The 879,606-nt window shown below is 39.1% G+C and overlaps 13 protein-coding genes and 3 long non-coding RNA genes across 33 annotated transcripts; 7 read left to right on the forward strand and 9 right to left on the reverse strand.

Moving 5' to 3' along the window:
- The first annotated feature begins 26,397 nt into the window (after positions 1–26,397).
- On the forward strand, positions 26,398–618,547 carry LOC103462363 (protein sidekick-1). 2 transcript variants are annotated; one of them, XM_081607811.1, is made up of 46 exons: positions 26,398–27,720; positions 314,812–314,968; positions 318,219–318,325; positions 335,536–335,683; positions 393,439–393,572; positions 443,917–443,943; positions 460,738–460,840; positions 465,847–466,022; positions 471,002–471,085; positions 474,281–474,475; positions 475,242–475,358; positions 475,474–475,641; positions 477,198–477,300; positions 477,380–477,553; positions 494,923–495,059; positions 496,114–496,261; positions 508,601–508,741; positions 517,775–517,956; positions 522,305–522,420; positions 527,433–527,628; positions 537,440–537,538; positions 539,862–540,053; positions 552,402–552,523; positions 552,619–552,731; positions 556,142–556,292; positions 558,883–559,123; positions 559,425–559,540; positions 564,306–564,492; positions 566,414–566,512; positions 570,345–570,539; positions 584,397–584,598; positions 592,435–592,538; positions 592,647–592,717; positions 593,490–593,628; positions 595,028–595,084; positions 595,391–595,492; positions 597,059–597,174; positions 601,741–601,927; positions 602,015–602,152; positions 602,231–602,392; positions 604,611–604,736; positions 605,181–605,345; positions 609,176–609,313; positions 611,008–611,128; positions 611,208–611,337; positions 615,596–618,547. In XM_081607811.1, the coding sequence occupies exons 1-46, from the start codon at positions 27,621–27,623 to the stop codon at positions 615,899–615,901; spliced, it is 6,492 nt and encodes a 2,163-aa protein (XP_081463937.1). In that variant the 5' UTR covers positions 26,398–27,620; the 3' UTR covers positions 615,902–618,547. The 2 variants fall into 2 exon arrangements, with proteins under 2 accessions (XP_081463937.1, XP_017160702.2); XM_017305213.2 differs by lacking the exon at positions 443,917–443,943 and having other exon boundaries at positions 26,399–27,720.
- On the reverse strand, positions 375,321–375,856 carry LOC145551950 (uncharacterized). Of its 2 annotated transcripts, none has more exons than XR_014087846.1 (2): positions 375,622–375,856; positions 375,321–375,516 (listed from the first exon to the last, which is right to left on the reverse strand). It is a non-coding gene; the product is annotated as an uncharacterized LOC145551950 (long non-coding RNA). The 2 variants fall into 2 exon arrangements; XR_014087849.1 differs by having other exon boundaries at positions 375,605–375,856.
- Positions 400,889–450,383, reverse strand: LOC145551956 (uncharacterized). Its single transcript, XR_014087855.1, has 4 exons — positions 449,879–450,383; positions 442,254–442,390; positions 401,051–401,221; positions 400,889–400,976 (listed from the first exon to the last, which is right to left on the reverse strand). It is a non-coding gene; the product is annotated as an uncharacterized LOC145551956 (long non-coding RNA).
- LOC145551945 (uncharacterized) lies at positions 405,352–420,228 on the reverse strand. Of its 2 annotated transcripts, none has more exons than XR_014087836.1 (4): positions 415,218–420,228; positions 415,000–415,085; positions 414,842–414,894; positions 405,352–414,426 (listed from the first exon to the last, which is right to left on the reverse strand). It is a non-coding gene; the product is annotated as an uncharacterized LOC145551945 (long non-coding RNA). The 2 variants fall into 2 exon arrangements; XR_014087840.1 differs by having other exon boundaries at positions 415,179–415,218.
- Positions 618,548–623,299: 4,752 nt separating the features above from the next.
- LOC103462342 (uncharacterized) lies at positions 623,300–635,889 on the forward strand. Of its 2 annotated transcripts, none has more exons than XM_008405045.3 (2): positions 623,300–623,598; positions 631,752–635,889. In XM_008405045.3, the coding sequence occupies exon 2, from the start codon at positions 631,876–631,878 to the stop codon at positions 635,029–635,031; it is 3,156 nt and encodes a 1,051-aa protein (XP_008403267.2). In that variant the 5' UTR covers positions 623,300–623,598; positions 631,752–631,875; the 3' UTR covers positions 635,032–635,889. The 2 variants fall into 2 exon arrangements, with proteins under 2 accessions (XP_008403267.2, XP_008403275.2); XM_008405053.3 differs by having other exon boundaries at positions 623,300–623,562.
- Positions 635,890–640,015: 4,126 nt separating this feature from the next.
- Positions 640,016–645,444, forward strand: gpank1 (G patch domain and ankyrin repeats 1). The gene is made up of 4 exons (XM_008405034.3): positions 640,016–640,942; positions 641,018–641,159; positions 641,256–641,331; positions 643,432–645,444. Exons 1-4 carry the CDS (start codon positions 640,514–640,516, stop codon positions 643,871–643,873), a joined length of 1,089 nt encoding a protein of 362 aa, XP_008403256.2. The 5' UTR covers positions 640,016–640,513; the 3' UTR covers positions 643,874–645,444.
- A 778-nt stretch (positions 645,445–646,222) lies between these two features.
- LOC103462326 (cytochrome P450 3A30-like) lies at positions 646,223–652,145 on the reverse strand. 2 transcript variants are annotated; one of them, XM_081608102.1, is made up of 14 exons: positions 651,824–652,145; positions 651,601–651,694; positions 651,439–651,491; positions 651,172–651,271; positions 650,909–651,022; positions 649,945–650,033; positions 649,265–649,407; positions 649,055–649,182; positions 648,329–648,401; positions 648,056–648,216; positions 647,903–647,970; positions 647,681–647,839; positions 646,518–646,674; positions 646,223–646,409 (listed from the first exon to the last, which is right to left on the reverse strand). In XM_081608102.1, the coding sequence occupies exons 1-14, from the start codon at positions 651,892–651,894 to the stop codon at positions 646,308–646,310; spliced, it is 1,512 nt and encodes a 503-aa protein (XP_081464228.1). In that variant the 5' UTR covers positions 651,895–652,145; the 3' UTR covers positions 646,223–646,307. The 2 variants fall into 2 exon arrangements, with proteins under 2 accessions (XP_081464228.1, XP_008403244.2); XM_008405022.3 differs by having other exon boundaries at positions 646,518–646,680; positions 651,824–651,992.
- Positions 652,146–652,499: 354 nt separating this feature from the next.
- Positions 652,500–663,373, forward strand: LOC103461424 (cytochrome P450 3A30). The gene is made up of 13 exons (XM_081608152.1): positions 652,500–652,607; positions 652,752–652,845; positions 656,829–656,881; positions 656,976–657,075; positions 657,163–657,276; positions 658,193–658,281; positions 658,367–658,515; positions 658,895–659,022; positions 659,117–659,183; positions 659,283–659,443; positions 660,722–660,948; positions 661,101–661,263; positions 661,597–663,373. The coding sequence occupies exons 1-13, from the start codon at positions 652,537–652,539 to the stop codon at positions 661,672–661,674; spliced, it is 1,494 nt and encodes a 497-aa protein (XP_081464278.1). The 5' UTR covers positions 652,500–652,536; the 3' UTR covers positions 661,675–663,373.
- Positions 663,374–669,076: 5,703 nt separating this feature from the next.
- On the forward strand, positions 669,077–682,613 carry LOC103461467 (cytochrome P450 3A56-like). Its single transcript, XM_081608219.1, has 13 exons — positions 669,077–669,191; positions 669,338–669,431; positions 672,803–672,855; positions 672,951–673,050; positions 673,139–673,252; positions 674,631–674,719; positions 674,805–674,953; positions 675,333–675,460; positions 675,555–675,621; positions 675,721–675,881; positions 680,997–681,223; positions 681,376–681,538; positions 681,843–682,613. Exons 1-13 carry the CDS (start codon positions 669,121–669,123, stop codon positions 681,918–681,920), a joined length of 1,494 nt encoding a protein of 497 aa, XP_081464345.1. The 5' UTR covers positions 669,077–669,120; the 3' UTR covers positions 681,921–682,613.
- A 9,843-nt stretch (positions 682,614–692,456) lies between these two features.
- foxk1 (forkhead box K1) lies at positions 692,457–709,155 on the forward strand. The gene is made up of 9 exons (XM_008405006.3): positions 692,457–693,054; positions 695,325–695,540; positions 702,451–702,649; positions 702,785–702,931; positions 703,402–703,595; positions 703,846–704,018; positions 704,099–704,302; positions 705,042–705,215; positions 707,507–709,155. Exons 1-9 carry the CDS (start codon positions 692,609–692,611, stop codon positions 707,737–707,739), a joined length of 1,986 nt encoding a protein of 661 aa, XP_008403228.2. The 5' UTR covers positions 692,457–692,608; the 3' UTR covers positions 707,740–709,155.
- A 30-nt stretch (positions 709,156–709,185) lies between these two features.
- On the reverse strand, positions 709,186–753,639 carry radil (Ras association and DIL domains). 9 transcript variants are annotated; one of them, XM_008404973.3, is made up of 22 exons: positions 753,277–753,637; positions 751,045–751,139; positions 750,773–750,887; positions 749,153–749,642; positions 743,121–743,228; positions 741,010–741,125; positions 740,739–740,921; positions 734,303–734,957; positions 732,983–733,113; positions 731,979–732,016; positions 731,701–731,852; positions 731,426–731,538; positions 731,131–731,247; positions 729,993–730,116; positions 722,680–722,852; positions 722,280–722,430; positions 718,695–718,921; positions 717,907–718,231; positions 716,248–716,262; positions 716,123–716,175; positions 711,017–711,156; positions 709,186–710,826 (listed from the first exon to the last, which is right to left on the reverse strand). In XM_008404973.3, the coding sequence occupies exons 3-22, from the start codon at positions 750,854–750,856 to the stop codon at positions 710,727–710,729; spliced, it is 3,495 nt and encodes a 1,164-aa protein (XP_008403195.2). In that variant the 5' UTR covers positions 750,857–750,887; positions 751,045–751,139; positions 753,277–753,637; the 3' UTR covers positions 709,186–710,726. The 9 variants fall into 9 exon arrangements, with proteins under 9 accessions (XP_008403195.2, XP_008403191.2, XP_008403202.2 ...); XM_008404969.3 differs by having other exon boundaries at positions 716,123–716,262; positions 731,701–731,822; XM_008404980.3 differs by lacking the exon at positions 716,248–716,262.
- A 1,530-nt stretch (positions 753,640–755,169) lies between these two features.
- Positions 755,170–768,274, reverse strand: LOC103462263 (monocyte to macrophage differentiation factor 2). Of its 2 annotated transcripts, XM_081608633.1 has the most exons (8): positions 767,816–768,274; positions 763,474–763,506; positions 762,222–762,303; positions 761,835–761,995; positions 761,238–761,312; positions 761,043–761,144; positions 760,389–760,458; positions 755,170–760,306 (listed from the first exon to the last, which is right to left on the reverse strand). In XM_081608633.1, exons 1-8 carry the CDS (start codon positions 767,827–767,829, stop codon positions 760,103–760,105), a joined length of 741 nt encoding a protein of 246 aa, XP_081464759.1. In that variant the 5' UTR covers positions 767,830–768,274; the 3' UTR covers positions 755,170–760,102. The 2 variants fall into 2 exon arrangements, with proteins under 2 accessions (XP_081464759.1, XP_008403162.1); XM_008404940.3 differs by lacking the exon at positions 763,474–763,506 and having other exon boundaries at positions 767,816–768,266.
- A 2,727-nt stretch (positions 768,275–771,001) lies between these two features.
- Positions 771,002–778,039, reverse strand: LOC103462254 (actin-related protein 2/3 complex subunit 1B-B). Its single transcript, XM_008404929.3, has 10 exons — positions 777,884–778,039; positions 777,273–777,389; positions 774,931–775,035; positions 774,206–774,428; positions 774,018–774,125; positions 773,202–773,438; positions 773,042–773,117; positions 772,532–772,731; positions 772,080–772,170; positions 771,002–771,993 (listed from the first exon to the last, which is right to left on the reverse strand). Exons 2-10 carry the CDS (start codon positions 777,334–777,336, stop codon positions 771,955–771,957), a joined length of 1,143 nt encoding a protein of 380 aa, XP_008403151.1. The 5' UTR covers positions 777,337–777,389; positions 777,884–778,039; the 3' UTR covers positions 771,002–771,954.
- Positions 778,040–784,137: 6,098 nt separating this feature from the next.
- LOC103462249 (actin-related protein 2/3 complex subunit 1A) lies at positions 784,138–795,662 on the reverse strand. 2 transcript variants are annotated; one of them, XM_008404915.3, is made up of 11 exons: positions 794,977–795,662; positions 794,269–794,362; positions 793,893–793,997; positions 792,524–792,746; positions 791,713–791,820; positions 791,480–791,583; positions 791,282–791,390; positions 788,116–788,191; positions 787,843–788,036; positions 784,990–785,080; positions 784,138–784,914 (listed from the first exon to the last, which is right to left on the reverse strand). In XM_008404915.3, the coding sequence occupies exons 2-11, from the start codon at positions 794,330–794,332 to the stop codon at positions 784,876–784,878; spliced, it is 1,113 nt and encodes a 370-aa protein (XP_008403137.1). In that variant the 5' UTR covers positions 794,333–794,362; positions 794,977–795,662; the 3' UTR covers positions 784,138–784,875. The 2 variants fall into 2 exon arrangements, with proteins under 2 accessions (XP_008403137.1, XP_081464884.1); XM_081608758.1 differs by lacking the exon at positions 794,977–795,662 and adding an exon at positions 794,889–794,911.
- An 8,385-nt stretch (positions 795,663–804,047) lies between these two features.
- On the reverse strand, positions 804,048–821,652 carry abcg2b (ATP-binding cassette, sub-family G (WHITE), member 2b). 3 transcript variants are annotated; one of them, XM_008404895.3, is made up of 16 exons: positions 821,548–821,651; positions 814,943–815,103; positions 813,916–813,975; positions 813,711–813,828; positions 813,481–813,636; positions 812,315–812,472; positions 811,974–812,125; positions 811,790–811,879; positions 810,055–810,206; positions 809,664–809,815; positions 809,262–809,351; positions 808,529–808,653; positions 805,815–805,969; positions 805,600–805,689; positions 804,422–804,474; positions 804,048–804,339 (listed from the first exon to the last, which is right to left on the reverse strand). In XM_008404895.3, exons 2-16 carry the CDS (start codon positions 815,092–815,094, stop codon positions 804,192–804,194), a joined length of 1,851 nt encoding a protein of 616 aa, XP_008403117.2. In that variant the 5' UTR covers positions 815,095–815,103; positions 821,548–821,651; the 3' UTR covers positions 804,048–804,191. The 3 variants fall into 3 exon arrangements, with proteins under 3 accessions (XP_008403117.2, XP_081464966.1, XP_081464998.1); XM_081608840.1 differs by lacking the exon at positions 821,548–821,651 and adding an exon at positions 821,179–821,264; XM_081608872.1 differs by lacking the exons at positions 804,048–804,339; positions 804,422–804,474; positions 805,600–805,689 and adding an exon at positions 806,312–806,520 and having other exon boundaries at positions 805,879–805,969; positions 821,548–821,652.
- Positions 821,653–822,239: 587 nt separating this feature from the next.
- hapstr1b (HUWE1 associated protein modifying stress responses b) lies at positions 822,240–828,134 on the forward strand. Its single transcript, XM_081608897.1, has 5 exons — positions 822,240–822,261; positions 822,837–823,144; positions 826,077–826,157; positions 826,248–826,523; positions 826,617–828,134. Coding segments are annotated over exons 1-5 (906 nt in total). The 5' UTR covers positions 822,240–822,259; the 3' UTR covers positions 826,856–828,134.
- Positions 828,135–879,606: the final 51,472 nt, after the last annotated feature.

The following is an 879,606-nucleotide window of genomic DNA, read 5'->3' on the forward strand; positions in this document are numbered from 1 at the left end:
TGTATTTTACATAAATTGCTTTACTTCACATGTATCAGGTTTTTCATTTTACTCACTAGTTTGTCACCACCTTCAGTTCTGTGTCAACTCCGTCAGATGGACTTTTTGTTGTTTTTTGTTTTAAATAATATTTTTGTTTCTTGAGAAGCATTTGTCTGTAAAGTGAGTAAAGATATCTCTAATAGGGTATTTTAAAAATCATTTTAGATTTATTTTTGTCAGATGTTGGCAAAGTTCTGGGTCAGGTCAATTAAAAATTTAATGTTTTAAAAAATGTTGCAACTGGGAGCCTGCACCTTAGCATCTTTACATTTCCAAAACATTATTTGTCATATTTGCATACTGTCGAGAAAAGTCGAGCTCATCCCACTTCCCCATGCTGGAGATTTTAGTTTAATAGTAATAATAAATAAAATTACCTTAAAATTAATTACACAGGTGACATCAGGACCCAACAGTAGAGTCAGACGGTAATAAAATGAATCTGGTTGTGTGTGTTGTTATTGTGTCCTGCAAACTTTGCTTTAATTCTACTTTTTTCTATTTAATCATAAAAAATCAAAGTCAGGCAGAAAGAGAGTCATGAAACAGGAAAAGCTGGTTTCCTGAAGAAAAGAGGAAGTTTCTATCTTGCATCAGGCTAAAAATAGTTCAGACCATTCCTTATTTTAAAGCATTAAAGGTTTTTAAAGAATAAAATCTAAACATTTTGAGAGATTGGATAAAACCCACAGTAAAATACTTAAAATAATGACTTATAATTATGCCAATAATTAATATTGGTTTAACCAGTGGTTGATGCTGGTTTGATTATAAGAATATTTACACTTACTCTCACACTTGTGGAAGTACTTAAAGGTGAAACAAGTAACTGTAATTTGGTATCAGATAATTACAATAATGGATTATTATTGGGTTCTTTTCAGAAATGTCTGTAATAACTCACCCACCTTATGATTATAATAAGAGTAACTAATAAGTTATGGTTATTATAACATTATAAATGAATGTTGAATCAGATAAACTAAAAGGTTATAAATGTGATTTTGACATTGAACTTGAAAAGGTGTAAAATGTTGTAACTGTAATTAAAGGTCACTGATGTTGTGTGGGAGGTAGATGGTAGGTGGAAGGTCAGGGGGAAAGAGGAACTGATAGGAGAGTGGAGGTGACTAAGGCCTTATTGCTAAACTTCAACTTGCCTAAGAAAAGGTTGGGCAGGAAACAGAGGTAGGAGGAACTGTTGAGCAACTTGGGGACATTACAACAGAGATCCGGTCATAAGGTCTCCAAGGTGATGGATATGAGATCATCTGTCCAAGCAGTCAGCCAATGAGACAGGCACAGCAACAAAGCTAGCCAATGCAAACGCACCAAAAGGTGGATAAACCCTTTATAAGGTGGGTGCAAAAGAGGAATCTTTGGTTGGATCCTTCAGGCAGCTTCGAGCCAAGACGGAGATGGACAAAGAACTCTGCAGCTGAAGAAGAGCCGGGGCCACAGAGCCGAAGACTGTTCTGCACATGGGGACCAACCCGTTAGCCCCGCAACATGTGGCTTCAAATAGCACTTCTCTCAACAGCTGGGTTTAGACCCCCAAAGACAAAGACCAAGGCAAAGATGAAGATAAAGACAAAGATAAAGACAAAGGCAAAGAACAAAGGCAAAGAGGAAGAACTGGTGTGTTCCTTCCGTGGGACCAGAAAGATCGTGAGACGAGGAGAAGGGAGCTACAGAGCTGCAAGACAAGAAGCTGAGGACCGCTACGCACATGAGGAAGTCACCCTGATGCCCGAGACCTGCCGCTCTAAGTCAGTACTCTTCCTGTACTGGGAGCCTCCTGCTGCTGCAACACCTTCTTCATCATCAGGCCAGTTCTGGGGTTCAAAATGCCAAACTCTGTCCGTCTCTCTCAAAGTTTCCCTTTTTTAGTTCTCAGTGTCAGCATTAGGGAAAGATAGGCTAGATTATTGATTTTACTTATTTGATTATTTCTGCTACTGAATTAAGCTGTACTGACCCTTGCAAAATTGCCTTACTAATAAAATAATTAGCATTTAAGAAAATCTAAAAGATGTTGTGGACATTCAATTAATGAGTCACCTTAAAGTTCTTTGATGGTTGTAAAATAGCTATGAGGTTTGATTCTGGGAGGAAAAAGTAGAAATGCTTTATAGGTTGCTTTTAGCCAAAACTAAAACAACACCCTTGGGACTCGCCCGAGTCACTAAATCCAACCTGGTTCAGTAACAAGTGCACGTTGTAAAAAAGAGAAAGAGCGACCGTTAACAGGTGTGCTCTGTGAAGCTAGTTGGTTGCAAGCTACTCAATCTGGCTAATTCACAGGGTGAAAAAGGGTGGGACATCTGGATGGAGGTCGTTAGAAACCAGGCTAGTCTTTCTCGACGCCAGCTTAAACAGAGTTTACTCAGTTCTGAACAGGGTAAAATCCCATCAGATTTAGAAAACTCAAATTACCCGTTAGATGGAGAGCTGGCTGCACATCTCCCTCCTCTGAGAAGAGGAAGTAGAGTGAGAGAGAAGGGGGGGGAGGTGTTGCGCAACAACAATACATAAGGTTGAGAAATAAAAAAAAAATTAAAACCCATTTTCTCGCTATTCTCAAGAATCACTGATTTAACAAACAAATGGCTTCTACCACGATAAATATGTGAAATTAAATTAATTGTCTAATATAAAAAAATAAGTTTGGTGCTGTCAAGCTCAGACTCTGAGAGGCTTTTCTTTTATCAAAAATTTTGTTTTTTGCCTCTTATTTAGTGGACACATTGAGGTGTTATATGGGGTGTTCAGCGCCCTCAAACCAGTGTCGCTCCAAAACTAAAACACCTAGACACTTCAAACCTGCACTATATTATTCTGCTCTAATAGCAGAATATTTAAAACCATGTTTGTGATTTGTGAAACCTTTTTCTGATTTGTGAAACTTCAAAAAAGGGCGATTTCACCACTTTTTTTATGTGGGTCACACGAGAACTGCTCTAATTCCAAATCCACAACACCTAGACTCTTCAAAAACCTCAACTGGATTATTCCCAACTAATAACAGAATATTTAGAACCATATATGGAATTTGTGAAACTTTTATCTGATTTGTGAAACTTCAATAAAGGTTGATTTGACCACTTTTTTGCATCTGGGTTGCACTAGAACTGCTCTGGCTCCAAAACTACAACACCTAGACACTTCAAACCTGGATCAGATAATTTTCAATTAATAGCAGAATATTTAAAACCATGTTTGGGATTTGTGAAACCTTTTACTGATTTGTGAAAGTTCACTTCACTTTAACAGACCACTGCAGAAGATCTTTCCTTCCAACAGCCATCACCATCTACAATAACTCTTTGAAGAACTAATGAGTTACACCAGCATTTAATTTCCCATTGGGATTAATAAAGTGGCTTTGAATTAGAATTGAATTTGAAGAAAACTGCATGGAATAAGTGTGAATAGTAATCTGATCTTCAGTGAAGTTTCACAAATCACATAAAGGTTTCACAAATCCCAAACATGGATTAAAATATTCTGCTATTAGAGCAGAATAACCCAGTCCCGGTTTGAAGAGTCCAGGTCTAATTAAAATGTGTGGGTTTTTAATTAGAGCAATTCTAGTGTTATCCAGATGGAAAAAAGTGGTCAAATCAACCTTTGAGTTTTCACAAATCAGAAAAATGTTTCACAAATCCCAGTTTTAAATATCCATCTTGAAGAGGAGAATAATCTAGTCCCGGTTTGAAGTGTCTAGGAGATGTAGATTTTTTTAAATTAGAACAGATCTATGGCGATCCAGATGCAAAAACATGGTGAAAAGCAAACCTCATTGAGTTTTCACAAATCAGGGCAAGGTTTTACAAATCCCAAACATGGTTATAAAGATTCTTCTTGAAGAGGAGAATAATCTAGTCCAGATTTGAAATGTGTCTAGGTGTAGTCAGTTTTTAATTAGAGCAGATCTAGTATAAAAGAGATGCAAAAAAAATGGTTAAAATGGAACTATATTGAGTTTTCACAAATCAGAGAAATGTTTCACAAATCCCAAATTTGGTTTTAATTATTGAATTTGAAGACGAGAATAATCTAGTCCAGGGGTGAAGTGTCTAGGTGTAGTAGTTTTTAAACTAGAGTTGATTAAAGATGCGGAATGTAGTGAAAAGTTAGGTGGAGTTGTGGGGCAACAGTTTCCACTGTAATTCTGAATTAAGTGTTGATAGAAATTTGCGAAACCTAAGAACTGTTGAAGCTGTTTTCGGGTTTGGGGAACTGGCTACTCCAGGACTGCTTTTATTTTCCCTGGGTCTATGCGAACCTGTCCGCCCTCACGAATGTAACAGAGGAATGAGATGGATGTTTTATGAAATTCACATTTTTTGGCATATAGGCGGTTTTAGAGAAGTCCCTGAAGGACCAGACGGACATGTTTCTGATGTTCTACTAGGGACTTAGAATAGATGAATGTCATCTAAATAAACGAAAACAAAGACATTAAGGAAATCACGAAAAACATTGTTTATGAGTGCTTGGAAAAAGGCTGAAGTGTTGCAGAGTCCAAAGGGCATGATCAGTTCTAAGTGGCCAACCAGGGTCTTCAAGGCGGTCTTCCACTCATCTCCCTCTCTGATGCGAACAAGGTGGTAGGCATTGCAGAGATCCAACTTAGTGAAATGGGTGGCTCCATGGACCGGTTCAAGTGCTGATGAGTTGAGAGGCAAAGGATATTTATTTTTAATAGTTATCTGATTTAGCCCTCTGTAATCAAGATATTGACGCAGAGATCCGTCTTTCTGCCAAAAAAGAACCTGGCATCAAGTGGGAACGAAGAATGGCGGATTATTCCTGCAGCTAAGGACTCTCTTAAATATTTCTCCATCACCTTTCTCTCACGGTGAGAAATATTGAAAAGATGGCTGGTGGGTATAGGGGCTCCAAGGAGAAGGTCAATAGCACAGTCATAGGGACGGTGAGGCGGGAGAAGTGCTTTGTTTTTACTGAAAACAGCATGGAGATGATGATATTCTACAGGAATGAGAGAGAGATCCGGAGGGTCTCATCAGGAGCTGCCGTGTGGGGACCTGGTGGGATGGCAGAACAGATACAGGAGGAGAGACAGTTTATGGACCAGAACTCAATGCTCAGGTCTGACCAGTTGAGGTGAGGGTTATGTCTTTTTAAACCAGTGGAAGCCAAGTACTACGGGAGAATCAGAGATGGTAAAGACAAAAAACGAAATTACTTTATGATGATTACCTGAAACGATAAGTTGAAGAGGTTGGGTTTTATGTGTAATTTGAAGCAACTTTCTTCTATCAAGGGTCAAAATGTGGAGGGGAGAAGGTAATGGAATGGTTTCTATATTGAATTGCTTTATAAAAGATGGGTCGATGAGGCTCAGAATTGAAGCAGAGTGTGGCAGGAAGCAGAAATCGGGGAGATGAGTCATTTTTGAGTTGGTCTGACAGTTTCCCCGTTTCTACTGGTGGACCCGGTCTTTTGGCCTTACTGGGCAAGCAGGTCACCTGACATCTTTCTCTCTCTCTATTTCTTTTCTAGTAAACAGTTATCAATTCGGATAGCCAGTGAGATGAGGTCATTCACTGTTCCAGGCTAATCTAACGGAGCTAACTCTTCTTTTAAGGAATTATTCAGGGTATGAAAAAATACACTTTTTAATGAAGATGATTTCCATCCAGCTTTTATTCTAAACTCAATTGTAAATTCGGCTGTGGTATGATTTCCTTGTTTTAGAGTCCATAAATTTCTATATAAGGTGGAATGATCAGATTTATGGTTGAATGTTTGTTTACACTCTAACAAAAAGCCATCAATTGAGCAGTCAAGCAGTATGATCTTGAAAACAGGCATTTCCCCATTCTAAGACCTTGCCAGTAAGAAGTTTGATTATATACAAAATTTTTGATTCATCATGAGGAAAGCTCCAAGGTGCTCAATTGAAAACCAAAGAACACTGTGACAGAAATCCCCCACAGCGACTGACATCATTTGAATATTTATCTGGCGTTGGTGAGCTGAAGGAAGAAGGCGGGAGGCTGAGTGCGACAAGGACTGCGCTGGTTGGAGATTCTGTAAAAGTTGGTTCAGTTGTTAATTAGTATTTTCCTGTTGTTCACAGAGGGACCTTAAAACGGCATCATGGGATTGAATAAATGAGCTCTGTTCAGCAAGCAAACTCCTGAGAGTGTCTGCTGGATCAGTATGACCCGAGTGTTCTGTTATGATTTTAGGTAAGTGCTTTCTCACAGAGTAGGATGAAAAAGATCTTAAAACTTTCAATAAACAAAGTTTGAATGTATCTTTGACCGAGCAATCTGGGAGGCAGAAGGAACGGGAACATTGAAAGGGAGAGAGCGATGAGAATGGTAATTGTGTGAAATTAATGTCCAGGAGCAAAAGGTCTTACTGATGGTGAGTAAGATGAAGGAATCCGAGGGAGAGAGAGATGAGGGAGAAATGGGCTGGATCTTTGTGGGAGTCCTTGAAAATCTGAACCAGAACAGTGACAGTTTGACCAGAGGGAAGCTGCATAAGGGAGGAGATGTTGGAGGCCGGACAGGTTCGCAGAGCTCAGCGTGAGGAAGAGGTGTAGATGCTTGCCAGTCATGGAACTTAAGCCGGGAGTAACTCTGAGACTGTGGGATGAATTCCAGGAATTTGGAGGAACCTTTAAAGCAGACTACAACTGATTAGTCAAGGTAGGTCAGAGAAAATGCAAATATGAAACTTGGGCACCGAAGGACTAGCAACCATCTCCTCTTAACCTCAGCCTGATGAGGCTTGATGCAGCGCAGGTGCGTGATTCAACCTCCAAGGCGGCTCTTGGACTCCCTCTGGTGGAAGCTGAAAAGAGATGCAGAGGCCACACAGGCAGCAACCCAAGCCTCCTGACAGCTTTCCTTTTTGAAATTCTGACCTCCAGGGACCTTGCTGTTTAGAATTCTCTGTTGGACCTTGGAGGTTTCTATTTCAAACATGCACTGGGAATGGACACAAGTCCCCAGAACCTGAACAAATGAGTTTCAAGCCCATCATGTAATGAATTTTAACTAGATTACAAAATCTACACTTTCACAAACTTAGAAACAGAGGACAAGAGATTTGATTAACTAACTTAACTTTTTTCTTTTGAAAAGCCAAGGTTGTTGTCGGAGCTTTGCCACCTCCCCAATTTCTAGTGTTTATCCTCAGCTGCAGAAAGCAGCTGCTCACAGCAGGTGCATGTTCACCATGGGAACACAAGTTGGTTTCAGGCTCAAACTTTTCAGTTTCTCAAACTGCCAACCTATACTCTCAAGTACAACATAAATACATATTTATTTCAAGCTGCTTTATTTAGAAATGTTAAGATCATACAAGGGTTAATATAACACTGATATAATTATTCAAATGTAATAATTAAAATATTGCTACATAAAATGGCCTATTTTCCTTGACAGTATAATAACTGTCAATTTTGTTTTTACAGTTTTTACTGGACTTGTTAATTGGATTGTAAAGTGTTTATGCTATTAATTCGCCCTCTGGTAGATCCAACAAGAGAAGACTTATTGTGATAATAGTCATTGTTACTACTCAATGTTGTCCTTCTCTTTAAATCTTAAACTATTTATATATGTTTAAATTTCAATAAAACACAAAAAGATAACAAAAAGAAATAACAGCCATTCCAGAAGTATTTCTTTTAGCAGATGTGCAAATGAGCTTATTATAGTATATGAATTGTTCTTCCTGCACAGATTGTGCAGTGACAGGCAGAAACAATTGCAAATAGCATTATTTTAAGGCATTTCTATAACTGCAACTGCTGCTCTTATGGAGATGGTTGCTCTTACAATCAATCAATCAATCAATCAATCAATCAATCAATCAATCAATCTTTATTTGTATAGCACATTTCAGCTGCAAGGCATTTCAAAGTGCTTTACATAATTAAAATAAAAACAGCATGTAACATTGAATAAACAGTGAGAAAGAGAGATTTAAAAAAAAGATTAAAACATTTCACTAACAAGGACCACGCCACAAATTATAGATTTAAAGATTTATTGAGGATAAGAGGAAGTGAGGGGAGGAGGGGTGAAAGGAGGGGTGAGGGAGAAAGGAAGGAGGGATCAAGGGATGAATTAGATGAAGTCGGACGATGATGATGATGATGGAGGGCCTGCGGAGTGAAGACTCGAGTGGGGATTGTCTTCAGAGATAAACACGTCTTATGTATATCCCGGCTCACTTAGGATCCCCCCTGGCGGAACCTGTAACATGAAGAAACGAGAAACATGGTGTTAATTTGAGAGTATATATATGAAAAGGCTAAAGGGGGGTGGGGTTGACAAACAATGTAACAGACGTAGAACGGTTCTTGAGCGGGTACAGTCATATGAAAAGTTTGGGCACCCCTATTAATCATAATCATTTTTATTTCTAGATATTTGGGTGTTTGCAACATCTATTTCCGTTTGATATATCTAATAACTGACGGACACAGTAATATTTCAGTATTAAAATGAGGTTTATTGTACTAACAGAAAATACGCATCAAAACAAAATTTGACAGGTGAAAAAATTTGGTTACTCTTATAATTTTATTGATTTGAATACTCCCAACTACTTTTCACTGACTTACTGAAGCACAAAATTGGTTTGGAAACCTCATTAAGCTTTGAACTTCATAGCCAGGTGTAGACAATCATGAGAAACGGTATTTAATGTGGCCAAATCCAAGTTGTTCTTCTATTTGAATCTCCTCTGAAGAGTGGCATCATGGGCACCTCAAAACAGCTCTCAAATGATCTGAAAACAAAGACTTTTCAACATAGTTGTTTAGGGGAAAGATACAAAAAGTTGTCTCAGAGATTTAACCTCAGTTTCCACTGTGAGGAACATAGTAAGGAAATGGAAGACCACTGGGACAGTTCTTGTTAAGCCCAGAAGTAGCAGGCCAAGAAAAATATCAGAGAGGCAGAGAAGAAGAATGGTGAGAACAGTCAAGGACAACCAACAGACCACCTCCAAAGACCTGCAGCATCATCTTGCTGCAGATGGTGTCACTGTCCATCGTTCAACAATTCAGCGCACTTTGCACAAGGAGAAGCTGTATGGGAGAGTGATGCGAAAGAAGCCGTTTCTGCAAGCACGCCACAAACAGAGCCGTTTTGAGATATGCAAAAGCACATTTGGACGAGTCAGCTTCATTTTGGAATAAGGTCCTGTGGACTGATGAAACAAAGGTCGAGTTGTTTGGTCATAAAAAAAGGTGTTATGCATTGCGGGAAAAAAACACAGCTTTCCAAGAAAAACACTTGCTACCCACTGTAAAATTTGGTGGAGGTTCCATCATGCTTTGGGGCTGTGTGGCCAGTGCCGGCACTGGGAATCTTGTTAAAGTTGAAGGTTGCATGGATTCCACTCAATATTAACGGGTTCTTGAGAATAATGTTCAAGAATCAGTTGAAGATGAAGTTATGCCGGGGATGGATATTTCAGCAAGACAATGATCCAAAGCATCGCTCCAAATCTACTCAGGCATTCATACAGAGGAGCAATTACAATGTTCTGGAATGGCCATCCCAGTCCCCAGACCTGAATATCATTGAATATCTGTGGGATGATTTGAAGCGGGCTGTCCATGCTCGGCAACCATCAAACTTAACTGAACTGGAATTGTTTTGTAAAGAGGAATGGTCAAAAATACCTTCATCCAGGATCCAGGAACTCATTAAAAGCTACAGGAAGTGACTAGAGCAGTGGTTCTTAACCTTTTATGAGGTACCTAACTCCCCTGTTTAATATGTGCATTCACCGAACCCTTCTCACCCCGCCCCCTTCCCCTTGCCGATTGAGGTATGTAATTATATTAGTTGAGTTACCACCCCCATGCCACTAGAAGCAGTAGCAACCCCGAAAAGATGCGACTAAGGAGCAGATTTAGACTATAGAATTTGGTAAAAATGGTGAGTTTTACTGAAGTAATTAAAGACACAAGTTCAAATCCATGCTGAGAGTGGAACTCCTTCAATCAGTGCTCCTCCGCAGCACTGATTGGCTAAGCAATGTAACGTGATCCTCTGCAGCAAGTGATGGCAAAGCGGGGCGTCATCACAACTTTACACAAGTGTGTCTTTACCTCCGCGGCAGAGGCTCCGCCGAACCCCTGAGACCAATTCATCAAACCCCTGGAGTTCGATCGAACCCAGGTTAAGAACCACTGGACTAGAGGCTGTTATTTTTTCAAAAGGAGGATCTACTAAATATCAATGTTCCTTTTCTGTTGAGGTGCCCATACTTTTGCACCTGTCAAATTTTGTGTTAATGCGTACTGCACTTTTTTTTAGTCCAATAAACCTAATTTTAATACTGAAATATTACTGTGTCCATAAGTTATTGGTTGTATCAAACTGAAATAGCTGTTGCAAACACCCAAATATTTAGAAATAAAAAATGATCAAGATTAATAGGGGTGCCCAAACTTTTTCATATGACTGTATGGACTGCTTAGGAAATTGGAGGTGTGGTTTGAGGCGTGGTCCTGCTCCCGAACTTAAGTTAACAAGTTAACTCCATTTCTCTAGCAAGGACTGCGCCACAAATGATAGATTTAAAGATATATTGAGGATAAGAGGAAGGGAGGGGAGGAAGGGTGAGGGAGAAAGGAAAAAGGGATGGAGGGATGAATTAGATGAAGTCGGACCATGATGATGATGGAGGGCCTGCGGAGTGAAGACTCGAGTGGGGATTGTCTTCAGAGATAAACACGTCTTATGTATATCCCGGCTCGCTTAGGATCCCCAAAAGAGACAGATATTAAATGCAGCTGAGGAGAGAGTGGGCTTGAAATAGATCTTTAAGGTTATTACGAATATACAAACGGTAGGCTTGCGAGGACCAGCGACCCAGGATTTGGATCGTGTGATCTGGGACGCCCTGACTAGATGCGGACGAGGCTGCTCCGATGTGGAATGAATGAGCAGAGTAATGATTAGGTGATATGCCTGATGACAATAAGACCTGGCGGAAATGATGGGAGAACGAGAAGCGAGAAGCTTGTTTTTCTGGTTCAGAAATAAAGAGAGGATTGTGAGGAGAAGCGTTAGCGGCGAATCGGGACTGGACGTAATTGAAAATGGTCTCGTACGGGCTGAGGAATGAATCAAGGCGAAAAAAATAAATGGGACAAGAGACATCGAGTTGATCGGTCTTACTTCTCCGCAGAGTAAATATCATGGTGTCGTGGCTGAAGATGGAAATATCAGAAAGGCAAGGGTGAATGAGAGGATTATGGATGGAGGAAGTCGGAGCGAATTCGGAACAGCGGAGGAAGCCGAAAAAGCTAGGAGGAACCTGGACTCCAAGGTCCTATCTATGAGATTAGAAGAATAACCAGAACGCAGAATGGAGATGCATTTGCGTAGGAGATCGGACGTGAGGGGGAGACGCAGAATGACGCTGTTTGGTTCTTGCTTCTTCCATCCTTTGATGAGCATGTTCACGTGACAGTGAGAGATGGAGGGGCAGTTGACTCCCGCGTAAAGCTTGAAGAAGAAATTGATGCCGGCTAGATAGGACTGGATAATGGAGGTACGGATCTTAAGGACTAATTGTAATAACCTCCGAAACCGATTGAGGGAGCTGCGTCGGTAAAGAGTTGGATGTCTTCAGGGTAGGTGAGGAAATCGTTGTAGAGGAAAGAAATTCCGTTCCAGGAAGAAAGAAAGTAATGCCACAGGCGCATTTCTAATTTGCAGGAGTGATCGATAACAAGAGAACCGCAAAGATTGCAGGAGATAGATGCACGGGCGGCAAAAATGCGGCAGTATAATTCAGAATCGAGAGAACCCCAGTAAGTAGGTTAAACTGTTGCAAGCGTTCTGCTGCTTGGTTGGCGAAAAGAATGTGATATTGATAGAACCCGGTGCCCCCGAACCGTAGAGCCATGTCAAGAACTATGGAGACATAGTCGTCGAATTTGGATCTGCGATCTGGAAAGATTGCACAAATAGTGTCGCTGTAAAGAGAAAAAGAGAGAGCGAATTTGACCGGTGTGAGGTCTTTGGAGCGGGAACTTAAAGAATTACTAAATTGCATGGGACCTTGGTTTGTATTAATTTCTCTAGGCTGACTAAAACAGATCAGAGAAGGTTGAAGAAGTGCTAGATCGACATAATGAAATTGGAAGAAAGCAAGAAAAGATGTGATTTCAGAGAAAATGGGAAAAGGACTGAAAGAGGGAGAAACTAAGGGAAAGCTTGCCTGATTAAAGATGGAAATATCAGAGTATTTCTTGTTCTCTCAGGTTATGGCATGGTTCTGAATGTCCATCACTCATGGAGAGCTTGGACAAAGCTATTTTAGGAGTCCTTGTTTGTTTGGATCAAATCCTTTTACAGCGTTGTAAATGTAGACTCACATCGAACGAACCGTTGTGAGAGTAAGTGCACTGTACAGTTTGAAGTCTGCTTTGCTTCAATCTTCAGTTTGCTTTTGTTTTATGTGTGCTTCATGAGATTAGATGGCATCTTCCCTTCCTCCTCCTCCACAGTGTGGTTCTGGATAACTGTATCTGATTACAGGTGCAGAGAAAACAGAACCATCCTGAAAGCGCACATTGCAGCTGTGTGAAGCCCACTGCGCCACAGCCGGGCTGGACCCAAAAGGAGCAGCTCCTCCTGGGTCCCATTGCTTGTGGGTCCAGTCTACTCTGGCATGGGAAAAGGTGGCGCTCCATAATAATTGTTTGCTTTATTCCTGAAGGGAGGACACATGGAGCTGGATACATAAGCACATATATGCTGAGAGAGAGTAAAACAGGCAAAACAAATAAAGAAAAAATCCCGGCCAAGCCGACTCATCCACTTGAACACAGCATGAGCCTCCCATTTTGGATTTCTCTCTGAGCTTTCTGCCCAGTCCATGCAAAGACCCTGAAATCACTGGTTATACTTTTCCTTTTCCCACTTCAATAGCCTCCTCCGTTCTGCTTTCTCACTTTCTTTTCTTCATTCTCCTTCAATAAAGGAGTCTTGAAAGCCTAGACTGTGATTTTCACACCCCTTTCTATCTGCTCGACACTATAAAAGGATCCCTCTCCATGGCCATCCTCCCTCTCTCCCTCTGCTGTTACACTTATCCCTGTATCCCTCCCTGTCTCTTTGAGTCCTGATCAGGTGTGACTTAACGCCTTACTATTCCCTTTTCATTTTCTTACTCGATCCCCCTTTTTTCCACATAAAAGACTTTCTGCTTCCCTCAGCTCACCCTCATTCCCACTCTTTCTTCTCCCTCACACTTTCTTTTGACCCCAAGGAGGTAGCTCAGATAACAGGTGGAGCCACCGCTTTTGGCACAGGTATCGGGTTTCCATCTACCTGAAATACAAGAATGCAGTATAACCCTGGGCTAAAATGAAAATTACCAATAATCCACATGTGTAGCCACACATATAGTGAGATTCAGCAACCACCCAGCGTCCCCATTGCAAGGGAGTTTTATTAGAATATATTTCTATGTATTCAAGTTATTTGCTTGAAGGGAATGTTTGTTTTAATATTTTGTCTCAAAGATAATAAAACGGGAGATAAGGTATGCAGTAATGCTCACTGTGTATGTAAATGCATGTGGCGCCTTTCAAAAGTCCATCCATCCATCCATCCATTTTCTAACCCCCTTGATTAACACATGGAAGTGTCTAATGATAAAGTGGAAGGCTTTATAATTTAAAGTAATTTTTTTACTCTAAATCAAAAAATCAAATAAAATAAAATTTTATTTGTATAGGACATTTCAGCAGCAAGAAATTTCAAAGTGCTTTGCATCATTAAACACAAAAACACAGTCATGAAACTTGAATATACAATCAAAAACATTACATTTCCTGCCGAGTCTAAGTCCTTCAAATTGGCAGAAAAAAAAGAAAGAAAAAAAAACAGCGCACCCCTAGTAACACTTCTTTACTAAACCTTTCATATGGAAACGTTAAATGTGTGACCATCTTTCATTCACTTTGATGTTTGTTGAGCTATGTCCCTACCAGATTCTCTCTCACTCACTCACTCACTCACTCACTCACTCACTCACTCACTCACTCACTCACTCACTCACTCACTCACTCACTCACTCACTCACTCAGTCTTCTTTTCAAAACAACTCAGTCTTAGTGGATGGAGAAAACCTTCCCACGGTAAATGAAATTTGATTTGAACTTTGACTATGTCATTCTAACACAATAAATGCCATCTCTGACTATTTGACTTCTAAAAATATGGCTACTAAAGAAATTAATCCCTACAGCACCATGCTGCCACTACCATGTTTCATCATACTCATGGTGTTTAAGATCAGAAACAGGATCTCGGTACTAATCCATTTTAAATCTTCAGATTTTTATGTCAGAGAAGTTTTAAAAACTATCCTTCACCTTCTCAAAGACATACGTTCGTCAGTCAAACACATTATACAGTATCTCACAAAAGTGAGTAAACCCCTCACATTTCTGCAGATATTTAAGTATATATTTTCATGGGACAACACTGACAAAATGACACTTTGACACAATTAAAAGTAGTCTATGTGCAGCTTATATAACAATGTAAATGTATTCTTCCCTCAAAGTAACTATATACAGCCATTAATGTCTAAACTACCTGCAATGAAAGTGAGTACACCCCTTAGTTAAAGTTCCTTAAATGTCAATATTTTGTATGGCCAGCATTATTTACCAAAACTGCCTTAACTTTTGTGGGCAGGGAGTTCACCAGAGCTTCACAGGTTGCCTGGAATGCTTTTCCACTCCTCCATGATGACATCACAGACCTGATAGATATTCAAGACATTGCGCACCTCCGTCTTCCGCTTGAGGATGTCCCAAAGATGTTCTATTGGGTTTAGGTCTGGATACATATTTGGCCAGTCCATCTCCTTCACCTCAGCCTCTTCATTAAAGCAGTGGTTGTCTTAGAGGCGTGTTTGGGGGTCATTATCATGCTGGAACGCTGCCCTGCAACCCAGTTTCCAGAGGAAGGGGATCATGCTCTGCTTCAGTATTTTACAGTACATATTGGAGTTCATGAAATGTAACTCCCCACACCTGCTGCGCTCTACCGAGATGAGCCATGGGGGGAATATTGACCAGCTACACGATACGTCGGCAGCCCGTTTACTGCGCATGTCGCCTTGCAACAAGGCGAGAGTGTCATGAAGCGGTGGTTTCCGGTGAGTGAAAACGCAGGCAGGACCCAGGATGTAGCGAGAAATATAAGTATTTATTGAAAACCAGGAACAGCGGGGAACAACACGAGGGAAACTGGCAGCACGGAGACGGAGGAAATCAACAGACAATCAACAGGGACCATAGACAAACTCTTGACCAGGAATAGACGAGGACTTCAGCAATTGACAACTATCGACAAGGACCCGACGAAGAACACAGACAACAGGTGAGACCAAATACACACGGGGTAATCACGGGAACGAGACACACCTGGGAGACAATCAACGGGGAAAGACACACAGACAGGACTAACAGGGAACAGGATCACACAGAAACTTGAAAATAAACACATAGAAATACGGATCATGACAGTACCCCCTCCTCAAGGGGCGACTACCAGGCGCCCAACAGAAAAAGTCCAACGATCAAAAAACAAAAAACAACCCAACAGGGTGGGCGGAGGGGCGACGGCAGGAGGGCCAGAGTCCAGAAAACAAAACCAGATCCCAACAGGGTGGGCGGAGGGGCGACGGTAGGAGGGCCAGAGTCCAGAAAACAAAACCCAGATCCAAACAGGAATCCAAACACAAAAACCCTTCCGGGGGCCGTCCACGGCACAGGAGGTAGACCTCTCGTGGGAGGTCCGGCGGGCGGCGACGCAGGAGGCGGAGCTTGAGCCGCGGTGGGCGGCGACGCAGGAGGCGGAGCTTGAGCCGCGGTGGGCGGCGACGCAGGAGGCGGAGCTTGAGCCGCGGTGGGCGGCGACGCTGGAGGCGGAGCTTGAGCCGCGGTGGGCGGCGACGCTGGAGGCGGAGTTTGAGCCGCGGGAGAATGACAGATTGGTGTCATCGATCAACCCTATCAAAGAGTCTTCATTGTGTGTTGAATGAAGAGTCCGTGGCCACTGTGTATGTGGTGGGTAGGGAGTTTGTAGGTGAAGGTACAAAGTGAAGAGAATTTACAGAGTGGTTCTAGTTAGATATGGGAGATACATGCCCTTACACTTCTCAGCACAGATATGATCTGATGTAACCTTACAAGATAAACAATGTTTGTGTTCAAATGTCTGTAATTACACTGTCTTGCTCTCAGGGTGAAAAAGTTTCAATAGGATGCTTTGGTTATAGAGAGGAATTGACATATCGGGGGTAGAAAATGGAGTGGTAGTCGTACTGGATACACAGGTAATTGGAAGCTAAATTGGCTTCAGTGTGAGTGTTAAGTCTGTGTATTGGAGCCAGGTAACCTATAATTGTGTGAGTGTGTGGGCACAATTCCACTTATAGGCAGTTCAAGAAATATGTTGGCCTACGCCAGTGCTTCTCAATTCCAGTCCTCAGGGCCCCCTGCTCTACATGTTTTAGATGTGCCTCTATTCCAGAACAGCTGATTCAGATGATTGCATGCCCATCAAGTACTGCAGAAGCCTGTTAATCACCCACAGATTCAATCCAGGTGTGTAGCAGAAGGGAAACACCTAAAACATGCAGGGCAGGGGCGCCTAAGGACCGGAAATGAGAAACACTGGCCTACGCAGATGACAAATTGGAGCAAGGCAACTTACAAAACAAATATGCCATGCAAAAATGCAACTTGAAGGAATCATTGCAAATAGCACCAGGGCTGTTTTAGTTACAGTTACAGTTGACATTTGTTCGAAATCATTTAACATAAAGTCTAAGATGTTGATCTATGTTCTTCTGGGCTCTTTTTAACATGAGTCTTGAAAAGCAGAATCTGAAAGCAAATGGTGATTTTTAATTTATGTATTAGGACACAATGAAAATGAAGATCATCTAGCTTAAATGCATATTTTAAAAAGTATACTCAAAATATTTGTCCAAAATTAAGGAATTAAATACATGTTGTGTTTTATTGTTCCTGCTCACATAGCTATATTTGTTTTTTATTTAAAAATGCACTTAAAGTTGCAAATAAAGTTAAATACAAATTAATTCATTTGTGTAGTGTCAATTTACAAAATGTCTCAAGTGTTGCACGGAAGTAATACTAAAAAAAAGTCAATTCAATCCAAGCATATAAGTCAAGTACATAAATTCCAAATTGATGCTAATTATTAATCAATGCAGTTAAGTTCCATTTATTTTGTAGATTGGTTAAAAAGCTTACACACTAATTGAGGATCATTTCAAAAAGGCTGAATGTATAAAAAAAGAGAGCAATATATTCGAATATAAAATATTCATTGTGTGCGAATATAAAATGGTTAAAAGCTTTTTTTTATAGGCAATGCAGTGATAGATAATGGACATTTGCTTGCATTGTGTTGTTTTTGCAAAAATCCCTCATTTAGCACATACATGCGGTGATAGTGGAAAGAAACTCTTCATGAACAGGAGGAAACCTCCACCTTTCATGATTTGTGCGGTGACGGTGGTTCCCTCTGTTAGCCCTCTGAATCCGGGCCTCGCTGACGTGTTTGGGGCCAGTACGTCAGGATTAGTCCAGCGGCCGATTACCAGATTCTCTGACCGGGCCCTCCAGTGCCCTCCACAGTTGCTGCCGCCTCTTCCGGTTCCACTCCTCCACCCTCCTCCACCTCTCTGCAGTTCTTCTTGGTGTGACAGTCAGCGACTCAGCGTCTTCCCAGAGGACGTCAGCCCAAACCATCCGGACCGGCCAGCCGCAGGGATCACGGAGAAGGCCAACTAGGAAATGACTAGCTGGGAGGAATGCGTGTGATGATGTGAAATGTTTTGAAATAAAACACAAACATATCGCTGAGAGCAAAATCCCTGCAGGTTCCAGCTCTGTCAGATTCGCTGCTCTCACAGCAGCTTCCTTGCACACATTCCCCACACACAGCGTGCCGGTGGCCTCTAGACAGCTGTTTAGGAGGCACTGCAGCTCTGCAGTTTCTACACAGAATTTTTCTGTCTCAGTGGATAAGTCTGCCTCTTCTGAGCAGTCGGAATTCAAGTGCACGTTTGGTGAACAGTCCAAGCCTACTGTGATTCCGGCTGTAGCTTCGCACTCATCTCACTTTGTGAGTGGCGACTGTTTGTCATCTGTCCGGCAGCCTCCATGAGTCCCACGGAGAATCTCCGAATCAGGGGATGGCTGTAGGGGCTCTGACTTGGCTATAGTTCATGCGAACCACAGTACCTCACATGAATACATGCCCGCTTTCAGAACATTATTCAGAGTTGCGGCGCATGCTCCTTGGCCAGGTGGATGTATCGGCTAATCAGCAGGGGTTACATGCTGCAGTTTGGAGGCAGGCCTCCGCCTTTCAAGGGGATTGTGGAGAGGCTTCTACCACCTCCAGAGCAGAACGCCGCTATGATGTCAGAGCTGCAGGAACTGGTGGCGATTCTCGATCTGTCCCTGTTCAACAACTCGATCGTGGAGAGGTCATTCCACATGCTGACATACAGGTGTTGTAAAACGTTTACCAGGACGACTGGTTCACCTCCATAGATTTTAAAGATGCATATTTTCCACATCTCCATCATCCTGAAACACCGGAAGTATCTGCGTTTCTCATTCCAGGGGACCCAGTATCAGTACAACTGTCTGCCATTCCGTTATTCTCTCGCCCAGCGCACGTTTCCAAATGTGTGGAAACAGCGCTGCAGCCGCTGCACATGGCAGGGATGAGAGTCCTCTTCTATCTGGACGACCTGCTTTTACTGGCTCGGTCCAGAGAGGAACAAATCACATCTGCTGAGTCTGGGATTTTCCATCAACTGGGAAAAGAGTTCAGCTATTTCGTCCCAGATGATCGTTTATCTGGGATTGGAGCTGAACTCAGTTATGACGAGAGCCCCATTACAGGGCCGTGCAGAGACCTTAAAGGGGCAGGTGCTCAACAAAAAAAAGGGCACATCTAAAGCCACACAGCTTTCAGAGTTTAATAAACAATGATAAATTACAAAATTGTGACATATACAATCAAAGCTAAGGAAAATTTCTATATACATACAACTCTGCATATTTAAGATATTTTATTAGTAATTTCTTTCTGCAGGTCTATTTTGTTATAGGAAAGTACTGCAATATTCAAACCCGCAATTTAGCAAGATATGTAAATCAGAGCTGGACCACCAGACATATTTTGTCTTTACAGAATTACACAATTAAAAATATAAACAAGGGCACAATGCAACCTTTTAATGTACTATAATCTATAAAACAGAGCTGCCTGTTTGCTACACTTGCAGTTGAGATGAAGATGGTCCATTCAGGAAAGCAGAGCTGCATCAAACTTTAATGTGGAACTGCAGAAAAAAGAAAAAAACAAAAGCAAATATTGAATTGTTAATGCATGTCACCATGAGAAAAGCCTACCGAGTTTTGCTCAAAGCTTTTTTTTAAATTAAAATCACACATTTTTGTCTCATTAAGTGAACAAACTTATTTGTGCATGTGAGAAATCTTTTCTTGCTATTCTAAGATTTTGTTTGTGACTCGTTTTGCTTGTGATTCTCACATGACGTCATGGGCAGGGCCTAAAATTGCAACAAAAGATTTCTGACGTGCGCAAATAAAAGTTTACTTTTTAAGTTCACGAGACAAAAATTAGTTATTTAATTTAAAGTTTTTTTAAACAAAACTTTTTGTTTTAAAAAAAAGGAATCATTAAAATTCCAAAAGTTTTGATTACAATTTTATTTTACTTAACTGAAGTTAGTTTTATTTTATTTTTTTATTGAATAATAGGGGAAAAAATTTAACTTTATACTCTGCGAACCAGACCCTAAACTTACTTAAAGTCTGGATTGGGTTTTTTCCCCTTCATTAATGACACTTTTATTACATACATTATATCTATCTTGGTAATTCAGGGTGAGTTATTTTTAATTCTAAATGAATATCCTTGTTGGACTTTTATTTAAGTGCTATTCTCCTTCAAGATACATTTACCCAACGCTAGAATAAATGCAATGTACATTATGCTGCAAAGGAAATTAGAAGACATATATCCATTATGGAGATGATAGGTTTCGGACCGGCGATGTGCCCCTATTGCATAAGCGATACTGAAGAATGACTGCTATCATTAACAATACAGGGATACAGGGAAGAAGCTTTTTAGTTATCTTCCTTTGCTATCAAAGTCGTTAGCTAACTGCTAGCTAATAGCACAACAACAACAGCCTAATGTCTGTATGATAAAAATACTGAATCGGTAGATAAGAACAGTTTTTTCTCACCTGGCTGTCTCCTCACGCTCAGTAGTTTATCAGAGAAAGGCAGATGCCTGTCAGTGTCTGTTGTACTTCATTACCTCTCTGCTTAAACCGCTACTCTGTGCTGAAGCAGAAGCGATACTTCAACGTTTTCCGTCATCTGACAAGTAGCAAGTCTACTCCACTTTATTCACCAAAAACTTTATTTTTAATTCACCAAAAACTTCTGTAATCTGGAATACCGAAAAAAATAAATAAATAAAAAATTTGACCAAAAAGGCACTTGGGGGCAAGGAGCAAAAGGGGCAGGTGCTCAAGCCCCCCTAGCCCCACCCTCTGCATGTGCCTGCCCCATTAACACAGCCAAGAATTGAGGCTCTGTCAGAGCAGCTCTGCCGTGTCAGGCCTCGCAGCGTAGTGGCAGCTCTGTCAGTCACGCGGCTGCTGGGGATGATGTCAGCGGCTCACATGGTGATTCCGCTGGGTTTGTTACACATGAGACGCCTTCAGAGATGGTTCGCTCGCCTGCGCATAGATTCTGCATGGAAGAAGAGGATCATGATCTCTGTACCTCCTTCAGTGGGAGCCGATCTGACTCAATGGGGAAGCCCCAGCATTCTGGAAGTTAGTTCCCCTCAGCAGACCTACACCACACCTATCGGTGTTAACAGACGCATCCCTGTCAGGATGGGGAGGAACGTGTCTGTCTCAGGTGGTTGGAGCACAGTGGCCAGACGACATGACTCTTCATATAAAACGTACTGGAGCTCCTCACGGTGCTGGAGGTGACTCAGCAGCTCCTCTGCTGAAGGGTCAACATGTTCTGATCCACACGGACAACAGAGTGGTGGCAGCCTACATAAATCGCCAGGGAGGTGTGCACTCCGCTATGCTGTTAAACATTGCCAGACTGCTGCTGTGCTTGGTGCATGTAAACCTGTTCTCGATCAGAGTGCTGTACATCCCCACCGCAGGCCCAGCGGCATTGAGGGACATTGCCCGCCCACACAGTCCCCCTCCTGGACTGGAAGCTGTTTGTTGTTTTTACCTTAGAGTGGTCAACTCTCTGATTCCTATATCAGTTTGATATAGGTCCTTCCACACTTCCCATATCTGTGTTTACATGGCAGCGATGGAGACCTGCTGCTGTGCAGAGCTGCTCAGGAGCGGCTAGACCCATGGCAGAAAACCAGCATAAAATTTGCAGAATTTTTCCCCCAACTAACTACAGAGTTAAGTAATGCTGTTGGATGCAGGTGATGTTAGCTAAAAGATGACTAGCTGGAATCAATACAGGGTGCCTAAGCTTGTGTTCAGCTACGTCGATTAATTTTGCTCCCCAAAATAATTCAATGCCCCATCCTGTTAAACTCATCTGGAGCCGGGACTGCCCCATCGTCTTGAACAGAGGAGTGGACATCATGTCTTTTATGTGTTTCCACCAGTACCATACATTCCACGGCTCCTGGACTGGGTTCAGGAGGAACAGCTGTTGGTAATCCTGGCACCCGAGCACAAGAACGCAGCGTGGTTTTCCAGTCTGGAGCAGCTGGTGTCAGGTCGAACCATGGAAGCTGCCATGGAGAGAAGATGTTCTCTCCCACGCTGGGGAGCGATCAGGAGCCACCCAGAAATAGGCCAGCATCTCTGGATCTGGCGGCTGAACAGTCTCCCAGTGTGCATCAGCCCAGTGGCTCATGCACACCATTCACCATCCAGGCTTTGGGTCTCATTGGCAGCACTTGTTCCTCAATATGAGAATTGACAAAATGCACACAGTTTTAACTTTTCAGCTGATCCTGAAGTTAGCTTCTGATTCATTACTTGTATATCCATCCATCTATCCATTTTCTTCCGCTTATCCGGGGTCGGATCGCAGGGGCAGCAGCTTCAGAAGGGAGGCCCAGGCTTCCCTCTCCCCAGCCACTTCTTCCAGCTCCTCCGGGGGAACCCCAAGGCGTTCCCAGGCCAGCTGAGAGACATAGTCCCTCCAGCGTGTCCTGGGTCTTCCCCGAGGCCTCCTCCCGGTGTGACGTGCCTGGAATACCTCACCGGGTAGGCGTCCAGGAGGTATCCTTATCAGATGCCCGAGCCACCTCAACTGGCTCCTCTCGACGTGGAGGAGCAGCAGCTCTACTCTGAGTCCCTCCCGGATGACCGAGCTTCTCACCCCATCTCTAAGGGAGAGCCCAGCCACCCTGCGGAGGAAACCCATTTCGGCTGCTTGTATCCGTGATCTTGTTCTTTCGGTCATGACCCAAAGCTCATGACCATAGATGAGGGTGGGAACGTAGATCGATCGGTAAATCAAGAGCTTCGTTTTTTGACTCAGCTCTCTCTTCACCACGACGAACCGGTACAGTGCCCATTTCACATCAGACGCTGCCCCAATCCGCCTGTCGATCTCCCACTCCCTTCTTCCCTCATTTGTGAACAAGATCCCCAGATACTTAAACTCCTCCACTTAAGGCAGGACGACCCCCCCTAACCCGGAGAAGGCACTCTAACCTTTTCCGGCTCAAGACCATGGCCTCAGATTTGGAGGCACTGAATCCTCATCCCGGCCGCTTCACACTCGGCCACAAACCGCTCCAGCGACAGCTGCAGATCACGATCTGATGAAGAAAAACGGATCCCCTCAACACCTCGGCTGCGCCTAGAAATTCTGTCCATGAAAGTAATGAACAGAATCGGTGGCAAAGGGCAGCCTTGGCGGAGTCCAACTCTCACCAGAAACGGGCCAGACTTACTGCCGGCAATGCAGACCACACTCCAACACTGGTCATACAGGGACCTGACAGCCCGTATCAAAGGGCCTGGTACCCCATACTCCCGGAGAACCCCAACAAGGCCCCCCTAGGGACACGGTTGAACGCCTTCTCCAAGTCCACAAAACACATGTAGACTGGTTGGGCGAACTCCGATGCACCCTGCAGGACCCTGCTGAGGGTGTAGAGCTGGTCCAGTGTTCCACGACCAGGACGAAAACCACACTGCTCTTCCTGTATGCAAGGTTTGACTATCCGACGGACCCTCCTCTCCAGGACCCCTGAATAGACCTCACCAGGGAGGCTTAAGAGTGTGACCCCCCTGTAATTGGAGCACACCCTCTGGCCCACCTTTTTGAACAGGGGGACCACCACCCCAGTCTGCCAATCCAGGGGAACTGCCCCCGATGTCCATGCAATATTTCAGAATCGCATGAGCCAACACAACCCTACAACAGCCAGAGCTTTAAGGAACTCCGGGCGGATCTCATCCACCCCTGCCACCAGGGCCCTGCCACCGAGGAGCTTTTTAACCACCTCGGCTACCTCATCCCCAGAGATTGGAGAGCCCAACCCAGAGTCCCCAGGTTCAGCTTCCTCAACAGAAGGCATGTTGGTGGGATTGAGGAGGTCTTCGAAGTATTCCACCCACCGGCCCACAACGTCCCGAGTTGAGGTCAGCAGCACACCATCCCCACTATAAACAGGGTTGGTGCTGCACTGCTTCCCCCTCCTGAGACGCCGTATGGTTGACCAGAATCGCCTCGAAGCCGTGCGGAAGTCTTTCTCCATGGCCTCTCCAAACTCCTCCCACGCCCGAGTTTTTGCCTCAGCAACCACCCGAGCCGCATGCCGCTTCATCCGCCGGTATCCATCAGCTGCTTGTGGAGTCCCAAAGACCAAAAAGGCCCGATAGGATTCCTTCTTCAACTTGACAGCATCCCTCACCGAAGGTGTCAACCAACGGTTTCGAGAGTTGCCGCCGAGACAGGCACCAACAACCTTGCAGCCGCAGCGCCGATAAGCCGCCTTGGCATTGGAGGCACAGAACATGGTCCACTCAGACTCAATGTCCCCCACCTCCCCTGGGGCGTGCTCGAAGTTCTGCCGGAGATGAGAGTTGAAGCTCCGTCTCACAGGGGACTCCGCCAGACGTTCCCAGCAGACCCTCACTACACATTTGGGCCTGCCAGGTCTGACCAGCTTCCTCCCCCACCACCGGAACCAACTCACCACCAGGTAGTTGTCAGTGGACAGCTCCGCACCTCTCTTCACCCGAGTGTCCAAGACATACGGCCGCAAATCCGATGAGACGATGACAAAGTCAATCATCGAACTGCGGCCTAGGGCATCCTGGTGCCAAGTGCACATATGGACGCCCTTATGCCTGAACATGGTGTTCGTGATGGACAATCCGTGACGAGCACAGAAGTCCAACAACAGAACACCACTCGAGTTCAGATCGGGGGGGCCGTTCCTCCCAACCACGCCTCTCCAGGTCTCACTGTCATTGCCCACATGAGCGTTGAAGTCCCCCAGTAGAACAAGGGAGTCCCCAGGAGGGGCACTCTCCAGTACCCCCTCTAAGGACTCCAAGAAGGGTGGGTAATCTGAACTGCTGTTCGGCCCGTAAGCACAGACAACAGTCAGAACTGGTCCCCCCACCCGTAGGCGGAAGGAGGCTACCCTCTCGTTCACCGGGGTGAACACCAACGTACAGGTGCCCAGATGGGGGGCAACAAGTATGCCCTCTCCAGCCCGGCGCCTCTCACCGTGAGCAACTCTAGAGTGGAAGTACGTCCAGCCCCTCTCAAGGAGACTGGTTCCAGAACCAGAGCCATGTGTCGAGGTGAGGCCGACCAGCTCTGGTTCTGGTTTAAAAAACTTTTTAATTAAATAACTAATTTTTCTCTTGTGAACATTAAAAGTTATTTACCAAACATAAACGTTTATTTGCACACATCAGACATATTTTATTGTGATTTTAGGCCCTGCCCACGACTCGTGAGAATCACAAGCAAAACTTTGAGTCACAAACAAAACCTTAGAATATTAAGAAAAGATTTCTGACATGCACAAATAGTTGATTCCTCTGATCGGTAATCTGTTCTCTCTCTCCTCGTTGAGCTGTTGAGTTTGTTTTGCAAAAAAAAAAATACTTCATGAGACAAATTAGTGATTTAAATGTTTAAAAAAGTTTTTTAAGCAAAACTCAGTAGGCTTTTCTCATGGTGACATACATTAAAAATTAAATTTTCGCTTTTTTTTTTCTGCAGTTCCACATTAAAGTTTGATGCAGCTCTGCTTTCCTGAATGGACCATCTTCATCTCCACTGCAAGTGTAGCAAACAGGCAGCTCTTTTATAGATTACAGTCCACTAAAAGGTTGCATTGTGCCCTTGTTTACATTTTTAATAGTGTAATTATGTAAAGACAAAATATGTCTGCTGGTCCAGCTCTGATTTACATATCTTGCTAAATTGCGGGTTTGAATATTGCAATACTTTCCTATAACAAAATAGACCTGCAGAAAGAAATTACTAATAAAATATCTTACATATGCATAGTTGTATGCTCTATGTAGAGATTCTACTTAGCTTTGAATGTATATCTCACAATTTTGTAATTTATCATTGTTTATTAAACTTTGAACGGTGAGAAGCTTTGTTAATATTCTGTCCTAAAATATGGTTGGATGAGCCCTTTTTTTGAGCACCTGCCCCTTTAGTGGTCTCTGCATGGCCCTGAGTAAAGTACAGATACACGAAAAGTGTACTGAAGTACAGTAACGAAGTACTTGTACTTCGTTACTTCCCACCACTGCTTAAATAGCAAATTTTTACAAGAACAATGTTCGAGAATATTGTCTACTAGCATAAGCTAAGGTTAATGTTAGCCACAAAGCTTAAGTAAAACTCACCTTCGTGTCAGTGAATGTATAACAAGGCGTACATCTTAAAACCTTTCTCCAGCTTACTTGTTGTGGCTTCGGATCGATGTACAAACCTTGACCAAGTCCTGCAAGCACCTAGTATAAAATTATATTTTTATTGGAACGGAAACAATCGAGCCGCTTTTCCCCGAACGCGGAAGGTGAGGTGCAGAGTCCAGAGTACCTTTCTGCCCCTATGTGGGCTACCCAATCATAGAAACAGATGGAAGAAGGTCGACCAATCAGAGAGGCCGGATTACGAAAGATGAAAGTTTGAATTTGAGAGTTTTGAACTCGCCAAGAAAAAACCGAAAGGAGGAAGAACGGGATAACTTACAACCATGGCAGAAGTACTTTAAAAAGCAATTATTAACGTTGTTACTTGCATTCAAAGACCGGTTGTTAACGTAAAAGCTCTCTTTCTCCCTGTGTCTTTCTCTCCCCTCGCCACCCACCCCCGAAGTCAGCGCAAAGCGGAGCGGAGAAGGGTGGCAGGTGCTCAGTTGTGGGAGACACTTTGGTTCAGACGGTCTCCTCGAAGCTCAAATAAGGGCGCCGACTTCCACCGAGACGGAGGAAAAACCGCCTGAAGCTTGCTTCAGTTAGGAAGAGAATTCCAGTGAGTACAAACTGAATAATTAAGATATATTTGAAGTGGCGTAGTTTTTTCGGAAGCCGCTGAAGACTGGGACGGAAAAAAGCGAAGCAGGCTGAACCGGCGTCGCAGCAGCAGCTTTTACGTTTAGACCTACTAGTTGTATTTACATCTATTTATTTTTTGAAATCAGTGTACCTTTTCAGTGGGACCCCTTTCCCCGACCTAAACAAGTTGCAGTGTTTTTTTTTTAAACCCCCCAGTTCAATGCGAGCTGCTGGCGCATCACGGAGCGACAAGTGAAATACGAGAAGGAGTCCCTCCTCTGGAAGAGCGGATATAATTTACTACTGGTGTTAAAGTTGAGAGGGAAAAGAGCAAAGTGGTACCCGAGATTAAAAGGAGGCACAGAATCAATTTTTTTTCAACCCAAATCCAGAGTTATTCACAGACTCTATTAGTAGATGTATATATATTTTTATGAGGAGATCACAGATGGGTAGTTTTCGTGTTTGATCGCATCGCTGTCAGTTAATGATCCTCAGGACAATAAATCCCCAGCGAAAGGCATTAAAACAAGCGCGGATTGAGGTTTGTTGCAGAGAATAAGCCGATAAACACACTCGAACGCATTCATTTTTCTGCTCATCAATCCAAATAAAAAGGAGGCATCGTGGGTCTCACAAGCTCTCTACATCGCAGTGAGAGATTATGGTTTTGTAAAACCTGCCTTTTTTGATCGCTTGGATCGGGTTACTCGCTGAAAGGCTTGACAGTGGGGTGTCGGGGGGGACTCCTGGATCTTCTCCCCTGATCTGCGCTGCCAGCTTGTGGAGTACCGAAACACCGAGGCTCTTCTACCGCAGCACACCGCGCAGGGCAGTAAGAGCTGCTGGAGCAAACCGGACTTTCTCCACCGCTTTTACGCGTGAGGATGAACCAGGGAGGTACCCGTCAGAGATCCCGGAATGGGAATCTGCCTCTTTTCCTGATGATCCTTCTCGCCTGCAGCTGCCACATGTTGCACGACCAAGGTAAGAGAGCCGTTTTTAATTTATCTGAAATCATTCGAGGGAAAGTAAATACACAACGACTTTTTGTTAAGCAAAAAATATATTAGAAAGCATCTACTGACAAACGCATTACTAACCATGGGTTTGTCAGCATGGTTAGCAATGGGTTTGTTTTTCTAGTTGAGGGATAATGAACCCTCAACTAGAAAAACACAATGATTCATCAAAGCCAGTCTGGCAATTTGGAAAAGTATTTAGAGACTTTGCGTTTCTTTTCTATTTAACTCCAGATATTTGCATAACAGGTGAATGGGTATTAACAGCTATTACTGTAATCCATAGAAGCAAGGGTGTAACTTTGTGCTGCAAGTTGGTGGGAACATGTGTTGAGGAAGATGCCTTTTAGTTCTAAGAATACAACCAGACAGGGGCAGATCTAGAAAAATATTTATGGGGTGGCAAGAGGGGGGCAGGGATTTTTTCAGGGGTGGCAGTATATATTGTTTTTAACTTGCATTGTTTCAAAATGAGCTTCACGTAGCCCGGAGGCTTAAATACAAGTTCTTAATATAGTATAGCTAATTATTTTTACGTCTTTTATACTCCTGCTAATTGATATGCATTACTAGACATTACAGCGCCTATTGGTCGCTATGTGATTCATTATGTCCAGAAAACCATTTTATCCCAATACAGGACAAGGAGAAATCTGTCACGAAAATATTAGTAGCGCCATCATTTGTTATTAGATATACTTAAAATAAAGATTAGAAAGCTGATGTTTGATCAATTTTCCATGATACAAATCTATAAACAGTTTAGTTTCTGTTAGTTCTGTTAAGATGCAAGAAGGGGCGAATTTCTATTTATATTGGTCATTCATTTTATTTTAAATATGCTGTAGGAGCCGTAGTTTGACGACTGTTATAAATATCACCACGTCACGGGATTAGCTCCGTCTTTGTCACTTGTTTTTAGGAATTGCAGCGGCTGCAGTGCGCCACAATAAAGGTACAATAAAGCTGATAAACAGGTGAAGAACCAAACTAGATAGAACCACTTCTGACTGTTTGCCAAGCCAAACATCCAATTCCACCAAGTCACTACTATGGCACTGGGGTCATGTTTCTTGACACAGGTAAAAGAAGGTTCAATGTCCAAACTTATTGATTGTTCTTGGTGATTTATTTTCCTCTTTCACCAAACAATTACAGAGATCAAACTTTCATTTGTTCTCATGCTACCTCTCTTAAAAACCATTGGCCCCAAACCCAAATGCCTGCTGGTCCTTCACCAGGCCCCTGCAGAAAGTGGACTGATCCAGATTACTTCCTGTCTAAATTTAGAAAATAAGAAAATAAATAAAACAAAAAATAAAATCAACAATTATCAATCTACAAATAAACTCTGTAAATAATACAAAAAAATAGAAATTTAAGAATGAAGTAACAAAATTCAAATGGATAAAGAAATAAAGAAAAAATGGCTCCAACAACTTCTATTCCGCCTTTTCTCGCGCTGTATGTCGGTACTACACACGACCCATTGCCATGGCAACCGACAACGGCTCAACGAGGAGAGAGAGCAGAGATTACCGATCAGAGGAATCAACTCCAAAGAGCAAACATTTCCCACACAAAAAAGTAGCAAAAACACTAAAACAGAACATCCAGCCCGTTACATTATGTTGTCAGGCTTACTGTCTATATTGTGATTATTAATGAGTTTTCGCCTGAGCACAGCGGCGTTGATTAGCTGATTTAAACAGCTGCTCTTGGTGGGCGGGTTGACTTGTTTTAGTGCTAACAGAACCAAAACACACCGAACTGCACAGCACATCCTAAGGTTATCAAAGTCAATAGCAGACCAGCAACAGTTAGGCAAGTATAACTGACCCACTGCTCACTTGTTCAATCTTTTCTTTAAATTAAAACGCTTTCCTCACCTGTGAAATCTGAAGCCCTTATTACCATCATCTATGTTTGAATTAACTGCTCAACATTGGTCCATTATTCTGATTCTTTGCATGATTGTAGTAGTTTCCTGACCACCGATATTCCTGACTCAATAGACAACAATAGCGCATGTGTGACTTACGATAAATCACGGAATGTCCAGTCCAGTAATGTATATATCCATCAATGCTGCTGGCGCTCTGTCCTTCTCTCGTACTTCCCGCTACTTAGAGTGGGTGTAAGGTTACATTGTGTTGCATTCAATGCTATCGGAAAAAAGAGTTTCATGCGCTTAATGTCTGATTTGCCATAATTATTTATTGAATTCATTGTCGCTAGCTGGGGTGGCAACAGGGGTGGCAAGGTTCTCGTTTGGGGTGGCAACTGCCACCCCATTCCACCCCAGTAGATCCGGCCCTGCAGCCAGAACTTACCATACAGTGTTATTCAATAAATTAAGATGCATGTCCTGATAAGACTTGTCAGATTAATAGTATCTTTTGAAAATTAAATCTTTTAGCATCTATTAAAACATACTAAGAGATATAAAGATGTTAAAACATTGGTTGTCTACTTATTTTATGTAATTTTCTGTAAGATTCTAATTTATGGAATGAGTCTATATATTTGCTCAATGCTTGCTTACAGTTAAACAATTTCAAAATTCACAAATATTTTCTGTTAAGAATTATCACAACAATATAGTTGCCTTTTACTACCTGATTTTACAGAGTGCTCAAAAAAATTGAGCACTTTATACAAGAAAGGATAGTTGGGTAGTAGAGTGACCGTCGATCGCCCATTAGCAGCTACAGCTAGTGATATGAACCTGCGTACGCCATTACTATGCATTGTTTGATGTCCACTAAACCAGACTGTCCCAATGCAGGATGAACAGGAATCTGTCACAAAAATGGTTGTAGCCCCCATATTTCTTATCCAGTTTCTATACATTTTGGCTTAAATTAAAGTTGAGAAAGGTGTCAATGTTTGGATATGTAAAATATCTATATCTCTCAAGTAGAGATGTGCCGATCAGGTTTTTTCCTGCCGATACCGATCACCCATGAGGGCCGATCACCGATACCGATCACATAATTATTATTATTATTATTTTTAATCATAAACACTACCGGTTACCAGTGGTGTGAAGTAACGAAGTACAAGTACTCGGTAACTTTACTTAAGTAGATTTAATAATGGATACTTTCTGCTTTTACTCCACTACATTTTACAGTAAGTATCTGTACTTTCTACTTCTCTACATTTCTAGAAAACTGTCGCGTTACTCGTTACATCCAAGGCTCGTTGAGATTTTTTTCCGTTAAAATGTGAAGTTCAGGGACGTAAGGAGGTGCTGTAAAATCCGAGCAATAACGTGACTTACGTGTCTGTTGTCACCCATCGCCTCCCCCTTTACTCGCACGCGGAGCTCCAAGAAATGTGCAGTGGTTTTCTCTGAGCGTGAGAAGATGTCTGTCTAATCGATAATAGCTGCATAAATCAATGTGGCAACATGTAAAATCAGCATCGCTTCGCTTTCTCACAGACGGCGGGACTTCGTCCAAGTTTTAGCGTCACTTGGAAGGAAAGCTTAAAGAAAGGTAAGCGCTGTGGACGTGATGCTAGCAAAGCTAGCTGTATAGAGACACATATGTTGCATCCGCGATGAAAAAAAGTTGTCACTGATGCGCTGAATTACTGTGTGTTGACTGAGGTGTCGCATGGGACAACGATGTGACCAAAGTCTGCAATGTAGTGATATGACATTCAGGAACGATCCGATTCTTCTGGACGGATCTTTACTAAGTCCTAAAGGACTGAAGCCTCACTGAGAGCCGCTATTTGTTCTTGTGTACACTGCAGTAGCTATATATATATATATATATATATATATATATATATATATATATATATATATATATATATATATTACCTATAAACAGTTTGGTTTCTGTCAGTTTTGTCAATATACCAGTGGTGGTTGATTAGCCAATTTGAACACCTGCTTTACTGATAATCTGTCAGAAAGTAGATGTTTGGGTTGCCTTATTTGAAACATACTGATCTGCACAGCACGGGTTCATATTATGGTTGTCAAAGTCAAGCTATAGCATTAGACTACTAATCTACTTGACACTTTATATTTTTTTTAAATGAAAACATTTTACTGACCAGTGAAATGTGATTCCCTTAGATATTATCTTGACCATTAATAGAAAAACATTGCGCCCCTGTTTCAGATTCTTGGATTGATTGTGTCATTTTCCCGACCACTTATATTCCAGACTCAATGCAAAGCAACAGCGCATGTGGCGCACTGCCGCGCACTGTAAGTCACATAATAAAGGAAAAAAGGTGGAAATATTGGTGAGGACAGTCCCTGTTAGGCCACGGTTGGTGAGGACATGTCCACACCATTACATTGTCACATTAAATCAAAAAGCTTTAAGCTGTTTTTGGGAAAGTTTATGTGATTGACCAGAACAAAATAGTGCATAATTGTGATTCTTAACCCTCATGATTTTTGTTGTAGTCACAGCTACAGAAATGTGTCTGCTTTGCAAAAATAGAGGCTTAGAATTTTTCTAGTTCTAATGCACAAAATATCTCTGAGTCAGGGTAGGTGAGGGGTGAAAATAATAATTTTTATGTTTTGCCACAGCTTCCTAATTGGATTCAGGACTGGGACATTTCAAACACAACAATATGCTTCGATGGAAACTGTCCCACTGTAGTGCCAACTGCCTGTTCAGGGTTCCTGTTTTGTTGAAAGGAGAATCTCAGCAGCAGGAAATATTTTGAAGCCTCAGACAGGTTTTCTTCCCAACGTCTCTGGATAGCTCTCTGGTTCTTGCTAAAGAAAATCATCCCCATAGCATGATTCTTGCATTACCATGTTTCACAATGGATCGTGTGAGTTCATTGGTTTCTGCCACACAAAAATGTTGGCCAATCTTCTCTCTAATCTAACAATATTTAAATTTAATTTGATTTATTGTGTTTGTTTCTCAAATAAAATTCCCCAAAATTTTACTAATGTTTGTTTAGAATGTGACAAAATCAGAATGAATACTGTTTTAAGACACCCAATATGAGTGGATCTGTGCAAGGGTGCCTCCAAAAGTTGTGTGACAGCTGAAATTTTTGCTAAATTTAGCAATAAAGTTGCTGAGTTGGCAACTTAGAAAAAAAATATCGACTTGGTGATTCATCAATTCAACCCCAGTAAGCTGCTATGTGGAAGACATTTTGGTCAAATGAAGAGAAAATGCATTATCTCTTAAGATTTTTTTAAGAATGGTGCTGAAGAAATTGGCTTTATTGATATATTAGTTCATGTTTTTGAGTTCCAGCAAAATTACCATCATCTTAAAATAGATCCCGACCCAAATAGGCTATATTTCATCATTTGAAAGTAGGGTTACACTGATATTTTCTTAAATTTGAGAGATGGGTAAATGGCTGATACTTGGATGTGAAGTGGCTCTTATCCATTGATCTTTTACCTTGGCAAATATCTAAATATCAGGCACACTTTGCTCTGCTGTGAGAGTCTGACTGACAGATCTGGCCACCATATCCTGTCTGCCCATTCAATGTTAACAATAGTTGCCACACAGTTACCAACCCAGCAATTTTCCTGTTATATTTAGGAAGATTTCAGTAAAAAAAAAAAATTAAACATGGGTAGGGAAACATAAACTAAAGTCTATTAAAAAAAATATTAGATGCAATTCATCAAAGCAAATTTATAGAGGCAGCCAGCGCCCCCACTCACCTATTTGGTGCCCCCTGGGTCTGAAAACAGTGTCTAGACTCTGGCAGGCCTGCTCTTAATCAGCAACCTGCTTAACTACAGCAGCTGATTTGGCAGCAGAGTTTACAAATGCACAAACGATTAAACACATGCAGACACAACATATTAACATAAGCTGCCCTCTATTCTGGTTCAGCTGACCAGAATAGGCAAGTGTTAGTATTAGTATGCGAGGCCTGTGGCTGCAGGTTGTGGCAGCTGTTGAATATGACTACAGAGGAGAAGTCTGATATGATGAGATACTGATTTCTCACCAAAGCTGGAAATACTGAGTTTCCATGCTTCATCGGTGTGCATTCTCTTCTTTTTTTCCTTGTAGCTCTGGTTCAGGGGAAGCTGTGCTGCTGAATGCAGGGCAGCATGTTTCTGTGTATGTGTGCACGCTCCTCACAGGACTGTGTCAAAACAAAAGCACAGAAAAGGTCAGACTGGGTGTCGACACGCAAGCCTTTCTGTGGGTCACAGATGGCACAGTGGGAGGAAAGGGGGAAGCTGAGACTTTTTGGAAAAAGTGGATGGGGGGTTTGGTGGGTCTCAGGAATGTCTGTGTGAAAGAGAAGCGGGGGTGTTCTGTTTTGGGAGATGTGGAAAAAATATGTCCTGCTTAAGTGAGACTGGGGAGGACTAGCAGGGACGGAGTGGTAGTGAAAGGTGGGAATGCGGTGCACCATGGCTGTCACTCAGAAAGCTGTGCCTGCAGTTTAATCGATGATGATGATTATATGACAATTCAGTGTGTGTCAAAACTTGCTCCCTTACCTCTCCTTCTTCCTCTTGTTGCACAGTTTGCTTTTCCCCCATCCCTCACTTCTTTTTCCTGTGGCTGCAGAGTCAGCTCTTTCAATTCTCCCATTAATGTCAAGGTCTCACCACCAGACCCAAATCGACAACCCTCTGGCTCCTCCACACACACTTTCCCACCCTTAAATCCCCCCAGCTCCTCCCAGCTGTCTTGGCTGAAGGGGTTGTGGTTTGGGATGTGGGTGAGGGGGGTTGAACTGAAAATGAGTGAACTAAATTTGGGACAAGGCTGGGCTGATGGGAGGGGAGGAAGTTGGACTATCGATTTGGTAAGCATTGCCAAGTGACCAGTCGAAGCCTGTAGATTTTCCAGGTTCCGACCCCTCCATCTCACATTTATTAGGACATTTGGTTTTAGGAGAGGAAATATAAAATTCATGAGGCAAGGTTGAGCCTCCTGATCCTATCACCTCCCTCTGCCTCCCCCTTTCTCACAATTAATCGATGTCAACACCCCTCCTCAGAAATTCGAAGGATTATATGAGCCAACTCGTCGTCTCTGGGAGCACATTTAAATAAGCTCATCGATCTTTCATTTTAGAGTTAAGTGACGGCAGCATTTTGCTGTCTCTTTGCTGCCTCTTTTCCTAGTCTCTACCACTTATCTGCTCACCTCTCCACCCTCTTCCTTCGTTATTCATAACTTACCCCTCTGCCCCTCTGCCCCCTCCACCTCCAACACTGCCTCTCTGTCACAGAGTGGGTTCTGCTCCACAGCTGTTCAACTTATTCACATCTCCAGAAAAGATTCAGACTGCACCTAAATCTGGTCTTTGGTGTGAGTCGGAGAATAGGTCATTGTTGGTGATATTTTTGACACAAATGACATTGTGCATATTCAACATTACGAAGAGATTTTGTATAAAATCCAGTGACATCTTTAATAGTGCAGATGATGGATGAAAAGCTACAGTGGCTTGGAAAAGTTTCATACACCTTAAAGTCATCCATAGTTTGTTATATTACACCCTTCAGTGTATTTTTATGGAGTTGTACATGATCTACCAACACAAAGTAGTTCATGGTTTTGAAGTTGAGGGATGATATGAAGTTTTACAGTTTTTTGCACATCTAAACGGAATATTTTTCTCATTAATTTTTGCAAAAATAATTCATAGAGATAGCATGAAGCACATAATGTTAACAATAATCTTCAACAATTTCCATAGATACTCAATTGAATTTAGTACTGGGCATTGACTGGTCCATTCTTGCACGTCAGCATACTTCAATGTAAAACAGTGTTTCTCAATCTTTTTTGGGCCAGCGCCCCCTATCCATTATTCAGGTCCCTTACCGCCCCCCGTCAAAGAATTTGCAGGCTACTTTGCACTGAATATATTTTATTATTAATATTACTATCACTGTTGTTGTTTGATTTTTATGGTTGTTTCTGGCGTTATCATCAAAAATAATTTCCCAGAGTACAAAAAAAGCAATGCGAATAGAAATTATTTTTACAGGCGTCTAAGAAAAATGCAATGAATGGACATTCATCTTAAAATTGGTAGGCCTATCAACATTGTGATAGGCCAAGTGTGAAAAAAATATTCTTGTTCTGTGCAATTTTCTAGTTGTTAAATATTACACAAAATTACCAGAAAAAAGATGTACAACAATGACAGTTTAAACTTTGAACTATTTGCAAAAAGATTGAGCTCTGCAACATTAAAACGTGAACAGAACTCCAACTATGTCAATCATAACTCTTCTCTCCAATGTTTCTGTGAGTTTCTGGTGGTGCAGCTCTGTGCTGCCTTCAGGAGAATGGGACATCAGAGTATCATTCATAAATTTTCACCCACATGGCATTTATTGTGTAAAACCAGAGCATTCAGTGGAAAAACAAAAGTTCCAGATCCTTTTAATGCCATACAAATATGGGACAGGAACATGGATTAAATCTTTATAGAGGCCTGCCTATTGATTTATAGATTAATAGTTCGTTGCTCTGTTCTATGTCACGGTTCTCCTGTTACAGAGTTTTGTTCAATGTGGGCATCATTTTTTTTTTTTTTTACCCCATAAGGTGCTGAGCGGTCGGGAAGCGCGTATTGATGGAGAAAAGCAGACTGACGTAAACCTTTTAGCTCTGGTATTCTGATGATTAAAATTTAAAAGTGCTGTGGTGCTACCGTTTCATACCAGATCACCCAGATTCACAATTAATATGATTAATTTTGTAATTGAGAGGGTTCCATTTTTTTGTTTTATAATTTCTATGAAAAAATAATAATAAATTGCGGAGGGCCCCCTGTTGGTCAGGGGCCCTTGGAATTGTCATAACTTTTCTCCCCTAAACGGCGCCCCTGCCAAAGGTGTCAATAAAAATGTATCATTCAATACAGCTCTTACTGTAGATATTTTTCATAATAAAAGTAAATTCAGAGGTACAGGATTCTTATTGAAGTTTTTAATGGTTATTTGGAGTAACCCTGTCTTTCAGAGAAATGCCGACCTTCTCTGTTGATCTTTCACTGTGTGATTAGATTTGATATGAGCCATGCCATTCGCTTGGCTAAGTCTGAGCTTGGTGTTGATATGGCTGGACATACTTAGGTGAATTGAGGTCACCCAAAAGGGCCCTTGGATGGTTGGATCTGAATGCTGAGAAAGTCTTTGTGCTTAATGTCAAGACTAGGGTTGCCACCCGTCCCGTAAAATACGGAATCGTCCCGTATTTGGCTGTTAAATGTTGCATCCCATATTGAACCGATATGGGACGCGTTTTGTTCCATATTTCTTTAAATGTCCGATAGACATGCCTATCACACACATATCAACACAAAGTGTAACAATACTGACCAAAATAAAACACAGGAAATATTAAGGTCAGCTAAATTCTCGTTGCAGGAGCTACACAGAACCCCAAGAACGCTACAGACCGGCGGTGTTGTCACGGTTGCCTAGAGACGGACAATACACAGCTGCAGTGAGCTGCTGTCAACTCGGGTCTTTTTAAAACATCCTCTGCCCGATTCTCCACCGTTCTTAGAAGTAAAACCTCTTGTAAAGATACAGACGTGAGAAGGAAGGCGCAAATCCCAGACTGAATAATGTTAGTGAGGATCAACACAGGCAATTAAAAAAATTAAATGTGGACAACATGGCACAGTGTGATACCAGACAGAATAAATCAGGAGAGGAACACAGCAGACCCTTATATGGTAACATTTTGCTATGATTGAGTTTCTTATTGTGCTTTTAGTAGACTATATTGGTTTGATTATTTGCTTATTTAATGTATAATAATATCAGCCAAAATGATACAAATGATCATTTAAAGAACAAATCATACATTAGATTAACAGTAAATGCATTAATATTTCCTGCTTTAAAAGGTTTTGTTAATGCTTTCTGTATGTTTTATTTTGAAATGTTTATATATTTTATGAATTCATTGTTCAGTGGTCATTCATGCAGCAGACACAGACCTGCAGCCCAGGAGTGGTTCTAGATGGGGGTTAAAGGCATACAAAAGAAATTACTACATAAATGTATTATGTTAATACTCAGTGGTGGATTTTTTTAACCTTCACAATTTTACTTTAACAATGAATTAAAAATTATAGCGCTGCACTTTTAGCTGGTATATAGGATCACGCTTTCCATCTTCCAGGGATCTGCAACTTGTATCTCTGGAGACGCAAGTGACTCTGTGGCTCACTTATTATATCAAATGATGAAATATTGCTCTGTTTTTTTTTTTTTTTGTTTAATTCTTTTTCAAGTGCTGCCATGGAAAAACACTGACTACCCTGGCTCTGGCTTCTAGAACCAGCCTCCAAACCTAACTCCTTATTTATATAAATATTTTGGTAATATTCTGTAAAATACCAGAATGTTCACATAACTTTTATACTTTATACTTTTAGCTGTCTGAGGGTACATTTTGAATATTAAATCAGGTGTTATGATCAGTTACTCAGTACTTTGGTAGTTTACCAAATACTTTTTAAACTTGGGGTCCAGTGGGTAAAGTTTGTGTGGTAACCTTTATGCATGAATAATTGCTCTGTGGATAATTTTTTAAAGACAAAAAACACTTCCATAAAATAATGTCTGTCACTGCAGCGGACGTCCCACTACATGAGAGTAGGCGTCCCTTATTTTGATTTCTGACAGGTGGCAATCCTAGTCAAAATCCAATCAAAGAGACTAGCCCACACTGTTATACGCACACAAACACAAGTCTTCTCTCATCAGTGTCAAACAGTAAAAGCAGTTTAAACTAGCTTAACTGTCCTGTTATGACTACAGGGTAAAATGGAAAGCATACAGCACAACCTTTTCATGAATTCCAGCTTTCTAGGCTTCCAAAAAGTGACACTCAGATGACTCTTATATGTCTGGACCTTGGACTTCTTTTTCTTGCATCTTCTGACATTTTTATTTTCTAGACATGTATGCTACCAGCAGAAAGACTGAAGCATACACCATGATTAACCCCAAATTATTCATGTACCTGGAAGATTTAGATTTAAAGTTTTGTTGACGTAATCAATAAGTATGTTTTTAATGGGAAATGAATAGGTGTCTCCCAAAAGATTGTCTTCATGTTATATAACGCTAATAATGATACGGTATAATTTAAATAATGTTGTAAATACATTTTATTTCATATATATATATATATATATATATATATATATATATATATATATATATATATATAATAGAGATGTGCCGATTAGGTTTTTTCCTGCCGATTCCGATCACTCATGAGGGCCGAACACGGCCGATCACCGATACGCAGCTGAAAGACTTAAATAATTTTGCCGGTTATTTGTTTAGCTTTCTGACCATCATGCTAATCCAGGTGAGTGTTTGTGGCTGTGCGCTACTTTACCTGCTATCTGATCGCTCCATATGTCTTTTTTTTTTATTTTTTTTTTTACTGCTGTGAGCATCGATATAGCCAAACTCTGTCAAGTATGGCATTGTTTTTATGTCGTATTAGATTCGTCATATTGATGCATTTTGACGTGCTTCAACCCCGACCCCGAGGTAATTTTCCGCCACAACAAGCAAACGTCCCCATTCACTCAGTGCGTTATAGTTCCACACGAGATCGCTTGGGATTTGTTGCTGCGCGCTTGTGCAGTGCAAAGGAAAGAGGAGACCAGCTGCACAGGCAGGCTGCGAAATGAGATGCAGGTGATCGGTTTGTGTGATCAGCAACAAGAGACCGTGATCGGTGATCATCGATCATACACTTTTTCGCGGAAATCGGCCGAGTATGATCGGTGGCCGATCGATCGGCACATCTCTAATATATATATATATATTTGCTGCTGGTACACCTGAATTTTGGTGCTTTAGGATATTTCTATTCTAATATCCTTTATGGGAGTATGTACCTTTGAGTCAGTTGTATTTTGTTATATCTGTTTATCTTTCTGTGGTGTGCCACTGAGCACCTCCATTTGCCTGTTAATGGAGGCAAATCTACTACTGTTGAACAGTTTAGGAAATAGTACCACAGGGAGACAAAAAAAGGATTATTCTATACTAAAATACGTTAAGTTTCCAAAGAAACATGGATGTTGTGCATATAAAACATTTTTTACATTGTGAACAATAATCTGGTCCATGCAGATGTATTCAGTTGCAACTCTGTACAATTTATGTCCACAGGGTAATATTTTCAGGCTAATATATATTATTTCCATTATCGATGAACAACAGCACCTGGGTAGGTTGCACTGGTTTGTTTCGTTGTTTCACTATTTAGTATCCAAATAAGCCATCATTTGATTTAACATTTTCCTGCTTAATTTGTACAACAGATTGCTGGTAATTTTGAACTTTGCCACTGAGAAGCATATCTTGACTGAGGAGGCCTATCACTGCCCTCTCAAGGTATAGAAATGTGCAATTTATGAAAATTTTAATTTCTTTTACTACTTTACGAGTCAACCAATGACAACTCCGGCTCTTTTCACTGCACTTTCTATAAAAGACCTGAGTTTTAGGCAGTTTCCCAAGATGGCTGTCACAAAAGCCACATCCATGAGGTAACAAACATCTCAACAAAAGGTGTGTGTGTTACACACTCGAGAAATAAATTTAGAGAAAAAAACATTGCTTCTCAACAGACTGAGTGGAAAATCATCATAATTAACAAAAGTAAAGGCATTCAAACATCCACCTGTGGGTACATTTTGTATACAATATGCTTCACTTAGTGATACATTTCTGAAATAAATTGTCTGTGTTCAGAGTCTATTTTTTGTAAAAAAAAAAAAAACAACAACATTCAAACAAAACAAAACATAAAAAAACAACAACAAATATTCCTTCAAACACCACGCATATTTATAATTTTCTTTAATGCCCTACATATTGCACATAATCAATCTTCTACTGTCTTTTACTTTACACATTTTTACAATTTTAGTCTTGTGTGTATTTGGGTGCTTTTTCTGAATAACTGTTGTGTTTTCAATGATTTACATTGTTGTGCCACAGTGGGGAATTATGGATGAATGCAGCACCGTTTCCACACGCTCCAGGCTAAGTGGGCGTGCCTTCACTTCCCTGCTCCCTGCAGCTTTCTCCATGCTGCGCTCACTGTTTTGGAACAAGGCATATTCACAAAGCAGAAAAGATTATTATTATTTTTTACCCTTTTATTACTGATTGTTAGTGGAGCCAACTGACACCGAAGAGTCAGACCATTAAACATGTTTATGAGTTCCACAAACTGAGAAGAATATGGACAGAACCGGCTTAGCAAAGCATTTTGCACTGGCTTGTATTGAGAATTTCACAGAGACAGGTGAAAAAATGTAATTAATATAATTGACTTTGTTACCTGTTTACTGTGTATACCCTGTAAATGTGAACTAGTTGGAGGCAACTAAGTATATTCAATAATCAGAAGATGACAGATTATATAATTTGACCTAATTTTTTTGGGCTAAATATAGCCTAATTCAAAAGCTTCTGCTAATCAGGTTTTTATAAGGTTGTACATAAAACCCATGAGTTATTCCAGTCTGAATGTTTTTGTATTTCTTGTCAGTTAGGAACTGGGCAAGAAGAGAAATAAACAAATGGACAGTGTGATTACAGAGTCTAACATCTGGTTGCAGACTGAATGGAGAAAAGCTAACACAGCAGGTTTCAGACCCATTGCTGTGTGATGGCGTAGTTACTTTTAAAAAGTAACTTTAATCGGATTACTGATTACTTCTTGAAAAAGTAGCTTAGATCAGTGTTTTTCAACTTTTTTGAGCCAGGGTACATTGTTTTAATTGAAAAAATCACAAGGCACACCACCAACCAAAAATGTAAACAAAGCTCAGTGTTTTTCAACCTTTTTTGAGCTAAGGTACATTGTTTTAATTGAAAAAATCACAAGGCACACCACCAACCAAAAATGTAAACAAAGATACTTTGTTTAGATAGCTGCCTATATTACATATGTAGTCATTCTTATCAAAGTGTCTTGAATAAAAATCAAATAAACACAAAAATGTATTTTTATCACATTTTACATTTCTTATTTCAAATTGCACTTAACATGTCCACTTCAAAAATACACCTGAACAGTGCCATAACACTGTGGTGTTAAATTTAAAAAAGTTGTAGAAAATTTCAAAGTGTTTTACAAACTAATCCACAAGCATTCTTGTAGCCAGAATACAGAAAATAATTTTCATTCTGAAAGAAGCAATATTTGGGAAAGATTTCACTTCATATTCACTGTTACAATATGAAGAGTTGCATGTACAAAATGTCAATATCTGTATATTTTACCCACCTGGTGTGAAACCTGTGCATGTTTGGATGAAAACAGCTGATTTCCTGGCAGAAATTAAAGAAAGACAAAGCTCTTCCTCAAAAGCTCTCAGTCTCTCTCTCTGTGAAGTGAGCTTGAGAAGCTCACTTCACACAGATATGTTGTGGGAAATGGACCCATATTTTTTCCAACTACTGCTGAGCTTCACTGTCTTTTCCATCACTGTCACCACAGTTTTGCTATATACAATGCTCTCACCGCTACCTGTAACATTCATGCATCACTAATTCTCGTTTTAATGTAAAATGCTCTGCACCTACTGCCATCTAGTGGTAAGAACATTACATGATTACGCCGCTAGTCACTGCTACAGCAGAGACACTCGAAGATGGCATCATTTGCAGATAAATCATTTTCAAAAAATCTTTTAAAACCAATTACCGTATTTTTCGGAATATAGAGCGCACCATACTAGCACCTTCAATTTGTTTTGAAAAAAAACAACAAAAAAAACTGGAAGCTGCTCTCGGTTTTCCATAAAGACCCAGCAGAGTGCTGCGCCCTAATAAATCTGCTGGATATATTAAGGATGCAGTTCTCCGTCTCCAAAGCCGAACCATGGTTTCATTCACACCGAGCTTAAGTGTAGCGGCTCCATTTCCCTCCTGTAGTGCCAGATCGACAGCCCTCAACTTAAAACCTGAATGATATGAGTTTGAAAACATTTCTCTGTCGTGCCAGCTGCTAGCATGTGGTTGTTCTAAATGGAAATTAGCGCGTTCTTTGATTTACAATTTTGACTTCTAATGATTCACTTCCTGCTAGAGAGCCCCCTGGTGGTTGAAAAAAAATCCACCGAAAAGCTGCACGGGGCTACAATCCGCATGGTTCGAAGCTTAGGAAAAAAGTAGCAGCTCATAGTCTGGAAAATACGGCACCGTAGGTGAAATTGAATAATTTCCACAGCACACCTGACGATCACTCACGGCACTCACTAGTTACAGCCCTGCATTCAGGGATGGAAATTAAAAATGTTCTGCCACTGTTTTTTTTACTGAGAAGAAGTTTACCATACATATGTATGTATACTGATTAATTTAATATAAAGCATGGATACGTTAACAGAGGTGTAATCAATAAGTTCACTTGAATTAATTATTAACAGCAAGCTTTAACTACACAACTCTAACATTCTTGCAATCATTTCCTATGTTGAACATTTCCACATTTGGCACACTGGACGAAAAGTGGGATTTTTGACCTTGTATTCTGATGCGAACACAGCTAGTCAGCGACAGATATCGACAGCAATCGACAGTCTACATTTTCACTCACGGGAGTCAAAATCTATTGAAAAAATATTGTAGCAAATATATAATTTTCTCAAAAATACATAAGTAAATAAGTTAAAATTATTCTCAACCAACCATTATACAGTCGGGAATCAACGCAGTGACTGTACATAATACATACCAGCTTCATGACTTCGTCCTCATATCCGTCCTCCGTCCGCCATTTTGTAGATCTCTACTGCTTTCCACACTCAGCCTTGCTGTACTGCGTTATAACAAAATAAATAAAATAATGGGAAGATCAGTTTTCCTTACAAATACGTGAGTGCTCACTATTCACTAAATGTGAAATCACAACTTACTGAATTTCTCTTCGTCCTGGTGGACTCCGTAAGAGCTCCTCGGCACCGTGGTCTGAGGTCTGGCTGGTAAGGCTTGGCCATTTTTCAGGTCTGAAAAAATCAAAGAAGATGCGAGTATTTTTAAGAGTCAGATCACGTGTAATAGAGATTACAATGCAAAATTTCACCCTACACTTGTTTCAGCATTAAGAAAACGACAGACCGCTTTCTGTAAGAAACAAACAAAGCAACTCTCCTCGCTCCACGTGCTTGCTATTCATAAAAGCTTTCTTACCGTGAGTTCAGTCTTGTTGGATTGCCGCGGTGTCATCTGTTGTTTTCCGCCGGAACATTGCTTAATATCAAAACGATACTGAAAAGGTAATCAGTGAAATAGGACTTTTTCCACCATTTTACACAACGCACGGGCATTTTCGTTCATGTTGGGTTTTGCAGTAGCACCCGTTAATGTGGGTGCAAATCTTCCTCTGGAGTTTAATGGCGGATGCTTGACCGACTATGAAAGCGCATTACTGCCATCAACTGGACTGGAGTGTTAAATGAAAGTTGACAGAAAAAAATGCATTCTAAAAGTTATTTTTTCAAAAGTTACGTGACAATATATTTTATTTTTGTTATAATTAATTGCCAAAATGTTTTTAAATGTATAGATGTTTATTTACTCAATTCTACTTTGAGCTGTCTCCTTTTTAGTTTATACAGAATATAATGATTCATCATCCGTGAGTTATATTTAGTGCTTAACTAACAAAACTTTACATTTTTATACTCTATCAGAAGGTATCACATACTTTCAACCATTTTGTTCTTCAATTTAAACTTGAGAGTTAAGCAACTGAATACTGAAAAATCTGCATTTTCTTAAGTCCTGTATTGTGATGTGGAATGGTGTCACTACCACTCCAATATGACTCTGGGTCTTTAAAGCAATCAGTGAACATTACCATTAGTTTGAATATTATTCACAAAAATACTTTATGTACAATGAACCACTCTGGAACATGTTTATTATTATTTTTGATTAAATTGTGCAATTGGGGTGCTTGAGCACCTGCCCTTTTTGCCCTCTACGATCACAAGACTGCATCTTCCTCCACCTTCCTCGATCCAGATTAAGGACCATGGGAGATCGGGCATTCGCTGTGGCTGCCCCCCGTCTCTGCAACTCTCTCCCGGATTATTTGAGAGCTCCACAACAACTGGATGACTTCAAAAGAGGCTTAAAGACTTTTTTATTTAAGCAAACCTACTCTGCCTCCACATGATTTTTATGATGTTGATTTTATCTATGATTTTAGTTGCACTGTGTAGCACTTTTTTTCTAATGAAAAGTGCGGTACAAATTAAATTTATTATTATTATTTTGTTCTTTGCCCCAAAGTGCCCTTTTGGTCCATTTTTATTTTATTGTATTTTTTTTGTATTATTTTTTAAGCCCTCTTCTGACACATAACATACAATTATTTTTATAATTTTTTGTACAACATAATAAGCCCTCCGGTCACTTTGTTACCTTTGACCTTTTGCCCGTGACGCATGACGCAGTTGCCTCTTGCGCAGTGCGATAAGGCGGCTAACTGGAGCTAAACGTAGCGAATGTTCCAGATTACAGAACAGTTTTTGGTGAATAAAAAAAAAACGTTTTTGGTGAATAAAGTGGAGTAGACTTGTTACTTGTCAGATGACAGAAAACGTTGAACGTATCGTTTCTGCTTCAGCACGGAGTCGCGGTTTAAGCAGAGAGGTAATGAAATACAACAGACACTGACAGGCATCTGCCTTTCTCTGATGAACTACTGAGCGGGAGGAGACAGCCAGGTGAGGAAAAACTGTTCTTATCTACCGATTCAGTATTTTTATCATACAGACATTAGGCTTTTGTTGGTGTGCTATTAGCTAGCTGCTAGCTAACGACTTTGCTAGCAAAGCTAGATAACTAAAAAGCTTCTTCCCTGTATCTTTAATGATAGCAGTCATTCTTCAGTATCGCTTATGCAATAGGGGCACATCGCCCGTCCAAAACCGATCATCTCCATAATAGATACATGTCCAATCTTCTAATTTCCTTTGCTACATAATGTACATTTCATTTATTCTGGCGTTAGGTAAATGTATCTTGAAGGAGAACACTTAAATAAAAGTCCAACAAGGATATTCATTTAGAATTAAAAATAACTCACCCTGAATTACCATGATAGATACTGTATAATGAATGTAATAAAAGTGACATTAATGAAGGGGAAAAAAAACTCTATCCAGACTTTAAATTTAGGGTCTGGTTCGCAGAGTATGAAGTCAAATTTGTTTTCCCAATTATTCAATGGGGGAGAAAAACTAACCTCAGTTAAGTAAAATAAAATTGTAATTAAAACTTTTGGAATTGTAATGATTTCTTTTTTAAAAAACAAATCGTTATGTTTAAAAAACTTTTTAAAATTAAATAACTAATTTTTGTCTTGTGAACTTAAAGTTATTTGCCCAACAAAACTTTTATTTGCACACATCAGAAATCTTTTGTTGCGATTTTAGGCCCTGCTCAAGACGTCATATGAGAATCACAAGCAAAACTGGCTTAAATATTAATTAAAGAATATTAAGAAAATATTTCTGACATGCAAAATAAGTTTGTTTTGCAAAAAAAATGCACTTCATGAGACGAATGTGATTTAAATGTTTAAAAAAGTTTTTTTAAGCAAAACTCAGTAGGCTTTTCTCATGGTGACATGCATTAACAATTCAATTTTTGCTTTTGTTTTTTTACTTTTTTCTGCAGTTCCATGTTAAAGTTTGATGCAGCTCTGCTTTCCTGAATGGACCGTCTTCATCTCCACTGCAGCAAACAGGCAGCTCTTTTTTTTATAGATTACAGTCCACTAAAAGGTTGCATTGTGCCCTTATTTATATTTTTAATAATGTCATTCTGTAAAGACAAAATATGTCTGGTGGTCTAGCTCTGATTTACATATCTTGCTAAATTGCGGGTTTGAATATTGCAATACTTTCCTATAACAAAATAGACCTGCAGAAAGAAATTACTAATAAAATGTCTTGCATAGGCATAGTGTTATGCTCTATATGGAGATGTTCGTTATCTTAGATTGTATATCTCACATTTTTGTAGTTTATCATTGTTTATTAAACTCTGAAAGCCGAGTGGCTTTGTTAATATTCTGTCCTAGAATGCAGTTAGATGTGCCCTTTTTTTTTAGCACCTGCCCCTTTAGTGGTCTCTGCACGTGTAGTGGTTATAAAACTATAACCACTAAATGCGACGCTTCTGCTCCTCCATTACAACACTGGAAACGAGAGGAGTAACATCGTGTCCGTGTTTTCATTATTCCCCTTTACAGGTAAAGCAACTTACATTTAAGATGTGACTTTAAAGCTACTTAGTATGTTTGTTAAATGAACAGGGAGCGTTGTGGTGGCTGTAATAATTAGTTTTTTTGAAAGAGCTACTGAACTCACCTTAGCTTCCTGGCTAGTAGCGTTCTGTGTGTGCTAGCTGTGTTATGTGTGTGCTAGGTTTCTTTTACTGTGCCAGCATATGTGACAGTGTAATGTCTAAAACTGTTTTGAAACATTACAACACTGGAAACGAGAGCAGTAACATCGTGTCCGTGTTTTCATTATTCCCCTTTACAGGGGCGTAACATTTTGGAGGCACCGCTGGGATTGAGTGAGACGAAGTTTGACTTCTGTTAGGACCAGACGTCTCCAGCTGTCATTCAGCTCCCCTTTAATTTAGTTACCCAGGCAGACAACATCTACTGGACAACTGTCAGGCAGTCTGAGTTTCTACTACCAAGGGCAAAAGCAATCTGAGGTGAACCTAAGGTGCCAGGAGTGCCGCAACCAAGGTTTAGCAAACAAATTACTGCTACAACAGAACACTGATCAGCTATGGAAAAGAAGATGGAGTCAACGGAGGTAGAGGCATTACAGTTGGAGATAATTGGACTTTTGTGCACATTGCCTGCAGAAAGCCTAAAAGAACTGTGTGATTTTCTCACCATTGCCGGGTCAAAATTTGAACATGTGACAGGAAAGAACAGGACATCACTCATCTTAATAATTAGTAATCATCTACAGAGTGATGAGTTCCAGGTGTTGGAGGATTTGGGAATGTCAGAGCTTCTCTGCTTTAAAGACAAAATAACTGAGCTCCAAGCTGAGGCTACAAGATAGCGCAGTAAAGGAATTTAAAGTAGTACGACACGAACAGCAGAATGAATATGATGAAATACTGGGCAGTACGTCCACAGAAACCAGACCTTCTCAGTCTCATGTGCCATCCTAAACTAGACATACTCACGAGGAGGATGTACATAAAGTTCAGACTGCCATGGCCAGCCTTGGAATTCCAGCTTCAGCTCTACGTCAGGCCCCTGCTGTATGGCACAAAGAATTCAAAATATCTGGACAAATTGGAGACCCAGGATAAAAAGATCACCTCACGTTTTCCAGTCTCGCACGACAAATTGAGCATGGTCTCCTCAAAGGCTTTCCAGAGACTGAGATTGTTGATGCTGGCATAAGGGCCATTGTCCCAGGGATGCAGTTGCGGAGTTACCTAGTGGGAAAAAATGACCTTACACTTCCCACCCTGAGAAGAATACTGCACTGCCATTATCAGGAAAAAAGTGCAACAGAATTATATAAACAGCTGTCATCAGAAGCACAGAGCATTAAAGAGACTCCTCAGAGTTTTCTCATCCGCACTCTAGACCTGCGACAGAAGATTCTGTTTGCATCACAAGAGTCAGACTCAGGCTTACGTTATGATCCAGTGCTGGTGCAGAACATGTTTCTCCATACAGTTATGACCGGTTTGCTGAATGATAACATAAAACGTGACCTTCAGCCATCTCTAGAGCAAGCTGGTGTTTCTAATGAACTTTTATTTGAAAAACTAAATATTGCATGTGCCTATGAAAGTGAGAGGCAGGACAAGAAAAAAATTCACGCACCACAGCAATCGGTGACTATTCACTCTGCTCAGTCTGACCACACCACCACTGAGAAGGACAAAATAAGCCAGTCAAGTCACAGTAAGAGTCAAACAAATATTCTTTCAGAACTGCAGGAGATGAAAGCAAACATGACCCTGCTTAAAGATCTGAAAGCTGAAGTGTCTTCTATTAAAGAGTCTATGCAGCAGCCTTCTTATCGGCAGAGGCAGCACCCAAACCCAGCATCAGGACCAGATTGGACACCAGCTCAATCAGTGCCAGCTTACAACAACCCATCACTAACACACAAGCCTGCAGTACAACATGGTTTCCATCAAGCTCCCGTGCAATACAGCTACTTGCAACCCCCTCCAACACATCACAACTATTTATCACCACTCCCAGGACAACATGATCATCTTCCACCCAACCAGAGATATGGAAATCAACGTCCCCTCTCCACAACTTCACCACGGCCCAGGAGGAGGTGCTACGCCTGCCAGCAGAAAAATTTGGAGGACTGCATTCACTGCTTCAGGTGTGGCAGCAGTGAACACTTCTCAGCTGGCTGCAGGATGAGGAGATCAGGCCAATTCAGAGGGAGTGCTTTAAACGAGCAAGGGTTACCCCAGCGGGGCAGGGAGTGACCATGTCATCAGCAGTGCCCCAACGCTGTGCACACTGTGGCGCAAGTGGGTCAGCAATCCAAGGTCAGCAAATTAGAGTATTGTGGGACTCTGGCTCACAAGAGACTGTAGTAAGTGAACAGTGGAAAGCAGAACACCTGCCACATGTGATTTTGAAAGACATTTCTGAGATCATTGAAAACAGTGACACTTTGAATCTCATTGCAGCCAATGGCCAAGACATGCCGTATTTGGGATGGATAGAAGTCGCGTTCAAACTGGCTGCAGATGGAGTCCCAACAACAGAACTTGTTCCCACACTAGTAATTAAAGGCAATAGTCTTGCTCGTCCTATTATTGGTTCAAATGTCATTGGCCTGATAGTGGATACTGAACTGCAGCAAAGCAAAGACACCAATAAACAGCAGTTAATCAAAGCTGTCCAAGCAGCTTTTTCTGACTTTGAAATGGATGACACTGAAGTGTTTGTGGCTAGAGTTGCTGCTGAACAGCAATTCCTGGAGTATAATGTCAAAACCATCAGAGGACAAGTAAATGTCCCAAAACAAACATCAGTAAAAGTAGAATGCCGTGTTATGACACCCCCTTTACAGGAGGAGACAACTCTGATCTTTGAACCTAGTGTCAACCCACAGTGGTCAGAAGGTCTAGAGTTCACTGACACCCTCATAAAACTGAAGAAAGGTACAAAATCATTCATGATTGTGGATGTGCAAAACCCAACAGACCATGACGTAGTACTCTCTGGGAGGACTGTTATTGGGACAGCACAGCTAATCCAAGCAGTTTACCCGACGACAATCTCTGAACAGTCCTGCTCCACGTCCCCTTTAACAGTAGCTAGTGGAGGTGAGGAAACAACAAACCTCTGATTGTGACTGGGACCCCCCAGTTGATTTGGACCATCTCAGTCCCCCTGAAAGAGATCTGGTTAAACAGATGTTAAGAGAGGAGTCAGGCTCCTTTTCCTGTTCCGATGATGATGATATTGGGTGCATCGAGAATCTGCGACTGTCCATCTCACTGAAAGACACAGAACCTGTGGCTAAAACTTACCTTTCAGTTCCAAAACCATTATACTAAGAAATGAAGAGCTACCTACATGATCTGATCACACAAGGTTGGGTGCGCAAATCAAATTCCCCCTATTCTTCCCCAGTGGTGTGTGTTCGAAAAAAAGATGGAAGCTTACGCCTTTGTATCGACTACCGTGAGTTGAACCATAAGACTGTACCAGACCGCCAGCCCATTCCCAGGGTACAGGACATTATGGATGGCCTCGGAGGCAACTCATGGTTTTCGCTGTTGGATCAAGGTAAGGCTTACCATCAAGGGTATATGGCAGAACACAGTCAGCCCCTCACTGCCTTTGTGACCCCCTGGGGTTTATATGAATGGATTTGCATACCATTTGGGTTAATGAACGCACAAGCTGCTTTCCAGCGGTGCATGGAAGAATGTCTCGAGGGGCTCAGAGATGAAATTTGCATTCCATACCTTGATGACATTCTTGTCTTTAGTAAGTCATTCGAAAGCCACGTTGAACATGTCAGAACTGTTCTTAGACGATTGAGAGCGCATGGCATAAAGTTGAAGCCAGCCAAATGTGAAATGTTTCGGCATGAGGTTCGAGCCATTATGGGCCTTCTGAGTTATTATTGTCAGAATATTCGAGACTTTTCTCAAATTGCTGCCCCTCTTTATGATCTCATGAGAGCTCCTGCAGATTCAAAACAAAGTGATAAACATGTTACAAGACAGAGACAGAATAAAAGAAAAACTGGGACCCCTTCCAACTTTCCCATTGTGTGGACAGAAAAACATCAGCACTTGCTTGAGGAACTGTTAGACCACCTGGTGGAACCACCAATCCTCGCCTTTCCTGATTTTAGTAAACCCTTTGTACTACACATGTACTACACACGCTTCCAATCTGGGCCTGGGGGGACAGTTTTGTATCAGGAACAGGAAGGAAAAATGCGTGTTGCCTCGCGAACACTCACCAAATCTGAAAAAAACTACTATTTCCACTCTGGAAAATTGGAATTCCTTGCCTTAAAATGGGCTGTCTGTGAAAAATTTTCAGACTATTTGATTGGCTCGTCATGCACTGTCTATACAGACAACAATCCACTCACTTATGTCTTGTCTACAGCTAAGCTGAATGCAACCGGGTGTCGGTGGGTTGCTGAATTAGCGGATTTTCACCTTACCATCCAATACCGACCAGGGAAAGAAAACATCGATGCCGACTGTCTGTCAAGGCTGCCAGTGGATATTAACACCATGATGGAACATTGTACTGAGGAAATGTCATCTCGTTCAGTTCAAGCAGTTGTACAGTCAGTTGAGGACCCAGGTTCCCATGCAGTATGGTCCATGGCACTCTCTGCTCAGTGCAAAGAAAATCAGCACTTCACACCAATCACCTCTTTCACTGGAAGAGATTTGTCAAGCCCAAAGGGAAGATAAAAATATTGCCCCAGTGATTGAATATTGTCAGTTAAATAAGAAACCTGACAGAAAACAGCTAAAATCCTTCAGCACAGAGAGTAAAAGACTACTATGTGAATGGGAAAAACTAACTTTGGATGATGACGGCATCCTGCGTCGAAAGACAGCCAGACGGACACAACAGACAGACTAACTAATATTGTTACAACCCAGCCTTTTGAGTTGGTTTCTCTCGATTTCCTGCATGTTGACAAGTCAGCTGGCGGATATGAGTACATACTGGTCATCATTGATCATTTTTCAAGATTCGCCCAGGCTTATGCCACAACATCCAAGTCAGCAAAGACTGTGGCTGATAAACTTTTTAATGATTATGCATTAAAATTTGGATTCCCCCTACGTATTCATCATGATCAAGGTGGTGAATTCGAAAACCAACTCATGTCACAACTAAAAAGAACCTCTGGAGTTTTGGGCTCGCGGACAACACCGTACCATCCTGAAGGCAATGGCCAAGTTGAACGTTTCAACCGTACACTCCTACAAATGCTGAGGACCCTTACAGAGAGAGAAGTCCGACTGGAAAGAGTCACTGAACAGATTGGTTTTTGCATACAATTGCACAAAATGTGAAGTCACTGGCTTTTCTCCCTTCTTTCTTCTGTTTGGAAGGACTCCAAGACTGCCGATTGATGTACTCTTCCGCTTGACACCAGAAACAGGTACACCTGATCACAGAGAGTACATGCGAAAATGGCTAGAAGGGATACGACATGACAAGGAACAATGCAAGAAAATCAGCTGAAAGAGGCAAAAGAAACCATGACCGCAAAGTAAAGAGCTCAGAACTGGAACCTGGAGACCGTGTCCTGGTTAGAAACTTGACCCCAAGAGGTGGGACTGGTAAACTTCGCAGCCATTGGGAGGACATCATCCACAAAGTTGTGCGCCGAGTAAATAAGGATGGTCCTGTATATGAGGTGGTACCTGAGGGGAGAGATAGTAGACTACACCGCAACCTCTTACTCACCTGTGACCACCTACCTCTGGAAGTTCCCCTAAAAGTTGCCAGATCTCGGATAAAAGGTTCAAGTCAGACAAGTGACAGTGAACATGACAGTCAACAGAAAGATGACAGTGATAAGGACTCAGAGGATGAATGGTTTTACTACCCATGCCCTGAGCCACACCAACATACAGGTCCCACTGCTGAGGAGCACACTGATGTGTCAGCAGGTCCTGAACCCACAGCAGCAAGGAGAGGAACAGGAGACGGTGTTATACCTGGAGGAAGATCAAGTGATGCCTGACCAGCTAGTGGAAGATGGAGCGCCTGAACAACCAGAAAATTGTGGAGACAGCCCTCTACAACCATGTCATGGTAGTAGAGCCCATGTCACCTCCTTCATGTGAGAACCACAGTGGAGATGAGCGAGTACAAGATAGGCCTAGAAGAGAACGGCGACCACCACAGCGATTCACCTATGATGAACTTGGTTTTCCAACTTGTTACAGTTTGGGACTTCCACCAAGGTCCACATATTGGCTTGACCCAGTGCACTATTATGGACCCCTTCAAGCAAGGTCTATGTAGACAGAGTCAGTCCAGATGTCCACATACGATCCTGTGTTCGTGTATGGCTGACTCACACTTTAAGTACTCAGTATTGGCACTTAAAGACTTTGATTAGGCCAAGTGCATGTGTATGGACTAAGTAGATTTGGATTTTATGGACTATGTTTGTCATCTTACTCCTTCAATTATTGAATGTCGAGGACAACATTTCTGTTGAAGGGGAGTGTGTAGTGGTTATAAAACTATTTTAGATAACTTTAAAGGGAAAACAAGATCTAGTGGTCTGCGATCGATTATTTTGATCTTTCAAGTTCAGAGCTACAGGCCGATACAGTTTAATTAAGTTTAAAATGTATTTTCTTTAATGTTACTTTTCCGGTTATGTTTGTTTATAATCCTTGAAAAGTTTGACCTTTTCAGATTTTAAGTTTTAAGAGTTGGTTAATCGTTTGAATCTCGATTGGTTTTGTCTGATCGGATGTAGCGGAACGCAACGCTTCTGCTTATCCATTACAACACTGGAAACAAGAGCAGTAACGTCGTGTCCGTGTTTTCATTATTCCCCTTTACAGGTAAAGCAACTTACATATAAGATGTGACTTTAAAGCTATTTAGTATGTTTGTTGAATGAACAGGGAGCGTTGTGGTGGCTGTAATAATTATAGTTATAGTTTTCACTCCTTCTTACCGGGCAGAAGCAGATTATCTGAACTCTTCTTCCATCTGTCCCTGGTCACATCTCTCATCCTCCTCCGATATTAATGAATCCCCTGAATCAGTAATTCTTTCTCCTTCTCAGCTACTGAATCTGCTCCAGTGGGTAAAGTTTGTGTGGTAAACTTATCGGTTAGTTTGACACATATTTCTGAAAGGGCTTATGTGGTTTTTAGCTTTTGTTGTTATAGTTTTTCTGACTTGCCCCTTCTTGTATCCGTTCACTTTTCTCAGACTCTGGTTGGCTGCAGTGGCTCTATTTATAACCTTAGAGGGGAGGGGCGAACCAAGGAGGATTGAGAGATTTCATTGGATAAGCCCAAAGTCTGTCAATAAAATCAACCAATGGGCGGTCAATAAAAATTATATTTAATATACGTTTTCTGTGGGGCTGCACAGTGGCGCAGTTGGTAGAGCTGTTGCCTTGCAGCAAGAAGGTTCTGGGTTCGATTCCCAGCCTGGGGTCTCTCTGCATGGAGTTTGCATGTTCTCCCTGTGCATGCGTGGGTTTTCTCCGGGTACTCCGGTTTCTTCCCACAGTCCAAAAACATGACTGTTAGGTTAATTGGCCTCTCTAAATTGTCCCTAGGTGTGAGAGTGTGTGTGCATGGTTGTTTGTCCTGTGTGTCTCTGTGTTGCCCTGCGACAGACTGGCGACCTGTCCAGGGTGAACCCCGCCTCTCGCCCGGAACGTTAGCTGGAGATGGGCACCAGCAACCCTCCCGACCCCACTGAGGGACAAGGGTGAAAGAAAATGGATGGATGGATGGATATGTTTTCTGTTAAATTATGATAGCATAGGGCCACCAGATGTTTATGTTTACGCCGATTTATGTTTTCGCATCCACCTGAATAATGTGTAGTTGCGCCACTGTGTGTAGCATATTTTGGCAGAGAGCATGGTCAGCCTTGTAGGATAAGTAAAATAAAAACATCACTTTGTGTTTCTGATAATTTATCATTTAAGGACTATGGCTTTATAACATAATTTACAAAGGCTGTTATCTTGAATAAATTCAACTAGAAAGACACAAGCCTGATGCTATTAGCATGCAGAAATGCTAGCATAGCTTGGTAGCACAGCTTACACACTAGGGCTCTGTTGATACGCTAATAAAGGAGTTAGGTGTGCTGAAGAACATTAGCTTGTGATGATGATTGCACAATTAAATCACTCATCATTAATAATCACAACATGGGGATAAATCGCTAAATATTAAAATATAATAGATATTTCACTTACCGCTCCTCTGTCGCTTCCATAAGCCAGGCTGAGGTCTTAACTGTCGGCGCTTCGTCATGGCTACAGTGCTGTTGGAATGGGTTAATGTGATTGGCTGAAACATAGGTTACCCCAACGGGTTCGTTCATATGATTGGCTGAAACAAGGAAGCTATCCGATTGGTTGCTGATCGTCCAATCAGATAGACCATTTATTAAAAAAAGATGTTTGTGGATTGAGGGGAGTCTCAAAATTCACACACAAATGCAGTGGAACTCAGAGGTCAGAAGTAACTTGTAAATCAAGATACATTTGTCTGTGCATCAAAAATACAAGTGTGTATCTCATAACTGTGGATGTAGTAAAACTACATCCAAACATATGGATGTTTAACTCTACATCTATAACCGTGTTACTTTTACTAGTGGTTATCATACAGGAGAATATGATATCGGCCCATTCCAACTGGCGACCTGCCCAGAGTTCAGCATGTCTTTGACCCCTCCTGACACTGAGTAGCCCCAAGCTGGTGAGGAGCATGGATTGGTGTTTAGTTTCTGCAGTGATCCACATGCAGGCTCTAAAATAGAGAAAACCAGATTAAGTTTTCCTTGTCTCCACAACAGACTGTCCTATTTCACAAAGTCACACATTGTAGAAATGAGACTGCTAGAATGTTAGATGCTACCTACTGTAGCTCTACCATTGTTGCTGGCTGATTTGTCACTGGAAAGAAATAATACTTAGCTTATGCAGCTGTTGATGTAAGTGTGTGCCCCTCTTTAGGCATTCCAACATCGATGCTGTGGGTAATAAAACATACAGCAGTATCTGCATTGCTTGAGAAGAAAACGGTTTCACTCAGGCAGATGAAGTGTGTTTTCATCATGTATGAAGCTAGCTGCTAGCCTGAACATCAATTGTTTACAACCCTAACCAGAATTTAACCCAGGATGATGATTACTCTGTGTGTGTCTACTTCTGTTGTACAAAAAGTGGCAAAGTAATGGAGGGGAAGGCAGTGTGAATATGTGTGTATCTCAGTGTAATAGGTGGTGCAGTTGTCTGATAGATGTCAGGTTAGTTAGGACCAAAAGGAAGTGAGGTCCCTGGTCGACTCCTTTATTTCCTGTCTGTCAGGAGGAACAAATCACCACATTTCCTTGGCCATCTGACACTCTGCTGTGTGTGCATGTGAGAATGTGTATGACAGACAAGACTTGACCTGTCTTATCTCTATGTAGTCCTAGAATGAGAAAAAGTTCTTGACAGGGCTGGAAACAACATGCAGCACACGTTGCAGGCAGTTTTGTGTTATGTGTGAGTAGGCCTGTCGCGATAAACGATAAATCAATTAATCCATTAATCACACAATAAATTAAACCTATCCACCTCATTTTAATTATCGCCTTTATCGTCTCTTCCGGTCTTTCTTCTTTCTGTTGATGACACTGAATGAAAAAAGGCTAATCTCCGATGCTCCCTTCCTCATTTCCTTAGTGTAATGTCCAGCGCACACGACACGAGTTATCAGCTGACTGTCGGCCCATTTTCAAAACCTGAGATACATTAGCCGACAGAAATCCTAGGTATAACCATTCGATTGGGTTTGATTGTGCCGTGTGGTGTCCAGCCACATGGGCACAAAATAATGGCTACAAGTCCAGTTGACTAATTTTAAAATCAGGCATTAATCAATGCTTTACTAGAATCTACCTGTGACGCATGTGGCTAGATTAGGGCGTAAAGTCCTGACTGAATGAAAATCATTATAACCCATTTGTATCACGTTAACGAAGAACAGCTGAAAACTTACCAGGTTTATTAACTGCAGTAGCAATTTGGCTCCAATTCCTTCCCTTGTCATTTCTGTATTTTTTTGCACGAAATGTTGAATAAACAATGTTGTTTCCACATATCATATCCAATGTCCGCTGGACTTTGGGTTGCGCCATGCTGTTTGGGATTCCCCTCCATAATTTTCCCTCAGAAAGCGCAGAGGAGAATCTGCGCTTTCTGATTGGCTACCTGTTACATTCAGCGTTAAGCTCCCAGTCAGGGAAAACCCCTGATTTAGATCCATTTTATTTTTGGTTGTTTTGTTTATGTAGTTTATCAGTTCCAGTGTTATGTGTTCTTTTGAAAATAAAGTGCATCTATGGCAGACATTATTACGTCATTTCCATTAAATCAGTGTCAGAAGGTCTTGAAACAATATTATCGTTTATCGCAATAATTTTTTTAGACAATTAATCAGCCAGCAAAATTTGTTATCGTGACAGGCCTATGTGTGAGGATCTTCTTCAGACTGGTGCTAACCTTCTATCAGTTTCACACCTGGCACTCCTAGAGATGCAGCAGTCTCTGAGTAGAAGACCTGTGGGTTGGTGTAGGGATGCAACACAGACTGTATATGCATCTAAACCCCTTTCTTGCTCAGACACTAACATTTAACTCTGATTTTTCAATGAATAATGGGTTTCAGATGCTCTGTTTCCTGCTTCATCTGGGTTGCCTCTTTAAGTAACAACCCCTTTGCTTGGCAAAGGTTTTGACACACCTTGAACTTTTTGTGATGTTACAATAGCAAACTTCAGTATATGTCATGAAGGCAGATAGAAAATAGCATGGCTGTTACATGTTGAATAGTTTGTATTCTGCATAGTCTGAATAGTTTGTCTTTCACATAAAACCTGCATCAAAAGACTCTTTGTTGGATGAAAGAGGTCATTTTTGAATGCTATGAAGACTTTTGCTGTAGACTGCAGATTTAATACCCAAAAGCATTTTCTGTAAAATATGCTTCAACCATGTTCCACACGAAATTCTTTGTGCAATAAATGTGTTTTCTATATTTTACTCAAAAGCAGAAACACTTCAGAGATTTGAAATAGGAATAAAGTTGAACACAATTTATTCCTTCACTGCTGTCTTCTTTTGGTGTTTTTGTTCTGACAGTATCTCAGAACAAACACTTCTATTTCAGTTTCTCTATTTTTCTTTTCTCCGTTTTTCTTTTCTTATTTTCCCCTGCATGTATCCCCATAATCCATTGCTGTTGACCACACAGGTGGAATGGAAGTAGATTTGATGTTGGATCTTTTTTTGTTTTTACTATCTTATATGGTGGGTATTGATCCACTTTGTGGAGAACAAAGTGAGGGTTGTATAACACATTTTTTTCTCTTTTTTGCCTACTTTTAGGGTGAAATGTGAACAAGAAAATGACACAATACTGTAGTTGTTAAGGAAACATATTTCCTATAAGACAAAAGTGACAACTGCCATAGATTGTCGGACAGAACAAAACAGTCAATCTGATTTGCTCTCAATCAGTTCCAGGTAAAGAATGGACTGATAACACTAAGTAATATTGTTGTTGCACTTACCTTTTAATAAAAGTCCAAATAAAGATGAAAATAAAGATGAAAATAATCTCCTGTTACAGCCAGCTCAGCCATGACTTAATCTGGACTGCACATGGAGCAAATCACACATTTAAAACTAACTAACCTTTGTCATATGTTGCAGTATGTTTGTACATTTTTTGTTTTTGTACATTTGTAAAAGCAGCCTCTTTCTTGAACTTGTTTAACTTTCTTTATGTGCAGCATGGTTGAGTGCAAGCATGGAGAGTGTTACATGGCCTTGAGTTGGTCTAAATGCAGCATAGATGTGATCAAAATCCATTATCATTATACATTCTGTAAGGACATTTGTAACATGCAATGGTGACTGCATGTACAGGGTTTCCACCAGAAAACTTGCTAAGCCGGTGGTCGGGGCGCTGAGGTGGTCCACCGGCGGCCCACGTGTTTTTGTATTAAATATGCTAAATAGACAGGAAAAATTTAAATATTACTGGGTAATGAAATGCTATGGGGAAACATCTCCAGTGAAATGCTATCTAAACCCACAACTAGTCTTAAAAACAACTAATCAGAAAATACAGTTAAAATGAATATCAATTATTTGCACTTCTGTTTAATCCAAATAAAGTCATAAGGCCCCCCAGGGGTTCAAGGACCCATAAATGCTAATATTTTAACACAGACCACAGAAGCATAAATGTAACATTTGTTTGTTGAGATGATCAAATCTGCTAAATTTTATTTAATGGTTTCAGCATACATAAATAAAAAATATTTTTCAAATGTTTAACATTTAAATGTAAGATTTTAAGGAGCTGGCAAGTTTACTTTGTAAAAGTTCAAACAACAATCTTAATAGTTAGATTATTTTGTTACCATAGCTACAATCGGATTCTGTGAGTTTAATCTTTGAGTTGTAGCTCTGTTTGTTCATAAATACAAATTAATAAACTGCAAGTATAACTTATTGCTTTTTAGGTTAGCCAGTTAAGCTACTTGCTTTCTCCCAGATTTCACTAAATCTAACACAGAAGCTGTTAGAGATGCTGATGTTTTTAGCAACAAAAGGGGCCCCTAAATCAAATTCTGCTCCAGGCCTCATACAGCCTTGGACCGGCCCTGCATGATGAGTTAAGTCCGTTGCACTGCGCAGAGATGAGCAATAAACGGTAGATTTAATTTTACGCTGCTAATGTGGCTTTAGTAGCTCTTCCATTTTGTGTCTTTTGAGTTTTTAATACACAGAAACTGTTCTGGCTGCTCAAGATTGTGGGGCGAGATTCTCAGATCTTGGCGTGGCCTTGTGCATCAACTCTGGCTGACTAAGTGAACAAAGCGTTTGATATTGTTTGGTGCATTGTTTAACCAGAAAAATAATACTAAAAATAATGAAATGATATAAACCTAGTGTGCAACATGACTATGAGGCGAGCGCGAAAACTCCTCACTGGGCTGAACCTGCATGATGAGTGTTTAGTGCTGGTTCGTTAACCACTAAGGCTCTGACCAATCGGAAACGCATACCGTACATAAACTTTACAAGAAAGAGAGCCAGAGATATAAACGCCGTACATCAGTGGTCCCCAAACTACGGCCCACGGGCCGGATCCGGCCCGCCTCCACGTTTGGTCCGGCCCCCCACAATACCAGAGAGCATTTAGATTTCTTTTTCATATACCGTTTTTTCCGGACTACAAGGCGCTACTTTTCTCCTAAGCTTTGAACCTTGCGGCTTATATGTGGATTTTTCTTCAACCACCAGGGGGCTCTTTAGCAGGAAGTGACTCATTGGAAGTCAAAATTGGAAATAAAAGAAGAAAGCGCCCATTAAAACGGAATTAGGTTTTAATAGGGAATTGAAATTTGAGAATGTTGTTGATCAGTTAAATAGCATTGAGGGGAAAAAGAAGATTTTTCGTTGTTTTAAATAATACTGGGATCATTTTGAGAAGTTGAGGTATAGATATTAAGATCCAATAGATGGCAGTAGTGCAACAATAATGGATGCAAGTTGCCGTTGAAATCTGAAGAAGAAGAAAGTGCCCATTTTCATTTAGCACATGATAGTAGCAGACACAAAGTATCAGCACTGTTACTGTTACAGTTACCGTTCAGAAACTAAACGTAATCAGTTCAGTTAAATCTAAACTTAGCAACTTTTTCTTTTTCAACTGTAATAAATGTGATGCTCAATTTACCTATTATGACTCAAATTTTGGGTGTCTGCTGAGGACAATTCACCACAGGAGGTTGATGTAAATATCCTTACAGGTCAGCCTGTGTCCAGTTTGAGTGAAAGGAGGCGCGCGTGACCCCTGCTGAGGTAATCTTAATAAAGCAGTGGCAGCGCATAAGGCAACGAGCAGAGAGCCAGTTGTGTGATTGGTCCGCTCTCTGGCTTTAAATGCATAAACTTATACCTATATTTTAGAAATAAATCTGCTCCGGGAGTGAAATGCTCAGAACAACAGACTCTTGCAATCTGGCTTAAAGATTTATCCAAAGAAAAAAAAAAAGATTCCCCCCCCCAAAATTATTCATTTTTATATAAATAAAAAACAAGCAACGCTTAGCCTGGCAGGGCTAAGTTTATTATTAGCTTGGCAGATCGCCAGGGAAACCCTGATGTATGTTTGTTCCATTAATGTTGCTGCTGCGGGTTTGCACCTTAAGCGGACACAGCTGGTTCCACTCTACCCACTAATGAGCAGAGTATAAAGCTCTGTGTGGAATTGATCTTGGTGCTTCTAGATCAGGGGTGCTCAAGTCCAACTTTACCAGTAACAGCTGGTAAAGTTGTTACTAGTTGTTACCATCTGGTAACAACTTTCAGATGTTACCAGATGGTAACATCTGAAAGTTGCCAGACTTTCAGATGGTAACATCTGAAAGTTACCATCCTGCAACTTTCAGATGTGTCCAACACACCTGAGTCAAAGGAATGGCTCATTATCAGGCCTGATCAGAGCTGATCCCGGTCTGTTGGAGTAGGATGTTGCAGAATGGTAGCTCTCAAGGACGGGACTTGAGCACGCCTGTTCTAGACCATTTGGGCAACATGTGTGTTGCAGCTTTGGGTTGGTTGGTAGGAAACTGTGCTGTAGGAAACTAAATGCTTGGTGTACATTTATCCCCTTGTTACAGGGTGAGTTCTCCACACTTTTATTGAAAGGTGAAATAGTGGTGCTTTAGAGAACTGGTTGTTCCTTTGTGTTCCAGCTTGTGGCTGAGAGAGGCCATGGCTTGAAATTGAGGGGTCCAGTGTAACCCCACCAGCCCAGGTTGGTGCTGAAAGCTCATCTCTAGGTTATTTTACATCTTCAATCGCTGGTCATTTAAGCCCCTTTTGCACTGCACAGCTGGACCCGGGTCAACCCGGGTTGGCCCGACTTCAAAGCCGGGCCGATCGTTTTTGCATAGCACTTCCAGCCCGGTACCACCTCACTCCCTGGAACCCCGAGAGCTGCGGTTCCAATCGGTCCGGCCAGACCGGGCCGGTTTGGAGTTAGCTGTTGATGAACCCAATGAACCCCTGCCGTCCCCTGAAAGGCCCCTGGGGGGGGCAGTACCGCCCCCATTGAGAAACACTACCTTAGGGGCTCTGTAGACTTCCATATCCATCATCCCAATACACATGCAGAATAAAAATGGGGGAGCATTAGAAGTGGCACACATTATAAATGGACATAATAGGACTGTGTTCCAAAAATGCACTTCACTTTTTTATGAAGCAAAAGTTTAGTTTTAGTGATATTCATCTGGATTTATATTTATTTTATTTTAGTGGATTTATTGTCCTTCTGACCAGCTGTTATCCATATTTACATGTACATGTAAAATTAATACTAGTTCTGCACAATGTTATGAAAACCAAAAAAGGGACATTTTTCAAGGGTGCGATGAAAATGATAGTTGCAGTTAAATCAAATTTAAACTAAATTCTGTCACGGTGGTGTCAGCACTAGGCTTGTCACGATAACAAATTTTGCTGGGTGATTAATTGTCTCAAAAATTATTGAGATAAACGATAATATTGTTTTAAGACCATTTTAAACTGATGTAATGGTAATGACACAATAATGCATGTGATATCCTGCCAAAAATAGATACACTTTATTTTCAAAAGAACACTAAACACTGGAACTGGTGAACAAAACACCCAAAACAAAAATAAAATGTACTCTCAGTCTCTGTTAACAAAAAACGCACTTGAATAAAAATTAAACACAACATAAAACCAAAGTGGAAATAAAAACAACATTCATCCAAAAGAGTACAGATTTTGAAGTTTGCATACTATATTGCCCTTCAATAATCATTAGATTTGGATAGAGAAGATGGGCATATCCGACTACCTGATGCAATAGTTCACTCCTCCCTTAAGCCCAGTTCACACTAAACAATTTTTTGCCCCAATTATCCCCTTACGACAATCTTAGAACTTCCAACGATCATCCCGTAGTGTGTGGTGTGTTCCGACTGATCGGGTCCAGTCGGTAGAACGTCGGGACCGCTCCAATCTAAATCAGGCATATTCAACATGTTGGATTGTCTTGGCCAGCGTGTGGGGTTTTCCCCAACTGGGAGCGAGAAGGCAGCCTGTTGAATGTGACAGGCAGCCAATCAGAAAGCATGGATGTTATGAAAACCTGTGACAGCGCAACGAGAGTCCAGCGGACATTGGAATTGATATGTGGAAACATTCATGTTTATTCAACATTTCATGAGAGGAATATCCACAGAAATGACGAGGAGAGGAGTTGGAGCGAAATTGCTACCGCAGTTGATAAACCCGATATCTTTTCAGCTGTTCATTGTTAACATGACATAAATGGGTTATAATGATAAGGCTATGCATTCAGCTGCGTCAGTTTACTTTAAATTCACGTGTGATATTTTTATGGGATTTTCTGCCTGAAAATCTGAATGTCAGTGAGAGTAATGTGTGGTGTGTAGCTCTTGCTGTGTGGCTGGACACCACACCCGGCACGATTGAACCCGATCGAACCCGTTATACTTACAATTTTTTGTCCGCTCGTGTGTCTCTCAGGTTTTGAAAATGGGCAGACGATCGGCCGACAATTCTAAAATTGTGTAGTGCGAGCTGGGCATTACACTGAGAAAATGAGGAAAGTGGAGCCTTTTTTTCATTCAATGTCATTAATAGAGAAAAAGGCTGGAAGAAAGGATAAAGCAGATTAATTAAAATGAGGTCGATAATTTTCATTTATCGTGCGATTAATTGATTTATTGTTTATCGCAACAAGCCTAGTCAGCACCTGTCCGAGCTTCCTCATATCTTGTTACTAAAAGCTGCATCAGGTGTACGCCTTAAAATCAATGCCATTGATTCTAAAAGGTTAGGTACATATAATATTGGAATGCAGGCCTGTGCTAACCATATGTGATCTTCTCTTCATCCACTGACCATTGAGAGCAGTCTACTCATCCACACAGTTTCTCATTGATGTTCAGAGAAAGTTAAGACACTGAGGTGATTAAGCATTGGCTTTGGCAGCGCCAAGACTTTGAAATACCTTACTCCTACATATCCATTCAGCTCAGAGCACAGAATTATTTAAATGCCCTTTAAAAATGCACCATTTTTCTTTGGTCTTTAACTGAAAATAAGACACTAAGTAATCCTTATAAATCTCCACTCTTATGTGTTTTATTTATTATTATGACACTGCAAATGCTGACAGTCCTATGACGATTGCAATGTAGGTTACTATTGTAAGCTCATACCACTTTTCACTGTACAAAAAATATATACACAAGACGTCTTTCCATGTGATGTAATTAAATTCATGTTTTTGGACATGGAAAAATTACATTATTTGTAGGACTAATAATAATGTAAGCTACGTAAAAATATGAACTGTAAACCACAAGCAACAAGTCACTAGTTATTTCTTTATTTCTTTCTTTATTTTTATAATCTGTTAATTGCAGGTTTTTGTTTAATTTAATCATGACTGAGACCTTTGGGTATTTTGTTCACAATGCATCTTGTGAAAATGAAAAATGAATTAAATGAAATTTAAATGTGCCACTTGGAGAAACAAAGCGAAATGAACAAAAACAGTCATGCAACAACTTCTCAATTGAGAAGGGAGTATAGGTTATATATTTAAATGCAAAAACATCAAATGACAATATTTCATACCATGGCTTGTTGTGTGAGAATATCTTTATCTCACAGCACTGCTTTGTTCAATCTTTTTTCAGATAACCTGTGTGTGACAAATAACCTGGTGCTTTTTCTTGGTGTCAAATCTGCAGCTATGAAACAACAAGACAAGGACTAATAAATAAACGTCAGAACCGGTGCAACACTTTCGTCCTATTGGGCTTTTATCCATTTATGGGCTTTCATGTTATTAAGCAGTTTCAACTCTGCGATAGCAGTTATCTGTCAAAATTATGTACAGCTGAATGCCTCCTAAGAGGACCACAGACAGCCACATGAGGATTAGTGTCTAATCAAAGCAGTACTAATTACATGAGTTACACATGGAATTAATGTTTTCGAAACTCACTTTGTATATAAATAGTGCAAGTTGTTTGTTGTGTATTTCAGAACCATATTAAGTCGTACCCTGTGGCATGTCACAGCCGTATTTCAGACTGGCTCACAGGAAGTTAGCAATTTAGTTTCCTTTCCCAAAGCTGTTTTTTATTTCCTCTTTAAATAAAAAAACTGTCAATTATTGGGATTTTTCCATGGAAAATTATATTAAGTATAATTTTCGAATATCTGCATATAGTGTAGCAACCACTGCAATCTTATTCATTATAAATGTTACTGTAATTGTAAAATATTAGATTGTCAGGAGAAAACAATATACAATATGTCAGACTAATACAATAATACAAAATAATTTGTGAATATAATTTTTCTACATTTTAAACTAAAAGCTTTTAAAATATTGAGGACATTTTGGATCACAAAGTTTATTGATGTTAGATTTTTGTGTGATGAACAAAATGGCAATTTAAAAACCAGATTTGTATTAACTGGAACAACTGGTGGAAAAAAAACGTACCAGATGGCTGGAAATTCATTATATAGATGCATTTTCCTGAACACCTGGGAAATGCCTGTAAAACCACATGTTTGTACTGCCAGTCATTTAACACCAGCAACATTAGATGAATGCTTGCAAACTGTCTTGGAGCGCTGTGAAGTGAGTGACTGCCTCATCTGAAATCTTTGAGTGTGCACTGGGAATCAAACTGGCAACTTTGTGGTAGATCAGACCTGAGGCTTGTCTCTTATTTCTGTTTTTGAACCCTTTTGTTGGTTTATCTCTCACCCGATCTTTGTGTCTTATTCACTTGAGTGTCATCTGAATTTTTTTAACTGTGGGATCCAGAGAACAAACTGTTTCTCTTCAGCTAACCTTTGCTTCCAGTGCTTCCTGGGCTAACTACACCTTGTGGAATGTTCTTTACTTGTTTGTGCATATTTTTATTGCACTTGCTATTTGAAAAGCATCTCTGCATAGTGAATGACTAGCAGTGGTGGAGAAAGTACTCAAAAAATGTACTTAAGTAAAAGTACAAATACACAGACAAAAATGTACTTAAGTAAAAGTCAAAGTACCACATTAACATTTTACTTAAGTAAAAGTAAAAAAGTACTGGCTTTTAAAAATACTTAAGTATTAAAAGTAAAAGTACTTGCTGAATGCATTACCTAATCGCTAATATTATTAAGTGTACCAATCGTATTTAATTTTAGTACATCAGTAATGTGCCATTTTAATGAACAATGCCACAGATAAAACATGTTTTTATTGAGTTTACTCTGTAACATAGTTTAGACTTAGATATGTGATTCTATGCGTCATAATTTCAGGGATGGAAACATCTTGTCTCCTGTCCTAACATAACATGAACTTCACTTTTTTTGCCACACATTTATTTTGAAAGAAATCCAACTGGCAGAGGAGGACATGGAACCAAGGAGCCTCGTAGCAGAGTTGTAGTCTAGACCACCGAACCCAAGACCAAATCAAAACCAGCATCCCATGCTACATGACAATAAAATTAAGTGCACCTATCAAAATTGCTTCTCAAATTGATCTGAAAGATTCACTTTTCCATAAAAACACCTAGATATTAAACACTTAGAGCTGAAATAAATTTAACCAGTGACAATTCAAACTCCTCTTCATTCTGTTTTGCTTTCATCTCTGTGCCACAATACACAGAGGTCTCCTGCCATACCTAAAGAAATAACACCCTGGCCGGTTGCCCATATTGCCAATGTCAGAAATAATAATTGTCTGCACCATTAAACATAGCAATTAACAACGCTCAACTATGAACACTGTCCAAGGCCCAATAAGCAAGAAGTAACCAAGCAGGAGGAGCACCGTGACTGTTCTCATCCTCCCTCCTGCTGCAACGTCTGCCACCATGACAGGTGACGAAAACAAAGAGCAATGAGCATGCTCTGCGTTCCTACGTTCTTGTTGTATTTATTCGCCAATTAAATATAAAGATATTTTAATGAAATGAAATAGCTACTGCAGTGTATGCAGAGCATTACAAGAACAAAGAACGGCTCTCAGTGAGGCTTTAGCACTATAAGATCGGACGGATCTTGACCGACCGATTCTTCTGGACGGTCAAGATCCGTCCAGAAGAATCGGATCATCCATGAATGTCATATTACTATAATGCACTTTGGTCACAGCGTTGTCCCATATCTGCGACATGTCAGTCAACACCTCCACATAGTAATTCAGGCATGAGTGACAACTTTTTTTCATCGCAGATGCAACATGTGTTTCAGTCAATACAGCTAGCTTTGCTAGCATCACGTCCACAGATCTTACCTTTCTTTAAGCTTTCCTTCCAAGTGACGTTAAAAATTGGACGAAGTCCCCACCGTCTGTGAAAGCGAAGCGCTGCTGATTTTACATGTCGCCATATATTACGATTTATGCAGCCCTATTATATTACTGACGCTCAGAGGAAACCACTGCGCATGTCTGGAGCTCCGTGAATAAAGGTGGAGCCGATGGGTGGGTGACAACAGACACTAAGTCACGTTATTGAATGGATTTTACGGCGCCACCTTAAATCCCTGAACTTCACATTTTAACGGAGGAAAAGAGGAACGCGACTTGGATGTAACGAGTAACGCAACACTTTTGTAGAAATGTAGTGAAGTAGAAAGTACAGATACTTACTGTAAAATGTAGTGGAGTAAAAGTAGAAAGTACCCATTATTAAATCTACTTAAGTAAAGTACAGATACACGAAAATTCTACTAAAGTACAGTACGTTACTTCCCACCACTGAACTAGTCACAAAGTATTACAGTGGTCATGCTGGGCTCAGTAAAGTGGTGATTATCATTGTGAGCAGCATGATATATTTGTTTGTCCAAGGGCTGTGGTTTGCTGCAGGTGTGTGACCTCTGCTTGTTGCTTTTGATATGCCACAGGTTTCTGAGAGAAGTGTGTGTAGGGTGTGTGTGTGTGACATTTGACTGCATATGATTATTTCTGCTATAAGCTCAGAGCAAAATAAATAAATAAAAACACTTTTTGATCTCCACTAAAAAGACATATGTGGGTGAGAGTAAGTGTGTGTTTGGCCAGGGTTTTTTAGCTTTGATCCTAGGTAAAGGTGGGTTCCTCTGAGGAGCCAGCCAGCTGTAGGGGGACTTGGCTCGCCTTACAGAATTGCGTGTTTGTATGTGACAGTGAGAAGTGGCATGGCATGCTGCCAGAATATAGAGTTGAATGTAGTTTATTGTGTTCAGCCCACATAAAAGCCGAAGCTATCTGGTATATTGGACTAAAGCAAAACACACTTTCAGTTTTTTTAGTTTCCAGGCTCATGTTGTTAAATGTTGTGAAAACTGAAACATCTTGTTTTTTTTATCTTTAACTCTGATACTGCAATATTATGTGAAAACAAATATTACATCAGATATATCATAATCGGCCGATTTCCGTGAAAAAGTGTATGATCGGTGATCGCCGATCACGGTCTCTTGTTGCCGATCACACAAACTGATCAGCATGTCAAAATGCATCAACACAAAGAATCTAATATGGTATAAAAACAATGGCATACTTGACGGAGTTTGGTTACATCGAGGCTCACAGCAGTAAAAAAGACATATGGAGGATCAGATAGCAGGTAAAGCAGCGCACAGCTACAAACACTCACCCGGATTAGCATGACGGTCAGAAAGCTAAACAAATAACCCGCAAAATTATTTAAGTCTTTGAGCTGCGATGTAAGATGCTGGTTCTACTCTCGCTGTTAAACCGCTGCTACGCGCTACAGGTAGTAATATTTCACAGACAGAGTGCTGCTTCTGCTCCACCAAAGGTTTGGTGTGACTCTCACACCAAACCTTTGCTTAAAGCTGCAGCATCTAACTTAAAAAAATACATTTTACATACGTTTTAAAACTTTCGCTGTCCTAACATGAGACAGATAATCTCTAAAAAAATAATCGATCTCCTCCCTGTTCTGCATAATTACTCCGCTCAGTCAGAAATGGCCAATCAACTAGCAGCAATCAGCTAGCCGCCATGCTAACAAGAAGTTTTCATTAAGTAACTCAGGATTGTTTATTGTAATGGAACCTGTATTTGCCTTTATACTTGATTTTTTTTTGGCAATGTTGAGAGGTTTTATTTTGGCTCTTTGCATTATTTAGCCTCTTCAGAGCCTTCGTGTGTTATCAGTCTGTTAAAGATAGTATTATCAATAGCAGTACAATTTGCACAATGCCTGTTTTGTTTAGTTTTCTTATTGGAAAAAGTAATTAAAAAATTTTTTTTGTCTAAATTAAGGTGAATTCATGGTTCCTTTTTCCACATAATGTAACCGGTTTGTTTATGATAACAAAAAAAAAAAATTATGTGATCGGTATCGGTGATCGGCCCTCATGGGTGATCGGAATCGGTATCGGCAGGAAAAAACCTGATCGGCACATCTCTAATATTTATATATAAAACATGACGCCTCCTCACCCTGACTCTCACACTGATAGGAGGAACCACAGAGCTCTGTTAAAAGCACATCTTCTAAAGTTGGGATATTTTCCCCCCAACCGGTTCCAGAGGAATCACCTCAAACCAGATGTTGGACTGGATTTTATTTCAATGTCATTTGTAAATGTTAGAGCCTCATTTTCAACAGTGGAGCTATAAAGGTTCAAAAGGGTTATGATTTTGGAGAAAATCTCAACATTTCCACTAAATAAGAGGCAAAAAAAATAATTGTTTGATAAAGGAAAAGCCTCTCAGAGTCTGAGCCCGGCAGCATCAAACTATTTTTTTATATTAGAAAATGAATTTAATTTCACATAATTATCGCGGTAGAAGACATTTGTTCAATACTTACCGTGTTTGATATTTGTTGTAAATGATGTATACTCGCAGACGAATGAGGTAATTAGTCCAAGTTTGTCGTTTATTGAATGTTCAGAAACTACAGCTGCTGTAATGTGCCACAGCGAAGGTAAACAAAGGTAAAACAACCGAACAGGTGATCAACTCAAAACCATTCGCACCTTTTTACTCTCCGTCTCTTTGTCATTTAAGCACACCCGTTGCCATGGCAACCTCCTGCGCTCCACAAGCCAACCAAAGATTACGTTAAAAACATAACATTTAGTCCGTTACGATATTAGGTTTTCAGACTCGATTTTTATTTTGCGATTATTAATAAGTGCTCCCTGAACACAGCGGTGGTTGATTAGTTAATTTTAAACTCCTGCTCTTCTAGTTATTTTGGTAATGGAACCGAAACGCAGATAATTGCGCAACACCTTGTTGAAACAATATTCACTGAGATTATTATTGTTGGGTCATTAATTTGAACACGTTTTGTTGATTTTTTTTGTTGTTCTTTAATAAAGTTACGAACATTTTAAGCGAGTCACAGGAGGACGTGTTGGTCTCAGCGTCCTGGTGGTGTTCAAGTTTGTCACCTAATGCCGAGATCGACTCAAAACCTTCCGCAATCGACGTATTGCACTACTGCTCTAGAAAAGCACGAACAGTTCAGAAACGATATGAAATGAGGAAAAAAGTTATTTGTTAACTGATTAAGTCGTGTTTAGATTGTTCTTGAAAAACTAATCAGTCACGGCTGATTAGTGGGTGCACTCACAGCTGCACAGTGAACCCACTGATTTTTTACAGCAGACAGCCGCTCCCCTCTCTTGCAGGTACTGCGTATCCCCGCTAAATCTTTTAGGGGTATGCAGTACCCAACCGTACCCTCCTACTTTCACCCCTGGTTATGTATGTTTATAGGTATGTGGCAAGTATATCTGTGCAGTTAACAAAAGGGGAGCAGGTTAAGCCTTCTCTGAGTCAACAGCAGTGTACCCTCATTTCTAAGGGTCATAAAATTACTAATTATATAACATCCATATTTCCATATTTCTGATCTGTGGTTGAAACAATCTTAGAAATACGGAAATCAAGACAAAAGAGTCGAACCAGGTAGCAATGGCACGATTTGAACTTATGAACTTACCTTGTCTTGATTATCAGCAGGATACTTGATTTGATGTTAGTCAAACATTTAAGCATGATTTAGGGAGTTGTTCACTTTATGCATTTAATGACAATCTCTGGACCAGATGTTAATGCTAATGATCAAAGTTGAATTAATGCCACAATATTGATTGTTTTATAACATTGATACTTTTTCCTTAAGCATGGTTTCATGACTTAATTTGTTTTAAATATCTTTGTATGTGAAAGTATTCTGATTCAGGGCAAAATTACCATTCCCATTCCTTTTGATTTATAATACTGTACAGGTGTTATAAATATTACTGCAGCCCATTTCATTTGATTGAATTTATTTAGCTAGGTAAAGCATGTATGCACCAATCAGACTATTCCTGGCTCACTAATTCACGGTTTTCTTTGAAGTCCACACATTCTAATTTTGACAGATTCTGATTGTTATGTTGTTATGAGTATGGCATAAAAATGACGGAAAAAAAATTCACTGTAGGCTCTTTAGTAGAGGTTTTAGGTTTGAATCCAACTGAAAAGAAAGTCATTTTAAAAATATCTTTGACATACCAATAACCAGTCACACCCAATAACTGAAAAATCATTTGATTCTGATCTTTTCAATATTATATTTAGTTTTTGTTTACTTTTAAGTGCAAAGTAAAAAGTAAAATAATTCTTATTGCTTTTGCCAACAGGTTTTTACTTGCTGACTTGTGTTGCACTTGAATTTTGTGGCTAAATATTAAATAAAATGAAATCCCATTTATACCTTCTCAAAAGGGGAGATAGCCTCATAGTTTTCCTTTCTGTAGTAAATTAAGAGGATTGAAGATAACCTGGGTGAACATTGCTTTTTACAAAGCCAAAAGATGGACGTTGACATATCTATCAAAAAGAACCGTGTGCTTCTATAAAAAGGGAGGAGTGATCCAGCAATTCAAAGAGAAAGTAAAAGAAGATATGATTATCTGTTTTGAAGTCACTGTGGTAGATAGATTGATGAGATTCAAAGATATGAAACATTATTAGTCATGACAGATGAAGTAAGTTCTTTTGACTGAGAAGAGAGGAGCTGAAACCTCCCTATGTTCTAATGGATCTGATCTATTTTCTTTATCATTGCGCATCGTTCTTTTCTTCCATCTCTTCTTGGATTACAACTTTCTTTCCTCCATAATACTTGTATCTCTCTTCCACTCACTATAATTGGGAAGAGGAGGGAGGACACATTCATCTCATTAAGTGCACAGGCCAGGCACTTACAAACATGCACAAGTCCCACAGTTTATCCTATGAAAAAATAAATGTGTGCACGTTGAGTCACAATGGTGCCACATAGGATTCCCTTTATCTTGTGAATGTGGAAGTACAGAAAGAGAGAAAGACAAACAAATAAAGATAAAATGAGAGCATTGGACCGAAATGGAGAAATTAATTATCTTGATACAAACCTTCAACCTGTGTAGAGCATCTGGAGATTTCAGTATATGCATACTTACCCACAAACACAAAGGCACAAACATCCTCATACTGCAGTTATCTTGAGTTATATCCCAATCTGGTGGTTCAGCTGTGTTTTCTCCAAAGCTTGTGTTTGACTCAGCAGACTATTCATCACATTCAAAAGTGCTAGTCATTATTCTTTTTGGTTAGCAGCATTTTAAGAATGAACATAAAAGTCTTGGAAAAATGTCAGAAGGTCAGTAAAATTGTGGATATCAAATTTACATTTAGTTTTGTACTTACTTATAGAATCAAACATGGAGAACCAACATTTAGTTTTACACCTCACTAATCTTAGTCAGAGCCAGCATAATACAGCTAACCATTCTGTCAGGTAGTTTTGATTTAGTAACTCAGGGTTGTTAATTTTAATGCAACCTGCGTTTGACTTGGAATGAATGTTTCCTTTTGTACTTGTCTTTATTTGACACAGGCAGTGTTGAGATTCATGTGATTTTGTATAACTTTAGGTTTTTAAGAGCCTTACTGTTAAATGTTGTATTGCTGATTGCAGGTTTTTCTGTTGCTGTTTTCACTGAATACATTGTGTCTGCAAGTATTTTTGCATGTTTTTGTGTAATTGAACTGATTTTATGGTTCCATTTTGCCAGGTCACAAAGTAGCATTTATTCCTAAAGAGAAAAATTACCAATCCATGTGATCGGTATCGGTGATTGGCAGTGATGTATACACTTAGTCGTTTTGATTAGACAATAAAATAGCTAATATATACACTTAAAGCCCGTTTTTCCTTCATTATAAGCCTTATTATTGGCTTTTAATTTTTTGCTGCTCCAGACAGTTTTGTTTTTTTGGCCCAATATGGCTCTCTCAACATTTTGGGTTGCCGACCCCTGCCTTAGAGCTAAATATTAGAAAATCTCGCAATACTAATAATATTGGTAAATATTGTGATTATAATATCAGGTGTGATATATTCCTATTTTCTTTTCTCCTCTGTTTCTGTTCTGTACATTTGGCCAATGCCATTTGCGTTTGGTGTGATCATCTGCTGTCATGAGACTCTGAATTAGTTTACCAAATTATTACTATGGCCAGCTATTGATTATTGTTGAACCTAAATTTTGCCACCATCTTTCGTTATTTACAATGTCCACTAATTTGGATTTAGAATCTCAGTAACTAAATAATATGGTAGCTTGAAGCTACCATATTATAAAAGAAATCCTTTGCAGTTATGATACTGCACATATTTGCAGTATCACAAATTTGAATCGTATTTCTCATCTGTAACAACTTTATACCAATAACCAGGCCATGACTAAAATAGACTTTGGAAATTAGACCTAAAAGCTCATTTAGACTATTAGATATAAAATGTTAACAGTTCTCAGTTTAAGTAATCTTTACCAGGGTATGCTACATCACTAGTTCTCCTCTAAAAACTGGCCTGAAGTTTTCAGACAAATAAATTGTCATCTACCACACCTTCGACTGCTCTGCCACAAGGTTGAGATCCGGCTCTGACTGTAGAAATTATTTGTTGACACATACATGTTTGGTAGATTGGAAGTGAATACATCATGGCTGTTACAGCTCTTGGATATGACTAAATTGATGAGATGAAAGGTGTTTTGATGCAGTAACGCATAACGTGTGTTGAGCAGTTAACCTTCAGTTCATACTTGCATGAAAATATTGTGTTGAACCTTCATTGATTTTTGTCATTATTGTTTTAGCTCCTTAGCAGAAAATTTATCTTCCACATAAAATAGTCTTGCAGATTAAGATAGTCACTAAAATGCATATTTGTGGATTGTCAAAAAAACTCTCAAAATATATATCACTGGCTTTAATTGTTGGCATGACCCTCAGGATAGAAAATCTGATGGATGGTGTTCAGTGTCAGTCTACATTTTGCCCTCAGGATTGGAGAAGTCAGTGGTGATGTACTTACTGGGGCAGCCTAACCTGTCCTGACATACTTCGCTTTCCTGATGTTATTATTTTTAAGTGAAACCAAGCATGTTGTTTACTGCCATTACAGCAGAGGGCTAAGCGCCATGCTTTGTCCTATATTCATGGACAGCAGCTCTCGTTCTGAGTTTAGTAAAGCCAGTTCATACAAATCCTAGACAAATATATTTTCCATGGACTAAACATTGTCTGACATGCGCAGTGAAAAAAAATTAATACTCATTTGGCTAGAGTGCCATAGGTACATGAACATAAAACATTATTTAGTTCTAATAATATGATACTGTTCTCTGAAAGGCGCTTTGTGGATTTTGCTGTAATAATCCACTGCTTTAAAAGTCAGAATACAGCTCAAGGCAAACATTATACTGATTACAGTAACCTTCATTTCTAAAGAGGTCCTGTTGCCCTGCAGAAAGCAACATAACTGGTCTTTGTGTGTTTTGTTTTTGAACTTTAATTTTTTGGGGAAATGCACTATATTAAAGGTTTCCTGAGGCACTTTGCCAAACATAGCAACTAATTATGTCAGTTGCTCATAAAGTTGTGCCTGTGTGTGGAATCTGTGCATCTGAACTGTTATGTGGATGAGATATATAGAAAGAATTGAGCTATTCTGTCCAATCAGGGTGTAAAATGGCTTGTAAATGGGTTGCTTTCAATCCAGTCACCACTAAAACATTTTCTTACAGTTCAAGATCTGAAATCTGAAATTGGTCTGCATGCTGTTTTCCTTATTTCTTTGTTCATGTCTGAAGGCATATATTTCTGACTCTATATCTAATACTTTTAGATCATAAATATCATCAGCATGGGTCATGATCTGCCAAACTCATTCCCTCCTTTAGATGTTCATATTTGGTTTTATAAATACATGAATGTATCTTGTATTGCAATAGCATAAACCCACATTAAGAATGGATAGTTTTGAACTAAATCACAGTTGCCATGATTATTAGAACCACTATTTTCCCAAATTGTAACTGACGCATTGAAATGTATACTTTATTTTTAAAGTAAAACAGTGTGTTAATTAGAAATCAGTTACCTTCAACTTGACTCAGAGTGTAAATGTAACATGACATTGATGCCTATTTCTTTGTGCCACTCTTTAAAAAACGGAAAAGTAAAAGGACCGGCCTTTTCCCGCAAGCCTTAGGTGTATGAATCAGGAGAAGTCTGAACCAAATCCCTTATCTACAGTCAGAAAAAGAAGATACATTTTTCAAGCCATAGTAAGCAGAAAGAAAGTAAGACAAGGGGAAAAAAACTATCTCTGTAGCAACAGTTTGACACTGTACAGTCAACCAGTTGATGTCAGAAAAGTGTGTGTTGAATCACCAAGAAAACATTTAAAATGTGCAGAACACCAACTCTTGAGGACTGGAATTGGCCATAACCTATGGGGCTGCATGATATTTGCAAATATTTTGATTTAATATTTGCAAATACTGTGATGACTATATCAGGTGTGTGGCATGCCTTTTTTTTGCTGGAGATGGGACATTGATGTCATGTTGATGTGATGAGTGACTTCCACCAGACTAGTTTCATCCGGAGGTGACCACTAGGATCTACATTGTCTGACTCGGAGAGAATCGTCGGTGTTTTTGAACGTTAACATTAACAGAAACGATCACATGTATTTTCAGGCAGTTTGTTTTTTTCAGGCAGTTTGTTTTTTTTGTTTGAATTGAAAAAACTAAAATAGACTAGTTTTTTTGTTTTTCGTTTGTTAAACCAAAATCAGACATCGGATAACGACTCAGGTCCGTGTATTTTCAGGCAGTTCGTTTTTTGGTTTGAAATAAAAAATGAAAAAATGAAGTAGATTTGGTGTTTCACTTATGAAACCAAAATCGGGAATCGGATTTGTGGCTCGTTATCCGATTTCCCATTATTGCACAAAACGAAAATGGAAAAAACGGATAATGAGCGCTCAATTTTGATTTTCATGATTTCATTTTTAACAAGCGGAAGTTCTCTCTGTCTGTCTTTAAATGGGGACAGTATCACACTTCAACAAAAATGAGTCAGGCTGCAGACAGGTAATCTTGATCGTTTCACGCCGTAGTATTTTCTGCCAACCGCAAGTCAGTTTAAGTAATGCTCCTGTGAGAAACAAATAATACCGGACTGGTCACAGATAAAAATGGTTGGCCTGAGTTTTTAGTTTAGTTTTTTATTTTTGAAAGGCCAGCCTGCAGCCATACCTATCTCGTCTCTGGATCAACAAGATGGCCTCCATTGCACTGCGCCACCAGCAGTGGTAAATAGAGGTAAGTACACTATTAATTTATCACAAAAAATTGTTTTAACATGTTTTATGCTGAGTGGTGCAGTTGGTAGAGCTGTTGCCTTGCAGCAAGAAGGTTCTGGGTTCGATTCCCGGCCCCGGTCTTTCTGCATGGAGTTTGCATGTTCTCCCTGTGCATGCATGGGTTTTCTCCGTGTACTCCGGTTTCCTCCCACAGTCCAAAAACATGACTATCAGGTTAGATTTTAGACGGTCAGATTTTGATAATTCTGAAGATGTTAGTGTCTTCCAAATCTTTTAAACTCTGCCACAGTGTTTTCTTCCAATACCAATTACTAATATTTGCTTCCTCTGATTTTAGTTTTTAGTTTTTACATTCATATTATTGTGTGTGTGAGTTTGTGGGCGTGGGTGTGCGCGTGCGTGTGTGTGTTTTGTGAAATATACAGTTCCCTTGGTCTGGCTTCTTAATGTGCAGTGTGAACTTTTTTTTAAATTATAAATTTTTTTATTGTTTCAGACAGGTTTGGATGCAGCTTCCCAGAATCTCCCAGTGATCACCTTCCTCCTCCTGACATTGTCTTCTTCACTGTCTCATCTTTTATATACTTAAATTTTTTTCATGACTCTCCAAACATTGGCTGAATATCTGCTTGTATGTTATTGTAATAAATACATTTCAATAAAAACATTTTGTCTCTGTTTTATTTTGTAAGATTTGAGTTTAAAGGTCTGACTACATATAAGTTGATCTGTGTGCCTATCCTTTTAAGAGGATAGCATATTTTTTAAAAATACAACTTTTAAAAGAAACCTCAAACAATATTTGACTAAAAGTAATAAAACTAGAGAAAGGTCTGTCTTAGAGGGCTGACTCTTCAACTTCAGCAGTATTCCAGAGTTTGGCATATAGTTTTCCATGACCCGTTTTTCACATCTTCTGTCTCACCTTCTGGACTGACTCTGTCTTTCCATGTTGTCACTCATTCCATCCCCCTGCTCTCTGTGGTGTCACATTACATTCTGCAGTAACCTTCATTTTTTATTTCTCCCACTCCTCTCTTACTTTGTCACTTTCCTTTCCTTTTCTGTCTCCTGAGACGACTCGCTTCCCTTTAATCTTACCGCTCGTTGCCCCTCTTTTCCCTCTGGTTCCATACAAAGGAAAACGAGTAGCAGCCCATCCCAGAGGGGGGATCCACTAACTGCACCCTTTTGCAGAAGTTGTTTGTCTCAGGCCTGTTGAATGAGTACTACCATATTGCATGGCTGTCTTGCCATGTGTGTAAGAGAGAAGTAGAATGAGCCATAAATGGGGTGGATGATAAATGTGCTCGGTAGCTCTATCTTGGAGAACTTGCAGCTAAAAGCATTAGGTTATAACAACTGTCGAGCCTGACAGCGCTGGAAAGGGCTACGGGCAAAGATAGAAAGACAAATGGGGCGTGGTGTCTTATAGCAGAGTGCGTATGTGTGCGTATGTGTGCGTGTGTGTGCGTTACCCATTCTATCAGCGGAAGTCTCTGTGAAAGTACTTAGTGATTATGGTGGCCCACGATTGTTAATTTGTGTAATCAGTGTTTAATTGGCATTGAGGAAAACACATTAATCAGGCCGGAATAAGTCTCCAGGTCTTTGCACAGTCATTCATTAGTCTACTTCAATCAGCCAGTCAGAGGTAGCTTGGGAGCTGGGGTGCAATCACAGATCCCGCTCCACTAAGACACAAGAACAGTACCTTACTGGTCCCACCACGCTGCTATTAAGTCTATTCATGATCAATTACTGAAGGGCAGCATTTTTATACTTGTTATGACTGACAGCTAAACCATTCGTCACTCAATAGCTATGTAAATATGCACCTTGACTTTATCCTCATGTAGCGAACAGTGTTCCCCTCACCGAGATGAGATATGAAATGCAGTTTTCAAATTATTTCACTTATTAAAACAAATCTGGGTTATATATGTCTGATAAGATTTGCTTGATCTGAAACATCTGAGTAAACAGAAGAAATCTGGAAGATGACAGTACAGTTTTCACTGTACTGTGTTGTGACTGTAGACAGAATAAATACATAAAAAAGAGAAGTCCACATAAACAGCCAGCTCACTCAGTCAGCTGGCAGGAAAAAGTAAAAATGCACAAAATGATTGCATAAACATCGTGATTGGCTGATTGTCAATTTTAAAATCTTGGTATTGGCTCCATTAGAAAAGCTGGGCTGATATTAATGATCAATCTTTACTCTCATTGTGTTGGTATTTCTGTTTCTGAAGGGTAAAAGGTAAGGAACTATATATCAGCAAATACTATTGACCATTTTCCGCAGTGTGGCGAAGAGTTATCATAAAATTCTTTCTATTCTTGTACAACTTTTACTCATATTTAAAACACAGACCAAAAAACGTAGTCCTAGCCTTGCCCTACTCCATCATAAGCAAATAACAGTAGCTCGCAGAAAAGGTCCGGAAATAGACAAGACCTTTTTTTTTTACTTTTAATGCAAAATGTTATGCATGTTTAATATCTGTTGACAAGCTGAAATATAAGCAGTATTGCTCCAACTCTTGCGCAAAAAAATGGTAAAAAAAAAAAAAAAATTGTATACCTTGTGAAAAACAAGCTGAAGAAGCTGACAAGTAACCAATGTTTATAGTTTTAAAAAGTTTTATTGCATCAGCCTAAAAATGCATATCCCAGTGAAGCATTTGCACTTTTTTCCTTCAGACCCAAGTAGTTTGTTGTTACTTGATTAAATGTTACTAAAATTAGTACATTTTGACTTAATAAACTGAACTTGGAAATTGAGACTTAAAACAATAAACAGCTATTTTGCCAACAATAAACAGCTATTTTGCCAATGCTTAAAACACAGACCAAAAAACGTAGTCCTAGCCTTGCCCTACTCCATCATAAGCAAATAACAGTAGCTCGCCAGTGGTTTGTACAGATAAATTATTAAATAATATTGGATTTGCATTTGTATTTCAAATACAAATGCAAAGAACAAAGGAGGAAAGAACACAGGAGCGTGAAAAACTTTATGATCCCTGGGCGGGTGCCATGAGAGAAAATAATTGAGAAACGCTGTATAAGGCTAATAACAAAATGGTTTAAATCATAAATTAACCTTTAGACTTACAAAGCTCTTCCCTGCTAACTCATAGATGTTATTTGTCAGAAAAGAACAAAAGACCGCATGTGGTTTCTCAGTTACATAAGCAGGAGTTTTATGGATCATAATAGTTTATTTGTCATAGTTCTACACAGTTCAATAAAATGTGTTATACCTACAGCCAAAGGATAAAAATCATTATTAGCAATTATGTTACAGTAAGTTCAGACAATATATTCTCTGTCAAGATCATAGGAACTGATTGTCCTTTTTTTCTTACAATTAGTGCTGGCATTTGGAATCTGCTTTGTTGTATGTCATTTAATCTTTCACAAAAATACTTGCAGAATGGGCATCATGTATTCACAATCAGAAATAAAGTTCCATTCATTTTCTTTCTGCCTAAGGAGCTTAAAAAGAGACAGTTTGGATGTTCTTTCATCTTCCCTACAAATACTTCTGACACTGTGTGATAACTCTTCTTCTCTGTGGTAATTGTGGGATTATGGCACACTAGCAGCCTGAAGCAGCCTGGCACACTAGCGGAACAAGTCAGTCGGGCCAGGCCCTTTATACCCAAATAATAAAGCTCATGATAATTTACACTACACTACTTTACACTACAACATAGACATGTCTGCAAAAGCTGAGCTTACAAGTTTCACCACCACAGAGAGAGACTATATCATTCTGAAATTCATCAGATATGAAGTACAGCAAACCAAGAGAACAGAAACATCAGGCTACGTGGTCACTAATGATGAAACAACACAAATTCAAATAAGTTCAGAACCACGAATAGAATCGGATCATTTTGACACTTTATCAATTTCAACTCAGAGCCTGGAGCAGCTAGCAACTGCTAAAGCTAGGTTTATTGTTGACACGTTGAACCGAGCACCCAGCAGCGCATGTTGAAGTGGACACGCAGTGGCACTCACCACATGCGCAGAGTGACGCAGCGCCTTCTGCACCTCTCGATCTTTGTAACTCAGCGCAGATTTATAATAACGGTCAGACCGGAAAAACGTCTCCCTAACAGCCTTTTTCTTCAGCTATTCAGGAACCAGTGAGGCCCACAGCTTAAAGGGTTGTGCCTATACTCATAGAATCTGGGGTTACAATACGTAACTAATGTTCTAGGCTATCGCTAGTGGGTTAACGGCGAAGCAGGATGTAGTCTATGCCTAAAGTGCGTAATTACGCACTCCCGGCCTCCCATACAGCAGAAGACCAGAGAGGAGAATAACATGTGGTCAGAAAGGTTGAGACAAACAGACCTGCTGCTGTTTGTTGTTACAGTTCGTAAAAATGAACAGTGTAACGATGAACAGAACAGGTAGCTTATTATACAGTACTTTGGACAACCATGTTGTTCTCAAATGCTTTGTAAATAAACGTAACAAAAATAATTATTCTGTGAGAACTCTGAGGACAGAATGGGTCATAGAGAACGTGGAAACATCACACAGGTAAAACCGAATAAATGAGCACGGAGATGGACCAGGAAGCTGCCGTGCAAATGTCCTCCACAGACATTCCTCCACGCAGAACTCTGACGCCCACTTTCTGCATTTTGATACAGGTCTGCTTCTGCGCACACCTCTCAGAAGCGGCTTCATCAGCGGGTGGTTGAAGACCGTTCTGTCACCAAAACCTTCATGGCAGGAGGAAATAGCTGCAGCATATGTTTTAATGGTGCTAAAAGCTAAATTTCTGTCTATAAGCTGATGGAGAAATGACAGCATGCAGCCTAAAGGGCATGAAATGGGCTTCACGCCCTCTCCTGCGCACCAGTGTTGAAAGGCTGACCACTTCGAAGCATATAACGCTGTGGTAGAAGCGGCTCGTGCGCCCTGAATGGTATGCACCACATTCTGAGGAAGACCGAGCTTCTCTCGGCACTGACGTTCAGCCGCCAGACCCAGAGACGCTGGCCTATTTCTGGGTGGCTCCTGATCGCTCCCCCGGCTTGGAGGAGTGCATCCTCTCTCCATAGCAGCTACCATGGTCGACCTGATACCAGCTGCTGCAGACTGGGAAACCACGCTTTGTTCTTGCGCTCAGGTGCATTACCGATTACCGACAGCTGTTCCTCCCGAACTCGGCCCCAGAGCTGTGGAATCAATGGAACTGGGGGAGACGCATAAAGGAGCATTTTTAGCCACGAGGTGTGAGCGAAGGTGTCCACCCCTAATGCTGGGTACTCCCGTGGGTTCAGTGAGAACCACAGCTGGCACTGCGCGTTCTCCCACGTGGCCAACAGGTCCACTGCCGCTTTGCTGAATCTGCTCCGTACTTAAGCAACCAGCTCAGGATGGAGACTCCAGTCCCTGTGGTGAGGAATGCCCCTGGACATGATGTCCACTCCTCTGTTCAAGACGCAGGGGATGTTCACCGCTCTGATCGAGAGCAGGTTAACACGCGCCCAGCACAGCTGCTGTCTGGTGATGTTTAAAACCTGAGCGGAGCGCTCGCCTCCCTGACGATTTATGCTGCCACTCTGTTGTCCATGTGGATCAGAGCATGCTGAATCTGCAGCAGAGGAGCATGTGCTGAATCACTTTCAGCACTAAGGAGCTCCAGCACGTTTATAGGAAGAGACATGCAGTCTGGCCACTGTGCTCCAAACACCTGAGGCAGACACGTTCCTCCCCATCCCAACAGGGATGCGTCTGTGAACACCGATACATGTGACGTGGGTCTGCTGGGGGGAAACCCCTCTGAAAGCATGCTGGGGCTCCCCCAGTGGCTCAGATCGGTTCCCACTGAAGGAGGAACAGGGATCTCCTCTTCTGGCGCACTGTCGCGCACAGGATCTATGCGCAGGCGAGCGAACCATCTTTCAAGACGTCTCATGTGCAACAAACCCAGTGGAATCACAGCGTGAGCCACTGACATTCCCAGCAGCCGCATGACTGACAGAGCGGTCACTCGGCTGCGAGGACTGACACGGCGAAGCTGTGCTGAGAGAGCCTCGATTCTCGGCTGTGCCAATTGGGCTCTCATCATAACTGAGTTCAGCTCCACTCCCAGATAAGATCATCTGAGATGGAAAAACCGAACTCTTTTCCCAGTTGATTCTGGGTCTGAATGGGGGTATCATCTCTGGACCGAGCCAGTAAAAGCAGGTCGTCCAGATAGAAGAGGACTCTCATCCCTGCCATGTGCAGTGGCTGCAGTGCTGTTTCCACACATTTGGAAAACGTGTGCAGGGCGAATGGCAGACGGTTGCAATGATACTGGGTCCCCTGGAATGAGAAAGGCAGATACTTCCGGTGTGTCAGGATGATGGGGACGTGGAAGTATGCGTCTTTTAAATCTATAGAGGTGTCCTAGTGAATATTTTCCAGCACTTGTCTGATTGTTAACATGTGGAATGGCCTCTCCACAATCGAGCTGTTGAAGAGGAACAGTTCGAGAAAGAGTCTCACTCCTCTTGTTTTTGGGGACCAGAAAATAGCGGAAATAAAACCCTGCATTTTCCTCTCCCTGGGGAACCTTGGAAATTACACCTTTCGCCACAAGTTCCTGCATCGCTGACATGACAGCGGCGTTCTGCTCCGGAGATGGTAGTAGCGTCTCCAAGGCAGAGGCCTGCCTCCAAACTGCAGCGTGTAATCCCTGCTGATTAGCCGATCCATCCACCTGTCCAGGGAATATGCGCGCTGCCACTCTGAAAAATGTTCTGAAAGAGGGCGTGCATTCATGTAAGGTGCTGTGGTTCGCTTGAACTCCAGCTACGTCAAAGCGCCCCTACCGCCATCCCCTGCCTCGGACATTCTCCGGGGGGGGGACCTATGGGGGCCAGAAAGGGCTGGTTGTTAGCTTTTATGCTGCAGGACGCAACTGCGTCCACGTCATGCCGAGGGCGAACCCGCCCTCGGCATGAGGGTACTGAGGGAGGGTCAGGGTACATAAGACGCCATATCGGCGCAGACCGTTGCCGGACAGATGACAAACCTCCGGCTCGCTGTGTGTGAGGAATGTGTGCAATGAAGCTGCAGTGAGATCAGGTGATCTGACAGAGCTGGAACATGCAGGTATTTTGCTCTCAGCGATATGTTTGTGTTTTATTTCAAAACATTTCACATTATCACACACATTCGCCACAGCTCGTCATTTCCTAGCTTGCCTTCTCCTGGTCCCAGATTGTTCGGGCTGACATCCTCTGGGAAGATGCTGGGTCGCTGGCTGTTGCACCTGGAAGAACTGCCGAGAGGTGGAGGAGGGTGGCGGAACGGGGAGAGGCTGCAGTTTCTGATGTTGACGGCAGCCAAGTTGGTCCCTCCAGCGGCCGGAGGTGCGGGGGACAGTTGCGGCCCTCCCAGGTGGAGGATGGACTCCGAAACCTCCTGGGTCTTCTTAGACTCCGATAGGGAACACTGGAAATTGGCACCTAACTGTACATCAAGGGTGATGGGGCCATAATTAGCAGGTCCTTCTGGAGCTTCTCGAACGTAGATGGCGAGAGGCGGAGCCAGGTGGTCCTCTGGATCAGAGTAGCCCAGGCAGCTATCTGTGAGGAACAAACCGCTGAGGTGGTGCACAGATTGAGTATAACATCAGCCGCCTTACAGAGAGAGCCCTTCAGCACCACTGGTAAGGCAGTTTCCTCAACCCTCTTGGAGATGCCGTATGCCAACAAAGCGGCATTATTGGTGGCAGTCATTATCTGATAGGTGAACTGTTGGGCACGGTCAGAGAACCTGGTTATCAGCTGATTCTGCTTAGAAGGGGGCAGAGGTCGCTGGACTAATCCTGATGTCCCTGGCCCCAAACATGCCAGGGAGGCCTGGATCCAGAGTAGGAACAGAGGGAAAACTCCGCTCCGCAAACCGCTCCACCCTGGTGATAGGCTCATAAGTGGAGACAGGTGCCCTCAGGTTCACAGGCTCAGCAACTGCCTCAGTTATGTAATGACTTACATAACTAAGGCCAGATGGGGTCTGGATGTCGACTCGGGGCAGAGCCAAACTGTCTTGCCAGATCATTCGAACATGGCGGGGGTGGCTGGGGGACAGGAAGCCCCTTAGTGCTAGCTGCCTCCTCGATCAAGCTAAGTAGCTCGAGGAGGAGCGAGCCCACAACTGGGAGCGGGGTTGAGTCGGACATACGGAGCCCGGGGTTGACTTAGCATCTGCTGAGCCGCCTCTCTTCCACCGCGGTGCTTCCCAACTGGGAAGCAAGATCCGAACCGCTGCTGCTCCTGCTGTCATCCTCGTCGTCGTTGTCCTCTCTGCCACCGGAATCATCCGACTCCTGCTCAGCATAGCTAGCATCCCGCTCAACGTAGCCAGCATCTCCCCACAAACAGCGACTGGACTGTGTGGGTCCGGTGCCCCGCCTAGCAACAGCCTTGAAAAAGTCTAGCCTCCGCCTCCTTGAGGTCGGCGTGCTTGGGGCCCAGTCATCCCTCGCAGATCTGGTGCCCGTCAAGGACATGAGATACCCCATCTGACAAGACGGGCGCAAATGGATGTTCGCTCTTAACATAGTGCTGTCTTACGCTGAAGACAAAGAGGGAGCCGTTTGTCCTTACTGACCGTTATTTATACAGCCTGGGGTAGGTGGATGTAGACTAAGCTTTTTTCAGTGCTGCATGCGAGGGATAAACCCACTAGAGATAGCCTTTAAGGGCTGTACCTGTACGAAATAGAGCGAAGGGATGTAAGCTAGGCGGCTGGGCTAATACAATTTACAATCAGTCTACAGTTAACTCACACATTTTGAATAATGCTACAGTTTCTTCTTGTAACTAGTCCGGCTCCTTCGCTGGGCAGGCAGTCGTGGCGGATCTGAATCGCTGAGGTAAGTCTGGCTCATCTCCAAGACAAAATATACGTCCAGAGCCGGACTAGTTACAAGAAGAAACTGTAAATGTGTTTTTAAGGTATGCTACTCTGATTGGAGTACAATTTTGGGGTACTCTAACCAACTATGCATGAATGAATGCTCTACGGATCACTTTTTAAAACAAAAAACACAGCCATAAAATAATGTCTATCACTACAGTGGAAGCCCCACCCCATGAGAGTAGGGCGACGCGCCGTGTGGAACATCCCTTATTTTAATTTCTGAAAGGTGGCAACCCTAATAGCCAGTGTTCCCACATATTTTATAGCCTAAAAGCTTTGACAAAAGCCAGTTAGCAAGTTGCTAACATGTAAACAAACGGTGGTTCCGGTTTGCGGCGGAAGTCGCGCCCATAAATCACGCAAAGTCTCATGGGGGCTAGGATATACATACACCATACTCAACAGTAGAGGGCCCGCCTTCTCCAGCTCTCATCAGACATGATAAAGGCTTGGATCCCAAAAGTTATATTCTGCCTCCCATCCGTGCCCCCTCCAGGCTTGGGCCGGGGGCCCACCGCCTCCCCCAGACCCCCTGAAACCCCACCCCTGGCCTGGCACATACACTCAGGTGCAGCGCAATGAATTTAAGTGGACTTGTAAGAAATGAACATGACTGACATATCCGTTTTTGCTGGTTGTGTTTGCTTATTTATTACTAGCTCACTAGCTAGTGTGGCTGATAATTGCTTGAATGCTAATCATTGTGTGAAAAGAAGCTGGGCTATTGCTGTATCTTTTCTGCCTGTTGTTTTTCCAGGGCTGAATGTTTTCATCAGTGTCAGGCACATTGTGAACTCTCCAAACGGATTTTGTGATTATACATTGCTGGATAATCACATGATAATCTTAAATCATCAAGGGGACAATTATGTAGCAGAAAAGCAATGCCCGTTTTATCTGCTGGTGAATGCAGAGGTTTTACAAGGATTTGTGCTGAAGTACACATTTTCTTCTTAAGCATGACAGTAAATCTTATTTCATAAACAAAAACAGATTAGAGCTGCACTGCCTAGGCATATAAACCAACATTTTCACATTTTATGCACAAACAGCAGAGTACTTCTACCACCTTTTAACAGTTAGAAAATCTGAAATGTGTGGCATGCATTTTTATTCATTTTAAATATTAAATTTAAAATATTGAAGTTCTTCAACTTTCCACATCTAGAACCTGAAATTTATTATTGTTATTGTTTATTGTTCTTTGCAAAGTAGCTGGAACTCCCTCAGATTAGATGAAGAGGACCTGTTGGCATCAGTTTTCAAGCCTTACCACATATTTTCAGTTGGACTTAGGCTGGAGTTTGACTGTGCTGTTGTAAGACTCATTGATCTAAACAAGAACTGTAAAAACTTTGTAGTTCTTGTAAAAAATGGAAAACAATGCATTATGGTAATCAGAGGTTAATAAAAAGAGTTTGGTGAAACTGTATATTGGTCATGAGTTGAATTTTTTCTTTATTTTTTATGGAGCTATTTATTATGGAGAGCCGTTTCAGGCAAAATTAAATAAATAAATAAATGAGTAAAATAAATCAAAAATGAAGAAAATGAGTGAAATAAAAAAAAAAGTTAAATAAGTAACTTAGCTTTTTCATTAACCCAATTTTTCATATTATCAATTTCTCAATTCCTTTTTCATTTATCTATTTTTCATTTACCCATTTTTCATTAATCTATTTTTCATTTAGCAATTTTTTAATTTAGCTTTTTCATTAACCCAATTTTTCATTTATTTTCCATATTATCAATTTCTCAATTTCTCTTTTTCATTATTCTATTTTTCATTTAACCACCTTTCAATTTCCCTATTTTATTAACCCAATTGTTTCATTTATTTATTTTTCAGATTATCCATTTCTCAATTTCTTTTTCATTTATTTGTTTTTCATTTATTTATTTTTCATTTGTCTATTTTTCATTTATCCCTTTATCTATCTTCCTATTTTTCATTAATCTATTTTTTTAATTTAACAATTTTTCAATTTCCTTTTTCCATTAACCTGATTTTCTATTTCCCAGTTTCATTAATCAATTTCTCATATATCCCTTTTTTATTTACCAATTTTTCTTTTATCTATTTTTCAAATTTCCCTTATTCATTTAGTATTTCCTTATTTTCTTATTTATCATATTCTATTTCCCCGCAAAACTTAGAAAAAAATAAATGCAAATGAGGAGAGGCACGTCATCAGGCTACAACTTCCCCAATTGGTTAGTTAGCGTCACACCCATACTTTGCTTCAAGAAAGATGGTGACCTACTAACGGGTTATCAATAAGCTGAAGCTCATTAACTTCATTAGAAAATAGTGTTATTACTCCTGACTTTAGTTTTCGTGTGGCCGTTCAGACAGAACGTGTTTCAGTTGGCGGCTCTCATGGGCTCAGAGCTTCATCGTAGGGAGTTTTTATAGTTTGAATGAAGCGGCCGTTGAAGTTGGCTTATGATTGAAAGTTCAGGACACCTTCGTAGCTACCAGCTGTGATCCAACTATAAGGAGCAGACTTTACTGTACATCTTAAGTGAACTGCGATATCCTGAGGCAGCTCTATGGCGCATCGAGCTGAGAGAATGAGAGTGGCAAGCCTTGGAGATCTGCATCGGAGAGCCGATGCAGATCTAAGCCAACTTCAGCAGCTGCCTCGTCCAAACTATAAAATCTACCGACGGTGAAGCTCTGAGTCCATGAGAGCCGCCAACTGAAACACGTTCTGTCTGAGCGGCCACACGAAAACTAAAGTCAGGAGTAATAACACTATTTTCTAATGAAGTTAATGAGTTTCAGCTTATTGATAACCCGTTAGTAGGTCGCCATCTTTCTCGAAGCAAAGTGTGGGTGTGACGCTAACCAACCAATTGGGGAAGTTGTTGCCTGATGACGTGCCTCTCCTCATTTGCATTTATTTTTTCCAAGTTTTGTGGGGAAATAGAATGTAATAAATAAGAAAATAAGGGAAATTGGAAAATGGGAAAATTAACAACTTTTCAAACAAATGTTAAATATAAAAATAGATAAAAGAAAAATGGGTAACTAAAAAAGGGATATGAGAAATTGATAAATGAAACTGGGAAATAGAAAATCAGGTTAATGGAAATTTTTGCAAAATTAAAAAATAGATTAATGAAAAATGGGTAAATAGATAAAGGGATAAATGAAAAATGGACAAATGAAGAATGGACAAATGAAAAAGAGAAATTGAGAAATTGATCATTTGAAAAATAAATAAATGAAAAAATTGGGTTAATGAAATAGGGAAATTGAAAAGTGGTTAAATGAAAAATAGATAAATGAAAAAGAGTAATTGAGAAATTGATAATATGAAAAATAAATACATGAAAAAAATTGGGTTAATGAAAAAGCTGTTGTTTATTTAACAATTGTTTTATTTATTTCACTCAGTTTCTTCGTTTTTTTATTTATTTCACCCATTTATTTATTTATTTATTTATTTATTTATTTAATTTTGGCTAAAACGGCTCTCCATAATTTATGGCTGTGTTTTGCTGGAAAGGCCTTTTTTATTCGCAACTGGGTTGTCTTTATTTTTCTTTTTTCAGTCTAAAGACTTTTTTATTTATGGAGGTTAAATTAAGAATAAAATTATGAAATGATTTGAAAGGAGATTTAAATCATAGTGATACAATAGTCATTGCATCGGCCAACATATTGACTAATATCGGCTGATACTAACATGGGTATCAGCTGATATTAGTCATTAGACTTCTGTAGGCAGGTGGGTGGACTGGATTTTATTTAGGGGAATCAGAGTAAAGGAGAGTGACTAAAAATGTACATTAAACTTTTCAGTGTTTTATTTAGAATTCTGAAAACCATGTAGATTTTTCCTTCCTATTAACTACCATGGGTACTTTGTCTCAGACTTGTAGTTCTGACATGAGAAAATGTCGAAAAATTTGAGAGTTGTACAGCTTGCACAGTAGGATAATTCTCCATCCATCATCTATCCATCCATCCATCCATCCATCCATCCATCCATCCATCCATCCATCCATCCATCCATCCATCCATCCATCCATCCATCCATCCATCCATCCATCCATCCAACATATGGAAATCAAAATTTCCATATGTTTTTGTTCATATTTCAGTCTGTGCAGCCATCCACCATCTTGTTTATTAGAATAACATCAGCAGGGTGAAGAATTATAACAATTCAACATGTGGCTGTCTTCTGCCACTCGATTTGGCACTGACTCAGATGATTAGTTGAGCTTTAACTATCTTTAATTTAGTCAGGATGTGTGTGTGTTTGTGCACACATTCATTTTGGCCTGCTTGTTAGGAGCCTGCAAGAGCCACAGTGCACTTTTTAATTACAGCTCTCAGATAATTTAGAGAGGAGGGGAATGAGCGCAGGAGGGAAAGACAGAATGTAGTGGAGGAGGGTTAGTTTAATCTCACAGTTCATTTCACCCGTTGCTTTTGGTCTTACACTTCCCTTTAAAGACATGAATCATTGATCATCCAAAAGAAAAGGCTGAGAGAAGGAGAGGGAGTTTGTTAGATTAGCAGCAGTAGTTATATAAGGATATAATCAGATTATAAGTACATTAGCCATAATTGTCTTTTCTGTGATAAGAAGTAAAAACACGATGGAGTTAATGAGGGGCCCTGTAGCTACATTTCTGAAGATATTCCTAAACAAATTGGGTCACGGCACCACAGATGAGTTTGTGTTTGCTTCTGCGTGTGTTAAATATGAAGATATGATTTGGGCTTCCTGTGAATAAATGTTTGTTTTTCTCTTCTAAATGTATGAATAACTCCAGCTTTCCTTTATTTAGTCCCATTTAGTTCACTGCATATATTTTTATGAAAGCCCTGCTGTCTCTTGAATGTTTATACTCCTCTGCTTGAACTTTGATATGTCAAGTGTTTACAGGAAATGGGGAAACTGCTAGTTATTATTTCTCTTCTCCTTTGTTCTAACAAGTCTTTTAAGGAAAATGTGGAGAAAAGTAGAAGCACACAGCAGGAAAGTAATCCATAAAACTTTCCTCTCTCTTTTGAAACAGAAAATATACTTTTTCTTTTCCAGGGCAGGAATTTTTTAATAAGAAGGTAATACTTTCTTGTTTTTTTTCAGTCTAGATGCACAAGTAAATGTACAGAGATGAGTTGTTTACTGAACAGAGTTATTTATGTGCACAGAGATTCACTTTAAACGCCATATTCCAAACCAAGACGTTTGATTTTAAGAAAAAGTTAGATGTTTTAAGAGTTGAAAGGATGTAAAAGGAGAAGGGGTTGCTGCTTTATGCTGTAATCCAGTGTAAGATGCAGGCCTTTATAAATGGATCTGGATGGGTATCGTTGGCATCAGGTGCTATTCTGCTCTTTTCTTGTACTTCTAGTTGTGGTTTTCATTGTCAGAGGGAACTTTTTTCTGAGGTTTTGAATGTGAGTGCATATGCTTCTGTTTATATATTTATAGAAAGGGTGCACGTCTTTGCACCTTCTGGCACAAACAGGAGTGATAAAACCTCTCCTTCTGTATCTACAAACAACTTTTCCACTCCCATCCATCGATATTTATCCTCCTCACTCTGTTCCCAGATATTTTTACATGCTGCCACCTATGGTGCCTCCTTTCCCCACCCTGCAGCTTTTCTTCTAGTTTCCCAACATGCTTTTCGACTGCCTATAGACTCCCTCCACCTCCACCACCAAACGTCTCCAATGCTGCTGATCTCTGTTCCTTCATGAACTAAGATGTGTCTATTCTTTGTGTAAGCCATTAGTACTCCCTTGTTGTTATAATGTCTTGTGTGTGTCTAGAAGCATATGTGAATACAATGCTTCCTCCATTTTATACAGAAAGAATGTGAAAATAAGCTAAGTTAGGAATGGCAGTGGAAAAGGATTCATAGGGGCTCTCTGTTGAGGAACAGAGAGCCCCTGTGAATCTTTTTCCATGCATGATTTGTTAGAGACAACTTTTTTTCAGAACAATTATAGTGCGTACTTTCTCTCACAGGTTTGATATGAATATGATGAAAAAAAGTCAATTTATGTAATTTAGGGCTGTAAAGATTCCTCAAATGATTTGAATACTTCGATTATTAAAATTCCTTGGGGTAAATTACCTGCCTCGAAGCTTCGCTAAAATTATGTTTTATTATTTAGCATACCATGTTGCGCCCAGGTTACTATTTGTGTTGCGCAATGCTCTCACTTCCGCCTATGAGTTGTTGACAAATGCTAAGTGTTAACAGCATGAAATCCAATTTTGAAGTTTGGCCTGGGCAAATTTGATTGATGATAATGTCCTTAAATTGACTGGCACGATGCTTGGAATACGGCAGCTTTTCTCCTTCTGGAGCTGCTGACTGGTGGCTGGTTCAGAGAGAACTGTGGGCGGGAGTATTTATGCAGGTGAACCGGATAGACGGCAGGTGGCTGTTCTGTATTTGATTAATAGCATATGTGTAGCTTTACAGACGAACTGTAATGTAAATTTCATATCTCACAACAAATGGGTGGCGGAGCGCATCGTGGCTGTACATAGCTGGTAAATGTAGTTCTGGTTTTTGTGTGATGAAGGAGCCAAATCCTGTCACTAACAAGGACATAAAAGCTATGAATGGCTGGGCTAAGTGAGAGTTCACCTATTAAATTGACAGAGAATGAAAACATATTCATTCTGTCAAAATGTTTAAACTGGAGTATAAACATATTTTAGAAGTGCCTTTGTGTACCTGGCTCTTTATTGTTAAATTGAATATGATTGTAGATTTTTGTAGATTTTTTGTGAAGGTTAACAAAAACAGTGAGCTATTATTGTTATAGGTTAATTTTCTAAACTACAGAAAAGTAATTAGGGATGCGCAAAAATGAAAATTTGGGCCGATGTTGATATCCAATGTTACCAATATTTTATTTGATCAAATTTTTATTCGCTCACTTGATAATTATATCAGAATAATTGATGGAATACTTGATTACTAAAATAATAGTTTACAACAGCCCGAATGTAAATACATTAATATTCACAAAGATGCATCGTGACTATAAATGCATTTCACATTAAGCTAAACAGAGAAGAGCAGTGACTTTTAAACTTGATTCGTACCTTTGTTGTAGATTCTATCTTTTCCTCTATCTCGTTTAGCCTCTTTTAACAGCTTACACACAACGCTGCAGCTTACATAACCATGTTTATATGTGACTGCCGATCGTCATATGTAAACAGACTGAAACTTACTAGACTACCCTTTAGGGAGGTGTGAGTGGGACACGCTCTCGGATTCATGCTGTGTTCAATTCATCAACTATAAACCCATATTCATCTTCCAAGAATATCGCCAATTGAAGGATTTGAAAGGAATGTACGGTCAGAGGACATATCCATCCATCCATCCATCCATCCATCCATCCATCCATCCATCCATCCATCCATCCATCCATCCATCCATCCATCCATCCATCCATCCATCCATCCATCCATCCATCCATCCATCCATCCATCCATCCATCCATCCATCCATCCATCCATCCATCCATCCATCCATCCATGTCAAGAGGAGTGCTGGTGCCTATCTCCAGCTGTCAATGGGTGAGAGACGCAGTACACCCCGGACAGTTCCCCAGTCCATCACAGAGCAACACAGAGACAGACAGAACAAAAACAACCATGACTGCTGGGGCATGTTGATAGTTTATTATCCTTGAGATTACTAAGAGTGATCATCCTTGAACACTACTTGAAGAAGGAGATGTGCATTACAGGTGCTGGTATTCTGACTATCTGTGCTACTCATCAATCTGATAGACATAGCTATCTAAATAGGAAAATCTGACGATGTAGCATAGATAATTAGAAGACTGGTGCAGCTGGATCTGCTGACGGGTCAAGATAGTCATCCTTCAATTGAACTTTGTGAATACACCTTCATGAATTGAAAGCATCTCCATACAGTATATGCTATTTTATTTTTAGCCTTCCCGGTATTTATACTAATTTACATATGTATTTGTAGGTGGCGACTTAGCAGCTGGGCTCCATTTCCCAGAAATTGGGAAGTACAAAGCAGGGTTTCCCCCAGTGTATTATAAGCCTGGCGGCCCGCCATGCTTAACCCAAACAAGCGTCGCTTGTTTGTTTTTAGAAAAATAATAATTAAAAAAATTGCTTGATTCTTTTTTTTCTCTTTTTTTTTAAGCCGGATTGCAAGCGTCTCTATTGCGGTGAGCATATCACTGACAGAGCAGATTTATTCCTAGAAGATAGATTTATACTTTATGCATTTAAAGCCGGAGAGAGGACAAATCACACAGCTGGTGCCTCTGCGCGTTACCTCCCACGCTACCGCTGCTTGATGAAGTTTACCACGCGCCTCCTTTCACTCGAACTGGAGTGAAAGGATGCCTTACAAGAGGCTCGCTTGTATGGATATTTACATCAACTTCCTGTGAGGAATTATGTTTCTTTGGAGAAATCAAGATAGGAGTCTAAAACCCACCACGTTAGCTCTGGTTGCGCAGCTCTATGTGAGCCGCAGAAATAACTTGTAGTTGCGATTTCAGAGGTGCGCGTTGAGTGGTGAGAATGAGAACAAAGAATTATGTGGGGCGTTTACATCTCAAGACGCTGCCCAGTGAGTGGCTCTGTCTTCCCTGTAAAGTTTTATGTATGTGGTTAGTGGGTAACAAACTAGCACTAACCTCATCATGCAGGTTCAGCCTTAGTCACGCATCACACTGGCTTTACATTATTTTGTTATAATTTGTAGTATTATTTTTCCAGTTACATGATGCAACAAACCATACCAAATGCTTTGTCTACTTAGTCACCCAGAATTAATGCGCACGGTTGCGCAGATATCTGAAAATCTTGTCCCATTAACTCCAGCAACCAAAACATTTTCTGTGACTTTTATTAAAAACTCAACAGACATGACATGGAAGAGATACTAAAGCCACATTAGCAGCAATACATCAAATCAGTGGTGCATAAAGGGGCGAGTTTTGTTTTCTTTTAAATTTGAATGGTAGTAATGCACTCAACAACACAGAGCTAAAGATGGGGAGGCAGAAAAAAAAAAACTCCGGGGTGAAAACAAAATAAGGAAGAGGGGGAGGGATAAAGATGTTGGAGGGATGAAGAAATTATGACATGACATGTTCGCATACACCTCAGAAAGTATGCAGTTGCACCCCTGCATCGAATCTAATGTTTGTTGCGCATCCCTGTGGGCAGTGCAGCAGATTTAACTCATCATGAAGGACCAGTAAAAGGCTGTATGAGTCCTTGAGCAGAATTTGACTTAGGAAAAACTTAGGACAAACTTGCTGCTAAAAAAATCAGCACTTCTATCAGCTTCTGTGTTAGATTTAGTAAAATCTGGGAGAGAGAGAGTAGGTTAATTGGCCAACCTAAAAACAATGTTATAATTGCAGTTTACTAATTTGTATTTGTGAACAAACAGAGCTCAAACTCAAAGATTAAACTCGCAGCATCAGATTGTAACTGTGGTAACAAAACAAACTAACTATGAACATTGCTCTTTGAGGTTTTACAAAGTAAACTTGCAAGCTTAAACACTTTAAAATCTTTTAATTTATGCATGCTGAAACCATTAAATCAAATTTATTACCCAGTAATATTTTTACATTTCCGGTCTACTTAATATCTTTTAATACTAAAACATGGTGGACCACCGATGGACCACCTCGGCGCCTCGACCACCGGGTTTAGCAAGTTTTCTTGGAGAAACCCTGCAAAGGAAAGGTAAACAGGTACAGTGCGAAAGTATTCGACCCCCTTGAACTGTTCAACGTTTTGCCGCTTTTCAGGGTTCAAACACAAAGATCTAAAATTTGTATTATGTTAAGAATCAACAAGTGGGACACAATCGTGAGGTGGAACAAAATTTATTGGATATTTAAAAATTTTTAACGTGTAAAAATCTGCAAAGTGGGGCGTGCAATATTATTTGGCCCCCTTGTGTTAATACTTTGTAGCGCCATCTTTTGCTACGAATACAGTTACAGATGGGATATGTTTCTATCAGTTTTTCACATCGAGAGACTGAAATTCTTGCCCATTCTAACTTGCTATAGAGCTCAAGCTCAGTGATGTTGGATGGAGAGCGCTTGTGAACAGCAGTTTTTAGCTCTTTCCACGGATTCTCGATTGGATTCAGGTCTGTACTTTGACTTGGTCATTCTAACACCTGGATACGTTTATTTGTGAATGATTCCAGATAGATTTTGCTTTATGTTTGGGATCATTGTTTTGTTGGAAAATAAATCTCTGTCCCAGTCTCAGATCTTTTGCAGACTCCAACAGGTTTTCTTCCAGAATGGTCCTGTATTTGGCTCCATCCATTTTCCTATTAATTTTCTCCATCCTCCCTGTCCCTGCTGAAGAATAGCAGGCCCAAACCATGATGCTGCCACCACTATGTTTGACAGTGGTGATGGAGGGTTCAGGGTGATAGGCTGTGTTGCATATCATTTTGCATTGTGGACAAAAAATTTGATTTTGGTTTCATCTGACCAGAGCACCTTCTTCCACATGTTTGGTGCGTCTGCTAGGTGACTTGTGGCAAACCTTAAATGAAACTTTTTATGGATATCACTGAGAAACGACTTTCTTCTTGCCACTTTTCCACAGAGGCCAGATTTGTGCGGAGTATGACTGATTGTTGTCTTATGGACAGACTCTCCCACCTCAGCTGTAGATCTCTGCAGTTCATCCAGAGTGATCATGGGCCTCCTGGCTGCATCTCTGATCAGTCTTCTCCTTGTTTGAGATGAAAGTTTAGAGGGACGGCCGGGTCTTGGTAGATTTGCAGTGGTCTGATACTCCTTCCATTTCAATGTGATCGCTTGCACAGTGCTCCTTGAAATGTTTAAAACTTGGGAAATCTTTCTGTATCCAAATCCGGCTTTAAACTTCTCCACAACAGTATATCGGACCTGCATGTTCCTTGGTCTTCATGACGCTCTCTGCGCTTTAAACACAACCCTGAGACTATCACAGAGCAGGTGCATTTATATGGGGACTTGATTACACACAGGAGGATTATGTTTAATCACCATCAATCATTTAGGACAACATTGGATCATTCAGAGATCCTCACTGAACTTCTGGAGTGAGTTTGCTGCACTGAAACTAAAGGGGCTGAATAATATTCCATACCCCACTTTGCAGTTTTTTATTTGTTTAAGTTTAAAATATCCAATAAATTTCTTCCACCTCTTGATTGTGTCCCACTTGTTGATTCTTGACAAAATAATAAAAAATTTAGATCTTCATGTTTGAAGCCTGAAAAGCGGCAAAAGGTTGAAACGTTCAAGGGGGGTGAATACTTTCCAAGGCACTGTATGTGTGTACGCACGGCTTTATTTGTGCAGAATATTTTTGTGCCCCACGCTTTTCTAAATTTGTCAGTTTTTAGTAAGCTGCGCACTCTTTTATACATGAGGCCTCTGGAGCATTGCTGATCAACTGTGACAACCTTTATGTTGAGACCTTCCAGTCATTAAAATGACCAGTTGATTTGCTGCTTCATAAATTTCCTGCTTGAAATTTAGCTACAAAATTGGGTACATTGATTTTGCAGCTAATTCCTAACTCCCCATGGCTTCTTCATGGGGTGTTAGGACTGGAAAGAAAAGTGAAGTTGTATAAACACAGAATGGCAGCTGAAGTATTCTCAGCTTTTATTATCCAGACATTGTCTTTCTTATGATTATTTGTCTACTTATCCAAGTTTGTGGTAAAGTCATTTAATCTATGAGCCATCTCTTGCTGCCTTTTATAATTCCCCAAATACCCATGTATTAATCTCTCTCCATGCCAGAGTGTAGACGTGTGTGTGTTTGTGAGCTCTGAGGGCCCAGGGCACAGAACAACACCTCCTGTGCTTAACTCTGATCACAGTTCAACTCTGCTGGATTAGCTCCTGTCCTCTCCCAGTCAGCCCCCCTCTCACACCAACCCAACCCAGCACCAATGTATTCTCTTTGCTGAGGTCACATCTGCTTCTGTTCCTGATCTTATGTATTTATTCACATGTACTGCAGCAACCAGATTTTTCTCCCATCCTCTCCACCTCTTCTTCCCTCTTCCCCTCTCCTCCACCCTCCCGCTTTCTCTCTCTGACATATGGTAGTGTGATATCCACAGCCGCAAGGCTCTAATTTATTTAGCTAACGATCTACACCACCTCCCTGAATACAGAACGAAGGTCTAGTCTTTCCCTCCCCAACCCCTCTCTTTATGCAATCTAGAGCCGTCTCCCTTTCTCACCTGTTGTTCCATGCATGTAAACGAGTGCACACACACAACAGGCACTCACTGTTGTTTAATCTAATTAAGCATGACCATGTTTTCTCAACCAGGTTGTAAATACTGAGACTATATTAGTGGAATTAAATTTGACGTTGCTCTATTTGTGTGGCTGTGTGCTTCTAATTTGTAGAAGTACTATGTGTATTCCTTTAGTAATCTCTGGATCAAATATCACTAACTGCCTGGTCTTTGTTCTGGTTGCATGACTCAACTAATGAATCCAACATATTAGACTTAGTGTGTGGGTATTAAAAGTTTGGAGTATTTAAATATGACTCTGTATACACCCATGTATTAATGAGGTTTTTTATCAGTGCTTTATTTAAAATAAAAGGGTTTAGTTTTGTTTCTCTCCTTGACTGTCACAAGCTGACTTTGCAACACACCTTCTTCTTTCAAATGAACACATTTACAAACATTTTGCTGCACCAGTTTTCATTTTGATCTCTTCTATTAAAATATGTATGTGGAGCACAGAGGCATAGGTTGTGAATTAGAAGGTTTACAAACATATAACAAGGGCATTGAAGCACTTTAAGTATGAATTTGGACTATTTTTTCAAGGTGAAATTATTATTAATATTAACAAACAACTTAAATGACTTGAATAAAAGATACACGTTTAACTAAATTTTCATGGGTTTCTCAAATATAATCACACAGCAAATGTCCCCCAGAGAGTTTCCTTTAGACCATGGATTTTGTAGCCATCAACAAACTCCTGGAATAATACTGAATGAATATGTCTTCATTAAGGCCTTTGAATCACTTGAGTACCTAGATTATTAAAATTTCCTGAGGAAAATGATATGCCTCGAAACTTTGTTAAATTGTGTTTTACTATTTATTGCACTGTGCTGCGGCTGGGTGGTTGTATATGTTGCACAACACTCTCACTTCCGCCTATGAATTGTTCACAAATCCTAGAAGCTAGCAGTAAAATTTTAAGTTGGGTCCAGGGGGATTTCAATGATTGATGATAATGTCTGGGGTTTTTTCATTTGTCTGGTGTACAATATGCATTCTTAAAATGCATATTGTACGACAACCTTTCTCCCCCCAATGTCTAAATCCTGGTTTGGAGCAAATAGAAAATTCACAGCGGGTGTAATACACAGATAGAATAGAGATTTGCAGATATATAAGGAACACTTTGGAGCTGCTCTGGCTGATGCTTAGTTTAGCTTTACGGACGAACCGGAAAATAAATTTACCACCATACCCGTCGCAACAAATGGTTGGTGGAGCGCACCGTGTGGCGGTACATACAGAATGTGTTTCTGTGTGTGATGAAGGTGCCAAATCTGGCTGAGCATATGAACACAAAAGCTATAATTGGCTTGGTGAAGTGAGAGTTCATCTATTAAAATTGACTAAGATGAATACATAAACTAAAAACTGGACTCTAGACATTTTTACAAGTGCCTTTGTAAGCCTGGCTCTTCATTAATAAATTTAATATAATTCCAGATATTTGTGTAATTTTTGTCCAGGTTCACTTAAAAAGTGAGCTACTATTGCTAAAGTTACATTTTCTAAACTACAGAAAAGTATTTTTTAGGGATGCTCAAATATGATAATTTGGACCGGTATGATAATTTGGTATATATTAATGCTGCTGTTATGGCAATATTTACCAGTATTTTATTTTTTATTCCATCACTTGAGTAATCATCAGAGTAAACAATACGCTACTGGATTTCTAAAATAATAATTTACAACAGCCCTAGGCCATTTCTCAATGCTCAAGAACGCAAGTACGTTCTTGAGTTCTTGGCAAGTACGTACCCGCAAGAACAGTTGAAAGTCCGTTCTTACCGAATTCACAAGGATGCAGTATGCTAGTTCGCCAATTGGAACAGGGCATTCTTGATGACATCACTCAACTTCCGTAAATTTCAATAAATTGTTCAGTTTAACACAGAATAATTCCTGTGTTAAACTGAACAATTTAACAATTTGGTCTGGACAATTTTATAATTGGGACAAATATTAACAGATATCAAATATACATAATTAAGGAAAAGTAATTTCTAAGTAGAAACACCTTCAAATTAACGGGATTAAGTTTTTTTTATTACTGATTGAAAAAAGCTTAATAGAAAACAATTTATCACCTCAAATTACTTTTTCAGACTTCTGTTACCAGTGAAGCTTGAGTCTTGTTTGCCACCTTCATCAGATTATTTGCTCATAAAATATTTATCTCAAATGACAAATCATAATAGATGATGGCCAGCCTCTTATGCAGTTAACTGATTTCTTCCTTATTCCCCAGGTTTGTCGGGGATTCATAAACAGGGAAAGTTAAAACAATTATTTCATATTTAATGTTTTACCAACCTGCATCTGGCCAGAGTTCCTGTCACACAACTGGATGGTTATTTTATAATAACTACTAAACACTTAACAAACTTATGTTTCCTTTGTTATCATAATCAAGTATACTCTAGTAAGATACCAGCATAGAAAGAGAAACATAATTTTTGTAGGAATGTCTTTATTAGAATAACAAAAAAATAAATAAACAAAAACAAGCAGATAATCAGTCAATAACTCCAGGAAATTCATACTGAGACTAAGACTGTCAAAAGCAAATATTACCATAATTTAATAGTTTTTTTCTAAGATGAGGAGACAGTGAAGAGAACATTGGCAGGACACTGGGATGAAGAGAATCTCCAAGATTTTTTGGGAAGCTGGAAGTAAACCTGGAACTATAGTCTGCTCACCTGAAGAGCTGCCTGCATAAAGCAATGAAAAATAAGAGTTCACTCTCATACATGAAATGCCAAACCTAGGGATATGTTTTTTTTTTATTTACAAAATAAAGTATGATTCTCTGATCATGAAGGGACATTGTATTAAAATATTTTTCTTACTACGAATTTAAATGCCCAAAAACAGTTAATTAGCAAATGAAAGTAATTGGTTTTGAAAGTCTGTGTCATCACAATTTATAAAATACCAATATTAACTAAATAAATATAAAAAATAAGCCAAGAGAAAATATATTTCCTATTCTGCTACTTGCAGCTAACTTCTCACTTTCAGCCGCTACGAACAGATAACAAGCAGCGGAAAACTACAGTGATTTGCTGAAATCAGGCTGCGGTTAGCGGGGAAAACACGTTCCAACCGGCCGTTAAACTGGCAGTTCTTCCGGTCTGTTAGCGGAGCTTTGCTACTCCGAAAAACTCCAGAGCAAATATTAAAGTATGAATATTCTGGATGAACTGAGTGGATAGATGAAGCTATAAGGTCCACTTTCTCGCCTAAAAACAAATTTAAATGAGTTTTTGTGGCAATTAATGGTGGTAAAAATGTAATGCATTTCTGTACTGACCTTCTCTATTTACCACTGCTGGTGGCGCATTGCATTGTGGGATATCTTGCTGCCTCAAGTCCACAGAAGGATGCATTGATGCATCCTTGATAAAATGGGCGGAGCAAGAACACATTCGGGTACTTTGAGTTCTTGCCTGGATGTGTACTTTGAATAGACCCTTTTGACAGTGACGTCAGACAATGGCCACTACAACTCGAAGAGGTGTATCTTTATTTCCGGTGTGATTTTGCCTCGGGAAAACCTGACTGAAAAATTCACGGGTTCTCATTATCTTAAGGATATAACAAAAGGTAAGGTTAATAATAACAGCATTTAAGTGTTAGATAACCGTTATTACTCATTGTCAATCCACCATTCTCTGACTGTATATATAATAAACAGACTCCGATCGGAGAGTAAACCAGCTAGCAGCAGCTTTAGCCACAGTTGGGAAAATATATACTGTCAGTGCCGTAACGTTTAGAGTAGCGGTTCTCAACGTGGGCGGTACCGTCCCCCAGGGGGCGTTCAGAGGACGGCAGGGGGCGCTGGCGGACATTTTTACAAAAGGGGGGCGCTGGGATGCCTTTGGGGGGCGTTTAGTCGAAGGTAAACTTTACACCTTAAATGCACAACAATGCCAGTTTAGACTTTGAGCAACTTGGTAAAACTGTCTTGTGTAACATTAAATCATGCTTGGCTGCAACTGTATCGATGGCAGCTCTTCTTCTATTCAGTGTTTGTTCGCTTCTGTTAGCTTCTTGGCGCAGCTCCCTTCTCCTGCTACTGGTAGCTAAAATCACGATACCCTCACTATGTATCCCTCTGAAAAATTAACCAATTTAAATAAAGAAATCCCTCCATGAGTGATACCACGATAGAGAGCGTTCATTTTATAGCGTTAACACTGTAAGTCAGTGGTCCCCAAACTTTTTCCTGTGATGGCCACATGACTTTTCCCTTCTTTGGTGGGGGGCCGGAGTCAGTTTGTAACAGAAAAAGTGCGACGATTGCAGGAGTGCCTAAATGTAAAAATATATTGTCTTCCAGAAAGCACAATCAAATAACTCTCTCTGGGTTCTTCACAGAAAAAATCCAGGAAGGATTATAGTCCGTATTTTCCGAACTATGAGCCACACCGGACTATAAGCCACAACCCCAAAGTTTTTTGTTTTTTTTTAAACCAGTAAACATACACATATAAGCCGCAGATATCTCTGCCGGTTTTCCACAACGACGCAGCAGCAGCAGAGGGGGGCGGACACCCAAAATCTGAGTCATAACAGGTCAATTGAATATCACATTTATTATGGTTGAAAAAGAAAAAATTGCTAAGATTGGATTTAACAGAACTGATTACGGTAGTTTCTGAACGGTAACTGTAACAGTAAACGTGCTGATCCTTCGTGTCTGTTAGCACGTGCTAAATCAGTCCCCGACCTGTTTATTACTGCGGACCGGTCAAGACTTGGAAATTTTGTTGCGCCCGGGGGAAAGGGGGTGGGAGGACGAACAGTCAGATAAGGCTTCTGCATGTTGGTGTTCTCACTAAATACTGAATGTGCCCTGTTTGGGTTGTCTTGGCCCTTTTATCGCAGCCTGTGGGTTTTTCCCTGACTGGGAACGAGAATACAACCTGCTGAATGTGACAGGTAGTCAATCAAAAAGCACAGTGACGTAAGAACAGAGGGGAATCCCAAACAGCTGACACAGCGCAACTGAGAGTCCGGTGGATATCGGAGATGATATGTGGAAATGTTTATTATTAAATCTAAAAGGTCATTATGTTTATTCAGTTAAAAATGTTAACTATGAAAAAAACATTCACCTCCAAATCATAGAGCGGCTGCTCCGTCGTCTTTCATCCACCGCCTTTTCTTCTTATTACATCTTTTATCTTTTAAAATAACTCCACAAACTATCACTACTGCTACATTGTCATCCGTGTTTGCTTATTCTAAATTCCCGCTATGTTGGGGGATTTTACTGGATTATCCTCTGGAATCGGGATGTTCGTGACTGGAATCGGTTCGTGCCGTGTGGCTGAACACGAACCGATCGAACCTGTTGTACTTTTATCAGCTCTGTGGTCACATAGGTTTGGAGAATCGGCCGACAATTCTTAAATCTTGCCGTCTAAACCAGACTTAAGACTCAAAAGCTCTACTCATCTCCTCTCGACCACTGCCCAAACGCTCGGACTCTGGTCGCTATGGTAACGTTTATATATCCCTTCAAAATAATATACAGAAGCGCCACAAAAACTAACATTTTACTTTCGTGAAAATTTTAACTCACGATAATGACTAACGGGAGCCCTGAGCTTGTTTCTCTGCAACGATACGGTTCCATCTGTGAGTGATGAGAGACAATAACACCTGACGTGTTGCTTGAGCACAGCCCGCTTGGTCTCTACATGAGAAAGCAATTTGAAGCTTCATTGCCTCATTAGCAGCCAGTCACCGCCTGTTACCCAGAGCGGGCTTGTAATGTGGGACTCACCTACCGGTCCAAGATAAATCCATTCTCCTGTCTCTTCTCTGGGCCTTTTCCCCTTTACTTTCCAAAGAAATCTGATCTGTTTCTTACTCATTTTGATGTTTGTGGGCTCAATGTTGGCGCACATGTAACCAGACTTCCAATGATTCACTTCCTGCTAAAGAGCCCCCTGGTGGTTGAAGAAAAATCCACATATAAACGACTTCTAGTCCGGAAAATACGGTAAATGAAAAAAACTCTGAATGCTTTCCGGTATTGTTCAGGGGGGGGGTCCAAATGTGGAGGCGGGCTGGATCCGGCCCGCGGGCCGTAGTTTGGGGACCACTGCTGTAAGTGGTCCTGTAAGTGCTTAAGTGGTCCGGTATGAAACGGGTGTGATGGAACAACACAGCACTTTAAAATTTCAATAATCAGAATACCAAAATTGTTTCCGTTGTTTTAAAAGGTTTATGTCAGTCTGCCTGTTCCCCATCGATACGCTTCCCGGCCGCCCTGCACCTTAGGCGCTTAAAAAAACAAACAAAAAAAACGATGCGCACATTGCGCAAAACTCTAAAACAGGAGAAGCGGGACATAAAACGGAGTGACGAACTAGATGTTAATTATGGCATGACGCTGAACAGTGAAAAATCAACACATGATGTGAAACATGACGATTAGGCGGGACAGCAGGTGATGAGTGAAAATGAACCCATTTAAATAAAGAAATCAAGAAATCCCTCCATGGGTGGTACCACGATAGAGAGCGTTCATTTTATAGCGTTAACACCGGTGCTGTAAGTGGTCCGGTATGAAACAGTGTGATAGAACAACACAGCACTTTTAAATTTCAATAATCAGAGTGCAGAAATTGTTTCCGTTGTTTTAAAAGGTTTATGTCAGTCTGCCTTTTCCCCATCGATACACTTCCCGACCGCCCTGCACCTTAGGGGTTAAAGAAAAAAGACAAGCACATTACGCAAAACTCTGAAACAGGAGAAGTGGGACATAAAACTGAGCGACGAACTAGATGTGAATTATGGCATAAAAACAGAGAATCAGACGCTGAACTGTGAAAAATCAACACATGATGTGAAACACATGACGATTAGGCGGCGCAGCAGGTGATGAGTGAAGATTATTTGTCTTATATTATTCATCTTATAATGGATAAATGTTCAAATAAATCTAGCGACAGGAAAGAAACTAAAGTGGACATAGCAATAAACCAAGACAGGATAATACTGATCAAATGAAACTAAATGGAAATGAATGAAGAACAAAATGCAAGAATAAACTAAGAAACTAAAGTAAGTACAGAGGAATACACTGGTATGGCAAGACCTTTTGAGCAATAATTAATACAGAGGACTGTATGGCAAGAATAAACAGACACACTTTCCAGATAAAATGTAAAATCATATTGTTGAAATGTCATGGGTTTGTTGAGACCACATCTAGTACTGAGAATAAATATATCTTACAGACTGTAACAGTAAATAACTGACCACTCATTTATGTTTTTAATTAGATTTGATATATTTATTTCTTCAATATTATTTTTCATGTCAGTGTTAATGTCATGAGGCTGATGACTCCATGACACTTTCAATTTGACTCATTAGGATTTGATTAAGAACCAGATTTGTTCTTTGTAATTTCTGTCTAGTAAAACTATTAATCTATAATCAATAGACAGGTTTATATAAAGATATAATCCATGTTTCTGTCTCATATTTGTATGGCATTAAAAGGAAACTACACCAGCTGTGATGCGCCAAGACAAAGGTAAACAAAAGTAAAACAACCGAACATTTTACATGACGGGTGGCAACTCCAGTCTATACTATAAAAATCAGATTAAGATTAGAGCCTAAATACGTACTATTTCCAAAACAGAAAGGCTACGTAATGTTAGCCAGCTAACAAATTACTATTGCTGTCCTAGCATATCAACTAACAGCTAGAAAAAAACCAAAACACGTACCTTCGTAGTCAAACTGGTATCAATCAGCGAGGAATTTGTCCAGTTTAGATTATGTTGAAGAAGAAAAATTGTTTGCAAATAGTGATATATCTTCAAATCGTATTTGTGGCAGCTGCTTTAGAGTCCAGAAACAGCTTTAACTACACACACCAGAACTAAACTGCATCGAGTCAAAACGGCTGTTGTCTGACGTCATGTGAAAAGGGTCTATCGGAACGTTTCACGAGGACGCGAGAACACAAGTACAGACAAGAACGCATATTGAGAAACGGCCTATATCTCCATTCTCTTTGACAGAATGCATTTTTTAAATTGGTTTATTTCCTAGCAAGCTGCTAGTTTTCATTCATGATTTATACTTTTTATAATAGGTCAGTTCAGAACTTTGTAAGATTAATGTCAGCCTAGTCTTTATCCATTCTAAGGCAGTCTGGATGCTTGTCTTGTCTTATAAAGCCCTGTAAATCATATTACTTTGACCATGAAAAAGAGTGATTCCAAACCCCAAATTAATATGAGCTTTTCACCAGAACTGCATCTAGTCTACAATTTAAAGAGCCAGACAGCCATTGCTCCAGCCTGTGGAAACACTTTTAGGTTTGTCAAGATGACCGAATAATTAAAGAAGAGATCAGAGGAAAGTTTAGGCTCTGAAAAGTGGGCAGCCTTTCATTTTCACTGTAGCAACAGACCGCCCTCAAACTACCTGCTATGCGTGCTATAGTACAGGGATTGGTTATTAAGTGTCACTTTGGATCACATTGCATAATGGAATGGAAGTTCCGTTAGTTGCTATATTCACAATGTACTCGTAGATTAGTGAAGATGGTCTTCTGGGAGCTCTCTGTGCTTTTCCTGCAGTTTGTGTTTCCATGAGTGTGTAAATGAGTGTTTTGATAAGACATAGAGATCGTTCTCCACCTACCTTATGTGTGCAAACGTCTTAAGCACATCAGCTTAGCTGGAGTCTTGCTCTCCTAAGAGGCAGCCTTAATAAATTGCTTTTTCTCTTCATCAAATCAGTGGAGAGGTGTGTGATTTGGAGCCAATCGTTTACTGTGTGTGAGATGGATTGTGTGAAGTGTTTATGCATTTTTCTCCTTTCTCTGCTGTTTTTTTTTTTCATCAAGTGCTAAAATAAATGGCTGTCAGCCACTTTTATTTCCCAGGCCTAAAAAAACAAAAAGCTTTAGAAGGTAGTCATCTGTCTATAAGTGGTTTCTGTAAAAAGACGAGTGGCTGGTTGGAACTTCCCCTCTGTTGCTGTCTTTCTTTCTCATGAACCCCTGCTAATCAGAGAGAGTTGTATTCTTCGCAGTCGCCTTTAAGGGCTTCTTTTTATTATTTGGCTGTTGCTTTAATGAATTTAAGTGTATCAGTTAGTTTATTTACATGTGTGTTTTTGTTTCAGCGAATGTCTAGCTGAAGTCAGACATTAGCTAAGTGTTATATTGACTCTCTTTCCAGCCTGCAATCATTTTAATTTGTTTATTCAAACGAGGCAGCGTTTGTTTGTTCTATGCTAAAGAGTCCAGTACTTTTCTACAGCCAGTGTGTGTTTAGAGTGTTTGTTCACATCTGTGTGTCAGTTTCCTAGTGTGCAATGCATTCAGTGTGCATCATTTTGTGACTTGCTATGCATGCATCTATACTGACCATCTATAAATGCCCCATGTCAAATTTTATTCCCATATAGAGTTAACAACTGTAAATGAGCATTTACTGACATTTTATTGTACAAAATAATAATTCTCTTGATTTGTGTATGATTTTTAATCCAACTTGCTGTCACTGAGCATTACTTGGTGAGTTGTTTTTTTTAACTCAGTGCATGTTCAGTGGGTGATCAGACAAAATGAACAACAGCTGGACAATCCTTGGGCTGGGGACAATAAAAGGCTACCCCAAAATGTCAAATTTTGTCATAAGTCATAATGCCTCAGATGTCACAAATTATGCAGAGCGTGCCATTGGCATGTTGGAGTAAGGGATGTCCACCAGACCATTAGCTGCACGGCTCAATGTCCATTATCGGACCGTAGGCCGTTTAAGAGTTTGTTTCCAACAGACAGGCACTACTGCAACTCAACCTCATCCTTGTCAGCCACGTGCGACCATTTCAGCACAAGATCGCCTCATCCGGCTTGTCCATCTGCGGACCCTTATCAACTGGTCTTAATAGTCCAGTCTAACTGGACTATCAAGACTGTAGTCTTGATAGGTTAGACTGTAGTCGAACCGCCTACAGTCTAACCTCGTAGGCAGTTAGACTGTCCATAACCACCTACGAGAAGCCAACTTGGTCAAAATCTAATTCCTCAACCTGACCCCTATCATGTTCAAAGGACTGTCGATCTGCTGCAAATGGCCATTAATACCATGTTATCAATGCCAATATGAAGATCATTAATTACTAAAAATATATTTTGAGTTTCTTTATATATTGTGTAACCCAAATGTTCATCAAACATGTTAACTGTACTTTAAAATATCATAATTTTATATGACATGTGGTGTTTATATTTTTTGTTTCTGCATATCTGAGTTGTAAAGTTAATTTGCTTTATCACTTCTTTCTGGTCAGATCCCCAGCTGTGGATGGACTTTTTATACAGGACTAATTGGTAGCATAGATACCAAAGTGGAGTTATTGTTTTTTGCCATATGCGACAGTCTCATGTCTATTGTTACAGGTAACTGTCAGAGCTTTTCAAATTTCATGTGGATGGATGCATGCTGTCCATCCTGTTGGTTTGCTTACCCCCATGTTTGCAGCTTTCTCTCTTATTTAGGATGCAAGCCATGTAATGTGGCATCCAGTAGCAGATGCAGATCAATGCATCTATTAGCAGTTATATTGATCTACAGCTCTGTTAACCCTGCTAAATGTTGGAATATAAAGCATGGTGATGCATTATGAGTCCATAACCTCCACAACCTCCCACCTCAATCCTTTCACTGTTGTCATCCTTCTTCATACTCATTCCTTTGACTTAGGCAGAATTGAACCTTTTAAAAAACTTTTACAAGTGCTGTGCAAAATTTCATTAGCATTTCCTGTAATTCAGACCACTTTAGGGGTTTCCTCATGGTTGGTCTAGTTCATCTCAGCTTAGTAGCTTAGTTCTATTAATGATATCATACCCAAATTGAGACCATTCTATTTACAATTTGTAAAACTTGTGCAATTTGCTGATTCAGTCAATTTTATTTAAGTTGGACCAGTACACAGCAAATGCCTCATTAGCAACAACTGTATTTACACGTCTCGATCCATACTACCTACAACATGGAGCGTAGCTTAGCTATAGTGTCCATGTATGTCAGATACCCATTAAAAATATTAATGCTAGTTAATGTAAACAAACCACAACATAATTAAGGAGTTAGCTAACGGCTACATCAAGAACGCACTAACAGGTGTGTGTTGGCTGCCCTGGTGGAGAAAATACGGGCTTAGGCACCCAACTAGCACACCACACTTACTATAATCCATTCAAATTTTGGGAAATGAAGGAATTTCTCATTAGAAATTTTTAGAATCAGTATGCTTAACTATGCCGGCGTCATGTCAATTGGTGCGAAGAACATCATCTTGTCCAACATCAGCATGTGACCTCACATAAGGGCTTCTGGAAGAATGGTCAAAAATCCCCATAAACACACTCCTAAACCTTGTGGAGCATCTTCCCAGAAGAGTTGAAGCTGTTTGAGCTGCAAAGATGGACCAACATCATTTTGAACCATAAGGATTAGGTATTGGATGTCATTTAAGCTCATATAAGTTATGGCAGGTGAGCGAATACTTATGGCAACATAGCGTATATTTTAAAGGTCCAATTTTATTCAATGAAATAAATTGGTAAAAAAAAAATTAGGATTTTTTTTATTTCTTTGGTTAAGAACTCTGCTCATCTCCACCATTCAGCCTGTTGGGGCTGATGATGACTTGCCAGGTGGCAATGTCAGTCCAGAGCAATTTACGAAACAGCATAGTGATTATTAGCCTCCAGTCATTGTCTATCAGACCTGTTCAAGTTATTACTTTCAAAAACAAAAATACACACAACTGGTCTCTGACAGCAACGGCTAGGTCTGTTACCATAATTGGAGCAGAAGCAATGGAGATGAGAGGTCTATCTGTGTACCTGCAGCTTTGAAGCCTGGTCCTCAGATGGTAGTAGCAGTCAGGGCCGACCCAAGCCTCCATGGGGCCCTCAGCGAAATTTGGTTTTGGGGCCCTCTAGTTCTGCTAACAATGTGGACCGGCTGGAATCAACAGTTGGAATATTAGATCATTCGCACACCTGCTATAAATTTATTGCATCTCTGGCAGTGCTGTTTACATTATAATGTATAATATAGGATACATTTCTTGGCCAACTGATTTATCAACCAGTTGCTTTCTGGGCACTGATTTCCTTAATTTTGGGGGATTGTGATCTGCTGATACTTACGTGTGAAGCCCGTCTTATCCCCTAATCTTATCTTCGTCAGCAAAGGTTTAAAAATCTGTCCCTGTCCTCTTCTGCTCTGTAGTGAGAGGTTTGACTGACAGACCGGCCCACCAGGTCATATTTGCATGTTTGCAGTTAATATTCACCCCACTGTTGCCAACTCAGTGACTTTCTTGCTATATTTAGCAACATTTCAGACAAAAAATTTTATATCAGCCTAAATCAAAATCGGCAGGTGAGGCTTTTTAAAGATTGGTAACCAGGGATCGGCCAGAAAACTGCAATTGATGCAGCCCAACTTAAGATGGAATACAGACACACATATTCATGACATTATTTGATTAAATAAATTTCTCTTAAGCGTAATTCCAATAGCTAAACATTTTATTTACACCAGGTGAGTTTTTCTCCCCTGAGAACCAGTACCGGTACTGGACTGATTCTGAGCCTTGAAATGATATTAACAGAAGTTTCACATAACCTAGAAGTTGATGTAAAAATATTGTTTGTTTTAGCCACAAAAATGATCAGCAGCAAACAACACATCACCAACTACAGCTTAGAATAGCTGTAGTCCGAATGACATCCCAATGTCATTCGGACTACAGCTGTAGATCCTGGTGGTGTAGATCCTGGATCCAGGTGGATCCTGGTGGTGTAGATCCTGGTGGTGTGGATCAGTGAGTCGATGTCTCACTCGCTCTTGGCGTACAGCTTGATGTCATCCATGTAGAGGAGGTGACTGATGGTGGCCCCATTCTTGAGTCGGTATCCGTAGCCAGTCTTGTTGATGATTTGGCTGAGGGGATTCAGGCCTATGCAGAACAACAGTGGGGATAGAGCGTCTCCTTAGTATATGCCACATTTGATGGACACTTGTGCAAGTGGTTTGCAGTTGGCTTTAAGGGTGGTTTTCCACATCCCCATCAGGTTTGCAATGAAGGCTCTTAGAGTCCTGTTGATATGATCCAAGTTTGTGGCACTTGGATCATAGGCTTTCTTGTAATCCAAGCTGTGCACAGCTATGTCAGGTTTTGCAGTCTCGGGTGACTGTGGTCTACAAGTAGTTGGGTGTTTGACTCCTCTGCTATTTATGCCGATACCCTTCTGTGCCGTGCTCATGTATTTTTCCATGTGCCCACTTATCTTAGCCGCTATGGTGCCTGACATGAGCTTCCATGTGGTAGAGAGACAGGTTATTGGCTGATAGTTGGATGGGACTGAATCTTTTGAGGGATCCTTCTGGATCAGGATTGTGCGCCCTTCAGTTAACCATTCAGGGTGAGTCCCATTTTGTAGCAGCTGGTTCATTTGAGCTGCCAGTCGCTCATGGAGGGCAGTGAGTTTCTTCAGCCAGTAGGCATGGATCATGTCAGGTCCTGGTGCTGTCCAGTTTTTCATACTTGAGACTCCTTCTTGGACGTCTGCCATTGTGATAGTTACCGAGGCTTGCTCAGGGAGGCTGCTGTGGTGATCTCGTAGAGAGGTTAGCCACTGTGCATTGCTGTTGTGGGACACCTCCCTTTCCCATATGCCTTTCCAGTATTGTCCAGTCTCCAGCCTTGGTGGGTCTGCTCTGTTGTTATTACCCTGCTATTGAGAGTACACTTTAGCTGGTTGGGTGGAGAAGAGCCGATTAATCCTCCTGGCTTCATTCTCTCTCGTGTATCTCTTTAGGCAGCTGGCCAAGGCTTGGAGCCTTTGTTTGGCAGTTTCGAGTACTTCAGGTATGGGCATCTGGCTGTACTTCTTGGGTACTTATCTTTCCATCGCACCTCTTTGGAGCTCTGACAGTTGAATCAATTCCCTCCTTGTTACATTGATTTTAGCCTCCAACTATCTTTTCCATTGTGGGTTTTGAATCTCATGGTTGCTCTTATAGCCAAGCATCTCCAGGATCACTGATGCTGAGTTGTACATCAGCTCATTGGTTTCCGTTATGGTGTTGGTAGGGATTGTTCTCTATCCCTACCAACCATTATAGCATGAAAGAACACTGCAAGCATAATATATATATATATATATATATATATATATATATATATATATATATATATATATATATATATATATATATAGGTCCTTCTAAAAAAAATTAGCATATTGTGATAAAGTTCAAGGTTGACGTTTTTGGTATTAAAACACTTTTCTTTTATTGGTCGGATGAAATATGCTAATTTTTTGAGATAGGAATTTTGGGTTTTCTTGAGCTGTATGCCAAAATCATCAGTATTAAAACAATAAAATACCTGAAATATTTCAGCTGGTGTGCAATGAATCTAAAATATATGACAGTTTAATTTTTATCATTACATTATGGAAAATAATTAACTTTATTACAATATGCAAATTTTTTGAGAAGGACCTGTGTCTGTGTGTGTGTGTGTGTATATATATATATATATATATATATATATATATATATATATATATATATATATATATATATATATAGTATTGTGGTGATTGTGTTGTAGCTTCGGTCATCAGAACTTTCCTGTCATGTACATGTTCAGTTTTAGAAGTGCTGCCGTAATGTTCCTTCTCCATTAACTCCATTAAAACGTTTATTAATTGCCAAATGTATGAAGCGTTGCTGTTACCTCATCCTGTGTAACCAGTGCTCTCAAATAATGAACAAGTTAATTTGTGCTACAGATGACATTCATAACTGAACACTGTGAAAGGAAGCTGGAGTACCAGAAGAGAACGCACCCATGACATAGGAGAACATTGAAACTCAGTGCATCTTTTATGAGGAAGTTATCTCATTAACCTGTTTCCTTCAGTTCATTGTTGTACTTCAAAACCTTCCCGCAGTAAGGCAGTTTATCTCCCCTTCTCTCATGAATAAGTAAAAAATATTGCTATTTATAATTATTGCATTTAGGATGGAATAATATTCTTTTTATTGCATGTAGTTGTCTGCCACTGTAGGTGCAAAACAAACTTCCAAATGAAATGAGTGTGTGTGTTGAGAGGAGAGCTGACGGATTGCATGCCGGTAGACTTGGGGGAGGTTATTGGGGTCTGAGCCTAATTAAATGTTGGCTGTGAAGAGCTCTGATTTTACTATGCCTCAACATCCTTCTCAGTCACCTGGGGCCAGCTGTTACGGCTCACACTTCCACAGCAGTTTGGTTCTGCGAGGGTTCCTGGTTCAGATAGCATCTGCAAGTTGGACAGGCAAAGAACATTGCCTGCTTTCCATCTTCCTCTGCCTGTTCTGTTCCCCTCTCTGCTCCGCTCTGTGATCGGCACACTGGAGGTCAAAATGGCAGGAAAAGAAGACCCACATACACCAATTCTTGTCTTACCTCTGCAACTGTTTAGGTAAATGTAATATTTTAGAGTGAAATACATTTGTATTAATCCTACTTCAGTTTAATGTGCGTGAGAAATTCTGTCTCTGTGTATTCCCACTCTGCCTTGCTGTCTGCATCTGTGGAAGCTTGCTTGCGTGTGCGTGCGTGCGTGCGTATGTTGGTGCACACACACTCCAGGGAGGCTGCTATCTGATCCATTGAGATGAATGGCCTGTCTGTATCTCCTCCATTCAACTGACACTATCAAATAGCCGCTGCCTTTTCTCTCTTTTAGTCGCCCCCGTTCTGCCTCTCCTCTCCCCTGTTCTTCACTGGTCTCCTCTTACACTGTCACACCCTCATTTGTTGATTACAAGTGGAGCGTAGGATGACTGGCATTTTATCTTGCAGCCAAGAGTGACAACAAAGATAGAGGAGACAGAAAAATAGGATGGGGGAGTGAGATCCAAAGACTGTGAGGTGGAGGAAGTCTCTATGTCTGAAAGCTTTTGTAGCTTCAGGGCGCAGGTGGTGCAGGAGGTGTGGGTGTTCATGTGCGATAAGGGAAAGTTTGATGGTCAAGATTAATTCACCTGGATCATCTGATGCGTGACGGACTATCAGATACCCGTTTCTCCTGCTACTGCTTCATTCCTTCTGATTTTTGCTATCTACTGATCTCTTAATTTTGTGTCCATCCTTCATCCTGATGGTTGCATCATCATCATCAGAATATTTAACTCTTTTTCTTGCAGCCAACGTTTTTCATTTTTAATTCGAGTCAGTTTTTGTACATCAATTTTTATTTATTTAGTTCTTCAGTGAATTTAATAAGTAAAATCTCACTTTGCCTCGACATTTATAGCTTTTGTGTCCATGTTAGCAACAGGATTTGGCTCCTTCCTCATACATAAAAACATCAATTACAGCTGTACCGCTAAGCTGCGCTCTGCCACCCATTTGTTGCGATCTTTTTTTTCTGGTTTGTCCATAAAGCTACACTTGCACATCATCACAGGACCCCATTGTGTTCAGTCTATCCATTTCACCAGTATGGATACACCTGAAATTAAGACAAAAGCAAAAATCTGCTAACTGCTGACACTAGTTGCAAGTAGATAAATGAAAAGCAGGAGTGCAACAGGTCAGAATCGTGCCCCAGTGGAAGAGAGTCTGGACCCCTCTCCACCTTGATGCATCACAATATTAAGCTGATTATTCATGCTGCAACCTGCCTGTTGACCTACTGGCTAGCACTAAATTAATATCACATCACTTCAGTGTGCAATGAATACATAAACATGTAGCTGAATCTCATAGTAGAGACCAGAACATAACATAAACTTCAATTGCGGTTGAAAAGATGAAAAATAGCTTTGCATGAAAAGAAATGTATGTGTAATATTTATATAGCAACTTAACATTTCATAATGTTTTCAGAAATTAAGCTTTGTTTTGATCAAAAAGATTATTACAACCCATAGTTGAAGCTTAAAACTCTGTTCACTGCTGGAGGTAACACAGTTACATTAGCTGCTAATGTAACTGTGTTATGACATCCAGTTGTTATAAATACTAAGCAATAAATATTGGTGAAACACATGGAGGGCTTCTGTAAAGTTTACATACCCCAAATATATTGCAAGATGTAAAAATGAAGATAAATAGTTGTAAAGAATTTAAAACTTTTTCCACCTTTGTAGCTCTGATCCTGCACAATTGAAGTGACAGCACTGTCACTTATAGGCAAATATATAAAATCACACAGTTGCCTTGTTGCATAAATGTGAATATCCTTAAACTCATATTTTCTTGAAGGAACATTTGATTCAGTAGCTTCATCATTCAGTTTTCCTGAGTTCACATCTATCAACTACAGTGAATCAGAATCAATTTATTGCATTATGAGTTAACAAGCAAAGAATAATCTACTTGTTAACTTATAATAATAAATATATGTGCAGAGTTTAAAATATTATAAGCCTTAAGCAGCTGCTTAGTTCATTTAGGTCATGGGCCTGCTCTAAATGTGATCAGCATTACATTGTGTTTTTAGATTCACTGACCGACATAATTTTGATTTTACTGAAGTGCAAATAATTGATATTTATTTTAACTGTATTTTTTTTTTATTTGTTGTCTTAAAGACTCTATAGATGTGTGTTTAGGTATTGTTGGCAATGTCCAGGGGTGAAAGTAGTTTTAAATTTTTGGGGGTACTATGATGAAAATATACATATATATACATTACTTTTTTGCGTGCTTTGGAGTTTCTGTGCTGATAAATTTTTTTGCAAAGCAATAAAAGCTGGGTAGCTCTTGAATTGCTACAAAATAAAGCCATGTTTCCCTCAGCCGACTGGCTGCAATGTTGACACCTTGAGATGCCATGAGACCTGAACATCATGGCATGGAGTGCATCCCAGTTTTCCATGTCTGGCATATAACCATTCATTTAGCTTTTAAACTGGTTCTATTGATCCTGTGTCCAGACAGAGGGATAATCAGTAGCCTAACTTCATGATCTGTTTGTTCTGAAGATCCTGCAGCTTCCACTTCATCTTCCTGACATGGCGTCTCCTCACCTTGACTCTCATACTGATAGAAGGAACCACAGAGCTCTGTTAGGTAAAAAGCTCATCTTCTGAAGTTGGGATATTTTTCCTCCAACAGGTTCCAGAGGAATCACCTCAAACCAGATGTTGGACTGGATTTTATTTCAATGTCATTTGTGAATGTTAGAGCCTCATTTTCAACAGTGGAGCTATAAAGATTGAAAAAGGTTATTATTTTGGAGAAAGTCTCATCAACATCAATATTTCCACTAAATAAGAGGCAAAAAAAATTGTTTGATAAAGGAAAAGCCTCTCAGCCTGACTTCACCAAACAATTTTTTTATATTAGACAATTAATTTAATTTCACATAATTATCGCGGAAGAAGCCATTTGTTTGTTAAATACTTAATGAAAAATATATACCGTGTTTGATGTTTGTTGTAAATGACGTATACTCACAAAGAACGAGGTAATTAGTCCAAGTTTGTCATTTATTCAATGTTCAGAAACTACAGCGGCTGTGATGAGCCACAGCAAAGGTAAAACAACCTGAACAGGTCATTAACTCTAAACCACTCACACCTTTTTACTCTCCGTCTCTCTCGGTCATTAAGCACACCCGTTGCCATGGCAACCTCCTGCGCTCCACAAGCCGACCCGAAATTACATTAAAAATATAACATTAAGTCCGTTACGATATTAGGTTTGCAGGGTTGATATTAATTTTGCGATCATTAATAAACCTCTCATGAACACAGCGGTGGTTGATTAGTTAATTTTAAACTCCTGCTCTGCTCGTTATTTTGATAATGGAACCGAAACACACAGAATTGCGCAACATCTTGTTGAAACAGTAATTACTGAGATTGTTCGTTGGGTCATTAATTTGAACATGTTTTGTTGATTTTGTTGTTGTTCTTTAATAAAGTTACACAGCAAATTCAAAAGTGTTAAATGTTTTGGTGTTAGTAGACTTTCTGCAAAAGCAGAGTTAATTTTACTCTAATTGAGTCACATTCTATTTATGTAAGTCTGGGGTGTATATTATTAGCAGTTAAAATCCAGTGTTAAAACAAAGTGTTTCCATATCAAATCTAAAGAGTTCAGTAAAGAGTTCAGAAGTAACTCTGAACTCCACCAGCGGCTCTAACACTAAAGGAGTTAATTTACTGACTCCGCCCCAGAATCACAGATTCCCACCGAAGCCAAGCGACAGAAGTCAAGTCATTTCAGGACTATTTACTTTCCACCTGTTTGAGGTGTTTACCACGCTTGGTAAGTCATTTTTTTCTGAGATGGTTTATAACTATTATTTTGAGCTCAACTCATACAGCTTGAGTCGAGCTCAAGCTGTATGATGGACGTCACGTTCGCCACAAGGCTCGGTGTTAGCATTTTTAGCTTAGCATGCCGAATGTTAACGGAGTATAAGCGTTGGAAAAATATCGAGCCGGTGAACATTTAATCAAATTATTGGCTAACGTGAACAGATCGGTAATAGTCTGGAGTATGTTTTTTTGTGATGTTGAACGTTTACATGCATATTGGTTAGATTTATTAACCTTTCTGATCAATTTTTTTTCCTTTTAAAAAATGTGAAAGGCTTTTTCACATTGATATCATCCCGCTGTTGTGTCTTCTTATATACGTTTGCAGCATGTTTTAATAATTTTATTGCATTTTTGTATATATTAGAACCAGTTTGTTTGAGGTTGAATCGCCAGTCGTCAGCCTAACCTCCCCCTCCCGACCCTACCATGGATTCTTGGAAGATTCAAGCTCCAAAAATGATTATGTAAGTGTTAATATCTCTGAAATTCTACATTTCTGTAATGGAGGCTTGTTGTTAGAGTTGTAGTAAAAATGTATTCATTCGCTCCATTCCTCATTGTTATGTTTTTGTTTGTTATGATCCAGAGATTGACACTGGCTGTCCTACTCAGAGACTGAAGACTGTCCAATGCAGTAGAGGAGCATGTTGGTGTCTCCGGCCAAACTTCACGAACAGTCCAACAACCTGAAGACAATCTGTTAGTGAATGGACATCTCTTTGGTGGAATGCAGAGAGGAACTGTCTCTTATCAACAGAAACATAAATTGGATAAGAAATGATGGATCTGAATATCAGGTTGGTCTGTTATGTACTGTACATATCTGGCAATCTACCTGTTAAAAGAAAATGTACTCTATCATATTACATGAACTGCATGCATTGATACAGGCTTTACTTTCTCCACCTTGTACTTTGAACAATTTCATGCATATTGTATTGAAGAAAAATGTATTAAGCATACTGCATTTTGTATTGTACAGCTGATATGTTAGACCTTTTAAAAAGCAATATGTGAATGAAAGTTACATGTGAAACATGCACATTATTCCACGTTGTAATATGTTTTGTAATTATAGCGCACGTTTTGAAATAAATGCATTGAGAAAATTATTGCCTCTTTATTAAATGTTTATTTTTCAAATAATTTTTAAAAGTTCAAAACAATTTAGTACCTATTTAATATTAATTACAAATGACTCTTAAGAAGTTAAAGAAGTACTCCGTGAGAGTTAATATTAAGATCTAACACTGAATTAGTGTTGGTAAGTGTTAAATTATTAACTCCAGCAGATTTGATATTTGACACTTTATAAGAGTTAAGGTACCAACTCTCCAAAAAGAGTTAAATTAACACTTTCTGGTGTGGACCCATATAGACACTTTAAAAGTGTTGAAATCAAATCTAACAGTGTTAATCTGGGCCTCCTGGATTTACTGTGCACGAACGTTTTAAGCGAGTCAGAGGAGAACGTGCTGGTCTCAGCGTCCTGGCGGCGTTCAGTTTGTCACCTAATCCCGAGATCGACTCAAAACCTTCCGCGATCGACGTGTTAAACCGCTGCTCTAGCAAAGCATGACCAGTTCAGAGACAATATGAAATGAGATAAAAGGTATTCGTGTTTTAGATTGTTCTTGAAAAACTAATCAGTCACGGCTGATTAGTGGGTGCACTCACGGCTGCACAGTGAACCCATTCATGTTTTACAGCAGACAGCCGCTCCCCTCTCTTGCAGGTACTGCGTACCCCCGCTAAATCTTTTAGGGGTACGCAGTACCCTGCCGTACCCCCTTACTTTCAAACCTGGCAATGTCTTCCAGTAACATACTCATGGAGAGTTCCATATAGCAATCAATTCTGACACAAAACCTTCAGCTATCTACCAGAAATTTGAAGTTTACTTGATACATTTCAGCATCACAGACAATTTTTACTGTTTCATAAATTTGTGGAACCTTTGCAGAGTAGAGTGAGCCTTGTTGTCGAGCTAAGAAACAGGTTGCTAATAGACTGTTACTGAAAATTTCTGAATAGTGAAATTGAATCAAAAAGCTATTTAACAAAGTAATGGGTGCTTACTAAAAAAGCAAGTTCTGTTTTTACTGCAAACAGATTGTTGTGTTTAATTTAATTGTACAGGATAAGTGTCACATTTGATTTTAATGTTTTAAAAATGTAATGACCTCCTGTTTTACCACTCAAAAACCTGGTATTCACTACATATTAATTTTCTCTCTGCAAATTAACACTACAATGACTATCCCAATTGGCCAAACATTTAATAAAGCTGCTATTTTCATCTATAGCAGTGTTTCTCAACCTTTTTTGGGCCACCGCCCCCCTAGCCTTTATCCAGGTCCCTCACCGCCCCCCACCAAAGAATTTGCAGGCTACTTTGCACTGACCATTATTTTATCATTAATATTACTATCACTATAATATATGTTTTTATTTTTATGCTTGTTTCTGTATTTATCATCAAAAATAATTTCCCAGAGAACAAAAAAGTCATGGGAATAGAAATTATTTTCACAGGTGTCTACGAAAAATGCAATGAACATTCAAGTTAAAATTGGTAGGCCTAGCAGCAGCCAATCAGAGTGTAAAAACATATTCTTATTTTGTGCCATTTTCTAGTTGTTAAATTTTGCACAAAATGACCAGATAAAAGATGTACAACATGCCAGTTTAAACTTTGAATTATTTGCAAAACGACTGAGCTCTGCAACAGTAAAACATAGATAGAACTGTAACTACATTAATCATAGCTCTACTTCTCTTCAGTGTTTGTCAGTTTCTGGTGGTGCAGCACTGTGCTGCCTTCAGGAGAATGGGACATCAGAGTATCATCCATAAAATTCCACCCACATGGCATTTATTGTGCAAACCAGAGCTTTCAGTGGAAAAACAAAAGTTCCAGGTCCTTTTAATGCCATACAAATATGAGACAGAAACATGGATTATATCTTTATATCGACCTGTCTGGGCTGCACAGTGGCACAGTTGGTAGAGCTGTTGCCTTGCAGCAAGAAGGTTCTGGGTTCGATTCCCGGCCCCGGTCTTTCTGCATGGAGTTTGCATGTTCTCCCTGTGCATGCATGGGTTTTCTCCGGGTACTCCGGTTTCCTCCCACAGTCCAAAAACATGACCGTCAGGTTAATTGGCCTCTCCAAATTGTCCCTAGGTGTGAGTGTGTGTCTGTGTTGCCCTGCGACAGACTAGCGACCTGTCCAGGGTGTACCCCGCCTCTCGCACAGAGCATTAGCTGGAGATAGGCACCAGCAACCCTCCCAACCCCACTAAGGGATAAGGGTGTAAAGAAAATGGATGGATGGATGGATAGACCTGTCTATTGATTTATAGATTAATAGTTTTACTGGACAGAAATTACAAAGAACAAATCTGGTTCTTAATCAAATCCTAATGAGTCAAATTGAAAGTATCATGGAGTCATCAGCCTCATGACATTTAAATCAGTGATTCTTGAATAGGGACAAAATGGGTTTTAATTTTCCCATATTTTTTTGTTGTTATTTCTCAACCTTATGTATGCAAATATGACAAATAATGTTTTGGAAATGTAAAGATGCTGACGTGCAGGCTCCCAGTTGCAACATTTTTTTTTTAAATTACATTTTTAATCGACCTGACCTAGAATGTTATCACCATCTGACAAAAATAAATAAAAAATATTTTTTAATGACCTTATTAGTGCTATTTTTACTCATTTTACAGAAAAATGCTTCTCAAGAAACAAAATGAATATTACTTAAAACAAAAAACAACAAAAAGTCCAGTTGACACAGAACTGAAGGTGGCGACAAACTAGTGAGTAAAATGAAAAACTTGGTACATGTGAAGTAATGCAATTTATGTAAAATACATTAAAATGAATTAATTGCATATTTAAGTGAGATTTGACAACAATTTCACTGAAAGAGTCAGAAAAACTCTGACGGAGTTGACAAAAAGCCAAACTACCTCAATTTATATGATGTTATTCTGAATGAGGCCATATTGTTGCTCATCAGGTCCATGAAATCTTTACATTATACCAAAATTAAGCTTTTATTTCACAAAATTTCAAAAAAGTTTTGTAAATTGTCAGTTATGGTGTTGACACATCATGGTTGTGACAAACAACTTAGGAATAAAAAGAAGAAAAAACTAAAGAATAACATAAGCTAACCAGAGCTAACTAGCCCTCTTAGCAAAGGAAGAGAAGAGAAGTGGTCATGGGGTCCTCAGAAGTTCTGGTGCCCTCCAATAATGCCTGATTTTTTTTTTTTTTACATTCTTTTCATTTCTGACGGTGTTGACAAAAACTAGGGACCAATTTCAATGGAGTTGGAAAATATATAAAAATGATTTTTAATTCAATTTATTGATACCTTTATAATTATTTATATGACTACTTATACTTAATTGTCATAATATATAATTTTAGTATTTATTTAATTGTTTGAAACTATTATAATGTATTGAGTTCTACTCCTGGACAAGGGCTTTTACAGGCATCATCATCATTTAAAAAAATATTCAACAAATACCTGGAAAATATACATTGTTGTGCTCACATGACCCAGGTTAGTTTAGTCAGATATTTGAAAAAATTATATTTTGTGTATATTTTATTCAAATTTTGTGCTTTATCAATAGGACCTGTTTTGTGCCTATTCTCAAGAATCACTGAAATATATCAAATCTAATTAAAAACATAAATAATTTATTTACTGTTATGGTCTGTAAGATATATTTATTCTCAGTACTAGATGTGGTCTCAACAAACCCATGACATTTCAACAATATTATTTTACCTTTTATGTGGAAATAGTGTCTGTTTATTCTTGCCATACAGTCCTCTGTATTAATTATTGCTCGAAAGGTCTTGCCATACCAGTTTATTTCTCTGTATTTACTTTAGTTTCTTAGTTTATTCTTGCATTTTGTTCTTCATTCATTTCCATTTAGTTTCATTTGATTAGTATTATCCTCTCTTGGTTTATTGGTATGTCCACTTAAGTTTCTTTCCTGTTGCTAGATTTATTTTATTGTTTATTGACGCTCACCATCAGTAATCTCATCGCCTGCTGTGCCGCCTAATCAACACATGATGTGTTTCGCATCATGTGTTGATTTTTTTCACTGTTCAGCGTCGGATACTGTTTTTATGCCATAATTCACATCTAGTTCGTCGCTCCGTTTTATGTCCCACTTCTCCTGTTTCAGAGTTTTGCGTAATGTGCTCGTCTTTTTTTAACCCCTAAGGTGCAGGGCGGTCGGGAAGTGTATCGATGGGGAAAAGGCAGACTGACATAAACCTTTTAAAACAACAGAAACAATTTCTGCACTCTGATTATTGAAATTTAAAAGTGTGTTGTTCTATCACCCCCGTTTCATACCGGACCACTTACAGCACCGTGTTAACGCTATAAAACGAACGCTCTCTATCGTGGTATCACCCATGGAGGGATTTCTTGATTTCTTTATTTAAATGGGTTCATTTTTTTAGGGGGATACATAGAGAGAGTGTCGTGGTTTTAGCTACCAGTAGCAGGAGAACGGAGCTGCGCCAAGAAGCTAACATAGGCTAACAAACGCGGAATAGAAGAGCTGCCATTGATACAGTTGCAGCCAAGCATTTTTTAATGTTACACAAGACAGTTTTACCAGGTTGCTCAAAGTCTAAACTGGCATTGTTGTGCATTTAAGGTGTAAAGCTTACCTTCGACCAAACGCCCCTCAAAGGCATCCCAGCGCCCCCCTTTTGTAAAAATGTCCGCCAGCGTCCTCTGAACGCCCCCTGGGGGGCGGTACCGCCCACGTTGAGAACCGCTAATCTATACTATACTAATACGTAGTTAGGAGAATATGCCTGTTTTCTGTGTGTGAATGCTGTTTGGCTCACTTTCTTGTTTTGCTTCTTGGTGATGCAACATTTGCTGTCTCCAATCTTCTGTGATACAACCCTTTGTGCTGAGTTGGAGGTTGTGCCTCATTAGGGAACATTAGCAGCTCAACTGGGCAGTAATAACAGCTCCATAAATCACACTGTTTCAGCCCATAAGTCTTAGTGGCGGTATGAACTCTTATAATTCATCTATCACAGGTAAAACTGCAGATCAATTGAAGGGTCAGTCTGTTGCTCTTAATAATTGAGGAGTATAGTTATAGATTCAGGTTTTGTTATTCATATTTGATCAGAATATCTGCCTGCAAACTGTTGAAGCTGGAAGCACAGACTTTTCTGGCCAAACTTTGATGTAAGGTTAAACATAATTTTTTATGCTACAGCAGTGGCAGTAAATGTCTTATTTAGTTACTTTGAAAAGTTTGTTGTCATTTATCTTAAAAGTAACATAATGCACTGTAATAGCTGAAAAAATTATGACAAAGCACATGGTATGAGTCTTATTTGATAAATTACAGTACAGAACACCCTCTTCTTCTGTTAGCACCACTGATAAACACAAGAGCTCTAAAATAATATTATATTGAATTTAAAAAAAAGCAAAAAAAAAAAGTTTTTACCTACTCACTGAGTACAGTAATGAAATAAACTTTGGTTTTCAATCAGTCTTGTTTGGCACAGTTTCCGTTCTCTTTCTTATCCACTACTGCATCTCACTGTAGTACCGTATTGCAGAGAAGTTTGTGTTTTGCTAATTCAAATAAAGAAGTGAAACTCATCATATATAGATTTATTACACAGCTATACATGCCAAGAGTTTATTCTGTTAATTTTGTTGATTTGGCTTATAGCTACAAAAAATTCAGATTCAAAATTCTAATTTTATCATCATATAAAACCAACAAACACGATTTGTAATGCAGAAAAGTAAGACAACTGAAACTGTCCAGCATATGCATTCTGTACTTGGTCAGGGCTCCTTTAGAATAACGTACACAGCCTGTGGCTCTGCTGTTGCGGATGTTAAAAGGATCCAGGACTAGTTGAACATGTTAGGCTAAATATGTTGCAATTTTCTTATTATCTCAAAAATTGCTGATTGTAATACGCCAAAACTCATAATTACTTAATTTTTTTTTTTTTACATCTTTTGATATATTTTTCACCCATGGAGGTTGCCATTTTTTCACCGATGGATTGATGACGTGTTTTGGGCCCTGCTGTACTGGAGTCTACAGAGTAAACACAGGAAGGCTAACTTTACTTGTGTAGTTGTTAGTTGAGTTTGACTTGTGTAATATTAGTTAATTACCACACTGTGTCACTATTGGGTTTAATTAAAATAAAATCTAAGTAAAAATGTAGGCGAATCTGGATAAATTCCCATATGAAAGAAAGGAGAGAACAGTGAGAGAGCCGGAGTGGAATTTAACTTCCGAAGGATCATGGACATTTCTCCACAACACTTTGAGCCATTTATACCAGCAGAACTAACAAAGGCTCTAACAAGTGATGTTACAGGTGCTGCTGTGCTGAGACAGGCAGAACCGGATGCTGTTTGAGATGCTAACAGGTACTGACTTCACCGATCCGACCGGGCCCAAGGAGGTCTGGTGTCGCTGTTACCACCGCACCGAACTCTAAAAGCACAGATGTTGCAGAACCGGACATAGCGCTTCAGACAATAGGAAAAATGTCAAAGACAAGCAGCGGTAATGGAGCTATTACTACATATGCTAATGGAGCTAGAAGACCATGTGAAACCACTATCAACACTGAAAGAACAACAACCGGACACAGATCTATACTTAAAGGACCAGACAGTCCGACGAGAGGTAAGTGTCATTCATGGTTTAATTTACGAAGAAAAAGCCCCCTTCATTTGCATTGCTGACATTTGTGTCTCTCTTGACTATTCAATAACAAAGTTCAGTGATACTACGAATATCAAACCAGGTATTGATACTTTAGGCAATGTAGGCACATGCCAAGTATGGCTGAAAAATGAAATCAACATCCTCTGCTGACAACATCTCATCAGAGAAGAGTGGACTTTTAATCACTAAATAACACAATGTCACAGTCCACTCATTTTTCTCTTTGGCCCAGGCTTAGCTTAACACAAACAATGAGAACATTGTATCCCATGTCCTTGATCCGACTGTGTATGTTGGCTTTTGAAGCACTGCCTGTATAGTTGCAGTCTATATAACATTTGAATTTGTCCAAGATTCTACGGTGTGTTAAGCTTCACAACTCTCTCAAGGATAGGGTATCACTGTTTCTTTGTTTAACCTATTTCTGCACTTAAGACTGTATAATATTATTATGCTTTGATGCAGCAGTATGTGAACAGTCTGGTAGGGTTATTTTTTTTAGACATTTTCTGACTTCAAAGACCAACAAATTCCTGTCTGACTTGAGTATCATGTTCTTTGGGCTTTCCTATTTTGAAACTATGAGAAATGAATTTCAAAGTCGCATCATATTTCTATCCCTTAGAACAGTGTTTCTCAACCTTTTTTGGGCCAGCGCCCCCCTAGCCTTTATCCAGGTCCCTCACCGCCCCCAACCAAAGAATTTGCAGGCTACTTTGCACTGACTATTATTTTATTATTAATATTACTATCACTATTGTAGATGTTTAGATTTTTATACTTGTTTCTGTATTTATCATCAAAAATAATACCCCAGAGAACAAAAAAGCCATGTGAATAGAAATTATTTTCACAGGCGTCTATGAAAAGTGCAATGAATATTCAACTTAAAATTGTTAGGCCTAGCAGCAGCCAATCAAAGTGGAATAAATATTCTTGTTCTTTGCTATATTCAAGTTGCTAAATATTCCACAAAATGATCAGATAAAAGATGTACAACATGCCAGTTTAAACTTTGATCTATTTGCAAACGACTGAGCTCTGCAACATTAAAACATGGATAGAACTGTAAGTACATTAATCATAACTCTTCTTCTCTTCGGTGTTTCTGTCAGTTTCTGGTGGTGCAGCTCTGTGCTGCCTTCAGGAGAATGGGACATCAAAGTATCATCCAAAAATTTCACCCACATGGCATTTACTGTGCAAACCAGAGCTTTCAGTGGAAAAACAAAAGTGCCAGATCCTTTTAATGCCGTACAAATATGAGACAGAAACATGGATTATATCTTTATATAGACCTGTCTATTGATTTATAGATTAATAGTTTTACTGGACAGAAATGACAAAGAACATATCTGGTTCTTAATCAAATCCTAATGAGTCAAACTGAAAGTGTCATGGAGTCATCAGCCTCATGACATTAACACTGACATGAAAAATAATATTGAAGAAATAAATATATCAAATCTAATTAAAAACATAAATAAGTGGTCAGTTATTTACTGTTACGGTCTGTAAGATATATTTATTCTCAGTATTAGATGTGATCTCAACAAACCCATGACATTTCAACAATATAATTTTACCTTTTATCTGGAAATAGTGTGTTTATTCTTGCCATACAGTCCTCTGTATTAATTATTGCTTGAAAGGTCTTGCCATACCAGTTTATTCCTCTGTATTTACTTTAGTTTCTTAGTTTATTCTTGCATTTTGTTCTTCATTCATTTCCATTTAGTTTAATTTGATTAGTATTATCCTCTCTTGGTTTATTGCTATGTCCACTTTAGTTTCTTTCGTGTTGCTAGATTTATTTTATAATTTATGGTGGTGAGCGAAAAACATGCCTAATCGTCATGTTTTTCACATCATGTGTTGATTTTTCACTGTTCATCGTCGGATTCTCTGTTTTTATGCCATAATTCACATCTAGTTCGTCGCTCCGTTTTATGTCCCGCTTGTTCTGTTTCAGAGTTTTGCGCAATGTTCTCATCTTTTTTTTTAAGCCCCTAAGGTGTCGGGAGGTCGGGAAGCGCATCGATGGGGAAAAGGCAGACTGGCATAAACCTTTTAAAACAACGGAAACAATTTCTGCATTCTGATTATTGAAATGTAAAAGTGCTGTGGTACCGTTGTTCTATCACCCCCGTTTCATACCGGACCACATACAGCACCGGTGTTAACGCTATAAAATGAACGCTCTCTATCGTGGTATCACTCATGGAGGGATTTCTTTATTTAAATTGGTTCATTTTTCAGAGGGATACATAGTGAGGGTATCGTGATTTTAGCTACCAGTAGCAGGAGAGCGGAGCTGCGCCAAGAAGCTAACAGAAGCTACAAACACTGAATAGAAGAAGAGCTGCCATCGATACAGTTGCAGCCAAGCATGGTTTAATGTTACACAATACAGTTTTACCAAGTAGCTCAAAGTCTAAACTGGTATTGTTGTGCATTTAAGGTGTAAAGTTTACCTTCGACCAAACGCCCCCCAAAGGTATCCCAGCGCCCCCCTTTTGTAAAAATGTCCGCCAGCGCCCCCTGCCGTCCTCTGAACGCCCCCTGAGGGGGGGTACCGCCCACGTTGAAAACCGCTACCTTAGAAAGTGAAAGTAACTGATTACTTACATTTACAACATAAAGTATAGCATGCAGGAAGCATGTTTCAGGTAGGTTTTTCCCTACACTGTAAGTCACTGTAGAATTCACAGTAACTTACTGGCAGCGGGGTTGCCAGCCAGTTACTGTCATTTTTACGGTAAAGAAATTATAGTAACTTTACAGTAACCTTACTGTCATTTTTTTACAGCAGCCTTACTGTAATTCTATTATTTCTATTTTTTACTGTGATTTTATTGCAGGGTTACTGTAATTTTTATTACTATCTTATTGTAATTTGATTAGTGTTTCTGTAGTTTCTTTAAAATAGCACAGTAATTATGTAAAATGGTTATGTGATTTCGGGCTGCACAGTGGCGCAGTTGGTAGAGCTGTTGCCTTGCAGCAAGAAGGTTCTGGGTTTGATTCCCGACCCCACTCTTTTTACATGGAGTTTGCATGTTCTCCCTGTGCATGCGTGGGTTTTCTCCTGGTACTCCGGTTTGCTCCCACAGTCCAAAAACATGATTGTCAGGTTAATTGGCCTCTCCAAATTGCCCCTAGGTGTGACTGTGTGTGTGCATGGTTGTTTGTCCTGTGTGTCTCTGTGTTGCCCTGCGACAGACTGGCGACCTGTCCAGGGTGTACCTCGCCTCTCACCCGGAACGTTAGCTGGAGATGGGCACCAGCAACCCTCCTGACCCCACTAAGGGACAAGGGTGCAAGAAAATGGATGGATGGATGGTTATGTGATTTCGACACATTATCATAATAAAATTACGGTAGTCCTGTAGTAGAATTACAAAAAGTTGTCATTTTACAGTAGTCCATGAAACTGCATACTTTGCTAGCTTTTAAAAGTTTAAATGTGAACTTGCAACTTAATTTACCATACTCTCAAAAAATGTTTTATTTTCCTAATAAAAACAATACATGTATGTTTTAAAATTGCTTTATTTTATTGTCAATTTAAATCTCAAACTGAGGCAACACAAAATAAAGTACTTTGCAACAGCAATATTTCCTTGTTACATAGAAATCAAAGTATTGCAACCAAAGTGAAAAATACTCTGATCTAAAAACATACCTCATACCCTCATGGTAATATTACATTGAATACAATTAATTAAATAATGTCTACTAAAACAAAAGTACCCAAACGTCAAAGTTCCCAAGCAAAGTCATGACATCAATGTTTTACCAGCTTTTCATGAAAACTTGCAGTCAAAATTCTAAATGTCTGTTGTTTTTTTCCTTTGAAGGAAGGAAGGGATCCAGCAATGTCAAATATTGAAGTTACACATTACAAAAATTTCTTGGAACCCCAACAGTACATCTTAAACATGTGGGCAAGTTTAAGACTTTGTGAACAGCCAAACAAAACCAACATGGATGTGTTCTGAGTAGGTCTCGTCCTGAACTTCTCCAGAAATCATCAAAGGGTTGCTAGAAGATAAAGAAGAAAAACATATTTTAATACATGAGATGAACAGCACATTAAACTGCATTTATGTCAGTTAAAGAATGAAAAGGAAAGACTTGGTGGACAGACACTCTCTCTGACCTTTCATTGTAGCTGTCTTCTTGTCTGTCTATTAGAAATGGACAGGACAGATACAGAGAGACAGGCAGAGAAAAATACAGACAGGGAGAGAGATGGAGTAAGAGAACTGATTGTGTGTAAATGTGCAATTTTACCACATCAGAAAAATTATAGGTAGTCCACGAAGGAGGAGAATGGAGACACGGGTTCACTGCTGTCCTAGTGTTTTTCATAAGTCGTCCTGTTGTATTTGATGTAACTTTTCTGTTTGTAGCTTTTGTTCTGCTTTCTGGGTTGAGGCCTATGAATCGCTTAAAAACAGATGGGAAACTGTTTAAAATTACCCTTTTGTTTTTTTAAGTACATATTACATTTTTAGATTAGATTCTTGTGAATTAACAAATTTGTTTCGTAAAGGCATTACTGAAATAGTTCTCACCTATGAAAAAATACTCTCTGTGGCAAAAGGCGCTGCTCGACCCGCTTGTGCCCTTGATGCAGTTTCCTGAAAAATAACAATGTTCAGTGATATTAGTTTTAATTTTAACTTAATACTAAGGTACAGAGACATTTCCATAGACATATACATTCCTCTGTCTCTATCCATATACTGTTTGCAGACAGAGACACCTTCTGTACCTTCTGTGCCTCCATCTGTAGGTTGGCAGATACAGTGAGATGGCAATGTTCCATCTTCTTCCATTCATTAGTCTATGGACAGAAGGATGGAAGTTACAGTGAGATACAGATAATTAAAGTATCTGGGGTGGTGAGAGAGGTGAGGGTTGGTTTTGTCACCCCCACAACATGCCACCCTGGGCGGTTGCCCACGTCGCCCATAGCAGAATCTGGCACTGGCTGATTACCGTATTTTCCAGACTACAGGGGTCACCGGATTATAAGGCGCACTGCTGATATTTGAGAAAATGTAAGGCTTTTAGGTGCGCCTTATAGTCCGGAAAATAGTGTAATCACAATTAATCACCATGTCTAACTTTGTAAGCCTGAAATATAAATATGCACACAGCTGTGCAAACCGCTCTTGCTGCACGCCAACAATTTAAAATCCAAGCAGTTATCTTGCATTTGTAGTCTCCGATACTCAAAAGCAACTAAAAGAAATTTACTCCACTACATATGCATACAAGTGGTACCAAACATGTTCAGAAGCCAACTGATAGATAAGATCTATTTTATTAGATCTGTTTAATTTTCTAGATCTTATATGGCCCACCCTTTTGTGATGACACCCTTGGCGGTATCAAACATGCACATTCTCAAAAAATGTTTTGTTGTGTCAAACCAAACATGTCTGAAGATTCTTAGTTTTCCAGGTTTATAGAAAATCAGTTTGTTTTAAACTTTGGTTTGAAAATGTTCCTCTACACTCATTTCCTGTGATGAGGGTTAGGGGTTCGTGCACGTGAAATTGCAGGCTAATAAACTAGATGTGCACAACGTTGGCTAAAGACCCAAGACAAGAAAGTTTAAACTTTTTAACTCTTGTTGCCGTCTGCTGTCGCTGAAAAAGTATTTTGCTGTTCGTAGCTCCCCTTGTGTAACATGCTGCTGTGAACTAGATAACCCTCTGCGGGAGAGAGGCTGTGATGTCAAAATAGATGGATCATTAATCAGCGTTATGTAATATTAACGCCTTAAAATGTTCAGGTTAATCCCGTGCGCTAACGCGTTAACGTTGACAGTCCTATGTGCTAGAGAAAATAAAAATAAAAAAACAGTTGAGGCATCGTACCCTCAAACAACTTCCGCAAAAAGACCAGAATATAGCCATCTATATATTCTAGGTTTACTGAACCAAAAAGCACTTGTGTTGCACATAATGCTAGCTGAGAAATAACCGAAGTTAGCTTTAGTAAACAAGCGAGAGTAGCTCAATATAACCACATAAAATATATTTTCGTACACAACCACATAACTGCAATACAATGTTTTTTAAAAAGTACTTGTTGGCCCCACCCTCTAGCCCCTGAAAGTTCGCCTCCAGCTGGTAAATATCCCACAATGCAACTATACATTGAAAATTAACCATAGACATAATATAAGGATAGATGCCTCATGGACCGCTCTCGCCTATTGTCGCTGATGAGATTTAGGGCGGCCATCTTGGAGCGATACACCACTCCACTCAGCGTTATGTGTTTAGCAGCACAATGACGTATCAGCGCATTTAATCGATCATAACACGCTTTTTTGTTACTGGAAACCATATTCAAACATCTATCAAAGCTACATTTATAAACAATTGTATTATTTAAGTATGTTTTTAAGTTCAGCATAGTTAAATATGCTTAGTGACTATAACAATAGAATAGGAATGGAATATTATGGTATTGATGTATGATGAGCATATTACAAAGCACACAGCCATTCATAATTTATTTAATAAATTATTTAGTAATATCAATACATATTTATATAACTATACAAACACAATTAAATAATGATTAATAATGGCACAAATAAATCATGATTAATACTGAATAATATATATTGGATACATGTTTATATATATATATATATATATATATATATATATATATATATATATATATATATATATATATATATATATGTGTGTGTGTGTGTGTTTTCCAACCGACGACTTCTAGCTTCAGAGAGATTCAGCAGCTGAGATCGAGTCCAAAATCCGATCCGAGATTCATCCGTGCTGCAGTGAATCTGTCTCTCTTTATAGATATCTCTCTCTTCTTCCTCACATTGTGTCTTTATGAAACTTTCAAAACAAAAACGGAAGATTTAGGATGTATCTTACTAGTGAAAGAATTACATATAAATAATAGTCTTATCCACCTGTGTAAACTTTGCTGGTGAATGTTATAACACATAATATACGTTTTATAATATATGTTACATTGTTTCATTTCTAATATAGGCTCTTGTGTCAGATAATCTAAGTCAATCTTAGAGAATAATTATTTTTTTTTAGATTTACAGAATCTTAGTTAGCCTTCATAGCGGGGCTGAACCCTGTATTACACCAAGCACTGTAGCTAATATTAGCTGGTATCTCGCCAGAGGACATAAATACAGTAAAGTAATATTCCAATCACAATATATACACAATAATATGTCCATCTTACTTGTGAAATGCTGTCTGTGGAGCCCTCACATCAATAGTCCATCGATCAGAACAACAGTGCCCTCAGTGCTGAGGCATCTTCTGCTGTTTTGATTGAGCAAAGTAGGAGGATATACCGCTCCAAGATGGCCACCGTATTTCCTGTGCCGGAGCAGCCAACGCGGGGTCTACTCTTATATTATGTCTATGAAATTAACAGTACAGCTGTAAATTTCCACACGTGATCCAGCGGTCCAATCACGTCCCATATAAATTTACATACGCATTTCAGATCATAAGCAAAAAGCTGTATTTTCAAAACCCAGCCATCTTGCTGTATTTTCATGCTGTAGTTTTTACAGCCATTTGTTACAGCACAGCTTTTTTCTAAATGTTTCAGAATTAGATTATACAGAAGCATATTGCTGTCACAGAGGAAAATAAATTTTCAAGCACTATCAAGCTATAACATGATAATTATATTGTACAATGTGATACTTATATTGCACAAACGTGACAAAATATTGTATAAATGTGATAATTGTATTGCACAAACGTGATAATTTCATCCATCCAGAAGGTAGTGGTAGTATGCTAAGTGCATGCATAAAGAAGGCTAGTACAGGAAGTAGTCAGGTTTTCCTTCATGCTTGGTCTAAAACAGGGGTGTCCAAACTTTTTGCAAAGGGGACCAGATTTGGTGTGTTAAAAATGTAGGGGGGCCGACCTTGGCAGACATTCTTTACATAGAACAGCAATATATTTAAACAAATTCCAGCAAGCCATTTTGTGTTTCACATTTGCTTTTTTATTTTAATTTCAGCAATCTTCAGCATGTCTTTTGGTTCATTTGAAATATGCATGTCATATGCAATTGAATAATCACTTAATTTCACTTTTTTAACACAAACTTTTTTCTAACAGTTAAACAGAAGTAAATGTACTCTTGAGTGCAAATTACATTTGAAACATAAAAAAATATCTCACCATGGCAGTTCAATATTTACAGAATCTTTAAATAAAATAACAGAAATGAGCAAGTAATAGTCATATCAACAAGTGCAGGGCTCATTTGACATTAGTAACTATATGTTGATTACATTTTTAAAAGTTTATTATTCTGGAGTGAAAACTGAAAACTTGTCTGAATTTATGCCTGATTTTGATCTTATAAAACAAAATTTATTCAGAGACTTATTGTAAATGACAAATGACTTGTCTGCATTAATGTGATGGGTGATACTGAGATCTGGACTGCAGGCCAGGTCTGGCTCAAAGGCAGTGGTAGTGATGCGCAAGATGTCTCGTAAGTGAGAGTCCGTTAGCCGTGTCCTCACACGGCTCTTATTTAAGTTCATAACCGAGAATGTCTTCTCACACAAATATGTCGACCCAAACAAGCTTAGCATTTTCTTACCAAATGCTCGAATCTCTCGAAACCCGTCCTTATCCAGCTGTGGGTAAAAGTTGGCAAGAGAATGTAACATAACCACTATGTTTGTTTTTTTCCTGGATAAATACATTGAAAGGTAAATGTATCATATGGTTTGTATAAAAGTTGTTATTTTGTTGAAAAAATATTCCGTATTTCCACTTCTAAAACTGATTTTTGGGCAGGTCATATTGGTTTTTTAGGTGTGGCTGATATTAATGTATAAAAAGGGGCGTGTGCGTCGGAGCGGGGAGTGGCGCAAATCAGAGAGGAAGACGCTCACCGTCAAGTCCGTGCAGCGGGAGACTTGAATTGCCTGAACGTTTAGAATAAGTAACAAATCGAAGAAAAGAGATAAAACAGCAATCAAAGTTCGCCCCAGCACCGCGGATCGAGCGCTTTAGGAGCTGGATTGGAGCTCGCATCCAGGAAACGCCGCCAGGTGCAAGAGGACGCCAATTGGCTAGAGGACGCCGACGGATCGAGAGATCGCTACCGGGGAGGAAAAGAAAAGACATTCCCGGTGAGATCTGGACTTTACGTTTCTTTTTGGGGGATTTTTTGTGGTACCACTCCTTTTTCTAATTTTTTGGGGAGGGGTTTTTTGACGTGTTGGATTTTTCGTTTTGGATTGGGACTTTGGATTAAAAGGGAGAAAGGCTCCCAGGATATGGAACTCTTTTGTGGGCAATATTCGGAGTAATAAGGATCGAGAGTTTTGAACATTTATCTATTTGGGTTTCTTTACTGACATGAACTGAGTGAATTAAATCTATCCTAAACCTATTTTGAGTAAATTTTGGTTACTGATTTATTTATCAAGATAAAGATTATTTTCTTAGTTTGTGGTTTTTTGTAATAAATTATTGTGGCTAAAAGTCAAACAAAATTTTATTCTGAGTGGTTGACTATTTATTTTTGTTGTCAATTTAACTGGTGTAACATATTTTACCTGATGCCTGTGAAGTATCCCCCTTGTGTCTATTTGTGAGTTCCGCTTTAAATAGAAGCGGAATTTTACAAGAAAGCTGCTGGTGCCGACCGCGGCTCTCTGCGTCACACTGTAGCTCAATGAGCTCCAGCTGCAAAGGGTCTGGAATATCATCTGTGTCCATGGAGAAAGGTGATGAAAAAAAGAGCGAACTCCTTCTCGATAGCTGCAAAATCCCGAAAACTCTTCAGCCAGGGATGAAATATCTGATGCGTACCACCTCATTTGCGCACTGACATTGCTTTGTGGGAATCTAGTCATGATTGTGCACTGAAAAGTGTGCAGTATTGGGTCGGCGACAGGTGTCTTTCAAACAGTTGCAGCTTGGTTCCAAAGGCTTTGATGTGCGAATATAGTTGGCTTATGACTGCGTCTGGTCCCTGGAGACAGGTGTTCAGGACATTAAGGTGCTTTGTAATATCAACATTCCACCACACAATCTTGGATGAACTTGACAGACATGCAATGCTTACAATGTATCATCAGATTTACCCTGAAAATTGTACTTGGGATGCACACTTGGTTACTCCCCTAAGGTGAGCTAAGTGTGGCTAAGCTAAGTGTGGATGGTAAATGTCACTCTGTATTTGTTCCATTTGTATGTGTTGCAACATTTAAACATTTTTGGCAATAATGCCTGTTTTATACTTAACCAAATCTAATTATTTCTCAAAGTAATAACACTGAGGGGTTTTGGTCAGACCCCAGAACTGGTAAACGGACCTGGGCAGTGCACAGAAGGGAAAATGGGTGAACTACACCAGAAAAATAGTCGGAAAGGCCAGCACTCAATAGATGATTTGAATTTGCATGGCTTCCAACAACTTCTTTTAAATATGAAAGCTTCTCCTAGGCCCAAGGGCAGAGGGATGATGGGTCAACACGGACACACAGTTTCTGTTAGTTCTTCACAGTTCCCTACCGTTTCCCATTCTGACAAAAAACTCCTGCTGATAGTCTTCTAGGCACACGGCACCAATAGGTGTCAATAGCTATCGAAAATCCCACTTTTCATGCAGTGTGCAGCTACTAGGAAGAGCTGCATCTTGAAGGCAGTGCTACGTCCAATCGGGCGTGTTGAACAGCTGAATGGTTGCCTTGTAGATTAAAGGATTCCTCAAATATGCATGAAATAATAAAGGCGACATTCCAAGTTTGTTTGTGATGAGGGAATAACATCATTAAAGCAAAAAAAAAAGTTGATTCTACATATGTCCCTTTTAATATAGAACTGTACCTCTTTCTTTGACGATAAACAAGCTATATTTGACATCATTCTGAATGAAGTCCAGCTTAAATGTAGTTTTATTCGAGACACACTGCAACCTGAAGTGACCCAATTCCGATTTTTTTGATGTAATGTGACCTGTATCCGATCTTTTGATGGCAGTGTGAACAGCACAGGTCGGATTCTTTTTCGAATGCGACCCATATCCGACACGTATCAGATTCAAATGCGACCTAACGTCTCGGTCTCATTCATCCGAACTTAACGTCACCGATTCTCAACAAAGCTCACTATTCTGAGTCCTGATATTCGCAAGCGGGAAGAAAAACAACTATGACGGACTATAATGAGGATTAAGTTGTTAATATGCTGCTCCGGTTGGACAACAATTTCAAATGTGTAAGCTAAGCTCCACCGTTAGGCTCCATGTTTACTTCCGCAAACACTGAGCACTTCTTTTTATGGCGGTTGGCAGAACACTGAGAACGCTGACGCTATGGTGCCCTCTACTGCGCATGCGGGACACTTTCAGGTCGTTTGCCCGTTCACACTGCAGAACGCATACAGGTCGCATTTACTGGCAGTGTGAACGGCCCCGGCAAAAAAATCGGAATTGGGTCACTTGAGGCTGCAGTGTGAACGCACCCAAAGAAACTCTTGCTATGCTCAATTGTTTACAGTTATTGCAAATTGAAACTATTCTTCCATTAAGTATTGCATAGATACAAAAGTATCCTCTCGTACTTCTATCGACAATGAGTAAGAACCAATTACTTGAAGAGGTGAAAGTTGCCTTGTGTACGGTGCAATGGCATTAAAAATTAGACGTGGAGGGAGAGTTGTGTTTTTCCATCCTTACAATTAAGACATGTTTTTAAGTGTTGTACTTTTAAAAAAAAAACATGCCTGTAAGTCAATGCATCTCTGAATTAAAATCTGACAAGATGACTGAGAGGCAACTTTAGTGGAATTTGGCAAGTTGTTGTATCTTAGTAAATGTGCCAAGCTGAGATAGTCAGGAGTCTGAAAACATTGGCTGCCATTGGATCTTTATTCCACTTAAAATTATTTTAGCTGTTGAAGGCAATAAAGCTTATATCCACCCTGGCATGCATTGCTTTGCTCTTTGTAACTGTGTGCTGATATTGCACAAATGTGGTATAGTAAAACTATTTCTGAATAAAAAAGTCAATGTTGACTGGTTTATAGCACCTTAAGACATATTGCTATACTGCTTGGGCCTTTTGTATATTTATGACTGTTCTTCTATTTTTTCACTGCTGTATTCTTTATGTTCATTTATTTGAGTTTTTCTGTACTTGCATTTTACACTAGCTATGATTAAATTATTATAAGTAATAAAATTTCTTATAATAAATTGATAAAATACTTTTTAAACTGTGCCAGCGGTCTGCTACAGCTGATTGTGGAACGAATGGTAAAAGTTGTTCTGTAAACATTGCAGTAACAATAGTTTTAGCAGAGCTTTTAGTTCTACCTTCAGCATTCATAAACCAGATAATATTTAGCATGTTTTAAAGACTCTTTCATAGTTCTGTGAGAAAAGAAGAAAACTGGTAAAACAAAATAAGCTCACATTGCATGAGTAAAATGACTCTATTAGTCAACAGCCTCATAAAACAAGTTTCAGTGGTTTGTTTGCATCAGTTCAAAAGATTTAATCTTGCAAGCACAACACCTTGGTGTTTCACGCTTTCCATGTGACACACCAAGTATCTTCCTCCCTGCCTCCCTAGTCAACTGTAGATGATCAGCCATCTGGGATCACCTCCTGATCATGAGGAACCTCTCTAAACAGCTGCCTGAAAACCCCACACCACTCTTCTTTTTCCAATTACCACCACCTGGTTTTCTTTTCTGCTTTATTCTCTTCAAATTCCTCACCATCAATTTTATCCTACAGGCCACCATCAAAAGCTCTCTGCTGGTCATGTGTGTATGGGGGAGGAAGGGAATGTCTCCTTCCATTTAAACGGGTTAGCCAATTGGTGGGAGTGTATGGGGTCACACGCAAGACTAATGAAGTTGCTAATAAGCAAGAACACACAGAACAAATGCTATAGCTAACCACTGTAGTGATTGCCACATATAAAAGCTTAATGAACCTGTCCATCTTTTAATTGGCTTTCAAGACAAACTGCATTGTTGTAGTGTTGTTGTTTTTGTTGTTGTAATTTTTTCTTCAGAATAAAGTTACAATGGGAGCCCAAGAAGCTGTTTGTTGTTGGATTGTTTAATTATATATTTTTTTTAGAAAAGGCCAAAATAAAGATGTTGTGAATAGTAAGAATACGAACCACTTAGTCGGTTTCTTCTGACTTGGGGTACACATGTATCAAGCAATCAAATTTTAATTGTATAATACCTGAGTTTTTAGTCTAGATTTAAAAGAACTCGATGTTTCAGCTGTTTAGCATTTTTCTGGAAGTTTGTTCCAGATTTGTGGTGCATAGAAGCTGAATGCTGCTTCTCCATGTTTGGTTCTGGTTCTGGGGATGCAAAGCAGAACCAGAAGACCTGAGAGGTTTGGAAGGTTGATGCAACAACAGCATGGGCCTCATGCGCAGTTTTCACACTAAAACTCGGCGTACATTTAAACAATAAAATATTAAAATCACGAAAAACATCGGTTTAGTGCTTCTTGGTCTAAGTAACACCGAAAGTTGTCAGATTTCATTGTATTTAGATGAGTTTTGACTCTTAGTAGTTTGATATTGTCCACAGAAAAAGTTTGCGTGGCTGCAGCACATTTTCACACCAGCGAAAATGTGTGCGTATATTTATGCAAACTTTGACGCAAAGTTCATTTTTATACATGTTGACTTGTGTGTAAAATATGGAGTCGCACATTTTTTGTGTACACACACGCTTTATGCATGAGACCCATGGTATACTTGTGCTGTTTGTAATGTTCAATAAATGTTTTAGGAACAGAAAGTATGTGATTTAGAAACAGTGTTGAAATGCCCATCTCCATTGACTCTAATGTGTGTCTGCAGGGATGAATTTAATTTGGATCTGCTGTTCTATGTTGGTAATAATCTGTGGCATTATTAAGGCCCCTTATAGTCTGACTTGTATACTGTCTCTGGTCTTTTCACTGTCGAAGACATCAATCCTCTTTCCATCGCAAATGCTCAGCTACTATGTGTTCTGTTTCTCCTGCGTTTCTATTCTGCTCTAACCAGAAGCTGGCCATGATACCCCACCGATATTTCTCCCTTAATAGACTTTATTCTACACCATCAGCTCCCTTTGCTCTGATTAATTCTGTCAGTTCATCATCTTTTTTTTTCTTTTGCACTTTTTCTCAGACAATACAAAAAACATGCAGTTCTATTGGTGTCTAGTTGTACATCAATGATTCCAGGTTTGTGAGTGTGTTTGTATGCAAGGGACCCTCACTGATTTTTTTTTTACTTGTGGTGCTTCAATTAATCATTCATAATGGGATTTGTGTCTTTAATTAAGCCTGCCCTCCTCTGATGCTGTTCTAACAGATGAGTCTCTCTGATGGTTTCAAAAAAGGGAGAAAATCTTTTCTCTCATTCCCTGCCACCTTCCCTCTCTTGGGTTCGATCTATTCTGCAGCTGACAAGTAATTTATGAGTGAGAGTAAAAAAGCGAGTTCTCTAACACAGACCTGGCGTCAGCAGCCATACACAAACAGTCACATGAACATGTACACACATGAGGTAGATCTTCATCTTGTCTGTGTAACTGATGGTAGGGATCAGAAGTCAATGACCAACACTTGACCTTTTTTGATACCCTAGATTATGTGTGTATGTGTGTGTTAAAATGTTTGTTCAGATGTTTGGGTGTATTTCTTGCCCTCTTTCTGGAAAAGAGTAATCCGTTTCCCTGTTGAGGTGATTTAATCTGCAGGTCATGTGTTCATGATGGATTGATCACAGAACAGATAGATCAGTGTCAGCCTCACACACAGTTACAGACTTGGTCGTTTAGGTGGTGTTAAATGGTCAGTCAAATGAAAAAGCTGCAATGCTCACTTTGAGGTCAGCTCGCTCCTTTGTCCTTTCTCTGGAAATTCTCTACCATTTCACACCTGTGTGATTTAAGCAACAGACAAGCCTTTCAAAAGTATTCATGTCTTAAGCCTTTCCATGTTTTATGTCATAAACACAACTTTTAGCGTAGTGTATTTAGATGTTGTATGAGTTTTGAGTTATTTACAAATTCTGTCAGTGTATTCTAAGATCTGAAATGATGGAAATAAAATGGAAAACAAGAGGTTTTTCTTTACTACAAGTGTTGTGTGGATTATCTATTGTATTTAATTGCTGATTAATTTTAAATGTAATACCTGATGACATGTGCAGAGCATAATTAGCAAGCAAAGTCATAAAAAAACAAATAGTTCTCACTGAGACTTTTGTCCTACCGTTTACTTATCCACTTATCTGTTATTATTTTAAACAGTTATTATCCCTCCTATTATGTTGCGGGTCAAATTGACCCGTTTTAAAGTTTAAAAATATTTTTAAAATAGATGCAAGTATTTTTATTGCATGAAACCTTTTCTATTTGTCTTAATAGGTGAACTCTACATATCAATTTGACCCGGCAGTCAAGTTAAAGTGCAAAAAAAGATTAAAAATGTCCAATTCTATTTGTTTCCTTACAGCTATGAACCTTATTTCACCACACAAACACCACACACACGCAGACACACACAAACCCACTTTCTCCCTGCTCTCTTTACTTCACAATGAACTGCGAGAAAGCAGGTGTTCATACAACTTTTGACGGGAACCTATTCTGTTCCCGTGGGCAAATTCCACCCACACTGAGTGGACACTCGGTAGAAGTGGAGGAAAACATAAATACTCTCTGCATGACTCATTTATCTCGATTTTAATTGGCGGGTCAATTTGACCCGGAACAGTATGTGTGTCTCAAGTTCAATTATAAAGATCACCCTTTGAAAAAAAACATTTTATGTAATATAAAAAAATTTACCTAAGATCACTTTCAAGGAAATTATTGTTTTTTTGTGTCTAGGTTTTTTTCAGTGGACATGAAAAATGTAAATCCCATTTTTTATGTCCAAATGAGTAATTGAGTAAGTTGTCGTCATTAATCCTTAATTTTTGAGAAATAAAAAAACATAATTGCACAAATTTTGATTGAGATGGTTAGCATTACAGTTAATAATCAGATAAAAAAATGTTTTGGAGGAATTTTTTGGTTTCTGACACTATTGCATGATAAAACACTCCCCGGGTCAAATTAACCCACGAACATTATTGCTGTACCTCAGAAACGAACATAATAGGAGGGTTAAGCTAACTCATGCCAAATAAACAATTGTTTACCTGCAGTACCCATGTACCAGTAGGGGGTGTCCTTAGATGACAAGTGGTCTGGGACCACAGTTTAAGACTAACCTAAACTGACTGATTGGCAAGAAAAGAATTAACCATAGATTCTCCACAACCCAACTCTGGAGAAGTTTTAGAGAGCAAAAGCCTTTGTTTACATAAGTTATCATTCCTACAAAAAATTGGAAACCTTAGAGTGAGCTAAAGGTTTTTTTTTTTTTTTTTAATGAAAATCAAAAGAAAATCTATATATTGTTCATCACATTATATATGCAGGACACAGCAAGCATTTGTGAAGAAGGTGCTCCGGTCAGAGGACCAAAATTGTACTTTCTGCTCAACATGCAAATGCAATGGAATTAAGGCTGGTGCTGCACAATGCACCATATTGACACCAAGTATCATGATACTAAGTATCATGATACTTGGTATCATGACACCAAGTATCATGTTGGGATGCTTTTCTTCTTCATGCTAGCCAGAGTTGATGAAGAGTAATAGAGCTGAAGACAGGCCAGTTCTGGGAGACAAACTGTTAAGAGACTGCAGAAGACATCTTCCAGCAGATTCCTGTGTTAGAATGGCTCAGTCAAAGTCCAGATCATAAAGCTGCAGTATATAACTGTTACAAATGTATGTTTAATGTAATACATACTTCTTGAAACTATCTCTGTGTCTTGACAACATATGAGACGGATAATTTGTGAAAAAATCTAGGCCCTCTCCCTCCACCCTGTGATACTACAGCAGTCTGCAGAAATGCACCGCTCCTAGTCAGAAACAACCAATCATTGCCAGGAGGAGGGTCTTAGCGCTGTCAATCATGCCATGTGAACTAATCTGCGCATTCATGGCAGGCAGCTTGAGTTTTTCAGAGATTATCTGTTTTGCATTGTACTGTCTGGACTTAAAGACAGTTTCAGTAAATATGAAAAATAATATTTCTTTCAAAAGTTTGCTACTGCAGCTTTGGCAAGATTTAAAAATGGATTTCAACCAATCAATTTACTTTTCTCTTCACAATTATGCATTTTCTTTTGGTCTGGTATGGATAGATAAATAACAAAAGTAGAATGATTTTACAAGGCGCTCTTTGCCAGGTTTGTCTGTTCCAATCTGTTTATTGCAGAGCAGCTTTAAAGCTGCAGCTTTATCTCAGGCTCTCTGTGTTCCTAGATGTGGGAGGATTCCCCACTCTTCAGGGAACGGGATGAGATTGTGGAACTGTGAAGACACAGAAAAACAAAGGAAATAACAGGGCCAGGGGAAGTCTTGTTTGGCATCTGTCTTTTGTAAAAGATTGTAGGACCAGTGTGTGTCTGGTGTATTGGTGTTTTCAACGTCTGCTGTTGTCGCTTTAGGGGCGATGCAGAGCACAGCCGCTGTCTGTGCTGCTCCTTTCTATTCTGTGAATGCACTGTGTTTTAAATATATGCTAATGTATTACTGCATCCAATCTTGGTTTGAAAATCTGGAACCTTGGGAGATGTGTTATGGGCTTTTGGTGTGTGTCTGTGGTAGCTTTCATGTGTATGTCCTTTAAGTGTTTCAGTTAAAAGATCTACCCCTTAAGTCAAAATGATAGTGGAGGACAATACCAACCTCTGTCTCATCAAATGATATGGAAAAACCTCTCCCTCTGCATGTGTTTACTGGTTTCTGTGTGTCACTTTTGCACTCGTCCTTCACTAACAAAATGCATGTGTAAACAAATCCTGACCTGGAAGCTTGGTATAAAAAGTTTGTAAGGAAGCAGAAAGGGTAAACCTTTGTTAAATATGTGGATGCAAGGTGTACTTTTTTCTAGAAGAGGACAATACCAGATTTTTCCTGTTGAAGTGTGGTATGCATTTGCTTGTTTATATCTGCATGATTGCATTACCCTACAGCAGTGAGTGTTTTGTGTTTTTGTATATTTAATAGCAACATGATAGCATAATCAGGCGTAATATCTGTGCATATCTTAATGTACTTCATTTGTATTTCCTTGTTAAATGCTTTCTGTAGTACTTTATGTATACATAATAAAGCATACACTAAATATTTATAGGAGGTTTTGGCATGATGAAAACCAGGCTCCTATTACCATATAAGTTTAAACTTCAACCCTCTTTTCATATCAATCATAGTAAATAGAAGATTAAGAAAGTGAATGAAGATTAGCATGAATTAACTGAGAGGACACGTTTTTTTAATTCAACAGAGACAATAAAAAATTTGGATCAAAATTTGGTTTTAAACCTGTAAATTACAAGTTAACGAAGAAAAAGAAGTGTGTGTGTGTGTGTGTGTGTATATACACTCCTGATCAAAATCTTAAGACCAGTCAAAAAATTGCAAGAATTTGCATTTGGTTACATCGAGGCTCACTGCAGTAAAAAAGACATATGGAGGATCAGATAGCAGGTAAAGCAGCGCACAGCAACAAACACTCACCCGGATTAGCATGACGGTCAGAAAGGTAAACAAATAACCTGCAAAATTATTTAAGTCTTCGAGCTGCGGTGTAAGACGCTGGTTCTGCTCTCGCTGTTGAACCGCTGCTACGCACTACAGGTAGTAATATTTCACAGACGGAGCGCTGCTTCTGCTCCACCTGGTAGTGACTCTCACACCGAACCTCTGTTTAAAGCTGCAGCATCTAACCTAAAAAAAAAAAATTTTTACATACGTATTAAAACTTTCGCTGACCTAACATGAGACAGATAATCTCTGAAAAAGTAATCGATCTCCTCCCTGTTCTGCATAATTACTCTGCTCAGTCAGAAACAGCCACTCAGAACTAGCAGTAATCAGCTAGCCGCCATGCTAACAGGAAGTTTTCATTCAGTAACTCTGGATTGTTTATTGTAATGGATCCTGTATTTGCCTTAGAATGTTATGTTTTATACTTGAATTTTTTGGCAATGTTGAGAGATTTTATTTTGGCTCTTTGCATTATTTAGCCTCTTCAGAACCTAATTATTGCTAGTAATACTATCTTTAACAGACTGCTGTCTGCTGTTAAAGATAGTATTATTGATAGCAGTACAATTTGCACAATGCCTGTTTTGTTTAGTTTTCTTCTAGGAAAAAGTTATTAAAAACAAGTTTTTGTCTAAATTAAGGTGAATTCATGGTTCCTTTTTCCACATAATGTAACCGGTAGTGTTTATGATAAAAAAAACAATTATGTGATCGGTATCGGTGATCGGCCCTCATGGGTGATCGGTATCGGCAGGATAAAACCTGATCGGCACATCTCTAATATATATATATATATATATATATATATATATACACACATACGGTTACCATATCCCTAAATATAGATCATGTTCATTGATTAAAGGAAGTTGGAATTAATCCAATTGACCAAATGATGGCATTGCATGACTTTTAAAATATGTCAACTATGAAATACAGCAACCTGCCAAATATTGTATTCAAGCAGTTCTGATTCAAGAGGCATACTGGACTCATCCTCTGAAATCTCGATGCAACATTAACTTGGACATTTTATTCATTAGTATCTATATTTCACTTTTTCTCAAATATAGGGAAGATGAAATATCTTGATATTTGAAGATGGTAACATCAACTTATTGTGAGGTCTGCATGTGGTGAAGGTTGAAAACGGTACACCCAAGTCACAACATCCAGTCAGCCAGTTTTAACACCCTGTTCTCATACTTATTGGAATTTCTTCAGTCCTAATCACCACTTGCCAAAATACATGCTCTGAAGCACTTACACTATATTTTTAGGCCCGAGCAGCGAAGCGCTTCTTATTATTTTTCCGTCACTTTGTGGGGCTGTTTGGGGGCTTTATCATATTCAAAAACTCACCAAACTTCACCCAAAATTGTCCCCCAACGAAAATTTTCAGATTCTGGTGGAATCCAAAGTGGGGGGGGCAAACGGCTCTACAGCACCCCTTAAAGTGAGTTGGGGGAAACCGTAGGTCATAGAGATCTGACATTTGGTATGTCGGTAGATCTCCCCAAATCAAGAAAATAAGTCTCTTGGAGGTACCCCCTAAAATGCTGAGGGAGGCGGCCATTTTAGGTCAAAGGTCAAATTTTGGACATTTTTCCGTTTTACTCAAGTCGAACTTTAACGAACTCCTCCTAGGGATTTTGACCTATCGGTTTCATTTTTGGTCAGGATGCCAATAAGGGGTGTGGCATTACAAGTTATCAAAACGGTGAGTTTTCGTACATGTTTAGGGGTGCCAAAGTTGGCGTACTCGCCACAGAAAACCAACCGCTACAACTTTCACATAGAAAGGTCAATTGGCACCAAACTTGGTATGAGTGATCCTTGTTGGATGCCTGACAATCCTATGTCATCATAGTCTGACCTCACATAAGCCCCGCCCCCCCAGAACAGGAAATGACTTTTTTTTACTTGGAAAGATACAACTCTGGCTCTCTTGACCTAAATATGATCTGGTGTCAGAGGACTGATAACAAGTTGGTCTCACTTGCTTTAAAGCGCCAAGAGTTTCCAGTGAAGGGCGTGGGCGTGGCCACGACGGCGTGACCTGTGACTTGGCCGTGAGTGTGGCCTAATCCCTCCACAGCGCCCCCTAGAATATTTTAAATAATCAGCCCCCAGCCATGCTTTATCCCACAATTATGAAACTTGGTACACAGGACCTACAAAAAAGTCTCTTGCAGCCATGGTAAAACCCAACAGGAAGTCACCCATTTTGGATCAAAGTCACCATTTTGTCTTTTTTCATTGATGTTGTATCTGGGTGAACTCGTCCTAGAGCTTTCCAGATCCAGGCTTCAAACTCAGTCAGCACAGTCTTGAGGCACTGAGGCTCAAAAGTTATCAAAGGAATTTCCCTATGTCAAAGTATGTGGGCGTGGCCAAGCCTCAAATCTGGCCATTCTCCATAAAACATGAAGGCTGGGGGAACTGCGGCAGAGCGTCAGCGGTGGCGAGAGAGTGGTGGTGCAGGAACCCCGAGGTGGCAAATAGGCCGGAGCGGCGCGGAGCTGCGAGGGCCTCCAACACCGCTTGTGGCTTTAATTCATATTGTATCCTCTTTAAATACATTTGTATTGTGTGTGAACCTAAGGAGGTGCGAAGAGTATGCTGATGAAGTAATGGACTGAGACAATTAAAGTGTTATATCAGACAAATTTGCACTCAACATTCCACTTTCACACAAAGCTCTGCACTGCTTCAGATTTTCAATCAAACTGCTACCTTGTCTGAAACGTCTTCCTTCTAGCAAGCATTCAAGCACACCAACTCATTAGATTTTATCCAGTTCAGAATTTTAATGAAGAGCTTTAAAATGCCCACACTTGAACCCTGTCAGGAATGAGTCAACATCTGACGCACTTCCGAGCGTTTTATTTTAAAAGAACTGTTACAAAGCAGAGGCCTCGTGCAGTGATAATTTTGTAAAAAGCTTTTAATTTTTTTCACTTTTTTTTCCCCACACATTTTTTTTCAACAGTTGAACTAATTAAGTGCTTCAAGATGTGCTTTGTTATGTCAGATCCCAAGAATAGTAAAATGCAGAAATTACACAAATCAAATTGCGCTAAGAATCCTGATGCTCTGTGTGCCAAACTACTTTCATTGTTAAAGGAAACACACAATGGATGTGCAGTTTTGGCAGTTTTGCAAACACTTTCAGTTATGAATCAGGTTCTGGTTCTGCAGGCTCTTCATTCTCCTTCTTTGGGTAAGACTCTGGCTCCAACATGTAAGGCTGGATGGACAAGTCTTTAGTTATTCATATCTTTAATAAACTTTGGAATAAAACATTTAAATGCCAGTAGCTAATTGTATTGTTGCTATCAATGAATGAATGAATATACCGTATTAATCCCAGAGGGAAATTCATATTTCAGCACAACCCATCCAAAGAACAAACACACAAACGAACACACCAGACATGACATGGGTAGACAGGTGCCTGAGGGGAAAAAAATCCACTGTGTCCTACACCGTGTCCAAGTAGACACAGTGTGGGTTTGCAAAAAACCTCTGCACATGACAGCAACATGCAGACAATATAAGGACGGGGGGGGAGGAGGGGGCAGTGAGCTGAGGGCAGAGTGTTTATAGCTATGCAGTGTGCATGTATGCATTTGTAAATAAGTCCATCAACACTGTGCAAGAACTCCAACCCCTACCATGGTTCCTGATGAGTGATGGAGTGGTCATCAGCCAGCCTTGGTAGGGCTCTGATACAGGTCCACTGATGTCATGGAGAAGGATAGGAGAGAGCGCCTTGTTTACAAATCATCCAGGAGAATCTGAGATGGCCAGCCTTCCAAGGCCAACATAGGGGAGCCAGATTCAGGTAATCGCAATTGTTTTGGGTCGGGTCGATGTCATGAATTTTTTGTCTCACTGGTACATCTCATGGCAAAATCCAAAACAGCCAAAATATGTCGTCAGTCCAGCTGAGCCGAGCAAGTAACTTCTCCATGGTCAACTCCATCTCACCAGTGAGTTCCAGGGGCCGCAGCTAACCTGCAAGACTTGGCAATAATCAATTCCAGTTTGCAGTTCAACTCGATTAGTATTTAGTCTGAGCGTTCATCGCTCGGCGTATTCTCTCATGTGACAGCCTCTCAAAGGTCCAAACAGCTGCAGACATTTTCTGAAGTTCACAATATACCAGGTAAACACCAACTTCAAAAACCATAAATCCTGTTATCAAAAACATGCACACATCTTCAACATCATTGACCAACAGAATGGATAGACGCACTATTATGGAGAGCCATTTCAGCCAAAATTAAATAAATAAATAAATGGGTGAAATAAATAAAAAGAGTAAAATAAATCAAAAAATGAAGAAATTGAGTGAAATAAATAATTTGTTAAATAAATAATTTAGCTTTTACATTAACCCATTTTTTCATTTATTTATTTTTCATATTATCAATTTCTCAATTTCCCTTTTTTCATTAATCTATTTTTCATTTACCCACTTTTCATTAATCTATTTTTCATTTAACCATTTTTTAATTTAGCTTTTTCATTAACCCCATTTTTCATTTCTTTATTTTTCACATTATCAATTTCCCAATTTCTCTTTTTCATTTATCTATTTTTTATTTATCCCTTTATCCATTTACCCATTTTTCATTAATTTATTTTTCAATTAACCACTTTTCAATTTCCCTTTTTTATTAACCCAATTTTTTCATTTATTTATTTTTCCGATTATCAATTTCTCTATTTCTCTTTTTCATTGATCTATTTTTCATTAATCTATTTTTCATTTGTCCATTTTTTCATTTATCCCTTTATCTATTTACCCATTTTTCATTAATCTATTTTTTAATTTAAACATTTTTTGATTTCCTTTTTCCATTAACCCGATTTTCTATTTCCCAGTTTCATTAATCAATTTCTCATATATCCCTTTTTTATTTACCCAATTTTCTTTTATCTATTTTTCATTCAACATTTGTTTGAAAAATCTTTACTTTTCCCATTTTCCAATTCCCCTTATTCATTTAGTATTTCCTTATTTTCTTATTTATCACATTCTATTTCCCCGCAAAACTTAGGGAAAAAATAAATGCAAATGAGGAGAGGCACGTCATCAGGCTACAACTTCCCCAATTGGTTGGTTAGCGTCACACCCATACTTTGCTTCAAGAAAGATGGCGACCTATTAACGGGTTATCAATAAGCTGAAGCTCATTAACTTCATTAGAAAATGGTGTTATTACTCCTGACTTTAGTTTTCGTGTGGCCGCTCAGACAGAACGTGTTTCAGTTGGCGGCTCTCATGGACTCAGAGCTTCACCGTCTGGAGTTTTTATAGTTTGAACGAAGCGGCCGCTGAAGTTGGCTTACGATTGAAGGTTCGGGACACCTTCGTAGCTACCAGCTGTGATCCAACTATAAGGAGCAACTTTACTGTACATCGTAAGTGAACTGCAATATCCAGAGGCAGCTCTACGGAGCATCGACCTGAAAGAATGAGAGTGGAGAGCCTTGGAGATCTGCGTCGGAGGCCATCTTTCAGACATGCACCGCTGCTGTCCGTCCAGGATCCTCCGGTTGCCCAGACGTTGCACGGTAAGCTACTAACGTTGATGTTTGTTTTCCAACTACAGTCATATTTAATCAATGGGGCTCAATTACGATCGCGGGAGGTTTTGAGTTGATCTCGGCAGTAGGTGACAAACTGAACGTCTCCAGGATGTTGAGACCAGCACGTCCTCTGATCCAATACATCTTATTAAGGATAAAATCAACAAAACGTGTTCAAATTAATGGCCCAACAGGTTGATTAAAGACAGTAAAAAGGTAGGAGTGGTTTCGAGTCGATCGCCTTGTTTTACCTTTGTAAACAGACAACCGGAATACAGTGACATTTAGTGAGGGTACAGAATGGAGAATGGATAAAAGCTGAACTCCTGCTACAATCTTTGCGTCTCTTGGTTACATCCCTGAGGTGTGCCAAGTGTGGCCCACATGCATATGCACTGTTGAAAATGAGAAGCTGACATTCACAAATGACATTGAAATAAATTCTAGTCCAACTTCTGGTTTGTTGCTATTCCTCTGGATCCTGTTGGAGGAAAAATATCCCAACTTCACAAGATGTGGCTTTAACCCAACTCCTGTCAGTCTGAAGCTTCTCATATTTAGGTCATCAAACCAAAGTTCAGATCTACCATAACTGGTTCCATCGCCACCAGGTCAAAAGTACAGCTTTTTGGCGCAGCACATTTATTAATGTTTCCATCATGTATGTTTTCAGATGCAGACCATCCTGCAGGCCTCTGGTCTCAGTGTTTCCCTTCAGACTCCCAGTGGGCTCACAGCTTCAGGATGACCAGAGACCTTCACCTTTCTGGAGCAGGAACACTCGGCCAAATGCACTGGTGACACATTCATTTAAAAAAATGTGGCTGTTCTTATACCATTGATATGCATGAACCGTCTGTATTTTACTGTTTTGAATAAACAAACTGTTATGAAATCTGTGTTCCTTCTAATATGTGAAGTTCTAATTTAATCAAATCTCATGTTTTCACGTCCCAGAGACAATAAAATGATCGTTTGTTTGTGGCTTAAAATAAAGGAAGCGATCTTAATAGAACAAAGCTACAAAAATAGAATACAGATCGAAAGTTTTGGATCTGTTTTATTTTTTGGTTTCATTACACTGAAGATTCTTCAACATGAAGCTAAACAGTGAGTGGAGTACCTTATATGTACGACAACGTAGAAATGAACAAACATGACATATTGGGTTCTTAATAGCAACCCTAGCAGTTATTTTACACAGCTTGATTTATTGAATAATGATTGTGTTCATTTACGGACGCCTTCAATTGGAAATCTGCAATCTGAAGTATCAGTGAAATAGTTTAACCAGTCAGTCCTCAGGTCGTCTGCCCTGCATGTTTCAGGCCTCAGTAAATGTCTGATGGATGAGCTAATGCTATCGTTTATATCAGGTGCTCTGGAACAAACACTTTAAAATGTTAATGTCCTGTGTAACAGAGTGATACAGACTAATGTTTTCATCTCACTGTCATTTCCACTCTATAGCTGAAGTTCATCACATTTCTGGATGTTCTGTGTTTCAGTTAAATTGAAGTTAGCAGGTTTTTAATCAGGGCCACAACACCCTGTGTGTGTTGGGTTTAAGAAAAGAGGCTGCTCTGTTTGAGCACCAGCATTCATTTTTCCTCTGATGTTTGGGTGAACTCTTCTCTGTGGAGGTCGGCCGTCTCTCTGCTTCTTCCTGAAGGAGACCCATCAGGAGTTCTGGTGCTGCTCACAGTGCAGATGGTTCTCCTCACTGTTCGCCGTGTCAGCCCTGGTCCCTCTCAGCCAGGATCTCCAGTCATTCTGTTCCTTCACCCTTGAATAAACATAACAGAATATGTTCTGGGTGTTATGATTCATTTGTTAATTGAAACAATGTTTAGTATCAAAATAAGATTAATTTATTTCCTTAACAGTTCCTTCTCCTGTTCCCTCAGAAGGGCAGAGTTTAGGAGTGACTAATTACATTTACTTAAATATAGTTGAGTAACTTTTTGAAACTCAAATGAACTTTTAGGAATACTCTTACTATGCTGAACTTTTTACTTTTACTCAAGTCATTTTATTATGAGGCATCACTATTATTTAAACTAATTTTTCATTTTGTCTTTAAAATACCAAAATTTCCACTGAACTTAATATTTTGGGCCTTCTAATTGTGTATTTTTTTTAGATATGAAATAATTGATAACTTGATCAGTTACTCAGTACTGATCAACTTTTTACCAAATGCTTATTTACTCTTGTTTAATTTCTTATTCAGCTACGATTTACTTTGAGTAAAAACATGTTGAAGTGCTACTGTTATTCCTGGAGTATAAATTGTGGGTCCTCTGTCCACCTCTAAGGAACAGTAACCAAATGTTGAGGCACACGTTGACCAAAAACAGGCAAACTAAGGTGGGCAAGTTATACATACAAAGAAATACTTAAATTAATAGTCATATTTACTTTATATGCATGTGGGCCACACTTGGCACACCTCAGGGATGTAACCAAGAGACGCAAAGATTGTAGCAGGAGTTCAGCTTTTATCCATTCTCCATTCTGTACCCTCACTAAATGTCACTGTATTCCGGTTGTCTGTTTACAAAGGTAAAACAAGGCGATCGACTCGAAACCACTCCTACCTTTTTACTGTCTTTAATCAACCTGTTGGGCCATTAATTTGAACACGTTTTGTTGATTTTATCCTTAATAAGATGTATTGGATCAGAGGACGTGCTGGTCTCAACATCCTGGAGACGTTCAGTTTGTCACCTACTGCCGAGATCAACTCAAAACCTCCCGCGATCGTAATTGAGCCCCATTGATTAAATATGACTGTAGTTGGAAAACAAACATCAACGTTAGTAGCTTACCGTGCAACGTCTGGGCAACCGGAGGATCCTGGACGGACAGCAGCGGTGCATGTCTGAAAGATGGCCTCCGACGCAGATCTCCAAGGCTCTCCACTCTCATTCTTTCAGGTCGATGCTCCGTAGAGCTGCCTCTGGATATTGCAGTTCACTTACGATGTACAGTAAAGTTGCTCCTTATAGTTGGATCACAGCTGGTAGCTACGAAGGTGTCCCGAACCTTCAATCGTAAGCCAACTTCAGCGGCCGCTTCGTTCAAACTATAAAAACTCCAGACGGTGAAGCTCTGAGTCCATGAGAGCCGCCAACTGAAACACGTTCTGTCTGAGCGGCCACACGAAAACTAAAGTCAGGAGTAATAACACCATTTTCTAATGAAGTTAATGAGCTTCAGCTTATTGATAACCCGTTAATAGGTCGCCATCTTTCTTGAAGCAAAGTATGGGTGTGACGCTAACCAACCAATTGGGGAAGTTGTAGCCTGATGACGTGCCTCTCCTCATTTGCATTTATTTTTTCCCTAAGTTTTGCGGGGAAATAGAATGTGATAAATAAGAAAATAAGGAAATACTAAATGAATAAGGGAAATTGGAAAATGGGAAAATTAAAACATTTTCAAACAAATGTTGAATGAAAAATAGATAAAAGAAAAATGGGTAAATAAAAGGGGATATATGAGAAATTGATTAATAAAACTGAGAAATAGAAAATCGGGTTAATGGAAAAAGGAAATCAAAAAATGTTTAAATTAAAAAATAGATTAATGAAAAATGGGTAAATAGATAAAGGGATAAATGAAAAAATGGACAAATGAAAAATAGATTAATGAAAAATAGATAAATGAAAAAGAGAAATAGAGAAATTGATAATCGGAAAAATAAATAAATGAAAAAATTGGGTTAATAAAAAAGGGAAATTGAAAAGTGGTTAATTGAAAAATAAATTAATGAAAAATGGGTAAATGGATAAAGGGATAAATAAAAAATAGATAAATGAAAAAGAGAAATTGGGAAATTGATAATGTGAAAAATAAAGAAATGAAAAATGGGGTTAATGAAAAAGCTAAATTAAAAAATGGTTAAATGAAAAATAGATTAATGAAAAGTGGGTAAATGAAAAATAGATTAATGAAAAAAGGGAAATTGAGAAATTGATAATATGAAAAATAAATAAATGAAAAAATGGGTTAATGAAAAAGCTAAATTATTTATTTGACAAATTATTTATTTATTTCACTCAATTTCTTCATTTTTTGATTTATTTTACTCATTTTTTATTTATTTCACCCATTTATTTATTTATTTAATTTTGGCTGAAATGGCTCTCCATACACTATCTTCCACTTCCCCAGTTATGCAGAGTGTATCCAGCAGCATATGTCCTGTCAAGGCAAGATGGCTGTCCTTTGCCCAGTCTTCTCTTCATGGAAATTTGATCCATTGCATTGAGAGACTAGCTGACCAGATCTATATTTTGCAGTTCAGAATAAATGCAGAGAGAGGCTCAAAAAATACATAACCCGATTGGACACAAGAGCAAGAAGCAGAGACAGATGAGGGAGGACAGGAGAAGAGTAAAAAAGCATCCGCCTTCACTGAGAGCCGAAACAAAAGACTACAAAAATGGCAGAACAGGGTAGAATGGAGCATGCTGAGATCTGGGGGGCATTCACATTTAAAAAGACTGCAGCAAAATTAGTTGCTCTAAAATGCACTTCATTGCAAGGATAATCAAGGCCTTTGTGGAGCTACAATAAACAATGCATATAAACTGCATGGTTTATATGCAGTTCTACTTCATATAAACCACAAATAACTGACTTATTTGTGAAAAGGAAGAATTTAAAAGGACGATATGTCCACTTTATGTAGAAATGTAGAAGAATAATGTTTTCAGATGAATAGTATAAGCCAATATAGCTAAAGCATGATATATCCACTTTAACTTAGTTTAGTCTTTATATGAGTTTTGCTTTATCTTTTTCTGCTGGTTTAGTAGAAGGGTGTTAACTTTTTAAGTCAATCCTCTACTCTTATCTCCTTTCCCTTTAAACCTTTTTTCTCCCCACACATCTCTACCTCTTTTCTTTTTCCTGTTTTTATGTTCATTCCATGTGAAATGAACCCCAGACCAGGGGCCTCATGCATAAAGCGTGCGTGCACACAAAAAATGTGCAGCGCCATATTTTACGCACAAGTCGGCATGTATAAAAATTAACTTTACGTCAAAGTAAATACACACACACTTTTTCGCTGGCGTGAAAATGTGCGGCAGCCATGCAAACTTTTTCTGTGGACAATATCATACTGCAAAGTGTCAAAACTCACCTAAATGCACTGAAATCTGACTACATTCGGTGTTATTTAGACCAAGAAGCACCAAACCGATGTTTTTCATGATTTTAATATTTTATTGTTTAAACATAAACGATGAAACTGAACCGCATTTATCCTCAGACAATAAGCTAACATGCACACAAAATAAAGAAAATAATAAAAGTATGTGGAAACCTTGCTCGAATGTAAATAGTACTTTTCCTCAGTTTTTGTCTCATAGCGATGTAACGCATTGGTCCATGCGCCGAAGTGCATGGAATGCAACTGTGGGGTAATTTCATTCTCCCTAAAAGAGGAAAACGGTGTTGGATCAGCAGATTAACTCAAACCTGCTGATTAAAAATAATCAACAGGTTTGATTATTTTTAAGGTGACCAAGGTGTGTATGCAATCACACGTATATAAGTAGCTGCGCAAAGGTGAGCCGCGTAAATGTGGAGCCCTTTGGCACTGATGGAGAACATCGCCAATGGAAGGATTCAGAGGGAGCGATTGATCAGAGATCATATTGATCTGCTGGGAAATGTTGATGATGGTTTATGAGCGTTGAGATTACTCAGACTGATCATCCTAGAGCTCTGAGCAAAATTTAAAGAAGGAGACATGAGGTACTGGTATCGGTCCATCTGCAGTCATTCTCCAGTCGAGCCATGCCCGCTTTGTGAATGTGCCTTATGGACATAAAGCGTCTTTATTCTGTGGATGTACAACTCATGACTCACGATTCTACTATTTAGAATAAACATCCGCATTCCCCACTCAAAGGACTCTCTGACTCTGTCTGTCTTTAAATCCCGGCTGAATGCGCTACTGTTCAAACAGGCATTTTTACGATCTTAATTTGGATTTTATTTTTCTTTAAAAAGTACTTTTATTTTTGTGAGGTGACATAAAATGTTTAATTATTATTATAAGTACTTATAGTGCTTCAAACAAGGACGTTGCCATGGTTATTGCTTCACATGGTGGCAGACGTCCAGATTTTTATACTAATTTACATATGTATTTGTGGGTGGCGACAGGGCGGACCAGCAGCTGCGCTCCATTTCCCGCAAATTAGGATTTATACAGGAAAGGTGCGTGGCCATGTGCGTGCGCATGGTTTTATGCATAAATTTTTTTTGTGCGTCACACTTTTCTAAATTTTTCCGTATGCCAAGTTTTAGTGTGAAAACTGCGCACTCTTTTATACATGAGGCTACAGGCCTTTTATACACAATATATAAATATATAATATAACTTTACAACATAGACATGCCCACAACAGCAGGGCTTACAAGCTTTGGCACTACAGAGAGCTGAAGTCCATCAAACTGACATGAAGTATAACAAACCAAGAGAACAACAAAAACATCAGGGAAGATTTGTAGGGAAACCTTAAAAAAATCACTCTGCAAGAGAGTATAACCTCTGGATCTTTGCAACTGTGTGCAGATCGCGTGCGCTACCGTTCACACAAACTGGACGATCTGGAAGATGCTCTTGCAGGCGGCTCCAACATAAGCCTTAACTATAAACGCCATACTGCTGTCTTGACTCCCGCGTGCTAAACGCGAACTGTCAAAAGCATGACTATAATTGAGCCTTCAGTCCCCGACATCACCGCTGTACCGCCAACAGAGAAAAAAGGAGATGTAAGCTAGGCGGCTGCGCTGCTACAATTTGTAATCAGTCTACAACTAACTCACGCATTCTGAATAGTGATTGTTAGAATTGCTACCTATAACTAGCCTGGCTCCATTGCAATTTTTGCGGACCTGAATTGCTCCCAACAAAGAAGTCCGGTTCATCTCCAATAAGACGAACAAAATATGCGTCCAGTTTTTGACTTTTCCTTGCTCTCTTTCTTACATCCTTTTCACTTTGCTGCTCCATGAAGCTCCACTCATGTTAACTTAGTCCGTAAAAATGCTTTATCTAGTTTGCCATTTGTTTCCAAGTGACTTATGATGAGGTTAGTGGATGGCTGGTGACGAGTTTTGCCCAAAATACACTTGGAGACAATATGGACGATCCACATATGCATGTCATAAAGTTAAATGTAAGACTGAAAATAAAGCCAGTCATGCAGCACATTTTATTCAGTATTTTACACCCATTATATCACTAAAAGCAGTCAGTCTTGTAAAGTTTTTAGAAACCATGAGTCAACCCTAACTGAGGAAACCTATATAACCCTCATATACACCATGCTCATCAGGAGAAGGCCTGCTCTGTTCTGCTCTTGTCAGATGTGACAAGAGGTTAAAATCCTGTGCTGCCTCCCATTCCAAAAGATTGGGAGACACACATTCCAAAGATTTGTAGGGAAACCTTAAAAAAATCACTCTGCAAGAGAGTATAAAAATATCTCAGAACTTAAGGTGAAGGAGTCTGTGGATTTTCCAAGATCAAAAAAGAAAATCCAATGACATTTGCCAAATGTAATAAAAATTACTTCAACCAATTCAACTTCAAATATAAAAAATCTGGTATGATTTACATGTGCCTACTACAGCTATCCAGATCCCTTGGGCAGATATAGTTATATTTAAAATATTATGCCAATATGCTTTACTTTGCAAAACTATTCACCCTTAGAACTTTTTTTGTCATAATGCATGCTATTGTTGTCAAAATAAACCCCAGTAGCTGTAAAACTGTTTACAACTGCTGGGGTTTATTTTGATAACCCTAGTGCGCATTATGACAAAAAAACTGCTTACAGCTATTTGGGGCCAATGTGAAATAGATCAGGGTTTGCTCATGCTATAACATCAACTTCATTCTGGCATAGACAATATTGAGCAATAGACTTAGTCTGTAACAAGGATATCTCTCTCATCCAACGACAACAAAGCTAAAATTCTATAAAATTGCATCGCAAACCTGCTGTTCAGAAAACCTCCCTCACTACCAAGAGCATATTTGTGCCATTGTCAACAGTGCTCTGCTTTTTTCTCTGCAGACACACAAAGGCAAATCACAGAATCCATCACTTCAGCATGGGAAGATGTAATATAATGAGCTTTTTTGGAGGAAAAAGGTTGATGACTGTTCGGTGCTACAGCAAACTAAGTCGTACTGGACAAAAAAAACATCTCTTCACTGTCACGTCTCTGTTTTTCCTATCTGAGTCATAGTGTGCACAGCATGGGCTTGCATTGGGAGATATTGGGGGACATTGAGGACATTTCTTGCACACAGTCAGTCATGCCCTCCCAGGACTGGAAGCTGTTTCTTTTTGTTGTTGTTGTTTTTTACTTGGAGTGGCCAGCCTTCATTATTCCTATCAGGATTTGATTTTTAAATTATGTTTTACTGTTTAGCACACCGTGTTTCAGCTAGGTGATTAATTATGTTGCGCACTGCTCTCACTTCTGGCTATGAGTTGTTGATGCTAAATACTAGCAGTGTAACTTGTGGAGTTTTCAAGTTTGGTTCAGGGGGATTTCATTGACTGATGACGATGTCTGTGTTTTTATAATTTTTGGGGGGATCAATAGGGTTCCTTAAATTGACTGGCAAGATACATGTAATACAGCAAGCGTTCTCTTCCCGGAGCTGCAGCCTAGTGGCTGGTTTGGAGCAGCAGTGCCGGAATGATATCTAAGCTGGTGGTATTTCGCCACCTTTATTGCGCAATGTTAGGTGCATGCACATGTTCAATTGACACTATGGCACCTGTCAATCAATTCAGTGGGTTTGTCGCAATTTATCCCGAAGTAAACGCCCCTTAATTGGATGGCAAAGTTGTCTGGTTAGTCTACCATGCGTTGCTGTCTGCAACGCATGTGTTTTCAGGTTACCCCTTGTTGCCTCCACAGCACCACATTCAGCAGTATTCCTCACACACACTATGAATCTAAACACCACATGAGCACACTTACTAACAAACAAACTGGTTGCATTTCTTTAGGGAATTTCTTCTCTATCCTGGACAAATTAATGTCTTTCCTTGGGATCTGGCAAACTTGTGGTTTTAGCAGTGTTTCTGGACTGGTTGTGTCCAGCCCCCTGGATAAATGTCTGATGCACTGCATAAAATAGATGCCGTAGCGTAGAGACTGTCTAACAACAATTTTCTCTCTGTCTTTGTCTGAACTATCACAGGAAGTGACTAAAGCTCTGGTGCAAACAATGATTGGAAAAGAGGAGGAAGTTCTACAAGACAAGATGTTGTCCAGTTGCAGAGTGTTTTTTCCTCTGCAACTGGAGGAAAAAGTTCAAAATATCTGTTTTCTTCAGTGATAGTAGGAAACATTTTCACTTTATGCATCATTAGAGCTAGAGTAGCGGTTCTCAACGTGGGCGGTACCGCCCACTGGGGGGGCGGACATTTTTACAAAAGGGTGGGGAGGCCGGGATGCCTTTGGTGGGCGTTTAGTCGAAGGTAAACTTTACACCTTAAAGGCACAACAATGCCAGTTTAGACTTTGAGCAACTTGGTAAAACTGTATTGTGCAACATTAAATCATGCTTGGCTGCAACTGTATCGATGGCAGCTCTTCTTCTATTCAGTGTTTGTTAGCTTCTGTTAGCTTCTTGGCGCAGCTCCGTTCTCCTGCTACTGGTAGCTAAAATCACGATACCTTCACTGTGTATCCCTCTAAAAAATGAACCCATTTAAATAAAGAAATAAAGAAATCCCTCCATGGGTGATACCACGATAGAGAGCGTTCATTTTATAGCGTTAACACCGGTGCTGTAAGTGGTCCGGTGTGATAGAACAACACAGCACTTTTAAATTTCAATAATCAGAGTGCAGAAATTCATTTTGGCCCCCCAGTAGCTGTAAAATGTTTTAAAAGACAATGATGGAAACATTTATTCAGTTAGTGTATTTGTATGTTTTGGGAGTTTCTGAACTTGCATCCCCTTGTAAAAGAATTAGGGCTGTTGTAAACTATTATTTTAGTAGTCAAGTTATCTACTGATTATTCTGACAATCAAGTAATTAAATTTTTTTTAAATTGATCAAGTAAAACATTGGTAAATAATGCCATAACAGCAGTATTAAAATGGATATCAACATCAGCTCAAATTGTCATATTTGTGCACCCAATTACTTTTCTGTAGTTGTAAAAATGAACCTGTAGCAATAATAGCTCACTTTTTAAGTTAGCCTGGACAAAAATTATACAAAAATCTGAAATTATAGTCAATTTAATAAGCAGCAGGCTCACAAGGACACTTTAAAAATGTCTGTACACTTGTTTTTAGTTTGTGTATTCATCTTCAGTCAATTTCATAGATGAATCCTCCCTTTGCCCAGCCATTTTTAGGTTTTGTATCCATGTTAGTTGCAGGATCTTTGGCACCTTCATCACACAGAAAAATATCTGCCAGTTATACACACCAACTGCCTCGCAATTGTTGTTGTAGGAAATTTATTTTCTGGTTCATCCGTAAAGCTACACATCAGCTACAGCAACCCACAGAGTTGCTGTAGCTGATTGTAGTCTCTCTGCATGAGTCTCCGCTCCACCTGTATTCATACACCCACCACGAGTGGTGGAGAAAGTACTCAAAAAATTTACTCAAGTAAAAGTACCACATTAACATTTTACTTAAATAAAAGTAAAAAAGTACTGGCTTTTAAAAATACTTAAGTATTAAAAGTAAAAGTACCTGCTGAATAATACCTAATCGCTAATATCATTAATTGTATTTAATACATGTACATCAGTAATGTGCCATTTTAATGAACAATGCCACAGATAAAGCCTGTTTTTATTGTGTTTACTCTGTAACATAGTTTAGACTTAGATATTTGATTCTATGCATCATAATTTCAGGGATGGAAACATCTTGTCTCCTGTCCTAACATAGCATGAACTTCATTTCTTTTGCCACTAGTGGCTTTTATTTTGAAAGAAATCCAACTTGCAGGGGAGGACATGGAACCAAGGAGCCACGCAAGCAGAGTTGTAGAGTAGACCACCGAACCAGAGACGAAGACAAGACCAAGACCAGCACCCCGTGCAACGTGACACAATAAAATTAAGTGCACCTATCAAAATTGCTTCTCAAATTGATCTGAAAGATCCACAATCCCATAAAAACACCTAGATATTAAATACTTAGAGCTGAAATAAATTTAACCAGGATCAATTCAAACTCTTCTTCATTCTGTTTTGCTTGCATCTCTGTGCCACAATCCGCAAAGGTCTCCTGCCATCCCTAAAAATGTGGGTGGTTGCCCATATTGCCAATGTCAGAAACCACAACTGTCTGCATAGCATAGCAATTTAACGGTAAACAGCGCTCAACTATGAACACTGTCCAAGGCGCAATAAGCAAGAAGTAACCAAGCAGAAGGAGCACCGTGACTGTTCTCATCCTCCCTCCTGCTGCAACGTCTGCCACCATGACAGGTGACAAAAACAAAGAGCAATGAGCATGCTCTGCGTCCTTACGTTCTTATTTTATTTATTCGCCAATTAAATAAATATATATATATATATATATATATATATATATATATATATATATATATATATATATATATATGAGATGTGCCGATCAGGTTTTTTTTCCTGCCGATACCGATAACGATAAACCATGAGGGCCGATCACCGATACCAATCACATAATTATTTTTATTTTATTTTTTTATCATAAACACTACCGGTTACATTTTGTGGAAAAAGGACCCATGAATTCACCTTAATTTAGACAAAAACTTGTTTTTAATAACTTTTTCCAAGAAGAAAACTAAACAAAACAGGCATTGTGCAAATTGTACTGCTATCAATAATACTATCTTTAACAGACTGATAACATATGAAGGCTCTGAAGAGGCTAAATAATACAAAGAGCCAAAATAAAACCTCTCAACATTGCCAAAAAAATTCAAGTATAAAACTTAGCATTCAAAGGCAAATACAGGATCCATTACAATAAACAATCCAGAGTTACTGAATGAAAACTTCCTGATGGCATGGTGGCTAGCTGATTACTGCTAGTTCTGAGTGGCTGTTTCTGACTGAGCGAGTAATTATGCAGAGCAGGGAGGAGATCGATTATTTTTTTTAGAGATCATCTGTCTCATGTTAGGACAGCGAAAGTTTTAATACGTCTGTAAAATGTATTTTTTTAAGTTAGATGCTGCAGCATTAAGCAGAGGTTTGGTGTGAGAGTTCACTACCAGGTGGAGCAGAAGCGGCGCTCAGTCTGTGAAATATTACTACCTGTAGTGCGTAGCAGCGGTTCAACAGCGAGAGCAGAACCTGCGTCTTACATTGCAGCTCGAAGACAAATAATTTTGCAGGTTATTTGTTTAGCTTTCTGACCGTCATGCTAATCCGTGTGAGTGTTTGTATCTGTGCGCTGCTTTACCTGCTATCTGATCCTCCGTATGTCTTTTTTACTGCAGTGAGCCTCGATGTAGCCGAACTCCGTCAAGTATGACATTGTTTTTATGTCGTATTAGCTTCGTTGTGTTGATGCATTTTGACGTGCTTCACCCCACGTGCTTCAATTTTCCGCCGCAACACGCAAACTTCCCCATTCACTCAGTGCGTTATAGTTCAACATCGCTTAGGATTTGTTGCTGCGCGTTTGCGCAGTGTCAAGGAAAGAGGAGACCAGCTGCACAGGCAGGCTGCGAAATGAGATGCAGGTGATTGGTATCGGCAACAAGAGCCAATGATCGCCGATCACCGATCATGCACTTTTTCACGAAAATCAGCCCGATTATGATCGGTGACCGATCGATCGGCACACCTCTAATATATATATATATATATATATATATATATATATATATATATATTAATGAAATAAAATAATAGCTACTGCAGTGTACGCAGAGCATTACAACAACAAAGAACGGCTCTCAGTGAGGCTTCAGTCCTATAGGACTTGGTAAAGATCCATCCAGAAGAATCGGATCGTTCCTGAATGTCATATTACTATATTGCCCTTTGGTCACAGCGTTGTCCCATATATGCTACACCTCAGTCAACACCTGCACACAATAATTTAGCGAATGAGTGACAACTTTCTTTCATCGCAGATGCAGCATATGTGTCTCAGTCAGTACAGTTAGCTTTGCTAGCATCACGTCCACGTTCCTTATCGTTCTTTAAGCTTTCCTTCCAAGTAACGCTAAAAGTTGGACGAAGTCCCCACTGTCTGTGAAAGCGAAGCGCTGCTGAATTTGCATGTTGATTTATGCGCTATTATATAACTGACGATTAGACAGACATCTTCTCCCGCTCAGAAGAAACCACTGCGCATGTCTTGGAGCTCCGCGTGCGAGTAAAGGGGGAGGCGATGGGTGACAACGGACATGTGAGTCACGTATTGCTTGGATTTTACGACGCCACCTTAAGTCCCTAAACTTCACATTTTAACGGGAAAAAAGCGCAGTGCGACTTGGATGTAACGAGTAACGCGACAGTTTTGTAGAAATGTAGTGAAGTAGAAAGTACAGATACTTACTGTAAAATGTAGTGGAGTAAAAGTAGAAAGTATCCATTATTAAATCTACTTAAGTACAGTACAGTTACTCCCCACCACTGCCCACCACACTCTTCACTGCTGTTCACTCCAAGCCAGTAGCTCTTCATGAGGTTGGCTGCAGGCATTTATCAAACCTTTACATTTTTCCACACTCTAATTTTGAAAATGGAATAAAGTCTATTCCACCCTCTAAATGCTCTGGGTAAACCGTGTAAAGTAGCGGCTCTCAACGTGGGTGGTACCGCCCCCCAGGGGGCGTTCAGAGGACGGCAGGAGGCGCTGGCGGACATTTTTACAAAAGGGGGGCGCTGGGATGCCTTTGGGGGGCGTTTGGTCGAAGGTAAGCTTTACACCTTAAATGCACAACAATGCCAGTTTAGACTTTGAGCAACCTGGTAAAACTGTCTTGTGTAACATTAAAACATGCTTGGCTGCAACTGTATCGATGGCAGCTCTTCTTCTATTCAGTGTTTGTTAGCTTCTGTTAGCTTCTTGGCGCAGCTCCATTCTCCTGCTACTGGTAGCTAAAACCACGACACCCTCTCTATGTATCCCCCTAAAAAATGAACCCATTTAAATAAAGAAATCAAGAAATCCCTCCATGGGTGGTACCACGATAGAGAGCGTTCATTTTATAGCGTTAACACCGGTGCTGTAAGTGGTCCGGTGTGATAGAACAACACAGCACTTTTAAATTTCAATAATCAGAATGCAGAAATTGTTTCCGTTGTTTTAAAAGGTTTATGTCAGTCTGCCTTTTCCCCATAACAGTACTGAACACTTATTTATGTTTTTAATTAGATTTGATATATTTATTTTTTCAATATTATTTTTCATGTCAGTGTTAATGTCATCAGGCTGATGACTCCATGACACTTTCAATTTGACTCATTAGGATTTGATTAAGAACCAGATTTATTCTTTGTAATTTCTGTCCAGTAAAACTATTAATCTATAAATCAATATAAAGATATAATCCATGTTTCTGTCTCATATTTGTATGGCATTAAAAGGACCTGGAACTTTGGTTTTTCCACTGAAAGATCTGGTTTGCACAATAAATGCCATGTGGGTGAAATTTTACGGATGATACTCTGATGTCCCATTCTCATGAAGGCAGCACAGAGCCGCACCATCAGAAACCGCCAGAAACACTGAAGAGAAGAAGAGTTATGATTAATGTAGTTACAGTTCTATCCATGTTTTAATGTTGCAGAGCTCAGTCATTTTGCAAACAGTTGAAAGTTTAAACTGGCATATTGAACATCTTTTATCTGGTCATTTTGTGCAAGATTTAACAACTAGAAAATGGCACAAAATAATAATTTTTCCACTCTGATTGGCTGCTGTTAGGCCTACCAATTTTAAGTAGAATGTTCATTGCATTTTTTAGACGCCTGTGTAAATAATTTATATTCCCATGGCTTTTTTGTTTTCTGGGAAATTATTTTTGATAATAAATACGGAAACAAGCATAAAAATCAAAACATCAATCAATCAATCAAATTTTATTTGTATAGCACATTTCAGCAGCAAGGCATTTCAAAGTGCTTTACATAATTAAAATAAAAACAGAAATAATCAGTGAGAAAGAGAGAGATTTAAAAAAAAATAAAAAAAACAAAATAAAAATAAAAACAAAAAAAAAACAAAAAACATTACATCATTAAAACGTCGAAAAGAAAGAAGAAAAAATTAAAAACATTAAAGACATAAAAACATGGAAGACATCAAAACCCGCACTCTAATCCTAATTTAGCCATAAGCAACTCTAAACAGGTGGGTTTTAAGTTGAGATTTAAAGGCACCCAGTGTTTCAGCTGTTTTACAGTTTTCTGGAAGTTTGTTCCAAATCTGTGGTGCGTAGAAACTGAATGCTGCTTCTCCTCGTCTGGTTCTGGTTCTGGGGATGCAGAGCAGACCAGAACCAGAAGATCTGAGGGGTCTAGACGGTTGGTACAGTAATAACAGATCTTTAGGGTATTGTGGTGCTAAACCGTTCAGAGATTTATAAACTAACATCAGTATTTTAAAGTCTATTCTCTGAGCTACAGGGAGCCAGTGTAGGGACTTTAAAACTGGTGTTATGTGCTCTATCTTCCTGGTTTTAGTGAGAATGTGAGCAGCAGCATTCTGGATCAGCTGCAGCTGTTTGATTGATTTATTAGTCAGACCTGTGAAGACGCTGTTGCAGTAATCAATGCGGCTAAAGATAAACGCATGGATGAGTTTCTCTAGATCGTGCTGAGACATAAGTCCTCTAATCCTAGAGATGTTCTTCAGGTGATAGAAGGCCGACTTTGTGACTGTCTTAATGTGGCTCTGAAGGTTCAGGTCAGAGTCCATCACTACTCCCAGGTTTCGGGCCTGATCGCTGGTTTTTAGTTGTAATAACTGAAGCTGTGCATTGATTCTAGTTCGCTCCTCTTTAGGTCCAAAGATAATAACTTCAGTTTTGTTTCTGTTCAGCTGGAGAAAGTTTTGGCACATCCACACATTTATCTGTTCTAAGCATCTATTCAGTGATTGGATGGGTTCAGAGTCACCTGGTGACATCGTGATGTAGAGCTGTGTATCATCCGCATAATTGTGGTAGCTAATCCTATGTCCTGTTATAATCTTTGCCAGTGGGAGCATATAAATATTGAAAAGAAGGGGTCCTAGGATTGAACCTTGGGGTACCCCACATGTGACCTTTGACCTCTCTGATGAGAAGTTTCCGATTGAAACAAAGAAATCCCTGTTCTTTATGTAAGATTCAAACCAGTTGAGCACTGGACCGGAGAGTCCGACCCAACTCTCCAGTCGATTCAGTAAAATGTCGTGGTCAACAGTGTCGAAAGCTGCACTGAGGTCCAACAGAACCAGCACTGTGGTTCTCCCACAGTCTATATTTATATGGATGTCATTGAACACTTTTACAAGGGCCGTCTCCGTGCTGTGGTGAGCACGAAAACCAGACTGGAAGGAGTCAAAGCAGTTTGTTATTGTTAGGAAGTTATTTAATTGTTTAAAAACAGCTTTTTCAATAATTTTGCTGATGAATGGGAGGTTGGAGATCGGCCTGTAATTCTGCAGTAGGGATTTGTCTAGATTGTTCTTTTTTATAAGTGGTTTGATAACTGCTGTTTTCAAAGCCTGGGGGAAAACACCTGAAGAGAGCGATGAGTTTACTATTTGGATCAGATCATTAGCAACAACAGGCAGGACTTTCTTAAAGAAATGTGTGGGTAGGACATCCAGACAGCAGGAACTGGAGCTTAATTGACTTATAATTTCTTCTAGGGTTTTATAATTTAGTAGTAGAAATTGGGTCATTTTTCCTGCATTTGTTTTGTTTGGGCACAGCATTGGTACTGTCTTTGGAGTGGATGTGCAGATTAATCCTCTGATCTTTTGAATTTTCTCTGAAAAGAAACTAGAAAACTTGTTGCAGGCGGCAATAGATTGAAGTTCAGGTGGCAACGTCATTGGAGGATTTGTGAGCCTGTCAACAGTGGCAAATAAAGCTCGAGCATTGTTAATGTTTTTGTTTATGACATCTGCAAAGAAAGCTTCTCTGGCATGTTTTAGTGTTGTGTGATAGTTACGTAGTCTTTCCTTGTAGATGTCATAATAAACGTGCAGTTGACCTTTACGCCATTTCCGTTCGGCCCTACGGCAGAGTTGTCTTGCAGATTGAACTACTTGTGCATTTCTCCATGGAGATTTCTTCCTACCAGTCACAACCTTCACTTTAGTGGGGGCAATGTAATCAATGATATCTGAAAGTTTGCACTGAAAATCATCCACCAACTTATCTACGTCACTATAACTTAAGAGTGAGGAAGAAGAGTAGATTTGATTAAATGTTTCTGCTGTGTTTTCTGTGAAAGTACGTTTGTGATAGTAGCTGTTTGTTCAAGTGGGTTAACGGATAAAGAACTGTCAAAGAAAACAGCAAAATGATCCGACAGGGCAATATCAGTTACAGAGACATTGGAAATATTCACACCCTTACTGATAACCAGGTCCAGTGTGTGTCCCTGAGTGTGTGTTGCTTGTTTGACATGTTGTGTTAAACCAAAACTCTCTAATATATTACAGAGCTTTTTAGCCCCTCGGTCTTGGGGGTTGTCAACATGAATGTTGAAATCACCGACAATTATCAAACAATCGTAATCAATACATATGAGAGATAGAAGCTCATTCAAGTCCGCAAAGAAATTTTCCACATATGTTGGTGTTTTGTATAGAGTTAGTGTCAAAGTTCGTTTGTGGCCTTTTACCTCGATTCCAAGATATTCAAAAGACATAAAATTACCCAAAGAGATTTTACTACAGTTTATAGTATTCTTAAATATTGAAGCCACGCCTCCGCCTTTTTTGTGTTTTCTATTTTCACTTAAAAAATTGTACGTAGGAGGCGTTGATTCAATTAGTACGATTGCTTCATTATTGTCATTCAGCCATGTTTCTGTCAGAAATAAAACATCAATATTATGCTCAGTGATGAAATCATTAATTAATAGAGCTTTAGAACAGAGAGATCTGGTATTTAAAAGAGCCAGTTTAAGTGACTCGGAGGCTGAAAGCTCTTCAGTCTGAGGTTCCTTTAGACAGGGGATCAGTCTGAGGTTTGAATTAAGACCACTGTTTTTTGTATTTCTGTTTTTTGTAACTGTTCTTGTAGTGATCCGGACAGGTATTGTCCTGCTACGCAATGTTGGGGGGCCAGACACATTCTGGAGGAAGACGGGTGTAAGGATAATATCTGGACCCCGGTCTCAGACCTCAGAAATGCGGAGTGCTGGATCTTCAGGGAGGTCAGAGGCAGGTGGCTTAGATGAAGTGAGAGTTGTGCCGAGGCGAACCTGTTGATCCATACTATCCAGCTGGGACGAGAAAGAGTTCGTCCGTCTTTCTCTCTGACCTGAATTCTCCACCAGCATTTTCAGGCGGCTCAGGTGAAGCCCGACTCTCTTTAGTGGGTCACTTTCTAATAAACTCTGATCTTGTGAGTGAGTGTAGGAGCAGAGAGGGAGGGTGGAAGGAGAAGGGAGGGGGGAAAGATGTGGGATGGGGGAAGGAGGAGGGGAACCAGTCATTCTGTTCACAGCCGATGTTTTATCAGTTTGTATTGGAATAGTTTGTTCTTGATATGCGGAGGGCTCCATCCTAGTCAGACATCCTTGAGCCTGTTCTTCTGAAGCGATGGTCACATTGTTGTTCTTGTTGATAAAATGAAAAATGTTTGCAGTGAGCAGCCTTATTCCGTGTTTGTTAAGATTGCGTCCTCCTCTTCCAAAGAGGTGAAAGCGCTGCCAGTAGATCCAGAGGTTATCGATGAAGGTCACTGAGCTGGCAGAGCAGGTTTTAATCAGCCATTTGTTTATCATAAGCAGCCTGGAATGTTTTTCGTCTCCCCATTGAGGCGATGGAATTGGACCACTGAGAAATAACTTCGTTTTTAATTTTCCCATAGTGTACAGAAGAATATTAAAGTCCTTTTTCAGAATCTCGGATTTTTGCTTTGCCAGATCGTTGGCTCCAACATGCACAACTAAAGTCTCCATGTTTGGCTGATCAGTGGTTAGAGAGAGCACTTTGCGGGTCAAATCAGATACAGTGTCACCAAGAAAAGAAACCACTCTCGTTTTCTTGGGATTGCAAACATGACTGATTCCATTTACTGCCTCATCTCCAACAATAAGCACTCTTGGCATACCTTTCGTTTTCCTGGTGGTCACTTTGTCCTTCGGAGCTTTGTGCGGTGGATGCGTTGGTTTAGCCTCATTGCTGATGTTTGAAGGTGGGTTTTCACTCAGAGGCTCGTGCTGAAGTGCAGAAAATCTGTTTTTCAGTGGGATTCCCACGGAGTCGGAATGTTTTGAGGCTCGGGCTGGTCGCTTTGTCCTTGGGAGTGGGCTCGGTGTAGTCGTTTTGGTTCCAGCTGCTTGTTTGCTATTCTTTGGCGGAGCAGGTGTTGAGGTTGAAGGTGGGTTTCTGCTCAGAGCTGGCCACGCTGATTCATCCAGGTGAGGGGTTCTCCCCGTTAGTCATCTCATGGGATCTGCAGTGTGAGACTTTTGTTTTGGCTTGGCTCCCTGAGCGATCCAGGGTGAGCTGTTTGGTGCGGGGTGTACGACCTCTCCGCTGATTTGAGGAAGAGTTGTTTCATATCCACAGGTAGCGTTGATCTCAAAGTTTACCTCCAGCCGTTGAATCTTTGTTTCTAAAAACTGAAGTCGTTGTAGAATACTGCTAATGTCCTTGGGGTCGAACGGGGGCATTTTGCCCTAGTTCAACTTGGAGGTGAAGAAAAGTGAGGTAAAAATAAAAGTGAGAAAATCTCCTGGTCTTTAGGTTTGAAGTAATCCAGTTATGATGTCGATAATGTGAATAAAACCATAAAAATTGTGACTTTAAAAATAATCCACAAGCAGAGTTATCAGTAAGGACGGGAGAGAGCAGGATAAGCTGTTCCTCCTTCAGCTGCCAGAAACACATTCACCTCTACAATAGTGATAGTAATATTAATGATAAAATAATGGTCAGTGCAAAGTAGCCTGCAAATTCTTTGGTGGGGGGCAGTGAGGGACCTGTGAGGGACCTGGATAAAGGCTAGGGGAGCGCTGGCCCAAAAAAGGTTGAGAAACACTGGTGTAAAGCATGTTTTGTGCATGTTTCCCACTGACAACTTTTAACCATTTTTTCAGATTATTTTCCACCAAATCTCTTTGTGCATTTTTGCAATCAGCAAATCAGTAGCCAGACAGCAACGCATGCGTTTTCAGGTTACCCTTGTTGCCTCCACAGCACCACATTCAGCAGTATTCCTCACACACACTATGAATCTAAACACCACATGAGCACACTTACTAACAAACAAACTGGTTGCATTTCTTTAGGGAATTTCTTCTCTATCCTGGACAAATTAATTTCTTTCCTTGGGATCTGGCAAATTTGTGGTTTAGCAGTGTTTCTGGACTGGTTGTGTCCAGCCCCCTGGACAAGTGTCTGATGCACTGCATAAAATAGATGCTGTAGCGCAGAGACTGTCTAATAAAATTGTCGGTCTTTGTCTAAACTATCACAGGAAGTGACTAAAGCTCTGGTGCAAACAATGATAGGAAAAGAGTTGGAAGTTCTCCCAAAACAATCATCTCCCAAAACCACCAAAGAAAAAACTCAGGCAATGTGAGAGAGAGAGAGAGAGAGAGAGAGAGAGAGAGACTGTCCCGATAAACATAAATCAGTTAATCGCACGATAAATTAAACTTATCGACCTCATTTTAATTATCGGCTTTATCATCTCTTCCTGCCCTTTTTTCTTTCTGTTGATGACCCTGAATGAAAAAAAAGGTTCAACTCCGGTGCTCTGCACTGACCCTCCCTTCCTCATTTTCTTAGTGTAATGTCCAGCACACACTACAAGAGTTGTCGGCCGACTGTCGGCCCATTTTCAAAACCTGAGACCACACATTAGCCGACAGAAATCCTAGGCATAACGGTTCGATCGGGTTCGAACGAAAAACAGCTGAAAACGTACCGGGTTTATCGACTGCGGTAGCAAATGGGCTCCTTGTCATTTCTATATTCTTTGCATGAAATGTTGAATAAACATTAATGTTGTTTCCACATATCATCTCCAATGTCCGCTGGACTTTGTGTTGCGCCGTGTCAGCTGTTTGGGATTCCCCTCCGTAATTTCCCCTCAGAAAGCACGGGGTAGAATCCGCGCTTTCTGGTTGGCTACCTGTCACATTCAACAAGCTGCGTTAAGCTCCCAGTCGGGGAAAACCCCTGATTTAGATCGGAGCGGCCACGACGATCTAAATCACACTGCAGGATGATCTGTAACAAAATCACCAGCGACAATCTTGGAACCAACGTTCTAAGATTGTCATAAGGGGAAAATAGGGGGAAAAATGGTGTAGTGTGAACTGTTGCATTAGGTAGTCGGATGTGCCCATCTTCTCTATTTAAATCTAGTGATTATTGAAGGGCAATATAGTATACAGACTTCATAATCTGCACTCTTTTGGTTGAATGAGGTATTTATTTACACTTTGGCTTCATGTTGTTTAGTTTTTATTCAAGTACGTTTTTTGTTAATGGAGACTGAGAATCCATTTTATTTTTGGCTGTTTTGTTTAGTTTATTAGTTCCAGTGCTATGTGTTCTTTTGAAAATAAAGTGTATTGTTAAGGAAAAATTATTTTAAATTGGTTAAATTTGGAAAAAAATCTGGCTATCTCTTCCTTTTGGTTCCCAGGTCCTCTCAGCGAGCCACGTGTGGCCACAAGGAACACAACAATGCGTGTTGACGTCACAGAATTGTAGAATTTAATCCAATAGGGACAAAGTATACAACAGAAAACTGGAGAAAAGCAGAGACATACTTTGATTACCTGAGACAAAGAAGATAGAGAAAATAGGGCAAAGACGCGTCTTTGGAGAATGCTGAATGCAGAAGGAAATAAACCAGCAGTCTGAATTGGTCATCCTGCGTACATACTTTTATACTTGTGGGTGTGTTTTCCTCTTTAATATATTCAAATAAGGCGTACCTCTGCTTGGAAGCTATTTTTGAGTGTCTGAGAAAACCTAGAACTTCCTTCTTTTACTGCCAAGATCAAAAGCCATTTGCTCCTTCGTGTTAAACTAAAGGAGTGGAGAGGCTGTCCGGCCTCCTGCGGTTCTAAAGCCATCTGGGCAAAGAGAAACGGAGGCCAGGTAGCTGTGAAATTCTAGCATCTCTACCGCTTTCTCAGGAACAAACTTTTAATTCTATATCTCCACAAACCCAATTTGTTCTTCTGTACCCAGCACCTCCAAGATTTAGTCCTGGTATAAAACCAAAAAGCAATATATACAATCAACGGAAAAGAATGGAGTAAAATTCCTTTTTTTTAACCTAGAATAATATTCAATCCTAAATATAAAAGTTAACACAATCATTTTCCAAAATCCCATTCACCATAAACTTGGGCAATTTTCTAATACTAAACAAAACATTTTCATGTCACACAATTTCCATTTGATTCTGATATAGTTACAGATAATACAATCTCAAATACATTTCTCTTCGACTAAATTAGTAATTCTAAAACTAAATAATACAATTTCTAATCAGAGCATGCTATTAATAACTTAGAAAAATATCTTACAAATTAAATGTTAGTGGTTCAAAACATTTTATGTTCAGTTTTTTTGCATCATCTCAGATGTTAGTTTTGGAAGACTTCTCATCCTGCTTGCATGAACTGACCAAAGTTCTGTTTCCCACAGTAATTAAAGTGATACTGCTTTTGGTCTTCCCGCATATGTTAATTTTATGGCCTCCTGTCCTCTCTGATAGTAAGAACAGGGGTCTCAGTGTGAGTTTGTTGTTTGATCTCTATCTTTCCTTTCCGTTATTTGAATACTTACCCAGCAATAGTTTTCAGGTTTAAATCACTAACACAATCCTGTTCAAAATTAAGAAATTTGTTGAAAAAAGTTTAAACCGTATTAAACACTAAAAATAATAATTTTTCCTCAACAGTATCTATCTATGGCAGGAAATAGCATGCATTATTACGTAATTTCCATTAAATCAGTGCCAAAAGGTCTTCAAACAATATTATTGTTTACTGGAATAATTTTTTTTAGACAATTAGTCGCTCAGCAAAATTTGTTATCGTGACAGGCCTAGGTATGAGACAGAATATGATGGGTGAGGCTTAAGAGGTGGAGGCAAGTGGGGGTATGAAACTATGATTTTTTTTTTTTCATGAGTTTGTAAGAGAGTGCCTTGCTGTCACCGATGCAAATACCATACACACAAATCATGCAATGCAAACCATGAGGAAACAACAGAAAGGTTGTGCATTTAAACTTATGTGTGTGTTTGTGTATGCAGCAGTGTGTTTGCATCAGTGAAAGTGCGACACTGTACACTGCAATAATTTAATGCTTTCCTCTGTGGATATTGCTGACTTGAAGCTATTAAGAAGTTTCACATATTCAAAGCGATGCAGTGGTACATCTACAACTCAATATGTGGTCTATTCCCCCTCACCTCAACTCCCCCCTTTTGTCTGGTCCTCTGCATTTGTGTGGAAGAAATTCATACACTGGGTGTGTAAGTCACAGTGTAGAATGGAAAATAAAGTGCATAGAGGAGTATAATAAAGGACAGCTGTAGTGGTATAGGAAATTATAAGAAAAGAAAAAGTGGTGTAGATAGGTGATGGGGAAGAATAATTGAGTAATTGTGGGGTAATAATAATTGAGTAAAGTAATTAAAACTACCGATTTCTACTGGAAGTCATTAAAGTTGATGCAATGTGATGTGAAAGGAAAATATCCCACAGATGTTGCCCAGCAATGAAACATTCAGAACGATAAGCATAATGCTGATCACCAGACAGACAAATAACATCCATGAACCGATCCAAGATGGCGCCGGTGTGTGTGGCTACTCGTCTGTCGTTCTCTCGTTTGGTTGTGTTTGTACTGTTTCTGACCTGTGTCATCTGCGGAGCCGAGTCCCTGCTGGTGTATGATCGCAACACATTACTAGACCTCCAACCTGTGGCCCAGGATATGCTGTTATTCGATGTTGCTGGCCAACAATCCTTGCCCCCGCTTCTGTTGGAGATTCCGAGTCTCTTGTTCCAGGTTCCTGCGCTGCTTTCACGGAGGAGACGTCATCGTCGTCGCGGTAGACGAAGCGGCCGGCTGGTGAAGCTGAAGTTTTACCTGAAGCACTGTTCTCCTTTTATCCGACAGTCGCATGGATCGTTTCTGGGCTCTCGGGTGCCTCGGCGTTTCTTGGATCCCGTCAACGTCTGCTTGGTGCCAGTGTTCGGCATTCAAGCCACCCCACATCGCCGTCCCTGCCATTCCCGAATCAACATTCGCCGACCGTGTCTCCAAAACCTGAAACCGCTGTGCCGGGTTTCCCGACCTGTCGAAGCCCATGATCCAGTTCCTGTCAGGATTGGCCTGGTAAATGCCAGGTCGCTTGCAAATAAAACTTTTATTCTTCGGGACTTTTTTAGTTACCAAAACCTGGATTTTCTGTGTGTGACTGAGACGTGGCTGAGTGTTGGTGAGTCCAGTGCTCTATCTGAGCTTTTACCGGTGGACTGTTCTTATTTTAATTCACCAGGGGCTTCGGGGAGAGGGGAAGGCACAGCGACTGTTTACAAACAGGACTACCGATGTAAGCAGTGTTTTCTACAGACGTCTTTCTCCAGCTTTGAGTTTACGTCATTTGAAATGAGACACGTAAACTCAGTTTTTTGTGCTGTCGTCTACCGGCCCCCCAAATATAATAAGGATTTTATTAGCGACTTCTCTGACTTTTTATCTGGGATTTTAACTAACTATGAACATGTTCTTATTGTTGGAGACTTCAATATACATGTGTGCTGTCCTGATAAGCCTCTGGTAAAGGACTTTTTAAGTCTTCTGGACTCTTTTAACCTGGTACAGGCTGTATCCGGTCCTACACATGAGCACGGACACACACTGGACCTGGTTATTTCCTGCGGTCTGCTTGTGACTAACCTGGAAATCTGTGACTGTGTTCTCGGATCACCTGCCTGTTTTATTCACTGTTAGTTTGACACCTACTGCAGTTAAAACTCGCGCTGCTGTTCGGCGCTGTCGGATTATTAACCCTTCCACTGCCACTCAGTTCTCTACTGCTTTTCTTCAGCTCTGTGGATCATCTGACTTCCTCCACTCTGATACAGAAGAGCTCTAGTCCTGGTTCTTTTCTTCCTGTCAAACTATCCTGGACTCGGTTGCTCCACTAAAAACCAGGCAGCCAAGGATTAAACCTGAGCCTTGGTTTAATGACAGAACTCGTGCTGCAAGGAAGGAATATCGTCGTGTTGAACGAAGGTGGAAAAAGGATAAACTGCAGGTTACTTTTCAGATCACATGTGTGATCATTTTCTGCATTTCTTTATTGAAAAGGTTGGTAGTACCAGGGCTCTTATCACAGCTCCTGACTCTGACCCCTCTGTTTCGGTACCTTGCTCTGCTGCTTTCAATCAGTTTGAGCCTGTGACTGTTTCACTTTTACAGGACGTGGTTGGCCACATTAAGCCATCAGCATAGTGCAGCCTGTTCTTGCAATTATAAATAGCAGTCTGTCCTCAGGTGTGGTGCCCTCTAGTTTTAAACATGCAATAGTGCAACCATTGCTTAAAAAATCTGGCCTTGATCCTACTGCTCTGGCAAATTATCGGCCTATTTCTAAGCTGCCTTTTCTTTCTAAGGTTTTAGAAAAAATTGTGTACTGCCAGCTGACAGTTTTTAGAAGACAATGGCATTCTGGAGGTTTTCCAGTCAGGTTTTAAAAGTCTTCATAGCACAGAATCTGCTTTAATAAGAGTTTTTAATGACATCCTTCTTGCATGTGATTCTGGTCACCATGTTGTTCTGATCCTACTTGACCTAACTGCTGCCTATTTATTTCACTTGGCTTTTAACACCAGCGGGATCTAGTTTTAAACTGTGTTTTTGTTTTTAAACTGTAAGAGTTTTTTTGTTTTTTTTTTAGTTCTTTTTTAATTTTTTTTTATTATGTTGTGTTTTACTATACAGCACTTTATATCAACTGTGGTTGTTTTAAAGTGCTTTATAAATAAAATTGGATTGGATTGGATGAATGATTACATCCCTATTTGTACCTGTGTGGCTATGTAATTTTAAGATTAATCCCAACTTAGATTGTCAAAGGCGAATTATGCAAGATCCTTAGTTTGAGTGGAGAAACTAAAGAAGACAGTAATGAGCCTTAAGCAATCTTTGGCCTACTGAGAAAAAAGGCAGAATGGTAAAGCCTTCAACAGAATGCACATTCATTGTGTTTCATCCATCATTAAAGATTTCTGATCACACACTCATTACATCATTACTCATGGTGCTTGTAGGACTGCATCAAAATGAAATAAGAGCAGGAGCATGATGAATTTAAATTAAAGCTTGACTAATATTTTTTAATCATCCACTGGCTATCACAGGAAGTGTTCAGGGTGTTTTACCTCATCTTTCAATCTTCTTTTTCCACAGGTCAGAATTCTGCCATGATTTTAAACATCTGTATACATAGTTGGGAAGCTATTTAACATCTGTACCTAAGTAAAAAAAAAAAAAAAGTATGCTTTAGTATACTAAATTTTAACATACTTTAGCATACTTTGATTGATGTACTTAAACTGTACTATTTTGGAACAACTAATTTTGTACTTAGTATACTTAAAGTATACTTTTAAATGTAATATTCAACAACTTCATTTTTATATTGAGTGTACTAATTCTGTCATAGAATTATATTAAAAATATACTTTTAATATATTTTAAATATACTACTAATATATAAGTAATGATCAATGACAACATTCCCATTCACTGGACCACTGCACCTTACAGAAACCTACAAAAAAGAACAATAGAGCAATTAAACAGAGAAAGCATTTCTATTTTAAATAAGACAGAAAAATGGTAAATAAAAAAAATAATACAATTTTAAGACATTGTGGTCTCGCCATGTATGTGACATCATAAGAACTGATGATGATTGGAACCGGATGCCTGGGGTGGAAAAACATTTCTGGGTGTCTTCTTTGCCTGTTTATGTTAGAAGTAGAAAAAAATAGTCAGAAAAATCTTAGAACAAGTTGATGTTGGCATTAACTATGAAGCCGTTTTAAGTGTGGACTTAAGGAGACAAATTACCTTAAAATTTTTCCATCCATGATCTGAACATGCTGATCCTTGCAGGGCGGTGAGGGGGGCTGGTGGTGGCCATCTTCAGCAGCCATCAGATGAGAGGCAGGGTTCACCCTGGACAGGTCACCAGTACATCACAGAGCCCTGAAAGCCAACAACAAATAAAATGTATGAAAGAGAAATGTTAGATTAACAAGGAGAATAAATTCGGTCCAGTTATCTTTAAACCAAACCATGTTTATTAAGCACTAGGTGTTGGTAACACACCAGTTTTTGTTGTTGAAAATGTAGCTAGCTCCTCATTAAAAAAGCAAAACCAAACTTACATCATGAAGACAATGTGAAGGTTCATCCTCAGAGCTGGTAGGTGATCTGGTGGAGCCAGAGCTTCTACTGAGACAGGAAAGTCTTTAGGTTTTCTAACACCTGATTTCTCTGGCTTCCCCTTTCATTTGCTTAGACTGAAAACATATGTTGAAGATAAAAACATTGATGAACGAGTTAGAACAACAACCTCACAATATCAAAGTATCTTTGTCTTATGGAGCTTAATTAAAACCAGGTTAAATTTATGAATTAAAGTATAAGTCGCAACAAACAGCGTCCATGCAGTTATAACATGAAGCTGAATGATTGCTATAGTAATAATCATACAAGTCACAATAAAATTGATAAAATAATTATTTATGAAACCAGTGTAAGTTATATATCTTTACTGCACTGTTTATAATTAAATGAAGATAATTAATAATCAAACTTACCACCAGCTAGCAACACTTAGCAACCTTCATCCCTCTGGGCTCCTTTTGTGACACACATTTCATTTCCATCGGTTGTTGTCCCGTTGTGTTGTCGTCTTAACTCGGACTAGAACGTCACCAGCTTGAATTTACCAAAATTAGTAACTATTGTCAAGGCCCTCTCTGCTTTTAAGGCAATATTATGCGAGTAAAAATAGTAAATTTGAACAGCTTATCTTCCCTGCGTTCAAGTTTTTTCTTCTCTTTGTGGTGTTTTTTAAAGAAATGAAAGTGTGCAATACCGCTACCATCTGGTATTGCGGTATTGAGCTCGGGTCCTCCAACCAGATGCGTGGGAGCTTGAGGGTTCTCGCAGTATCTTGGCTGTGCCTAGAACTGCACATTTCTGGACTGAGATGTCTGATGTTGTTCCTGGAATTTGTTTTAGCCACTGCTCCAGTTTGGGGGTGACTGCCCTGAGGGCCCCGATGACCACAGGCACCACTGTGGTCTTCACCTTCCAGGCCTTTTCTAGTTCCTCTCTGAGACCCTGGTATTTCTCTAGTTTCTCATGCTGCTTTTTCTTGATGTGGCAATCACTTGGCATTGCTACATCCTCCACAACTGCTTTCCTCTGTTGTTTATCCACCACCACAATGTCCGTTCGCCATTACCATTTTGTCTGTCTGGATCTGGAAGTCCCACAGAATCTAGCTCGGTCATTCTCCACCACCTTTGGGGATGTTCCCCACTTTGATCTTGGGGCTTCCATTCCATATTTTGCACAGATGTTTCTGTACACTATGCCTGCCACTTGGTTATGCCGTTCCATGTATGCTTTCTCTGCCAGCATCTTGCACCCTGCTGTTATGTGCTGGAGTGTCTCAGGGGCCTCCTTGCACAATCTACACCTTGGGTCTTGTGTGTGTGTGTGTGTGTGTGTGTGTGTGTGTGTGTGTGTGTGTGTGTGTGTGTGTGTGTGTAGGTGTGTGTGTGTGCGTGTGTGTGTGTGTATATATATATAATCAGCTGTTTCCCCACACAAATATTTGTCTTATCAAAGCACAAAGAGAATGTCCACATGATATTTTCTTTGTCTTGTGGACAAAGAGAATGTCCACATGACATGTGGACAGTTTCTTTATGACATCAAGAGACTTTGTTGGCTGCTGCAGCAGCCAATAAAGTCTCTTTAAGTGTAAATGATTATAAAAGGTGGGAAAAAACACAGGTTGTCAGGGAAAATTCAGAATTGTCAGCTTAGTATAATAACATCAAAGACAGACTGTGATTTAATTTTTTTTATAGAAAAATGGTGAAACTAAGGGCTGCACAGTGGCGCAGTTGGTAGAGCTGTTGCCTTGCAGCAAGAAGGTTCTGGGTTCAATTCCCAGGCTGGGGTCTTTCTGCATGGAGTTTGCATGTTCTCCCTGTGCATGCGTGGGTTTTCTCCGGGTACTCCGGTTTCCTCCCACAATCCAAAAACATGACTGTTAGGTTAATTGGTCTGTCTAAATTGCCCCTAGGTGTGAGTGTGTGTGTGTGCATGGTTGTGTGTCCTGTATGTCGCTGTGTTGCCCTGCGACAGACTGGCGACCTGTCCAGGGTGACCCCGCCTCTCGCCCGGAACGTTAGCTGGAGATGGGCACCAGCAACCCTCCCGACCCCACTGAGGGACAAGGGTGAAAGAAAATGGATGGATGGTGAAACTAAAACCACTGGCTGAGGTAATTTGTATGCTGTTGAATTTGTGTATATCCATTTTTATTTGTGTAGCTCTGCTGCCTCTTGCCTTTGCTACAATAAGAGGTTAAAGATCAACACTGAGAACTGAAAAATATCGCATTAAGTACTAAACTGTCCTCTTGTTCCTTCTCGGTCTCTATCTTTATGAACACTTATTAAATGATTGAGTTTTAAGGATTTGCCCAATGGTCATGATGTGTTAAAATGACTACATTTAATATGAGTTCTACTAAAGTTATACTGCTGACACCATTTGGCTCACAGGTGTGATCCCAGTTTAACAGAGTAACCTTTGCTCACAGTTCAACAAAACTAATAACAAGAAAGCGTAAAAACTGTGGAGTATTTAGAACATGAAGAAAACTTTTAAAAAGCAGTCAAAAAGACGAAGGAATTAATTCACTTTAGCTACATTTGTGAAAATAAGCACATCTCTTTTCTGTGAGGGTGAGCTTCAAATTGATATCTGTGATTTCATGAAATGACAAAGCCTAAGAATGCTTCTCTGAGACCAAATAAAAAACCAGGTAGTGCAGCTGATTGAGCAGCACTGATGATGACCTTTTAAAGATACATATGCATTTTTTTAAGAGCTCTCGAGGAGCAAAAACTTAGCAATGACACTCTGATGCTTCAATTAGGACAAAAGAGGACAGACAAGACTAGTGGGTTGTTTACAATAATTCTGCATGTCTATAGCTCATTATGACTACAAAAAACAATGTAGAACATTGGGCTATATAATGCAGAATAATGTGACGCATCATAATCATATGATGAAGCCTGTGCACATCTTTCTTTCAGGCGTAGTGAAAGTGTCAGCTACTTTTTGCACACTGGTGGAGTCAAATGTCTGTTGTAAAAACCATAGATCTAAACACAGCAGATATGTTGCTGTATCCTTGACCTTATAACACTCTCCACACTTGTTGGCAACCCTGGTAAATGTGTGAAACAAGATTAAAAAACTAGCTAGAAAGTCTGGTGGTTGGGGTGCAACCCCAGCTCCAGGGGGGGGGGGCATCGGCTTATTTTGGGGAGGCAAAATCAATCTACATAGCAATAATAATAATAATAATATTACTCAAGTGAAAGAAAAAGGTACAGTGCAGTAAAACTACTCTGAGTACCTTTTTTTCCAAAAATGTTACTCAAGTGAATGTAACAAGTACTACCCACTTTTGAACATAGACAACACCACCGGTAGCCCATAGGCTACTTAACAAGCTTAAGGAGCAGTATTGGTATTAGCTAGTCATCTCTTAGCTACCTGCATACCTGCATCCAACTCAGTTAGTTTCGTGGGAAAAAAACTGTGCAAAGTTATTTGCGTTTTGCTGGTTTGCTGCCATGATTCTAACAAATCTGAGCAACTTGCACAGCAGCAGCAACTCTCCTTGGCTGCAGCACAAGTGTAAACCCAACTTGACGCCTACCTTGCTGAAGTATTCTCAGTAGAAAAATGATTCCTCACAGAGGGTTAATATAAATCCCGACACAGCTAAAGCTTTTCTACAAGAACACCTTCCAACTTGGCCAGTTTGACTGAAAGGCGAGGAGTCAACCACTCCGATATCAACTTCAGAGATGCAGCCACGAACAGCGCTCTAAGTAGTGAATGCGCAGAGGTACCAGCAGCTGGTGTGATTTAATGTGGACAAGCATGTTCTTAGCGTGTTTTTCCATGTGATAGTCCGGTAGCATTATGGTGCCTATAAACTTGTCTGTCAGGAAACATTCTGCTCTGCTGGTGAAATGCTCAGCAAGGGTGCATGCAGTCGGGGGTTACTGGTTTATAAAAAACTATTTTAAGCATTTTTTTAATATACTTTTTCAAATAAAAGCAAGCAATGCTTAGCCGGGTGGCAGAGTTGAGGAGGGGGGCAAATAAAGCTTGGCAACCCCCCAGGTATATAATACACTTGGCGAAGTATTATACACCACCAGATGTGATTCCCCTCTGAATAACCCTGTAGTTATTCAGTGAGGGGGGGCGGGGTGGGGAGGGGGAATTTATATTTATATACATTTTCAATAAAATCTCCAGTATTATTGTTCTTTCCACTGTAACTTTTAGTTAGTTTTCTACCCTTTTTCTCCATAGGATAAAACTTAGAATTCTCCTCTAACATTTCACAAAACTGGAGCATAGACACCTTTGCACAATATCTTCACTTTATTAAAAAAAAAAATCCTGGGTCTGTAGAATTTACAGCCAACATCTGAGCACAACACATTTCTCACATCTTAGTATCTGTTTCTTCAACAAATCATGGAGGAACAAAGCTCTTAAGCTGGTTTCTTGCTCAGCTTTTGTGATGAAGATTGTTTCACAGATTTTTTTAGTATTATGGTCAGCCTAGGTTGGCTCTATTTTAAAATCTGCAAAAGTTGGATTGATCAATTCTGGACAGCTGGAAATTACATATAGGCTCTTTGAAGCATTTTTGGTGTCTACCTTTGTTTTGTTTTTTTGTAAGATGTGAAACAGGGAAGGAGTGTCTAAAAAAGTACCCAATTTAAGGGTGCATTCTCAACAGTCCTGTTTAGTCTGCTTTAATCAAACTCTAGTTTGTTTGCCTAGAAAGTCTGGTTCGTTTTGTGAGGTGTGAATGCTCAATCAAACATTGATGCGGACAAAAAAAAAACGAACTCTGGTCTGCCTATAAAAGCCAAGGTCATGTTTCGAATTCATATGTGAATGACAAGCGGTAAGGAGACCACTCCAGAAGCAGGAAGCGGACTACAACACAAGGAATTCTGGGCAAATACAACCAAAACAAACACGTTGATCTAACTCCAGTGGGAGAAAGGACTTATCTTTTAGTTTGTTTAGTTATGTTATTCTGAAGGAGGCCATATTGTAACTCATCAGGTCCATGAAATCTTTACAGTACACCAAAATTAAGCATTTATTTCACAAAATTTCATCAAAGTTTTGTAAATTGTCAGTTATGTCATGATGTGACGAACAACTTAGGAATAAAACGGAAGAAAAAACTAAAGAATAACATAAGCTAACCAGAGCTAACTAGCCCTCTTAGCAAAGGAAGAAAAAGGAAGAGCTCATGGGGTCCTCAGAAGTTCTGATGCCCCCACCGATAATGTCTGTTTTTTAAACATTCTTTTTTATGTCTGAGGGTGTTGATAAAAACTTAGGACACATTTCAGTGGAGCTGGAAAATATATAAAAATGATTTTTAATTCAATTAACTGATACTTTTATAATTATTTATTTAAATACTTATACTTAATTATCATAATATATTATCTTAGTATTAATTTAATTGTTTAAAACTATTATAATGTATTGAGTTATGCTCAGGACAAGGGATTTTAAAGACACCGCCCATCTATTACGACGTTTAAAATAAAAAATATTCAGCAAACACCAGGAAAATGTACATTGTTGTGCTCTCATGACCCAAGTTAGTTTAATCAGATATTTGAAAAAAATATATTTTGTGCATATTTTATATACACAAAATATAAGGTCCTATGGATGCAAAGAACCTGTTTTTTCTCTCTTCTCCAGAATCACTGAATTGCATGATTTATTGTATTTCTGTTCTATCTACCAAAAACTGGATGACAAAAGGTGTCAGTCTGGTGCTTTGGTCTCAGACTGAAACCCTTTTTTGAGGGACAATTTTGCTTACAGAGATTTCATATCTCATGTTATTTGTTGTTTGGTGTATTTATTTTGCCTATTTAAGTGTCTTCCAGTTCTAGTGTAAAATGTTTATTAGAATTTAAAGTTTATTGATCTTTGAGAATGTGTTCTTACATTTTTATTCCATTACCATTATATTACTCAAAAATCGTCTGAAAACAGCAAGATTGTCATTTATCACAATCACTTTGGGACAATTTATTGTCCAGCAAAATGTATTATTTACAAGCCTAGTTGTAGATTGTCCATCCATCCATCCATCCATCCATTTTCTAACTTAGTGGGGTCGGGAGGGGTTGCTGGTGCCTATCTCCAGCTAACGTTCTGGGCGAGAGGCGGGGTCACCCTGGACAGATAGCCAGTCTGTTGAAGAAAATCCTTGTGCTCCTGAGTGTTGCACATCAAGGTTTCCAAAGTTCCTGTGGCCTCCAGAACATCTATTGAACTCTTGATCGGTTTGGGCTCCGGGCTCTTTGGATGCTTTATTTTGTGACAAGATGCACTGTCATGCTGGAGGAGGCGGCTGCCACCAGGGTTATTTGTCATCATGGAGGTGGTGATTGATGTATGTCTTTGTTTATATCTTAGATAAGAACAGCAGGAAAGTTCATGTTGATTAGCATTCAGACTATGGCTCTTTTATTGTTTATCAGGATTTTAGCAAACTTACTGATACTGTCTACTCTTTCTTCTTAGGGGTGTTTCTGTTTTATCCGACATTTGACTGGCATGCATGGGAACAAATGTTTTGTCTTTGTAGGCAAGGCTTTGAGTTGTATCTGTTCTCATTACTGTAACCAAAGATTGGTACTTGATAGTCTTAAAAACACGCCCGAGCAAAAACACGCCCAAGTTTTTGCCTCAGTGACCACCCGAGCCGCATCCCGCTTCGCCCGCCAGTACCCATCAGCTGCGTCTTAGGTTTTACATGTTATAAAGTAGGGGTGTAAGACTACACGCATTTATTCAGAACTATTCATTATTAATCCACTTTTTAAGTGCCATCAAGTATTTGTGAGGCTTTAGTTGTATGAGTTGTCTGTGAAGCACAGGGCAATTGTGCTTACTGTAGGTGGGTGCATTTTTAAGTTATCTATTATGCCCTTTAGACACAATCATTGTTAACAATCCATCCATCCATCCATTTTCTGCCGCTTATCCGGGGTCGGGTCGTGGGGGCAGCAGCTTCAGAAGCGAGGCCCAGACTTCCCTCTCCCCAGCCACTTCTTCCAGCTCCTCCGGGGGAACCCCAAGGCGTTCCCAGGCCAGCCGAGAGACATAGTCCCTCCAGCGTGTCCTGGGTCTTCCCCAAGGCCTCCTCTCAGTGGGATGTACACGAAACACCTCACCAGGGAGGCGTCCAGGAGGCATCCTTACCAGATGCCCGAGCCACCTCAACTGGCTCCTCTCGACATGGAGGAGCAGCGGCTCTACTCTGAGTTCCTCCCGGATGACCGAGCTTCTCACCCCATCTCTAAGGGAGAGCCCAGCCACCCTGTGGAGGAATCCCATTTCGGCCGCTTGTATCCGTGATCTCGTTCTTTCGGTCATGACCAAAAGCTCATGACCATAGATGAGGGTGGGAATGTAGATTGACGGGTAAATTGAGAGCCTTGCTTTTTGACTCAGCTCTCTCTTCACCACGACGGACTGGTACAGCGCTCGCTTCACGGCAGACGCTGCCCCAATCCGCCTGTCGATCTCCCGCTCCCTTCTTCCCTCATTCGTGAACAAGATCCCCAGATACTTAAACTCCTCCACTTGAAGCAGGACGACCCCCCTGACCCGGAGAAGGCACTCTACCCTTTTCCGGCTCAAGACCATGGCCTCGGATTTGGAGGCACTGAGCCTCATCCCGGCCACTTCACACTCGGCGGTGAACCGCTCCAGCGAGAGCTGCAGATCACTGTCTGATGAAGCCAACAGGACCACATCAACCGCAAAAAGCAGAGATGTGATCCTAAGGCCACCAAAACGGATCCCCTCAACACCTCGGCTGCGCCTAGAAATTCTATCCATGAAAGTAATGAACAGAATCGGTGACAAAGGGCAACCTTGGCGGAGTCCAACTCTCACCGGAAACGAGCCAGACTTACTGCCGGCAATGTGGACCAGACTCTGACACCGGTCATACAGGGACCTGACAGCCCATATCAAAGGGCCCGGTACCCCATACTCCTGGAGAACCTCCCACAAGGCCCCCTTGGGGACACAGCCGAACGCCTTCTCCAAGTCCACAAAACACACGTAGACTGGTAGGGCGAACTCCCATGCACCCTCCAGGACCCTGCTGAGGGTGTAGATCTGGTCCAGTGTTCCACAACCAGGACAAAAACCACACTGCTCTTCCTGAATCCGAGGTTCGACTATCTGACGGACCCTCCTCTCCAGGACCCCTGAATAGACCTTACCAAGAAGGCTTGAGAGTGTGACCCCTCTGTAATTGGAGCACACCCTCCGGTCCCCCTTTTTGAACAGGGGGACCACCACCCCAGTCTGCCAATCCAGGGGAACTGCCCCCGATGTCCATGCGATATTGCAGAGTCGCGTGAGACAACACAACCCTACAACATCCAGAGCCTTAAGGAACTTTGGGCGGATCTCATCCACCCCCGGCCCTGCCACCGAGGAGCTTTTTGACCACCTCGGCGACCTCGTCCCCAGAGATTTGAGAGCCCAACCCAGAGTCTCCAGGCTCAGCTTCCTCAAAAGAAGGTATGTTGGTGGGATTGAGGAGATCTTCGAAATATTCTGCCCACCGGCCCACAAAGTCCCGAGTTCAGGTCAGCAGCACACAATCCCCACTATAAACAGTGTTGGTGCTGCACTGCTTCCCCTTCCTGAGACGCCGGATGGTGGATGGTGGATATTGTGCAGCCGTACGGAAGTCTTTCTCCATGGCCTCTCCAAACTCCTCCCACGCCAGAGTTTTTGCCTCAGTGACAACCCGAGCCGCATGCCGCTTTGCCCGCCGGTACTCATCACCTGCGTCTGGAGTCCCACAGGCCAAAAAGGCCCAATAGGACTCCTTCTTCAGCTTGACAGCATCCCTCACCAAAGGTGTCCACCAACGGGTTCGAGGGCTGCCGCCGCAACAGGCACCAATAACCTTGCGGCCGCAGCTCCGATAAGCCACCTCGGCAATGGAAGTATGGAACATGGTCCACTCAGACTCAATGTCCCCCACCTACCTCGGAACGTGTTTGAAGTTCTGCCGGAGATGGGAGTTAAAGCTCCGTTTCACAGGGGAATCCGCCGGACGTTCCCAGCAGACCCTCACTACACGTTTGGCCTGCCAGGTCTGACCGGCTTCCTCTCCCACCACCAGAGCCAACTCACCACCACGGTCAGTGGACAGCTCCGCACCTCTCTTCACCCGAGTGTCCAAGATCAGATCAGATGAAACGATGACAAAATTGATCATCGAACTGCGGCCTAGGGTGTCCTGGTGCCAAGTGCACATATGGACACCCTTATGCTTCAACATGGAATTCGTGATGGACAATCCGTGACGAGCACAGAAGTCCAACAACAGAACATCACTCGGGTTCAGATCGGGGGTGAGGGGGCGTTCCTCCCAACCACGCCCCTCCAGGTCTCACCGTCATTGCCCACGTGAGTGTTTAAGTCCCCCAGAGAACAAGGGAGTCCCCAGGAGGAGCACTCTCCAGTACCCCCTCTAAGGACTCCAAGATGGGTGGGTAATCTGAACTGCTGTTCGGCCTGTAAGCACAGACAACAGTCAGAACCCATCCCCCCACCCATAGGCGGAGGGAGGCTACCCTCTTGTTCACCGGGGTAAACCCCAACGTACAGGCACCAAGATGGGGGGCAACAAGTATGCCCACTCCTGCCCGGTGCCTCTCACCGTGGGCAACTCCAGAGGAGACTGGTTCCAGAACCAGAGCCATGCGTTGAGGTGAGGCCGACTATTTCTAGCCGGAACCCCTCAGCCTCGCACACTAACTCCGGTTCCTTCCCCACCAGAGAGGTGACGTTCCACGTCCCAAGAGCCAGCATCTGCAGTCGAGGATCAGACTGCCAGGGTCCCCTCCCTCGGCTGCCGCCCGTAACACAATGCACCCGACCCCTTTGACCCCTTTGACAAAGGGGGCCAAAGGGCCCCCCCTGTCGGAGGGGCCCTTTGAGGGTGAGCCCTGTTGGAGCTCACCCCCTCCGACAGGGGGGCCCATTGGAGCCCATTGGAAGGTGGTGAGCCCATTGGAAGGGGGACCCACGTCTCCTCTTCGGACTGAACCCTGCCGGGCTCCGTGGGTAAAAGCCCGGCCACCAGGCGCTCGCCATCGTGCCCCACCTCCAGGCCTGGCTCCAGAGTGGGGCCCCAGTGACCCGTGTCCGGGTGAGGGAATGCCAGATCCAAAGTTCGTCTCCATCATGAAGGGGTCTTGGGGCTGTGCTTTGTCTGGTTCCTCACCTATGACCTGTCTGCCTTGGGTGACCTTACCAGGGGCATAAAGCCCCAGACAGCATAGCTCCTAGGATCATTGGGACACTCAAACCCCTCCACCACGATAAGGTGGCAGCCCAAGGAGGAGATTGTTAACAATGAGACCAACAAACAGTTGAATTAAACATTACGTGAAAACTGGAATTTAAGTTTACAAAAATATCACTGAGCAACATGGCATATTAAGATACTTGGAGTCTCTGCACATATGTTCATCATGCTTCAAGAAGAAAAGTTTTACATACAAAAAAGTTCACTCATCAAAAAACATGAGTGTTTCACTTCTAAGCTTTTAACTTGATTTTGGATGAGAGGATAAAAAAATAAAAAATTAAGAAAAAGAAACGATGAGTGTGGATTGTCATAGAAAACTTCGATTGCAAAAGAGAACCACAAATGGAGGGTAGGGCAGGGATAGGGCTAAATGTAGTTATCACGTGTATTAAAAAGTAATTAAAAAGTAACTTGTTAGTCTCTAGATGGGCACTAGTTTGCTCCAATTAGGAGTGACAAAAATATTGTACAGCATTTTTTTTCATAGTATAATCAATATAATTTTGACAAAAAAATATTTCCAGCTTTTAAACAATTTTAAATAACTTGTGTGAGGCATAACATGGCTTCAGAAAGTTTTGCTTTAGTACAAAAATTCAGTGTCATTTAAAAAATAATGGAACAACCTGATGTAAAACCTGAGTTTTATGTAACTTTTTAAGGTTTGATAATACCTGTAATGACATGTTTATGACAGATTATTATATATATATATATATATATATATATATATATATATATATATATATATATATAATATATATTTTTACCTTGGTTAATGTCAAGTTCTGATAAAAATATTTTAAACAATGTTGACGTTTCATTAAAAGTATAATTTACTAAATTATACTTAATCAGAACAGTCAAACATTCATCAAGACTCATTCATGTTCATGGCAGTGTCATGTCAGTCTCATGCACACACCTTCAAATAAAGTGTTACCCAAGACTTTCTAATATTGCGCAGCCCTGCTGCCTGGTCAGTACTCCTTGATTTTCAGTCAACAGTGGATAGATTGTTGCATTTCTGATTTTAACAACTGGATTTGCTCGAGAGGGAACATCAACAAGTCCTGTTGCTAATTCCGAGGTGTCTAAGCATTAAGGAGTATGAGGTTTCATCTGCCAGTGAACTCGGCTGAGCATTCGGACTCATGAAAGCTCAACAAATAAAAGAATTTGGAGAGGTTCATTATAGCTATGATAATGTTCTTGAATCATTTTTTTATTTAAAGAATCTAAAGACTGATGGTTTATATTTGCTGAGGTGACGCTCCTCTTCACAGCAGTCCTCCCTCTCTCCTCTTCCTCTGCTTGTTAAGGGTTGTAAAAGTGAGAAGTGGGAGTCTCAGAGGTGATTGTGTTATCCCTGTGGGCCAGGCAGCAGATGGGCCATTCTGCTATATTGTGCCTCCCCCACCCACATGCTGACTCCAGTGTCTTCATTAGCTGCCTCAAAGGCCATGGCCTCATCTTCTACCCCTCCTCACCTTTTACCCTTACTCCAACCCCATGCTCATACTTTATTTTTACTTTTGTTCACTTTTTTCTGTTCACCCGGCTGCACCTCTATCAGTCTCCCAAACCTTAATTTCCCCCCTGGTCCTCTTAAGAATTTATCTCTGTCTTTCTTTACACTTATTGTCCTTCCATTCCTTCTTTCTGCACACAATGCTGTTCCCTTCTCCCTACCTTCTTTACCTGTTATCGCTAACAACTCCTCTGCTTTGACTGTCACTTTCCAGCATCCCTCCTTCTTCTCTGGAAGGAGGGATGCACCATCTTTTTTGTTTGTTCAATTCCAGCCGAGTGACCTGGTGCAGAATATTATGGGGTTTTCCTGTGGGGGTTGTCACTGTTGTCTCTGACTGGAGACAACAGTGAGAATATGTGTGTTTGTGTCTGCTCACAGGCTTTTATTCAACATGAGTGATTAGTAATGAAAGGCACAGCAGTTTAGATAATTTTTTTATCTCCTCAGTGAAGCACAGATCATTTAGTTGATAACTTTAAAATATGCTACTAAGGGACTATAGGTTGAATTTCAGTGAGTTTACATGCGCTTGTCATGGATATGATTGCCATTATTTGTGTATGTTTATATATATTGATAACATGATTCTCTGCGGTAGGGCTTGGTGATAAAACAATAATGTTATCTATCGTGATAGATACACTATCAATGGAAAATATGTCAGATGGAATGTTCAATAATTTCACTGATCTCTGATCCAAAACTGCACAGCTTTCGGGATTGTGTAGGCAGAGGAAAGGCTTTGCTGTTCAACCTCTCACGGCCACCTAAGAAAGGTTGGTGCCTTCAACTAACTCACTCTTACTTTGGTTACTTAGGAATAACTTGTTGTGTAACATGTGCAGAAGCAGTTTCATCTCTCTCCCAACATACTTGAGCATACTTCATGTGAGGATTTGAGTTTTCTGTGTGTTTATTTAAGTTTCTGTGTCAGTTGAGTCTTGGTGTTGTCCCGTCTACCTCGTGATTGATCCCAGCTGTGTCTCGTTCCCCTGATTACCCTCTGTGTATTTAATCCCACCTGTGTCTTTTGTTCCTTGTCGGGCCCTCATATTGTCTTGTCGATTCTGCCATTTGTAATTCCCATTTCCAGTTGCTATCAGTTGCACTTAGCCTTCTGTTCACCTGTGATGCCTGGATAATTGTGCTTCATTCATCATTAAATCATCATTTCATTCTACAACCTGGGTCTACCTCGTCTACCTCATCATCTCCACAACCACACATCATGACACTTAACTCTTCATTGAAGCGGACTCAATGCACACTCAAAGGAGATGTCTGGCTGGAGATCCACCCAATGGTAACTTTTTATGACTGTGGACGTGTAATATGTGTCGGCAGTCGTAAAAATTTATGAGTTTCATGCATCACTCATGCAACTTGTTAGTATCCATTTGGATTCTGGGAAATGAAGGAATTTTTCACAAAAAATATAGCCAATCAGTGCCCTCAACTATGAAATGTGAACCGTATGTAGACAGTGCGCCATCCACAAAATACACACAGTACATTAGAGTATGTGAGAGAAGTTTTATGTTTTACCACCATGGCCTATAACTGCTTAAAAATAAATACTAACTGGGTGAAGTGAGAGGAGAAAATGAGTACAACAGCTCAAGAGAAAATAGTGGATTACAGAGGAAAGGTTATAGCAGTTTGGTAGTATTTTGGATATTGCAAACCAAAAAATTAATCAGTGATCATTGATATTGATTAATGTGAAATGGGTATATTGTGCTATGTTTTTCATACAGCCCTACCGAGTAGTGGCCAGCCTTTTGCCACCAAGGGGGCGCCACTGCCCTAAGTATGCCAATAATTTATCTCACGTCTGAGGGGTCTGGTAGTTGAAACTATGTTCAGAAATGGGTTTTGCAACAGATCCTAGACGTATATCAGAGCTGATTACCAGAAGCTTCTGGATGACTTCCAACGATGGATGGTAAAAGTGCATTTTGCTAAAAGTAATTTAACCAAATAAACGGGCCTCTATATTTTACTTTGACCATATATGGATAAAAAGACAATCAGTCTAAATGTGGGCACCCAAGTATTGGTTTTAAAAATTATTCAGTTCGACATTTCTCCACATTGTAATGGAACAGTTCAAATGAATCATTAAAAGCATCAAACTAATGTAGCATTTCTCCCCTTAATGAGCGCATGTAGCTCATCTGAACTGCATGTGTGTATGGTTGCGTGATAGTTGTGTGAGGACACCACTCTTTGACTGTGCTCATGTGTTACGGAAGAGTACAGAGAATGAGCTGCCATATGTAGTTAGATCTCATTAGAATACGTTTTAAAGTCCACACCACCACAAAATGAGCTATTTTAGCACTGCTGTCCTCACTTAACCTGAGACGAATAGAGTATTACTGCACTGTCACACTCACACATACTATACAGATGTGAACTGAAGGAGTCAAAGGCTCTGGTTCAATTATAGTGATTATGTGTGTGAATGTTTGACTTCCAGGCCTAAAGACAGTATTTAAATCTCTCTGACATCTATAAAGACCATTGTGCTGCAGAATTCATGACAGCCTTCAAGTCCAAACTATCTCTGAGACTACAACAAAGATAGGATTTTTGCTCTTAACACTTCACTTTGGTGTGTTCAGACTCATGGAGGGGAGAGGAGGCGCAGACAGATAGTTATTTAAAAAGACAGAGAGAGGGAAATGGGGGAGAGCTGGAGGTTTGTGTAGGAGAGAAGGAAGGGAAGCTTCATTTCAGCTTTCCTGCATCTCCAGTTATTGATATGTACTTTGTAGTTATTTCTTCTGTCCCAAAAGAAAGATCGAGTTAAGATAAGAAAAAAAAGCTGCAGAGAAAATTGATAGAATTAGACCGACAGTTGGTTGTTTGATCAGCTGTGTTTTCTGTTGATCTCTGATTATAAACACAGGTGCTGCATAAAATGAACAGATTATTGCATTATCGCTGACTGATAGAGGGCTGATTGAAGGGCTGCAAATATTTAATAAGCAACAACAATAAATCTAAGACGGTAAATGAAATGAAACGGCAAATTAACACTGTTTTATTATTTCAATCAAATATCATCAAACTTCTTTTATATTTTAGGAAGAAAAAATTCTGAGGCAAAAAAGCAAAGGACAGGACACCTGTGAAAGACTAATACCCACATAATCAATTCAATAAAACAAACACAATGCACACTGTGCACATAAAGAGGACGCATACATGGCCAAAAGGAGTCTCCCAATGTGATAATTTGTGTAAACATAGAACGTTTTTTATAGATTTGGTCATAACATTGTGAGGTGTAAAGGCTTCAGTATTTGGTTGGTTTGGACATGTTTTGTCTAATATCTCAACGTGTTCAATCAATCAATAAAGTTCAGTGAAGCTTATTTGTATTGCACATTTCAGCAACAAAGCAGTTCAGTGCTTTACTTCCTGAAAACAAAAACACATGTTCAAGCTAAAGGCCTAACTTCCACCACCCTCAGTGTAAGTCGGAGTGGAGTGACGTTAAAAATGTAAAAACTTTACATATTCATTCTGATTAAAGAGTCAGCTGATTACTTTCCAGAAATATAGATTCATCAACACCACCTGGCCCTTGCTTGACTTGTCAAACAAGGGCAAGTCCCTGTTCAGGAAGTGGGGTCCCGATCTAACATCCAGATTTTAGTTTTATACCTTAGAATGACATCAAACAGGATAGACATTGTTCTATAGTTACTTCCTGCACGCACCAATCTGATATTAATGTCTGATATCAATGTATCACTCCCGATATCGTGAAAAATTCTAGATCGGGTGTTGATGACAATGTGATCCATAAGGGCAGATCTATTCAGTGCTTTGTCTTTGTGCACAGAATAGATCTATGCACAAAGCATATATCTATTCAGTCTATGCTTTGTGCTATGACCAATGTCATGCTTTATTATTTATTTTACAATATTTTTGAATTCCTAATTGCACTTTTGAACCATTTGATAGTTTGTCGCCATTTATTTTTACACTTGACTAAAGTAGTCAACCTATTGTTTTTGTCAGTTTCAGTTTCTTTATTATTTATTTATTTTACATTGGCTGTTCTACTCCTAATTGAACTGACTGAAGAAATTAAATGTGCATTGTTTTTACATGTTTGACCAAGCTAGCGGTGTATTGAAGTGTGCTGTACTTGTGCAGAGTTATCACATAAATTTGTAATTCAGTACATTTATGTCTGTACTTTCTGTACTTGAAAAAAACAAACAAACAAAAAAAACCCATTTTAAGTCAATTCAGCTGTTTTCTGACTTGGATTGGTATTGGCTGATACCAATGCAGACATCTGAGGCTATTATTGAAATGATGGGTCCATCCCCAGTACATCACTGATAAACAGTATAGTCCATAATGGGTCACAATTGGGGGCTGCTCTCAAGTTATCCACCGACCCATCTAGTTGTACTAATCTAAACCTCTGCATCACAACTGATTTTTCATATTTCTGTCCTCTTAAACTAACGTTAAGAAAAGTATTCATGTCATTATTATGCATCCCAATCCCCCTTCTTAAAGATGTATTTTCTTCCACAACTGTACCTCAGGGATCAATCCAGTCTTTTTTTTTCAATATTTATTGATTTTATTTAATCAATCAATCAATCAATCAAATTGTATTTGTATAGTACATTTCAGCAGCAAGGCATTTCAAAGTGCTTTACATAATTAAAATAAAAACAGCATGTGAATAAACAGTTACAAAGACAAAGAGATTTTTTTTTTTATTTTTAAAGAAAAAGAAAAAAAAAGTTAAAAAAGATAAAAACATTAAAACCCGCACCCCTTGTAGGACTTCAGTTAAACCTCTCACATCTCAGAGTGTTAGTTAAAATGCCATTTAACAAGGATTCTCACACCTCAGAGTTTTAGTTAAAACGCCATTTAACAAGGATTCTCACACCCCTAGATTTGTTTGACTGGGACGTTTTCCGGGGTGGCTTTACATAGACAGTGTGAAAGAGAAATAAAAATAAGTTAATACCGATGAAAAGTAAATATAAAAACATCAAAGACATCAAAACCCACACTCTAAACCTAATTTAGCCATAAGCAACTCTAAACAGGTGGGTTTTCAGTTGAGATTTAAAGGCACCCAGTGTTTCAGGTGTTTTACAGTTTTCTGGAAGTTTGTTCCAAATCTGTGGTGCGTAGAAGCTGAATGCTGCTTCTGCTTGTTTGGTTCTGGTTCTGGGGATGCAAAGCAGACCAGAACCAGAAGACCTGAGGGGTCTAGACGGTTGGTACAGCAATAACAGATCTTTAAGGTATTGTGGTGCTAAACCGTTCAGTGATTTATAAACTAACAACAGCATTTTAAAGTCTATTCTCTGAGCTATAGGGAGCCAGTGTAGGGACTTTAAAACTGGTGTTACGTGCTCTATCTTCCTGGTTTTAGTGAGAATGCGAGCAGCAGCATTCTGGATCAGCTGCAGCTGTTTGATTGATTTATTAGTCAGACCTGTGAAGACGCTGTTGCAGTAATCAATGTGGCTAAAGATAAACGCATGGATGAGTTTCTCTAGATCTCGCTTAGACATAAGTCCTCTAATCCTGGAGATGTTCTACAGGTGATAGAAGGCCGATTTTGTGACTGTCTTAATGTGGCTCTGAAGGTTCAGGTCAGAGTCCATCACTACTCCCAGGTTTCGGGTCTGATCGCTGGTTTTCAGTTGTAATAATTGAAGCTGTGCATTGATTCTGGTTCGCTCCTCTTTAGGTCCAAAGATAATAACTTCAGTTTTGTTTCTGTTCAGCTGGAGAAAGTTTTGGCACATCCACTCATTGATCTGTTCTAAGCATCTATTCAGTGATTGGATGGGTTCAGAGTCACCTGGTGACATTGTGATGTAGAGCTGTGTGTCATCCGCATAATTGTGGTAGCTAATCCTATGTCCTGTTATAACCTGAGCCAATGGGAGCATATAAATATTGAAAAGAAGGGGTCCTAGGATTGAACCTTGGGGTACCCCACATGTGACCTTTGACCTCTCTGATGAGAAGTTTCTGATTGAAACAAAGAAATCCCTTTGTTTCAAGACAAATTTATTATGTTTTATGCAATATTTCCTCTTAATACTGTTTCTTAATGTGCATTTTTAAAGGCACTGGTTTGTCAATACAAATACAGTTCTCTGGTTTTTAAATTGGACAAGGCTTTATTTCCAGGAATTTGTTAAAAGACAAATTATTACTATTTTTATTATTATTATTATTATTATTTATTTCAGAATGTATTCTTGTCTCTCTTTTGAGAGCTGTTGCTGCATTCATGTCTGGTCTAGATAGCAAATGTTTTACATATGCATGCTCCCTTGAAAGCACCACAGTCACAAGACTGTTTACTATGAAGCTCTACAACATAAATAGTGTATCAAATTTCAAAGGTTTAACTAATCATTGTGTTTTGTGCCCATGTAGGATGGTCCTTCTCATCAATTTCTCAGCTGAATCACTGCAATATTCAAATTTCCAGGCACTTTTGGACATGCACCATCCTTGTTTTCTGTGTGTATCAGAATTCTACCATGGAATATTCACTACGCTCCTAGTTCATCTACCAGAATCCAAACATATATAGTCAAAAAATGATTTGAGTATGCTGTTTTTAATAATTGAAAAGTGATGTGATACTAAAAAAGCTGGTCCTATTGAATGTATACTTCAGCATACAGGATTGTGAGGTGCGGACTGCTGGGAGTAGTTAATGTTTTTAGGCCAGGTTTATGTATTGGACAGCCCAGGTTTTAGATCAGACTGACAAAGTCTTAAATGGTAGCATTAAAAGTTGCAGCGTACAGTTTGTGGACTACTGAAAAGCCCACACACCATCTTCTACCTATTGTACACATTGTACCATAACTCCTCTTTGGTCTATTTCATCTTGTCTTACTTCTTTTTTTGTGTGTATGTGTGTTTATAAAAGAAGCAGGAGATTGAAAGACAACTGCAGCTGAGTGAGCTCAAGGATAATATCTGATGGGCAGTTCTGATAAGTGAGGAACCCAGACTTTGATCGTTCATCTTTGTACTAACTAACTGAAAGAGTCGGCACTGAAATAACTCAGATATACACTCTCATCCTAACAACACAGGAGGGACAAGAAAATTTTGTGAAATTAAGTGTGTTTTTCTGCCTCCTTCTCTGTGCTGCAGTTGAGCAATGAATTCAAACCTTTGCAAGTGTTAACTCGTTTTAATTTGATTTCTGTTTGGTAAATTTTAACTTTGCCTTGCTGCATGACTTCGGGAACCTCTTCTGTGAACAGTGGTTCCTTTTTTGTAGTTGTGCAAAAGGTAAATCCCCACTGTAAGACTAATTCTGTCCTTTTCTCCTCTCTCCTGCCTGTTCTCCTTTATGTTCTGCTGTGGTTCTCTGGTTTGACACATCTGCCACAATAGGTGAGTTTAGGTTTTATTACTGTGCATCTAAAAGCAGAAATTGGGAAATCCTTATTTTTCCTTGGGTCACTCTGGAGAATATACATCATCTTTAAATTTTATGACAAATTTTAATTTTGAATGACCAGCCATAAACATTTACCATCAATGTTTATGGCTTGTATTTTTGTGTCATTAACTCTCATGACTCCTGGGTGTCCTTTTATCAAGTGGAGGGAAGTGTTTTTTTTCTTTCAACTGCCTGAGCTGTTGCTGTCCCATACTTCACTACGAGTCATAAACTTGATTTATAGTGTGGTAAAAACATTAGCGTGGTAATTGTGATTAGGACATTCAGCCATAATTGTGAAGCCCTCTCAAACAAAACAGAAGTCTGGGCAGTTAAAAAAAGTATTTGACTGTTTACTTGCCCAGAAATGTTGAGTTTTAGTAGAAAATATTGTAATTCTAAAGCTTTCATGTATCAAAATAATGATGTTTGTTTCCATTGACACAATTGTATCAAATTAAAGTAGAGGTCATTTCCATTCAGTTGTTCTGCACAATTGAATGTAAACTCACTTCATTACATTAATAAAATCCAGACTTCCCTTTAAAGTTTGACCCTCATATGTTGACCATGTTGTGATCATGGTTCAAACGCCACACAAAGCACACACACACAGAAGTTTGGAGCAACTCTTTCTAAAGTTAAAACCTGGTTATGTTTTTGAACGGATCTGAGAACATTTTTAGTAATTTACACAAGCCCACAATTTTATTATCATTCTTGCCATCAACACACAGAGACTTTTCTGCATTTCATGAATGAATTGGATGAGTAATAGTAAATGTATCATCCATAAGCATAATAGAGACTAGGTGTATTCAAGTGTGAGACCGGTAATTTCCTACCCTATTAGTCTGCAGGATTGTACATCTGCTGAAAATGAAGCAGATAACATGCTAGAGCTGCACCTCTAAAAGCCATTTGGGTTATTTCTTTATTTTTTGTGGAGAATATGAGAATTGATTGGAGTGGGAGGGCTGCACAGTGCGCAGTTGGTAGAGCTGTTGCCTTGCAGCAAGAAGGTTCTGGGTTCGATTCCCGGCCCCGGTCTTTCTGCATGGAGTTTGCATGACTTCCAATGATCCTGCTAAAGAGCCCCCTGGTGGTTGAATAAAAATCCACATATAAACGGCTTATAGTCCGGAAAATACGGTATATGAAAAAAAATTTGAATGCTCTCTGGTATTGTTCAGGGGGCCGGATCCGGCCCGCGGGCCGTAGTTTGGGGACTACTGTCGTAGCAGTTTGTTGTGAGACAGATAATCTGTGAAAACAATCAATCTCCTCCATCTTCTTCCTGATTAAAGTACTGGTTAAAGTAATGCACCGTTCTGACCAAAACAACCAATCAGAACTAGTAGGACGCTCTTAGTGCTGTCAATTAGCCTCATTCACTCACTGCTAAATGTGCTAATGGGGGAGAAATAACTTATCATTTACAAGAAACTGTTTATCTGCCGTCAGTGGTAGCTATGCTAACTAAACTGAGCATTCACAATTTGAATCTGCACAGCTCTGTGCTATGCTAGCTGCAGCACAGCCCAAATCGAGGAGGAGGAAGGATGAGCAGCATCACATGAGATTGTGATTGACAGCACTAAACTCTCCTGCCTCTGACTGGTTGTTTCTAGCACTGTGAGAAAGCAGAGGAAATAGATTTTTCACAGATTACCTCTCATACCTTACTCTCACAACATAATGACAGTTTTAAAAAATATGTGAAAAAATATATTTATATAAAAGTGACATACTGCAGCTTTAATTTCACTCAGGAGAGAAAAGGTCAGGAGGGATGTGGGTTAGAGCTTCTGCTCACTCACTCATCTGTTAAGTAGTAAAAGGCACAGGGAACAAGTTAAATATATGAATTATGTTGGTAAATGGTTTTTCTTAATTCATTAAATGCTAGTGAAAATGAAGCAAACAGTAGTCTGTAGCTAAGCTAATTATGCTAAATGGTTGATAATCTCACGCAGTCTACCCACCTCTCTTGGAGAAAAACTGGGTTATAAATTAAGACTCTTGCCTTTTTCTCTCTCTCCCTCTCTATTTTGTTTTTGAAAACCTGATTTTATAACTTTTCTTAGCAGCATAGTAACTGCCACAGTCGCTGCTGTATTCGGCTGCAGCTTCTACTGACAGTAGCTTCATATGTCACTGTTAAAGCGCTCCAAGCAGGAACGAACCATTTAAAGCAGATAGGGGGTTCAGGGCAAAAACGGATGTGTGTTTTTTGGTCTGGGAGGGGCATCATTAAATTTTTACTGCTAAAAGCAATCTTTGAAAATACATTATGATTAATTTTGTATTTGACAGGACTCCAAATTTTTTATTTTATGTCTATGAACCAAATATAAATAATTAAATTATGGAGGGCCCCCTGCCGGTGAGGCCCTCTAGAATCGTCATCACTTTTCACCCCTTTACCGCGCCCCTGGGTGAGGTGCATTAGAATCTAATTTAATGCATCGTGATATTGGTTGGATAAGAATTGATAAGAATTTGTTAATCTAAGGAAGCCCAGCCAACTCTTCGAGTCATTAGCATGGCAGCAATTCTTCATATTTTGCTTAAATGTCATCACAATGAAGAGGAACGACTCAGTTTTAATAACAAGAATCCTGCTCCATCCAAGAAAAACCTAGCTTGGGTTGAGTAGTCATGTGCCACAACCATGGTTTTAACTTGGAAAAAAACCCACAGCTAAACACAGAAGCACAATCCCTGAGTATACCTACAAAACACACAAAAAAAGTTAATAGGAGAAATAGCTCTATTATTGGTTCCATGCACCAAAGAATCACATGTGAAAGAAAAACAAGCTTACACAAAGTAAATGGCATCAATGGTTCTATAGGTTAAGGGCTAAACACAAAAACAACAACCAACGTTGTGGTCATTTTTTCAACGTGTTAAGAAAGTTATGAAATATACAAATTATTGGATATTGGCCATAACAACAATATTAATATTGGATGTCTATATCAGCTCAGATTTTCATATCAGTAGATCTCTAGTTTCTCATTAAAAAGTTAAAAATGTTGTTTAATGTATGGGTTGTTACTTTTCTTACTTTTTGCACCATTAGTTCTATTATAGTATCAATATGCTTACATTTGAAAATAGAATTGAATGCAATTACTGTCTGCAGTTTGGTGATAAAACACACTTCTGTATTTTCTTGGAGGTCAAATGATGCAAATTATAAACATGGATATGCCTATTTTACAGGTCTTTGAAGTGAGATATCTTCGCAGCCCATTATAATAAAAAAGACTGTAAAGAAGTTATGAGTACTTTATCTTCACCTTTATCATAGTAAATACCACAAAATATTGTGATATCTTAAGTTTATTTTGTCGACCCATAGCAATAGCTAACTAGTTAGTAGCAATAAGTACTTCAGTGTTTCCCCTCGAAAACTTGTTAAGCCCCGTGATCCGGGTGCCGAGGCGGACCACCAGTGTAGTTTTGTATTAAAAAATGCTAATTAACAGGAAATGTAAAAATATTGCTGAGTCACTGGAAAACATTGTTGACGATGCTTATACCAACAACAAACCAAAAAAATACGATTAAAACAAATAAAAAATTTTGCATTTCTATTAAATCTTTGAAGTCATCAGTTAGTGGATCTAAAAACATGATGTAAAGCTGATCACACTCAGAGCCAATCCATAAATAAACTAAGCAGTTTACGGCCCCCCGGATCTTCAGGGACCCCATAAATCCTAACATTTCTATACAGACCACAGATATAGAATTTTAACATTTGTTTATTGAAAATATCAATGCTGTTAAATTTGATTTAAAGGTTTCAGCATAGATAAATTTAAAGATTTTGAATTGTTTAACATTTTAAATTATGATTTTAAGGAGCCGGCGAGCTTACTGTTGTGGCTATTTATGTAAAATTTTGTAAAATGCAACTTATACCAATTTAGTTTTCTTCTTTGGACAGTTAGAATATATTTAAGTTAATTCAGAGCCAAAATCTGTAATTAATGTTTTTATTTGTAACTATTTAGATTAGTTTAGTAACTGTAAGACCCTGTCATTAATTTAAGAAATTTAGAACACAACCAGTGCTTGGTGGAGCTTATTGTTTGGGCAAATGTCTGGCGTGAGGACGGGAGGTTTTGTGAAATGATTTTTTTGACCACTTTTTGAACTTGAAACATCAGATTAAGTCAACTTTCATTTTCAACTAAGTTGTAAGAGATTTTCAGTAATAATTTTCACAATATTTTAACAAGAAATAAAGCACATATATTTTTTCAAACAAGTCGGAAGTGCGTGCAAAAATCAAATCAAACCACGTTTCCCACATTTCCTTTGTTGGAAATGTTTGGTTTTGGAACCTAGAAGGTCACTACACTTTGTGAAAGTGCAAAGAACAATCTACAATTTCATAATTTTCCTAGTTTCATTTTTTGTTACCATAGCAACAATCTTATGCTATGATTATAATCTGTGAGTTTGAACTCTGTTTACAAATAATACATTTCTTAATGCATATTTCTTATCTCTGTAAATTATGATCATCACTGATTGCTTTTACACGTAGCCAATAAACTACCCTCCTTCTATGTTCTTAGCGGCAAGAGGGGCCCCTAAATCAAATTCTGCTCAAGGCCCCATACAACATTGGACCTGCCCTCCATGATGAGCTAAATCTGCTGCACTGCATCTCTCTGCTGGATCCAGAGGGACAAACAGATTTAATTCACGAGGCACGAGTAGACCAAGCTTTTCTGTTTTGTCACTGTTGAGTTTTAGGGCCCTTTCCTTAGCTCTCAGGAATGAGTTTTCCTGATCTTTGCGCGACTGCGCGACCAAGAGCAACAACTCTGCTTGACTGGAGTACAGAAGGCATTTAACATGCCACAGTTTGAAGCATTGTAGAGCCGCAATCCCCGCCCCCAAAATCCAGCATGCTGTATGACTACGTCATACAGCATGGCATACCTGTATGAGTGTGACAGCTCCTTCACGAACTGAACCACCGGCCCACTAACACAACATCCTACTGAGGAACACATACATAAACTCTATCAAGTTTCAGCACAGACACAGGGTCAGGCGTTGGGCCAATGTGTGTGAAATCTAAACGCATACACCACACATAATTCTTTGTTCACAATTATACATATTCTCACAGCACATCACACTCAACACGCACCTCTAAAAGTGCAACTGTAGGTTATACTTGCAGTTTGCTTTGAACTTGCACAAGCAGAGCAAGTGCTGTAGCTTTTAAACTTGATGTCTACCTTTGTGCAGTATTCACAGAAGAAAAGCGATTCCAAAATAGGGAAATTTTAACCTCGCACAAAGACATTAATCATAGATTTAAACAGTTTTATGAATCATTGTACTCCTCCAATGCTGGAAAAGATGACTTACTTATACAGAAGTTTTAAGATAGCTGTAATCTCCCAACCTTAACTCCAGAAGACAAGAGCTCTCTTAATGCAGATCTCTCTTGTATAGATATTCAGGTTGCTATTAAAGCATTAAAAAATGGGAAATCGGCTTGTCCCGATGGATACCCCGGGGAATTCTATAAAGAATTTAGTGACCTTTTATCACCATATTTGTTAAAAATGTATACCCAAGTGTAGCGGTTGATAAAAGGTCGGAAGAATCACACGGGGATCAGGAATCAGGATAATTTTATTTCTGTTCAAAACAAGAACCTTTTTACTCCAGCAGCTCCTGGGCTTCAACTTCCTCACACACACCTTTCCTCAGCGCAGCTTGGCGCGAACTGACAGAAATACATTAAACAAAACCAAAATTCTGAGGTTCATTAACATTAAAATAAATCTATAGTCATACAAAACAATTAAAATAAAACCTAAACAGAAATAATCTATCCTATAATTACAATTGTCCACCATAACATAGAAATATACTACATACATTAATTTAACATCTAAATAACATTTTAAACAACACACATACCTGTTCAAAACAAGAACATTTTTACTCCAGCAGCTCCTGGGCTTCAACTTCCTCACACACACCTTAACCAACCCAAAAAAAACACAAAATAATCACTTTGGCAAGGAAAACTTAATGGACGTTACAAACGTGGGAATTAAATGCCCAGTGAGGTGCTGCTCTAAACAAAAAAAAATTAAACAATAATGTATATATATATATAAACTTATAAGTTTACAACATACTTTAGAACATTTTCAATATTTTAATACGCAAACAGAAAAACGCTTATCTCTCCTCAGCGCAGCTTGGCGCGAACTGAGGAGGGCAGCGGAAACACACAGGATATAACGCAAAAACAGGAAGAAAATAAAAGCTTCCCCACCAAAATAAAATACAATTAAAAAACAAAGGAAAACAAATGTTCATAGATGAGGATGGATTTTTACACACTAGGAACAAAAAAATTAAAGTAATATAAAACAGAAACAATATATAACAGACATGTCAATTCAAAGAAAATTAGTTTTGAGAAGGTTCATAAAGAAAATTAAATAAATGAATAACTCTGCTACACAAGCAAACTTAGATAATATACTATCGCCTACTATGATAGTAGGCACTATACTACTCTCATAGTAGTATATAATACTAATACCAAAAAAAGATAAGGACCCTGAGGAAGTAGGTAATTACAGACAAATATCACTGCTGACCTATGATCAAAAGATACTAGCCAAAATTCTAGCTAATAGGTTGAGTTTATTAATTGACAACTTAATTCATCCCGATCAGATGAGTTTTATACCAAACAGACATTCTTTCTTTAATTTGCGGCTTCTTTATAATGTGATCTAATCTCAGAGGGATGAAACTTCTGATTTACCTGTCCTTTCCCTCAACGCAGAAAAGGTCTTTGACCAAATAGAATGGACCTACCTTTTTGCGACCCTGAGAAGATATGACCTTGGTGATGATTTCGAAAAATGGTTAAAAATCCTTTATCACAAACCTCGTGCTAGAATTGTCACCAATAAGACATTATCTCCTGCATTCCAATTACATAGGGGTACCAGACAGGGCTGCTCATTGTCACCCTTACTTTTTGCCTTAGCCCTAGAACCACTTGCACAATCAATTCGCGCCAACCCCCTTGTACAGGGATACACTACTAACGGGACTTTGAACAACATTTCCTTATATGCAGATGATATCCTTTTGTTCATAACCAACCTTCAGTGTACTGTACCTACTGTCGTAGATACAATCTCTCAGTTTGGCAGGTTTTCTGGTTATAGGATCAACTGGTCTAAAAGTGAACTGATGCCAATTAAGCTCAAAGACTCTTCGATCTTGGAAAGTATGCCTTTTAAAATTGCTAGTAATAAGTTCACCTACCTTGGCATAGAGATTAGTAAGGATTTTAATTCTCTGTATGAAGCTAATTTCTCCCCCCTAATGGTAAAGCTACAAAATAACATTCTGTTTTGGAGATCTCTTCCCATTTCTCTGGTAGGAAGAAATAATGTAATTAAAATGGTTTTTCTCCCTCAGATCCTTTATCTGTTTCAAAATATTCCTATCTTTTTACCTAAGAAATTTTTTAAGAAACTTGACTCTATAATCATTCCATTTCTATGGGACTATAAAATGCACCGAATTAGTAAAGCTCACCTTTGCAAGGCAAAATTGGAGGGCGGACTGGCCCTCCCAAACTTTTTATTTTACCATTACTCTTGTGCGCTTCACACTATTACAATTTGGCTAGATTGCAATTTTACACAATGCAAGGGGATCATAATGGAAAAGGAAGACTGCAGACCTCATGAAATTGGTGCTCTTATTTTGTCACCAACAACTATAGATGCCAGTGTTGTGTTCAAGACCACCTAACCCGAGACCAAGACAAGACCAAGACCAGAGTGTATCGAGACCGAGACAAGACCAAGACTTTTAGGGTCCGAGACCAAGTCAAGACCAAGACCGAGGGAAATCAAGACCGAGTCAAGACCAAGACCAGCGCCCCGCGCTACATGACACAATAAAATGTAAAATATTATCAAAATTGCTTCTCAAAATGATCTGAAAGATCCATATTCCTATAAAAACACCTAGATATTAAATACTTATTACATTTTACCAATATTAAATATTCCATCTCTGTGCTACAATGTGTAATGGTCTCATGCCATCCCTAAAAAGATAACGCCCTGGGCATTAACACATATTGCTCATGTAAGAAACCACCACTGTCTGCACCATTAAACATAGCAATTGAGGCAGTGCCCTGACTGTAAATAACGCTAAACAATGAATACTGACCAAGGAGCAACAAGCAAGAAGTAACCAAACAGAAGGAGCTCATCGTGACTGTTTTCACTCTCTCTCCCGGTACATGAAGCCAGGTAGTCTGACACCATTGCAGACATCACAGCTGCCACTCTGAACAAAAACAATCAAAGAGCAATGTGCATTCTGTGCGTGCTCTGTCATTCTTGTGTTTCAGTTATTTGTCAATTTAAATATCAACGTACATAATTAAATAAAATAATGATGCAGTGTACACAGAGCATTACAAGAACAAAGAACGTCCCTTCCAAGCTCCCTTTTGTCCCTTCTACTTTAGATTCAGGTTACATACAATGGAAAGTGTTAGGCATCAGAACTACTGGTGACCTGTTGGTGGGTGGTAATTTTGTCTCTTTCTCTCAACTTCAGGCCAAATTTGGTCTCCATAAACACAATCATTTCAGATACCTACAGGTCAGAGCGTATGTTAAAAAACACACGCACACTTTAGATAATATAATACCCAATGAATTTGACGAGCTCTTTAAGTTGGGTGGTGGGGAAGGGCATCTAATCTCTCAGTTTTGCAATATGTTATTATTCAGATCCTCGCCGTCCACGCAGGGCCTTAGAACAAGCTGGGAACAGGAATTGGGAACGGAGATAAGTGATGAACTCTGGAAGGCTGCTTTAGAGAATATACATAAGTGCTCTGCTAACTCCAGACACTGTCTTATTCAATTTAAAATCATTCACAGACTTCATTACTGTAAGGTGAAACTACATAAAATTTTTTCCTAACATCCCCATTGTGCGACAAATGTCATATTGAAGAAGCCACGCTTCTCCACTCTTACTCTTTGTGTACTAAATTAACCCCATTTTGGTCTGGCTTATTCAAAACTTTATCAGATATGTTCCATACAGAGCTGAGGCTGGACCCACTTCTGATTGTACTCGGAGTTTCTGTTCAGTTTTTTCAGTTTAATAAATGCCAACAACAATTATTATCTTATGCCTTTATCATAGGAAAAAAACTAGTGTTGATGTTTTGGAAAAAAGCAGAGGTTCCATCCATTAAGTTGTGGCTTGAGGAACTGGTAAGGCTCTCATTTGGAAAGATTACGGTTCTCATTAGCAAATAATTTAAAGCAATTTAATAAAACTTGGCAACCCCTTCGGCAATATATTGATAACTCTATTTGAAGAGGATTTGATCTGAGCCTCGGTGTGATAAGATATAAGTCCTAGGGAAAGGGAGGGGGGTGGGTCATAGCAGTGTTTTTGCTTATGTCATTTCTGTTTTGTTTTTCGTATTGTCTTTCTTATGTTTTATGTTCACATAAGGAAAAACGAGGACAAATTTGTATTGCTGATGTTTCATTGTCCAGGTCTGATCCCTCAATAAAATTGTTGACAACGAAAAGCGATTCCTCACAGGTGGTTAAATATAAACTCTGACACAGGTGAAGCATTTCTACAAGAACACCTTAAAGTGATCCAGTTTGACTGAAAGGCGAGGAGGAGGTGGGGCGTGAACCGAGCCAAGATCAGCTTCAGAGACACAGCCACAGCAGTGCGCTAGGCGGCCATCGTAGAGAGGCGCCTGTGGTGTGATTAGTGTGCGCTTCTAGCTTTGTGCCCTGTTTAGTGCATCAGCTATAAACCTTTCAGGATTCTGCTCTGCTGGTGAAATTCTCAGCACATCAAAGACGCATGCAGTCTGAGGTTACTGGTGTATAATTGTATTTTTAAAAAATCATTTTAAATGATTCATTTTATTAAAAAACATAATAACCAGCACTTCGCCTGGGAGCTCACTGGGCTTATAATAAACTGGGGGAAACCCTGCTCAGTGGTTCCATGTGAAAGACAAACAGCTAAACAAGGAAGCACTGTGCCTTTTATCTACATAAAACAGAGAACACAAAGTTACAATAGCTGCAAGTATTGCATAACTGGAAAGTAGCAGGAGAAAGCTGAGAGAGATGATTTGGTCAGTAAGCATCTTTCAATTCAGAAGTTTTAAACCTTGTCTGAAAAGTAGGCTGGATGTCTATAATTTAGGTGTCTGCAAGCTTTTATCAAAATGTTCTCTCAAAAATATATTAAGTGTGTAATCTAATTATAGAGGATAAGTACAGCACTGATTCTACGTACTGTGCTCACTTAAGACACTTTTACCTAAATTAATCATCTTCCTACACTTTATTTTTGCAAACTTTGTGGCCAAACACTATGTAGTCCTACCTGTCTGTTAAAAAATACTTTGATAGACTGAGGTGCAGCTTCAGCAGTTATTTTGCATTTTCTCAGTAATTTCTGTCTTCTTTATCTGTTATTGAATATTTTTCTCACAATGTGTTTTTAGAATGCATACAGTAATTTCCATTGCTGCCCACCTTTCAACATAAAGTATTGTTTCCACTGTATTTATTTTAGTTTAAAATGTATCTACTTCAATTTAGCATTGTTTTTTTATCAAACTAAATTTCTCAAATAAATTGTTTTTCACATAGTATGACACTTATTTAAATTTATTTTTTTCCCGTCCAATTATTTGAAAAACTCACCATTAATATTGAGTTATTACCCACTTCTAGCATGTCTAGCAATGATTTATCTGATAATAGATTTGTATGCATGTGGGGTTAATAAAACTATTGCTTGAAAAAAATCCAAGACACTAACATATCCAGACGAAATTAACTGTTGAGTCTGAGGCGTGAGTGTAATTTCTGCCACTGCAACTCTTCTGTGGAATTCAGCTTGCACTGATTATTGCATCAAGATTTCATTGTATGACAAAGTGGGTATTGGAGCACTGTATGCCTAGAGTGCCTTCAGAATTGTCACTCTGCTAGCAAAATGGCCCTGGGCTTTGTCTTGTCCATCCAAAATTAGGGCCAGAAGAGTTTTTGAATAATTTTGAGTGGATGCATGGGTGTTGGCTCTCTAATTACGTATTTTAATGGATAATCGAGAAGGGTTTGTGGGAAGGTTTCTCAAGCATTTTGCCTTACTGGCATATTACAGACCAAACACCCAAATGTTCATTTACAGTCATTATGTTAATGCCAGTTAGCATTGACTTTTGCTGCCTGCTTGTGAGTGTGCCAAATGTTTGCAGAAAATTATTACAGCCTTCTCTGAGAGCAGTAAATGTGCTGATGGGATTTTCATATGAACAACAGGGAAAGCCTTGATACATGGACACAGCTTATGTATGTGTATGTGCATGTGCGTGCGTATAGATGTATGTGTGTCATTGTGCACATGGCCATTGTGTACATGGGACTGGATGTGGTTCTGTGGTTATATATGGTAAAAATGTAATTCATTTTTAAGTGAATTACAGGCAGGGGTGAAAGTAAGGGGGTATGACAGGGTACTGCGTACCCCTAAAAGATTTAGCGGGGGTATGCAGTACCTGCAAGAGAGGAGTGGCTGTCTGCTGTAAAAAAAAAAGATGGGTTCACTGTGCAGCTGTTAGTGCACCCACTAATCAGCCGTGACTGATTAGTTTTTCAAGAACAATCTAAAACACGACGTAATCAGTTAATAAATAGCTTTTTTCTCATTTCATATTGTTTCTGAACTGTTCGTGCTTTACGCAGAGGTGCAATACGTCGATTGTGGAAGGTTTTGAGTCGATCTCGGCTTTAGGAGATAAACTGAACGCAGCCAGGACGCTGAGAGCAGCACGTCCTCCTCTATCAAACTTTTTTTTTTTTTGCCTCTTATGTAGTGGAAATATGGATGTTGATGAGACTTTCTCCAAAATGATAAACTTTTTCAACGTTTATAGCTCCACTCCACTCAAATGACATTGACATAAAAATAAAGTCCAACATCTGGTTTGAGGTGATTCCTCTGGAACCTGTTGGAGGGAAAACATCCCAACTTTAGAAGATGAGCTTTAACCTAACAGAGCTCTGTGGTTCCTCCTGTCAGTATGAGAGTCAGGGTGAGGAGGCGCCATGTTAGGAAGAGAAGTGGAAGAGAAGCTGCAGGATCTTCAGAACAAACAGGTCATGATGCTGAGCTACTGATTATCCCTCTGTCTGGACACAGGATAAATAGAACCAGTTTAAAAGCTAAATGAATGGTTATATGCCAGACATGGAAAACTGGGATGCACTCCATGCCATGATGTTCAGGATTTAGGTCTCATGGCATCTCAAGGTGTCAACATTTCAGCCAGTGGGTTGAAGGAAACCCTTTATTTTTTTTACAGCTTTATTTTTTAGCAATTAAAGAGCTACCAGCTTTTATCACTTCGCAAAAAAATTAATCAGCACAGAAACTCCAAAGCACACAAAGAATATATATATATATATATATATATAATTTTTTTTCAGTCATAGTACCCCGAAGAATTTAAAACTACTTTCATCCCTGATTACAAGCCTCTTTGAGAGACGAGTATGTGGGTTTAAAGAAGGTACATTATTGACAGAAAGCCAAAAGAGACAGCTCTGTATTACATTATTGTCTTTCGTATTGCCTGTGGGTGTTAGGATAGAAATGTGTAGTCATTGCACACACTGGAATATGGAGAGCAGAATTTTTTTAATCAATAGCGACTGCACCAAATATTCGATTAGAAACGAATATAAAATTATTTTTCAGGTCATTTTAACAGTCAGCTCAGGATGTATAAGCTGATATGAATGATTTTCACTTTCGATGAAACATTTTCAGGTTTTCTGACAGCATTTAGCAAAAGCCATTACAAACAATATATGCATTCTATCAGGAAAAGCAACACAAACTTGAGAGTAATGTATTTTATATATTAATGAAATGCATTATAATATGTCTGTATTTTGTTCTATTTATTGAGATGATGATGAAGCTATACATAAAAAGTATTTATAAATTTCACCAGTTTTTTCTTTGGCATAAAATCTGTCATTGAACCGAGACTAATAAATCACATTAGATATTAACAGTTAACAGTACATTATTATTATATCCTAGCAAAAATCTTTCTGAAGGATGAATTATGTCAATTTCCATCAAACAATCTTTAGTTCTTTTTTAAATTAAAGATAAAAAGGAAATAGATTCTTGTAAGATTCTCAGGAGATTTATTTAGTATGAGACAAAAATATACTTTGAAATATAGAATTAAATTAATAGTATTATAAAGTAATTTCATCTAGTATTGCACCCAAATAATAAAAAATCTTATTTGATTACACAATGTAGCATAAAATAAATTTTTAGTGTTAAATTGGCATAATCATTAGTTTTTATTTTCTATTTTGATTGAAAGGTTACCACGTGCTATTATATATATATTTTTTTATTCCATTATTGTTTTATTGTTTATTGTTGATGTATTGGCATTTTTTAATAGACTAGTGACTAGAATAGACCTGACAAATGGAGAATCTTGACAGAACCTTTGGGCTCTGCTGGAAGCTCACATGAAGATTGTAAGGCTTTTGGTTCTGGTTAAGGATGCTAAACAGTAGTGCTCAATCAATCCATGGATAACAGACATTTTTTTTCTTTTTTTTTTTTAGATTTTGTAAATATTATAATATGGTGGGATTTTTTTAGATTTAGATTTTGTGCTGAACTTATATGTATGTGTACAAATGTGTATGTGTGTGTATGCAGTACTTTCATTTGGCTGAGGAAATATTACTACAATTATTATTTCATTTTGTCAGGAAGAATATTGGAAACTGAAAATAATGTGATAAATTACAGCTGGAAAAGGGGTATGATTATATAAGTTATACTTCTTCATACTCCTTTTCAGACTCATAATCACCGATGTGATGTGTCTTCAAGAAATGTATTATGTACTTTGTGTTTGTTCTACACTGCCGGTGAAAGGTTTGTCTGAAATAAATTACAAAATTATAAAAAAAATTATAAATTAAATTATAATTATAACTGTAACCTTTCTCTGCAATATATTCAAATTTTGAGTAGTTTTCTTCTATTGTAACCTGACTTTTGCTCATAGTTTGTCAGCATATTTTTTTCCTATTTGTCCATCCTTGTACACTAGTACCTGTTATCTTTGCTCCTCTTCTTCTGTAGCCTTCATTCATTGGCTCCCATCATTCTTATCTTTCTTCACTTACAGTAATTCGCAGAGAAAGCAGCAGATTGAAATAAGGAAGGTTGCTGGAGCTTATGCGTTGTAAGTGTAAGATGGTTTGCATGTACATGAGCAGATTTGTGCTTGCATGCATGCCCACCCATTTTATTTTTGTGTGGAATTGGGATATATTGGTCTGAATATATGAGAATTTAATAGTGTGGTGCTGAATTTTCATTTTGCCCTCTGCAGAGATGACTTGGCTCCAAAACAAAGACAGGAAGACTTGATGTGATATTGCAGTTTTACATTTCTGCCTTTATGAAATACACAATTTAACTAGGCTAAACAATGTATGGATATCTCTTCCACTACAACTTTCATACACATCTCCTTCCTGTTTCTTGTCTTCTCTACCATTAGAGACTTTCTGTGCTTTGTTAGGTCATAGAGGCTGTAAGCAGAGGGACTCCAGGCCCTCCCAGATAACTTAGCACATTCTGTTGAGTCCGTCTCAGTCTTTTCTGTCTCTCATTTGCTCTCTGCATCCATTCCTTCCTCTTTTCATCTCCTGGGCAGTAGAAATTGCGTGTCTCCTTGCAAGGGCGCATCATCAATCCCATGATTCATTGCACATTCCCAGTAGAATGGCAGCTGCTGTGATTGAATCCAGTGGGCACACGCCTTTGTGTCTCTGCTTGGACACAACAGCTTGTGAGTTGGAAATTACTTCAAAATGAAAGGTTTATTTTTTTTGTAGCTTTTAAAAACTTCGTTTGTTTGGCCACCACCTTTAGCATCTGTTCTCTCCTCCGTTTCTTCCAGTGTTCAAAAGAATGGGGTTGTTTGTTTGCCCTCTATATTTGATGTCTTGTTTTCTTTTTTTCTTGCTGTTTATCGGTCAATTTATTACTAAATCTTAATTTTGGAATACTAATTTCTTTGTGTTAGGGTGTGCTGGTAATGGTGAATGTAAGAGACATTAGTCTATCCATCCATCCATCTTCTTTACACCCTTGTCCCTTAGTGGGGTCGGGAGGGTTGCTGGTGCCTATCTCCAGCTAACGTTCCGGCGAGAGTAAGAGACATTCGCTCAATGTTAATTTTATTTTTGGTCAAGGAACATCTTTGTTCTTTGGTAGGTGTTCTTTTGTTCATGTATAGAAATTGAGCTTTGATTTAGGCTATCAAACTCATGTTTCTGTTCATGTTTCATTTAGCAATTTTTTCATCAATAGCAACTGTGTAATTGGGAACAATTATTATTTTTTACTGAGTCAAGTTTGAAACTGCCATACAATCTTACCTGACTCTCATGACTATAACAGAGATTCAAGATTCAATAGTTTGTCATTGTCAAAAAAGGCAACAAAATTGTGTTTGGAGTACAACACTCAGTAGCAGCAGATTTCCAAGTAAAGTGCAATTTCCATGTAAAGTGCAAAGAAGAAGTAAAAGTGACACCAGTGCTTACACACATACAATTTACAGAATATCATAAGTGGACAGTAAACAGTTCCCCTACCCCACTACACCCTAAACGTAATGTAAACGTAATGTAAACGTTAGGCAGTGGTGTTCATCAACAGTCCTGTGAATTCAAAAATCTTATAGCCTGGGGGTATAGGCTGTTGGCCAGTCTTTTTGTCCTGCTTCGAAGGGACCTGTACTTTCTACTTGAGGGCAGTCGTTGGAACAAGTGGTAGGTAGGATGGTGGCAGTCGCGCAGGATGTTCTCCATTCTCCGTGTTCTGGTTCTCCAGTGATTCTCCCCACTGTTTTCACCACACGCTGGAGAGCCTGCTGGTCTGCTTTGGAGGAGCTGGAGAACCACACCAGGAACCCATATGTCAGAACACTACTGATGGCGCAACAGACCACTGTTGTTCACCAGCAGTGGTCTGGGGATGTGGTAGCTCCTCAGCTTCCTCAAGTAGAAAAGGCGTTTCTGGGCCTTTCCAACTGTGGAAGCAATGTGAGTGCCCCAGGACAGGTCCTCTGCCAAGGTTACTCTTAGAAATTTAAAAGTGCTGACTCTCTCCACCGCCTCTGTACCGATGGAGAGGGGTCTGTGATGTTCGGGTTGTTTTTACCTGAAGTACACAATCATTTCCTTGGTCTTTTTAGTGTTTAGAGCCAGGTTGTTGCTTTCACCCCATGAAGCAAGATGTAGCACCTCTGTCCTGTAGTCCTTCTCGTCGCTGTTGTTGATGAGGCCGAGGACGGTGGTGTCGTCTGCAAACTTGACGATCAGGTTGGAGGGAGAAGAGGCAGACCAGTCGTGGGTGAACAGGGTGTAGAGCGGAGGGCTTAACACACACCCCTGAGGCGCAGCAGTGTTAATTGAAAGAGTGGAGAAGATGTAGTTGGCTATGAGCCACACCGGGCTATAAGCTGCTGGTATCTCCACCGCTCTCTGTTTTCCACAAGGATGCAGCAAAGGGCTGCATGCTTAATTTATCTGCTATTAAGGATGCATCCCTGCGTCTAATCAAACCATGGATTTGTTCCCGCCGAGCTTACGTACAGTGGCTTTATTTCCCTCCTGTACTACCAGATCGATAGCCCTCAACTTAAAAGCTGCATCATATGAACTTCTTCGTGTGGTTTCCATAATGAGGGGGTATGAGTTTGAATAAATTTCCATTGTGCCTGCTGCTAGCATGTGCTTGTTTTAAAGGAAAATTAGCACTTTCTTCTTTGATTTTCAATTTTGACTTCCAATGATTCATTTCCTGCTAGCATGGCTCGCTGATTAATGCTGGTTCTGATTGGCTGGTTGTGATTGAGCTGCAGAACACAGGGAGGATTTTTTTTCAGAAATTATCTATCTCATGTTATTACACTGCAAACGTTTTAATACACATGTAAATTCTTTTTTTGTTTAAGTTACATGTTGTAGCTTTAAGCAGATGTTCAGTGTCAGAGTTCATTCGGGTGGAGCAGAAGCGAATTTATGTCTGTGAAATATTACTACCAGTAGCGTGTAGCGACAGTCCAACGAACAGGGGCAGCAGAACCGGCGTCTTACACCACTAGCTCTTTGACTTAAATTATTTTTTGAGTTATTTTGTTTAGCTTTCTGACCATTATGCTCTTCTGGGTGAGTATTGGTAGCTGTGTACTGCTTTACCTGCTATCTGATCGCTCCTGATGTCCCTCGCCTGCAGTGAGCCTTGATGTAGCCTAGCGGTTCTCAACGTGGGCGGTACCGCCCCCCAGTGGGCGTTCAGAGGACGTCAGGGGGCGCTGGCAGACATTTTTACAAAAAGGGGGGCGCTGGGATTCCTTTGGTCGAAGGTAAACTTTACACTTTAAATGCACAACAATGCCAGTTTAGACTTTGAGCTACTTGCTGAAACTGTATTGTGTAACATTAAACCATGCTTGGCTGCAACTGTATCGATGGCAGCTCTTCTTCTATTTAGTGTTAGCTTCTGGCGCAGCTTCGCTCCTGCTACTGGTAGCTGCACTGCATCAGTTCAGCGTTACACCGGCTGATGACGTTGCTGTGATTCACTTTGTCTGGTATTTTTTTTACATGTTTTGGCAGTTCTGTGATCATGTCAAAGCAGCAACTTATATTAAAAAGTGTTTTATTTCCATTTGTAGGCTGCCCGCTTCCATGGAAAGACAGCAGAAAATCGCTCTTATAAACATGTAATTACTAAAATCACGATACCGTGACTTTGTATCCCTCTGAAAAATGAACCCATTTAAATAAAGAAATCCCTCCATGGGTGATACCGCGATAGAGAGCGTTAATTTTATAGCGTTAACACCGGTGCTGTAAGTGGTCCGGTATGAAACGGTTGTGATAGAACAACGGTACCACAACACTTTTAAATTTCAATAATCAGAATGCCGAAATTGTTTCCGATGTTTTAAAAGGTTTATGTGAGTCTGACATTTCCCCATCGATACCTTCTGACCGCTGCGCACCTTAGGGGGTTTAAAAAAAACAACAACAAAAAAAACGACACGCACATTGCGCAAAACTCTGAAACAGGAGAAGCGGGACATAAAACGAAGCGACGAACTAGATATGAATTATGGCATAAAAACAGAGAATCTGACGCTGAAAAATGAAAAATCAACACATCATGTGAAACACATGACGATTAGGCGATTATTTTTGATAAATACAGAAACAAGCATAAAAATCAAAACATCTACAATAGTAGATAGTAACTTTAATAATAAAATAATAGTCCGTGCAAAGTAACCGACAAATTCTTTGGTGGGGGGCGGTGAGGGACCTGGATAAAGGCTAGGGGGGCGCTGGCCCAAAAAAGGTTGAGAAACACTGATGTAGCCTAACTCCGTCAAATGTTTGTTTTGTAAACGTCATATTAGATTAATTGTGTTGATGCATTTTGATGTGCTTCACATATATGTCTTCGGCGGAACATGCAAATGTCCCCATTCACTCTCAGAGTTCCTTACTACATCGCTTAGGATTTGTTGTGAAGGAAAGAGGAGATCAGCTGTACATACAGACTGCGAAATGAGATGCAGGTGATCGGCAACAAGAGACAGTGATCAGCGATCACTGATCATGCACTTTTTCATGGAAATCAGCTGATTATGATTGGTGGCCGATCGATCGATGGTTAATGATTTGTTTATCTACATGTATTTTTTCCCAAACCTGGAAACTCTGTGGGATTTACTTTTATTTCTCTAGGAGGGTGATCAAAATGATCAACATCATAAATAGAAATAGAACATGTAAAATATTTGTTCTTCTAGTCTTTATTTGAAAAGTAATTCTGTATCTTCACTGTAAAGACTGTCCATTTGAAATTGTGAACTTTTGAAAATTTTAAGCATAAAAACTCTATAAACTTTCACAGTTCCATCTAGTTTTTATCTGCTTTTGTATCCACCTCTTCTGCCTCCTATTTCCATCTATTATTATTCTACAATAATAGATGTAGAATATTATCTAGAATAAGAATAATAGTTCTTGTAGATGACCAAGAATTATTATTGCAAATAATAATTTGCAATATTATTTGCAATATTTGCACAGTGGGTGTGTATTTTAACTTTATGTGGCGCAGTTGTCCTAGTTCTTTGAGGGATGAACCTTTGGCTCATGAATGGATCAAGTGAAAATATGGAATATCAACACTTAAATACTGTATGATAGCTTTATCCCTCAGAAATACCCATGAGTCACCGCTGAGCTGATTCTTATTTAAATATGGGTCTTTCAGGTTCATATCAACTAGCAGTGTCATTCCCTCACCGCTGCAGTAATCAGTGTGGTGGCGGTGCTGCTTACACAAACCACCAAGCATTTTCCTAAGTGACAACATTTTGTTAATACAAATATGTGTTTCAAAACAGGAAGAGTTTGATAATCACAGAAGTCCATGTCTTTTGCAGGAGTGTTCCTATGTATAACACTACCCTAACACGCACGCACGCACGCACGCACACGCACATAAAGAGAAGGAGAGAGAAAGAGAGGATGGGTTTCCTGGGTTTGAGAGTAGTTGATAGCTAATCAGCTTGGCGAGTTTGTACCAGTAGTAATTCCCTCCTACATGCTACTCTGCATTCAGTGGGAATTAGGGAGATGCTGTCAGATGTAATAGAAAACTGGAACTCTCAAACACAGACCACTATACACTAAATTGCCAGAAGTATTTGCTCATCCAAAAGATCAAAAGCAGGTGTTCCAATCACTTCCATGACCACTGGTGTATAAAAGGGTTGTACAATTAGGCATGCAAACTGTTTTTGCAAACATATATGAAAGAATGGGTTGCTCTCAGGAGCTTAGTGAATTCCAGCATAGAACTGTGATAGGATGCCACCTGTGCAACAAATCCAGTTGTGAAATTGAATCACTCCTAAATATTCAGCGGTATTATAGGAAAATGGAAGTGTTTGGGAACGAAAACCACCTAACCACAAAGCATCCGCTGATGGAGTCAGAAGATGATGAAGCGCATAGTGCAAAGAATTCACCAACTTTCTGCAGTCAGTCACTGCAGACTTCGAAACTTCATGAGGCCTTTAGATTAGCTCATAGAGCTTCATGGAATGAGTTTCCATGGTGGAGCAGCTGCATCCAAGCCAGACATCACCAAGTGCAATGCAAAGAGTCGGGTGCAGTGGTGTAAAGTACACCCCCACTGGACTCTAGAGCAGTGGAGGCACGTTGTCTGGAGTGATAAATCACCCTTCTCCATCTGGCATGATACAATGGATGGATGGGTCTGGGTTTGGTGGTTGCCAGGAGAACAGTACTAGTCTGACTGCATTGTGCCAAGAGTAAAGTTTGGTGGAAGGGGGATTATGATGTGGGGTTGTTTTTCAGGAGCTGGGCTTGGCCCCTTAGTTCCAGTAAAAGGAACTCTGAATTTTACAGCATACCAAGACATTTTGGACAATTCCATACTCCCAACATTGTGGAAACATTGTGGAAATCACGCACAATCACGTTGATTGTGCACCAGTGCACAAAGCAAAGTTCATAAAGACATTGACGTCAGAGTCTGGGGTGGATGAACTTGATTGGCCTGCACAGAGTCCTAACCTCAACCCGATAGAACACTTTTGGGATGAATTAGAGCTGAGACTGAGAACAAGGCCTTCTCGTCCAACATCAGCATGTAATGTCACAAATGCACTTCTTAAAGAATGGTCAAAAAATCTCAGTAAAAACACTCTTAAACCTTGTGGACAGTCTTCTCAGAAGAGTGAGGGAATACTTTTGGCAATATAGTGTATATGGACCCACAAACTGTTTAAAGAATGACATCAGAGCTGAATGAGATAAATTGCAAATATTCCAAAATACTTTAGCCTCGAGGCTTAACAGCACTTTATAATTTCTTTCTCATTTACTCTCACTCATACAGTGCTTTCTAGAAAATGAATAGAGAGCATTTGCTCCATTTAGAGTGACAAGTCTGTAGCTTGTCACTCTGTTTACTATTACGCCACATATGTTGGTCATTGTGTGTGTTCAGACATCAACAAATGTTGCTCATTTCTCATTTCAGACTGAAGTCCCGTCTTTGAAATTTGTGTGCAGCTTTGATGCTTTATATTATGTCTGTTAATGTATTCATATCAAGGGTGTGAAATTCTGTGCATAACTGTGTTAGGGTGGGGCATTTTACTTTTTCTACAAATTGACTTGTCCTTTTTGTTTATTTTCCCATATTGAAGGGTCAGCTGACAATCTGGGAGCTAAAATTTAGGACTCCGAGTTCCCCTAAGTGGACAAAAATGTAATGAAGAAGTGGGTCATGTTGAACAGTTTGACATATGAAGTTTAGCTAAACTTCATCAGTGCAGACAGTGTCTGCATGATGTGTCTAAAGAGGAGCACACAGGGAGCATGAATATTCTTGACTTCTGACAGTATCCATCAGTAGCATCTGATAGGTGCTACTGAAAGATTCTATACATCTCTCCCTTTGCAGCACACAACCTACTTATTAATTGAATGCAAACAAGTTCTGTCCAGAATATGAGTGAAAAATCTGTAAGAACTCCAACAGAGTTCAGTTATTGTGGACTTTGGTGAGAGAACACATTTCTCTGTTCTTGCAGAATAGTCAGATTTATCTTTGTATGCAAGGGAATCGTTTATTTACAGTATCTTTCAAACAATTAGCAATAAATGGGGAAGAGGCAATGATGAATAACATATAATTCACAAAGCTGAAGATAAAAATGTCACCTTTTTATCAGAACTTTATATAGGAATAATGTCATAGGACATATTAGTGTTTATTTTTGCTTTCTTATTCCTAAATAATAACAGGCTGATGCCTTTTAAGGGATCCAAGATTAGATGAACGTGTTGGCCTAAATATGTTGTAATTTTCCTATTGACTAAGACATAGCTGTTTGTGATGCACCAAAACTCATAATTACTTCAGAAAATATATATCTTTTAAAATATTTTTTACCCATGGAGGTTGTCATTTTTTACCCAACAGGTTGATGACGCATTTTCGTCCATTTTGTACTGGAATCTACAGAGTAAACACAGAAATGCTAACTTTACCTGAGTTGTTGTTTATCATATTGCGTTTGACTGGTGAAATTTTAGATAATGCCACACTGTAACTGTTGGCAAAAAATTAAAAAAACAGTGAGGTAAATGGATCTCTTCCCAGATGACAAAAAAAGAAGAGCACAGTGGAAGACAGTCAAATACAACTTCCAAAGGACCTACATTTGTGCTGAACATTTCTCTTCAGAAGGCTTTGTCATTTGTGCAAGCAAAATTGACAGATACTCGTAACATGTGATCATTACCTTAACAAGCTACACATAAATGCTGTTCCAACAGTTTTTATCCACAAAGCGCTTAAACCCCGCTGTCGTCGCAGCAAAAAATGCTGGGAGGAACATCAGACAACACTGGAAGCTCTTTAAATGCTAAGGGAGCTTTGCAGCAATTGCCGCCCTGTTTACATCTGAACCGGGAGCTTCTTTACTTCATTTTGATAGTCTTTAAATATTTTATGTAAACTTATCTTGTTCAACAAAGTTGAAACAAATAAATTCATAAAATAATGTGTAAAAGCAGTACATTTCTCCATTAAGGATAAAAACAGTTTGACGAGTAACTGGATGAAACATGGTTTTACTGAGTGGCTGCTTTGTACACTCAAACTCTAAGATTAAACATTAAATTACAGAATACATTATAGCACCCTTTTATTTACTGCTCTTCTTTAAATCTATCTGGATTACTGGCTGTTATGAAGGCTTGATATAATGTCTCCTTGATATGCAGCATAACTACCAGTGAAAATATTAACAAATGAATCAATCTTTCTCTAACTGCGTCTGATCGTCTAGCTTTGTATTCAGCCAATGTTCAGCCTTAACAACATGGTAAGGGGTACATAACTACAATATGAGGGAGTTGCTCAAGAGAGCAGCCCCTGCTATACTTGACATGATAGATAAATTGCAAGGAAGCAGTGTGTATGTGTATGCATCACAGTCGGTGTTTGTGTGTTCAATGGTTATTGGGGGGTTAAAATACGGCTAGCGTAACGAGAGGGAAATTGCTTCATGTTGCCGGGCCCTCAGGCTAGAACATCACAGTTATGATGAACAAGCGTGTTACAAAGCTTTCACTTAAGTGGCTGCCACACACACAATGAACACGCACACATTTTTGCAATACAAAGAAGAGGGCTTGCATTAAGGAGAACCTACTTCCAATCATTTTGACTGAATTCTACTTCACTCCTTGGTTCCTCTTTCTACAGTCTCAATCCTGCATTTGTAAGGGATCTCAATCGTCTGAGTAGCGAGAGGGCAAAGGGAATTTGCTTTATGAGGGGCCGTTTAGGACAAAATCTATGTTTAGCTCTCACACACTACAAGAAACTCACGCACACTCAAAAAAACATCACGCACACTCCAAAAAAACATCACGCACACTCTAAAAAACATCACGCACACTCAAAAAAACATCACGCACACTCAAAAAAACATCACGCACACTCCAAAAAAACATCACGCACACTCCAAAAAAACATCACGCACACTCAAAAAAACATCACGCACACTCAAAAAAACATCACGCACACTCAAAAAAACATCATGCACACTCCAAAAAAACATCACGCACACTCTAAAAAACATCACGCAGACTCAAAAAATTCTCAAATTGCATATACATACTACTAAAATGTCTCACGCACACACATTTTATCTTTCTTGCACACATACACTGTACTAACAACTCGCACACGCACACAAATGCTATCTTTGTCGCTCACATACACACTACTAACATGTCGCACACACACACAAAAGCTCTATTTCTCGCACACATACACAAACGCTATCTTTCTCGCACACATACACGGTACTGACTCGCACACACACACACAAACGCTTTCTTTCTCGCACACATACACGGTACTAACTCGCACACACACACAAGTGCTATCTTTCTCGCACACGTACATAAATGCTACCTTTCTCGCACACATACACTGTACTAACAACTCGCACACAAATGTTTCTCTCACATACACAAGACTAAAGTTGCGCGCACACACTCACACACACTCGTTTTATGTATGTGTGAGAGCGAGACTCTTTTTTTGAATGTGAGAGCGAGACTCTTTTTTTGAATGTGAGAGCGAGACTCTTTTTTTGAATGTGAGAGCGAGACTCTTTTTGAATGTGTGAGAGCGAGACTCGTTTTTTGAATGTGAGAGCGAGACTCTTTTTTTGAATGTGTGAGAATTGTCACGGAAGAGGCGGGGCATAATTTTTTGATCAACTGCGCATGCGTTGATCCTAAACTATAAGCTTCGATTGTTGACTCACTGTATGTTCTATTACTTAGTATATTTGTGCTTTTAAATATATATAGAACTTTAAACTTTCTTGTAACTTAAATGTACTATAGAAATAAATAAATCTGATTGATTGATTAGAAATAGCAAAATTGCTGTAGTACAATCTGTCCACTGGGTGCCAGCATTACAGGAATTATTAACCGGCGCCAACTAGTGCCGAAGAAGAAAGAGTAAACCTTGGTGCGCTGCGGCCGGGAGTTGTGGAGAACCCCCGGCCGACATTAGCGTTCATAAATCGGATCAACCTTGTGCTAAACGCCCCTACTCCCCGGAGCTCGAATATCGAATATCCAACTTGAAACTAACTTCACTGCGGTCCAATACCGCCTCGTTTTGAATTAGAGTTAGCCATGTTCGGTATAGCAGACTCTTTCTTCTTCGGCACTAGTTGGCGCCGGTTAATAATTCCTGTAACGCTGGCACCCAGTGGACAGATTGTACTACAGCAATTTTGCTATTTCTAATCAATCAATCAGATTTATTTATTTCTATAGTACATTTAAGTTACAAGAAAGTTTAAAGTTCTATATATATTTAAAAGCACAAATATACTAAGTAATAGAACATACAGTGAGTCAACAATCGAAGCTTATAGTTTAGGATCAACGCATGCGCAGTTGATCAAAAAATTATGCCCCGCCTCTTCCGTGACAATTCTCACACATTCAAAAAAAGAGTCTCGCTCTCACATTCAAAAAACGAGTCTCGCTCTCACATTCAAAAAAAGAGTCTCGCTCTCACATTCAAAAAAAGAGTCTCGCTCTCACACATACATAAAACGAGTGTGTGTGAGTGTGTGCGCGCAACTTTAGTCTTGTGTATGTGAGAGAAACATTTGTGTGCGAGTTGTTAGTACAGTGTATGTGTGCGAGAAAGATAGCATTTGTGTGCGTGTGCAAGTTAGTAGTGTATGTGTGCGAGAGAGCGTTTGTGTGTGTGTGCGAGTTAGTACCGTGTATGTGTGCGAGAAAGATAGCATTTGTGTGCGTGTGCGAGTTGTTAGTACCGTGTATGTGTGCGAGAAAGATAGCATTTGTGTGCGTGTGCGAGTTGTTAGTACAGTGTATGCGTGCGAGAAAGGTAGCATTTATGTACGTGTGCGAGAAAGATAGCATTTGTGTGCGTGTGCAAGTTAGTAGTGTATGTGTGCGAGAAAGACAGCGTTTGTGTATGTGTGCGAGAGAGCGTTTGTGTGTGTGTGCGAGTTAGTACCATGTATGTGTGCGAGAAAGACAGCGTTTGTGTATGTGTGCGAGAGAGCGTTTGTGTGTGTGCGCGAGTTAGTACCGTGTATGTGTGCGAGAAAGACAGCGTTTGTGTGTGTGTGCGAGTTAGTACCATGTATGTGTGCGAGAAAGATAGCGTTTGTGTATGTGTGCGAGAAAGATAGCATTTGTGTGCGTGTGCGAGTTGTTAGTACAGTGTATGTGTGCGAGAAAGATAAAATGTGTGTGCGTGAGACATTTTAGTAGTATGTATACGCAATTTGAGTATTTTTTGAGTGTGCGTGATGTTTTTTAGAGTGTGCGTGATGTTTTTTTGGAGTGTGCGTGATGTTTTTTTGAGTGTGCGTGAGTTTCTTGTAGTGTGTGAGAGACAAAACATAGATTTTGTCCTAAACGGCCCCTCATATTGCTTTGTGGCTCCTAAACAAGATATTTCAATAGTGCTCTTCACTCTAAACTTTGACAAGTTGACTTTATTCAAAACAATCTTGGAAACCGATTGCCTTGAAAAATGTAAGTAAGTTTAACCACTATTCTTGCACACACACACACACACACACACACACACACACACACACACACACACACACACACACACACATAAAAAAAAAAAAAAATTCCCTTCTCACCCTCCGCGGGTGGTCTGTTTCATCCTCTGAGCTCGGGTCCTCTACCAGAGGCCCAGGAACAACATCAGACATATATATATATATATATATATATATATATATATATATATATATATATATATATATATTTGATCAGAAATTATATATATAATTTCATTGTCATAGTACCCCCAAGAATTGAAAACTAAGTGATTCTGACTATCACTGCTGCCTCATCAGATTTTCCTACCGTCGCACAGATAGATAGCCTTGTCTAACTGTCAGTGCTACACTTCCAAAACTCCTACCGTCAAGCAGAAAACTATAGCGGGTTGTATAATATTAAATACATTGGATAACATTATTTGAGTGATGGGACTGAAGTGGAAGCTTAGGAGTTATGCTTAGCATTGGAAAAAGTTATATGCACAACGAAACCACAATATCCTACCCGTTTAAAATGAAAAGCTATAGATGTGTGCACTAATCCTTTTATTAGAATATCCTACCTTTTGAAAATATTTTAAATACAGAGGAGTTTGTAAGATTAAAATAGTATCAGACAGGGGAAACAGGGTTTTATTGGAATTAAATTAAACACAGACAATTACAGATTACCGCAACTCTTTTTTGTGCATTCATACGTTGTATGACAGACTTTATTAAATGCAGCCACAATGTCTCCACCGAACTGTGCAGGTCACTGTGCTCCTGAGATGATAGGATATGATTCATGTACACTAATATTACACGGCTATTACGCAGCTTCAGTCCCGCATAGTATTGCTACTAACATCTATTTAGCAAAGTTGGTAACACTTTATTTGAAGGGGGGTGAATAAGACTGTCATGACACTGTCATAAACATGACATAACACCTGTCATGAACATAAATAAGCCTTCATGAATATTTATAAATCATTACCAATAAATCATTACTGTTTAAACTTTACCTTTAATAACATAAAGTTACCTAATTTTTAAGTGCAATCAGTAATACTTCTATAACAAATTTATATCAGTAATGATTTCTTTGTTAATGTCAAGTTGTCATAACAAAGACATTTTGAATAATGTCAACTTTGTATTAAAAGTGTCATGATTTACCAAGTGATGCTTTATGACAACAGTCAAATATTCATGAAAGCTCATTCATGTTCATGACAGGTGTTTATGACAGTGTCATGTCAGTCTTGTTCACCCCCCTTCAAATAAAGTGTTACCGCAAAGGGTAATAATGAGTGTAATTAAACTAAAATTATTATTTTAGTTTATTAGTAATATCAGAAATTGTGGAGTATGCACTATTTAGATCAACATTATAAAGCCCAGAAGTGGAATCAGAATTAGAATAGCTACAAACTTGGAATTCAGAAATGCTTAACAGGAACAGTCAATGCTTAGTTTATATTACTTTTAACCCAGAAAAGGATTTAGAACAAACTTAGAATTGTGGAGTACTCACTTTAACCCAGAAAAGGAATTAGATTAGTCACTCTTTAGCTTATTTTATCAGAAAGTGTAGCGTACTCACTATTTAGAAATGGAATTAGATACTTAGCAATCCTAAACAGGAGCACTTAGTAGAGAAGCTAAGTACACCCTTTGCTTCAATCAAATTTGACAGGTGGGCAGGACTTCCGGTGGGGGAGGGGCACAGCGGGTGGTCCGGATGTGGGGGAGGAGCTCAGTGGGGGGTTCGAAAGTGGGGGGGGGGTTCATAAATATCAAACAACCAAAACGTTACTGAAGTAATTATGTAACTGAGCAACTATATATGTGCATCAGTAAGTTAAGAGGATAAGTAGATGTTAAATAAATGTAAATATAGTTAAGTTGGGTATGAATTAAATAAGCTGGTAAATTAATAAGCAGATAAAATATATAGAAATTTGAAACTAAATAAGCTCACTCAGAATCCAGGGGCAGACGGCACACTCGGGGATGACGAGGAGACAGCAGGTTCACCTGGTGTGGAAGACAACAAGGGATTAGCACAAAGTAATTCGCAGAGGGCCTTTCTCTGGAACGATGTTTACCAAGGTAAGCAAACACTCAGGCAATGAGAAGTTGTTCAGCCGCTGCTTAAATCCAACCAGTCCACACCCTCCAAACGAGCTGCAGGTGCGTCTACGGGGTCGGCACCTGCCATTCTGTTCTGTATGAACAGAATGATTGAAATATACTATGAAAATATTTAATTTACAGAATTCTGATAATAAACTTCAGTTGTAAACTGAATGATTAGATTGCCTCTAGACACAAAAGAATTGATAATTAACAATCATACTATGGAGATGACTAACAAGAAACTTGACTACCTCAAGGGATTTCTCACAGTGGAGAATGAACCGTCTGACTTTCTTTAGTCGACTAAATTTAACCTCACCAAAGTTTTGCCTTAGAGCAAACAGGTGCTGAGTTTGAAGCGTGGATCAGATGTCTTCAGCCATCTGTTTAAGATGGCCTTCCTCAATGTAAAACAAAGAATTTTGCTTAATGAAAGAATTCCAAGTGGACATCACTTAATTCTCATCGACTTGCTGTTTGTACTCATCTTCAACAAGTGGTAGAAACTTTTGGGTAAAAATAGTAATACTATATAAGGTAATCTATTTAAATCGAGTCCATGCAACAGCTAAAATAAAAAAAGGGAACTATTTGAAAGTGGTGAGGATTTCGGCTGGTAAAAAGTTTAACATGCCCAGACACTACGCCATTTCTACTGAAGCAAACTGAAAAGTTTTGAACAGTACAACTATGTCAAATAATGTTAGTATAGTTAGTATATCGCTGCTGTTGTATGCAGAAAAAAAGAAATTTTGCTGACAATATTTTGGATGAGTTTAGGAATATTGTTTACCGTGGAAAAGTCTTGACCAAATACATTATTCACATATAACTTTTAATGTCAAGATATCTTTTCTTTATAGTTTATGTACAACTAAATGCATTAAAAAACGCATTTAAAAACTAAATCAAGTTATTTTAGGATTGCAATCACACAATGTAACTTCACTGTCTTTTATATGTTGCACTAATTGAATCTTTTGAGAAAATTGTATTTACTTAAATTTGTGCAAACCAATCTATTTATATGCTTAGCTAACTAATTTGCCAGTTAGTTCCCCAGACTGAACTTGTGGACAATGTCTTGATTCAGTCCAATCTTAAATTCTGTTTCTCCTGTACTCCAATATTCTACTACATTCACTCCGCGAATGCTTTGCTTGCTGGTCTTTATCACGCTTTGAAAGCAGTATCTGGTTTTCCTTACTTTAATCCACCCAACTTGCACCTGATTGGTATGGTAGCTTTTTAACGCCCGCCCCTGTAAGGCGATGCTTCACGATCTCCCTCATAGTTGTTTCAGAAAATGAGAAGACATGGTGACTGAGTTTTAGACAGCAGTAGCCAGCTCATGCAGCTTCTACTAGATGACTGTCCTAAAACTCTATACCTTGAAAATATGAATAAATACATGCAAATACATGCACTGCTGGATCATAATTCTTTGATCCAGCAGTGATAGAAGTTTGGTAATAATGCAAATCTTTCATCACATTTGCCCCACATTCCCTCCTAATTCAGTGATTGCGGTTGTTTTTAATGCCTCTTCTTTTTCAAACTATTTACCCAACAATTTATTGTTCAATGTTACCTCAGTATAAATTCTACAAGTATAACCAAAATTATGAAACTATTTTATAAATCTTAAGTAAAAACATTAAACTTTTTTTGTTGTTGTTGCAAATGTGTTTGTTGATATATTTTTCCAGCTCATGACATGACACCAGATTTTTCTGACATCGGTAACATTCTGACTGAGCAGAACAAGAGCAAGTTTCCCTTCACAAACGCTAACTTCACAGAAACAACTCCGCGAGCTGAAGAGCCTATAAGGTTGGCCAAAACTTTAAAAAATTTGGATCTCATTAAAAGGACTTTTCCCTTCTGAATTGTGTAGTACAACTAATAACTTTCCTTAAAGCAAGTGAGACCAACTTGTTATCCGTCATCCAACACAGAATCATCTTGATTAGGTCGAGAGAGCCAGAGATGGAGCTTTCCAAGGAAAAAAAAAGGCACTTCCTGTTCTGAGGGGGAGGGGCTTAGAAGACGTCAGACTATGACGATATAGGATCGTAAGGGATCCAACTAAGATCACTCATGTCAAGTTTGGTGCAGCTCGGCTGAAAATTGTGGAATTCAGAGCCAAACATATGGCAACGGCGCTACAGGTCACTTCGCCATGCCGCCACGCCCACCTACTCCATTGAAAACAAACAGGGTTGGAATCCACATTTACACCAACATGTCTTCTGTCTGTGGATACAGTTTCATGTCGATTAGGTCAAAGGGGTCAGAAAGCGACCGTTCAGAGTAAAACATGACACTTCCTGTTCTCAGGAGGTGTGGCCTAAGTGATGTCATCATTTGACCATTGGGTATTGTAGGGCACCCGATGATGATCAATCACTGAAAGTTTGGTGCCTCTGTGAGTTTTTGTGTAAGAGTTATAACTGTTTTGTGTTTCATGACGAATAGGTGAACTTTGACCCCAGGAAACCCCCCTTTAGCATCCACAAAACTGCAAACCTGTGATAACTTTTAATTGGCCATGCCTTATGAATGATCTGACCAAGTTTGAAGCCGATTGATGAAAATCCCTAGAAGTTCGATCAAATGCGAAGGCTGTAAACCAGTGGTCCCCAAACTACGGCCCGCGGACCGGATCCGGCCCGCCTCCACATTTGGTCCGGCCCCCTGAACAATACCAGAAAGCATTCAGATTTTTTTTCATAAATTGTATTTTCCAGTTTATATGTAGATTTTTCTTCAACCACCAGGGGGCTTTTTAGCAGGAAGTGTGTCCTGTAAACTGAGGGTGTTTTGTTTTGCATGGCGCATTGCTGCCATCTGTTGGACTTTTAGGGAACTGGTTGACTTTTATGTTATTTTATCAGTACGGTTGGTAGCGGTAGAGCAGATGAACACACGTGTCTGTTATGAACGCCGCATTCCAGTCGAGTTCTTTGAAGCAATGCCTGTAAGTAGCAGCTTATACTTCAAAATGAGCCTTTATGTTAACATATGATGAAATAAATAACTTGTTTATTGAATTAGTTTTGGAAATACCTGTGGGCGATTTGATTATATGCTACGTCATTGCTAACTAGCAGGCTGCTAAGATTTCTCAGGTCGTTACATAGCATTGCCGCTCATAGCATTCTGAGGTAGCTGTTGTATCAGTTGTACTTCTAATGTGTGTAACTGAATGTAAAACACTTCTGAGTGTTTTACAAACAACACTCCTGAGTTGTTTGTGTTTTGACAGTTTCACTCCATTCTACATGGAAATAAAGGAAGAACTAATTAATCCTGACTCGTGTGAAAGGAGTTTGGCTAATGGCTAGTTTTGGTACAAGACACCATAGCGAGACCATTACAAAGTGAATCATTGGAAGTCAAAACTGGAAATAAAAGAAGAACGCGCCCATTAAAACGGAATTAGGTTTTAATAGGGAATTGACATTTGAGAATGTTGATCAGTTAAATAGCATTGAGGGGAAATGCTATTTAACAGTTTTTTAAATAATACTGGGATCGTTATGAGAATTTGAGGTATAGATATTAGGATTCAGTAGATGGCAGTAGTGCAACAATAATGGATGCAAGCTGCTGTTGAAATCTAAAGAAGAAGAAGAAGAAAGTGCCCATTTTCTTTTAGCACATGCTAGTAGCAGACACGAAGGATCAGCACTTTTACTGTTACAGTTACTCTCCGGAAACGACCGTAATCAGTTCAGTTAAATCTAAACTTGGCAACTTTTCTTTTTCAACGTAATAAATGTGATATTCGGAGATATCTGTGGTTTATATGTGTATGTTTACTGGTTAAAAAAAAAACTTTGGGGTTGTGGTTGTGGTGCGGCTCATAGTTAGGAAAATGCGGACTATAATACTTTCTGGATTTTTTCTGTGAAGAACCCAGAGAGGTTTATTTGGTTATTATTTATTTCATTAATCGTGTTGTTATTTATTTCCTGACTTTTGTTCTGCGAAGAACCCAGGGAGGGTTATTTGATTGTGCTTTCTGGAAAACAATATATTTTTACATTTAGGCACTCCTGCAATCGTCTCACTTTTTCTGTTACAAACTGACTCCGGCCCCCCACCAGAGAAGGGACAAGTTATGTGGCCCTCACAGGAAAAAGTTTGGGGACCACTGCTCTATAGTGAGTGTTCTAATTAGGTTGCATCAAGCAATACATCCTTCCTTCAGTTTTTCCACATTGTTTCTTTTTGTTTTGTGTAGGTAATTTGGTGTGTATGTGTGTGTTTGCAAGATGCATTTGTGCTATGCCATATATCTCTGTCTTGCCTTGACTAGCATTTGCTGTAACATGGTAGCTTATTACCTGTCCCTGCTGGTCTGTGGAACCAGTTGTAAAGGAGGACGGGGTGACTGGCACTCTCTGTGCACACTGACAGGAGTAGGGTGGCTGTCCTTTTGGAGGAGAAACAAAGCTCATCAGATTGCTAATATCCATTCGACTTGTGGGAAATGAAGGAATTTCTGACTGGCCTCAACAAAATCAGGAACAAGATTTTCAGAGTTTATTCCAACATTTAAAAGTATAAAATCGCATCAACAACACAGACACTTCATACACATGAACACAGACCTTCATTTACCTGAGACAAATAGAATAAGGAAAAAAATGCCAAGGCAGGAAAAAAAAGGCAAAGACGCGTTTTTGGAGAGTGCTCATGCGTTTTTGCAAAAGCAATCTGATTCGTTCCCCTGGTGCACATGGTTTTATCCAAAAGGGGTTTCCTTGTTTTTTTTTAAATTTATGCAATTATTCAATTAAGGCGTGTACCCTCCATGTATGGATATATCCAGTTTTGAGTTACTCAGTTGAAGAGTTCGAAGCAATTTTATCACAACCATTTGTTTCCTTTCAGAACCTTTCAGAACCATTTGTTTCCTTTCAGAACTGATACTTCTTTCTGTAGACAAGTCAGAGCAAAGGTTATTTTGAACAAGAGTTTATCATGCATGTTTTGAATCCTCAAGTTCTCCAATTGAACAAAAGACTCTTGTTTTTAACCAGAGTTCACCAAAAAGTTATCTTGTTTTATTGCCTCGCTGAGCAGCCATCCAAACACAGGTCTTTGCAATAAACTCAACCGTACCATTAGGAGCCTGGGACCAAGTAATTCAGAACTTCTCCATCCTCTTAAATCAAAGTACCGATTTAAAGAATTACAACACTTAAAGACTATTCCTGAGCATTTTTCTATAGAAACACATTTATTCTGAACATTTCTTAATTAATGTTCCCTTAGGTTTGATTATATGTTTAATATTATAGTTTAGCCTAAGTTAGACACTAATAGTAATTGTTAATAGTAAACTACAAATTAAACTATTCCTAATCAACACATGCTGTTAATAACTAAGAAAAATATCCTGCAAATTAGATCCCAATTATAAGTATTGTGTGTTATTATCTTTAACCAGCTTTCAAGCCCTGAATAATGTTTCTTGTGTTACTGTTTGCCTGGGTGACACTGTATAGGAGAGTTAAATTTATAAGTTCAGAAAATACTTACCCATAATTATTTAGATTACATCTTTAACACAAACCTACCTACATTAAAATTAGCTATATTAAACACTATCTATCCATCCATCCATTTTCTTTACACCCTTGTCCCTTAGTGGGATTGGGAGGGGTGCTGGTGCCTATCTCCAACTAACGTTCCGGACGAGAGGCGGGGTCACCCTGTACAGGTCGCCAGTCTGTCACAGGGCAACACAGAGACAGACAGGACAAACAACCACACACCTAGGGACAATTTAGAGAGACCAATTAACCTAAAAGTCATGTTTTTGGACTGTGGGAGGAAGCCGGAGTACACGGAGAAAACCCACACATGCACAGGGAGAACATGCAAACTCCATGCAGAAAGACCGGGGCCGGGAATCGAACCCAGAGCCTTCTTGCTGCAAGCCAACAGCTCTACCAACTGCGCCACTGTGCAGTCCATATTAAACACTAAGAATATAAAATTTTCCTCAACATGGTGTAATTTTGTAGCACACAGTCCTCCAATATTAAATCATATGCCATCAATGCAAGGGTGTTAGATGGATGGATGGATGGATGGATGGATGGATGGATGGATGGATGGATGCTATCAATGCAAGAGTTTAGGAGCTTATTAAGACAATCAAAATGAAGGTGGAAATGTTTTTTTATTTAAATTATATTACCACTATAAAAAAAAAATAAAAAAAAAAAGCATACCAGCACAAATGTATACCTCACAATAGATTATGAATACAATAATTACCTCTTAAGTGTTGGGGATAATGATGCTTTGATACCAAATGATCCCCGAGTTAAATGTAGGGTCATCTGTGTGCCAGCTGAAGCTTGGCTGAAACTGGGTCATGCAACAACACAATGAAGCCAAACACAGCAGTAAATCTGCATCAGAAAAAGCTGTTTTTAAACAATTAAATAACTTCCTAACAATAACAAACTGCTTTGACTCCTTCCAGTCTGGTTTTCGTGCTCACCATAGCACAGAGACGGCCCTTGTCAAAGTGTTCAATGACATCCATATAAATACAGACTGTGAGAGAACCACAGTGCTGGCGCTGTTGGACCTCAGTGCAGCTTTCGACACTATTGACCACAACATTTTACTGAATCGACTGGAGACTTGGGTCGGACTCTCCGGTCCAGTGCTCAACTGGTTTGAATCCTACATAAAGAACAGAGATTTCTTTGTTTCAATCGGAAACTTCTCATCAGAGAGGTCAAAGGTCACATGTTTGGTACCCCAAGGTTCAATCTTAGGACCCCTTCTTTTCAATATTTACATGCTCCCACTGGTTAAGGTTATAACAGGACACAGGATTAGCTACCACAATTGTGCGGATGATACACAGCTCTACATCACGATGTCACCAGGTGACTCTGAACCCATCCAATCACTGAATAGATGCTTAGAACAGATAAATGTGTGGATGTGCCAAAACTTTATCCAGCTGAACAGAAACAAAACTGAAGTTATTATCTTTGGACCTAAAGAGGAGCGAACTAGAATCAACGCACAGCTTCAGTTATTACAACTAAAAACCAGCGATCAGACCCGAAACCTGGGAGTAGTCATGGACTCTGACCTGAACCTTCAGAGCCACATTAAGACAGACACAAAGTCGGCCTTCCATCACCTGTAGAACATCTCCAGGATTAGAGGACTTATGTCTCAGCGCGATCTAGAGAAACTCATCCATGCGTTTATCTTTAGCCACATTGATTACTGCAACAGCGTCTTCACAGGTCTGACTAATAAATCAATCAAACAGCTGCAGCTGATCCAGAATGCTGCTGCTCGCATTCTCACTAAAACCAGGAAGATAGAGCACGTAACACCAGTTTTAAAGTCCCTACACTGGCTCCCTATAGCTCAGAGAATAGACTTTAAAATGCTGTTGTTAGTTTATAAATCACTGAACGGTTTAGCACCACAATACCTTAAAGATCTGTTATTGTTGTACCAACCGTCTAGACCCCTCAGATCTTCTGGTTCTGGTCTGCTTTGCATCCCCAGAACCAGAACCAAACAAGCAGAAGCAGCATTCAGCTTCTACGCACCACAGATTTGGAACAAACTTCCAGAAAACTGTAAAACAGCTGAAACACTGGGTGCCTTTAAATCTCAACTCAAAACCCACCTGTTTAGAGTTGCTTATGGCTAAATTAGGGTTAGAGTGCAGGTTTTGATGTCTTCCATGTTTTTATGTCTTTAATGTTTTTAATTTCTGTTTATTTCTTTTCTATGTTTTAATGATGTAAAGCCCCCCGGAAAACGTCCCAGTTAAACAACGTTTAACTAAAGTTCTACGGGGTTTAGAGTCCCAGTTGACAGCGTTCAACTAAAAACCTAGAGGTTGGGGTCCTTGTCAAACGGTGTTTTTGACTAAAGTCCCTGAGGGTCAGAATCCCAGTTAAATGACGTTTAACTGAAGTCCTAAAGGGGTGTGGGTTTTAATGTTTTTATTTTTAAATCTCTCTTTCTCACTGTTTATTTAATGTCATATGCTGTTTTTATTTTAATTATGTAAAGCACTTTGAAATGCCTTGCTGCTGAAATGTGCTATACAAATACAATTTGATTGATTGATTGATCAGTTGTACATCAACACAAAAGACACAACCCTGTGAAGCCAGCTCTCTTCCCTTTTAGTGAGTGAGTCACACATGCCAAACAGAGGTGGCTCAGAGGCATATCAGTGGTGGATTAATTGAAACCCCTCCACTGCCTTGGTATTTTTATACGCCACACTAAGGGATGCCAGCTTGAGAGGTGATGTGTGAAAGAGGCTAAAGTGTTGCAATGGCCCAGGGAAAGTCCAAACTTTACCCTGTTTGAAATGCAGCAGTGGGACCTTCGGAAAGCTATTTTCGAGTTAATATCTGCAAACCTCAATGAGCCAAAGCAACCAACAATGTAAAAATTTGTTCAAGTTCTACCATCATAGTGTTGGAGACCATACTTCTCTTAAATTGAATATAAAGGTAAATTTCTGAAGCCTAACACAGAAGGTTAAAAATCTGTCATGCTTCTATTTTCCATTTCAAATAAAAAACCCAAGCACCAGACAACTAAGAACGGAGCTAAAAGTTGCTGAAGAGTGATGACTTTACATTTGCATTCAAATTGGACAACAGTGTATATCAGAATGGCCAAACACAAAAAAGTACCATTGGCAAAGTATGCAACCAGAAAGTCAAGATTTATGTGACTATGTATCCCCTGAAAAAGATAAAGACTTAAGAAGCCATTTCATGAAAAACTTTGTGGTGTAACTGGCACCACACCAGTGGTGCTCAGTTTGACTGTAATTCACCACAATATCACAGAACAGCTTCTGAAAAAAACCCAACATAATTTAAATCTAAAAAAAATACCACCATTCAAGTAAGCATTGCAATTTAGCTCTGGTTTTGACCAGCATTGTTACTGTAGAGCCCTCAAGGACTTTGTCACGATGTAGAATTATAAAACAGGGTTTATTCTGATATTGACAACCCATGCGAACTGCTCACAACAGAGAATGACAACAAAATACCATATCAGGACAAATTCTTATACTTTATAGTTTACCATTAAGGTAACACTTTATTTGAAGGGGTGTGAATAAGACTGACATGACACTGTCACAAACATGACAAAACACCTGTCATTTACATGAATAAGTCTTCATGAATATTTATGACTGTCATAAAGTGTCATTCGGTAAATCATAACACAATTAATACAAAGTTGACATTATTCAAAATGTCTTTATCACAAAGACATTTTGAATAACAGCGATTAATATTCCCACTACCTGAAATAAAGCAAAACAAGTAGGACTAACAACAAAGATTTCATTAAGCTTTATTACACTGTCAAATGATTTAATAAGAGTCAATAACAATTTTTTTACATCAAGTGGAACAAGTAGCACCAGTTATGAATATGTCATTAATATTATCTCTTACGTCAAGTAAAGTGAAATGAGTAGCAACAGTTATGAATATGTCATTAAGTGTTATTACAGTGTCATTAAGTAAAGTGAAACAAGTAACAGTTATGAATGTCATTAAGTGTCATTACAGTGCCATTAATAACTTCTACCTCAAGTAAAGTGAAACAAGTAGCAACAGTTATGACGATGTCATTGTTATTACAGTGTCATTAATATTAACTCTTACCTCAAGTAAAGTGAAACAAGTAGCGACAGTTATGAAGATGTTCATTAAGTGTCATTAATATTAACTCTTACCTAAAGTAAAGTGAAACAAGTAGCAATAGTTATGAAGATGTCATTAAGTGTCATTACAATGTCAAATGCTATGCTAACAGAGTCACTGATATTAAGTCTTACCTCAAGTGAAGTGAAACACACTCGACTACTTATAACTACTACCATAGCTGTAGAGCAAGTCCATTGGAATAAAACAAAAGATAACTTGTTCTTCAGAGTTTAACGTCTGGTCAGTATGTTATTACTCTGAAATAATGATTGAAAAACTAAAACATAATTACTTATTCTTCAACTTAAGAAAATAGGTTCTTTCAACAGTAACATGTTTTGATTTGATTGTGTCAGCCATATCCTTCGTTATAGCCTTCCTATAATGCTCTGAAAACAGGAGATCTTCTTCTTGTCTTTGTTTTCTGGCAGCAGCTCTTTAAGGTGTCTAGGAATGCTCAGAAATTACAGCTGTTCTTGCAATAGTTAATCATGGTGAAAGCCTTTTCACGAATTCAAACTTGGTGAATCTCTTCTGGACGTTCTCATAGTCAGTGATGACTCAATTCATTGTGGTCACTTAAAAAAAGAACAAAAACAAAGTCATCATAATTCAGCATTTATTTAAATATCATTCCAAAAATGCTCGTTTCTGCACACTGTCAGAATGGTAGACTGGCAGACAAATGTCTAGTTATGAAGTGTAATACAATTATTTCTTAACACAAGTAGCATAATAACTAAAGCTGAACAAAATTATTCTGATCAAATATTTATTTGGCAGAAGTTCAGAGAGACTGCCACTGTTATTATTCAGATTGCATCATTTAATGTATAGTTTTAGGCACATGAGTGTATCTTTTCACTTAATGAGCATTCTCAATTATTTCCAACCAGATACTCTGGCTTATTGATGTTTGCAAGAAGTTTATTAATAAATAAATAGATTTAACACCAGTTTGTAGTTGTCTAAAACGTATCTTATTAACTCAGCTGGTGAATGTTGATTCCTGCTCCCCATTCCCCTTTTACCTGGATGTCCCACCTCACTTCACCTGGACAAAATAGTAACACAAAAATGACTTACCTAATTTTCTTTTGGAATATTTCATCTGCTTCTTTCTCTTTGGTCAAACAGGGACTTCTTTCTCTGGTGGCTGGTCCTCATTATCATCCTCCACACTCATAGCATGTCTTCATTAGCCAACTTTGTCCCCCCTACCATGTTTCCTAGGCTAACATGGGTCTTCATGTGGCTAAAGTTGCCAAAGCAAAGAACACGAGCATTGTATCACATCAGCCAAACGGGGCCTTAAACTACTGGGTAGTACAAAAGGAATGTATAATACAGTTAAAGTTACATTCGCATTATTTTTGTCACTAGAACGATCAACTTTTTCAGAGTTATTTTGTTTTACTCCAAATTTGAGTACAGTGAACAATGAACTCTACAGGCAGACAAACAGATAGATAGTGTTATAGATAGAACTCTGTTACTTTATGTTACTCTTGACTCTTGTATGCGCAAGCACTGTGTGTCGGATTCTGGGGGAAAACTGCAAGGCCTGCCGACCGCTGGTGTGTGTGTGCGTTTTACCAACCGTCATTAAAGCTGAGATATAAAAGGCAAAACTAAAGCTCATCCATTCCACAGATATATAGATAGATGGATCTTTTGAGAGTTTGACTATGGAGACAAATAATTTTTGGAGGTGCTCAGTTTTCTGTGTGCCTGATGCAGAATGTTAAGGGTCCCTGTCACATAGCTATGCCTTTAGCACTTGCACAGACAGTGATTGCGACGTTCCTGCCATGTGTGGCAGCATCTGCTGAAGAGATCCCAGGAGACAAGGTGGTTTTGCTAAAAGTTTGTGCAGTGCATTGATGCTATGACTCAATATCAGATTTTTTTTAGTCAGGGAAGATAGGACTGCAATGACTTTGCCCTGCATATGTTTTTCACCTTTTCATTTCACATTTCTAACAGGATGTTTCATGTACAAAATGTTTTCCGAGGTCATGCATGACCTCTGTGGAGTGAAAAAAAGTCTACTGCAAAACACATGAAAACTTTTATCCGACAGAGGTTCGGTCCAAGGTTATATAGGTTCCAAGTCTTTCCAATTACAAAGAACGCATAAGTCTATAATTTGTGTCCTTGGTCTACCTGAACTCTGAGAGACAGATTTTTAGGAAAGAAGAAAAAACTATCATGCCTAGAGTGGCTGGATCCAATAACGTTATGTATCAAAGATATGTTTTTGGTTTAAAAATAACCAGTGTTTATTTTGAAAACTGCTAATCAACAGAAATAATCTCTATCAAGAAAATTCCTCTACTGGGTCCAGAGAATTTTTAAATAAACAAATCAAGTATTAGACTTCTTGTAGTGCAAAATGCAAAATATATCAAATATAATTTTAGCCATGTTTTTATTTTCTGAATAACATTTTATTGAATTTTCATTACATTATAATTCATTCTCACAAGTGATTGTCCACCAGCAATTACATTGGCTCAGTAACAGAGCAATGGTGAACAAATACTAAACAGTAGACAACATTGGAAAAAGGAGGGGGAAAGTAAGAAACCCTGTTCACAGGTTGGCCAGCTTTTCTGTATGTGGGGCATAATTCCGTTTTTTCATCGCTGTCAAATCAAACCCCACTGGCGCCTCATGCCCCCACCATCACAACTTTTAATCTGGCCCCTGCAGTCTGAGTAAGTGTGGGTCCCATTTAAGGTGGAAGATTTCCATTTTATTTAGGAATCTTTATGAAAGGTGTTCCGGTGCAGCTAATCTGCATAGTTGATTATACCACAAAGTAATGGCTAGAGAAGAGGTGGCCTTCCACTGAGAAATAATCAGTTTACCCCCCAAAATTAATGCACTGTGGACCCATTCAGCAGTGTTGGATGGCAAATGTTTAAGTGGTGATAGGTCCCCCAAAATGAATAATCTGGGAGAAAACTGAATTTCTTAATGTATAATTGATTTGACGTATTTATAAAATGCATACCAGAAATATTGAACTTCCAGGCAATTCCATATCATTTGGTTCAATGTGGCTGTCTCGGTCTCGCATTGAACCATATGATACAGTATTTTAGGTGACTGTATAAGATTTGCTCTGTGTAAACTAAGTGGTCACCAATAAATTCTATGCCAGTGTTGGCCAAAGTTGATCCTCAAGGGCTATCATCCTGTATGTTTTAGTTCTCTCCTTGCTGGTAGTAACAACCTTCTCAGCATGTCAATGTTCTTCTTAGGCCTTCTAATAAGCGGTCATTTGATCCAGGTGCGTTTAAACCAGGGAGAGTACAAAAACATGCAGGATGATATAACCTTTTGTACTTTTATCAACTCCTGTGTGGTCTCAGAGGTGTAGAAAATCGACCGACAATAACACCACTACCAGCTAATAACCTTATAGACCTGACATAGAACTAGTTAGAGAATTGCCTGCCATCTCTGCCTCAGTGTTGGTTTATAAGACAAAAATGACTCCAAAAATGTCTTGGGTAATAGGGCCGTCATTGAGGTCCATTAGTCTGCCATAACAGTTGGCTTGTTGGAGGATAGCTCTACTTCCACAAGGGGGCAGGGCCGGAGTCATGTCAATTCTTAAATTGTGTCATGTGAACCAGACTCTCGACCACTGCCCTCAAGCTCTACTCCTCTCGTCTTGACCACTGCCCTAACATCTATGACTCTGGTCGCTATGGTAACATTTACACATCCCTTCAAAATAAGATACAGATTCACCACAAAAACAAACATTTTATCTTTATGAAAATTTTAACTCTTGATAACAGCAAATCAATGGAAGCCCTGAACTTATTTGTCTGCAACGAGAAGGTCCCATCTGGGAGTGATGGGAGACAAAAACACCCAAGGTGTTGCTTATGAACAGGGTGCCTGGTCTCTGTGACGAAGCAGTTTGAAGCTTCGCTATCTCATTAGTGAGCCGGTCACCGCATGTCATGTAGAGCAGGCTTAGAATGTGGGAATCACCTACCAGGATAAATCCATTCTCTTGTCTCTTCTCTGGGCCTTTTCCCCTTCGTAAAGAAAACTTCCAAAGACATCTGATCTGTTTCTTACTCATTTTGCTGCTTGTGGGCTCAATGTTGGCGGGCAAGACGTAACCTAGAGAATACGGTTAAAGGATTTTCAAAATAAAAAATTCTCCAGACTCATAATACAAAAAACGGAACAGACCGGTGCCAATTGGTCCAGGGGCCCCGGGTATATGCAGGTACCATATAGTTATTAATATGGTACCTGCATGATTTTTTTTTTATGTCATCTTTGATGCGTTTTTTGACTTTTTGTGTAAAAAGCCTGAAACTGTGGTATTTTTAGTGAAGTTTATCATTTAGTGAAGATCTCATATTGAACCATCTTCCAAAACGGAGCATAGTTACTGCAGTCTAACTGTCTAACATTGGGTGTCAGGACACAACCAGGTTTTTCAAATTCACAGTTGCAGAGTCTTCCTCTGATATCAAAATGAATAAATAAAAGTGAAAGTAAAATTTGTATTATAAATCTTACAAAAGATTAAAGCATAAATGGATGAAATAAATGGATAAAACAGGATCTTGATAGTTGTTGCTGTTTTATTCTGTGGTCTAGAGAATGTTCTGTAGTTACCTTGCGAGTCAGAAGCAGAATCCTTCAGTTCCCCTGCAGTTTAAGACAGCCTCCTAATACTCATGTTGTGTGAGAGCTGACATATTTATCAGAGATACATTACCATGAAAGTGAGCCAAACATGGAAGGTGCAACTGTTGTTGCATGTCATTACCATAATGGTTACATTTGCAAATGGGTTGAATCAATTTTCAATTTGTTGACTACTTTTTTTTTTAAGTTTTGAGGTTTTTTGCTCTTTGCTCTAATTCAAGTTGAAGATTCAGACATTTACCTTTTAGCAACTTCCCAGTGTCTCTCTAAAGGCTTTTTTTAAAGTATTATTCACTGTTCAGACACCAGAGCGGAACATGATTATGGAAAGTAGAAAGCCAGTGTATAAGAATACCTTACAAAGGTTAAAATTTAACCCTTGAAGCATTTAAATGCCAAATATGACATAGGTTGCCAAGGTTGCACTTGAAGCTTTTTAGCATTCAGGTTAGACCTTATCATGTCTTGATTATGATTTTTTTCATTAGCAGACTGTCCTATTTCAGGATCCAGGTCAGATGTTTTCAACATGACACTTTTGTAGTAGAAGCTAAAGACAGAAACGAACACGGTCAAAATGATTTTAGTGAACTTGTTGTTTTAAAAGGCTCTTAAATGTACCAAATATGTAAAGTATTTTTAGTGCATCTTTTTATAATAATTGACTGTTCGAACACAAGAAAACGTAATGGGATGTTTCCTTCTTAAGCGGGTGTACCTGTGACATATTCGTCAGGAATCTGGAGCGCACTGGCTTTTCTACCATCACCTGATGAGATTTTAGTATTTAAGCTGAATTGTGCCAGTTTGAGATATTTCATTCTGACTTTTTATTTTCAGACTTAATGTTAAATAATAACCCCTTAAAAAACTCCATCCTTATAATACCTATCTGAGTGCATGTAACTTTTTGGTTGAGTTAAGGCAGGGGTGTCCAAAGTCGGTCCTCGAGTACGGAAGAGGATTAGGGCCACTGGAAAAATAAAAAAACAGTTCTGACTTTAATCTCAGAATTCTGAGATTACTGAGATTAAAGTCAGAATTCTGACTTTAATCTCAGAAGTCAGAATTCTGAGATTAAAGTCAGAATTCTGAGAAAAAAGTCAGAACTGTTTTATTTTATTTTATTTTCTTCCAGTGGCCCTAATCCTCTTCCGTACTCGAGGGCCGGCATGCTGCATGTTTTAGTTCTCTCCCTGGTGGTAGTTGCAACTTCTTCAGCAAGTCAATGTTCTCCTTAGGCCTCTAATGAGCCATCATTTGACGCAGGTGTGTTAAACCAGGGAGAGAACTAAAACATGCAGGATGCCGGCCCTAGAGGACCGACTTTGGACACCCCTGTCTTAACTCAAACAAAAAGTGTGGATTAAACTTTTTAAAAATAGGCAAAATAAAGAATGACTAGATTTGTTGTCATTTATTTGTTGGCCTTTTCTTCTTGCAAAATTGAAGGCATAAAATAGGTTTCAGAAGTGATAAAGGTAAACACTCACCTCTCAGCCTTGTTAATTGTTAACTGATTAACAATTAAGAAATTGTTATTCACTTGTGAAAGCTTATTTTGTGTTTGGGGGATGCCTTTAAAGGTCTGTTACAATATTCATTTATGTATGGGTGTTATCTGTTGTTGTAAAGTCAATTACAATATGGTTTTCTGTGTATCCACCAGTCACTCTCTGCTACTATTGTGTATACCCCAGAGCAACCTTTTGAGTATTAAAGTGCCTGAATATCGTCAAATACCAATCGTTCCTGCGTTGCTTTGGTGAAGAGTCCTTTTGATATGACCTGCAATTAGTCACTTTATGCTGTCGCACTTAAACAAAAGTGCATGATGAAATTTGTCTGCACATTTATAGTTCAAGATGTACCATTTTTTGGAATATCTGGGGTTGTTTGAGTTTGGTTTTGGATTTTTGTCAATTTTGGTATTGTTTAAGTTATTCTATTTAGTTTGCCCTGTTTTCCACTTCTGTTTTTCCTTAGTAATTCTAGTTATGTTTCTTGTTTCTAATCATTTTCTATTGTTCTAGTTTATCATATTTCTTCAGTTTGTTGTTTTTTAGTGTTAGAACTATTTCCTGTCCCTCACTCTCTTGTGTCACTTTCTCTTTCCCCCTCCTTAGCCTGACTCCTGCTCCAACTACTCACACTTTCAATCAATTAGCTCATCAGCAAAGGTCTTTTGTCAATCTCTCAACCTTCCCAGTATTTAAGCTCCTCGTAGTCAGTACTTGCTGTTCCTTGCTGGTTTGTCCTGTCACCTATCCTTGACGCTTCTGCCTGGCTCCCTCATGTTCATGTCTCTGGTTTGGATTTATTTTTCTTCCTTGGTCTTTGGTGCATATGTAAGTTTGATTTTTCATTTTTCCTGCGTGCTGTATTTGGGTCCACATTTCAACCACACACCATGGCACAATTGGATACATAGTGAAAATGTATTGGGTGAGCTGGCAACCAACTAAATCAGTTTTGATTATAATAACTCAAAAGATGGCTAGGCATGAAAAAAAACACAAAGCATAAACCATTAATGTATATAATGCATTTCACATTAAATACATTTGTGTAATTTTTAATAATTAAGAAAAAAATAAAGTTTGTATGTACCAGTCTGATATAAAACCATGTTCCTTTCCTGAACTTATTTTCATTTGTCAATATATTTGTTGACATTTTTGTTATGTTAAATTAAAACCTCAAAAGGTCTGTTTTCAGAAGGCTGCTACAAGTTGTTTTTGTTCCTTTGTTAGGTCACTGAGATAATTTAACTAATGCGTGTTCTAAATGTGATGGAGAGGTATTTTCACATGTAATGCTCAAGACTTTTTTCTTGTAGAGCAGATATCCACTAAATGTATCTCTCCACTCCTAGTATATTGCTGCAGAGCTCTAGTGACTGAGATAAACTGCAGAGCAGGGAGGACTTGCTGCTAGGCACCCTGCTGCTTAGCTTGATTAATTAGTCTCAGACTTCATCAAAGTGATATTTGGAATTTGTATTCAAAGGAGCCCCCAGTAATAGTAGTAGTATTTTTGCTTTGTATTAGTGTGCCTGTTTACATCACAATCTCTCATGAAGAAACGCATTGAGTTTATTTTTCTCCCCCTCTATTTTATATTACTAACGCAGCCTTTTTTACTACAAAAATACTGCAAAAATCACTGCAGCAGCCATCCCACTCCATGAGAGTAGGGTGACACGTGCCGTGGTGGGCGTCCCTTATTTTTATTTCTGAAAGGTGGCAACCCTAGCTGCAATGGATGGAGGATAAATCATCCTGTGTTTGGATGTACTTGCCACCACTTGGCTTTCAAAGCACCATTTGGAGAGGAGACATTGCAGATTTTTTCTAAACCTGTACCCAGGCTTTAAAATTAACATCCATATTTTGACAGCTCCCTACTTCTTGCTCATCCTGAATGCTCTAGGTTAGACGGTGATTCAGGTTCTGGCGGACGGAGAGCCGCTGTGAGCAAGGCTAACGTTTTGAGAAGGGTACATGTACAATATGACGTTTAAAAAATCCTGTTAGATTGGATATTTTCTTCACGTCTCTATGTTGCGCTCTTCTTTTTCTTGCATACTTTCTATTGTCTGCCATTGTGAGAAATTACTCACTGATGCTCCTCCCCAATGTGTAAGACACGTCAAACTTGACTCAATAATAATCAAGCATTCATGATGGGGCTGGGGGATATGAGAAAAATGTAATACCCTGATATATTTTTGCTATATCACGATATTCTTAAATGAGATACAAAGTTATTTTAAATTATAGACTCCTTGCAGCATGATGTCACCCACGCAAGTTCCCACCCACATTTCCCTGCTAAACTTAAATGTAAGCTCAAATAAAAAGGGATGCAGTGTTTTGCTACGAACTGTCTAAAGTAGCGGTTCTCAACGTGGGCGGTACCGCCCCCCCAGGGGGCGTTCAGAGGACAGCAGGGGGCGCTGGCGGACATTTTTACAAAAGGGGGGCGCTGGGATGCCTTTGGGGGGCGTTTGGTCTAAGGTAAACTTTACACCTTAAATCCACAACAATACCAGTTTAGACTTTGAGCAACTTGGTAAAACTGTATTGTGTAACATTAAATCATGCTTGGCTGCAGCTGTATCAATGGCAGCTCTTCTTCTATTCAGTGTTTGTAGCATCATGGCGCAGCTCCGCTCCGCATCAGTTCAGCGTTACACCGGCTGATGACGCTGCTGAGATTCACTTTGTCTGGTATTTATGTAGGCTACATATGTTTTGGTAGTTCTGTGATCATGTCAAAGCAGCAATTTATATTAAAAAGTGTTTCATTTCCGTTTGAAAGCTGCCCGCTTCCATGGAAGGACAACAGAAAATCGCTCTTATAAACATGTAATTACTAAGATCATTATGCCCTCACTTTGTATCTCTCTGAAAAATGAACCAATTTAAATAAAGAAATCCCTCCATGGGTGATACCACGATAGAGAGCGTTCATGTTATAGCGTTAACACCGGTGCTGCAAGTGGTCCTACATGAAACGGGTTTGATTCAACAACGGTACCACAACACTTTTAAATTTCAATAATCAGAATACCGAAATTGTTTCCGTTGTTTTAAGAGGTTTATGTCAGTCTGCCTTTTCCCCATCGATATGTTTCCCGACCGCCCTGCACCTTAGGGAGTTACAAAAAAAACAACAAAAAAAACACCGCAAAACTTTTTGCGCAAAATTCTGAAACATGAGAAGCGGGCAAAACGGAGTGACGAACTAGATGTGAATTATGGCATAAAAACAGAGAATCCGACGCTGAACAGTGAAAAATCAACACATGATGTGAAACACATGATGATTAGGAGACGCAGCAGGTGATGAGTGAAAATTAATGGTGGTCAATAAATGATAAAATAAATCTAGGAACAGGAAAGAAACTAAAGTGGACATAGCAATAAACCGAGAGAGGATAATACTAATCAAAGGAAACTAAATGGAAATGAATGAAGAACAAAATGCAAGAATAAACTAAGAAACTAAAGTAAATACAGAGGAATAAACTGGTATGGCAAGACTTTTCGAGCAATAATTAATACAGAGGACTGTATGGCAAGAATAAACAGACACTATTTCCAGATAAAAGGTAAAATAATATTGTTGAAATGTCATGGGCAGGGGCGCAACTACACATTATTCATGTGCATGCGAAAACATAAATCGGCGCCCCCCACAAAGGAGCGTAGAAACATACGCTCGCCTCCCCCCCCATCCCTCCTCCTCCAGACGCCGATACATTTAGGGCAAAACTCGCTACATTTACCCAGTTATGTGCGCGAGGTGAAGGAGCTTAAGGCGCGCTGAAATGTACGGGAAAACATAATCGGTGCGCCAATTCAAAACATCTACAATAATGATAGTAACATTAATGATAAAATAATTGTCAGTGCAAAGTAGCCTACAAATTCTTTGGTGGGGGCGGTGAGGGACCTGGATAAAGGCTAGGGGGGCGCTGGCCCGAAAAAGGTTGAGAAACACTGGTCTAAAGTAAGATTAGATAAGGTGAGAAATAAGTTTTAACTAAGAAAAATAGCGAAGGAGAGAGAAGTAGGTCAGTTATGCTTGACGTTGACAAACTTAACAAATAGATGTATTAGCGACTGATCAAACTTAAATCCAAGCTGCAGGGAAGATGGTTTTATTTTCATCAGTATTGTCAATATCCATAGCAGAACATCAGTGTCCAAAGCAGCATAAAAACGGATCCGCTGGTTTAAACGATGATCAAAAACAAAAAAATCATACAAGCTTAAAGTGGTCAGCAAAAAGTAGACTTCCCCCATCACCCACTCACTAAAGTCACCAGGTGAGCAATAGGTGATCTACAATTACTACCAACACCATGTGGTCAGAGCTACGCCTATCCACAACATGATAAATAAATCAAATTACCTAATTTTGTTCCACATCCTCAATATAAAATCGGAACTACCGCCTAATTATTGTTCCAGCGCTGTTTCTTCGGAACTAAACTAGTTCATATGATTTCTCTTCAATTACCATCTTATTCATGGCTGTCTCAAACTCTTGCTGTCACCATGTTGTTTTCTCCACGCAACATGATTGGTAGAAAATGTTCAGGTTGGGAGGGGCAAGGGACTAGTGATAGGGTGTCGGATAAACCATACTCGCAGTGGATTTGATAGCAAAAGTTTATTATTTGAATGACAATTTATACTCAATAGTTGCAATATAGCCATTTTAACCATCGTAAATTGAAAATATCGCGGTACATAGAGTATACTCGATATATCGCCAAGCCCTAATTCATGATGCCAAAACAAATCAGACAGTTTTTCAGCAACACCATCAAAATCCCATTCTGACCTTATTCATTCACAAACATACAAAGCATTGTTCGGGGGTCCTGACCCATAGCGCCAGGACCCTGGGCTGGAGTCTCGGTAAGCCCGTGCTAAAATCCTTGCTTGCCCACCACAGCATTAGGGAAGTGGCTTAGGAAGAGGCTCCTCTGATCTAGCTGATGGGTTTTGGTTGCTCAAGCACCTGCGGCTCCTCTGGGCAGAGCGGTTTACTTCCCAGCTTCCCTTGACCCTCATGGTGAAGTCTGGACTTTATCTGTGCCGTTTGCAATTCTGTTATTTTACTTCAAGTCCTTCCATTGTACATTTGCTTTTGCTTTTTAAATTATTTTGATGACCCAGTTTGATTCGAAATGTCACTGTTAGATGGCTCCACTTTTGAATTTAGAGTACTTTGGTACATAAAATAAACTTAGTTTATATTACTTCTAATCCAGAAAAGGATTTAGAACAAACTTAGAATTGTGGAGTACTCACTTTAAACCAGAAAAGGAATTAGATCAGTCATTCCTTAGCTTATTTTATCAGAAACTGTAGAATACTCACTATTTAGAATGGAATTGGATACTTAGCAACCCTGAACAGGAACTTAGTTTACATACTTTAGAACAACATTAGATTAGTTTTCTTTCCTCTTTTTTTTCTTTCCTTTGGTTTGTTATTTCCTTTTAACTCATGTAAAGCACTTTGACTTGCCTTGTTGCTGAAAATGTGCTATATAAATAAAATTACCTAAAGATCCATGTATCCCTTGCTTGCAAAACTGGCTCAAAGCTTCACCTTTCCAACATCTGTCTGGCAGTTTTATGAAGTGTTGATACTGATGGACTGTTGGGACAATCTGCTCATTGCACAGAGCTGCTTCCACTATTTCCCACTCTCTCTCAGCCCCTCCCATCCTGAATCACTTTCAGACACTGACCTCACCTGAATAGACCCTTTTCACAGCGACGTCACACAACTTCCATTATGGCTCGAAGCGGTGTATCTTTACTTCCGGTGTGATTTTGCCTCTGGAAACCTGACTGAAAAAAAATCACGGATACTCGTTATCTTAAGGATATAATAAAAGGTAAGGTTAATAAAAACAGTTAGATAGCTGTTATTACTCATTGTCAATTCACCATTCTCTATGTGTAAAATAAACAGCTTCCGATCGGAGAGTAAACCAGCTAGCAGCAGCTTTAGCCACAGTTGGGAAAATATATACACCACTCTGTCAGTGTTGTAACGTTAAAAGGTTCACTTTCTGTATTAACTGTAATAAAACAGTATTTACATGTTAGCCTTCATCAGTCATTGTCAGTTTACCATTCTCCAACTGTATTTAAAGAAACCAGCCTCCGATCGTAGAGTAAACCAGCTAGCAGCATCTTTAGCCACAGTTGGGAAACATACACGTACACTGCTGCCTTTCAGTGCTGTGTTGTTAAAAGTTTCACTAAAATCACTTATATCTTCCAACACTGTTGTTTAGAAAAGCATTTTAAATATTGATTTAAGCGTCATCTGCCAAATAATTTACATATTTTGATGTGATTCATAATTTCTCCATTTGTTTTGCTGTCCATCTTTCTCAACAGTAGCCGACCTAACAACCTGCCATATCTGGGATGGTCTTGTTCCTCTGTCCATGGCAGGTTCAGTCAATCAGCTGTTGGACATCTCCTGCCTAGTCAAAGTATCATGGGCCTCTTGATTTAAAAGGAGAAACCAGTACAGAGCCTCCCTGCTCCTGCAAGTCACACTTCTTGGATGGACACTCACTACAGCAAGCAGCTGTTAGAAATGAAATCTTTGTGTATCTATTCTGTAATTAATATCTATATGTATCTATTAAGGGCTGCACAGTGGTGCAGTTGGTAGAGCTGTTGCCTTGCAGCAAGAAGGTTCTGGGTTCGATTCCCGGCCTGGGGTCTCTCTGCATGGAGTTTGCATGTTCTCCCTGTGCATGCGTGGGTTTTCTCCGGGTACTCCGGTTTCCTCCCACAGTCCAAAAACATGACTGTCAGGTTAATTGGCCTTTCCAAATTGCCCCTAGGTGTGAGTGTGTGTGTGCATGGTTGTGTGTCCCGTGTGTCTCTGTGTTGCCCTGCGACAGACTGGCGACCTGTCCAGGGTGTACCCCGCCTCTCGCCCGAAACGTTGGCTGGAAATGGGCACCAGCACCCCTCCCGACCCCACTGAGGGAAAAAAAGGGTGCAAGAAAATGGATGGATGGATGGATGTATCTATTAATAAATGAATTGATGTTGTGTAGAGTTCTGTAAAAAAAAGCTATTAATAACTTCTCTTGAGTAATCTACATATGTGCAACTTTTACATTTAAATTGCTTATTTTTGTAAATTTTACACATCTGGCAACGAAGTATGTGGAGGAGAGGAAATGCTAAAATTAAAGCTGCCATTGTGGACCAAAGACATAAGGTTTGTCGCTGTTTCTTTAAAACATCTATTTAATAATTATATTAAACACTGTACATGGTTACTACATTACACAAACATAATTACCACAATTAATAATTTAAGTCATTGATAGAGAAAATGTAGTTACAAAAGGCATATCAATTTTATTTCAACAGTATGTACTCAGGGTTTACAACTTAAGAAGACATCCATGTAGGGTCCTTGGCGGGTGCCAGTCTGCAGTGAACTGGTGGATGACGGAGACAATGGTATACTGTAGTGACCAGTTTGAAGCAGAAGTCCCACCATGTGACCCACAGGGTTTTCCCAGCTGAGCACAAACTTCATGCACTTTGTTTCCACAGGCACCACAGCAGAATCAAGTGTAACCTGTTAGAAGGGATATGAAGTTGTTATTCCTATGTTATCAATTTTCTACTGCCAAGTCTACAGCCACAGGAAAACAAAGTATAAGAAACTTAACCTTCTAATCATAACATTGGAGAAATGTGAAGTTAATGAGCTAATATAGATAGCTCATCACATTTCTCCAATTAAACGTCTATCTAAAACAGCATCTTCCTCCTCATGTCTTGATCGTAGCAAGAGTTTTACACTATTGCCTCTGTTTCTCAGGACGTGATGGAGTAGCGGGTGTTTGGCATAACTGTCAAGTTTTAGACTTGTGGCTACAGGTAATGTCGCTACTTAGCGGGTGGTGAAACTAGCGTAAGTGAGGAGGGTTTAATACGATCATGCATTTTACATGACGGGTGGCAACCCCAGTCTATACTATAAAAATCTGATTAAGATTAGAGCCTAAATACGTACTATTTCCTAAACAGAAAGGCTACGTAATGTTAGCCAGCTAACAAATTACTATTGCTATCCTAGCATGTCAACCAACAGCTAGAAAAAAACAAAACACGTACCTTCGTAGTCAAACTGGTATCATTCAGCGAGGAATTTGTCCAGTTTAGATTATGTTGATGAAGAAAAATTGTTTGCAAATAGTGATATATCTTTAAATCGTATTTGTGGCAGCAGCTTTAGAGTCCAGAAACAGCGTCAACTACACACACCGGAACTAAAGATACACCGCTTCGAGCCATAACGGAAGTTGTGTGACGTCATGTGAAAAGGGTCTATTGGTCTGCTGTTCAAGCTGGTTCCCTTTCCTGTTCAAAAGATGGCAATTTCTCTCCAGACACTGACATAGCAATAACCGCTGCCACCATTCCACCAGCTTGTTGGAACTATTAAAACTAAATCGGAGGCTGTGAAACCCCTCCAAATCTTATCACTGTCATGCTAATAGTTACAATAATTGTGGACCGAGAAAAAAACAAACCAATAGAATAAATAGATTCCTCAACCTCTCTGACAACTCAAGCCGGAAGCCCTTGGAAGCGTGTGACATCACTAAGTTAAAAATTACTCATAATGGACTCACCACCTGTCCGAGGGGCCAAAGGGGTCGGGTGCATTGTGCTATGGGCGGCAGCCAAGGGAAGGGGACCCTGGCGGTCTGATCCTCGGCTGCAGAAGCTGGCTCTTGGGACGTGGAACGTCACCTCTCTGGTGGGGAAGGAGCCGGAGCTAGTGTGCGAGGCTGAGAGGTTCCGGCTAGAAATAGTCGGCCTCACCTCGACGCATGGCTCTGGTTCTGGAACCAGTCTCCTTGAGAGGGGCTGGACGTACTTCCACTCTGGAGTTGCCCACGGTGAGAGGCGCCAGGCTGGAGTGGGCATACTTGTTGCCCCCCATTTGGGCGCCTGTACGTTGGGGTTCACCCCGGTGAACGAGAGGGTAGCCTCCCTCCGCCTACGGGTGGGGGGACGGGTTCTGACTGTTTGTGCTTACGGGCCGAACGGCAGTTCAGATTACCCACCCTTCTTGGAGTCCTTAGAGGGGGTACTGGAGAGTGCCCCTCCTGGGGACTCCCTTGTTCTACTGGGAGACTTCAACGCTCACGTGGGCAATGACAGTGAGACCTGGAGAGGCGTGGTTGGGAGGAACGGCCCCCCCGATCTGAACCCAAGCGGTGTTCTGTTGTTGGACTTCTGTGCTCGTCACGGATTGTCCATCACGAACACCATGTTCAGGCATAAGGGCGTCCATATGTGCACTTGGCACCAGGACGCCCTAGGCCGCAGTTCGATGATTGACTTTGTCATCGTCTCATCGGATTTGCGGCCGTATGTCTTGGACACTCGGGTGAAGAGAGGTGCGGAGCTGTCCACTGACCACTACCTGGTGACAAGTTGGCTCCGGTGGTGGGGGAGGAAGCCGGTCAGACCTGGCAGGCCCAAACGTGTAGTGAGGGTCTGCTGGGAACGTCTGGCGGAGTCCCCTGTGAGACGGAGCTTCAACTCTCATCTCCGGCAGGACCATGTTCCGTACCTCCATTGCCGAGGCGGCCTATCGGAGCTGCGGCCGCAAGGTTGTTGGTGCCTGTCGCGGCGGCAACCCTCGAACCCGTTGGTGGACACCTTCGGTGAGGGATGCTGTCAAGCTGAAGAAGGAGTCCTACCGGGCCTTTTTGGCCTGTGGGACTCCAGAAGCAGCTGATAGGTACCGGCGGGCGAAACGGCATGCGGCTCGGGTTGTCACTGAGGCAAAAACTCGGGCATGGGAAGAGTTTGGAGAGGCCATGGAGACAGACTTCCATACGGCTTCAAGGCGATTCTGGTCCACCATCCGGCGTCTCAGGAGGGGGAAGCAGTGCAGCACCAACACTGTTTATAGTGGGGATGGTGCGCTGCTGACCTCAACTCGGGACGTTGTGGGCCGGTGGGCGGAATACTTCGAAGACCTCCTCAATCCCACCAACATGCCTTCTGTTGAGGAAGCTGAGCATGGGGACTCTGGGCTGGGCTCTCCAATCTCTGAGGACGAGGTCGCCGAGGTGGTCAAAAAGCTCCTCGGTGGCAGGGCCCTGGGGGTGGATGAGATCCGCCCGGAGTTCCTTAAGGCTCTGGATGTTGCGGGGTTGTGTTGGCTAACACGATTCTGCAATATCGCATGGACATCGGGGGCAGTTCCCCTGGACTGGTAGACTGGGGTGGTGGTCCCCCTGTTTAAAAAGGGGGACCGGAGGGTGTGCTCCAATTACAGGGGGATCACACTCTTAAGCCTCCCTGGTAAGGTCTATTCAGGGGTCCTGGAGAGGAGGGTCCGTCGGATAGTCGAACCTCGGATTCAGGAAGAGCAGTGTGGTTTTCGTCCTGGTCGTGGAACACTGGACCAGCTCTACACCCTCAGTGGGGTCCTGGAGGGTGCATGGGAGTTCGCCCAACCAGTCTACATGTGTTTTGTGGACTTGGAGAAGGCGTTCGACCGTGTCCCTCGGGGGGCCCTGTGGGGGGTACTCCGGGAGTATGGGGTACCGGGCTCTTTGATACGGGCTGTCAGAATTTCTAGGCGCAGCCGAGGTGTTGAGGGGATCCATTTTGGTGGCCTTAGGATCGCATCTCTGCTTTTTGCGGATGATGTGGTCCTGTTGGCTTCATCGGAACGTGATCTGCAGCTCTCACTGGAGCGGTTCGCAGCCGAGTGTGAAGCGGCCGGGATGAGGCTCAGTGCCTCCAAATCCGAGGCCATGGTCTTGAGCCGGAAAAGGGTAGAGTGCCTTCTCCGGGTCAGGGGGGTCGTCCTGCCTCAAGTGGAGAAGTTTAAGTATCTGGGGATCTTGTTCACGAATGAGGGAAGAAGGGAACGGGAGATCGACAGGCGGATTGGGGCAGCGTCTACTGTGAAGCAGGCGCTGTACCGGTCCGTCGTGGTGAAGAGAGAGCTGAGCCAAAAAGCGAAGCTCTCGATTTACCGGTCGATCTACGTTCCCACCCTCATCTATGGTCATGAGCTTTGGGTCATGACCGAAAGAACGAGATCACGGGTACAAGCGGCCGAAATGGGTTTTCTCCGCAGGGTGGCTGGGCTCTCCCTTAGAGATAGGGTGAGAAGCTCGGTCATCCGGGAGGGACTCAGAGTAGAGCCGCTGCTCCTCCACGTCGAGAGGAGCCAGTTGAGGTGGCTCGGGCATCTGGTAAGGATGCCTCCTGGACGCCTCCCTGGTGAGGTGTTCCGGGCACGTCCCACCGGGAGGAGGCCTCGGGGAAGACCCAGGACACGCTGGAGGGATTACGTCTCTCGGCTGGCCTGGGAACGCCTTGGGATTCCCCCGGAGGAGCTGGAAGAAGTGGCTGGGGAGAGGGAAGTCTGGGCCTCCCTTCTGAAGCTGCTGCCCCCGCGACCCGACCCCGGATAAGCGGAAGAAAATGGATGGATGGATGGATGGTGTGAAGAAAAAAAGGATACTTTTTGTCATTCATGGTACTAAAGGATCAAAACCATTAAAGTGCATGGGCCTGGTGTGAATATTTATAAAAGAAAATACAAAAGTAACTTAAATAATCCTCATTGTCAGGAGGGATACCTGGCTGGCACCCCTTAAAAATAAAATAGAAAAAAAACTTGTAAACTGGCACTCTGCTTTTCTTCAGACATGATGCTATGGATGCAAGTCAGTCAGCTCTACTTTGGTCTCATGTATCCAAAGACATTGGTCCAGAGGTGTAGTGTTCCATTCATAATCAGGGTTGAAAACACTCAAACTCTGGTGCGGTTCACTTCTGGTGTGAATGCAGACCGGCATCAATCCTAACAAACTTCACAATGACCCATAAAGTCTTTATGAACTTCACGAGTCCAATCAGTACATACAATACTGAAAGTGTACCTGATTTGCTGTGCTGTTTTCTGCTTAGTGATGCAGCTGCCAGTATGTTGTGATTGAAAACCTGCAGCTTGCAACATTTGCCAAAACATTTCTGAAATTAGAAATATCCCATTGATTTCTCAATGGGATATTTCCATTGCTCCTGAGTTGCTCTTGGCACTCAAAATGGTATAGCAGTTTGTAATAACCACACAAATTTGTTTACAAATTTTAATCCGCTTGTAAAGAAGTACAATGAGAATGCTAACTACACTAAATGAGAAAATAAGTAAAGTCTGCTTTCATTCCAGACCAAACAAGCAGACCAAAGGACTTTTTAGTTGTGAAAACACCCTCAGTTTTGCAAATCTAAGCTATGCAGACAAATTTCTTTTCTAGGCAACAAACTCTTCAAAACAAGCCAGAATTCCTATTATCATGAACTTTGATATTTAACCTGCTAACCAAGGCCTGTAGTGAGATGGACTTCTTAATATTGCATAGTCTAATCTTGGGGAGCTTTATCTCAAAGCTTCCAGGGAACATTGTCAACTATCTTTCTTTTTTTTTTTTGACATGCAGGTGATTTCACCCCCCCCCACCCCCACCCCCCACCCCACTCATAACCCTTCTTCATTCTGTTGGGTAACACCAATTACTTGTCTAAGATCATTACAGATTTTTTTTTATCTAAATGAGCTTTAGTTAGGACACGCTTGCCTGCTCTGGACCTGGAAAATGCCCCAAAGCCCTGCTTGTATAGAGGTCGTCACATCTGATGATTATTAACAATGGCTGCTACAGTGCTTTCCTTAGTTAAAGAAGCAGCAGAAATGTACTTAGTTTTTCAGTTGACTGTAAATTCTTGACACTAAAGAATTTGCTTTCTTGCTCAACTGTTTTCAGCTAATCAGCTGGTACCAGAAAAAAGATGTTTCACAATCTAACAAAAATATTCTTTTTACCTGGAGCAGTCTAGAGACTGTTATGAAGAACATTACCAAGAGCAAAAGTAACACCTTTGAGGTTTTGTGAAATCTCTACATACTTGGTTTCCATCTGTTTTTGTTGCCACAGCTGCTAAAGCTCCATCTATTCCTTACAAGCCAGGAAAGTTTAACTTGCATTAGACACAAACCTGAGAGAGCCTGTGCTTCTTTAAAAGAAAAATTGTGGGGGAACTGTTTGATGTGTTTATCATGCATGCCAATCATCTTTCCAGACAGACTGGAAGATGGGCAGCATGTGAAATTACCTTTTTCTTTTGCTTTCCAATAACTTCATATATGTTCCATTCCTCTTCTGTTTTTCATATACATTCACAGATTCTACTGTTTCTACTTTATGTAAGCATCCGCGCGCGCGCAGAAACACACACACACACACACACACACTCATTTATGCTTTCTCCTAGGCATATATTGGTTTACTCTCTCACCGTTTATGTTCAATAAATCTCCCTGGTCTCTCCACACAAGTAGCTGCTAACAGAGGCAATAGTGTAAAGACCATTTTCTGTGAATCGGAGCATTGTTGTGTCTCTCCTATTAGCTATTCATGAGCTGTCCTGGCTTAGGTTTGTGTACCTGGATCGGTGCATTCAAGCTAAATGTGGATTAACAAGAGTGTCACTTTTAATGCAAGGCGGTGATGTCACAAGGAAAAGGGAGAGAGGGGGTGTGGGAACTAGATGGGATGATTGTTTCTCATCAGTGGCCTGATGGAAAAGCAGGTCTTCACCTGCAGCAATTTGTTCTGGTCAGCTAAAAGAACATATTTTTAGTAAGGTCTGTGAGTAAGAGTTAAACAATGTTCAGTATTTGTTATAATTTTTGTAATAGCAGATATAAATAATACAAGAATCTAGGGAGACTTAAAAATGTAAATGAATGAATGTAGGGAGAGTGAGGGATGATGGGCTGACCCATTGTGGTGTGTGATGCTAAGTGACAGTATATGAGTGAGTGAATGGAGGAGCAGCAGAGGTGGGGGAGGAAGAATGAAATGAGTTTAGTGAGAAAAGGAGGTGTGAGGTGATGTTTGCTCTCCCACCAGAGTTCTTTTCCTTTTTATGTTTACCCAGGGTTTCCCCTGGAAAACTGGCAAAGCCTGATGGTTGGGCGCCGATGCGGTGCACCGGTGGTTCACCGTGTTTGTTTTAAAAGATGTTAAGTTGACAGGAAATGTAAAGATATTACTGGGTATTTATGTTACGGGAAAACATTGCCAGTGAAATGCTATTTAAACACAACAAGTCTTAAAAACAACAAATCGAAAAATACAGTTAAAATGAATATCAATTATTTGCACTTTTGTTTAATCCAAATTAAGTCAGCAGCTCCATCAGTTCTTCAGGGGCCCCATAAATGCTAATATTTTAACACGGACCACAGATACATGAATGTAACACTTTTTTGTTGAGATGATCAATGCTGCTAAATTTGATTCAATTTCAGCATACATAAATTAAAATATTTTAAATTATTTAACATTTAAATTTAAGATTTTAAGGAGCAGGCATGTATACTTTGCAAAAGTTCAGAGACCAATATTCATTAACTTGTTTTTGTTACCACAACCTCAGTCTCATGCTGTGACTATAATCTTTGAGTTTGAGCTCTGTTTATTCAAAAATACAAATTGGTAAACTACAATAATAACTAAGGGGCCCCTAGGTCAAATTCGGCTCCAGGCCTCATACAGCCTTGCATGATGAGTTAAATCTGCTGCACTGTGCGCAGAGATGCGCAACAAATGGTAGATTTAATTTAATGCCGCTAATGTGGTTTTAGTAGCTCTTCCATTTCATGTCTGTTGAGTTTTTAATAAGAGCCACAGAAACTGTTTTGGTTGCAGTTAGGCTGCTCAAGTTTTAAGGGACCAGTTTGTCAGATCTCTGCATGAGTGCGTGCATGAACTCTAAGTAGACAAAGCATTTGGTATGGTTTGATGGATCGTGCAACCTGAAAAATAATACTAAAAATTATAATAAAATAATATAAAACCAGCGTGATGCATGACTATGAGGCAAGCGTGAAAGCTCCTCACTGGGCTGAACCTGCATGAGTGGTTAGTGGTGGTTCGTTAACCACCGCCCAACCAGGAACACATACATAAACTTTACGGGGAAGATGGAGCCACGCGCGGGGCAACATGTTGCACAGTGGTTTCCTCTGAGCCAGAGAAGATGTCCGTCTAATTGTCAGTAATATAATTCCGCTACATAAATCCATAGATATGAATACGTAGACGTCTCAGTCCGTTGCTGCGATACGTCACAGTGTCCGCCATATTGAATGTGGCTTCTCTAACAGTAAGCTAATACAAGTAAATGGACCAAACTTCAGAAAGTGGCGTTCTACAAAGTATTTTAAGTTAATACCTGTCATTGACACATTTTCTCACACACACTAATATATTTGGTAATCAAAGATATGACTAAAGACAGAGTTTGTAACTTTTGATGTGATTATTTAATTGTTTTGGGACATTTCTGAATAAAGAGCACAATGTTTTTGTTTGATAGAAATTATTCTGATAATTTTGACATTGATGAACAGACACTTTTACAGTGTTTTATTAAATAACGTATTTACATAATTCCATAATGTACATTTAACGTTTCAAGACAAATAATTTTCTTGTATTTTTTTATACATTATTGAGAAATGACTTTTGATTTATAAAAGTCATTTTATAAAAGTCATTTATAAAAGTCATTTTATAAATGACTTTTATAAATCAACTAGTTTAATGTAGTTGTCAAACATTAAACTACTTATTTTTCTTTTTTCCAGAGAAAAAAATATTTATTACCATATGTCAACTCTGCTATTGACAGCAAAGAGCAAAAATAATTCTAACAGAGTAAATTATATTTATTTCATTACATAAGCTGTATTAATACACTAATACTTCAGATTGAGATATTTAAAAATACACCAAAAGTGAAAGAATAAAACATATTTATTATACTAGGAACACTGGCCACAGGCAGGGCTTCAGTCTGCTGGTCACACTGGGAGAACTCCAATGACTTCTGACACGTCCTGGTTCACAGGCTAAAGCCAAGGATAAGAGAAATTATTCAAAAGCGTAATGGAAAATGCACATACCTTTCTTTAAATAATACCACACTTTCAGAAGAAAGACATTTTTAGCATGTTGGGGTTCTGACTCGTAGCATCTTTAGAACTTAGTTAAATACTGACATGGTGAAGCTGAACTGGGAAACAGAGACTGAAGAACAGCAGCTCCAACTCTGATCCTGACTGATCTTTCCTCACAAAATCCTGTGGTCTTTAATGAACTTCCCCTCTAACAGCGGTTTTTCCATCAGCTCTCTCTCATTAGAAAATAGTATGACAACGTTAGCTGCTACGCTAACGTAATCAGCGGTTACTTCGGGCCAATTTAGCTACATAGGAAATATTTCTCGGTTGTTTAGAACAGATTTTTCTGGTTTTCTTCTCTACTGTTGCTACATGCATTCTCAGCATGAGGGATTGTTTAAGTCAACGATATAATAGAAGCAATAATCCTCTGTACGGGAGGAGTGAATGCTCATTGTCAGTGTTTTGATGCAATCTGCTGGAATTCTTTAGATGGAAAACTAAACTAAAATGAACTTGATGATGTTGTTTGGGTACGTCTCTCGCCTGAAATGTCTCGCTGGAGATGGGCACCAGCACCGCTCCTGACCCCACGAGGAATAAGGGCGTAAGAAAATGGATGGATGGACATTGATAACTAATATCAGTTGGAATGTATTGTATGTACATGACTTTCAATCTTGCTGTATTATGGGATTTAAATTACAATTTTTGGTTTCATAAAGGATGTGAATTGGGCTAATAAATAAACAAAATATAATGAAATTGGTCCATCCCTTCATCTATCCATCAACCAATCTATACATTCATCTGTCTCCATGTTCCCCTATTTGTCTTTTTGTTTGTTTTTTTCTGATGGACAGGTAAAGTCTTTCTTTCTTTCTTTCTTTCTTTCTTTCTTTCTTTCTTTCTTTCTTTCTTTCTTTCTTTCTTTCTTTCTTTCTTTCTTTCTTTCTTTCTTTCTTTCTTTCTTTCTTTCTTTCTTTCTTTCTTTCTTTCTTTCTTTCTTTCTTTCTTTCTTTCTTTCTTTCTTTCTTTCTTTCTTTCTTTCTTTCTTTCTTCCTTCCTTCCTTCCTTCCTTCCTTCCTTCCTTCCTTGATTTTACATATGTAGGTTATTTTTGAGTTTTTAGTGCTTACAGCACTGTTTGTTCGTGAGGATGGTGTCTTCAGAGGCACCGCCCCTCTATTTGAGGAATGGGATTTGGATTCAGCCTGATCTGACAATCCCAGTTGAAACAGATCTTTTGGAAGTTAGTGATCTTGTTGGTCACATCCATTTAATTTATGCATTGAGAATAAATACTTAAGTGGTGATATTTTTGAAAGAAGTTTTGCGAATCAGCTGATTGTCAGTGGGTTGACGATAGGTGGAGAGTACCTGCAGGTGTCACCACTCACGGTGCCCTCCATCTAGATTATTGTCTTGGGTGTGCTGCCGTTCATTCCTAATTATTAGTTAGAGAAAGAACTCCAGTATTTTGGGAAACTTGTCAGTGGTTTTAAAACTGTTGGTGTAGGATGTAAATATCATATGACCCAGAAGCTGAAACATGTTCAACCTTTCAGGTGGCAAGTGTTTATGCCACACAGACGCTTGAAGATTTTTCAGAGATAAATATGAAGAGACATTTTATATGGTTTTATGCGAGCACTGAGAACATGAAACGTTTTGACTGTGGGGATGTCTGGCTTTAATGGACTGCTTGTCCGCGCAAAAGCAGTGCAGGTTGACGTGAATTGCTTTGAGGCATTGCGGACAGTTGGTGCTCCTCCGATCGCGGAGGAGGGGATGTCTCCCCGTCACATGAAAAACGTACGGAAACAGTTGTTAGGAGAGGACTGGTAGTGCTTCAGGAGTTCACATTGGCACCTTGTCATCATCCTATCGACGAGCCCTACTTCCAAAAACAGGAGACTTGACTCTTGAAGAACTGGATACCCGTTTCTCTCCCATGTGTGGATTAGATGTCATTTTCTAAAGTGCTTTCAAATAGGCTGAAGAACATTCTTGATTTTATTATACATAGAGATCAATCATATTGTGTACCTGAAGGATCTATCAAGGATAATCTTTTTCTTTTAAGAGACTTGTTTGACATTTGTAAATTGAATTCATTGAGTTGATCAAGGTTTAAAATTCTTGGGTGTTTTTTGGAAACGGATACTATTTTGGAAAGAAATTGTAAGGGTGTCATGGAGAGAGTGTGTGCCAAATTGAAAGAAGAAACCTGTACTTCTCTGCCAGATTCCATCAGAGCGTTTGCTGTTAACAGTACTCAGTCTGACCAATGGGGTAATGAGTATAAGTATATGTTTCCTTCCATAATTGTCACTCCTCCAGTGGATCAGTGGCAGGATGAGCCAGAATTGTTGCTGTCTCTCCAAGATGCATCTCTGGACTGTTTTGAAGGCTTGGGGAAGAAAGTTTTGTATTATATATTTATAAAGGTGCTGAATTTATGCTGTCTGGCAGAAGTGAGGGTGTCAAAGTGGCTTGAGTTTTTTGACTCCAGCTCTACTCAGAGAGGTACACAGAAGAAGTCTGGATTTTTGACATAAAAATATGTTAAAACCCTGCTTGAAAATACATCTAATGAACATTTACAGCACAGAAAAATTACTGTTGTCAAAAACAAAAGCTTTACAAGCAGCTTCAGACTTCACCGTTATCTTGCAGAGACATTCAACCCATCTGTAAGGAATGAATATGTTAGATTCCCAGTTAACATCTGATTTGCTGTATCTGGGACAGAGACCTTGTCATTTTTAATGTCATGTTTAATTCTGATTCTGTGAAAGGGGTATCAAATGGGAGTAGGTCACACATCTTGGTGGTGACTCAAAGGTCACAAGCATTCACCATGAGAATGATTAGAAAAGAATAGAATTAATGTTTTGGAGTTACCAAGCTCAAAGATCTGACCCCAATTCAGCAGAAGTGCTGACCTGAAACGGAAGTTCATGTGGACAAACCTGTCAAAGTTTCTCCAAAGTCACTCCAACTATTCCCGTCTGTCAAATTCTACAAGACTGATCAGCACCTTTTACAAGGCTTTTAAGTTTAGTAGTTAATTGTATGTACTCGGTAATCAGATTTTCATGTTATTCATTTTTAATGGTCCATGTATTTTCAGGTAGTTTTTTTCATTTGAAATGAATAAATAAAAATAAATAAAATAGACTCATTCTTTTTTTGCTTTTCGTTTATTAAACCAAAATCGGATAACGGCTCGGTCCATGTATTTTCTGGCAGTTCGGTTTCTTTTTTGTTTGAAAAGAAAAGAACAAAAATAGACTCGTTTTTTATTAAACTGAAATCGGATAACGACTCGGCTCAGCTCGTTATCCAATTTCCCATTTAGTGCACAAAACTGAAATGGAATAAACAAATAAACGCTTAATTTGATTTTCAATTATTTAATTTTTGACAAGTGGTCTGACCCGGAAGTTCTCTCTGCCCTTCACACTGTGTAGAGACCTGTTTTTGTACACTGTGAAAGCGGCATGTAATTAATTTCATCATGATACCTTCACAGAGCTTATATTCCAACTTTGTTTTGTATTCAAAATCAAAGTTGGCTTCTGAATGTAGCTTCCGATTCAGTAAATGGCTAAAGGGCTAGTCCACCCAATTTTTTACAACCTTGAGTCTTTCGTCTACTCTTGTTTAAAAGCTACCATTCAAGACGCTTAAACTGCGAGTAGAATATTCTGCCAGTCATTCAAACTGTCAACGTTTTTCCTTTCTGAATAGCATTAGCATACCAATTGTAAGAGCCATATACATTAAATAAGTAATTATGTACGTGATTATGTAGGTGAGCATGCAGCTTTGACACCCAAGAGTCAAAGCCGTGAGGTGGGCATGACCATCACCATTTAGGCACACTGCCTTCGTGTGTGTCAGGAAGTTGAGTGCGTGGGGTCATCATAATTTCTGTTGTCCATGTTATGTTGCCTTATCAAATTATGTTAGCTCTTATGCATTATTGACCTGGTCAGTCTGTGTCTCAGGTCTTGGCTCAACGTTCAAAGCATGAAAGTCTGTACCAGAGTTAACCAATCACTGATTGAACAAAGAAGTGATCTGGAGTTGGTTTGAAATGCGTTTCGGACAGATAACATTCCCCAAACTTTCCACACCAGCCTGCAGCTCTGGCTTTTCAAAATAAAATCTCAGGCTAACCATTTTTCTCTGTGACCAGATGCCCGGTATTGTTTTTCTCACAGGAGCATTACTTAAACTGACTTGTGGTTGGCAGAAAATACTACAGAGTCAAACGAACAAGCTTGTCTGTCTGCAGCCTGTATAAGGTCTATGTGTGATATGGCCCCTGTGTAAGCCTGGCAGAGAGAACTTCCGAGTCAGACCACTTGTCAAAAATTAAATCATGAAAATTGATTTTCATGATTTCATTTTTGTCCCAGCCTGGGGTCTTTCTGCGTGGAGTTTGCATGTTCTCCCTGTGCATGCGTGGGTTTTCTCCGGGTACTCCGGTTTCCTCCCACAGTCCAAAAACATGACTGTCAGGTTAATTGGCCTCTCCAAATTGCCCCTAGGTGTGAGTGTGTGTGTGCGCATGGTTGTGTGTCTCTGTGTTGCCCTGTGACAGACTGGCGGCCTGTCCAGGGTGTACCCTGCCTCTCGCCCGAAACGATAGCTGGAGATAGGCACCAGCAACCCTCCCGACCCCACTAAGGGAGAAGGGTGCAAGAAAATGGATGGATGGATGGATGGATTTCATTTTTGACAAATGAAATCGATTTTCATGAAAATCTAAATTGAGCGCTCATTATCTATGTTTTCCATTTTCGTTTTATGCGCTAAATTAGAAATAGGATGGAGCCGTTATCCAATTTATGATTTTGACTGAATAAATGAAAAAACAAGTCTATTTCTGTGTTTTTATTTCAAACAAAAAAACAAACTGCCTGAAAATACACACTTTTAATAATAAAACACGGTTAAAAAACAACATTGTACAGTATTAAAACCTGCACTGTGTGCTAAGCTGGCTTAGTCTTTCCACGCACATCCATACCTGAATAATTACACACACCCACAGCACACCACATTGACTTACAAACCACAAGAGATGAAACTCTGAACTCTAAAATCCTGACTTGCTTTGAAGTTTTTAATCATCTCCCTTTGACGACTGCCAGAAAGAGCTGGTGTGGTACCTGTCATTGTCAGTCATGAAAACTTATGTAATTGAACTTTCAGAAAAGAAATCCTCTTCAAAAGCTCTCTTTCTCAGCCCCAATACTGTATTACTGTGGGGGCTATTGCATTAAACTTGGACAAAAACAGGATCCCTAACAAATAAAATACTACCATTGTTGCTTCATTCTACTTAAAATATTGATGAATATTAGGGGTGTAGCAATACAATTATTTCACGATGCGGTTCACGATATTCTGGTCACGATACGATATGTATCACAATATTTGTTGAGCGATACAATTCGATATGATTCAGTGCATTTTATGATTTTCTGAAAGATTTTAGGACATTGATTTTAATGACATTTTGTGTTCCATAGACTTGAATTTAGTTAACTGAAAACTGATTAAAAGCACCAACTACACAATACCTGACTCTGATTGGACAGTACAACAGTCTGCAGCTGGACAAAATGAATCAAAGATGCAGTGAGAGAATTGGTTTCTGTCATTTAATTCATGTGGATTTGACATAAAACTCAAAAGTTTAAATGGTAATCCAGGAGCAGAGTGGGGAGATTATCAGCCTCTGTACTCTCTCTGTAGACTCTCAATATGCAAATGATTGCGCTTATGTTTTTTTCTTTTGGACACTGTGGCTGCATTTTGGAGTAACAATGCAGCCACAAATGCAGTCTTTTGGACTATGGGGAAAAGGCTTTTCTACCTTGGCTCCCGGAGTTAGCCGTGGCTGTAAGCTGCTTTCTTCTAACTGCTAAAGTAGTGGCTCCGCCTCACCCCGTAGTGATCGAATCCCTGCAGCTACACAGCGCCGCTATTCCCCTGCTTGGATCTCTGAGTAGCTGCCTCTCAGACTGCCAGGATCTCATAGTTCTCTCAGTCTCTGATACTCTTTGTCTGTTGCTAATAAGAATGATCGATCAGCCATTGTTATCATGGAAATCCTCACTGCGCCGCGGATTCCGGTTGGGGTTTTTTCCTCTTCGTCTTCCTGCTGAAAACACAGCGCCGTTGCGCGCCCGCTTCGGATGGTATCAACCCATGTTCGTTCTTCAGGTAATCCTTTTATATACAGAACAGAAACCGCTAAGCTAAAAATTAATTACGAAGTGAATGCTACCAGTAGAAATTTGCATTAATTTCGCGATCTCCCTGCTTTTGCAGCTGCTTTGTTCGCACCGCTTCTCCGTTCCCCTTCTCTTTCACGGTTACATGCGCAACTTTACTTCGTTTCTCAGCAACAAAATACAGCCCATCGTTATTTATTGAAGATTTTACATTTCCAAAATCTAATGTTTCGTTTCGTTTTGTACGTTGGGAAGCTCATTCCCTCTCACATAATCGGAAAAGCCGGGGAATGGCGGCGCTTTTGACATTTTTAACATTTCGAAAAATATGGTTTACTAATTTTAGCATAACTCCGGTTATACTTGGCCTATTAACACAATTTAAAAACTGGTGTGTAGTTTATAATGTGCACTTTAAGCTCAAGTTGAAAATGAGACTGAGGGAGGTGGAGTCTTGCTGTTACGCTGTAACAAACTAGACGTTAAAAAGAGCTATAAGGCTATGGACCCCTATGGTATAACGGATCAATACTCGCGGATGAAAAATCGATACTTTCCGAGGGCGTAAAATATCGATATATATTGCCGAATCGATTTATTTATACAGCCCTAATGAATATGCTGCTCTAGTATCAACTGGCATTATGTACTCATTTGAACACAATACAAATGAGTACAGGTGCAAAAGAGCGGCAAACTGAAATGCGCTGCAAACACGTATAAAAAAACCAAACAAAAACAGCCTCAAAGTTTGAGGCTGCCACCCCCATGCTTCACAGTTGGAATGGTACAAGCATCTCCCCTTTTCTCTCAGATGTTAAAATGATAATTATGGCCAAACGGTTCCACTGTAGCGTCATCAGACACATATCTTCAGGTCTCCAGAAATGAATGTTTGTCTCTATGTGCATCTGCAGTAGATGCACACCATGCAACAAATCCATTTTTTTTCTTCTATTAAGAGAGGAAAAATTATTCTAAAACTTTAAAAACCTTTTGACTCGTTATATCCTCTCTATGCCCGGATTCAGAAAATGCTGTGTGCAAGGACTGAGATCACACAGAGATGACAGCGTCACAATAATCAGCATTTATTCAAGACAGATGCATGCTATCACCAGAAAAGCACATCACAAAACATCAGAAACCTCAGAGCACAAACAACACATGAATTTACCTGAGAAAAGGAAAAAGACAAACAGACAGCAAAGACGTCTTTGGAGAATTGCAAGCGCAAATCTGATTTGTTACTCTGTGTGGAAAGTTTTATCTCCCTTTCTTTAATTTATTCAAATAAGGCGTATCTTTGCTCATCCAACCAGGACCTGTCTCTGACCCTCTCTCTACAGCCATTTGCTCCCATTGTCTAAGGAGAGCTTCTCCAAACTCCTGCTGGTTTATGTCTTTCACAGATCAGTGTGAAAAGCTGGAACTTCCTACTGATTGTTTCCCAGACAGACAAAGGGCAGATCAGAGATCTTGGCAAACAATCTGCCTTAACTACAGGTAAAATAAAGATCAATAAGCCAGAATAAGTTATACATTTTAAAACTATAGTTAGGCTATTTCAATCAAGTCGTGTTAAATTTCAAAACTAGCTTATTTTAAATATATTTTCTTAACAAACCCTCTTTTAATCTCTTCAAAGAGATTACACTCTAAAATATTAATTTAAAATATAGTATGAAAACGTATAAGCCCAAATTCAGAAACACCATCTTATAGCTGAAAAATTCCACCCGGTTTTTAGTAGGCAACCTTCTACATAACATTTGTTGTTAAAATGTTGGAATATTCATTGCACATAAAATCAAACCAAGTCAGACAGAAAAATCATATAAAAATTCAAATCCTAAAATAAATGTTCAAAATTGTCTAACCCAGAGTCATGTCTTAATAGAAAGATGATTTAAAATGCACAAATTTATCAATGTTTAACAGAAACTTTACCATAAATCTTAATGTTATGATTTTTTTTAGAAAAGTCAATCCAGTATTCCTGATGTAAATAGGACGATACACAAATATTTGTCCAAGATTATCCATGAAATGAATGAGCAAGTTAGACACACAATATACTGCATATAAAAGACTTACAATCTATGAATAAACCTTGATTAGTTTTGTACACATTTTTTTTTTCAAACATATCTTCATTTTGTGTCTCTGTGTTCCTTGATGCTTCTTGAAGTAAAAATGAATTCGTTGTTACGTCATAGGTGAAAGATGATAATTTTGTAACAGGAGAAACAACAAATATAATCCTCTGGTCTCCAGTAGCTCATTTTCCTCAGTTTTGAACTCAGGCTCATCACCTGAGTAACCGATGCTCCCCATTTTGGTGAGTTTAACAAAGGGGTCATTTCCTTTTCTCCAGTTTTGATGACAGAATTCCTGATGAGCATCTGGGTGTGAGGTCGTCCTCCAGCCAGGGCTGAAGATCCCCAGTTTTTCACCAAGTTGTGGTCCTTTTGATGTTCAATGGGGTCATCAGCTGGTCGAAGTACTGGAGCAGAGTCCATCACCCTATCTAGAGCTCCTTAATGTATTTAAAATAAAATAAGTCATTCCTTCCGATTTGAATTAATGTTTTATTTGTACTGATTTGTTAATTAATATTCTAATCATTCTTTATTGTTTTAAGTCATATATTGTTCTTATCAAATCTTATTTTAATAGTTTATTTTATTATCAGTAAGGGAGAGATTTTGTAGTAACTTTTAGTTTTATTTTTTATAACTTCATTCAGATTATAATTCCATTCCTTATATTAACTCTCCTGTAATTTTCCTTGTATATTATAACTCAGTAAATTTAGCATTTTAAAAAGCTGCTCCTTTAAAGCTGTATTTTGTCAATATTTTGACCATCTTTTTATATAAGGCCTACATGAGGAATTAATGTTTCCCATCGTTTTTAACCCAAAACTTAACTATATTTTAGAAGCAGTTCCATAATTGTCAAATTTAAATTTCCAATTTAGACCAATTTGAATAATATTTTTTGTCTTTTTAAAACCTTAAATAATGATCAGCCTGTTTTACAAAAATAAAGTTAACCACGTCACTAAATATCAAAAATGACTTATGTTATTCTAATCAGTTTTAAATCCCAAAATTTCACCCATTTTTACCTTTGTTCCATTTATTCTTTTGAAAACCTATTCATGAAATATTTGAATAGTAAATTACCCTTTTATATTGTTTATCAGTTATCAATATATTTTCAATTTTTTTGGGGAGAAGATTAATACAACTAAATTTATTAAATGATGTAAATTTTTAGTTTCAGACATTCCTGGATTGGTTAAACAACTTATTTTAAACCATATGAAGAGAGATGCAATAATGTAACAATCACTTTCCCTGTTTTAGGAAACACTGTTTTATATAAACTATTTGACAGGTAATATTAGTAAGTTTAGTGTATTCGATTTATAAATTTTATTTAATATTTCCCTCTTTATTCTATAACAGAACAAATGTTCTGTCATAGAATATTATAAGAGTCCTATACAAGTTAAGTAGGTGGAATCTGCTATCACTGTTAACTTCAGCATTATGTAACACAGCTGGATGCAATTCAAACATGGTGTCCCAGATGCCATAACAGCCATTTGCTCCCATTGTCTAAGGAGAGCTTCTCCAAACTCCTGCTGGTTTATGTCTTTCACATAAACCAGCAGGAGTTAATTAATCAAAAAAAATTTAAATTTGGTGTATAATTTAAGAAAGTAAGACAGAACTTGGTCTTTAGCTCAGTACGTCCAACAGACACCCCTCAGTCCACTTTAGCATTCTAAATTAAAATTTCAAATTTAGTTAAACTCTAGTTTTTACTGAATGATAGTCACTGTTATAGGAACCAAATAAAATTGAAATCATCTACCTTTGTAATTGAAGCGTATGGAATCCAGATATTACTTTAAGAAAAAAACATAAAAGTATAACGGCTATTTCCTTTCCCATTCTTATCAGACTGCAACGGGAAAAACACATCAGGATATTGGGGAGAGACAGAATGAATCGTAAAAAGGTCTGACACCAGGAGATGAGGCGTCGTTAACACTGTAGCGTCAAACCACAGGGATTCAGGACGTGAAGACAGGAGACCGTGGGTGCTATACATAAATTAAGGAGAAAAAAAATAAAAAATGGCATCACACGATACAAAAATTCAAAAAGAACCAATTTACCACGACCAAGTTTTGTTGGCATCCCTCTTGTCTCCAACCTGCAGACTGACGGAAACTTCAGAAGCGGGCATCTGGTACTCGGGTCACATGATCAGAAGTGAGAAATCCGGGATCAATCGTGCGAACACACAACAGAACCACTGCTTAGAGCATGCCCCAGTCCTTTATCTGCCATAAGATATCCAGAGTAGCAGTCAGTTCTGGAGTACAGACACATCTGGACATTGAATGCAGTCTGTTAGATGAACCTAGGTCAGCCTTTCGTGTCGACAGAGCAGGATGTAGCAACACAGCAGATCAGTCATTGACTCCAACCCCCGTCTGGCTTCGGACAGACGAGATTGTCTTTTGTGGAACACGACTCCCTGCTGATTCCTGGCCGTAGAAGACCCTCACAGCTGTTGCCTGAGTCCCTTTTGGTTCCAGCCAGGTGTGAAAGATAACACCGAACGCAGACATCTGTTGCCAGGCCTTGGAAGCAACGCTTTGCCTTGAGATGACTACAGGAAAACAGTTCTTTCTTCACTGACCTTAATTGTTCGACGGCTTTTGGCTTTCATAGAGCAGTCCAACAGAAGATGGGCATTGTTTTAGCAGTGGCCTGATGTGGAACTCAGAAAGATCCCTGATAGTCACGTCCTCCCATGATGTCTGAGTTTCAAAAGACCCAGCCCCCCAAGATTGCCATCAGTCACAGGCAGGAGCTCTGGCAGAGAAAAAATAATACAAAGTAATTTAAAAAATCCACAAAAATGTATGCAACATTTCGCTTACTTTAACTACTATAAATAAAATGTAATTTTATCTTGTGATGCATCTTCCCGTGTGGCTTTTGGATTTGTTGTTGATGTCATAGCAGAAACGGCCAACTGCTTCAAATCCTGAACTTCAAAAAATCAAATGGAAATGTGTTAAATGATACACCATCAGATGTGCCAGAATTAAAGTATTTTATGAATGTAATATCTAATACCAAAACATCCTTATTGTCCTACGCTTCAAGACAAAGTGCAACATTTAGATTTGAATAAAATTATTACTGTTATACTGAGATTTTTCAAAGCAACTTCTATGTTATTTTAAATGTCAGAAGGCATTCACATGTTATTTGAATGTCGTAGCAGTTTTAACCAAAGTTTTCCTCAAAATTAACAATTTACACCCAACTGTAACAGCACAATTAAAGAATCAGCAGTGATGCAGAAATCCATCAACAATATCAAAGAAATAAACATGAAATGGATGTTGTTTGAACCTGTTCAATTTTAGATTATCAATTTTAATTTAGTAAGAAGCTTCTACGTCAGAGACACCATATTGTGTCAAACAGGAAGGCAATATAAAAGCTCTTTACCCAAGTAAACTCATAATTCACTGTTAAGTGAAAAAGTCAAAATTATTGATCAACTAATTCACAATTAGCCATTATCTATAAATTGATCAATTTAATTTAGGGTCTATTTCCCTTCTCCCCTGTTGATATAATAAAACCATAATTTTGAAAACAATTATGAATCTATGTTACCGTTTTATAATTTGCAGAAAAACCAAACCATTGTGAGAAGTTCCACCATTTCTCCAATTATCCGTCTAATGTTCAAAATAGACTGAAATGTTTCAAATTTCAAAGTTCTATCAGTAAGATCTTATCTTTATAAACACCCTTGTGTTTTCCTTATTTCAAAAGAAAAATAATTTATAGGTGGAAAACCAAATTTGAGGAATTGTCCCCATAATACTAAAATTTCAACACGTCCAATTAGTTACCAATGTGTCACCTAAAACAACAGTTAATTCAGTCAATACATGAGTGTGTTAGTAATAAAACACCATAGTAGATGAGACAGTCTGTCAATCACTAAATTTTCAGGTTTAAGCCAAAGCTCAAGTTTTGTTGCTCCTATTGCATTGTATTAATTCTACTGTACAAGCAGAGGATTCCACCTAAATTCAGATTGTGATACCAAAATATGTAATCATTATCAACTTAAAACTGTCCGTAAAGTAGTAGTGAAAGTTAATTTCAGTACAACCTATGCCAGATCTTATTTTTCTAAAATAAGAAAAAATATCACAGCTACTCACTCAAATGACGTCATATTTACACAGCGCTTGTAAAAACCCATGAAAGGCTCCTGACCTCCATTCACTCTCAATCACACGCAAGCAGACTCTTTCACACCTTATTGTCAGAAAATGCAGAATGTAACCCCAGAAACAGTGGGCAAACATATTAAGTTGTCAAATGTCCCACAGCAACTGAAAGAGTCTCATGTTCACCTGTAATTCGTTCGTCACACTCCAACATGTGAAATAAAGATATCTGTTAAACATAAAGTTAGAACTTCCCAATTTGTACTGATTCCATCTTCCAAACACATATTTCCCCAGATTCGAAACCAAAATCCATCCTGTTCAAAGTTTTAAACACAATTTTTATAACATCATACCTGAAAGAAACATAATTATCTGAAATCAAATTAACATACGTCCACACAAAATGCATCATCGTGTGCGGAGAATCGCCTAATAGAAAAATGTATGCATTAGTCAACATTTCCTGATTTATCTGTAGGAAAAGCAGGAAAGAAACACAATTAAGGTTATAGATGATTAGAAGAGGTACTCGCCCCCTGTTATCTTCCTGCGAAGTGAAAAAGAAAAATATACATAGAGAAAGAAAACAAAATGTTATCACACACAGCGGCGCAGAACGGCACACAGAACATGAAACTTACGCAGCGCACGGTAGCAAAGAAACAGCAGCTTCAAAAAGCATGACCAAGATGGGACACACAAAAGCAGCTGCGCACACAAAGAAACACGGAGGCGCCAACACACAGAACGGCCGACATGACGCACAATGATACAAAAACTGCAAACTCATTCAGACGAAAGAAATCCCTACGGACACCGGTGTCAGAAAATAAAAAAAATATGTGGGCCTCACTCCCTGTCCTTTCGTAACGCTACTCGTCACAGGTGGATTTCACACCGAATTTAGTTCCAGTCTTTTCCGAGTCGAGTGCAGAACTCGAGGTGGACTGACCCTTCAATTTAACGTACGCTTCGAACCACAACCCCAAACACAACGAAGCAGTACAACCTGTGCCAGATCCGAATAACACTCAGCCAAGAACATGTCCCTTAAGAGAGGATCAAACTCTCAGGCTGATACAAGCCTGTTCCTACAATAACCGCACCAATCCATGAGAGCTACAGGCCCAGCCTGATCCAGAAGCTGCGCCTCGACAACTGGGGGTTAGGCCAACAATCACAGTGGTACAAAATAAAAGTCCTATATGCTAAGATCCAATAAGAAGAAAAATTACACAATCGTTTCTCTGCAATCAAACCAAAGATCCGGTCGAAGCCACAAACCAGTGCGTCAAAGAGAAATCAAACTCACATCAGGAGACGCACCTGTATCGTGATCCAACACGGAGCTCAAAGTCGCTCACTTGCGGTCCCAGCTCCAATCACACAGCACTGTTCAGAACCGGACGAGTCCCCAATTATTAAGAGAGGAAAAATTATTCTAAAACTTTAAAAACCTTTTGACTCGTTATATCCTCTCTATGCCCGGATTCAGAAAATGCTGTGTGCAAGGACTGAGATCACACAGAGATGACAGCGTCACAATAATCAGCATTTATTCAAGACAGATGCATGCTATCACCAGAAAAGCACATCACAAAACATCAGAAACCTCAGAGCACAAACAACACATGAATTTACCTGAGAAAAGGAAAAAGACAAACAGACAGCAAAGACGTCTTTGGAGAATTGCAAGCGCAAATCTGATTTGTTACTCTGTGTGGAAAGTTTTATCTCCCTTTCTTTAATTTATTCAAATAAGGCGTATCTTTGCTCATCCAACCAGGACCTGTCTCTGACCCTCTCTCTACAGCCATTTGCTCCCATTGTCTAAGGAGAGCTTCTCCAAACTCCTGCTGGTTTATGTCTTTCACAGATCAGTGTGAAAAGCTGGAACTTCCTACTGATTGTTTCCCAGACAGACAAAGGGCAGATCAGAGATCTTGGCAAACAATCTGCCTTAACTACAGGTAAAATAAAGATCAATAGGCCAGAATAAGTTATACATTTTAAAACTATAGTTAGGCTATTTCAATCAAGTCGTGTTAAATTTCAAAACTAGCTTATTTTAAATATATTTTCTTAACACTTCTGGAGTAATGGCTTTCTCCTGGCCGAGTGGCCTCACAGTCCATGTCAGTAAGGACACGCTTCACTGTGGATAATGACGCTGTATTAAAAAAGTCTTATTTTAAGGGAGACCTGGGAATAAGCAGCAGCATAATCTCAATGGTGACTACTTGGTTAGATCAAAATTAAATAAATAAATGTATCTCTACATGGAAACACAATAACTTTAATGGAATGGATCTCCGTCAAATCCTGCTTTTTCTTCCCAATGTTGTGATTGGAACCTGTAGTTAGTTGCATTGCTGGTATTCAAGCACATGCTTCGTTTTCAGGTGGCAATACAAAATGCTTATATTTCCTCTCTTCCACACACTTTGCAGATTAGAACAATTTTCTGTTCCTGGTCTGATATTTAACCCCACATTTATTTTTTTCTCAGTGTGCATTCCTGCGGGGTTGCGCTTTTATTAGTTTTGTGAGTGTGTGTGGTTTTAGAAAGATCAGAAAAGCAGCCCCAGCCCCACTGACCTCCTCCAAGGCGGTTCCTCACTAGGTGGTTCCTCACTGCCTGACTGTGACATCTGCTGTGCTCCTCCTGAGTATCATGCCAAGACTGTGGGAGGATAAACTCGATCCATGTCCAGATTATTGACATTTTGTGAACCTTTCTTTTTAACAAGCTTTTCACTTGCTCTCTCAGCCATGCCGTTTTCTACTTGCTCTGTATTGATGTCAGCCAGTTACATCTAAGAGTTGCAGGACACCGGCCCTCGAGGACCAGAATTGCCCACCCTTGTGTTGGAGGTGTGCCGATTGATCGGCCACTAGGCCTGTCACAATAACAATTTTTGCTGAGCGATTGTCTAAAAAATTATTGCGGTAAACGATAATATTGTTTCAAGACCTTTTGACACTGATCTAATGGAAATTACGTAATAATGCATGCTATTTCCTGCCATAGATAGGTGCACTTTATTTTCAAAACAACAAATAACACTGGAACTGATAAGCTGAATAAACAAAAACAAAAATAAAATGAATTCTAAGTCTCCATTAACAAAAAAACGTACTTGAATAAAAACTAAACAACATAAAGCCAAAGTGGAAATAAATACTGCATTCAACCAAAAGAGTGCAGATTATTAAGTCTGTATACTATATTGCCCTTCAGCAATCACTAGATTTAAATAGAGAAGATGGGCACATCCGACTACCTAATGCAATAGTTCAGACGATTTTTTGCCCTTATTTTTCCCTTACGACAATCTTAAAACGTTGGCCGTTCTAAGATTGTCGATGGTGATTTCGTAACCGATCATCCTGTAGTGTGATTTAGATCATCGTGGCCACTCTAAATCGGGGTTTTTCCCCGACTGGGAGCGTTAACACTGAATGTGACAGGTAGCCAATCGGAAAGCGCGGATTCTCCTCCGTGTTTTCTGAGGGGAAATTACGGAGGGGAATCCCAAACAGTTGAAACGGGCAACCCAAAATCCAGCGGACATTGGAGACAATTGGAAACAACATTAATATTTATTCAACATTTCATGCAAAGAATATAGAAATGACAAGGAGAGGAGTTGGAGCCAAATTGCTACCGCAGTTGATAAACCAAGTACGTTTTCAGCTGCTCTTTGTTATAAATAGGTTATAATGATTTTCATTCAGTCAGGACTTTACGCTGACTCTAGCCACATGATTCATTAATGCCTGATTTTAAAATTGGTTAACTGGACTGTAGCCATTATTTTGTGCCCATGTGGCTGGACACCACACAGCACGATCGAACCCAATCAAACCGCTATACCTAGGATTTCTGTCGGCTAATGTGTCGTCTCTCAGGGTTTGAAAATGGGCCGGCAATCGGCCAACAATTTGTGTAGTGTGCTCTGGACATTACACTAAGGAAATGAGGAAGGGGAGGGTCAGTGGAGAGCACCGGAGTTGAGCCTTTTTTCATTCACTGTCATTAACAGAAAGAAAAAAAGGCAGGAAGAGACGATAACGCCGATGATTAAAATGAAGTTGATAGGTTTAATTTATTGTACGATTAACTGATTTATCATGGATAAATTAATTTATTGTGCGATTAACTGATTTATCATGGATATCGGCCGATATCCATGAAAAAATGAATGATCGTTAATCACCGTCTCTTGTTGCCGATCACCAATACCAATCACATTTATCTTACTTCGCAGTCTGTGTGCAGCTTATCTCTCGTTTCCTTCAGACTGCGCAAGCGCGCGCAATAAATCCTGTCGTGTGGAACTATAATGCTCTGAGAGTGAATGGGGACATTTTGCGTGTTGCGGTGGAAGATTACCTCAAGGCTGAAGCAGGTCAAAATGCATCAACACAACAAATTTAATTTGGCATTTAAAAAACAAGCACTTGTTTTTTTTTTTTAAACTAGTGCTTGTTTTTTAAATATGGCAGGGAAAAAAAGAACACCCAGAGTGGCCTGATAGCAGGTAAAGCAGTGCACAATGAATAACACTCACCCAGATTAGCACCACGGTCAGAAAGCTAAACAAAAAAAACCTAAAAAATAATTCAAGTCTTCGAGCTGGCAGTGCAAGACACTGGTTCTGCTCTTGCTCCTGAACCACTGCTCAACCTCTACCCGGCAGTGAACTCTCACACCAAACATCTGCTTAAAGCTGTATCATGTAACTTAAATTAAAAAAAAGAGATTTTAGATATGCACTATAAATATGTCTATTATGTCTAAATTAGGTGAATTTTTTGTCAGATAATTTTTCCATTTTGCCAGATAACATGGTATCATTTATACCTAAAGCGAAAAATTAATAGCCGTTCCAGGTGATCTGCAGTGATCGTGATCAGCAGAGATTGGCCTCATGGATGATTGGAATCGGCAGCAAAAAAACCTGATCGGAGCATCCCTACTATTCGTTCATATAAATTTGTGCATATGTCTGTATATAAGTAAACGGAAAAGAAAGTCATGTCATATTACAGCAAGGACATATGTCAGAGATTGAATTAAATTGAGGTTAGAAGAGTGTTTTCTTTAACAGTCTGCCCTTCAAGCAATGTCACTGAGCTGCCCTAGTCTTAGAAAGGAAAGGCAGGGAGGAGGGAAGCTGAGAAAACGATAGAGATGTGAAAAACATGGTGTGTGTTAAAACCAGTGGTAGATGTCACCTGTTGGAGATGGTAAGCATCTACATTTGTCCGTCCATCCATCCATCCATCCATCCATTTTCTTCTGCTTATCCGGGGTCGGGTCGCAGGGGCAGCAGCTTCACAAGGGAGGCCCAGACTTCCCTCTCCCCAGCCACTTCTTCCAACTCCTTCGGGTGAACCCCAAGGCGTTCCCAGGCTAGCCGAGAGATATAGTCCCTCCAGCGTGTCCTGGGTCTTCCCCGAGGCCTCCTCCCGGTGGGACGTGCCCAGAACACCTCACCAGGGAGGCGTCCAGGAGGCATCCTGACCAGATGCCCAAGCCACCTCAACTGGCTCCTCTCGATGTGGAGGAGCAGCAGCTCTACTCTGAGTCCCTCCAGGATGACCGAGCTTCCCACCCTATCTCTAAGGGAGAGACCAGCCACCCTGCGGAGGAAACCCATTTCGGCCGCTTGTGTCTGTGATCTCGTTCTTTTGGTCATGACCCAAAGCTCATGACCATAGATGAGGATGGGAACGTAGATTGACCGGTAAATCGAGAGCTTCACTTTTTGACTCAGAGCTGTACCACGACGGACCGGTACAGCGCCTGCTTCACGGCAGACGCTGCCCCAATCCGCCTGTCGATCTTCCGCTCCCTTCTTCCCTCATTCGTGAACAAGATCCCCAGATACTTAAACTCCTCCACTTGAGGCAGGACGACCCCCCTGACCCGGAGAAGGCACTCTACCCTTTTCCGGCTCAAGACCATGGCCTCGGATTTGGAGGCACGGAGCCTCATCCCGGCCGCTTCACACTCGGCCGCGAACCGCTCCAGTGAGAGCTGCAGATCACGATCTGATGAAGCCAACAGGACCACATCATCCGCAAAAAGCAGAGATGCGACCCTAAGGCCGCCAAAACGGATCCCCTCAACACCTCGGTTGCGCCTAGAAATTCTGTCCATGAAGATAATGAATAGAATCTTTGACAAAGGGCAGCCTTGGCGGAGTCCAACTCTCACCGGAAATGAGCCTGACTTACTGCCGGCAATGCGGACCAGACTCTGACACCGGTCATACAGGGACCTGACAGCCCGTATCAAAGGGCCCGGTACCCCATACTCCCAGAGAACCCCCCTTGGGGACACAGTCGAACGCCTTCTCCAAGTCCACAAAACACATGTAGACTGGTTGGGCAAACTCCCATGCACCCTCCAGGACCCTGCTGAGAGTGTACAGCTGGTCCAGTGTTCCACAACCAGGACGCAAACCACACTTCTCTTTCTGAATCCGAGATTCGACTATCCGACGGACCCCCCTCTCCAGGACCCCTGAATAGACCTTACCAGGGAGGCTTAAGAGTGTGACTCCCTTGTAATTGGAGCACACCCTCCGGTCCCCCTTTTTAAACAGGTAGACCACCACCCCAGTCTGCCAATCCAGGGAACTGCCCCCGATGTCCATGCGATATTGCAGAGTCGCGTGAGCCAACACAACCCTACAACATCCAGAGCCTTAAGGAACCCTGGGCGGATCCATCCACCCCCGGGGCCCTGCCACCGAGGAGCTTTTGGACCACCTCGGCGACCTCGTCCCCAGAGACTGGAGAGCCCAACCCAGAGTCAGCTTCCTCAACAGAAGGCATGTTAGTGGGATTGAGGAGGTCTTCGAAGTATTCCGCCCACCGGCCCACAATGTCCCGAGTTGAGGTCAGCAGCACACCATCCCCACTATAAACAGTGTTGGTGCTGCACTGCTTCCCCCTCCTGAGACGCCGGAGGGTGGACCAGAATCGCCTCAAAGCCTTACGGAAGTCTTTCTCCAAACTCCTCCCATGCCCGAGTTTTTGCCTCAGCGACCAACAGGTGGGTACTGGCATGCCGCTTCACCCGCCGGTACCCATCAGCTGCTTCTGGAGTCCCACAGGCCAAAAAGGCCTGATAGGACTCCTTCTTCAGCTTGACAGCATCCCTCACCGAAGGTGTCCACCAACGGGTTCAAGGGTTGCCGCCGCGACAGGCACCAACAACCTTTCAGCCGCAGCTCCGATAAGCCGCCTCGGCAATGGAGGCACGGAACATTGTCCACTCAGACTCAATGTCCCCAACCTTCAAACGTGTTCGAAGTTCTGCTGGAGATGGGAGTTAAAGCTCCGTCTCACAGGGGACTCCGCCAGACGTTCCCAGCAGACCCTCACTACACGTTTGGGCCTGCCAGGTCTGACCGGCTTCCTCCCCTGCCACCGGAGCCAATTCACCACCAGGTGTAGTGGTCAGTGGACAGCTCCGCACCTCTCTTCACCCGATTGTCCAAGACATACGGCCGCAGATCCGATGAAACGATGACGAAATCGATCATCGGACTGCGGCCTAGGGTGTCCTGGTGCCAAGTGCACATATGGACACCCTTATGCTTGAACATGGTGTTCGTGATGGACAATCCGTGTTGAGCACAGAAGTCCAACAACAGAACACCACTCGAGTTCAGATCGGCGGGGCTGTTCCTCCCAACAACGCCCCTCTAGGTCTTACTGTCATTGCCCACGTGAGCGTTGAAATACCCCAGTAGAACAAGGGAGTCCCCAGGAGGGGCACTCTCCAGTACCCCCTCTAAGGACTCCAAAAAGGGTGGGTAATCTGAACTGTTGTTGGGCCCGTAAGCACAGACAACAGTCAGAACCCGTCCCCCCACCTGTAGGCGGAGGGAGGCTACCTTCTCGTTCACCGGGGTAAACCCCAACGTACAGGCGCCAAGATGGGGGGCAACAAGTATGCCCACTCCCGCCCGGCGCCTCTCACCATGGACAACTCCAGAGTGGAGGTCCGTTCAGCCCCTCTCAAGGAGACTGGTTCCAGAACCAGAGCCATGCGTCGAGGTGAGGCCAACTATTTCTAGCCGGAACCACTCAGCCTCGCACACTAGCTCAGGTTCCTTCCCCACCCCAGGTGACGTTCCACGTCCCAAGAGCCAGCTTCTGCAGCCGAGGATCAGACCGCCAGGGTCCCCTCCCTCGGCTGCCGCCCGTTACACACTGCACCCGACCCCTTTGGCCTCTCCATCAGGTGGTGAGCCCATTGGAAGGGGGACCCACGTCTCCTCTTCGGGCTCCGTGGGTAAAAGCCCGGCCACCAGGCGCTCGCCATCGTGCCCCACCTCCAGGCCTGGCTCCAGAGTGGGGCCCCAGTGACCCGCGTCCGGGCGAGGGAACGCTAGATCCAAGGTTGTTATGCATCATAAGGGGTCTTCGTGCTGTGCTTTGTCTGGTTCCTCACCTAGGACCTGCCTGCCTTGTGACCCTACCAGGGGCATAAAGGCCCAGACAGCATAGCTCCTATAGGATCATTGGGACACTCAAACCCCTCCACCACGATAAGGTGGCAGCCCGAGGAGAGGATCTACATTTGTAGAAAAGGAATCATAATCAGAATTTAACTTGGTTAATTTCATTTTCATTGTTTTTGCATAAGTGTTTATGCACACTTTTAACGCTTTACATGTCACATAACCACAATCACAAAATTAAATTGCTTCTATTTGAATATTATGTGAAAAAAACAGAGACTAATATAACATTGAACTCAAAGAAAAATTATGCCTTGGTTTAAAGTCATTTTAAAAAATTAACTCTGAAATGAGCAGTATTCATGAGATTTATGGATGTCTAGTGGGCGAAGAGAACAGAGAAGAAGCTCTGGAGGAGCTGTAGGGATTCACAGCTTAGGATGCAGGATGCTTAGAAGTTGTGCACTCCACAAATCTAACCCTTAAAAGGCTAATCATTAAGAGAAGGAGAAGAGTCTTTGAAGCTTGAGACAAGGGAACACCAACTAACCAGAGCAACAAAGAATTGTGCTCTGGTCAGATGGCACGTGCATGGTGGTGGCAGCATAATTCAGTGGGGATGTTTCTCAGCAGCAGGCTTGAAAAGGTTGTAAGGGGAGAAGGTAAATGAATGCATAAAAAATATAGTCCTGTCCTGGAAGATCATTGGTTTCTCTCTACAAGATGCAAGATTTTTCCAGCAAGACAGCCAGCCAAAGCATCACAGTAATGGTTTGAGGGCAAAAAGATGTATGTTCTATAGTGGTTCAGTCAAAGAGAATATGTAGCAGGACTTAAGTGGATTGTTCATAGTCGATTCTTGGAACAGTTTCAGGGCAATGAACCCTGAAATTGCAGAGTGAAGATGTGGAGCCTGATTGAGACGTATGGATCCACGCAGATGCTGTGCTGTGATCACAAAGCTGCATCTACTAAATTCTGACTTGAAGGGGGACAAAAGTTGATCACTTATTTTATGTTAAATACATTTTTCAATTGTCAGTGTCCTGCAGATATCAGTTTTCATTTTGACAAAAAAATTTTTTCTTGTAATTTCTTTTTTTTTTGTCAAAAAGACACATGTTGCTCTTAACTAATTTTCTTCAAGTAAAAAGGATAGAACATCCAAGGTGGTACTTTTATAGGCACAGAAGAACACTGATTATTGCCTTAGGAAACTTGAATTGCATTCAATTCCAGTTTCCTAAGGCCAATGTTATAAATTGATTATTTTAACTGATTTTAAGGTTTCTTACTAACATGCTTTTTAAATCATTTTTATGGACGACTAGAAGAAATAAACAGGCACAAAATATCAAATGAAATAAATGGACAAACTATTCTGGAGGTCTTTATACCCAGTTAGCAGTTGACTAACTGCTAAACAGTTGACTAACGAGGACATCAGTTTTTTTTTTTTTTGCTAAACTTTGCTTCAATCCAGCTCTGAACCAATGCTCTAAGGCAGTGGTTCTTAACCTTTCTTGAGGTACCGCACCCATCAGATTCATATGCGCATTCACTGAACCCTTCTTTCGTGATAATTTTTTTTTTTTTCTAAATTCAAGACATATGGGTGACCCAACTAGAGTCTAGTTTTGTCACTTTAAGAAGATCACTAAGTCTTCTTAAAAGGTAGAGTCTCTGAGAACAGTTCTTCAAAATATAGTCAGTGTTTTCAGCAAAATTGAGCTGACTGTCCAGGAACGACCAAAGGTAGGCCTATTTGAAATTTGCCAGAGTTTCAACAGGTTAGCCATTGAGAGAAACTGGAACCACTTTAAGGTCTTGTTTAGGTCATTTAATTAGCTCTACATTCTCAAGATAATGAAAAACTAATAATAAATAAGACTTTGCGGTATTCTGATTTAGTAATGTAATTATATTAATTGTGTTACCACCCCCACGCCACTAGAGGCAGTAGCAAGCCCGAAAAGATGCAACTATGGAGCAGATTTGGAAGTACACCAAAGGCTACAGAATGTGGTAAAAACTGTGAGCTTTGCTGAAGTAATTAAAGACACAAGTTCAAATCCATGCTGAGAGTGGAACTCCTTCAATCTGTGCTCCTCCTAAGCACTGATTGGCTAAACAATGTAACGTGATCCTCTGCAGCAAGTGATGGCAAAGCAGGGCGCGTCATCACAACTTTACACAAGTGTCTTTACCTCCGCGGCAGAAGCTCCGCCGAACCCCTGAGACAGACTCATCAAACCCCTGGGGTTCGATCGAACCCAGGTTAAGAACCACTGCTCTAAGGCAAAGATGAAAAAAAATTATAGATGTGAACATATGGTAATAATGTTGAAGTATGATGGACTATATGATGAAATGCTTAAAAAGTATTTAAGACAGGTGTGAATAAGGACCTAAGTTCAGAGTTTGTGGTGAGCATGGACTCTAGAAATGTGATTTTTATTTATTTTTTGTCGTTTCCTCTTCTTTTGCAGCACAAGTATGAAATAAGAACAGATTACTCACCATGAGTTCTGACGTCAGTGTTGGGCTTGAGTTAGTTTTCTGACGTAATGTTTATCTGTTTTTAAAGAAACCTCACAAAGTCTCTAATGATGGAGTTACTGAGATTGACATGATTGTACCTGAAGAAAAAGTCTGTTAAATTTATATAAATGAAACATGTACATTGGTTGACAAGATTACGTTTTGATTTTATAACTTCATTACATAATGCCAACATATTTAAAACATGAGTGTGAGGAGGTGAGGGACATTGAGTCTGAGCAGACCATGTTCCATACCTCCATTATCGAGGTGGCTTAACTGTGGCGGAACTGTGGCCACAAGGTTGTCGGGGCCTGTCGCCCGTTGGTGGACACCTTTGGTGAGGCATGCTGTCAGGCTGAAGAAGGAGTCCTGTCAGGCTTTTTTGGCCTGTGGGACCCCGGAAGCAGCTGATGGGTACCGGAAGTCCAAGCGGCATGTGGCTTGGGTGGTTTCTGAGGCAAAATCTTGGGCGTGCGAGGAGTTCGGAGAGGCCATGGAGAAAGACTTCCGTACAGCTTTGAGGCGATTCTCGTACACTGTCCTGCTCCTTCTTTCTTCTTTGTTTTTATGGCAGTTATCAAACAACTACAGGAAGCATTACCACCACCAACTGTAAGGAGTGTGGACCACAAAATGACAAGAAACAAAAAATCAAAATAGATCATATTACACAATTTACACAGTCTTAAGGAATAAAATATAGCCTGACAGCTTTTGCTTTCAGTCTTTCTGCAATAAAGTATCATCTTAAATAATGGCCCTTCCTATTCAGTAAAAGTTTTTTTTCTGTTCAAAGCAGGGGGAAGTGAAGTTTCCTTTTCATAAAGACTTTGATTTTTTCATGATTGAATCATGCACAGAGATTAAAATCATGACACTTCAACATAGCTCATTTAAAAAAAAGGAACAATCTCACTTCTCCCATTTTTTCAGCATAGTGTTAAAAAGCTTAGGCTTTATATACACCTATCTGCTGTCCAAGACAAATGTGCATCCTGAAAGTCTAATTTAATAAATTTATTATACTTTTAAGTGTTAGAAACTCATTTACACCGTAATACCTCAGTGTTGTGGAAGTAGATTATGATTCATAAACGTAATAAATGTAACCAGGATAACATATTACTTATATGAATTTTAGAATGATTGAGTAAATAATCAAATTAAATCAGAATAATTCTTGGGTTCAACTGCTGGAGGGAGTGGCAATTTGTAAAAGCACACTGACAAAAAAATGGTGCAAATCTAGTGAAATGTATTATTTACAATATATACAGACAAGTTATTCAAAATTGTCCATGAAATCAAAGATATTTTTTCTTTTATCCAAGGAATTTAACCAGTTCAGTTCCTTGATGATGGTGAGAAAGTTGATGAAAAAGGATCCAGTTCAGTTCAGTGCGGTCCAGTCCAGAGTGAAGATGAAGACTTGACTTCATCAAGTGAAGTCTTCTACCAGATGGGAAGGAGTTGACATGATGTGATGTTTTTTTTGATTCGCTGTATGGGTTATCTCGCCAGTCTTACCGCATACTGTCCAGTTTATTTGTTAACATCGTTGTTTTCAGTGGATGCAAAACGCACAGATTAAAATCCAAGCACTAACGTGTTTCTGTTACTCCCTCTCCCCACCTTTCACTCGCACGCAGCTCTGAGACATGCGCAGTGGTTTCCTCTGAGCGGCAGAAGATGTCTGTCTCATCGTCAGTAATAGAATAGCGCTGCATAAATCATAAGAAATCTGATGGCGACAGCTAACTCGGCAGCGCTTCGCTTTCACAGACGGTGGGGACTACGTCTAACTATTTTCGTCACTTAGAAAAGAAACTCAAAGAGAGGTAAGCTCCGTTGACGTGATGTTAGCAAAGCTAGCTGAACAGAGACACATAAGCATTTGTGATGGAAAAAAGTTGTCACTCACTTACTTATTGTGCGGAGGTGTTGACTGACTTGTCGCATATATGGGACAACGCTGTGTCCAAAAGTCTGCAATATAGTGACGTGACATTCAGGAACAGTCCGATTCTTCTGAACGACTATTTACTTAGAAAATAGGACTGGAGTGTCACTGAGAGCCGTTCTTTGTTCTTGTAATGCGTTGCGTACACTGCAGCAGCTATCATTTTATTTAATCATGTACATTGATATTTTTTTAAATAAATAAAACACAAGAACGAAAGAGCACACAGAGCATGCACATTGCTCTATGATTGTTTTTGTTCAAAGTGGCAGTTGTCATGTCTGCCATGGTGTCAGACTACCTGGCTTCATGCGACTTGTGCTTGGTTACTTCTTTGTTGCTCCTTGGTCAGTGTTCATAGTTGAGCGTTATTTACGTCAGGGCATTGCCTCAATTGCTATGTTTAATGGTGCAGACAGGGATGGTTTCTGACATGAGTAATAGGGGCAAACACCCAAAGTGTTATCTTTTTAGGGATGGCACAAGACCACCGCGGATTGTAGCACAAAGATGGAAGCACTTCATTTAAATATTGGTAAAATTTATTAAGTATTTAATATCTAGGTGTTTTTATGGGAATATGGATTTTTCAGATCAATTTGAGAAGCAATTCTGATCATATTTCACATTTTATCGTGTCATTTAGCACGGGCCGCAGGTCTTGACTCGGTCTCGACTTCCCTCGGTCTTGGTCTCGGACCTTAAAAGTCTTGGTCTTGTCTCGATGCGCTCTGGTCTTGGTCTTGTCTTGGTCTCGGGTTAGGTGGTCTTGACCACAACACTGCTCCTGAGAGTTACATTTCTAAAAGTATTCACTCCTTCAACTGAAAGGCTTAAAAATAATGCCTTAAAAAGGCTCTTCAGACATAGCATGGATAAAAAAAAACAAGATGTCACTACTTAGGATGCTCCACGTTTCGCCTACCCAACTCTTTTTGTACTTATCACCTGCACGTCTTTGCTCTGATGACCTTCTCTTACTCCTCCCAGCGCCTCTTCTCCTTAACTCTGTCTGGTCTGTCTGTCTGTCATAGTGATACCCGAGTGCAGCGGTTTTGATCTCTGCTTTCAATAATGAATGAAAGGATACAATTCGTCTATCACTTCATAAGCCAGGTAGCCTACACTGCCCAAGGTCAGGACAGTGGCAGCTGTCAGAGGGGGTTGATGACTTACAGAGACGAGTATCGGTCGTTGCATACAGAGCCTAAAGAAGGCTCCTGGGGTTGGGCTAAGGAGGATTAGGCAAAAACTCAGCTGAGGAAAAAAGCTGAAATAGGTGTCAGAGAGAATGTCAGAAAGAAGAATCGACAAGGTGTCAACGACGGACAAGGACAAAGATTAAGTCATTTTTGTGTGTAGAGTGTTACTTTTTTCGGTGTCTATATGTGCATGTGTGAGGATTGTGGTGAAAAAGATGGAGCCTTAAGTTGTGTTGTCAGAGTAGCACATGTCTGTATGCATTCCTGTTTGTGAAGTCTCTCAGTATCAGTCTGGATGGATTGGGTCGGGTACGTTTGTGTGTGTTTGAAGCTCAGTGGCTTTGATGTGTAGGTGGTTCAGTGATTTTGTCGAACAGCTTTGGGTAGCTGCCAGACGATCATTGATACAAGATGGTGGATTTGACACAACTCGCCATTCTAGCTTGTCCTGTTTTTCACAGATCCATCAATAAATCTGAATATGATAGATTAATAATATTCGACAATAAAGGTTTGTTTTTAACCTGCCATGAGATTTCAATTATTAATGAGCAGATGTAAAGTAAGAAGGGGAAGATGAATGGAGGGAGATCTTTTGGAATAAGAAAAGAGATGGATAATCGTGTCTGCATTTGTTTTTGTCACTCAGAAGTATTATGTTACTGTACTTTCATCTTGGCTGCCGTCTCCGTGGGAGGTATTTATTCCACACCCTCCCAATATTTCCATTCATGTCCTTGCTCCTCCTGCTTGCTTCTCAGCTTATCAGGAGATAGAAGCTGACAGTTGTTTGTGTGTGCATCCCGGCAGATGTGCCCTGCTGTTTGGCCCACCTCTTAAATGTCACTGATCACAGTCTCTTCCACATGATTACCGCACCTTCCCCCCACCATACCACTGCCACACCTCCCACTGAACGGCTCTAATTCTGCCCCATTTGTTACCCTGCCTACTTCCCCAAATACACAGATCTACACATTTATGACATTGTTCATATAGAATGTGCACTTGTGTATCTGTTTGGTAATTTAGTAAAAGGCAGATTAGGTGCAGTCAAATATCTTTATAAAGCACGACATTAACAAAAGATGCATGTGCAATATTGTTGACAATATCAATTACTATTGATCTGCTACTTCTCTTTCAGTCTTCTTTCCTTTCCATCATAATGTTCTGACCATGAGATTCTGGGTCCATGGTCACTAAAATCTATTACAGGTGTATGCACAAAGAACAGTGGAAATCTGATAAGCTGGTCAAATAGCATATTGGCATGCAGATAGTTCCCACATTGACTTGTGAAAATCTCTAGTCTACCAAATATTGGATCCAAGCAGTCATTTCTGTTGTAGTATCAATATTCTGTTGAGACTTGACATTTTACATAATGTGCAGAGCCTATAGTACTTTCAAAACCAAAGACAATCCATCAAAGAACTGTGCAACTTAAAATTGTCATACAATAAAATAAAAACAGCTAAAAAATAACCATCTTAAATAAACATTTAGCTTGGCTAAAGCGAGTGAATCAAAATTGGTGTAATATTAAAGAGGTTCTAATGGGAAGAGAGATTATTTCTGTTTCTGCCCAGAAGCTGCTTCTTCATTGTCAAGTCTCACTCTAACCGGACTGGATTTAAGTAATCCAGTCAAAAGATGTAAACTAATACCCATGACTGAACTTTATTTAAAAGAAAACTCTAAATACTAAATTGCACACCACAAACTAACTAATATGAAGTAGTTCCATAGTTTCATAATAGCTGGCAAAAAACTATTGCTGTGATAGAATATTTACTCAAGCTGCACCGTTCCTTGTTTCTTTGTTGTGTATGTTGTTGTGCAGTTCTCTGAACAACAGTTAAGAGAACTGCTAAATCACAGTCATTCTGCTCCAAATTTTGAGCATGTGTTCCTGGCCCTGCTCAGGATTAAACTCATAATTATGCTCCTCCATATTGGGCAGTTCTCTGATAGCAGTCGGCATGTCTGTGGCCACTGCGCTGGTTGAAATGTTGCTTGGAGTTTTCAGTGACGTAAATCACTGGCCAATCAATGAATGCAATCAAATCGCTTGCTCACAATGTACAGCTTGGTGCAGATTAGGGGTGTACAATAATTTCACGATACCATACAATATGCGATATTCTGGTCACGATATGTATCGCGGTATTTGATAAGCGATGCAATTCTATACGATTCAGTGCTTTTTTTTTCGATTTTCGGAAAGATTTTAGGACAGAGTGATTTTAGTGACATTTTGAGTTCCATAGACTTGAATTTACTTAACTGAAAACTGATTAAAAGCACCAACTACACAATACCAGAATCTGATTGGACAGTCTAACAGTCTGCAGCTGGACAAAATGAATCAAAGATGCAGTGAGAGAATTAGTTTCTGTCATTTAATTCATGTGGATTTGACATAAAACTCAAAAGTTTAAACGGTAATCCAGGAGCAGAGTGGGGAGATTATCAGCCTCTGTAGACTCTCAATATGCAAATGACTGCACTTATGTTTTTTCTTTTGGACTATGGGGGAAAAGGCTTTTCTACCTTGGCTCCCGGAGTTAGCCGTGGCTGTAAGCTGCTTTCTTCTAACTGCTAAAGTAGTGGCTCCGCCTCACCCCGTAGTGATCGACTCCCTGCAGCTACGCAGCGCCGCTATTCCCCTGCTTGGATCTCTGAGTAGCTGCCTCTCAGACTGCCAGGATCTCATAGTTCTCTCAGTCTCTGATACTCTTTGTCTGTTGCTAATAAGAATGATCGATCAGCCATTGTTATCATGGAAATCCTCACTGCGCCGCGGATTCCGGTTGGGGGTTTTTCCTCTTCGTCTTCCTGCTGAAAACAGCGCCGCTGCGCGCCCGCTTCGGATGGTATCAACCCATGTTCATTCTTCAGGTAATCCCTTATATACAGAACAGAAACCGCTAAGCTAAAAACTAATTACGAAGTGAATGCTACTGTAATGTATACAGCGATGTTTATACGTTTATGTTACAGACTGTCAGTGAACGCACCGAGGAAAGACTGACGCAAGCGCGCACGTAGGTAATAGAGAGCGGGTAACATCTAGAGACAGATAGTAAAAACCAGGTATTGCTGTAAGAGAAGGATTTCGTATGATGTGAGTAATAAAGCGACATCGACTCCAAACCAGTCTATCTTATTGAGCGTGCAAACATCACAGCTACCAGTCGAAATTTGCATTAATTTTGCGATCTCACTGCTTTTGCAGCTGCTCCGTTCGCGTCGCTACTTCTTCCGGCTTCTCGGTTCCGCTTCTCTTTCACGGTTATTTGCGCAACTTTACTTCGTTTCTCAGCAACAAAATACAGCCCATCGTTATTTATTGAAGATTTTACATTTCCAAAAACACAGGAATCTAATGTTTCGTTTCGTTTTGTACGTTTGGAAGCTCATTCCCTCTCACATAATCGGGAAAAGCCGGGGAATGGCGGCGCTTTTGACATTTCTCTGACATTCGGAAAAATATGGTTTACTAATTTTAGCATTACTCCGGTTATACTTGGCCTGTTAACACAATTTGAAAACTGGTGTGTAGTTTATAATGTGCACTTTAAGATCAAGTTGAAAGTGAGACTGAGGGAGGCGGAGTCGTAACAAACTAGACGTTAAAAATAGCTATAAGGCTTTGGACCCCTATGGTTTAACGGATCGATACTCGCGGATGAAAAAATCGATACTTTCCGAGGGCGGAAAATATCGATATATATCGCCGAATCGATTTATTTATACGGCCCTAGTCTGCACTAGGGCCGTATAAATAAATCGATTCGGCAAGTACTACCCTTGAAGTGGAAATAAAAAATAGAGAAGAGCCATGCAAAGCTGTGCAGGATCTTCCAATGGAGATGAATCTGACTGGCGCAAACTGGGGCAGAACTGATTAAAGCTGCTCTAGTGGAGAACTCCAATTGGCTCTGTCTTAACCCTGGACCCAGATGTAATGAGGAAATTTGGTTAAGCAGACTTCTGTGAATTAGTGAGAGTGTACAGAATTAAATAGATTAAAAATTTTTTTGCGGAGCAAAAGGATTTATACCCTCTAGCAGTTGTAGGTTGCAACTAAAACTGCTTTTCCTCTGGTAAGTCGCACTGTAACTGTAACCGGTTAATGTGCTGTTCAGTTCTACACCAGGTAGTGAGCTTTTCTATTATACGCTCTGTTTCTCACTATTGTAGGCGGGCCATGAGCAGCAACAACTGTGGTCAACTCTCCTGAGGTTTGCAGGAACATTCATTAATGGAGTACCTTGAGGTTCTGGTTCTGATGCACTAAAATAAACCTAGATATTTAATTTTACTTATAGAAATTAATTTCTGGCCCAAACATTATGATAAAGCCTCAGATCAGCTGATTATTTTGCTATACATAAATAATTACATTCTGGCACTTTATTGTTTTAGATGTGCAACCTTTTGGAGGTAAATTGGGGTTCTTTGCCTAACACTGTATTAAGATGTCTATTGTTATGTGACATAGGAGCATAAAAAGAAATAAAAGAACTAACCCCTGAGAGACATCGCCTTGTTAAAGATTTGAAGATTGTCACCTAGCCTTACTGTAAAGGTTTGTTTGTTCAAATACAATTTAAACCATTGCAATCCAGACCTTCCAATCAATCTAAAGGAAAAAATAATTCCCTTTAGAATTATTTTGAAAGGGAATAATTCTATAAGCCTTAGTGAAATCTAAGGCTTTCAGACCTTAGCTTTCAGTAAGGTCTGAAAGCTAAGATATATTATCTTGCATTCTGGAAATAAAATGCTATTGGGATTTTAAACTAATGTTTTCAGCTAGATATTCTGCAGAGACCAAAAAGTATGTACATGTGCAGTTGTGTGTACTCATATCATTATGCTGACATTATTAAAAGCCAGAGAAGGTGGTAAACTGACATTTTAAATGGTCAATCACAGCTTTGATTAAAATCCGTCTTGCTAATATTAAAGAGAATGTGGCGCTGGCCAATCAGTAGAAGAATAAAGGCCAGACCGGCAGAAGGCCAAAGCCAATACAGTTATCTCAACAAATTTGTTTTTTTACAAGTACTGCTGCACTTTGATCAAGTCCATTGGAATGTTACAGTGAAACAAAACAGAAAAACACTCCACCTGTCTCCTAAATAGGTTGGTCATTGATGATCCTTTGTTTAGGAATCTGCTGTAAATCTTAAAAACAGATGCAAAACTGAAAGGCAAAGTCAAACTGAAAGGCAAAGTCTGAATCCAAATACAGACTTTGGATTCTGTATTCAGGATTTGACTTTTCAGCTTCAGTATATTTTTGTGTGTCTGAGCCTGTTGGCAACATGTCTCCTCGTCTGACATGTGCCAATCAGCACATTAGGATCAGTCAGTCATCTGCCAGCTCCTCACAGACACCCATCAGTCAAAGCTTTAGGTAACCATGATTGGAGCAGGCAGGGGATGAGCTCGGGGGGTCCAGAGCTGTGATTGGATGTCGCAGCAGGAAAGGAGGTCAGGGCTTGTTTAAAACGCAATCAAAACTTTAAAAGTCATGCATTAAACTCCCTGACAAAGTTTAGCATTCACTGTACATTTTGAATACTAGTAACTGATAAAGCAGGGTAAACATGTGGTTCCCCTTGCAGACTAGTCTACTGTTTTATCTCCAAGAGTAATATTTCTACCCTGTGGTAGTTCGAATATCTGCACTCTGACATTCATACAGTTCAGCTAAGACCTCCTGAAAATCAGCAAGGAAGCTGTGTTCACTTTAATTTCATCATTATCATCAAAGGCAGCAGGTTTTCAATGTTGAACTGCTGTCCTCTTTGGAAAGAAGACTCCCTTTTATTCTTCTCCAGTGAACATGTGTGAAAAGTAAAGGAGGGGGGTGGAGGTTGGGAATGGTGGGGATTTTCCTGACCCTGGGGCTGATCCTTGACCTGATTTAGATGCCAAAACTGGTCGAGCCAAGAAAAACTGTGCAGCTGGTTTTGACATTTATGAGATAAAATCCTGTGGTGGTTAATGAGTCTAATGTAGCGGTTCTCAACGTGGGCGGTACCGCCCCCCAGGGGGCGTTCAGAGGACGGCAGGGGGCGCTGGCAGACATTTTTACAAAAAGGGGGCGCTGGGATGCCTTTGGGGGGCGTTTGGTCGAAGGTAAACTTTACACCTTAAAGGCACAACAATGCCAGTTTAGACTTTGAGCAACTTGGTAAAACTGTCTTGTGTAACATTAAATCATGCTTGGCTGCAACTGTATCGATGGCAGCTCTTCTTCTATTCAGTGTTTGTAGCTTCTGTTAGCTTCTTGGCGCAGCTCCCTTCTCCTGCTACTGGTAGCTAAAATCACAATACCCTCACTGTGTATCCCTCTGAAAAATGAACCAATTTAAATAAAGAAATCAAGAAATCCCTCCATGGGTGATACCACGATAGAGAGCGTTCATTTTATAGCGTTAACACTGTAAGTGTTGCTGTAAGTGGTCCGGTATGAAACAGGTGTGATGGAACAACACAGCACTTTAAAATTTCAATAATCAGAATACCGAAATTGTTTCCGTTGTTTTAAAAGGTTTATGTCAGTCTGCCTTTTCCCCCTTCGATACGCTTCCCGACCGCCCTGCACCTTACGGGCTTAAAAAAAAAAAAGGACGTGCACATTGCGCAAAACTATTAAACAGGAGAAGCGGGACATAAAACGGAGCGACGAACTAGATGTGAATTATGGCAGAAAAACAGAGAATCCGATGATGAACAGTGAAAAATCAACACATGATGTGAAACACATGACGATTAGGCGGCGCAGCAGGTGATGAGTGAAAATTACTGATGGTCAATAAATGATCAAATAAATCTAGCAACAGGAAAGAAACTAAAGTGGACATATTAATAAACCAAGAGAGGATAATACTAATCAAAGGAAACAAAATGGAATGAATGAATAACAAAATGCAAGAATAAACTAGGAAACTAAATACAGAGGAATACACTGGTATGACAAGACCTTTTGAGCAATAATTAATACAGAGGACTGTATGGCAAGAATAAATAGACACCATTTCCAGCTAAAAGGTAAAATAATATTGTTGAAATGTCATGGGTTTGTTGAGACCACATCTAATACTGAGAATAAATATATCTTACAAACCACAACAGTAAAGAACTGATCACTTTTTATGTTTTTAATTAGATTTGATATATTTATTTCTTCAATATTATTTTTCATGTCAGTGTTAATGTCATCAGGCTGATGACTCCATGACACTTTCAATTTGACTCATTAGGATTTGATTAAGAACCAGATTTGTTCTTTGTCATTTCTGTCCAGTAAAACTATTAATCTATAAATCAATAGACAGGACTATATAAAGATATAATCCATGTTTCTGTCTCATCTTTGTATGGCATTAAAAGGATCTGGAACTTTTGTTTTTCCACTGAAAGCTCTGGTTTGCACAATAAATGCCATGTGGGTGAAATTTTATGGATGATACTCTGATGTCCCATTTTCCTGAAGGCAGCACAGAGCTGCCCACCAGAAACCGACAGAAACACTGAAGAGAAGAAGAGCTATGATTAATGTACTTACAGTTCTATCCATGTTTTAATGTTGCAGAGCTCAGTCGGTTTGCAAATAGTTCAAAGTTTAAACTGGCATGTTGTACATCTTTTATTTGGTCACTTTGTGCAAGATTTAACAACTAGAAAATGGCACAAAAAAAGAATATTTTTCCACTCTGATTGGCTGCTATTAGCAGTGGCGGAGCCAGAGGGGGGGCCAGGGGGGCCAGTGCCCCCCCTGTCATCTGATTGGCCCCCCCAGTGGCCCCCCCAGATGATTGACGTAACAGCACCAAGTTATTCCTGCACATTATTTGGAATCATAGTCAACCTAATATCTAAAGAAGAAAAACAATAATAAATATATGAAAAGAAAATGTCTAAAACTTTATATAAGTCCATGTGACATAAATAAATAGATTTAGATCAGGCGCGATACCAGCCTCCTTTGTCATAACAACAAGCTGATATTCTCCTGGATGTTTGTTATGCTGCGCTGTGGTTGCAACTCAAAGACTAAAGCACTTCATACCTGGTGGTGATGGTAAAACACCAATAAGTTATTTATTGATCCTCCGCAATAAAGAGAAAAAACCGAAGAGGGGCCGACAATGTTCGTAGTTTGGAGCAGAGGTTGCGCTGGAGTTTTTTCGTTGTCCGTCAAAGAAAAAAATCATTTTATTTCCAATTTAGTCATCAAACAAAACATTTATTATTTCTCTGCGATAACGTTTTTGAAATCAGGTAACATTTCACGAAATGACGTGATTAGAAGACGACAGAACTCTGATCGTTTCCTGATCCCGCATCACTTCCCTCAGCGGGAGAAAAACCAGCAGAAGCGGATCAGCTGCTGGACGCTCCAAGCCTCTGGTCCGTTAAAGCGTCCAGATCAGAGATGATTCTCTGACAGATATTGTTCTTAGTATGATTAATAATGAGCTCCACGATGTTCTCTGTGCGTAAAGTTGAAACTGTCTGCGCACCAAGTGGTCAGCTGATCACATTCTGGACAGAAACCAGCGGACTGCTCTCTGTTCTTATCAAGACGAGGTGAGGAGGGAATCTGACATATTAACTCAGTTACGTTTTTAGTGGTTTTGTTTTTAAAACACCATTAACGTAAGCAGTGTAACTATATATTGTATATTTTGCGTTTGTCGTCTCATGTGTGATTAATTGGAGCGTAACTGTGGAGCATTTATGCGCATTTATTGCCCAGCGCACTGCGCTTGTTTCTGCCTAACGGATCTGCACTTTAATTTCTTTCCTCTCTCAACAGTCAGCTGTTATTCCTCTACATAAACTACAATAAGTAGATCACATTCTCTTTAGGTTTTCTCTGTGTGCTGCAAACTCATTAAATATAAACTCATTAGAAGCCCGAGCCACCATCAGGCAAATAATTCTGGTCCGACCCGGACTATTTTTAGCTGTCAAATTACCTGTCCAAACAGAGCTTCCTAACCAAGGTGTCCATAACTCTTCAACACGCTGTCAGCTCCCGGTGAGAAAGATACATTTAGTTCAGAGTCCATGAGATGATATTCAGAAAGGATTATTTTATTTGATTGATTTTAGTTTCCTCTGCGATGAACTCTTTGCATAAAAGTCTATCATGTCTCCATGTGCGCCAGTCAAAGGTGTTAATTATAACATGTCAAATGACAGAGGGGCTTAAAAAATAACCAAATATTCAGTTTGGTTATTTTTTTAAATAACCAAACTGAATATTTGGTTCAGTTTGGTTAGTTTATATATATATATATATATATATATATATATATATGTGCACACACACATTTTAAATTTTGCCCCCCCAGATGTAGTCCTGGCCCCCCCTTGGCCCCCCCAACTTTAAAAGTCTAGCTCCGCCACTGGCTGTTAGGTCTACCAATTTTAACTTGAATGTTCATTACATTTTTCGTAGACGGCTGTGAAAATAATTTCTATTCCCATGACTTTTTTGTTCTCTGGGAAATTATTTTTGATGATAAATACAGAAACAAGCATAAAAATCAAAACATCTACAATAACGATAGTAACTTTAATAATAAAATAATAGTCAGTGCAAAGTAGCCTACAAATTCTTTGGTGGGGGGCGGTGAGGGACCTGGATAAAGGCTAGGGGGGCGCTGGCCCAAAAGAGGTTGAGAAACACTAGTCTAATGGTTTGATTTTTTTTTTTTTTATCCAGCCGCTACACGCTGCTCTCATTAAAATGACCTTAAACATGTTTGATTTGCATGCACAGAATAAAGGCTGCTGTCAACACATCTCAAATGGATGAATGTAAAGTTACTTTGTAATCATCAGATTTCAGGTCAAAGGCACAGCTATTCACCTCACTCCTTCAAGGTTTGCTTTCTTCCCGGTCTTTGCAACACCTTGGTTGATTCAAATTTTTATGATGCTTTTTTTTGAATAATGAGTTGTATTCTCATGAAAATGGTTCTTTTATTGTGATATTTGTTTTGTTTCCCCAAATTTATCTGCTGGTGCAACTTGTGCTCATTTCTCATGGTCTTGACTAGGGATGGGGATATTGCCAAAAAAATTACGTCACAATATTTTAAATACCCCAAGAACGACATCACAGACAATATATTCTATTTTTTGATTTTTCTTTTTGGTGGAGGGGGTTGATTTTTCTTAGACACACACACAAAAAAAAAATAAAACAAAATTCCCTTCTCACCCTCCGCGGGTGGTCTCTCTCATCCTCTGAGCTCGGGTCCTCTACCAGAGGCCTGGGAGCTTGAGGGTTCTGCGCAGTATCTTGGCTGTGCCTAGAACTGCACATTTGTGGACTGAGATGTCTGATGTTGTTCCTGGGATCTGTTTGAGCTACTGCTCCAGTTTGGGGGTGACTGTCCCGAGGGCCCCGATGACCACAGGCACCACTGTGGTCTTCACCTTCCAGGTCTTTTCCAGTTCCTCCCTGAGGCCCTGGTATTTCTCCAATTTCTCATGCTCCTTTTTCCTGATGTTGTAGTCACTTGGTATTGCTACATCCACCACAACGGTGGATCCACTCTGTTCTTTATCCACCACCACAATGTCCGGTTGGTTCGCCATTACCATCTTGTCTGTCTGGATCTGGAAGTCCCACAGGATCTTAGCTCGGTCGTTCTCCACCACTTTTGGGGGTGTTCCCCACTTTGATCTCGGGGCTTCCAGTCCATATTCTGCACAGATGTTCCTGTACACTATGCCCGCCACTTGGTTATGTCGTTCCATGTACGCTTTCCCTGCCAGCATCTTGCACCCTGCTATTATGTGCTGGACTGTCTCAGGGGCCTCCTTGCACAACCTACACCTTGGGTCTTGTCTGGTGTGGTAGATCTGAGCCTCTATTGCTCTGGTGTTTAGGGCCTGTTCCTGGGCGGCCAGGATGAGAGCCTCTGTGCTGTCCTTGAGTCCAGCTTTCTCCAGCCATTGGTAGGTTTTCCTGACATCAGCCACTTCAGTTATTTGTCGGTGGTACATCCCATGTAGGGGCTTGTCCCCCCATGATGGTACTTCCAGCACCTTGTCTTCTGTTCCCCATTGCCTGAGACATTCGCTGAGCACATCGTCCGTTGAGGCTTTGTCCTTGATGTATTTATGGATCTTGGATGTTTCATCCTGGACAGTGCCTCTCACACTCACTAGTCCGCTGCCTCCTTCCTTACGGCTCGTGTACAGTCTCAGGGTGCTGGATTTGGGGTGGAATCCTCCATGCATGGTTAGTAGCTTCCTAGTCTTAACATCCGTGGCCTTCATCTCTTCCATTGGCCAGCTAATTATTCCGGCAGGGTATCTGATTACTGGTAAGGCATAGCTGTTTATTGCATGGATCTTGTTCTTGCCATTGAGCTGGCTTCTCAGGACTTGCCTTATTCGTTGGAGATATTTGGCTGTGGCTCCTTTCCTTGTGACCTCATCGAGGTTGCCATTTGCTTGTGGTATTCCCAGGTACTTGTAGCTGTGCTCTATGTCTGCTATTGTTCCTTCTGGGAGTGAGACCCCTTCTGTGTGGGCGACCTTCCCTCTCTTTGTAACCATCCGACCACACTTCTCTAGTCCGAATGACATCCCAATGTCAGTGCTGTAGATCCTAGTGGTGTGGATCAGTGAGTCGATGCCTTGCTCGCTCTTGGCGTACAGCTTGATGTCATCCATGTAGAGGAGGTGACTGATCGTGGCCCCATTCTTGAGTCGGTATCCGTAGCCAGTCTTGTTGATGATTTGGCTGAGAGGGTTCAGGCCTATGCAGAACAGCAGTGGGGACAGAGCATCTCCTTGGTATATGCCACATTTGATGGACACTTGTGCAAGTGGTTTGCAGTTGGCTTCAAGGGTGGTTTTCCACAGCCCCATCGAGTTTGCAATGAAGGCTCTTAGCGTCCTATTGATGTTGTACATCTCTAAGCATTCAATGATCCAAGTGTGTGGCATTGAGTCATAGGCTTTCTTGTAATCAATCCAAGCGGTACACAGGTTGGTGTGTCGGGTTTTGCAGTCTCGGGCGACTGTGTGGTCTACAAGGAGTTGGTGTTTGGCTCCTCTGCTATTTATGCCTATGCCCTTCTGTGCCTTGCTCAGGTATTTATCCATGTGCCCGCTTATCTTAGCCGCTATGATGCCTGACATGAGCTTCCATGTTGTAGAGAGACAGGTTATTGGCCGATAGTTGGATGGGACCGAACCCTTCGAGGGTTCCTTCTGTATCAGGATTGTGCGCCCTTCAGTTAACCATTCAGGGTGAGTCCCATTTTGTAGCATTTTGTTCAGTTGAGCTGCCAGTCGCTCATGGAGGGCAGTGAGTTTCTTAAGCCAGTAGGCATGGATCATGTCAGGTCCTGGTGCTGTCCAGTTTTTCATACCCGAGACTCTGTCTTGGACATCTGCCACAGTGATGGTTACCGGGGCTTGTTCAGGGAGGTTACTGTGGTCCTCTCGTCGAGAGGTTAGCCACTGTGCATTGCTGTTGTGGGATGCCTCCCTTTCCCATATGCCTTTCCAGTATTGTTCAGTCTCCAGCCTTGGTGGGTCTGCTCTGTTGTTATTACCCTGCCATTGAGAGTACACTTTAGCTGGTTGGGTGGCGAAGAGCCGGTTAATCCTCCTGGCTTCATTCTCTCACGTGTATCTCTTTAGGCGGCTGGCCAAGGCTTGGAGCCTTTGTTTGGCAGTTTCGAGTGCTTCAGGTATGGGCATCTGGCTGTACTTCTTGGGTACTGATCTTTTCATTGCACCCCTTTGGAGCTCTGACAGTTGACTCACTTCCCTCCTTGTTATCTTGATCTTAGCCTCTAACCGTCTTTTCCATGGTGGGTATTGGGTCTCATGGTTGCTCTTATAACCAAGCATCTCAAGGATCACTGATGCTGAGTTTTATATCAGCTCATTGGTTTCTGTTATGGTGTTGGTAGGGATTGTTCTCAATGCTGCATTCACATCTTCAATGAGACTTTCTGATGGTACTTCACTCAGCCGTTGTAATTGGCGTCGGGGTCGTCTGGTGTTCATTCGGGCCATGATTCTCTCTCTCAGGTCAGTTGCTGCCTCGTTCAGCTCAGATGGTTCGTTCATTACTGGGGCTACATACCCAGTCTCTGGGCGGGGAGTTGTAGTTGACTCCCTTCTGACCTGGCATCCTGGCTCCTTCCCGTAGCACTTGTGTCGTACCTCGTCAATCTCAAGTTGTGACAGCAGTTGCCGTTTGCGGATGTTGGAACACTGAGCTACTAGTTGTTTGGCAGTTAGTGTTGACTGGGGATGTCGAGCTAATCATTCCTCCCACAGCCTTTGCATGTAGCCCCTCTGACTAGGATTGCTTGAGTAGTAGCATTCCAACAGATCCATGTTTTCACCTCTCGCCCATTTCCGTCTTGTTCCAGTAGCCCATTTTTCATCAGGGTGCTCTGGTTCCCCAGCACCTGACGCAGACCTTGTTTGGCCGGGCGACGTCTGAGCCGCCATGTCGTGCTTATTTGTGTCTCTCATGGTATGAGGTAGGCTATATAGCTCCAAGGGTCTTGCCTAAGGACCCACACTGACAGCTCATTTTCTTGAACAAAGGTCTATGAGTTCATTACTTGAAAATGAAGTCATGAACTCAGTCTTTTTCAGTATTTTAATTTGTAGCTTTCGTGTCCCTGAACCTTGCACTAAGCTTCGATTATTTATTTTTTGGGGCAATGTCGGTGTTTCAGAAAGTTTTTTCACTGTGGCTTTCATTCTTTCTGCATTTAGAGGAGAGGCAACCAGATGCAAAGCAGAGCTCCGTGTAACCAAGTAAAATAAGGAAGCTGCAGCAACCAAAACACTACTGAAGCTACTGTGTATCCGTACCTTATTAGCTAATATCAGCTAATTCTGTGAAATTTAGTCCAGTGCAGACGGTAAAACATCTGACCAGCTGCTTCTTTTGTTTTTATGATGGCTCAGCCATGTTTGCCTTCACCTTTACAACTTGAATATCGCTGCATGTGTGATGAGGTGACATATTTGTTCTATGAAATTAGCATATCACATTAAAATGTATATCCCCAGACAAGTTTTATTTATTGGTATTATTGTGAATTATATGATATGGCCCAGCCCTAATCTTGACCTTATATTTGAACCTATATGTAGCTATCTAAGCTTTATGCTCCAGGAACTCATTCTTAGGGTTGGGTGATATAATAAAAATTTTAAAAGTTTGATTACAGGCACTAGGAGGTCTTTATATAAATCTTTAAAGTAAGTAGCTTAGTGTCGGCATGTATTCTACTGCTATATTTGCCATGAGAAGTGGCAGTTTCTGATATGGGAAACCACCCAGGGCAGCATCTGGTGGGGAAGGCATGAATCCATTACAGGAGAATAATTTTATCTTCTTCAAACCAATGGTTAACCAAATGGTTAAAGAACAGTTTGAGAAGAACAACTAATTTATGGTGTTGATTTTGCCTCTAGATCTCTCAGATCTCAATCCAATTATATATACATATAAACATGTATCTAATAAATATTATTCAGTATTAATCATTTATTTGTCATTATTAGTCATTATTTATTTGTGTTTGTATATTTATATAAATATGTACTGATATTACAAAATACTTTTTTTTATAAATTATGAACGGCTATGTGCTTTGTAAAATGCTCATCAGCTCATCATACATCAATATCAAAATATTCTATTCCTACTCTATTGTTATCCCCACTAAGCATATTTAAATATGCTGAACTATGTATCAATGCAATTTAAAAAAATACTTAAAAAATAGAATTATTTATAAATGTAGCTTTGATAGATGTTTATATATGGTTTCCAGCAACAAAAAAGCGTGTTATGATCGATTAAATGTGCTGATACGCCATTGTGCCTGCCAAACATATAACATAGAGTGGAGTGGCCGACCGCTCCAAGATGGCCGCCCTAAATCTAGTCAGCAACAATAGGCGAGAGCGGTCCATGAGGCGTCTATTCTTATGTCTATGTACTGTATGGCTAGCTTGCTGTCACTCTGCAGTTATGGAGTTACAAAACCGATGTCTGGGATCATGGGCGCCCCCTGCCATGAAGCAAGAGAACTGCCTGCCTCCCCTCGAATATGTTCTCTGCCATTTATGATCGCTCCTCAGCACACGGAACATGTTACACATACAGCTGGTGACATATAACACAATACAAGCTAAATTATGGAAAAAAAGTTCAAATGTTGAATGTTTTTTAACCATTTTATTAGCGACGTACATACAGACAGGAGGAACATGCTCTCATCGAATGACAGCCACTGCAGTTAGCGAGAGGTTGCGCAATCCTAGGTGAGGCTCAGCTTGCTGCTGAGCAATAATAAATATATACTAAATAAATACTTTATAGTACAAACCACAGGGTGAATATAGCAATATAAATTATTTTATCATTACATATTATTTTTCCATGATGACAAGGGGCTATATGCCATGAGAGGTGGTGACGTATTTCCATTTGAATTTATGCCACATAGATTGGTTCCGGGTCCTGCTTGCTCCTATTGTTTTTAGCCAAAGCTGCAAGATCTGTACCATAAAAAAGACGCAAAACTTAAAACTTATCTGCGAGCTACTGGTACAACAATCGAGTTTTTTGGTGTGCCGTTGAGTCCAGTAATTAGCCGGCACCATCCAGTGCTTTGGTTTTTCATTTTCCTGCTGATATCAAGGCAACAGCCGACTAGCCAAAACTTAGCCACTACAGCTAACACACGGTTTGTAGCTGCCTGCTATTTCAAACCTTGAGAATATTGAAGATCCAGCGTCAAAAATGGGAAGACGGAGGTTAAAAGTCAGCTGTACGTGCTTCATTCAGTGGATTAATTTGTTGGAGGAAAATAATGCGGGAGAAAATCCACTGCTACGAGAACAGGCTGAGAACAGAGGCAGCGATTCGGCACAAGGTAAGTCAATATGTGTGTGTTGATGTATGTGCTTGTGTTATACGGAGTATGAAATTATTTTTAGGCAACTCCTTAGCTTTTGTTTATATGACAATTATATAAAATACTAGAGGTGTGCCGATCGATCGGTCACCGATCATAATCGGCCGATTTTCGTGAAAAATTGCGTGATCGGCGATCATTGGCTCTTGTTGCCGATACCGATCACCTGCATCTCATTTCGCAGCCTGCCTGTGCAGCTGGTCTCCTCTTTCCTAAGCGATGTGGAACTATAACGCACTGAGTGAATGGGGAAGTTTGCATGTTGCGGCGGAAAATTGAAGCACGTCAAAATGCATCAACACAACAAAGCTTAATACGACATAAAAACAATGCCATACTTGACAGAGTTTGGCTACATCGAGGCTCACTGCACTAAAAAAGACATATGGAGGATCAGATAGCAGGTAAAGCAGCGCACAGCTACAAACACTCACCAGGATTAGCATGACGGTCAGAAAGCTAAACAAATAACACGTAAAATTATTTCGAGCTGCGATGTAAAACGCTGCTTCTGCTCTCGCTGTTGAACAACTGCTACGCGCTACAGGTAATATTTCACAGATGGAGCGCCGCTTCTGCTCCACCTGGTAGTGACTCTCACACTGAACCTCTGTTTAAAGCTGCAGCATCTAACCTAAAAAAAAATAATTTACATACGTATTAAAACTTTCACTGTCCTAACATGAGACAGATGATCTCTAAAAAAATTATCGATCGATCTCCCTGTTCTGCATAATTACTCCGCTCAGTCAGAAACAGCCACTCAGAACTAGCAGTAATCAGTTAGCCGCCATGCTATCAGGAAGTTTTCATTCAGTAACTCTGGATTGTTTATTGTAATGGAACCTGTATTTGCCTTTGAATGTTAAGTTTTATACTTGAATTTTTTTTTGGCAATGTTGAGAGTTTTTATTTTGGCTCTTTGCATTATTTTGCCTCTTCAGAGCCTTTATATGTTATCAGTCTGTTCAAGATAGTATTACTGATAGCAGTACAATTTGCAGAATGCCTGTTTTGTTTAGTTTTCTTCTTGGAAAAAGTTATTAAAAACAAGTTTTTGTCTAAATTAAGGTGAATTCATGGTTACTTTTTCCACATAATGTAACCGGTAGTGTTTATGATAAAATAATAATAATAATAATTATGTGATCGGTATTGGTGATCGGTATCGGTGATCGGCCCTCATGGGTTATCGGTATCGGCATCGACAGGAAAAAACCTCTCTATAAAATACATTTAACATGCAGTCGGAGCGACGAGCCTCTCCGATACTGAGCACGGTAATTTAAGAACAGCCGAGAGCAGCAACGCTTCAGTCCAATCCAAACCACACAGGTAGTCAGTCAGATTAAGGCCCTAAAGTGGCACCAATCCACCAAAAAAACCCCACAGAACAAATGGTACAAATCAAGTATTTCCCGAATCCCCAAAATATGACATCTACCTTTGCTGTTTCAAAATTATAATCCACGTTAGAGTTAATTTTTCCACTTGGCTGCTATAATCTGTTCTTGCGTTGCACAACGTAATTTCTCTTTTTTTTCCCCCTTTGAGATTTTGCTAAGAAAATGAGGTTATGAAGTTGCATCCTCCCGCTGCTTTTTGTTTTTTAAAATGGTATTTAGGTTTGCCGCGACTTTTATAAACTAATGCCTCTTATATGCATTATTTTTTTTATTACTGTTGGTACAGATATTAGGCGAACACTGTGCTTTGCCTGCTAGTAGTTTAAATTAATTTCAGCTGCACACTTTCAAAAGAGTATTCAGATTTTAACATGCATTTTCTAAGTAGTAAATATTTTAGTTCACTCTTACTCAGTAACTTCAGTGATGTTACACCTCCAAAACATTTTTTGCAGTTTCTTTGTGATACCAGAACTATTTAATTGAAACATTTAATTTCCTGAGATTTTGTCAATTTATTTTCAAGCAAAACTCTCAAAAAGAGCTGAGGATTTATTAGTTTTGATTATGTTGTGCAGCTAAATATGGATGCTTATTAGATTTTGTTTTTGTTTTTAATTTGTCAGGTTTGCATTGCAACACCTCGTGATGTGTTTCTGAGCCATGATCGTTGTGCTGATTAACTTTCCACTGGATCCAAGCCCCTGGACCAGCTGACGGCGTCAATCAGTCCATGGTCTGCCAGATCATCACAACGTGGACTAACTTTTTATTTACAATACTTGGTTAAACTATGATCTTGAACCGGAGCACCAGATATGCAAAAATCTACCTGCAGACTTTGTTGGCTATCCTGACACTGCAGTCATCCTGGACAGGGCTGAGCCGGTCTTCCTTTCCTCCAGAGTGGCGAGTTTTCATCACCAGTAAAGTCTGATGTCTGATTAGCTGCTAGGAAGTATATTATATATTCACTGTTCATTTTTCTATCCTGTTTGTACCTACAATAAAATTGAATCTCATTTGTAATACTCTACATTTCACAAACCATTTTTTCCCTATTTCTCGGTGTTCAGTTATATCAAGTATTTGCATGTAGATCAGGAATTCAAGTGAGATGTTAAAATGCAACACTTTTAGGTAATACCAGCAAAGAAATGTGATTATTAAGTAATATGTAGTTAGTCATATAATTTAATATACTGAATAAGGCTGGATGATATGACTTACAAGATTTTTTTTCATATCAGATTTGATTTTAATTGATTCCTCCAGCCCTCAATTTCTGTAATAAAATCACAGAAAATCGTTTTAAAAAATGCCTTTATTTCAATCATCTGTTCTGTGAGTTGTATAAGGGAGCATTACGGTCAGGATACAAGAATTTTTAATTGCAAGAATGCAGTCATCGTTACAGCAGAATAAAGATGCAATTTTATAACAATGTCTTAAAATTACAAGAAGATGTTTTAATGAGAACCAGCTCAGTCCATGTGGTTCTGACATTTGTCAGTAATCAAGAGGATGTACATTTCCACCTCAACTGACCAGGTAAGCATTAAGGTAAAAATAAAAAAATAGAACAAATACTGTGTACAAAATGGAAAAAGAGCAACTGATAGAAATACTTTCTATGTAAAGAAAAGCAAAAAAGTTAATAGCAGGAGAAAGGTTGTTGGCAACATTAGCTCAGCTAATCTCTCCCTCCAGGAAGTCATCAAACAGAACTGTCCAACTCCAACTATAATAAAGATAAAAAAAAGGAAAGAAAACGAAAAGTTAAAATAACAAATAATGCCAATTTAATAATTCAGATCTAATGCGTTCTGGAATCTTATTGACATTTTACAAATTTCACAAATCAGAAGGTTTCACAAATGTTTTATTTATTCTGCTGTTAGTACAGAATAATCTAGTTAGGTTTGAAATGTCTAGGTGTTGTAGTTTTTAAAGTACAACACATTAAAAAAGCTCAAGATAGTGAAAAATTAAGTGCAATCGTCCTTTAGCTATTTTCTGAATTAGATGCTATATTCGGAAGCTAACTTCAGCTTTGACTGATAGCTTGGGCACAATATAGACAGATCTATATATGTTTATATAGATCTATATCTATAGATATGTAGATTGCACACTGCACAGATAATCAAAACACTTACCGTTTACATAGCACCTTTGTAAGCTTGTCCCTGTTAGCTACGTCAGACATATGAGGCATTATGGTGAATACTAATGATTTATTAACTTACCTTCAAAGTTATTGTGAAGTTTTGACACATCCAGCTTAAATTCTTTGTTGTTGTTGGAGCGTGTCAGGACGTCTGAATAATTCTATAGGCATCATTAATAGTCCTGCAGCGACTGAGGAGCCACTGTTAACATACTGTTGCCTGTGCACCGGAACCATTCTATGTGGCAAAAAAATGCGGAAGTGCTAAAACGGAAGTCCGTGGCATATACCCCTCCCCTGACCACACGTCACTGGCCCATACTCACAACTTATAGGACTTTAAGAATCTGCTGCTAAAAACTTTGAGCCAGATACTACATACATCTTCAGGCATCACTTTGGCAGCTAAAGTCATGTCTGAAATACATGCAGGACAAACACTACAAGGCCATTGGTCGTAATGTTTTGCTTGCTGGAACAGACAAAGACTTTGTATTTTTGTTGAGGACTTGACCTGAATGGAACAGATCAAAATGTATTATATTTGGTGTATATTTTAATACAGTGTCTAATGTTTTGATATAAACCATGTACCAGTTCCCAAATGTTCCATCCAACTGTTCATTTATCTTAAAAAATATATTATATAAAACGGTAAATAATGACTCAAGTATTGATGTTTAATATTTCGATACTCAAATGACAGGTTTCAGTGGCGTCAAATATTGGACTCTATGTTGGACAATCTTTCTTAGTACAGAAATTTATGATTTAATTAAATAGCTACTGCAAACAGCTTTTGTCCTTTGCTAATTATGGATATGTTATTAGTGTATCACTGTATTCCACAGTGGTAATTTTGAATCCTTGAAGGGTAAATCAATTCACATTTCTGAGCACATATACCTCACCTTGTTCATTTAATTAGCAATTTATGTTCCCACTCTTCAAATCTGACTGGCAGCAACATGCCAGAAACTAAACTCCTAATTCCTCCTCTGTACTCACACACTGTATGTTCAATTAAGAGATTTTAAATGCCTGGTAAAATAAGTGGAGGCAGACTTATTAGATTAAAAAGGAATAGAACTCATTTGCATCCTGATAATCAACCCTGTTAGCGTGGGGAAAAAATGCTTAGCCACGCAACTTACTCCACTTATTGATAGAAAAATGATTTATGAAAAGAAGCGATTTGGTTCTTTCTTTCTCCTCTTCAACTTCATGTGTCAGTGTGAGTTTAGCAGTTAGACAGCCAACTCCCTCAATCAGTATTCATAGACTATCACTAGTTCTGCCTGTCTCACAGCAGGGGATCAGTTCTATGAAGATAAAGTGATTTTTCTGGAATGAGTGACCCTATTTATGACCTGACACGCGCATACACCAGCGAGCCATACGGCGCCAAAATACACACCGGTGCAATAATTAAACAGGCAGGAGTGAAATCCACAACTCAATCTTTTCTTTCATCCCTGCCACAATTTCTCTTGCTATTATGTTGGTGCTCTGTAATGCATTTACACCACAGGGGTCCTTCTGCATGTTTGAATGCAAACTGGACCACACATACGCATTTTTGACCATGTTTCAGTCTTGCTGCTTTAAAAAAAACACTGAAAAAAAAACAAGTCTTTTATTCATTTTGCTAGCCGGCTCCGTGACCTCATGTTGGGCCCAGAGGAAAAATATTCACACACTCCACCACAGCGCTCCTGTGCACTTTATGATTAATTTTGGGTGTATTCAATGCAGCACAGTGTAAGAATAAGGATTTTTATGTCCCATTAGTAAAAGACATGTCATCTAGAGCCTATTTTTCCACCACTCATCCACTCACCATGAAAGTGGAGAGGGACAAATAGCAGAGTAGGCAGGTTGGATCTGGGTGGACTATCAGCCTTAGAGCAGTAGCTCTACTCCTCTTCCCATCCTTTTATCCCCCCCCTTCCCTCTGCCCTCTATCACAGCGCTCATCTCGCCGGCAAATTGAATTCCTCCCTAGAATCTGCCTAAAAAGCTTCATAAGATCAGTTTGAGAGAGGAGACACACATGTGATGTTGGCAGGAGTAGAAGTGTGTGTTTGAGTAGTGTAATAGTGCATGTTTGCCTCTTGACTCTCCTGTGACATTCTGAAGGCCAAACTGTCCGTTAGGCAACCTTCCTCCCGAGGAAACAGAGTGGGAGCAGACCTTGAACTGCTGCAGACTCTGACAAAGACAGACAGAGGAGCAACAAGTGAAGGCAGGGGGGGGGCTCCTGGTAGACAGACAGGTGGTTGAATACTGCTGCTTGTGAGAAAGCAGAAGGCGACAGCTTTATGCTTGAGTGACTGAATTAAAACAGGCAACATCTGATAGTTGCTATTAGATGACTTTGCCCCTTTTGATTTCAGCTTTTTTCTGTCTGTTGTTACTAACAGACAGTTTTTAAAGCAGACGTCATTGACCTCCCTCATCTTAGGGAGGATGAGACAGTTGTATTTGTTCTGGCAGGTTTATAGGGATGACTGATGTCATGTAAAGAGTCTCTGAGTGACCTGAAAAGTGCTGTAATTTTTTTAAATAATGTGACAAAATCAAAAGTTTCTGTTTACTTAGTTAATTTTAAATAGCCTACAGTGGGCACAAAAATGTGCTAATATTTTGAATAATATAAAAACGTTTCCCTTCATGTTATGCAAAGATGGCTGACCCTCTTGTTACAAGAGAAAACTCTAGTTTTTAAGAGAATGGCTGCTTATCACTTATCCATTAGCTAATTAGCTAAATTGCTAAAGGAAGATCATACTCAATATCTACATCTGATTAGGCCTGTCATGATAAATTTTGCTGGACGATTAATTGTATAAAAAATGATTGCGATAAACGATAATATTGTTTCAAGAACTTAATGGAAATGACTAATAATACATGCGATTTCCTGATAGATACACCTTATTTTCAAAAGAACACGTTACATTGGAACTGATTAACTAAATAAACAAAAACAAAAATAAAATGGATTCTCGGTCTCCATTAACAAAAAACGTACATGAATAAAAACTAAACAACATAAAGCCAAAGTGGAAATAAATACTGCATTCAACCAAAAGAGTGCAGATTATGAAGTCTGTATAATATATTGCGCTTCAGTAATCACTAGATTTAAATAGAGAAAACGGGCACATCCGACTACCTAATGCAGTAGTTCACACTACACCATTTTTTGCCCCTATTTTCCCCTTACGATAATCTTGGATCTAACCGATCATCCTGCAGTGTGCGGTGTGTTACGGTAGATCGTCGGGGCCACTCCGATCTAAATCAGGGCTTTTCCCCGTCTGGGAGCTTAACGCAGCCCGTTGAATGTGACAGGTAGCCAATCAGAAGGCGCGGATTCTCCTCCATGCTTTCTGAGGGGAAATTACAGAGGGGAATCCCAAACAGCTGACACGCACAACATGAAGTCCAGCAGACATCGGAGATTATATGTGGAATATTCAGCATTTCGTGCAAAGAATATAGAAATGACAAGGGGAGGAGTTGGAGCCAAATTGCTACCGCAGTTAATAAACCCGGTAAGTTTTCAGCTGTTCTTGTTAAAGTGACTTAAATAGGTTAAAATGATGTTCATTCAGTCAGGACTTTACGCTGACTCTAGTCACATGCATCACAGGTAGATTCTAGTAAAGCACTGATTAATGCCTGATTTTAAAATGAATTAACTGGACTTGTAGCCCTTATTTTGTGCCCATGTGGCTGGACACCACGGCACAACGAACCCCATCGAACCTTATACCTAGGATTTTTGTCGGCTAAGGTGTGGTCTCACAGGGTTTGAAAATGGGCCGTAATGTGTAATGTGCGCTGGACATTAGACTAAGGAAATGAGGAAGGGAGGGTCAGTGGAGAGCACCGGAGCTGAGCCTTTTTTCATTCAGTGTCATCAACAGAAAGAAGAAAGGCTGGAAGAGACGATAAAGACAATAATTAAAATGAGGTCGATGGGTTTAATTTATCGTCTGATTAATTGATTTATCGTTTATCGCGACAGGCCTACATCTGATGTAATGGTCATGCATCAAGATTTCTTGCCCAGTTTTCACATCACAAACAAATGGCAAAGGCCATTGGCACATGGCACCAAACCCTTACATCTCCAGACATTTAACCCGTGGTCTTATCGCGATGTTAAGGTGAGACAGCAGGAAAGAGGGGTGGAAGGAAGAGTTGACCCATCAAACTGTCAGCTTCAGAAACCACATTACCACAAAACCTCATAAAAGTTCATGTCGGGTCAGTACGATCCGCTGAATCACACACAGGGTAAAGAGCTTGCCAGAGGGAGTTTGGTGCCATCTTTTATTAAGATGGCACCACTTTTTTAAAAAACTTTTTATTTCCATCCTCTCTCATCCTTGGTTGCTTTCTTTCTCACAACACACATAGGCAGGCTGAAGTGAATTATAATTCTGGTCAGCAATATGACATTGCAGTCTGCACAACCAGACACCGTATGTACAAATGATGGAGACATGCACAACCAATGTTCTGTCTCTCCCTTTCAACCATGTACATGCTAACATACACAACCCCACATATGCACCCACAAACACAAAGTCCCATATAAATCTATCTGGGATTGAACATTTCCACCTAACACACAGACCAGGGCATCTGTCAATCTTAAAAAAGAAGGGACGTGGTGAAACAGAGGGAAGGAAAACAGGCTGTCAGAGATCTATTAGGCTGGAAATATAATGAAAAAAGCTGAAGTTGGACAAAAACAGAAATTGTATTATTTTGATAATATAAGAAATATCTTGCAGAATTAAGGAAAGCAATACATTTAACACGATAATTTTATGATTTGGAATGATTTAATCAACATCATTTAATTTGAATAATTTTATGGTCTCCAATAAGAAAGTGAAAAAATAAATTACCTTTTAACTTTCTAGTGTATTTTTTTGGAATAGAAACCAACATGCATTGGTTTAATTTTAAATTTCCTTTCATTAGAAGTTGTTTTCATTTCACTTCTGTGGCAAGTTTCCACTGCATACCAATCATGAGCAACACACACTGAGAGCAAGTGAAAAACATTCCATTTCTCCATTACTCAGTAAAAAATGGGACAACGTTTGAGTTTCTCTTCTCAACATTGCCAGTTCTTTGATGTGACTGCTACAAGAATGCCCTCCTGGCCCTGAAGTAATGGAGTAAGACTCCTGCAAATTCACTTATTTTAATTGGAAAAGGTGGAAAAACTAATATTGTAATGAAATCTAGAGGGTAGGGATTTCATATATATATATATATATATATATATATATATATATATATATATATATATATATATATATATATATATATATATATATATATATATTAGAGGTGTGCCGATCGATCGGCCACCGATCATAATCGGCCGATTTCCGTGAAAAAGCGTATGATCGGTGATTGCCGATCTTGTTGCCGATCACACAAACCGATCACCTGCATCTCATTTCGCAGCTTGCCTGAGCAGCTGGTCTCCTCTTTCCTTCACACTGCGCAAACGCGCAGCAACAAATCCTAAGCGATGTCATGTGGAACTATAACGCACTGAGTGAATGGGGAAGTTTGCGTGTTGCGGCGGAAAATTGAAGCACGTGGGGTGAAGCAGGTCAAAATGCATCAACACGACTAATCTAATATGGCATAAAAACAATGTCATACTTGACAGAGTTTGGCTACATCGAGGCTCACTGCAGTAAAAAAGACATATGGAGGATCAGATAGCAGGTAAAGCAGCGCACAGCTATAAACACTCACCCGGATTATTAGCATGACAAATAACCCGCAAAATTATTTAAGTCTTCGAGCTGCGATGTAAGACGCTGGTTCTGCTCTCGCTGTTGAACAGCTGCTACGCGCTACAGGTAATACTATTTCACAGATGGAGCGCCGCTTCTGCTTCATCTGGTAGTGACTCTCACACCGAATTTCTGTTTAAAGCTGCAGCATCTAACCTAAAAAATACATTTTACATACGTATTAAAACTTTCGCAGTCCTAACATGGGACAGATAATCTCTGAAAAAGTAATCGATCTCCTCCCTGTTCTACATAATTACTCTGTTCAGTCAGAAGCAGTCACTCAGAACTAGCAGTAATCAGCTAGGCATGCTATCAGGAAGTTTTCATTCAGTAACTCAGGGTAGGGTTAGGGTTAGGGTAAGGTGGTTCTTTATTGTAATAGAACCTGTATTTGCCTTTGAATGTTAAGTTTTATACTTGCATTTTTTGGCAATGTTGAGAGGTCTTATTTTGACTTTTTGCATTATTTAGCCTCTTCAGAGCCTTCATACTGTATGTTTTCAGTCTGTTAAAGATAGTATTACCGATAGCAGTACAATTTGCACAATGCCCGTTTTGTTTTTTTCTTGGAAAAAGTTATTAAAATCAAGTTTTTGTCTAAATTAAGGCAAATTCATGGTTCCTTTTTCCACATAATGTAACCGGTAGTGCTCATGATTAAAAAAATAAAAATTATGTGATCGGTATCGGTGATTGGCCGTCATGGATGATCGGAATCGGCAGGAAAAAACCTGATCGGCGCATCTTTTTTAAATTTTTATATATATATATATATTTCTGAATCTCTTCGCAGATATGTTGAGCATGTAGGTATGTTTGAAAACATGTTGCGGACCAAATTTGCCTGGGGGAAATGTATGGCTTAAGGTATAATGAGTAGAAGGATGGGAGAAATTAAACTGAATGAAACTTGAATGAAACATTAAATGAAACATTTAAATCAGTGGTCGCCAAAGTCGGTCCTGGAGAGCCGGCATCCTGCATGTTTTAGGTCTCTCCCTGGTTTAGCGCACCTGGATCAAATGATGGCTCATTAGAGGCATAAGAAGAACATTGACATGCTGAAAAGGTTATTACTACCACCAGGGAGAGAACTAATAATGCAGGATGCCGGCCCTCGAGGACCGACTTTGGCGACCACTGATTTAAAGCCACAACACATTTTTACATGTTGCTGGTTTTCCAGTTGATCCTGGCCTGGCCACGTGTTGAGAGATCCATTACCCTTGCTGCTGTGCACAAGCTCTTTTGCGATAATGCCAGTGTATTGTATGATGTTGAGCCAGCTCTGGGCACCTGAGCCAGAAGTTAAAGACTTGATGGCATTGTTTAGACAGCTGCTGCAGCTGAGCCATTTTGCAGATGTGCCTTGCAAGGCTGGCCAAGTTGATTTCAACAGGCTAATCAGACAATTCTACTCAGGGAGCCAGAGGGGGTTTTAAATTAAATGAATTGTTATAGGGTTTGCATCATTTCATTTTCAGAACATGCATACAACATTTGAACATGTCGGAAGGTGACCCTCCGTCCCAGTTTCAAATCACTGACAAACTGAGACAGATTTTGCTCAATAATATCCCTGTTTTTTAGCATTGACTCAGACTAGTATCCCAGTACCCTCTGCTGAAAGAGATCCACATTATGATGCTGCTACCACTATGTTTTACTGTAAGGATGGTGTTCTTGGTGTGATGAGATGTGTTGATTTTGTGTCAGACCTAGTGGTTTCCTTGGTGACTGAAAAGTTTAGTTTTGGTCACTGTTCCCTCCGTCCATATGGCTTACTGTGGCTGTACGGACAGACAGTCCATTCTCTGCGCGCAACTCTGCAGCTCCTTCGGGGTTTCTTTTGGTCTCTGTGCTGCTTCTGTGATTAATGCCCTCCTTGCTGGTCTGTGAGTTTTGGTGGGCCTGCCTCTTTTGATAAGTTTGTTGTCGTACCATGTTCTATTTGATGAGAATGGATTTGATGATGCTCCAGTGAATCATCAGAGATCTAGATTTTTTTTATATCCCAACCCTGATTTGTATTTCTGAACAACTTTGTCCTGTTCTGATTTGTAGTTCTCCTTGGGGTTCGTGGTGTTTTTTGGTTAGTACTGGTGCTGCAGTCTCTGGGTTTGCATATGCTGACAGATAATGTGATTCCTAAATTGCACACAGATGGAATTTATTTCACTAAGCATGTGACTAATCAAGGTAATTGGTTGAACCTGAACTTTTTAGAGGCTTTGTAACAAAAGGCATGTGCACATGTCAATTTTCATTTTTTGATTACTTATTTGTTTTCTAATTTCACTTCACCATCTTAAAATGTTTTGTGTCGAGGCATCCTATTCCATTTACACACGCACACACACACGCACACACAAAACATTCAAATACAGCTTGTGATGTAATAAAACACAAATGAAAATCATAAAATGCGTAAATACTTTTGCAAGGCACTGTATGTTTCATTTATTTTCAAGAGCAGGCAAAATGGTCGCAGAAACTTAAGTGTCTTTCAAGATTTTCCCAAAATAATCCCTTTAAACTATTCAGGATGCATCTGGAAGCTGTTATAAGTCTGTCAGGTGATCATTTTTGACTCACCCCAACAATGAAGAGCAGGGTAGGACCAAATACAAATTTAGTAATTTAGTAATTTATTTCAGACAAACCTTTCACCGGCAGTGTAGAACAAACACAAAGTACATAATAAATTTCTGGAAGACACATCACATCGGTGATTATGAGTCTGAAAAGGAGTATGAAGAAGTATAACTTATATAATCATACCCATTTTCCAGCTGTAATTTATCACATTATTTTCAGTTTCCAATATCCTTCCTGACAAAATGAAATAATAATTGTAGCAATATTTCCTCAGCCAAATGAAAGTACTGCATACACACACATACACATTTGTACACATACATATATACATATTCACATATACATACACCTATACACATATACATACATACTCCCATATACACACCCATCTGCTTATATACAAAATACACAACTATTTACATACCTTTATACATTTACCCACACCTGCACCCACTTGATGAAATCATACTTAGAGTTTTAATTCCCAGCCAGGATTATCCCCCTTGTTCTTCTTTATACCTTTGAATAATAGCTATTTTGAGACCTTTCTTAAAATATCTCATGCTTGGACTTTGCTTCAGCTCTTTAGAGTTTATTCCAGATCTTCACACCAACACCAGAAATGCACATTATTTTCATTGTTGTTCGAGCCTTCAAAGTTCTGAAGTTGAGGTATTCTCTATAGTCATATCCCCCCACTCTATCAGAAAATAATTTTTGAATATTTTCTGGCAATATGTTGTTTCTGACTTTAAACATAATCTGTGCAGTTTGAAACTCTACCAAGTCAGTGAGTTTCAGTAAATAAGAATCTATGAATAAAGTCACAGATTTTGTTTCATCTCTTTGAAGCCTGAAGTCCTTTTGGAAGTCTGTTAATTAGTTTTATCTAGATTGAAATTAATCGGATATCCAGTAGCAGAACAAGTCAGTGTCGGGCCGGGGGGCGGGGCTACAGACTGGGCCCTTTATACCCAAATAATAAAGCTCATGATAATTTAACTTTACAACATAGACATGCCCACAACAACGGAACTTACAAGTTTCACCACCACAGAGAGCGACTATGTCATTCTGAAATCCATCTGACATGAAGTACAACAAACCAAGAGAACAACAGAAACATCAGACTACTGGTCACTAATGATGAAACGACACAAATTCAAATCAGTTCAGAACCACAAAGAGAGAGATCGGATCATTTTGACACTATCAATTTCAACTCAGAGCCTGGAGCAGCTAGCAACTGCTGAAGCTAGGGTTATTGTTGACACGTTAAAACGAGCACGCAGCAGCAGCAGCGCGTGTTGAAGTGGGTACCAGAGGCATGCGCAGTGTGTCGCAGCACCTCGTGCACCTCTGGATGTTACAAAGATAGAATATTACTGATTAAACTTTAAATCTAAAACATCTCATAGCCTAGTTTATTTTGAATTCTAGATAGCTGATTTGTGAAACTTGTGAAACACCTCAAAATATTTTAGTTTTTGAGCAAATTATCTTATATACAGTAACGGATTCCAAATTGATTTCAAATTGATAATTTAATCATATCTTCAGGGGAAGAAGGAGAAAAGCGCCACTACAAGTTATTCCTGCGGTTCACAGAGCTGCTCAACCAGAGCTAAGGCGCTGGGGATTAAACTCTCAGCTGGTACGGAGTTCTCCATGTAAATATCCTTAAAGGTCAGCCTGTGTCCAGTTTGAGTGAAAGGAGGTGTGCACAAACTTCAGAGATTAATCTGCGGCAGGTGTGAGGTAACGAGCGGAGGCGCCAGCAGTGTGATTAGTCTGTGCTCTGGCTTTAAATGCATCAGCTATAAATGTATCTTTAAGGAATAAATCTGCTCTGCCAGTGAAACGCTGAGAGCAACAGAGACGCTTACAGTCCAGCTGAAAATAAAAAAAGTTATTTTTTTTTTTCTTTGTAAATGATTATTTTTCTAAAAACAAAAACGAGCAACGCTTAGCCTGGCAGGGGGGCTAGTAAAGCATGGTGGGCCACCAGGCTTATGGTACAGTGGGGGATACCCTGGATTCTATTCCGAAACTATATGCAAAAATATGATAAATATGTTAATAACATGGTCAAAAATTAATTATATAGCTGGTTCCTTTTGTCTGCTCATGCATGATTGCATCTTATGTAGTCCTAATGTATGTCTAATGAATTAAACACAATCTAATACCAAAGTGAAGTGTTGCACAACTTGAAATATTTACCTTTTTTGTTTATTTTATTCTGATGAAGAAAAAGTGCTAATAAACAAAGACCAATGTAATAAGAAAAATCTTTATTGACAATTCTGATTTTGTTTAAAAGTCCTATTTGTATCATTTTCTTTATCCAAATGCTTTCAATGTTGATGTTAAATATTTTTATATAGTAGTAGTAATATTTAAATTATAATAGTAATCCAATAATTTGTTTTCTATGAATGCTTGTCCTAGCAATGTCTTAATGACATTATTATTAATAACTATAATAATAGGCAAATCAGAGAACATAAAAGCTTAAAATAATTACATGTTAAGTTACTAATGAACACCAAGTTGTGCGTCGCATTCTGTCTCACTGCCATCAGTTACTCTTATAACGTTTGTTTTGGTTTCTTATTTATTAATGCAGTTTAAATATCCTATTTTATGCTGAATAACCAAATCAGATCTTCACGTAGCTTTCTTTACATGTTTCTCTGTGTTCATCAGAAGTTGCTCCCTACTTGCAAGGAGGAGAACGGGGGCAACAAGTGGTGCTGGAGGGAAACAGACTAGTGCTGACCTGCCCAGCTGGAGGCAGCTGGCCTTTGCAGTACCGCTGGACTCTGAACAACACAAACATCACAGACTGGACACCACAATACAGGTCAGTTTCTGGTTTTCGTGATTCTGGTATTGATTCCTCTCTGATCTTAGAATGCATGTTTCTTTCCAACTATTTTTGTAGTTGTTTAAATATGTTTTTGAAGGTCAGAGCTTTTAAACAGCAGTACCAAATTCTAAAAATTGATTAATAGAGTTGCATTTGCACCATGAGAATATGTATATTATGCATTGGGAAAAGAGGAGTAGCATCAATCGATACTTCTGAGTCATTTCTTTGCTTTTCACTCTCCGCCTCTCTTCCTCAGTCTACGTCTCCATGTCCCAGTGTGAGTTGGAGGTAAAAGTTAAGCAGTGCCTTTTGGCAAAACTGCAGCTGTGAAACAAAATTGTTTTTCTCATCATTCAGAAAGAGGAGGAATCTTCGGAAAGCATACACACTGAGGGAGAAAGAGGTTGAGCCAGCATTTTGTAGGCAGACAATTGTCTAAGCCAGGAGGCATTGTTTAGCACTGGATTGCTCTCCGTGTTCTGACCACTTCAGTTTGGTGAGTCAGGCCTATTCTGAATTGGCATGGCACTGTGAAAATGAGTTGCCAATACTGAAATTATAAGCCTGATTCACCGTTATAACTTATACCTTTATGCTTTTGTGCTACCTCAATGTACATTCAAAGTTAGTGAGTTGTGTTGTGCTTTGTAGCTCAGTTGTTTGTGAGAATTCATTTTGTTGTTCTTGCTTTTCCTGTCTTCATATTGTTTACTCACTTGGATTTTTAACAGTTTTTGCTACATAATAGTTTTTTTCACTGCTCTGCACTTTAATGCTAATTGTGTTAGCTTCAGGTCTGCCAAATGAACTCATTGATATTTTGATGTTTTTTTCATAGAAAGTATTCCTTAGCAGTGCACCAAAGTTTCACTGTGTCGTGTTATTAGAGGTACTTCCGTTGCCAATGAGAATTTATTTCATATTTATGTTTTTTCTTCCCTTTGTGTGGAAAGTACTCCTGAATCGGTAATTCCTTCTGTATTTAGCAGTTTCTCTCAATAGAAAGTACTTGTAGCCCGGTGCTTATGTGTTTAATTTGATTTTTTTCCTGTAGTCATCCCAAATGTTATTTTCTTTATTGCTTTTGTTCCAAAGAAAATACTCCTGCCCTGGTGGTTTAACTGCATCTCTTTAATGGGACATCTGATAGACCAGCTACTGCAGTAATTTTATGAATACATTTTGGTTTTCCTTCCCATTCAAACAATGTGTGCCCCAGTGACTCTGGATCTCCTTCTTGTTAACATGCTTAACCAGGATTTGTGATTTCTGCAGTCCATGATTCAATGCAGTCAGTCAGACAAACTTAAAGATGTTTTTTTGGTATTTTACCATTAGCTGAAATTAAAAGGTATAAAACTGAAATCTTACATAGAATTTGTGGTCTTATTAAATCTGACTGTTTTGGGTCGATATGACTCAGACAAGCCGATGAAGTCTGATGAAGTTCTTTGAGGTGACATTTGCTTTTGGTGCTTTACAACTTTATTAAAATAAGAAAGGTTTCAGGTTTTTTTTAGCAGAAACAAAATCAGTACATGAATAAGAAAAGAAAACTATTTTCAAATGCATGTGTTACAGTGTTACAAGCAAGAATTTAAATTTCAAGCTCTTTAATAAACTACAATATTAAAGTAAAAAAATATCTATTTTGATGTGTATGAGTGCTTCCCCTAGCTGATTCACTTCCATCATTACTCTTGATTACTTCTGACTTTCTGCATCTTATAGGGCATGACTGATTAATAATTGAACATTTGGGGGATTGTGCTTGCAGGTGAAAATCTCCCAGGCCTCCCCAGTTGATAATCAGTGCTGAGGAGTCAAAGTCATTATCAGGCCACCTATTATAACATTGGGATCAAAAATAGTCTCCATGAAGTTAAAGCAAAACAGCTGAACTTATTTTGTCATAGTTCTGACTGACATCTGGCATTTAAATAATATCTCAAAGAACTGGGGAGGAAAGCCTTTGCTTCCCCAGCACTAAAATCTGTGAAATCAAGTCCAGTTTTCAGGATGATGTTCAGTGATAGTTTTCTGCAACACAGAGGCAAAAAAGGTTACATCTACACCAAAAAGTTGACATTCAGGCTCATCCAATCAGAGATCGGCCTCTGGATACTTGGCTTCTACACGTTGCCATTTCTCCAACATATTTTGTGAAAACAAAAATAAAACAGCAGACTCCTTTGCCTTTAATTTAACTTTCTTCTTGTCACACTCACAAAAGTTCATATTTTAGAAAAGTGTGTAACCCAAAAGGATTTACCCAAAACATACGTTTTAAAATGTTGTCCTGGATACTGACCTAACGCATGTAAACTTTTGAATTCAAGGAAAGTAAAAAAAAAAAATCTCTAAAAAATATCCTTGCTAAATTTACTGGCATTTATTAAACACACACATAATTTGGATAACTTCAGCTATACTAAAACATGAGAGGTTTGGTCAGATTTAACTTCAGACAGTGAGAATAAATGTGTTTGTGTCTTTTTATTTGGTGTATGTAAATATCTGGTTTTAACTGTGGGTGTATTTTGTGTCCTAAAAAGCCATTTTACATCTGATTGGAATGTAATGGCAGGCTGACAGAGATGGAAAGATTCAGCATTAGATGGCTTCCAACATGAAAATCTGTTTCTGGATTAGAATTGCTGCGTAATGTGTCATTCCTGATTCAAGCTGTCTCTGCGGCTTTGATGTACATGCGTGCCTGCTTGTCTGTGCGTGCGTTGGTGTTTGTGTACGTTGGCAGCACATTTTGACAGCCTGGGAGTTAAGTACTTGGCTGTCCTGATATTCATAATGAGCCCCAAAGTGGTGTCCAGTTTGACTGTGTCTATCCAGCTTCTGCGTGCATGTGTGTGTGTATATGTCCTCTTGTGTCTGTGCATTTGTCCAGCATGGCAGCAACCTAGATCCGATGCCAGCTCTTCCATTAGTGAGGTGCTGTGCATTAAAACCCCATAAACAACCCTTCTCCGGAAGAAATACATGGGCACAGTAAAAATAACTCAAAATATTCAAGCACCCACATATGTTTGTTCTCATAAAACATAAAGAGAAGCAACCCAGCAACCACAGGGCCAATGTATTTCCTCTATCAAGGTTATGGATGCAAATGCCCAAACAAACCTCCTTCTACTTCCTAGAAGCTTCCTTTTGTTATAATTTTTCCACAATTCTGAGAAATGCACTCAGTCTCAGAGCTATCTTCTTTATCTCTGTTGTCCTTTAGGTTGTCTGTGCCATCTCTGCAGAGGGCTGATGCTGGCTTGTATCAGTGCATGGTGAGGAACAGGATGGGGGCTGTAATACACAGGAGAACAGAGGTACACGTTGCCTGTAAGTATATGAACATGCACACATTAATCTAAACTCTACTCATAATTGCAGCTGTGTATATCGCTCTGCAGTTACACCAGATTCTTAAAAGGCAATTTCTAAATAAGATTTGAATAGAATAATGTTTCCAACTTTTTAACTGTCTAGCTTCACTTGGTGAGGAACGTTTATCCTAGAACCCATTTCTATTATTTCGTCTTAAAAGGGTCCACAGGATAATTTTAATGGAAGTCCGGATTTATTTCCTTCATTTTTCTTTTCATTCATACTTCAGTAGGGAATTATTTTACACATTAAAATAAAATACAATCCCAGCGAGGAGTTGATTTTAGTACAGCAAAAACTGTACAGTAAAAAAGGGGGCTGGAATCAGGACAGTCTGGATGTACAGTGGACTCCTAGCATTCATGCAGGTCAGAGACCACCAGGGGAGGCTGGGTGTTTAGAGACCTTTTATTCTACCACGCATTGGAAGAAAGTGTGGGACCATGATAAAGCATAAGAACTTTAATTGCAGTATGAAAAACTTTTTTTTTATGATAAAAACTATTATTTTGATAATGTATTCAATGACAAAATTAAAAATAAAAATAAGTGAACAAAAGCCTATTAAACATGCAGCTTATAAAAGTCACAGCAAGCTCCAAAGCTAAACGAACCAAATGAATAGGTTTTTAGACCGGTTTCAGGTTTGGATCACTTACTTTTGTCTAAACAGGTTGATATAACACTATACATTCATCTCTTTCTCCTCACTCCTACAGTTTACGACTGATCATCTTGTCCCTCTTTTACAACTCCACAGTCACAGCTGATACTGTCCTTGTCTTCTCCTGAACAGCAACAATGACACATTTTATAGCACTTTTGCAAAAAAACTCATACAATATTTAAAATCAACTTAAGAAAAGTACTAAACACACAGGAAGTGAACTACTGACTTCATTTGTATTTTGAGTTCCTAAAGAAAAGCTATACATTAATGAAAAAGCAGAGCGGGGGCTAGATATGTAGCATGTGTATTCAGTTATTTTTTCACTTCGATCACAGACTTTGTCCTAATTTTTTTTTCTTTTGTAATCAAAAAATGCAAGGCTTTTTCTGACAAAACAGTAAGGATTGGTTGATGTCTGCTCAATATGAGGGATTGCTGTAAAGTCGACGACACAACACAAGCTCTAGGTGCTCGTCCAGGAGGAATGAATGCATTGACATATTTCTATACTTAAATAGAAACTGTACTTAGAATAATTAATCGAGTATGCTATACTGTTTGATGACTAGGACCAATTAAAATGTATGTAAGACTAAATTGAAATAATTTTTTGTAAAGTACCTTGAGATAACATTTGTTGTGAATTGGCACAGGGGCGCCGCCAGAAATCTTGGGCCCCCTGACAAAAAATTTGTTTGGGCCCCCCCGCGCAGCTGCTGTTACAATTTTTTTAGTCTATCTGACCCATAAAAAGCCTCACAATTTTAAAGGCTTGCCTCTGCCTTGCTTTCTTTGGTTCAATACTGATAACTAGTACAATATTTACTGCTCATGAATTTTTAACATCCAACAATCCACATCCAGTATGCAAGTAGGTTGCTTAAATGTTTTCTTAGTTTTAGATTACTGAAATGTCTCTCCCCATGAGCAACAGTCAAAAGCAATGTGCAACTACACATAAAGCAATCCAGACTTCTAAAAATGCTATGTAGTTGTATTTTATTCAAGCTGCAGTACATAACTTTAATACAAAATATGTTTTCTCCATATTTGTTAAAGCTGTCACGATGTCGTAGCAGTTTATGAGACAGATAATCTGTGAAAACAATCAATCGCCTCCACCTGAACTACTATTGTTAGCTAAAGTAATGCACCGTTCTGACAAAAAAAAAAACAATCAGAACCAGGAGGAGGGTTTTAGCACTGTCAATTATCCTCATTCACTCACTGCTAATGTGCTAAAGGTGGAGAAACAACTTATCATTACAAGAAACCATTTATCTGCCGTCACTGTAGCTATGCTATCTAAATTGAGCATTCACAGTTTGAATCTGCACAGCTCTGTGCTATGCTGTGCTATGCAGCACGGCACAAATCGAGGGGGAGGAAGGATGAGCAGCATCACATGAGATTGTGATTGACAGCACTAAAACACTCCTGCCACTGACTGGTTGTTTCTAGCACAGGGAGAACGTAGAGGAAAAAGATTTTTCACAGATGATCTCTCATACCATACTGACACAACATAAACTTTTCTCTCTTGCTCTCTGTGAAGGTGGACGCTTTGTTCCTCTACTCCCTCTCTGCCCATGCCTGCCCTGCTTGCTCTGTTTTTGTTCTGTCTTTTTCTATATTTTTGGAGCCTTTCTTTGCACATCATCCAAATCTACAAATTATGGATCTGGTCAACTGATTGGCTTTTCCCGTGTGGCCTTGGAAGGGTTGCATATTTCCAATCTCCTTGAAGATATGTAAACACAACGTTCTTCCCTCCTTGCCCCCTCCTGTTTCCATGGAGCTGTGGAGCTGTATCATTCCTTGATAATAAAACACCTATATCGGACTATGCCAGGGGTCACAGCCATCTGGCTCTATGGCCCTTTGACGTCACCACCTTCACTCATGTCTTTGTTTTGCCCCTTTGTTTTGTCTGAATGTTGCCATCTGCCCTAGTGTGTACATCCCTCTTTTTTGTTTTGGTTTGATGGAGTACTCCCTATTTAACCCAGAGAAGGATTATTTTAGTTTATTAGTAGTATTAGAAATTGTGGAGTACGCACTACTTAGATCAATATTATACAGCCCAGAAATGGAATCAGAATCAGCTTAGCCGAGAAAAGGATTTGGAATTGTGGAGTACTCACCTTAACTCAGAAAAGGAATTAGATTAGTCGGTCTTTAGCTTATGCGTCTAAACTCGACAGTTTAGATGCAGAGACCAGAAGCCCAGAGGAAACTTCTGGATCAACATTGTTAGACTATTTTTCAGACTCCTGTTCTCCCAACCCAGAAATGGAATTAGACGAGAGGATACTTAGCAACCCTGAACAGGAGCTCCTAGTTTATATACTTTAGATCAACATTTGATTCTCTTCTTTCTTTCTTTCTTTCTTTCTTTCTTTCTTTCTTTCTTTCTTTCTTTCTTTCTTTCTTTCTTTCTTTCTTTCTTTCTTTCTTTCTTTCTTTCTTTCTTTCTTTCTTTCTTTCTTTCTTTCGCACTGCATGCTGGGGGTTGGTAGAGGAGCGTGTGGTGAGTGGACTGAGAGATTGAGAATTTCTAACCTGTTTGCTCTATCTTTGTTGGATTTTCTTTATGTTTTGAATGGGAATTTTCTTCTTAAATAGTGTGGTTGTAGAGTTGGGTTGAGTGAGATTGGTTACATTCCTGTGCGTAACTCCGGCAATTTTGCCTTTTTGGCAAAATGCCAGAAATGGATTTGACCAAACTTACAAGACAACATGGTTTGAAAATCATACCCAATAGTCCCACTATGACGGTAGAGGAATGTAGTTTGGCGGTGGGAGAAGTTGTAGGTTGCAGCAGCATTAAATCTGCTGCTCGGATGAACAGCACTGTGGTCATTTTTGTTGACAGCGTGGAGAAGGCAAACAAAGTGATTAAGAAAGACATTGTGAAGGATGTTTTTTGTCCGTTTCCCCATTGAGTACGCCAGCTAAAAAAGTTACGATTGGAAATATACCTCCGTTCATTAGCGATGAATTGTTGGTGAGAGAATTGTCGCGGCATGGAAAAATTGTTTCCTCGATCAGGAAAATGCCGTCAGGTTGTAAGTCTCTGCAGTTAAAGCACGTTGTTTCTCACAGAAGACAAGTCCTAATGATTCTGAATAAAAAGAATGAAGATCTTAACTTAGTGCTTAATGTGCGAGTGGATGAGTTTGATGACGTTATTTATGTAAACTCGGGCACTTTGGTGTGTTTCGGTTGTGGGGAAGTTGGTCACTTGGTTCGGGCGTGTCCTGGAAAAAAACACTCACCTGAAAATGCGGCGCAAATTCAAGATAACGAAGGTGGAAATCTGCCGAATCAAGCTGAGGCTACAAGTTCAGAGAGCGTAGTGACAAGAGACATAGAAGAGCAGATGTCTGAGAATAATGCTCAAAGTGAAAGAGAAGTGCATGAAAAAGATGTGCCAGAGGATGGAGAACAAATCCTTAAAAATCAAATGGCGAATGATTCACAAGAAAGGCAAGAAGATAACAGTGTAGAACAGGGGTCCCCAAACTTTTTCCTGTGAGGGCCACATAACTTTTTCCTTCTCTGCTGGGGGGCCGGAGTCAGTTTGTAACAGGAAAAGTGTGACGATTACAGGAGTTCGTAAATGTAAAAATGTATTGTTTTCCAGAAAGCACAATCAAATAACCCTCTCTGGGTTCTTCACAGAACAAAAGTCAGGAAATAAATAATAACACTATTAATGGAATAAATAATAACCAAACAACCCTTTCTGGGTTCTTCACAGAAAAAAATCCAGGAAGGATTATAATCCGTATTTTCCTAACTATGAGCCGCACCGGACAATAAACCACAACCCCAAAGTTTATTTTTAAACCAGTAAACATACACATATAAGCCTCAGATATCTCTGTCGCTCCAGGTTTTCCACAGCTATGGAGCAGCAGCAGAGGGGAGCGGACACCCAAAATTTGAGTCATAACAGGTCAATTGAATATCACATTTATTACGTTGAAAAAGAAAAAGTTGCCAAGTTTAGATTTAACTGAACTGATTACGGTAGTTTCCGAACGGTAACTGTAGCAGTAAAAGTGCTGATCCTTCGTGTTGCTACTAGCATGTGCTAAAAGAAAATGCATGTTCTTCTTCTTCTTCTTTAGATTTCAACTGCAGCTTGCATCCATTATTGTTGCACTACCGCCATCTACTGGATCCTAATATCTATACCTCAAATTCTAATAATGATCCCAGTATTATTTAAAAAACTGTTAAATAGCATTTCCCCTCAATGCTATTTAACTGATCCAACAACATTCTCAAATTTCAATTCCCTATTAAAACCTAATTCCGTTTTAATGGGCGCTTTCTTTTATTTTCAATGATTCACTTTGTAATGGTCTCGGTATGGTGTCTTGTACCAAAACTAACCATCAGCCAAACTCCTTTCACATAGGGCCGGATTAATTAGTTCTTCCTTTATTTCCACGTAGAATGGAGTGAAACTGTCAAAACACAAACAACTCAGGATGAGCTCAGAGCAGCTTACAGAAGTGGTTTACATTCAGATACAACAGCTACCTCAGAATGCTATGAGCGGCAATGCTATGTAACGACCTGAGAAATCTTAGCAGCCTGCTAGTTAGCAATGACGTAGCACATAATCAAATCACCCGCAGGTATTTCCAAAACTAATTCAATAAACAAGTTACTTATTTTATCATATGTTAACATAAAGGCTCGTTTTGAAGTATAAGCTGCTACTTACAGGCATTACTCTAAGAACTCGACCTGGAATGCGGCGTTCATAACAGACACGTGTGTTCATCTGCTCTACTGCTATCAAACAACCGCACTGATTAAATAACATAAAAGTCAAGCAGTTCCCTAAAAGTCCAACAGATGGCAGCAATGCGCCATGTAAAACAAAACACCCACAGTTTACAGGACACACTTCCTGCTAAAGAGCCCCCTGGTGGTTGAAGAAAAATGTACATATAAACCGGAAAATACAATATATGAAAAAAAAATCTGAATGCTCTCTGGTATTGTTCAGGGGGCCGGACCAAATGTGGAGGCGGGCCGGATCCGGCCCGCGGGCCGTAGTTTGGGGACCCCTGGTGTAGAAGAACAAAGTCTACTAGAGCCTTTTCAGAGAAAGACAGATGCTGAAGAAATAGAGGTGGAGGGATGCAGTCAAACACCAGAGGAAGAGGGTTTTGAAATGTCTAAAAAAAGAAAAGTTTCTGAAAGTTTTGTTGGTTCCCAAACCGAAATTGATGTAGGAGATACAGATTTCGAATGTTCAGGAAAGGTTTTAGAGTCAAAAAATAATATGGATGAGGAAGAAGAAGAGGAAGGTGATGATGAAAGTTGGACTGAGGATAGTTTGGCCAGTTCTTCACCTGGTCCAAGTCAACACAGGAAAGGTTATAGTGAGCAAAATGTTAAACATTTTTTGAGTTACAAAAAATGTGAAAAACATGAGAGTTGAAGATTTTTTTCCTGACAAGAAACTTTTACTCATGCATGTGAGATCACAGTTGAACAACAAGAGAAAAGGAGGATATAATGACAAAGAAGTTTACCGGTTGAAGAAATTGATCGGGAAACTTAAGCAAGAACTCAACAAAGATGATGGCTTTGAGTTTTAACCGTCTGTATTTTCTTTTAGGTTTTTTTTCTTCCATCTTTGGTAATGAGCGATTTTAGAGTTTCTACTTTAAATCTGAATGGAGCCAGAGATGTGAAGAAAAGAGTTAGTTTGTTTGAATTAATGTTTTTGAAACGTATAAATGTGTTTATGGTACAAGAAACGCACAGTGATTGTTCAAATGAGATAGATTGGAGGAGAGAATGGGGAGGAGAAATTATTTTGAGTCATTTAAATCAGCCCATTGGGGGAGTTGCAATTTTGTTCTCAAAAAATTTTGTACCAGTGTCGTATCAGTTTGAGGAGGTGATCAAGGGCAGATTATTGGTACTGAAAGCAAAATACGAGTGTTTTAATATTGTTTTTATAAATGTATATGCTCCAAATACAAGACGAGAGAGAGTTCTTTTTCTACATAAACTTGAAGATATTTTATGTAAATGTGACATGGATGATTTTCTTTTTTTGGGTGGAGATTTTAATTGTACAGAAAACGATCAGTTGGATAGGAATCATTTTGAACCTCATCCAGCCTCGACAACTTTCTTGAAACATTTGATTTGTTTTCCTTGGTTGATGTTTGGAGAGAAATGCATACTCAAAAGATACAATATACATGGGCTAGAAATACAGGTAATTTTTTTTCTGCAGCGAGGTTGGATAGAATTTATAGTTTTAGACATAATTTTGGAATTTTTAAAAACTGTAACATCCATCCTGTAAGCTTTTCGGATCATGCTTTGGTTTCTTGTAATGTTTTTATTGCCAATATCAAACATAAGTCTGCCTATTGGCATTTTAATGTGGCTTTGTTATTGGACACTAATTTTAAGGAGGCTTTTATGTCTTTTTGGAGAGTGCACAAAACTAGAAAAGAGGATTCGTTCGGAATCGTGGGAAAATTGAAATTAAGGAACTATGTCAACAGTACACTGTCAATGTTTCATCTGGTTTAACCAAGTCTATTAGAGATCTGGAGATTGAAATAGTGTAGTTGCAGGCTTCTGCACAATCCACAGGAAACAGAGGTGTTGTTGAGAACCTTAAGTCAAAAAAAGCTGCTTTGGCTGAATTGCTGGGTTCAAAGACACAGGGAGCTCTAGTTCGATGCCGATTTCAGAAGGTTGCTTTAATGGATGCTCCAACAAAGTTTTTCTTCTCATTGGAAAAAAAGCAAGGAAACTGCAAGTTTATGCATGGTTTGAAATCTACTGTGGATGTTCTTTTGACTACAGACGGTGACATCAGGCGAAGAGCATCAGATTTCTATGCAGATCTGTACAGCTCTGAATACATTGAAGATGAAGACAGTTTCAATGATTTTTGCAATGATCTTCCAAGAATTTCTTTAGACTTTGCCAAGGAGTTGGAGGAACCTATAACTCTGAGGAGATTCATGCTGCACTGCAAAGTATGGAAGGAGGAAAAGCACCTGCCATCGATGGACTTCCAAGTGAATTTTACAAAGCTTTCTGGTCTGACCTTTGCGTTGACCTGCTGGGGGTTTTTTGAGGAGAGTTTTGCTGAAGGATTTCTACCTCAGAGCTGCAGGAGAGCAGTTCTCACTCTGCTACCAAAGAAGGGTGATCTCCAGGAGATTAAAAACCTGTTTATCTGTTGTGTACAGACTATAAACTGTTGTCGAAGGTGCTAGCAAACAGACTGAAAGAGGTGATGGATCAAGTTATTCATCAAACACAAACTTACTGTGTCCCTGGCAGATCGATGTTTGATAATATTTCCTTAATTAGAGACATTTTGGACGTCTCCAGATCATTGGGACGTGATGCTGGGTTAGTTTCTTTGGACCAGGAAAAGGCTTTTGACAGAGTCGAGCACCGTTACCTGTGGAAGGTGCTGGAAAGGTTTGGTCTCGGCTCTGGATTTATTGCCAAGATTATGGTTCTATATGAAAACATTGAGAGTGTTCTGAAAATTAATGGTTGTCTGTGCAAACCTTTTAGAGTCACAAGGGGAGTTCGACAAGGTTGTTCGCTATCTGGAATGTTATATGCTCTTTCTATTGAACCATTGTTAAAGAAAATTAGGTCACATATTGAGGGACTAGTTTTACCAGGGTGCAATATGTCTTTTTCTTTATCAGCTTATGCCGACGATGTCATTGTTATCGTGAAAAATCAAGAAGAAGTGAATAATTTAAGTAGAATTGTTGATCTATTTTCCAATCTATCAGCCGCTCGTGTCAACTGGGCTAAGAGTGAGGCTCTGGCTATAGGAAGATGGTTTTTTGGGCTTCCTCTGCTTCCAGGTAATTTGAAATGGAAAAGAGGGGGGCTGAAATATCTTGGTGTATTTTTGGGGGATGTGAACACAGAAAGAAAGAACTGGGAGGAAGTGATGGAGAAAGTAGAGGGAAGGTTAGAGAAGTGGAGATGGCTGTTACCGCAGTTGTCTTATAGAAGGAGAGTGCTCATTATAAATAATTCAGTCGCGTCGTAATTGTGGCACAAATTGGCATGTTTAGAACCGCCTGTTGGATTACTGAATAGATTTCAATCTTGTATGCTTAAGTTTTTTTGGGATGACAAACATTGGATTTCTCAGGCAGTGCTCTTCTTACCTAAAGAGGAAGGCGGGCAGGGGTTGGTTCATCTAGAGAGCAGGACTGCCACGTTCAGATTACAGTTTATTCAGAAATATCTAATGGGGACGGAGGAGGATGTTTTTTGGAAACCAATAACAAGTTTTGTTTTGAAAAGAATAGGAGATTTTGGTTTAGATGGTTCTTTGTTTTTATTAAACAGTAAACTGCTTTATTTGTATGAAATGTCAATGTTTTATAAAAGTTTGTTTAGGGCTTGGACACTCTTTGAATGGAGAAGACTGGAACCAACTGTGTCTTTGTTTTGGCTTCTAGAAGAACCTTTATTATTTGAGGCACGTTTGGCTTTGAAAGATGAAGTTGGTTTGTCAAGAAGACTGCTTCAGAGTAGAGTTCTGAAAGTAAGACACCTTGTGGAATCGGCTGGACCAGAACTTCAAAACACAGAGGCGACAGCTTCCTTGCTTGGAATAAAATCAATTCGAGTCATGAAGAATATTTTAGACCGGTGGCTCGGAAAATTGATGAAAAACAGATGCTGGTAGACTGGTTTAATGGAGAAGAACTTCCTGATTCTACGGATCCCTTTCCAGAGATGGGACTAAATATAGATTTTTCAGATATGTCTGGTCCTCTTCTGTTCACTCAAAAAAATTGTAATTTTTGCATGTTGAATGGGAATTTTTTTTATAAATTGGCTGTTCAAGGATTGAATAAGAAACAATTAAGTGGAAGAACTGATACTGTTTGGAGAGACAAGTTCCAATTAGGAGATAACCAGAAACCTATATGGAGGGTTTTTTTATAAGCCCCCCTTGAGTAAGAGGATAAGTGACTTACAGTGGAGGATTCTGCATGGTGCTGTGAGTGTTAACAGTTTTGTGTCGAAATTTTAAAAAGACACAAATGAATTCTGTCCCTTCTGTGAAGAAAAAGAAACAATTTTCCACATGTTTCTTGAATGTAAACGACTCTCGCCATTGTTTTTGTTGTTGAAAGATGTTTTTATAAAATGTGGTGTCTATTGGTCTGAAGTAGCTTTTATATTTGGTGCAGGTTATACAAAAAAGGAAGCCAATAAGTGGACTTTGTTAAACTTTCTTATTGGACAGGCAAAATTTTCAATTTATATTAGCAGGAAAAATAAACTAAATGGTGTTATGGGTGAAAAGGTTGACAAGATGTTTATTTTGATGGTGAAAAACAGAGTAAAAGCAGAATTTATGTTTTTTGCAATGATGAATAACTTAACAGATTTTTTATCATTGTGGTGCTTTAATTATATTGTGTGTTCCATGAGTGAAAGAAAGCTGGTTTTTAACTCAATGTTTATGTGAATGTTAAAGTAAACAATGCTGGAATGTATTTTTATTGAAAAATAAATGTGTTCATAAAAATCAAAAATCTTTCTTTCTTTCTTTCTTTCTTTCGCACTGCATGCTGGGAGTTGGTGGAGGAGCGTGTGGTGAGAGGGCCGAGAGATTGGGAATTTCTAGCTTGTTTGTTCTACTTTTGTTTGGTTTTCTATGGGTTTTGTTCTTTAAAATAGTATCGTTGAAAAGTTAGGTCGAGTGTAATTGGTTACATTTCTGAGTGTAACACCGGCATTTTTGCCTTTTGGCAAGATGCCGGAAATGGATTTGACCAAACTTACGAGACAACATGGTTTGAAGATCGTACCCATTAGTCCCACTATGACGGTAGAGGATTGTAGTTTGGCGGTAGGAGAAGTTGTAGGTTATAGCAGCATTAAATCTGCTGCTCGGATGAACAGCGCTGTGGTCATTTTTGTTGACAGCGTGGAAAAGGCAAACAAAGTGATTGAGTTAGGCATTATTGTGAATGATGTTTTTTTGCCAGTTTCCCCATTGAGTACACCGGCTAAAAAAGTTACGATTGGAAATATACCCCCGTTCATTAGTGATGATTTGTTGGTGAGAGAATTGTCGCGTCATGGGAAAATTGTTTCCGCGATCAGGAAAATGCCGTCGGGCTGTAAATCTCCGGAGTTAAAGCACGTTGTTTCTCACAGAAGACAAGTCCTAATGATTCTGAATAAAAAGAATGAAGATCTTAACTGAGTGCTTAATGTGCGAGTAGATGATTTTGATTATGCTATTTATGTAAACTCGGGCACTTTGGTGTGTTTTGGTTGCGGGGAAGTCGGTCACTTGGTTCGGGCGTGTCCTGGGAAAAAACAATCACCAGAAAATAAGGCGCGAAGTCAAAATAAAGAAGGTGAAAATCTGCCGAATCAAGCTGAGGCTGCAAGTTCAGAGAGTGTAGTGAAAAGAGATACAGAAAGGCAGATTCCTGAGAATAATGCTCAAAGTGAAGGAGAAGTGCATAAAAAAGATGTGCCAGAGGATGGGGAAAAAATGGCGAATGATCCACAAGAAAGACGGGAAGATAACGGTGTAGAAGAACAAAGTCAGAGTTTATTAACGCCTTTTCAGAGAAAGACAAATGCTGAAGAAACAGGGATGGAGGGATGTAGTCAAACACCAGAGGAAGGGGGTTCTGAAATGTCTAATAAAAGAAAAGCTTCTGAAAGTTTTGTTGGTTCTCAAACCGAAATTGATGCAGGAGATACAGAGTTGGAATGTTTAGGGAAAGTTTTAGTCAGAAAGTAATATGGATGAGGAAGAGGAAGGTGATGAAGAAAGTTGGACTGAGGATAGTTTAGCCAATCCTTCTTCACCTGGTCTAAGTCAACACAGGAAAGGTTATAGTGTGCAAAATGTTAAACATTTTTTGAGAGTTACAAAAAATATGAAAAATGTGAGAGTTGGAAGATTTTTTTCCTGACAAAAATCTTTTTCTTACGCATGTGAGATCGCAGTTGAACAATAAGAGAAAAGGAGGATACAACGAGAAAGAAGTTTTCCGGTTAAAAAAAATTGATTGGGAAACTTAAGCAAGAATTCAACAAAGATGATGGTTTTGAAGTTTAACTTTCTGTATTTTCTTTTAGTGGCTTTTCTTCCATCTTTGGTAATGAGTGATTTTAGAGTTTCTACTTTAAATCTGAATGGAGCCAGAGATGTGAAGAAAAGAGTTAGTATGTTAGAATTAATGAATTTAAAACATATAGATGTGTTGATGGTACAGGAAACACACAGTGATTGTTTAAATGAGATAGATTGGAGGAGAGAATGGGGAGGAGAAATTATTATGAGTCATTTAAACCAGGCCAGTGGGGGAGTTGCAATTTTGTTTTCAAAAAATTTTCTACCAGTGTCTTATCAGTTTGAGGAGGTGATCAAAGGTAGATTATTAGTAGCGAAAGCAAAATATGAGTGTTTTAATATTGTCTTTATAAATGTGTACGCTCCAAATACAAGACGAGAGAGGGTTCTTTTTCTACGTAAACTTGAAGATGTTTTATGTAAATGTGATACGGATGATTTTCTTTTTTTGGGTGGAGATTTTAACTGTACAGAAAACGATCAGTTGGATAGGAATCATTTCGAACCTCATCCAACCTCAACAACTTTCTTGAAACATTTGATTGATTTATTTTCTTTGGTTAATGTTTGGAGAGAAATGCACACTCAAAAAATACAATATACATGGGCTAGAAATACAGATAATTATTTTTCTGCAGCAAGATTGGATAGAATATATAGTTTTAGACACAATTTTGGAATTTTTAAAAACTGTACCATCCATCCTGTAAGTTTTTCAGATCATGCGTTGGTTTCCTGTAGTGTTTTTGTTGCCAATATCAAACATAAATCTGCCTATTGGCATTTTAATACTGCTTTGTTATTGGATACTAATTTTAAGGAGACTTTTATTTCTTTTTGGAGAGTGCACAAAACGAGAAAAGAGGATTTTGCATCTTTAAGACAGTGGTGGGATCGTGGGAAAACTGAAATTAAGGAACTATGTCAACAGTACACTGTCAATGTTTCATCTGGTTTAACCAAGTCTATTAGAGATCTGGAGATTGAAATAGTGGAGTTGCAGGCTTCTGCACAATCCACAGGAGATCGAGGTTGTTTTGAGAACCTCAAGTCAAAAAAAGCTGCTTTGGCTGATTTGCTGGGCTCAAAGACACAGGGAGCGCTAGTTCGATGTCGATTTCAGAAAGTTGCTTTAATGGATGCTCCAACAAAGTTTTTCTTCTCATTGGAAAAAAAGCAAGGACAGTGCAAGTTTATGCATGGTTTGAAATCTACTGTGGATGTTCTTTTGACTGCAGACGGCGACATCAGGCGGAGAGCAGCAGATTTCTATGCAGATCTGTACAGCTCTGAATACATTGAAGATGAAGACAGTTTCAACGACTTTTGCGATGATCTTCCAAGAGTTTCTTTGGATTTTGCCAAGGAGTTGGAGGAACCTATAACTCTTGAGGAGATTCATGCTGCACTGCAAAGCATGGAAGGAGGAAAAGCACCTGGCATCGATGGACTTCCCAGCGAATTTTACAAAGCTTTCTGGTCTGACCTCTGCGTTGACCTGTTGGAGGTTTTTGAAGAAAGTTTTGCTGAAGGATTTCTACCACAGAGCTGCAGGAGAGCAGTTCTCACTCTGCTGCCAAAGAAAGGTGATCTTCAGGAGATTAAAAACTGGCGACCTGTTTCTCTGTTGTGTACAGACTATAAACTGTTGTCGAAGGTGCTGACAAACAGACTGAAAGAAGTGATGGATCAAGTTATTCATCGAACACAAACTTACTGTGTCCCTGGCAGATCAATGTTTGATAATATTTCTTTAATTAGAGACATTTTGGACGTCTACAGATCATTGGGTTGTGATGCTGGTTTAGTTTCTTTGGACCAGGAAAAGGCTTTTGACAGAGTTGAGCACCGTTACCTGTGGAAGGTGCTTGAGAGGTTTGGTCTCGGCTCTGGATTTATTGCCAAGATTATGGTTCTATATGAAAACATTGAGAGTGTACTGAAAATTAATGGTTGTCTGTGTAAACCTTTTAGAGTTACAAGGGGAGTTCGACAAGGTTGTTCTTTGTCCGGAATGCTATATGCTCTGTCTATTGAACCACTGTTAAAGAAAATTAGGTCACATAATGAAGGACTGGTTTTACCAGGGTGCAATGTATCTCTTTCTTTATCAGCTTATGCCGACGATATTATTGTTATTGTCAAAAATCAAGATGAAGTGAATAATTTAGGTAGAATTGTTGATCTTTTTTCAAAATTATCAGCCGCTCGTGTCAACTGGGCTAAGAGTGAAGCTCTGGCAATAGGAAGTTGGTTTTGTGGGCTTCCTCAACTTCCAGGTAGATTGAAATGGAAAAGAGGGGGTTTGAAATATCTTGGTGTATATTTGGGAGATGAGAACACAGGAAAAAAGAACTGGGAGGGAGTGATGGAGAAAGTAGAGGGAAGGTTAAAGAAATGGAGATGGTTGTTACCACAGATGTCTTATAGAGGGAGAGTGCTCATCATAAATAATTTAATTGGCTCGTTATTGTGGCATAAATTAGCATGTATGGAACCACCTGTTGGATTACTTGATAGAATTCAATCTTGTATGCTTAATTTCTTTTGGGATAACAAACATTGGGTATCTCAGGCAGTGCTCTTCTTACCCAAAGAGGAAGGTGGGCAGGGGTTGGTGCACCTAGAGAGCAGAACTGCCACGTTCAGGTTACAGTTTATTCAAAAATATCTAATGGGGAGGGAGGAGGATGTTTTTTGGAAACCAATAACAAGTATGGTTTTGAAAAGAGTAGGATGGTTCATTGTTTTTACTAAACTGTAAACTGCTGCATTTGTATGAAATGTCAACGTTTTACAAAAGTGTGTTTAGAGCTTGGACACTTTTCGAATGGAAAAGACTGGAACCAACGGTGTCTTTGTTTTGGCTTTTAGAAGAACCTTTATTTTTTGAAGCACGTTTGGCTTTAGAAGGTGAAGTTGGATTATCTAGAAAACTGCTTCAGAATAAAGTTCTGAAATTAAGACACCTTGTGGAAACGGCTGGACCAGAACTTAAAAACGCAGAGGCGACAGCTTCCCTGCTTGGGACAAAATCAATTCGAGTCATGAAAACTATTTTAGACCGGTGGCTCGGAGAATTGACTTTGGATGAAAAACAGATGCTGGTGGACTGGTCTAATGGAGAAGAACTCCCTGATTCTACGGATCCTTTTCCAGAGATGGGTCTAAATATTGATTTCTCAGATTTGACAGGGCCTCTTCTGCTCAATCAAAAAAATTTAGATTTTTGCATATTGAATGGGAAATCTTTTTACAAATTGGTTGTTCAAGGATTAAATAAGAAACAATTAAGTGGAAGAACTGATACTGTTTGGAGAGATAAGTTCAAAGTAGGAGATAACCAGAAACCTATATGGAGGGTTTTTTATAAGCCCCCTTTGAGTAAGAGGGTAAGTGACTTACAGTGGAGGATTCTGCACGGTGCTGTGAGTGTTAACAGTTTTGTGTCAAAATTTAAAAAAGACACAAGTGAACTTTGTCCCTTCTGTGAAGAAATAGAAACTACTTTTCACATGTTTCTTGATTGTAAACGACTCTCTCCATTGTTTTTGTTGTTGAAAGATGTTTTTAAAAAATGTGGTGTCTATTGGTCTGAAATAGCTTTTATATTTGGTGCAGGTTATACAAAAAAGGAAGCCAATAAGTGGAAGTTGTTAAATTTTCTTATTGGACAGGCTAAATTTTCAATTTATATTAGCAGGAAAAATAAATTAAATGGAATTATGGGGGAAAAGGTTGACAAGATGTTTATTTTGATGGTAAAGAACAGAGTAAAAGCAGAATTTATGTTTTTTACAATGATGAATAACTTAACAGACTTTTTGTCATTGTGGTGCTTTAATAATGTTGTGTGCTCCGTGAGTGATGGAAAACTAGTTTTTAATTCAATGTTTATGTGAATGTTTAAAGTAAATAATGCTGGAATGTATTGTTTTTGAAAAATAAATGTGTTGTTAAAAATCAAAAAAAAAAAATCTCTTTCTTTCTTTCTTTCTTTCTTTCTTTCTTTCTTTCTTTCTTTCTTTCTTTCTTTCTTTCTTTCTTTCTTTCTTTCTTTCTTTCTTTCTTTCTTTTTAATTAATGTAAAGCACTTTGAATTGCCTTGTTGCTGAGAATGTGCTATATAAATAAAATTACCTTAATGACAGTTTTAAAAAACATGTGAAAAAAATATTTATATACAAGTTACATACTGCAGCTTTAATTTCACTTAGGAGAGAACAGGTCAGGAGGGACATGGGTTATAACTGCTGCTGACTGACTCAATTATTGTTAAGTGGTAAAAGGTACAAGGGAAAGTTAAATATGTTGGTAATTTTCCTTAATTTGTTAAATGCTAGTGAAAAGGAGGCAAACAGTAGTTTGTAGCTAAGCTAATTATGCTAAATGGTTGATGATCTCGCACAGTCTACCCACCTCTCTTGGAGAAAAACTCGGTTATAAATTGAGTTATAAAACTCTTGCCTTTTTCTCTCTCTTTTTTTTTTGAAAACATGATTTTATAACTTTTCTTAGCAGCATAGTAACTGCCACAATCGTTCTTGTTTCCTACTGACTGTTGCTAACAGCGTCACTCTCAAGCACTCCAAGGGGTTCAGGGCAAATATGGATGTGTGTTTTTTGGTCTGGGAATGGGAACATTAAATTTTAACTGCTAAAAACAATCTTTGAAAATACAATATGATTAATTTTGTAATTGACAGGGCCCCAATTTTTTTATTCTTTTTATTTCTTTGAACAAAAAATAAATAATTAAATTGCGGAGGGCCCCCTGTTGGTCAGGGCCCCTGGAATTGTCATCACTTTTCCCCCCTTATACCGTGCCCCTGAATTGGTACTATAAAAATAAACGGAATTGACTTTAACTGATCAAGCAAATTATTTATATCGATGGGGCTTATTTATGCCACTCTTCTTTCATTTTTTTCTTAACATACAAAATGACAGACAGACTTAGTCTGATGTTTCACTGCCTATGGAGTGCCAAAGTGGCTTTGGCTTTGAGAGCAACTGTGTGGCATTGCTGATGCACTTTGAGTGTGGTAAAAGGAAATTCACATTTTAAAATCCTCCTAAAATAATGATTTTAGAATGTGGATTCTAAATACATTAGACAGTTATGTCTAATGTAATGTAGGCAGTTATGTTTATAACTGCCTATTCTAATTGGTCAAACACAAAATATACCTTAATATGCAATAATACAAACTGGAAAAAATTTTAGCACAACTAACATCTCCAATCATCCTTATCTTCACTCATTGGGATACAGCGAATCAGTGTCAAGTAAAATGAATTGTGATATAACCCTTTCTCTTTTTGTTTTTTTTCAAGTTTTGAGAAATTTCACTTTTGGGGAGCAAAGAAAGACAGCGACTCAGGGCCGAGCCGTCATCATCAGCCCACCTCCGCTGGACTCATTTCCCCAACCCCTGGTAACATGGTACAAAGACGGACATAAAATCATCCCCAACAACCGATTGTAAGTTGTTTTTATCTAACTCCTTCCTTCCTCACTCAGCAGCACATGCTCATACTGCTTTTCAATTCAATTCAAAAATTAAAAACTTCACTTCAAAAAGACTTTATTAATCCCAAATGAAATTAAAACAATTTTACTCTGACATGCATATTTTTGAGTGCTCTTTGCATCTAACAAAACATAGCTTTAGATAAAATCTGAATTTTCTCATCCCTCAGCTCTGTATTAATTACTGTGCTCTGGAAGTTGTTGGATGGCAGTTGTCATGAATAATAAGCTGTTTAGATAACTGACCATTTTCATTACAATTGACTAAGATTAAACCTAATCTAGAAGCTTAGTAAGTGAATTCATTTGCAGGGAAGATGTTATTTTGTATGAATTAGTACAACAGAAACGTGCAGGGTCCTTAGATGTCTCATATAGATTTATTGCAGTCTTTTGTCTGATGCCATTGTCTGGCTCCTTTTGAAATGTCTCCAATTTGCATTTTATTTCTTAGTTGCCGCACATATATATTTTTTCTGAATAATAACCACAGTGTTTTAATAATGAAGGTAATCTTGACAGAGAAAATATCCTGCTGTGAAAGGTTTTTTGGTGAAGTTTTGGAATGTGTGTGTCCATTTTGAAATCACTCTTCAGTGAAAGTGCTGAAACCGAGTCCTTTTCTCATTTTTGTTCTCCTAACTGGGGATAACCAACTTATCACTAAGTGCAATCACTGCTTGCTAAAAGTGAAAAAGTAACTGTCAATACACATTTCATGTGTATAACCTCTTTAGAACAGTCTGAATCGTTTTAACTTTGCTGTTATATATGGATAAAACTGAATAGTTCCCCCTCTGTCACCTTAATGTGTCTTCATAGAACTCACTGATGATGAACTGCAATTGTGTGTCCATTCAAAAAATCTGTATGCATTGAAAAGCTGTTTACTGCCAGACCAGTATATTTACTTAGCCTTGACCTGCTTCACTGCAAAAAATAAAATAAAATAAAACAAACAAAAGAAAACATCTCGTGAGAATGCTAAATTTGTAGACTAGGTTTAAGCCAACAGACTATTTTTATCATTTCTTTCATTTTTAGGTGGCCAAATATTGATAATCAAATGATCACATTTCATGTTAAGGCAATATATCACTCTTGCAACTTATTTTCAGTAGCCTTCAGCCATGTGACTCATGAAAGTTGTATTAATTTTTGTGATCCAAACCAGGAAAAACGTATAAAAATAAATGAGCTCTGGGCAGAGAAAGATGCCAAAGAACTATGAAAATCGGTCAACACATAGTTGAGTTAAGAAAGTGAAGATATGTATGGGGATTTATTGGTCATCAGATCATACTGTATGGATTGTTTTTTCTGTGTTTGTTTAGGTTTCTGTGTCTATTGAGTCTCCATGTCTATTCTTTGATTGCTCCCAGCTGTGTCTCATTTCCTTGATTACCCTCTGTGTATTTAGTGCCACCTGTGTTTCTTGTTCCTTGTCCAGTTGTCTAGTCGAGTCAAGTCTGTCGTCATTGTTCCCATTTTGAGTACCTATTACCAGTTGCCTGCGACAGACTGGCGACCTGTCCAGGGTGTACCCCTCTTCTCGCCCGGAACGTCAGCTGGAGATAGGCACCAGCATCCCTCCTGACCCCACTAAGGCACAAGGGTGTAAAGAAAATGGATGGATGGATTACCAGTTGCTACCAGATTCTGAGCTCCTTGCCTGTGCTGCCTGGATTTTTGTACACCTCATTAAATCTTCATTTCTTTCTCACCATAACCTGGGTCCTCTGCGTCTCCCTCACCACTCTACTACTGCATTTGACGCATACCTGTCAAGTCTCCCGCTTTAGCCAGAAAACTACCGTGTTTACCCTTCTTTTATTAGTATGTTTCCGTAAATTCCCCATATAATAGAATAATTACGTTCTGTGCCCCACCCCACTCTTACAGTAGCACTGGCCATCAAAAACTTTCCTGCATTTTCAAATCCAAAACTTGACAGGTATGCATCAAATCTGTTGTCTGAGCTGGGTAGCAATGTGAAGGAGGTCCAAAAGATATGGAGGGGGTGAGGTTGTGGACAGCTTTGAAGGTGAGGAGTATTTTGTAGTTGTTGCGATATGAGATGGAAGCCAAAGGGGCTGTTGTGGAACAGGTGTGATGTGATGGATTGAGGGGTTGGTGTGATGACATGGACAGCTGAATTTGAATATGTTGTAATTCATGGAAGGTTTTCTGTGGCAGGCCAAAAAGAAGAGAATTACAGTAATCTGAATGGGAAGTGACCAGACAGTGGACCAGAACAGCAGTGGAGTGGAGTGACGGAGACAATTAATATTTCAAAGTTGGAAGTAGGCAGATGAAGTTATACTATTGACATGGAGGTGACAGAGAGGCTGCTGTCAAGGATGACAGCCAGACTCTTGACCTGAGGGGAGGGAAAGATGGAGAAGTTATCAACCAGAACGGAGAAGTTATGTAGTTTACTTAGTATTGATTTAGTGCCAATGAAAAGAAGTTCTATTTTATTGTAAATTAAATTAACTCTTGAATGCCTCATAGTTCTCTGAGATGAGTTTGAGGAAATACAGTAGCAGATCAGAGGGAGGTCTGGGTATCTCTGCTTAAACTGTTGCCTCCAAAACCCGACCTTCAGTAAGTCATAGAAAAAACGGAATTTCTAGTTTTCCATCTGTAGTGTTAATGTGATCAGGATGTAGACATTCATGTAGATGGAAATGAAATATTCTCCTTCTGATTTGCTTGGAGCCACTGACACACCATGATTCATGCTCAACACTTCCTGAAACACTGCACTGAAAAGACTAATTTGCAGTTTTCTTCACAACTCCCCTCTTGTCTCAGCAAGAAATGTGTCAACCAATCTCTTGCTTTTGCTGCGTCTTTTAACTTACTCTTTTCTACCTCTAATTTATTCTTCATATTACTTGGTTCTCTTACTTGCATAGTCTCTTATTTTTGCTGTTTCTTTCTTGCTTCAAATGTGGCTCAAAAACCATGAACTTGTTTTCCTGAATAAACTGCCTAACTTCAGAGGTGTAACATGTAGATGTAACATGTAGATATGCACTTGGACATTTCTGAAGGCCGGTTCAGTTCGGCTTGAGCGTCTCTGAGCACGCTTATGCGTGGTGGAAGACAATGCAGTGAATATTTGATGTCATCTCCAAAGTCACACTCCAACTGATATCAAGACAGGCCAAGAGTTTTCAAAGCTCCTGCTTCCAACCTGCTACAATTTCCCACCGCACTGTTCCTGCAGTCTTAAATCCTTTTATTAGATGCCAGACAAAGAGCTGGAAGGATTAACTTCTGTGTGAGGCTTGCCCCTCCCCCACCTATTTTTGTACTCTGATGGTCAGCTGGCTAAGGTCAGGGAACCTGTTTTGTATTTACTTAATAAATACAAAATCACAGTAAATGATTTCACACTAACACTAGTTTGAAACTTGGCGTACATCAATATAGATTACAATATAATGAAAATGTTCGCTTATTGGAAGAATTCGCTTAAAAAAGTAAAACTCAGAGATTCATTACAAATACTGTATATATTTTATAGAGGTGTGCCAATCGATCACGCACCAATCATAATCGGCCGATTTCCGTGAAAAAGTGTGTGATCGGTGATCACCGATCACGGTCTCTTGTTGCCGATGATACAAACCGATCACCTGCATCTCATTTCGCAGCCTGTCTGTGCAGCTGGTCTCCTCTTTCCTTCACACTGCGCAAACGCGTAGCAACAAATCCTAAGCGATGTGGAACTATATGGGGACGTTTGCGTGTTGCGATGGAAAATTGAAGCACGTGGGGTGAAGCAGGTCAAAATGCATCAACACAACGAATCTAATATGGCATAAAAACAATGCCATACTTGATGGAGTTTGGCTACATCGAGGCTCACTGCAGTAAAAAAGACATATGGAGCGATCAGATAGCAGGTAAAGCAGCGCACAGCTACAAACACTCACCCGGATTATTAGCATGACGGTCAGAAAGCTAAACAAATAACCCGCAAAATTATTTAAGTCTTTGAGCTGCGGTGTAAGATGCTGGTTCTGCTCTCGCTGTTGAACAGCTGCTACGTGCTACAGGTAATACTATTTCACAGACGGAGCCGCTTCTGCTCCACCTGGTAGTGACTCTCACACCGAACCTCTGTTTAAAGCTGCAGCATCTAACCTAAAAAAAAATTAATTTTACATGCGTATTAAAACTTTCGCTGTCCTAACATGAGACAGATAATCTCTGAAAAAGTAATCGATCTCCTCCCTGTTCTGCATAATTACTCTGCTCAGTCAGAAACAGCCACTCAGAACTAGCAGTAATCAGCTAGCTGCCATGCTATCAGGAAGTTTTCATTCAGTAACTCTGGATTGTTTATCGTAATGGATCCTGTATTTGCCTTTGAATGTTAAGTTTTATACTTGAATTTTTTGGCAATGTTGAGAGGTTTTGACACTTTGCATTATTTAACCTCTTCAGAGCCATCATATGTTTTCAGTCTGTTGAAGGTAGCATTACTAATAGCAGTACAATTTGCACAATGCCTGTTTTGTTTTTTTCTTGGAAAAAGTTATTAAAAACAAGTTTTTGTCTAAATTAAGATGAATTCATGGTTCCTTTTTCCACATAATGTAACCGGTAGTGCTTATGATTAAAAAAATTATGTGATCGGTATCGGTGATCGGTATCGGTGATCGACCCTCATGGGTGATCAGAATCGGAATCGGCAGGAAAAAACCTGATCGGCACATCTCTAATATTTTATCTTCCCTCTTATTTTTATTAATTTTCATGAATGACTCGCAAAGTGATTAATATATTGTTATTTTATACCACAATCCAGTAACCGTGTCACCTTCAGTTGTTATGAAAATGCTGTCAAAAAAAGCTTAACCCTTGTATGTAGAAATGCAACCGACCCCACACACGTAAAACATGTATCATTTGCCATAGTCCTCTACGTTTTAACGTTTCTCGCACCCTTGTGCGGCTATCGCACAAGGGTGCGATATCAGTCGCACAAGTCATGACTACGCATGACTATGATGCCTAGTCATCATAGTCATAGCTATGATGACTACGTATCATAGCTATATCTATTGCCTTGAAATTGGTCTCTGCCTCTTAAAGAACATCCTGCCCTTTCCAACTCTCTTCCTTCAGTATGTCATCACAACAAAGTTTCTCCAAGCTGTTTACAACCAGTCTTAGGAGTGTTTTAGAGATTCATTCAATACATCTGACTATTGATGTATTGAATGAATACATACATAAATGGAAAAGTCCATTTATTATTGGAACTGTAAGTGAAACACTTTATAAAAATAATTACACACAGATGGATATTTTAAAGTCTTGATTTTGGTTAATTATAATGATATTCCACTTTCTGCCAGTAAAAAAGACATTTGCAAGTAAAAAAGTAGAAAACATTTTTAAAGAAAGAAATGTGGGCTTCATGAAAAGTACTTTTAAAATTTACTTAAAGGTTATTTTCAAAATTAATCTGACAAACAAGACTCATCGGGACATGTATTTTAATTGACTATTTATGATCGCATTTAGTTTCTATGATCAGGTCAGCAGACACACAGTCCCACCAGGTGTTTGCTAATTGCTGCTAGTCTGAAGGAGCTGATTGGGGAAGGTGAGGGGAAAGGAAGCTCAGCTGAAGACAACATTTTCAGCCTACAGAAAAGTAATATTAATACATTATATTGTTAGGTGCCTTTATTGTATGAAGGTAAGGCAACAGAGATTGTGGGTGTGTGTTAGTCAAAAGAAAAATGTGCTAGAAGAAGATGTAGAAGCAACAGACAGAACTGCAGCCCAGAAAGCATCATGAAGCAAAGCTCCAGAAGTTTGGGGAAGATTCACAAGAAAACTCCTGCTGAAGTCCTCCTGAAGTCAGTACTTCAAAATCACACACTGGTCGCATCCAGAATGTGGGTTTCCCCCCATGGACAGGATTCAGCTTCAGCAGTGTCTTACATGGACTAAGGAGGAATAACTAAAGCCTGAAATTTTGCAAAGAGGCCCAAAGACCTCTTTTCAGGTGAAAATAAGTATTGCTTCTTTTTTGTTTAAATTAAGGTAATAGAATCTGGAGGAAGAGTAGAGAGGCACAGAATAAGTTCCTTGAAGTTCTTTGTAAATTTTCTCCAACCACTGATGACTTTCTAGAGCAGGGGTGCGCAATCCTGATCCTCGAGGGCCGGTGTCCTGCAACTCTTAGATATCTCCCCGGTCCAACACACTTGAATCCAATAGCTCATCACCTCCTAAGTGCAGTCAAGTTCTCCAGAGTCCTGCTAATGACCTCATTATCATTGACTCAGGTGTGTTGAAGTAGAGATGCATCTAAAAGTTGCAGGAGACCGGCCCTCGAGGCCTCGAGTTGCCCACCCCTGTTCTAGATTCATGTCATCCATGTCATTCCCTGGAGACCCTGGAACATGAGCTCCTCTCCCTGCTTTGGTATTTGTTCACTGGCTTTTCTGGAATCCACTGTCACACCAACTGTCTACCAAACATTCTAGAGCACTTCATGCTTCCTTCTGCTGAGAACCCATATGGAGATCCTGGTTTCATTTCCCACCAGGGATGGCACCTGCACACACTGCCAAAGGTAATTAAAGCTACCTCAGTAACCATGGTGGTGCTGTGCTTGGTTAGTCTGATCTGAGCCGTGCTGAGAGTCTGAGAGGTGCTGCTGAGGAAGATGATACACGAGAGCCAATGATGAAGGTGCTGCTGAGGAAGATGATACACGAGAGCCAACGATGAAGGTGACCTGAAGGCAACTATCAAAGCAACCTGGGCTTCTATTCCACCTCAGTAGAACCATAAGCTGACCGCCATGCCATGCTGCACCGATGCAGTAATTCATGAAAAAAGAGCCCCAGCCAACTGTTTGAATGTTTGAATACTGTCCATTATAGGGACATTTCAATATTTTAAATATTATTTATCTAATGTACAAATGTATTTTTCTTACTCAAAATATTTACAATATAAACACTTCAAATTGTGTAATACATCTAAATATTACATTTGACTATTTAATCCTGATGCAAAATAACTTTTTGATGATATTGTAATTTCTGAACCATGCACCTCTAAGTATCTTTAATAGAAACCACAACTAATTTTAAACAAACCAAAAAACTAAATATATATATACAATTAGATCATCCACCCATCTGTTTGTCTTTCTTCTTTTAACCCAAAGCATTCCCAGACGAGAGGGGATGTTTAGTCCCTCCAGAGGGAGGTGAACCTGATCAGATTCCTGATCACCTCAACCGACTCCATTGCCCACTGAACAGCTCCTCTCCCTGCTTTATAAGGATGATTCCAGCCACCCATCTGAACAAGCTCATTTTAGCTAATTAGATCATGGTATAAATACCGTGATATGAGATCTGTGGTATTTGTCTCAAGATTTTCATCCAGTGAGAATCTTCATGTTTGCTGCTCTCTCCCTGCAGCTCTGCCACTCTTCTCCGTCCACTTCTAAAATATTTTTCACGCTTTTCTTAATATTTCCACACGGCCTCTGAAAGTTGAATACGTAGATTCTGTTGGACATCTCAGAGCCGCAGACACTGCTATGTGTTTTGGCTGTGACCCGGAGTCCAGGCTGAGAAGTGCGAGCTGTCATTTTTAATTAGCTCTGCGGCCTGTGACAGATGGACGCGAATCAGCTGTGATAGCCAGCAGCTTTAAGAGGACAGGCAGGATGAGGAGAATTAGAACTCTCCTTTCTTCCACTGTCAGGACCACATGAAGCCCAGATTGATCAAACAGAAGCAGTGATCTGTGCAGAGGAGTGACAAGAGAGACAGTGAATATTTCGGTTTCTTGTTGCTGAGGAGTTGAGTGTTGAGAAGAGCACTGTCAGAGGAGCAGCAAGGCCTTACAGGAAATTCTCTTTTTTTTTTTTTATCAGAGCAACTCTAAGCTTCCATATGTCACAGAGATGTTTGTGTTTCACAATAATCATTTATTTTCATTTGTCAAACAATACTTTAACAGAGGGAATGATTCATTATTTTATCCTCCGCCCATCACACATGCAGTGGAGGTCGGAACAAAAGGAACTTTGTCGGTGTGTGAACTTAACAAGCAGATGTTGTTCGTTTGTGTTAGCGGGTACATGCACATGAAACTTTTGTGTGTTAGCGATGTTAAGAGAAAAAGCAGCATCATTTGGATGCTTAGTCAAAGAATATAGAAGCTTGGTTCCCTTCACTTTCTGAAAATATAAAGATTTTCCATCTCCAGCAGCAGCACAACAGCAGCTCATAATGACTTTGTTTCTCAGAGTAGCCAAAGGGGAGGATCAAAGTGACAGAGCAAGGCAGAAGAAGGCATAAAGGAGAAAAACTAACAGGAAATGAGTATGCTGGAAAGAGTTTAAGCTCATCTCAATTCATTGTGTCTGGAGCTTACTCTGGGAAGCCACAAGAGGCTTAGATACTGTATGTGACTTTTTTCTTAATGATATGATTTAGTTATTTTGAGATTACGAAAAAACATCCCAGACATGTTGGATTAAAAATAAACTTGGCTGCTGTGAGACGATTCATATGCCACTTTAGCTATCTTCTTTTTATGTGTTTTTTCCCCAATATTTTCTTACAGTTCATGGCACAAATGGACCCAGATACAATGTTGACTTTGTGACGTTTAATGTAGATGAAATTGTTTTTATTTTTAATTAAGCAGTTAACTTGATGATGTCAGAACCACGTCTTGAGCTGACTGATAGAAACATGTTGAAATTTCCAAGCTCTGATTCACAGATGTACGAACCAGCAAACATAATTCATAGATCTGATCACATTCAAGGTGCTTCTAAACATGAAATGCTGTAGAATAAATTCCTACCCATTTATTTAGAGGCATACTAGAAAGAAATTGTCAGGTGCAATCAGCACTTTGAGTACAATTCAAAAACCTGCAATATAAAAAAATAGTGAGTAGATATTTTTGATAGACATCTAGTTCAACTAAAAATGAAGATGAAAAACATCACACAAAGAGGAAAATAAACAGTGAATCCAAAATCTCTATAAAGTAATCTTCAACTAAAGCCAAATTAGCTCTGAGTCCCACAGCAGATGGAGCGTGATCAGCAGATGGAGCATGATCAGGATCCGCTAGGCAACATGGACCCGAACTCAATGGATCACATGTTAGAGCTCAGTTACCTGTTGGTGGTCCTGTGTCTTTGTTTTGTTGTTTGTAATGTGTGGAAATCTCTGTCAATTATCTTCAAAGTTGAATTAACATTCAACATTCATTCAACATCCATACCGTGAAATCTCTGGTTTTGACCAGCTCCTTATTGTTGCAAGTCCTTCACAAGTTGCAAAAAACTTTAAAATTAACTTAATCTTTTCTGGTGAAAAGGAAGCTTTGACTTTACAAGTGTGATAAAAAGCCTGATTGTTACTGGCAGGACTACCTTGAACTGTTTCCCCTTCATCTTCAGTGTAACATGTGTCAGGTATTTCCTCATGTTTGTTGTATTTTAGTTTAGTTTTACTCAGCCTGCAAATGGTGTGGCTCTTTTCAACTCATTTTTCCTTTGGAGCCAAAAGACCTGGGTGTGTTGCATCATAACTGTCCACATCTTGGTGGATCATGAAATTGATTTTAGTAGCTCAGGCCACACTCCTAAACTACAATACCTTACACAGTTGATGGTTTGCCTTACAGTATTAACAAAACACATTTTCTGATTGATTTTTTTTTCTTTTTTTTATTAAATGCAAATTTGAGTGCACCCAGATCTGCTTTTGTGTTTTGTCTTTATGGTCCCATATAATACGAAATAATAATAAAAAAGCATGATTTGTAAGGGGGGAGTTACTCGGGTCCCTAACATTTCTCATGTCAATATGTAAGGACATTTGTTTTTCTAGTTATGAAAAAAGTCTCCATCTGCACCAACCACCTGTGTTTGCAGGGCAACTTTGTACCATTCTTTGTTTGTGGTTGGGAGTCTTTCATACTTTGGACACGCCGGTACTGATCTGTTTTGATGAAGCTTAATGATTATAATATGTTAAACATCCTCAGTCTTATGAGGCAATGCTCATGACAAACAGCCTGAAAAACATTTTATTTCTTGTGAAAATGTCCCTGTATTTCCTAACTTGCTGTTTAATTTCAGATTTAATTTGATTTCTATGTATTAGTTCCATTTATCAGAGAGTCAGTGTTCTAGAATTATTATTTCATTTATTGAAGGTGTGTGGTGTAGTTTACCCTTGGGAAACAGTGCTGCAACCTCTCAATAATTAGGTTGGCCTTTGGTCTCATATTTAGAGCTCAATAAGGCTTGTCATGAGTGATCACAGCTGTTTCTTATCTTACATCAACTAGAATTTCCCTTCACCTCAGCTACAGTTTGCTCCTATGATATTTTTGTCCATAATGGCAATAGATATTATGGGTTGAAAGATAAAGGATTATAATATTTAAGGAACTAATTAATCTTTCAACTAGATTTGTTTGCGTTTATTCATTTTAGAGGCATAACATAAAGCAACAGGGATTGCTTTTCTTGTGCCTGCCAGAATTTAATATTGTACAATTTAGCCCTACTGCCCACTCCCTCCTGCTATCCCTTTTCCTCTCATTAAATAATTGAATTAGTCCTTTGGTCCAATGAGGTGGCGGCAAATAGCAGAGCAAAAATTCACCACTGTAGACACTTCCATTTCTTTTTTGTTATCTTGCTTTCCTTTCTTATGAGCTGATACTGGTTTGTTGTTCAGTCTTCAGTTTTCTGTTTTCACTCCCCTTTTTTGTGTTTCTGTGGAAGCAGCTTTAGTGGACCTTGATCCCAGCTCAAAGCTAAAATACTACTACCAATATTCATCCTCTTCAGATCTTAGATATTTAAAAGAAAGGGCTGGAGCAAAGCTGTGTTTTTATGTTTGTGCTAAATGATTGGCAACCTTCCCAGGATTCATGATTATAATATGATTATAATAATCATATTATCGGACAATTTCCTGTCCGATACATATCTGACAGGAAATTGTTGGATTAAATTTGTGGTAATGTGCATATTTTCATTATTTTTTTTTACACAACTGCCTTTCTAAGTTTACGTAAAAAAATGAATGAACCCGCTTCAGTTGGAGTGTAACAGGACATGTATTGGGGCCAGATAGTTTCACTACAGCCCTTTTGGTTCAGTACGCCCATGTAGCAAACAAATGCAGTATATCTGGGCACATGCACAATTTTTATGTGAGGAGCTAAGTGCTCAATGTTATGTTCTGTAGACACCAAAACAAAGTGAAGAGTGGAGAAAGAAAGATTAACCAAATCAGAACTGACAAAGAACCACATGAAGGTTGTAGAATTGTCTGGCCTGTCTCCTGACCTCTGTTCTACAGAAAAACAATGGCGATAGCTGATGCCCCTAGCAGCCCATTTACTAGAAGGGAACCAAGACGACAGAGTTTTTGTTAAGTGAACCAGACTAGAGTCCCTCCTCAGACATCTGAAAGAAATCTTCTACTGCTCTGTTTGCTAATGAAGGTTTTGGTGATTGGTACTATGTCATGTTGGCTGGGTTATACATTCCGGATTCTGACCCCAATCCTTTACTACCTCCAGCTTTAGCTCCACTGTGGCAGGATTTAATATCAACAAAATGCAGGTGCAGTAGTGATATAAATCTTTCCAGCATTTTGTGAATTATTTTGAACTCCCATGGAGGCTAAATACAACCTTCGGTAATAGATAAGAACTTTGAAGATTTAGTCATCTAATTCCCAGTGTATTTTTCTAGAGGTTAAAGTCAGTATTGAAAGTCCAGACAGTCCAGAGGTAAAACAATGGAAGCAAAAGTTCAGAAAGGTGTGGTGTTGTACTCGGTTGTGCAGCTGGTCTGGAGAAGAAATTGAAGTGAACATAAACATGAACAATTTTCTTGCCTCCTGAATCTGCACTTTTCACCATGTTCCCATTTATTTTTGTTATTTCTTTATTACCTCTTTCTGCCTGTGCGCCGAGTTCAATTGTCTTCACACCTCGGTAACAGCCCTGAATCTGAATTTAATTATGGGTCATGTCAGGTTTTATTTTAATGGACTGGTTGAGATCCTGAATTAATTTGAAGATAATTGCACAGAACAGATCAGTTTGTGTCAGCTTTTACCTGTGATCGGCAAGTACCAGCTGAAAAATTGAATCAATGAAAGCATTCTCTCTACAGATTAACCCTCAAATGGTCTGAAGAGATGGGGTCATTTAGACCCCACGTGATTTTTACTCTGTGCGCAATATGGTGACGGGCCGCACTCACTCAGTGTGCGCTTTTACAGGTTTCTTTGTGTGTGTGGTTTCGAAAATTGACGGTCTGATAGCTGATGGCAAACAAATGCAGTATATCTGGTTTGCACAATTTTTATGTGAGGAGCTAAGTGCTCAATGTTATGTTCTGTAGACACCAAAACAAAGTGAAGAGTGGAGAAAAAAAGAGGGGTTTTTTTCGGACAGAAAAGAAACCCCCTGTTTCTTTTCTGTCCGACTGTGATGTTTTTCATTCTCCTCCTGAGTATTGCACTAAAATCATGCGAGGGTTAATGAAAGAAAAAAAACATCTGATTATTGATTTATTTTGGGGGGTCGTGGGAGGATATGCATGACCTGGGAAGTGGAAATAAAATCTAGTGTGTTGTGCATTTGTATCCAACCCCCTCGACTGTTAAAGCACTAACTTAAATCCATCCATCGTCTATACCTGCTTGTCCTTGTCGCACTTGGGTCAGTGGGGCCAAGCATTTCAAAACAAATGCATGGCATTCAGATTTGTATTTGTAATAAAAAATATAAACCATGCAACATTTTTATTCACCTTCTGATTGCTGCAATTTGTGTGGTTTTATGACCAAAAAAAGTATTTAAAATTAAGTCAAATGTTTGATTGTTATTCACTTACGGGATGTGAATAATTTTTCGAGTACTGTGAACATAAATTACTGTAATGACAAGGTGTGTATATATTAGAGGTGTGCCGATCGATCGGTCACCGATCATAATCGGGCCGATTTTCGTGAAAAAGTGCATGATCGGTGATCGGCGGTCATTGGCTCTTGTTGCCGATCACCTGCATCTCATTTCGCAGCCTGCCTGTGCAGCTGGTCTCCTCTTTCCTTTACACTGCGCAAACGCGCAGCAACAAATCCTAAGCGATATGGAACAATAACGCATTGAGTGAATGGGGAAGTTTGCGTGTTGCGGCGGAAAATTGAAGCACGTCAAAATGCATCAACACAACGAATCTAATATGGCATAAAAACAATGCCATACTTGACGGAGTTTGGCTACATCGAGGCTCACTGCAGTAAAAAAGACATATGGAGGATCAGATAGCAGGTAAAGCAGCGCACAGCTACAAACTCTCACCCGGATTATTAGCCTGACGGTCAGAAAGCTAAACAAATAACCCGCAAAATTATTTAAGTCTTCGAGCTGCGATGTAAGACGCAGGTTCTGCTCTTGCTGTTGAACCGCTGCTAAGTACTACAGGTAGTAATATTTCACAGACGGAGCGCCGCTTCTGCTCCACCTGGTAGTGACTCTCACACTGAACCTGTTTAAAGCTGCAGCATCTAACCTAAAGAAATTAATTTTACATACGTATTAAAACTGTCGCTGTCCTAACATGAGACAGATAATCTCTAAAAAAGTAATGGATCTGCTTATTTGCTGCTCTGCATAATTACTCCGCTCAGTCAGAAACAGCCACTCAGAACTAGCAGTAATCAGCTAGCCTCCATGCTATCAGGAAGTTTTCATTCAGTAACTCTGGATTGTTTATTGTAATGGAACCTGTATTTGCCTTTGAATGGTAAGTTTTATACTTGAATTTTTTTTGGCAATGTTGAGAGGTTTTATTTTGGCTCTTTGCATTATTTAGCCTCTTCAGAGCCTTCATATGTTATCTGTCTGTTAAAGATAGTATTACTGATAGCAGTACAATTTGCAGAATGCCTGTTTTGTTTAGTTTTCTTCTTGGAAAAAGTTATTAAAAACACGTTTTGTCTAAATTAATGTGAATTCATGGTTCCTTTTTCCACATAATGTAACCGGTAGCGTTTATGATAAAATAATAATAATAATAATAATAATTATGTGATCAGTATCGGTGATCGGAATCGATGATCGGCCCTCATGGGTGATCACCGATCACCAAAAAATATAAACTTCACTCTAAAAATTGTCAGGAAAAAACCTGATCGGCACATCTCTAGTATGTGCCGATATGTATGTGCGGACATATATATATATATATATATATATATATATATATATATATATATATATATATATATAAACTAGCTTATTGCTAGTTTATACATATATAAACTAGCAATAAGCCAAGTAAAAATTATGAAGTAGCAGTTAATATTTGTGCCCTTGCTTTTGTTGTTCAATTCAGATCCAAGTTTTGCAGGCAAAACTTCATGTTTTGCCTGCAATACAAAAGACTTGATATTTCTTAGAAAATGTCTAGAGGCGAATTGCTCAGCCTCCACATTATTATGCATAAATTTTGCAGTAAAAAAAATCATATCAACCTTTGAATATTTTATCACTGAATTTCACAGGGATTGAAGAGGATCATGTGTGGTCATGGGAAACGAGGAACAAGGGGTTGCTTTAATTGAATAGCTTTTTCTGGTAATATTAGTCATTGTCAAGGTGCAGTCGGAAACAATTGCATTAGGGAGAATAACACTTCAGGGCCTGCTGTCACACCATGAATATTCATTGTTTAATCTGCCAGATGGAATTTGTTGTAGTTTGTTTAAAACAGTTTTGTTATTATCTGTAGGGGCTAAGAAGACCTAAGCATGCCACACACTAAAACATCATGTTTCTAATAATGCACATTTTCTGTCTTCCTTTTACACATATTAAAGTCAATATTGACATCATTTTCTGAATCCAACCAGCTGTCAGATCCAATCATTGATAACCACAATAAAAAGCTCAGTATCTGGGGAATATATTGGAGGAGACTGAAAACCCTATCAACTATCCTTAGGTTGGGGATCTGTTTGTAGCTGCCTCCCAAATTTGCTGTCTTCTTCCTCTTATATTTCTTATACAACAGAGGAAAAAGAAAACTTTTTGACACTGGAAAATAGGGAGGACATTAACTCTGCGGTTGTGCTTAATGATGCCAAAATAACAGAGGCTTACACTCAGAAAACAGAAAGTCAGCAGGAGGTGGAGAACAAGAGCAACAACTTATAAATGTGCTAATGTATGACTGAATATGCTAGCATAAAATATTTACTGCCATCATTTTATATTTCATCTTACAATCTTGCAGTTGCTTTGTCTTCAAATGTTGCTCCGTAGCCACAAAACATGTTGTTAGTACTCTTGAATTAAAAGACCATTTGTATCTTTCAGTGGAATCTGTTTTTCTAGTTTCTATAGTCTTCTGAAAATTACTGCACAGTAGTCACATTTCTGGTATTAATGGCTATAGACTCAGTTCTTAGGTTCTTTCTGAAGAACAAAGTGCTCTGTACCTTGGATGAACAAGGCATGCAAAATAGAACATGAACATCTTCATGGTATTTATTCAGTTTCTAAAAGTTATTCACCAAACATCTTTAATGTGGGAATACTCAAGCGTAGTGGTGAAGTAAGTTTAACATACAGTAAATTAATATGTGAAATCAACAATAACAATTCTAGTTGGTATCTTTTCACAAATATATGTAGTATTGTCTGCGACAGACCGGCGACCTGTCCAGGGTGTACCCCGCCTCTCGCCTGGAACGTTAGCTGTCCCTACTAAGGAACAAGGGTGTAAAGAAAATGGATGGATGGATGTAGTATTGTGGTCAAAAATATTTGTTCGATACAAGACATTGTCATTTTTTTCTGAAAATAATTTAAGTACTAAGAGCCTATCTTTTTAAGTTCATCCACACAACAAAAAACAATCTTATTATCTTTACTGTGTTTCATTTGACATTTAAAAACATTATCCGTAAGCCATCAGAGTTCCCAAGCACAAACAGACCAGCGGTGATTTGAAGTACACTGATAATATTCTGCGACAGACTGGTGACCTGTCCAGGGTGTCCCCTGCCTGCCTCTCGCCCAAAAAGTTCACTGGAGATAGGCACCAGCACCGTTCCCGACCCCACTAGGCACAAGGGTGTACAGAAAATGGAAGGAATGGATTAATGATAATATTCTGCTCTATCTACTTACAAATAAATTCATAAATAAATTTATAAATAAATAAATTAAACCTGCAAACCGAAAAGAAAGTTTTGAACATTAGTACAACTGATTGCTGCATTAAAAAATAAATTATGCTCAGATGATGGCATGTTTTTTTTTTATGTATGTAGGTTAACAAAATAATACTGGTGTTGGTGATCTAGGGAAAACAAAGTAAATTTGATTAGAATAACATTTCATCTTAAGAGTATTGCTTACCATGGAAAAGTCTAGAGCAGATATCTTATTTGCATATAACTTGTAATCTCAGTATGTCTAAACAAAATTTATCAAGTTATTTTAGGTTTGCAATACTTGAATCACACAATGTGGTGTGCTGTGGTGCGCAGGGGTTAAGCACAACCCATGTGCTGAACATGGGTTGTGCACCCAACTAGACTCAACTAGGGGTTGGGTCACCCCTATGTCTTGAGGTGACACCCCTGTGTCACCCCAAGATCACCAAATCTTAAAAGGTAGAGTCTCTGAGAACAGTTCTTCAAAATATAATCAGTGTTTTCAGCAAAGTTGAGCTGACTGTCCAGGAACCACCCAAAGTATTTAAAATTTGCCACAGTTTCAACAGGTTGGCCATCGAGAGAAACTGGAACCACTTTAAGGTTTTGTTTAGGTCATTTAATTAGCTCTACATTCTTAAGAGAATGAAAAATTAATAATAAATAATTAAGACTTTGCGGTATTCTGATTTGGTAATGTAATTATATTAGTTGTGTTACCATCCACACGCCACTACACAATGTGTAGTGGCGTACTCTTTTCGGGCAGTAGAAGGCCCGAAAAGATGCGACTAAGGAGCAGATTTAGAAGTACACCGAAAGCTACAGAATTTGGTAAATACTGTGAGCTTTGCTGAAGTAATTAAAGACACAAGTTCAAATTCATGCTGAGAGTGGAACTCCGTCAATCAGTGCTCCTCTGCAGCAGCACTGATTGACTAAGCCAGTGTTTCTCAACCTTTTTCAGGTCAGCGCCCCCCTAGCCTTTATCCAGGTCCCTCACCGCCCCCACCAAAGAATTTGCAGGCTACTTTGCACTGACCATTATTTTATCATTAATATTACTATCACTATTGTAGATGTTTTGATTTTTATGCTTGTTTCTGTATTTATGATCAAAAATAATTTCCCAGAGAACAAAAAAGTCATGGGAATAGAAATTATTTTCACAGGTGTCTACAAAAAATGCAATGAACATTCAAGTTAAAATCGGTAGGCCTTGCAGCAGCCAATCAGAGTGGAAAAAAATATTCTTATTTTGTGCCAGTTGTTTAATCTTGCACAAAATGACCAGATAAAAGATGTACAGCATGCCAGTTTAAACTTTGAACTATTTGCAAAACGACTGAGCTCTGCAACAGTAAAACATAGATAGAACTGTAATTACATTAATCACACTACAAACGCGCAGCAACAAATCCTAAGCGATATGGAACTATAACGCATTGAATGAATGGGGAAGTTTGCGTGTTGCGGCGGAAAATTGAAGCACGTCAAAATGCATCAACACAACGAAGCTAATACGACATAAAACAATGCCATACTTGACGGAGTTTGGCTACATCGAGGCTCACTGCAGTAAAAAAGACATGCGTAGGATCAGATAGCAGGTAAAGCAGCGCACAGCTACAAACTCTCACCCGGATTATTAGCATGACGGTCAGAAAGCTAAACAAATAACCTGCAAAATTATTTAAGTCTTAAGCTGCGATGTAAGACGCTGGTTCTGCTCTCGCTGTTGAACTGCTGCTACGCGCTACAGGTAGTAATATTTCACAGACGGAGCGCTGCTTCTGCTCCACCTGGTAGTGACTCTCACACCAAACCTCTGTTTAAAGCTGCAGCATCTAACTTAAAAAAAATACATTTTACATACGTATTAAAACTTTCGCTGTCCTAACATGAGACAGATAATCACGGTTGCTATGCAACATAAATCCATGGTAGAGGCTAAGCAGCTAGCTGGAAGCTACAGCTTCTCTCTTCCGGTCGAGGACTCAAGGATGCAAAACCTGACTTTGGACACATCTGTTCGTTGTTCGACTCCCCCTAGTGGTGTGGATCACTTCTGTTTTCAGTATTTTTTGTTTGCATCTTTTTTTTGTTGCATGTGTTTTTCTCGTCTTTGCTGGGTGTTTGTACCTGTTGGCCACCGTAAAATACAGTGGTGGAAGTAAATATACCTTCAAATACTGGCGTTTCAGTATTTTTACTGTAAATTTTGTTTTACTACTGCATTCACTTTATGAGTAAGCTACTGCCAAGAAAACTCGAATGCTTAAAGTACAGTACAGTCATGGTTTTACGATAGAACATTAATACCTAACCCATTGTAGGCTTCTTAGAAGTGCTAGAATTGGTGCGGTTCTAAAATGCATAATCTGCATAATCAGAACTTCACAAAACACTAGTATTAACAGGGTTTTAAAATGTGAACTATTAATGGCTTTCAAGAGTCCAAGTGGCACTTACTATAGATGCAGATGAAAGCACCGTCCAACATGGAAAAAGAAGACAATACAATTTAGATCCTAAATAATATGGAAACAGAAATATTTCAAAGAAAAGAAAAGGACAACTAACCTGAATGAGATGCCACTCAAAGTCCATCAGGTTTTTGATGAGGGTGGAAACCTGAACATTGACTGTTACTTTTTCTTTTGAATGGTCTTTCCTGTCTTTTTGGATACCATCTTCCCATCCCTTTCTGGGTTTATCCCATTGAAGCGACTAAAAAACAAAATCAAAAATGGGAAAATTCCTGAGAATATAAATAGTGTGGCATTCTGAATACAGCTGGTACAATATATAAATAAAGTTGTTTTTAATTACGTAAAGAGTAAACATCACCCCCTTTGTCAAATGTTAATCATAACTTGCTTTAGAACTTTAAAACCATGTCACTGTAAAAAAAATTATAGGAATGGTTTTACCGTTGAATGAACCAAAGTCTTGGCTGCCTCATGTTAATATTGGAGGTTGAAGATGAACAACATTGTCCTGTCTGGAATGTTGGCTGGACCCTCTCAAAGACAATGTGGCCTTCAACAGGCACGTGCAGAGAGGAGAGGAGGGGGGGGGGGGGGGATCGGCTAGGGTGCTTGAGCACCTGCCCCTTTTGCTCCTTGCCCCCAAGTGCCCTTTTGGTCATTTTTATTTTCTTTCTGTATCATTATTTTCTAAGCCCTTTTCTGACACATAACATGTACTAAAATTATTTTTTTTTGTACAACATAATAAGCCTTGTTACCTTTGAACTTTTGCCCGTGACGCATGACGCAATTGCCTTTCGCACATTGAGGTAAGGCAGCTAACTGGAGCTCAACATAGCGAACGTTCCAGATTACAGAACAGTTTTTGGTGAATTAAAAAAAAAAACGTTTTTGGTGAATAAAGTGGAGTAGACTTGCTACTTGTCAGATGACGGAAAACGTTTAAGTATCATTTCTGCTTCAGCTCGGAGTAGCGGTTTAAGCAGAGAGTTAATGAAATACAACAGACTCTTGACAAGCCTCTGCGTCTACCTATCTCTGAAGAACTACTGACCGGGAGGAGACAGCCAGGTGAGGAAAAACTGTTCTTATCTATCGATTCAGTATTTTTATCATGCAGACATTAGGTTGTTGTTGTTGTGCTATTAGTTAGCTGCTAGCTAATGACTCTGCTAGCACAGCTAGATAACTAAAAAGCTTCTCCCCTGTATCTTAAATGATATCAGTCATTCTTCAGTATCGCTTATGCAATAGGGGCACATCGCCCGTCCAAAACCGATCATCTCCATAATGGACATATGTCTTCTAATTTTCTTTGCTGCATAATGTACATTCCATTTATTCTAGCGTTAGGTAAATGTGTCTTGAAGGAAAATAGCACTTAGTTCAACAAGGATATTCATTTAGAATTAAAAATAAGTCACCCTGAATTACCATGATAGATATAATGTATGTAATAAAAGTGTGTCATTAATGAAGGGGAAAAAAACTCAATCCAGACCTGAGACCAGTAGACGCAGAGGTTTGGTTTGGTGGGTGACTTGTGGCAGGCTCCTCCCGTCCAGGGCTGAGACTCGAAGAGGGACCGGTAAGGGTTCAGTTTTGATGGAGAACTGGTGAATTATTTCAGCACTAATGAGGTTCTGCTCACAGCCCGAGTCAATGAGTGCTGACAGGGAAAGTGAATCATGATTAAGAAAAAGGGTGACGGGTATAATGAGGCGGGGTTTGGTTGTGGTCTGTCCCGGCAGTTTCCCTGCTCCTACTGCCAGACCAGTGAGTTTAAACGGACGGAACAATTAGCAATAACATGGTTTGGCTCACCGCAGTAGAGGCAGAGTCGAGAGCGCATCCTCCTTTGACGTTACACGGGCGAGAGTCTGGTGTGTCCCAGTTGCATGGGCTCGGGTTCATGAGCGGGAGGAGGCGATGGTGACTGCTGGACGGCAGAGCGAGCACTAGCTCGAGCCAAACGTGGTGGTGAACCTTGGTGAGTTTGTTCCTTAGCCCTGGCACAGATTCAATTATCTAGTCTTATAGTTAGGTTGATGAAGTCGTCTAGCGATTGTGGTTCATCCAGAGTGGCCAGTTCGTCCTTGATTTGTTCGTTGAGACCATGAAAAAAGGCACTCTTTAGGGCGACGGGGTTCCAGCCTGAAGCGGTAATTTGAAAATCAATGGCAAAGTCAGCTACACTCCTTTTACCCTGCTTTAGCCCATGTAATTCTCTAGAAGTCGCCATCTTTTCGGTCTCTTGACAAAATACTCGCTTAAACTCTGCTAAGAACTCGGGAGTATGTACATCCATAATTGGATGCCGTGGAAATTCTGGCTTCCGCCCACTCTAGGGCTCGGCCCGTCAACAGGGATAACAAGTATGATATTTTGGCATCATCATGGGGGAAGCTGTGAGGTGAATGGTTGAATACTATCGTACATTGGAGAATAAACCCTTGAATTTTCTTTATTTCACCTGAGAACCTTTCAGGAGTAGCCGGGCGGATCTCCGAAAAATCCGGGGCTGCTGGTTGAGCCGACGAGGAGGCAGAGGAGCGGTTAGAGCTCTGTTGAACGGAATTCTGTAGGAAATTAGAGAGTTCAGTTAGTTGGCGGTTTGTCTCAGCTTGGCGATTTCCTAGCTCTCTCAGAGCTGCGTCGTGGGACTGGATTAGAGCGTGTTGGTTGGAAATCGCCCTTCTGATTGTGTCTGCGGAGGTCGTGATTTGGCCTGAGTGTTCTGTCATGATGGGACTTAGCTTTCGAACCCACATGCAAGAATACAATCAGACAGGCGAGTGTATACAATGATGGTTTATTGAAAGAACAGAAAGCAGGTATGAGCGGACCGGTTCGGACTAAGTCGGTGGAGCCGGTCCGCGGCATAGACCCCACCCCCCAGTGGGGGTCTCTGCCCCCACCGGGGGGTGAGCGGACCGGTTCGTCTTACTGTCAACAGGAGACGCAGAGTTAGGAGGGGATCAACGATGATTTCCAGGAAATAACTGATGAGTGCTTACTTGGAATGGAGGTGATGTGGACGAAGCGGAGCGTAGGCAGTGAGCTCGTAGGAGAGCGGTCAGATAGCTCCACTTGAGAGGACGGCCTGGAACTAGGTCCGTCAGAGTTTGTTCTCCGGGGGGTTCGGGCGTGGGTCTCCAGACCCGTGGCGTCCCGAAGGGGAATCCACCGGAGATGGATCAATGAAGGGGGCAAAAACGCACACACACGAGGAGTGGAGTCTGACCGGTAACACCGACAGCGTCGAGGGAGGACACAGGAGGTAGGTACACACGAGGGGTGGCGTCTGACTGGTAACACCGACAGCGTCAGGGAAACACACAGGAGGTTGATGATCCACGAAGGGAAAAAGGCACACTCACTCAGAACCCAGCGACGATGGATCACACCAGAGCAACGAGGAGGCGGCAGGATAATCTGACGAGGAAGACAACAAGGGGTTAGACTGGAGCAGATCACAGAAGGCCTATTTCTGGAACGAATGTTACCGAGGTAAGCAAACACTCAGGCGATGAGACGAAGAGGTGCTGCTGCTTATATCCAAACTCCACACCTCCTAAACGAGCCGCAGGTGTGAGTACGGGTTGAACCCAGCAGCTTCTCAGGGGTTCTGCGTGCAGGTGACATCTAGTGGACGCCAGGCAGAACGACGGTTCCAACCACAATAAAAACCATTCAAAACCAAAAGAAAAGACTAACAAAATAAATGGGGAAGACACAGAACCTGACAAATTGCTGCTTTGACATGATCACAGAACTGCCAAAACGTAGCCTACATAAATACCAGACAAAGTGAATCACAGCAGCGTCATCAGCCGGTGTAACGCTGAACTGATGCGATAGCTTTAGCTGCTAACAAAAATAATAAACCAAGGGTGCTCACGTCCAGTCCTCGAGAGCTACCGTCCTTTAACTTTATGCATCTTTACTCCAACAGACCAGGATCAGCTCTGAACAGACCTGTTAACCAGCCTTTTATTTGATTCAGGTGTGTTAATTGGAACAAGGAAGCATCAAAAAGTTGCAGGATAGCAGCTCTCAAGGACTGGACTTGAGCACCTCTGTACTGAACAGTTGTACCGCAATATCCAAACAAATAAACTTACGTTAAGAATAAGTTGATACTCTTGCGCAAACAGGAAGTTAATGCATTCATAAAAAATAATCAAAATCAAAAACATGATGGTCTTAACATGGAACTTACCTTTTCTTGGTTTTTTGTTTTTTAAAAATAGATCTTTATTGAGATACAGAATACATAACAGTATAAACGCGGCATACATTGTAGTATAATGTCCACCAGGGAGTTAGAAACATTGAGACAATCACCATTACATTACATAAATACATTAAAGAGAGAACATAAAGAGCATGTTTTAATAGCTTTGGGGAACTTACCTTGTTATGATAAGCTCCAGACAAACCAGGGCAAACGCGTGACGTCACAGAGATGTTGCGATTGTGGGAGCAACTCTTTATCAAACACCATCTTTTTAGGGAAACTGAAAACCTATCTTTGAATTTGACTAAACAAGTGTTTAATTAACATTGTATTTTTAACATACAACACCAACACTGGCAATCTAACATTTTTGATTATGCTCTGTAGATTTCGATTCATTCCCTAAAAGATTTATTATGGAAAGTATTTTTTTCTTTCCGTTTAATATTGTCTTTAAATGCTGGCTCTCTAAGATGCAAATACAAGTAAAATATCTTGCCTAGGAAAAAAACTGTATTGTACAATAATTTTGCGGTAGTTTACTGCCAGTCTTCAGTCTTGATTGTGACCACAGAAGAAGACATAAAATTGACAATATCCTACTGTATTTTGGAATAACAGTATGTTACTGCTGGAATTCCGCTGTAAATTTACAGCCATTTCTAAGAGTGTAGAAAAATTTACTTTTTGATGCCTTTGAATTTTTAAAAAGATGCCTTTGAATTTTTAAAACCTGGGCTTAAATAACACCTAAAAAAAGTTCACATTGCGCAGGATGTGAAAAACATGTTTTATTTTCATTTCTTAAAAAGTATGACTAAAACGGACATTTCTATCCAGAATTTTGTATGTCTTTTGCACCTGTCTGCTTCATCCTTCTCCACACAACTACTTCCAAAACAGTTTTTCCGACTGTGTGTACTAACTGCAACAAGATAACTACAATTTAGAAGGTTTCATCAAACAGAAAAACCAGCTTTAGTCCACAATATCTAGAGGAAAAATAAAGGATGAAGGTCCCTTGTTTTGAAGAAACGATGGGTCTGTCACTTCAGGAAAAAAGTATCTACAGACTGCAAAGAGGTACAAACACACACATGCGCACACACATCCATATATATATTTTGTAGCTTTTTACAGTTTTTGAGGAAGAACTGCCTCAGACTCTGAATACTTACTAGATATGGGAACACTGAACCAAAAGAAGATTGGCCTTTTGTCAGCTGATCAAAGAATGATGGTTGGTGGGTTCTGGTCATAGACCCTATATCTCAGTGCAACTTTGATACTTTATTGTTACAAAATATTTGGGTGTTGTGAAAACGGCATTTTCATTTGTCAAGTGGACCTAAAAATAATCTCAAAATGAGTAACTGCTTGTGTCAACATCATCATGGCATGCAGACATGGCTCCAAGTTGTAGTAGTACAACTACTACCACTTAAATGTAATCTGACAGTGCAAATGCCACATTTGACATAAAAAGTAAACAAAGTTTGAATTTATTTTAACATATAATTTTCTGAAATTGTGATGGCCTTTATGATTCGAGTTTAATGACTTTGCTCACCTACTTTTGTTTGCCATTGAGCCTCTGCTTTATTTGAGATTATCATTCAAATACAGAAAGAATGGAAGGAGACAGATTCAGGCACGTTTTCATCTATTGTGGCTCCTGCTAATGATGAATAATTCTCCAGATTTGTATCTTTTAAAGGTGCATTATATTTGGTCCACCTATGTTTTTTTGTCTTTCCCTTCTACTCTTCTTCTTCCACTTTTAATTGTTCTTCCTGTCTACATCCCACGTAATATCAGCAGACGTTATTCCACTCTTTACAGTCAGCATGTGTGTGTGTTCTGTCCAAAGTCATTAAATATTCTAAAGACAGAGGCCTTTTTTAATTATACACTAATCACACTTTTAATTACCTGCCATACACACATCCATCCATTCATCACTAACCACAGTCCCCGTTTACATACACTGACACACTTATACCCACACACTCATCTGCGTCTGCAAAAAGTTCTTAACCTATTGATAAAACGGAGGGAGTGAAAGCAGAGGCAAGAATAAACATTGAGGTGAAAGACAACACACTGCACCAAGGAGTGATTTATAGAGTCTGTTTTGACACTTGGTTAAATGCTTGCAGGTGAATACTACAGGAGGGACAGATGACACTGGAACAAGTCAATAGACAGATTAAGGTTTTGCAAAATGGATTGCAAGTCTTCTCTCCTCCCCTTGAACACATCTTTTTAGAGTTCATCTTATATCATGTTCATTTGTCATTTTCCACATGGGCACTTACAGTATACCGTCATATTTACAGAGCTAAGCCAACAAACCTCCGGAGACGGGGATAAAAAGAACGTAATGTTGATTGACTGGTTAATACCAGAGCCAAATGATTGCATGTGTGCGATCAGAGAGCTAAATCAATAAATAGAAAGTCAGTGGTATACCGTTTCTTCCAGACAAAGGCTGGATCTTTACTCCTGGGAAATGATACTCTTGGCTGTTGTAATGCAGTAACCTGGAAGTTTGGGGGCTTTAATTCAGGAGGTTATGTCAAGCAACAAACATTTTAATAATGTTTAAAATGGTGACCTTAAGCCTTTTGCTTTTGTTCAAGCAATTACCTCTTTTTGTCATTTTGACTGAAAAAAGCTATTTTTTGTGTGCATGGTCATGGTGTAGACTCCCCCTGTGTGTCACATGAGCACAGTATACAATATAAAATGCATAATCAGGTTCACACACATTGTTCACCCTGACAGTGGCTTCTATAGTCATATGGTACTTTTGGAAAAGTAGATTTTTGTTTTTAGATTAGTAGTTCTTGTTTTGTCCTCCACCTCTTGGTTAATATTACATAATGAGTTTTCACTCAGTGCATAAAGATGGAGCTGATCAGGTCGTGTCATTAGAAAGCATTCGCACCTTTCCATGTCTTGTTCTCCTACAGCCTTATTCTAAAACAGATTTTAGTATAAAAGACACACAACAGTGCAAAATGACAAAGTTAAACAGCTATTTTACATTTTATGTAAATTTATAAACATTTAACTTTCAAATATAACAGAAATGAAAGTATTTGCACAAATTAGTTTTGTTAATCAGGTGCTGAAAACAGCGTTCAGATGATTTTGCAAACTTTGGCCACACTTACACGAGACCGCTGACAATATTTTTGGAAGTTGATCAGGGAAAAGTTCTACCTTTAGATGAGACGATTAAGACGGCTCCAATCTGGAATAGTTGTCAAAAGAAAGTAAAAAGAATGTAATAGTATGAATAGTTGTCATGCCCTGACAACTATTCATGCCATGGCATGAAAAGTTGTCAACATGATCTTAGCATGTTGCTAAGACCATAGCATGTCTTAGCAAGTTATAAGACATAAAATGCTAAGTTTTGAGATTTTCCTCAAAATAAGGTTTTGAAATTTTCTCAAAATAAGGTAATATTTTATCTTCCAACAAAACCACGACTCATCATGCAGCCATGGTAATGGAGTGACTTTTGTGAATGTTTAGATCCAGCCAGAGCTGGAACTTAAATGCAAATTTAAATCTTTAGAAAGACCTATAAATGGCTGATGTTACCCAAAATGACTGAGGTTGACAGGATCTAAAGAGAAGAATGGGGGGGAAACACCCCAGAACAGATGCGACACCCAAGAATACTTCAAGCTGTGATCATCACCAACAGTTCTAAATTATAACATTAAGCTAGGGTGTGAATATTTATGAGACACTGGAATAAAAAGCTCATCACTTTACATTTTTTCTTAAAAACTTTTTTTTACTTTGTTATAGGGCACTGCATAAATCTTAATACAGTAACAGAATGTGGAAAAGGGTATACATACTTTCTGATTTCGCTGTAAATGAGAATTATACCAAGAAGATGGCTTTACATTATTTGTGGAAGATCAGTCTTTTCTGGCTTGAAAGTATTCTGTCAGGACAAATACAGGGTCCCTACTTGTTTTTTTTTTCCATTTTGCCCCTTTTTGTCGTTTTAGTCGAGTTTTCATGTGGCACATTGGAAAGAAGTTCTATAGAGGCTTTACACAGCGGTAATATTGGCTACCAGCTGAATATACACTTTCAGCATTGTAGTATTGTGTTCAAAAAGGCTTTCAAAGTTTTTTTTAGCACTGCAGCCTCTTGCTGTTTATAGTTGTAGAGGTATATGGTCAGTGTGAGTGATGCGTTCACTGACCATGTAGCTCCAAGCGTATTGTTTGGCAGTACATCTAAGAGGCCAGGTGTGGGTTTGGTTTCTTACAGGATAATATAAATTAAGATGTTTGGTAACACTTTATTTGAAGGGGTGTGAATAAGACTGACATGATACAGTCATAAACATAACACCTGTCATAAATATCATTAAGTCTTCATGAATATTTATGACTGTTGTCATAAAGTGTCATTCGGTAAATCATGACACTTTTAATACAAAGTTAGCATTATTCAAAATGTCTTTGTTATGACAACTTGACATTAACCTAGACAAAATTATCTTTGACAACTTGACATTAACCTAGACAAAAATGTCTTCGTTATGACAACTTGACATTAACCAAGACTCATATGTCATAATAGTAGTCGTAATGATTTAATTGTTATTACACTATCAAAAGCTTTAACAAAACAGCTATTAATATTCCCACTACCTGAAATAAAGCGAAACAAGTAGGACCAACAATAAAGATTTCATTAAGCTTTATTACACTGTCAAATGATTTAATAAGAGTCAATAACAATTTCTTTTACATCAAGTGGAGCAAGTAGCACCAGTTATGAATATGTCATTAAGTGTTATTACAGTGTCAAATGCTATGCTAACAGAGTCACTGATATTAAGTCTTACCTCAAGTGAAGTGAAACACACTGAACTACTTATAACTACCATCATAGCTGTAGAACAAACCCTTTGTACATTGGAATAAAACAAAAGATAACTTGTTCTTCAGAGGGTTTAACGTCTGGTCAGTATGTTGTTACTCTGAAATACTGATTGAAAAACTAAAACAGAATTACTTATTCTTTAACTTAAGAAAATAGGTTATTTCAACAGTAAAATGTTTTGCTTTGATTGTGTCAGCCATCTCCTTCGTTATAGCCTTCCTATAATGCTCTGAAAACAGGAGATTTTCTTCTTGTCTTTATTTTCTGGCAGCAGCTCTTTAAGGTGTCTAGGAATGCTCAGAAATTACAGCTGTTCTTGCAATAATTAATCATGGTGAAAGCCTTTTTATGAATTCAAATTTGGTGAATCTCTTCTGGAGATTCTCATAGTCAGTGATGACTCAATTCATTGTGGTCACCTAAAAACAGAACAAAAACAAAAAAACAATGTCATCATAATTCAGCATTTATTTAAATACCATTCCAAAAATGCCCCTTTCTGCACACTGTCAGAATGGTAGACTGTCAGACAAATGTCTAATTAACATGACCGGTTGTTATGAAGTGCAATACAATTATTTCTTAACACAAGTATAATAATAACTAAAGCTGAACAAAATTATTCTGCCTTCTTGCCTTGCAGCAAGAAGGTTCTGGGTTTGATTCCCGGCCTGGGGTCTTTCTGCATGGAGTCTCCATGTTCTCCCTGTGCATGCGTGGGTTTTCTCCGGGTACTCCGGTTTCCTCCCACAGTCCAAAAACATGACTGTCAGGTTAATTGGTCTCTCCAAATTGCCCGTAGGTGTGAGTGTGTGTGTGCATGGTTGTGTGTCCTGTGTGTCTCTGTGTTGCCCTACGACAGACTGGCGACCTGTCCAGGGTGTACCCCGCCTCTCGCCCGAAACGTTAGCTGGAGATAGGCACCAGCAACCCTCCCAACCCCATTAAGGGACAAGGGTGCAAGAAAATGGATGGATGGATGGATGGACAGACAGACTTCCACGATTATTCAGATTGCATCATTTTATGTATAGTTTTAGGCACATGAGTGTATCTTTTCACTTAATAAGCATTCTAAATGATTTCCAACCAGATACTTTGGCTTATTAATGTTTGCAAGAAGTTTATTAATAAATAGATTTAACACCAGTTTTTAGTTGTCTAAAACGTAACTTATTAACTCAGCTTGTGAATGTTGATTCCTGCTCCCCCTTCCGCACTTAACCTGGTTGTCCCACCTCACTTCACCTGGAGAAAATAGTAACACAAAAATGACTTACCTAATTTTCTTTTGGAATATTTTATCTGCTTCTTTCTCTTTGGCCAAAAAGGAACTTCTTTCTCTGGTGGCTGGTCCTCATTATCATACTCCACACTAATAGTATGTCTTCATTAGCCAACTTTGTCCCCCACACCATGTGTCCTTAGGCTAACATGGCTCTTCATGTGGCTAAAGTTGCCAAAGCAAAGAACACAAGCACTGTCACATCAGCCAAGTTGCTAAATAATGCACATAAAGGATAACTTTGAATAACATATTAGCTTTCAATTTGCTTGATTAAAATTGGAGGGAAAAAACCTATTTGCCTGTCATGTTTATGACATGACATAAAGCCTGTCATGTCAGTCTTATTAACACCCCTTCAAATAAAGTGTTACCAGATGTTTTTGCCTGCAAGCAGAAACTCTTTTTATTTTAGCATAAATTGATTTTGTGCCACTATGGTAACAAGTGTATCAGTTAAAAATTGTGTTACAGAAGATGCTATTACTGTGAGCTTGTTTCAGTGAGGATAATCCAGAAGGACTATTAGGCTTGTTTATTCGATAATGTTACTATTGACCTTTACAGATACAAAAAGCAATTTGTTTACCTTTCAATACCAATACCGAACTCTGTTTTTAGAACTGTGATCCTGTTAAAGGCTATATACCTGCACACATATACAGTCAATTAGATTTCCAGCATGTTAACAATCTGTTTTTAATTGTATAGAGCTAACACATGTCTTATGTTACACTGAATTACTCCAAATTTATGTTTTCAATTTTTATTTTACTTAACATAAATTATCTTGACCTTTTGTTAAATTATGATTGCAGCTAACCCACAGTTACCTTTGAGTAATGACTTCACTGTAATGAGTCATTTTATGTAGACGACTGAAAGATGAGTCAATGTGAAAAGTGAATCAAAGAAAAAAATTCTTCATAAAATACCTGAGAAGTCCAGATCCATCCATTGTCTTCTGCTGAGCGTACGCCACTGTTCTCAGCCTGACACCAGGAACCCTGTCGATGTTGTGTACAGCTCCAACACACAATGAAGGTCATGGAAGGAAGACACCAACAGAAACGGCAAAAAAATATTAATGAGATTTCCAATCTTGGCACTTTGTTCTCTATCTTTGAGACCTATGACAAAAAGGATCAGACACAGAGGTCAGCCTCCTGGAGTCCAAACCTCACTGGGAACAACTTTTTTTTTTTTTTTTTGCCAACATGTGGACATAGCACTAGGTTTGGTCTACAGATCCCAGATTGCCTTTGAATGCAACCCCTCTGCCTTCTGACACATGTCAACTAGTGAACCAGATGTAGATGATGCAAAATTACCATAAATTATGAAGTGCTGTTGTAAAAACACCCTTTCAAAAAAGAAAGGGTGTTTAGATAAATTCACAAAATAAGGAAAGCTTTTTGAAAACAGAGTAAAAATTCCCATTTGAGCAATTATCTTTATTTTTGGTTCAAAAACCTACAAGAAGCAGAACAACAGAATAATTATTTATAATTTCAAGTGTCAAGATTATCAGATCTCTTCAACTGTGCTGTGTTGCTAAGCATTATGAGGAGGCTGTGTCAGTGAATATTGTAAGTTTTTGTTTCTCAGATGGAGGCAGCAAGAAAGAAAGTGAGATGGAAGGACAAAGAGAGAAGTCACCAGCAGTTGTGTGGTTAATTAGAAGCTGACATAATTAGTGCTAATTAGTATAATAGCCATTTGTCTGGAGATCCATCCACCTAATGTGATTGCAACGCGCAGCTGCACACACAAACACTCGCACAAAGACGAGGTTAGCATCCATCTAAGCTTCTCAAATGTGGTCCTGTAATTAGGCTTTTGCTTGCAACCTGACATTAAAGGAAACTGGTTTTCTATGTTAACTTCTATTTAGAAGTAGAGACAAGGTATAAATTATGTAATTTGTGAAATTGTGATTAAATAAGCAGTAGATTAATCCCTTTCTCCCCTCCTCTCTTTCTACCTTCATTATGCACATTGTGCTTTCCTTTTCTGACCTGTTGCTATCCTTCGTCTACCTTCCTGTTCAAACCACACCAGGGACAGTTAAGTAAACATAGTCTATCCAGCTCTCCCTTTTTAATTTTTCTCCTATGCAAAAAATGCTCATTTCCATGCTGAAAACAATAAACTGAGTGTGTCCAGGGAAAACCATTGTGTTTACCAGTACTGGATAAACACAATGGTGTTTACCAAGTACTGGGTTTTATAGGGACGCCATTGCAGCATCTGGACAGGTAGTGAAAGATCCCCCTCTCTCTGTGTGCTTTTGCTGAAGTGATTGAGGATGCAAGCCTGTGATTTAGGCACTGTGTTAATTACAAGTTACAGAGCTGCAGAGTGTGCTGGGCTGAATGTAGGGAAATGTTTTCTAAGTCAGTGAAGGGGCTTACAAACACATTAGAATTCATTACAGTTAAAACCTCCACCATCTTTCTTTTTTTTCAGCCAGTACCCTTGCCTTTATTGGTCTCGTGTCACATACGCAGGCTGGATTTCTTTGAGTGGAAGAATCATCAAAATTAAGTGAGTGAGACTAAAGGCGCTTTTGCACTGCACGGAACGGAACGGTTCCGAGCATGTTCACATTACAACTTGCGACCGGTTCCAACCGACCCCGTAGAACCACAAGAGCTGTGGTTCCAATCGGGCCGGCCAAGCGGTTCTGCTTAGAACCAGCAGCTGATTGGCTGCTGGTTGTTATGGAGTCAGACGTTGATTTTCCGTTGACAGCTGGCTCTCACTAAACTGTATTTTATTTTGTAAAGAGTGCTCTTTTCAATATTTTTATTATTAGTTTTAATTAGCAATGGATTCGTCTCAATATAATGCAATCACCTGGTCTAATGATGAGGTATTTTTTTTCCTCCGCTTACTCGCTGATGAACGAGTACAGCCGGCCGCTACATCGAAACCATTGTTTAGTTACAAAAAAAACCCGTCCGGTACCGCTTCGATGGCGCCCTCTAATGTAATGCAAACACAACAGGGCTGGAACCGTTCCGTTCCATACCGTACCGTTCCGTGCAGTGCGAAAGCGGCTTAAGGCTACCTTCTTGTCCAGCTCTTATGTTAGATGCAACACTGGGCTTCAGACTAACTTTTTTTGCACTGTTTGGCTGGTGTGCATGATTGTTTCAGTTCTACAAAATGGTGATGTATCCAAATGTCACATCTCTTTTACCACCTCAATATTACATAAAATAAAGTTGCAAGAACAGTGCCTTGCAGCAGTGTTCTACCCCTGGCAGATTAGTATTAGTTTGCTTTTTTTTTGCCACACTTAAGTATTTCAGAGTACATATTTAAAATCGGATAACAAATCAATCTAAAACAGTGTTTTTCAAACTATTTTTTATATTAGACAAGTAATTTAATTTCACATAATTTTCGCGGTGTTAGATACTTAATGAAACATATTTACCGATGTTAGTTGTGAATGACGTATACTCACAAAGAACGAGGTAATTAGTCCAAGTTTGTCGTTTATTGAATGTTCAGAAACTACAGCGGATGTGATGCGCCAAGACAAAGGTAAACAAGGGTAAAGCAACCTAAACAGGTGATCAACTCTAAACCACTTGCACCTTTTTACTTTCTGTCTCTCTCTGTCATTTAAGCACACCCGTTGCCATGGCAACCTCCTGCGTTCCACAAGCCAACCAGAGATTACTGTAAAAACATAAGATTCAGTCCGTTACGATATCAGGTCTTCAGTCTTGATATTTATTTTGTGATCATTAATAAGCGCTCCCTGAACACAGCGGTGGTTGATTAGTTAATTTTAAACTCCTGCTCTGCTGTTATTTTAATGTAGCCTGGTAAAATGAGGAACCCAGACACAAAGTTATCAATGGGGTTTTCTTTATTTCCCGAATACTCTAATAGAATAAGAGTATTGTTAAATTTATTTGGAGTTATACAGAATGATAAATTTTGGTTAAAGATCTTATAGTGACAGCTACTTTAATAGCAGAAATCAAATAAATCTCTTTTTTTTTATTGAGTGCATAAACAACCGAAGCAGGCACGCTTCTACAAAAGAAAAATAAATAAAATCACACAGACTTCTTACAATATGATAAACCTAGTGTAACATTTCAAAATACTCACATAGTAAACTTGGCTTACAACTCGAAATTGTGGAAGGCAACGGGCCATTCACCCTAACTGGCACTGTATAGTAAGGTCAGATAAACATATATTCAGGGAAATAACAGATCACTGTTTAACTAAAACCAGAGATTATTCAACAGAAACTCACAATATCCCAGGACATACCAAGCTCCACAGTTCCTCACAGAGCCCGAACAAGCTCCACAGTTTTTCACAAAAACCTTCCGTTTAGGACCGCAGAAAACCGTTATGAACGTTAGCACACCGTAGCGAGCACAACAAAGCTGCTTCTACCGGTCTAACGGTTTTCACCCCATTCTCTAACGAGCTGGCACACACAGCTCCCTCTGGTGGCCACTGCGAAACAACACCTCACCACTCGGCTACACACTCCCCTGCTAAAAAGTCAACGTCCTCGATGACTTAATACATTTTATTTCATAACACTTCTGGCCTGCCGGAAGCTACATTGTATGCTGATCTAGGGTCATGATGGGGTTTGAATGAAACCCTGTATTTTCTCTCAAAGTCCTACGAGTTTCAGGGGCTGGTAAAGCATTCGTGTTGTCATCTGGATGACCGTAAGTGACTTCAGGTCCAACACAATCATTAGTTGCTTTCCAACTAAATGGTTCAGTTTCTGGTTTTAAATTATGTACTAACTCTGCACCCCGAACCTCTGTGCCCCTGGTCTTTTGAAGTGGTTGCCTCACATTTAAGAAAGGGTGTTCCTCCAAAACAATATACTCAGGATCCCCGTAGCTAGGGATATCCTCAACAGACGGACAGTCAGTTAGTACTGCTGGGTTGCTTCGGCTTTGAGGAGAAGAGATGTGAACAGGGCTTACACATGGCCTAAGGTCAGCCCGATGGACTCTCTTAAAAGGGCCTCCCTCCACTGGTTCCACAGTGTGGGTGGTGCCCTGGATCTCTACTACCCTATGAAGAACAGGTCCCCAAGCATCCTGTATTTTATTTCTGCCCTGTGGCCTGTGCCGGAGATACACTAACTGGCCCACACTTATTGAGGGACAGTAGACATTCGGTTCATCATGCTCCAGCCGTTCAGCAGATTTCTGTTCTGTGTACTCTCTTGCCCTTGCATGGGCTTCCCTAAGACGTTCCTGGTGCACAGCTAGCCAATCAGTTCTTTTTTCTGATTGGTGCCGCTGACCTAGCAGAGCATCAAGAGGTAGATGTGGATGGACCCCAAAGAGCAAGAAATGGGGTGAGTAGCCTGTGGTCGCATGTGGTGTCACATTATATGCGTACACCAACTCTGCTACATGTTCAGTCCAGTGTCGTTTCTTTTCAGGTGGCAGGGTTCGCAAGAGGTCATGGAGAGTCCTATTAAATCTTTCACATTGTGCATTCCCCTGGGGATGGTGAGGGGTAGTACGGGTTTTCTTCACTCCGTACAACTTGCATAACTCTGCAATGACTTCACTCTCAAAGTTTCTGCCCTGGTCTGAATGTAATCTCTCAGGCACCCCATATTTCATAAACCACTCACGAAGGAGAATCTTGGCTGTGGTGCCTGCCTTTTGATCACGGGTGGGGTATGCCTGGGTAAACTTAGTGAACACATCTGTTACTACTAAAACATTCTCACGGCCATCAGAGGCGGGTTCCAAGATGGTAAAATCTATCGCAATTACTTCCAGTGGCCGTGTAGCTAGAAATGACTTCATGGGGGCATGAATCTTTGGCTGGGGCATTTTAGTGAGAACACATCTCTGACATCTTTTAACCCACTGTTCAATATCATCATACATACCCACCCAAAAGCATCTCTGTCTGAGGAGACTTTGTGTCCGTTCAATCCCTTGATGCCCCATGCTATCATGCGCACTAGAAAGAACAGTTTCTTTCAGGCAGGTAGGTAAAAGGAGCTGGTGGCATTCCCCAAGACGAGAATCATCTATTACTCGGTAAAGCAACCCCTTCACCTCCTTGATCCGATGCCATTGACGGAGTAGAGAAACTACAGGCTTAGCCAGCTGTGTTCTGTCTCTGTGAGTAGGCTGTTTTTTTCTGTCCCAAAATCTCCTAAAGGAGCTTATTGTGGGATCTGTACTCTGAAAGTGGCACAACTCTTCTGGGCTGTATCCCGGCAAGGTGGGCGTGTTACCCTCCAAATCACTTCTGCCCGTATCTGACCCAGTCCCTGAAACTCGGACTTCCCGAACATGACAGCATCTGATCCCAGCATAGCAGAGGTCTGGGCCAAGAGGGGTCCCCTTCCTCATGTTGCAAATGGCTATACAGCCATCCATTTCCCTATCATCTGGATTTGGATGAGGCTCCCCTGCTAATGGATGCCTGGAGAGAGCATCTGCAGCAGTGTTACACCGACCCGGTCGATACTTTACCTCAAAGTCAAAAACTGCAAGTTGGGCTACCCAGCGTTGCTCAATAGCTCCTAACTTAGCTGTGTTTAGGTGGCACAGTGGATTGTTATCTGTCAGCACAGTGAACTTTGAACCCAGAAGGTAGCCCCTAAACTTTTCCGAGACTGCCCATTTAAGGGCTAGGAGTTCAAGTTTCATACTGCTGTAGTTCCTGTCATTTCTTTCTGCATTGCGAAGCCTTCTACTAGCATATGCTATAACTCTCTTCTCCCTGCCTTGCTGTTGATAAAGGACTGCTCCTAATCCAGCATTGCTGGCATCTGTTTCAACAATGAAAGGCAGGGAAAAGTCAGCATAACCCAACAGAGGAGCACTGGTCAGCTTCTCTTTTAGTAGGTCAAATGCCTTTTGGCACTCATGGGACCACAATACTTCAAACTGTCTCCTTGAGCCAGATAAACTATTATTTTTGAGACATGCATTTACCACATCGTGGAGTGGACCCGCTATTTGTGAAAACCCATCTATGAACCTTCTGTAGTAACTGCAGAATCCCAAGAATGACCTCAACTCTTTTACTGTGTTGGGGATCTTCCACTGTTCCACTGCTGTTGTTTTCTCAGGGTCTGTCCCAATGCCCTCCGCAGATACCTCATGACCAAGGAAACGCACTTTTGACTGAAGGAAATGGCATTTCTCCACCTTCACTTTAAGCCCAGTATCTCTCAGCCTGCCCAGAATCAGCTCAAGTCGCTTTAAATGGTCCTCAAAAGACTGCGAGTACACTAAAATATCATCTAGGTACACCAGCATGATTTGCATTATTAGATCACTCATAGCCCCTGCATTAGTCTCTGAAAGGTGGCTGGCCCATTACATACCCCAAAAGGCAAACGCAAGTACTCATACAGCCCAAAAGGGGTGGTAAAAGCTGTCTTGTGTTGGTCATTCTCACGGACAGCCACCTGATGGTATCCACTGGCAAGGTCTATGGTAGAAAAAACCTTGCACCATGGAGGGCATCAAAACATTCATCAATGCGAGGTAAAGGAAAAGCATCCCTTCGGGTCTTTGTGTTTAGTTTCCGATAGTCAACGCACAGGCGTAAACTGCCATCTGCCTTCCTGACCAAGACCACCGGGGAAGCATAAGCACTAGTGCTTTCCCTAATGACGCCCTTTTTCACTAACTTGCTGATGTGCTCCCTAACCTCATTATACTGTGTAGGTGGTATACGACGGTACGGCTGTGCCACTGGTTCATCATCCACAAGATGGATCTCATGCTTGACCTGGTCGGTGTAACCTAAATCCTCATCATAAGAAGCAAATACATCTGCATATTTAGCCAGCAGCTCTGTTAGTCTGGCCCGCTCCGCATCTGTACCCCCCATGTCCAGTTGGGCTAACAATGATTGGAGATCATCGTTTTCAGCTTGTTCCTCCTTATGTTCTATCACTACTTCTTCTTGTGAAGCAGAGATACGACGGAACCACACTTCTGTCTGGTTGCCATCCACACATTCCACTTTGGATAATGTGCCCAGTCTAGTTTTGTGGCACAAAAACACATCATCCTGGGAGAAATTCATGACTTGCACAGGGAAGGAGGACTTAGTAGGCTCTACCAATGTGGGCACTACAAAGAAATCCTTGGGCAGATTTGTCACTGCTGGTTCCAGGACCAGATAACCAGCTTCATCTTTTGTTGACATAATTCCCTTAGCATAGACTGTGGCTATTGAAAGGGCAGGCACATGAACTGTTTCCCTGCTGGAAATTTTGGCTGTGGAAGCTTTCTGGAGGACCTTGCTTTTTTGTAGCCTCTGAAAGGCTTCCCTCCAATCTGGGTCAAGTTCTCCTTTGAGTGCATTATCAAACTCAGCCGTAACCAGCTGTTAACATCTCTTTATAATGTTCATCCCCAAGAGACCAGGGACTGATTTTTAGACATTGTTGGCAAGAGATGGCTTGAGTCTGTCTCCTCCTTCAACTGTCCACCAGGGTTTGAATCTTTAACGACTAAAAACCCACACTCTGGTATGCTTAACCCCATAGCCTCCACATCCAGCTCAACATAGCCAATATATGGAATCGGCAAAGCATTTGCTGCTGTCAGTTTGAGCCAGTTGGCAGTAGGGACAACATTCTCCTCTTTTCCTAGCAGATACTTTTTAAAAAAAGACTCAGAGAGGGTACTAACCTGGCTCCCAGTGTCTAAAAGGCAAGAAACTGGGACCCCATTGATGCAAACTGTAACCTCCCTACACTCCCCCACTGCACGCTCCAAAAATATTTCACGGTTTAACGTCTTAGAGCCTTTTGTCCCCCCTCGGATAGCCTGGCTCCCAGCAACCGAGGGAGTTAGTTTTCCTGAAAAGATGTGGAAGGAGTACCCTGTGGTCTACCTGGGTTACGTTGCATGCATTCTTTAGCAATATGCCCAACCCCACTGCATTTGAAACAAATTGGCTTCCCGTCATCTGTAAACTGAGGTTTCAGCCTAATCCTTCCATTTTTTTCTTGGCTAGACTTCTCCTTGCAAGCAAAGCTCTCTTTTAGTGCAAGGGTTAATTCACCCATGGCTTTACTCTGTTCAGAAACCACTCTAACAATATCCTCTAGCGTAGTAGCAGGTTGGTCTTTAGAACCATCAGTTCCCTGATTTACTTGACTGACATTGTCACACATAACCTTTCTGGTTTTAGCGATTCTAGTATGGCTGCTACTTTTTTCAATAGACCAGCCAATGGCTTCTTCGCGAACATCTAGTAGACTGGACTGGGGTTTGTCCCGAACCATCTTGCGCAGCTCTCTTCTAAGAGATGAATCTCGTACACCCTCTACAAACTGGTCTCTGACTGCCATCTTAGCATTGGATACAGCATCTGGTTGTTGTTTAAGGGCTAGACGTAGAATTTGAGAGAGAGCATGGGAATACTCCTGAAAGTCCTCACATTCTCTCTGTTCACGACCATAGAATGCCTGTAAAAGCTGAGTTACACTACGTCTTTCAGAATAGGCTTCACGAAGCAATTGGAACACCTCACTAGGATCTTTTGGTTCTTCATCCATGCATAATCTCACCTCCTCCAGTGCAGGGCCTTTCAGAAGAGACAGAATAAAATCAAGTTTGTCTTCGGTAGTTTGACACCTGGTTCTTATGACACGGTCAACCTCCTCAATAAACTCCTCGACGGAGCGGCCATCTTTTACTGGGTCACCACTAAAAGACTGGATTTGTCGTTCTCTAGGTACATATACATATGACCTGTTACTTAGACTGGCAATGGTTTCCATTGCTTGGTCATGTTTTTCAGTCAGTTCAATAAACCGTGCTTGCAAAGTTTCCATGACATCAGTCTCATCTCCATGGCTACCAGCTTGGGCATCATCGTTTTCTGACATCTTGAATGGTCTAAAACTGACCTCGTTCAGGAACAGTCACTGAAGAAAAAGTACAGTCTGATATCAAGATGTCCACTGTGTTTCCCTCCAGGGGTGTTACTCTCCACACCTCAATGTGGTAAGGATCTACGCAGACACTTCACTGGTCCTCCAACAGGCTTCCAGGCTGTCATCAACACACTGGCTCCTTCCCCACACTGGTGGCTTCAACCTACCACAGTTGTTTATGCACTCCTAAAACTAAGAACCTGCTAATGTATTAAACTCCAAATTAGAGAACCCCACTCCTGGTACCAAAATATGTAGCCTGGTAAAATGAGGAACCCAGACACAAAGTTATCAATGGGGTTTTCTTTATTTCCCGAATACTCTAATAGAATAAGAGTATTGTTAAATTTATTTGGAGTTATACAGAATGATAAATTTTGGTTAAAGATCTTATAGTGACAGCTACTTTAATAGCAGAAATCAAATAAATCTCTTTTTTTTATTGAGTGCATAAACAACCGAAGCAGGCACGCTTCTACAAAAGAAAAATAAATAAAATCACACAGACTTCTTACAATATGATAAACCTAGTGTAACATTTCAAAATACTCACATAGTAAACTTGGCTTACAACTCGAAATTGTGGAAGGCAACGGGCCATTCACCCTAACTGGCACTGTATAGTAAGGTCAGATAAACATATATTCAGGGAAATAACAGATCACTGTTTAACTAAAACCAGAGATTATTCAACAGAAACTCACAATATCCCAGGACATACCAAGCTCCACAGTTCCTCACAGAGCCCGAACAAGCTCCACAGTTTTTCACAAAAACCTTCCGTTTAGGACCGCAGAAAACCGTTATGAACGTTAGCACACCGTAGCGAGCACAACAAAGCTGCTTCTACCGGTCTAACGGTTTTCACCCCATTCTCTAACGAGCTGGCACACACAGCTCCCTCTGGTGGCCACTGCGAAACAACACCTCACCACTCGGCTACATTAATAATGGAACCAAACGAACAGAATTGCGCAACACCTTGTTGAAACAATAATCACTGAGATTATTATTGTTGTTGGGTCATTCATTTGAACACGTTTTGTTGATTTTTTGTTGTTCTTTAATAAAGTTACGAACGTTTTGATAAGGAGTCAGAGGAGGATGTGCTGGTCTCAGCGTCCTGGCGGCGTTCAGTTTGTTACCTAATGCCGAGATCGACTCAAAACCTTCCGCGATCGACATATTGCGCCCCTGCTCCGAACAGTTCAGAAACAATATGAAATGGAAAAAAATTATTAACCGATTAAGTCGTGTTTTAGATTATTCTTGAAAAACTAATCAGTCACCGCTGATTAGTGGGCACACTCACGGCTGCACAGTGAACCCGTTGATCCTTTACTGCTGACAGGCTCTCCCCTCTCTTGCAGGTACTGCGTACCCCACTAAATCTTTTAGGGGTACGCAGTACCCTGCCGTACCCCCTTACTTTCACCCCTGGCTACAACCATAGACATAATATAAGCTTATATTATGTATATAATATAAGCTTATATAGATATAATATATATGTCTATATATATTATAGACATATAATATATATATATATATAGACATATATATATGTCTATACATATATTATGCTTATATTATGTCTATAATATAAGCTTATGTCTATAAGCTTATATGTCTATATGAGCTTATAGACGTATAAGCTTATATGTCTACAAGCTTATAGACATAATATAAGCTTATATGTCTACAAGCTTATAGACATAATATAAGCTTATGTCTACAAGCTTATATGTCTATATAAGCTTATAGACGTATAAGCTTATATGTCTACAAGCTTATAGACATAATATAAGCTTATGTTATGTCTATGGCTACACCTATCGTGCGTTTCTGCAGCGTTGATCTGCTGGCGTTACCGGGGAAACGCGGTTTGACGTAACACCTGCTGCGGCTGGAAGTTTTATGGCAAGCCGTTTTAACATAAATTCGGTTTTACCGCCCTTACATTCCAGATATCTCAAATTGTTTTGTGACTAAACGTTTTAGCGATTTAAGATATCTCTAATTATATTTCGACTACACAAAATAACTATTTGAGATATCTCTAATTACATTCTGACTAGTCCAAATGATGTCAGATTTACCATTGACTTGTATGGAGACTTCAATTCAAGATATCTAAAATGAATTACTGACTATCTGAAATACACATTTCAGATATCTACAATTAAATTATGACTAGTCATAAAGTAAATTCAAGATATCTCGATTTTGGTTTTGACTAGTCATAATTCTAATTAAAGATATCTCAAATTCTCCATAATTCATGATATTTTAAAGGATTTTTGGATAGGAGAAATGTAGTTTTGACTAGTGAAAACTAAATTATAGATATCTTAAAAGCAAATAATGACTAGACAAAACTAAATTAAAGATATCTTGAATTGTAATTTTGACAATCAAAATTTCTTTTAAGATATCTCTAAATGAATTCGAGATATCTTGAATTACACAGCTTTTCTATTTTAGATATCTTAAATTGACATTCCGACTGGTCAGAATAACATTACTGGTGTCTTGAATTAGTATTTTGTCTAGTTAAAATGTCCCTGACTTGCGTAGCATTTTGAAAGTTTAATAAAACAATGAAAAATAGAGAAAACAGAAAAAGATATTTGAAATTGCACAATTTTCTTGTTGAAAATGGATTGACGATAGCAATTTTAGCTTTTAGCTTTCAATGCTGTTTTTAAGTGCATTCGGTTCGTCAGAAGTGAATAAACAGGAAATTCTTTGCAGATATCAGAAGCGGTCTTATAGTTTATGAAGTTTTGCTATCTCCGCATTTCCAACATTGTCATGCTCTTTCTAATTTGTAACTGACAATTTTGTGCAGGAAACATAAGATTCTGCAGGCAACTGTTTGGACACCATAAAGGGGCTTCCACATCATTCTTAATTCAGATATCTAAAATTGTAATTTTGACTAGTCATAATTGTGTTGAAGATTTATTAAATCGTAATTACGGATATTGTCCCGTCAAATGACAAATCCAGTGACATTATTTGAGATATCTTGAAAGGAATTTTGACTAGTCAAAATGTAACTGAAGATATCTTGAATTATTATTCTTAGTAGTCAGAATGTAAATACAGATATCTTAAATTACCATTCCGGATCGTCAAAATGTAGTTTTGTCTAGTCAACATGCATTTTTAGATATCTGGAATGTAATTACAGATACTCAGACGAAACCGAATTTATGTTAAAACGGCTTGCCATAGCGGTTATTGTGGCGTGCGGCTTCCATCTAGTCCTCGCCTGCTGACTCGCTGTGTTTCCACCCTTGGGTAAGCTACTTGCTATTTAACTTTTGATTTATTTTATCTGGATCCACAGTTAATGGGTTTTCAGTTTCAGGCACGTGATTGTGTTTTGGAGCTGCAGCGCTTTGGACACTGCTGTCTTTCTTCCCATTGTTTGTTTGGGCCGCTCTCAACAAAACTTGTTGCTGGTTGGGCAGACTGTGTGGGCGGGGCATTACTCCTCTGGCTCCGTTGAAGGGCATTTGGAACCGGATGACGACAACGACTTGTTTCATTGTTTGAAGTGTTTTTCTTTTACGGTTTGTATTTGTTGTGCGTTATTGAAACTACTAATTTGTTTGCTTCTTTTTTGGTTTGATTTACTAATTTGTACGGAAGAGGATTAGGGCCACTGGAAAAAAAATAAAACAGTTCTGACTTTAATTTCGGAATTCTGAGATTAAAGTCAGAATTCTGAGAAAAACAGTCAGAATTCTGACTTTAATCTCAGAAGTCAGAATTCTGAGATGTATAAGAGTGTGCAGTTTTCACACTAAAACTTGGCATATGGACAAATTCAGAAAAGTGCAGTGAACAAAAAAATCAGGATGTATAAAGCCGTGTGCATGCACGTGGCTGCGCACCTTTCCTTTATACATCTCAATTTGCGGGTAATAGAGCACAGCTGCTGGTCCGCCTGTAGCCACCTATAAATATACAGGTCCTTCTCAAAAAATTAGCATATTGTGATAGTTAATTATTTTCCATAATGTAATGATAAAAATTAAACTCATATATTTTAGATTCATTGCACACCAACTGAAATATTTCAGATCTTTTATTGTTTTAATACTGATGATCTTGGCATGCAGCTCATGAAAACCCAAAACTCCTATCTCAAAAAATTAGCATATTTCATCCGACCAATAAAAGAAAAGTGTTTTAATACCAAAAAAGTCAACCTTCAAATAATTATGTCCAGTTATGCACTCAATACTTGGTCGGGAATCCTTTTGCAGAAATGACTGCTTCAATGCGGCGTGGCATGGAGGCAATTAGCCTGTGGTACTGCTGAGGTTGCTTGAGCACCTGCCCCTTTCGCTCCTTGCCCCCAAGTGCCCTTTTGGTCAAATTTGTTTTTTTTTGGTATTATTGTTTCCTAAGCCCTCTTCTGACACATAAAAGCATGTACAAAAATTATTAGCTTTTTTATTTTTTTTTTGTATAACATAATAAGCCGGTCACCTTGTTACCTTTGACCTTTTGCCCGTGACGCAAGATGCAGTTGCCTCTCGCACAGCGAGATAAAGCGGGTACCTGGAGCTCAACGTAGCGAACATTCCAGTTTAAGAACAGTTTTTGGTGAATAATAAAAAAAACGTTTTTGGTGAATAAAGTGGAGTAGACTTGCTACTTGTCAGATGACGGAAAACGTTGAAGAATCGTTTCTGCTTCAGCTCGGAGTCGCGGTTTAAGCAGAGAGGTAATGAAATGCAACAGACACTGACAGGCCTCTGCGTCTGCCTTTCTCTCAAGAACTACTGAGCGGGAGGAGACAGACAGGTGAGGAAAAACTGTTCTTATCTATTGATTCAGTATTTTTATCATAGACATTAGGCTGTTGTTGTGCTATTAGCTAGCTGCTAGCTAACGACTTTGCTAGCTAAGCAAAATAACTAAAAAGCTTCTTCCCAGTATCGTTAATAACAGCAGTTATTCTTCAGTATCGCTTATGCAATAGGGGCACATCGCCTGTCCAAAACCGATCATCTGGAACAACATGGATATATGTCCGATCTTCTAATTTTCTTTGCTGCATAATGTACATTTCATTTATTCCAGTGTTAGGTAAATGTATCTTGAAAGAGAATAGCGCTTAAATAAAAGTTCAACAAGGATATTCATTTAGAATTAAAATTAACTCACCGTTAATTACCATGATAGATATAATGAATGTAATAAAAGTGTATCATTAATGAAGGGGAAAAACTCAGCCCAGACTTTAAGTACGTTTAGTGTCTGGTTTGCAGAGTATGAAGTTATATTTTTTCCCCAATTATTCAAATTTTTTATTTATTTTTTTACCTCAGTTAAGTAAAATAAAATTGTAATCAAAACTTTTGGAATTGTAATGATTCCTTAAAAAAAAAAAAAAAAAAGTTTTGTTTAAAAGACTTTTTTTTCAATTAAATAACAAATTTTTACCTAACATAAACTTTTATTTGCACACATCAGAAATATTTTGTTGTGATTTTAGGCCCTGCCCACAATGTCATGTGAGAATGACAAGCAAAACTTTGAGTCACAAACAAAAACTTAGAATAGCAAGAAAAGATTTATGACATGCCCAAAAATAATAAGTAATTCACTTCATGAGTCAAAAATGTGTGATTTTAATAAAAAAAAGTTTTTAAACAAAACTCAGTAGGCTTTTCTCATGGTGATATGCATTAACTATTCAATATTTGCTCTTTTTTTCTTCTTTTTTCTGCAGTTCCACGTTAAAGTTTGATTCAGCTCTGCTTTCCTGAGTGGACCATCTTCATCTCCACTGCAAGTGTAGCAAACAGGCAGCTCTTTTTTTCATAGATTACAGTACACTAAAAGGTTGCATTGTGCCCTTGTTTATATTTTTAATTCTGTAAAGACAAAATATGTCTGGTGGTCCAGCTCTAATTTACATATCTTGCTAAATTGCTGGTGTGAATATTGCAATACTTTCCTATAACAAAATAGACCTGCAGAAAGAAATTACTAATACAATGTCTTACATATGCTTAGTTGTATGCTCTATATAAAAATGTTCTTAGCTTTGATTGTATATCTCACAATTTTGTAATTTATCATTGTTTATTAAACGCTGAAAGCTGAGTGGCTTTGTTAATATTCTGTCCTAGAATGCGGTTAGATGTGCCCTTTTTTTGTTGTTGAGCACCTGCCCCTTTAGTGGTCTCTGCACGGCCTTGACTGTGAGCAGGTGCCAGGTCATGCTGAAAAATGAAATCTTCATCTCCATAAAGCTTTTCAGCAGATGGAAGCATGAAGTGCTCCAAAATCTCCTGATAGCTGCTGCTGCCCTTGATGAAACACAGTGGACCAACAGCAGCAGCTGACATGGCTCCCCAGACCATCACTGACTCTGGGTACTTGACACTGGACTTCTGGCATTTCCTTCTCCCCAGTCTTCCTCCAGACTCTGGCAACTTGATTTCCGAATGACATGCAAAATTAGCTTTCATCCGAAAAAAGTACTTTGGACCACTGAGGAACAGTCCAGTGCTGCTTCTCTGTAGCCCAGGTCAGGCACTTCTGCCGCTGTTTCTGGTTCAACAGTGGTTTGACCTGGGGAATGCAGCACCTGTAGCCCATTTCCTGCACACGCCTGTGCACGGTGGCTCTGGATGTTTCTACTCCAGATTCAGTCCACTGCTTTCGCAGGTCTCCCAAGTTCTGGAATCGGCCCTTCTCCACAATCTTCCTCAGGGTCCGGTCCTCTTCTCGTTGTGCATCGTTTTCTGCCACACTTCCCACAGACTTCCCACTGAGGTACCTTGATACAGCACTCTGGGAACAGCCCAACACTCTGGGAACAGCCCAACACTCTGGGAACAGGTTTTGAGTAATAAACCAGGCTGTGAGTTTTTAAAAGCCTCAGAAATCTTTTGCAGGTGTTTAGAGTTACTTTGTTGATTCAGATGATTAGGTTAATTGCACGTTCAGAGAACCTTTTCATGATATGCTAATTTTTTGAGATGGGAATTTTGGGTTTTCATGAGCTGTATGCCAAAATCATAAGTATTAAAACAATAAAAGACCTGAAATATTTCAGTTGGTGTGCAATGAATCTAAAATATATGACAGTTTAATTTTTGTCATTACATTATGGAAAATAATGAACTTTATCACAATATGCACATTTTTTGAGAAGGACCTGTATATATAAATTAATATAAAACCCGGAAGTCTGCCACCTTGTGAAGCAGTAACCATGGCAACGTCCTTGTTTGTAGCAGTATTTATAATATATTTTATGTAAATGGTGTTTTCAGGGCACATAAGGTCACCTCACTAAAACAAAAATAATATATTTTAAAGAAAAAAAACCTAAATAAAAAAAAAAATAAAGAGATTGTGCAAATGCCTATACAGCAGAGCGTTCAGCCAGGGTTTAGAGAAAGACGGCATGTCAGAAAGTCCTTTGAGTGGGAATGTGGTCGTTTATTCTATTGTAGAATCATGTGCAGAAGTTGAACATTTACAGAATACAGATGCTTTCTGTACATAAAGGCGCATTCACAAAGCGGGCGTGGCTCGACTGAAGGATGCAGCTGCACAGGTAACCAACGGCTCCTTCTTTACGTTTTGCTCAGAGCTCCAGGATGATCAATCTGGGCAATCTAAACGCTAATAAACCATCAACATTTCCCAGGAGATCAATATGATCTCTGATCAATCGCTCCCTCTGAATCTCTTCCATTGGCGATGTTCTCCATCACAGCCAAAGCGCTCTACAAATGCACACCTTTGCGCAGCTACTTCTATACGTGTGAATATATGTTTACACACCTTAATCACCTCAGAAATAATCAAACCTGTTTGGAGTTAATCTGCTGATCCAACCCTGTTTTCTTTTTTAGTGAGAATAAAATTACCCTGTAGATGCACATTTTTAATGCATCAGCAGCCTCCTTCCATTATTCCTTCCCATTTGGTTTACTTCCAGCAAACCAAACTATGGAGATGGGGAACTCTTTGATAAATGTTTGGTTGTCTCTTTTTATCTGTTTTTATTGCATCATACATGACTAAACACGTTCTAATATAATTATTAATAATTATTACATATTAATAACTATATTATAACTTAGTTAATATATGATTACTAGTTACTAATTTTAAAATTAAACCTACTGAAGTATATTTTTAAGAGTTCAGTCTCAGTTTTAAAAAAAAAAATTATATCTAAAATATATTTTTAATTTTACTTATATATATATATATGTGTGTTAAAAAACAACAAATTTGCCCCGCAAATTTCAGATTGATTAAATTGAATTAAAATTATGATTTTAAATCAATCTTTTAATTTTATGCACATGTTGCTTCCCACTTGAAGTAGTAATAGTTTTGAGTCAAAGACCTTGATAAAGAGTCTGTGTAAGGAGCTAAAGACGGGGGTGACGACATAGAAAAGCTCTTTACAAAAAATGTTCATCTTTTAATAGGTGTGGGTCACATTTCCTCTTTGTTGATTGAAAAGAATTTCAAATCTGAATTTGCTACAAGTGTGAATATTTTTTTCTGTATATTAAATCTTAGCTTGTAAGTGTGATTCAATCTGTAAGGATGAAAAATTTACATCACATTCACACTTTTTGTGAGAGTATTTTGAAAACTTGGAGTTATTTGTTAAATAATTATTTCAACATCAAGAACCATTTCAGTAAATTATTAAGTCGAACATAATAAGACAGTGATATTGATGAGTGTATGTGGACTTTTAATCAACACCTTATGTACAGAAACAACGTTTTCCAAGTGTCATTTGAGTGCCCAAGTTCATCTTTGAACCCTTTCTATGAAATGAGCCCACCTCTCCTGCAGATTATGAGCAAAAAACCCTTGCCAATGTTAAAGTCAAGTCGATAACCACAGAAGACGGGATATGTTTCTGAAGACGTTCTAGCAACCTGTTAGAATTGAAAACTGAATAGGCTTAAATATAGGCTCAAGGCTTAAACATGATATGAGATCCTGCCCACTGTTCACTCTGAGTCACTGTACTTTGAAACCAATTGAAATGTTCAACTAACTGATGTGGGTGAGGTTAGGTCCGGTCATTTTAACAGAATCCTACTTCTGGACAGAATGTAAGTGAAGGATAATGACTTGGGTCATTATCCTTCACTAGACACAGGACTAGACACATAGTTATTTGAAATATGTGTATAACTTTAAACATGAAAAAAAAAATTCTCTACAGACGTAAGAAGAATAAGTCTCTCTATAAAAGGAGAACCAATAGCAATCACCCGTGACTTTGGATTGTTAGCTTGCATGTGGACTTTTCTACAAAACACACAAAAACACTCGAACACAACATTTGATTTGATTTGATTCATCTCCAAAATTAGAAACTTAAGTAGTTTTGTAAGATAGTCTTAATCTATTTCCTAAAATAACATTTTAAGAAACATACAGTTAGCTACACACAGTATTAACAAAGGATTCAGTTTTTCTACTCATGAAAAATCACCAAAGCCTTCACTGTTAGACTACTGGCAGCTGAATGTCAGAACATATTGGCAGAGGTCCAGTTCTCAGCCTTAACTCAGTTAGACTTTTTAATCCTGTTACAAAAAGAGATCTTTCATATTTTCCATAAACTACATGAAGCTGTTGTAGAAAGTTAATTTCCATTGCTGGTTTTGTTTCACTTCCAGGATTATTGCTAATTCTTTTGCACTGTGTGCTGCTACATTAATGTAGTAGTCACTGCTTTATTTTATCTGACTCGTCCAGATTCTTTCTGTGCCTTATTTAATCAAACAGGAAAGTGGCTGGCAGACATTAACTGAAAAATATTCTACTAGCAGCTTTGTGTTCATTCTGAGTCACTGTGCTTTCGAGCCAACTAAAACATCCAAATTCACCTTGAGCCCAGCAAAGTTACGAGAATAGTTTTATTGTGACTTAAAAAGAGCTGAGCTGCTCCTGAATCTATCCACAAAAAGGTGTTTGTTCACAATGGTATTCAGTAGATTTTGAAAACATGAGAGCAAATCCTTCACTAATGAGGAAAACTTGGAAGGATTTTTACAGATAAAGACAAAGTTAAGTTAGAGGAGAAGTTGTGGCTTCATTCTATTGTCATTCCTACACAGTCTGGAAAAGCACGACTATGGAATTTGACCAAATTCTGTCCATTCTTTATTCTCTCCATCTGCCTGTCTCTCTGTCTATACATCTGTTCATGCGTCAATCTGTATTTGTTTGTCCATCTTTTTAATTAATTTATTCAACTATTTGTCTGTTCCTTATGTATATGTTTATCCATCCATCCATCCATCCATCTTGAAATTGGAGTCTGTATAAGTTTAAGATTTCGATGCTGGTTTGTTGAAGATTCTAAAGAAACTTTTTTGCATTCAGCCCATTGCTCAATTACTTCAGGAAAGAGAGCGGGTCACCACAATTCAAGCTGACAGGCAATTGTGAGGACAGGGATGCTTAAAAAACCCTACACACCTCAACTCAGTGTAAAGTTAGTAATAAATACCTATTAGCTTGATATATATTTAGGCAAGACTTAAACAGGGCCACAGACACACATAATGTAGCAGTTAGCACATAGAGACCTGTATGTTAACTCTCAATTCATGTCACAGGGAAAGCTTTCACATTTTCACATTCCAAGTAAACATCACGTACAACGGGTAAAAGACAGAGAATGTGAATGGCCCAAGCTGTGCCTCTGTTAAAAGAGGCACACAGTAGGCGTGTGTGCCTGCGTGTGCGTGCGTGTGTGTGTGTGCGTGCGTGTGCGTGCGTGCGTGTGTGTGAATGGGCGTGCTGATCTGGGGTAATGTGTGAGTGGCTGCCTGGCTGTGGCTTTGAAGAGGAAACTGCCAAAAAGCCTTCTGTCTGGACTCTGTTTACAGTGGAGGATCCCTCCTTCTGCCCTGGTGCCACACTGCTGCATCCGAGCCTCAATGTGTCAGAGTGGGCCGAGCCTTAAGAAGGTGGCAGGGTGCCTATCACAGATAGAGGAGGAGAGCAGATGGGACGGGGTGGGCATCATTGGCGTTGGAGTGAAAGTCAATCCGCCAGACTTGATGCACACACACATTTTCAGGCGGTATGAAATATTAAATAACTTACACATTTTCACTCGCCCGCTCACTCATCCTGTGGCCTGCGACATGTGTGTGCTAATTAGCTCCTGGCATACTGCGGATGCATGCCTGTGTGTGTTTGTTCAGCAGTCAGTGTTGCAGTGCTAAGGCTCATGAGGATTTATTTAAACTCAGGGCCAGACTCTCAAATGAAAGACCAATCCGGCGTGGAGCTTTGGTTCAGAGGAATCGTTTGGGAGGGGAAGGCACAGCAGGACAGTTGTATGGAATGATGTGATGTGTTTGCGTGATGTAGAGAATTCAAGAAATAAAAAAATACAGATTGTAATCTGTGTGTGTGAAAATGGGAAATATGATTTTGGGGGAATGAATCAGAGGTTGTTTTTTGTATTTTTTAAAGGAGTGAATGAAGGATAGAAGGAGAAATGCAGAAGGAGACGTGGATGGAATAGAGTAGATTGCCATATTTAATTTCTTTGCCTTGTGAGACTGTCTCACACATGCACACCTGCATGAGCTGTGAGTTCTATAATCGAGTTTAATTAAAAGCCCGAACATTTTTCCCCACTATAATGCGGGGAGCTAAATGTTGAATTATTTTCTTTTTAAGTTCAACACATTGTACACTCTAAAATAAATAATTAGTTGATGTGTACTCATGATACTCGGATCAAAATAAAAAATTTTAAACTCTATTTTTTTAGAGATGATGTGTTGCAAAATGCATTCATATGCCTTGAACTTTTTGTCATGTTACAACCACAAACTTTAATGTATTCATTGGATATTATGCTAAACCAATACAAAGCAGCACATCATTGCATTTTTTTTAGTAATACAATCTAAAAAGTGTGGTTTACTCTTGTATTTTCTTACCTACCTACAGCCTATAAGGCCAATTCCATACCAGGTTTGCACATCTACAATCTGAGCTTTTTTTTTTAAAGGTTTTATTGGCTCTAGTAGCCTTTATTTGATAGGAAGGAGGGTAATGAAGGAGGGGGAAGACATGCGGGAAAGGTCGCCAGGCTGGGAATCGAACCTGCGACGGCTGTGTCAAGGACTAAGGCCTCCATATGTGGGTTGTGCTTAACCATTGCTTGTTTTTGTTTTTAGAAAAATAAAAAAATAGAAAATAGCTTTTTTTTAAATTATCATTGATAAGCTGGACTGCAAGTATATCTGTTGCGCTGAAGGTTTCGGAGCAGAATTATTCCTAAAAGATGAGTTTATAGTTGATGCATTTAACAGTCTATAAAGCCAGAGCGCAGACCAATCACAGCACTGATTGCATTGCAGTTTACCTCGGTGTAGATTGCACGCGATTCTCTTCAGTATGAATATTTACATCAACCCCGTGAGGAATTATGTTTGTTTGCAGAATTTTTCGTCAAGGTAGGGGTCAAGTTCAAACCCCACTGCGTTAGCTCTGTGCAGCTCTATGGTATAACCTACAGTCGCGTTTTTAGAGGTGCACGTTTTTAGACGTGCGCGTTGAGCGAGCGGTGAGAATGATTATCTTTGTGAACATGATTATGTTCACATGTATTTTTTAAAACTGTCATGCTGTGACAGTATGGTATGAGAGGTAATCTGTGAAAAATCTATTTCCTCTGCCTTCTCCCAGTGCTATATACAACCAGTCAGTGGCAGGAGAGTTTTAGTGCTGTCAATCACAATCTCATGTGATGCTGCTCATCCTTCCTCCCCCTCGATTTGTGCCGTGCTGCATAGCACAGCATAGCACAGAGCTGTGCAGATTCAAACTGTGAATGCTCAATTTAGATAGCATAGCTACAGTGACGGCAGATAAATGGTTTCTTGTAATTATAAGTTGTTTCTCCACCTTTAGCACATTAGCAGTGAGTGAATGAGGATAATTGACAGTGCTAAGACCCTCCTCCTGGTTCTGATTGTTTTTTCTGTCAGAACGGTGCATTACTTTAGCTAACAATAGTAGTTCAGGTGGAGGCGATTGATTGTTTTCACAGATTAACTGTCTCATAACAAACTGCTACGACATTGTGACAGCTTTAACAAATATGGAGAAAACATATTTTTTATTGAAGTTGCAGCTTGAATAAAATACAACTACATAGCATTTTTAGAAGTCTGGATTGCTTTATGTGTAGTTGCACATTGCTTTTGACTGTTGCTCATGGGGAGAGACATTTCAGTAATCTAAAACTAATAGAAAAAATTAAACAACCTACTTGCATACTGGATATGGATTGTTGGATGTCAAATTCATGAGCAGTAAATATTGTGCTAGTATCAGTATTGAACCAAAGAAAGCAAGGCAGAGGCAAGCCTTTAAAATTGTGACGCCTTTTATGGGTCAGATGGACTAAAAAAATTGTAGCAGCAGCTGTGCGGGGGGGCCCAAACAAATTTTTTGTCAGGGGACTCAAGATTTCTGGCAGTGCCCCTTTTTTTTTTTTTTTTTTTTTTTTTTTAATTTAATTTAATTTTTTGCTTCTTTGTGTGCTTTGGGGTTTCTGTGCTGAATTTTTTTGTGAAGCAAGAATAGCTGGGTAGCTCTTGCTACAAAATAGAGCTGTATTTCCCTCAGCCCACTGTCTGCAATGTTGACACTTTGAGATGCCATGAGACCTAAATTCTGAACATCATGGCATAGAGTGCATCCCAGTTTTCCATGTTCTGGCGCCTCCTCACCATGACTCTCATACTGACAGGAGGAACCACAGAGCTCTGTTAAGTTAAAAGCAAATCTTCTGAAGTTGGGATATTTTTTCTCCAGCAAGTTCCAGAGGAATCACCTCAAATCAGATGTTGGACTGGATTTTATTTCAATGTGATTTGTGATTGTTAGAGCCTCATTTTCAACAGTGAAGATGCAAAGGTTGACAAAGGTTATTAAATCTAACCTACATCAATATTTCCACTAAATAAGAGGCAAAAAAAAAAATTTTTGGTAGAGGAAAAGCCTCTCAGACTCTGACTTTAAGGGAAGATGCCCAAACTATTTTTTTAATATTACACAATTTAATTTCACATAATTATCATGGTAGAAGCCATTTGTTTGTTAAATACTTGATGAAACTTATCGTGTTTGATGTTTGTTGTGACTGACGTATACTAACGGACGAACAAGATAATTAGTGCAAGTTTGTCGTTTATTGAACTTTTAGAAACTACAGCGGCTGTAATGCGCCACAGCAAAGGTAAACACAAGTAAAACAACCGAAGAGGTGATCAACTCAAAACCACTCGCACCTTTTTACTCTCTTTATATTTGTCATTTAAGCACACCCGTTGCCGTGGCAACCACCTGCAGAGCAGAGATTACTGTAAAAACATAAGATTCAGTCCGTTACGATATCAGGTCTTCAGGCTTGATATTTATTTTGCGATTATTAATAAGCCCCTGAAGACAGCTGTGGCTGATTAGTTAATTTTAAACTCCTGCTCTGCTCGTTATTTTGGTAATGGAACCAAAATTAACAGAATTGGGCAACACCTCATTGAAACAATAATTACTGGGATTATTATTGTTGTTGGGTCATTACACAAAACGTGTCATTTTGTGTAATGACACGTTTTGTTGATGTTTTTTGTTGTTGTTGTTCTTTAATAAAGTTACGAACGTTTTGAAAAGGAGTCAGAGGAGGACGTGCGGGTCTCAGAATCCTGGCGGCGTTCAGTTTGTCTCCTAATGCCGAGATCGACTCAAAACCTTCCACGATCGATGTATTGCACCCCTGCTCTAGTAAAGCACGAAGAGTTCAGAAACAATATGAAATGAAAAAAAAAGCTATTCATTAACCGATTAAGTCGTGTTTTAGATTGTTCTTGTAAAACTAATCAGTCACGGCTGATTAGAAGGTGCACTCATGACTGCACAGTGAACCCATTAATTTTTTTATTTTATTTTTTTTTACAACAGACAGCCGCTCCCCTCTCTTGCAGGTACTGCGTACCTCTGCTAAATCTTTATGGATACGCAGTAACCGACCATACCCGCCTACTTTCACCCCTGAGCACAGCTACCTGACTCTGGTACAAAATGGCACTGTGTTCCTGGAAAATACATATTATCTCCCCTTTAAGGTATGAATATGCTTTGACCTAAATCACTCCATTGTATCTCTGTCTTTATTGATAGCTTTTCCATCACACATGATGTTTGGCACGTTTGGCCTCATCTGACCAGATCATCTATTTCCCATGTGTTTGCAGTGTCCTCTGTAAAGCTTGTGGCAAACAGGGTTGTTAATTTTTTTTTTCCAACAATAGTTTTCTTCTTGCCTCTTTTTCGTTAGTTTGAAGAATGTGCAAGAAGTATTTGTTTTGCTGACAGATTCTCCCACCTGAGCTGGCCTCTCTGATTAATGCTTTGACCTGTCAGTTAAGGTAGATGGTTATATCTGGGTAGGTTAGAAGTTGTGCTCTGCTCTTTCCTTTTCACATAATTGTTCTCATCTGAGGCCTTAATAGGGCATCTCTGTTTAACCATCCTGCAGTCTTAAAAGACAAGACTGTCTTTTTACTCTGTACGCAGTTCAGCAGGATCATGCTGACCCTGAGTATACTTTTACAAGTGTTTTTTGTGTGTGGAACTGTTCCAGGGGAAGCAAGACAAACCCTCACTTCCCCTGTGTCTGACTGTGACATCTGCAGTGCTCCTGCTGAGTGTCACGCTCAGGAGGACCCTACCTTGGGAGGGTTAAATGAAAAGTTCAGGTTTTTGTAGTTTAGTAAATTTACTACATACTTTCAGAAGTCAATAGATAGATAAGAGCACAAAGATCTGGATCTACACACCACTACTGTTCACTTCATCATGTCTATGAAGACTCATTTGTTTTAATCTTTTTCAAAATCTTTTTCTCTTTCTCACTGTTTATTCCTGTTTTTATTTAAATTATGTAAAGCACTTTGAAATGCCTTGCCGCTGAAATGTGCTATACAAATAAAATTTGATTGATTGATTGATTCTGCCTATTACATGAAAGTCCAATCAAAGATTGTGGTTGGAAATTAACTGCATTTGTTATGAATTACAAACGGCTCTGCTTTTGGTTGTGAGCATCCAGTGGGAAAGGAAAGCAAGAGGTGAAACAGCCAGAACAAGTTATTTTACACATAAATTATATAATACAAAATGTATGTGTAAATAAGAAAATATTCTCAGTGTACAAATACACAGATGTCTACATATTGTCTTAATTGGTCCTACTGGAAACCCGCCCACCTGCCCTCTGAGATTTTTTTACTTTGAATGTTAACTTGCTAATTTAGATTCTCTTGAACCTCCCAAAGACTCTGTGGGCAAGTGGAGACATGCCTTTAATATAAATCAGCATGCAAAGAATAAAGCAGTTATAGAGTTCCTGGTTGGTCGGGGCTGTAATTGGACTAAACCGCTATAAATTGTGATGTATGCTTAAAAATGACACTGAATTCATTCTTACTGTGAAAAGAGGGCGGTTTTTTTAAACCGCTGCTTTAGGCAGGTGGATGTAATTGAAAGATGCACACAAAGAGGAACATGCACTCACACAAGCAGAAAAATGTCATTGCTGGGATTGAGGCTCTGACTATTGTGGATGTTCTCCTGGGAAATCACACAAAATAAAATTAGACCTGAGGAATTCAGTGTGCCCATCAGTGTGTATGGGCTGCGTTATTGAACAACCTCACGTTATTTGTGGCTCTAATCTCCTCTTCCTCTGTCTCTTTTCGTCTGTCCTGGTTAGACACTATCGGGCTGTAATGTTTCAACTTACATGTGGATGCATCAGCAGAGCCATAATTAAGTTATGGGTGCTGATAATTACTTTAGCTGTGCTCCACATTGTTTTGCTCACATCTGCTCTCACCAGTTACTACCAGTCTGAGTTCCTAGCCCCTGATCTCCTGTGCTGCTTGGATTATTGTGTTTATTTATCATTAAATTCTCATCTAGTGAAACTGAAATTGGGCTCTTATCAGTCTCTGTTCCTTGTATACAAAATCAGCAGGACATGAAGTGTTTATTTCTCCCCTACTGATATATATTTTTTTGTTGTAAAAAAGGACTGCTAAACAATACTAATGAAATTTGTATCAGCACACACAAATGATGTGTCTGTGCTTACTTAGAATACTATGTAAAGCCGTGTATCTTTTATTCATGTTTTGTTGAAACTGTCACCTTGTTGTGACAGTATGATGTAAGACGGATAATCTGTGAATAAATAGAGCTCTTGTACATCCTCACTGTGCTTCTGTTGTCTCTCTTTGTGCTTTCAATCAATCTCATGTACATGCTGCTCAATATACCTACACTGCAGAATGTGTGCGCAACATGTACACAAGCATTATTATAGTAGGACCCTCCTCCTGGCTCTGATTGGTTGTTCCTCACCAAGCAGTGCATTTCTGCAGGTGGCTGTAAGATCACCAGGAAAAGGCAGAGGTCTCATTTTACTGTCACTACAAAGTAAAAATATTTAAAAAGGACATTGTTTGTAAAGGTTATATACTTCAGCTAAAACTCGCCATAGCCCAGTGAATAATTATATTAAATATATGAGACCTGCAGAGTGTTCTCAAAAGACTCTTGAGTGCAAGCGAACAGCATCCACTGTGTGTGTGGACACGGGTGGAGCATATGAGTATAAAAGACAGACATCTCAATTTAATATAGCTTCATTTTCCCTTCGGTTATATCGATTTTATTTCAGTGAGGCTGTTCAGTTAGAATTTTGAAGCAGTATGACATCCAGTTACACACTCAAAACACAAGTAGCATCAGTAAAAACATCCTGCCATTCTTGCCTGCCTGCTGGCATTTGTTGTCAGACTAGTTCAAATACAAGATAATCTAAGTACTACGAATATTAATTTTCACCCTTGTTACCACCTTTCACAATCTTCCCCCTTTCAGTGTTGTTCTTCCTATTATGCTCCCATGGAACAGCAACATGAAATTAGCCTGCATATTTTTTCTTCCTGTTCTCAAAGGAAAACTGTTTTCAGGTTCTGTGTATTTTAAGGCTGTTTTGTGTGTTTGTATTGCAGTATACCACATGCTTGTGGCATATTAATCCCTGCTTGAACATGAAAAAACAGACAGATCAGCATAAAGAACGATACACAAACAATAAGAATAAATGGCCAAAAGTATCCAAAGTTAAACAAAATAAGCCAAATATAAATCTGTGGGACAGTGGGATAGATTTAAGCTCTCTGAATCCTCTAACCTATTCCAATGCTTTCATTCAATATTTCCTTCTCCCACTTATGAATTCTGAATCATCTTGGTGACAATTACTTTGCTCTTGACAGAGTCTGCGTTTGAGCATTGTTCTTGTCAGAGATTGATTGATGTTGGAAAGTTACATGTTTTTCCTATGAGATGTGTTGTTTATTTTTGCAAACCCATGTTGACAGTGTGTTTTATTTATTCCCTGCAGAGCTATCACTTTGGACAATCAGCTAGTTGTCCTGGTAACCACTGCGGCGGATGCAGGACGTTACCATGTAGAGGCGGTGAACGAGATGACAGGAGAGATTGTGACGAGCCCTGCTGTCTACCTCAGCATCTTGGGTAAGAAAAACACTTTTTGAATCTGGAAGAGGTGATAGGAAATCACAAAAGCTTATTATATGAACAGCGTGTGAGGCATCAGACTGTAACCAAACCAGCCAGGGTGTTTGAGACCAACAGTGATCTTTTATATCCTTTTTTATAGAACCTAAAAGAGGATATAAAAGACGAGGAAGGTTCTTGTTCTGTCAATCATGCTCATGTACACACTGCTCAATGTAGCTACAAAGGAGAAGCATTTTTGTTTTTTCTACTGTGTTCAACCTTGTATCTTACAAAAGTTATTTCCTAATTAACTATGTCCAAAATTGAGATCATTTGTAAACAGTCTAAAAGAAAAAAAAAAACAAGCTCAACGCAGCCAAGCGACCAGCTTATAGCTAGTGAAGAGTGATGATGTTGCAACACAATGAGTCAAGTCTCATTGACTAAATGAGTCAAGTCTTTTTGAATTCAGCAAAAATTAATTCAAAGTGTGTTATATGATAAATGTAAAATACATTAACAAACTTGTTTTTATCCATTCAAATTGTGAAAAACTAAGGAATTTCTTGAGAGAAATGTTGGCAATCGGTATGCTTGACTTATAAATCTCAACCGTCTGTGGACAGTGCATACAAAATCCTTGCAGTTCACAGAAAAAAAATACAAATACAAATAAAATATCACATGTTCATTAGTATTCATACCCTTTTCTGTATCTCTCATATTTAACTCACACACTGTCCATTTCTTCTGATCCTCCTCGAGATTGTTCTACTCCTTCATCGGAATCCAGCTGTGTTTAATTAAACTGATTGAACTTGATTAGGAAAGGCACACACCTGTCTATGTAAGACTTCACAGTTCATGTCAGAGCAAATGAGAATCATGTGGTGGAAGGAACTGCCCCAGGAGCTCAGAGACAGAACTACAGGAAGACACAGATCTGGCCAAGGTTACAAAATAATTTCTGCAGCACTCGAGATTCCGAAGAGTGCTGCAGAACTCTTCGGAATCTCGAAGAGGTCTGCATTATCGTTACGTGGAAGAACTTTGGGATGACCAGAACTCTTCCTTGACCTGGTCATCCAGCCAAACTGAGCTGACATTTAAACAGTTGTGTGTGTTTTTTAAAGATGTTACATTGACATTAAATGTAGAAATATTACTAGATAATTATAGTATTGGAAGACATTGCTGTCAATACTTAAACACACTACTGAGTCTTAAAACCAAGAAAAAAATGCAATTAAAATAAATATAAATTATTTACACTTCTGTTAAATCCAAATTAAGAAATCAGTCAGTGGATCTAAACACATGATTTAATGCTGATCACATGTAAAACCGGCCCATGGTGTAAATGAACTAAGCAGCTGCTTAAGGCTCTCCAGGCTTTGAAGGGCCCCATAAATGCTAACAAAGACCACAGATATCATAGCCAATGCTCAATAAATTACATATTTAGTACAGTAAATATTTTAACATAGATAAGTTAAAATATTTTAAATTAACATAGATAAGTAAAACTATTTTTAAATTAACATTTAAATGTAAGATTTTAAGGAACTTACAAGAACAATCTTCATATTTATTTATGCTTTGAGATTAGTCTTTGAGTTTGAGTTCTGTTTGTCACAAATATCTCCGTAAATTACAATTATAACTAATTGATTTTAAGGTTTGAACAACTGATGCTGATCTTTACCACTTTAACTTCACTATTGTGTTATGCAGATCAAGACCCATTATAATTTTTAGACAAATGGATTCTGCAATACATGTCGTAGACACACCTGTTGACTGATCTATGCTCTTTTCTCTGCCTTTTTGTTACAGTATAATTATTTTAGTTGCACAGTAATGTGGATAGATTTAAAACTGAACTCTTACCCCACATTCTTTTTATAACAAAATTTGTTCATTTAGTCTTGTACTTTGTATTCTTTTTCATTACTGTCATGATCTGCCTTCTGTTATTTGTAGCGACATAAATAAAATAAACACAGTTGAAACTGAATAAATTCTGGAATTACTAATAAACAGCGTGAGCTCAGAGATTCAAAACTTGAACCTAACATAGTACCTTGTTAAATAAGCAAGAAATATTATCAATTTTGGTGTCTTCTATCTTGACTTACTTGAAAACGTAGTTAAAGTAGATATCTACTTTTCAAGTAAGCCGAAATAGAAGGCACCAAAAATTAAAAACAGAATTCTGATAATTCTGTTTTTTTATTATTTTTGAAAAATCTTTGCAAACTGTCCAATACAGGTCTTTGATTTAAAGGGGCATAGCAATGCTATTGTGAAAAATATACGTTTTTGAGCTGTACACCACATTATGTCATTCCCTCATCAAAAACATAACTGGAGTGTTGTTTTGTCTCATTTATGCATGTTTGAGAAACCCTTTAATCTGCCATAGCAACCATTCAGGGTGCCTAAACACTTTCTCATACAGTGCATCATCCGTTTACCCAAAGTTCCTACTTGAACCTTGAGTCTCCATCCAAACACCCACCCCACAAAACACCCCTCCCCCATATCTCACTCACTCAGCCCCTCTGGGCCAGCAGCAGTAGTAATTAGTAAACACCTGGTGAGCTACTGAGCTCATCATATGAACTACAAAATACATAATACCACCCCTTTAATTTTTATCTGTGCCTTATTTGGGCTGTGCCAATATGACATTTTGTTTGATTTTAAGATTGTCTGTTCAATCTCTACAATTCACACAAGTAGTGTTAGACTCCACTGTCTAACAGTCCTTGAGTTGTAGTGTCCACTATGTTTAAACCAGGAAGAGAGGAAGGGAGGGAATACTCTGTCCCTTGTGGCTGTGGGGTGTTTTAATTAGATTCTCTTTACGGGGTTGTATCCTTTGGCATCCTTGTCTACAAACGTACACACTGAAAACACACACACAATCACATAAATATAAGCATGGTACCTTGTTACTGCTGTTAGAGTGAAGTGCTCCCCCGGGCATTTTTTAGGGAATGTTAAAGGTATAGTTAGGCTTCACTGTCATAAACATCTCTGTGTGTTTGTGTTTCTTTCACTTTGTAAGTGTGTGCTTTTTACAATAAACATTTCCCTAGTAAAGATCCCTTGTTGTGTAAAGGCAGATTTGATTTATTGAAATCTATAAAAAAAAAGATAGATGAAGAAGGGATCAAATAAAAACGTGGCTATAAACTGATGAGTTAAAGTGATGTAAAAACGAATGATGTGTTAAATAGGGATGCATTACCTAACAAATATTTGAACACAGATTCATCCTTTTTTTGAATGTTATATAAACATACAGATAGTTTTAACTATATTTAAAACATGTAGTATAATTTTAAAAGAAATGATTTCCTGTTTGAATATATATATTTTTTTATGTATCAGGACATAATATAAATGAACTGAGCTTAATCAAGTTCAAGAGTTAAAAAACACCCACTTTCCACATCGTCACTATTTTATTAAATTAAAATAATGTAGAAAGGTGTAGCATGAAAAACTAAGCACATCCTTGCTACTTACCTTGAATTAGGATAAAAAGTAGCAATCAAGTCTTACTAATCAAATATGCTTGATTAATAGATCATCTGCAGGAGAGACTACCTCTATAAAAGGAGTTTTCGCAGTTTACTGTTCTGGAGGATGCATGTGTGTTTTAATACACTATGAAGATGGAGAATCGTTAGAAATTTACTTAGAAAAGCTTCTAATGCTGTCCATCAATCTGAAACAGGTTAAAAGAGTATTTGAATCCCATTGTTTAAGAAATAACTATTCACAAGTACAAGAATATTGTTGACGCATAATGACGCAAGTCATTGTTAAGCAGATAATTCATTATCTGCTGTTTTTTGAATTGTAGAGTGATTTGCTTGTAGAGTGAGCAAATCACTCTACGGATTTTCTAACAAGTGAACATATCTTCAAATATTGCCAGAATCTTTTAGATTAGTGTGCTATGCAGAGGTTGGGTAAGTCTCACTTCTCTACACATAAGCAGTTCTGTTGGTTTAACTTTTCTACTATAAACCCTAAAGGCTCCCATATACTCTGGTGTACTGCGAGTTTTCTGTGAACAGCACACAGTTCATGGACAATTAGGATTTCATAGTCAAGCATATACATTGTTTACTTTTCTCATGACAAATCGCTTCACTTCCCACAATCTGAATGGATAGCAAGTTTGATGAGATAGCTGGGCAACTAGCCATGTTTCTACTCCACTAGCCATCACACTCATGTCAATGAAACACAGAAAGTGGTAGTCATGCTATGTGCCCTTGCAACTGGTTGTGCCAGCTCTGAACCTTATCTGTTGCATACCAAATAGATCATGATGATCACTGTTTCCCGGTTATAAAAATGTGCCTTTGCGCTGACATGTTTGGTGGACTTTTGCTTTGAGTCCACCTCGAGTGCTTCAATAGACCTCCACAGAGTGAAGTATGCTTGAGTATGTGGCGGGCTTTTACAAGCTGTGTTGAGGATGCAGTACGTCAGGCCACTTAAGTGCCATGAGGACAAGTAGACCTTGAAAAGTCACTTTTAGGTAGCACTAACTACATTGTGATTAGAAGGACATTTAAAATACTCTGACATCTTAAGTTTAATTAAATAAAATTAAACTTACATAGCGCTTCTCTCAAAAGTCTGCTAAATGTAGACTGAAAGTCGAATGTTCGTACTTGACGTTCGCCAAACGTTTTCTGAATGCTCACTCTGAACATTTGCTCATTATGGGAAAATACATTTTTGCTGTAATTTTATTTAATCAATTTCAATATCTTTAAAACCTTTATGGTGGCTAATATTTTTGACAAAATCTCTATTTTTGTCTTTTTAGAAAGTCAGCATTTCTGAATGTTGTCCTCCAGTCTGTCAAATGCTTTTTTCGACACTTAGAGACAAAACAAAGCAGGGAAAATCAGTTGTCTTTGCTGCATGAATATTTATTATCAGATGCTAATCTGATTTTTCAGATCATTGTGCACCAGTCCAGACAAATATCTTTCGAGTCCTCCAAATCAGCCTTATCCTCCAGCATAGTGCACGGCATTGTTGGATTGTCCATCGATGTAGAGAGGTGATTATCTACCTGCATCAGGTGGCTTTTGGTGGTTTCCATGTGCTCTATACATGGCAAGGTATCCACTCGAATGGCATCTGAATCTGAAATTCTGCAATCTGTTCCGTCACCTTGGCTTGTGTTTTGGTTGAAAGTTGGGCGACCACTTGTTCTACCAGTGTAGTGATGACTTCCTTAATAGCATATGCTACAGCTATCTTAACAAACCTAGCAAGTTCTCCTTTGTCAACGAGAGTGGGTCTCCAAGTCTCCATCACTTTCTATTTAGCAAAAAACATCAATCTAAAGACCAGACATGGTAAAAATCTAAAATATTTAATGACAAACTCCTGCATCCCTTGTTGCAGTCACGTGACTCTTAAACTCTATGCTCACAAAAACACCCACAACTGCTTTGATGCCTGTTGACTTCTCTTCTAATATTGACATAAACTGGGGTGCTCACATACCCCAGATTTATGTTGTTCCTCGCCCTTAGAAGTAAATTTAAATAGTTTTATAGTCCTTAGAGTTTTACATTTTAAGATGGATTTAAAAAACATTTGGAAGTTAAAAGCTGGTGAAGTGCAGATCTTTCACTTTTCTTAAAATTATGTGAAAGAGAAAGTATATTGGACATACAACAGGGAACTGAAAAAGACAAGCCAAAATTTGCTGAGAAAATTTACAGTAAGTGAAGAACTACTTGCCAAATGAGATTTAATTAAGGCTAATTGAGGAGTTGGGCAGTTCGCCTGGTTCTGGTAAATCATTCAAATTACTACCAGTTTTTATTATGTTATTCCTTCTCTTCCTTTACAGTTCTGTCTCTTCCCTCTGTTGTCTTTTTTCTGACTTCATTTCATTAGGCTGCTTTCACTAGCAGAGCATAACTGTCAGTCACATTTCTGAAAATGTTGTCCTTTCTTTTCAGAAATTCTTCAGAATAAATGAGGTACCTACTTTCTATTCTTCCTGTCCTTCTGTTGTTCAGACCTTTTACTCAGCAGACAAGAGGCTAAGGACTAATGGAGACAGTAGTATACAGAATTAATGTTGTGATTCATGGTCAACGAGATTTTCATATTTGGACTGTTGGGGATGATTTCATTTTCTTGGCTAATTAAAAACCTGTAAACACTGATAAAAGATATGATAGAGTCAACTCTGATCAACCTACTTGCTGAATTCATTATCTGGTTTTTCTTGACCATCATCCTTTAAAAGTATTCTAGTCTGCTAAAAATAAGAGATGCTGTCATCCCTGGTCAAACTGGAACTGCCACAATTGATAGCAGCTCAAACGCTCTGTGAGAGGTCACACACCATAATCACTGGAAGTACAGCCTGCCTCTAAAATAAACAGCTCCTGCAGCTATTTATCACCACCAACGACATATGGTGTTACAGACTGGCGCTTATAGTCAGGGGAGAAAAAGTTGGAATTCATCATAAAGGCAGGGTTCCTACCATCTGGAGAGTGTGAAAGGGAATTTTTTTCTAAAGATTTTTTTCTGATCTATACAGAAAAAGAGAGTACCCTCTGGAAAAATAGTTTGTATTTTATGACTATTGCTTGTCTAAGTTCATTCATCCATACTTCCTTCCACTTTCTGACTGTTGTTAATCTACCTGCCCTACTATTCCCCTTGTCATAACGCAAGGTGTATTTGAGTGATGATGTACTGTACACTCAGTTTTTTTTACTTAGAACATACCCCAGATGGAGTCATGGCAGAAGTGCTCCAAAGTATGGTCACATTTCACAAAAAAGTTGATACAAGGGTAGTTGTGCAGGGCTTTAGTCACAATAAATGAATGAAATACCTCCAACATCCTCAGGAGGCTGACTATACAGAATACAAGTGATGTACAGTATATGAATGTAAAAAAGATTTCATATGTTGCTTAGCGATGGCGGTTACTCTCAAGGAGGAGAGCTTTGAGCACAGTGTTTTCTGCCATAAATGTAACATTAAACTCCTGCAGGTCCTAGTTATTTTATTAATGTTAGCACCAAACTGTTGATTAATCTACATCTCATATCAACATTTAAACATATTCAATAAATGGGAATATGTGCTCCGATAAGGCTCGTTTTAGTTTCCTTATTTTTACTAATCTTAAATTTCATGCTTTCATTAGCTCTAATCAAAAAATCATTAACAGAAATAAAAGCTTTAACACAGTCTATGTGGAATTAATGTATAATTGTCATGCTGGATGCAAGTTCACACATAAAACCAGAGAATACTGATCAGTAAACGTTTAATAGAGGTTCTTTCCAAAAATATAATCTGATGTGCTCCAGAGAACGGGTAGGCAGGTCAGCTCGGGTTCTGTTCGGAGAAAGGAGATTTTAGTAGGGACTGGAGTTTGAGAGATCTTGATTGGTTTTGTGTGATAAGCTTACTGTCTTTCGGATGGTGGTTGCGTGGAGGGAAAAGGCTAGGATCCGGGAGCATACTGAAAACCAATGATGGAGTGGCAAGGAGAGCAGCAGGTGGACTTGTTCGGTCTCGGCAGGGAGCGATCTCAAAGTCCAGACTTGGTTCCTGGCTGGATTCCAACAGCTCATCGGGTTCTGAGGGAAGACAAAATATTACTTCAAGTGTCTTAAACATCCATAACATAATCTCTGGTTAGACTCTGACCAACAAGTGGGACCATCGAGCGACGAGTGACTGCTCCACTGCTTCTTAAAAGTCCACCAGCCAATTACTCAGAATTAGCTGCCAGTGCCCAGCCTGTCGGAACTCTTCCCCGAAGATCCTTTATTGGAAAGAGCACTCACACTAACCCGAATCCTAACAATAATGTGTTTAACTTGTGAAGTGAGTAACTGAAGCACTAACAAATTTCATTAATAATTAAGTTATAATTAAGTTATTGAATATGACTGTAGTTGATGAGAACAGCCGCAGTGAGACTGGCTCAGAGATAAGCTCTGAAAGGTAAGCTACCCCCTTCATTGAGGCAGAGAAGAGTAAAATGACAGAGGTGTGAATAAATAATAAGAAATAACATCTGACTGGGCCTTTTTCACACATTATGCCTTGAAAGATCCTTCCTGAAGAGGCACATGTACAAACTTGTCTATAGAAAAACTGATTCTGTTGAAGAAGTTCCATTTCATGTTAAAATATTGATTTGATAGAGGGATGCTTGGTTTTTTAAGCCAGCTTTGATTTAGTTTGGATCAAATATAGTGTGGTGCATATTTTAAATAAAAAATTTTGAAGAGCTTGTTTCTTGCTTAAGTGAGAATTGATTCGATAACCGATAAGGAATTATATAAATTAGTGAGATTCATATCACCAAATTTATATGAACTCCCATCCCTAATTACGACAGTAGAAGGCAAAACGGACTGGGAACCTGAAGAGTTGAATTATGGACAAGCATGACATTTGAAATTGAAACTAGTAGCAGCCCTAAAGTCAACACAGCAAACAATGAGTAAAGCCTTCAGGGTTTTCCCCAGAAAACTTGCTAAGCCCGGTTGTCAGGGCACTGAGGCTGTCCACCATGGTTTTGTATTAAAAGATGTTAAGTTCACAGGAAACTTAAAATATTGCTGGGTAATTACATTACTGGAAAACATTGCCGACAATATTAAACCCACAACTACAGAATCTTGAAAACAAATTTAAAAAATACAATTAAAACAAATATCAATTATTTGCACTTCTGTTAAATCCAAATTAAGTCATCAGTTAGTGGATCTAAAATCATAATGTAAAGCTGATCACATTTAGAACCGGCCCAAGGCAAAATAAAATAAGAGAATATCAATGCTGCTAAATTTGATTTAGTGGGCTCAGTATAGATAAATTAAGATTATAAATTGTTTAACATTTAAATTTAAGATTTTAAGGAGCAGGCAAGGTTACTTTGTAAAAGTTCAAAGAACAATCTTCAGAGTTAGATTGTTTTGTTATCATAGCTACAATTTGATGCTATGAGTTTAATCTTTGAGTTTTAGCTGTTCATTAATGGATCTTAGTAAACTATAATTACATTTGACTGCTCGGTCAATTAAACTAGGCACCCTCTCCCAGATTCCATTAAATCCATGGTGAAATGCTGTTAGTGGTGCTGATGTTCTTAGCAGCAAGAGGGGCCCCTAAGTCAAATGGGTTCTTTGCACGTACGCTGCTGATGTCGTATCCGCATGAGCAAAATGCAGGCTTCTTGCTTATGCTTTGAGTTACCATGACTGCTAGAAAAGACAAAGACATATTTCAGAAACAAATAAAGCAATAACATGAACATTGTTGTTTTCCAAATATAATGGGTTTTTAAGTCTTCATAGATTTCCAAACGATCCTGAATTAAGAAGACTGTGGCTTGTAAATATTCGTTGCGGCCAGGTTAAAGCTAACACCGCACAGCAAAGTTTGGAGCCTTCACTTCAGATCAGCTTCTTCAGCTTAACACTACCGGGGGAGACAGATGGTAAATAAAGGAGCTGTCCCTGTGTTATTTCCATGGAATCACTTCTGCATTCAGCCTGAAAGAGAGAGTTTATGGGAACAAATGAGCAGACCAGAGCCAGACAGCCGAGCAACTGATCCGCCTGTACACACTGCTGTAAACACCATCCTATCTGAGCTCTTCATAAGAGGCATGCAAAAGTAATAAAACTAAATAACACAGAGACCTTAAGGAACACGGCCATATTTTTCTAAAAGCAAGAACTTTGAACCTAAACAGTGCTGCCCTACTTTTAGGCATGAGGAAGCAACATGCCTGAACCGTAATCTACCCATTGGTTTCTGACAGTAATGACAATAAAAACACATATTATACTTGAAAATAAATACAAAATAAGGTAAAAACATTTTCCATTGGAATGGATTAAAATGTTTAGATACTTAAATAGCACATTTTTGTAAGAACAATGTCCAAGAATATTGCCTGCTGGCATAAGCCAAAGTTAATGTTAGTCACAAAGTTTAAAGAAAGTAAAACTCACCTTCATATCTGCACAGCAAATCCAGCAGGTAGAAATGAACTCTGTCAGATTTGATTTCAACACTTTTAAAGTGTCTATATTGGTCCACACCAGAAAGTGTTAATTTAACTCTTTTTGGAGAGTTGGTACCTTGACTCTAATTAAGTGTCAAATATCAAATCTGCTGGAGTAAATTATTTAGCACTTACTAACACTCACCCTTTTCATGGAGGAAGGGTAAGTCTACCATCAAAGTGTGGCTCTTATAGAGTGATACAGCACACCAGTTGATTTTAGTGTGCCTCTCTGTGTTTGCATTAGAGAAACTAATGGCCTCAGGGTTTTTCTGTTGTCAGGGTATGAAAACCCCTGCTGCAATTAATTGAGCTTCATGGATACCTGCAATAACCTCTTCTTCTCTTTTTCTCTGTTACACACTCAATCACACATGTGGACCTGTCAATTATAACAGTCAGTCATTCTCCATGCTGCCCTGAAGAGATCGTGCTTGTCTGGCTGTTCCTTTCACAGCAGCAGAGGTCTTTGTAGATTTGTGAATCAGACCATTAGAGCAGTGTAGCATTCCCACACAGAACCCTCACTGTGGGGGAACTCAAACATTAAAGCACACAGAACATTCACGTCTGGCACTCACAGGACCAGAAACACTCTCCATAATCATCATCAAGTATGGAGGTCAGTTTACGAAATAAAGAGACGGGACAAAATAAAATGAGACTTGTCATACCCTGACATACGGACATTCTAGATTCACATGTATGGGTTTTGTATTTGGGCTGCACAGTGGCGCAGTTGGTAGAGCCTTGCAGCAAGAAGGTTCTGGGTTCGATTCCCGGTCTTTCTGCATGGAGTTTGCATGTTCTCTCTGTGCATGCATGGGTTCTCTCCGGGTACTCCGGTTTCCTCCCACAGTCCAAAAACATAACTGTCAGGTTAATTGGCCTCTCCAAATTGCCCCTAGGCAATTTGGAGTGTGTGTGTGCATGGTTGTGTGTCCTGTGTGTCTCTGTGTTGCCCTGCGACAGACTGGCGACCTGTCCAGGGTGACCCCGCCTCTTACCTGAAACGTTAGCTGGAGATGGGCACCAGCAACCCTCCCGACCCCACTAAGGGACAAGGGTGCAAGAAAATGGATGGATGGATTTTGCGTTTATTTCCAGAAGTGATGGCAGGACAGGGTGAGCAGTTTAATCAGGATAAAAATGGAGGAGAGACTACATGCAATTCTAATCACTGTAGCAATTACAATGTAATCTCAGATCATAGATAAATACATGCTGAGTTTTTATAGTTTTTTTACAGTGATAGTCACACTAATGATTACTGAACTTTTAAAAAAGGACATAAATACTACATACAAAAAATTGGCTCATTATCAGTTATTTAAATCAGTTTAGCTTAGTTTATTAATCTATCAACAATTTCCTACAAATTTCAATTCAAGGCACTTTGTAAGAATTTGTTTACAAATCAGTCCAGACAGTTTCACAATCAATTGCAATCAATTGATTCAGTTTTGCCAGCTGGTAAAAAGTTGGCAAAACCCAGCCAGTTTGATTAAGTTGTAGACTTTGCAGCAACCCCTCCTCCCAAAAGAGCATGTGGCAACATGGGAAAGAAATTGCTAAAAAATTTTCTAAGACACATCCTTTTTCATGGTACACATTCAAGTTTAAGAAAGATTAGCTGTGCTAATGACAACAGTTGTTCTTTTAGTGAATATGTTTAGGAAAGAAAAAAGCCAAACAAGAGGTGTTGCAGCGAAAGAGAAACACCTGGCCAATCGGTTCTACCAGTTCCAGGTAGAGCAGTAGCAGAAGAAGATTGCTACTATTTCCATTAAGCAACTGCAATGTGCAGCCATTGCTTAATAGAAGCAAATTATTATTATTATGTTAATAGAAGCAGTGGCTGCGCATTGTGTAGAAATGGGTGGAAGACTAAGAATCATAAGTCATGAATTTTCTATTTTTCAATAGGGACAAAATTACAAATTACAGTATGTCAAAATTAGCCATGACTAGTTTTCATCTGTGGTCTGACACTTCCACGCATTTAGCAGGAGAGTAGTAAGAAGTGGGTAAATTTTTATTTTAGCTTGGTCTTGTAGCGGTTCTAGCAATAGGCTTTATCAAAAAGAAGGTTTTAAGCTTAGAGTTGGTTCCACAGGAAAGGAGCCTGATATTTGAAAGAGCTATCTCATATTGTACTTTTAGAAACTATAGAAACCACTAGTAGGAGTGCAAAGTGCTCAGTTTGGAGCAACAGGTTTCCCATTTTAATGATTTACTTCACTGATATCAGAAAAAATTATTACAGAAAAAACTTTAAGATTGTTTCACTTTTTTGCAACTGATCTCTTCATCAGAATTGATCATTTTTTTCTGACTTTTGCCTAAAAGGTCCTTCAAGGTTCCTCCAAATTTCTTCTCACAGCTTAGTTTCATTGAGATAAGTTTGATGAGCTTAGCTTGATATGCTTGTTTCATAAGCCTGTGAAGTGTATTATACAAGGTTCAAACACAGTTTGAAAATACAGTATGTCCAGAATTATGTGGTATTATATTTAAGTATTTTCCTGATCTGCATGAGAATCAAAAACATAATTGTATTATAAAATATTTGTTTACTATCCAATTGCAAAGTTTGGAACTTTGACCTGAAACCAGACCTCAGACTTCTGCAAATCATAAAATTTAAAAGGTTTGTAAAGATATCCTTTTAGACTTTGGTAGTTGGTGGATCTACACATAAATAACTTTTCTTGTACTGGTTCAAGCAAATAAAGCTCAGGACAGATATGTTATATTCTCAAGTGCTGATACCATAACTCAACAGGCCAAACCACAGAGTAATCAGAAGAGTTGACAAGATGAGCCCTTGATGAAATAACACACAGAACATAAGGCAATACATGGTAATTTAACCTCGCATCCTTTCATAACCATCATCATTTACTCTGCGTGTGTCTGTCTGTGCGTGTGTACGTGTGTGTGTAGAGAACGGGTAAGAGTCTGGGCTTGATTACACTGGTCTGGTGATTGGAAGAAGGTTTGTCTGAATTTGATTACGTTTCCAGCAGGAGCCTCCCCTGGTGTCTGAAATTTTACCTCGCCCCATTTTTTCAGTTTATGCTCTTTTCCTCTCCCTCCATCAAGCAGGGCTTGTCACTGTGTGACCCTAAGACGTCAGAGTGGAATTTGTCAACAGCTTTAAAATAGTCTGCTGATGTCAGCAAACACAAACCTCTACATGTCATCAAAGGAAAGTAGAGAAGAAACACAAAAATGTCATAGGAATACTTTTAGCCATGCAAAAGTACTGACACCCATTTAAGTTTTTTTATACTTGCCATTTACCAATCAGACTTCAAGTCACTAGAATTTTGTTTGATTTTTACGTATATATGTATAATAGACAGTGATGACATAGTTACTTTGAAAAAGTTACTTTAATCAGATTACTGACTACTCCTTGAAAACGCAACTTAGTTAGATTACTGATTACCTGATTTGGAAAATAACTAAGTTACATTAAAAAGTAACTTTTTTACTGAAAAGTTACTTTGCAGCCGCCTGACAGCAACGCTCCACGACCTGTGAAAATTACTTTGAGTTTGCCCAAACTTAATTGCAAGCTATTTTATAATAGTAACATCAACAATGTATTTCCACTTATAAGGTTGAACTGCAGGGGAGGTTGTTTAATGGTTACAACAATACAAAAAAAGTTTGTAATTTGTGTGTTCCACTATTGTCTGGAAAACTCTAAAAAGGATTTTAAAGGCCCCATCCTCCCTGCCCCAGCCTCCAGGTTCTGCATTACCGCCCTGCGTTTGGTGTCGGAGCGCAGCGCATAGCGCTCCAACTGCGGCTCCACAACTCGGATATCCTTCTGCACAGATTTGTGACACTTATCTTAATATTAATTATTACAATGGCGTTTAGTTGCACAACTTTAAGGACACGTTCATTCGTGGCTGTTTTCACGTTCATTGCGCTATTCATATTAGTCTCGATGTTTTCTGAAGCGCAACACAAAGCTCGACGTCATTCACAGCAAATATATTAACTTGACATTAACAAAGACAAGCGGGACGGATCATCCGGGAAATGATGAACAGGAAGAGTCTGACGTAAACGACCTCGATGACAAACAAATTCTGGGACTTATTATGTCTCTCAGGGCCGTCCAGAGACCACTAAAGGGGCAAGTGCTCAAAAAATAAAATAAAAAAGGGCACATCTAACTGTCTTCTAGGACAGAATATTAACAAACAGCCACACAGCTTACAGAGTTTAATAAACAATGATAAATAACAAAATTGTGAGATATACAATCAAAGTTAAGGAAAATCTCTATATAGAGCATATGTAAGATATTTTATTAGTAATTTCTTTCTGCAAGTTTATTTTGTTATAGGAAAGTACTGCAATATTCAAACCCGCAATTTAGCAAGATATGCAAATCAGAGCTAGAGCACCAGACATATTTTATCTTTACAGAATTACACTATTAAAAATATAAACAAGGGCACAATGCCAAACCTTTTAGTGTACTGTACTCTATAAAAATAAATAGCTGGCTGTTTGCTACACTTGCAGTGGAGATGAAGATGGTCCATTCATGAAAGCAGAGCTGCATCAAACTTTAATGTGGAACGGCAGAAAAAAGAAAAAAACAAAAGCAAAAATTAAATTGTTAATGCATGTCACCATGAGAAAAGCCTTCTGAGTTTTGCTTAAAAAAGCTTTTTTAAAAATTAAAATAACACATTTTTGTCTCATGAAGTGAAAAAATTATTTGCAAAACAAACTTATTTTGAAGTCAGAAATCTTTTCTTGCTATTCTAAGTTTTTGTTTGTGACTCTAAGTTTTGCTTGTGATTCTCACATGATGTCGTGGGCAGGGTCCAAAATCGCAACAAAAGATTTCTAATGTGTGCAAATAAAGGTTTATTTGGCAAATAACTTTTTAAGTTCACGAGACAAAAATGTATTTAATTAAAAAAAATGTGAATAAAGTCTACTCCACTTTATTCACCAAAAAATGTTTTTTTTTTTTTTTATTCACCAAAACTGTTCTGTAAACTGGAGCGTCCACTACGTTGAGCTCCAGTTAGCCGCCTTATCTGACTGCGGAGATGCAATTGCGTCATGCGTCAAGGGCAAAAGGTCAAAGGTAACAATGTGACCGGAGGCCTTATGTTGTACAAAAAAAATCCCAACAAAAAACAAATAATTTTAGTACATGTTATTATGTGTCAGAAGAGGGCTTAGAAAATAATACCAAAAAAACAAAACAATTTTGACCAAAAGAGCACTTGGGGGCAAAGGAGCAAAAGGGGCAGGTGCTCAAGCCCCCCAGACCCTCCTTCTGCACGTGCCTGATGTCTCTGCTTATTTCCAAGGCCAAATGAGTAACTTCATGTTCAAAAACAAACCCCCAAAAGCTCAACTCATTAAATCTACAAGCGACTTTAGAAACAAAACAAGCCAAAAGCCGCTTATAATAATCGGTCTTGGCGACAGAAACTCAAAATAGTTCCAGTTTTTCTAGCAATGAAATGTGCATCTCTCTCCTCTCTCCACTGCTTCTGTCGCTGCTGACACTCTCGCGGCGGTCACTCCCCAAGACGCGTAGAGAAAATAAAATTAAATTACAACAGAAAATAGTAACCCACAGTAACGCAAAGTGATTTTGTGAAGTAACTGTAGTCTGACTACTGGACTTGAAATAGCAACGCGTTAGATTACTCGTTACTGAAAAAAGTGGTCAGACGTCAGTGACGCGTTGCAACGCGCGTTACAGACATCACTGATAATAGAATCCCTCTTTTATACATACTGGACTGATTTGAAAAGTTAGTTCAAGGATCTTCTACTGTGCCTTGTTTTAGTCCATCTTTCTGTCAGTGCTGAGAAGCCTTCCTACTCTTGTTGAAGAAAATCATCCCTGCAGCATAATTCTGCCATCTTCATTTTTCATGGTGTGATCATCACACCATAAAAATCAGAGATCAGTTTCAGTCTCATTTGACCAGCATACATTTGTCGTGTATCTTAATTGCTTGTGGCAAATTGAAGAAGGGAGTCCACGCTGCCATAGAGGGCTTATTTTGTTATTTTGTCCTTCACAGAACTTCTGCTTTTATTCTGAGCCTAACTTTCAAACAGCAGAATGTCATTTAGTAATTAGGTAACTTTTGAAAATAACTGATGGCACTAGATTTTATTAAGGGCTTAGAGCAAAAGGGGGCAGTTTGAAAACCATGCGTCATTTTCTTTCCACTTCCTAATTATGTGAGATTTTCTGTGAATTTGTCACAAGAAACAGGAACGTGAATGGGAAAACCCAATCAGGCTTTTTTGAGGTTGCTCAATGGCACTACATTCATGTGCATTACTGACAAGGTATCATTTTCTAAAATGCTCATGAAATCCGGCTTTGACATAGTTCATGAGCATTTTCTTAGGCTCATGCAGGAGTTTGTGCACGGGGCAAATATTTGTATCATTATTTCCGCAGACATGTGTCTTTGAGTTGTTTGCTTCGTTCTTCGCTCATTTCCCCACCCTGCCAGATGTTTCTTTTCCGCATCGCTGACTCTTAAACGAGAATCTGCTCCGGTTCCTTCAGTGCACATGTTTCTGCACTTGTGTCTGAGCGACTGTGTACAAGTGTGTGTCTTTGCTCCAGGTCCCATCCCAGTTGCTCTGTGGCGTGTCTAATTGGAGGTATTTTAGTCTCTCTAGAGAGTGAGTGTGTGTATTTTGTGACTGGGAATGTGCTATGTGTGTCTTTTGTGTGTGTGTGTGCGCGTGTGTGGGGGTGTGTGTGTGTGTGTGCGCGTGTGTGCGTGCGTGTGTGACAGTGTCGCAGACCCCACCACCTGCCAGCCCTCAGTTTAAAAGCAGGATTACAGAATCACCAGTATCACCTGTATCTCTTTGTGCTGTCAGGTTGTTTCCAGAGCCGCAGCTCTCATTATGCGTTTAAGGTGTTTTGCATTTTGCAGTATCAAGCCTTCGTAAGCTTAAAGAAATTGCTGTACCCAACATGCCAGTGTAATGATCCATGCCACAACCAATCTGCATCAGAGTATACAGTCTGCAGCTTTTTCTTTTCTTTGTTTTTTTTTATTTTTTAGTTGGACAGGGAATCTGTCCTGGAGGAAACAGAGAATAATGCAGACAGTCTTGTGGAACAGTTTCTCTTTGACTTTTGAGTGATTAACACCTATAAATAAATGTTAAATCAGATGTTGCTCTCTTACAACGTTCTGATATAAGTGCATTTACTGAGTAATAATAGTCCTGCATAGCTGCACAAAAGATTTAACTCTTTGTTTTTATTCAAAATAAAAATGGTCAATTGGTTTCTCATTTATGCTGAGATCTTGTCTGTTACTCTCTGATAATAGGGGGCTTCCCCATGTGGAGAGGGCTCCTCAGTTCTAATTGGCAGCGACAGTTTTACTAAGATGAGGGCAGACCAAATCAGATTTAATGTAAGATTGTATTAAAAGCTGAAATTAAGATGTAATAGCTGTAAAAGTTACGTATGTTATCATCTTTAATTTTCAGTTGTGTGCAACCACAAGGAGAGGGGGCAAGAGCGTGGCATCTATTATTCTTGGTGAGGAATCTTATCATCATTTGATCTTGGATCAGTCCTGTTAAACATTTTCCAAGTAGTCTAATGCAAAGCCAGCCTCAGGCAGAAGTGAGGCCTGAGGCATTGGTTGTCCTGGCCAGGTCAATGGCCAGGGTTGCCAGGTCAATGTGGGCCACTAAGGGGAAATAAAATCAGGCAGAGCATTGATCTCATTACTTCCCTTTTGTAGTGTATTGTGTCAAGAATTGAGCATCCTTTCAAGCTGTTTCCAGAGAAGCATAGAAATAGCAATGTAAAAGAAATTGATAAACTCAAACTTTTCAGAAAGAAATTCTTGAAACAATTTTTTATCATATTTTAATTGAATCACCCTTAATTTTCAGAGCTTTGCTCAATATTTTGTGGTGTTGAAAACCTCAGATATGAAGGGAAAGAACTTATTGACTCTTGGGGTGTATTCACACCACCCCAGAATTAGAGTCTTGAATCAGACTCTATTTCATTTGTCAAGAAAGTAATTAGTTTGGGAGGTGAGAATGCAAATTTTAATTCCAAAACTGACTAAAAAAGTGAACTCTGATCTGCCTAAAAAACTAGGTCTCGATCCAGTTGAAGTGAACTCTTGCACGGTTGAAAACACATCTGAATGCAACCTGACTAGAAACTGTTCCAAAAGCAGGACGTGAACTATAGCCGAGGGCATTCTGTGTCAATACAATCGTAACAAACGCGCACTTCCACCATTAGAGTAAAAAATGGCTTGTGGTCAGACGTGGAGCAAAGAGGAGGTAAAGACCCTCATACAAATATGGGGGTGAACATCACAGCCTCACAAAAACAAGGTTTTCAAGCGAATTAGTGTGAAAATGGAGGCATCATGATTCCCTCATACAGTTGCTCCATACAAGTCTTTTTACTAAAGTAAAAAGACTTCGTCATCAATACATCAAAATACGTGACATGCTAAAGGCAAGTGGAAGTTCAGGAGATGTGAAATACAAGTTTCCTTTGTATGATGAACTAGATACTATTTTTGGCACTCAATCCAGAAGCGTTGTGGAGTCCTACCAAAAAGAGCCTCTGCTTTGTCTTTTTCAGAGGTTTTTGTGTTGATTCCTTCAGTAGCTCTTGGTACAGCGCCACCACAGGCGATAGGGGGAACAGGGTTTTCAGTTAGTTTGAGTCGTTTGACACAGTGTAGCATGAATGCGAACTACAGTCCTGAAAATGTAAAAATGTTCCAATTTCGATCCCCAGTCGAACCGATGCTACCGGACTATGAGGTGTGATCAGTACAATGTGTTGAACCTAGCATGCTTCTTCCCAAGGCCGTGCAGAGACTTTTGGAGGGGCAGGGGCTCATAGTTAAAAAGGGGCACATTGAACAATATCTTAAAACATCATACAACAATATACTATATACTGTAGTTGTTAAACACACCATAGGAGAGAAGGTTGCTTCTCTCCAATAGTCAATTTGTTATGAAATAAGCCAATTTTCTGCTATTTTACTAAGCAAACCCAAATAATATCTAACTTCTATAACAACTTGGCTGCAGGCAGCTTTAAATATCAAAAAAGCTCAGAGGGATTAACTCTACGTCATTTTTGTATGTTGCCACCTCTGAGAGATCTAGAATTGTAAGGTTGAAATATATCAAGGCAAAGAAAACTCAGTAGCTGCTGGTAGGGCCCTCCAGACTTTCAGGGGCCCCCAGAAATGGTTGAATTGTAACATAAATAATAAATCTAAAACTGTAGCAGTCATCTCTTGAGAATAACAATGTTATTACATTTTATTTAATGCATTCAGCAGAGACAATGTTTTAATATTAGTACATTTAAGAATTTGAAATTTTACGTTGTAAAAGTGCAAAGAATCATCTTGAGTTTGATTGTTGTGTTACCATGGCAACAATATGGTGTTGCCATGCCATTGTGTTCGAGCTGGGTTTGTTCCAGTGTTGTAGTCAAGACCACCTAACCTGAGACCAAGACGAGACCAAGATCAGAGTGTATCAAGACCGAGACAAGACCAAGACTTTTAGGGTCCGAGACCAAGTCAAGACCAAGTCAAGACCAAGACCAGTGCCCTGCGCTGAGTGGTGGGAAGTAACGAAGTACAAGTACTTCGTTACGGTACTTAAGCACAATTTTTGTGTATCTGTACTTTACTTAAGTAGATTTAATAATGGATACTTTCTACTTTTACTCCACTACATTTTACAGTAACACTGGACGAAAAGTGGGATTTTTGACCCTGTATTCTGACGCAAATGCAGCTAGTCAGCGACAGACATAGACAGTTGGCGGGGCAGCGCAGTTTCGCCGGGCGCAGTGGAATGCGGAATCCTACAGGGGGGGAGGGGCTGGGGAAGTGTGTGGGGGGGTTGTTAACAGCTTAACGACTCTACTTAACATGTGAATAGCAACAGGAGACCCACGTGAATTGTCAGTCATTGGATGAAAAAACAATGACATCACAATTCATTACTTACATGTGATTGGTTGGTAGATATCTCCCTATTGGACACACTAGACCTTTATAATTACAGGCCTGGTTAAGCCCCTCCCTAATAAATTAAAAAAAATAACCCAGAAATAAAAATACACCACACATCTACAAATAAAGGAACCACACATATATTAAATAAAACACATCTTCAAGAAACCACACATATATATAAAAAACACATCTACAAATAAACCACACATATATAAAATAAAACATCTACAAATAAAGAAACCACACATATATAAAATAAAACATCTACAAATAAAGAAACCATACATATATATAAAAAACACATATACACATCTACAAATAAAGAAACCACACATAAAATAACATCTATAAATAAAAAAAACTTCAGTTTAAAAAAAAAAAAAAAAGATTACAGCACCAAATGCTTGTCTATTTCTGGGCCGTGTGGTGGCGGCTTTCTTTCTGAGCATGATCCAACATACAAACGCTTATGACGCAACATGCTGTATTTAGGGTTGGCTTCAAGTCTCTCTTGTAGTTTGGAGCAGAGGTTGCCGAGCTCCTGGCTGCGGAAACTTGGTGGTCTCACAATCCAGCCCGATACACCCTGGAAGACGCCATCCTCTTCATCAGACATGAGGTCAATGGTGACACCTTCCCAAAAGGAAATCTCCTCTGCTGCCAGGATGCTCTCTCTCGCCTCCAGCAGCTGTTGACACAGAACAGACATTAAGTCATAAAGAATCTTTATGAAAACATATTGTTGAAACTATACTGACATTTTAAGTGTCTTGGTTTAGAAACACCAAATATGGGGAGGTGTAATCCATTTGTCATTGAAAACTATGGCTATGTGGTAAAGTATCAACTCCTGAATATCATGTGAATAAACATGATATTTAACAAAACATTGATAAAAGTACTTAAGTGATTTGTCATTAACCATTGAGGCTACATTAAAATTATTGCACACCATCTTGTCCCAAAATGTTACAGCTTCTTAAGAAAATTTTATGTTATTTTTCTTTTCACTGCTGATTGCATTCATACACACATATATACAAACATGCATGCAAAACTGATGCATTTGATGCAATCGTGACATCTCTAGTAATAAATCTTACCTGCTTCTTTCTTTAGCTACATCTGGATGACTGGCAGTAGGTCCTGGATGCAGCTGGAAAACATTTTTGTGCATTGTCAATACATAGCATAATTACATTATGTACATAAACAATGTTGAAGCATAAAATATCAACATTCTAAAATAGTAGATACTCACACACAGTTGCATCTCTGTCCTCATCACGGACATCAGAACGTTCCTGAAGAGTCTGATTGACACAAATGTGACTCATTCTGTGGAGTCTGTGGAAATAAATGTAAAATTAAAAAGATATTGTAGCAAATATATCGCTTTCTCAAAAATACGTAAGTAAGTTAAAATTATTCTCAACCAACCATTATACAGTCGGGAATCAACGCAGTGATTATACATACCGGCTTCATGACTTTGTGCTCAGATCCGTCCTCTGTCCGCCATTTTGTAGATCTTTACTGCGTTCCACACTCTTCCTTGCTGTACTGCGTTACAACAAAATAAATAAAATAACGGGAAGATCAGTTTTTCTTACAAATATGCGAGTGTTCACTATTCACTAAATGTGAAATCATAACTTACTGAATTTCTGTTCGTCCTGGTGGACTCCGTAAGAGCTCCTCGGCACCGTGGTCTGAGGTCTGGCTGGTAAGGCTTGGCCATTTTTCAGGTCTGAAAAAATCAAAGATGATGCGAGTATTTTTAAGAGTTCAGAACATCACATGTAATAGAGATCGCAATACAAAATCTCACCCTACACTTGTTTCGGCATTAAGAAAACGACAGACTGCTTTCTATAAGAAACAAACAAAGCAACTGGCCTCGCTCCACGTGTTATTTATAAAAGCTTTCTTACCGTGAGTTCGGTCTTGTTGGACTGCCGCGGTGTCATCTGTTGTTTTCCGCCGGATCATTGCTTAATATCAAAACGATACTGAAAAGGTAACTCCGTGAAATAGGACTTTTTCCACCATTTCACACAACGCACGGGCATTTTCGTTCATGTTGGGTGTAGCACATAGACAAATACTATGTCTATGGTGTAGCACAGGGATGCCCAAACTTTTTGAGACCAAGATCTACATTTTCTCTCACCAGCTGCCTGAGATCTACCTCATGACACAAAGACATAAAAATAGCAAATTAAACTCTATTAACTTATTTTATATGTGAATATACATCAGTTATAGGGGCTGCACAGTGGCGCAGTTGGTAGAGCTGTTGCCTTGCAGCAAGAAGGTTCTGGGTTCGATTCCTGGCCCCGGTCTTTCTGCATGGAGTTTGCATGTTCTCCCTGTGCTTGCGTGGGTTCTCTCCGGGTACTCCAGCTTCCTCCCACAGTCCAAAAACATGACTGTTAGGTTAATTGGCCTTTCCAAATTGCCCCTAGGTGTGAGTGTGTGTGTGCATGGTTGTTTGTCCTGTGTGTCTCTGTGTTGCCCTGCGACAGACTGGCGACCTGTGCAGGGTGTACCCCGCCTCTCGCCCAGCACGCCAGCTGGAGATGGGCACCAGCACCCCTCCCGACCCCACTAAGGGACAAGGGTGCAGGAAAATGGATGGATGGATGGACATCAGCTATAGCAGAAATAATAAAGTGACAGAGAACCTAATACAGTTTCTTCCTCAGTGAGATTCTGACACTGGGAGCAGCTTACTGGTTTCTCAGTCAGAAGCTGGTTGCAAACCTGATGCCAGCAGGTGTCAGTCAGTCATGGTAGATCTGAAATGTGATTTTTCTCAATATGAGAAACTACAGACTGATAGGAGGAACCAAAGAGCCCAGTAAAGGTAACGGCAAATCTTCTGAAGTCGGGATATAATTAATTTAGTTTCACATAATTATCACGGTAGAATTTGTTAAAACTTAATGAAATATATTTGTCCTATTTGATGCTGTGACGTATGCTCACAAACGAACGAGGTAATTAGTCCAAGTTTGTCTTTATTGAACGTTCAGAAACTACAGCAGATGTAATGAGCCACAGCGAAGGTAAACAAAGGTAAAACAATCCGAAAAGACGATCAACTCAAAACCACTACTACCCTCTTTATCTCTCCTCTCTCTCTTTTTTTTTGTCGTTTAAGCACACCCGTTGCCGTGGCAACCACCTGCGCTTAAGCCGAGCAAAGATTACATTGAAAACACAACATTCAGTCCATTACATATCAGGTTTCCAGGCTTGATATTTATTTCTCGATTATTAATAAGCCTCTCATGAACACAGCGGTGGCTGAGAAGTTAATTTAAACTCCTGCTCTCCTCTCAGTGAGTCGCCTTTTTTTCTTTCTTTTTTTTTTGTTAATGGAACCGAAACGCACTGAATTGCGCAACACCTTGTTGAAACAATAATTACTGAGATTATTAATTTTAACATGTTTCGTTGACTTTTTATAATTATTCTTTTTTAATGAAGCTACAAACGTTTAGGATCTTAGTGAATATTTTTGATACGCCTGCAGAGGAGGAAGTGCTGGACGCAGCGTCCTGAGTTTGTCACCTGCAGAGATCGACTCAAAACCTTTCCACGATCGACGTATTGAGCAACCCTGGTGTAGCAGTTAGCACTCGTTACCGCCGGTGCAAATCTTCCTCTGGAGTTTAATAGCGGCTGCTTGACCGACTATGAAAGCGCATTACTGCCACCAACTGGAGTGTTAAATGAAAGTTGACAGAAAAAAATACATTCTAAAAGTTATTTTTTCAAAAGTTACGTGACAGTATATTTTATTTTTATTATAATTAATTGCTAAAAACAATTAATTATATGTTTATTTACTCAATTCTACTTTGAGCTGTCTCCTTTTTAGTTTATACAGAATATGATTCATAATCCGTGAGTTATATTTAGTGCTTAGCTAACAAAACTTTAAAAAAAGAATACAAATGTTTATACTCTATCAGAAGGTGTCACAAACTTTCAACCATTTTGTTCTTCAATTTAAACTTGAGAGTTAAGAACTGAATACTGAAAAATCTGTAGTTTCTTAAGTCCTGTATTGTGATGTGGAATGACCACTACCACTCCAATATAGCATGACTCTGGGTCTTTAAAGCAATCAGTGAACATTAACATTAGTTTGAATATTATTCACAAAAATACTTTATGTACAATGAACCACTCTGAAACATGTTTTTTATTATTATTATTGATTAAGTTGTGCAATTCCTCCCATCACAAGATAAATCTTCAGGTAGGAGGAATGTCAAAGTAAGATCACGTTTCACAAACGTTTATTGTATGTAATCATGCATATTCTTCTTTTATATCATCAATTCAACCAAAACTAAGTTTTTCAGTGCTCCTAACACACATGTAATATATATTTTAATGGATAAGATAGTTTTAATATTCTTTCTCCAAACATACTTCTTTATGGTGAACAGAAGGTAAAAAGGGTTAGCTACAAAATGAATAAGTCAAACGGCGGTGCTCAACAGTTGATTTGCATTTGCATGGCACTCAGCAACTTCATTTAAATACAAAAACCTCTGCTAGGCACAAAGGGAGGGGAGTGATGGGGGAACACGGACACACAGCGTTTTTGACCATTTTTGGCAGTGTTCGACTCTGACAAAAACCTCTTGCCAAAAGCCCTCAATCTCCATGCGCACTGCAGAACAAGGTGTCAATAGCTGTCGAAAATCCCATTTTTCATCCTGTGAAAGTTAACTGTTTTATGTAATATAAGGGTTACAATTCATTAAACCACAAATGCATTTTTTCTTAAATGTGTTGGAGCAAGTTTTATACATCGCTGTCATACAAAATTAAGTCACATTCACAGTTACTGTAAACACTAGAGGGCAAGGCATATATGGCAGGAATTTCATCGTCTCCAACAAGTAGACAGTTGCATAAGTTAAGTTTCCATCAGATCCCATTTACCTTCCACTGGCTTAAAAATATGTAGGAAATATAAGGGAAAAAAAAAAACAACAAGTTGTGAAGTGTATATGAGCAGGTCTTGTACAAGCATTCTATATTAAAAAAGAAAGACAACTTAAGCTCCGAACAGTCAAACACAAATGTAAACAGTACAGTCCTTAATAACTTGCCGGGTGACGGGAAACTGTGGCTCACCTGGCCTCTGATAAATTTCTTAGTCTGAAGGCTCTATGTATAAATAAATCACCTCATCGAATCTTGTAAATGAAGGTCTTAGCAGTTTGTGAGTTCCTCCTTTAGTGAGCTCTTGCCTGGTCTCAAAATTCACTATGGTACCAAGTCTGTTCTGGTGGAAGTTTATAGTAATAGTTTCTGGTGACTGTGTAGCTTGTTCTTTTGGACAAGCACCGATATTTGACATTGTAGATCATGAGATCATCACCTTTTGGCCCGTTTCTTCAATTTTTTGCTTACCTTCAGTAAATCACATTTGACCTGATTTGGTATAGTGTGACACTTATAAGGCTGATATTTTTGAATGTTGATTGGGAAAAGTTCCACTTTGGACAGCACTGCCAAGATCCCTTGAGTTAACTGTAGTTATTGTGCCAGGGCACTAGATGGCATTGTGATTTTAGCATGTCATTGAATGTCCTTGTGCTTTTGAAGCTTAGCTTCCATCTCATTGTAAACGATAACCTTTCTCTGTCTCCCATGAAGAAAGTGCTCATGTAACACATAAATTCCTTTTTGTGCTGAACTGAAAAGGTTAAGTAGCACAAAGCAGCACAATGCTATCGCCATTACTTTTATCAGGTTGTGCATATATATGTAGAATAAATTTCATAGCTGTGTGTTCTTCGCATGTGTCATATACACTTGCAGAGTACTTCACACAGAAGCTTCACTCAGAGGCCTGGTTTCAGAAAGTACTGCTATGAGAGACTCCTGTCACTGGTGTCGCGTAAACGAGCAACTGCATCACAAAAATTGTTATGGTTTAAGTGAACCATAACAATTTTACACTGATCAGTGGCTCAGTGTGGAGCGACTCTTCAGAATTTGTACAACTTGGAATGAAGAGAGTAATTTACATTGTGGTTTTCTTCAAGTTTAGTTTTGATTTTTCTTTTTGTATTTAGTGATTGCCTGACAGTCATGGAATGAAGGTTCAATTGCTCCATTCAGGACTTGAGTGGTTCTATGTTATTAGTGGCTATCAACGTTCCCTCTAAGCTGCACGCTTGCGCAATCGCGCACTGCTCGCACAGTCTCAGCGCACAATAAAATCTATGCAGCGCATAAAATTAGATCCAACGTAAACTGGAAATTGTGCCCGGATATCAGTTTTGACAGGATAACTCGGGTGAGGCTGTGACTCATAACGATAGGTTCACTTATGCTACGCAGCCAATCATCGCATACTATTGTATATACGTGCCTTGCCCATATGCGTTGTGGTTCCCTGCAGATTTGAGTTGAGACGCAGCCCCGGCTCCACACGAGTTAACAGGGAAGGACATCGACGATTAATCTACGTCTCTGAACATAACATTAATACCCTACAGGCTACTTGTTAACAAGCTTAACGTGCTGTATTGTTATTAGCTAGTCACCTTTTAGCTAACATTATCTAACAGCTTTACTCAACTCAGTCGGTTAGTTTGGGGGAAAACTGTGCAAAGTTCTTTGCATTTGCAGCCATGATTCTAACACACCTACGTAGCCCTGCTCTGCTGCACAGATGTAAACCCAGCACGGGCGTCTCAGCGTTGATGTTGTGTTTGAATGCGGCTCGAAAAACTGGTTACGACGTATTAACAACCGATTAAACAGTTTTAGCTGCTGAAAAAAGTGACAGAGGCCACAGATATGGGAAGTACAGAAGCTGTATCAAATTAATATAGGAATATATTAAAGACAGTTGTTACAGGAATTTACACTGCATCACAAGCTACAACACATTTCATTGTACAGAATGTGAATGTTTTAATGTGAACAAAAAGTTATGTCTCAAAGGTGTAATGTTTCATTTCTCACCATGGCCAAAGCAGGACTCTTACATATACTATGCATCTCATGATCAGCAATATTTTAGTTTTTTCATTTCAAGTGGGCTAATCACATATATTAAAAGCAAACTAATGGAAGTTGCTGCTGTAATTTGATTCTTTTAATAAGCCATGTAACTTGCTATGATCCTATTTATAATAGGTATAATACATCAGCTGGGCCATCATGCGCACACCTGATGTTGCTCACAGTGGTCCTCAGTGTGCTCAGGGAGCTTGTGTATACGCCCAGACGCATGAAAAATTAGAGGGAACATTGGTGGCTATATAGTTATTAATGTATATGGTCAGAAAATGGATGGGTCTGCCTTGCCACTGGGTCCGCTTTAAGCCTTTGGCATGTTTCCACTGCATTGCTGAATATATAGAAACACAATCCTGAAGGGTTACTCAAGGACACATATCTTCATTTCCCATTTAAAAAGCAAATGCATGGTAGTGTGACATTGGTATTAGAGAGGTCATACTTTTCTTTAATCCCAGTAGAGTCTTTTTCTTTCAAATGGTTGATCTATTTGATTCCTTGAAAAGCAGAGTCAGTCCCTTCATTTTAGATTTGTCTTAAAACTTAAGCCATTTCTCACTTATTTATTTGGTTATGTATTTAAAAGGTGTCAGACTCGTACATTTTAATGTGATGCACTTCAGCACTTTCCCAGTGTTTTTGAAGGGGAATGTTTGTTCAGATGTTGGTTTTTTTAGTTTTTTTTTTTTTTACTTATTTTCAGTTCAGTCTCCATACTAGACTCTGGAAATGGGAACAGGTATATGCTCACTAGACCACTCAAGCTGCGAATGTCTATGAATATTTAAAGCATTAAAAGTCCCTTCAGTTTTGAGCAATGAGTCAGTGTTTTCATCCTAAATGACATCTTGGTAAAAAAAAAATCTTTTCTGTCTCCGGTCTTCTAAGAATGTCATGACTACCTGATGAGGTTGTTTTCTGCTGTAGGCTTCCCTGTGGCAGTGCCCCCTGACCTCTTAGAGATGAACTTGATCAGAAAGCTCTCCAGCAGCCAGCTAAACAGTTAGCAGGTAAATAACATCAAGGTCACTTTTGGCATTACTTTTAAAAATGTATCCATTCCCATGTACTCTGGAAATTGGAAAAAAAGTATTACCATGTCAGGATGCAATGATCATACTTACACTGATCATTGAAGAAAATCCATTGTTTTCACAAGGAATACATTGTCTTCCAAAGTTCTAAGTTAATTGCCCTACTAGAACACTGACTCGTCACATGGGCAAACACCTGTTCATACCCCTTCTCCAAGCTATGGAAGATGCATGTGGAGATATAGCAGCTATGCTTTTCATGTCTGGATTGGCCATGCTAGACGATATTTCTTTGCCAGTTAAAACATTGCTTGTAAGCTAAAAATATGCTAACGGCTATCTGTAACCGTTCTGCGTTAAACACCCAACCATCCATCTTGATTTACTCACTTTTGCTCTTCCATTAATAAAATGGCATGTTCAGGAACCCCTTGACCATGGGAAAACTGACCTGAATCCAACATGTTACCCCAGAAATGTGTTGTCCATCTCCACAACTAGCATCTTAGCATCTTGGGCGGCTTCTTCCAGAATTGGAAGAAGGGATTAAATTTAGAATTTGGAGGCGAAAGTCAGAACTTTGAAATTAAAGTCAGAATCCTTCCTTTTTTTCAATGGCCCTAATTTTTTTTGTCAGTGGCCCTAATTTTGAATTTAAGTCACCCCTTTCAGTCGCCTTAATTCTCTTCCGTACAAGAATAATCTTCTTTGAACAAAAGTTTTTTTGTACTTTTTTTTCTGAAAATGTGAAGCCAGCAGATTTTGAACACACTCATGCATAACCACACAGAGAGACACAGATAAGTAAAGTTAATGAAGAAGCTTGTATAACAAATCCTTGCTTTCATTAATTCCTGCTGCAACTGGATGTGTCTGGAATGATTATTTTCGGTGTTTCAATTGCAAAGAATTTTATACTCTTGATCCCGACTTGTTTTTGCGGTGTTTCTTATCCTTCACTCTCTGCCTTATTTCTAACTGTCTTTTCTCTCTTTTTTAATTATATAAGCACATAGTGCTTATATAATTAAAACCCCTGTGTACAGACTGAGAGATGAAGTGGCAGAAGGATGGACAGGAGACTGAGTTGTAAACTGTGTCAGTGTGGCGAACAAACTGTGTGGACGCTCCACTTGTTCCACCTCATTGCTGGAATAATTGCAGGCCGGTTTTACAGTGATTGGAAAGGATTCCAATGTTTGCAGCTTGCAAAAGAGGCTTTTGTGGATTGACACCCTCTCAGGCTGTCTTTAAACCCTGTTGCTTTAAGAAATAAGTGGGCAAAAACAAAGAAAGGGGATTGGTTAATGAAAAAATGTATCTAGAGAAACAGGACAAAGGTCACAGACAATGAAATGATTAATCAGAAAGAAAGTAGATGTTTGAAAGTATGTATGTACGTATGTATTTATATTAGTGTTGTCAATTGATTAAAAACTGTAGCAAGATTAATCACATTCTGGTGCTGTGATTAATCACGATTAATCACTATGCCTAGCTTTGTAATCTTGAAATAAAAATATGCACACAGTCGTGGCTTTTGCAGGAGTGGTGCCCTGAGCAAACCCCTCCTGTCAAACCATAGATAATTAAAATCTACACCAAACTGGTTAATTGCATTTATCAGTTTGGTGTTTTTTACAGCAGGAGAAAGCAGGTAATGTAATCGCCTTGTACTAAACAGCAACTAAGGAAAGCTTTCTCCCGTACACATGCATACAAGTACCGTATTTGTCGGAGTATAAGGCGCTACTTTTTTCCCACGCTTCGAACCATGCAGCTTATAGCCCATTGTGGCTTTTCTGTGGATTTTTCTTCAACCGCCAGGGGGCTCTTTAGTGAAGCTTTGGAAGTCAAACTATGAAATTAAAAAAGAAAGTACTGATTTTCATTTAGAACAAGCACTTGCTAGCAGCAGGCGAATTGGATAAATGTTTTCAAACTCATACCCCCTCATCATGGAAACCGAAGAAGTTCATATGATGCAGCTTTAAAGTTGATGGCTATCGATCTGGTAGTACAGGATGGAAATAGAGCCACTGACGTAAACTCAGCGTGAATGAATCCATGTTTCGGCTTTGGAGATGCAGGGCTGCGTCCTTGTGGAAAACCGAGAGCGGCGGAGATACCAGCGACTTATAGCTCGGTGCGGCTTAAACGTTTCCAGTTTTTAATTTTTTTTTACTTTATGGATGTGGTAACAAGCTTATTCAGGGGACAACTGACATATGATGTATTTTATTTTCAAGTTCTTGGGTGCCCTACCCCATTCTCATGCCACCATGAGCAACTGCTCCTATAAATCATATCAAAACTGCCACTGTATGCATGTTTTCAATAAACGTTTGTCTCAGATCAAGCATGTCTGCAGATTCTCAGTTTTCCAGGTTTTTATGTTCAGGAACATTCTAAACGTTTATAGGAATGTTTCTCTCCATTCACGTCCTATGGAACTTGTGCAATGAAGCGACATCATTATGCTGCTGAGTGACCGGCGTAAATTGTGCATTTGAAATTTTGAGCTTGTGCACATAGATGTGGACACGGCGGCTAGTGATGCAAGACGAGAAAGTTGAGAAATGTTAAACTTTTTTCGCTGTCTGCGTCACCAAAAACGTTCACCTCTTAGCCGTTCCTTCTTCTGTCTTCTGACCATAGTCAGAAAACACAGGAGATATTTCCTCCAGGGCCAAAGTAGGTCTTCTCTTTGGGTTTAACTCCCTCACGTGATCCATAACAGGGGCAAAGCACATAAAAACATGAGGTGTCATTGAGGTGCTGAAGAGATAAATATTTAATAACTTCTACTCAACAATTACAGGCTGCACAGACTTTCCCTAACTACTGCTGCTCCAGTCCCTAGATCACTCTCTCTGAGACACACACCGTCTCTAAATTGCTTTAAAAACATACGCGATAGAGCACGTAGCGTCCCCTTCTGATGGAAGGACTGCTATCGCACATCTTCCTCACCCACATAGAATGTACACACTATCTATTGAGCTCTTTATCTCATATAATGGAGGCACTTTTCTCAACACACCCTTAGCTGTCATTCATTGCTCCCAGTGTGTCTAGTCCATAATTCACTGCTGTGAACTAGGTAACCCTCTGCAGGACAGAGGCCTTTCTGTAAAAAAAAAGGTAGTTCAAATAATCTGCATTATGTAATATTAATGATCTGCATTGCCAGCACTAAGTCGGGCTCATTTTCAGTGAGAGTTGGACTCCACCAAGGCTGCCCTTTGTCACCGATTCTGTTCATTACTTTCATGGACAACATTTCTAGGCACAGCCAAAGTGTTGAGGGGGTCTGTTTTGGTGGCGTTAGGATCACATCTCTGCTTTTTGCGGATGATGTGGTCCTGTTGGCTTCAACAGACTATGACCTGCAGCTCTCGCTGGAGCGGTTTGCAGCCGAGTGTGAAGCGGCTGGGATGAGGATCAGTGCCTCCAAATATGAGGTCTTGAGCCAGAAAAGGGTCGAGTGCCTTCTCCGGGTCGGGGGGCTTGTCCTGCCCCAAGTGGAGGAGTTTAAGTACCTCAGGATCTTGAGTCAAAAAGCGAAGCTCTCGATTTACCGGTCGATCTACGTTCCTACCCTCATCTATGATCATGAGCTTTGGGTCATGACCGAAAGAACGAGGTCCCAGATACAAGCGGCCGAAATGGGTTTTCTCTGTAGGGTGGCTGGGCTCTCCCTTAGAGATAGGGTGAGAAGCTTGGTCATCCGGAAGGGACTCAGAGTAGAGCCGCTGCTCCTTCACGTCAAGGAGCAGCGGCTCAGGCATCTGGTCAGGATGCCTAATGGACACCTCCCTTATGAGGTGTTCCGGGCACATCCCACCGGGAGGAGAGTCCAGGGAAGACCTAGGACATGGTGGAGAGACTATGTTTCTCGGCTGGCCTGGGAACGCCTTGGGGTTCCCCCGGAGGAGCTGGAACAAGTGGCTAGGGAGAGGGAAGTCTGGGCCTCCCTTCTTAACCCTTCTAGACTGGACGTGTCGGCGCAGACACCTCTAAATTTGCAGTATCGTAATTCCGCCACACGTAGCGCTATCTGAAAAATTCCAACGGTTTCTAAAAGGGCAGACGTTGCACTTTCCAGCAAGTATCGGGTTAATACGGAAACTTCGCAGCTGCAGCTGCAGAGAGCGTAATTAATCGGGGGGCACTCGTTTAATAGGCGGTATATTGCGAAAATAACTTGCTGGATATTGAAAGTTCCAGTTGTTATGGATACATGGGTAAGTATATCATATCACAGGACATGTAAAGAACTACTTACCATTAAAATAAGGAAGATTTATATAGGCATACGCTCGAAAATCCGGCGCAACAGGGTTAAGCTGCTACCACCACAACCCAACCCTGGATAAGCGGAAGAAAATGGATGGATGAAATGGATGGATGGTAATATTAATGCATTAAAATGTTAAGATTAATTGCATGTGTTAAGATGTTAACATTGAGCGTTCTTATATATGTTTATGCTTTAGTCTCTGAAATTAGTAATAGATGTTACTTCTGTAGTTTGGGGTGGAATAATCTAGACTTCAATCTATGCTTTATGGAACCTCATCTTAAAACTAAACTGTACTTTACTATTTGCTATTACCTGCAAATTCTAGTTTAATTAAGTTCACAACTTCATCTTAAGGAACTTTGGCAAACAAAAGATTAACCAATTACATGAATATACATGTGGTGTAAAATTGTCATTTCTTTCCTCCTAAAACATAAAAAGGGAGATTTTTTTTTCTGCTATTGAAAGTAGAAAATAGGGCATTAAAATGTCAATGTCAAATTTATTTGTATAGCACATTTAAAACAACAGCAGTTGAGCAAGATTATTCACAGTTTATACCAACCGAGGTTAAAACAACAAAAATAAATCGGATATTAAAGAGCAAACAGAAAACAAATTCAGTAAAAGTATCAAATAACAACTCAAGCTGTATTAAAAGCCAGTGAGAACAGATGTGTTTTTAAAAGGGGTTTAAAAAGTGGAAGCGAGGATTCCTGTCTAATGTCAGAGTGAAAGTCTAAAGCTTAGGAGCCACACATGGAAAATCCCCATCTCTTCTGAGTTGCAACCTGGTTTTTGGACAACCAAAAGCAGCTGATCAGATGAAGTTTATGCCCCAGGAGGAACATTAGGTTGAAGTGGGTCAGAGACACACAATGGTGCAAATCCATGTGGGCATTTATAAGTCTTCAACGGAATATTAAAATAAAATGCATTATTTGACACACAGAATGAAAATATATAATTTCCAAATGTTACATGGGTCTCTAAAAATTTTAACAAATCACAAAGTAGTAGACAGTCAGGTTGCTTTCATATGAAGAATTATGGACACTGAATGTAAAATGTCAGTAAAGGCATTTTTTAAAGGCGTAAATCCTGTGGAAGAGGAATAGGAGAATGTAATTTGTACTACTGTAATCATTTTTATTTAAATTCAGGCAGATCAGAGACATTTTTCTAAGACCTCATGAAAATGTAACAGTGAAAAGAAACGGTAAAGGCCTTCTTAAATTCTTTATTGTTGGTGTCTGAGAGAGAATCTGAATTAATTTACCAACTTAACCAAACAAGACCCCTAAATCATTAGGTTAACTACTGTGAATAATCAAGTAATATAAATAACCAATAATAACTGAAATAACAATCTTTTGAATTCTATGTAAATTGTGCTAAAAAAAAAAGTCTGTTAATGGTGAGTAAAAAATTACGATCCCCTAATGGGTAAAATCACACACTGGTGTCCCACATCAAGAGCACATGATTAGAACATCATCACTCACTTTCAGTGATCTTGAGGATTTGCCTTGTTTAAGCATTAAACATTTATTTTACTGTTGAATTGAGGGTGATGGTGGGATACAAAGATCTGTCAAAGACCCTCAGAATGGAGATTGTAGCAGTTTATTAATCTAGTGAAGGATTTAAAAATGCCATAAAGTGAGAAGCTGTTTGATATAAGCACTAGAAAGTACTCCCTCATCACACAAGGTAGTAATAATAATGATATGTCAGTGGGACTGACATCACCAGTTTTCACCACCCTACCGTGTTGATTCACTTTGTTGTTTATGCCTGAAGCATAAATTGAAAAACCATAGTGGAGGGCAGACGTCCCTTTCACTCCTAATTATTGTGACGTCCATGTTAAAATTCACCAAGAACGTGTTGAACTGTCAAACAGCTGACTGGAACATTATTGAGATGCTTTGGGATGACTTAAAAACTTTACATGCAGGAACCACCACAAATGTGAGGAGTGGAGCAGACTTTCCCTAGACTGAAGTCGGAGACTTATAAATGGTAGATAGCTATAAGAAAAATCTCCCTGTTATTTCAGCTCAACAAGGTAAAACAACCTGTAGAGTGTCACAATTTTTTCCTCAACTAGAAAACACATTTGTGTTAAAATATTTTATTTATAGAGTAGAAGAAATACATCTTTTTTGTTTGTGATTTGTCTGTTCACCTATTCTTAACGGCTTTGTTTGATTTCTTTACATCACAATGAAAATGTCTTGGTTGAGAGGTTTTTATCTAGACTAATGGGTTTTAATATGATCTGCTTAAGTTTACTTTAAGAGAGATTTTGCTTATACTTGTAGGAAAACAAACTAGTTTTAATATAGCTGTTTTTTACGTACACTATCTTCACTTTTCAGAATACTGAACCAATTAGTACACATTAAACACACACAAGACACTCATTGTTATCTCAAGTGCAGAGATAAGTATCAAGGTGCTTGGGGATTTAATGATCCAGTCAATCACACCACTGCTGTTATCAGGAGCCTGTTATTTAAGGCTATGTGTAGATGTCTGTGAGTTCACATGTATTTGCATATGTTGTCTCTTTTTTCCCCTCAGAGGTTCCATTGTGGACAATGTTGGTTCACAAAGATAACTGTATTTTGTATTTCATGTTTTTAAAAAAATATAAGTATAATATAAGAATATGGAACATTTTTTTAATTTGTCCATTCAATCTTTCTTATTACCTTCTTTTTTTATTCCTCCTGCTTTTCTAATCACTCACCACCAACTGGTTTTATTGCTGTATCGATTTTATATTGTCAAAATTAAACCAAATCTCCAGTCATGTTGACATGAGTATTGCTAGACATTTTAACATTCTTTATTGGCTATTTAATTAAGTATAAATTATTCAAATGTTGTTTCTTTTGATTGAAACCTCAGTGAAAATATACTAAACATTGACTTTTAAACTGCATGGAACCATGATTTTTGTGAACCATTGCACCAGTAATGAGATGGATAAAATGTACTAAAAAAGGAGTGACCATGCTGGAAATGTGAGTGTGGAAAAGTTACAAAGTCTGACCTGAAAATGTGTAGGAAGCCTGTTGGAAGCTCCTGAATTTTCTGTTTTAATGCTCATACCAGCACAACCATTGCTTTTGTGTCTGTGGGCTCTTTGCCTGATGTAACAGGTTACATTGGAGTTGTAAGCCAGTCAGCAGATGTTAATTTGAAGCAAATAGCCCCACATGAGAAAAGGCCAGCTTGAAGGGGAAAACAAAGCTGGTGAATGGTGGCCCAGGGAGGCAAAGGAAGATTAGATTGATGAAAGAGAGCAAAGATAAAGAATAGGTTAGTAGGAGGGGAGAAGATTAAGTGCTGAGGAAGGAAAATATGTTAGTCAAGGGGCAGAGAGACAACTATGACTCATTGGCTGCTTGACTCACATTGTGTCTGTATATGAATGAGACCCTCTGTAAAGCAGACACAACTAAAAATAAACAAATCACAGGCAAAGAACATGTATATTAATCATTAAAGCCCAAAACTAATATTGATACAGTAACTTTAGGGGTGACTGTGCACAGTGGGTTGACACATTACAAGACACAGAGGTTGTCTTGTAATGGAAGGATTATAGGTTTATTTCCAGCTTCCTCCTGCATCCTGATTTGCTCCTTACCAAGGAACTTAAACCCAAGTTGCCAACTGGTTTGTGTATTGGTGTGTGAATGTGTGCATGCTTCAGTATGAACGGGTGAATATGGCTCTATTGTGAAAGACTGTCAATTTTGTCAATTTACCATTTACAACAGTGACAGTCATTGCATTCACATGTTTTTAGGTGAAATGCAGCAGGCTGAATTCCCACTTGAGCAGTTTGTTGTACTTGTTCTGATTATAAAACATGGACCTTTTTTGGCAATTATCATAAACAGTCTGAGAGAATACTTGGTAGCACTTGGCACGTTGGTTTAAATACTGTGGCAACAAGACACTTTGCTGCCAGTTGAGATTGCAGTTCAGAGTGGAATGGTTGCAGTTCTTTGCAGCAACATTTCCTTAATACTCAAGTTTAAAATTTGATACAAATGTTTTCCAGATCTGAATAAAACATGACAAAAAAAGAAAAAATAGCAAGAAAATTACATTTTCAAATTTAACATAAGGTAACCTCACAAAAATGAAAAATAATAAATTTTAAAGAAAGAAAAAAATTCAAATATTGAAAATAAGAAAAAGAGATCGTGCAAATGCCTATCTGAATAGTAGCGCATTCAGCCGGGATTTAAAGACAGAGAGTCAGAAAGGCCTTTGAGTGGGGAAAGTGGACGTTTATTCTAAATAGTAGAATCATGTGCATTGTACATTTACAGAATAAAGATGCTTTACGTCCATGAGGTGCATTCACAAAGCGGGCGGCTCTACTGAAGGATGGCTGGAACAGTTCCGTTGCCGCACAGCTCCTTTAAGTTTTGCTCAGAGATCCAGGATGATCAGTCTGAGTAATCTCAGCGCTCATAAACCATCATCAACATTTCCCAGCAGATCAATATGATCTCTGATCAATCGCTCCCTCTGAATCCTTCCATTTTCAATGTTCTCCATCAGAGTCAAAGGGCTCCACATTTACGCGGCTCACCTTTGCGCAGCTACTTATATACGTGTGATTGCATACACACCTTGATCACCTTAAAAATAATCAAACTTGTTGATTATTTTTAATCCGTAGGTTTGAGTTAATCTGCTGATCCAACACTGTTTTCTTTTTTTAGTGAGAATGAAATTACCCCACAGATGCATTCCATGCGCTTCGGCTCACAGACAAAGCGCATGCGCTACATCTTTATGAGACAACAACTGAGGAAAAGTACTGTTTAGATTTGAGCAAGGTTTTCACATACTTTTATTTTTTTTTTTATTTTGTGTGCGTGTTAACTTATTGTTTGGGGATACATGCGGTTCAGTTTCATCGTTTACGTTTAAGCAATAAAATATTAAAGTCATGACAAACATCGGGCTTGATGCTTCTTGGTCTAAATAACACCGAATGTAGTCAGATTTAAGTGTATTTATGTAAGTTTTGACGCTTTGTAGTTTGATATTGTCCACAGAAAAAGTTTGCGTGTCGCACATTTTCACGCCAGCGAAAAAGAGTGCATATATTTAAGCAGACTTTGATGCAAAGTTAATTTTCATACTTGCCGTCTTTTGCGTAAAATATGGGACCGCACATTTTTTGTGAGCACACCGCTTTATGCATGAGGCCCCAGGTCTTTCAAATGAAGTTCATCCTGAAGCAGATTCCAAGACCATGGTGCTGTGAAACTCTTTTATTTATTTTTTTAACAAAGCCATTATTTTTGTCCAATCCGGTTCAGTTTATTTTTAAAAATAATTAAGTTGAGGGGAGTGCTGTGGTGGCTCAGGGGTTAAGCACAACCCAACCATGGAGGTCTCAGTCCTCGACGCAGCCGTCGCAGGTTCGATTCCCAGCCTGGCGACCTTTGCTGCATGTCTTCCCCCTTCTCTCATTACCCTGTTTCCTGTCAATTAACTATCAAATAAAGGCCACAATAGCCAATAAAACCTTTAAAAAAAAAATTAAGTTGAAGCATGTTGAAAACGATGTCTGACTTTCATTTTCATAGAATTTTTATTCATTATTACCTTAGTCAGATTCAAGTTGCTTCTGTGACCATTGTGGGCTTTTCTTTCATTAACCGAGGGATACCAATAATTTCGTCCATGTGTGTACCTTGTAGTGACTGAGCTAATCATACTCTGTCAACGATGCATGACTCTCTTAGTTTTCAAGTAATTGTTCTATCACCATGAATATGACGTTTTTCAGCTAAATTCACATCCTAAGCATCAAAAAATTAAGTTCAATTGCATATGTCTTCAGCGTAACAGTGCTCTCCGGGCTTCACCACAAAGTACTCACAAAGAATCTGTTATAAAAGGAGAGATAAATAAAGAGAAGAGCGATGATAAGGTGCATTGAAAATACGGGAACAGAATGGGATCTTGTACCGCAGAAAGTCAAAGAAAAAGAAGCTTGCAAGACTGTTAAAAGCTTTGCGGATGACAGAGATGGATGGAATGAAAGAAAAAGAGGCAAAGTGCAAAAATTCTAAATTGAAAGGGGATGCGGAAAACAAAAATAGATCAACAAGGCTTTTAATCCAAAAATAGTTGTCGCCCTTCTCGGTTCTTCTCATCCCTACTTACCTCGGCACATCTCCCATCTCCTGGATGTTTGGTGAGAGTGAGAGTGAAGAAAAAGAGAAGATGTGTGCAGCTATCCATGTGCTACACTCACACTCAGCAATGTGTGCCTATGGACATAATGTGGTCCACAGACAGACCGATTATGTCCATTAGTGGGGCGTGCTGTCCAGGGCCAGGCAGAACAGCTGCAGCAACATCAAACTCTTCTATCACTGTTCTAATGAATCTGTTTGAGCCAGGCCAGACTAATCAATCTCTGAACCAGCTAATCAATTAAACCACTAATCAGTCACAGTCCTTAGCCTATCTTGTCTTCTTGAGGGATCGTTATATATATGTACAGATACAGGGACATTGGGGCACAAACCTGAGCACATTATTGCAGACACGGAGTCAGTCAGCTTGGTTGCTAAAGTTAAATGTGGCTTCCTTTGTGCAGCAGGAGGCTGATGCACTCAACAATTTAATAGCATTTTGTTTGCATTTTCACTGGAGGTACAGCTTGCAGATCAGACATAACATGAATACAGACAACGGTTTTAAGTGCAGAGCGATGAGTCATAATTATAACATCACTTTTCTGTCCTGTTCTTGAGAATTTAATTGGTGAGAGAGATTTGCTCATCTAATGGAAGGAGGATTTGTTGCTTTTTTCACTGTTTAACATAAGATGCTCATCTGTATGGAGGACACAAACTTGTTTGTAGCTAAAAGAATTTGTAGCTAAAAGAATTTTATACCAGTCATTTTATATGTAAAAACATTTAAAATACCAGCCTTTTATATTACGGGCTGGTACTACTGCAGTTCTGCATGAGACATATAATTCTCTGATGTTTACTTGTAACAACAGCTTCTTTCAATGGAATGCTAAGTGTTTTTCCAAACTGTTGTTTACCGAACTGAGAACTTCCTAAGTGGCTCAGTGCAACAAATTTGCTTCAGGTCCAAAATATCAGAGCTGTGAAGTTAGCTCATTTCCTACTTGGCTGAAGTTGACTTATTTTCTTTCGATCCAAAATGATGAAGACATGTTTTTGTAACTAACCAAATGAAGCCCTTCTAGTTCTGTATTTAATGGAGAACAAACACAAGCACAAGTACTTGTCTTTTTCAGTACAAAAGTGGGAATATTTCTAAAATCTGCACAATGAATCACAAAAGTTTTGTAATCACATCAACTGTCCAAAACATGAACATCACAAGGGACTGCTTTGACTGTAATGAATACTAGCTGAAAATCAAGGTACCATGTATGCAGGTTTTCTGTTAGATATTTATTGACGTTAGTTGTTTAACACAGGATACAGCCAACATGGTAAGATGGTGGGTGGTAAGGTGTCTTGGTCATAAAAAAGCTTGTCTTGAAAAAACTGCTGGATGGAGATTTTCTGGACTTAAAAACACTTGCAAAGAACTAAGACTTTTATGTTTTTGGCCTCTTACTTGTAGCAAAATGAAATGTATTATTTTATGCAAAATGTTTTGTCTGGTATGATTTTTTTTCCTCATTGTATCTTTTAACCTTTTTTTTTAATCCCACTTTGACTGTTTTCCACTCTGATGTCAGAATGCTTTGACTTCAGACAGTGAATACGATTATATTTCCATTCACTTGACCATTGTTACTGTCTTTGCTTTTGATCTGAGCTGGCAACAGTTTACAGCATTGTAGACATAGATATCTGTAGGTGTTGTTTAGAGGACATAGTCAGGGGTCTCTGGAATGGTTTCAGAGTGGGAATAGAAAAAGAATAAGTCCTTTAGCAAGTGCAGATTTGATCAAAATCTTTTCACACAGTCTTCAACTGTTAAGAGAAATCCTTATTTCTGTTAGGGTAGATAAAAACAAACAGCAAGCTTTTAAGCTTTTATTCCATAAAAACAGCATTTTTACTTTCTAAGTGCATTTAAGTTTTTTTGTTTTAGTGACACATACACAAAAAAATATAAAATTTAGGAATCCTTGATCTAGCTAAATTTGCTTTTTTCAACATCCTGCAGCCAGATATTTATTAGTTGCACAAAAAATATTTGTTAAGAGACTATAAAAAGTTGTACTGAAGAGGATTAAATAATCTGAAGATTGGTTGGAAGGCTCTTTCTTCAAATTAGTTCAGTGTCAGAACTGAACTAATTTGTGGGCCTCAGAGGTCCAGCACGCATGTAAAAGCACTGCCACAAGAATCACTATACCAGAAGTGTACCAAAAAAGACCAGTTATTTATTTATTTATTTATTTATTTATTTATTTATTTTTTTTACATAAAATCATTATTTTTTCTTTACTTTACCCAAAATGATGTCTCATCGAATGTTGTATGTTCACCAATGTTGACCTATGTTGTATGTTGCCCTTTAACAGTGAATCAGTGGTTCAGTATTGTATTGCACCAAATGTTTTGAATTATTGGTGTGTTGAGATGTGTATTGCAGCCTCAAAAGGAAAGCTACCCAACTCTGCCAATGCTAACGGTTTATTCCATTAATTATTATTTCTTCTTTCTGAACGATACTATACAGGAGAGCCTTGCCCATGAAGCAATGGCTTTGGCCTTTAACTCACTGGTATATAGAAAACAGTAGGACTGGGTGAGGTGGAAGCATAAACAGGGAGCAGTAAAATTTCAGATGGAATTAGATGGAGGCCGTTTAAATATCAGTGTCCCTTTATAGCAGAACTACATCATGACAATGCTCTCACAGGCCCTGTTCTGAGACACAGACGATGCGAGGGAGCAACATAAAGCGATTGATTGGATGGCTGAGGAGAACAGCACGAGACAGCTGATTATCCTGCAGCTTTCTGGTTGAAGAAAAGTAAAAAGAAAGGAAAAACATGATTTAATAATGACAGACTGCTGTGCTCTTTTCTCTCATACAGTCCCTTCTCCATCTGGTGTTTCACCCTGAGGTGGTGAAATGCTGAGTGCTCGCTTACAGCTGTACAACATCATAGCCATTTTTGATCTACACCTTTTCACTTTCAGCTTGTAAAATCTTGTGTTTCATTCCTTCCTGACATTTTAGTGTTCTTCATTTACTCCGATGGGATCAGAGGCTTCCATTTTCTTAATCTTCTTCTGTCATAATTTTAACAAAGTTACAGATGTCTTCTGCACAACTTGAATAGATCATTAAGGTCATGATATAAACTAAAGATCTCCATGGAGTTTATGCTTTATTAGATGTCATGTCAGTGGCATTTTTGTTTTATCCTTTTTTTTTTTGCATTTGTTCAGCAATTTTGACACTTTTGTTTGATCTCCCCTTCCATGATGTTTTGTTAGGAGACTATAAAAAGTTGTACTGAAGAGTAAATTAATTTGATTTTATCCCAAATCCACTTTTGAGTGAAGACATCAATTTAAGAACAAATAAATAAGTCTGCCTGATAGGAATCTGAATCTAACTCAAAGGGAAGGAAAATTAAAAACACATGAGCTCATTGTTTTTGACAGCTATAGGAAATGTGAAAACCTAGCAACATTTGGGATTGGGTGCAAAATGACAGGCGATAACTTGTACCTGTACGTACAAATTATCTGTAAGTGCATGGAAGACTGAGCCATGCATTTTATCTTTATGTGTATGTGAGGAAAGAAGCTGGTAGGTCATGATGATGACTGACATGGTAAATGGGAAAGTATGGAAGTAAATATGTGCCATCAGAATTTGAATAAAAAATGCATCTGAAACTTGAATGTTGTGTATTTGCGCTTTTTCAATTTCAAAATTAATTCAGAATATAATTTTGACGTAAAAAAAAAATTCAGTGTCATTATTTATACATGTTTGCAATTTTCATTTGTTAAAAAAATTCACATTCCTATTTCAAAGTGATGAATTTTTCAATATATATATTTTTCAGTGTTAAAAAATTCAGCATATAAAAAAATTCAACTTTAAAAAATTCAAATGCAACATTTTCAGTGTCCTAAAAATTCAACTTGCTCAAATTCGCTGTCTCAAATTCAGCGTCTAAAAATTTGCTGTACAAAAATGGCAAGGTTACTTCATGTCACAGACATTAGCAATCGTCAGATTTCAACACCCAGCCAATCACATGACCCAAGCGTCATACTGAAGAAATACCAGCATCACCGAGGCCAGCGACCACGGAGGCGAACGCAAACCCAACCACAACGGTGAGTCTATGCTTTCATATTTCTGTATTATATTTTATTTTGCACATGAAGTTTGATACATGATCTTAAAGCTTGATTTAAAACATGGGTTTGGGCCGTTGTTAATCTTACACCATGTAATGCTGGCATATTAGTTCTCGCTACCCTAACCCTTAACAAACGAAAATTGCAAACATGTATAAATAATGACGCTGAATTTTTTTTTAGGTCAAAATTATATTCTGAATTAATTTTGAAATTGAAAAAGTAAGCACAAATATACAACATTCAAGTTTCAGATGCATTTTTTATTCAAATTCTGATGGTACATATTTACTTCCATAGGAAAGGTCAACTGGTGCTAGTGTTTGGTACAGACAGGTAGACAGCCGGAAGTTGTTACCTTCCCAGAGTTTGCATTGATACAGAGGGAGAATTCTGAGTCCATGACAGGATTTGGCTTCAATGGAGAGGAGGATTAAAGAACAGAACTGTTAAACAACATAAAATCCATGGATTGATAGTAAAAATCTTACATCTGTACTACATCTGTTAGTACAGATGTAAGATGTACTAACATCTTACATCTGCATACAGAGCTGCTCTGTGTGCAGCTCTGTGTGCAGCTGTACAGAGCTGTGCACACAGAGCTGTGCAGATTCATCTCAGTGTAAACTACATTTATACTGAGATTCTAATCTCAGTGTAAATGGAGTTGTAAGAGAAGACATCTTTGCTTAGCTCCAGTCTCTATAACAAGTTATATAGATTGGAAATATTTTTAGTTTTCAATGTACCACCAACCCCTTTTAGGAATCCAATATGGTTGCCTTAAAAATGAATGATAGCTACACTGTAAAACATTGTTAGTCCTTTAATTTACAAATTAATATTCAAAAGCTTCCTATTAAGTCGGCTTTCTAACATGAGTTAATTCATTATTGACAAGCTTATAGATAGTAAGGAATATTTATAATTACAAGTTCAACACTGGAAAACACAAACTTAATTCTGTTTTAAAAAACTTTAAAAACACTCAAGTTGAGATTAAGAGTTAAGAGGTGAGTTTTTACAGCACACAGTTAAAAGAACATTTATTTGCAATTCTGACAACTTGCATTACAGAAAGTATTTTTTCGCAGTACTAACTAGGCTTTGTTTATTGAACATGTGTGCAATACAAAAGTCAAAACAAAGCATTTCAATGTTAGTATCAGGGGCGCGGTAAAGGGGTGAAAAGTAATGACGAATCTAGGGGCCCTGACCAGTAGGGGGCCCTCCACAATTTAATTTATATTTAATATATTTTATTTAATTTATATTATATAAAATTTATATTTTGTTCATAGACATAAAATAAAAAAATCAGGGTCCTGTCAAATACAAAATTAATCATATTGTATTTTCAAAGATTGTTTTTAGCAATAAAAGTTTAATATTACCCATCCCAGACCAAAAAACACATTCGTTTTTGCCCTGAACTCCCCCCTGGATCTGCATGAAATGGTTCGTTCCTGGTTGGAGCTGCAGACAGTAGAAGCTGATGCTGAATGCAGCGGCTTCTGTGTCAGTTAATATGGTAAGAAATGTTATAAAATCAGGTTTTCAAAAACAAAATAGAGAGAGGGAGAGAGAGAAAAAGGCAAGAGTGTTAATTTATAACCCAGTTTTTCTCCAAGAGAGGTGGGTAGACTGCGTGAGATTATCAACCATTTAGCATAATTAGCTTAGCTACAAACTACTGTTTGCCTCCATTCCACTAGCATTTAATGAATTAAGGAAAAAAAATACCAACATATTCATATATTTAACTTGTTCCTTACCTTTTACCGCTTAACAGATGAGTGAGTGAGCAGAAGCTCTAAAACACGTCCCTCCTGACCCATCCTCTCCTGAGTGAAATTAAAGCTGCAGTATGTAACTTTTATATAAATATTTTTTTTCACATATTTTTTAAAACTGTCATTATGTTGTGACAGTAAGGTATGAGAGGTAATCTGTGAAAAATCTATTTCCTCTGCCTTCTCCCGGTGCTAGAAACAATCAGTCAGTCGCAGGAGAGTTTTAGTGCTGTCAATCACAATCTCATGTGGTGCTGCTCATCCTTCCTCTCCCTCGATTTGTGCCGTGCTGCACAGAGCTGTGAAGATTCAAACTGTGAATGCTCAGCTTAGTTAGCATAGCTACCAACGATGGCAGATAAACAGTTTCTTGTAATGATATGTTGTTTCTCTCCCATTAGCATAGCAGTGAGTGAATGAGGGTAACTGACAGTGCTAAGAGCGTCCTACTGGTTCTGATTGTTTGTTTTGGTCAGAACGGTGCATTACTTTAACGAGTAATAGTAATTTAGGACGGAGATGGAGGAGATTGATTGTTTTCACAGATTAACTGTCTCATAACAAACTGCTATGACATCGTGACAGCTTTAACAAATATGGAGAAAACATGTTTTATTAAAGTTGTAGCTTGAATAAAATGCAACTACATTGCATCCTTAGAAGTCTGGATTGTTTTATGTGTAGTTGCACTTTGCTTCTGACTGTTGCTCATGGGGAGAGACATTTCAGTAATCTAAAACTAATAGAAAAAATTAAACAACCTACTTGCATACTGGATGATGATTGTTGGATTTTAAATTCATGAGCAGTAAATATTGTGCTATATGTGAGTATCAGTATTGAACCAAAGAAAGCAAGGCAGATGCAAGTCTTTAAAATTGTGAGGCTTTTTATGGGTCAGATAGACTCAAAAAATTGTAACAGCAGCTGCGCGGGGGGCCCAAATAAATTTTTTTTGTCAGGGGGCCCAAGATTTCTTGCAGCGCCCCTGGTTAGTATTGCTAAAAGTATTCTAGTCATATCAGTTAGTAAAACCCACTTCCATGTCATGATTATGTGGCACATTGAACAGTCTGTCACATAAAGCAGCAATAAAATGCACTGAAATGGTCAAAGTCTGAAAATATGTAAAAATGTTAAATGAATGAATCACTTCACAATTCATGTCAAACTTAAAAAGACAGACACAATGCTGCCTACTTGTAAAGGAGCTAATTGAAGATAGAATTTTAACATTAAATCTATGAGGAATTGTCTTCTTCCATCTAAGGTCAAAACCTTATCCAGTTTGTCTGTATGCATGTGGATAGACAAGTCTATAAATGTGGCAGTATTATAAATTGGAGCATTGCAGTTGTATAACTACTGTTGAGAAGTTAAAATATGTGTGTGAATGTGTGCTTTAGAGCAAGGAAAAGGAACAAAGAGAAAGGAGGGTAAGATTGACAGGGTAAATTGGAATGGTTGGGGTCTTCAGGTTGAACTCTGGGTTTAAAACAGCCATGGGAAAAAGAAAAGACTCAAACATGTTTCTAAAAAAGGCATGCTTTAGCTGAGGGAAATATGGCACTGGATGCCAATGTATATGGATGAGTAGAGCAAAGAGAAGCAGAGCAAAACAGTGCTTTAAAAAAAAGGGAACACATGTAGTTGGGTGGGGAATGAAGCCCTGTGGGTGTGTTTGTGTATTTGACTGATTGTTGAGAAAGATAAGTGACCTATAGCTGTAAACTCAAGGGTCAACACCTGCTCATGTCAGCGGGGAATGGACATGACACATGCAACAACATTTACACACAGATAGAGGGAGACAGGTGGGGCATGAAAAAAGGCGAATTGAAAAGAAGAACCCCACCACAGATAAACACCAAGTTGTGCAACATCAAACTCACAATGGCGAGCCCACAGAGGACTTGGTGACCTGCTTGTTGCATCTCCTTTGGGCATCTGAATACACAACAGCGAATTTATGAATATAAATGGGACAGACACAGGCCCACACTAATATTTTCACATCACTTCGAACTGTATTTTAAACACATCATGTTAATAATGGATATTACGGTGACTCATCGCCTTTTATAGACGGGGCTTCCCACCTGGCTGTGGTTGTTCTGTTTCCTAAAACACATATAGTTAGGAACACTGATTTAGACTGTGAATAATTCAGGGGTCTTCAAAGGCTTTTAAAAACAGATAGAGACAGGAATATTAGTGGGAAATTGGATTCCGCTCCAAAAACATCTGATGTTTGTGTTGAGAGGACACACAAACACACACATGCACACACACATTTCGCTCTGTCTGCCATCCCCTTGTTTCCTCTTTGTTTCTCTGCTTCTGTTTGGAACTGAGATGACTCAGAATAACATGTCATTACAACGTAGTCACAAAGCAGTCTGCTCTCCAGACCAAATCCTGCCTCTTCCTTTTTGTATTTGTCCTTTTAGACTCTCCTATATAACATTTACCAGTAATGCAACATGACAACACACATAATGCACCCACGTTAGAAAAAAATATCTGTTTGGTTTGAAGCAAAAAATCTGTTTGTTCAATTATATTTTTGAGAGCTAATAGCTAACCTTCTTTGCCAATATTAGGACAAAGTATTTGTTAGTAATAATGGGAAAGTTTTAATAATTTTTTTATTATATTTTAAACTCAGACAATTTTATCCAATTCATCTACACAATATTCTATAAACATTAGAACATTACTTACAATATTTATTGCATAGTTATTAATATTAACATGTAATAGCTTGACTATGCTGAGTAAACATATTTGTCACACTTAGATTCTAAATTTCTCAAAATTTTGATTACAACTCCAAATAATTGAATTCAGATTTTCTGATCAGTATGGCCAAGTGTGTTCAAATCCACTGTCAGGAATAACTTTCTCTGGTTTGGACAAGAACCAGGAGGCGCACGGCGTCGAGTCGAGACATTGGGTACCTTTTCTTCATTTAAAGCAAGAATCCACAGGTTACAACTCGCAGGCAAGTACTTGCAACTGAATCCAGACTTACACAGATGAAAACTCAGACAGGACTAAGATGAGACTACCGCGCCTAAACCACGGTGCGCTCAATTTAAATCACAGAGAAAACAGGTGCAGGTAATAACTAATCAGTGGCTAATGGGGAATATACACAGAAAACTAGACAGCAAACACAGGAAACTACTAGAAGCCAAAATAGACCCTGACTACAGGGAGAATTATACAGAAAAACACAGAAAAAACCCCACACAAAAAACAACATCATAAAATTCACTGGCCTTCCACTGCAAACACCATGACAGAATACCTGTGCAATAAGATCCAGGGCTCCAAAATCAATGTCTGACATAAAAAATGTGCTTCTGGAATCTTGGTCAAAATGTTCTGTAATTCACTCATAAACTTTGTGTAAATCCCTCCCAGAAGAGTTGAAGCTGTTATAACTGCAAATGTTTGGATGACTTCATATTTAATCCTATGGATTAACGATGGGGCATAACTCAAGCTCTTGTGTATGCATCACACAACATAATCAACCCAGAAGGTTCAGAAGTAAATTTATGTACAAAAGCAAATATCTGAGATGTCAGGAAAAAAAAGTTTAATAATGATTTGGAGCTGTTGCTGATCAGGCAATCAAGAAATTGTAATGGTCAATATATGAATGACATCCAACTTTTTAAAATGTTTGAATTATTAAAGATTATAGAACAACCATTCATTTAGCATTTAGGCTCCAACCATTTAGGCATTTAGGCTCCACTTCATCTCCAAGTTGGCCAACATAATCTTGTCTTCTAGCATGCCAGGGAATATACAACCATGAAGGACTACAGGGTGGTGTGTAGGATGATGAGGGGCAGACTGGAGGAAGGCAACAGCACAGGTACACAGACTGCAGAGTGATACAGGAAACTTACTGCTTGTTCTGTGGAGGATGTGGAAGATCGCCACAGCTCAGGTTAACTGGCTGAACTTGCCTACAGTCCTCGCATTATTTCCTTTGTAAGTAGGATGGGGTTGTAAAATGAAACAGATGAGTGCAGTACAGGACTGTCTGGAAAAATCAAGAAAACTATGATGTAAATAAAAGCATCATATTACTGTTATTTTGAGTTTATTTTCTTTCCATCCATCCATCCATCCATCCATCCATCCATCCATCCATCCATCCATCCATCCATCCATCCATCCATCCTTTTCATTGATCACAGAGGACTGTGATCATTTATTTGTCCATCTGTCTATTTTTTCTGTTTATTTCAAGGACTTCCAAAAGGTAAAATGACATTTCTATGTATTTATTCTATGGGTTTTTATATTTTCTATATATATTTTTATATATACATCTTCCAAACATATCCAATCCAGATACTTAGTTGGGCTCTAATTTTTTGTGTTTTGTAACATGTATTAAATTACCGTTAGCTGCTGTTTTCAGTTTACATTTTGCTGGTGTTTATGGGATAATATAAGACTGGGATATTAGTACATGTACTGCAGTTAACCAGTTATGTTTTAGATGAGTAGATGGATAGATAGATAGATAAATGACTTTTCATTCTGCAGTGAGTTAATTTTAACTTATAAATGGGAGAACATATCCATGTGATGACACATCAAAGGGAAAGGACCCCACCCTGCAGCTGTACTACATTTAAAAATATAGAATGTTTTAAAACTCCTAATAGTAACTCTTATTGAGCATATTTTGCTGTCAGAACTCAGGAGGATGTTGTTATCTCTAAAGTACTTCTCACATTTTACCTCCCACTCTTTGAGTCAATGACAACGAAATATAATCCTAAACATGTTGGGGTTTTTTTTGTTTGTTAATTTTTACAGTTGGGAGAAGTTTCATGTTTTGGTTATTGTCTTAAAATTATTCATTTCAAACAGAAGTGACAAGAAGTCTTGAACGGTTATTGTTAACTTTTTTTTCCCACAAACCACGTTTCCAGCATTGCAGGGTTAAGTGAGACTGAGTGGCTTAACGGAGGTGTGAGGAGAAAGTATTCTGATAGTAGAATAGCCAGTGTAGATCTTCTGCTACTAGAATGTTGTTTCAATCTTTTCAGGAACTATAGCCATGCCTTCTTCTAAGTTGTGACAAATCAGGAAGCAATACAAACACTGAAATATAAAAGGAAGGAGGAGAAGAGTGAATGAAGGAGAACTATGGTAGCTGTCAATTGATGGATGAGCTGCAAACAGTTAGTCTTCCTCTGGACTCTGTGATAACATAGCATCCTCATTTTTGCTCCATCTGTTTCTCTCTGTCATCCATTTCTCTGCCATTTATTTTTTGGCTGTATTTATTTTTCCTGTTTCTCTCTGAAAGAGGCTCCTTATGCAGTTTTCCTCTCAAGCTTTTAGATGTCTTTAAGGGTCTGATTTGTGAACTCTGGTCTAGGCTGTTTTTTTCTTTTGCTTCTTTTTATGCTAAACATGTCTTCCTACTATGCCCTGAGGAAATATTACAAATCTAAATTATATCTCTCACAGTGTTCCTTTTTGTCCAGTAGTTATTTTCTCTAACATATATATTTTGTCCCCATCTCATTCTCTCTGGCTGACGGACAGTTGGCAAGAAAAACCGTGGGTTAACAGGTAACAGACCATTTACATTTTCATTTACTCTCCTGCTTTCAGTCTCTGAATCATTTGATCTTTGTGTATGTAAACAGAAACAAATATTGTCATGATCCAAAGCATCCAGCAGAAGGTCAGAGGTGAGCGACTATTAGCTAACAGCCAAAAAGAAGGTCACAATGGCAACATAGGATGAGAGCTTTTTTTCATAGGATGTGAGAAAAGCTCATTCTCTGAACCTTTTCTGGTGCCAAGTGAAAACAAACTCTTTGCAAAACTGTATGATATATGAAACATTTTGAAGTCTCTTTGAGCTACATGAGCTTATTATAGTTACTAAAAACATATTTTGGAAAAGGAAAGAAGGAAAAAAACAGATTTTCTGCACAGGAGATATTTATTAAGTGTAATGCACCTTAAGTTATGTGATGTATAAAATGCAAAAGAAGCACAAAACTACATGGCTAGGGGGTGCAATGTTAATTAATGCTGATGAATTTAAATTATTTTAATTATATTCATAGTGAAATAAAAGGTGTCCATAGCATGAGACCAATCTTAAAAAACGCACCTTCGACAATTTTTAGAACCTGTGATAAAACGCCACAAAAATTCTGAAAATAAGATCATTCTTTGTTTTTAAAGTGCTGGTTTTCTGAAAGTAATTTTGAGGCTTTTAAACACTTCTACCATCGTGGTACCTTGAAACTGGAAACCACCCATATTTGCAATCAATTGTACCATCCTATAAACAAAACATGAATAAGTGTACTTCAGTTTTCTTATGGGTGATTTCCATCAACTGATGACAGTACAATATGGATGTCCACAATACAATCTGTAAGAGGAAAAAAATAAATAAATAAAAATAAATAAACAGCAAATGTTTGAAACCATTTCTATCCCACCAAGCAAATTTTACTTAAACAGACACAAAATACGAGGGATGTCTACTGATTTCTAGAACTGATTGAACACTGGTTGGGATTGATTAAAGGTTTTTGTTAGGAGTAAATTGGATGAGAGAGATGGGATAAAAAAGTCAAACTTTTCAAAGTTTCTTAAATATCGATAGAAAACATAGATATGGATTTCAAATTTGAAGAAATGCTTCTGAATCATGGTTATTTTTTCCCTCCGACATTCTTTCCAAAAGTACAGAAAAAAGTTAAAGAATATGTTGTTACTGGATTCCTCTCAGCTGCACAGTGGCGTAGTTGGTAGAGCTGTTGCCTTGCAGCGAGAAGGTTCTGGTCTGGGTTCGATTCCCAGCCCAGGCCTTTCTGCATGGAGTTTGCATGTTCTCCCTGTGCATGCGTGGGTTTTCTCTGGGTACTCCGGTTTCCTCCCACAGTAAAAAAAAAAACCCATGACTGTCAGGTTAATTGGCCTCTCCAAATTGCCCCTAGGTGTGAGTGTGTGTGTGCATGGTTGTGTGTCTCTGTGTTGCCCTGCGACAGACTGGCGACCTGTCCAGGGTGAACCCCGCCTCTTGCCCGGAATGTTAGCTGGAGATCGGCACCAGCACCTCCTGACCCCACTAAGGGACAAGGATGTAAAGAAAATGGATGGATGGATTCCTCTCCTTGCTCTTTATGAAAGTATAGTTATTAGGACAGATACAGGCTACAATTTCTAATTCTTACAATTTATATGTTATATGATGTAGAAAAATGTGTTCAATTACCTGTGGGACTCAATTCTCTGCTTGACAAATTTTGTATCTGATCATCATTTAAATCGTTCCTGGCTTCTGGAAAGTATTTGATGTGTTTTTAAATCTGACAGAATCAAACCAAAAAGTAAAAATGTGTTCAAGCCAAGGTCCGATTCATTCTTTCAAACCACAAATATCTTGGCTTTTTAAAATTATTTAGAATAATGATCAGAGTATATTATAGTGACATTCAATCTATCACTTGGCTTTCCTCACTTTTTACCAAATCAAGCTGTGTCAAAACTGGGCAGCAATGACTCCTACTTCACCTCAATAGAAAAAAACATTGAATCATATTAGACATGTCCTGCAGGTATTTCAGAGGCCAAGGTTGGCCTTTTGAAGTATGAAATTTGAACAGGAGCTGCAATTGTATCAGCAGCAGGTGAGAACGTAGCCTCCAGGTGTTAAGACAGCCAGCCTAGCACTGAGAGTTTAAGTACTCTGCAAAATGAAAAAGGTCTATAGCAGTGTTTCTCAACCTTTTTTGGGCCAGCGCCCCCCTAGCCTTTATCCAGGTCCCTCACAGGTCCCTCACTGCCCCCCACCAAAGAATTTGCAGGCTACTTTGCACTGACAATTATTTTATCATTAATATTACTATCACTATTGTAGATGTTTTGATTTTTATGCTTGTTTCTGTATTTATCATCAAAAATAATTTCCCAGAGAACAAAAAAGTCATGGGAATAGAAATTATTTTCACAGGTGTCTACAAAAAAATGCAATGAACATTCAAGTTAAAATTGGTAGGCCTTGCAGCAGCCAATCAGAGTGGAAAAAAATATTCTTATTTTGTGCCATTTTCTTGTTATGTTAAATATTGCACAAAATGACCAGACAAAAGATGTACAACATGCCAGTTTAAACTTTGAACTATTTGCAAAACGACTGAGCTCTGCAACATTAAAACATGGATAGAACTGTAAGTACATTAATCATAGCTCTTCTTCTCTTCAGTGTTTCTGTCGGTTTCTGGTGGTGCAGCTCTGTGCTGCCTTCAGGAGAATGGGACATCAGAGTATCATCCATAAACTTTCACCCACATGGCATTTATTGTGCAAACCAGATCTTTCAGTGGAAAAACAAAAGTTCCAGGTCCTTTTAATGCCATACAAATATGAGACAGAAACATGGATTATATCTTTATATAGACCTGTCTATTGATTTATGGATTAATAGTTTTACTGGACAGAAATGACAAAGAACAGTCATCAGCCTCATGACATTAACACTGACATGAAAAATAATATTGAAGAAATAAATATATCAAAATCTAATTAAAAACATAAATAAGTGATAAGTTCTTTACTGTTATGGTCCGTAAGATATATTTATTCTCAGTACTAGATATGGTCTCAACAAACCCACGGCACTTCAACAATATTATTTTATCTTTTATCTGGAAATAGTGTCTGTTTATTGCCATACAGACCTCTGTATTAATTATTGCTCAAAAGGTCTTGCCATACCAGTTTATTCCTCTGTATTTACTTTAGTTTCTTAGTTTATTCTTGCATTTTGTTCTTCATTCATTTCCATTTAGTTTCATTTGATTAGTATTATCCTCTCTTGGTTTATTGCTATGTCCACTTTAGTTTCTTTCCTGTTGCTAGATTTATTTTATCGTTTATTAACGCGCACCATCAGCAATCTTCACTCATCACCTGCTGCGCCACCCAATCAACACATGATGTGTTTCACTGTTCAGCGTCGGATTCTCTGTTTTTATGCCATAATTCACATCTAGTTTGTTGCTCCGTTTTATGTCCCGCTTCTCCTGTTTAAGAGTTTTGCGTAATGTGCTCGTCTTTTTTTTTTTAAGCCCCTAAGGTGCAGGGCGGTCGGGAAGCGTATCGATGGGGAAAAGGCAGACTGACATAAACCTTTTAAAACAACGGAAACCATTTCTGCATTCTGATTATTGAAATTTAAAAGTGCTGTGGTACCGTTGTTCTATCACACTGTTTCATACCGGACCACTTACAGCTCCGGTGTTAACGCTATAAAATGAATGCTCTCTATCGTGGTATCATGGAGGGATTTCTTTATTTAAATGGGTTCATTTTTCAGAGGGATACACAGTGAGGGTGTCGTGATTTTAGCTACCAGTAGCAGGAGAACGGAGCTGCGCCAAGAAGCTAACAGAAGCTAACAAACACTGAATAGAAGAAGAGCTGCCATCGATACAGTTGCAGCCAAGCATGGTTTAATGTTACACAATACAGTTTTACCAAGTTGCTCAAAATCTAAACTGGCATTGTTGTGCATTTAAGGTGTAAAGTTTACCTTCGACCAAACGCCCCCCAAAAGAATCCCAGCGTCCCCCTTTTGTAAAAATGTCCGCCAGCGCCCCCTGCTGTCCTCTGAATGCCCCCTGGGGGGCGGTACCGCCCACATTGAGAACCGCTAGTCTATAGGATATATTGGGCTTTGCAGTTAGAACCATGAGAGTGTGGTAGCAGACTCAGTCTGACTGCCTTGGCTCATATGGGTCACATTATTCTTCTTCATCATCCTAACTCCTGGCTAATAAAAGTGTCACAGGAATGTCTTTCACTCACAGAAGCAGTTAGAAAAGAACAATGTACAGTCCCCCTCCACACAGTTATTGACATGCCTGGTAAAATGTGTCAAAGGCTTGGAAATAATTTCAGCTTTTATTGCAGAAACAATCTTTTTTTAAGCATTTTTTTAAAAACTCAACCATCAATTGGACTGCATTTATACAGTCCAATTGATGCAATTAATTTTTGCATTTATACAATGGCAAAAATTAAAACATTAAAAAATAATTGTCTTAGCACAATCAAAGGTGCCACATTTATTAGGACATCAAAAATATATTTAAAATAAAAATACTGAAATTAATGTTTTGTTTTTTTTACTTAGTCTTTACCTGATGAGGAATGTCAAAGAGAAGTAGGATTGCGATGTCGGTATTAAGGTATACGGAAGTTTTAAACTGTCATGGTTTCAACATAATCCAAATTTTCCGTCATGCTTTCTTTGGTTTATACTCCTATAAATAAGAAGCTAAATAAAATGTTAGAGAGATCAGCGGGTCCTCTGACTGCATTTAGTATTTGAGGTCCCAATCCTTCTTTATCTTCAAATGTAGGCTAAAGAAGTCAGGGTTCCCCCACCAGTAACGGTGCCAGTAAAGCCGGATTAAGCTAGGGTTACAGTTGATGCATAGAACTGGGTGCGTGGCAGTGCCATCCCACTGACCTCACACGCTATTACTTATAAATTATGATGCCTGCTTGTGAACCTTCAAAACTTATGTAAATTTCTGTAACTGGGGCAGTTCACCAGAGGTGATATGTTCCTGCTCCACCACAGAGCTATATGTGACACCAGAAAGTAAAATTTTAATGTAGAATTGTATTGTGATACTTATTGAAACCTTTCAACAAAGTAAAAATATATGAGGATATTTTTTATCCATATTTCCCAGCTCTATGTATACCACACTGAAAGTTAAATTCCAATTCCAGCATTCGGTTTTCTGGTAATCTGTGGAACCTACAGGTACTTTAACACAACTGTTGTATCAGCGTTTTAATGTTAATATTTTGTACAATGTTATAAAATGTACATACAAATGTAGAAATTGAAATTTATAATAATAAACGTGTAAGGCACATTTCACTAATGTGAAAAGCAAATGGGCTAAATTAAACACATCCAAGCCATCAGCTTTCATTTCTTTTCTCTACTGTGTCAAATAGAAGACAGGTAAGCAACAAGTAGACATACATGCTGTTGCGCCACTGTAGTGCTGCTAAAATGTCGTCTCATTGTGTTAGTTTGGGTTTTGTTTAGCACCTTAAAATCTGGCCAAATAATGAAGTGATAATTGAGCCCCATGGAGATATTAACTCCTGCTCTGCCTCACCATACCTGCTACATGTTTTTTTTTCTAACTACTTCCCGTTCCTCACACAACTTGTATGAAGTGACAATAGGTTTCTGAGTTGGCAGCTGAAGGAAATAATACACCTTTCTCCATCCACTCTCTGTATTTCTGGTTGCCTGTGTCTGCCTCCCTTTGGGCTTGGATCTGCAACTCTGTGCCATGTGGCATTGTTTTAGAAAGCTGCATGTCTTGGCTTGTGTTTTTTCTTTATATTTTTTTTTATTGGCATTCTGAGGCAAGGGTGCTCTGACGATGACACTTAGTTGTCAGCATGCAGCATTAATGAGCACCATGACATGCAAAGAGACACTCACCTCATTTCTTGAGCTTCTGCAGTATCCTCTGGGGAGATCAGCAAAGAATCACTTTTTCCTCTTCATTTACTTTTTGTGTACATAGCAAAAACTACTCTGTAAAATCTTAATTTTTTACATCTGGTTTTCAGATTGCTTTCATCTGTCACTTTTTCTTTTTTTTGCTTCTCATTCTCCTTTCATTTAAACTTTGTCTCTTTGCTGTATATGTGGTGTCAGTGTGATATGTGTTAGCTGGCTGTGAATCCTGCAGACACATATCTGACAACTCTATTAATACACAGTCAGCTAACACCAGCCTTCTCCTGTGTGCATTTGTCTGTGTGTGTGCGTGTGTGTGTGTGCAAACTGATGCGTGTGTGCATGTGTGTGTGTGTGTGGGTGTGCTTGCGTGTGTGTGAGTGTGAACTCAGCCCTCAGCCAATCCCTCTGCTCTCAAGGTCTCTGCAGAGATTTGTCTAAAAGGCTTAAAACACACAGATCTCCAGTCACAGAAAGATCATACACACACTCAGGCGCCTTCTCTCTGACAGTATTGGGAGTTGACTGACAGATTTAATAGGCGAACAAGCTGTAATCTGAGAGAATCCATTCAACGATGGATTACATTCTAATCTCTGGATGGAGTAGCCTTTCATCTCTTCCTGTCTCTGAGTTCATCTCTATATATTCTGTCCTAAAACTCCATCTATCATTTTTCATTAATTTTCTCTGTTTTATTGTACAGTTTTTCAGATACAGAATTCTCCACACCCTCACACAGCTGTGTCAGTGTGTTGCTGTCAATCAGCAATGATTACACTGATGAGAGAGCATTGTAATGTCACAGGGCTTTGCAGCCTCTTTTGTGATGAATTTTTAACTACAACTAAGAACAAGGACATGCAGTTACTTACAAAATGCTTAAAGGTTTTTTTCCCCCTTCCTGTCATCACTTGGTAGTTTATTTTAACTACTCACTCTCTTTAAAAACATTTTCTAAAGTTACAACTTGACACAAGTTTTCCAGAATGATAACCTGAGGTCTCTAAATAAAAATTTACAGATGAGCCTACATATATTGATACCCCTGGCAGAGTTTGTTGTAATTTTTTTTTCCTTCAATCAACAGAAAATGAAGCAGGCATTTCTCAACACATGATAAACAAAGCAAAAGAACTGCCATTTTTAAAACCTCCTATTTGCATTTCACTTAAAAATGCCAGCCAGACATGATCTCTACCTTCAGAAAATCATGAGAATCTACTTAGCATTAGATCCATGTTTTTTCCCAGTGGATTTAAAAAAAAATGCATTTCAAACAATCATGTTGGTAAAAAAGATGATTTTAAACCTAAATATGCCAGGGATAAGAACAAATGTGTGCTTAATGATATGTAATCAGATTTGTTTAATAGAGAAAATCAGTAATTCTTTTAACTTTTAAAATAATCTGTTTGCTAATGAAAACATGTAAAAAAAATACTTAAAGAGAAAATTAGTTGTGGTTACCCTATCAATGCACATATTGTTCAGATTGAAACACCGTTTTGTCAGGAATGGTGGGTGGAAGTGGTGAGGAATGAACGCTGAGACCCAGGTAAGATGATGAATTTGATGGATCTAATGATAATAATGCTCGGTAATAGATGTTATGATGTCCTTCAACTGACTTGAAGGACATCATAAGAGCGAACACAAACCAGGACTTAGCAGTTCTACTGGCGCGTGACGACAAACGCAGACAACATTAGACAATTGACAAGGATCCCACGAGGAATACAGACAACAGGTGAGACTAAATACACTGGGAGGGTAATCACAGGAACGAGACACAGCTGGGATCAATCAACGGGGAAGACAGGACAGAGACTCACAGGGAAACAGGACTAAACACAGAAAATCTCAAAATAAACACACAGAAACACGGATCATGACACTTTTTACAGTTTGAAAACAGCATCAGCTATGGATAGTTCCAACTTATTGCTTGTATGCTCAAGATTTTATTCACTAATTGAATAAATGAAAAGGGGTAACACTCCTGTAGTTGCACACAATGATTTTTATTTTATTTTGGATTTTTCATAAAGGGAAATATTTCCAAACAGCTAAGGTTGATTTTCTTTAAAGTGAAAGCAATGACTTGGAGACTTCTTTCAGCAGATTCATGTCAATACCCAGGAATAAGCGGGACAGGGGCACTTCCTATGGTACTTCAAAAACATTAAAAGTAGAATAGAATAGAAACAGTCTTCATTGTCCCATAAAGAGGAAATTCAGATATTAAATTTTTTTGGTAACACTTTATTTGAAGGGGGGTGAATAAGACTGTCATGACACTTTCATGGGGGTCACACTCTTAAGCGGTCTTCATGAATATTTATGCAGTCATAAACAGTTTGTCTGTTTAAACTTTACCTTTGATAACATAAAGTTACCTAATTTTTAAAGTGCAATCAGTAATACTTTTATAACAAATTTATATTTATATCAGTAATGATTTCTTGGTTAATGTCAAGTTGTCATAACAAAGACATTTTCAATAATGTCAACTTTGTATTAAAAGTGTCATAATTTACCGAATGACGCTTTATGACAACAATCATAAATATTCATGAAGGCTTTTTCATGTTTATGACAGGTGTTATGTCATGTTTACAACGATGTCATGTCAGTCTTATTCACCCCCCTTCAAATAAAGTGTTGCCATTTTTTTTTCACTACTGGTTAAAACTAGTCTGACAATTTCCTTCCATTCCACACGATTATCAGTTTCCTTTTGTGCTCCATCGGGGATTTCTCCCATTGAACTTGATTTCTCAGGAGGGATTTTACCCTGGCCAGTCAGAGAACAGGAGAAGTTGTAAAGAATAATGTTCATTTTCTGTACTGTTTTAGGGTTATAGTTTGGCAACAGCAAATCAATGAATCCATTCAATCTGTGTTAGCCAAACTTCAGAATGTTGAGTAATTAAATTCAGCACAAAAGAACAACTTAAGACATTTTATTGCTGAAAAGAAATATATCATGGCCCTACTCCATTACAGTCCATGCAGTTTCCTGTAAGCTTCATCAAGAACTGCATTGCAACCGTAACGGCCAAATATAAGATGTAAAATCAGATCCAATTGTTTAAAACTTCAACAGAGTCCACTCCTCCAGCAAGCAATCATTTCTCAATGACCGAGGGTCCAGAACCTCTGTATGAAGGAAAGTGTAGAACAGGATGTATCTTCAATAGAGCTTAACTAAAGACAAACTGTCTACACTGTAGACATTTGTTAGCCACTGCTCAGAAAACAGGTAATAACAAGCTTATCACCCTCTTACACTTCTTTTTGGTAAAATTGAAAATAAATAAATGCATTAAAAAAAAAAAAATAATCTCAGTTAAAACAACGACTCAGAAGTGGCAAGGAAATGAGAGAGAAGACTGGAAAGGAGGTAGGCAGTTGGGGAGATAATATCCAGACAAGCTAAACTGATAGATTTCCCCTGAGAAAGAAGATGTTGGACACAGTGATAGGGGGAGAAAAGAGTGCAGATCACACAGCCGTATGGCATTTTACTTTTGCCTCTATTTCTACCAACATGTCTGTTACTACGGGAGGAAGACCATCTGCACAATTATTTCTCACTTTCTCCCCATCTTCATACACACTCTACTGTGTCTTCCTGATCTGATCTATCTTCTTCCCCCAAAACTTTACTTTTTGTCCCATTAGTGTTTCTGCTATGTGAATTTGTCCATGTTCTCCTCTCAGACACACGGTTTTATAGTTAATAGGTTGGGTTCACGTCCCCCAACACTCATTATCTGCTACTGTTGCTGCCATTAGGACTGAACTGATCGTTAGTAGTTGCTGTCTGACCTCTGCTTCCCACACTGGACAGCTAATGGACACGCTGTGCTTTTTCTCCATACTTCCAACTCTGTCTGTCCATCATCGTTGTGGCTCTCCAGGTCTTCCACCCACTCTCGTTGTTTGTCTCTTCTACTTCAAAAACAAACTTTTAAAATCTATGTCAGCCTATCAATGACATTACATTACATTGTACATAAATTCTCCATCAACATGTGTGAAATGTTAAGAACAGGACTAAAACAATTGATTTTTATTCACATGTGCAAACAAACTGGTCACTCAGGAGGCTTGTCTCATGAAAACGACTGTTCAAACCTTTCTACAATGGAAACCAGTGCTGTGGATTTACCCAGATATCTGTAAAAATATTTGGCCATTTAAAATATTGAACTAAATTCCTCAAAATAAACACATGATTTTTTACATTTATTTTTTTATATTAATAATAGTCTTTTCAGGCTGTACAGTGGCACAGTTGATAACACTGTTGCCTTGCAGCAAGAATGTCTTGGGTTTGATTCCCGGCCCAGGGTCTTTCTGCATGGAGTTTGCATGTTCTCCCTGTGCATTCTCCAGGCACTCCGACTTCCTCCCGCAGTCCAAAAACATGACTGTCAGGTTAATTGGTCTCTTTAAAATCTCCCTAGACGTGTGTGTGCGTGTGTGCGTGCGCGTGTTCGTGTGTGTGTGTGCATGGTTGTTTGTCCTGTCTGTCTCTGTGTTGCCCTGCGGCAGACTGGCGACCTGTCCAGGGTGACCCCGCCTCTCGCCCGAAACGTTCGCTGGAGATAGGCATTAGCAACCCTCCCGACCCCACCCTGGACAAGGGTGTATAGAAAATGGATGGATGGATAATAGTCTTTTCAAAAAATTGGTAAACTTCAAAGTGTGAAATTGCATTTAGCATGTTTATTGCATTAGCACATCAAATACCCATTCTGCTTTGCTTCACAGCTCTCACATATATTGCTGTCATCCAAAATTTCCTTTGAAATTACTTTTATTACTCTTACCTGGTTCATCTGGAGCATTTTGTTTTTTTTACCTAAACGAAGTCTCGTCTTATCTGTTTGTGGGGTCATCTGTCTTGCGGGTATGATCTTAGGGGAAAAACATTTAACAGCAAAAACATAAAATGACAAAAGAAACTTACATTTGTTAAGTTGCTTGAAGACCAGTCCGTGAACCCATTGATCTCAGTTATTGATTCAATTCCTTATTTATTCTCTTATCAAATCACTGTCCATGCACCATGTTGTATTTGATTCAAACAAAATTAAAGCCGATTTAAAAAATAAGAATCAATTTTTGTGCAGACAATTGTGCATGGTTGCCTTTTCAAGATGGATATTTCAGGACTTAAGGTATGTCCAGCCATGGAGAACACCCTCTCAGATGTTATTTATTGTCAACTGTGTAATTGTACTCATATCTGTATTGATGGCAGTGGTACCTAAAACTAAAAGAGAGTTTCCCTATGAGCCAGCATCACTCTGGCACTAGTCCTCAACTAGTCATATTCAATAGATAAGAATATTATTGAAAAGTTTATGTAGTTCAGTAATTCAATTCACAAGTTAAATACAATATATAGGTTAATAAAATTATTTGTATAGCACATTTCAGCAGCAAGGCATTTCAAAGTGCTTTACATCATTAAACACAAAAACACAGAGTCATGTAACATTGAATAAACAATCAAAAACATTACAAAAACATTAAATTTCCTGCCGAGTCGAAGTTCTGCCCTTCAAATCGGCAGAAGAAAAAAAAATAGCAATGGAGACTCCAATCCACACCCCTTTTAAAACAACGGGCGGACTCCAACCCGCATCCCTTTTAAAACAATGGTGAGGACTCTAACCCGCACTCCTTTTAAAACAACAGGGGTGGGGGGACTCCAACCTGCACCTCTTTTCAAACAATGGGGGACTCCCACCCGCACCCCTTTTCAAACAGGGGGGGAATTCCAACCCACACCCCTTTTCAAACAATGGGGGGCACTCCAAATCCCGCCCCTTTTCAACTACTGGGGGGACTCTAAACTCGCAACCCATTAATGCCCCACAGTGATGTTTACCAGCTCTTTTTTATTGTAATTATGATGAAAATATGAAATTTAAGATTAGAATATTATATCAGACCAACAAAAAATATTCTTAATGCAGAAAAGTGGGTCTAATGAAAATATGTTTTAGCAACATTTTGCCATTTTTAGATGTTACCGGCTTTAGTTCTAGTAGTCTGTTTTTTTTTTACTTAATAGGAAGACCAAGTTTGTTTTTAAACTGGAAAAGGGAAAAACAGATAGCAAAAGTTTAAAACCTGCGTTTTATCGTATTTTATAATCTTCACTCAAAACTCAGCAAAACAAATTTTAATCTAATTTTCTTCATCCAATTTAAAAAAATATATACATAATGTACCTTTTGACAATTGTTTTAGTAAACTTTTATTTCATTCTAATAAAAAAAAGAAGCACCCATCTTGCGGGTATGATCTTAGGGGAAAAACATTTAACAGCAAAAACATAAAATGACAAAAGAAACTTACATTTGTTAAGTTGCTTGTTAACACAAACAAATCTCATGGCAGCAACTCAGTCCATCTAGACGTGTAAAAGACTACTTGCAGAAGGTTAAGCCAAGAAAGAAACTGAACGACATTGTTGTTGGTAACAGTCCAACTTGATAGCTGTACTAGGTTTCTAAAGCTTCACCATCCTGTGGTTTCACAGAGCTAGGCCTGAAAAAGAAAAAAATATCCAGTGAGTGACAGTTGTGTGGACTAAAAATACTCTGTTGATGTCAGAGAAGAATTGCCAGACTTATTACAGATGATAGTAGCTTAAAAAGCATTGTTTCAACTTGTGCTACAAGTAAACTAGGCTCACCAATGGTTGACAAGATCTACATTACCTGGCTACAAAGCCTAACTCAATTCCAACTGCAATATTCAGAGGGAGGAATTTGGTTCAGACAACATGAAAACATGGATCCATTCTGCCTTGCATCAATGAATGTAGTGGTGGTGTGATAAACCAGTGGCCTTGAAGGCAAGATTTTATTTATATCATTAGTTTTTGGTATTTTCTGCCAATTGTATACTTACCAAATGTAACTTTATTTTCTGTCTTATTATCTATCTTTTTCTGATTCTTTTGATTATTGTGTTATTTTCATAGCCCCCAATATTAAATACAAAGTAATGCTGCATAGATGAAACACCATAGTCAAATGATGTCCAACCCAGTAATCTGGATCTGGAGGCAAGGGTGCCATAAATTGGCACCCTTGCCTCCAGATGTTTGCTAACAGCTGCTGCCGCTAGCTCCCACATTATAACTTTGGGTGAATAGGCAGCATCCGGTAGAGCAGGTTGTAAGGCTTTTCAAGGATTCTTCAATTCATGAGTGACTCAAAGCAATACACTGTGTATGTGTTTGAGAGAATGACATTATAACATGTTAAGTTCAAAAAAGTTTATTTTGCACACTGGCCTGCCTGGGATTTGAGACTTGTGCTTTTATTTGTCAAAGCATCATTATGGAAAATCTTTGTGATGTTGAACCCATGAAAAACCTTGATATGCCTTGATACTGCAGATGGACAAATGAATAAATGAATAAAATGTTGATATATCTTATAAATATTTATATGTTCATGCACATGCATGCAGTATTATATTAGAGAGATTACAAGTGATGAGGATCACCCATGTCATCTATTTTTGTGTAATTTTTCTTATATTTCTTGTTCATGATTGAATTTCTGGAAATAAGTCGCAGCATCACTGAATATAGGTGTCAAGACAGTAGTCAGCAAATGGTTGCATGTCACGTTGTGTGCTACTGGCTGCCTGTCTTCTTTTACCAGCTTGTCTTATTACTGAACAGAGACACGACTTCTCTCTGCTTTATGTCTGATTAAGAAAAGGAGAAAGAGAGAGAAAATGTGAAAGAAGAACAAAGAGCAAAGTCAATTACCACCTCTTTCTCCTTCCCTTCAAAGAAATATCAAAGCTGATCCCCTACCTTCTAACACCCACCCTCAACTTTCCTTCTACTCAACCCCCATCCCTCTGTCTCCATCAGAGCTAGTCTGGTAATTTGCAGTTACTACCCTCTCCTTTGGAAATCTACATATTCATCAGGAAGCTATCCCTAAACCGAACGGCAATGTTTGGGTTTATTTAATTACCTTTTTCAATGGCTTTTGAAAGTTTACTAGGAAAATCTTGAATATTTTGAGCTAAATATTTCTGGATAACTTTTTTTTCCTAATGAAAGGTCATTCCAGCCATAAATCACACATATGGTTCACCTCCACACATCCTTCAAACCATAAATCTTTCTCCACATAAAGCACTATACTTGTTTTTGTGAACACTATCATGGTAACTCTCCCACCTACAGACACGCGCACACACGCACGCACTCGCGCGCGCGCACGCACGCACACACGCACACACACCGCCATGGAAGTCAGATAGCAGGTTGCAAAGAATTAGACAGTGCACACAAAGGAGGAGTCATTTTTGAGAGAACAGTTTGAAAGCACAAGAAAATGTTGCCTTGTGCTTTTCAGTCACAAAGACTCTCATTTCTATCGAGTTGTATTTTGTAGGGACCCATGACTTAATGTCCTAATTAGAACATGTGGAAATTTGAATGCACACCGACCACTTTGACGTCATAGTGTGGATTTAATTTGTACTTCCACTCCTAGAATAATTATTTCTGCAGATGTCAATCTAATGTAAAAGGCATGAAGAGCAAATACTGGTCCAAAGGCACTTCCATAGATGTTTTTTTAGGATCTCCCTATGGAATGTAAGGCCCCATAGGGAAATTTATGTTTAGCCACAAACTGCTGAATGACACATTAGAAAAGTAAATGCCCCTTACTGATTTCTTTACTATTACTCTTTTGTCTGATGCTTAAGTGTTTCAGATCATCAAATAAATATTCATCAAAATCAAAGATGGCCTGAATAAACAAAGGAAAAGTTTTTAAATTACAATACATCTTACTACAGGGAAATATTATCCAAACCAACTTGGCCCTTTGTAAAAATCGATTGCCCTCTAAACCTCATAACAGTTTTCAACTGGTGGTAATAACTTATCACTTTCGTATGTCACTGTAGAGCAGCTTTGAGCCACTCTTCTTTGTAGAATGGTTTTAATTCAACCACCCAAGAGGGTTTTCAGTGTGAAAGACCTGTTTAAAATCATGCTGCAGAATCTCAATTGAATTTAAGTCTGGACTTTCACTGGATCACATGATCATTCAAAGTAAACTTGCTAATGTAAATTATATCAGTCTTGATTCATATAATGATCTTCACAGACTGATGCCAGGACATTCTCCCAATGTAATACCAGGACATGTGCTTAAGCAATAGAAAACTTTTCAGCACACAACACACAGCTTTGCTCATTTTGATGTGTTTGCATAAGCTGGTGTTGCCCTTCAACATCACACCACTCTGTACAGAGAACTATTTCATCCAAAATGAAAACGACTCGTTTTCTACATTTGAACAGCTAAGTTTCCAATAGTTTTGGTACATAGAAAATATGATATATTGAATGATAATTGATGCCTATTGTTAGTAATGCATTAATGGATTCTCATGAAGTGTTTAATTCTTAAAACCTTGTGGGTCTATAGGCATGCACTGAATTAATCCAATATGGCATCTAGACCAGTGGTTCTTAACCTGGGTTTGATCGAACCCCATGGGTTCGATGAGTCGGTCTCAGGGGTTCGGCGGAGCCTCTGCCGCGGAGGTAAAGACACACTTGTGTAAAGTTGTGATGACGCGCCCCGCTATGCCATCACTTGCTGCAGAGGGTCACGTTCGTTGCATTGCTTAGCCAATCAGAGCTGCGGAGGAGCCCTGATTGAAGGAGTTCCACTCTCAGCATGGATTTGAACTTGTGTCTTTAATTACTTCAGCAAAGCTCACAGTTTTTGCCAAATTCTGAAGCATTCGGTGTACTTCTAAATCTGCTCCTTAGTCGCATCTTTTTGGGGTTGGTGCTGTCTCTAGTGGCGTGGGGGTGGTAACACAACTAATATAATTACATTACTAAATCAGAATATTATTATTAATTTTTCATTCTCTTAAGAATGTATAGCTAATTAAATAATCTAAACAGGACCTTAAAGTGGTTCCAGTTGCTCTCGATGGCCAACTTGTTGAAATTGTGGCAAATCTTAAATACCTTGGGTCGTTCCTGGACAGTCAGCTCAACTGTGCTGAAAAAACTGACTATATTTTGAAGAACTGTTCTCAGAGACTCTACCTTTTAGGAAGAGTTAGTGATCTCGGGGTGACCCAACTAGAGTTTAGTTGGGTCACCCCTATCTCTTGAATTTGGGTGAAATCATATTTTATTTATCGCTACAGAAGGGTTCAGTGAATGCGCATATGAAACTGGTGGGTTCAGTACCTCAAAAAAGGTTAAGAACCACTGATCTAGACAAAGTGTATTAACAGTTTTGACCTTTTTAAAAATGATCTTGCATGATCAGTAAGAGATGGTTAGAAGCCTGCTCCGAGTAGAATATTAGTGTTACCATCCATTAAAGCAACTATACATTATCTTTTGGACCATTTAATGGCAACATTCATCCTTTTTGTACTTTTTAAATTATTCTGGTTCAGAAGAAACTGGCCTCAGCACCAGAAATCATAAAATCTCATTCATTTTGTTAAGGAAATGGAAATGTTTGGTTGTAAATCAGTTATGCTTTCCACCATTACTAACCTAACAGCTGATGATTAGAGTCATTTAATAAAAGATAATTTAGGTAAAATGTGAATCCTGAATGTATGATTTTATATATTTAAGCTTGTACTAAGTAATAAAAGCCCAATGCTGTACACACCCTACAATTGTGCAAGTTAAACAATGTAGCTGAATGTATGATTGTTCTGCTAGGGGTTGCAGCATGATTTATGGACTTGACATTCACATTTTTTTTGTGGTCCTGTTGCAGATCCTGGGTCAGAGCTTATAGCTCCAGATATTGTGATTGGACCTAAAAACACAACAGTTGTTTTGGGGAAGGAGGCTACGCTGGAGTGCATTGCCAATGCCAGGTAAATTTCTTTTGTGTTCATTCATACCTGTGCTCACAAGTGTGAATAAGTCCAATTTTACCAGGGAATTCTGTTTCCCTCCATTAAAATTAGAGGTCTCTATATAATCTTGAAGCTCAGTGAGTCTCAGTGATGTCCTCTGAGAAGAGGACATCACAAAGACTAAAATGTATGTTTCTTCAAGCTCTAATTGTAAATCTAAATGTAAAGACTTTTACTCTGTAAAATTGTTTTTTTGTCTCCAGAAAAGGAATCAGGTCCATACCTGTATCCAAGTTAGCTCAGAGAAGTCCAATCTGACATCACTCTATAAACCCCATCTGATCTGTGTCAAATATTTATTTTCCATGTACACATGTATAAGCTGAATTTATGAGTCATATTTTTCTGAGTCTTTCAGAGCAGAGCTGTTTTGGATATACTTTCTTAAACTTGTGATTGTCAATAGGTTGTGAATTGGCCTATCAGAAGCTCAAAATGCTATGACATTGTTGTCTGGGCTTTATCAGAATGTTTAAACAGTAAGATGAGATAAATGTAAATTCGCTCATGGCTCCATCTCACATCTGTTCTGGTCATGCCCCAAACTCTTCCAATATTGGTGTGACATTTCCAACTTGTTTTCTGAGGTGTATAAGTGCACATTGGTTCCAGATGCCTAGAATGCATTATTTTTATATTCTCCTTCACTTAGGAACAGCAGCATTTCTATGCAAATGACTGTGGTGTATGGAACGATAATAGCTAAGAAAGTAATATTAAGATTCTGGAAAACTGACAAGGTTCCTGAGTTTAAAATGTGGTTATGTAATTTTACTGAGATTCTTTATTTGGAGAAACTGTGGTATGATGTTGTGGGCTCCACTAATAAGTTCTGTAGTATCTGGCAGCCGTTTTTGGACCATCTTTCTCAGTCTAAGACTGACCCCGACACTCGCTCAGCCTCTTAGTATGCCACCCGTGCCTTTGTAGACAGGTAGTACCATCCTAAAGTGTACAGTGTAACCAGTTATTTAGATAATTGTCCTGACTTGTTTTTATTTAATTTAATTTTTAGTTATTGTATGTTTTTATTTTCATTGTCGTATTGGTAAGAATATATTTTTCTTATACAATAATTTGTTAAATATATATATGCTTCATACTCTTGTGTATGATTTATGTATGTGTATTTTGAAAAACGTAATATACATATTAAGAAAAGAGTAAGCAGTGTATATTTAGTGACTGTAAGCTTCTCAATCAAAGGCAAAAAGAAAATAATAAAAAGTAAATCAATTATATTCCTCAGTATTATGCCACTTAATTAATAAATGGTTATGCTAACTCTAACTGACCTAAAACAAGTAACCTTCCTTCCTTCCTCACTTCCTTCTTTACTTCCTTCTTCCCTCCCTCTCATTCCAGCTCCTCTGGAGGAATCTCAGCACAAAGCAGAGACCCAATCCTAACGCTATCAAAGCAAATCCAGTCAACACCTTGGCTGCTGCTGGAAATTCTGTCTATATAGATTATGAATAGAATCACTATTCTGTTCAGGATGTAACAGGTGTTATATACAGATGTTAACTATCCAGTCATTTTTCTTTGGACATATGCATAATACATTTTTTATTGGGTACATATTATACTTTATTGATTGCTGAAATAATTTACATCAGTTGATAACATTCATGTGTGCTGAATTGCTTTGGAGAAAAGAACTAAATCATTGACTCACAAAACGACAAAAAAAAAAAAAATCCTTGGCAGCTTTATATACGTATATGTGATAATGTACAAATCACGTAGGGGCTAGCTGTGCTGAACAACCTTTATTGAACTTTTGTTTGTTGTTGTTCAGTAAAACCTTCAATTAGTTTATCATTTGCACTTGACCAGCAACTTCACAGCTTTTAAGTTATGGAATAACAATCAATTATCAAACATTTTAGAGTGGAGGAATTTACCTGCAGTTAAAAGCAGAAGCCGCCGTGTCAAACACACAAACAACAGTATAGTTAGATCATAGATTTTTAATTCAACGCACAACAATTTAGTTTTTTGTGCTCCTCATCTGCATGCAAATTAGCTCAGCTCACATTTTCCTGTTCTTTTCCCATAGAGAAAAGGTACTTTTTCACTTTTCACTCTACTTTTAACTGCTTCTGCTGTCAAAAACAGCATTCGATGAAAAGCTTAGCTGATATTGACACTTTTATAAGTTTTATTCTTTTATACCACGGAAGAGAGAGAAACTTGGAAAAGTTTAGCCAAACTGAGAGAACGATCATTGAAATCAAGCGCTTTGCCAAAGTCTATAATCATCTGCTTTCCACAGTCAATAATTACTGGGTGCTGTAAATGCACCACTGCAGCCTGCTTGAAGGCTGAAATTATTAGAAGCCTGGTGAAAAACAAGTAGAGGATAATCTTCACCGTACTTCACTCAAAATGTGATTTCCCGTATTCATATCTAGCTGAGCATTTTTAACCATTGTGCAGCAGTAATTATAGGCATGAGGTCAGCTCTACAAAAAGAGGGAAATTAGTTATTTTATAAGGGTGAGCATGAACCTTTGTATAGGTTGGATGTATTTTTGGGATAACTGTCTTGTTGGAACACAGAATTGTCTCCCAGTTTAATTCCAGGCTGACTAACTCATTGCTTTTTAGCCTGTAGTGTTCGTCTTACACTACCATACATTCAATCACACATCTCCTGGCATGTCTAGGTGATATTAAAGCTTGGTTGGCCTTGAACTTTTTAAATTTTAATAAAAACAAAACAGAGGTGATGGTGTTTGGACCCAGTGGCTCCTGTGAGTCCTCCTCTGTTGACCTGGGACCTTTGGAGGTATATTTTAAACCTGTTATTACTGATCTTGGTATTAAGGTGGACAGTGATTTTAAATTGGACAGCCAAATCAGAGCCGTGGTTAAGTCCAGCTTTTATCATTTAAGGCGATTGGCATCAGTGAAATCTTTTCTTTCCAGGCAGCATTTTGAAACAGTGATCCACGCTTTTATTTCGACTCGATTGGATTACTGTAACGCACTTTATCTGGGAGTCAGTCAGTCGCTGCTCTCACGTCTGCAGCTGGTTCAGAATGCTGCTGCACGACTTCTGACAGGAACTCGAAAGAGGGAACATGTGACCCCTGTCCTGGCCTCACTTCACTGGCTGCCTGTATATTTTAGGATTCATTTTAAAATTCTTATGTTTGTTTTTAAATCACTGCATAATCTTGCCCCGGCTTACCTCTCTGAGCTTCTTCACCCCTACATACCCTATCGGTCTCTCAGGTCAGCAGATCAGCTGCTCTTGGAGGTACCAAGATCCAGGAGGAAGCTCAGAGGGGTCAGGGCTTCTCTGTCATGGGTCCTAAGTTATGGAACGACTTGCCTTTGCAGGTCAGAGAGGCCCCTTCACTGTCCACTTTTAAAGCTCGTCTTAAAACCCATCTATTTTACTTGGCTTTCAACACCAGTGGGATCTAGTTTTAAATTGTATGTTTTTGTTTTTAAACTGGAAGTTTTTATTTTTTTATTTATTTTTTTTAATTATGTTGTGTTTTAATGTACAGCACTTTGTATCAGCTGTGGTTGTTTTAAAGTGCTTTATAAATAAAGTTGGTTTGGTTTGGTTACCATGATTTTGCTGGCATCTGATGAATCCTGTTTCAATTTCATAATGTGTCAAACAATGCTCCATTTTCATTATGGAGGTCAAAAGTTTGTAATCGACGTTCAAAGTCGAGATTGAACAATATGGCTCGCAATATTCTCTGTTTTTCCCTTCTTTACGAAGGGCAGAAATTACAGCATTTTGTACCACTCACTTGGAAACCTGTCTACTACTACTTGGACACTCATAAGTTTTCAGATTTCCAATGGCTGTATGCAATTCTTTTTAAGTGATTCTGGCTCAGAGCATTTATATTAACCAACACAGAAGAACTCCAAGTTACAAGACAGACAACCATGGCACTGTGCAGCACTGAGCATCTAATTATTAATAGTAATGTAGTATGTGTATAACTGACTCTTTATCCTTTTGATGGAGGAATAACAGAAGTTGCTTCAGCCTAACTATTACAAAATAATTTCAAATACCACTTCGGATGCACTCCTGAAAGCCTAAACCTAATTGCATTCTTGCAGATGATGTGTACAGAAACCAGATTTGTACATCTGAAAGAATAATGATAAGCAGAATCTTATAGCATGCTCTTTCAACAAAAAACAAGCATATCTTTACATTTGAATAACTCAGTTTACAAATATTAAAGCAATTTAGTATTCACAAGGTAATTAAAGCTATTTTCTGTGATCGTTTTTGTGTCATACCTTTAGTTTTGCAAACCTCTCATAATTAAATATTGTAATAATATTAAATTTTGTTTAAATACAGTTTTAATAATCTTTAAATATTTTAATATATTTTTGCAACTTTCACTTGCATAATTTCATTCAATTAAATGAAATAATTTTTGTGTATGTCTGTTTGTTAACACATCCAGATTATTGACCGTCTTCAACAAAATGTACTTTTAGGTCAGCTACTGATCATCTCCACATGCATTAAGTCATCTGTAAACCTTAAGAAAGTTTACAATTGATTTGTTCTTAGAAAACATAAAGAATTAAGTCTCAGCAGCTGAAAACATATTTTTAAAAATATTTTTATGAGCAGATACTGTGATGCATTATTGCTGTCTTACACAAATACAAACATTTTAAAGAATGGTATTTTGATGTTGTTTATCCACAAAATTCAATTTTCCATGAAAAGCCATTTCCTTTCTGAACATTAAAAAAAAACTGATGAATGTTCCTTCATGCTGAGCAGAGCTGACGGCTCTGATATACAGACTGTCATCATTCATTTTCTGCCTCATTGACAAATAAGCTGATGGATTTAATATGTCGTAATTGCTTTCAGTCAACACATTTCTTTTTTTCTCCCAATTCTCTTGATTCTTGTTTCTCTCTTTTTTTATTCTGCACTGCTTTTCTCTTGCCAGACCGGTTGATGGCCTTGTGGTGTTATGGAAACGTGGTGGACATCGGCTGGCCAGTGGGCGTCGGCTTATTGTTCCTGCTGCCACCTCTTCTGATGCAGGGTTTTATGTTTGTGAAGTGTTGGTTAGCAACAGCACTATCAAACCCATGGAGGCAAGGGGATATCTGACTGTAATGGGTAAGAAAAACACCCGTCATACTGACTTAGATGTTTGAAACTTTGCCACTTGTTATCTGGTGAGAGTTCACATCTGAATCCTTATTTAAGTCTAACTGTAATGTGAAAAGAATAGCATATCTGACTAAGACTTTACTCAGAAGAGTGTGACTGTGTAAACAGATTTACTTCCACAAGCCCGATGTCTAACACCATTTTGGGCATGGAAGCCTTCATCTTGTCATGTTTTCTTTGTACACTTCTAGCTCAGGGCTCTGTTTTAGTTTGGTTATTTCTTCTTCACTTCAAAGTGTAACTGAGGGCTCAAGCTATGGTCTGTCAGCTGCAGGATTGTTCAATCCATTTGTCTCCATCCACCAGTAACACATTTGCTGTGGACACAAACTGCTGCCATAGTCACCAAATCCCATCATGAACTTTGCTGTTTTATCATTCTACAACCTCAAACTTGATTTTAATTTAGAGCATAAATGTGAAGCAGAAAGAAAAACATGCACGTTTTTACAAAAGTGCAACAAAGGTATTCATTTCCTCATTACTCCAATACCCCTAAATAAAACCCTTTGCTTTCAGAAATCCCCTAGTCCACATTTCTGTTACTTAATGTCAATTGATAAATGCAGATGTTCTGTGAAGACTTTGGATGCTAGAGAGAACAAACAGCATCAAGGAACACAGTAGACAGTGAACAAGTTTAAATCAGGGTCAGGTGATAAAATAACATTAACATGGCAGACTTTGACCATCCAATGATCACGTCTCCATCTATCATCATAAAATGCAAGTTGTGTCAGCTACAAACGTAGAAAGATCCGGTCATCCTTCTAACATGGACTGTTCGGATTTTTTTTCTACATGCATGGAGAGGAAAAACACATTAAACAGGAATCAATTTTTAGCACGACCTGAACTTGACTCAGTACAAGCGTCTATCAGCCGCAACCAGACAAGAAAAAAAGAAAAAGAAAAATTAATAGCAGGAGAGGGAGAACAAATAATTGTTGGCAGCATTATCTCAGACGATGCCGTCCTCCAGCTACACAGAACCCCAGACTGTCATGATGTCTGAGTGTTTGGTGTTGTCGTGGGGTTTTGGGTTCCATGGGTTTGTTATTCATAGTCTTTGCTTATTCATCTATGCTTCTGTCCTGTTAGGATCTAGTATTCATGTTTTGAATTCTTGTCTGTTTGAATTCAAACAGACAAGAAGAACCTGCTCATTTGTGAGCAGATTCTGTTTTCCTTCAGATGTCAGTTTTTATTTCTTTTTTCCATTTATCAGTTTACTTCCTCAACTCAATCTTGTCCCTATTAGTTAGCTCATGTTTTTCTCCTGTGTTGCTTGATCAATTCTTCTTCTCACCTGTCTCATGTAGTATTTAAGTCCTAGTCATGCCTTTGTCTGCTACGGGATTCTTGTGCCTCTTGTACCTGCAGTTCAGTGATCACTCATGTCAAGTCAAGTTTTTAAGTTAAATAAATCTTCATGATATCACGTTGCTGTTTGCATTTTGGCTCTCCCTTGTCTCCATCTTCACCAATCCTTACACAGACCAGCATCATCTTCAATGGAGAACAAAAACACTGAGAGAAAAAATTAAGTTAACAGTTGAAACAGAAACAAATAATGCAAATTGGAGAGTAGAAGTGAAAGAGGGCAGAAGAAGATATTGAGGAAAAGTGGTCAGTTAGCCCTCTTGCAGCATAATCCCTTAGCAGCAGGTTAGCAGGACACCCTCCTCCCCACTGCTATAGACTCTGCTAGGCAAGAAGAGTGTTAATATAGGAAACAACCAATAAGCCCATGGTAACTTTGGAGGAGCTGCATATCCTTAGCTCAGGTGGGTCGACACCAAAACCGAAAGCTGTGGACTTCATGAAGCTAGACTTTATCGAATGACAATGAGAAAGTCTAAGTACTGAATAAGTGGCCCTGAACACCAAAACAGCTCAAATTTTCCTTTGAAAAATATTTTTAAGAAATATTTTTCAAATGTATCCTTTCACTTCCCAATTATGCTCTACATTGTGTTGATCAATCACATAAAATTCCATTGATATTTAACAAAGTTTGTGGTTTCAATGTGATAAAATATAAGGAGTATGAATACTTTAGCATTCTTACACTGACACATGTCTATACAGGTCCTTCTCAAAAAATTAGCATATTGTGATAAAGTTCATTATTTTCCATAATGTAATGATAAAATTTAAACTGTCATATATTTTGGATTCATTGCACAACAGCTGAAATATTTCAGGTCTTTTATTGTTTTAATACTGATGATTTTGGCAAACAGCTCATGAAAACTCAAAATCCCTGTCTCAAAGAATTAGGATATCATGAAAAGGTTCTGAACGAGCAGTTAACCTCATCATCTGAATCAACAAAGTAACTCTAAACACCTGCAAAAGATTCCTGAGGCTTTTAAAAACTCCCAGCCTGGTTCATTACTCAAAACCGCAATCATGGGTAAGACTGCTGACCTGACTGCTGTCCAGAAGGCCATCATTGACACCCTCAAGCAAGAGGGTAAGACACAGAAAGAAATTTCTGAACCAATAGGCTGTTCCCAGAGTGCTGTATCAAGGTACCTCAGTGGGAAGGAAAAAGTGTGGCAGAAAACGCTGCACAACAAGAAGAGGTGACCGGACCCTGAGGAAGCTTGTGGAGAAGGACCGATTCCAGACTTTGGGGGAAACAGTGGACTGAATCAGGAGTAGAAACATCCAGAGCCACCGTGCACAGGCGTGTGCAGGAAATGGGCTACAGGTGCCGCATTCCCCAGGTCCACTGTTGAACCAGAAACAGCGGCAGAAGTGCCTGACCTGGGCTACAGAGAAGCATGTTTGCATGTCATTCGGAAATCAAGGTGCCAGAGTCTGGAGGAAGACTGGAGAGAAGGAAATGCCAAAAAGCCAGAAGTCCAGTGTCAAGTAGCCACAGTCAGTGATGGTCTGGGTGCCATGTCAGCTGCTGGTGTTGGTCCACTGTGTTTCATCAAGGGCAGCAGCAGCTATCAGGATAATTTGGAGCACTTCATGCTTCCATCTGCTGAAAAGCTTTATGGAGATGAAGATTTCATTTTTCAGCACAACCTGGCACCTGCTCACAGTGCCAAAACCACTGGTATTACTGACCATGTTATTACTGTGCTCAGTTGGCCTGCCAACTCTCCTCACCTGAACCCCATAGAAAATCTGTGGGATATTGTGAAGAGAAAGTTGAGAGACGCAAGACCCAAAACTCTGGATGAGCTTAAGGCCATCGAAGCATCCTGGACCTTCATAAAAACCTCAGCAGAGCCACAGGCTGATTGCCTCCATGCCACGCTGCCTTGAAGGCTGCAAAAGGATTCCCGGCCAAGTATTGAGTGCATAACTGAACATAATTATTTGAAGGTTGACTTTTTTGGTATTAAAACACATTTCTTTTATTGGTTCGATGAAATATGCAAATTTTTTGAGACAGGGATTTTGGGTTTTCATGAGCTGTATGCCAAAATCATCAGTATTAAAACAATAAAAGACCTGAAATATTTCAGTTGGTGTGCAATGAATCTAAAATATATGACAGTTTAATTTTTATCATTACATAAAGGAAAATAATTAACTTTATGACAATATGCAAATTTTTTGAGAAGGACCTGTATGTTCCTCGTGCTTACGCACATTCACCAAAGAACCACCAGAAAAGTGAAAAAGAAAGCATATGCCTCTTTCACTCAGCTGCTAAATTGGTTTTGCTCCCTTGAGTCAGCAATTAATAGGAGAACATGGAAAATGCCCAAATAAGAGAGCCCTCATGGAAATCCACTGCTGTGCTCAATGTGTGTGCAGGAACACACAATAAGTGAGAAAGTAAGGAGTGTGTGATTGATGAGGCGAAACTTTTCTCCCCTGGTTTGTGAGTGTCTTTTTGATCTTGTGTGATTGTTGGAGCAAAGGAGCACCTAAGCAGAGAGCACGAACTCCTCACGCCTCCAGAATACTGAGTCAGAAAAGACCTGCCTGAATATTGATTCTCTTTCTGTGTGCCTCCCCGTCAGCCTTTCCCTTACTATGTAGAACCAATTTTTGGACCCTCTTCTTGGCTCTATCTCTCTGCGTTCCCAGTGCAATCACTCTCTCCACATTATCTACCTTCATTAGGCCAGCAGCTCTTTTAGGGCCTGCCTGACAGCGAAAAAGTCTGCATGGATTCATTTGTATCAGAGAACTAGAAACTGATGAATACATTGGTACAGATCTTCCTTTTTTCTGGGACAAGCTAGCAGACCTTGGTGCAATAAAAAAGATTCCCAAACAGAATAGTGTATGTGTCTCTGCCTCAAAGGTATTCATTATTCAATTTTATTCTCTTTCTTGCCCCAATCCACTAATAGGAATATGTATGACTTTCCATCTTCCTGTTGTGTACCCTACTGGCTGCAAACAACAGTAAATACCCATTGCTGGTCTCCTGTGTTAAAGTGTGTGCAAATATAGAACATGTAATGAAGTTTGTGTAAAAAAAAAATTTAAATAAAAAAGGTGTTTACTTGCTAAGTACATACATTTAAAGTAAAAAGAAAGTCACATTTTTATTTTGGCTTATCATTTAGTCTTTTTGCAAGTGAGCAGCATCTCTTATGAGTGCTGCTCTGTTTCCATAGATCCCATAGCTTGTGTCAGCATTTAGAACAGCTCTAGCGGAGATGTTTGTAAGGAGCCATTGTTATTGGCAGCAGAATAGAGCAGTTTAAAAGGGGATTGTTTCCCCAGGGAGAACTACAACGTGTTTCTCTGTTACTGCTTGGAAGTCAATTGAAGAAATATACAGAAATAAAAATCCTTCTTTTCAGCATCACACAGGTTATCTAATGCCAAGAGGGGAAAAGGTTTTATTCTGCTAGAAAGAATTTCTTTACATGAATTTAGTTCAAGTTAGTTAGAAAAAAAGATGCCTATATAAAGTCTTACTTTGTTCCTCTCTCCAGAGCCACCTTCACTGACTGTTCAACCCAAAAGGAAAATCTTTGCCGAAATCGACAGAAATATAGAAATCCCCTGCAAGGCTTCAGGTACACTGTTTGTGCTCTGTGTGTTTGTGTGTGAGAATATAAAATACTTAAGATGAACTACGTTCTATTAGATGATGTTCCAATCAAAACTTTTTATATCTAATATCCATCTGAATAATTTAAGATTAGTTATCTTAAAATGTCTTGTTTCCATGAGGAACTCTTTCCTGGAGTGCTAGGCTATTGCTAGCTTGTTTACCTGGTATTTCAATGTGTTTCATTGATAATTAGCTGTAGATTTGAATGCTTTTCCATTTAGGTGTATTTGAACAGAAATAAAAAAACAAAACAAAAAAAAACTCTTCCATCATCAACTTTACATGTCTAATGTTTCAACTCTGCAGGCTATAATAAACTATGTTATCTGCCATCAGAGCATATGGATTCAAAATCAACATACTTTTCTTGGAGCAAAAATGGCCAGTTCATCTGGTCAAGCTGCATTCCTGGATTAAAATTAATTATTCAGCTAAATATCGTGTTTTTTCTCTAAAGGTGACTAAACTGGAGAGCTGTTGATGGAAGGTGTTTCATATTCTTTTGTTCTAAAGCCTTCAGTCTGTTTAGGTTTGCTACTAAACGGTTCATGGATCTAATGAAACATCTAATGGCAACTTTAAATCACAATGTGGCAGACATTGGATCCTCTGTTTTGGACACATTTCATGTTCTGTAAGGTTACTCCGTCCATCATCTATCTGTGTTGACCATTGCTCAATTTGTAGCACAATATTTTACCTTGAACCAAGGGCGTAGGAACGAGTCTGTCATTGGGGGGGACGCATATAGGAAACCTGACAGATCAGTAAATATTTTGAGCAGAAATGTCAAACAATTATGCCATCAACACATCAGTAATGCATTACTCTAATCTGACCCTTGTTTCAGTAACAAGTATTCTAACACGTTACTATTTACAATCCAATAATCAGGATTCCAGGATGAACACTCACTTTAGCATTTGCCTCACAACTAGCAAGCTACATACTCTGGTAGCACAGACAGGCTACCAGATTCTGATATATCTTATTGGTCAAAAGACATTTGATTATTGGTCAAAATGCACTGACATAAATTGACTTGCAGTTGAACTGGTTCTACTTCTTTCTAAAACCAAAGTAAAAAACAAATAATAAAATAGGACTCGGCAGTTTTAAACTCAATACATCAGTTTGACCAACAAAAATCAAATCTAAAAAACAAGTTTTGTTCTTCTTGAACATCTCTCTACATCAGTGCAACAATTTGATCTACAAAATAAATAAAAATGATACTTTTCACGTCTAACAGACCTTTAGCTCCTCACTGTTAACTCAGTCTCTATTCCAGCTCTGCATTCAGTAACTTACCAAACATGAGCCATAAAAAGCACTGAAGCAAAAAGCCTAAATGTTTTTATTCACCTGTCATTTTTAGTCACAAACATTTAACTAAAAATATCTATGGATATGTGTTTCTGTCTTTGCCTCCCTCTGAATCTCTGCAGCCTGATGTTCCTGCAGGGATTCATGGATTTACAACAGACACTACAGTAATTTACAGGATCAGAATGTGAACTAAATATAAAAAGTATGTTTTTATCATACAGAATGAGAATTTAAACAACTTCATTTTCAGATGTATACATTATTATACATCTCAACTCTATTTACTGTGTAGCAAAAATGTTCACTAATTTATTTTTAAACCTCTCCTCAAGCACTTTTCTTATTATCTCCTGTAATTAATATAATTTTTTATATAATGAATATAATTAATACATATAATTTTTATATCTTCACACTCTGAAACTCCACCTGGCTCTCCTATGCCTGATCTTCTCATAATAAAATAAGTTAGCTTATTTAAAACTTAAAAACAGTTCATACATATTTCAATAAACTAAATGAAGACCTCACCAGAGCTTCACCTTTCTTAAACATCATTCTAGCACTGCTGTTCTCCTAAATATCTAAATAATATAGTATAATATATAAATACACGTTAAGTGGTCGAGAATGATCAAATGTTGCTCACTTTAAATAATAAAAAGGCTAATTTCGCTGCTTTTTCAATCTAAATCATTGTGACTAGACTAGCTAACTTTTAAACAAAGTTAGCAGTACTCCGTTACTCTGAGCCGTTCAGAGCGGGGAGGGGGTGGAAGCGCTCTGCTGAATGCGCTGTTGTGCGCCTTCAAAATAAAAGCATGCGAGTGGAAGATTTTAAAATTCTTCGCAACTGAGGTGAAATTATTGGGGGGACGAATGTGTCCCCCCCGACCCCCCTGCTTCCTATGCCTTGAAGATTCATAGAGAGTGGAACTGAGCTTGTAGCAGCATAAGCATGTAGTTTGGCTAAATCCAGGCTTGGAAAATTGCACTTGTTCATGTCTCTTATCTTTAAATGGATTACATGAAAACACTTACACTGCTGGACGTGGTTCTCAAAACTGCAACATGCTCCCCCTCTCATTCACTCTTCACTCCCTCTCTTACACACACTGAGTGAGTTCATGTTCCTCTTCAGTAATCTGATACAGTGGCAGTGTAATTAAATAGCAGAGGCCTGGGGATACTGAGAGAAAGATGGAGGCTAGGAGCAGGAACGAGCCAAGGAGAAAAGACAGAGTGACAGAGCAAGCCAGACAAGGAGGGGGTGAGAAATATTTCACACGTGTCTTTGAAAGCTCGACAACAACAGATTGAGAAAGTCTGAAATCCATCTCTCTCACCCTCTAAGACACACACAGACGCATGCACACGCACGCACGCGCACACACACACACACACGCATACAAGCACATACACAGGTGTGAAGGTGCAGGCAGAATAATTGCATGAGCTCACTGCTCGTCATATCTGGCATGTCGGTCAGATGGGTGGGTTCTGATACTGTAGATATTGTGCACTTATCCTCATCTTTTATTCAGAATGTTTTCAGGCCAATTCAGACACCTCTGCTTCACCACCCACATCCCCCGATCAATATATTATTAACACTCATTATGCTCACATGCATATTTATAGAGGCGGATTGGATAAGAGAGGGGAAAGATGGTGGAAGGAAAGAGCATGGCTGCTTTAGTGGGAGTGGGAGCAGTTACCTCAGCAGTGAGGTCAGCTGGCGTCGTATTAGTGAAACCAAAGAATTTTTCATGAGTTATTTTGCTGTTGCTGAGTTTGGTTTTAATACAGTATCTCTGTCCGTATGTAGGCGTGCCGCAGCCAAGGATCGAGTGGTATAAGGACACAGTGCCTCTTTCCAAACTGGCCAACGCTCGCTACAAGGTCAGCTCGGCCGCTGGACTGACGGTGCGCAAGGTGCAGCCAGGAGACGGAGGAATATTCCAGTGCTTCGCTCGCAGTCCAGCAGGAGAGACTCAAGCTCACACAGAGCTCCTTGTTTCAAGTAAGTTTGTCTGACATGGATTCATAAGACATAAACACAAGTTTCTCTTAAGCTTCTTTGGCGGATTCCTCTTCTGCTTGTTATATGATCACATTCACCGTTCATCTTGGATATTAAGTTAAACTCCATACTGGCATTAATTTGATCTTTTACTGAAAGAGTAGTTATTCTATGAGTTTATGAAGAAAGTAGTCCCATATAATAAAAATCATATCACTAATTTATTTTTAACAAAATCAAATTTAAATAAGTAATATGTGTATTAATTGTCTTATTTTTTATAACTGAAGTTAACAGTTACTTAATTGTACTATAAAATGGCTCTATGTGCCTGGAAAACACATAATACTGCCCACTTGAATGAATGAATCAGAATCAGGTGTTCTGATTCATTCAATTTTTTTGACCAACATTACTTGGAAAATTAAATCAAGTGTTGTTTTAAAACTGCATTTAGCTGCACTTAACCTCTTCATATTTATATTCTGTTTAGTAAGATTAGATATTAGATATAATTCAAAGTGTCCATGTTGCCTCTCCAGCACCCGCTGGCTACATTTATGCACATGCACGTAGCACCAGGTAGTAAATAAAACCTCCATTGATTAGCGAGGCTGCCCTGGTGTTTAGATCAACGCTGACATCCTTTCCATTTCCATTTTTTTCTCTTCTGCTGCTGAGCTTCACTGTTGCTGCATCCTGTAGCTTTGCTTTTAATATTCATACTGTGCCGTCAAGCTGCTTATATTATGTTGCTGTGTTTCAGGTGTGGCTCCCACAGTTCTGTCCCATCCTTTTGACCAGACAGTAACTGATGGCGACATGGCTTTGTTTACCTGTCAGAACAGTGGAGCTCCAAAACCTGCCGTCACCTGGAGAAAAGGTGCTGAGCCACACAATTCACTCTACACACACCCTAAGATCCCATGATTGCAATTTAAATTGGCGTACAGACTGACTTTCTGTCATATGTAATTTATTGTTTTCTCACTCTGTAGGATCACAGATCATAGCTAGCGGCTCGGTTCAGGTTCCCAGGTTCACGCTGCTGCAGTCAGGCAGTTTGCAGATTCAGCCGGTCAGCATCCAGGACTCAGGAGAATTCACCTGCATCGTGTCCAACTCTGAGGGAACCGTCAACACCACGGCTGCACTCACTGTGTGGAGTAAGACACATGCACACACAACCAAAAATACTATAAACAGCTCAGGATACCAGACTTGCAACATCAGTTTATCCACAGTATGCCTGCCCAGTTGTGTTCAGTCAGATGGTTGAGCTTGTTAATAGCAGCTGTTTGTGCTGCAGAAAAATAAAATATCTTTTATTTGCCAGATAAAACGATTTTTTTTTTTTGCATAATCAAATTTATTTGATTTTTTTTGCATAATCAGTTTTATAATGGACAGATATATATTTATTTATTTGAAAATCATTTTATTGCAATTTTCTAATGTATCTAGGCTAAAATAACACATTTCATTATTATTATTTTTTTATTCAACCTTTATTTTTGAATTTAAGGTTTGTATCCCCCCCCAGGATACATTGCTGGTTTGGGGTATAAAAATTATACTTTAACATGTGTGTAATAAGTTTTGAAACACATTTTTAAATATTGTGTGCAATGAATCTGCCTTGTTTTTGAATGATTTGCATTTAAAAAATATACAAATTAATATTAATTCAGTTTATGTAGTAGCAATTCACAAATGTCTCAGCTTCATTTAAAAAAAATAAATTCAACCCAATAACTTTTATTAAGCATTCATGTAGTGAGGGTGGATTGGTATAATTCTCCTTTAACAGAAAGAAACTTCCAGCAGAACTAGAACCTGACTCAGTACAAGGGTCAATCTGTCACTACCCTTAGAAAATGTGCACTGAAATACCCTGAATTCATGCATAATACACAATAAATTAAAATAATCCACCTTTGACAGTAAAATAAAGCTTAAACAATGTTTTTTAATAGTGATTATCTATAAATTTAAAGACTCGAAAACAGAAATTAAAGAACATTTGAGTGTAACTATCCCTCTTTTGTACCCCTAACTGGGCAACGTATCCCCCAGGATACAGACATTTCACTTTTCGTTATCTAAGATGTTTACGTCTTTTTTTAAAAATACACATTTATATATATATATATATATATATATCAGTATGTAAATAACAATGTATGTCTTTGTTCATATAGTCCACCACTTTTACCTTTATATACCTGTATTAGTTTGTTTTTGAGTGCTGGCATAAGGTCATATGGCCTCGATATTTTCCCCAACTCCCTCTTAAATGTGTCAAGAGATGTGAAGTGCAGGTGGTTGATAACCCTCTTGTCTACAGCATAGGAAATGTCTGTATCCCACAGAATAGGAAACCCATTTAAGGGTTAACAGATTTACAAAATAAGGTACAGTATTAATAAAATTATGAAAGGAGAGCAAAATTATGCATGATGTGCAAAAGTGTGCCTTCAACCTCCCTGAGTAAATGTTCTGCAGAGTCATTTTTGCTGGATTGAAGCTACACTGTGTAATATTTATTAATATCTGTTTTTTATATATTTCTTAAGACTGTCCCCTTATTGTGACAATATAATATGAGACAGATCATTTGTTTTCTCAGGAAACTTGAACCTGTCCATGTGTGATACAGATGGGAAGAACTAATTAGGTTTCATTTAGCTTTACTCCCACTTTCTACATTTTCACTTTTTAGGTCGTACAGTTATTTCTGTGCCTCCAGATGACCAGCGTGTAATCAAAGGAACCACAGCTGTTCTGGCCTGTAATGCGACACATGACCCCAGAATTAATATCAGGTAGCTGCTTATTAAAGTTATAAAGAACATGTATTAAATTTCTTTGATTCTCTTCTAATGCACCTTTCCCTTTTTGCAGCTTTAAGTGGTACCGCGGCGGCATGCCAGTGCTGCCGAGCAGCGGTGGCCGTGTTTCTGTGCAGCTAGGTTCTTTGACTATTAGCCAGACGTGGTCAGGTGACATTGGGGACTACACTTGCAGCGTGATGTCACAAGCAGGCAACGACTCCCGATCTGCACGCCTCGAAGTCATGTAAGTTTAGGAAATCAGTTATCCATGGTGGCTCTCAAGAGGTTTTTTTCTTTTAAATGCCAGCTTTTTATAATTTAACAAAATAAGACCATTATAAATCCTTTTATTCTTGTTTGAAGAAGTGCAATAACCTACTTGCTAAAGTGTGCACACCCTTAAACATTTCAGTGTGATTTTGTCTTCTTTGGAAGGGCTTTGTTAGCATGCCACATCTTCTGTCAGGCTGTGGGGACATTCCTTCACTATAGTCCTGTTTCGTCAGACTCAGACTATTCTGAAACATACATTTTCTTGTGGGGAAGCCAGTTGTTGATTTGAGTGTAAGGTTGGCTCAGATGCATAAAAACATTTATTTTCCCTTCATCTTTAGCACAAGCTGTAACTTGTAGCTCAACACTGAGTGGTATTTGAATTGGCCATAATTTTATCTAACAATTCCATGTTGCACAATGAGAAGGGGATTCTTTGAATAATACACAAATCAAATGACCTTTGTCCTATAACATATTTATGAGTTAAGTTCACTTATAGTTAAGTTCACTGATAGTTATGTTCAGGCCACTTGTACAAAAAAAGCTTTAGAAAGAAAAAGGTATTTTGATCAAATATGTACTTCAATCAGAGTAATGATTATGTTGAAATTATTTAAACATGTTGTTGTTTTGTTAGCCAAAACAAGAGGAAGTGGACTTCAAAAATTTCTGAAACTGATGTCGGTGAGAAAAAATTAACCATAATAAAAAAACATCCACTAAATTTAGAAAACAACAAGCCAACTGATACATATTTTAAAAAAGTAACTGTATTTTGATCTAAATATTTTATTTACATGTTACCCAGCTACAGAAGTACTAGCTTGTCTAAACTTGTACCTTGTTTACACATCAGCTCTGCTACTGTGCCAGTTTGTCTCCACTAACGTTGTGGTTTGGCACAAAGCTTCAGGACTTGCTTTGTACACAAGAAGACCTCTGACCTTTTTCCATGATTAAATTAATGAGCACAATAAACATAGTTAACATGAAAGATGCATTACTCTCTGCTCGTTAACGAAACATGGAACTGCCTTTTTCATGACAGACAGACAGACCCCCCGGTTATTCAGCTGTGAACAAATCAAAATCAACAGTTGTTGATTTTATTAAGAATTACGCAGAAAATCAAGCCACCAAGCTTCCGGGGTGACGTCCTGTGCACAGCACAACAATGAGTTACTGTTAAGAGAATAAAATCATTAACTTCTGGCTCGTTATATTCTCTTGTGCTCCCGGATTCAATGATTCCATGCGTGGAAACAAAAGCCACACAATAATCAGCATTTATTCAAGACAGATGCATACTACCTCCAGAAAAGCACATCACACAACATCAGAAAACTCAGAGCACAGACAACACATGAATTTACCTGAGAAAAGGAAAAAGACAAAAGATGGAAACGACAAACAGACAGCAAAGACCTCTTTGGAAAATTGCAAGCGCAAATCTGATTTGCTACTCTGTGTGGAAAGTTTTATCTTCCTTTCTTTAATTTATTCAAATAAGGCGTATCTTTGCTCATCCAACCAGAACCTGTCTCTGATCCTTTTTAAAGTTAGAAACTCCCTGCAATTTGTTCATAAGATCAAACACCAGTTTCTCCATTGTCTGAATAAGGTGGAAGCAGACTCTCCGAACTCCTGCTGGTTTATGGCTTTCACAGATCAGTGTGAAAAGCTAGAACTTCCTACTGATTGTTTCCCAGACAGACAAAGGGCAGATCAGAGATCTTGGCAAACAATCTGCTTTAACTACAGGTAAAATAAAGGTCAATAGGCCAGAATAAGTTATAAATTTTAAAACTATAATTAGGCTATTTCAATCAAGTCATGTTAAATTTTAAAACTAGCTTATTTTAAATATATTTTTCTTAACATTACTCCCAATTCATATGCCCTGTCATTGTTTCATGTCTACATAAAGTTTGTGTATGAAGTTTCATTTTTATAAAACGGTGAAATGCTGCTAAAATCAATGTCTGTTTGCCATCATTTATTTATTTTTTATTATTACTTAATTTTCCTATGGGGTCAATAAGGAATGATTGAATTTGAAAATATTAAATCAGACATTTTCCTTAAAATGTTATTGTCAATGTCTTATTCCAAAATATCATTATGTTGATGCTCTTCAGCATTATGATTTTTTTAAATGAAAGTTTTATTGATAATGTTTCTTATCTATCAAGATAAAGTTATTTTTTAAAATCATGTATTTTGGCTTTTGTAGTCTTTAATGTCATTAATACAGGTCAGGTCTACGTTGTCTTTAAACATTCACTGAACTTTTATGACTGCAAACGTTCAGTTTATTGAACATTTTCTGAATGTTCAATGCTAGCTGGGAAGTTGTTGCACAGAAGAGGATGATGGTGTGACAGTCATTTTGCTAAAGTGAATTAAAATGGAAATTGTGTATACTTTTTGATAAAAATAGTATTTGTGGTGTCACCAAAATCAAGTTATACTCTGTTTCTCTCCCTCCGTCCACTAAAGTTTTACAAATGACTCCATGACAGAAGCTCTCAGCATTTTTGGAAAGATGATGGGCACATCTTCTCTAATGCAGTAGTTTATACTACACAATTTTTTTGCCCCTATTTTCCCCTTACGATAATCTTAGAACGTTGGCCGATCTAAAATTGTCGCTGGTGATTTAGTAACCGATCATCCTGTAGTGTGATTTAGATCGTCGTGGCCGCTCCGATCTAAATCAGGGGTTTTCCCCGACTGGGAGCGTTATCGCTGAAAGTCACAGGTAGCCAATCAGAAAGCGCGGATTATTTATTTAACATTTCGTGTAAAGAATATAGAAATGACAAGGGGAGAAGTTGGAGCCAAATCGCTACCGCAGTTGATAAACCTGGTAAGTTTTCAGCTGTTCTTCGTTAACGTGACATAAATACATTATAATGATTTTCATTCAGTCAGGACTTTACGCTGATTCTAGCCACATGCATTGCAGGTAGATTCTAGTAAAGCATTGATTAATGCCTAATTTTAATTAATTAACTGGACTTGTGTGGACTTGTAGCCATTATTTTGTCCCCATGTGACTGGACACCACACGGCACGACAAGCCCGATCGAACCGTTATACCTAGGATTTCTGTCGGCTAATGTGTGGTCTCTCAGGTTTTCAAAATGGGCCGACAATTGGCGACAACTCGTGTCGTGTGCGCTGGACATTAGACTAAGGAAATGAGGAAGGGAGGATCCGTGGAGAGCACCAGAGTTGAGCCTTTTTTCATTCAGTGTCAACAAGAGAAAGAAAAAAAGGCAGGAAGAGACGATAAAGCCGATAAATAAAATGAGGTCGATAGGTTTAATTTATCGTGCGATTAATTGATTTATCATTTATCGCGACAGGCCTAGTTGCTCATATTCGTTCACCTGTGTGGTCCTCCATCCCTCCTCATCAACAGTTGCAATGCATCACCAGTACATTGATGACAAGTCAATGACAAGTACATTGACATGTACTTGTCAATGACAAGTACATGGTAATTTTACATTACTATGGCTGTTGTGAGGTGGTAGTTAAGACGTGATGCCTGTATGGCCAGTCTTGCTTCTCTTATATGGATGCAGACAACATGTTATGAATAAGTTGTTAGCCAGGTCACAGATATGCTGCCTTCATAATGACTGAACCACAGTGATTATACCACAGATGTTTTGTGCATGCTGAAACTACCTGAGGAATTTGTGCTGTGTGTCTAGAATAAAATAATTTTTGAGCCAGATAAAAACAAATCTTTGTCAGCTAAAACTCTACAACCGATCAAGGTTAGTTTATTTTTAATATGGCAAAATGGGAATGCGGTCTGTTTACATTCATACCTTGGTTTTGTTTAAGTGAACAGTTTCCAAATGTTTCGCACTGAGTCTGACATTCCTGGCTCTCACATTAAAACACGCCACACGCATTTTAAATGTATCCCACGCTCCAGCCCACGCAGCCTCATTACTGTTGCTGTGAAAGAACAGGTAGTGGCCTTTATATATTAATAGGCACTTTGATAACATATTTATGAAAATGCACTTATGATATATTAATATAATTACAGGGTAGGAGAAAGAGAGACAAGCATGAGTCCACATCCATCTGAATTATGGAGAGAAAAGAGGTTACACATGTCAAACACAGTGGGAGGGAGGAGATCTGTGTTTACAGCTGTGTGAAAACATGAGGGGAATGAGGGGGATTCTGTTCGGCTTTCTGCACCAGTGTGTGTGTCTGCGTGTGTGTGTTTGCGTGCAACCACATGTGTGACTGACATTCTCGTTAGCTCTGTATCAATGGGTCATAGAGGCTAACAGACGCTGGCGGCTTAGGAGACAGACTAATTATCAGCAGGTTATTGGTTCAAATCCCGTAAGACCCGTTCATGTGTCTGCGTGAGTGCATGCGTGTGTGTGCGTGTGTGTTGTTTTGTGGGACTGGTTGTTGAAGCAGTTGATCTGACATTCTCTGATTTCTTCCATTAATTAATACGATCATGTCAGCTCAGAAATGAAAACATTTTCATTTCCTCTGACTGTTTTGTTGTTTCATTCAGTGCTGCAGGGATTGATGTGCTGGATTACAGAATTCCTCTCAGTCTGGAAGAGAAGTGTTTGTGTCGTCTTAATATAAATAATTTCTGTCAATCCGCCCGTACTTCCTTCCTTCCTTGAAACCAAACATCCTTCTGTCCATTTATTCATTCATTTATCCATCTTACCAGTTTCCCAGCAAACTATTATTAACCCATTATTCTTAAGGTTTTATCTGTACAAAAACATGCTAGACGTGTAGTCTACTTTATCTGATGATGCTAATTCCAGTTTGCTCAGCATATATTCCCAGAGCTGCTATTGGTAGAAAATAATAACTAACCTCTTGAAAATGGCAAGCAGTGACTCTGAGAATAAACTATGCTGTCTTTCATCATGGTTTTCCCAGTAATATATTTATATATGTTATTTTATGTTGACTGTGAATGTCTTGAATTCTGCCAGCACCTGCAGCCACCACTGAGACAACCACTGTTGTTGCCTTTCTTTTCTCCATTCCCCCTGGAAGCCAAACATATTTAAAGAGAATTATGATGCACTAAAATTGTTCTAATCAGATGTCTGGATTCTCTTTATTGCTTTCATGAATATATATGTGTAGCTTTCATGTTATTAACATGGCATGGATGCACAAATTTCTGCAGGGGATGACCAAATGTCTGGAAAATTTATTTTTAATAGATGCAGAGAGATATATCTGTGGTGTTGCAGAGTGTGGGAAGAATAAGAATATGCCAGCCAAAACAATATATAATATATGTCCTGAACCAAAATGGAGAATTAACTAGAGTGCAAAGGACAAAATTATTCTAGTTGCAAATATATAATAGAATAACAACACACGGGGGAAAACAACATATTTTTAATGAAGGGCAGGAGAAGGGTAGTCTCTCACATTGTGAGAAACTTGTTTATGGATGTTAAGGAAGTCTTTCCAAATACAAATTTAAAGCTAATAACTTTATTTACCACAGATTTGCAGAAAGAGCAGAAACTGGGACAAATGCCTAGTTTAAGTGTGCCAGAAAAGAAAAATCCCAGTGGATGCAAAGCTCCTTAATTAAGATTTTATAACTTGTTTGCCTAATCTGTATGAGATGTGAAAAAAGCAGCATGATGAGGAGCTGCACAGAAACATCTCTTGGACGGCATAAGTGACTTACTTTTTTAAATCTAAGTGCCAGCCAAGTCTGGGGACACTGATTTTATCTAACATCTGTATAAAGTTTTCACTTTCATTTTGGACTTCATTGTATCAGTTCTTGTTGCGCAGATCTGCTCATTAGTTCAGATGTGGGTGCATGAATAGACATTTGTGTGTGCACGCACACACACACACACACACACATCAGTGTGCCACTCTGCAGCACTTCTCAGCAGGTGAAAGAAATCTGACCCAATCAGCAGCACCCTCAACTCAGGTAATATAAGGAATTCACAAACCACTTTACTGGTTTTGCAACAGAGCTGAGGAAGGCAAACACAGCCTCCAAAGCAGCATTTCATGGGAAAGGACTTATAAGGACTACCGGTAAGCCACTAACTGGGCTCAATTGAATGTAATTTGACTGTAGTTTCACATTTGAGAAAAGGAATGCATAATTTATTGAAGTAAAAGTTTGCACTGCTAGCTTTTACAGTTTGGTTCCACTAAATGTATGTTAAGATATCTAATGTAAAAAACTTATGTCCTAAGAAACAGAAAAAAAAGGTAATTCTAAAATGTTTGGATTTGTTTGATTCAAATTCAACCAGGCATGGAATTTAATAATTTAATACTTGAATTTATGGTTAAAATTGTAAAATAAATGCATGTTCAAGGTTAAAAATGGAATTAATTGAGATAAATTATTAACTTTGAACCAAATGTCTAAAATGTATGTTAAAATATTTTGTATGTGTGTTGTAGGTTTTTCACCTGTTCATTGATTCTCACTCATTGGTGAAAATAAAAAAGATTGAGTGAATTCCTGAAGTCTCCAAGTCCTCCTTTTCAAGTGTAGGAAGCCATGAAATTATAAGACACTTGACAGTGAAAAACCGCTCCAACCAGAGGAGATTCCATTCTGCAACCAGAGACTGAAATCTGCTATCTGTCTTCCAAAGGAGGAAAATGGCTGAATTAAAGTGCCTTGATGACCTTAAAGCAGAGAGGACAACAGTTAAAAGACTTTTCTCCCGTTTTGCAAATAACATTACGAGGACCTACATGGAAATGTCTAAGGAGGAACTGGAGGAGAACTACAAGAAGCTTACACTGGAGAGCTCCAAAGTTATGGAAGCAAATGAGGATGTGGAGGCTGCTTATATGGCTGAGTGCAAAGCAACTGCAGCAGAGGAGCTGAGTAATCTTCAGAAAGCCGACATAGAGAAGACGGAGAAAGAATGTGAACTAAAGCTTAAAGAAGCCAAACTCCTTATCCGAGAGACAATGTGGACCACATATGGAGAGAAGGAACTGTCCCTTGCTCTACTAGTTGCAGAGGATGAGTGCAAGAATGTTTCCTCCATCGGGCCAGACACAACTCTGGAGGCATACGAGTTTATGCTCACCCATTTGGAGAAATTGATCCAGAAGGCAAAGGAAGCACACCAAAATTGGAACCGTTGGGCCCCATCTGCCGAGGAAAAGGATTTTAACTACCGTTTAAGGGAGCTAGAGGTGTGCCTCCCTAGGCTGGTATCCCAGAAAGCTGTCTTTATTGACGCAGCAAGTAAGAAGGACACAACAGAGGCAAAAGCCTTGGTCCACAGTCTACCTCCAGTAGCTGCAATAAAGCTGAAAGCCACAGCTTTACCAAAGTTTGGTGGAAGTAAACGAGACTATTACAGATGGAGAAAAGAATGGGAGGCTCTCCAGAAGCAAGGTGAACCATCTGGTTCGAAAGAGGTAAAGAAATTTCAATTGCTTGATAGTCTCGATGAAAAAGTGGCTAGAGATTTACGCCTGTCAACATACAATTCATCAGATGAGATCTTCAGAGTCCTGGACAATCGTTTTGGGAACAAAGCTACCATTGCTCTTGAGATTATTGAAGAATTACAAGCAATTCCACCAGTGAGAAATGGTCAACCTAGACGAATAATAGAACTTATCCAAGCTTTGGAGAAGGCTCTTAGTGACTTAAATGAGCTAGGAAATGTAGATGCCATAAAGAACCCACTGGTGACTAAATCCATAGAGAGTAAGCTTCCAGAAACCTTAAAGAAAGACTGGCTCACCCATAACGCAACTGAGAAAGACACTAGTCACCAGAATTACTTTGACAAGTTTATGGTGTTCCTTAGATCACAAGAATCCATTTATGAACAACTAGATCAACTGAAAGATCTCGTTGAACCCATCAGAGAGAAATCCAAGTTCTTAAAATGTGCCAGAACCAAAACAACCAAGCACAGCAGTGACATATCAGGCTGCATTGTTTGTGGTGATCCAAAGCACAGGAAGAAACTGTATTTCTGCAGAAGGTTTAGGATCAATCTAAAGCCATCAGAGAAGAGAGATATAGTTCAGCAACTCGGTGCCTGCAAGAGATGCCTTGAAATCCATAATGGTGATTACTGTAAGAAAACTGATTACCTGTGCAAGAACCCAGAGTGTAAAGACCAACATCACTTTCTTCTCTGCTTACTCGCTAGACCGCAGTCCCAAAGAACACCTAAATCTAGTTCAGAGAAAGCAGAGAGCAAAAGACAGACTGAAGCCCAAGAAGAGTTTCTTTCCAAACTCCCACCTGAGCTGGCTCAGCAATGTAAAGATGCCTTTTGCAATGTTGTGTCAAGAGCGCACAACTCCACTTTTACCAACACAGGCCTTCTAGAGGAGAATGGCTTAAATGAGTTTCCAGTTATCCTGATGATTCTTAACGTCACAGCCAATGATGGACAAAGAATTGGAACCCTCATTGACCTGGCATCAGACACAAACTACATTACACATAAAGCTGCAAGTAAGTTGAATCTTAGAAGTGAAGATGTAACGCTTGTGGTCCATGGTGTTGGAGGGATGCAGGTGTCTGTTGAAACGAAGCGCTATCTCCTTAAGATACGTGTCAATACTCCAAGAGGGACCCTCAAATCGCATCAACTGATCTGCTATGGGCTTGACAGGATCGCAGAAGTTCATAGACATGTCCCTGCCACAAAGCTTCAGAGGATTTTCCCAGATGTCTCCTTGAAAGACCTTACAAGACCTAAAGAGATACAGCTCCTGATTAGCCATAAAGAAGGTCAACTTGTACCTCAAAAAGTTCGCTCTGTCGGGGACCTGGTGTTATGGAATGGACCACTTGGCAAAGCGATTGGAGGCACACATCCGGACCTCTTTGGAAAAGTTACCTTAATGGCCCATACATCAGAGACGCACTTTGCAAGATCAATGAGGACTGCAGCAGTTAAATACAGTGAACTCACCTGCAAATCTTCAGCTTCCTATCAGTCTCCCAAGCATCCTTTCATCCAATCCAATGCAGCCACTACCAGCAAAGACTTTCTGAAGTGGTGGGAATGGGAAAGCATCGGAGCAGCCTGTGTGCCAAAATGTGGAGGATGTCGCTGCGGGAATTGCCAACCTGGAGGGAAGGAGATGTCTTTGGCTGAGGAGAAAGAGATGGAGACGGTGAGAAATGGCTTGACATATGTCAATGGTGACCACCACACTCCTGAGCCACACTGGCACGCCAAATATCCATGGACAGAAGATTTGGCTTCTCTCCCTAACAATAGGAAAGCAGTAGAAGCTACATTCCTCAGGACGGAAAAACAGTTGGCAAAGGATCCAGAGTGGAGATTGGCCTATGCTTCACAAGTCCATGAAATGGTCGATCGCAAAGCTGCAGTGAAACTGTCCAAAGAAGTACTACAAAGCTGGACTGGGCCAGTGTGGTATATAAGTCATCTGATTGCACTAAATCCACATTCTACATCTACTCCAGTGAGGCTAGTGTGGAACAGCAGCCAGAAGTACAGAGGTCTGAGTTTGAATGACATGTTGATTAAAGGTCCTGATGTCTTAAATCCGATCAGAGCTGTCCTCCTGAGGTTCCGAGCTGGTGTCTTTGCTGCCCTTGGAGACATCCAAAAAATGTACAACTCTGTGTGGTTAGAAGAGAGAGAGGTTCATCTGCACAGGTTTCTGTGGCGTGACGGTGAGGATGCTGAAATAGAAGATTTTGCCATAACAAGGGTCAATATTGGAGATAAACCTGCTGGCTGTATAGCACAAGTTGCCATGCGGGAGACTGCCAGCTTACCCTCATTCACACAATTCAAAGAGGAGAAACGTGTGCTGGAAGAAGACGTCTACGTCGATGACATCTTGACATCTCACAACAACCTTGACCACCTGAAACTCCTCACATCCAACATCGAGCAGATCCTTAAAGCTGGAGGATTTTTCATGAAGCCCTGGGTCTACTCTAGTCAAGGTGGGAGGGAAGAGTCAAGAGAAGTTAACATGGAGTTAAAGACTATGATCTTGCCTAACCAGCTCGCTGAAAACGATAACAAAGCCCTCGGTCTGGGTTACTCTGTTGAAGATGACAAGCTGTATGTCATGGTTGCAGTGAACTTTTCCAAGAGGAAGAAGAAAATGCGCCTTGGTCAGGACCTGCTAAGAGAAGAAGTAAAAGGACAAACTCCAAATCCTCTTACCAGGAGAGAACTGTTAAGTCAAGTCTCTGCTCTCTATGATCCACTTGGTCTTGTGACTCCTGCAAAGCAGAAGGGAGCCATTCTGGTTCGAAGGGCTTTTCAAGAAGCAAAGCTAATGTATTGCACAAAAGACACCTGGGATGCAGCTCTGTCCAAAGAGCTCCGAGAGGATGCCATAAAGCTGCTAGAAGAATATGCTGACCTGAGCCAACTCAGATTCATCAGATCCCTGACACCACCAAACCCATATGCAGGTCCAATTGGCATCACATTTTCTGATGGCAGTGAGCATGCATATGGTGCTGTGTTGTACCTACGTTGGGAATGCACTGATGGTGTAAGTGTGAGGTTGGTTGAGTCTAAGGCCAAACTGACTCCTCTCAACCGCAGTGGTGACCCCGTGAAAGCGGAGATATGTGGAGCAGTCTTTGCAGCCCGGCTAAAGACCCATTTCCAGAAACATTGCCGAATCAAAGTTGAGAAGTGGCTCCATCTCGTTGACAGCCAAACTGTCTTGGGCGCAATACAGCGAGAGAGTTATGGATATCAGACCTTCTTCGCCAACCGGGTTGGAGAGATCCAGAGCAGCACTAATGTCCAAGACTGGTGGTGGATTCCAGGATCAGCAAATATTGCAGATATTATCACTAGAGGGGCAAGTCCTGCTTGCTTAACCGAAGACTCAGAGTGGCAGTTGGGTCCAAGTTTCCTTCAACTTCCTGAACGTGAGTGGCCAAAGAAATCTGCAAATGATGTTGCTGTGCAAGCAAGAGACAATGTTATAAAAATACAGAAGAAAACATTTGTTGCTGTACTTACCCGAAGTCAACTGAAAGAACAAAATTCAATCAGAGTCCAGAATAAACTGATCATCTCTAGGAGGCCGCCTACAGCAGCAGTAGTCCAGCAACTAGTGGACGTGAGGCACTTCAACAGTTTGAGAAAACTGATAGGGGTAGTTGCATGGATTTGGAGAGCAGCAAAAAAGTTCCTGCATGTCAAGGTCACAGATAAAGAAAAGTGGGAGGTGGTCCCTTCATCTGGTGTCATAACAGTTGGCGAAAGAGAAGATGTGTTCAGAGACCTATGCCTGGCAGCACAAGAAGGTGTACAATTTCCAACTACAACGACTGATAGACTGGTTGTCTACAAAGATGGAACAAGTGGACTCTTGATGTGTGGCGGCAGAGTTCAGACTTTTAAGGAGGACCACAGAGCCGTTCCTCTGTTGCCCTTCCAATCTTGGATCTCCACCCTTCTAGCCCGAGCAGCACACAGTGAAGGACATGATGGAGTGGCAGGAACTTTGCTGCGTATGTGGAAGAAAGCATGGGTCATCAGAGGACGAGTCATTGCCAGAAAAGTTGTTGATGAGTGTGTAGTGTGCAAAAAGGTGAGAGCAAAAACCTGTCAGCAAATAATGGGGGATCTGCCTGAAGAAAGGTCTAGTCCAAGTGCACCATTTCAGTTCATATCTGTTGATTTGTTTGGCCCTTACCAAGTGAAAGATGACGTCAAGAAAAGAGTGAGCATGAAGGTTTGGGGTGTGTTGTTCTGCTGTATGTCAAGTAGAGCCATTCATGTTGAATTGGCAAACACACTATCTACAGAGAGCTTCATACTTGCCTACCAGAGGTTTACATCCATCAGAGGTCATCCCCAGAAGGTGTGGTCTGACCCAGGTACGAACTTTATTGGGGCAAAACCCATTCTGCAAGAAATGTATGCTTACCTGAGACAGCAAGACAAATTCTCACTTGAAGAGTATGCTGCAAAAAATGGGACTCACTGGACATGGAAAATTCTTCCAGCCGATTCACCACATCGCAACGGCGCAGCTGAAGCTGCTGTCAAGGTCATTAAAAGAGCGTTCCAAAGTCTTGGCAGAGTGGAAGGCCTTACCTTCAGTGAGTTTCTTACGACGATTAAGCTAGCTGCCAATCTAGCCAACGAAAGACCTATTGATGCTAGAGTACAGAGCCATGAAGATCGAATCCAGTACATCACTCCAAACACCCTGTTGCTCGGTCGAGCTACAAAAAGTGGAGATTTCAAGACATTTGACTATACCACTTATCCCTTTAAAAGGCTGCAAGAAATACAAACTCAAGTTGACTACTTTTGGAGGTCCTGGAGTCAACTTGCAGGTCCCAACTTGTTTGTCCGTGGCAAGTGGCATACTGCTGAAAGAAATGTTGCTATTGGCGATGTGGTTTGGCTCTGCGACCAAAACGCACTAAGGGGGCAATTCAAGATGGGTAGAGTTGTTGCTGTGAATCCTGATTGCAAAGGCATAGTCCGGGATGTTTATGTGAAAGTTTCTACAAGTGGGTATAGTTGGGAAAATACACCCAAACCTCCTGTGAAATGTTCTGGATTGGTGAAGGAGGTTCAGGGCACCATACTCCATCGGGATGTCCGGCGCCTTGTAGTGCTCATCCCAGCAGAAGACCAAGCAGAGGGAACCAGCTCACTTAAAAAATGCGATCTTCCCAGGTAAAACCTTGCAAGATCGAGTGGGAGGTGTTGCGCAGATCTGCTCATTAGTTCAGATGTGGGTGCATGAATAGACATTTGTGTGTGCACGCACACACACACACACACACATCAGTGTGCCACTCTGCAGCACTTCTCAGCAGGTGAAAGAAATCTGACCCAATCAGCAGCACCCTCAACTCAGGTAATATAAGGAATTCACAAACCACTTTACTGGTTTTGCAACAGAGCTGAGGAAGGCAAACACAGCCTCCAAAGCAGCATTTCATGGGAAAGGACTTATAAGGACTACCGGTAAGCCACTAACTGGGCTCAATTGAATGTAATTTGACTGTAGTTTCACATTTGAGAAAAGGAATGCATAATTTATTGAAGTAAAAGTTTGCACTGCTAGCTTTTACAGTTTGGTTCCACTAAATGTATGTTAAGATATCTAATGTAAAAAACATATGTCCTAAGAAAAAGAAAAAAAGGTAATTCTAAAATGTTTAGATTTGTTTGATTCAAATTCAACCAGGCATGGAATTTAATAATTTAATACTTGAATTTATGGTTAAAATTGTAAAATAAATGCATGTTCAAGGTTAAAAATGGAATTAGTTGAGATAAATTATTAACTTTGAACCAAATGTCTAAATTGTATGTTAAAATATTTTGTATGTGTGTTGTAGGTTTTTCACCTGTTCATTGATTCTCACTCATTGGTGAAAATAAAAAAGATTGAGTGAATTCCTGAAGTCTCCAAGTCCTCCTTTTCAAGTGTAGGAAGCCATGAAATTATAAGACACTTGACAGTTCTATAAATTTTACGTTACAAAATGTTCTAAAACCAAAGAGGCATGTGAGCAGGGGCGCTGCCAGAAATCTTGGGCCCCCTGACAAAGAATTTATTTGGGCCCCCCCGCGCAGCTGCTGTTACAATTTTTTGAGTCTATTTGACCCATAAAAAGCGTCACAATTTTAGAGGCTTGCATCAGCCTTGCTTTCTTTGGTTCAATACTGATACTAGCACAATATTTACTGCTCATGAATTTAACATTCCACATCCAGTATACAACTAGGTTGCTTACATTTTTTTTGTTAGTTTTAGATTACTGAAATGTCTCTCCCCATGAGCAACAATCAAAAGCAAAGTGCAACTACACATAAAGCAATCCAGACTTCTAAAAATGCTATGTAGTTGCATTTTATTCAAGCTGCAGTACATAACTTCAATAAAAAATATGTTTTCTCCATATTTGTTAAAGCTGTCACGATGTCGTAGCAGTTTGTTATGAGACAGATAATCTGTGAAAACAATCAATCTCCTCCATCTCCGTCCTAAATTACTATTACTCGTTAAAGTAATGCACCGTTCTGACCAAAACAACCAATCAGAACCAGTAGGACGCTCTTAGCACTGTCAGTTACCCTCATTCACTCACTGCTATGCTAATGGGAGAGAAACAACATATCATTACAAGAAACTGTTTATCTGCCATCGTTTGTAGCTATGCTAACTAAGCTGAGCATTCACAATTTGAATCTTCACAGCTCTGTGCTATTCTAGCTGCAGCACAGCACAAATTGAGGGGGAGGACGGATGAGCAGCACCACATGAGATTGTGATTGACAGCAATAAAACTCTCCTGCCACTGACTGGTTGTTTCTAACACCAGGAGAAGGCAGAGGAAATAGATTTTTCACAGATTACCTCTCATACCGTACTGTCACAACATAATGACAGTTTTAAAAAATATGTGAAAAAAAATATTTATATAAAAGTTAAAGACTGCAGCTTTAATTTCACTCAGGAGAGGATGGGTCAGGAGCAGTGGTGTACCGGTCGTATTTAATTTTAATACATCAGTAATGTGCCATTTTAATGGTAAAGCATGTTTTTATTGTGTTTACTCTGTAACGCATTTTAGACTTAGATATTTTATTCTATGCATCATAATTTCAGGGATGGAAACATCTTGTCTTCTGTCCTAACATAGCATAAACTTCACTTATTTTTGCAACTAGTGGCATTTATTTTGAAAGAAATCCAACTGGCAGGGGAGGACATGGAACCAAGGAGCCACATAGCAGAGTTGTAGTCAAGACCACTGAACCCGAGACCAAGACAAGACCAAGACCAGCACGCTGTGCTAGATGGCACAATAAAATTGAGTGCACCTATCAAAATTGCTTCTCAAAATGGTCTGAAAGATCCACATTCCCATAAAAACACTTAGATATTAAATACTTAGAGCTGAAATAAATTTAACCAGTATCAATTCAAACTCTTCTTCATTCTGCTTTGCTTTCATCTCTATGCTACAATCCGCTGAGGTCTCCTGGCATCCCTAAAAAAAAATAACGCCCTGGGCGGTTGCCCTTATTGCCAAAGTCAGAAACCACAACTGTCTGCACCATTAAACATAGTAATTAACGGTAAACAACGCTCAACTATGAACACTGTCAAAGGCGCAATAAGCAAGAAGTAACCAAGCAGAAGGAGGTGACTGTTCTCATCCTCCCTCCTGCTGCAACGTCTGCCACCATGAATGAGCATGCTCTGCGTTCTTACGTTCTTCTTATTTATTCGCCAATTAGATATATATATATATATATATATATATATATATATATATATATATATTTTTTTTTTTTTAAATGAAATAAAATAATAGCTACTGCAGTGTACGCAGAGCATTACAAGAACAAAGAATGGCTCTAAGTGAGGCTTCAATCCTATCAACCTTAGTAAAGATCCGTCCAGAAGAATTGGATCGCTCCTGAATGTCATATTACTGTATTGCACTTTGGTCTCAGCGTTGTCATATATATGCGACACCTCAGTCAACACCTCCACACAATTCAGCGCATGAGTGACAACTTTTTTTCATCGCAGATGCAACATATGTCTCTCTGTACAGCTAGCTTTACTAACATCACGTCCACGGAACTTACCTTTCTTTAAGCTTTCCTTCCAAGTGACGCTAAATGTTGGATGAAGTCTCCACCGTCTGTGAAAGCGAAGCGCTGCTGAATTTACATGTTCATTTATGCAGTGCTATTATATTACTGACAATTAGACAGACATCTTCTCCCGCTCAGAGGAAACCACTTCGCATGTCTGAAGCTCCGTGTGCGAGTAAAGGGGGAGGTGATGGGTGACAACAAACACGTAAGACATGATATTGCTCGGATTTTACGGTGCCACCTGAAGTCCCTGAACTTCACATTTTAACGGATAAAAAAATAACAAATGTGTGTTTTTTGGTCTTGCAGGGGTAACATAAAACTTTTATTGCTAAAAACAATCTTTGAAAATACAATATGATTAATTTTGTATTTGACAGGACCCCGATTTTTTATTTTATTTTATGTCTATGAACAAAATATAAATAATTAAATTGTGGAGGGCCCCCTGCTGGTCAAGGACTCCTTTTCACCCCTTTACCGTGCCACTGCATGTGAGACCATCTGCTATTCAAAATCTGTTAAGAACAGACATGTAGATAAACTCAAACACTAAGACCTTTAAATCTTGAAAGGACACAAATTAAGCTTTTTGACAAACAAAAGCTTAATGACAAACATTACAGGTTGGAAAACTAGCACTGCACATTACCTTGAACATACTGTCTAACATGGTGAAATGGAGGAGGCAGAGTCATGCTGTAGGAATGCATATTTTCACCAGGAACTGGGATGCTGGGCTGAGATGCTGGGAAGATGAGAGGAGTTAAATCGTCTCATTTAACTGGTTGAGGTGTTGAGGCCCTTCAACAGGGCGACGGGCCCTAAACATACAGTCAAAGCTCCAAGAAAATTTAGACTATTGCCTATTCATTTGCTAGAATAGCTCAGTCAAAGTCCATACCTAAATCCAAATAATAATCTCTGGTTCACAGACACTATACCTCCAATTTGACTGTCCTAAAGTTATTTTTAAATGAATGGACAAAGGTTTCCCTGGTCGCATGTGCACAGCTGGTAGAAAAAATACCAGCTGTGGTATGTCTCACCTCAGTACATTCAATACATTTTTATTTGTAAAAATGTTGAAAACTATCCAATCATGTACTACTTTGTGTTTTGCTATCACATAAAATGACAGAAAATGCAATAAAGTTTGTATATTGAAATGTGACATTTTCATGTGAAATGGCAGAAGGAGTTGGGTTTCTACATGTTTAAGGTTTTGTAGATTCTTGGATTTAAATTTAAATAAAGTAAAACTTTATTTATATTTATAATTCAAAACAAATCACAAGGTGCTTCAAGAAAGAATAAAAAACACAAAGATATCAAATAAAATAAAAAACCCAGACAGATTGAAAAAGAGAAGTTTTTGCCAACTTTTAAAGAAGCTTCCGACTCAGCTGATCTCCGTGTCAACAGAGGACAGTCCCAGAGAGGAGAAAGCTCTTTCTCCTTTAGTTTTCACTTATGCAAAGCACTTATCATGTAAAGCTCTCAAGTCAAAACTAGGATTATGAAATGCACTCAAAAATATACCGGAAGTTAATGAAGCATTATCAGTGGAGAGAATCTGTGTGTTTGGTGAAGATTATTCAAACTGTCATTGATTAAAACACAAAAAAACAAGTGTACCGTAAAACTTAAACCTATTTCTGATCTTGTGTGTTTTCAGTGAGCTACCACACTCCCCCCGCTCCCTAACGGCTCGTCTCAATGACTCAGACTCCCGCTCTGTCCGCCTGTCCTGGCTGCGGCCCTTTGATGGAAACTCCCCTCTTCTCTACTACATCTTGGAGCTCTCAGAGAATAGTATGTATGGGTATTTGAATGTCTCGGTCCCTGGGTATCTTTTATGGTTCCTGAGAGACAAACAGCTGCTCGCTAGCTGTCTGCCAGGAAGCGACATGCACTCAAATGTGCTCATTTACAAGAGACATACATATGGAGAACAGTGTTCCAGCATAAACGCACAGGTTGCTGCTGAGCTCCTGTTTTCCAGCCTCTCCTTATCCCTCTTACTCTCTTTCTTTTCTGTGTCCCGGTCTCTCTAAACCACAGATGTTTTAACAGTATGTTGGCTCTCTTTCAAATAAGGAAGAGAGGGAGGGAGTCAGGGAGAAGAAAGGGAGAACAGAGGAGTAGGATGACAGGTGAAACAGATGGGAGAGAGATGACTGCAAGCTAAAGGGATCTGCTATCGAGCCTTTACATGCTCAGCCAGACATTATGCACAAAACTATAGAATTGGCACTTATGGACAGATATCAGTTGGAAATCCACGTTTTGAAAACTTTCAAAGATACACCTGTGCTGGTATCATTTAACAAGTGTTATGTTGAAACTACAGAAATGAACCAAAGTTATCACAATAGAGCAGGGAAATAATGTGGCAATATCTGGGGAAGATGAAGAAAAGAATGAGGAAACAAGGGAGTTTAAATGACTGGTCGATTTCTGTGGAAAAACCCAGACAGTGAGGAATGGATTGGAGTTTTTGAACACTGATTAGATTTTTTTTTCACTGTACTTCAGAGAAACCACAGCAGTGTAAATACAAGGCACTTTCATATCAGACAATGACTGTAATATGCTGGGCTTGTACACTATCCTTCTCACTTACACTGATTCCCATGAGGCTGATGCAATAATAGGGATAATAGTGGATCTGTCTGTGGTTTATTCAGCAAACAATTAGCTGGCAACAACATACAGCAGCATCCATGTTTCTTAACTTATTCCCATAGTCCCTTTAAAGTTTCTTTCTTGTTACATTCTCCTCTACACCTGGTCTTGTTCCATGTCCCTGTTTGTCCTTCATCAGCCAGATGCCATCAGTCTCTAATCTCAGTGTGTTGTTGTCTAGATTCCCCATGGAGAGTCTACCTATCTGAGGTGGATCCTGCAGTGAGCGAGGTATCAGTGGGCGGACTCACACCTGCAAGAACCTACCAGTTCAGACTCTGTGCTGTCAATCAAGTGGGCAGGGGTCAATACAGTGCTGAAACACAGAGGTAAGGGTAAACATGTTAAGGAGATACTCACTTAGTATCAGTTGTGTAAGAAAAGTGGTGTTCTTTTTCCTCAAAGTGCAAAATTTGAATTTCTTATTTAATGGCTACTTTATTTTCTTCTGTTTGGGAATTGTTGACAGGGCATTCCAATAGTTCAATAGAAAGTCATTTAAACCTCCGAGCAGTTTTCCTTTTCTGATATTACACAGATTGATCTATTGGATTCAATCTTTCTCATTACAATCTTTAAATATCCATACCCAGTGTATCTATGCTTCTCTGTCTTTCCCTGCCACTCTCTTTCAGTTGGAGTCAGGAGTAATTATATCAACTGCTCTACTTGTTTGTGTGTGTGAGAATGCATACAAAGGGGACAGTGTAATTTCACCTAGTATACAAACGGATTACTCTGCAGATGTTTTATGCATGTGTGTATACTGTACCTGCATTTATAGTGTGTATATGTCTGCGTGTCCCAGTAGAGAAGCACAGATGAGGGTAATTATAATGCCAAGGCACTGATGGAAAGGCTTAAAACGGACCAGGTTTAGAGGGAGGCGTTGTCTAAAGTGTGAGCGTGGACCAGATCCCTGGTAGTCTGTTACCATACAGCAGATGTGATGGTTCATTATGAAACAGGCACACACAGACACTATCAAGCAGGATTTTGTCCTACGGAAGAGACAGACAGATGCCAGTTGTTGTTCTGCCAAATACACTCAGCAGCAACAGTAGCTGTTAGCATTCACACACCTCAGATTGCAATCTGCTTCTGGTTTCTCTTCTTTGTGTGTTCTGCTGTTCATCCTCTAAATATTCTGAATCTTTCTCCCTAATCATGTTCCTACTCCTGTGGCAGGAGGAGGAGTGTTTATTAATATTACTTCCATCCTTCCTCTTCTCTGGACTGCTGCTTGTGTTCAACAGCTGCTGTGCTGCCTAGTCCTCAGTCCAGTATTTGTTGTAGTAGGCCCTAGAGAACAGATTGGATTGATCCTCTGTAAATGAAAGACTGGCAGGCAGACAAGTCATCACTGGTCAGTGCATCAGAGCAGATGGACGCGTCTTTTCTTCAGCATTCATCTAATACGTAAACAGGCGCTACCTCCTTTTTATCTGCTGGATGTTTTGCTGGATAAGACGCACACACAAGCTGCCACTGATGCCAAGGCACTCAGGAAGAGGGAAGCGAAGCAAAATGTCCTGCAGAAGCTCTGGCTGCCCCATGAGAAGGATGACAGAATGCATTAATACGGACAGAGTGAGGGAACGGCGTGAAACGAAGCAGAAGCTTGGAATATTAAGAACAGAAAACCCTTATTAAAGTTTGAGCTTCCAGCTGCTTCAACACTTTTCCAATTTGTTCTCATCAGAATGTAGATCTTTATCATAAAAATCTCTTTTTTTTTCCCAATCACAACATTGGCTTTGTTCCCAAACTACATTTTACTGAATGGAGTTCCCATGGATACTGTAGCAATAAGAACTATGAGAAAATGCTCTTTCAAAGTCTTCACAGTTTTGTCTGCACAAATCCATGGCAGAAATGAAGCATAAGCTTCTGAAGGATTCTTGATCTTTAGGATTTGTAACACCTAAAAGCACATATTCCCATTGTTGTGCCATCTAATCTACTCCTAATATTGATATTCTAACATGGTAAATACATGTTAGGCTCTAAAACTGGGAATATACACTCACCAGAAAATGTACTAGGTATACTTTGACAGTACTAGGTTTTACCTTCAGAACTGCCTTTGTTTTTTGTGGAAAAAATTGAACATAATGTCCATTGAACAACATGAAAACAATGGCTGCAGGTCTTCCGTTCTGCGACTGTATTGGATTATTTTTTTTACAGACTCCACAGATTTGGTGGCATGATATGGACATTTAGCTGAATAATGCAACATGATAACTGTCTGGTTTATTTCAGAATGCATCTTGAGGTGCATTCTCACCAGCCCAGTTCAGTCCACTTTAATCAAACTCTAGTTCATTTACCAGGAAAGTCTTGTTCGTTTTTAACCTCTGACGAGAACAAAAAACCTTACTCTTCTCTGCCTAAAAACCAAGGTCTAGGTTCAGTTGTCAAGCAGACCGGAGACCGCTCGGAAAACAGGAAGTGGACTATAGTGCTGGGCATTCTGGGTAAATACAACACTACACGCATCTTGATACCATTCTATTTTTGGGTACATTTCATGAAGAAGGAAGTTACGCTCAGTGCCTTCTTCAGAGGTTTTTGTTTTGTTTCCACCAGTGCTTTTTGGAGCAGCACTACCACAGGTGAGGAGGTCAATAGGTTTTTCAAAGGATTTGGTTCATTTAACACAGTGTCCAGATAGTGAAGCTGAAAATGTAGAAATTGTTGCAGAATGCTGGAGTTAGACCAAAAGTAGTTACAAAAAAGAATTAGTTTAAGGCTGTGCACACTAACATTCATAAAAAACTGTTTTTTGACAGGTCTGTGTAAACCTGAGGACCACTTTGAGTGTTTATTTACAGAAGTTAAAGCTGTGGTGGTGTGCTCAGTTTGTTTTAAACACTCTTAAGTTTTTCTCTGCAATCTTAACTTTAGATTATCAGAATAAACAGAGAGAATTACAAGACCTTGAAAATTTGTAAAGATTTTTGCAAAAAATAAACTTATATGCTTATATTTTACACTGCTGCTGGAAAAAGTTACACATTATAGATGTTTTATTATCAAATATATATACAACCAGTGGTTTGTTCGGCCATCAGTAACAGTCACAGTCATGTTTATTCATAAATGTATTTGCCTTTCAAAATTGTATCCATTTATGATCTTCACAAATTATTCATGTTTTGCAGCAAAATGTGTCATTGATCACAGATGTGCTTTTACTGAAAAGACATTCGTAAAGCACATAAGCAACAGCAAATGTTCTCAGCAGCTGGCTTTGATTTATAGAGAGAATATGCTGAAAGCGTCTCTATTTTTGCCTGACGGAATCTCTTCACTGTGTCATCCCTCTCCATTTGTGCATGTTTTAAGCCCCAGGCGGATCTACTCAACATTTAAAGGAGACAAGAGTTTCTGTGTCAAACGAGGCAAAAATAAGCTCATCTATTTAAGCTGGTGGTATCAAGTCACATCTCACCTGTGTCTGCGTTCGCTCTCTGTTTTACGTTGTTTGCATTGCCCTCAATTTATATCCACTCCTTTTCCTCATGCAGGATGTGAACCGAACTGTTCTGTTGTGTTTGAACATGAGGATGCCATGGTTACTATCCTATCTAGAAATGTCTGGAATAAAGAAAATACTGTGTGGAAAAATTTATTTTTCAGGGCATAATTTCATCTTATACTATCTATGTTGAGTTGAAAAATCTCTGCATGTTCTTTTGTATAAGAACACATCATAAAATGATCTCTTTTGAGAAATTATTGAAAACTCAGATTTGCACAATCTGACAATTTCTCTGTTTGACACTGTCCCAAAGAAAAAGTGACAATTACTCAGAACATACGTGTTTTATACAATGAATGATATGAAAAAAAATTACAATGATTGATCACAAGAAAGGTGGGGGGAATCTGGGTTTTTTTGAAGATAAACCTGTGTTTAGCGGGTTCCCCTTTCTCCCACCCCTTGCTAATAAGTGTGTGTTTTACCCACCTAAACACCCTTCAAAATGGACACATTCTTGACCAGAACATCTAAAATGCAAACATTGATTTAAAAAATGTTCAAAACAAGAACTGTTAGTCAAATTAAACACATTTTTTTATGTCCCTTTGTGTCCTGTTGCATTAGCTTAATGCCTTCCATTGGAATTGGGGCTTCAAACCAGGTTTGGTTTAGATACCAAACAAAGTGTTACACCGCAGGAAATGATAAAAAGATCTAGATTAGGAGTTCTCAACGTGGGCGGTACCGCCCCCCAGGGGGCGTTCAGAGGACGGCAGGGGGCGCTGGCGGACATTTTTACAAAAGGGATTCTTTTGGGGGGCGTTTGGTCGAAGGTAAACTTTACACCTTAAATGCACAACAATGCCAGTTTAGACTTTGAGCAACCTGGTAAAACTGTATTGTGTAACATTAAATCATGCTTGGCTGCAACGGTATCGATGGCAGCTCTTCTTCTATTCAGTGTTTGTAGCTTCTGTTAGCTTCTTGGCGCAGCTCCGTTCTCCTGCTACTGGTAGCTAAAATCACAATACCCTCACTGTGTATCCCTCTGAAAAAATGAACCAATTTAAATAAAGAAATCCCTCCATGAGTGATACCACGATAGAGAACGTTCTTTAGCGTTAACACCGGTGCTGTAAGTGGTCCGGTATGAAATGGGGGTGATAGAACAACGGTACCACAGCACTTTTAAATGTCAATAATCAGAATGCAGAAATTGTTTCTGTTGTTTTAAAAGGTTTATGTCAGTCTGCCTTTTCCCCATCGATATGCTTCCCGACCGCCCTGCACCTTAGGGGCTTAAACAAAAAAAAACAAAAAAACGAGGCGCACATTGCGCAAAACTCTGAAACAGGAGAAGCGGGACATAAAACGGAGCGACGAACTAGATGTGAATTATGGCATAAAAACAGAGAATCCGACGCTGAACAGTGAAAAATCAACACATGATGTGAAACACGACGATTAGACGGCGCAGCAGGCGATGAGATTGCTGATGGTGAGCGTAAATAAACTATAAAATAAATCTAGCAACAGGAAAGAAACTAAAGTGGACATACCAATAAACCAAGAGAGGATAATACAAATCAAATGAAACTAAATGGAAATGAATGAAGAACAAAATGAAAGAATAAACTAAGAAACTAAAGTAAATACAGAGGAATAAACTGGTATGGCAAGACCTTTCAAGCAATAATTAATACAGAGGACTGTATGGCAAGAATAAACAGAAACTATTTCCACATAAAAGGTAAAATAATATTGTTCAAATGTCATGGGTTTGTTGAGACCATATCTAGTACTGAGAATAAATATATCTTACATACCATAACAGTAAAGAACTGATCACTTTTATGTTTTTAATTAGATTTGATATATTTATTTCTTGGGCTGCACAGTGGCGCAGTTGGTAGAGCTGTTGCCTTGCAACAAGAAGGTTCTGGGTTCGATTCCCAGCCTGGGGTCTTTCTGCATGGAGTTTGCATGTTCTCCCTGTGTGTGCATGCAAAAACATGACTGTCAGGTTAATTGGCCTCTCCAAATTGCCCCTAGGTGTGAGTGGTTGTGTGTCCTGTGTGTCTCTGTGTTGCCCTGCGACAGACTGGCGACCTGTCCAGGGTGTACCCCGCCTCTCGCCCGAAACGTTGGCTGGAGATGGGCACCAGCACCCCTCCTGACCCCACTGAGGGAAAAAGGGTGCAAGAAAATGGATGGATGGATATTTATTTCTTCAATATAGGATTTGATTAAGAACCAGATTTGTTCTTTGTAATTTCTGTCCAGTAAAACTATTAATCTATAAATCAATAGACAGGTCTATATAAATATATAATCCATGTTTCTGTCTCATATTTATATGGCATTAAAAGGTCCTGCAACTTTTGTTTTTCCACTTAAAGCTCTGGTTTGCACAATAAATGCCATGTGGGTGAAGTTTTATGGATGATACTCTGATGTCCCATTCTCCTGAAGGCAGCACAGAGCTGCACCACCAGAAACTGACAAACACTGAAGAGAAGAAGAGCTATGATTAATGTAGTTACAGTTCTATCCATGTTTTAATGTTGCAGAGCTCAGTAGTTTGCAAATAGTTCAAAGTTTAAACTGGCATGTTGTATATTTTTTATTTGGTCATTTTGTGGAATATTTAACAACTAGAAAAATAAGAATAATTTTCCACTCTGACTGGCTGCTGTTAGACCTACAAATTTTAACTTGAATGTTCATTGCATTTTTGTAGACACCTGTGGAAATAATTTCTATTCACATGGGTTTTTTGTTCTCTGGGAAATTATTTTTGATGATAAATACAGAAACAAGCATAAAAATCAAAACATCTACAATAGCGATAGTAATATTAATGATAAAATAATGGTCAGTGCAAAGTAGCCTGCAAACTCTTTGGTGGGGGGCGGTGAGGGACCTGGATAAGGGTTAGGGGGGCGCTGGGCCAAAAAAGGTTGAGAATCACTGATCTAGATTAATTTTTACAAATTAAAGATTTGTTACAGATCACAAGCTGCACTACAAAGAATCTGTATTTGTATGTATCTGTAATCTGTAATTTCCAGATCTGATAAGACTAAGTGTTATTGATTCTAAAATAAAGCAAATGTAAGTTGGACCAGATGTAGTGAATCATCCATTTCCTCACAGCTGAATCAAAAGGCCGCTGCAGGATTGTGACGTTTTCATAATTTGTGAAATTTTAGGTAAATGTGTTATTCTTAAATATACTGTAAAAAATAGTTAGGAAATGTGACATTTTGACATGGATAATTTGCAGGAATCCTAGGAGATGCCACATCCCAGTAACACCATTAACTTTAAAAACCATAGTATATTTGGATTCAGCAAATAACCCAGCAGGCATCAAACTATTGAGAATGACACAAATAGAAACTTTTCTTAAATCCCTATGCACAGGAAATGAGACACATGCACACTCACTCTAACACATTTTTCCCCTCACAGACCAGAGAACATGAGCACTTCCTGCAGGAAATGTCCTCTTTTCCCTTTTAACAAGGGACATAGAAAGTGTGTCACACAACTTTAAGTTACGGAGCATCGACTTTTGAAATAACAGATTAATTATGTTCATTTTCCAATGAATCATCTTTGTGAACACACTGAACTATTTACCAGTTCTCTGCTTTTCAAATCTGTTTCTTTTGAAATTTTCAGATTTCATCACATCACAATGGTAATTCAATGCACTTTTTGAGTTTTAGTAATATTAATAGTAATTTGCAAATTCTTTTTACAAAATAAAATGTAGTAAGTTTCTGTAAACAACCTCATTGAGCCCAATAATACACAAGTAGGGTAAAAGCAAACATGGAGAAGCTTAAAGTAGAATTAGATTATAAAACAATATCCCAAGCCTTGAACATCTCAACTCTGTTCAGTCCATGCTCTGAAGATGCAAAGATAGTGGCACTACTCCAAACATACCAAGACTTTAGTGGACTTAAACCTACATACTGAACAAGGAGATGGATCATTATTATGAATGGCAACCAAGAGGCTCATAGTAACTCTGTAGGGGCTGCAAAAAACTCCCAGTCATATCTGGGGCCTCATGCATAAATCGTGGGTGCGCACAAAAAATGTACGGCGCCATATTTTACGCACAAGTTGGCATGTATAACATTTACTTTGTGTCAAAGTAAATATACGCACACTTTTTCCCTGGCGTGAAAATGTGCAGCAGCCACGCAATTTTTTTCTGTGGACAATATCAAACTACAAAGCATCAAAACTCACATAAATACACTGACATCTGACTACATTCAGTTATTTAGACCAAGAAGCATCGAACCCGATGTTTTTTTGTTTTTTATATTTTAATATTTTATTGTTTAAATGTAAATAATGAAACTGAACCGCATTTATTTTCATACAATAACCTAACACACACACAAAATAAAGAAAACAAAAATAAAAGGATGTGAAAACCTCATCCATCCATCCATTTTCTTCCGCTTATCCGGGGTCGGGTCGCGGGGGCAGCAGCTTCAGAATGGAGGCCCAGACTTCCCTCTCCCCAGCCACTTCTTCCAGCTCCTCCGGTGGAATCCAAAAGCTTTCCCAGGCCAGCCGAGAGACATAATCGCTCCAACGTGTCCTGGGTCTTCCCGAGGCCTCCTCCCGGGGGGACGTGCCTGGAACACCTCACCAGGGAGGCGTCCAGGAGGCATCCTGACCAGATGCCCGAGCCACCTCAAATGGCTCCTCTCGACGTGGAGGAGCAGTGGCTCTACTCTGAGTCGCTCCCCAATGCATTTCCTCAGTTTTTGTCTGATAAAGATTGGACTCTGTGGCGAAGCGCATGAAATGTATCTGTGGGGTAATTTAATTCTCACTGAAAAAAGAGAACAGGGTTGGATCAGCAGAACTCCAAACAGGTTTGATTATTTTTGAGGTGATCAAGGTCTGTAGACAATCCCATATGTATGTAGCTGCACAAAGGTGAGCCGCGTAATTGTGGGGTGCTTTGGTTCTGATGGAGAACATCGATAATGGAAGGATTCAGAGGGAGCCATTGATCATATTGATCTGCTGGGAAATGTTGATGATGGTTTGTGAGTGTTGAGATTACTCAGACTGATCATCCCGGAGCTCTGAGCAAAACTTAAAGAAGGAGCTGTGTGGTACCGGTACCGGTCCAGCTGCAGTCAACCTTCAGTGGAGCCGCCCGCTTTGTGAATGCACCTTTATGGACATAAAGCATCTCTATTCTGTAATTGTACAATATGCACATGATTCCACCATTTAGAATAAGCGTCCAATTTACCCACTCAAATGACTCTCTGACTCTCTGTCTTTAAATCCTGGCTGAATGCGCTACTGTTCTAATAGGCATTTGCATGATCTCTTTATTTTTAGTATTTAAATTTTTTTCTCTTTAAAATGTATTATTTTTTTATTTTTGTGAGGTTACCTTATGTTCCCTGAAAGCACCTTTTAAATAAAATATATAATTATATTGCCACAAACAAGCACGTTGCCATGGTTATTGCCCCACGTGGTGGTAGACTTGTGGGTATTTATACTAATTTACATAGCCTATATATTTATGGGTGGCGACAGGTGGACCAGCAGCTGTGCTCAATTTACCGCAAATTGAGATGTGCAACGAAAAGGTGCGCGGCCACGTGCGTGCGCACAGCTTTATACATCCGAATTTTTTTGTGCGCCGCACTTTTCTAAATTTTTCTGTATGCCAAGTTTTAGTGTGAAAACTGCACACTCTTTTTTGCATGAGGCCCCTGGCCATTATAGAAGGGAAAATATGCCAACGCGGGCCTGTGACGTAGGCCTCAACCAAACTGCCCCACTGTGACCAGAAAAATGCAACTGCAGGAGGCACCATTCAACCCAAGGAAGGTTTTCAGCCAAATGTAGAATTAAACTGACATTCAAAAATTTTTACAATTTGCACAGAAACAAATTCGGCCATTTTTGCAGATATAAGTTTGGGAGCAACCTATATCTGCAAAAACGGTTGGTTATTTAGTTTCTCTGAAAAAGTGGTTCTGCAAATTGTAAATTCAGGTGGAAAAGTTCAATGCATGGGAATAACGTTGCAAGACGTCATTCTCAAATTAAAGTTTTTTGTGGATATTTATGCCGGTCAGTGTGAATGTGCCATTTTGTGGTTCGTATTCCCCAATAGAAAAAGGAATTTGTGTTTCTGCTTCTAGTGTAAAGCCATTCATATGTTTGTGTGGCATAAGTCTGTGTATATGTTTGACCTGCATCATCAATTGCAGTCAAAAGCAGCTGTACAATTGAGGATTATATATGCCCAATTTGTACAGCGCTATCTTTATTCCCATTTCGTTCACACATGGCCCATTAGCCAGTGTGTGTTTCTATGTGTGCTTGTATGCCTGAAGCACCTGGTGTCTGACGGTGCCTAACCTAATGGAAGTAAAGCACAGCTGTAAAACCACTGGCCTGTGCTATATATCCGCCTGTACAAGTCTCTTGCTAACAGCTTTCACATCCCTGCTTTCACGCACACATATAGATCAACATACTTATTTATAGACTCATACAGAATTAGGCACACAAAAACAGGTAGTCATATCACAGCTAATGGTTCGATAACTTAACGAGAATGATTCGGGGGGGAATTGGAGCACATAGGGGAAGCAAGTGGGGTTTCAGGGACAAACCGCAAGTCGTAATCCAAGGAAGGGAAACAGCCATCAGATGTAACAGCCTATCTTAAGCCGGGGAGAAATGTGTGTCTGTATGATGTTTATGTGTGTGAGCGCGTGTATGTGTGTGTGTTTGCACATATGGCTCTGATTATGTTTGCTGAACTGCTTACAGCAAAGCCAGAGGCTGACCAGCACAGCCTGTGCGCTTAACTGGTCATGTGAAGGCTGCAGGGCTTTAATCACGGGTGAAGTTTGAGGGCAGAGAAGGGGAAAGGAGATGAGTAAAAGATAGAAGCATGAAATAATTGAGGCCAAAGGACATGTTGTATAAAAGGTAGAAGTTTGAAGATTGGATGGAAAAAAATTTGAGAAGTGGTTCAAAATGTCAATGTAAAAAATGAGAGAGTTTGGAGAGATTGAAGCCAAGCAAAAGCACTGAGGAATCATACTGCCTTTCTCAAAACGCCAAGGTCTTTGCTCGTTTTATACTAGAGTTGATTTAACCATCTTATGCGGTCACATTGTGTTGCTCATCTACTGTAACTGAGCTTATGGGCTGAGGTTGAATAAGGTCAAATTTTCCAAAATATAAAATCCACCTCCCTTGAGCTCCAAAGTTTTCTTGTTTTTAAACATAGACTTGAGAATACTGAAACGTTACAATTCAATTACAGTTATGTTGCACAGCATTACGTCACACTTATTAAGTAATACCAAAAGATCTGGAACAATTTGTTCTACCATTTCATACTTAGCAAACACCCAGAAGATGTTCTGTTGTATCTGGCACTGAGATGTTAGCAGCAGATCCTTTAAGTCCAGTAAGCTGTGAAGGGGGGACTTCATGGATCTGACTTGTTTGATCAGTACATCCCCACAGATAGTCAAATGGATTTAGATTTACCAAGTCAACCCCTCAAACTATCCTAAAACAAATCCCACAGATATCAGAGGATGCAGTTCCAAGGAAAGAGGGGAATATTTAATGTGCAGAAATATTTAGCTAGGCTGTTATAGACGATGTAACCTCTCAAAGTTTTCCAGCAGAACATTGCAAAACATATCACTTCTCTTCTGTCTTGGGTTTTGCCAGCAGTGCAACTTTGTTCCAGTAAACGATGCACACACACACACCTGTCATCGAAGTGAAGTAAGACAAAATGTTATTCATCAAACCAGGCTAACTTCTTTTAGTGCTCTGTAGTTCTGGTCTGATGCTGATGCACCCATTGTTGGTGCTTTCCATGGTGGACAGTGCTCAGCACCTATTGATATGAATATACATAATATCAAACCACACAGCCAAGCCTTCCCTCCTCACATGTGTCAGTGAACCTTGGCCACCCATTAGCCTGTATCCAATTCTCCACTGTTTCTTTCTTGGACTGCTTTTAAGGGCGAGTATTATGAAAAAATGACTTTTTTTATATCATGTCACAATGTTATTTCCTCATGAAAATCATAGCTGGAATGTTGTTTTTATTTGAAGAATCTTTGGATCTCATGTGACAATCTTTCAGGACTGTCTAAATGCTTGCTCTCACAAAGCTCCTCCTTGGAGCTGCAGTTTCTGGCCAAACGTCCGCCTCACAAAGCACTCCTCCCTGTGCCTAGTGGCAGAAATTAGCAAACACCTGGTGGAACTGTGCGTCTTCTAAGCTAATCATAGAAACTACTCCTCATTCCAGTGCTCATAAAGCATCTTTGAGAACACTTTGATGGTTGAAAATCACTATGCAAGTCTGATGTTTTTTCATAAATGGCATAATGGACGCATTGTTGCAATGACTTGCTGAAAGCAGAGTGGTACAACGAATAGGAGCTTCCTGAAGAAAGAAAAGCCCAGTTTAAGTGTCAAGTTGCAAATTCAAATTTCTTTGAATTTATGCTTAATGTATACAGTATTTTTACAATAACTGAAGGTAACATAGTTACTTGATTGTGCTATAAAATGACACTATATGCCTGGAAAATATAAAATACTCCTTTAATAAATACTGACCCTTACAGACCAGAAGTACTCTACAACAGTAGCTGATCTGAAGATGATTCACACATCATGTTTTGGCCCCCATCATACCCTGAGACCTTATGGTTACCCTCTTTATTCCTGTATCAAGGTCAGAATTTAAACACAGTTGTAAGTGTTCCTCTTGCTAACTGCTGCCATAATGAGAAGACAAAAAGCATTAGTTACCATTAGTTTACTGCAAGAAGCCAATGTTCATAATGTTTTGCATGATTGACGTATTCAAACTGTTAAGCTTGATAAATGCTTTTAATTCTGCCTATTAGTGATCTATTGCTGATTTATATCAGTAAACAGTCTGTGCAAGAGGAAAAAAGATGAAGACACTGTTTAGCCTGTTACTGAATAGACTGTCGCTGTGTGATTCCACAGTTGGACTTTATCTGTAACATCCCAAAGAAACTCATTATATGTTTGATCAAATATGTTTGTTTCTCATTTTTTATTCCTTCCTTTGTTTCTGTGTTTGTCCTAGGATGATGCTTCGAGAAGAGGCGCCGAGTGCTCCCCCTAATAACATTGTAGCCAGCGGTCGCACAAACCAGTCGATTATGGTCCAGTGGCAGCCTCCTCCAGAATCCGAGCTTAACGGCATCCTCCGAGGATATATCCTAAGGTGTACCCACGCCAAACAAACACTGTAATCTTGATCTGGTTTAAATCCAGTAAGAAAGAAAACAAACAATTTGTGGGAATGTTGTTATCCTGACACCAATCAGTCGTAGCACATAGTACATTAAAATAAAGTCAACTATATATATATATATATATATATATATATATATATATATATATATATATATATATATATATATGTGTGTGTGTGTGTGTGTCTGAAGTTTGCATGTTGTTCTGAAATTTGTGAATTTCTCTGGGATTAAACAAGTGCATTCATTCATTCATTCATTCATTCATTCATTCATTCATTCATTCATTCATTCATTCATTTGTTTCATTTGTACAGAGCAGAAACTTAAATGTTTCAGATCATCAGTACATTTAAATACCACACATAGATAACCTGAGTTAATACAAAATGCATGCAGGGTTTTCAAATAATGATTGCACTTATTAAGGGGAAAAGCTACCCATATTATCCTAACATTATGTGAAAATATAACTGCTCACCTATTTAAGTCATGATTTCATTGTTAAATAACAACTTGTCCTGGTTTAAATTCACAAGTCACATCCAGACTGTCATGATCCGTGTTTCTATGTGTTTATTTTTGAGTTTCTGTGTGATCCTGTTCCCTGTTAGTCCTGTCTCTGCGTCTTTCCCCGTTGATTGTCTCCCAGGTGTGTCTCGTTCCCGTGATTGCCCCGTGTGTATTTAGTCTCCCCTGTTGTCTGTGTTCTTCGTCGGGTCCTCGTCTATTGATGTCACCAGTCTCCGTGCTGCCAGTTTTCCTCGTGCTGTTTCCCCGTTGTTCCTTGTTGTTGGTTCATTTCATTAAACACTTATTATTCTCGCTACATCCTGGGTCCTGCCTGCGTTCTCACTCACCGTAAACCACCGCCACATGACAGAAGGACCCGACCACTAAACGGTGAGGAACGCCACCTTCACCATGGACCCAGCGGACCGTCGTTACCTGATGAGGGAGATCAGGAGATACGGCGATGAAATGGACAAGCCCTATGCGCCTTTCAGCCGGCTAAATGCCGCCACTCGCATGGCGATCCAGTTGGACCGGTGGGTCCCATTTCTCCCTCAGCTGGGCTTGGTGGAGTTCTTCAAGCAGGTAGAAGTGGAACTGCAGACAGTAAAGGCGGTGCTGGCTGCAAGATCTAAGCCAGCCCACCCAGCTCCTGCAACTGCCACAGCCTGCCCGTCTCCAGCCGCCGCAGCCTGGCCTCCGGAGTTTCCCGCGCCCGCTGCCGGCGTGCAGCCTCCGGTGTTTCCCGCGCCCGCTGCCGGCGTGCAGCCTCCGGTGTTTCCCGCGCCCGCTGCCGGCGTGCAGTCTCCGGTGTTTCCCGCGCCCGCTGCCGGCGTGCAGCCTCCGGTGTTTCCCGCGCCCGCTGCCGGCGTGCAGCCTCCGGTGTTTCCCGCGCCCGCTGAAGGCGTGCAGCCTCCGGTGTTTCCCGCGCCCGCTGCCGGCGTGCAGCCTCCGGTGTTTCCCGCGCCCGCTGCCGGCGTGCAGCCTCCGGTGTTTCCCGCGCCCGCTGCCGGCGTGCAGCCTCCGGTGTTTCCCGCGCCCGCTGCCGGCGTGCAGCCTCCGGTGTTTCCCGCGCCCGCTGCCGGCGTGCAGCCTCCGGTGTTTCCCGCGCCCGCTGCCGGCGTGCAGCCTCCGGTGTTTCCCGCGCCCGCTGCCGGCGTGCAGCCTCCGGAGTTTCCCGCGCCCGCTGCCGGCGTGCAGCCTCCGGAGTTTCCCGCGCCCGCTGCCGGCGTGCAGCCTCCGGAGTTTCCCGCGCCCGCTGCCGGCGTGCAGCCTCCGGAGTTTCCCGCGCCCGCTGCCGGCGTGCAGCCTCCGGTGTTTCCCGCGCCCGCTGCCGGCGTGCAGCCTCCGGAGTTTCCCGCGCCCGCTGCCGGCGTGCAGCCTCCGGAGTTTCCCGCGCCCGCTGCCGGCGTGCAGCCTCCGGTGTTTCCCGCGCCCGCTGCCGGCGTGCAGCCGCCCGAGTCCCCTAGTGTCCCTCCAGAGTCCCCTAGTGTCCCTCCAGAGTCCCCTAGTGTCCCTCCAGAGTCCCCTAGTGTCCCTCCAGAGTCCCCTAGTGTCCCTCCAGAGTCCCCTAGTGTCCCTCCAGAGTCCCCTAGTGTCCCTCTAGAGTCCCCTAGTGTCCCTCCAGAGCTCCCAGCTCCCGCAGCAGCCGGCGCTCCGCCCGAGACTCCGCCCGGCCGTCCTGCCGGTACCCCGGCCTCTGCTCCACCCGAGCCCCAGTCTCCAGCACCTGCAGCAGCCGGCGCTCCGACCGGCCCGCCGCGGCTCAAGCTCCGCCTCCTGCGTCGCCTCCTGCGTCGCCTCCTGCGTCGCCGCCCACCGCGGCTCAAGCTCCGCCTCCTGCGTCGCCGCCCACCGCGGCTCAAGCTCCGCCTTCTGCGTCGCCGCCCACCGCGGCTCAAGCTCCGCCTCCTGCGTCGCCGCCCACCGCGGCTCAAGCTCCGCCTCCTGCGTCGCCGCCCACCGGACCTCCCACGAGAGGTCTACCTCCTGTGCCGTGGACGGCCCCCGGAAGGGTTTTTTTGTTTGGATCTGGGTTTTGTTTTCTGGACTCTGGCCCTCCTGCCATCGCCCCTCCGCCCACCCTGTTGGGTTGTTTTTTGTTTTTTGGACTTTTCTTGTTGGGCGCCTGGTAGTCGCCCCTTGAGGAGGGGGTACTGTCATGATCCGTGTTTCTATGTGTTTATTTTTGAGTTTCTGTGTGATCCTGTTCCCTGTTAGTCCTGTCTCTGCGTCTTTCCCCGTTGATTGTCTCCCAGGTGTGTCTCGTTCCCGTGATTGCCCCGTGTGTATTTAGTCTCCCCTGTTGTCTGTGTTCTTCGTCGGGTCCTCGTCTATTGATGTCACCAGTCTCCGTGCTGCCAGTTTTCCTCGTGCTGTTTCCCCGTTGTTCCTTGTTGTTGGTTCATTTCATTAAACACTTATTATTCTCGCTACATCCTGGGTCCTGCCTGCGTTCTCACTCACCGTAAACCACCGCCACTTGACACAGGCCAGTTTACAATCAAACCTGTGGAATAAATGACTGGAACCTCTCTGACAATATAAAGTAGGCAATAAAAAAACCATAAAAAAGAAACATCATCCCCCAATCACAAGAAGTTGAAAAGCAGACAAGAAAAACATCATATATATAATAGTAATAATAATAATAATAATAATAATAATAATAATAATTCACACATTAAAAGCCTTATTATCCAAGTAAGTTTTAACCCATAATTTAAAAGAAGACAACGAAGAGGCCTGTCTGATATTTAGAGGAAGATCAATGCACTAATCAGGAGCTTTGACCATGAAAGCCCTTCCTTCTTCTGTCACCAGTCCAGCTCTGGGAGTGGAAAGTATTAGCTGACTTAAGGATGTCAGCTTACCAGAAGGGATGTAAGGGGTAAGAAACTCAGTTAAATATGATGATATAAGACTATTCAGAGATTTAAAAAAAATTTATTTTGAAGTAATTTCTTAAAGTCACAGGGAGCCAATGCAATGAGGACAGAACAGGAGTGATGTGCTGATGGGTCTTGTGAGAACTCCAGCTGCAGTGTTTTCTGTTAGTTGAAGATGATGGAAAGAACTTTGGGGTAGACCAGAAAATAAAGAATTACAAAGATCAAGATGACAGGAGGCAAAGGCATGAATAAGAGTTTCTACATCAGCTATAAATTAGCTGATTTATGCAATATTCCTAAAAAAAATGCTGTTTTACTAATGTTCTTAAAATGTTTAGAAAAGCCAAGAAGAGAATCAATCTGGCTTCATGAGTGTGATTAAAGCCATGAACAGAAAGGGACTGAACTACCATTTTGGGCTTGGGTCCAAACACCATCACCTCAGCTTTATCATTTAGTAAAAGATAATTACCAGAGCAGACTTATCATTAATTCAGTAGCTCAGAGAAGAACCCCGAAAAAAATCAAAATGACTGCAGGCCTTTCCTGGCTTGGTTAAAGTCAAAATCATACCTGGGACAACTTCCAGGCCATGTCAACTGACCAGAAAACACAAAGCGTCTGTTTTGGTGCCCAAAACCTTTGGGAAAATGACAGAAATATAATAGTGGAACATTTTAAAAGGTGTTGGAAATGTTATTTCTACCATAAGACTAATAAACAACAATTACTGGGGAGTGAACAGCACACATACAGCATATCGATTCACATATTCCTCCAGCCTCTGATTTGTTGTTCCTGCCTGGGAGCTGCGTAATTCTGCAGATGGCAGTAGGAGCACTGCAAGGAACCAAGAAGAGGTTGATTTTTTTCACATATTATCTGTCTCATGTTATACTCTTTTTGAGGTACCGAACCCACCAGTTTCATATGCACATTCACTGAACCCTTCTGTAGTGATAAATAAAATATGACCCCGCCCCCCCAAATTCAAGACATAGGGGTGACCCAACTAGACTCTACACTCTAATAAATAATCCTGTAAATTTACAGTAACCTACTGGCAGTTATAAACGCCAGAAGTTTACTGTAAATGCACAGTAGCTTTATCGTAATTAATCCCGACAGCATATTACCGTAAATGCAAGTACGGTATGGATACTGTGAAGGAACGGTAAACTTCTGGCGTCTATAGCTGCCAGTAGTTTACTGTTTTTTAAAAGAACGGTAAAATACCTGCGTCTATAGCTGCCAGTAGTTTACCGTATTTTCGAAAGAATGGTAAAATACTGGCTTCTGTAGCTGCCAGTAGTTTACCATTTTTTAAAAGAATGGTAAAATACCTGCGTCTATAGCTGCCAGTAGTTTACGGTAATCTACCATTTTTCTGAAAGAATGCTAAAAATATACTGGTACCTACAGACACCAGTTGTTTTATTTTTTTACCGTTCTTTCAGGAAAACTGTTAAAAAAAAAAGCTGCCATCTGTTGATACCAGTATTTTACTGGACATTTACCTTTCAATCCTGTAATTGCCTTTTAAAGTAGTGTACCGTAAGTAAATACTGTAATGACGCCAACAGGGTTTATTAGAAATAAGAGCGAGCTGCTATTCCTTAGGCTGCAGCTGCACCTCTAACAAACCGTTACACTCAACTGAATAGCTTCACTGCTATCACACACTGAACTCTCCGCTCTTCCGGTGTTCTGTCAGATCAGTATCGGTCCAGGTCCTCCTGCTCCTCTGATCCCTCGCCCACATGACAGGTCCATCACATGTGAGTGGAAGTCAGCAGAGTCAGACAGGGGAACCCCATAACACACTACATATAACAGTGATCACCATGCAACTTATAACAAATACATATAACCATATGGACCCCAGCAGAACTAAAATACAGAATTGTTAAAATACTACGGTGGTTGACAGGTGCAAACGCGCAGCAAACAAAGAAAAGGGGCAAACAAAAGAGATGCAAAAAAATGTATAAAAATAAGTGTTCCAGACCACTAGAGCTTTGTGTCCGAATTCAGGGTCTGCATCCTTTCAAGCTTATTCTTTCATGGGCTTGAGAACCGATCCGGTCTACGGAAGAGGGATCCTGCGAAGGCAGAGAGCATTGCAGAGAAGCTGTAGCCTTCAGCTAGCTGCCTAGCCTCCACCTCGGCATTATGTTGCTTAGCAGCCGTGACACAACATGATTTAAACAATGTTTGTAGGCGAGAATGTAGATGTATAAATCTCACATTTCTGCTCGGTTCATCAGTGCATCACCTAATTGCAATATTTGTCCGACGTTTTCGGAGACGTCTGCTCCTGCTGTATTAACACCCAGCTCCCCTCGCCTGCTGCCAGCTGGTCCAGGTTTAGTATACCACGGGAGAACACCTGACTCATTTAGACTTTCCCAAATGACAGTTAAAAGCAGATATTAAGTCAGGTAACATCTAGTTGTAATATTTTGGTTCACTAAAATATTTCATTTATTCTTGAGCAAATCGGTTTGACTGATTAAAGTTAAGCCTAAAATTGAAACCATTAAATTATTCCACTTTTGTTGTAGTATTGTTATTGACATTTGCATGTGTATAGTAAATAGTAGATGATAAATGGACGTATATTAATATTCATCAGTCAATAAAGATGTTTGCACACTTATACAAAATACACAGATCAGTGGTAAAGTTTTCTCTAACGGCACATTGATATATATTTGGAATAAAAATATCTACACACAATGTAGAGATTTTAAAACCACACATGGTTGCATACTTTCACATGCAGAGACGAGTGCTCTTTGAGGATGTTGCTGCTGTCCTTGGGCTGATCTCCTCTTCTATAATGTCTACCTAAATTATGACCGTGTAATCAAACTGTCATCAGCTGTCTCAAACACACACATTTGCATATAATTGTAGTTGAAGTTATCAAGTTTTTATTCTACTTCACTGGCTCCACTTCAGAAATCAGTTAAAAAACAGCAATACACACTCAGACATCCCCTCTGTATCATTTCAACTTTGTAGGACACAGCCTCCAACTCCTTCTTTCCTCCCCTTTTGGATTCCTTTTTCTTCTTGTGTCAGCTGCCAGCTTCTCACTCTTTTCTTCCTATTTTTCTATTTTCTCCATTTTCTCTCTTTTCCGTTGGCCCCACTCCTCCTTCTCGTCCGCCTCCTCTTCGTCTCCCAGAGTGTCAGATGGAGATAGAAAGTAGAGAGGTTATCTTCTCTCCTCTGCAGAGAACTGATGTCAGCCCCCAGTGCATACTCAGAATTTGTATTTGTCAGTGTGTGTGTGTGCGGGCGTGTGCGTGTGTGTGTGTGCGTGTGTTTGTGTGTGTGTGCAATAGGTATGTGTGTTTGAGTGCTGATGCAGCCTTGTTGGAACATCCTGTTATAGAGAATAGGTGTCATTAAAATGCTGACATGGGGATTATCGCTCCATTCAGCTCTATCAGATATGAACAATACTGAAGTAGTATTGCACTTCCCTTGTCTCTCGGTGGGTCATCTATTCTTTTAAATGATCGTTTAAATCACATACTAAAGCAAAGGCCATCAAGGTGCACTATTTGGAAAGGAAATTAGAGATTTATCGTCTTTAGCGATCTTTAAAAGGTCTTGACCTGTGCAGAAAAGACCCATTTATAAAATAAAGGAAGAAATATGCATGATAAATACTAGTATAAAATTACACTATGCCCTCCTCGTGGCTCTGGCTGCTCATTAACATTTTGCTTCCAGGATGTTTGTCCTTTACTGCTTTTTAGTGATCAGTTCAATCTGAATGTTGGTTTGTTTTCCACTTGACTTAGTCACTGCAAAAGACTGTAAGTAGTCTTTTGCAGTGAAGAACACACTAACCAATAGTGAGTTAAAATTCCCTCGACTGCGCATGAATATTATTGTGCATTGTGGCTATTGGTCTGGCTGTGATGAAAACACTCAATAAATTCCAATTATCACACCAGTGCAGTGTGATAATTGCACATGCATGTGCTGCTGTCTGTATTCAATAGGCATCCCAGAAGGAGAGAAGCACCCACACCTCCACATTGCATATAAGCTGGTTTACTGAAGGAAACTGTGAGCTATTGCAAATGCAAAATGTTTTTGTTATGGTGGTTAACACCACCTCATAGCAAAGAGGGAGAAGACTTCAAACTGTTTCAACTGACAAGGAGGGAGAAGAACAAGTAAAGGAGAAAGTTTCAAAGATCATAGTATATAGTTTCACAAGATATATTTCTTGCAAATATATCTTGCAAGAAATATATCTAAGCTTCAGGGTTTAGAGTTTTGCATTGCTTAGCTTCCAAAACTGATTTTGGATTTTGTGTTAATGATTCCTTCTGACTGCAAATGCTGAGATATGAGCACAAACGAGTGCTCTGGGTTAACATCTGATGGCCACTGTGTGATGCACAATGTTTCCTAAAGAAACTATCCTGTCCTGAAACTAAAAAAGTACTGAAAGCACTGGTGTTTTTTCTCCAGAGCTCTTGTGTCTTGGTTGACTCCAAAGACATGGCTTTAGGACTCAGGTTTTGCTTTTGTAGAGGGAACAATTCTTATCTGATCAGTTCTGTGTTTTATTACAGGAGCATAGTTTGACAGTGATGTCTCCTGTTAATTTTAATCAGAAGAAGAATAATTAAAATCTTTTGACTCGTTTTATTCTCTCTTCTGCCCGGATTCCTTATCAGCTGAACCATAAAGACAAGACAAACGTTTTCCCAAGTCCAAACATAAACAACATTTATTAGACCAACAACTAATGAAACTGACAAAACTCAATAAAATCACAGACCAGCATCCAATTCAATATTTACCTCACTCCACAGACACCCACACACCAAGACAAACTTATGGGGAACCATTTCACCGATGCACCGTTCCCCGGCGACAGCATCACGGGTAACCCCAGAGCGATCTGAAGTTAAGGTTCCGGGTCCTATACTTTTAAAGGGAGAGCGTGTTTCCCTTCTCCGCTGTATTCAAATTAGGGGAGTGTCCTTAGCTAAGTTCATTTAAATCTAGTTGACTATGTTCCAGTAAAAACCTGATTTTAAGATCAAAGAAGTGTCGTTTCCTTTTGAATGGAGACAGATGTTTTTTATGACCCAGGCCTGAGAGGAAGCTCTACTCTGTTGATAGGACCAGATTGTTTTACACCAGCCGTTAAATCTTATCAAAGTGGTCAAAAGGTTAAACTCACACACAGCGCCACGACCCCCTGTGAATGCCTGCTCAGTTCAGAGAGACTAGCTGTGTTTTAAATTATAGAGGACTACCAGCTAAGTTATTTTAATTTAACTTAGAGTATAATATTTCAATCCTACATAAGAGATTACGCTAATTGAACCATGGATATAATTTGGAGCGAATTTTCTTATTTAAAACACTATTAATTTTATCATTTTATCTAATATTGAACATATGGTAAAGTTTTACAACTAACATATTTTAAATTTATTTTCTCAACACTCCTGCACAAGAAATGCTTAGGAATAGATCTGATCAGCTCGTGAATAATAATGGATTCCAATATCCATCTGTTACAGTGCATTTACAAGCTTTTATGTGTGTCTTTAGGTACCGTCTGGCTGGATTGCCGGGGGACTACCAAGAGAAGAATATTAGCAGCCCAGAGACTAACTACTGTCTGCTGAAGGACCTCATCATCTGGACTCAGTACCAGATCCAGGTGGCCGCCTACACAGGAGCTGGCCTGGGCATCTACAGTCAGCCTGTCACAGAGTACACACTGCAGGGAGGTCGGTGGAGATGCACACGCACATTTTCATTCCTTATTTATGCCTCTCACAGTAAATATACAGAACATTTTCAGTCATCGCTGCTTACAGAAAGAAATTGTGCTGAATTTATTCAGCAGGATTCCAGGACATGCAGTAATTTTAGTCCTGCACGACTGTGTCTTGAGATAAGATACAGTGGGTTCAAGTACATTTGATGATCTCCGAAGAACTGCACATCTGTTGTAGCAACAGACCTGACAGACAGGGATGATGTAATGATGACATGATCCACTCCTCTCACCTGTTTTTAATGTTCTGATCCGTTGACTGACAAGTACATGCTGACTCTCTCTGCAGCTTCAAAACCTTTCAGTATTACTCAGCTTTTAGAAGAACCAGTTGATGCTGTTCTGAGTTATATTAAAGTTGCCCCCGAGGCATCCCCTAGCAGCCAAAGCACTTTTCAGTTGACTGGGAGGAGACCCTAAGGGTGACCCAGGATGTGCTGAAGGGATTCCAGTTCATCTTCCATCTGGCTAACAAGCAGCAGGAGACGCGGCAGGACGGAGGGAACTGATGGGGAAAGAGTTTTCCAACAGCTCCACAGATATAGAATCTGATAGTCTAATCTAATAGTGTGTTCATTTTAGGAAACATGGCTGCTCCCAGGAATGCACATTCAACTCTATAAAAAAAATTTATAATGTGAACAAGGAAGGAAATATAAGTATGAAAGTAAGAAAGATGAACAGAAATGGTTGTAAGGTTTAATCTTCTTTAAACATGTTCTTGTCTCTTGCTGATTTTTACTCCAATGTTATAATTATTAAAGATGAGCGGATCCACTCACACATGTGAACACAGAACTCACAGTCATCATTACAAGAGTTGGAGACAGGTTTATAGACTGAGGAGAGAGAGTTAGACTCATTAATTATTCTAATGTGCATTAATGGGAGTGCCTGTGATGGATTGGACATTTCCTCCCTCTCACCGTCTCTGAGAGGATATGGTTGAAGTCTGTGTTAAACTCTGATAACATTACTTTTCTCCTGCTCTCTCACAAGCGGCCTCGGGAGTCGGCCAATACTGAGATTACCCCGAAGGGCATAGTTTAGAGTTTCATCTGGAGCTGTGAGCTGCAAGGGGCAAAGAGCTGCTCCCCAGGAGGAGGGTCGGCATGGCAGAGACTGAGAGAACATCTTTAATATAAATTAATCTCCCGTCTGCCTCTCTGTCCTCTTACGCTTCCTGTCGTTTCTCATGCCTCTCACTATTGCAGAATTTTATTGAATATCGTTCCAGCCTGAAGAATCTGTTTGTGCGTTTTCTTTATATATGCCAGTGTCATATAACCACTTTAGTTAAAAAATCTGATTTAGAGGGCATTCCCATCATGCAACTGCCAGGCTTTAGAGTTGCAGTATAAACCCATTAACATATAATCACTATGACATGCCCACAAACTCACATACAGATACACAATTAACGGTCACACCTCTCTACCTCTCTATGGGTTTAATAGTTGTTCATGATGGATTCTCTTTCTCTGCCGCTGAATAGCTGCTCCGGTAGTTTTCAGAGCCACCACAGACTGGCAGTTAGATGTTTATATAGCAGGAGGATAGTGAAATATTTGTATTTTGAATCTTTTTCATTAATAGATTGTACTGACTCTGCAAAGTGTTTTCTGTTCTGCTGTAGTTTCAGAGCATTGCTTTGATGTTACAAATTCTAGTTTTTGCCTTAAAATCTTTATTGTGAGGTCAAGTTATATACGGTATGTTATTAGAATCCTTTATTTATACAGGGAAAAATCTCTTCAGACTCATTGTCTGTAACATACATCAAGAAAACAACAACAAAAAAACAATAATACCATCTACTAAACGAGCAGAAAAAAGTACTGAATTATTTTGAATTGGGAGAAAAATGATACAGTACATGGTTTTCAAAATGTTTTCTGAAATTAAATCTGGAGAGTGTGCTGACTTTTATAATCATACCACCTAGAGCATTGGTTCTTAACCTTTTTTAAGGTACCGAACCCACCAGTTTCATATGTGCACTCACTGAACCCTTCTTTTAGTGATAAATAAAATATGATTTTTTTCCCCCAAATTCAAGACATAGGGGTGTCTTGAATTTGATCACCAAGTCTTCTTAAAAGGTAGAGTCTCTGAGAACAGTTCTTCAAAATATAGTCAGTGTTTTCAGCAAAGTTGAGCTGACTGTCCAGGAACGACCCAAGGTATTTAACATTTTCCACAGTTTCAACAGGTTGGCCATCGTGAGTAACTGGAACCACTTTAAGGTCTTGTTTAGATTATTTAATTAGCTCTACATTCTTAAGAGAATGAAAAATTAATAATAAATAATAAAGACTTTGCGGTATTCTGATTTAGTAATGTAATTATATTAGCTGTGTTCCCACCTCCGCACCACTAGAGGCAGCAGCAGGCCCGCAAAGATGCGACTAAGGAGAAGATTTAGAAGTTCACCGAAGGCTACAGAATTTGGTAAAAACTGTGAGCTTTGCTGAAGTAATTAAAGACACAAGTTCAAATCCATGCTGAGTGGAACTCCTTCAATCAGTGCTCCTCCGCAGCTCTGATTGGCTAATCAATGTAACGTGATCCTCTGCAGCAAATGATGGCAAAGCGGGGCGCATCATCACGACTTTACACAAGTGTGTCTGTACCTCCCCGGCAGAGGCTCCGCCAAACCCGAGACCGACTCATCGAACTCCTGGGGTTCGATCAAACCCAGGTTAAGAACCACTGCCCTAGAATCATTAGAGCCTTTCACTGCTACTACAGATACAACCAGTTATGCACATCTACAGAACTAGGTCTCATTCTTTGTAAAATAACTCACTCAGTCATATTAGATGAGAAATTTTTGTTAAGCATCAGTTTTTCGGGGAACGGGGCCTAGATGTGTTCAAAGGCCCAAAACGGGTGGGAATTTACAACCACTAGATGTAAACTATGCTTTCCAGTAAAACCACCCGGTTACACCTCCATGATTGCTCTGTACTCAGCTCCACCCAGCTTCCTGTCAACGCTGAATAGGTTCCCTGGCCACACTGAAAAAGCATCCTGACATGATGCTGCCAACACCCCATCATGCTTCATTGTCAGGACTGATCTGAGTCAAAAAGCTTCCTTTTCCTTTTCTTTGAGCCACTCTTCTTAAGAGACTTTTTCTTACATAAAGTCCAGATCTGAGCAGTGCAGAGTGAGTAGTTACCCTGCCGTCAGATTCTCCCCCCTGAGCTGTGAATCTCAGCAGCCCCTCTCCAGATTACAGATTGAACTTTAACCTGTCTGCTGTGTTCCTGGATCTTCAATGATGCTGGTTGTTCTTTAATGTTCTTTAACAAATCTCTGAGGCCTCCACAGAACAGCAGTACAGGTTGCCTCCATTTACTTAGGTGATTTCTGAAGGCAGTTGCTTTTCATGGATTTTATTGAAGGGTATCAGAGCAAAGGAGGCTGAGTACAAATGCATGCTATACTTTAAATTATTATTAATTTTAATAATTTACTTGTTTATTTTTGTCACAATTGTCCACTCTTCTGTGTCGGTCTATTTCATAAAATGCCAAGAAAACACAGTCAGGTTTGTGGATATATGTATGAAAATGTGGAAATGAAAAGGACATAAAAACAGTGTGTCATATTTATCAAAATTAAATGATCAAAAGAAATCAAATAATACCTAAACCCAAGCAAGATTAGTCATGTTTGACATCTCAGATTTTAACACATTTAAAACAATGCTGACTGAAAAAAGTAAGTGTGATATCTGGTAGAAGAGTTGTTTCAGATAAAAAGATGCAAGTGTGGTGCTCAGTCACTGGAGTGCCTGTTGCAAGTTAAGATGTTAATATGGATAAAATGTCATATTTTCATGAGATTCAATCTGCTTAAATCAATAAATGGTACTACGTGTTGTGAGGTCGAATTGATTAATGTGAGAGGAGCTAACTGGCTTCTGGACTCATCCAGTGACCCATCATTGTTTAAACCCAGTTTGTAATAGATCATTATTAAGTCATTTCAAAGTTAATAATATGCAAAATACATAAATGCAAATTGCAACATATTGGATGTCATCGTTTAGAGAAATTAGGTCATCTTGCAGCTTAGCAGATGAGTTGGTCTGACATTTAGATTCAGCAGTATAAGCAGATATTTTTAATTAGAAAAAGATCTGAACAGGACATAAAATGTTGAACAATGGAGTTGTAGGAAATATTCACAACCATGCTTTCTTGAGAAATCCAGTGGATTTTTTTATTTCTTTACCTCTTAACTTACATTTTCATTTTCTGTTATTTTGTCTGTGTACCTGTGTTCAGTTCCCACAGCACCTCCACAGGAAGTGGAAGTTGTAGCTATTAATTCGACCACCATCCGTTTCACATGGAACCCTCCACCTCAACAGTTCATTAATGGCATCAACCAGGGGTACAAGGTAATTCCTGAATATGTGTTACTGTAACATCCCTCCATATGTTTACTTTCCTCTTGTATTGTGTTTCCTAAAAAGGTACAATTCAGATTTTAGCAGTGATAAATTTTTTTCCTAAAAAATACATTTATAAAATATGTATAATTTTTTTTTTATAAAATTTATAAAATTTATAAAATATGTATAATTTTTTTTTCTAAAAATGTATCAGTTTAAAATTGCCAAAGTGTTGCTGGCTGGAATGTTGCTTATTATTATGTTCCATTTTTTGTCAAAAGTTTGATTTAAGTTGGTCAAAGCTACAAGTTGGAGTTTTTGCAATTTGTAATTTGTAAAATTCAACATGGTGTCATGTTGGATTTCAGTTTCCTGACTCACATGCAAGTTCACACACCAGAGAACACTGTTCAGTGAAAGTTTAATGCATTTCAAACGGTACAGTCTGATTGTGCTCCAGAGGATGGGTTGGCAGGTCAGCTCATGTTCTGTTCGGAGAAGGGAGACATTAGTAGGGACCGGAGTTGAGAGATCTCGATTGGTTTAGAGGGATACGCTTACTGTCTTTCGGAAGGTGGTAGCACGGAGGGAAAAGGCTAGGATCCGGGAGCGTTCTTGATGATCAGTGATGGAGAGAGGAGGAGAGCGGCAGGCGGAGATGTTCGGTCTTGGCAGGAAATGCGTTTGTAGTCCAGACTTGGTTCTTGGCTTGATTCCTTCAGCTCATCGGTTTCTGAGGGAAGACCAAAATATTACTTGAAGTCATTTAAAAAACATCCTCAACATGATTTCTGGTTAGATTCTGACCAACAAGTGCGACCATCGAGCGATGAGTGACGGCTCCACTGCTTCTTAAAGGTCCACCAGTCAATCACTCGGAATCCGCTGCCGGTGCGTCAGCCTGTCAGAACTCTGCCCCGAAGATCCTCTATAGGAAAGAGTACCCACACTAACCCGAATCCTAACACATGGATTCTTTAGGCTTAAAACACAGCAATGGTTACTGTAATAAGAGTGTTTTATTTTCTGTTAGTTTCGTTTTTAAATTACTCACAATTAAATGTTGTATTTATTTGCAAAATGTAGAGAAACATATTGTAGTAGGATTGATTTGGTAACCGTAGTCTGGTAACTGAGCAGACCAGTTAAACCTCAGTGGTTTTCCAACGAGGATTAGGGTTCATTCTGCTATTTTCTTCTCTGTGCTTATTAGATAAACTGAGCACTAATTCTAAGTTTATCTTCCCATAATGAGTGTACTTCACTTTTACCTGGCAAATTTTCATCTGCCAGGTAAAATCTGCCAGGTAGATGGCTGGGTTTGGACCTGCTGGGGAGTCCAAACACCTCAGCAGTGGGGTTTGGACCAGAGTTTGAGACTCTTGAGTCGGCATGATAAGATTTCCAGATGTAAATCCAGCAGTGCTATCATCAGTATTTCAATAGCAATTATTTATCAGGTCATTTATCGTGGTGGATGCTCCTAAATAAAGATATTTTTTTCAAAGTCCAAAAGAACAGAGAATTGTTGTATAATGGGTGATCTGTGAGTGTGTTTATGTAGGTCAATGTTTGGAACAAAAATACATTTTCCAGGAGTTATTACACAATGGTTATTTTCCCAGGACCGCTGGGCTGTTGTTTACTCATCTGCTCAGCCAGGCTCAGTCTGGGGTCAGTTCCAGGAAGAAATAATGAGCGCTTCAGAGGAGAGATAGAGATCATTTTTAGGAAGCAGAACAGGAAGCACAATGAGTGCAAGGGATGAACTGTGTGAGTGATCCTCATGTACCAGTTCTAGAATTGGATTTAGCTTGGCCTGCATTGTGGCACCATACCCCTCCAAGGAACTGATTAACATGACAAAAAGAATGCATCGCATTCTCACCGCGCGTCACTGCAAGTATGTGTGGGGGTCTCTGTTTTACGGCGAGGATATTGTTGTCTCTGTGCCTCAATAAATACTACCGTATATGGTTTTCTATCCTTTTTCATGATGCTTTCTGTTAGATGTCTCTGGAAGACCGGATCCACCACTGCAAATCCACGAAGCTTTTCAGTGTGTGTGTGTATGTGTGCGTGTGTGTGCGTGTGTGTGCGTGCGGGCGTGTGCATGTGTGTGTATCCTGTTGAAAGGGCAGTAGATAATAATATTAATTAAAAGTGAAAATGAAGCAAAACTTCATCTCATTTAATCTCGACCACACATCACTGACTATATACAATACAGTTAATAACAGCTGTAAACTCGTCGCCAAGAACCAAAGTCTCCTCTCTCAAGTTTCCTCTCTTCTACTTGCACGTCCTTGGAAGTGACTTTACTCTGTGCAGAGCTAATAACATTTACTACCTACTTACCTTCCTATCATAAATCTGTCTGTCTGTCTGTCTGTCTGTCTGTCTGTCTGTCTGTCTGTCTGTCTGTCTGTCTGTCTGTCTGTCTGTCTGTCTGTCTATCTATCATCCAGTCTGCTATGGGCACTTTAAGCTGCTGTTCATGCTCTTTAGCAATCTTTGGGTTTCGAAACCCAAAGATTTCAGCTGGGCTGAAATCAATTTCAGCCCAGCTGAAGACCCTCACATGACTATATCAAGGAAAGATCTAAATCCTGTCAGCACACCTTTGAATGTGGAATAACACAGGGTGCCTGAGGATATCAAATCAGCACTTTTTTTTTCAAAGTACCCAAACTAAACTGGAAAGGAAATCATAAGAGAGGACCTTATTTTACCATAACAGCATTGGTGCTGCGGTGTACCCTGCAGGCAGTGGGAAGAGCAGCCACTCAAATGTCTCTGGGTATCACTGGCTCTTTTGCTATGAGATTTATCTGTTTCCTTTTTGGAGAAGTTTGCACTACAAAGTAGATGAGTAACAGTTTGAACCCAGGGGATGTAGTTTTGTTTGAATCCTTCATCAGACTTCTACTGTAGCTTTGTTTAAATGACAGATATAAACATCTTGATCTGCTAATTTAATTTTAAGTATGCATGTGAATCCTTACTGTGGCAAGTTTTATTTTTTCTTCACTGAACAAACCATGTGTTTCACTGCTTGTAGAGCTGCTTGTAGTCTCCTGCAAGAGGCTACTGCCAGATGTAAGCTCCAGGCTCGCTGTTGACCTTCATCTATAACCAGTCTACACCAAGCCCTCCAAACATATTTCCAGTATATTTAAAGATATAATAAAACTTCTTGAGAGAGAAACCTAGAAGCACATTCTCCCATGTGGGGTAATTCTACAGTCATAACTGTCTTTTTAGTTAATTCATTGGTGCCACATTTTCTATTAACGTCAATTTGGTTTATTTTCACAGTGCCAATTAAATCAAGAGACAGATCTGACTTTTATGGAGAAAAATATCAGTTCAGTACAATCATACAATCAGATTCACATCCATTTAAATATATTTCAATGAAAGTGTCACTGACACAAAAAATATATATTGTACTTCCATTATGTGTACACAAAAGCTTTTAATAATACATATTTTTCACAGACTATTATAAATGGAGAGTGTTTCTGTACTGGGTCAAACGCCACGTCAATCTAAGGTTATATCCACAGAAATAGAAAAAGTTGTGAACGATATAAGCGAAGATTTGAGAGATTTATTTGTGGTTTTTGAGGAAGAAGCTAAATGGAGGAATAAAGAAGAAAGAGCTGCTTCTATTGAGGAACAATATTTGAGCCATATTGCTCATCAACAATGATGACTCCACGTTTCTGGGGAGGAAGGGTCTGACAGTGAAGTTTTGTAGGTGGACATCTGTTGCCTCCAAATCACGGTAATAAACAGATCTACGAATATATTCATGTGTAATTCTGGTTTAATTTGAATAATCTGGTTACTTTAAAGTAGCGGGTTCAAATTCTGTGTGTGTTCCAACATATTAATGTTCTGATCATGGTGTTTATTATTTAGCCTTCCTATTCCTCCTATTTCCAAGTTTTGAGTCTGATAACTGTGTAATATTTCTATTAGGTGTGTAACAAGATTTTGATGTATAAGATCTCATGATATTGAAACATAATAATATTTCTCATTTGTTTCGTCAATTGGTGGAAATGTGTAAATAATTCACAGTACATTTAGTCACACACTATTAAGGAAATAGGCTAATACATTATTTTTTTTAAATAATGTCTATAGATCATTTTTAGATTTTTTTCCCCTCTATATCTGGGAGGGTAGCTCCCCAGCACCTCCTATGAACCAGCTGCCTCTGGTTAACACATTTCCAAAACAAAAGGCAAAGATTTAATATGTGGAAAAGTACCATCTCCTCACTCTTGACTGTGGCTGTTAAACACTCTTGAAAGCCTTATATTTGGACTGAAGAGAAGAAAGTGTAAGAGAAGAGCCAGGGTGGTGGGGGGTATAGAGAGGTGCTTCAGACATCTTGAAACTAACCTCGGTGTAATAGTGAGTAAGACATCAGGTTTTAGCTTGTTACCTTTTCCTAAGGAGCTTCAGATGTTGACGACCCATCTTAATGTTGCCTGTGGGTAATCACCAGTTAAAGCCTGCCAACATTCACATTTCACAGTTTGTTGTTAGCTAATATAGAAACTCCAACAAGAGTGCTGTTTTTTAATCTAAATCAAGACTAACTGTAGAGACAATACATTTTCTATTAGGTTTATAGTTGGATAAATAATAAACAGTTTTTTTTTATTAGTCGCTGTTATGACTGACAATGCTTACGAGGTACAATCGAAAAGCAAATGATTAGAATTCAAATAACTTTTCTTGGAAGGGGAACCTGAAAATTGTTTTGCTGTTTATTATTTTTAAACTAATATAAAAAGATTTACCAAAGCTCGTGTGGAGGCGTAATTATGTGTGTGCTTACAAAATGCAATTTGAGTTATTCTAAAAATGATTCCCTGGCCTGAAACCCCCGTGACAAATAAAAAAATGTAGATTGAGAATAAATTGCTGCTGCAGGATTCTGATAAGATGTATTAGTTATTGTTTGTGTCACCTGCTGTTATTTTTCTAAATTACCACAGCTCCTGGTCTGGCCGGAACAATCTCCTGAGGAGGTTAGAGTGGTAACCATCACTCCTGACTACCCGAGCACCCAGCACACAGGATTAGTCAGCGGTCTCAGGAAGTTCACCTGGTACTACGGTTCCACTCTCTGCTTCACCACACCTGGAGACGGCCCCTGCAGTGCACCCACCCTTCTGCAGACACACGAGGATAGTAAGTGTTAGTTGCACATGCAGTGTACAGCTGAAAACTGTATATTTCAATATCCTAATAGAATATGCACAATCCATGAAAAGACATTTTTTTATTACTGTCTGACATTAAATAAGGCTAATTCTTCCTTATTTAATGTCAGTTCAGATTAGTAAAATTATTTCTGTTTCCTAAGTACCAGAATGAATTTTTTTTAGTAAGTTTGTTGGTATTCTCTTAGACGTCAGAAGATTGAATACACCAAGATACATTGCATTATTAGCTGCTGATTCAAAACATCTGAGTTAAATGAATGTCCACAAGGATGGGCAACACCTCAAACACACTGAAGAAATCAGCCAAAGTGTCAGGAAGAGTATTGTAGAAGAACAAGACTGAAAACACTGACTGGTGTCATAATCAAAGCAGTCACCTAACGTGACTGCTTTACTTCATGAGACATTGCTGCACAAAATCAACAACATTATGAGGATTGAACAGTATGTAGAAATATTGAAGCAACATCTCAAGACATCAATCAGGAAGTTAAAGCTTCACAAAGCTTAAAGGCCATCACAAAGATCTCAGTTCTCTGTGAACAGAGAAGAAAAAGTGTGAAGGCCCACAAATCAGACTCAGAACAGTTCCACTAGTTCTGTCAGGAGAGGTAGGTCAAAATTCCAGGAAACATATTTGTCCAAAGGTAATTCAGATGCTAGAGGAATGTATGTAAATTTCTAAATTTGAAGAAAAAAATTTAATTATTCCAAAATTAAGAAAATCTTAAAAAAAAAGTTATTCTAAGTGGCCTGATCAGGTAAGCTTTGGAGAATGAAGCAGATAAATAAAACTTATCTGCCTCGCCCACCGATTAGAATAAAACTAAGTACCTGTTTGTCTCTGAACCCAGCTGTTAAGTGTAATACCCACCTGTGTCCACAAACCACATTCACCAACACTTTTTCTAATCTCTTAGGGTCTTATTTTCCTTTCACGCCCATCGGTATTTTTTGTCAAATTTCTTTTGTTACTAGTTTCCCCGCCACTTCTGTTCAATCTGCTCTGTCTTTTTAAAGGGAATTGATTCATATGTCTTCATGCGTGCTAGTATTTATAGCCCACTGTTCCATGGATAAACATAATAGCTGCCACTCCCAGTTACAAGAGCACACACATAGTCACACCATCAAATAAACACAATAGCCTTTAGGCAGACAGACAAGCAATTATTAGCAACCAGCAATTATTGAGTGGGAAAAGGATATTAGAAGCCAAGCATATACACACATGCACACAAGCATCTCCACACACACACACGCAAACACAGTGGTGGACTGGTATTGATTGGTTGCTAGGCGTGTTGCAGGGTTAACGGTGGGTGTAATTCTGCTTTATGATAGCTTTTTGCATGTGTGCGCGCATGTGATTGTGATTGTGTGTGAGTGTTATTGAATGTCTCAGATGAATAGCTTAATCGCTCTGTAGGGAGAGGGGTTAGAGAGCTATGGATGAAATGAGAAATGACTGGATGACGTGCATACATGGCTGTTAGGGGTTTGCTGGTCAATGCAAATGTGATGGTAATGTGAATGAAGCCTACGCTACTTCATAAAAGTCTTTATACCCCTTAGACATTTTCATATTTTGTCATATTACAACCACAACCCTCAATAATAAATCCTAATTTTGGGATTGGTTTTAGGTGATAGGCCAAAACTAAGTAATATATAACAAGGACGGAATAGGTAGCTAATTTAAATTCTTCTTATTTTATTTTTTGTCTATTCAAATTTGTAAAATAGCTCATGCTGAGGAAGACTGGATGGATAGTGTTTATGAACATCAATTTCCAAGCTTTGCGACAGATTCTGAATGGACCATTCTAACATTTCATAATTCAATATGCTTTGATCTTTGTGATGTAGCTCTAGCTATTTGTTTAGCGTCATTTTTCAGTTGAAGCCCAACCTTGGTAATACATTTTTTCCAGCCTAAAACAGGATAGCTCCCTATTTCACTCAGTCCATCTTCCTACACGTCAGTGTTTCTCAACCTTTTTTGGGTCAGCGCTCCCCTACCCATCATCCAGGTCCCTCACCGCCCCCCATCAAAGAATTTGCAGGCTACTTTGCACTGAATATTATTTTATTATTAATATTACTATCACTGTTGTTGATGTTTGATTTTTATGGTTGTTTCTGGAGTTATTGTCAAAAACAATTCCCCAGAGAACAACAAAGCAATGCGAATAGAAATCATTTTTACAGGCGTCTAAGAAAAATGCAATGAATGGACATTCATCTTAAAATTGGTAGGCCTATCAGCAGATAATCAGAGTGGAAAAAATATTCTTGTTCTGTGCCATTTTCTAGTTGATAAATATTAAACAAAATCACCAGATAAAAGATGTACAACAATGTCAGTTTAAACTTTGAACTATTTGCAAAAACACTGAGCTCTGCAACATTAAAATATGGATAGAACTCCAACTATGTCAGCAGTGGTGGAGAAAGTACTCAAAAAATGTACTTAAGTAAAAGTACAAATACACAGTCAAAAATGTACTCAAGTAAAAGTCAAAGTACCACATTAACATTTTACTTAAGTAAAAGTAAAAAAGTACTGGCTTTTAAAAATACTTAAGTATTAAAAGTAAAAGTACTTGCTGACTGGATTACCTAATCGCTAATATCATTAAGTGAACCGATCGTATTTAATTTTAATACATCAGAAATGTGCCATTTTAATGAACAATGCCACAGATAAAGCATGTTTTTATTGTGTTTACTCTGTAACATAGTTTAGACTTAGATATGTGATTCTATGCATCATAATTTCAGGGATGGAAACATCTTGTCTCCTGTCCTAACATAGCATGAACTTCATTAGTCACATTTATTTAGAAAGAAATCCAACTGAAAGGGGATGGAAAGAAGGTGAGGGGAGGCAACCAAGGAGCCATGTAGCAGAGTTGTAGTCAAGACCACTGAACCCGAGACCAAGACCAGGGTCCCGAGCTAAATGACACAATAACATTAAGTTTACCTATCAAAATTGGTTCTCAGATTGATCTGAAAGATCCACATTCCCATAAAAACACCTAGATATTAAATACTTAGAGCTGAAATATATTTAACCAGTATCAATTAAAACTCACTTCATTCTGTTTTGCTTTCATCGCTGTGCTACAATCCGCAGAGGTCTCCTACCATCCCTAGAAAAATAACGCCCTGGGCGGTTGCCCATATTGCACATGTCAGAAACCACAACTGAAACATCGCAATTAACGGTATCGTTCAACTATGAACACTGTCCAACGGCACAACAAGTAACTAAGCAGAATGAGCACCGTGACTGTTCTCACCCTCCCTCCCACTGCAATGTTTGCCACCATGACAGGAGACGAAATCAATCAATGAGCAATGAGCATGCTCTGTGTTCATACGTTCAACTTTTACTTATTCAGCGATTAAATAAATGTGTGTATGTATATGTATATATATATATATATATGTCTACTGCAGTGTACACAAGAACAAAGAACGGCTCTAAGTGCTCAAAGTGAAGCTTCAGTCCTTAGGACTTAGTAAAGATCCATCCAGAAGAATCGGATCGTTCATGAATGTCATATCACTATATTGCAGACTTTGGTCACAGCGTTGTCCCATATATGCGACACCTCAGTCAACACACAATAATTCAGCGCATGAGTGACAACTTTTTTTCATTGCAGATGCAACATGTGTCTCTCCACGGAGCTTACCTTTCTTTAAGCTTTCCTTCCAAGTGACGTTAAAAATTGGACGAAGTCCCACCGTCTGTGAAAACGAAGCGCTGCTGATTTTATATGTCGCCATATCTTATGATTTATGCAGCTATTATATTACTGACATTAGACAGACAGCTTCTCCCGCTCAGAGGAAACTACTGCGCATGTCTGGAGCTCCGCGTGCGAGTAAAGGGGGAGGCGATGGGTGACAACAGACACTAAGTCACGTTATTGCTTGGATTTTACGGCGCCACCTTAAATCCCTGAACTTCACATTTTAACGGAAAAAAAGAGCAACGCGACTTGGACGTAACGAGTAACGCGACAGTTTTGTAGAAATGTAGTGAAGTAGAAAGTACAGATACTTACTGTAAAATGTAGTGGAGTAAAAGTAGAAAGTAGCCATTATTAAATCTACTTAAGTAAAGTACAGATACACGAAAACTGTACTTAAGTACAGTTACTTCCCACCACTGTATGTCAGTCATAACTCTTCTCATCAGTGTTTCTGTGTGTTTCTGGTGGTGAGATCCTTTTAATGCCATACAAATATGGGACAGGAACAGGGATTATATCTTTATAGAGACCTGCCTATTGATTTATAGATTAATAGTTCGTTGCTCCATTCTACGTCACGGTTCTCCTATTTCAGAGTTTTGCGCAACGTGCGTATCGTCTTTTTTTTTTTACCCCATAAGGTGCGGAGCTGTCGGGAAGCACATATCGATGGAGAAAAGCAGACTGACGTAAACCTTTTAGCTCCGGTATTCTGATTATTAAAATTCAAAGGTTCTGTGGTGCTACCGTTTCATACCAGATCACACTCTCTATCGAGGTATCACCCATGGAGGGATTTCTTTATTTAAATGGGTTCATTTTTCTGAGGATACACAGTGAGGGTATCGCAACATGTTTATAAGAGCGATTTTCTGTTGTCTTTCCATGGAAGCAGCATCCAGATTAAAATAGGATAATATTTTAACTATATTAAAACACGTTTTAATATAAGTTGCTGCTTGGACATGATCACAGCACTGCCAAAACATATGCACAAAAATCCTCAATAAAACATAAAATATTTGAAAATCAGACACCAGACAAGTCATTAGCCGGTTTAACGCTGAACTGATGCGGTGAAGCTACCAGTAGCAGGAGCTGCGCCAACAAACACTCTTGCCATCGATACAGTTGTAGCCAGTCATGTTTTAATGTTATACAATACAGTTTTAACAAGTTGCTCAAAGTCTAAACTAGTATTTTTGTGCATTTAAAGTGTAAAGTTTATCTTTGACCAAATGCCCCCCAAAAGAATCCCAGCGCCCCCCCTTTTGTAAAAATTTCTGCCAGCGTCCCCTGCCGTCATCTGAACGCCCCGCGGGGGGCGGTACCGCCCCCGTTGAGAACCGCTACTATAAATCATATTCAATCCATCAGAATATGAATTACAATGAATCTCTTTGGTCACATTAAAAGTGCCATTTGAAAATTCATAACCTTTCAGCATTAAGCATATCTTTTATTAAGCCCATATTTCTGCACAGCAAATCCAGCAGGCCCAGATTAACTCTGTCAGATTTGATTTCAACACTTTTAAAGTGTCTACATCAGTCCACTCCAGAAAGTGTTAATTTAACTCTTTTTGGAGAGTTAGTACCTTAACTCTTATAAAGTGCCAGATATCAAATCTGCTGGAGTTAATCCTTTAACACGTACTAACACTAATTCAGTGTTAGATCTTAATATTAACTCTCACAGAGTATTTTTTTTAACTTCATAAGAGTTATTTGTAATTAATATTAAATAGGTATTTTATTGTTTGAACTTTTAAAAATTCTTTGGAAAATAAACATTTAATAAAGAGGCAATAATTTTCTCAAATGCATTTATTTCAAAATGTGCACCATAATTACAAAACATTACAACGTGGAATAATGTGCATGTTTCACATGTCGCTTTCATTCACATATTGTTATCAAACGGTCTGACATATCAGCTGTGCAATACAAAATGCAGTATGCTTAATACATTTTTCTTCAATACCATATGAATGAAATTGTTCAAAGTACAAGGTGGAGAAAGTAAAGCAATACATTTTCTTTTAACAGGTAGATTGCCAGATATGTACATAACAGACCAACCTGATAATCAGATCCATCATTTCTTACCCAGTTTATGTTTCTGTTGATAAGAGACAGTTCCTCTCTGCATTCCACCAGAGAGATGTCCATTCACTAACAGATTGTCTTCAGGTTGTTGGACTGTTAGTGAAGTTTGGCCAGAGACACCAACATCATCCTCTACTGCATTGGACAGTCTTCAGTCTCTGAGTAGGACAGCCAGTGTCACTCTCTGGATCATAATAAACAAAAACATAACAATGAGGAATGGAGCGAAGGAATACATTTTACTACAACTCTAACAACAAGCATCAATTGCAGAAATGTAGAATTTCAGAGATATTAACACTTACATAATCATTTTTGGAGCTTGAATTTTCGAAGAATCCTTGGAGGGATCGGGAGGGGGAGGTTAGGCTGACGACTGGCGATTCATTCTCAACCAGACTGGTTCTAATATATACAAAAAGGCAATAAAAGGATTAAAACATGCTGTACAACATATATAAGAAGACACAGCAGTGGGATTAATGCTCTCAACGTGAAAAAGGCTTTTACAAAAAAAATCGATCAGAATGGTTGATAAATCTAACCAATATGCATGTAAACGTTCAACATCATGAAAAAACATACTCCAGACTATTACGGATCTGTTCAAGTAAGCCAATAATTTGAATAAATGTTCACCGGCTCGATTTTTTCCAACACTTATACTCCGCTAGCATTCGGCATGCTAAGCTAAATATGCTAACACCGAGCCGTGTGGCGAAAGTGACGTCTATCATACAGGTTGAGCTCGACTCAAGCTGTATGAGTTAAGCTCAAAATAATAGTTATAAACCATCTTAGAAAAAAAATGACTTACCAAGCGTGGTAAACACCTCAAACAGGTGGAAAGTAAATAGTCCTGAAATGACTTGACTTCTGTCGCTTCGGTGAGAATCTGTGATTCTGGGGCGGAGTCAGTGAATTAACTCCTTCAGGGTTAGAGCCGCTGGTGGAGTTCAGAGTTCAGAAGTAAAGAGTTATTGATTCTATTTTAACACCTCTAGATTTGATACGGAAACACTTTGTTTTAACACTGGATTTTAACTACTAATAATATACACCTCAGACTTACATAAACAGAATGTGACTCTATTATTGTAAAATTAACTCTGCTTTTGCATGAAGTCTACCAACACCAAAACATTTAACACTTTTGAATTTGCTGTGTGTATTAAAAATATTTTCATTGGTCATTGTGACGGAGGAGCCGTCTTGAATTGGGACGTTATTATGCAGTACGTGTCAGCATACGAGCACGCCCATACACATACATAAACATAAACAGATGCACAACCGCTAAATTGCAGCTTAAACTGGCGCGCGGTTCATTGTAGGTGCACACGCGGTGTTCCTGCTTCAGTTGTCATATCCATCCTAACCTGTTATTTTCAGCTTTAAACATCTTCCCGGTTCTATCATAGACATAATATAAGAGTAGACCCCGCATTGGCTGCTACGGCGTAGGAAATACGGTGGCCATCTTGGAGCGGTCGTCCCTCCTACTTTGCTCAACCAAAACAGCATAAGATGCCTCAGCACTGAGGGATATTGTTGTTCTGATCGATGGAACTATTGATGTGAGGGCTCCACATACAACATTTCACAAGTAAGATGGACATATTATTGTGTATATTTTGTGATTAGAATATTACTTTACCGTATTTATGTCCACCGGCGAGATACCAGCGAATATTAGCTGTAGTGCTTGGTGTAATACCAGGGATCAGCCCCGGGATGAAGGCTAACTGATATTCCGTAAATCTAAAAAACTTTATTATTCTCTAACGTTGACTTAGATTATCTGACACAAGAGCCTACATTAGAAATGATACAATGTAACATGTATTATAAAACTTATATTACGTGTTATAACATTTACCAGCAAAGTTTACACAGGTGGTAAAGACTATTATTTATATGTTATTCTTTCACTCTGTCAAAAGTAAGATACATCCCAAATCTTCCGCTTTTGTTTTGAAGGTTTCCTAAAGACACGATGTGAGGAAGAAGAGGGAGATATATTTAAAGAGAGACGAATTCACTGCAGCACGGATGAATCTCGTATCGGATTTTGGACTCAATCTCAGCTGCTGAATCACTCTGAAGCTAGAACTCGTCGGCTGAAAAACATATACATATATCCATATATATGTATGTACATACATACATACACACACACACACACACACACACACACACACACACACACACACACACACACACACACACACATACATACATGTATCAAATATATATTATTCAGTATTAAAATAAATATTAAAATTATTTATTTGTATCATTATTAATTTGTGTTTGTATAGTTATATAAATATGTATTTATATTACTAAATAATTTATTAAATAAATTATGAACGGCTGTGTGCTTTATAATATGCTAATCATACATCAATATCAGAATATTCTATTGTTATTGCCACTAAGCATATTTAAATATGCTGAACTATGTATTAAAAACATACTTAAAAAATACAATTGTTATAAATGTAGTTTTGACAGATGTTTGAATATGGTTTCCAGTAACAAAAAAAGCGTGTTATGATCGATTAAATGCGCTGATACGTCATTGTGCTGCTAAACACATAACGCTGAGTGGAGTGGTGTACCGCTCCAAGATGGCCGCCCTAAATCTTGTCAGCGACAATAGGCGAGAGCGGTCCATGAGGCGTCTATTCTTATATTATGTCTATGGGTTCTATTTCCAAGCAGGGCCGTTTCCGGATTGTGGCGTGCCGGAAGGGAGTCACGTGATGACGTCGTGATGTCATCTGAACATATTGAGTGTTTTCTATTAAATTGAGTGTTGTATTTCTGGTCACAAGTTTATTTATTTATATTTCGTTTTTTCCTCAATATTATTATTTCTAATTATTACTTTGTATACTTTAAGAGTTTACTTGAGTTATAATTGTTTTGTTTTTTTTGTTTGTTTTTTTTACTTGTTGGGCTTCCTGTGGGCGGAACCAGTGGCTATAAAGCAGGGCTCTGCACCACGGGGAAGTCAGTCTGTGGTTAGACTTCTGACAAGTCCCACAGAGGGTGATAGACTCTTTCACTGAAGGTACTGCTGTTTGTCTGTTTTTAACCTGCCTTGGACGTCCTTTGTATATATTCTGCACCTCTCCTCTGTTCACCAAGAACAAAGAGGACATTTTTGTTTGTCCATAATAGAACCTCGTCACATATATGTAATATTCCAATTTTCAATGTTATGTTTTTATTTGCCGTAAGCAGAAAATCAATATAATTAACATTTGTTCAAACATCTGTGAAATTAATCAATATAATGTATTTCACTTAGTGATATAGTTAGTGAAATAAATGGAGTTTGTTATTTGTTAAATGGATCTGTAAAATCTTCCCTGCCTTAGAAAAACACTCCCACACCATGATGCTGATGACAGCATCATGGTGTGGGAGTGTTTTTCTCATGTTTTCGTCACCATGTTTCGTCATGAGGATGGTGTTTTCAGGGTGTAAATCTTTTGCCACATCTAACTTTTTAAATATAAGTTTAATTTAGTTTACCTTTTTCCATGCTTAATGTTTCTCTTGTATGGCTTGAGCCCCACTGCAAACATGACTTCTAATGCGTCTAACGTTTTCTTTTTGACTCTTTTCCAAAAAACCAGAGTTGAGAAGTGCACAGCTAATAGATGTCCTATAAACCCATGTCGGAGATCTCTGAAGATTCTCCAGAGTTACCCCTCAAAAATGTGTTGCTTTGTTTTGTTCTTTTTCTGAAAATTCCAATAAAATAAAGTGGTTGTACAAAATGGTTTATGAATATGTTTGAAAAACATTGTAAGAGCTTTGGCTAGCTTATTGGTTGATGTAATGATTTGCAAGAATTTAATGTGTTTTCTGTTTCATTTTTCAGCGCCTGGACGTGTTCGCCACCTGAGCTTCACTGAAATCCTCGACACATCCCTTCGAGTGAGCTGGGCTGAGCCACAGGACAAGAATGGCATCATCACTGGTTAGAGCATTACATCTTGGCAGTGTATAATCACCAATCATATCTTCTATCTGCCTCCACGTCCCCTTCCATAATCAGAGAACTTTTATATTATTTGCCACTCTATCATGAGACAAGTTTCAGTAAGTTGTGACTATCTGTTCCCACAGGTAATTAATATGTGCAATAGAAGGAAAAAATATCGACAACTTTTCCAATTAAAACATATTTTTCTGAGGTGGAAATGTACGGTCCTGAAAATCTCTAATTGAAACAGGATTGTAAAGGCCCCTCTTCAAGAGTACCCTCTGTTAAGAGTTTCCTCCATATTCTCTGACATCAAAGACCCCCCTTTATCACTGACATTATGTTTGTGTACAACTGATTCATCATCAGCTAATCCCTTCCCTCTGCAGTTTGTCTTCCCACATTATTGCAAACATGCCGTCATCTCACACGTCTCAACAGCCAGGGTGTTGTTTGTGCGGCACATCGCTGAGCAGAAGAGCCTCCTCATTTATTTTTCCTCTGCTTCCCTGTGGGTCTGTCAGATGATGTTGCTGAGAAGCACAACAAGATGCTGGGAATTAATTATGTGTGTTAAGAGCGCATATGTATGTATAAGCTGGTTTTGGCATGTCCAACGTTCACCCCAGCAGAGGTTTTACAGTCAGCTTCCACACTCAGACAAATGGGAAAGTGTGTGCATTCAATCAAGGTCACCTTGCACATTTACTCTTTTCTTCTCAACCTGTTTTTCATCCAGAACCTGGTGAGCCCACAGATAGATGAGGGACCAGTTGCTCTCCTTAGGGCTTTCCACACAAGTGGCCTCATCACACACACATTTGAGTGTGGTGGAGTGTGATGCATGACTGTGAAGATGCAAAGGGACAGACAGGGATTTTGACTCTACTTACTCCTCCCACACTCCCTCCTCCTGCTGGGCTGTAATCCTCTCATTGCACAGCGGCTCACAAAAGCGTTCATACACCTTCAACTTTATCGTATATCTTCACGTTATAACTGTATATATATATATATAGTGCATTAAATTGGTACTTTATATGACAACAAATCAAAGTAGTGCAGAATTACAAAGTTTAATGTTTTCTACAAATAAAAATAAGGAGCATTCCCACCAGCCCTGTTCGGTCCACTTTAATTGAACGTTAGTTTGTTTAACTAGAAGGTTTGCTTCATTTGGGGAGGTGTGAATGCATGATCAAACTCTAAACTGGACCAAAAAAAGCTCATTTTGGTCCACCTACAAACCAAGGTCTTGATTCGTTTAAAGTGACCTCTAGTGCAGTTTGAATACATATGTGAACGCCAAGCGGACCAGAGACGCTTCAAAAGCAGGAAGCAGACTACAGCATATGGTTATAAGGGAAATCTTACAACCACTAAACTGTGACACCACTCCATTTGTGCTTACATTTTGAAGGAAGTTGCGTTTATTGTCTTCTTTGGAGGTTTTTGTGTCATTTCCTTCAGTGGTTCTTGGATCAGTGTCACCAATGGTGAGGGGAGTAGAGAGGTTTTTCAAAGGATTTGGGTCGTTTGACACAGAGCAGTGTGAATGCTACAGCTGAAAATGTAGCAGATGTTGCAATTTTAGTCCCCAATTAAACCAAACCTACGGGACTATCAGATTTTTCAAAACAAAAAAGCCAGCTGTGAATCTACATTGAGCCCCCTTTACTCTGAAATCCCTAAATCAAATACAGTGCACCCAACTATACTCGGAAGTCAACTCCTGTGCTTCATTTAATCTCAGTATGAATTCAGCTATTCTATGTGGGCCTCATAGTTTTCATAGAGAACATTGGTAAGCTAACAGCTTCATGAAGTCCAAGCAACAAAGCAGATAAGACAGGAATAAAGATGTGGGGAAGTTAAATGCGAGGTTAGGTTATAAAACGGTATCCTAACAACATGAACATTCCACCTAAACATAAAGACAACAGCTGAATTATCAGCAAATAATGTAAATTGGAGAGTGGTAGAAGAAAATGTGGAAAAGTAGCCAGTTTGTACTCCAACAACCTAATAGCATAGCAGCATAACGAGACAGTTCAGGACAACATAGCCCTCAGAAAGAGGCAGAGGCAGGGTATGTCTTCATATCAAAAGCTGATAGACCAAAATGCTTGCAACTGGAATTGCAGTGACTTGTTGGCTAAATACAAATTCATGCCACACAGTTTTGTGTGGCATAAATCTGTTAAAAATCTGTTAAAAAAAAAGCTTCCGGTGACTCCGGATATTTTTGTCTGTACATGACACCACATGTTTTTATGTATATTTATTAACCGAGCCTGCTTTCCAACCCCCCTGACAGGTTACATGCTGTGGTGGGAGGTGCCTAGTGTAAGGTCAAACCGAGTGGAGCGCTCCGTGTCCAACTCCACCCTGGAGTACCAGCTGACAGGCCTCACCTCAACCACTGCATACACCATTCAGGTGGCAGCGCTGACGGGTGCAGGACAGGGCGTGGTCATGTCTTCCACCGTATCCACCGGCGTCCCACCAGGTGCAGTAAATAAACAAGCAAACATGCGCGAGCCTGTAAAAGTGGATGTTAGAGTCAGTATTCTTGTGGTGTGTGTGTGCTCTTGCGTGTGGCTGTGTATGTTTGCGTGCGTGTGCGTGCGCATGTGTGTGTGCGTGTGTGTGTGTGCTTGAATGGCAAAGTAAATATGATTGATGAGCTCTCATGAAGCCGTTGTCATTCTTCAGGCTGATAAGTGGCTGTTTCTGTGCCTCCATGAATCATCACCCACACAGCCGACACACGCTTTCACATTCTCACTCAGACAAAAGTCTGCCATTTACTGCAACTCAGTCCTTGTCATTTTACTGTTTGTGTAATGTGTGCAAGGTTGCTTTTGTGGGCATGACAAGTTCATGGAACTGCCCAAGTTGCAGTTATCATTAGAGCTGATTAACTGCAGACAAAAGATGCAACAATTAATTGGGCAGGACATGAAACAATCAGAAGAAGGTTGGAAGAGAGCGAGGGGATGCCCAGATGGAAAATGCAAGTAAATGCAATTTTCTTAGAAGAGAGGACCAAAGTCTCTGACAAATGGACTGTGTGGCAGTTGCGAAGAATGGATGGGGGGAAAAAGCCAGTCCTCATGCAAGCAGGAATTTTGTCCCAATATTATCTAATGACTAATTTATGAGTAAAAGCAGAAAAAGTGAAAGCAAGATGGATACAGACAGTTCTTAGATTCAGAGGTTATTGATTAATTCATGAAAGCAAAAGAAAGAGAGAGAGAAGGATGAAGGATGGAATATTAGGAAAAATAACTAAAGAATGAACAGAGAGAGATGGGAGCAATACACCAAACATAGATTCCACTCTGGTTTACTTATTCATGAATTCATGGAGTTGAGAAAATTTTGTCATTCATCTAAGCCAGGCAGCTGATATCAACATTTTCAGATTATAACCTTTACAAGTTCACTGAATGAATTTGGAGAAGAGTGGTGACATTTGGGTGGAAAATTCTCTGGTGGTTCACACAAATGGTGCTCAGGTCAGAAGTTTACATACACTCAGGGTAGACATGAAGGCTATATTTGGTTTGAGCTTGAAATGATCTATTTTAAATGTTAACCTCGGTATTTTTGATGTCTTTATGGTCATTATCCATATAAGAAAAAAATATTTCCACTTGGCTTCTGTAGTCTGTTGTCACTGTGTAGTCCCTGTTTGCTTTATGGTAAACCACAGATTCTATTATCACTAAGGCTTTGGGAATTTCATTTGTGAGGCAATTTTCTTGCCTGAATGGACTAATAAACATCTAATAATTGACTGATATTCCATGATGTTTTTAGCAATAGTAACAGGGTTTCCACCAGAACACCTGCTAAGCCTGGTGGTAGGGGGGATATGGCAGCCCTCAAAGTTTTTGTACTAATAAATTTTAAAAGGGACGGTGCCCAGTTCAGTGTATCAACTTTAAACCCTATATGGTTGAGTAATTAACCATTTTTTCACTCATTTTTGCATTTTGTGGTGTACAAAAAGCAATGTCCTGAAATATTTGCCGAAATTCCAAACATTCAGTCTCGGTCTGTCTTGGTCTTGAAAGAACCGTTCTGCACTCCGTCCCTGGTAGCAATACTGGACTTGAACAGTTTTCAATTTAGGACTTGAAAGTTTGTGATCCTGGACCTTTTACCAAATTTTCTTGGACATTTAGGGCCTAATGATTCAAGCTTGAACTTCGTTGGGAACTCCAACAAAAAACATTGCAGGCGCAGGTGAATAATCAGTCCACTTTGAAAAATAAGTGGTTCAAAAGCATAACTAAAATAAAATTTAGAGCATTACTTCAAGCTTATGATGACTATGTGAGTATTTGACTAAAACAATTGAATTCAGACTCAGTCAAGCAATAACTGAGTCACTTTACAACTTTCTGTTAAAGTGGAAAACCCATTTGATTTAGCTGTGTGAAGCTGACACCCCACCCACGTCAAAAAATCCAGCAAATAGTCTGAATGGTTAGTGCTCTGATTGTGCAGGTTTGTGCCGTTAAAATATTCGTTGATGTCATCTGCCAAAATTATAACTTTTAATATCTCAAAAACGAAAGCTGCGCAAACAAAAATTTTAACGTCAAAAACCTGCACAAACGGAGCACTAACGAACTTGCCCACTTTAGTTTGTTTTGGAGCAAGATGGGGTGATGGTGACGTCATCGGCGAAAATTATAACTTTTAATATCTCGAAAACAAAAGCTGCACAAACAAAAATTTTAACGGCACAAACCTGCACAAATGGAGCACTAACCATTCAGACTATTTGCTGGATTTTTTGACGTGGGTGGGGTGTCAGCTTCACACAGCTACTTGATTTTAGAAATGGCCTTTACAGATGTGTTAATGTCATGTTCAACAATAATGGCACTTCAGACTAAATCACTGGATTACCGTAAATCTTCAAACCTCAAGTGTTAATCAAACGCATCACAGAAAAGTGCTTCTGCTGTCTTTGTTGTGTTGGACTTGGGCTGCTGAGTGCAGACTAGATTGCGTTTTTCAGTTTTATTGACAGAAGCAAGCTGTCAAGTGTTTGATTCATTAGCACTAGATTTTAAAAACTGTTGTCATACATGGCGCTTGTATAACTAATGCCAATTTCATTCAGCAGCTGTCAGTTGTCTGTTCGGGGGACTTGCTGTAAATTATAGGTGGCAATTGAAAGTCTGACATCTAAAAACCATTTATATGAATATTTAGCTGTGGCTGAATTGTGCATATGAAAGAGCTTATTGATGCTGTGCAATTTATTCCCGGTTATAAAAAGCACAGTGTGGAGGAAATAATTGTTCCCATGTTGTTGTTGTTGTTGTTGTTGTTCTGCCCCAGCCTCAAAGCAGCTTTCAGTTTTAATGTGACAGAAGCAGCAATTCAGTGTGCAGTCGATGCTTTTTTATCAGCAGTGTCAATGAACAAGCGTGTGTTACATCAGTGAGGCTATTGTCACATTTTTTTTAGCTAAATCTGTTTCCAATTATTCTCTCCTCCTGTTATTGATACCTTGAAGCTTGACGTTCAGGTGTTTACTATTTTTCTACTGGGGATAGCAGGTGTTGCTTAATTGTGTTTCCTGACAGCTAGTTCAAAAAAGAAGCTTTTCATATTCTGTGTTTATAGGTTTGAGTTTTTTTACCTTAGAAATACTATTTCTAATCCGTGTTCATGTCCTGGGATTGCTCAAAGGTCACCCTATCCCCTTTACCTGCACAATCTTCGGTAACACTTTATTTGAAGGGGGGTGAATAAGACTGTCAAGACACTGTCATAAACATGACATAACACCTGTCATGAATATCAATAAGTCTTCATGAATATTTATGACTGTTGTCATAAAGTGTCATTCGGTAAATAACTTTTAATACAAAGTTGACATTATTCAAAATGTCTTCATTATGACAACTTGTCATTAATCTCGCCAAAAATGTCTTTGTTATGACAACTTGTCATTAACCTCACCAAAAATGTCTTCGCTATGACAACTTGTCATTAACCTCGCCAAAAATGTCTTTTTTATGACAACTTGTCATTATCCACGAAATCATGATCTAACATAAATTTGTCATAATAGTAGTCATAATGATTTAATTATTACACTAGCAAAAGCTTTAACAAAACAATGATTAATATTTCCACTCCCTGAAATAAAGCAAAACAAATAGGACAAGCAATAAAGATTTCATTAAGCTTTATTACACTGTCAAATGATTTAATAACAGACTCATTAACAATTTCTTTTACATCAACTAAAGTGGAACAAGTAGCAACAGTTATGAAGATGTCTTTAAGTGTCATTAATATTAACTTTTACCTCAAGTAAAGTGAAACAAGTAGCAACAGTTATGAAGATGTCATTAAGTGTCATCAATATTAACTTTTACCTCAAATAAAGTGAAACAAGTAACAACAGTTATCAAGATGTCATGAAGTGTCATTACAGTGTCATTAATATTAGCTCTTACCTCAAGTAAAGTGACACAAGTAACAACAGTTATGAAGATGTCATTTAGTGTCACTATAGTGTCATTAATATTAACTCTTACCTCAAGTAAAGTGAAACAAGTAGCAACAATTTTAAAGATGTAATTTAGTATTACAGTGTCAAATGCTATGCTAACAGAGTCATTGATATTAAGTCTTGCCTCAAATGAAGTGAAACATACTGGACTGATATTAAAATGTCATGGTCTACTGAATCAAAGGCAGCAGTTAGGTCAAGTAAAATCAGAACAACATGGTTACCAGAATCACATGCAAGAAGGATGTCATTAAAAACTCTTATTAAAGCAGATTCTGTGCTATGGAGAGTTTTAAAACCTGACTGGAAAACGTCCAGAATGCCATTGTCATCTAAAAACAGTTTCAGCTGACAGTACACAATTTTTTCTAAAACCTTAGAAAGAAAAGGCAGCTTCAAAATAGGCCAATAATTAGCCAGAACAGTAGGATTGAGGCCAGGTTTTTTAAGCAGTGGCTGCACTACTGTTTGTTTAAAACTAGCATGGATCACACCTGAGGACAGACTGCTATTTATAATTGCAAGAACAGACTGCCCTATGCTAGATAAAATATTTTTTTAAAATCTTGGAGGGACAGGATCACGGGGGGAACCTGATGGCTTAATGTGGCCAACCACGTCCTCTAAAAGTGAGACAGTCACAAGCTCAAACTGAGTGAAAGCAGCAGAGCAAGGGACCGAAACAGAGGGGTCAGAGTCAGGAGCTGTGATAAGAGCCCTGGTACTACCAACCTTTTCAATAAAGAAACGCAGAAAATTATCACACATCAGGAGAAGCTTCCAAACAGGCATTCTGTGGAATATTAAGCACAGAGTCAATGGTGTTAAATAAAACACGTGGGTTATGGCTGTTTGAGAAAAATATATTTGCCAAATATTCCCTTTTTGCCTCTTTAACCGTGCTCTGGTAGAGACGCCAACAGTCTTTTAAAATCTGAAAAGTAACCTGCAATTTATCCTTTTTCCACTTGCGTTCAACACAACGACATTCCTTCCTTACAGCACGAGTTCTGTTATTAAACCAAGGCTCAGGTTTAATCCTTGGATGCTTGGTTTTTAATGGAGCAACCGAGTCCAGGATAGTTTGACAGGAAGAAAAGAACCAGGACTAGAGCTCTTCTGTATCAGAGTGGAGGAAGTCAGATGATCCACAGAGCTGAAGAAAAGCAGTAGAGAACTGAGTGGCAGTGGAAGGGTTAATAATCTGACAGCGCCGAACAGCAGTGCGAATTTTAACTGCAGTAGGTATCAAACTAACACTGAATAAAACAGTCAGGTGATTCGAGAACACAGTCACAGATTTCCAGGTTAGTCACAGGCAGACCGCAGGAAATAACCAGGTCCAGTGTGTGTCCGTGCTCATGTGTGGGGCCGGATACAGCCTGTACCAGGTTAAAGGAGTCCAGAAGGCTTAAAAAGTCCTTTACCAGAAGCTTATCAGGACAACACACGTGTATATTGAAATCTCCAACAATAAGAACATGTTCATAGTTAGTTATAATTCCAGCTAAAAAGTCAGAGAAGTTGCTTAAAAAATCCTTATTATATTTGGGGGGCCGGTAGACGACAGCACAGAAAACTGGGATTACGTGTCTCATCTCAAATGACGTAAACTCAAAGCTGGAGAAAGACGTCTGTAGAAAACACTGCTTACATTTGTAGTCCTGTTTGTAAACAGTTGCTGTGCCTTCCCCTCTCCCCGAAGCCCGTGGTGAATTAAAATAAGAACAATCTGCTGGTAAAAGCTCAGATAGAGCACTGGACTCACCAACACTCAACCACGTCTCAGTCACACACAGAAAATCTAGATTTTGGTAACTAAAAAAGTCCCGAAGAATAAAAGTTTTATTCGCAGGCGACCTGGCGTTTATCAGGCCAATCCTGACAGGAACTGGATCATGGGCTTCAACAGGTCGGGAAACCCGGCACAGCGGTCTCGGGTTTTGGAGACACTGTCTGCGCATGTTGAGCCGGGAAGGGCAGGGGCGGCGGTGTAGAGGGGCTTCAACGCCGACCACGGGCACCAAGCAGACATCAACGGGATCCAAGAAACGCCGAGGCACCCAAGAGCCTAGAAATGATCCATGCGATGATCAGGTAAAAGCAGAACAGTGTGTCAGATAAAACTTCAGCTTCACCAGCCGGCTGCTTCTTCTACCGCGACGACGATTACGTCTCCACTGTGAAAGCAGCGCAGGAACCCGGAACAGGTGACTCGGAATCTCCGACAGAAGCGGGGGCAAGGATTGTTGGCCAGCAACATCGAATAACATCATATCCTGGACCAAAGGTTGGAGGTTTAGTAGTGTGTTGCGATCAGACTCCAGCAGAGATTCAGTTCCGTAGATGACACAGGTCAGAAACAGTATAAACATCAGTAGACGTGAGAATGACAGACGAGCAGCCACACACACCGGCGCCATCTTGTCAATCAATTAGTCCGTTGATTTTGTGTGAAATTTTTAGCAAAACACTGATTCTTACAAGTAAAACCATATTAATAAGTATTTTTGCTTTGTGTCTTATTCAATTACAAAATCCTTATTTCATGCATTGAAATAAGGAGTAGTCTGAACTATTTTATAAATCTGCAGGCTGGAAACTTACTCATCTTTTTCAGGAAGCCTGTTGTTCCTATTTCATGGTTTGGTAAGTCTCTCTCTGCCTCACTATGATTTCTTATGATTAAATACAAGAAGAAATAGAATTAAAGCAAAGTTTGCATGAGACAAAACACAACAAATACAACCTGATTGATTTTATTGAAGTTTGAGTCTACCGTTGGGTCCAGATGTTACTTTGCGTGATTAATTTTCAATGTAACTTCATGTATTGTTACTGTTGAACTAAAATCTCCAGCATGGGGAAATGGGATGAGCTCAGGTTTTCTTGACAACGTGAAGCGGACCTCCAGGGCATTCTGGGTAAACATAAGCAAAACAGTCAGGCTGGTCTCATGTTGAGCAGATTGTTGAAGAGTTGAAGATTGTTTGCAAACATTTGCAAAAGAAAACCACTAAGCCACTAAAATCTGACACTGCTCCATTTTTATTTACATTTTGTTAAAAAGGAAGGTACCCTCAGTGGCATGTTTAGATGTTTTTGTGTCGTTTCCTACAATGGTTCTTGGTGCAGCGCCACCACAGGTGAGGGGGTAAACAGGTGGCAATTTTGGTCCCCAATTGAACTGAGCCTACCAGACCATCAGTAGATTTTAGTATGTTCCCTGTTTGCACCATTCTGGAAACTTTGTCGACTAGACAGAATTTCTCTATGGCAACCAAATTCCTGGACCCTCTCACAACCTCATTCACTCCCACTACTTTTCTGTAAGATCTAGGTTTAGGGCCCCACTCACACTGAAAAGCATTTTTGCAAAACGGGGTGTCAGTTTCAAAGACATCTGAGTCCACACCGGACCATTTCCAGAAAGGGTTTTATTCTCTTAGAAACACATGCAACAGCCCATAATGCTGTTTTTACTCCCTCAGGCCAGTAAGTGGCTCTAAACATGAAGTATGCGACACAAGAATTGCAAGCAACAAAGCGAGAATAGAGTTGTGTAAGTGACGACAAAGTTGAGCTTCTTCATGTCATGTTGAATTGTTATGTGCGACACATATGAGGCATATGACATGAAGAAGCTCAACTTTGTCAGGTTATAGGTAAGCGTTTTCTCAAAAAAATGAATTTTCATTCTAGAATCAGTATGAAAAAATGCTTATTAAGTGGATGACGTTGAAGAAAGTTGCTCATGTGTCTGGTGAGCCATTCCTGTATTTTGGATTGTTATCCCACTAAATAATGAGACATTTGTAGTTTTCTTTTAAAGGCTTCTGTTCTGTACTTTAAAAATCCTTGTTTTTCAAACAGTTCATGATGCGATACACTCTAACAACATTCCAAGACCCTTTGGAAGTGAAACAGACCCACAGCATTTCAGTTCCTCTACCATACTTAACAGTGTGAGTCAGATGCTTTTCCATCTCTTTCTTCCTGGCATTACTCTAAAAACATAAGTTGTCATTCAGCGTAATACTCCAGAAACAGAAACACTTGAATTAATAGTTAGAAGCTTCTAGAGATTGCTGGTTCCCTTCCAAAGAAACCATGTTAGTCATTTTAGACCCCAATTCTAATGAAAACATCTGATGAGCTGAAGAGAAAAGTGCATAAGAAATTCAACAGTCTGTATGCCCTGCCTTAGGAAGTATTATGGGCAATGAGTGAGTCATGCCCTACTGGCAAATAGGGCCTCTGCAAAATATAGTATCAGTAGGACTGCCAGGAATTTAGCAACCAGAGACATTTTGCTCTGCTGAATAAGTGTACTCAGATTACAGTTTTTCCTCTAAAATGTTCAATGTGAGATGATGCTGCTGCAAAAAAAGATTAATTCAAGATTGTTCAGTCATTGTTCCCAGGGGACCCAACAAATGTTCATGACTGTATATCAGTGGTCCCCAAGCTACGGCCCGCCTCCACATTTGGTCCGGCCCCCTGAACAATACCAGAGAGCATTCAGATTTTTTTTTCATATATTGTATTTTCCGGTTTATATGTATATGTATATATAGGGGGCTCTTTGGCAGGAGTTGTGTCCTGTAAACTGTTCTGTTTTGCATGGCGCATTTTTAGGGAACTGCTTGACTTTTATGTTATTTAATCAGTACGGTTGTTTGCTAGCGGTAGAGCAGATGAACACACGTGTTTGTTATGAATGCCGCATTCCAGGTTGAATTCTTCGAAGCAATGCCTGTAAGTAGCAACTTATACTTCAAAACGAGCCTTTAAAGTTACTTTCCCTCAATGGAATATATACTAGTCAGTCCCAGTGACTGTTTCACTAACGGTTTTTGCCCATGTGCTTTCTGGGTAAAAATCAATCTAGAAACGCTCTTCTGACTGCTCTTCAGATTTATCTTTTGTCAAGGTCTTGTATTGTTGACCTTGGAAAAAAAATACATGAATTGCTCTGACACAGCAGAAAGAAATAGACATAAGTGTAAATCCTTTACTTAAAATGAACTTTCTAAATTTGAATTTCCTGTGTCAAGAAGATGGACTCATTTAAAGAAAAAAGTGCTTGTGGTAATTTCTGTCTTTATTTCTGCTCCAAGCGTTTATATGCTGAACTCATAATTGGGAACACTATTTCCTATTTTTGCCTTTTATCCGTTGTAGTAAAAGTCTATTGGAAATAAGAAGCATCACAGTTCTAACTAAAGTTATCAAAGCAATACATTTTAAATATGTATTGTGTGTCTGACACTCAGTATCAGACACACACTAGATCCTGAGTGTGTGTCTGAGATTGCTTTTGACCCAAACATAGGCATCAGCCAAGCTGATGCCAAGCTGTACTGTTTTAACCACTAGAGTAGTCACACATGGAGGGCAGCACTAAGACTGGCTAAATATTGTAGAATTACATGTTAACAAAAAAATGTCCTGATTAGCATAGATACATAAAGATAGCACCCTTGTGGCCCAATATTGATAATTTATCTGCAAAAAAGTTGATTAGGGTTTAGTTACTGTTTAAGCAACGCTAAAAGTATGACATTTTAGCATCATACCTTTATGACTTTAAAGTGTCATAAAGGTGTAACACTTTAAGTTAATTTTAAAAGGTCATCAAAATGCATATAATCTGCAACCTCCTAGACCAAAAAAACTAAGGTTACTTGTTTAAATATTAGCTTCATGGATATGAACAGCCCAATGATGCATTCAGTCTGTGCTCCCCTATTGAGATGTGCTCTATTTTACTCAGTACAAATAAACTAGGAAACTCACAGCTCTGATGGCCACGAAATAACAAAGCAACGAAACCAACCCTGTGCTTCCACTGTTATGCTCTATGTAGGTATAAGGGCATTGTACTCTAATGTGGCTAATGATAACGCTGAAAAATGGTGGAGTCAGAGTGAGGCTGACAATTAGGGCAGAAAAACATTGCTGCTGTAAGTGATTGTGAAGGTAACAACATTCAAAATGACCACACACACACAGATGTTGAGCAGGGTTGTTGCTGAATACATCTCCATGGATTTCTGTTTACACTGTTAAAAATGTTTAGTATGCTTCAGATAGTTTGCTGCACTTTATTAAAATTTTGTATTTTCCCAATTATTGATTTTGGCTTAAATAAGAAAGTTAAAATATTGTCATACTGTAATTTATTTAATTTTTTACTCTCAGCAGGTAACAAACGTGGTATGGAATTTAAAATTTTATTATCCAGACAAACCTAGTTCTTCTGACAACATTTGCTGCTTTTAACACCTTTGTTTTCTAGCCCAACTTAAAAGTCTGTACAGAAAATGTTATTTTTGAAGCGTATTTCTTTTATTGTACCCTGCTGAAATAATCTGTCATGCTGTGATGCTTCTGTCCTTTTCTTCTTGAGCAAAATGATGGCCTCTGTAAATAAAGTGTTTTGCATTTGTATGCAACAGTACCGAGAAGCAGAGGTGTTTTTTTTATCTCGATGGATCTGTGAGCACTTACTGAAATGTTTCAATTGCAGTACACCAACTTCTTTTTTCATAATGAAGGAAATGCATCCACAGGTTTTGGTCCAGTAATATTTTATATGCCAGTAAAAGTATATAACCTTCACGAGTGGAAAGGGAGTTTCAGGTTAACAGCTACATTTTGTGAGTTTCTTTGCAGCTTTGTGTAAAAGCTATACGTCTCAATAAAAAACATCCTGGAAAATATGAATTTGCTTCAGCAAATCAGATCAAAATATGAAACTGATGAGAGTTCATTACTCAGAGGGGGTTATATTAATATGCATTTATGTTATTTAGATGACTATCAGAACCTTATATTTTTAGTTTATCAGAAAATGGAAATATTACATAAAGCCAATAAAGATTTTTTACAGACATTAAATGTAACCTACGAAGCATTCTACATATCAAGGCTGTGACTATATTTCGGGAAAGTTGTGAGGACCCCAGCTTCTATTAATATTCTGGAAACCCATAATCGCCACCACCTGTTCTAAGATAAGTGGAAGACAACTATTCTTCCACTTATCTATTCTCCCACAGGGTGGGAACTTGGAAGCTTCCCACCCTGTCTGTAGTGCCAATACCTGGTGTTCTAGCTGTGGTATTGGACTTGATATAACGGGAACCTTGTCTGACCTAAACCCCAAAGAGAATCTTGGAGGTATTGTGAAGGAGAAAATGAGAGACAGTTGATTCCTTCACGTATAGGTGGTGTAATAGGAGCTAATTGTAAGCAGGTAGCTGGCAGGGAATTTCTTAAAAACTGAAAATCAAAGTTTAAAAAATGTTAGGCAACATGAAGACAATGCTAGAACAGGAAGTCCCGGCAACAGACAGAGTCCATCAAGGAATAGTTGAAACAGGGACCTCAAATATGGGTAGATGATTACTTGAGTGGAAACAGGTGAGACTGATTAACTGAAAGTAGAACAACATTAGAGGAGGGTAAGGGGTGAGTGGAGAAATGGCAAAACACAAGGAGAAGAAAATAGTAAACCAGGAAAAGTTATAGGATCAAAAAAGGAATTCCAGATAACACAAGACATAAGGCAATTTGGATGATGAAAATAAAACAGCAACAACAAAAAAAAACCCAGAATCAACCCTAACATATGAAAAACCTAAATTACAGAACAATAGTTTTAAATGAGCATACTCATGACTGGAGCCAACAGTGAAGTTCAGCCAAAGTTAAATGAATCTGCCATTACACCACCAACTGCACCACAAGCTGATCACCTCCCTACTACACTGCACTGATGCAGGAATTCATGCAAAAGGAACATGACCATTTACCATACAGTACATGGTCGTTTCTGGTGCAGACATTGCTTTCTTTTTATTGGTCTTCTGTGAAGTATAGTTAAGTCAAGTTTATTTATAAAGCACATTTCAGCAACAAGGCAGTTCAAAGAGCTTTGCACCATAAAACATAATATAATGCCTAATTACGAAACGGGTAACAAATATTATTTCGTCGAAATGCCACCATCAAAATTCTAAAGCATCATATTCTTCAAATTTATCGATCAGCATTCCAGTTATTATGAATCAAAGGCAACTCTACACAGGTGAGGGTTTATCTGTAATGTGAAGGAACTCTAACATTCTTGGGTAATTTTTAACTCTAAGCCATAATAAAACATCATTCATAAAGATAAAATAAATCATTTGAAATTACACATTACTGTGTGTAATGGCTGCATACAGTTCAGAAGTCTAACTTTTTAAATTGAATTTCTGGAAAAAATTATATTTTGGTGATATTCCATTCTGTTTGCAGAACTTCCTGGTGCTCCCTCCAACCTGGTCATCTCTAACATCAGTCCTCGGACAGCGACGCTCAGGTTCCGCCCTGGTTCTGATGGCAAAACCGTCATATCCAGATGGATCGTTGAAGGACAGGTGTGTTTGTGCTGAGAGTGCACTTTAGTGGTTACCGTCAATGGCAAAACACAACAGGAGGAGACCTGTTCTGCAACATGCTCCATATTTAACAGGTGGTGAAGGAGGATGGGAGGGAGGAGGCATGGACGGTCGTTTACCAGAAAGACAACGAGCCGAATGCAGACACGCTGGAGATCCCCAGCCTCACTCCCTTCACTCAGTACAGGTGAGCAGCAAACACACAGAGCACGTCTGAGCACTTTCATAGGCTCACACATCAGCGTGTGCACATGCTCCAGCTTACACAAATCTCACTCTTCTGCGGTTTCTGCAGTATCGCAGGGCTCAGGTGAAGTTCGATAAATCACACAGGCACACAGAGAGACGGTTCCATCTGAGACTTTTCTGTTTGTCAGCACCTTCACAGCTGCAGCATGCAGATCCTTATTACCCTCTTGCAAACTAGCTATAGGAGAGGGGAGGGGGAAATAAGAGGCATAAGGTAGCGGAGGGGAGAGGAATGCTGATGAGAAAGTTGGAACGGCAGCAGAAGGCATTAAACTGCAGGATGAGCGGAGAATAAGAGGCAAGGAGAAGAGGAGAGAATCTGTTCTCTCTTTGATAAGCAGCTCTTCTCTCATTTTCCTTAAGTCCGCTTGATATGAATGTCCCCTCAACCTAATATTCAGGATTCATACAAAGTGTGGAAAAATATGGAGCTTGTTTTTCTGATTCTGGATTATAATGGAGAAATATTCTTATTTCCAGACTTTATGTCTTGTTCTATTGTTTAAAAATTTGTCCTTCCATCCATCTGGAAATATCTGTCAAAAATATATGATGAACTTTTCTGGTTTTAGTTTTGTTTATGGCTCTTTAAAATGTTAATTTTGATTAATTAACACATATCTTAACACAATTAATTACTTTTTTACATACAAAAGTCCTTTGTGTATTTATGATACGCAACATATCCGTATCCCTAAGCAAATGGATTAATGACAAAGCTGCTTCTCCTGGTCCACTGGCAGCAGCGACACCAGAGTATTATGAGCTTTATAAGGTGTTCAAAAGAAACTTTGATCCAACAAATACTATTATAGCTAAGTCACAGGAGTGCGCCTCTGAACCTCCTTGATCCAACTTTTGATCAGCTAAACAACGAACGAAAACTGTAAAAATTTGAATCGATGATCATCACCACTGCTTGGTGGGGCATCAGCAGGGGGGCAGGCCGTTTGCAGGAGGCTCTTAAGAACGTGCATGCTCATTTTGATTAATTAATTACAAACCCTACGATTAACTTGTTTAAAAGTTTTAATCGAGTCCTACAACTAGTTTTAGTTTTAAAATTTTATCAGCGAATTCTGTAAATGTAACTTTTCAGAAGTTTAATATTTTGATATGAAAATATGTTCGAAGCTAACACAGCTCTCATTGTCACAGAGCCACTGGGACGCTAGATGAAGCGTTGCACTTGTCTGTATTTCTCGTTTCTTCTTCCATCCTGCTTTCACTTGTTCCCCATCACTTTGACAATAACTCATAGATGTAGTCTCTTAGGCAAACTCTGCCAATCACACATTTCATAAGTCACAGCCACACCGAAGCATGGCTGCATTTAGAAGCAGAAAAAGCAACAAACTCTCTCTCATGAATGTTTTTGTGTTTACAAGTCTACATGTTTAGACATAGCTGTTTTACTGACTCACTACTTGCTGCTCTCAGACAACTAAAGAAGTTCTTATGAAGAGCTCCAGATGTTGATTTTTACTGTTCAATAATTTAATAGTGAAAACATTTCTAAAGTTTGACACTATGCCTAACTTTTAAAGATTTCAAATCAGGCTTTCCTTTTACTGATCTTGTCAGAGAGGTAAGGTAAAATATTTACAACCTTTTCTGACACTTTTACCAGTCAGTAAACCACCGTGTTGGAGAAACATAGGAATTTGTTGGGATTCCTTTATACAGTTTCAATAATGAGTGCCTCTGTCACGAGGTTGTGTAGGTTGTTTGAGTAAAATTGCTGTGTTTAATCTACTACAATAGAACAATGCTAGGGCTGTTGTAAACGATTATTTAGTAATCGAGTGTTCTATTAATTATTCTGACAAATAACTGAGTAATCAAATAAGAATTTGATAAAATAAAATATTGGAAAATTCTACCATAACAGCAGTATTAATACAGGATATCAACATTGGCCCAAATTTTCATATTTGTTCATCCCTACAATTACTTTTCTATACTTTAGAAAATTAACCTGTAACAATAATAGCTCACTTTTTAAATTAACCTGGACAAAAAATATACAAAAATCTGAAATTATATCCAATTTAATAATAAAGAGGCAGGCTCACAAAGACACTTATGAGAAAATTGTATACTCCAGTTTATCGTTTACATATCCATCCTCTATCAATTTAATAGGTGAACTCTCACTTTGCCCAGATATTCATAGCTTTTATGTCCATGTCCAGGATTTGGCTCCTTCATCACACACATAAACGCACAGAACTACATCTACCAGCTATGTACAGCCACAATGTGTTCTTCCACACATTTGGAGGGGATGATAAGAAATTTATTTTGCAGTTTGTCCGTAAAGCTACACTTATGCTAAGCATCAAATACAGAACTACCACCCGCTTTGTTCCATCTATCCGCTCCATCTGCATCTCCATCTGCATAACTCCTGTTCACTGTTCCCCACCTTTTGCTCTGAACCAGCCACAGGCAGCTGCTCCAGGAGGAGAAAGGCTGTCGTATACCATGCATTGCGCCAGTCAGTTTAAGTATGCTTTTAGGTCCCTAGGAAAACAATAAAAATCCAGTAATTTCCGAACTTGAAAATTGGACGTTATACTGCTAGCACTATCTTCAGTCAACAACTCATAGGCGGAAGTGAGAGCATTGCACAACACATATAATCACCGGCCGGAACATGGTGTGCTAAATAATAAAACATAATTTAATGAAGCTTCGAGGCAGGTAATTTTCAATGAGGAATTTTAATAATCGAAGTATTCGAATCATTCAAACCAGATACATTTGGGCCCAGCACGGTCGGTCCAAACTGCTGAAATCTGTTCTTATTATTGCAGTTGCTTGACAAAAATCAGATCATTACTGCCCTCAGCCTCATATCGTCCACTCCATCTGTTGAGTGATTTGTCAGAATTTTCTTATTTGTAATCTATTAAGATTAGGCCCTTTGAATTCTGCAAGTTTGATCCCAATATATGCATACTGGTCAGAATGGGAGCACATACAGCAGGTGTGAGAGAACTGATACTTCATAAAATTCCCTTTGAAAATAGAATTCAGTTCCTCACATCTACACCCACATTTTTCATTATATTACTGTTGTGCTGCAAGATAGGAAACAGTTTTACAACAGCTTTAATAACAATCAAATTCTGAATCTATGACTGTATCTGCAAGGAGCCTGATCAGGACAATGTATTCTTTGGAATAGGGAGCATTGGCTTTTTGTTACTGGTGAGATTTTCTGGGTGAATCCAGAGCAACAGATGATTGCAACACTTGAAGAAGCTTGTTGCTAACTCACTGGAACAGACTGATTTTTACATGAAACTGTTGTGTTTAAATTTTAATTTTTGTGGTCTCCAGGTTTAGGATGCAGCAGGTGAACATCGTTGGTTCCAGTTCAATGAGCGCCCCCTCTAGGCTGATTCAAACACTACAGGCTGCCCCTGACACCCACCCCTCCAACCTCAGCCTCGTGTCTGTGACACAGACCAGTCTACATTTTAGCTGGAAGGTACCAAAACACACATGGAACACACACATGCCAATTACATGCTTGACTCTGTAAACCATTAACCTTCATTCTGCTCCTTTAAAGTAATTTAAGTGGTGTTAATTTGACTGGAAGTTCTTTTCTTCCTTTTTTTGCAGGCTTGTGTTGCATCCTGCATCTTATTTTTTAGCATACTCACTGAGCAGCAGCAAGACTGAACAGGTTGAGCGGCTGACAGCCTATAATCATTGTCTCTCCTGGTTATCATTGCTCACACTAATCTGTCATGTTTCCCACTCACCATTTTGGACTGGAACCAGCACAAACTGCTATATAATGTTGTTCTCTAAGTCTTTCCTTTCTTTAGTTTTCTCCCTTCTCCCCTTCCCCCCATCTCTCTTTTACTCCCACCCCTCCACTCTTCTATTAAAACGTAAATGGAGAGCAGAGTATTTTTCCATTTAAGAGTTGGAGTGAGAAAAAGAGCCTGTCAAATCAGACACAGACACTGAGACAGTACAGACTACAAGTGCGGCATGCTAATGGGACTTCACCTGTCTGTTAGCGCCTTGCCTGAGCTATGCTGGTTTTCTGCTATAATGGAACCATCACAATGGTTTTAGCTAAGGCTATTATTCTAAGTGGCATATTAAGGGTGATAAAACTAATATGACATTTTGTATTATGGCTCCTAAATGCTAAGCTGTGCTAAATCACTGAGGTATTTAAAAATACTGGGTATCTCAAAGACTTTCACTCTGCACAGCGTGGGATGGCTGCTATGTACATTGTTTGTGAAAATCGTCTGTCCGATTAGGTACCTACGCGGATAGTAACAACACCTACCTAAAGTGATTACAGGACAATTTCCTCCTGAAGTAATACATTAACAAGGGTTTGAGGTGATGCAGAGCAGTTGAAATGGCAGAGATGTAGTATGCAGGTAGGGATAAGAAAGTGGAAATGTGAAGCAGATTGGGATGTATCACTCGTAATATAAAGAGCATACAGTTTTCTCTGGTTGAAATTGTTTGGGGGATTCCAAGCCTGTTTCAGGTCACCCCATGAAAATCTCAATGAGATCTCAAGGTTTAATGTCCCAGAAATTTCTTCTTTCTCAGCCAGTCCTTATTTGATTTACTTATGTTTTGAGCCATTGACATGGCTCAATACATACCCAGTAGAAGGTCCACTTCTACTTCATTTTTAGATTATTACTACAACTTTCAACTTTTTTTGACATGCATGAGCTGGCCAGGAGCTTTTACCTCTTCACTGCATCGGTCCTTTCACAAAACAAATGGAGACTTCAAGAAGGTATTTTAATTGTGGCTTGAAGTGTTTTGTGAAAGGATCTTGCCAGGGGAAAACGAAAGTCCTATTGTGGGAGTGTTATTAATATCATGTGTTTATTTATTTAACCGTTCAAGAAAGCCAATGTCTTTTGAGGTAGAAGAAGAGGAGGCTGGAACAAAAATAAAATTAAAAATTCCCCAGATGGGGAATTTTTAATTTTGTTAAAATGTTTGATGTTTGTTAAAATAAACATCAAAAACCAATAAAAAACTTACAAACTTACAACTTACAAAACCATGATGCTCACACAATAAGCTATGAAGCAACCAGAGATAATTGGTTGCAAAGCCTAGCAGAGAGCAGCATATGTCTTTAAAATGATCTTTGATCCAAGCTTGAAAAGCTGCTTTGGAGATGAAAGTATCCAGTTTTGGGATTTTTTTTTTTTTACTTCATTTCAGTCTCTGGCTGCAGCAGACTGAAAAAATTAAATGCATGATACAGAAGTAGTTTTAGGAAGTGGTAGCAAAATCACATTTCAGATTGAGTTTATACAGAGGATAAGAAGGAATATGTATGGTTAAGTCCAGAATTATTTACAGATATGTTTAAAGAAATCTTTCAAGTTTTACCAACACGTTTCTTTTAACTGGAAGAGATATGAACATTTTGAAGAAGTCCAGCCAGAGTCTTGGCTTGAACCTGTGAGGGAGCCAAAGATTAGGCTGATTGTTAATGACATGTTGATAGCACATCAATGATAAAGCAACAAAATTACAAACATGCAAAAAACTGTTGGACCAGTTGGAAGAATGGTTTGTTTGTTTTAAGGACAATAAATATTTGTCAACTGATTATTTGCGAGTCTATTGATTGCATTTTAAAATAAAATTTTATTAAAAACTGATTAATAATTTTTCTTATCAAAAGGTATACGTTTTTATTTTGTTTCATTATCTTTTGAGAGATGCAGATCTAATTTATTTTCAGACACTAATCTTGAATCTAATTCTGTCAGTGGTATGAATAATTTTGAGCATAACTTTAGTACAGTCATCGTTAAAGGAACTGTCAAGCTGAAGAGTGCAGATAACAGAAATAATCTGTTTGGTCAATACTAAGATTAAGGATAAAATGCCATGTCTCAAATATTCCTGAAAACAAAATTGTGATCCTCTGAGCACATGCTTTCTTTCAGTCTGATGCAATCGGTTCTTATATTTTTTACAAGCTAGGCAACATTGCAATAACAAGTGAAGCTTAACACATCAGATTTGCTCTTTTCCTCAGTCTCTAACTGCTTTCTTTCTTTCAGCCTCTTCCACAGTCAGAGTACAACAGCAGTCCAGAGACTGTGGGCTACCGGATCCGTATTTGGAGGACAGATGGAGATGGGGAGGACAGAACTGAGGACATAAAGGGTGGAGTTGGAACCACTGAAGCCACAGTAGAGGGGCTAAGTCCCTGGACCCACTACCAGGTTCAGATCCAGGCCTCAAACTCCATAGGACCAGGACCATGGAGCCAAACGCTCGCAGCATGCACCGCAGAGTCTGGTACAAACAGAGAACTCATTCACTCCTGTTTTTAAGCGTTCAACTGAAATGAGTTTGACATATTACTTGCTGAGCATAAGAAGGCAGATGGATGAGAAATAGAGTGGTATAATTACTTTTCTGTGTCCTCCTCTCATTTTGCCACCTCTCTCTGGCCTTTACTCGCTCCCTCAATTTTACAGAGGGGAAGATTGATGGAGAGAGGTAGCGAGATGACTGAGGTAAAATCGAAGATTGGTTCAGAGAGTCAAGTGGCACTGAGCAGCGTATTTGTGCGCATGTTTCTTTGTCTGTTTTCCAGCTCCGTCTAGATCTCCGGAAAATGTAACCGCCGAGGCAGTGAGTTCCTCCAGGATCATGCTCACCTGGTCTGCTCTTCCTGAGGCACAAAGGAATGGAGTCATTATTGGGTATAAGGTGAATCAAAACTCTCAAGCAGCTACAGAGACTCTTGAACCAACCTTAATGTTTTCACTTGACCCCTCAGCCCATTATCACTTTTTCCAGCACATTCCACACAGTCACATCCACATAGACATTCACACAAAAATATCTGATACAGGCAGGAGGAACATGATGTAATATTCTGTAACTGTTCCAGTTAGTTCCTCCTCCACTATGGCTTTTTAAAAAGCACCATGCTGCAATAATTGTGTTTAGGGAATGTGCTGTATTAAGAAAAGCTTATTTTCCTTGATAACACAGCAGTGTTGAGGTAACTGGAAATGATCATGACTTGTTAATGCTGTCTTATAAGGATATAAGCCTTATAAGCCAATAAATTCACCTGTTATTACATTCATGACAAGTTATAATTTCTTGCTTAATGTCAAGTTGTCATAACGAAGACATTTTTGGTGAGGTTAATGTCAAGTTGTCATAAAAACATTTTCAATAAAGTCAACTTTGTATTAAAAGTGTCATGATTTACCAAATTACGCTTTATGAAAACAGTCATAAATATTCATGAAGACTTATTGATGATCATGACAGGTGTTTATGACAGTGTCATGTCAGTCTTATTCACCCCCTTCAAATAAAGTGTTACCGAAGATTCTCTGTAACTGAAATCTAGGAACTGCTGTTTGGCTTCTGCTGGGTCTTATCAAGTCTACCAGGAAATTTTCTGTCATAAATGCTTCTGCTGACAAGCTTTGGTGATCTTAATTTACTGCCCTGCACTGGCATCATTACCAAAATGTGGTTCAATGTCCATGGTGTTGCTGTGCTGGATTGGCCTGCCATTTGTCCTGACCTGAACCCCATAGAAAGTCTGTGGAGTATCGTCAAGAGGAGCATGAGAGACATCAGATCCAATAATGCAGATGTCCTAATCCAGTAAAACCTCAACATAGCGGGAATTTAGAATAACCAAACACGGATGACGATGTAGAAACAATAGTGATAGTTTGTGGTCTCATTTTAAGAGATAAAAGATGTAACAAAAAGAAAAGGCGGTGGATAAAAGACGACGGGAGCAGCCGCTCCATTTGCTGCACTATGATTTGGAGGTTAATATGTTTTTTCATTTTTAACTGAATTAACATAATAATGACCTTTAGATTTAATAATAAACATTTCCACGTATCATCTCCGATATCCACCGGACTCTCAGTTGTTTGGGATTCCCCTCTGTTCTTATGTCACCGCACTTTCTGATTGGCTACCTGTCACATCGGCACAAACGAAAATTTTTTCTGCACAAACGTTTGACACTAATTTTGTCTGATTTGAAGAAGGTGGGGGGCCTACTTCACTCAGGTCTTATCTGACTGTTCATCCTCCTCTCCTCTTGTGGCTTATACTCCAGTGCGTCTCATAGTTGGGAAAATATGGACTATAATCCTTCCTGGATTTTTTCTGTGAAGAACCCAGAAAAGGTTATTTGATTGTGCTTTCTGGAAAACAAAACATTTTTAGATTTAGGCACTCCTGCAATCGTCACACCTTTTCTGTTACAAACTGACTCCGGCCCCCACCAGAGAAGGGAAAAGTTATGTGGCCCTCACAGGAAAAAGTTTGGGGACCCCTGAAGGCAGCGATCAACCCCAACCCCTCATTCCACCTCAGACACAATGATCCACAGTGATCCATGCAAAAGGAGGTCAACCAAGCACTGAAAATACATTTCAGAATCCTGACATTTCTTTTTAAAATATCCAGTTTTAACGATCGTATGTATTAATTCTAATTTTCTGAGATACTGAATTTTGGACTGTAAGTCAGAATAATCATACTGTCGAGAAATATAGGCTTAAAATATTTTACATGTTCTGAATAACATGAGTCGTCCTTTCTGAAATGAGTGACAAAGCATATTGAACTTTTCAGGATATTATAAGGATATTATGCAGATATGACAGTTCCACTTTTTCAAATGCTTTTATCTGAAGTGCTTAATGATGGTATTATTATTAGGCCTGAGCAGCTAAGCACTGCGAAGGCCTATTGTAATTATCATTATTATTATTAGGCCCGAGCAGCTAAGCGCTGCGAAGGCCTATTGTAATCGCAGGATTTCTTATTCTTGTTTTTATTATTTTTCCATCACTTCGCGGGGCTGTTTGGGGGCTTTATCATATTCAAAAACTCACCAAACTTCACCCAAAATTGTCCCCCGACAAAAATTTTCGGATTCTGGTGGAATCCGAAGTGGGGGTGGCCAAACGGCTCTACAGCTCATTGATGTTGTATCTGGGTGAACTCGTCCTAGAGCTTTCCGGATCCAGGCTTCAAACTCAGTCAGCACAGTCTTGAGGCATTGAGGGTCAAAAGTTAGCAAAGGAATTTTCCTATGTCAAAGCATGTGGGCGTGGCCAAGCCTCAAATATGGCCAGTCTCCATGAAACATGAAGGCTGGGGGAACTGTCAACGGTGGCGAGAGAGTGGTGGTGCAGGAACCCCCACGGTGGCAAATAGGCCGGAGCGGCGCTTGGCTGCGAGGGCCTCCAACGCTGCTTGTGGCTTTATTATTGTTGTTATTATTATTGTTGTTTTAGCTTTAGCCAAAAAAAAAATTTATTCCTTCTGTGGCATCTTGAAATCTCCAGAAAAATAATATTTTGATAACCTTTAATAGTCATGCTCAAAAAAGTTGATTGAATCCCCTATCATTTGTATCATATATAGTTCTTTGTACTGTATATATATATATATATATATATATATATATATATATATATATATATATATATGATGATCTTCTTTGGACATTTTATGAGTTTTAAAATAGTGCCCATTTATTCTTAATGTTAAATATTGATTACGGTTAGTGTTTTAGAACCTAAATGGGAACCTTTAATTATTCAGTGACTACATGTTTGCAGCTTTGAATGTGAAAAGAGTCTCAGTCATGAGATAGTTTTAGATCAAAATAGGGACTTTGTTGACATTTTTGGTCTCTCAACCTTAAGAATGTGGTTTGGGAAACCTTTTATAAACTGTTTTTTTGTTTTTACTATGGCTTTCCTAGTCTGTTATCAGATTTTATAATCTGAAATATTTAACTTTTCAAAAAAGCCAAAGCTCGAGAAACCATTAAAGGGGCAAACACTTTTTCTCAGCACTGTAAATGAGTCCATTGTTCATGCATTTTATTCTTTCTGATAAAATCCAGGTCATCGTCAAACATGCCCAAAGCACATCACACCTCATATCTGTGTTCCTTTCTGTGGATCACACTTAGCTGCATGTCTACCATGTTAATAGATGGGAAGTGGTTGCCAGCAGCAGCTCTTTTAACACCTTCCATCCCCTGCTAAATGTTGAATAGCCATTCCTGATGCCCTGCTGTGCCTGACTTGTATCTTATTTTCATTATTACATCTTTAATTTGGTTTTAAGAGAAATTTTCTTGTGCAAGTTTGTGAGTTGTAAAGCGGGGAGAGGACGACCTAGAAAGAGCAGCTTCTGACAGATTTTCATTCTAGTGTAATAATAATTATTGCGCCACAAATTATTATCTGAAAGATTCATGCTATTATTTATTTCACACAGTTCTGGTCTCAAGAACAAAGCCGAGATAACTTTATACTATGTGCACAATTATTACACAAGTTGTAGTTTTGAGGATTAATTTTATTGTTGAACAACTATGTTGCTCTCGGTCAAATAACCTCTCAAACTTGAATATTTAGTGAAGTAAAAGTGAGATTTTGGCTTTTTAGGACAATATCTGTCTGTACAAAGATTGGGCAGTGTGCAGAATTATTATGCAACTGGATTAAAACTGAACATTTTCCCATCTTTCTATTAAAGTGAGAATAATAAACATAGAACTCAAAGTTGACCAACATTTCTGACATTTAAATATAAATCAATGACCAACATAGCCACCCTTCTTTTCACTAAAATTTATAAATCTTCCATTCTGTCAGTTTGTTGATCTGTTGACGATCAACTTTTTGTGCAGCAGCAACCACCGCCTGTTCAGAGATGTGCTGTTTTCCTTCACTGTAAATCTCACATTTAAGAAGGGCCCAGACGTTCTAAATGGGGTTTAGGTCTGGTAAGGGCCACTTCATTATTCTTTCATTTTTAAGGCCTTTACTGGCTGACATATAGTGGAGTACTTTGATGCATGCGATGGAGCATTGCAGATTTTTTTCTGAACCACTGCTTGAAGATAGTGTCTTCTAAAAATGTGCAGTAGGTTTGGGTGTTGATTTTGAGTCCATCTTTAACCCAAAAAGGTCCAACTAGCTCATCTTTAATAATACCAGCCGATACCAGTGGGCTCATCATCCATCCGGTTTATCAAGAGTCACTCTCATCTCACCAGTCCATAAAACCTTTGAAAAATCCGTCTTCAGATCTCATTTTTCACCCATGTTGCCTGTGGAAAAGAAGCTGCCTTGATGTTGATCTCCGTAGGCCCCACCCTCCTTCATTAAACAAATATACAGCAGCTGATATGTTTATATTCAATAAACATTCAAGTCTATAGAGCTCGGAGTTGGAAAATATGCATAAAAATGTCATATAACTAAAACTTGCCCAATAATTGTGTGCACAGTGTATGGCTTGGTCTTGCTATATCTATGTATCTACTATCCATGTGTTATTTTTGGTATCAAAGTGTATAAGACATCCCTAATCAGTTAAGATTGCTGGCAGTTTAGTATACAGCCAACTTTATGTTTTTCTTTTATTAATGAATGTTTTTTCCTCTGATTTTGCACAGGTGTTGTATCATGAGAAAGACTCAGACACTCCCCCTAGTGTTCAGGTGGTACAAGGAGACGGAAATCTAACACTGCTTCTGGGTTCCCTCCAAAAATATAAAATGTATGCACTGCAAGTGCTGGCGTTCACACAGGTTGGAGATGGCCCTCCCAGCAGCCCTGTCCTCCTCAGAACTAAAGAAGATGGTAGGAATTACAGGCCTGTGACCAGAAGTTTCTTCACACCTCTTCCTGTCTTTTTTTTCTCCTTTGCACCTCAGCTGTCATCAGATATATGTGGATACTTTCTCCTAATAACATGTAGCTGCCAATGTAGAGACCTGATAACCATTACAGGCACTTTCACGATACACACAAACACACACATGTTCAGACAGTCTAACACAACATACACCCTCACACACACCAGCAATCATCCTCTGTCAAGCAGAGTCACGTTTGAAAAGTTTTTCTCATTTCAGGATAAAACAAAATGGCAAAGTCAATTCCCAGCAATGTATAATGAACTTCCATTCTGTCTGACACACACACACACACGCACACACACACACACACACACACACACACACACACACACACACACACACACACACACACACACACACGCAAACACGCTCAGACACATAAACCAACTGCAGGCTTATGAATGTGTGCACACTCGAGCTGAAATGTATTTGCTGAGGTGGAACATGTACTTTTATCAGCAGCAGTGTCAAAGTGGGCACAAAGTTAAAGGGAAATTACTTTTTCTTATTTTGCCCTATATAGTTTCCCACTTAGCATACAGTGCAGCTGAGAGTTGTGCATATATTCATCATGGGATTTGCAACAACACATTTAAATTTATTCAGGAAGAATGATCATTTAACTTAGGGGTGTCCAAACTTTTGTCACGTGGGCCAAAGTTGTCAATTCAAAAAAACTTCTGGGCCAAATAAACAAGAAAGAAAACTAAAATGAAACAAATAAAGTAGTCAATTTATTTATTTTTTTGTAGTTTTTGTAGAAAAGGAAGGTTATTCATTGTAGATCATAAACATGAAAAAGATTTTCAGGGTTTGCTATATTAAAAGAAAGGCATCTTGTATTCAAATTGTTTGGGGCCCAATATAACAAATATATTCTCAGTAATAAGAACAGAATTTAAGGTCACTTTCTTTTAAAATGCTTGTTATATTTAGTCAAATTCAGAAAATTAAGTAAAAGCTGATTCTTGTGCAGCAAAGTCAGTAAAAACCTCTGGATAAACCGGGTTCTTATCATAAAAGCATGTTTATAAAACAGCACTTTGTTATACCTAACTTTTTCCATTAAGATAAAATGATGCTGATAATAATTTCACTGAGATTTAAAAATAAAAAGTAAATTTGGATGGGCCAAATTTGTGTTATTCTCAAACTTCTATTGTGGGACCAACAAACTCAGTCCAAGGGCTACACTTTGGACACCCCTGATTTAACTAAAATCTTTAACGAGTCTTAAAAACTGGAACTGGAGGATCAATGAGTTTATAATCCACACTGGATCAAAATGACACATACAAACTCTGTCAGACTGCCCCAGGGCAACTGTGGCTACCCTGGGGCAGTAGCTTGCCATCAGTGTGTGAGTGAATGGGTGAATGACTGTAGTATGAAGAGCCTGGGATCCTCTGGACGTGATAAAGCGCTGTACAAGTACAAAGCCATTTACCACTTTCCATATATACATACTTCTCCACTAACACTTTAGAAAATGTCCTTTAACAAGTTGTAGGAAATCCCAGTTCTTCCTGTTTCCATGAGCAAGGTCTTGTAAGACCTCCAACTGGATAGGTAACCACTCTTTCGTTCACAATCGGCAGAGTTTATTTAAACTGGTTGTTTTCTCGCCATTGACCTGGCTCTTAAGCTTTGTGTACAAGTTTAGCTGAGATTGAGGTTGTTGTAGAATCTTAATGCCAGTCTGCTTACCACAATGCTTGATAGTTGGGTTGACATTGGGGCTTTGGAGTTAGATGCCTTCAGTATATTTTTGTTACACGACTCATTTACCTTGTAGTTATTCATGCTTTGTATTAATACACATTTATTCTGCTGCCAAAACCCTTTCCTGTTTTTGTTTCCAGTCCCAGGTCCCCCAGTCCGTATGATGTTTCCAGAGGTTCGACTGACATCGGTTCGGGTGGTCTGGCAGCCTCCTGAATTTCCCAATGGCATCATTTTAGGTAAATAAATTTAAAAAAAAACATTTCCAAAGATGCTCACAAAATAACACAGAATCACATATCACTGTGGTCCTTTAAACCAGGGGTTCCCAAGTCCAGACCCTGAGATCTACCATCCACCACCCCTGACGTTGTTGCTGTTGTGCAGCAACAACATCAGGTGCAGGGTAATAGTGATTTGGTGCAATTGACATTCTGATCCTCCACTTGTGATAGCACTCATGCCACCCTCCACAGGATGCCGCCCTGGGCAGTTGTCCATGTCGCACATATCAGAAACCGTCACTGGTCCAGACCCTCTGAATAGAGCAAGGCGTAGAACAGAGGCCTGGTTTTTATCGGGTTGAGGTATATTAGAAAATAAATGCATCCAAAATTTGCAGGACGGTAGATCTGGAGGACTGGCACCCCTACTTCATGGGAAGTGGGCAAGTAAAAGTCATAAGATAACAAAGAGCTTGTTCAGTCTTCATCTTTCAGTTTACTCCATTAGTGAAGTTTGTGGGTGTATGCATGCTATAGTGTTCTGGTTTTTCAATCATGAAACCAGTATGTGTGAAAAGGGTTATTTGAGTTCCTTTTCCAAAGTAGATGATGTATAGAATCACATATGACTGTTTTAGTATAAGTACATTTCACCGGATTTGTTGAGCTGTAGAGTTAGTGACACTAAAAAGAAGGGAAAAGAAAGGCAGGAAAGAGAAGTATAGAGATTAAAGGGGACGATGGTATGAGTGTGTATGCTGAGCAGGAAATGGAGGTATTTGTCCTCTCAGCAGGGAAGGGAGTTTAGCAGGACAGTTTGAGTGATGTGTGACTGCATTCTGTTGGAGGGGAGGACATTTAGTACGACACCTCCCTGTGACAGTGGGATGAGTGGGAGGGCAAATCCCTCTTTCTCCATCACACCGACAAACACAAATACACAATCCTGCTGTGTTCTTGTTGAGTGCATTGTGTGTGTGCCAATGCAGATAGAAACAACTGTTGTGCACTGGTTTCCTTCGTGTTTGTTTGACATTTCTCTGTGGGTTCTCAGGGAATGCTTAAAGCAGAAGGCAGATAAAAGACAAACAATGAAAAGAAAAGTTGTGGAGTCTGATTTGGAAAAATGCAGAACAGCATCTATGTTCCCTGAGAATCTCTGTGGGAATGTTATACACAGAGTTTCAAATGGATATATAATTTTTTAAAATACATTTTTACCCTTTCTATTCTAATTCAATATTACCCAGCAGATGGTTGAGGCAGCATCATGCTGTGGGGTGTTTTGTACTCATTTTAAGTGGCATTTCAGAATGAAGTGTGAAAAACATCAACTCAAAAGTGATCATCATTCCTTACACCAAATAATTAGGCCTGTAATGCATATGATGCATATTAGATGTTTGAAAAGAGCTGCAAGTTCTTTTTAAACAAGAGGAATAATATAAGACCCAATCACTTTATGCAACCAGGATTTGGCCTCATCTACCTCCAAGGCTTCAATATCCTAAAAATATTTTGCCCAGAACAAAACCGTGCCCTGACCTAGATGATTAGATTTGAATTTTGATCTGGCTGCTATTCTATAGTCCTCTGCATCCAGAACTCACATTAACATACAATCAGACTATCTGATGAGATTATCACTCACTCAACCAGATTAGGTGCCTCTGAGCAGAGTATTATCTTGACAGCCGCACTGTGACCTAATCACATCAGTCTATTTGTGTGTTTCTGCACAGTGTGCAGGGGGACTGTGTGTCGGAAGGCTGTATTTGCTACACATTACAATCCCAGTAATATAGGTCTTTGTGAGCGGCTGATGGCCTGTGGAAAGCTTGGATGGGGATCACTGGTTAGTGTGTGGGTGCTTGTGATGTGGGGTGTGTTAGCATTATTACATGACTTACTGCACTGGAGACTGAGAAACACACACATGCGGTGTACACCATGGGTCACTGCCAAGGATACAGACAGGAGGCTGTATGTTTATATAATGCCACTGGAAGCAAGTGTGTGTTTGTGCTTGTGTTTGTGTTTGTGCGTGTGCGTGTGTGAAATTGCATGAAGCTGTGGCCCTGGAGTGGAGTTCAGTATCAAAAGCATGACTTTTGTGTCTTCAGTGGGAACAGGCTACATGTGTCAAAGAATTTCAGACTGAGAAAATAAAGCAGCACACAGGTTTATTGGCACCCCTGATAAATACGTCCTGCAAAAATGCTCCCAGCCCGAGAACTTCTGTTCCATTTTTTGTCACCTTACATCCACTCACTTCAGTGTTAGGATTTTAAATCCTTCACAGTTACACAAAATAATGTGTAACTGTGAAGATAAGGGAACAGATTGATTACATATATACACTGCTCAAAAAATGAAGGGGACACCTAAACAGAACAATGTAACTCCCAGTCAGTCACACCTTTGTGGAATTAATGTCACCAATTAGGTAGTAACACTTATTCACCTGCTGCTGTGCAAATGGAACACACAACAAGTGGAAATGAGAGACAATTAGCAAGACAGTCCCTACAAAGAGTGACTGCAGGTGGTGACCTCAGATCATTTCTCTGTTCTTGTCCTTTCTGGTTGAAATTTTACTCACTGTTTCATTTTATCAGTGTTGTCATGCATTAAAGTATTTATCATGCATTAAAGTATTGTGTGGCATTTTTTACAGCCCACTGAAGTTGCTTAAGAAGTGCAGCTAATCCTAGACCGAACATCAATGCGAGTGGTGGCAAGGATATTTGGTGGTCTAATCCAGAGAATGGATTAGACCACGAATTTCTCCCTGTGCTCTGAACAGATGACAACAGGTTCACACTGAGGACATGTGACAGACGTGACGGAGTCTTGAGACACTGTGGAGAGCGTTACGCTGCCTACAACATCCTCCAGCATGGTGGTGGGTCAGTCATGATGTGGGGAGGCACTTCTTTAAATGGCCACACAACCCTCCCTGTGTTAGTCATAGGTGTCCTAACTGCCATAAGGTACTGGGATGAAATCCTCAGACCCACTGTGAGACCATATGCTGGTGTAGTGGGGCCTGAGTTCCTTCTGACAATATTAGGCATCAAGTGACTGAAGTGTGTCAGCACTTCCTGCATGATGAGGGCACTGATTTTATGGACTGGCCTGCCTGTTCCCCTGACCTGAGTCCAATTGAGCACATCTGGAACATCATGTTTTGGTCAATTCACCAACGTCACATCACAGCACAGACTGTTCAGGAGCTAACTGATGCTCTAATCCAGGTCTGGCAAAAGATCCCTCAGGAGAACATTCGCCGTCTCATCAGTAGCACGCCCAGGAGTTGTTGGGAGGAGACTAGTTCCGGAGGTCACACACACTACTGAGCCTCATTTAGAAATGTCTTAAGGAACATTCACTGAACCAGCCTGATATGTTATTTTCCACTTTCATATTGGGTGAATCCAAATCCAGCTCTCCATGGTGTAATAATTTTTATTTACATTGATATTTTTTGTGTTATTTCCTTCTCAGTCAATTCCACTGTGTTAATAATAAAGTTTTTAATTGATAATATTTAGGTAATTAAGATCTAGAATGTGTTATTTTAGTTTTCCCTTAATTTTTGTGAGTTTTTAAAATGCTTACAGCAGCAGTTATAGTGGCATCTTCTAGTCACCAAATCTCTATAAAAACTATTGATTTTAAGTCTTTTTTGAACATTTTTACCCGTGAATTGAAAAATTATTTGGAAAATAACATGATAGCAGTGCTGTCATAATTTCATATTTAGACGATTTTAGTTCTTGTGGGTGCAAACACAGAATTCAACACCAAATAATTATTTTTTTCTCTTTCCTCCACTTTTCACTAGGCTACCAAATATCGTACTGCCTTTACAGCAGGGACCCTCTGCGGTGGACCACTGTGGAAGTGGGCTCCAATGCTCGCCAGTTTACTGTCACAGGCCTCTCCTCTGAACACACCTACGTGTTTTGCCTCACAGCTCGCACTGCCGTGGGCTGGGGCAAGCGGCAGGAGGCCCTGGTAGTTACCACTGAACGCAGAGGTAAAGAACACACACTCTGAAGCAGTATCCGTATCAGCACAATGGTTCATTTATTGAAGTTATTTGACTATTTTCTGAATTATGAATCAAACTTTCTGAGGTATCAGAGCAAGTGAAACCAACAGTATCAGTAATAAAATCTGACCTGCCTCCCTGACAAAAGATCACCTCCTACAAATGATTAATTCAAGATTTGAATCCTGGAGAGACAAAAAGAATCTTCTAACAAGTTTCAAAGTTGAAGTTGTATTTATAAGGAAGGTGAGCAAGAGACAGAGGGGCAACAAATGTGAACTTTACCACATGAAAGAGGGAATATCACTCTACAGCTGAGCTTGGTCCAAAGGTACTTTTTAATGATAGCACCATTCTAGATACTCTGTCTGTACATGCCAGGTTCAGAGCCCAGCACACACAGTCTCACTGATGGAGCTCTGAACTGAAACAGGATTATAATGAATGCTATTAGGTGTGTCTGGGCTTTTATTTCTGCACTGAGTCAAAATATCTGCTGTGAGAAATAAAACAAAGCCACAGGGACATTTCTGCTGCTATGTTTGCAGTGAACAGTATGTGGTTGATGGTTTGCTGATGTTGTTGCTTGTAGTTTTTGCAAGATTTGAAAGAAAACAACTTTTAGTTTTCTGTGAAGATACAAAAGTGTGTTCTGTGTGTGTGCACATTCGTGTGTGTATGTGCATGGATGCGTGTGTGTTCACTAAGGTAAGGCACAATTAGAACATCTCCATAAAATGCAATTTAATATGATAAATAGCAGTGATTGAAGTCATGTAAAAAGATCCAATTAAAAAAATCAGCGTGCTTATTTTGTTTTGATGAAACAAAAAAGCTTTTACTGATAACTATTAATGTTTCTGCAGTTTTATTGTCCAGATATGTCATGTAGAATTTGTAACAAGTTTGCAACACAGTTATATTGAAGAATTGCAACAATACATCTATGAGTGACTGAGCAAATGGAGAAACAGCAACCTGTTTTTGAAAGTGGGGTTGAAAATATTTTTACTCCTCCACTTTTTGACAAAAATCTAATCACAGACTGAAGTAAGATAAATCTCTAAATGATATTTTATTTTTGTGTGTTTTGTGTGAATGCCTGAAAAATGTGTACATTTTGCATCATTCTGCTACTACATTTAAATGTCTTTAATTGTGCTCCCACCTGAAGTTCCAGACTGAAGTTTGCCAGTCATCAAATTAGATTAGCGGTTCTCAATGTGGGCAGTACAGCCCCCCGGGGAGCCTTCAGAGGGCTGCATGCGGGGGGATGGCGGAAATTTACAAAAGGGCGGCCCTGGGATTCCTTTGGGGGGTGTTTGGTCGAAGGTATATATATATATATATATATATATATATATATATATATATATATATATATTGCTTCTTTGTGTGCTTTGGAGTTTCTGTGCTGATGATTTTTTTTGCGAAGCAATAAAAGCTGGGTAGCTCTTGAATTGCTACAAAATAAAGCTGTATTTCCTTCAGCTCACTGGCTGCAATGTTGACACGTTGAGATGCCATGAGACCTAAATTCTGAACATCGTGGCATGGAGTGCATCCCAGTTTTCCATGTCTGGCCATTCATTTTAGCTTTTAAACTGGTTCTATTGATCCTGTGTCCAGACAGAGGGATAATCAGTAGCCTAGCATAATGACCTGTTTGTTCTGAAGATCCTGCAGCTTCCACTTCTCTTCCTAACATGGCACCTCCTCACCCTGACTCTCATACTAATGGGAGGAACCACAGAGCTCTGTTAAGTTAAAGCACATCTTCTGAAGTTGGGATATTTTTCCTCCAACAGGTTCCAGATGAATCACCTCAAACCAGATGTTGAACTGGATTTTATTTCAATGTCATTTGTGAATGTTAGAGCCTCATTTTCAACAGTGGAAGCTATAAAGGTTGAAAAAGGTTATCATTTTGCAGAAAGTCTCATCAACATCAATATTTACACTAAATAAGAGGCAAAAAACAAAATTGTTTGATAAAGAAAAAGCCTCTCAGACTGAGCCCGACAGCACCAAACAATTTTTTTATTAGACAAATAATTTAATTTCACATAATTATCACGGTAGGCTTCAGAGTGGCGCAGTTGGTAGAGCTGTTGCCTTGCAGCAAGAAGGTTCTGGGTTCGATTCCCAGCCCCGGTCTTTCTGCATGGAGTTTGCATGTTCTCCCTATGCATGCGTGGGTTTCCTCCTGGTACTCCGGTTTCCTCCCATAGTCCAAAAACAGGACTGTCAGGTTAATTGGTCTCTCCAAATTGTCCCTAGGTGTGAGTGTAAAGAAAATTGATGGATGGATGGAATTATCACGGTAGAAGCCATTTTTTTGTTAAATACTTAATGAAAAATGTTTACCGTGTTTATTGTAAATGACTTATGACTTATGACTGACAAAGAACGAGATAATTAGTTCAAGTTTGTCGTTTATTGAAAGTTCAGAAACTACAACGGTTGTGATGCGCCAAGACAAAGGTAAACAACCCGAACAGGTGATCAACTCTAATTTTAATTTTAAACTCCCGCTCTGCTGGTTATTTTGGTAATGAAATCGAAACGCACAGAATTGCGCAACACCATGTTGACACAATAATTATTATATTTTATATATTATATTATAGATTGTTCATTGGGTCATTAATTTGAACATGTTTTGTTGATTTTTTTGTTGTTGTTCTTTAATAAAGTTACTAACGTTTTAAGCCAGCCAGAGGACGTGCTGGTCTCAGTGTCCTGGCTGCGTTCAGTTTGTCACCTAATGCCGAGATCGACTCAAAATTAGTGGGTGCTCTCACGGCTGCACAGTGAACCCATTCATTTTTTACATTAGACAGCTGCTCCCTCTCTTGCAGGTACTGCATACCCCCGCTAAATCTTTTAGGGGTACGCATTACCCTGCCGTACCCCCAGTGGCGCAACTACACATTATTCAGGTGGATGCAAAAACATAGATCGGCGCCCCCCCCCCCTCGACCGAGGGACGGGACGTCAGGGTGAAGGAGCGACGCTCACTCAGCACCCCCCGCCACCCCCCCCGAGGCGACGATACGTGAAGGGTAAAACTCGCTACATTTACTTCGTTATGTGCGCGAGGTGAAGGAGCGTAAGGCGCGCATTAGTGTATGGGAAAACATCATCGGCGCGCCGCCCCCTCCAGACGGGGTTTTGGCGCCCCCTCTGGTGCTGCGCCCCTATGCGTTGCATACCCTGCATACCCACTTTTTGCGCCACTGCGTACCCCCTTACTTTCACCCCTGGTGATACCTCGATAGAGACCGTTCATTTATAGCGTTAACACCGGCGCTGTAAGTGGTCCGGTATGAAACGGAGGTAATAGAACAACGGTACTACAGCACTTTTAAATTTCAATAATGAGAATACCAAAATTGCTTCCGTTGTTTTAAAAGGTTCATGTCAGTCTGCCTTTTCCCCATCAATACGCTTCCCGACCACCCTGCACCTTAGGGGGTTAAAAAAAACTACAACAACAAAAAACAACACGCACATTGCGCAAAACTCTGAAAGAGGAGAAGGGGGACAAAAACGGAGCGATAAACTAAATGTGAATTATGGAATAAAAACAGAGAATCCGACGCTGGACAGTGAAAAATCAACATGTGATGTGAAACACATGACGATTAGGCGGCGCAGCAGGTGATGAGTGAAGATTACTGATGGTGAGCGTCAATAAACAATAAAATAAATCTAGCTACAGGAAAGAAACTAAAATGGACATAGCAATAAACCAGGAGAGAATAATACTAATCAAAGGAAACTAAATGGAAATGAATGAAGAACAAAATGCAAGAATAAACTAAGAAATAGAAGTAAATACAGAGGAATAAACTGGTATGGCAAGACCTTTCGAGCAATAATTAAAACAGAGGACTGTATGGCAATAAACAGACACAATTTCCAGATAAAAGATAAAATAATATTGTTGAAGTGCCATGGGTTTGTTGAGACCGTATCTAGTACTGAGAATAAATATATCTTACAGACCATAACAGTAAATGACTTATCACTTATTTATGTTTTAAATTAGATTTGATATTGTTTGAGCTTCCCTTGGTCCCGGGGTGCGGTCCCCAGTAGTAAGCCCCGCCTACGTCTCACAACTCCTCGGACTCACTACTGCCCAGTTCTCTGTCTAACAGGTCCGGAAAATCCCCAAAACTTGAGTCTTACCCTAGAGGTAGTTTATGGAGAATTATCTAGTTAAACTGGGGACGGAAAGGACTCGTCTAGCTCTAACTACCTTCGATCCAGAAGTTACGACCCTTTTCAGTTGAGGAACAATCAGCTGAGTAGCCCTCACAGCTGCATAACCCTTACAACCACTCCTGTTAACGGTTGCTCCTCTCCTAAAATAACGACACTTGTTAACGGCTAGATTGGGTTTAGTGACTTAGATTTAAATCTCAGGGTCATTATTCTAACACTCACCAGAGGAAAACACAAAGCCACCACATCTCTAGAATCATGTATGTTAACTTTACTATAATCAGGAGAACCAACAATAATTAAGACTGACACAATTAAACTCACTGTCCACAATTCTCATTGATATTTTAGAATATAATTTTATTAAGCAAGCTTTAGCAAGGGCATATGACAAGCAGGTTGTGTCACTAAGTCTACTGAGAGAGGCTTTGGGAGAAGCAGGTCAACTCATACCCGATGGTTCTTAGTCTCGGCAGCTGTAATCTTTAGATATCCTTGGTCAAAGTCTTTGTTCAGCCGGAGCAAAGTCCTCTTTCGGAAGAGAAGCAGAGCAGAACTGTTCGTTGTCCTTCTAACGTGCAGAATCTTTGTCATTAAATGACCTCCGTCTCTTCTCCAAGTCGGCTGCAGTAGAGTGGAGAGCGTTGGGTAGAGGCAGAGGAGTTGGTCGGATCAGGAACCAGGGTCGGGGGCTGGTGGAACTCGTCCCTTCTTGGCGGCGTGAAGTCTTTGAGCTTCCCTTGGTCCCGGGGTGCGGTCCTCTGCTGGTCTTTAGCCTGCGTCCTCTTGTTGGCTCCTCTTCTGCGCCGCGGACGAAGAACCTCTTTCCTCCCCTGTCCTCCAGCTTTTATGCCCTCTCGACCCAGGGCTGTCTACGGGGCAGGGCTGCATGACTTTAGAACCTTCCCACTGCGTGACTTTAGAACCGTCCCACTGTCTGTGGAAAGTCCCAACCTTCCCCAACTCCCTTATGACTCACTTATGCCTCATTACAGCAATCTCCGGTACTTTCCTTTTTTCCACTGGCCATCTGTAATTCATAATCAATTTTCCCCTGGCCATCTGTTTATGCCACACCCTCGTTCTGCTCAGTGTACTCATCGCAACACAGTTTATTCTGTTTCTTCATTCTTAAGTCTTTCTTCACTTCGTCTTTGTAATTCATCACAAAACATAATCAATGTGTTACTTTATCAACTTATTACTTCAGTATGTTTCTTCCTCACTCATTATCTCTAATCTTTAATAATCAATGATCATTATACAACAATCAAGTTGTTACTGTTACTCAAAAGTACAAACCTAAATTTCCATAATGCATTATAACATTTAACTGATCAAAAATACAGAACATATATTTTGATTATAATACACATGTCCTTCTTTGACATGTGTATTATTATTTTATACTTGTTACTCTTAATCATCATTAAATTAATATACAAGATTTACTGTTATTTCTCAGGCCTTTATTCCGTTTTCTGCGTGCACCTGGACAGATCTCACATTCTCATACCAGTTTTCATGACAATATATTTATTTCTTCAATATTATTTTTCATGTCAGTGTTAATGTCATGAGGCTGATGACTCCATGACACTTTGATTTTGACTCATTAGGATTTGATTAAGAACCAGATTTGTTCTTTGTAATTTCTGTCCAGTAAAACTATTAATCAATAATCAATAGACAGGTCTATATAAATATATAATTCATGTTTCTGTCTCTTATTTGTATGGCATTAAAATGATCTGGAACTTTTGTTTTTCCACTGAAACCTCTGGTTTGCACAATAAATGCCATGTGGGTGAAATTTTATGGATGATACTCTGATGTCCCATTCTCTTGAAGGCAGCACAGAGCTGTAGCGTCGGATTCTCTGTTTTTATGCCATAATTCACATCTAGTTCGTCGCTCCGTTTTATGTCCCGCTTCTCCGGTTTCAGAGTTTTGTGCAATGTGAACATCTTTTTTTTTAAGCCCCTAAGGTGCAGGGCGGTCGGGAAGCGTATCGATGGGGAAACGGCAGACTGACATAAACCTTTTAAAACAACGGAAACAATTTCTCCATTCTGATTATTGAAATTTAAAAGTGCTGTGTTACCGTTGTTCTATCACCCCCGTTTCATACCGGACCACTTACAGCACCGTGTTAACGCTATAAAATGAACGCTCTCTATCGTGGTATCACCCATGGAGGGATTTTTTGATTTCTTTATTTAAATGGGTTCATTTTTCAGAGGGATACACAGTGAGGGTGTCGTGATTTTAGCTACCAGTAGCAGGAGAACGGAGCTGCGCCAAGAAGCTAACAGAAGCTAACAAACACTGAATAGAAGAGTTGCCATCGATACAGTTGCAGCCAAGCATGGTTTAATGTTACACAAGACAGTTTTACCAAGTTGCTCAAAGTCTAAACTGGCATTGTTGTGCATTTAAGGTGTAAAGTTTACCTTCGACCAAACGCCCCCCAAAGGTACTAGAACCGCTAGTCTAGATCTTGCTAGGACATTAGTCCTTTGACCTGGAAATGTTCTTCAGGTGATAGAAGGCTGACTTTGTAACTGTCTTTATGTGGCTCTGAAGGTTCATCACTACTCCCAGATTTCATGTCTGGTGTCTAGTTTCTAGCTGTAATAACTGAAGCTGTTTGCTGACTTTGAATTGTTCAACAAACATAATTCCTTTGTTTTGATTCTATTCAGTAGGAGAAAGTTATGATACATCCACAACAATTTCTTTTCAGACCATTTGCTCAGTTCTTGAATGGGTCCCTAATGACTTGGTGACAGTATAATGCAGAGCTGTGAATCATTTACATACCTATCGTAACATATCTTGCCAGTACATAAAAGACTGTAAAATAATTCAAGTTTTAGAAGTGTCTAAAGTGCAACATAGGCTGCAGGGTGACAGACTTAGTAGCATTGTTTCCAAGAAGGTTCTAGGTTTAAATGCTGGCCCACGGGTCTTTCTGCATGGAGTTTAAATCTTGTCTCCAGAGTACCGGGACATATGCAGGTACTCAGGCCTCCTCCCACAATCCAAAATTATAAGTTAGATTAATTTATTTGTTTAAATTATTTCAAACTACCAGTGGGTGCATGGTTTCCCATCCTGCATATATTTTTGTTGCCTTATGATGAAATGCTGACCTCTGGCCCAATGCCTGCTAGAGACAGGCAGACAGATAGGCAGACATACAGACACAAGGCATAATTAGAACATCTACAGAAAGTGAAATTTAATATAATCAATGGCAGTGATTGTATATTGAGTCATGACGAAAAGATCCAGTTTACAAAAATAAGCGTGTGATGGATGTTTTCTGCAGCCTTACACAGAATTATGCATGTAACATCACAGCTTATGTAATATATTCAGAGAAATTGAGGTCAGAGAAAGAACAGCAAGCGAAATCTGCAGACACAAAACTTAGGTTTTTAGCTCCTCAGCAACAAGCAGTTTGTAGATGAACATACATGTGCCATTGTTACAGGCCACTAAAAGTTATCACAAATGAAAATATGACCTTTTAAGAGTAGAGGAGAATTTAAGAAGTACAGAACAAGACGAAATGACATTTATAGACTCCTGTGGACAGAACTGTGAATTATTTAGCCCACCAGATACCAGGTCTCCTGTAGAGTTACATTGAGAGTTAGAAATGTAAAAAAAAATAACCTGGGGAGTCTGAACAACTCCAAATTAATTTATCTCTCGCTTAAGAGGGGATTATGTGTCTCTCTTGCCAACAGTCTTGCTGCTTCCATTACTTTCTTTATTAAAAATTAAAGTGAAAAGAAAAAAACAGACATGGAACCACATCAGTACGCTATCTCTTATTTTGTAAACCACAGTAATTATTTCTGATCAACACTTCTGTCATTATTTTGCAATTATGGCAATTATGATTTTAGGGCAGAAAACATGCTGTTATTCCCAGTAACATTTCATCTAATCTTGGCACTCGGTGGTCTCATGGCAAAGTGTAAACAAAAACAGTAAGATGGTTTCTGAAAAACATAGACTAAATAAAGAGTATGACAGCCTGTTCCTGTGGTGAGATATATGGTGTTTATCTCTGACTGTTATTCTTCTGCTGTTCAGTTTCTAAAAACCTGAAACTGAAAATATTTTCACTTTGTCAAAAAATGACCGCTGACAGCCTGAAAGTCAGAAGAGATTATTTCTGTAACTTACAAGTAAAAGTAAAAGTAGTAAATAAAGCAGTTTCTTTTGATTCAGAAGTTATTAAACAGAACATTAACAGCCCAAACCCACACTTGGGAAAATTTCTACATTTTCTTTTATGATATCTGGAATCTGGAAATAACAAGATCTTTATTATTAGTTATTATCCAAGCTGGTTCAAATTGCAGAATGTTCTAAAAACTCCACAAAACCTGTAAAAGAACTCTTCCTTTCTCTTTAAATATAATTTTTTTTAACAATCAAACCATCTCGGTTTTTCTAGGAACTTGCTCTGTGTCAATAACTTTCAGCGAAGAGACTTTAAGACAATCCATTTCTGATCCTCCTGCCAGTTCAGGCTGCACAGTCTCTGTCAAGCTAGGTCTAACAAAAACCAACAAAACCATCTAAGTACAACAATTTAAAGAAAGTTTGTAGATTTTTGAAATCATGATAATATTTTCAAAGATATCATTATATGTAGTTAATTTTAATTGGACATACAATGTAACATTCAATGTATCATTATCAGGATTTCTTGATAATAGGATATGGTCGTTCTTTGTTCTACTTCAGTCATAGAATGGCTTCTTCCTGTACTGAGAAAGACAGAAAAGTCTATTTGAAATTTCTGTAGGATGATCCCAAGGAAAGCAAATAAATTCCATGTAAAAAAAAAAACCTGAGTGTGTGTGTGACGCCACATACATTTGGCAGGGAGTTGTAATTCTTCCTACAGAGTTTAATTAGTGTGGTGTTTGTCTTTTCAGGCTGATCACCAACAAGGCAACAGACAGAATAAAAAGTTCTGCTTACTCTCTGCCTCTGTTTTCTTCGCTTGCCCTCCCATTTTCACTGCAGCAGAAGTACTCGTGATGACAGAGCCCCACTTGTTCTCACAATTATGAGTTTATTATCAGACAAAATCTTAACTGTGAATCAGAACAAAAGGACAACTGGCATTCAGAAGAAGATGGTATCAGAAAGGCGGGCACACAATAGTCCGATTTTGATGGGACTGGAGAATGGTGCTGTGTGGGGGAAAGAAGAAGACAACACATTTGAGCCAAATTACTTTGTGATAAGGCTGAGTGTAGGAGGCTGAGCACTGTGTAGCTGTCAACGTGTGCTCGACTGTGATCAGGTTTTTTCCACAAAATAAATGTAGATTAATTAAACTTCAGAGACAATCAATAATGTTTTTATTTCTAGGCTCAATCAATAGGTCGATGCTCCCTGAAATGAGACAGTTGATCCTGCAGGTGTGTTTCTACTCGTGTGTTGAGTTTGTGTTGAGGTCTACTCATCACTTAACACAGCTGTACAAAGATGGCAACTCTGAGAACCATCCTTCATCTTGTAATTGAATACCAAGGACAAAAACACACACACACACATGCACACACCTCCCCCCCACACACACACGCACACACGTTTGCATGGCTATTTTTGTGGGGACTTTCCATTGATTTCCATTCATTTCTACAGTCTAAACCTTAACCTTACACTAACCCTTAACCTTACCTTACCCTACCCTAGCACTAACCCTAACCATTACATACCTAACAGTAACCAAAACTCAGTAACCAAAACTGTTACTGAGTTGGGTCCCCACAACGTAGTATGTGTCAAGGAACATGGTCCCCACAAGGTATTACAAACATATGCATACACACGCACACACACACACTGGCAGCATGCTGAGAAATGGTTTTTGTTGATGCTGAAGTAATTAAATGTGGCGGTTCACATAAACCTTTATCCACTGTAGCACACACTGATAGACATATAAAGCTCCTTGTGAAAGTATTCACACCCCGTGAACGTTTTCACTGTACAAACACAAACTTCACTATTTATTCTTAGGATTTTATGTGATTGTTTATATAAATTAGAGCTTAGACGTGAATTGGGAGGAAAGGATTTATTGTTTTCTTAAATTTCTTACAAATAAAATTCCCAGGTCAGTTCTATGAAAAGCCTTGTTTTCTGAAGTTACACCTGCTAGACATGAGGAAAATGGCCAAAATCTGAAATTGTTGTTCATTGGCTTCTTTGTTTAAATAGCTCCAACTCAGTCAGCAGGGATGGAAGGCATCTTTTAGGTTATCTAGATTTAGACCTGGGCTGTATGTCACGGTTTCTTTCTTTTCCTAGAATGTTTTTGGATTTACCAGAATGTAGTTTTAACTCTATGTTCCTATCAAATTCATAGCAAACTCATCTTTAGGGCATGATGCTGCCACCACTTTCTTTACAAGAAACTTTTTTTTTGTTTTACTAGTAAACAAAAAAATCCAAATAAAATAATATTTTAAATAGTTTCAAATAGTTAATTTGACAAGATGTGAAAAATATTAAAGTCAGTTGCAAATGTTTGTAGAGCACTGCAACCAGGGGTGAAAGTAAGGGGGTACGGCAGGGTACGGCAGGGTACGACAGGGTACGGCAGGGTACTGCGTCTGCTGTGGGGAGCGGCTGCCTGCTGTGAAAAATGAATGGGTTCACTGTGCAGCCGTGAGAGCACCCAATCAGCCGTGACTGATTAGTTTTTCAAGAACAATCTAAAACATGACTTAATCAGTTAATGAATACCTTTTTTTCTCATTTCATATTGTTTCTCAACTGCTCGTGCTTTGCTAGAGCAGCGGTGTAATATGTCGATCGCGGAAGGTTTTGAGTCGATCTCGGCATTAGGTGACAAACTGAACGCAGCCAGGACGCTGAGACCAGCACGTTCTCCTCTGGCTGGCTTAAAACTGGCTTAAGAACAACAACAAAAAAATCAACAAAACATGTTCAAATTAATGAACAAATTAAACATGTTCAAATTAACAATCTATAATATAATATATAAAATATAATAATTATTGTTTCAACAAGGTGTTGCGCAATTCTTTGACAGAGAGAGAGAGAGAGAGTAAAAGGGTGCGAGTGGTTTAGAGTTGATCACCTGTTCGGGTTGTTTACCTTTGTCTTCGCGCATCACAACCGTTGTAGTTTCTGAACTTTCAATAAACGACAAACTTGGACTAATAACCTCGTTCTTTGTGAGTATTACAACAAACATGGTAAATATTTTTCATTAAGTATTTAACAAAAAAATGGCTTCTACCATGATAATTCCATCCATCCATCAATTTTCTTTACACTCACACCTAGGGACAATTTGGAGAGACCAATTAACCTGACAGTCCTGTTTTTGGACTATGGGAGGAAACCGGAGTACCAGGAGGAAACCCACGCATGCATAGGGAGAACATGCAAACTCCATGCAGAAAGACCGGGGCTGGGAATCGAACCCAGAACCTTCTTGCTGCAAGGCAACAGCTCTACCAACTGCGCCACTCTGAAGCCTACCGTGATAATTATGTGAAATTAAATTATTTGTCTAATGAAAAAATTGTTTGGTGCTGTCGGGCTCAGTCTGAGAGGCTTTTTCTTTATCAAACAATTTTGTTTTTTGCCTCTTATTTAGTGTAAATATTGATGTTGATGAGACTTTCTGCAAAATGATAACCTTTTTCAACCTTTATAGCTTCCACTGTTGAAAATGAGGCTCTAACTTTCACAAATGACATTGAAATAAAATCCAGTTCAACATCTGGTTTGAGGTGATTCCTCTGGAACGTGTTGGAGGAAAAATATCCCAACTTCAGAAGATGTGCTTTAACTTAACAGAGCTCTGTGGTTCCTCCTATTATTATGAAAGTCAGGGTGAGGAGGCGCCATGTTAGGAAGAGAAGTGAAAGCTGCAGGATCTTCAAAACAAACAGGTCATGATGGTAGGCTACTATCTGGACACAGGATCAATAGAACCAGTTTAAAAGCTAAAATGAATGGTTATTCCAGACATGGAAAACTGGGATGCACTCCATGCCACGATGTTCAGAATTTAGGTCTCATGGCATCTCAACGTGTCAACATTGCAGCCAGTGAGCTGAAGGAAATACAGCTTTATTTTGTAGCAATTCAATAGCTACCCAGCTTTTATTGCTTTCTAAAAAAATTTATCAGCACAGAAACTCAAACAGTGAACCCAAAGCACACAAAGAAGCAATATATATCTCTATATATCTCTCTCTATATATATATATATATATATATATATATAGATATATATATATATATATATATATATATATATATATATATATATATATATATATATATATATATATATATAGATATATATATATCTATAGATATATAGATCTATATAGATCTATATATCTATATATATAGATATATATATATATCTATAGATATATATAGATATATATATATAGATATATATATATATATATAGATATATATAGATATATATATATATATATATAGATATATATATATATGGAGAGAGAGAGAGAGATTTTTTTCTTTTTTTCATTTTCTTTTTTTTTTTGTCATAGTACCCCCAAGAATTTAAAACTACTTTCACCCCTGACTGCAACCCACATGTACAGAGGTCAAGGCTATTCGAAGAACAAACTACAGGGATAAACTTCCTTTATCCTTTTACCTTTCCCCTGTAAGAAAAACAATAAAGCAAAAGATTAGAAGAGTTTACAGGCACATCTAAACAGTTTATCAAAAATAAAAAAAAAAGATTTGTAAATACAATACAAAACTGAATTTAATCTGAAAGGAGGACTGAAGCATTGAGCAACAGTTCAGCCTGTAAGATGCTTCTGATGATGCTATGTTCTTGGTTACCCATGATTGCATAAGTTATGCCATAATTATAAAGGTCAATTTACATTGTAGATATTCTAATATTCTTTGTTTCTAAGAAACCCAAGTTTGGATTTTCATTCACTGAGGCATTACAGTCAAACTTTCCAGAATTAGCATCTGAAATATATTACTTTGTTTGTAATGAATCTTGTACGTATATATTAATTTTACTAAGTTCTTGAAATAAATTAACTTTTTAATTATTGAGATGAAACTTCCAAAGTTCTGAAAGCCAGTTATATATAGAAGATTTTATAGGTACTGTTTATTGCTATGTAGGCCATTTTATGCTAATTGTTATTATTATTTAATATAATGGGAAATGCGGAGGTTTTTCCCCAATTAAAAGGCTTTATGGCAGTTCATTTTTAAAAACTGTAAATTTGCTCCATGTTTATATTCTCAGGTCGGTAACCACAAACTAGGTAGTAAGAGCTGATACAAATTAACACTTTGACTGACATTGACTGGTACTCACAAAGGTTGACTTCCTCAAATAAAAATAATTACGAAGAAAATTCCAGACAATTTGCTATGGTTAAAATACTTTTGAATATCTACATTTTCCTAAAATGTTACAAAAATGCATTAAAGGGGACATATTTATGACTATTTCTCATTTTTACTACTTCTCCCTGCCCCTCATTTCTCTGCATCCCTTCCACACCTCACTTGCAGAGCGCCCCCAACCACCCAGGAAGCTTTCTGTTCCTCAGGGTGAGGTGGAGGCTCGCCGACTCCGTGTCTACTGGGTAATTGGTGGCTCGGGCTCCTCTCCTCTGAGATACTTCACTTTGCAGCTGAAGGAGCTGCCGAACGGGCCCTGGAAGACCCTCACAGCTGACATCCCACACAATGTGACCTCCTGGACAGTCGACAGGTACGCAAAAATACAGAGACATACTTGTTAGATAAAGCAGCCAAAATTAAAATTTCAGCATGATTGCCTACTAAAGTCAATTGTCATTCTTTGTCTTTCACTAGGGAGTGTGAATCAGGTCATTAAATGCTGATGGCTTCAAATTTACATTAATTCACCAGTCTTTTTTTTTTTAGAAACAAAATCTAAATCCACTGTGTAATCTTGTTTGGGGTGGGCCTATTTCAGTGCTAACCTGATAGTAACACTGAAATACTGTAATATAATAAGTAATTGTTTTTTTTTTTACTCATATTTTAAATTAAACACTTTTTACCAAAAAACAAAATTAGATTCTGCAAGGAAAGTTACTGTTGTACTGAACATTGCAATGTATTTAAATGTAATTACCCAGTAAATTATTCAAATTACAAATACTGTCGCTCTGGAATTTGACTGGGCCATTCTAAAAATAAGTATATGCTTTCATCTAAATCAGTGATTCCCAAAAGTCAGGGTCAGGATCTGACTTCAGGCCATATATCAACAGGTGTGGGCCTTAAGATTCTCTTCAGAAACTGAAATTGAATGACAGAAATTATAAACAGTGAGGCATATTTATGGTGTCAATGGAACAGAAACAAGCGGAAACAGCTGATAGGCTGACTGTTAATGCTATTTGTTTTATCATTGTCACCCTGTAACGTTGTTGTGCAGTCATGAGTCTGTTCTGTTATTTTATCGTCGCTCAGAAGCCACTCCATTCTAGCCCTGCTTACAAGCATAGGGTTAGTGCAGGGGTGGGCAACTCCAGGTCTCGAGGGCCGGTCTCCTGCAACTTTTAGATGCGTCTCTACTTCAACACACCTGAGTCAAATAATGAGGTTGTTAGCAAGACTCTGAAGAACTTGACTGCGCTTGGGAGGTGATTCAGCTGTTGGATTCAACCGTGTTGAACCAGGGAGACATCTAAGAGTTGCAGGACACCGGCCCTTGAGGACCAGGATTGCCCACCCCTGGGTTAGTGTTTTGCTGGAGGCGAATCTCTTCCCCAAGATTTTCTTCCAGCACTGCCATGGATTTAGTTCCATTCAGTATCCAATCTGAGCAGCTGTAGTGTCGTCACGGCGCCACACGGCGCCACACGGCGCCACACGGCTCAATGGTAGGGCAGGCCCACCAAGTGCAGAGACTACAGATGTCTCCGGTTCCATTCCCGCCCTATACCTTCCCCTTTTCTTTCTGCTCTTCTTCCTGTCCAGGTGCTTATCATAATGCCATTGTGCCACAAAAACCTTTAAGAAAACCAGCATCCCCACAGCATGACACTCCTACCAATGTGCTTCACCAGTTGGGACAGTGTGTTCAGGGTGTTCAGGTCTGAAGAGTACATTTTCCACCATGCATACATTTTGTTCTTATCTGACCAGATAATGTTGGATCTGTCAACGTGATTCGGGCTTTTTGTCAGAACTCGCCCATGCAGCCCATGTGGGTAACTAGTAGTTGTCCTGTTCTCAGATTGAATTTTGTTTTATAACTCTGTTCAAACTTTTCCACAACCCTGCCTCTAACCTGTCTGCTGTGCTGCGATTTGTTTCCTTTGGCTCTCTAACAAATCTCTAAACCCGTCACAGATCACCTGTATAAACTTAAACAGAGAAGAGACTTGTAAAGACTTCTGGTCACAAACAAACTCATGATTTTCTAGAACATTAATTTTGAAATGTTTTTCACAGTAGGGAGACTCCATTTACATTTTTTATCAATTAGTGCAGGACTTGTAATTAATTAATAGCATTTAATCAAAAAACACATATTATCCTAATGAGCAATATTCTACACCCAAAAACCCTTTTTACTTCAAAATCATTAAACAAATGGGGCTGTGAGCTCAACAATAAAGATATTTGTTGTTAATCTGTTTTTCAGATTCTTCAATCATCAGATTGGTGCAAAGTAGCCCTGATCATTCATGGAGCTTGTTTGAATAAATCGTTTTTAGAAATAAGGACTAATGATAATTTTGATGTTTTAGGAACATCTGTGCTTAACTGCTGTTTGTTTGTTGACGATGTGTTGCACTGAGATAGATATTTCATTTGAGGTAGAGCATTTTAGTCTTGAATAACTTTGTAGACAGTTCAGGTCCTTTTTGCACAACTTGAACACAGCAGTAGTATTTTCCAACATCCCATCACATCGTTTTTTTTTAAGCAAAATGAAACCCAGAGAAGCAACTGTGTCATCATTTGGTGTTGTTTTTAGATGTTGCTTGTGCAGCAAATTTTTGGGCAAACCAGAAATACACAAATACAAAGTTTCCGATTGGAACTTTTGCATGTGAACAAAGTGATTAATTGCATTAAAATGTTCCATGCATTAAAACATATGTAACTAATTTATTGAAATTAGGGTGTTAAAATACTGGTCCTAGTTTTTTAGTATGATCATTTGATAGCCTAAATAGCCTAAGCAACTTTGTACAACTTTGGTGTAAAGTTGGCAGTAAAGAAACATTTGTTTATTTACAGAACATTATAAAAATATATCCTGCAGAGAATGAGGCAACAGTTGTGGTAAAATGATCACGACTACTCCATAAACTGGGAGGAACTCAGTCACCTAACACCTGAGTACTGAAGGAACTGCTCTAACTTTCTCACATCCCTTTTCCATCTGTCTCTGTCCTCTCCCGAGCTTTCAAGCTTGACTGTGTCTTCTGTCCATTCTTTCTTAAGAACAGCTTTTACCTTATCACGTGTCACCCCTCTTGTTGTCCCCGTCTCTTTCCCTTTCTCCCCCCATCCATCAACAGCCCCAGCTTTCAGAAACTATCAGCCAGGCATTTTTTCCTTCAAGCATCACCCCTGCTCTGCCAGTTGAAGGGGACTTCAGCATTATTGTCTCTTCCATTTCCCATCCCCGTCTTCCTGCTCTCTATGATAGTGTCATTAAGGCAGCGGCCAACATCGGTCAGACTCTAACTTTGTCGACAAAGCCTAAGAAGCGGGGCTGTGATGACTTTTTACCAGTGTTGGGAATGTGCTTTGTGATTGTTTAAGCATTCTTCTTCTCGAGTGATCACAGAGCTGTTTGAGATGCTGGAGTGAGCTCTCTCTGTTTCGACCTGCCTCAGGGACAGTCTGTCTGCCATCAATGTGGAGCCGCTGTTGTTGTTTTGATGCCATTTCTGAGATCTTGTTGCAGCAAAGAATGGAGGAATTAACTCGCATTTTTACGTGCTCACTCATGCTTACTTTTTATGAGTATTAATTGTGGTTTCCACAAAACTCTAGAAGCAAAACATCATGCCCCCCAGGCTTATCTGCACAGGCACACTTTTCACACTTACATCTTCAAACATTGTCCTTAACATCCTCCCAGCGCTGTTGGCGCCCAACCTAGGCTTAGTGTCTTTGATGTTCTATTCCTTTATTGTACACAAATCTGCAGGGCGTTTTCTGGTCCCTCATTGCGCCAAGCTAATAATTATATAGGAGGACACTTCTCTCCTGTTGCTTCCTGCTGAATTCCTGGCTGATCTTCTGTAATCTCCTGGGTGCTCTGTAAACAAGTGCTGGAGAAAGACCACGCAGGAAGATGTTTGAGCTGACTAACTTTGAATTACTTGTTTTACTTGTGCTCATAATGTGTGGGAGGACTTAAAATGTGACAGGTGGTTTTTAACTTTTATGGAAGACTCCAATTCATTTTATTCAGTGGGTTCAATAACATTTCTGATATCCAAATGTAAATATTCAGGATATAGTTTTTCTAGCTCTTGGCCTCATATGTTGCATAAACTGATATAAATAATCACACAGGTATTATCAGCTATGCAGCTGCAATTTGTGCTCAAATCTTATATTTTACTTTGCAAATTAATAATATCAAAGCAAAATTATGTTTTCACATCCACTTAACTATAAACTGCAGAGCTGCTAAGTTTCAACCCAAGACTACTGAAATAGAGTGGCCAAGGGCATGACATTTTCCAGAAAGTAACATTAATTAAAAATGGTTTAAAAATATGCAACAATAAAGCTATTCAGTTGTGTCTGTTGTGAACCGTCATTCATTTTTCATGAACAGAGGCAACTTTTCACTCCAGCACTGTTTTACTGAAATGAAATCAAGAACATGTAATGCTGACACTCAAAGAACTTTTATTAGCAATGAGCACATGAAATAACTTAGCTTTTCTAACTGTGGCAGCTTTCTCCCTGTATATATGTAATTGTAAGACAACACGGCAACTCATGAATAACATCTAACATTCTGCTAAGACTGCTACATCTTCTACATATATGCAGGTTGAAAAATCTAAGCAATAAAAACTAGAAACTTTCTGTGATCAAAATAGCTTTCCTGTTGGATTGTGGTGGATCGCTCCTTCAAACTGGTATGAAAAATAGGCTTTACAAACATCTCTGTCTTCTGAACCGCTGAAGATAAAAGCAAGTCTCTCAACAAAATTGACTTGCAGAAGGTAATGTGTTTTTACATAAACAGTAAAATGTTAAAGTAAACCAAATCATATAATTTCAATATTTTATGATTTGCTACTTTATGTCACTCTGATAACAAGGCCTCTAGAGTTAGGCATTTTAAAATTGGATTATATATATTGTTATTCTGGGCTCATAATATCCTTCACCTTGAACAGAGGAGAAATGCAGATGTTGTTTGAATATTGCAATAAAAACACTGGAGACTGTGAGGAAAGGTGAAGGCTAATTGTTATTCAAGCACTAGTGTGGTTTTCTAAGGGCACTGAAAGAGCAAAACATGTCTGAAAAAAGGTGAGAAGGTTATTTCAGAAAAATATTTATCCTAAGCTGTTCAAGGTACACAGTACTGTTTTAAATGTTTGTTTGGTTTTGGTAAACAGTTCAATTCCTCTTTATGACTTGAAGAAATGCCTTCAAGGATTAGGCAAATAATTTCCAGCAATAAATTATGGAAGAGTACGTATTGTTTATGCATACATGGTATCTTAGATAAGTTTTCTTCACCGCTCTTCAAATTGTGTTATTATAAGTCAGGAAATGGCTACAAGAAATTTGATTAAATCCTAAACTTGCACACATCTACAGTCAGGGCAATAAGTTCAACCAGGCATTTCCAACTCCAGTCCTCAAGTTAGCCTGTGCTACAGTTTCTAGATGCATTCCTTCTCCAATACAACTGAACCAAAAGGCAGAATTACTTTGTTTCATGTCAGCAAGTTTTACAGAAGCTAGCTATTCATTGATTCAAGTGGGCTAGAGCAGGGATGCAGGACAGAGACACTCGAGGACTGGAGTTGGAGACACCTGAGTTATATAAACCAAAATAACTGGATCGGTGACACACAGGACTGTCCAAGACACAGAAAGGTGTGTAATGATACACTGAGCTTACAATAAACAGGACAAGATTGGGATTTAACAAATTATTTTAGGGGAAAATACAGAAGTCTTTTTTATATTTTTCACAAATGGAATAAATGGGGAGTTGTGTGATATATGGAAATCGTCATTACAATAACAACTCCAAAGAAATGCTTGGATGCTGAAGTTAATATGTTTCAGGTACTACAGTTTCATGCTAATTTTATTTACATTATATTTATGTTTTATTTATCTATATTACAAATATTGGTAGACTGCACAGTGGCGCAGTTGGTAGAGCTGTTGCCTTGCAGCAAGAAGGTTCTGGGTTCGATTCCCAGCCCTGGTCTTTCTGCATGGAGTTTGCATGTTCTCCCTGTGCATGCGTGGGTTTTCTCCGGGTACTCCGGTTTCCTCCCACAGTCCAAAAACATGACTGTCAGGTTAATTGGTCTGTCTAAATTGCCCCTAGGTGTGAGTGTGTGTGTGCATGGTTGTGTGTCTCTGTGTTGCCCTGCGACAGACTGGCGACCTGTCCAGGTTGACCCCGCCTCTCGCCCGGAACGTTAGCTGGAGATCAGCACCAGCAACCCTCCCGACCCCACCAAGGGACAAGGGTGTAAGAAAATGGATGGATGGATGGACAAATATTGGTTTTATTTAAAATGCTGAAATTCACTAGTGGTGGAGGCTTATTGTAATGTAAACTATTGCGTTGACTACATAACTTGCAATAAATCCTTTTTTGTCTTAGCCATGTTTCAAATTCTTCCTTTAGCATTTTCTCTACACAGTAATCTGTTTCAAGTGAGATTATTTACTCATTAAGTTAGACTCATTAAAACTGCCTGAATATGTTAGTGACATGCAAAGTGTGAACTGAAGACACTTGTAAGTGATGGTGACTGCCTTCTAAACAGCTCTTTCAATATAGTATTGCACATTATGTGATTGCAGTGAAGATATATTTGCAGTATGTGGGGCCACCTTATCCAAAATGTTATTAAACAAACTATTTAAATGTGCTTTTTTTTCTTTAAAGCTAATGTAAATAGCTGAGGTTTATTAGCCAGACCAAAAGCAGTCCCTGTGTCATGATTATGGCAGCATCTATCACTTAGTAAGACAAACAGAATAGAAAAAATAAGAAAAAAACAAACTGGTAACACTTTATTTGAAGGGGTGTGCATAAGACTAACATGACACTGTCATAAACATGACAATACCTGTCATCAACATAAGGTGTTATTCAGAAAGATTTCATAAAGAAGTCTTTATGAATGTTTATGACAGTTGTCATGAAGTGTCATTCGGTAAATAATGACACTTTTAATGCAAAGTTGCTCTAAAAGTTGCATTGAAAGTCCATTAAAAATGCCAACTTTGCATTAAATTGTCATTATTTACAAAATCATAAAGACTGTCATAAAGACTTCTTTATGACACTGTATAAGACACTTATAAAGTCTTATAAAGTGTCATAAAGACTTCTTTATATTCATGACAGGTGTTATGTCATGTTTATGACAGCGTCATGTCAGTCTTATGCACACCCCTTCAAATAAAGTGTTACCAAAAGAACTTCACCCTAAGGCAATTCATTCACTTGGCTACTGTTTTGAATGGGAAACACAATATAACATGCCATGCATTAAGGCATGGCATGTGCTGAGCTTTGTGTGCTGAGCTTCGTAAGGCAGAAAATAATTTCAAGAAAATAGCTACTCACATAAACTTACCCATATTTATAGTCAGAGCAGTAATAATTTAGAAGTGTTACCACCTCACACTGTTCGAATAATTGTCTGAGAGGGTAAAACATCACAGAACATATTAATCACAGTAAATGTTTGAATATGTAAGAATATTGTTACTCCAATAAAAGTTCACTTTGTTTTTAGTTTTTACATCCCTTTACTAGACCTCATCACTCTTTGCTCCTTCAGTGTTATGAAGCCAGAAACCTCTGCTCAAAGTTTAATAAACCACTTAATATTTTTTGGAAACACAATTTAACTGAGTTTAGTTTTAGGTTCTATGAGCATCAGGGAGCTTTAATAAACTTTTTTATAAACAATTGTTTTCTGTCCAGGTAAACCCTTTAAAACATTTTTGAATATTTGTTTTTTATTTTGTTTTATCTCATGAACCCACAACATGTAATTTTGCCAGAATGCTGATTTATGCACCAATTTCACTGCTAATGTTTGGCAAATGAAATGATTCAAAATGCAAAATGAAACTGAGATAAATGTTGTGACTTATGCATGGTGATGAGTGTGCAACAAGTTTCTGTCTTTTATTATGAACATTTTTAACATATGGGTTTAAATAAGATCATATTCAGACTTAGAAATACCTTAATATTTTTCCACTGGAATTTGACAATGTTGTGCCCGTTTGCGTTTTACACTCGCTGTGAAATGTATTGTTTGTGCACACATTTTGGCTTATAAAGCTGATTCTCATCGTGGTTGTTTAGGCTGAAGCCCTTCACATCATACAAGATTCGAATGCTGGCCACTAATGACGTAGGAGACAGTGTCCTCAGCAAGGAGACAGAGGCTGTTACTACTCTACAGGACGGTAAGGACCAGGGTTGGAATGCTTAAAGAATGAAGAGATCTGGATGCATTGGAGCTGATGTCTGTATGAAGCAATTATCTGTTCATTTTTTGTCTGTCTTCTTTCCAGTTCCTTATGAGCCTCCAGTGATCCTCTCAGTGAAACCAACAACTACTACCTCAGTGATGGTGCAGTGGAAGGTATTTCTCTTCTTCGAACATAATAAATGTCTTTTTTAAACATAGATCTCAACACAACATACTATATCTTAAAAGATCCGGTTAATCATTTACTTTAAAGAGACAAGGTTTGTGATATTTTAATTGTATATAAATTTGCTTTGTGTTGGTGTCTGTGAATTTGGTTATCATTATTTATTAAAGCAGAAAATGTCAAAGAGCAGTGAGGATAAATTTTAAGTACAGAAGGAAGGAGAAAAGAACAGAGGGATGGACTGTCTTAGCCAGGAGAGAAATGTCCAGCTCTTAATGATTATATACCAGCAGACGATATGGTACAGGTTGAAAGGTGCCCTCGGCAGTCAATTCAGCAACAGAGGAAATAGAGGAAGAGGAAAAGACAGTAGATCCCTTCTGAGTACTTTACAGCTTGCCTCTCTTTCTCTTCTGTCTGTAAATGTCCTTTCCCATTTTGTAGCCTTATGTCAAAGCAGAAATAGGCAATGAAAACACAAAGTCACCAGCAATTTCATCACCCTTTATGAAAGTGCCAAACTTATTGAAGCATCACTTCCCCCTTTGCAAGTTACTGCAAGACCAATACTCTAACCTTTTAAATTGGATGACGAATAAAATACAGCTCAAATGCAGTTCTGCTGGCCTTCCTTTCTCCTGTCTGTGACAAAAAAAACTAGCTCAGTTGAAAAAAATATAATAGGCTCACAAGTTGTCTTTGAAGCATTGTATTACTAATGTCTATGGAAATGTATATGTCGGTTTGCATGTTTTCTAGCACCCCAGTGAAGACAGTATTAATGGAGTCCTGACTGGATACAGGCTGTATTACAGGGAGCTCCCTGCAAATGGATCCACTGTCAGTGATGCCCGGGTTCAGACAACCAAAAACCATAGCACAAGTGCCCTCATTACAGGTAAGTAGATCTGCTTGTTATGGAGTCAGCCAGCTGCTACATCAACTCTACTTGAGAAGAAATGACTCTATGGTGTACACAAACACCTCTAACTTAACTTTTCAACAATCTGTATGTTTTATTTTTTGCATGTTGGCCTCTTGCCTAATTGAGAAAGGCTCAACCAAATCTGAGAATCTCAGGGCTCTAGAGTGTGACCAATTGCACATGCAACTTCATTTCTTAATGTTGCCTTTAAAAAAAACTCTGAAGCTACACTGGATCAACTAGTAATTCTAGGAAAATAAAGTCTCTGCAACACAGAAAGTCTACCCCTGGTTCAGCGACAGACATATATTAGGCCCATAAACCATAAACCAATTAGAAACACTGAAAGGCAAGTTATGTCAACAAGTTATTGTCTGCCATTTTTAGCTTGTAAGCTGCATAGCTCCACAGCTCAGAATTGTTTTTGTTGTTATTGCTAATATGGTCACAAAACTTAACATAGTTTTTGTTCAACTCGGAACACTTCAAAGTCTCAAACAGAAAAAACAGGATAAATCACTGGAAACAATTGTAACAGTTAAACTTGACAGATACATTTGTGTTATTTAGTCATATTACTGTGACTGAATTTAAGCTGCAACCAATTTGATTTACACAAAGTGAAGCCATTTACAAGTTGTGCATGCTCCAGCAGTATTGTCAGACTGTCTGTCAACCACATTTTTAAAAGTCCTGATACACTGCGCTGGCATTTTTAAGCTTAATGTTCTTTTCACCAAAGCACTTTACTTTTTAGTAAGTGTGAGTTAACTGTCTTGCGCAATTCTGCTTCAAATGAAGATATTTAAGTTTTACAAAATTGTTAATCATTTGTAATTCAATATTGTCTTTAAGATAGTTAATTTAGAAGGAAAAGTGAACCTGCAAAATGTGATATTAAATGTGACATACATGATCTAGCTCCTGTGTTGCCATCAGTTGTCTTCTCATTGGTTGGTTTGGAACCTCATAATATCAGGATTCCCTGGTGTTGGAAAACTTGGAATGAACTGCCACTAATTCAGAGAGCCTTGTTCAAATGATAATTTTCAGCTTTGATAAATGTTTTTATTTGCATTGTAAACTATGATGTGTTCATCTATTTTTCATCTATTTTTGGGTAACGATTTTTTTCTCCTCTCTACTCCTCAAACTCAGCAGCACCTGTGTCTGTAGGTATAGAGTGGTAGAAAACTTTCTACCCACTCCAAAGTATAGAGTCCTGCAACAATACTGAAGCAAAAATGTCTTTGAATGTTTTGCTCTTCAATACAGTGATTCTATTAAATTGTATTATAATTGAGTGGTTTGTTGTTGGACTCGAAGCACAATTGATTTCCTCTCCATTTGTTTTTCTTTCACTCTTCCAAAGCCAAGAGCACCTTCAAGACAGTCAGCAGTGCCTCACTCACAGAGTTTGAGCTGACACGTAAGTTACAAAGTCGACCAACATAAAGCCGAAGTCTTTACACTGATACACAAATTATGGTTATAAATGTCATATTCTCTTTTAACGAGATAACTGGAACTGTGACCAAAAGTGTGACTTCATTGGGAATGTTCTCTAATCTACACAGAGTGAAAAAAATTATACATAAATCCTCAGTTATGTACTGTACAATTATTATGACATTATTTTGACATTTATGTCAGATGTAAACTTCTGACTGGAGATGTGTGTTTTCATGTTTAGTATAATAAAAATGTTTTGAAAAGATTTGACATTTGTTTACAGAGCTAAAGAAGTTCAAACATTATCATATTGTGATGACGAGCTACAACATCATCGGTGAGAGCCATCCATCTGCTCCGGTTGAGGTGTCTGTTGGAGAGGCAGGTAGGTGAAAAGAAACAACCATGAAACATATTTATAATTGTAAGATTTGACAGAAGAAAGTGATTTTTCCAGGTCAACTTCCATATTTCCGTTTCTCAGTAGAGATATGTGAATGCCTTCAGTGCTAAAAAGGAATGTCAGACTTTTGAATTTTTACACATTTATGTTTTTATCATATTCAATAACAAGCTATATACACCATTTCCTTCTTTAGGACATGGATATTTCATTTCCAGGTAACCTTGAGTTTTCTTAGAAATTATTCTACAAGCATTGCTCTAAATTACCTCCAACTGTTTGCAGAGTAGAAACAATCAGACTCCTGAAGGTTGAATGGAGCATCACTGCATAGTCTCTATTAGCATTCTGAAGAGTTTTTCTGCTAGGTTTGGTTACAGACACCAGCTCAGGTCAAATTAAAGACCTGTTGCCTTTTATTTTTTATTACTGTAATTCATTATGAAGGCTGCTTTCAAAGGTATCCTAAACTAATTAATAGCTCAGCAGAGGTAAATGTTTACCTCTGCTGTAAAGTCAGAGCATTTGGGTAAAATGACAGCATTTCAACAGCATAATGTTAGCACAAGTCTTTTTGACTGAAGGAATAACAGTAAGTCATCTTTTGCTTGAAGTTGCAGTGACAAAGCTAAAACATCGAAATAATAGATGAGAAAGGAAAAAAAATTCAGCCAGTGCAGATGCTCAGTTCTGAGTTTTGATAGCTTTTAGGATTTCATCAACAACCTTTCATGTAACTGTGTGAAGTTGTTCAAAGATACTAAGGAACCAAGTGCACTTTCAGTTAAAAAGATTTTTAATTTTATTGGAGTTTTAGACATTTTTGTTTTCTTTCTAGTGGGCTTTGTCCTGCCCCCCCCCCACCTTGCTTCAGTAAAAATATATTTTAAAGTCTCTGTTGGGTTCTCTAATATGGAGCATCCATGTGTATCCATCATGAAATACACAAGGTCAACTATTTTATAGTGAAGGCTATACCTCTTTTACTTGCACTGAAAAGTCAAAGCAGGAGTCCTAATAGAGCCAGCTTATTTGTCATTCAACCCACAATTACAAAGACACACACAAACACACACCTGATACAGCAAGACATTTGTAAACTACAAACAAGAATAGAAGTAAATAGAATTCCACATTACTTTAGAAACACTTCTACTTGCAGTGCATCGGAGCAGCGTTGCATTCATATCACCCGTGCATGTGTATGTGTGTGTTTGTTAGTGTGCTGTGTGAGTGTGTTTGCAGAGTTTAGTAGGCCATACGTACCACATAGTGAGGAGTAAAAGGTGAGGATAGGGGAGCGTATCAGGAGGGGGAGCCAGAAAAGCCTGGAGGAGAATGATGAAATCAGGTGATATGGACTTCTCTTCCAGCCTCAGGTGCACACAGCTCAGTGTTCATTCTTATGTGCAGTACAGTGGCGTAACAAGGTCCTGCCTGAGGCTCATTCTAATTAGAAGGGTAGAGAATATTTTCCTCACTTCCCGCTCTTTTAACATGCAGCTGCTCACACACGGTAACCAGCACCTCTCGTCTCTCCTGCTGCAGCTCCTTCGGTGGCGCCTCAGTCGATCAAGGTGTCAGCCGTGTCTCCCTCCACCCTGGAAGTGACCTGGGACATGCCGCCCCTGGAGACCCAGAATGGACTCATCCAAGGCTACAAGGTGACTCAGAGAAACAAGCACAAACACACAGCGAACAAATACAACATGCGTGCCTGGGGAAAGGCAAAGTGGGACTCAAAAGGCATCAATTACTTAAATAAACGCTTAAAATAAGTGTCCCCATCAAGTCCGCTGAAGGAGGGTTAATGCTGCTGTGTCTTCAAGTGTCTTAGAGACATGAGAAAAAGAAGTGGGTTTGAGGGAAAATCTGAAAATCCCTTAATGGTTTCAGTATGATTTCTTTGTCCGTCCTCCAGCTCTCACTCTTAGCACTTCAGATACAAGGTTATCTGTCCTTGACACACTGGTGTATATCAGAGTTAAGGACAGAAATGTTAAAGAAAGGAGTGTAATATTTGCAGAGCGAAGGAATGAGACGTAAAAGTGGTTCCCCTAGAATCCAGATCAAAGAAGATGTAGGGATGGTGTTTAAACTGTCGGATGGGCAGGTTTAGGTTTGAAGAGCAGGGTGTAAAGCACTGGAGGGGGATAAGAGATTAAGATGAAAGAACAAGAGCAAAGAAAGAATAATAAATAAATTTAGAGGTTGTGACTTCTTTCACTGTTTGATGAATAGCTCAGACAACAGGACAAACAGGACTCACAAAGAGGAAAGGCGACAGCTTGGCTGGTTATACCTGTGATTCTTAGTAGGTTTTGATTTCAGATAAATGTTTCTCTCTGCTTTGTTGAATTCTTGTCTTTGTTGGGTTAATCTGGGTTTTTTAAGCTCCTGTTGAATGTTTCTGCTCTTTGTTCAGTCAGTGTTCTGCACAACTGTCTCTCCTGCTCTCAGTCTCTGATCAACAACTTGATCTTCATGGCTCCTGTGCTCCCTCATGATGCAAGTTTTTTTTTCTTTGTTCAGTGCTAGATTCTCTTTGTTCCTCCTTTCTGTCTGGTGGTTTTTTTATCCACCATGCCAAGTCAGCTTCTACACATTTTTCCTTGGCAGTCAGCTTGTTTAGTTTTGTACTTATCAAAGATTAGTGGTCGTACCACCTGCCAGTCTTCATTCTGGTTCTGCTGCATTCAGGGCCTAAACCTCTGAACCATATATAGTGATAATACAAAGCTGTATTTGGTCTTTAGGTACCATTTAACCTTTATTATGAGAGGCAGCAAGTTGTTAAATGCCTGGTCTATCAATTGCACCAGAACAGCTCTAGAACTAAGAAAAAGTCTTAAGGTTGTAGTTTCTTCTTTTGCAAAGCCAGATGTTCTTGGGCCACATTTTAACCCTTGGTAAGCCTGTATCCAGAACAATCAAATAATCAAACAAATGTGTATGAATGGTGCTATAGAAAACTTGTCTTTCCAGGTATATTTGTATACATACAATCATATTCATTGAATTTGTGTTACTTTTCTCAGTAACAAAGTGTTTATTTCTGTTAATTATGCAGCTATTATGTTATTATTGCAGCTAAAGAAGACACATTTAAGATTAGAATATTATATCAGACACATAAAAAACATTTTTATTATGTAAATGTGGGACTAATGAGAAGTATGTTGAATACCTTCTTAAAGTTTATTTTCCAAAGGTACCTTTAATCTGTCTGATAAACGAACTTTGATCACTTCTTCTAGTCTATTTGATATTTGATATTCATATACATACTGCATATGTTTATACTTGCAAATATATATATATATATATATATATATATATATATATATATATATATATATATATATATATATATATATATATATATGTACAGTATTGTCCGCACTATAAGGCGCACCTAAAAACCTTCAATTTCTTCAAAAGCCAACAGTGCGCCTTATAATCCGGTGTGCCTTACATATGGACCAATATTGAGACACAATAGGTCTAGCAACTACGGTAAGCAACCACCGACTTCATTTTCTCGCATAGAAGAAGAAGTGCGCGGTGCATGCTGGGATAGTTGTCAGAACGCTGGTTTGTTAATAAAGTTTGACTGACCTATCTACCTACCGACCGTCTAGAGTCAGGTCGTCTGCAGGTCATTTAGCACCACGTTCTCCACCAACATGCTGTGTGTGAACGGAGAAGGGTGACCATCGTCCAGCCTCGCCCCGGCCCAGTCGCGGAAGGCTCTCCTCGCCGACCGGAGACGGACTGTTTTGTTGACATTCCGTTTAGTGCAGCTCCATCTAGTGGATGCATAACGTAACTACAGCCTCTACTGTAGTGTCTATTCTATGCGCTTCAAAATGCGGTGCGCCTTATACATGAAAAAAGTTTTAAAATATACCATTCATTGAAGGTGCGCCTTATAATCCGGTGCGTCTTATAGTGCGGAAAATACAGTATGTAAACAAAATTGACTTAATTTTATCATAAAATAACCTCAGTAATTATGACTCAGATTTCAAATCAAGATTGTACTTCCCAAAGAAAAAACCTCTCTGAAATCAACATAGGGCGGTATGAAAGTTCAGTTGCCGCCTTTGCTAAATCTCAAAGGTTCTCAAAAGTTTCTGCAAAGCGCCCTGTTTCAAAAACCTCTAAATTGTTGCAACGCCCCCCTCCCCCCCTTCTCTCTCTCTCTACTTCCCTTTCTCAGAGGAGGGAGATGTGCAGCCAGCTCTCCATCTAATGGGTGAATTGAGTTTCCTAAATCTGATGGGATTTTACCCTGTCCAGAACTGAAGTAAACTCTGTTTAAGCTGGCCACCTTATATTTTGCAGTTCTCACTAAATAGAGCAAGACATATCCTGTTTAAATGGAACTTCCTTCTGTGTGCTGAAGATAATATATACTATGATCTTTAGCTGATTGTATCAATAAGTTATTGTGTATCTCATTTTAGTAGGAACTCCTAGAAGAAAAGATCTGGTCAAATGCTGCCCTCAAGTGCTGCTCAGAAGCTGCTACTTTCAGCTTTGGAAGCACTAAATATGGATTATGGTGCTCCATAGTGCTATATATTCTGAATAACAAGAAAATTGAGCCATTTGTTTACCTCTCTACAGCAGTTTTATTTCCCAACTGCAACAACACGTTATTTTTTTGAAAATGCTAAATAGTGCGTTCACCCAAAAATATATTTCAATGTCAGCTTTTGTGACAAATTAAAAAATGTAAACCATTTATTAAATATACCAGTCTTATGTTGCTATTTGAAAAGTTATTGGCGTATTAGCAAAGTATCAGACTTTATGTACAACTGAGTGAACACTCTGGGTTGTATTCAGGTGTTCTCAGACACCAAATGCATCTTGTATTAATTATTACACTGTGCTTTTCAGCACATCATTGTGATGAAGACCAGGGGTTCCATCCCATATTGATTATTGATGTTATGTTATTTATTTACAGTTCAAATGTGTTTTGCATCACTTCTTTATTTCAATTACATTGTGACATTTAGTGAACATTCTTTTGGGTAGGGAGACTGGCCATCTTTTCTGTTCAGAGAATGTGGGGGAAAATGTCAGTTTGTTTCTGATTGGTTTAATTTGAGTTAATTGTTTCAGTACTTGCCTTTCTGGGTGTGTCTCAGCCAGGTGGAGCAGAAAGGGAGAAGACTGGCTCTGGATCAGTCTCTATAAACACCACAGTATCACCTTCTGGCTGCACATCAGACAATGATTAATTTGCTGTTCCTATATAGTTTATCTGAGATAAAAAGAAAAGGGTGCAAAAGTTCTCAAAGACAAAATTGACTCAACAAATAAAGCTAGGCTTCAGAAAAGTGACATGAGTCAAAGAAAATCTTCAGTGACACCAAAACTACCAGAAATATATTTAGATCTATTTTTCTTGCCATTAACGTGGAAAGTATATGCTTTTTAGCATAATTTTCAACAAATATTAGCCTAATAAAACATACAACAGTTGTATGCTTTTCATTATTTGAAACCCAAAAAACAGAAATAATTTGTTGGTTTCTTAAAAATGACCAAAAATATTCCTAAAGCAGATGTCATCCCCTGAGCTCTCCCATCAATAGCCCATTGATTTGATCAAAGATTTTCCGCAGTGCTGTTGTGGTTTAGCCAAGTAGGAGGGATGACCAATCCAAGATGGCCGCCATATTTCCTGCGCCCGAGAAGTCAATGTGAGGTCTACTCTTTACTGTCTGTAGTCTGCACCCTATTCTAGATCCGCTCCTGTTTAGTCATACTCCTAGCTTTGTGTTGTCACCCTGTGAATTTTATACCACAGGGAGAGGATGACGGGTCTCTGAGATCTATCAGGGTTGTGTAAACACAATAAAAAATGTAGATGTTTTATCACTTAACGTATAGTTAGTTGTTCCATGCTCTTCAAGTTTCCACATGATGGATTGAGCTGTGTTCTATGTTTAAAGCTTTGAATATTCTTTTACAACATTCTCTGACCTGCTGTGTTTCTTCATGCTGTTCATTCATTGAAGTTCTCTAAGTAACCTTTACTCTACAGTTGGATTTATCCTTAAAACTAGATTACATGCAAATTTACGATTTAGGTGAATTTTAAAGCACTTGGTTACACTGAGTTATATTTAGGGTTTTCAGTTTGAATGAGGCTGAATACAAGGTTTTTTTGGAATGGCAGCAGTATGAATCTATTGTTTACTGTGTTCCAGATTCATTACTGGGAAAGAGACAACCAGAACCAAACTGAGAAGATGAAGGTGATTTTTGTCCCAGATACCCATGTTCACCTCACAAACCTGACCAGCTATACACCATATATGGTCACACTGACAGCCTTTAACGCTGCTGGGGATGGACCTCCCAGTGAACCCTGCGGGGCCCGGACCCTGCAGTCTGGTAGGAAGTTCGTTACAAATCAGTTCCCTGAAAACTAATCCATAAGGCAGCGTGTGCTCTGATCTCCCTGGTCTGTTTGTTCCGCAGCGCCCAGTCAGCCGAGCTACCTGACCTTCTCTGAAGTGACGGAGGGGAGTGTCAACGTGTCCTGGGGAGCTCCACTCACTCCCAATGGACAAGTGGAAGGCTACCGGGTCATCTATCAGCCCACCGCTCCTGTACAAGGTATGCACAAAAACAGACACTCACTCATTAAAGGGCATGTCTGATGTTACAAAGTGGTTTCTCCTCAAAAATCTGCAGGAGTGAGTAAAGTGGTGACAGTTGATGTGAAAGGGAGCTGGCAGCGATGGCTAAAAGTTCGAGACCTGATCAAAGGAGCAACGTATATGTTTGGAGTTCAAGCTCTCACAGTCAGTCACGGATCAGCAGTGGAAGCAAACATCACAGCTCAACCTGTGAAAGGTGAGCAGAGCTGACAGAAATCTCTACATGTTGTCACTTTAGACTTTGCTTCAACTCAAATGATTTTATTTAGAGTACTTAACATTCAAAGTATCTTTTGGTGTTTTGTTTAGCAAAGATTTAGATATCACCAGCTGAAAATCTTTTTAAAAACTAAGATTTGACTTTAACTGCAAAAATATTTGTTTTACCTGTATATTGATATACAGGTATGAAGTTTAACCCTCCTGTTATGTTCGTTTCTGAGGTACAGCAATAATGTTCGTGGGTCAATTTGACCCAGGGAGAGTTTTATCATGCAATAGTGTCAGGAACCAAAGAATTCCTCCAAAACATTTCTTTATCTGATTATTAACTCTAATGCTAACCATCTCAATCAAAATTTGTGCAATTATGTTTTTTATTTCTCAGAAATTAAGGATTAATGACGACAACTTACTCAATTACTCATTTGGACATAAAAAATGGGATTTACATTTTTTATGTCCACTGAAAAAAACCTAGACACAAAAAAACAATAATTTCCTTGAAAGTGATCTTTGGTAAAAAATTTTATATTACATTTAATTTTTTTTTTTCAAAGGGTGATCTTTATAATTGAACTTGAGACACACATACTGTTCCGGGTTAAATTGACCCGCCAATTAAAATCCAGATAAATGGATCATGCAGAGAGTATTTATGTTTTCCTCCACTTCTACTGAGTGTCCACTCAGTGTGGGTGGAGTTTTCCCACGGGAACAGAATAGGTTCCCGTCAAAAGTTGTATGAACACCTGCTTTCTCGCAGTTCATTGTGAAGTAAAGAGAGTAGGGAGAAAGTGGGTTTGTGTGTGTCTGCGTGTGTGTGCGTGTGTGTCTGTGTGTGTGTGTGGTGTGTTGTGTTTGTGTGTGTGTGGTGAAATAAGGTTCATAGCTGTAAGGAAACAAACAGAATTGGACATTTTTAATCTTTTTTTGCACTTTAACTTGACTGCCGGGTCAAATTGACCCGAACAGTATCGATGTAACAAGTAGACGCAGGGGGGGCTGCAAATGTGTAAAATGAATACATTTTCAATTTATATGTAGAGTTCACCTATTAAGACAAATAGAAAAAGTTTCATGCAATAAAAATACTTGCAACTATTTTAAAAATATTTTTAAACTTTGAAACGGGTCAATTTGACCCGCAACATAATAGGAGGGTTAAATACAAGTAATCTTTAAATACGGGTGCCAAGGTATACAGTTAAGCCCAAAATGATTCATACCAAATTTATTTTTAAAATAAAATTTTAAAATAAAATAAGGAGGAGACTTTAGCTTCCATTTTGGATTTTCCTTCTGATTCAAATCTGGACTCTCCCAAAAGTTAACATTACTTCACACCAGAAATTAAGTATAATTGGATATTTGACATCGAGAGGAGCCAGATGAGGTGGCTTGGGCATCTGGTTAGGATGCCTCCTGGTGAGGTGTTCCAGGCACGTCCCACCGTTAGGACGCTCCAAGGAAGACCCAGGACACCCAGGAGGGACTATGTTTCTCAGCTGGCCTGAGACGCCTTGGGATTCTCCCGGAGGAGCTGGAACAAGTGGCTAGGGAGAGCCTTCTTAGGCTGCTACCACCACAACCCGACCCCGGATAAGCCGGGCCGGGCCAGGCTGGGCCAGGGCCAGCTGTTTTTGACCTGTTCTTGGTAAATGGTTGCTCATTTAAACTGGTCCCTGCATTCTTCCTTGTTTCAGCATTCCTTACAAATGTCCAACAAGGTTTTGGCCAGTACAATTAATCATCCACAATATTTATACAGTGCATTTTACAAAAGATTATTACAATCACATATACATTCCAATTGATCCTAGTTATCAAACAGTGCAGTATGATAAATTAATCACTTAACGTATTAAAAGGTTTCTATCTAAGGAAACACAGGTTAATGTATTGAATTGTATTGAACCAAACATGAAGTACCAACCTCTGCCCCTTCCCCTCCTGACACAAATAGAAACAAAGTGGAAATGAATACTTATTGTTATTATCAGGACAGTTTTATTTATCGGACCAATACTGATATGTTAAAAAATGACTAATACCAATTGATACTGATGTTGGTGCCGGTGTATTGTGCATTGCTAATAAATTATAGGTAGGATTAAAGTAATTTCTGTGGGTTGATTCTCATTAAAACAACACAAATCAGTACCATGTCTACACGTGTTCCTCTGATACTGAAGGGTCTCCTGGGCCGCCAATGGAAATGTCCATCACCAAGACATCATCTGCCCTCACCATTCACTGGTCAGAGGGAGACATGGGTGCAGCTCCTGTTACTGGTTACGTTGTGGAGGCGCGTCCCTCAGGTGAGCTCTGTTGCTCATTGCTTTGACCTTTGCACTGTCTGCACTGATTCTTTTACTTACTCACATTAAACTGTTCTGAGTGGCAAGTCTCTGCATATCCCATGGAGCAAATCAAGTCAGGCACGATTAAAGACCTGTGTGTGTGTGCGTTCGTGTGCGTTTGTGTGCGTGCGAGTGCGTGCGAGTGCACGTGCGTGAGTGTGCAGGCGCATGAGTGCATGTGTGTAATACAGGAAAGGAAAGAGCTTCAGCACTGTGCGGGAGAGCAATTGTAGTCTTGAATTTTTCTTCTGCTAACAATTAACAAGCCTCTTTATTAAAAGTTATTAAAACAGCAATTACTGCCTCCACCACAATATTGTTACCATCTAAAATGTGTCATTCTTACTGACAACTAACAGTTATATCCATCCACTTGTGTTAATAAAACCTGTATTCCTGTAGATGAGGGAGTCTGGGATTCCTTCATCCGACTCCTCCCTCCAGCCTGCAGGTCCGTCTCTGTGCCACTGGAGCGTCTGAGGTCGGGGGTCAGCTATGAGTTCAGAGTCATTGCTGTGAATCGCTATGGTTATGGACAGCCAAGCGCACCCTCTGTGGCTCTTGCTGGTAAACACACACAGATGTGCAAACCACTGGAGATAATGCTGGGGAAGTTTAGACAGTAGATCCAGCCTGATGGATGCAACATAGAGCAGGAAGATACTGAGGTGATTGGGCTTTTGCTGCCACGTAAAGGCAGAACTGCTTCAGCTACAGCCTGTATAACAGGTCAAACAGAAATCTAAACTCAGATACTTATCAGTTATCTTTAAACATTTAGTTAGCACTTCTAATAAAAAGATCAGAGGAACAGACACTTAGAGTTGTCTTTATTTTCAAAGGATTTGCTGCAACATTTTACTTCTTGTATTCTAAATACACAATATGCTGAATGAGTGTAAAATAAAAAAAACACTACTGTGCTGTTAAAGGGGCAATATTATGTAAAATCAAATACTTTTCTGTGCTTTACATCAGGTTATAATGTTATTCCTTCATTAAAAACATACCGGGAGTGTTCCCTTCTTTCATCCATGTTTAAGAAATCCTTCAAATCTCACACGGCAACCATTCAACTGTTTATGCAGTTGAATGGTTGAATGGAATTGTACCTCCTCAAAAGGCAGACCTCCCCGCAACTTTCTCCTTCAGACTGGCTAGCAGCAGTGGCGGAGCAAGACTTTTAAAGTTGAGGGGGCCAAGGGGAGGCCAGGACTACCTCTGGGGGGGCAAAATTTAAAATGTGTGTATATCTGAGGTATATATATATATATATATAAAGTTTCCTCTTACACTTTGGTCCAAGCAGAGAGAAAACTGCTCCTTGTAAACGATGAAGGCGAGTGAAGTGATGTAATTGAAGTGGAATTTCTTAATTTCATTTATTATAAGTTATTGGAGCCTCAGTCAGTGGTTTGTGTCACTACGGAGAAAAAGTTAGATGCATTTATCTGCTTTATGTGTGATTGGAGATTCAATTAGGTGAATATTAACTAAAAATGCGGCTAAATAGTCTATGTTAATATGTTTTGACAGGTAATTTCACAGGTAAAAATAGTCCGGGTCGGACTAGAATTATTTGCCTGATGGTGGCTCAGGCTTCTAATTAGTTTACATTTAATGAGTTTGGAGCACACAGAGAAAACCTAAAGAGAATGTGATCTACTTATTGTAGTTTAAGTAGAGGAATAACAGCTGATTGTTGAGGGAGGAAAGAAATTAAAGTGCAGATCCGTTAGACAGAAACAAACGCAGTGCGCTGGGCAATAAATGCACATAAATGCTCCACCGTTACGCTCCAATTAATCACACATGAGATGACGAATGCCAAATATACAAAATATAGTTACACTGCTTACGTTAATGGTTGTCTAAAAACAAAATCAGTAAAAACTTAACTGAATTAATATGTCAGATTCCCTCCTCACCATCATCTTGATAAGAACAGAGAGCAGTCCGCTGGTTTCTGACTGATGTAGCGCCGGTGACAGTTGGTGCTCAGACAGTTTCATCTTTACGCACTGAGAACATCGTGGAGCTCATTAATTATACTAAGAACAATATCTGTCAGAGAATCATCTCTGATCTGGACGCTTTAACGGACCAGAGGCTTTGGAGCGCCTGACGCAGCCGATCCGCTTCTGCTGGTATTTCTCCCGCTGAGGGAAGTCAGTGCGGGATCAGGAAACGATCAGAGTTCTGTCGTCTTCTAATCACGTCATTTCGTGAATTGTTACCTGATTTCAAAAACGTTCTTGCAGAGAAATAATAAATGTTTCGTTGGATGACTACAAATTGGAAATAAAATGATTTTTTTCTTTGACGGACAAAGAAAAACCTCTAGCGCCACCTCTGCTCCAAACTAGAACATTGTCGGCCCCTCTTCGGTTTTTCCTTTCTTTTTTTTTTTTCAAAACACCAATAAATAACTCATTAGTGTTTTACCATCACCACCAGGTATGAAGTGCTTTAGCCTTTGAGTTGCACCACAGCGCAGCATAACTGAAACATCCAGGAGTTTTTATGAGTACAAGTATTAAGAAGGCTGGTATCGCGCCTGATCTATTTATTTATGTCATCACATGGACTTATATAAAGTTTTATATATTTTCTTTTCATATATAATTTTTTTTCTTCTTTAGATATTAGGTTGGCTTAGAATGATTCCAAATAATGTACAGGAATGACCTGGTGCTGTTACATGTCAATCATCAGCGGAGGCTACTGGGGGGCCAATCAGATGACAGGGGGGGCACTGGCCCCCCGGCCCCCTCTGGCCCCGCCACTGCCTAGCAGCAATTAGTAAACACCTGATGGAACTGTGCATCTGCAAAGTCTGATTTCATTTGGCAAAAACGTTGTTACAGGGTTAACAGAGGAGCCATGTTGTGATGAGTTTCTGAGTTTCAGAAAGAGCAGGAGTTTTTAAAGAGACAAAGGCCCAATTTCAAGGCATTAAATTATGAAGTTGAATTTCGTTTAAGTCATATTTGATAGGCATAGCATTTTTACAACAAGTGACGGCAGCATAGTTCCTTGATTGTGCCATCATATGGCACTATGCCTGGAAAATACACAATCCTGCCATTTAAAAAAAAATTCCCCATGACATTTTTTTTCTTTTTTTGTCCCACTGATGTGTTTCAGACCATTAAGCAAATTTTAATGTCAGAAAAGGACATTTAGAGTAAATACAAAATACTTTTTTTATGCTGGAGCAGCAAAAGCCCTGATGTTGGTATCCATTGCTATTAAAAGTGGTTTAGAGTCACTTGGATCTTTAATATAAATATATTGCCACAATGATATGTTTGAATAATTTGGGGGAAAAAATATATCAATGCGATTTTTTTTTCTTCAGAAATTGCAAAGCATTTTCTACTATGATGTTTGGACAGTTTCTGCTCTGAAGAAAATATAAATTCACAGAATTGATGAGAAATTATCTGAAATGTTTTTGCAATCATATTATGGAGACAGGTGTTTAAATAATTTCTTGATAGTAATGTGTGGCTGGGTAATTTTCCATCTTTGTTTATCCTAGGGGTGTAGCTTTTTATTTTTTTTCTGTTTTACAGATGGCCAAGTTGGTTTGTACGGAGTCCTTTAGGGAACTCCGTTCCCTCTCAATAATGTACTGATCAGTTCATGAGGCATAACTGAATACTGTAAGCCTTTCTTACGGTGGCCATTGTACTTTCTACTATAACATAAGGCTTTTGTGAGGTTTTTCCATGCATATTAATATCTCGTTGTGAAATATCTGAAATTTTATTTCTTTTTCTTTATAATAGAAATGCACCACAAACCTATGATATAAACAGAAACTTTCCGTAAGAAGATAACAAATAAAAAATACATCCAAACTATTTGGACTTTTTCTGAGTTATCGCAGGGTAATAAGTCAGTTTTGATTGTGTCTCTTTTGTGTTGGTAGTCTAAATAATTAAAGCAGGGGTGCTCAAGTCCAATCCTCAAGAGCTACCATCTTGCAACTTTTAGAAGCATTCTTTCTCCAACAGACTGGGATCAGGTCTGAGCAGGTCTGGTAATGAGCCATTCATTTGATTCATTTGATGGTAGCTGTCGAGGACTGGACTTGAGCACCCCTGCTTTAAAGGGATGTGCAGTTCCATCTCAGACAGACATAAACATGCAGTGAATAAATCGATTTTCAATCAGTTTTTTTTTGCACTAAAGAGTTAAGAATAAACACTGAGGTTCTTTAAATGTGTATACATTTGAAATTTTAAACTGACATCTGTGACTGTATACAAAATAGACCAGCAAATATGGCAGCAAGCATATTGTTAAATTCACTTTTGTAGCACTATGTTCGATAGAATCAAGAATAAATCAGAAATGTTCAATGTCCTAATTCATCTCTCTGCGTGCAGCGTTGTCGGAGCGTCCTTTTTATGAAGAGTGGTGGTTCCTGCTGGTGATGGCTCTGGTGGGCCTCATCCTCATCCTGGTCCTGGTCTTTACTCTGCTCTTGCATGGACACAGCACCAAGTACAAGGCCTGTGGTACAGGTCTGTGCTTCTCTTATTCAACCTTTAAGTCTTTCAGGTGCCACAATTTTGCAGATGATGTTTGTCCTTTTATTTTTATTCTTGAGACAAAGCGTTTTCAGCTTTAGTAGCATCATTACCTAAACATAGTGATTCAGAATAGTCTGTTTTTATGACACTGAAAAGCTGAGACACTATTGGGGCACCTATCCATGTGTTTGTGAAACTGCCTAACGCCGCTTGTTGAGCTGAGAGGTGTAACCTTGTTCCTTCACTCTGATGAATCAGGACAGAGCCCACTCCCAAACATCTGACTGGATTTTTGTTTTCCTCACTTTAATTTATTATTCTCAAATGGTTTTATTTTAGTACAGAAAACTACTCAGACTTTTTTTAGTTGTGGAACTAGCTACATCACTTTGCACTTTTATTATTTAATTTTCCTTTGAGATTAATAAGATATTTTGAATTGAACCAAAGCCAAATAAATGATGAAGATTAGTTGAACCGAACTCCATTTGCTGCATTTCTTCCATCCTGAGCTTTGGAGATTTCCTTTATATTCCATCCTCCTCTTTGAAACAGTGGAAAAGTGACTTTTGCTCCTCCAGTCTTATTTGTCACAGCTTGTGTTATTTTAACATCTTTAATTGCTGTACTATGTTAATATATTCAGTATAATTACTATATTTAACTGTAAAGTTAGCCACTTCTGAAAATCAACACACATTTCCCTTTTCTAGAATGCCATGTGGTGCTATAAAGGCATCACATTTATAGCCCCTAGAAGTAGAAAGGCATGGAGTATTGATTAACATCTAATCAACATAAATATCTTGATAATTAAACTAATAGATGCACCAATTGACTTAACTTGGATTTTCTTAGCATTGTTAGGGTGCCACTTGTGAATTATTTCTTTATGTTAAAATTTGTAATTGATTAATTAACTTTCCGACATAATAGCAGATGAGAGTAAATTATCATAATTGTTGCAATTGCTTAACAGAAAGAAGAAAAGTTTTGTCCTTAATCATCCTCTGCCTTAAAAGGATCCATGTTTAGTTGTAACAATAGACTAATTGAGAAATATTTATTTTAGATGTAAAAGCAATACAATAATAATACTGTAGGCTGCTTATTTCCTATAATTTTGAATAAAATTTGTCAAACAGATGATTACATTATGTGATAAGAAATTATGACTGGGGGATTTATTCAACCTTTTATTTTAATTGCAATGTATTTTATGTGAGAATGAGTCTGCTCACAGATAATCTGTGAAAATATTGATCTCCTCCAGCTCCTCCCTGAGCTGCTGTTGCTGCAGGAAGGCCTTAGTGCTGTCAGTCAATGCTGCTAATGCATTCATGACATTCCCTGCTAGCTGCAGCAAAGCAAAGAACAAAGGGGATGAGCAGTGCTGCATGAGATTGTGATTGACTGTGGTAAGCCCCTCCTCCTGCCTCTGATTGGTTGTTTCTGGTAAGCACTGAGAGCACTGGAAGGAGGCAGAGGAACTTGATTTTTTTCTCACAGATTTTCTGTCTCATACTATACTGTCAAGACATGGTGACAGTTTCAACACATATGTATAAAAATAGCTGAGTAGTGGAGGTAGAATTAAAAAAAACAAGATGTCCTGCTGTATAGAAACAGTAATCTATTGGACCAGCTTCTTCAAATGTCCTTCTCTTTTTCTTATAATCCCACAGGAAAGCACATTACTCCAGGGGAGGAGTCGGTAACCCTCGACAACGGTGGTTTTACTTCTCTGGAGCTAAATAGCAGAACACTCAACACCAAGAACTCCTTCCTCAAAAAGAATGGGACCAGGTTAGCTCTCCCAGAGGATTACACAGCACTAATCCTCATTGGAAGAAAAATAAGTTTCGTCATCCAAATTTGTGTCCAGATCTCCACCCAGGCCCAGTCCAGGTGGGCTCCACTATTCTGATGAAGATATCTGTAACAACTATAACGGAGCCGTGCTCACTGAAAGCACCACACTCACAGAGAAACCCACTGAGGTCTCTGAATCAGAGGTATCTGTGTTTTCTAGTCTATCTTTATGGATGTGGCTTTCCAATGTTTGCCTCAGTTTAAGTTCCTCCTGTTTCTGTTTGGTGTAACTTTTCAATATGTGCCACAATTTTACACCAGTGTGTCTGACTTATGAAGATCAGTTGGTCAGTGCCGGATTCCGCCTCCCTGTGTGATCACTAGTTTTTAACTGATCTGGCATCTTTTTATCTACAGATTGTGTAGGTTAATTCCTCAGAGTTTATGTTTCTACTGCTGTTAAGAAAGTAGCAAACTAATAGCTGTAGAGTGAGAAAGATTAATCCTTCAAATTGTGCCTCAATCAGTTTCGGTTCTGGACTGAGTTCACGGAGCTGAATCCAAAATATGATATAAACTATTCTAACAAGTCTGGAAAAGCAGGGCATTTATTTTTTCAGTTTGGGAAAATATTTGTTTTTCACCACTTTATTCCAAATTCTGTTCTCTAAATCTGTTCATTCATTTATCTATCCATCCCTTTACCCTTAACTTGTCAAGCCATTTGTCCATCTATTTTTTACTTTCTTTCTATCCTTCCTTCCTTTTCTTTTTTTTTCTGGTTTACATTTAAAACGTATCAACTGCTAATGTATCTGCCATAAATCCACTTGGAACGTTTGTGCTCATACTTTCAAAATGACCCCAAAAAACTGAAAATTCTGGAACCACTGTAACATGTCACCAAACAATTGTGATCGATTTGATCCTTACAATTCGGAAGCACTTTAGATTTGGAAGAAAATCTGTCTGATATTGTCTGAGGTGTACTGTCAAAAGAAAGTGACAAGTATTTTCAGTCTTCAGTTTGTGTAACATGTCTCCTGTCAAAAAAGCTGAAAAGAGAAACATAGATTCATGACTGATCTGATTTATTATTATAGTCCTCAAAGGGTTAGTCGGCAAAACAACATGAAGCTCTGCTACCAGGCTTTGACTCGTACAAAGCTTTTAGTCCAACAGAGGAAGCTGAAAAAAGCCAGGTTAATCTCAGTGGATATAGATGCTCTAAGAAGGCTATTTTAGATATTTGTTGTGGTATTACATCGTTGTGCTGTAACTTTGGTTTTGTAGAATAGAATAGAATAGAATAGAATAGAATAGAATAGAATAGAATAGAATAATCTCTGATCATTGTATATAATAAAATGAAATTCCAGATATAACAAAAGGACTAAAAGAATAATAAAAAAATGTAAACATTACTATATTAGACAAATACAGCATAATAAAAATAGTGTACAGTATATGTGCTGATTATATCACATCTTTTATAAATATGTATCATATTACACAGGTCTCACACTTTAGTACCTAGTGAATCTGTGTCTTGCAAAAATAGTCACATGCCTGGAACTTTGACATGCCATAAACTTCTGTGTGTTTTCCTTGAGATGTACAGTTGAAACCAGAAGTTTACATTCACAGAATAGAAACACATATGCACCATTTTGTTTCTCACTATCTGAAGCTAAACCACTTTGTCTGAATGCTTTGTGGCCATTGTTAATTTGGAAGACCAATTTTTAACTTCCAGGCTGATGTCTTTAGATGTTTCCATCCAAATGTAAAGATGGTCATTATAGCCAAACAGATCAGGACATCACTCCAAAAATGAAAGTTACTGTCCTTGTGTGCATTTGCAAACTGCAATGTGGCTTTTTAATGTTTCTTTTGAAGTCATGGCTTCCTCCTCACAGACCACGTTGGTGCAAAACTCCAAGTTTGGTCTCATGTGACTAGAGCACATTCTCCCACATTGTTTGCTGTGTCCCAACATGACTTGTGGCCAGTAACATGTAATCCAGTTACTTTTTTCAAGTAACAAGTAAAATAAGGAACTACAAATTTTTTTTAAAAGTTATTAGATTACTGTTACTCCACACAAGCAGACTGTGATTTTGTTTGTCATCCTCTCATGACAACCATGTCTGTGCATGTGACATCACTGGTCATGGTAACAGACCAAAGCGTAAATCAGCAGCAAACAGTACAGAGTGCAGCAGAACAATGTAGCGTTTAATGCTTGGAAGCGCCGTCATTACCTGTTCGCTCTTAGTGGGAGGAAAACTTATCTCTAGTGAAAACTCTACTTCATATTTGAACAGTAAGCTGCAGAAGCCCAAGAGCCTCTAACTGATTTGACCAATGCAGCTGCCACATCGATTCCACAGGGCAAACCTCTGACAACCCCTCTCCTGCTAAACAGGTGAAAAGAGATTTTTCTAAACTCATTACAATTCCTCTCTCCACTTCAAAAACTGTTAAAAGATGGAAATGGTACTAATTCAGAGGACAGTCAGGAGATATCGATTTAAATTATTTTATATTATCACTGTATTTTACATCTACCGTATTTTCCGCACTATAGGGCACACCATATTATAAGGCGCACCTTCAGTATAGTGATTGGCCTATTTTAAAACTTTTTTCATGTATAAGGCGCACCGCATTATAAGGCGCATAGAATAGGCACTACAGTAGAGGCTGGAGTTACGTTATGCATCCACTAGATGGAGCTGCACTAAAGGGAATGTCAACAAAACAGTCCAACTCCGGTCGGCGAGGAGAGCCTTCCGCGACTGGGCCGGGGCGTGGCTGGACGATGGTCACCCTTCTCCGTTCACGCACAGCATGTTGGTGGAGAACGTGGTGCTAAATGACCTGCAGACGACCTGATTATCAGGCGGGTACGTAGATAGGTCAGTCAAACTTTATTAATAGATTAAACCAGCGTTCTGACAACTATTCCAGCATGCACCGCACGCTTCTTCTTCTACGGGCGAAAATTAAGTCTCCAGCTGCTTACCATAGTTGCTAGACCTATTGTGGCTCAATATTGGTCCATATATAAGGCGCACCTGATTATAAGGCGCACTGTCGGCTTTTGAGGAAATTGAAGGTTTTTAGGTGAGCCTTATAGTGTGGAAAATACGGTATTTTGAATGAAAGAACGCAAACACAAAAATAATTGTGCTTTGTATGGTTAGGAAGAAATATAGTTTAACAGAAGAGAGACTTGATTTTCTTTATCATGAAATATGCAGAAAAAATTCTTCAAATCAGACTTGCATTTGATTACATTTTTTGTGATGAAATGTACATGAAGTTACAAGCCAAACAAAAACAAGTAACTAAATAAGTAATTAAAGTAACTAATTACTTTTAAAATAAGTAATCAGTAAAGTATTAACTGGATTATTTTCTTGGGAAAGTAATCAGTAATTACTTTCCAATTACTACTTCAAGTAAGTTGGCCAACACTCCTTCTGCCAAACCTCAAACATGACTTCTGCTCTTTTTTTCAATCCTGACTTTATTCTATCCATTCTGCATGAAGGCCAGAATTGCAGAATGAACAATCATTCTGTAAACGATAATTCATCTGAGCTGTGGATATAAAGATATGATAGAAAACTTTACCAGTTTGAATTATAGGCTGAAGTTGACTGCATTGCTCGGTGACTAGTGCCAATTTGAATGTATGATTGGATTGAGGTGACATGTTGTGAATTACCACTAACTATATAAATAAACCACTTATGTAGCTTTTTTATTATTATTTAATTTGATTTGATTTTATTTATTTTTTATCTTTTTTATACATTTTAAACTCAGTTACCGTAGTTGTCTTGGATGTTATCTACATATATTAGATTAAAGAGTGATCCCACTTTTAATTTTTTATATTCACTTTAAAATTAAGCACAACTTTGTGTAGTTTTGTTACACAAAATCTATGTATAATACAATGAAGTTTGTTGTGGTAATTTATGGTATTTAAAGAGACTTAATGTTTTATGTTGAAAGTCTGTTTGAAGACTGAGATGATTGAGATCAACATGTTTATGACTTTGAGGGGACAAAATTTTCTTCTTTAGATTTTAAAGAATAAACTGATGGATACATGATGGATACATCATTTCTCCAAATGATGAATACATCATTTGGAGAAAAGTTTTCTGAGTCGGTTTGCCTTTGTTTTAATTAGCCTCTAGCGCCCTCCAGAGGGCAGCAGCTCAGATGTGTTGAAAGGGAGTTTATTCGTCACTTTTTCCTTGAGCCAATGATCCCCTCAACTTATTTGGAAGTCTGCTTTTTATAGAGATTCAAATATGTTTTAAATGCAGAAAAATATCATAGAATAGCATTTTTTTCTGTACCAGCATTTTAGTTTTCCTGTCTTACTCTTGTTCCTGTAATAACTGGCAAGTTGAAAAGCATCTTGTTGTTTGTGTGCAGCTAACGGACAGCGACTACGAGGATGAACAGCCAAAGCACTCCTTTGTCAACCACTACATGAGCGACCCCACTTACTACAACTCCTGGAAACGGCAGCCCAAGGGCCTCAAAGGGACAGGGAGTCCGTTTGCCTACGAGGAGTGTGCCACCGCTGACACTGAGCCCTACTATCAGACGGTGGTGACTCAGCACAGCACAGGGGGAGCTTACACACCCACAGGGCAGCCTGCGCACACACACATCAACCCCAACACCAACCCGCCGGGGTCACGCACTCCTGTGACAGGGTTTTCTTCCTTCGTTTGACTCTAGAGACGGTGTTTGCACAAAAATGCACACACACACACACCCACACATGGAAGAAAGGGGGTGCTGCCATGTGTTAGGGCTGAAGGAACTGGGAACAAAGGAGCCGTCATTCCCCAAAGAACTAAAATCACACTCCTTACTCGCCTTCGTCTCTGCTCATGAAGACCCTGTGTTCAATGTGCGCTCTTTTTCTTAGTGTGCTTAAATGCACCGTTACCGTCTTCATTTTCCACAAATTCTCACCAGCTTATTTAACCAGATACTGCTGTCTACTCCAGAGAGTCTCCACAGAGAGCCGTAATGACTGTATTTATGTGTTGAGCCCATTAATGTCTTGCTAAGACCCCCCCTGAAGCTAAAGGAAGCTGGAACTTCTGCACAAAACTTCTCGTCTGTTTTCTGTACCTACACTTAAGTGCACAAGTCCCCACTTAACGCCCTATTTGATGCGCTATTTCAGCATCTCCAGCTGAGAGATGGGAACTTAAAGGCTGTGGGGGAAAAAAAACTGCACACAAGTGAGCAGGTTTTTTTTTTCCACAGACTGGTCCATGCACACAAACACAGCGCTGCCAGCTTTCAGATACCACAGCAGACAAGAGAAGAAAGGAGAAAAATGTTTGATAATCACAGCTTTTTGAATCTGAAACGGACAGAGTGAGCATGAGCAGATGTTTTTCAGCACTTACCTGCAATGTCAGAGTGTTGAGCAGTTTGGTAGAGTGATGTTTGAATTGGAATACAGTACTTTGAAATATGTTCACATTTTGTCACATTGCGACCTCAAAATCCAGCTTGCATTATTAGAATTTTATGTGAAAGACTATTACAAAGTGGTGCATACTTGGAAAGTTGAAAGAAAAAGGATAGTTTGCAAACTTCCCAAAGAAAAACAAAGTGTGTTACACATTTTATTCAGTCTCCTTGCATCAGAACTTTTGCTGCAGCCACAGCTGCACAACTTGCAAATCTACAGATTAAAAGTAGTAAAAACAGCTGCTGCTCAGACAGGATGGAGAGCAGCTGTGAACATTCTTTTTTCATTCTTGGATTAAATTTAAATCTGGACTTTGACTGAGCCATTCATGATAAGACATTATCTAAACAATGTGCTGTCTGGATGTTTGCTTAGGGAGGTGCGGTTGGAAGGCTGACCCCAACCCTTTTTTTACTATCCTGTTTCTGCTGGAGAAGCATCCCCAAAGAATAATGCTGCCACCGTCCTGTGAGTGCATTCAGGTTGATGTGCAGTTTTAGTTGTCTTATAACCCCAACTCCAATGAAGTTTTAACCTATATTCAGTTGAATTCACTACAAAGACACAATAATATTCAAACAGGTAAACTTTTTTTCCCCCTAATATTCACTTATTTGGATTTGATGTCTGCAACACATTCCAATGAAGTTGAGACATTGTTTTACACAATAACATCCGAACTTCACTAGAATTGGGTTTATTTAAACATATTAACAATTTACATTACATGTAAATTTTGGAATCATCTGACTAGAGTAACATCATCCACAGGTTTGCTTTTTCCTCTGTGCTGGTTCTATTTTTAGTTGGTGGACTGAACAGAGCTCTGTAAGTTTTTCAAAAATTGGGATTGTTTTATAACCCAACCCTGCTTTAAACTCTTCCACAGCTTCTCCATGACCTGTCAGCTGGGTTCTTTGGTCTTCATGCATTTACACTGACAAGAAATTACTCCCAGGTGGACTACATTTACTAAGTATGTGACACTGGATTTTATTTATGGGTATCAGAGTGAAGAGGGTTAATATAAAAAGCAGCACACCATAATTAAATTATTTTTGTTCAAATTTTCATCATCATTTACCCTTTTTTGTACTATTCTATGTTTGTCCAACCCCTAACTTCATCCCTCTGGAGTTTGTGCTTTTAATGTCACAAATGTTAAAAAAGTTAGACATATTAATAAGGTATATGGAAAAATTTGTTTTTTGTTTTTTGAGTTTTTACTGTGTACTACCTGTCCTCCTTTTACCGCAACTTCCTAAGCCATAATGCTGGCACTGAGCTGAAGCCCCAAACATTTCATCTTCATTTTGCTGAGATGTCATTTTGTTTGTCCAGGTCTTGAGTGCGACACGCGTGCCTACAAGCTAACGTGTGAAACAGCTCTGTGCTCACTAAACCTGCGCTAATATCTATGAAGTTCACTACACAGCAACATGTGCCATAGTGTGTGTGTGTTTGTGTTTTTAAGATGGATTTTGTACATTTAAGCCCTTTTTACTATTGTGTTTTATGTAGTTCTGATGTTTATTTAGTTTGAAAAAGCAGAAAAAGAACACAGGAGGAAGTGCTGGAGGGAAAACGGGCCTGATTTCACATTTTTTAAAAATCCAGAAAAATGGACAGAGGAAGGAGCAAGAGATGCTTCAGAGGAGTATTGTTCAGATTTGAATGGTGGAGCTCCCATAGGCTGAACCTTGGTTTAACATTCAGGTGTCAGGTGACTGATACTCTCTGATCTGTTTCTCCACATGTAAACAAAATTCATCTGTAAGTTTTTGCTTCTGATTGATTTAAAGGTTCTCTGGCCAAGCAGCAGTGTTTCTGACTCTGACATGCTTATTTTCAGCCCCATACAGTGTGAATAAATGGTCATTGTATAATAGCGTGTTAGTGAGTCTGTAAAAAGGAAGTGCACATTATTACGTAGACAGAATTACAGATGTGGCCCAAGATATCAAAGTAAAACTGTGTTGTTCTGAAAAGTTAAAGGAGTAAAAGAGGAAAGGTACATCATAAAGAAACGCTGAACAGGTAACTGAATTATTAAACAGTGAGGCAAGAGCTAATTACACTGAAAAATGTTGCATTTATCACTATGCTGGTGTTCGCTTTTTGATCTCAGGGTTAAAAGTGCAATCACTACTTTAATTACACAAGAATAGCAAAAACATGCATCTAAACTTAAAATTGAAGAACTAAAATGAAAAATGCGTATGTCATTGTTTGATGGTCTATAACATGGAACTTTCCGTCTATAATTAATAGTAAATATAAATCAGTGAAAATGCTACCCGGCATTCATTACTCTCACAGCAGCTAAATGAAATGAAATTTCCAGATTTACTGGCATTGATTAGCTATTCCTGAGTGACCGGAAGGTGGAACTTAATTATTGAAACCTCTGACATTAAGAACTTTTTTTCTCTTTGCATTTAAATTAAGTGTAGTCTTCTTGAACTTTAATGAGCTCTCAACACTTTATATGTGTCTCTCACATCTGGCAAGAGATTAGTTTAGCCTGAAGGATTTTAAATCAATCCTTCCAACCAAGAAAAAATACTTTGTTTTATTTGTCTTTTTTTTCAGCTCTCACTAAATTCTTTCCCTAAGTTGATACAGAGGAAGACTCCAGAACTACCATCATCACTCTAAAGGTTCTGCTGGTCACTTTTACTTTTTTTCATCTTTAATGTGTCCTGGAACTGAAATCAATCTGAGCTAACCGAGTGAAAACACAGCATGCAGTGTGTTTGTAGACAGAGGCTGATCAGCAGAGCTTTTTACCTGGACCCTCTGTGTTTTCCTGCTGATGTCTGTCCCTAGACAACAGGAGGACAGATTACTTAAACCTAAGAGTTAGCCTACGGCATAAACACCCAAATCTACGAGACAACTGGGATTTTAGATGGCTCTGTTGCTACGTTTCTGACTCCAACTGGACAAACTGGAAGTTTGACTGCAGGCATCTTCCACCCAGATAGTTGATTTCGAACAAGAAACAACAATAAGTGGTGGAGATGAAGAGTTGCTGCTTTGAAACCTCAATAGAGATTCAAAGCAAGTATTGCTTTTCAAACCAGTTTGGGGTATGTGTTTGGGATTATTGTCCTGTTAGACACCAAATTGTGTCAAAGTTCCCATCATCTAGCTGTACTGAGGTGAAGTAGAGTTCCATCCATTTTGTGCAGTGTACGAGAAAAACATTAAACCCAATGCCTCAGTAAACCCAATGTAGAACTTGCTGGACTGTGGATGATGGCCATGGTGTTGAAGCAGCTTCCAGGTCATGGCGGGCTGTCGGTGTTGAACCACTTTCCTTTAATGAAAGAAAAGAGGAATGGAAAACTGGCAATCAATGAATCAGGGGTTGTGGGGGGCATCTGCTGCAATGGGAGTAATTGAGACTGATTAAATAAATATGAAAGAGCTATGATGGAACATCGTCTGAGGAATGGAGGTGAAGAGATGACATCACACGGAGATCAGGTATCGGCTATAACTAAACTGAATATGACTAAACATCTAAGTACCAAGGAGTGTAACACAGAGAAATAATCATGCACACAAACACACGCACACACCAAAGAGCAAATTAGACTGTGGGTGGAACAGAACAAAATCACAAGATGAAAACAGAATCCTTCAACTCATGGCAGTATGGTATTGATGTAATTATCAGATTGCATCTGTAAGTGAGATATTTTTCTGTGCAACTGAAGCCAAATCTTACATTCTTCAAACATTTGCAGTCTCTTTTGGCATATTCAAGAGAAATACATAATACTTAAATATGCCTGCATTTTTCCTTCCAAATGGCACTCAGTTATGCAACAGAGAGGCAGATAAGAAATCCTACTATCAAACAAAACTGATTATGGAAACAATGTACATGGTTTTCTGCTGTGTCTGAGCTGGCCTGACGTGGTGAGACTATTTTGAACAGGAGAAGAAGCTTCTCCTCTGATCAAACATGAAGTGGGTAACAAGGAGCTAATCTGCTCAGGCTGAGTTAATCCCTCATAAATTAATTTCAGCAACTTTGCCCCTAAACATAGACAGGAAAACACCTGACATTTAAATTGCTGATTAGCATGACAACCTATTGACACTGATTAAACCCCTCAGTATAAGTGCAAACAAAGGAAGAGCACTCAGAGCCGACATTATTCTGACAGATGTCACACATTCTGTTAAAATTGGTACAAGCTTTTTCCATTTTTAAATGGGATTTTTCTTTTACTAATCTTCCTGCTTTGTGTTATTTAGTGACTATTTATTATTCAATTTGGATTCAGTTCAGGAATTCTGTATATTTAATAAAGTGTCCTCAACAGTTAGTCACAGCTTCTGCAAAGATATGTAGGTGCTTAAGCCATGGGCGGAAATCCCAGGGTGGTCCGGGTGGTCCGGAATTGTCTAGAAACTGACTGCATTGCTTTGATAGACTTAAACTTTTTTGTCGAAGGTAGAAAATATCTCAATTACATTTAGCTATTTAATAGCTCTTTAATGAGAAGAGGGAGGGACTAAGTACTACAACTAGCTGACAGCTCTGTGTGGGAGCAGAGAGAGAGAGAGAAAAAAACAAAAATGTATGATTTTATTTCTTACCATCTTCAACATAGAGCCTCTATAATCACTCGCGCAAACACGCACACACACACACACACACACACACACACACACACACACACACACACACACACACACAAATCTGGACATTTTTCTATTATACAAACGTGGTGTTTTGAGCATTAAGTTTAAGTTATACTTCCCAGATCTTCATTATTTCTACTCTACTTATAGATTCTCAGCCATCCAGGACATGGCAAAACCAAAAAAGATTTAAGTGTAAAGCAACTTAACAAGTTATGATTTAAATAACGCATAACTTGTATTGAGAGCCACTACAACAAAATCAATATGAGGAATTTTATCAAGTGTGACCCCGGTTAAATTTCTTCAGCAATAATTTTTTCGTAAAGGTGTACCAGAGATTATGTCTGTGCCACTGAACAAAGTTCATAAGCATTTCAATTTTAGTTTGATTTTTATGGGTCTCAATAGTTTGTTTACTGAGAAAAACACGTTTGACCATTGCTAGTCATTTTAGGTCTTGCAGCTTGAACACTTTAAAAACTTTTTGGTAACACTTTATTTGAAGTGTGGTGAATAAGACTGTCATGACACTTTCATAAACATGACATAACACCTATCATGAACATCAAAAAGCCTTCATGAATATTTATGACTGTTGTCATAAAGTGTCATTCGGTAAATTATGACACGTTTACTACAAAGTCGACATTATTCAAAATGTCTTTGTTATGACATCTTGACATTAACCAAGAAATCATTACTGTTTAAACTTTACCTTTGATGAGTTACCTAATTTTTAAAGTGCAATCAGTAATACTTTTATAACACATTTATATGAGTAATGATTTATTGGTTAATGTCAAGTTGTTATAACAAAGACATTTTGAATAATGTCGACTTTGTAGTAAAAGTGTCATAATTTACCGAATGACAACAGTCATAAATATTCATGAAGGCTTATTCCTGTTCATGACAGGTGGTTATGACAGTGTCATGTCAGTCTTATTCACCCCTCTTCAAATAATTACCAACTTTTTAAATCACATTTTACATTACATTTCACTGTAACTTTGTTGACCCCCCAAATTTGCTCTTAAAAAAGGTCCCTGTTTAGTGTCTCCCCAATAATGAAATGTGATTTCCTCCCCTGGCTTAAACATGGAATTTGCTGCAGTTCACTGTGAGTTTTAGAGATTTTTAACCTCACATACAATCATTTACAAAATGGGTGATGGCAAGATAAATTTGGATCAGCCTCTGACTTTGTTTACTTAGCTCTATCATCATTCCAGGTACACCCTGCATTGATCCCATTGAATACGTTTGTTCAAATCAAAGGTTGAATTTGCACAACTTTTCACTGCAAAACCTTGATACCGGATCGGTGTATGTTTTGGTGATGAGATTTTCACATCTAAAACCAGTGAACACAAACACAGTATTCTAGATATTTTAAAATAAAAATCTTTAAATAGAATTTTTGTGTTTAGAAACGGATTAGTAGAAATTTGTTTTTCTCTTCATATTTAAATGACAAAAACTGAAAATCAGAAGCAAAGATAAACTTTTTTTCTCGGGATTTATTCTGGTGTAATAATCTACACCTTAATCAGAATATGCTTCACCCCGAGACATCACTGCCTTTAACACTCTGCGTGACATTTTAAAATCATGTAAAAAGATGACTTAAAAAAAAAAGATGTTATGTTTGTTTTGAGATTGATTTTTTTTGTTAGGGGAATACCTTTGAGGTAAAACAGTACAATTTAAAAATTTCTATTCAGCTTACTATATTTGTATTTCTAGTCATTCAAGTTTGAATACAGAAACACAAAAAATCTAGTATTTCAGTTTAAAAGGAATATTAAATAATGTATTATTATTATTATTATTATTATTATTATTATTATTATTATTACATGTCTACATCTTATGCACTGACGCCATTGTCACAAAACCTGAATTTATCTGAAGGTTTTTTTATTAACCTTATTCAGTATACTGTTTGCCTCCAGTGGCTCCTTGACACCAGGCGTCGCTGTAGGGCGCTGACATGTGAGAGGAAGTTGTTCTGAGAGCTTGCTTGGTCTCCGGAAACAGTATTGGGAGCGTAATGGGCTTGTTTTTACGGTTGCCTCTAATTTAGCTGTTTCCAGCTCCGCTTATCGACCTAACGCCGCAGCATTACTGTCGACTCATTAAAATCTGCAGCGCAGTTAGAGCTACGAAGTCTAACTAACGGCAGCCGTTCGGAGCTAAAGCGATGCAAGTGTGTGTATGGACGTCTGAACACGTCGTGAGTGACACCCCGTTACCCCCTCTTTGTGGTGTGGTGAGTTTTCCTGTGCTCCGTCTCGTCAACGTTTTGTCCTCATTTTTTCATTGTATATTTGCACCTTTGTTATGTGCTGTCGGTCCTGTAGGACAGTGGTCCCCAACCCCCGGTCCGTGGACCGGTACCGGTCCGTGAACCAATTGGCACCGGGCCGCGCAAGAAATAATTCAATATTTCCGTTTTATGTATTATTTGAGTCTGGAGGATCTTTTATTTTGAAAATTCCTTAACCGGATTCTCTCGGTTACTTGAGCGCCAACATTGAGCCCACAAGCAGTAAAATGAGTAAGAAGCAGATCAGATGTCTTTGGAAAGTTTCTTTGCAAAGGGGAAAAGGTCCAGAGAAGAGACAGGAGAATGGATTTATCCCGGACCGGTAGGCGAGTCCCACATTACAAGCCGCTCTGCGTAACATGCGGTGACTGGCTGCTAATGAAGCAATGAAGCTTCAAACTACTTCGCCATGTAGAGACCAAGCAGGCTGTGGATATAAGCAACAACTGGGGTGTCATTGTCTCTCATCACTCCCAGATAGGACCATCTCGTTGCAGAGATACAAGCTCAGGGCTCCTGTTAGTCATTATCGTGAGTTAAAATGTTCAGGAAAGTAAAATGTTCATTTTTGTGGCGCATCTGTATCTTATTTTGAAGGAATATGTAAACATTACAATATCGACCAGAGTCAGAGCGTTTGGGCAGTGGGCGAGAGGAGATGAGTAGAGCTTGTGGGTCTTAAGTCTAGTTTAGACGGCAAGATTTAAGAATGTCGGCCGATTCTCCAAACCACTTTGACCACAGATCTGATAAAAGTACAACAGGTTCGATCGGTTCGTGTTCAGCCACAAGGCAGGAGCTACACGAACCGATTCCAGTCACGAACATCGCGATTCCAGAGGATAATCCACAAAAACCCCAACATAGCATACGGGAATTTAGAATAACTAAACACGGATGACGATGTAGAAGCAATAGTGATAGTTTGTGGAGTTATTTTAAGAGATAAAAGACGTAAGAAAAAGAAAAGGCGGTGGATAAAAGACGACGGGTTCCAAGTCAGGGAAAACCCCACAGGCTGCGATAAAAGGGCCAAGACTGTAGGAGACAAGACTTCTGTCTCGTACAGCAGTGGTCCCCAACCTTATTATTACCGCGGAGGTTGTGAACCGTCAGATAAGGCTTCTGCATGTTGGTGTTCCCACTAAATACTGAATATGCCCAATTTGGGTTGCTTGGCCCTTTTATCGCAGCCTGTGGGTTTTTCCCTGACTTGGATCGAGAATACAACCTGTTGAATGTGACAGGTAGCCAATCAGAAAGCGCGGTGACGTAAGAACAGAGGGGAATCCCAAACAGCTGACATATCGTGCAACTGAGAGTCCGATGGATATCGGAGATGATATGTGGAAATGTTTATTAAATCTAAAGGTCATTATTATGTTTATTCAGTTAAAAATGTTAACTATGAAAAAACATATTCAACTCCAAATCATAGTGCAGCAAATAGAGCGGCTGCTTCTGTCGTCTTTTAACCACCGCCTTTTCTTTTTATTACATCTTTTATCTCTTAAAATAACTCCACAAACTATCACTATTGCTTCTACATGGTCATCAGTGTTTGGTTATTCTAAATTCCCGTATGCTATGTTGGGGGTTTTGTGGATTATCCTCTGGAATCGCGATGTTCGTGACTGGAATCGGTTCGTGTAGCTCCTGCCTTGTGGCTGAACACGAACCGATCAAACCTGTTGTACTTTTTATCAGCTCTGTGGCCAAAGAGGTTTGGAGAATCGGCCGACATTCTTAAATCTTGCCGTCTAAACTAGACTTAAGACCCACAAGCTCTACTCATCTCCTCTCGCCCACTGCCCAAACGCTCTGACTCTGGTCGCTATGGTAGCGTTTACATATCCCTTCAAAATAAAATAGATGCGCCACAAAAACAAACATTTTATTTTTGTGAACATTTTAACTCACAATAATGACTAACAGGAGCCCTGAGCTTGTATCTCTGCAACGAGACGGTTCCATCTGGGAGTGATGAGAGACAATGACACCAGAAGTGTTGCTTATATCCACAGCCTGCTTGGTCTCTACGTGGCGAAGCAGTTTGAAGCTTCATTGCCTCATTAGCAGCCAGTCACCGCATGTTACGCAGAGCGGCTTGTAATGTGGGACTCACCTACCGGTCCGGGATAAATCCATTCTCCTGTCTCTTCTCTGGGCCTTTTCCCCTTTGCAAAGAAACTTTCCAAAGACATCTGATCTGCTTCTTACTCATTTTGCTGCTTGTGGGTTCAATGTTTGCACGCAAGTAACCGAGAGAATCCGGTTAAAGGATCTTCAAAATAAAAGATCTTCCAGACTCAAATAATACATAAAACGGAAATATTGAATTATTTCTTGCGCGGCCCGGTGCCAATTGTTTCACGGACCGGTACCGGTCCACGGACCAGGGGGTTGGGAACCACTGATGTACATGACATAATATGCCACAGTTAGCCAAAAAGACTAGTTTTCACCTGTTCTCCCTCAAGCTACAATCAGTATAAGTACATATTACAATGCAATACAGACAACTTAACAAGCTTCTTCCAAAACACGAGAATAATAATGATACATTAAAAGCATTTTTTATCTAAGAGACTATATCAAGTTACATAATTAAAAGCCATAAAGCACAAAAGTTGAACAATACATTAAAACAAATAAATAAAATAAAAATAAGAGTCACATGATCAGTGCCTGCGTATTTGTTAACCCAAGAGCCATTCTTTTAAATTAGCAGCTGTTTGGTATTTAATTCCAGTCGTGAAAAGCTCTCACTCAAAATGAGTTCTGACCAAATGTACTCAGTCTAAGAGGTACAGCAAAGTTGCTCTGATTGTCCTTACAGATGACGACGTGACAAGGTCTTCAAGTGAAGGAGATACAAGACCATACAAAAAAAAGACCAAACAGAGATGTGCATATATGGTCATATTTTCCCAACTCAACATCACTTGATGTTGAGTTTCTTTAAAATAATTTAAACTAAGATTTTAAATGTCTGTTTATAAAGTACCTCAATAGGCTGTAGAGTAAATGGGTTAGCCTGTTCCCAGCTTGCTAAACAGCAAGTCAAGTGAGGCAAAATCGTAGCATTTAGGAATATTTTTGTAGCCAAGTTAGACAAACAGTATCTTGCACATACCTGAAATATGCTAAATTAAACTTAACTGTTTTTGTTATCCTCTTACCTTAAGATTTAAATTTGAAATTGGTATCAAACACAATCCCAAAATATTAAAATTGTTTGACCAATGTGATCTTCTCTCTGCATGTCTGGGTCAGGGGTAATTTGTTGTCTTTCAGTAGAATACATGTCAACTGTTTTAAAAACATTTAATTGATGACGGGCATGCTGAAGCCAAGTGGATATTTGTACCATAGCATCAGTAAGTTTCCAAGCAATTTGTTTTTATTCTTACCATGTACATAGATGACAGTAACATTGGCATACAATTGGATATCTACACTGTCACAAGCTGATGGGAGTTCATAAAAGATTAAGCTGTATAACAGTGGTCCAAGTATTGATCTATGTGGGACCCTATTAAGTGAGTATGCAGTTCTAAGTATCTAGCTATTTATTTACTTAAACGTATTATGTTCAGTCTGTCAGATAAGAACTAATCAATTTAATTGTGGTCTGTGAAAAGCTAAACTTTGGTAATGCAGAAATAAGGACTTTATGATTTACTGTATCAAATGCTTTCCTTAAATCTAAAAACACTGCCCCAACAATACTACCTTTATCTGAAGATGTCCTAATTTCCTCTGTAGCCGTTATGAATGTTTGGGATGAAAGCCAAATTACTTCATATGAAAATTACAAAATATGAAAATGGGCTATTATTAAGATATCCATTTTTCAGCTACTTTTGAAATTGTGGGTAGGACCGCTATGGATCTGTAATTTTGAATATCTGTGGTCTCACCTGATTTAAAGATGGGTGTAATAATTGCTGATTTTCATGCAATGGGAAAGGTGTACCACTTGAAATTAAAAAAATTATCAACTTACAAATAATGGGTACTTATTATTGCTCAGAGGTTTGGGCATCTGAGAGGTCATATCATAGACATATTTAACTTAAGCAAATCTATTATTTTTAGCACTTTAGATTTCCTTTAGGGAGGAAAATGGGTAGATAATTTTTAATAGGTATAGGATCAAGTGAAACTATGAGCAATTAACAATACTGAATGCAGAAAATAACTGTTCAAGGCCTCTACTATTTCACCAGGGTTCTATAGCAGTTTTCCTACCACTTTAAGTTTTAAACGTTTGAGAATTTAAAATGTGTGTCTGTTGGTTTCTTGTGTTGCTCCCACAAAATTTTTGAAATATGCCTGGCATTTCTAATAATATTAATTAAAAAAAAGTTAGCTTTTGCTTTTTGAAGTGCTTTCACTCCTATGTTTATTAAAGTAACAAATATTTTTTGTCATGAATTAATTTTGATTTCAGGGCCTTTTTAAGGGCTGCATATATTGATTTCATTCAAGTCAAAATATCTGTATGTCGAAATATCAAGTCAAAATATCCATGGCACGCTACTTCTGTTTCTATGTCTATTCCTTACGTTTGTTAAAAAACAGTTTATCTTTTGTTAGAGGTGTGCCGATCCATCGGTCACTGATCATAATCGGCCAATTTTCGTGAAAAAGTGCATGATCTCTGATTGGCGATCATTGGCTCTTGTTGCCGATATCGATACCTGCATCTCATTTCGGAGCCTGCCTGTGCAGCTGGTCTCCTCTTTCCTTCACACTGCGCAAACGCGCAGCAACAAATCCTAAGCGATGAGGAACTATAACGCACTGAGTGAATGGGGAAGTTTGAGTGTTGAGGCGGAAATTGAAGCACGTCAAAATGCATCAACACAACGAAGCTAATTTGACATAAAAACAATGCCATACTTGACGGAGTTTGGCTACATCGAGGCTCACTGCAGTAAAAAAGACATATGAAGGATCAGATAGCATAGCGCTTCTCAACGTGGGCGGTACCGCCCCCCAGGGGCCGTTCAGAGGACGGCAGGGGGCGCTGGCGGACATTTTAACAAAAGCAGGGCGCTGGGATTCCTTTGGGGGGGGTTTAGTCAAAGGTAAACTTTACACCTTAAATGCACAACAATACCAGTTTAGACTTTGAGCAACTTGATAAAACTGTCTTGTGTAACATTAAACCATGCTTGGCTGCAATTGTATCGATGGCAGCTCTTCTTCTGTTCAGTGTTTGTTAGCTTCTTGGCGCAGCTCCGTTCTGAAGCTGCTACTAGCTTCACTGCATCAGTTCAGCGTTACACCGGCTGATGACGTTGCTGTGATTCACTTTGTCTGGTATGTATATGTTTTCGCATATGATCATATCTAAGCAGCAACTTATTTTAAAAAGTTTTTTATTTCCGTTTGAAGGCTGTCCGCTTCCATTTAAGGACAACAGAAAATCGCTCTTACAAACATGTAATTACTAAAATCACAATACCCTCACTGTGTATCCCTCTGAAAAATGAACCAATTTAAATAAAGAAATCCCTCCATGGGTGGTACCACAATAGAGAGCGTTCATTTTATAGCGTTAACACCGGAGCTGTAAGTGGTCCGGTATGAAACGGGGGTGATAGAACAACACAGCACTTTTAAATTTCAATAATCAGAATGCAGAAATTGTTTCCGTTGTTTTAAAAGGTTTATTTCAGTCTGCCTTTTCCCCATCGATACGTTTCCCAACCGCCCTGCACCTTAGGGGCTTAAAAAAACAAAAAAAACAAAAACAAAAAAGCAACGTGCACATTGCGAAAAACTCTGAAACAGGAGTTTATAAGAAACTAAACTAAGAAACTAAAATAAGAAACTAAAGTAAATACAGAGGAATAAACTGGTATGGCAAGACCTTTTGAGTAATAATTAATACAGAGGACTGTATGGCAAGAATAAACAGACACCATTTCCAGATAAAAGGTAAAATAATATTGTTGAAATGTCATGGGTTTGTTGAGACCATATCTATTACTGAGAATAAATATATCTTACAGACCATAACAGTAAAGAACTGATCACTTATTTATGTTTTTAATTAGATTTGATATATTTATTTCTTCAATATTATTTTTCATGTCAGTGTTAATGTCATGAGGCTGATGACTCCATGACACTTTGATTTTGACTCATTAGGATTTGATTAAGAACCAGATTTGTTCTTTGTAATTTCTGTCCAGTAAAACTATTAATCAATAATCAATAGACAGGTCTATATAAAGATATAATCCATGTTTCTGTCTCTTATTTGTATGGCATTAACCTAATCTGGAGCGTTTGTTTTTCCACTGAAAGCTCTGGTTTGCACAATAAATGCCATGTGGGTGAAATTTTATGGATGATACTCTGATGTCCCATTCTCCTGAAGGCAGCACAGAGCTGCACCACCAGAAACCGACAGAAACACTGAAGAGAAGTAGAGCTATGATTAATGTAGTTACAGTTCTATCCATGTTTTAATGTTGCAGAGCTCAGTCGTTTCCAAATAGATCAAAGTTTAAACTGGCATGTGTTACATCTTTTATCTGGTCATTTTGTGGAATATTTAACAACTAGAAAATGGCACAAAATAAGAATATTTTTTCCACTCTGATTGGCTGCTGTTAGGCCTATCAATTTTAACTTGAATGTTCATTGCATTTTTCGTAGACACCTGTGAAAATAATTTTTGTTCTCTGGGAAATCATTTTTGATGATAAATACAGAAACAAGCATAAAAATCAAAACATCTACAATAGTGAAAGTAATATTAATGATAAAATAATAGTCAGTGCAAAGTAACCTACAAATCTTTGGTGGGGGGCGGTGAGGGACCTGGATTAGGGCTAGGCGGGCGCTGGCCCGAAAAAGGTTGAGAAACACTTAGATAGCAGGTAAAGCAGCGCACAGCTACAAACACTCACCCGGATTAGCATGACGGTCAGAAAGCTAAACAAATAACCCGCAAAATTATTTAAGTCTTCGAGCTGGTAAGACGCTGGTTCTGCTATCGCTGTTGAACCACTGCTACGTGCTACAGGTAGTAATATTTCACAGACAGAGCGCCGCTTCTGCTCCACCTGGTAGTGACTCTCACACCGAACCTCTGTTTAAAGCTGCAGCATCTAATCTAAAAAAATACATTTTACATGCGTATTAAAACTTTTGCTGTCCTAACATGAGACAGCTATCTGGCTATCAGAAAGTTTTCATTCAGTAACTCTGGATTGTTTATTGTAAAGGATCCTGTATTTGCCTTTGAATATTAAGTTTTATACTTGAATTTTTTTGGCAATGTTGAGAGGTTTTATTTTGACTCTTTGCATTATTTAGCCTCTTCAGAGCCTTCATATGTTATCAGTCTGTTAAAGATAGTATTATTGATAGCAGTACAATTTGCAGAATGCCTGTTTTGTTTAGTTTTCTTCTTGGAAAAAGTTATTAAAAACAAGTTTTTGTCTACATTAAGGTGAATTTATGGTTCCTTTTTCCACATAAAGTAACCAGTAGTGTTTATGATAAAATAATAATTATGTGATCGGTATCGGTGATCGGCCCTCATGGGTGATTGTTATCGGTATCGGCAGGAAAAAACCTGATCGGCACATCTCTATCTTTTGTAATGTTGTCAACAATTTAACTATCTGCTTCAATATCTCCCTGTTTAAAAGCTCGCACCAGTTATTTACTTTTATTGCATTATTCATTTCATGGACATGGTGCTGCACGGTAGAGTAATGTTAAGCACTGTTGCCTTGCAACAAAAAAGTCCTGGCTTTAAATCTCAAAACTCTCTTTCTACTGGTCCATAAATTGGTTCTCTCCCAAACATAGACATAAGTCATGTGTTAGGCTAATTAGAATTTCAGAATTCACTCTTGTTTGTTAGTGTATGTCCACGTGTGTACATTCCTATTTGTCCTGTATGTTTCCTTGATGGTCTGATGTGGTTTACCCTTCCCCTTGAGTTCAAGTATATGTAATTGTGTTGAGCTTTAGCATATTAAAGGTGGTTCAAAATTGAATCTGATCTTTTTAATATTAGAAAAACACACAGCCTAACTACACTATGTTTGTTTATTTTACAGTTCAGAAGACTGGTCTAAGAACTGTGAAACAGCAGAAGTTTGAAGACAGACTAAGGAAGGTGACATCTTCAATCATCAAAGTTTATATAGGAGCTTAAATCAGCTCTTTCATGCTAAACCCACAATGTGTGACATTACTACAGAGTTAGCTTTGGCGGATGTGAAGGAAGAAGTTTCTTCAGAGCCACGCCCAGAACCTTTGTTCTTAATTCTGCCCCCACCACCCCCTTTCTCTCTGGCCCCAGGAGAGCTCACCATGCCCTGGCCAAAATGGCTTAAAGCTTTTGAACACTACGCTCAAGCATTCAGTGAAAAAGCATTTGGTGAAAAAGATATGGAGGACTCCAGTAAGCTGGTGCTTTTACGAAGTTTCCTGGGCCAAGAGGGACAGCGCGTCTATTCAACTCTGATTGGGAATCAGGCTACGTATGTGGTTGCTATTTCAGAGCTTACTGCTCATTTTGGCTCTGATAACGCCACTCAGGCGCACCGCCTTAAGTTCCACCAAAGGGTTCAGATGCCTGGAGAGTCTGTAGATGAGTTTGTTACAGCCCTAAAAAATCTGCTGAGGCTTTGTCAGTATGGAAGGTATAAGAACAAACTTCTACTAGATCAATTGATTGAGAAAACAAGCAATCTGCAGTTCAGAGAGAAGCTACTGATGAGGAAAGACCGTCTAACCTTGGCCAAGGCTCTGACTATTGCTAAAGAGGTAGAACCTTCTTCAAGTGGTTCTCAGCAGTTGGATTTTGATGAAGTGAGTGTGGATATTGGAGAGGATTTAGAGACTCCTGTTCAAATTAAGCGCAAAAGAGGAAGACCTCGGATCGGGGAAGAAAAGGTAAAATTTAAGGCACCTCAACAAAAGCTCAAAAGAGGAAGGCCTCGGCTTGGGGAGAAAAAGGTTACATTAAAACTTCTTGTGACTGAGCATCAGCAAAAGCGCAAAAGAGGAAGACCCCGGCTTGGGGAGAAAAAGGTTACATCAGAACTACTTGTGACTGAAGCCCAAAGAAAATCTGATGAAATCAAAGATCAGAACTCTCACAGCAACGATATGATGTGTTTTAGTGGTAGTGAAGGTGGATCGCAGACTTGTGATGAACTAGATAATGTTATCACCTCATCACCTCAGATGATGGAAGATGAAAAAAGCAACCAGTCAAGTTGCTGTGCCGAAGACAATGATGACGGTAAAGATGAAGACTTCTTCCCTCCTTCAACTAAGGGAAAAGACCTTTGCTGTTCCATCTGCATCAACAAGTATTTCAAAACAGCAGACAAGCTCAACAGACACATGAGGACACACACTGGTGAGAAACCATTCAAATGTCTTCTCTGCGATCTCACATTCAGTCAGTCTTACCACATGACCAGACACATGAGGAACCAGCATGCTGCGGGCCCATATATTTGCCCGACCTGCGGGGTAAGCCTGGAAAGCCTTGCAGAGTTATTTAAACACAAGAAGACGCACAAGCCACAAATCCTTTACTGCCCTGACTGTAATGAAATCTTCTTGAACAATGAAGATCTTCGTAATCATGTGAAGTCACACAAGAAAGACCTATCTTCCCAAAAAGAGGGAGAAAGCAGTCAACAACAACCTCAATGCATTGAAGTGAAAACTGAAGAATTATCCGATGTTTCTGCAGAAGCTTGTGAAGCTGCAGAGAGCCGTTGCCTGACTAAGAGTGTCAACTCAGAAGCTAACTCTGAAAAAGTTGTACTAAAGAAAACTAGAGACAATTCTTGTCCCATCTGTGTTGGGAGGCGCTTCAAAGGCCCAAACAAGCTTGCTAGACACATGAGGACCCACACAAAGGAAAAACCCTTCAGTTGCCCCGTCTGCAACAAGACATTCAGCCAGTCCTATCACATGACACGTCATGTGAGAATTCAGCATGGTCTAGGGCAGTACATCTGCCCTCACTGCGGGAAGAGTTTCACCACCTGGCTAGAACTAAAAATACACAAAAGGACTCATGCTCACATTGATCTTTTTTGCCTGGCATGTAATAAGCAGTTCAAAGAGAAGGGTGCACTGGAAAAGCATCTTAAACTACACAAAGCAGTTGAGCCCAGTCCTCGAAGCCTTATCTGTGGTGATTGCGGCAAAGAATTCGGCCGCCCGTATCATTTGAAGAGACACATCATGTCTCATCGTAAAGCTACAAAGTCTGACTTTTACACATGTCCTGACTGCAAACAAATCTTTTACTTCCCTGAAGACCTCAACAAACACCTGGAAGATCATGTGAAGGAAAACAGTGGGACGTGTCCCAAATGCAACGAGAGGTTCGGCAGTGTGGAGGAACTCGAGACCCACATGCAGGTTCATCGGAAGTCTTTTCCCTGTGGTACCTGTGGGAAGAAGTTCAAAGTGGAGTATGCTCTGAAGAAACACGAGGAGGGTCACCAGCATGATCAGTATTACTGTTCATTGTGTCAGAAACACTTCATGAAGCTATCTCATTATAAGAGACACGTACAGGTCCACGACAGACGAGAATCAAGATGTCCACACTGCAACGACGTCTTTCTAAAGCTTACAGCTTTCAAATATCACCTTCGGACGCACACTCTGGAAAGGCCGTACCAGTGCAGTTGCTGCATTGAGACCTTCGAGCAGGAGGAGGAGTTGGAGCAGCACTGCCTCAAACACAGGAAGTTTAAGAAAGAGAGGCCTTATTCATGCACACGCTGTGACCTTGCTTACTCAACTTTGGTGGAACTGACTGAGCACATGATCTCTCACGAGGGAGAGCAGCCACAGACCTGTCCCTTTTGTGGCAAAACCTTCCTGAACAAGAACAAGCTGGAACGGCATATAAGTATCCATACTGGCGAGAGGCCCCACCTGTGCTCCATCTGCGGCAATGGCTTCCCTTCAGCTGCCAGTCTCAAGCTGCATGTCTTCATTCACACCGGGGAGAAACCCTTCAAGTGCCTGCAGTGCAGCAAGAGCTTCAGTTCCTCCAGCGGCTTGCGTCTCCACAGCAGGCAGCACATGGATGAGCGGCCCAGCTACGAGTGTCCGGAGTGTGGCAGGACGTATGGCCGCCTGACAGAGCTGAAGATGCACCAGCGCTACCACACCGGGGATAAACCGTACGCATGCACCTGCTGTAGCAAACGCTTTATTAGTAAAGACAAGCTGAACGTTCACATGAGAACGCACACAGGAGAGAGACCCTTTTCTTGCCCTCACTGTGGGCAAACCTTTACACAAACTGGGGACAGAAACAGACACATCAGTAAATATCACCCTATGATCTAATAAATCTGCAGGATGTTTCCTGTGAAAATCACAATGGTAGTTTTGCATGCTTGTACGTAGGTATATTTTTAGGACTGTAGTTGGATTCACTGTCATATTATTTGAGAAAGTGCAAGAATCCAAATTGTATTGGAAGCATGTCTTCAATAAACGTAGTATGTGTCCACAGGTAATCCTAAACACAAGAACTGATGGATGTAGAGCTTGATAATTGAAAGGTGCTCTGCCTTTCTGAAGCAAGAAACTAGTCACTGAGGTAGCTAGTTCATCTTAACTTATTTTAAAAACATTTTGTAATGAAGCAGTTGTTCAAGAAAATGTTTTTTCAAATATTTAAGATGCAAAAATCCTAACATAACTGTTGGTAAATATTAAAATATTGAAGGATAATGATCCTTTTGCGCTAATTAAAGGCTAAGGACAAATTGTTCAGTACAGGATTTCAAACCTATTATGATGGAGGGTTATAGGTAAATTAGATTCCATAGATGTAAAGAAAAAATGTTTTATTTCAGGCATTAGAAACTTTATACTTCTACTTGAAAAACATGACTTATATATATATATATATATATATATATACCATGCAAAGGTTATTTGTCCAATATGCATATGTCATCATGTGACTGTAATAAAACACTACATTGAACAATCTGGAAGGAACTTAAGGAACTGGAGAAACTGGGCAGACGATGAAATGGAGGGAAATTGCATTTATTTTTCTCATTGTTGATTTTGTTTCCCTCCAACATTTTATGTTAATTTTGCTTTCTTTAACATTTTAAATTTGCTTGTGGGGTTGCTATGTCAGCAAGTACTTTATTACACGTCATAAAAATAAAACTTAATTTACACAAACATTCTGTGTTGAGGTCATGTTTTGTAAAAGATTAGTATTTTTGGCTTGATGATTCTGGATCATTTTTTAGGAATATTATTTTGAACTATCACTACTTGAGTGAAATTTGTGGATACTCTGAGTAATGAAAAACATGTTTTAACCAATATCCACCATACACAGACCTACAGTTTATTATAGAGACCTCTTTTTGTACACCAACTTTCTACTGTGCCTTTTGTGCCATTTACAGATCTAGAAGATGCATTAAAACATCGTGGCTTTTTAAGTTCCAAAACCAAAATATTTTCCTAGGTAGACCATGGATGGCAACATGTGGTTTGGTTGTCGAACACGTCCGACTTGTTCTTCCAAAAAAAAAGTACTATATATTTTTATATTCTTTAAGAGATAACTAAAAATCTAATGAAACTTAAAACAAAAGTTGGCTTAATCTTAGTCTGATGTTTCAAGTTCAAATGATGTATAAAAAATTACAATAATTATAAATCAATCTCCTGTCCAGACTCCTGTTTCTCGCTCCGGTGTATTCTTAATCTCTTAAAATAATGGAAGGGGTTCAATGGTGCCAAAGTAATCTAAATTCAATTTAGATTAAATTAATTGTAATTAATTTCCCAAAGGGAAATTGTCCCAAATTTCCCTTTGGGATTAATAGATGATTTTAATTTGAATTGAATTAAACAATTCCAAATATAAAAATTGCTTAAAAATTTTGATTCTAAACTAACTAAAGTATATTTTAACTGCCCAAAGACAAACTAAATCGACAGAACTTATAATTTACAAAATCATATACTATGTCACTGGACGGACAATACCTTTTTTTTTCGGCCACTGATAATAATCGGCCGATTTCCGTGAAAAAGTGTGTGATCGGTGATTGCCAAATTAGCTTTTAAAGCAAAAATGTTGTCAGTTGTCTGGCTGGTTATCTGTCCCACTTTTTCCCGCACAATTTGTGGAACATGCAGCAAATAATTGCGCTGCCTTTTGGTTTTAGAACTACAGCATTCAGATAGGGCTGCTGCGCCGTAACGTGATGATGCGCTGGAACCATTAGGTTGTCCTGCTGCTCTAAATTGGCAATGCTGGAGGATATTTGACAACTATTTTATTTTTATTTTTTTAATGTTCCAAATATTTGACCAGTCGTGATTTTTGTCATATCTATCTATCCTCGGCATAGTTGTATTGTGCGCGTTTTGGACTTGTAATAAGTACCTGAACACAGGGGTGCCCCCAGCTGTACGACTGTACGCACTGTGTGTACCTTGAGATCTTACTTTAAGTAAAACAGAGAAGAAGAATTTTAGATTTTTTTTATTATTATTATCTAACCCTCTTTACTATTAACATTTAGGAGAAAAAAGATTTATTGTGTCAAAACATCTTTTACGTAGGGAGTCTATATGAGTCCGTGGGGGTGCGCAGGCCAAAGCCTAAATGTTATTGGTTGCTTGGTTACTTCTGGAGAGTGTTTGATAATGTTTGACAAGAATAATTAAAACTTCTCGGTGTTTGATATTGACTAGGAAAATGTTTTACAGGCTGCATGGCTGCTACATTAATATATCGATGAGTAACTAAGCTGTAGTTGGTGATGTGTTGTTTGCTGCAACAATATTTTTACATCAACTTCTAAGTTAAGTGAAACTTCTGTTAAAATCATTTCAAGGCTCAGAATCAGTCCAGTACCGGTCGGTACTGGTTCACATTCCCAGGGGAGAAAAACTCACCTGGTGTAAATAAAAATTTTAGCTATTGGAATTACGCTTAAGAGAAATTTATTTAATCAAATAATGTCATGAATATGTGTGTCTGTATTCCATCTTAAGTTGGGCTGCATCAATTGCAGTTTTCTGGCCGATCCCTGGTTACCGATCTTTAAAAAGCCTCACCTGCCGATTTTGATTTTGGCTGATATAAATTTTTTTTGTCTGAAATATCACTAAATATAGCAAGAAAGTCACTGAGTTGGCAACAGTGGGGTGAATATTGTTAACTGCAAACATGCAAATATGACCTGGTGGGCCGGTCTGTCAGTCAAACCTCTCACTACAGAGCAGAAGAGGACAGGGACAGATTTTTAAACCTTTGCTGACGAAGATAAGATTAGGGGATAAGACGGGCTTCACACGTAAGTATCAGCAGATCACAATCCCCCAAAATTAAGGAAATCAGCGCCCAGAAAGCAACTGGTTGATAAATCAGTTGGCCAATTAATGTATCCTATATTATACATTATAATGTAAACAGCACTGCCAGAGATGCAATAAATTTATAGCAGGTGTGTGAATGATCTAATATTCCAACTGTTGATTCCAGCCGGTCCACATTGTTGGCAGAACTAGAGGGCCCCAAAACCAAATTTTGCTGAATGTATTTGCTATGTATTAAAACTTTCGTCCTAACATGACACAGATAATTTCTGAAAAAAGATCCATCTCCTCTGCCTCCTTCCTGTGTTCTGCAGAATTACTCCACTCAGTCAGAAATGGCCAATCAGATCCTGAATTAATCAGCTATCAGGAAGTTTTGATTGTTTATTTTGATGCAACCTGCATTTGACTTTAAATGGTTGTTTCCTTTTTCACTTGACATTATTTGATATATGCAGTGTTGTGAGATTTATTTGACTCGTGTATAATTAGGATAGTGAGAACCCTAGAATTAAATATTATTTTGCTGATTGCAGGTTTTTCATTTGCCCTTTTGACTAAGTAGCTGCTGCATTGTGCCTGCAAGTATTTTGCATGTCTATGTCTAAGGTGAATTTATTGCCAGATAATTTTTCCATTTTGCCAGATCACATAGTAGCATTTATACCTATAGCAAAAAATTAACAGCCAATCCAGGTGATTGGCAATGATGGGACCTCATGGGAGATTAGAATCGGCTGCAAAAAACCTGATTGGAGTGTCTCTATGCTTAATTAGTTTAGTACACTTTATAATGGAAAAATGTACTTTGAAATGCACTTTATCCTGCTGAAATGTATTTTATAATTGTGTATTTTTTATTTTAATCTATAAAATACCAGAATTTGCTGATAACTTAATATTTTTCTGTCTTATGACATCATTGTTGTATGTTAAAATAGTGCCATTGTGGTTTAATCACCACTTAAGTCACACTTTTATAAAATACTGTTTTACTCTTGCTTGAGTAATAAAAAATAAGGAAAATTATAAATAAATCAAATCCAATTCAGATGAAAAGTGAGAGTAAAAGTGTGTTCCGTTTGGCTCAGAGCCACCTCGAGTGAATTCAGTGAGGAGAAATGTCATTGTTGATTCTAAACAAGTAATTTTAAGAAGATCACTCATATTTTGTAGTTTTCCTAACAGTAGTAACATTCTTTATGTATACCATCACACAATAAAGGGGAGCCTTCTGTACAACTCCTTGTTTTGTTGTCATCATAATGTGAGGAAGCCATCGTCTGTGTAATCTCACTGTTTACATCCAGATTTAATGAGAAACAGCTTAGTAAAGCCATGGCAAAATGGATTTTAAAAAATTAGACCACGGGTTCTCAAGCTTTGCTGCAAGTAGATCTGGTAATATTTGGGTGGCCTTTAGTAATGCTAAAAAAAACGTTACCAACTATTTACAGTGTAAATATGAAGCATATCAGCTGTAATGCAGATACAATAGGTCCAAAAAGCCACAGATTGATATTTCGTTCAAAACCGATCCTGTGTTAAGTGCAGTGAAGAATTAAGATCATCCCAGAAAGTGACTTGAGAACCAGCTCCAAGTACAGCATTCCATTTATCTTGGAAAATTAAAAGACAGATTTTGGAAAAACATCAAATCAAACTCTACCATGTTCTGGTAAACATAGAAAAAAAAACTGTAGGCTTTATAAACTATTGTACTCAGCGACCAGGATGGTTAGCTACACAAGCTGAAGGATGTCTCATTTCTCTTCATTTTGTGTGCTTAGTTCAAACATTCCTTAATAAATCTCAGAGTAATCAAATGATTAAAATACTACAAAGGTAAGGTAAAGTAATTTTATTTATATAGCACATTTTCAGCAACAAGGCAATTCAAAGTGCTTTTTCAATGTTAAAAAAATAGGTTTTTATGTTTTTATTTTATTGAATACAAACTGCCTGAGATCAGAAATACAAGATTTCTAATTTATTTCAAGGTGAATTTCAACTAGGAAAAATAATCACTTCTCAGTAGAAATGTTAACACCCAAACCGGAAGGTGGCAGCACTCAAATGAGTTCTCGGAACGTTTTATTGCTCCCGGAAAAAACAACGTTAGCTTCAAAGATCACGAAAATGTCCTGCTCTTTTTGCTTATGATGCCGAGTTTCTGTCTAATGTATGTTTTTAAGCTGACCTGGTAATGTGTAGGATTATTGTCTAATCACTTACCGTATCGTCTTAATTTAAAAGTAGCGGCTTACCGCGGCTGGCGGTTAGTTTATGTTGTGCTTGTGGCTAAAGATAGTTTAGGATTTAGCTTAGCCTTCAATTTGTTGTTGCAATTTGCAGCACGGACTGCTGTGCTGTTAACAGGCAACTGGCTTTGCTTAGTTAAGGTAACTGTTGAAGCAGCAGCGAACTTTTAACCGGGAAAATCGGAAGTTTGACCCGTCAAATGGCTGCTTTAGGATTTATTCCTGCCAATGACCATGATGCTTTTAGTTTCGGAACGGAACAAACGTCCACCAACAAAAGTTCCAAAATAAGCGGAGAAGAAGTCAAGAGGTTCTATGAAGACTTAATTAAAGATGACAAATCCCAGAAGGATCAGTCAGTGAGAGCAACCCACAGGAACAACCGTGACAGGGGCTCTGATAGAAGAATGAGGAGGAGAGTCAGGGCTGGACGAGTGCAGCAGGTTCGTCCCGAGTCTGTGGTCCAAATGGAGGCAAGACGTGAAAGAGAAGACAACCAAAGAAGACGGTCAGAGAGGTCAGAGAGAGCCCAGGAGCTGCAGGGGCTCAGGCTGCTGCGCTGCGCTCATCAGGGGGACATTCCAGGACTCAAGGAGCTGATCTCAAAAGGAGTGGACATTAATTTCCAGGTAGCAACACCCAGAAGCGTTGTTTCTTTTCAGCTTGATTTAATGTTATTTATCAGTTTGCGTTTTGTCCTGCAGGACTCCTATCTGTGGACAGCTGTGATGTGTGCCAGCTGGTCAGGACAGAAAGCTGCAGTGAGGCTGCTGCTGATGCACGGTGCAGCCTGGGTCGGAGTGGTTGATACAAGAGGCAAGGATGCCCAAGATCTGGCATCAGAAGGTATCTTCATTTGTCTGTGCCAACCAGTCGGTGTTCATGATATTTTGATATGTATATTTTTTTCTGAATATCTTTACTTGCCCACTTTCTTCACAGCCGGCCACGATGACGTCCTGGAAGAGTTATTAAGTTTTGGAAAAAGTCCAAAGAGAGAAACTCCGTCTCATTGCAGGTTAGAACATGTAATTACGCCTGAAGAAATCGCACTATTGGTACAAAGAAGTTACAGTTGGCGTACAAAAACTAAGATACCCTGGTATAACTGTAACTTGCATTCATCTGAATGTGTTTTGTGAAAAGGTGATGTTGCATATCACAAGAAATCTTTTTTTTTCCATCCAAATAAAGCTTTATTAAATAAACTCTTTTACTGGATGCAGAAGTAACAGATCAAAGTATCTCCATCCATCCATCCATCCATCCATCCATTTTCTTCTGCTTATCCGGGGTCGGGTCGCGGGGGCAGCAGCTTCAGAAGGGAGGCCCAGACTTCCCTCTCCCCAGCCACTTCTTCCAGCTCCTCCGGGGGAATCCCAAGGCGTTCCCAGGCCAGCCGAGAGACATAGTCCCTCCAGCGTGTCCTGGGTCTTCCCCAAGGCCTCCTCCCGGTGGGACGTGCCTGGAACACCTCACCAGGGAGGCGTCCAGGAGACATCCTGACCAGATGCCGGAGCCACCTCAACTGGCTCCTCTCGACGTGGAGGAGCAGCGGCTCTACTCTGAGTCCCTCCCGGATGACCGAGCTTCTCACCCTATCTCTAAGGGAGAGCCCAGCCACCCTGCGGAGGAAACCCATTTCGGCCGCTTGTGTCCGTGATCTCGTTCTTTCGGTCATGACCCAAAGCTCGTGACCATAGATGAGGGTGGGAACGTAGATTGACCGGTAAATCGAGAGCTTCGCTTTTTGACTCAGCTCTCTTTTCACCCCGACGGACCGGTACAGCACGTGCTTCACTGCATACGCTGCCCCAATCCGCTTGTCGATCTCCCGCTCCCTTCTTCCCTCATTCGTGAACAAGATCCCCAGAAACTTAAACTCCTCCACTTGAGGCAGGACGACCCCCCTGACCCGGAGAAGGCACTCTACCCTTTTCTGTCAGAGTCTGGCAATGCGGACCAGACTCTGACACCGGTCATACAGGGACCTGACAGCCCGTATCAAAGGGCCCCGTACCCCATACTCCCGGAGAACCCCCCACAAGGTCCCCCGAGGGACACGGTCGAACACCTTCTCCAAGTCCACAAAACACATGTAGACGGGTTGGGTGAACTCCCATGCACCGTCCAGGTCCCTGCTGAGGGTGTAGAGCTGGTCCAGTGTTCCATGACCAGGACGAAAACCACAAAGTATCTGTGTAAGTTAATAGGAACCTAATGTGGATACAAAACAAGCACATGTGAAGCTAAAACACTCATTTGTTTGGACTGTTTACCTAAGATATAGTGGCTTGTAATAGTACTCATACCACTTTCACTTTATAATATTACAACAACAAACGTCAATTCATTTTATTTGAATTTCATTTTTTTGTAAAAACTTGAATTGTGAGGTTATATTTGGATTTGCCCTCACCCACTTAAACGGCTGTCTTTTTTTAATTTAAGATATTTCTAATTGTGGCTATTTCTTTTGAATCAGTTATATACATACACAGTTTAAATGCAATTTAACTAGTGAATGGAGTCAAGCTGTATGAACTTAATGAAATGGTTAAAACACCTGCAGACCTGCAACACACAAATGTATGCACACTTTGTCCTGCTGTTTGTAGAAGAAACAACTTGACCACCATGTGTCCATGACCTTCCTCTAAGCAGCTGGGTGCAGCTTTGTGCTGATACTTTCTGGATGTAACATAATAAAGTTCCTGGGCAGCGTTTAGTTTTGGAGATCAACTGTGCTTTGAAGCAATATTTAAAGCCTAAAAATGTAACTTAATTCATGCATGTCTAGTGTCAGATATCAACTGTGCTAAACTATATTTTTTTAAAATCCTAAAACAAATGGTTCATAGTGATAATGCTACATCTGTTTTTTTCAGATACAGCTATTTGTAAACTGCCTGTTCTGTTGCACATTTGTCAAACTACAATAATATAGACTAAAAAGCCATCCAAATTTCTATATTGTATGCACATTGTACTGAAAGAAGAATTCACTCTTATTTCACTAGAATTTACAATCCAATTCATGGTGCTATATTCACTGAGTTAAAAGACAGTCAGATATTTCTGGCATGTCTGCTCTAACATATTTTCTTAATGTTCTCAGTTTGCTCCAGCCTCAGTGGTGCGATGTGTGCCGTTGTGAGTACGGAAGCAGCCACTCGTCACATCTTTCCTCTACTCTGCATCAGTTCAGTCTGCACCGTCCTCAGCCCACGCCTTATTACTGCCTCCCCCCGTCCAGCAACAGCTACAGGATGATGGTTTGCTGCGGCTGGAAACCGGGTACAGGTCTGGGCCCAGAGGCAAACGGCGCTAAGCAGCCCGTATCCACCGTATTAAAAAGGGACCAGAAAGGTCTGGGATTTGGACCAATAAAAAGACCTAAAGTGACTCACTTCAAAGCTGGTGATGCTGATGCTGTAAAACACCAACAGCAAGAGAAAGAAGAAAAGGGACGGAGATTACAGAAGAAGGATGAGATCAAGAGAAAAGAGCAAAAAGATAAAAACTGGGAGAGAGATTTTCGTGCTTCGTTTTATCATTAACACCTAGCCATGCTCTCCTGTTGGTGCTCTCTCTGTGGACTTGTCTAAAACGTTTCACACTGCAGCACACTGGTTGCTGCAGTGTGACCTTACCTGAGTTTTGGCCAACATGTTCTCTACAGTTTGTGCAATGATGATGATCTTTTATTTTTATCTGATTCATTCTTACTTTTAGGATTTGTTGTTGACTTTTTGAGACTGTTTCAAAAATAAAAAACAATTAGTATTTATCTTCTAACAATATCAAAAGAAAGTAAAATGCATTTTTAATATAAAAAGCAGTGGGCATATATTTTTGATAAAAGTGTTGCTTTATTTTCCTTGTTTTCTTGTTTCTTAAAAATCCCATGAGTGACAACAGAAGCCAGTGGCTCTTTAGGCCTTTTTGTAGTGCAGGGTCCGGTTATAAATGTTGCAAATACCTGTCAAAAAACTTTTCTGGGGCTCATGGTGCAGAGAATTTTGGGTTTCTTTGCCAAAATTATTCCAAATGCCTTAAACTATGAAGAAGTGAAAAAATTGCCAAAACTTAGTACATGATCATGTACATGTACTGAAACCATTATGTGAAGCCAACATAAGAATCTAAATATAAAAAAAAACCATGTTATTCTGGAAATATGTTTGCTAAAGAACACATTGACTGGCCTAAAGAGAAGTTGCTAACCTTAACCCATTGTATGGACTAATGAAACCTGGATTATTTGTTTTATCTAAAGGCCAAATGGCCCAACCCAAACCCAAGCAGTTACTGAGCTCTCTGTACTGAAACTCCAGCTACCTTTTCACCTAATTTAACACCCAGACATGTGACTCATATGTTTGTTCTCCGCTGCTTTGTCAGCTTGGTATTATGACCCAGGATTGTAAAGCACTCATAAACCCTAACTGTTTACATCTCAAAAACCGAAGGTCATATTTACTTGATCTTGCTTTTACAATTGAAAATGTACAACTTCATATGGAAGGGCTAGCATAACATTTTTTTTACAAATAGATTTTTTAACCATTTTAACATGGTAAGCAGAGATGTAATTGAGTATTTTTAAAGACAAACCTGTCTTATGTGTATTACTTTTACAGATTATTGTAAAAAATAATTCACATGTAAGTAATTGGCTCCTGCATAGATTTTAAATTAGTCACTAGAACTCCTTTACCAGGGTATCTAATATTGCTAAATATCTAGATACAAGTATGCCAGATTAGATTTAAAAGTAGCTTGCATAATCTAGACATACACATATTTCACATATATTATTGTGGCCTTATAGCCAAACCAGATATATTATCAGCACTGAGATTTGTGCTAATTATACTCATCCTTTTTGATTTCTAAAACTTATGTAAAAAAAAAAATACATTTTTACACAGGTCAATCTTTTTTATTCTCCTATTATACTTTTTTGTTTTATAAATGAGAAAAAAGAAAGGGCATAAATATTGCACCCCTATTATATTTTTTTTCAATTGAAAAGAAAAACTTACATTGTCATTATTGTGAATGTGGTTTAACCATCTGGAAGTTAGTTTGACCCATCACTTTATGGAATAAAGCTCAGTTGAACAAATTAAGAACTACTTCCACTTTTGTCACTTTAGTCTCAGCTTTGTGTATTTGTTGTAGGATATGTAGTAATCTTCATACATGAGCTAAAGTTTTTCTTTGATTAACAAATCCCCTCTTGTTTAGGTTGATCAGGTAAGGAGTTCTCTAACCATCCATCTGTATAGGATTAACGACAGTTTATAGTCTGGGTTAAGAACGATGTTAAAGGAGTCACTTCCACATTCATGTCAACCATTTCCCACTTTTGGATCACCAGGAAAATGACTTCCTACTAGGAAGACTGCAATTCATCCCATTATTAGAATTATTTAAAGTAATGGTGGAGAAAATGGTTCTGTTAGGCACTAAAAGTGTTTTAAATTTGGTTTGTAAAACAGCGTGGTTGAAGATTTTTGCAGATAAACGATCTTACATTTAGCAAATAGATGAAATATGTACTTTCTGGAAGGCATGTCTCTGCAGCTGTCGTACATGACATCTGGGATTCTTTTTTCATAATGTGTTGTCAGTATTGCTTATGAGGAGTTAAAAATGGACAAAGATTTACTTTATGTGGACAAAATATTTTGTAAAAAGTAACAGTTTGGAAATAATATAGTAAAAAATTGTGCTCTTTCATCAATCGTATTTCAATATAATTCTTAAGAATATTTTTGGAGAAATTATCTTAATATCTTAACTTTCTCTTTACTAAGTTCATACTTTGATAAATGTTTTTCTAAAGACAATGTTCCAAAATATTGAACTGAAATATTGCTGTTCAATAACATAAACAAAAATTAGTATTAAATGCTCTTTATCAAATCAAACTGCTACCAACAACTGCATGCATAGGCTTAGCCTTGAGCGATGTACAGTCAGTCATCAGTCGTCCACGTCTGCTGAGTTGAGGGAGCGTTTCTGTAGCTTTAGTTTGATTGGCTGCAGAGGTCCCATCAGGCCCTCAGGGTGCATCCTCAGAGGGATCTTGGGAAATAAAGAAAAGTCAAGTAGGTTCTTTTCTATTTTCTGCAGTATGTGCTTTGACATTTCTTACTGTATATGTTTGAAAGAAAACGATTTTTGTAATAATACCTCAGTCTCGTCACAGACCAGGAAGCTGTAGTTCTGCAAAACTTTCACCAAGGCCAGTTTGATCATTACCAGAGCAAATCGCATCCCCAGACAGTTCCGTGGTCCGATCCCAAACGGCAGGTAAGTGTACGGGTTGATGCTCTGTTTGTTCTCCTTACTAAATCTTAAAAAACAGCACAAAAAGAGAATGATTCATAAAGTAGTATGACACTTTTAACTGCTTGGCTGTGTGTTTTATCATTTTATCAGTAGGAATGTGCAAACCCATTGCACTCATTAGACCATGTACAATGAGGGCAATTGAATAAATCAAAGAAACTGACAACTGACAGTCGAATGTCGGTCGACAATGATAAAAACTCAAAGTATGGTTGTGTGTTTATAGTTATTTTCCTAAACAAATTTCACAAATTGTCAAAGTGATCCTTGAGAATTTGTGAAATTTGCTTTGTTTGTTTTTATTTTTTAAGCAATTAAACTCTAAATTAATACACACTGGGCCTATAGTGATATTTACTAAAAGTCCCAGTGCCTTATCAGTAAATTATAGAGAACTTAAAAGAGTGCAGGTTTTAAATTGCAGGTGCAGATGCTTGCCTTCTAGCAAATTGTCACAAGGACATTATTATTTTCATTACAATATTTACTGGGAGCTTTATTATCTTTTCCACCAGCATAGAGTCACTTTTAATCAAGCCGGGAAATTACTACTCACTGCTAATCTTTTCATCGCTGTTAACGCCAGGCCTCTAACACAGGACAAGGTAAACAATGAGATCACTTTGAAAAACTTCTGTATTGACTTTTATTTTATATCTCTTACAGTATATGCATTGATTCTGACTGTTAAATAATTGTGGGAGATTTCAAAGATTACACGCTGTCAATATACTTGAAAATTTTGGTCTAATTCAGCTTGTTAAACAAGCAACACACAATCGATGATACAAACTGGACTAATTCAAGAAATGTAATTTAGTGATTGTTGAATTTTGAAAAAGAAAAATCCAAGATAAGGTTTGACAGGCAAAAAAACAAAAGATTTTAATCACCATCAAGTCAATTCCTAGGAGTTATTATACACCACTGCAACAAGGTCTAACATTTTACTGAAAGTACTCAGTAAGAGTTTAAAGTGTAAATCTCAGCACTGGTCAGCTCACCGCTCAGGTTTGAACTCCTCTGGATTTGGCCACAACTCTGGGTCACGGTGCAGAGCATAAACTGGAATCATAACAATCATGTCCTTGGGGATTGTGATTCCTTTGATCTTCACAGTTCCTTTAGCCATTCTCTCCAGACGTGCAGCTGGGGGGTAGAGTCTGCAAAAACACAGAGCTTTTTACCTTAAATTCTTTACGAAACACAAAAATCAAACACGTTACCTCAAACACTCATCGACCACACTGCTGAGATACCCCATCTGTATCAGACTTTCATAGCAGATGGGACCCTGAGGAATTAAAACATAGTATTTTTTTGTGTGTTATGTTTATGCATTGTAATCTTTGATGGTTTGCCAGAAATGTTGGTTGTACCTTCTCTGGAAAAGTTGAGTCTATTTCCTGCTGCAGATGTTTCATGACTTCAGGATTCCTTGCCAATGTGTACGCTAAGAAAGTAAGAGTGGTGGCACTAGTTTCATACCCAGCAAAGATGAGCATTGTGACTTGGGAAAGAATCTCATGATCATTAAGACCTATTGGAACGGATGAGAGGGGAATCAGTTAAAGGCACATTAACACTGGTGATGATATCGTGTAAGAATCAAGTTTGTATCTAAGAGTATAGTTAAATCCTTTTATAATTACCTTGATTCTGCATTACTTTGGTGAGGTTTTTTGTTTGATAGTTGATAAAATACTGAAGGATATCGGCCACATTCTAAAAATGGATCAGAAAGTAGAAAAACATAATTTTATGTTACTGTAGCTTTGACTGAACATAGTTTTTAAATGGACATATCAGACAAAATGCAGTTTTTCAGTCCTTAAAGAAATTTTTTCAGTACTGTAAGTGCATAGGAGTGCAAAAAAATTTAAATTTATTCTCTCCAGTGCTGCGTAGATATCTTTATATTCTTTTTAGCTTATGTCTTTCAGTCTTTTAATTTTCCTCTATTGCCTATAACATTTTTGTGGCTATGACTTCACTACATTTGCTGTAGAACTGCTAAACACAGTCATGACTTCTGGCTTATCAGTTTTGTGAATCTGTCATTTTTTATCACAGTGATTTTGTATTCCAAGTTGAATTATGCAGAAGTTGCAAAGTAAATAAGTCAACACGTTCGGTTCTAGTGTGTATTCCTTATATCGTCCCCCTGCACCAGAGGCTCTTCACAGTGTCTGGTTAAAGTCTGTGGAACTACAATAATGAGGATCAAAGCATTGCAGTTCTACTTCATGTACACCATAAGTGAGTAATTTACATGTGAAAAGGAAGGATTTCAAAGCACAATATATTCACTTTATAGGATTTACAGGTACATTTGTGAACATTCAGGACTGTGTAGCACTAGTGTATTTTTGGCAAACCTTTCTTGAGCTCGCATTCCGTTCTGCTCTTATTTTCTCCACAACTGTTCTAAAGAAAGCAGTAGAGGACTTGGGGAATAGTGAAACTCCAAGAAACTTCAGCAGAGGAAGAAAGAAAGGAAAAAACCCTGAGGAGCATAGGAAGCACACGGTTTTAATGCTGGATAATGCAGTTTTAATGGACAAAAAGGTGAAATCAAACAGCAATACCTTGAAACAAGAAAAGAGGCACAGGAAATCTAAAAAGCTTCGAAGCATGCGTAATGAAGGGATTTGAAGGCTCGTTGATTGAGTCCAGGTCCACACTAAATACACAGCTCACCATCACATCCATGCTGTAGGGTCCAAAAATGCTAGAATACACACCAGATACAGCCACATGGTTCAGGTTTCCAGCCTGTATGTAAATGTGTTCAGCACTAGGAGATCGCATGCAGTTTGGTACCTCAAATACAAAATATAATGCAAAAAAATGGAAAGGTAATGTAAATATGACAGAAATGATAACCAGAAAATCATCAATAAATAGATCATTAATGTAAAAGCCTAATATCTAAATTAAAGGCTTATAGCCATGTCCAAAAAGTGTGTCTGACATAATCTAATGATTAAATGCATCATTATTGTCTTATTTGTTGTACTTTCAAATATTTTGGTTGTTGAAAATTGGTAAATTCCAGTTATCTGTTTTGTCTCAGTTATCTTTACAGCAAACCATCCAATTTGCAATGATGGCCACAAATCATGTCCAGCAGGGGAAGCAGCCACTGCTGCAGTTGTTCTCCTGTGTTGTAGGCTAAATTGCTAGTTCTTAATAAAAACAACTATTTATTGTTCACTAAACCAGAGAAGAAACTTTTCTGTCATATAATATGCTCTGGGTTACTTACTCTTTTATGGTAATAACTTCATTGTTGTCCACCTTAGATTGCAAGCCAGCAGCCATCTTGTGGGAATGATGCTGCATTATGTTGAACATCTAAAGGAAGAAGAAAAGAGAATATTCATACAGCGAGTGAAGATATTTGTGTGCGTACACTTCCAACCAGATGCTTATGTTTCCACTCATTATGGACATGAATGTCACACAAATATTTATATTTGTATTTATGATTTGAACATTTGCTGTTCTTTTTTGGGTGCACTGATAAAACACCAAAGAAATTAAAGTTATTTTTTTTTATAATTCATACATGGACAGGATTATAAATAAATATTTTAGACATCAATATCTAATAGTCATGGGGAAGCCAACAGATTGTAATTTGTATGTTTTTCAGCTGATGTGATAAATGTACAAAAAATAGTTTTTGTGTCATGTATTTTGTAATTTTTTTAGAAAGCAAATCCTTTCTGTCCCTGCATTAATCTGCACATTTGCTTTCAATCAAGCAGTTTGCTATTCTCCACCAATCAGCAGTGGTTGTACATTGAAGTTCCCGAACAATAAACCGTGTTGCTTCTTTCCCTGCTACTAGGGAAAGGTTTACTGCCTTTTTTACACAGTAAAACTCACTTTATGGACTAGAGTCCCTATTGTTTTCAGTTTATGACAGGCTTGAGTCTGGGTGGTTATTGGATTGTTCCTCATCATCCTGAAGTTTTGTTTTGTTTTTTAAATGTGGGGGATAGTTTGAGGAACTTGCATGTGTTATTTCCAACAAGAAGAGAGGCCAGAAAGCCCAAAGTCCATGTTTGTTGGCTTCAAAAAGCATGGACGCGTCTCATTGCAAGCTTCATCTGGCAATGGGATGTTTGATCAAATATTAGTTTAGTGTTTATTCCATAACTGAGAGTCCAAATATGACATCAATTTAATGAGCTTATGTAAATCTCTGACCTGAACTGTCCTACCTCTTTTATATGCCCAGAGGTGAATGAAGGAGTAACTTGGTTACGAATTCGCCTCCACTGATCATCTTCAGCAACGTTCACTGCGTCGTAGAGGTCCCCATTCAGGCGGAAGTTCTAACAAAAATATAGCAGGTTTATTTGTGATTTTAGGCTTAATGAAAAGCTATAAGAGCAAAAGAAACTGAAACTGCTCTTATTATTAGAGAAGAGAGGCGGGATTTCAAACACTGGTTCCTTTCGCTGTTTATCTTATGTGTCCTTACTCTTCGGTTGGTAAAGTATGTGAAGCACTCTTTAACAAGGATGATTTTCAGCATTTCAGGATCCATCACAGCCAGCATGGGCCTCCTGAGCTCATACAAGCTGAACAATAACACACATTACACATATCTTTAGCTGCTGGGCAGTTTGGCATAAAACCATTAAGATTTCTGACTTCCCAAATATTAAAGTTTAGGAAATACAGAGACAAAATTAAAGTAGATGCAACTACTGGTTGTAAATTACAAAAAAAAAAAGTTTGGACCCACCCCCATATTCTTCCATACTTTTTAGCACATTCATAGTCATCCAAGTAGTACACCTGAAAAATGAAACATCTTTTTAGTATTTTCTATTTATTATCATACATAAATGTGCATGGTGAAAACATAAAACACCCCTTATTTATTCCTGTCATACTATCTAATTACCTGGTTGTGCCTCCCAACTGTCCCCCAATACATGAGTGGCTTTGGTCCCCTGACCCCCAACTTCTCAAACACTCCATATGTCCAGTGGCCATACCTGGACAGGATGCAGCACAGCAAGTGTAACTTATTTTCATGGCAATAACAACATTTTGATGCATTTATTTTGAAGAGTATTCATATTCAGAGTGAGCACAATTTATATTTGATCACAAAAAATACTTACAAAACAAATATGGAGATAAATGAGATCAGAAGAAACCATGTTTCAGAGGAGATGAAAGGAAAAAAGTCCATAACTGATGTAGCATAACTAAAGTCTGTTGAGCTCAGGTTTTTTTTTTTGTACTTTGAATTCGACTGCACTCACCAGCCGTGTACTCCCTCCCTTAAGAATTACGTAACTGGTCACCCTCTGGCCTCATTTGGCTCTCCTATAAAACAATAAAAGCAGTTTCTGCCACTCATAAATCCAATAACATGACTGGGCATGTCTGAATGAGTACAGTATTTATGATAGATATCTTAAAAACAAACTGAGGAAAAATGGCATTAAGAACTGAGAACTGAGCCACTTTCAACAGTTTTACTGACGTAGTAAAACTGTTGAAAGTGGCTCTCAATTTAGATTGTATTCAGAGATCTCAAAAAAGATACAACAAAATAAATAATATTATGTATTGTAATGCAATTTTAAAGTAGTAGACATTCTCCAATGGAGCAGTAATCATTCAAGCCTGAGATCTATAATGGATAAGACGTCATCATTAGAGAAGATTAGTAATATTATCTTGACAATATTCCTTTGACACACCTCGCTAACATTGGTTTAACTTTCACACACTTCACCTTGCGTAACAGATCCGTGCAGCAGGAGATAAAAGGTACAGGTGGTGACATTTGGCATCACAGAGCCAGATACTTCCACTGAGAGGACAGATGGGTTACTTCTTGTACTTCTCCACGGAGACATGGACTCTGCTGGTTGCCTTTGTCACGCTCCTCCTTGTGTGAGTGTTAATGAATGAGTGTTGATCTTTTTATTTCTTCCACATGAATGTCTGAAACTGACATTTGTTCTATTCTCTTCCGCTCAGAATTTACTGCTTTTGTTTTTACTTCACACATAATTTTTCAGGCTTATTTATCCACAGGTACGCCTACTGGCCTTATGGAACTTTCAAGAAATTAGGTATCTCTGGTCCTAAACCTGTCCCATTTTTTGGAACAATGCTGCATTATCGAAGGGTATGTATAACACTTTTTAAACCGCACCTGTAGTATGAAAAGTAGATCATGTTAACATTTTAATCAAATATATTACATTTCTTGGATCTTCTTCAGAAGTCTATGCAGCCTTTGTAATTTTTGTTTTATTTATTTATTTTTTGAAAATCTAAAAGGATAAATGCTGATTTAAATGTACAAGATTTGCACACTTTGTGAACCTTTAAAGATTCTCAACTACATGTCCTTATTGCTCATTACTGTTTCACGCTTGGGTAAAATGCTGTATTTGTATTGGCAGTAATGAGAGTATGAACCTGTTCTACAATCATTGTCCAATTACTTTTTATGGATAATAAAGGTCAGTCATTTCCCTTATTTAGCCAAAGGAAACAAGTTGAAAGCTGTTAAACCTACATGTCCTGTTCTAATATAGAAAAAACAAACACTTTAAAAATCAAACATTAATCTGCTTGATATGATCCAAATTTATCCCTAACAATCCTAACAAACGTTTCTGACACATTTAGACATCTTTAGACATCCATTTTAATCCTTTGTGTTTAAAACCACACTAATGCAATTTATTAAGACAAAAGTTAAGCTGTTTCTATTTTCGCTTTGCAACTAGAGATGAGTCTCTTGATTATGTTGTAGAGCCACACCTGACTTTTCTAAACTGCTTGAAATTTCAAGATGTGAAAACTATCAACTCACAATTCAGTTTAAAAGTCTAATAAGGTATTTTAGGGTCTTTGGGCTAAACTACAGAAGATCCTGTTAGTTGGTTTGTGCAACAGAGATTTGGTTTTGGTTCAGATTTTCAGGAATATCATCTATCTGGACTTTTCTGATCTACTGTCTAACTAAAGGTATGAGTAAATATTTTTTATATAAACATAAATATAGAAATACATTTAATTCTCGCACATACATTTCTTAAATACGATTTTATTTTGAATTATCCAAACCTCCTTCTATAAACAATAACACTCAAGGCCCAAACTTAAAACCTTTTTCATACACAAAAACTTATTGGAAGAAAAAGTAACCCTCAAACCCCCCAAAAAAACTTATTTCAGAAAGAAAAGGTTTAAAAACAACTCAGAAACCTTAACTGCTTTCAGGTCCAAAATATTAATATAACAACTAAAACTTAACTGATAAACCTCAAACCGTTAAAACTGAAAACATCCCTGAAGAATAGAATAAAACTTAACTCTTAAACTTTAAACCTTTTTTAGATCCAAAAAACAAAACCACCCTATTATAATTAATTTTAAAAAGCCCACTCTTAAATTGTAAACCTCAGATAAAAACAAAAACTTAGCTTAACAAATAAGTAAACTTAATACTCATAACTTTAACCTGTTTTGAGAACCAAAAACATCTTTAAACAAACAAACCCAAATCTGAATCCTAACACAGATAAAAATTTCCCTCGATAAATAACAGAACTTAATCCCCTAACTTTAATCCACATTATTTTTTGAAAGAAAGAGATTTTTTTATAGAAACAAATTTACTAATTTCTTGAACCTTAAGCCCCAATTCTTAGATAAAAAAAACTATTAATAAGAAACAATTAAACTAAGATTTTAATTTAACTTCAACAACTTCCATAGAAAAGAAACAAAACGTGCCAGACAAACAAAAAACCCTCACTGATTGGATTGAAATAGCCTTCAAAATCTTCCTAGTAGAACACCAAAAAAAACAAACAAATCAGAAACAAACAGAGGAAGAAATAGTAGTACTACTCACTGAACTCCAAAAAGCACCAAAAAAACAATTACAATGGATTCTTAATGGAGCAACCAGAAAAGCACAGAAAAATATAAGAGGAATTAAACAAATCACCTTAGCCACAGCCAGGAAAACAATTACAGAAGCACGCATCAAACCAACTCCAACAACCAACAAACCGCCGCAAACACAACAGGATCAGACCCAACACAAAGGAAGGGAACAAACACAAAGGACTCACACACCACGCATGCACACACCTAACACACAGAAAGAAACAGAGACAGTTAGCTCAACTCAAGGGGACCCCGAGCCCCGCTTGCACCCACAAAACTCACATAACACCACAAAAACAAACCTGATCCACAACTCACAGGAACCAGCCCCCTCCAACCAACTGACCCTCCCAGACATCCTCAAAACCTCACTCAAACCCATAGCAACAATCCCCAAACCCTTGATCACCACTCACACCCACCAGGGCAACAAAATGGAGAAATGGCACTTAAACCCCAGCAAACCTACAATAATCCTGACTCTTACCTCAGAAGATTACCCAGACCCATCAATCCAAACATCCAAATCGACTGCTACCCAGGAGCACAATTCAAACATGCTAACCACATCTTTAAGAAAACCAGAACTTGCAACAAAACCAGAAAAGTCCTCCTCTCCTTTGGAATAAACAACAAGGGCTACGGGGACCAAAACACAATACGCAATCTATTTACCGTTCTCCTAAACACAGCACAAGATACCTTTCCACACGCAGACATCTACACACCACTTCTAAACTTCTCAGGAAGACTCCTCTTCACACAAAAACAAAACCTCAGAAAGACCAATGAGACAATCACAGAAGTGTCCCAAAAACTGCACCACCACGTCATCCCACCAATCCAACAGACAAAATTTCACACAACAGAGGACAGAATACACTGGACACCCCCCACGGCACAACACATCTGGGAACACTGGTGCTGCTCTTTAAACTGCTAAAACGACAGGGAACTTTTTATCTAACACATAAATCCAACTAGAGTTTTAAATGATACTTCCTATAACTTTTACAGTTTCATATTGATAAACTTATGGATTTTTAATATAACTTACATGTTGATTTACATAAATAACATACAGGCATCTTCCATAACTTTAACATTTTATATTTACTTTTTAATACTATTCATAGATTTTTGGAACAGAACATTATTATAAAACCTACTTACCACCAGGATTTAAACCTTGAAAAACACTCTTCTTTTAACAACCGGAAGTGAACGAACACCAGAATATCCACAATAATACTCAATCCTACACTCACCCTTTTCCATATCTCTCTCCACTCTATATTTCTACTCCCCCCCTTACAGAGTAGAAACTCTCTCCCTTCTCACCTATAAATTCCCCCCCTCACTCTCTTTCTTCATCATTCTATTCCTGTCTCCCCTCTCTCTCCCCCATTACTCTTCTCCTCCCCTCTTCTCCCCCAATTTCCATCTCTCCCCCCCTCCTAACCCCTCACCAAATCTTCATTCTTACCTTAACCTCACCCTTCTTCTTACCTAAACCTAACCCTCCCCGCCTTCTCTCCTCCTCCTCACCCCTCTCCTCTCCCCCTCCCCCTTTTTCACCCTCTCCCTCTCTCCCCGCCGTCCCCTGCCATCACAGATATGCATTTCAATTTAACTCTAATTTATAAAATATATTTTTTAAAACATATTGAATCAGAATAATGTAATTTAGCTTATTTGAACAACATTCTTTAAGATGACCCATTATTTATTAATTCAATCTGCTGAAAATTATATAAAACGTGTTCTCTAAATGGGCTGCACAGTGACGCAGTTGGTAGAGCTGTTGCCTTGCAACAAGAAGGTTCTGGGTTCGATTTCCGGCCTGGGGTCTTTCTGCATGGAGTCTCCATGTTCTCCCTGTGCATGCATGGGTTTTCTCCGGGTACTCCGGTTTCCTCCCACAGTCCAAAAACATGACTGTCAGGTTAATTGGCCTCTCTAAATTGTCCCTAGGTGTGAGAGTGTGTGTGCATGGTTGTTTGTCCTGTGTGTCTCTGTGTTGCCCTGCGACAGACTGGCGACCTGTCCAGGGTGACCCCACCTCTCGCCCGGAACGTTAGCTGGAGATGGGCACCAGCACCCCTCCCGACCCCACTGAGGGACAAGGGTGAAAGAAAATGGATGGATGGATGTTCTCTAAATTATATTATATTTCTAATGTAACATTATTTTTGTAATTAGGGGTTCTTCAACTTTGATCAAGAGTGCTATAGGAAATATGGGAAAATATGGGGGTGAGTTTTTACGTTGTAACTGTTATTGAAGAACAGACACAAAAACCATTGATTTGTTTCAGCTTAAGTTGTTTGTTTCATTCTAATCTTTCAGTATTTTCGATGGCCGCCAGCCCGTGTTGTGTGTTGCAGATCCTGAAATCATAAAGGCCATTCTGGTTAAGGAATGCTACTCTTTCTTCACCAACCGCAGAGTATGTAATTTCTGCTACCTTTCCATACGAAGTCATGGTGATTTACATTTAATTTAGTTCTCATCAGCTGCTGATTTATTATGTTAGAATTTCCGTCTGAATGGGCCCCTGTATGATGCTGTATCCATTGCTGAAGATGATCAATGGAAAAGGATCCGCAGTGTCCTATCTCCTTCTTTCACTTCTGGGAGACTGAAGGAGGTGAGCTTCTCCACCTTCTCTATATCTTTCAACTTTTACAGCAATTTGACATGCTGTCAAATTATTGTTTATTATATACTGCTCAAAAAAATAAAGGGAACACTTCAGTGTTCACTTAAATGTTAAAGTGTTCCCTTTATTTTTTTGAGCAGTGTATATTGGCACTGCTGGTAAAAATGAATAAAGAACTTTGAAATAAATTCACCTTTTGTTCACATCCTAAAGACACAAAAAAGTTGAGTGTGTTCTGTGGAGAAAGAAACATCCCATTAGTACTACAACTCTGATAAATTCTATAGACTAACATTAACGGAGAATATTGTTTTGATATCATAGATTTATTTAGTAAGCAGAATGTCTAAACCTTTTTGAATTAGTAATTCTTCTTTTCTTTTGGTTTTAGAATTGCATGACACACTAAAAGAAAGCAAGTTGTTTATCTACATATGTCAGGAAATGACAACCAAAAACAAACACAAAAGTCATCTCTTTTTTTCAAAGCAATCTCATTTCCTAGACAGGAAAACTAGTAGAACAACTGGAGAAAGTAAACCATAAGAGAGGACTTGGGATTCTGGGTGATTTGCTAATATATTTACAGTCAATGTAATCCAATCCCATAAACAGATTGAAATTCAATCACATACATTTAGTTTGATCCTGGTTACAAAACTACGTAATCAAGTTTTGTTTATTATGCCAAATGGTTGAAAGTTTTCAGAAAAAGCCCAACAGACTGTTGAGTCTTTGACTTTGCAGCAAATTGCATCTTGATGTAACTTTGGAGCAAGCGTATATGCTCAAGTTATCAGGATTTAGTCAACTATATTTTGAACTTTATTTTTAAACCAAAACATTTTCCATTTTTCATTTGTGTGTGTGTGGTAATGTTTTTTCGTCTCTATGTGTGCATTAGATGTTTGAAATCATGAAGAGTCATTCTGCTAACCTGATCCGCAGCATGAAGAAAAAGGCAGACAAAGGAGAAGCATTAGAACTGAAGGAGTAGGACTTTTTATAAAATTGTTAAAGCATATGCTTAAATTCACCTCTACCAATGCATTTGAAACATATTTGTGTTTGCTTATAGATTCTTTGGATCGTACAGCATGGACGTCGTAACCAGCACGGCCTTCAGTGTAGACATTGATTCACTGAACAACCCTTCAGACCCATTTGTGACAAATATCAAGAAGATGCTGAAGTTTGACTTTTTAAACCCCCTCTTCCTTGCTGTCGGTAAAATATAAAGAAAAAACAAACACAAGGTTAATGACAGGTGTTCCAATAACAGTCCAACTCATTCCTCAATGAGAAGACATGGAAACTGGATGTTTTTCACCAGCTTATAAGCTCATGGTTTAGTTATTCGTATTAATAAATAATTCTGACTTTTTTTTATTATTACTAATTGTATAGACAAATATAATCAAATATAATATAAAGACAAATATAATCTGTGTCTTTAGTAAACAAGAGCATCTTTTATTCTTTCAGGTTTAAGTTTAATAAAGAATACAAGTTTGTTCAATTTCGGTCTGGTAATGTTGTAACAGACAAATAAGTTCCTGACCTTCCTTGTCCAATTGTAATATAATTGTTGTTACTTTCATTTCAGCTTTCTTCCCCTTCCTCGGCCCCATACTTGAAAAGTTTGAATTTTCTTTTTTCCCCAAATCTGTCACCGACTTCTTTTATTCTTCTCTGGAAAAGATTAAGTCCAACCGTGAGACCAGCCAGCAGAAGGTACAGTCAGATACGATGGTTTTTTTCAGCATTTCAGTATCTTTGTATCAGCAGGTTTAGAAATGGGATCTGATCTGCTCTCATTTACTTGCAGAGTCGAGTAGATTTTCTCCAACTAATGATTGATTCCCAAAAGAACAATGGGTTGCAAAAGGACAAAAGTGAGACGTACTTCAAACACTCACAATATTACACACAGTATACGTATACACACAGCTACACATCTTACTATTTGTGAACCATGCTGTATTTTTCTGCAGGATTAAGTGACCATGAGATCCTTTCCCAATCCATGATTTTCATTTTTGCTGGTTATGAAACAAGCAGCAGTTCTCTCACTTTCTTGGCTTACAACCTGGCTACGAACCCAGAGATCATGAGAAAGCTCCAGGAGGAGATCGATTCCACCTTCCCCAACAAGGTACAGTATGCCAAAATATAGAATATGTAAAGCATTTAGGTCTTTAAACATAAGTTATTAAATTTGTATAATTTTTTTTTCATATTTGTTGAAATTGGCTTTATGTCGTGACAGTATGGGATGAGACAGGTAATCTGTGTAAAACATCATACTCCTTTGCTTTCTCCCCATTCTCACAGTTCCAACAACAAACAACCAATAAGTGCCAGGAGGCGCTTATTGGTTGCAGCGCCACACCCTCTGTGTGGCGCTGCTCAAACCCCACCAATCCTCCAACTCCCCTCCTTGCTCTTTGCAGCTATTGTGAATGATTGGGCTAGTTAGCATGGCTACCGATGGCAGTGGATAAATGGTATTGCTGGAACGATGAAATGCTTCCCTAACATAGCAAGAATGAATGACAACGCAATGGCACTCCTTGCTCTGATTGGTTGTTTTTGGTCAGGAGCGGTGCATTTCTTCATATGGCAGTAGTAGCTTTGGGAGGAGGTGGAAGATATCAATCTTTTCACAGATTATCTTTAGAGACACTTTTTAGGTCAGAGGTCTTGTCAGGGTCAAGTCTAATTGGCATTTCTAAAGTAAAGTAGAGGCACCAAAAAGAGTGGAGGCGTCTAAAACAGTGGTTCTTAACCTGGGTTTGATCGAACCCCATGGGTTCGATAAGTCGGTCTCAGGGGTTCGGCGGAGCCTCTGCCGCAGAGGTAAAGACACACTTGTGTAAAGTTGTGATGACGCTCCCCGCTATGCCATCACTTGCTGCAGAGGATCACATTACATTGTTTAGCCAATCAGAGCTGCGGAGGAGCTCTGATTGAAAGAGTTCCTCTTTCAATCAATACCTTGGGTCGTTCCTGGACAGTCAGCTCAACTTTGCAGAAAACACTGACTATATTTTGAAGAACTGTTCTCAGAGACTCTACCTTTTAAGAAGACTTGGTGATCTTGGGGTGACCCAACTAGACTCTAGTTGGGTTACCAACTAGAGTTGGGTCACCCCTATGTCTTGAATTTGGAGGGAAAAAAAATCATATTTTATTTATCGCTACAAAAGGGTTCAGTGAATGCGCATATGAAACTGGTGGGTTTGGTACCTCAAAAAAGGTTAAGCTCATCAGCCACATAACAAACAAAATGCTGATTTAAAACTAAAAGTTGCCCATTTTTAAATAGATTTGTTTGGTATGATTTAACTTTGGATTGATATCCTAACCTGTTCAGACTGGCCTGTAGAACAGTAGTATGATCTGGTAAATAGCCGTGCTTGTGTTTGTGTAGGCTCCTGTTCAGTATCAGCCTCTGATGGAGATGGACTACTTGGACAGCGTCATCAATGAATCTCTCCGGTTGTTCCCCATTGCCCCACGTTTGGAGCGAGTGGCCAAAGCATCTGTAGAGATAAATGGCCTTGTGATTCCAAAAGACATGGTTGTCCTGGTCCCCACATGGCCTCTGCACCGGGACCCTGAGATATGGCCAGAACCAGAGAAATTCAAACCTGAGAGGTACAGAAGGAATGAACGACTACCACTAAATAAGGGAGAAAAATGCACATTGCTGTTTATCATCTGCAGAAGTCTGCTGTTAATACATTTGATTATATATTTATGTGTATATTGATTATATATGTATGTGTATATGGTATTTTTCGCAACAGATTCAGCAAGAAAAACCAGGAGGACATTGATCCATACACATACATGCCTTTTGGGTTAGGGCCAAGGAACTGCATTGGGATGAGATTTGCTCTGGTGGTGATGAAACTGGCAGTGGTGGAGATCCTGCAGCGGTACAGCTTCTCTGTGTGTAAAGAGACTGAGGTGAGTTTACTGGTTAACTGCATAACTTTCAGTTAACTTTCAGGCTGTGTGAGGAAGCTTATGGGTAAGTTTTTAGTGTTACATAACAATATGACATTTATCCATAATTTGTCTATCCAAAGTTTGAAGACTCTAACACTGAGCCTTGCACAGATATTCATGCTGATCCTCATTTCATTGTCTCTTATTCTTTGATCATAAGGTTTCTCTAAACAAGTGTAGCTTTTTTCTTTTCTTTTTAATTACAATGTTTGAATGAATAGGCCACGCTGTTCTTTGCATTGTTTATTTAGTTCACACAATTTTCTTTCTGCACATTGAATTTCCTACCAGATCCCATTTGAGATGGATGTCCAGGGTTTGCTAGCACCCAAAAGACCCATCCAACTGAAGCTGATCCCTCGCTCCTAATCTTCCAGCTGAAGAATTAAATCTAATTCAAATTGTGATGTTTATTTTGTGAATCTTATTTTTCTTTCTCACAAATTAATTTTTTGTATAATGATACATCTTGCACAGCGCTTATAATCCAACTTGTATAGTGCTTCTTAGAGTACGCAAAGAAGATTAAATGAATGAGCTTTAGTGCCTGTCCCTGTTTTTTTATATGTAATGATGCATATTGTTGAGTGGAGTCAAATGTTCCAGGCATGGAACATTGAGTTGATTTTTAGTGATTTTTCTAGCTTATAAAGTATATCTAAATCAAACTGTAACGTTTATTTGGTGAAGTTTACATTCCTTTCCTATAACTGAATTTTTCAGTGAAGCCTATAGTGTTGTAAGCCCCTTTTTCTTCATACTGAACTGAGAGATAAAATATTTTTAAACTGTGTTGCCAATAAACAGTGTACAGGTGTACTTTAGATTGATCACAGTAAAATACCACTCTGAAATATGCTGCTTTATCACACAGCACACAGATGTTGCAATTGGCAAACTGACTGCAGGGATGTCACCCAGAGCTGTTGTTAGTGAATTTAATGTTCATTCCTCTACCACCGGGCTGCACAGTGGCGCAGCTGGTAGAGCTTTTGCCTTGCAGCAAGAAGGTTCTGGGTTCAATTCCCGGCCCCGGTCTTTCTGCATGGAGTTTGCATGTTCTCCCTGTGCATATGTGGGTTTTCTCCAGGTACTCCGGTTTCCTCCCACCGTCCAAAAACATGACTGTCAGGTTAATTGGCCTCTCCAAATTGCCCCTAGGTGTGTGTGTGTGTGCATGGTTGTTTGTTCTGTGTGTCTCTGTGTTGCCCTGCGACAGACTGGCGACCTGTCCAGGGTGATCCTGCCTCTCGCCCAGAATGTTAGCTGGAGATAGGCACCAGCAGCCCCCCCGACCCCACTAAAGGACAAGGGTGTAAAGAAAATGGATGGATGGATGGATTCCTCTACCACCAGTTCACACAGTCCTCTCCAAAGGCATTCCAGAGAATTTGGTAGTACATCCAACTGGCCACACAATTGCAGACCACATGTATCCACACCAGCCCAGGACCTCCACATCCAACATGTTCACCTCCAAGATCGTCTGACTTCAGCCACCCAGACAGGTGCACAAACTGTCAGGAACTGTCGGCCTTCAACTTGACTGTAGTTTGTTTGCGTAACTTAAATGGGAAAATGCTCATATTTGATAGCGTCAGGCACATTAGAGAGGTGTTCATCTTGGAAGACGAATGGGCCAACTCCAAACTGTTCCCACAAAGCTGGGAGAATGGAATTGTCTAAAATGTCTTGGTATGCTGAACCATTCAGAGTTCCTTTCACTGGAACTAAGGGGCCAAGCCCAGATACTGAAATGTAATGGAATTCACTGAGATCCTGAGAGCGACCCATTCTTTCACAAATGTAAAAACAGTCTGCATGCCTAGGTGCTTAATTGTATACACCTGTGGCCCTGGAAGTGATTTGAACTCCTGATTCCTACAATTTGGATGGGGGAGTAAATACTTTTGGCAATACACAGTTTGGTTTAGAAATATTTTATTTATCCCTCAGTTCAGGATTTCTGTTTAAACATGCCTACCCACAAGTCTTGTGAGTGACTCATGCAGCTTTATTATCTTGACTTTGTCATTGTTTAATAAAGACTGTTTGGAATATGTTTTCATATCTGTGTTTTTTTGTATAGATGTGAAGTTACATCAAGTTAGATTTATGACATTACCAACTTCTCAAACACTCTAGTGTGGCTATACTTGGATGCAGTACAGCAAGTGTAACTTATTTTCATGGCAATAACAACATTTTGATGCATTTATTTTGAAGAGTAGTCCTATACGGAGTGAGCACAACTTATTTGATCATAAAAAATACTTACAAAACAAATATGGAGATAAATGAGATCAGAAGAAACCATGTTTCAGTTGAGAAAAATCAAAATGACGGATGTAGCATATCCAAAGTCTGTTGAGCTCAGGTTTTTTTTTTCTTTTGTACTTTGAATTCGACTGCACTCACCAGCCGTCTACTGCCTCCCTTAAGAATTACGTAACTCTGGCCTCATTTGGCTCTCCTAGAAAAATAATAAAAGCAGTTTCTGCTACTCATAAATTCAATAACATGACTGGGCATGTCTGAATGAGTACAGTATTTATGATAGATATCTTAAAAACAAACTGTATACGCAGTAAAACTGTTGAAAGTGGCTCTCATAATTTAGAATGTATTCAGAGATCTCAAAAAAGACAAAACAAAGGCACTGACGAACGGACGGACGGACGGACGGACGGACGATAGATAGATAGATAGATAGATAGATAGATAGATAGATAGATAGATAGATAGATAGATAGATAGATAGATAGATAGATAGATAGATAGATAGATAGATAGATAGATAGATAGATAGATAGATAGATAGATAGATAGATAGATAGATAGAGTTAAGGAAGAATTATTTATATAATTAAATTTAGGAAAAAAACTCTGGCTCTGGTTCTTCCTGTTGATCCTGGGTTCTCTCGCGACCGCACGTGAGGACAGAATCACAACAATGCATGTTGACGTCACAGAATTACAGAATTTAATCCAATCAGAAGAAAGTATAAGATAAAACAGGAAACTGGAGAAACACAGATACAAACATTGTTACCTGAGACAAGAAGACAGAGATATATCAAGGACGCCCTTGGAGAAAGAGCTGGTGCAGAAGTAAACTAAAATCAGCTTTTTCTAAATTATTTCCCTTGTGCACAAACTTTTATACCTGTAGGTGTGTTTTCCTCTTTAATGTATTCAAATAAGGCGTATCTCTACTTGACCAACTGGAAGGCATCTCTGGTCCATTTTTAATTTAGAAAGTCTTATTATATAAGGTGGAAGCAGACTCTCTGAATTCATGGTGGTTTATGGCTTTCATAGATCAGTGTGAAAAGCTAGAACTTCCTACTGATTGTTTCCCAGACAAAGGGCAGATCAGAGATCTTGACAAACCATCTGATTTAACTACAGGTAAAATAAAGATCAATAGGCCAGAATATGTTATAAATTTCAAAACTATATTAGACTATTTCAATCAAGTCATGTTAAATTTTAAAACTAACATTTTAAATTTATTTTCTTAACACTATCCGGCCTCCTGCGGCTCTACAGCCATCTAGGCAAGGAGAAACAGATGAAGGAACCTCACAGGTAGCTGTGAAATTCTGGTCTCTCTCCCGCTCTGCCAGGAACAAACCTTTAATACTGTATTTTAATTCAATGAAAAGTTATCTCCAAAAACCCAATTTTGTTCTTCTGCACTCAGCATCTCCAAAGTTTAGTCCTGATATCAAACAAAAGCAATAGATAATATCAACAGAAAATAATGGAGTACAATTCCTGTTTCTAACCTAATATAATATTCAAATAAGAATTAAGACATTCATTCACCATAAACCTAAGTATTTTCTAATACTAAACAAAACATTTTCATTTGATTCTAATGTAGTCAGAAATAAAATTTCAAATACATTCATCATTGACTAAATTAATTCTAAACAAGATAATACAATTTTCAGTCAAAACATGTTATTAATAACTAAGAAAAATGTCTTACAAATTAAATGTTAGTGATTTAAAACATTTTATGATATATTCAGTTTTTGCACCATGTCAGATGTTAGTTTTGGAACATCTGACATCTAACTTTGGTCAGTTACATAAACCGACCAAAGTTCCCTTTCTCACAGTAATTCAAGTGATACTGTCCTCCACCTTCCTGCATATGTTAATTTATGACCTCCTGTCTTTAATGATAAGACCCCAGGGGTCTGAGCAGAAACTCTCCTGCAGATCTCTATTCAATAGAGATCTTCAATAGAGATCCCAGCAATAGTATTTGGTTTCAAATCACTAAAAGAAACCTGTTCAAAATTAAGAAATTGTTCTAAAAAGTTTAAACTGTGTTAAACACTAAAAATAGTCATTTTTCCTCAACAATAGATAGATAGATAGATAGATAGATAGATAGATAGATAGATAGATAGATAGATAGATAGATAGATAGATAGATAGATAGATAGATAGATAGATAGATAGATAGATAGATAGATAGATAGGACTTTATCATGAGAGGAGATTAGCAATATTAGCTTGACAAAGAAATAATCAATAATTTGAAGTTCTAGCTTAGACAGTAACCCAACCTCCATTCACTGCCTCCATATGCGGCTCTTAATGCAGCTCGTACCGCTGCGTGCACCCCCACAAATGTGGTATCAAAAATTGCAGCTCGATCACGGGGGTGGGGGTCTATTATTTCTGGTGGGATTCGGAGTTACCACGGCAACACAAATTGGGTAAAAAGACCCCCAAAAACCCCATTCATTTCAATGGAGCGAGATCCTAAAAATACCCTATTTTTGAGCAATCACTGTCATCACAAATTCACATAGAAATGCAATTCAAACTTCAGCTTGTAGATACGCCCGTCATCTTATCTAAAGTGAAGACGGTACGTCGATAATTACGGATTCGCCACAACTTGCCTCCAAGCGACATAAAGTTTTCGATTTTTCGAAAAGTTAGAGTGTGAGTGCCGCTCCACTAGAGTGTGGGAGAAAGCAGATTTCTGACCCCAAAATAATTTCTAACTCGCCCTCACGCCCATAAATATTGCCCGATTTGCCTAAAAGTCGGTCAGGACTTTTAGGCAAATGCCTGCTTCGGTAAAATGTTTTCAAAATGTCCCTAGGTCTTTCAGTTTTCTCTCCAGGTGCTTTCGACCGATGTGGCGCGACAGAATAAACTCTCGCTCAGACCTATGTTTTTCCATATATTTCTGAAAAATGTTAGACCTGAGCGCACATCATCTATCTCTCATCGCTGTTAATACTGTGAGCCAGGTAGAGATATGAAACGCGGGAATATCGGAGAAGACAAATAACCTTCTCATACGCTTCAAACGGTTTTCGAAGACGTGTCACGGTTCCTGAACGGGAAGGAGTTGTTCGAAGTGCTTTTTTTGTTAGAAAACTGGCTTTTTTGAAGAGGATTTTCCCACATTTTGGCTGTCACAGCTGCAGGGGATTAATTAATTACCATAGCAACAGAATACAGAGCTGCTCAGGACTGCAAAGATGCCATAACTGTAGTTCTATCTATGGGCAAGACTCAGTTAAAAGAGAGGCCACAGCAACATGTCAGAACTACAACATGGCGGAACTGTCAGCTAAACAGAAATTGCTCTCACCCTGTAGGCCAGAGACAGTTGAAGTTGGCAGGAGATTAATTACACAGAGCAGAGCAGGCCACGCCATGTCTGTAGTTCTACCTGTGGCCAATTCTCACTTAAGCAGAGGGCTGAGGATCATGTTAGAACTACAACATGGCAGAACTATATGTTACTAGAGGAGGATTTAACTGTTTACAACTACTTGTGTTTTGAGCATTATACAACTGATTTAACACTATGGGATTAGTTTGGCAAGTTAAAATTAAGCTGACAGAAAATTTAAAAATAAAAGCCTTGAAGATTATCACATCATAGAATTACTTTTTTGGCCATTAGATAACTGGTTTAACCAAACCACTGTTGCACATGGCATTAGTGTTGACATTTCAAATGACACTTACTACAAAATTTCAAAATAAAAGCCTCAATAATACTCTCTAATACTCTCTAAGCCTCAATAATAATATTAGCTTTTATTATCTTCTTTCCTCTATATAGTTATAATATTAGAATAGAAGATAATAGAAGATATAATATTAAAGTGTTTTCGACAATTTGCTCATGGTTTTTTCTCAGCGTCCTTGAAACTGACGCTGAGTGTCTCAAGTATAGAAACTCTGTCTCCAGCATACTGTCTGACAGAGAGAACCAGCCCAGGTCCAGATAATTAATTACCATAGCAACGGGTCCCAGAAAGAGGCAGTGAGTAGTCTCACAAACAGGCGCCGAGGCAGGTCTCACAATGCATTGTGGAAAGAATAAATATTTCCTTTGACTATTTATATTTTGCTTACATAAAATGATTTCTCTGAATTTTTGAGTGTGAATTAAAATCCTTCGTATGAAGTTTGAAAATTTTCGAGAAATTAACAATTACCGACTGTCTTTATTTTTTTAAATTTCAGACAGTGAGAGAGAACCACATGTGCAAAGCTTATAGTCGTCAGTCTGGGACTGAATTTCTTTGAACACTGGGTTCAGCTGTTGTACTGATGCAGTGGCTAAATCAGCCATAGAAAACATGGTGATGGGTCTGGCAAGAGCTTCAATGTGTTGGATTAACAGTGTCACACCCATGAGCGAGTTTTTGCACCACCATAGGCAGTGCAATAGAATTAATTTTAAGTAACATTTTGTCTAAGCCTATAGAACTGACTTGCACAAGCCAGAGCATTATCATTTCACCTTCAATGAGCTTTGAGATAATTTTAGTACTTACCATGTTTAGTATATTGAATAGAACAAGTCAATGACAGGCAAAATGCTAGTGATGCCAAACATGCTACTGATAGCAATCATGCTAAGATTAGCATTTTGGCAAATTTCACCTTATGCATTAATTTTAACAAAATCAATGGTGCAAGTACAGCTTCGTCACCAAGTTTCCGACTCTCCACAGGTTTTTGACTACAATTTAGCTCAGCTTAGCTAAATTGCAATATTAAGCATTGCAAATATGCAAATATTAAGCATCAGAACGCTTATTAGCAATGTTTTCTATACTGAATGGAGTAAGTAATGATCGACAATATGCTAGTGATACTTCACATGCTACTGATAGCATTAATGCTATTATTAGCATTTTAGCTCATTTCAGCTTATGCAACATACTAAATGGTACAAGTACAGCTTAGTCAACATGCTTCTGACTCCCCACAGGTTATTGACTACATTACAGCTTTCTTTAGCATTATTGCTAATTTTTAGCATCAGAACGCTTTTTAAAAATCCGACGGGCACACTTTGGTATGCCCCGTAAAATTTCTGCAGGAATTTTCTAGTTATTATTATTATTATTATTATTATTATTATTATTATTATTATTATTATTATTATTATTATTATTATTATTATTATTATAGTCAACCCCGCCTCTCACCTGAAAAGTTCGCTAGATATAGGCACCAGCACCCCTCCCACTAGGGATAAGCGTGTACAGAAAATGGATGGATGATGGATGGATTATTATAGTCAGAGTTCTGATTACAGATGCCAGTGTAGTCAGTGAGTACCAGCTTGAAACATTCTCAAAGAATGCAGATCAAAGTGGAAAACCATTTGGGCAAACCTACCAGCCTCGCTAACATTGGTTTAACTTTCACACACTTCACCTTGCGTAACAGTTCCGTGCAGCAGGAGATAAAAGGTACAGGTGGTGACATTTGGCATCACAGAGCCAGATACTTCCACTGAGAGGACAGATGGGTTACTTCTTGTACTTCTCCACGGAGACATGGACTCTGCTGGTTGCCTTTGTCACGCTCCTCCTTGTGTGAGTGTTAATGAATGAGTGTTGATCTTTTTATTTCTTCCAGTTACTTGAATCTGAAACTGACATTTGTTCTATTCTCTTCCGCTCAGAATTTACTGCTTTTGTTTTTACTTCACACATAATTTTTCAGGCTTATTTATCCACAGGTACGCCTACTGGCCTTATGGAACTTTCAAGAAATTAGGTATCTCTGGTCCTAAACCTGTCCCATTTTTTGGAACAATGCTGCATTATCGAAGGGTATGTATAACACTTTTTAAACCGCACCTGTAGTATGAAAAGTAGATCATGTTAACATTTTAATCAAATATATTACATTTCTTGGATCTTCTTCAGAAGTCTATGCAGCCTTTGTAATTTTTGTTTTATTTATTTATTTTTTGAAAATCTAAAAGGATAAATGCTGATTTAAATGTACAAGATTTGCACACTTTGTGAACCTTTAAAGATTCTCAACTACATGTCCTTATTGCTCATTACTGTTTCACGCTTGGGTAAAATGCTGTATTTGTATTGGCAGTAATGAGAGTATGAACCTGTTCTACAATCATTGTCCAATTACTTTTTATGGATAATAAAGGTCAGTCATTTCCCTTATTTAGCCAAAGGAAACAAGTTGAAAGCTGTTCAACCTGCATGTCCTGTTCTAATAAAGAAAAAACAAACACTTTAAAAATCAGATATTAATCTGCTTGATATGATCCAAATGTATTTCTAACAATCCTAACCAAACGTTTTTGTCGCATTTAGACACCCTGTAATCCTTTTTGTTTAAAACCACACAACGCAATTTATTAAGACGAAAGTTAAGATGTTTCTAGTTTCCCTTTGCAACTACAGATGAGTCTCTTGATTATGTTGTAGAGCAGCACCTGATCTGCAACAGCTGCTTGAGAGCTGATGTGTAATTAGTCTACAAGATCAGATTTCACCATAACTTCTTCTTTGACTCAAAATTCAGTGTATAAGCTATTTTAGTGTCAAAGCTAAATTAAAATATAACAGATCCTGTTGGTTGATCTGTGTAACAGAGGTCTGGTTCTGGTTCAGATTTTCAGGAATATCATCTGTTCCACCAAATCCAATGATGAATCTTGACTACAGGCACATATTGAAAAGAGTAGAAAGAAAAAAAAAATTTTTCAACACTTTTTTAAAGTGGTATGATCACACAGATTTCTTGAATTCGATTTTATTTTGCATTTTATCTATTAGAGTTTTTTTACACAACAGATTCTAAGATTATTGTCAACTGAATGACAGTTTAAATAAATGACACTGAATGACGCAACTTTAGTTTTAAAAAAACATGTCGACCCAAGTGAAAAGAGAAATTCAGAAAAAGGAAGTAATTCAGTTGTTTCTTATAATGTTCAGCATACATGATTCTAATGTTCCAGTGTGAATGCAAGGAGCTTAGTTATTTTAAATATTTTTTTTATTTTTTATTGTTGGCCTCTTTACCAGGTTCAGGTCAGCTGGCAGTAGTGCAGTAGAGTTCAACAATGAAAGAGCCAATGAACTCAAACAGTTTTTTTAATGGATCTGACACTGCGGCCCCTGAACTCACAGCAATACCACTGCTGCCGTCAACTCACTCTTCCCTATCAACTAAAAAGTCTTTCATCTCACTTTCACACCTCTTTCCCTCCTCTTCTACTCCCACACCCTTCACCCCTCAACTGGTCACCAACTGGTCACCAGTTGGTGACCAGTTGATACAGGTCATCTTGGCCAGCAAGTCTCATCCACTTCATGTTGGCCGACTACAGGAGCACTTTCAGCCAGAGACTGATAGCACCAAAATGTACCAGAGAATATGATTCCTGCTGGGAATCATATTTGTTTAAAGTTGAGGGGTGAGTCTCACCATGCAAACCAGCTGGTGAGACTCCACCCTGGCAAGGCTGCAAGCCCCAATGGTGTGAACTTGAGGGTGCTTAAAGCCTGTGCTTTGTGATATTGCAGTTGTGATATGATATTCCTTCATATCTTCAACATGAGCATACAGAGGGTCTTTGTGATGTGGAAAACATACTGCATTGTTCTGGTGCCAAAGACCCTGTGACTCCAACAACTACAGGTGCTGTGGGTGGCGCTGAACACCCACATCAGCCTGTCGACTATCTGCTGAATCACATTGTCCACAGTTCTGCCAGTTCTAGATTGTCCAGTCCTGGCAGTCCAAAGTCCATGAACTGTGGACTGTGGACTGGCAGACCACAGTTTGTACACCTGCGACACTGTATATCAGACACTGTTGTCAGCAACATAGGGGCCCCACAAGGGACTGTCCTTTATCCTCTATGCAACTGGCTTCAGCTATTGTACTTCTGTAGCTGTCATTTACAGAAGTTCTCAGATGACTCAGCTGGAGGTTGTATTAGTGAAGATGATGAGTGCAGGACTGCTATGGGCAACTTTGTCACATAGTGTGGGCTGAACCACCTGGAGCTTAATGTGATAAATACCAAGAAACTGGTGGTGGATCTGAGGAGGAGCACCAGGATGCCGGTGATCCCAGTTTCCATCCAGGGGTTAATGTGAACATGGTGGAGAATTATAAATATCTCAGATTCCACATTTATAACAAATGTCCTTTGACCCGTCCTGCTATATACAGCAAGGGCCAAAGTCGCTTCAACTTTCTGAGCAGAGGCGACTTCATAATTGTGAAGGCTGAGATCCTTCATCATCTGCCGGACTTTGCTCAGGATGTTTTATGAGTCTGTGCTTGCCAATGCCATCCTGTATGTTGTGGTGTGTTGACCCAGAAGGCTGAGGGTGGAGGATGCCAAAAGACTGAACAGATTGATCAGCAAGGCTAGTGACGTTGCTGGAGTGAAGCTGGACTCTCTGACAGTGGTGTCAGAGAGAAGGACCCTGTCCAAGATACAGGTCATCTTGGCCAGCAAGTCTCATCCACTTCATGTTGGCCGACTACAGGAGCACTTTCAGCCAGAGACTGATAGCACCAAAATGTACCAGAGAATATGATTCCTGCTGGGAATCATATTTGTTTAAAATGTAGCTATTTTAAACAAATATTTTCATACAGTATGTGTAACGTCCTATTTAGTTGTTCTTATTTAGTTTGCTAATGAAAGCTTAGGGCAAAAATATTGGCAGGAATAATTTAAATGAAAGTGCAATTTGAAATAATTTCCTCATAAACTCAGGGTTTTGATAGTTTAAATGGTCACAAGGGTAGATTTTATGGTCCTAACAGATGGGACTTGGTTTCTAATAAAATTGTTACCTTTGAATTATTTTTATTGGATTATAATTAGCTTATTTGTGTTGCAATGATATTACAATGACAATCTGAAGATTTTGTGCCAAATATTAACAGGTCCAATTAACTCCGCTTTATTCCAGCGGAATGTAGTGGATTTAAATTGATTTAAATTGCATTTCAATTTAAATCTAATTTATAAAATGTATTTTTTTAAATATATTGAATCAGAATAATGTAATTTAGCTTCTTTGAACAACATTCTTTAAGATGACCCATTATTGACCCAAAGGAGAATTCAATCTGCTGAAAATTGTATAAAACATGTTCTCTAAATTATATTATATTTCTAATGTAACATTATTTTTGTAATTAGGGGTTCTTCAACTTTGATCAAGAGTGCTATAGGAAATATGGGAAAATATGGGGGTGAGTTTTCACGTTGTAACTGTAATTGAAGAACAGACACAAAAAACCATTGATTTGTTTCAGCTTAAGTTGTTTGTTTCATTCTAATCTTTCAGTATTTACGATGGCCGCCAGCCCGTGTTGTGTGTTGCAGATCCTGAAATCATAAAGGCCATTCTGGTTAAGGAATGCTACTCTTTCTTCACCAACCGCAGAGTATGTAATTTCTGCTCTACAGTCCATATGAAGTCATAGTGATTTACATTTCATTTAATTCTCATCAGCTGCTGTTTTATTATGTTAGAATTTCCATCTGAATGGGCCCCTGTATGATTCCCTGTTCAATGCTGAAGATGATCAATGGAAAAGGATCCGCAGTGTCCTATCTCCTTCTTTCACCTCTGGGAGACTGAAGGAGGTGAGCTTCTCCACCTTCTCTATATCTTTCAACTTTTACAGCAATTTGACTTGAACATACTGCTTCCAAAAGGTGAAATAAATTCACCTTTTGTTTCAAATAGCATGTTCACATCCTAAAGAAACAAAAAAAAAGTTGCGTGTGTTTATTCTGTGGAGAAACCCAATGAAACATGCTACTCTGATAAATTCTACAGACTAAATTTAACGGAGAATATTGTTTTGATGTCTTAGATTTATTTAGTAAGCAGAATGTCTAAACCTTTTGAATTAGTAATCAATTTTTTTGTGTTTTTGTATTGCATGACACACTGAAGTAAGTTGGTTGTTTATCTACATATGTCAGGAAATGACAACCAGAAAATATTTACATTGCAACACTTACCTCCTGTCTACAGCCAGGGTCAAATTTAAAAGTTGAATGAAAACCTGGGTTTGCCCACAAATAGCGAGGGAGAAAGAAAATATCTTGAAAATTTTAGCAAAGAATGACTGAGGTCAGTAAAATTCCAACACAACTATTAGACCACTAACTGATATTGATTTTTTGGGAGGAAAAAAAGCAAATCAAGCAAATGAAGAGGTGTGGAGTTTGGTACTAACAACTAGGCCTTGAACTTCAACTTTGTGCTATGATTCGGGGAGACCGAGTTATTTGGCAACAGACACTCCAGTTGAATTTGAAGTGAAAATAAAGAATAAGTTTCTTGTTATGAAGAAAAACAGTTTACTTCCACTGTTAAACATGTGGGCTAATTAATTTTGAATGTATTCTGTAAACATAGTTGGTAGTAATCGCATCAAGAACACTTTGCAGTACCAGAAAATTCAAAAAAGATTATCTGGTGAACTCTGCCAAAACAAGTAATTACTGGATTTTCCAGCAAGAAACTATGATAAAAGCAGCGCAAAGACAATCCACCAGAACCATAAAATCATCTCTTTTTTTCACAGCAATCTCATTTCCTAGACAGGAAAACTAGTAGAACAACTGGAGAAAGTAAACCATAAGAGAGGACTTGGGATTCTGGGTGATTTGCTAATATATTTACAGTCAATGTAATCCAATCCCATAAACAGATTGAAATTCAATCACATACATTTAGTTCGATCCTGGTTACGAAACTATGTAATCAAGTTTTGTTTATTATGCCAAATAACCATTTGGCATAATAAGTTTTCAGAAAAAGCCCAACAGACTGTTGAGTCTTTGACTTTGCAGCAAATTGCATCTTGATGTAACTTTGGAGCAAGCGTATATGCTCAAGTTATCAGGATTTAGTCAACTATATTTTGAACTTTATTTTTAAACCAAAACATTTTCCATTTTTCATTTGTGTGTGTGTGGTAATGTTTTTTCGTCTCTATGTGTGCATTAGATGTTTGAAATCATGAAGAGTCATTCTGCTAACCTGATCCGCAGCATGAAGAAAAAGGCAGACAAAGGAGAAGCATTAGAACTGAAGGAGTAGGACTTTTTATAAAATTGTTAAAGCATATGCTTAAATTCACCTCTACCAATGCATTTGAAACATATTTGTGTTTGCTTATAGATTCTTTGGATCGTACAGCATGGACGTCGTAACCAGCACGGCCTTCAGTGTAGACATTGATTCACTGAACAACCCTTCAGACCCATTTGTGACAAATATCAAGAAGATGCTGAAGTTTGACTTTTTAAACCCCCTCTTCCTTGCTGTCGGTAAAATATAAAGAAAAAACAAACACAAGGTTAATGACAGGTGTTCCAATAACAGTCCAACTCATTCCTCAATGAGAAGACATGGAAACTGGATGTTTTTCACCAGCTTATAAGCTCATGGTTTAGTTATTCGTATTAATAAATAATTCTGACTTTTTTTTATTATTACTAATTGTATAGACAAATATAATCAAATATAATATAAAGACAAATATAATCTGTGTCTTTAGTAAACAAGGGCATCTTTTATTCTTTCAGGTTTAAGTTTAATAAAGAATACAAGTTTGTTCAATTTCGGTCTGGTAATGTTGTAACAGACAAATAAGTTCCTGACCTTCCTTGTCCAATTGTAATATAATTGTTGTTACTTTCATTTCAGCTTTCTTCCCCTTCCTCGGCCCCATACTTGAAAAGTTTGAATTTTCTTTTTTCCCCAAATCTGTCACCGACTTCTTTTATTCTTCTCTGGAAAAGATTAAGTCCAACCGTGAGACCAGCCAGCAGAAGGTACAGTCAGATACGATGGTTTTTTTCAGCATTTCAGTATCTTTGTATCAGCAGGTTTAGAAATGGGATCTGATCTGCTCTCATTTACTTGCAGAGTCGAGTAGATTTTCTCCAACTAATGATTGATTCCCAAAAGAACAATGGGTTGCAAAAGGACAAAAGTGAGACGTACTTCAAACACTCACAATATTACACACAGTATATGTATACACACAGCTACACATCTTACTATTTGTGAACCATGCTGTATTTTTCTGCAGGATTAAGTGACCATGAGATCCTTTCCCAATCCATGATTTTCATTTTTGCTGGTTATGAAACAAGCAGCAGTTCTCTCACTTTCTTGGCTTACAACCTGGCTACGAACCCAGAGATCATGAGAAAGCTCCAGGAGGAGATCGATTCCACCTTCCCCAACAAGGTACAGTATGCCAAAATATAGAATATGTAAAGCATTTAGGTCTTTAAACATAAGTTATTTAATTTGTATACATTTTTTTTCATATTTGTTGAAATTGGCTTTATGTCGTGACAGTATGGGATGAGACAGGTAATCTGTGTAAAACATCATACTCCTTTGCTTTCTCCCCATTCTCACAGTTCCAACAACAAACAACCAATAAGTGCCAGGAGGCGCTTATTGGTTGCAGCGCCACACCCTCTGTGTGGCGCTGCTCAAACCCCACCAATCCTCCAACTCCCCTCCTTGCTCTCTGCAGCTATTGTGAATGATTGGGCTAGTTAGCATGGCTACCGATGGCAGTGGATAAATGGTATTGCTGGAACGATGAAATGCTTCCCTAACATAGCAAGAATGAATGACAACGCAATGGCACTCCTTGCTCTGATTGGTTGTTTTTGGTCAGGAGCGGTGCATTTCTTCATATGGCAGTAGTAGCTTTGGGAGGAGGTGGAAGATATCAATCTTTTCACAGATTATCTTTAGAGACACTTTTTAGGTCAGAGGTCTTGTCAGGGTCAAGTCTAATTGGCGTTTCTAAAGTAAAGTAGAGGCACCAAAAAGAGTGGAGGCGTCTAAAACAGTGGTTCTTAACCTGGGTTTGATCGAACCCCAGGGGTTTGATGAGTCGGTCTCAGGGGTTCGGCGGAGCCTCTGCCGCAGAGGTAAAGACACACTTGTGTAAAGTTGTGATGACGCTCCCCGCTATGCCATCACTTGCTGCAGAGGATCACATTACATTGTTTAGCCAATCAGAGCTGCGGTGGAGCTCTGATTGAAAGAGTTCCTCTCTCAGCATGAATTTGAACTTGTGTCTTTAATTACTTCAGCAAAGCTCATCGTTTTTAACAAATTCTGTAGATTTCGGTGTACTTCTAAATCTGCTCCTTAGTCGCATCCTTTTGGGCCTGCTGCTGCCTCTAGTGGCGTGGGGGTGGTAACACAACTATTATAATTACATTACTAAATCAGAATACCGCAGTCTTTATTATTTATTACTAATTTTTCATTTTCTTAAGAATGTAGAGCTAATTAAATAATCTAAACATGACCTTAAAGTGGTTCCAGTTTCTCTTAATGGCCAACCTGTTGAAACAGTGGCAAATTTTAAATACCTTGGGTCGTTCCTGGACAGTCAGCTCAACTTTGCAGAAAACACTGACTATATTTTGAAGAACTGTTCTCAGAGACTCTACCTTTTAAGAAGACTTGGTGATCTTGGAGTGACCCAACTAGACTCTAGTTGGGTTACCAACTAGAGTTGGGTCACCCCAACTAGAGTTGGGGTGACCCAACTAGACTCTAGTTGGGTCACCCCTATGTCTTGAATTTGGGGAGAAAAAAATCATATTTTATTTATCGCTACAGAAGGGTTCAGTGAATGCGCATATGAAACTGGTGGGTTTGGTACCTCAAAAAAGGTTAAGAATCACTGCTCTAAAAGTAGTATTCATACTAATGTAGTTTGACGGTAAACGATTCACAAGGTAGTTTACTCACATGTGTTAATAAACTATCTTGTGATTTCATCCATAAGATACAAGAGGCCTGGGAGAAGGAATTTCTTTGGATAAACAATAGTCTGAATGAAAAAAAAAATGAAAAAGAACTACTAGCGTTCCCTCACCCAGACGCGGGTCACCGGGGCCCCACTCTGGAGCCAGGCCTGGAGGTGGGGCACCATGGCGAGCGCCTGGTGGCCGGGCTTTTACCCATGTAGCCCAGCCGGGCTCAGCCCAAAGAAGAGACGTGGGTCCCCCTTCCAATGGGCTCACCACCTGTCGGAGGGGCCAAAGGGGTTGGGTGCAGTGTGTAACGGGCGGCAGACAAGGGAGGGGACCCTTCTGCAGCTCCCAAGAGCTGCAGAAGCTGGCTCTTGGGACGTGAAACATCACCTCTCTGGTGGGGAAGGAGCTAGTGTGCGAGGCTGAGAGGTTCCGGCTAGAAATAGTTGGCCTCACCTCGACGCATGGCTCTGGTTCTGGAACCAGTCTCCTTGAGAGGGGCTGGACGTACTTCCAATCAGGAGTTGCCCACGGTGAGAGGCGCCGGGCAGGAGTGGGCATACTTGCTGTCCCCCATCTTGGCGCCTGTACGTTTGGGTTTACCCCGGTGAACGAGAGGGTAGCCTCCCTCCGCCTACGGGTGGTGGGACGGGTTCAGACTGTTGTCTGTGCTTACGGGCCAAACAACAGTTCAGATTACCCACCCTTCTTGGAGTCCTTAGAGGGAGTACTGGAGAGTGCCCCTCCTGGGGACTCCCTTGTTCTACTGGGGGACTTCAACACTCACGTGGGCTATGACAGTGAGACCTGGAGGGGCATGGTTGGGAGGAATGGCCCCCCCGATCTGACCTCAAGTGGTGTTCTGTTGTTGGTCTTCTGTGCTCGTCACGGATTGTACATCACGAAGACTATGTTCAAGCAAAAGGGTGTCCATATGTGCACTTGGCACCAGGACACCCTAGGCCGCAGTTTGATGATCGATTCATCGGATTTGCGGCCGTATGTCTTGGACACTCGGGTGAAGAGTGTCCAAATGGACAGCTCCGCACCTCAGTGGAGCTGTCATGCCCAAAAACTCGGGCGTGCGAGGAGTTTGGAGAGGCCATGGAGAAAGACTTCCGTAAGGCTTCAAGGTGATTCTGGTCCACCATCCGGCGTCTCAGGAGGGGGAAGGAGTGCAGCACCAACACTGTTTATGGTGGGGATGGTGTGCTGCTGACCTCAACTCAGGACGTTGTGGGCCGGTGGGCGGAATACTTCGAAGACCTCCTCAATCCCACCAACATGCCTTCTGTTGAGGAAGATGAGCCTGGGGACTCTTGGTTGGGCTCTCCAGTCTCTGGAGACAAGGTCGCTGAGGTGGTCAAAAAGCTCCTCGGTGGCAGGGCCCCGGGGGTGGATGAGATCCGCCCGGAGTTCCTTAAGGCTCTGGATGTTGTAGGTTTGTGTTGGCTCACGTGACTCTGCAATATCGCATGGACATCGGGGGCAGATCCCCATGATTGGCAGACTGGGGTTGTGCCCATGTTTAAAAAGGGGGACAGGAGGGTGTACTCCAATTACAGGGGGGTCACACTCTTAAGCCTCCCTGGTAAGGTCTATCCAGGGGTCCTGGAGAGGAGGGTCCGTCAGATAGTCGAACCTCGGATTCAGGAAGAGCAGTGTGGTTTTTGTCCTGGTCGTGGAACACTGGACCAGCTCTACACCCTCAGCAGGGTCCTGGAGGGTTCATGGGAGTTCGCCCAACCGGTCTACATGTGTTTTGTGGACTTGGAGAAGTCCACAAAACACCCGTGTCCCTCAGTGGGCCCTGTGGGGGGTTCTCCGGGAGTATGGGGTACCGGGCCCTTTGATACGGGCTGTCAGGTCCCTGTATGACCGGTGTCAGAGTCTGGTCCGCATTGCCGGCAGTAAGTCGGGCTCGTTTCCGGTGAGAGTTGGACTCTGCCAAGGCTGCCCTTTGTCACTGATTCTGTTCATTACCTTCATGGACAGAACTTCTAGGCGCAGCCGAGGTGTTGAGGGGATTCGTTTTGGTGGCCTTAGGATCTCATCTCTGTTTTTTGCGGATGATGTGGTCCTGTTGGCTTCATCAGTCGTGATCTGCAACTCTCACTTGAGCGGTTCGCAGCCCAGTGTGAAGCGGCCGGGATGAGGCTCAGTGCCTCCAAATCTTTTCTTGAGCCGGAAAAGGGTAGAGTGCCTTCTCCGGGTCAGGGGGGTCATCCTGCCTCAAGTGGAGGAGTTTAACTATCTGGGGATCTTGTTCACGAATGAGGGAAGAAGGGAGCGGGAGATTGACAGGCGGATTTTGGCAGCGTCTGCCGTGAAGTGGGCGCTGTACCAGTCCATCGTGGTGAAAAAAGAGCTGAGTCAAAAAGCGAAGCTCTCGATTTACCGGTTGATCTACGTTCCCACCCTCATCTATGGTCATGAGTTTTGGGTCATGACCGAAAGAACGAGATAACGGATACAAGCGGCCGAAATGGGTTTCCTCCGCAGAGTGGCTCCCTTAGAGATAGGGTGAGAAGCTCTGTCATCCGGGAGGGACTCAGAGTAGAGCCGCTGCTCCTCCACGTCGAGAGGAGCCTGTTGAGGTGTTGAGGTGGGAGGCCTCCTGGATGCATGCCTGGTGAGGTGTTCCGGGCATGTCCTGCCGGGAGGAGGCGTCGGGGAAGACCCAGAAGACGCTGGAGGGACTATGTCTCTCGGCTGGCCTGGGACCGCCTTGGGGTTCCCCCCGAGGAGCTGGAAGAAGTGGCTGGGGAGAGGGAAGTCTGGGCCTCCCTTCTGAAGCTGCTGCCACTGCGACCCAACCCCGGATAAGCGGAAGAAGATGGATGGATGGATGGATGGATGGATGGATGGATGGATGGATGGATGGATGGATGGATGGATGGATGGATGGATGGATGGATGGATGGATGGATGGATGGATGGATGGATGGATGGATGGATGGATGGAAGAACTACTACTATTGTCATTGTCTTTTTGGAAATACACCTGTTGCTGAAACTGTTATTCTATCTGAGCCACCTGATGAGCCACATAACAAACAAAATGCTGATTTAAAACTAAAAGTTGCCCATTTTCAAACTGAGGTTTCTCAGTCTAGACAAGTGTAGCTTTTCTTGTGTTTTCTTTTTTACGATGTTTGAATTAAATGGCCACGCTGTTCTTTGCATTGTTTATTCAGTTTACACAGTTTTTTTCTCTGCACATTGAATTTCCTACCAGATCCCATTTGAGATGGATGTCCAGGGTTTGTTAGCTGCCAAAAGACCCATCCAACTGAAGCTGATCCCTCGCTCCTAATCTTCCAGCTGAAGAATTATATCTAATTCAAATTGTGATGTTTATTTTGGGAAGTTTATGTTACTTTCCTATAAATTAATTTTTTGTATAATAATACATCAAACTTATATAGCACTTTTTAGAGTATGTAAACAAGACTAAACAAATTATCATACCAAAGTATGATTTAACTTTGGAATGATATCCTAACCTGTTCAGACTGGCCTGTAGAACAGTAGTATGATCTGGTAAATAGCCGTGCTTGTGTTTGTGTAGGCTCCTGTTCAGTATCAGCCTCTGATGGAGATGGACTACTTGGACAGCATCATCAATGAGTCTCTCCGGTTGTTCCCCATTGTCCCACGTTTGGAACGTGTGGCCAAAGCATCTGTAGAGATAAATGGCCTTGTGATTCCAAAAGACATGGTTGTCCTGGTCCCCACATGGCCTCTGCACCGGGACCCTGAGATATGGCCAGAACCAGAGAAATTCAAACCTGAGAGGTACAGAAGGAATGAACAACTACCACTAAATAAGGGAGAAAAATGCACATTGCTGTTTATCATCTGCAGGAGTCTGCTGTTAATACACTTGATTATATATTTATGTGTATATTGATTATATATGTATGTGTATATGGTATTTTTCGCAACAGATTCAGCAAGAAAAACCAGGAGGACATTGATCCATACACATACATGCCTTTTGGGTTAGGGCCAAGGAACTGCATTGGGATGAGATTTGCTCTGGTGGTGATGAAACTGGCAGTGGTGGAGATCCTGCAGCGGTACAGCTTCTCTGTGTCTAAAGAGACTGAGGTGAGATTACAGATTAACTCTGCATATTGCTCCTCTTTCAGGCTGTGTGAGGAAGCTTATGGCATTTATTTTTGTCCATCCAAAATTTAAAGACTCTGCTTAACACTGAGCTTTGCACAGTAATTCATGCTGATCCTCATTTCATTGTCTCTTGTTCTTAGACTATGAGGTTTCTCAGTCTAGACAAGTGTAGCTTTTCTTGGTTTTCTTTTTTACGATGTTTGAATTAAATGGCCACGCTGTTCTTTGCATTGTTTATTCAGTTTACACAGTTTTTTTCTCTGCACATTGAATTTCCTACCAGATCCCATTTGAGATGGATGTCCAGGGTTTGTTAGCTGCCAAAAGACCCATCCAACTGAAGCTGATCCCTCGCTCCTAATCTTCCAGCTGAAGAATTATATCTAATTCAAATTGTGATGTTTATTTTGGGAAGTTTATGTTACTTTCCTATAAATTAATTTTTGTATAATAATACATCAAACTTATATAGCACTTTTTAGAGTATGTAAACAAGACTAAACAAATTATCCTTGTTTCTCTATATGCCATTATGTATATTATTGAGTGGACCCAAAAGCACCAGGCATGGGACATTGAGTTGATAACGAGACAAACCTGCAAGTAGTGACTGACAATGAAGTGCTTAAATACTCGGAGGTTGAATACTGGAATAAAGGAACTGGGCTGATTGCTAACTGGATGCAGTGAAGGGAGCAGGATGCAGTCTGAGGAGAGGGAGAGATACATGGCACAGGGGGCGAGGGAGAATACACAGGGGACTAGAGAATTAAATAAAGACCCATAAATAAACTACAGAGACAAAGAATAAGCAGAAAAAAGACATAAACTAGACTTAGTAAGAAAGAACTGAAGTGGAAGTAGAAAAGATGCAGAAATAGTAGAAAGGAACAAAAAATAATTACAAAACCAAACTCAAATAACCTCAGATCCTAGCACTATATCCTGTGCCAATGGATACATGACACATGCAGTGTTTATAGACACATACTCTTTTACTTTACTCTTTTGACTTCATCATTGTTTAATAAAGATATTGTAGAATATGTTTTCATATCTTTGTTTTTTTCACATTTATGGTTTCATCAAGATTTATTGTACTACCTATGAAAAACTAGTTCAGTCTTATGTACTTATACATTTTTTTCTCTTGCTGTGTAGTTGTAAAACTCTTTTAATAAATTTAAAATTTCTTTTATGCATACGATGCCACCTTTCTAGAACTGTCAACAACAAATCATTTGAAAATTCCTTTTTAGGTTTTACCACACTAATGGGCAGCCACAAGGTCACTCCTGGTGCATTCCATCCTTGGCAGTTTGTTAACACACTGCTGTATGCTCTAAAGAAGCAATCTGTCAAAATCTCAGCTTGGTATGGTGCTTACACCTGATTATTATTAACAGATCAAATGAATGTACTTACCCTTTCCACTTAGAGGAAAGGGTTGCTACCTTTCCTCTAAGTGTTCTTTGGAAAAAGAAAAAACATACATAATTTATGAAATACACCATTTTCATGTTGATTTCATTTTTGTTGTATAAATTAGTCAGTGTGTTGCTGTGCATGAAATTGGACATAATTATTTTAGAACCTCATAGAGACCAGATCAGGCTCCCAATGCCCTTGTACTTAAATCCCTTTTCCACATTTTGCTATTTCATAGCCTTTTAGTATTTTATTTATACAGCCACACACAAACCTCATTATGACAATGTGGAAAGCATTTTAGATAACCAAGAAACCACATTTACATTAGTATTCACAGCTTTTGCCAGTGAAGATCAAAACTGAGATTTTTCTACTGATCATCTTCAAGATCTTTCTAAAATTTAAATAGAGCCCCCTTGTGGTAAATTGGACTTGATTTAGAAAGGCACACACCTTTCTAGACAATGTTCCACATTTCATAAAACATGTCAGAGGTCAAACACCAAGCATGAAATCAAAGGAATTTTCAGTAGACCCCTGAGACAGGATTGCTTTGAAGCACAAGTGTGAGGAAGGATCCAGAAAAAGTTGAGGCTTTGACTTGAACTCAATGGTCTCATTCATAAATGAAAGAAATTTAGAACCACCAGGACTCTAGAGCTGGCTGGCCATCTAAACTGAGTGATTGGGTCAGAAGGTCCTAAGTCAGGGGGTGACTAAGAACCCAATGGTCACTCCAGCATTCCTCTGTGGAGAGAGGAGAGCAGATCAGAAGGACAACCATCTCTGCAGCAATCCACCAGTCAGGCCAGCATGATAGAGCGGCCAGGTGAGGGTTAAGAGGATCCTCCTCATCCACAATTCAAAATAGATCAAGGAGATATACGTCTTAGAGCCAGTTCCTAAATGTGACTGGCTCATTTGTGTGTCTAACTGCTGGGAAAATACTTACTCTCTTTATAAAACCTATACTTTTATTAATTAATCTGTTTATGAGTATTCTCATTGGTAAACAGGAGAAATACAAAATTTTAATTTATGCACATTTATTAACTTACATTTACAAAATTAGATGTCTATGCATGCATTTTTAATTGACAGGTATCCCACACATACCTCCTTGTGTCTCCATAGCAACTAAAACAAACAAGAACCTGACACAGATTGTTTGACATCATCATGTGGATGAGCACCCCAGTGTTCTCATTGACGATGTCATAAAGGTTCAAAGAGATTGTGCACTGGAAATACAAGAGTTCTCAGTTTGCTTTTTGTTGGCGTTAGATCGATTTGAGAGAGACGACTTCAAACTGATCTTACAAACCATTTTAACTGCACACAAAGTCAAGATGATCTTTGATATTGGTTGGGGCCTTGGATTTCTTACAAAGGAAGATGAAATGTTGTTAGGATGCAGTGGTGGGAAGTAACGAAGTACTGTACTTAAGTACAATTTTCGTGTATCTGTACTTTACTTAAGTAGATTTAATAATGGGTACTTTCTACTTTTACTCCACTACATTTTACAGTAAGTATCTGTACTTTCTACTTCACTACATTTCTACAAAACTGTCGCGTTACTCGTTACATCCAAGTCGCGTTGCTCTTTTTTTCCGTTAAAATGTGAAGTTCAGGGACTTAAGGTGGCGCCGTAAAATCCGAGCAATAACGTGACTTAGTGTCTGTCGTCACCCATCGGCTCCACTTTTACTCGCACGCGGAGCTCCAGACATGCGCAGTGGTTTCCTCTGAGCGTCAGTAATATAATATAGTAATATAGCGCTGCATAAATCATAAGATATGGCGACATGTAAAATCAACAGCGCTTCGCTTTCACAGACGGCGGGACTTCGTCCAACTTTTAGCGTCACTTGGAAGGAAAGCTTAAAGAAAGGTAAGCGCTGTGGACGTGATGCTAGCAAAGCTAGCTGTACAGAGACACATGTTGCATCTGCAATGAAAAACAGTTGTCACTCATGAGCTGAATTACTGTGTGGAGGTGTTGACTGACATGTCGCAGATATGGGACAACGCTGTGACCAAAGTGCAACATAGTGATGACATTCAGGAACGACCTGATTCTTCTGGACGGATCTTGACTAAGTCCTATAGTGCTGAAACCTCACTGAGATCCGTTCTTTGTTCTTGTAATGCTCTGCGTACACTGCAGTAGCTATTTTATTTCATTGAAATATCTTTATATTGGCGAATAAATAAAACAAGAACGTAGCAACACAGAGCATGCTCATTGCTCTTTGTTTTCATCTCCTGTCATGGTGGCAGACGTTGCAGCAGGAGGGAGGATGAGAACAGTCACGGTGCTCCTCCTGCTTGGTTATTTCTTGCTTATTGGGCTTTGGACAGTGTTCATAGTTGAGCGTTGTTAATTGCTATGTTTAATGGTGCAGACAATTATTATTTCTGACATTGGCAATATGGGCAACCGCACAGTGCGTTATTTTTTTAGGGATGGCAGGAGACCTCTGTGTATTGTGGCACAGAGATGAAAGCAAAACAGAATGAAGAAGAGTTTGAATTGTCACTGGTTAAATTTATTTCAGCTCTAAGTATTTCATATCTAGGTGGTTTTTTGGGAAAGTGGATCTTTCAGATCAATTTGAGAAGCAATTTTGATAGGTAAATTTAATGTTATTGTCATGTAGCACGGGGTGCTGGTTTTGATTTGGTCTTGGGTTCGGTGGTCTAGACTACAACTCTGCTACGTGGCTCCTTGGTTCCATGTCCTCCTCTGCCAGTTGGATTTCTTTCAAAATAAATGTGTGGCAAAAAAAGTGAAGTTCATGCTGTTAGGACAGGAGACCAGATGTTTCCATCCCTGAAATGATGATGCATAGAATCACATATCTTAGTCTAAACTATGTTACAGAGTAAACTCAATAAAAACAGGCTTTATCTGTGGCTGTTCATTAAAATGGCACATTATTGATGTATTGAAATTAAATACGATCGGTTCACTTAATGATATTAGCGATTAGGTAATGCATTCAGCAAGTCTTTTACTTTTAATACTTAAGTATTTTTAAAAGCCAGTACTTTTTTACTTTTACTTAAGTAAAATGTTAATGTGGTACTTTGACTTTTACTTAAGTACATTTTTGTCTGTGTATTTGTACTTTTACTTAAGTAAATTTTTTGAGTACTTTCTCCACCACTGTTAGGATGTAAGAGGCAGTGACGTTTCATTAGAGAGCTCTGATGATGACAGATCAAAATACTGTACTTTGCTTTTGACATTGTCCTCGAAGTCCAAAAGGACATGGAAGCTAAGGATGAGGAAGTTCATTCTGAAAACACAAGTGCTGGGAATCAAAACCACAACGGATTTAACATCAAAGACTTTGTTGCTTTTGAAAGTGTCAATGTTCCCTATGACCAAATGGACCTGGATGTGTTTGCTTGCTCACAGGTTGAGCGAATTACCTTTACAACAACAGGTTGCTGTTGTAACCTGTTGTTACCTTTACAACAACATGCCAGCCACTTCCTCCACATTTTGGAGGAAGTGGCTGGCATGTGGCCAACTCTTTGGTCCACAAAGAGTTAGCCATATTCCCTGTGTCCATTGTTAAGGTGGTTTATTGAAGTTGTGGCCACAAGGTTGTCAGTCCCTGTTTTGAGGACAACCCTAGAATCAGCTCATGGGCAAAGAGTTCTTTGCCAACACAGACATTACAAAAAGTGTCTTTGTAGTTCAGAATGAAATAATTGAAACACTGAAGATGAAGGATGTAGTACACCAGGACAAGCCAGGAGTCTTTTTGTTTTATATGCCACACTATCTGACCCACTGACCCAATATGGCATTAACACAGACTGTGAGGTGTACACAGCTGACTATTGTGAACAATGTCAGAAATCTTAATGTATTATTCGTAACCTTGGTCCTGTCATTCCCCTACCAAAGGAACAGTGAGAGGCCAATACAATTGGTTATACAGTATGTGTGATTCACACACACTGTATAACAGTTTACCTGCAACTCCAACATAAAGAAAGCTTTTTCAGTGACACTGATACTCTCATGGTCAGTCAGTCCAGACAATTTAAGATATCCTGTGATTCCTGACCCAGTCCTTGAAATTTCTGTAAAAACTGGAACTCAGTCGTACCATCATCAGTCATTTGCTAGCGACAAACAACGACTTTTGACATTAGCAGCCTTTACACATATCTATGTAAAGGCATCCTCAGCAGTTGAAGGCTGAGGATGACCGGGTATCACTTTCAAATATCGACCATGAAGCTGACATTTGCCATAATGTCCTCCTAATGTCTGTATCAGTGACACTGATGTAGATCTTTTCATAGATCTACATCTATGAAAAGACCACGGACACATTTTGGAGGAAGTGGGTGAAACATGGTCCACAAAGAGTCAGCCACATTCCCTGCGTCCATTGTCAAGGTGGTTTATTGAAGTTGTGGCCACAAGGTTGTCAGTGCCTGTTTTGAGAACCACCCTAGAATCAGCTCAGGGACGGAAGCTGGACAGCTGAAGACCTATCAGGTCTTTTTGGTCTGTGTGACCCCAGAAGCAGCACCAGGCAGCACGTGGTTGCTGATACAAAAACTCGGGTGTAATAAAAGTTCAGGACATGGAGAATAACTGGTGCTGAGTACTTCGAAGACCTACTAAATCCCACGATCATATGGTGGGATTGAGCTGGGCTCCGCTTGGACTTTGAATCAGGCTCTGTTGAGTCGGCTATAGTGAGAGGCACAGAAAAGGAGATACATGGCTCTCCTTTGCCTCCCATCTTGATGCCTGTGTGTTGGGGTCCACCCCTGTGAAAAGGGTAACTTTCCTTCACTTATTTGCCAAGGGACGGTTTCTGACTGTTTGTACTTATGTGACAAACAGCAGTTCAGATTACCCACCTTTTTTGGAGTTGTTGGAGGGGTTCTGGAGAGTGCCTCTTCTTCTTGTTCTGCTGGGGAACTTCAGCGCTCATGTGGGCAATGACGGTGAGACCTGGACGGGATCGGCCACTCTGATCTAAACCCAAGTGGTGTTCTGTTATTGGACTTCTGTGCTCATCATGGATTGTCCATAACGAACACCATGTTCAAGTACTGTATATGTGCTCTTACCACTCATCTTAGGTGAAGACAGAGGCAGAACTGTCCATTAACCATTCCCTGGTGGTGAGTTGACTTTGATAATGGGGGGCAGGGCCGGCCCAATGCTCCATGGGGCCCTAAGCAAAATTTGGTTTTGGGGCCCTCTATATTTGCTAATAATGTAGATTTCTGCAGTCAGCATTCAGACCATTAGATCATTTTATGCCTGCTATAAACTTATTGTATTTCTGACTGTGCTGTTTACGTTATATCCTACATGGAGTTGCTTGACTTTCTGTCATATAAAACAGGTTTAAGTTTCTTTTTGAGATTCATCTCTTTTACTGATTGACCAAAACAAGACCTGGGAAGAAGCCCTGAGCTACCCCAGACAAAGAGCTGGCCTCCATCCTGAATAAACAGATGCAGACCTTTGCTGAACTGGAGGCTGAGAAAGCCAACAGTCCCTTCATTTGGCTCTGCCTTCACTACACCTCTTCCCTCCATTACTGGTTCTGGGTTGATGACAGTGATGTAGAGTTTAAACACTGGGGTCACAATGAACCAAAAGAAAACTGTGACACCAGTGGAGTCATGGAGAAAGAAGGAGACCATCTCTGGTTCATCAAGTCTGATCATGATGAGTTTCATTTTATCTGTGCTGTAAACTAAGAGCTGTGACTTAGTTTGTGAGTGATGGTAACCTTCATCAAGTGAAAACTTCACATCTTGTCTAGTATTGCTTTGCTCATAGTAAAACTTTTTTTGACAATTTGAAACATTTAAAACATTTCTCTTTTCTTTTTCTTGTGTATTGGAGATGCTTGCTGTAAATTCGGACATATTTGTGATTAATGTAAATTTGATAGCTTTAAATGTTTAACTAATTTGAATGTTTTTAGGATTTTTTTTTATAAATAACATTTGTTTCTCCTATAAGCCATCTCTGGAAATATTTGAAAATAGCTGCACAAACACCTCCCATCAAACCTGATGAGCTGGAGAAGAACTGTAAAGAACACTTCGAATTGTAAACGTTGATCAACAAAGTATTAAGCAAAGATTTTTTAATACTAATGTAAATATGACTCTTTGGTCTTCTATTTTTAATTCATTTGCAAACAACTCAACTACCACTTTCCACATTTTGGAAACTTGTGTGTAGAATTTTGAGGAAAGAGATTAATTTACTACGACTTGGAATATAACCATATTCCAAGTTTTTCCACAATAGAAAATGTGGAAAAAGCAAAGCACTGTAAATACTTTCTGGATGCACTCTATCCCTCCAAATCAGACATGTTTATGCAACAATAAGGACAAAAATATTTTAAATAATATCCTGGAATAGGTTTTTCCCAAATTGGGCTCAGAACTCCATTTGAGGTCCATTGTAGGGTCTTGACAAAATGGACGATTGGTAAAAATACATTTTTGCCATTTATAAAAATGACAACAGCCTTGTGATTATAACCTTGTTTAACTGATTTAGTAGTGAATCAGTTGATAGCAGGTGGAACAACTCTGTCATTTCGTAGGTGAGAAGCTGAAAAGTCTGGGAGCCACTACAACAACACAGGCAGCCCAACACAACTTTTGGAGAAATCGTATTTAAAGCAGTTAATTATCTATAAATGGTGTTTTAATGTATTATAAGTTCTTGGAATTGTAATGCTTAAATGTGTAAAAAATAAATAAATAAAAATAAACAAAAAAAAATCTTTTATTTGAAATTTCCAAGTCAGCATAAATTTGCATAGCAGCTGGGTGTAAAGATTTTTGTTTATATCCCTCTTTTTTGGTTCTTTTTAATAAAAAAACAGAATGTTATTTTGTTGAAGGAAAAAAATCAGTCTGATATATTTTTATTTGTATTGTAAGTATTTCCACTTGTGATGAAATAATCTTAAAACTAAACTATATTAACTAGAATATGATACGCCCTGCAACAGACTGGCGACCTGTCCAGGGTGACCCCGTCTCTCGCCCGGAACGTTAGCTGGAGATGGGCACCAGCAGCCCTCCTGACCCCACTGAGGGACAAGGGTGTAAAGTTGGAATATGACACTACTGGAACACTTGCATATTGATATCTTTTTCGTATTTGAACAGCGCTCTCATGTGGACAGACTGGTAGACTTTCCCATTTTTGGCCCCTATTCCTTCACAGATCCATTTTCCAGACTTTTCAATCATCTTGTTCTTTCTATGTTTATAAACAGAGCCTAGAGATAAAAAAAATGAAAAGAAAAAAAGATGTGGGTAAACCAGGTCCTGTGCTTTAACATCATGTAAAATGAGCTAGATATAATCTAAATGTCTGATTAGATTAATGCAACTTGCACGGAAAGTTGCATTAAAAGTCCATTAAAAGTGTCAACTTTGCCTGATTTTGTGAATTCTGACAATTTAATGCAAAGTTGGCATTTTTAATGGACTTTCAATGCAACTTTTAGAGCAACTTTGCATTAAAAGTGTCATTATTTACCGAATGACACTTCATGACAACTGTCATAAACATTCATAAAGACTAACACCATAACACCTTCATGTTCATGACAGGTGTTATGTCATGTTTATGACAGTGGTACGTCAGTCTTATGAACACCTCTTCAAATAAAGTGTTACCAATGCTTTTAGGGTTTTTATAAAAATCTCAACAAACCACTGAAGAACATGAGTTTCCTGAATTGAAAACATGAACTGTAGCTGAACTACCTGTGATGTTCAGGAAAGAAAGGATGTCATGAATCTGTTTTGTCTTGCTACAAAAATACCGCATGATACATTTGTTTTTGGGACTATCCTTACATGTCCACTTTATTCACTTCTGCTCCTAACATCACTGTGAAGAACTGAGAGGTTCCTCAGCAAGGCATGAGCAGAATAGACTGAATCAAACTGAGCTGATCGGTAAATCATTAATGCCATATAGGCCTTTCTCTTGGACAATGCACTAATATTACATGGATATTTTATCAAAATTATCAAATTAGTTTTCTTGATTTAATGGACTTTTTTGAAAACAGACACATTGCTGTCGTGGCTGTTTTAGTGTTTTTTTTGTTTTGTTTTTTGTTTTCATTTAAGATGACTGATTTAGATGGATAAATAAGTTATTGGTTGTAACGGGCTCCAAAATGAATAATGCAGTGCTGACATGTCAAAAAAGAACCACAGTACCCAAAATATTACACAGAAATGAATTAATGCAATGTTCCACCTTTATAAGCTGAACTTCGACGTACAGCAATCATACACAAGCACCTAAGAAGGAGAAAAAAAGTAAGATCTCTCTTGCAAGTGAGTCTCAAGACTGAGTAAAGATGTATAAATAAAGGAATAAAATGAACTCTGTTCACTATGCTTTACAAAACATAATTACTAAAAGCAAAATCTGAGCCAAGTCCAGAACAACAAATATGTATAATTTAGTGATTTTCATTCCCTAAAGAGTAAAAGTCATTAAGACGTTAAAGAAGCTATTGAAATACACTGCTCACAAATTAAAGGAAACACTAAAAATAACATAGATCTTAATTAAATATTATCAAAACTTTATTATTGACATGGTGAAATTGATTGAGAAGGAAATAACAAAAAATATCAACCCCTGCTTAATGCTTAACTCCTAGTGACATTGATTCCACAAAGGTGTGACTGATTGGGAGTTACATTGTTATGTTTAGGTGTCCCCTTATTTTTTGAGCAGTGTATCATGCTATATAAAAATATGTAAAAGTATTTCTTGGTTATAATTTCTTAGTTTATTCTTTTTTTATTTGTTACATATTCATTCACATACACATTCACATGCTGACAGTGGCAAGCCAGTAGCTTACTGCTGTTCTGTGGCAGTCTGACAAAGAGAAGCTGTCATGCAGCATCGCCACCAGGACCTCTGACCACCACCAGCAGGCAAGGGGGTGAAGTGTCTTGCCCAAGGACACAACAAAAAAGGCGGATGGAGTGGGAATCAAGCTACTATTTGATCCCTGAATTATATATTAAATGAAATTACTCATCTAATACAAGTAATATTTTGGTAATGTTTTCACAAAATCACACTTCATAAATTCCAAACAATCCCTTTACATGTGTGGTCATAACAATATTGTCCAATAAGGCTGACAATAAGGTCAGCCTTATTGGATTTTGGAGTCCTGAAATCACCCCAAATCCAACATCAAACATTTCAGTATGTGTGTCCATGTTTATGACAAAACACAACAAACTGAAAAACTTAAAAACCTGTTTTATTCTCTTTTCAAAGCAATGGAAGTCGTTTATTTTTTGGGGGGAAACGTAGTGGCAGTTGTCATGAACCTTTTGGAAACCACTACACATTATAAAGCAGTCCGATCCCTAGAAAATCCGCTCCTGGTCTTTCTATGATCCGACCGGACTCCATGTTGTTCTGTCAGCTTCAGAGCGAGCAAGTGCACTGGCTCAAAACTCTCACGTTGCAGTTTTCGGTGCCTGACAAGAAAAAGTTGTTGCAGACTCTCCCTGAGTGTGTAGCCCCTTCAGAAAAATATGGCAGACTACCGGGACGACAACGGAGCTCGGGCTCTGCTTGCATTACAGTCGGCGCCGTGTAGCCCCGTGCGCGTCGCGGTGACCTCTCACTCCTATCACCAGCCCTCGCTCTCTGTCTTGGGTCCTCCAATAATGGAAGCTCGCTGCGATGCCGAAGGTTTTCCTGCAAGGCTCTCTTCTACTCCTCCGCAGGCCCTTGCGAGGCTCGAGGGCCGGGACTTTGAGTTTGTCATGCGCCAGAGGACGGTCACCATAGGCCGGAACTCGTCCCACGGCTCGGTGGACATCAACATGGGTCACTCGAGCTTTATTTCAAGGCGACACCTGCAGATAACTTACGACGAGGCGGGCGGCTTCTCTCTGCGGTGTCTGGGGAAGAACGGCGTGTTTGTTGACGGAGTGTTCCAGCGGAGAGGAGCTCCGCCGCTACCGCTGCCCAGAGAGTGAGTGTAGTTAGCTTAACTATTAGCAGCGCCTTGCAAAGTTTTAATATGCCATAAATACTTACCCAGAAATGAACACATCATGGTTTATGACGTCTCTAATCAGTTTGCACACTTTGCGCTTAAATTAAAAACTGTGTATGTATTTTAAGAAGTTAACTGCACGTTTATTTTTCTGGCAAAATAAAATTGAAGCCTAGCATAGAACTTTCTAATGTTCACATTTACACGGTCAAGTGGGGGTGGGGGGGCGTTTTGTTTGGGCGTACAAAGTTCGTCCCATTGTTTACTAGAAATTACATTTCATTTTCATTTGTAAATGGGGTCTTCCTGATAATATGTGCTCTGTAGCTATTGTGTTTTAGTTCTGAGCAGATTTTGCTTCATTCGTTCTGGCCTACTGACTCAGCACCCAAAGTATGTGGATACTGTTTTCAACAATGTGTGCAGATTGTTCAATGATTTTTTAAAATTATTCATGCAATCCAATCTAAAACTATTTCATCAACGTTAATGGCCCGTGTCGGTTTTTTTTTCAAAAACATTAGCTCATCACGTTAGCTTCATGTTAGCTGTGTGGCTCTAAGTCAACGTGTCACCGTCACGTAAACATTAATGTAAACAAACGCACCCCTGACAACTCCTCTCACGTGTTATGTGGAAACGGTTCTAGTTTCTGTCTGAAACCTGGGTTACGTATGCTTCTAATGAAATTACCTACTTAGTGAGTGTACTTTGGTCTTTACTATAAATATCTTTGCATTATGTTTTAGGTTTTTTTTCCTGACCAGTTTTGTAAATAAACAAAGGTAACCTGCAGAACTGATATGTGCATATATTGACAAATCACTGAAAAGGTTAGTTGTTCTGTGTGATTGGTTCCTTTGACTGTTTAGGGGCGTGTTCGCTGCTGAACCGGAAGTGTTGCCTGGAAGACCCACATGGAGAAACTATAACGCCATATCCACCAGAGCCATGTTTGAATGTGGTTTTCCAAGTAGTACACAGTTTGACAATAATCTGGGTGATCTTTTGTGTAGTAGAAGAAACCTATGTTACACCTATGTTAACCTATGTTACTAACATGCAGCTGAGTTTGTAGTAATTTTACATTTAGATTTTAGGGTTACTTAAAATTGCACACTTCATTGTGCTGTAGTTGTTCTGAAGCAGGAGAAATCAAATTCTGTGAATGAAGTAGAACTGTAAACACAAAATTGCTATTTAGTTTTACATTTAGTTGTAGCAAACTTAAAAGTGAAATGAAAAAAAAATCCTTTCTTATTAACAGCACAACTACCAAGAAACTGAGAAAACCTCATATGTTATGGTTAATGCTAGCTGTGCTCCAAGCATGTTAAGTTCAGAATGACACATTTTCCCCCCAATGACATTAGATCAGTGCTTCTCAATTCCAGTCCTTCCTCAGGCCCCCCTGGTCCACATGTTTTAGATGTGCCTCTATGCCAAAACAGCTGATTCAGCTGACTGCAGAAACCTGTTAATCCCCCACAGATTCAATCCAGGTGTGGAGCAGAAGGGAAACACCTAAAACATGCAGGGCAGGGGGGCCTGAGGACCCTAATAGTTTTTACTTCTTCAGAAAGAAAAAAAAAATTGTTTATATGACAAGTAAAATATCCTCGTCCTCTTATTGTAAAATATGTAACACATCCCTTAGACACATATCTTTTCTAAAAGGTTTGTTTAGGTTTGAACTGGCATGGCCTGGTGGCGATTCTCGCTGTCATTCAGGCATTTGTTCAGACCCGCTAAAAGTATAAAAGAAGAGAGATTTAGGAAAACAGGTTTTTGTGTAAACTACCAGTACAGTGTGTTTGCCCACAAACCGCTTGGTTATTATATAAACACACTTTTGAGGTAACTTAAACATGTAGCCATGTTTTATTTGTATGTTGTGTGACATATTTGTTAGATTTATATTTTGCGTTTCCTGTTGCACACAAACAACTTCTTGCACACCTAACCTCTACAAAGGTTTGCTGTGTTTTGCTTTTCAGGTGATATTTGATGTTTTTCTGTGAGTTGACTTGTGTTGGTATGAAGTGTTGTTAGAGTAAGGATCTGTTTGTTTTCTACTGATCATGTGATAGCTAAGCTATATTTCTGTAAGCTAACTCGAACTTTTGATCACTGAAGGTCTTTGTGGAGGAGAGAACGAACCAGTGTGGCTAAGTTCCTGTTTTTTTATTTTTTATCTTTTTTTCCTCTCATGTCTTTCCTCTCACTGCTGTCCTTCTCTCTTCTAGGTGTGTGTTTCGGTTTCCCAGTACCGTCATCAAGATCCAGTTCACGTCGCTCCTGGAAGTGGAGGAGCACAGGGAGAAGGAGCAGCCCTCTCCCCCGCCCCGCCCGCTGCTGCCCCACATCTCCCCTCTTAAGATCAGCATTCCCACCGCGCAGCAGCATGAAGAGCACATCAGGGCGTTTGGCTCCCCGCTGCCGTCACCCACCGGCACAATCAGGTGAGCCGCCAATACATGTGAGGAACATCTAGCTGACAAGTTTACATTCAGATTTGATCCCAGTTAAACGTTTTCATAGATGGTTCATTTCTTACTTGATTCTGTTTTCTTGCTATAAGACTTCTCTCTATTTTATGGTGCACATTTGTTAGACATTTTGGTGATATGAGACTTTAAAAATTGATAATAAATTGACAAAGCTCATGCAGTTTTTATGTTACTTTTCACTGGAACCTAATTATTGCACTTGACTGGATGTGTTTTAATCTGAATACATGACTGCACTGAACGTAATTTATTTAAAAAATATAAGGTAGCAATTATTTTACTCAACTCATGATTTTTAGGAATTTGTTTATTATCTTAAAATATTCAACAGAAGTTTCAAATGTTTAAAAAAATGAAGTGCTGAAAAGTAATGAAGTACTTCAGGTTAGGCGTCAATAAACGCCTAACCTGAAAACGCAAAACCACACTGTGAGGTTTTGTTGAAGCAAAGTATTTGATGAGCAGCTGACCTGATGACAGACATGAGCTAGTGAAGGAAACACACAACCTGCAGACAGTTTTTTATTTATTAATTTTTTTTCAGCTGCTAAACATGTCTACATTGTGACTGATTACCTTGAAGCCTGTGGTTTAAGGATTTATGCTGCCGACCAGATCAACTTTACTTCGTCCTGTTTTAATCACATTAAATTATGTATTGTTTATATGAGTGAATTGAATTTAAACTTGACAACACAAACAAATAAGCTAAATTTAATACATACAATTTAGCTTTTATTGTATGTATTACAATATAAGCTAATATAAGCTATATATATATAGCTTATATATATATATATATATATATATATATATATACTGCTCAAAAAAATAAAGGGAACACTTATACAACACAATATAACTCCAAGTAAATCAAACTTCTGTGAAATCAAACTGTCCTCTTAGGAAGCAACACTGATTGACAATCAATTTCCCCTGCTGTTGTGCAAATGGAATAGACAACAGATGGAAATTATTGGCAATTAGCAAGACACACTCAATAAAGGAGTGGTTCTGCAGGTGGGGACCTCAGACCACTTCTCAGGACCTATGCTGTCTGGCTGATGTTTTGGTCAGTTTTGAATGTTGGTGGTGCTTTTACACTCGTGGTAGCATGAGACAGACTCTACAACCCACACAAGTAGCTCAGGTAGTGCAGCTCATCCAGGATGGCACATCAATGCGAGCTGTGGCAAGAAGGTTTGCTGTGTCTGTCAGCGTAGTGTCCAGAGGCTGGAGGCGCTACCAGGAGACAGGTCAGTACACCAGGAGACGTGGAGGAGGCCGTAGGAGGGCAACAACCCAGCAGCAGGACCGCTACCTCCGCCTTTGTGCAAGAAGGAACAGGAGGAGCACTGCCAGAGCCCTCAAAATGACCTCCAGCAGGCCACAAATGTGCATGTGTCTGCATAAAACGGTTAGAAACCGACTCCATGAGGATGGTATGAGGGCCCGACGTCCACAGATGAGGGTTGTGCTCACAGCCCAACACCGTGCAGGACGCTTGGCATTTGCCAGAGAGCACCAGGATTGGCAAATTCGCCACTGGTGTCTTGTGCTCTTCACAGATGAAAGCAGGTTCACACTGAGCACATGTGACAGATGTGACGGAGTCTGGAGACGCCGTGGAGAGCGGTCTGCTGCCTGCAACATCCTTCAGCATGACCGGTTTGGCAGTGAGTCAGTAATGGTGTGGGGTGGCATTTCTTTGGAGGGCGGCACAGCCCTCCATGTGCTCACCAGAGGTAGCCTGACTGCCATTAGGTACCGAGATGAGATACTCAGACCCCTTATGAGACCATATGTTGGTGCGGTTGGCCCTGGGTTCCTCCTAATGCAGGACGATGCTAGACCTCATGTGGCTGGAGTGTGTCAGCAGTTCCTGCAAGATGAAGACATTGAAGCTATGGACCGGCCCGCCCATTCCCCAGACCTGAATCCGATTGAGCACATCTGGGACATCATGTCTCGCTCCATCCACCAACGTCACGTTGCACCACTGACTGTCCAGGAGTTGGCGGATGCTTTAGTCCTGGTCTGGGAGGAGATCCCTCAGGAGACCATCCGCCACCTCATCAGGAGCATGCCCAGGCATTGTAGGGAGGTCATACAGGCACGTGGAGGCCACACACAATACTGAGCCTCATTTTGACTTGTTTTAAGGACATTACAATAAAGTTGGATCAGCCTGTAGTGTGTTTTTTCATTTTAATTTTGTGTGTGGCTCTAAATCCAGGCCTCCATTGGTTGATAAATTTGATTTCCATTGATGATTTTTGTGTGATTTTGTTGTCAGCACATTCAACTTTGTACAGAACAAAGTATTCAATGAGAATATTTCATTCATTCATATCTAGAATGTGTTATTTGAGTGTTCCCTTTATTTTTTTGAGCAGTGTGTATATATAATTATATATTATATATATATATATATATATATTAGTGGACTCATAGCTGAGCAGCCAGTTTGATTGCTGGTTCAGTGCCCTCTGGTGGTGGATGCTTGCCTGTACAACAATCATACCCACCAATGTGGGCCTGTGTGTCCATGCCTTATATGGGGTGGCTGCAGCTATGGGGCATGTGATTGGTTATTGGGCAGAGAGTTTTGCCTGTAAGCCACTTTTCAGTCCATTCGTGGTTTCCCTTACACCCCCGCGTCACCTCCCCCACTTGAGCCCTCGGATAATGTTTCCTCATATGTGGAGTCAAAACAAACCAAATATAAATATGATTGCTCATGCTTCTTTGCTCCACTTCCCCTGCGGCCTTTTTTAGGTTCATACTCGTAGCAACATGCGGCTCAGAGAGAAACGTCTGCTTCCTCCTGAAACACCAACATATTCTCATTCAGGCAGATTGCTTACTTTTCTTGTCTGGCAGCTTCAGTGAATGACACAATACTAAACATTGTTCCTCTCTTTATGAACACACAGGAGGGCTGGAGAGTTTTTTATTTTTTTAAAGATGCAGAATTGACTCTTGTTCAGTTATTCAGTTATACACTTTATTCTTAAGAAGTTTATTTGCAGAATTTTATTTGTTTTCCTTTTCTCGTTGGCTTTAAGGTCTAAACTTTGAGCAATTGTAAAAAACGAATCCTGCAGCCATTTCCCCCTGCAAAGAAATGTAAACAAACCGTATTCTGTCCCTCTTGTGAGCCTTGATGGAACTGTATCCATGGCTCTCTGTTGTCAGAAGCAAATCAGAGCTTATGGACTCCCAGAAACCCCTGCTTACTTTCCCCAGAGAGGCAGGTGTATGTAATATCTTGTGGGGACCATTTTCCTGACACATACTACGTTGTGGGGACCAACTGCTTTCCCCTTGTGGGGACCAGGCTTCTGTCCCCACAAGGGGAAACGTTGTTTTTGGTTCAGGGGTTAGATTTAGGTCTAAGGTGTGAATTGAGTTTTGGTTAGGAATAAGTATGTAATGGGTAGGGTAAGGTTTAGGCTGTAGAAATGAATGGAAGTCAATGGAAAGTCCCCACAAAGATAGCCACGCAAACTTGTGTGCATGCACGTGTGTGTGTAATAGAAGCTACAGGACTTACTGGTGCACCAGATCAAATCCAGTTAGTTGTTAACTTGGTTCTCAGTATTGTTGGCTCATTGTTGGATTGTTTTAGTTGTGCTTGTGTTGATCTGTTCAGATTGTTAAACCAGTATGAAAAGACTGGATGAGGATGTAAACAATACTGATTTTGGATTCCCTGCTCTTTTCTGTTTTTGTTTTTTTATGTTTCCTTTGGGCTTCGTTATTTTTAAAATGAAGCCCAATTATTTAATTGGCTTCACATTAAATAAACCCTTTTTTGCATTTTGTCTCATATCTAAAAACATCCATGTTGTTATGGTTCCACTTGACAGACCAACAAAGATAAATGATGCATGGATTTTAAAATGTTATTTACAAATATAAATGGCTTGTATTTGTTTTCATCCTTCCTGAGTCAGTACTGTGTAGGACCATTGTTTTACTGCTGGAGACGTTCCAGCAGTAACTTCTCCAGCAGCTGGAGACATTTGTCAACCAAAACAAGAGCAGAGACGGGTTAGCCACAGTCAGGTCAGGTCCTCAGGGGCCCCAAATCAGTAAGCAGTGTAGCCTCTGAATCCCAAACTCCTACTAGGGTGGCTACAATGTTTCTGGTGTGTTCAGGATGATGCCTGAAAGTGCTGGGTACTTTCTCCCAGCACCCCTTTCTTTAAATAACAGCAATCCGTCTGATTGGTCTATGTAACGACCATCAATAAAAACAAAATGAAAATATTTTGTAAACTTGAAAATATTTTCTATTAATGTTTCATAAAATGTATTTTTATATCTCTTAAATAAATCTATCTTTCTCTATCTTTATCCCTTTATCAGGGAAAATTTCACCCTGACATCCAAACCAGGTCACACTTTTTATCTGGTGATGAGGTTAGTTTTCCATTTACACCACAAATGGCCCCTGCTTACTTTCCCCAGAGAGGCAGGTGTGTGTAATATCTTGTGGGGACCATTTTCCTGACCCATACTACATTGTGGGGACCAGCTGCTCCTTGTGGGGACAAAAGCCTGGTCCCCACAAGGTGTTGTGGCCAGGCCATTTAATGGCCACAACACGTGGTGTTGTGGCCATTAAATGGCTTGTTGGAAACCCCAAACGAGATGACCCGAGGCTCTTTCTGACAGTTTTTTTTTAAATAAATTCCAGCTTAATTTATTTTTTTTGTTTATTTAACCAGATAAAATCCCATTGAGATCCAGATCTAATTTTCAAGAGGGACCTCGGCAGAAATTATTGCCAACAACCTAGTTAGGTTGTTGGCAATAATTTCTGCCAACAAATTATTGCCAACAACATTTTTACATTTGTGTGTAAAAATGTGTGTGTAAAAATGTGTGTTTTATTTTACACACAAATGTGTGTAAAATAAAACACACATTTGTGTTTTATTTTACACAAATGTAAAATAAAACATGCAAAGTTTAAAACAAATTACAAAGCAGTTTAAAAGCATTGATGCTGACTGATAAAATCACGTTGCTCAAAAAAAGTCCAGTGAAATAAGATCCAAATCAGCTCCAGTCTTTAGTTCAGACTGAAGCTAATTCCATGCTATAGGAGCAATTTATGGAATAAAAATGAGTTATGCAAATTTGTTCAACTAGACTTTGACTGCAGTTGCTGCAGAGTAACCAGGGCCCACACTGCCATGTTCCAGCAGGTTTAGCTTCCAGATAGTGAATTGAACAATTTCGTGAGATTTTCAAAGCTAATCCTCCTTTAAACATCTCCAGTACTTTCTCCCAGCACCCCTTTCTTTTAATAACAGCAATCCGTCTGATTTGGGTAATCTATGTAACGACCATTAATAAAAAACAAAATGAAAATATTTTGGAAACTTGAAAATATTTTCTATTAATGTTCCATAAAATGTATTTCCATATCTCTTAAATAAATCTATCTTTATCTACTGGAGGGGAATATTTCACCCTGACACCCAAACCAGGTCACACTTTTTATCTGGTGATGAGTCAAGAGCAGAGCTATCAGTCCTTTCTACTCTTGCCTCCTCCAGATGAACCAGGAGTAGGAGAGTTACTCCAGCTGTTACTTGCAAGCTGCTACCATCAAAGCCAAATTTTTTGGCACATTTAAAAAAACGCAGATATCCTGGCTGCTGGTCTTTTGTGACCGAGTTTTTTTTGTACACTCTGTCTGCTGGCGGGATCGCGAGTTCACCCGCTTGCGTGTGCAGCTGACTCAGCGCGTGTGTCCAACACTCCTACTGTGTTGGACACACCGTAGAAGTGCCTGTTTTCATCCAGCTTTTGTCAACTTTGACGTTAGTGCTTTTGAAAATTCGCGATGATCAAGCCGAGCAAGCGGTGTGGTTTGGTGCTTGCACCCTGGTGCTATGTTACCTGTGTGAATGAGGCAAGCGACCACATGTGGACCCAAATCACTCACGGTGTGGCATTACTTCGATAGGCTAATAAAATCAATAACTTTACCTGTGAAGACCTTGAATATGTCGTGATCTTGGTGGGGATCTTGGAGGGAAGGTGATGGTAGAGCAAACACTGCAGTCTTCATGAAGCTGTTTCTTCTTCCTTCCCAACCTCTGAAACTTTGACCGAACAGTTGAATTTACTGTTAAATTACATCTGCTGTAAACCCTGCTTATTAGGGGTCTATTCAAATATTTGATTGCTTTAGTTTTCTTCTACTTTACACACATGTAACTATTTGATGGCCAATCCTGGAGTGATTGTTGATTAGTAATCTCTCAAAGATGTGAAAAATCTTTAAGGATTTAAAAGTCTTTCATCAGTAACTGTTTTAATTTTCATTTTTGTGCATTTAAAAGCTACAGACCATATAAACACTGCTTCCCTGTGTCTCCCTGTTGACACGTTCTCCAGATTATATTCACTTACACATGGTTACATAACCATGTGTAATTTTATGACTTCTGTTCAGAAGTCATAAAATTTTGACTTCTGAACAGTTTACATTGTTCAAACTATTGTAAAGATGACTATTATGTTTGTATGTCAGTTTCTCTTTACATATTTGCTGCTTGTTGTTTTGGTGGCAGAGTTTCTGTGAGGAAGTTGAAGCTGGAGATCAGCTGAACATTTAGTGGAAGTGTGAAACCTCGTTGGTTCGTTCTGCTCTGCTTCCATGAGCCTGCAGGAAGCTGTGTGTGAACGTAGCACTGCACAGTTCATCTGGAGCATAACGCAAACGCAGAGAGAGGAAACTGATCAATACAACCTCATGCTGCCATTGGCTGATATATACACACACCCTCTGCAAAGTAACCTAGGAAAACGTAAGCACACACCTTTCTCTTCTCCACAGCGTTCCCAACTCCTGCCCTGCTAGCCCTCGAGGGGCAGGGTCATCAGGGTATCGCTATGGACGCAATGTGACCTCCGACCTTCAGTTAGCTGCAGAATACGCTGCGAAGGCTGTATCTGAGCAGAGGCGAAGTCTTGCTGAGCACAGAGGTGGGGGAAGTGAGCAGCGTGTGGAGTCGGTGGGCGGAGACAGCCCCAAGGTAAAAATGTCTGTCCCACACAGACCTGTCCTTTTTCTAGCAGGGGACATTTTTGTGATGCATATTCATAGATCCTTTATTTGAACAGGAGAAATCTCTTAAGACTTACAAGAGATTGTTGCTCTGTTTGTCTAGGATGAGTCCAAGCCTCCGTATTCCTATGCACAACTGATCGTCCAGGCTATCTCTTCAGCTCCAGACAAACAGCTCACCCTCAGCGGGATTTATGCCCACATCACCAAACACTACCCCTACTACCGCACTGCAGACAAGGGCTGGCAGGTACAGTTCCTTTCATCCGCCTGGGAGGCTGTGAGCCAAACCCAGGGTGCTTCCTGGGGAACAGGAACATCGTCGAAAATAGCATAAATTTCAGTAATTCACTTTAGAAAGTGAAACTTGCAGATTCATTACAGAGTGAGATATTTTTATTCCCAAAATTCAAGACCAATAAAAGACCGACAAACCAGGTTTTGTAGATCTTTTTAGTGTAATGTTTAGTGGAAGGAAAATGTGGTGGTAGGAAAAGCTGGACAAGCATCAAAATGACCAGAACATCCATAATCTTCACACTTTCAAAGGGATTGCAGAGAGAAATGGACTTCTCCAAGATGCACCCTCAGAGGGTGCATCTGTAATGGTGGAGAGTAGAACATTATTGACTTTAATGTCCTTTCTCCTCATTAGCCAGTTTTTCTCTTATCTCCATGGGAGGAATGTGTTTTTACAACGGCTTTCTGTGTTTTGTCCAGAACTCAATCAGACACAACTTGTCTCTGAACCGCTACTTCCTGAAAGTAGCCCGTTCTCAGGACGAGCCTGGGAAGGGAAGCTTCTGGCGCATCGACTCGGCCTCTGAGAGCAAGCTGGTGGAACAAGCCTTCAGGAAGAGACGGCAGAGAGGCGTGGCCTGTTTCAGGACTCCGTTTGGACCTTTGTCGTCACGGTATAATCCTAAATTATTTCTTTTTTAATTGTCTGTGGCACCAACATGAACACTGAACTGAGTGGGGTTAACCTTTATCCCCTTTGTCTGCTTCTATCACTTGCTGTCATGTGATTGGACAGAACCAAGTAAGTGTCGTGTTGAGTTGTGTTTTGGTGAAAGATGGCCGCAGCAACAGTGCGCCTCATGACATCACAGCTGTTTGTCAGTAATGTGGCTGAGTTTTCTTCTCCTTGGCTTTCTGATTCAGGAGTGCACCGGCGTCTCCCACCCATCAGGGGCTGCTGTCCCCTTCGTCCAGTGGGCTGCAGACTCCTGAGTGTCTGAGCAGAGAGGGCTCCCCCATCCCTCAGGACCACCATGAGCAGCTGGCCAGCAAACTGGCGTCTGTGCCGGAGTACAGGTACTCCCAGAGCGCCCCAGGTAAGCCCAGATAAACAAACACCAAACATTCTCCCCAATCTTAAGCAGTGTGAGAAATGAGTAAAAATGTGTGTGAACAGGCTCCCCAGTCAGCGCTCAGCATGTCATCATGGCTGCCCCCCCCCACCCAACCGTCCTGAAACCCATCCACATGCTTCAGAGCGCCCCGCAGCCTTCTGTCACCATGGTGCGTGTGGTCACCAGCGCCCCTCCAGTCTCTGCCCCCCCTAATGGCTACAGCACTTTGACTGTTGGAGGACTGGAGAGCAACAGCGACATCAGAGGTGAGGACAGAACTGCTGAGAGGCCAGACCCTCTTGAGGAAACAAGGCTGTGGTTTTTACCAAGCTAATGTCACCTGCAGACTTCTGCTGTTGAGAAACCATTGCTTCCTGGAGGTGTGGCCTGTGTTGAGGTTTTAAATTTTACCCAATTGCTAACGGTTCCATGTAATGCACCAGTTCAATACTAAGAAGCTTACTGGACGTTGCCTGCACTATAAGCAACCATCCTCCCCAGAGAAGAACTGATTTGAAATTAGGCAGCTGTTAATGATAATTTAATATTTAGAGTGTGAGTCCAACACAGACTGAACAACTTCATTCACTTCCTCTGTATTGCTAAAACTAGACAGACAATTCTAAAGCAGCGCATCGTTCTCAACTTCTCCTTCTGTTCACTGATTGGCCAGCAAAAACTCTACCAGAGACTGTGCTGGAAACAAGATTTTTTTTCTAACAGAATTGAAGGCAATGGTCAGGCTAGGTGGACAGTGGTCAGGCTAGGTGGACATGCAGCATTCCTTCTTAATTATCTCTCAAATTTAGCATGTTGTGAATTCACACCTGACATTTGGTCCGCTTTAAATGGACCACAGCTTACCCTATCTCCTAGTGTGCAGGTGTGAATTCACTAATGACATTAACTGATGTTAACGAAGAGAATCATTTTTACGCCACTTTTCTGAAAGCTAAATGCATCCAGATGGGATGCTGACGTGTGAGTCGTTTATTTCCTCTTCAGATGCCCAGCAGAACAGAGAGTTGGTGATCCAGACGCTGGACAGCGTGGTGCAGGCTGGAGAGGGACGCCATGTCACGCCGGGGTTCCACCAACTTCCTGTCCGTCCTGTTACCCAGAATGGCAAATACATCACTGCTGCTGTTCCCACAGTAACCAGTTTTGCTAATTCATCTGGTAAGCTTTGTCCATTTCTCTAGGTACAGAGAAATGGACTGTAGATCAGAAAGTCAATAAAAAGTTAATTTAATTCAAGAAAGCAGGGTTCGTACCGGTCATGGAAAACCTGGAAAGTCATGAAATTTAATTTTTCCATTTTCAAGACCTGGAAAGTCATGGAACTTCATTTCAGGTCATGGAAAGTCATGGAATTTTCAAATAAGGGCAAAGAATGCTGTTTTTCTCTTTGTGGTGCATGTGTTTCTGTGGTTCTCGTCTTTCATGTCGTCTGTGTGTCGGACATTGAGAACTCAGTCAAGACCACAACTGTGGAAATGTCACTAAATTGCCAGCATATTAGTGCTGGCATCCTTGTTGACAAATACACAAGGATATTTATTTGTCAAAACTGGATGCAAAATATACCGATTCAAATCCAAGCAATAATGTGACTTGTTTCTGTTACCACGCCTCCCCTTTTGACTCGCATGCGGCACTCTAAGACATGCGCAGTGTTTGTCTCAGAGCAGGAGAAGATGTCTATCTAATCGCCAGTAATAAGCGATAAGCATCAGTGAGTAATTTCTCACCATGGCGGACAACAGAAAATACAGCAGCGGAGCACAGAAAAGAAAAAGAAGACTGCGGCAGAGAGGTGATGAAGAAAATATCCAAGCTAACATAGGGGATAATCTGTGCTGATATTCAGGTAAAAACTGATGAGTTCTAGTTACTGGGCTGACCAAAAAGCAAGGAGCTGTCAAAATATGGATGTTAATTTTAAAGCATCGGAACAGGTTCAAAGTTCATGTGGTGCTCTGCTCGCATGCACACCAACGCAAACTTAAAAAAGCGGAACTAACTTCATGTTCCGCGCCTGATTTACATTCAAAGTCTATGTGGAGGCACGTCGAGGGCCGTTGCGGCGCATTTTGAGCGAACTGTTCTACTGCTACAGGCGAAGGTCCAAAGTGCGTCCTGCCCAGCCCTGACACGCAGCTAAAAGCCAGTTATCACAGAATAAAAGTTTTGACCAGGTTTGGCTGTCAAACTGTTTGGGAAATACTCACCTTGGCTATCTGAGCTTGGTAAGGAAATAAACCTGATAATTAGAGAACTGATAAAAATTGAAAGAAAATTGAGACAAATATAAAAAGATAATTATGAAGGATAAATAAATAAATACAGTACATAGAAGATGAATAGAGAACATCGTCAAGTTTTTCTGTCTTAGGAATGCTCTGTCAAATATGTAGACATATTCAAGACGCTCAAGTACTTCTTTAATAACTACTAAATATATTTTCTTTGCAATAATGGTCTTTTCATTGATTACAGTAATCAACTGTTCTCCAGACAAATGAAAAAGAAAGCAGCGGTGCACTGACTGGAATTTTCTGGCCCATCACCGATCTTTAAAAAACCTGACTTGATGATTTTTTTTTTTTGTGTGTGCGCAAAATATAGCAAAAAAGTCACTGACTTTAGGTGATTGTTGTAAACTGTGCAAATGGAGAGTTGACCTGGTGGGTGGGATTGTCCATTAGCCCTCTCTCATGACAGAGCAATAGGGCCTGCACATTGGCACAAGCCCAGGGGCCCACGCCCTCCTAAGTCCGGCCCTGTGGACGTATGACAATACTGTCTGCAATATGATGCAACATTCACAAACGAGCCAATTCTTCTGAACAGCTCTTAATAATTGTAAGGAGCCGGTTCTCAGTGAGAACCGTTCTTTGTTTTTGAAATGCTCTGTGCACACTGCAGTAGCTATTATTATTCTATTTTATGAACATACGAAGGGGTACCCAAAAGTTTCCAGCGCAGTTTTCGTAGTACACGATTCTGCCGCTAGTCATTTGTTCAACCACACCTTCTTATTCAGTGTGCCAAGCGGCGTTGATGTCGAAGGTTTTGTCTACCCGCAGTGAATTTTCTTGGAAAAGCTGTTTTGTCCAGCCGTCGTTTTTCTTCATGGACAAGTTTTATGAGCAGCGCGCGGCTGAAGCATTGCTTCCTGCTCGGGGAAAAAATCATCGGAAACCGTTCAAATGTTGAAGACAAATGTTGTGCTTACAAGGATGACGCTATGTGTCAAGTTCAAGTTTACTTGTGGTTCACCCGCTTTAAAAATGGTGAAATGTCAATTGATGATCAACCGCTTTTTTCCCCGAGCAGGAAGCAAAACTTTACAGCCGCTGCTCGGGGAAAGAAGCGTTGCAATATTTTGGCCCAGAACTGATGAGAGAAGTTGTTCTGCTGCACCCAGCACCATCCATAAGAGCTAAACTCTGCTTTCTGCCTCCCAGGCCTGAGCAGCCCCCTGCAGATCCTGGCTGCCCAGGCATCCAGCTCTCCTCCGGTGATGGTGGGCCGCCAGTCCGGTGGAGACGCCTCCTCTGGATCAGCAGGTGAGCCGCTGCCCAAGCGGCCAAAGATGGAGGATGAAGGAGAGACTGAATCTGCTCAGCACCAAGCTACATCTGCCCCTCAGCCTGTTATTGTTGCTATGACGTCACAAACCCATGAGCCCCGACAATGAAACCTGGGGTCTCTCCCCAGGTATCCAACGGGCATCCTCTGTCATGTCAAAATGTTTTGCCTTTTGACATAAATATGACTGTATTTGTTGAATGGAATGAATTTGGTCAAAATGACAAAATGTATATTTGTTCTACATTTTAGAGGCGAGTGAATCTGGCTTCAGTTTGTTTCATCTTACGTTAATCAAAGGAAACTGAAGATAATTAGGCCTGATGAGCAGAATGGTTTAGCACTGCTTTAACTTTCTAAACAATGGAGATATGAGGAATGTGGTGGAACTTCAGCCAAAGACCCATCCTTAACTGCTGCATTGGTTAGTTAGTTTAAATATGGAGACTCAGTGCAGCCTGTGGAAGCTGGCAGCACGTAAACCAGGTTTATGTCACCTGGGAGACCAGGATCATGACTAGTTTTATAAAAGAAGCAATATTCCTAGACAGTAAAATTAGACCAAAACAAGCTCAGAGAAATAAAAGTATGAATATTAACCTTAAAACCAGAATGTAATACCTCTTGCCTTCTCATAGAAGCAGAAAAAAAAGATGTTGAGGAAATACAGGAAAGACAAGCCAGCTGTTTCAAAGTGAAGCTCCTCACATTCAGGCCCAACAGACTGATGATGGAGGACGAAGAGAGGCAGCTACTGGAGGCTGACTGAAGTGGAGGGCTAACCCAATGCTGACAAACTGATTGTTTTTCATTTGTTTAGTTTGTGTAGTGGTGTGAGAAGAGGTGAAATGGCCTCCGCTCAGATTTATTTTAGCACAAAGAGGAGCTATTGTAGTAGCTCAAAGCCTTAAAATATTCCTACTTATCTGAAATTTAATTTTAGCCTGTAGACCGCTTTACTGGTTTAGGCTAATATAGCGCTTAAACAGTACACAATCAGCAACACTACGGCAGCAGAAGTTACGTTGCGTCAATTAACTTGTTTTCTTAAGAGAAAAAAAAGGGCGGGACCAACTCGTGAAATTTTACCTGTTCTCAGCTTTCTTTCCAGAACTTTCTGCATATTCTCTTCTTTCAGCTTGTTTTTCTCGCACTCTTCATTGATTAATCTCTCCTTACAGTCTCTGCAGAGGCATCAAGCTGTCGCAGGAGCTGCTTTAATTAGATTTGTTCTAGCACTTTCTCCCCCGTTCTTTTGTCTCCTTTAGCACCTCAGAATGTCCTCACAGGCTTCATGCTCAAGATTTCACTGATTGTTGCACAACAGATGGATGCATTATGATTGTATGCTGCTCTGCTAAGTAACAAAGCTAATTAAAGTTCTTATTTTGGAAAAAAAAATTTGCGCAAGAGCAGCTGTCATCGACAGGTAAACATGGGAATAGAGGTATACGTATTTTTTAATGTCCCTGTTTTTGTGATTTATTAAAATGTGTAGCACAAATTAAAATTCTTATTGACATAACTCGTCTTCTCTTACATAATACAAAACATATTTAAACAAGTTGATTTATTGTCAAAGAATCCAACAAGATCTTGTTTTCTTGTGTACCATTGTTCTTAATATAAATACTGATCAGATTACATGCATGAGGTGATGCGCCACACAAACTAGATACAAAATTGAAATATTTCCAAAAAATAAATATAAAGCAGAGGAATAAAATTCACAAGGAAATAAAGTAACTTTGTGGTTAATGGGGAAAAAATGGTCTAAAGTCTCACATTCTTAAATTTCAACATATAATACTTTCCAGATTTCACTCAAACTTGTTTTTGGACCTAAATTTATCTTAACTTAACCACCTTGTTACGATGTGTTGCCCTATCAGGCACAGAATGATGAAATATCCAACATAGCACTTTTAATTACTGAATGTCTCCATGAGACAAGGACGGCGCTGATGGAGCAGCAAAGTCATGACTTACAGTGGAGAAAAGTTTTTATCATTTGTCAATTTACAAATGTTTTCAAGTTTGCTTGCTTCACTTAAGAAATCCTGCCATGAAAAGGTTTTGGCCTCGACAAGGAGGCAGTCCTTCCTTCAAAAAATGGATACTGCCAGCAAGACACCAAAACATTGCCAAGGGATCTTATGCAGGTAGCTCTCTCACCCCAGAGAGCAATGTTCCCCCCCCCCTTTCTAAAAAGTCTCATCAAATTAATTAAGAGCATTAGCTCACCTTCCTTCAGATCCAGTTAAAATGTATTAGTCTATCAAAGGCAACTGGTTTCAGCAGAAGATTCCTCCACGTGGATTCTTAACATTTTTTGTTCTGTTATAAACATGAACACTCAAGTGTTTTGTGTAACTGTACATGTTGTAGCAGCATGTAAAAAAAAGTTGCTGTAATGCACAAACCAGAATAAAGAAGTGACAATAAATACAGAAGTTAAAAAAAGACACAAATAATTAAAGTCCCATCATTCCATAAAACATTTTCCATCAATAGGTCTTTGTTTTTTTTCTCCTCACAAACAGGAATAAATCCCAAATTGCTTTCTGTTGTTCATCTAGCTGATAAAATATTTATAACTATTTACAGTGTGAACAGAGCGGCACTGAGGACCTGAAGCTCAACGTTTCCACCAGGAGTGGAGCTCCTCACATTCAGGCCCTCAGCCAGGTGTTTTACATCCAAAGCCTGGTACAAAAAGTAAACATTCAATCACAAAAGTTTGATGGTGTCAAGAACTCCTAACAAACAACTTTATAAAACATTCCTTTCCAAAAGCACGTCATCAAATGCTTTGACATAAACAGAAGGATGTCTCTCCAGTTTTACAAATGGATGCTTCCGAGCGACAGCTGAGCAATGAATCAAGCTATTTCCATCTGGAATTAGAGCTGGAAATATTCCACACATTGAGGATAATTCTTCTGTGCTTTAAACACCAGGCTGCCTGGTGATGATTAATGAACCTGATGCTATTTTACAAACTCAGGATTCCCAGTCTGATACATGTAAGCCATAGTTGTGTGAACCCTGCTGAGCTTTGCACGTGTCAGCAGCATGGTGCTAGTGGGGCAGTGGTCAGCAGGACGAGGCACTGATCTTCTCTGAGACCTCGGGGTCTGACTTGGCTACCAGGAAACGCAGTCGACCCCCTCCCAGACGAATCAGATCCACCGCGCTGTCGGGGTGAGCAAGCGGAAGTGAGAGAGGGAGGAGAAGAAGAGTCTGGTTACATGGAGCTCAGCAGAGATGGACCAACAATAAACAGCACATGACTGTGAGCTTGAACCGATCAATCAGCTTAAGAGGTCAACACCAGTTGTAAGATGAACACTGAGGGCAGACGGCTCTCTCTACCGCTCCTTTACCTCTGGTAGTCGGCTCCGATCAGACTGGTCCCATTCACTGCCAGGATGCGGTCGCCGATCCTCAGCCTGCCGTCGGATGCAGCCGGCCCATCGGGGATCAGGGTCCGGATGTAAATACCGGGAGCGTTAAGAGGGGTGTGCTGCCAAACGGAAATTAGTTACTGAAGGTCAAGAGGATATAAGTTGGTGGTAGTTTGGCTAAAATACACACTGGTTACTAAAATAAGATCCGATTTATTTTTGATTCTCTGTTTACAATTGATAATTTACCTAAAAATCTACATTTTAGACCCTTTTACTTGGAAAGATTAGAACTGTAAAATTTCAAATTACTAACGTTGTGAAATGAGTGTGTCGATCGGCCACCGGTCATTATCGGCCGATTTCCGTGAAAAATCGGCCGATAACTTTTATATTTACGGTCACGGTCTCTTGTTGCCGATCACCTGCATCTCACTTCGCAGCCTGCGTGTGTAGCTCATCTCCTCTTTCCTTTACACTGCGCAAGCGCGCAGCAACAAATCCTAAGCGATGTGGTGAACTACTATAACGCTCTGAGAGTGAATGGGGAAGTGTGCGTGTTCCCCCAAAGAAATATCTCGGGGTTGAAGCACGTCAAAATGCATCAACACAACTAATCTAATGTGACATTTAAAAAACAAGCACTTGACACTGTTTTTTTCTACATCGAGGCTCACTGCAGGTTGCAGGTCAGGTCAGCAGTCTGACCCATGATTGCGGTTTTGAGTAATGAACCAGGCTGGGAGTTTTTAAAAGCCTCAGGAATCTTTTGCAGGTGTTTAGAGTTACTTGTTGATTCAGATGATCAGGTTAACTGCTCGTTCAGAGAACCTTTTCATGATATGCTAATTTTTTGAGACAGGGATTTTGGGTTTTCATGAGCTGTTTGCCAAAATCATCAGTATTAAAACAATAAAAGACCTGAAATATTTCAGTTGTTGTGCAATGAATCTAAAATATATGACAGTTTAATTTTTATCATTACATTATGGAAAATAATGAACTTTATCACAATATGCAAATTTTTTGAGAAGGACCTGTATTATTATAAAACTTATATTATGTGTTATAACATTCATCAGCAAAGTTTACAGAGGTGGTAAAGACTATTATTTATGTGTAATCCTTTCACTAGTAAGATACATCCCAAATCGTCCGTTTTTGTTTTGAAAGTTTCCTAAAGACACGATGTGAGGAAGAAGAGGGAGAATCTATGAAGAGAGATGGATTCACTGCAGCACGGATGAATCTCACATCGGATTTTGGACTCGATCTCAGCTGTTAAATCACTGAAGCTGGAACTTGTCAGCTGAAAAACATGCATACATACATACATAATGTATATATGTATATACATATAAACATGTATCCAATATATATTATTCAGTATTAATCATTATTTATTTGTGCCATTATTAATCATTACTTATTTGTGTTTGTATAGTTATATAAATATGTATTGATATTACTAAATAATTTATTAAATAATGAACTGCTGTGTGCTTTGTAATATGCTTTTCATACATCGATATCAGAATATTCCATTCCTATTTGATTGTTATAGCCACTAAGCATATTTAAATATGCTGAACTATGTATTAAAAACATACTTAAAAAATATAATTGTTTATAAATGTAGCTTTGATAGATGTTTGAATATGGTTTCCAGTAACAAAAAAATGTGTTATGATGGATTAAATGCATCATAACACACTTTTTATGATTCATAAAAAGTGTGCTTTTTATGCACACTTTTTTATGCAGCACAATGCTTTTTCTTTTAGCATTGTGCTGCTAAACACATAACGCTGAGTGGAGTGGTGGACCGCTCCAAGATGGCCGCCCTAAATCTCGTCAGCGACAATAGGCGAGAGCGGTCCATGAAGCGTCTATCCTTATATTATGTCTATGTAGAACACAACCAGCAAATGTCAACCACATATATAATTTCAAAATAAAAGCCTAGTAAAAAAAGCACATTTTTACTATTTTTCACCTAAGTTGCCGTGCTTATTGCTTGAAAACTGTTTCCAGTGACTTCTCTCACTTCTGAGAGACAGAGGGACACCTCCAGAACACAACCAAAACATGTCCACTAGATCTGATGTATAATTCCAAAATAAAAGCATTTTAAAATAAGACATTTCTATTTTTCCCCCTAAGAGAGAGAGAGACACAGAGAGAGAGACAGAGCGAGAGATTTGTCAACTCTCCCTCTCGCTCCGTCTCTCTTTGTATGTATATAGGCAGAAGAGACAGAAGTCACTGGAAACAGAGAGTTTTCAAGCAATAAGCACGGCAGCTGAGGCGAAAAATAGTAAAAATGTGCTTTTTAAATAGGCTTTCATTTAGAAATTACACATCAGGTGTGGTTAACATTTGCTGATTGTGTTCCAAAGGTGTTCCTCTTCCACCCAGAAGTGAGAGAAATCGCTGGAAACAGAGTTTTTCAGCATTGCATAATGTCCCCAGTTATTTCTGATACATTATTTATTTTTGCAACTGCAGCAACTGGATCAAACATGGACAAGATGTGCGCTTTTATTGTGAAAGCAGCACGTAAACGGGTGTACCATAATGTCTTGAGCTGTTGAGCATGTGAATATCTTTTGTGGGCCGGCTAGCTTAAATGCGGTGCCAATCCAGGTGATCGGCAGAGATCGGCCTCATGGGTGGTCGGTATCAGAATCGGCAGCAAAAAACCTGATCGGAGCATCCCTAGAAATGAGTAATGACTTCCATACTGCACTGCTTACATTTATTGATGCAACATGCATCAATAAATAAATTAACATTTTATTGCAGCACTGACTGCAAAAAAAAAAAAAAAAAAGCAACTGGATCTTGCAGTCACCAAGTCTCCATGTCCTACCATCACAGTGACTTTAATTTAAACTACTACTGTGGTTGCTGAACCTTTAAGTCAGTGGTCCCCAACCTTTTTATTACCGCGGACCGGTCAAGACTTGGACATTTTGCTGCGGCCCGGGGGAGGAAGAGGAGGGGGCGTGAACCGTCAGATAAGGCCTCTGCATGTTGGTGTTCCCACTAAATCCTGAATATGCCCAATTTGGGTTGTCTTGGCCCTTTTATCGCAGCCTGTGGGTTTTTCCCTGACTGGGATCGAGAATACAACCTGTTGAATGTGACAGGTAGCCAATCAGAAAGCGCGGTGACGTAAGAACAGAGGGGAATCCCAAACAGCTGACATATCGTGCAACTGAGAGTCCGATGGATATCGGAGATGATATGTGGAAATGTTTATTATTAAATCTAAAGGTCATTATTATATATGTTTATGTTTATTCAGTTAAAAATGTTTACTGTAAAAAAACATTCACCTCCAAATCATAGTGCAGCAAATAGAGCGGCTGCTTCTGTCGTCTTTTAACCACCGCCTTTTCTTTTTATTACATATTTTATCTCTTAAAATAACTCCACAAACTATCACTACTGCTTCTACATGGTCATCAGTGTTTGGTTATTCTAAATTCCTGTATGCTTTGTTGGGAGTTTTGTGGTTTTTCTTCTGGAACCGTGATGTTACTGGAATCGGTTCGTGTAGCTCCTGCCGTGTGGCTGAACACGAACCGATCGAACCTGTTGTACTTTTATCAGCTCTGTGGCCAAAGAGGTTTGGAGAATCGGCCGACAATTCTTAAATCTTTCCGTCTAAACCTCACAAGCTCTACTCATCTCCTCTCGACCAAACTCTCTCTGACTCTGGTCGCTATGGTAATGTTTACATATTCCGTCAAAATAAGATACAGATGCGCCACAAAAACGAACATTTTACTTTCGTGAAAATTTTATCTCACGATAATGACTAACAGGAGCCCTGAGCTTGTTTCTCTGCAACGAGACGTCCCATCATGGAGTGATGAGAGACAATAACACCCAAAGTGTTGCTTATATCCACAGCCTGCTTGGTCTCTACGTGGCGAAGCAGCTTGAAGCTTCATTGTCTCATTAGCAGCCAGTCGCCGCATGTTACGCAGAGCGGCTTGTAATGTGGGACTCACCTACCGGTCCGGGATAAATCCATTCTCCTGTTTCTTCTCTGGGCCTTTTCACCTTTCAAAGAAACTTTCCAAAGACATCTGATCTGTTTCTTACTCATTTTGCTGCTTGTGGGCTCAATGTTGGTGTGCAAGTAACCGAGAGAATCCGGTTAAAGGATTTTCAAAATAAAAGATCCTCCAGACTCAAATAATACATAAAACGGAAATATTTAATGATTTCTTGCGCGGCCCGGTGCCAATTGGTCCACGGACCGGTACCGGTCCACGGACCGGGGGTTGGGGACCACTGCTTTAAGTAACAAGCAGTCCGGCTGAGCTTTTGTGTAAAACAAAATAATTATGTGGAAAAGTACAATATCCTGTACTTTTCCACATAATTCCTGAAGCAGCTCATTTCAAATCAGAATATTTTTCAAGAATTTATGTTTGTGGTGCTATGAATTCTGTGCCATGAAGTCACCTGAAAAATTTACTTAATTTTTTTTTATGCTAATTTTTTATCGTCATCACAATAGTACAAAAAAATGTTGTGATAAAATTCTGAATCTATATTGCCGACTCCTAAGTGTCGCTTGGTCCTACAGTTGGACTGTGATCCAAAACTCATGACCAGATCAACACAAACTGATTCAGAAGGTAAAGAAGTGAGCCATCTTTCACAGTCAGGGAGGCAGGACTCAAAGATCCGACTTTGCTCCAACTTGACACTAAATGCCATCCTGTAGGTAAAGAGAGGCTTCATAAAGAATCGACAGCAATAATGTAGCACCACTGGTTTTATGAATTATTTCTCATATTTTGTCCACTGAAAAAGCATACACATTTAAAGGTTATACTTTTCAGTGTGAGATTCTGACAAAAAAAAAAAGATTTTAAGGGCTTCTGTACATCACTTATGTGCTGTAAATGTCTTTGCCTTGAAGCTCTGCAGCATTTTTACAAAATAAACTGTATCTTACACTAACATGGTGCTCCAAAATAATAAAAAAATAAAAATCACTTTACATCCAAATATACTTCCTAAACAGTAACAGACCACAGGAGATTTGATCTGGAAACTTACCAGGCCATCAATGAGTCCCATTCCCAGTCCGTAGGGTCCCTTGTCGAGTTCCACTACAAACACCACACACAAATCATCAGCAAGGGAAGGAGCGCCGGGGGAGGAGACAGGGAAAGGAAACTCACAGCCACTAATACATCCTGCAGAGGATACACACACACACGCACACACACACCCAAAGGCACAAAAACACACAAAGCAGTTTGTGTGGGGTTTGACAAACATCAGACAACTCATCAGAAGGGTCGCTGCTGACCTAGAACAACACAAATGAGTCTACAGCTGTCACTACGTAGCACAGTTCACACCGCCGACCTCTGCACTCGCTGCAGCACAACCTAACAGCTGAGATCAGAAGAGTGACGGATTCTATCAGCTCATTTTGACTCTGAGATCTAACACAAACACAAAGCTGTCAAAGTCTAGGTTCCAGAGTGCAACTAAAGCTCTACCCATGATTTTAATAGAACATAAAAACATTGACAAATTTATATAACTGTTAAATTTATATAACTGATATAAATATTGAGGGTAGTGGCACTTCACCCATTGGTAATCAGGGTTAGGTTTCTGCTGCTGTTAGTGTGTCAACTGCCAATCAGGGAAAGTTAGGAAAAATGTCAAAGTAGAAAACAGTTCAGTTGCACTGAGAAGGCACAAATCCAAAATCAAGCTCTGCTATCTCATTATTGGCCATTAGGGGGAGACAAACCCTAAAAGTAGTGATGAAAATCCAATTTCATTCTGAATATGATCAGGCATCAATTTATTGGCATTGAGAAAAATAAAATGTTGCAAAAAGCAAAGAATTCAAATCTAAAAGTACTTTGTTGATCCCAAAAGGAAATTAAATGCAACAAAACCTAATCAATAATTCATTACATACACATATTTGATCTAGCTTTAAGTCAATTCAGAAAATAAGTTACAAAATATTTGAACACAGTAAAAATAAACTGCATCGTCTGTCTGATGTGTTATTCTGTAGCAGATAATATTCTGAAACCAGTGAAATGTGAAGACTCACATTTCCATCCAGATCTAAACGGCTTCTTTCAGCATCTCCAGTTAGTGTCGTATTTTGTTCCATTTTTTCTTCATTACCTGACTTGTCCGTTACTGCAATTTTAATTTTCTTATTAGAATTTCAACACTAATATGCATGGTTTTCAAAAATCTGAATAGAGGGTAGCTGAATATCAGTACCCTATTAACCCTGAAAAACATCCTGTACAGCCAACTGTCCTCACTGGTCACATAATAAATACTGCCCACCAATCTCTGTTCTGTGATAAGTTCTGTAATAAAACAAAGCAATATCATAACCTCTGAACATCTCATGGATCACTGCTTAATCCCTCACTAACAGTGATGGAAGAGGCCAGCCAAGCAGAGTTTTAAGGAAGAAACCAAGAGGCCCAAGGCATCTCTGTAGGAGCTGCAGAGATCTACGACTCAGGCAAAAATGTCAGTCTCTAAATGTGCAAAGCTGATTGAGGAGGGAGCCAATCATTTGCAGCTTTAATTATACCAAATGTGGCTCTGCAAAGTATTGTCTCAAAAGGGCTGTATAGAAATATATGCTGCACTTATTAGTTTATTTGTTCAAAGTTTTGAAAACCTATTATTTTCTTTATACTTGTTTATTATGTTGGACTTTATATTGGTGTATCACTTTACATCCAAATAAAACTATGTTAAACTCTAAAAACATTCAGTGTGAAAGTATGGCTTCTACTGTTTGTTATGTTTTTATTCACCCTGGACTTTGTGCTTGGTCCTACCTTCCAGTCCATTTGTGAGGAGTCCGTTGGTCTTTTTACATTCTGCTAGGGTTCTGGCTGAGCAGCCATTAGTCTGAATGCTGGTGCAGAGAATGGACCCCGCTACACCTCCCCCCTCTGGGTACAGGGGGGTGTTGGGTGGGGTCAGGAGGCAGGATGGGTCCGGATTTGCTGCACGAGGATGGTGAATGGTTCCGTTCCTTCTGAGGCTGTGGGTTTGTGTCTGGCCCGGTGGCCGGTCTCGTCCCCTCTCCTCTGCTGCTGTCTCATCCCCGGCGCCCCCCCCAGAGCGGGGGCTGCTGTGGGCCGGAGGTAGCAGCTCCCTCTGGGTTGTCAAAGGACAGACTTTGAGGACAAACTTCATGATATGACAAACTGAATCGAGTTTGTCTCTCACCACTGATACAGGATGCACTTTGTTTCTAAAAATAAGACGTCAGTTAATATCATTAAAGTTTCAATTTATAATCCTTTTATTTACAAACCTTCCTCTTAGTGCATCTGTGACTGTATGAATCTCTGGTGTACATATGAGGTGCTCTAACACCAAAGATTATGGTCTAGTCAGCTGTTCCCAATAATTAGACATCCCACAGTCTAATCAGATTAACCATGATTCAACCGTGTCTAGGTTTGTGTGAGTGCATGTGTATGTGAGCCGGAGATGGCCAGAGAAGAAGGTTTTGTCTTTTGATTTAGAAGTTCTTTATAATCCCACAACTACTACAGCTGCTGGGTCACATGACCTGGATTAGTGGGAGGCATGCTTAGGCGTGGATTTTTCTGACCTGGACGTCCGGCCAGTCGGCTGTGTTGGTTCCATTGGACTGTGTGTGCACACTGGGAGTGGTGGTGTGAGTTTGCGTCTTGGTCCTCAGACCCCACAGGTAGTGACGCACATAGAGCAGCTGTCTGTAGATGCTGTCCTCCACACACTCGTTGTCCAGGTCCACTCTGAACCCTGAGCTGGGCAGGACGATGGGCGGGTGGTTCTCAAAGCTTTCCAGGAGGTCAACTGAACATGCAACAAAAACATACAGTTAAGCACAAAATTATCCATACCTCTTTACAATATTTTTGTTCTGACTGGAAGATATTTTAGAGAGGCCTAGTCAGAGTCCTAAATTGGGACTCTGACTGGTGGTCAGAATACTACGAAGACCTCCTCAATCCCACCAACATGCCTTCCTGCGAAGAAGCGGAGCCTGGGGTATTAGGGGCGGGCTCTGTAATCCCTGGTGTTGAGATCACTGAGGTGGTTAAAGAGCTCCTCAGTGGTCCGTAAGATAGTCAAACCTCTGAAAAAGGAAGAGCGGTGTGGTTTTCGTCCCAGTCATGGAACACTGCACCAGCTCTACAGGGTCTTGCAGGGTAGCTGGGAGTTCGCTCAACTGGCTACATGTTGAGCTAACATGTGGACTTGAAGAAGGCATGTCCTTCGGGGACGTTCCTACACAGTTATAGTCACAAGTTTTGTGTCTATAAATGACACAAAACAAGATTCAAAAGTTGAATCTGTTTTGTGTCACCGAGCCACCTCAACTGACACCTCATCCTCTGGTCAGGATGCTTCCTGACCACCTGGTGAGGTGTTCAGGGTACGCTCCACTGGGAGGAGACCCAGAGGAAGACTCAGGACACACTAGACGCCTTGGGATTCCCTTTAAAGAAGCTGGAACTGTGGCTGGAGAGGGAGAAGTGTGGGCTACCCTACTTGTACTGCTGCTTCTGTGACCAGACCCAAGATCAGCAGAAAAAAAATGGATGGATTTAAATTAGAGGTGTGCCGATCGATCGGCCACCGATCATAATCGGCCAATTTCCGTGAAAAAGCGTATGATCGGTGATCGCCGATCACGTCTCTTGTTGCCGATCACACAAACTGATCACCTGCATCTCATTTCGCAGCCTGCCTGTGCAGCTGGTCTCCTCTTTCCTTCACACTGCGCAAACACGCACCAACAAATCCTAAGCGATGTCTGTGGAACTATAACGCTCTGAGTAAATGGGGAAGTTTGCGTGTTGCGGCAGAAAAGTTAAGCACGTGGGGTGAAGCATGTCAAAATGCATCAACACGACGAATCTAATATGACATAAAAACAATGCCATACTTGACGGAGTTTGGCTACATCGAGGCTCACTGCAGTAAAAAAGACATACTGCGGATCAGACAGCAGGTAAAGCAGCGTACAGCTACAAACACTCACCAGGATTACCATGACAGTCAGAAAGCTAAACAAATAACCTGCAAAATTATTTAAGTCTTCGAGCTGCGATGTAAGACGCTGGTTCTGCTCTCGCTGTTGAACCGCTGCTACGCGCTACAGGTAATAGTATTTCACAAACGGAGCGCCGTTTCTGCTCCACCTGGTAGTGACTCTCACACCGAACCTCTGTTTAAAGCTGCAGCATCTAACCTAAAAAAAAATATTTTACTTACGTGTTAAAACTTTCGCTGTCCTAACATGAGACAGATAATCTCTGAAAAAATAATCGATCTCCTCCCTGTTCTGCATAATTACTCCGCTCAGTCAGAAACAGCCAATCAGAACTAGCAGTAATCAGCTAGCCGCCATGCTATCACGGAGTTTTCATTCAGTAACTCAGGATTGTTTATTGTAATGAAACTTGTATTTGCCTTTGAATGTTAAGTTTTATACTTGAATTTTTTGGCAATGTTGAGAGGTTTTATTCAGTCGGTTATACTACCGATATCAGTACAATTTGCACAATGCCTGTTTTGTTTAGTTTTCTTCTTGTAAAAAGTTATTAAAAACAAGTTTTTGTCTAAATTAAGGTGAATTCATGGTTCCTTTTTCCACATAATGTAACCGGTAGTGTTTATGATAAAAAAAAAAAAAATTATGTAATCGGTATCGGTGATTGGAATCGGAAGGAAAAAACCTGATCTGCACATCTCTAATTTAAATATATATAAATATAAATATATATAAAGAGCTACAGCTAACACTTATTTTATTGTATTGATTATTCTGACAGATAATCAGAAGAAATCCTTTTTTACACAGTATTAGAAATATAAAAAAGGAATCGAAGTATTTATTTGAATCTATAAGAAAAATAAACATTTTATTGGTGACAATCCAATACAGCATTACTTACAGTAAATGCTTGGTCATTTGAAGCAAAAGATGCATCTGCTGCTAAAAAGTACTTCTAACATTGATTATCAGCAACATGTTGAAAAACTCAGTCCTTTCTGCTCGACTTAACATCAGTACAGTAGTCTGACAACTTTATTTGATTAACCACTTAATAATTGGATAGCAAAAAGTATCTAAGAGGGTTTTTTTTCATAGAACTCGACCAGGTGAAGCTAAATCTACGCCACTTGAAGTATTTATTTGAATCTATAAGAAAAATAGATTCAAATAGATTCCAATAAAACATATTTGGGTAAAACATAGTCAAAGTTCTTTTTTTTAAACTTACATGCAGAATGTTAAAGAATGTTAAGACTTTTTGTACATTTTTTGCTTAATTACTACTGAGTATGTTGGTTTTTCAGCAATGGACTTTTTGAGTACCGTATTTTCCGCACTATAAGGTGCACCTAAAAACCTTCAATGTCTTCAAAAGCCGACAGTGCACCTTATAATCCGAGGTGCCTTATATATGGACCAATATTGAGCCACAACAGGTCTAGCAACTACAGTAAGCAGCCGCCGACTTCATTTTCCCCCGTAGAAGAAGAAGTGCTCTGGGATAGTTGTCAGAACGCTGGTTTGCTAATAAAGTTTGATAATACATTTAAAACCAGGGGGGGCAGAGGGGCGGAGGAAGAGAGACAGAGACTGCGGCGGCAGCGTGTCGGTTGGTCTGTGTTACCCAGAAAGCAATTGGGCACAATATCGCAACACCAACACTGAGTGAAACAATGACTGGGGCAGCCTACTATATAAAGTACTCGGGGACCATTTCTTTACAAATGTGGATGTGTAATAATAGAGTACGGAACAAATTGGCAACCCACACTAAAGCGTCTATTCTATGCGCCTTATGATGCGGTGCACCTTATGTATGAATAAAGTTTTAAAATAAGCCATCCATTGAAGGTGCACCTTATAATCCGGTGCCCCTTATAGTGCGGAAAATACGATATATACTTCCGTTAATGATTAATCTGTTACTAATTTAGTTGATGATTATTTCAATAATTGATTCATCTTGTTTTATTGTTTCAAGCCCTAATATTTACAAATGTACAGATAATCTAAGTATGGCTATCAGCTTCTTCAACCTATGTTATCCAGAAAATAAAGCCAACTGCTGTCATTCAGAAATGACGAGCACAAACATTTAACAATAATGGGACTTTATATCATCGGTACTTGGTGGAGTCACACCTGTACCTGATCTATAGATATAAGCCTCATCCTCACTGCTGGGTTGCCATATTGGGACAGGACCTATCTCTGCTGTCAGCTGGTACTGGGTGAGGATCCTGTGGAGCTGGACTGGTTTCAGAGATGGGTGCTCACTGGACAACACTCGCCAACTCAACTGCAGACAAAGCAGGGACAAAAATAATCTGACTATATTCAGATTAAAGTCAGATTATTTAATCAAAACTTTTTGTTTACTGTAAACAAAAAGTTTAAGATAAACTTTATGTGCATCTTAAAGATGACAACCATAAAGTTCTTGAGATTCTGCCTGACTTTTGTTTAGGACTAATAGTGATGTGGTACGTTTCTTGAAACAATATCTTGATTAAGTATGAGTATATGAGTATGCTTTTGTGTGGGTCACCTGTGTGAGCTGCTGTGGGGGCATGGCCACTATGGACACAGTACTGTTGAGTTTGGTGAAGAACTTTTCAGCCAGATGCCCCAGACCGGACTTGGTTGCCCATTCCATCAGCATTCGCAAACACGCCTGGATTTGCAGCGACTTTGAACGCTGGAACCAACCCCGGGCTGGACCTATGCGCACGCACGCACGCACACGCACACACACACACGCACACACATAAACACACAGTTGGACACTAAATCAAATTCTGTGAAAACACGGCCTTGTGAGGACTGCACATTGTTTTCCAAAAAATAATCCATGGCATAAAGGAGCTCTTCAATCATAAAAAGTGGGCTTTTAAGAAAAAGGAGAAGCTGAGGTTTGTTCTACAAGACCTGAAGAAGAGACAGAAACAGTCAAATATAGATAATAAAAAATGGGTATTGATTTCTCCCTGATTTCGTAGATAACAGCTTACCTTACTAAGAGACCGCAGATTGTCCAACTGTAAAAATGTCTATGGAATCATTTAGAGCAACACAGCAGCCTGCATGGTACAGTCTGGACCCATTTCTGTTCACTCTATACCCAGGAAACCGCAAGTATATTTCAGAGACCCGTCACATGTTTCACACTGTCGGTGCAAACCTCCGACAGAACGCTGACCAGAGCTGCATCGTTTCCCTCTTCCTTATTGCTGTCCGTTCTTCAGAGAGATGAGCTGCTAGCAGCGCTGCTAAATCACGGCTGTCAATCAAATCACTTCCGTGCAATACTTGGCTCAGTACTGGAGAACAATACAGAACAACATACAGTACTACCCCTGTATACTACTACCCCTGAAGTAGGTACAAAAATCTAAGAACAGTCAGACAGAGCCAATCCAAATCTACTAATGGAAATGAATCTGGCCGTGGTGGACCGAGACCGAACCGGTTAGAGGATAACTAGTGGAGAAATGCCTTTACTGTTGCAGAAAAACTGTTTATCTGCCATTATCAGTAGACATACTGACTAGCCTGAGCAATCGTGGAAGGCTCCGTTGTAGTGAACCAGCTGTAGCGTAGCAGCGATAAAGGGGGAGCAGCATGTATACAAGATAAGCAGCATGTATACAAGGGAGACTGGCAGCGCTAAGACCCTCCTCCTGGTTCTGATTGGTTGTTTCTGACAGCGATGGATTTTCTCTCCAGTTAATACTGGGAGCACTGGGAGAGCAGAGGAGCCTGATATTTTTTTTCACAGATTATCTTATACTGTCGAGACAATGATAATTTTAACAAATATATAGAAAAAAAAGTTTTTTGGTAACACTTTATTTGAAGGGTTGTGAATAAGACTGAGATGACACTGTCATGAACATGACATAACACCTGTCATGAACATCAGTAAGTCTTCATGAATATTTATGACTGTGTCATAAATTTAATACAATGTCATTTTAATACAAAAGTGACATTGTATTAAAATGTCACTTTTAATACAAAGTTGACATTATTCAAAATGTCTTCGTTATGACAATTTGACATTAACCAAGAATCTTATGTCATAATATATCTATATATAGTGATAGTGATTTAATTGTTATTACACTATCAAAAGCCTTAACAAAACAGCAATGAATATTCCCACTACCTGAAATAAAGCGAAACAAGTAGGACCAACAATAAAGATTTCATTAAGCTTTATTACACTGTCAAATGATTTAATAACAGAGTCAATAACAATTTCTTTTACATCAAGTAAAGTGGAACAAGTAGCACCAGTTATGAATATGTCATTAAGTGTTATTACGGTGTCATTAATATTAACTCTTACCTCAAGTAAAGTGAAACTAGTAGCAGCAATTATAAAGATGTAATTTAGTGTTATTACAGTGTCAAATGCTATGCTAACAGAGTCACTGATATTAAGTCTTACCTCAAGTGAAGTGAGCTACTTATAACTACCATCATAGCTGTAGAACAAACCCTTTGTACATTAGAATAAAACAAAAGATAACTTGTTCTTCAAACAGAGTTTATCGTCAGGTCAGTATGTTGTTACTCTGAAATACTGATTGAAAAACTAAAACAGAATTACTTATTCTTTAACTTAAGAAAATAGGTTCTTTCAACAGTAACATGTTTTGCTTTGATTATGTCAGCCATCTCCTTTGTAATAGTCTTCCTGTAATGCTCTGAAAACAGGAGATCTTCTTCTTGTCTTCATTTTCTGGCAGCAGATCTTTGAAGGTGTCCAGAAATGCTCAGAAATTACAGCTGTTCTTGCAATAATTTATCATGGTGAAAGCCTTTTCATGAATTCAAACTGGACATTCTCATAATCGGTTATGACTCAATTCATTGTGATCACTTAAAAACAGAACAAAAACAAAAAACAATGTCAGCATTTATTTAAATACCACTCCAAAAATGCCCCTTTCTGCACACTGTCAGAATGGTAGACTGGCAGACAAATGTCTAGTTAACATGACTGGTTGTTATGAAGTGCAATACAATTATTTCTTAACACAAGTAGCATAATAACTAAAGCTGAACAAAATTATTCTGATCAAATATTTGTTTGGCAGAAGTTCAGACAGACTGCCACTGTTATTATTCAGATTGCATCATTTAATGTATAGTTTTAGGCACATGAGTGTATCTTTTCACTTAATGAGCATTCTCAATTATTTCCAACCTTATTGATGTTTGCAAGACGTTTATGAATAAATAAATAGATTTAACACCAGTTTTTAGTTGTCTAAAACGTAAATTATTAACTTAGCTGGTGAATGTTGATTCTTGCTCCCCATTCCCTTTTTACCTGGATGTCCCACCTCACTTCACCTGGACAAAATAGTAACACAAAAATGACTTACCTAATTTTCTAGGGAAATATTTAATCTGCTTCTTTCTCTTTGGTCAAACAGGGACTTCTTTCTCTGGTGGCTGGTCCTCATTATCTTCCTCCACACTCGTAGCATGTCTTCATTAGCCAACTTTGTCCCCCCCACCTTAGCCCCCACCTTAGGCTAACATGGGTCTTCATGTGGCTAAAGTTTCCAAAGCAAAGAACACAAGCACTGTGTCACATCAGCCAAGTTGCTAAATAATGCACATAAAGGATAACTTTGACTAACATATGAGCTTTTAATTTGCTAGATTAAAATTGGAGAGAAAAAACCTATTTGCCAGTCTAAAATATGTTTAATATTAAGGGCTAACATTACAGTAATGGAGTTTAATAACTTTTGCTAACATTAACTTACAGCAAGGTAGGATTGGCTTGAATTGCTCATAAGCTAACATTACAGAAAAAGAGAACATAGTCAAATGTATTTTCTCAAAGAAAATGTAAAGTTAATAAGACACATACCTCATATGTATTAGGTGACAAACTTTGGCTTCTTTTTAACAGGAGGTCTGGCCGTTATAACCATAGACATAATATAAGAGTAGACCCCGCATTGGCTCCTCTAGCGCAGGAAATACGGCGGCCATCTTGGAGCGGTTGTCCCTCCTACTTTGCTCAACCAAAACAACCGAAGATGCCTCAGCACTGAGGGATATTGTTGTTCGGATCGATGGACTATTGATGTGAGGGCTCCACATACAACATTTCATAAGTAAGATGGACATATTATTATGTATATTTTGTGATTAGAATATTATTTTACTGTATTTATGTCCACCGGTGAGATACCAGCGAATATTAGCTGTAGTGCTTGGTGTAATACCGGGTTCAGCCCCGCTATGAAGGCTAACTGAGATTCTGTAAATCTAAAAAATTAATTATTTTATAACATTGACTTAGATTATCTGACACAAGATCCTAGATTATAAATTAAACAATGTAACATGTATTATAAAACTTATATTATGTGTTATAACATTCACCAGCAAAGTTTACACAGGTGGTAAAAACTATTATTTACGTAATTCTTTACGTAAGATACATCCCAAATCTTCCGTTTTTCTTTTGAAGGTTTTCTAAAGACACAATGTGAGGAAGAAGAGGGAGATATCTTTAAAGAGAGACGGATTCACTGCAGCACGGATGAATCTCGTATCGGATTTTGGCCTCAATCTCAACTGCTGAATCACTCTGAAGCTGGAACTCGTCGGCTGAAAAACATATACATATGTTACATACATATAAACATGTATCCAATATATATTATTCAGTATTAATCATTTATTTGTGTCATTATTAATCATTATTTATTTGTGTTTGTATAGTTATATAAATATGTATTGATATTACTAAATAATTTATTAAATAAATTATGAACGGCTGTGTGCTTTGTAATATGCTCATCATACATCAATATCAGAATATTCCATTCCTATTCTATTGTTATAGCCACTAAGCATATTTAAATATGCTGAACTATGTATTAAAAACATACTTAAAAAATACAATTGTTTATAAATGTAGCTTTGATAGATGTTTGAATATGGTTTCCAGTAACAAAAAAGCGTGTTATGATCGATTGTGCTGCTAAACACATAACGCTGAGTGGAGTGGTGGACCGCTCCAAGATGGCCGCCCTAAATCTCGTCAATGACAATAGGCGAGAGCGGTCCATGAGGCGTCTATTCTTATATTAGGGCCGTTTCTCAATATGCGTTCTTGTCTGTACTTGTGTTCTCGCATCCTCATGAAACGTCATCGACAGCGGCCCAAGTACTGTTCCAATTCAAAGTACACATCCAGGCAAGAACGCTCAAAGTACCCGGATGTGTTCTTGCTCCGCCCATTTTATCGAGGATGCATTAATGCATCCTTCTGCGGACTTGAGGCAGCAAGGTATCCCACAATGCAATGCGCCACCAGCAGCGGTAAATAGAGAAGGTCAGTACAGAAATGTATTGCATTTTTACCACAATTAATTGCCACAAAAACTCATTTAAATTTGTTTTTAGGCGAGAAAGTAGACCTTATAGCTTTATCTAACCACTCAGTTCAGTGTTGTATGACGTCATCAAGAACTGGCGAACTAGCATACTGCGTCCTTGTGAACTCGGTAAGAACGAACTTTCAACTGTTCTTGCGGGTACGTACTTGCCAAGAACTCAAGAACGTACTTGCATTCTTGAGTATTGAGAAACGGCCCATGTCTATGGTTATAACTTGTGTTAGGTTGGCCCCACAATATGGAAGATTTCTTCTTCATCAACACACTGAACGCCTGTTTGTGCACTGCTGCCTCTCACTGGTGCATATGGTGTATTGCACTACTTAAAACAGCCTTAAATAATGTTTCAAATGCTAAGTTCATAAGTGCTTTGTAGACATCTTGCTGTAAAACTTCAGTATCAATTAAATTAAGAAATTTAAGACTAAACAAAATGGCAGAGCTATATAATATTACCACATAAAGCTAATTTTTAAAGTTTAATCAGTAATACTTTAATAACAAATTTGTCAGTTCATGATTTTTTGGTTAATATCAAGTTGTCATAATGAAGACATTTTTGTCTAAATTAATGTCAAGTTGTCATAACAAAGACATTTTGAATAATGTCACATTTGTATTAAAGGTGTCATGATTTACTGAATGACACTTTATGACAACAGTCATAAATATTCATGAAGACTTATTCATGTTCATGACAGGTCTTATGTCATGTTTATGACAGTGTCATGTCAGTCTTATTCACACCCCTTCAAATAAAGTGTTATCGTTTTTTTTTAGTAAAGGTTACATACTGCAGCTATAACACTTCCAAAGCATAAGAAGTATTGTTGGACTTCTGAAGATAGAAATTCTCTACCATCTGCTTTCCTTCCTTGAAGTACTGCAGAACTACTGATTGGTGAAATACTTGCAACTTGATAAGCTAATGAGAAAAGCTAGTTCAGTGATTGGCAATAGACTGATGTCATTATATATAAGGAGAGGGCCACACTGGACAAATTAAAAGCTGCTTCAGATCCTCCTGGTCAGCCAGAAAAGCAGCTGTAGCAAAGCCTGGTGCTTATGCTGACTGCTCTCCAGAACTGAGTGGATCAGATCTTTTGTTCCTAGAACAATTAGACTTTTTAATACTCTCTGATACTATATGCATTGCATGGTATTTAATGTTTTTTTTTTTTAAATCGTTTTTAAAAACCTATTTATTGCATATCTGTGGGTGCATTTGTGGTTGGTGCTACTGGATATGTGAATTTCCCTCTTCTGCATTAATAAAGTATCTATGTATGCATCTATTTGGAACGCAGACATGTCTATGCAGAAACTGCACATGACAGGAAGCTGCAGGCAGACAATGAACTGTGAGCATTATCTGCTGACTGCACACACATTATCCTTTACAATACTCCACCATATGTTCTGGATGCACACACACAGGGACCCCCTCTTTGAAGTAATAGGCTTATGTCTGGGCATACAGTAATCTATGTTGGGATGAAGGATCTCATACAGACAAGACATCACATAGAATCTCATCAAGGTGGGATAATGCTTTAGAACAGCTGCTTACACTCAGACCCACATGCACACATTTAGATAACCCAATCAAGCAAGTCAAACTAAACACACTCTATCCTGATCTGCAATATAACACAATGTTTACTGTGTTTATGGGGCCTCTGAAGTGATGTGATGTGAAGAGTAATTGTGTGAGTGTGAGCCTTGTGGAGTGCCTGGTGCAAGCGTCAGTTATACCTGCCATAAACTCACTCCCTTGTTTCTATGGACACCATCAGCAGTGAAATATCAATGAGTGATGGAAGAGGGTATGAAGGAGGGAGGCGGTAGAGAGAAAAGCTGCCAGCAAAATGGGGAGTGATGAGCTGGAGTTGGGGAGGAGATGGAAGACTATGTAAAGGCATTTCTCCTTCTCCCTTTGCCAGACACGTGATCTCACTTGTCTCACCAGTTAATGAAGACATATGGCATAATTCAGAGTGTGCTTGTGTGTGTGACAAAAGACATAAGGTGAGTTGTCCAGAAACGTTGAAAATTGCTGGTGGTAAATACTGTTTCTGTACTTGAAGCCAATAATGCACAATTAGCAAGGTCATCATAACAACTCAACCACCCAGGTCCTCACCCCTCACCCTGCCACTTTTTCAACTCTACCTCTGCTCTTCTTTGTCAAACCCCCTGATGGCCAGATGGAAAGAACGAGGGAGGAGGGGGAGAAAGCTGAGGAGGAGGGGAAACAGAATGCAAATAGGGGAAGGGCACAGCAGACAAATCTTTGATAGTCCCTGTCAAAATGCTGGCAAGGACAAAAGGGCACACACTCACATATACTAAACAACTATGCACACTAGTAAGGATATTTAATAGACAGTGTGGCAGGCACTGTGGGTGTTTTTTTTTGCCTTACCTTTGTCCAGTAACTGGTTAAGTAGTGAAACATTGGAGAAGAAGAAGAGGTAAGCAAACATCTGAGCCTGGATCTCCGGGTGAACCAGGTAACCGTGCAGTAGCTCCTGTGCACTCTGAAAAACCTGCAGACACAAAGAAATCAACTTTTTAGAACAGAAATGTCAATATCACTGATGCTTTGTGACATATTCTAAAATATATATTCAGTCTGTTCTATGATCTCTGATCTGAAGATACTTGTAGCAGTTTTACTTGAATTTGATGAGTAAAACTACCACAAACACCCAAGAATGTTGATCATTAATCAATTTTCAGTTTGAAAGAAAATAGGCACAGTTGTGTGCTGTGCTTCTTTAGAATATGTCTATTTGTTTTGTTTGTTTCATTTCCTCAGAGTTCAAGAGTTTTAATTCTGCTTCAGAGTGGAACCACTATCAAAGAAGTGGTTGTCGATGATTGCACCTGCACAACAGTATTCTGGCAGACTCAGAATACTGAATTTACGTAATTTAATTTTTGTATACCCTTGATTCGACCTCCCGCTAACATCCAATCTGCTACAACTGTACTTTTGGAAGTTTCCATTCATAAAATACAGTTACATCTTTGAAATAAGGATTTTCTCAGATTGTTATCATCAACAGCTGCTAAACCAGAAGCCTAACAGCTAAAAAACAAACTTGAAAAATATAAAAAATGCAGGATCTCATGAATCAATTGTCAGCCTTTATTATATAAACTTTAGTGAAGACACAATGGGTGTCAAAATGTGAGTTAAGCTTTTTCTCCATTAAAGCTCAGTCCATTAATTAATTAATTCTCAATGAGCTCCAGTCCCTTTTGTATTTAGACACACCTAGATAGATAGACAGACCGACATATCATCAAAATGCTAAATTGACTAAAAAATAGTCAATTATACTTGTGAGAACTGTTTCTCAAAACATTTGAATTTCTGCAAGGAAAATGTAAGGAATAAAATTCATTCAAGTTCAACAACACCATACTTGGCCCTTTCGCTTTGACTAATACCTGCGCACTTCTACATTTATGACATTTTGTTGCAAAATTCAATGTGGTGTCTGTGCAAAGACAATAAAGTAAGTCTAAGTCTACTGTATAACTCAGACGCTTACCTGCAGGACTCTGCGGACAGGTTCAGGAAACCCGACACCTCCTTTCCAGCAGGGTTCAGAGCTGTCGACTGGGAATGGATTACAGTCTAATAAACCAGGCAACACCACATAAAGAGCCTACACACAAACACAAACATATGCCATGATCAAGATAATCTCAATCTACAGATGCACCACTTTTATTTCAGGTATGTTCAAGGATACAAGGATAATATAGATAATTTATATTTGCAATCAGCTCAGTTTTTAAAACATAAGGAATATAGTGCCAAAGCAATCAATAGTGACAGAGAACCTTAGTGATATAATAAACACACTGCTGGAATGTGTACATGATCACTTCTTCCAAGATAGTCATAGCCTCTTCATTGGCTGTTATGGTCGCCGATAACAACGACTCCTTTGACCCTGGACAGAGATGACAAGAGACACAGGGACCTTTAAGAGGTTTCAGGAAAAAGGAAAGTGATGCGTATAGATGTGTCATATCTGCTGCATGTCTGAAAGTAATGACTCCTCAGCCAGGCCATTTCACTTATCATTCAGACTGAGTGTGTGAGTGTGTGTTACCTTGCAGCGCCTCTATGCTGTGTGTGTAGGCTGGCGCCCTTTGCTGGATAAAGTAGAGGATCTCAATTGAGTTTGACATCCAGAAGAAGATGGTCTGCAAGTCTGGGATCAGGTCTGAGATGCTGAGTAAAGACAAGGAGGCTGGGTCCTGACTACACACATGCAAGGTGACGCGTTACATTGTTATGAAGACACAGTGACACAACAGCATACAGACAGGAACACATAAGTGCACATTATTTCTTTCTATGCAGCATAAGTTAGAAAGTGATACTCACTGCTGAGCTTGCTTCTGAGCCAGCTCCTTTGTCTTCTCCTGCAAGCCACACACACACGCACACACACACACACACACACACACACACACACACACACACACACACACACACACACACACACACACACACACACACACACACACACACACACACACACACACCAATTAAGTTCCCATTAAACTTGCAGGATCTGCGTAGGTGAATTACACTTCTTTTAAAAGCCTGGCAGACTCAGAATACTGAATTTACGTAATTTAATTTTTCACAAATGCCTTTGAAAGCCTGTATGACACTTTTGCTATGTTTAACTAGTAATTTTGATCATCAAATTTCTAAAAGCATATTTGTTTTAAATTGATGCTGTAGAAACATATGAAAAACAATGATCTTTTACTCTGAATACAAACTCTGTAGCTTTATATTTCCCAGATGAATTATTGTACTACAAACTCAAAGATATGCTTTGTAACCAATAGCTAAATCCTTTTTTGCCATTACAGCTACTTAATGGCCTTTATAACTGCTTAGTAACCTAGTGCGTGTTCTCACTAAGATTTGAAAGACTCCTTCAATGATTTCTATAGGCCAACATACATGCTAAATTCTGATTAAGACATCCATCAATCTAGGCCACTTTCAGTCTCATTTCTACCAGTGGTTCTGAGTGGAGGCATGGCCTAAACCAGAGTCAGTGAATGCTCAACAACTTCATTTAATGAAATAACTATGGTGCAAATAAGAGGAAACATCTCAGAGGAAAGCATGTGTATGTAAACTTCTGGTTTCAACTACAATGATCAGTTAAGGTAGAGAAATTTCTATGGGAAAAAAAAGTAATGAACAAAAACACTACGATTTAGTATAGTTTGAATCCTAGATCAAACTAGCATTCAAACTATGCTAATATAAAGCATGTTGAATGCCAGCCTATGAGGGCATTCCTCTAATCTGAGATAACCAATGTACAATTTCACCAAAAGAATAGTTCATGTACTGACACCAACCCATGCAATGGTTTGGATTCGACGGACAATCTTCAGCAGCAGTTTGCCAAAGCTGCCAGGAGGGAAGGTTGATGCAGAGTGTTGTATACACAGACACAGTAGGTAGGCAGGCGTCAGCTTATGGTCGTCTCCTGGGGGGCAGAAATTTTAAAAGACCAGTTGAAAAAAATATTGACTTATTTTCATGTTGGGGTGCATATCCAATCTATAAATCATAAATTAATCATCACAATATTTATAGACACAGGCAAACTCTTCCTACATGAGAATAAGGTGATATAGTTGAAAATGGGAGCTTACAGTTAACATTCATGGATGAAGACAAATATTGTACGACTCCTGTCTTTTTAAGAGAGGAAGACAATCAACCAAGGTGACGCTATAGAGATGTCACTTGTATATTTGACTTTCTGTAACTTTCTTTGCTAGAGTCCGTTTTAGCATAAAACAGAACTAAGTTTTTAAAAATCAGAGGTTTGCTTTTTCTATTCTGCAGGGCAGGAAAACTTAGGCACTGACTTGTAAGGCCTGATTAGACTAAACAGAAGAGATGTACAGTCTGACAACAAATCTGACATCTTTTGGAATCAAGTTGTTGCAAAAAGTACATTTTTATGTTTTGTCAAAGTATGTTTTGTTTTGCTGCCATCATCGATCATCAAAATTAGTATCAAATATAGACTGATTCACCCTCTGGAGAAACAGTCTATATTTGATATATTAAACTATTAATACAAATATTTTTGCATTAAATAAATACATAAGCTAGGTCAGATATTGTGCTTAAACAAAATAAAATAAATAAAATTCTAAATTGTGTTTCTAATCTGTGTTTAAAAGGGTTATATAAAACCATACACCAATATTTTTTTTATCCAAATTCAACACTGTGCTGCAGTCTCCAAACTATCCAAACCTCAGAAGAATTCTTCAAAAAATAACACATTTTCATATTAGAGATTATCTCAGATTCCACTAATCACTGGATTCATTAATGGCATCAGACATTTCTTTCTACATTATGGTGCCAGTATTGTGAGAATTATCTATAATGTTTGAAAATCTGTTCAATACAACAGAATTAAAAAAATATAAAAACATTGTGGCCTTCTTTCTTAGCTCATGTACTTGGACCATTTAAAGCAACATGTTAATAATCTAATTAATTAGACATAATACCATTTAATCATTATAATAGTATTAATAAATATCATTAGTACACGAGTGATACATTCTGGAATTGTGCTGCTCATGGCGGCAGTACACTGGAGTAGCTCTGCATGTATACTGGGATTTTTTTTTTTTTTTAAAGCTACTGACCTCCAGGTTCAATGAGAGAGACGATTCTATTCAACAGCTGGTCCTCATGAGCTTGGTCAAACTCCAGCTGTAGCTTTCTTTTTTGACCTCCTCCTCGTGCTGCTGTTTCACCTCCTGACACCATCCCAACACCGCGAGGTTTCACCAGGTGTGGCTTGAAGCTACGTCTAACTGCCGGGACACTAACCACTTGTGCGGTTTTGTCCTTCAGTACAGAACCGCACATTTTACAAGTCTGAGTCCCATCCTCCCCCTCCTCTACCCCTGAATCATAGAGCTGCCCCAATGTGCGTAGCCGTGCCAACGTTTGAGCAGGCAGGGGCTTGGCGCCCGTGGGGTCCTTGTAGAGGAAGATGTAATGAGCTCCAAAGGAGAGAAGGTCGCCATGTCGCAGCGTCGTTGTGCGCTCACAGCGGGAAAAGTTCACCAGCACAGTGGCGTTGAGTACAGGCTCAACAGCAACACAGAAACGGTGACTCTCCGGCAAATCGTCTCCCTTGTTGCTGTTGGTATGATGATGTGGTGCGGGGACTCGGCGCAACCGGCAGTGGAGGGGAAGGATGTCAGGTGAGAAGAGGCATATGTTGGGGCGGGCTGATGGGGTCTCCTGACCCACTGTGTGCTGCTCCCTGTTCAGAAGATAAACCAGGCAGTCCTGCAAAACACAGAAAAGTCATTGATACATTTAGGTCTGAAAAACAACTCGAATCCCCTAAACCTTTTTACATTTTGTAAAAGTAAAACCATAAACCTATTGGAATTTGTATATGATAGACCAACACAAAGTAGTGCTTTGAAGTGGAGGGAACATTTTTAATTTTCCCCATTAAAATATGCAGTGTGACTTATTTACTTACAAGTGAAACCAGTCGATTTTTACACATTTAAACATAAACAGTGGACACTGTTCATTATTCAAAAGTGTAAAAGAGTAAGACCCAACGACAGCATTAATCAGAGAGGAAGGATCTCTGGAGGAGCTGTAGAGACTCACGGCTCTGGTAGGACTATCTCTTGACAGGATCACTATGACTCATGCACTTCACCAATCAGTCCTCCAAGAAAGGGGGCAAGAAGAAAGGTATAACCCATAAAAATCCCCTTTTGCAGATTGCCATAAACCATCACAATAAAGATTTTGAAGATGATCAAATCAGACTGAACTGGAACTTTTTTGGTCTAAATACACTTTAAAAAAAAACAGCACTGCACATCATCCTGAATACAGTTCACGATAAACTGTGTTCAGTTTTATGCTGTGTTTGGATGCATCTAAACCACATGTGTCAAACTCAAGGCCCTTTATTAAAATTTTGTGCTTTATCAATAGGACCTGTTTTGTCCCTATTCTCAAGAATCACTGATCTACATTTTTCTCCGTAGTGACAAAAACCACTGACTGTGGCCTCAATAACTTTTAATAAATTAAATTAAGCGACTTCACTTAAATGGGGTATATGCCATGAGGTGGTGACGTATTTCCGTTTGAATTTATGCCACATAGATTGGTTCCGGGTCCTGCTTGCTCCTATTGTTTTCAGCCAAAGATGCAAGATCTGTACCATGAAAAAGACGCAAAACTTAAAATATCTGGGAGCTACTGGTACAACAATCTTTTTTTTGTGTGCCGTCCAGTAATTAGTCGGGACCATCCAGTGCCTAGTTTTTCCATTTTCCTGCTGACATCAAGGTGACAGCGGACTGTAGCCAAAACTTAGCCACTACAGCTAACACAGGGTTTGTAGCTGCCTGCTATTTCAAAGCTTGAGGATATTGAAAATCCAGCGTCAGAAATGGAAAGACGGAGGTTAAAAAGGAGCAGTACGTGGTTTGTTCAGTGGATTAATTTGTTGGAGGAAAATAATGCAGGAGGAAATCCACTGCAACGAGAACAGGCTGAGAACAGTGGCAGCGATTCGGCACAAGGTAAGTCAATGCGTGTGTGTTGATGCGTTTGTGTTATACGGAGTATGAAATTATTTGTAGGCAACTCCTTAGCTTTTGTTTTTATGACAATTATAAAATACATTTAACATGCAGTCGGAGCGCCGAGTCCCTCCAATACCGAGCAGGTAATTTAAGAACAACCGAGGGCAGCAGCGCTTCAGCCCGATACAAACCATACAAATAATCGGTCAGATTAAGGTCCAAAACCTTCGCTTTACAGCCGTTTAAGTGGCACCGATCCACATGAAAAACCCACAGAACAAATGGTAAAAATCACGTATTTCCCGAATCCCGAATATGACATCTACCTTTGTTGTTTCATAATTATAATCCACGTTACAGTGAATTTTTCCACTTGGCTGCTATAATCTGTTCTTGCGTTACACAAACCTAATTTCTCTTTTTTTCCCTCTGAGATTCTGCTTAGAAAATGAGGTTATGAAGTTACATCCTTCTGCTGCTTTTTTGTTTTTAAAATGGTAAATTTAGGTTTGTCTCGACTTTTATAAACTAATGCCTCATATGTATAATTTTTTGTATTACTGTTGGTACAGATATTAGGCGAACACTGTGCTTTGCCTGCTAGTAGTTTAAATTAATTTCAGCTGCACACTTTCAAAAGAGTATTCAGATTTTAACATGCATTTTCTAAGTAGTATTTTAGTTCACTCTTACTCAGTAACTTCAGTGTTGTTACACCTCTGAAACATTTTTTGCAGTTTCTTTGTGATACCAGAACTATTTCACTTAAACATTTAATTTCCTGAGATATTGTCAATTTATTTTCAAGCAAAACTCTCAAAAAGAGCTGAGGATTTATTACTTTTGATTACGTTGTGCAGCTAAATATGGATGCTTATTAGTTTGTTGTTTGTTTTTAATTTTTCAGGTTTGCATCGCAAAACCTCGTGATGTGTTTCTCAGCCAGGATCTCTGTGCCGATTACCTTAGATCCAAGCATCTGAACCAGCTGATGGCGTCAATCAGTCCACGGTCTGCCGGATCATCACAACGTGGACTAACTTTTTCTGTTACAGTACTTGGTTTAATTATGATCTTGAAACCGGAGCACTAGATATGCAAAAATCTACTTGCAGACTTTGTTGGTTACCCTGACACTCCAGTCATCCTGGACGGGGCTGAGCCGGTCTTCCTCTCCTCCAGAGTGACGAGTTTTCATCACCAGTCTTTACTGGTGATGATCAGACTTTGCAAAACAAGTCTGATGTCTGATTAGCTGCTAGGAAGTATATCATATATTTACTGTTCATTTTGCTATCCTGTTACAATAAAATGCAATACTCTATATTTCACAAACCTTTTTTTCCCCCATTTCTCGGTGTTTACGTTATATCAAGTATTTGCATGTAGATCAGGAATTCAAGTGAGATATTAAAATGAAACACTTTTAGGTAATGCCAGCAAATAAATGTGAATATTAAGTAATATGTAGTTAGTCATATAATTTAATATACTGTATAAGGCTGGATGATATGACTTATAAGAGTTCTTTTCATACCAGATTTGATTTTAATCGATTCCTCCTGCCCTCAATTTCTATAATAAAATCACAGAAAATATTTTCAAAAAGTGCCTTTATTTCTGTTCTGTGAGTTGTATAAGGGAGCATTACGGTCAGGATACAAGCAATTTTAATTGCAAGAATGCAGTCATTGTTACAGCAGAATAAAGATGCAATTTTATAAGAATGTCTTAAAATTACAAGAAGATGTTTTAATGAGAAATAAAGATTCAGATTGATCTGATGTAACCAGCTCAGTCCATGTGGTTCTGACATTTGTCAGTAATCAAGAGGATGTACATTTCCACCTCAACTGACCAGGTAAGCATTAAGGTAAAAATAAAAAAAATAGAGCAAACGGAAAAAGAGCAACTGATAGAAATACTTTCCTTATAAAGAAAAGCAAAAAAGTTAATAGCAGGAGAAAGGTTGTTGGCAACATTAGCTCAGCTAATCTCTCCCCCCAGGAAGTCAAACAGAACTCCTGTCCAACTACAGCTATAATAAAGATAAAAAATGAAAGAAAACGAAAAGTTAAAATAACAAATAATGCCAATTTAATAATTCAGATCTAATGCGTTCTGGAATCTTATTGACGTTTTACAAATTTCACAAATCAGAAGGTTTCACAAAAGTTTTATTTATTCTGCTGTTAGTACAGAATAATCTAGTTAGGTTTGAAATGTCTAGGTGTTGTAGTTTTTAAAGTACAACACATTAAAAAAGCTCAAGATAGTGAAAAATTAAGAGTAATTGCCCTTTAGCTATTTTCTGAATTAGACGCTATTCGGAAGCTAACTTCTGCTTCGACTGACAGCTTGGGCACAATATAGACAGATCTATATATGTTTATATAGATATACATCTATATCTATCTATAAAGTATAGATATGTAGATTACACACTGCACAGATAATCAAAACACAAAACGTTTACATAGCACCTTTGTAAGCTTGTCCCTGTTTGCTACGTCAGACATATGAGGCATTATGGTGAATACTAATGATTTATTAACTTACCTTCGACGTTATTGTGAAGTTTTGACACATCCAGCTTAAATCCTTTGTTGTTGTTGGAGTGTTTCAGGACGTCTGAATAATTATACAGGCATCATTAATAGTCCTGCAGCGACTGAGGAGCCATTGTTCTGTTACCTGTGCACCGGAACCATTTTATGTGGCAAAAAAATGTGGAAGCGCTAAAACGGAAGTCTGTGGCCTATACCCCAGTGGTTGAGCAGCGGACTGCGCATGTTACAGTCTAATTAACTTATTCGTCGTCATTTATTTCCTCAAGACAAACTGCCGGCTCCTCAAATGGATTAACACAGCGTTGCATTCTCGTTAGTTTTCTCTGGTCTGTAATGGAGACTTGAATTTAACGCGCCATTTTAACCAAAGGTTTTGAATGCGCTTCCTAACTAGACGCTCCAAAGCGTCCTGTCCATAACTCTTCAACATGCTGTCAGCTCCCGGACAGAAAGACGCGTTTAGTTCAGAGTCCATGAGATGATATTCAGAAAGGATTTTTTTTTATTAATTGATTTTAGTTGCCTCTGAGATTAAATCTTTGCGTAGTCTATAATGTCTGCCCATGTGAACCAGTCAAGGGTGTTAATTAGAACCTGTCAAATGACGGACGGGTTTTAAATTTTCTGGTCGTTTAAAAAAAATAACCGGTCAAATACGGCAAATATTCGGTTAACGTGACCTCTGTGTCAGGGTGAAGAGGGGTCAGCTTTGCGCTCAAGAACAGGTAAACATCACCTAATTGTTTTGTTGTTATGTAAAATACATGTTGGTTGTGTAATAACAAAAAAAGTTTTTTGAATGAAGTTGAGTTAACATCAAAACTTGTTTTTATTTGTTTGCTTACCTTTAAACACTGGTTTAAATATTGTAATTTTTAAACTGAGCAGGAATTTTACATCCATGCAAACTCAAATGTAATATTTAAAACTTCAATACATAAAATCAGTTATTTAACAATATGAGGTGTTTAATTTATTTTTAACATTGTATTTTCATACATTTATGCTAGGGATGCCCGAGTCTAGTTTTCCAGAGCTACCATTCTGCAACTTTAGATGTGTTCCTTCTCCAACACACCTGGATCATTTACTCATTATAAGCCTCTACAGAACTGAGTTGCTACTAATGAGTGAAGTCAACCTTTTATCTGGGGTGTTTTAGCAGGGATGCATCTAAAAGTTGCAGTCTGGAGGACTGAACCTGGGCACTCCTGATTTGTACCGTCAATGTGGCCTGTTGAGGGTGGCCAATATGCTGAAGTGGCCCCTGGTGAAATCGAGTTTGATACCCCTGATCTAAACAATCAAACAAGGTGGTGGCACCATCATGCAGGATGGGCTCTTTAATTCCACAGAACTGAATGATGATCAGAGTTGAGTTGGGAGGATGGATTGAGCCAAATACAGTCCAATCCTTTGAGAAAACATGTTAGCACCAGAAAACTTGAGACTGGGGAAAAAGTTCACTTTCCAGCAGGACAATGTCCCTCCACATGGAATGGTTTAAATGATACTAGAGAGGTGTCATTTATGATCTGATCAAACTCAAAATCTATGTAAAAACTTAAAAACTGGTGTTTCTCCCCATCCAATCTGAGCTTGACCAAGTTTGCAAAGAAAATTTATCAAAAAATGTCAGTCACTATAAGAACAAGAGACAAGAACCCTACAAGACTGACAGCTGAAATAAGAGCAAAATGTAGTTCTGCCAATTGTTGACTTGACTTGGGCTTAATACAAATGTTTAATGTAAATGCTTGCCACACCTTTATAAAAACTGATAAGAGAATGTTTTATTTTCCTTCCACTTCACAATCATGGTTTATTTTGTGTCGGTCTATAGCATAAAATCCCAGTAAAATACATTTAAGTTTGTTGCTGTATTGTGGCAAAATGGGAAAAAAATCATGGTATTATAAACATTTCATTATCTTCACCTGCCGATTGAATCCTTGTAGCAGAAGAAGATGGGGGGACTGGTAGAGAGAGTGCCTCACCCCTCCTGTTCCCTGACTGCCCTCTTCTTTCCTCCGGTTGCTGGAGGGTCCATCACGTTCTCGACCCCTCAGTGGCCCTGGCAAGGTGGAATAATATCGTTTGGGCTCCTCTCCCACTCCAAGCTGCACATACAGAGAAACATGTACATTATGTTGTTTGATGAATAACAGATAATCCATCATCCAAACTGGGTGTGAACAAGGCCCCTACCTGATTAAGACTTGTTTCGCTGAGGCTGCGGCAGAAGGATGAATTGCTGGCGCGGGGCAGGGTCAGTGTCCCCTTAGCCCTGTTCCTCTGGAGCTTCCGGGCCTGTGCATTAATATCTGTGAGGAGGCAGAGAGGAATAACAAGCATGAAAACAAGGAGCGAAGGGAAGGACAAGGAGGAGAACATGTAGAGAACAAAGTGAAAGGGAGACAAAAGGATGGAAAGAGCAAAGAGGAAACTTTCTTTGATTTGGCGTATTTTGTTATTAACATGAATGCTGAACACATGCATGAACCGACTAGATTTAAAATATTTTCTTAGGGATTAGTGGCACATGTATAATAAGTTATGTGTAAATAAAATAAAAGCTTAGGTGAATAAGTGGTAAAAGATGAAGCATCACAAGAAGCTGACAATGGTCAGAATGTTCAAAGGTGAACAACTCTCCATGAATCGAATACAGGCAATCTATGGCCAGGCTATGTAACACACACACACATCCTAACACACTCTACAGTGGCTTGCAAAAGTATTCATACCCCTTGAACTTTTCCATACTTTGTCACATCACAACCACAAACATAAATTTAATGTGAAAGACCAGCACAAAGTGGTCTACAGTTGTGAAGTGGAAAGAGAGTTATACATTCTTCAAGAACTTTTTTTACAAATAAAAAACTGAAAAGCGTGGTGTGCAAAAGTATTCAGCCCCTCTGAGTCAATACTTTGTGGAACCATGTTTTACTGCAATTCCAGCTGCAAGTCTTTAAGGGTTTGTCTGCCTAATGACCTGAAATTTTTGCCCATTCTTTGCAAAACACCTCAAGCTCAGTCAGATTAGATGGAGAGCATTTGTGAACAGCAGGGTACAGATCTCCCTCCATGGGCTGCCACCTTATCATGGTGAAGGGGTTTGAGTGTCCCAATGATCCAAGGAGCTATGTTGTCAGGGGCTTCATGCCCTGGTACAGTGATCCAAGGCAGATGAGTCTTAGGTGAGGAACCAGACAAAGTGCAGCAAAGACCCTTTATGACATACACAATCATTGGAAACAGTGTGCCAAAGGGGATGATGGGTGGTGGCTGAGGTCGGGGACCTTGACGGTCCAATCCTCGGCTACAGAAGTTGGTCCTTGTGACATGGAATGTCACCTCTCTGGTGCGGAAAGAGCCTGAGATAGTGTGTGAGGTTGAGATTTTCCAGCTAGTCGATCTCACGTCAATGCATGACTCTGGTTCTGAGACCAGTCTCCTTGAGAGGGGTTGGACACTCATTTACACTGGAGTTGTCCCTGGTGAGAGGCGCCGGGCAAGAGTGACTCCCCCATCTTGGTGTCTGTACATTGGGGTTCACTTTCCAGCAGGTCAATGACCCTCCACATGGAAAACACCAGGTTCAGGCATAAGTTCAATGACCGACTTTGTTGTCATCTCATCGGATCTATGGCCCCATATCTTCGATACTCGGGTGAAGAGAGGTGCGGAGCTGTCCAGTGACCACTACCTAGTGGTGAGTTGGTTCCGGTGGTGGGGGAAGATGCCGGTCAGACCCCAAGGTATTTTGGGAGTCTGCTGGGAACATCTGGCAGAGTCTCCCAATGAACTGAACTTTAACTCCCACCTCCGGGAGAACTTGTTCCGGTGTTCACATATTCCAATGGAGGTGGGGGACATTGAATCTGAGTCAAGCCTGCTTTAAACACTTCTCCACATCTTTCTTCCTGACCTCTGCTGTTACTTGGACTTCATGATGCCGTTTTCTTCCCAATATTCTCTTAATCAACCTCTGAGGTGTCACAGAGCAGATGGATTTCTACTAACATTAGATTACACACAGGTGGACTCTATTTAGTCATTAGCAAAGAAAATGGGTTGAATACTTTTGCACACTGCATTTTTACATTTGTAAGAAATGTTGGCCTTTATATTTCATAGGAATGTAAATCAATTTATGTTTGTGGTTGGAATGTGACGAAATATGGAAAAGTTCAAGGGGTATGAAAACTTTTGCAAGCCACTGCATGTCACTGACTTATGGGGGGTGACAACACAGGTAGAGGTGGTCTTCATGGAAATGACTGACAGCCACCTTCCCTGAGGCCAGTCCCCACCTTTAGAGCTGGACTGTACCACCCGACCAGACCGCAGGGGGGAGCTCCTGTGTTTGCCCAGCCCAGACCGACCCATTAGAGCCGCCAAGAATTGAGGGGTTCTGGGCCCTACAGGAAGGCGGAAGGGGTTAGGGGGGTAGAGGGGGGCTGAGAAAACAACCCCACACCCAAACACCAAGAACAGAATTTACCCCCAAACACGTGTGAGACGTACATGCAGAAAGAAGTGAGACACAAGCAGTTACTACAGAGATAGTAACTGCTTAGTAAGGTGTGGCAAGATTTTCCTCATAACATACAAATGTCAAATTAGATGCCAAATTTATTTAAGCAAAAACAAAAATTATGAAGTTAATTTGTGCCAAATCTATGTAAGTGTGTTTAATGAATAGCTACAGGGTCATAGGAGCTGGACTCGTTTTTTCAAAGTTGCAGTCCACATGACTGAGGCTCTCATTCCACGTATATTAAACCAGTTCATAAACAATGCCAACATTTGCAATGCCTGGAAATCAGATTTGCTAACCTAACTTTTAAAGACTCATTTCTGCTTTGCTCCACTTTACGTCAGTCAAAAATGTTTGAAAAGCATTTTAACTGGATTAAATCTAGTTTAAAAACTGGCCATGACTGTTCAACTGCAAGTCTAAAAGTCATAAATAAAGCTTGTGCTGCAATTTTTATTAATTTAGCCAAGGCTTCCATGAAATACATGGGTTTCATTGACAAGCTTGGTTGCATTGCAGTTTCTGGTAAATGTATTTCCTGGATCTCAAATATCTCACTACCCAAGTTTGTGAAATCACAATTATTTCTCTCAGCTACTCATGTTATCAATGGTGTTTTACATGGACAATCCTTAGTACCACCATATTTTCCATCAACATCATTAATACAACGGAGTCATTAGTGTATCTTTATGTTGATGACACAGACAACTTTAGCAACTTTAGCAAAGTTTTAGTTGGCTCCAAGAGGACTTCTCCAAATAGCACGTATAGTTAAACATCTAGGAGATTAAAGTCATGGGGTTTGATAACATAGGCTGATAACTGTCAAAAACTGCTATTATTTTAATGTTTTTTGTTGGGGTTTTTTTTTAAATAAAAAAAGAAGAAAAAAAAGAGGTTTTATCAAGTTTAGTGGCCTTTGTTGGAGAGTAGGTTAACCCAAACCACAGAGTCCCTCAGAATTGTCTAACCCCCGCACTCTCCCTCTCCAGCTTGGAAATGATTTCCATTAGTGCACAGTGTCAGCTTGCATTCTAACACCATCAAAGTGACAAGTAAAGCTGAAACCTAAACATTCACAGAAAAGCTGCTCAGTTAACAGCAGAAGTCCCTGTGTGAGCATCACTTTGGCACAAATTAACTTTCACAGAACAAAACTTATGCAGGATAACCATAGCTCAGGTTAGCAATGAAAGTTCTACAGTATCTTTAAATTGTGATCTCTTTTATTAAAGTGTATGTGAGAATAGACAATTCACACATGAAAATGCACGCTCCCACATACACCAGAGATAAAAAAAACAAACAAAAAAACAAAACAAACAAAAGATAAAACTGCTAACAGAACAAGAAAAAAGTCCAGGCTGGGTGAGTTTTCTAAAAGCTAAAACATAGAGAAAAGGTTAGTGTGAAAATAAAAACATCAAATTTGATAAGTAAACAGAAGTTTTTTCAAAGAAAGCAATATTTGCTGTTATGTTATCGTTTGCTCTTTTCTTTGACAGTATTTTAAAAAAGCAGGTCATGTTTCAGAATGTTAAACCAATGTCTCACCTTAGAACAACAAAGGATTTTACATGGTAATACTGATCATAGGATAAATGTTTTAAATCCAACAACTACTGAATACAGCCTACCAAATAAGATATTTCATTTTCATCCAGAAACAAACACAAATTTGTTCTGCTAGGATACATAACAAAAACAATTCTAAACGGTTGAGGGAAAATCAATAAAAAAAAATAAAAAAATAAAAAAAATTTAAAAACACTGATAATGTAATGTACAGATAGCTACTTAGGAAATTAACTGCTTTCAGTCATTTTTTAAATTGCTGTATTTATTATGGCAAGTTTAGTTGTACGAGCTCATTTTCTTCCATTTGACTTATTTTAAATATTTAGTAAATGGTGAAGGTTGGTGTTTTAATACTTTGTGCCTTAAAAATTCATGAATCTGCCATGTTAAAATAGACCTTTTAAAACATTGCCTTCATTGTTTATACAATGTTCAGAGAAATGAGGAAGCTGTGATCTGAAGGCAGCAGTCAGGTCTAAAAGCACCAGAGCAGCACAGTTCCGCAAATCAGCATTTAGCTGAAGGTCATTAAAAACTCCTAAAACAGCTGATTCAGAACTATGAAATTGTTTCAAACTGAACTGAAACTTTGCATAGATGCTATGTTCAAAGAAGACTGACAAATAAACTGTGCCCAATAGCTCCATTAATGGACGAGTACATGGAGACACCTTTGCCCTCAAAAATAACTTTGCTGAGCTCAGCTTAAAAAAAAGAAAACCCAAAACAAGCACACACACGCGCGCGCGCGCACACACACACGCGCGCACACCCACACACATACACACACACACACACACACACACACACACACACACACGCACACACACACACACACACACACACACACACACACACACACACACACACACACACACACACAACATTCTGCAGGCAATGTTGCATAGAGAAATTAAGCAAAGTAGGTCATCAATCCCCTTTTTTAGCTTGATTTATATCTTACTTTTCCAAAAGAGATCAAAGAGAAAATTGTCCCTCCTCTCAGTCACATTAGTATCTGCATTACTCTGTAATCTCACTTGTATTTATTTTTAGAAATTAGCTGCAAAATGTCTAAACTTCCATCTTACTGCATTCAACTCATTCAATTTGCTTCGATTTTTAAAGTTTAAGTGAAACGAAATCACAGTGTGATGACAGTCTGACATCCACAAGCACTTAACAATAGCTTATAAGCAAACTGAATATTACATTAATGAGACTGAGGATATATTTTTAATGCATGTTAATACAGCCAATATCAAAACAATTTTTCCGATATATTTTCCGATGCAGTCTATGATGTAGATGCAGTCTAATTCTGACAGCAAATAGCATATAAACCATGTTTTGTGCTTTAAAGCACCACTATCAAAACTGTGGAACATACAGACCTCAAAATACAATGCCTGGAAAAAAATCTACAAGCACCCTTGTAGATTTCTCTTGTTTATTACTTTTTTGATCACATTGAAGACAAAGAAAACCCAAGTAAAGACCAAAATAAGCTTCCAGATGAATATTTCATTTCTTAAAAGGAGAAGAAAGTGATTCTAAACAACTTGGCTGTGTGTGGAAAAGGAATAACCCCTGATAACTTGCATGCTGGGCACAACAGCTTGTCAGAGTGTTCGCAATAATTGTCTCCAACATCGCTGTGGAAAAACATTAACCCATTCTTCTTTGCAGAATTGTCTTAACTCTCCAACGGTCATGCTCAGAATGTCAATTTCCAAAACCACACAAATAAAACTTGTAAAAGCATACAGTATGACCCTGCCACAACATGCACAGAGTAAAAAAAACTTGTGGGATCTAAATGACCCCGTCTCTCAAGAGCGTGGGAGGGCTAAACATAGAAGAGTTTCAATCATTAATTTAGTTTATTTCTGCCATTCCGAGGTGGGCTTGTATGCTTTGTATGCACAGGCGTGTGCAGGAAATGGGCTACAGGTGCCACATTCCCCAGGTCAAGCCACTTTTGAAATAGAAACAACGGCAGAAGTGCCTGACCTGGGCTACAGAGAAGCAGCACTGGACTGTTGCTCAGTGGTCCAAAGTACTTTTTTCGGATGAAAGTAAATTTTGCATGTCATTCAGGTGCCAGAGTCTGGAGGAAGACTGGGGAGAAGGAAATGCCAAAAGGCCAGAAGTCCAGTGTCAAGTACCAACAGTCAGTGATGGTCTGGGTGCCATGTCAGCTGCTGGTGTTGGTCCACTGTGTTTCATCAAGGGCAGGTCAATGCAGCAGCTATCAGGATAATTTGGAGCACTTCATGCTTCCATCTGCTGAAAAGCTTTATGGAGATGAAGATTTCATTTTTCAGCACAACCTGGCACCTGCTCACAGTGCCAAAACCACTGGTACTACTGACCATGTTATTTCTGTGCTCAATTGGCCTGCCAACTCTCCTGACCTGAACCCCATAGAGAATCTGTGGGATATTGTGAAGAGAAAGTTGAGAGACACAAGACTCAAAACTCTGGATGAGCTTAAGGCCATCGAAGCATCCTGGACCTTCATAACACCTCAGCAGAGCCACAGGCTGATTGCCTCCATGCCATGTTGCATTGAAGGCTGCAAAAAGATTCCTGACCAAGTATTGAGTGCATAACTGAACATAATTATTTGAAGGTTGACTTTTTTGGTATTAAAACACATTTCTTTTATTGGTCGGATGAAATATGCTAATTCTTTGAGACAGGGATTTTGGGTTTTCATGAGCTGTTTGCCAAAATCATCAGTATTAAAACAATAAAAGACCTGAAATATTTCAGTTGGTGTGCAATGAATCTAAAATATATGACAGTTTAATTTTTATCATTACATTATGGAAAATAATGAACTTTATCACAATATGCTAATTTTGTTAGAAGGACCTGTATTTGGAAAAACTGGCAAGTTGAAACCATATTTTTTCAAAAATAGTTTTTGGCATTACTTCGGTCACACTCTTTGTTAGTAGTGCAGACCGTTTTTTTGGATGCTTCTACTGGTATTTTGATAATCTAAATCTATCTTTGGTTAGAAACTGTTTGAAATCGCAATGCCTCACTAAAATTGGACCAATTGTCATGTCTTCTGCTTTATAGATTCTTCCTCAGATTGAAGCCAGGACACTGGCTAGGCTACTACAAAATGTTATTATTACTTCTAGCCAAAAGTAGTAATAGCTAATGGTAGTTTTCACTGACATCTCAGAAGAGAGATTAGTGAAAACAGTAAAAAAGAGAAGAACCCCCAGCTCCAAATCTGACTGTGAGTATGAATAATTTTGGACTTAGGTTGTAGCATGTATACAACAAATGACAACTTGACATGAAAGTCATTCTGTTTTCTGAAATGTATTTTTCTGTGTGGCCTGAAAAATATTCAGCTTTACCAGACGAGCAAAAACAGAAAACAGTTCATCTGATTGCAGACTGACTCTCTGGCTGGCACAGAAGTTGACATAGCAACCAGTACACCCTGGCACGCTTCATAAGAAATGTCGGTGTTGCTGGAAAGCATAATGTGTGACTGAGGCTAAAAATACTTGTCCTCCATCACAGAAAACCACCAGAACTTGTTTCTTGAATTCTTTTAAAGGGATCCAGCCAGGTGAGTGTCAGCATGAGCTCATACAACAAGCAAGCTTTAAAAAAAGTGAAAACAATTAGAAATAAAAGGTCCAATCCCTTTACTGAAGAGACATGCATTTGCAAACGTAGCATGCCTGCTGACTTTGTTGTATTACATACTGAAAAGTCAGTCTGTTTTCATTTAGTTTTTAGGACAAAAATGAAAAAGGTACATTTTACTAAAATGGTAGATTTCCAGATAGAATTAAAAGAATTTAAAAGATCAGAGTACTGAAGCAAGACTTAAGCTAACACTGAAGTTCCCACATGATTCTAAAAAGACATCGACCAATGGATGGTAGGATTTTAGGGCTCTACCTTTGTGTACGAGTGCATGTGCGTGCGTGCGCTTTGTGTTTTGATATGTCAAAACACACACACTACTCTGATATACTAATATTTAATCCTGAATATTTAATCAGGATTAAATATTCTCCTCACAGCACCTTTCTACAAAATTTACACATACACACACACCCACGCGCGCACACACACACAGCGACTGCAGAAGAGCTAACGAGCTGTGCTTTTCTGCTGAGTTTGACATGTAAGAGAGAAGAGAATTAGACCAGCCGCTTTGCGGTTGTGTGTGTATTTACTTACCAGCAGTGATGGTATCCTTCTCTTTGGCATTGAGTTCGTCCACCTCAGCTCTCCTGCGCAGCTCAAACCTGCGAGCATGTCCTTCTCGGGGCTTCCACAGCTCCTGGAGCAACAGCGGCTTCTCGTTGTCCCCAAGCGCTCGCAGGCACTCAGTCCTCCATGCCCCACCCCCCTCCAGATGTCCGATCACATCACACAGTACATAGACGCGGGCTGCATCCTTGCTGAGCGAGTACCGCTCCAGCGCTTCCTTCACGAGTTCCTGAGCACTAGAGCGGGGCGTGGCCAGGACACTCTTGTAGTTGGCACCGGCACAGATCTCATCTCCAAAGATCTTCAGCACCCCTGGGGCTGAGCTCTGAGTGGAGAGTTCGGCGGGGTCATCCGCTGGCCGCTCTGGGGGTTCAGTAGTGGAGCGCCGATCCCCTCGAGTGTTTGTCCCCGTCTCTGCTGGGACACGGTCTCTGTAGCTCAGAGTGCGGTACAGGACCTAAAGAAGCATGTATTCAGTGAAGTACACATCATGAACTTGGAAGAACAAAATCACAAAACAAATATTGCAGTAAAAAGAAAACTTTTGTTTTCATGAAACATTCAATAGGAAAATCAACAGATATCCATATTTTTTCCCACTAATGAATAAATTTTAAGCAAAAATTTTCAAAAACATTGGGTTGTACATCAAATCCTGGAGGGACTGCTTTAATAATTTTCATCGGTCACAGACATTTTAGTGGAAGTACATGACTATAACTCTGTCAGACCCCCTGATTTCTGTGTTTCAGTGGATTTTGTTGTTTTTGTTAAGCACTGCTGTCTGTGTGAAGAGGAGAACTGAGGTAAGCCAGGTTAGCCTTTCCAGGTCAGGACATTCACAGCAAGGGCAGCGAACAAAATACCACAGAGACTACTTTGTAGATTTTCCTGCCCCACAATGTCAGTGAATGTTGTAAGACTTTGTTAAATTCTACAATTCCACCTATGTTTTATGTATGGTGAAAATTATAGGATCCTACTTTTTTTCTTTTTTTTTTCCTCAAACAACTGATTTTTTTTTTATTTGCATTATTGAGAAATGAGGTTTTCTCAATGGAATTTGGTCACACTCTAGTTTGGGGTTTGCCAATATTATCAGTTAGAGAAAGTCGTTATCACAGCATGACTTAACCTGATGATGAAATTTTTTATGACAATGATAAATAATATTTACCCATTCGTAGCATAGATGGACTCAAAATGCTTTCCAAGTAGTTTTGCTAAGACAACTTTCACAGATGGTGTGGGACATTTGTATCTGAATTACTTTAGACACAATTAATTACCATTAAGAGACATCATGCAACCCCTCTAAAGTAGCTATGAAGTTATTAGATGGATAATTGTGTTTTTGCTGAATATTGTCTAATTAAAATAAATTAATCTGTTGTAAATAATTTAAGCCTGACATTTATCAAAGTTTTAGAGAGCTTTGTAGTCTTTGACCAGTGGAAAGCTAATTAAACCTAAACAATCCTTTTGTATGACAGTAAAAGTAGCTGTACCTTATTCATTTATTTTACCACAGTTATTTAGCTTTCTAGCAAAAAATCATATCATATGGGAGAAGCAATGTTTATATACCTGTGTAAAGGTTCTGCTCTGGCGCTTCAGGCGACTCTTGGATGGCAGAGACATGCTGGCCCCAGAGGAAGAACCGTAGAACATGATGATGTTGTTGGCCTCACAAACTCCAAATCTGACAGACAAAAGAGGAGCTGATGGATGCAGGTGGTTATCGCACAGTAGTTGTGAAGTTATTTATTGTATAGTAAGCCCTGTACTATGCAAAATGAATTCATCCTGATGGTAACGTGATAAACAACAAAAAAGTATTGGTAAGATGAGAAATGTACCTTGACGTTAAGTATTATCACTTCTTTTGCAGCAGGAAGATGGTCACAGTGCCGGCTCAGACAATTTGCATTTCATTTCACTGTCACCTTTCACTCTGAAAAAAAAAATTCAAGTATATGGCATAGTTACATCAAAGTATCCCAGCAGTAATTCTAAACATTAAGGTGTCCTTCAGGTCCCTTCAGAGTCACATGAGTATCAATTGAATTTCTGCTATTTTAAATAGCAAGCTGGAGTATTCTGACACTTATGCACTGGGAATAGCTGATTTTATCAAGGTTAAGTTTATAACTAAAAAATGAACAAAACTGAGTAAATAATAACATTGAAACTACAGATGTTTTGGGGTTTGACACACAAACCATAAAATCATCAACATAGAAGGGAACTTTATGTTCAACTCCAGAACATAAAGATGTCACTGTGGCTGCGAAACATTTTTGGCCACAGGTTATATGGTGGAGTCAAAGAGCAACTGACAGAGAGCAGGGGGCCGAATCTGACCCACCATTAGTATTTATGTAGGCCTCTAGAGCAGTGGTTCCCAACCCTCAGAGCAGAAGTGTGATTTGGGTTTCTCCTTGCTGCCACACAGCTAATTTAAATGAATGGGTGATTAGCAGGCTCCTGCAGCACTTGATATCATATGGAGAAAGTCATACATTGGAATCAGATGTTCATCTAAAACTTGATGAACAGTGGATTTTTAATCACCCTTCATTAAAATACCACTACTTTCGTTTGGTATTCATACAAGTACTGTTATCATAGCATTATGATGGTAGAAAACCATTATCAATTTTTAAATAATCCATGTGGTCTATGTTACTATTATATTGTGTTTCTGAAGACCTTAGTTCTAGTTTGACAGAAAGGCCGTTATTAGACCATTGCAGTGTTGAGGGGAATAGAGAAATGACTGATTAAGAAACAGAGGTATTGTAATCAAGTCCATCTTACCTTACTTTACTGATGAATTTTAACTTAACAAAATGTTCACAACATAAATTAACTTCAGCGTTGGCATATATTTAAATGCACAGTTTAAATCACTCAATATTCAAAACATGTACATCATAAAAATACCTTTTTTCTGTCAATTGTCTATTTTTTTTTAAAGTCTAGTCCAAGTCAGGACTTAAATTGAGATGCAGTGCTCATGCTTAAAAACTCTCTCAATTTTGTCTAAAATAAAAACAATTCTGAAAAGAAGAGCAAGAAAAAAATTCTCCAGAGCAATGTTCAATATGTGTAATTAATAATGGCAGTTCTTGGCAAGGGTTTGTCAACAATTAGTGTTTTCTACATGTACATGTTTTATATGTCCTCCTGATTTAACACATCTGAAATCAAATCACTAATATATTACAAGAACTTTGTAGAACTTTGTGACATGCTGAGGAGGTAATTCAGCTGTGTTGGAGAACGGACACAAAAATTCAGGACACCTTTATTGCAGCTTTTTATTTATCAAGTTGCCACCCAATCCATTTGCACCAAAATTTTGCACCTCCTGCAAACACTTGAACTGCATAAAATTCTTTTTTTTTAAATAGTAGTAGGTCAGCCTAAATAGATGATGTAGCAGATTTAAGAAGTGCTGGGATAACGTGACTATTTTAAATGCCGCCTAATCCACAGTAATCTGGCCACTTGGCTGCAGTTAAATCAATCCCAGGAAACCCCGCCTTCGTCTACTCACAGTAAGAAAAACTAGTGAGTAGGTTCTGTTTTACAATGACATATTTAAGACCCACTTGGTAACAATGTCTCACAGGCTATTGACCTGCTGCCTGCCCTTGTGTTCACCACCAGAAGGTCAGGATTTAACCGTGCACACACCCACCACTGTCAGGGAGAGATAAAACTGTAGAGCTCAACTTGTGTCTGCCCCGTTATTCAGTGTTAGTCCGTCTGTTTACCACTTCGGACTCGCTGGTCGTCAGTAGCAACCGCCTTAGCAACAAAAGGCAGGAGAAAATCCTCAGAAATTAATCCGTTGAGGAGTCGGCAGGCGCGGCCTCTGACCGTCAGCAGGTGTGCTTAATGTCTACTCCGGCTCATTTTTTACAGTTATTATCTAATTAGTATAAATACCACCCCACAAATAAAAACGTATATTAATGATTTATCTTTTTAAAATTATTAGGTTAGCTGGTGGAAAAGTTGAGTGCTTCAGCAGCGCACTCCCCTGGGAGCTCTCTGTGTGTCTGTTACCTCAAAGTACTCACGTTGTCTGCAGTGCGTGGCTCCATGGTGCTGCCGGGGAATCCTTGGCTTCTCTCGCAATCCCTCTCTCCCCCCCACAAAGACAGAAAATCCCCAGAAAAAATGGATGGGGGATGTACAGACGCTGCTGCCCCGTTTCCACCGTCGCCTCTCCGTCTCGAGTTTCCTTCCACATTCCCGATACGGCCCCGCTAAGTTGGACGACAGACGCGGTGGGTCCCCGTTTCCTTGCGTATATCTCCGCCGCGCCGAGTGCCCAGCAATGCCCACAGCCCTATGGTAACCGCATTCTTACATCCACAACGCCTCGCGGCCGAAACGATACGGAAAGGACCGAGCTCTGCTCGTCACCAAAATACACCTGCTTCGGTTTAAAGCGATGAAAAGGGCTCCCTCTGGCGGACACTTCATTACTATCACTGTCTTCAATGCAAATAGCAGGTTGAAAACCCCTCAACAGGGTAGAAATTAATGAAAATTATTATTGAGTAGGTTTACTGGAGAGACTGTTTAGTATTTGTAAAGAACATATAATGTTAAAAGTAATCCAAGTCATAGCCCACCAATTTACAGTGGACTTAAACTAAGTGTTAAATCTTAAATTTCTGTCTAGCGCCGTCTTCGATGAAAGAGAGAGTAAGTGTTTTACTCAAGCTAATCATTATTATCTGAGACACAAATAAAATCAAATTCTTTGTTTATGGTCGACAGATTTCGGAGGCATTGCTGTTGTTCTATATGTGGCTAATGGCCCTTTGATGCACGTCTCAAATTGTATTTATTTATGGATATTAAAAACTTCCTTTACTTTGAAGTTAATCATGATACAATTTCAGACTTACAGAAGTTTTAGTCTGAAATGACTAGAAGTCCAGGTTTTAATTCCAAACAGAGACCTCTTGGTTTGACCTCTTGGAGTCTAAACACAATCCATCGATGTGTGATTTCATGTCATTATAAATTCAGCTGACCTGTGAAGGCATCTGAGATATGTTAGTGAATATTACTGAGCAAAAAGGTTTGTGGAGATCAAAGCACACACAAGATGGTCTAGGAGTAAAGTTGCGGAAATGTTCAAAGCTGTTTTAGATTGTAAGACAATATCCCATCTTGGAATATGTTGCAGACAACTAAAAATGGAAAGGATATGGCACATCTATAAACCTGCCAAGCAATGACTGTCCAAAACCCAGGACAGAGAAGCATGGTTGACATTGAAGATCAACACTAAAGCATTGAAAATGTATGTTTAGAGATGCTCTCCAACCAATCTGCCTGAGCTATTTGACAAAGAAGAACATCCATCCATCCATTTTCCTGCACCCTTGTCCCTTGGTGGGGTCGGGAGGGTTGCTGGTGCCCATCTCCAGCTAACATTCTGGGCGAGAGGCGGGGTCACCCTGGACAGGTCGCCAGTCTGTCGCAGGGCAACACAGAGACACACAGGACAAACAACCATGCACACACACACTCACACCTAGGGGCAATTTGGAGAGGCCAATTAACCTAACAGTCATGTTTTTGGACTGTGGGAGGAAACCGGAGTACCCGGAGAGAACCCACGCATACACAGGGAGAACATGCAAACTCCATGTAGAAAGACCAGGGCCGGGAATCGAACCCAGAACCTTCTTGTTGCAAGGCAACAAACAGCTCTACCAACTGTGCCACTGTGCAGCCCACAAAGAAGAACAGGCGTATGTAAATGTGCAAAGCTGGTAAAAGACATAGCGTGTCTCCAAACTTGTAGACAGGTCAAATTTGATTTTAAACGTGTAAATACAGTACAAGTTTAAAGAAATACACACAAAGAAAGAGACAAAGGTTTCACATCAAAGTACAGCAATGGAGAAAAAATGTTTTAAACCATTTAAAGGAAGAGTTCAACAATAGAGTGCATGAAAAAGCATTTTTATTATAACAGAGATAGAAAAGATAAAAGTATTGTTAGCATCAAATTGGCTTATCACAGCACAGAAAAGCACCAGATACAATAACCAAACTGAAAACTATAGAACCATGAATGTGGGAAAATACTTTAGCTTTCCTGGAACAGAGAGAGATCAGCAGCAGGACTAAAAACATTAAGCAGCGTCATAATCACAAAGAGCTGAATCACTGAAATCACTGAAAATAATAGTGATAGATATGCCGTTTGTAAAAATTTTGGAATTCATACAAAGTCATATGTGCACGACATCTCTAAAAGAGACAAATACTGTAAGCAAGATAAAGACAGAAAAGTAAAATAATTAAATTGCTTATGGAAGTAGTGTTAATACTGGATATGATAAAGGTACAATACATCACTCAGTTGTTTGATGTATCTTGAAGGCATCAATAAACACAGAATACAAATACAAGCTGTTCGGTATTCATGAATATGGTTCAAATTAGCATCAGTTAAATATCTTTGCTTCATTTAGACATATTCAAATCTACAAATTAATATCCCACTCATCTGTGGTGATACATTTGTAATCATAAAGAAGATGTTTTGTTAATTTTAGATCGGTTCATCTTTCTGAAATATCTACAGCTTAAAAAAGAAAAAAAAAACAATTGTTTGAGATTTACAGTTAGAAGTTGCTCAATCTTCTTTCTAATGATTCAATTCACATTATGTTTTGGTACATTGCATTTTTTTTGTCAAAAAGGGAGGTAAATGTGTAAATACAGAAATGTGCTTTAATTAAACTTGTAGGGTAAGATTTGCTTAGTATCTGGCTTGGCTTCATACATTACTTAATGTTGTCAGAACCATTTACTTTGCTATAAACAGATTATGCATTGAGATTCTTTATGACCGCCCGTAAAAGCAATGGTAATATCCATTCTTTAAAATTAAAAAATAATTTTATTTAAAATTAAAAAATTATGTGACTAATGGATGTCAGCAGGGTTGATCACAGTGTATCCTTGTACAAACTCAAACATTTTCAAGATCCATATTTTGATTCACAGTCTTCCACATATATTGGCATACCTGGTAAAGATATGTTAATGAGATTAAAAAATAATTAAGCAGTAGCATAACCTCACACTGAAAAATCTGTTGCAGTTATCATATGGAGATTTTTTACCTATTCCCTGTGTGTGGCTCTAATAACCCAATACACACTTTTCTGCTTTCTGTCTCAGTAGAATAGAAGAACATAATGCCAGGGAAAAAGAATGCTCAGGCAACATGTTGCAATGCATTTGACACTGGAGATCACCAAGCTGCCACAGAGACATGTGGACGTTTCGCTTCACATGAGCACCACAGCTCCCAAACACCATGCATCCTGTATCTGAAGGTGCACCGATCACATTTTTCTGGCTAATCATGATTACCGATATTTAAAAAAGTCTGACTTGCCAAATCCAACTTTGTCCAATACCAGTTTCTTATTGGGAGAAAAAAATCTGTCTGAAAAGCCATTATATATGACGAACATAGCAAAAAAGTGCCTATGCTGGCAACAAGGAGTGAATATTGTTAACAGCACACATACACATACAGATCTGAACTGTTGGTCAGACCTATCAGTCCTTCCTCTCTTACAGCAGAGCAAAATGTGACAGTAGATTATTTTCACTTTTGCCAAGGTAGATAAGATCAATGGATAAGACCGGTTTTTCATTTAGGTTTCAGTTGATCGCTGATTTCCCAAAATTAAGGAATTAGGGACAATTTATCAGTTCACCCTACTTGAAACAGTGAAATTGACATCTTCATATACTTTCGGCCAATAATTATTTGACTACTCATAGATGATTGAAAATTTAATTTTGTCTCGTTTAGCTGATCATGATGCAGCAGAACCAACTGCATTCCCCACCATTAATCCTAATGCACATGCACTACTTATAACAGCAGGGCCTCAAATGCAACACCCAAACTTCAAATATGTAACAGCTAGGACTGACTTGATGTTTCATAAAAATCTCCTTCATTTTCTCACATTAAGACTTTCATACTATGCACTTCTAAGACACCAACATAAGGAACAACAATGTGACAGCAATTTAAGGTAAACCTAGATTTTCATCCATTGTAATCCAGGATATTAACTTTATTTTTTTTATTACTGCCCTGACTGTAGATATGAGCAAGAATCACATAACTTAGCAGAATGACATGTTCCCCTGCTTTTTACGTCGTCCTCCAAAGAAATATTAGTATCACATTTATACCACAGAGAAAAGGAAGTCATGGACATCTATTTCAAATTTTAACACTCTTTGCTTAATAAAGTAAATATACATTCTAACCTTACTTTTTCCTCGCTGAATACATTTGATCATATTCAAATTTAGATTTTTCTGAATATAATGATGTGAGATTATGCTACAAGGACGAAACATTAATTTATTTTAAGGCTTTTTACAAGTTTTTTACCATAGGTCATTGTGCTGAAACTTAATTTTAGCTGTTTGATACCAAACTTCCTGGCTCCTTTATAGCATACCTCAGTTATTGTCTGAATAGTAACCATCATGTAAAACTTTTAGAAAACTTTTGCGAGTAACCAAGTGTAGCTGTGGTGACAACCAGACAGAATACAAACAATTGATGCAGATTGGTGGTCCTTTAAATTGGGTGTAAAATCCTGAGTGACAAACAACTGTTGAAACATGATCCACGTCAGTTGCTTTTTTCAAATACCTTTAAATGTTAGAGTTCTTGACCTTTTAGGTCCTCCTGCCACATTCATCAAAGTGTATAACCTTGTTTGGCAAGCAGAGTTAAAGATTCTTAGCAAATAGATACTTATATGTTCAAGCTATTTATATGTAAACACTGACAACCATGGGTTTTGGATTAATGGGTGTAAGATAGTAAAAGACACAAACAACTGCACCCAGTAAGTAATACACACGCACGCACACACACAAACACACGCACACACACGCACGCACACACACACACACACACACACACACACACACACACACACACACACACACACACACACGCACACGCACACACACACACACACACACGCACACACACACACACACTCACACTCACACTCACACACTCCTGAGATGTCTTAATATTGGGGCAGATTGTTCAAGAGTACTATAGCTTCATTTTCCTTTCAGATAAGATGTATTGTTTAATCACGGTAGCGTGTGCTAACAGTTATGGCAGTAATTCAGCCTTCTGGCAGTGCTGATTCCTTGTGGTTTCAGACAAAGTATGTCACTAGTTTTCACCTATTTTCAACACTACAATCACATCACAGGAAAATATAATCTCTGTATAAATGATACTGATGACATTCGTCTTTGCAAAATCTAACCAACAACACGAAACTGTTAGTATTCAGTAAATATACTACATAATGAGGTACCAAATAATTGTGGATGTATACAGATCTGTAAGGCTGCAACCACAAATGTATGCTATATATATATATATTAATAAATTTGTCTATTCATGCTTATGTTGATAATTACAGTAAGTCACTAAAAAAAGGAAAAACTACTGATAAAAATAACAGTATTATGTGATATACAAATCTAGATTGGAAGTAAGTGTTAATTATGATTACAATAATTGCTAAATTTACGATGATAGTCAAGGCAGCTAATTGTAAACATTGTCTTCCTCTTGACATTAAGACAATGTCATGAATTCAGCCTCTGGACACTGAATCTGGACACGCACCACAGAGAGAAAAACCTCCAACACTAGTAACTAACCCCTGATACCTGGAATAAAATCAAATTACTGGAAAATACAGTGATATATAACATTAAAATGAACCAAAGTGGGGATTCTAGCTGTGTCCAAGTTTACAAAGTTGCCTCAGATTAATCACAACAAGGTGTCTCTGCTATTGTTTTTTTTTTTCATGAAAGACCTCATTTGTTGTTGTTGTATAATCTACTACAGGTTGGTGGTATCTGACATCTTTGATCATTATTCCAGGGAGTGACATTGTTGTAAGATTTACCCAACTTTTAATTAACATTGTCTCAACATTGTTTCCTTGGGAGATAGTGGAGATAAGACTCAAATGAAGGAATCCTTGAGAAAAGCACAAGGCTTTCCAAGCAGCTGGGACCAATCTGTGTTTTTACCTGAGGTTTCACCTCTGGTTTTGTAGCAGGGTCGTCAGTATAATTGAGCTGAGTTGTGTCATCTCCAACATCATTTGAACTTTACTGAAATTTTTAATCCTACTTTTAATGTTAAGGTTATTATGATCTTACTGCACTATTATCTTTTAGCAATCAGTCTTTCTCTCTGCTGTTTTCTTAAACAACAGCATAAAATAATATAAGTAATGGTGAAAATTGCTGAGAATACAGCATATGGTCAGGTGTGATATTCTGCACTCTATATTTCTTGGTGGCAACATTGGTGCTCAAAGGTATAAAACCTTTTCTATTGGTGACTGGTGAGTAGGTCAGACTGAGGTTCTGAAGCCTATAGATTTTCCAACTTGATTTTCCAGCAATATGTACAGTTTGGAGGTGTATGTACTTCTTTCTAGCTGGGAACTTTATTCCATAAAGAGTCTAGCAAACACAGATTTTAATGTGCAAAGCACATTTGTTGATATTTTCTAGCTGCCTTATAGGACTACTTTTGTTGCAGTAGAAAATGGTCCCGTCAGATGAAACAAGGTGGCACCAGAGAGGAAGGCTTGCTGTCTGCCGCTGCCTGTGATTTGCTCATTTGTGCAAATCACACAAACAGTCAAAATGCCTAAATGTACTGGTAGTTTTCCATTTAAGTTCACCCTTATTTGAAGCAAGCTTTGAACTTGGACACAGCTCTCCCAAGCAGCTTAATCACAGGAGTCCATTCCTGTGAAGTCATCACTGATGTCATCTGGAGGTCTGGACCTGCCTGGGAGTCTGGGCGTAGAGGTACTTCCAGATGGCGTAGTAATGTATGGCTGCTCCCACAGCTACAAAAAGATGCCAGATGGCATGAGCGAATGGGACGATGCCATCACTTTTGAAGAAGACTATGCCAAGACAATAGCAGGCTCCACCGACCAGCAGCTCACACAACCCGGACTGCTCCGGCTAGCGGGAAGCATGAGGGATTAAGGTGTTGATATTGGAAATACAGCACAGTGCAATGCATGCATTACATGAGTGACCTCACCATTGAGAAAATGACCAGAGCAGGAAAAACTCCCATCACTGTATAGCAGATCAACTCCATGAGTTTATACCTCAAAGAGAAAACAAATATAAAAACAGATTTTTATTCTTAGACGTCTGGAAGACATCGCAACTGCCAGAAGTTGATGCAAACTTATTGAAGGATTATGTCAAGTTTGAAACAAAAGAGCAGTAGTTTTGTAACAGCTTAAGCAATTGATTATCAAAAATTGTGTCAGGACTCCCTGTGGGTTAGGGTTAATTAATCAATTAATCAATACACTGGTATAGATTATAAGTCATCCAGAACATGGTAATGTAAAGTGCACACATAGAAGGCAACTGGTCTTCTTCTTAAAGATGCTTGTTATCTTAAGTGTTTTTTTTTTTGTAATTCAGAACTCTGACCTGCCTGTTTTGGATATGCGACCAAAACAGGCAAACAGGCAGGTCCAGTAGCTCACGTGTTCCAACTGTCCCATAAGTGAGTTAAATTTGCAATGTCTGCGTTTTTATAAAGAAAGAACAGATGCAGCATTAATTATTATTACTAGCTGTGGTGATATTTACCACATTTAAAGCATGACTGTGTGGACACACTGTGTGGACAGAAAGCCAGTCTGAATTAAGTAAAGGTGTCAGTGTGGGAAAAGACCTCTCATGATAGAAGAAGACATAGGTGGTTCCAAAAGACGCCATGACCCAAACCAACCAGCGCATGTGACATGCCCACGGACCCAACTCCCGAAGGTTTAGCCTATAGGAGAGAAGCAGCAACAGCTGCAAACTGGGTTCCTATGTAATCATATTTACATTCTCTCACACACAGACAGCAAGGCAGTATGCTTACCATGGAGCATAAGAGGCTGCGATGAAGAAGTAGATCACCATCCTGTCACACATGTGGAAACACTGCTCCACAGAACTGAAAAACAAAATATTTTTTTGTATTTATATTTTTAATATGGCCTTGTAAAAGTATTCAACATTGTCTTACAGACAGACAGACAGACAGACAGACAGACAGATAGATAGATAGATAGACAGATAGATAGACAGACAGATAGATAGATAGATAGATAGATAGATAGATAGATAGACAGACAGACAGACAGACAGACAGACAGACAGACAGACAGACAGACAGACAGACAGACAGACAGACAGACAGATAGATAGATAGAAACTTTATTAAAGCATAAGATTTTGTAAAAAAAAAACATTGGCACCTCAATCCTATGGTCCTTCTGCTATTACCACATCCTCATAAGGATTTGTAGTGACAGACCAACACAAAGTAATGCATATATAATTGTGAAGTCCAAAGAAAATCATGCATAGGTTTTACATTTTTAAAGAAAAAGCTTCTTTTTTTTTTTTTATAAAAAGCTGCTGTATAAAAGTTGGCGTGATATTTCTCCAATGCTGTGTAAATGTGTCTTGGTACCGAAGGTGGCTTTTCTTCCAGGCCACAGTGTGGAACAGAGTGGAGATGATGAAGAGCGAACTGAGCCCCGCCCCATATACCCAGGCTGACAGCCGCTCCCATTGGTCCTCTGACTCGTAGTGCAACAGTGAGCTGCCCAGTAGGCTGGGGATTATCCACATCTAAACCAATTTAAAACATAAATCACACATTAGATTACAGAGGATAATACACAAACTAGCAGGATGAAAGTACAATTGTGCATGCAATAATGGCACAACTTTAAAACTAATTACAGTATGAGTGTCCTGCTTTATCTTTAAGATCTTAGAGATCAGTTTATATGTGGTGTGTGTGTGTGCACGCGTGTGGGGGTGGCCATGTGTGTGTGTGTGTGTGCATACTGACCGCATGCGTGGCACAGTTGGCAGCATGCTCATAGTCTGTGGGTTGATATCGCTTGTTAGGAGGAACACGGTTGTTCATAAACCTGTAAATGTTCACATATCAACAAATGTAAATCGATTTTATTAGAATAAAACATTTGATTTCTTGTTTAAGCTAAAATCTAAGACACTTGCTTCTATTAAAAAAAATAAGCAAGTAAATAGAAAGGTCTTTTGATTCATGGATATCATGAATAACAAGATTCACGATGTCCAAAAACTAATAGAACACAAAGTAAACGAGTCAAAATAAAAGTAATAATAGAAATTAAATGCAATTAAATAAACATTAAATAAAATTAAAGGCTACCCAAAGACAGGCACAAATAGATGAGATTTACAATCAGATATTAGGATCACCAAAATTATTTATTTTTGCTAAACACCAAAATGATGAGAGAAGATCTTAAAATCAAGTTTATATTAGTATCTGGTAGAGCTGCCTGTATTACTTGGGCTAAATGCTTTGGGTATCCTTCTACAAGTTAATGATTGATTTAGACTATGAAAATATCTGGCTTCCACTGCAGAAGCTCTGACTTTAGATGAGAATCTGTCAATAAATTATGACCATAAACTAATTCATGTTTAATATGTGTGAGCTGAAGGTTGACCTGCTTCTTATGAACACTGAACCTGTAAAATGCTGCATGTATCTCATAGCTGTCCATAAGTCCCCACCTCCACTCTTTCCTTTTGCTTAGCAACGCTACATCATGCTTCAACTTGTTGTCATGGCTGCAGTTGCATGGCAACAGTGGGTATCCACGGTCCCGTCTGGACCAGACGTTTGACCCTATGATTCCTTTTATAAATAGTGCACACAGAGAAGCTTCCGCATGTCCACATGTCCACCGCAGACAAACACATTAACACACACTGATCAGAGTCTCTGAGCATGACTGCAAAGAAGAAAAGGAGGTAACCCTCACTGATGTCACTGTTGTCATGGTAACTGCAGAACAGGGATTGTCTCTTTTTTTAAAAACAGAGAACTCCTCGTTTATTTCTTCTCCCTCGCCAGTTTCTGTCGTGTCTTGACTTTCTTCCTGTGATTAAATAACATGCAGAACCAAATGCACAGAAAACCAAATCCCGCAAACACACATGCACACACACACACACACACACACGCCCATGCTCTTATGTTGCATCTTCCAGAAGCAGATTTCGTAAGAGACCTATATTTGTCATTTTCTCACATAAACACCCACCTATAAGAGCGGTGAGATCCAAAACACAAGCTGCTGTCAAAAGAAGAACATCCTCTGCTTCAGATCGTTTGGCTTATATGAGCACTGGAAAAACTCCAGTCATAGAAAGAGTCTAGAGTTAAAGGTCTCACTGCAGTGTTCTTTAAAAAGGACACAAAACATTATCTGTATTTAGTATATTTCGGGGAAGGAGCGTCTCTTCTGACAATCAAACTTCCTGATAAGACATATTTGAGATCTCTATTTTAAGACACTTTGGACACAGCACATAATTTGGGCTTTCTGTTCTGAGGCTCACATTGCGTTCTTTTAACCAAATTATCATTTAAAATTTTCCTGTGTAATTTGGAGACCCTGAAACAAACAAACAATGTGATGAATACAGGTGAACCTTTGGAGAGGTTCAGGGTGTATCAACAATGTTTATAGAGCCAAAAGGGAAAATCATTCACGTTCACCCTCTCCCTTTGTAAAGGAAGTATTTTTTAGCAGTTTGCTAAAAAAAAAAAAAAAAAAAAAAAAAAGAAAAAAACAAAAAAACAAAAGAAAAGTACCCAATATCACCATTTAAAATAGAATCAGAAAGAAAATTTGCATCACCCCTTCATCTGGTAACCATGTAACCACTTGATAGGACCAGTATCAGCTTACTTGTTCTTCAGCAAGGCCATTTTTAAAGAATTCAAACAATGACTGTGCCAATGAAAATCGACTAAAATAAATAGATACAATGTTTAAGTCGAAATTACAAAATGTTTTTCCTACTCTATAGATCCACTCAATAAATTAGAATATTAAAACCAATAAAAATGTTTTGTTCATTCAAAAATGTCAGCTAACTTAGTCCTCTATGCAGAGTGGTATGGAGGCCCTGCTGAGGTATCTAGAAATTCTAGGACCTTCTGCTCTCTAGGACCTTTTTGCTGCAAGGCAACAGCTCTACCAACTGCGCCGCTGTGCAGCCCCACTTCCTTTTTATAAATGGTTTTTTAAAATCGGTTTGGTGTAATATTTTAATAATAAATGTACATTTTTGCATTAGCTATAAGCGGAAAATCATCATTAACAGAAATAAAGTATTGAAAAGATCTGTCTTTGTGAAATTAATCAATTCAATGTGTTTTACTTAATGAATTGAGTAACTGAAATAAATGAACATTTGAATGATGTTCATTTACTGAATAGGTTTGTATTTACTCCAATTATCACATGGGTAAGTGGAAAAAAAATCTGTTAAAAACATATGTTTAACCTTTTTACATCTTTAACGCTTTGTTTTACTGTTGAACTTTAAAGGATACCAGTTTACCATCTTGGTGCTTCTCTTCTAGATGATAAATGATCTGCACTTGTATAGTTCTTTATCAAGTCTGAGGATTCCAAAGCCCTTTAGACTACAATCAGTCACTCACCCATTTATACACTGATGGTTGTAAGCTACACTGTAGCTACAGCTGCTCTGCAGCAGGCCAAAAGAGGTGAGGCTGCCATTCAGTTGGCAACAAGTTGTCTAACCACCAGCAGGAAGAGAGGGTGAAGTGTCTTGTTCAAGGACACAACTGCAAAGTGACCCAGATAGAGGAAACATGGTTTCAAACCTGGCAACCTACCAGATGAACCCCCACCGCCCGAGCCACTGCCACCCCAAAATACACTAACTACAAAGTTTCATGTCTGCTTTAAATTTACACTATGTACATGTTTGGACTGTTGTACAGTAGTGTGATGCAAAGTGGAAGTGCTGTCCTCCCCAACAGTGGAGGCTTAAACCGCTCTGAAACATACGACTGCAGGATGGAAACAGAAGTGAAACATTTACTTGTTGTATCATAAATATGTAAAAGAGCTGAATCGTCCCATCTTTTCTGTTTTCCCTCTATTGGGCTCTCTTTTGTCGAGCTGCTGTTTTTAGAGTGACACTCATTCAGAGATATTAATAATAACTGACCCAGCCCAGAAACTCACAGTCCTGTCCCAAATAAAGAGATTACTCTATTCAGAGGCCACCTCTCTCTTTACTTTCAGTCTGTATTCCATGTTCCTATTCTCAGCCCAGTAGGCCTGGCTGGGTTATAGTAACTTTATTACATTTGCTGACAATTAGCAGACTACAGGCTATGGGCCTGTCCACTCAGTGAGTGGACAGAGAGGAACAGCAGGATAAAACTGATCAAAACCATCCGGATTCAAGTGTTTATTAGACTGAGAAATATTCATTAGATGTAAAATGCATAAAAACATTTGATCAAATACATTACTACCTTTGTTGACTGTCTCTTACAAAACAAAATTAGTAAAAAAATTCACAAAAATGATTTTTAAGAATCTAAAATGATCTTTTGTAGTTTCTGTTTTAATGTTTAATTTACGTCATTCTGTTTTGTAATCTCTGTTTTTCAGGTTTTGTTCTCAGGCTCCTGCCTGCTGAGGCTGACGGTCAATTAGTCTATCTGGTTCTGGTGGAAATGTCTTTCTCCTAAGGGGGAGTTGTTTCTCTCCACTTTGTATGCTTGCTCAGGATGTAGAAACTCATCAGAGATTATCTTAATTGACTGTATTGTAATTTATTGAGATGTGTTTGTGTCTGGGTTTTTAAAGAGAAAAGAGATTGATTATGAATGGATATTTACAGATTGAGAATATGAATCGGTTATTAGAAAATGTTGCCAGCAGTGCTGACAATAATTAAGATAATGTTTGTCTTAGTTTTGTGTCAAACAATAAATAAAATACAGAACATTGTGGAACAGTGCTGTGTAGTACATCAATTGCCCTCTTACAGATGTCTTCTGTTTTAGCTGTTTTTTTCTGATCTTCATTTTTTAATTAAATACAAACTGCAAATTTGGAATAATTTAGTTTTTATAAACGCCATCCCGACCCCATGTGAAAAACTAAATTATCCTTAAACCTAATTAATGGTTAATTCACCCCTAGTGTCAACAGCCTGTTAAGGTCATGTCAGTCAGAGGTGGACTTTCTGGTGTGTTTTGGATTACTGTCCTGCAGCATCATCCTATTTGAGTTGAAAGGATTACCTTCCAGGTCTCTGTTGTTTGAAAATTAGCCCAAAAGACTCACATTCAGCTGATTAGAATAATCAGCCAATGACACAGCACAAGTTAGACAACATCGTCAACTTTCACCATCTTTGAGGATTCACTTAATTTTCATACAAATTGAAATAATATCTTTCTATGGGATTAAAGGAACTATTACAAACTCATTACATTCCTTTTCAAGATTTTCAGGGCAAAGCAGCCCCAGACCAAAACTCTTCTACCACTATACTTGATGTTCTTTTCCTGAAATGTTTTATTACTTCACACCAGAGGTAACATACGCACACATTCCAAAGCATTATACATTTGTCTCCTTACTCCACACTATATTTTGCCAGACTTGGGGCTCATCAAGGTTTTATTGGACAATGTGTTTTTTTTCTTTTATTTAGGGGTGACGGGAGCCTCTCCCATGGATGCTAGTTTTACCAAGTCTCCTTATTGTTGAATCATAAACAGCCATGAGAGAAACATGTGAGGCCTGCAGAGCTTTAGATGTTGTTCCGGATTCTTTCATCATTTCTGGTGGTTGGTGCAGTTTTTGAGTAGTTTTAGTGGGCTAGCAACTCCTAAGAAAGTTCACCTCTTTTTCATGTTTTCTCCAAGTCCAAAGCCTTAGAAATGGCTTCATAATTCATTCCAGATTAATATAAGTCAGTCAGTTTCTTATCTGCTCTTTGATTTCTTTGGATCTGGCATGATGTATTGCCTTTTGTGAGGTTTTAGCCTCTGATTTAAGTTTTTAATGCCTGTCCTTTTACCTGGCTGGTTTGGATAGCTTTTATCCCATCTATCAAACCATTTTTAAACAAGTTTATCCCTACTGGGGTCGTGAGGGGTTCTGGGGCCTATCTTCAGCGGTCAATGGGCGAGAGGCGAGTTACACCCTGGACAGGTCATCAGTCCATCGCAGGGCAGCTTTTATCCCTTCATATATTAACAAATAACTTCAAAACTGTGTTTTGTGTTTACTCTAGCTTTTTTTTAATTAAATTTTTTCTGATTATCTGAAACATGCAGGTCTGACAACAAACCAAAACCTTAATTAATCTAAGAAAATACTTTCTCACAGAACTACATGGTGAGTGAAGTGATCTGGTTTCAGAGAGAATGGTTCTGAGATGAAATATTGAGTTGTTCTCTCATCCCAGCATCTTCCTCCTCATCATCACCAACAGGACACAATGAGCTGCATACATGCAATACTCAAGCATTTGTTTAAATAAAATTTAATTCATTTTACTAGTAGGTTAAAATGATACGCAAAGCTTTCTACCTACCTTACAAGATTCATTTACAGTGAAAATAAGCAACAGTTGACGGCAGACAGTAGGATTAAAAGCCTGTATCCCCGCTGAGTGTCGGTCGATAGAAAAACTGCTGCTGATGTGATGCAATCTCTTCAGCTGAGATTGCAAAAGCGAGATTTAACACAACGCAACCAGCCGCTGCGTTTTACTGGCACCGTCCTCCCGTCATCTCAGACGGTCGCATCCCGACCCACAGCTGCCTGTAACAGGGTCTGCTCCGGAAGTGTGGGCGACGGGAAGCGGCTGGACGAGACCCGCTCTGTCCGTGGTATTTCTGCTGCTGCTGAGCCTCTAATGTGTCTGCAAACCACCGCTTCACATCGTCATCACGACTCGATGAGGAAGGCTGTTTTTTTCTTTTTTTTTCTTTTTATTTATTTATTTATATATATATATATATATATATCAAGGCTGCCACATCATTTTCAGAGGCTCTGATTCATAGCTGAGGAAATTCTGAATGTAGTTCCTGGTCGCGCCACTAGATGGATGTGCAGGGACATAGAGCGGGATTAGATTTTTGTCAAATTCAAAGTAATGTTGATACGATTTTCAAGAGTTTGCACAATGTATAATTAATATTACGTGTCTGTCAAATGAACAGTTTTTCAGTTTTAATTGATAGCTCTACACACAGCAATGCATAATTGTGAAGAGAAAGAGTTTCCAAAATTTAAGTGTGGCATTTACTTTTACGGTAATACCCCTAAATAAAATCCAGTGCAACAAACTGCCTTCTGATTCAGAAGTCATCGAATCAGTAAATATTGAGTTATGTGTAATTTAAGTTTAATATAAAATATAACTGCTTTATGCATGAAGTCTGCAAATTCTTCTCATCAAATCCTCGGTTCTAAACAGGTTTTCCAACTTCCTTCAACTTAGATGTAACTTGCCCAACATGGAACTCACCTCTTACCCAATGACTGCTAGAGATGGACACCAAGCTCCCAAGAACCCAGCATAGACAAACTGGTATAGACAATGGATGGAATTAGACGATGTATGCATACTTGAGAGGTTTGTTGGAGAACTTTAGTGACCGCACAGAAGACCAGGGGATACAGCAGGCAGGTGAGGAATAAAACTGGAAAAGTTTAAGTTAATCGCCAAAGCAGTCAAGATGCTCATGATAACTTTGGAGGACCTGCAGAGATTCACATCTCAGGTTATCTCTGTTAACAGGACAACTGTGAATCAAGCATGCACCTTTATGGCAAAGTGGTCATTAGATTATTATGAAAAGCCTAAAGAAGTCTTGATTGTAAATCAGCACAAGGCATGATGGCTGATAAGCCTTTGGAAGAAGCTGCTCAGCTCTGATTAAATCAAAATTATGCTTTGCGACCTATTGGTAAAACATATATGGAGAAATACTGACACTGTTCATTAAACAATCATGTTTAATTGTAAAACACATTTCAGCAACAAGGCCATTCAAAGTGATTTACATAATTAAAACACAACAATTAAAAGCTATTAAAAATTCCTACTCACCAATTTAAGAAATCAGTAACAAATATTAAATTTTGTTGAGTGTGATCATCAAAATCCTCAATACACATGTTAGTCAGTGCAAGATAACCATAAACAGGCAGGTTTTTAACCTTGATTTAAGAATTGATTTTTAGGCAGACCTATGAAGAAGCTGTTGCACTAATCCAGAGGTTCCCAAACTGTGGGGCGCGCCCCTAGGGGGTGCGCCGTGCCGTGCGTGCCATTACGCAAAGAACCTTTCACTGTTTTCCCCCCAAACTAACAGACTGTTGAGTAAAGCTATTGGATGCAGGTAATGTAAGCTAAAAGATGACTAGCTAACTAATATCAATACATCACCAAGTAGCCTGTAGGCTACTGATGTTATCTATGTTCAGCTATGTACATTTATTTTGCCCCCCAAAAATTCGCTGTCGTATAGACATATAGATATTGAATAACCGCAAGAACTGATCCTTGGGGTACCCAGCATGTGACTTCTGTCCACTTCCATGAGAAGTTATCTATTGAAACAAAGAAATCCCTATTATATATGTAAGATTCAAATCAGTTGAGTACTCGACCAGAGTGTACTGGTCCAGTACTGAAATCAGCTCTCCAGTAATTTCAGTAATATGTCATGGCTGAGGTCTGAGGTCCATTAGAACCAGCACTGTGGTTCTTCCACAGGCTGTGTTTATGTGGATGTCATTAAACACTTTGACTAGGACCATCTCAGTCATTGAAATTTAGTATTTTTTTTCTGTAGTTGTTATGTCTGTTCATAGCCAGGATATTGGATTTAGTGTGGATGTGAAGATTAACCCTCTTTTTTTTTTCTCTGCAAAAAGTTGGCAAATTCATTGCAGTCTGCGTTTAATTGGAGTTCCGGTGGTACAATCAGAGGAAGATTTTTGAGCCTGTCAGCTGTAAAATAAAGCCTGAGCACTGTTATTTTTTAATTTTTATTTATTTTTTTATGGTTTCCGCAAAGAACGTTTTCCTTTCCCTCTAGTGTAGAGTGATAGCTTTCTTTGTAGATTTTTAAATAAATGTTAAATTGAGTTTTAGGTAATTTATGTTTGGCCCTGGGCTGCACAGTGGTAGAGCTGTTGCCTTGCAGCAAGAAGGTTCTGGGTTCAATTCCCAGCCCTGGTGCATGCGTGGGTGCATCCGTGTACTCTGGTTTCCTCCCACAGTCCAACAACATGACTGTCAGGTTAATTGGCCTCTCTAAATCAAATTGTCCCTAGGTGTGTGTGTGTGTGTGTGTGTGTGTGCATGGTTATTTGTGTGTCTCTGTGTTGCCCTGTGACAGACTGGCGGCCTGTCCGGGGTGAGCCCCGCCTCTCGCCCGGAACGTTAGCTGGAGATCGGCACCAGCACCCATCCCGACCCCACTAAGGGACAAGGGTGTAAAGAAAATGGATGGATGTTTGGCCCTATGAGAAAGGTTTCTTGCAGATCCAACTATTTGCGCATATCTCCACGGAGACTTTTTCCTACTGGACATAACCTTTACTTTGGTGGGAGCACTGGCATCAACGATACCTGAAAGTTCAGAATGAAAATGATCTTCCAACACATCTACTGGGTCACACATGGAGGCGAAGTGGAAGAATAGATTTGATTAAAAGTTTCGGCTGTGTTGTGTGTGAAAGAATGCTTTCTAATAGTAGCTGTTTTGCCAAGCGAGTCAAAAGAGATTGTATTTTCAAAGATAACAAAGAAATGTTCAGACAGGGCAACATCAGACCTTGGAAGTATTCACACCCTTACTGATAACTGAATCCAGAATGTGTCCTCGATTGTGGGTTAGCTGTGTAACATCTTGAGAGTAACTACCTCAGGCAGTCATTCATGATTATCAATGAGAAGTTAGTTGGCCATGCAAAGTCAAAAGACATTCAAGAATTTTAAATAACATGTATGAAAAAAAATTTGGTTAATTTACGTATGTTTTTGACCAATCATATAAAATATAAAAAGTGTGAATAAGGAAAAAGTTATCAAAAAAGTCAAATTTGAGCATCAAATAATTGTAGCACAATAGAACAATTCACAATGTTATATTTTGTCATGCAATTCTTCAAAACATGAAAATTAGACCAAGATACTTATTTCATTTAATCTCTAATGATATCCAAAATACTGAACACAACTGAAACCATAACCTCAAACTTATATGGTGGAATAGAATGAACTATAAATGAAAAGCTGTAAAAGTGTTCATACACAGAGACACATGCTAGTTTTGGCCCTGTTCCACAGCAATCATTTATTAAATGTATGTTATGTCCAGCATAAGCTTTTAATATAAGCAGTAAAGCCGCTCTCTATGGTTAAAACGTGCAAAAGCTGCTTTAAGCATTCAGCTTACACTGAGCTCTTTTAAAAATACTAATAGAACTCACCGAGTACCATTTGCAGACCTGAGGTCAGCCCCTCTGATAGAGCAACAAATCAAAAGAGCCAGCAAAATGCCTTGGGGAGACTACATACATTATTGGAACAGAACTGATGGTTTTACTTTGTGTATAGAGAAATACTTGAATAAAATACAGCCAAAAAGCTTTTTGTAATACAGAAGCGAATTCCTTCATGTCTTCAGGAACGTTGGTGTACATCTCAGCTCACACGATCTTCAAATTCTGCATAACGGACTCCAGGCTCTGGAAAGATATTAAGGAGGATGCGAATGTGTCAGATAATCAGGAATAAAATCTGACAATATGGCTGAGGCTTGAATGTGTGTTACCTTGACATCCCAGATGCCCATTCCTCCATCCATGCCAGTGGTGCAGAATTTGGTGCACTGGTTTCTTCCTCCCTCCAGCATTGAGATTTGGCTGAAATGGAGGTTTAGAAAAATCTAAGTCTGTACACTTAAACATTATGTGATCACAGCCTGCAGTTTGAATCAAGAAGTTTTTAAACAGCTGAAAATGTAGGAGATTTACATATAATTGCATTGGAGCCTCATTAGAGCCAATCACTTTGTGAATAAGACATTGAGAAATGGAAGAAGGAGGACGCAAAATGTTATTTTATTAGGAACTCTGTGTTTTACTTTATGCACAATTGTTTCTTGTCTCCCTCACAAATGTGTCCCTTGCTTATTAAGCCCCCTCCAGGTTTTCCCTCCTCTCAGAATCTGAACCTGCCTACGATGTCAATGTCTTATTCACAAGAAGACCAGTGTCTTCTGACCTAATGCTGTTCTTGTGGAGCGTGTTCAGGTCCTTGTCAGTGCTTTGAGTCTCAGAGGCTCGACGGTCCAGGTTCTTAAAGCGTTCCCTGGCACTGATGTCCTTCGAAGCTGCCTGCTTGGGAACATCCAACTTGCCACCAAATGTCAAGCTGGCATTTGCACCATCATATACATACAGCATCGGGTAACAGTCATGACCCTGAAGAAACAAAAAAATGCACGTTTTGACAGACAACAGACACATGAGCAAATACTGTTTAGTATATTGTGACATGCTGGTTGTTTTAAGTAAACAGAAGATAAAGAACTCCATATACTACAAGCAGAATTCTAAGAGGGACTTTAGTTGTTCAAACAACTTCAAATATTTTGAAGCTGGTGGTTGTAACATGACAAAATGCAGAAAAGTTCAAGACATACGAATACTTTTTTGAGGTGCTGTAACCCAATTTAAATTGAGATCATGAATTGTGCTTAAAACAAGTGCCAGGTGTGTGTTGAATACTCACAGCAGCAACTAAGCTGTTCTCAGTGATGAAGGTAACACACAGGAGAGGAAGAGTTTCCGAGCTCAGGCTGCTCACCCTATGAAAGTCATGACAAAAAGTTAAAAGTCTAACACTGAAACAAGTGCTAGCTCCCCAGGTATACCGTCCCTCCATCTCTTACGTGCCCGTCTTTCCTCCCTCAGCTACTGACACTGTGGAGTCGTGGGACGTCCAGGCCAAACGGTTGCCAGAATGCGAAAAGCACACGCTGTGCACCCAGCCACCACCTCCACCCGATGATGGTGCAGCACCTCCAGAACCTCCGGACTCGAACAGCACCTCCCCAAATGGCATCTTGCTGCCCCAAGGAGTGGGGCCAGGCTTCTCCTCCACCTCCTTTATGTAGGCTGAGAACACCCTGCAGAAGACAAGTTGCATTGCTCCCATCAACTCCTACAGTGCCTTCCACATGGCATCCCTGGTGAAGGTGTGAAAAAGCCTTACAGAACAGTATCTTGTATTACAGTACCATAAACTACAAATTAATCGATTCTTTTTTATTCTAAAAGAATATTTTTTGTGAATATTTTTTGCAGCTCCCTGTGTGTCTATGGGATGTTATCTGCTTTGTGTTGTGCTCAGACAGTCATCACGTGAGCATGAAGAGCAGCTGAAACACTAGTCATTATATTAGTGACTAGGAGAGGTTCAGCTACCTGAACATCATTGGTGACATAAGTGGGATGAAGTCACAATAATACAGATCATACAATATTAATGAGATGCAGCATAATTTAGTGCACTTCACAGATAATGAATAAAAATAATTTTATATAGATTTTATTTTATCAGATAAATATCTAAGGATTGGGTCTGAGTACCTGGGCATGAATAAACTTAAGCAACTCTGAATGAGACATCTCTGTTACCTTCATTTAAATATAGTTTAGCTAATTTTACATTTGGCTTGCAGAATCATGAGAAAAGCTAGCAATACCTGCATTTGAAGTCACAGGACCCAGCAGCCAGCAGCACGTTATTAGGATGCCAGTCCAGACTCAGAATAGTAGAACGGATCGGCTTCTTGATGTGCTTGCACACCCACCTAATGTAGAGACACTTAGTCCTATATTATGCTTACTTGTATTTTTCAAATGAATAGAAATGAATTCCATGCAACCTCACCAGTCATTTTCCTGCTCAAAGTAGCAGATTGAAATGAGCCGTGAACCGCTGCCAACGGCAAACTTGTTCTCCTTTGGTGACCACTTCACACAGCGAGCAGCCCGGTTGATCCTCAAGATAACCAAGGTGGGCTTCCATGATCCCTCCTTCAGGGTCCACACATAAGCGTTACGGTCAGCACCACAAGTGACAATGCGGTTACTGTCTGGAGCCCAGTCAATACCTTGAGGGAAAAGAAACTATTCACATTCTGCACTTATGATTAAGGTGTGCAGTTCTAATCAGAAATTAATCAGCACAAATATATTCATTCTGGGATGGTAAGGATGTACTTGAGCCTCTCTCTTTTCAAGCTTGAGTAAATTCAAACCTTTACAAAATGGTTTGAATTTGAATTTAGAATGTAGAATTTAGAATTTTTACTGACTACACAGCAGCACACACTCAAATATAAACATACTCTCCACCAATAATTTGTTAGTGTTATTTTTAGTCAGCTATTCAACGTTAATATGTTAAAAAACATCTTTCAAAGATGATGATGATGATGATGATGATGATGATGATGATGATGATGATGATGATGATGATGATGATGATGATGATGATGATGATGATGATGATGATGATGATGATGGTGATGATGATGATGATGATGATGATGATGATGAGTGGGTGTATGTGAAAGATTTAGTTTAGTACACGAGGAACACAGATGGTCTCACCTGTTACCTGTCCATTGTGCTCCTTCAGCTCATGGATTTTAGTCCACTTGGTTCCATCTTTCTTGTAGATGTGGACTTCATGGTTATTTGGGCACAGGGCAATCTCTAGAACACAATACAAAGCATTTAAATGAACAATGACAACATATACTCACTGGCCATTTTATTGGGTATACCTGTTTGCTAGTGTGCTAAAACAACTAGATAACTTGTTAATTATGTGTCTGAAATTCATGGCAGTTTGACATCTGGATGTGGCGAAAATGACTTACTGAAGTTTAGAGTGAGCATCAAAATTGGAAAGAAATATGGTTCAAGTGACTTTGAAAATGGCATGGTTGTTGCTAGATGGACTTGTCTGAGTACTTCAAAATCTGCTAATGACTGTTGGTTGTTTGTTTTTACAAACAACTATTTCCCACACAACAGAAAATATTTTTAAAAATCCACTGAGTAGCATTTATTAGGATAAAAATGTCTGGTTAGTGTCAAAGGCCAGAAGGATAGTGGACAGACTGGTTCAGAATGAACAGCATCTTAAATAACCACTATATTAATACTAAGGTATGGCAAATACTGTAACTGAACAATAAATCATATCCCAATCGTCTTTGCAACATCAATTTGTTCTAATGGTAAAGAACTGCCTGCATATTTAATAGGCTTCAAAATTGCATCCTATGTTTATTGTCTGATTTTAAAAATTAATTTGGCTCATTGGATATTCCTTTCTGCCTCTGTAGCCCACACCTACTATAGATGTAAAAACTGATATGTTAATGCTACCTGAGAATGATAGCAACACTTAAGATAAGGGAAAAGTAGTGAAAAGTGTATATGTACTTTAAAGCCACCACATCTCAATTCAATACAGAATCCTGGAGAAGTAGATGAAATGGGAGATTTACACCATAGATGTGTAGCCAATAAATGTTCAGCAGCTGTATATGTTATTATGGGAATATCTCTTTTGAACTTTCTCCTAGTGGGAGTACCCCTAGGCTTGGTACTGGGTCCTCCTCTCTTTCCAATATACACCACCTTACTGGGTCAGTATATCCGATCACATGGCGTCTCATACCACCACTATACTGACACTACTCAGCTTTATTAATCATTTTCACCTGATGACCACATGGTCCCAGGACTGTTTCTCTTGCATATCGACATGAATTAAAGCCCATCGTCTTCAACTAAAACTGTCTAAAACTAAATGCTTGTCTTCCCAGGCAAGCACAATACATACCAAAATATCAGCATCAAAAATTAATCCCTATCACTTGCTCCATCAAAGGTGCCAAGAAACCATTTGTCCTGATCGGTGACCAGCTTGATCTTTAGAGATCATGTTACCTCCATTGACCAGTCATGCTTTTTCGCATTGTTAAACCTAAGAAAAGTCTGTCTGTATCTAATGTAACATGTCAGGTAACTTGTGTCATTCCATTATGGTGAAATGACCTGCTGAGCGCTACTACAATTGCTACCTTGTTTGTCTTCAAGGGACCATTGATGACCCAGCTCTTCAGAGATCATCTCCTAGTCCTGTATGTCCCTATAATCTTTACTGCATTTTTTTCTCTTTCTGCATTCCTCCCTGTGTTTCCACTCTATTTTTACACAGTCACCTCTGACGGAACCTGGGCTCGTCCTTCTAGTCACTTGTTAGCTTTGATATTAACTGCACTACTACGCAAATATTCACTTGTAAGTTTCTTTGGATAAAAGTGTTAGCCAAAATGCATAAACATAAAGAAAGAGAGGATGTGCAGTGGAATAATAAGTGAGCAGCTGATTGAATGCCTACAACAGAAAAACTACAGAAACACAGTGTGTCTCTTCCTGGGGGCAGCCTAGACGGCAGCTTGTGAGAACAGTGTCTTTTCCTTTAAACTGTGGCAAACCTCACATGTTTTCGTCTGCAGATGAGTCAGAAGGGTTTGTCTCAGAAGAGGAGTATGAGTGCTTTGTGTGCATTTTTCTTCTCCAGATGAACCAGTCCCAGGGTTATTTTTTGCAAGGTGTGTGTAAAACTAAATATTCACAAGTATGACTCGATCACGGATGTCTGTTACATCCGTTTTGCTCAGAAAGCAAAGCACTGGTCAAAATAGCCTAATAAGGCTTTGATTTCCTCAAGCTAACGGTGCACAAAAGCCTCTCAGAAGTTCTCCGCCACCACCCTCACAGCTACAGGAAACAGGAAATACCTTCTCCCACCAGGGAGCCAATCACAGGCCTTGGTTGATAGCACCAAGAGACTTTGGTCAGAGGAAGATGTACCGTTGGGTTTAACCAGATGAACGATGAGACAGTTTAAGGAGTTTTTAAAGCAGTCTTACGGGTCCGATCTTTGTTCCATGCATGGCAGCTAATTGGTTCCAGAAGGAAGCTATGGTACGCCATGGCCAATCAGATGCCAGAATCAGATCAGGAAGTGGAGAGAGGAACCTTGTGAACTGAAAGATTAACAGAAAAAGAGAAGTGACAATATCCTCACCTAAAAGAGGAAGCAAAGTTGTGGGAGAAAAATGTTTAAATGTCAATAATTAACAGGGATATTTGTAGTCTCACACCATCTTATGATCCAAAATGGAAAATAAATGAAACTCTAATCCAGCATTTTTATCATGGTATTGGAAATTTAGCTTGATAACCTGTTTTAATAAAATCCAGACTTTCAGAGTAATGTAAAGAACTATAAAGGTCAAGGGTATCAAACGTCCCTAAAGCAGATCACTCAACTCTGAGTAGAAAAGCAGGAAAACAGCAATAAGACAATTCAAAATGCAACCATTTCTTCACAAGCAACAGCAGAAATATAATGTCACATAATATAATTCTCTGAGTACACTTATTTTTCCTTAATCTGTGCTGTCCTTGCAAAATTTGCATGTGGGTGTGTGAGTATGACATATGAACTGGAAAAAAAAGACAATCACGGCTTACTTACCCAGAGAGAAGGACGGTGATGAATAGAGTTGCAGAGATGGGAGATAGAGGGTGAAAAAGGCAGAGGTTGCTCAGCTCGCGGACTCTGGCCAGTCAACGCGAACGCCAACGACAGAGTGAGCTCAGGAAGAGCAGAGCAGAAGCTGAAGAAAGGGGTGGAGAAGTTCAGAGGGGGAAGTGGAGGAGGGTGCAGTCAAACTCAGACATGCAGGAAGTTTGTAGTTTAGGGTTCTGGGTTCAACGATAGGAAGAAGAGAGCAGGTTTAATGGGAGTAAACTTTTTTTCTTTGAAAGAATGAAGTTGAAACAGCTAGTGTGAAAGCCAAAAGTAAAAAGTAAATCAGGAGCATGAAAACAATTTAATTTTACACAAAATGGAGGAGGTGCAGAATGAAACGAGAAGCAAAACAGCATGAAGAAAAGGGGAGGGGCGTGTGGGCACTTCTACATAAAGAAAGAATTTGAAAAGGAGGACTTCAATATAGAAGAAAAGAAGAAAGCATGGGGTCATTCCAACAAATAGACTGAAACAGCACACTTTGATCCCCATTTTAAATTTATGCAGATACCCAAGAACTTTCTCTTTCCCACCTGAATGAAGCCGTTTTTGTTGTTGTTTTATTATTTACAAATAAAAATACAAATAGCAATGTGAGGAATAACACATCTATTAAGGCACATTTTTGCCGCTGTTTCAGCTACATTTCATATTTATTCCAGGGTTAAAATGATAAAATATATAAAATGTATATATGTTTATATATAAATATTCATCACTTGGACAAAATTATTTTTTTATGACAAAAAATATCAACAATGAAATAACTTGAAACTGACAAAGACTAACATTAAATAAAACTTTACTGGAAATGCTTTTAAAATGTAGTTCAACAGAATCATTTTAAAGAACCAACAAATGAAACAGTTCTTTACAAACATGATGGTACCATTAGAAAAAAAGTGAGAATAATTTGACCATAGCGACATGTTAGACTAAGGTGTGTCCTCCAAAGGTGTTTTCATGCTCTGTCAGACTGTCAGCTAAAAGCAGCAGGGTTCTGGTTCAGCACAGTTGTCTGCCTGACTTGTTAGGCAGACCTGTGAAGACACTAATCTTCTTCACAATAGAAGAAACAAAAACATTTCATTTGCATTATGAAAAAAAACCCAACATATAAAACATTCCAATTAGTTAAACAACGTTGAGAAACAATGTAGGATTTAGTGTTCCCTCTCCCGGACGGGGGTCAACGAGGACCCACTCTGGAGCCAGGCCTGGGAGGGGGGCACGATGGCGAGCGCCTGGTGGCCGGGTTTTTACCCATGGAGCCTGGCAGAGCTCAACACGATGAGGAGATGTGGGTCCCCCTTCCCATGGGCTCACCACCTGTGGGAGGGGCCAAAGGAGTCGGGTGCAATGTGTGATGGGCAGTAGCCGAGGGAGGGGACCCTGGCGGTCTGATTCTTGGCTGTAGAAGCTGGCTCTTGGCACGTGGAATGTCACCTCTCTGGTGGGGAAGGAGCCGGAGCTAGTGTGCGAGGCTGAGAGGTTCCGGCTAGAACTAGTCGGCCTCACCTCGACGCATGGCTCCGGTTCTGGAACCAGTCTCCTTAAGAGGGGCTGGACATACTTCCACTCTGGAGTTTCCCACGGTGAGAGGCGCCAGCCAGGAGTGGGCATACTTGTTGCCCCCCTATCTTGGCGCCTGTATCCCGGTGAACAAGAGGGTAGCCTCCCTCCACCTACGGGTGGGGGGACGAGTTCTGACTGTTGTCTGTGCTTACGGGCCGAACAACAGTTCGGATTACCCACCCTTCTTGGAGTCCTTAGTCCCCCCGATCTGAACTCAAGCGGTGTTCTGCTGTTGGACTTCTGTGCTCGTCACAGATTGTCCATAACGAACATCTTGTTCAGGCATAAGGGTGTCCATATGTGCACTTGGCATCAGGACACCCTAGGCCGCAGTTTGATGATCGACTTTGTCATCGTTTCATCGGATATGCGGCCATATGTCTTGGACACTCAGGTGAAGTGAGGTGCGGAGCTGTCCACTGACCACTACCTGGTGGTGAGTTGGCTCCGTTGGTTGGGGAGGAGGCCGGTCAGACCTGGCAGGCCCCAACGTGTTGTGAGGGTCTGCTGGGAACGTCTGGCGGAGTCCCCTGTGAGACGGAGCTTCAACTCCCATCTCCGGCAGAACTTTGAACACGTTCCAGGGGAGGTGGGGGACATTGAGTCTGAGTGGACCATGTTCTGTGCCTCCATTGCCAACGCGGCTTATCAGAGCTGTGGCCGCAAGGTTGTCGGTGCCTGTTGCAGCGGCAACCCTTGAACCCGTTGGTGGACACCTTTGGTGAGGGATGCTGTCAAGCTGAAGAAGGAGTCCTATCGGGCCTTTTTGGCCTGTGGGACTCCAGAAGCAGCTGATTAGTACATGCAGCTCGAGTGGACGCTGAAGCAAAAACTCGGGGGCAGTTCCCTTGGATTGGCAGACTGAGGAGGTGGTCCCCCAGTTCAAAAAGGGGGACCGGAGGGTGTGCTCCAATTACAGAGGGGTCACACTCTTAAGTCTCCCTGGTAAGTTCTATTCAGGGGTCCTGGAGAGGAGGGTCCGTCGGATAGTTGAACCTCGGATTCAGGAAGAGCAGTGTGGTTTTCATCCTGGTCGTGGAACACTGGACCAGCTCTACACCCTCAGCAGGGTCCTGGAGGGTGCATGGGAGTTCGCCCAACCGGTCTACATGTGTTTTGTGGACTTGGATAAGGCGTTCGACTGTGTCCCTCAGGGGGCGGACTTGGGGGTTCTCCGGGAGTATGGGGTACCGGGACCTTTGATACAGGCTGTATGACCGGTGTCAGAGTCTGGCTCGCATTGCTGGCAGTAAGTCGGGCTGCCAGCAATGCAGCCCGACTTACTGCCTGCCGCATTGCAGCAGTAAGTCAGCAGTAAGTCAGTTACTTTTATGAACAGACATTACTGTCCATAAAAGTAATGTCTGTTCATTACTTTTATGGACAGAATTTCTAGGCGCAGCCGAGGAGTTGAGGGGAGCTTTTTTGATGGCCTTAGGATTGCATCCCTGCTTTTTGCGGATGATATGGTCCTATTGGCTTCATCAAGTTGTGATCTGCAGCTCTCACTGGAGCGGTTCACAACCGAGTGTGAAGCGGCCGGGATGAGGATCAGTGCCTCCAAATCCGAGTCCATTGGCTTGAGCCAGAAAGAAAAATGAATAGATGGATGGATGAATGGATAGTTAAACATTTAAAGCTATGAGCCAAATTGCACTGGTCTGTCACTAATATGTCAGAAATTACAGCAAGCATTTACAATACACTAGACAGAAAAAAGAAGTATTTTAAATGTTTCAAATACCCAATAAGATGTGAAGTTTTCACCTGAAGTTTTCACTTGATGAAGATTACCATAACTCACAAACTAAGTCACAGCTCTTAGTTTACAGCACAGATAAAATGAAACTCATCATGATCAGACTTGATGAACCAGCGATTTTCTCCTACTTTCTCCATGGCTTCACTGGTGTCACAGTTTTCTTTTAGTTCATTGTGACCCCAGTGTTTAAACTCTACAGCTCTGTCATCAACACAGAACCAGTAATAGAGGGAAGAGGCGTAGTGAAGGTAGAGCCATATGAAGGGACTGTTGGCTTTCTCAGCCTCCAGTTCAGCAAAGGTCTGCATCTGTTTATCCAGGATGGAGGCCAGCTCTTTGTGGTTATGTCTGCATAGCTCAGGGCTTCTTCCCAGGTCTTGTTTTGGTCAATCAGTAAAAACGGTGAATCTTAAAAAGAAATGTAAGCCTGTTTTATATGACAGAAAGTCATGCAACTTTATATAAAACATCACAGTCAGAGATGCAATAAGTTTATAGCAGGTGTGCGAATGATCTAATTGTTTGACTGTTGATTGCGGCAATACACATCATTAGCAAAAATAGAGGGCCCCAAAACCAAATTTCGCTTAGGGCCCCATGGAGGATTGGACCGGTCCTGTTCCCCCCATCATCAAAGTCAACTCACCACCAGGAAATGGTCAGTGGACAGCTCTGCCCTGTCTTTACCCAAGAATGCTAAGAGCACATATGGACACCCTGATGCTTGAACATGGTGTTTGTTATGAACAATCCATGATGAGCACAGAAGTCCAATAACAGAACATCACTTGGGTTTAGATCAGGGTGGCCGATCCTGCCAACATCACCCCTCCAGGTTTCATTGTCGTTGCCTATTTGAGCGTTGAAATCACCCAGCAGAACAAGGAAGTCCCCAGGAAGGGCACTCTCCAGAACCTCTCCAACATCTCCTATAAAGGTGGGTAATCTGAACTGCTGTTTGTCACATTAGTATAAACAACAATCAGGACCTGTCCCCCCACAAATAGGTGAAGGAAAGCTACCTTCTTTACCGGGGATTGAACCCCATCACACAGGCACCAAGATGGGAGGCCAAAAGTATGCCCACTTTTTCTCTGCACCTCTCACTATGGTCAACACAGCAGAACCTGATTCAAAGTCCCCAGGCTCCACTTCCTCAGTGTAAGATGTGATGGTGGGATTGAAGAGATCTTCTAAGTACTCTGCCCAAGTCATTCTCCATGGCCTCTGTGAACTACTCCCACACCCAAGTTTTTACCTCATCGACTACCTGAGTTTCATGCCGCTTGGACTGCCAGTACCCATCAGCTGCTTCTGGGGTCCCACAGACCAAAAAGACCTGATAGGTCTCTATCTTCAGCTTGACAGTATCCCTCCCTTCTGGTGCCCATGAGCTGATTCTAGGGTTGCCTAGGGTCCCAGGGTCTAGGGTCCCAAAACAGGCACTGACAGCCTTGAGGCCACATCTCCAATAAGTCACCTCGACAATGGAGACAGGGTACATGGCTTACTCTGGCTGAGAACTTTTGGAGACTGTGGAGGTTGAACCCCCCCTTTCAAACTGGTTCAGTGTTCTTTATTTCCCTAAGTTATGAGGGGACATGGGGGGTGTGTGAATATTTCAGTTGCCTGAAATCATCTGTTCGCCCTACATAATCAGCAAGTCTTTGTTTATTCCTCTCTTGATCAACAACAGGGGAACAGATTTTTTCAGAGAGGAAATAACAGGATTTGTTGTTCAGACAGGAATAAACACAGTCAAAGAGTTTGTGAAAAAATAATTAGCTCCCATAGAGGGAGAACTATGGAAGCCTGTTTCCGCCACTCTTTTACAAAAAAAATTAATCTCATAAGATGCCATCTCAAAATAATCAGATACTATCTGATTATGGGGAACATTTTTTCTTTTTTGAGTTACCTCGCAAAACGTTCGTGTTCCCTCGCAATATGCTTACTGCACCATTTGCTGGTCTACTATACAGTCACAAAAGTCAATTTCAAATTTCAAATGTGAATACACATTTAAAGAGTCTCTGGTTCAAAAAACAAAAAATCGATCTATTCACTGCATGTCTATTTGTGTAAGGTTGCGACAGAACTGCACATGAAAACATCCCTTTAATTCAGACTACCAACACAAAAGAGACACAATCAAAACTGTCAGATGACTTTATTACCCCGCGATAACTCAGTAATAGTGCAAAGAGTTTGAATGTTTTTTTCTTCTTCCCTTCTTACGGAAAGTTTGTTTATAACATAGGTAGTGCATTATATCCTAGATATAAAATGTCAGTTATTTCACAAGATATTAAGATACATGGAAAAACCTTAATAAAACCTTATATAATAGAAAGTGTATGGCCACTGTAAGAAAGGCTTACAGTATTCAATTATACTGATTAGTACATTATTGCGAGAGAATGCAAAAGTATTGCGAGGTAATGCAAAAGAAAAAAAAAAGATTGCCATGGCGAGGGCTCCGTAGAAATCAGATCAAAAAATGTTTTACTTGAACTCAGTTACTTCAAAAACACTCAAAATAATTATGACTGTACATTTGATGCAACAATGAACATATCTTTTTTTCTTTCCATATGAAAAACCTGCAAAACTTAAAAAAAATTGTTTTAGAATGTATTTTAACATCTGGCTTCAAGTCGTTACACTGTACCAAGCACAGGGGGCGCTCATTCCCTGTTCTCTGAACATGCCAAGAAGCATTAGACGACTTGTTTCAACAGACATGAGTTTTTTGAGTTTATGCCCCAATATTCTACATACTTTCAAGTAATAAAGTGAGAATACACAAAAAATACCTGCTGTCAGAAAATGTACACAAATAAAGAGTGCAGTCACTTAGTTGTGTAAATGTACTTCACCTTTATTTCATGTCAACCTCATGATCAGTTACATAGAAATCCTCCATTGATGGTTTTAGTGTGGTAGTTCAGAGCGTAGTGCTGGCCAGGCGTGACACTGCAGTTTCAACAGCTGCTCCCCCCAAATCCTCCAACATCAGATCTTCTACAGGTTTTGATCAGACGACTATCAACATTTGCTCAGCATTTTAATAACCCCTGGTCTGAAGTCTAAATTGTTTCACTTGCTGTTCAGTGAGGACAAACACCTGTACATGAGATCATGTTCAGATTGGAGTGAGGTAAAATACAGTTTGGGTTTTTTGGATAAAACGCACATTTCAGCGTTCATCTTTTGGTACTGGAGGTTAGAGAACATAAAAACACACATTTCACATCACGTTTAGTACGTGTCAGAGGACCATCCCACTTTTACACCTGGTTAACCTTTATTTAAAAGCAAACAAAGAAAAAAAAAATCAGTGATCTCACACCACAACTCAGTGTGTGTAGTGCATGTGTGTTTGTGAGTATGTGAAGGACACGCCGAACAAGAGTGTTTAATGGTCTGATCAGTGCTTCAGCAAACACTCAATAGGGTGGTCAGTTATGTACTTTGCTGGCTGCGCCACACAGGTGGGGGGGGGTTAGAGAGAGGGACAGGCAGGGGGGTTGATGACTGGGGGAGAGAGGGCAATAGGGGTGAGGCTGCAGCGACTTCATTCATTCAAAACATTTCTTCACATGATGCGGAGACCCTGGATAGAAGCTTCTAGGCTCTGAGGAGGAAAAACAAAGGAGGTGGTGAGTGCTGCATCATGAGAGGACCCACACGCATACAGGAATGATTTTACCTTGAAGTCCCAAATTGTCATTGCTCCATCGATACCCGTGGTGCAGAACTTGCGACAGTCCCTTTTGTCTCCCTCATAGATAGACACTTGGCTATACAAGAACAAAGATGTGAAGACATGTTAAATGAGAAGACTGTTAAAAAATGCTGTGAAAAGTTCAGACCACTGAAACAAAATTGGGTTCTGTGGAGCTGTCAGTTCGCCAGAGTGGTGGGGCACCAGCAGCGGTGGCCCACCCACTGACATAAGCGTGTCAGCCTGTTCCAGTTCTCACCGTTAAATAAATCGTAATGGCATTGTCATTCTTAATAAATGCTCACTTCTGACTATCTTCTATTCTAAATAAATGCGGAAAAGTGAAAAACAAACTTCTAGTCGTTTCCAATTTTACAATCATGGTACTAATCACTACTACCAGGCTAAAACTAACACTGCATTTTTCTGGAAATAGAAGAAAAAAAAGGCTTTATTGTAGACTTATATTTATATAATTTGGTCAGTCACATATGTTTTTGATACTTCCAAATTAATATTTCTCAATGAATCTACAGAGATTTGATTTTCACAACATACAAAAAGGAAAAGAATTAAGAAATTAGGTTACTGCAGGAGACTGACAAATAGTAAAATCCATCTAAAAATGAAAATCTATATAATTGCATACATTCGTCATTCTGGCCTTCACTTATTTGCTTATTTTCTTGACATCTGATTAAAAAAAAAACATGCCTGAAAAACACTAACATGCCTTCTGTTGAGGAAGCTGAGCCTGGGGACTCTGGGTTGGGCTCTCCAATCTCTGGGGACGAGGTCGCCGAGGTGGTCAAAAAGCTCCTCGGTGGCAGGGCCCCGGGGGTAGATGAGATCCGCCCGGATTTCCTTAAGGTTCTGGATGTTGTAGGGTTGTGTTGGCTCACGCGACTCTGCAATATTGCATGGACATCGGGGGCAGTTCCCCTGGATTGGCAGACTGGGGTGGTGGACCGGAGGGTGTGCTCCAATTACAGGGGGATCACACTCTTAAACCTCCCTGGTAAGGTCTATTCAGGGGTCCTGGAGAGGAGGGTCCGTCGGATAGTCGAACCTCGGATTCAGGAAGAGCAGTGTGGTTTTCGTCCTGGGTGTTGAACACTAGACCAGCTCTACACCCTCAGCAGGGTCCTGGAGGGTGCATGGGAGTTCGCCCAACCAGTCTACATGTGTTTTGTGGACTTGGAGAAGGCGTTCGACCGTGTCCCTAGGGGGGGGGGACAGGTTCTGACTGTTGTTTGTGCTTACGGGCCGAACAGCAGTTCAGATTACCCACCCTTCTTGGAGTCCTTAGAGGGGGTACTGGAGAGTGCCCCTCCTGGGGACTCCCTTGTTCTACTGGGGGACTTCAACGCTCACGTGGGCAATGACAGTGAGACCTGGAGGGGCGTGGTTGGGAGGAACGGCTCCCCCCCCCGATCTGAACTCGAGTGGTGTTCTGTTGTTGGACTTCTGTGCTCGTCATGGATTGTCCTTCACAAACAAATGTCCGTCCATATGTGCACTTGGCACCAGGACGCCCCAGGTCGCAGTTCGATGATCGATTTTGTCATCGTCTCATCGGATTTGCGGGCGAAGCGGCATCTCATTCTCCGGGAGTATGGGGTACCGGGCCCTTTGATACGGGCTGTCAGGTATGACCGGTGTCAGAGTCTGGTCCGCATTGCCGGCAGTAAGTCAGGCTCGTTTCCGGTGAGAGTTGGACTCCGCCAAGGTTGCCCTTTGTCACCGATTCTGTTCATTACTTTTTATGGACAGAATCTCTGACCAGCCGAGGTGTTGAGGGGATCCATTTTGGTGGCCTTAGGATCACATCTCTGCTTTTTGCAGATGATGTGGTCCTGTTGGCTTCATCAAATCGTGATCTGCAGCTCTCACTGGAGCGGTTCGCAGCCGAGTGTGAAGCGGCCGGGATGAGGCTCAGTGCCTCCAAATCCGAGGCCATGGTCTTGAGCCGGAAAAGGGTAGAGTACCCCCTCCGGGTCAGGGGGGTCGTCCTGCCTCAAGTGGAGGAGTTTAAGTATCTGGGGATCTTGTTCACGAATGAGGGAAGAAGGGAGCGGGAGATGACAGACTGCTTGGGGCAGCGTCTGCAGTGAAGCGGGTGCTGTACCGGTCCGTCATGGTGAAGAGAGAGCTGAGTCAAAAAGCGAAGCTCTTGATTTACCGGTCGATCTATGTTCCCACCCTCATCTATGGTCATGAGCTTTGGATCATGACCAAAAGAACGAGATCACGGACACAAGCGGCCGAAATGCATTTCCTCCGCAGGGTGGCTGGGCTCTCCCTTAGAGATAGGGTGAGAAGCTCGGTCATCCGGGAGGGACTCAGAGTAGAGCCGCTGCTCCTCCACGTCGAGAGGAGCCAGTTGAGGTGGCTCCGGCATCTGGTCAGGATGTCTCCTGGACGCCTCCTTAGTGAGGTGTTCTGGGCACGTCCCACCGGGAGGAGGCCTCGGGAAGACCCAGGACACGTTGGAGGGATTATGTCTCTCGGCTGGCCTGGGAAAGCCTTGGGGTTCCCCCGAAGGAGCTGGAAGAAGTGGCTGGGGAGAGGGAAGTCTGGGCCTCCCTTCTGAAGCTGCTGCCCCGCGACTTGACCCCGGATGAAGCGGAATAAAATGGATGGATGGATGGATAAAAAAAAAACTAATTTTGTTTTCTTACTAATACCTTACATTCTGCTGAATTTGTGAGATTTTTCTGTATCTTTCGTTTCTCTTGCCTCAGGTCTCTCCTGTTTGACCTCAGTTCATTGAAATATAAAAGTGCTGGATTGACTACAGTCTTAGTATGTTGTGTGTGTGTTTGGTTCCAGACGTACGTGATGCTGTTCTGGTGCAATGTGTCCAGGGTAGTGTTGCGGTCCTCGGTGGTGGCCCTCTTGTCCATGTTCCTGAAGCGTTCCATGGCAGACATGTTCCTCTGGATGCTCTGTTTGGGGAGGTCAAGCTTCGACACAAACGCCAGGGCTCCGCTGTCATCACAGCGGAAGAGCATGGGGCAACAGTCGTGCCCCTGAAGAGACACACAACACATTTTAACATTATGGTTCATGTCTGGATAGTTAAAGTGTGAATGCTTGTTTTAAACTCACCGCAGCTACTAGACAGTTCTCGGAAACAAAAATGACGCTGAGAAGAGGCAGGAACTCTGTCTTCTGCTGTGAGGGACTAAACGCACACAAATTTACTGACATTCATTTTATTCCATCAAAAACAATGATGTGCTGCCATAAAAAGGAGTCACCTCTGCTTTCATGACTGAATTTTTTATTTTAAAGGTTTTTTTTGGCTCTAGTGACCTTTATTTGAAAGTAGTTTGACAGGAAAGAGGGTTATGAGAGAGAGGAAAGACATGCGGCAAATGTCGCCAGGCTTGGAATTGAGCCTGCGACCACCGGCATGAGGACTAGGGCCTCAATACACAGGTTGTGCTTTGCCCCTGCGCCACCACAGCACCCAGAAATATGCATTTTTATACCCAACTCAATATTTAACACTGACCTGCGTTGGTCTGGATAAATCCTCATGATTTATTAGCAATGAACACATTTTTTCTCAAGGCTGCATTACCTGGAATAATGTTGGCTGATATATCAAATATACTTGAAGTAAACTAATGCAGTTTTCTCTATGCGAGATGTCTCACATGTAATCTTTTTACTCTTGCTCTATTCTGCCTAAAGATTTTCTGCAAATCATATCACTCCCACCACTATCATTGGAAAGACTGAAACGTGCAGAAAGCGGATGACAGGAGAGAGAGCATCCCGATAGTGAAAAAAATCCCACTAAACAGACTGATGAGAATATTGAAGTGTTCACAAAAAGTAAATTAATCAACAAAGAACTTGCTTGCGAAAGAAAACAGATACAGAATACTGCAGGATCAGGACTTAAAGACAAAGTAACTTTTTTTTTTTACCTAATCCTGGATTGTTCTTGTTGCAATCAAAACTGCTTAAGATGTGCAAAAGCTAAGGTCTCACAGTAACATTTCAAGATAAGAAACATTTGATATAGTTTTAAAAGCTGCAGTACAGAGCTCAGCTGAAAGACTCATGGAGATGTCAACGCGCCTCCCATAGCATGCTACAACAAGCAAGCAGAGTTGGTCATATACAAGTAGCTGCGCAAAGGTGAGCCACGTAATTGAGGAGTGCTTTGGCTCTGATGGAGAGCATCGCCAATGGAAGGATTCAGAGGGAGCCCATGTTTAGAGATCATAATAATCTGCTGGGAAATGTTGATCATCCTGGAGCTCTGAGCAAAACTTAAAGAAAAAGCCGTGGGTTACCGGTGCAACAGCAGTCAACCTTCAGCTGAGCCATGCCCGCTTTGTGAATGTGCCTTTATGTACAGAAAGCATCTCTATTCTGTAAATGTTTAACTTATGCATGATTTCTATAGTTAGATTAAACGTCCACATTCCCACTCGAAGGACTCTGACACACTGTGTTTCTAAATCCCAGCTGAATGCTCTGCTGTTCGAACAGGGATTTGCACTGTCTTTATTTTCCCTTTTTAATTTGGATTTTAAATTAAAACAAATTTTTTTTTTTTTTTGTGACGTGACCTTATGTGTCCTGAAAGAACCTTTTAAATAAAATACATAATTATTACTATAAATACTTATACTGCTACAAACAAGGACATTGCCATGGTATTACTTCACGTGGTGGCAGACTTCCGGATATTTACATTTATGGGGGGCAATACGACGGACCAGCAGCTGTGTTCTATTTCCTGCTAATTAGGATTTATAAAGGAAAGATGCGTAGGTAGGTATGTGCGTGCGCACGGCTTTATACATCCGAATTCCTTTCTGCGCCACACTTTTCTAAATTTGTCCGTAAGCCAAGTTTTAGAGTGAAAGCTACACACTCTTTTATACACGAGGTCCCAGATGTTTCAATGTGCAACAAGCAAGTGTGCTCTTGTTGATCAACAGACAATTAATTGCAAAGTAACTACCTCTGTCAGAAACCTCTGACTTTAACGTTGCATTAAAAAAAGGTCATTGTTAGAAACGAAACGGTACATAAAAATGTACGGCTACAGCAGTTACCATTTCCTTTTTTAAGACTTATATGTCTGTGTATGTATTTTATTCCAAATTTTGACTGCATAGAAATAAAGATCAGATTGCAAGTAAAAAAAAACAATAACAGAGCCAAGTAATTCTCTCTCCGTTTTTAACTTTTAGACATAGTTCTGAGAAAGACACAGCTACACACACTTATACTTTTATGTACTCATGGGACTTAACAAATGGGATTATTTAAAAAAAAAAAATGACTTAGCCTACTGATATGCATTCAGATTTCTGAAGCTGTTATTTTACATTTCAAAAGTACTGTATTTTCCACTCTATAAGGCGCACCTAAAAACCTTAAATTTCTTCAAAAGCCGACAGTGCGCCTTATAATCCAGTGCGCCTCATATATGGACCAATATTGAGCCACAATAGGTCTAGCAACTACGGTAAGCAGCCGCCGACTTCATTTTCGCCCGTAGAAGAAGATGTGCACGCTGGGATAGTTGTCAAAAAACTGGTTTGTTAATAAAGCTTGACTGACCTATCTACCTACCGACCTGATCAGGTCGTCTGCAGGTCATTTAGCACCACGTTCTCCACCAACATGCTGTGCGTGAACGGAGAAGGGTGACCATCGTCCAGCCACGCCCCGGCCCAGTCGCGGAAGGCTCTCCTCGCCGACCGGAGTCGGACTGTTTTTTGACATTCTTTGTCAACAAAGTGGCTTTAGATATTCATCCGGGGTGCTTCGACTAGGGTTACCAAGGGACCAGCCCCTATACATTTAAAGCCGGGGGGCGGGGGAAGAAAGACGGAGACTGCGGCGGCAGCGTGTCGGTTGGTCCGTGTTACCCAGAAAGCAGTTGGGCACAATATTGCAACACCAACACCGTGAGTGAAACAATGACTGGGGCAGCCTACTATATTAAGTACTAGGGGACCACTTCCTTTATTATTATACATCCACATTTGTAGAGTACGGAACAAATCACATCCCGTATTGCGGAACAGGTGGAAACCCTAACTGTAGCGTCTATTCTATGCGCCTTATAATGCGGTGCGCCTTATATATGAAAAAAGTTTTAAAATAGGCCATTCATTGAAGGTGCGCCTTATAATCCGGTGCGCATTATAGTGCGGAAAATTCTGTACTTTTTGTAAATTATTAAGATATCAAGAGTTTTAGAGAAAGTGAAATTCTTTAGGTACAGAAACCAACAAACCTGGCAGTCTTAGAGCTGTCTACCACAGTGACAGTGCTGTCATGGCTGACCCAGGCCAGACGGTTCCCAGAGGCAGAGAAGGAGACTGAGTGGACCCATCCCCCTCCACCTGCAGCATAAGAATGCATAAAAACCTGCTGATGTGCCTTTAGTTCAAGAAACAACTGAATTAGCCTGAAGTAGGACATAAATACTGACCTGCTCCTCCAAACTCTGCTAGCACAGCCCCAAATGGCATTTTGCTGCCCCAGGGTGTGGGGCCCGGCTTTTCTTCTACCTCCTTAATGTAGGCTGAAAAGACCCTGAGGCCCGAGACGGAGCACAGAAATGAGAGGAGAAAACATTTAAAAAAGGAAAGGAGGCTGGACAGTTTTTCCTTACCACAGCTTTATTTCTTAATCCTTTTTTAAATTTATTTACACAAATCGTACCTGCATTTGAAGTCACATGAGCCAGCAGCCAGGAGGATATTGTTGGGATGCCAATCTAGACTGAGGATGGTGGAGCGGATTGGCTTCTTTATGTGTTTGCTCACCCACCTGTGAGGAAGACAGTATTTAAAGCAGGATTGGTAGCACTGTGCAACAGAACCCAAGTAAATGTTGGTTCATTATCGTTATTGCTCAGGAAATGTCACATTACACAGTTTACTGTTGCTCACAGGGACACTAAACCTTTTTCATTTTAAAATTCAATACTTTTTCCGACTCAATTCTCTTTGCCATTTTTATAACATTCTTAAAATTTATATGCAAATATTTTACATCAAGTTCTATAAGTCATAAAACAACAATTGATGGCCAACAATTTGCCAGTGTGGTGGATATTTCATGGAGTTATTTTGACCAGGTAGGAGCAGCTGTCTAAAAATCTCAACAACTCAAAATATGGCCTGGCTTAATATACACTAAAATAAATAAATATTTTAAGTCTGGTCAATTGGTGACACCTTTATTATTAAACACAAAAGAGTAATTTTAATTAAGTGAATGTGAATCAAAGATTCATCATAAAATATTGATCCAACAGAATCTGAAGGCTTTAACTTTGAAAAAAGGTGAAGAAAGAAGGAAGCATTTTCTAGAAACAAACATGCTCCTTTTTTAAAAATATCCAGACATGAAAAATAACATCAAATTCCACATTTTCTAGATTGCATAGGCATGGTAGGCAAATTTATCCATATATTAAAAAACACATTTGGAGAATGTGAAAGGTGGTCCACTGCTACTTCAATCTCACCAGTCATTCTCAGACTCAAAGTAGCACACAGAGATGAGTCGAGCTCCACTGCCGACTGCAAATTTGTTCTCCAGCGGAGACCACTTGACGAAGGTGGCCGCCCGGTTGATCCTGAGGATGACCAGCGTGGGTTTCCAAACTCCTTCCTTCTGAGACCACACGTAGGCATTTCGGTCTGCTCCACATGTCACTATACGGTCACTTTTGGGAGCCCAATCAATACCTAAAGAATAACCAATCCATGAAAAATGTAAAAAAAAATAAAAAATTTACTTTCAAACTGCTGGTTTTGGAAAAGGATAATATGTAAATTTAAAAAAGATTGGCAATGTATTTAAGAATACATTATGACTGTAAATATAACCAAAGCCACGTGCACTCAATATGTAGCATGCATAGTTCATTTTGTTGATTTGCATCTTCCAGAATGCATCTACGACTATCAAGGATGAATTTGAGAAATTGTCTAAAAATCAACAAATTACAGCAATCTATTCAGAATTTACTAAAACCTGAACATTATTTGTGTGCACCAATAAATTGCCTAGCTGATAAATCTGCTCTGGTTTTCTTAATTTTGGGAGCTGGGTGATCAGCTGATATGTACATGTGAAGCCAATCTTATCCACTGATCTTATTGACCTCATCAAAGGTCTAAAAAACAGCCACTGTCCTCTTTAGTCTGCTGTGAGAGAGTCTGACAGACAGACCCGCCCATCAGGTCATGTCTGCACATTCAGTGTTAACCACGGTCAACAACTCTGTGACTTTCTTGCTTCATTATATCCATATATTTAGACAAAAAAAATTGGTATGAGCCAAAATCAGAATTGACAGGTCAGGGTTTTTTAAAGATTGGTGCAATCAGTGGAACCCTAATGCTACTGTTGAAAACAGCACAAAGTCAATTGTAAAGATTAACTCTGGACTGTCAACAAGGTGTTCAATCACCCTCCAAATGTGCTTATGTATCAAATAAGATATGATAAAAACAACAATTAAAAACATAATAATTGATGTGTTATATTAGTTTAGCAGCCAAAGAAAAACTGGTCGTTTTTCTCTTAAATAAAAGCAATTATTTGATTTTCAAATTTCACATGACCAACAATATCATCTCATATGTATAGTCATGGCAGAAAAAAACTTTGATTTAAACTACTTAAAGAAATTTTTATTTTTATCAAGAAAATCAACAAGGAAAAACTCTAAAATGTCCCTTTTTTTAAACAAATCCAGACATTGAAAGTAAAATTTTATATCTCCCTTACTGCATTGATGCCCTGAATATATTCAGAAAGGAATCAAATATAAGTCAAAAATCTCTAGCAAACTAAATACAAGTTAAAGAATGTGTAAAATAACATACCTGTAATATGTCCATTGTGCTCCTTCAGTTCATGGGTCTTCAACCACTGGTTGCCACTTTTCTTGTAGATATGAACTTCGTGGTTATTTGGACTGATGGCAATTTCTGAAAAAAAAGAAAAAAAGAAAATCAAATAAGAACAAAAACCAAGCAGGTTACCTTGATGAAAATATAGAAACCCAACCAGTTAGACCAGATTCCATCGACTACTGAAGACTGAAACCAAGCTTGTCCTAACACCTATTGTTTACCTGCAGTTACTCATTCACGTAATGATGTGGAATTTGTTACACAACCTAAGACAGGTGTTGGAACTAACCAAGACTGCTTAGTTAGTAGTTGCTATTTTTAAATTCAATTATATTTTCAGCCTTACGTGTCCTGTCGCGATTCCACGCGTGGCAGGTGATGGGTTCCAACAGAAACTGATGAAGTGACATCTTGTCTGGGTGTGGTCCTTAAGTGCAACTCTGCACAGTCACAAACCAAAAACTTAGTTAGCAACTAGCGACAACAATTTCCAAGCAAACAGTTGTCCTGAACTTTACTTTCTGGCAACACACCTCATATAAAGCTAAAAAGCTGTTATAAAATTATTATCTGTGGCTTACGTTGATTATACTTACTAGCACTTAGCTTGAATTCATTGGCTAGACATAACTTGGGGCATTGGAAGGACTGAACTTATTAATGGCCTCTTAAAAAACGCACAGTAACGTTAGCATTCAAAATTTCCTTATTATATATATATATATATAATAAGGAAAGGGTGTTAGACCAAATACATTTAAACACCAGAAGCCCTGAACCCGGTTAGCTAGCCACGGCACAGTTCGCTGGTTCTGTCCAGCGAAATGTCACTAACGTTACAGGCAGTTTACTATAAGCTTAGCTCAAAATTCACTTATTCTATAAAACCTCGCTGGGCAGTCGAGGCTTGTTTAGGTCTAGGTTTGTTCCAGTTTGCTATCTTGTACACGTTTACTTTAGGCCTACCTTCTATGCGTTTTCAAGCACCGGTGTTTCCTTAAAACGAGCCGCCTCGCTACAACATCACATCTCGCAAGTGCGGAGGCTAACTTACCTCGTCGGTCCGATTCTGCCTGACTGTGCAGTCTCGATAGCCAGTGAGCTAAGTCACACAAGCTAAGGGGTAAAGGAACGAGGTTAAATCAGGAGTGGACTTGAATTCGCGGACTCTGGGCAGTCGACACGAATTCGTCCAGGAATGTTGAGGGAATGTCAAGAAGGTACGACTGGGAGCATTCGGTGGCTAACTCAGCAGCAAAACCCCTGGATACCTGGCTGACAGCTAGCTTAGCATCGTCACGCTAATGGTTACATTCAAAGTGAACAAACCCGTTTACGACGAACGTCTTTACAACACCGAGTACAGCCAACACGAAAGAGCTCCTCTTGTGGCTCGAATGGAAACATGCAAAGCGACTTTTGAGGTCACCCTACACCTGAGGGCAATTTTCCTTGTAAATTTTCCCAAGATAGATATATAGATAGACCCACAGGAATGGGATGTGTTTTAAAGCAGAAAGTCAAAAGTTAGGCCGCACAATATGTCGCTAATTTACAGTCAAAGCAGCATCCGTGTATGCGGTAATATCACAAAGATTTCCTTTATCACAATCAACCAGCCTTATGGAATACCATATTTCCCTGTGACGATTCCTGACTGATGTTTAAAGTCAACCTGTTGCAAATTTTGGAAGCTACCCAGATAGCACAGAATGATTGAAACAACATTGAATCAATGTCAGCCAGAAACATTGAATCAACGTTGAAAGTGGTCGGTGACTTGTATGTTGAATCAACGTTAGGGTTGTTCTTCTTCTTCTCGGTTTTATGGCGGTCGGCAAGAAACTTTTAGTAGTATTACCGCCACTTACTGGTTTGGAGTGTGGTTCGTGATGGTTTAAATATTTATCTATATATACAAATATTCTACCATAAATTCTATCTAAACATACACTCACACATTCACACTTAAAACATAAATACTTGTGCACAACTTATATCATGCCTTCATTCACAAACACACTATAATTAAATTATATGAAATAATTTAGTCTTAAGAAATCGAATAATTATTTGTATACATTTACTCCCTAAATTCTTCAGTATATCTAACAAATTAACTTTCTCCATAATACTTCCAAACTCTCTCTTCATACATCTTCCATTTCATATTTATGGCATTCTAATATAACATGCTCTATGGTTTCATATTTATCACAATAATCACATTTGCCAGTTTTATGTTTTTGAATTTTAAAAGGTGTATAATTAAGTCCTGAATGTCCAAATCTTAACCTCATCACCCTTTCCTATTTCTTCTCCTACATTCTTCTGAATTTTATAAAGCCATCTTCCCATCTTATCTTCATCCCACCTTTTTTGCCAAACTTTCATCAGTTTCTCTTCAACAATACTCTTTCCTTCAGATTTACTTATTTTAACTGTGAAACTAATAGGATACTGAATTGCCCTCTTTGCCATTTTATCTGTCCTCTCATTTCCATCTACTCCAATATGTGCTGGAACCCACACAAATATAACTATCAAACCCATGTTTTGTATTCTGAATAGTGTATGATGCATTTCTAATAAAATGTCCATCCTACTATCTGTTTGATTTTTTTAAACTTAATAATGCAGAGCTAGAATCTGAACGTATCATTTTTAATGGTTTTATGTTTTCTACCCATTGTAAAGCTAATATTGCCAACATTTCTCATGCGTTTACTGATAACCCATCTGTAATTCGTTTTTCTATTTTTATATTGAATTCTGGTACTACAAGATGCAATTACAAAGATGCAATTTCTTCAGTCAAATCAACATATTACTCCACTTTAATCAATTCTAACAAGGATAACTCCAAAAGTTTATTTTCTGTATTTGCAAACATTACCAAACCACTAGATTCCCTTCCTCCCCACCTGTATACCTCTGATTTTTGTAACACTTTGGTATCATTTTTTTACTCCTAAGATAGAAATTATCCATCAGGAACTTATACCCAGTCTCGCCTTAACATCACCTGTCCCAGTTTCAGTTGTTCCTACCAATTCATTTCTCGGTCTTCAGCCTTCCCTCTGTTGACGTCACCAAATTAATTCAAAAATCTAAATCTTCAACCTGCCATTTAGATCCTCTTCCCACTGTTCTTGTTAAAGTGACCCTCCCCTCTCTGACCCCCTCTCATCACTAAAATTATACATTCTTCCCTTACTACTGCTGTTGTTCCCTTGGCTCTCAAAACTGCAGCAATAACCCCAATATTTAAGAAACCTGGTTTAGATCCCAATGAACTCAATTTTCATCCCATCTCAAATCTTCCATTTATTTCAAAAATTCTAGAAGAGTTGCTGCTCAACTCCATTCTCATCTTTCCAGCAATAATTTATATGAACAATTCCAATCTGGCTTCCGTCCACTCCACAGTACAGAAACAGCGCTTCTTAAAATTACAAATGATCTCCTTCTTGCTGTTGACTCTGGTTTATTATCGATACTCCTTCTCCTTGATCTGACTGCGGCTTTTGATACAATTTCACATAACATCTTATTGACAGATTATCCTCTCTTGGCATTGTAATTACACCTCTCAACTGGTTTCGTTCATATCTCTCAGGCCGCTCTCAGTTTGTTCAGTTAAAATCATTTTCCTCTCGCCCAGCGAGTGAGTGTCGCTCCTTCACCCTGATGCTCCTTCCTTCGGGGTTGGGGGGTTTGGGGGGGGGTTGTCGATCTATGTTTTCGCATCCACCTGAATAATGTGTAGTTGCGCCACTGCAAGAAACAACAGACTGAATCAGTCATTAGCAGGTTTAGTTCAGTGTTTCACCTACCTTACATGTTTTAAGTCAGGGGTGTCCAAAGTCGGTCCTCGAGGGCCGGCATCCTGCACATTTTAGTTCTCTCCCTGCTGGTAGTAACAACCTTTTCAGCTTGTCAATGTTCCTCTTAGGCCTCTAATGAGCCATCAAATGATCCAGTTGTGTTAAACCAGGGAGAGAACTAAAACATGCAGGATGCCGGTCCTCAAGGACAGACTTTGGACACCCCTGTTTTAAGTATTTCCCTTCTGCCTCACCTGGATTTAATCTGTGGATGATTAACAACCTTCTCCACTTCTTGATGGCTGCAGACTGTCATGCAAATATATAACTCAGTTGTTCTGGAACAGGCACATCTAAGCACGTCCCTAAGCACATCATAATAAAAAATGAAAAACAAGTGATTACTAACACAACAATTTAAAGCCCACCTGGAGCAGCCAGCCTTACACTTCCTTGTCCACCACATGCTCTCTCAGACCAAACAATAGGCCCCGTCCTATTTTAAAAACTCAAATCTCACAAAATCTCACAGGATTTCATACTTAGGCCTGGAGCGGTGGGCAGGATGAAAATAACACAAAATGAGACATGACCTCAATTATTAAAAATATCTGTTTTGCCCCAAAATAACCAGGATTACTATGGGCACAAAACAATGGCCTTATTTTTCAATAAACACATTTAAGATCAACGTAATATTGAAAAACTTACCATAAAACTGCTCAGAGGAGAATTCAATTCAGAAGCCAGTTGCAAATAAACCAGCAGCAAAATGACTGTTTGGTTGGGACAAACCACTAGTGTAAAAAGGGGGAGTCGGACTGTACAACTCCTAGTAGAGACTTGTAGATGTTTTTGTGTCAACAAATTATGCCTGTAATAATATTTACAGACAAGTAAGAAAATGTACATAAAGGAATCACAATCCAATGTTCTCAGCATGTAGTGCGTAATTTGAAACATGATTAACCCCCACTTAGTAATAATACCATTTGATTGAATGGTTGTTTGATGGTTGATCCACCATCATTTGTCGACTTCAACCAAAAATCACCGATTCTAACTATAATTCAACATTGATTTAACATTGTGTGCTATCTGGGTAGTTCACTTGCATAATCAAATCAAATTTATCTTGTAAAGTATATTTCAACAAGGCAATCCAAAGTACTTTACATGATAAAAACATAACGCATTAAACAAAAAAAAATTAACCAAATTTGAAAAAAAAAACAAAAAAAAACATGGACAAAGCATTACATTACATTACAGTGGCAAAGTAGAGAAGTAATGAAAAGCTGCAGTCCAGACTAAAGTTATTCTATGTTCCATATTATTAGTAAAGGCAGATGTAGGTCAAGGGCCCAAAATTTCTACTCAAAGTTGTACTACTTCAACATATTTTTGCTCTAGTAAAAGTAAAAAGTAGTCATCAAAAATACTCAAATACTCACTGATCACAACAACAATCATTTTTTCAAGAAAAATGTCATTAGATGGACAAAAATATAATGTTATGTTAAAACTTTGGTATTTTAAAGACAATAAAAATAATCCATATAAGTAAGAACTACAAAACATGAAAATCAGGCAAAAATAAACTTTTTGGCAAATTAATTTATTTCAATATAACTTTAAACTTATAGTAGCTAATATATGTTAGAACAGGGTTAAGTACTTCCAAAGACAATATCAGTTTATTGTATATTTCCTTGACCTGCAAATACCACCTCCTATCTGCTGAGCAGCAATCATTCTATCTGCTGAGCAGATATTTTCTATCTGCTCAGCAGATAGAAAATATCAATAGACCGAGTTTGTGTACAAATAGGACTTTTGTGCACATTAACAAAAGCTACAGGTGTGTGTCAGTGGTCAGGTTTCCACAGAAGCTGACTGTTCCTTAACAGTCAGCCGATTGATCTCTTGGGTAGAAGTGATAAAAAAACAGGGTTGGAGGAAGTTTCATCCTAACATGAGGGCAAAACATGTAACGTCTGGACAACCTCAGAAACGTCTCGTCAGAGACATTAGTTGTAACAGTGAAAAAGGATCAGTCATGAATTTTAAAGTTTCCTGCCGCCACATCGAGGCAAATAAAAAGCCTGGAATTCATCATTTTCTGCAGATTGAGCAACTTTATTTATCATTAAAACAACAGTTCAGTCACATGGTCTGAGCAGTTGTTACCTCTCTCATTCAGACCCACAGCTGATGCACCATTTCAAATGGTCAACAAACAGCACCTTCCCCCACCCACCGTTTCCTTTCACCAGATGCTGCCTACTGTCTCTCTGTGTGAGTCTTTCCAGGTTGAAATGTTTTATGTTGTGAAGCACTTTGAACTACTTTGTTGCTGAAATGTGCTATGTAAATAAACTGGACTTGACCTGCCTCTATAAATATGTCCTCTGAAATTCTGTTGAGAAAATAAATCCTTTGAGTCACCCTGGGTTAATGCCTACATGTGCACTGTGTGTTGTAAATGTGCTCTCCCCGATCAGACTGGAGGATTACAACTGCAGTTTATTTTAGATCCCTGAGCCTGACAGTAATAAGACGTTTTTCTCCTTTACCTCCTCTGAGGCCATGCTCATCCCATGAAGCATCCAGTGCCACGCCCTCTGTGCCGCTCAGATATAAAATGCCAGGATGTTTTTGTTCTCAGGTAGATGAGAACTGGCTGATCCCAACACAGATGCACTAGCTACCAGCTGAGCCCTCTATGATTGAGGATGTTTCCAGGTGTCCTGCTTTCTTCGGTGAGCTGGATTGCTCCTTGGGGCCCTCTTTCTTTCTCCGCCAGCAGTTTTACTGCAAATCTGAGCTTCTGTCCTATTTGCTTCTGTGTGTTGCCAAAATGCCGTTCATTCCACAAGTTTCAATCACACGCTCTGTGTCAGGGCTGACTGGAGATGCATTGTCTAGAAGCAGTGGAGCCACGACAAAAGTTGCAAGAGAAGGCAAAAGGAGTTCAGTCAAGGAGAGACTGGCTTTAAATTTGAAACAACTTGGCAGAAAGAGTCAGTCAAAGAGTCATCTGACCACAGCCAGAAGAATTTCTTCAGGGGAGCTGCAGACAAACAAAAGAGATTGATTGTTGCCTGCGTCTCAAACTGATAGCCCTCTTACGTCAAGCTCAGGGGAGTTTCTTTCAAAGATGGAGAAGCACAAGCTTGTGAAACAAGGCTCGAAAAAGAGTGAATCGGTGGTGAAGACCAGATCTAGGAATAACGAAGAGGTGCATTTTACTCTAACACTCACACCTGAAGCTATTCTGCTGCTGCAGCAGAGAAACAACGATAGATACCCTTGTTCAGCTGCCAGAAATACTGCAGGTGGTCTCGGTGCTTCTGGAAGCACCACTGATTCTAGAAGAAGGAGGCAGCAGTCAGTACCTCAGAGGAACAGCAGAGCAGTCGGTAAGAACAATTCTGATGCTCCACTGGGAGACATAAGCTAAATTGTAAAAATCTCCCTCCTGAATGAGAAACACAAGTATGACGATGTGGAGTGTGAGGATGAGGAGGACTTGGGCGTGGATGAACGGGTGGTGCTGAAGTGCACCGAATGGCTGCGTGGGTTGGAGAACACACCTGTAACGGTGGCAAAGAACCTAAACAGGACAATGAGCAGTTTGAAAAGTTTCTAAAGGGAAATTTAAATAATGGTCTTCTAATCTATAAATCATCTGTGTCGGTAAATGTCTGTTAGATGTTAGATTTTTTTTACTTTTTGCACGTATATAACTTATATTTAATTTACTGGAAGCAAAATTTTATGTCTGTTTGAAATTAACATCCTGTGGCAGAGGTCAGCAACCTGTACAATCCAAGAGATATTTTTGCTTTCAAACAATAGAATAGTAAAAGACATTAAAGTATCAAATTATAAAAATTATTTGACAGTAACAAGAAGAAATTAATTTACATGAACTGTTATTGTCTCTTCCTGTAAAAGTCTCATATCTCTAATAAAAACATTGATTATTTATGGATTTATTTTGATAAAGCTCTAAGGACCCTAAGAGAAGGCAATGATTGATTACCTCTGTCATATTGGTTGCCTGGAAACTGAACTAAAATGAAGTTATGACTTTAAAATTGTAGCAAGTTCTTGGAATAAAAGTTGTGGGTTATTGAAGTATGTTATTGCGTTTAATGCAGGTTTTGGACCTTAGCAGAAATATGGCATTATGACTAGAAAGGATTATTCCATGGAAACCAAATACTTTCCTGTAAATACTTGATACGTTCTGTGTATATGACCCAATTACCACTACAGTTCTCAGAAAAATAATCAGAAAAAATGTATGTAGTGTAGCTTGTGATTTATCAGGTAATTTTTTTCTATTCGTTCTGTTATTTTGTTGTAAAGTACTATGTAAACAAAATCAAATCTATCCTTCACAACAATATGCCTTTGGTGTCATCATACAAGGCAGCTGTTAGTTTGAGTATCTTTTTTCTTTGCTTTTTATTGAGATACTCTCAATAAAATTCAACTTCAAATACCTTTAGTTGTTTTCTCCCCATGACGTTTACCAATGCCAGCTGATCAAGATGATTTATGCACCTCCGGTGATATTACTGACCTAAAAATACACAATGGAAAAAGCTTTTTTCACCTTAAAAACATTGTATTTTGTAAATTTCATTCTCTTTTTCCCCTCTGCATTTTTTTCTGATAATGTAAATAATAAAAAAGAAGACTTCAAACATAAGTGTTAGGGTCAAAAAATCTCTCAAAGGGGTGCTGTGGTGGCGCAGGGGTTGAGCACAACCCGTGTCTTAGTCCTTGATGTGGCTGTCACAGGTTTGATTCCTGGCCTGGAGGTTTTTTGCCACATGTATTTACCCTTCTCTCATTACCCACTTTCTTGTCAATTCACTATCAAATAAGGGCCTATAGAGACAATGAAACCTTAAAAAATGCTCTCAAAGCAGTGGAGGAGTAAAGGCAAAAGAAATTGTCTGGATTTTGTACAGTTTGAATTAAAAAGTCAAGTGAAGTTATTTATTAAATATGTGTAAATCAATACAGTAAAAATATGACAGGTTTCAAACAGAGATTTAAGACAAGGCAAAGAGAAAAAGATCATTATTTTAACTATTTAAAGTTTAAATAAATTACAACTGTTATGCTGATCACTTTTCTCCTTACTCCAGAATTGGCAATTATTAATTTCAAAATACAGACCTCAATATTTCATGGACTAGAATCTTGGAAAAGTAGGTTCCACATGATAAATGAATCTAGGAGTCATGAAAATGCAGTGATGCAGTGATTTCAAATTAAAGTTTCAGAATAAACATGAAAATAAACGTGTCGATATTTAATTGAATACATTGTTGATATATTCACAAATGGAGCTGCACCAATTATGAAAATTGGATTGTCATCCTTTCAAAATAAAGTTTAGACAGACCTTTAAAAAATAAGAGGTTTCAGTATTTCATTGTTTAGAATATTCAAAACGAAGGTCACAAAGTTAATTGAGCCACTGATGAAAAGGAGATTCAATAAAATCACACAATCTCATCCATATAAAAGTTACCAAGGAACTTAAACCAGACATGAAAAGATATTGTACCTTAAAAAAAGCCTACAAATGTTTTTCAGTCATTTTCCAGATAAGTTCCAGCTGAAAATAGATTTAAGTCATTCAAACAGATCCAAACAAGCCAGACAAAAAAAAAAAAAAAAATCATTATGCTTTTGGGCATAATATTATTCGTCAATTTTTTTTAGGAATGTTTCTAGTATTTTAATTTTTACTTAAACCTGTGAACATGAAATGTTTTTTCAAGAGCGGAAGTTATTCAATTACAGTCATATTCTGATTCAAACTTTCTCAAAAGGTTTTCCTGAGTATATATGCAAATGCTGTTTTAAATCTGTTCTGAGTGAATTCAAGTTATTATGGGACCTCAAAGCCAGAAGCAAGCTCTAAGAAGCCAATACAGTTTGTTTGTGCCTTTGGCCGGCCATATGTTTCACTAAAATCTGCAAATAGCTCATCACATGGATTTACTAACTATTATTTTAAAGAGCTTTATGCAGTTTTCATATTAAAAAGGAAAGCAGGGAAAGTGTGGATTATGCACATATTTTCTTCTTTGCTGCTAATGTTAGCTCACTCCCTGTAATCAGCTTTGTGAGGAATTAGATGCTGGCTTGCCTCTTGTCACTCCCTCATTTTCCTATCAGGTGTGCTAAGCGTCAGCTTATCAGCCAGAGTCAAATGTTACAACATGTGTGTTTGGTGTGAGTGTGTCACTCAGTGTGACATACCATGTGAGCTGTTAAACAAATCAATTTATTTTCCTTTCCAAATCTTTAACAACTAAAGACAAAAGAAATATATTATAGAATAAACTTAAAACAATTTTCTCTATCTGGTAAAAATCCCAATAAATATCAACGAACAGATAGGTTGGCATCACTTCCATCGGTTGATTCGCAGCAGCTGCACATAAGAAAGCGCCAAGCAGACAGAAATGATTCCCAGCAGAGCCACGTGATTCTGCCAGAAGCCCCACACAGAGTAGTCAATGTCCATGCTTTCCAGAAATACCTCTCCTGGGACTCTACAGCACAGGGAAGAGAACATTGTTTTCACTGACAGGATGTTACTGTGGGTTGCAATCGAACCATTGCATTCAAACTCACATGGTATTGTTGCTGTAGAAAATCTGACCTTTCATCTCGTTGATGTATACAGCCTAGGAAAGACAAAATGGTCGGGTTGAATTATTACAGTGATGTAATAATTCTTCCCTTAAACACCTTTTGTTTGTTTAGTATCTTTACTGCATACGGTTAAAGTGTGATTTTTCACATTATAACCACAAGCTTCAAAGTATTTTGTTGTTACTTAGTGATGTAGACCTACACAAAGTAATGCATCATTGTAACGTGAAAGAAAATGGATGCATTTTTTTAGCATTATGAACAAATTAAATCTGTAAACTGCTGTATGCATCTGTCCTCAGCCCCCATTCCCATTTAGGAAGTAGCCTGATTAGTAAGTTGAGTGTGTCTGTGCACAGTTCACTCTCAGTCTCTGTTTAACTATAGACTGCCTGAAGTCTTGCAGCGAGTTTATGGACATCAGTGGTTCAGTGGGGAAAGTAGCTGCTCTGTAATTGGAAAGTTGCGGTTTCGATTCCAGCTTTCTCCCGTCATGTCACTGTGCCCTTGGGCAAGACACTTAACTCTAAAATATCCACAGATCTCTGAATAGGAATGTGTGTGTTTATGAGAGTGACTGGGTGAATGGAGCTTTACGATAGAGCTTTGAGTTGTCAATGTAAGTAGAAAAGTGGTCAGTCTTGCAAAGAAGAATGCTCTTTGTTTACAACATGTGAACAAGAAAAGAGCCTCTCCACACTGGTAAGGCTAATCATCTGGCTCTTTCATCCTGAACAATCTCCACTGTAAAACACGGTGGTGATATATTTACACATCATATTAATTTGATTAAAAGTCTAGATATATATAAAATTGATAATTTGGGGTAAGAATGGGAATTTTTGATTTGACTGAGTTTTTTGAATGTCAGTATTTAAGCTGGTAGAGATTCACTCTAAATGGTGTATTTGCAGGAAAAGGTGATCCTACTAAGTATTGACTGGGTGGGGCGCTGCTATGCATATGCGGGGCACACTTTTCAGATTTTCTATTTGTAAAAACTGTTTGAAACAATGTGTTTTTCTTATGCGTCACAGCTATGCATTATTTGGTGCTAGTCTAATAAATTAAATCAATAAAATACACCAAAGTCTGTAGCTGTAATGAGTGAAAAATGTCAAGGAGTAGGAATATTTTTGAAAAACACTATATCTTACATTTAGCCCATAACTGAAAATACTGATCCATTTCAACCAAGACAACCAACTCAGCATGGAGTTGAGATTGACGAGAAAACCACCAAAAACCTACAACAGAAAAAGGACGAGATAAGGTCAGGAGTGCCAAAGAAGAAAAATCAATCGTACAATGTTCTGAAATCAATGTTAATAGGTATCTTGAACATTTCAGTGCATATGTCCTGGAATCATACCATCATGAAGACAAACGGGAGGGCAATCAGGATGTTAGCCATTGCAAATGTAGATACGCTGGCGGAGACCAGGAAAGCAAGGCTGACTCCTGCCAAGCTGACCAGAGACATGGTCAGGGAAAAGCAGAGGAAGGCCACAAAAGCTGGCTTCAACGCTGAAAACAGACAAGAGCAGGTAAACATGCAGGTTCTGCTACAAACCAAACAGAATTTTATAAATGACAGTAAAACGTGATTAGATCCATTTATTGTAAACAACTATAACTAAGCATCTTATCTCATTTAAAAAATTATTTTATTTTACCCTGGTTCAAAATGAACAGTTAATTGCATTTTTGTGTAGTCATATGAAATGTACGGGTGACTGTGATAGAGTCCAGATGAAGTCATACAAAATGAAATTTGCAAAGTGATTGCAGTCTGCAGTCACGGAGGGACATGTGCTTACATCACTCTCCTTGTGTTAATGGGGGTTACATTGACAGAAAGGTGCTTACAACAAACAGGTCCGTGTCTATTCTGTTCAACACAATGTGAGAAGTTTAGATGCAGTGAACATTTTTCAAGACATTCAAGATTGTCCAGCTGATCTTGGAGCATGTCCCTCTGAGGACTGTTTCAGAATTCCCACCAGCGCAGGGCTGAACGTTTTGAAAGCAGGTGAGTGAGGGTGTGAGGTGATCAGAGGCTTTTAACACACCAGCATCTAAAAGGGAAGATAACAAAGAATCCACTTCTCTGCTAGACAGACACTTAAAAGGACAAACTGAAATTCTCCAGGAACAGCAGGAAGAGTCAACAGATGACTGGTGAAATGTAAATTCTGCAATGATCTCTTCTTTATTCTTTTAGACACCTGGAAAATCATTTTGTTTGAAGAAAAGAAGACAAACACTGATAAAAGTTTTGAACAAGAAGGATCTACAGTAAAAGACTGAGTATTTTAAGAAAACACTAAAAAGTGTTTTATAAAATTAACATAAATGCTAAAACAACAACACAAAACATTTTCACTGGTAAAACGTTTTGCTATGACTGAATCCATATAAATCAGGGGTGTCAAACTCAATTTCACCGAGGGCCACTTCAGCATATTGGCCTCCCTCAACGGGCCACATTGACGGTACAAATCAGGAGTGCCCAGGTCCAGTTCTCCAGACTGCAACTTTTACATGCATCCCTGCTAAAACACCCCAGACAAAAGGTTGACTTCCCTCATCAGCAGCAACTCAGTTCTAGAGGCTTATAATGAGTCAATGATCCAGGTGTGATGGAGAAAGAACACCTAAAGTTGCAGATGGTAGCTCTGGAAAACTAGACTTGGGCAGCCCTAGCATAAATGTATGAAAATACAATGTTAAAAATAGATTAAACACCTCATATTGTTAAATAACGCTTTGGAGCGTCTGGTTAGGAAGCGCATTCAAAACCTTTGGTTGAAATGGCGCGTTAAATTCAAGTCTCCATTACAGACTAGATAAAACTAAAGAGAATGCAACGTTGTGTTAATCCGTTTGAGGAGCCGGTAATTTATCTTGAGGAAATAAATGACGACGCAGAAGTTAGTTAGACGTAACATGCGCAGTCCGCTGCTCAACCACTGCGGACGCGGCTGCGAAGAATTAAAAACCGCTGGAAGTAACTCATCCAGAAGATTTAACAAATGGAGCCTTCTCGGTGCACATTACCCAGGAGAGCGGCGTTCTGGAGGAGCTGCAGACGTAACATCTGTCCGTTTCGGAGAAGCGAAAAAACGCAAAACAACAACAAAAAATCCTGGTAAAAGCGCAAACCGGACCGCGCACAGGGCAAAACACTCAGAGTTCAGTTGATCTGTTTGGACCAGACAGATCCAACTGACTGATGAATTAGCACAGATTTTTCTGCAGAGGAGGAAATGCGTTCAGACCCCAGCGGGTGAAGTGATGCTAAGTGAAGTCGCTTAATTTATTTTATTAAAAGTTACTGAGGCCTCAGTCAGAAGTTTTTGTCACTACGGAGAAAAATGTGGGATCTGGATTCACGGTGAATATCAACTAAACCGCATAAAATGCGACTTAATAGCCGATGTTAATATGGTTGTAATTTCACGGATAAAAATAGTACATGAACGATTTTTTTTTATGTTGTCGGTCAAGATAACGGATAACAAAAAAAAGTTCTAGCTGCCGCCCTGACACCAACTCACACATCTTCATTCACAGTCTTGTAAATCGATGTTTCTTTTCTTGGACATTTTGATGTTAGCTTGTCGACGTCTCAGTTTTATTCGCTGGGAAAATCAATAAGCAGCTTGAGGTGACTCTGCTGCTCTCTAGTGGCGAGAAGCCATAATGTTGGCTGGTAACAATCGGAATGCATTATGGGAGATGTAGTTTGTAGTCAATTCGTGCTGAAAACCTATTTTAAGTCAATCATGATCCTATAAAACGCTGGGGGGCCACATAAAATGACATGGCGGGCCACATGTGGCCCGCGGGCCTTGAGTTTGACACATGTGATATAAATGAAGATTTAAATGTAGAATAAAACTACATTTAATAACCCTAAACATTTAATTTAAAACTCAAAGTTTCAAATTAACAACTTGCAGAAGTAGATTTTTAACATGAATTCTTACTCTCTAAATATTTACTATTTGTGAACAGATTAATAACTGGTGTAGGTACTCTGTGTGAGTATGCTCAGATGTTGCTCAGATGTGAGTATGTTACCCATCATGTAGTAGGCGATGGCTGAAAACACCAAGATGGGGATGATGCGGTTGGGGATGAGATCAGCAAAGAGCTTGGACAAGAAGTAGACAGAGGTCCTGTAATATCCACTGGAGTTCTCATGACTGTAGATTAATAATAATAAAAATAAATATGAAATAAAATGAAGAGTTTCAACTAAAATTACCTAAATACTATTTTTATGACATCTTTTCCAGATCTTTTGTAAACTAAAGTGTGAGTTTGTTTATATTTTTAGCTTGCTTTGAAAATTAATGAAAATGTTAACGATAATAAAATTGTTTGTAGATGTGGTAACTAGACAGCATATTTTACAAAACTATTGATTGAATTAATTGGAATCTTCAATCTTAGCATTATAAACAACAAATGTCTCAAGACAAAAATAAAAAAGAATACCTAAACATAAAATGAAACCTTCATACTCAGTAGGAAAAGGGGCAGGAAGAAGCCAATGCTCATCAAATCCTGCCCCCATGTGACTCACCCAGCATACACACATTATGTATTTCAGACTAGAATATTACAGACACACCACTGTTACCCTGGAGGATATCACTGAGCAGCATCAGATAATTGTTTGGCAAAAAAAAAAAAAGAAAGAAAAAAAAAAGCTACAAATAATACCCCTAAGCACTATTAAGACATAGCAGCTTTATTTTGAAGAACATGTTTTTATGCTGTGGCTTCAGTGCATTTTATTGCTGCTTACATGAAGATTGCCCTTTCGTTGATAAAGAGTTCGACAGCAGAAAGATTCCCAAAAACCATGTTTATGATGAGGAAGAAGAAAGCGCCACTCCTGATTAACAAGACAGATGAAAAACAAACACATCATTTCATCATAATGGTTTAATATTTATTCAGTTAAATGTTTAATTTTCTACTTTGTGCTCATAATATTTAAACAATACAATTTTACTTTATAAACCTGTGAGGCATTATCTCAACTTTATTATTTCCTGTTTATTTATTTACTATTAACGCCCAAAACATGCATGAAACTTACTTCATAGTCACAATAAAATTAATTAAAAAACCAAGCCATGTTTATTTTCATAACATGCGACTTAAAATGGATCCTTCAGAAGTGCAGGTTGCACATTGTTTATACCTGTTCTGCAAACCCTCTGGCATAGTCAGAGGCATCTGGTAGTAAATACATCCCACCAGAATGGCAAAAAAGATATGGAGAACCAGCTGGGCGTATGAGGTCTGCGGGTTCCTGAAAAGGTTCAGCACTGTTCTTCCACACACCACACGCATCTGTCTCACACATGCAACAGCATTATCTTTTTATGGCCATGACTGGGTTCAATTAGCAGATAAGGAAGCACAATCACATAACAGGTGAATAACGTGTCATAACTTTGTTTTCATAACATCTTAATTGATCAGAACAGAACATCTGTTAATCATTAAACTGAGGTTGTGGGTCTTTTGAATAATAAAAAAAAGAGATGCTGTTGTGCATTGGTGCATTTCTCAAACACAGATCTGCTGACCTGATAGAGGAAAGATGTGCTGTAGCTGGCTGCCTCTTCTTTTCTGTTGTCCATATCAGTAATGCTCTGGTTCACCTGGTCCAGTTCCTGCATTACGTTCTGGTACAGGCCAGATTCACGATACTCCATCGCTAACCAGTTCTTGCCCTCCTCTTAGAAATTAAAGACATGAGTGCTAAGTTAAAGACAAATATATACATACATCCTTTAATTTACTAGGAATGTTTCATTTAGAGTCAATTTCTCTTTTGCAACAGTAAGAAAGACCTGTTATAAACATCCAGAGCGCACACACAATGGGAAAATACAACACCAATGCTAAATACAATGGTGAGCTGTCTATAAGATAGAAGACATACAGACAATATTAAAAATTATACATGTCTAAAAAAAACTCGTTTTGTGAGGCAATCCGGAGCAGAGACACTATCCTATTAAAACTACTTTTTAAGATTGTTTTAAAATGTGTTTAAAGAGAGTAGGGAGTGCTTGCTTTAACAATAAAACACAATTTTCAGGGGAAAATAATCCATCCATCCATCCATCCATCCATCCATCCATCCATCCATCCATCCATCCATCCATCCATCCATCCATCCATCCATCCATCCATCCATCCATCCATCCATCCATCCATCCATCCATCCATCCATCCATCCATCCATCCATCCATCCATCCATCCATCCTCTGTACACACTTGTCCCTAGTGGGATCAGAAGGGGTTCTGGTACCTATCTCCAGTGAACATTTCGGGCGAGAGGCGGGGTACACCCTGGACAGGTCGCCAGTCTGTCACAGAGACAGACAGGACAAACAGCCATGCACTAACACCTACGGATAATTTAGAGAGACCAATTAACCTGACAGTCATGTTTTTGGACTGTAGGAGGAAGTCCAAGTACCGAGTACCTGGAGAAAACCCACGAATGCACAGGGAGAACATGCAAAATCCATGCAGGAAGACCTTGGGCCGGGAATCGAATCCAGAACCTTCTTGCTGCAAGGCAACAGTGCTACCAAGGCTTTACTGCGTACAATTGCATTAAAAAAAATAATATAGTGTGGTATTTTTTGTATATTTTATCATCATCTTATTAGTGATCAGTCACTAGATTTTAGAGCATTTTGATCAATAATTTCACTGCAGGGTCAACACAAATCATTTGAAACTGACTGAAAATACATGAACCTCCATTATTCTCTTGTCTTAATCACACCCAGTTTAACAATAAAGCTTGATATGAAGTTCAGCTCACTTTACCTGCAGTTTTCGGATAACAAAATATCAGTAATCTTTAGCATATCAGACAACTATCTATTTAAAAAGATGTTGGGATTTGATTATACATACACAACCTACAGAAAAATTTGTTTTATTTAGTCCGCCGCTGTATTTTCTTTATTGTTGATGTTTTATTTCCAAAATGTCTGGTCAATTTTTAACATTTACATAGTGAATGGACAGGAAAGTGGGTAATGTGAAGGGGGACAAAGGTCATCCGACCGGGACTTGAACCTGTGACAGAAACATCGAGGACTAAGGAATCCATATGTGGGTTGTGTTTTAATCCCTGTGCCACCACCGCACCCCAACTTTTAACATTTTATAACACAAAAACATAGTGGGGCAACTGGTGGTTTAAAATACAGTAATTAGTTTGACTTCTCTATTTTCTTTCTCACAATTAGATACGCTGTGAGCATAATATAATTTTGATGTTTTGAATAAATTACCTTTCTGTGGTTGCTTTCTGGATGTTGCCTCTCCGTTTGTGATATCCATGAAGAAATCAGCAGGGTTGTTAAAAGGCTCAATTTGATACCCTGTATAAAAACAAGCCAGGTTTTTTAAATTACACAATATTCTTGTACAACTTTGTTTTCTTTTGCGCTGCTTGTTTGTGTTTATGTTACATACCAATGTCTGTAAAATATTCCAGAGTATGGTCTGCTGCCCCTGCGTACACAATTTCTCCTTTATGCATCAGAGTGAGGTGGTCAAACTGCTTGAAGATGGAGTAGCGTGGTTGGTGGATGGAGAAGATTACAGTTTTACCTCTTCTGGACAGTCTGGACACATGTTGAAGTGTTACCACAAAATCAAAACAGGAAACGTATGGACATTTGCTTTGTAGCAGGTACAAATAGCAGAAAATTGTTTTCTGCACATAATGCTACATGCTGTTTCAGTGTCTCATTGGTTTTATAGCATGTGAGGATGTGTTGTCAATGGGTTGATGTGTTATAACTTGGTCATACTTGTGCAGCAGACCAATGATGCAGTTTGCAGTGTTGGAATCCAGTCCTGTTGTTGGCTCATCCAGAAACAACAGAGAGGGAGAAGTTATGAGCTCCATCCCGATGCTGCACCTTTTCCTCTCCCCTCCTGACACGCCTCGCAGAAACTCAGTTCCTATCTGTGTTCATATGTACACACACACACACATGCACACACTCAAAAACTGTCAGCAGATACGGAGCAACATAAAACGTTTCCATGATCTTAATTTTTTTTATTTTTTTGTCAAACTTTAACTTTTTTGGATCTCATGTGTTGGACTAACACAAAGTATGACAAAATGATGCAAAGGATGAAAAGTTAACTGTATTTTAAAAATAAGCATCTGAAAATGAAGTTATAATTGTATTCAGACCATCTGAATACAAACATATTATACCCACACCACCTGCTGCAGCTGCAGACGGTGTGAGTTTCTCAGCCAGTGCATATCTAAAAAAGTAAAAGGTCAACAGGAGACACAATTAACACACAAATGTAGAACTGGATTCAACTTCTCTACAAGAAATTCTCAAAAATTCTCAAACTGAATAAAATGGTTTGGTCATTAGCAGGACATTTTTCCAGAATTTGACCATTTGCTGAAAAAGTAATTTGGCCATTTAATTTGGATCGATATTTTTTCAGCAAAGGAGTTTTAACATTTTCAGATAAGATCCATAGCACCCATAGAGGTGCTTCGCAAAGCAATACAAATTGTGTTGTTTTTACTTTAACAATTTTAGCATGATTCCATTGTATTGGAAAATGAATAAAGGTCACTGACACTCATTATATGTACTGATTTTTATCACTGACTGTTTACAGTACTGTAACTAGATAGCTAAACAACTTTGGCAAGAACTGTATTCTGGTTTTATAGCCTCATTAAAAATCACAAATCATAGAGCAAAGAAAGATAACAATTTGTTAAGCCAAACAACACCTGGGTTAGGAATTGCCTAAGAATATTATTTATCCACTCATAAAGATGCAGTTTGTTCTGCATAAATCATTTCTCTGCATTAATCATTTCATTCCTATAAAAGTCTTCAGGGAACAATAAGATGTTGAAGTATTATTTCAAATGTTATTTTAAAGTGAGCTATATGTTGCAAAATCTACTTGTGCAAATAGAGCTCCGTACCTTAGTGTCAGCACAGTCCACAAGGCCCAGGTCTTGCAGGATGGAGTTCACTCTTTCCTGTTTATCAGCAGAGGAGTAATGTTTTGGGTTGAGACGCAGGTTGGCACTGAAGAGAAGGTTCTCCCTCACACTTAGAGTGCCCATCAAGATGTCATCCTAAGACAAAATCAAAAAGACAACATCAGAAAACAAGCGTTATTAGGTAGGGAACTTTGCACGTGTTTTCCTACCTGTACCACATAAGCAGAGCTGAGCCTGAGTTCAGAAGTGACAGCTTTGCCGTTGACTTGGACTGTTCCTTGGCGGAGTCCAGCTGGATCTTTTCTACCTGCTATGACATCTAGAAGTCTGTGCACAGAACATAAAACTTATTTTTATAATTCATGCACAACTGAAATGCATTTGTAACAATGTACTTGAGTGAAAACTTCTTACGATGTTTTACCACTTCCTGTGGCTCCCAAGATAGCATTCATCCCTGGTCTCATGATGCCACTACAAAACATATGCAAGTTCTACTTTTTTAAGGTACACTTTATTAATTAATATTGTTACAATTTCACAGACAACAATCAAAAAATATTTGGTGATATTACTTTTTTTTAAATATCACATATAATATGTGATATTTACATGAATGTAACCCAACCACTTTTACCCTTTCCTTGCAAATATTTAAAACATCAAGTGAATAAAAATATATATTTTTAACTAATATTTTAAATAAAATTTGATTATCTAAAATTAGATCATCTACAGTATGTTTAAATATTAGACAGTTTTGTGATGAGTTCTACTTCTTGTGTTTGTTAAAAAAACAAAACATTAAAGGTAAATGAATCAATAAAAATGAGCAACATAGACCTTTTGTTATTTATTTTACAGATAGGAAGAAAAAGATCACTATAATCAACAATGTCTAAATGCTATGTAGCATTGTATTACAATATAATATAATATAATATAATATAATATAATATAATATAATATAATATAATATAATATAATATAATATAATATAATATAATATAATATAATATAATATAATATAATATAATATAATTTTCCTCTGCCTCTCTCCCGTTGACAAGATATAGGCACCCCTATATCTTGTGCTTATCCAATTCGATAACGGTGTAAGAAAATGGATGGACGGATGGATAGTATAATTTTCATTAATTTTCCTACTTGCTCTGAATCTGTATAAGATTTGGGTGGAACGGAAACCTGACTGACAGCAATGAATGTTCCTGGATTTAACCTGGATTTTTATCTACAGGGCCTAAGGGTGACATTTTTTATGATTTAAAACTAGATGAAATAAACAAGATGTACAGTAAAACCACCAAGCAAGCAGTAACAAATAGAAAAAATGTAAAAACAAGAATAAATTAAAATACATGAGTAATGGTGCCATTGGCTTGTAAATTAGCATTCTGAAATGTTAAGAATCTGGTCTTACCTTACATCTTTGAGAATTTGTTTTTCAGGACCTATCTTTCGGCAGAACTTCTTCTCTTGAATACAGTAATGCAGCCTGGTGAAAGTAACAGTTGGCCCGGGTTCCTGGAAGCAAGCTTCAATATCAGAATCTGCCTGCTCGCCCTTGGTCATCTTCACACTCTGCAAATTTATCAGACAAATATGAAGGAAAAGTGCAAAATGTAGACTTAGGTTTGAAAAAGCTGAAGGACAGTCTGATGCAGAAACACATGCAGTATGACAAAAAGACAGTTGAAGCAGTTTGATAAAAAAGTGTTACTCAGGGAGACTTTTGGACTTCCCCTGTCTTCAGCCTAGATCTGAGGCCAAACAGGGACATGGCATCGAACTTTCCCCTCTGCCTCTCAATAGTAATTATACATAGAAGGCAATAAAGGCTGTTAGTAAAACGGTTAATAATTACAACTCACAGTGACTGTATCTGTCTGTCTGCAGCTTAACTAGAAAAGCCTTTTGTAACACACTAAGATATTTTATTGATCATAGAAACATAGTGGATAATCATAATTGAAGCTGTTTGCAAAAACACAAAGTGCCATTATGGAATTAACATAACTTTTAACTATTAACATAATTATATTCCTCAACACCATTACGAAGAAAACATAATTAAAACAAAATATAAAAAAATAACATCAAAAATTACACAAGAACAAAGAAACAAAACTGGATTTGGTTGAAAAAACCCCCCAGCATATTTGGACAGAAGATAATGATCTGTGGCCATTACTGGTCAAAAATCTCTTGTATTATAATGTATTGTAAAGGTATGTGCAAAGGTTTTTTATATGTAGCTACATTTGATTTATGATGATTTAAAACATGTGTTTCATTGAGATATTTTGTGATAGAAAAACCTAATGTACATGTGAAGAGATAAGGATAATCATAACTTTCAGAATGTTTTTAAAAAAGGAAAATTCTTCCCCATTTACTTCCTAATTAACTACAATTTAGAACAATTGTTGATTTTTCTAAAATATTTTCATAATGGATATTTAACAGGTCATATAAGAAATTATTTATTCATTTATCTCCAATTATAATACATTTTTTATACATTCATATAAACTATATATTTTTTATTTATGAAAGATAATCTCTCCAATTAAGCATTAAAATGAGTACTTGAATTAACTCTCGTGAAACAGTTGGTAGGCAAAATTTTTTCGAGGTGAAATATTTAAACAAATGTTTTAATTTTTTTATTTATAATTTATTTTATTTAACCAGGTAAACCCAGGGGTGAAAGTAGTTCTAAATTCTTGGGGGTACTATGGCAAAAGTAGATATAGATATATCCATCTAGCTCTCTCTATAGATAGATAGATAGATAGATAGATAGATAGATAGATAGATAGATAGATAGATAGATAGATAGATAGATAGATAGATAGATAGATAGATAGATAGATAGATAGATAGATAGATAGATAGATAGATAGATAGATATCCATCCATTGTCTATACACACTTGTCCCTTGTGGGGTCCGGAGGGTTGCTGCTGTGCCTTTCCAACTAACGTTCCGGGCGAGAGGCGGGGTACACCCTTGTCAGGTCGCCAGTTTGTTGCAGGGCAACACAGAGACAGACAGGACAAACGATCACACACTCACACCTATGGAGAATTTAGAGAGACCAATTAACCTGACAGTCATGTTTTTGGACTGTGGGAGGAAGCCGGAGTACACGGAGAAAACCCACGCATGCACAGGGAGAACATGCAAACTCTATGTAGAAAGACCCGGGCCGGGAATCGAACCCAGAGCCTCTTGCTGCAAGGCAACAGCTCGACAAACTGCACCACTACAAAATGGAGCCATGCTTATTTCAATGTCATTTGTGAATGTTAGCTCCTCATTTTCAACAGTGGAGCCATAAAGGTTGAAAAAGGTTATCATTAAGTCTCAACAACATCAGTATTTCCACTAAATAAGAGGCAAAAATAAATAGTTTAATAGAGGAAAAGCCTCAGACTCTGAGTTCAAAGCCAGATGCCAGAGAGCACCAAACTATTTTTTATTTTTTTTTAAAGATTAGAAAATTCATTTAATTTCACATAATTATCGCGGTAGAAGCCATTTGTTTGTTAAATAATGTTGAATCAATGTCAGCTGTTTTGCCACACCCCTTCCCCTCCCCTCCACCTCATCTGAGCTCTGGGTCAGAGCATTTTATTACTGAGCATGTTTTAAATTAAGCACTGTAGAGGATAGTTGGTGCTGATTCCTTTCTGTACATTTTCTTACTTGTTCATAACAATTCTCACTGACTGTTTGCGTGGGATATATTGACACAAAAACATCTACAACTTACTACCAGGAGTGGAGCGGTCCACCCCCACATTTACATGAGTGGGATGGCCCAACCACACAGCTGCTTCGCTGTTGGCTTGTTGGCAAAATATGTTAATTCAATGATGAATTATTATTACCAAGGTTGCATGTATGGTTGAGGTCAACGGTGGAACAACTATAAATTGAACCATCAACCTTGCGATCACAAGACAACTGCTCTACCCACAGAGCCACGGTGGCTTACCAGGGAAACAAATGTGGTATCGAACTTAATTATTTCAAATATAGTCAAAGTGAAAAGTTCCTTTAGGTTAAGATTTGATTGAAAATTTTCAAAAATTTGGGGAATGATTAAATGAATGAATGGAATTAGAAGTGAATATGGTTATCCAGTTCTGAAGAATGTAGATGAAATAGCTCCAAATGAGGAGGAGAAAGCAAATATGCTGGGTAGGAAATTTGTTGAAATTCATAGTAGCAATAATTTAAATATAGAAGAAATAAAGAAAAGAGCTTATATAATTAAGGAAAATATTAATCTATTAGAAGTAGATACAGAATATAATGATCTATTGAATAATTCCTTTTCAACATTTGAATTAAACAATGCTTTAAGGAAAACAAAAAAATCTTCTCCAGGAAAAGACAATATTTCTTATATTATGATTAAAAAAACTTAGTATTTCATCTAAAAAGATATTATTAGATTTCTTTAATAAGATATGGGAAGGGTGTATTTACCTGTGGCATGGAAGGAAGCAATTATAGTTCCAATTTTAAAGCCAGTGAAAGAGAAATCAAATCCTACAAGTTATAGGCCTATTGCATTAACATCACATATATGAAAAATAATGGAAAGAATGATACATGAAAGACTGAGTTATTTTGTGGAGAAGAAGGGGTATTTGTCAAAATTTCAAAGTGGGTTTAGGAGAGGTAGAAGTACTATGGATCCTATCTTGTGTTTAGAACATGAAATCAGAAAAGGGCAAGTTAATAAGGAGAGTGTGGTAGCTGTTTTCTTTGACATAGAAAAAGCCTATGATATAATGTGGAAAGACGGATTTTTAATTAAATTAAGGAAAATGGGGGTTAGAGGATCAATGTTTAATTGGATAAAAGATTTTTTACATAATAGATCTATACAAGTAAGAATAGGTCAACAATTGTCAGAAAAGTATTTTGTTGAAAACGGAACACCTCAGGGAAGTATTGTGAGTCCTTTGTTTTTCTCTATTATGTCTAATGATATGTTTGACAATTTGGAGAATGGAATGGGATGTTCATTATTTGAGGTAAGAACTTGAAATTTATAGTTAAGAAATTACAAGAAGCAATATATAGTATAGAAGAGTGGTCATATAATTGGGGTTTTAAAAATTCAATAGATAAAACAAAGATTTTATTTTTCACTAGGAAGAAAGTATCTAATGATTTAAAATTGTATTTGTATGAACAAGATTTAGAAAGATTAAAAGAGTTTTTACATTTTTGGGTTTGTGGATGGATGAAAAACTCACTTGGACTAGTCATAGTCAAAAAGTAGTGGATAAATATAAGAGAGTTTTAAATGTTATGAGGTGTTTGGTGGGGAGAGAGCTGGGCGCTGAGAGGAAAGCGTTGGAAACAATATGGGTTTAATAAGATCTGTATTAGATTATGGAAGCCTAGTCTTTGGATCAGCATCACAAATGCTTCTTAAAAAAAATTATATTATTCCGTATCAAGCCTTTAGGTTGTGTACAGGAGCCATCAGAACAACTCCAATTTCAGCTTTGCTAGTTGAAATGGGGGAATTATCACTTTACCTTAGGAGATTACATTTAAGATTATCTTTCTGGAGTTATTTAAAGGGTCATTATGAAAACCATCCATGTCAAGAAATTTTAAAACCTAGTTGGGAAAAGGGGAAAAAGACTTTAAAGTCCTTTGGGTGGGAGATAAAAAGCGATGTGAAAGATTTTGATTTAAACAGTTCCTTTATCACTGGTCCATCCATCTCCTTTTCATGAAATCGTTGTGGACTTATCATTGTTGGAGAAGAGGAAAAAATTAAGCTTTTCAGAATCATACTCAGTGCAATCATTTATAGAAAATAAATACTTTGGTTGTGGTTTAGGTTTTCTGATAAGCAGCCTTAATTTTAAATATTGATTCCCTCATTTTAACATGAGTGCAGCATCAGAAATACTACACTAGACTGCAGCTTCATAGGTAAATGTAGTTGTATAAGTAAACATTAAGATAAATATTAATGAAAGATTAAGATAAAAATTAACAGTGAGTGTACATGGGGAACTATATGGTTTGTATTTGTTCTCAGACCTGTAACCAGTACACTGTTTAATCTTTCAATGTTTTTCAGAACTTTTCAAATGTTTATCATATTTCTAACCGGCACCTTCCTCACTTTTATTTTTGTGTTTTTCAGCCGTTGCTCTGCAGTTTGACCAAAAGCTGACTCTTGAGGACAGCAGTAAAACTGTCAAGAAGTGGCTTCATTACACGCCAGAACGAGAGGAAGACATCACAAGGAATCAAAGTGACGCCAACCAGAGTGAAACTGGGGTTACCACAACTTGTACCGTTTCCCTGGTTCATACAGTACAAAGCTTAACCTCATGGACTCTGTTCTTCTGTGGACAATAGACTGTTATTCTGACAGTCAAAAAGGAGTCAAATATGTTTAAAGATCTGTCCTTCTTTTCTTAAATAAAATGTTATATGTTGTCATTTTTAAACTTTTGTACAGTTTACTCATGATCTGCCAATAATATAGTGTTTAACACCAGTGAAGAAACTTTTAGTGGTATGTTATGTAGACCTATCAGACCTAAAAATGTCCATAAATCCTTAGCTTTCATTCAATATGAAATCAACCCAAATCTGCATGTAGATCCCCATTCAGATGAAGGTTGAATCAGCATTGATTCCTGACTGATTCAATGTAGAATCAACACAAATATGCATGCAGATCCACAGAGTGTCGAATCAACATTGAATTAATGTAAAATAAACAGAAATATGTGTGCAGAACCACATTCAGATGAAGGTTGAATCAATGTTGATTCCTGACTGATTCAATGTAGAATCAACACAAATATGCATGCAGATCCACAGAGTGTCGAATCAACATTGAATTAATGTAAAATAAACAGAAATATGTGTGCAGAACCACATTCAGATGAAGGTTGAATCAATGTTGATTCCTAACTGATTCAATGCAATATCACCAGAAATATGCATGTAAATTGACATGCAAATGATGGTTGAATCAACATTGATATGTCAGTTATGGTTGAAACCCTAACGTTGATTCAACATACAAGTCACCGACCACTTTCAATGTTGTTTCAATGTCAGCGTTCAACGTTGATTCAATGTTTCTGGCTGACATTGATTCAATGTTGTTTCAATCATTCTGTGCTTTCTGGGTAGTCACTTTACTTTTGTGGCTAAATGAATATAATGTAAATGAACAACTTTTATTTTAATTTATTAAGTACTCTATCATTTGTGTGCGCTAAAAACAACGTAAAAGAAACAAAACAAAACTTTTTTTTTCTTTCAGGGACATTGTGTCCTACAGAATGGACAAACATCAGTTGACAAGGTGTCAGTGACACATCTAGTGTTTAGGAGGTGCAACAAACGTCAGCAGAGTTTATTTGCCAAATCTACAGTGTACTTTAACCTCACTGGTGATGCAACAGACCAGAGCTAAGTGATTGAAATAAATGTTGAAAGCTCCTGACATTAAGTCAACATAGGACAAAGATTCAGGGCAGATACTGTTGAAATGAACCTTAAGGAAACGTTACACTAAAAGCCAACAGTGGGCGTCACTGGATTTATATAATTTGTTCAGACAATTTATTTTCCAAATTCACTTTTTTACCTTCTGAATACTAGAGGTTTGGGTGGAGGTTCATTGGTGGGGTCACAGACAGTGTCATCTGTCAGGCGAGAGGTCTGACACATCCTAGACAATGTTGCAGTTCACAGATACAGAAACAAACAATCATGCTCAGAGGGTAGCCTTTAACGTTGATTCAACATACAAGTCACCGACCACTTTCAATGTTGTTTCAATGTCAGCGTTCAACGTTGATTCAATGTTGTTTCAATCACTCTGTGCTTTCTGGGTAATTAGTCCAAGTTTGTCATTAATTGAACGTTCAGAAACTACAGCGGCTGTAAAGCGCCACAGCAAAGGTAAACACAGGCAAAACAACCGAACAGGTGATCAACTCAAAACCACTCTCACCTTTTTATTCTCCGTCTCTCTTTGTCATTTAAGCACTCCCGTTGCCGTGGCAACCTCCTGCGCTCAGCAAGCCGGCAGAAGATTACTTTAAAAAGCCTAACATTCAGTTAATTACATATCAGGTTTTCAGGCTTGATATTTATTTTGCGATTATTAATAACACATCGGTGGTTGATTCGTTAATTTTAATCTCTTGCTCAGTTATTTTGGTAATGGAACCGAAACGCACAGAATTGCGCAACACCTTGTTGAAACAAAAATTACTGAGATTATTTGAACACCTTTTGTTGATTTTTTTATTTATTTTTGTTCTTTAATAAAGTTACGAACGTTTCGATAAGGACTCAGAGGAGGACGTGCTTATCTCAGCGTCCTGGCGGCGTTCAGTTTGTCACCTAATGCCGAGATCGACATAAAACTTTCCTCCATCGACGTATTGCTCCGCTGCTCTAGTAAAGCACAAACAGTTCAGAAACAATATAAAATGAAAAAAAAAGCTATTAACTGATTAAGTCGTGTTTTAGATTGTTCTTGAAAAACTAATCAGTCACGGCTGATTAGTGGGTGCTCTCACACCTGCACAGTGAACCCATTGATTTCTTACAGCGGACAGCGGCTCCCAGACGGCCGCTAAGGGGGTAAACTAGATCCATATCTCATTTTCAAGAGGGCACCGTGCAGAAGTCTGCAACACACAGCAACCTGGGTATAAATGTAAATATCGTTTTAGAATATTGATGTAAAAACTTTAAATCATGATTTCCATATTAACTGTATATTTATAGATCACAGCTGTAATAATAAAAACATGAATTTACTTGGATTTGTTTTTAACTTGAAGTAATTTAAGAACTTATTTTCAGTTTTACTGAAATAATGTTATATCTGTAGTTATCTGATAACTTGTTCATTGCTGGACTTTGGCTTTTAAAGCCCTATAGAAATCTGTCTTAAACCTTGTGTCCTGAATTTTAGCGGTTAGGCTGCCCTCTATCGTTCAAAATGCTGACTGGCAGGTTAGATGGCTTCTCTCGAGTAAGATCAACTCTGTTTTTCTCTGACCTTTACGCGTTTTGTCCGTATCCAATCAGAATTCGTCGTTGGCAAAAAAGACCCGCCCTTACCACCCAATTCAGCCAATTGACTTTCAGTACAGTGACAAATGGGAGGAGCTATTTTCAGAAATTCTAAGGTGTTGTCATCCGCTTTCTTGGGTTTGGTGTTCAACGTTGAATAGATAATATTGACAATGCGGCTCTAACAGCATTACTATTCCTTTGTTTCTGTAGGTGGTGGAGGGGTGTATTATCTATTTCTCTGATACAACGTCAAAGAGAGATAGCTAAGTCACCCATAAGTCCGAGAAAACTCCACTTTGAACAGAAAGCTAACCTGTTAGCTATGGAGGAGAGGAAGGAAGAGGGAGAAGCTGAAATCCAAGAACACGGCCCCGAGCACTGGTTCTCAAAATGGGAACGGCAGTGCCTGGCAGAAGCTGAACAGGACAATCCTAATGAAGAGGAAAGGGAGCAAAGTCAACAGAAACTGTGGCATCTCTTTCAGAACTCTGCTACCGCCGTCGCACAGCTTTACAAAGGTGGGCTTCACACTTCCCCAAGTTCTGCTTTGGAGCTAATGCTAATCAGAGCTAATCCTAACGGTGTCGTTTTTCTGATAGACACAAAGGGTGCTCTTAATACTAATTGCGGAATCAAATTAATTTTAACGTAATATGCTTTCAATGTTGTTTTGTAGCAGTGTATTAGGTTGTTTCCCTAAATGAAGTTTAACCGTCAATATTCTGTGGTAATGTTCTCAATATCGTGACCCTGAGGATGACTGAACAGCTGCTAACGCTAGCCGCTAACAGCCGGTCACCGTGTCAGACCGTCAGACAGCCTCGATAAAATGTGTATCACAGTGACCTCGACTGGCAGAGCTCCGAAGCGTAACGATTCTAATCCAGTTATGTTTTATTTAAAAACAACGTTTAACTTAGAATTTCTAAGACGTTCGGTCTCTCAGTTCGGACAAATGTTTTAGTCTTCGCGTCAAGTTATCTAGATTGTCAAAATGGCGATACTCAGGGAGGGGATTGAAAACAACAGCTGTGTTGACGCTCAAATGCTAAAAAAATTGTTGCAGGTTAGGCGGTGGATATTTGTCAGCTGTGACAGAGAGAAGGATTATTCTAAGCGACCAAAATGCAAACCTCCAAACAGTGCAATCAGGTTGTCTAATGACTCCCTTGATATTCATTGCTACCACAAAATGGCGAAGGGATTAACATAAATGTTTCCGTATTTAAGTTTATGTTCATGTGAAAGTTGTGTTTCTGTCTGAATTAACTGTCAGGTTTCCCGCACAAGTGACAAATATAGGAATGATTGAAGTAGGTATCTTAGTATAATTTTCAGAGTGGTAGGATTTGAAGGAGTATTAAAAATGCTCATATCAAAATTGTGGGTTTAGATAAAAAATAAAGACATCAACATAATTTAAAACAAAAGTTTCTGCAGTAATTTATGTCCCCGAATTAAACGCATTATAAGCTATGGCCAAAGACAGAATATTCACCACAAAAGTTAAGTTATATATTTTTATGAAACTTATTTTAATTCTGTGAATGGCTCTAGAAAAAGCAAAATAAATGGATGTAAAAACAATTTCTTACCCAGATGTGATGAGAATTTCTCACTTAAAATGTGGAAAAGCTGATTACTGTCATGTTACCCGTAACAGCTAAGCTATAAAAAAACCCATAAAACATAAATAGAAAAAGAAATATGTGACTATGCATTTACATTACAATATTTCTAACAAATGTTTTTTATTTGTTAGAAAATAATTTTTCTTTAAGAATGTAGACTACAACCACACTCTTTCATCATGTATTTGACCTCAATGTATGAATGTGTTTGTGTTGTGATTAGTGTGTTCTCTTGTATCAAATTAATATTTGTCTGGAGGAGCATTGAAATATTACACAGCAGACTTTAAAAAAAAAACAAGTCTGTCCACTTTCTGATAAATGAAACATGGTTTTAATTGCCCATAGTCTTATGAAAATCTCAGCTGTGTCCCAAACTAGACTGGAATCTAGACAAAACAAAATTCTGTGTATTGATAATTGTCAAAACTTTATCCCACAATAAAAGTTGAAAAGCCCTCAATTTCCATATCCAAAATTCTAAAACGCAGTGACCTGAACATCAAGTTGATTTGACAAGTTTTTTATGTACCTATTTATATTTACTTATTTTTTATTTCTTCCAAAATTGGTTTGATCCTTTGATTATTTTGTATTGTACAAATCATCCGGATGAAGTGTTCAACACAACATTTAATTGCAGTTTTCTGTAATATTGTTTTAAGGTTCTCATTTGACATTTCAGCAACAGGGAAGTTCAGTGTAAACCAAGCAAAAACAATTTTGGAGGTGCTTTAGTGCTTAGCGGTGGCTCTTAACTTTGCGTTGTTATTGACATGCTCCTTGTCAAGTGGTGAAGTCAGTTGAAGATTGTTATCTTTTATTGTGATTACACGTGGTGGAAGAACTTTTCAGTTTACGGTTATGGACTTCTATTCAGGGTGAGAGGCTAAATGAGACAGATGCATTTTTTCACCTGAAAACATGGGCCAGGAAATTAACTGTAACATCAGTCCTGTACAAGAATGACAGCAGAATTCTGGCAAGTTGTACACAATATGTTTGAAAAGTAGAGATTTAATTGATGTCATATAAAAGTACTAAAAAAATCATTTTTAATATTTTAATGGTAAAACCAAACCTCTCTGGGACATCATCTATTAAAGGGGCAGTATTATTTAAAATGGACTTTTTTGGGCTTTACATAATGTTATATTGTTGTTCTCTCATCAAAGACATACCTCAAGTGTTGCCTTGATTTTTCTTTTTCATGCATGTTTCATAAATCATTTAATATCTATGGCAACCATTCAGTTGTGCAAAACACCTGGGTGGACTTAGCCCTGCCTTCAAGATGCAGCCCTCCCTTGCAACTTCCTCACTCAGAGAGCAGCGATTAGCAAACACCTGGTGGATCTGCTGAGTCCATTATAGGAGCTACTTGTTTGTGTAACTCTGGTAAAAAGGTTGTTAAAGCATTAATAAAGGAGCCATGTTGTGATGACTACCTGAAGGCAGAGTTTCAGAAAGATCAGGAGTTTTTGAAGAGAAGCCCAATTTCACAGCATTCTTCTTAAAGACACATTTTTTGTTGGCGTTTCAGGAATATATATCAGAAAATGGGTCTTTGTTTTTTTAATGTTGATCTTCAGAACCCTTGACCTAAATGGGTGTTCATTTAGGTCACAAACAACAAGTCAGTGACTTGAATTGAAACTCAAGCCAATCATCCTTCTATATTTTCATTTTGTTTCTCAGGGCAGTTGGATGTTTACATTCCCTAGAGGATAATTGTAATATCTGGATTTGGAGGAAGGTGAAAAGAAAAATCAACATCAGATACTGCCACATGGTGACTCTTTTGAAATGCTCTTCACAGATCGTGTGTGCCAGCAGCAAGGTCTGTCCCTCTGGGTGCCCTTCCAGAATGCAGCCACAGCTGTCACTAACCTGTACAAAGGCAAGTAACAAATGTCTTATTTTTTTAATTGCCCCATCTTGTGCATCATGACCAGATTTAATAAAAGCAATAACCGTTTTGTTCCATTAGAGAGTGTGGAGGCCCACCAGCGGAGCTACGACCTGGGTGTTCATTTAGGTCACCAGCGCAGGAATAAGGAGGTGATTGCATGGGTTAAAAAGCGACGAAGAACTATTAGACGAGAAGATCTCATCAGCTTCCTCTGTGGTAAAGTTCCACCTCCGCGGACAGCTCGCGCACCGCCTATAGTAGCTATGATGTCTGCAAGTCGGCCATCACCGCCAGAGACGGACAGCTCTGTGGAAGCAGATCTGCAGCCTTTCAGAGAGGCTATAGCTCTGCATGGTGAGTGAAAATGTCACGCTCAGTGGGAAACTGTTGCAGTATGAAGTCATGTAGAGTTCGGTCTGACATTGTTGTATATATTTCTTTTCCCAGGTCTAAGTGGCGCCATGGCTAGCATTTCTGTGCGCTCCGGTCCTCCAGGTTCCCCGACACACCCTGCCCAGTCTCTCAGTCGACGTAGGAATGGTCTCCACGACATGGACCTGAACACCTTCATAGCTGAGGAGATGGCACTTCATTTAGATTCTGCTGCCACTCGTAAACGAGGCTCTGCTCCCCACAGTGACGTCATCACAGACTCACCCACTCACAAACGGAACAGAATGCTGTGAACTGAACGTCGAATCCTCAACTGTCCTCTCCTTGGTGGCCGGTCGGACAGACGATGAGGACAGATGCCTTGGCCGACCATCAAACTCTTCCTCTTTAGTTGCAATGTTACGAATAAAGAAAAGCTTGGATATTATCAGCCTGCATATTTATCTTCTTCCTTATTTTTCCACCCCATTTTACTTTTTTGTAAGAAATGTCACTCATTCTCTCCGTTGTAAAGTTCATTTTATGATTTGTTTTGCCCTCAGTATTCTGACACAAGCACTCATTGCTCTTTGTATCCTTAAAGTGCAGAATGTTGCATTTGAATATTTCTCATTGTGCTTATTTTTTCTCCAAATCAGATGAACCCAATTTATGCCTTCTGTTTTCAGCTTGCATCCAACCTCTTCCTGATTCATACTCTTTTCTGCAGTGCAGGCCAGCATCGGGGGTCTTCAGGAGTCTGAACTGCTGCTGCTGCTGCTGTTTGGCTTGACTTGAAAACGCCACATAGATTTTACTCTGCTGCTGTTTTGTGTTAGCCTATTTGACAGCAGAACTGCCACTCTTACTGTATCGTATGTGTCTCTGCCTTTAAGAAGGCTGCTAGAGTATCTGGTTGTGGTGCAGCAGTGAGCGTGTGAGCGCACTTGTTTCCTCTTTTATTGGCAACACCCTACTGTTTACTCTTCATTAACTTATTGAAACAAGGGTTTATTGCAGCACATCGGTTGAATTCACACAAACCAGTGGGCTGATGGGATTGATGTGTTAACAAAAGATTCTTTGACAAAATCCCCTTATTCTGTGTAATTAGCAGTTCTACACATTAACTGCACTACCATTCATCAACCGAAATGGCTAGTCAGAGTTTCTAATTCCATATGGATGCATCCTGGTTCTTGTTGCATTACAAACAGTAATGGTGGTCAAGATTCGCTTTTGACCTGCTTAATGTTTACATTTAACCCATAGATAGATCATAGTATTGTCATTTTTTGTTCCTTAATTTTCATGATGTGCAACACTTTCACACTCGTGATTTCAGCTTTAAACCTAGAAGGGGCCGGTGGCTGTGAGATTATATTTTCTTTAGCCAGCTCATGGAATAATGGGTGTGTTAGTTTGGCAAAAACGCTTGTTTTTTGCTGATTTCACACGCTGTTTTGTGATACAATCTTGTGTAAGCATGTAAATATGTAGGTGCAGCTATGTGGTACATATTGTAAAAAGAAGTGCTAATCCATTGGGAAGTCCTTGTACAATGATTCTAAAATTAAAGAGAATACAAATGTTTTTGTCCATTTTTTTTTCATCCACGCAAGATAGACTTTGAAATTAATTTCTTAATCTTTTTTTCTCAGAAAAGGCATGCGGAGAAACTGGCTACAAAAGTGATTGCAGTTTTTAATCATTTACAGAAGTTTTTAAGTTAATACCTTCTTTATAAACATGGCTACTTTATTTCCCAGTTACTCTAAGGAAGAACGTTTAAATAAATTCGAACACTACAGTTGTACAAAAGAAGTTGTAAACTGTAGTTCAGCTTTTTAACACATGATGGCGACACACGCTCTATTCTAGGAAGACAAGTACATTTGTGTAAAACCATTTATATACATGGTAATTGGTGTTTACAGCTGAATAGAAGTCCCAGGCCCCATACGTTTCGTTTTTAAAAATGTTGCTTCCAAGATGGAAATCCTAATGAAGTTGGTGTTCAAAGTTTCGGTTTTTAATTCTTTTTTTTTTTTCAATAAAATTTTTGACTCATGTTTCTTTTTATTATGAAGTCTTTGTATTTTTTTAGTTGTTTTATTTAAACCACTTAAGAGTTTCCTATGACTCATTTTGGGCATAAAAGGACACAAAGAATAGAACTTGATTCTGTCTTTTAACACTTGACCAATTTAAACAAAAGAAAAAAATCCAACCAGAAAGGTATTCCAGAAAGCTAGCAAAAAACTTTAATAAATGAAATGCTTTATTTCCTGCCATTATATTTTTTTCCATGTCATTTTCTGATATACTCTCTCCAGTTTTGTAATGTCCATTTCAGATTTCAGTTAATTTACATAATACTGTTAAGAAATGGCAGCTTTTCTGACAATCTTTCCAGTATTTCCAACCCCTACCCCCCCAATCCCCCCCAAAAAATAAAAAATAAATTCTGCCTTTTTCTGCCTGAATAAACATAATTAATTGTTAATTCGAAAATCTACATATTTAAATAGGAAAAAATAATGTTAACCACAACTTAAAAGGGAAAAATAAAATGGGTTCTTTAGGTTGTCTATCATGCCAAGACAGCATTTGTTTAATGCTCCTTTTTTATGGGTCAATACAATTCCCATTATACAGTTTCACACAAAAAGAAGTTGAATTAAAAATAACCAAAAGTTACATAAGGCTAAATTCATCATCTAAAAATGTTGTTCAAAGTACACAAAAACTAAATAAAGATTGCTCTATATCAGGCACATATGTGATATAAAGGTACATACCTGTATATTACATACCAAGCCGCTTTCATCAAAAATTAGAAAATCTTTTTCTCATGAGATTTATTTACTACTTGTTTTATTTTAATTTTTTTTCTTTCCTAATTACACCATTAGGAAAGGGATGGGATTTTAATTTCTCAGTTTATAATTAGCTCAATAAATTGCATTTTAATTCTATTGCCTGTCAAATGCATATACTGGGATTATTTATAAACCTGTTGGCAAATTTACAAGAACAGAAAAATCATGCAAGTGTGAAATACTGAGATATTAATTTGAACTACAGAAAAAACGGTTTTAAATGCTCTAACAGCAATGTTCACTTGGTTAATCCCAGATGCCATTTGATGTTACTCCATTCAGTGACTTGCAGCTGACATAGTGATAAACACAGCTGATGAGTAAACGGAGGTAGTATGTACATTCTTACATCACCTAGAAAGAGACACCAGTGAACACACAAAAAAGTAGTTGAGCCATTACTCCTCCTGAGGTTCTCCAGCCATTCCCAGGCTAGGACCTGTGGTTTGAGAGACCATTGAGTAACATTCCTCTTGGACTTACATCAGTGGAGAAGTAGATAATATCTTTACTGTTGTTATTGTTATGGGCTTTTGGCTGTCAAGTCCACATGTATGCTGTGGAGCAAGGGAAAGTGTACTTTGGTGTGTCCTGAGGCATTTTGTAGTGTTGCTATGGTAGCATTAACAAGTAGCATTAACAGCTTTTAAATGGTCTCTGATTCCTATGTAACCAAAACAAGAGCCATGTTCACATTCTTGAGAAGAAACAAAACCTTTCTTCCAATTTTATCAATAATGTTCATTGACTGAATCTCAGGTTGTAGATATGGAGAGGACAATTTATATTATAGGAAAGTTCTGTTCAGCAAAAAGATGAATTGCCAACCTAATGAACAGTACCAAAGTAGTATTTTCACTCTTGAAATGTCCAACTTAGAAAAGTTTATGGTCAATAAAATTAAGCTTTCATTGCTCTGCTCAAAGGAAAGGTTGAAGGGAATGTAGTTCCCTTCCAATGCTGGCCTTACATTTATGTTATTGTTGATGTTAAATATTCTTGAACCATAGATCATCTCACTCTCTGTGACTCTGAGAAGCCAGTGGATATCAGCAAGAGCTGGATCCTCAGGAACGGTGACTGTTAAAGACTAATCCAGGACTGATCCCGGCAACTCACCAAGGAACCTTGTTTGGGGGCAGCATATGTTAGACTTTAGGATTTACAAAGTAATGTCTAAGCTTCATAATGTTAAAGAAAAATATATTACATTTTTTATAAACAGATAATAATATACAGGCCAGCTGATAGCGTAGCCTGTGCCCAGGATAATAAAATTAGAACCTATAGCGTTCAGTAACTTATAGAAAAATATTATTTATTATTTACCATTTAATGATATACAATGCCGCATTTTGTTTCTCCTTTCTTCTTCCCATCACCTTTTGCTCCATATATTTACAGATTTTTGAATTTCTAAGCCTTAGAAAAAGGTTTTATATTCCAGCTAGATTAATAAAAGTGACACAAATAATATAATGTTTCAACTTATATTAAAAGACCTAAATGTATTTAAAAAGTAAGTCATTCTATTTGGAAATTTAATTAAAATTAAATTCAGTTATATAATTAAATGAAATTACTTTAATGTGACCACAGGGTTTGCCCAGGGTTGTATGAGGTGTTAAGCAGAATATGATTTAGGGGCTCCTCTAACCCAGCTCAAAGACAAAGATTAAAGTTATAGCATCAAATTGTAGCTATTATATAATTTGATATAAAAATTATATATCAAAGTCCATTTGATCCTGGGAAGAATTCACCAGAGTGAAAAACAACAGAACTATGAAGATTATTTTTTGTACTTTTTCCACGCAGCCTTTTGAGCTGCATCTGTCAAATAAATCCCTCTCTTTATTTTAGATGAATAAATATATATATTATCGTATTTTAATTTTAAATGTTATTTTTAATATTTTCTATTATGAGTTATTATTTTCAGTTACTGGTAATTGTTTCTGTTTTTCATTCTAAAGTCATATAACATGGACGTATTTTGTTGTTATAAATCAAAATCACTCAGTAGGGTTAAAACTATAGAGAGGGTGATTAGTCGGCAAATGGATTGCTATGCAAGTTAACCAATAAGATATAAAATGGATAATGTATTTGTATGCTTAACAAAATATTCTCAGAGTAAAAAAATTAAGTAACACATATTAAGTTTATGATTAGTAGTTTTTGCTGGTTGTGATTGGATGTTATTGTGTGAGATGTAAATACACACACCACACATTGTTCTTTGTTCACAATGAATGTTGGGGTGTTGCGTGGCACAGTGGTCAGTGGGCAGCCGACATACAGAGGCCACAGACCTTGACTTGAGCTTGAGTCCCCTCCTGTCTGCCTCATGTCTTTTCCCCCTTCTTTCTGCTGACCTTCAGTCAGATTACTGTAAAATAAAGGCCATTAGTGCCAAAAAGCTGTTTTTAAAAAAGATATGCATATTTACTTTAGTCTTATTGCACACTCAGTGTGAACCTCTAAAACTGTAACACTAGTTGAATTATTTTGTGGGTTTATGTGAGCACCCTCGAGCCAAGAAAGTGGCTTGTATTTCTGACTCCTTTCTTGGTATAGTGTTTTACAAAAGTGAAAATACTATACCTATTTTTTATTTTTTTTGAATACCTGTACTGGTATTCAAATAAATACCAGTAGGTGTCTTGCACTGCAAGAACACCTTCCAAGGTGCCCAGTTTGAGTGAAAGGTGACACACAGGTCCACGACAAGGTAAAACTTTAAAGGTGTACGACCAGACAGGAGTCCAATACGCAGGGGCGTGGAAGGTGCCCCCAGTTCAATGCTTCAACTATGTCATGGTTACTGGTGTATGAAAAAAAACTTTTTAAAATAAACAAACAAGCCAGATGACATTATAATTTTTTCACTCAAAAAAATAAAAAAATAAATGTTTTCCCATTTCATAGTCAACCTTTGCAGATTTTTGATAACACATCTCTGATCTGATAGCACCTGCAATGCACACACTTTAAAAGCCTCACTCTTCGAACCTAACTGTGGTTTGACACTAAATCACAAAGAGCTACCAGCAGGAACTCCAGTCAAGAAGCAAGTGCAACACACTCAAAATGTCAGTAAAGAACTTTCAGGTCAATAGCCACACTTGACTCCACAAATTTTGGGTTCACCAAAGTAAAACACTCGATTTGATCTGCACGTCCATCACCATATAGTCGAATCAAGAGCAGTAACATTGTACAAAAGTATCTGCTCTACCTTTCGGCTACTAACACTGAACAGTTGTTTTCTCTTTTGGTTCCAGACTCTAAAGGCTCCTGTTTGACGGAACGATTGAAGAGAAAAAGAGCTGACCGCAAGCTGCTTCACACTTCAAAAGAAGCGCTGCGTTTTTAAGCGCATGCATGTGGGTGAGGGAGGGAGAATGTGGGATAGAGTGAAAGAAAGAAGGAGACATGATGAGAAGCAACAAGTATCTGAATGTTCCAGAAAACCCCTCGAAGACGGCCATCTGGACTGCATTCACACACACTCACAAACACAGAGACATATAGGTGTCTCCACGGACGCCGTCTGGTCTGAGGGACAGAGCTGATGGTGCAGCTTGTGAACCATTGCATACAATGGTTCACAAGGTCCTAATAAGAATTTCTGTTCAAATATGCTCTTAAAACAATTTTAACTGAAAGAAATATAAAAGTTAAAATAGGTAGTGAAGTAAGTTCAAAACATCAAATTGAAAATGGCACTCCTCAAGGAAATATAATAAGTCCTATGTTATTTGTTAAAATGATTGATGATATTTTTAGTAAGATAGATAAATATTTTGGAGTATCGTTATTTGTATGGAGAGCCATTTCAGCCAAAATTAAATAAAAAAATAAATGGGTGAAATAAATAAAAAATGAGTAAAATAAATTTAAAAGATGAAGAAAATGAGTTGAGTTATTTATTTCACCCATTTATTTATTTAATTTTGGCTGAAATGGCTCTCCATATATTTGCAGATGACGTCCTTATTTGGAAAAGGGGGAAAAACCTAAAATTTATAAATAAGAAAATGCAAGAGGCAATATAATGTGGAAGATTGGGCTTTAGAATAGGGTTTTAGAATTTCAATATCTATCTAAGTTCATTACTTTTACTAATAGGAAATAAATACTAATGTAAATCTTAAATTGTTTGAGAATGATGTAGAAGGGATAGATCAGATTAAATATTTAGGAATTTGGTTTGAGAAAAATCTTACATGGAAAATACATAAGAAAAATAGGGAAAAGTAAAAAAATCCTAAATATAATGAGATGTTTAAGATGTAAAGATTGAGGAGCTGATAGAAAGGTATTAAAAACAATATACATAGGACTAATTAGATCAGTAATTGATTATGGATGTATTGTATATAATTTAGCTTCTAATGGTTTACTGAAAGAAATGGATAGAATACAATATCAGGCTTTAAGAATTTGTTGCGGAGCAATGAAAACAACCCCAGTATCAGCTTTACTAGTTGACATGGGTGAGATGCCACAAGAGCTCAGAAGAAAACAACTAGCCATAAATTATTGGACAAATGTTAAAGGACATAAGGAAAATTATCCTCCAAATGTTATGCTACAACCTTGTCAAGAAAAAGTAAAAAATAAGAGAATTAATAGTTTTGGATGGATTATAAATAATGAGATAAGTGAGATAGGAATACATCATTATTTAATTAGTCCTGTGGTGAGTATTCCCGGTACTCCACCTTGGTTAAGTGGAAAACCTGAAGTTGATTTAAGCTTATTGGAAAAAGGCAGACAAATAGAAAAAAAAGAGGTGGAAGGTATATAAATAAAGAATATGCTGAGTATTTACAAGTATATGCAGATGCTTCTAAAATGTTAAATGATAAAATTGGAATAGCATTTATAATTCCGGACTTAAATATTATGAAAAATAAAAGAGTAACAGATAGATTGACAGCTTACACGGATGAGTTAATGCTATATTAATGGCTCTAAAATGGAGTGAGGAAACAAGAAAGAAGGATATATTGATTTGTTCAGATTCAAGTAATGCATTAATAAGTATTTTAGAACAGAATTCAGAAATGAGACAAGATATCAAAGTGAATATTAATCAATCAATTTTTAGAATTAAAAAATATGGATCCCGGGTTAAGTTAATTTGGATTCTTGCTCATATTGGAATAGTAGGAAATGAGTTGGAGGATAAATTTGCTAAGAGTGCAGCAAAAAGGGACACACACACTTGTGAGATAAAAATAAAGAAAATGTATGTAAGAGTTCTTGCTGTGTAAAATGTTATTCAGGGGTGACACTTAGGTATCAGTGTGATAGGTTCACAAAAAATGTTTTCCTGACAGTCACAGTTGGTAAGAAACAAAGATTCCCATTAAATTCCATAGGAAATGAATGCGGGACATTTTGGACCCACTCACGGAAGAATGGGGTAGTGATATATAACATGCCATTTCTTAAAATGTATAAAAGGTAAATTAAAAATCTGAATTGCATGACATCAATAACATATTTCTTGAGGAATACCTGGAATATGAAGTGATAAACTTTTCATTACAAAGATATTGCAAAAAGATGACCTCACTGGGTCAAAAAGGACCCACTTACACTTCAGAGGGTTAACTGTGCTATCCCTGTTGTCCTTAGTTGTTGCTTGCACCACAGTCATCCAGCATCATGACATGGGATTAATCATAGTTTTTGGGGTCGAAGCTATGTTTGACCACTCCAGGACATTCTCCACAATCCCTCAGTCTTGATTATACCTGGAGAGGTCCTAATGAGGTAACATAAACAAGTAAAAACAAACACACCACACACTCGTATGTCTTTCTATCTTTGTTGGACTTTGCATTATTCATTCATTTCTAGAGCCTAATGATGACCCTAAGAAAAACCTAACCTTTACCAGTACATGCTTAACCCTAAACCCAAACTAAACTTAATTCACACCTTAGTTCTAAGTCTAACCCCTCACTCAAAAACAGCTTTTTCTTCTTCTGGGACCTGGGTGTTTTGCCCCATAAAAAAAAAAAAACTTTTTTCTTATGGGGCTTCACACAGTGAAGAGTATTTGAAAATTGACCCCTCCCCCCCACACACACACATGTGCGCACACACGCACGCGCACACACACACACACACACACACACACACACACGCACGCACGCACGTATGCACGCACGCACGCACGTGCATGCACACACACACACACACACACACACACACACACACACACACACACACACACACACACACGCACACACACGCACGCACACGCACACACCCCCACACACACACACACACACACACGCACACGCACACACGCACCCCCCCACACACACACACTCCCACACACAAATGTGTATTCCATCATTAAAATTGTGAGTCTGTATGGGTTTGACCGTCAGGGAGTCTTCAGTAGCAGACAGCTGCCGTTCAGTGATGCACTACTTAACTCCTATGTGCATGTGTGTCCACAAAAACGGCATAAACACAATGGGCATTGGTAATTGCTGCAGCAGCCTGTGCTAATTGATTGAGGACAGCATGCTTATGTACTCACATGCAGATTAACACATTAGCACATGCACGTACACAGAGGCCAATCAGGCCTCCTAATGGTGTGTCCCTGGAGAGAGAATTAGACAGGGACAGAGCAGTCAGAGATCAGGGAAGGAGATGGAGGATGAAGAGGTGCTGGAATAAAGAGGAAGAGAGATGAAATGCTCTCTGGAGAACGGTGCTGGTTGGGGCTCTGAGTTTTGTGCACACATGTCATGGTAGGTGAGCGGTGCGTAGCGTGCATAAAAACAAGGTCTGAGGGATTGTCTCTTATTTTTAGGTCTGATGTGTTTTCTCGACTGTTCATTCTCCTCGGAAAGAGCTCCCCATCTCCTTTCTCTCAAATACACACTGCAGATTCTCAGAGCTCTCTGTGTACCATCATGTCCCCATCTTTCACCAAAAAATAAAAAAAGAAAAAATACTCACAAGCTGATCACCATAGCAACACGTTATGTTTCTTCCAGCACTATTTATCCCACCCAGAGAGGAGGGGTTGTGTGAGTTGTGTAGATGGAGACGGGAAGCAGAGGTGGTGTGTGATGAGGGAGTTGTGATGCAATTCCTCCCCCTCCCTTAAAAAAAGATTCAAATGGTCATAACATGAGGTGGCCTGCAGCTCACGTTGATGACCATAAGGCGGCAGAAGTGCTCAGTGTAAATTAATCACAAGCTGCATAAATATGACGAGCTGTACCCCTCTGCAACTAAACACAGCACCAGCTTTTCCCCTTCTCATTAGAAAGTGTGCAAGCGAAAGAGTTTGGCAATGTTTGCAAGCATCGATTTTTGTGGCAATTGAGTGACAACCCCTGGACTGGATGTGAAAAGTTCAAAAAGGGCATCAGCAATGTCAACCAGTGGGATGCTGGGTACACTTTAAAGCATGTAGGGAAAACTGATTGAAGAGGGTAAAAAATAAAATTAATGGTAGAACAGAAAAAGAGCAGGAATAATTGCAAGAGCCCCCCTTCCCCTAAGCATCAGGATTAGATACTGTGCTGCTGGCTGCACATGAGTTTGGGAATGATCCTGTATGCTTGTGCACAGTGAGTAATACAGTTACTGTATGTGTGCTTTTCGGAGGGGACACTGGAAGCAGGTTAAGTGAGGAGTGAGTGGAAAAATGAGAGACGTGTAGGAAGAGTAGGGAATGGAATGAAAGGATGTAGGTGAGACTAGGAAGAGGGAAGGACCTAAATTCTCTGAGCTTTAGGGACAGAAAAAGGAGAAGCACAAAGAGACTAATAATGTGAGGAAGGGGAAATATAGTGGAGAAAAACAGAAAGATGCTGTTGGCTGTGCAGGAGACTTGCAGATAGGAAGGCAGCAAAAAGTCAAAGTGGAGCTGAAGAGTCAAACAAGAGCGACTACTATCTGATAGTCTGAAAACTCCCATAAACTCTTTGATTTTATTGTCCTTCACTCCACACACACCTACACACACGGACTCACACAAATACTTTCACAATCCTACATGACCTTCTCTTCTGCACTGCTTTGTTTGTCGATTATTCTCCAGCTGAAGTGAGTTTTAGTTTTGGCACATTATAAAATTTTCAGGAGGCTTTACCTGGCGTGACGCTGTGAACTATTAGGTTTTAACAGTGGCCGACCTGTACAGCAGCGCTCTGAGTCAGCACGCCACTTTATCAAACACAAAAAGTGGTTGTTTCCATTTGTCAAAGCAATCTGAATGTATAAATTTGACATTTCCTTCCATCATGTTTCCATTGTGTTTTTTTAGAAATTGGAAAAATTAAACATAGTGTGAATCTATTGATTTTTTTCATAATTGGTAAAGATATTAAACTGGTAAGAAATTAAACACATTTAACATGGCTACAGGTGCTGCCTGACAGGATTTACCTGTTTAACTATTCTCTCTTTTTTCTTGTTTGAAAAGAAGCATTTATCATATTCTGCTCATTACTGTGTTTTATTACATTTTTGTTTTTAGTGTCAAAAATGTCAGTGTTTTACTAAATGTTTTGTGTGAAAATTATTCACGTCCACAAAAGATGAATTTTATGAAAATTAAACTTTTATCCACACACATCCAAGTCAGGTCTGGAAACTGGTTAACACCTGGGTGGTGCACAGACACAGAAATGAATGAACTCCAACAGCATTGACTTCCAATCATTTCTCATTAATTTCTATAACCAAACCCTAACCCTTAACTCTAATCTTAACCCTATACTAAACTCAATTCACAACTTTGTCCTAAACTTAACCCCTAACTCAAAAACAGCACCTCTTCTTATGGGGCTGGGCTTTGGGACCCATAAGGAGGATCCCCGCAGTATTTGTTAAAAAAATTGTTCTTACGCTATCAAATGCATACACACACACCCACACACATGTACACACACAAGAAACAAAGGGGATAGGAAACATATCTTTGCGACTGTCATTCTTTAAGTTCAGTTTTTTTGTTTAATTTATGCACTACATTGCCATAAGTATTGGATTGCCTGCCTTTATAAGACCACTGTATTAACATCACATTTTTATAAAGGTCTTTTTCTAACTCTAGTGACCTTTATTTGAGAACGGTCAGACAGGAAAGTAGGTTGTGAGAGAGGGGGAAGACATGCGACAAAGGTCACTGGACTGAAGCCTCCGCACATGGGTTTCTTGCTCCATCCTGCTCCACTGCCAAACCCAACACCACATTCTTAATTTAAAGATATAAGTATGGCACCTGTCCATGCTTTGCAGCTACAATGGCATCAACTATTCTGGAAAGGTCATCTACGATGTTTAGAAGCGTTTTAATGGGAATACCTGACTGTTTTTTTTGGAGAACATTTGTGAGGTCAGGCCCTGATGTTTGATGAGAAGATCAGACTATCAGTCTTTGAAGACTTTGCTTTATCTTCTGGCAGGCAGGCAGTCATGGTGGAACAGAAAGAGGTCAATTACAAACTTTTCCATGATAAACCAGGGCATGAAATTGGCCAAAATGTCTTGGTAAGCTGCAGGGTTAAATGTTCATTTTACTGGGAGAAAGGGAACAAGCCCAATTTATGAAAAACTCCGTAATCCTCTCTTCACCAAACTTGACACAATGAAGCTAGGCAAATGTTCTGGCAAGTACCGAATACAGTCTTATTCACTGGATTTCAAGACAGAGAGGAATGATTTGTGTCTCCAGAGAACAAGTCATCAGTGCGTCAGTCCACTGGCACTTGGTGGTGTGAGGTTGGATGCAGCTGATTTGCCATGGAAAAATGTGTCATTAGTATCTCTATGTACTGTTCTTGAGCTAATCTGAAGGTCACTTGACACCTGCATGTCTAGCCATTAACTGAAGAACACTACACACCTCAACATTAATACATGAAACCAAAACTGTTTTGTTTGAAAAATATGGTGAAGGTTAACGATAAGCCGCCTTGCATAGACAATAAAAGTTTACTATAAATTAACCACTATAAACTTTAGGACAGTATCTGTTTTCACAGAGTTGCAATATTTATTTACTTGTTGATACTAATTTAAAATGTATTTATTTAGTGATACCCCCTGTAGCTACACTTTAAGACTTTCTCAAGGTGCCTCTGTTTTTGCCTTGTTTCATACATGACAAGTAATACATTTCAGCTGACTTTTCTTAAATTTCATTAGCAATTTGTTAAAATGTATAGTTTCTCAAGCCACTGATTGCTGCTTAGAAGAATAAGGCAAGAGTAAATGGCAACTTTTTCTCTTTTACTCAGAAAAATCTTATAAAATCTACTGCTGTGATCTGGATAACCAACTAGGCTCCTCCTCTAGTTGAATGTGTAAAAAATGAGCTCCATTGGTCCACTGGCTACACTAGCTTTTTTCTAGGTAGTGTAGTTTTCCACCAGAGGCAAAAATGACTCCATTTACAAGACAGATTTGATTTTTGTAGCATGTCCCATGAAGTTATCTTTAATAACAGTTTTCTTATTGTTTTCAGAAGAACCAAGTTCCTCACAGGTTGGAAGGCCGTTTGAGTAGTTTCCCACTAATTCCTGAGTTTCCTTGCTTTTTACCATTGTGTAAATTTACATGGCTCAATCCCTCCATCCCCATATAAAGCAACTAAAAAATGGTAATCTAAGGAATTTCTAGATTTTAATCTAAAATAATTTACCTCCTGGCACTAATAAATTATCTAAATATTCTTTAGCTCATTACAATCTCCACAAGTCAGATGATCTTTTAATACAAAGTTGCTCAACCCTATGCAGTGCACTGAAGAGATCTGAGCTTCCAGATGAATTAAATAGTCAAACACGGAGTTCAGGTTGGCAATAATATTCTAGATCTGATCACAAACACAGAATCAATTTGAGTCAACATTCTTTCTGGATTGATCAATGTGCCGTATAACAACTTCTCAAACAGAACTAATTATTTACCTCCTTCAGTCCCAGACAGACATGAGACAATAATTACTTAAATATGCTTTGGCTTCTGTTGATGTGGGTTTGTCAAAATTTAATAAGTTGATAATATGACTGCCTTGAGTTTTTTTTTTTTTTGCTCCACTACCTTCAAAGAATAAATTATTGCTGCAGCAGCCCAAGATCATCTGGTGAACATGAATGCTCAATAAGGCTGTCCAGCTGGCATGGGAGGTATGTTAAGCTGATTTGAAATGAGGAGAAATCAGGAGTGGTGTGAGCTGAAAAGGTCCTGTTACGAGGGACCCTTGGGACGTGCTCTGGGAAGCCTCAAAGGAATACTTAGAAATTCTTTCGGTAACTCAAACAGAGAAGCAAAATCATTGACTTGCTTGGGCTGTCCAGGTACAGGGACACACACATCTTAAGCCAGATTTCTGACTGAAGGAGGGGATGGTACAAATTTTACAGAGATTTCTTGGCTGCAAGTTATATAAACTTGGAGGTACTACTTAGATATTCATGAAGCTCTGTTTTTCTCAGTGGTGGTCAGAAAGTAAGTTTATTATCAGAGGGAACACTTTTACCTGACGCTTTCCTTGAAACACAGATTATACAGCTCTCTGGGAATCAAAGTGAACTTTTTGTTTGGAACTACAAACAATAATTTTTTTGTTTGGAAAAAATAAATCTATTAAACACAGCTTCAATTGAGATTTCAATACCGTCTCAAAATTGTACCCATATATTTTGAATTTTCTTTCCATTTTGTGCTTAAGTTCTTTTGTAATAACTTTAGCAAATTCTTACACAAGGTTTAGAGGTTTAGGAGGATTTCTGCCTTCTAGTTGAACGTGTGTGGAAGATGAGGCCTAAGTGTGGAGAACATGAAACATTTGTTTTTCAAACCACCGGGGTATATGTTAATCTGTATTTTATATCTAACTCTGTAGGATCCTGATAATCGCCTTCATTAATCTTAACAAACAGATGTTTTGTGATTTGCATGTTGCACCATTTACAGTAATAGCAATCTGAAAAAGTACTTATATACTATGATATTGTATCAAAATTAGTGTGACATAGGTTAAAATAGTGAATTGAAATTACACTCAAAAATGTTATGTCAAATGACTACATAATTATAAGTCATAGTGCTTGATAAACATAAATTATGCAAATGGTCGCCTTAGTTTTCTGGATAGGGCAGAATATTTTTATCAGTGTATTTCTTATGTTTTCATTTGCAAAAAGGAAATACAAATGCAAATTTAAGAAAGTTTTCATTCTCTCCCAGACTACAGAGCTTTGATCGTAACTGTTTTTGGGGGTGATAAACTTGACCCATCAGCATCTGTTGCAACAATCGACCGTTCCTCTCCAAAACCCACAATATTCTCTCCCCACGCCAAACATCAGAGGAGTTTGGGGAATTTGTTAATCCAGTGTACATGTATTTTGTGAATTTGTAACAGTTTATCCCTGTTTTTCCTGAGGTGCCCTGCTTCCAAAGAAAGTAACTGGGAGAAGTCATCCAGTCTTGGAAGCTTTGATAAATATCACAAAAGTGGATGGGTAGAGGCATGAAAAATTACTTTATAGATATTTTTAGGCAGTTATCACCTCAAATGAGTCAGGGTTCTTCCTGGTCTAATTCTGCATTTTTTTTAAACTCTTATCCCTTAAACACTGTGATTTTATTTATTTTTTTAACATTTCAACGCTTTACTCAAAGTTACAACTCTGATGATAAAAGATCTTTTTCATGCCGTAAATTGTGCAGCAGTTTGCACAAATTAATACCCACTTCAGATCTAATTTCCAAACAGCCAAAATGATTTGTAATTCTTTCCCAAAAGTATTCACACCCCTTAAGCTTTTCTACATTTGCATAGCAAAAAAGTAGTAAAATTCTTCCTTGTTTTTGTTTGAAAAACAACAGTTGTGTGGAATATGTTCTGTGGTTTTATACCGAAGCGGTCACACTTAAATCATTTTAATTGGTGAGAACCACATAAGAGCCTCTGGACCCTCCAGACCCTCCGGACCCTCAGGACCCTCAGGACCCTCTGGACCCTCAGCTGGTTTTTACCAGGCTACAACTGCAGTAAATTCATAACATGTATTTACAATCTCAGGTCATCTGCCTTGATACTATTGGCCATTAAAACAGAAGTACTTCTTCAAAATAACAGGTCCTGCATATATCATGATTTAACACATCCTTTAAATCACAATAAGGATCCTTGTAGCATCCTTGGTGAAAGCCATATGAATATGTTGTTTACCAGCAACAACAAGAGTGGAAGAAGTCACTTAACCCTGTGTGAATGTAAACTACTAAGGTGGATATATCAAAGCTTTTGGTTTAGCCCTGAGTTCGTTTTGTTGTTGGTATCTTTAATAACTTGGTGGGGTTGATCTCCAATGGTACAACAAAGCATTTTTTGTGCTGCATGAATCCACAATACGAAGCAAGAGTAAATTATTGTGACATTTGCCTCATTCTTAACTCAAATATCTTCTGACCTCAAAACTCGCCCGTCGTCTGCAGGAAGGCTAATTGAAAGAGACCGGTTTCTCAGTGGCTATCGTGTTCTGATGAAAATGATCCGGAACGTAGTGCAACACTTTAATATAAGTGTTCGTGACTTATCTGTAATTCATGCATTAATATGTGCAAGACTTGGCATGAATAAATGCATGAATTAATGCATGACATACAAAGTCATGAGGCCCCATGCTAATGAAGGAGTTAACTCTATACTTGGCACATAAAAAAGTCTTAGTTAAGATCATTAAACACAAGGGCGATACTTTAATTAGCTTGTGAGGTCAAGTTAGCCCCCAGCCTTGTTTCATCATGACACAGATAAAAGAAAATAACACAAGTGAGGAATTTTGTTCAGTTTCTGTGATTTTGGTCAGAAATATGTCTGATTTGATTTTTGAAGTGGATATTTCTCTGCAGGTTAAATATATCTTAGATGTTTCTCTCTTCAGCACCTGGGAATTCCTCTACTATCAGACACCTGTTCACTTATTGAGCCCTAAAGATTCCATTCTATAGAATGTAAAGCTCAAGGGATAATACAAAAATTGCCTCAGGGAATATAATGCCAAGGGTTCATTTTCAACTATGTGCCACCTCAAAGCTGCTGCTTGAATGTTTAGATTTTTTTTTTTATGAACTACTGTTTAAATGTAATCTATGCTGTTCAAGCTGTTTTATTCACAGTATGTCTCTGCATGCAGTGAATTCAAACACAGAATTTTTTCACATTTTTCACAAACCTTAATTTATTTTAATTGAATTTTTATATAACAAGTTAACAAAAAGAAGTATATATTAATGTGGCAGTACAATGTGTGATTGTTGCATTTAAAGTTATGCTCTCTACATGTGAATAAGAGGTTATCTCTCTTCCTCTAGCTGGCCAAACTGTTCATTTCCAGTGTTGTACAATGTGGGATGGCTGCTTCCCCCAGTAGCACTAAATTCTCTTCACCCTTCTGCCTCTTGGATGGGATCTTAAAGCTAAGCGACTGAAATATTGTGAATTATTTGTCCATGATTTGTCTTGTTAGTGCAGCCTGTTGGCTATCGCCGTGGTGTATGCTCCACTAATTATAATTGCCTACATGTGCTCAGTACTTGCTGCTGCTTCGTCAGTGCTGGGACATAGGCCCTGTCAGCTGCCTTGGTGGGTCGATTCTGTACACCTGGCTAAGCCGATATTTGTGGGAGAGTTTGTTTGTAACCACATGCTAATTGCTGCTGGCTAGTCTGAACAAGCTGAAGGGTAGCTTCAGGGGAGGTCTGCTCTGTGAGGTGGATGTTTGGAAACTGCAGGTTTGGTCTGCATTTGAGTCCTTTACTACCACAAAAACGTAACAGAAATGGAATTACAGCTGAATGGTTGCCATGGAGATTAAAGGATTTGTCAAACACATGAAATAATCAAACCCACACTCAAGGGATGTTTTCGTTAAGGGAGTAGCATCACAACATGATGTAAAGCTCAAAGTCAATTTTACATAATACTGGCCCTTTAAAAGAAAATAAGGATAAAATATATTACTAGGGTAGTTACATTTCTGTTATGTTTTGTGGTACAAAAGGACCCAAACGCAGACCAAATTATAGCTGAAATTGGAATGCTTTAATGAAATGAGAGAACTTACAGGGAAAATGTTGAAAGAGCAGGTCATGAAACATCTTCCAATACTTCTTTTGAGGTAGGTAGATATGTCCATAAGCGCTTCTACAAAACTATAATATTGCAAGATGAAAGTTGATAAATTAAATTTTGATGTGTCATTGTGTTCTGCATCATTTGCAAGCCAGTTTTGCAAATGAACATCTGCTAAGGGGAAGCAAACATTTACAAGTTGGTCTTTCAGAATGTTTTTCTCCAAAAAGCCTAAATTATGGGAGTCAAGATTAACTCATGGTTAAAGTGATGCTTGTATTTTCAGTGATGATGTAAACTGATTTTCCATTCCATCTGTAGTGTAATTCTACAGATGGAATGATGGTGTAAATCCATCCCCGGGTGACCCAAAATGCCAATAGGTAATTTAACAAAATCATCACAATGTCACATTGGCAATATCTCTGTTTGGTTAATGCTTGCTCAGAAAACTACACATGTTTTTTTGAAGAAAAGCTTGCTTCTGTAAACACAAATAAATCAAGCAGTTATCTCAGTGACAGATCACAAGCCACAAAGCATTTTGTTGCCAATAATTTTTTTAACTATAATTTATCAAAGAATACCAGATGAAACAATGGCATTGGTGATGCTTTAACTTTGCAATTGTCTTGACAGGCTTTGGTGTTGGAATTGGTTACTAGCTGAACAAATCTTTGCCAACTAGTAACCAATGACAACCTAAACTGATTTCATTTCTCATCTCTACCCATCATCTCTAACTCCATCATCTCTTATCCCTACCACCTTCAAACATTATCACCTGCTTCTACATCCCTTCCATATCCAGAAACTCAGAATCATCAAGCAATCGTCCAAATAAAAAAATAATATTACTCTTCTGCTGCACAGGATGCTTGTGTAACTACTAATACTCAACTACTAACTGAGAAGTAAATTTATAAATAATTGGTTGTGGTCAGGCACGTGCACAGGGGGGAGCTGGGGTTGCTTGAGCACCTGCCTTTTTTGCTCCTTGTCCCCAAGTGCCCTCTTGGTCAAATTTTTTTTTGTATTATTTCCTAAGCCCTCTTCTGACACATAAAAACATGTGCTAAAATTCTTTGGTTTTTTATTTCTTTTTTGTGCAACATAATAAGCCGGTCACCTTGTTACCTTTGACCTTTTGCCCATGACACATGACGCAATTGCCTCTCCGCAGTGAGATAAGGCGGCTAACTGGAGCTCAACGAATGTTCCAGATTACTGAACAGTTTTTGGTGAATTAAAAAACAGTTTTTGGTGAATAAAGTGGAGTAGACTTGCTACTTGTCAGATGACGGAAAACGTTGAAGTATCGTTTCTGCTTCAGCTCGGAGTCGCGGTTTAAGCAGAGAGTTAATGAAATACAACAGACACTGACAGGCCTCTGCGTCTGCCTTTCTCTGAAGAACTACTGAGTGGGAGGAGACAGACAGGTGAGGAAAAACTGTTCTTATCTATCATCCAGTATTTTTATTATACAGACATTAGGCTGTTGTTGTTGCGCTATTAGCTAGCTGCTAGCTAATGACTTTGCTAGCAAAGCTAGATAACTAAAAAACTTCTCCGCTGTATCTTTAATGATATCAGTCATTCTTCAGTATCACTTATGCAATAAGGGCACATCGCCCGTCCAAAACCGATCATCTCCATAATGGATATATGTCCGATCTTCTAATTTCCTTTGCTACATAATGTACATTTCATTTATTCTAGCATTAGGTAAATGTATCTTGAAGGAGAATAACACTTAAATAATTGTCCAACAAGGATATTAATTTAGAATTAAAAATAACTCACCCTGAATTACCATGATAGATATAATGTATGTAATAAAAGTGACATTAATGAAGGGGAAAAAAACTGAAACCAGACTTTAAGTTTAGGGTCTGGTTCACAGAGTATGAAGTTAAATTTGTTTCCTAATTATTCAATCAAAAAAAAAAAAACTAACCTCAGTTAAGTAAAATAAAATTGTAATCAAAACTTTTGGAATTGTAATGATTCCTTTTCAAAAAAGTTTTGTTTAAAAGACTTTTTTTTTATTAACTCATTTTTTTTACCAAACAAACATTTATTTGCACACATCAGAAATCTTTTGTTGTGATTTTAGGCCCTGATCAAGACGTCATGTGAGAATCACAAGCAAAACTTTGAGTCACAAACAAAAACTTAGAATATCAAGAAAAGATTTCTGACAAGCGCAAATAAGTTTGTTTTGCAAAAAAGAAAGTTAAACTTCATGAGTCAAAAATGTGTGATTTACATTTTTTTAAAAGTTTTTTTTAAGCAAAACTCAGTAGGCTTTTCTCATGGTGACATTAACAATTCAATTTTTGCTTTTGTTTTTTGTCCTTTTTCTGCAGTTCCACGATAAAGTTTGATGCAGCTCTGCTTTCCTGAATGGACCATCTTCATCTCCACTGCAGCAAACAGGCAGCTCTTTTTTATAGATTACAGTCACTAAAAGGTTGCATTGTGCCCTTGTTTATATTTTTAATAGTGTAATTCTGTAAAGACAAAATATGTAAATCAGAGCTAGACCACCAGCTCTGATTTACATATCTTGCTAAATTGCGGGTTTGAATATTGCAATACTTTCCCATAACAAAATAGACCTGCAGAAAGAAATTACTAATAAAATATCTTACATAGGCAGTGTTATGCTCTATATGGAGATGTTCGTTAGCTTTGATTGTATATGTCACATTTTTGTAATTTATCATTGTTTATTAAACTCTGAAAGCTGAGTGGCTTTGTTAATATTCTGTCCTAGAATGCAGTTAGATGTGCCCTTTTTTTGTTGTTGCGCACCTGCCCCTTTAGTTTTCTCTGCACGGTCCTGGTTGTGGTTAACTGTTTTTCATTCAGATATTATAATATAATACTAACACCTGATGAGATACACTGTAATGATTGCCAGACCATCTTGATTGCCAACCTGGGCTCGTTGTGTATAGAAGTTGCATGTGTTCCCTGTTCATGTCTGGATTTTTTCCCCAGATACTCCAGCTTCCTATTTCAGTCCAAAACATATCTGTTAGGTTAACTGTTCAAGAAGTGACCAAGCACACAACCCATCAAAACCTATCAAAACAAAAGACAAGCCAAAAATGAGCCAGCTGAGGGACAACAGGGTCATTGATTTATATCTGACTGGGAATGCTCCAAGTTGCTCAACTGTGAACCTTCAGAATTGACAAAGATTATCTATTGAAATGTCTTCAGAAAAACCTGAGCGAAGGTCCAGTTTCTTTCAATTTAGTCAGTTGTAGTAGACATGACCTGGATGACTGAGGATATACACAGGCATGCTGTGGTACATTTAGGGGAAGTCAATAAACTTCCTTATTTGGTGAAAGTATTCACAGTTTGCTCATAAACACTGAAGTAGTCGTGAGTTTGCGAAGTCTTCTGCATTTGCATTTTGTATGTACTTACTCATGCAAAGCTAATATAACCTAACATTAAGTTCATTTTTTCTTCCCTTTTGCTCAAGGCTAAAAATATGTGTGTTCTCACAGTGATATATTATCTTACTTCCTGTGACTCTGTGTGTATGAAGCTGTGCATGTGTAGGTGCATAAGGATTATGATGCAGAGTTCACTAGGGTGCTTACCTCTTATTTTGGCTTTTTTTAGGAACAGCCATAACAGCTCTCTCTCTTGAATGCACATGCACACACACGCGCACACACACGCGCACACACACACACGCATACATGCATGCATGCACGCACACACGTAAGCATGCACAGAAGAGATACACACAACATGATTACACTTCAGTGGGTAGAGAACCCTTTTAAGCAGTGCTTCCCTCTCTGTCTCCATGCTGTAGATCACTAAGATGGCGGTTGTCAGTGTCAGCAACATGAGCTGAGTGCATGTGGGCTGATGTCAGTGTTTCTGCAGCTCTTACAGGTATGATGTTATGACTCGACTGTGATAAAACAAGACTTGACAGGTCTGAAAAAAGAGGTGGGCAGCCATGGAGTTGAGAGGCCATAGAAGTCAAATCTTTGTTCCTTCTGTCACACTTTTCCCCAACTATGATCTTATTACTCTAATTTGATGACTGTCACCATTCGGTCTCCCTCTTGTTCCTTTCCTGATTCTCCTTTCCGATGTTCGGCAGCCTATCTCTGCCTTTTTTCTGCTCTCTGTATCTCTGTCTCTGTCCTCCTCCTCCTCCTGCGTGCGCCCCCTCACCTCTTTCCTCCTGTGGTTTGATCAGTGGGAGCAAAATCTCAGCAGGAGTATTTAAGGAAAGAGAAGACCCCCCCTCTTTTATTTTTCCTTTCTCTCTCCACTTTCTCACATTTCTCTGTGATCTCATTTCCTCTTCTTCCTCTTATTTTATTCTCACCGTAATATTTCTCCGTTGCTTCTCTTTCTAACAGTTTCATGTGTTTTTCATGCAAAATTCCTCACAGTGTAGAGATTTTACTCAGTAACCATGCATGTATGCAGGTCTGTGAGGGGAACTTAAAGTGTTTGAAGCCAGAGTGTACAGTACTACTGTTCACTTACACACCTGGAGAGTTGCTTCTGAATAAGTCAGACTAATCTGGCCTGAAGGTGTAGCTCCAGAGACCAACTACGAATGTCTGTAATTCTTGTGCATTTTCTCAGAGAAATCTGAGTCTGCAATGGAAAGTAAATGCAGAAAGTAATTATTATCTGTATTCCAGTTATTTGATCCCATGCATTAAGCAGCCTCATATTTAAACACTTTATTTGAAAGGGGGTGAATAAGACTGACATGACACTGTCATAAACATGACATAACACCTGTCATGAACATGAATAAGCCTTCATGAATATTTATGACTGTTGTCATAAAGCATCATTTTGTAAATCATGACACTTTTAATAAAGAGTTGACATTATTCAAAATGTCTTTGTTATGACAATTTTACATTAACCAATAAAGCATTACTGTTATAAATTTGTTATAAAAGTATTACTTATTGCACTTTAAAAATTAGATAACTTTATGTTATTAAAGGTAAAGTTTAAACAGTAATGATTTATTGGTCAATGTCAAGTTGTCATAACAAAGACATTTTGAATAATGTCAACTTTGTGTGTCATAATTTACCGAATGACTCTTTATGACAACAGTCATAAACATTCATAAAGACTCCTTCATATTCATGACAGGTGTTATGTTGATGACAGTGTCATGTCAGTCTTATTCACCCTCCTTCAATAAAGTGTTACCGAGTTTTGTTGCAAGACTATTCAGTCCACTTCAGTTTATCTTCAGTGCAAATATTGATATAGCTAAAATTCAACTCATGAGAGGACCTAAATTTGTCTACGCATTTTAAATGTTTTCCTCTGACAAATTGAGATTTTCCCAGACAATAAGGTAAAACTGAGACTGACTGAAAAAGTTCAAAATTGACAGTTTAAAGCGAGTTCCTGCACTTTACAGGTTATATTGCTTACCTGCTATTTCTACAAAGTTTGTGGCCTCAACTCATCATGTTAGAACGTCACCTCATTCTCTCATTATTCTCCTTGTATGTAAGAACGTCATTAGCCATGTAGCATGCATTTCCATTTTTACAATCACTCATAACAAACAGTCAACACATTTAAATGTGATAACAAGCTTACTGTAACATCATGCATGTTAAACTTTCTCCCTAAATATTTGTACCTGAATCTTTACTTTTTCTGGTGGTTTGTGAGATTTGTTGTGATTATTAGTTTTTAAAGAAAGCTATGTTTGGGAAAATGACAAGCTTGACAGACATGCTTTGCTCTGAGTGATTGACAAGCAGTTAAGAATCCAGAAAAAATATTCATCAGGGGAATTTCAGACAAAAGCACATAGTTTTGATTGTTTTTTTGAATTCAAATTCAATTCAAATTCAAAAATACTTTATTGATCCCAAAGGGAAATTAATGTTGTGACTCATTTAATTAAAGAGTTACGATAGACAGTGATGGTTGTTGGCAGGAAAGATCTCTTGCAGCAGCATGTATTACTGTGAATTTGAACAAGCCTCTGACGGAAGACATTCTGTTTGCCCAAGACAGTCTCATGAAGAGGATGGTCAGGGTTGTTTATAATTTTCTTGATTTTATGAAGAATCCTTCTTTGCATCATCATCTTCAGAGGTTCCGCAGTCATTCCAGGACAGAACCAGCCTTCTTTATCAGGCTGTTGAGTCTTTTTAGGTCTCTGGCTCCGATTCTGCTGCTCCAACAGATGACAGCAGCAGAGATGATGCTCTCAACAACAGACTGATAGAAGATCTGCAGCATCTTGCTGCAAACCTTGAAGGATCTTAACTCCCTCAGGAAGTCCAGTCTGCTCTCTTTTATTACAGACGCTTCACTGTTGCGTCTCCAGTCCAGTCTGTTGTCCAGATGAACAATGAGGTATTTATATTCCTCAACCACCTCCACTTCTTCTCCCATGATGGAAATAGGGTTTGATCTGATCCTGTTCCTACTGAAATCAACAATAATCTCCTTTTGTTTTATTTACATTCAAGATTAGATGATTGTTTCCTCCATGACACAAAGCGGTCCACCAGATCTCTGTACTCGGTCTCTTGTCCATCTCTCATTCACCCGACAGCAGCAGAGTCATCTGAGTATTTCTTTATATGACAAAAGTTGGACTTGTGCTGGAAGTGTGAAATCTACGTTACTTTACCTTAAAATCAAATTTTACACCATTCAGCAACGTTCTATTGGCCTTAGAAATTGTAGACATCATAGGACAATCTAAATCAATTTTGAAATGGATCTTGGAGATGATAAAAGGGTTCATAACAATCTAGAAGACAAAGTACCATCTTTTTGCTGTTTGGAATACTGTTATTTAATTTCTTAGCATAGCCAAGTTTTCTAACTTGAACCACTATTGGTACAATGATAGAAAATATCTAAGTTTAATTAGGTAACATTTTGCTCACTGTGCCAGCAAACCCATTTTGTGGATATATTTTAAAAAGCTTTAACCCAGTGGTGAAAACAGTGCAGATAAATATGCGAATAAGGGAAAACAAGGTGAGATTTTTGGTGGTTTCTGAGAGCAGGGACGGTTGGAGCATTTTGTTGAAGAAGTTGGAGTGTGTGGGTGTAAACAAAGGCCAAACTTTAGCCGCAGGCCTGTTTACTCCGTTCTGTTTATATCTCATGCCATTAAAGTACACGTTCAAATGTTTCTAAAACTTATTAAATGTGTTTTTCTGTATGATTAGCTAAACGTCTTGTGTTCTATGTCAGCTATTCTTCTTCTACACACTGAAATGATTCAAGTGATATTAGTTGTTACATGTCATTGTGGTCTGCAAAGTAACATATTTAAGCACATTATTGGGACTGAGTGCTGTTTCTCTATGCTGATACTCAGAAAACATTACACAAGACAAAATTGCTCATTAAATCTGACAAGTATTCTCATCTAGCTGCAGAATGATGGCTGACAGCTTCACACACTTCATCAAGTATTTAATGCATACTCCATTTTATGCATGGCTGTCTGTGTGCTATGTGGATCTGTGAGTCTGTGCCTGGGTGTTAGTGCAAAGGAACAGTTCTTGATAAAAGCGCCTCAATGACAGAAAACAGCAGTGCATCCTCTCAGTCTCCTCTCACTCATACACACAGATGAGGCCTCTGGAGTTCAGTTTGCTATGTTGTCGAGGGCACTGAGCCTTTGTGGGGCAGTCCACTGTGGGAATGCGTAAGACCATGAAGAGCACAGAACACTGAGTAAATGGATAAAGAGGCAGAAATTGCATAGAAATATTTGTGGGGAAGGATAAATGTGCTGTAATTTCTGAAATGAATTTAGTCTAAAGAATCAATATTGTAGGTAAAATTGCTTAATTTAGATGAGTCAAATTTGATCAAGGGGTTTCATCAGAGGACATCAGAATTACTTGGAGTATATTTTGTGTGTGTGTGTGTGTGTGCGTGTGTGTGTGTGTGCGTGTGTGCATGTGTGTGTGCGTGTGTGTGTGTGTGTGTGTGTGTGTGTGCGTGTGTGTGCGCATGTGCGTGTGTGTGTGTGGGGGTGTGTGCGTGTGTGTGCATGTGCATGAGGTGTGTGTGCGTGTGTGTGTGTGTTATCGCATATCAACCAATCACAACCAAACTAGCCCTTTGAATCTAGTTCAGAAAGAAACAAGAAGTAAAAGCTACAAGGCTGCAGTTCTGTCAGATCACCATACGTTGTCAGATCATCATCCGAGTAGCACAAACTGATGGCTATATCTGTCAGACAAGTATATGCTGTGATTACCACATTATTTTATTTAATCAGCAACACAACACCATGACATAGAAGTTAGATCATCATAAACTTTGTTATTAACAGCAGAATGACATCTTGACTTAACAGTTAACCAGTCAGACCATCATCAAAAAACAGATTGACTGTAGTTGCAACTAGACCCTGCTGCAACTACAGAAGCAGGGTCTATAGCTACTAGATGTATATTCATCTAGTTATCATTGAAAACAATTCATTGACTTATATTTTGTTGTATCTTGTTACACATGCTGAACTGACAGCTCCTCTAAATGTCACGAATCACTGAACGCGCATGTATACTCACTGCATGCATGCTACTCTGACAACGTATGCTGATCTGACAGAAAACCGTATTGTGATTTTTAATATGGGGTTTTATTTGGCATAAAATAAAAACTCACCAGCTGATGGCGATAATTCTCTATTAAGTTGTTTGTCAACCACCATTAAACGTAAAGTAGAAGAAAAAGAACCAATCACCACCCAGGATTTGGGTGGTGATTAGAAGACTGTGTCATACCTGTATGTATATGTGTGTGCGTGCGTGTGGGCGTGTGTGTGTGTGTGTCTACACCCAAAATATGGCTGGTGCCTTCTGTGGTCAACAGGCGAGAGGTGGGTCACCTTGGACAGATCACCAGACCATTGCAGGGCAACACAGAGACAGACAGGATAAACAATCATGGACACACACATTCACTCCTCGGGAAAATGTTGGACTGTGGCAGCCAGAGTACCCAGAGGGAACCCATGCATGCACAAAGAAAACATGCAAACTCCATGCAGAAAGACCCCAGGCAGGGACTTGAACCCAAGACCTTCTTGCTACAAGGCAGTAGTGCTACCAACTGCAGCACTGTGGAAGTTATAGGTAAAAAGCAGAACTCTTTGATGCAAAAAGAAACATATTTTTCAGGCTAAGGAGCATTTTTAGGTTCCTTTATTTACGTTTTGTTTCCAGTTTCGGCTGTGTTCGTTATGCTGCTGTTCTTGTGGGATTAACATTAGTTTCCTGATATTGCTTATTCCTTTAAAAACATTGAGACTCAGTGGAGTATAGTATATAAAGTTTATTTCTAAAGTGCTTTTTATAGACATAAAACTCACAATGTTAAAATCAAGCTTAGGCGCAAATTCAGTCTGGAAGACTCTTGCTACACCTGCCTCATCAATCAGCGCCTCCCCCTCATCTCCTTGGACCCATCAGCGCTGGACCAAGCCTCATCATGGTCAATCATTGACCGAGCTCCAGTTGATAAGGACCTTCATTCATGGCCTCCTCCGCTTACCAGCTGCGATCAACCTACCTTCGCCCCATCTCCACCTTCTGCTCCCAGCTCTTCAGGCATACATCCTTCTTCTACCTCCACCACCAGTACAGGCCCCGGGGGATTACATTCCTATGCAGTATCAGGAATGTTTATCAAAGTTATCGCAGTTTCAGCTCGACGTCCTCTGAAAAGGGCTGGACTTCCTGCTCATGTTACTCAGCAACCTTGGATGGACAGAGGGTAAGAACAGGGGGCCGAACATCATTCACATTGGTGCTCAAAACAGGCACACCACAGGGCTGTGTGCTTAGTCTGGTATTTTTACTGTGTCCACCCACGACTGTGAAGGTATCCACTCTTCTAACATGGTTCTAAAGTTTGTTATGGTGCTCAACAATTTCTCTGTCTACTGCCGGTCTCACAACCTGCATTAGTAATCATCACAACAGAACAACCTGATGAAAAAGGCTGGTTCTCTTGTGGTTCTGTTCTGGGTACAACTGTGGAATCTCTGAAGATGACAATAGAAAGAAGGTGTAGCGGCTAAAATTCTGTATTTTAGGCTTCTGGTTGCTGCTGTTCCTGGTAAACGTTGGTTTTACGTGCGCTCGATCAAGATTTATTTTGCTGATCTTCAGTTTGACTTATAATCATAAAGTCATTTATTTTCTGTAGAATGTCAGTTGTCTTGCCATTTCAATGTAGAACCACATAAATCAGCCGTAAATCAAAACCAAGTACAGTAGGAAAACGTTTGCCTCTTCCCATTATCAACACTTAAACAGAATCCCACTTGACCTTAAATAACCCCATCCCCCTTGAGACATACTCAGAACTCAAAATGAAATACGCCCCTTGGTGGCAATAAACACAGGAAAAGATAAATGGCTTCCACAGAAGGATTTTACATAAAATCGAGGAAATTATGGTCAGCCCTGATCATCCTCTTCATGAGAATGTCTCAGAAGAACAGAGTGTCTTCAGTCAGAGGCTTGTTCAAATTCACAGTAATACAGACTGCTATAGGAGATCGTTCCTGCCAACAGCCATTACTATCTACAATGACTCTTTGAAGAATCTTTAATAATATGAGTTACAACAACATTTAATATCCCTTTCGGATAAAAAATGGATTTCAATTTAGTTGAATCACAACACAAGTACACAAGTACATTAAAATCAGATATTCTTGTTATCAACATACCACTCCATAAAATTACCCTAAGCTCATCCTCCTCTGCCGTGGAAGAACACTAGCTTCCATAGCTGGTGTTTTTTAAGTTTAAAAAACCCCCTTAAACTTTCATTATGGCTTTCAGCATAATTATGTAGGTCACCAAATGAACCCTTCCACAATGGCAATTACAAGGATTTCTTAAATACAGAACCATTCTCTTGGCTGAAATGTAAGATATTTCGTGGTCAATGTTTCCAGCTGAGCTGGATGTCAGCCTAAATGGCAAACAGAATCAATCCCTCCAGGTGGTCTTATGACTCACACTTCCTTTAGTTTTTATTCAGGCCTCAATAATATATGTTTTTATTCCTCTGGGCTGCGATAAGGTTTGTAAATAAACTATTTAACTAATTGTGTTTTTTAAATCTTTTTTTAAAATTATTTTCCAACTTACTGGAACTTTGCCAACCATAACTTTCTGGCTGTCACATCTGGAACAAACTCAGCTGTGATTACAATGGCAACTGACAACTGTGTGAAGCGTATTTAGGAAAACGGTGTTGACATATTGACTTGTTTTTTTGGATCGGTGACCCAACATTGTTCAATAGTGTCATGGAAGCAGACAGCCGGGTAGGAGGACCTGGAATCAGTTCATTTATCATTATCAGTTACACCGGCGCTTTTTATGCGGTGACAAGCCAAGATATCTACTGTGAATGGGTCTATTGAATCTGGCAAACAGCTGCTGAACCATGTTGCTCAACTCCCTTATTGTTTCCTCTGTGACTGAAAAACTCTGTACCTCTCTGACAGATGTCAGTGTGGGAGGCTGACGTCTCTCAGCAAGTCGACCCTTGTTCTTTATGCAAATCAAGCAAAGACAAAGGCTTGAAAACTGTTTATATGAAGGATTAGCTTAAAGACTCAGACAAATGAAATCCTGTCATCCTCTTTACTGGATATTGGGGGTGGTAGCAGCCACCCAGTTATTGCAGATAGAGCAACACAGACACTAGCTGCTTCTAATCATAAAAGCTGTGTATGCTGCAAAGCTAAGTATTTTTATACCAATCATACTTGGTGAGGGAACGTTTGGCAGATCAATTAAAATGAAAATCAAAGGCGACACAGACAGAAAAGGATGAGACCATAAAAGGTTAGATTATATTTCTTTGATGTGGAGTCACTGCTAAAAACTGTATCCATCTTGATTAGATATTAGCTTCATTTCTGTTCAGATCACTTCTTAAATCTTAACCTGCTCATGGGACAATTTGATGATTCAGGAGACCAACAGCAGCAACAATGAGACCAACAACAGAACCATAGTGTAGCTGTGATGAAAATTTACATTTACTCATAATGCCCCCCCACCCGCAAAAAAAAAAAAAAAAACTGGAAAAGAGCAGTTCAGATGAGTCACCAGAAGTCCAAAATTAGTATTAAGAACCAGAACTCAAATTCTGTATATTCTGGTAACCAAATGATGTGTCTGCGATAAAGTCAGAAAGCTATCAGTCAGGCTGAGAGCTCCTCAGCATCACCAGACCCACGGTCAGCATGAATCCAACTCGGCTGGACACCCCACAATCAGCACTGTGGACAGAGACATGGAGCTACACATGAACAAAAATCAAAATGATATGCAGACTTGAAGCTTCTAGCAACATAAATGTCAGAAATGTGTTTCTCTAAATTAGATAATGGGTGCTGGGAAGGTGGAAGACTTCAATTGGTAATCCATACCCAACTTGAGAAGCCAGTGGGAAACATCTATCTGGCCCAGTGATATATATATATATATATATATATATATATATATATATTTTTTTTTTTTACAGAAAAGAAATGCTTTGTGCTCCCTGCCTCCTGTTGTGCCGCCCAGTTTGCCCTTTTCTCCTAGTGTGAGACTAATTCAATACAATTTTGTACAAAGATTTTTCTTGTACACTGAACTTCCAGGCTTTTTTCCTGGCCATGTCACGCTCTAAAAAGCGAGGCAGTGATGGTTAAAGAGCAGCGAAGCTCACCCCAACAAAAAAACATGACGTTGGAACATCTTTGTGGTCACAGCTCAATAATTCATGGCTCGGGTTAACGTGGCTGAAAGTTTGAAGCTGGTTTATTTAACTGAAAATCCTGTTTAACTGTGACAAGGGTTTAAATACAGTGCTATTACAATTTCATTTTCACACTTGGGAAAATGAGTTAAAAAGGGAGTTTGGGATGCAGTTCCATGAATACTAAATAAATCAAATTAGTTTCCTAAAGTAAATCGAGCTGTTTCTTATTAATTACTTTTATTATTTTTTATCATTATCTTACTCAAAATACAATAAATTTATTTTCTATAATTAGTATATGGTGGGTCCTAAATACAAAACACCATGAACATATAGCAATGCTATCCTCATTTTTTTTGACTCATTTTTTATAGAATGGTTTTCTTATGAAAGTGCAAAGTAGAGATTATTGGTGTCATATAAAATTGGAATAAATGAATTATACTGAAAACTGTTCAGAATTAATTTTTTGATCTATTCTCAGATTAACCTGCAAATATAACCTGCACCATAAAATCCCTAGTGTCAAATTAACAGCGTCAGACCATGTCATCTCTAAAAGAGTTCATCTTGTAGAGTATTATGAGATTCGAAAAATGTAACACTTGTAAAAAATAATTAAGAGTGGCTTCACCACACAGAATATGTGGTATTGAGGTGCTCAAGCCACAGGGATCTTTTGACATGTAGATGAAATTTGTCTTGTGTTTTGTTGAGGAAAAAAATGCACATTAAGAAAATGAGAAATTCAACTGATAGCTCACAGCATTAATGACCAATAACTTTACTTCATAGAATTTATGTTTTAGGCTTTAGTCCAATTTACCAATAATTATTAGAATTAGGCACCAACGCCACAAAAAAGCTAAATTTAAACACATAATAAAAACCCTCTAAGCAACTGGCACAAATACACTAAAACAAGACCCAAATACAAAAATGAGACATGAAGCAACTATAAAGAGATGCAAATTGGCTCAAATGAGACACAAACAGCATTAATTACACCCAAAATGTATAATGAGGCATAAAATGACCTAAATGAGACTCAGAAGAACTATAATAGTACACAAAAAGACATTCAAATTTAGTGAAACAACACAGATGAATGTAAAACAGTCAAAAAGTGACATAGAATGAAAAGAGCAGACCTGGGTGATTAGATGTGTAGTTTGTGGCTATTTTGTGTCAGAACTGTTCTGGGTGTTTTGTTTGTGTGTGGGCATGAATGTGCCTGAATTCCTGCTGTTTAAAAACCCACACATGATCACAGGATGAATAAATGAAGTAAGCTTTGAAGAGGCAAATCTGAACCCTCTAATCAGTTTCTTGGGACTTGCTTTAAAAGAAGCTAGAGCCACTGGTATGGTAACTATTTCATCTTAGCTTTGTTACACAGTGATCCTTGGTCAACACCTCAACACAGTTACAACAAGAGAAATCAGTGTCAACAGTCCAAGTTATTGTTTGCATGATGGTGCAAATGTCTGTGAAGCCTGGTGGTACTGTCGGGCTATGAGGATACTTTTGCTTAGAAGAGATGGGGATGCAGGTGAATAAGACTTTTGAGGGATCATCATTCTAAACATACAGCTAGAACTGCGGAATTGATGAGATCAAAGGTTTTTTTAATCTGTTAGAATGGCCCAGATCCAAATCCAACTTTGAATTCATGGCAAAAGTTGAACATTTCCAATCCAATCTGACTGAATTTCAGCTCTTTTGCAAAGAAGAATGGGCAAATTTTTCCATTCCAGGTGTTGGAACGCTGGACAGTTACTACCCAAAAGATGTATACCATATTTCTCAGATTTATATTTCTAACTAAAATATATTAAAAAAATATTTACTATTTTCTTCCTCTTCCAATTATTCACACTTTTGATTTGGTCTGCCACAAAAAATGTACCAAAATAGAGATGTTCAAAAGCATTTGGCATTGTTCTGAGGTTTTGTTTCATACCTTCTTGGAAGAAATATATTAAGAAATGATTTGAGATTTGAACTGTACACCACATCCAAATATATATTTTTATTCAAATAAAACTTATATCAGTCTATTCCCTTTTGGTTGAAAACAAAAATAAATTCAACATCAATGAAGAAAATTACAATAACTATTACATTTATTTATTTTTTGCTCTGTTTTGTTTTTCTTTTGAAAATTTTTTAAGTATTGAAAATTGTGTCCTACATCTTTCTCAGAAGAGGCAAGCTAAAATGTTTTTTTTCTTTTTCTGGACTATAAAATATTTTGAAGATTTTCCTACAGTGCCAGCTCATGATGAAACAGAATTGAGTTCAGAAGTAATTAAAACGTTTTTTATAGGTTCCTGAGATGTTCCGTCAAATTTATGTCAATTCAAAGCAATAAACAAAGCAATAAACAATGACATTACTGTCTACAATAAATGAAGAACTAACAAAATACCTTTTTACACCTCTAACCATAAATAACACATCAGCAACACAGAACACAGTGGATCCTTTAGAATGCCAGGTCATGTCATCTCTCATTTCAGACACACACACATGCAGAGCTGGCCTAGTTTGTCTGTCATGGGACGTCTATGGTTGAGGGGGAGGTGGCGAGTGGCGAGGGGACGTTGCCCGCCGGCGAGCACTTCCCTCCTGGTTAGGGCTGAGTGCTTGCTTCTCTCCTGCCTGGAGCTTCATCATTTATAGACGAGACAAAATAAAACAAACACAACAAAACGACTTGAAGTCTGAGAGCAGTGGTTCTCACATATATGGGCGCTCTACATAGAAAGGCCAACTGAGATGCAGACAGAGCAGAGTTTGTCTAAGTCCTTGTTTCTGCCTTCCAGTATTCCTCAGGAGGCAGCAGTCAGGTGGAAAGCCTCGGTTAGAACATCAACGCTGTGTCACTATTTGTAAATGGCTGGGTGGGACGTCAGCATAACTGTGGAGCTGTTTATGTGTGCAAGTGAGAGACAGACACTAGTTGTCATTAATCAAGTGAGAGTGTTGCACTCAATGCTCATATATGATTTATGGTTGACTATCAGAGAGGCCATGATGCTTTTGTTGCTCAAGCTGAGCTGAGTGACAGACTGCAGTGTCACACATCATCTGACAGCCTTTACTAAAGCCAATAGAAAGAAGGCCACCTCTAAGGAGGGAATAGGTGGATACCCTGGATGGTTTCTACAGCAAGACTCAAAGCCTTACATGACAGTTAAAAACATTGGCTAAAATATGATGGTTGATATAATTAAAATTAGGGTATTTGATCTAAAGAATGTCATTGTATCACCTTATGAACAGGTTTCATTGTATTTTGTTGGGATGTTGTGGGAGAAGCCAACAGAAACACTGCATAGCTGTAAAGGTAAGTAAAGGATACACTGTCTTCCATTTTCTTAACAAATAAAAATAAACTCTGTGTGTTATTCATATGTATTTAGCCGCTGTGAGTTAAAGGTTTCCTGAAACATTTTATCTGTAATGGCATTGGTGTGCACTACCAGTTCTATACATAATTAAACTGATATGTTTGTCTATTCAAAATAGCTCAGTCAGTTTGGATGCACCTAAAACACAATCATCTGATGCAGTTTTCCCAGCTTGGAAAAAACCCCAAAAACAAACAATGAGCTGTTTGACAATCACTGAGATGTTTTATGGACAAACTAAAAACAAAAAGGCCAGAGCAAAATAATGAGCACTAAGACAGTTTGCTTAATCGCTAAAGAGATGCTGCCCTTTAATCTCATTGAAAGGACGCCATTTTAAAAAATGCTACAAAAATGTGACACCCAGTACACAGTATTAATTGATTTTCCTTATATGAGCCTAATTAATAGATTTTGAAGGGCAATTGTGTTTACAGAGACTTCATAATCCATTTTACGTGTTTTTGGTTTATTTATTGGATAGTTAAAATCTCTTCCAGTTCTTGTGTAAGATGCTGTTTGAAAAGGCATTTTTTAATCTTTGGGAGGGTGTACTACTTAGACCCCTTATGATCAGGGGTGAAAGTAGTTTTAAATTCTTGGGGGTACTATGACAAAAAAATACAAATAAAAATTATATATATATATATATATATATATATATATATATATATATATATATATATATATATATATATATATAAATATATATATAAAAGCTGGGTATCTCTTGAAATGCTACAAAATAAAGCTGTATTTCCCTCAGCCCACTGGCTGCAATGTTGACACCTTGAGATGCCATGAGACCTAAATACTGAACATCATGGCATGGAGTGCATCCCAGTTTTCCATGTCTGGCATATAACCATTCATTTTAGCTTTTAAACTGGTTATATTGATCCTGTGTCTAGACAGAGGGATAATCAGTAGGCCTAGTAGTAGTAGGCCAGTTTGTTCTGAAGATCCTGCAGCTTCCACTTCTCTTCCTAACATGGCGCCTCCTCACCCTGACTCTCATACTAATAGGAGGAACCACAGAGCTCTGTTAGGTTAAAGCTCATCCTCTGAAGTTGGGATGTTTTTCCTCCAACAGGTTCCAGAGGAATCACCTCAAACCAGATGTTGGATTGTATTTTATTTCACTGTCATTTATGAATGTTAGAGCCTCATTTTCAACAGCGGAGCTATAAAGGTTGAAAAAGGTTATTATTTTGGAGAAAGTCTCATCAACATCAATATTTCCAATAAATTAGAAACAAAAAAATTTGTTTGATAAAGGAAAAGCCTCTCAGACTCTGAGCCTGACAGCACCAAACTATTTTTTTATATTAGACAATTAATTTAATTTCACACAATTATCTCATGCTCTGCAAGATATTCAAAGTTTGGGATCTTATTTTATATCTCAACACTGCAGTAGACTCCTCTACAACCCTGAGTCTGGACCTCAGAGTCAGGAAGATGCCACACTGTCCACAATTTTTTAAAAAACCTTGTCTTTCTACTTTACCATTATGCAATTATTTTGTGTTGGCCTATCAAATGAAGTTCAACAAAATTCATTGATTTTTGTGCTTGTAATATGAGAAAAATGACAGTGTTCTGATAGACAGAATACTCTGAGTGTTCTGTATATTCAGAAAGAATACAGAATCACTGGAATAATGAGAGATTGTTTCAATATTGCTGTACAAATCTAATTTTCTCTTTCTCAGCTGCCTAAGATGTCAATTAATATAAATAAAAATGTGTGGGTGAAACTTATTGAAAATCTGTCAAATTCAAAAACCTCCATACAGTCGGGAATGACTATAGCTGTTTCAGAAAATGTTCTATACAACAAATAACAGATTATTGCTATATTTGTGAGGAACTGTTTTCTAAAGCTGTATGTATGTGCTTTAGAAAACTGTGCAGCTGCATATATCTGTGCAGCAGCACAGATGTATATATATATATATATATATATATATATATATATATATATATATATATATATATATATATATATATATATATATATATATATATATACACTCTTAATAATTAAGACTGTATACATCAATTAATTAATAATTAATTGATTTTAATTTCCGGTGAACTAGATGTCTGCCCTTCCCCCCCAACAATAAACTTTCCTTTAACATCTGCTAGCCACATTTTGACACATTGTTTTCTTAAACCCCTTCTCACCTCTATGAGTTTTAAGAACAATACAATCAAAGTATGAAAACAATAAGTGTTAGATAATCAAGAATAATATATAGAACATACTAGAGGTGTGCCGAAAAATCATGCACTTTTTCGTGAAAAAGTGCATGATCGGTGATTGGCGATCATTGGCTCTTGTTGCCGATACCGATGACCTGCATCTCATTTCGCAGCCTGCCTGTGCAGCTGGTCTCCTCTTTCCTTCACACTGTGCAAACGCGCAGCAACAAATCATAAGCGATGTGGAACTATAACCCACTGAGTGAATGGGGACGTTTGCGTGTTGCGGCGGAAAATTGAAGCACGTCAAAATGCATCAACACAACGAAGCTAATACGACATAAAAACAATGCCATACTTGACGGAGTTTGGCTACATCGAGGCTCACTGCAGTAAAAAAGACATACAGAGGATCAGATAGCATGTAAAGCAGCGCACAGCTACAAACACTCACCCAGATTAGCATGACAGTCAGAAAGCTAAACAAATAACCCGCAAAATTATTTAAGTCTTCGAGCTGCGATATAAGACGCTGGTTCTGCTCTCGCTGTTGAACCGCTGCTACGTGCTACAGGTAGTAATATTTCACAGACGGAGCGCCGCTTCTGCTCCACCTGGTAGTGACTCTCACACCAAACCTCTGTTTAAAGCTGCAGCATCTAACCTAAAAAAATACGTACGTACGTTTAATACATACGTATTAAAGCTTCTGCTGTCCTAACATGAGACAGATAATCTCTAAAAAAAAAATCGATCTCCTCCCTGTTCTGCATAATTACTCCGCTCAGTCAGAAACAGCCATTCAGAACTAGCAATAATCAGCTAGCAGCCATGCTATCAGGAAGTTTTCATTCAGTAACTCAGGATTGTTTATTGTAATGGAACCTGCATTTGCCTTTGAATATTAAGTTTTATACTTGAATTTTTTTGGCAATGTTGAGTTTTATTTTGGCTCTTTGCATTATTTAGCCTCTTCAGAGCCTTCATATGTTATCAGTATGTTAAAGATAGTGTTACCGATAGCAGTACAAGTTGCAGAATGCCTGTTTTGTTTAGTTTTCTTTTTGAAAAAAGTTATTAAATACAAGTTTTTGTCTAAATTAAGGTGAATTCATGGTTCTTTTTTCCACATAATGTAACCGGTAGTGTTTTTCTGATAATAAATTAATAATAATAATTATGTGATCGGTATCGGTGATCGGTATCGGTGATCGGCCCTCATGGGTGATCGGTATCGGCAGGAAAAAATCTGATCGGCACATCTCTAGTACATACTATACCTAAAGAAGTTTAAATAGATTTGGAATATTGCAATTACCTCTAGCTGTAAACAGAATGTCTACACAGCGTGAAGGTGAAGGATCACCCTCCTGCTCAACACACTATGCGTGTGAGGGGGAAAAAAAATCTGTCTCTGTGTAAAGCTGGACAAATACCTCCATTGGAAAAAAATACAGATTAAGTGCTTTACTGCATTATTTACGGTAGCACAAAAGCCTCTCTGCTTTTGGGCAGACAGCAATAAACATTCTCTTTGCAGAACATGTGCTAACCCCATCTTTCTGAAACCTTGCTTTCTTAAATTCCCTCCCATCTCTATGAGTTTTAAGAACAGCTCAATTAAAGTACGAAAGAAAAAATAAATGAATAAAGTAAAGGTTGATTCGATTAGATTTTAAACTCTTCTAGATTTTTTGTGACACTTGCTAGTGTGATACATTTCAGTAGATGTTCCTCATCTTTAAATGTATTTCTTAAGAATATGTGACAGGCAGTAAACAGGTCTAGGTGAGGCTACTCATATTTAACTTTCAGCTGTCCCCTCAAGATAAAATGATTAAAAGTGAATTTGTGTTTCAAATCCTTTTTTTCTATTCAATGTGCAACCATGCTCCAAGAGTTACAACATGGAAAATTGTTTTTTACCTCTAAAATTATCAACAATTTTTGTCTCTGACTTATATGCTGTATGTTCCTTGGTCTTAATGATGTTTTCCTTCCATCCATTATCTTACACAACTGTCTTAAGTGCGGTCAATAACAAAATATAGTACATCTGTAATTGTTGAAGGTTCCATTACTAAAGTATCAATGTGAAGAATCAGTATGTATCAAAATATTTAATACAATTCGTATTATCTATTTAGATTTGATGTTTTGATGCGTGAAATTGGATTTCTATCGATCCATTGAATGATAGCCTGTGTAAATATTTATCAAATTGAATGGCCATTCAGGTTTTACATAGTTGTTTTTTTCTTTTGGTGTTTGTTGCACAAATTCAAATATATGCTGCAGATCAAACAAAAATTCAAGCAGTGAATCTGTGTTTATTCTTAAATACCCCCTTCTCACGGAGACTTACTTACATCTTCTGACAACTAGCCCAACTTATAATAACATTGACTAAGTTAGCTATTGGTACACTGAAATAAACCTTTAAAATGATCTACAGCTTTTGTTCCTTGGTTCTAATGATGCTGTCTGTTCACTAATGTTCACTAACAAACACCTCTTGTAATTGATAAGCTTATAAATGATCAATGTGAAGCATCATTATGCATTAAAAGTCAAATCAGTAAAGGTAAAGTTTAATATCAATCATACTAAAGCCAATCAAAAATATTTTGATTTTCTCTGAAATGTAATTTCTTCTTTTCAGGGAGCCTAGACTGTATGAAAGGAATGATTGAAATATACTATGAAAATGTTTAATTTGCAGAATCCCAATAATAAAACTTAAATTGTGAACTGAATGATTAAATTGCATCTAGAAACATAATAATCCATATTAATTAGTAATCATACCATATAAATGACTAACAAGATCTGAACAAGCAAGAAACTTGACCACCTCAAGAGTTCATTCTCCAATTTCTTGGAGAATGAAGAAATTGGAGAATGAACCGTCTGATTTTCTTTAGCCGGTTAAATTTAACCTTACCAAATTTTTAGAGCAAACAAATATCAGGTTTGAAGCTTGGGCGAGATGCCATCAGCCATCTTCTAAACCTTCCTCAACTAAAATAAAATAAAAAGTAAACTATTGAAATTCACTAGTAAGCACCATGCCACAAATATATTGGTTTTAAAGATGTATTGATTGAAAGGATGAGGGGATGAAGGGATGAGGGGAATGAATGAGGTTAACCGAGGAGAATGCTGGATGACTTGGGAGGTGAAGTCTCTGTATGAGGTTTTTGTCTTCAGAAAATGGTTCCTCCTGCTTTCCCAAGCCTGCGTAGGATCTCCCCGGATGTAACCTGTAGCAAAGAGAAGCAAAGCATGGTTATGAATGAAGAACCATGCTTCTGGTTGTGTCTGTTGATGAAATGTAACAGACCGAGATGAATAGGCCAGCAGGGTATAAATTGGAAAATTAGAGGTGGGGTTTGGGGCGTGTCCCTGCTCCCGAATTTAAGTAAAACACATACTAACCTGAATGGCTGCATATGCAACCATTGCTGAAAATTAATCAGACTCATGTAACATAGTGTAATGTTTCACCTCTCTGCAACACTTTGAGTCACAATGCTCTATCCTTTTTTAAACTCTTGCTATTTGATCAGTTTGATTGCAGAAGCCGCAAATTAAATTGTTATTACAGAAAGATAAAATGTTCCTTTTATATCTTAATATCTTCTCTTTTATAAACTATTTACCCAACGATTTATTGTTCAGTGTTCAATTCAAATTCTACAGGCGTAACCAAAATCATGAAACTATTTTATAAGTCTTCAATGAAAATATAATGCAACTTCTTTTTGCAAACATGTCTTGATTTTTTTTCCAACTCATGACAGCAGATTTTTCAGCAACATTCTGACTGAGCATAAAAGCAGCAGCAAGTTTCCCTCCATGTCACAGAAATGGCTCCATGAGCTAAAGAGACTTTAAGGTTTGTCAAAACTTTCAAAATTTGGATCTCATTAAAATGACTAAAATCTTTTCCATTCTGAATTGTAGAGTATGACTACCCAGATAGCACACAATGTTAAATCAATGTTGAAAAATAGTTCAACATTGATTTTTGGTTGAAGTCGACAAATGATGGTGTATCAACCATCAAACCGTTGAAATTGAATCAATGTTGTTTTGTGGTTGAAATCTGATGACTGAAATGCCGAGGTCTGATTAATAGTTGATATTTGGTTGAAGTCGACAAATGACGGTGGATCAACTATAAAACACACTCTAAAAAGAAAATAGTTGAACCAACTTAACTGAATTGCTTCTGTAGGTAACAAGCAATTCAATTAAGTTTATCCAACTGAATTTATTAAATTAATCCAACTTAAGTTATTAAGTTTAACCAATTCAATATATTATGATCATCCAACTCAATTTCTCCCTTGCAGGAGGGAGCTGGAATTGAACCATCAACCTTCCAACCACAAGACAACTGCTCTAACCACAGAGCTACAGTGACAGCTTGAGTCATTGTGTCAGAAGAGGGATACAAATGTATAGGACTTAATTATTTCAAGTAAAGTCAAAGTGAATCCAGAGTGTTTCACCACTGGTCCTCCAAGCCCTGCAAGTTTTAGGCATTTTCCTAATTTGGCACACATGATTTTAATTGATGTCTGATTAACGGGGTTTTGCTGAAATGAAAACACGCAGGTCAGTTTGCCTTGAGGACAAGGTTTGGGGAAGAACTCGTGATCTAAATGTTCAATCAATGGAAGCTGTTTTTCACACCCCTCTACACACACCCCTTTCCCCCCACCACCCACCCCTTGCCTGGGCCCATCTACCCCTCAATCTCCTCCCCCTTACCACTCTCCTCCCCTCCTCCTTGGGCTGCGGGTGAAACAATTTTAATTTTAGGCGAGGGTTTTAAATTTTTACATTTTATTTTGTTAAAGATTTTTTTTTGGCTCTAGTGGCCTTTATTTGATAGTTAATTGACAAGAGGAGGGGAAGACATGCAGCAAAGGTTGCCAGGGCCAGGAATCAAACCTGCGACGGCTGCGTCAAGGACTAGGGCAGGGGTGGACAACTCCAGGCCTGGAGGGTCTCCTGCAACCTTTAGATGTGTCTCTACTTCAACACACCTGAGTCAAATAATAAGGTCGTTAGCAGGACTCTGGAGAACCTGCCTGCACAGAGGAGGTGATTCAGCTGTTGGATCCCAGGTGTGTTCTACCAGGGAGTCATCTAAGAGTTGCAGGACACCGGCCCTCAAGGACCAAGATTGCCCACCCCTGGACTAAGGCCTCCATGTGTGCAATCTTTGCAGTTTGTTGCACCCCTCATCACCTTCACATCTCCCCCTACTCCCTCCCAAGGCTCCCCACACCCACCTGCTCCTCCCAGCCTTCCCCCCCTCATCCCTTCTTCACTCCCCCCATCCTTGAGCTTTGAGTCAGAACATTTTATTACTAAGTGGGGGTTAACCATGTTTCAAATAATGCACTACATGTTGAGAACATTGGATTGTGATTCCTTTATGTAAATGTTCTACTTGTCTGTAAATATTATTACTGACTGTACATAATTTGTTGACACAAAAACATCTACATGTCTCTACTAGGAGTTGTACAGTCCGACTCCCCCTTTTTACACTAGTGGTTTGTCCCAACCAAACAGCCATTTTGCTGCTGGTTTGTTTGCAACTGGCTTCTGAATTGAATTCTCCTCTGAGCAGTTTTATGGGAAGTTTTTCAATATTACGTTGATCTTAAATGTGTTTATTGAAAAATAATTGCATTGTTTTGTGCCCATGTAATCCTGGTTATTTTGGGGCAAAACAGATATTTTTAATAATTGAGGTCATGTCTCATTTTGTATTATTTTCATCCTGCCCACTGCTCCAGGCCTAAGTATGAAATCCTGCGAGATTTTGCGAGATTTGAGTTTTTAAAATAGGGTGGGGCCTATTGTTTGGTCTGAGAGAGCATGTGGTGGACAAGGAAGTGTAAGGCTGGCTGCTCCAGGTGGGTTTTAAATTGTTGTGATAGTAATCACTTGTTTTTCATTTTTTATTATGATGTGCTTAGGGACGTGCTTAGATGTGCCTCTGTTCCAGAACAACTGGGTTAGATGACTGCATGACCGTCTGCAGCCATCAAGAAGTGGAGAAGGTTGTTAATTATCCACAGATTAAATCCAGGTGAGGCAGAAGGGAAACACTTAAAACATGTAAGGCAGGTGAAACACTGAACTAAACCTGCTAATGACTGATTCAGTCTGTTGTATTGGTAACTGGTTAAACTGAACTGGACTATTATTACTGGTGTGGGATATTTATCAGGACGTGGACATTTTGTAATGAATTTAATAAACTTATTTGGAAATATTTATAGTTGTTTGAAGATTAAACAAGCTATTTGAAGTTTATTCTGTATAAATTATAAATCATTTTTCCAACTACAGTATAAATCACCTTTTGCTCTATTTGTCTCTGGTGTGTTGAATAAACTCTGATCCTCCCTGAGTTTTATCTTTAGGTTTTCTGATAAATGGCCTTTATTTTAAATATTGATTCCCTCATTTTAACATGAGTGCAGCATCATAAATCCTACACTAAACTGCAGCTTCATAGGTAAATGTAGTTGTATACATAAACATCAAGATAAATATTAATGAAAGATTAAGATAAGTTAATTTTTAACAGTGAGTGTACATGGGGAACTATATGGTTTGTATTTGTTCTCAGACCTGCAGATAGTTTCCAAATATCTTAAAATGAGTGTATTTGTACTTAAAACAAGCCAATTTTACTAATACAAATAGAATATACGAGATTTAATTTCTTAATACATAGAACATTTTTCTTAAGAATTTTACACTGATTTCAAGAAATTCAGTGTCAAGTAACATTTTCTTTACTTGAGATCATTTTTCTTAAAATAAGATAATATATCTCACTCGTTTAAGTAAAATTGGCTTGTTTTAAGTAAAAATACACTAATTTTAAGATATTTGTAGGTTTATCTTGGTTAGATATTTTTTCTTGTTTTAGAAAATCTTGACGAGATAAATTTTCTTGTTCTGCTGGCAGATAATTTTTCTTATTTTAAGAAAATTATACCCTATTTTTTCCTTGTTTTTGAAAGGGGACTTTTTGCAGTGTGTAACCAGTACACTGTTAAATATTTCAATGACTTTCAGAACTTTTCAAATGTTTATCATATTTCTAACCGGCACCTTCCTCACTTTTATTTTTGTTTTTCAGCCGTTGCTCTGCAGTTTGACCAAAAGCTGACTCTTGAGGACAGCAGTAAAACTGTCAAGAAGTGGCTTCATTACACGCCAGAACGAGAGGAAGACATCACAAGGAATCAAAGTGACGCCAACCGGAGTGTAACTGGGGTTACCACAACTTGTACCGTTTCCCTGGTTCATACAGTACAAAGCTTAACCTCATGGACTCTGTTCTTCTGTGGACAATAGACTGTTATTCTGACAGTCAAAAAGGAGTCAAATATGTTTAAAGATCTGTCCTTCTTTTCTTAAATAAAATGTTATATGTCGTCATTTTTAAAATTTTGTACACAGTTTACTCATGATCTGCCAATAATATAGTGTTTAACACCAGTGAAGAAACTTTTAGTGGTATGTTATGTAGAACTATCAGACCTAAAAATGTCCATAAATCCTTAGCTTTCATTCAATATGAAATCAACCCAAATCTGCATGTAGATCCACGTTCAGATGAAGGTTGAATCAACATTGATTCCTGACTGATTCAATGTAGAATCAACACAAATACGCATGCAGATCCACAGAGTGTCGAATCAACATTGAATTAATGTAAAATAAACAGAAATATGTGTGCAGAACCACATTCAGATGAAGGTTGAATCAATGTTGATTCCTAACTGATTCAATGCAATATCACCAGAAATATGCTTGTAAATTGACATACAAATGATGGTTGAATCAACATTGATATGTCAGTTATGGTTGAAACCTTAACGTTGATTCAACATACAAGTCACCGACCACTTTCAATGTTGTTTCAATGTCAGCGTTCAACGTTGATTCAATGTTTCTGGCTGACATTGATTCAATGTTTCAATCATTCTGTGCTTTCTGGGTAGTCACTTTACTTTTGTGGCTAAATGAATATAATGTAAATGAACTTTTAGTTTAATTTATTAAGTACTCTATCATTTGTGTGCGTTACAAATAACATAAAAGAAACAAAACTTTTTTTTTCTTTCAGGGACATTGTGTCCTACAGAATGGACAAACATCAGTTGACAAGGTCTCAGTGACACATCTAGTGTTTAGGAGGTGCAACAAACGTCAGCAGAGTTTATTTGCCAAATCTACAGTGTACTTTAACCTCACTGGTGATGCAACAGACCAGAGCTAAGTGATTGAAATAAATGTTGAAAGCTCCTGACATTAAGTCAACATAGGACAAAGATTCAGGGCAGATACTGTTGAAATGAACCTTAAGGAAACGTTATACTAAAAGCCAACAGTGGGCGTCACTGGATTTATATAATTTGTTCAGACAATTTATTTTCCAAATTCACTTTGTTACGTTCTGAATACTAGAGGTTTGGGTGGAGGTTCATTGGTGGGGTCACAGACAGTGTCATCTGTCAGGCGAGAGGTCTGATACATCCTAGACAATGTTGCAGTTCACAGATACAGAAACAAACAATCATGCTCAGAGGGTAGCCTTTAAAATACTTTCGTTAATATAAGAATCACTGAATGGCTTAGCATCAGTATCTATTAAAGCTCAGTTGTATTTGTATCAACCTTCCAAAATCACTTGAGACTTCTGGTTCAAGTGAAATGTATCGAACTGTTATTGGTTGTCTAAAATTTGCCACTGTAAGACGTATCAGTGAAGACTGATAGACGGACTTAGATGAACAAAAAGATGATTTTGTTACAAACACGTCAACTTTACATTCCAGCGCACATATGGGCCCAAAGGCCGAGGGGTGCTTGAAGGACATGTACCCCACACTTCCCATATCTGTCAACTCTGTCCTCTGCATTTTTAAATTTCTATGCAGAATTTGTTCTCAAGTTGTGTTTTCCATATATTTGAAATAAATCTCAATTAGCACAACAGAAAGAGCAAAGTTAGGGAGGAGAAACTGGACTAGAGGCCAACAGCAGGGACAGCAATGGTCTTCCTGGGTAAGGAGGGATTATAACTGGGAGTCTTGGCTCCTCCTAACAGTTCAAAGGAGAAATAAATTATGTATTACAGGGAGAAAGCAGGCAGGTATCAGGACAGATAAGAAGCTGTATGGGAGAGTGATGTGAAAGAAGCTGTTTCTGCAAGCACGCCACAAACGGAGTCGCTTGAGGTATGCAAAAGCACATTTGGACGAGCCAGCTTCATTTTGGAATAAGGTCCTGTGGACTGAAGAAACAAAGATCGAGTTGTTTGGTCATTAAAAAAAGGTGTTATGCATGGCGGCAAAAAAACACAGTTTTCCAAGAAAAACACTTGCTACCTACTGGAAAATTTGGTGGAGGTTCCATCATGCTTTGGGGCTGTGTGGCCAATGCCGGCACTGGGAATCTTGTTAACGATGAGGATCGGATGGATTCCACTCAATATCAACAGATTCTTAAGAATAATGTTCAAGAATCTGTTACGAAGTTGAAGTTATGCCAGGGATGGATATTTCAACAAGACAATGATCCAAAACACCGCTCCAAATCTATTCAGGCATTCATGCAGAGGAACAATTACAATGTTCTGGAATGGCCATCCCAGTCCCCAGACCTGAATATCATTGAACATCTGTGGGATGATTTGAAGCGGGCTGTCCATGCTCGGCGACCATCAAACTTAACTGAACTGGAATTGTTTTGTAAAGAGGAATGGTCAAAAATACCTTCATCCAGGATCCATGAACTCATTAAAAGCTACAGGAAGAAACTAGAGGCGGTAATTTTTGCAAAAGGAGGATCTACTAAAAATTAATGTCACTTTTCTGTTGAGGTGCCCATACTTTTGCACCTGTCAAATTTTGTGTTAATGTCTACTGCACATTTTCTGTTACTCCAATAAACCCCATTTCCATACTGAAATATTGCTGTGTCCATCAGTTATTAGATATAGCAAACTGAAATAGCTGTTGCAAACATCCAAATATTGAGAGATAAAAATAAATAAGATTAATAGGGGTGCCCAAACTTTGTCATATGACTGTACAACACACAAACAGCTTCCAGTGCTTGCCGCTGGTATGTTTAACCAATGTACATTTCTCCAAGAAGTGGTCTTTACCGGCACACACCTCAATATATGGTGGCCTGCAGCTTTGACGGTCTGTGACCATATCCAGCAACTTCTAGAAATACTAAAATACTGAGTTCCCACATGGGGTTTGCAGAGAGAGGAATATAAACAGTCACCAGAACATGGGAATATTTGCATGGCAAGTGAAACGGATGAAGGCCAAACGCCAACAGTTCAATATCTGGGCAACAGATCTGCTCCTTGATCGTTTTATGAACAGGATTGGACAAATGGTTGTTTACTAAAACAGCAAGCCCCCTCTCACCGCTCTCAGTGCAATCTCTGTCAGCAGATTAAAATCAAGTGGAATTGAATAGGAAGGCAGTGGGCAGGCTAATCTCAATGAAGAAAACAGCAGATAAACAAAAATGTGATGGGGTTGTTAGTTATGATTTAATTTACAATGTAAATTTACTATGATTAGTACTACTCTAAGATCATGGATCACAAACACAGATATTTAAAGTGGAGAAATTAGAAAGTGCTCTCTGGCTTTACACTTTGTAATGTTCTCTGATTTCTGGGTATATTTTCAAGAAATCATTTGGAAGGTAACCTCTAATTTAAACTTCAAAACGAAAGGGAACAAAGTCAGCAGGTGCAGTAGGAGCTCCTTCTGCCACACTGCAGTGAATGCTGCAAAAAGGCTCAGAAATTTCTAAGCAATTTCACAATTTCATAACTTGCAAAGCAATTTCACTCTTAACAGGTGAGATTTGAGTGTATCTATGTAGAACAAATTCAGTCTTTAGAGAGCTATAAAAGGCCTAAAAAATACATAACTACTGTTTTGGCTAACATCTGATATCTTGAAATTGGTCTTCCTCAATTTGTATTTAGCTCTATTAAAAGTATTTCAATTTTATTTTATATTTAAGATCCCTTTTGACATTTTTTAAACCACTCCTTATGAACATGATAGCATAGTGTAAGCAAACTATCTTGACAACACACTTGTAGTAGTTTGTTGATTTCACTGATTTCTAAAGTGCTTTGATAACTTTATGTTCTGTCATCTGTGTCTGACCACCTGTTCCATGTGATCATGTGGGTATTGTGCTAAGTTCATTAATCACGGTTTCTTCATGTTTAGACCAGTGTTGCACTGGTTTTGTTTTGGAGTATTTATGTCAGCAAAGTTCATCCCTATAGATAAGTTGCTTAACAGAAACATACATTTCAATAAAAATGATCAGATCTTGGGCATAATGTTAGGAAAAATGGGACCAAAACCAAAGAAAATCTTTTCATTAGTTTTAGCTGTTTTTGAAAGTTCTTAAGCCATTATTGTTGTAGAATCATCTGGCATAAATCCATCTGAACCTCTCCACTGCGAAAAATTAGCAAAGTTTTAAATTAAAACAGGATAGGGATACTGTACAATAGCTGTTGAGAGACACTGTTGATGATATAATAGTTTGTTTCTAAAAAAAGATATAAGTTGACTAACACACACCTGACAGTCTGAGGTGCAGTGGCACTGTAAACAGACAGGTGAGAAACTCCTATTTTAAAAGCTACACCACAGAGGTACTCTGCATACGCAGCTGAACTGCCAATCAAACATCAGCTGTCAACATCTACCAAAGCCTGAAAAAGTCCACCAGCTCAGCTGTGAAAGGAGCCGTTCTGACATCCTCAACAAAAGTCTACTTGACTGTGTATCAGCTCTAAAGGCTGAATCAGAATCAAAAGGGGATGTCTGTCCTAGCATCTCTCCTCTGTTCCATAGATGGCTTTGACAGTAAATTGCTGTCAATATCCATTAAATCAGTGTGATTGTGCACCAGTGCACCACACACACACACCAAGCTGAGGAAAAAGGCAACATTTTCTCTCCTTATTCTCAAGCTCCAAACATAAAGGAAGACATGGGGATTTTCACGCTGAAACACACTCACTCTCACATAAAATGGTTGCTGGCCACTGGAGCCCAAGAATAGATGTTCCAACTTGGAAACAGTTGATGTAACTATTATTTCTCTTCTCTTTCGACTCGTTTCTGTCCTGGTTCATGTTACACCAATCTGGTCTTTTCTCCCTCCTCCTCCTCTGCTGCTGCACTCTCACTTCTTTTTATTCATCTCCTCTCTCTTCTTCCTCCCCTTTCCTCTCTTATGACTAGGCTCAACTCACTCCAGTATTTTTAGTATTTGTGAGTAGGCGTCGCCAGGTCCTTATGAATTTTCATAGGTTTGTTTGGTGTGTAGGCTGCCACGCAGCTCTGTATCTCTCCCTCTTCTTCAAGCTATCTCCAGCACAGGCACACACACACACATAGCATGTTTTTCTATCTTCACAAGGACTTTCCACTGACATCCATTCATTTTTCATTCAATGCTATGGCCTAACCCTAACTCTACCCTAGCACTTCCATCCTAACCCTGACACCAACCCAAAAAGAGACTCTGAGCACCATGAGGAGCAGTGTGTCCTCACAACATAGTATTTGTTGGAAAATGGGTCTTACAAGGTAAGAAATGCAAACACACACACACACGCAATCACAACGGCTTAGCAATAATACAAGACTGCACACACAGGCAGAAGCACACGTGTTAAGTGTGTAGGCTGGCTTCTGGTTAATGAGGATGTTTGGAGTCTTGGGAAGTGCCAACAGCCTACAGCAGGCCTGTCAGAGCCAGTGCTATCACCCTCTTAGTCCTCCATCATCCACTTTTCTCAAACTTACTCATCTTGTTTTCCTTCTGACTCCTCTTGAGCCGCGGGGTTGCTCAGATGTAGACGCACTTAATCCAGGAAATTAATTATCTTCATTTATCTGCTTCATCTCACACCCCTAGAGTATGGCTATATGTGGTCGAGCAGTCAAACGCATGTTCATGTGTGTGCAGCCAGGAAATTAAGTCGACCTATCTGTGGGAATACGGGCTTGTGTTTATGAATGTTAAGTCTTGTATGTTCCTGCAGGGTTACATGTACTCTGCTGCAGTGTGTAACAGTAATTGCATTACAGCTGGGCATGTGGGGGTCTCCAAATTCTATAAATTAAAGAGAAGGTAACGGCTTGTGTCAAAGAGTGTGTTGTTACACTGTCCATTAGATACGAGCAGATGGATCACGTCAGGAAGAATTAGGCCACTGTGGTCCTCACACTGTCTCTGAGGAAGCAACATGTATACTTACACACTTCTAAACGTAACCACATAAGGATGCAGCCCAGTGACACTCTGTAGTAAATTCTAGGTAGGTTTCAATTTCAAAGGAAACAAAAGTGTAGTCGTCCTCATGTCTTTGTTCCCCTCTCTCTTCTGGCTGCAGCTGGTCTATGGCTTGTGACAGATCCTCAAGCCTCCCAGTGTGCAAATTTTTATTTTTTATTTTATTTTTTTTTACATAAAAACGTGTGTCTACATGCGACTCTGCTCCCCTCTCCTGTCCCACTTCCGCTCAGATTAGAGCGTCCATCTCTTGGGGGTTTTACTAGAACAGTGATCACACACATATCTACACATATTGTTTGCACACACACACAGGCAGCATTATGAAGACAGAGATTGCGCAACCTTTCGCTAACTGCGCTGGCTGCCATTCGATGAGAGCATGTTCCTCCTTGTATGTATGTCACCAAAAAATGGTTAAAAAACATTTAAAATATTAACTGATTTTCAATTATTTAGCTTATGTATATGATGTGTGTGCTGAAGAGCGATCATAAATGGCAAAGAACAGATTCAAGGTGAGGCAGGCAGTTTTGTTGCCTCATGGCAGGGGGCGCTCATGAACCCTGACAATAGTATTGTGACTTCTCTTTTGTAGAAAAGGAGACAGTGAGCTAGCCATACAGTAAATAAGTCAAGTGCAGCGATATATTTATTGTTTTCTCCTCTCTTCCGACGTCAACGTGGATGACTACATTTCTACACTTAAACAGTTTTCTAAATTAGATTTTCAATCGAAGCAGGAACTAAGTAAAGAAGGACCAACACCGGAGCTGAAAGGTTTGCTTCAAACTACGAGGCAGAAGGGTACCCGCTGTTTTCAAACAGAAAGAAAAGACTGGCTTTGTGGATGTCCTGGTAGAAACTGCCTTTTCTTGCCTCCTTTTCCCAAATTGTGTTGAGGATAGACTTGGCTTTGGATGAACTGATATTTTTGTTCAGAATGAGCGGCGCACAGACTTCATATATAAGGTAAGAGGCAATACAATTTTTTTTTGTTTAGTTTACTAATGAAATGTGCATTTTGTTAGCTACAGTTTGCATATGTAAACAATGCAGAAAAGAAACTTAACCCATACACTGCTGTTAGCTTAGCTAATGGCAGCGCTGGCTGCAGTGGAAGAGCAGCTATGGATGTCATGTAAAAGAATAGTCTTTTTGCACTCCAGAGTTGTCCACAAATTTCCGTATGTAAATAATAAGATGTAGGTGGTCTATATTTATAATCTATGATTACAAATATGAGGTTCATAGCCTCATCAGCTATGAACCTCATCAGCTATGAACCTCACCACACGTCACTGATGTTCAGACATGCTTTCATTGTTTGGTTTTAGCCATTTGAATTTGAATCATGAAGGAATGAAATGGTTCCAACTCTGACATACAGCAGAGCAAAAACTGTTTTAGATTTCATTTGGATGCATCTTTAGTTTGCCACCTAGTGTGCCTGTTTTTTTTTTCTTCCATTGAAACTTTGATCATTTGTACAAAATGATCATAGTTTGATAGACATACAATGTTTAATACCAATGTAATTCCCAATGAGCTATTAGCTGCATGGCATACTATTGATTAACTGAATGATTGCTGGTCATAGGTCCTGTACAATACAGTGCACAGATAGATGGGCTTCACACTGTTGTGAAACAATAGGTTGGGTGTGGTTATGAATCTACCTATTTATCTAAACCAGTGACAGCACTGGTTTAGTCCTGGAGAGCCAGCATCCTGCATGTTGTAGGTCTCTCCCTAGTTTAACGTACTTGGATCAAATGATGGCTCATTAGAGCCCTAAGAAGAACATTGACTTGCTGAGAAGGTTGTTACTAACACCAGGGAGAGAACTAAAACATGCAGGATGCTGGGCCTCCATGACCAACTTTGGGTATTTCTGATCTAAACTAGATGAAAGTTAATTATTTACAAAATAAGGTATTTTGATCAAGATTACCAAGTGTGGATAAAACATGGTTATCAGATAATTTTCAGTCTGTTATTTTTTAATGAATAACTGCCTGTTGATGTTTGGTATTGAGTAACAAGATGAAATGATTATGTTGATCACTGATGCACTGCACACATATATGGAATAAACACAGACAACGTCTCTCCAAAATGTTATAATTTATTAACAAAAATACTCAGACTTCAAGTTAAGTAAAAATGAAATAATAATTAAACCGATAAACTACCTAAGGTGAAACAAGAAGGGAACAAATAAGAATAAATCAAAAAACACTAAAATGATACAATCACAGTTCAGTATGAACCAGGGTTATTTTGAGGAATTTTGAATGAGGCCAAATTAGTTTTCCACTAGAATTAGTTTGCAAATATGTAGTGAACTACTAAAAAATGGGATAAGGAACAAATATGAATGAAACCACTAACCAACAATGATATCACAGTTCAGTGGGAATATGTATGATTAAAAACCAAGGTTTGTCTTTAACATTGGTTAAAAACAAACCTTGGTTTGTAACATAGCAGAATCAATAATGGTGGCTACCGTAGTTTTAGCATCAGCATTAAGCATTTTCTGTTTGCACCTAAGATAATGTGAGCAATTACTAAGGACTTGGTGGACCTGCATTATGTAGGTTAATGAGGAGAGTGGACAGAAAAATATGGAGAAAAAGTTAGAATCCTCAGTTCTTGTTCTAGGACTGCTGTGGTCTGACACAGATCAAGCATCAACAATTCAAAAAAGGCAATTTAAACCACAATGAATTGTGTTATTCTAACCTAAATTTTCTAAATTTACCCAGACACATTCCTTTCTTTGATCAATCCTATTATCGAAGAAAGGTGTCCAATGAACATCAACAACAACAACAAAAAACAAACAAACTGGTGGCCTTGGTCAGTTCAATAAACAAAGGAAAAGCTAATGTACAGTGGCAAACCACTCAAGCAAGAGGCTGGGGAAGTTTGGTCTGGGCAGAGTCCTGGTCTGACTAACACACATGGCATGTGTGTTGAGCTCGGGGTTGTCTTCTCTGGACAGAGGAGAAGAACTGCTTAGTCCAGGTTATCAGACAGCTTTTCTTCTAGGGGAATGAATAATATTAACATTCTTTCTGCAGGTGCTTCGATAAGCCAGGTTGAAGGTTATTTTCTGCTGGGAAACAGTTACCAGTTGATAGACGGGGAACAAAGCTGTTCCTATGCATGCAGTGTTCTTTGCTTGG

This window comes from Poecilia reticulata, chromosome 1, assembly GCF_904066995.2.
Source record: "Poecilia reticulata chromosome 1, P_reticulata-male-v2, whole genome shotgun sequence".
In the NCBI taxonomy this organism is placed as follows: Eukaryota; Metazoa; Chordata; class Actinopteri; order Cyprinodontiformes; family Poeciliidae; genus Poecilia; species Poecilia reticulata.

Excerpts from the sequence above, each read along its gene's own strand:
- LOC103462363 (XM_081607811.1), top strand. The coding sequence starts at position 27,621 with ATGAACCAGGGAGGTACCCGTCAGAGATCCCGGAATGGGAATCTGCCT. Across the intron at positions 475,642-477,197 it reads GGCTGCACTCACTGTGTGGA|GTCGTACAGTTATTTCTGTG; the intron begins GTAAGACACATG and ends TTCACTTTTTAG. Across the intron at positions 584,599-592,434 it reads ACCTCCTGGACAGTCGACAG|GCTGAAGCCCTTCACATCAT; the intron begins GTACGCAAAAAT and ends GTGGTTGTTTAG.
- LOC103462342 (XM_008405045.3), top strand. The coding sequence starts at position 631,876 with ATGTGTGACATTACTACAGAGTTAGCTTTGGCGGATGTGAAGGAAGAA.
- gpank1 (XM_008405034.3), top strand. The coding sequence starts at position 640,514 with ATGGCTGCTTTAGGATTTATTCCTGCCAATGACCATGATGCTTTTAGT. Across the intron at positions 640,943-641,017 it reads GAGTGGACATTAATTTCCAG|GACTCCTATCTGTGGACAGC; the intron begins GTAGCAACACCC and ends TTTGTCCTGCAG. Across the intron at positions 641,332-643,431 it reads GAAACTCCGTCTCATTGCAG|TTTGCTCCAGCCTCAGTGGT; the intron begins GTTAGAACATGT and ends TAATGTTCTCAG.
- LOC103462326 (XM_008405022.3), bottom strand. The coding sequence starts at position 651,894 with ATGGACTTTTTTCCTTTCATCTCCTCTGAAACATGGTTTCTTCTGATC. Across the intron at positions 651,272-651,438 it reads AAGTATGGAAGAATATGGGG|CTTGTATGAGCTCAGGAGGC; the intron begins GTGGGTCCAAAC and ends GTTATTGTTCAG. Across the intron at positions 647,840-647,902 it reads GTGGTCGATGAGTGTTTGAG|ACTCTACCCCCCAGCTGCAC; the intron begins GTAACGTGTTTG and ends GTGTTTTTGCAG.
- LOC103461424 (XM_081608152.1), top strand. The coding sequence starts at position 652,537 with ATGGGTTACTTCTTGTACTTCTCCACGGAGACATGGACTCTGCTGGTT. Across the intron at positions 652,846-656,828 it reads CAATGCTGCATTATCGAAGG|GGGTTCTTCAACTTTGATCA; the intron begins GTATGTATAACA and ends TTTTGTAATTAG. Across the intron at positions 657,277-658,192 it reads CTTCTGGGAGACTGAAGGAG|ATGTTTGAAATCATGAAGAG; the intron begins GTGAGCTTCTCC and ends TGTGTGCATTAG.
- LOC103461467 (XM_081608219.1), top strand. The coding sequence starts at position 669,121 with ATGGGTTACTTCTTGTACTTCTCCACGGAGACATGGACTCTGCTGGTT. Across the intron at positions 673,253-674,630 it reads CCTCTGGGAGACTGAAGGAG|ATGTTTGAAATCATGAAGAG; the intron begins GTGAGCTTCTCC and ends TGTGTGCATTAG. Across the intron at positions 675,622-675,720 it reads TGGGTTGCAAAAGGACAAAA|GATTAAGTGACCATGAGATC; the intron begins GTGAGACGTACT and ends ATTTTTCTGCAG.
- foxk1 (XM_008405006.3), top strand. The coding sequence starts at position 692,609 with ATGGCAGACTACCGGGACGACAACGGAGCTCGGGCTCTGCTTGCATTA. Across the intron at positions 693,055-695,324 it reads CCGCTACCGCTGCCCAGAGA|GTGTGTGTTTCGGTTTCCCA; the intron begins GTGAGTGTAGTT and ends TCTCTCTTCTAG. Across the intron at positions 702,932-703,401 it reads CTGCAGACAAGGGCTGGCAG|AACTCAATCAGACACAACTT; the intron begins GTACAGTTCCTT and ends TGTTTTGTCCAG.
- radil (XM_008404951.3), bottom strand. The coding sequence starts at position 750,856 with ATGTTCTACGGTTCTTCCTCTGGGGCCAGCATGTCTCTGCCATCCAAG. Across the intron at positions 732,017-732,982 it reads GAATCCAAACCATTGCATGG|GAGAAGACAAAGGAGCTGGC; the intron begins GTTGGTGTCAGT and ends TGTGGCTTGCAG. Across the intron at positions 722,853-729,992 it reads TAACCAGTTACTGGACAAAG|GTCCAGCCCGGGGTTGGTTC; the intron begins GTAAGGCAAAAA and ends GCGTGCGCATAG.
- LOC103462263 (XM_081608633.1), bottom strand. Across the intron at positions 761,313-761,834 it reads TGGAAGAAAAGCCACCTTCG|TTCTGTGGAGCAGTGTTTCC; the intron begins GTACCAAGACAC and ends TTTGTTTTTCAG. Across the intron at positions 760,459-761,042 it reads GTCTTCTTCTATCATGAGAG|GTATAAACTCATGGAGTTGA; the intron begins GTCTTTTCCCAC and ends TTTCTCTTTGAG.
- LOC103462254 (XM_008404929.3), bottom strand. The coding sequence starts at position 777,336 with ATGGCGTACCATAGCTTCCTTCTGGAACCAATTAGCTGCCATGCATGG. Across the intron at positions 773,118-773,201 it reads GAGGGAGGAAAGACGGGCAC|GGTGAGCAGCCTGAGCTCGG; the intron begins GTAAGAGATGGA and ends TGACTTTCATAG. Across the intron at positions 772,732-773,041 it reads AGAACAGCTTAGTTGCTGCT|GGTCATGACTGTTACCCGAT; the intron begins GTGAGTATTCAA and ends TTGTTTCTTCAG.
- LOC103462249 (XM_008404915.3), bottom strand. The coding sequence starts at position 794,332 with ATGTCACTTCATCAGTTTCTGTTGGAACCCATCACCTGCCACGCGTGG. Across the intron at positions 791,821-792,523 it reads TTTGAGTCTGAGAATGACTG|GTGGGTGAGCAAACACATAA; the intron begins GTGAGATTGAAG and ends TCTTCCTCACAG. Across the intron at positions 791,391-791,479 it reads AGCAGAGTTTGGAGGAGCAG|GTGGAGGGGGATGGGTCCAC; the intron begins GTCAGTATTTAT and ends CTTATGCTGCAG.
- abcg2b (XM_008404895.3), bottom strand. The coding sequence starts at position 815,094 with ATGACCAAGGGCGAGCAGGCAGATTCTGATATTGAAGCTTGCTTCCAG. Across the intron at positions 813,829-813,915 it reads ACAGGAAGTGGTAAAACATC|ACTTCTAGATGTCATAGCAG; the intron begins GTAAGAAGTTTT and ends TTCTGTGCACAG. Across the intron at positions 805,690-805,814 it reads TCCCGTTTGTCTTCATGATG|GTTTTTGGTGGTTTTCTCGT; the intron begins GTATGATTCCAG and ends TTTCTGTTGTAG.
- hapstr1b (XM_081608897.1), top strand. Across the intron at positions 823,145-826,076 it reads CGTCGCACAGCTTTACAAAG|ATCGTGTGTGCCAGCAGCAA; the intron begins GTGGGCTTCACA and ends TGCTCTTCACAG. Across the intron at positions 826,158-826,247 it reads TGTCACTAACCTGTACAAAG|AGAGTGTGGAGGCCCACCAG; the intron begins GCAAGTAACAAA and ends TTGTTCCATTAG.